The sequence below is a fragment of the Pezoporus occidentalis genome, unplaced genomic scaffold, assembly GCF_034315485.1.
Source record: "Pezoporus occidentalis ecotype Australia unplaced genomic scaffold, CSIRO_AGI_Poc_V1 ctg107, whole genome shotgun sequence".
Lineage (NCBI taxonomy): Eukaryota > Metazoa > Chordata > Aves > Psittaciformes > Psittacidae > Pezoporus > Pezoporus occidentalis.
The window spans coordinates 1568271-2480960 of record NW_026912854.1 but is presented as its reverse complement, the minus strand read 5'-3'; the positions used below and the strand labels follow the sequence as shown (position 1 = coordinate 2480960).

General features: G+C 45.6%; 15 protein-coding genes and 4 long non-coding RNA genes across 38 annotated transcripts; 12 read left to right on the top strand and 7 right to left on the bottom strand.

Annotated features, from left to right (window-relative positions):
• Positions 1-2363: 2363 nt before the first annotated feature.
• Positions 2364-8742, bottom strand: HERPUD2 (HERPUD family member 2). Its single transcript, XM_062621175.1, has 4 exons — positions 8652-8742; positions 8344-8587; positions 7908-8208; positions 2364-2822 (listed from the first exon to the last, which is right to left on the bottom strand). The coding sequence occupies exons 1-4, from the start codon at positions 8740-8742 to the stop codon at positions 2712-2714; spliced, it is 747 nt and encodes a 248-aa protein (XP_062477159.1). The 3' UTR covers positions 2364-2711.
• A 102-nt stretch (positions 8743-8844) lies between these two features.
• LOC134165547 (uncharacterized) lies at positions 8845-15277 on the top strand. The gene is made up of 3 exons (XR_009965570.1): positions 8845-9631; positions 11616-12302; positions 13984-15277. It is a non-coding gene; the product is annotated as an uncharacterized LOC134165547 (long non-coding RNA).
• Positions 15278-59028: 43751 nt separating this feature from the next.
• Positions 59029-114970, top strand: SEPTIN7 (septin 7). 2 transcript variants are annotated; one of them, XM_062622434.1, is made up of 13 exons: positions 59029-59125; positions 89374-89480; positions 95022-95122; positions 95724-95858; positions 98232-98349; positions 100056-100148; positions 101308-101404; positions 103439-103490; positions 104104-104229; positions 108452-108472; positions 111333-111468; positions 113231-113370; positions 113918-114970. In XM_062622434.1, the coding sequence occupies exons 1-13, from the start codon at positions 59116-59118 to the stop codon at positions 113955-113957; spliced, it is 1176 nt and encodes a 391-aa protein (XP_062478418.1). In that variant the 5' UTR covers positions 59029-59115; the 3' UTR covers positions 113958-114970. The 2 variants fall into 2 exon arrangements, with proteins under 2 accessions (XP_062478418.1, XP_062478429.1); XM_062622445.1 differs by lacking the exon at positions 108452-108472.
• A 277-nt stretch (positions 114971-115247) lies between these two features.
• On the top strand, positions 115248-332793 carry LOC134165543 (uncharacterized). The gene is made up of 2 exons (XR_009965569.1): positions 115248-115522; positions 332635-332793. It is a non-coding gene; the product is annotated as an uncharacterized LOC134165543 (long non-coding RNA).
• On the top strand, positions 123547-157295 carry LOC134165539 (uncharacterized). Its single transcript, XR_009965568.1, has 3 exons — positions 123547-123640; positions 156297-156430; positions 157265-157295. It is a non-coding gene; the product is annotated as an uncharacterized LOC134165539 (long non-coding RNA).
• EEPD1 (endonuclease/exonuclease/phosphatase family domain containing 1) lies at positions 168146-222566 on the top strand. Its single transcript, XM_062622385.1, has 7 exons — positions 168146-169135; positions 199783-199834; positions 215351-215461; positions 217789-217923; positions 219210-219336; positions 221829-222023; positions 222117-222566. The coding sequence occupies exons 1-7, from the start codon at positions 168282-168284 to the stop codon at positions 222314-222316; spliced, it is 1674 nt and encodes a 557-aa protein (XP_062478369.1). The 5' UTR covers positions 168146-168281; the 3' UTR covers positions 222317-222566.
• On the bottom strand, positions 229783-254996 carry MATCAP2 (microtubule associated tyrosine carboxypeptidase 2). Of its 3 annotated transcripts, none has more exons than XM_062622399.1 (7): positions 254770-254996; positions 247846-248528; positions 238559-238702; positions 236350-236482; positions 234902-235207; positions 234306-234403; positions 229783-230138 (listed from the first exon to the last, which is right to left on the bottom strand). In XM_062622399.1, exons 1-7 carry the CDS (start codon positions 254792-254794, stop codon positions 229977-229979), a joined length of 1551 nt encoding a protein of 516 aa, XP_062478383.1. In that variant the 5' UTR covers positions 254795-254996; the 3' UTR covers positions 229783-229976. The 3 variants fall into 3 exon arrangements, with proteins under 3 accessions (XP_062478383.1, XP_062478402.1, XP_062478392.1); XM_062622418.1 differs by lacking the exon at positions 254770-254996 and adding an exon at positions 245223-245284 and having other exon boundaries at positions 247846-247902; XM_062622408.1 differs by having other exon boundaries at positions 229996-230138; positions 234239-234403.
• Positions 267381-295215, top strand: ANLN (anillin, actin binding protein). Of its 2 annotated transcripts, XM_062622310.1 has the most exons (25): positions 267381-267410; positions 271657-271810; positions 272162-272446; positions 272999-273345; positions 274045-274264; positions 275175-275368; positions 275504-275611; positions 276105-276225; positions 277105-277221; positions 277775-278001; positions 278483-278634; positions 278958-279105; positions 279751-279886; positions 280199-280381; positions 282210-282336; positions 283173-283221; positions 283301-283357; positions 284690-284728; positions 285076-285097; positions 286098-286210; positions 287843-287896; positions 289526-289612; positions 291403-291510; positions 293539-293711; positions 293832-295215. In XM_062622310.1, exons 1-25 carry the CDS (start codon positions 267393-267395, stop codon positions 293953-293955), a joined length of 3363 nt encoding a protein of 1120 aa, XP_062478294.1. In that variant the 5' UTR covers positions 267381-267392; the 3' UTR covers positions 293956-295215. The 2 variants fall into 2 exon arrangements, with proteins under 2 accessions (XP_062478294.1, XP_062478304.1); XM_062622320.1 differs by lacking the exon at positions 287843-287896 and having other exon boundaries at positions 267393-267410.
• On the bottom strand, positions 296577-383875 carry AOAH (acyloxyacyl hydrolase). Of its 2 annotated transcripts, none has more exons than XM_062622363.1 (23): positions 383812-383875; positions 370040-370226; positions 367333-367487; positions 353188-353283; positions 348865-348925; positions 347659-347758; positions 340986-341045; positions 336371-336441; positions 334239-334299; positions 333661-333731; positions 332997-333045; positions 331921-331969; positions 331005-331099; positions 324132-324223; positions 321716-321798; positions 315941-315977; positions 315016-315090; positions 309968-310140; positions 308352-308410; positions 308213-308272; positions 306651-306747; positions 303761-303837; positions 296577-298390 (listed from the first exon to the last, which is right to left on the bottom strand). In XM_062622363.1, exons 1-23 carry the CDS (start codon positions 383861-383863, stop codon positions 298262-298264), a joined length of 1989 nt encoding a protein of 662 aa, XP_062478347.1. In that variant the 5' UTR covers positions 383864-383875; the 3' UTR covers positions 296577-298261. The 2 variants fall into 2 exon arrangements, with proteins under 2 accessions (XP_062478347.1, XP_062478357.1); XM_062622373.1 differs by lacking the exon at positions 383812-383875 and adding an exon at positions 373080-373095.
• A 4681-nt stretch (positions 383876-388556) lies between these two features.
• On the bottom strand, positions 388557-610998 carry ELMO1 (engulfment and cell motility 1). Of its 5 annotated transcripts, none has more exons than XM_062622332.1 (21): positions 610839-610998; positions 601639-601679; positions 600473-600545; positions 587239-587289; positions 577104-577273; positions 566433-566468; positions 559887-559986; positions 554270-554421; positions 553830-553908; positions 549584-549634; positions 548112-548234; positions 546672-546803; positions 535505-535609; positions 524048-524156; positions 487807-487943; positions 415467-415630; positions 409705-409817; positions 402033-402140; positions 398639-398721; positions 393345-393422; positions 388557-388848 (listed from the first exon to the last, which is right to left on the bottom strand). In XM_062622332.1, the coding sequence occupies exons 1-21, from the start codon at positions 610914-610916 to the stop codon at positions 388648-388650; spliced, it is 2184 nt and encodes a 727-aa protein (XP_062478316.1). In that variant the 5' UTR covers positions 610917-610998; the 3' UTR covers positions 388557-388647. The 5 variants fall into 5 exon arrangements, with proteins under 5 accessions (XP_062478316.1, XP_062478320.1, XP_062478317.1 ...); XM_062622336.1 differs by lacking the exon at positions 610839-610998 and adding an exon at positions 602979-603067 and having other exon boundaries at positions 601639-601680; XM_062622333.1 differs by lacking the exon at positions 587239-587289.
• Positions 610999-694927: 83929 nt separating this feature from the next.
• On the bottom strand, positions 694928-712300 carry LOC134165468 (uncharacterized). The gene is made up of 9 exons (XM_062622297.1): positions 712172-712300; positions 703047-703167; positions 702360-702462; positions 700680-700736; positions 699122-699181; positions 698584-698645; positions 697183-697231; positions 696848-696897; positions 694928-695181 (listed from the first exon to the last, which is right to left on the bottom strand). Exons 2-9 carry the CDS (start codon positions 703106-703108, stop codon positions 695022-695024), a joined length of 603 nt encoding a protein of 200 aa, XP_062478281.1. The 5' UTR covers positions 703109-703167; positions 712172-712300; the 3' UTR covers positions 694928-695021.
• LOC134165461 (probable G-protein coupled receptor 141) lies at positions 710242-720386 on the top strand. The gene is made up of 3 exons (XM_062622283.1): positions 710242-710338; positions 715746-715807; positions 718682-720386. The coding sequence occupies exon 3, from the start codon at positions 718709-718711 to the stop codon at positions 719624-719626; it is 918 nt and encodes a 305-aa protein (XP_062478267.1). The 5' UTR covers positions 710242-710338; positions 715746-715807; positions 718682-718708; the 3' UTR covers positions 719627-720386.
• Positions 720387-729886: 9500 nt separating this feature from the next.
• LOC134164934 (uncharacterized) lies at positions 729887-737775 on the bottom strand. The gene is made up of 3 exons (XR_009965319.1): positions 737584-737775; positions 730841-730924; positions 729887-730753 (listed from the first exon to the last, which is right to left on the bottom strand). It is a non-coding gene; the product is annotated as an uncharacterized LOC134164934 (long non-coding RNA).
• Positions 732060-736047, top strand: LOC134165451 (probable G-protein coupled receptor 141). Of its 2 annotated transcripts, none has more exons than XM_062622265.1 (2): positions 732060-732366; positions 734276-736047. In XM_062622265.1, the coding sequence occupies exon 2, from the start codon at positions 734303-734305 to the stop codon at positions 735164-735166; it is 864 nt and encodes a 287-aa protein (XP_062478249.1). In that variant the 5' UTR covers positions 732060-732366; positions 734276-734302; the 3' UTR covers positions 735167-736047. The 2 variants fall into 2 exon arrangements, with proteins under 2 accessions (XP_062478249.1, XP_062478258.1); XM_062622274.1 differs by lacking the exon at positions 732060-732366 and adding an exon at positions 733271-733405.
• A 17459-nt stretch (positions 737776-755234) lies between the features above and the next one.
• Positions 755235-770558, top strand: NME8 (NME/NM23 family member 8). Of its 3 annotated transcripts, none has more exons than XM_062622238.1 (16): positions 755235-755304; positions 755402-755459; positions 756183-756289; positions 756723-756794; positions 757804-757920; positions 758513-758579; positions 760406-760485; positions 762065-762157; positions 762583-762684; positions 764429-764577; positions 765539-765717; positions 766368-766512; positions 767385-767492; positions 768401-768552; positions 769513-769657; positions 770267-770558. In XM_062622238.1, exons 1-16 carry the CDS (start codon positions 755272-755274, stop codon positions 770487-770489), a joined length of 1830 nt encoding a protein of 609 aa, XP_062478222.1. In that variant the 5' UTR covers positions 755235-755271; the 3' UTR covers positions 770490-770558. The 3 variants fall into 3 exon arrangements, with proteins under 3 accessions (XP_062478222.1, XP_062478234.1, XP_062478228.1); XM_062622244.1 differs by having other exon boundaries at positions 755272-755304; positions 755402-755450; XM_062622250.1 differs by lacking the exon at positions 762583-762684.
• An 11694-nt stretch (positions 770559-782252) lies between these two features.
• Positions 782253-791476, bottom strand: SFRP4 (secreted frizzled related protein 4). Its single transcript, XM_062622217.1, has 6 exons — positions 790726-791476; positions 790540-790611; positions 790386-790451; positions 787662-787860; positions 784874-784937; positions 782253-782883 (listed from the first exon to the last, which is right to left on the bottom strand). The coding sequence occupies exons 1-6, from the start codon at positions 791267-791269 to the stop codon at positions 782695-782697; spliced, it is 1134 nt and encodes a 377-aa protein (XP_062478201.1). The 5' UTR covers positions 791270-791476; the 3' UTR covers positions 782253-782694.
• A 1236-nt stretch (positions 791477-792712) lies between these two features.
• Positions 792713-815949, top strand: EPDR1 (ependymin related 1). Its single transcript, XM_062622120.1, has 3 exons — positions 792713-793002; positions 811935-812143; positions 813831-815949. Exons 1-3 carry the CDS (start codon positions 792737-792739, stop codon positions 814019-814021), a joined length of 666 nt encoding a protein of 221 aa, XP_062478104.1. The 5' UTR covers positions 792713-792736; the 3' UTR covers positions 814022-815949.
• Positions 815950-871304: 55355 nt separating this feature from the next.
• STARD3NL (STARD3 N-terminal like) lies at positions 871305-888854 on the top strand. 6 transcript variants are annotated; one of them, XM_062622089.1, is made up of 8 exons: positions 871305-871413; positions 878558-878854; positions 881757-881834; positions 883604-883681; positions 885041-885094; positions 885196-885313; positions 887800-887898; positions 888785-888854. In XM_062622089.1, exons 2-8 carry the CDS (start codon positions 878630-878632, stop codon positions 888835-888837), a joined length of 705 nt encoding a protein of 234 aa, XP_062478073.1. In that variant the 5' UTR covers positions 871305-871413; positions 878558-878629; the 3' UTR covers positions 888838-888854. The 6 variants fall into 6 exon arrangements, with proteins under 6 accessions (XP_062478073.1, XP_062478083.1, XP_062478093.1 ...); XM_062622099.1 differs by lacking the exon at positions 871305-871413 and adding an exon at positions 872545-872581; XM_062622078.1 differs by lacking the exon at positions 871305-871413 and adding an exon at positions 876785-876925.
• A 2180-nt stretch (positions 888855-891034) lies between these two features.
• On the top strand, positions 891035-904384 carry MLH1 (mutL homolog 1). Of its 3 annotated transcripts, XM_062622173.1 has the most exons (19): positions 891035-891215; positions 891902-891992; positions 892110-892208; positions 893304-893377; positions 894092-894164; positions 894897-894988; positions 895386-895428; positions 895854-895942; positions 897040-897152; positions 897746-897839; positions 898347-898500; positions 899197-899555; positions 900248-900396; positions 901179-901287; positions 901827-901890; positions 902208-902372; positions 902854-902946; positions 903314-903427; positions 903916-904384. In XM_062622173.1, the coding sequence occupies exons 1-19, from the start codon at positions 891106-891108 to the stop codon at positions 904087-904089; spliced, it is 2259 nt and encodes a 752-aa protein (XP_062478157.1). In that variant the 5' UTR covers positions 891035-891105; the 3' UTR covers positions 904090-904384. The 3 variants fall into 3 exon arrangements, with proteins under 3 accessions (XP_062478157.1, XP_062478164.1, XP_062478174.1); XM_062622180.1 differs by lacking the exons at positions 891035-891215; positions 893304-893377 and having other exon boundaries at positions 891903-891992; XM_062622190.1 differs by lacking the exons at positions 891035-891215; positions 891902-891992; positions 892110-892208; positions 893304-893377; positions 897040-897152 and having other exon boundaries at positions 894090-894164.
• The last annotated feature ends 8306 nt before the right edge of the window (positions 904385-912690 follow it).

Genomic DNA, 912690 nt, shown 5'->3' with positions numbered 1-912690 from the left:
AACAAAATGTACCAGACGCTGCCTCCACCTCACTCCAGACTAAGCTTTGCTCAAGCCTAACAGGCAGACACCCAACTGAAGCAACCCGAAGACACTTCACACTCAGGAAACGCTATTCAAAGCGCTAGATGAGAATTGAGGGTTCAAACTTAACTAAATCAGCCCGTACCAATTCTTCATGAATATGCTTCCCCACCCAACATGGATGCCCTAACTTCCATCTGAAGCTATTTCAGTGTACCAAATGAAAACACCCTACTGTATCAGCGTGCCTGAACCTTATATGGCCATAGCAACAAGAATAGCTACGACTGGATTTAAAATGCACCCTACAGCTTCCTCAGTAACCAAATTTTAAACAAGAAAAGCAACAAAAACAAGCCCATGTCCTTCTCTGCAATCAGCGTGGTGCAGTCAAGCTGCAGTATTTAGTGAGAGAACATTAAGCAATGCTGGCTTCGGTTTTTCTTTTAAACTATAAAAAAATACATTAAAACACACGCTTACTCAACTGGGTAACTGTTTTTTACACCACTGTGCATTACTGCTAGCATAGCTTCTCCATAGTCACACTGACTTAAGCTCTTCTGCATTCATCAGCTTCTAGCCCCAGCACAGCCTTGTTATTAAGTGCCATTTCTTACCAGTCAGTGATAGTAAGTGATGACTGGAGAGTACTCAACACAGGTGATCAGCACTCTGACCACATCAAAAGCCTTCAACCTAACCAGTTACCTTCTTTCTAAATAAGATTTTAAGCCACTTGGAAAGGCAAAGGAAGCTAGACATATTACTTGCAAGCTTACAGTGTACACCTTTATTCAGTATGACAGTTTATTGTTGTATATTCCTATGTATACATGACAGGCATCACTATGCTTGAAGAGTGTCACAACTTCCAGCCTCAAGTCATTTTCTATCAGCAAAATGACACTGCTCCGTACCAAAGAGCAAGCATTACAAAGCTAAATGGGGAGACTTAGTAAATCCTCAGATAGTATTAGGAATTTAGAGTTAATCAAGTAGGAAGAATATGGCAGAAAATGAGAATGAACTTAAGAGTAATCATACCTCTTTTCCAAAAGCTTGAGCACAAGAAATTCCTTCCAATACAAATGTTCAACTTTATGCTTAAGGCTGATCAGTATGTTTCTAAATTCACTAAAGGCCTGCAGCTACTAATATGCCTTTAAAGTCAAATACAGACTTTATAGTCAAATATAGACAAATACGTGTAATGAAAGATGATATTACTTAGTCAAAGTTTTTCCTCCAGCACGTAAGGCAAAGCTGGAGATCACATTTCCTAAAATTAGTGGGCTGTAACCAGGCCAAGTGAATTTAAGGATTTAATTTTGTTCTTAACAAACAAAACTAAGCATTGAGGCAAGTTATTATCAGTATATCCATGAACTTTTCAGTGGTACAGGACACATACCGGCTGGCAAAATCCCAGCTCTGGTTTTCTAGTAAACCTATACATACTAATTTTCAATCACTTTCTGGTAAGCAGCTAAATACAACTTAATCAAATCTATTTCAGAATGAAGATTTGCAAGTAACAACAGTGTTAGTTTGCTCAAGCAATACTCAAGATTCCTCTGCATCAGTTTCTCTGTTCTTAAGACTAAAGTTCAGTTCCCACTTTCACCAAAGGATTATTCTCTTTAAGACATTTTCCTTCATATTAAATATTAAGATGTAACCCACCCATTCTTGCAGTCTGATTTTTACCTCATTACATTACAAACCAGTACTATTCCCAATACCTGCATACTGTTAGACTATTAGAAAGTCTATCTATTTCATAGTACCTGAAGTACTTTCCAAATACAGCTATTGATGCATCCTGATCTGTTTACAAGGAGCTTAAAACCTACTCAACACAATGCAGTATGTTTTCTGTTACCTAAATTGAGAAAAAGGTTTTGATAATCTGCCCTAAATATGATATTAGTCTATATATTTAAGAACTTTACTAACTTAATGGAGTCCCTATTACCTGGTAGCATCAAACCAAACTACTTGAAACAGTCTGAGAACGAAGTGTACGTATTTGAAGACTGCCTACATGAGATGTCGCGTGTATTCAGGATTTGGATTTAAGTGTTAACTAAAGAATCCAAAGTTAGATTAGTAAAATTATTTTTTCCAAGATGAATGAGCAGAATAAAATTGTATATAAAAAAGGATATATAAATATGGATATATACATAAAAAGAAAAGCCTCAAGAACAAACTAACTTTCAAACATCATCAGGAACAGTTAATAGCTGACAAAGCCAGGACAACAAACAGTTTTCCCAGCAAAATCATTCCGAAATTTAGAATTCTCATTTTGCATATAATATATTACCTTTAAGTTGCTTACACATGAGACATTTTTAACGGCAGTTCTTGGATTTAAGTCTGTACAAGAAATGATGTTCCAAACCAACAAACCTGTTAAATGATTCCATCTACATTAAAGTGGGAATTGTTCAAAGAAGTCACTACATTACATTATCACTTCCATAGCCTGCTTGCTCCCACCAACTGGAAACGTGCCTCAATCCACAAGGATCACAATCCTCCACACAAGCGATACTTAACTGAAAATACATTTTCCAGAACATATAAACATTTTATGGTTATATCTCTCAATACAACAATGACAATATAAAGCTAAACACCACCAATCTAAATTCCTATTTCTCAAAAAGGGGCTTTGATCAAATATCATATGGTGTTGATATAAAGCTTACTTTTCTGAGAACATCTTTCAGCTGCAGATGATCAGGAAGCAGTCTGCCAGAATACACCAGTCTCTGATCCTTTGTAGACTAGGAGATGGGACAAAGAAAGGGATTTAGCTTTTTCCTGCTGTACAGATATACAGCTGGAGACAACATTTGCAGATGAGAAAACCCTTTACAATTCCAACCACCACCAGACAGCCTTAAAAACATTTCAGAAGCTTCACAGGTCCAACTCACACATTAATCCTGAAAAAGAATTCTATTATGCACTCAACAAGAGTGCCAGAACAATTAAAAACCCTTAACTGGCAAACGCTGCTCAAGAAAACCATTAGGTAGATTCAATAATTCCTTTCTTTTAAGATGATTTGCTCTTTTCCCTGCTCCCATTCCCAGGTACTTCCTGAAAAAGGAGACCGAGAAGTGGCTGGGGCAAAAAAATAATGCAAAACCAACCCCAAAATAGTTAGAATGATGGCATGGTAATTAAAATAAGCAGAAGGGACACACATTTCAATCACTTTCAACAACGAATTTCTCTTACTAGTTCCTGCCCAACATTTTATCCCCCCCCCCCCCCCCCCGAAAACCAAAACAACCCCCGCCCAAAAAAAAAAAACACTCACAAGAGTAGCTGAACTACTGCTTTCTTCTTAATACAACAGCAGTTATTACTTCAAAGAAAGCACTACCGTAAGCAAGTGCTAAATGAAGATATTTAGGCTAACATCAGTGGAACAGACGGGCATTAACAGCATGAAATATCTGAAGAATGAAGACATGCAAACAGCTGGTCTTACATCCCACTTGCCCAGCACCCTGCTGCCCACTCTGCAGTCTTATTCATGCTAATACTAAGACACAAATACCTGAGATAAAGATCTCTCATTAAAAAAGCTTTCAGAGAAGTTTGACTGATTGTTTTTTTTTTTGCAATAGCCTTTTCCAGATTCCCAATAACTTGGCAGAACATAGAAAAGTTGGAGAATTTGTGGGGTTTTTTTCCCCCTGAATATAGCTACTCTAAAAGCAGATGAAAGTTCACATTAAGTCTGAGAAGCTTTTGCTTTAACTCCCCCCCCATTCATACTAGCCATTATTACACACATCTTTAAATTATTAGTCCATAACCTGCCATATATAGTATAGAATTGTTTACCACTTCTATTGAAGAGTCATTTTTTATGTTCTTCTGCATTTTCCTGTATTTTTAATTGGTGAAACAATACACTATTTTTGTAAGGCTCACTACACAGAATTAGTTTGCTGCAGCTCCAATGAATAAAACACTGCAATAAATTCAACATCAACACTGTGCTATTTCTATTCACGTTTAAAACAGCAGCAAAAATGCCTGCCTCACGACAGACTACGTTCAAATGAATGAAACACTTTGGTTGTTACTTTCAAGAGGGAACAGGCTGCTAGCAAAATACAAGCTTACTTGCATTTTATGTTTGGGAAAGGCCTTCTTAGAAAAAATAAGAATTTGCAGCATGAATCAACATTACTGGAAACTTTGATTTCTTATAAGTAAGAAACTTGTTGCTTTAGAATCAGCAGTGGAACCAGAAGAAAAGTGTCAGAAACCTTGTCTCTGGGTCCTGAGATAGATTATCTGGAGATTAATTAGAATGGAGAAGCAGTTAAAACAGCAAAACACAACAACAACAAACCACCCCCAAACTCCAAACCTTTGTATCATCATCCAACATGGCGATGGAGCACTCATAATACAGTTTTTCAAATTCAGATTTTTCTCTTCAGTACCTCACGTATGTACCTCTCCTCAACTCCATCTCATTTACTACTCCTCAAATGAGTAGTACAATTCATATTTTTCATACAAATACTTCACAGAAAAGAAACTTCTGGAGTAAAACAACCCCTCAAAGCTATTACATAGGCTTCGGTAGTGCCTTTCACCTCCCTACAAAACCACAAAAGAAAAGGTTAAACCTATGTTGAGTACTGTTAATCATATTAAGCTAGGGACATTAATGGGGACCATGAGGCCTTAAACCACGTACTCCTCCCTACATAATTTAAACACCTAATGGGGCACTACTATAATCACTTTCAATTCTCAGGGTGAAAGCCATCTTGGAATTCTGAGATGAGGGGCAGGGATTTAAATGCAGATGAAAGAAGAAGTGACAAATGTGAAAACACACAGTATACATTTATGCCAAAGAAAATAGAAAAGGCATTCAAGTGATCCTCTGCCAGAGGAGGTTCACTATCAAACTTCCTGCTTTAAGGAACAGCATGCTCACTGTTAGCCCAAACACTTAACTGTGATGGAAAAACACTTTAGAACATATATAAAGAATCAGAGTGCCCCCATTTTCACAAGCAAGCAGGTAGCATCAGATAAAATGCATCTAGAACCTAAAGTTTACAGTGAGATGGAAGACAGTTTCCAGACCGTAATTCAAAAGGTATGAGTTTAAAACCAAGAATTCAACAGCTAGTGGTTTGGGTTTTTTCTTCCATTTTTCAAGCAAGACTCCTGCTGCAATGCTTACTGAGTCCAAATTAGCTACACACAGCACATTACCAAAACCACCAAACGTGAGCTAATGCAGCAACTCCCTTTAGAAACACAGATAATCTCTGAGCTATCCTGTTTCAGCTACAAGATATTCGTTATTTTGGTCACTCAGCCTCTCTCCCATAGGAAATAAGAATCCAAACCACCACATCTGGTTAGAAATGTGAGCAAAGCATATGCTAGATGACAGGTACTAGAGGAGATGAGAATTTAAAGTTCATGTGTCTGGGTGTAATCAATGGAGTGGTTAATGCACTTACTGCAAGAGCTGCCAGAGTGACACACAGAGGTTGATTTCCCAATTTTTCTTAAATAAACATTTCATTTAGGGACACTGTAACTGCAGTACTTCAGCTATGAAAAATTGGTCCAGTCAGGGAAAAAAAGATATTGAGGAACGTGGATCTTAGTATAGACCCACAAACTAATTTGATTTTATTTTAAACCCCACTTATCTCCTTCAATGACTTGCCAAAGTAAGTATACCAACTTAGTAACTTTAGTAACACCTAAATCAAGTTAAATCTGCCTATGAAATCTGCATATGTTTAGCCACATGATTTACACAAATTAATCTGGAAAAACAACAAACACCACTGCCTCAGGCCCTAACTTCTTGTTTGCACGTTTTAACCATCACGTTTTCTGAAAATACATTCTTAATAAATTGTAAATTTAATGACAACGTTTAAAGTTACCATCAGTCTGCTGACTGTTTTACAGATGCTTGTAGAATAAGGTAAAAGTCACATGTAAAAACTTGAAAGACTATGTATATAGCAGGGATAGCAACTGATTTCTATTTCACACCCAGAACACTGCAATACCTGAGAGAACATCAGTGTTCTGATGCACTCTTAAAATAGCACTGTAACAGAAGTTGTTTTCAGGACCTAGCATAATCAAGGAATGTAGAAATTTGATGGACAAGCTTTTGGCATTGATCCAGTTTAAAGAAAAATAAAGGGGGGGGGGGGTGGGGCAGAGCTGCTCCTAAGAGCACAAAGATTTAAACAAATCTGGAAAAAGCAGTAGCAGGCAACATCAAATCCACTTTCTGATTTTTCTATACATAGGTGCTTAATAGGATGTTTCATTTCTCCTCCCCATGTTCTTACTTTAATTCAAAGGTTCTATAAAATAAAAATACTACATTTATTTACTAGTTTAAATGCAAATACAGTAAATCCAGATTAAACTGGAACCATTGAGATAATTTTCACAAAGAAACTCTTCATTCTTTAACCCAGAACAATTTTGGGGGATTCTGAACTAGTGATGTAATGAGAGGCATGTTGAGGAATTAATTTTCAACAGAAGAAAGATGTTCCAGGAAATTGAAATTCAATATTCTAGTACTGGTTCAGACCTACACAGCGACATAAAAACCTCGTGTTCATTAAGGATTCTTCACAAGAAGCCCAATTTAACAAGATCATCGGGTGAGTCAGAAAACTAGTGCCTAAACACATCACAGGAGGAGACTCCAGTGACGGAAGCAGCAGCAATCAGATGAAGTCGTGGATTTGTTTCTGTCACTGCAGATAGGCTCTCTCAGCAGAGCATTACTCACAGCAATAACTAAATCCACAAACTCTCAAATACTGCTTAACAGAGCTCAAGGTACCCAAGACACAGCCTAAGTTGTTGACTGCTTGCCTTCTTTCTCCAAAAGGCAGAAACCTGCCTCAAGACACAAAGCTACTATTTTACCTTCAATCAACAATGCCAATAATTATTCTATTAAATTAGGCACATACTAATCATTTACAATATAAACACAACCTTTGACTGATGCTTTCCACAGCAAGGTCTAGGCCTCACATGCTGCTGTTGCTGCAGTGTAGAAGCAGTCATTCCCTTTATATAGTTTTCTGGAACAAATTTTCAAGTATACTGCTCTGTATGACTAACAGCTACAGTATCATCTTTCGATTATTACCTGCATGGCTTTTCCCAGCCTCTTGTCAACTGACAAGTTTAGAAACTTAAAAGAGTTGACAAATAAACATTATTTTCCTCAGGAAACATAACAAAAGAAAACCCCACAACAGGTCTTGATATTAAGGTTCAAAGTATAATCACGACCGTCAGTCATAGAATATCTGAGAGCAAAGTGTTCAGAAAACCCCACTGTTCTTTAAAGGGGGGAAAAAAGGGGAAGTAATTCTGGAGGCTCAACTCCGTATTTCAAATACTATGAACAAACACCTACCTGCTCCACACCTCAGTGAATTCACTAGATCCTGATCACTTTAGCTGCGTTGATTACACTGTAATCACTTTAAACAGAACTTTTCCATTTAGAGACTAATCCGAAGTTAACTGAGATACCACAATTCCAGTTCCCAAAAAAGATGAAGTGTCTTTAGCGATGCCATCTTTGGGGATGCTACACTGTGATCTTCTTAAACCACAGGAAAGAGCAACTATTTCGCACTGCCAGCTTCCCCGAGAGCTGAGTGCCAGGCATCACCCGTACGCAAGCAGCTCTCCGGCACTAGGACTGTTTATCTTGCAGGGTACCTAAGGAAAGTCTTGACCAACTGCCCACAGGTTACCACAACGCCAGTCTTACCGACACGACGAAGAAAAAGGGCTGGCCACCAACTCACCGGCTTACTGGGGTACACTTTGGAGAGGTGAGACTTTAGCTTGCCCACAGTCCAGTCCAGAAAGCAGTTGATGGTCTGATCGGTGTATTTCTGGTTGGGGGCCTTGATGATGAGGGTCACCGGGCGATCCACGACGCTTTGGTCCATGCTGGGAAGAATCGGGCACACGAACCCGCTCAACCTTTGGGCACCCCGGGTAGTGGGGGGGCGGGGGTTCAGCGGCCGGGGGCGAACTTCCCGGGGAGGCTGCGGGCGCCCATCCCCGTCCTCGCGCTCACACGGCGGCGGCACCGGCCGCGCTCTGCCGTCAAGCAGAGAGAGAAGCGGCTTAGCACCTCCCGCAGCAACCCCCGGGTAACCGCGGCGACAACGAACGCGCCCTCACCCCCTGCCGCCGCCACCCCCAACCCCGAGGGCCGGCCGGGCCCGCCCGCACCCACAGGTATGAAAAGGAGAGTGGGTGAGCCCCGGTACCGGAACGCGCCGGGCCGGACCCCTCCACCAGCGACACCACCACGACCCCCGGCCGCTGTCGCCTGCGTAAAATGGAGACCGGAAGCTGGGCCGCGTCCTGCCGCTCTCCGCGTGCGTTGCCCTTCCTGCGGCTGCGTTGGTGGGGCAGGGCTTCGGGCGGTTTGAGGTGGTGCTTGGCACCGGGGTGGTGTGAGGGGAAAAGCGTGCTGGAGGGGGTGCGGGTCCTCGGTCTTACCAAGGTCCAGAGGCGGGGCCTGTGGGGTGTCTGACCGCCAGCTTCTTGTGTCAGACGTGCTGGTTCCCACAGCAGTTTCAACACTGAGGAGGTTAAATACATCTGTTTCGCCCTCAACACCATCATGTGGGAACAGCTCAGTGAATTTATCCTCAATATTCTAATCAGGTCAGGAAATCGTAGAATCCCAGACTGGTTTGGTTGAAGGGACCTTAAAGCTCCTCCAGCTCCAACCCCTGCCACGGGCAGGGACCCCTTCCACTGGAGCAGCTTGCTCCAAGCCCCTGTGTCCAACCTGGCCTTGAACACTGCCAGGGATGGGGCAGCCACAGCTTCTCTGGGCACCCTGTGCCAGCGCCTCAACACCCTCACAGGGAAGATTACTGTAGTAAATAGTGTAAAGAAATATTGTTTTATAAACAGAATGGAGGCAAAGGGAGGGATTTGCCTTATGCAGCACAGAAACTTGTCTAAACCCATAAAACAAGTTTCTGAAGTCTCAGGTTAGCATTGTAAACTTCCAGTCATCTTACATGATTTTCAGTTGCTGAGAAGAAAATCCTTTAAGAGGTAACTTTCAAGGTTGATGGACAAAATAACACGGAACAAGGGGAATGTTAGGTTCAGAATACTTCTAAAGATCTCTGCAGTAAAATTTGGCCTCATTAACGCGATGAAAGCAATAAGCTGCTTATAAAACTACTTTAAAGCATCTCTTGTATCAGGAGAGAGCACTTGCTTTCCATTTCCTTCAGTCTTCAAATGCTGTTTGTAAGCACAGAAGGCAGGTTTGGTTTGTCAAGTTGATAGTGTCCCTTTAATGCCAAAGAATCAGACCCTTCATTAGGCTCCATGCTATGAGCAAAGAGGCACAGAAGAGTTTGCTAATAAAGAGAGGACTGTAAGGAGCTCCAGCTTTTGAACAGAAAGATAAAAAGAGCCTGAAGGAATATCATTAGCACCCAGGACCTAATTCTTCCTCTCAAATAAAACCTGGATACAGACAACAGCTAACGTGAGAATTCACAGAGAAAATAGTCTTAATTTTTGTGTTCATCGACTTATGCTCATTTTTGCCCATAACCACTCATTCACAAACCTCATGCTTGAGGTGGATCATGCGAGCTCTCTGCTGCTACAGTGCCCATTGTCCTTGAGGAGACTTATCAAATAGTAAATACGGAAAATTGGCACTTGACAACACCTTCAAATGTAATATTTGACATACTCCTACCGGTTTCCCGGTGCCCTCCCTGGTTATACAAGAATGCTTATTTGCACTTGAAATTCTGTCCATGCTGTCGCTACCAGGGCATGTAACTTGGAATCCCCAGGGGTTTCCAAGAGTGGAATACAATTTCCAAGCACTAGGTGAATACTTGTGCCCAGGGTAGTGCAACAAAAGGGGTCAGTTAGATGAGCACTTGTCAAGGATTAATGCAGAAGTTTTTAACTTTTCTTTAGGGTGGTTGCAGTGGTGGTGTTTGACAGTCTTGGTGGTCCACATACATGCAGTATTTCTATAACATGCCCATTAGCTACTAAGCAGGACTCCAGACCTGGGATGACCAAGAAATTTCCCAAGTCGTACCTGGGAACAGGAAGATGTCTCATGTGGTGTCATTTTTGAAGCTGCATGTTGTGCCACCTCTGTGAGCACATCCCTGGACTGTGCACAATCCCCTGGGGGTCAGAATCACACCGTCAGTAATTGCATTTTAGAACTAAAAACCTGGTAAAAGCAGTTTGACATGAATTTAGGTTCCAGGAAACGTTTTATGAATATCCATTGTGAAGTATCACAATGTATTGCACCAACAGGCCGTTTGGTATTTTAACATGCAAGAAATTATGTCATTATTCTTAATACTTATCCAGCTTGACATACCTTCACAAATCCACAGGAATCTTTTTGCATGCTTGTATTGTGTGTGACACCCCTTTAGTGCAGACGAAAAATTATGGCAAATCACTTTTAAGAATGCCAAAACCATATTAATTTTTTACAAATAAAGGAATTCATGCATTAAAATGCTATGAAAGATCTTCTGACTCTTGAAGTGTCTAAAATAGGCACATGATTTGAGAATTGAGGCTTCTTATTCAGCCATTAGACTATCCAACGGAAAATAGAGAGCATATAAGATCCTACAACTCTAGGTTCTTAACTGAGCTTGGCACAGAAGATAGGTTGTATTATTAATCTACCCTGATACCCATTTATCAAGTTGGAATAGAGCAAAATCTCCATTTATTGCCAGTAAAATATTTTCAAGTGGAATCATAGCAGTTACAAAGCTGGGTTGCAACTAATGCATCCAGGCTCTTTTGCTATTTATTCTAAGAGTTGAGGTCATGTGAAATTACTGACCTGTATGTGGGATGACAACCATAAAGAACTTGAGAATCTATATGCTCAGACACATCAGTTTTCTCCAAGACTTTAACAAACTCTGCCTTACTATGAAATGATGACAAGGATTCCCATATTCCTTCTTCAGAACAAACAGCTTTGAGAAAATCCTCATTGCAGCCACTGCCAGGATTTTCTCTTCTAAATCACAGAATTTACATTTCATTTAATGATCTGGAAAACTTGTTGTACAAGGAGGAAGGAGTGGGTTTGTGCTCCCTTCGGTTGTATACATGAAGCCAGAGAGGTTTATTTCTTAAGGAAACTAAGGGAAAGGTCATGTTCACATGGGTTTTCTCGCTCTGGAAGTGTATATCACCTCTTCAGCACTAGAAATACTGCTGATTCTCAACAATTCATAATTGATTTCCATGAGGAAAAAACTCTGGAAGTCTTCTTGTTGCCATATAAGCAACACTGATGAATGGGTTTGGCTACAGGTCTTTCAACAAGAGGTAGACTATTTGTCAGTCATGATATTTGTGTAAGCAAACAAGCAGAAATGTGTATATATTTAAATATCATAATGGACATCTCAGTTGTTTGTCAGGACTAACTGTTGTTTTGTTGCTGATGTTTTCTATAGGTACCAGTTGATCCTCCCTGTAACCTTTGAGCCCAGTGACCAACTTCCATCAAACTTGACAAGAGACAGCAATCTCAGCTATTACAACACTGAAGGTTTCAAGATCTAAGGGGCTATCGAGAGAGACCTTACAAGCGTATCTGCTGACAAGAAAGCTAATAAGCTTTCTCCTTTGTAGCCATAAGGGAATTCAAATGGAGCAGGCTGAGAGGGAAATACAGAACACCCAGTTTCACTTGCAAATTGCCTGTAGTGACAGTTGAAGGACCCACTAGTCTGCAGTGGGTGGCTGGTGGATGAAGTGCAACAGGGATGTGGTTTTCTTATGAATTCAGGCAGGCTCTGCAGTTTCAGCTGTTGACTTCTGGAATAAAGTCTTGCAAGACCAATATTTTGTTTCCAACAGGGGCGTGAAGATGGTTTTACGGACAAATGCTGAAAACACTTATAACTGGATGTTATAAGTGTTTTCTTATACATATTAGCACTTACAACTGCAATGTTACTAGCAGTGGTCATCGAGGTGTGACACTTGTCTAAGGAACAACTTCTTGAAATGGGTAAATGAAAGTGTGATTCATCTGCAGCTATTTTTGCCCTGATGATAGCTTCAAGACTGAAGAGGAGTAGCAGCTACCTATACATTTTCTCTCTTCTATGTGAGGTGCTTCAAAAGAGACATAACAGGTGAGAGAATGTCTTGGTATCTTACTGTTTCAAGGAAAATCAATCAGTGAATATGCTGGTTAAAGAGCTGGAGGGATAGAAAACTTTGAGATGAGCAGTGGCTTTCTGAGATAGGACTTGAATGGACCCTTCTTTATCCTGTAAAACTGCAGTCTGAAGGAGCTAGACTGCAATGTTACACAGTCTCAGGTCAGACCTCTGATCTGATCTCAAACATGGACTCTGGTTGCATAGAATGGCTTTTTGCTTACAGATTCAGCACAGAGTTTTATTTGGAATTCTTTTTTGTGTGTTTGCTCTGAATTCTCCCTAAGCACAGGTTCAAATCAGACCTATTTTTTCAATATTTTCTCATCCATTTTAAACATAACTAGAATTATCCAAAATGTTAAAATGTCTATAAATGGTTTTGTTGTGGAGTGCTAAAGAAGCATAATTTCAAATACTGAATTTAAAACAAATTGCTAAAATGGCCATGGGAAATCTAGCAAAATCAGGTACCACAGAATCATAGAATGGATAGGGTTGGAAAGGACCTTAAGCTCATCTAGTTCCAGCCCCCTGCCATGGGCAGGGACGCCTCACACTAGAGCTCAGTCCAACCTGGCCTTGAACACTGCCAAGGATGGAGCATTTACCATCATTATTATTTTTTTTATAAGAGCACCTGTCTTTATTTCCATTTAGCAAGTGGAAGTATTTCCATTTAGCAAAGTCTCTGTCTTTTTAATTGTCATTCAAAGACACTTTCATGAAAAATTGGAGAGAAATCAGCATTGTTACAAAGGAAGATCTCATTTCCAGGGCAGTGAATTAAAGAAAATCTACTAATATAGTTGACTTTTAAGTTTCAAAAAGCCTTTGACCTTACTGCCCACAAGTGACTACTGAGGAGGTCTATGCCTTGATCCAGCTTCTGCTTTCATCTGTAGCATTCTTTATTCATGTGATGTCCCATTGACTTTAAGGGACCTTAACGGAAAAGTCCACAGGGAAAAAGTCACAGTTCCGACACTGATAGGATATTATATGATAAAGTGATACTGAGACCTCAAATAGTATTCCTCACACTAAATGTTTCCTTGTTTTCTTGCTTGACTTCCTTTTGAGATTATAAGATCTTTGGAGTACAGACCATTCTCCACAGTGCCTAGCTGGAGACTGAGAAATTAGCCCCTTGTGCTTTACAGACATGCATGACAGGAGGTAGGTGCTTAACTGATACACAATCAGGGCTTATTTGTGCATTACAGCCTGGGACAGACAGCACTGTTCCACAGTTCTGGGCCCTGTTGCCATATAAATAAGTCCTAAAGGTTCCCTCATAACTTGAGAATAAAGCAAGAATTAATTAAATGAGGAGGAAAAAGTCAAAACCAGTGCTCTTTTTGCAATAGCATATAATTAGTCCACGGAACTTGCTACTGCCAAGCCAGAGTGCTGGGGTCGGTGTCAGGAAGGATCTGGTTACAGAAGGGCACAGCTCACAGGGTGAACAGAGTAATTTCTCCCCCATCTAAGAACTGCCCAAATGCAGACTGAAAAGGTGCCTGTTTCTGTCTCTAGAATATGTTATGGCATTGCCCGATGGACTCATCTGGATCAATGGCAATGTAAAATCCACTGTCATTGGAATATCACTCCTTCCTATGGTCCATTTTTTGTCTCTGACTGTGTTCAGGATTAAAAATTTAGGAAAGAAAACAAGCAACTTGATGGTAGCCAGAGATTTTTATGCTCTTCTGAAACCTGAGAGGTGGCTGATTTCCATTACAAGGGCTCTGTCAGGTATTTTAAAATGACAAAGTGTGTAAAGTCTGTGCCAGCATCTCTCATGTCAGCTCAAGACAGCACAGGCAGAAACTGGAATACAGGCACCTCCTGCATATACTCAGATAACTAGCACCGGTGCAGTAAGCGTGACGTGGTCCAGATACCTCAGATTTATAGTCACTTGAAGTGCAGTCGAGCTGTGTGGACGCTGGCCGGCTATCAGGACAGCTATAATTTGAGCTGCACTCTTGCCCATCCAGTCAGGTTGCTAGCTGTCCAGAAGTCCCAGACGTGAGGCCAAATTCCTGGGTTTCTGTTTGAATAAAATTTAGGGGGCGAGGGCAAGAAAGGGCACGCATGGAAAGAATTAAGATACGTAAGTGAATACCCAGCTTTTTATTACAGAAAGGATTGCTCTTCCACTAACCACTACAGTGCTGTTTGTCTCTGGGTGCCTTGCCAGCTCCTGGGACTTGGTGTGAGGAAATGGGTTATTACTACTTATAACAGAAATGACCAAATGCTTGCTAACTATTAGCCAGTCCATAGGAAAAAAAGCATCACTCTTCAGAAGAATTTATGATTTTTGAGGTTCCAGTCCTACAGGTTTGCAAACATCACTGCACATGACTAGAGACTGACAGATTCTAACTAACAACATTACACATGAGCAATTCCAGGAAACTCATGTGTCCACTCATGTGTGTAAGTATTTACAGAAACAGGAGCCAGTTGCTCTGGAAATCCATATATCTTGTATGTTTATCATTTGCTCTGTCTGAGCCATAGTCTCATGTCCATTGTGATGCCACTCGTTTATTTTTCAGTGCAAACAAGCTGGTTCAAGTTTTGCTTTCAAATATTTTGTTTCCAGATGCTTCTTTCTGCTTGTTTGTCTCCTTAGGTGTCATCCTGACATCTGTACTCTGGAAAATACAAGCTTCTCAGCCCGAAATGCTATTCTTTTAGCTTTAAGATTTTATAGTACCATATTTATCTCTGTCCATTACATATCACATTTTTATTTAAAGAAAGTTTTTTACAAGTTCTTGAATATCCTAAGGAGGACGTTGAGTCTCAGCTTAAAGTCTCAAATGTTTGTTTCTCATATGCATAGAGCTTTGCACTGTGTTCTGAGAATCTATAGTAACATCTAAGTTACAATAGCAAGATACAATAAACTAACCCAGGAGGAGTATTTTGCATGTGGTTCTTGATGCCTTGTCTTTTGATTGTGCAAAGGGTGATTTCAGCTGATGGGTTATGCAAGCAATAGGGATTAAACATAGTTAAAATTTAATTCAAGCCATGCTGAAGTGGTGGCAGGAGGAAGAAAGGTCTCGTTTCCTCATAGTGATGCTTCAAAGAGAAGTCTTAGTCATGTCAGTCTGGATGCTCCAGTTCCGGCAAGGGTAGGCATCTCTGTGTGTCTATAATCAGCCTTCTGCCTGCAGAGGGTTTCACAGCAGTACTGCAAGTTATGTGGCTCCTCCTGAACCTCAGGAGGATTGTGGGACTTCATTCACCAGTTGTGAAAACCATGTTCTATAAACTGTCATGAGGCTTACTGTGCTCTGGTCAGTCTTAATCCCTGCAGCCATTTCCTAGCAACGTTAGACTGCTTTTATATTTGCACATAGTCTGTTGTCTCACCATGTTTTTGTGAGTGCCTTTTGGACTGCTCAGCCAGCTACTTATGCACTGAGTATGCCAGGTATTTTTTTCAGTGTGCCAACACAGACACTGTTCCTGCTGAGCCTTGTATGATTATTAACCAACACTTCATTTTCCCTTAAGGATTACAAAAGCCTTTTGGTAAAAGGGGGCTTCTTGAGCTTCTTGACATCCATGCAGGATGTAGGTGTACTGTAAAACAAACTGTCTTTAAAAGCAGTATTTCATCCACTTGCATTCCATGTTTGCATCGTTCATTATAGTTGTATGATCTTGAGATGTTCTTTATTAGCTTGTTTTAATGAGAGTCTGTGGGAAAACATGGACCTCCTGCAAGATTCCATGGTCTCAGGAGATGCAAGCCCTCAAGTCACGTAACACACAGGGTATTGCACGTCAGGCTTCATGTTCAAACACCTGCATTATCGCACAACCTACAAGAAGCTCTTAAACACAGTTAACTGTAATTCCTGAATCAAAGACTCCCATTCTCTTATTTTGTTCCATCAACATTGTGCTGGTGCCCAGAGTGTTTCTCTGACTCCCACTAAGTGATGAATATTCAGCAAACACCAACCTGAGGTCTCAAAAGGGGAACAGGACAGCCAGAGACATCAGGGAGTCCTGTCTCATTCTTCAGTGGAAATGTCTTGTGATTATGGTTTTTTCTTATCCCTACCCGCCAGTGGAGATGTGGAAATAGAGCCCTTGTCTGACAACTGCAAGATGTGATGCCATCTCATGCTTGGGGAAAATATATGGCACATGCTTAGCAGTGCTTATACACCAGCTACCTAACCACATGTCAAAGCGATGAGTAATACGGAGAGTCAGCAAGTTACTAATCAGCTATTAATTGTGTGCTTCAGTAATTAGCAGCTGCTGAAAACCGGTTTTCCACGGGCCACAATTTTAGGATGGAAATGGCCAGTTAAGTGACAAGCACATAAACATGCTGTGGTTAACCTTGTCAGTCAGTAGGTGGCTGTATTGTTTTTAGCCATCTTCAGGGAACAAAACTGCATTTTCGTGGCCAGGAAAGAGAGCGTCCTTCCCCAGGATGTGAGGAGCCTCTGATAGTGCTTGTAGACTTTCTCACAGTGTTGTTTTTAAATGGTTCAATGTGCACACAATATTGTTCCTTTCTTTTTTTTTTTAAGTAATTATTTGTTAATTGCACAAAATCTGTTTAACACTCTGGTTGAGCAGTCGTTCTGTTGCTGTTTTATACAGCTTAGTGTCTGCTCTCAACATCACCTTGATTTCACCACAACAGGCTGTGAAATCACAAATAAGCCTCCATAGTAGGAAGTGGGTATTTCAACAGAAGCAGGCTGTGATTCTGTCAGCTGCGTTGTGGGCTCAGGTCTGGTCCATATTCGTAGTCACTGACCTGGTTCCTTCTCATTCTCACCTGGTGACCTGGCAACTGTATGTGAGGGTTCCTGTCAGTTTAAAACATGACAACCCTCACATTACTACCAAATACAATTGCTTCATTGATTAGCCCCAGCAATGAGAATGAATAAGCACAGAGTTCAAGTTATTCTTTCCTTCCAGAAAACGCAGTCACACTAAATTGGAATTGCAGGAGACTGCCAGGGCATCAGGAGGAAGCTTGCAGTGTTAGGCTCTCTCTATTCTGCAGTTAAAAACAACATTACCCAGAAAATCTATTAATGAGTTTTCTCATGCATTAAATGACCACACAAAACCCTCTTCCCCTCTGCCCTAAAAACACAAGGCAGCATGATGCCAGAAGAGCTCAGTGGTGGAGGAATTTGCAGTGGGCACAAGGAAATTGTGTTGGCTGCAGTGGAAAGAAATGAAAAAGAGAGGCAAGTTTAGACTTTGGCACTTGTGGGAAAGTACATGAAAATAAGCAGCAGATGTAAAAAGCTCAGGGAAAAAAAGATATTAAACATTTTCAGACATAGGTGGATTTATGTTTAGAAGGTGTTGATGTTATCTGAGTTCTTGGAGTGCTGTCACAGCACAAGGAAAGGAGCCTGCAGGCAGGATCCACAGCCCTCTGAACACACTGGGAATGTTTTTATGCATTTCAATAGCCCATAGAGCAGTGGAGCTGCCAAATGTCATGCATTTCACTCAGGCTATCAGGGACCTTCTCATGCTGGCTTGGCTCTCAGCTGGGTTCTCAAGCACTCGGGCTGGCGGTGGGAAAATGGGGCAGGTTTTTGGCTTGCAGCTCAGTCTTGGGGCTGTTAGGGGCCCCTGCAGTTCTGTTCCTGAGGCACGTAATCCTGACCTGTCTGTAACTGGATTATGCCCCTACATCTCCTGATCCAGGCCAAGGGAACCAGGATAAAGCTTCCCAGGCTGACACTGGCTAGTCTGTGGGCAGTTACAGCAGGATCCCTGCCAACATTTTGCTCCACAGGTAAGGTAGCTTCTACCTGTAGAAAGTCCAAGAGTCAGAGCATCCACTGCTTTCCATACCCAGCAACCAGCATCCATCTGCCACTGCAATCATATCTCTGCTTCCCTACCAATGGTACTGTCAGACTTGGTGACCATCTGTCCTTGTCAATCCCCTTGCTACTTGGCAGCAGCACCCATCCGGTAGTAGCTGAGGCACATCAAATGTGCTTAATGGCTTTAAAATGACAGAGGGGAGATTGAGATTAGATGTTAGGCAGAAGTTCTTCCCTGTGAGGGTGCTGAGGCACTGGCACAGGGTGCCCAGAGAAGCTGTGGCTGCCCCATCGCTAGCATTGCTCAAGGCAGGTTGAACGGGGCTTGGAGCAAGCTGCTCTAGTGGAAGGTGTTCCTGCCCATGGCAGGGGTTGGAACTGGATGAGGTTTTAGGTCCCTTCTAGCCCAAACCAGTCTGGGATTCTAGGATTCTGTGAAATGTTTCAATTAATGGAAAATGCCTACAGTCAAGGAATGACTGCACAGCATATGAAAATGAATGACCAAGGTCCAGAACAAGAATGGATTTATATCACTGTAGGTTTCATACTGGATGGCAAAAATCAGCAAACAGATTGGAAGAGCGGGGGAATTTACCTAGGAAATGCTGCCTTCCAGAGCTATGAGAACATGGAATGTTAAAAATTCACACTCAAGGAAGGGTCAAGAGAGATATTTAACCTTTCTTGTACTGTACACATATGAAAAACTTGTGTTAGCTGGTTACAAGCTGTAAAGAAACCCGTTTTGCTGTTTAAAATATTCTGAGACTTCCATGGAGACCTACCTGATGCCACCTGTATATAATGACCTAGATTTTAAAACCAGTTGTGAAGCAGATGTCTGGAATCCTGCTGTGAATGTTAACATTTTCCATACACAGAACAGTGCAAATTTGCAGATTAATTTCACTTCAGGAAGCCTAAAATCACTTTTAGGACTTCCCAATGATATAATTAGGATCCTCTTGTTTGGAGATGCCTTTGAGAAGTGACAGCAGAGCCAGCCTTTCCCAGCAAGATTCTTATCTTGAAGGACACTCAGGTAAGCACGGGTCTAAAGTCATTGCTTTCTAGTAACCATGTAGATGTCTGTATGCCATATCTGAATATGCTTACTAATAAATGGGTTTCAGTGGTACCAAATTCACTCGCACCATCACTGAGTGACGGACAGCAATTGACAGACGAAGTGTCAAAGAGAGTGAATTACTTTGCCAGGATGAAGCAGTCAGAACGAAACAGGCATGTGATGATGAGGATAAAGCAGTTTAGAGGATGGCTTCCCCTCTCCTCACACGAGCAGGCTTCAGTCCACAGCTTTGTCTTCCCAGCTATATCCTTTGGAATTTACTCAAGCATCCAAAGCATGGCCTATGTGAAGTGGCATTTCTAGAGTTCAGCAGGCAGGCTGCCAAAAGAATCTCCTCAACTCCTATTTTAACATGAATTTCTTGAGCTGGGGAAACCAAATGAAGCAGCCATATAAAAGGGAGTTGCTGGCATGAACTATTTAGGGGGAAAAGTAAAAAAGGAAACTGAAATGTCTGCTTTTGGATTTTAAATAGGAAAAGTATCCAGAGCCTCACAGGCTCAGGGAGCCAAAGGTCAGGAGAAACAATAAGTAGTAAGCCTTAAAAAAATAAATAATCTAGGAAGAGGAAAAAAAGGGAAATTTGTAAAAATAAGCCAAAGCAAGTGAAAGGATAATTAGTGAGATAAATAATGCTGATTTTCAACTAAATACTTTGGCTGCCAGCAAAGGGACACAACTGTTTTTAGTGGAAGCTGACCAAAGATAACTAAAACTTGGTCCATGGGAGCATAATTGCCTTGATTGTCTCAGCTATTTCAATGAGAGTTTTGAGATTCTGCAAACAGTCGTGTGATACTGCTGAAAGGGCTCGTGAAAACAAAACAGGCATTTCTGCAGGCTGCTCATGGGAGTTTGCTTGGATAAGATTGGATTAGAGCTTGTTCTTGAAAACCTCTCTGCACAGCCTTTGGGGAGCAGTGTACACATGGAACCAGAAGAAAGTCAAATTAAATATGTACTTTCTCCCGTGGTTTCATCGAAACCTGAGTGAATCACAGTCTCTTTATAAAATCAATGCTTATTCTAATCCCCTGCAAATCTCACAAGTGCAATCCCTGTTACACAAACAAGGATGACTCCAGACACAACAATTATGTCTTGAGAAATATCAAGCTACATCAGCTTTCACCAGGACAAATAAAGACCAGAAAAGATAAAATACTGTAAAAGTATGTTAACCTTCTTAGCAGATGTCAAGCAGTAATGTGTGTCACAGAGGTAATACTGAATGCAGTCAGGGCTAATCTTTAAAGTGGTTATTGTGTAGAACAATACAATTCTATGATTCTAATAGCAGATATGTGTGCTGTGAATCAGAACATACCAGATGCCTGTTCAGATGAATCTTTGCAAAAATGAAGTCTCACACAATAGATTTGACAGCTTCACCTTCTCAGGAGAACATGCTTTAAACTACCACACATGAACTTTTGCAACTCTTTATTTACTGGCTGCAGTCCTATTAGTATGATATGATGCTCCTTGTAAGTCCAACATCAGAGGGGACTTCCACCTGGTTTATGCTGGACAGCATATGCCCCATGGCAAGACACACTGGTTTTGGCCAAGGCAAGCACCAAAGGCATTTGAGTGGCAACTGGAAGGATCATGTGGAAACCCTTGGCAAAGGAAGGCCTGCAGAAGTGCAGGGGGCACACAGAGCCTGAGCAGAAGGCAAGCAGAAGCTAGGGATGGCCAGAAGATCAATGCTGTCAGACCTGATGCTTTAACACTAACATCCAGTAATTTTCAATTAACTGTTCTCTCATGCAACACAGAGAAGTTTTGCCAAAGCCCCACATTCTTAACCACCCTTTTGCAGTGGAGAATTTAAACCCCACAGAGAGCAAGGTGGCCACTGCTGGCAGCAAAATGGGGGTTGTACCTGATTTTTTTTAATCATAGAATCATAAAATAGTTAGAGTTACAAAGGACCTTAAGCTCATGAAGTTCCAACCCTCTGCCATGAGCAGGGACACCTTCCACTAGGCCATGTCACCCAAGGCTCTGTCCAACTTGGCTTTGAACACTGCCATGGATGGAGCATTCACCACTTCTCTGGGCACCCTGTGCCAGCGCCTCAGCACCCTCACAGTAAAGAGCTTTTACTTATATCTAACCTGTAATTCCTGCAAATGGAACTAATCTTTTGTTAGTGTATACTGTAATTTCCAAAACTCACTAGTTACTGCCTATCATATATTCCAACTGTATTTAAGATTAACTCATGTGGTAAACCAGGTATAGCCGCTCAACCACCTCATAGCTTGCAGAGTTGTCTTCCCAACAATTTATATAGTTCATACTCTCCACAAACATGACAAGAGTCAATCCCCACAAGTTAAATGAACCACATCCTCTGTGTATATACTGGCCCCCAGCCATCTGCAGAAGGCCTGAGAAAATAGAGCTCATAGTGTAACCCAGAAGGTCAATAAACTGATTCTTTCAGACCTGCACTATTCTGGAGTTGGAGATAAAAGCCAGGATGTGAGTTTTCTGAGGCTATTGCTTTTCTATCTATAGCTGCACATTCATAAACTGTCTAAAGACAAACCACGGCTATGTGAAGTGTTCAGCTTTTCACAGTGATTTGATATTTCCTAATTACAATTCCCCCAGTGACAGGCCAATTGAAATTCCTATGATCCCTGTTGCAGTTGTTTTGCAGGCTTCCTTTATCTACATAAACATTTCCTGTTCTGCTTTCTTATCCTCACCCAGTGTCCTATTATGGCTTCCTATCATCCTTTTTTTTACCATTTCTTTCACTTAGTTTTCACCAATAGTTTTTTCACTGGTGACAGCACTGTCTGGGGTGTTTCTTGCTTCAGAAATATGTCACGGCTTCTCACCAACTGAGAAGCTTTTCTCTGTGCTACTAAATGCTTTACATAAGATTTATGATGTTTAAAACTCTTTGGCTGCATCTCGATTTGACCTGAGCTTGGGTGCATCTGGTTCATTGTATGGTGGTGGCACCACTCTCTTCTGCACGCTTACAACTCACTGAGGGCTTCTGTTGCACAAGTGATCCTCCCAAAACGAAAGTTAACTTCCTATTACCACTTCTTTTTCCCAAAAGAAACCCTGCCACACTAGCATTCCAACCCTATAGCAGAAGCTGTTCCACAAGGACATGTTCTACATCCTACCCTTTTGTAATCCATTTATGCAATTCATTTTCACAGCTGGGTAGGTTAGTATTCATAGAACACCACAGGTGTACTTGAGATGCCATTTAGGTGCTGTAATTCTTTGTGCTTTATACTTTACCACTGTATTGGTTTACTGTGGGGCTTGCAGTCTGACTGAGGAGGTTAACAGACCACACAGCAAAACCCAAGGGAAAGATCCAGGCTGTATAGCACCAGTACGGCAGTTAGTTCATTAAAGCCAAGTCAAAGTCAAGCCAAAAGAGAGGAATCTTAAGGAGGATCTTAAGTCTTTGTTATGTGGAATAAAGGAGGCAGTGCATAGGAAGCCTGTTCCAGGGTTTGACAACCCTCTTGGTAAAGAAATGCTTCCTAATATCTAGTCTTAAGCCTTCCCTGCACAGCTTTGATTTCTGTGCATCCTGTCACTGGGTACCGGGGAGAAGAGATCAGCACCTCTCCATGTCCTCTCCTCAGGAAGCTGTAGAGATCAGTGAGGTCACCCCTCAGCCTCCTGCTCTCCAAACTAAACAGGTCAAAAGCCCTTAGCCGTAACTCACAGGACGTGCCTTCCAGCCCTTTCACCAGCTTTGGTGATGTCCTCTGGGCACATCCAAGGACCTTCAGATCCTTTTTCAATGGTGGGCCCCAGAACCACACACACTACTCCAGGTGAGGCTGCACTAGCACTAAATACAGCAAGATGACCACCTCTTCTGCCCGGCTGGCCATGTTTGATGCACTCCAGGATGCAGTTTACACTCTGGCAGCCAGGGCACACACTGCTGGCTCCTGCTGAGCCTCCTGTCAACCCCCAGAGCCCTTTCTGCAGGGCTGCTCTCCAGCCACTCTTCTCCCAGTTTAGGCTTGTGTTTGGTGTTGCTCTGTCCTAGGTGCAGAATCCAGCATTTCAGCTTGTTAAATTTCATCCCATTAATCAAAGCCCAATGCTCCAGCCTATCCAGATCCCTCTGCAAGGCCTCTTGATCCTCAAGAGAGTCAACAGCACCTCCCAGTTTAGCATCATCACCAAACTTAATACTGGCATATCCAACTCCTGCATCCAAATTATTCATAAATATACTGAACAGAACTGGCCCTAGGATTGAGCCCTGAGGAGCACCACTGGTGACTGGTCGCCAGCCGGATGGAGCCCCATTTACTACAACACTTTGAGCTCTGCCCTTCAGCCACTTAAATCCTGAGTAAATAATATCCTCTCATAATCTTTTTTTTTTTTTTTTTAAGCAGGCAATGATCTTCTGCATTTTTTCCCCCTTTTCTCTTTGCCAGATGAATTTCTGTCAAAAATGTGTCTTCTTTGCACTCTGTCTCCTCAACTGATCTGAGTTTCATTTCAGCCATGACAATTACATCATGCCCTCTCAGCAAGTATCCCTGCAGTGGTAGGGAGGGAAATACAGTCATTAAGGGGATTGAACCCTATCCTATGGAAAGCTGAATAGAGAAAGTTCATCGTTCTGGTTTAAAGCAGCTACTGAATGTGGAGTCATGAAGCTGCAGGGGAATGTGTTCTGACATGTTCCCATTTGCCTTTGCAGTTCCAGAGATGCATAACTGCATGGTGGAGTGGCTAATGCTTCTGAGCACCCTTCTGGTCAGTTGAAAAGATAGAGCATTCCCATCTTTCATTTTAGAAATAGGTAGTCACAGGGATGAATGCCTCAGTCCCAAGAAGCAGGTTGTATTAGGATGGAAAGAGTGTCAGATGGCTTCATGGCTATTCAAACACTGGTCAGAATTAAATACTACCTTAAGGTTCATATTCTTGGTACTCTCTTATATATAATCTCTCCTTAGTAACTGATGAAAGGAGGGGAAAGTCGTGATTTCCTTCAAGTGCAGCACCATCTGTCAGCTCTACTCATCTTTTCTTCAAACTTATTTTGAGTTAGCTTCTTTTCTCCTCCTGACATTCACTTTCCCCAGGCTTGGCTAGAGTTGGGTGATTGTAATGCTCAATATGGATTAGGAGACACATAGAAGTGTTCATCTTAAAAATCTGAAGCATCCCATCAAGGGGCATCCCGTTGATGCAAATATTGACAAGCAGCTTTCCACGAGGGGCTGTGCAGCAAGGAAGACAACCAGTACGACACTCTCGGATATTTCTGCAGGGAGTACAGATGGTTTTCAGCTCTAGCATGACCCCACTTATTCCAGATAGGTTCTGTGGAAAAGCAGCCAGACCTTAAGTTCATTTGTGTCAAAAGCTGCTGATAAACCTTGCAGACTTTTACCAGAGATAAGAGGATCATACTGCACAGCAGCCATAAACCATGCAAAGAAAGGTTTGGATTCCTAAGAAAGGAGTGCTTTACTCCTGCATTACTACATGAACCTGGATTTTTCATGTTTTTGTTTTTTTTTTTAACTCAAAAAATACAGTGATTATACAATGCAATTAATAGGATTCTTTTCTATTTGAACGTGATTCTTCTATTGAATAACATCTGGATTGTTTCTGTGGGAAGAAATATTCCTTTAAAATCCTGTGCCTGTTTTGTTAACTTCAGTTTTGCACATACTTTTGGGGGGCATTTTCATTTTCGTTTTGCTGTCAGAGGCATTTGTGTTTTAGAGTTTTCATTGTTGGCCTTCCCCTCTGCAGTCTCTCCAACAGAGCACTAACCCTTAAGAGGTTAAAATGACAAGAAAGGCACATCCTCATAGACTCAAGACTCTAAACCCAGCTAAGCAAAGCCAAGCAGAGTGCAGATGCAAGGCAGAAACCAAATATGCAGCAAACTCAGAAGCAAAGAAGAATGAAGTCACTATGGCAAACAGTGAGAAACTAAACAAACACATTCAAAACAGCCCACGAGGGAAGCAAACACGCACCAAAAATAATGAGAAAGGAAAAGTCAGGCTCAGGCCATCCCCACTTTTTGGCAGCACATGAAGAGAGTCAGCAAATACAAACTGGATGGGTTTCTGTAAGAAGAAAGGCTTGATTTGCAGAGATGAAATTTTCTCCTTCCCATGAAGCAGCAGATCGCTTTGCACAAGTCACATCTCTCCAGAAAGTCAAGGCAAATACCAGGATGTGGATTAGTGTTTTGTCTTCTTGAAAACTGTTTATCCACACTGGCTGGGGTAATTGGAAAGAAATCATTACAAATGATCTGTGGAACTTCAACATTTATCTGTGCATTGTGTCGCATGCTGGTGGTAAAGGCAAAGTAACAGTGTCTGTGGTTTGTGGTAAAACAAGGAACAGTTAATGCAGTGAGTAGCTACTCACAGCATAATTCCCAATACATGAATGTTATACACACACTTGGAGCAAGCTATGTGCATGTACACACATGTGTATGTATGCGCATACCTGTGGCATGCAGACGCTGAGGCAAGAGGCAGAAAGACTGGAGAAGTGAACAGCGTAATTGAGCAAGCTGCTCTAGTGGAAGGTGTCCCTGCCCATGGCAGGGGGTTGGAACTGAATGAGCTATAAGGTCCCTTCCAACCCAAACTACTCTGTGATTCTCTGACTCTATAAGTGCTCTGATCCCATGGTCACGCATGTTAGACTTCTGTTCCAAGGCCACCCACACCCAGATCTTTTTGTTCACTTTGCTAGTCTTGAAGAATGTGATGAAGAGCCCTGGCATGTGGGAAGAAGCCATTGATTTGCTAAAGCTCTTAGGGGTTGGTCTGCTTTTTTAATCCTTTGTTAACTGTGCTCACAGCCTGGAATATATCCTTTGTTAAGGTTCACAAATTGAAATCAACATAAATAAATAGCTAAAAGGAGCTTCCTGGCAAATCAATATTATCTATGTGTTGTTGTAATTCCACTGGCAAACACAGAGGTTTTCAGAGGGGAGCAGCCAGGGTTCAGGGCATAGAACAAAAAAGCAGAAATAAGGGAGCTACATCCTTTGCCACCAGCCCAGCACCTATTACTGAGACTGCTATCCAGAGGCAGCAGTGACATATTGTGAGCTCAAGAAGATCTCATATATCACATACATGGAACTAACAGAATTTAAGCTGTGTCATTTTAAAGGCTACTGAATGAAGATAGATGTGCCTTGTTCCAGATTCCAGAAACGAGCAGCTATTCAGAACGGGGAACTGAATAAACCTATAGCTTCACATCACTTTCAGTTCTTTTTCTACAATGTTCACAACCAGAATAACTTAATGGGAAAGCAACACAGGTCACCAATGCAGCTAAAAGCTGAATGTCAGGTGGTGAGAAAAAATTGTCAATGGCTGTAACATCATCAAGGGAATCAGAGGCTTGCACTTCCCTGGAGCAAACACTATCTACAACCAGCTCTCACAGCATTTGAACTAGGGGAACTGCTAAGGCAAACGAGGGAAAGAAAAATGAAGTAAAGAACTATTGCTGAGGGCTGGAATGGTTTAAGCACAATGCATGCCCCAGCTTGGCAACATAAATTCTGTGAAGACTCAAAACAGAAAGGGGCAATTACTGCCTCATGTTCCAGTTCTAATCTGAAGTTGTAAGATGGATGAAGGGAGGGAACATTGCTGGAGACAGCTGTGGTAGATGGGAGGGAACACTGCTGCAATGACAGATTCTTGCCCATCAGTGACAGAAGTTAGAATCATCATAGAATCACAGAATCAATGAGGTTGGAAAAGCCCTTTAAGCTCATCAAGTCCAACCGTCCCCCCAGCACTGCCAAGGCCACCGCTAACCCATGGCACTGAGGCTTCATCTCCACAGTGTGTGAACACTTGCAGGGACGGTGACTGCAGCCCTGCCCTGTTCCAATGCCTGTTCCAATGCCTGAGCACCCTCTGGGGAAGGAATTGTTCCTCAGCTCCATCTAAACCTGCCCTGGTGCAGCTTGAGGCCGTTTCCTCTTGTCCCATCCCTTGTTCCTTGGGAGCAGAGCCCAGCCCCTCCTGGCTCCATCCTCCTGTCAGCCACTTGTAGGGAATGATCAGGTCCCCCCTGAGCCTTCTCGTCTCCAGACTGAACCCCCAAGTCCCTCAGCCGTTCCCCATCACACTTGTGCTACAGGCCCTGCACCAGCTCCGTTGCCCTTCTCTGGCCCTGCTCCAGCACCTCAATGTCTCTCTTGTAGCGAGGGGCCCAGAACTGGACACATTACTTATCCCAAACTCCAAGGGGAAACACCTTCATGTTTGTTTTTGCATTCTCAATTTGCAGTGGAATGGAAATGTTTGAGTATGTGATTGAACTGCTGAACCCAGGACAGCCTTTAAACCAGGTTACAGCCATGGTTCATGTTAGGAGCTAGACTAAATTGGCAGAGATGAGCTTGTGTGCTGGGATTCTAACTCAGACTGGGGGTACAATAATCACGGTCAACTAGAGAAATGCAGGATACAGCAGTGTCAATTGAAGGAGAAGAAACAAATAAGACAAATCTTGGGCAGAACATCTGATATGGGAAAGCCAAACCAAACTCAATCTCTTCTTTCAAGACCACTGCTAGCACCAAGTGTTGAATGTTTCAGACACTTTCTTACTACACAGATCATGTTCCTGGAAAGACCAAAAAAGCAATTCTTAATTCAACAGGGCTTTTTTGCCTGTGTGAGCTGTGCAGCCACAGACAGCCGGTCACAACATGTGGTCTACAGATTGGGAGGGCTCCACGGATGACTTCCAAGGGCTGCAGAAGAGGTAACTAAGGAAGAAGCTGTTGTTTTGTCCCTGTCCAAGGCTTTCCATCCCTCCTGGAAAGTTTATAGGGACCTACAAGTGAAAAAACTCTGAACCACAACTTTTACACTATTACCTGAAAAGAAATGGATGGTATTTTTCCAATTAGAACTTCCATGAATGACTCAGCTCTTAGTGGCAGGAGACATAACTATATTCTCAGAGTAGCTCTGCTTCATCCAGTACACAGAACAAGAGCTGGTCGTGTTGTGAGCAACTGTTCAGTGATTTGTGTTCTTTTGGTTGTTTAATAGGGCTCCAGACTTTACTGTGCTATATACTTTTATTGTGCTCTGCAGGTAGAGTTGTTTGTTCACCAAAGTACTTATTTGCTGGCATTTAACATTATCAAATCTGACTATTTCACAAATGTTAATGTTGCTGTTTGAATAAAACTCTGAGGTGAGCAGATTAGAAAGGGGGAAAAGGTAAAATGATTTTGGCATCCAATATAAGCTATGAAAACCTGGTCCTTCTGAGCACTTGACATTATTAGATTGTTACATTTTTTTGTATACACATAAACCAGTCTCCAGTGACTCTAGTTATTGCTCTGCACACTCTTTTGCACGTCAGGTATCGCACTGATCACCAAGAAATGAGGAGTGTCCAGGTAACCATATGCAAGGTTTGCCTGATGTGCAAGGACTTCTGGAGCAGTGGGACAGAGTCCAGAGTTAGATATTAGGCAGAAGCTGTTCCCTGTGAGGGTGCTGAGGCGCTGGCACAGGGTGCCCAGAGAAGCTGTGGCTGCCCCATCCCTGGCAGTGCTCAAGGCCAGGTTGGACACAGGGGCTTGGAGCAAGCTGCTCTAGTGGAAGGTGTCCCTGCCTGTGGCAGGGGTTGGAGCTGGAGGAGCTTTAAGGTCCCTTCCAACCCAAACCAGTCTGAGGTTGTGTGATTTAACATGAAGCATGACCTGCCACAGAGCCTCAGAACAACTGTACAGGGCAAGAAAATCCCTCCTTAGCTTTGGACTGGAGTGTGCTCAAGGCAGAGAAAATCCCTGGGGTGTTGAGCTGCTGACATTGGAAAGGTTTCTGTGGAACATGTGTGAGCTGCTAACTCCCAAAGGCCTCTGTCTGCCTGAGTGAACTGTGGCTGCATGTGCCGAAAGTGTAGAAGAGAGAGCCCCTTCAGAAGGACCCCTTCTCCTTCCTCCCCCCACACCTCCTGACTGCAGAGGCCAAACCCCTCTGACCTGAGCAAGACCCGCATTTCACTTTCATCCTGTATCTGAAAAGCCCAGCCACATGTACATGGGTGTACCTGGGCAAGCCAACCGGCTCTGGAAAGCTCAGTTCTAGGAGCTGAGTTCAGTAGTTACGCCCAGCTGGAAAGAGGGCTTTGTGATGAGAGGTGCAGACAACTCTAATTATAGCTGGAGCCACCAGCATCACCTACAGAAACCGATTTTATTTGGGGAAATCTACAGGAGAACTGTTTTGGTGAAGCCTACAGTAAACAGGCTTTTGTTTCATCCTCCTCCCTGTGTTAATTGTGACAGATACAGCCTGGCATCAGCGTAATTGGGAGGCAGGTAGTTAAGAACGGAATTGCAGCCACACCAGTACCTAGCTTTGATCCGACTTTTCTTTGCTCTTTGATCTCTTTAGGTGGCTAAAGAGCACCCTGCCAGAAGAGGTTGTGCCTTTTTCCTTGCCTGTGACCCTCAGAAAGAGCATCCAGTGTGCTCACCTCCAGTAAGAAGCTATTACCTGTGAGTCTTTCAGCTCTGTTCATTGGGGTGACCATATAAACATAGCACACATATAAATATGTTCTGTGTTCTACCGTGGACCCTCCTCTTTCAGCATTTCCTGTTGTAAGATGAATTTAGATGGGGAGAAAAATATAAGCCTTGACATCACATTTTGCAAAGGAAGCAAACACACTCCTCCCTAAAGTCGAAATGAATGGCCTTTTAAGGTGACTGCTGAATTAAATTCCTGAGTGATGAACTCAACAGGCATGAGAAGGTTCTTATTTCCCAGAGAGAAAAAAGCTGCAGGGAAAAGAAAAACCCACCCAAACCCCTCCAGCAGAGTGATTGCAGGGCTGAGTGCTGAATAGGAGCTGTTTACCATGGCTCAATGGAGATACTTTACTCAGCTTTGGTAGTAATGCAGCCTCACAGGCCAAAGGGAAATTGGGCTATACATATTCTGAGCCTGCTAAGCTTCTCTAATGTGAGACATGTGCGTTCAGTTGATGTCCTGAAATACCTCACTAAGAAGAAAGATGCTTGAAACCCTAGGCACATCTTCCTATTTCTCATCCATCACATGTTTCTGATATACTTGAGGCAGTACTGTATGCAGTCGAATTCAATGTTTATAATATGCCTGTAAGATGTGCAGCTAAACCCCAGTTTCTGTGAAGACCTAAAATACCCTTAAGACAGAGTAAAAATAATCTCATTAGGAGAATGAGGCAGGTCTGGACATTCTCAGGCTGGAAGCTCTCCCTGAGCACAGGCTGTCTCTCCACCCAGCACAGTGAATCCAACCTCCATGGAATACAGAAATGAAACAATCTCCTTGTAATCTCTGACAAAAGCACCAGAGACTTCCAAGAAAGCCATAAATTCCCTAGAGCTCAGGAGGTCACCAGTGGTGAATTAACACTACCTAAGGACTTCTCTATCATTTTCCACAGGATAACACAGGAAGACAAGATCACAGAGGACATGAAATCTAGCTCCTGGGTTTTTTTCTTCTCCTTGTATCTGCTGCCCCAGTGTAACTCCAAAACCTGGGTCTCCACCAAACTTCTCTCCATAATATCTTCTGTCGTTGGGACTTCCCTTGTGGGTGAATTGTCGATAGCAATATGAGCTTTATGGCAGGGGAAGGTACTATTAGGGGTTGGTATTTAGTTTATTACATCAACCAGACTTGCTTTATGTAAGGTTAGACCACTTGTGATAAAATACTGATGTCTTATTTTAATTGTTCTCAGTGTTGCTACAGGCAATGGTGCCACACAAGAGATAACTGAATGTTAGGGGAGGGTAGCTATTTTAGACATCTGCAGGAAGGAAGGGAATGTGACAACTCTGTAAGGATTTAGTTTTAGGGTAAATGAAGCAGAAAGCAGAGGTTTTCCTTTTTTGAACATAATCCCTCCTACTATCACAGATTTACAGGCAGTAAATTAACTATTTGACAGTTCAAATAGGGAATGAAAAGGGAGCTTAATGATGGCTTGAAGACCTTCCATAGGTTAGTGACTTCAGTGGACTAGAAGAAATATTAGGGCCAAATTACCACTGCAGTCAAAGCTACTTTCTGTGTCATAAGCTAGAGGTAGCCCTGAACTGGATGGCTCAGCAGAGGATGTGGCAGCACTGCACTCTTTTAACTTTGCCTGCCTTCTTTGCTCTCTATGTTCTAAAAGAGTGAATCCTGAGGTTTAGAACCTACATATATTTTATCCATAGCAACCACAACACTTCCCTCAGATTTGCTAAAACGCAAGCCTTTAATTTAGAACAAGGAGGATGTCTCTTCCTCCCCAATACTCTACTTCTGAGCTTGACTGAAATGTAGACGTAAGCACCTTTGTCAGCATCAGGGCTTCCTGAAGGCCCTTCCCATCTTAGAGCCTCCAGACTCTGGCTCAGCCACCCATGACCTTTGGTAGCAGTCGCTGGGTAACTGTTGAGTGTTGGCTCATTCCACCCTGGTTTGGTTGCTTTGTCATTTTCTAATGCTGCTAATGGGAAGCTATTTTCTATTGTCAGAGGCTTGTTTTCCTGCTCCATAGGAACAATGATCCAGAAGGATTTCCTGAGGAGTGACTTCTCCTTAGAATGTGTGAGATTTCTTGTCTCTTGCTCCTGGCAGCCTAATAGAATTGCCCATCATCCAGTTACTTAGTACCTTCCTGTTCCCTCTTGCATTTTCAACACCTCCTAAAGGAACCCTCACAGGACACAGGCACTGCGAAACAGGGTGTGACTAAAGAACAGCCTTCAGAAACCAGCAGTGGAGGAGGAAACATGGGGGACTGGGCTAGAGCAATCAGGACCCCGCATGTGGATGGCAGCATGGGGGGGACTGCACATGGGAGACAGCAACACTGTGGGTTCAGTCCTGCCTCTGCTGGCCTTCAGTGTGAACTCCAGCTTGGAATGACCACAGCCAATGCCAGGGGTCACAAGAGAGGACTTCCTTCTTCTGATCTGAAACAGCACTCCAGGTTTCTTAAGAAAGCCAAGGTGCAGCAGCAGTCAAGGTTTATCTGCTTGGGCAGGAGGCCCAAAACCACTACATTCCTCTCCTTTTATTTACAGCCTTTGGCCAGGACTCCTCTCCTCTGGTGACTGAAAACTGTAATGTCTCGTTGAAAGCCCAGCTGCTGTTTTGGGTGCAGAACTGCACCTGCTAGACCAGATGCTAAGAAAGAAGACGTGTTCTGACAGATAGAGGGAGACTGTCTCATCAGTGATGGTTTGCATGGCTCAGAATGTTTGTTAAGACCATCCTGGGTGTTCTCCTGCATTGACCACCCCTTGACTCCTGGCTGGGTGACAGAGAGTCCTTTAAGATGACACCAAACCTTTAGAAATGTCTCTGATCTGATGGTAAGTATGGGTAAATATGTGTGTGTGCCTTTAGGCTGCTGGGGTGGAAAAGAAGTCAGTCACACTACATAGCTTGCTTTTGTCCCTTTCTCTGCTCCCAGGAGGCTGGGAGAAGCAGCTGTATGGCAGAGATGCCAACCATCAGCAAAATACAGCAATTGTTTTATCAGTTTAATGCTCTTTATCTTCTAATTTATTTACCAGGGGCATGTGTAACGCTCAGTGATGCCAGCTTGCTGAGGAGAAGAGTCTTAAAAACACCCTTCCATTTGCTAACACATTGTTTCTTGTTACATAAAACTGTTACGGTTTAGAGATTAAAACCAAGTAACTGAGGGTGGAGAGTGAAGGACCTCCTCAGCTCATGCTGAGAGGAGATAGCAGCCTGTAATAGGAAGCAGGTCAGCCAGGTCTCACTTTCTTTCTCTGATTACTTGCCCCAGCAAAGATGGGCATCCCATTGCCCCAAAGGCTCACAGGTGGAGGGGTGAATGGTCACTTTGTGTACCCCTATCTGAAGGAGCTGGAGCTCAATCTCATCTCCATGCAAATGCAGGAAAGCTGCTGGCTTGGTATCTGCTACGTCAGGTGCTGCCCTCTCCTTCATGTTTCCATATGGATGTCTGTAATGGCTGGGACCCCACCGCAAGCACTGCCAACCCGTGTACCAAGAGGAATTAATTGCAGGATAGAGGCCCATTGTGCAGCAGATAAGAGGGATCCAGAAAAGTGACGGAGGCGAGACAGCATTAGATAAATGGAGGTGAGAAAGCCTGCATTAATAGCACTAATGTGGCTGTGTTTCCTGAGAAGAAATTCCCTAGTGTAGACATACTTCTTGCTGGCCAGAAAGCATTCCGAATTCCTCAATAATCAGGCAGGAAGTGGTGAAATCCATCAGACAAAATGACCAAGATGTTATTTTTTCCAGTATCAGAAATATATTTTAGGTCCTAACTATTGGAGAAAAACATTCTATGGCCAATCAGATGTCTTTTTCAGCCAGTGATGTATAGCAAATGGAATTTCTGTATACAAAAATGTATTTTGGGAACTTTGTTTCAGTCCAGATCCATTACTGGATACTAAAGATTGCCTTTAGTATTTTCCCAGCCAAGTAATCAGAGAGAAAAGCAGAATTAGAATAACCATGGGGTTTGTGCTGCCTGTAAACAGCTCAGGGGTTTTCACCACACAATGACATGAAACACACAAGGTAATACCTGGTTTAACTTCGCCATGCTGTATGATTGCTTCTGTTTAGTTTCCTCCATGTCTGAAGTCAAAGTGTTGACTCTGCATCACAACGGGTCTATGCCTTGTCCCTTCCTTGCTTTGGTTGGCTGCTCTGAGAGCCTCTGACCAAGACTTCCTGTTGCCTCTGTCTTTCCTATGATGAGTGGAAGTTAGTAAAACCCACCTGGTGCTGCTTCATGAGCTGTGTCAGCAGAGAAATGCTGTGATTCCTTCCCGCCTCTTTGCTTGTAGATGCAGAGGAAGGAGGATGCTAGCTTAACTACTTCTCCCTATTGTGCCCCAGAGATTAGGCACCTTGCCATACAGAGATGTTATCAAAAATGGAATCGTTTTCTAAATAAACTGTGAATTAACAGCAGTCTGGATTAATGTATGCTTTGGTTCAAGACTGACGTGTTCCATTCTTTGAGAACATTCTCTGAATAAACACTGTTTTAATTTTGTACTTTGTTATGATTTATCACATTGTGGTTTATTTAAGTCTTTCAATGCTCTCTCTTCCATTTGCTGAGCTTTAGATATGGAATTAGAATACCCTCGACTGCACTGTCTTCCCTTTGTGTTCGGAGGAGAAGCCATGTAGCTATCATAATGGATTAAGATGTCCTACATTAAAAACCTGTGTCACTTTTGCAACTGTGTGCATTTATGCAACAAGACATCAGTAGCTAATGGGTCCATCTGAGACACTGAGTTGAATGGACACTTTTTTATAGCTGTGGTAGTTATGAACACTCTGAAAAAGGCTCCTTTGCCAATTGTAGCCCAAGCAAATCAAATACTGTTCTCTTGCAATAAATGCCCTGCAAGTGTTTGAGCCGTCTTATTCTATTACATGCTGCTATAAGGAACAGCAACTTGTTTGTTCCTGGGAAGTTACGTGCACATACACTAGATCTTTTGAAGGTCCATAGATGCTGCTTTAGCCTGCTTTCTGCCAAAGGCATAGGCTTAAGCTAAGACCCTTACTAAAGGGTTTCTTCTTCATTTATTCTGCCACGGACAGCCCACAGCACCAAGAGATCCATAATCATAAAAATTCAGTGACTCCCAACTCTTTCATGTGGAATTCCAACAGCCATCTTTGCTCCCTGGACTCCGCCACAACAGAGTTAAGGGTGATGTACCCATCTGCAAGGAAAGGGGACATCCCCCAAAACATCGGGACCAAACCAACTTCTTCAAGAACAAGGGTTTTCAAGGTGTTGGGATATATTCACAATAAACACCTTCTGCTGTTACCAAACAGATCAACTTCCATTTGGTATTTAGTTATGCCTTAAACCATTTGTTTACCATCTAGGTATGATTCATATAACTATATATTGTTGCTAAGTGAACTCCATTGCCATGGGGATATTTGCAGACATTTAAAGTAGTTGAGATAAATACAATAAGCCAGAAAAACACCAAGAAATAAATTGACATAAAATGGAGATCACTGGCTCACAAACTGGAATTCAATACACTGAAGTTTTGGTCCACCTAGTCAACACAACCATAACTGCACGAGCTGCATAATAACACTCTACAGGTAGAGCAATACTACCATTCTTTTTTGCACTAAAGTTGCCAAAACACTTTTTAAAGGCGGCAAATGTAGGCAAATATTTGCTTTCCACACAACTGAACCTTCTTGCAGTAACATTCAATTTGTTTAGACATTTCAGGGAAATAAAGAACACAACTAGTCTGTAACTGTCCTGTCCAATAGGCTAGTTCTATCACAGTGTCTTTGGTGAAGATGAGTAGTATCTGAAAACGGGAATAGGCATTACAAATACAGGTGTATTTGTGAAACATGAAGTCATGCAATTAGGCATTCCAGGTATAGACCAACAAAAAGTGGGTTTATTTAGTATTTATTACATACCAGAGTGTTCCCATGCACTCTGTAGACCAGAAAATTAACTATCAGAAAGTGCTATCAATGTCTAAGTATATCTGACTGCAGTTTTTAACCAGGGTTTTTACAGAATAGCAGGTCAGAGTGTTAGGGGAAAAAAAGCAAGAAGTGTTGGTGAGGAGCTTAGAAGCATCCTGGATAGGAAGAGCCCACACTGCCAGTTAACCCAAGAAGGACACTTACTGACCCCAAGATCCAGAAGTTGTTTCATAAAACACATCTATGATATTATGCAAATAACCCCAACCCTCATTTTTCTGCACTCATGTGGAGTATGTATTTTGCATTAAACAATGAAAAGAGTCAGCCCAAAGCCTGGCTCTGTAACAAGCACAGAATTTCTTCAAAACCCCCCTGACACTGTAACTTTCTGTTATTGCAACAGCACAAGATCTTTTCTTATCGGGAGGACCAAGGATATGTCTTGGGTTATGCTAATGGATCTACTTTGAAACGAGCTCTTGAAATATTCTTGGCTTATATAGTGGATTCATCATCAAAAAGACCATTATCTTCCATTATGAATCCCAAATGTCTGCATAACTGGTTCTTTCAGAACCGTGCTCTATTTCTAGTATTGCTCAGTCATCAGAGCAAAAGCACTAAGTACTGTTCTCCGTATGTGAAAGAGAAGTTTGGGATGATGTAATTCAGCATACAAATACAAAGAAGTAAACTGAATTAAGGTTCAGCATTTTCCTTATCTACGTTTCAGGGTTGGGGTTGTTTTTTCCACATTATGCACCTATAATTGAAATCACTGGATTGAACTAGAACGTGTTTTGAGTATTTCTATACTGTTACATTCCTATCCTAGCTGTTTGCAGTTTTCCTACTAAACGTAGTGCGGAGAATGTTTTCTGACCATAGATTTGGCTGTTGAAGATTATATAACCCTTAAAAACCAATGGCAAAATTCCCACTGTCATTGGGAAGGAGGCTTCAGTCAGTCCCGTATTAAACAGACACCAATCCTTACACATGGCTTAAGGAAAAAACACAGTTTGCTTTTATCTTATTTATAAGTATTTCATATCACCTTTTGTTGCAAGGGACAAGTAGATTTATTGGATCAACTGGAGCTACTTTCATAGGTGTGTTCAGCTTAATAGCTGCTGCTAGATAATCTATCACTGGGACCCAAAAGACAGGTCACACATCATCTGGCAAAAGCAGGAGCTAAAGCCAAGCAGTGAACTGTAAAGATTGTATTCAGTCATTCTAGCCCAAAGGCTCAACAACTGGTTTTAGACAGGAACCTAAGGGTACACAGCGCATGGAATACCTGGAATTGAAAAGTGGCTTTCAGGAAGCATAGTGTTGGTGCTGATGCACCAGTAAGTTTGTTCATACAAAGCAGCTGGTCAAAAGAACCCAGGAAGAATGGTCTGACCACCTCAGGTGAGTTACACATGTATGTGCAGTAGATGAGATAGCTCTGGTGGTTCAGGTCCTCCTCTCTGTGAAGTGCCCCTGAGGGGTGTGATATGCGCTTCATTTTGCTTGATCCATCCATGTAAGTGCCAGGAGCAGCCTCAAAGGATGGCTCTGGGAGCCAAGTCACGTGCAGCTTGGAAGAGTCAGCACAGCAGTAGGGTCAGGACCTGCCTCCTCAGAGGGAGCAGGGTGCACGCTGGTCCAGCTTGTGGTATGAATGGAGACTTACCAGTCTGGGATGAGTGTGGGGAGGACTCCACATTTCAGGTAGTTCAGTAAACAGTGTGAGAAGCCAGAGCCACGTTTTCATAGGTAAAGACAACAGAACAAAGTGATCAAAATGCCAGCGAGTAGCACTATCATCTGCAACTCTGCTTCAGTTGTTCAGCATTGGCACCCAAGGCCTGCATGTGGCATATTGCTACCTCAAGTCTAATGTCAGGTATTAGACATAGTATCACCTGAGTGTTTGCAAGGACAAAGATCGATTCAGCGTTCTGGGGGTGATGCAGATGTCCTTTAATCAAGGGGGGGCAACTGGAAAACACAAAGGCAGCTGTCTAGGGCTGCAGTGGCTCAGGGTACACAGCACTTCTTCCCTATCAGAACCCGTCACTGACTTTGCTTTCTGTACAAACAGTGTTCTGATACGAATAAAGAGAATAAAGAGCTGAGTATTGTACATACAGAATTAGTCTGTAGCATTTTATTATTCTATAATATTATACTTCTACAATGAACAAAAGCTGTCTAGCATTTATGCAGGAAATTAATTTTAAGCTTACTCATTCATTTTAAGAAAAATCATATTTCTTGTGGAGGGCAGAACTTAAATAAAAAGTAATAAAATGTCACATTGCATTACATGTCTAAGTATATGTTTTCCTAATGTAATATGCAAAGTATGACGGCAGTACCTTATGCTATGCCAGGAAGTACTCGCTAATGTAAATAAGGAGTAAGCCTGACTCTCTGAAGGCCTTGCTCTGAGCAGCCCCTTTCTGCCCCTCGGACTCTGCTCAGACACAATGGTTCATCAGGCCACATTCGGCTGCAGCACTGGGCATTAATGATTACACATCTGGGCATACAGAAAGCCTCCTGAGGATGTACTGGGACCTGCCCAACCCCACTGGAGTTTACTCATTAACAAATAAACAAACGGAGAACTGGAATGACAGGACGTGTGCTGCACACCATCATTGCCTTGCTCCTGGTCATTGAGACAAGCTGCTGCTGCCTGTGAGTGGAGCAGTGGAAGGGTGAGAAGGGCCTTTTGCTCAAGGCTCCGGCTCCCTGCTGTAGGATGGATATCTTTCAATCTCAGCTCCCCAGCTCGCATCAGGAATGCTGTACAAATAACCTATTAGGCAGTGTATTATTCATAGAATCAGAGAATCAGTGAGGCTGGAAAAGACCTTTAAGCTCATCCAGTCCACCCATTCCCCAGCACTGCCAAGGCCACCACTAACCCATGGCACTGCGGCCTCGTCTCCACGCTGTGTGAACACTTGCAGGGACGGTGACTGCAGCCCTGCCCTGGGCAGCCTGTTCCAATGCCTGAGCACCCTCTGGGGCAGGAATTGTTCCTCAGCTCCATCTAAACCTGCCCTGGTGCAGCTCGAGGCCGTTTCCTCTTGTCCCATCCCTTGTTCCTTGGGAGCAGAGCCCAGCCCCTCCTGGCTCCATCCTCCTGTCAGCCACTTGTAGGGAGCAATCAGGTCCCCCCCGAGCCTTCTCTTCTCCAGACTGAACCCCCAGGTCCCTCAGCCGTTCACCATCACCCCTGTGCTCCAGGCCCTGCACCAGCTCCATTCCCTTCTCTGGCCCCGCTCCAGCACCTCAATGTCTCTCTTGTAGTGAGGGCCCAGAACTGAACACAGGATTCAAGGTGCATCCTCACCAGTGCCCAGTGCAGGGGCACAACCACTGCCTGGCCCTGCTGCTGCACTGGTGCTTACACAGGCCAGGATGCTGGGGCTTCTTGGCTACATAGGCACAAGCTGCTCATGCTCAGCCAGCACTGTCAGTCAGCACCCTCAAAGATTTTAACATTCTAATCTGAAATTGACATTTCAAATAGTGCAACATTCCTGGAATCTGCTGCGCTTCCCAAGCTGCAAGTCCTTCACGAGGATGAAGGAAACTCCCATGAAGGCTGCATCTCTCCTCACCCTAGGAAGTAATGGTTACTGGCAGGAGATCATGTCAAAGGGTGAGGCTGCCTTCCTGCTACTACTGATCTATACTCCCTGCTACACAACTGTAACTGCACAAAGGAGCCATTTTCTACCTTCAACAATAAGCGCATGTGTGTGCCTCTCACAAGAATCACATCATTGGGTCGTAATCTGTCAAAGCCCCTTTCTTTAGATAATTGAAGTAATAGATGTATAACAGGACGATACAGTAAACACACTACAAAACAAGAGATGCTGTATTTTTCCCCTAGCAATTGTTCAATGGAAGCCTGTGTCCATAACTTTTACAGCATTTTCTAAGCACTTGCTGATGAATGTAGCTCTTTCTTACTGCTGCAGAGCCTTTCTATAAACAGCAAATGGTGAGACTTTAAAGGGGCCCAAGAGGTGTATGTTTTATGTTGCTGCATTTGCATATTCATAGAATGATGTTGAAGGTGGCAGCCAAAGACAACAGTTGTAATGGCAGCGACAGTGACAGTTCGGAGGGTTGGTTACTGTGCTGCTCGTGAGTTTGTGAGGGCTTTCTGGTTCACGACAGCCCTTCTCTGAAAGCAGAAAAGGGCCACAATCACAGGGCTGATCCTGGAAACCTCTGTGTTGCCCTACTGACTCTGTATGTCTCAAAATAGGGAAGGGATGATGGACAAGACATCGGGGCCCAATTAGATGTGACACCAGATGCTTCAGACTACTGTTAGCATTTGTATTACCATTGTGTTAGGCTGTTTCTTGCGCTGGCGAATGAGGCAAAACAGCAGCATTTCCGAAAAGATCATCCAACGTAAAGGGCAGCAGATGTGAAAGAGGCAACAAAGCACAAGGACAGGAGACACTTTCATCCAGCATGACAAGCAGCGGTCATGGTGCTGGTGTTATTGCAAATCTGAGGTGTCAGCATGGGTTGAAGGAGGGCAGCGTGTTTTGTTATTCACTGCTGAGCATTCTCAGCCTCCTGGCTTGCAGGAGCTCAATTCTTTACAGGAGTGGGAGTTCAGGACATCACCCACTTGCTGCAATGAAACTTGTTTTGGCAAGGCATTGCTTAGCATGCAAAGATCTGTTACACTTGCCCAGCAGCTCAAAGGGGTGCTGCATACATCGGACAGACTGAGCAGGCGTGATTAGGTCTGGAGATGCACCACGTGCCCTACAAACCCAGGAGGTACTGGAGTTGCCATGCAGGAGCAAGTCAACAGGGTGCGAGCACAGTTAATTCCACCTCATCCCATGGTGAAGCTGATGCTATGTGCAAATCCACCTAGTGAGTCACGTCTGCTTACATTAAAAAAGAAGGAAAACAAAATAGTCTTCATATGTCTCACTGGCCAGAAGACACTGAAACTGGCTGGGCTGGTTGGGAATGAACCTGACGGCAGCCCTGCAGAGCCTGTAAATAAGGTGAGTGGGTTTCGCTTCTGCATCTGAAGACAAGGACACAGATGGGTTCTGAGTTATGGCAGGTAGCATTCTACACTGGAGTTTGCAAAGCTGTTTATTAATTGCACACAAAGCAGCCACAAGATTATATTGTCTTTCAAAAAAAAAAAAAAATCAAATAAATGGACTCTGAAGAGTCTTGAAATTTACTGGTCAGGTTCAGGTTTTTGAAGCTCAGTGACAGATTTAGTGAAGCCTTTTCCTTTGGAAGGAAGAAAAGCAGATCACTACAGGAACAGAAAGGCTTTGATTTATTACATTGTACGCAGCACATGGTATTCTTCAAACCTCAGGGACCCATTTGCATTTGCTTTAGTTCTTCTCAAAATGAACATGATTTTGCAGAATCTTCCCAATGCTGTAAGTTATTGCATGGAAAAAGAACCCACCCCACTGTTCACAACACAGAAAAATGGGACATTAACCTCACATCAAACCCACTGACTTGCATCTTGCTTCCTTATTAAGCCTGTGCCAGTTTTGCAGTAGACTTCAGAGGTGCAAGCTCACTTTTGTTTTTCCAATGATCAATCCACAAAGTAATGGCCCACTTAAAAGGGAATTCCTTGAAGAGCAGCATTCCCTTCATGAAGCTATCCCCCATCAGTTACATACTACTTTCTCAACATTGCACATCTGAAAACCAAATGTTTTTGAGCAATTTTTGACAGAGAAAACAAGTATTATTTGTGTTGTTTGTTTTCCCACAATGTGTTTTTATGGGAGAGCTTTGGGGATTGTATTTTGTATTCAGTGAAGGACTTCTGTAGTGTAAGATGTCTCTTTTTGGTATTCAAATAACCACGACAGCAATGTAGCTATATCTCATTGCCCTGGACATTACCACCTAAACTAACCAGAATAAATAAACAAGGTTATTTCTCACCTCATCTATTGTGAAAGACACTAATTTATAACATTTGGCAGCCCCATGACCAATGATAATAAAAGTCTCTTTCCCTTGGGCATCTGAGAACCACAGTATATTGGAACACTTCCAGTTCTTAAACAGTGCTGAACCACATTGTGCAGGGCTCTGCATACCTCTCTGAAAAGATGACGTGTTTTCCTTGCTGTCATAAAATGTATTTATCAAATGCACCAAAAAAAGGTCAGACATTAAACAAGAAAATATCGGATGGAATTTGGTGAGAAACAAGGACAATTCTCCTGTCTTCACTGCTGCTCCTCTTGGCCATGCTGCAACTCTACTTGCAGAAGTATCACACTGATGAAAGTTTTCCTTTTGCTGCTGGAATTAAAAACTTGGAGAGGGGCTTTGGAGAACGGCCTGTAGGGACAGGCCAAGGGGAATGGCTTTAACCTGCCAGAGGGGAGACTGAGATGAGCTCTTAGGCAGAAGCTGTTCCCTGTGAGGGTGCTGAGGCGCTGGCACAGGGTGCCCACAGAAGCTGTGGCTGCCCCATCCCTGGCAGTGCTCAAGGCCAGGTTGGACACAGGGGCTTGGAGCAAGCTGCTCCAGTGGAAGGTGTCCCTGCCTGTGGCAGGGGTTGGAGCTGGAGGAGCTTTAAGGTCCCTTCCAACCCAAACCAGGCTGGGATTCTGGGATTCTAAATTATTTTCATCCTTCTAATACGAAGGATGGGCATGCTTAAGGGCATGCTCTTAAGATGTACTTTTAATTATGGCAGAACAAAGTAGATAATAAGCCAGAAAATAATCAATTTTTATCTTTTTGCCAAGATTTTTCCTTTAAAAAAATGCCTTATGTGAAACAAAAAAGCAAGGACAGACCATGCTCTGAAATCCCTAACACAAAAGCAAGCATGGTAAGTTTCAAATCACACATCATAAATACAGGTCTTAAGTATTTCAGGTGGGGCATAACATATCCTCAAAGTTTAAAAGGCTCCAAAGATACCTGTCCCAAGCATAAAAAAGGTGATACACTGTTGTGAGCTGTATTTTCCTATTCCAATAGGAAAGTCAGGATTCCTCTGCCTCATCTGGAGCCCATCCTTCCCCAGTGTCACTCCTGTACTGCAGCAGACGCTTAACCCGAGTGGTTGCAGCGTTTCAGAGGAGCCAGTTCAGGGTCTCAGCATGTGGTAGGGCTGTCTGAGGGTACAGCACGTACCAGCACCCCTTTGGCCTCCTAGAAGGATTTTATGCGGTGCCTGCCACACAGCTGCGTTCAAATGGTATTTTATATATATATTTTAATGAGCTCTCATTCATTTTGGGGGCCTCGGCACCAAATTATTGCTTACTGATGACAACAAACGCCAGGCTTCGGGCTTCATTTGCGGCTCAGACGGCGGGGAAACTACCCCTTGGGTAGCTCCTTCCCCTCCTCGCCGCAGCGGCCGCCCCGCAGAGCCCACCCCAGTCAAAAAGCCCCCGGAGGCCTGGGGGTCACGGACTCGAGAGCCCCATTCGGGGCCGGGCACGCCGGACCGGCGGCGGGGCCCCCTCAGCCATGGGAGAAAGGCCGCGCAGGGGCTACCGCAGTACCCTGCTCCCTCCCCCTGTGGTCCACCGCTCAGGCCGGCCAATCGCACGCCAACGACGTGAGCGGGCGGGCGGAGGGAGCGTAAGGCCCTGTAGCACTCACTGTGCTCCGCACAGAGCGCATGGCGTAGCGACGCTCTGAGAATAGCCCCGGAGAAAGGCGGCGGCATTACAAACACCTCTCTCAGCCCGTCGGCGCCGGTAGCCATCTTTGTCCCGGGCACAGGAAGCGCCGCGGGGCTTTGGCGCCTCCCAGCGTGCCCGGTTTAAAAATGGCCGCCGAAGGGTGCCTTTAGTCTCTGTTAAGGAGCTGGAGGAAATAACAGTCAGACCCCGGGCTGGGAGGGGCGAGGCGAAGCGAGAGACGTGGGGGCCGCAGAGAGCCGCACGCCTGAGCGCAGGGGCCGAGCCGGAAGCGGCCGCCGCCGTTGCGTGCTCGGGGAGGCGGGCAGGGAGCGTGTGAGGAGCGGGACGGAGGCGGCGAGCGAGAAGGAGGAGCGGGGAAGGGGGAGCCGCGCGAAGCCGAGCCGCTAAGTCCGTGCGTCCATCCCTCCGCCAGGGCGGGCGCGCGTAGGCGCTGTGCGGAAGGGCCGCGGCCCGTCGGAGGAATCAGCGTAGGGGGCGTTGGAGAATCGCCGCGGCGGCCGCCGGGTTGGCTGGCGGGAGGCGCTCGGGGAGGAGGGGGCGGCCCGCTCGGTGCGGACGGACGGCGGGCAGGCAGCCGGGAGCCCAGTAGCGGCAGAGACACCACCGCCGCCGGCCAGCGCCATGGGTGAGTCTCCAGCCCGGGCCGGCCGTGACAGACGGCGGCAGCCCGCGGGGCCTCCCTCGTGGGTGGGCTAAGGGGCAGCGCGGGAGGAGGCAAGGGGGGAGCACCTCCGAGACCCCCATTCCGGATGCGGGGACCGGCGGCCGGGCGGAGCGGGGGACCCCTCGTCCCTTTTGCCGCCCCCCGCCTTCCTCCTCCTGAGATGCGGCTCCAGGCCCCCTCACCGCCTCCCTCCCCCCCTGCAGTCACTTCCTGCCTCGCTGAAATTGTATAATGCCTGCACTGAGCTGGGGAGCCAGGCGGCGAGAATGCCGGAGATGTTTCTTCTCCCTCGCTTTCTCCCCTTCCCCCTCCATCCCATCCCTCCTCCCCCTTTTCTCCTTTTGCGCCCAAATTTGGGAGGGAGGAATTTGCTGCAGGAATTAAAGCAGCCTTCAAATGTGCGGGGAGAGGAGCGGGTGGGACCGAAATCACGGCGCTGGGGGGAGGAGGAAGGGGACGCCTGAGCGCGGGCGGGCGGGCGGGTGGGTGCGTGCGTGTGTGGCAGCGGGCGAGGGCCTAAGGCACCGCGGCACTACCGAGATTGCCTTTATTTTCCCTCCTTCTCTCTCCCCCCCCCCCCCCCCCCCCCTTTTAAGGCTGCTTTAAGGGCTTTATGCCTCTCGGGGCCGGCTTTTATTGGCTGCTCGCCGCGGCCGGTCCTGCCCCTGCAGCGGTGGCGGGCAGGGAGCGGGAGCAGGGCCTCGGCCGGTAGCGTTTGAAACCAAAGCAAAAATGTTTAAAACGATTAAAATGTACCAATTATCCCCCCGCTCCTCTCCCCCCGGAGCTGTATGGGAAATGCTTTATGAGCGGTTTCTGTGTGAGCTTCTCGTTTGAGCGGTTCTTGCAAAAGGAATCTAAGGGTGACTGGGAAAAGGGGTGATTTATATACGAAGGTTTTTAGTGCCCAACTTAAGGCGAAGCAGCTCGGCTCATTTGAGCGTGAAGTTGTTGTCTTCGCGCTGAACCAGTTGCGTGCAAATGTAGTTGTGTGAAAGACAACGTTCAGGAATCTTCTGCGTGCAGTTTGTGTGCCACCTCCTGCAGATGCAAAATTCCCTGAGCGGGGGCTGTCAGGAGCCCCCATTCACTGAATGCGTTTTCGTGGCCGTTGGAATCTTCTCTCTGGGTGGTAGTGGGTTTAGGTTCTGTTCATTGAGAGGAATGATTCCATGGGTAGAAATACCTGCGGGGTTGGAACTGGGTGGATCTTTCAAGTCCCTTCCAACCCAAACCGTTCTGTGATAATGTTGGGATCGGAAAAAAGTCAGCTTGTGTGAATATGCAGGCTCAGCTCCTATGCAAGTTAGATGGGTCACTGCTGTATATCACAGCTAAAAGGTAAACCATGCCTCCTTATGCAGGATTTTTTTTTTTTTTGTAGTGGTAGCTTTGAAGTGCTGAGTAATAATTTCTAGCTATAAAGTATTTCTCCTTAGTAATTCTGTCTACATCTGTTTTAAAGTTCTTGCCTGCCCCAGTTGGAAATCGGGGAAGATGTAATGCAACGTCTTTGACTTGATACCTGCTTAGTCTATAACATTTGTATCTTGCTTGCTCTGTGACATTACTAGCATCTTGGGCTGGTGACTTGTGAACATAAAGAGTATTATTTCATCCTGGCTTTGGATGACTGCATCTATCTATCTGTTTATTAACCTGACATATGAATAACAAAACCCAATAAATAGGAATTTTACTGAGGAGAGCAGTTTTCAAAAAAAACATTGCTTTAAAGGTCTGCCTTGTCTGTGTTGAAACCTGAATTGAAATGTAAGAACATCACCTCTTCTGCTCTTGCTACTATGGAAGAAAAGGTTGCTACTTAGTCATTCTGAAATTGAAGCCAGTGTGCCTAGAGCCCTGCATATCAGTCTGTGTGCTGATAGTAACTCGCAGCATTTCCTTCAGTTTAGCCACAAGTCTCTGTTAAAATGGTGCTTCAGATCTATGTTCAGTGTGATAAACAAAAATGTGTTTGTGTATATGTGGATACAAAATAATTGTGTATCTTATGCGGAAATAAAGGGTCAGATTTGCTGTCTTTGTAAGCTAAAATACAATCGATTTTGCTTTCTTTTTGTGTAAGAATGCCTAATTGTGAACAGGAGAAATCTTTTTTCTTTAACTGGCTGGCAACTTCGTGGTGCTTTCATTACTTTGTTCTGCTGGTCAGGCTCATACTACTTGTACTTTAGTTACTCAGTTCTAGTTGCTCAGTGTTGCGGTGGTGGTGTTTTTACTACTATCTTAAAAAAACCCATTAAGACAACAGTTATAAAATACAGTGGCTACAGATACAAAAACTCATCTTAAACACAGAGTCAGTGGAGGAAAACTTGTGTTGGAGAAGGTGTAGTAGGAGAGAGGTTTCTACTCAGAACTGCAGCATGACATACATTTTAGCATTAATTTGTTGCCAGACTGTTCACTTAACCTGTCTAGACCAGAGATGCGTATGTATGAGCGATGTTCTGTTTTCTATAAGTTGGGTGCTCTAACTCCTGAAAGAAAGCAGTTAATTGCAAATGTGTTCTCTGTAATTAGAATGGCATTTAGTCACCAGTTAAGTAGTTTAGTTAAGTCTCGTTTAAATTAGTAATTCAAATTTGAGGTAGTATTAAACTGTAGGCGGTCACGAACTATTCCCTAAGAGGGCTTTGGCATCTTGAACTGGAGAATGGCTGTCTTGCAGAGGTGGGGATGGTGACATAGGTGAGGTCAAGATGTTTCTCAACTGTGAGGGCGAGAAGCTTGGTTCCCAGAAACCAAAGCCTTCCTGTTCACCTTGTCAGAGTGAGTTTCATGTATGTTGGAGTGAGTCAAATTGGACTTTCTTCCACCGCGGTTTAATGGTTGCGTTGTTGATAGCTCTGTAGTGTCATCAGGTAGCTGGTTTCTATTTGTGTATATGGTGTTGGTTGTTTTTTTTTTTAATAGGAAATAGATCAGTATTTACTTCTGTAACTTGTAGTTTTGCCTTCTGCTTTAGTTTAATGCAGCTGCCCTGCAAAACCAGGTATTTGCTGCATTGCATAAACATGTAAGATTGTGTGTTACATTACATGTACTGTGGTACTGTGTTACATTACATGTAAGGTATTTGTGTTACATTACAAATAGAAAATAAACCTTGTTCTTGTGTCCATCCTGGAGTTCCTCACTGCAAAAGCCACTTAATCTTCTGCTTTTTGTGCCTCAGTGATGTCCCATGCTTCTAAATGTGCCTGAAAGGAACGTGCTGGTTGCATGCAGGTGCACTGCCCAGCAGCTGTTCTTAAAGCCACTTTGGGAGAATCTGCTCTTCAGTGGCTCTAGCTCTGTGTCTTGTTTTCAGATGGCTCTTTGTGTGACTGTTTTCATGCCAGATTTCTATCATTCAGTGCAATGATGGTTCAGAATGGGTTTGCAAATAATTTTGGAAGCAGTGTTGCAGACGAGTAATGCGATGGGTGTTACATTCAGAAGCACTTAAGCAACTAAAGTAGAACTGAATTATTTTTTAGTAGCATAGAAGATGCAGAATTTTTTTCTTCATCAACATTGAAAAGCACATCTCAAGATGTAGGGGGTTTAATTGCTTCCCCTGCCCCCCATGTTGTACACTTAACAGTTGCATGCCTTTCATTTGGTTGTTGGTTTTAACCTGCATAGTAAAGATGTTAGGACTTACAGGCTGTGTGTGTGTGTGTGTGTGTGTGTGTGTGTGATTAAAACATGAAGGAGATTTCTCCCTCCTTTGACCCACTGGGGATCAATATGAAGGTACAGAACCTAGCTTTGGTGTCAGCATTTTTCAAACCGGGCTTTTTAAATGATTGCATCGTACAAAAGATGTGAGACCTGAAGAAATTGAAAATGACTTTAGGCTTGTCTTGCATTTGACCACAAAAAACACCAAGAGGTGTCAGTGATCTTAGAACCGTGTTCTCAAAGGAGATAATATCACATACTGAGGGGTTTCTTTAGTGGTTTGAGGTGAGGCATGACAGGAGCAATGACCAGAAAAGAAGTGCAAACTAGGTACATAAGGCATGCTCTTTAGTGGTGTTGATGAGCGTTGAGCTACACAGTAGCAGTTTAACAACTTCCAGTCAAAATTGTCTTGCATGTAGAAATCAGACCGTCACATGGTAGTGTTATTACAAAGAGACCTTTCTGAAGTCATTGGTGGCGGAATTTCTGGTGTGACATATGTCTGAAATAACATCGTAGGTCATGGCAGTTGATGCTGAGAAGAATGTCTTATGGCATGAACATTGGTACTGGTGCCAGTGGTTGTCATTGCTTTGTGGGCAGGCACATTATGAGAAGAATAATATATGAAATATTACCTCTTTTTATATCGTGTACATTAAAAGACAGTTAATGGATTGATTCATATGGAACTTTAAATAAAAGTGAGGTGATCGAAATTGCCGAGAATGCTGAAGTTAATGTTAGCTTAAAGCTCAAATCAAACCTTTTCCAGTGTTGGCCAGTTGGAGCGTTTTCATCTCATTTAAGTGTAATTCTTTTCAGAGCTTGCAGGAAACTTTAGTATGCCCAGCAGTATCCTCTGCTTTTCTTTTTAGTCTTTCTTAGGAACCTTATCTCGTGATTCCGTAGCTTAATGCTGGTATAACTGGACTGCAGCTGAAAAATACTGCCTTGATTGTGTGGTCTTTTTTCTCTTCTACTTTGTGTTATATCCAACTGGTATTGTTAGATAAGCTTGCTAATGTAATAGAAAGTTAACCTAATGGTAGTTTTCAGCTGGGTATGTGAGCTAATCAGGCTTGTTCCCTAGTTGTACAGTTACCAGAACTGATAAGGAGGAAAGCCTAAACTCATCCCAATGGCACTGTTGCTGGGTGAATCTGTTGGCCAGCTGCTTGCTGTTCTCCCCTGCCTTGCAGTGGTGCTTCTAACCCCATAGTGAGTCAGCTCATGGAGCTCAACTCACAGGAACTGCCTGGTTTTTCTTCCTCAAGATTATTTTCCTTTCTATAAGTTGAGCTCCCTGAACCTTTCATATCGTGGGATCCTAGAATTGTTGGCATGAAAAAAGAAAGTCGGGTATGCTCTAGGCAAGAGATGAAACTTCAGCAGAGCATTTTGGCAGTAGACAGGTACGTGCAGTCTTGGTTTAGTGCCTGTGTCAAACTGGTGTGACATGGCACTGCCACAAAGAGAAGCAAGCTTGATTTTTCTGGTCCCACCCAGGCACTGAATCTTAATGCAGGCTGAAAGTTGTGGTAGTGTGCCCAAGGCAGCAGAGATACCTGGTAGTTGATCTAGTTGTGCAACTTATTTATTTCTACTCTGCCAGTGGTTAAGATAGGGAAAGAGAAAAACCCTATCCTGTTGGAGGAATTAATGCTAGTGGATAAGAAGGTAGTACTCTTCCCTTGGTGCTGAGCTGGTGACTTAGCTGAGGATAAGCACAAATGGGCAGAGTTTGGTGGCTCTTTTTTCAGGGGCAGTCACTTACTCCTTGAGCACTGAATGGGTGAAGTTACTTGCTTTGTTTTATCTGCTGCTCCAGCCTTACCTGTAGTGTTCATGGTTATGATACCAGCATTAGGACTTTCGTGAGTGATATGCAAGCACTGACTTATGAGGGATGCAGAAATCTGGCAGTGCAGAGGGTCTTGTAGGCCAAATTAGATGCTACCTGTGGTATCTTAAGTTGAGATACCAGTTTTAGCTGACTTGTCAAAACCAAAGCAGTTGTGAGGCATTGAAAGCTGTTGCTGGAGAAATGTAATTTTTCTGGGAGCTTTCTGACAGTAGAGATTTTTCTGGCTATGGAGTCTTAGCCATACTTACTGTAGCTTTTTAAAACAGGAATGCAAAACTCAGAGTATATGACTCAAAATCTGAGTTCCAGATGCTGGCTTAAATGTAATTTAATGCTTTCAAGTTCAGGACAGTGAAAATTTCTAAAGTAGAATGAGGCTGAGCAATGTATCTTCTCCCTGCCCTGCTTCTAGAGACAGATGCTCCCTCATTGTAGTTAATAAAGGTATCCTACCAAACCGAGAGATTCAGGATTAGTTTCCTATTGGGAGGCTTTGCCAGACAGTGTGAAATCAAGATCTGAGTAATCTCTTGATCATGGATAAAGGGGAGCCATCCTGTTGCCTTTTTCTGTGTTCTTTATTTCTTTAGCATTTAGTTGATGGAGAACTTAGAGGAGAATAGTCTGCAAACTGCTATGGTATTAGTTCCTGAAGCTCCTTGTGATCTTCCTGCTGTGCCAAGCATTGACCTTGAGTGCTCTTCCTTGCGATTTTGTGGGCATCTGCAATCCTGTAAGTTTTCAGAGCAGTGGAGGGAACCTGCAGTTTGTGAGTGACAAGACTGAAATAATGGGGACCAAGACCATAAAGAGGTTGTGGCAGAAACTAGGGGAAATGGTTCAGTCTTCTTTCAGGTGTTGGAAAGTTGTGCACTGTGAATGAAAGGAATCTCCTTTTCAATCAGTTAAAGGGAAAATGTCTTAATGTTACAAGTTCAAAACAACACTGAAGACCAGCTGACTGAAAGGAGAGGATAGGGGTGATGAGCCCCCTACACAAATTTGGCAAGGAAAGCTGGGAATTTGTGGGGAGTTTTTCCTTAGCAGTGGTTTCAAATTCAATTAGCAAGTTAGTTTTGGAGCTGGTTGGTGTTTGTTCCTTCGTAGGTGTTTAACAGGGCCTCTGTAAAAGCTCTTTAAGACTTGTGTTCGAGTCCTAAAACAGTTGAAATTTTCAGCAGGTGAGTTCAAACTTGTTTTATGCAGAGCAAATGTATTTAGTTGAGTTTTAAGACCTTAACAATGAAGGGACACTGGCATCCTGTTTGTCCAAATGTATGCAAGACCTGATTTTGGAGAAGACTTTGAAAGTAAGACGCCGTTTCTCCAAAGAAGTGTTCAGTGGATGGCCGCTAGCCTGGTCACTGCATGAATTTTACTTGGCTTCAGCCATATGTCTCTGGTTTCTTGTCTAGCAAGATGCTTGCAAGGCATCCAATGTCCGCACAGGTAATGATGTCACTTCTGTATATTCAGTTCTTTGTGGGTAGCAGCAACAGCCCTGTTCTTTTGAATTGTTTCTGATTGTAAATCTTGGCTATCAAGTATCCTGGTGTGGCAGTCAGCTATGGAGAGGATTTAACTCCCACTCTAAACTTGAGCAGGGCTAATCATGCAGGAGAGCTATTCTGCTGGTATACGTGCTGGACTGTGTAGTGCATGCTTTTCACAGTTGGCCTCCTTAATGATGCCAGAAACAGAAGTACTTGGGAAAATGAGAAACCGGTGCTGTGGATCACTGGGTTGTGCGCTACTGAGCTGTGGCTTCAGTCCTTGCAGTTTTAGCTTTGTTATCCAGGGTAATTGGACCACTGGTGTGCTGGATGCTCTCAAATCGATTACCTTCCTCTTTGAAAAAACATAGGCAGTAAATGCCAAGTTAAAGATTAATTCTTTGACATGGAATAAATGAAATCAAAATTTAGGTTTTGAACTGCCAACTTATGCTACAGATGAGTGGTAATTGTAACAATTATATATTGTAACAGTCTTAATATTTAACCTGGCTGATACTTTTTATCATCAGTATGGACAATTTTCTTATCGGTATGGACCATTGTTTTGTATCAGTTGCCATTGCAACGTGGGAAAACAATCTGGAATTTTACTTACTATCTTCTTGCACAGTAATTATAATGAGAGCTATCTTTCTGTGGTATCTCTCTGGCTTAAAAATACAGACAATTAAAACCAGTGCAGCCAGCCAGCTGTGTGTCAAACCGTTTAATACATGGAGAAGTTTTTATTGGCATAATTCTTTAAAATAGCACCTACATCTTTTTGATCTTCTTGGTCTCACAGGAGTTCTTTATATTCTAAATACAGAACAACTCAGGGTGGAAGTAGTTAAAAGTAAAATCCTTTAAGTATTGGTAAGTTAATAATATCCTTAAGGACCTCTCCTGGTTGTCTTTGATGAACCTCGGAGCAGAAGTATTGAAACAGAAAGAAACATGATTTCAGAGTATGCTGAAAATTCAGGTTGTAATTGGAAGTCTTAATTCTGTGTTTTATTGTCAAGAAAATACGCCATCACAGGGGGAAGTGAATGCTGGGGAAAAATACCTAAACTGCTTCAAATGCTTAAAAACTGTAGTAACTTAACTTTGAGCTACCATTATGCTGCTTTTTCCTCCCCACAAAAATAGGTTTTAATATTAGTTGTTAACAGCTTGTTGATGATCAAAGCCTTGTTCCAAAGAAGTTGCTTGCCTGAGATGCAAGGGTTGGTGCTTTCAGAAGTACTTGGGTTTCACTGTTCTGGGGGGCTAATTTTCTACAGCACAAAAATACAATGAACTTTAAAAGACAAGTGCCATGGACATGTCTCTTAAAATTGTAGCTCAAAATGTTTGTCATGGTGAAACCTACAAAGCTTTTGAAGGCTTCTGTAAGTCAGAGCTTGAGGTGTTCAGCACAGAAACCAGTATAGGATAATAAGAGAATATCCAGAAAAACAGATGGCTTCCATATGGAAAGGACTTGCATCCACCATACAGAAATGTCTGGTAAAAGCCCTTCATCCCAGTTACTTTAAATGAGAATTCCTCATGTTAACAGAAGGAGCAGAGGTGAAGTACTGTAATTCCTCTCATGATTTTAAGGGGAACATGCTTCACTTAGAGTGTGTTGAACACACTTGAGTATTTTTGCATGAGTGACTCACCTCTCATTAGCATTTCTGCACCTACATGTGCAAGAAATTTTTCTAGATCTGATAGGAGCCCTCTAGGCTAGAAATACTATTTCTTGTATTGCCATCCTTAACAGCTGCTGGGTGAGGAGGCTGGGATATAGTATCCAGTGGCAAGTTCACTTCTGTCGCTATTCAAGGCATAGAACAAAAAGGAGCTCAGAGTGCGCACCTGCAAATGCTTTTCCCAACATCCCTCAGTTGGAATACTGCCAGCTGGATTCTTCCTGACTATTTCTCTCCTGTGCTTGGGCAGATGCGAGATGCAGTTCCTGTTGCTGCTGCTTCCCACAGAGACTTGGTGTGAGGGAGGGAGGGAATCATGGAATCAACTAGGTTGGAAAAGACCTTTAAGATAGTTTAAATGGATTGTGAGTTTTAGGTGGAGCAGGGAATTAGACTCAGTGATCCTTATGGGTCCCTTGCAACTTGAGGTACTCTAATCGAGTCCAGCCGTTCCCCAGCACTGCCAAGGCCACCACTAACCCATGCCACTGAGGGCCTTGTCTCCACGGTGTGTGAACACTTGCAGGGACGGTGACTGCAGCCCTGCCCTGGGCAGCCTGTTCCAATGCCTGAGCACCCTCTGGGGCAGGAATTGTTCCTCAGCTCCATCTAAACCTGCCCTGGTGCAGCTTGAGGCCGTTTCCTCTTGTCCCATCCCTTGTTCCTTGGGAGTAGAGCCCAGCCCCTCCTGGCTCCATCTTCCTATCAGACAGTTGTAAGGAGCGAAAAGGTCCCCCTGAGCCGTCTCTTCTCTAGGTCCCTCAGCTGCGCCTTATCATACTTTTCTTCAGGCCCTGCACCAGCTCTGTTGCCCTTCTCTGTCCCCCTCCAGCACCTCAATGTCTTGCTTGTAATCAGTTGGTTTGGATTTTGTTTGGTTTTATTAGATAACCTATAAACCATAATTTATCACCATCTGCTGAGTCTTTCTGTTAACTGCCCAATCCATGGGCAAGTTCTGAAGGAAAATGCAATGCTAAGGTGAGGGTGAAGAAACTAAAAAAAAAAACAACCAAAACTTGAACAGTACCATTTCCTTTAGATGGGAAATGGCAAAGGAACTAAAAGACACATTCCAGCGTAATACTTGAGTGCTTCTTAAGTGTTTTGTGGCTTCTGTCTACTCTGTTTCTGATGCTAAGTAAGACTCTTGAAATGGTTTTCAGGTTGAGGCACAAACCTGCTTTGTGGAGGATTTCTGTTTCTGTAAAAATGGTTTAGTTGACTTAAGAGCAGATGGAAATAGTGCGAGTTAAAACTGCCTCAAAGTTCCTGCTGGTTTGGAATAACCATTTGATGATAGCAAAATTGAAGGCAAGGACTAAGGAAGGATTGTTAGAAGTGGTGATGGACACACCAAGGGATGCGTAGTTGAGATGTGGACCTGCTGCTGTGCCTGAAACTAGTTTTGGCTGCCGTTTTGGTGACCTCTTTCTGCAAGCTTTCCTGTCTCGCATGCCCTTTCTTGCTGTAGTCATTTTGAGTCCTGCTTTATGGAGTGGAAGGTAATCGGTCACTTCACTGTCAAATTTGATTTCAAGTGGGTCATTTCAGTTAGATGCAAGTTGCTATGTGATGGTTTGCAGGATGCTTTCTGCACGCAGACCAAGGCTGCTGCTTAAAGTCAGAATAAAGACACCAGCACACAAAAAGAGCAAGAAGGTTTTTAAATTGCACTACTAAGTTGAATTTAAAATGCACATAAAAAGGTTTACTTTTTTTCTTCAAGGAATTGTCTAGCTAATTCTAGTGAAAGATGAACTATTACATTAAAATTGTCGATATGTGTGTCTGGCCTGAGTGTTTTGTAGAGGCAATGTGGGTAAAATGCTTAATGTTGTATGTTTAAGTTAGACAGGCCTGTCTTTTCTGAGAGGCTCACTTCCTACCTGTTTTTTGCGGTGCTGCAGTATCTGGTCATGTTTCCTGTGCAGACAGCAGCACATGGAACCCATCCAATAGTGTACTCTTTACTCTTAATGCCTGATTGTATTTGCATTGAATTAAAGCATTTGTAGCTGAACTTATTTCTGTTTATCCTTATATCTTTAATACATTTCTAAGAGTCAGCTTGTTACTATTCATAAAGGGGGGAAAAAATGCAGGTAAAGCCCTTCTGTTGAACGCATCCCACCATTCTGGGGGGGGGGTGTGTGGACCTGTGGACCTGTGAGTCCAGAGGAGGCAATGAAGATATTCTGTGGGCTGGAACAGCTCTGCTCTGGAGCCAGGCTGAGAGAGCTGGGCTGGGTCAGCCTGGAGAAGAGAAGGCTCCTGAAGAGGAGACCTCAGAGCAGCTCCAGTGCCTCAAGGGGCTGCAGGAAACCTGGAGAGGGGCTTTGGACAAGAGCCTGTAGGGACAGGCCAAGGGGAATGGCTGTAACCTGCCAGAGGGGAGACTGAGATGAGCTCTTAGGCAGAAGCTGTTCCCTGTGAGGGTGCTGAGGCGCTGGCACAGGGTGCCCAGAGATGCTGTGGCTGCCCCATCCCCTGGCAGTGCTCAAGGGCAGATTGGACACAGGGGCTTGGAGCAAGCTGCTCTAGTGGAAGGGGTCCCTGCCCGTGGCAAGGGTTGGAGCTTGATGAGTTTTAAGGTCCCTTCCAATCCATCCTGTGATATTTTTTTTTTTTTTCCTCTAGTTGTTTGCTTTCTTGCAATTCTTGGCTTGCTATAGTAGCTGCAGCACTGTCTGTGTGCAGCCGGTGCAGGGTTTCCTCAGGCATGCACTTCTGTGCTCTACACTGGCTCTAAAGGCTGGCAAGTTAAAGTTTGTTAGTGTGTCTGCTACATCTTGTGTTGTTCTTCAGTTTTCTGCTTTCCCTTTGGACATGCTGCCTGTAGCTCAACAGGTGGACTCTGCTGTCTGCTCTTTCTGATCTTTATAGTTCAAAATTTTTTTGCACTTGGACATCACATGTGTTTCAGCACTGTCTTTTAATCAACTCGATAGTGTTTGGCACAGGAAAAGAGTCTAAAGCTCCCTCTTTACCTATGCTCATTCACTATGGCCAGAGGGCTTTTGAGCAACAGTTGGATTGAAAGTGCATTCAGTTGGTCAGTGATAGCCATCCCTGGCAGCGTTCAAGACCAGTTTGGACGAGGCCTTGGGTGATACGGTTTAGTGTGAGGTGTCCCTGCCCATGGTAGGGGGGTTGGAACGAGATGAACCCTAACTATTCTATGATTTTATAATTTCATCAGCTTGTACCTAGAGACTGAAAGAGATCCTAATTGTGGTCGTGCATTGAAAGGATTTCCTTTTTTTGCATCCTTTATGAGAATAGTTCTAGTTTTTTCTAATGTAGGTATGACTCTAGGTTCACGCTTGGAACCCAACTTGTCTTACTCTAAAAAAAGACTTTTAATAGGTTTCTGCTCTTTGAGGAAATAGAAGTGGTGATTTCTTCTGTCACTACTAGACTTCTTCCATGCCGATTATAGCAGATATTCACCCAGCAGAGGCTTTTAGTTTGAGCAGTGAAAGGACTCATAGTGTCCTTGCCTATGGCAGGGGAGTTAGAACTGGAGGAGCTTTAAGGTCCCTTCCAACCCAAGCCATTTCATGATTTCTGTGTTTTGTACTGCTACAGGATCTGCAGTATTAGTTACAGCTACTTAGCTGTACAGCTTGCTCCACTTCTGCATTTGTCCTCCTCCCAGAGCTACATGGAGTGTCTTGTCACTTTACTGCAGGGCGCAGAGAGGGACTAGACCTGATTTTCTGTGCTTTTTAAGTGCCACGTTGGAGAACTAGTGTTGTGCACAGAATTAGGTGATACTGAATAGACTCTTCACTTGTGCCCCCTAATTTGTTGTTTCCTGGCTGTTCAACCAAGACAGTTGCATCCAAATTTGTAGCAGTCCCGTAATGCTCAGTGTTGTGAATGAAGGGAATTGGCACTGTTTGTTGAATGTATAAAGTGAGATGGAAATGAAAAGTCCTGGGAGACATTTATGATGATGATGACTTTGATCTGTGTACCTCTTCCACTCAAAAATACCATGTGGTAGTGTGGCAAAATGAGATTACATGTACCATTGAACATCTCTGAAGAAAATAAGTACCTTTGAACCTGTTAAAGGCTCAGATAGCATATGGTGAACCAAAAGCACTCTGAATAACTTATCAGAACTATTGAATAACTACCTGTATTGATCATTAAGTGCATGGAGGTCATATTACGTAATACTGTGAAATGAAGCTATCATACATACAAAGCCAACTAAAGTAAGGCTGCCTAAACCACTGTATGCTAAGCACGCTAGATAGAAAGCATTGTGGGTGACTGGTCAAATGTAAGTAACTTGTTCTCTCCTTTTCTTTCTCTCCCCATGCCGCCCCTGTTTCTTTTTCTGGATTGTTGCTATATCTCTGTGGACTTGTTGCTGCAATGGCTCAAATTCATTGTTTTACTGGACTACTTCTGGACCCTCAACACTGAAAATGATGGAAACGTGTTATTTACAAAGTAGCTGTAAGTATTATGTTGACACACATGTATTACAGCTGTTGTGGAAATAAAACAAGCATTATCTTAATAGGAGCTGGTTGAAAATCAGGAAGGGATAAAAGTTAAGGGGAAGCTATTCTAAGTTTCAGAAACATGAGATCTCACTTGGTACAGCGATCAATGCAGTGGAAGTCAGTGCTTCCACAACAAAAGTAAGAAGTAGCTTCTTTGAAAAGCTGTTGGAGGAGTTTAAGAAACTCAATTGCAGGTTTTTTTTTTTTTTTGGTCTTTTTAGAAATAGCAAATTATGAACAAATTCAGCTGCTTAAAAATGAATATGTTGAAGGCTTCCATTTCAGTTGGTATTGGTATATTGGAAATTGGAATTTGGCATCCAACTTCAGGTTTTGAAAAGGCTTTTTCCTATGGAGTATTAATTGCTTACACTAAATATAGCGTTATATCAACTGTAACACTTCATAGGTATTTCTAGTTAGTAATATTTGTAATTTTATTATCTAAAATTGGTCATGTAAATGCTGTAGACCCACTTAACAGAGGAAAAAACTTGAAAGTTGCCATCTATTCTTGTTAAGCATTTCATGCTCTGTTCTTAAAGTTCTTAGTTGTAAAACTGTCCTAAATGTGGAGATACATATGAAGGGGAAGAGACATAAAAATAATATAAAATGAGAATTACATGTCAACCTACTCTTTTAAGCAAAAGATATGTTACCTAGATTTTAGTGAGAGGGTGAGTTGTTTCTGGTAAGCATGACATAGATTAAAAGGTATGTAGGCATTAAAAGATGCAGAGTGACTGATGGTGATTAAATCTTTTACATCTGGTGGGATGGGTAGCAATTGCATGTCCTTAGTAGTTACCAAGTTATATATTATGGCTGAAACCATCACTCTGAGAGAAACAGCACCTCTGTTGCTTTAAATAGAGAGTTGTCTCCAAAAGCATTTTCAGCTTCTCTCTAAAAGAGCTAAACTGTCTTGTCTCATAAGACAATCCATGGACCTGCTGTGATATCAAACACATTTCTAGGATTCTGCTGGAAGAGCAGTTTAAAAGTAGCATGGCCAGTCTCTGCAGGATCACCAGGTTTAGCACAGTGAGGAGCAGGCATTTTAAGCACCTTGACGTTTTCATTAATGTGGTGAGAAGCAGTAATGACTAACATCCAGAATTCCCGCTGTTCATAGTAGGCAGTATTTTGAATAACTTTTTCACAGTACAAGGGAACTGAATTTTTGCTTCTATGGCAGGCTCATTCAAGTGCATGCTGCATTAGTGTAGATGTGGATTTAACATGAAGGCCTTCAGTTGTGCCCCCAGAAGTAAAAATCAAGTTAATCCCCATCATATTGGGGCATTACCACCATGACCCTTGGGAGTACAAGAAAGCTACAATCGTACTAGTTGCCTGTATTTCAAATGGGCATGGAAACAAAGTTGATTTTATTCTAATCTGGTTGTTCTTGTTAATGTTTAAATAACTAATGGAAGCAAAGGAAGAAGTCACAAGCTTTTCTTTTAACTTTTGTATGTGTCTCTTGCCATAGCAACAGAAGAACCTTGAAGGATATGTGGGGTTTGCAAATCTTCCAAATCAGGTTTACCGCAAGTCTGTGAAGAGAGGATTTGAATTCACACTCATGGTAGTAGGTAAGTTTGTTTTGAGTGGAGATTGCTAAAAGTATATTAATGTAGTTCGTAATCTGTGATACTGATTGAGAGAGATATATATATATATGCACACACACATATGTTTTTTGTATGGTCTTATGAGAAAATCTGGCTTCTAGGCTGGTAAATCTAGAGTGGCTAAAAAGAGCGTGTTGTCCAGTATGCAAGTAGATGAGGAAAATAAAGAGAACTGTGTAGTTCATATAGTCTAAGGAAAAAGTGGTGTGGATCTACTCTAAAATGTGACTTGCAAGTATGACAGAATAGAAATAATTTGAACATGGATTTTTATTTGAAGAAAACAATAGAACTGCTTTTACAGTTGAGTGCAACAAGGCAAACTGGCATCCAAAAGTAACATCGGAATCTTTCCTTGTACATAACCAGGCAGCAGGATCCTGTATGTCCTGCACGTCTGTGGCCACAAAACTATGCTACAAAATCAAAGCTTTAATTTAAACAGACCTTCCTAGTTTGTATGGTTATAAAGAAAACCAAATGTAAACAGTATGCTCCCTGTGGACTACAGAGAATGGGAAATTCTTGTTAGGATGAATGGATAATGCAATGCAGAGCAGTTCATTTAGGCTTCAGTGATGACCCAAAATGACCGCTCTCCTGCTAGGACATCAGATTGCCTTTTTTTTCTCCATTGTTTGAGTTCTTGTATGATAGCAGACTGTTACTAAGGTTGAGTATATATGTACGTATACTGGATATGTGACCCGGTTTTGATATACAGTGATTAATATAATAACTAATAATAATAAATGTTTTATAATAGCCATCTGTCTCTTTGGTAATGTCTACCTTTATCTTTTGTAATTTGATTAGCTTGATAATGCTTTGGTTTGTCATCGCTGCAATGGATGTCTTGTGCAGTCATTATGTATATGTAGCTTGTAACATAACAGTATCATTGACAGAGCTAGAAATCAAGGTCAAATTGGTGTAAACTCGTTGCAGGTCACTTTAGTTTTCTTTAGATTACAAAGTGAATTAGAATTTTAGAATCTGAGGTTGCCTTTTTCTCTGGGGACTTGATTACAGGTCTTTTGTAATCCAGAATCCAAGTACAGAATTCATTGTTTGCTATAAATCTGTATATAACCTTAAAAAAAATTTAATTTTCTGCTACCTGCAGGAAAAAGGGAGGATGGAGGGAGGGAGGTGTCTTCAGTATTATTCCACAGTGGGGTATAAGTTGTACTTCCAAGTTTCATTCTCACAAAAACCAAGTCACTTAAAGCAGAAGCAGTAGATGTAGTGATGTATTAGAACTGGAGGAAGTGTGTGACATTACCTTGGTGTTCTTACGTCTGCCTGTAGTTCAGCCTAATGCAGTTGCATGTAGGAGAACTGTAGAAAATGGTCACTGTTGAGAGGAAAAGTTGGTCCAAAATTAGATTAAAAATGAGTTATTGATCAGAAAATGTTGTTACCAGTTTTAACACTGTTTTACTTACTACTGAGACTTAATACATTTGTATAGGAATTTCTTATCATTGTCTGGAAATTACTGGGGGTTTGGCAGCAGTTTTATAAGTACATCTAATTGTCTCCTTCCACCCCAAGTATAGAAGTCAGATACTTGAAAGTGAGTGTTTAACCCAAATGGTGGCTGATCTTTCAGTAATCTGGAGAGGAATGAGAGGAAGAAATTGTTTTATTTACAAGTGATGTGCCTGATAATAATATGCCCTGAAAAAATATGTGTATTTTAAATAAGAAGATGGAATAGTTTGTGTATTACTGGTCACTGGTTGGTAATATTGTAATGTGCAATTAGATTCTTAGAATTATAATTGTTGCTGTGTTCCTCTTTGTAGATGATGTGTTTTGACTTGTGTCGAGGTCTTTAGCTGACATTGTGATACAGTTCTGTAATAGTAAATTGAATTATTTATAATCTAGTTATTAAAAGTTAAAACTTCAGAATGTAATGCTAATCTGTAAATGGTGGACAGCTGGCTGAGTAAGAATACTGAATGTATCATCACTTGGAGGTAATCTAAAGTATTCCCTTGCTCTTTCTACTACCAAGAGTCGTGCATGCATAGCTGCTCTTTACTGCACAAGTACTAGTCTGCTTTATTTATAGGCACCTGTTTGTTCTGACATGAAAAAGTGGGAAAAACAATGCTTGTAGTTGCTAAACAGGTACAAGGAAGAAAATGAATCATGTTTGGGATCTGGGATCTGTCTCCAGCTGTTTTCAGGCATCTGTGAGGCTTGATATTGCAGCTATGCATTTGTATAGAAACTCTTTTCCAGTTGTTTGTTTAGTCTGGAATAATCAGTTAAACTTAACAGATGTACATAGCATGATACCTGGCTTTTTGGTCTTGAAATGCATAGTACAGAAATTCAGCAGATCCAGCCTGTTAAGGGGGGCTTGCCAGTGCAGTTGTACAGGTGTAGCGATTGCTGTAAAAACAACTCGGTTTTGAGTTTAACTATGTGTGATACTTGTCTCTGAGGAAGCAGTAAGTACAGCATCCAACAGGTCTGACAGTGTTTCCAGTCAGCATTTTTGCAGGGGGATAGGTCAGTTTTACTGAACTCAATAAAATACTTACTCCCCAGGCTGTTGAGTTACTGTCTTTGCCCTGGAGCTGATGTGGTGGCTTCCTGCCTTCTCTTGTGCCAGTGAAGCTGGAGAGAGGGCTTTTAAATTTGGGTGTGCAGAAGGCCAAGTAGTTGTCGAATAGCCTAGAGCAGGTTCAGGGTGCAGGGATTCCTTCTCTGAGCTGGCTGGGGGCATTGCTTTGGAAGTGGCTTCTTACAGCCATGTGGGGCTTGCTCTTGAAGGCAGAGCTCAGTGAGGTTGCTGTTTTTGAGGCTTAATGCTAGTGATGTCTTTCCTGTAAATATTTGCTAATTTCCAGGTGTTCTGGTATTTACATGAAATGTAACTAATGGGTGAAGTGTTTATAAACGACACACACACACAAATACAAAAAGTTGATGTTAAAATATCCTTTTTATATTTAATGTTTTAAGAACCATTGAAAAGTTAACCTTTAGAGAGTAACTGGAGTTACTCCATAATGTTTAGCCATGATAAACAGTTTAACATTTCTATCTCCTTAACTGTATTTGTTTTCTCTAGGTTGTATGGTTTCTTTTGGTAGTATTTATAAACTTTCCTTAAGAACCTGAAGACCCAAGATAACCCTTTCTTTTCCTTATTGATCAGTTGTCACTGGACATCAATTTGTCTTTAAAAATCTTTGTTGAGACAATGAATTCTGTAGGAATCCTATTCCAGAAGGCTCATCAGTTGTTGAAACCACGCTGCTCCTGAAATGGCTTGGTTTTGTAGAGTAAAAACTAACAAGCACCTCCTCCAAGGGTAAGATATAAAGTAGGCAGAAATATGTGTTAAGCTGAGCTTCATTCTTGATGCTTTCATGAGAAGACTTTTAAATCATGGTTTAAAGTGACTGATCTGAAATACAAGAGCTCACCTGTGGAAAAAAAAATGTCAAGTTGGCCTCGGTAGGCTGCTTCCTTCATAACCTTCTGTAATCCCTTAAAAGTATAAGGTAGCTGTCAAAACACTTGAGAACCTAACGTAAATATTTGGTCTGTTTGAAACCCAAAGCATATTCTCTGGATATCTCTGCTGTAGAGGCTTTTTGGAGGAAATTATATGCTGAAGTCAGATGCTTAAGAAAAGAGAACTTCCAGCAGGAGTACTACCACAGTTACCAGCTCACAGTTAAGGAAAAGCTTAATTGTGACACTGTAGCTGTGTCTGTTTATTAATGTAATTACACTTGCTGAAGTAGTGGGTGTGTTTTTCTCTTTGTTTCAGTGTAATGAGGTGTGGAACAGAGTTGCTTTTCAGCGTGTCTCTTTTCCAAATGCTGAATCAGGAAATCCCTCTTTTGTCCTTGTATTGGAATGACGCTGGGAACGTGGGATTTGAACCAACGCCCAAGGGGATGCAAAGCCGTCATTTCTAAAAATTCTTTTCTCCTATAGACTTTATGTACTTAAAAATAACTATTTAGGGTGCCTTTTCCTAGAGCTGTGTACTTGAAGGCATTTGGGCTTCCTGAGCCTTCTCAGAGGTTGGACTCTTAACGTTTATGTATTTATTTGTTTAAAATTCATCTGATTTGCAAAGTGTAACACACAGTCAAGTGGCTTTCTAGAGGACCTTCCTACACATCTCCTGTTTGTGAGCAACGCATTGCTAGCTTTGATTCTGAAAAAGCTGTTTTGAAACCTCTCCTATAATCGTCTGTTTTGTTTTCTAATTGTTGCTTTAGCCTCGTAGATCACCTGTAGATTACAACTTAAAGCAAAAACTCATGTGTTAGTATTGTCATAGTGTTTCATTTGTAATTATACAGGCACTCAAATGCTTTGGCCAAACATGGTTGTTTGGCGTGGATGCCAAGGAGAGGGCTGTATTTTGCAAGACTGGGAAGCTATGTTAAACAAAAAGCACATATGACTTGAAAATGCTTTTATTGTTCACTGAAGAAAACTTGAACTGGTTTGATACTGGTGTCTCCTGGTGATGGATCATGTTCTGATTTAGAATTACCCCTTTCATTTTCATCAGGTTGCTCTAGTGGAAGGTGTCCCTGCCCGTGGCAGGGCGCTGGAACTGGATGAGCTTTAAGGTCCCTTCCAGCCCAAACCGTTCCGTGATTCTGTGATCTCTTGCTAGATGCCTGCTGTCATACAAATCTTTGAGTTCTAACAGCTAACCTTATGTACGATGCATTATATTAAAATATTGCTTAGAAAAATTAAGGAAAGTTTTTGTAAAGCTTTGGTGATTTTTGGATTGAAACTCAACTGAACTGCATTTTGGTCAGAGCCTAATTTATCTATGAAAGTTCTTTGTTCCTGGCGATGGTTTTTGAGGGAAGAGCCTTCTCCCTCAGTGTATGGTTGCAAACCCATAATCTGGCAAAATCTGACTGTAAACTAATTGGGCTTTATTTCTTTAAACAGGTGATGATTCTGTTGAAAACATTTTTCTATTTCATGTATCATTTTCATGACAGTCTCATAACAAATAATATGAATTCTTTTACATCCCTCTGTATTTAAAACTGGTTCTCTAATAGAAGTATTCAGGGACTTTTATGAAAACCATCTCATGAGATACTGTGCTCTGCACTGTGTAGGTGTCATCTTCACTGTCTCTTTTTTAAGCTGTGTGGAGTTTTCCATCCTTGCCTACATAATTAATCTTGTCATGGTATTAGCTGTCTTCAGGCCAGCTGGAACTTTTGCTGTATTTCTAACTGCATAAATTTTATTGCTCTGGGTGGTTTTTCTTACCTTGCCTTACCAGGGTTTTATTTGATTCCTAAATAAAAATGTACTTGCTGAATTTGCATGTAAATGTATGCACACATTGACACAAATGCACGCTTACTCTATTGGTATTTAAGCTGTTACAGTATGCTTGCTCACTATGGTGAGATCAGTGTTGGAAGCTGGTTCTTGCTCCTGTTGGTGACAGGTTTGTAGGTCGCAGTTTAACTGAAATGAATAATCTATTGTTTTTTCTTTTTGCTTTATATTAGAATAATTAGTCACTGCATGATGTTCTGGTTATCATAGAATCATGGAATGGTTTGGTTGGAAGGGACCTTTTAAAGCTGCTTTAGTTTCAGCCCCTTCCCACCTTCCATTAGACCGTTTGTTCCAAAACTCATCCATCCTGGCCTTGAACACCGCCAGGGATGCGCAGATGTGATGGTGTTTAATGTAATGTGTGAACTTAACCACATCTTAGAGAAGGTACCTAACTAATGGTTATGTTTTACCTCTTAAAGTGGTTATCAGGTGGCCAAACCAGGTTTTTGATTCTGCCTTCAAAAGTGAACAGTTGTCCTGAGCTGTCGTGCTGCATGGGTAGGGTGTGAGCTAGATGTTGTACATCTTGTAAGGAGTGACTTGTTAGAAGTCACTGCTGCCGTTTCTAGTTCCTTAGCCTTTGATGATCAGGTGCCAGTTTACTGCAGGACTGTTTTGGGGCAGTCTTTCTACAAGCCTAGAGTAAAATTCAAAGTAGAAATCAGGTTTTTGTGTAGATAAATATACTGTAGGAGTTGAAACCTGGTTCTTTCTTTCTGTTGGCTGAAAATGTCAGGCTTGCTGCTGCATCAAGGTGCAGACAGCCTCATGAATGACTAGGTGACTATTGCAACCAAAGTGATATTCTTGGCTGGAGTATTTGTGGTCTATAACTGTACTAAAGCCACTGTGGCCCATTAATTGTGAATCTTCTGATTCAATGTGCGTGTTTTCCCTTTGGCTGATTTTGCAGTAGTTCAGATCTTCACTGTGAATCCATTTGAAGCTGTTAGATTTGCTTCTTTTTCCCTGTGTTTTTCCGTACATAGTATGGTTACATGGTTCTGGGTTTTGGATGTTTTCTGTTGAGCTTCTGAACAGATTCAGTGTCAAGTTAGAGTTGATACCATATTCCTGTCTGCAATTTCTTTTATGAAAGCGAATGAACATCTTCCAAGAAGAGTTTTTCTCATTTGTTTTCTGGTGTAGTCTGATGTTTTTTCCAGTCACCATATTATGATGTTTAAGTCAGCAAATTTAAACTTCTTAGTGGTTGGAGGTGAAGCTGTTTGATCAAGCTAGTTTTTCTGTCTGAGTTTCTATCAGCCTTTAACTTCCATCCCAGTTTTTCACTGTAGGTAGTTTTGTCACGCATACCAAGACCACAAATGGAAGAGCCCTTACACTCTGTCTTGGAATTATGCTAAATTTCTGTCAGTGTTGGTATAAGCTGTATTAAGTGTGTAATGATACTATTCAATGTAGCTCCTTCCCTATATTAAGCTTGAAGTGAAAGCTTTTTGGAGGGTGCTGATCTCCCAATTTCACAAGCAGTTCTGGTTTGTATCACTGAAATACTGACCTCCGTTGCCGATGAGGTTTTAAGCCAGTGAAAAACATGCTCATTCAGTAGTCTGAAAGCAGTTGCTGGATGTTTGTGGAGCACTTTGCAGCACAAGCATTGCTTGAAGATGAAGAACTGTGAAACAAACCACTGCTGAAAAATACAATTATCAGCTAAAGAGCTGGGGACACTGGATAAGCTGGAATGGCATGGAGCAGCAAAGGGGCTTCATTGCACACACACGTGGGTGATGATTGTTGTTACTGCCTTGATCCACATTGCCCAGGTCTCCTGTCCTTCAAGGTAGAAATACTGTGCTTTATATTCAGAAGCATGGTAGGGGATCACTTATTTTAGAAGCACGTGGCATCAACCTTCAGTTTGTTCCAGGGCTTTGGAACTTGCTCTCCTTGATCTAGTCTCGTTGAAGACCTGTATTTTTTGACCTTAAATGTTAACTTGCCAGTGATACAACAAAATGTTCTGTTCTGCTGTGATGGAGATGCCTGTTATTAAGACTCTGGTTGTTGCCAGTCAGACCAACAGTTCATTAAATTAAAGGATTTTAATTTAGCTGGATTTGTACTCTTATGGAATAATCTGTTTTTTGTTACAAATAAGGTAGTCTCAGGAATATTCTGCAGTTGGTTTATGAAAGATCTGAATGGTTCTGCTGTGATACAGTATTGGGTAAAGAGCTAGTTAAGCTTTCATCTATATGTATCTCCTCAGCCCCTATGATGCAAATCTGTAAAATACTTACTTTATATCTCTATTAAACTGTGTTTGATTTGCCTTCACATCCACCTGACTTTTCTGATGAGGAGGTACCATTGAAGTTAGTGCCCCACACTGCAGAGTTAAAACGGAATCGTAAGGCTTCTGAAAGTTAACTTTGTTGTTTTTCTTGGAAGTCGGCAGTTCTCTTTTACCATCTGTTCTCCCTTGGTTTAAGGTATGAGAAAGTTTATTGTCAGTTTCCGGTTATTTTGTGCTTCACTGTTTTCCTTACTAGCTATTGATGTCTGAAAATGCTTTCCATGACAAGTGGGCCAGTCTCAAAGAGGCCTTTGAGCAATGAATGTAATACCCTTTAGTACAAATACCATTGTCTTCATGTAGGATGGCAAAAGTAAATACCAGAAGGAGCTCTTTAAAAGAGCTGAAGACAAGCTTTACTCTGAACATCAGTTTTCTTGGTTGGGCTGTGGATAGTGTGTGATGTTGTTCTGCTTACTGACCTGTGGAGAGGTCAGCAACATAAAATAGTGTTCAGGTTTAATTGTAATTCTTTTTAGGGTAGTTTCCCTTCTGAAATTACCTTTTGGTCACCAGAATTCTAATCTTGTATCTCTAGACCTCTGGCAAAACACTGGAGGAATGTAGAAACCTTTGAGGTGGTTGCACAGGTTTGGGGCTAACCATTCTTCTGTGCTCCCAGCAACAGAGCTGAAGACAGGAGGAGAAATTGTATCGTCTCTTTGCAGATGTTTAGTGCATGATGTTCCTTGCCCTGGAAAGCCCAAAGGTAACCTTGGTAGTATGAGTGATAGAATCACAGTCTGGTTTGGGTCGGAAGGGACCTTAAAGCTCTTCCAGTTCCAACCCCTGCCACAGGCAGGGACCCCTTCCACTAGAGCAGCTTGCTCCAAGCCCCTGTGTCCAACCTGGCCTTGAGCACTGCCAGGGATGGGGCAGCCACAGCTTCTCTGGGCACCCTGTGCCAGCGCCTCAGCACCCTCATACTGAAGGGCTTTTTCTTTGCTATGTCTTCTGATGTAGAGAGAAAGTGTTTAAACAAAATCCCAACCACCTTGTTTCCATGTACTCTGAAGCCCATGTGACGGGACTAATGCCAGGGTTAGTCTGAGCAGGATGAGCAAAGGCAAGTATGTTCCACAGCATTGCCATCTGTGGTCTGTTGGTGAGCTTTACTAAAACCCTGGTAAAGTCACAGCTTGAAGAGCACTGCTTGCTGCTACACCAAATTCCCTCCTGCATGTTGATTACTGTGTCAATGAAAATAGCATTTTATATTCACTGGCTCTGTAAAGTTGTGCAGGGATTTTTCCATTTTCATTCTTTTATGGTCTGGGGTGTCTATAGTACATAAAGCCTTCATTTGAATTATTATTTCAAGGGCATATGTTGTATCCAAATTCTTCCTGAGTAGCTGAAGCTAAAAAACTAAACCAGTTCCCCTTCAGGGAAATATCTTCTCTTCTTTATTTTGAAGAATCAGTCCCTGTTTCTGCTGGGATATGTGTAGAGCTTAATCCAGTCATGCACATCACTCATTAATTCACTTAATAGATGAACACAGTCTAGTGGTTGGAAAGCTAAATCCACGGGCTCTTCTTATGAGGAAATACCTACTGCTTTTCAAATGTAGCCCTATACACTTTGGTCCTTTTATCTGTTGGTCTTGAGCTCTAATACTGATGTCTTTCTATGATCAAATGTGTTTAGTGACTGAATGCAAAGTAATGAGTTGAGATGTTGATGATGGGGGCAAATTTTAACCATAACTATTCCTTGAATTGCAACAATTTAATTATTACAGTCATTTCAATTATACAGTAAGTAAAAGGGTGTGACTTTTATACGCTCATGAACTGTGGTTTGAACTGAGGGCAGTGTCCAAACTTTTATTTGGCTGTGAAGGTATCTGCTTTGGGTCATTTATGTCAAATGGCAAGCATTCAGTTAACTGAATGAAACAAAACTGACTCGGAGGAAGTATTTATGAACTCTGCAGATACTTGGGCTGTTTGAGGTTCTACTCAAAACCTATCTTCTGCTTCAAGTAACAGTAAAAGCATTTATTCTACAACTAATTGCAAAACATTTTAATACACCTGTCTAATTAGAAAGGGGTTGACACCTACACGTTTAGAGATCCATATGGATGAGATGCTGCATAGGAGTCTTGACTATTCAGCTTTCTCATGTTACCATTTAGGTGGATTCACTTTGTCTCAAGAAAGGCTAAACTGTAACAGTGCTTTTATGCCTTTTCAACCAGAAGTAGAGCTCAGGAAGATGGAAAATGCTGATTGTTTGAAAGGACTCTGGAATTTTTATGGATCTAATACCCTTTAGAATTTGGCTGTATTTGTGTCCTAACATCTTTGCACTTGCTAATCAGGTGAAGGTAGGCCATTCACAGTATCTGGTTAATGAGAAACTGATTAAATAGGGTTACCTCAGACAGAAATTAGTGTTCAATTAAATTGCACACAATCACAGTTCTTGTTTGAATGACTCTAATTTGAATATGCAGAATGTGAAGACCTTTGTCAATGCATGTCTCTATTAATGAAGTCTAACAGAAAAGATCATACATGAGTAAACCTGTAGTTGATTATCTTATTCCTTTAGCATTGTAAAACTCATGTTATTGTGTCATTTTTTTGTGCTGTTGAGAAAGCAGGGTAAGAAAGGCTTCCCTGGTACTAGTGAGTAAGATGAGCTGATGGCAGATGCAGAGAATTTTTTCTGCTTATTCAAGTACAGTTATGTTTGCCAACATTGTGTGCTTCCCAATTCCCTCAACTGCTGCTGTCAGCCTAAAAATAGAAAAAAAAAAGGGAATTTTTTTGGAAAAAACCTGGGAACGTTGATTATAGTTAATATTTAAATAAATCATTTATTACAATGAAGCAAGAATAAAAAAGCCCAACAACAGTGCTTCATAAAGATCACAGAATCCCAGACTGGTTTTGGGTTGGAAGGGACCTTAAAGCTTCTCCAGCTCCAACCCCTGCCACAGGCAGGGACCCCTTCCACTAGAGCAGCTTGCTCCAAGCCCCTGTGTCCAACCTGGCCTTGAGCACTGCCAGGGATGGGGCAGCCACAGCTTCTCTGGGCACCCTGTGCCAGCGCCTCAGCACCCTTCCAGGGAAGAGCTTCTGCCTAAGAGCTCATCTCAGTCTCCCCTCTGGCAGGTTAAAGTCATTCTCCCCTTGAGCTGTCATGTTGTGTTCTGTAGTTGTTTGCCTGTTCCTAAGTGGTTTAACTTAGATGTATCTTTCTACGATGAATCTTTCCTGGCTCTGTCCTGTGGTGTTGGGGAGATATTGCATAACTTTGTGCTGTTGGTATTTGTGCTTTATGGAATGTTCCCTCTTGAGAAGTTGCCCTCTCTCTCCAGGTAAGCAGTTAGAGGCTTAATTTACATTTTCATCCAGGTACTTGACTGTAAAACTTTGAATTCTCCAGAACCACATTCCCATCTAATCAATAATAAACTGGTGGGATTTGCTTTTTCTTGGTGGCTGTAGGTTTTCAGTAAGGAGGAGAAAGCTGTTTTCTGTTTGCCCAGCTACTGAGACCTAGACCCTTGCAGCTCCGCTGGAAGAGTCTGTATTTCCTAGAAGTCGCATGACGTTTAGAAACTCCTAGTTTTCTTCAGGTAGGCACATTGTTCTGACAGCATTCATTGCCAGTGTAGATGAAGCTTGAGGCTGGCTCTTCTTGGATAAGAATCTGAGAGCTTGTAGCACTTTTAACTCTACAGAAAACAGAGATTAGCTTTGACATAGTTAGGAATGCTGCAGATTATGGTATCTTTCAGAGCAGTAGGCGTGTGTGCCAAATTGAGGTTGGCAGAATGTTTCCACTCCTGAGTTTTCCCCCTGAAGTATCTTATGTTTTTATAATACCCCTTTTTTCACAAAAGATATTTCTGGTCATATCCTAGTACTGACAGTATGTCCAAACGACATGAACCCCTCAATACATGTTACCTATTTATTATGAAGAGGAATCGATAAGCAGAAGCTGTTCCCTGTGAGGGTGCTGAGGCACTGGCACAGGGTGCCCAGAGACGCTGTGGCTGCCCCATTCCTGACGGTGTTCAAGGCCAGGTTGGATAGAGCCTTGAGCAAGCTGCTGTAGTATGAGGCATCCCTGGCCATGGCGGGGGGTTGGAACTGTATGATCTTAAGCTCCTTTCCTACCATAACCAGTCTGTGATTACATAATCAATGCATTGCTTCTTTTACTTCTTATGAGCTGCATTCTCAGTTTGCTGTGTAAGATTCCTGTCCTTTTGTTTTTTTGTGTGAAGCCTCTGCATAGCTGAAGTTATATGATAGGTATCAAATCCTTTTACGAAAGGATTAAAAAAAAGCTTTAAAAAAGACTCAGCTGGGTTTTCTTGGTACAGTGAGAAGCTTTTAAATGAGGTGGTTTCTGTAAAAGAAACCCCAGGAGAAATAAACAACTGATAGCTTTTTATTTTCCAGCTAAGAAGACTCAGATAACTAAGAAGACTGCCTTTGTTTCTTATAGATCATCATGTATGACTTGTTAGTTAAATTGTGCCTTGATTATGCTTATTCTTCTGAGAATGGAAGATCAAGGGCTGTGTCTTCCTTGCCTTTCTACCTGTTCTGTTCAAGCTGCTGTGTCATGGCAGTGCAGTTGAATATATTTAGCATCCTTTCATGTCCAGTAAATTGTAATGCTCTTGTTTCTGATGTTTCAGGCTGCAGCTTTTTTTGTTCAAGTACTTTGGACCCTTTCCGGAAGGCTTTTTATTACTTACTGTTCAAATCTTTAGCTCTTTCCACAGATTCTAACAAAGTGACTGCATATGTCAAAACATATGTACAGCTTTAGAGTTTTCTGCTTCTAGAAGGAAGCAAAAGCTGTGGTTCTTGAAGCTATTCTGGGAGAAAGTGAGGACTTGATCTGCTGAGTGTGAAGGTGGGAAAAACACTGAAGGGGAATGGGAAAATGAGAGACAAACTCCTTGTATTGCTGCTTAAGCTTGAGATGTAAATTCTGATTTGCAAAAATAATTAGTAAATGAATTTCCGTGGGTAAAAAGGTAGAAAAATACATCTAGAACAGATATTCCTGCAGCCCTCTCGGTTTAAAGCCCACAGTTCAGATTTAGCACAGGGTGCTTCTGGGGAAGTGGGAGCTGTGTGGCTGGCTGCTGGTGAGGTGGTCAGGGACAGCGGGGAACTGGGCTTCATGGGGAAGTTCCCTTGGTCAGGTCTGCTAGCAGAGGTGAATTTGAGTTTGGCTTCTTTCAGTATGCCATGAGAGGTTGTCACACCCAATACCCACAAGGGTTTCTCTTACCTCAGACCCACTGAATACCACGGCTTTTTGTCATCTCTTTGAGGTGACTAAGTCCTTGTAAATGAGTTTGAGGACACATTGGAATCACACAGTTGAGTGAGGTAGAGGTGGTATACCGTGTTTCTCTGAAAGGTAGGGTAAATGAGATGCCACTTAACTTATTAAAAAGCAGATCTGCTGGGGAAACTTGTTTGGCTGAGTCTGGTGGGTACCATGCCTGGGTTGTTGTGCAGACATTCTGTTCACAATTAATGCAATTGCTGATGTTCCACTGAAGCTTTGGGAATTGTTCTGAATATTGTACCATGGGGCCTTTTTGTAAGCGTCAGTTCTTCATCCCTCTTTCATCAGAAACTTTCTTGCCATTTTTGTTACATGTGAGCTCATTGGGTGTTCCCTCTTGAAGGCTTACATGTGTTTTTTGTCCTGCCCTTTCTGTCCTCGAAGTATCACTAAGTGTATTCATTAATCCTCTGGGTAAATCTGTGTTTTCCTGACTTACATGATTCATGTTTAACAAAGACCACTTACAGCCTTAAAAATTAAGTGCAGAGTTGGCTCTTGCACAGATGTGGTGGTCCATTTGTTCCTGGTCTGAGCCATGCTGTGGATCCATGGATACTCCCCTTCTCGCTTTTTGCCTTGTAGCTTGTTGAGAGCCTGGGTCAGTTTACTGGGTTCAGAGAGGGTGTTTGGCACAACGCTTTAATCTGAAGCCTCCATCTAAAACTATAGATCATCATAAGTCAGCTGCATCCAGAACAGCAGGTCATTGTTGTTTTACTTTCAGAGTCTAGCATGGCTGAGGATAATGCAGAGGAATACACGGAAGCCATTCTGAAGCTCTAGTGATAGAGACCATCAATATAGGAATATGGACTTTTTAGCTTTTTCCTAAAGAAAACCTCGATATGGACATTATGGGTTTGTGTTTTGGCTTTTTTCTTCTTTTGAAGAGTCTTGCAAAGCAGCAAAGAAAACTTTGTTTCCCAATGGAGAAGAAGTTTTACCCTGTCTGTATTCCCTGCTGGCCATAGAGTTTATGCATAGTGCTTGTGACTTGTACTGTGTTGATAATTTAACTACTCAAGCTTGTCGAAACCACTCTAGCTTGCTTTTCAGAGCAAGCTTCTTGGTATCTCTGCTCTAAGCCTGCTAATTAGCAGTTAGCAGTGGTCATAAATCAAAACCAAGCACTGTTTGTGTATGCTGTGAACAGGATGAATTAATGGAGCTTTCTGTGTTGATACATGCGTGTTTTCCTTGGCACATCTTGTTTGAGGGTATATGAACTGTAGTAGCTCTTTAATGTCAGTCCTTCTCAGTTCAATGCACTGAAGTTCTAAAATAGCATTTTATCTATGTTTTGAGTCCAGTTTTTGGAAAGAAGTGAATGAAAGATAAGAACAACTTTAAAGCTGTAGTGTTGTGTGGAGGGGTCTTGGTTGGTTGGGTTTGGGGATTTTCAGTAATACTGATTTATTTAGCTTATATAAAGCTTGTACAAAAAGGGTTCTTGAATATGCTGGTTTCGGTGAAGTTTTATGGGATGTGATCCATAATTTATAATACATTCCAGGTAGGAGGATGTTTGCTATGTCCTGTGCCATCCTTCGTCTTCAGAAGTGAGAGGACAGAGGCTGAATTCAATTTTCTCCCCTATGATCCAGAGGTGCTAAGTTCACATTTTTATGTACTTTTCAAAATACTGCTAAAACCAGCCTGACCATATTCTGCAGCTTGTTGCTGCCTGGGTCAGCAGGCTAGTGCTAGAGCTGTAAATAAAATGTATTTGGTGGGTTATTCTTCAAGTACTTTCAAATGAATGAAGCCACGTGTTCAAGTGTTCAAGGCAGGTTAGACGGGGCTTGGAGCAGCCTGCTCTAGTGGAAGGTGTCCTTGCCCATGGCAGGGGGTTGGAACTGGATGAACTTTAAGATCCCTTCCAACTCTAACCATTCTATGATATTGATGAATTATATTCCCCCTCCTTCCCCCATTTGTTTCCATGTGTGACATTTGAGGGTGATCAGTTAAGCACAAAGAAGCGCACAGAAACATAGTTATGTCTGTAGTAGACTTGAGGGGCTTCCAAATGTTTGCTAAGTAAAGGCCAATAATTGTAATGATTTTTAAGATTAAGAAGTTGACCAATAGCAAAAAGAAACCAGTGAAAATTTGTTTAGAACCTAATCATTAGTAAAGATGTGACCAAGTATTTTGTGCTTCTGTGCAAATGCTGTGAAATTATTGTAGCTTTGAAGAAAAAAATGCAATGCTAGAGTATCTTGTGTCTGCTGTTAGGGGCACTGTGGCTGAAAATAGCCTTTAGATTTCTCCCTGGGCTGTGGACGTTACTGTTGTCCGATCACTTTAAAGATCTTAATGTAGCTCTGTGTGGGCTACGTGTTTTTAAATAAAGAATAATTAAAAAACAGTCTATACCTTGGGACTGGGAGAAGCTGTCCAGGTCCCTTGGTGGTCTCCCTCACTCCTGGTAATTCGCTCTTTTAAGCATGGCAGTGAGAAGCCTTTCAAATTGCAAAACACTGTCCTGATACAGATTGTAGTGCTGCATCTCCAGTGGAGGTGCAGGAGGATGTTGTGAAACATAACTCTGGTGTAAAGGGAGCAAGTTATGGCCAGTTATGAATAAATCTGCTGGTCATTGCAGTACCTGAGTTATCCCTGGAGCGATTTTGGCCCATAATTCAGATAAAGCATTAGTAGAGATGGGTTGGGGGGGTGGTGGAATTTTTCATGGAAACTTGGATGTAAAGATGATGTTTTGCCCCGGTGACAGTGACAACCTTGATCATTATTTTTACAGTATAGATGGGTTTAGATCAAACTGTAAGAAGTGGTTGACCTGAAACACATAATATAAAGAGGAAGTTTGTTGTTGTTCAGGGTGAGTTTATTTTGGGAAGGAATATTCTTGGGAGAGCATATTGATGCTTCACTGTAGCACAGCTCACTCCAGCAGAGAAATTTGCTGAAGTCTGACTCTTGCCTAAAACCATTTTCCACAGCTTTCTGATTGATTTTTCTGTAGGACTGTTTCATTCCAGTGTAATTGGATGCTGGGATGACTAGTACTGCCCTCCCACTATGATACTCTATTTAGGACTCTGTCCTTCCTTTCTCTCTGATTAGTCTGTGTGGCTTAAGTGCTTCACTGTCAAGAAGTTTTGTGCAGGAGCAGCATAGATTTGGGCTGCTATGTATAGCTGTCATTTTCAGATATACCTAGCAGTTTAGTTTTCAGTTTTATTCACATTTCCTTGTACTTTCTGAAGACTTGACAACTTTCTTTTCTTCTATTTCCCTTCATCCTAACCCCAGGTTTTCCATCGATTCTGGTTTTTGCTTCTGTGCTGGTTTACTTTCTGTTCGAGACACCCTAGTGCAACACAAAAGAAGCTCCATGAACATGCACTGAGGGCTGGAGCAGCTCTGCTATGGAGAGCTGGTCTGGTTCAGCCTGGAGAAGAGAAGGCCCCTTAAGGGGAGACCTGAGAGCAGCTCCAGTGCTTAAAGGGGCTACAAGAAACCTGGAGAGGGGCTTTGGATAAGGGCCTGTAGGGACAGGCCAAGGGGAATGGCTTTAACCTGCCCGAGGGGAGACTGAGATGAGCTCTTAGGCAGAAGCTGTTCCCTGTGAGGGTGCTGAGGCGCTGGCACAGGGTGCCCAGAGAAGCTGTGGCTGCCCCATCCCTGGCAGTGTTCAAGGGCAGATTGGACACAGGGGCTTGGAGCAAGCTGCTCTAGTGGAAGGTGCCCCTGCCTGTGGTAGGGGTTGGAGCTGGAGGAGCTTTAAGGTCCCTTCCAACCCAAACTATTCTATGATTTTGTAACTACTGAATCTGCTGGCTTCATCCTTTCAATTCACAGTCTTTTAGACCTTCATTTTTGTGTTCTTGACTTGGCTGTCATCTTGCCTTTACTTTTTGTCGTGGTTTAAACCCAGTCAGGTAATTCGTTCGCTCACTTCCCCCCCTTTTCTTGCCCTCCCCCTGCTCTCGGAGGGACGGAGAGGAGAATCGAAAAGAATGCAACTCCCACGGGTTGAGATAAGAACAGTTTAGTAACTAAGGTATAACACAAATCACTACTGCTACCACCAATGATAATAATGATAAAGGAAATAACAAGGGAAGAGAATACATCATCTCACCACCAGCCGACCGATAACTCGCCCCCCCCAGCCCGACCAAGCTCTGACCGATACCTCCTCCAACCCTCCAGTCTCCCAGCCCTTCCGGCTCACTCCCAGTTACATCCTGGGCATGACGTGCTGTGGTATGGAATACCTCTTTGGTCAGTTTGGGTCAGGTGTCCTGTCTCTGCTTCCTCCCAGCTTCCCCTCCTCCCTGGCAGAGCATGAGGCTCACAAAGTCCTTGGCCAAACCAAAACATCGCTTGTTATCAGCTTCGTTCCCGAGCTGAAAGTCAAAACACAGCACTGCACCAGCTACCAAGAAGGGGAAAAAATGACTGCTACTGCTGAACCCAGGACATTATCCACCCCTTATTCCATACCATTCACGTCATGCTCAGATCCCACATTTTCAATATACCATCGCTCTTATCTCAGTGCACTCTTATCTAAGTGCATGGACCAGTCCCTATAAAGCTGCTGAGTCCATCTGGTCCATGATGTCAGGCTCCATCTCTTGTAACAGTCTTCCAGAGCAGGAGAGACTGTGTGCAGTGTTCACACTCGTGAATAACCTGGGCAATAGTGTCCATTGCTAAGTCCACCCCTCGATCATGAGTCCATCTCTATGTTGCATCTCTGCTCTGATGGCCTGAAGTGCCATGGGCTCACCAGGCTCAAAATAATTCACTGTCCCCTTAAGCAGTTTCTGCAGCTTGTTGCCGGGGACTCCATACAGCTGCCTTCCATCTCCGACGCTTCCAAAGCACTGGAGGGGCCCAGTGGACTAGATACTTGCCCATACTGTCCCACACACCCTGCCACTCCTGGCTGTCCAGCTTTGGGGAAAACCTCTTGGTCCCCCATATCCTCGTCTAACCCCAGACAAGACCCAAACCTGACTCTGCTTAACTTTTGAGATCAGACAAAATGGTTGTGGGTAGAACACAGTCTGTGTGTGTGCCAACATGCTGATCCCCATCACAATCAGCAGGCAGGTCCCAAGGATACCCAAAGGCCATTCAAAACCTTCAGAACTCTCAACTGATGCTGCTGTACTTGTCACTGGGGCTGGTGCAGCTGCTGTGCTTGCCGGCTCTCCCACCGCCAGCCTCTCTTTTCCTGAGTCCAGCTCTTCCTCCTCTGCCTTGCTGGGAAATGCTGCGTGGTCTCCTGCATCCTCCTGGGGCTCGGCGGGCGGCTTCCGGGGAAAGCTCTCGGCCGTCGCGGGGCTGGGCTCGGCCGCGGGGCTCGGCTCCTCCGCGGGGCTCGGCTCCTCCGCGGGGCTCGGCTCCTCCGCCGCCTTCTCCCGCTGCTCGGCAGCCGCTTCCTCCTGCTCCTCGACCGCCCCGACCTCCTCCACCGGCAGCCGTCCCCTCGCGGCCTCCGGCCCCGCTCCCGCCGCCGCTTGGTCCCCGGGGCCGCTCTCCCGGGCCGGTTCGGCTGCCGCCGGCTCCCGGGGCCGCTCCCCCTCGGCTCCCCGCAGCCTCACGAAGATGGAGAGTAGGGTGAGGGCCAGGACGGTGAAGAGCAGCCGGACGGCCAGGTACAAGTCCACGGCCACGTCTGTCCCGCCCTGCTGCTGGAGCCCGCCCGTATTACAAGCCATTGCCATAAAGCACAGTGAGACAAGAACCTTAGCCCAGGCCCCATACTTGATAAACACGATCACAGCAAATACCGGCTCTACGTAAGTTACAACATTCTGAAGCTGTGAGATCAAGCGAAACAACTCTGAGAGCCAATAAATCAGCATTGTGACGAGTGACTATTAATCCAGTCAAATCTGTCGTTATCTCAACCCTTCGTGCCCCACGTTGGGCGCCAAAAAGAACTGTCGTGGTTTAAACCCAGTCAGGTAATTCGTTCGCTCACTTCCCCCCCTTTTCTTGCCCTCCCCCTGCTCTCGGAGGGACGGAGAGGAGAATCGAAAAGAATGCAACTCCCACGGGTTGAGATAAGAACAGTTTAGTAACTAAGGTATAACACAAATCACTACTGCTACCACCAATGATAATAATGATAAAGGAAATAACAAGGGAAGAGAATACATCATCTCACCACCAGCCGACCGATAACTCGCCCCCCCAGCCCGACCAAGCTCTGACCGATACCTCCTCCAACCCTCCAGTCTCCCAGCCCTTCCGGCTCACTCCCAGTTACATCCTGGGCATGACGTGCTGTGGTATGGAATACCTCTTTGGTCAGTTTGGGTCAGGTGTCCTGTCTCTGCTTCCTCCCAGCTTCCCCTCCTCCCTGGCAGAGCATGAGGCTCACAAAGTCCTTGGCCAAACCAAAACATCGCTTGTTATCAGCTTCGTTCCCGAGCTGAAAGTCAAAACACAGCACTGCACCAGCTACCAAGAAGGGGAAAAAATGACTGCTACTGCTGAACCCAGGACACTTTTGAAAACAGAGCTCCCAATAACACTGGATATAAAAGTGCAAAAAATTGCCATGGTAGGTTGTTGTTTTGTTTTTTTTTTTCACCATAATAAGGTTGAACAATAAGGGATGTTACTGAAACTGCAGAAATTGTCCATCCCCATTCCCTGCTTCTACAAGGATGTGCTACACAGTGACCTATTTTAGCCGTAGCATTTGGAAACATCTAGAAAGGAGCCAGGCTTGCATCTTCCTTTTCAAAGTGACTAGAATCAGTGTCAGTCCCTTGGCGGTCACTCCCTCAGCCATGACTCTGTTTTGCCGTTCCTTACCTCATCTGGCTGCCTTTTTCTCCCCTATCGATACTAGTGGATTTCCTTGATGTGGCTCTTTTTCCACTGACCGACCTGATGTGGTGAACTGTCTATTTCTAGTCCTCCTTCCATCATTTTAATGTTGGTACATCTGTAACACGTCCAGCATGAAGTTACCACTGGAAAATAACTAGAGCTGCTGTCTCCAAGGTTGCTGGTTCCTTTGAGAGGTTTCCCATCCGAATATGGCAAGGATGATGAGTGTCATGGATGTTAATGGATAAAACACACATAGAACCTTGTTTTTAATGTGGCACCAGAGTCACTATTAAACTTGCTTATTTCAAGGTTTGTGTGTAATTTAGCTTTTGTTTCCCTAGCTTTTCAGTCATTGCACACCTTTAAATATTGTGAAATTGAAATTACTGTTTCACTTCAGGATTGAGTGCTTGTCAGCTGCTTTTCCTAAACCAGGTTGAGGGTACTTGTGTAAAAATAAGACTTGAGTACTTTTCATTGGGAAGCAAAAAAACCCCAACACCTCGAACCCAGACCGACCCCCAAAACTTGAAGGGTTTTCTTGCTTAATGAAAACCAGAACAAAGTGAAGGGAAAAAACGACACTGCATTCCATACGTGGTCAGCCCCTTTGTGGCTAGTTTTTCTGTAAGGCTTGCTTATTTTTACTGAGCCTTTTTTGACAGATGCTGGAATTCCCTTTTCATAGTGTTTCTTAATATTGTGGACAATTCTTTGAAGGTGCTTGAGTGGGAAAATTTGGGTGATATATAGGGTGGCAGTTGCATCAGTAAGAGTATGGAAATGATTCTCCATCACTTTTAACTACTTGAAGAGACACATTGGCCTCAGTGTCATTTATGAAGTGTCGTTCTGGTTTAATTAGGAAAAAGTTGTGATCCAGCAATAGCAGCTGTTCCTTTAGGCTGAAGTTCAGATTCTAACCTCATCTAAGTCTGTGCTGCTCCTGAAAGAACTAATAGCACTGGGCCCAAGCTGGGTTAGTGTGAGAATCCACCTGGAAAGTTTTCTGGGAGCTGCAAGGAACGTCAGTCTTCAGTCTGCTCACAGCACGCAAAAGAGAAATCTTGTGTCAGCACAAAGAAGGGGTGGCATGGAGGCTGGGGGTTAATTTCTTGTGGTGAAAGTGCTGGTTGATATGACCTGGAGCACAAGTGGATGGGAGCAGCTGAGGGACCTGGGAAGGTTTAGTCTGGAGAAGAGAAGGCTCAGGGGGACCTGATAGCTGCCTACAAGTGGCTGACAGGAGGATGGAGCCAGGAGGGGCTGGGCTCTGCTCCCAAGGAACAAGGGATGGGACAAGAGGAAACGGCCTCGAGCTGCACCAGGGCAGGTTTAGATGGAGCTGAGGAACAATTCCTTCCCCAGAGGGTGCTCAGGCATTGGAACAGGCTGCCCAGGGCAGGGCTGCAGTCACCGTCCCTGCAAGTGTTCACGCAGCGTGGAGACGAGGCCTCAGTGGCATGGGTTAGGGGTGGCCTTGGCAGCACTGGGAACAGTTGGACTGGATGAGCTTAAAGGGCTTTTCCAACCTAAATGATTCTCTGGTTCGGCATTTGTTTCAGAAACTTGTCAAAATGAGCCTTGGTTGCATTGAAATGATGCTGGCTTTTGGCTAGGAATCTTCAGTGTTACTGACTATATTCTGGTGGTTGGAATGAAGGGTCTGTGTCTATATCTGAGATACTTTTCTTTGAAGAATTTAAGACTTGTATAGTTGGAAGAGCAACTTATTCTGTGGATATCTTCAGACTACAAATACTAAATGTAGCTATGTACAAATTATCTTGTAGGATGCTGTTGAAACATATTCTTAGGTAAATGTTTAAAGATTGTGGTTTATGGATTCTGCATGTGTCTGAAGTTCTGGGGAGCTCAGGGGAAGAGCACAACTGGGTGCACTGCTCGGCTGAAGTCATGCATCACATCAGCTGATGGCAGTGGGTGCAGAACTCTGCTTTGGCCACATGCTTTCAAGTAGACACTTGTTTGAAGGCCTGGTTGTTGCAAGTACCCAGTGTGGTTTAGAATGAAGGCAGGTCTTTGTCCCTTCTTTAAAAGAACAACTTAAGGTTTGTAAATGACATGTACATACAGTCTTGGCTTTAAATTGGTTGTTTAGGATGCATCTTTCAAACTAAACATTTGTGGGGTATGGAAAATCTTCTTTGTGTGTATTTTCAAGTGACTCCCCAAGTTTTTATTAAATGGGGAGCTTCCACATGTGTTAAACTGTAAATAACTCCATGGTAATCAGATGGATCCTTCCTTGGACTTCCATGCATCACTGAAGCTTTTCCTTTATGTTTTGTAAAGCCTGATGACTAGAATTATGATTTCAGGATGAACAAATACATGAGAGATCAGTTCCAACAGCAACGTGGAATCTGACAACTGCTCAAGCAAATTCTTCATGATGGCGCATGAGGGGTGGGAGAGCAACATGAGGCTTCCTGAATTCAGATGTTGGAGTTCAGCTAAAATGAAAATCCATAGTACTGCAGTGGTGCTGTCCTTCTGCTTTCACCCCTGGAATGTGGGAATTACTGAAATATTTTATGTGCTGCTACAAAAGCAGGGAACTTTAAAATCCAGAGTGAAACTCCTGTGTCTTAGGGTAGCATAAATCTTGAAGCAGGAGGTGAGGTGAAATTTTGTGGTACATTGCATTAAAAAGGCTAATTTAGGGGGATAGCATTGCCCTGGAGTGGAGGAGATATTGCATGATTTCTTTATTTTTCCTTAGTTCTCAGAGGCGTGCACTGCTGACACAACTGTGGAGTAAATACACAGTTGCTAATTTTGAGGAAACTGATTATTGGCAAGTATTTATTCACCACTTTTCGGCTACATCAGAGCCAGGCACAGCAGAAACCAATAGCTGACAGCTCAGCAGATGTTGAGAGAGAAAAGAGCATGTCAGATTTTCCCTAATTTACCAAGCCAGGATTTTTTTTTTCTTTTACATTGCATTTGACTGAATGATTTAAGAGGTTATGGGAGAAAATATTTATGTCACCCCCTCCTTCGAAAAGGACTGTGACGTACCTGATTGTGCATCCTTGGGTCTGGGCTTTGTCCTCCCTAGCTGGAAAGAATTCCAGAAGGTTTACTGGTCCACCTCCGATGTCTGTCCTTCATGGTTGTCTGCTCCAAAACATAGCAAGCGCACCAGACAGGTCTTAGGATATCACCTTATCGTCAGCCCTGTCTGTTTTCCTTTCAGCTTTAAGTGTATGCTTCTGTTGTTGGTTCCAAAAGCAGCTCAGTTTTCCTCTAAGGAGTTATTAGAAAACTGAATGGTGGTGACAGCAATTTGGAAGCAGTGGCTTAGCCCTTCTGCACAACTGTTCTCCTCACCATGTTAAGAAGAGTGTAGTCTTGACAACACAAGCTTATTCCAAACTATCTCAGCTTTTGTTAGAGATAAAATGTAGTTTGACAACTACAGTGGAAACTCTCTTATGGAAACAAAAGAATGTAACCACCCACAAGTAACTGAAGTATCAAATGTGTGTATTTTACCAAGGCCGCTTACAAGCGGGAGCAGCGTACCCAGGAGAGCACATCTCCGCCATCCTCTTGGTCCTCCTTTGACTAGCACTGACTGTAAATATCATTGCCCTAACTTTTCATTCCTTATTTGCCCCCAAAAGAATACCACTGGGGTAAATCTGCAGAATTCCACCCAGCTATATGTATCTTTCGACACTTGTGCCAGTTAAGTGTTTTGTCCTAATATAGTTTCCCTTGTGCTCCCTGCAATTGCAAGTGATTGTAAAGACGCTGAGGAGAGAAGGCATCAAGAGACAAGGTATGAGGTATCGAATGAAATTTGGACTAGAAATCTTCAAAGGTCAGTCCTCTGACATATTTTTGTGGATAGTAGAATATCCCACCTGAGGTATTTTGAGAGCACTCAACACTTACTTCCAGTAGTTTTTACTGTGTTCATGCATACATTTTCAAGGGAAGAGCTGATGCAGTGTTGGGTTCAAGTCAATCTAGGTGTTCTTTGTAGAGTTCTGTAGAGACTCGTTAGTTTCCCTGAAAATAAAAGTAATTCTTTCTTACCCTTTTGGAATTTTCTGTGATGTTTGTACCTTAGATGTGCTAGTTGGACGAATTTTTTCACTAGCCTCCTGCTTCATCTTTCTGTCCCAATCACTGTCTTGTTATTTTCTCATCAGCATGTGTGGATTTTATTTCTGCCCAGGTAATGAAAGGTCCTACTGTGAGTAATCAGTCTGTGAGCTGTTGATTAATAGACCTTTCATTCTTGAGTCAGCAAACGCTAGAAATGGGGTACTAGAAATGCTTTGCAATTAATTGTCAGTAGTAATGCACAGATGGCAAATGTTGTGTTCCTATATTTGTTTGTTTTTTTTTTAATTCGCATAACTGGGGAAGTTTTTAGTTCATAGAATTGGGGAATGTGATCAATTGTGTTTGTCACTCTATATGTCTCCAGAGAGTAAGTCCAGCTCTGCAGCTTTCTCTAGACACATACTTTTTCCAGAGCGAGCAGTGGTGGTCTCAGATGTATGTTTGTTTCCTCAGCCTTCAAGAGAGCATCCTCCTTTAGCATCTTTTCATGGCTCTTCTGGTTCCTCTTACTCTCACTTTGAAGTAGTGTGGGTTTTTTCCTTTCTTACAAAGGCTCTTTATTTTGGCTTTGTCAATGCCTGTGAAAATGGAAGGTGTGTTGTCCTGGAGCTCTGCAGGTTTTGTAATTTCCGATTGACTCCGTTAACCCAGTTATTTCACAGGTAGCTTGTGCATTCACATTTTCCATGTAGGTCAGTTTTGACAACTCCCTGATGCTTGTAATGTCTCTGAAGCTGCATTGCAGTGTAGCTACAGCTTGAGCAGACAGTTTTCTTTTAACTAATACAAAAAAGAAAGGAAGTGAGGTGAGCTTTGGCAAGCATGGGCTGCTGACTGTGGGCTCATAATTCCATGCAACCTTGGATGTTGAAGCGCCAGGCTGTCATGTTTCAGCTGTTGTTGGTACTCTGTATGGGTGAACCAATGCCCTGAGGTGGTTCCTTTTCATCTGCAGTCATGTTGAAGAACCTGACATGAAGGGAAACTTGATTTTGGTTCCTTGGTTTTACTAGAGCAGAACTTTCTTTTAATATGCTGAAAACTGGCTTCCTTTGCCTCATGTTTAATTAAGTAATATCCTGTTTGAAACAGCTACCTTGCAGACATGCTATTTATCAGCAGCAAAGCCTAGATACAGAAGCAGAGCAAACGTGACTTTATGGTGTGCCACAAATTCTTTGACTTGTGAACTGTTGATGGTTGTTTTGTTGCAGAGAAGAGGTCTGGTTTTAAAAGCAGATTTTTGTATTTGTCCTCCCCTCTTTTTGGGCACCTGTAGATTTGACTTTCCTTGTCTCCCTGGTGTCTTCTTTGCCACATTTTCCCATCCTTGAGCCCTGGTTTGCGGGGTTGCTTCTTGCCTCACCATGCTGCATTATGAATTCTAGTGCAAGTGGTGGGTTGGAAGAAGGGAGCCATTTCTATTGGCAGCAGCTAAAATCTCACCTGTGAAGCTCAGCCGTTGTTTCATTGCCATTTATAACTGTCAGTTGTAGAAAGCTAAAACTGCTTCTGCTTTGAGGGGAAATAATAGTACTTGAAAAAGGCTTTCTAGAATCTGTTGCAGTATTCTTCTGAGGTACTTCCCTGCTTTTAATGGCTTTTCTAAATTATTTAAATGGCATCTGTGACAGGAACAATATACCAAGATTCTGTCCCCAGCCACTTAACATTCAAGATTTGCTCTGAGAAAGTTGATTGAATTGTCTTACTGTACCCGGATTGCTGAAATCTTGTTGCTGTCGATGCAGTTGCTGGTGGGCAAAAGCAGGTTCATTGCTGGTAGACTTCCTTGTTGCTCTGTTTTGTGAGGATCAGCTCTGTGACTCTAACAGATGTTACTGCCATAATTTATGCTCCAAATGCAAGTTGTGAAATGGTGGAGCTTTGGCTTTCTTTCCTTTATAAACGTCTGTAAAATACAAAGTTGGACTTCTAGCAGGGTTTCACATGACACCGTCTTGTGTGGAGCTGGAGCTGTGTGGGAGCAGCTGTGTAGTAATAGCATGGTGCTGCTCCCACCCCTTCTCCTGATGGGTTTCGTTTGGATGTTCTTGTGTGTTCATGGAAATGTTGGTTCATGTTTTATAGTGTGCTGAAGGCAGGAGCTAGCCTGCACGAAAGCTTCTAAAATCAGACTTCAGATTAAAAGCATCTTGTAGTCTCCATTTTTGTGGTCGTCTGTAATGACATGGCAGAGCATCGTTACCCGTTGGCAAGAGCACGGTTGCATCATGCCATTTGGAGTACTTCAGGCTCTTTAGTGTCCTTTCCGTATCAAAGCAAAACCTGTGTATTAGAGGGCATCAAAGCCATTGCACGTTTGCATAAAGCTTGCAGATGCTGTCTTGAGCATAACTGGTCATTGTGGAAGGATGAAAGAAGATGAAATACATTATTTATTTCTTCTGACAAGCTGTTTACCCCTCTTTGAGTCAGAGGCATTGAACTGATGGGATTGTTGTGTTTTTAAGCAAATCACAATCATTAGAATTTATAAAATGGAAAGGATTCCATGAAAAAAAATTGTTCACCTGCTAAAAATAGAATATGCTCTGGGGCCTAGAACACCAGAAGGACGTAGAGCTGTTGGAGTGAGGCCAGAGGAGGCCATGGAGATCCTGTGAGGGCTGGAGCCAGGCTGAGAGAGCTGGGCTGGGTCAGCCTGGAGAAGAGAAGGCCCCTTAAGGGGAGACCTTAGAGCAGCTCCAGTGCCTGAAGGGGTTGCAGGAAACCTGGAGGGGGGCTTTGGACAAGGGCCTGTAGGGACAGGCCAAGGGGAATGGCTTTAACCTGCCCGAGGGGAGACTGAGATGAGCTCTTAGGCAGAAGCTGTTCCCTGTGAGGGTGCTGAGGCGCTGGCACAGGGTGCCCAGAGAAGCTGTGGCTGCCCCATCCCTGGCATTGTTCAAGGGCAGGTTGGACACAGGGGCTTGGAGCAAGCTGCTCCAGTGGTAGGTGTCCCTGCCTGTGGTAGGGGTTGGAGCTGGAGGAGCTTTAAGGTCCCTTCCAACCCAAACCAGGCTGGGATTCTGGGATTCTGCATGTAAGTTTTGAAGAACAGCATTTTTCTGTTGAATTTCATTGGAGTAACTTTTGGGGGTTACCAAATGCGCTAAATGCTCCTTTACATCAGAGAAGAAACATAATGTTAGCTATCTTTATTCTGATAAAGCAGTAAAGCAACTGCAGCTTGTGTTGGACTGTTTGTATCAAGTAACTCTAAACGGGGTCACATTCTCAGCAATGCAGTTGACTGTCACAGGGCATGAGTATGAAATACTGTTTGTCTGGTAGAAAGCCAAGTAATTGTTAGTAAAGAATAGAAAAACCTCTGGTTATTTCTGCAAGAAAATCTTATTTAATGAAAAAGTAGGAAATAAAACATGCAGACAGCACAGTGAGAACACTCAGTACTGGTTAATGATCTTGGTCACTTCATGTATTTAATTAACTCTCTGACATGGGGTCATACACCTAAGAAAGTAAGTCATGGTTTTCAGTTCAGGGCTCGGATTTTAGAAAACAAAATCCTATGAACAGTAGAAAACTGATCTTGGATTTTCAGAGTGATATGGAAGATGCAGCGTGGTTCTTTATCAGGAGATGTAATATGTGAATGAGGAAAGAGCTCAGTAAAAAACTCTCCAGTAAGAGTTACATATAAAGCTGGAAGCTGGGTTGTGTTGGACTGCTTGTAGGTATTTGAGTAAGAATGGCAGAGGCTGAAAAGTTGGAGGAGGTTGGAAATATACCACGTGCTCAATGTGCCACAAGAATGAACAGTGAGAAATGCAACACCAGTAGGACTTAAGGAGAGCAACTCACTTCTGTTGTTGGAGGTAAGAGATGCTCGAGTTTAAGTTGCTTAGTAAAAAACAAGTCAGAACAAGAGCCGATGGATAGAAATTGAACTGAAAAAAAAACCCAACCCAACATGTATTGAACACTTGCTACTTTGCTGTTAACAGATTTTCTAACTGGTTATTGTAGTGATTTGGAAATAAAGATGAAAGATTTATGTAGCTCAGGTGAGACCAACCTGAGTTAGTTATTTTTCTTCTCCAGAGCACTGCTTTCCCCCTGTTTCTGTGATTGTGCTTCATTGTTCCAGTTTTTTAATTGTTAATTCTGCATACTTAAATAGTCTCCAGAATAACATTAAAGCAAGTGAGGATAGTTACCGTGGTTTGCAGACAATTACAGTGGTTGCTGGTGGTCTCTTTTGAGCCCCCTAGAAATATGTTTGAGATATAAAAGAAGCTGTGTTGGCTTAGTTGGTTTGTTCATAGAAGAAGAAATTTTGTTATCCAAGGTTAATATCAAATGATGTGCTGTGGGCCATCTGTATGAAGATGCTGACTGTTGACAGGTAACTGTTAACCCAGGTGGACAAGTAGATTTGCAATAGAAAGAAGCTTCTGAAAACTTAGTAGGGAAGCCTCTCAGCTGCGGCTCACCCTGCCCTAAAGATCTTGCAAACACAGGAGTGCAGAAGACATGAGCCTTACAACCAGACATATTTAGGCACTGTATTCATCATGCCCTTCTGAAATACTGACTGCATCTGACCACAGAAAAGGTAAAATCTGTGATGGCAGTGACAAAATGCTTGTCAGCAAGCCTGTCCCTTCTGCTTCAGGTGTCACCTCTGCTATCTTGAGCTTAGAACTTGAGTATCTCTTTGGTCTTTGGCTGCTGCAGCCTGCCTTCCTCGCTGTCTCCAGGCTGTGCTTGCAGCCTGGGCTGGCTCATGTGTTGGGCAGGGTGAGCTTTGGAGGGCAAGCCCTGCTGCTATTGGAGCCAGCCTGCAGGAGCTCTGGTTGCAGTGTTTCCTCAGCTGCTAATCTGTTTGCAGTCTCTCTAATCAGATTTCTCTGGTTGGTGCTGCAGAGACTTTGTGCTACACCACTGTAATTGAGATGGCTGATGTGTTTCAGCTAGCTGGTGGATGAAATCAAGCCAGCTATTACAGTGGAGACAAGGGCTTGTCTGCTGAAGTTGGGAACTGCTTTTTGTTTCATGACTCTCAATGACTTGCATTAACCCAGGACATTGATTTCAAGGCAAGTTTTGAAGCTTTCAGAGCTGTCTCTAAATGAGCAATAATTTGTTGGGGATGAAGGGATTAGTGAGTTAGATTTTTCTTTTCGAAGTGTGAGGCAGTGCAGCCCATTCTCCTCTCTCAGTGACAATATGTAGTTTGCACCCAAATTTAAGAGCAAATTTCTGTGTGACTCTTTTTTTTATTTAGCTAACAGCACTGCATCTGAAAACTTGAACAGAAAACATCATTTTAATACACTTTTCCCCTTAGTTCTCATGCCAGTGTGAATTGTCACAGGATCACGGAATAGTTTGGTTGGAAGGGGCGTTAAAGCTCATCCAGTTCCAACCCCTGCCATGGGCAGGGACACCTTCCACTAGACCAAGTTACTCAAAGCCCTGTCATGTTGAAATGTCTTCTTTACAATAGAAAACTGAGCAAAAGGCTTGTCTTTAAAATCCTGTCATAAGTAGATCTGAAATTCCTGTTTCTATGGAGCTGTAAATGGGGGAGAGTGGGATGTGTGTAGTCTTTACTGTGGGAATTGTGACTGTATTGGCTTGGATTGTCATGGCAGTAGTGTCTCCAGGTTCTTTAGTTCTTTAACGAGGCTGACTTACTGTTCCTTGTGAACAAATTACCAAAACTCAAAATCCAGTCCCCCTTTGCTGCCCCAGCAACAACGTTTGCAGGCAAACCGCATGGTTCTGAAACTCCATTTTAGCTCCTGTGGCTTTAGTAGTTAGACCAAACTAATCTCAAACTCTCTTCACCCCTGCCCTTCTTTTTCCCCTTCTCTGATAATAAGACTCTCAAATAATACTTGAAATAGCTCAGTCTGCTTTGGCATCATGCTAGGAAGGCATACCAGGAAGATAGCTTCTTTATGGCGTTGAATGTGGGGTAATACCATCTTTGTGTATTGTAATGGGAGCAATGGAGAAGTGCTAAATGCATTCAGTACCTAATGTGATCAGAACAGTGAATGTCTTTAGAATCTGCCAGTGACAGTTGGATTTGCAGGGTCTTCGTGAAACTGGCACAGACAATAGATTCTCAAAGCCTTAGAACACAGTGAATGTTTTGAGGTATTACATTTCAAGAGTATTTGAAATTTAGTTCCAGCTGTTTTGGCGTTCAGTGTGATGCTCCTGGTTTAACTGAACCTCTTCTGTTTTCTTCCAGGTGAATCTGGACTGGGAAAATCAACATTAATCAACTCATTATTCTTAACAGAACTGTATTCCCCAGAGTATCCAGGTCCTTCACACAGAATTAAAAAGACTGTCCAGGTATGTCGGGGGGGGGGGGGAACTGCAGCTTGAACAATGTAACTTGCAGTATAGTAATCTAAGGTGATACAGTTGTCACATAAGCACCTATATTTCAAATAAGTTACGCCACAGTGTGAATCACTAAGAAAGACTCGGGGTGTCTTTCAGTGACCTTAGCTATGCAAAGCTTCCAGGTTCTGAAAGTTGTAGCGTATTGATGTGGGGGAGCCCTGAAGTACTTTGTGCACTGCCTGTACTTTAGAAACCTCATACGGGTGCAGTCCTGTTTGGAAATTGAATGTTTTATTATTAAATAAGGTATTGAGTGTATCTGTAGAAATACGTAGATGTGCACTAAAACCCCTGACTATTTAAGGCAGGCTTCTAGAAACCAGGTATTAAAGGATACAGCTAATGTCTAAAGGGTCCAACAAGAAATCTGGAGGGAGACATTTTACAAGGGCCTGTAGGGGCAGGCCAAGGGGAATGGCTTTAACCTGCCAGAGGGGAGACTGAGATGAGCTCTTAGGCAGAAGCTCTTCCCTGTGAGGGTGCTGAGGCTCTGGCACAGGGTGCCCAGAGAAGCTGTGGCTGCCCCATCCCTGGCAGTGCTCAAGGCCAGGTTGGACACAGGGGCTTGGAGCAAGCTGCTCTAGTGGAAGGTGTCTCTGCCCGTGGCAGGGGTTGGGACTGAGTGAGCTTTAAGGTCCTTCCCAACCCAAACAAGTCTGGGATACTGTGATTATGCAATTCAGGTTATGTTCATTGAATTCTAGTTTAAATAACTGAGGATTAGATTCCCTGTCTCTGGAAGATTGTATTTTATATTAATATAAAATATTTTATTTATATAAAAACCATACTTTTTCTATTTTATTTATAATATAAAATATTTAATATAAAGTATTTTATATTAATATAAAATATTAATAGAAATAGAATTTACATAAAATCTAACACAAAACCCACTGAGACATCCTTCACAGATAACTTGGTCCCACCCTGGCTAAAGATGGATCAGGGTAAGAAAAATTAAACCAAAACTGTGTGTGCAGGGTTTCCCAGTCTGAGTTAAGTGCTTTCATCTGTTAGGTGGCGAGATGAGATGATCGTCTGTTCATCCTGACCTTTTGAGTTCTTCAGAGGTGGTTTGGTTCTTTTTTCCTACTTCCACTGTGTGGGCTAAAGCCTGAGGGTGGCCAAGAGCTGCCAAACCTATTTTCAGTAGAGAATTGGGATTTATTATGACGTAGCAAATAATGTGATAGGAATAAAACGTATTTAAAGACTACCTTCCCCCTTAGAAACTACTGCTTGCTTTACCTAATGAGTATTCTTCTTTTGGAGTATATTTATAGCGCAGGATTGCTTTTCCTTCAGCTCCTTGTTGTGATGAATGAAAAATCAAGGGTACCGTTTTAAGAAGGAAACTGAAACTGTCTCATTTCAGTGTCACTGTCTTAAGTGAGGATAAAATTGTTTCCCCCTACACCCCTGAAAACTGTGTGTGCTGGCAGCGTTGTATATGATGTGGAGATGATGCCAGTCAAATTTGAAATCCAAGAATTACCAGTGGGAGCTGCTGTTTGGCAAAGAGCACAAATCCCATGGATCCAATTTAAACCTTTCTAAGGATGTCAAGGGTTTTGTGGGGTAGAGATGAGACAGACCACCAGAGCATCCTAAAATCTCCGTGGTAATAATTGCCTGTTCCTGTATGCTGGGAATAACTTACTGTTCAGGAATTGTACAAGAGACTCTTGCATAGATAAACACCAGCTGTGGTTTGGGCTGGAAAACGGTCACAGTTTGCAGCTTGGTGGGGCAGGTCCTGTGTATTAATTCCATGGAAAAGACAGAAAAGCAGTTAACCGATCAATGTCAGATGAATTCAAACGGAACTTCTTCAGAAATGATGGGTATGAAATAGGTTTTCTCTGACGGTTATTTGAGTGTCTGTAGTGGGGTATGGTCAAGGCTTGTTTAATCCATTAAAAGCAGCCAAGCTGTAACAAGCCTCATGTCCTGAGCACTGTGCAGGAGCTGCCAAGGAGACCCGCGTGACCCGGCTGGCTGGAGTGCATGGGAAAATGGCTGTTTGGAGGAGACTTTGATTAAAAAGCTTTAAATTCCAAGACTTGAACTAATGTTTTCCGTGAATCCCTCTGGAATACTTGCACATCAGATGATAGGATGCAGTTGGATGCTTAACTATGAATGACATTAGTTTACAGTAATATTCTGGATCTTTGCCAGATGCTGCTTTCTGTGCCTTTGACCATGTATGGACACATCAGTTTGGGTTAGAAAAATGCTACTTTACAGAGGCACCTTCTTCACCTACTGTCTCTTACTAGGGCTTTCTACTGCTTACAGTATATGTTGCATGTGGTCTGATTGTCCTTAACACAAGCGTCTGACATTTAATTTGATAACTAATGTTTCTTTGGTAGCAAGATACCTCCATGAATGCATGAAATGAATTGAAACCCTTCCCATGCAGTAAGGTCTGCATTGTCTGCAGGGATTCAGTTGAGCAGGCCATTTGTCAGAAGAGACCTTCACCAATTCAGCCATACTTAAAGCTTCCAAGCATACAGAATCAGGAAAAATGTTTGGCGTGGCATTTCTGAGGCTCTCCTGACCTTCCTTTTCCTTTGCTATAAACACACATTCAAGATAATGTTTTATTAATTGCTTCTTTTGTAAAAGCATTCCACTGTGAGTGCTTAATCATTTAATGGCTCTTGCTGGGGATTTTTGTGCTGGAGAATAAAGCTGATACCTTGTAGCACTTGGCAAGAGTACAGCTCTTAACATTATCATCTCTAATATTCTGAAAGTGCTAGGAGTTTCTTATACTTGCAGGGAGTTTGGTTATAGGAGGGGCTGTGTGGTTACTGTATGCAAGATAGCAAAAGGAATGTGAGGAATCAGAAGTTAATCTCCTGTGTGCTGAAGCTTGTGAATAGTAAACTCTTGGCTGAGTTGACTGTGTGGCTGGGGATTGCTGTCTTGAGTTCTGGCATTGATTATGTACAATAACATTTCTCTGTGGAACACTTGGGGTGGGAGGGAATTCACCACAATTAAAACGTCAGTTTTTAAAGCACTGCATGTGTTCCTGGGTTCTCATGGCTTTGGACTGGACATTTTTGAAAGGTAGGAGTTGTGCAGTTAGTAAAAGGGTAACTTGGTGGTGTCTTAGGCAGGTATGGGTGCATCATTATGTTTTTACTTATTTGTTACTATTTTTTCTTCTTTAAAACCTTCCTAACCTCACAGTAACTCCTGCTGAAGTAGCAGGTTGAGTCGGGTGGCCTTCAAGTCCACCCCAACTTGGATTCTTCTGTGACTAACATCTCTGTAGCCAAATGTTGGGGACTCTTGTTTTATGAAGCTGCCTTACTGGGACCCCCAACACAAGAGGGGTGTGAACCTGATCGGAGGGCTGGAGCAGCTCTGCTCTGGAGCCAGGCTGAGAGCTGGGCTGGGTCAGCCTGGAGAAGAGAAGGCTCCTGAAGGGGAGACCTGAGAGCAGCTCCAGTGCCTGCAGGAAACCTGGAGAGGGGCTTTGGACAAGGGCCTGTAGGGACAGGCCAAGGGGAATGGCTTTAACCTGCCCGAGGGGAGACTGAGATGAGCTCTTAGGCAGAAGCTGTTCCCTGTGAGGGTGCTGAGGCGCTGGCACAGGGTGCCCAGAGATGCTGTGGCTGCCCCATCCCTGGCAGTGCTCAAGGGCAGGTTGGACACAGGGGCTTGGAGCAAGCTGCTCTAGTGGAAGGGGTCCCTGCCCGTGGCAGGGGTTGGAGCTGGAGGAGCTTTAAGGTCCCTTCAACCCAAACAAGTCTGGGATCCTGTGATTCTTTTTTCTGTTTTTGTTAGGTGAGGATGCAGGTCAGGACAACTGCATGCTGTGAACAGCCATATTGCAGTTGAATTATTTTTTGAGACCCAGCAGTGAAAGGGATTGATTTGGCTCAGGTAAGATCCCTACTGATGAGTAGATAAAATTAGCATCCAGCATACTTGGAGGCTGAATACAGAGCTTTCTTTGCAGTCAGGTTACTGTTTTCTGTGGTTTTGTGTATTCTTTCCTGAATTAGAAGCAGTGTTCTGCTTGTGCAAGAGGTATTTATTTGGACTTTCTGGTAGAGTGTTCATTTATCTTGTAGATCTACATTGCATCACATACCAGTGATTGCAAAGTGGTTACAGCGGTGTTCAGGTGTGGCTGTGAGAGAGTGTTTCATCTATAGAATTAGGGATGTGTAAGTGCTTAAGCAGCATTGATATGATCTCTCAAATCTTGAGCTGGTCAAGAGACCATCCAGGTAGGATATGTTATCCAAGTTTCTCCTCTCTCTGAAAGTTCATTACTGAATTTTCTTGCAGATGTTCACTTAGTTGTATTTAACTTTCTTTTCTCTCCCCAGTTAAGGTTCAGGAGGCTTAACAAATGTTAAGCAGTGAGCAACAAGTAGGTATCAATGTCTGCCAACACCTGTGTGGCTCTGAAAAAATGGCTTGTGTGGTTGATTTCTTAAATCAATATTCAGAACACTGCATCAGTAGTGATTCAAGAAGAATTGCCTTAATATCGGGGGGGGGAAGCTATGATTAACTATGTGAGCAGTTGGCAAGCGCCAGCACACTAACTTGAGTTTGTCATTTCTTACTGCTGTGGAGCAGACTGATTCAATGATGGTGGTGTACAGTGCTTTTGCAGGCAGATACACCTGACCTTGGCATTGTCAATTACTGAGGTGTTAGAAGACAGAAGTGGGTAGCAGTCCATTTGCTGTTTAGCCTGTATTTTCTGTGTCATGACATGCTTCATCCGTTTGATGTGCTGGCTCCCAGCTGACTGAGCCGTGCTGCACATGGGTGGTCACAGCGTGAGATGCGAGTTCCCACACCCAGGGTCTTGCATCATGCTTTGTGCTGATGCAGTTACCTTCTGAGCCAGGTTTCCATTGGTGATCTGAAGTAACAGGAACCGATCCATTACAGATCACTTGAGGTCTAGCTCAGCAGATTGCAGCTAGATTGTATTACTTTCCAATATCAATCTGTTTGTAACAGGAAGCCGTTGCTTTCTGTGATTCTTTTCCCAAGCATTATACTAGCTGAAGAATAAATGTGTTCTTAATAAAGCATTATCAGGGACTAGAAATGTAGTGTCTAAGATGCTTGGGGGAAGGATTAGTTTTGAAAAGTGTTGTTTTCTTTGAGGTGACCAACGTTGACAATTCCATCAAGGATAGCACGTGGTTAGGGTTGTTCCTGCTTTGATAGGAGTTAAAATATAAAGCTATACTATATGCCTTACCTGGGTTCTTTTATCACTGACTATATAAATGATTGCCCATTTGTTCTTTAAAAAATAATTATTATCAAATTACTGGGATTTTATAAGCCAAACATGGAGCCAGTATCCCTCTGAAGCAGAAAAGTTAGCAATTCAATGTCAGACTTCTTACTCCTTGAATGCTTTTCAGTGTTTATGATGGGTGACTAAATTGCTCAAAGTTTGATCTTTTCTCATTAATTTTACAGGTTGAGCAGTCAAAAGTTTTAATCAAAGAGGGTGGTGTTCAGTTACTACTTACAATAGTTGACACACCAGGATTTGGAGATGCTGTGGATAATAGTAATTGGTAAGATGTTTGTCTGTTCTCCCACAATAATTGACTTGTGTTTTGTGTGTGCGAGATACGCCTTCTGACATGTTCTTAAATGCAGCTTTGATCTTCATTTAGAATATTAATGCTTTTAAACTTCTCTGTTAGCTAAAAACTTTTAACAACTGTAGTTCCAAGCACCTCTAGAACTTGACTGAAATGCTGTCAGCTTGTCCCATTAAAGTGAATGGGGCGTTTGGCTCTCTATCCACTCATGCAGTGTGCAGAGCAGAGTTCTGTGCTGTCACAAGATGTGACCAGTATAGCGTGTTCCTTTGGCTACTGTTCTTAAGTGTTCTATTTAATGCTATTACAGTGAAGGTAATTGTGTTTGAGAGGGTTTTTCAGTGAACTCAAGGATTGTATCTTCAGAGCTGTGTTACTCAGGTGGGTGTAGAGGAGCTGGTCACTTAAAATAAACTGTGTTGAAGACCTTTAATTTAAAAAAACAACCAAACCAAATCCCCCAAATGCACACAAGCCATGGGGAAGCAGGGTACATCTCTTTCTTAGCAAAGACAGACTTTTTTACATAAATGATATAACTTACAGGTTTTTATTCATGTAACCTCTGCAGTTGGCAGCCAGTTATCGACTACATTGATAGTAAATTTGAGGACTACCTGAATGCAGAATCTCGAGTGAACAGACGTCAGATGCCAGATAATAGAGTGCAGTGTTGTTTATACTTCATTGCTCCTTCAGGACATGGGTTTGTATTACTGTATTTTGTCTTTTCTCTGTCTTTTATCTCTGGTAATCATCCAAATTTGGCATTCTTAGTTACGTAGAGTTCCAGATAGGATTTTTGTAATGGCCTGCAGAGCATGCTTTATTTCAAAGATGAGCTTACTTTGGCGAGTCAAACATCAGCAAGCCAGACAAGCAGTAAGTTGGAACACCAGGAAACAGGATTGCACATTAATTGCTTAACATGAAAAATAGTATTAGAAAAATTAAAACCATCCAGGTGTTCACAAGTGCTCTGCCTATTTGTAACATATGTCTGGTTTTGTTCCCATTAGAAGGAGAAACTGGTTTGCACTTCGAGCCAGCAGGATTTTTCCTTTCCATTCTTCCTCCCTCCCTTTGACTAATGATAAATTGAAGTTTCATGCATCTTTGTAAGCATGCTTTAATTCACCTGGGGTGTAATGGTTTGTAAGTGACAATTCCAGTGTAGGCATTCTGGATGTCTATTTAATCATGCAGTCTTCCACCCCTGCTTAGCTTTTAACTTGATCAGACTTCTATCTAGTGGCAGAGAGAGAGAACTGCACTTCCAGGCTGTATTAGACTCAGACTGACTAGGTCTGAAGTTGGTTGGTTAGCATTTTATCACTGTGTTACAACTCATTAAATTTGTCAGATACTCGTAAGCTGCACCTTTCAACTTTGGAAAGAAATCTTGGGGGGTGGAGAAGAGTTTTTCTTATGTAGCCTTGCTTAATGAAACAGTTTCTGTTGTTACAGTTTAGCATGCATGTTTGTACTGTCATTTGTGCTCAAAATGCTTTTCAGTTTTAAATTCAGACACTTGAATCCTTTGCATACACTGTTTTATGAGTGTGCAAAGTCAAAACCCTATTTAAGTGAAGGGAAGATGATTCGTTGCTTGCTTTAGTCAATCTCTTTTTGAGGCAGCTTTGAGATTCTTCAAAATAGCATTTGTCTTCCCCCCACACACCCTCCTTTTATCTGTTAACTTGTAAACCAGTGGGAAGTACAAATTGTTTAGGTAAGTTTTGGTCACTAGATTTGTAATGTTAAAAGCTGGAAAAGTATGTTCCTTGTGCAGGTATTCAGTGTTACTTTGGGGCAGAGGAGGCATGTAAAGGTGAGCTAGGTTTCCTTAGTGTTTTTCAATTACCTGAGTAAATGCTATTTCAAGAAACAAATGGAGCACGGAGAAAATTGGTGCTGCTCTTGGCATTCCTCTCATCTTTGAGATACTCTTATCTGAAAGGACATTGCTAACTTCCTACCTGGTTTTTGTGGTGGTGCAGTCTTTGGTCATGTTTCCTGTGCAGACGGTAGCACATGGGAGCTGTCAAGTGTGAATTAAAACATTTGTAAGGGAACTTACTTTCTGTGTGTTCTATGACTTTCATGCATTTATAAAAGTCAGAGGGAAAGTACATGAAGGTGAATGGGTAGCCAAACCAGTGCTCTTAATCTAGATGTGCATTAATGTTTGTTATTTAATGGAAACATGCTGAGAAACTCGGTGGCTGGTAGAAAATGTTGAAGTGAAGTATGCGTTCTTTAGCTTGTTTTTATTCTTTTATGTATGGTTTGGAGGAGAAGCTAAATTTGAGTAACAAATGAATGTGGGTTTAATGTTTCTAATCCTAATTTCTTTTATATGAGAAATAATCCTGTTAAATCCTTTAAATTAATCCTTTAAGCCTGACTGAACTTACTATAATTCTGAAGCATTAACGCAACAAAACCTCTGTGGCTTTGCTTTAGCAGCCAGGAAGTACTGACCACTTTGATGTACATTGATGGTTTTATATCCCCATAGGGTGGGTGTTGTAGTTGTCATCTGCTTTAACAATAGGCTTTTTGTTCTATGGTGTGATTTAGAGGTGAGGTATTTCTACTTCATTTGTACACAGGCCAGTTTGCTGTCTTCTGCAACCTAATGTATAAAAATCTGAGCAAACTTTCAGGAAGAAGCATACAAAGAAACATGACTTTCAGAAACTGAAACAGTGTCTGTGTACAGAGAGTGATGCACAACTGTAAACTCTTACCAGCCAGGCTTCAAATGGGACTGTCTTCCACCTAATGACATGAGCTTTACTACCTTTGCAGGAAGTTCTTATCACTTACTTAAATGAGTGTAGTTTCAGCTAGCAAAAGTCTTGTGACTATTATTAATACTAACAGTGCATTCCTCTGGGATTATACAGTGCTAGGGGATTTCCTATAGCAGTTGTAGGTAGCCTTTTGAATTTCATTCAAGCATCTACCATTCATAAATCAGTGTCTTAAGAGTAGTTGTCAGGACAAATCTCAACTCATTTGTACATTCTTGTTTCATGAACATAAATTGCAAAGTTCTAATGCTGTCTTTCAGACTTAAACCTTTGGATATAGAGTTTATGAAGCGCCTGCATGAAAAAGTGAATATCATTCCACTCATTGCCAAAGCAGACACACTTACACCCGAGGAATGCCAGCAGTTTAAAAAACAGGTGAGTTGAAAGATTGATATTTACAGCATGGGATAATTTAGCAAGTTGATCCCTGTGGAAATGGTGAGATTTAACTTCTTGCATGCAAAGTTTAAACCCTGCAGCAATGACTTGAGACAGCAAAGCAAAGTAATTTATATCTCTAGATTTAATTATATTTCTTGGTGAAATAATCTTGCTTCTATCCTCAGGGGAAGAGGTTTGAAGTGTAGTATGATTCTTGGCAAGTGAAATAATTCACTGTTGAGATAAAAATCAGGAAGGGAGGAAGGGAGCTGTCAAGATTTAGGAGCCTAACAGAAGTTGTGTGTTAAAGGAGAAAAAAAAGGGTGGTTTTAGCAGTATCATGGTATTACTGATTGTATTGTGGTGTTCACTTGCGTGTTGATGTGCTGTATTTATTAAAGCTTCAGGTGATTAGATGAGACTCAGTATATCTGTTGTTGAGTCTCGGGCAGTGGTAATGCATTTTAAAGATGGTGAGATAGTCTAACATTGATAAACTGACAGATGTCTTTATAGAATAAATTTGGTGTTAATATCTCCAAGTGGTTTATGTTTTATTGCAACTACATGATCAGAGTAGAACATTTAGGTATTGTTGTTTATAGTCTTGATTTAAGCCTAAAGGCTCAGTCTGATCTTACAGTCTTGATTCAAATCTTATAGTCTTGATTTAAGACTAAAAATTAAAGGATGTTTTCTGCCTTGGAGGAACATAAGCAAGGTGCTGTAGCTCTGAAGTCTGTTTTGGTTGCATTTCATAGGGTTTTTTGATGTAAAGGGGGGGAAAAATGGTAGAATACAGAATATCTCTGAGTTTATAAGCAGCTTTATCAATGAGTTGATGTTAAACAGGGGAGACTTTCCCAAATCAAACTCTGAAAACAAGCCCTTGCTTGAACTGGAAGCTTATACTTTCGTAAGGTTGCAAATTCATGAAGCAGAAATACTCCCCAGGGCTCTGCAGTGCAGCTCTCAGCTGAATGGTCTGATTGTTTTCCATTCTCAGACTCTGGAGAACTCATCAGCTTGGCTTTAAAAAAAACCCTCAGACAAATGGAGCCCCAAATCAGTACAGTCTCATTCTTGAGGATCCTGTCAGTTATTCCCACATTCTTATGGGTGCTTGCAAATATTTTTCAACACAGCTAACTGCTCAAGTCAGTCCATCAGTCACCAGCTCTATTACAATAGGCAGGAGATCCGGCTTCGAGCAACTGATGCTAAGGTGAGCTGGAAACAGAACAGAATAGGTGCGAGAGCAGTCACTAATGTGGGAACTCAAAGGGCTGAAGTATGCCTGCAGTTATCTATTCAAATTGGGGGGGGTTGAGGGACTCAATTGCCAGACTAGTCTGAGCATTTAGGCTGTACAGGATTTAGGCTGTACAGGATTAGTTTTTGCATGGGCAGGTTGAGTTCTCAATAATGAAAATCTATTTGTCCTGCTCTAGAAAACTGACATTCATTTTTGCTGCCTTGTCTTATGGATGGTATTCTGTTAGCTCTGAGGCTCTGGCTCTGATCCTGTCTTCTGCCTAAGGAGAAATGGTCACAACTATGAATCCTTTGGGGTCTGCTGATGATGCTACATATCTTACTTACAATCTTACATATCAAGCAAAAGGAGGGAGAATCTGGCTGCATCAAGAAATGGAGTTATTACAAAGTATGAATTTCTCAAATAACATTTTTGGTTTTAGATAATGAAAGAAATCCAAGAACACAAAATTAAAATATATGAATTCCCCGAAACGGATGATGAAGAAGAAAATAAGATTGTTAAAAAGATAAAGGTAAATCTGGGGGGGGGTAAAAAGCTGGGGGGGGCGGGGGGGAAGTGAGTGAAAAGCTTCTTGTCCTTAATGAGGAGCCCACCAAAATGTTTAGAAGATACAAATCAGATGTAAAGCTGTTCTAAGAGTCAGTGTTCCTTAGCAGAGGCAGTAAATGACAGTCCTTTAAGGGGTAAAGTTCACTATGAGAGGGCTGGATCACACATTCATTAATAAACTCTTAAAAGGTCACTTTCTTTTTATTCCATCCCTATTTGACTTCTAGCCACCTACTACAGTTTGTTTGATTCTGAGCTTTGAAGGAGGCAAGGGTTGTCTTTCAGAGGTGTGCATGGCACAGAGTATGTGCATTACAATTAATAGCTGACTAATTGATATACTGAAACCTTAATGGAGATGAATGACTAAAGAAAATCAAAAGGCTCTTGAAAGGGTTTTACTTTGTTTACTCGTGGTTTTGGGCTGTTCCTCTATGTTGGGGTCCATCTTGTATATGTTTCTTGAGCCTTGCTTCTGTTTGTTCAGTAGCTTTAACAGCTTGCAAGAGTTTTGAATTCTTTGTTACTGTGGGAATTGCCGAGGATAGATAAACACAACAGCACAAATGGAAGCGCTTCTGGGACTAAGCCCCGAAAGAAGAGCAGAATAAGAGCAAGGACAGAAGTCCAAAATACATAGCATTGTACACAGTTCCTTTCAGCTGCTTGAAGCTGCCCTTGGCTCCTTTGTTGCTTCTTGCACTGGAGGCATTTTTGGTTCAGCTGACAAGAAGAATTTGTAATTGTTTGCCCAACCTTTGAAAACTGGGAACAAGAGCTGCTCCAAGTCCTTATAACCAGTGGGAATATGAACTGCTAAATAATTACTGTGCAGTTGAGTAAATAGGAAATGCTTTGCCTGTTGCTTAGCTTACTAAGTAACAGTAATGTCTGTTTCTTAACTAGATTTACAGAATGCAACTCTATCAGGAATTTCAAGTAGGGGTGTATGTATGTCATTAAACTAGGCAGAGGTCAGTAAACAGAACTGTTCTCGCACGTTGGGTAAGCTCCACTGCAGTGTTCTAGCACCAAACTGTATGCATCAAGTTTATCCATGGGCATGCTTTCAGTACTGGCAGTAGAAATGTTGATTTTTAAAGTAATGCTTTATCTTGTAGGACCGTTTACCTCTTGCTGTGGTGGGTAGTAATACGATCATTGAAGTCAATGGCAAGAGAGTCAGAGGAAGGCAGTACCCATGGGGTGTTGCAGAAGGTAAGGCTTCTCATGATGCTTTTTCTTTATCCCTTTAAAACTTATAAGAATTTGGTCTGTATTTGAAATGTTCAAAATGCTTAATTTGAATGTACTTTGCTCTGGAAAGTTGCTGAATATATGATTTTGTTATTCTGACAATCTGCGAACAAGGTAAAGCTTCAGTAATGCGTAACTTTGCAAGCAGATTCATTTTGAAGCCTCAGTGAGGAATTGTAAAGCCTGTAGTAACTTACTGCAGTTGATGAAGTTTATATTACACTATTTGCTAGCTTTCTTTTAATTGTCTTCATATAAAAACTATGTTTCTTAAATTCTTCTTTCTAGAATATTCACATTATACATGTTAGCTTGATTGGCTTGAATAGCATAAATTCAGTTTAAAGTTTCTGGAAGAATTTGTTTTTTTTTTTTCTCCAAACTTCTGAATCTTAATTCCTAGGATGTAACAACAGGAAGATACCTAGGAATGAATTGAATACTTATCTTAAATTAAAACTTACTTAAAACTCAACTCCTACTCTTACTAGAGGCCTGACAGTAACTGCCTGTTCTTCTGGCAACCATAGCTTGTGCTTTAATGCTGCTTGTTGATTTCAGTTGGCACATATCATTAAACCTTTTTACCATCCTACCAAAGGATACAGCATGCTGTATAGTGAAACAATCACTATTAAACTGTTTTGGTTTTTTTTCATGATTGTTAAACTACTTCTTTGCAGTAGGCATCTATTTAAAGGAGATTTTTTTGTTTTCTGACAATCTCTGCCTTCCAAGGGCACTGGAGTATGCATTTGATGCAGTGTAAAATAGACAAAAAAGAAGCCCAGCTCAACCAACAAGCAGTGTATGGACCAAAACTTTAAAGAGAAATGCTGTAGCACTTTGAAGTGCGTGTCTGGCAGGAAGTGAGGTTTGGCCGGAAGTAAGAACCAGCTGTGCCAGAAAGGATCAAGCTTTATTTAAGGCTCTTGTGTTGGCATTTTGGAGAGGTACAAAATGCTGCTGCTTCTCTTTATTTTTAAGACAAACTTCACAAATGTTTCATGTTCATGTGATTGTACAACTTTTGGAAGTAGCCTAACTAAAAGGAGCCTCTTTAGGTGCCTTTGAGCCTGTCAGCTAAGGACAGAATACTCAGAGATGCTGCTGCTTTGGCACTGTGACTTCGTGTACTGTCTGAGCAGAGCTTACCAGCTTATGTAAAACCATAGGGTAAAATATTGCAGGAGTGCAGATGCAAGATGGGCGCATGAAGAGGCTGCATGCTTTATTTTTCTGTAGGAGTCACTGAACTTACTTGGTTATTTTAATTTCTTCATCCTGTTTTAATTCCTCCTTCCCACGAAAATGTCCATCTCTACTTCAGGGGCACATTGGAACCTGCCTCATGCCTTTCTTCTGTGTTTGCCAAGAGCTTTCTATGTTGTCTTCTCTGCATGCCAGAGGGGTGGGCATTTTTCTTCAGGGTTGTCTCATTGTCTATCAGGGAAATCCCACTCAGCCTCAGTCTCTTCTACAGCAATGAATGATAGGCACAGTGGAGTAAGTGGCATCTAATGACAGCTGCATCAAATGAAATATACAACCTTCCTGTACTTAAAATGAAGACTTTTGAAACCCATTTGGCAGGGCAGGGAAAACAGACTGTGTTAAGCCTGTTGTCTGGAGGTTTGGATGTAGCCGAATCTAGACTGGCATCTTCAGTTAGTGTCTGATCCTTATACAGCTGCTCTGGCAGGGCCTCCAGAGGTCCTCCAAAGTTAGTTAAACAGGTGAAACTATGTCTGTTGCAGTAGCTTATTCTGCTGTAGCTCAGTTTGCCAGTAGGGAAGCATAGGAACTTCGCTGGTAGGATTCATTGATCTAGTTATATTGTCATTGCCTCCCTACGGTTAACATGCATTCTGTTTTAGTAAGGAAAGGCTAGAAGTACTCTGTTGGAGTGAATACAGGCAGTGGGTGGCATCTAAAAGCCTTAGCTCTGTCTAAGGCTCGGTTGGCATCTCAACAAAACTTTACTTCTCTTTGCAGTTGAAAATGGTGAGCACTGCGACTTCACAATTCTGAGGAACATGTTGATAAGGTAAGTAACATAACAGGTAACATATTTTCTAGTGTCTGAGAGATTGGGAAGTCATATATTGGAGGAAAAAAGGGTTTGAGCTGGTGAGTTGGTATTAATCCCCATATCTTATACTTTATCTTGTTTAACCACACATTTAGCATGTGGTGGTGGTGATGATTTTTTTTTAAACAGCTCTCTTTACATTCTGAGTACTTGTTCTTGTTGAAAATTGTGATGAACCATAGGAACCCAAGTTGATAGAAACTAGCAAGTTTTGGCTTGTTTGTTATTGCTGACATGCTTTGATGCACCTACTACAGTAGTAATAAGCAGTTTCCATATCTGCTCTACAAATCCTTGCAAGTTTATCCACAGAACTCAATTTTTCCAAAGGTTGGATCTGTAAGTGAATGTTTGGAATATTGCAAACTGGAGATAGTTCAGTGCAAAACTAATTTGGTATTTCTGTGACTGTTGTCCTGACAGCTCCAAATGGCAGAATGACAACACTGTAGGAAATGGGACATTAATGGGGAGATATAATTGAATTAAGTCAATCTGCACATTGAGCACGGACTGATGTTTTTCTGTGTATTTGTGCACTAAGCTGATAAGTGACTCTTATTGACAGAACTCATATGCAGGACCTGAAGGATGTCACTAACAATGTACATTATGAGAACTACAGAAGCAGAAAACTGGCAGCTGTTACATACAATGGTGTTGACAACAACAAAAACAAAGGGCAGCTAACAAAGTAAGTTCTTGTGAAGGCTGTAGTGCACTTGAATCTTTTTGCTCTGATTTTTGGTCGCTTGGTTGATTTTGTGTATGTGTGGTGGGATTTTTCTACTATATTTTAGGGGGAAGGGGAGTGTTGTTTGTATTTCTCTTCCAGTCAGTTGCCTCTTCACTGTGTTCAGGTCTGTTTTCAGACAGTATACTCCTGTTCAGACAGTATATTCCTGTTTCCTTATGACTTATTTTTTTTCTGTTCACTAGCATTCACACTACTTTAACTGAACACATTAAATAACTGGGGTTTAGTTAGATTCAGTTCTAAAGAGAGTTCATTAGTGTTTTTGTTTTGGTTTCTATACTGCTTTTGGGATTACTGCTTTTTTTGGCACGAATGCTCAATAGTAAGTGTCAGGGATGATTTTGGCAAGAATGGGTTAATATCTGTTTAGAAACTTGGAAAATCCAGACCTGCTACTGTCATCTTTGAAGTGCTGCCCCGGCTACTTCTATGGTTGCTTATCATGGCAGGGAAATGATTACAACATCTTTATCTTTTGTGAGAGGAGAGTTGCAATGCAGAGGGTTTTTGGTTTCTTGCTTCTTTATTTTAACCCTAATATGTCATTTTAATTGCCTTTGACAGCAAGTTGTTTGCCAACCTCATGAAGTTATTGGAAGATTTAAAAGTAGGCTCTACTGTGTTCTGCATTATATGCCACTGCTTGAGAATAGCTACAGTTTTAAATTTAAGTACTTTTCCTGCTCTGCATGGATCAACTGTATCAACAGTAATTAGTGATGAAATAATAATTAGTAATACTCTTTTCTGAATACAAATTTCCCAACCAAAATATTCTGTTCAGCTAACAATATGGCAAATTACAGCTGTTCTTCCTGAAAGAGATCCTTGAAATTACATGGGAGCATCTGCTATTCCCATCCATATGACATCCACAAAGCCATTTTCCGTACAGGAGTGTCTATTCTACATTTTCTTAATGCTTTGAAAGTGACTGTGAAGGAATGATTGAAGTGGACACAATTTAGTTTCATCCAGTGTGAGCCTACACAAGACTTCCCTGCTGAGCACTGACAAGAAATACAATAGTACATGTCAGTTACATCAAGTCCTCAGAAGTGTACTTAAACTTACATAAAGTTTGTAGTGAAGGCAGGTGTTAAAGATAATAGTTTTTATATATGCATATCCGTAACATAGAGGTTACTTCTCACTGTCATGTTTTTTGCCATCTTATTTTTAGTGGTAACACTTTGGCCATTTCTTCTTTTGTGCATGCTTAGTTTAGTGTTAGCCTGAAGCTACAAACTTAGTCCACATAAGGATTAATTATTCTGCGTTCAGCTTAAAAAGAGCAATGCAGTGATTTATTTTTTTAATGACCTTTTATTCCCATATTGCAAACATAGCAAGATGCATTTCTGTATAAATTGATACCAGAAGGTTTCAAAACTACTTTCATGTCCTTCATTCTCTTTCCTTCCCCCCAAAGCTTCCATCAGTTGCTGAGAGCTTTGCTGAGATTTCTTTTTTTAGCTAGAATTTACACTAAACCGGCCTGAAATTCCTCTTCCTGAAGCATTTTCTGCCATCTCAGGTCACTGTGCTATCCCACCTGAATATTTCCAGGTAACTGTGCCTTTTGGAACACTCTTCTCTGTAAGAAACATGTTGCTCAGAACACTGCAGTGCTGAAGCTCAGAGGTGAATAAATACAAATGGAGCTTTCAGCTGCCAGCTCTTCTTTTTTTTTTTCCAGAGAAGAAATAAATGATCACAGCTTGTTTGATTCAGCCACTTGAAAGGTGACCCAGTCTATTTAAAACTTGGAAGACATACTTTGAACCTTTTCCTTAAAGCTTGTTCCTCCAAATGTGCGGTCCTTGATAAGTAAATACATAAGATTGAGCACATATACCGGCTATGAAGCAACTCAAGCTATTCTTATCTTGTTACCTTATCCATATGTGGAGTTGCAGCAATTTTCTTGGCTTCAGTGCATTTTTGCAGTTCTGAACCTAGCATGGTTGAAGCAGCACAGCAGGAATTTTCCTAACCACCATGTGTCTTCCTGGAAAATAACTGAAAGAGGGAAGAACAAATACTAACAGTTTATCTGTACATCCCCATAGGAATTTTATGCTTGCCTGCTTTCCTTTTGCATGAAGTGTCTGTCTCAAAATGGGGCAATATTTGACTTGGCCTCTGGAAATTTGATTCTTTGAAAGGGGGCAGATCCTATATGAGAACAGAGACATGCTCCGATGCTATTTGGTGGTATTACAGGCATTCTGCTAAACACAGATACAGCCCCTGGCTCTGGAACCTCCTGAGCTGCCTTTCTTTTGTAAGCTGGAAGGGTAGTTGTAAGAGGAGATGTACATGCAGTGGTTCTTGTGCTTTTCCAGAAGCATCTCTTACTGGCAGCTGTTGGAGACTTTACCTTTTGTACCTTTAAACCAGCTGTATTTTTACGATCTTAGCAAATCTTTGTTTTCATGCAACTGTTCACATATTTCTCTGCACAAAAATGCAAGCATGAAAACCAACAAAAGGATGTGCTGTGAGGTTTGCTAATACCGTGGAGATGAATTGAAGCAGTTCTTTCTGTCCAGTTGCTAATTTTCTCTCTGATTTGTCTCCTTTGATTTGGTGAAACTTGCAGTTGTCTCTTCTACGAGTAGCTTGTTAACCCAAGAGCAATTCAAAGCAGGTATTTCCCATGATTATGTTACTTCTTTTGTATTTTAGGTTTAGTATCTGATTTCTTCAAATTTTCAACATCCAAACTATTAAGACAATAAAATGTCAAGGCTAACCTCCACATATATGGGTAACTTGTCTCTTCAAGCTAGGTGGTAACTGTAATTTCATGCATGTGTTACATGACGTGGGCAAATTGGCATTTATTCTGAAATGTAAATGTTTTAACTGTAGAAATCTTTTCCGTTTGCTGTATGAAGCTGCTGTCTTCAGTGAGCTTAACAGGAAAACCTTACTTATTGAAAGTCATATTTTACAATGTAAAGATGAGCTATATCCATCTACTAAACTATTCAATAACCTGTCACACAGGGTGACAAAATACACAGTGCATAGGGTCTTCTTGTGTTGTTTAAGTTAAGCAGTTAGAAGGGTGTTCAGCCTAGAGAAGGCTACAGGGAGGCCTTAGAGCAGCTCCCGGTGCCTGAAGGGGCTACAAGAAACTTGGAGAGGGGCTTTGGACAAGGGTCTGTAGGGACAGGCCAAGGGGAATGGCTTTAACCTGCCTGAGGGGAGACCGGGATGAGCTCTTAGGCAGAAGCTCTTCCCTGGGAGGGTGCTGAGGCGCTGGCACAGGGTGCCCAGAGAAGCTGTGGCTGCCCCATCCCTGGCAGTGTTCAAGGGCAGGTTGGACACAGGGGCTTGGAGCAAGCTGCTCTAGTGGAAGGCGTCCCTGCCTGTGGAAGGAGCTGGATGAGCTTTAAGGTCCCCTCCAACCAAGCCAGTCTGGGATTCTATATTCTTTTGCCAATATTCTTAGCAAATTCTCTGAAATGGCTCTGTTGTGAAGCCTGTCTTACTGTAGGGTGAGACTTGTGATCAGAATCTTCAGGTTTCCCTCCTCGCCCTTAGTGTTAAATGAAGTGCTAACACAAGGCGTACTGAGGTTAAGCATCATGGTCTAGGGAGGTGCCACTGCAGCCAAGCCTTCTGCAGACCTCTGCTGGCCCTTGGAGCCGACTGCTCTTTTTGTAGCACCAGAACATGCAGGGGGTTTAACACAATGTCCTATAGTAGATGATAATATTTTAATATTATTATATTTAATATTATCATAATATTATATTTTGATGATATCTTAAATGAACAGGTAAACTCAATACAACATTGGTTTCCAAAAACTTGTTTGGAGCACGTGGTTGTTCATGTCACTAAAAGATTTAATATCACTTTAAAAGCATGTGTATTCTAGGGAAACTCTTCCTGGAAGTACCTGCCCATCAAACCTGCATTAATATTTACATGAGGTAGTGATTTACTAACTGAATTTGAAATAAATATAACAAGCTTTAACTAACAATCTTTCTGTTTACTATGGACAAATTGACTTTTGGGGGAGCACATAATAAGCTTTAGGAATCTGTTACTAATGAGCTTAGTTTGTAAAGTACTGCTTTTTGGTTTGTGGTTTGATTTAAGCCTGCTAAGCTAAGCTTCTGTATTTTTTGTTTTTTAGATTTGACACAGTTGAAGGCATGTAAGTGGTTATTTAAATTTTTCCAAAAACCTTAAAGAACGGATTTGTAAACACAACGAAGGTTTCACTGTTTAATGCCTCAAATTTCAAACAGTTTCCTGTTATCCCGCTCTTGGAATTGGTTTCCCCACCCCTTCACACCCCCATAGCATTAAAGCTGTGCTAATGTAATCTTTAGTAGTTTGTAAATACCTTCAGTGACAAATCTGTCTGTAAAAACCCATCCTATAGAAACTTTTTGGTTGAGCTTAATTTGGTCTACAATAAGTAGAAGTACATATATGAAGAAATACCCCCAGTTTCTCCATAGCTCCATCACCTTTATGTAGATACTTATAAAGAATTAGTGGAATTTTCCTCCTTGCCTGTAAATGTACAACTCCTTGTTGTATTGTGGAATTAGTTATTTTAATCTTTTCTGGCCGTGCTTTTATCCTGTTGCTGGTTTGCAGAGGTTCCGCTTTGCGCGTATCTAGAATAACGTTTAATTTCTGCAGGTTAACTCGGCTGTTTTAACATGCATCCTGTTGAATCAGGTAGAAGGTTTACATCTTTGGGTTTTTTCCTTCAGCTCTTTTTGTCCAAATCCCGTCTGTAAGTTCATCATCAAGTACAGGATGATGTGCTTTTACCCACGTCACATATGTAAGACCTAGCAAAACCCAGTTGTGACCTACGTTGTGAAACTCTCAGCTGTAAATGCTCACTTTTTACTCGGGTTTTCTGTGCAGACTGAATTTTACCCTTGGTCAAAAACGGCTCACAAGGCTGAGAGAGTTGGGGTTGTTCAGCCTGGGGAAGAGGAGACTTCAGGGAGACCATATTGTGGCCTTTCAGTACTTAAAAGGGGCCTATAAGAAAGATGGGGAGAGACTTTCCAGGAGGGCTTGTTGCGACAGGGTAATGGTTTTAAACTAAAAGAGGGGAGATTCAGGCTGTATGTAAGGAAGAACTTTTTTACAATGAGGGTGATAGAACACTGACGCAGGTTGCCTAGAGAGGTTGTGGGTGCCCCGTTGCTGGAGACATTGAAGGCCAGGCTGGATGTGGTTCTGGGCAACCTGATCTAGATGAAGATGTCCCTGCTCACTGCAGGGGAGTTGGACAAGGTGACCTTCGAAGCTCCCTTCCAACCCAAACTGTTCTGTGATTCTACGACATCCCTGTTAGATTGTTGGGTTGCCAGTAGAAGGACATTCATGGTCTTTCAAGTCTGTAGGACCTGCAGCAACGATTCCTCAGTATTCAGGTCTACTTCCTAGGTTAATTTCTGAAGAGCAGATACGTTTGAGAACTTTACACTTCTGAAAGGTAACAATAGCCTTGTTTTGACAGCTGGTCAGCTTCCACAGACTGCTACTCACCACTTCTTTCATTTGCTCCTTAATTTCATGTAGTATTGTACTTCACTGTTTAACCGTTTGTTTTGGTTCCTTCTTCCCCCCACCAGTTGTCACCTTAAAAGAGCTAGTACTGGAGGAAAAAGTTCATATGGCCTTGAGTTTATATGGTGTTAGTTACTTTTACGTGTGGATAGTTACTGAAAATGGGCAAGCAGGAAGGATAAAATGAGACATTAATAGTGAACCAGGTGTTGACCATGCATTTGATACATAACCTGCTTTCCTTTAAGGATGAATGGCAAAGTCTGAATCAAAGTAGATGTTGTTAATTATGTTCAGTCACCACTGAAAGTTAAGTCAGTTCCTTTCTCTTTTTAGAATACTTTCTCTGCATGATTTGAATCAGAACAGTTTGAGGTTTGGTTGTGGTGGAGTTTTGTTTGCTTTTTTTTTGTTTGTTTTGATTGGGTATTTTAAAGAAATTAAAATGAAAATACTATTTTTTGATAGGGTTTAGGTTTTAGATTTTTCTGGTCTGAGTGACTTTTGCATACATTCCAGTAGATATCCTCTGCTGATTGATTGCAATGCTTCCAAACACATTCAGTTCTTTTTCTGTTTCATTTTAAGCCACACATATTCAAAACTGCAACAAGAAGCCAGTGATTTGTTTTGATCTTTGTCAAACAACAAAAAATTCTTACAAGGCTGTGTAGCAATCATCACTGGATTAAAATCATCCTATTCTATTGGACATTTAATATGAAACTTGCTATTTAAAACCTGTAGCACCATCATGTGGATTAGAGGGCTTATACAGCTTTAAGAATCCAGTGAAATCCAGGAAAGCATTTACTATGATGTATATAGAGAAAATAATAAATCATTAACATTATTTTTATAGGTTAAGTTTATTAATAGCTTTCTAGAGGGAAATTTCCACCTAATGCTCTCATGAATTACTGACGTTCAGTTGCCCAAAGTTGCTGTCGCTTCAAAAGTATGACCACAGCCTTCAACACAGGTGTAATGTGTAACTTACTCTTGGGCTCACTTTGAACAGTGAAGATTTAGGGAGGAAATGGATCTTTTGTCTGCAGTGCTCTTTAAATTTTGATTATGTCCATTAATTTTTGTATTTATTTGAACTGGAAGGAAAAAGATGCCTTAAGATCACTTGGAACATGTTAATTCGGGGGGGGGGGTTGTAACTTTGATTTCCTCTCTTCCCATGACCAGGTTCTACTAAGGACAGAAACTCAGGAGTTTGTTAGCCTAAATATAATGTAAAAGTATTGTGGGGGAGGAAAAGATACTTTATGAAATGTCTTTTTGAGGAAAGCTTAACTGAACAGTTAATATAATAATGCAAGTTGAGTTGAAGTTAGCAGTGCATACAGTGGTGTTAATTACCTTAATGCGTCAGCATCTTGATTGTGTTTTTTACAGATGCCCTAACGTAACAGACACAGAAAAAGGTGGTTCTTATCTAACTTGTTCTTCTGGATTCATGGCAGGAGCCCGTTGGCACAGATGGAGGAGGAAAGGAGGGAGCATGTAGCCAAGATGAAAAAAATGGAAATGGAGATGGAGCAGGTGTTTGATATGAAAGTTAAAGAAAAAGTTCAGAAACTGAAGGATTCTGAGGCTGAGGTAATGAAAACGTCTTAAACCCCCATACGCAGAGACTGAACAAGTGTAGGGATGACTCTCTTTGCCAAGACTTTACAACATAGCATCTCTCTAGGAGCTGATTCCACGCTTAGGTTCTGGGACTAAAGACAGCTCAGTTACTCTTTGTCAGCTTGCTGTCATTGCTGAAATGGTACAAACCCAAACTTAAAATGTAATTTTCATGTTAGCATGCATTGTCTTTTTATTTTCACAGTCGCAGTATGACAAAATACTCCTTAATTTTCTTTTTATGCCTGTTTCCTTCCATGTGCTTTAAAATGTCCTTGGGAGTTTCATGATTTACATAAGTCAATGCAGTAATGAGAATTTGCTTTGCATGTTAAGAAAGCATGTCAGGAATTTGCCAAGATGTTGATAAGAGATCATCGACATGAGAGTTTCTAGGCTAAGAAAGAGGGATATGTTATTGTCAGTGAACATACATTTAATATAAATTATTAAAATGTTTCCTATTTTAATTCCTGTCATCTCCAGGAGAAGCCCTCACGGTGAAACTGTTTTTTCTGTGCTTCAAGCAGCTCTTGTTAAGATACTATAAAATTACATTTCAGTAGAAAATGAATTCTGAGTTTTAGGAGGGCAGCTTCTCATAAGAAGCCAAAGAGAGAAGTTCCTAAAGAAAGTTTGGCTCCAAATCTGGGGGGAAGTGAGGAAACTTGGAGAGGTAGTTGAAACACTTGGCAGCCTAAGCACTGGAAGGAGCCAAGGCATACTGGATCAGAGGAAAAAAATCAATCTAGATGATTTAGTTGGGTTTTTTTCCTTTTGGAGAAACGAATAGATAAGGACACTCTGAGCAACTTGAGGATTTTAAATCTTGATGCTTTATCTGGATCACAGTGTTTAATTAGTCACTTGATATATCCTTCCTCAATTTCTGTCTTGAACCTTTATGAACCCATTTATACTTCTGCCCTCCACACTCCTCATTACATGAAAACCAAACATGCATAAATCTGTCCCTTTGGTTTTCATGTTACTACCTCATCTGTAAAAGGAAATATGTTTAGAAGGGTTTGTGTAAGACAGGGACTTTCAAAAGAGTAAGGAAAGAGGGAGTTTGATTTTGTTAGAACCATGTTAGACCACACAGAAAGTATCACTTTTCCTGACTGAGCATCCGTTCTCACATACAACACATTTGGTTGTCAGTCTGTCCTGTCAGCTTGCAGGAGAGACTTATACTCTTCTAGCAGTGCAGGCAGTTCACTGCAATAATACTAAAAATAATTCATTTAATTAATGAATAAATTAACCCACTTCATAATAATGGCTTCCCAAGCAGCTCTGTAATTCTATAGGATGAATTCAGTGTCTGTTGTTTTTTTTCCCAGGTAAAGTCAGAGATGCTGCTGACTTACGCATTACTGATACTTGTATGCTCTGCAACTTGCTTCTTACCAGTTGCATCAAATACCAAAGTATTCTTAAATGTCCTTTTGCTTGCCACATGTAGCTGCTTACAACTCGTGTCTGTAACTCGGGCAGCATTTGGGGTGTTTTCTGTTAACTGTAAAGAGAGGCTATGGGATTAACGTCCCTTTTGTTTCTGTTGTTGGCAGTATCTATAACCTCAGAGGTTTTGGTCTAAGAGTTACTTTCTCTGAAGAGAAGGTACAGTACGATGTTTTCATGCATTCATATAGCTGTTTATTACTTCAGCTCCAGAAGTTGCTGTGTTTTCTGCACTTACTGATGCTGTTCGTAACTTCCTGTATAGCTGCAACGACGCCATGAGCAAATGAAAAAGAGTTTGGAGGCACAACACAAAGAGTTAGAGGAGAAGCGTCGCCAGTTTGAGGATGAGAAAGCCAACTGGGAAGCTCAGCAACGTATTTTGGAACAACAGAATTCTTCCAGGTAATTCTTCCTTTCTCTGACATTGGAGTCTTGTCCTGCTGTTGTCAGTAAATGTTCTGTCTGAAAGGCAGTTTCTTTGGCAGTCATGGTCAAAGGCAGTTAAAAGTGTCACTGAAGAGCCTAGAAAAATCTTGAGCTGCTTCTAGTTACAGATGAGCACATATCATGAGTTGGGATAATGATTAGCTTTGCAGATTTGAATCTGCAGAATCACTGTATCCATAGAGCTAGATCTCTAAAAAAATGAAGTTTGTATTTGAAAGCTAGATTGAATCAGGCTTCTGAGGGATAAAGAGCTAAAGCTTTGAGCATGAAAGCGTTTAATTCTCCTAGTCCTTGGAAGGGGAAATCTAGAGAGAAATGCATTGCTTGACTGCATGTTACATGCACATCTACTGTGTACATAATAAGCTTCATGTATTGTATTGCAACCCCAGTAAAGCTTTAGAAAATGCCTATTTTAAATGGTGTCAATTAGTATTTAAAAAAATAAATGAGTGCCTGCATGCATTATTTAACCAACTTTTGTTTTTATCTATCCTTTTAGAACCTTGGAAAAGAATAAGAAGAAAGGGAAGATATTTTAAATGCATCATTTTGACCACCAGTTATGTATTAGTTGCCAATATACCAGCCTGGACATCAGTGTTTGTTGGATCTGTTTGACCAATTTTGCACCAGTTGTATCCATCGTAATGGATTTAACAGCATGACAAATTCTTGTTAATTTTGATGGAGAATGAGATGCCTTGAATTGTCTGGGGTCTTTGTTGTGTACTTGGAAACATAACAGCTCTAAGTACCCTTTTTTGTCTTTCCTTTTTTTTTCCTTTTTTTTTTTTTGAGAAACGTGTCATTTTAATGCAAAATTGTACATTTTACTGTTGTACAATCATGTTCTGGTGGTTTGACAGTTTACAGGTTATTAAAAACTGCAAGGACTCGAGACGGTTTTTAGTGAGGATAAATTGCCATAATATGATGCAAACGATGCTTCTGTACTATTATAATACAAGAATTCCATTCAGTGCAGCATATACCATAATGTAATTTAGTCTAACACAGTTGACCCTATTTTTTGACACTTCCATTGTTTAAAAGTACACATGGAAAAAACAAAAGTTGTAGGCTTACAGTGCACCTAAGCTTTTTATAACAACCCTTTTATGTTTTGGATTCTTTAAATATATGCTATTCTCATTTAGTAACTTCTTTAGCCAGAAGGATCTCATTACTGCTTCATTTTTTGTAATAACATTTAATTTAGCTATTTTTCCATATATTGGCCCTCCTAAATAGAATATAGCTTCTTTCATATGGTAGGAACCAGTGAGTAAAACTTTTCCTTTAACTCCCTTTTTACATTTTATGGTAAGTAGCAGAAAAATGCATTTATAGGTCATTTCTAGGCAAAATTGTGGAGTTAACTACCAACCTGTTTCTACCTGTGTGCAGTTTTTCTTTCTTTTACTAGAAATGGGAATATGGCCTCAAGAGAAACATCACCATTTCGCATTTAGCTGTATTCATGTACTGCATTTCTGTATTTTTGTTTGTATTGTAAAAAGTCACATAATAAACAATGTTGTGATGTATAACATGCTGCTGTGTCAGGAATTGTAAAGGAATTACAGCCATGTACTTCTCTGTTTGAACTTTCTCTCTTCTCTCTGGACTGGGTTGACCTGTGTCTGGGATTTGGAATTGATTTAAGGCAAAGAAAAGATCTGTGCATTGTGGAAGTGTTGGGAGACGCAGTTCCAGGGTACTTGGATGTGGCAAAACAAGACTCTCTCTTGCCCAGCAGAGGGCATCAAGCCTCGCTGTTCACACCCTCTCACTCCATCTGTGTGTAGCTAGCGAGGCTGCTTGTAACACCGCATAGAATCGCTATCTGGGGCAATGGGCAGCAGAGCATCTGAGCAGTACTGGACCAGTGGAGGACAAACAAGTCCCTAAGCACCTGGAGGTGAGCAGCACTGAGCTATTTAAACCCCAAAACGAATCTTAGAAGCACAGACTGGTTTGGTTGGAAAAAAAACAAAACAAACCAACAGAAGTACCTGAAGGAGACTGCAAATGCTGTGGCTGCCCCATCCCTGGCAGTGCTCAAGGCCGGGTTGGACACAGGGGCTTGGAGCAAGCTGCTCTTGTGGAAGGGGTCCCTGCCTGTGGCAGGGGGTTGGAGCTGGAGGAGCTTTAAGGTCCCTTCCCACACAAACCAGTCTGTGATAATTCCCAGAGTAAGCAAAACAGAAAATTTTTAATTGTAGGAGGATTGTTTTTGTCTTCATCAGTGCAAGAAAACCCTCAGGATGGTTTAGGTGATTTAGATGTAAATGGCTTAAAATTGTTTAAAAATCATGCTTTAAAGGTTCAATACAAATAAATCAATATGAAAATGAAGAATTGGGCTGGATTACCAGTTCATTCTTTGGAAAGAAACGGAAAGTGCAGCTGAACTTGTGGAGCGAAGCAGTTTATTAAGGGTTCCTCTTCCTCTTTGTGCAGCACTGTCAAACTTCATTTGTCTTTGGGCCCTGAGGGCAGGATGTGGTAGGCACCCAAGGTAAGGATATGCTTTCCCTGCAGGCTGGTGCTGAGCCTGCTCTTGCTTCCAGTTTTTGGGTTTCTTGCCAGCTTCACTTCAATGTTCAAAGCTTCTCTTCGTGCAGTTTACATTTATTCACTGCCAACATCTCTGTGTCCCGACCTTACCCTGTTTAAGGCTCAGCAAAGGCAATTATTCCCTTCACAACCTGCTTCATCCCATGTTGCATATCCTGTTCTGCTGGGTGGCTGGTGGGCTTGGTGACCAACCGTCACAACAGCCCACCCCTGGCACCAGGATCTGTGGTGTTGCTCTCCCCAAAATGCCTTCTTGCCTGTCCCAACACTGTCAGGAATGGAGCACTTCTTAAGCTTTGTCCCGAGGTGTGGTTTTGCCTTCCTATTACACATGGTTACTTCCCCCAGGAGGCACTCAGCCATTGCTCTTGGCAGCTTCTTCTAATCACAAATTTCATCTATAGAAATGTGCTGTATCCTGGTGAAAATGGTAGAAGCCTTCAAAGGGATATAACCACCTGCTGATACTGGAACAAAGCCCCCTGCCCATCGCCTTGTCTTGTTAATGCAGATTATTGTCCATCTCTGGCTATGGACAGCAGTGAGGAAGCTCAGTAAGCAGAAGGTGGCTCCCTCCCTTTGCTCCCCAGGATGTACAGGTGTGAGAACAGTTTGGTCCATTCAGCAGGTATCCACAGCTGCCTGGAGCATTCCTGTGTGAGCAGGAGGGGATGCAGGAGGGCACCTATGTGACAGGGGGGAGAACCTGCAAGTGTGCTGGGATTCCTGGTGCAAATAACGCCTGCGTGCTGCACCCTGTTCTCTTCTAGTGAGCCTTGTAAAGTGGCCTGACTGAGGGAGCACATTCTAGAGCAACGGCAGGAGAAGACACTGGTGACCGACACAGGAAAAGGCAGCGCTGGTTCTCTCTCTGTAAAGCATCACCCCCGTGCTGTCACCCAGAGAGGTCTCTGAGGCAGCCAAGAGGCAGGTTTTGAGGAAGGTGACTGTCTTTCAGCTTGCCCTTGGCACAGCTACACCTTGTCACTCAAGATAAAACTTGTGGTTTGCTTTAATAAGGGAATGTTATTCCTCTGGCTTCCCCCCTCAGTCTGCTGGCAAGAGTTCTCACGGAAGCCAGTGAAAGCAAATGGAAGATGCAGCCACGTCACAGTGACCAGGGCAGGTTTCTGTACCTTGCCAAGATGACTGAGAGGCAAAAGGAATCCTTCTTCTGCTCTCAAGAACTTCTCCTTTAGATATCTTGAGAATAATTCACTCCCCTACTTTGGGAGCTGCTAAATCTCTTCTCCCCAGATGTGTCTCGTCCACATGGTTCTCCCAGGCAAGTGCCATGGGGAAGTCTGAAGTCTGCTGATTTGGAATTCCCTAGTTCCTGAGGAGAGGGTGGTAAAATTCAGGCGTAAATGGATTTCGCCCTCTTCCCAGCCAGACCCTGCCCTGTGGCTTTAGCAGCGCGAGAACACCGGCACAGCGCTGGCTGCTCCCGAAGAGCAGAGCTTTACTTTGAACGTGCCGAACCTGAGAACTGTGCTGACACCATTCAGGCTTCCACCCGGCTGGAAAAGGCCTCTGGGAGCTTGGGAAACTCACCTCAATTGTAGTTTTCTTTAGTTTTCCAGCTGGAAAAGAGATTCTGGTCTCCCTGCAGAGGTAAAATTCCCTGTGCACTTCTTAAGAGTTCTTTATCCAGCGTTTCAGGAGTCCTTTCTGTCTTCTGGGTGCCCAGGATTTGGCCAGGCACAGTCCTCATCATCCCCCAATGTTTGGCTCCTTGTACTGAGAGGCACCAGGCAAAAAGTGGCATCTGGGAGCATTCCTGTGCTCCTCTGAAGGCTCTGCGGGTGGTGAGTGGTTGTTGCTGCACCTGATTTGCAAACCTGATTACAGTGAAAAACCACAGAGAAAGGACCCAAACCCCGGGGAAATAATGTGTGCTCCTATGGGGCACCATCCTCTGCCCGATGAGACCCAATTTGCTGGCTCAGGAATGGTTTTGCTCTTCCTTCTTTTGGAGCAGGACAAACCTCAGGCTCTGTTTGCAGCCTCTGCCTTTCTCAGGAGCAAGGCTTCTGAAGCACAGTGGGGAAGCATCTTGTATTTAGTGCTCTGATTCCTGTTCAAAGGTGGGTTCTATCTCCTTGGTTAAATTGCTCTGACTGAGCATCCCCTGAGGTGAGCTGGTGATGCGTGAAGGAATCCAAGTGTACTGACAGGCACTTTCTCTGTGCCGTCTCTTTTAGTGGGTTTGGGGAAGATGCAGGGAAAAAAACGTTTCCCTGTCTACAAGGATGTGGCCGGGGGCACTCTGGGTTTTGTTGCTCTGGCAAGCAAGGGGGTAATGAGGCAAAGCCCCATTTGGGATGCATCAGATGGCAAGCTGGGCATTCATCCCGGATGAATGTTTAAAGCATGATTCCATGTGTCTTGCCCACACTGCCTTCAACGGTTGAGTTTCTTGTGTTAAGGGTGTCGCTGCTGCTGTTCTTTCTGCCTCCCACTGCTACATCTCAGCATCCTCCCTAGGCCTTGTGTGAGCCTTAGCTGGCACAAGCTAATCACTTTTGGGGTTGGAAGTCGGTGATGTTTAAGGTCGTCTCCAACCGAAACCGGTGTGTGATTCTGTGACATCTGAACTGAAGCCCTAACTTGAAACGGCACCTTGTTGTCACAGTGGTCAGAGCAGAGATGTGCTGGCTCCAGGCATGGCCCTCTGGCCTTACCACCATCCTGGGGACCACAAGCTGACTGGTCCACACCTGATGGTTTTTAACCTCGTTGGCTCTACTGAGCCACTTCGTTGGCTGCTTCTGTGTGCTTCATCCACCACATTGCTCAGCCTCAGACTGGTGGGATGAGGAAGGACATTTGGGTCTTATCCCAAAAGGGAGGAAGCTAAAGCTAATTTCTAAATAGGAGCTGCTTGAACAAGCCTAAAACAAAATCACTTCTGGCATAGGAGGATAGAGGGTCCAGACAGAGTGGCTTAATGGTGTAATTTCTAATTAGTCAAAGGGAACACCAGCTGAATTCCTCTATGTGCTGCCTTCAGCTTACATCTATTGTTCTTCTGACACATATTCAGCCTCTACTGTCCAGCTCTTCTGTGCCTCTGGCTAGGAAAAGTGAAATGGTTGTGGGTATGGAGCATGAGGCAGCTGGTGATGGCCAAAAATAGAATCATAGAATCATAGTTAGGGTTGGAAAGAACCTTAAGATCATCCAGTTCCAACCCCCCTGCCATGGGCAGGGGCACCTTACGCTAAATCGTATCACCCAAGGCCTCGTGCAACCTGGCCTTGAACACTGCCAGGGATGGAGCATTCACAACTTCCCTGGGCCACCCATTCCAGTGCCTCACCACCCTCACAGTAAAGAATTTCCTTCTCATATCCAGCCTAAGCTTCCCCTGTATAAGTCTGAACCCGTTACCCCTTGTCCTGTCACTACAGTCTCTAATGAAGAGTCCCTCCCCAGCATCCCTATAGCCCCCCTTCAGACACTGGAAGCTGCTATGAGGTCTCCACGCAGCCTTCTCTTCTCCAGGCCGAACAGCCCCAACTTTCTCAGCCTATCTCCATACAGGAGGTGCTCCAGTCCCCTGCTCATCCTTGTGGCCTCCTCTGGACTTGTTCCAACAGTTCCATGTCCTTTGTATGTTGAGGACACCAGAACTGCACACAATGCTCCAGGTGAGGTCTCACAAGAGCAGAGTAGAGGGGCAGGATCACCTCCTTCGCCCGCTGGTCACGCTCCTTTTGATGCAGCCCAGGATACGGTTGCTTTCTGGGCTGCAAGCGCACACTGAAGCCAGCTCATGTTCATTTTCTCATCAACCAACACCCCCAAGTCCTTCTCCTTGGGCTGCTCTGAATCTCTTCTCTGCCCAACCTGTAGCTGTGCCTGGGATTGCTCTGACCCAGGTGTAGGACCTTGCACTTGGCATGGTTAAACCTCATGAGGTTGGCATCAGCCCACCTCACAAGCGTGTCAAGGTCCCTCTGGATGGCATTCCTTCCCTCCAGGGTATCAACTGAACCACGCAGCTCAGTGTCATCGGCAAACTTGCTGAGGGCACACTCAATCCCACTGTCCATGTCAGCGATAAAGACGTTGAACAAGACCGGTCCCAACACCGATCCCTGAGGGACACCACTCATTACAGGTCTCCAGCCGGACATTGAGCCATTGACCACGGCTCTTTGTGTGCAGCCATCCAGCCAGTTCTTTATCCACCGAGTGGTCCATCCATCAAATTGATGTCACTCCAATTTAGAGACAAGGATGTCGTGTGGGACAGTGTCGAATGCTTTGCACAAGTCCAGGTAGATGACATCGACTGCTCTACCCAAAAATGCAGTGATTTTGAACAAACAGAACCCCCTAAAGCCCCAGATCCCCTTCTGACTGCAGTGCAATTCTGTCTGGCACTTCCAGGTTACAGTCTGTCAGTAGCTGCGAGTGGTGAGGAGGATGAACTACACAGTGAGGTTGAGCCCTGAAAAAGCTACAAGAGGAACAAGAAAATGCTCCATTGAAAATGTGATGGCACATCATCTCGTCGGGAGCACCAGAATATTCCTGTCCATAAAGGCAGATAGTCAGCCATAGGTGCTTGAAAGCCTAGGGGGTTTAATTTGGTACAGGTGAGGAGGCCAGTGCACCAAGGCACAAAGTGATGGGGTCAGGGACCACTTGGCAGTGCTGCTGGGCACTTGGAATCAGTAAAAACCACACAGAAAATGTAATTGGTGGCTGAGGGACCTGGGGGGTTCAGTCTGGAGAAGAGGAGGCTCAGGGGGAACCTGATAGCTGCCTACAAGTGGCTGACAGGAGGATGGAGCCAGGAGGGGCTGGGCTCTGCTCCCAAGGAACAAGGGATGGGACAAGAGGAAACGGCCTCGAGCTGCACCAGGGCAGGTTTAGATGGAGCTGAGGAACAATTCCTGCCCCAGAGGGTGCTCAGGCATTGGAACAGGCATTGGAACAGGGCAGGGCTGCAGTCACCGTCCCTGCAAGTGTTCACACACTGTGGAGATAAAGCCGCAGTGCCATGGGTTAGCGGTGGCCTTGGCAGCGCTGGGGACAGTTGGACTGGATGAGCTCAAAGGGCTTTTCCAACCTGGTTGATTCCGTGATGCTGTGACTTACAACAGTATCTCGTGACTGAGAAACAAGGATTTCCATTGCTGCTTGAAGCGCTCAGGAAGACCAATGTCCTGTGTTTATTTACGTGAGCTTTTGAGGAGCCGCTGCGTGTTTATAGACAGGATGTAAACCCTGTCCTCGGCCTTGCTCAGCAGACGGGGATACCCTCGGCAGCTGGCGGTGCCCTGGCCGTGGCCTCACTGTCACAAAGCCGGGTTTCCAGAGCTCCCGGGCAGCTTGCAGCCCTCATAGGGCATTGCCTCACTCCTGGCAGTGTCCCCCAGCTCCCTGGGGAAGGTTGGCTCCTGTTGGCTGCCGCGGTTCCTGCCGTCCCCAGCACCTCGTGGGGGCTGACCCAGCAGCCTGGTGGAACCTGAGCTACCGGCTGGGCCCACAGCACCACACAGGGGAGCAGGGGATGGGTGAGCACAGCCCCTCGGCTGCAGGGAGAGCACAACACGCTCAGACCCTCCAGCACCCGGAGCCACATCCCAGGGTACCTGCATCACAGCGGGTCCTGTGCCTAGCTCCAGAGGAAGGGCAGATGTTACAGCACCACCGACCCCATCCTGGGGACCGGGGCCTGCCGTCCCTGCTGCACATCCTGCTGTTCTGGAGCAGCCAAGAGGCAGGAGCCATCACCCTGGCTTCAGGCCTCTGCAGAGCACCTCGTCCATTGCCTTTGTGTGGGGCAGTGGTGCCCAAACTTGCAGCCAGCAGCACCCCTGGTGGTGTCCTCTGTGCTTCAGCCTCGCTGAGTGCCAGGCGCTGGGCACACGGTCTGGATTTGCCCGTGCTGACATGGCAGGATGTGTGCTGGGTTCTCATTGAGGGCTGCTTTCCCACAGGGTGGGTTCCACCAGGGGTGTTACCTCCCTGCTGGTTCAAGCTGAGCGCTTTGAGCGGCTCTCACTGATGCCTCGGAAATAAAGATACCCCCATGTATGTGTCACAAAGACTGAAGCGGTCCTTGTTTTCCAGCCCATCCTTTTTCAAGCACCATCCTTCCTACCACTGCCTCCTGCCGTTTGGCTTTGTCCGGAGGGAAGTCAGGAGGGTGAATCCTCCCTAGGGCTGTCACTTGTCACAGCAGACGTTGGTCTCATTGGACCCCAGAGACCTTGCATGCCTTGGGTTTATTCTGATGCCTGTCAAGAAAGCTGATGCATTACAGCCCCCTGCTCCCCGGCACACGGGTCTGGTGGACTTCCAGACCGGGGCAAGCTCCCATCTGAGGTGGCTGAGATACCCATCATGGGATGGGGAGCAGAGGGCACCTCAGCCCTGCTCTGTGCTTAGACACCAGGTCTCTCAGCTCTGCTTGCCCTTGTTCTCTTAACCAGCACACAGGCATGGGGGGAGCCAAATCCCTGTCAATATCTCTATCTACAAGCCGTGCAGTGTCAGCAGCTCTCTGGGAACAGCTGTTGTGGGAAGGCATCCATTCCAGGGAGCCCGGTGGATGGGAAATCACAGGAAGGAATGGTAAGTTGGGAGCCAGCACCCTTCCTGTCTAATTATAGCAGCAGCCAGAGGTGTTTACAGGAATTTCTTCTTCCTGTGTGTTCCTGTTGACTTCCTGCTCGGTGATGTTACGGCTGCGGTCAGCGTGACCTGCTTGTCCAAGAGCCACGAACAAGCTCCTGCCCTGCTGCAGGGAGGTGTGGCATGAGGGGCTCTGCTGCGGTCACTGATGTGGGATGCTTTGGGTGCCCACGCGTAGCCTGAAGGACTCAGTCCCCAGTGAGGCTCATCACAGCCTTCCTCAAGGCAGACCGTGCTCAGAGCTGGGGCTGTCTCCTGGCATTGTGCACGTCCCCACATCTCCATCCCCACCTGCCTGCAAGAGGCAGTGACACAAAGCTGTTGGCAGGAGCTGCTGGCCTCAGTCGCCAGTGGCAGGCAGCAGCAGCAGATGCTCCATGAGGATGCTCTACCTGGGCACTAGTGGAAAAGCAGCCACAGTTTGTGCAGGGAGGCTTCCACACTGCCTCAGGCCATTTAAAGGCACAACCTGCTTAGTGAGCTCGGTGCTCAGCACTGGGAAAGGGGTGGCATTCCCAAGTCTTGTACACCACCCTTCCCAACCGGAGTGGGGCAGGGGCTCTGCAAAGCCTTCAGGCATGAGAGCTGGCAGGGAGCAAGCCAAGCACAGCCCCACTTTGCCCTGTGACAGGATGATGCAATGAGAAACCCCATCCTATCCCATCCCATCCTATCCCACTCCATCCCTCTGGGGCCAGGGCTTCCCCAGGTGCTTTCTGGCTCCACACATCCCGTCTTGGCACAGAGACCCCCCCACCTTTCAGGTGTGGTAATTGTGAATCACTGCTGACCTCTGTCAGCTGGGACTTAATCCCCAGCAGCTGGCAGTTCTGGGGTCAGGTTGAAAAGGGCTTTAAAGCCCTCTCCCAGTTAAGGGGCAGAGTTAAAGGTTGTTCCTGTGCTGTGGGCAGTTTCCAGTTTGCTCTGTGTGCTGCTGTACTGGGGACCTCAGAAGAGGTATTTCAGCACCTTAGCTCAGGCAGGGCAGGTAAGTCACGCTGCAGGAAGTGCAGGTGGGTGAGAAAGGGAAGGGTTTAGAACAAAAATGTTGTTTCTCATGTTTATTCTCTATGGATTCAACCCAAAAATGTGAGATGCTGATGTTCTTGTTTTAAATGCTTCTTTGTGAAAGGTCTGGGATCTAAGCTGTTGTCTTAAAGCTCCTTGTGCAGCATGCGTTACCCCCTAAAGTGCATGGGGACACTTGGGATTTATCTGGGACCCAAAGTGAGAGACTGGGCAAAGCATCTTAATCCATGGGATGAAAATATCACCCTCTAGAACAGGGGTGTTTGCTATTTATAGGCACAAAAACTATTGCTGATGCTGTTGAGCACTATTGCTACTTCCAAAATACCCTTGGGGGTTGTTTGCCCTGCAATGGTAACCAAAACCCAAGCAGGTTATGGGGCTCGGTGCTGGAATGAAGAGGTGAGGTCTAAGGTTTCAAATTCCCCCCCCCGCTGTGGGGCAGCTGCCATGCAGCTCCGTGCCTGGCTCCTGGGGAGCTGAGGGGGGTGCTGGGCAGCTGCTGGTGTGGAGGGAAGGTGTGATGAGATGCTCTGAGGCTCGGCAGGGAACCGTTTCAGACTGATGTGGGGTAATGATGCCCTGCCTGCGAGAGGGGCTGCAAGCGGCTGCTCCGAAAACAGCCCTTGGGGACGGACGCGAGGTTTCTTCCAGTGCCAGACCGCTTGTAGCAGCACAGTGGGGCTGGAGGGGGGTTTGGAGAGGGCTTGGCAGCGCTCCTGAGCAGGGGGTGTGCGAGAACATGTGTGCATAGCTCTGTGCTGCTGACCTCGGGAGGCCCCTGGTTCATCTGCTCTGATGGCCTGGCCCGTCTGGTTCATGTGGTTCTGTGACCTCCCAGTGGCCTTCTGTCCTCTTCCCCTTCCCTTCCTCCCCCATAAACCAGTAAAACACCAGTTCTTAGCACAGCGGCTTGGACGGTGAAAGGTGGGGGGGTCCTAGGTGGGATTTGGGGTTGAAAATCATCTGCGCTCCTTGTCTCTTATCTCTGGACAGTTTGTACAGGGAAGGCATGGTCATGTCTGTGCCGTGAAAGAGGTGACTCGTGCAAATCACAGGGCATGCCTGCAGTGCTCAGCACAAAAGAGCCTCTTACTGCTTTGAGCCTTTGGCCACGTGTTGGTGGCTGTTTAATTAGGTCTTTGGTTACTAAGGGTTTCATCACTGAGCTTGTACAGCTCCTAGACATTGGTTTTGGGTGGTGGCTTTAAGCTGCTTTGGGAGTAGCAACCACTGCTTACCTGCTCCTGGTGTTGTGTGCAGTGAAAAGCAGCCCTTGTGTCCAGTTTCCAAGGGGGAAAGACGGAGCAGGAGCTTGTCTTTGATTCAAACATTGCAATGGCAAAGCTCGCTGCTGCGGTGGGCGATGCTCATGTGCCTGCCCCACACATGGTGGGGACAAGGCCACATAGTAGCTGGGAGATGCTGGCCAGGTCATTTGCCTTCCTTAAAGTGGTTTGGGATCACGATGTGGGAAGTTGCTACTGATTGGAGCACAAGGGACTTGGAAAGCTCCTGTGCTGGGGGGAGTGCCACCTCCTGACCGAGCGGGTGATGGAATGAGCTGCCCTGCAGCCAGACCAAACATTGCTTCACCCGCTGTACCCAGGGGACCTCTGCTGCCCTCCTCTCCCTGTGGGGCTCCAGGTGACCTCATGTCTTAGCAGCACCAAGAGCAAACTGAGCCCCAAAGCCCTGTCTGGGTAGGAACCGGAGCCTTCCCCATCTCCCTGCTCGCCGTTCTTGGCACCTCGTCCTCTTTCTCACAAGCCAGTGTTTCAGGCTCGCTCCGCAGAAATCGCTGGAGTTTTGTAACCTCTCCCTGCACGTTCCTTGCACTTGTCTGACCTCTGAAGCAATTTACAGCCATTGCCCTCGGCGGGGTCATTTGCCTAGACCTGAATAGCTGCGGCATTGGAGGAGGGCCGTTGGCCTCTCTGCTCTTGCCTCCATAGGGGTGGGTGATGCGAGATGAGCTCGGCTTCACCCTGTTTGCTTAAGGAGTCAATGAACCCTTTATCTCCTCTGACTCCTGGGGCAACCTTTAGAATGAAGGCTGGTGCCCACGGCCTGTGCACCCGCAGCAGTGGGGCAGGCAGAGAGCCTGGCCCTGGGGTCCCACGGAGGAACGGGGCTGGGTGGTGACCTGGGCTTTGCCTACATAAAGCTGCTTTGGAGATGGCAACAAGCAGCACCGTCAGGCGCTGGCAGGCAGGAGCCTGTCCTGCCACACCAGAGCACCCTGTTCTCGTCACAGCCCTTGTGACCCTCCTTGTCTTACCCAGCAGCCTTTAAAATGTGCAGGGAATCTCTTATCCCATCCTCCAGGCCAGAAATCCAACATCTGCCAAGGGCATGGAGTTACCTGGGGTGGAGCTTCACCTGAGACTGAAGTGAGAGACTGGGCAAAGCATCTTTATGCATGAGATGGAAATACTGTCAGCTGGAACAGAGCTGTTCACTATTTATAGGCACACAAATGATTGCTAATGTTGTTGGGCTCTATTACTACTTCCTACTTGTCAGACAGCTTTAGGAGTGAAGTGTCCTGCTATTTCACCCCAGAAAGAGCTGCCTCAGCTCAACAGCATCTCTCAGAGCATTCAGGCAAGACTCCTGTTTGCTTGCAGTTTACAACTAACAGATCCCTGATGATGATGGCTTCCGGGCTTAAACAAGAGGGACCCACCTGAAGCGTGGCAGGGCTATGTCAGCAGTGAGCTCCACAGCTTTGATGGGGCAGCACACCTGCTCTAGTGGAAGGTGTCCCTGCCCATGGCAGGGGTTGGAGCTGGATGAGCTTTAAGGTCCCTTCCAACTGAAACCCACGTGTGGCTGCCTGGCTGCTCGGCTGCTTTGCATGCCAAGGGGACACTGAGTTTTCCCAGAATAGCTTCAGTGCCTCTCTCAGCAGCCACTGCAGGGAAACGAAACCTTCCTCAGACGCCTCCGCTTCCACATGTGTACGTTCTGTGTGCACAGAGCATCTCCTGCCCGCTGCATCAGCGAGCACCCCAGCGGGTCTGGACTGTGCAAAGCCTGGAGCCGGGCATCCTGCTTCCTGCCAGGGCAACCCCAGACTTCTGCTGTGCACCGTGTCAGGTAGCTCTGCTCCCCTGTTCCGCGTGGGAACCCCAGCCCTGTGGTGGAGACACCAGCCCAAAGCCCATAAACCCTCAGCTGGCCGACACTCTGCTCCTTTGGGGGTTCATGGTTGCAGCATCCCTGAAGTTGCCTCTTTGCCAGGTTTGGGTGCTCTCCGCAGTGTCATGCCCTGTGTGGTTTCAGGGTTTCCACAGGAACAAAAGGGTTTTCTCCACACAAGAGTGGATGCACAACTTCCTCATGGATGTGTTAAACCACAGCAGAAGCTGCACGCACCCTTTTCCTCCCTGCGAGTGCCTGTGAGATGCCTGTGATGGGCAAAGAGGAACTGGGGAAGTGTTGCTGGCTCTCGTGGACAGCCACGACAGTGCTGGGGAGTGCACAGGGCTCCCAGGCTACCGATGCCAAAGTCGGAGCACCCGGTGTGACACAGGGCTGTGGAGGCAGCCCGAGCCCCTGGCTGGGTGAGAGCTCGGTGCTGCGCCTTGCGGGGCAAGAAGGAAACGACCTGAAAACTCCTTAAAGCCCCCAGAAAAAGTCCTTTCTAGCAAGCCTCAGACCCCAGCCTGCAGAGCACGGCCCCAGCCTGCCCCTTGTCCCGTGGGACCTGTGAGCTCTGAGCTGGCAGGAGAGCCCTGCTCCCCCAGCGCATCCCTCCGTGCGGGTGCGTGGTCCTTCCTGCCACGGACACGTACCTGCAGCGCCTCCCTCTGCCCCTCCAGGCTCCCACATCCCACAGGCAGGAGCCCTTCGCTTTGCCAAACCCGCGATGCTCTGCTCTTGCCCGTGGTGAGCTGGGGGCTTCTGTTCCAGCCCTGACGGGGCTGGTGGTTCACAGTCCTGCTTTGGAAACTGTGGCTGGAGTAGCGGCAACAGGGTCATTGCTCTTCACTCCTTTGTGCCTCATTTACCATTTTACTCTCTGATTTGAGGCTTTGTCTTTGTTCCCTCCTCTTTCCCAGAGTCCCACAGAGCCCTTTGTCCCTGTCTGTCTGCCACAGCTTTGCCTTTACAGAGCTTTTGCTCTCATCTGCGGCCTCTTTCGCATCATGCCCCGGATCATTCCAGCCAAAACCTGTTCTGGGGCTTCTAGAAACCTTACTAGGAAAAGAGGCTCCTTCCTGCCCTGCTCACCACCTGCTCTGCAGCAGTGGTAGTGAAAGGAGCTGCTTCTCTCCTACAGCTTCTCCTATGTGTATCCATGCAGTGAAAACAAGCTATGATGCAACTCGGGAAGAGGAATCACACGTTTCTCAAAGCAAATACTGCAGTCCCCCTCCACGAGCAGAGCTTCTGGTGCCTGACCAGCACCACGCTGCGTGCTCTGTACTGCAGCAGAGCAGGAAAGGGAGTGGGATCCCAAAGTGCTGCTTCAGAAAAGAGAAAAACTTGCATGATGTAGAGAGAAGGCAAATGCAAGGATGCACCTGGGGGCCTGGTGCCCATAGAGGCAGCAGCAAGAGGCAGCTGGTGATGTCCCCTCTCTCCAGGACCAAAGCCTCCAGGCATTGGGGCATGTTCTCCATCAACAGCTGAGGCAGGGATCATGGAGGTGGGTGCTCAGATCATCACTGGGACTCTGGGACTTGCAGGGAATAAGCTTCCAGCCTCATACATTCCCATGCTGGAAGTCCCCTATAGCGAACAGAGAACTGATACTCAATAACCTGCTAGGTTGTTGCCCTTGGTCTGAAGCAGAATCAGTGGTCAGCCACAGATGATGTTGAGGAAATAAGGGATTCAGGTTGGATGGGAGGAAGAAATCCTTTACAATGAGGGTGAGAGAACTGTGGCACAGGTTGCCCAGAGAGGTGGTGGGTGCCCCATCCCTGGAGACATTGAAGGCCAGGCTGGATGTGGTCCTGAGAAACCTGATTTAGGTGAAGATGTCCCTGCTCATTGCAGGGGATTGGACCTGATGACTGTTGAAGGTCTCTTCCAACCCATTCTATGATAAATGCGCCTCGTGGTGACTGCCCAGTGTTATTCAGTATTTATGGTGGGGAAGCTCAGCCCTGCAGGAGGTGGCACATGACTGGTGTAGCCAAAAGCATGAGGACAGTGAGCCCCAAGGAGCATCGCTGCTGGCTCTGCCTGCAGGAGGGTTTCCTCTGGGTGCAGCTGGCAGAACACGGACAGCTCACGCTTCCTGAAGGACTGGATCAGCAGTGGGGAGATTCTGGACCTGCAAACACGGTACAGGGGAGCAAAGGCCCTTCTGAGCCAGATGCTCCTGTTACTGCAGGGGTCAGTGAGCTTACGTTTCACAAACCACATCCTACCCTGCTGAGCAGTAAGTAAGGAACACACCAGAGCATTGCAAGGAAGACCCACCTGTATTATCACTGTTACTATGATTATCCTCCATAGTCACTAGTCACGTGTGGCTTTGCAGCAGCACAGCCTGGACATGCTGCAGAAGAGGAGAGGAGTGTTCCACAGCAGGGGAAGCCAAAGCAAGCAGGAATGCTGGTACTCAAGGGTCATTAAGCTCATCTCTCCCATGTCTCCATCCTTTGCTGGGCCCCTCTTTGCTGCTGCTCTAAAGCAAGAGTAGCTGCTGTCTGTCATGGGGGCAGGAGAGCGGGGCAGGGTACCGATGCTCCTTAGTTAACAGAGATGTCTGAGTTTCTTTGCTGGCATTGAGATGTGCTCTTCACATCGCTGTGCTCTCTGCATCACAAAATGGCTGCTGCAGCTATTTTTGACTGTGTTTTCTGAACAGCTTTTCACTTTTCTGTGCGTCTGCTCCTTGCCTGGTCTGGCTGGGGAGCCACGAGCAAGGATGAAGGAAAACTGCAGCAGTTTTCCACTTGGGCAGCTGTCTGGAGGCTTCCTCAAGATGTTGAGCACCCCCTGAAGTGCTGATCTTTTTTCAGTGTTTCTATGCTGGGTACCCCCCAGACGGCATCATCTGCAACCACTGCTCTCTTTGGAAAGTGAAGGCCAAGCTGTGGTGGCTGACAGCAGGCACAGTAACCAGTGCCAACCTCCCTGCAGCCCTTCTGCTGCTCCCACTTCATCCTCACTCTTCTCCACCAGCTGCTGCATGGAGGACTGTGGAGGTGAGGGGAATCGGATGTAACCAGCTTAATCTTGCCTGCTTGCTTGGGGTGACCCTCCAAAGCAATAACTTGCTCTTGGCAAAAGGAAGAGCTGAGCAATGAAGGACCTCTCCTCCCATGTAAAGTGGGAATCAGGCCTGTGTCAACCTTGCAAAGCCCTTTTAGCTGCTGCTCATGGGGAAAAGCAGCAGTCTGCCTTTCAGAGCAGAATGGCAAAACCCAGGTGGGCCTTTTCCCTCCCTTTCTTCGTTTCCTCATGAAGGATTCTGATTTCTTGGGAGCAAACAGTGTGATTCTTCAGTGCGATGGCCCTGATGCCATATCCATGTGAGCGAATCCAGCTGTCCCTCATCCCCTGCAAACACTTCCTAGGCAATGTGTTTGTTGCAGGCTGCCTTCAGGCATGGGGGATGCCTGGTGCCCTGTGTAGCTGATGGAGAGACGTTCCTCCTGAGCATGATTCCTGCTCAAAGTCACGCTCTGATCTTACTCTCTTTCCACAAATTATAATCCTTAACAACAATAGTGTGAGGTGTCCCTGCCCATGGCAGGGGGTTGGAGCTTGATGATCTTAAGGTCCTTTCCAACCCTGACTATTCTATGATTAAAAATAATCTCTAACAAAGATGATTGAATCTTGGTATCCTGGGCTAAATTCAGCTTCTGTGTATTAAGAAAGTGCCTGTCAGTCCTGATGGGAATCCATCGCAGCAGAAGCTGTGGCACAGATTGGAGCCGCTTGGCTCCTGCTGGTACAGCCTGGCAGAGATGCTGATGTGCAAGTAAAGCTCCGTTGAGGAACACTGAAGGAGCTGGAGGCAGAGATTGGTTGGGAGGCAGGAGATAACTCTGAAAGTTCTGTGGAGTGAGGCAGAGCTTTGGTGTCAGGCAGCAGAGGTGATACCTGGAGAGAAAGCACTGGGCTCTTCGGTACAATTCTGTCCCTGTATTGCCATCCAGGCGTGGACTTCACACACACTCAGAGCAAGTAGTAACCCAGCCAAAATGCTGAGGCTCCTTAGGATAACCCCTACCTTGGGTGATCTCAGAGATGGACTCTTTCTCTCCCTGCTCTGCCTTTTAGGGCTTTTATGCACTCCCTGTGGGCACAACACAGCGAGCTTGGGTTCAGTTCTTCCTTTGTCTCTTTGGAGCTGTGCATAGAGTCTGGTTTGTTCCCTTACGACAAAAGGACAAAGAAACTAAAGTTCCTCAGCCACAGACCATACAGTGTGTCTGTCAAACTCTGCTTCTCCCTTGCTGGTGTTTCCAGTCCTGGGTTTGGGCTGATGCACAAGCCAAAGCTTCAATCTAGGTGTTGGAGGACTTCAATCCCGGATGACAAGTAGTGTAACTTATCTTCTCACTGCCTCAGAGGTAGGGAATAAATCCCCATCCTCTGAGTGCCCTGTTGTGCAGAGCCCCCGTATTTGGGCTGTAAAGACAGGAAGGTAGCACAGAATCATAGAATGGTTTGGGTTGAAAGGGACCTTAAAGTTCCAACTTTAAGTTGGGTTTCCAGTTCCAACCCCCGCCACAGGCAGGGACACCTTCCACTAGAGTAGGTTGCTCCAAGCCCCTGTGTCCAACCTGGCCTTGAACACTGTTGGGAACATTTCTAAACTCAAGGAAGGAGTTTGGAAAGCAGAAGAGGCTGGCTTGGCCCTGGCCCCACCAGTGAGGTGTAAAACCCCAGCTCACCATTCCTGGGAATGGGGTGAGGCTGGTCGGGAAAATCCTCCTCTTTCAGAACCATCTTCGCTGCAGGAACCTCTGGTCATCACGGTCATTCCGGTCTGTCCAGTCCTGGCGTGGTGAGCAACACGTGGTCCCCACGGTCACGGGAAAGCTCGAGGCTGGTGGGTTGTGTGCCTGCCTCCACGCAGCACGGAAAGAGCCCAGCCCTGGATGCTCCATGGCTGAGGGGGCTCAACAGGCCCTGCACAGAGACTCTGTGTCGAGAAGAGCATGGAGAGCTTGCTGCATGGCTAAAACCTTCCCAATGAACACCAGGCTCTCATCACAGTGTGTTGCCCTGTGCTGCTGTTGAACAGGCCCGTTTCATGTGGGGTGGGGATGGTCTGAAGGTGTCCTTCAGTACAGCATTTCTATTGGTAGCAAACTAATCCAACAGCCCAACATGGACAGCAGGGAGAGAAGGGAAACCCTGCCTATTTGAAAGGAATACAGAGTTCTACTAGGCTTTATTTGATGGGAAATGATTCATATTCCCCTGCTGCTATGGCTCCTCTGGGGCTATTTGTCCCTGCCTTGACTTTCATTTAGCATGTTTTTAATGTACTCTTTGTATATCTGCTATCCCCACCAGAAAGACACCTCTGCAATGTATGACGGGTGAGGGGAGAGGAGGAGGATGGAGGGGTGAGAGCACAGATGCCTTTTCAGCACAGACTGGGTGGCTGGCAGGTAGTGCTGGGAAGCTGGTGACAGGCCTGCACGCAGCGTGCAGTGCCAAGAGCCAGCAGGCAGGGAGCTGGGATGGTGGCAGGCATTTTGGTGTGTCCCAGTTGACATCTGGTTCAGGGAAAGAGTGGGAGGGAAGAGGGGGGAAAAGGCAGCCGGATTTCTCACTGTTAGCTGCCAGCTGCTGCTTTGCCAGCTCCTGGTGTTCTAAATTGTGAGGCAGCCCATCCTTTGCTTGAAACCAGGGGATGTTTTTGCACTTTAAAACTATCCCCAGCCAAAAAGCAATAGCAAATGCCTGGGTCTGTCTGGGTCTTCCTGGGGTGGAAGTAAGTGCTGCTCTGCAAGCAGGAGGGTCAGAAAGGTGGAGTGATGAGAGAGAGATGATGCTCTCCCAGAGCCGTCCTGGGGACCAAGCCCCCACTGCTGGGATGCTGCCTGTGAGCTGGGAGGGAGCACAGATGTCAGGCAGTACGTGCAGCATCAGCGCCCAGATCCTCCATGTTTCGTCTAGATTTCCTGAGTTTGGATGGCCCCAACCCAGAATGTATGGCATGTATGGATGTGTAAAGAGGGAGCAATACGGACTTGTGTCTGCACTGGTGGCACCAAAGCAAGTTCTGACTTCTGGGTTTTGGGTACTTTCTGTGTTGATTTGTCTGCTCTCTATGAAAACTGAAGAGAAGATGACTGGGGTTTTCATGTGTTTGGGTCTGCCTCTCCTGATGTATTTTGTTTCTTAGCAGTAAACACTGTGCTTGGTCAAGTGTTCCTGCCCACTGCTGCCTCCTCGTCTTAGGTTTCTAGCAGCTGCCAGCTCAGCCAAAATCTGTCAGCAGAAGTCCAAGTGCGTTTCCTGACCTGCCAGCCCACATGAAACTTCCTAGCTATTCCAGCTGGCTTTCTTTGACCTTCATCTAGGGCTTAAAAAAGCATCTATATCCATTGATGATGCTGCATCTCTGTGTATTGGGACACATGTACACACCTGAAAATTATCAGGGAAAACAATTAGCATTGGCTACTGGGGGAACAGGGGTTTCTTGGTAATTCCAGGAACAGTCCAACATTGCAGCACTCTCCATTTGGAAAAGGCATCAATGGTCAAATATGTGCCACCCCTGCACAGAGTTGTTAACAGTGTGTTGTTCTTCCCCTCTCCCTGCTAGCAGGGACAGGGCAAGAGGGCTACCAACCCTCATGTTCAATCTGGGTTCCACCTGCATCTGAAAATCTGTTCATTTTATAGCTGTTTCTCTATGGTTTTGGCTCCTCTTTGCATTCTTCAACACATGCTGTGTTTTAGCAGATGCACAGGTATGTTATGGGCCACCTTTTATATGGAAGTGAGCTGCAGATCTGTTATGTGGATACTTGTACCACTGGAGTATAAGGCAGCTTTTGAGAGGAGAGACACTAGTAATATCTCCATGGTAGACTATTTCGTAAAGGATTTGCAGGTACCTGTAAGAAAATCAGCGGTAGCCCTATGTTCCTCGTTTCTGGACTGAAATATGGAGAGCAAAGATTTGGGTGAAGGGCCCATGATGTTTATAGCTGTTGGCTACATACCGAAAAGCAAGCCTATTTGGTCATTCATTAACCAAAGGGAAGCAAACAGAATGGAAGATTGTTCATTCAAGAGGCAGTTTATGTTCACTGAGTTAAAGCAAATGTACGTATTTCGTTTTGTGAGGTAGTTTTCTAAGCAATTAGTTTCCTCCTTAGCCCTCATAGTCATTATATGCTAATAGGTGTTTTCCCACAACCCAGGTAATCGCATATGGCTTTTCCATAAAACCCAGCTGGTCTTTTGGGAATCTTGTTTTGTAAAGAGATGGTAGTTGAGTGAAATGTTCTTCCCTGAACCCTGGTTCCTATTTTAGCTTGGTTGGACACCATTGCTGGAGACAAGTTTGTTTTAAGAATCCCTAAAGACACATGAGCTTGTGGGATAAAAGGAATGCAATTTAATGTGGTTGCACCTACCAGAGCTCTACCTATTGCTGTTCTTATCAGAGCTTTGGGATATGGGAAAAGACTTGGGGTTTCTTAATCTGAGTGCAGCTTGTGCACTGAATAAGGTCTTGGAGTGCTGAAGCACTTGAGCACATTGATTCCCCTAAGTCATCATAATCAAACTATGTAAGGCTGTGTTTAATGTCAAGGTGGGCTCCAAGAAACGCTTACTTCTGATAGATCTGATTAGGAACCTCTGGAAACCCAGAGTTCCTGTCTGCAGGGAGGCCACTGCAGTCCTCTTGGTTCTGGTGGGATCACAGGCATCCTTAAAGGTAACCTTATGCTCAAGTGCTGTGTTGGATCAGGGCTCGGGAAAATGCAGAAGAAAGAGCACTTTTAGGGAAGTGCTCACACTGTGCAACGTGTGCTGTACAGAGCTCGTGGGGATGGTAAGGAAAACATTCTTACAGGCCAGACATCAGTGACGCCTAAGGGATGGTGGCCTTGTCGCAAGCCATCAGTTGAATATTGGTTCTGTACTAGAAGAGGCTTCTTGTAGATCACAAGAAGTTATCTGTCTTTTAAGAAGATTCAGTGGGGGCAACTTCTGGTGGAGAGAAGCAGAAAGATTTGGATCCAGCACTAGCACATTTCACTGTGAATTAACATTTAATTTACCTGATTCTGGGGAGCTTCCAGTCTGTTAACTGTTGCCCAGGGGCTGGCAAAGACAGTGCTTGTGCCTGAGGGGTTTGCAGGATTCCTGTCTCTTTAACGGCTGTGCATCCCCCAGGCTCATCCTCCCAGTTTTGCTTTCAGTCCCACTACACCTGACCATAGGGTCTCCCATCTCCACGTTCCCCAGGCGTGGCAAACTGAAATCAGATGACAGTGACTCCGAAAGGGTAGCAGAGCTCTGTCTGGCAGAAGCAGGTCAGATCTGAGCGTTGGCTCCCTGTGTGTCGGCACGGATGGGCTGACATCGCAGTGCATCCTGTTTACGCTGCAGCCCAGACAGTGGGAGATGTATTTTTAAACAAAAAGGCAGTTGCAAAGGCCCTGTGTTACGGAAACGAACGTTTCTGACACAGTGCAAAACCAAACATTTTCTCAAGATTCAGGATTCCTTTCTCTTAAGCTATCCGCAAAACAAACTCTGACTTTTCCCCTCCTCTTCCACTGGTTTCCTCACCACGGTGCTGTCATGCATCTGATGGAGAAATGTTTGCTATGGGTAACAGCTTCACATTTGTGCATTTTATACCCTGTCAGGAATGAGATCGCTGAGCATTTCTGGGTTTGAAATGTCGGGCGCGTCTGTCCAAATCGACTGGCTGCTGCTCGCACCATGAGCAATGCCTGTGTTCTGACATCCTTACGCTGAAAGAGAGGGAAAAAATACAAGGCTAAAAATGACTCCAGTTGCTAAAAATACTGTGGGCAGGAATAGAGAATTCATCACGCTGTTTCGCAGACTCACGTGTGCTTTGGGTTTATTATAGGATTAGAGCTGCCGAACTGTGCCAAAGGCTGTGGCTGAGTTGCCATTATAAGTCTGCTTTTTGGCTTCACCCCAAAACTGCAAAAGACTTTGTAGATGCTGTAAAATCCATAGGGAGGCTGTCTTTGGGATGGAGGGGGGTGTGTGTAGGGGAGCTGCTTTGCTTTCTTTAGCTGAATTTTGAAGCGGGGTGTCTGGAGCTGCCCAGCTATGGGGAGCATCATGTTCTGATGTGTGCCTTCCTGGTGGCTGCTGGGCCAGGCACCAACTGTTGCCGGCCCCCTTGGCTGGGAAGAGCATGTTGTCACTGGAATGAGGAATGGGTTTTGCCCACCCCACGTTACACCGCTTGCTGCGCAGAACCATCCTACCTTCATCTTCCCAACGGTGATGAAGAGGACTAAGAGGAAGGTGGGACAAAAGACCATTTTGTAGAAGACACTTAATTTGGAATAGAAGTAAATGACAGCATTAGCATCTAATCAAAAGCTTCACCTACCTGTCCTCATGCCCCAGTTTCTTTCATCCTCTCTGTTCTTGTCTAGGTTCCCTGTTATTTATTGCCTTTGCATACAGCCCTCTGTGATGATGTACCCCAAAGCATCTCCTCACACCTGTGAGAGAAGTGGCAGCCACCAAAGGCAAAGTAAAGATAATGCCTCCTGCAAGCTTGCTGCAGCAGCCAGGCCGTTTCTCACCCATCATATAGCAAAACCCATTTCTCTCCCATGCATACAGCAAAACCCCAACCCACTGCTTTTTTCCTGCCACAGAAAGTTGAAGGATTATATGTTTCAGGATGGCTTCCAAGAAGGGATCCCCTGAGGGCACAGTATTGGGCTGCACTGCGTCATCGTCCTTCTTGCTTTCCTTTTTTAATGTGGTTTTATTCTTCAGCACACAGAATGCATTTTGCAAGAGATTAATCTATAGGAAGCAACAAGTACACCGGAGTCTTGCCTCTGCTAGGAGCAGCTCTGCCACTCTGAGTGATCCAACTCCAATTGCGGAGCGTGTGCTGGGGAGGAAGCAGCAATACCGGAGGGGACCAACCCAACCCAGATAATCTGAACAGCATTGTCTCTTCTGCTACTAGCAGTAAAAAAATAGCTGCTGCAGGTCATTACTGTAAAGAGCCAAGCAGGCAGAGAGGTGCCATCAGCTTTCCAAGTGCTTAACTTGCCCAGGTAGGCCAGCCCATCGCCCTCGCTTGCACCATCGTGTTTTTGGGTCAGGCTATGTCTGCAATGCACGAGGTATTCACAACACCTTGTAGCTGGTGGGAATGACAGCAGGGCTAATACATAGATGGGTTGCTTGTGAAATGATCATTTGTTCCAAAATAGGTCTTATTAATAGCACAGGGACGGTGGTGGCCATCTGGGGCCCCAGCTATGCAAGCTGCTGCTGGAATGTGCTCAGGCTTTGCTGTGCTCTGTGGCTGATGGGGAGCTGCAGCTGGGTTTGTCCTAGGTCAGATGGGGGTTGCTAAAACTGGGGGATGTTTCCTTGGTGAAATCTATTTCCAGTCAAAACATCTGATTGTTGCCCTGCATGTTTCGTAACATGACCACAAAAAGCATGGAGGAGGATGCTGACCCCTTGAGTAACACAGTGCCTCCAGGAGACTCAGCCCCCGGTGAACTTGGCCTGCTTTATTTCTTAATGGCATTTCAGGACTAATTAAAACCCTCCCATGCAGATAAGCAAGAAGGACTTTAAAATAAAGAAGAAAAATCTCCCGACCCTTCCCCAAGTGATGCCACAGGCTGTGATAAACGTGTCCATTTGTCACCTTGGGCACAAGACCATCCAAACAGTCAATAGAAAGTCCTAGGTTTGTAATGCAACATGCGATTTGCCTGCCTTTTCTTTTCCCTGCTCCTGTCTCCGGTTTAAGGATGTGATGGCTTGTAGCAATCCCCATCTCTGTATCAGTGAGGTCAGCTTGTCTCATGGGGTGCAGAGAGCCACAGGATCGCCCCAATGCGACCTGCTCTGCCTGGGAGATGGGGAGACCAAGGGAACCTGCTGCTGGGAGAGGGCAGATCTGTGCCTGCAATTTAATTGTGGATGCAGGCACCATCATCTGCCTGTGTTGTGGATTAGCAACAGGATGGAGCCAGGGCTGCTGTCTTTGTGCTCAGCTCATTTTCCTCTAGTGCAGAGACGCAAGACTGCGAGCCTGAGGCTGTGCCTCCCTGCCTTCCGCTCACCCTGTGGTTCAGAGCAGTTGTATGTTGGGATATGTGTATATGTGCAGTGTATGTACTGGCAGGATGCTTTGGGATGTGTGACCCACGTGCCTGGGGAGGAAGCCAAACCAGATGCTGCCTCCACGTGCACACCGTAACTGGTCCAGCCCTATCTGTGGTGGCCCAGACCAGTTCTTGGTGCCTGTGGTGGTGACACCCAGTCTGGGAGACTGGACCAGACCTCATTTAAAATAAAACCTCGGAACTGCTTATAGCGTGGGGGCACCAGCTGCTTTAGTCCATTCACCCACTCCCATCATGCTGAATTACTTGCTAATTATAGCCGGGAGGCAGACTTTTCCCCCTCCCGCTGCTGAGCTATGCCAGTCCTCCAGGGTTTACTGGTATCTGTTACCATCAAGTGCCAGGACTTATCTTAGCACACAGCTGGCTCTGGCTGCACTGTGCCAGCAAGGGCCTGTTGCATTTAAAGCTTGCCAAGTTTTAATGTTAGAAGCCAAGTGTGAAGCTGTGTCGCTGTCTTACCCACCTTGCTGCTCCCTGGGATGTGGCTTGTGGGATACCTGGAGAGAGTCACAGGGATGTGATAGTGGAAGGGGAGACCACACATCCCCACTGTGCCTGGTGCACGAGGAGGGGGACATTCAACAGCAAGCAAATCCTGTGTGAGCAAATCCAGAGCTGCTCCTCCTCTCCCCACTCTTAATATCTTGGAGATGTTAAGATGAGCCACAAGCTCTTCTACAGTTGAAGTTAAAGCCGCCTGCCAATAATAGACATGTTCTTTCTCTTTGGTTCACCCACGCAGGTTGATCTGTGCTCTTTATTGAAGATGATGGAAGGCTTTTTAATGTTACAATGATTGAAAAAGAAACCCAGCCCGGACTAAACCTAATATAAATATTCCTTATGTTGTTGTTGTGTTCGGGGGTGATTTGGCTCAGTGGTATTTTTGGCTTGGTTTAGAAAGTCTGTCTGCTTTTGTTGGCCTTTCTGAGATTATGTGCTTGGTACATGGGGAGGGGGGGACGACACACACGAATAGGAAAATGTAGCTTTCCCTAGGGTTTCTAATTGGGTGGGAGAGCCTGTGCTTCCAGTGAGAAATGGGTTTGACAGCCCCTTTCCTTAGCTTTTCTTCTGTGGCTGACACCTCTGCCACAGGTGTAGGGAGCTGCTTTTGGGCACACACCATGACTAAAGGTTGTATGCAGAGGGTAGGGGTAATTGAATAGCCAGGAGCCAAGGCAGGGATGGAGGGGATGAAAGAAACTGAGGGATGAGGACAGAGAGGTAAAGTGGAAAGGAAGGAGATGAGGGTGGGAGGATGAAGAATTGTGGACTTTGGAGCTGCATACCATGTTTTAAGGAAAGGATAATGGAGATGCCAGGTAGATAGATGCAGAGAGCTATATATAGGCACACCTACAGGCACACACAGATAAATGTCTCTTAAGAGTTTATAGGTGATGTGAGCAAACTGTGTTTACATGCACATCTACCTACAGATGACTTCTGAAATCAGTACTTGGCAGTGCTCCTCTCTGTACTGATCTGTAAATCCAGCACAACGGATCCAGTGCTCTCTAAATAGCCTCTTATTCTGACCTGTATAATGCTTGCAATAATCAGGAGACAAAATGTAAGATAGGCAAGCGGAAGAGAGATAAATGGTGCCCTACAGGGCATGTGCTGGAGGAAAGGCACTTGCAGCTCTCTACCTCTGCACGTTCTGAAGATGAGGTCTCTAACAGCATTAAACACTTTGTGAGGGAAGGACCTGTTTGGGACATCAGCTGGGCACTTCAGTCTTCCTCACCCTGGCAGCACACCTCGTTCCCCTGAGCATCCCCAGGGGTCAGAGAAGTGGGGACAGGATGGGGACATGCCGCACGGGAGCAGACACCCATTTGTAACCAAGTTGAGGGGGATTTGAGTCCTTTTCACAGGATCTGAGGAAGCTCCCAAGCCAGTGCTAAATTGCTACTTAAAACTTCAAAGGTTTATTGCTTATTGCATGTGTGTCTGTAGGATGTCAGAACTGTGCCAGGGCCCTCGGCAAGCAGAAGAAAAGGTGACTTATACGTCCAAGAGCTTATCTGGGGCTAAGGACACAACACGCATACACAATGTCACCCGCAGAGGGGCATGAACCCCCAGAGAAGCTTAATCCCAGTGTGCACAGAGTAAAATGTTATAGGTTTTGATTCAGATCCTACACCTGCTTCTGCAGAGAAGGATCCCAGCGCCTGGCTGTTGCCTTTATCTCTTCGCCAGCTGAAGGCAGCAGTAAAACATTAAAATTTGGCTGGAAATCTCAAGCTAATCCTGTCGCAACGTAGACTCATAGTATGGTTGGGCCTGTTTGTCACTGGAATAATATGGAAGTGCTTCAGTCAGCCCCCTGGTCTCTTTGATCCAGTAGCTAAAGACTCCTTCAATGTATTATTACCATTTTCACTTCTCTAATGCAGCAATCTGCCCCCCTGGTTTTGCTCTTTGGCCAAGGGTCAGCATTTCCTTTCCAGCTTCAGAAAAGCTGATAAGATGTCAAAAGCTGGGCTGCAGCCCAGGTAATCAGGTTACCGAGGCAAAATTCAATCAAATGTCTTTTTGGTCGGTGTCACTCTGGGCCAAACAGCCCCTAGAGCCGCAGCTCTTATCCTCTGAGGGCTGATCTGCACACAGTTTTGGCATCCATTTAACCATTCATGTCTTGTTCTGTGTGTTTTGGTGGTGGCTTTGCCTCGATCTCCATGTGCGCACATCAGGGGCTGGCTGCTGGTGTGGTACCCATTTGTGCTGCCCCATCACTGGCATGAAGAGACCCTCAGTGACTTGGTGGTGCTGGGGAATGTCCACCACACAGTTAGTGGTGGACTTGGCAGTGCTGGGGAATGGTTGGACATGGTGATCTTGAAGGTCTTTTCCAACCTGGCTGATTCTGTGATTGTCCATCAACAAAGTGTAAAGCCAGGGTACATACAGGCATTTTCGGTGTAGTTCACGGCTCTTAACCGGTGTGTCTCACAGGCCATCCCTTCAGTCATTGTGAACTGGTGGGGTCCATACCGTTAGGCTCCAGGAGGCGATGTAGCTTGCTGAGGCTTTGCATGAAGGGCTGCTTCTTTTTCTTCAGTTTAAACCTGCCACCTTCACTTAACATCCAGAAGGAAGCAGCGAAGCGGCTGCATGGCTCACGCGGTTCAACACGAATTCCAAAGCGGTGCTTTCTTCTGCTGCCAACAGCCAATGACTTTTACTCTCCAGACTGGCCCTGTCAAGAAAATTGACTTCTCCTGCTAGCACCTAATCCAGACCCAAAGCCGAAAGATGAGACAAGTCAGTTTTCTGCTGGGTGCATCTTAATATTTCGTTGCCAGTATTACACAAGCTGCTCTACCCTGCATTATAAAATGACATAAGAAAGATGCAGGTCCTAGGGACAGGCATTGTGAATTTACATCTCACAAGTACAGTTTGTCAGATACAGCTGTGGCAACTGCTTTCCACTTCTACAATGTGCTAGCAATAAACTGAAAATACAATTGGATACACATGTTGGGCAAACTCTTTGCAAGGGTTTGAATCCTTCCTACCGCTGGATTCAGTTCAGACAGTCTGAGTTTTCACATAACATCTTGCTGCTTAAAAATGTCTCCCTTCAAAATCACTTCCCCCAAAATAATTTATGAAAACACTCAAGGTGTTTTAAGTTTTCTTCTGGAATTTTTCATGGAGTGTGAATTTGGATTTTTTTTTTTGTAAGTGGAAAAATTGTTCCTCCTGAGCTAAAACATCTCCAGCATTTTAGTTAAATGGGTATGTAGGGGCCCAGAGGAAAATTGAATTCATTTCTTAACATTGCTCTCCTCTGGTGCACTGGAATAAAAGAGCCAGTTGGTATCCAAGCTGCTCTGTCCATCACAGCTCGAGCACTGTCCAGGCAGGCACTTTCCCAAATTAATTCTCATAGCACCCAGTGATGATGAGAACAAAACGGGAGCCTCTGATTACAGAACAGCTTTTCTACAGCGTGAGGACCTTCCACTTGCACAGAAGTGGCTGCTGGGATTCCCCAAAGCAGTATAACTTCTACTGAAATAGACAATACCTCTGGGAATCGTGCACTGGGCCACATGGCTCTTTGCCACGATTCCCCGAGTGTGGCTTGGAGGACATCGGAAGCACTATAGTGTCCTTATCCTTCTGGTTTTCCTCTTTACTCAGGCTTTCAGTTAGGTTTCCTTCCTAAAAATGATGTTTCAGATGAATGAAGCAGTTGCTGCTCATCCTGATTGATCCTGGTGAATGCTAACAGTGCCAATTATATCTCCTGCACCTCCTTCCTATTTTTATCCACTGCCGTTGAGCTCAGCGGAGGAGACATCAGATGAAAGTCCCACGACACAGTGGGTTTCTTTGCTAAAATCTCTCCTGTGCAGCAAAGGGATTAATAGTAGTGACGTGATTAGCTGTAAATCCAGGTCCCCAGGCTGGCTCTGCTTCACTACGCGATTGAACATTCCATCTTCCCGCTCTGGGATTTCTGACCAATGCCACACCCCACGGCTGACCCTCTTTTACACCGAGCTGTCAACCAAGGCAGATCTGACCAGTGACCTGCCTGAGCGGGAAGGCAGGGAGGGAGTCACCCGCTGAGCCTCTGCCAGGGTGTCTCCAGCTGTGCGATGTGGCACAGCTGTTCTACCACTTGTCTTGGTGGTCCATGCCTGCTCGCCCCCCCGTCCCATGAAGGCTGTGCTGCTGTGAGGACCTGTGCTTTGAGCTGAGCACGTTTCTCCTTGATGTTTTTCCCATCACTGTCAGGTTATGTTTTTAAAGGTCACGCAGGCACAAAGTGAAATATGAGCATATTGCCTGTTGTGGCTCCGGGCTCCTGCTGGAGACGTGGAATTTCTCTATGGAAAAGGAAAGGGCTGGGGGAGGGCTGCAGACTTCCCCACTGGAAGCATAACTGCTTGGGAGAGAAAACGCAGGAGGAAGGGGAGAAAATAACATAGCAGTACTTCAAAACACAGGAGTCCTGCAGGGAGAGCCACTTTTCAGCCTTTATTTGCTGGCTGGTCTCAGTAGTGCCTCCCTGATGTGAGTTTCCAGTGGCACTCCGTGTTCACATGCCATGCACTTCTTTACCATTTGCCTTTGCAGATGTGGGCACAGAGGCAGTAAAAGGTGAAATGCCTTTGCTAAGGTCACAGAGCAGATATAGGAAGTGGGAAGAGGTTTCCCTGATACTTTCCCCTTTGAAGCAGGACAAGGCAATGAATTTTGACCAAGGCCCTCCATATGGTTTTAGTGGGGCCAGCACAGCAGCTGCAGCTCTGTTAGATGGTTCCCACTTCCATTGTGCAGCTTTCTGAGACTCTGAAAGAAAAGTAAGACTAAGGGCAGCCCCACAGGTATAAAAGGGGTTATCCATGGGCATCTGGAAAGTGTAATGCTGGGACAAACTTTGCAGGGCTTTCCTGTTCCATCTGAGCCTTGTGCCAGGCAGGACATGGAATCTCACAGAGTCTGTGGGGGCTTTGGGCATGGGATGCACCCAGCATATGCCGAAATCATAGGATTATAGAACAGTTAGTGTTGGAAAGAATCTTAAGATCATCTAGTTCTAAACGGGCAGACTTGGAGAGAGGAAGCTTTGAGATTTCAGCCTGATAACGGCAGCTACTTGCCCCGTCACAAACCTGGTCCTTGAACTCTCTGGTTTTAGGAAAACTAAAGCTGTATATTCAAGGAATTGGTAAGCATCAGAGAAAGTGAGAAAGGTCTTTGGTTCTCCTTTAAGGAAAAGGAAAAGTGCAGATGCGCATGAGGTGGGAAAAATTAACATGCCCTAAGGGGATGGAGCCCTAATGCTCCCCCCAGGGTGGCCTGGGATGCCTTTACGGGCAGCTGAATCATGAAATACACCTCGGTTTTCACAGTCAGAAAGTTACTGTTAAAGCTCCCCTGACTGACCGGCTGCACAAAGTCTCTTGTGTACGCAGCTACTGCTGCTTCAGCCCCAGGGGAGTTTTGCCACTTCACACAAGCGATGAATTGAGCTTGAAGTGTGCATTTATTGTGTCCTTTTGTCCTGGGTTCTATATAACATCAATATTTTTATCACTCACTCATACTCAGTAAGTTTCGTGCTTTCTTCATGGACCTTATTTAGCACATTTCTTACGTTTCACCTTTGAATGGAAGTGATGGATATACATAGGTACCTACAGAGACTTGACTTGGTATGTAATGAGACTGCTTTGTTTCCTGCCTCTTGTTTTGAAGGGGGTAAAATAAACCATAAACTTTAACCCACGCAGAATAAGAACTCTTCCACAGTTATACCAGTATAGCCTTTATTCATAAAATATAATATTTAATATGAAGGACAAAACTGGCTCAGAAAGCTGAGCGTTCCTCCCCAGGGCTGCCCCGAGGTTGCTTGTGTTGGTTGGTTGGTGTTTAATTCAGAGCTGACACAGGAATGTTTTAGGCCACCAGGGAAACTATGATGAAAAGAAGAACATGGAGAAACTCTGTTATCAAACTGACCTTTCCCGACAGAGACCCTGAGTGACAGAGGCTGGAAGGACTCACCCCATGGCTTTGAGCAGCTGAGCTCAATGGTCGGACGCTAGACTTTTGGCACAGATTATGGGAGTAGACTTGAGCACAGGGAGGGCAGCAGATCCTTTCGGCTCTGACAGGAAAGCAGCTTTCAGGTGTCTCATTAAGCTTAAGGAGAGTTTTCAATGGCTCTTGTCATATCTAAGGGAATTTGTAGAGTCTAGTTCATGGATCCATGGGGCAGCACTCGGGAGATTAAAAGCTTCAAAATCTACAGTAGCTTTCCTGCCCTGCGTCTCTTGTGACTACACGAACATGCAAAGAAGAGCAGGGAGAGAGCTGAAACATGCACTTGGGGCTCCCACAGCATCTGCCCCACAGTGCTGACACTGGTGACCAAACTGCTTTCCCCCTTCTTAGCTGGCTGCTAGAGTTGTACAGCAGGACCAGCATCTGGCCTTGGGAGGTGACTTCATATGGCTTTGTAAATAAAGACATCAGTGCTGCAGGGCTTTCCACCTTGTTTCTGAGCCTGGTCCTTGGGACTGTAAGAGGGAGAAAGAAACGTGGCTGGAAATCTTCGCTTGCTCATATCTCTGTGCTGTCTTTGATCCCTTCGCGTTGCACCATGAAGTTAAGGTCTGTGGGCTAAACACGAGTCTTAAAATCAGCTCCAATCCCATGGTTTTTAGATCAGATTCCCATTAAAACACTGCAAGCTGTAAAGAGTTTTAAAAAGGAGAAAATCTGCCAGATCTGGCCAAGCCAGCAAAGATTTACAACCCAGTGGTGGTTTTATTTCCCTTTGTTCCTGTGCGAAACACTTTCCCTTCCAGCCACTTTTCACTGGGCTGCCAGTGCCAAACAAAGGGAATAGGAGCACTCCAGGGGAAGGCCCGGCAGTGGTTTCAGTGCTCCTTCACCTGACACGTGCTGAGCTTAAGGAGTGGTGACTTTCCACCACGGGCCTCCTGGGTCTTCCAGACAGGCTCGGAAACTCGCATAAAGCCTAAAGAAGAATGAGGGTCTGGAAGATGTAAAGCAAGCTGTGGACAACCGTGAGTGAGGTGGAAGCTACCCAGCTTTCTACATTTGGAGATCAGAGTATGTGGGCTCCCAGCAGCTGTGAGTCACTATAATGTAAGGGAATAAACAACCTAATGGGTTCCAGCCTGCCTGCGGTGGCACCGAGCTTTCGAGCAGCCGGAGTAGGAATTGCAGCAGTTACAGAAGTCCATTTACAACCCAGAGGCCCGTACCAATAACGTGCTGCCAGAAGGGTCTGCCACCCCTCAATGGATTGCTGCTGGAAACTCTCTGTCCACGTGTGGAGCAGGGATGCGGGCAGCGTTTGCTGCTGCCACAGTTCTGTACTGACCCTGTTCTCGCATCTATGAGTAACAAGTTTCAGGATCATTTTAGTGGAATTGGGTTTTTTCCCCCCTCTTGGAAAGCAAGATTTCTGTTCCCGCTGTCACCTGCTATGTCTCAGAAGTCAGGGGCCAAACACTAACAGGAAAGGGAGCAATGTGTGTTTAGGGGGATGTCAATCTGGCAGGTTAAAAATCTTTTAAAACGTGATAAATTGTATTTAAACGGGGTCTGCATGATGAAAACCATCAGTCTGGTTTGCCTGGAAGCAAACCCAGGGGCCCTATGCAGCAGCACCCTCTGCTCCTGCTTTTGTGCCCTCCTGCCTCCCCACTCCTATTGTGGCAAGTGATGAACAGCATCTGTCCCAACCCCATCTGGCTGCCACCCGTGGATAATGCAGGGCTTTGTTTTATCTATTGTGAAGTGAATGTTTCTGATGTTGAGGATATTAAATTGAGCTCAAGCACGGCTCACCCCCGGGGCTTGCACAGCAGGATGCTGCTCCCTCATCTCCATCTCTAGTGCTGCTTGCACTTTCTGGACTGCATTATCTGCATATCTGACCCAAATCCCAACAGCCACAGGTCATCCTTTTGCTCAGAGCTTATCAGCAAAATCTGGGTCATTGGATGCTCGAGAGAGATGTGTTAACAGGTCACCGCAGCCCCAGAGAGAATAGTCCTGCTCTTTGGATCCTTGCTGAGCTCCCCAAGTCACATCCCAACCCCTATCGCCCCCAGAGCCTGTAGCCAGAAGCAGGTTGGCTTCTTGCCCTCCCCGTAGGAGCTGCTGGGCATCGTGCTCACATGGGAGGAAGGCAGCCTGTGGTCCTGCTCCATCCCTGGGGCTGGAGCAGCATCAGGAGCCCTCAGGCCAAACATAAGGCTACGTGTGGCTGCAGGAGGATTTAGCCATCAGAGCACCCTGGGTCATGAGAAAAGCAAGTAGGACTTCAAATATAATGGAGCACAAATGTACGGCTTAAAATTAAAAGGTATGGTTTTATCTAGGAAAAGGGCAAACCCTGGGAAAATTAACTGGGTGAAACAGAAGGTATTTAGGACAGTCAGTGCTGGGAGGGGATGTGGAGAGGAGAATTCCCCACCTGCCTAATGAAACCTTGTCCACTGCCATGTGCCCTGGCAGATCCATATTTCAGGCAAGTGATAGAGACCAGCCAGAAATCCCTTTTAATCCCTTCACTCCTATTTCTTTCATGATATACACAGCTCTAACAACACATTTGGGAGAAAAAGATTTCTGGCACGGCAGAACTGAAGCAAAATGACTTCAATTTTTGATGGCCCATGTTTCTAAAAATACAGATGACTAATAGAAATCATGAAACATTCACAAAGTCAGTAATCCATGTTTACAGATGATGTTGAATTACTTCCAAAGACACTTTTAAATGGAAATTTAATGGATGTCTTTGAACAGAAAGAGCAGGTTTCTTCTCTTCGGTCCTCAGAGGAGGAGCTTTGGGGAACTGCTGAAGCCTATCATTGTAGCCTTGCCAAAGTCATCATGAAGTCCTGAGCAGCACATCCCACTATGGCCAGGAAGCATCTCCCATGACAGGAGCTAGCTGCCTCCTTAGCTGGTGCTGCATCACACTGGTGATCACCAAACTGGTGATTTTGGCAGCAGAATTCCCTGCTATCCAGGAACATAAAATAACTCATTTCTTTTCCACCCCAGCAGATGAGAGGTCTTCAGGGTGTCACCGGGGACTAGACGGTGACTTCGGGAGAAAGAGCTGTTTCTGAGGTGGCCCCTCTCTGTCCCTGTGCAGCCCTGGGGTTGGTGTGAGATGGGAAGGGCTGTGTTCCTGCAGTGTTTCAGCTGAAGGATCCAAGTAGAAGGATGTTTGTGGCTGGCTCACCTGAAGCATTTCAGAGCAGAAGGCACTGACCTGGACTTGAAAAGCCTGGGAATTCATCCAGTTCTGTCCCTGATCAGCTGCGTATCTTTGGGCAAGTGTTATCCCTTCCCAATAACTCAGTTTTCTACCTGCAAAACCTGCCTGACTGAGTTTTGCATCCCCCCGGCTGGGGTGAAGAGCTTGCCCAGCTAGAACCTGTGACTGGAGAACAGCCAGCACAGCCCTGCCTCAGGACACCACAGGGAAGCAGGATGATGGCCCCAGACTGCAGATGTTACTGGGGAATAGTGTCAGGAAGACTGATTAAAATATAACGTTGAATAAGAGGAGTAAGTCTTCTATGGTTACAGCATGGTTTCACCTGCCGTGGTTTCCCCAAATACTGGTACTGAGAGTAGGTGTTTAGGAGCACACAGGGCTTTACAGACTGCTCAACATGCTTTTGGAAGAGGCTTACAAATCTACTTAGCTTTCAAAATGTTGTATTTTAGGCTTTCTATGCTGGGCCATTAATCTAGATTGAAAGCGTGCTCTAGCTAGTGGACACATGATGATCCAGGGATGAAATAACCTTCCTTTTTCCTTCTGAGAGCTACTGCATTTTCCACAAGGCACAGGCTGTTAGGGGCTCATTAGACTGTTTCTCTTTCCCCTTTTGGCTTCTAATTTCATAATCACTTTTGTATTGTTTTCTCCATAGGCTGAGCACTGTTTCCCCCTGTGTTCTCTCTTTTTACTTGTTTTTATTCTGCACCTAGAAATGCATGAATCCAAGTGGAACTTTCCATCAAACCTGAGGGTATCTGGAATGAGGTCAGACAAGTTCACCCATACCAAGGGTAACCCTGCTCTACAGCATCACTGGGTGTACTGCAGAGGGAGGTCAGCTTGCAGGACTGAGACAAGAACTGGGGAAGTATTAGATGGAGACAGTCCATGCATGGGAAAATGAGCAGTAATCCTGCTGTGTTGGGCCATGGTTTAGCCATCCCCTCTCTGGGAAGGATGTAGTGTCAGACTTGTCCCATTTCTTTGTGGTAAATCTGGAGAGAACGTTGCTGTAACAAACCAGTCACTCAGGTCTTAATGGTTGTCACACCACTGCATGCCAAGGGCACTCAGAAAGTCATCAATGACCCATGGGGAGAAGCAGCTGCCCCTGATACAAAGGCAAAGGCTGCTCCCTTTGGAATTAGTTTCACTTCTGCACACCTGGCCCCAGTGACTGCCACCAAGTATGAAGGAAAAACTGAGTGGACATTTCAGAACATGAAGAGTAATCTCCTTCCCTGTTGCTAAGGTAGGACTGAAGGAGCTGAACAACACAAGACTTCCCCCTGTCAAGGGTACCAGTGGGTGCTTGCTCCTCCTGTTCCTTCCCATTCCTGATGGTGGATGTACTGGAAACATCCTGCTGGAAACCCAGTGTCAAAGGACAATTGCAGTATACTAGCAAGGTCCAGTCCTTCCCTTAGAAAGAATACATAGCACTAAGGAGGGCTTCACATTGCACTCAATGCAAATGCAGCAGTAAGACACACGCACTGACTGGAACAGTACTTGGTGTTGGATGCAGATGCACAGTTATGGCTAAGGCTGTCTTGGGGGGTCCTGGAAGTTTCTAAATACTCTTGTAAAGACCCATTTCCATCCTCCTCCAGAAACCCCTCCTGGTGCCTCAGTCTGTTTAAGCCAGGCTCAGCCGAATCCACTGTCTCCCCATTCCTCTTTTGGGTTATGCTTTCCCCGTGCCCTTTTGGTGGGGCTGGTGACGCTGCTTGTGAGGACATGGGTCACCCATTCATAGCAGAGATGGGAGTTAAAAACAATCCCCCCAGAAGGCCTCTGGGAGAAGGAGGCTAATGGAAGATTTGGCACTGAGACCAGTTATTACAAACCAGTTCTCACTCACTCTTGGGAGCTGGAGAGGCTCCATAGTCTTTTTCCTCCACAAATTTTCCTTATGTTTTCCTGTTCTTCCTCCCCCCCTTTGGATGTGGAGTGTTTATGAGAAGTGAGGCAAACCAGAAAGCCTTGATGTGCTACCGAAGTGCACGCTCTTCCTAGGCAGGAGACACCAGGGAGACCAGACAGGAAGTTTCCCCTTCTTGAGCAGTTCCCAGAACATCCTGGCTTCCCTGAGAAGGGCCACGCTGGTGAACGAGATAAATGCACCATCGTCTTGAGAAACCTAAGCAAGCTTCACAGCTCCTTGCATACAGCTAGTCTGGGGGAAGCCAGAGCTGCTTTTCGTCTGGTCCACACACCGTGATGCTCTGTCTCCTCTGGTGCATCACCCTTTGCAGATTGAACCTTGGCATTTGGCTGTTGTGGTGGGCTCAGGCATGCACAGCGGTCACTGGAGCTTGCCAATTGTAACGTAAGCGACACAGACTTGAATGTCAATCAGAGGAAGGATGGTAGCTGCCATCTGGTTGGAAAAGGAAGATTCTGGAAGAGCAGCTCCGCACTGTTGCTCTGATAAGGTGTAAGTGGAACATGTAAGAAGGAGGAATATACCACTCTCCCCCATGCATGAAAAGCTCCTTTCAGCTCTGAAGTGCAGTTCAGGTTCAAGCGGTGGAAATCATTTTAGCTTTACAAGAGAAATAAGACAGTTCTAGACCAGTTTGGTCCAACATATTCTTGCTGAGGAAATTGCATCAACCAAGTTTTGACTGAGACTTGCTTTTTAAAATAGGAAGAGCTGTGTTTAAATACACTCCCCCCATTACCCCTTCCAAGCAACAGGATAGTCACCTTTCTTCTACCCAAGTCTGTCTTGGATCCGTCAGCAAAAGGAGACCCCCATAGCAAGTGAACTGGGAGACTCTCAGTCTTTGGAGAGGATGCAACTTGCCAGTGAAGCTGAATGGGGAACAAATGACACCCTCTCAAGCCAGGGAGCTTGTAAAGAGCATCAAAAGCTGTTTAGTGCAGTTCAAAGCATTTGCTTTGACGCAGTCTTGAGTCTTTGCAGATTTGGGTATTAAAGTATCTTAGTTTTCAGTAATAGGTCACACAATGTTTGCAGATTTTATTAACTCGAACAAAAGGAGGTAAGCTTATTTAGCTTTCACAACGTATGCACCACGTAAATGCCAACCAATCTGGGTTTAGAAACAATCAAAACCTACATAAAAGAAAGGAAGGCAAGTATTTTTAGCTCTGATTCAATACCCAGAAGCAAGCCCCTCATGTATCATAACTGGGAGAGAGGAATGATGCAGAGGCAGGGATGAACCACCTTGGAGACAAGTAAAAAAGAGAAGAGGAACTTCTTCAGCTGGTTACTGCCACTGCACTCTTCTTATCCTGAGCCTAGTGCAAGAAACAATTGAGTTACAGTGAAATCATTACTGGGCTAATGAGGGCAGGCAGGCAATTGCAGTATTCCCAGAATTTTCTTCCTTCCCTTTCCTGAAAATACTTGAAATAATTGGTAAACAAAGTGAGTTATAAATACAGACAGGCCATACAACCCAAACCAGCTAAGCAGGGAGAATGGAAACAGCTACTTAGAGATTTGGAGCCATTTAAAGGAAAATAGTGCTGTATACCATCAGTGCTAACTTTACAGCTCGCTGTTGAACACCCAAGCTGCTTTAAAGATATGCTTGGGGATGCTGAATATAGAGGTTTAACTCCTAATGAGGTGTTAAGTGGCTTAGTAATTTATTTCCTTCCCAGGGGCTAACTATTATGTCAGGAGAGAAAGGGCAGCTGCCAGCCTTGACATTTCCATGATCCTCATCAGGACTGGAAGGATTATGATTGCCTTGTTTGCCACAGGGCAATGAGCTCTCCTGGTGTCAGCAGCACAGGGGGCTTCCTGTACCATTTTATTCATGTTATAGTAGCTTCAGTTATTGCTAGCCAGGAGTAAACACCGCAGGAAGGATGACGAAGAGGTAGCCTGTGCCTGGGGAAGCCTGTCAAAGTGAGGAGCTCCCACTGAAAGCCAGTGCTGGGCAAACTGGTTCAAAGCTATGGGGAAAACATGTCCCAGTGATATGGGATGATAGCTACTTGCTGCCTCTTTTAAGAACCAGGTTTTCTAGCCCAGTGTGTGCTGTCTCTAACCAATGTGGGGTTTAAGCCTCAGCTGCTTTTGAACAAAGGCTTTCTTAGCACAGACCAGGAGGAGTTGGTAAATATTTCATCTTGTTTTGGTTGTTTTATGCTCATGTAGGTGCTGCTTTACTGAGACACAGTCTATTTTGCCAAGCAGCAGAGCTGGCAGCTTTGTGTGGTCACAGAGCTTTAGCTTAATTTCTCTGTGAGAACTGCCCACGTGGTGAGATGTGTCTGAATGTTATCCATCTCCATGAGCAGGGCAATGCAAGAAGTCAGTCTGTTTGCAAGATGGGTGAAGCACTATGCAAAAGTTATTATTGGGGTATTGCTTAGCTCAGTAAAGGTGAGCTCTGGTGATAAGGTGAAGGGATGAGTGTATCCTATTATGTTATCTCTTTATAACTGGTTACTAGGAAATTGCCAGCATAAAACATCACTACAGTTCTTGAGCCTTACACTGAGACAGCTTTGGTGGGACCGGTATTTGCTTCAAAGAAGAAAAACCTCCTGATTTCCCCAGGCAAGGTAAACTTTCTTCACACTGTGTTGTTTGCCACAGCCCTGGTTTTCATCCTTTTCTACAACAAAGGTCTCTGGCTCAGAGGAGATAACATCACAGTAAAGGCTTGTCGTACCTGTTGTCCAATTATGTCAGTCTTTAAAAACAGCTCCACAAGAACAAAAATAGCTCTGACAGCACGAATTATAGTGCTCTGTTGGATGGGTAATTTTAGTGCCTTGGTAGGATAACTTAGATGCTGTCACAATTAAGACTATACAATGCCGTGGTAACAGATGTGAAACTTGGAGTTAGGCCTATCTTAGCTCTTTGTGTGTTTCAGAAATGGACTTTGCCAAATGTATTTTCCACGCTGCAGTCTAAGCTAGGAGGAGATTTAACATGGCCCCTGCTCTGTCAGCATGGCCATTTCCAAATTACTGTTTACTCCTTTTAACCCCTCTGACCCTTAGTTCTCACTGCCTCCTGCAGCTGCAGACCGTTTCTCCCAGAGGACAGTGCCAACACCTTGTTGCATGCACTGCTTAGTTTAAAGCACACTGGTGAAAAGCCCAGCTCCTCTCAGTGGGTCATGTTGTTGAGGTCATGCACCCTCTTCAAAGCCAGGCAGATGGAGGCATCTGCCGAGGGCTTCTTCCAGCAAATGAAATGCAAATGTGCATGCAGGGCCACTGAGCCGGTAAAGCCAATGGGACTATGCCCGTGCTGCAAGATGAGTACCTGCTTTAAAGCTGTACTGCGTGAAGGGTGATGTCCCATCTCAGACAAGGTCCTTCTAACTTAGCTGCGCTGGATGACCTTGAGTGATTGCACGGATAATGGCACAGGAGGGGAGGGCTGGTCTATAGGATCCCTTTGCACTGTGCAGGAAAATAACCACTGCCACGGAACTGCCGAAGTTCTCATTTGGACTGCTCCCTCAGTATGAATAGATGGGAGGAACGTGCTGCCTCAGCATAGCTGAGGGTGCTGGCACTCACTTGGTTGCTTGGCTGCTTAGTCATGGGGTTATGGGGTGCCAGCTTGCAGTGTATATTCCTTTTCTAATTGCCTCTGTGTTTCTCAGTTGTGCTCTGTCATTTATCACACTGCAGGAGACCGTTTTCCAGTGTCTGTGCTCCATTCTGCTGCGTGTCACCTCATCTGAACATAAACTCCAAAATATTGTTCTATCTGTCGAGCATTAAATATTGAATAGAAATTTTGGCTCAAGAGTTAGATGCTACAGTTCATTCTGACATAGTGAAGGGTAATAGGAAGCCACTGCATAGCTAAACTTTAAGAAGCCTGTGGTCTGTAGATTTATCTTGTTGATGTATTAATATTAATCTAAGAGTCAGGTAGCCAAGATTTCACAGTTCAGAAATAAACCCACCGTGAGCAGTGACTCAAACGCAGTACATGCCCATGCCAGAAGCCGCTGCAATACAGTAATGTTTCATTTCTGTTTCCATACAGAAATTCCAGTCTATGGATATTACTTTCAGAAATGGGATTGCTGACAGGAGAGGGTACTGAAGGAAGAGAATATTTGCTTTGACTTATGTAGGATGAATGCAGTGTCTGGGTGATGTTCCTCAACACAAATCTTCAGTCCTGTCTGGCTTGACTAATATAAGGTTGTCTTTATCTTGCGGGTGTGATGGAGTAGTCCCAGGGGTGAGGAGAAAGCCTGCGACAGATCAGGCTCTGGTTTAGCCTTGGCAGAGCTGGGGTAATGGTTGGACTTGATGGTCTTAAAGGTCTTTTTCAACATGGTTGATTCTGTACTTTTAGGCATTTCACCTTATTCCATAGTTTTTCAGTTGTAAAAAGAGGTCAATGGCACTTCCAGCTGTAACAAAGAAGCTATGAGGAAAGATTCCTGTGATGTTCCTGAGGCACCTTGATTGGAAACACTGTGGGAAGGGCCTCAGCAGGTGACTTCCAATCCCACGCTGTTAGTTTTGTTGGTTTATCGCTTTTCAGGCCTGCTCCTTTTGCAGTGTGGCAGGGCAAGCACCTCTGAGCTTTGCTGTTCCGTGACCTTGGATCACCAGAGGTCTCTAGCGAAATACCCTCGCTGGTGTTTTCCCAAAGGGTTTTCTCTCTGCATGTGCTGCCCTGGAAGTGCAGAAGGCATCTACTTGTTCTGAACCTTACTGTTAGGAGAAAGGAGAGGAGATGAAATGTTTTTTTGTGATGCTATATTGACTCCTCTGGCCCAGAAACCCCTCATCCCTTGCTTTGTTTGCCTCGGGCCTCTGGCCACTGCCCTGCTTACCAGGGTGTGTGAGAGATCCCTCTTGGGGCTCTCTGGATGGTGAGAAGACTCAAGGCCATACAGCCCTTGGTCCCACTCATTTGTTGTCAACTCTCCCAGGCAGTTTGGTTTCATTATGAACTATTAGGGTCAAATATTTTCTCCAGTGAAGAGACCAAAACCCTGAAGTCTCTCTAGCAGGGACTGCTCTGCCAAGGCTGGGGGGCTCATTGCAGAGGCAGTAGGCTGGGCACAGGAGGGAAAAGACAAAGCTCTGACTTTTTAATGTCGTCATTAACGATGAATGTATGCTATGAATGTTCTCTCCTATGTGTAAGTTCACCTGGCTATGAAATCCCAGTTCTCAGCAATGTGATTCTGCTGGAGTATCTTTCCCCAGGCAACACCAAGGCACAGGCTTTTATTGGACTTTAGGACTGCACAGTTTGTACTTTGTAGGAATCTCCATTGCTATTTGAGGGGATAATAATAATTAAAAAAAAAAAGCAAATCCTCAAGAATAGCCTTGAAAAATACTCCATCTGGCCTTTCCGTAGGAGATAACCGGGACCAGAGTCTTCTGTACAGTTGCTGCTTGGAGAAATCCAGTGATTAAAAGGATGACAGCATGGGACTTCTTTCGTTAGCAGGGACTGTCCTTGTACCATGTATGTAATATGTATGCAGTACTTCTGTATTCCGCCGCCTGGATGCACTGACTGTATGTCTAACTCAGTCTGACAGAGCACTAGTCTCCCAAAGGTGCAAACTTCTTTGCTATGTGGCTCAAGAAGCAAGGTGCTGAACATGAGCACCAGCTCCCTAGAGCTGCTCCTTGTTGTGCAGGCACAGTGCTGGCTGCCACGTCAGCTCTGAGTTCATCTACTCCTACTCAGATGAGTGCTAAGGTTAAATGGAGCATGGTTGATAGTCTTGAGACCTCAGAAGAACAAGATCTGCTTTATCTCCATCACGATTTTCACTATCAAAACACATTCCAGGGAACAAAATCAGTTGGAAGTGGTAGTTAAATTGTATTAGCTTCAACTAGTTTAGAAAGCTGGAGGAGGGAGCATTTGAAGATTGAACACACTGAACTTTTATTTACAGTATGGCATGAGGCAATGGAAGTGGCTCTTCACTGGGAAACCAAACCAGGCCTTTAAACTTGTGTGCATCTCCTCTGTCTCTGTTCTCAGTTCTGATTTATTTTCCCCACCCCAGTCCTTTCCTGACATTTTTAAGCATTAAATGTTAATGTAATTAAATGCTAATTTGACTGCAGCCCGTAAGAAACACAGCACGCATTCATTTCATACCCAGAAAGCATCGCAGGAGTGTGGAAGTTTACTTCTTTTTCTTCCGTTTCCCCAAGTTTTGGAACCTCTGCTTCCAAGAGTGGTGCCAGGGAGCAGCACATGTGTCCTCAGCTCATGGTGGGACCACGAGAGTGAAGAAGTGTAGCTATGGAAAAAAATATTGTGGGCATTTTAAACCTGAAATCCTGCCCAGAGTGATATATGGTATCATGTGCTGTGATCTCTAGGCTATCTTATTAATGCTATTGGTCATAATCTGGCCAAAGATGATGACTGCAAGGACTGTTTCATCCAGTACAGAGCAGAATCTTAACGTGACTTTGGTATTTGATGTCTTTCCTCCGAGGGGTGGCAGGTCCTACTCCCTGTGGGACATGGAGATCCATTTGTCTCTTCTGGGAGACCTTCAAAAGACCTTGAAGGACATCTCTTCAGGGCCTCACTCTCAAATGAAGAAAGGGTCCTTTTCCTGAAGCAGAGGTAAGTGCCCCTTTTTGTGCCAATGTAGTATGTCATGCAGTGACTATGCACACATCACGGTCCTTAAGAGAAGTTAATGGAAAACATTCCTATTGTCAATTATGGTCATTTTTATAGAGCAGTTGGCTGAAGTTAAACCCTACTATGATCGCTAGCACTCCTAAGCACAGGCATACCCTTCACATAGTAATCATAGCAGCAAATACCCTCCAGGTTTCAGTAAGGAAATGTTCTATTGTTTCAATTTGCTGTAATTAAAGCCTGCTCTTTGCATTAGAAAATCAAATTCCATTTACGAGATGAATAATGCCCTGGAGTTCTCATTGCTTCCATTGTTCTGAAATGATCAAACTTTTCCCTATTTGGCAAAAGCAGCAGAAACAAAAGCCTGCCATTTTTTTTTTCCCCTCTTAAAATTAACCCCAAATATCATGCATAGTGACAGCAGAATAAAAGCTCTGTTATGTTGCTGCTTGAAGGCTGCCTTGATCCCCCTTCCCCAGAGAAGGCACCTCTCCTTGACTAGGGAGGCTCTCTGTTGGACCATTTCAGCAAAACCTCATGGATTTGCCTGTACAGGGTTAACAAACCGCCATCTCCCTTCCTGCAGAATCAGGAAAATCTGAATTATGTGGGAGCAGATGGATGAGGATTTTTTACTTATTTCTTACTCCAGTTTAGTTCATGTGTCCCCCTTAGCTATCAAAAATAAGACACAACGCAAGCTACTTCAGCAGTTCAAAACGGAATGGTTATCCCCAGGGATCTTCCAAGCATGGATAACTACCAGTCCCACACTACTCATCCTCCATTCCCTTCCTCTCCCTCTCACAGCCGTGCGGTTTGCAGCTCACCAAATCCTCCCTATTTACCAAGGCAACAAGTCCAGGGCCAACACCTTGTACAAACCTGCCGGATATTTCAGGTTGGAAGGGAGATCACAGACTGGCCTCCTGGTCAAGGCTGCTCAGCACCATGTACAGTGGAGTTTCAAGTATCTCCAAGGATGGTGATTCCTCAGCTTCTCTGGACTCCTGCCCAGGGCCTGCATCACTCTCATGGGGATATTTGGGGTGGGGAAAGTTGTTCAATTTTGCTGAAATTGAATACATTTCAAGAGTTTAATATTATTAAAATTAGATTTATTCATCTCAACAATAACTAGGCCATGGTTAGGAGCGACAGATTTTCTCTCTGCCACTGCTAGTTGCAAGTCATAAACAGCTTTAAAGAGCAGGAGCGGATGCCAAGAGGAAGACAAGTGGGTGGTACAGAAAGCTGGAAGAAAAGAAAATAGCTTCTCCTGGATAATTTGCTCCTGGATCTTAAACGCTTCTCAGTGGTCTCATATGAGTCAGGGAGCTGTCAAGTGAAGCTGTAGGCAATTTAGAAGACAGCATGGAGAGTGCTGGATATCTTACCTGAGGGCAGCCCCTGTTCTCTATCCAAAGATTAGAATACATGAGCATTCAATATCTGACCCTATAAAGTGACAGCAGCATAGTGAGGTGAGCCCCTTTACAGCTTGTTCCTTGAACAACGTAGATCAGCCAAATATTACAGATTTTTCAAGCCTGTTTGGGAAACAAATCCTTAAAAATTTGGGGTTGTTTAGTTTTGTTTTCAACAGTGAGCTTGGAACAATTGTTTGACATCACAAATGTCCAGAGCTCTTAGCAAAAGGGCCTTTTCTAATCAAGGAAATGATGCTGGGATATTCCATTTTTCTAAGATTTTCTTTCTAAAGCTTAATTCAATACTTAAAATCAAGAATATGGTTGACTTGCTATTGGAAGTTCCAGTTCTGGAAAGTGAAACTACCTGATAGGATCTATTTGAATGTTTTGATTTAAAAGTGGGAGTTAGAGAACGCACTGAGAATTTCCTGGAGCATGGGAAAGAGGCTTCTTTTAGCCTTTCTATAACCTGGTGGTGACTCTTATTGTTGGTTGGTTGGGTTTTTTTTCCCCACTTGATTTAAGATAACACCAGTTCTTGTCTTGCCTTTTTGTTTCCATGTTCTGTGCCTGCCCTGATCTGGGGATGTCTAACCCTTCCTGAAATCGAAGGGGAAGCATGCCCCTGCCTCTGCAAACACCTCAGAGAGCTTGCCCTTGAGTATTGACTTGGGCTTATGATCCTGCAGTAAATCAGTGGGATGTTTCTGCTGGGCAGTGCATCCCACGTTGCACCTGCCTGAGCCTCTGCCCAGCAAAACCAAAGGGAATTCAGAGCTCAATGAAGGAGAAAATACACTGCATTCCCTGATTCGAGGAGTTTCTTCTCTCACAGTGTTTCTTCTGTGATCTGTTCTTGTGATACAGTTATCATTGTGCTTAAATCCAAAGGGAATCTGCAGATTTGCATCGCCTTATCTGAAAGCAGGGAGGTCAAAAGAACACAGATGGAGCAAAACTCCTTCCGCATTTCTTTTCAACCTACCTCAGAGACGGTGAGAACCCTCAAGTGTTTCTCTTGGGTAGAATCAGCCCTTTCAGAACCAGATGGTATCAAGATGGATTGATGTGAAGGCTGTTCAGTGTCCCCAGCTATTGGCATGATTGCAGCCTATCTCAAACACTCCCTGTGAAGGCCACATGCTGATCCCCTTCCTCATGCTGGGCCATCCCCTGCTCTCCAGCTAGTCATAATCATGCTGGAGAAAGCTGGATTCAAAGAGGGCAGTGCAGATGGCAGATCCTCATGCACAGCATGCAGGGGCAGGCTCAGGTCCAAAGACCTGGCAGAACTGGGCCAGCAGCCATTAGAAACCTGCAAACCCATATTGATGAGATAGGTAAGGACTCTATTGAAGTTCTCTTAAAACAAATGGAGACCATTCTGGGTTCTCTTTTGACCTGCCTTTCTAAAACCCTACTGTCCTATGCTATTAGAAACAATGTCTGCAAGCAGTGAAATTCAATTGAAAACGTTTCAGGGGAAAAGATCAACGGTATGAACAATACTTTGGTTTGCTGAAAATCACAGAATCCCAGACTGGTTTGGGTTGGAAGGGGCCTTAAAGCTCAACCAGTTCCAAGCCCTTGCCATGGGCAGGGACGCCTTCCACTAGAGCAGGCTGCTCAAAGCCTTGTACAACCTGGCCTTCAGCTTTGCCACCCTGTGCAGGCAGCATGAAGGTGATAGTGCACCTCTTAGCAACTGCTTGCTTGGTCTGCATAATTGATAGCTGGCAAATCTAATGGTCTGAGAGGTAAACTGTCAGCAGCTTGACAGCCTTACCCAGGAGTGCTGCATGTCGTGCAGGCCAAGGGCATGAGCATATCCAAAAGAGGCACCTGGCACCCTGAAGCCCAAGGCACGAAAGTCACTGTGCAGTCAGCCCTGTCTGACGTTCATGTGCAGTTTGGGATGGCAGTATGTTATGTATACTGCAGGTGCAGCGTTTGTCTTCCTGAGGGTGTTTGACTGCCACAGCTTCTGTGTGTGTGCATGAGGAACAGTCAGATTCAGCAGCTGGCACCTTTGGGATGGGGCCTTACTCAGCTTAAATGAGTCATTCATCCAACCATTTATCTGAGCTTATTGTCCATGATGAATGTCCTGCCTTCCTTCTGTCCCATCTTAGGGGTCATGCTGGTGAGATACCAGCATCCCCTGATGTCACTTGGTAGGTGGCAGGATAGGGATGCCCAGCACCCTTTAGTGTCAGGAGACAAGAACACCTCCTGAGTCATGGGAGGAGCAATCCGTGCGTGTGTCCCATAATTGTCTGCCACTGGGTAGGTTAAAGGCAGACATTCTCCATGACTAACATGGGAAGAATGTGGCTCGTGTACCGGGTGGCAAGGGTGTGTGTGTGTGTGTGACATGGCAATCTGCAGTGTAGAATCATGGCTAATCAACTGCATGCTTCGAGACACCTGGGAGAAGGATTAAAACCTGATTTCGGGATGGGTAGTGGGGTTGGTTTTGAAGCAGGAGGTGCTGGGAGCCATTCCTGAAATGACAGCAGTCAGCAAATCCATCACAGGAAAAAGAGAAGTCCCACGGTATTCAGAGCAATGCTGGCATTGAAATTGCAGCCAGCCAATGGCTGTGTTGTTTTCATGTTGAGTCACGCTAACAAATACATCAGGTGGATAAGGAATGAGCATCCTGCAGAGCGTGGGGGCCTCGTGCTGCTGACAGAACACAAAAGCTCGTGCAGGACGGTGACAGCAATTCTGCGAGGTTCGGAAAAACAGATGATACTTGGCTAGAACAAGGTCTGGAGCTGGGGATGTGAGCTCAGCCATACATAAAGCAAAAAGAACACTGACATCTCATGTAATTTAAACCCTTATTTAGGCAGCAAAGTCCTCACCCTGGGCTATGCAAGCTTGATTCCTTTCCAACAGTACCTGTGACTCCAGTTAGGCTGTTTATCAGCATATATACTACTCAGCATATAGGGCTAGGATCCAGGCTTAAAACAACAAGAGCTTCAGGGCTGTGGGTTTTGGTCTGGGGAACTGTTTGGTTTGTGCAACTCATACAACATCTGGCAGTAATTCATCGGTACTTTGGTATGGTGGCTCTAAGCATTATGTTCTTGACTACAACTGCATCACTGCATAGCTATCTTCCTAATCATGGTAGCATTCATGAGATCAGCTAGAAACAGCCTTTGGACTCTTCCTAATGGGCCATCCTGCTGATTCTGCTTTATGTCATGGAGCATTTCCTGCTCCATCTGTGGCTCAGTTAGTCCTCAGTTTGCATGGATGCCATGGATTCCTGCTCACTAGGTCTCTACAAAAACTCATCTTGTCAGTTTTGGACCATTCTTTTGATCTGTGAAGACTCCTCTGATTTTGATCCCACCTGCTCAAGTCCTTGCAAGCTCAGTGCCACCCACAGCTCTGTAAGTATACTCCCTTCACTCTCTCCGTCATTACTGGGCTGTTTCTGTCCTATCCCTCAAGTCAGTTGCCCATCAAAGAACAAAATGAGTTTGGTGAAGCCATGCTGGTGGGTTTGTTGAACACTCAGTTATCTTCCAAAACTTTAAATCCTTACTTATGCCAGGGTCTTTCCAGGAACCAAAGCTAAGCCTAATGGGTCCTTCATTCTGGGGTCTAAATAGCTCAGTGCTGCTCACCTCCAGGTGCTTAGGGACTTGCTTGTCCTCAACTGGTCCAGTATTGCTCAGATGCTCTGCTGCCCATTCCCCCAGACACTGCTGGCCTGAGCTCACCTGCCTCCTCCCAGCAGCCATCCTACAGGACCTGATTCTAGAGGAAGGCCTCTATTCTGTCCTGCTTTCCTACCTCCTTTGTGCTTTCATTTGAAAACACCTGGCTTTCAGGTGGAGAACCACATGAATCAGCTCCGTCGACAGAGCAGGTCTGTCTGCTCATGTAACTGGGAAAAGAACCCTCTGGAATCATTCTGGGCATCCCATCCTAATGGGAATTGAACCAAAGCTTCCCAGAAGATGCTGTGATAACCAGGCAGCCAGGTGTCGCTTGCCAGGGAGGTTCCTCAGAGAGGCTCAAAGTCTGCTGGGAGTGGATGAGGCAATGAAACCATGCTAATTGTTGGTGCAGGGCTTGCAATGTGAGAGACAGACTTTCTCAAGGGACCAGTGCAAAGATGCTCATTTACGCAAGATGCTGTGTTCTGTGCGAGAGCTGAAACAGAGCCCTTACTGTTTCATAAACCAATGACCTGATCATTGGCACAGCTCTGGCTTTATACTGCAGCTCTGTTCTCTGCAGATCTCCTCTGAGAGTTTGGGGCTCAGGGAAAGCTTGACTCTGCAGTTGATTTCCTTCCTAACAAGTAGGAGTTTACAGGTGAAGATGCAGAGATAGGAAACAAATGACTTAGCACAAATAAACAACACAGAGACCTGACTGACCTCTCCTAACATCTGGGGAAATGAGGAGAACGTAGAGCCCAGGTTTTGTCTCCCTGAACAATTTCAGGTTCTGAAGCAAGACTGTTTATGTGAATGATAGGTAGAGGCTGAGCTCTTAGGTTTTATAGCAAAAACATACCCAAACCAAAACCCCCACATAGCAGAAGTTCTAAGAAATATATAAGTCTGGGCAGAATTGCATTGGCTGCTACAGTAACCGCAGAGCCACTCTGAGTTAAAAAGCTCTATGCATAAGTTAACTGATGATGAGGAGATTGGCCTTAATATTTACCACAATTTCTGGCACTAAAATCAACAAGTAATGCTGCTTTTGAAAGGCACATGTTTAGGAATGAGAATCCCTCCCTGGGAAGCCCATAGCTCACTATAAATTCGCAAGCTGACTTACTGGCATCTGAAATCCCTATCTGCCACGCAGAGGCATCACTTAAAGACACCTGAAGGGTAAGAGGTCTACGTGAGAGGCGATGTTAGAGGAGGTGGCTGTCCTGCTGTTGATAACCAAGGCACTGCGTGAAGCGCTGGACAATACGCTGCATGTCCCTTTCTGGCATGCTGGCTGATCTTCCCTCTCCTCTTGCTTGGCTCTTGAGGTGCTTAAAATCATTTGATGCCTAAAATCGACTTGATGCTTGCTTCTGGATGGAACCACAGAAACTTGCCCAGGGTGAGAGCTTAGCCACCCAGCTCACAAGTCACAGATTCTGACACTCCCCCCTCCAAATTCACAAGGGAGTGATTTGTAGATATTTTTACCAAAGGCTTGCCAGACGAGGCCTCAAAGAAAACACTAGTTGTGACACAGGTCCGCTGTATCCCATGCTTCTCGCCTGGGAAGTTTAGGAGAAGTCACCATCGTGACCCTGCCTGGAGTAAAGGAAGGACTAGATTTCTTCCTTCCTTTCCATCCCTTTGCCTCCAGGGATATCTGAGTACATATGGAAACTGGAAACCACTCCAGGCTCTACTGGAGAACATCTTCTCCAGCAAGAAGTTCCTCTCGTTTCTCTCCAGGATGAGCCGTCCCACCACGTGCTGACAAGACAGAATGGTGCACCAGTGGTTGGGATCTCCTGTGGGAGGGAGAGCTCTGGGCTTCAGACCTAACACCAACCCAAACGAAGCCCTGATCCAGGTAGAAGGATGAGTCACTTCTGCTCACCCTTCTGACTGTATTTGTCTGTAGGATGTGACACTCGTAACTTGGCAACCCAGCACCAGTGACATCACTTAATCATCTTGCAACAAGTTTGGCAGCCATGTAAAATGCCTTGCAGGAGCAAGAGCTCACAGCATAGACACTGGCTTCCTAAGACAAAACTCATGTGGCTGTGTGCTCTGCTGTTCCGCTCGTCATCCCCTCCGCAGGGATTTTATTAGCATGAGGGCTAAATTCAAGCACATTTGATGGAGGTTAACTGTCTCAAAAGTACAGAGTTCCTATGAGTGCCACAAAAACTGATGGCCAGACGGAACAGAGACATCCAAGCTAGTGACCCCACTGAGGGACTAATGGATACTCAGCGTTATTACTGTACATCAGCAAGTCAACAGAGGAAAGAGCCACCAGAAATCAGACTTAAGTCCCACTGCTCATGAAATTGCTAAGTCCTACTTGTTATTGCTTGTCTTCATAAATACGTTGCCTGTCTTCTGCCTCTGGCATTTGTTGCAAGTGTTACTGAAGGCATCCTCTCAGAAGGAAAACAATTATTTTAATAGCTCCTTTAAATAAAGATACAGGCACTCCAGTCAATGAGCTGCCTTTCTGAGCCCTTGCCTGTTAAGGGCCCAGTGCAGCAGGTCTGAAAACATAGTCCCAGGGAGCGTGACTGCTCCTCAGTGCCAAGCCCCCTGCTCCCTAACGCCTTGTAAGTGAGAGCTGGAAAAGGCACTGCTGTCACATGGAGGGTTGGTAGGGATTGCAGTTGCTGCCTGAAGACTGAAGGCAAATTCTGTGGTATTCTCTTGAGCAACATCTCCTGGCTCCTTCTAGCCCTCATCACGAAACAGAGTGTATTTGTTCAGTCTGCAATGTAGATGGTGTGTTTTGGAAAAAAATGTGAAAATAGATTAATCCATTTTTTAACAACCATCTGAAAATGCCGAGACGTTAAAGCCTTTAAAATATAGCTGCCTGTGGGCTGATTCTTTGCACAAATGAAGCCAAAAGGCATTGCTCAGCAGTATCTGCACCTGCTCCATCGTTAGGGGTTCAAGCAATTCCATATCATAGAAACATAGAAAAGTTTGGGTTGAAGGGAACTTTAGATCACCCAGCTCCAACCCCTGCCACAGGCAGGGACCCCTTCCACTAGAGCAGCTTGCTCCAAGCCCCTGGGTCCAACCTGCCCTTGAGCACTGCCAGGGATGGGGCAGCCACAGCTTCTCTGGGCACCCTGTGCCAGCGCCTCAGCACCCTCACAGGGAAGAGCTTCTTCCCTCCTTAAACATTACAGTTAAAGCCTTTAAGAGCTGCAGAACCTCCTTCCAGCAGAGAACAGTTTGGTTTTGTTCTTTCCTCCTTGAACAATTCCTGCAGGGAAGAGGACCTTGAGACCTCCAGAACTGGCAAGCAGATGACACGACCCTACCCCTGCATTGCTCACACGGCCACCTGCTTGTCCTGGTGCCACTCTGCTGTCCAGGAACCTGTTTCACTGCCTACTTGAGGGGACAGGGCGCAAGGTGTTCAGCCGGATTCCTGGCCACTTCCCACGTTAGGTACCGAGCTGCCTGCCAGCCAGTGAGCACCGGCAGACCTCCATCAATCACTTCTTGACCACGTTTAAATGCACTGAGCTTGGGATTGGCTCGAAGATAAGATCTAGTCCCTTCCTGGGTTTTGCAAGATGTGTTCTCTGCGGCCTACGCTGGCTGTCAATAATTTCACCATTGTTTTCTTAATCATTTACTGACTGCACCCCGTTTTTAGCTTCCTCGTGTTAACGCATTGCCTAACACTGGTGTCAAGCTGACTCTGTTTTTTCTCTCAAATAGAAACCAGTCCTGTACCTTTATTCCGTCTTTTGGGACTTTCTCAAAACACCCAGATGTGCCAAAAGTTGACTCAGAGCTCAGTCAGCTCCCTGTAACTGTCATTTAGGTAATGCTGGCAAAAAATAAGGGTAAGGGGCTAAAGGAGTGGTAACTCCCTTTCTCCCCCCTGCAGCTCACATTACAGGTGAGGTGCACATTACAGTATCACAGGTCCTACTCTGGATTAGATGATGGGACATTCATTGCATCCCTCCAAGCTCCACTTCCTCAGCTGCACCAGTTATCTTGGTGCTGCAGACTGAAAAATAGAGAGCATTTGCTGACAATAGGAAGTGCTGGATGAGCAGGACATCTGTTATTTTCTTTCTGGAGATGCTCCTGCCTCCTCTCTGAAACTGAGATAACCCAGTGCTGCCTGCAACATAGATGATGCCTCAGATGGCTTTTGGTGCTTTTCAGCTTTGTAACTTCTTTAACGAGCCTGGACCAGGTTGAAAGAACCTGCTGTAAAAAGCAGAAGAGTATGTTCTCCATTGAGATAACAGCTTGTGGAGCTATTACCATAATAATATTGCCTTGCAAAGAGTAATTGTTTCAATGGTTAATTGTTTTCAGCTCTGTGCTGGTTTCATCCCAGCAGGATTAGGCCCAGCAGGGCTTTTGCTGCATTGGCTGCTGTTATCGCAGTGCACAAGCACTTTTCAGTAGACATGGAAGCTTTTAATCACCTAAGTGAGCACTTTCTCCACTCCAGCAGTCAGCAGAGAGCCAATGCCCTAATGCAGCCAGTCCCATTCCCGCAATGGTAATTTGCTAACTCTATTTCTCAGGCAAACAGGAGAGAAATGCATGATCTGCAGCAGAATAGCCAGTGCAAATGTTAAAGCAGCAGTGCCCTGGGCAGCCTGGAAACTCTCTGCACTCCCTTATGTGCATCACATCCTCCTTCCCCAAGAACCTGCACAAGTTCAACCTTTTCTTCTGGGTGAACCCAAATAACTTCCATTAACTTGCCATGCATAAGTTGCTATTACAAGCTGTTTAATTTCCATTAGAGGGCCAACAAACAGTCTTGGTATTGAAAATACACGTGCATCGTATTCTGGCCAGCATCAGGCAGCATCAGGGTGAGTAGCCAGCACTGCAGGCATACGTTGCTCTTTCCTTTGGTTTCTTTAGGTTTTCCTCCTCATCCTTTCAATTACACACCCCAATTATATTTTGGATTCATTGACATTGCAGTCACTCCTGTGTGGGCACAGCCAAGCTCCTTTCAAATGAGCTAATTTGGCTACAGATAGCACTGCAGGCAGCACAGCACGGGGCTCAGTGCAGCAGAAGCTGGGTAAATACTTCAGTGGCTTTACCTACACTGGCTGTGGTGGGCAGCTGCAGCTCTCAGGCTATCAGTGCACTATGGTCAAGCCAGCTGAGGCACACAGGTGATGCCCAACCAGGATTTCAGTGCAGAATGCTCTGTCTCGGGGAAAGGTGGGGCACGCAGTACACCAGGGACATGGGCTGAGACAGACCTAGTGTGCAGACCTAATATGTTCATCCCTGAAGAGATGGAGTTGGGGGTGCTGGTTGATGAGAAGCTCGCCACGACCCATCAGTGTGTGCTTGAGCCCAGAAACCACCCTTGTCCTGGGCTGCGCCCTTACAGTGTGAGCAGCAGGTCAAGGCAGGGGATTCTTCCCCTCTGCTGCGCTCTGGGGAGACCCCCCCTGCAGTCCTGATCGAGCTCTGGGGCAGCAGCAGGGGAGGGACATGGAGCTGTTGGAGTGAGTTCAGAGGAGGCCATAGGGATGCTGTGAGGGCTGGAGCAGCTCTGCTCTGGAGCCAGGCTGAGAGAGCTGGGCTGGGGCAGCCTGGAGAAGAGAAGGCTCCTGAAGGGGAGACCTGAGAGCAGCTCCAGTGCCTGAAGGGGCTGCAGGAAACCTGGAGAGGGGCTTGGGACAAGGCATGCAGGGACAGGCCAAGGGGAATGGCTTTAACCTGCCAGAGGGGAGACTGAGATGAGCTCTTAGGCAGAAGCTCTTCCCTGTGAGGGTGCTGAGGCGCTGGCACAGGGTGCCCAGAGAAGCTGTGGCTGCCCCATCCCTGGCAGTGCTCAAGGGCAGGTTGGACACAGGGGCTTGGAGCAAGCTGCTCCAGTGGAAGGGGTCCCTGCCCGTGGCAGGGGTTGGAGCTGGAGGAACTTTAAGGTCCCTTCCAACCCAAACCATTCCGTGATTCTGTGATCATCCACTTTGCAGAGCACTCACATGATTGCTTCAGGTGGGGGGAAAAGGGAGCCCCGTTGTACGAGAGTATAGTGCCTGCCACAGCAAAAAAAAAAAGAGCCACTGAAGGTGACTGATGAGGCTTTCATGCGGTTTGGAAACGCAGCGCCAGCTGCGGAGAGGCGATCCCAAGGAACTCCAGGGACGGGAATGCCGCAGAGAGCACCTGGCTCCCATCACCGGGAGGACGAAGGGACGCCTGCCCCGAGCGGGGCAGTGAGGCCACGGCGGGGCCCCTTGGTCCTTTCGGGGTTGCTGTGCCGTGAGGGACGGGATGAGATGGACCCCGCCCCCCCCCTTCAGTCTCGGCCCCCGCTCCCTGCCGGGACGGAGCCAGCGCCGGGGCCGGGCGGGGCGGCGGCTGTGACGCCCCGGGGCGGGAGTTGGTGTCGGCGCCCGGCCCCGCCTCGCCGTGCCGAGGGGCGGGAGCTGGGGCCGAGCTGCAACGGAGCGGTGCGGGGCAGCGGAGCGGGCGGTGTGCGCCGGGGGCGGCAGCGGCAGTGCCCGCCCGCGGGAGGAGGAGGAGGAAGGGCGGGAAGAAGGAGAGGAAGGGCGCGGGGCTCGCCTGACCGAGTCCCTTCGTGCCTGCCCGCAGCCGCCGCGGTCCGCCCGTCGCCGGCCTCCCGCGGGGGCCCATGAGTGCCGGGCGGGCAGCGCCCCGCGCCCGCCGGTCGGTGAGATGGGGGGGAGCCTGGGCTGCCACCGCGCCATCCCCCGCGACCCGGCCGACCTGTGCCACAGCCGCAAGTTCAGCGCGGCGTGCAACTTCAGCAACATCCTGGTGAACCAGGAGCGGCTCAACATCAACACGGCCACCGAGGAGGAGCTCATGACCCTGCCCGGCGTCACCCGCGTGGTGGCCCAGAACATCGTGGAGTACCGGGAGTACATCGGCGGCTTCAAGAAAGTGGAGGACCTGGCGCTGGTGAGCGGGGTCGGGGCTGCCAAGCTGGAGCAGGTGAAGTTTGAGATCTGCGTGAGCAGCAAGGGCAGCTCTGTGCAGCACTCGCCCAGCTCCCTGCGCAAGGACCTGCCTGCTGAGCATCACCTCTCCGCCACCAAGATCAACATCAACACGGCCACCCCGGCGCAGCTCATGAGCATCCGCGGCATCACCGAGAAGATTGCCAACAGCATCGTGGACTACCGCAAAGAGCACGGCCCCTTCAAAAGCATCGAGGACCTGGTGAGGATGGACTGCATCAATTCCTCCTTCCTGGACAAAATCAGGCATCAGATTTTTGCGGAGCGTTCCCGGCCCCCTTCGACGAACACCAATGGTGGCCTCAACTTCACCGCCAAGCCTCACCCCAGCCCCACCTCTCTGAGCCTCCAGAGCGAGGACTTGGACTTCCCTCCTGGGGGTCCGACCCAGATCATATCCACTCGCCCCTCTGTGGAGATGTTTGGGGGGGTGAGGGACGGCAGACCCGTCCTGAGGGTGGCTACCTGGAACCTGCAAAGTTGCTCCGTCGAGAAAGCCAACAACCCAGGAGTGCGGGAGGTGGTGTGCATGACGCTGCTGGAGAACAGGTAAGAGGCAGCACCCGACCTGTAGGTGCAGGATTAGAGGTTAATCCCTTTGGGGTTTGGGCACTTTAGAATCCTGTTGTCATCCTAGTGGGACTGCTCCTTCCCAGGATTGCCAAATGTTTCCCGTTTCTTGCATCGAACCCTGGTTGAGTCTAATGCTGGAATGACCCTTCATAAAGCCTTTACACTCCTTGAAAGGTGGTGGTGCACCTCCTGAGGAGGTTGGTGTGTACACGCATTTGTGTGGGGAAGACTGAGCTGTTACGGTCAGCCACATTGGGCCTGTTAATGGGATTGTTTCTCCGTTAAGAGCCGTTTGAACAAGTAGTAGAGGACTGTGTTTCCTGCCAGAAGCTGGGGAGGAACAGCAGAGGAAGGGCTGCGTTGTGTGTACCCTGTTTCGTATGGTGTTTCCCCGAGCATCTTACTGCTGCCGTGGGAGGCGGGCTGCAGCGCTACATCCGCCTCTGCCGGAGCTGCCAAGCTGAGACCTGCCGGTGCCTTTTCTCCAGAATGTCTCGTCTGGGAGGTGACCTCCTTAACGTCAGCATTAGGGCTGTAGTCCGTTCCTCCTCAAATCAAAAAGGGCTTTGGAGCACTGTCAGGACGGTCTGGGCTGTGTAACAAGCGTGGAATGCCATGGCTCATCCCGCAAGGGTGACACGGCTTATTAATGTGTGGTCGTGGGGCATCTGCTGAGCTGCAGGGACCACTCATCCCTGGGATGTGAGACACGGGATTGTGCTGGCCCTGTGCCTGATTTAATTGAACTGGGGGGCACGGGGCGAGGTCTGTTTGTGGTGTGTTTAGTGGGATGGTACTGCTGGTGTTAGTGGCTGAGAGCTGTAATTTATGTCTTTATTTACTTGATTTGGTAAGGTCATGGGGCAGCAGTGCTGGGGGTGTCTCTCTTGCTAAACTTTCTGCTTGAAACACAAATGTAAGGATGCAATAAGGGTTTTGAAACAACTCCTGCCCTTTCCTTTCCCTGTGTGAAATCTGTCCCAGCTGATCGGCATTTAGTATTGGGAAACTGAACTTTTCTCTCTGGCTGCTGTTCAAGCTTCCAGCTGGAAGTGAATGGGAGCAGGGGAGTCTTGGGCTTCTGCAAAAGGGATATTGTGGGGAGGGGAAGTGCTGTTGAGCTCTGGTAGTGCTGAGGGCTCTGTCTTTTTCTAGTCATATGCTGAATGGCTCTTGTTGGTGTGGTTGCAGGGGTCAGGCATGTGAGAAAGACAGTGATGGTATGTATACATATGCATGTAAATATATATATAGTGGGTTTTTTAAGGACCTCATCCAGTAAGGTGCTGTCACTTTGGCATCTTAGCTCTGCTCTTAAATGCATGGTACTTTGTTTCCATCCAGCTTAGCAAACATGTACTTGGTTGCGTGGGGTGGTGTGAAAGATCTCTCTTTCACATCACCTTAGAGTTTTAAAGGAGCCTGGTACGAGCACGGGGTTTTGTTCTGTTTTAGTACATGTAGATGTGCCATCCATCACCCAGGGAGAATGTGATGCAATTGTTGTCTGTACTTAATCCTGTTTGTGACAACTTGAGACGCTGGAGCGATCTGCATCCACACTGTGCTCGCCCGCAGAACCTTGCTGGGAAAATAGATGTGGGAACAGCAAAAAATCAACACAGTGCAGGAAAAAAGTGTAAGTTGGGGAAAGTCCTACTCGGCATCCTGGGGAGGAATTTCCTCTTGCTTGTGCTGGCATTGCTGAGGTCAGTGGAGCTTTGCAGCTGTAAAACAGCCTCAGCTGAGGTCAGAACCTGCCTTGGTTCTGTGTGTGAAACCCATGGTCTCCCCCCAGCTATGGCCGTGTACCATGGGAACTGATGAAATGCCTTGCAAACTAATCTTTGCCCAGGTAAATGACCTTCAGTCGATAATCAGCTGGAGACCTTAACCTTTTGTTTCCGCAAGCCAGAACACGCTGCTGCACCGGGCTCCCCCCCTCCCCGCTCCTGCCTGGCCAGACTCATGTGGTGTGATTTGAAGGCGCATTGTGTGGTCAGTGGATGTCCCACGTGGGGTTGCTGAAGTCTCCATCTAGGACCCAAGCTGTTTCCAGGTGGATCTAAAGGGTATTTGGTCCAGCAGAAAGCAGGCGCTCTCATGAGCTATGCTGATGGGCACCTGCTTGCTGATGCACTTGGTGCACAGATGCCTTCATGTACACAAGCATGCTCCTGCATTCAGGTCTCTTATAGTCTGGGGTGGTCACAAGAGCTGGACTAGTACCTTGTTGCAGTACTGTTATTGGAGGACTTTCCTCACCTTGTGAAGTCTGGGAATAAAGCACAGCAAGAGAAGACTCTATTGAAACCACGTAAAGAGCAGAAAAGAATAACTGGCAATCTCGGGGACTTTTGTGTTGGTTGAAAGGCTGGTTTGGTTGTGCTTTGTTGTCTGGTGGGTTTTTTCTCATGACCAGTTTACAGCAAATACCTTTGAGACCCCTTGAGCTTGTTCTTTCAGGCATTGACAATGGGGAAGATTACTGCCTATTCACACATGAAATCAGAAGATGAAGGTCCTCCTGTCTTGCAGCCCTGCATAGCCTCTGCACTGAGGGACCAGTTGTGCAGGAAGCAAAGAGGGCCGTGCCTTCTTTCAAAACAAAAATCAAGATGTGATCGTATAATCTGCTGAAGTGGGGAAGTAAAAATTCAACCCAAAACATTCACTCTTGAGCCCAGAAGTGCTACACTGCTGAAGAGCAGCAAAGGGGACATGTACCAAATCAGCAGCATGGCCACTACTGCTCAGCTAGTTTGAAACTCATCGCTGCAGTACAAAAATAATAAATCACAGCAAGGTCCTCGCCCTCCTTCTCATATTACAAGCTTCTATGTTTATCACAGTGTCTGGAGTGGAGGTGTTTTCGTTCGGAGGACTGGAGGGTAATTTTAGCAGAGATTAACATGATGAATGTGGAGGCGAGCGTGGTGTGTAATTGAAGTACCAAATGTGGGGTGAATTTGCCCAAACCTGCAATGTTTCTTGCAGGTGTGGCTTGGCAAATCTGGGAGTTGCTGACAGGGGATCAAAGCTGGTCTGGGTGTGCAGGTCACCCCTCCTGCTGACCTGTGTGCCCTCCCCGTTCTTGGTGGAGGGAGAGACCAACAGCTTCTCAGCAAAATAAGGGTCAGCGTAGCATGGTTGAAGGAGAGAGCAAGTTCAGGTCGAAGTGTTTTAATGGGGAGGAAAAGTAACCCCAGCGGAGATGTTGCCTCTAGTCAAGGATCAGTGGAGAGCGTGCTAAAGGTGCACCCTCTAGTTTGATTGCTTGCTAGCAGCCGAGGGCAGTGATCACTTGTGCACCTTTCCCAGCATGGTTTGCAGTGGGGCTTTTCCAGCTGTTTTTTGTTGTGCCTTATAATACTGAGCAGTAACTTTGTGAAGACCTCTTAATAATAATTGCCTTGTTCTTGTAAGCACACTTGCAGTTGAGTAAATGACATCGATCGAGGGTCTGAAAGGCAGAATGTGTATTCTCTCAGTGCCTTTTGTAGGGAAGGGAGCCTGGATGAAATGATCTAGCAGCCTGTCCAGTTGTGTCTTGAAAAGTTCCAGTGTTGGGGGCTTTCCTGCATCCCTGGGAAGGTTGTTCCAGTGATTGACTGGGGTTTTGTTTTTCTCCTTGGCTTAGTTTCTTGCTTGGACAGCAAGCGTCCATGCCAGCCCTTTAGGAGCATGCCAGCGCCTCTTCCTCCTCTAGCTTTGTAACTGGTTAGCTGTTTTCACTTTGGTTACATAGGAGTTTGCAGGTAAGAAGTTAACCTCAGCTAGCTCAGATACCCGAACTGGTGCTCCTGTAGGGAAGGGGATGTAAACCTCAGCCCAGAATAGCCTCCTGGGAGGCAGTGGGTGGGCAGGCAGTCCCTGGGTAACCCTCACTGTGCCCCATGGTCGGAAGCTCTTTCTCCTTGTCCTACCTACCGCAGGTAGGTGTCCCAGGGGAGCGGTCACCCTAAGCACATCCTCTCAACACCTAAACCCAAAGCACACTCCTGAACCACGCTCTTTCTATTCAGACATGAGGAAAAAGCCGTCTTGTCCCTGCATTAGATGCCAAAGGGAAGAGAACCACTTTCCCCTTGCTCCCTTACATTAAATAATGGGTTGGTGGGGTTGTTTTTCTCTTCAGTCTCTTAGTCAGGACCGAGAGGTGGGGTCATTCCATGGAACAATTATATACTAATGGGGCTTGATGCTTTGTTTGAGAAGGTGTGCTGTGTGGTACCCTGCCTGCTGGCTTGTAGCTGCGCTTCCTCCCCAAAACCAGGCATCGTAATAGTGTATCCTAGTAGTAGTAGTGATGGTTGTACTTGTAACCTTCAGAGGCTCAGCACCAGCTTGTACTTGTTATTTCAGCTCTGTCACTGCAGCTCTGGGTGGCCTGGCAAAGCCCTGAGGTGTGTCTGGTTTATGTCTCTTTCTTTAGACAGCCGCTTGGTTTTTCTCCATTGGGTTAGTACTATGCTGGAGCCTTGCCAAGAATAATTCCCCTGCAAGAAAAGATCAGGAAAGAGGGCCTGGCTGGAGTAACCTGACCATGCTAATAAGTCTTAAATGGCAAAAGAACAAATACACCCTTTTCTCCTGATGTAATAGGGAGGAAATCCTGCAACTTCAGGGAAAACTTGAGAAAAAAGGAATTGGTAGATGGTATCTTCTATGTGCTCTCCACAGAGGGGTTTTTATGAGCAATAGAGATACAGATGTATGAGAAGCCACTGTTAATTTGTACTTTCTGATACCTGTAAGGGCAAAAATAATGGGGTGATGAAGAGCTGTTGTGTTTGCGGGTTTTGGTGTTGGCTTTTGTGATTGTTTTTTTTCTGTGCGCTTGTTTTTTTGGCTGCCCCTATATGAGGATAACAATATTTTCCTTGCTGTAGACTAGTGGGAAACTGAAGCTGCCTTCTGCATGCCATCTGGGAGGGGCAAGCAGCAAGATATTCTGAGGTCAGACCCAGAGTTACACCGTTTTCCAGTGAAATGAAACTCCACTTATTTAGTCCTGTTCAGGATTTGGCACGTTCCTTTGTCTCTGTTGAACCACATGAAGGCTGCGGAGCTCAGTGCTGAAATGCATGGCCATGTCCTGTGGGGGCAAGGGCTCCTCTGAGGTACTGCTCCCACCTTGGGTAGGGATCCCAGCCCCATTTAGGACTGCTGCTGAGGGATGTCAAGGATTTAAATTCAGTGAATTAAATTCCATTTCCAAACTTCTGCTTTCTATGGATGTAGCACTGAGCCTTTCTATATGGGCATCGCCTGCTCCTCCGGTAGGAAAGAGGTGGGTCCCTTGCTTAAGTCTTTTGCAGAAGGGATCAAAAGCAGTGGGTGGACTTGCAGCAAGATCATGAAGGCTGTACCCCATCCCCGTGTCCAGCCTGCCGGAGGAGGAGTCTGGAGCCGTGCATTGCACAGGAGCTCACAGGGACGGATGCACTGAGCTGCTTGGTCTCCGTCGATCACTCTGGAGCTGGTGGGTTCGCTGCAGCTCCCACAGCTCGGACATGGCACAGGGATGTAGGACAGGCTTTTCTCTTTTAAAAGGCCATCTGGGCATCTTGTTGACTTTGAACAGCTGCCTCGTTGTCCTCCTCGAACATCTGAGAGGCTGTATCCAGCAAGCCATTTCTATCTGCTTTAAAGTTGAGAATGTGGCTGGAAAAATGCTGTAGTTAAAGGCCACTTTATCCACATAAAATAAACCTTATTTTAAAGCTATACTTGTATCCTGCCACTGTTACTTGTGCCATAAAGCCTGACTAAAATGGAACAGACCAGTGGGGAAAGCATTTGTTCCTGTATTATGTTTTTACTTGATGTATCTGGCAGCACTTAGTGGCTGCATAGTTTCAGTCCATGCCTGCTGGGTTATTCTGGACATTTATGATCATGTCACTGGATCCATGTTGCAGATGGCAGGTATTCTGGTAAACCAGGGCTGCGAGTTTACTTGATCCTGCAGGGTTTGCTGTATTGTGTGTGGCAGGGATTAAATGGGTTCATTGAGAAGAGAAGGCTTTAGGGAGACCTCAGAGCAGCTCCAGTGCCTCAAGAGGCTGCAGGAAGCCTGGAGAGGGGCTTTGGACAAGAGCCTGTAGGGACAGGGCAAGGGGAATGGCTTTAACCTGCCAGAGGGGAGACTGAGATGAGCTCTTAGGCAGAAGCTCTTCCCTGTGAGGGTGCTGAGGCGCTGGCACAGGGTGCCCAGAGAAGCTGTGGCTGCCCCATCCCTGGCAGTGCTCAAGGGCAGGTTGGACACAGGGGCTTGGAGCAAGCTGCTCTAGTGGAAGGGGTCCCTGCCTGTGGCAGGGGTTGGAGCTGGAGGAGCTTTAAGGTCCCTTCCAACCCAAACTTATCCATGGTTTATGGTAATAAATTGGAGGCTTAGTGAGTGATGCTACGCTGCCTGCTCCTGGATCCTGGGCACAGGCCACAGAACTATAACCTCATCCTGCTAGACTTCAAAAAGCTTGTGCCACATGGCTGCAGAAGGCAGAGCAGTGTTTATGCACAGAAACCTTTAATCTGGGATTCTGTGCTTTGAAGGCTCGTGGTACAGCTGCAGGGAGGCTGTGTTTCTAGCTTTGGCTTTAAAACGAGCACTAGGATGGTTTTTAAAGGCAGAAGCTGCTGCTGCTGTTCTTACCAGGAGAACAGACCAAGGGGCTGTGAGCAGAGGAATTCGGTACTCCCAAGTGTTTGAGAAAGTGTGTGCAGAAGCTTGGTCAGTCCGTAACTAGAGGAGAGCAATGCCTCTGCAGGCAGGTGCTGGTCTGGCCCGCTGTGAACACAGCTCTGCAGCCGTGCTAAAAGGGGCATTAGGGAGAATCTGGTTTTGCAGATTGGGCTGGGCCCTTCTGGATGGAGTTGGGCTTCAGCGTTTCCTCCAGCTGCGTTGTCAGGAGGGCCCTGCTGCTTCAGGCTGTCATTAGCAGTTCCCTGGGAGTCTTGCCCAAATAACGATTTCGAGGCTTGGCCAGATGAGCACAGAAAAGTTGATGGGACGCAAATTACAGTGTGCCTGTAACTTGTTGTGAAGTGGCTTTGTTCTGCGTGGCGGTGCAGGTGTAAGCTGACAGATGGAGGCACCGTGTCCTGACTGAAATAATTACAGTAGGCTGCACTAATTTCTCAACACTATTGTATGGTGCGGTGATGGAGACAAGAACCGTGGGACATTATTAATAACAGTGCTTTAAAAATAGGAACCCTATTGCTGCTGCTTTTCCAGATTTTTTTATTTATTACTTGATTATATTCGGAGCTTTGCTTTGTTTGAATAATATCTGATTTATTGCCATAAAAGTGCAAAGGCTTTGCTAAGTGGAGGGTGAGACCTATTCATGACATCCTTTCCCGTGTTAGAAGTGTGGATGTGCTCTCCACAAGGCTTCAGTCTGGTCCCCTCCCTTGTCTCTGGTTCATGACAAGTTCTGAAATGCCCTATAAGGTGCTGACAGTAGGGTGGGCATCGTATCAACAGCAGATAAATAGCAAAGGGAATAAGTAGCACCATCGAGGAGGATCAGTGCTGCTGACCTCCTTTTCCATCCCTGCTTGGGGGGGGGGGTGTGCATGCAGGAGCATTGCATCGGTGCCAAGCTCTTATTTTCAGTGCCTATGGTAAAATTATGAGAGGCCAGTGAGTAGGAGATGCTCTTACCCTACTCGTGCACAACGTGTGTGCATGTTCCGGAAGCTGAAGTGTGCATAGAAATATAATTAGAATAATCCCTATGGAAAAGATACATTTGGGATTATACTGTCACGTATGCTAAGGATGGCCGGGAATGCTGTGTTTGCAGCGGAATGGATGCAGCCAGCTTGTGCAGAGCGGGTTGGAGCCCCTCTGCTATCTGAAAAGGAGCCACATGGCTATGCAGCCTGTCCCATCTCTGTGTCTGTCACAGAGCAGGGGGAGCACACAGTAATGTCATCCTGCCCTTTGTGGGGAGCATCCCACAGGGCAAAGCTGTTCCTATGGCTCGTGCCGTAGGCTTACAGTTGCAGAGGAGGAACTAGAAAATGTCCTTTTCCTTCTCCATGGCTATTTTCTGCCCTGGTTTTAGAGGCGTTTCAGGTAACGTGCTCAAGCTCCCCTGAGAATTCAGCCACAACAGCTGTCGGAGGCATTCAGAGCTGAACTGGGGTTTAATGGGTCACTGAACTGCTCAACAAGGCTTTTCCTGTGTGTTTTGGTGGCAGCCTTCCTGCCCTAAATCCCTCGTCCTGCAAAAGCACCCTGCCCTTTGCTTAACAAGGGGGATGCAAAGCACAAACCTCTCCCGGCTACAGCATAAAGAGGCTGTCGCTGTCAGACTTGCCCTTCTGCCTTCAGCAAGCTGGAGGCTTGCTCCAGCCTTGCTCAGGGTCATTTCCAGTCAGTGCCCTCCCTCCCTCACCCAGGCTCGGCTGGTGTGAAGGTTAGCCAGCTCTCTCCCAGACTGGAAGCAGTGTGCTGCTGGGTGTGCACTGGATGTTAACTTAGAAACCTCGTGCCTGGCTTCTTTATTTAAGCAAGTAGGACTAAGGGTGGCTCCAGCTCAGTGCCCCTGAATTGCAGGGTGCTGTGGCAGAAGCAGCTCTCGTTTGGGATTGGAAAATGAGCTGTAGGATAGGCAGGTCCGTTGCTTTTCTGCATGCAAGGTCAGTTCCATAGGTTTGCTGTCAAGCCTGCTTGTAGCATTTAAAATTACCACCTTGCTCCTCTCCTTTTGTCTTCCTAAGCAGATGGAAGCATGGAAAAGTATCCTTCGTGATGGGGATTCACAGTCTAAGTGGGGAAGGATCCCTGTTGATTTAAACCAGTCTGCATTTTAAACAAGGCAGCAGCTTTCCTTAAGCTATCATAGACAGATGATGGGGTCCCACGTGCAGACCACCTTAGGGAGGTCATGGACTTGTTCCCCTCTCGTGGTGTGCGGGGCTGGTGGTGGTGAGGCCCATACCAGCATCACAGTGCATGGGAGAGGAAGTATACTGTGTCTGCAGGAGATCCCCAGCATGTCTGAAACATCAGAGCCACTGCTGAATTAAGTGTTAAAATTGGTGCTCTTGGCAGGAAACTGCTGCAGTGGTACCTGGCTGCCGTTTGCAACCATTCTACTGGCCAGCCCAAGTGTACCCATGACTTTGTCAATGCAATTTTTGGCTATCTATCTGTCTGTATCTCCCTGCTAGTCCTTTGTACAGCTCCTTCCCTTATCTCTCGCTGTGTTTACGCTCCCCTTTCGTAATCAATGGAGACGGCACTACCAGCACTGCTGCCTGCTGTGCTCTGTGCTGGCCGCCCACCCGGGCAGATGGCATTGAGCAATGAACGGCATGTGGCCTGGGCGAGGGCGAAGGGGTTGGTTTCCAGCATCCTCAGAGGGGTCTCTTGCTAAATATTACCCTTTGGTTACCAAAAACCCCACCGGGATTTCTTGTTTCAATTGTGTCTGAGTTCTCTGGTGTAAAAAGGGAGCCACGGCTTAAAGGACAGGATGAGGGTTCAGGGACTGAGCAGTCCTCCGTCAGCAGCTCCTGGGTTTAACAGGTATTTGCTCAGTTTCCATGTGGAGCTGTTGGCAGTGAGATCTGTGGATGTGTTGCCGGTAGCTGAAGGCTGTGCTGCACAAGCAAAAGCCACCCCTGGGCATGCGGTGTTTCCCGTTCCAGTTTTAAACTGGGACCATTTGGACTTGTCTGTGGTTGGACTTGCTTCTCCATCCGCTCAGCACAGCAGTGCTTTTGAGGAGCTGGGTGCAGCGATGAGGGTGACCCTCTCTATTTCCCAGCTGTGCACTCGGATTTGGCAGAAAGGAAGTGGAAGTAAGGAGCTGGGCAGATTCCTGTACATTGATTGTCCACAGGTTGAGAGGAAACTGCCTCATAAACCTGCCTCTGTCTTTGACTTGACCTCTGAAGCTTGCTCTTGTGACTTGAACACGATCCCCTTCCTTGTCCTCTTTCTGCTCCTACATCCACTGGCTTTTAAACTGTCTTCCACACCTTCAGTTATTGCAAGTGCTTCTTGACTAAGCCTTTGCTTTCACACTGTGAGCGTTGAACGGGATCATCTCCTACCTACAAGGCTGAGGACTTCAGTTCCCTTGGATCATCCGTGATACTTTCCCCCAGATCATTCTAACGCTCTCTTCTTGTTCCAAGGTGTGCTGCAGTATTTCCTTCTCCTCCACTGAAGCCTCTTGCCAGGCAGTTTGAAAACCAGTACCTTTTAAGATGGCTTGAGTTTCAGGCAAAACCTGCTTAAAACCTGCAGCCTTGCCTTTTGTCAGGGGAGTTACAAATCCTTGTAAATAGAGGAGGCTCCTGTACCATTGCTTTAGAGGAAAAAAGCGATTCTGGTTTTGATTTCTGCTGCTCAGAGGTCCTTAAAGCTCTGCAGGAAAACACCTTGTTAACTTCCCGGTGTGCTGGACGTGGGATTATCTTTGACTTGCTAGAGCAGTTGTTTAAAAGCAGTTTGTATGTATGTTAGGAGCTTGGCAGCACAAGTGCTCAACATTCTCGTTGCTATCTTCAGTTGAGCCTATCTGATTATGCTGCACGGTTGGATGCTGCACCCACAGTTTACGATTCCTCTTCCATATGCATCTTGTCTTCCTAAAGATAGTGTCTAGAGATGTCAGCTCTGTGGGGAGAGACTGATGAATTTATGTGAGAAGAATCTTTTGGTCTAGCAGCTCTTCAACACCGTGTGTCGTTCAGCATTTCTCTCAAAAATAGAAAGTACTCGAGGAATATCAGCCTTGTTACGGCGGCGGTGCTTGTCTTTAGGGTCTGGGAACAGCTTGATTTGCTAAACCCTGGTATTTGTAGGAGAAGAACCGAGTTGTCCATGCAAGACTTGCCATGCCCCAGCTTTTCAAGTACTTTTTGGTACGTTTTGGGGGATTGTTTGGCGTCTACAGCCAGATCAGCACCTAGTGTGGGTCCTCTCTTAGTACATAAGGGTATTTTCAGCTAGCAATGTAAGTATGATCATCTGAAAACTCCAGTTCTTCTGGAGCAGAGATTTGCCCAATGACCATACTGTCATTCCTGTCTCCATCCCTGGCAGTGCTCAAGGCCAGGTTGGACAGGGCTTGGAGCAACCTGCTCTAGTGGAAGGTGTCCCTGCCTGTGGCAGAGGATTGGAACTGCATCATCTTAAGTTCCCTTCCAGCCCAAACCACCCATAAACTGTGTGTTTATCTGCTGCAGGGCAATTTCATGCTATCAGGGAGGAAGGTCATACAGCAGCTTAAATCTACCATCCAGAGCACAGAGATTGTTGCTTCCATTTTTATTATTCCTAGTGCTTGATTCAAGTTTCAGGTCCCAGGTGTGCTCCTCAAACTGGGATGCTCCTGGAAATGCTGCCAAATCCAGAAGTTTGTTCCCATTGAGTTGGTGGTTAATTTTGGACAGTTTGCTTATTCCTAGTTTCCACCTCCTGGGTGCTGCATCCAGTCACACACTTGTACACGTTTCCCTGGTTTTGCATCCTGTTTTCCATACTGATATTTTGGTTTATGGGTGCAATGAATGGCAAGCTTGATATTTTAGTACTGTATATTTAGTACTTGATATTTTAGTACTGCCTATAGGTATTAAATCGTTGGTTTGGTTATTTTTATAGATTGCTCCTCTGACACAACTTCAGGAGCAAGTCAAGCTAACAAAACCTGCGTGAGACACACCTCTTCCAATAATCTGAAATGCTCTCATGGAGCAATGATTACTTGATCCTTGGAATAACCCAGAAATGGTATGAGGTCAGTGCTGTGAAAGGGTTATAATTTCTGCTCCTTGGACTTCGTAGGCCTCTAAGTGCACAAGCACTATTGAGAAGAATCACTGGAGCCCTCTGTGCTTTGTGTCCAATATAGAACCCAATAAAGTAGTCACTGGGGCTCAGCATGCAATGCTTTTGCTCTTGCTCCCTGGGGGTGCCCACATTGACGCCAGTTTTGTGGGGCTGTCACCTTTTCAAGCTGGAGAAGACCAGTGGTAGAGCAGTGCAGTGGCTAGCAGGGCATCGGAGTGAAGCGATGGGGAATATCCTTGTGAGCATCCACATGAGCCTGTTTCATGCCCTGCATGTAGTTCATTAGGAGCTGCTTTATCGGCCTTGGAGCTTGTTACAGGCACATGAATCATGTCAAAGCTGTACAAGGCATAACTTTGCACCAGTGCGTGCAGCACATCAAAAGCCATCTCCTCCTGTCATCCCTTTCTAACATATGACTGCACTTCAGCTCTAACGTTTGGAGAGCTCTGGGTCTGGACAAGCAGGCTTCTCATTCCCACCGAAGACTGGCATTTCTAAGACTGTTTTGTGCTGAAGCTTCTGACCTAAATAAGGTTAAGGAGCTGGGCTACACAATCGGCATCCAGTGCCAGCAAGAAGAAAAAACATAAAAGCTAAGCTCGAGCCACCATTCCCAGCTTTGCCAGGGCCAGTCTGTGTGCAGGGCTCTGCAGTCCTCTTGCATCCTTATGCTTTAAAGGCCATTCTCAGGTCCAGACGTCCCCGAGCCTGGCACGCAGGGGTACTCTGTGACTGGGAAGCTTTCAAAACTCCTTCCTGCGTGTCATTGTGCCGTTGGAAGCTGGGATTGCTTCCAGCTCACTGAAGACACTCTGACATTGTTCCCTCCTAACCCCCTCCTCCCTGCAGAGCATGGTTATTCGGGAGGCTCGCATGTTCCTTTGTTGGCTTTCCATGGGGGAACACAAGCGGCGGTTCATGGGAATAAGGTAACCCCGAATTAGCGATGAGCCAAGGCGGGGGGCGGCTGTATGGGGTGATGGTGGTCCGAATGCTCAGCTCTGTGGCTAGCTCTACGGCTGCTATGACTAGCTGGGTTGGCTTATGGTGGGGCTTCATTTATCTGCCTGGTGGCCTGCCATCAAGAAGCACAGACACTCAGCATGGTGGGGCTCTGGGGTTGCAGCAGGAGGAAATGCCTCCCTCTCGACCCTGCTTGCAGTCTCTCAGGGGTGCTTTGGTACTGGTTTGCAGTTTCTTTTTGTGTGCAGGTAGCCAGGGGAAATAAAAGCAGGTTAATGGGACAGGGAGGAGGGTGCTTTCTACTGAACCAGCCTTTTTTCTTTCCAAACCCAGGCACAAGGAGAGAGAGAGAACGAGGTAATGAATAGATGTATTCAAATGTCTTTACGAGGACATCTTTCAGTGCAGGGATTTGACCTTGGAGGTTTGGATTGCATCATTCATAAGGTGATAGCCTTGAGGTCAGCCTGCCTGACACATGAAGGTGCTGCTCCAGAAGACTTTGCACACCTCTCAAGGTGCTTGGAGGCCTGAAGAGAAAGAGCAAATAAAGGAAGAAAAGGCAATTTATTCCAGCTAAGCTGTTTCACCTCTTCCTGGGTGTAGCAGGTCAGGAGCCTGGTTGAATTGAGATCTTCTGATGCACCTGGCTGTGCTGCTGTTAGCTCTGCTGGTATTACTAGCAGTGGATGTTAGGATGCTGAAGGAGTTGGTCTGAGGAAGAGGAAGCTGGGGTAGAATGAAAGCTGTGGTCCGAGGTGTGCTGGAGGAGCTCATGCATAGTTTGATGGCTTGGTTTTTCTTCAGGGTGGCTCCTTCTAATTGTGAGAGCCTGTATGCAGCTTTACCCATGAGCATTTGATCAATGGCACACAGATGGCACCAGCCATTGATCCATAAATTGGTGGTAGGAGACTGCTCGCAGGTTCAGGCCCTAATGTTCAAGTCTTGCCTGTTCTGAACGTTCAAAAATGGTGAGGATAGTCTCTAAAAAATAGCAGGATTAATTCAGGGCTGCACTATCACACAGATGCAAACTGTTGTGATCCATAACCTCACACCTTTTGCATTCATCCCACAGAGCTGTGCCCTGTGGATAAGGCTGCGTGCCCTGGAGAATGGAAAGCTCAGCTGGGAGGTGGGTAGGATGCTTCAGAGCAAGGTCACACGATGGTACCCATGGCCCACTGCTGTCTGCTGGGAGCTGTGGGGCATGTTCTGGTATGACTTGGAGGGCACGGCAGTTGGAGGAGCGTTGCTGCACGTCCTCCAGCTAACCCACATCCCTTTCACCTCTCGCATCCTGTAAGCACGGTGGGTGTTTCCCTTCTTCAAAGAGCGTTTTAGAGCGTTATTGTGTTTAGGGATGGGGGTGGGCGACAGAGGAAGGCAAAAGCTCAGCACCCTTGCTCTGTTGGAGTAGCAAATCAGGTGGTTTGCCTGCCACGTGAGAGCTTTCTTCAGCACGGAGCGGGGGGGTGCGATGTTTTGTGGCGATGTTGACTGATCCATAATGTTCCTCCTGGGGGGGGGGGGGTTAATCCCAGCGAAGTATTGGCTCACCTCGTGGTGTTACCAAACTTCCTTTGCATACTTTGTGCCTGCACACACGTGCATCACCCCTGCTTACTCATCAGAAGAGGTTGTCTCCCCGCTGCTGGCTTCTTCCTATGTGTCAGTGCAACGTGCATTTGTTTGGGTGCTTTCTGGCTGAGCAGAACTGCCACTGCTATTACTGTGCATGTACACGGATAATGGCTTCTTAGAGGGCTGGGAGAGAGCTGAGTTGTCATTTGTCTTTCATAAAGCAGCAACTGGTATCTGAAAACTGGGTTTCTTTGCATAGGCAGAAATGATGCCGTTGACTGCTAACTGCCTGCATGTGGTATGGGAAGAGAGGACCCTGCCATCCAGAGCCTGCCTTTGCAGAGAAGGGAGGAGCATCTCAGTTGAGGAGCTGCTGCAGGGATTGCTCAGCCTCGTTTTTCTGTCGATCCCGACTATTAAATTGTGCTCCAGCCCTGACAGTGAAGTTTTTGCCTGTGCTATTTGTGCTTTCCTCTGAAGAGGAGAAGGAAACTTTGAAATTCTCCTTTCTGCTCCTTTCTTATACCCTGCTTTTTGGGGAAAGCTGCCCTTAGCGTTTTCTTGTGTGGCTGTGTCATGAGGTGTTACGAATGCTGTCATCGCCTTCCTGTGCTCTCCTAGAAAGAGGAAGGCATGACTGCTGCCTCTTCTTGTTTGTAGCCTTTCCTCCCCATGGGTACCGCTTTCCTCATCCTCCGGTGTCCCTACACTGTCACGTGCACATGTGGCAGTGTCCCAAGAGGGGCCACCCCAGCTTGCCCTCATTGCCTTGCTGAGTATCCTATGGGCTCACTAATGGGCTGGCTGTGCCCTGCAGTGTCTGCCCAGTGACCTACCGTCCCCTTCCACTCCATTAGGACTCGCTTTTCCTTCCTTGAGCTCCTTCCCCTGAGGATTGTGCCGCTTCACAGGGACCTTATTGAGAGCAAGATGCCAAATTGTAATCTTGAGCTCAGCTTTTTTCTTCAGGGAAGTGCTGGTGAATGCCGCTATACCCACTTTGTTTTCATCATCTGTGACATGGCTCATCTCTTCCCGAGTGCTGCGTTGCGGGGGGGCATGATTTTCTTTATTATCTTAGACGTATATGCCATAGTAATTATTTGAATAACATTAGATTGCTTAAACTAGTGACAGATTGTTGAGCACCCAAAGGGCCATAGGCAGGTCTGTTGTAGGTGAAGGCTGCTGCCATGTTCTGGAAGCCACTGGGAGAGCAGTGAGCCTGATGGAAGGACAGGTCCCTTCTGAAATGCTGCTCCATGGACTCCGTCAGAAGGTGTGGGGGCTTCCCTTCTGGCTGGGGCATCCTGGGCACCCAGACTGCGAACCAAAATCAGTCCCACTGGAGAAATTAATGTGGTGCCATGTCTGGAAGCTTCAGAACCCTTATGTGTGCTGCACAGCTCTGCTTGGCTGAGGTGGATGTCGCTGTCTCAGAAGGGAGAATGGGCTTGGAGGCAGAGGAGTTTGGTCATGGAGGAATAAGCAAGAAAAGATATGAAATCACCTTTTTGATGCGTGCAGGCTGTGAAGTTATGCTACATTTATGCCCTATTAGAAGTCCAATGAACTACATTAACCTTTCCTACACTGCTAGCACTTGCATAACGTCAGCAGCTTTTTTTCCCCTCTTAAGCTGTGTGGTGGGTGCTGCTTTCCCTTTTTCTCTAGAAACCAAAAAAGGCATTCTGTTTTTGCCTCGCCAAGGGAGATAAGACAACTTCCTCTTATTAAATCCTGTGGCAATGCAATCCCAACCACACGGAGCTGACTTCAAGCACGCGGAGACATCTGCCTTTGGCAATTTTTGTCTTTATTGGTGAGGGAGAGCCCGTGTTCCTCCTCTGCAGACGTGAATCCCAGTAACCCCTAAGCTGTCTGCCTGGATCCCTGCCTGCACAGGGTTACTTCCGTGCAGGGAGTTCACGCTGCATCCACTCACAGGCAAAAGCACCTTCAATCTTTGCCCTACCCACGCTGCGTAGCACAAATAAGGAGACGGCAAGAACCACGTGTGGGACCAAATCTCCTTTTCGTGGCTCGCTGAAAGGCTTTACAAGGATATTTTTAGGGCTTTTTCTTTAATCCCCAGCAAACTCACAGCCTCTTAAAAACAAGGATTTGGGTGGTTACTCTTAAGTTCACCTCTGTCCTCTAAAGGAAAACCTTTGGTGCCTGCTGACGTGGCAGAATCGTGTTTATTGTCCCCTGTTAGACAGCTGGTGAAGCAGATGTGACAAACTCTCCTTGCTTTAGACCTTCAACTTTGCTGTAGAGCTTAGCAGATACTAGCAGGCTGGTTAAAGACAATCTCTCTATGGCTGATTTTTGTTGGAACCGGATGATGTTAAGGTGCTTTCCAACCCTAACTGTTCTGTGATTTACAGCTCTACAATTTATGTAATGGTCATTTGTGTAACTTTCTATAGTAACTGGTGATGTACCTGTGTGCCGGCTGTCCCTTGGCAGTTTTCAGCCATCTGTGTTTAATGAGAGCTGTTTAATGACATGAATGTCCCTTCCCATCCTCCCAGCCTGGAGATTCCTCAGGTGCTCTGCATTTGGTTTGAATCTTTATTTGACTGTTGTGATTATTACTTCAAATAGCGTATGGCCTTTTAAGACCAAGCTGTAAGCTGCAGCGTTTTGGTGCTGGGGGACTTATTTGACAAGCTTTGAGGAAGAGACAGCCTGAAACTCCTGCTGCTTGATGGAGTCCTGCTGAGAAGAAAACCACAATGCTTCCCGTTTCTGTCCCGTGCTTCTGGACTACCACTGGCTGTATCCACTGAGTTTCTCCTGCCTCTACTGTCAGAATGAATCCTCCAGAAACCAGTGCTTGCAAACTGCAATCAAAATGATAGCTAGGAACTGTTGAAGGCCAGGCTGGATGTGGTTCTGGGCAACCTGACCTAGTTGAAGATGTCCCTGCTCATTGCAGGGGAGTTGCACTAGGTGACCTTTGAAGGTTCCTTCTAACCTGAACTATTCTGTGTTTCTACGATTCTATTTGGACAAATCAGAAAAAGAAGAAAAAGATGGTGTGTGCTCCAAAAATGAGAGCGATGATCCAAATAGAAAAGAGTAAATGATGAAGTAATGAATAATGCCTGAATGCTTTCCTTAAATCTGAAGTAGGAGCCCTTGACACTATATAATTAGCACATATATAATGCTTTCATGCGCTGCAAAATGTCTAAATGAGGCATTAAGGAGTGAGGTGGTCTAAGAGGTGACAGCTGGACTTGATAATCTTAAAGGTCTTTTCCAATCTGGTTGATTCTGATGAAGAGGAGAAGGCTGTGGCCCAGGACTGTAGTCATCATGGTCACCTCTGGCACCTGCTCAGCACTGCTGCCCATCAGGGGAGATGGAGCTCTGCCACGTGGCCCTCCCAGGAGGGCAGATGTAGTCCCCATGGTTGTGGTGCCGGTAGTGCTGTTGTGTTTCAGTGTGATGCTGCTCTGCCTGCCTTGGTGCAATATTCCTTATTGAACCGGAGCTCTCCGAGGCTGGCACTACTTTGTTTGTTTTGGTGGTGGTTTCTTTATTGCCCTGACAAATGTTGGTTGTATTTGTCATAAGGAAGTGGGAAAGCCGTGACTGATGGCTGCATCGAAAGGAGCGTGGCCAGCAGGTCAAGGGAGGGGATCCTGCCCCTCTGCTGTGCAAGGGGGAGACCCCCCTGCAGCCCTGATCCAGCTCTGGGGCAGCAGCACAAGAGGGACGTGGAGCTGTTGGAGCGAGGGCAGAGGAGGCCATAGGGATGCTGCGAGGGCTGGAGCAGCTCTGCTCTGGAGCCAGGCTGAGAGAGCTGGGCTGGGGCAGCCTGGAGAAGAGAAGGCTCCTGAAGGGGAGACCTGAGAGCAGCTCCAGTGCCTGAAGGGGCTGCAGGAAACCTGGAGAGGGGCTTGGGACAAGGCATGCAGGGACAGGCCAAGGGGAATGGCTTTAACCTGCCAGAGGGGAAAAGAACAGTACCTGGTTTTGCTAGTGACACAAGCTGCTGTGTATGTACCCTTGTGACACTCTTGATTTGAAGCTTGTTATTCCACATAGACGTATTCCACAGTTCATAACTTCCACTGATATTTTCCATGATCTTCATATTTCTCCTCTTTTATAGAAGAAATAGATGAGTTTTAAGGACGTTCCTTACTGTTGAGGTTTGTTCTGATCTCAGTCACAAGATACTAGAACAAAAAGACTGCTGTGATAAATGAATATAAAATAGCCCAATTGTGCTATTTTCTAAGCACATATTAGAAAAAGGGAAAAACCTTCGGCTGTGCTGTGTGCTTCAAGGGTTTTTTTTAACGTAGCACATTAATACCCCTGTGCCAGAGAATGCCAGACTGGGTTAGGAGCCCAGAGAGGCTCAAATAAAGGATTAGTCACCCTCCTCTTCCCCTGTTCCAGAGGTGGGACTGACATGACTGTGGTTGCATGGTGGGTGAGATCTCCTCTGCAGTATCTTTTGGTCGAATGTTTCACAACAATGAGTAATCCTTCTTGGGGAGCAGCTTTAATCCTGACAGCAGCTCCCAGCCCAGGAAGCTTGGGAGCCACTGAATGAGGCGCTTACATGGAGCATGGTGGCATCCCGTTATGTGAGGTGAGAGCAGGGGGAGGAAAGCAGGGAGGCTGTTTGCTGCCTTGTCCTCTGAAGAATCCATCACAAGCTATTCTTGGGGTGGGAGAAAGGAAACATTGCCTGACCCATGTGTCTAGCCAGATAAACCTACTCCTATGTCAACAAAGACTGTTGGGGTAGCATGTATTCACTACACAGGGTAATTACCCTTTATGATGGTTGTTACGCTGTATAACAGTCCGTAATTTGAGGGAGTGGCTGCAGTAGAAGTTGACAGCACTGCAGTCCGTAAGGTCCTGGGGAAACTTGGCTAGCTCAACAGAAGCTTTGTGGGGTTCAAAAGGAAGTGCATAGCCTAGCACTGCGGGTAAAATAACCCCTTGCTTTAGTACAAGTGGGCAACTGGCTGGTTTGGAATCATCAGAGCAGGCGTTAGAGGAAGCTGCCTCACTCAGAAGTTAGTGCGGCACTGGAAGAGGTGATCTCGAGGCCATGGAGTCTGAAGTGTTTTGGAGGTTTTCAAGACTCAGTTGGGTGAAGCCACAGCTAACATCATGGTAGACCCACGCTGAGGGGGTTGTTGCATCAGGTGGCCTCCTTTGAGCAACATTTCCGTGTCTGTGGTTCTGCAGCATCCCTACAGACACCCGGGGTTCGGTTTGGTTTGGTTGGTGGGGGTTCTTGTCTTCATCACGCAGTCTCCAGGAGTGTTCTGGGATGCACTAGAACAAGTGAATGGTAACGGCCCGTGGAAACAGGCTGCAGTCTGCTCTGCTCTCTGTTTGTTGCGTATGTTCCTTTTGATCGGTCTGTCCCTTCTGCTTGGTGTGTCTGTGCTGGAAGGCTCGCGGCGCGCTGAGCAGAGGCTGGTGTGAGGACAGCAGTGCGCTGGGATGGTGCCCACTCAGCCGGTTTTTCCGGCTTTGAGAGCTGAGGAAGGGATTACCTTCTCTCCCAGATTAGAGTTGCAGCTATGTGATGCATCCCTGGAGGTTTAAATCAAAACCTCTCTCTGTTACTCTGATACTCAGAGCAAAGGCTGTATGAGGTTATGTCTTTCGGCTAACCGGAGGCTTAAGCTTCATGTAGCCCCCGTCACACTTCAAAGACATTAATAAAGTAAAAAACAACTGGAGTGATAGAAAGACCATCTGGCCTGCTATTTGGGTTAACGTTCTATAAATGGCACTCCAAATGCCCCATAGGCTAAATTCCCTATTCTAAAGCAGTATCATGTGGTGTTATAGATGAAGGATACCAGTCTTCCAGTGCCTAAGGAGGGCCTATGAGAAATCTGGAGAGGGGCTTTGGACAAGGGCGTGCAGGGACAGGCCAAGGGGAATGGCTTGAACCTGCCCGAGGGGAGACTGAGATGAGCTCTTAGGCAGAAGCTCTTCCCTGTGAGGGTGCTGAGGCGCTGGCACAGGGTGCCCAGAGAAGCTGTGGCTGCCCCATCCCTGGCAGTGTTCAAGGGCAGGTTGGACACAGGGGCTTGGAGCAAGCTGCTCTAGTGGAAGGTGTCCCTGCCCGTGGCAGGGGTTGGAGCTGGAGGAGCTTTAGGGTCCCTTCAACCCAGACCAGGCTGGGATTTCATGATACTTCTGTAATTAGCTCTTGGAAAGGAGGCTTCTAACTTTTTACCCTTACATGACACATGTTTTTCTTATCTAATCTGTGCTTCCTGTGGGCTCTTGCAGATGTGACAATGGGCAGATTGTTATTTTCTGACTACAGCGTTCTTTGTGTTTCTGGTGACCTGAGAATGCAGCATCAGCATAAACGAAATTCTTTATGGCTTGACATTAACTCCCCTTGTGAGCAGCTTTACCTGGTTGTTTTCAGTGCCGTTCCTGACAGTTGGGTGCGTGCAAGACAGAGGAGTGCCATCTGCACTGAAATATCAAACTCTGGTTTTCAGCCTTTGCTCTCTCTGGCTCACTTCTTTCCCCAGTTTTCCATTCCTTTACATCACGTTTTGGAACGTGCAGTTGAGCTCAGTTTTAGGAGGATGGGTGCATGTTCGTGTCCCTTCGAAGCTTGGGTACCAAATAGTTCTGGGTTTTGTAATCTTCAAGTGTGCTAGCCAAGAGCCGGTTTTGAGGAAGTCTCATCTCCTGCTCCTTTCCTTCTCCACACGGTACAGATGTACAAAGAGAACGGCCCAGTTGTTGGCAGCGGGTCCTGACACTGTTTGTAAGACAACGTAAGCTGCTCATGAAAGAGCCATACAGTGCCCTTGACCAAAGCACTGCGCTTCATTTCTGCACTGCTCCTTTCCCCTCATCACAGTGCCTCTCCTCAGGGATTTCATTGGTGGCTCTCTGAGCACCTCTTGTCTATGTTCTCCTATTTTAATCCCAGGTGTTCGGCCTCTCCCCCCCGTTAGAACCATTCTGCTTTGGCATGAAGTCTTCTGCAGAAGGTGCTGATATGAAACACACAATTGCTGTTGGCGCTCTGCCAGCCTCTTCAAAGTCGGAGCCAGCTTTTGAGGTTAAATCTCATTGTTAAGAGCGTACTATAAAAGGCTTTGAAATTCTGTGTACAGATGCAGCCAGGAAGCTGCAGTACTCGTGAGCTGCCAGGCTGGTTCTGCCACCAAACCGTAGCGTTGCTCTTGGGCCTGTATTTAACAAAATGAGCTGGCTTCACTGTAAGGCTTTTAACTGGGCAAACCCATTCCTCTGAGAGGAGGAGGTGCGTGTAGGACAGGGTAATATTGCGTTCAGTTTCTGGGAGTGAATAAGGGGATATGAGGGCATTTCACGTAAGAGCTTGATGGCATAGGGTTCACATACTGGACAGAGAAGGGGGACCAAACTGTTTCACATCACGTTTTATTGCTTTCCAAGTTCAAATCTGTTTTGCATGGACACAGAGGTAAATTGTCCAAGTAGAGTCCCCATGAATCGCTTTGCCTCCCAAGGTCCTATAACTTTGGGGTAGCTGCGTTCTTCATGGCAGAACGATAGCGTGGTGGTGCAGCCTTTCCCAACATGCCCATCTGACCTAATGAAGGACTGCTCAGTTTTTCCACTGCTGCAGTAGGGCTGGGTAGGATTGGAGGAGATGCTGTTTCTGGAACTAAGAAGCTCCACTCCAGCAGGGAATGATTCAGAAAATCTGGAAAAAGAGCCAAATACCAGAGACCACTGGCACTGTACCGCAATGCCTGTGTTTGGAAGCTCTGTCACCTTTTGGGTTTTAGGAGCTTCTACAGTTTTTGGTTTCCGCCTCGGTCTCCTCCCTCGTTGGACAGAGTTGAATAATGCAGTGCCAGTTAAATAACTTGCCCATGTCCAGTTTTAATGAGTCAGAAGAAATCAGTGTTGCTGCAGACACAGCGCTCTCTGTGGGCCTCCCTCTCCCTGCAGAGTTACAAGGAAACAGGCGTCCTCTGAAGAGTTAAAAAATGAATAAAAACTAATCCAAAGGCTGTGAATGTTACACAGAGCATTTCCCCTCATTTCAGAGCCACTGGACACAAGGTGAGCTGGTCTGAAGGGAGATGTTACGAGTAAGGAAGAAATACAGTAAAAAATGCAATATGGAAGAAGGAAAATAGATTTTGCCATGTTATAAATTAAACCAAAAGCCAACTGCCCCCCTTTTTTAACACAGGCAACTGGTTTTGGTTTGCTGTGTGTCGGGAGTGAGCTGAAACAACTTGTGTGGTTTTTGTGAGTAAATGTAACTGTCATCAGACTGTTCCCCCTGCACTTGCAGCAGTATTCTACTCTGCTGCCTGAATTATTGTGTAGTGAAGTGTTTGGCACCGGAGGAACCAGTGGAGGAGTAAGTGGAAGTAGTGACAGAGAAGCCTCCTGGATTGTCACCCTGAGGTCTGAATGATGGTGGAAGTTAATCTGCATTTTGCCACTGCCTGTACCTAGTCCCCATTAGTAGATATATGCAGGCAAGATTGCTGCTTTCAATGTAATTTAATGGAGGTATTTGATTTGCTGCTGCTTTATTCATTAGCTACTACTCTGTAATTATAGAATCATAGAATAGTTAGGGTTGGAAGGGACCTTAAGATCATCCAGTTCCAACCCCCCTGCCATAGGCAGGGGCACCTCACACTAAACCATGTCACCCAAGGCTCTGTCCAACCTGGCCTTGAACACGGTCGGGTATGGAGCATTCACAGCCTCCCTGGGCAACCCATTCCAGTGCCTCACCACCCTAACAGGAAAGAATTTCCTCCTTATATCCAATCTAAACTTCCCCTTGTCCTGTCACTACAGTCCCTAATGGAGAGTCCCTCCCCAGCATCCTTACAGGCCCCCTTCAGATACTGGAAGGCTGCTATGAGGTCTCCACGCAGCCTTCTCTTCTCCAGGCTGAACAGCCCCAACTTTCTCAGCCTGTCTCCATACAGGAGGTGCTCCAGTCCCCTGCTCATCCTCGTGGCCTCCTCTGGACTTGTTCCAACAGTTCCATGTCCTTTTTATGTTGAGGACACCAGAACCGCACACAATGCTCTAGGTGGTGTCTCACAAGAGCAGAGCAGAGGGGCAGGATCACCTCCTTTGACCTGCTGGTCATGCTCCTTTGGATGCAGCCCAGGACACGGTTGGCTTTCTGGGCTAATCGTTATGTTACTGGCAGCCTCAGTCCTTCTGTGGTTTCATCTCATGAGTTTGGGAATTTGGGGGTTATTTTCAACTGCCCCATCTATTTTAAACCCTTCTAAAACAAAAAAAAATCAACAAATAATGCCTTGGAACAGACTGATCCTTTGAGCCATTTCCCTAATTAACCTTTGCCCCTCAGGAATCAGCTTTGGTTCTGTTCAATCAAGTGCAATGTATCCCAGTCCTTAATAACCAACATCTCCTCTGAGGACCTTGGAAATGTTCCATGACTTCTCTAACTGCTGCCCCTCTTAGCATTGCACCAGCGTGCAGGGACAGCGCTGGAGAAGAACAGGTAGGACTAACAAGAGGACAGCAAGAGAAAAGGCCATAGGAAGGTCTGTAATTTAGCAAAGTGTTTCTAAAAAGTGCATCTAGCTCAGGGCTTATGTTTTCAGTACTCTGCACTGCAGATAGAGATGGGTTAGCAGAACTTTATGAGCATAATGAATAAGACAGTTTATGCGTGCACTCACTGCATGCACCCAAAAGGATGCCTCTTTTGTGACTTCCTCTGATTTAAAAGTTTGAGGGGAATTTTTGGAAAGGGAGACTTTGTACAGGTGGAAACAAGCAGATGATGCCCCGCCTCCTTCCCCTTAGCTGAAAAAAGAATTAGGCTTTGAGACATGATCCTGTATGTGGAGGAGAAAGTAAATAGGATGCTTCCCTGCTGCTCTTAATCCTCTCTATGATGGAACCCCCCAGAATTAGCATCAGTGCCCTGCTGAGCATCAGTGCCTCACCACTCAGGAGACACCTTTTCTGTGTAGATGGACAAGAAAAAGATGATGTTTCCTTAGCGTCACGGAGTGTCTGGGAGTTTTGAGCAGTTCCCCTCTTAATTTCACTGTGCATGACCTGCCTGTATGCACAGCAGCATGGATTTCATCCCTTTGGAAAGAGCTTGGAATGAGTGTTCCCAAGGAGGAGGTCAAGAAGGCTTCCAGGTCTCATATATAACATGGGGACTCTCACGCTTTCTGTTGCCACTTGTGGGTTGGGTCATTTTGTGAGCATGTCTTCCTTCCTTCCAGAGTGCTAGGAAGAAGTTCTTGCAACCTCCCTTTTTGGTTTTGCACTGTGCATTGGGAACACACAGTGTCCAGGGTTTATGCATCATCGTTCCTTCCCTGCAGTGGTATACCTGTGCTGAAACCACAGCATCACGTGGACGTAAATCAGCCCCTCAATGCTAAGTTTATAGGTCCTGCAAAGTGATGGCTTTGCTGCAGGTGTAGGAAAGAGAACAGCAAGGAGAGAGCTGCGTGTTGGAGAGGAGTGAAAGAGCATCCCTGGACCCAGGGAACCGCTCAAATGGGAAAAGAAAGGAGTGAACTGTTTCAGTTGCCTCCTGCCTGTTAGGTTGGGTGATGCTGTTATCCCCCCCAAGCTCAGTAGTAACCATCAATAATGCATGTTTTCCCCCTTTTAGTTCCATTACAATTTCCTTTCTCCCCATGACAAATACTCCAGTCACTCACACAATGTAATAGTATCCACGGATGCAAACACTGGGGGAACAGTGTTTGTATACCAATTTGCTTGATGGATTTCAGCTTCTCTGCTCTTTCCATTTACTCCTGGTTCCCTTTCAGCTACAGTGCCTTGATCTGCTTTTGGGTTTCAAACCATTCTGCAGGCAAATCAATGATGACTAGACAGCAAAGAACACATCCGGACTGCAAAAATTAGCTCTAAATAGATTTACATATATGTATTGGTTTCTATCAAGATTATGTTCATCAAATTATATATAAAATTTATAATAGCTATTTAACATATAATATGAATATATAATGTCTTTAAATACACATGATATGATAATATAGATATAAATAAGGTAAATAGATATCTAATTTTTTTCTCTAAAGGAAATCCATCTCCTTGTTTTTATTCTGCTTTCTATTTACTGTAGATGTATTTTCTCCTGCGAGTCTCCCAGATCATTTTGTGGTGTCATTAGCTGGCAGCCAGTCCCAAAGCTGGGACTTTAGATGGCATGGTATTCCTACCCAGGCCCATCAGTTTACTTCATAAGCAATCTGATGTCTTCCAGCAGCTGTTAAGATGTGGCAGCAGACGCGGTTTTTCCCTTTCCTTTAAGGGGTGATTGAGAAGATGCAAATGCTTTTAGTGGAAAAGGAGAAACCGGTTTTATTTCCTTGCCAGACTTCGTAGGGGCTGATGGAGGAAGTTTATGGGGCTGAAAGTCATTAAACATGTTTTTATTCCTTCTTCTGTCTCCTTTTGGTTTTACTGGGGTTTGAGTAAACAGGGTCCGGGGGGAAGGACACCTTTTAAAGTGGGATATGCCAGCAGAAATGAGCTGTTTTTTCCCAGTGCATGCATTGATGAACGACTTTAAATGTTGCTCCTTCACTGTAAAGGCTGCACAAACCCTGCGACGGTCACTTCCTCATCCTTATTGTTAACTCACCAACCACCAAAGGAAGAACAGGGCTGGGATGTGAATGGTGAGGAAACAGAGCATGCTGTTTGGGAGGAGAGCTGGGGACTGAGGTCAGGGATGGGGAGAGCAGGCAGCTGATGGGGAGGGCTCCCTCCCAGGTACCAAGGGTGGTCAGCACGGCTCAGCTGCGTTTTGTTTTCCAGCTCTCATGTTTCATACCCATCTCTTAGAGCAGAACTGATTCAGGAGTGAGGCCAGTTTATGCAGATACACAAATACCATTTTAGAACTCAAATTCAATGACCCAGGGGGTTTTGTACTGTTCTTTTTGTTAACTAACCCAAACGTAAGTCTGTCATCAAGCACTTCTGTTGTGTGCATCCGTGCTCTTCTCTTTGGGTATGTAAGTCATCTGTAAAATGTTCACCATGGACCACAACATCGTTATGGTATCTCATCTCAAGAGCAAAGGGAAAAGTTTATGGACTGAAAGGGAAGGAGGAGAGGAATGATTTAATGATGCTCAGAACAACAGTTTGGGGTTGAGTGGTTTTTATACAGGCTATTTATGATCGTGTCTGTGAGCCGAGCCGGAGCATGATTCGGCACAGCTGTCTGCTGAATAAGGAGCCAGAAAGCTAAGAGAAGTCAAATGGCATTTCTTGACGTTGTTAACTTCAGCCAGGCTCGTGCGCTGACTCACAGAAAGCATGAGGGTTTTGGAAAAACCTCGGGCCCCAGGCAAAGATGTATGAGCTTGCAAAGCAAATTGAGGCCAGCCCTCAGTTCACATTGCTGCCGGGTGACAAACCTGGGCTGGAGATGATGTGCTGCACCGATCCGTGGGAGACGGGCGGTGCTGGCTGCCCGAGGAGCTCTGCTCTTCGTGTGCCAGGATGTATAAGTGAAGTGGCAGCAAATGTGGCTGTTCTGGCGTGCCTGGAGGCTCCCTGTGCCCCAGCTCTCTGCAGGCTAAGGAGGCACAGAGAGCCAAGATGCAGGCAGTGGGCATGCCAGCTTCCAGCTGGGATCTTGTGCGCTGCTTTTGCAGCCCCCCTGCATCCCGGTGCCTAGCAGCTTCTGTAGGATGCCATCATGATGCTTCAGTGCTTCACTGGTGCTGATCACTGAACTTATTGCTTCACGTTTTCCTCACTTGTCATCCCCTTTTTCTCAGAATTCCCATTCTGCGCTGAATGGGAGCCTCAGCTCCTCTCTGGGGTCAGCTCAGCAGAGGCAGGTCACTGAAGTCTGGAGACCTTCTCCTTTAGTGCTGACAGCCAAGTGACCTATGTCCCCAATGGTTGCAATTCTAATGCTGTGCAGGGGTGGTCCAGAAGCTGGCTGTAATTCTGGTTCTCCTCTACCCCTATGCTGGGGCACCCTTCAAAGGGGTTTTGGAGGAAGCAGCTTCTCTTCCTCAAGTGCATTCTGCATGAATGGTTCTTGCATCTGACTTGCATGGTAGTTTGTGTCTATGCCATCTGGCTTGCTGCAGAGCCACAGCTGCATTGGATTGCAGGCAGAGGACCCTGAGTTGTTTCTTAGGAAGTCCCTGACATCCCCGTTTCAAGAGCAGATGGGGTTTTATGGGCAGTGTGAACTCAAGCTGGGAAGTGAAGCTCAATGCAAATCAAACTGTGGCTCACGGTGAATAGGAATGCGCCAACCAGCAAGGGACCTATTGGCAAGTTTGTAGTGCAAAAGGCTGCTAAAAAGGCTCACATTATTCCTGGGTATGTGGGATTAGAGAGAGGAACCCAAGGCTATGTGTTTTTAAGTAAGAAGACCTTGAGGGAAGGATTGCGATGCTGCCCCAAGGAACAGAAATGTGCTGTAGCTATAGGCATTTGCTTAGCACTGTGACTTGTCTTCTGGAAACCAAAAGGAATTCCCTCAGAGGAGAATGCTGTGGGTCACCCCTGGCCAAGGAAAGAGGGAGTCGTGTTTCCTTGACAGCACATCACGGTTGTGTATTTGTACAGCTGGAGGAGAGTCCCTCACCCTGAGCCCTGCATGTTTTCAGGTCTTTTGAGTGTGCCGGAGGTGCCAGGTTATTAAATGCAATAGCTTTGGTTAAATAGATCATGTAAGTAATGGAGGCAGGGAGTATTTTTAACAGAGCTTCAGACACAGCAAGGCCATCTTTATCGAGCGGGTGTAGTTACTTGTGTTGCAGGTTTCTCAACACTGTGCTTTAAGGCTGGTGCAGTGGAGCAGGTGCTCCAGGATCCAAAAGGTTTCTTCAGGAAATAAGGTTTTTCTATGACTTCATTCACGAGGTACTGTTTGCATGGCACAGATGAAGAAGAAAGAAATGACACCGGGGCACATAAACAGGGTACTGAAGTGTGCTATCATAGACAGCAAGGTCTTGAGCTTCAGCACTGGCTTTTGGTGGCTCTCCTTGCATTTCTGCTTTAGTAGGGATCCTCCTTCCCTCTCAGTTACTGATTGTATTCCTGTGTGTTTGAAATGGTGGGTGAGCACACAAGCTGCAAGCAGCAGATGTAGTTGTGAGTTGCTTTCAGAGTTTGTAGGATTGCTGATGGAGTGCCTAAATGAGTGGCCTGATGTCTTTGCAAAGCATAAAGCCCCCAAAGCAGCAGCCTTGAAAGAAGCTGCATTTCTAAGCCAACACTGCATAAAGTAGCACATACTAACACTGATTGGAATTGCTGGAAGAAATAGCAGTAAGTAACTAGCTGTCGAGCAGTTTTCCAGGTATTGGTCTGTAATTCAATGGGCAGAGAGCATCTGTGATGCTGCTTCAAGGAAAGAAGTATCTTGGAGCAGGGTCTATGAAAGCTGATATTTGCATTTACTGATTGCTTTTGACCCAGAAAAAATACTTGAAAGAGTGAAGCACTGGGCAGACACTGATCTCTGTGCACTGATAACTGTAGAGGGAAGGCTTTTTTTCACCAAGAGTTAAACCAGTGTTGTTGCAAATCACATAGCAGCACTGAATTCGGATTTGCTTCTGGCCTTGCATATGCAGTATCGCTGCAGGATGTAAACGTTTTCTGTGGGTTTTTCACCTCTAAACAAGAGTACAGCATCCCTGTAAACACAGCGAGATAAGGTAAGAAGATTCCTGCCCCCTGTTTTATTGCTTGCTTCTGTGTAACTTGGTATTCTTTGTTTTAAATAGAAACGTGCCGGTTGAAGGAGTTCTTGTGGGGCTTTACTAGTGTAAATGGGAAGGAGGGTAGGTTTGTGCAGTAAGAAGATGATCTCCAATGAGAACAGTACCTGCATTTGCAGCAGGCGCTCTCTTTCTTCTGCAGTGTCAGATAATCCACAATTAATGTCCTAGAAATAAATCAGTCAACTGGGAGAAGCAGCCTTGGTTGATAAATTCTGCCTTTTCATGACCAAGTGATCAAAAAGTTTCTGGTTTCAAAAGGAGAAAGACAAAAGCAGTTTGTATAACAAACCCCTTGCTGTATAGCTTGCAGGAGGGAATGGCAAAATGTGGGGTTTTTCGATGCACCTTCCGGTTCAGCTGAATGCTTGTGTGCAGCACAAATGGGAACAGAAAATCGTGTGCCCCCTGCTTGGGCTTTAATGGAATACCTTTTTCCTGATTATCCTGTTGTTTTCTGAACTGTCTCCACCCTCTCTGTCTTAGTCATAATAGCCTCTACAGGCTGGAAATGTATGGAGCTATTTTATAATTCATTGGCTTTTTATGATGCTCTGAAGGCACCTGAAAACTAGAAGTACATTAAAGTAAAAGCACATTCGTGTTTAGGGCTTAGGCTGTGAATACCTGTAGTGGAAAGCATTGTAACAGGGCAGAAGGACAGGATTAAAGCTCTGTTTTGCCAGCTGCTGTCACAGGATGGATTTACATGATTAATGTGTAAGATGTCAGTGGACGCTCAGGAATTATGCAGCATTGCTCTGAGGTTTTGAAAGAGGGATAAAACTTCTTGTAGTACGTGGCCAATTATATCCTTTGGCAGACTTGGTGGGTGGCATGAACTGCCCCGGGGAACTGAAGTTCCTCTCTCATTTCATTAACCATATAGTCAATCTAAAGCTTGAAGTAGGCACCGAAGCTGTGAAGAGCTAAAGCTTAGGTGGGCTGAACATCAACTGTGTCATCTTAAAGTAGATGCCTGGCTCCATAGGTGGATGTGTTGCTGATCCCTTCTACTCCCTGGCTAAGGTAACTGCTGTGAGTGGCCAGGGATGGGGAGGTGTGATGTGGCCTCACCAGTGCTGCGCAGAGGGGAAAGATCGCCTCCTTGAACCTGTTGTGGGACCCAGAGAAACCTGTTGGTACTGAAGAACAAAGCTGACTAAACCCAGTAGAAATGTTGAGAGTCTTCCCTTGTGTTTATCATTCAGAAGATCCTTAATTGTTCATTTAAGGCATTGAAAATGTAATGATTAATGCACTTCCTCTGTAAGGTGAATTCAGGCATGCTTTTAAGTTGGAAACCAGAAAATCTTGTTTGCTGCTTCTACAGGCTGCTTTGTGAAGTGGGAGGATAAAAAGAGAGCTTCAGTTCTGCTGTTACTTGTGTTTCTGTAATGCTTGCAATGGAGTGATTCATTCTTTTCTTTCTCTGTTTTTTGTTACAGTATCAAGCTTTTGGCTGTACAGGAGCTGGTTGATAGAGAAGCTCTGGAAAAGGTATTTTAAAACGTATCTAATTGTCCTAATACATTTAAACTCTTAAGCCCCTGTTTTAGCTGGGCTTCCAGCTTTAAGGAAAATCATGCGGCATAAAATAGGACGTCTACCGTCTACCTAGCTGTGTAGTATGTGAGGTCAGAGGGATGTTGTTTTAGCCAAGTTGATGGCATGCTTTTGGTGTTTTCTGATCCAGGCTTGGGGTGAGCAGTGCCCCCAGCCTGCTCACATTAGCTTTCCTGAAATCAGTTCCTGCTAACAGCTAAGTAGATGATTTGAACCAACAAAGATGAATGCCTGAAGCAGAGTGAGTGGTTGAGGAGTTCCCTTTGAACATCCAGCTCAGAAGAATGGCAGGAGGTGCCTTGGCAAGAATATGGTTTAATTTAGTCATAAACGGATCAAAGCAGCCAACTATTCCACATTGGTCCTAGCAGCAACAGCTGAGTATATGGTGTTTATTATTAGCTTCAGCTCTCCCCCTGTCTGCCTTGTGCAGGGTTAGGCCTGCCTTTAAGCCTAGCCTTCCAGGGAGCTGAGGGATGTGCCATCCATCACTGTCCCAGGGATGGTGAGGTTTGTAAACAGCCTATGCGTGGCTGAGGAGGGGGAGACAGAGGGGAGGAACTGTGTGGAGCTGATGGCTTCCTGCCTCCAAGCGATGTGGTCCTGTTCAGGGGGTGCATCCCCCTGGTCCAGCGCCATTAGCTTAACCAAGGTGTCTCAGCAGCCTGAGATCCCACCTGCAGAGATACAGCAAAACCAGCAGCTGCAAAAGGCTGGAGGGTTTGTAAATGAAGCCCGGTGTTGCAAACCAGATCTTTTCCTTCTGCGTGAAGAACCTATGCGGTCTATGATTTTCCTGGCTTGGAGAGTAGGACTGCACTTCCAGAATCTGTGCTGGGACTGGTGGGTTCCCTTCACTTTCTGCACCTTCATCTAGCAGACCAAGCAGCCAGCTGTGAGGCAGCATGGAAATGTAAGAGACTTGGTGGGGTTCAAAGAAAACCCCTGGACTCAGAGCCCTGCTGGGAAAACTGCTGCTTTTGTGGCAGGTAGTGAGCTGGCGCTGGCACAGGGAGCCCCTGTGAGTGACATGGCAAGGAAGGAAGGAAACCTTCTCCTGCCTTGTGCACATCCTGCCTGTGTGAAGGAGAAGGTCCTGCAGCACTGGGGTAAGGCTGCATCTGCTAGGAACTCTAGAAATACTGCGTAGGATGAAATGCAGCAGCCGTGGGTGCTTCAGCCTTGGCTGGGTTGGTGTTTCACAGAGACCCCATGTACAACCCTGTTAGTTCAAGAGGGGCATCTCTTCACTGGCTTTCGTGAGCTCTGATTTTGACCCAGAGGGGTGGATTTTGTTGAAAGGCAGTGACAGATGATGACTAGGCAGGTGATGCTGTAGGTCTTGCATGCAAAGGCACGGTTCTCAACCACTCGTTGTGCAAAACAGGTTAATATTCACACATTGTCACTGCTCACAGCAGTCCATGTCTCTGGCACCTCACACCCTGTCCAATTCTCACCTCTCTGTGGGGCCCAGCACCTCCTAACACATACTTGGGAAGGGTGAGTGCCCTTAGCCTAGTGGGAATGGCTGATTGAGGCATTGCCTGGGGCTCTGCAGGAAGGTCTTCCAAAAAGCTCAGCCTCAGGAAAGGGATCTTTCTAAACTGAGCTCTCTGAATATTTGATATCTGCTTTCATACAATGCCAGGCTTAAAGAATGTAAAAGGCCAGATTAGCCCTCTGGAAAATACCAGGGTGGCATTATGTAAGTTCAGATAAATTTGCTGTCTTTAGGTTTTAAGTACAGGAGGGGGTTAGGGGAAGCAGACAAGAACAAAATCCCGCATCCTGCCTGCTTGCAGAGTCAGGTTTTGAGGGCACACGCTGAGCTTTGCATTTGTAAATCATTATTTCCCTGCATTGTATTGCAGGGAAATAAGCAGAATGTTATTAAATAGTAATATTTTAATATTAACTGCCGGATTGATTCTTCGTGGGGAAGAGGCGGAGCTCTGGGAGAGCTCCCCAGGAACTCTCGCCCCGGGTGTTTTCCAGTATTTTACTCGGTCTAGGTGCTATTTCTAGGTTTGGGAAGTCCTTACTTGCAGATGAAGAATTCTCCTTGGCAAGTGTTGATTGCACCTGTTTTGGGAAGGGGAACAAACTAATTCTCCGGAGGAGCATGCTGTCTATATAGCTTAAAAAGAAATCTGTGCAAGCAACAGACTGCACCGCCTCACCAGACATTTCCCATTGTTGGCTGTTCTGATGGTTAACTCTCTAGTCCTTTTCCATAGGCAACAGGTATGCCAAAATGTTTGTTGGCATTGGTGCTTGATGCCAGTAGGATGTGCAGGAGGAGCCACCCAGTTAAGATGAATATAAAAATACTCTTTTCATTCTGTCAAGTGTTCCCCCTGCGCCTTTCAGGTGTTTCAGGGCTCTTGAACTCATTTCTCCTTCAGAAGTAGGTTATTGAACAATTTTAAGTAATCTGTGCAACAGCCTTATCTTTAGTAACCCCCTGACAGCTTTCTGTTTTGAGAAGGTTTTTTGGGGGTAAAAGCAACAGTAACCCATGATTTTCCTATTTGTGTGTTAATAAGCAAGTGCATCTGCTGTTACTGTTGATGAGGAAGGACTGTCCACTTGATTCCACCAACAGCAGTTTGGTCGCTTCTCATCTGGGAAGTGCAAATCGTGTAACCCTCATCTGTGGTTTGTGCAAGTGTGGAATTCAACTGCAAAGTGATGATTATTCTGCTTGAAGTTGAAAGTGATGGATCTAGACTGGCATGAGAGATACAATGGGTAGACTGAAGGGTGGTAGGAGCTGGGATGAGAATTGTGGTTTTGTTCAGGGTGATGTTCTTGAAGTAGGTGATAACTTGCAGCCTGAAAAAATAGGGCAAGTAGGATAGGCTTCACTATCAAGGTTTGTTTGTGCCAGTGGTGCCAAATTTGTGCACTGTATGCTATGTCCAAGAGGTCAGTGAAAAGCAAGTGAGAAGAACAAAGTAATTATCAGTAGGCTTACGTTGTCTGTATGGGGATTGTCACCCTCAGATTTGGAGTCACAAATAAAAAGCGGTTGAAAGTCTTTCACCTGGTGTTTGGAAGTAGAGTTCCTGTAGCTGTGAAGCACGGGGTACATCCCCTAGGCAGCAGCAGAGGTAGTGATTAACCTCTAGCTGTCTTAGTGCAGAAAGGGATCTCCCATCTGTGGGCCAAACATTATGTGGTCACCCACTGGGCTTATGAACATGAAGAGCTGAAATTATAGAATGAGAGACCTCTGATCAGCTTTCTCCTCCACATAGATTCCCCCCTCATTTGAAAAGGTATTTCTGTCTCTTCAAAGAGGATATCCTTGCCCTGTTGAATGAAATGGGAAACTTAGCGCTGTAAGCAAGCAGTCCCTATGATCTGTGCTCATTGCTTTACTTTTCCCACCTCCCTCAGCAGTACTAATGGCTGGAGTTGTCTCCTGTGATGTGGAATCTGTTTCCTGGGTTTTCTCACCCATAGGAAAGACAGATGTCTGTATTTGAGAGATGCGCACTAGAGGCAACCCCTTCCCATCAGGCAGAACTTTCATGTTATGCCTGAGGAATCAGTGAACCCCAACTGCGGTAGATACTGAGCAGGTGATATTGTTTTAGTACAAGAAAATCACTGCCTGTCACTGATCAGAAGCAGCTTCTGTCTGAGGGGAAATGCAGTGACTAATGTTGCCTACTTTTACAGGGTAAGACCCAGGAGATGAGGACAAAAGGGAATACTTGATCCTATCTAGTGGCATCGCTCTAATAGTGCCACTTCAGCTACAGTCAAAACCAGGTCTGTGAAACGCTGAGCTGCCCTGTGCATGCTTTGCTGTAGCTGCCTTCTTTCCACACAGCACGCAGAGAATTTTAACTCGGAATTTGCTTTTGTTTTCTTGATCTGTTTCCTCCAGATATTATCTGAACATAAAAAGTGTGACGTCAATCGAGGTTCCAGAATTTCCAGTATGAAATGCATCTGCTGCAGGTTTTTATTTATCTTTGGTCTGCTTTTGAGTAGATCGAGCCAGATCAGTGTTTAATCGTGATTAAGCCCATTGTAATCTCTGTTCTGTCTAAAATCCCTCTCGGAGCAGAGCGGGATGTTTATTTGTGAAAGGTTATCCCTTTTTGGTGTTTGGAAGAGGCTGTGCTCTCCATTTCAGGGGTAAGCATAGGCACGTCGCTTCTTGCTCGTGTGGGTATAAATATATTTGTGTGGATATAAATATGTTTGTGCGTGCACTTCTAGGGCAGTTGGACGTGAGCTGTACTGTGCCTTGACATGGAGCAGCTGGTCACCGCAGGGCATTTGTCTGGCCCGTCACCATTTCCTTGGTGAAAGCACCAAGTGGCTGGTCACAAGTCAATGCTGCCCTTGCAGGCAAATGTTATTCCTTGTGTATAAGCAGGCATTGGCATGGGAGCTACCATCAGTGTCTCCTGAAGGAAGAATAGGGAAGGGATAGGACAAGGGGTAACGGGTTAAAACTGAAACAGGGGAAGTTTAGATTGGATATAAGGAGGAAATTCTTTCCTGTTAGGGTGGTGAGGCACAGGGCCAGGTTGGACAGAGCCTTGGGTGAGATGGTTTAGTGTGAGCTGTCCCTGCCCATGGCAGGGGGGCTTGAACTAGATGGGCTTTAGGGTCCTTTCCAACCCTAACCATTCAATGAATCTAAGATGGCAGAGGACAAAGCGAGTTCATAGAACAGGACCAGTTTTGGATAGTCAGCAGTTTTGGGCAAGGATGTTTTGTAGTTTGGTTGATTTTTAACTTTTTAGTGGATTAACACAGCTGTGAGAGTGTTTTAATTTCAGCCCAAATAATTTTTGGCAGCTTATATGGCTTAAGTGATACATGTGTTCTCTCTGGGGAACCAGAATCCATTGCATCTGTTAGAGCAGAACCTTGGTCAGGGTTGGAGGACAGTCCCGTAGGCTCTGTGGAGAGTGTGCTAGTGAATGGAGGCAAAAACCATCTATTACTTATGCTAACCTATAAATAAAGAATGTGCTATTCGAGAAAGGAATCAGTGTCAGATTGGGCTCTTTAAATTTACATTTAGAGATGTGAAAAAGAGTATAAAAAGTGTATGAGGTGTTTTTATAAAAGGTGAAATAACATGTCCTAGTGCCAGAAACTGAGGAGATTCTCCTAATAATAAGCATCCATCCCCAGAAATGAATGGAATGGGATGTGAGACAGATTTAAGTGACTCTGCAGAAGGTGGCACAGTGTTCTGTATGGTGGCATAATCAATGCCTGAAGGAAGAATAAATATTTGAGGCTGGCAGTGGTTGTGAGTCATATTATATATTTTTCTCTTCCTTGTTTTTGTGTTCTTACCATGGGAAAGAATGTTTGCTCTGAGCAGAGATGAAAATCAGCTGGGGGAAACAGTAACAGAGGGAAAGAAATGAATGGAAGTAGAATGGCCAGTGAATAACTATTTCTGTTGGAAGTCTCTGTCAAGGTGGCCAAACTGTGGCCTTGTAGTAATGAGGGCTGTGCCTTTTCCTTGTGTCACGCCAGTTCTTAGCATCCTGCTTTTATTCCTTCTCATCCTGCACATCGGGACAGTCCTTTAAGTCTTTACCACCAGGTATATGCCAGAAGGGCACAAGCTTTTAAGTAAAATACCCAACTCGCTTGCTTACAGCTCTGGAAATAAGTGCATTTCTATCCTGGGAATGGAGAGAGACCCTGTTATGTTATGTGCTTAAGCAGCTTTCCTCGATTAGTAACAGTCAAAACTGTGGGTTCCCTGTTCCCTCTCTGTTCTTCTTTTGTATTAGTACGCTTTCTTTCACCTCCTCTTTCCTCTGAGCAAAGGCAGCGTGCATGTAAGGAGACTGAGATCATGGCAAATCAATGTAGCTCACTGGGTGGCTGGTTTTTTATTGTTTGGGGTATGTTTAATGGTGCACCAGAAACTATTTCTCAGCGCTTTCAGGTCTCACGTTTCGTAGGATGGTTTTCTGTTTGCTTTCCATATTAAAGGCTAGGCTCTGATAAACTGATTTTCCCTGTGTGTAGTTACTGGGTGAGGAAGGCTGTGCTCGCGGTGGTTTGGTTTTACACCCCCCAGCAGAAATCGATTCCTGAGTTTCAGGTTTCATAAGGAAGGAATCACCCCAGGGAATAAACAAAAATGAAGTGAAAAATCAGAGGGGTTCCCAGCAAGCCACTGATTGCAGCGGTTGCTGCATTGTCCTACTCATCCCAGTGATACCTTCCCTAAGCACACACACGTATTCACAGAGAGGGGTATTTCTGCTGGCAGAATTATAAATCCCGGCCTGGTGTGGGCTGGAATGGACCTCAAAGCTCCTCCAGCTCCAGCCCCTGCCACGGGCAGGGACCCCTTCCACTGGAGCAGCTTGCTCCAAGCCCCTGTGTCCAACCTGGCCTTGAGCACTGCCAGGGATGGAGCAGCCACAGCTTCTCGGGGCACCCTGTGCCAGCGCCTCAGCACCCTCACAGGGAAGGACATTTTCTTTCCAACACAGGAGCAAGTAAATGGTTGAGTCCCGGGGTGGCTCTGGTTTCAGCACAGCTAGCCGGTTGAACAGACTGGTTTATGAATGTGACAAAAGCGTTTGAGCTCAACTGCTCGTTTCTCATAAAAGCAGCTTCATGAAAAAGATGGCCCCATAGTCATGAGGGCTGCTTCTTCTCCTTCTCTACAGCACACCAGGTCCCTTAGCGTGCCATTATTGCTGTTAATGATTGTACTGCTTACTTATGCAGAAGAAAACATCCTCTTGAAAAGGCTTCAAGAATACATTGCACAGACTGTGGTCATCCTCTTAAGCCTGAATTCCTGTATCATGTTTAAAAAAACCCTCAAGAGTAGGAAAAGAAGTAGTCAGGAAATGTCTTCTGCAGTATTATTCTGTCTCATGAAGTCCAGGAAAAAGCTCAGCCTGTGGCTAGAAACATGAGAAATTAAAACCCCACAAAACTTCCCCTACATGGAGGATGGCAAATACAGGTGATCTCTTCCATAGGGAAAAGGCAGTACAAATTTCCACCAAGCATCTGTGAAGGCAGCTTCCCATTAAATGGCAAACTGGCTGAAAGATGTTACATATCCTGTTTAGACAATAGGTACTTGAGCATCCCGTAATTCCTCAGTAGTGGCTCCAGCACTTAAGTGCTGGAGAGCGAGGAGAGTTATTGTGCTGCCTCTTCCAGTTGTTGTTCTGCTGCTTTGCACCAAAGGTTTCAATGTCTTCCTCTTGAAGATCTATAAAAAGACGTTGTTTATAGAAATAATCACTTTATTTAGGATGGAGGTGGGAGAACATGATCTGCATTGCTGTCCCGGGAGCACTGTGATTGCAGGCGAGCAAAGAACTGGTTCTGTGGGCTACAGTCTGGCTTTTTCTCATCATATATTCAAGGATCAAGTAATTTCCTCTTAGCTGTTACAAAGAATTAAGCAGTTGGGTGTCTGTGCTGAGCTGTAATTCATCTGGGAGGGCAGTGTAGGAACTCGCTGCTAAACTTTTCCAACATAAGTACTTAAAAAGGAAAGCAAATAACTTGGAAGCGCAGAATTATGCTCCTGCCACCCCCCAGCTGACCCTGTAAAGCCTGGCTTAGAGCCCCTCCTCTGAATTGCTTCAGCCAGGTTTGTGCATGGAAACAAATCATTACACACTTTTGATAACTGAGATAATGCTAAGCTTATCAGCAGAATTGTTTCCCGCATGTTCATGAAGTACAGTGGGTGAGGAACACAGCAATGGCAGGAGAGAGGCATGTGCCCGGCTGGAGTCACATCCATGGGCTGGTTCGGAACACAGCCAAGCTCATGGAGGGGCTGATACCCGACGTGGGAAATGATGCCTTCAGTTTGAAAACCTTTCCAGTCCTGCCAAGCATCATTTGGCTGCTACATAACCCCAGGGGTGCCCGAATGGCAGAGACCCTGATGCTTTGCTTTCATGCTCTTAAGTGAGCAGTGGTGCCTCTCTGCAGAGCCAGAATTACCCCCATTTGATGCACGCAGAGTGGACTCGTACAATTTAGTTTCTAGTCTTTGTATAGTTGGGCTTGAAAAATGAGCCCTCCTCATCCGACCTCCTCTGAGCAGCTCAGTCCCGGAGGTTTCCTTTTTAAAGCATTGAGCTTAGAAGTGGTCTCTGCAGCAAAGCCATGAATTTGGGTCACTGTGTGGCTGCCAGGCAGCAGGGCTGCAGTATGGTAAATATTTGCTCTCCAGTCCATAACATGGTGCCTGGAGCAGTGATTTAGGAGCTAAGTGAGCACCTGATCCTCAGAGGAAGAAAACCCTGTGAGTCTGAATTACGGGGATGCTCTTTAAGGAGCAGAAGCAGCACATTTTCCAGGAAAAAATGGGCCCTGAAAAAACCTGTAGGTGCCTGCAGATGCACCAGGACTTGAGACCCCGATGTCCATGCCTGTCCTCCCAGCAAATGAGCTTTGTATGTCCATAGCATGTAAAGGCACATAGAGGTGATGACAGTGCCTGTAGATCATAGAATCAACTTGGCTGGAAAAGACCTTTAAGGTCACCAAGTCCAACCATTGTCCCAGCAGTGCCAAGGCCACCACTAACCCATGGCATTGAGGCTTCATCTCCACGCTGTGTGAACACTTGCAGGGACGGTGACTGCAGCCCTGCCCTGGGCAGCCTGTTCCAGTGCCTGAGTGCCCTTTGGGGAAGGAATTGTTCCTAATAGCCAGTCTAACCCTCCCCATAAATTATATATATATATATATATATATATATATATGTATATTTAGTTCTTCAGCTCTAACTTCATTGTAGAATTATGTAGAAGAGGGAGGAGTAGGAAACCTTTTCCAACATAAGTGTATAGTAATGGCTGAGACTGAACCCGATTCCCTGGAAGGGGGTTGTTCTTTGGAAACACTCGCAGTTATCTGTGTGTCCACCCCCCATCTGCCTGCGAAGGTTTATTTGCCTTTGTGTAATATCTATACTTGAAGAGCACAAGAAATAAATATCATGCAATCATTATGAAGTCTTCCTAGAAGGGACTAGTTGAATGGGCATGTGAAAAATGTTGTATCTTAACATAGGGCCACCCACCCTGGTTTTCCCTTATGTTATTGATAGGGTTCCTCTGAATGGGGTTTGTGAGTGCATCCCCCACACTACCGGATGCATCTATTTCTTGTGTGTGTGGGTTTTGGCTACTTCTGCAAACAGGAAAGGGATATACACCTGAGGGAAAGGCAAACAAGCGATGAAGGCCTGGGACAGCCCTGTCATCAGTGGGAAACGGGATCCAATGCTGGGTTTCTGTTTCATGCTTTAGCCGTAATAACGCTTCCTTCCCTGCTGTTACGTTTGGTTATAGAAGAATCCAGATGTAACCAAGGGCCTGATGCTCCTCCATGTCCCCTCACTGAGTTATTCCTGCCTGTGGGAAGCGGATGCTCTGTTGGTCAGCTGTAGAAGCATGCTGGGCATCCCAGGGCCATGGTTTTCAGCTTATAGAATACCCAGTGATGAAGCAGAGAAAGCATATTTGTATTGAAAGATGGGTTAAAAAAGAGCAGTGCCAGATGGTCTTATGTCAATTTTGCTCTGCCTTCATCAGAAATAAATTAATCATGTTTCAGGATGGGTGTTACACTGGGGGGCTTCTCCTCAAGCACCACTGCACAATATACAAGGTATATATCATAGAGCTTTTGTGTTTACCTTTTCCTAAAGCATCAAGTCCGGCACTAGGAGATGTTCTGGAGCTCAGAGAAGCCTTTAACTTGGTGTTTCCTATCCCTGCAGATCGGAAACACCTGCAGTCCATAAATTGTCCATCAAAAGTAACAGGAAAGTGAGCCCAGACTTACATTCCTCATGCTCAGGTACAGATTTTTACTTCAAGATACATCCAGGATCTGCAATTTGAAAAAGGTGGTGAATTCTGACCTCATAGGTTAACATTGCCTTGGTCGGGGTCTCCTTTTCAGCTATTTCCAGCTCTCACACTCAAACCCCAAGGCTCTTTCACCATGACGGTGTCAAATCTTTACTAATATGACGCCTGAACATAGCTGCAATGGTGAGGAATTGAAAGAAGTTCCATCTCCGCCTCCCGTATCCACTAAAGCTGCTCCCTCTAGTGTCAAAGGTAAAGGACCTGTGTAGATGCGACACCTGGAAGTGGAATATTCATTCTCTTGTGCTCTTTCCCCTTGGTTAAGAGGAACCAAAATCACCTTTGCCTTGATGAAGTGAGTTGCTGTTTACCTTTACGTTTGGCCTGAAAGCTGCTGTGGTAATTAACCAAAACAGGCAGTTAGCTGCTTTGAGTGCGCCGAGATGTACCATGCATAACAGGCTCACCTCGGCAGCTCTGCATCACTGTTCCTCCTCTTCTCACCCTCCTTACAGCCTCTGCTCTGACACCAGGTCTGCAATGAGAGCATCCTCCAAGGAGGAATCACTGGCTAATTAGAAATGTGCAATTGGTTAAGCCCCAAGACGCTGTGTTCCTGTGGCACATTTAGTTTCCCTCAAGGTTTAGGAGCAGCACACCCTCTTTCGAGCGAAAGATGCTCACCTCAAGGGAGATCGCTGCCTCAGAGTGGTCCTCAGTGCTGGTGGTGCAAGGAGGACCACTTGATGAGCAGAGGTGTTCCACACGGAACGGTGTCATCATCTGGAGAAGATGACCCTGCAGTGCCTGCTCTGGGCTGGCTGCACAAATAGCACCCTCAAAAGAAGCCAAAGATTAACCGGGGCATCCTGAACAAGAGGAGGGGAGATCAGCTTGTGGGCTGCTGCAGTGGGTCCTAGTGGGGAGCTACTGCACTGGAGGGGATTTAACTTAATGTACAAATCAGATGCTCTTGCTCGCAGTGCTTGGAGTGTCTTAGGGAGGCAGGGAGGTGTGTTAGGGAGGCAGAGAGGTGTGTTAGGGAGGCAGGGAGGTGTGTTAGGGGGGCAGGGAGGTGTGTTAGGGGGGCGGGAAGGTGTGTTAGGGGGGCAGGGAGGTGTGTTAGGGGGCAGGGAGGTGTGTTAGGGAGGCAGGTAGGTGTGTTAGGGAGGCAGGGAGGTGTGTTAGGGAGGCAGGGAGGTGTGTTAGGGGGGCAGGGAGGTGTGTTGGGGGGCAGGAAGGTGTGTTAGGGGGCAGGGAGGTGTGTTAGGGGGGCAGGGAGGTGTGTTAGGGAGGCAGGGAGGTGTGTTAGGGGGGCAGGGAGGTGTGTTAGGGGGCAGGGAGGTGTGTTAGGGAGGCAGGGAGGTGTGTTAGGGAGGCAGGAAGGTGTGTTAGGGGGGCAGGGAGGTGTGTTAGGGAGGCAGGGAGGTGTGTTGGGGGGCAGGAAGGTGTGTTAGGGAGGCAGGGAGGTGTGTTGGGGGGCAGGAAGGTGTGTTAGGGGGGCAGGGAGGTGTGTTAGGGGGGCAGGAAGGTGTGTTAGGGGGGCAGGAAGGTGTGTTAGGGAGGCAGGGAGGTGTGTTGGGGGGCAGGAAGGTGTGTTAGGGGGGCAGGGAGGTGTGTTAGGGGGCAGGGAGGTGTGTTAGGGAGGCAGGGAGGTGTGTTAGGGGGGCAGGGAGGTGTGTTGGGGGGCAGGGAGGTGTGTTAGGGAGGCAGGAAGGTGTGTTAGGGAGGCAGGGAGGTGTGTTAGGGAGGCAGGGAGGTGTGTTAGGGGGGCAGGGAGGTGTGTTAGGGAGGCAGGAAGGTGTGTTAGGGAGGCAGGGAGGTGTGTTAGGGGGGCAGGGAGGTGTGTTAGGGGGCAGGGAGGTGTGTTGGGGGGCAGGGAGGTGTGTTAGGGAGGCAGGGAGGTGTGTTAGGGGGGCAGGGAGGTGTTAGGGGGGCAGGGAGGTGTGTTAGGGGGGCAGGGAGGTGTTAGGGGGGCAGGGAGGTGTGTTAGGGGGGCAGGGAGGTGTTAGGGGGGCAGGGAGGTGTGGTAGAGGGTCAGGGAGGTGTTAGGGGGGCAGGGAGGTGTGTTAGGGAGGCAGGGAGGTGTGATAGGTAGGCAGGGAGGTGTGTTAGGGGGGCAGGGAGGTGTGTTAGGGGGCAGGGAGGTGTGTTAGGGAGGCAGGGAGGTGTGTTAGGGGGGCAGGGAGGTGTGTTAGGGAGGCAGGGAGGTGTGTTAGGGAGGCAGGGAGGTGTGTTAGGGGGGCAGGGAGGTGTTAGGGAGGCAGGGAGGTGTGTTAGGGGGGCAGGGAGGTGTGTTAGGGAGGCAGGGAGGTGTGTTGGGGGGGCAGGGAGGTGTTAGGGGGGCAGGGAGGTGTGTTAGGGGGGCAGGGAGGTGTGTTAGGGGGGCAGGGAGGTGTGTTAGGGAGGCAGGGAGGTGTGTTAGGGGGGCAGGGAGGTGTTAGGGGGGCAGGGAGGTGTTAGGGGGGCAGGGAGGTGTGTTAGGGGGGCAGGGAGGTGTGTTAGGGAGGCAGGGAGGTGTGTTAGGGAGGCAGGGAGGTGTGTTAGGGGGGCAGGGAGGTGTGAGGGGGGCAGGGAGGTGTTAGGGGGGCAGGGAGGTGTGTTAGGGGGGCAGGGAGGTGTGTTAGGGAGGCAGGGAGGTGTGTTAGGGAGGCAGGGAGGTGTGTTAGGGAGGCAGGAAGGTGTGTTAGGGGGCAGGGAGGTGTGTTAGGGAGGCAGGGAGGTGTGTTAGGGAGGCAGGGAGGTGTGTTAGGGGGGCAGGGAGGTGTGTTAGAGGGGCAGGGAGGTGTTAGGGGGGCAGGGAGGTGTGTTAGAGGGGCAGGTAGGTGTGTAGGGAGTGTGCAGCTCCCTTAGGATATCCAGCCCAGAAGATGTTGCTCTCCCTGCTCCCAGATTAGCCCAAGGCACTTTGTTTTCTGCTCCTCAGTCTCTCCTCACATGCATGTCTCCCCAGTTTCTTCCAACTGCCCCTCCATTCTTCCAGTGTAAGTCATTAGCTCATTCCTTACCCACCTCTGCTTCTGGAGGGGCTCAGAGCAACAGGCATTGGCTCTTTACCAGGGTGGACAAAGAGCAATTACGTCTTTGGATCCTCCGTCCTTAGGAAGAATGGCGTGTTGCTGATGAGCAAAGGCAACAGGGCTTGTCCTGGTTCCTTGTTGGCACCTGGCACACCAAATGGGGGCAGTGGGCAAGTACATGGCACAAGGGGGTTGATTGCTCAAGAGCACAGCGTGGTCTTTGCTAGGGGCATGCCTGGAGCCTGGTGCTGCCGTGTTCCTGCTCCCTGGAAGCACTGCTTATCCCACACAACCCAGCACCCAGCTGCAAGGGCGACCCTGGCAGCATAGGTGTGATGCAGGGCATGCTTGTGACTAGACCCTGGTGCTGTTGGTATTATGGCGTGTGTGTGAGGTTTGACTCTGTATGTGTAGGGTTGAAAGAAGCAGGTGACTTAATCGTTAACAATTTCAGCCAGAAAGGCTCTAGAAAAAGCCAAAACTGGAACTTTTTTCCTTAGGAGGATTTTTTGGGGGGAAAATAATGTTGTTCTGATTCTGATTTTGATTTTCCTTTCCCACCAGAAGAACTGGTCCTCAAAAGGGCTGGAGTTGCTCTAACTTAGCTGTTCAAAGGAGGAAAGGCATTTCTTTCCTTCCCAGTGTGGGCTAGGAGCTTGTCTGTGTGTTTTTGCTGCCTGGGGGAAAGCAGAATATTGCCTGGCGCTGGGTTTGGTGGGCAGATGATCTGAGAAACGCCCTTCTCACTTCAGCAAACAGCCGTGACCTGAGCACGCGCTCTGTCACAGCTTCGACATCCACGTGCCCTCTGGAGAATGGGCACAGACCAAAGCAAGGTGCTGCAGGCCAAGGACAGGCTGGGGGGTTTGTCTGAACAAACTGCATCATCTTCTTGGTCAGCTTTTTGTTTGAGCAAAGTTAAATCGAGGCCTTAAAAAAACAAATCACTGTGGAGGAAACAGAATGTTCAGACTGGTGACGGGTGCTGTAGGGTTTATTCAGCCCCGACGTATACCTTGTGCTGGTTGGACTTTGGAGGCAGCTGCAACCCAGGGATAAGTAAACTCTTTCATTGAGTTACAGTTGAATTTCTAATGTCAGCTTTTCCTGCCTGATGGCATATAACGGGCAATGACACCGTATGTTCTTCACAAGGGTGATAGGACAAGAGGAAATGGCTTGAAGCTGAAAGAGGTCAGATTTAGCTTGGATATTAGCAAGAACATGAGGGTGCTGAGGCGCTGGCACAGGGTGCCCAGAGAAGCTGTGGCTGCCCCATCCCTGGCAGTGTTCAAGGCCAGGTTGGACACAGGGGCTTGGAGCAAGCTGCTCCAGTGGAAGGGGTCCCTGCCTGTGGCAGGGGTTGGAGCTGGATGGGCTTTAAGGTCCCTTCAACACAACGCATTCGATGTTAATGTGGCATCTTGAATGAGAAGCCCCAGCCAATCTCTGCATTTCAGAAGACTCTTTTAAAAGGTGTGCAGGCATTTTTGCTCTGGGTGTGTGACCAAAATGACCTTCAGCCTTCTGAGGCAAGAAGGGGTTGCTGGGTTGCATGTACCTCAGAAGTCAACACTTACAGCTTTAGCCTCTGGGATGCTGCAATGGCAGACAAGGCAGTGGGTGAGAGAGCAGGGGTTTAATTTCAGTTTTGAATCAAAAGATGAAGATGAGAACACCTGTCCCACTGTTCTGCTGATGCCCACATAGGAAACCCATCTGCGCAGTTTATCACCGTAGCTCTTTGAACTGTGTTTGGCTTTACCACTGCAAAGAGTCACTGTGGACAGGAGGTTACTGTTTGCCTTGAAAATCCTTCTCCGTTAAATAGGAGGGACATTCTGGATATTAATTCAGTCTTCAATCAAAAGGACCTGGGGGCTTTCCGTGGTGTCCACAGTTACAGCATCCCTGACCTGCTGGGCATTAGGACACAGCTCCCATAGCTCCAGCCACGTGTTTGGACACGCAAAGGTGTCCAAGTGCTGTGGCTGTGCGGCAGCATGCAGGAAGCTGAGCGCTCCCGGGAGGTCAGCCGCATCTGTGTACGAGCTCATTCCTTCAGGCTCAGGGAGTCTCAGCGCGCCATCCCTGCTGTAAAATACCCAAAATGCCGGCTATTGAGCTTGGCCAACACCCTTCCTCTCGTGTAGTGCTGGAGTGGAGCCAGCCACGCTACGGGGGCTTCCTGCCCCGGGGAGAGCTCGGCACCCATGCGTGAAGCCCCTCGAGGGTGGGATACGGTCCAGGCAGCATCTCCGGAGGTGGCACAGAGGAAACCTCGTTCCAGCCAAGCAAGCAGCTTTGGAGGGGAATGAGAAAGGGTCTGAGGGAAAACCGTTCCCTTTGCACCACTTGCACTGAGCTGTTGTCATTGCTATTTATTTCCAAGTCATGCCCATGGGGGTGGGTCAGCCTGCGCTGTGTCCCACAGCCTTCAGGGAGGGCCGGGAGCACAGCCTGTCCATGTCTTACCGTGCCTTGTTTTGCAGGTTTGTTTCCAAGCCCTACAATGCTGATCTCTTTCAGTTTTTCCCTTTTCCCTTTCCTCTCTCCAGTTTTGTGCGGAGCTGAACCAGCCGACGCTGCCAAACATCCGCAAGTGGAAGGGCCCTAGAGGATGTTGGAAGGGTGTTGTTTCCGAAAAGCCCTCAGGCCAGCTACACAAGGTACGTTAATCCCAAGCCTGAACTTCGCCTTTGCTCCTTTTTCCCCTCTAACCAAGGACATATTTTGGATGTTTAAGGCAAAACATTGTGCAAATCTGTTTTGGCAAGGTTTGCACCTCCTGTGTTTTAAGCTGGCTGTTCCTAGAGCTTTCGATTCACCGTGTGGAGGAATTGCTCTCCTTAGCCTGTGGCACACGTACAAGGAGGAAGGTGTGTGCTGGGGGGAGGTATGGTGGGTGAAAACGGTGCAGAAACGGAGAAGAAAGGCTACACATTTGGACAAGGAAAGAGTCCCTGGTTTTGCCCCTGGCAGTCTGCCCTGTGCTTCTCCCTGCAGCACCTTCTGCTGTGGGAATATACCTATGTGCTGCAGTGAGGGACTCATTTATAAGGTGGAGATAGCTGCACCTGCTACCCGTGACAGTGTTCAAGGTATGGCTACACCGGGTGCACCACTAACAGTGCCCAAAAGCAGCCTTTCCCAGGGGAAAATCTCTCTTCCTTTAAGGGTGCTAATGAGTTTTCAGAGCAAGGTCCTCCTGTTGCTGCGGAATGGGTTCATTCTCATGATGCAGTTATTGCAGTGTGGATGTTGTTGGGGGTGGAAGCAGGCACCAAGACTTGTCACAAAGCTCAGCAGTGCATGGGGTTGTCTTCATCTGTTCTGAGCACTGAGCACTAAATACGTAGCCACAGTTGTATCCCGGAATCACGCTGCTTTGAATTCACGTTTCCTTAGTTTGGCTTTTCCGAGTCAGGTTGTGCCACTGCTCGCTGGTTTCGGGCTGATGTTGGGGGGGGGGGTGTGCAGTTCCTTTCATTGCCCTTTGGAGGAAAACCCAGAAATAATGGGGGGGGGGGGGGAAATCCCAAACAAAACCCTACCCCAAACCCACCACCTGAGCAGTGCAAGTACTACCACTAGGAAGGCTTGGAGGGTCTGAATGTGTCCAAGGTTCACCACAACTCACACTTAATTCTGATGCAGAGTGCAGATTCCCTTCAACACATCCTTATTCGTGGCTGGAGTTTTCCTTTGGGACCTTGTTAGGCCCGGTTATTAAAGCACTGGATTTAAAGTTGTGCACAGTTGTCAAAGCTGTTCCCTCTGCTCTTCCCTTTTTCCAAGAACTGTTAGTAATTGTCTCACGGTTTCCATGTGAAATCCAGAGCCTTTGGTCCGTTCTTTCTTGAGCTCTGTTTCCAAAGATAGCAATGAAAGCTCTGACCATGGGCTGCATGAGTAAACCCCATCACCTACCTTGTTTTACTGGTAGGGATGTAAGAACGAGCTACGTGAGAAGCCTGTGGCCAAGCTAAGAATAGAAATGTTCCCCACTGGCTCTTCCTTTTGGCTGCTCTAACAGAGATCCAGGCTGTGCTGGAGGTGGGGCTTGTTGCACTCAGAGACAGCCTCTTCTGCCCCTGGGGTCAGTGAGTGAGTCCCTCGGGTTGGAACACTGCGTACGCGGGAGCAGTGCACTGAAGGAACAGTGCAACCCGAGCGCAAGGCTGGTACCGGGACACTTCGTAGGGTTTGCTTCCACCTGCCTTCAGCCACGGACTGACTTTGACCACCGTGTTCATGTGAAATCTGGAGCCAGGAAACAGCAAAGAGCAATTGTCAGCAGCTTTATTCTCCCCCATCTTTTCCTATAGCAGTTTTCAGACCTTAGACTTGGGACTGGTGGAATAGTGTCAGTGTTTTAGAGGGGAGTTATCTAAAGTAGCTACCAAAGGATTTCGGCCACCTTAATGCTTTCCTTCAAGGCTCATGGGAATCAGCAGAGCAGATAACACTTGGTTATTGCAGCTGAAAAGGAAAAGGGTCCTCTTTGTGCTGGATTTAACTGTGATTACCTGGGGGAAGTGGCTTTGAATGATACCGAGGAAGATGGTGTCTGGGTGATGGGAGGAGAGGCTGACAGGCTTTGCTTTAGCTACTGCTGCTCTGTAACCAGGGTGGGATGCCAGCTTCACATCCTGAAGTCACCAAAACCAAAACCCCGTGCAGGATGGTAGAAAGAGCTGAAAGGGTTGGAGAGCTGGAAAAGAAAGAGAGCAGATTGAGAGAGCTGAGAGGTCTAGACCAGATCACACACCAAGAGACTGCAGGAGCCTGCATGCTTTCAGTTTGTGGGTGGCAGAAGCCTGTGAGATGGCACATGGCATGGGGAGAAGGAACAACTGCACGCAGCATCATCTTCCAAAGCCCCAGCAGCCACCCAGTGAGACCATGAGGTACTGAGCTCAGGCTTAGACAAACAGGTTGGTTTTGCCTTCTTACTGCTCGCTTTTTTCACTCTCTTTTTTGTTTGTATTTCCAGGGAGTTGAATATTCTGGCTTCCTCTGGGACACCACAGCTGGCATCGAACTGAAAGATGCCTCATCTCAGGAGAGTCCACAGACGAACGGCAATGGCAAGCACTCGTACCCTCACCCTTATCTCGCCCATTTCAAGGTAACTGCTGTTGTGCCAAGGGACCCTCGTTCAGCACTGGTTAAAACATGTGGGAAGGGTGGAAAGAGACACAGTGTTCTAAGGGATAAAAACCTGTGTGAGGCTCTAACTCATCACTTCAGCACTGTCTCATGGCTTGGTTATAGAACGGTGGAGCGGGGTAAGAGTAGGCAGGATGGAGATGGATGTAGATATCTAGACGTATAGATACGGAAGTACAGAAAGCACAGTGCTCCTGAGAGACTCAGGCTTATGTTGCTGGCATACTGCAGAGTTTCCATTTTAAAGCTGTTTCAGTAGGCTGAGCCCATCTAAAAGAACATTGTGCATTTGGGAGGTTGTTCCCGTACATCTGCTCTGGCTTTGAGCTGAAAAAGGGTACATTTAAGTTAAGTATTAGGCAGAAGCTCTTCCCTGAGAGGGTGCTGAGGCGCTGGCACAGGGTGCCCAGAGAAGCTGTGGCTGCCCCATCCCTGGCAGTGTTCAAGGCCAGGTTGGACACAGGGGCTTGGAGCAAGCTGCTCTAGTGGAAGGGGTCCCTGCCCATGGCAGGGGTTGGAGCTGAAGGAGCTTTAAGGTCCCTTCAGCCCAAGCAGTTTGTGATTCCATGATTCTATATGCTCGAGTGAACATCCAAGCAGAGAGAGCCCATCTCCACACAGGCTGTGATGGAGGGGTCCGCTTTGGGGAAGTTGACATCTCTGGTAAGGCTTTGAGAGAAGCATTAGTAAAATAATTCTTAGTAAATAAATTATTAATAATAATATTAATTAACAATGTTAATAGGTCAATATTAGGAGTAAGTATTACTCATGCCAGGTCAGTCCCTGAAGGTAAGCAGAAGACTGCATGGAGCCAACAGCTCCTTTCAAGGTACATTAAGTTTCTTGGTCAGTCTCTGTGGCAGACCAGGGCTAATCACGAGCAGTAATTAGCCCATGTAATGACCACAGCATTATTTGTAGCTTATTAACAACTGGGTTTGCATCAACTCATTTCCATCAGCAGCTGGCTTCCTTCTGCAGCCGTGGGGGAGAGAAGCTGCTTGCCTGTGCTCATGCAAACCAGTTTCTGCAGAGCTGGGAGGGGGTCACGTTAGCGCAAGCAAAGCAGCAAACCGCGTCCCCCTCGTCCTCCTAGGGCCAAGACAAACCAAACCCCACCACACACACCGCCAAGCGAGTCCTCCTCGCCAAGAGCACTGGGAACAGGCGTGTGGCGCGGCTTTGTGACCTCTCGTGCCCTGTGTGCGCGGCACTGATTTCTCCTCCTCCCTCCCTCCCCAGGTTGGGATGAACGACCTGACCCTGGTTAACCTTCACCTGGCCTTGCCGGCGGGCGAGAACACCGCGAAGAGCCACGACAGCCACAAACTGGCGGCCTTTGCACAGACTCTGCAGGAGACACTGAAAGGTGAGGCTGGGCTCCCCCCATCAAAGGGGAGTTCAGTCCATAAGGTGAAGCCTGGACGAGCACGAGCCTCACAGACACCCCTGGCAGTGTTCAGGGCCAGCAACATGCTCTGGGGTGAGGTGTCCCTGCCCATGGCAGGGGGTGGAACTGGATGAGCTTAAGGTCCCTTCCAACCCCAAACTGGGATGCTGTGATCCTCATCAGCCTCAGCGTTGTCTTTACCGGTACCTGTGCTTGAATGGCGCACAGTGTGGCAAATGTGCTTCTCTCTTCCTCGTTGTCCTAAAGTCTTTCCTCATTAACACTAAGAGCACAGGGGATTCTGCTTTGATGCTTTGAGAGCATCTTTTCAAATGCAATTCCTCCTGATTTTATGCTACTTTAAGAGCAGGTTCAGCCAAAAAACCACAAAAGATCCCAGGGTTAAGACCCTGTTTTAAGTGCCTTCTGGAAATGGCACACCTGATGTCAGAAGAAAGCTTAATGGCTTTTTTCCCCCAAAGAAATAGGTTCTATACATTCACTTCTTGGATAACTGGAAGCCTTTTGGAAATCTCAATGCTAATGTAAAAAAAGAGACCAAATCCTGCTTTGGTGCCTGCTTTTTTGGTCTGATGTGCAGTGTGATGTTGTTGATGGTAAATAATCAGCTGCTCTGGTTTTACAGCAGGATGGGGGACACCAGAGTTTAGAGCTGAACCTGAGCAACACTGGAGGCAGCTGCCTCCTTTTCTTTACCTCACTTCTGAGAATCTGCTTCTTCCTTGGAAGCTGGCAAATGGAATTCAGTTTCCTCCGAGGCAGAGCAGCACCTTTTGGGTTCTGCATGCTGCTGATCTTGTTGTAGGAACAGAAAAGCCTAGCCCTTGGGTTACTGCTTGACAAAGGTGCAAGAGGGTTACCAGGTTCTGTGCATGACGGTTTCCAGCTTGGACCAGTTTAGCGAGGTTGGTCGCTTGGAAGCATGAACATCCCTCGTGTACAACACAAGAGGTGTTTGTCGTTTACGTGTGTGCTACTTTTGTTCCTTTTGAGCTGCACGAAGTCAGAGCTGGTTTTAGGTGCTACTGCTTTAAGTATTTGCCCACGTACCTTGAAATTGGAAAGGATGAAGGTAGACAAAGGGATCATTTGTGTAATCCCCAGAGGCTGACCTGAGGCACAGATAAATGTGTAGCTCTTCTGAAGTCAACCCGGTTGCATTTCCACTGCGTCTAAACTGAGGCTGTCAGCGTTAGGGCTTCCTTTTAGTTGATGTGCTCACTTCCCTGTGGTAGGACAGTACTTGTTCTTGCTTAGTCTTTCACAAATGAGACTCTGATTCCTCCAAACCCATGCAGTGCAGGTGTTGTTTCCTAAACAAATGGTAGTGCACACTTGTTACTTTGAAGTACTGAGTTACCCTGCCAAAATGAATGCCATGCTTCAGATTACCATCATCCTTCAGCTTCTTCCAAATCAACCCATAAAATATGGGTAATAAGAACTGATTTATCTGTGGGCACTGCAGTGAGTTTGCTAACAGATGCCTACTCTGTTCTCTTTCATTCTTACAAAGAGGCACAGGAGCCTCTTTGTACATTACTCCTGTAATGTAGAACACTAATGATCCCATATTTCTCCCATCAGACCAGAGAGTCCTGGCTCCTTTTTCCACCTAGTTCTTTCCCTTCATCAGTGCTGGAGAGATGTGGTGGCTGTTGGTTGCTCATAGCTAACTCTTTGCAGCATCAGTTTGTCTTCAGTGCGCACAGCAAAGAGATGCTATTCCCGATGTGCAGCTAGTGCTGGAAGCCAGGGACCAGGGTGTTCTCCCATCCAGCTTGGCCATATGTGATGTGTTGTTACCCACACATCGGGCACTAGGGTTTCTTATAACCTTTGAGAGGCTGTAGGGAGCCCCTTAGAAGCCAATGTACAATCACATCTGGAGAAGTGTGCCACCGTCTCCCCCCAGATGGATGCTCTGCGTCCTGGTGGGACAGCACAGCCTGTGGGAGGGGCCTTGGCAGCAAAGTAATACTTAATCCTGGTGTCATTTCCAGTGTGATTTGTGGCTCGCAAAGGGCAGAGAAACCACGAATGGTTTCGCTCTCTGTTCGTTGCGTCTTAGCAGGCAGCAGCATGGTTTGAAGTGTTGGTTTGGAAGTCAGACGCTGTCGATCTCGCTGCTCTCATCCCTCACACACAGCGCGGAGCCGAGCGGAGCGGGTTTTGTTGTTGAACTCGCGCTCCCTCTCCTGGCTACTTGTACAGCAACAGCCCCAGGCGAGGAGGCTGGTCCCGGGCGCCGGGAACGGCAGAGCAAGGCAGGAGCAAACAGGCGGTGAGGGAGCCTTTAGACAGCATTCCTGCCACGAGTTCAGTCAGATCAGCTTTGCTGCTCAGCGTTTGCATTTTCCCTCCTCCCATTTACCCACCCTCGCTCCCTCTCGTACTGAAGCAATGGGTGTCCGTTCCTCCCATTCACCCCTGGTTTTCCTGTTTCCCAGGAGAAAAAGACGTGATCATCCTGGGAGATTTTAACCAGGCCCCAGACACAAGCGACCACGACATACTGAGGAAGGAGAAGTTCCATCACCTGGTCCCTTCCAGCACCTTCACCAACATCAGCACAAAGAACCCACAGGGATCCAAGTCGCTGGATAACATCTGGATCAGCCGGAGCTTGAAGAAGCTTTTCACAGGTACAGCTGCTTCTTAGGGCGGTCGTGGAACCTTTAGCGAGTGACACGAGCCAGCGGGCAATACCTTTGTCTCTGTGGTTCTGTTCCATGCAGGCCATTGGGCTGTCGTGCGCGAAGGTCTCACAAACCCGTGGATCCCTGATAACTGGTCCTGGGGTGGGGTGGCCTCGGACCACTGCCCCGTGCTCGCTGAGTTCTACCTGGAAAAGGACTGGAGCAGGAAGGAGGTGACGCGGAACGGGAACGGGGTGACGGTGGAACGCAGCGACTCCCACGCGAAGCACGAACGATGACGTGAACTTGAGGGTGCCTTCTGCTCCCCGGGGAGCAGGCGGAGGCTGCCTCCCCTTCGCCTTCCTTCCCTCTCTCCTCCCCGTGCCTGGGGAGCTTCAGCACTTGATTTCAGTGGCCGTGGCCTTGAGCCCCTCCTGGACAGTTGTGGGGTGCCCCATGGCAGCGCTTTGCGGGGCCACAGAGGACATTTCCCACTCCTGGAGACTGGAATGAGGATTGTACAGGAAATAAAGTGTACTTTTAATACTGTGCAGGGTCTCTGCTGCAGCGCAGCCCAGCAGGGCTTCGTGGGGAGGTGAGGGGGGAAAACGTCTCTGTTCCTTGTCCTCTGGTCCTGCAACTGGCATCAGGGAGGAGATGTAACCCTGGGTCTTAGCCCAGGAGCCGGTGTTCTGAGCAGGGCTCTGCACCGGGGACAAAGAGCTGGTACATCAGTGGGAGGGTCTATAGACAGGCTCACATTCATGTAGTCACTGCAGAGGCTGATGTGTGAGTTGTACCAACCTTTGCCCGGCGATTGGTTTAGGGGTGTTCAGTTTCTGCCTCTGGATCATCAGTCTCCTGAGCTTCATTGCTGTGTAAGTCCAGGCACCACAACAGGCAGCCTGAATACAGTGTATGGTCACTGTGCACATGGCAGGGATGGGGTCTGCTTCTAAGGAGCTTTGTTGCTGCGCATGCCCTGGGTGGGCAGGACTGCAGTCAGCAAGCTGCCGCGGGATGGAGCATCACATTTGCCACCTTCATAGAAGTTTTCAGTAGCAGCAATCAATAAGCAGTGACTGAGAAGGGAAAAGCATAAGGAAAAACAATTCAGCACCTGCAAAAGAAATAGGTTGAGTGTGAGACGTGCTGAGCTGCCCACTAGCCCAGTGCCTTCCGCTCCCGGCTGCAGGTGGCCACACATGATGCTGCTGAGCAGAAAGGAAAGCTCTGGGGCACAGCTCATTGGACCACAAAGGGAAAACTACTGCTGGCAGCACTGCCATACCGAAGGAGATGGGATTGAGAGGCTTCGAGCAAACCAGTACCATATTCTTGCAGCGTTTCCTTGACTTTCTAACCTGCTGTCTCATTTCAGGTAGCAAGAGCTGAATAAACTCAGGTGCAAACACACACAGCTGTAGATTTCAAGCAGCTTTTCTGACTGTAACAGAACTAAGCCTGGATGAAGGTGGAATGGTCTGGGTGTGACTGAGGGAGGCAGCATTGACATTTCAAGGGGTTAAGTGAATGACTCAGAGGTACCAGACCAAATTACTTGCTCAGCATTCCCTGTTGAAAATGGGAGGTGCAGGCGTTTGTCCCTGCTCATTGAGCCAGCCGGTGAGCTTAGCTCCAGCTTTCATTCTGGATCCTTGCCTCTGCTTTGTCCTTTTCCCTTACATACGAATGTTTGAAGGCTGAAATGACTTCACAGCTCTAGAAACAAAACTCGTAAGGGCCAGGTCAGATTTAACCTGCTGCAGGTGTAAGCGCAGGGTGATGGTCTGCAAAGCAGCAGCACTGACTGCTGCGGGAGGAGCCTTTGCTGTGGCTGATGGGCTGCCCATTAGCATGGGCTGATGGGGGTGGAATGAGCAGAGCCACCTTCATAACCCATGTGGGAGCTGCAGGGAGGATTAAATGGGGCTGGTCTGTAGCCCACAGCCAGCCCAGGCTGCTGGGAGAAATGGGGAGCTCTGGAAAGGTGATTGTTTGGTGCCTAAGAAGATGCCTTGGAGTAAGATGGATCCTTTGTGGCCAGAGGGAGGAGGACAGAGGAGTTTGGTACCTATATGGAGGTCTGCCTTGCGTGGAGCATCAGTACGAGGTATGTACCCGGTTACTTCATGTTGGGAATCAGTGTCTTGATAGTTTCACTGGGTTCAAAAAGCTCGCTTTGCTTTGTGTGTGTGACATCCCTGGAGGGTGATGAGGTGGTTGTAAGGACTCTGGAGTTCCCAAGAGCGTTGGTCATGTTACGGTGGTTCAGAAATTGAAGTGGTGGGAGCAAACCTGAACAGCAATAGCTATTCCAAGATGCTTGCAGCAGCAGCTAGGCCAGCCCAGTGTTCAGTAGCTGCATTGCCCTGGCAGCACCAGGCAGGTGGCTCAGAAGCAGTGAATTGCTCCTGCAGGTTTTCAAGCTGAGTTGTGACCTTTCTGAGCCTGCTGCAATGAAACCTTAAAGCAGTGCCCTGCTCACCGAGGCTGAGGGGGACACATCTGGGGCTGGGCCTCTCCTCTTGGCTCCCACAGTGCAGGCTGTTAAAGCATTCCCAGCCAGATTTACTCATCTTCCCTCTCTGCTCCAACCTGTTTGCTTCAGGACAAAGCCTCTGCTTTATCCTGTGGGCTTTTTAGGAGGATTTATTTGGCAAGGGTCCATTTGGTCTCCTGGCTTTGCAGTGTGGCAGCACCAAGCAGTGCTGCAGGCCAGCTGGAAGTAAAGGGGTTTTGATACAGGAGGAACCACGAGAGATGCTCAGCACCTCTGAGGAGCAGACACAGCTAAATAACTGTGCTGGGACTGAGCTCCCAAGAACCAGGTCGTGGCAGCCGCAGGTTGAATGGATCTTGGTGTAGCAGTGGGGGAAGCTTGATCACACGTGGTAACCAGCACTCTGGAGCCCTTGTGGGAATTGGTGCTCAGCATCCCTAGCAAAGGGTCAGCCCAGGGGATTCCAAGGTTGTCCTAGACGTTTAAATGGCTTCTTTTCAGAATGAGTTAAGGTTTGGTTATAAAATGGGTTTCTTAAAGGAGGATGTGGGCCATGGGCAGGAGCTGCTGTTCCCTGGAGGACTCACTCCAGGTTGGAAGGTCAAGCACTTCACAAGCTTTTCCTTGCCTGTAGGAAGCAAGACCAAGCCACGCAGGCAGTTCCCAGCCTTTGACTTCCCAGGTTCCATACTTCCATACACAAGTTCTAGATGGGAGAAGCTCTCAGGAGTTTAGGAACTTCTGTTCATTTAGTTCTCCCCCATGTGAGGAGCTGCCCTGGCAGTGAAGCAGGGTTTCCATGGGAGACAGAGCCTGCAGCAGCTGATTTCAGATAGGGGGGTAAAAACAAAGACTTTGAAGAAAAAGCTCACGCTATAACCTAATGAGAAAAGGATCTGCTTGAACATGCATGTGTCCTTAGGTTATATATGGTCCTTTATACGTGTGGCCTCTCCTAAGAGGCACCTGATTGCAGAGTTGCAGTTTTACCTTTGTACCTGGAGGTAGAAAAGCTCCTGCCTCTAATCAGAGCAGCTGAAAGGACTTGCATACACACAGGTTAAGTGTGTGCTTAGGAAATACGTGGCTGGGTGACCTGTTGATGACTTATCCTTCTGGCCATCTTGTAACCCTGTGTGATGGGATGCTCCCAGCCTGAGGGGTGTCCAAAGGTGTTCCTTCAGCAGCAATGTGAAAGCACAGGCCTTGCTGAAGAAGAAAACATGGCACGTACACACACCTGAACTGCTCAACCTTCGTGTGCTGCAAGGAGCACCAGCACCTGCAGGACTCTCACCAGCTCTTAGGAAGCATCCTTCAAGGAAGCTCTTCCTCCTTCACATCATCCCCTCAGAGCTCCTTCATCCCTTGGCATGCTGCTAGTCAAGAGCAGTGGTTGCTTTATGTCCCCTTTCTCTTACTGCTTGAGGTTGCCAGCCTGCTTCCATGAAGATCACTCGCAGTATGTGCCTGGCTGGGCACCTCGGCGCTCACGTATACACTCATCTGGGGGAACCTTTACCTGATGCTTTCAGCTGTAGGACTCTTCATGGCCCTGGTCATTTGGTGGTCATGCTGCTCTTCCCCTTTGCTGTGAGGTTTCCTCACCTGCTTTAAAGGGACCTTTCCCCCTGTCCTCACGCACCCAGGTGCTCCCTTGGGTCAGGAAGGTGCTGGGGGGAAGCACTTGTGCTAGGTTTCCTTCCTGCCTTCTGCCCTATGCCTGGAGGGATGCATGGAGGCACGTGTGGAGACCCAAAGGGTGGCAGTACTGGTCAGCTGATACGTACCTTGCTTTTCCCTGCCTGTCACCTCTGGGATGGAGAGAGTAGGATGTCTGCCTGTAGCACCATGCTTTGCTTTATGCTTAGAAATAAGCCTGTCCCAGCAGGCTGGGGATCCACTGTTGCTCCTTCCTGTCTGCAGGAGGAAAGCAGCGATGTAATGGGCAGGGCTGTAGGCTGGGAAGGTGTAAGCAGAGGTACACTTAACCGTGTCCTTCACTTCAGAACAGAAGGAAGGAGATCTCTTTTGCTCTTGGGACAGCCAAGAACCCATGAAGGAGCCTCAAAGAGTCATGGGGTGGTGGAGGAGATGTGTGAGAGACTGCAAACATGCAGGGGGATAGCAGGAGCATGCCAATGGACAGGCAGGAACTGTGCTGGGGCTCCCGGAAGTGATGCACATTTAGGACATAGCTGCAGCATGGAGGGCCCTAAGAAGAAGGGTAGAGAAATGTCTGAGCAAGGATGCTGGGAATAACATTATTATTATGGGATGTTCAAGTAGCCATAGATCCAATGCTGTCAAAAGGGAGTAACGCGCTCACCCAACACAAGGTAACACTTCAATACTCTCACCCCAGCCATTCTTTCATTTATCTTTATTTATAAGTTGTATAAAATGTATTTTAAAATTGGCCTGATGAAACAGGGAGGCTTTTCCAATGCTGACCAGGTTTCTGTACAGGAATAACGCCAAAGTAGGGAACCGTGGACACACACAGCAAAGCAACTGCACCAAGCTGCTAGGAGAGGCTGTCAGCGTGTCATTGATACCATCACAGTGTAGGGACATGAGCTCATGTGCACTGTTGTCCCCGTGCTTTGTTACATAGCTTCAGTACCATGACTGAGTAACCAGCCCCTTCCCAGGGGAAGAAGAAACTTCAGGAGAACTTACAGAAGCTACACTGCAAAACCTGGAATGCTTTTACAAAGGGGCAAGGACAAATCTGATGCCAAAAGGAGCTGACAGCTACATCTGTTGCTATGGTATCACTTTGATACTGAGCAATTCCAGGCTCCAGCCTTGCACAAGGTAAATCTAACCCTAGAATAACAAAGAAAAGAAGTTTAATGGCACCTATGGCTTTGAAGGAATGTGATGCAGGTTTTTGAGTAGAGCAAAAAGGCCTGTCGTAGTCTTCAGGGCTACAGAGTGGCAAGAGAGTCAGCTGGCTGTTAGAGGGAGGACTGTAGGCATGGCCTGTGGCACAGAAGGGTGACTAGCACAGCCTCCTGGTTTGAAGGACACATGATGTACATAAACTTAGATTATAATATATTACTACCAGGGAAGAGGGAAAAGCACCTTGCTTATGTAGAAGTCTCTGGAGGAAGGCAGGGATTGTTTCTGTAAGAAAGAGTTCCAAATGGTCCCTTTCACAAAGGACTGTCACTTTGGCACACCCCTGGGTCAGCAAAGTCAGCCAGGTTCTTCCATGGGGTAGCTCAAATGATCTCCGCTCGATTTACTCTAAAGGCATCTTTTGACTGCACCCTTTGACTTGACCTCAGCCATGTGCAGCTTTCTTGCTGCTCCTGGCAAAGGAGCCAAAACCTGGAGCCCATGGGTGCATGCCTGCAGATGGTTCTATAGCACTGCAACCCCACGTCTGCTCAGCACAGCTCTGTAAAGGGAAGTCACCAGTGCTCCAGCTGCACAGCCTGGAGGGGGGAAGGAGAAAAGAAGGGCTTTTATTTCATATGGAGGCTGAAGTCTTCCAGCTCCTGAACAATACTGACAATACAGAATTAAGGCTACTGTGAGCAGTTCTTGGTCCCTGCCTCGAAAACAACCAAATTTAGTAAATTTATGCTTGTTGAGTGCGTTTTCTTTTCTGAAGCAGCCAGGCAGCTGCTGCAACAGCACCTGCAACACTACCAGAGAGGCAGCTGCTTTTATGGGGTCATTCAAGAGCCTTCAGACCTCTTAGCCAACTGAGAGCTTCTACTCGTGTTTCCCTATGGATCAGAAAACACGTTCTCAAGGCTTTGCTGTCATGGCTGGTAATGACCTGAGTGTAAAATAAGGTTAAAGGCTTACTCCATCCTGTTTCATTAAAGAACAGGATAAATGGGAAGGGAGGGACTCTGTGCAGATGTGGTGGGGAGGAAACTTGCTTTCATCTCCTTGCCTTATACACTGCCAGGCCTGTTACCAGTGTGCCAAAGCTGAAGGGGAAGAAATGGCAGACACCTTGTCCAAGACTCTCACTAGCTCCTGCCCAGTCTCTCCTACCACAGCTGCTTCCCAGGAGTTCAGAGGAGCCCTGGTAAAATGCTGTCTACTAAAACAAAGGCCTTTGCCAGAATGCTTATAGGTGCAAAACTCTATTTCCCTTGGTAATACCATACTACTTTGGAATCAGACAATGTAGTTTATGTAACAAGTCCTCCTGCATCATCTGAGCTATTTATCATGGGTCTGGCCATGCCTTACAGTAAGGTGCTTTCTCTTCTTGGTTCTGGATATAGCACCAGCAGTTAAAACAGAGGTAAGGTTGCTTCAGAGTAGTGCTGGAACACAGGAATAGGGCACTTGTGAGTCTTCCTTTCCCCCATTCACATCTTGGTTCTTCAAGGAGCCTGACAAGGTTGCTGTAATATGGAAGTACTGCTCAAAAAGCTGATGTCACCATCTGTAGCTCAGGTGACCCAGGTGGGTGTTGTCTGAGGTGCTGAATCTTGCCTGTGTTCCTGAATTTATGTAAAACACGTAAGACATGAAACCACAGTTCTGCCTGATCCTTCTCCCACAACACTGCCATGTTGAACATCCCAGACAGGCTGTGCTTGTCCTCAAAGGAGGGAGAATCATTCAGGAATTCAGCTTCTTGAAACATGTATTATACAGAGAAAGATGTGGAACAGTGTAAATCTTTGAGGTGATGAAGGGGAATAACTGCTACCTCCTTACAGTCATACGCATCCCTGGCAGTGTTCAAGGCCAGGTTGGACACAGGGGCTTGGAGCAAGCTGCTCTAGTGGAAGGTGTCCTTGCCCGTGGCAGGGGTTGGAGCTGGAGGAGCCTTAAGGTCCCTTCCAACCCAAACCAGTCTGGGATTAAACCAGCACAGGTTCTTCTTTTTAAATGCTAAGTCTCCCATTTAAAAACAAACAAATCTTTTCGAGCATTACAAAGCTTTGATCCTGTGGCACAAAGACCTGCTTCTGTGCACTGTCTTTTTTAACTCTTGTTTTCATTGCAATGGTGACCAAATTGTAAAGAGTTCTGCACTGAGGGTGGCAAAGCACTGGAACTGAGTTCTGATCTGCAGAAGTTATGTTGCTATGAACCATGAAAACCAGGACCAAAGACGGGGCAAATACAAGAGAACTAAGGGGGAATTTCTCCTTTTTCTCCTTTCCTCCACCTCTAAACCTGGGTGGGAAAAGGCAGTGTCAAGCACTACACCAAGCATATAAAACAGAGCAGAAGATTGGACAGATCACTGCAAAAGAATTTCTAAGCCAAATGTAAAAAAATGCACAAAAGCTTTAAAAAATGATCAGGATACAATCACAATGCAAGAGGAACATAAAGGGGCTTTTCCCCAATTCCACATATTCTGGCTACCCTTCCCATGCCACCTCTCGTAACTCCGGTTTTACAAGCTCTTGGAAGTCCAGTTCTGCATCCTCACAGAGTATGTGAATGGTGGGCTAATGCTGTTAGTTTATGAGATCCTGGAGCTCCTCATCAGTCAGCTTATTGACTTGCATGATCTTTTCCAAGTGCTCCATGTACCGGGCATGGTCTTGCAGAAAGTGTGGTACCCTCATGTTCTCAATCACGGCTAATCCTTTCAGGCGGTCCACATCTTCATATGAGATCTGCAAGGAAGGACATGGTTTAACTTCACACTGTAGGCCTGTTGCTTCTCTGCTGTGACTCTAAATTCTCTCTTGTATGTGAGAAAATATTTTGGAGCAGGGGATTTAAAAGCTTGTGAGACTCCTTTGAAAACATGAGTGGGGTTGGAAGTAGATGAGCTCTAAGGTCCTTTCCAACCCAAACCACTCTGTGATTCTCTGAGTAACTGTGTGCCTCAGTGGAAGATGCAAAAAAAAAACGTATCATTTTAGCAAATACCACACTACCGGATTCTGCTTTTGACCCAATCAGTGAACTCACTTGTAGCAACCTGGATGAGAATCACCTACAGCAGCTGCAGGAATTGAGAGGGAAACAATGGAGCACATATGAGTCTTTGAGTCTCTTCTCAAAGAGGTGGAAAGGTTGACAAGAGAAGGGCAGAAACACTGTGCCAAAGACTGAGGGACTAGAAAGGGGGTGAAGGGCAGCATGCTATAGGAAGCAGGGAGGCTCCAGCTTTAGGAAGGGCATGGTGGCAGCTGGCCTGAAATCTGAGTTTTCATTTTCACTAGCAAATGTGCTTATGCGAAGCTAAATTAAAAGGCGCCTCTAGTAACTTACTATAGTATGGGCAACCCTTAAGCACGCCAGTTTGTGTTTTTTCCCATTTAATAGCAGGGCAGAGACTGGGTTTGCCACTTTACCATTGGAGACCGGAGCCTTCTGGGTGACACTCCCAAATGTTTTCCAGCTACTACAGGACATACTACTTTTTCCTAATGAAAGCTGAGATTTTTCTCCATAGTCTTATAATTCTACAAGCTAAGGCTTCAAGTCGAGCTCACAGTCGCTCAAGGTGCTGTGAGTGAAGGTCCAGGAAGGATGAACGCTTTAGCTGTGCAACAGCTACACAAGCTGCCCGCAAGCACAGGACTGGGCTCCTTGGGCAGCCATCCAGTGTGATGAAATCTATGTGGCTGCTGCTTTGTCTAAACCTGTGTTCTGGGCACCCTGCAGACAGAAGCGGATGTACTGGCAAAACCCCCAAGCCTGGCTGTGCTTGCTAACTGGCACATCCTATTTCCTCACAGCAGGTTTGTGCGAGGTGGCTTCAGAGTGGAGCCTTCCAACCTTTTCACCCTGTGTTTTTTGTAAGGAGCTGAGCACTGTGCAGCCAGGGTTCCCTGGGAACAGTCTGGCCTCTTTGCAGGTGATGGTTTCTATTCGGAAAAGATTAAAGTGAGCATGAATGATCTACAAATGTATAAGGGGCATGGAAGGCCTCTCTGGAAAGATAGGATGGTGTAATCCAGAATCCTGAGCCTGATTCATGGAGGTGGGCAGAGATAGCTGCATATCTCACTGATGATAACAGGAACAAAGTCTGCAAGGAGAGTGAATTTGCAGCTGAGTGCACACCTGTGCTTTCCTAGTTACAGGATACATCCTGATTAAAAAGCCAAACCTACACCCATGCCCAGGTTTCCTCCAGTCACTGGGATACTGCTGTTCGAAGATGGTGGCACTACACCTGATTAGGAGTAGATACAGAAGAGCTGTATGAAGTCATATCATCTCTCAGTCTGGAGACACAGCAGTAAATGAGACTAAATACTGACCTTCCTTCCCGTCCCAACTTGAAATTCTACCTCTTTTCCTTCCAAAGGAAACAAAACGGGCACTTTCCACCTTTATGTTCAAGGTTTCTGTTACTGCTGCAACCAAGAAACAAGTATCTGATCTGAGGTATGGTTTGAATGGGATGTATTTCCAGGCCTTGCAATTGCTGAAAGAAGCTGACGTCCTGAGGACATCAAAACCATGTTTTTATCCTACTGCTCCTTCTAAAAAGTATATTTTCTCAGGCTTCAAGCTTTTTCCTTAGCCACTTTCGGGTATGCTGGACAGCTTGCATGTGTTCTGTTTCCACACACTGCTCTCTACTACACTGTAAGTAATGTCAGAAGCATCAGGAAGGCATGGCTGCCTCCATCAGCCAGATCTTTAGCACTCGAATGAAAACAGAAGACACACAGACTTCAGCATGGCTCTGTCTTAAATACATTCACTGAGCAAGCAGTGATTTGATTTTACTACTGTGTTAACTACCTGCTAAAGCACAGAAGCTATTTGTTGTCGGCGCTCTAGTTGACTGCTGTAGTTTCCTATTATGTTTATATCTTTATTGTATTTGCAATGAAAATATGCCCAAGGTAGTCATGCTGAGAAAGATGAGCTCATTTGTTACGATACAACGCTGAGAATCTTCCAAAGGCAATGAAAATATTCCCAGTCAATGCTGGGCTTCCCTATATTTAAATCCCCTGCTCTTTCGTCTAACCTGGAAGACACGCCAGCCCTGCTTAACACTCCCTTTGGAACAACCTCATCCTCCCATTCCACCCTTAACAAACAAATAAATCACCCTTTAGAACAGTGATAAACTCGGAATAACCACAGCCTAGATCTCAGTGCAAGTTCCGTATTTCTCTATGCCCGCAGAACTTGTTTTACTTGTATGGAGGTATTGAAGCAGGACCAGTAAGTGTCAGTAAGATGAATGCACTGCAGCATCTCTCCTATGAGGAAAGGCTGAGATAGCTGGGACTGGTCAGCCTGGAGAAGGCTCAGGCAGATTCTACCAGGACGTATGAACACCTGATGGGAGGGAATGACTAGGAATTTGGGCTCTTCTCAGCAGTGCCCACTGGCAGGGCAAGAGGCAATGGGTTAAAATGCACAGAATTCCATCTGAACACAAAACACTTTTTTTATGGTGAGGGTGGTAAAACACTGACAGGCTGCCCAGAGAGGTTGTAGAGTCTCTATCAGCTGAGATATTCAAAGCCCAAGTGGACATGGTCCTGGGCAACCTTCCCTAGCTGGCCCTGCTTAAGCACGGGGGTCAGACTAGCTCATCTTGAGAGGTCCCTGCAGACCTCTGTGGTTCTGCAATGCTGGGAGCAGGCATTGCTCTTACACAGATTTCCAGTTGGACTGCAAAAGATGAATGCAGCAAGAGCATTTAGAGTGGTCTTCTAGATCCCTCTTTAGATTTTAGAAGTTGTAAAGTCAAGCACTTATAAATTATCATACTGCTAGAATTAAATTGCTTGTAGACCTCTAATGTGAATGCCTTGCCATGTGGATTATAGTGGAATCTGTAATCGTATGACTAATGACTTAGCATGTTTTTGAAGTGGCTTGACAATCCTGCAGACTCCCTGAAGAGAGAAAGGCATAAAGCAGTGCAGGAGCACTGCCTGCTAAGCTCAGGAGTTTAGCAGGCAGAAGCTGTGTGGAGTTAAGCAGTCTTAAAGCAAAAGGAAGTTGCACAGACTTATTTTATAGTGCAATTTTCTTTTCAGAGCTTCTTAACTTGGTTCAGTTACCTAAATAGCTCTGCTCACCAATACGGGTATTTCTGACACTAAAGGCAAAACATGTGGACCAAAACCCTCAATCATAATATGCCGCTTCCCTTTATCGCCCACTGGTAGCCAAGTAGGCAGAAATGTTGGAGTACCAGCTCTAAATGCAAGCATAACAACACCAGTTTGAATCCTGGTTTATGTGAGTATGAGCCCTGCTTTATGAACTGTGGAAACTTAGCAATCCAGGGATTTGGTTCAGGAAGCGTGACAAAGTTTCTGCACTACTTAGTGTGATTTTGAGAGCAAACAAGCAATGGCAGTTAGAATGGCACAAAATCTGTCCTGTGAATGTAAAAATGATGTATTCTGGGAAAAGAATCAAAACCAACTGATTTTTAAAAATCATTGCAGGTGCCATCAGTGAGAGAAATTTTAAATGGAAAACTCCTTGTTGTGGATGGTGATATGTTAGCATCAAATGGTTCATTTTGCTTTCAACCAGGACCACCACCTTATCTAGCACTAGCTGCCCAAGGCAATCCATTGTACTGCAAGTCAAATACCAGCCTGTAAAGGGAGGAAAGTCTGAGAAATATGACCATAAACTCTTAAATCTGATAAGTGAGGAATGAGGAAAAGCTGGTACAAATTTGTTTGGACCTCAAGTATTTGTAACTTGCACTGTGTAATACAAGGTGCTGTACAGAACAGAGACTAAAGAAAAGCAGAGCACAATGACTCACAGCTCTTTAAAGGCAGCTGTGCTGAAATGATACAGCTGTACCCTGTGGTAAGAATGAGTCCACTCACCTTTCCAAGGGCTGTCAGAAGGTAGAAATCAATGGACTCCCTATATCGCAGGATTCGGAGGATGCCATCCAAGTATACCTGATCCTTATTGAAACAGCCTAAAAGGAAGCAGGAGACATAGTACTCTGTCAGGGTTTGTTCAAGGCATATTCCCAGGAGCCATCATGAGCAGAACAACTGTATTTTAAAAAAACTAGATGTTTATACCCCAGGCTTTGAAAACCTGCCCCAAAACAAAGTAAAGGATAAACCCACTAGCCAGAGAAAGAAATCAAACACAGAAGATGGTGCCTGTGAATACCCATAGCACCATTACATCTCTCATAATAAACATGAAAGGAGGTCAAACTGTATGAACTCCTTCAGTGTTTTGCAGTTATATTCCCACTTCCAAGAACAAAAACCATCCATTACTACATTCGGTCTGAAAGCCTCACGGAGGTGCATTTTCAACCTTGTTTTCAACAGCAGAAATCCTGCTCCCTTGTTTCAGGAAGTCCAGAATCCCATGGCTCTGTTTTGGCAAGGTTGTAGTGCGTGACATGAGGAAAACATCCCTGAGGTACAACAGTAGAGAAGACAAAGAGGGAACCCACCTGGTTGTGATGTGTCAGTCCACCCTCTCTTGGCTCGTACGCAGTAATCCCACCTAGTATTGGGGTCCTTGACAAATTTCCCCAAGTCCTGGAAAAGCTGACTGAAGGACATCTGGCTAGCCTGGTACACGGTGTAGTACAGCAGGGCAGCTCTCCAAAGGAGGGGGTCTTTGCGGAACAGGACGCTGTGGATGCTTGCTAGCCCCTCTTCTGTAGGGTTGATTGGTTTTAGCCCGTGTTTTCTACGTCCGTTCCAGTTGCACCAAGGCTGGCTGTTGTTGTTAAAACCCCTAAAGTAATGAGTTCCTGAAAAGAAAAGAATATGGGACTTACAACAGTAGCATCTAATGATTTTATCTATAGACATATATATATATATATGTAAAAAATGGAAGGAGATGCCCATTTCACGACTCTGAACTGGTAGGACCAGGCACTTGTCTACAACGGAGAATTCTGTCTGATGTAGACACATGGTGCAATTATTCACCTGCTGACTGCAAATGGGACTCCCACAAATACCAAAGGAAAACAAATGTCAGCAGGGACTTGAGTTCCCAAATCCATGGAAAGGCATTTTCAAAGGCATCTTACTTGCTGAATGCCTCTAGCATAGGCTAGGCATTGTAATGGACAGAAGGAAGGAGAATCAAAGTGAAGGGGCAGAAATGTGGCCTCTTGAAGGTGATTTAAAATCCTTGGAAGAGGCTATGTCCTCTATGTCCAGTGTAAGTTATGTGAGTCTTCAGTTGAAATTCAGGCACTAGCCAAGTTTATCCAGTTTTGATGTACTTAATTAGAACAAGTCACTGGAAACTTTATAGAAACCTTCCACAGGGTTGGGCCAAGCTTGTGTAATGCAAAATCAAGGCAATCTTACACCATTTTAGGGGGCACTGGGTAAATTCTTCACACCTAAAGCATGCCTACTTTTGCAAGCAGTGCAGCATAATGGAAGCAGATTTGTCCAGTGAAGTGGCTGGTGCTGAGGTTGAAGAGTCGCATCTTTTTGTTTCCCTTTGTTTTTTTTAACTCCAGACTAGCTCTAAATTGAACTCATGAGCAAAATGACCCCGAGCAGTGACAACACAGAAGGTATGCCCTGGAGCAGAGCCTCTCAGCTAGCATCATCTGGAAGATTACACTTTGCCTGCTCCAAGATTCCTTTGGCATGTGAACCTCAGTGCAGTAAGTGGGAGAGCTGGCACGCTCACTTCAAAAGCCCACTCCTGATCTAACCTAAAATGCAGACGTGCGTGAACCCTAGGAATCCTTTTAGTGCATGGTGCAGTGATAAATAGGCTTCTCCTTCCCTTGAACCTGCAGCACAGATTTTTAGATAGGAATGTTCCTTCTGTATATGTACAGTGCCTGGCCACCATTGCAAAAGGAGTCAGAAGGCATGCAAGTACTCCCCTTTGCATGGAGAACTGATGTCATGCTCATACCAATTTCATGTCTCAGCATCCCCTCCAGCCAGTGCTCTCGCGCAGTGGAGATATTGATAGTGAGAGTGGGGCGGCCATTCACCACTGTCATTGAGGCTCGAGACAGCAGGTCCTCCGTGAGATGGACCACAATCTAAAGATGAGAGAGTTCAGGTAGCAAAGAGCTCTCTTCGCACTCCCGGTCCTGCTTTTTCCTTTGACCCTCCCATTATTGCATTACTCTTTGGTCCCTTGACCTTCACAGCTCTTCTTTGCTACCAGGAATCGAGTCTGAGAGACACTTCTGACTCCACTGAGCTATCTGTGCTGCTGACAAAACCTCAGGTCTCAGCATGTGCACTGAGATACGCACCCGATTTTTTGGAACTGTCTCTAAATATCTTGGTATTACTGAGTAATGAAAAATATTAGACAAGCACACATAATTAAACTAGGTGTCTATATACTTGACTCTCTTAGATCTTGTTAGTTGCAGTTCTAAAGCCATATAAATAAAAGGGGAAGCACTGTGTACTTGATTTCCTGCTACATGATGCAGAACTGAAATATTAAAAACTGGTATTGGGGTTTTTTACACCAGGAAAACAAATACATATACCATACATGTATTTGGTATATATATTTGGTGTATATATAAATAGTGTGCATATATTTATATACCATTTAGTTCTTACTTTGTGATTACCAATGGAAAACTGGTAATCAAAACAAAAGCTGCCAGAGAAGGAAATTAATGCAAATTGATGTATTTTGTCATTTTTGAGTTTAAAAAGACTTTTTAAACAAATGAATGGGAAGAAGAAGGAAAACTCTTTGCTGAAGACTAAGCATCTTTCCCTCTTCATGTAATGCCTAAGGAAACAGTACAGCTCAGAGGAGTACACGGGAAAGTACCTATAAGAGAGAGAATTTTTTAATATCAGTTAACAAAAAAGGACCCAGGGATCAATGGTATTAACATTACACTTCGCTGTTTTCAAGCCCCGTCACTCGGCTTCAAGTTCAACAGCAAACAGTCAGTCCCATCAATCCTGTATTTAGGATGCAGGAAGGATTTAGATTTAACGCACAGGTACCACTTCAACACCTCTCCGACTTGAGAGAGTATTTTCAGAACGTTTTAGACCATGCTAAGGGTGATGTATTAACCCTGCTTTTGCAGAAAAAGTAAAGCATTTCCCAGAGATGGATGTGGGATGTCTGATGAGGATGTAGGGTCCTCCTTCCATGAAGACAATCCAAGACAAAATGAATGCAAAGGGAGATAAAAGCATAGCGAAGACCTAAAATGTGATTTTTTTTCTGCTTGCTCTAAACTATAGTCTTATAACCTCAGTCTTAGAAACAGCTAAGTCTGGTAGCAGCGTCCAGTTGGAGTCTCCCCAAAAAGTGTCATGAGTTTAACAGTTCCTCCTAATAATATTATGTTTACGAATGAAACCTAGTTTCTAGGAAACTGATTGTTGTCTCTGGAGCTCCCGTTCCAGACTCCTGTTGCTCACTGCCAGTGATCTCATCCAAGTCTTGGGCTGTGTCAGCTGCTGCTTTCATTTGGAGTAATTCTCTCTTTATATATCCAGTTTCATCTGACTTTTCCAAGCAATTCTGCATAACTCAGTCAAACTGGACTTTTGACATTCTGAATGGTGGAAATCAGTGTTTTTTGCATAGGGCTCTAAAAATTAGGGGATTACAGTCAGGCACTCAAACCAACTGAACAAGCCAACCTCTTTCAGACATTTTTATTCACTTATGTCACTTTCCTTTGTGTTGCTTCTTATAAATCAGCCTCCTGGACTGCTGCTTATTTTTCTTGGCCTTTTCTTAACTCTTCCTTTTGGTGCAAACAGCTTGATACAAGAGAGCAGGTGGCAGAGCTGACGAATAAATGGAAATGTGCTGGTCTCCAAGGAGCTGAAAAAGGGGAAGGAAGGGTGTCGTTCTGGGGTACTCCCCAAAGAGGTGAATTTGATAACAAGCACAGATGAATCAGGAAACAGGCTCAGAGATGGCTGAAGCATTCACGAGGAATCTGCATCATTTCAATTGTTCAACAATCAGACTGGGCACAGCCATGAGAAAAACAGGATGTAAGGAATATTCTTTTCATTATGGAGGAAAGGCCTCCCAGATGGTCTCTGGGGCCCATCCACGTGTCATTTCTAAGAGCGACATATATGTTTCTTTCCTGATCCAATGGGTGACTTACCTCACCAAGACAGCCTTCTTTCACCATGTATTTCCTGACGTGATTCCAGATGCGACTTTTGGTCAGCAAGCTGCCTCCAGTGGCCTGCTCAAACTTCTCATAGCTGCCATACTTCTGCAGTGTCCGCTCCATAATGTTAATGGACTACAAAATACAAAAGCATAGCAAATATGAGTGCAGTAAGACCCCCATGTAGGACTGTGTATTCTTTCTCTCCCTCTCTCTTTTTAATCTATACTGAGCCGCATCAAAAGGAGCGTGACCAGCAGGTAGAAGGAAGTGATCCTGCCCCTCTACTCTGCTCTTGTGAGACCTCACCTGGAGCATTGTGTGCAGTTCTGGTGTCCTCAACATAAAAAGGACATGGAACTGTTGGAACAAGTCCAGAGGAGGCCACGAGGATGAGCAGGGGACTGGAGCACCTCCCATATGAAGACAGGCTGAGAAAGTTGGGGCTGTTCAGCCTGGAGAAGAGAAGGCTGCGTGGAGATCTCATAGCAGCCTTCCAGTATCTGAAGGGGGGTATAGGGATGCTGGGGAGGGACTCTTCATCAGGGGCTGTAGTGACAGGACAAGGGGTAACGGGTTCAAACTGAAACAGGGTTAGATACAAGAAGTTCTTTACTGTGAGAGTGGTGAGGTACTGGCACAGGCTGCCCAAAAAAGTGGTAAATGCCCCATCCCTGGCAGTGTTCAAGGCCAGGTTGGACGGGGCTTGGAGCAACCTGCTCTAGTAGAAGGTGTCCCTGCTAGGAGCTGGAACTGCATGAGCTTAACGGTCCCTTCCAACACAAACCAGGCTGGGATTCTATGATTTAAACCTTTAATTTAAATCACAGTATTTCTTTATAACCACCCAACATGAATGAGGCATGTTTAATTAGACAGGTAATGTGGTATCAATAGTCCTTCTGCTGCTGGAATACCCTTGTGGGTGGAGAGCAGAGAATGATGCCTATGATGTGATCAGAACTCTGCTTATTGAAGGTATTACTGGTAGGGTATGAAATGCTTGTGCCCAGTAATCTACTTCCCAACATGTCATTTCACACCTTTGAAAGAAGATGAGGAAAACAACTTCTTGCCCAGCAAAAGCCCAGCTACAGGGAATGGCTTTTTCCACAGATATGATAGCAGAAGCTCCCAAGAATCTCATAGAGAAAAAAAATTATTACGGGCATTACCTTAAAAAATTACTGGTGTTTTCTTAGCAAGAACATTAATGATGAAGGTGGAAACTCTGCAGATGGAATCTTTTTGTTGTACACTTAACCCCATGCATGAAGCTGATACCAAGCTGCTTGCTTCCAGGTATGTAAATCTGACATTGTCAGATTTATTGTCCATGAAAATAGGATTCATTTTGTATCCCTCACAGCTGCTAACAATCCTATTGTTTTTTTCAAGTTGAAACTAAGCAACCCTGAGTAATTGCTACTGAAAGCCATACATGCTAGCTAGGTGTAAAGTCCTGTGGCTCTTTGATGAGAGAAATATCATTTACCTGAATGCCAAAGAAATACTGCACGTAATGCTTAGTATTTCTTTGTCTGCCTCTAATACTTATTATTAATATTGAAGGGCCTCCTGGTCAGATCTGAATTTCTTTTTCAAGGATGAAGAAAGCAGCATAATTTACTCCCTTAGAACAGATTAAGGTGTGTTTGTGGGGGGGTTAGCTTTAAGAAGGCTTTCATTTGGGGAGGTGAAGCAATTTGGAAGCGAAGGATCTACCATCTACTGTCTCACTGCTGTGACCTGGAGCTAGCGTGAATAAGGAATGGATGTTATGAAAAAAGGCACCACGGAGGAACACATTATCTTTTCGAGTTATCTTTATCAGATCAGACATCAGGATGTCTGAAGAGAGATACTGGAACAAGAGGAAAGCTGGGCCACCACCTGAGCCACTGCAAATGGTTTGACAACACTGCAATGGTGACACAGGGCAGCACAGCTCCATGGTGGGGGTTAAGCAGCCCCATTTAGCATTGAAACAGGTAACTCCCAAGAGAATCAACAGGCACCTCACAGACCTCTGGCTCAATTGTTTGCAGAGAAAATAAATCCTCCTGCTCCTGAAGACAAGAGGCAATGGGACTGCAGCTGGGAAGGCTGCAGAGCCCTTCTGTGACTTCAAAACAAGCCACATTTGTAAAGATGGATGTACTAAAAGTAGAAGACAGATACACTCTCATCTGTTGCAAACTGGGCAGCTCTGGCATCATTTTGCTGACCCACTGCTGCAGGTATTTGACAGAGATTGTGCTGATAGTTTTGCTGTTACTCCCATTAACTTATTGCTCAGAAATATGAGTAAAGACCAATATGCATCTGTTCTGGTGACCTATGAGGTAAATGGGATTTTGGTTCCCATTAGGCCTTGTACAAGTGTAATGTAGGTATAGCAGGGCCTAAAAGATTATAGTAAGAGATGAGAGGTCTTTCTATGGCAGTAAATATTTTTTTCTTGTGTCAAATCTTAACATCACTTGTTATTTACAAATGACCTCAGATAAATGAAGGAAGGTTAGTGTGCAAGCATGAAGTGAAGGAACACATAAATCCCTCATGCAAGTCCTAGTGTTTCTGGAGATTAATGACAGTTGCTTCTAGCAAAATGTAGGATCGAGGGCTAGTTGTAAAGAACAAATCAGAGCAAAATCTAGCTCTTGTTTAATAGCTTGTCTATTTCCCCAAAGGGTTCCCTTTTAATTATATATGAATTTATTGCAAATTAATTTTTACCTTCTATAAACACTGGCTGTTTCATCAGTTCTGCAGTGTCTGTGAATACTGAGGCATTTTCCTGCCTTACACAAAATCACTGGGTAAGGAAGCTACCCCAAAATTCCTGCCCCCTGTTTATGCCTGAGTAATTCATGATAACAGTTCTTCAGTTTCCTTTGTGAGGTGCCAGATCCTTCTGTGAACCACTAGTTTGGTGTATCTGGTTTCCCTGAGCAAAACACACTGTGTGTGTGATAAGTCTGTGTTCAAATGTATGGCTGTACAGAATGGCATGCCCCTCAACAGTTTTCAGTAATGTACTTTAAAACCCAGTGGAACCTGTGGGTAGAAAGGTCTGGCTTTAAATTCTCTGGAAGTTATTCACTGGAGGAACTGAGGCAGGGATGGAGGTTATTTTCAATAGGCACCACGATTTGGTCCTTTCCTTTTTAAGGATGTTAAGGCAACTTTCAGAAAGTATCCAGCACTCAGGCTAGGTCTTTCTACTAGTAAATCAAACAAGGTCACAATACTGGCTCAGGTGCTGCAAGGGGCCCATCCATTGAGCTGAATGGTTGGTAAGCCCCCAGGCACAGTGTTGCCATAGGTGAAGCAGTACTTCTCTCTCAATCAATATTTGGCCATAGTGAAAGGATCATGTGGCTGTTGGGTTCCAGACATTACATTTTGATGCCCATCCTGCCCCTCAGCAAAGCAAACATCAAGTGCAGCTCCATTTCATATCGAACAGTGAATAAAATCTCTTCCAATAACGTGATGATAAAGCCCTTGTATGGAGAACAGGCAGGTGAGGCTCACAGGCTGAAGGAAGCCAGTAAAGCTAGCACAAGATAAAAGGCTTGAAGAATAGCAAAGATATTTTACATACTTTCTGAAGAGAGCAGGACAAACCTAGAGATCTGATCAAAGCCACGTATGGGTGGATGAGAGCAGAGCTGATGAAGCAGAGGACTGACAAAACCATCTGAGAGCAAAAGGACAGTTTCTTCTCAACAAGAAAGCTCATAAAAATACGGGTGCTTGAGAACAGCTTGTAAACTTTATTAACCAGCTCTCTGTTTTCATGCTGTTTATAAAGACGTTACTATTATGAGATGCAGTGTTGCGTAGGTTTATTTGGTGATGTTATCTCAGAGGACTCCTACCTTGGATGCAGGTGTTTTCTAAAGCTATCTCATCACAACAAACAGTGAGAAAACAAGCACTGTAAATGTGCATTAAACTTCCTGCTTGGAGGTGTGTAACAGCAAACTCCCTGGAGCCAAGACCTATGTGGGCCAAGGGGGGCAGCATGAGTTTTGGAGTCAGAAGGCCCTCTTGAACTGTTCCTGAGCTGTTTAAGGCCTTTCTTAAAATGCTGTGAGACACCTGAATCAACAGCACAATATGAACAGCAGTTCTTCAGAGTTATGTTCCACTGAAGAGGCACAGACACAGCAGCCTCTCCCACCTTAACCCAGTGCACTGTTTGCAACCGCAGGAGGACGGGTGAGATACTGAAGGATGCTTCCTTTCCCCTGTGTGCCATGCTGTGCCACCTTACATCTGGCAGTACCTCCGAATAGATGGTACAAGTTTGAACCTATGCATATTGAGAAAGTCATTAAACTTAAGCTTCCTCATTGCTGAACATCCATTCTCTTGGTTAGGAAAGTACTAATAAGGGTGCTCACGACTATCACCTTCTCCTTTGACTGTTTCAAGCTAAGCAGAAGTCCCAGTAATTCCTTCCAAGTGGGCAAGTGCTCTGGAAGCCCTGAAACAAGAGGGAGAACCACCACACACAGGACACAGATATATGGGACAGGCCCTGTCCCTAGTGATGCTGGAAAAGGTCTGGGATATTTTTGGACCCCAAGCACTGAATACAACAGCAAGCCCTTCATGTTTCTGAGATGAAATGACTCAAAGTCGGTTGTTGCAAGAACTTGCTGGGAAAGGGGAAATCTTGCCTATTCCAGCATCCAACTGTGAGCTTATTTTCCAGCCTTTGGGGAGCAGAATACTGAAACTGCCACAGTTCATAAGGCCAAACTGTGAATTCTTCAGCACTAGGTTAAAAAAATGGAGAAAAAGGACTATGTGGCTGGGCAGATTACTGGTTAGGAGGAGTAATTCCTGTTCTTTTCACTATTGTCTAAGAGGTCTGGTTTAATCCCTCTTATAGCTACCAAAGAGTACCAAAAGAAGCAGCAGCCTCAAGACAAATTCCCTTGCCCAGCCCCTACGCTGTCAGCTCGTCCTATGTTCAGAAGCAGCTCTGCTACAAAAGGGTTGCAGCCTCTGTTAAGATCTGTGGGACAGACAAGGCTTGCAGGCACCATCCCTTTCCTCCCTGCAGAGCTTATTTGCTAGAGGAGAAAGCTTCCCAGGTGTGTCTGTAGGTAACACAAAGAGGTACCAGATGGAACTTGTCTGTCTAATCGACAGCCCTAAAATGGTGGCTGCCCTCCCTTTTGGGTCAAGTGGAAATAATGGAGAGAGGTAAGAGCACAGTATTTTAGACTAGTGTATTCAGTACACTGTAGTGTTTTGAGTTGTATTCAGTGTTTAAAATGTCTTTTCTGTGCTTGTTCTTGGTGTGATAAGGAGCATGTTTAAGTAATGTAGAGCTGGTAGAAATGTTTTTAATTAAAAGCTTTCCAAATACTTTCCAAGGAATTAAATATTAATACTTACTTGGTTTTTGTATGAGACTGTGTTCTGAAATAAACCTATACTCCTACTATAGTATCACCAGAAGTGATCGATCTACAGTCTCTTGTAGCAGAGGAGAGATGTTTGTGTAGTACTCTGAGGACTTATGCTACTTGGATGGCCTGATGTGCTTTGTGTTAGATATAAACACACCTTAGCTACAGATCTTAGTTTAGGGAGGAATTTGTTACTAGTGGAGAATGAGGGGGTTTGCAGTTGAGTGCTTTTCACAGCCAGTGACATGCTCTTGAATCTTCAACATGCCAAAGTTGTGACGTTACCTGGATGTTGCAGAGGATTACTCGGTGTTGCAAGCCATGTTGTTCAGCCTTCCCGCCACACCTAACTATTCTTCCAACATCTGATAAATTTGCTAATTGCAGACTACTTGTATTGATGACTTAAAAGGTGAGTAATACAAACACTGGCAATAAGACACAACTGAAACATTGATAAACTGGAAGCTACTATATTTTGATGAGTACAAGGGGGAAGGATGTACAACTCTTCCACAGGGGGATTAATCAACAAAATGATGCTTTTTTTCCTTTCTAAATAACTATGTATATAAAAATATATCTCCTGCCTTCATGTAGAATTCAAAGAGGTGTTAACACCCAGGTTACTTGAAGCTGCAGTTCCCCTGCTGATTCTGGTTAAATCAAATTGCAACTGTTAAGTCATCTGCTCGGCAAACACTGGGACAATTACTTCTAGCTAAGTATTGCCACCTCTCCCATCTGTGGAAAAAATAACAAACACTTCAAGTGCTTCTTAACACAATTAAGTATTAAGAAAGCTTAACAGTGAAGCACAGGCAGTCTGAGCCAGAAGGAGCTAACAAGAAAACATTCATAGCACTTAGAGCACGCAGTTGCTGCACTGACCTTGAAAGGCAGCAGTAAGAGAATTAATTTCGGTACTATTAGATATGTCAGTCAATGTGAAAAGCTGCAAGTCTGCGTGCTATTTTTTATTCTCAAGTGCTCTTCCCGAAAGGCACATCTTGTGTGACTCAAGAGCGAGCCTCATGATGAAGAAAACAGAGTGGAGAGAAACAAAGAAACAGAACAACGTGGAAGAGATACATTTAAAACGCTGTTTTCAAATGGACTGATTAAAAGTGTGAGAAGTCAATAAACGTGCTGGGCTGTGCCCATGGTTTTAAACCACTGAGCTGACCAGAAGCCTGGGGGTAGGGTGAGTGCTTACAAACCTGTGTGCTCCCCACTGCAGCGCTGCTGTGTTAATGGTTTCCAAATCCATAGCATTCTTTGCCTTAAAAACCATAATCCAAATAAATGGGGCAGGGTGTGATTCATCTTCCAGACACGTTGCAATAATTCTGTACTAACCAATTCCACAGATGTGCACAAAGGGCAAGAAGAAAACACAGTCTATTTTAATGTCCTAGCAGGCTACCATAGCTGGGGATAAAAGTATTTTTGATGTTATTAAAAATCCTCTAAAGCTCTGAAATGGCACCTTTTGAGCTCATTTCACTGAAGTATCCTAACCTCCCACCCCCCCAATAAAATCAGTGCGTTGTCAGTAAAATCTGGGTTTACAGAGATAATAGTCATAGAAGAGCAAGTGTTAAGTTGCTGTAGGCACCCTTCATAGGTTCTTGTAAAATGGGAATCATTCTGTTCATGGAAAGCAAAGCTTCCTAAAATATGTATGCAACAAATGAAAGCCAGCAGTGCTTCAATAAACCCCCAAACTGAACTTGTCCTTGTTGCAGGGAAAAGGGTGGCTGCACACAGTTCTGGTTTTACTGCAGACCCTACTCATGACACTGTAAGTACTTTTTCACAGCCACTTCCTATAAGATACCAACAGGTATCTTCTGACAAATAAAACCTGCACGGCAAAAGGAAAAGCATAGAATCATAGAGTGGTTGGGGTTGGAAGGGATCATCCTAAGGAAATGCAAGTGCTCATGCAGTATTTGCTGATTAAAATGGTGAGGAATGCTGCTTTTTCTAGGTAGAAAACTTGCTTGGAGATGAGAATTTCTCGAGTGAGATGGAGCTAAAACAGAGAGTGCCACCTGCTGGGCTTGGGGCTGCGTTAAAGTCGCTTTTTTGGTCGTTTCTATGAAGTGCAAGACACTCGCTCAGTATTTTCAGGAGATAAATGCCTTTCTTGAGAAGAACTTCTGAAACTTAAACTGAATCTTCTGAAACAATTTACGTCCTCTGTTTTAAGTCTCAGAATTATCGTATCTCCTTGAGTATTAAATCCTTCACTGCGTTTTATAGCTGTTACAAAGCCTTTATTTTCCCATGCTTTGTATTTAAAGGGAAAAAGAGTAACAGAATAATACTGAGGAATCACTCATTAACAGAATATCCATTATTTGGGGGGGGGGGAGTGTGTATTAAAAGAAGGGTAAATTAATGATAGGCCTGTTCCATGAAATCATTTTGCGTGAAATAACTTTTAAGGCTCTGCTACCTCATACTAAATGGGATAATTTGTATTAATCAGTTTGCTATATTAGTTATTGCTACTTCGCTGTTGTATATGATTACTGTTGCTAATACTGCTAGCTAAATCAAAGGCAGACCTGTAAAAGGAGTAGTCTTGTTTGGTGTCAGTGTGATTTAGTGGGTTGTTTAGAAATATGGAAGCTGATTTGAAGTACAGAACAGGCTGTCCTCACAAAGAAAACCCAGCTACTGAGGGAAAACACAGACCAAGCCTTACAATACAAGGGGTAGTAACACCTACACGTGTTCTTGGATGTTGGAAAGTCAGACTCTTCACAAGCCAAGGGCCAGTTGTTAGAATCCATGGTACTTTAATTTATGTATCTTTTTCACCATGTGTTTTGGGGAGGGGTTAAGTGAAATATTCATATCACAAAGAAGTGAAACTCATGGAACAGCAGGATCTCCTCCCAGGTAATCACTAGAAACATGACATTCTCTAGAAAGATTGTCAGACTTGAGTAAGATCTTTATAAACCATTTAAAAATGGCAAAACCAGGAAGAGGACTGCTTCTGTTGTTACACAGATAAGCACTGGGTTTTGCCACTTAGGTCAAAGTTGAAAGCAAGGTCTTGTTCTTGGTTTTGGGGGGTTTGTAACTCAAAAGACAGGTAGGAAGCCAAGGTAGTAACACAGAACAGGAATGTCTGCAGCTATGTTACCAATGTGGCTGCATAGTACTGAGGTGGGGGGAGAGAGTTCTGTTTAAATTTAACCCCTCTCTGGAATGGAACTTGTCTGCTGCTTGACTGAGCCTCATGTATATGCAAATATCCTTTCCAAGTTGATTAAAACAAGCAACATCAACATCTGCTTATCCGATAACCATGACCTCAAATAACTGCTAACCCCTCCCAATCCCTGTGGCACCAAGAGGACTGGCAGGATTTCTACACTGCCTTTTTTCCTCTGTTACTAAAGCCTATTTAGGTACTGTATTTTTCCTGTATTACACTCTGCTTCATTGCCCGAAAAGCTTTCTTGCCTTAAATCATGTTTCATGTAAACCCATTTAAAAGGAACTGTGCCTTTACCCTAGAGCATCCTGTAAATATGAGGAAGAGGTTCCTTTTTTAATCAAAAATATTTTCTTTCAGTATTATTATATATATATTGCTATATATTATATAGTATATATATATTACTAATATACTACTATATTATTAATATAGTGTATATTACTATATATTATATATACTACTGTTGTATTCTTTGATGCATTTTTCAAACAGTAGGGGAGGATGTTAAGGAGAAATAACTTGCTACAAACAAAGCCAAATACCACCTTAATAGGTGCAGGAAAAACTCATCAGTGGAAGAGGAGGAAATAAAGTAACTATACCTGCTTAAGGAATCTGTCGGACGCATGGCTGTGCTTAGCTAGCACGTTTGGCAGAGCAGGGTTTTCATATTCAAACTGAGGATTGTATGTAAAATCTGAGTTGAAGAATTTAATCTTCTCTTTCTCCACGTTGGAAGGCTTGATTGCAGTCAGTAAACAGAGCTTTTGGCCAGAGCCATCACCTTCTTTAGCATGGCTTTTTGAGGACTGGGACTGCTTTGGCTTTGTTAGGTTCAAATGCCTCTTAGTTCTACTTTTGGGTCGAGATGGCAGCCCTATGCTGCTCCCTGCAACTGAAACGCTGCTGGTGAACTTCACGCTGGTAGACACTGGGCTGGTGACGATGAGGGAGGGCTGTCTGTTTGTGCAGTACCAGCCGGGGCTGAGCAAGGGTAGCGGGACCTTGATTTTGTGGTGCTCGTTGCTTCGGGAGGTGGGGGAACACTTTGTAGTCTTCCTGTGTTTCTTGTGGTGAACAGATGACTGCTTCTGAGCGTGGTGCTTTTTCTCCTCTTTGCTCTGCAGAAGGACATTGTAGCTACTCGTTCCCGTTGTGAAAATGTCCTTGAGGATCCCTGAAGGTGGGTGCTGGAGGCTGCTTTCACTATTCACGTTCAGCTGATATTCTTCTGGTCTCAGGAGCGATTTCTTAGAAAGCTCTGTTTTACGCCAGTGAAGTTTTTCTGCATTGAAGAGGGGGAAAAAAGAATAAAACTAAGGACAAATTTAATTGTTCCATGCAGCAATATTAGTTTTAGGGACTGGAAACTGCAACATAAATGAAACACAAGACTTGTTTTAACTGCAACCGCATCAAGTCAATCTTAACTTCCCGACATACGGGAGAATTGTGTCCTTTCGGATTTGTAAGATCCAGCTAAACAAGTATTTTATGCTTGGATCTCCACGTACGAGTGCACTATTTGGAGCTAAGAACAAACTTGTTTAAAACAAGGCTCTGTGTAGGACACTATGAGTATTTATTCTTCCATTAACCAATTTTCAGTCAAAATCTGCTTGATCTTTACCATGCAAGGAAGACTTTCCATATGGATAAAGAGTAGCTTTAAAAATAGGAAACTGTATAGGAGTATGTGAGCAGTGTTTACAGTGAAGTCCCACAGGGATCTGTGCTGTGATATAAGCAGTCTGGAGTGGTCTTAGCTGCAAAATCTCATTCACAGAATTTACTCTCAGAAAGGATGAGCACACAGGAATGGGCCAGCCACTGTGAATGATTTACACCACCATACAAACAGCAGGGTAAGTTTAAAAGACTTCAGTTTCATGTATACCTTCTTAATACAGACAATAAGGCATATTTAAAGAGGAGAGAGATCAGCTAGTTACAAACACAGCCCTCAGAATCCTTAAGACAATGCTGTTGTTTCATCTATTCGGTGTTGTTCTGAAATAACAGCTGACTTTAAAAAAGCACTTGAGAAGAAACACTGCAAACCAAACTGAGTACAAGAAGAGAATAAGGTTCCTTTAATGAATGAATCCTCTTTTCTTGCTCTGACCCCTGGCATAGCCTTCAGGGGAGACAGGTCCCTGGTGCAGGGCAACTGCATGGAAAAGTCATTGAGGATTAAAACTGTGCTTGACATTTGTGCTGCTTTGTTAGACACAAGTGACCTCTCTTCACTGCTTCTAACCATCCCTTCTCTCTTCAATTGGCTCACCCTAGAACATTAGGTGAGCTGAAAGTAAGGGCACAAACAGATCCTGCCACAGAGAAATGCTTGACTTGTGCACCTGAAATGAACAGATCACCAGAACAGGAGGTATGGCCAGAGTTTGATTACAGCCCGCAAAAGGGATTTGAGCTGCAGCCCACAGTTAGACATAGATGAGCTGTAATTACTTTACATACAGTAATTATACTCTGACTGGAACATTAGCAAAAGATCATTTAATGCCTCCAAGGGGAAAAAGAACACCTCAATAGCAATTTAATTTCAGCTTTATTTTCCCAGTAAAATTAGGCTTTGCTCCCAACAGAAGCACCATGACAGCATATTTCATGCTCTCCAAGTTCTGCATTCATGTCCATCTGTGTTCCCAAGTTCTCGTGAAGATGCTGCCCTGAAAAGCAAAGAGACAGAGGTCCTGTTTGCCAGACATGCGATGGGGAATCTGCAGCCTGGGTGTTTCCTCCACTGGGAAGAGAGAGATAGAAGCATTAGATTATTCTCTTTCACTAAAGCATGCACATCTTGTGCAAGGTCAGTTCTGTTTCACGGTAAGCTTGCGAGTTCTCTTTCTATTCTTGGTGTAGTCCTTGGCATTCCTGTTCAACTTCTGTCAGATCATACTCATCACATATGTGACCACCTGCCTACATGGCTTAAACTGCTTTACCATGAGCCGTCATGGTAAGAAACCACAGTTCCCATCACAGTATCAAAACAACTACCCTAAAACGAGATAACAGAATAGGATGGCTGCTCTCACTTTATTTCTTGGCAAGGATTTGAGATGGACTTCAGACCTCTCCCAGTTATTATCGTAGGAGAACCCTTACTTTTAAGAAGGGCAAATGAAAAGCAAGGTTTCCAGAACGGCTGAGTACAGAAATGTTAAATTTCTGAGCATGTGACTGCTTCTGTAGATAAAACTGAAGCAAGAAATTACAGCTACTTCTTAAATCAGGCAAGATGATAATGTAACGCTAGCAGTGGTAGTGCTTCACCTTCTGTACTAATCAATTAAATTACTACTGCACTGGGAATAATTTGAATTAATACCACACTTGTATCTAGGAAGTGATAAATAGAAAACAGAATTCAAAGAAACAACTCAAAATTACCTTAACATCCTCAAACTCTTGTGTTGATCCAGTACCAAAATCTCCTGATAGTAAGCTTTCAGAGGTAAGAAGTATAGTTGGCTGGTAATAAATGCAGTTATAGCGAGATAATTTCTTGTGACTGAGTATCACAAGTCAGTGATGTTAATTCTCCTGCCAGTGTCATCAGTGGTGGTCAAAAGCTGAACACGCGCTGGCAGGTTTCATGTGCACATGGCTGATATCAAAAATAGTTGTCCCCAATTCTGTAGTTACTTTGTATGTACAATCTCACAGCAAAGTGTTTTTTCAGCTGCCAAACTAAGCGTGTCCTTAATTTCCTCCTGACTAAAGCAGGATACAGTTTGATGCATATTTGTGCTGGAAACCCAAACTCAGTGCTAATCCATTGGATTTGAGAGATTATATTAAATAATACTGCACTTCTCACATAAGTCACTTAACTCAGTTTTTTTGATTGGTCCTGTGCACATCATTATTTTACAAAATAAACTAGAAAATAATGCTTGAGACAATGTCAAAATCATGTTACAAATCAGTAAACCTGAAAGTTCTTTCTCCAGTACACTAATCTGTAATAGTGATAATTTTTAACAGTCAGACATGTCAACCAAACTAAAACCACACTCTCTTCCAGGAAACTCAACTATATCCAAGAGTTTTCAAGGATCAATGCCTGGTTATTGAAACAGGAGTCTAGTGTTCTGAATATAAGCCCCATTCATTGCACAGCCCATGTTCTGAAAATGTGCTTCTGTGTTTCAAAATGTACTGAGGTATTGTACTGCTGCTATAAAGCAGCCTGTTGGAGAAAGGATTATCAACTCCCATTAATTACACAGATTGGCTAGCAGTGATTTCCATCTTGTAAAATCTGGATGCCACAGAACAGATTACTTGTAAAAGGGACGAAAATGAACATCATTGTACTATTGCATAACACTGTCCTGCACATCATGCTACAGATCATGTAGCTTTTATCTTTTGTATCTCATCCACAAATCTGAACTTCCTGACTTTACACAGTTCAGATTTTGCAGCAGCAAAGTGCAAATGCCCAAGCCTCTGGTTACCTTTGAGAACCTCCCTCAAATCATGTCATGTACGTACACAGATTGTCTTCATTGCCCTTGCTTCCAAACACTTCTTCAACAGTTAAAAACACGCACTATAAAACAGGCATAGTCTCTCCCCAAAAGATTTCCCATTATGTTTACTTCCATTTAATGATATTTTGTTCCTCTCTGCAACAACACAACAATAAAAACATAGATCCTAGAGACAGGTGAATTGCTAAATGAAACGTGGAAAGTGATGATGTGAGGAAGCGAGGAGGGGCAGAAGAGCTGCCTCTCCCCTTTTTGGCATTTTTAGAGTACTAAAGGACAGAAAACCCTCCTGTTCAATAGAAACTTTGTCTGTCTTGGGCAGAGTTCTCTTCAGATCCACTGTGTTTGGACTGTGTTACCCCATAAGGTAAGTTCATTTATATACGTGCAGCTATTCCAGCGTGACAGCTGTGTTGGAGAAGACTGATAACAGAGGATATGTGGGAACCACAGATCTCATTATGATTCTGCACTAATGAAATCCTCTCCATGTCTAAGTTGCACCCCAGTCACATTAACTTTGAATCTTGTAACCACAGACACTGCCTAATCTTGTCAGAGATTAAGAGAAGTGTTGGATTTTATGTTCTATTTGGGACCTACGTTATATTATTTGTCTCCATCCTTTGGAAACTGATGAACTGAGCATATCTTATCATGTTAATAATACTGTGGTAAAATCACAATGTAAGATGTTTTTCCAGACTTTGAGAGTGTTGTAGAAAAATCTTCCTCTGCACTACTGGGTAGCTTCTTAAATACCTGTCCCGAAGGTGGAATGAGGTTCATCATAGATATCTGTGGGTACAGATCGCTCTGTGTCCCACTAACCTTGCTCTAAAAGAAGTAGAGAGCTCCTGTGGTTTTCAAGTAGCTGTCACTCAGGTTACATATGCAAAACGGCCAAATCCTTACCAAACTGCAGGTATGATTCTTAAGGTGCTTAGCAAAGATGTTCTTGGAGCAGTTCCCGCTATCCCAGGAATGCCATGGTCTGAGCCACTGCTTTTGGTTTTCAGCTCACCATTATCATTACACTTGAATTTCTTGTCCAAATTAGAAACTGCTTCCAATAGGTTGACTTTTCAGACTGACAGAACTGTAAATAATGTATGAGAGCTGTCTGCAAGTAATGACACCGAAGTCTGAGACGGAGAGCAGAAAATGCATGGATGTGACAAGATCCCTTCTCTGACACACTGCAACTGAGCAATTACATTACAGAGAAATATTTGTCAATATTCAGCTAATATAAATAGATTAACAACTACCTGTGGTTTATGAGCTCCAGACTGTGTGGTTTGTGGGTGCAGAGGGCTGTAGAAAAGACTATTCTGCAAGAAACAGGCAACAGAGTGTGTTGTATATGAATCTGTAACGTTCCACTGCCTCTCAGCCATCACAGGCTTATGGTTGTGGCATAACAGAATCTGGTAGTGTATTTCCTCACCTGCATAAACACCTTTAAGATTTATAAACACCTTTAAGATTTATAAACACCTTTAAGATTTACAGACACTCAAGCTTTGACCAGGCAGTGTCAGGCAACTTGATCTGACAGCACTGGAACATCTCATCTCTCCATAATGACTGAAAATGTTTTAGCTGTAGAATTAGTCAGTAAGCCCCTGTACATAGACTGGTGCTGAACTGTTTTCTACTTTCACAGCATGTTAGTTTACTAGAGATGCAGGATGTTGGGAACTGGACATTTAACCTAAGTCTTACTCCCACCCACTCAAATACCATAGAATCCCAGACTGGTTTGGGTCAGAAGGGACCTTAAAGCTCATCGAGTGTCCAACCCCTGCCACAGGCAGGGACACCTTCCACTAGAGCAGCTTGCTCCAAGCCCCTGTGTCCAATCTGGCCTTGAACACTGCCAGGGATGGGGCAGCCACAGCTTCTGTGGGCACCCTGTGCCAGCGCCTCAGCACCCTCCCAGGGAAGAGCTTCTGCCTAAGAGCTCAGCTCAGTCTCCACTCTGGCAGGTTAAAGCCATTCCCCTTGGCCTGTCCCTGCATCCCTTGTCCCAAGCCCCTCTCCAGGTTTCCTTCAGCCCCTTCAGGCACTGGAGCTGCTCTCAGGTCTCCCCTTCAGGAGCCTTCTCTTCTCCAGGCTGCCCCAGCCCAGCTCTCTCAGCCTGGCTCCAGAGCAGAGCTGCTCCAGTCCTCGCAGCATCTCCGTGGCCTCCTCTGGCCTCGCTCCAACAGCTCCATGTCCCTCCTCTGCTGCTGCCCCAGAGCTGGATCAGGACTGCAGGGGGGGTATCCCCAGAGCACAGCAGAGGGGCAGGATCCCCTCCCTGAGCTGCTGCTCACACTCTGGGGGTGCAGCCCAGCACATGGGGGGTTCTGGGCTCAAATGCTCACTGCAGGGTGGGATTCCCATCAACCAACACCCCCAAGACCCACTCAGGGCTGCTCTCAGTGCAGTCTCCTCAGCCTGTAGTTGTGCTTGGAAATGATGTCAAACCTAAACACGGAAAAGATCAGAGTGAAAACACTCTCTGCAGCAGCAGCTGTACTGAAGGTTTTCCTATGTACCATGTATGCAGAATCACTGAATCGTTAGGGTTGGAAGGGACCTTTGGAGATCGTTTAGTCCAACCCCCCCCCGCAAGGCAGGGCCGCCTGGTGCAGGTCACCTATAACATAACACAAGTTTTTCTATACACATACCGTTAGGATCTGTTAACCTGTCTGACAGTTGGTGAGGAGAGGGGTGTGAGCGCCACCTGACACAACCCGGCACGCCTTCATCAGCATCCTCATTCGCATCGCCTCCCCCTCGCCCCGCCGGTCCGCGCTCATCTGCGGGGCTCCCGCTCCGCCGTCCTCCCTCGGGGCAGGCAGGTTCCCTCCGCCCCCGAACCCCTCGGCGCCTCCTCGGGTGAGTCTTGTTCCGGGAGGGGCCGGTTACCTGCACGCTGCCCCGCGGCCTCGCCCCTCTCCCCGGTGCGCCGGTCCCGCCCGGCTGAGGCCCCCCGGGGACGGTACTCACCGGTGACACGGATGGACTCCAGCATGGTGCTCGGCCGGGCAGCGCCGCCGCTCTGCCCCGCTGCCTTCCCCCTGCGCGGCGGGCTCCCGCCTCCTGCGCGGGGAGGAGCGGGGAGCCCTGAGAAGAGGCGGAGAAGGAGCCAGCGAGCCGCGCCGGACGAGCCTCACCGAAGGCGGCTCGGCCCCGCCGCTACACGGGAGACTGAGCCCCCCTGGGCCCGGCAGCCCGGCCCGACCCGACGCGGCCAGGCCGGCAGGAGCCGCGGGCGCGGAGCTGAGACCCTGCCCAGCCCGCAGACTACAAGTCCCGGCATCCCTTGCGCCAGCCAATCGGGGCTTGCGCAGGGCGGCGCCCGAGCTGCATCCTGGGAGTTGTAGTGCGGGAGACGGGAGGTATCTGTGGGGGACAGCGGCTCCAAGTTGCACCCAGCCCACCGCCAGAAGAGCCCCACTGCCACCGGGACGGCTTGGCCTGACGGGTCGCGACAAGCACGGGTTCACCCCTGATATTATCCTTGGAGTCCAGCAGGTACAACTGGTACCGACTTCAGTGACTGCGCCGCAATGCATCGGTAAATACTGACTGTCATCATTGTGATTGATAATTGGTCTGATTGGTAATTATCTGTTGAGCCTAAGGCTGGCAGACAGAGGGCTGCATGGGACAAGGGCGCTCAGCAGGGCTTGTGCCTGTTGTCACTTGCTAAGGAGAACAGAGGGATTGCACCAGAGCAACAGTTTGGGGCAATAACCAGTTTTAGTAATGAAGAAGGTTATCATACACTGGTAAGTAGTAAACAGAATTTAAAGCAGAAGATAGGCTTTACACTGTGGCCGTCTGTTGCTCTACTTGTTTTGCAATCTGTTGCTTTGCTTGTGAAACCCTTCCTTGAAATGTAATGTGCGCGTCTTGAAGTGCCTGTTGCACATCAAATAGGAACGAGTTATTCTATCTTAGCAGTTACAGTTCTGTAACCAGTTAATGTAGGCATGGTGTAGGAAGATTCTGTACTCTTCCTGCAGGCTTAAGGACATTGCTGAAGTCATACTACACAAGAATGTGTTTTAGTCTGTTCATGCATTTACTTCTCTGAATGGTCAACACTTAACAGAGAAAGCAACTTAACTGAAAGTGACCTAACAGCACAACAGTGCTCAATATACATTATGTGAATGTAGTGATCTGCCAGGGTGAGGAGAGCCGGGGAGTTGTGTGCTGCTTTGGCTGAATGGTGTAAACGCCTGTCACCTTCCCTCCCATCAATAAATTCATACTTGCAGTGGACTGTACACATACATTCCATAACACTGTTCTGTAAGGTATAAGATCTGGCCATGTTATCGTGTAGCAGAGATGGGAATTCCACAGATAATAGCTCAGATACTTCTGAGAACTCCTTTCTGTGTCCTACCTGGAAAATTTACTTTACTTCATGAGTCTTTCCTATAAGCAGTGAGTGGATGTTGATCAGAGAGCTCTGTCTGCTTTCACACCACTCTTCAAAGGCAATGACTGAGAAAAAAGAGTTTAAAGTACACCTTTTCACATTATTACTGCCTCACAAAGGCACTCTTAAGACTGAGGTGTGTTATGAAAAAACTGAGGTGTCATTTTTCTGTCTGCTAATGAAGACCTAGAGCTGAAACACGCTTCTACCACCTAGCTGACAAATTTGATGTCCCTTTTAACTGGAGTTCTTTGAGGAAGAGAGAAGGGATATGCTCTGTCAACATGTCTCAGTTTAACCTGAAATACCCTCTAAAGTACTTTGCTAACAGTGTAGAATCTGAACCAGGCTTGTCTCCAAATCTCCAACTGCAGGAGCTGAATAAACACTTTTAAATTTAGAGAGACAAAGCTATCACTGCTGGGTTGGAGTTTGCTTGTGATATGTGCCAATTACACACACAAACCCCAACAAACCAAAATAGTTCAAGCACTGCAAATAATCAGCACAGCAGATGCAGGAATGAAAGATTGCTGCTAATGCATAAAGCCCATGTACCATTTTTCCACAACTTCCCCCTGGTTTTGCTGTACAGAGCCTAAATTCTCCTCTTGGAGATGATAACTTTATACATGCTTGGAAGCCATAGCAATGAAATTGGGAACTCCAGCTTTTGATGTGTATATTATACATCTCTTCCTCCTCCTTGCTCTCTCCAGTGGGTGCCTTCTCTCCATGTTTCTTATATCCTACCTACTTCTCCCTGGTGTCCATGAGACCTTTTTCACTGAGTGCTCGTGCTCAGATTCCATCACCACTGAATCTGCTGCCTCTGCTTTCTATTTTCTTTTCCCAGTAGCATTTTTCCTTCGCAGAATGACCTGAAGGTTTTGTTAGGTCATGCTGCCTCCTGGCTCTACCAGGAGGATGCCAAAGGCAGCAGCAGAAGGCACAGAGGAGGGATGCTAAAAGGCCACCTGCCCCTGTTTGCTGCTTTGGCTCTCAGCAAGGTTTGTCATGTTTGTTGATTAAAAGCATAAGGTGGAAAACTCAGCCAAGAAAAACATTACAAAGTATCTCAATATGACAAGAATTCTATGTATGTACTTAACGTACATCTAGCAGTTTTGACCTCAAAGGCATCTTAGCTTGCAAGTCTGTTGGACGGACAGTGGGAAAAAGATGAGTTACTCTCTCATTCCTGGTGGCCATCAGTGCAGCTGGCACAGATCCATTGCAGCAAGCTGAGGGGACATGGGGACAAATGGTAAGGTTTAGGTGAGCCACACTGTGGAATACAGCTTAAACAACACAGTTCCATAATACAAATAGATCTATATCTTTGTATCGTTTCCATTGCTAGGAGACAGAGTAAACCTGGCATGCATCTTGTACTTCAGCTTCAACATAATATTACTTCCAGAGATAACTGCAGATTTACCTGGTTATGCCTTTCATATTCACCCAGTCAAAAATACTGCAATGTCGTGCATGCAGAAGAGTGTCTTTATAGTAATACAGGAATATTATTAGGAATCTTCTGATAAGGCATTGGCAGCTTTTATATCCCTGTGGATTTTCCTCTCTGTGTGTAGGTAGCCAAGACCTTTCAAGATCTCCTTTAGCATGGTAGCAATCTGGTAGCTCATTAAATGGGCCAGTATGCAGAAGATCCAAAGTTGACCCTCCACCCAAGTATTCCATTATTATCCATAGTTTTGTGCCCTTTAAATATGATCCATAGTATTTAATTACATAACAACTATCACACTGACTTAAAACTGTTATGTCTTGCTGTATATCTTCTATTTCATCTTCTGCTTCCTCAAGGTCTATGATTTTTATAGCTACCACCTGCTGTGTCCGATTATCAATAAGCTCTGCAACATGTACAGTCTGGAAGAGCAGTGATACATCTCTGCATCTGTCACAAGCTAACACTGCACAATTCAAGCAAACACACATATAAATATATATGCATATATGTGCATTTGGGTTTTAAATACACGTATACATGTATAGAGAGACACTTATTTTAACATCGGTTTTATTTCATTCCTCCCCCATATTCACATCAACATCTTTCTTCTGCTTCTCTGTACTGACAAGAAGGAAAGATGAGAGTCCTTACCTAACTCTATGTAATTTGGCAGAGCTTCAGGGCCATCAGTGTGGCAAGGTTAGCCTCCCCTTCCTGACTTCATGGCTCCTAGCTGGCTGAGTATCCTCTGACTGAACAATTTCATTGACCAAGTGACTCCAACTGACCATCCTTCCAGCCATGTTCTTTCTAGAAACTCCTGAGATGTCTAACACTGCTGTCTGATCTACGTTTCTAGTAGACAGCAAAGGCAGCACATGCTTGTGGGTGCTGCTTGCTCATAGTCTTACTCAGTGGGACTGCTATTTTAAGATGCCTTGAAGAGCACAACTTGATACAGCTCCAGTAGTCAGATTTATCTACTAAATTTGTTCCTGCTTTATGCTAAGGAGGCTCAATACCATAAATCCAGTCCAACAAGGGGAAACAAACAGCAGACAAGCCTTGCAGTAAAGTTCAGAGAAGTGAAAGCAATGTAAGAGCCTGTCCTGGGTTCAGCAGTAGCAGTCATTTTTCCCCTTCTTGGTAGCTGGTGCAGTGCAGTGTTTTGACTTTCAGCTCGGGAACAGAGCTGATAACAAGCGATGTTTTGGTTTGGCCAAGGACTTTGTGAGCCTCATGCTCTGCCAGGGAGGAGGGGAAGCCAGGAGGAAGCAGAGACAGGACACCTGACCCAAACTGACCAAAGAGGTATTCCATACCACAGCACGTCATGCCCAGGATGTAACTGGGAGTTAGCCGGAAGGGCTGGGGGACTGCAGGGTTGGAGGAGGTATCGGTCAGAGCTTGGTCGGGCTTGGGGGGCGAGTTATCGGTCGGCTGGTGGTGAGGTGATGTATTCTCTTCCCTTGTTATTTCCTTTATCATTATTATCATTGGTGGTAGCAGTAGTGATTTGTGTTATACCTTAGTTACTAAACTGTTCTTATCTCAACCCGTGGGAGTTGCATTCTTTCCGATTCTCCTCTCCGTCCCTCCGGGAGCAGGGGGAGGGCAAGAAAGGGGGGGAGTGAGTGAACGAGTTACCTGACTGGGTTTAAACCACGACAGTTTTTTTTTGGCGCCCAACGTGGGGCACGAAGGGTTGAGATAACGACAGATTTGACTGGATTAATAGTCACTCGTCACAATGCTGATTTATTGGCTCTCAGAGTTGTTCTTGTTGATCTCACAGCTTCAGAATGTTGTAACTTACGTAGAGCCGGTATTTGCTGTGTTAGTGTTTATCAAGTATGGGGCCTGGGCTAAGGTTCTTGTCTCACTGTGCTTTATGGCAATGGCTTGTAACACGGGTGGGCTCCAGCAGCAGGGCGGGACGGACGTGGCCGTGGACTTGTACCTGGCCGTCCGGCTGCTCTTCACCGTCCTGGCCCTCACCCTACTCTCCATCTTCGTGAGGCTGCGGGGAGCCGAGGGGGAGCGGCCCCGGGAGCCGGCGGCAGCCGAACCGGCCGGGGAGAGCGGCCCCGGGGACCAAGCGGCGGCGGGAGCGGGGCCGGAGGCCGCGAGGGGACGGCTGCCGGTGGAGGAGGTCGGGGCGGTCGAGGAGCAGGAGGAAGCGGCTGCCGAGCAGCGGGAGAAGGCGGCGGAGGAGCCGAGCCCCGCGGAGGAGCCGAGCCCCGCGGCCGAGCCCAGCCCCGCGACGGCCGAGAGCATTCCCCGGAAGCCGCCCGCCGAGCCCCAGGAGGATGCAGGAGACCACGCAGCATTTCCCAGCAAGGCAGAGGAGGAAGAGCTGGACTCAGGAAAAGAGAAGCTGGCGGTGGGAGAGCCGGCAAGCACAGCAGCTACACCAGCCCCAGTGACAAGTACAGCAGCATCAGTTGAGAGTTCTGAAGGTTTTGAATGGCCTTTGGGTGTCCTTGGTACCTGCCTGCTGATTGTGATGGGGATCAGCATGTTGGCACACACACAGGCTGTGTTCTACCCACGACCATTTTGTCTGATCTCAAAAGTTAAGCAGAGTCAGGTTTGGGTCTTGTCTGGGGTTAGACGAGGATATGGGGGGACCAAGAAGTTTTCCCCAAGGCTGGACAGCCAGGAGTGGCAGGGTGTGTGGGACAGCATGGGCAAGCATCTAGTCCACTGGGCCCCTCCAGTGCTTTGGAAGCATTGGAGATGGAAGGCAGCTGTATGGAGTCCCCAGCAACAAGCTGCAGAAACTGCTGAAGGGGACAGTGAATTATTTTGAGCCTGGTGGGCCCAATGCACTTCAGGCCATCAGAGCAGAGATGCAACACAGAGATGGACTCATGATCGAGGGGTGGACTTAGCAATGGACACTATTGCCCAGGTTATTCACGAGTGTGAACACTGCACACAGTCTCTCCTGCTCTGGAAGACTGTTACAAGAGATGGAGCCTGACATCATGGACCAGATGGACTCAGCAGCTTTATAGGGACTGGTCCATGCACTATGATAAGAGTGTACTGAGATAAGAGTGATGGTATATTGAAAATGTGGGATCTGAGCATGACGTGAATGGTATGGAATAAGGGGTGGATAATGTCCTGGGTTCAGCAGTAGCAGTCATTTTTCCCCTTCTTGGTAGCTGGTGCAGTGCAGTGTTTTGACTTTCAGCTCGGGAACAGAGCTGATAACAAGCGATGTTTTGGTTTGGCCAAGGACTTTGTGAGCCTCATGCTCTGCCAGGGAGGAGGGGGGAAGCCAGGAGGAAGCAGAGACAGGACACCTGACCCAAACTGACCAAAGAGGTATTCCATACCACAGCACGTCATGCCCAGGATGTAACTGGGAGTTAGCCGGAAGGGCTGGGGGACTGCAGGGTTGGAGGAGGTATCGGTCAGAGCTTGGTCGGGCTTGGGGGGCGAGTTATCGGTCGGCTGGTGGTGAGGTGATGTATTCTCTTCCCTTGTTATTTCCTTTATCATTATTATCATTGGTGGTAGCAGTAGTGATTTGTGTTATACCTTAGTTACTAAACTGTTCTTATCTCAACCCGTGGGAGTTGCATTCTTTCCGATTCTCCTCTCCGTCCCTCCGGGAGCAGGGGGAGGGCAAGAAAGGGGGGGAGTGAGTGAACGAGTTACCTGACTGGGTTTAAACCACGACAGAGCCTCAGGATATGAAGCTACGAATATAGTTGACTGTTGTCCATTGATATACAGGGAAAAAAATCAGAGATATCTATTGTACACTGACAAATGCACTTACACCTAGTAAGAAAAAAAAGACTCTGCTTTTCTATGTCAGAGAGCTGGGTTGTATAAATACATCAGTCATGGTAAAGCATGTGCCTCCTTATGGACTGATGGACCCATATAACCCTCTTGACCTCTCCTCCTCTAACCAATGCCTTGTCTCTGTAGGGGTCCTTCTGAGAAAGGCAGGCTGTTGCCTTGGGCAGGGGCAGGCAGGACTGGCAGGCAGCCCGAGCGGAGGAGGCTGCCTGCCCAACTGCAAACCCCTGCAGGCAAGTCACAGATACCTTGCTGTGGCAACACAATGCCAAGTCAGGCAGCACGGGGCTAGTGACAATCTGTCCCCAAAGAATGAGATTTTTACAAATGCTCATACTTTATCTTTGGGCCTTTTGAAGTCTGTCAACTCCTCTGTGGTGCTGGGATAATATCGGTTGAAAAGCAAATGTTTTCATATTCATGTAAGAACATACATGTTCTCAATAATATATCACTTGATTTTTGGCTGATCAGGTAGGGACTTCATTTTTTTCTTAACCTGAGAAAAGCGCAGTGTTCCTTCCACTATTGCCATTCATTTCCTTATCGCTTCCTCTTCCACCCTGTCTACCTGATCCCCTATTTTTTGCTGGTCCAGGCTCTACAGCAGATGTAGAAAATGAAGTAGGGATATCCCAGAAACACAAAACACCATGCAGTGTTTTGTGCAGTAGTAGGTATGACTGCATGGTGCTTTGGAGAGAGAGGCCTCACCGGTATGCCAGGGCCCGGCAGAGCACCAGTGCTGGGAGCAGGATGACTCACCACAGTTGACATCAGTGGCAAAGTCCCACCAGGGAAAGAGCGATGATGTACTTCTTCATCAAAGCATTTCATTTCACGGGATATCCAGATTCTCCCACTTAGGACAGGATCTGCAGAGCAGATGGGTTTGCCAGGCCTGGAGAAGGTGATCTTCTGGTAAGTCCTGTTCTGAAGGAGAAGCACTGGACTTGATGAGGAGCAGAACCCAAGTTGTAAGCCCACTTTCTTTTTCCAGTTTCCAAGTACAAGCCTGGCACTGCTACCTAGCTTTATCTTGCAGGTTCCTGCAAAGTCTGTGGGGTTAGACGGGACTATAAACCAGCTGGGGCTTTCTTACCTTTCAAGTGGTACCAGTGACAAATCCAGCTGACGGAAATAGTGTTCAAGCTTGGGAGAAGCATGAGCCAAGACAGAGTTCCTTTCAGACTTCATTCTCCTCCATCTCATGTCAGATTTTTTGGGATTCCCTGGGTACCACTTTATCAGGGTGTTACTAGAGTCCCAGAGATGGAGCTCCAGAATCTCTGAGTGAGGGGCAGTGCAGGGCACACACCATCTTAAACTAACCTCTTGGCTTATTTCCGTTCCCTTTACCTTCTTTCATGCTTTATTGCAAGGTGAGAGAACCCTCCATCATATCACACCAGACGTTCAGTGAGGCTGTATTTGTACTATGGACTGCTTCTACAGACTGTTGTTTTATTCCATTGGATGTTTCTGTCCCTCATTACCAAGCAGCCATGATCTTATTTTCATATTCCATTAGTTAATCTATTTTCCACGTCATAATAGAGTTTTAAGCAAAAGCAGACTGAAATATTACAGATTACTCATCTGTTAACAGAGCCTCAATGTAATTATATATGTAGTCTCTAGTGAAATGTATACTGGCAGTGTCCCTCATGGGTATGTGTATGGGAAATATCATCCCTGATACATTTTAATTGTGTTTGTTCCAATCTCAGTATTATTTCTCCCTCTAAAAACAACTGCTTCTTACTTCACGTACATTTTTTCCCCAGCTATTGAAAAACGAGATTTCCAAAGCAATTCCCTAAGAAGCCCCAAATCCTGTCTAACGAGCACCCTCTAGTGTAAGCATGCTACTGTTGCAGAAAAGATTTCATGTTCCTGGATGGATTTTTGTTCAGAGGAATAACATGGAAAGTAAAGAAAAAAATGTCATGAACTCATGTAAAACCCATTTCATGCACTCAGCCCTTTCCTTTCCAAAGCATACAGGCTATGCTTGGAGCACCTACTTTAGTTTTAAAAACTTTAAGGTAATATTGTAGGTAACATTCTCATGCATGATTTATGATTTATTTTACCTGTGTTCTGTAGTTTCATTTAATCATTTAAAATATGAGAAGAAGATGGCAAGAATGAGGTCAGCACTGCTTGAAGCTTACAGCATAACGAGTCTTCCAGGAACTGCAAGTTCTAAAGGAACTAGAGCTGGTAAGAACACTTTTTTTTGGTGAAAAATGTATTTTTTAACAATCTCCTCATTTTTCCATCGTCCAGAAAATGATTTCAAGGATCTAAAATGTGCTACAATTTGGCTGGTGAAATTGCTGATGTGATGATGTGATGAATCCATGTGCATGACGCTGCAGAGTTGCCAGTCTCAGGTACTGTAAATTAACATCATGGTCTAAATGAACATAATGGCATTGAAGTTCGCTCAGGCCCTTTGCTCCGGTGCAGAATTATTCTGTCAGCAAATGGTACAGCTGCACCATATGGATAAGAAAGAACAGGGGGTATTTTGTAACTGAAACATAAAAGAAGGAAGTCTCATTCCCCATCTCTTGTGTAAATCAGTCAGGAGAGGGCCTGAGAAACTTTCTGTGATTTAGTGACACAAATGCAATATTATACTAGGAAAACTATGAACTCAGTAAATCTTTTCAGCATGCATGACAGGCAAAGGTTTCTTAACTCCCACAGCCTTGTAAAAATGCAGAGTTCAACCACCCAGAAACTGAGTCCACTTGACAGCTACCTCTTGTTAATGAAATACGAATTTTGTCTCGTTCCTTGCTTCTGTATTTTTCTATTTTAACATATTTTCTTTTCTTTTGTTATCCTCCCTTATTTTTTTTTCTTTCTTTCTCCTCATTGTGTGCTTTGATTTCCGATTCCCTCAGTTATATGAGGGAGCTCTGACAACAGTTGACACTAATGCATCCATGTCATCATACAGCAATTTAGTGTAAAATATAAATGACAGTGTGCTTTTCCAACCTTTAATATAAATGCCTTCCATTGAGCCAGCATTTTCTTGAGAACCTCCCTTATTTAACAAATGAAAAGCAAGGGAACAAATAAAATTCACACTATTTGAAACTCAGTCTGTACTTTCTGAAAATACAGCATATTTCCCCCTAGCAAATGTCCAGTTTAAAGGATTTCCGCCCCAACTACACTTACCAAGGTAATGTAATAAATGAAGCCTTTTGGTGCAGTAAAGCACAGTCCCAGCTGAAAGTCAAGCTTGTAGTGGCTGCGTTCTTTAAGTCTGGTTGAGTTGTTCATCTGTTTTTCTAGTGGGGCTCTTAGAAGAGAGATGTGCTCTGAGCAATGCTAGTTTAAATCCACATCACACGTTGGATTACTTAGGAAACCTGTCTTATTCCTGACCTAAATATATTCCTTTACTGGATAATGTCAGCCTATGTTGCCTCTGTGATTATCATAGGAGCACACAAAAGCAATTTAATCAGCTTTGGTTTGGCACAGAGATCCTAAATGCTGTCCATCAAAATTGTTCCTGATTACATAGTATTTGCAATAGGAAATACAGATTAATCCAAACTGCTGTGTTTTGCCATAAAATAGACCAGCCCTTCTATCTACCTACCTATGGTCTACCAACCTTCCAGACGTGGGTGAAATGGCCTATTTGCAGGCCAAGTCTCTGGCATGATGGGATATTCAGCACAATCCAAGGGCACAGTTTGGTCTTCATGTTAGAATCAATGAGGAAAGGATGGATATTATGTTCTTACCACTCTTCTTTAGTGCAGGGTTCCCTTATACAGGGGTCCTGGTGCAGGGCTTGTGAAGAAGGGAGTTTCGTAACAGCCCAGCTTCATCTTAGGCATCAAGACACAGCGTCAGACCTGCATCATACATCCTCCAGGATTCACTGGAGGCAAAAAGATGGTGGGATATGGGAAAGGGATGTCTGTGCTGGTGGCACAGCCTCAGGAAGCTCTGTTTGCCTCTTCCCCAGGGTTAAAGCCTTTGTCTGAAGTCACTAGGAAGAATTAATGCTAATGAAACTATAAACCAGAAATAATGATGCACGACATTGTGTCCTAGGCTATACATTTGCTTCTCCTCTCTATGGCATCTTATGCAATCATAGTACCAGTGTTGACATAAGTATCAGAATCATGACAGCAAGTGATTAGCAGAAGAGTGTATTTTCTGAGTGTATTACTGAGATTTTGCTGTCAATCAAAGGAAGCATCTTGTTCATCTTCCCTTTGGAATCAGAAGAATGAACTCCATTTCTCACTAGAAAGAACGCTTTTGGAAATATTACCTGAGGATTCCAGAATGGATCTATACAGTGGAATACACCAAAATCAGCATTTTCACCTACAGTGTTTTGCATTTGTGATTGTATTGGTATTGTAAGGAAGCCAGAGCTACAAAACCTTTGGCTAGTCCTTTCCTTGTTAGTTAAAATTGCTCCATTGTCATTACAGTGCTAATGCAAACTTCTGAAAATGAAAATACACCCCTGAAAACAGTGAATATGCTTTAAAAACTGCTGAAGGAAAACCTGGGGAAGCAAAAATGTTTTTCTTGCCATGTTAAAAGCCAAATGACTGCATTCTGTGCCCATGCTCTCAATTTCCATGAAAACTGCAAGCAAGCAAAACCCATTCCCCAAGTACTCTGTATTGTGTTATTTCTTGTTCTGGAAGGGATTACTTTTCGTTAGCTTACCCCTGGCAAAAAGCAATCTTAAACCACATCACATGGGGTTAAGGAGACAGTGAAGGGGGCAATTTATAATGTTTGAATGCAAAAGGCTGACATAACATCTAGTGCTGTTCTGCAGGCAGAGCCGGCTCATTGTTCTGCTGATTTCAACACGGCATTCCTTTCTTTCCCTCTCTTTTTCCTTAGGCCTTCCCATTGTGAAACATTAGCTGATTTTTTTAAATCTTTTTTAAAATTTATTTATTTTATTGCGTAAGTTGCAAATACTTTTAATGAAGAAAAAGACCCCTGACTGGAAATTCCATTGCTACAGGCTGTACCCCCACCATTATGCAGACAATGAATGGTGTAGCAATTTTACAGCACCATTCCTGAAAAGGCCTGGCTTTCTTTGGTCCTTTGGGGCAGTAAGGATAACCCTGTTGGTTGGCACCGCTCCTGCGCAACGGTGGGGTCAACCTGGCGGTGATGCCCTACTTGTAACGGAGGTAAGAGCCTCCGGTTTCTGTTTATGAAAAGCTGTTGTGACAGGATGAGGGGTAATAAACTAAAAGTGGGAGATTCAGGCTGGACATGAGGAAGAAATCCTTTACCATGAGGGTGAAAGCACTCTGGCTCAGGTTGCCCAGGGAGGTGGTGGACGCCCCATCCCTGGAGACGCTGAAGGCCAGGCTGGATGTGGCTCTGGACAACCTGCTCTAGATGCAGATGTCCCTGCTCGCTGCAGAGCGGTTGCACGGGATGACTTTTGAAGGTGGCTTCCAACCGAACCCAAACCGTTCCATGGTTCCATGAACCCGCCGCTTGTGCCCCGCTGAGGTGGCGAGCAGGCCGCTGTGGCGGGCCGCGCTCCCTGCGCGCAGCGCACAGCACCGCCAGCAGGGGTCAGGCCAGAGCCCGCCGGGGGCTCGTGAGCCCCGCTCCCGCTGCCGGCCCTCCCTCACCCGGCACGGAGCCGGCGGGGCGAGCAGGGCAGGCTGCCGTCTGATTGGCTGGCGCTCCTGCCAATCAACCTGACTGACGGGAGCGCCACCGCCTCACGCGTGCGCAGTTGTGGCGGGCGCTGAAATTCAAACGCGGGGAGCGGTTGGGGTGGAGGTTTGGCGCTTGCGGGCGGCCCGGAGGAGCGCGGCGGAGGCGGCAGCGATGGATCCCTTCACCGAGGTGAGAGCGGGTCCTGAGGCGGGAGAGGCTGCCCCGGCTCCTGGGTGAGGCCTGTCAGCGCCCCTCACCCCCGCTGCCGGGGGGTGGTGGGCTTGTGAGGCTCGCTCCCTGCAGCCCCCTCGTATTGCTGCTGCTTGTGGGCCGTCAGGGCTCTTCCGGGTTATTCATGCAAGGGTTTGCGAAGGACAGGCCCTTTTCTGAGCGGATCCTTGACCGCGTTTCCTGGCGCTTTAGTGTTTGCTTGTCGTGTGTCTCTGGCAGATAAGACGCTCGGCTGAAACTAGGAGCCCTGGAAGCTAACGGGAGTGATATTGACTCGCATTGTGCCTGCCACATCAGAAGGCTGAGCGTGTGGTTTGCCCAAAGCAGGAGCTTAATCTGATTTAAAATGCGTCCTTTTAGACAGAATTGCCACTGGTCAGGTTCATTGGCAGGCACAGTTCCTCTTTTGTTTGAAAAAGGAAACGAAGTTGTCATTAGGGTGGATTTGTGTGTGTGTGCATTTGGGTTTTACAGGGGCAAAGTTGTAACAGAACGAGTGCAATTGGCCAGTTTCAGTCTGTGTAAAGTTTGGAGGTTTCTTAGAGATGCTGTGCTGTACCCTGAGTTGATATGTCACACGTCTGTGACACCTTGCAGAGCTGTCCTGTGACTGCTTTGAGTAATGATGGCTTTCAATAAGCAGCCTGCCTAAGCAAAAACCCAAACTGCTCTTGAAAGTAACCCCAAATGGAGTAGCTTGGGGAAATACTCTCCCCTCCCCTTGAAAACAACCTGTATATGAAGCTTTAAATAAACTGAGTGTCCAATAAAGGTGACTGCACAGATACGGTTTAAGGTATTGATCTGAACATATTAACTAAATACGTTATACCAAGGCAGATTTACCCTACCCCCACGTAAAGTCTTGCCAAGTATAAACATCTAAAACCTCCTTCCTTAATTGGTAGTGGGTGACATGATCTGACTTGTCTTAAATAAACTTCAAGTCCAGCTGACTCAATCAAATTCAAAGTGGTTTGGCGTGCTGGGAAGTATTCCAACCTCAGCACACCCTTCTTGTAGGTAACTGACTTGGAAAAGCAGTGGCCAACTGTGAGGCCACTCCTTTGAGTAAACTTCATTCAAACGTTGGCTAGCATTGCAGAGTGCCTAGAATGTTGCCTTATCAAGAGTGTTGGATATGCCGCGGAGGGCATTCCACTGCTGTGTAAAAATCTAACCAATATTAGTGTATTGTAAGTGCTGGTCATGTAAAGCAGTGTAATTCAAGCCTTAAGTGGCCAAAGCATGCTATTAATTCAGTGTTTGCTCATCACTTTACAGCAACACATTTTGCCCTGGTCTCACTGAATTTAAGCTCTTGCTTTAAGACTCAGTTGAATGCTTTAAAATCAGACAGTTCTGAAATAATGTTTCTTTTGATTCGGCTTACAAGCAAAAACTAATACTCTTCTGAATTTAACCAGATTATTAATACAGAGTGCACAGAGGAGGTGGTGCAGTGGATTCTTTTTTAGAATCATAATGTACATACTATTTGTGTCTTTCAGTTTATAGCTGATTGTATAATTCACCTTCCTTGCAGAAAAGGCTTTGTTACTCCAGAATGTTAGAGAGATAGTCTAGGTTATTTTGTACTTGGAAGTACTTACTAACATTCATAGAGCAGAATGTGGTTTCCTAGCATGGAGGATGGCCAAAGAGAAATAAGTGATGCAGCTGCTCAGAGGAAAATTTTCATATGTGAAGTTTGAAGTTAACTGTTACTTCAATGTCATGGCTAAATTTGCTCCCTTTGCTGCATTCTGCTTGTAAAGCAAGGTAGAACAAATTCTGGTAATCACATGGGGGCCTGAGTGTCTTTTCTAAAGGTGCAAAATACATTCTTTGAAACATACATTAATACCAAGATTGTCCATCAGCATTTGAAGTAGGAAAACTTCATCTGACTTTTAGAAGCTGTTTTTGCCATATAAAACATGATCCTCTAACTTCCACTTGGTAGTTCTCAGGCTTGTAGATGTAAAGAAATAGATATGTCCTCCTCTGATGACAGCCAGAGTTTCAGAACACTTGAAGAAGGTACTTGTAGCAAATACCCTGTTGATGAACCTGAAAAGTAGGTCTTGAGTTCTGGTGACTGGCTTACTCATCATGTGTAATAGCAGAGTTTGAATTATGGCGGTTGCATGGAAAACTTGAGATACCAAAAGCCAATAGGAGCTGGAGTTCAACAACAGAGGCGTGCATTCTTGGGAAGTGACATCCTATTTGTAGCAACTGAAACCCCATTTTACTGAACTAACAAAACAGAAAGGAATGTGTGACTGTATTTGAATAGAATTGTATGAATAGTGTTGTGGAGTATATACTGAGTTTTGTGCAAGAAGAACAGTTAGTGTATATAGCCTGTAAGATTTTATTCCAGTGGGGGTTACCTGCGCTTTGTAGGTCTTATCTTTTTGAGGCTGAAACAAGGAAAGGGGACTTGTGGACAAACTAGTATGAAAATTGAATTCAAGGCACTCTTGGCATTTCATGCCTGCCTCCAGCCCCTTCCTCCTTCCCCCCCCCTTTCTTTTTTTCCTCTCTCCAAAATCATCCTCCTCTATGGAAGGTCACAAAGAGCTGTTGAGATTGACATCCATTTGTCCTGTGTTGCCCTACAATGGAACATTGTTGAAGACTTCAGCCTTAGACAGTTAAAAATGTGAAATGTGGATTTAATTGCTGTGCAGCAGGACAGATAATGGCTGGCACAGTTCTCAAAATAATTTACGTGCTACCAAAAAAGTGCAGTTTATATTCTTCCCTTCAAAAAGACCATTGATTCACTCACACAATTTCTTGTCTCAAAATACCTTAAAACCTAGATCAAAGGAGTAATTAATTATCCTTCAGATGTGATCAAATGGAGTGAAAATGATTCGTGAATGCAGAATTTAAAACAGACACCATCCTCCCCACCCACCCACTCCAAAACAAACAAAGGCAAAAAAAAAACCCCAGCACAATCTATTTCGAACTTGGTGCTATAAGGAATCAGTTTCTACTAGTGTGGTATGTTTACTAAACCAGCTGTTTTGTATGGAATGTGATCATAGTGTTCAAATATCAAATGGGTAGGGAATGAAAGAGAATGTTGTTGGGGAGCTTAGTTGGTATCACTTTATATGTTCTTCTGTCTACAGACATATTATGATAAATAGCCTGTTTATTAAGAAAGCTAGTTTTAACTTTTAATGTTTCTATTAAAATTTATGATTGAGGAAGAGAAATCTACCTCTTGATGTAGAAGGTATTAATAGCAACATTTTTATTTTCTTTTTTTTTACAGCCACAATTCTAATTTAATGACTTTTTTATGACCACTTGGCAACCACTTGAATGTTGTTTATTTCGTTACAGGATTAGCGTAACGGGTGACTTGACCATATACTTTGGCAATGTGTCAAAATAACCCACTAGCAAGACTTGACAGTTCAATATTGCCTTCTTCAGGCTCTCTTTATTTAGTTTTGACATTGCTCTTGTCACTTTAGCCTGGTTTCTTTTGAAAGCCAGGCTGATGTGAGACACTAGTTGATTTTACGGCTGGAGCTTTGAAACCTACTAGCTGGCTTCACCTCTTGCTAAATGAGTGTCTCAAACTTCTCTGCTTCTTCAATTTTCATGGACGTTTGTTGCTAGGTAAAAAGACCCAAACCCTTGGCTCTGTGAAGAAAATGCTGCAGCTTGTTGTCTGTCTGGTAGGCCAGACTTCAGATAACTTGCAAACCTGTACTGATCGGCCAGATAGCAAGAAGGTAGCTTGGAATGTGCTGCAGTGTGAGCTACCTTTTATCTAGCGGGTACTTGCTGAAAACAAGGAGAAGCTCTGGGTATTGCAGGGGTGAAGTTGAAGTATGAAGATCTGGGGTTATCACAGCGAGGAAAAGGAGGCAGACAGAAAAAAACATGTAGCTGGCAGTGTAGAAAACCTGTTTTGTTCATTCTGCTTGCAGGTGGGGATAGCCAGACAGAAAACCAGACTTTGAATGTTTCGATCACATTGTGCCACAGTAGATCAGTTAGCAAGATCCAAGAGCAGCATTTGTCTTAATGTAGCCTTAACTATAAATTTCTGGTCTTGTGGATCTTGGTACATGCTATATAAAATTCAATCCTTTTTAATTTGGGCTATTACTAGTTAGCACACCTATTGCATTGTACAGTAGTAACACATGATTTATTGACTACTCAGAAACTCCTTGAAAGAACCCGTGCCAGGCGAGAGAACCTGCAGAAGAAAATGGCTGAGCGGCCCAAGATGGGATCGAGACCCACAATGCAGACCAAGAGGGTCAGAGAGCCTTTGTTAGAAACTGGGAACCAGGTGCCTCTTCCTGCAGAAGAAGGTATTATGCAACAAAGATTGTCTTTTGCTACAAGTCCATCTCCTTTTTTTATATGGGCAAGTGAAACCCCTTAGTGTTTATCTTCCATTGTGATGGATGAAGTTACCTGACCACTAGGATTGACTATGGCTAATGTTTAGCTTTACTTGAGAGCGGATGCTTTAAGTAATTAGTAAGCTATTTAAAAATAATTGTATGTTGCCAAAGATAATGCTTTGTGCTTGATAGTTCTGGGAAGGGCAGGTTTCTTAGAGGCATATCAGTTACTCCTAAGCCATAACTTTATTTGTGTTACAATTTTGTATTGTCTGAAAAATATTGAGGATTCTTTGAATACTCTGACCTGTACAGTGAAACCTGGTACAAAGCCCTCACCGTCAAAGAGGCTCTGCCCTGACAATGTGGAGTCTCAGTCTTCCAGTTCAGAGAACATACAGCCAGTTCCTTCAAGTTCCACAAGCCAGCATTCTCCTGAGATGACTTCGGAGTTGCACATCACTGCTTCTAACAGAGCTTCATTGCTTCAGCCTCTTGAGAAAGGAAAAACAAACACCGAATCGGAAACTCCTGCAGCTCTTTCAGTGAAAACACGTATGCAGAGGTTGGCAGAACAGCGGCGCCGCTGGGATAGCGAGGGTATGCTTCATTTACTAAGCAGCCCTGGTGGTGTTCAGTGTTTGCATTGATGACTCTGGCCAGGTTGGACAGAGTCTTGGGTGACATGGTCTAGTGTGAGGCGCCCATGGCAGGGGTGTTGGATCTAGACGACTTTAAGGTCCTTTCCAACCCTAACTATTCTGTGGTTCTATGATTGTTTGCTAGCAGAAGATAGTTTTGTGTGTATGAATACTAATGTTTTCATAAAGAATTCTTGTGCAGCACTGGGGAAAGGCCTAAAATAACGAAACCTGACTGGAGCTTAATTTTTTACTTTAATTTCCCCCACCCTAGTGTGATGCCTTGCTCATCACAACAGTGGCATAAACCTAGTAAACTCCTTGGCTACAAATTTATTTGCTTTGTAATAAGCTTTAACTTGATTAGTCTCAATGCCTTCAGAGCTAGTAGCTTGATTCTGTTAACGGCAAGAATATTTAACTGTTGATAAACTCAATATTTAGCAAAATGTAAAAGATGCAACTATATTTCATTATATTAGCAAAATAAATGTGTTTTCCTTTTTTCCAGATCCCTCTGAATATGTTCCTGTGTCTCCCCTCCAGTCAAAGGATCTGCCTGTTTCTCCACCTAAGCAATCATCTAATGCCCTGGCAAGTGATACCCCTATTGGGAGAAGAGGCCGGTTAGCTAACCTTGCTGCTACAATTGGTTCCTGGGAAGATGACCTAAGTCATCCATCTGCAAAGCAAAACAATGCACAAGAACAGCCTGGCACTACTTGTTTATCCAAATTGTCCACTACAAGTGGAGCATCTGCTAGAATCAATAGTAGCAGTGTAAAGCAGGAAGCTGCATCCTGTTCTCAGAGGCTTGTTGAGGCTTCTATTAATAAACCAGCAAACTCAAAGATAGAGGTGAGTGTCTGATTTAGCTGCTGATTAAAAATCTATTTGACTATCGGGGGGGTGACACGAATATCAACTCGTAGCTGTTTAATCTGCAGTTAAAGATTTGGTGCAAGCAATCTGAGTCAGTTTACAACTTTTGCTTTATTGCAATCCCACATGCCTGTTTTTAATAGCAGACCTGAAACAGCTTAGAATCCCTTTTATTGAGACTTGGGTGAACATAATATTTCTAAGTCTTGTAAAAGTTGATGTCAAAGTAATTGGTGGCTGTTCTTGACTGTCAGAAGGGAGCTTTCTGCAGAGATACTGGGTTTCGCTTGGTAACTTCATATGGTTGATTGACTTAAATGTTATTGCTGTATGAAAATTGAATTAGAATGCTGAAATTAGTAGTGCCAGATACTTATTGTTGAACTTAGCCATTTATGAAATAACAGTATCCGCAATGCGCAGTCTTGTTTAGGGACATGTGGGAAGATACCTAAAGTAGCTGGGAAAAGCACCTGGAATCAAAGGCTGAAAGAGTTTGAAATACTGGATAGGAAAAATCTACAGAGAGCTTCTAACACTTGTTCTCAGCTCTGTTGTTGATGGAATAGGTGTGTTATGTTATAGTATGCTGTGCAGAACGCTTTCATTTTCCTCTTGAAAGAATGAGAATGTACAGTCTGATTTTAATGTTATTCCTTTTTCCCCCTTGTTAAGGATCCAAACAATTTAACACGATTCTCAAGAGTCACTGTTCCCTGTTCTAAAGAATCTGCAGTACAACAACCGCTAACAGAGAATCCCTGCAGCCCTCAGAAAACTGAAAAGCATACACAAATAGCAAAATCAACTTTGCCTCAACCAGTTCAGTCCAAAGAAGAGCCAGTCAAAGGAACACATGTGCAACCTGAACCTAAGGGTAAACCCACAACACCAGGTAAGGTGTTCTATCAGTTTCAATAAATGTTTATTTAAATTAGGCTTGTGTGTCCTCACTTGAAAACTACATAGTAATTAGGAATTTATGGTAAGGTATCAGGTAATGCCTATTTCCTTTTGTAACTTGACTGAAGTCCTGAAGAGTTCTGTGATAATTATCATAAATCATACAGTTTCCATATTTTGCAAGGATATTTTCTTGGACAAACTTTTAGTAACTCTTGAGAGCAAAACTTTTCTCTATGTGAAAATGTATCCTGCTAACATCAGTTAATTGAGACTATTTAAAGCTTCTTGCAAGTTGTTGGAGTCTGTGTCTGTGTTTCCAAACAATACAAGGTAAAAAGTCTGCATATGTTAGAAGAAATCAAAGCTAAATGTCACACAGATGCTCCAGCTTTGCAGTCTTTACAGTGGTAGCACTGATGTCGAAACAAGTGATCAACCCTGATTTTAAATTCAACTGCTTTTGGATCAGAAGCTTGGACTAACAGCTTGAACTTCTTGAAGGTGGCCAGTAGGGCACGTGTGTGCTTCTAGATACGCTGTCAATAAAAGACAAAGTGAGGTGGATGCAAAACAGTGTATCTACCTTATGTACTAGAATGCTCATTTACAGGAAGGGTGCAAGTGAGGCTGGCTGTACAGGAAGTGTTGAAAAAGCAAACCAATCTAAGTAACTGGTGGATCACATGGACTTTAGCAAGCAGATGACATCTATTTGCTCTGATTTGCTGCTTTATTACCTTCAGTGTTCTGTTACTGTGGTGATTTGCGCTTCAGGTTTAGTTCATGTTAAAGAGCTGTAAAGGAGACAGATGAATTGCTTCATTGAGAAGCTTTAGCAAGATGCAGTGATTTCTGTGATTTTGAGAGTCTCTTTCAAGGCAAAACAATTATTCTTGTAGGGGGATCAGGAATTAAACCCTTCCTGGAACGCTTTGGAGAACGTTGTCAAGAGCGCAGTGCACAGAGTCCTGCTACGAATACTCCAGGGTGCAGAACACCCATTGTTACCCCAAATACTAGGACAATCCAGGAAAGGCTTCTTAAACAAAATGAAAATTCCTCTACTGCCAGTTTAGCACTGCAGCTTAAGCAGGTAATGACTTTGCTACATTCATAGTTTGCTTATGAGCTTGGGGAAGATACTGTTCTGCACCTGCCCGAGGAACTTGAAGTGTTTTGACATCTTAAAGCTGTTAACTTTTTCCCCTGTTGCCCTTTATTTGCTTAGGAACGTGAAAGAGAACTTGCATGTCTTCGTGGCCGGTTTGATAGGGGCAATCTGTGGAGTGCCAAGGAAAACGGAAGTCCGAAGAGAAAACTTCCAGAAGCTAAAATGGTAACGTGCGACTGCCGTGTATCAAAAGATGATAGAGATGATAGTCTTTTGTTAAAGCAAATGAACTGCTTTAACATGTTCTGAACACTGGACAGATGTGCAACTGTAAATAAAAGATAAAGCCAGTGCTCAGGCTGTGCAAGCCTGCTTGTCAAGTGGTTGATTGTATGATTATTAACAAATTAGTAGAGATATTTTTCCTCCTGCAGAATCATGAAAGGAGAGAAGTGATACTGCTTTGAGCCAATTGGCTTATCTGTGGCTTTTCCGAGTGTGGGGTTTAGTATTCTATAACTTTAAAAGCAAAAGAAAGCTCCTCGCACAGTGTTTAGTACCTCAGCTAAATTTATTCCATAAATAAATAGGAGCCTTCTTGAGATTGGATCAGCAGCCTTTTTTTCCTAGCAGGTATTGAAATGTGTTTCTTTCTGGCATTTTAGTCCCTTCAACCATTACCGCCTAAATGTACTATGTTGTTTTTTTTTTTTGCCAGGAAAGCCAATCTCGGGGTAGTCCAAAACGTTCTCCTTGTTCCAATGCCACCGCTTTTGCATCAGCAGAAGACACACCAGCAAGAGATAGGCCAGCAAAGTCTCCCAGCGTGGAGTCTTCAGGTAAGAATTGTCGCTGTTTGCTTGTGGCTAATGCTGGACTGAAGCACTGCCCTTGATGTTCATGAGCAGATAAAGAGGCTGGTAGCACTAAATATAACTGCCCCTCTTATATGGTTACCGACCTGCCTAAATCTTTTTGTCTTATAATAATATTCTACCTTCTTATGCCACTTGAAAGATGGGCAGGAAAAACTGCCTTTCATTTTTTTACCTAATTTTCATACTTTCATGTATGTTAAGTGTAAGGAGAGTGAATGAAAATCATCAGTTATAGATTTAATCTATACTGTACCTCAGTATCCAAATTTCCACAATAATCGAATGGGAGGGAACTCTTCTCTTGTCAGTAGCCCTTTATGCTATCATTTCTTATTGTACGGAACATGAAAAGAATTCAGAGAGGCTTGTGACATCCTTTCTGGTGCTTCCCCAGTGGAAAAGCTTCCAGTTCTCTGAAAAAAGTCAACTTAGTGTCTAAAAGAAGTAGTAACTATGGGCAAGCAGCCTATCAAATGTGCTTCTAGAAAACCAGGATGAGAATCCTGCTTTTGGCTTGGATTTGGCTGTGGTGGTTTTTGTGTGGTGGGTTTTTTTTGCTTGTTTGTTTTTTTAAATGACCCTCTCTACTCCAAGTGTACTCTACTATGGTTTCAGCATTGTTTTCTGTGCTATCAACTTTCTGATTATAAGATAAAGTTGCACGGGTTTTGGAGGGTATGTATTCTAATGATTTTTTTATTTAACAGCAACCTAACTTAATCTAGTGGGCTTTTTGTCAGTTGTCAGCTGTATTATCCAACTGCCCAAAAAATCCAAACCTAAAATAAAATTCAAAGGCTAGACATAATCTTCAGTGACATCTTCTTTATAACTATTTAGATGCTCCTAAATGTGAAGAGACTCAGAAACCCAGTCCTCTGAAGATGGATGAGCCAAAAAGCCCTGTAAAAACAATGTCTGTCTCAAAACTTGAGCAGTGTGCTGAGAAACTGAAAGGTTTGTATTGAGTAGATGTATATTAATGCACTTAACTGTCTGTTGCCACTTGTCCAGCAGTGTCAATATCCTGCAAGTCTGGACAATGAGTTCACCATACATCTGCTGACATGTGTGTTTTGTAATGAAGTTTATATAAAATGAATCAGGAGTCTTCTTTCATCATAATCCTTCTCTTTTGACATTAAAGTCTTCAAGATATATTAAAAAGCTGATATTAAAAAGTTTATTGGGAAAAGATAGACTGCCCTACTGTGGGGCTTTCAGTTAAGTTTCATAGCTGTTTGAGCTAAAATCTTGAAACTTGCTTCACAGATGCATCTCTCTATTCTCTTTCTGTGTCAATTATGCAGTATATGTGATAATAGTGTACTAAAATAAGGATGGAAGTATGCTTTAGGGTTCTATATGCCTGACTGTAAGTCTTTTTTTAATCAAGCTTTCTTGAAATGCAGAAATAGTTGTCTTATCTGTTAACATCTTTCTGCTCATTTAATTAAAATGAAGAGATTAGTCCTGATGCTACTAATATGTTTTAAATATCACTTTTTAGATGAAGTATATGAAATTGAAATGAGTGTGGATGATGAGATGAATAGCTCGAAAGTGATAAATGAGATTTTTGAAGTTCTTGAAGAAGATGGTCCAGACATAGAAAAGTTGAAGAAAGAAATGAGTATGAGCCTGGAAGGTGAAAGTGATGAGGATGAGCAGGAAGAGTCACTTAATATTTCGTCAATGTCTCTGTTAACCCCTTTAGTGGAATCTGTTGGTCCAGAGGTGAGAGTTCCTAAGAAATGGGTAAAGGCTTGCTTATCACAGAGGTAGAACTTGCTTGTATCAACAGTATTTTGTTGTATTGTGATACATGGGCAAATAAAGAAGTTACAAGAGACGTTTTGCTTAAGAAAGCATAATAAAGTTATCTTCTTCTGAAAATAGCTGAGCATGTTGGAAGCTCTGCTAAACAAGTGGTTTAACTTCTGCTAAATCAAGTTCAAGTATGTATCTACTACTTGTGCTGGACTTCCAGTGGTATACATGCATTCAATGAACTGGTCACTGAAAATCTGAGAAGAAACTGTTGCTGTACTAGTTAGGAAACTAACTAGTTTGCTCCATGTCCTAGAAAATACTTGTAAAATGTGTGTTAAGTTTGGAGGCTGCTTAATACTATTTATGTGCAAGACCTAGTAAATGTGAGAGAAAGTAGATAATGGTTATTGTGCCAGATATCTTTATAACCTTTTCTTCTCCCCAGGCCTTTGTTTCTCCTTCTAAGTCAACTGGTGAAGGCAGCAGTATCAGTGATGTAAGTCTGAAGTCTGACAAGTTCCAAAGGACTAAAGTCCCCAGGGCAGAATCTGGAGACAGCATTGGCTCTATATCAGACGATCGCAACCTTCCCTATAGGTAATAAATGTAAAACCCCACCCCTAATTCTGTAAGTGGGCAAATTTAAGACACTGGATTTTATTTTTTTTTTTTTCTCTTCTAATGAAGCACACTGCTTAAACTACAAAAAAAACCTTTTCTTCCAAAATTTCAGCCTTTATCAAAAGTAGTCCCCATGTAGTCTATGTATGATGCTTAAACTTGAAATGAGGAAATGGGTTTTAAAGTGGTTTAAGCAAGTTGGAAAACATCAGTAAGTGATACATAGGTATGTATATTGAGAAAAACAGAAAACATTGTTACAGCTGTGAAAGGTTTAATGGGTTTTCCTCTTTTGAAAGCATTGATGCATACAGATCTCAAAGATTTAAAGAAACAGATCGTCCTTCAATAAAGCAAATCATTGTTCGCAAAGAAGATGTTGCTTCCAAGCTAGAAATGAAACATAATGGGCCATCTGATCAAGTCAATGTCAAAAAGAAAATGCAGGTATGCAATGTACTACTTAAAATCCTTTCTCTAATTTACTATTTCCTTGCTTCATTTCCCTTGAGAATGTCCAGGACTTAAACACACTACTTGGAACTGCAAAATTAGGCTTTTTAGCGTAAATATCCAGTGGTAGGGAATGATACTGCATAAGCTGCACAGCTTAATGCATCTCTTGAAATGCTCAAGCTATAGAGGAAGTGTAGGGAAAGCAAACTGTCATTTTGAGAAGGGAATGGGGAGCCTTTATCTTATTGCCTTTGAATTAGGCAGGATTCATAACTACATAATTACAGTAGGCAATATTCTGATATTTAGTGGTGCCTCTTTCATGTACAACACTGAATTTCTGGTCAACTGCTGCTTCCCCTGGTGAAGGGCAGAGTAGCCTGGATATGGAGCATACAAATGTTGAAGTCAGTCACTCCCATTATTTAAATGATTTCTGAGGCCCCCAAAAAAAATGGTGCTGCAACATTCTTTTGCAGAAGTAACTGTAAACTGCAAGATCTTTGTAGTTCACTAGCTAAGTAGTCTAATTTCTCTGAATCAGTAGCCCTCAAAATGGTAATCTCAAGACATTTCCATGTGTGAATCTAAATCTTTCTCTTCTTACTAATTATTTTAACTACTGATTTACTCTAGGAGCTCAATAATGAGATCAACATGCAGCAGACAGTGATTTATCAAGCCAGTCAAGCTCTGAACTGCTGTTTTGATGAGGAGCATGGAAAAGGGTCACAAGAAGAAGCAGAAGCAGAGAGACTTCTTCTCTTAGCAAGTAGGTTTTTAGACCCAAGTTTAATTCTTTGTCATGAACACTTTGGGAAGAAGCGGGAACAAGACTGGCAATGCATTTATTATGCTACCTTGTAGCTGCTTATTTATAGTTCTTCACCTGGAAAACAGGTGAAGTTTTGTCTCACTTGTATAGGCAAGAGGATGTTTTTGATATCTTTCTTGCCTTTAATATTCCTACTATTCTTGCAACAGAAATGTTAATGATCTTCAATTTACATGCTTATGGGGGAAGAAAAGAATGTTCAGTACTACTTTTTCCTCTGTTACAACTATAATTAATTTCTCTATGCAGCTGAGAAGAGAACTGCTTTATTGGAAGAGCTGAATAGACTGAAGAGTGAGGGACCTCATAGTAAAAGAAATAAAGCTGCTTCTATATCCACTCAATATGCTCCATCCAGGGGATCTGTTTCCATTTCAGAAATGCGTCTACCTCTGAAAGCAGACTTTGTATGTGGTACAGTTCAAAAGCCAGGTAAAACCAGCAACTGAAAACTTTACCCCTTTCCTCCCCCTTCCCCATCCTTCCTTCACATATTTCTGGTTCATACCCCTGGGTTGTTTTTTTTGTCTTCTGCATTGGTGTTTCTCATAGATCAGGGAGCAATGAAAATCTAGCAATTACTTTTAATTGATCTGCTTTTTGGTTAGGTTTTCAGTATTTTCCATGGTGGTTTTAGTTTCATCCTGTTCTGGCTTGTGAAGTTCAAGAAACTTATCAAGACCTTTCCAGCCAATCTTAAAGATCTTTATGGTCCTGTGTACCCTGTTGGAGAAGAAGTACAGTTTTGTATCTTGGGTTGTATTCTGTCTTGCTGCCTTGGAATTTTATTGATGGGTGCAAGTGTAGTGCCTAAATATCATTACATAAATTCTGACAGACTCATTAAGCCTCTAATTTTTTTCAGTCTTTCTGTTAACATCCCACAGTACTTCATTTACAAAGGCTTGTCTTCCATTATTGTGTCATATTTAAGTCATTAAAGTTGACTTTAAAGTTAAATTTTTTTAACTTTAAAGTTAAAATGTGAATTTATGTCTTGTTTTGTTCCAGAAGAATTTCTGGCAATATCTCTCTGTAGGTCTAGACTTACCCTGGAATATAGTAAGCTTCTGTTATGTGGCTGTTTAAAGAATCTGCAAGCCCACAATAACCAGTGTTATTTTATATAATGCTACCAAATATGATTGTAGCTGGACAGATTCCTACTTTTTGCCTCGGTAAGGCTTGAGGACAAAAGACATTGGACAAAATTGTGTTTCATACTGGTTAGAAAACTTTTAGTTATTATGTAGCCTTTCTTGTTTCCTTGATTAACTGTCCAATGAAATATGAAGTGGTTCTTTTTACATCTTCAAATAAAACCACAGCCAAGAATATGAAAGTAAATTATCTGACCTAATTTACCCCCCCTTTTCCACTCCCAACATGTTCCACCTTCTTGTTACATGAGTTGCTTCGTCTCAGTTACAGAAAAGCATCTCTGGTTACAATAGTATAAGTTTAGTTCCCATCAGTAATTCTCAAAACCAAATCGTCTGAACAGAGAAGTATGAACTACTTGTCATCAAAACTTTCAAAAAACTTTCAACTTTTTCAAAACTTGGTTCTGCAAGTGCAATGTTCGCTATACATTGCGCACTAGAAGCTCTAATAATCACTTTTACCTTTGCTGTTTTCTTCAGAGAAGAGTACAAGTCATTGCTTACTGGCGTCTTCAACAGTTGTTCTGAAAGCTAGGACTCAAAGTGTTGGGGTGGGGGGGAATGATTGTTTGTGTAATGTGGTATGGTATTTGCTTTTCCTGTTCAGCAGTTTGCTGCACAAACTCCGGATTATCTCCTGCCACTGTTGAGAGGTGTTTTTCCTCCCTTATCTGAAAAGTTAGGGAAAATGAGTTGCTTGAATTACCAGTTCTTTCACAGGAGTGAAAAATGTATGAGAACAGGCAGTAGCAATGCTGACGTATGGTTAAGCTGGCAGGGCTAGAGAATAACAACCAGAGTATAAGGAACTAAAATGAACTGCTGCATCTGCCTGAAAGTTCCTCTCCCCTTTCACACGCTGGGTAGTGTAGGGCTGGCCTGAAGTGCCAGGTAGTTGTGAATCCTGTGGAGGCAGTAGTGGTTACAAGTAAAACCTTGTTTTAAAAGTAAGTTTATAAGCAAATGTTGATTGTAACCAAGTGTTCAAGTAGGGGTGAAACAGAGACGTTTGCAGCGTTTGAGGGGTTGGGTTTTTTTTTGTTTTTTAGATACTTGGACACCTCTGGCTAACAAACCTACCTGATTTCTATTTACAGAAGCAGCAAATTACTACTATGTAATAATACTGAGATCTGGAGCAGAAAACATGGTTGCAACCCCATTAGCGAGTACTGCCAGCTCCCTGACTGGAGATGCTCTTACTTTTACTACGACATTTACTATGTGAGTATAAAGGAACTTTTTTCAAACCAGTTTAAACTCTGATGATGGAGTATGCATAAAACTGTGCAACAGCTTCATATAAGGATGTCATATTTCACCAACAAATATAGTGACATCTTGTATTGCGATTTCCCACTTCAAGAAATAGCTGGAATGCACTCCTCTCAAAAGAGCAATCTAGACTTATTCCACCATCCATCAGCTAAGTTATCTGTTGTTTTTCTACTTTTGTTCTCTCCAGGGAACACCTGCAATGACAGATGGATGATGTGTGTTTTTCCCTTTTTCAGCAAGTAACATTTTATGTAGCTATTTGGTTTTGGTATCTGGAAAAAAATAGTACGCTTAAAACTTCAACTCTCATATGCTAGCTAAAAGGTGTGAGTTCAAATAGGTGGTTTTCAGCAAAAGTCCTCTAAAATAAAGGAACGAGCTCCTTTTTGAAAATCCAACCTAACTGGAATTTTCACTGAGAGATATTTATTCAAAACAAACCACCCAATCTCTGTTCATAGAAATGTGTGCCAGCACTGGACTGAAGGGTGCAAACTGAGAAATGGTCAATGCACTGTCTGCTCCTTGTCCTTCCGTCCCCTTCTGATCTTTGAGTTATAGAAAGTATCTTGGAATAGTAATACACTCAAGTCTTAAAAACAGCAGTGCTGCTTGCACTGAAGTGTATTACTGTAGAAGTGAAACAATCAAATTCTCTTGTGTAGAATCTGTTTAATCCCTGTTTTAAGGAGTAGAAAGAGGGAAGAAGTAAAGAGTACCATTTAAAAGGGCCACCTCTTTGCTTCAGTCTCTTCAACTCATTTTTCCCTTCTTCCTTTTAGGCATGATGTGTCAAATGACTTTGAAATAAATATTGAAGTTTACAGTTTGGTATGTATCAGTTCTTGCTAAGATGTGTAAAGGAGAATAATGAGGTGGTGTACTTTCTTAATACCTTCTTGCCTTACAGGTACAGAGAAAAGAAGTTCTGAGCACTGATAAAAGGAAAAAGGCAAATAAGTCTAAGGTAAATGAAACAACATAATCAGCATGTTGTATTTACAACAGCAGGTACACTAGGAAGACTGCAGTGTCCAGGGAGAGCTGACTAATGGTCTTAGACAATCTGTTGCTTGCTTTTACTCTTGTTATTTATTGGAACATCTGCAATGACAGATGGGTTATGGAGTCCTGCAGCTACTAGTAGATTGGACCTGCAGCACTTGCTTGAGTCTAAAATATATTGGAGGGAAAGGAGAAGTCTTACTAGTTCAGCAAAACTATATGCTTTGCAAACTTCTATTGGGTATGGTGCCTCTGCTTGTGATTTAGTGCCTGTATTCTCCACTTTACTTAAACACCATCAGTCAATATGCTCTACCTTGCAGTTTGATTTATCTTAAAGGTTCGGTTATCAATTGCAACACATCTGTCTGTCTTCCTAGACTGAAGTAAAAACACTAGATGTTGGTGTGTTTTTTTAAGCAAACTTTTATGTCCAAGGAGTTATTAAAACTTTTCAGCTCGGACAGGGTGCATGTTTCAAGTGTTTGTGCTTTATTAAGGCTTTGTGACCCCGAACTAGCCAGTGGCTTTCTGGAGATGGTAGTTTAATAAAACCAAGAAACTTCAGTGTCTTTTAGAACAGCTTCAATGAGTACTTAAACCCTGCCTCTGCAAACAGATAGGAATTTCTCTTAATCTTAACTTTCAGTTGGCACGGTGAAAGCACGCTTCCACCTGTCCCCCAATAAAAGCAGTTTGAAGTCCAGGGTTCCTTTCTCTCATGTGCTGTAGTTTAGGGGAATCTTTACTTGAAACCTAATGGGTTTGTGTCACTGTAGGTAAGTTGCTGATGTGGAGTTACAGGTTTGCTGATAGCATATTGTATTTGCTTTTTGACAAGATTCTTAAACTTGTATTTCAGTTTCAAGATTAGATGAGCACATAATTCCAGTTCATATTAATATACAGTCTCACATAAACTTTGATATTTTCACTTGGAACTATAGATGATGTACACCAGTAGCACACTGAACAGCTCTGTATTTGTATTGTTAACTCTTACCTTTAATAAGCACCTAAGATTGTTTTCTCAAACACATGCTTCTCATCCCAAGCTAATGCATACTTAAACCTTTCTGCAGTAAATATTTCTTTGATATATATATATATATATAGCATTCCTTCCACTGAAGTGTTACATCTAATCATACACACCAAGACCTGCTCATTACAACAACTAGTATCCATTCAAAACTTATTTAGATAAGCCTTCAGTAGTTTCACTGTCTAACATTTACACTAATGTGATGAACAAATCAGTAGAAAATGCATTTATCATCTTGTTCTTTTGTAGGTTATTACTCCAAAGAGATTATTAACATCTATTACCTCTGTAAGTATGAATGTAATATTGTAACACGATCTGGTTATGACCTCTTCCAAAGGCCATATTCTCACGCTGAATAAGGCTCTGCCCATAGCAGGCTCTACAGAAACTCTGTAACTGTCCAGCTTTCTGCGAACTTCTTCAGCCATCAGCTCAAGAAATAGGCAACGTTACATTAAATATGTGATGCTGGAAATATGCAGTTACTACGTATTTAGTGGGACTTTCCTTCAAGATGCGTTCGCTTGTTAAGCTACCTCAGATGAGGGTTTTCTAACCTGCTTAGTCTTGTGTAGAAATGTGCAGAAATTACTTCTTCCACTGAGCTTTTATTTCTCTCTCTCTCCTTCTAGAAAAGCACACTTCTTACTCCAGGTAAGTATAAATCTAAATACCTTGTGTAGATTATTCATCTTGGCATTTGCTGTCTAAAGCAGTATATCAATAAGTAATACTTGTAACAGATGATAATTTGGGAGTAATAAATACAGAATTATGCCAGCTTGCCAGCTCAGAGACTGGCGCTGTGTTTATTACCCGAGTTATCATTCTGTTTAATGGAAGATCTCTTCACAAAATCAGACCTAGTACCTTATATCAGATACCTGTAGTTGACATGCTTTTTCCTGAGAAGGTAAACCCACATGAATGTTAAGATTTTAAACCAGAGTCCAATGTCAACTAAGTAATACAGAAAAAAACTTGAAAATGCAAACAGATTCTGAGGGATAGCTTTTGTGTAGTATTTTTAACACGTTTATGTATTTCTGAGTCTTGGGGGAGCAAAACAGCATTCCTGAATGTTTTCTGACTATATAGAAATGTGTTATACACTTGTCTGGCTGCAATAGGAGATACTTGAGCTAGTTTAAGTACAAATCGCACCAATAAGGAGCTCATAAATTAACTCTGGAATGTTTACCATGCTGCTGCAACTACTCGGGTTCCTGTGCTTGAGCTATAGTGCTTGTTTCTATTGATATAAGTGCCTGTATTCCTCTGCATACAAATTCTGGAAGACTGCAGGGTGTCCCATGAGAAGAGGTTAAGAGATTTCAAAGTCGCATTTCCACCGCAGGGCACAGGCACTTTGTTGTGTGACCTAGAGTGCTCTCTGTTCCCCTGAGACCTCTTGGAATGCTTTGTCTTTTGTGAATATTTCAAAACTGCTTCCTGAAAGAAGGGATGTGCTGAGGAGGAATGGGGTGCAGCAAGCTCCTGCCTGAATGCGCTGCTGGGCTCGCACTGCAAGGGCACTCCTCCTGGAGTGCTAAGCAGTACCAATAAAACATTTGTAAGCCTTGCAGCATCCTGCTTGCGTGGTGTTATGACTTGTGTTGTGTTATGATTTGCGTTGTCAATTCTTTCTCCACAGCCATGGCCAGTCCATGTGGCCCTAATGCCATACGCAGTACAAATTTCACCCTTGTTGGATCCCACAAGCTGTCATTGTCTTCTGTAGGAAATGCCAAATTTGCATTGGACAAGGTAATGGAAATTATTGGCTACTACTCCAAATGTAATTGCATGTTATTGGAATAACAGCTATGAGTCTGGTTCACTGTTTTCAAATGAAATTACCATCCTAGAAACAAAACATAAGTTTATATAAATGTTGTGTATATATAAAATTTCTGTCTAGTTGTTCCTGTTCCATTTCATATGACTGAAATGTAACTTTGAGATACAAAAGAAAAATAATATATTATGCCAGGAGTTTTCTTTTCTGTAGCTCCACATAAGGTATAGTTATGCAAAGATAAAGAAGGCATTTAGTTACTGATTTTTCTTTCACTGACAAGAAAAATTGTTGTATGCAGTTGGTATCTCTGTATGTGGTCTTCACATTGTTCCTTGCTCTTAGTCTTGCAGTTACCCCTAAATAAGACATTGTATTTTAATGATAATGAAGTATTTGAAATTGACTGCATTTAATTGACTTAAAAATTGCCATTTGAATATACTCTTAGGAGTAAGAGTTTCCTTTCATATCCTAATTCAATTTGTAGAAGCAAATTATTTTAATTCTTGAGAGCTATTATTGAGTTTTATACTATTAGTTCCATGTCTGAACGGAATATGCTTACTGACGTTTACTATCAGAAATAAAAAACACATACAATCTTAATGTCCATTACAGTCTCTGACCATGTAATATCTTATACCTGAAACCTATTTTAATAGGTGTTTATGCCAGCACTATCTTAAACTAACTTAAATTCCGAAGCTACTACATCTTATGGTGGTACTAAATTACAGCTTTATCCAAACAGCAGCAGAAGAATAAACTTTTTTTTCCTTGGCTAGTTAAGTTTTATTGTGATGACACTAGTATTGCAGTTATAGCTTTTGCTGAGTGATGAGATAAAACAAATTGGTTGCTTGTGCATAAGATTAGAAACATCACAATAACCCCAATTTGCTTTTTACAAGCTTTGCTTTTTGTGGAAAGAAGCAGACTTTATTACTGGAACAGTTTGCAGAGCTTACCAGTTGAATTGCACTTCACTTTTTGACTGCATGAACTTCAGAAGTACCTGCTTTGTTCTTCAGCATAAATGTTGTTCTTAACCAGAACTACATGCAGAATTCTCATTTTGTGTATGGCTTGGTTCTTGGAAACCCTTTATTCTTGGAGTTATGGGTATTGCATTTTATGTTACATTTAGCAACTTGGGTTTAAACTCTTTTGGTTTACTCATTAGGACAGAACACGGGACTGGACTGGACTAGTGAACTAGGACAAGCATAAGGTTCAAATGGAGCTCCAGGGAAATCATCACCTGGTTAACTTTTTTCCAGGTGCACACTGCAGCAGTTATTAATGAATAAGAATTCCCCTTTTATGTCAAGTAACAATAATATTAAAAAAGGTGATCATATTTGTAAAGCTTCGGTTTGGACTTGGCCCATGGCTGTACCAAACAGCTTCTTTTTAACTTGCTCCATGCATTTCTAATATGGAGCAAACTACTGCCACAGTGGGTATTTTGAGTTTCATTCCTCCCACTTCTATGCACAGGGTGGAAAGGACAAAAATGTACTCATGTATAACTGTCCTTTTTTTATTAAACCTTAACTCTACACTAATTGCATTGAGCATGTTTCTTTTTTCCCTAGATAAATTTTGAAGGGGTGGAAAAAGAACTGTTGGGCTATATGTTCCAGGACCAGGTTGCTATGATCCTTTAGTTTATAACTTTTAATAGGAAACTGCTTCCTAGTGCATGTTGCTTATATCTGCCTGGCCTGGTTGCAGAATTTAAATGCTTACAGAGATTTACTAACCAACCATGAAATATTAGGAGCCTTTAAGACTTGCAGAATTCTACTCCCTGCCTCTTACAATAATAAGCTTGCTGCTAGAACTCAATGTAATTCAGGCCACCTAGGGTTTTTCTCCCTAGATCACTAGAGGGGGGTGTTTCTTGTTTCAGAACAAATCCATGTCTTTTAAAGATTGCTAGTCAGGAAATTCCAGGCAACTTCTGACGAGCTGCACAGGACATAAAATGAGCTACTCTGCTGATGCAAGACCAGGGAAGAATAATTGCTGGTCTAAGTGTTGGTTTAACTTGTTGCAACTTTTTCTGCTATCTCCACCCCACTTGCCTTTGAAAGGGATATGTTGCTAACTAGGTGTAATAATTTCTCATTACTTTTAACGGAGGGTGTTTTGAGACCTGCTTTAGTAGTGGTGTTGCAGGCTCTGAATAACTGATCCCATTCCATTTGTTGCACAGCCTTTTTGTTTTACTGTCACACAGCTCTTCATTGGTGAGCTCCTTAATCTACAAAGTAGATTCATCTGACCTACATTAGAAAGGAATGCAAACCCAATAAACTTCAAGTGGGGAATTGGACAAACTTGAGGTCCTCATTCAGCAATATTTTTACTGTGGTTTAGTAGGACACAACCTAATGTTCCCTGGTGTAGCATTCGGGGCTATAAATTATCTTTGCTGATAAAAATCCAGGACTGGTGCAACTTATTATTGTTATGTGGAAACATTTTCCTGGTTTTGCTTCTCAAATGGTCATGTAAATTCCTACCTGGTGCTCACAATTTTGTTGTGCTATACGGTAGGGCCAAGTACATGAGCAAGCCATGCATGCTGTCTAGTGGAGTAGATCTAATGGGGTTACTCTTGTTCACCTGAACTACTAGAAAACTTAATTCCACTTGATCAACATGTTTGGAGGGATTGAAGAGGTCAATAGGCAGGCTTTATTGCATGTTCCTCTTCAGAACTCTTCAGTATCCAATAACCATTTAACCACCCGCTGGTACCCTGGTTAAGCTGGTCTTCAACACGTTGAGTGCCAGTTGAGAACTGCTCTCATTACTTTTTCCCCTTACAGGTCTCGTACAAATATTTCTCTGAGTAGGCACTGCTACATCAGTATCTGCCAAAAATGCTCATGGCATCCAAGTACCAATCCTGTTTAAGCCCACTGTGACATTTTCCAAACAGCTTAATGTCAAACTGAGGCAGAAGCTTGCAGGGTGTGGACTGATGCTGTGTGTTGTTTTAACCATGCTTGGAGTGCTTGTTTTTATAGACAGAAGCATGTTTGTGCATATGTCCTGAGCAAACTAATAAGCCAACAAATCTTGAAAAGCTTCTGAACAAACTTGAAACAGAAAGTGATTATTACTGTCTTGCTGTAGACTGACCACTTCTTTCTGGCTAAAGATCCTAAGAACAAGACTGTGCTAACATCCTGGTGCAGGTGTCTTGCTTCAACTGGTAGGATTGAGAAGTGTCCAAATTAAATGACTAATTGCTTTACTTTTTGCAGGTTCCCTTTTTGTCTCCTTTGGAAGGTCATATATATCTGAAGTTGAAATGCCAAGTGGACTCCTCTGTGGAAGAGAAAGGGTTTCTGGTAAGATACTTACTTCAAGTTGCTTCCATGGAAATTACAAGTCCTGTTAAATGTAGTTACTTCTTTAAGTTCACACATGTATTCGTAGTGGTTGTAAAGCTTAAAACTAGCTCATTTTTTCCCTGCTCCTCTCTGAACCAGACCTCAAACCTTTCCTAGTTTATCTTCTAAACATGCCTGAATTTAAGCTACATTTTCCTCATTCTTCTAAACACTGTTCATTTATTACTATGAACTTCAGTTAACCTTCTCTTGCTATAATCTGTGATGCGAGATCCTAACTTCTCTGCCAGAAGTAAAACCAAATTCTCCCTAGAGAAGTTACACACACACACACAGACACCCTGTGTGCACAAACTTTGGAAGAAACAGTATTTCTGGGGGGAAACATCTTGAGCAGTTCTCTTTGTAAAACTGGAGTTGTGAAGTGCAGCTGATACTTGGGCCTAATAGATGGAGCTGTTGAGATCGTGTCCAGGAGATGGCAGTAAATGTGCTGTGAAAATACTGCAGCAAAACATTAACACTCTTATTTTGGTGGGTTTAGAATTTCTTTACACTCTTTTCAAGCAGTTCTTTCTGTCTCCTTACTCTTAATTGAAGTTGAACAGATTTCACTAGATGAAAACATTTCATGTGCTTATGGTATTTGCTATCCCATGGTTTTGTGTACTATTTAACAAAGGCCTTGTTTACTATACAATATGTAGAACCTGAACAATGTTGTACATACACATTCAGGTTTTTTTCAGAGTAAGGGTTTGGAAACTCCCTACACAATAAAAATGAGGATCTGAATGGTGAAGAGCGAAAAACACAACATATTGATTGGGGGGGTGTGGGGAATTCTGTGTGCATTCGAGAGAGATTAGGAATAGAAGTCCTATACTGAGCTTTCCATTTCAATATTAAAGAAACATAGCTTGAAATTGGCATAAGCCTGCATCCAGTAAAATGATTGCCAACACAAGCATTTAAAAAGCAATTTCCAATTTCTTTCAAACTGATTGGACTGCTGATTGTCCTGTTGAATAGCTAAACAGTTTGTAATCCTGAATAGTAAGTCAAAGGTGATTTGGGTATTTAAGTGGTTAGGGTTGGAAGGGACCTTAAAGGTCCTCCAGCTCCAACCCCTGCCACGGGCAGGGACCCCTTCCACTGGAGCAGCTTGCTCCAAGCCCCTGTGTCCAACCTGCCCTTGAACACTGCCAGGGATGGGGCAGCCACAGCTTCTCTGGGCACCCTGTGCCAGCGCCTCAGCACCCTCCCAGGGAAGAGCTTCTGCCTAAGAGCTCATCTCAGTCTCCCCTCGGGCAGGTTAAAGCCTTTCCCCTTGGCCTGTCCCTACAGGCCCTTGTAAAAGTCCCTCTCCATCTTTTTTTGTAGGCCCCTTTAGGTACTGGAAAACTTACCATAAAAAATTGTGTTTATACTAAGCATGGTTTGTGAACTGTTCATCCTGTATCTGCTATAAGTAACCCTCCATTATCTTAAAGTAACAGAACGAACCATTGTGAACATTAAAATCTGGTGTTTTGAAAGGGCAGCAATAGTTGCATCTTGAGCAAAAGTCTGCAAACTTGAGAATGATAGTGTAAGCGTCTTTTCTATGCTATCTGGAATATACATATGCTATACTAACAGAAGTCTCTCCCAGTGAATGTATTTTTTTCCTTCACTTATGTTTCCTCCTGTGAAGGGTTGTACTTGCAGAACTACCTGGTCAAAAAATACTTGAGTACAGTCAAGGTATAATGATACCTCATTGGTTTTAATTGTGTTTTTTTAAGACTATGTTTGAAGATGTGAGTGGATTTGGAGCATGGCATAGGCGCTGGTGTGTGCTGTCTGGAAACTGTATATCTTACTGGACATACCCAGATGATGAGAAACGAAAGGTAATGCTGTTTTCTAAAGCTCAAGTCTCAGGTTCTTTAGTACTCTACACAACTAGCTGGTCCTCTTTAATGGCAGTGTAGGCTTAAAACAAAGAAGTACATTCAAAGTGTGAGATTCAAGCTTATAATGTTTCCTTGGGGCATGGAGGCACCTTCATAAATCTGACCTCAGTCAGGGCAAACTTAGAAACATGCTGCTTTATCTAGTGCCAAAGGGAAAAAGTGGAGGAAGATCCATATTTAATTTCCTCTTTAGTCTTAAGGCTTTCCACTGTGCTTGTAAAATGACTAATTGAAATTAATCAGACTTGTACAGCTTCATAAGCAGACTGTATCTAGTTGCCTTAAGTTTGAGACAAAATGATGACTCTAACGCTTAATATGGTAAAGAACTAGAGTGGGCAATCCTTATTGCAGAAGCATAGCTGTCATTATGGACTATCTTATTTGCAGTCTCTTTTTCACAGCTCTACATTATAGCTGAAACTGGTACTTTTTAAATGGTTCTCATGGAAACCTAAGTTATTGTCTGGCTAATGAGGCAAATCAGAGGCTCATCTGTCATGAGGTGAACCTTGTCTCCTTAGCCTGTTCTTACAGTGTGTGCTGAAATATTTCCAGGTCCTTTCACAAACTGATTTCAAGAGGGCTTTTCTGACTCACTTGAGTAATTTACCACTAAGCGCTTGCTTGTTTGTTGGCAGAACACTCTCTTTCCCAAACTCTGTTGCAAACTTTGGTCCTTTTGGGTCTTCTATGCCAATCCAGATGCCTGAGTTTAGTTTCTTCACTGCTAACAGAGGAACACCATATGCTGATAATTGACATTGCCAGATATATCAGTGTGCTTTATTTTTGTGCCAGGAGATAGGGAAAAATCATTGCCTACTGTAATAGAAGATAGGCAGAAAAAATGAGTTAAGCAAGAAAAAGGTTCCCATTCTACCATTGTCTGCAGGAAAGCAGTTTTGGGTTTTTTTTCCAGTTCTCTTGACAGTCTTCTAAACTTGTTTCACTATTACTCTGAGAAAGGGTCAACTGTGTTCTATTAATGTACTATCATCCCCAGCAATATTAAACTATCCTTATTAAATGCCTCCCTCACCCCTACTATATCTGTTCTAGCATGCAGAGATAGCTGTACCTCAGAAATATCAGTAGTGGGCAATGATTGCTTTAAATTGTGAAATATTTTTGTTAATAAATTTCCCATGGCTGTATATGTGTGGATATATATATATATATGTATATATGTATATCACCAACCTGTTTTTTAATGCTCCTTGAAACGGAGCTACCCTTTTTGCTGTAACTTGGGTATTCTACTTATCTATGGAATAATATTGGGAACATGCCCAGTAAATAGCAAGCTTTTCTCCAAGCTAGGAGCAGCTTATGATGTTTCCCTGATGAGGTATTCTGTAAGTGTGAGGAATAGGAGCCAAGGTCTGTAACTAACTTTAGGCATACAGCTGAGCCTCTGTCTATAGTCAACAGAAAGAGAGAAAGGGCTTGAAACCAGACATCCTCTTTGGAGGGGTCTAGCTTTGATTACAGGGGGAGCTAAAACAGCCAGACTTGGCACTTAAGGTGCCTTCCTTATTGCATGTTTGAAGATGAATGTGTGTGCTTATAGGCTTTGACAAGAATGATGCAAGCATCCCTAAAGTGCTTGTTTTCTGTAGGCTTTGACAAGGTTTATTCTATCAATTTGGATTTTATTATGAAATTGTCTTGAATTGGAGAGTTAGAACTTTTTAAAAGAATAAAGAAAAGAGCAGCTATATCTGTCTAGAGCCTTTGGTAAGGGATGGATTAGCTGTATGGTATGTGGTTGAGCAGGGAATGTTCCATTGTCAATTATCTTGCTTCTGCTATGGCTCTTAAACGCCAAAAAGGGAATCCCTGTTTTTGTATGGAGTTATTCATTTGGGGGTGTCACTTAACATGGCAAAAATTGTTCAAAGCATGTATTAGTCAGAATTGCTCTTGACTGCAGAATTCTTGACTGATGAGCTTTACTTTCAGCATCCTTTGGGCCGGATAAACTTGGCTAACTGCACAAATCATCAGATTGAACCTGCCAACAGGGAGTTCTGTGCCCGTCCCAACACTTTTGAACTAATAACTGTCCGACCTCAGAGGGAAGATGACAGAGAGACTCTTGTCAGCCAGTGCAGAGACACCCTCTGTGTTACAAAGTGAGTAGATAGATAAAATGCTACTTAGTGTTCCGTGGATGATCATCTTGACATTTTTTGGAAGAACTAAGTAGAGGCAGAGAAAGGCATACCTAATCCTTTGGGTTCTTTGCCTTTTAGGAACTGGCTGTCTGCTGATACTAAAGAAGAGCGTAATATTTGGATGCAAAAGCTCAACCAAGTCCTTGTTGACCTTCGCATGTGGCAGCCAGATGCCTGCTATAAACCAATTGGAAAGCTTTAAACTCTGGAAGGGAAATGCAAAGAAAATATGTGTACAAAACCTGCATGAACTACACAACAAAAAAAAGAAATGGAAATGTGGGAAGTCTTCTGGGTCACTTATGCTTTAAATTTCAGAGTATTTAACATTATACAGGAGTATATTATGCAGTATTTTTGTTTCACTTTTAAGAATTTTAAAGCTTTTTTTACTTCCTAGCTTTTGAGTATGATGGAAGTAATCAGCTGTTTGCTAAATGTGCTGGATAACTCCTCTTTTTTTTGGAAGTCTTTTTTAGCTAAGTACATTCTTTTCTTTAAACAACTACTGCAGGAAATCGCACTCCAGGGGAGGAAGGGGGGCAAGCTAGTGAAAAAACAAGCTTCCTAGATAACTGTGCTCCCTGAAAGAAACAATAGCTCAGAGTTTCCTAACAAGGATGATGCTGAGGAACATTTACTATTGGAGGGTTTGCCAGGTTGTTTTTGTAATGATCAGGCATAGAAGTTATATTCTACAACATGCATTAGAGGTATTTCCTGCTTGCACAGTGTCCTTGCAGCCAGAACAAAACACATGCACAATATATTCATACATCTTTTGCTATTTCTCATACCAACTGGTATGGGTAAGTGCATGGCATGTATACTATGTGGTTTACAGGTGTGGAATTATGTATGCATTATACTGCACTTTGATAGAGATGAATGGTCTTGATTATTTTTGTTAGGACTGCTATATTAAAAAAAGAGAGAAAAATAATATTAGGGTTGTATATGTCAGTATTTCCTGGGGCTTATGGTTTTTACAAGTTGGAGTTCTCCATTTGAGAACCAGGAGCAGGTTGTAAAAGTACTTTTTCTTAATATAAGACACTACGAAGCTGCTATGTACCAACTAATGCTCTACTGATGAGAAGTATGGCTCTTCTCCCCCTTCATAGACATGTCCATAAATGCAGATAACAGCAGCACTTCAGAGCCATCCATAAAATAACAAAACTTCTCAGTTAAAACTTACAATTTTCACAGCTTTTCACTGGGCTTGGTGAAATACCAGCTCATTAATTGCAAATGCAATAGTGGAATACTTATAATTGCTATTGCTGTCATGTATTCACACTTGAAACACTAAATTCTGTTAGCTTATACTGTTTTCATCCTGCCACTTATGTCATTTCTTTTACATCTAGTTTTCTCTTTCTGATGTCTTTAAATATTTCCAACCTATGTATTGAGATTTATTTTATCCATTTAAAATAAAGAAGACACTTTCTCCTTGGTTCATTGTGTCTTCTGTGCATTTGAGATACCAATTTGTAGGCTGAAGAAGAAAAGCTGGGCTGCAAAAAATGTTTAAGAAAGGATTCTCCCATTCAGAATGTGAAACTCAAAATACTACTTGATTGGGGAAGGAAATGTGATGCCTTGGGAGTACCAATACTACATGGACAGTGGACACAGGGCAGACTGTCCACTTACTTAAATTTCCATGTGGAGTCTTCAAAGAGACCATACTCCATGAATTCAAGTAGCTTCAGGTGCCTGTAGATGCTCAATACCTCAAAAATAGTTCTTAGGGTGTGATTTCAAACCAAGCTTTCATTCTGGGAAAAGAGTTTATGAGCAAAATGGCATAAACCAACCCTCCTATGTGCAGTGCATTGAAACCGGCCAGTGGCATAATCCCTCACCTATTCAGCTGCTCTGAAAGGCCCTCCTATACCATTCCTTCTACAAATCTGTACTGCTCCAGTGTTTGAATCTCACGAAACCTTGTTCGACTTCAACCTGTTTAAGCACCAGGAGCCATTTAAAACTAATGGCACGGACCAGGATTCATAGCTTGATACTGCTTTTTATAATAATCAGCTTTTTTGGGAGCATTTCTTTAAATATAGGGCTTATATTTTTAGAGCGGTACTGGGACGCGATTGGTTGTGGTGCAGAAATTCAGCTGGTTTTTGCAGCTGAATTCTATTTTCTTTGAAATAGAATCACAGAATCACACAACACAGACGTTTAAAAATCCATTTCTAATTTCTTTTAAACTGATTGGACTCCTGACTGTCCTGGAGAACAGCTGAACAGTTTGTAATCCTGAACAGTAAGTTAAAGGTGATTTAAATACCTAAGGGGTCCAAGTTGGAAAGCACCTCAAAACTCATCCAGCTCCAACCCCTGCCACGGGCAGGGACACCTTCCACTGGAGCAGCTTGCTCCAAGCCCCTGTGTCCAACCTGGCCTTGAGCACTGCCAGGGATGGGACAGCCACAGCTTCTCTGGGCACCCTGTGCCAGCGCCTCAGCACCCTCACAGGGAAGAGCTTCTGCCTAAGAGCTCATCTCAGTCTCCCCTCTGGCAGGTTAAAGCCATTCCCCTTGGCCTGTCCCTACAGGCCCTTGTACCAAGTCCCTCTCCAGGTTTCTTGTAGGCCCCTTTAGGCCCTAGAAAGATGGAGTGGTTGTAAAAGCTGATGGCTTAATATGCCCCAAATTCATCTTTATTTCTGCATAGTTACTGCATTGGTAAGCCAAGCTCCTGCAGAGCTTGCCTCCAAGGTGTGTTCTGTGTTCCTTTGGTCAGTGGCAAGCCTTTTGTTTCGTTATGTCCCTAAGACACCCTTTGCCAAGCACAGAGCAATTGCACTGGGCAGATCCAAGAGCTTTATTTTGGGTTCCAGGTCATCTTTGAGAAGATGCTGTTCTAATTTTACAAGAAAGCTTTTTTTCCCCATTGTTCACAAATTCAAGATGTTCACTAATAAGTCTATAAATGGAAAATGCTTTGCTCTGGGCAATGAAGCTTATTTTAGCTAAGGAAATTTCAGTCTTACTAGCTTGTAAAACTCCTAATTGGTGTTATTAAATCCCAACCTCAAATGAAACACAATAATTTGCAATGGGATTGCTTGAAAATTGGGCTTCTAAACACACACTGTTCCCTTCCCCCTTTTAATTGCTATGCTTCTGTATTTTGGCGTCAAGGCAATTATCTGATATTCTCTAATTGTTGTCTGTGCTGTAGTTGGTCTATAGTAAAACCATGTGGATGCACTTGTTCCTTCTACCCACTTGTTTTTAATGGAAGATAGGAAGCCTGAACAGGTAATAAAAGATACTTAGGGGTGTTCTACCTGGCCAGCATGCAGCAAATGGTGGAGAGACTTTGCATGGAAAGCAGGTAGGTTTCCTTTTCCTTCTAATGCTAGCTGGCCTTCCTCAGGCATGCCTCTGCGGAGCTGGAACGGTTTCTTGGGAGAGGGGGTGTTTTGCTGACATTTAAACGCCTTCAATGAATTTTGGGCCTTATTAGGAAGTATCATTCAGTTAAGGAATGTAATCCCTACTGGTTTCCTAAAGCAGGCGACATGAATATTTACTTAAATGTTAGCAGTTGTCCCAAAGGAATTTCTACCTTCAAAGCTGCAGTGTTGACTGTGCTGCCGTTCTGTGTTGTCTGATCCCTTCATCACTGCTAAGGCTGTGAGCAGGGGACAGCTGCCTCTAATTTTGTCGTGTTTGCTGATTTTGTTACTGGATAAATCTGTGAAAAACCAGCTTGTGGCTCCCAACCTTCCAGTCTGCGTGAAGCCAAGCAGGTAAGGGCTGGCCAGTGTCTTCAGCGATTCCCTGGGTCCTACCTGCAAAAGCTACAGGACTAGGTACATCAGACTTGATAGGAAGAAAAAGAGCAAAGAGTTATTAAAGGTTGAAAAGGCAACCTGTTTTAAAGACACAAAGGGTTGTCAAGTTGCTGTCTTTTTAATGCTGGGAGTGGGGGGGGAAGAGAACTTGTGCTCAGCTGGTACTAATGCTGCCAGGCAAAGCCAAATTCCAGCACCTTGTTATTCCTGGCACATTTTAATAAGGAAATAGCAGCTAAATAATGTAGTGACACTCAGGGCAATTCCATACAATTTAGAGCAGCATAATGAGTTTGGGGTTTTCTTACCCACCGCTTCCTTCTGGGATCAGATTAACTGTTGGAACAGCACAAATGGAAAGCCTAGGAGTTCTGCAGGGGGTTGGAAAGGAGGCAGGGGTAGAAGTTTGCTATGTATGGTATTAAAATCCCATATGGATTTGCAAACCAGTACAAGTGGTCTAGCTGGCAGGTATCCTTTGACTTTTATTTTTGCATAGCATAGCCTACTTGTGCAGGTGAGATACAGACTGAAAAGAGCGCTGCTGTGTTATGTCCACTGCTACTGGCTCTGACAACTTGCCCTCTCCCTTTTTGAGTGTGTGTGTCTTTAATCATCTGGTTCCGTGGCATGCACTGGGAAGCATCACCATAAACCACGTCAGAGCTCCGGCTGTTTGAAGTCAGTGTCCACCTTGATCTTTGAATATAGCTTCTATCTGGTCATTGAATGGATTCTCCTTTCCGAGCACCTGAGGCCATTCCTGCAGTGCCTTCTGCCAGGTGATGCTTGTGCCGAGGGCTCCAGCAATCTGCAAACAGCACACAAACTGTCAACTTCTTGTGCAGTTCTTTCCTGGACGCATTTAGGAGACCCCACCGTAAAGACGACTCCCGTGTACAGCAGTGTGATGGACCATAACCTCTAATCAAAGAAGATGCCTCATTCCAGCTGCTTGACCAGGAAATCCTTCTGGACAGTTAAAATTAGGTGAGGACTAAATATTTACACCTCCCTGACCAGTTGTTCGGTCGATAGTCCCCAACTGCTTCCTGCTGCCTATGATGTCTGGTCCATAAATGTCTATTCAAAGCCCTAGAGTCTGATTTTATTGGGTTTTCTACTCCCAGGCCTTTTGACAGTATTTTAAAGCATCACTTGAATATAAGGTGTAAAACTCTTGCAAGCACAAAGGAATTCATGCTTCTAAATGCCTCTGATACTTCTAGCAAATATTGTCCTGTAAAGAAACCATAGGTGCTGAGGAGAAAGAGGCCCAATTATATCTAGATTAAAACTACCCAGCTCTGATGCTCTAAGTTTGTGCCTCCTGCAGGCTGTCTTTTAGAGCTCTGTTTTGCCCTGGAAGTTATGCACCAAACAGAAATTGTATGTGTTGTATTGGCAGGGTGAAAACCATCAGGGGATGTAGCAGAAAGCGGAAGAGACAACAGCCTGCTTCTCCTTGAACCAAGTTTTCACACCCTGCTAATGCATTTTTGTTTTAGCTTCTGACCCACAGTTACATTTTGCTTATATGGTAACTTTATTTTCAACCCTAAAACTCACTCTGGCATTGATTGTAATTGTGAGGCTTAAAAGGGCTATCAGAGCCTGCCTTTGTGTTGAGGGTGGAGGTGGGTTTATGGAATCAACGCTGTTGTTTGGAGTTTGGGAGCAGGCTGAAGCCTCTGGGGAATTTTAAATGCTTCTTTATAAGTCCTGTGCTTTGAAAGAAACTGTACCGATGGGCTGGGAGACAATGACTGTTCTGTTCAGAGCCCATGTACACCTGTGCGGTGGAAGCTCTTAGGCTCTGGCCACTTGGGGTCTCGGTAAGCTCCTGGAGGAACTGGCAGAGCAGAGGGATAGAGGAGGTTGTGCAATAGGGTGTTTTCTCCTGGTCGTGGTTATTCTAGGACACCCTATGGCTGCCAGAGGGCTGAGACCCATCCCTGCCAGAGGGGCATGGTAGTCTCCAAACATCTTTCATAAGTCCCTAACCCTCCATATGTTTTGTAGCAGGCTGGGTTGGATGTTTTGCCTGTTTATAAACCCTGCTGTCTGTGCACAGTGCAGCCTCTGCAAAGGCGTCACTGGAGGTGTGCTCTACAGTGTTCACAGTCCTGGTGACTGCACTTGAAGGCTTAGACTGCCCTAAATTCTGTAGGTCCTGCTTGGACATCATTTCATGTGGTCCCAGTGATTTTGGTTATTCACTGTGGCTGAGTAATGTGGCACAGAGAAGAATTCATGATTCTGGAAATCACTTACCTTACAGCTTGTCTTTAAACTCCAATGCTGCTGTGCTCTGAGAGCTGCTATAACTCATGTGGGGTTTGCAATTAAGTTTTGGTGAAGATGAAGTGCTTCTTTTAAAAGGCAATATTACCCATTCCTCTCTGAACTCTGGATGACTGCCACTGGAGGTGGCTGAGTTATTTCAGCAGCTTCTGGCTATCTGTTTTCTCCTGCTGCACCCAACTGGTGATAGGCATGCTTCTCAGCAAAGCAAAGGGAGAAGCTAATCATGCCCAAGCTGTGCTTTCCTGCCTGTACATAATCATTAAGGATCTTACAGGCGTCTCAGGTTCCAGTTTGTGATGCTCAGGGTTTTTGTGTGCTCCCTGTTAACTTCACAGAAGGAAGAAATGAAGCTGTTTATGCAGGATGCTGTTGAAACGCATGGCCCTGTCATCCAAACCTGGTCCAGAGAGAGGCGATGTCCTTGAGGCCATCTGGCATTCACAAGGATTTGCAGTGAAATGTTGTAGTAAGGAAGAGAGGCTGGAAAAAACAAATCCCTGGACTCCTCCTGTTGTCAATGGGAAGAGAAAGTCACAGCTCTTCCAAGGACAACCGAGCTGGACTTTAGGGAGTGATGTGTCTCAAAGGGAGCTCTAGAGGGGACTGAGGAGGGCGGAGTGATGCACTTGGCTTTTAGGTGCCAAAATGTGTGAATTTCCTGTGCCTGAGCTGGGTGCTGTGGAGGAGCACCTCATGGAGCCCTGTTCTAGCTTTGACACTGAAGAGGAATGCAGTTATGCCAGGAATGAGTGGTTTGTTTGCAACTTAATAAAAACATGCAGGAAAACCCCCTTCCTCTCCACTACATTTGCAGTGAGGGAACATGCCTTTGGGCCAGGCTAAACAAATGAGCATTGTCCTTATCTTTCTTTCTTATTTTCTTTCCTTTCTCCTTGCAATGAGGAGCCTCAGGTAGGAAGGTTCAGTTCCTTCCTGTATCCCTTCTGCATGGTGGAACTGACTACTGGATATACCTGCTGACATATGCTTCCGCCATGGTTATACCAGCAGATTAGTGTGGTTTAATTACAGGGACAGCAAGTAAATGGCAGGTGACATCCAGGGGACACATCAGCCACTGGCTTATCCTGCCTGGGGATCACGGTACACTTCCAGCTCACCCTTGGCACTGTGGTTCTTGTGTCCCAGACTCCAAGGTCTCCCCACATCTGTCAAGAGCTAAAATGTTAATGCTTTCCTTGGAGTGCTGCTGCTCGATTCAACAGCTGGAGAATATTTGTCAAGTGCTTTGGGATCTGCAGGGAGGAAATTCAGTAGAAATACCCAGGCTGGGTCTTATCTGTTGTATTTATTTGTCAGGCTGTACCTGAGGCACGAGAATAGCTGCAGAGATTGAAGTAAGTGCCCTCCTTCACTTGACAAGCTGCACAGCATCGGTCCTCTCCCACAAGGCGTATGTATGGTATGAAAGCTCTACCTGGCCAGAGGCATTCACTTTGGCACAAAGCAGAACTCTGAAACTAGTCTGAGGAGCGAGTTGTCTATCACCTCTCTCAAGTGTGCTCTTAAACATCCCTCTCTGCTCTCACTCCCCCCCCCCTTTATTAAGAGAGCCACTCTTTCAGAGCAGAGTGCTGTGTCTCTGTCCAAATAGTGGTGTGTTGATAACGGGCTCGGGTACACTAGCAGGGAAAGAAAAATGGATTTAAAGCAGTGGATGTTTGGATAAGGCTAATTAATAAACCCCGGGAGGGCAGTAGCTCACTTGGGCTGAGGCATATCTACAGCTGGCACCTTGGCTGTAAAGCAAAAGGTACCTATAAAAGCATTAATGTCATCCTAACAGCAGGAGGGGGAGATGAGAACCGCTGCAGGATGGCAGGTCAGGGGGAGAGAAATACGGCAGCGCTTGCTCATCCTGCAGCGCGGCACTCGGGGGGCTGTGTGTAGGTGTGCAGGGTCCTCCAGTGACCTTCTGTCATTTGCTTTTGGCTTAGGCAGGATCCCTTTCACATAAATACTCGCTGCCTTCAGCTCTACGTGCCTCCTTCCAGCTGCGGGGGTAAAATGCTGTGATCCATTGAGCTTGGCTTCCACAGCAGCCTGTTGATGGGGGTCATAAGAAGCCTCAGGCCAGCCTCACGGTAAGAGATAAATGCAAAACAGAGACCTTTTCTTCTTCGCTCCTGACTCCTGGTATCGCACAGATGGCAGGGTTGGGAATGGGGCTCATTTCATCTCTCTTCTCGCTCTCGTTTCATTTGCCAAGTTTTCTCTAATTGCTTCCTTGCAAAAGGCCTGCAGCAGAGAAATCCAGACAGGCTTTCCCCACCTCCCCAGGCTGCGAGCTCACACTTCCATGCATCTATCTCCTGGTGCTGTATGGTAGCCAGGTAGGAATTTCTGCTATGAAGCAGCCCCTCTTCAAACAGGAGGCTCTTTGGACTTGGCAAGGCTAAGCAAGCCACCGTGCTGCTCCCGCCAACCAGCACGGGTCTAAAAGATAGCAACTGAAGCACATCTTTTGCCTTTGAGCTTTCCCTGCAGGTCTTCCCTGGCTTAACTGACAGCAGAGCCGAAGGGGAAGCTGCTGGAATGTTGCAATCCATCAGTGTTTGCAGTGCATGCCCATTAAAGTGCTTCTCCACGGGCTGCTCCTTCCCAGGGTGCAAGACAGCACCCCATCAGGTTATTTGGTGATGGGGGCGTGGGAGTCAACAGGTATGGGGTATTGGCTCACATGGTAACACCAGTCCATGAATTCACCCCCTGCTTTTGGGCAGGGGAAGCTCAAGGCAAGCAGCACTGCCAGGGGCTAGGCAGCGTGGTGGGGTTCACTTGCATGGCTTGGTTGTAATGGGGTGGAAGAGCTTTCTCCAAACTCCCCTTGCCACGGCACAGAGCTGGTATCATGCACCACTGAGGATTGTCACTCCTCCTCCCAGCTGCCACCCGGACCTGTGTCCTTGGGCAGTGATGTTGGGAGTGGAGCTGGCTGCTTGGAGGGTGCATTTCCCCCATAGCAGCAGGTAGCAAGATAGTTCTGGAGCCATTGCTAAGTAAATGGGATGGAGAGCAGCTGCTGCTGTGGTGAGAGCCACTGCTGCTACACAGGGCCTCAGCTTGTGCAAAGTTTTATTCAGAGCAGTATGGGGAAGACTGGCTGCTGCTTTGCTCTGTGTGAGTGTTCCAAATCTGAAGCTAGTGTATAGAAAACTGAATGGTTTTGTCTGTAGCTGATGGCAGAACGTGCTCTCTGTGTGCCTCTTACAGAGTTCAGAAAATAATAGTTTGAATATCGTAGAATCCCAGCCTGGTTTGGGTTGAAAGCTCCTCCAGCTCCAACCCCTGCCACGGGCAGGGACCCCTTCCACTAGAGCAGCTTGCTCCAAGCCCCTGTGTCCAACCTGCCCTTGAGCACTGCCAGGGATGGGGCAGCCACAGCTTCTCTGGGCACCCTGTGCCAGCGCCTCAGCACCCTCACAGGGAAGAGCTTCTGCCTAAGAGCTCATCTCAGTCTCCCCTCGGGCAGGTTAAAGCCATTCCCCTTGGCCTGTCCCTACAGGCCCTTGTCCCAAGCCCCTCTCCAGGTTTCCTGCAGCCCCTTTAGGCACTGGAGCTGCTCTCAGGTCTCCCCTTCAGGAGCCTTCTCTTCTCCAGGCTGCCCCAGCCCAGCTCTCTCAGCCTGGCTCCAGAGCAGAGCTGCTCCAGCCCTTGCAGCATCCCTATGGCCTCCTCTGCCCTCGCTCCAGCAGCTCCACGTCCCTCTTGTGCTGCTGCCCCACAGCTGGATCAGGGCTGCAGGGGGGTCTCCCCAGAGCAGAGAACAGGAGGAGAATGCCCCAGACCCGGTCCCTGCAGTGTGCTGCCCATTCCCCCCTGCTCCCACCCGTCTCCAGGGGTGGGTTTTTACCTGGCTGGGGTGGAAGCCATCAACTGGTTCGATCAGCTGCCAGGGCTCACCTCCCATCCTGCGCCACTTCTCGGCCGCTGCAGACAGTGTAAGCAGAGGGGTTACCACCGGTGAGCACACAGGCGCCTGCCCAGAGACGTACCCCTTCCCTCAAAGCACAGAGAGCTCTGCATGCAGATGATGGTAACTCGCACACAGTTCTCAGAGCCATACCTTGTGCAATCCCCTCTGCGCGGGGCAGTATTTAAGCCCTTATTGTTTGTTTTTTTTTCCTCTGCCGTATTTATGCAAGGAAGTGCTTTGAACATAAATGATCGTAAACCAATTCACTTTCCCTCCCTAGCAAGATGGATGCTGTAGCGAGTAAAGCTGTAAATTATTTAACACTGATTTAATACTTTTGCATTTCTCATTTCAGTTGCATCTTCAGCAGTGCAAAAAACCTAGGGAGATAAAGAAAACAGTGCTTTTCAGAGACAGAGATGGCAGCACAGTATTCACATGGGCTGATGTCTGCAGGAATAGGCTGTCATTTTCAGTTACTTCTGAGCAGCCTTTTTCAGCTCCAACAAAATAACCTTTTGAATTACAGAAGCATGACAGTCAATGCAAATGATGCTGCGCTGTAAGCCCCAGAGCCATTAGAGAAGTAAAAGTCTTTCTCTCTTCAAAAGGGCTGTGGAGTGATTAAGCATAGGACTAGTGGATATGGCATTAACAGACTGTAAACTCAATGATTTCTTTTATAATGACAGGTTAAGAATTCTTAACAGCATTATGGGGGCATCCTGTCAGGAGGAAAACGTTCTCTGTTCAAGCACCATGGTTTTGACATAGACTCACTGCTGTTTGATGCGCCCTGTCAAAAAGTGATGTTTGGGTCCCCATACTAACTCTGAATTCACAGAAGGCTGATATTCCCACTTTGCCTATAGAAACCTACTTGAGATGCTTTACAGCCAAAGTAACCTGTTTCAAGACACAGGACTTGGAGCTTTGTTTCAAATTGTACGTTGGGCACAGAAGGTTCACCTTAGATTACACCACGGAGCACACATACAGATGCACAGAATGAGCTTGCCTAATTGCTCATACATGATACAAGTACAAGGCTATGTGCTGTGTTTTGCTTTGCAGAGGGATGACTATTCCAGCATCAGAAACAGCAGAGGAGTGAGTAAGAGAAGTAAGGCTTATATCAAGGTAGGTCAATGTAGACCATTATAATTGACCTGCAAACATCCTAGAGCAGTTGAACAAATACCCACAAACAATGCCATGAGTTTGTCTTAAAAGTGCCTATTGCCTTGGCTACACTAGAGCTTGCTCCCATCCACACTGGGAAAAAGCTGAAACAACCACCCCATACCCTATTTATTGCACTACTTGTTAAAGGACCCACTAAGTTCTTCATCCAAAGTCAACAGAGAATCATGGAATGGTTGGGTTGAATAGGACCTTAAAGCTCCTCCAGCTTCAACCCCTGCCTCGGGCAGGGACCCCTTCCACTAGAGCAGCTTGCTTCAAGCCCCTGTGTCCAACCTGCCCTTGAACACTGCCAGGGATGGGGCAGCCACAGCTTCTCTGGGCACCCTGTGCCAGCGCCTCAGCACTTGACTGAGCTTGACTGTCCATCTAAACCTTGGATCAATACTAGTATACCCAAATTTTACTCCTAGAAAGCTGGGAGCTGATATATATATATATATGCCTGGGGCAGCCTGAAATCAATGTGCTCATCACAGTGTGCAACCACTGCTAAATATTTGATGTCTGGAGAGCTTAGGGGAGGATTTGCACTTGCTTCAGAAAGAGGCCAGAAAAGTAGGTCAGCAGGCTCAGCTGCCTTTGGAGCACTCACGAAGCGACAGCTTTCCTTATGGCAAGCTCCCTCCAATCGTTGGCTCCGGGGCTTCGGGCAACTTTGCAAAGTGCCTTCCAGCGCTGATGTTTGTATGTGCATGTGAAATGTTGTTTACCTCCTTCATTTAATGCGATGTAATCAGAACAGCAAATTATATTAGATGTTTCTTTATGTGAAAGCAAATAAATTACCTAAAGTTAGTCATTTAACTTATTAAAGCAATTTGCCTACCCAGCAGGTAGTTCGATCCAAACCCTAATGACTTCGTAAATATTAAGTAGTTAGGTCGAAAGCTGCAAAGAGCCTAGGACATCCTGAAACACTGTGCTGCAGTATTGAACCTGACACAGAACTACCTCTCTATGTGAATATGAACTCAATCCCTCACCTCATGCTGATTCAGTTCTCAGATAGGAAGAGCGAGTGTGTTTCTCCTTGCGATGGAGCTGGGCTGATGTTGAGTGATGCCTCAAGATGGACCCACGCACATCTTGCAAGGGAAATGGAGCTGAGAGGGATGCAGGGACAAGCGTCTGTCCCCGGCCCCACAAGGACACTGTCCATTTCATAACAAGAAAAGGTTTCTGGTTCTTTTGTGGGTTTTCTTTAAGTGTCAGTGCAGAAGGAAGTGATTTAGGTAATGAGCTTACCTAATGTCACTTAAGAGCACAAAAGGATGAGTTCTGTAAGCTCCCCAAGTCGTAAGTCACAGTAGCATACAGGTGCTTCAGGAAGGCCTGAGGCAACTGCTCATCCCAGAGGAGGCAATATGGTCAGTGATACGGTAAACTACAGCCCCTGAAGACCACCTTCACCGTTGCAGATGTGCCATCTCCAGCCTCACCACCACCACTCCCTGCCACCCAGCGTGCTGCACAGCAGGGTTGTGGGTGCCAGCAGCGAGGAGCGGTGTGGAGGTTATGGTCCCTATGGTCCCCGTACAGAGCTAAACCAGGAGAGCATCCCACCAGCCCAGCACTTGAGTAAATGCTTTGTGAGGAGGTCAGGAAAAAAAAAGCAACTTACTTTGTCTCAGTGGGAAATCCATGTAGAAAATATCAAAGTTGGCGAATTTCTCAGATCTCGCTATTTCTTTCAGGACATTGGAAAGCTGTAAAGCTCTCTGCAAAAACCAAGTGATTTAATGATGATTCATTGCTACTCACGCTGCTTTGCATGGCTTCAGCTTTTGTCACTGATGTGCAGTCAGGAATGTGAAAGCTAACGTTGTCCTTTTAGCTGGAGGGAAGGAGGTGGAATGGGGTTCTTCATCATCATATAGGCTTGCATAAGCACCAACAGCCGTTGGGCTACGCGGTTCACCATGCAGTCCATCACTGCAGGTTGCACCGAGGCCTCAGCTGAGGTCATAATACAGCATATGTGTCTAAGCCTCTATCAATATTCTGAATTTCTCTGTGTTGGGGGTCTCTTGACGAGCGGCAGCCCGGTCATTTTCATGGCTCTTAGAGAAAACTGAAGTTTCTACAGCAAAAATGCTTGCCTTTCCCATTATCCTTTCTGCTACTGTGTTGTGGGTGCTAATACCATGTCGTGCCCTTACTGTCAGCAGAGTAAATGGACATCTAACTGAGTGATATATCCAGTGTGATTCCTACAGCTGTAACAGAGATCAGGACCTCCTAAATATTTAAGCTGTGCCGTTTGGATAATAACATAGACAATTAGTTTCAGACAGGGGCTCAGAAGGAAGATTAATGCATACCCTGCAGACATACGCGTTGTTCATGGACAGAGGTTACATGTTCTGGATTGTTGGTATGAATTTATAAGCTGCAGTCCTGCAAAGACTTAGAGATGTGCTTAATTGCCTCTCTGAAGTCAAGAGAGGCCATAAAATGAAGCACGTATGTAAGCCCTGGTGAAATTAAGGCCGTATTTTTGGTTTAGTGAATGCAAACATGAATACAACTATACATGGAGATGACGTATTTGGTTACTGGGCCTTTTACAGGGTTGCAGGGGGTGTATTGTATTGTAAGGGAGGAAGCGTCTGCTATGCTGTGACATTCACTTCCAAAACCAGATTTGTAGGGTGAATTTTAGGACATCTCTGTTCTGTCTGTTCCCATTGCTGCGCTGAGCCCGGCTGCTCCTCGGTCACACCGTCTGCTGGTGAAGTCCACAGGGATGTGTCTGAGGCAGATTAGCACAAATCCTGAATGAAGACAGGCTAAGGCTCTTGCTCTAGGGGCCTGCTCCCTCTGCCAGCAAAATTATGCAGTTGGCTTTTCATATTCACTGCTATACGACCCACAACCCTTGTCTTTCTTATCAGGTATGTTTTCTCCTTACAGAATATAAACTCAATTTTTTCTCAGGGAGATCACATCCTTTAAGAATGAATTTGGGCAGCTGAGAGGTTGCAAGGGGAATACATTCATGAATCCATTAACCATGCTGGCACCCAGAGCCTCAGAGGCATTTGAAAGGATGGGTATCGATGTTTCCCCATCCTCTCCTCACCTCTGGGAGAAAAAAGTGTGCTGACATGTTGCCTTTGAGATATTAGACTTATATCCTCAGGCACAGGAGCGTCTGTGCAAGAGGCCTTCCTTGAGACTTACCTCTGAGGTCAAGTTTCTGAGGGTCTCATTGGCAGTCATCCAGCCCCTGCAGGGGCTCACCTGGCCAGGCACAAGGAGCAGGGCTTGAGCAGTGGGGCGAGGGGAAAGGGGGCTCATAAGCGACAGCCAAAGACCTTACCTGGAGGCAGTCGAGGAAAGAATACAGTTGGCTGTATGTGATATCCCTGTTCAGCTGCCCTGCAAAGCACAGAGAGGGAAACATCATGTGCCTGATGGCCAAACGCAGGTCTGTCTGTTCTCATGCACCAAGTGCATCCCACCGATGCATCCTTCCTGCTGAAGGTACCCATGTGCCCACAGCCTCCGGGATGCTCCCACATCCCTCTCCAGCCTGTCATGGGTGATCCGTCTCGCACTCGGGGTTAGTCACCACAGCCTGTGCCAGTGCCCGAAGTGCGTGACTGATATTTCACCCATTAACGTGTCTCTCACCCTCTGAAGAAGTGCAGGGCTTGTGAAGCTGAAGGGAAGATTGGAGGTGCTGTACGTACTCTGAGTCTCGCATTTGCCTCAGGGAGGAACAATTTTGCTGTCACGGAGGGAAGTGGATATGCTTGTGTGGGTGAGCAAATTCAACCACCAAGTCAAACACACAGCTGATGCTGTGCTATGCAACAGCCTGGCTTGCCAAGAAAATCACCCATTTTCTCCACCTTTTATGCTTCTTAGCTACAACCCATATGGAAATGGAATGGCCGTTCAGGTCTCTGAGTGCGTAGCACAGCGATCATCCCAACAGGCTTCACTGGTTTTGCAGTGCTGAAATATGCAAAGTGTGATCTCTGCTGAGTGAAACCGGCTCCTCAGGTCGCTTTGCACTGGTGCCCTGATGGAGAGGTGATTCCTGCCTATCGTTTCATTGATGCCCATCACCCAGCAGTGGTATCAGCTGCCTGGGAAGCAAAAGAGGGGGAGCTCAAGGACGTAGTATCACTCCCAGGTACTGGGGATGTCCCAGACCCATATGGCCCAAAGGCATTGCCTGCTGGGATGGGCTGTCAGGGAGATCAGGGATTCAGCAGGCCAGACCTTCTGACTGCATCCAAGTGAGGAAACCTGCTTACCACCCATCAGAGGATCTGCCAGAAGTGATCTCATGTTGCTTAGGATTAATTGGGTCCCTCCAAGGCAAATTAGCCCGTCTAAAGTATTTCCAACCAGCCCCATAGTTAATCACTCCTCATTTGTCTTGTGCCCAAAAGTGCTTCATGTTGGCTCTGATACCTGGATAACCAGCAGAACTGTCCCTGTGATACTCATGCACTCAAGAAAAAGAAATGTGTTTCTGTGGCTAAAAATAATGATCACAGGCTCCCTGAAAGGCTTGAGATGTTCCTGTTCTGTTTTCCTGGGGAGCGGGGAAGTGCGTAATAGAGACAAATACAACAAGGTGTCAGAAACAGAAATGGAGAGCTCCGACTCCCTGAAAAGAGGCAGGTACTTCTGAGGGGGGAAATAACCCACAGGAGGTAACACAGAAGCTGTGGAGACAGCGGCAGTGATTGGGGAGCCACAGAGTCTGTTGAAAGCTCTAGTAGCAGGGGTTGCCAAAATCATGTGAAGATGTAATGTACCGTTTCAATGACATGGTTTAGCTTCTGTCTCTCTGCAGATGAGAACTGAGATCACAACAACTTTCCACTTGCTTAGATGGAAAAAAGGATCCTTTACCCAGAGACAAATGAGAACAGGTGGCGGATAGGCAGGAGGCACCTCACAGCAGCTCCTATTTACCTAGGGGATGGTATCTGTCGTGCAGGTTATCCCACAGGAAGCGCCCATCCACCAAGCCTGTTAAAATCACGTGGCTGCCGTTTGGAAGACGGGTGTCCAGGTATCGCAGCGCCTGCATCACGTTGGAGAGCATCTCTTTGGGTGTAGTCATGTAAGCCAGCGTGTCGTTGTTCCTGCAGAACAGGAGGATGCCAACGGGACATCGTGTCAGGTAACCAAAAGCACCGTTTCCCTTGCTGCTCTTCCACACTATTAGCTAAAAAAGACCTTATCCAAATGATACGAAGTGTTTTAGACTTTCACTGTTACTGCCAAAATTGGAAGCGATGCAGAAACCTCCCTGGGTGTAACTCTTCTTCCTGCTGAAAACAGACAGATGTGTGCCTTTTTTATGTGTGCCCTCCTGTTGTGGGTTAACTCTGGTTGGTAGCTAAGCATCACAGAGCCACTTGCTTGCTTCTTCTCCCCCACAGTGAGATTAGGGAAGAGGAAAAAGAGAGTAAAAGCAAGAAAACTTTGGCTTTAAGATAATAAATAACTCAGTGTTATAGTTCAATAAGTGAAGAAGATACTGTTCAATAAATAGTAGAGAGAAGGCAAGCAAAAAAAGTGATGCCGAGGCAATCACTCACCACTATCTAGTCCCATTGTTAGATTAATATAACAGTTCCAGAGCAAAAGACAGTTAAGGCCCCTAAAATCCACCCCTCGTCCTTTTTATTGCTGAGCACTAGGTTACATGGACTGTCCATAATGGCCACTTCAACTTTCAGCAGGAAAAGGATCCATTGCCCTAAGGGAGTGCTGAACCTGGCTAAGAGCCTCCGTGGTTTGGCTCTGAACCTTTTCCTGGTTCTGCTGCTCCGTAGGCAGGGGTGCCCTGCTGATGGGTGAAAGGAGGGCTTTTCCTCCATGTGTGTAGCTTACATTCATTCCATTCCATTCTTTGATTATGCCAGGTAGAAATACGTAAGAGAACTTTGTTTTGCATGTACTCTTACTGTATACCTATATACTTATATACCTATATACTTATATACCTATATATACTTAGACACTATATATACTCTTACTATAGACTTATATATACTATATACTTACATACTCTTACTATACCCCCCTGCAGGATGGTGGGAGACCAGTGAAGGGTCTGGATAGACATGGAGGAGGTAAGATATTTTAGAGGAAAGAAGTATTTAAGACAAAGCAGTTCTCAGAAATGTCCATTAGGGTGTTGGAGCTGCATTAGTGCCCCCTGTGCACCACATGCCTGTGTTTTGTGCCTCACCGGCAGACTGGAATGTCTGCGAGCCAGAGTGTGAGGCTCAGATGTATCCTTCCCCTTTCTGCATCAGCAAACGGTGCAGCACGTGGGAGAACTGCATTCCCTGCAAGGATCTGGGATTGTTTGGCAGAGAATGTGTGGTGATGGAGAATGGGAATGTGAGTCTGGTTTTGTGCTGAAAGAGCTTCATGTCACCAGCAGGTGCTGCAGCACTTGATTCCCAAATACTCCAGTGATGGAATGTGTGTGCAGGAAGTAATGGCATCAGTCTGAGCTGACAGTAATGACATAGCACTTGATCTTGTCACTCAGGTGAAGTCATGCAGTAACTTCAATGCATCTGTTTGTGTTTCCTTTGTGTCCCAGGAGATGAAGTGAAGATGAATGGAGTTTGGAATCTTGGAGCTGCTTGTGTTGAAGGGCCTGGAAATCCTGCAGCAGGTCTGGAGAGGGGCAGCATTGCCTGGAGCACCATTGGCTGTGTCTTGGTTGCAGGTGTCGGTCGTTGTGTTCGTTATCGCATGTCGTTGTGTGAAGACCGAAGTGGTGACTTGGGGAGGTATTAGTGGTGGTGAGGATGGGTGGATGGAGTGCGGTGCAAGGAAAGGAAAGGAAAGGAAAGGAAAGGAAAGGAAAGGAAAGGAAAGGAAAGGAAAGGAAAGGAAAGGAAAGGAAAGGAAAGGAAAGGAAAGGAAAGGAAAGGAAAGGAAAGGAAAGGAAAGGAAAGGAAAGGAAAGGAAAGGAAAGGAAAGGAAAGGAAAGGAAAGGAAAGGAAAGGAAAGGAAAGGAAAGGAAAGGAAAGGAAAGGAAAGGAAAGGAAAGGAAAGGAAAGGAAAGGAAAGGAAAGGAAAGGAAAGGAAAGGAAAGGAAAGGAAAGGAAAGGAAAGGAAAGGAAAGGAAAGGAAAGGAAAGGAAAGGAAAGGAAAGGAAAGAAAGGAAAGGAAAGGAAAGGAAAGGAAAGGAAAGGAAAGGAAAGGAAAGGAAAGGAAAGGAAAGGAAAGGAAAGGAAAGGAAAGGAAAGGAAAGGAAAGGAAAGGAAAGGAAAGGAAAGGAAAGGAAAGGAAAGGAAAGGAAAGGAAAGGAAAGGAAAGGAAAGGAAAGGAAAGGAAAGGAAATGAAAGGAAAGGAAAGGAAAGGAAAGGAAAGGAAAGGAAAGGAAAGGAAAGGAAAGGAAAGGAAGGAAAGGAAAGGAAAGGAAAGGAAAGGAAGGAAAGGAAAGGAAAGGAAAGGAAAGGAAAGGAAAGGAAAGGAAAGGAAAGGAAAGGAAAGGAAAGGAAAGGAAAGGAAAGGAAAGGAAAGGAAAGGAAAGGAAAGGAAAGGAAAGGAAAGGAAAGGAAAGGAAAGGAAGGAAAGGAAAGGAAAGGAAAGGAAAGGAAAGGAAAGGAAAGGAAAGGAAAACTAATTAGTTAAAGTCAACTAGTTTAATGAATTAGTTTAATTAATTAATTAGTTTAAATCAAAATTAGTTAAAAAACCAGAATTAGAAAAATTAGTTTAATTAGTCAAATCAATTAGTTTAAATTAGTTTAATTAGTTTAAATTAGTTTAAGTCAAAAACCAATTAGTTTAATTAGTTTAATTAGATGAATGAAAAACTTAACTAAATGAAATGAATGAAATGAATGAAATGAGCTTAACTCAAACTAATGAAATGAAATGAAATGAAGTCAGTTATGAATGAAATGAAATGAATGAAATGAATGAAATGAATGAAATGAATGAATGATGAATGAAAAATGAAATGAAATAAAATGGAATGAAATGGAATGCAATGAAATGAGTTAAAATGAAATGAATGAAATGAATGAAATGAATGAAATGAATGAAATGAATGAAATGAAATGAAATGAGTTTAAATGAAATGAAATGAATGAAGTGAAATGAAAAATGAATGAAATGAATGAAATGAAATAATGAATGAATGATGAAAAAGTGAATGAAATGAAATGAAATGAAATGAGTTGAAATGAATGAAATGAAATGAAATGAATGAAATGAAATGAATTAAATGAATGAAATGAAATGAAATGAGATGAAATGAAATGAATGAAATGAATGAAATGAATGAAATGAATGAAATGGAATGGAATGAAATGAATGGAATGAAATGAAATGAATGAATGAAATGAAATGAATGAAATGAATGAAATGAAATGAATGAAATGAATGAAATGAAATGAAATGAATGAAATGAATGAAATGAGTTAAAATGAATGAAATGAAAGTGAAATGTTTAATGAAATGAATGAGCAATGAGTGAAAGGAAAGGAATGAAATGAAAGGAAAGGAAAGGAAAGTAAAGGAAAGGAAAGGAAATGAAAGGAAAGGAAAGGAAAGGAAAGGAAAGGAAAGGAAAGGAAAGGAAATGAAAGGAAAGGAAAGGAAAGGAAAGGAAAGGAAAGGAAAGGAAAGGAAAGGAAAGGAAAGGAAAGGAAAGGAAAGGAAAGGAAAGGAAAGGAAAGGAAAGGAAAGGAAAGGAAAGGAAAGGAAAGGAAAGGAAAGGAAAGGAAAGGAAAGGAAAGGAAAGGAAAGGAAAGGAAAGGAAAGGAAAGGAAAGGAAAGGAAAGGAAAGGAAAGGAAAGGAAAGGAAAGGAAAGGAAAGGAAAGGAAAGGAAAGGAAAGGAAAGGAAAGGAAAGGAAAGGAAAGGAAAGGAAAGGAAAGGAAAGGAAAGGAAAGGAAAGGAAAGGAAAGGAAAGGAAAGGAAAGGAAAGGAAAGGAAAGGAAAGGAAAGGAAAGGAAAGGAAAGGAAAGGAAAGGGCCCCGAACCACTCTGTAGCTGATTTCTGCCTCCTCCCTGCTGCCTCTTCCCAGGTGCAATACTTTCCAGCCTGAACTGCCTGCAGCCAATCAGAACTGCTCTTGCTAAGCCAGCCCCCTATTAAAGACTCGGCTCACACCTGGGCCCCTGTTTGCTGCAGACCTTCCCCATCCTGGAGCTGGGAGCCACTCTCTGCTGGAGCTCTGTGATTCTGAGGTACCGCACCCCCATTTCCCTTCCCTTGCCCCCAGTGAATGTGGATGTTCCTCCCTGTCCTTTTTCCTTGTGCTTCTTTTATGCTCTGTGATGCTGCTCACACGTGCAGTACCCTGTGCTGCAGGCCTGGGCTCCTTCCCGGGGCTCCTTTGGCCTCTTGTGCTTGGAAGGAAGGACTGTGCTTTCCAAAACTGCTTTTCATGCTCTGGGGAGTAACCCACAGCAGCAGGAGCTGTGACTTGCCTTTAGCAACCTGCAAGGGATAGGTTTTAAAGCTCATCTGAGCAGCACATCACAAAGGGAAACAGCAAAAGCAAGGGGAAACTCCAGGAGGAGGAGGAAGAGGGCAGCAGGGGGAGAAAGGGTTGAAGCAAGATTAAAGTACAGTAAGAGAAGAGCAGAATAAGGGCCAAAAGGGAAGGGGACAGAAGTGTAGAGGGAGAAGCAAAGTGCGGAAGGAGGAGGGTAAAAGAGAGGCCAAAGGAGGAGAAAGGGGCAGAAGAACTGCAGAAAGAAGGGGAGAAAAGTGCAGAAGGAGGAGAGCAGAAGGGCCAAAGGGGAGAAAGGGGCAGAAGAACTGCAGAAGGAGTAGGACAGAGCAAGGAGAAAGGCCACAAGCAGGAATTCCAGCCCAAACAGAAGAATGCAGCACACAGGAATAGCAAGGAAAGACAAATGCAACCACAGGAAAGTGCCAAGCAGTGGGATGTATCTGTCCAAGCTACCAGCAGCACTCCAAAGCATTCACACTGGTGATACTATGACTGTTAATCATATTTACACCCTACCCGTTGCAGACGTCATTCCCAATCGTTGCGTAGATCACGGTGGCTGGATTGTCCAACAGCTGGTTTCTGGCCAAGCTAAAAGATCAATAGGCAGCTATGTTAATGGGGAAATATGCTCTGTGTCTGTCTGAAGCACAAACCATGCTTCAATGAGATCATCTTTGGAAGCAGCCTGCTTAAATGTGTATAGGTTGGTGGGTTTGGGGGGGGGGGTTGGTGGTTTTTTTCCCCCACTATATTTTTATACATTAGTAAGCTTTATTATGTACAGATTTTCCTCACTTTTCCCTTCTGTTGCTTATGGACTTGTCTTTTCCACTGTTTCCCCCGCTGGCTTTCTATCTTTGTATTATTCAGAAGACAAATGAAGTAGTTTCATTCTGGGGCAAGGACATAAATCAATATAGGTGGGAAGCTTTTAATCAGAGATGGGAGAAGAAGACTATGTTTGCCTGACAATTAAGTTTATGTGTAGGATTGGGCTACAGATCAAATCGGGATTTGCTCTGAAGCTCAGTGTTAGGGGACAAGGATTAGTAACTATTTTTTCCATAGGAGAGAACAATAAATCCCTTAGGCTATATCAGCACCAAGCAAACTAAATTCAACCCAACCACCACACAGCCCACCATCTGAAAAGGACAGCTTCTTCCTCTTGCTATCCAGTAGCTGACTGTTCCTATCCCTATGGACACAGTAACAGTGGACTTTCCAATGTCTATATACATTGGTACTAATCAGGAGTAACACACTCTGTTTAAACAAGAAACAGCCCATACTTCAGAGCACAGTAGGCAAAGGAAGCTATGCTTTTCAGGAGGTTTGTGTATAATACATGCCTTACAGGGTTCTGCTTGTTTCCTTTAAAGACTCCAGCAACCATTCTGTCCCCACAGCCAGCATTTGCATCCCATTAAACACTCACCTCTTTATTAAGTGGAGGAGATTTCCTGAAGAGCCACCTGAATAAGATGAGTAGCACAACACTGTTACAGTGACCAACAGAATGAAGTGCAAGCCACAGTGTCTTTGTATAGTTCACAGAATATATCATAGAATATATATATATACATAGACCTTAGAGCTCCTCCAGTCCCACCCCCCTGCCACAGTGTCTCACCACCACCATTTCTAATGTTAGAAGCATTAAAAATGAAACAAAAAGTCATCCCTGTAACTCTTTTGGGTGTAAAGCTATATCCAGAGACCCGAGTGACTCCCACACTTCAGACTGTAGAAAAGCAAACACTTTCAAGCCCTGGGTTGTTTAGATCTGGTTTTAATCCAGACCTGGCAGCGTTTTTCCATCTGTTGAACGTAGTAGTCTCTTGTAAACCAGCCAACCTGACTTGTTAACAGTCGATCTACTTTTAACTTTCCCTATAAATTGGAAAGGGAGCTCTTCCCACTCTTCTGAGAGAATAAGCATCTCACAGCTATACCAGGTTTGCATTGATTCAGTTCCTAAACATAGGCACCAAGTGGCATTTTGGACATCCCGGAGTATCCAAGACACCTGCAGTGGGGCTGGCAGATAGAATACAGGATGCCTGAGTGATTGTGCACTTACTTCTGCAGAGGCACCTGGAGGTGAGAAAGATACCACAAAGCATCTTCAATAGCACCAGGCACCAGCATTGGGGTGTCTGCATTCGTCTCCCCATGAGTGGCAGACTTAGGAAAAATAGGATTAGGCCAGCAGCACCCCTCCTGAGGAGCTCTGCAGTTTGATGGCAATTCACCAAAACGAATGCAAACCTTCCCTCCCCTAGGAAAAGAGCTAGCTACACATAAGCGTCTCTGAGCATCTGTACTCCTTCATTTATATCTTAAATGAGAAAAGCATTCCCAATTAGGAAAACTTTCATGCATAGAACTTACTAGCAGGTCTTTAAAGGCCATGCATATGCATCCCAACTATCCACAGCACACAGGTCCAACTCCATCACCTGCCACGCCAGTGATAGCAAACAGACAGAAAAGGCTTTATACTTTGTTCAGGATTAGACTAGGACTGTGATTGCAAGAAGCTCGCCTCACATCAGTGTACAGAAGCATCAGCTTCAGAGAAGTAGGCCCTACAGCTTGTGCTTCCTTTTATTTTGCAGTCTTTTCACTGCTCTTTTCTCTCTCCTTCTCCTCTTGTATTACACTCCCTTTATTCTTCATTCAGCTCTTGCCTGGTCTCTCTCTTCTCCTCTTTTCTACATTGCACCTCTGAAGTGTGCTTTGAGAAGCAAATCCTGTCCTCCCCACAGTTCCTGGGTGGGACGCTCGGGGACAGAACATCATTAAATCCCTGCTGGATTGGTATAGGGGAAAGATCTGAGACCAACTCCGAAGGCAGCAATAATACACTTTGCATTTTAATAGCGGCGCCTTTGTTATTATCGCTCACGGTGATGCCAACCGCATATATCAAGAAATCCTTTATGGTTTAAATAATCCAGTTCTTCCAAGCTACAATGAATCCAGCTCTCTGTCTGCTGCCTCTCTCCAAGGGCTGCTGCTCCATTCAAAACTCAGCCCTTCTGTCAAGAAGCTCTTTTCAGCAGAATAAGAGCACCACAAACCCGTTAGAAAATATGGCTTGGAACATGACTCCCACCGGCTGACTTTTTGCTTCTGTTTAATAGCCCTTCTTTCAGCTGTGTTCAGCAACCCTCTGTTAAGCCACTCAGCTGCAAAGCTCCCCAGGCTGGGGCTGCGGTTCCAGCACAAATAAACTAGGGGGATCTTTAGGAATCAAGAAATATAGTTACAAAACGAGCGAGAAGCTGTTCTTGGGCGTGCATTACCTCTGCAAGTGAGGGGAGTTACAGGCAGCTCTCTGGGAAGCATTAGCAGTTACAAATCAAGTAAAAACATCAAGAAAATGAACGGCTTCTTTAATAGAAAACTGTTTTCATAGGTAAACTGAGCCATCAATGACGTTCTTGTGATGCAGGATGTGATATGCGATGAAGATATTTGAGAGAGAAAAAGGGATGAGGCAGAGCAGTTACCCTTGACCATTGGATGTCCCGGCAGCCACTCCTGTGTCTCTCCTGCCCCTTTCTCTGTGGTTTTCCAAGTGTTTTCAGTGGGTTTTTGGGTCTTGGTTCAGGAGTCGGAGCTGGGTTTGCTTCTGCTTGTAAGAAACCCTGAATCTCATAAACCCCGCTCATGCCTGAGCTGCGCTTGGTTTTCTTGCTCTTAGACCTTGTGTGACTGACATGCACTGGAGGAGTCTGGGTCCAGATAGCACCAAACGTGCTGTGTGGATAAGAATGGCTCATTGCCTTCTTCTGCTCCCTCATTCTCTAAAAGCAATTGGAAATGCAACAGTGCACAGAAAGAAGTGTCTGGTTTTCCCCAGATGAAAAGTCCTCCAGGTGGACTAGAATTCCCAAGGCAGACAAAGAAAAATACTCAAAATTAGGTTTTTCTATCCTGGTTTGAAGCCAGTGTGAGATATTTGGTGCTTGATGGCAGAGTGAGCCACAGCATGTGTTAGCAAGGCCTAATTTGTCTGATCAAAGGCAAGATCAGACTACAAATGGCAAAGGAATGCACACTACCTGTGTTTTGCAATAGCACACGTTATCCAAGCATCTCATGCAAAACATGGATGACAACTCCCAGACTGATCTGTAATTACTTAGGAATTCTGAGGACATTCTAGTGATCCTTTGCAATACTTTAGCAACTGATTTTACTCTCAGGATGCTCCTAACATTACAAGGGATCTTCAGCAAGTGCTGGAGAACATTTGTAAGAGCATTCCAACCCCACAATTGAGCATTCATGCCCAGCCCTCACAGTCAAAGGCAGAAAATAGCCCATGACCTTCAACCCTGTGAGAAGCTGCTGGCAGGAAAGACACCAAAACCATATTTAAAAGAGTCACCCAGTAAAAATTATCCTGAGAAATCTGTTCAGCAAAGCTCTTCAATGGAAAACACTGCTTAAGACTGGGAGCTGCTTGTGCAAGCACAAGCTGAAAGCAGTAATGATGGTATAGAAGAGGCTTGTTATGAATGAATAACCTCTGTCAGTTGTCCCAGGTGGGGCTAGGTCAGGTTGGCAGCCAGCTTTCTGAGGTACTGACACTGAGAGTGACCATTTAAAGCCACCCTTTCAGGGAAACCCTTACACCAAATGAGGCAATAAAAGCCAACCTCTCTCATGAGATGTTGGCACAATAGGAGAAGATACCCAGGGAAGATATCCTGGGATTTTCCATCACTTGTAATTCTTCCCTTTTCTTAAATTCCCATCTCAATTTTCTTTGAAGCCTTTTGCCCTGGCCCAGGCTCACCTCCTTTCACACCCTGCAGGCGGCTGTAGTGTAGGTGGAAGGGGTATGCATGGAGACAAAAAGGAGCCATGCACGCAGTAAGTGATATTTTCTTTTAAGTCTATGAAGGAATGGGGAAAAAGGAAGATCAGAAAGTACAACCCTCCTTAATGTAAAGAGAACAGAACAAGGTAATAGGGTATCAGATACTGAGATGAACGGGATATAAATGAGGAGAACCACTGACTCCTGGTCATCCACTGACCACCTAGTTTGGCCTTTCTATTATTCTTTCCCCAGAAAGCACATCTGGGGGACTGAGCTACTGGGAGCCACCAACTCCAGTGCCCTGTGACTTAGTAAGTCAGATGAGAAAGTCAGAGGTGTCTGAGCCGTGACACCAAACATTGAAAAACACATGTGCAAAACCTGAAGCCTCGGGAGCACCACGTGTGCCACAGGAATCATAGACGCATAGAAAACTTTGGGTTGGAAGGGGCCTTCAAAGGTTATCTAGTCCAACCCCCCTGCAGGGAGGAGGGACCTCTTCAAGTAGATCAGGAAGGAGAAAGGTGTACAAGAGGCATTAGTGCTGGCACCAGAAGTCATTTTTCCACATGAAAATGCCCACCTAAGCCTGGAAATGATCCTTGCATCACACTTCTTGTCTGTGCAACCTCCTCTGCCTGGTAGCATCTCTGTCTGTTGGAGGTGGGAGGCCGGGGCAGACCTTTCCTGACCCTGCATCTCATGAGAAATGCCGAGCATTTAACACGTTTCCGAGCAGCACCAGGGGCTGCAGTGCTCCTCACTTGCAGCCAACACGGCTCATCTTTTGGAGAGGAAGAGCATCCCATAAACCCTAATTATCTCCCCAAGGAGAATAAATTTTCTGAGGTTCTGCAGCCAGTTTTCTGAAGCATGAAAATTAATTAAATGCAATAGAAACACAATGTGACAATCACAGAATAATCAAGTGTCTTTTAAACCTGATGTTGGGGACATCATCTAATCCAAGACACAAAAGCTAACATCATAAACCTTAATTTCCAAGGGAGATTAATGTCATCCTTTCAGACAACCCTTTTGAGAAATTTAATCCGTATCTGTCTTGAAACAACTCAGGGTTTCTTTTTTGCTCCCACTCCTGCATTCTGAAGGCTATTCTAGGTCTACACTCCTTGATAGTAACATTTCTTATTAAATTTCCCTTCCAGACAGAGGTAGGATTAATGAAAACCCATGTTCTTGTACCAGCGCTATCCTTCAGCTTTAATCATTCTTCCCATTCTGGTGTTTATGCCTTGAAAAGATTCAAAGCTGAAATCCCTTTTAGTTTTTGCCTTGCCAAGGCGTCTTAACATCCCCTTGGAAGTCTCCGTTGCCCTAATCTTCCCCAAAGCCCTTCTTTGCGTCCTCACCAAAGTCATTCCTCCCTAGGCAAATTCTGAGGTCTTATCTGTGGCCAATGTGAGGAAGGACTGTCTCCTTGTCTCTAGAGAAATTATGTGTGTGATGCACCTTGCAACCTCCGTAGTCTCTTCACAGCTCTATCCTGCACTCCAGGGCCTCTCCCCTCCACCACCTGAAGAGCCACTAAGTTTACAGCCAAGAGTCTTGTCATTAGCTCTGCCATGCAAGTCCTGCACAGCTGTACTTGCCTCAATTGCTGTCACTGCTGTTCCCAAGCTCATCCGAATTATTCCTGTGTAAGGATGTGGCCCACTTTGGGCTGGTTCATATTTTGCATCACTCACAGATGCCATCAGGCATGCACATTCGTCTTTGCTCCAAGGTCACCACTCCAAATGTTAATCATTGTTAGCCTCACGAGAGATGTGTGAGGGATGCAGCTCCTCTCCCAAACCCATTACTTTTCCCTCCTTAGCTGTCCTCTCCCTGTCTCTTATTTCTTGAATTAATCTTCCTCTTTTGTCCCAGTTCTAATTTAGCTTTGTGTCCTCCTTTATAATCTGTTCTAAGAGCCCATCAAGATGCCTGCAACATTGACCACCAGTTTTGCAAGAGGACTTCTGTTTGCTGGCCTCCAGCTCCAAAGGATGTCACAGGGCATCACGGACACCCTTGCTATGAGACATGCTGCACCTCTGCTATTGATATCCCTCTAAATCCGCCCTTATGGCCAAAAAAACTCATAGAGTTACAGTGGGGTACACTGGTTTTTAGTCCAGTGGAATTTCTCACTTGGTGCATGGATAGAAGTGATCAAGCCGCACACCTCCCTACTCAGAGCCAGGAGCAAAGATGCTGAGTTAAATAAGCGCTGTTCTCTATTTTCCCATCAGAAAGCTATGCCGTTAGGAAGGAGTTTCTCTTTGATTCTGAAAGAAAGATGTTCATTAACACATCATCAAGCATCAGACATGGAGGATTTTCTGTAAAAGAGTGAAAAAACCATACCATTTTTGGAGATGTTCTGTAGGTCTCTGTGATTACAGCGGTTCCTGTTCCGTAAGCGTAGATACAGAGAGTCTGTCCAGCCTCTGAAAGGAAGCAAGGAAGTGCAAGCTGTTAAACTCACCTGATACTTGTTAAAATACCCCCGAGGTTAAAAACGAAGCATGTTCTCATCTCTGAACAGCTCTGTGCCCCAGTTATGTATATACTTCTGTTTCACCATCTCTCTCTTTTGGGGTCATAAATCTTTTAGATCTTGAACAGGGTGGCCTAAAATGGAAGCCGAGACATCCTCTCCAAAGCTGTAAATTGATGGGGAGCTTCTTTGAAAATGTTCCATCCAGGCTGCTTTTATCCTGGTCTTTCAAATGAGGATTTAAAAAACCCTTTTGTCATACATCATTTATCAAAACAATTCTGTTGATTGCTCACTAATTGACTTTTCTGTTGCTTGTTATGGAACAGTAAATAAAAGAGAAGAAATATTGGCAGGGCATTCACTTCCCAAAGCCATAAGTCTTGGATGGATTGATCTGAAAACAGGTTATGCTTGATTGTGATTACTTCTCTCCTTCTCTTTGCACTGTTGAGAAGATGAAAATGCAAATGCGAAGGATAACAGCACAAAAGGAAGCTGAGGAGAAGCTGGTTATTTATATCTGGGCTGCTGCCTTTCTGTTTGAACTTAGACACCAAAGGAATCAAATGGCTTAAGAACAGCAAACTTGGATGAATGCAGAGAAGCAGGAGACAACAGTAAGTTCTGAAGCCAGCAGTAAAAAGTAACTATTTACATAGAAACGCATGATAACATCAACCAGTCTCCATGTAATGGGCTACACAAGAAACACCCAAGCTCTTTGGGTTCTCAGCACAGCAGGCAGGCAAATGAGGAGAAGCAAACAGACCTTCTCAGTCGGAGGATATTAGTTAAAAAGCAGTGTCCCTCTTCATGCATCACGGGCATGGACCACATCAGTTTGTGTCCCTATTTCTGCAGGCTCCCACCGCACATTGCCAACCGGTCTCCACCACACTCGGTCGCTGTGAGGTGGGATTGTGAGCTACTTGTCTTAGAAATGCCTCACTGTCCCAAACAGTCCTCCTTTTTCTTCTTCCAAATGCGGAAGAGATTAAGAAAGAGACTAACACTGACCCAAGGCCTATCGCTGACAGCTTCAGGGTCAACACTAAGCTCTGATCACTTGTGAACCACTTCAGATTCTTTGGAGCCCAGTTACATACTGTGTATTGAGTAGCTGGACGTTGACATTGTGGTAGGCATTTAACAGTTGTTTTTGCTGCTGACTCTGAAAGGGGAGGCTGCACAGCTCTTCTCTATTGGCTTGCCAAGTAGTATGCCACCTTAAAGCACACACTGTGAATGCAGCTGAGGCTGGGAACCTGGTTTTTGCACAGGGAGAAAAGAAAGCAAGCAGCAAGTACAAGTGTGTGGTGCAACAGATCTGGTTCCTCGAAAAGAATATACTTGCCAACTTTTTAATCTGTTGGTAGGGAGCCTCTTTAGGCCTGACTCATGCTTGCTTTGGCATTTCACTGTGTTGGTGACCCATCGCAGACATCGCAAATAACAATCATCTGCAACTCCACGGCAGAGCAGGCGCTGTTGGTGATGATAGCCACCAGCTCTGGCAGGAGCCAAAAGCCTCTTAATGCTGGCCAGAAAGCTGATTAACAGAATCACAAGTATTTCTTTTGAACTCCACAATTAATCCTGCAGGCATTTCAAAGCATCTGCTTTGCATTTGGACTCCATCCTCACTGCTTTCTGGCAGAGGCTTCTGTCTTCCCATCTAGTCCTGCTCCTTTCCCCATCCTCATGAGCCAACGTACCACAGCAAATAGGCCACAGGCACTTCCAAACTCTTCTTTTGCTATTTCCCTCTAAGGAGGGGGGGGAACAACAACAAAGTGGAAGAAAGATTGCCCCCAAAAAGGGAATACTGTGAAATAATGCTGGGGTTGGTTGTTCCACTGTTCCAGCAGCAAAAAGAAACAGGAGGAAGAGGAAACCAGGGGGGTGGAGGGAAAAACAAGGAAAGGAAAATGCTGATTTTTGTTGTTTTCTGCAATGCCCCCTTCTGCCTGCCCTCGAGTTCTGAAAACAGGGAGCTTAGGTTTTATTCCTTCGGGTTTTTAGCTCCTTCTAAGCTACAATTTGAGCAGCTCTAAAACCTACCCTGAAATTCAGGAAGACCAGGCCAGAGCACTGTGCATTGTCTATATATTCAACAGGTTTTTCCAAAGCCCTACATCCAGTGTTGATTTGAGAGTGAGCACAAGCAGAGCTGATGTGCATTTTTACCTTGCCTTTCAAGCACTCTTCTTTCTTTTCCTTGCTGTGCTTTAAGGGGCCTTAAGACTTGCTATGACTTGGCCATGCTGCCTGTTGGCTTACCCGATGGTGGAGTTCAGAAATCCAGTGATCTCTGAGAACTGGGGCCAGTCAAGCTCGTTGGTGAAAGCCACTGGGAGATTGGCAAACGATTTCTGAAAGAGAAATTCTTAAATCAATGCGGTTTCACCCTCAAAAAATCCTTCCAGCAAACTCAAGCGCTTGGCTGCAGCATCACTGGACAGCAGCAGTGGCAACTACAGCTTATCATAGAATGGTTTGTGTTGGAAGGGACCTTAAAGCTCATCCAGTTCCAAACCTCTGCCACTGCTCCAACACCTTCTACTAGACCAGGCTGCTCCAAGCCCCATCCACACTGCCAGGGATGGGGCAGCCACAGCATCTCTGGGCACCCCGTGCCAGCGCCTCAGCACCCTCATGTGCATATACTTAAAAAGCTGACTCTTGTAAGACAGGCAAATCAGCAGAGAGAGGACGGAAAAGCAGGAGAGAGATCTGAATTGTATCTCCTGGCACCCTTTCGTTTTGGAGAGCCCAATACACCTCCTGACATGGAGCACGTACTGCACTGCAGACCCCCACAGCTGCCTGCTTCAGCGTCCTCCCTGTCCAAAGGTAGGTTCCTTGAGCACAGGAAGAGATGACAGTGTGAGGTTCCAAGGTATATGGCAAAGAGATGATAACATAATGCTCCATCCCTGGCAGTGTTCACGGCCAGGTTGGACGAGGCCTTGGGTGATATGATTTAGTGTAGGGTGTCCCTGCCCACGGCAGGGGGTTGGAACTGGATGATCTTAAGGTCCTTTCCAACCCTAACAATTCCATGATTCTATGATAACATAAAATTTACTCCAGGCTCCTTTGCCCTCTCCATCAGAATGAACCCCTTAAAAACCCTTAAAAACCTCTGCCCCATCCTCACTGCAGATTTCGGGCACTGAAGCAACAGTCAGAAAGGCCTCTGAGCACAGCAGGGAGCAGGGAGAAAGACCCATGGTCTGCCTCAGCCTTCCCACACAAACAGATACAACCTTCACCCTTCTCTGCTTTTGCTGGTATTAGTCCCCGTTTTTAAGTGCCTGGCTCTGGCAAAGCTTCCCTGCAGATGTAAGCTGTGCTGCACATTCAAAGCACAGGGCCCTGCTCATTTCCACTTTGATCTCTGAATGTGTCCAAAATCATGAAAGGTGAGAGAAACGGCCTCAGGAATGGCACCATCGCAGAGAGATGAGGACATGGAGGTAATTTTCAGCTTCTCCTGGTCCGGGGTACACTTGCAAAGACAAAAGCATAAATCCAGCATGCTCATACTGAGAAACTGCTGATGAAAAAGGTAATAACCCAAAGAAGGTCAAAACATGAAATCAGAGAACGTACAGGCTGGTTTAAGCCATGGAATTCATTAGCTTCATTTCCTGTTGAAGCAATTGTGGGGTTTCCTGAAACCATCGCTGCAGGTTGGGTGATTGTTTCTCCAGGAGGGTCAGAGGTTGCTCAGGAGCCAAAGAAGAGCTAAATTCTGTGGTTGCCAACAAGTCCTCATTCCCAAAATCATCATGTAGAGGAATGGGAGCTATGCTTGAGCACATGCCTATGGGGGTTGACAGTAAGAGGACAGGGTGAGATGCATGGAAAGGGGAGGAGAGGTGAGAAAAGGGGGGTTGTGAGGGGGAAGAAATCCTGAAGCCAAGCTCTGAGCAGCCTAATGCACAGCAGATGCCAGTTTAAAGCATGTAACAGCATATTTGACCTACTTACAGTAGATCTGCATTAGTTACCAAGGTGAAAATGGGTCTGGCTTAATTATCTTTCTGTTGCTTTCCTCTCTCTCTTGTCCTTGCATGTATCTCTACATACATACATACATAACATATATATATATACATAAAGTAATCATTTTGTAAAGACTGGAGGGAACTTCCAAATCTGCCATCATGTGTGATAGTTTTGTGTGCAAAACAAGCACTTAACCCAAGGGCACAGCTCACAGCTATGAGTGGAAGTGGAGGGGGACAAGATTTCTTGGCCATTTGCAATGTTCGTCTCTTCTTAGCTTTAAAGGTGACAGGAATATTGACAGGGTCACTTAGTATAAAGCTATAGATATGATCTTTCATAAGTCACAACACAGAAGAGTATAAAAAGAACCCAATAATGAAATATTTTTAAAACAAGTTCTTCTAAGACCAACTTCCTTGTATTTTCTACTCCAAACCAATATTTTCATTGGACAAGTCCCAGTCATTTTTTTACATTTTCTTCTTTTTTTCCTGCAAACCTAGCTTAAATATGAATTCAGTTTAAGCCAGAACCTGATTAAGTTGCAAATTGGTTTGGAAAGGAACATTTAAGAGCAGAATTATAGTTACATTTGAACACTGTATATATGTTCAGCATTGACACTGTTCCAGCAACGCACTTAAAGCCGACTTTGGAAGGTATTTCAGGACCGAAGGGTGAGGATGAGTAGTTAGTGGAACTTTGAGGAGGATGCTAGAGCTTGAACTCTGCAGTGATGTAGTTTGGAAAGCGTGGTCTAACAGACTGCATTTTGCTTAGCCTTACATACAAATATGTCCCACTCTAAAGGTGGATCTGTACTGACTTTTAGCTTAAGACTCTCGTACAGCCTTGTTTAAATACCATTCTCTAGACTATTCTGGCTGAGAAACCATGCTTCAGCCTACGTGCCAGATTTTAGCAGAGAATGATTAGAAACTTACTCCAGCCTAGCTTCAAATGCCATATTTTAGCCTCAGTTGCTCTAGATGGGTCTCCCTTTGAAGGAACATCCTCACCTCCTGGATGTGTCCTACCTTGAAGTACAGGGCAGCCAAAGCCATGGCTGATGCTAAATGCATGCATGCCAAGCTGGGCTTATATGGAAGAAGGTTCAGGGTTCCTATGGCAAGAGATCTTCGAAATCAGAACACAAAAGGGCATTGGGAACCTGATGCTCCTATGAGAAATGCCAGTCCCAGCAGTCCTGAAAGTGCAGAAGTATCCCTTAATTTGAAGGGGAATTGGGTATTGTTTTTTATACTGACTTGAATGCTGTTCCAGTTCTTGTGGTAGCGTTAAGTACCGCAGACAACTTTCTTATTCTAAGCATATGAATAAGCAAGCCTTAGAGCTCTTGAGGAAAGCACAGCCTATCTTTCTAAAAAGCATTATTCCCTTATTCTCCCCGAAACGCAGGATCTTACTCATCACAGTATTAGCTGCGAGGGACTTGCCTGTGATTCACTGGATTTAGAGGGAAGCTAGGGGATGGTTTTAATGAGATTTCCACAGATCAAACTCCTGACTTTTACAGTGGGGCAAAACCCCCAAAGGATTACACTATTTTGCACCACCTGGGATAAGTGTTCTGGACATCCTGAACCCACATTTACAGTAAAGCTGCATTCTTTTGCTAGGAAATATGTAGTATGAACCAGGTACTTTAATGAAACCTGAGAACACCTTGAGTTTGTGGGCAAATAGGTATTTACTGCATTACAGATAGACATGGCTTTATTTTTCTCTTTATTCAGCATGAAATAGAGAGCCAAGGTTTTTAAAACGCATCTTCCTAGAGAGGGTATCATTTCCACACATACAATGCTTTTATCTCAAGATAAATGTCTCTAAAATGAGATTTAAAAGCAAACTTCTATCCCAGACAAAATGCTACGTTTAGTAGCTATTTGGAAGTCAGTGGTAAGCAGATGGACAGAGCAGCAGGAGCACAATATCCATCACTACACACCGGTGTTTTCAACATTACCATTCCAAAACCACCAACCACCTCAAAAGAACACCCTAACCAGTATTTCTTCTGCTTTGCTAAACCTCATAAAGTGCATGTCTACTGCATTTTTAATGTTGGAATTTTCAGGTCAGAGGAATGAATGTTCAGCTCAGTTCTTGCTGAGCCTTTTAAAAGAGGGAAAGCCTGGCAAACCCAAAACCTAGTGATAAGCAAGGAGCCAAAATAAAGTTGGCTTACTCCATTCTTAGAGCTGTAAAATTGTTTCCCTGTAATTATACTCTGGGTGTTTGGGGATTTACTGGGGTGATGGCAAGTTAATGATGGAGCCACGTGCTCTGCAGGAACATGCAAGTCCCCCCCTTCCAACACTGCCTACGTGATATGAATGCAGGAACATGATTCAGGCCTTTGCATTTGGTCACTTAGGTGCAAGAGAACAGGAAGATCAGGAAGGCTCATGGGGACTTGATATGGGACAAGTAAATGATGCAACTCGATGCATTTCTTGACATAGGACATGCAACAAAAGCATATCCATTTGCACTGGATTACGCAGGGGGTTATGACTGTGAGAGGCCAATGCCAAGACAGTAGTAAGTTCCCAATTAGACTGGGAAATTAACATGTATAGGACAAATACAAATAATTTATATATATGAAATACAGAAATTATATAGGTAAAAAATAGACAAAAATGAAGTAATGAAATAATACACTCACTAAATGTGAATTAACAGGCACACAACTATTTTCTTATACACATGATAAAAGTCCTAAGGGCAGGGAGAGAAGTCCTATTTGGAATTCCACGTTGAGGGCTGAGATTCAATTGAAATGGAAATTAAAGCTTTGAACTGACGCTAGCATTGACTGTAGAGAAAACCATTTGATAAACTAATTTTTCTATGTGTCTTATCAAAGAAATTTTGGCACATTCAAAGCAAAGTGTCTTGAGTTGGACAGCATGGGGGAACAGCGGATACACAGGGATAATAATGCCTTTTCCTCCCCTTTCAGAGCCCTAACTTCAAATTCCTGCTGTGGTCCCAGATTAAGGATGTTTTCTATGAGATCAGGACATAGTCTCTGCACTCTCTCTGGTCACAAAACCATCCTTGGATGTGCTTCACAAGCCCAAGGCAGCTGAATTGCTGCTATTGCCATTCTATGCACAGAAAGCAAGACAGAGGACCAGCAAGAGGCAGAGGCAGTGACAAAGTCTGAATTAGCTCAGAATTTTTTTTGCTAGCTCTTTTGTGCTCAGGCAATTACTTTCTTAATTAAGGTGAGCTGCAAATTAAGTAATTTCTTACTATTGCTAGACTTTGAGCACAGACAATGAGGTTTTATATGACTGAACTCGCTGTGTCTCTGCATTAATATTTAACTGTTGTATTTTCGCCAGGTTGGTAGGAAAGATCACAAATAGTCCTAGAAAAGAGCCAGAGAGGGAACACATCTCTCTTTGCCCTCCTTGCCCCCCTGCAGAGCACTGGCTCCAATGTGGGGTCACCCTTTCTGCAAAGGAAAGCAGCCCGCTTCCTTTCCAACCAGTCCTTGATCTTCTTCACATGCTGGTCAGACTGAACTGAGCACTGAAAACATGTATTTGTTGGGTCTCAGAGAGCACCCATTTCCTTCCTGTTAAAGTTGCTCTACACCCATCAGACAGAAATGAGGTGGCATCAAAACTCACTTGATAACCTGCACTCTTGATCCTGACCTTGAAGCTTCTGCTTCTGTATGCCATTACCAGTCCTCAACCCATCCAGCTAGCAGACCAGCAAGCTTCAAGCAAGAGAAATGCTATTTAATCCTTCATTAGAGACATAATAAAATGCTGACATAGTCTAAGTCTATTCTTGCCTCCATGGCTCTGCTACCGGCATTACTGCCAGGATCATCATCACCATTGGCCTTATTAGCATCTTTATTAGACAAGATAATCTCAATTATCATTACTGCTAATTTATTATGCTTACCATCAGCTCTGCCATCAGTGTCAGTCGTCTAATTGTGCTCATAAACGTTTAACAAAGGAAAACAACTTCTAATCTGCAACATTTACATCAGCTCAGCTCTGGGAGCCAAAGTGGGAAAATGCATGGAACTCTCAGACCTCCGTCAGCTCTGTGACTACTGACACTATGGAATAGGTGTTGTTCTCCAGAAAACACCCATGTCCTCCTCCTATAGAGGCCAGTGGGCAAGCAGGAGGTTTTCACCAGGGATGGTGGGTAGTGACGATCTATCTGCTCACCCCCATGCAACAGAGAGAAGGACAAACACAATTCCTGGCTAGGGACTGGCACTGTTTAGGAGCAGGATAGGAAACAACAGTGCAGGGCAGGAGCATACCTGCGTGTTTTCTGTCTCCACCCAGCTGCAGTTTGCTGGAATCATCTTTTCCCCTCAATTGTGTCATTCCACACCAGTGAACTGCAGCAGCTGAGGCTCAACCTAATTCACAGTCAGGTGCATTTTGTGGCTTGAAAATGGGAAACGCTGGGATACTGCCCAGAGGTAGACATCAGTGTGGCAGTTATATTTCAGCCACTACGGAAACCCTTTCCTACAGGACAAGTCCATTGGATGACCCTCAAACACCTGCAGATGTATTTGTTCAATGAGCCTCAGAACACTGGAGTTACCAGAACTGTTTCATGTATACCACAGATGAGGGAAAGCAATCCAGGATTTATCATTTCAAAGCCAGATGCCTAAAACAGAAGATCCCAGACTGTCAGCAGGGTCACTTCTACACCACTTGCACAGCAAGGAGCCATACCAACGAGCCTACTAATGGCAGGCCTGATCCCACAGGCAGCACGGGTCTCCTTGAGCCCTGTGTGGGAAGCCAGATGCCCTGGTTTGTGTCCCTGGCACAGCACAAGGCCACTGAAGCCAAACTCTTCCCTGACCCAATTGCACAGATGTCGGATGAGAGGGGCAGCACAGCCTTTTGATTTTCAGAAGAGCATCCGTGGGAGGGGAATGACAAATGTGAGGCCATAACTGTAAAACCCAGTGCAGTAACTGGAAATGTATAAGTTATAAATTAATAATTTATACATGATAAATAAATTCAGATTTATAAAACGATTTTGCACTTGTTTCCCTTTGGCATGGTGGTTTATGGCAACCCGAACGCAATTCCTCACCACTGACATCTGTGAGACGGTCATCCACTCTGGAGGGATGTGGAAGTGAGCGCCAGCTGAGTCTCCCAACAGCACGACCCCTTGTGAATCCGCACCTAGAGAATGCATTCTGTTAGCTGCATGAGCAGAAAGAGCAAACCAGAACAGCACGGACAGCAATGCTTGAAGAGTAACTGCAGCGTTGGCTGGTGGAGTCATGAGGACACCGGCTACATCACTCTCAATGGGGCTGAACTGTTCAGACCCTGCAATGGGATTTTTGCTGTTCACTAAAAACCTGTTAACAGACACGTGCCAACAACCCCAGGGACACAACTGGGCATGAAAACCAGGGAGAGGTCCTGCTAATCACTAAATGTAGGGATGTTGTAATGCAGGGATGGATGTGTTACTTCATCAGAGGCTCTGCTCTGCAGCCAACGTTTAGTTTTGCTACCCACAGAATATGCTTCATAAAGGACTTAAACATTGAGGAAAATCAGATTACTCAGGGACTTTCTCAAAGCTCTTTATACAGAGCCGGGTGCTGGATTGGTGGATGCGCTACTCACTCATACGAGTGTTTCTGCTAGAACAGTCTGGCTGGTTTCTAATTAACGTCACTTTAGCAGTTGTAGATTGCCTTTCAACCACAAATGTTTTAAAGTCTTGCTCAGGCAATGGTTCAGCCCCAGGATGCTGATTCAAATGTAAGGCAAGGTGAGCGTAGCTCAGCTGGCTCCCAACACAGAATTACCAACAGCCTTTGCTTTCCACATTCCATCTTTGTTCATCCTCAAGAGAAAAATAAAATTCAATCTTTTGCCATTCTGCCTTTCTCAGGAAGTTGCAAAGCCCAAAGTCTTTCCCCTACGTTGGCAATGACTGAAAACATACTAAAGGCACATTGGTTTTCATGCTGACTGTAAAGACTTACCTTTGCAGAACTTCTCCTCATAGGGAATTCCATCTTTTGGATCCACGCCCTGTTGGAGGAGAGAAGGGGCAGATGATGATGGCATCCATCTAGCTCCTGAAAAATGCAGTGCAAAACAGAGGTGGGAGATTTTGTCCTTGGATGTTTGTCTTGACAGGCTCGAGAGGTGTGAACCACATGAGCTTCAGCAAGGCCAAGTGCAAGGTCCTGCACCAGGGTCGGGGCAATTCCAAAGCACAAATAGGAGCTGGGTGGAAAACAGATTGAGAGGAGCCCCTGCTCTTGTGAGACCCCACCTAGAGAACAGCACCCAGCATAAGGACAACATGGATCTGTCAGAGTGAGTCCAGAGGAGGCCATGGGGATGCTGTGACGGCTGGAGCAGCTCTGCTCTGGAGCCAGGCTGAGAGAGCTGGGCTGGGGCAGCCTGGAGAAGAGAAGGCTCCTGAAGAGGAGACCTGAGAGCAGCTCCAGTGCCTGAAGGGGCTGCAGGAAAGCTGGAGAGGGGCTTTGGACAAGGGCCTGTAGGGACAGGCCAAGGGGAATGGCTTTAACCTGCCCGAGGGGAGACTGAGATGAGCTCTTAGGCAGAAGCTCTTCCCTGTGAGGGTGCTGAGGCGCTGGCACAGGGTGCCCACAGAAGCTGTGGCTGCCCCATCCCTGGCAGTGTTCAAGGGCAGGTTGGACACAGGGGCTTGGAGCAAGCTGCTCCAGTGGAAGGGGTCCCTGCGCGTGGCAGGGGTTGGAGCTGGAGGAGCTTTAAGGTCCCTTCCAACCCAAACCAGGCTGGGATATGATTCTATGATATAAATTAATTATAATAGCTATAATTGTAAACAATCATAAGCATCAATAAATAAATTTCACTCAAAATTACTTCCCCCCTGTTTCCTTAGTTCTTAATAAATATAGTTGTATTACTTGGAATGTCAAAGACAGTAAATAAATAGCAGTAATCCAAATCAGTTCATAAACCAGAATAAAGAAAAATCAATACCTGAAGACTAATCCAAAAGGAGGAAAAAAGAGAAGCAGCAATCAGGAAGGAAACATAAGATGCACTATCATTTACTTACCCATATGCCATTGCAGTTAGAGTCCCTTTCCTCATCCCAGTTATCAGGACTAAAACAAAAGGATATACAGCATTACAGAAAATAAAGCAAAAGGAGCTCTTGAGGGAATCGGATGCTTTGTGCCATTTGTCACTATGAATATATAATAACTAGAAATTCCTTTCTGCACAGAAGGTCTTTTATTTCCCCACTTTGAATCCCGGGCAGGCAATTTTTCCTAGCAAAATGCAATATTGATTTAAAGTTAGCACTGGAAGTTGTTGAATGGAACTTACCCTTTTAGTCTGCATATTCACTCAGGCGAAGGGAATGGGGTGATCTTTGCAGGAGACTGATCCTTCTTCCTTGCCCTTTCCCTAGCTTTTAAGTGTTCCCTGAAATCCACCAGGCCCCTCACTCAGAGCAGGGTAGTGAGGATTTGCTCTCCCCATTGGTCTGTCTGACCAACTTTGGTCTCAGATGCTTCAGAGAAAGGAAAGAACCCTGTGCACCACCCCTGCTCCTGCGCCCCATCCCTGCTCTCCATCATTTCCTCGTCTCCATCACTGTGCAGTCAAGCCAGACGCAGTGCTGTGCTCTCTTAGAGCACAGCCAGCCCCAAATACAGAGCTCCTTCTTCAAGAAGTCACAATTACGAAGCCTTGAAAATAATGACAAGCTTTACCGTCTGCCAGGGTACACAGCGTTGTTCCTGTCGTCGCAGTCTCTGCCTCGCCAGTGGTAGCCCCTCAGTGTCTGAAAGCCAGGAGAAGCACACAGATAGACAGGATGGCCATTGCTACTCTGGCACTTTTAATTTCACATATCTAAAATGAGAATCTCACTCAGGTGTAGGAATCAAGTGCAGTAAATGGGCTGTATTCCAGAGGCCTTGGGCTAAGCTTTAATAAATGGCACCTTGCACACTTCAGTGCAGAAAGGAGACAAGCTGGGGATTTAATTTGGGGTGCTTTTTAATACGACTTTACTTCACTCTTATTAATTCAGTAAACAGAGCACTCAGCAGCAGAGCAATTTGCTTCTGCAGGGGCACAGCTTTGTGTGTGCATCTCCCCAGGTGGCATCAAGGGATGATTGGGTTTTTCATCCAGAAAAAAACACTTTTTATGACCAAAACCCCCTCCATTCACTTTATTCCTGTTTTCACATGCATGAATGAGGCTTTGCAGAAAGTAGGAAGAATCCCATAGGCATTCCTATTGTCAAGGTTTTACTGTACACCAAGGGAAACGCTTTGCTTACCGGGAAAGTACTAAATTTATCTCCATCCAAATCTTCAAAAGGCAGTTTATTTCTCAAAACACTGTAAAAAAGCCCAAAACCCAACAAACAGAGTTAACACGTGGACAGAACCTGTTCAGGAATTACAAACCATGGTAAAGCATGCACAATAGGTAATAGCTGGCACAGCATTCATGTTCAGCTCCTTGTTCACTTTGAGCTCTGTGCTCAACCTTCAGCAAAGGGGCTCTGTCTGAAGGAGCAAGTCCTGATTTCTTTCCGTATGTGCTGGCTGAGCTGTGGAGGTGAGGCTGCTGGGCTCCTGCAATGTCAAACTTTCGGGCTCTAAAACGAACCAGGACATCAAACCTGTGGCAAAAGTAACTATAATGTGATTTGGGAATCAGGACTTTACCTAGCCTGGCAGAGCTTGCAAGCTGCCAGATATGAGATACAAATGGAGGTCCTTCTGCTTGGGATGGAGCTGCAGAAAGGGGCCTCATGCTGATGGAGATCAAGCTCCTTCTTTCCTTAAAAACAAATGGCAAATACCCTTCCTCATATTCATCCTTCAAATCTTCACACCGTCTCTCTCCTGCTGTGTTCAGTCTAGAAGCCTGCACCCTCGGCTGCAGCTATACATACACACAAACGCTTATTTCAGAGGACAAAAGTGGATTTGATAGGACCGTACACACTGAATTCACAGGTGACCTTATATTCTAACTGAGGATCAGGGTCTCACCTTGCCATTTCTGTATCTAGTCCCACAAACGTCTGGGGATGCTCAGACAGGTTTGAGAAAAAGCATCTTCCCTTGATTTGAGCAATGGAGAGCTGAGCCCCCATGGTCTCCCGCAGTGCTTAGTTATATTAATTAATGTAATAAATGTCATTAACGAAAATTACTTCTTTTTCTTCCACTGTGACTTTTGTTTCCAGCAACCCCATAGCTTTTAGCAGTACCTGAAGCAGGTGTCAAAATGATGGTGTCAGCTCTGTGCCCCTTCCTATTTAGCTTGGACACTTGCTAGATTCCACATGGCGTGGCACCTCTGGCTACAGGACATAGCTTAGCTCACCTACATTGAGCAGCCTTTCGTATGTGCCTTAGGCAGCACTCTGATGTGCTAGTCAGCCTTGCCTTGGAAAATTGCCTTACAGAGGTTTTCCAACATCTTGCACCTATAAGAGATGTTGAACCTGGCTCAGGGAGCAAATAGGTGCAAGGAGGGTGGATTCCTCATCCTGCACAAGCATCAGAATAGAGAAGTACAGAGGAGATGGGTGACACGCACTCCTGGTGGGGCTTGTAACCCTTAATCTGTCTGTAGTCAATAATTTCCACGTGCTGCCTTGGGCTCCTTCTTCTCTGCAGTAAGGCTCAGTTGCAAGAACTGGCAGAGATTCAGAGCAGCTAAAACAATCCAACTTTCAGACATGCTTTGTGAAGCTACGGAAAGAGGAAACCAAAACCCAAGGAGTGAGAGAGAGCATGAGAGAGAACTCAGAGGAGGTGAACACATCTGATCCAACGTATGATGCACAGTTTGATCCTGCTTCTACTGTCTGAACTCCCAGGGCTCAAACTCAGGTTATTCATCCTAACATTTTAGACACTTACAAGATGCTTCACGTTAATCGCTCCATTCCCAATCACATCCTGATATTGTCAGAGGAGTAAGTTAGTCCTGGCAGTCAAAATGTACTGTTGATAAAACCGATTTATTCTTAGTTTTGCTTGTCTCCTCCTCCAAGTCACTGCAGTACCATGAGTACACTGGCAAACGTGCCTTAGGGGTAACAGCCCAGCTGCTGTCCTCAGCCTTTCTCAGAAACTCCCTGTCTGCCACCCACCCCAATTCCTTAAATATCTGAGATGCCCCTAGCACTGTGCAACTGCTGCTTAATTCCTGTTCCCCACAGTGACAAAGGTGCTGGTGGCCTTCCTGCGCTGAGCCATGGGCTCCCTCTCAGGAATCTTACTTACCTGAATCCTGTGCAGCCTCCCTGGATGCTGCCTGGACAGTGGGTTTATGAAGGAACCCAACAGAAGTAAAGTATAGCAAGCTCTGTTAACTGAGGGTGAGCTCTGAAGGAAGCAAATGTACCATATTCTGTGTCTGGTTAAGGAGTGAAAACTTTATACATACTATTTAATCTTCTCACACAGGTTAGCCAGAAGAGGAAACGCACACACGCTTGAGAACCCCATGAAGTTTTTCTGGAGGGGAAGAAAACAAAAGAAGATGGATGCATTAGTTCATAGAGGTGGCGTGGCTTGGGATATTCAGTGTCAGTAAAGTCTAAACCTAAATCATGTATTTTCTGCTAGAAACACCTGAAAACCCCAACGCCGCAATAAGGATGCAATGTGTCATCCTTAGAATTTAGACCTGACAGCAGTCAACTGAAGGATTTCAACTGAAAGTTTCCCAAAAAGCTGTAAAATTAAGCAGGAAGAAGCTCCTCTGAAACTGCCTCTCATGCACCAGGGCTGTCTTTAAATCCTTTGTAAAAACTGCAGCTCTTGTGCTCATGATGCTGCCTGACACTTGGTGTGAAACCAGCAGACTGTGGACCATGGAGCTGGTTTCTGCATGTTCAGGTAGGGTGGATGAACTGAAGGTCAGGAAAAGCCCCAGAGAGAGGAGAAATGGAGGTATCCGGCACAGGCACGGAACACCCCTGGTTTTGTTCATGAGATCTTTTACCTGGAAGTCTCCTAACCAGATCTTATCTTGTCCGGACTGGCAAGCTGTAAAAGACAGCTGCTGCAGGATGAACCCTTTCCACATTAGTAGACCACAGCTGTGGGCTAATCCAGTTGGGTTTCCAGGCAGCCAGGAGGCTTCAGAAGCTAAAAGAGACCTTCCTAATGAATGCTCAAGTTACAGAAACATCACACTGCATCAGCAATCAGTCCTACAAACACGCTGCTCTCATCTAAGTTCAGGTGGTCTTTAAACACTGAGGGCATTCAAGTGGTCTATAAATAGAGGGCTGGCTGGTGAAGTCTGATTAACTGTATTCACTAAGGCTGCATTCAGCGTGCAAATGTGGAGCAGATGAGCAGATGGGCACACTCATAACTTTATGCAAAGAAGGGTAATTATTTATGTGGCCATAGCATTTAAGAGCTCTGTCCTTGGACCAACTTCCATGTGTTACATGCTTTATATACACAGAGGAAAAACTATGGTCCTTGCCCTGGAGAGACTACAACCTGAATAAAACAAGATAAAGGTTGGATACAGCTCAGGAGAGGACAATAAAAGGCTGCTCCTCACCATGAGGGGCAGTAGTCCCAGCATATAAAACTCTGATTGACAAAGGAGAACTCTGAGGCATCACTGCAGGGCAGCGAGGCAGTGGTGCCACGATGCATACAGCATTGCCCTGCAGCTCCAGGGAGGGCAGGAAGGTGTTTGCTTGGACAGGGAAGAAAGGGTGATGGAGATGAGGGTCTCTTGCTGCCCAGAGCAGGCCAGCCACAGCAGTATGTCAAGGGCAGGATCTCAATGTGGACAGGGCAGGTGGGCTAGCAAAGAGCTCCTAGTACAAACACGGCAGCCAGCATTCGCACCGGTGGCTGAAGTGACCAAGCAGCAAGGTGAAGATGAAAAAGAGAGGAACATTGTGAGGGGCACCTGCAGCGGAGATGGAGCTGTAACCGTGCGCTTTCTGAAGGACCCAACGGGGGGGGAAAGGAGAGAAATTAAGGAGACAAGAAACTTACTGTGGCTCCAGGCATCCTGCACTCTTCCCCATCCCAGTGCACCTCTGTATTTAAGCTCCCTGCCAGCCTGGCTGTAGCAGGGCTATGTCCTGAAGCATGGCAGGGACACAGACCTCCTCTTTGCTCTTGTGTGTGCACACAAGTATGGCCAGCTAGGCAGATGGGAGAGGGGCACCAGCAGGATGCCAGTTTTACTCAAAAGGCTTTGCAAACCTACATATGCCTTCCTGGAAAGAGGAAACAAACCACTCCTCCCACCTCCTCCAGGTGGGACTAACTCTGCCTACAAAAGCACAAGAGGCTCTTAAAGCTATCCATCAGGCTAAGATTTGCAATGTCTCCGTTTGAGCTCTCAGCTTTTCACTTCAGGCTAAATAACAGCATGCGAAGCTTTTGAAGTTAAGGCACCTGAAGCCAAATCTGCACCAGCAAGGCAAAGCACAGGGCTCACAAGGAATAAACACATAAATAAAACCACCTTTCACTCTGCCCACTGGCTGCATTTAAAGCCCCCCCCCCCCCTTTGCTGCAAGCAGAATAAAATCTTTCCTGCCTTTTTCTCAGCTGTGCATTTGAATATTGTTGGGGGCTGAATCTCTGCAGCCCAGAGACTGCCTGACTCACAGGGAGCAGCTGGCACGATGGTGACCTGGAAGTGGTGCAGGCACCACAGTCCTTCCCAGCAGAGCCAGGCTGTGGGTGCAGTACATGCTTTTGGGAGGAGATGCTTACTTGCCCCTGTATAACATGAATGGGTAGTCAGGAGACTGGTTCATTCCCATCCCTGCCTTGCAATTCCCTCACTCCCTCCGTGGTTTCCCACTTCTCCCACTAGCAGGCTGTGACTTGCAGGGACCATGGACCCATGATGTGGTTGTAGGCACGGTGCTTGCTCTCATTAAATGCTACAGCCACTGCTCTCTTTGTCATTCTTTCACTGCTATTGCTCAAAGATGCCTCCTAGCATCTCCCCCATAAGAAAAGTTACTGCTAGAGGTGCTCCCAGTGATTGATACCACCAATATCTTATTCATCGCCTATTAACATTCCCTAATGACATTTCTGTAACTATTTTAGTTGGGTTTGCAGAAAAGAATAATAATGAGCCCCTAATGCTTGTTGCTGTTTGGTTTAAGGCAGCCGCTCACAGATGATTCACTGCTTTTACTGAATGGAGACATCTATTAGGTTCTGGGGGGTTGTAGCCACTTCCACTGAATCTCTACATCTGCAAAATGCCTTCTCTTTTTCCCAAACCCACAACAATCCTCAGACGTGCCCAGCAAATAAAAAGGCCTGGGAGCCAGGCAGACCTCACATCCTCATTACCAACAGCCGTAATCACACATCTTTTTATGCAGTCACATAGAGCAGCCCAGCAAAGACGGGCACAGCCAACTTGCAAGAACCTCTTCAGAAGACTTTCCCCAAACATGCAATGGGGAAAAGCAACCAAAATAGCAGATATGGGAAGAATATAATATATTATATTGAATATTTAATATTGATAGATATTGTATAGTATGTATAATTTATATAACATTAGTATATATTACAATTATTATAATTATAATATTGTATATTATAATGTATATAATTATATAGGATATATAATTTGATGTTTCTGTCTCATAGAAGCCAGAGCACAGAAGATGAATGTTTTTCTCCCTCCACCAATGTGGATGCAAAGATGCCCCAGCACTCATTTAAAATAAGTTTCGGCAAGGCTCCTTATGGGGCACATGCTAAAATAAGTGCAGGAGAGGCCCAACCAACCCCATAATACTCCTTTTAGTTAAAGCTGATCTGGTATTGTGTGGTTATAGAGGTTCAGGAATGCATTGATTGGAGAAACCCAACAATGAGCTGGGACACAGTCTGCTTGTCCCTCCTGCTGGGAAATGGCAACTAGGAACAGGAAAGGGCAAGGACTGGGAGGTACAGGGACACTGAGCAGCTCTGAGGGTATGGGAGAGTAAAGGCGAGCTGGAAGGAGGCTGGAAATCTCAGGCCATCACAGCACAGTGCTGAATAGGGGGCAAAATGAATAAGGTCCTGCTGGCTGCTGCTGCGTGGGAGCCGAGTCCCTTGTCTCCAGCGTGCTGTTTATTTCCCTGCCTTGGCAATCTGGCAATGGCCTAAGGCTAATGAGGGACCCCCGTTTTCCCTGGTGTGAGCAGCACCGCAGTACGGGTCCAGGCAGAAGCAGTACCAGTAATGCCTTCACAAACAGCTGACACGTTTGCTCTGCCTTAAGTGCCTGCAGACAACTGGGAGCAAACCGTGCCTGCGCTGACCCATTAAACAAAAGCTGCCCTTCCCTTCCCAGCTGCCCTTCAGAGACCCTCCAGAGAGCTGAAAACCGGTGGAGGTGGGAGGATTCCAAACCCAGGTTTCAAGTTGAAGGGGCAAAGGCCTCTTACAACACATGCAGGGTTTGTATTCAGGCCACTGCTTGAGCTTCAGGCAACCCCAAAACGCAGGCACTGCGCTCTGAGGCAGTGGCCAGTTAATGAGGCTCCCTCTTACACACGGCTAGAAGGGATGATGGGGGCAAGGGAGAAGCATGAAAGAAAGAGGAGCAGTAATGAACCTTGCAGGAAGCTTGAAACTTCTGTGGGTGGAAGAACAAGGGGGAAATTCCTGCTTTTGTAAAAAAACCGAACAAAACCTGTAACTGCTTGTATTTTGTTTTAAGGGTGGCTGCTGCACCACAGGCAAGCTGGGCTAGCGCAAGTGTCTCTGCGTGACGAAGAGCTATGAAGCTCTCAGATGAGATCCTCCGCTGCTGCACGGGTTTCAGACATGCGTTTATGTCTGGGATGGACACGGACAGTTACCCCTTCTCCACAAGCAGGCTGCATTTGTTGCGATGCTTTTTTCTGCTCTCCCCATACTTCCACGGAGCGAGTCGGCATTCAGTTTAGTGCCCATCAGGATTGGATTCCCAATCAGGCAGATCAAACAAGGACTGACTCCTGCTAAATGCAGGTACAATGTGAGACACCCCGATGCCACGGATTTCTTACCAGGTCCTTGGAAGTCTTCACAATCCTCCGTGCTTTTCTTATTGCAGTGGTCAGCCCAACCTAGGAGAGCAAAAGCACAATAAATAAAATGAGATCAGCCTCACAGGGCCCTACCAATTTTTCTCCCCATTTCCTACCTTTCTTTTTTTGTAATGTATCATTTCCAGCACAAAAAATGATGTATGAGTCCACAAACTTGTCATCAGTTACATTTTATTGGACTAACAATCAGTTATCCAATCCCCCCCCCATGAAACTACAGTTGCAAGAGTTTATTTAGTTTGCTGCAGGGCATCATTTATTTCCTAAGGCCCAGATCAGTTAAAGAGCTGAGATTCATATCCTGACTGCACTGTGCGAGGCTTCTCCAGCGACACTTCCTAAAGAGCAACCCATCCATTGGATGGCCAAAAGAGGATTATATGTGCAATGATGGTCAGGCATGCTGTGAAAGGGTACAGAGGAAGCATTACATGGATAAGGGTTATACTCTGCTGAGGTCCATCCCAGCAGGGAACAGCTGGCACATGGGAAGCGATAAAGCAGGGAATAGATTGGAAGGCAAATCCCCTGGAGATTCCTGCCTTGGAGGGAAAGTGCAATACATTTTTGCAGCCCACCTGGTCCACAGCCCTGTGTCCTGCCTGGATGAATGCCAGCGCAGGGGGAGTAAGCAGGGACTCTGCTCCATCCCGGTAAGAGCTTACCCCTGCCTGTAAGAACTTCGCCCCATAGCATAGCACAGCACACAAGGACCGCAGCAGTTCTCCTGCCACAAGGACTCGTGCTCCTCCCCTGCTGCTCCGCTTTCACTTTTGGACAGTATTCCTTCATCTCAGTGAGGATAAGTCCCTTATGTTGTTTGTCCTGCATTTGTTAGGCCACCTTTGCAAACAGTCCTATCTGCGGGGCAGTGTCTGTGTGATGGCCTCTGCCCTTCCCCTCAGCATTCGGCACGAAGACAACTGAAAACACTGCCCGCCTGCCCTCTTTCAGAAGGAATAACTGCTTTGGCCTGCATGCTTTGAGCATTGGTAAAAAATACAATAGAATAACATAAATAAAATAAAATAACATAAAACAAACCAACCAAAATAAAATAAAAGATAAAATACAGTAAGATAAAATAAAATAGATACAGATGAATTCCTTCTGAAAGCATTTCAAATGGAAAGGAAAACCCAGTGCGTCCCAGCATGTTTAGCACTTGGTTTCTGATCAGAACTGTAAGCAAGGACAAACTGTTCTGTGTGACAATGACCAGTCCCTCCTACGGCCCAGCCTGCGGACCCAAGTGCTAGCTCCAAGGCAGAAGTTCAGCACAAGTTTATATCTATCTGGCTGGAGCTGCAGGAACTCAACATGGGGGGAAAGCAGGCGTTGCCAAGAGGTGGTATTTAAGCATTTGGAGAGGAACAAGAACCTGTCCTTTGAGCAATGGCACCTTTCCGAACAGCGGGCATGCCAGCTTGCAATATTAAAGCAGCATACATTTGCATTTAAAGCAACCATTGCCAATGTGGTGTTTCACTGGGGGTAAAATTTAGCGTGTCATTATAATTGGGTTAGGCAGTGATCAGAGCAAATTAATTAACTGGGCTATTCAAGGGTCAAAGACTGGTATTGAACAATACAAAGGGATGAGGAAGAATAAGCATGAGCAGCAAAAACCACAGACTTGTAAGTTACTGGGTTTTAATAGATGTGTCAGGTTAATATACGTGCTTAATCATAGAACCATTGAACAGTCTGGGTTGGAAGGGACCATCAAAGCTCATGCAGTTCCAACCCCCTGCCATGGGCAGGGACATTTCAACTAGATCAGGTTGCCCATAACCACATCCAGTGTGGCCTTGAATGGCTAATCCATTGTGCCTGTAGTCTTATAAAAACCTGGGGATGTCACAAATAGAGGAGAGATGCTAGGAATGAGCCAAGACACCGATTCCTAGTTTCTTCCCCTGGGTAATTGCTGTCCCCCAGACCCAAAGACGCACCTTGCATTAGTCATAGTTATGTTGTACGTAACCAGCTGCCGTCATTTCTGCAATAAAATAGCTTGAGGGATGAGGTAAAGGGCTTAAAATGGAGTACGATAGATGAGAGGTCTCCAGAGAGGTAGCATTTATCAATCCCTTTATGCTGGGCAGGGGAGGAGAGACCTTTCTTGCTCTCAGCAGCAGAGCACCTGCACACAGCTGCAGCAATACTGCACACAGAGAGCAGGAAGCAAGGGAGGAAAGGCTGAATTACCCCTGCATGTAGGAAATGCTCTCTATGAAATTCTAAGGGCGAGATCTCCCACTGCAGCAGCCAGGGCTCTGGGGTGAAGAACACAAGACATCCGCACCACAGATGGGGCTGAGGGCAGGAGTGTCACTGGGGCTTCATTCACTGCCGCCTTCCACTGCTCTGCACAGAGCCCACAGCTTCCCAGTCATGAATTCTTTGCCAGCAGATCTATTTCTTGCCATAAGCAAACACACAACACAAGCCTAATTCTCTCATTCGTCACCCCTGTTAGCCAGCTCTTTCCCAGGAGAGTGGATAGTTACAAGGTGCTCCAGTTTTCCCTTCTAACTCATTTTCATCATCCTTTCACCAGGACTACACAGACCCAGGAACCAAAATGCTGCAAAGTTTGTTAAGCAGCACTGGCAAAACTGAGGTTTGCTCTACAACTCCCACCTTTTACCCTGCGGAGTGTGTAAGGGGAATCTTTACCATCGCATGGGACAGCCAAACCAAAGGATACGTACTTTGGATGCAAAATAGGGACCTTCTCCGCAAGCCCAGGTCTAAATCAAAGGCTGGCTCAGTCCTTTCTCTTGCCAGGGAAATTACTCTGATTTCTGGGCATTTTATGCCCCTTGTTTTTTTCGGTCTTGGACTCTGCCCTGGATGGAACGTTCTGATTTACCTTTTCCAGCTTGCCTCTGCAAAACACAGTCAGCATCCCCAAGCAATGCCTCCTTATCCTCACACTTCTGTTCCCTGCTAACCCCGTGCCACCCTGCTTCCTTCAGGTTTGTCTGGTGGAAGGGTGAGGTTGTGGGGTTTGGGTTCTGGGGACTGTGTTTCGGTAGATTTCAGCTGCTTCCAAAAGGAAAGGCTAAAAGGAGGGCGGTTGGCTCCCCAGGACCCAGCCTGCCTCCCAGGCTCTACAGCCCACGGTCTTGGAGGAAGGGGACAGGCCTGAGCCTGGCTGCAGTAATGTCCATGAGGGATGTGGCTTTTGCTCTTTGCAAATCGGTGAAAGACCCAATGAAGGGGACACGAACAAGCATGAGTGCTTGTGGCAATGGCACTTATTTTGGGAGATGAAATGACATTAGCATAAACATGCATATTTTTGGTGATGCAGGATGACTCCCAGCAGAATCCTACTACTGGGCATTAAGCTGAAACCTGCAGGCACAAGGTCTCTGATAGTCCAGAGCAGAAAAGTGATGGGGAGCAGAAAAGGCACTCTGAAAGGCAGAGAGTACACGTTCCTTCTAACACAGGCCATTGAAGAGACTGTCAGCAGCAGGACCCCAGCGCTGAAGTCGAGCCACTATGCTGGCCCCAACAAGATCAATTAAAGTATTGCCATTTAACTGAACAGGCCAACTGGCTGAAAGCAATCTAGAGACAAGCTGCAAAACTGCTTGTTCCCAAGGGCAGAAAGGACACTCGGTAGGCAGTGTCTAAAACCCCTCACCTTCTTTCAGCCCTTCTCTTGTTAGAGGAATGGTTCTGTATCACAGACAGCCCTTCACCATTTGAGCTCATAAACCTTTTTGTCTAATAAAATACCCAGCCATCCCAAAGCTTGGATAACCTACCCACTGTCACTGTTCGGAGTGGTGCTGCAGCGGATGCTGACAGTACCTGCTGCTGATGTAGCTTAACCACAAGGCAAATTAGAGCAGCTTTAGCCACTGCCCAGTTTCCAGCACCTATGGCAAGCCTGCTTCTGGTGTGCCAGATGGGTCTCATGGGAGGTCATTCTCCCCTCCTACTCTGCTCTTGTGAGACTCCACTTGGATTACTGCCTACAGTTCTGGTGTCCTCCAAGAAGCTGCATGGAGACCTCAGAGCAGCTTCCAGTATCTGAAGGGGGCCTATAAGGACACTGGAGAGGGGCTCTTCATTAGGGACTGTAGCAACGGGACAAGGGGGAATGGGTTTAAATTTAAACAGGGGAGATTTAGGTTGGGTATAAGGCAGAAGCTCTTCCCTGTGAGGGTGCTGAGGCGCTGGCACAGGGTGCCCAGAGAAGCTGTGGCTGCCCCATCCCTGGCAGTGTTCAAGGGCAGGTTGGACACAGGGCTTGGAGCAAGCTGCTCCAGTGGAAGGGGTCCCTGCCCGTGGCAGGGGTTGGAGCTGGAGGAGCTTTAAGGTCCCTTCAACCCACACCAGGCTGGGAGAACCTCTTGTTGGGCAGTCAGGATGCAGTGGGAGAGACCACGCTTACCCATGTTGGATGCTCTAACTCTGCATTCGAGAGCATTGCCCTCCATTCAAACAGAGCAATACTTCACAATTAGAGCCAAGCCTCCTAGAATGACTGCAGAGTGCTAATGGCTCCAGGCAGGCTGGCAAAAACATCATTTGGGCTGATTTGTCAGAGACCAGGGAAGTATGTAATATAACGCACGTACCATTTACTCAGCTTGCAGTGTCTCCATGACGTAGGTAGTTCCCAAAGCCAAGTCTTTGCTCAAGACACACAATCTCACTAGATAACATCACAGCAACAGAACAAAACAGACTCCTGACTGAAAAAGCAGCTACATGTTGATATTTGCCACCTTAAAGGCAATCAAACGTGAACATTGTACGGCCTCATACGGGCAAGTAACTACATTTATTTTAAGTAACTCTGTGTTTATTTTACTCCCTTTGCCAGTACAAATCTGATACTAATCCTGGGAAAACGGGCATCCAGAAGTCTAAACGGGTAAATGAAGTACCTGAAAATCAATAGAGTTGAACAAACCAGTCATTAGTATTAAAGTCTTGTTGAAACCCTTGGCAGGGGACTGTGCCAGCATTTGCAGGGTCATATAACTGAAGTGATCAATGAACTGACAAACCAAAGAAGCAAATGTGAGGTAAAGTGCATTTTATGCATTGGCATCTCTGATTGTGTATTAATTTTTTCACCCATAATTCATCTTTTCCCAGTCTGAGATGTCACAGAGTCACTGTGGGCCATTTATCAACCCCTTGAGCATGAACTCCAAGCACTGCTCTTCTCCTATCTCACACAGCCTCCTCACGCTGTCTTAGGGCATCAGGTGAGCTGAACAGGAGAGACTTGTTGACAGAATTCCCTTATTCCTGATAAGAAACAAATGGACCTCGACAGAAAGGGATTTTACTCCCACTTGGAAGGGAGAGGGTTTGCTTGAGCCACTCACTCAGAGGGAGTCTCCAGGCCACGCAACTTCTGTTTCAAGAACAACCCCCCCCCAAAAGCCCCTATTCCCAGGCCCATGGGAGGTGGAAGGACCCATGAACTGTTTTACCAGCTGCAGGGTTTCTAAAGGAGCCCATCTGATGAAGTTTGGGCATCCTGGTTGAGCCAAGCTAGTGTGGGCCCTCTCTGCTGCCTGCACCCATCTTCTTTCACCCCTGCCTGGTTGCACACTTACATATCTCTATGTTGGCATAACAGGGAGCATAGCAGTCATACAGGACATACACCTGAGGAAAACAAATGTTACTGCCGTTCATGGAAGGCAAGGGTTTCTTAATATTGACAGAACTAATCCCACCTTGGAGATGAACCACAGCTCGCCAAAGCCCATAAAAAGACTCTGATTTCAATAGCTGGTGGATGCGGCCCTGTGTAAAGCATATTATGCACACCTTTAGAAACCAAACATGTCCTTATCCATCCAGATGCAGGGAAAAAGACTTACAAAAATAGGTGCCTATGTGAATCACTTGCTTTTTAGCACTGCCAGACAAGCACCATCACTCACAGGTTTTAGTGTGATCAGGGCTGTGGGATGACTGGGGCAAAACACCCAGTCCACAACTAAAAACATCCCAAAATCTGTTTAGATACCTATGAAGATATGTATGTGTCCAAGTGACAAAGGCCTAGGACACGCAATCAAGTTACTGTGGCGTAGCAAGGAACTGTACATCAAAAAAGGGATGGTAACTAAATACGCTTCCAGCCTGTGGCAAAGATTATGCATGTTAGCTTAAACCTCTTGCACTGCAGACAAATCCAAGTCTGATAGCCCTGCATTTACAGCGGATAACTTGAACCTACACAGGCTGCTGCAGCAGATTAGCAATGTGGGGATACACCCCCATGTCACCGGTGCCATGGTGGTACAGAGGAACCTTGGCTGAGTACCTGCCTTGGGGTTATTGTACAATAAAGCTCACAAAAAGTGAATTTTGGTTTCCCTGCTCTTGTCCTCTGACCCAAGAGGATTTAGCCCTGTATTTCCCACTCTCCCACAACCACAGCACTGATGGTCCACACAGCCAACGCACGTTGGGTACCTCTCCTTCCAGCACAAATATTCTCAGTGTCCGCACTCACACCGTCGAAGCTCATTTCCCAGCCAGCGCACGTGCACTGGAAGCCCCTGTGCCCTTGAGTTCCAGCTCAAAAGACCTTCCACAGTCAGTAGCTCTGAGGAAACGTGGAAAACCAACTCACCTTCGGAGGGCTGTAGAGATGACAAAGCGGTTGTCCCGGATCCTGTTTACACAGCTTCAGGGAATGGCAGACCACATCAGCATTCATTTCCCTGTCTATGCTGAAGGAAATGGTGCATAAACAAAGACTATTATGTTCTTCTGGGTGCTTGAAAGGAGAAGCTATTTCCATGGGAAGCTAAATCTCCCCGACACCGAACAATAACCTCAGCTCTCTTCATTGGGGCTGGTAATCGCTTGGCTGCTCAGTACAGTGCTGGGCCCTAACGATTTCCTGCCATGGCATCCTATTCAGCATTTAAAATTGGGTCCCAGGATGATGAAAAAGCACTGTGCTTTATACACAGCACCTGAATCAAGCACATTATGATTGTTCTGGCTTTTTCCTAAATAAATCATAAGTCTGACGAAGATTTAAAGGTTAAAGTTAATGCATATGTGGTTTGGCACATAGGAACATTCAATCATTAACTCAAGAAAACAACCAGAAATCCTCCAAAGATCCTTAACCTTTAATCACCAAGCACAACTGCAAGGATCGCTTCTTGCTTTTTGGGACACACCTCTGGGCTAATCAGGAATTACATTAGAATGTGTGATTACAGCACTGCTTGGTCCTGTGCGCACTTCGCAGTCCCTGGGCCAGTTTTAAGAAGGAAAGTAAAAACCCTGGGGAGAAAGCAGGTCTAGCAAAAGCTCTGGTAATTAAACTAAGGACTTTTAAAGGGGAATAAAACGACCTACATTTTATTGTCTTAATCACTTACATTACTTAGTAGGCTTCCCCAGGAGTGTGTATCAAGGCTGGGGCTGAGAGCATGTAGGGGCTGACAACTAGAAAGCTTGATTTAAGGTAGAAGGGAAAGCAAGAGGCAAGCGTTACAGCGGTGTGACTGCAGAATCTGTCTCACACACACGGGTTATTCAGATTCCTCCCTCAGCCACATGAGCTGCTTTTCAAAAGGCAATTACATCAGGTGGGCCTGATCTGGGATTCAAATGGAGTATGAAAACAGGTACCCATGGCAGCCGGTGTTTATTCACTCAGGAAGAGCTCTGCCGAAGCCAAACCAGAATCACTCTCCAGCACCTCTGCTTTAATAATTACAATGTGATTTCAAGAATGAAAGCCCTGCACTTCAATCCAGCAGCGCATCCGTACACGTCAAGAGCAAACTAAGACTTGAGAGGACACAGCAATACTTACAGCTCAGCTATGTGTGGTCCATAAAGTTCAGCAAGTATGTAACAGAAACCTTGCAGTTTCTCTAGAAAACATAAATTTTTGGTAACTGATGGAGCATGGTGAAAGGGTTTTATAACAGTCAAAATACAGCAGGGGTTGGTTCACTAAGGTGAATGCTGTTTATCTTAGGAGAATGCGTGTGAATTTACAACCTCAGCCTAGCACCCGAGAATGGGAAAACATGAAGTTCTAACCTTGCCTAAAACCCTTCTATGGCTTTAGGCTAGAGAAGCCGCATGGCAAAGACTAAAAAGGGTAACCCATATTTGTTAGATGCTCCCGGTGTAGCATCGTGGAAATAAATCCCACATGCTGCAGCATCTTCCAAGCGGTTCAAACAAACAGCTCGGTAGGTTTGCGAGCAGAGAGAAAACAATCACATACATCAAAGTGCAGAAAGTGATGTTGGGCCTGATGCTGCTGCGAGAGCTGCCTCGGAGCTTCTGCGGGGCTGCGAGAGTTAAGAGAATTCACTTTGTGTAGAGCAGGAGCTGCGCAGGAGTGATTGCATCCAAACCAGTATTTGACACTTTTTGTCTGGCTTCCTTTCAGTCTGCAGCCATGAGCCTTTTCAGGATGCTGGCTTAGGCAGCTTGCTCTAATCTGCCTGAAGCATGCTCTCCAGGGACAGCTCATCACAGGTTTCTTTAAGGTACCATTGTAAAAGGAGAGTGGTCCCCGCACCCAGGACCTGAATACAGGCACACTGGTCTGACAGTTCCCATGAAGGAAGAGGGCCCCGGCTGACCAGAGCTGGTTAAGCACACACGTGTCCCGCAAAGGCAGTCTCCAGCCTTGTTTCGGCAGGAGCTGTGCTCAGAAGAGTCGTGGAGAGGCAGGTTCCTACAAGTGCAGGGACAGGAGACTTGCAGCTCCTGAAATTCCTGAGAGGTGACATTTTCTCTCGCACCTCCATTATCCAGACAGATAACCCTGCACCTGGGGGAGCAAACGGAGCGCGCTCATCTTTAGAAGCAGCCGGAGCAGCTGCTTCCCTCCGATTCTGAGCTGAATGTTCAGTTTTACCCAGCATCAGGACATGCCAGGGGTCTGCTGCGTTCAAGGACGGTGGTTTTGGTCTGGGGAGGGCGCAAAAGCTCACAGCGCTGATTCAATCAGGAGGCATGGGTGTGCTCCCACTCCCACAGCTCCTACCCTGCCAGGACTGCAGACACCCTGGCTGGCAACCAGCGCCCAGGAAAGGAGGGCTGGGAACAGAAGGGCACGGCAGGGAATGAAGGATAATATCCTCGGCATATGATGTTGCTGACAGCTTCTGTAACTACGATAGCTGATTTTTCTTATCCTGTGCCAGGTGTTTTACTTCAATCAAGTTATTAGCTTCATTTCTTCACCTCCTTTGCCACATAACTACTCTCTATTGGCTCTTTAGAAGCAGTCTGCAAGTTAAAAATTGGTCTCATGGCTAGAATTGCATTCTATTCTTGTTCACCTAAAAGGAAAGACATCACAGACATCAATAACCCTGCGTTCAGTACCATCACTGATTAAAACTCCCTCTCATGAGACTTACCATCAAGGCACGTGGCTAACTATAGGAGACTGCAGGAGAAGGTGGCTGGCTTCCCCAACCCAGGAGGGGAGGGTTTGGCTGGGAAGCTGATGTTAAGGTCTGCTGGTCACCCTGATCTCTAGGCACTGGTTTCCTTATGCACAGAGGAAACTTGGGATGTGACTACCCCACAGTGTAACAAACAGTTGGTGGAAAGAACAGCAATAACATAAAATCATCATTGAGCACACAGGGTCCTCTCGGAAGATACCGATGCCATTTATGCTTTAGCTTCCAGCAAAACAGACCCAAACCACAGCAGTGTTTGTAGGACTTGCCCTCCAAGCCAGCCTGCCCTCATGCATTCAAAAACCTCTGGCTCTGCGAACACACACAAGGAGAAGTTATTGCAGAGAGAAAGCTCTGCTAGGAATAAGCTGCATAAGTCAGAAAGGAGGGGGAGAAAGAGAGAGGGAAAATGAGGAGTAACTTGGAGTGTTCAGGGGCAAGAGAAGACCTTAAACCAAACTAAATGCAGAAAACCTACAGAAAATTTAGAGTATACTTGCTTCTGCCCAGCTTTGGGTAAAAGAGATCCCCTAACTGCACTGTTCTTCCATGACTGTTGTGTACACAGCTCTGTACCACCTACTAGGAAGAAAATTAACTCCATCCCAGCTGAAATCGGGGCACTGATAAAAACCCTGAAGGTTTTCCTCTATAGCTTCATAGTCCTAGAAACACAAATGCTGGCTGAATCTCCGAGGGTAAATATTTGCAAGAAAGATGGTATTAATCAGGATGCCATTTCCACTTGAGCTCTACGGTGTTTACACAGCAGTGGCTGACACAGAAGCAGAGCATGGCCCAGAGGCAATGCCAGATGCAGGAGGTCTCAAAGCACAGTTCAGGTACCAGGCACCTCCGTTTCATCAGGCAGCCTCCCAGTGTCCAGGCAAACATCCATCCTTGCACCATAAATACAGCCCGTTCCCCAGACCTCCCTTTCTGATCGCTGAAGAGCCTCCTTCACTCGTGGTGTCACTGTTCTGATTTTCACAGGTTTATTGGCCTTGTTGCTTGCATCACACACATTACAAATATTGCCCTATAAGTAAGGATGCAATTGTGTCTGCTGCACAGCCTACAGGGATTGAGGGGGATTGATGGGTACTGAACTTTTCTCTCTCGTTTTCCCTGTTCTTGAGCATCATTTAACTTCACTGAAGGCTTGATCGAGCCCCAGCTTGGTTGTAATTGAACTTCTAGAAAGCCCTTTAAAAAAATACATAAGTAAGTTCTTATTTGCATTTTGGCCTTTAAAAAAGCCCCATTGCCATTAACATGCTGCTGCCATTCTTGCAATCAGCTGTAGGCATGTGTATAACAATGAAGTTGTTCTTTCAGGTGAAATGGCATGGCCTGCTTTAGTAGCTTTGCTCCTTATGAGCATCCAAAGCTCTTCTGTTGTTTCAAGCAGCAAGAGGAAGCTGGGCTGCAGCGTTTCCCTTCCTTAAGAGGATAAATCTGTAGCTCTCACTAAATCCATAGGATTTTCCACTCTTTTCAAGTTCAGGGTCAGCTTTTTTTTCCTATTGGGTGTTTCCACACATCTCATAGGAAATCTCATGGCTGGATTATACAGATTTAACTCAACGAATAATAGGATTTTATGTGTGTAAAGCATGACAGATGAAAGAAACATCTTGACATGTCAGTGGAACAAGGTCCACTAGGTGAATCGTGAGCACAGAGCTCGCATGTCATATTTTAAAGAAGAAAATTGTATTTTAATAACAGGATCAGTGCTTCTAATTGCAACTTCATAGTTGTGTGCCTGGGATTTAAAACACTGAGGATATGACTTATGGACTAGAAATCTGGTAAGTATCATTCTATCAATGAGTGAATCCCAGCAATTACCTCCCTGCCCCAACCTGCATCGAGAAATCCCCTCTTGGAAAGGAGGGAATTAATATTCTACAAGCCTCTTCTGTGAAAGCAGGGTCTACAGAGCAAGATGGTTTCTCAGAGACACAGCTTGTGAAGTCCCATATAAACAGCTTTCAAATGAAGAATCCTAAGGTGCCTTTTTACATTTATAGTGTTAAAAAGATAGCACGAATGTGAGATCCAGTTACTTAGTCTCTGAGGCACAAAGCTATTCTGGCATTCAACCCATTCTCTGTTTAGGGATGTGCATTTGGACAGCTAAGATTCTATGGGCAGATAAAACGTGGGGCAGAAAAAGGGGAGTTTACGCATACGCCTGTGGAATAGGTATTGCTTTTGAAATGTGTATCACCAGCTCCATTTCGATAGCTTTCCTGTGCAGAACAAATGCTCGCATCTTACATCTGTCAACCCCAGCTCGTTTCTGAGATTCTACCACAGCGGCTTCCTAGAGCTGCTGAAAACAGTTTCACCTTTGCAGCTGCTACGAAGACCCATATCAGCAAGAGAGAGGAGTGCTTGGGCATACACTGAATCTGTTCTTAAGCTGCTAACAAAGAGACAAAGCGGAGGGAAAGGGAGGGAAGGGGTCTGCATGTGTTGGTCCTGTTCACCCTAACTTTGGGATGAAATCTAGAGGCACCTTAGCCACACCACTGGCTTCCCTGCAGATAGCACCTTGCTGTCTTTCAGCTCCATCCATTTGAGATGCTGCAAGAGAGCGGATAAAGCCTTTCCAGGCTCCACGTGGGAACTTTTAATTAACAGAGACACACAGCAGAACCAACACAACATATGGCGCGTTACTGGGTACTTACCAGGTATGTAGCTGCACAGCCTCTCCGTGGCTGCCTTTACCGTACTGTTGTGCCACTGTGCAAGCTGTTCAATTACAGACACCACAAGCACGCACCCTTCAAACAAACAAACAGAAAGAGGGAACAGGGTTACCTGGGAAGTGTGATGGAGCACCCCGTGCCACGGAGGTGTTTCAAGCATCACTGGGCATTTCATTTCTTGAGACGCTCCGTGGCAGATCAGCGTTCAAGGGGAAAACACACCTGTGAATTTGAGCCTTTACTCAAAACCTGGAGGTTATCCCAGAGAGGATGCCAGAGGAGCGCACGGAACAGCCTGGCTTTTACAGCACTGGATGTGGCTCCTGGAATAATGATTTTCCATCCTTTCAAGGATGAGAATGATGGAGCCAGGGGGACAGCAAGTGTTACAACTGCCTGCTTGGCCGCCTGCTCCCTCGTTATTTCCCACAAGGAGGAGGACACAGGTCTGTACTTGAGGGGATTTCTACACTTCTCAACACACACCGCACAGAGGGCTACCAAACACAAATGGGTGCGACAGCCTGCACAAGGGATGTCACGAAGAAGCAGACGTATGTGCCGAGCATCACAAAGCGCCCCTGGCAGCAGCTCTTCAACGACTTCCCTCTGAAGCCCAGCAGTGTTTGGCATGCAGAGGGCTGCTGGGCCCAGCTACCCATTTGTTAATGCCAAAACATCTCTGGAGTTCATTCTGCTTTCCTTCTGTGGCTGGAAAGAACCCATTCCCTATGACCTATGAAGCTGGTTATTTCTCATCACTGATCTGGGGGTGAGCAAGGCTAAAATCCATCTGCTCCTTGGACTAGCTGCGACTGAGACCCAAGACCTTGCATAGGGAAGTATTTCTTGAGATGTGTAGCACTTTTTCTGGCATTTTATGGGATGAAGCATGTTCAACGTAATCCCCACATAGCAATCATTCAAAATCCCCCTGATGACCATAAACGGTTCGTTTCAAGTGGGGTTTAGATTGCTGCAGGCCTGCAGCGTGCTCTGTCTCTGCAGTGGCTTCATCATTTTACAATGAAGCCATGTTTGGCGACTCCAGCTCTGAGCAATGTAGTCAGACCTGGCAGCAGGGTGAGATGCCAGCCTGTGTAAGAGAGCTGGGTACCGCAGGCAGCCAGGAGACAAGGACACCAGTCTCCAGCAGCCTGAATGAAGATTCCTCTTTGCAATCCCTGTAGCTGAACCCTGTTTCCTCCTCTCTGCAAGAAACCTCAGCTCTCAGGACTTGCTCTGGCAGTCTAGAAATGAAGGAGAGCTGCAGCATTTGGATGAGATCCACAGCTCAAGAGCATCAGTGTTCAGGTTTTCAGACTGCCACAGCTCTTCAAAGCGAGCTTTTCAATTCCTTCCAAACTTCCCTGCCTCTGTGCTATTAAATCAAAGTGCTGGTTTTCAACGTAAATAACTTTGATGCTCCTATGCATCAAGAAGCAAGTCAAAGAGGAGGTAATACAATTGGATCTTGCTGTAAGACCCATATCTTTTAGTCTTCTATTACTTCTTCTACCCCAAATACAGTAATCCAGTGGAAATTATAGTGAACTTGCCACCTTTTTTGCAGGGATAAAAGCTCACTTCTCCATACTTATTAAATAAAACGCTCACTCACAGTCCTCTGCGGAATGATTTATAAAGCATGCTAAGAGCCATTACCTCCAGTCAGCCAGAAAGAACAGGAGAACAAACAGAGGCAGATAAAACCAAGAGAAAACCCTGAAGCAAGTCGTTCCTTCTGTCCCAAACATAGCCAGAGGCTAGCCAGAAGAATTAACAGGTAATTAAAACACAATAGCTCATAAAGAGGGAGAAGAAGAATAATAAAGACCCAAACTAAAACCAAAAGGGACATCCAAGCTGGAGGGCAAAGCATGCTCAGGACTTGTGCTCAAAGAACAGCCCAGGGCCCTCTGGTCCCTGTCTCACCTCCATCACTTAGTGCTGGGATGGTGGTGCACGTCCTGGAAACGCACCTAAAAGGCATTGCATAACCTCATTCTTACAGGGCCATATTATTAACACACATGAGCAACCTACAGCCAACCCAAACCACCCTTCCCCTGCCTTCTATGCCTGTTTTACTGATGAGGATGGAGGCTCAGAAAAACTGAATGACAAAAACGATGTTTAACCACAAACCCACGTGTTCTTCCTGTGCCTTCCCTTCTTCTCTCACCAAGGTCAGGCTTTCACCAGACAATCTTGCTGTCTAGAAGTCAGAAAGGCCACAAGAAGTCCAAGCAGAGAGATGGGAAGGAGCTTGTTTGTCCTTTGACTTCTTTCTAAAGGAGGCAGCTTTTGTTGCTTCACCTCTCATTTTTTTGCACTGGGAGCCTGAGGAAGCTGCAGAGGAGAATGCTTCAGCAGGCAGGAGCTGGGGGAGCAGACAGTCCCCAAAGCACAGGCTGAAGCAGAACTGGGCAAGGTTCTGCCTAACGGTTGGTCCCAGGGTAAAGGTGCAAAGAAGCTCCTCTCTCTGACTCAGATGCTGTCCCACAGCTCTCATTCTCTTCTCACCTCCAGTACAGTCGATGCAGAGAAAGAGGCTGATGGACAAACAGCCTGAGTGCTCGAAATCCACAGAGCTGGGCTGAGGATAAACCCCCCTGGTATTTCCATGTCCTCTCTTATACGTGAAGACAGCCTCCTCTGAAGATGTGAGTTTCTCACACTTGACAAGGTACCATGTGGGGTGGGGAGGGAATAGCTATTTTTGGTTCAGCCCGGCTGAATATAAAGAGAATTCTTAATCACAAACACAGCCATGCAGGTAACCCCACTCACGGAGAGCATCCCAGCAATTCAATGGAAATGCTTCACGTTGAGAAGTAAGTCAATTTGGTGTCTATCGAGCCAGGCCCAAAGGGAGACTCGCTCCACATGACAATTAATGGAGCCATCGCTGAGTTTGTGCAGTACTTCATGCAGTACCTGCGACCATAGAGGCTATGTGGATATAAATAACAATAATAATAGCCTGGCTACTTGGGAAAAAGGCAGGCTCCACACTTTTTTTCTGGATAAAAACATGCTCCCCCCAGTAATTCAGTTTTATCCTCCAGGAGAACCTATGTCCTGTAGGTAAAATCTGAAAAGATCAGTGTCCTAAAATGAATGTTAACTCAGACTATCCTCATTCCTACTACAAACCTGCTCTCTTTTCAGTCATACATAGCATCTTCCTCTGGATTTAGTGGCAGAGAAAGGATTCACGGCTGGCTGCAGCAGAAGAGGCACTACCCCCTAATGAAACGAACAGAAGCCTTGCTGCACACCAAATATCATCTGAAGTGCTAACCAGCTATCCTAGCCTTTAATGGCTCTTAATCCTGCTGGCTAAAAATGGAAATTAAGTAGTTAGCTAAAAAGGACAGGGGGAAGTCGGCTGTCTTGGGCTGCAGAAATATCACTGCTTTAATTACTTGTGATGTGTGCAAGATTATCAACTTTTTAATACTTTAGCACTTAGCAGTAGAAAAGCACTTCCAGATCTGGCCATTAGCAACTCTTGCTTGCTTTTTTAATTTAGCAGATATTTAGATGTGATTTATTTCTCCTCAGGAGCTGGGCGCACACACAGCAACGCCGATCGGCTTCTTAATTAAAGGTTAAAAAAAGCTCTAAATCTTTATAGCTGCACATGATTTCCTTTAGAACCATGTTCCCAGAAACTGACTTTGCTGCCTCACCTCAAGAACAGGTTTCCTTGACAGCCTGAAGGATGTTTTCTCTGGAAGAAATTCACTGGCATTATAATGCCTACCGGCCATTAGAAACTAGACTCTGCCATTAATAAAACGCCTGTCTCTTTCAGCGATAGCTTGTCCCATCTGCTATTAATTTCTGAAGAGATAAGAGAAAACCATAACCATTTTGCTCAGTAATCTGCAAACTAACACGTCAGGAAGTACTTCTGTCCATGTAGTGTGTAATAATAAAAAATAGCATGTAATAATAAAATGACATTTCCAAGAAGCTCAGGGGGGGAAAATCACATTCTGATAATAAAATCAGAGCTACAGAAATTCATTCCCTGGCTGTGAAGCCTCCGGCAGTTTGAGCAGACTATTTAACTCAATCCACTTCTGCCGCACGCGTCTGAAAGGCTCTATAATTAGAATTACACCTAGGGAAGTCAAGAAGTGTCTGGGTACTGAAAGCCTCCTCTCTTGAGCTTCTGATCTGTAGATATATTTGTCTCAGTCAAACTCCGTTACATGGGATCTCTGGTGCCTGGCACACCCCCCTTTGCCATCCTTTGCTCACGTTCCGGGGTGCTGGAGATCTTTTCTGCCCTCCAGCTGGATCGCTGCTCCCCAGCCATAAATTAAACGTACCCCTGGAGCACCAGGAGGAAATAAGCCCCCAGAGGGGGCCTTGGACACAAATAGCTCTCAGCCAGCCAGGCTGTGGTCACCCTGCTTGCTCCTGGTGGAGCAGGAGCCGGAGCCTCGCTTGGTGAAGCACCAAACCTCTGCCTCAGATATCTGTCTGCACCAATAAGACCCTGAATAAATGAAGCTGTCTATCACATTCCTGGTTTTGTAGCCTTCTAAGATGGAGGTTTTCCCAAAGCACAGTCTTCGCTTCTTCCCTTTAAAGTTGATCGTAGGCTCCAATGCACCTCTTAAAGCCTACGGATGAGGAGTCCCCAGAGCCTGCCTGCAAAAGAAGATACTGCTATTCCCTGTGCAGATGCTGTTGATCTGGTGTAAAAACACCTCTTTCCAAATTCATCTCATCCACTTCCAGTTCAACCTGGAACAAGACATTCCAGTTTGAAATAAGAGCATTCACATGGGCAGCTAATAAGAAACTAGGTTTTCTCCTCCGAGATGGGCACATGCATGTGGGCATTCTAGGTGCAGGCAGGCCACGGATGTGCAAAGTTAGAGTACAGGAATGCTTTCTTTTTCACTATATATTCCTTTCCTAATACTTCCCAATACCCATTCTGCCTACTTTCACTGCTTCCCAGCACTGAGCTGACACTTTGGAAGAGCACCCCTTTATAACCTCAAGATTTCACTCCAGAGTGGACATTCTCAGCTCAAGTAATATAACCGTATAATGCAAAGTTAGGATAGTTATTTTCCCATACACTGCCAGAGGATTCAGTGCTTTGAAAGGTAATTTAGAAAGGGATCTGAGTGTAAAAGTCTTTTAACTCAGACTTTGCTTCCTATTCCATTACAGTGCTAAAGTATTTACTAGAGATACTGAAGTGATGGAATACAATTACAGGTATCCATACTCAAGTATGCTGGCATATACAGGAGCTTTTCCCCCTAACTTTACCAAGTGTCACAAAACATATTGGAAATGCTCAATCTTGGTACACTACTACAAAACCTGCTATTGGGCATAAAACCATACAGAGTATCCCCCCTAAAGACAGGTTTGAAATATTAATATAGCAGCATTTGAGTGCACTGGAGCTCTGTACCAAACCCAGCGAACCCTGGAACATCACTTATCATTTCTGTGGCTCATGCAATAGCAGCGAGCCACTTCAGGCCCCTAACCTCAGAGCTCCATTCACTGTTCTTTCTTTAAGACACCCAATGAGGAGTCTGATACAGTTAAGCCAGTACAGAAAATTCAGTTTGCATCTAGTGGAAAACTCTGGTATCCATACCTGCCAGCCACATGGATCCCTCGGGTTTCCTATGGTACATTTTAAAGAGCCCTATTTAACAAAGCCTGTAGCCCCAGTATTTCCAATGGAAATGCTTCCTACATTAATATAGGGAAAGGAAAGTCTATGTATGAGTGCCATTAACATATTTTTCTTTCCCAAATCAGGAAAGGGTATTAAAACTTTACTGAACGGTGGCAGAGGAAGCTAATGTAACTGGATAACTTCAACCTTGTAGCACAGCTTTGACCATTTGAAGATTCTGAATGCACAAAACTTGTCTCGGATACACAGCTCCTAAAAACCACTGCAAGGGATTGCCTTGAACATGAGAAAATCTGTATAGGGCTAACAGGAACAACAGTGGGAAGCGCATACACACTGTGGCAGTCAGCAGCCAAAAAGACAATCAATACTTACACTAAAGGCAGGCATCAGTAAAGTACAGCATACAAGACTACCCGTGTCTACAAATGCACATATGAATACATATGATTGTGTATGTAGACACACATACATGTACGTATGTTGGTATGCTAAGCACACCTTTTTATTGTGATCAATATAAACATATATGCATTTTACAGCCGTATAAACATGCAGCAAGACTTGGGGTGATTGAGAAAATGAATTTTTCACCATCAGTTGCTGAAGAACACAAATAGCTATAGCAAATATTCCTATCTTAATAGTTGCTTTAGTATCACTACTGTGCTACTGATGCGCCTGTGGCTTTTCTGCTCAAAGTATAACCATAGGAAAGAATGCGATGGTAAAATTTGGCATTTATTACAGATCATCCGGTCAAATTTTGCTGCTGAGTAAACTGAGCAGTGTTGGTGAAGTGAAGTGAGATGCTGCAGCTTAGCAGCTAGCTGCTGTAATCAAAGTCCATTCCCAGCCTTTCAGAGTAAACCACATTGTGGTGCTACAGTGGTATCGGGCATGACCTTTTTGGAGGACTCACTGAGCTGTAAATTATACGTTCTGTCATGGTGCCTCCCCAGACAATACGTGCACAGCCGCCTTGTCTGAGTGCAGTTATTAAAAGCCTCCAAGTCCATTTTGCATGTTCCAGTGTGGGAAGTTATTGGGAACTCCAAACGCTACCGGCCCTGCTGCGTCTCCGCAGGGCATGTTTCATCCCTGCACTCACGCACCGCTCGATGGAGGCAAACTGTCGAGGACATCAACAATCACAGGAATCAACACAGGTAGAGGTCGGCGTTTTACGCAGCTGGGAAGCTCTGAAACATCCGTTCTTCAGTGTAATCAGAACTGAAAATATGCCTCAAAACCGTGCATCATCACACGCCAGGAACTGTGCGCTTATGGGTGAACGCAAGAGTGACCCACAGCGGCTGCTGAGAACGGCATTCTATAGAGCACAAAGCTGAGGAAATCTGCTTCCCCAGGCGCTGACCCACAGATCTCCCCTTGTGTGGGGAGGGGGGTTGTTGAGCACTCCCTGTCTCACCACCTCATCCCAAAGAGGGCAGTCAAAGCTAAGCACCCGACGAGAGGGCAGCCTGCTGCTGGAGAGAGCACCAATACACCCTGCTGTCCGCAGGCTCTTGTCATCACAGCCCAGAGCCCCTGAGAAGCCAGCCTGGAAGAAGTCATCTTACACAAACCTCTGCCCCAGCACTTGACCTATGGCATCTCCGCCAAACCAGAGGACCCTTTCCCACTGGATTAAGGACCTTCACTATGAGGCGCTGGCACAGGGTGCCCAGAGAAGCTGTGGCTGCCCCATCCCTGGCAGTGTTCAAGGGCAGGTTGGACACAGGGGCTTGGAGCAAGCTGCTCTAGTGGAAGGGGTCCCTGCCTGTGGCAGGGGTTGGAGCTGGAGGAGCTTTAAGGTCCTTTCTAACCCAAACCAGTCTGGGATTCTATCTAAGCTGCTCTGAAGGGACAGGGCAGACACAGAGCTGTTAAGCTCTCTAATGAGGTCTTTTATATCCATCTCAGGAACTGATGGCAGCGCTCACTACCACCACTACTATGAATTTTTCTTCCTAAACTGAATGTCCCTCCTGCTATTCATTTCCATTATTTCTTGTCATGGTTTTTATAAAGCTGGAGGGTGGGTCACCCCCTTCGTGTTTTCAAGGACAGATACGTCTTTTCTCAAGTTTGTCTTCTCTGGGCTAATTAATTTATTCAGACTGTCTTTGTAGCTTATGTTTGTTTTTCTCTGAAACCTCCTGTCACTGTGCATCATTCTTGATACACAGCCCCAAAAGGGAAGGCAGAAATTCCTCTGAGGCTTTGTCAATGCTGAGAAAGGTAGTGGGTTACTTCAGGCCTTGCAAGCTAACTTCTGTTCACACATCCTGGCGTGCACAGCGTGTGCGTTCTTCATGACAGCATGCCATCATGGTGCCACTACAAGCCCAAATGATCTTCCCTAGGGATGCTACCCAGCCGTTCCTCACCTGCTATATGTGCCATTGACTATTTCTGCTGCAGTGCCTTCAACATACTCGTACTGAAATGATCTTTTTCGAGGGTAAATGCTCCAAGTTGTCAAGATTGTTTTGAATTTAATCCTGCCCTCCATCGTACTTGCAGACCTTTTCAGCCTTGTATGAGCTGCTCACTTCATAGCGCACTATTTCATTATCCCAGCTAATGAAAATATTGAGTGATATTCAAAACACAGGTCCAATAAAGATCTCATTTTGTACATCCTTCTGCTTAGCGAGTGAGCCACTTGTAATTACCCTCTGAACAAGGCCACCCGCCCGTTTTGTCCTGCCCTGTAGAAGCTTAATCAATGTCACAAGTCTCTCAGCCATTAGATTAGTGCTGAGGTGGTGCCAAAAGCCCTACTAAAGCCCAGCTGTAACATCTACTGCTTCTTCTGTGGCTGCATGCCATTATCCCATCAGCAAAGAAAACTACCGTGATCTGACACCGCTTCTCCTTGATAAATCCAGTGAGGCTCTTATTCATATTTACTCTTGAAAGATGCTTTTATAAAGCTTTTATAACTATTGCAGGGTTTCTCTAGGAATTGATATTTAACTGGCTGGTCTAGAATTCCTCAAGTTTCCTTTCTTTACCATGCTGAAGAGAGGTGAACACAGCCATTCCCTCCTGTCTTTCAGGGTCTCCCCTGCTTTCTGCACCATCCAGGGCAGCTTCTGCCTTTCCTGAGGTTGCTCCAGATGGTTTTGGATGAAGTCTCTTTTGCTAGGGAGCAGGACATTTTGAAAAGACCCTTTCAGGTTTCTCTTGTAATTTAGGGTGACGGGGGGTAAGGAATAAAACCTTTAAAAATTAATCAGAAATAGCAGAAAAAAGCTACTACTAAAAAAGAGCATGACCTTAGCTCCGATGAAACATCACTAGTGACAACAGTCACCAGTTTTACTGCACTGCCTTTATGTATGATCCTATGATTATCACTAGTGTCAACAGTCACCAGTTTTACTGCACTGTCTTTATGTATGATCCTATGATCATCACTAGTGTCAACAGTTACCAGTTTTACTGCACTGTCTCTGCGTACCTTAACATTAACATCAGTAAAACCCCGTTTGCCCTGTAAAACAGGCAGCATTTTCCTCAACTGATGCACAATACACTTGCTCATGACCCGCTGACCGATGCACAGCTCATTCCTGAGCAGTGATTGTCAGCTCCTGGCCAACCCCCCAGTTTCTATACTGAGCCATAGTATGGAATAGCCCTTTGTCTAGTTCGGGCCAGGTGTCCTGGCTCCGCTCCTTCCTGGCTTCTTGTGTCCCTCCTCACTGGCAGAGCCTGAGGCACTGAAGAGTCCTTGGTCAGGGTGAGTGCTACTGAGCATCAGCTAAACCATCGGTGTGTTATCAGTGCTGCTCTCAGGCTAAAGCCAAAACACAGCCCTGCACCAGCTGCTGGGAAGAAAGCTCAATTCCAGCCCAAACCAGGACAATGGGGAAAGTCAAAGACCAGAGGATCTGAAGGGCTCATTCATACTTCATTTCTGAGAGAAAAACACACAGCTTCTTGTTCTCAGGATGCTGCACTGAAACAGACAGGGTGCACCCAGCAAAAGGGTTTCTAGGTCTCATCCTGAATAAATCCCTTCAACCGTACTGCCAGAAACAAAAGCCAGACTGAGCATTCTGCTCCCAAGCCAGTGCACAGAGCAAAACCTCCCCATCCTTACACGAGAAAAAGCATCTCCATGGGTCTTTGCGTATATCACAAGCCACGAGGCCCAGAGGAAGGTCTGCAGAATGGGGGTAGGGAGGGATTTTTCCAGCCTGGGGAGGCAGGAAACACTGCTGGAGAAAGGAGACCATCAGATGCTGGGAAAATTCTTCTAGAAAGAGCAGGTACTGTTCAAGAGCAGGTTGGAGATGGTTAGGAACTGCTCAGGTGTACTACAGCCAGAAAAATCATCATCAGGGCCTTTCCCCCTCTTTCCCCTGATTCCAAAAGGCAGTCGGCACAAGTCCCATTTCAGGTGGGGACACTTTCCAAACGCTTTCTTTTCACACCAAGTCCATTGTTAAAAGGCTTTCTCTGGATGAAGCTGTCGACTTTCCCAAGAAAATGCAGCAAAAACGATGTGATTTTTTCTGCAGTTCCCGAGGCTGGTGAAAATTCCTGTCTAAACATTTCCCAGCACAATGAATGTGGCTGTAAAAACGTCGCCTTCTCTTTTAGACAAGCAACAATCTGCAAGCAGAGATGTTTTGGCCAGCCTCCCCTATGAGTCCTTTGAATGGTTCAGCATGCTGTGGCAGCTCCCTGCATGCACTCTCCTCTCCTCCAGCCCTATTCCCTATATAGGCATAGAGGTTCCTACCCAAAATACATTTGTCAGATGTGCTAAGGACAGGGGAGTCCCTTGAGGCATCAGTTCCTTTCCCAGTATATCCAGAGTCTACTGGTGCAGATGGTGCCTACCCAGGGAGCGCTGCTAGCAAGGGTAACAGAAGAAAGAAGCGACCAAGTCATATCGCATTCAAGCTGTGTTTCACATCCCTGTCATATGATTTCTACCTATTATTTCTTCAAGAAGTGTGATACTTTCCATGGAAAAACTTAATGAGAAATCTTGTATTGATTTTGCTATTGAACGAGCAACCATTTTCTGACTGACCTGAGCCAGCAACAGAGCAATCTTGGCCATGCAGGTGGTACTCACAGAGGAGTGCTCAGAAGTGACTGTTCAATGTGCAGCCACCCCATCTCCCTCAGAGAAAGAGAAGCAAATCACTTTGACAGATGCGACACCTGAGCACACATTTAACTTGCATGGAAAAACCCACTGCTTCAAGGAAAGCTCCTGTGTATTTGGCAGCAGTCATTTCGCCTGTTAAAAACGCTGCCTCAATCTGTAAGGCCAAGAAGACCCAGAGGAAGCTCTCATGGCTCTCTCCCAGTGCCTTCCCAGATGGCAGACTGAGCTAGCAGGGGCTGGGGTCAAGCTGTTGAAAGGAAATCACAATCTTCCTCCTACAGAGAAAGCTGATTGTGGCTTAATTCCTGCTCCTAAGGGGCTGGGCACCAAATCAGGGTTTTCACTTCCCTGCTTGTGAAAAGGAAGAGACACAGATGGCTTGTCAGTGTCTTCAGGAGTCAGTCAAGAGAGCAGCCCATCAGTGAACAGAAGAGGGAGGTGAACTTGCTTGAACGAGGCCAGAGGAGGCCATGGGGATGCTGTGAGGGCTGGAGCAGCTCTGCTCTGGAGCCAGGCTGAGAGAGCTGGGCTGGGGCAGCCTGGAGAAGAGAAGGCTCCTGAAGGGGAGACCTTAGAGCAGCTCCAGTGCCTGAAGGGGCTGCAGGAAACCTGGAGAGGGGCTTGGGACAAGGGATGTAGGGACAGGCCAAGGGGAATGGCTTTAACCTGCCCGAGGGGAGACTGAGCTGAGCTCTTAGGCAGAAGCTCTTCCCTGTGAGGGTGCTGAGGCGCTGGCACAGGGTGCCCAGAGAAGCTGTGGCTGCCCCATCCCTGGCAGTGTTCAAGGCCAGGTTGGACACAGGGGCTTGGAGCAAGCTGCTCTAGTGGAAGGGGTCCCTGCCTGTGGCAGGGGTTGGACACTCGATGAGCTTTAAGGTCCCTTCAACCCAAACCAGGCTGGGATCCTATGACAGCCCAGAGGAGGCTGCCCGGGCTCACAGACAGCAGCCTGCCTGCTTGTCATCAGCCCCCCCTTCCAGGCCCAGCCCATGTGGTTTCAGTGCTCTGCACACTCTGTTTTCAGCTTGCAGTTTACAGAGGTGTGAACAGCCTGTTTTGGTCCTGAGTCAAGCTCATGTGAATGCTTTTAGCTTGCAGAGAGAGCAACAGGGGAGGGAGGCAGGGTTTTGGTTTCTCCTCACTGAACAGATATCCCAGGGAGATGCTCGGTGGCCCCAGCAATGGGACCCACAGTCTGGTGGGATTTGGTACAGGAATGGAGGAAATCAGAAGAGCGGGCAGCTCTGGGGAATGGGAAGAGTGGATAAAGAGCTCAGTGCTAATTGGTGATCTAGAGGTGATGCTGAAACAGTTCCCTCCACTTCCACCCTATACATGATACCGCCCATCCCACCCATACCTGCTGTTAGAAATAAATAATCCCATGTGAGCACAGGCCCCCTGCCTGTTTTGATTCAGATCTTCACATTCATAAAGCAGATCAGCTGCTTAAATCTGAATCTGTCAGCAGTTACACCCCTGCCATCACTCAGCTCCTCTCCAGGTCTGCATGCAGCACGGTAAGTAGGATCAGGCTCCGGTTTGGCCGAAGATCCAGTATCACACTCTTAAACAGCAAAGTGCCCTAAAAAAACCACACCTTTTTCTATGCATGGCAACTTCAATGCCATGTGCTGCTGCTTTAGGAGCGCAGAGCCTGGCTGGATCAATAGGAGAGGAAGGGCAGCCAACACTCACACGCAGCGTTCAAAACACACCGGTGTAAAATCCCACAGGCTGCGGTTCCGGCTGCCTTCCAAACAGCTGCCAAAGACATTGCCATCGGAACCCACCACTTCCCTCCGGCTCTGGCAGCTGCTCGGCCACTGGCCCCAACAAGGCCGGTCCCTGACACCCATTTCTGCTTCTCGCTGCTTGCCCTCGTTTTCTGGCCGGCGGCTGAGCCCTGCGAGGGCTGCACAAACCTCATCACCCCAGCTTCACCCTGCGTTCGCTCACCCTGCCTCGCCCGTGCCAGAATCTGTGGGGCACTGGGAATGGCGCAGAAGTGAGGCGAAACCAGGGGTTTATCGAGCTTAGGAGGGTTATTTCCAACTGCCGTCCTTGAGCCACACCGAAAATAATCTGGGGCTGAGAGAAACTGCATTGCCTTCTGAAACATGGAGAACCAGGGCAGAAACATGGAGAACCAGGGCAGAAACATGGAGAACCAGGGCAGAAACATGGAGAACCAGGGCAGAAACATGGAGAACCAGGGCAGAAACATGGAGAACCAGGGCAGAAACATGGAGAAGCATGATGGAAACATGGAAACCCATGGCAGAAACATGGAGAACCATGGCAGAAACATGGAGACCCAGGGCAGAAACATGGAGAACCATAATGGAAACATGGAGAACCATGGCAGAAACATGGAGAACCAGGGCAGAAACATGGAGAACCAGGGCAGAAACTATGGAGAAACAGGGTTTCTATTTACAGAATAGAAGTGCCCTGGAAAACTAAAAGAAGACGAAATAATACTTTTGATCTTAATGCATAAGACATATTCATTGTTAATACTTGCTTACATACAAAATATAAGCTAGTCTAACTCCAAGGGCATTTCTGGTGCAGAGATATGCACAGTTCATGTTGACTTCAGTATTACTGGGGAATCACTTCACTAGCAGAGGTTATGGGATACCTCCAGCTATAGCTGTGCTGGAGATCACCACAGCCACTACAGTCACACGAGAAGGGGGTGGCCAAAACACTTTTGTTTTGTTTGCAGACACGTGCACTCAAGAGGAGGACAGGAGATATGAGGAAACAGCCCTTGCAACTTGGCTATCCAGACACAACCATCCAGACCACAAAGCCTCCTGGCCTGAGTACGGCCCAACTGTGCTTAAGGAGTTTCCCAAGCAATGAAATCAACGAAGAGACCCTGGGTGAGCCTCAGGGAAGTTGGTGGAACCCTAACCCTTCCTGCAACTAACCACGCTGCATCACAAACACTAACAAACACCAGGACCCCACAACGCCTTGTTTCCAGGTCCCAGCCCTATAGACGTTGCAGCCAGCTTTGCAAGAAGCCATTCCCCACAGGGCAAAACCATGAACTTTGGGAAGCAGCCACTCACAAACAAAATCATAAAATAACTCCAGACCTCCCTCACGTGGCCTTGCAAAACCTTCAGTGGTTATTTCGCCAAAGACTATGAGCGCTGTGCAGTACAGCTGCTGACATAGATAAAGGAGTGATTTATGATGTGCACCGCAGCCCTCAGCCCACCAGTGGAGTAACGAATGAACTAGTCCACCAGGCAAACAGAACCCAAATACATACCAATGCAGGTGTGTCCTTTGTACAGCCCCGAGGGGAGCGAAGAGGCTGGTGGGTCATTTCCACGGAGGAGAGGGGAGGAAGAGGCAGCCTTCAGCAGAAGCAGGAGCCAGAGGAGGCAGAATAAATTAAGAGATGTCTGCCTGGACACCCTCATCCTAAGGAAGGAAAAAAGGAAGAAATCATGTGGGAAAGGGCACACGTATTCCCTAATTGCTCAGGGAGCATCCTGCATCCTTGTCTCGTTAAGTGAATGGAGATGTGCGTGCCCATGCAGCTACATGTAATACAGGGACTGCTTCCCAGGCGGGGACACACATGACTGCTCTCTCATGGCGCGCATGGAGGTTCCCATGCTCGCACATCGCAGGGTGCTCACCCAGCCCATGCCCTTCGCACGCCCCTCAGCCCCTCTCGGGTCATTCGGGGTGGCTGTGCAGGCACCCACCACAACCCAGCGAGTCCCGTAGACCTGTGCAGCCCAGGACCAGGCTGCGAGGGTGCCCCCGGGCTGCTCTGTGCTCACCTCCCTCCTCCCCATTGCCCCCTTTACATCTCTTCCCAACCTGCGGGCCTGGGGGGGACCAAGAGGGCTGCAGGAAGAGCCGCGCTCGGCGCTCCCGTGTCTCCCGCGGTGGCAGCGGACGGCCGAGGACCCGAAACGGCCGCGGTTTGCGGAGCATTAACAACGCGAGACACTCCCCCAGCAGCTCCTGCTGCAAAGGGGAGCGGGACCCAGCCCCGGGACCCTCCTCCCCGCCGCCGTCCCGCCTCTGCCCTCCTCCATCTCCGGCTGCTGCTGCGAGCTCCCAAGCTGGGGAGGACCCGGGGGAAGCTGAAAGAGGCCGCTGGGGACTGAGCCTCGGCGGGGAAGGGACTCGGGGCTCCTCGCATTCCCCTGCTGCCCGCGAGGCTCGCAGACCCCGGAGCTTCCCCTGCCCCGGCACGCACAACAACCAAAGGCTTCCCTCTCCCTGTTGTCCCGGCCCCGGTAAGGCAGGACCCAGTCGCTCCGCAGCCTGGAGCAGCAGCAGAGGAGAGCATGTTTAAGTGACATGGCTTCAGAGGGGGAGCAATCTGCGCTGTGCATGCAAGGATGGGTGTAAGGGTGCGATGTAGGACTGAGGCATTGGAGGGACAAACCAAGGCCCCCCTCTGCCTTCTTGTGTACCCTGGGCAAGTCTTTTACCTCCCCCAGCGAGCCGTGGCTACTCTCCTCTCCGCTCCTTACATGGGTTGCAATGAGGAAGCTGCCTCATCCCCCATCCCCAAATGATTCCCAAGCATAAATAAAGGAGACTCGTAAAGGGTATCGAAAAGGGAAATAGAGGGGATGCACTAAAACCAGCGATTCCCTGCCATTCCTGCGTATCAACATGACCACTCAGGGATCAGGCGAGCTTCGGTGTTCAAGGCAGCTTCTCTGCAAAGCACTTCTTTTCTTTGGGAGCCTGACCTGTGGTATTTTAAAGGACAGTCCTGAACATTTGCCCAACTTTGATAAGCAGGATTTGCCTAGCAATAATGATAACATAATCCAGTGGATCTGGGGAGAAAAAGAACCCCAATCTGTTAAAAGCTTCAATGTGAAAACAAACCACTCCAGATCTCCATTCTCTAAACCAAGCCATTGGCTTTCAAATCTATGTTTTTCTTCTAAAAAAGAAGAAGAAGAAAAAAAAAAAACAAAACACAACCCAAAATAGAGGTAAGAGCTGTTGCCTGAATTTTGCAGCCCTGTTCCTGCTTATCATCCTCCCTATAGCTAGCGATGCTGGGTTCCTTTTCTGTTAATAGCAGATAAACAAAAATCATAGTGCAAAGTACCTTACCCATCTGGCAGTCCTACTGAAATCTGCAGGATGTTTTTCTTAACGCTGTAAAAACTTGCTATAAAAAGACTCTGTGCTACAGTGACTGCAGCTCCAGTAAACCCTTTTTAACACACATATCACTTGGTTCCCAATGACATTTTGAAGTCCTTTAAAACTCTGCATATTGGCTCAGGAGTGCTTGCTGCAAAAGCTAATAATAGGCAAGCAAAAAATCTTCCTAGCAGAGAGGTCTTTGGAATGGTTTCCACTTCATATCTATAGCAAAATACAAATCTAAACAACGACACTTACGAAGTACATAGATAGATCCTAAGCTGCTCCCAGGCATGTAAACCTGTGCAGCATCCAGCTCGAGCCTGTAATCAGCTCTGGTATTTTCTTTCATTTCAGGCCTAGGAAGGAGTGGTGAAATAACCCAGGCTCGTGTGTAATGCGGAGCTGTACCTTCTGCATTAGCCAAGCTCTTAAACCAGCCAAAGAAAAACCCCAAAGCTTTTAAAATATGCAGTCTGGTCAGACAAATGCAGCATTTGCATGTGTAGGTACAGAGGCCAGCTGGGAAGGTGACACTCCCCCCTCCTGGTGTTAAATCTTCCTCCTTCCCACTCAAATCAGATAGCAAGCCTTTTGCCAAGTAGATTTCATATTACTTCCAAGTCCCTAAGACAGTAAGACCTAAAGCCACTATGGTACAGCAGCGGAATACATGATGTTGTTGCTTATTATTAGCAAGTGCACGAATGGTGTTAATGGGAGGCAAAACCACATTAGATTGGTCCCAAAGGAAGGGATGTGATCATTAATGCTTCCATCAGGCTTGTGTACAACATCTAAGCCAGACCCGGGACAAGGGTGACTCCGGGGGTGCTGCTTACCCAGGAATCAGGAGTGTGGCAGCAGTCAGCATTCTGTCTCTCTCTGGGTGCCCACGTGTCCCTTCTGAAGAGGGGGTGAGGACCACGTGGAGCCAGAGGTATGGAGAGGACACCACCTCTTGCAGCTGGGAAGCCCTTTGTGGCCTGGCAATGCCCCAGCTCTGCAGACACACAGGCCAGTTGTACACTGCCAGAGAGAAGACAAGGGGTCAACTGGATTTGGGCTGCTGAGAATAAACACATAAATAAGAGAACAGAGGGACCATGACGTGCCCCACTCGGTAACTCCCAACCCGACCTCTTCGGCTGCACCTTCAAACCTCTCTCAGTTGAGGCAGAGCTGATAGAAACTGGCACACGTGTGTGGCTGCCAAAACCCCAAGGCAAAGCAGAAGCAGCCGAGCAGAATTAACCTGAATTTCCATGTAGGCAGAGGAGACAGCGGCAGGGCAGCTAGTGAACAAACACAGCCCCAGTGGCTCATCCCAAGAGGAGGAGTTTGGTTGCTGAGGTTTGAAGGACTTAACAACACTCCTCCATTTCTTGTACTTCCATATTAGCTCCTGACGCCTAATGTGTGCTGGCTTGGGCAGTGGTGACAAATACACCGGGGGGCAGGTAAAGTGCCAGCCTCTGCCATTGCTGCCCTTGATAGATGGCAATGGGACCAAGTTAGGATATCTGATTTTCTGAATAAAGGTTTAAAACACAGTTTAAGACTCACCATTTTCCAAAGGGGACACTCCCATGTGACTGCCACTAAAAGTATGAAGTGAGTGAGATGTGAGGATGGAGTTCTTCTCAACACTGCTTTCTAGGTCCCTTTTCTTTTTAGGTCCCTAAAGACCTGTTTATGTGTATAGCAAATACATTGAACAAAACCACCAAAAAGAGGGCAGAAAAGACTCACAGGAAGCCTCAGAACAAGATGCATAAGCATCAATATGTCATCTGTCAGGATTAGGGACCACTTGGTTGAAAAAGGGAGACCCTCTCTTGAAATATGGGATAGTCATTTTATGAAAGGAGATCCGCTGTCAGTGTGTATTTCTCTACCCTATTCTGCCCACTGCACACTGTTATTTATTTATTACTACTGGGTTGGATTTCTGTTACATACTTATTTTTAGGATAGATGTTGCTTTTTCCTTTGTCACATTCATGCACGCATTTTTATGACGATTAACTGTTACCTTGGAAGACATTCTCTCCCTTTCCCCCTCTCTCGTCTTTGACGTGTTGTTCAGTTCTGAGGGGAATAGTCATAAGCCTTGTATTTCTGCGTCTGGAGAGATAAAACCTGCAGGAAGAAGCCTTTAGATCAGAGATCCTCTCAGTCCCTTTTCTTCCTTTCATTTTCTGTCCTTTGTGCCCTTTGACTCTGATGTTCCCACTGGCTCGTGGCATCGGTTATTTTTCATTACTGCTCTCTGAATTTCTCCGACTGTCATAATCATCTCTGCGGTTGGTGCATTATCACTGGCATGGATGAACATTTCCAAAGCCCCATGTGGATTTGCTACTGCACCACAGCCAACTGAGTCATTCCCTCTGCCCCAGTTTCCTTATCAGTTGCTGCTTGCAGTTCAAGTTCTACATCTATTTCAGACTCTCCGTCTCATTGTCATTCAGAGCTGCAGGGAAAGCATTTTGAACCAGTATTTTCCTACATTCATAGCTGAAAATTTGTTCCAGGCTATTGCCCAGCTGTAACTGAGATGATTATCCTTCATTCTGCCACCTTTAATGAAATTAACTGCTCCAGCTTGCAAGAGCTGTTGAGATCTGTGCTCTTGGCAACGTAAATCACTGACACGACTCACTTTAGTTTTAGGTAGGACAAACAACTCTTAGGGCTTTCAAATAAGGAACCCATGGAAAACACAGCTGGATCACCTTGCATGCCTGTGCATGGCAGGTTGTGCACCTCTGGGAAGGCAAGAGGTCTGGTGTTACGGTTGGCAAAAGGAGGCGGCTTTGGATTTTCTACTAAAGATGGCTTTCGGCAAAGCAGAGATCAGGTGAACTGCGTCCTCTCTACTGACCACATGGAGCCAGAGAGTGATTTATATGGCTTAGTGGTGGACTTGGCAAGGGTGGGTTAATGGCTGGATTTGATGATCTTAAAGGCCTTTCCAACCGAAATGATTCTAGGATTATTGGCAATGCAGTACACTTCCTTAGCTGATTGGTTCTAGTGCAGAAAACCAGACGGGGCTGCTGTGTTCGTACAGTGTGCAGATCAGAAGTAACCTTACCAACACAGGCTGCAGTTCCTCTGAGCACAGTTGTGGGCCTTCTCAGTTCTAAAGACGACCAAATTCCCACTGTTACCTAGACAAAAGGAACAACTCTGGCAATTAAGGAGCAAGAGGGTGTGGTGACTGAGAAAGGGCTAGTTAGAAAGGCTTAGTTAGAAGCCCTTAGATAGCAGTCACTCAGAGCCAGCTGTAACTACAAGCCAGGAAGCCTGGGAAGGACTCTGCAATGCCCTGCAGTTTGGGTACTCATTTAAATCTCAAAGAAGTAAGAGCCCAGCGTTACCGACTCACAACTCAGCGGGATGGTGTTTTTCTCCCATTATTGCCTTGCCATAAATAGCTAGTAGCCTGCCAGGCAAGCCAAAATCCGGTCTGCTGCATCGATCCCTGCAGAGCTATTGCTATGGCATTGGGTTTGTCAGAAATAGAACCCCCTATCAGGTTCCCGGTTTAGTGCTGATTGAAGCCGAGTTGGAGGGGGAAAAGTTTGCCCCAGATGTTGTCGGGTTCTAAGTGTTTACAAAGGGGAGCAGCACGACTTCAAAGGGGGAGAAGAATAAATGTTTGATTACGTCTGTTCCCTTTGATCTTTCCTCCTGTAATGCAAATAAAAGAAATGCAGCTTGACAGCCTCTTCATCCCAACACAGAACATGTGCCAATAAAAGATAATTATTCCCAGGGTTTGGGGTCGGGAACAGTGGTAAATGTCACTGGAGGCATTTTTAGCACACACCAAAGTTCGCAAGATTATTTAAACATCTTGTTTGAGGCTCTCACTTGGGACTTCTGTGCTCAGAAACAGGTCCTGTACAACATACGTGTTGTTGATGGCACTTCAGCATTCAATCACAGGGCAGGGATTTTTCCTTCTTTCCAAAGAGACGTTTCACTGATTTGCTTTGCTAATAAAAGACCTGCAGGTGAGCTGGACAGTTTCCATCAGCAAAATGACCCTGCAGAGATAGCATCCATCATCCACAGATGAATATGCAAAGGCACTGCAAGCTGGTAGTTCAGATATTAATTAGGCAAGTGGCTGGTCAGCCAGCCATGTACAGTTCTCATGTTCTATGGGGAAGTCGGGCTGTATGAAGGTACTGAAAGGACTTGGAGGACTCTATATCCACTAAGTCACACAAGCTGAGATTGAGGTTACAGTCAGTAAAGATTGCACTGACCTCACTGATAATCTGGTTTTACACAGACAAGCCAACGTGGGCATGAGGTCAGCCCTTGACAGATCATCTTTCAGATCTACCACTAAAAATTCATGGAGGGCTTATTTGCACTTGTCTGCCTCTTCATTCGCAGCAGATTTCATGCTGATGTCTGGCGTTGGTGGCTTAGCCTTGCATATATATGAGAAGACGACACGGGCAGCTGGTTTTAATTCCCACTGTTCATAGCCACCTCACTGTAAAGGAGACACATGCCTCTTAAAACCTTTCTTCCTTCTTTCTGCTTCCTTACCCTGGCTGAGCATCCCCCAGATTTATCTCTTCCCAGCTTCAGACTCAGAGCTGTTTTTTCCTGGCCCATTCCAGAAATGATGGTATTAGGGAAAACACTCAGTTAAACACACCAGCGCTTGTTCAGGCTCCTTCCTGAGGGATGTGGTAATGTGAGCGACTGGGGCTTGATGCAAATCAGATGAGTAAATGCATCCCGAAGGAGAACTGAACCTCGAGAAAGCAGGTATGACTCCTGCCTTCACAACAAGAAATGGCCCCATGAGAATCAATACCAGGGGCACAAGAACCGTCAGAGTGCGAGAGGGGGAGAACGCAGGCACTGCATCACGCTTATTCCTCACTCCAGCTGCGCCCTGAACACAGAATATTCCCACCTGGTCTCCGGTCCCTCTGCACACGTTGGAGTCATTAAATCATCCATCAAGGCACCATCCATTGTGCGCGGTGGGATGGCTGCCTGCCTGCCTGCTTCCCTTGCTCATTATTGGCCTTCTGCAGTCCTTTTCAGCCAATTCAATGAAATATAAATAGCATTTCAGAGAAACGCTCACTCTCATAATACCTTTCTGACGTCTTTCTGCTCTCGCTCTGGGTGCATAAAAAAGAGCTGTAATATCTGTCAATGAATTACTGAATCCTTTTTGAACCCTGATATATATATATGCTCAGTACAAGGTTTCTTTAATACAAGGGGTACAGGCATACACATTAGCAAAGTCTAGCCAACTACATTGTTCAGACAAAATGAGCAGGCAATCTTCTGCCTTGCAAATCAATTCGTCTGCCACCATAAAGTGCTCCAAGCTTGCTGGTGCTGGACCCACCTCCTATTGCTGCAAAGATACGTCTGCAGCCACAGAAAAGTAAGACAAGAAGTATGGTTCCGGCTTTCCTGACCCTTTCCCTTGCAATAAGCTGCTGGACACCACAGCAGGGATTCTCTTCTCTTTGCCCACATCATACAGGGTGAATGCTATACTTACTGTAGACAGAGGAAGAGGATTCTGGAATGTTAACTAGGGTTTTGCTGAAGCGTGACACAGAAGTAGCATCTTCCCCATCTTCCTGGCTTAGAAAACAAATTAACACTGGGGTATTTGTGGATTCTGTCTCCTGTTTACTTGTTCGCCACCATTCATCATTTAGACTCAGCAATTATGTATATTTAAAGGAACTGACAGAAATTAACAACAAAGCTTGAGGGTGTTAAATAACCTCCAGTAAATCTCCTTCACCTCACTGCAGTCATTTCTCAAAGTGAAAATATCTGAGCAAACACCTTGGTCTAACACTACGCAGACGATAAAGTGGGGACTGAGCGAGTTTCACCCTCCAGACTTCACCACCTGGAGGAAAAGGGACCCTCTCCATCACTTCCGGAAGGGTAAATGGAAATGCATTTTGAGGACCAAAGCGGCTCTCTGTCCCACAGGAAGGTGGCCCGTGGACACCCCAGCAGCACATCTGTCACTCCTCACTAAACTCCCACCGCAGAAAGCCAAGGAAGAAAACAGGTATGTTCTGAGGATCTCCGGGCCCTGAGTTAAACACAAGCCAGCAGGCACTTGTAGCAGTGACCAGACACCAAGAGCTGTTCCCCAAGAAGCAGAAATGATAATAACTATCTGGCTGGGCATGCCCAAATCTGTTCCACGCATACCAAAACATCTCTGTTTGAGGTCTATGGGTGCACTTCCTCCTGTGCAGCAGTGATGCTGCAGATCCCCCACAGGAAGCCTGAACAATCTTGCCTCAGAGTGATACAGTGATAGTGGTGTTGCTAGAAGTCCAGATAAAACACAATGTGAAAGATAGAGAATCTCATTTCGTATCAGCAGCTGGCCAAGCAATAGACTTAACATTTCTTTGGGCTGGAGCAGGAATGGAGAGCAGCATATAGGCACATCCCATCAGCATGGGTGTGCTCAGCACCAAGATGGGTAAGCCTGGGAGCCCTGGCCACAATAAACACAGCAATGCAGCTGGGCACCTCGGTCTCACAAGTGTTTTTCTTCCACCCTTTCCACCCTCTGTAGCCAAATTCTGCCTTGAGAGTCTTACAGAAACCAAGTTTCCTGGCTGAAAGGTCTGATGTGGAAACCAGGCAAGTTGGGTAAGAAACATTAGTGATCCCATGTTGCAAGTTCCTGGGTACTTAGTGATGAGGAAGTGAGAAGAGGTAGGAAGGATACAGAGGTCATGTTCCTGTTGGCAAATGCTTAGCGCTGACCTTCTGAGAATCAAATCCCAGTGAAGCCCTTCGAGATGAGCAGCCAAACCCCAGAAGCATTGCTGTGGCAAAAGCTGCCCACAGAGATTAGCAACTCTTGGATGCCAAATAGGTAAGGGAAAGTTGCCTAATTGACTTTAGGATATAGAAAGAAACTGGTGTCATTTCCAGCCCTTCAAGACTAGAGAACACTTGCCCTAGATGTGTTTGGTGTATCGTCCTATTTTAGGCAATAATTTGTGATGCAAAATTCATAATTCATGTATCTACACCATCCCTTTGCTTTAATCCTACATCCATCATTTTCTTTTGATGATGAGCAAAAATAACCACAGTCACTGCAGGTGAAGGTGAGCTCTAACTTTTATCTGAAACTTCCTGCCTATATTTTCCAGGTGACTGCTTGTGTTTTCAGAGAGGTAACCCAATCCTGCCACTGCTGACAATGCCAGCTGCTCCATGAGCTTCCAAGCCCCACTTTGCCTGTGCAGAGCATGCAGGAAGCATCCTTGGTGCTCCTCTGCACCCCTGAGGATGATCCACCTCACTAAAGGGCTCCCCTAGCACAGTGAGCTTGTTTTCTGCAGAGGATGCTAAACATTTCTACTCATGATGCAGGAAGGAGGATGCTCTGGACCGCAGCATCAGGACAGGATCAGGAGGCAAAGTCAGAGGCGTTATTCCCTTGTCCTAGAGATGCAGGCTGTTTGGTGTATCATCTCCTACACACTGCTAAGCCGTGTTCAGGCACTCTGAATGTGGTTTTCACCCCCAACCAGTGCAGCTGGGGAGCAAGCAAACCATAGGAAAGTGCACTAATATGCCAGAGAAGCTTACCTGATGATGGAGATTACAGTGAAAATGAATCATTCCCTTCCTCTGCTCAAGATAAAGCAGAGCACACTGTGAACACAGGTTGTCTGAAGCGACGGTGTGGATTTGCAATAGAAAGGATAGCCAACAGGATTGCCAGCTGTATCCCCCTAATGGGGGGGCAAGATTTAAAATACTGAATTGCTGCAATGCCCCATCCCAAGACCTCGGTGACTAAAGTACCGCCCGCTAATTGCCACTGCTTATAAAGCAAATATCACGGAATCCCAGGCTGGTTTGTGTTAAAGGGACCTTAAAGCTCCTCCAGCTCTAACCCCTGCCACAGGCAGGGACCCCTTCCACTAGAGCAGCTTGCTCCAAGCCCCTGTGTCCAACCTGGCCTTGAACACTGCCAGCGATGGGGCAGCCAATATGTTTCATCTGATATGTTACAGACTCTTTCCATTCTCACCTTCACTTTGGGCCTTGCTCCCTTGGCATAGTGTGGTCACTCAGACAAGGCACATTCGTCCCTCAGGGCATGACTGGGGAGTGCTCAGCCTTTGGGTGGTGCTGACTGCTTCTCCACACCAGCCATCCAGGGCACCCATGTTCGGAGCTTCCCTTCGCATCGTAGCTTTCTCCTAAGGCATTTCTGAAAGAGAAGAATCCCTTCAACAGCAGCCACATTTGCCCTAATGGTTCATTTTCCCTGTACAAAGGTAGCTCAGGCTTTTATGGGTTCTTAAAGCCACTCGCTTCTTTTGGGGGCACTTGGGACATGCCAGAGGGCAATAATGCACATCAACGCGTGCTTGCAGCATTTTTAGACATGGGCAGTGAAGAGGCAGAATTACTGCCTGGGTTTGCTGTAGGAAGACTCCACAAGTATGCATGGGTTGCACATACCGGATGGATATACCCTGGGAGAAGAGACTCCTATCTGGAAAGACATTTCTTCTGTCATTTACAGGGAAAGGGACAAAAAAAAAGGAAGTAAATCCTTCTCCCCCTTGACTAAAGAGAACAATGTTATCTGTTAGTTTATCTACCTGCAGTAGTGAGTTACAGGGGACTTGGCACATCTTCGATTCAAGGGGAAGGAAAGAGTCAATACCTATTCAAAGGACTGTTAGTCTTGAAATGCTTTATTGTGCATTTCAAGGAGCAAGCCTTCAATTTGAGGTGCTTGACAGGATTGGTCTATGTCCATTTTAAAAGGTACTTTTGGTGCTATTAAGTAATTGCCATTTTCATAGCTCTGTACATCCACCCGTGTCACATGCTAGATAGACACATACACATACATGTGTTTGTGTACTCCGTGTGCTTGTGTTCAATTCAGGGCCCTGAGATCCTCGGAACATACCTGTTTTCTTCCTTGGCACTGTCCTGAGGGATGCAGGGGGCACTTTTCCATGCATCCCAGAGCACAGTGGTCATGGCAGAGGTGTGTGGCTCCGGGTCAAGGCACCAGGAAACGTGGGACCAGCTCCTCCAGCAAATGTCTTTGCCAAGGATTGCTGGGCTTGCTTGTGAGCTGCCAGGGCAGGATCGTGCCCCGGGTGGAAGAGGCAGGATGCGGCCAGGAGGGAAGCTGTGCACGCAGGGATGGAGGGGCCCTGCCTGGACATGGGCTCATCCCTGCCAGCAGCAGAGAGGTTAAGCAGCAGAACAAGCCCCAGCGCTGCAATCTCAGCAGGGCAGGGGCTCATTGTCACCATTCCTTTTAAAATATTGCCCAATTGTTTGGGTACTTTCTTTCTTTGGTGATTCAGCCACGAGAGGGAAAGGTGCCCTCACCCATTGAATGGCCTATCCATCACCACTACTGGCTGGGGAAGGCAGGGATCAAACCTCTGCTGCTGGCCCCACTTGTGTTTGCAGTGCTCAGCCCCTCAGCTTCAGTGTTAGGAGCAGGCTGGTCACTGCAGCAGGTCTGGGGACAGGGCAGGCTGAGCTGAAAGAGGAGGTGGTGGGGACCAGCCTTAGCCAAAAGGCCACATCTCTGCCTCTCCTGGCAAAAAGAACCATTCATCCTTTGCATCCTCAAGCACCAAAATCCTCTGCTCCTCCTGACATCATTTTCTCCCATCTTCTTCTATGCCGTGCTGTTGCCCATGGACAAAACCATGAGGCAACTATCCTTAGAAGGGCTGTGTATTACCTGCACTGAGGAAAACCCAGCAGAGGTTTCTCCAATGCCGTTGTTGCTTACATTGCAGCCTAAGATCCATCAGATGCAGCAATTCCCCTCCGCTGGGGATTCGGGAAGCTGTGCTCCTCTCCAGCCGGCTCACGCCCTGTATGAGCAGACCCTAGGCTGCACATAAATCAGTTACAGGTGCTTGAATCAAGAGAATTAATTAGCTAGACCTTCCCATCCCCTGGAGGCTCAGACCACAATGAGGCAGGGAGGATACAAGCCAGCACTAAACACTATTAATCCTGCGTTTGTCCCAGGTGTGACAGGCTGCTGGGAGCTATTCTTCGTGCTCATACCAGGCGGAATTGCCAGGCCCTTATTCTCTCTGTTTGCAGGGAACGGTTCATGCAGTACATCAAATTTCCTGGTGCCATCACTATGACCCAGGACCCTCCTCATGACTTATTCATCGCTTGTCACTCTGGTCTTGCACACCTGCTTTATCATCCTCACACCCACCTCTGTCTTTCAGAGATGAGTATCATCTTCCTTGCAACAGCAGAATCAGACCCTCCGTTACTTCACTAATGCAGTTCGTTTGTAGAAGATAAGCATACCTATCTCCCGAAAAGATTAACTTCTGTTTAGCACTCCAGGATGTTTCTGGAGTATATTACAGCCTGGCTCAAATCCTCACCACATCCGTAAGGCAAACAACATTAAACATCTTCAGCTGGGATGCAGGCATCTGAGTACATCCTAGACCCTGGTGCTGCGCTTCTGGGTCATGTTAGACAATGCTGCTGTAGGGCTACAGCTTCATCCAAGTGCGAAATGGGGAGGGTTCCCTTCGCATTCACCACTGGCGTGTGCTGGAAGAAGACACAGTGCATTAGCAAACTGGCTGCCCACAGAAACCTGCATCAGCAGGCTTCAGAAGCTGGGAAAGTGTAAAGAAAGCTGATGGAAACGGGCCTTCACTTCAGGAGTCTGGAAAGTGCCTTTTTAATGGGCTAATGTGCCAGCAAGAGAGTTATGCATCCATTATCAAATGGGGAGCACCTCTGAGTTCTCCTCTCACCGTACCTTAATTCTTTTCTTCTCCAGTACGTGGCACAGAACAGTGTTCCTACGGTATCTTCAGTGCCCCCATATGCCATTAGTAAGAGAAGATGGTCTCAGCAGCACTGAGGTACTGAATCCCATCAGGAACTTGGCCAACCAGGCAGTTACAGACAGGCTTTCCTTTTCCTCACAGCACGGGAACCACAGCTTCAGCCCCATCCAGCAACGCTGGGGTGCAAAGGAGCCGACTTTGGCCTCCTGGACCCAGCGCGGGATGTCCAGGGCTCAGCACAGGGATGCTGATAGCAGCAGGAACTGCTTGCTCCCCCAGGATGACTTTCGTAGCCAGCAGCCCCACGGGCAGGGAGCCTGGAGATGGCTCCCACAAGGCAAAGCCACTTTTTCAGAGCTCACAGAGGAATTGACACCGCTCAGACTCTGCCCCTCGGGAGGGCACCATCCTGAATCACCTGCCAGTGCCCCCCTCAGCGTGGGGATCAGTTCTAAAAGGCCCTGCAGTGCTGACGTACTGGTACCCAGCTCACTCCCTGCGAACCTCAGCGCCAAGGGTCTCTCAGGCCCCATCAGCACACAAGGAGGAAGCAGCTCCCCCCTCCCCACACCTCCTGTCTGGTTCTGTAAACTGATGGGATGTGCCTGTGGAAGCAGGCAGCGGTTCCGTGCTGGTGAGGGCTCGCATGGTGCCTGCCTGCGGTAGATGGGCCACCCCGCCGGGCTGCCGGGGCGAGGGAGTGCTCGGTTCCGGGCCGGCCCCAGCACTGCTCCGGCTGCTCCGCACGAACAGGGGCAGGACGTCCGCAGCTCCCCAGTTTTCAGCAGGCAGGGGGAGCTGAACGCACCCGTGCCAGCCGCTTGCCTCATGGGCTCAATTCAGGAGCCTGTCTGCGGGAGCCCACTGCTGAGGAGCATCCTGGAGTCTGGGAACTGAAGTGATCGGTGTTCGGTTAAAACTAAACCAAACCGAGGGAGGAAACTGCTGCTTGGAGAGGGGCTTGGGACAAGGGATGTAGGGACAGGCCAAGGGGAATGGCTTTAACCTGCCAGAGGGGAGACTGAGATGAGCTCTTAGGCAGAAGCTCTTCCCTGTGAGGGTGCTGAGGCGCTGGCACAGGGTGCCCAGAGGAGCTGTGGCTGCCCCATCCCTGGCAGTGTTCAAGGCCAGGTTGGACACAGGGGCTTGGAGCAAGCTGCTCTAGTGGAAGGGGTCCCTGCCCGTGGCAGGGGTTGGAGCTGGAGGAGCTTTAAGGTCCCTTCCAACCCAAAGCAGTCTGGGATTGCGTGTGATGGATGTTAACATGGAAGCTGGCTGCACTTAGACTGTTTGAGACAGACGGGATGGCAGAGGTGCAAGGTGTCTCTGTACCCACCCTGGGCTGGGAACAGAACGGGGGAACCCAGAGCCCTGGAAAGCGTTGGAGACTGACAGAGGGTATCGTGAGTCAAGCAGTGTGTGCAGAGCGCCCGGCGCGCGTGAGAGCCAGCCGAGATAATCCCCTGGCACTCATTAAATGTCATAGTCCTGGCACAGGAACCTTTGCATGCTTCCCTGCTCGCATCTCCAAGGCTTCCAAATGCACCAGGCTCGTCCCTCCCCGGCACCCTTGTAGCCCCTTCAGGTACAGGAAGGCTCCTCTGAGCTCTCCATCCTCAGTGTCCCCATTTTAAGCATTTACAGAAGATTCCCTGGTTTTGAAGCCTGGCGCATCCCTACACTATTTTTCCCACCTCCTTCCAAGACCACCCCGGCACACGAACTCCCTGCTGATGGGCAGGGAATGAATTCCCACAGGCTCAGCCTCCCACGGCCTGCTTGTGGGATGGCCGAGATCTCCGGGGTGCCTTTGCCCCCGGGGAAGGTGGGTGGGAAGGGGACATGAAATCTGAGGCGTTGCAAGAGGAACCGAGAGGATACAGACAGGCCCTGTAAAAACATGCCGCTTCCTATTAAACAAAAGACAAGCAGACTCCCTCCCCCTCGCGACAACCCAAAACATCATCAGTTTAGGCTGAACACTATGTTGCCTGCGAGATTAAAATTAGACTCATGAGGTTTCATCAAGGGAGAGTTTAACTGCGGTGCTCAATCAGGCTGCAAAACCCTCTAACGACAGCCGAAATAAAGTCATTCAAGACAGAGCCTTAAGCACCGCGGGAAAGAAAGCCTGCCCTCGGCTGCAGCCCTCGGAAAAACTATGCCGGGTGTCCCCCATTGCCTCCCACCCTCTGTATGCGCTGCTGCCTTCTGGCCGTACCCTCCCCAGGCTGAAACTCCAGGCCAGCATCCTGCTTGGAACAGGCAGCCCTGGGTCCCCCACCTTTGTGAGTGTCCCCTGGAATCACGGAATCAACCAGCTTGGAAAAGCCCTTTGAGTTCATCCAGTCCAACTGTCCCCAGCGCTGCCAAGGCCACCCCTAACCCATGGCACTGAGGCCTCGTCTCCACGGTGTGTGAACACTTGCAGGGACGGTGACTGCAGCCCTGCCCTGGGCAGCCTGTTCCAATGCCTGAGCACCCTTTGGGGAAGGAATTGTTCCTCAGCTCCATCTAAACCTGCCCTGGTGCAGCTTGAGGCCGTTTCCTCTTGTCCCATCCCTTGTTCCTTGGGAGCAGAGCCCAGCCCCTCCTGGCTCCATGCCTTATAGGAAATGGTCTATAAACAAGAGACAAATGGGATGCGGGAGGGGTTGGGCGATCCTCCCCACGTGAGGAGGACGTTTTGCTCTTCCAAGACAGCCTAAACCCACAGCAGTTCCTGTTCCCTGCACAGCACCGCCCGTGTGGTGGCTGCCGTGAAGCTGGGACATTCTCTGATGGACAAACACATCAGCTCAGAAAGTCCTTCCATTTCCAACAGCAGCTTTGTCCCCGGGAGAAGGATGCCAACGGAACGTTCCCTTTGCCCTCCGTGCCTCACAAGCTCAGCATCACCAGACCAGCCCTGCTCTTCAAGGCCTCCCAGCTAGAAGTGAAAATAAAAATGTAAATCTCTGTCACTAAATGCGTTCGGAGCTGCCTCCAGGTCTGTTTAACCTTGCCCCCAGGAGGCTGCCGCAGGACAGGGCTCCCCGCATCAGCACTTTGCAATCACCGTGATACAAAAAGCCATGGCTCTTCCAACACCCATTTTACACCCAGCCCTGCCCTAGCAAATCCGTGCTTTTGCCACCGTTCTCCTCTCAGGTTTCACACAAAAAGGGTTCCCATTTCATAGAATCATAGAATAGAATCATAGAACAGCTAGGGCTGGAAAGGACCTTAAGATCATCCAGTTCCAACCCCCCTGCCATGGGCAGGGGCACCTCACACTAAACCATGGCACCCAAGGCCTCATCCAACCTGGCCTCGAACACTGCCAGGGATGGAGCATTCCCTGGGCAACCCATTCCAGCGCCTCACCACCCTCACAGGAAAGAATTTCCTTCTCATATCCAATCTAAACTTCCCCTGTTTCAGTTTGAACCCGTTACCCCTTGTCCTGTCACTACAGTCCCTAATGAAGAGTCCATCCCCGGCATCCCTACAGGCCCCCTTTTGCCTCTGTAAATCCCAGAGATGCTCAAGGCAGCTGGAGTGATGTTGAATCATCAGGCAGCATCTTGTTCAGTCTCCTGAAGTAGCCAGCGGTACCCAATCCAATTACACACCAGACAGAAAAGCCATTACTTGCATCACCTCCCAGCACACGGTGGAAGCTCACTGACAGCTAAAATTGCCTTCCTGCTCACATAGCCCCTGAGCCAGCAAAGCCCACGAGCACCCACCTAAATGTAGGTGCCTGCTCCTCAAACTGAAATCAAGCCCCTTCTGCTGCATGGGCAAGGGCTTTGTAAACCAGGGAGCTTGGGTAAGCCATGTGGATGCTTAATATTCAAACACAGTTATCATCCGGGGAGGGGGGCACTGCCTGAGTCGCATCCTGATTTAGCAGGCTCTGGGAAAAGCAACGACAGCTCAGCCAGCGGGAAGTGACAAAAACTCTGTCCTGCAAACGCCTTCCAGGCTGTGCAGGGATTTTACCATCAGCGGCATGCGGAGAATATGGAATTATGTCTGAAGGGAAATCCTTTTCACTCCCAGCTCCTTGATGCTGCTGCAAGGAGAAGGGCTCTTTGCTTGTATCAAGCTTTTAGTATTCCAGGCTTGCTTCTGACAGCTAAGATAGCCCCGGGTCAGTAAGGGCCAGATTTAAGGGCTGGATTTATTTGACTTTGTTTTTTAACTCTCAAGAAGAGCCGAACAAGAAAGGGATCAGATCTCACACTCACCCTCTCAGACGAATGACTCTCATACGTATGACAGTGAAGCTAATGACATTGACTTGTCAGTGCAGCAGCAAAAGAGAGGAGGGGGGGGATATGTCAGTACAACAGTGTCCTCCTACTCCTAACATCATCCATTGCTGGTTACTGCTCAGGATTAACAGCTTGCACCACCATAGAGCTGCACGCACCAGAGCCACCTCTGAGCACTGCGGTGCAATGCAATGACAAGCCCCCACAGAGCAGCCTCATGCCCAGGAACACTTCACGCCTGTGCCCCCCTGCCTCCTGCCAGGAGGGGGCTTTGTTTCTCCTCTCCGTTAAGCGAAGACAGGGGTTTGCTCTGGGCAGTGGATCCCACCAGATTCCCAGTCAAGCCCCCACGTTCCCACAGGGACGTGTCTGCCTTACTGGGCACACCTGACGGGACAGGCACACCGGTAACAAACACCCTGCAAGCAGCACTGGGTAGGGCACCACGACACAAGAGGATTTCACAGATAACCAGCATCTTGCATGGTCATTTTGCAACCCAAGACAGAGTCGTCACTACCTCCTCCTCGCAAGGGAACGTTGTTTTCCCTGCAAGCCGTGAGGTTTACTAACAGAACTCTATACTGAAACAGGAATTTACTCCGAGAAGTGGTAATGAAAGCCCCAGGAGGGCGAGCTCCTTCCCTGACACACAGCCTGTCCTGTGCAGGATTACTCAGCGCTGCTGCTCTTTTCCTTGTCCCTACAAGCAGCTGACTTAAGAACTTACACGTTTTTCTTGATTCAAGTTTTCTGGTAAGAGGACACATCCACTTCCAAAAGCAAAGTCATTTCGAACCCAGGAGCTAAAATTAGGCTGATTATTCTTTTCTGTTCCCTCTCTCCCCTTTATGGCTTTTACAAGCAATTACCCACTTAACGTTTTGAAATTACACAAGAAACTTCAAAAGCAATTTTTTTCTCCTGCTGCAGCTCCTTGAATGTGAAGCTTTAAAAGCTTTTCCGGAACACACAACAGCGTGAGCAAATGAATTTGCCATTTTCATTCTCTTTTTTTTTCCCCCTTAAAAAACGAATGGGAAGCAGCGGGATACTTGTTCATCATTGAAGACATTCTTTCTTTTTTAATTTCATAATGGTGCAACGAGCCTGTGTGACAGCTCCAGAAACTGAAGGCAGGATGCTTGTTTGCACCACAGCCCTTTGTGTTGCTGTGGGAGCTGCTGTTAAAATAGCTGCACCGGCTATCATGCCAGCGTATCTCCCTAGCCTCCTCTTTCTTATGGCAGGATAGGACACGTGGGGAGAGACAGATTTAACACGCCTGCTCACGCGACCATCCCACACGATGCAGAACACACACTAAGAGCTAGGCCACGTGGGGAGATGGGCTTCTGTAGGGTGGCTGCAGGGAGGGGTGATCCAGGGCCATGCGGTGGTGCCGCAGCATCCACCCACCCACCCATCCACCCATCCATCCATCCACCCATCCATCCATCCATCCATCCATCCATCCATCCATCCATCCATCCATCCATCCATCCATCCATCCATCCACCCACCCCTGGGCCTGGACCCCTAGGTCAGGCTGCGGAGTTCCAGGGAAGGAGAGAGGCTACTGGGTCCTGTCTCCTGCTTGTGTAAAGCCTGAGGGGTGCAAGGAGAGAGGCAGCAGCCAGGGATTGACGGCCATGAGCCCCACACTGCCTGAGTGCTGTCAGTATGCCTCGGTGCAATGTGGATGAGCGTGAGATGCTGGGAAGAACAGAGGGCTGGCTCACCAGCTCTTCTCCCACCACCTCCCCTGTGCAAACTGAGGCACTCACCTTAGTAGGGGAAGCAAGTCACCCTTCCCCCTTGCTCAAGCTGGCAGAGGAGGGTTTCTGTTTGCTCATTCCTGATGTTCACGCAGATGCCTGCAAAGAGCACGGCACCGCAGTGCCACTGAGCCAGCAGCTCTCATCACTTAGGAGTGAAAGGTGCTCCTTCTGACAACAGCAGTGCCCAGCTGAAGCAGCAGCTCTGCAGTCTGTGAATGAAAAGCAAAGGTTATGCACAGCCAAGCCATCAGCTCCGTCAGGGAGATCAGTGAAACAACCCAGGTTCTCTGCTCTCCGAGTCTTCTCTTCACGCAGGCAAGAGGCAGCATCAGTGCTTTGTAAAGAAGCGTGTTCCTGCCTTCCTTCCCCAGGCCCAGAACCCCTCCAAAAACCTCTGTGGCACACAGTGCCTGTGCTTCCACTCATTCCTGTCCATGGCTACCTTTGCTATCATCAGTGACGGCTCTGGAGAACAAAACCCTCTCAAACTCCCACATCACGCATTGCACATCCCTATTCTCATTCAGACTGATCTCCTCTCAAGCCACAGTCCACTGTTGTTTCCTACTCAAGTGTTTAATCCAAGAGTCTCTTTTTTCCTTACTTTACCATCCGTTACCACCTGAACCAACTTACATCTGCTGTTAGATCAAGGCATCATAAACCACTGTGAACACAGCAACAGGAAGGCACCTTCCTCAGGACCCTCATGCTTGAATTCATACACCATTCTCCCCATCCTCCCTTACACTGGACCTGCAGGATGCCATTCCTCTCTTCACCTGGTGCGAGGGCAGTCAGGATGGAGAGAGCTCAGAGCCAGCTGGATGGAGCACAGGACACCTCAGTGGAGGTCTTCTGCATCGGCCTGAACTGGAAACACCCACCAGGGTTCTCACTAGCACAGGCTCCGCTAAAACCCCTTCACAGCCTTTTTCAGCAGGGTCCAAGAGGAGAGGAACTCAGCAAATAAACGCCTGTCTTCAGCAGGGGTGGTGGGAGGGAAAGGGCTGGTGGGTTCCTCTAGGTCCAGACCTACAAGAACACGAGGAGGGAGGGAATGCATCCTGCAAAGCGCAAACTTCCCCAATACCAACCTGCTGCAGCCAGAAACGCTCCCATAGGAGGCAGGCAGTCACTCCAGCAAGCATGGTAAAGGCAGCAGCCTTAAACCAACCATGGGCACATCGGTGTGCTGAGATTTCAGACTTCACAAAGGGCCCTTCTCACAGGAAGGCTCATGCACCCGTGGCAATGGAGAGCTCTGGATGCACCCCACCCTTGTCACCACAAACAGATGAGTAAGTAAATCAAATCGACGCAGGTAAGAAAGGTTCCACCTTTCCCCCTCCCCTTTGCACCAAACACTTCTAGGAACCACAGAGAATAAAAGACAACTTCAGAAGAAAAACAAAGTTCCAAGAATCATCACAACTCAGATTTTTATTCAACAGTGAAGTTGAAGGGAAATACTATTTCTTTTTCCCATCAGGGCAAATGTTCCAAATGGAAATCAAGTAAAAACATCGTCCTCCGGAAGTACTCACAATGGAACTGGGTTTCATTAAATAGGTTTGTTTGGCAAAATAAAATAAAAGAATTAGAACCCGTACAAAACCAAAATAACCCCTTGCAAATTTCTAACACTGCAGCGATGAGAACAATGTAAACCTGGGTGCCTGGCGGTTGTCATTCACCTGTGGAAAGTACTGCTGAACTGTGGACCGAGAAAACAACCATCGCTTCGAATAGCAACAAGCCAATTTGAGAGGCAACTGAGGCTTAGGGAATGCCAGCGGGATGGGACGCACTGGTGGCTTCCTGACCTGCTAGTGTGGGGCTATTTAAGAGCGGGAGGAAAAGAAGTGAAAAGCTGTTGCAGCACTGCAGCGTATGGTACAGCAAACACCTGCAGACTTTCCGTCGGGTGGGTGATGGCTGGTGGCGAGAGTCGAGATGACAGTGGAAAGGGTAATGACAGCGCCGAGTGATGCGAGCATGGGGAAGCAGTTAACCGATTTCATCACCGCATTGGACTCGGTTGTGAGAAGACTCTTGGGGAGTGTCTGGGGAAATCTTCTGCTTACAGTAGCTGCTTCTGCTCCCTATCTCCCTCCTCCTTCCAGTTAAAGCCTCTGCCCTGCCAAGTGGGTGTCACAGGCATGCAGCTGGGTGACAGCGTCCCTTGGTTTAAGGATGTCTATTCCAGTATTAAAAACGTAAAAAATGTCCTCGGGAGGGTGCTTCTTTAGTGGCAAGTCTTTGCCTTAAGCAAGGCCGACGGCCTGCAATTATGAGTTAATTAAAGCAATGTGGATTTGGATGAGCAATGGGGAAGATGGGAATGGGGACGGAAGGGATGCAGGGAGCAGGGAGGAACGCGAGTGTTGCTACACCCCTCCCCAAAGCCAAAATCCAAGGTGCACAAGTGGGTTTCTTGGTTTTTCCTCACTCTTCTTTTTTAATTTTCAATATCTCTCCAGTTATAATATTTCCAGTTTCGAAGCCAGTTTCAGTGGCAGCCTCAGTTACAGTCATAAACAAAGTCGTAGTTGCTGGGCTCCTTTGGGATAGGTGGGGGAGCATCTGGGATCTGTATGTTTTCCAGGTCAAGGAGGCGTAGCTTTATCTCCATGCTGAGCAGCGTGTCCAAGTCGTTCCGCGTTAGATCACTCAACATGTCCTTCCCAAGGAGGGCATTCAGCCCGTCGGTCCATACACAGTACTGCACAGGAAAAGATAAAAACTGTCATTAACAGACCTTGTGTACACAAACTGCTTGTCTGGCCTGGTCCAGTTACTGCTCACACTGGGACTTACAAAGGGACCTAAAGAGAGGTCCATTTATTTTACCAGCTGGTAGCACGAAGGGGGCACGTCCCACTGAGCTGCTCAGAAAATGCTAAAGCAATTCCACAAAATGGGAAGAAATGACAGTATTTGGTTGCTTGACGATTTGCTATCTCCTCCAAACTTCTTGTTGAACACCCTTCAATAGTTATAGGAGAAGGAACACATAGCATAAGGCAGTGAACCTCTGGAGATCTCTCCTTCTCCCCCTCTCTTTTTCCTTCTCTTTCCCCAGTACTTACAGAAGCCGCCTAATTATCCTGCACTAATCTTCTAATTCCATGACAGCCAAGTGAAGTGAACTGAATCCCACACAAAATCCTTGACTCTGCTTAAGAAATCCTGTACCAACTACCTAGAGTTATTGTGGTTTGCTTTCCTATACATGAAACGGCATCAACTGACCTACACAAAGACGGGCGCTCTCACGTATATATGCCTTCTTTACCACTGTTTTACACAATCCTGTGAAACCCACAGAGCCAGTCAATGCTGTGTCCTTCGTGAAAACTAAATGCCAAGCTACCTGGTGTAACTGTAAATGCTGCAAATGTTTAACCGGCCTCTAAAACCTCCACCTTACTGTTAGCCCTTTCCTAACAGGAGATGCCATCCTTCCCAGCAGCTGACAGCCTGTGATAAACACGGGCAGAACAACCATTTAGAATCAGCAACAAGCCCGGGGGGGTTGGTTGGCGATGCAGAGTCGATGTCTACCAAATAAGTCACTTTCATTTATTACTACAAGCCATTTATTCATCTCTGAACAGAAGTACTGAAATGCTATCGTCTAAAAATAAAGATTTCAATCATGAACTTGTGTCCCGGTTTGCAGGAGAAAATTAAATCAGCTGTAACTGCATTTTCATCTTACAAATACTTGTGCTGGATTTCATGCCAAGAAATGGATTTCAAATTTAGCTGACCATTTGCTACATGACACCACTGCGTTTAAAGATAGCTGCGGCTGACTTCATCCTACAGCAGAAATGAGGATTATTTTAAGGAAGAGAAAGAAAACCCCCTCTCCTGGGTAAGTCTTCATCCAGAAAAAGGGCACATTTTTGCAATGGGATGGTTAACACAGCATCCAAAGTGAAAATCTGACCCATTTAAATCAGTAACGGAAGAGTAACAGCGCTAGGATTTCACCCAGGGTGTTGGTAAGCCAAGCTGCAGTTTTAATATGAGATAAGCTATACAGAAGAGACTTCATGGTTCAGGCTGTCCTGCTAACAAGTACTACATAAACAACTGAGCCTGCCTATTCCAGGCTGTCAATGTGTGTCACTGAAGACTTCCAAAGCACGCAATTTTAGTGGAGCGCACACAGAATATCAGGAAAAGAAAGACGCTAGCCTAGAAATGTAATTATTTTTGAACAGACTGTATCTGTTTCATGACAGACTTGAGACCTTTCTTTGGGAAAGTCTTCCCAGAACTCACTGTGAATGAAGGAACAGAAAGGCAAAAGGCTCTGCTCAGGTTACAGAAGAGCAGAGCATCCGTTCAACAGATGCAGCCCCTGACGTGCATCATCCATCACCTGCTCAGTGAGCTCGGCCAGAGCCTTCTCGGGGGAGGAATCACAGCCAGCCAGAAAGCAGAACTGCAGTCCTCTCCTCTTCCAGATATAACTCATTCAGGGCCCACAGAAACCAAATTCTGGACACAATTCGGATGAGTGCCTGGAATGGCCTGGAAAAGGGGCTTCCTCTCTAATCTCCATATTGGCAAGTGCAGTTAATTACACTCCTGTAAATTCTGAGCAGAGAGAAATCCTAATGAGATGGTGGAGGCATTCATTCAGAAGCTTTTTTCTTTTTACTACGCAAAACAGACGAAGAGTCACTGAAAAATTAATTTACTACAGATTCATTTTCATAAAACTCCAAAGGAATCTAATTATGGCCTCTCTCATCAGTTTCTCTGTCAAAAATCAAGGATAAGATTAATCCACCTTTTTGCTATGCAGCTGAAACCAGCTATTAGTATTTAAATGAAAAACAAATATGATGGCGTGATCTCACAGTGCTGGATCCTCTGGCTAGCATTAAGCCTGAACAGATGGCTGAAGCTATTGCCAAACTTCAGTGTGCAAGAATGAGGCCCAAATCTCAACGATACTGGTTCCAGTAATGAGATTTTATCAAAGAAATACCTTGGGAGTCAGCTCAGTGGAACCAGGCAACCAGGAAGGCTGTGTAGGCTTCATCCATCCCGATACAGCCCCAAGCAACCTGCTCTGAGCTTACTGCTGTCCCGTTCTGAGCAGGAGGTCAGACCTGGGACACCCCAAGGTCCCTTGCAACCTAAATCCTATGATCCCAGTTCAATTCTTGTTTCCAGGACACACTCAACTCCTCCATTCCAACCTCACTCTACAGTCACAAGGACTGCAGAAGTGCTTAACCCCCCCCGCTAAGTCTGACCTCCAGCTGTCATGTCCTAACACCATCCCTGGTGCTCCACACAAACCTTTCCAACTCTTGGGATGTCACCTATAAAATCTCCCAAGTTGGGAATGCTGCTAAACTACCACTCCTATGGACAGACACCCCCATTACTCTGACGAAGAGTCGTGGGCTTCATAACATGCTACTTGCCTTTCCTTGTGGGGGCTTCCTCTGAACACTTGCACATCTACTTTAACCCAACTGACTCTTCTGCAGGCCATGGAATGCTACAGAGGAAGCGAGATGCCCTTGTAAGAACATTCACTTGGGAACTGTCAAATAGCAGCAGAGGCTGCTGCCCCTGGCTGGGTTGGTTTTGAACGTATTCATTTTGTCTCAAGAAAGCTGTACAAGATCAGAAGAGAACTGATAGGTGTGTTAACACAGTCAAGAGCAATTGGGATAGTGCACCTCACAGTGCTACTGCCTCTCAGTGGGGTCCAGTAGTAGTTTTTGAACCTTTAGGCCATTAAAATGCACTTGTAGCTATAGGCTATATTTGAGATACAAGTGGCTGAAAAATGTGTTAATTTCCATGACCATTTGCACTTTTGAGCTGAAACAGTCTAGAGTTCAGCTTCTGGAGAATTTACATCGGAAAGCATCTGACATACGTTCAGTTGAGAGGATGAAGACAGCCTTAGACCTACAGCTCTAATGACACATTATCCCTGGAATCCTGTGCTACTTCCTCTTACATGAACACTGACTAGCAAATACGTTCATTCTGGAGTGAACATACTTGAAAATGACACTCAAACGTTAATCCCCAGGAAATCTTACATGAGCAGAACCTTATTCCTCTCCTAAAATCAACGTTGATTTGAAGGTTTTAATCCAGACTTGCAAATGCTGAAGCTGAGTATCTAAATACGCTTCATGCACTTTAATAACGCTACGATACAAGACAGTTTAATGCAATCTTCTCTGTTTGAGCATCTTAACACAGGGTCCTGAACTGACACCAGATGTGATGCTACAAAAAAAAGCATGCAAACCAAACACCAACTCTTGTTGCTTTAGAAATAAGAAGGAGAAACTTATATATATATATATATGTATATATTTAATATACAGTGCATTCTGCTAAATCTTTACTTGGAAATTCTTTGAGAGAAACACATCCAGTGCTTCCACATAATTAGGTAAATCAGTTCCACCACTTTCCAACAAGCAAAGATATCTATTTCCTTGTGTTTTCAAGTAAGAGAAGGGAGCAGTGAAGGGGCTGTCATTCTGCCTTGCTTTTGCAACTCTCCCCTGAGGAGATGTAATAGACAGGGACATTCTATGATCAGCTGTCACAAATCATCTTAAGCAATGTTAAACTAAGAATTAGGGGCTATGCCATTCTGGAGCACACAAGACTTTGAAATCTAGACCCAGCAATGACTTGATTATGCTGGCATCAGCAAGATGAGCTGAGGATGGCAGTTATTCTTTAGGAGCTTGCAAATCATCAGCATTGAACTAAAGTCCACTAAAACAAACACAGCAAAATTCTCCAGTGCCTAAAGTAGGGCAGACTAAGACAAACCTTTATTACACCAGGAAAAGGTGAGCAAGGTCTGAGGAGCTGCAGGTTTGCCCAAGCTCTCTTCTTTCTCTTATTTACAGCTCATATTTCAGCAGGGCTTAGAAATGCTCGTCTTAAATTTAGACCCCATATGCTCTATGATGCACCACTACAAAACACATTCCTTCCATGGCTCAGGAGACTGCATGCAAATTGCAGAAGGTCCTGCTCCCGTGCTAATCCCTCTGCTTTCAGTTTGTTGGAGACATAGCCCAGATTTGGACTGACCCACACCATGTGCCAAGACAAGCACCCTTAAGTCCTCATAAAGCTGTCTGCTGCCATAAGGCAACTAGAGGGGGCTTCAAAAGAAGAGTCTGTATTCTGGACTTGACTTACCTCATGCTTGTCTGGAGCAATGAAGTTCAGCTGGCCACTCGAGTCATACAATATAGAGAAAGCAAGCTCTAGCACCTCCTGGAACAACACAAATCGATGCGCATTAGTGCAGCATGAGAGAGGCATTCGTACATTCAGCCCTGCCTTTCTTTCCTATCACTTACTCCCCAAACCGAGTGGAAAAATAGGTTCTGTACTCTCCTGCCTGGCCAAAGCTAGACCAGACGACTGCAAGAGACGGGCACAGCAAGAGCCCCAGCACAGATGCTTCGGTCAAAACAAAATCACACCCTGTAGCTCACTCAGCCATGGATTTGAGTTAGAATTTGAGCTAGGCAATGGTGAGGACCACAATCAATATAATGCATAACAGTCCATGTGCTACAAGCTCTTTACGAAGACCCATAGCTGTTTTCAATTTGTATAGATTCAACTCACAGAGTTCTGCAAGGTTTGATTCCCAGGACAGTCAGTCTCCTGGTGTATACTGCTTATTCACTGCTGCAAATGCATTCAATTATTAATTCCCAAGTGATTCCTGTCATTTTATTTCTACCTGAACAAGAATCAGCAGCCTCAGTCAAACCGAACTATCTGAGTTGCTTAAAGAACCAAATGAACCTTGGGAAAGGAAAACAATCATCTCTTTTCCCTCAGCACTGAATCTCAGCGGTGCCAAAGGGAATTCATCAAGTCCCTAAAAGGCTCCTATGGGGAAACACAGAAGTTTTGAAATGGAAGACCTGACCGTGGGGACTGCAGCACATACATCTCTCTAGATTTCTGCCCCTTATCTCCTGGTCTGCAACACACAGGAGATAAGGTCTTTGCATTTCACTACGGGTTATTTCATTTCTGAGCTGTGTAATACAGAGCAGAGCCTGAATCCCTGGGGATAATCTTGGGTGACCAGAGATCAGGCTTCTCATGGGAAATGCTCTTTGCTTCCTCGAGTTCTCAGGTCCAACTTGCTGCATTGCCAGGCCACAGGACGAAGGTCTGTGCTCAATCCCCACGGAAGCTGCAGACGCTAACAGTGCTGGGGCACTCAGCAAGCAAATGGCTCACGGCTCACACAGCCTCACAGCCTAAGTGTCTGAGGCACATCTCTCAGCCACACCTTATGAAAAGTGATGTCCCTCCTTACAGAAACAAATCTACCTCTGCCCACACAAACCTGGCATTACCTCCTTGCAGGGTGTTAGGAATCCCTGACAGAACACGCCAAGTCATGCAGCTGAGGCTGGGAAAATAAAGCCTAATACTGAAGAAAGGGCTCGTGGTGCTCTGCCGTGATGCTCCTGAAATTCAAGGTCAACAACAACCCCACAGGCCCGGCCCCTGCCCTTTGGGAAGTCCCAAGGATTTGAATTTTTTGTTCATCTCAAAGAAAGGAAAAGGAGAGAAAAACCCTGCCTGAAAGAGTATCCCAGGGAGCCACGGGTTTGGTCATTGCCAGTCAGGCAGGGAATGGGAAAGGGCTACATTTAGGGCACTGAGCTTCCCTTTATGGGGCAAAGTGGGAGCTTGGCAGCCCTGGATCCGGTTCAGATCTTTGGCTGCTCTGGAGATGAAGGCTCAGGACTTCACAGCTTCCAGGTGCAGCATCTCCGCCACCTCACGCACAGCAAACTGTCGAGGAGAATGGAAGCCAAAGGAGCTGGAGCTGCCAGCTGTCCCCCCACACTGACGGTGGTCTTGGTGGTTGACTTGCCAGGCACCCTACCCACCGGCTTTTGTTATGTTCCCATCAATGGCAGGGAACCCTGGGGAACTGGCAGTTCCTGAAGGAAAACCGGTCAGTCTCCATCAGCCATCTGTGGCTCTCTCCTCCCTCCTACCTCTCAAAGTCATTTTCCACCAGTTTCTTTTCCTCTCTGGTCCTTTTCCCCTCCCATTCCTTCCAACCTGCTCCTTCCCTCTTCGTTTTGCTCTCCTCCTTCCCACCTCAACCTGCTGAACTCACCCCTCAATGCCCTGAGCTCTTTCCACCCTCACGCACATCAGACCCCTGCCCTTCCCCAGCTGCTTGCCCAAGGTAGCGGCACTGGGACCCACGACCTGCCTCTCTTTTGGGATCCACTGAAACCAGAGCCTCTGCACGTGCTGGATGGGCAATTCCCACTCCTGGCTTCCACACTGCGGGAAAGCAGCTGTAAGTGCTAGGAGGCAAAGCCTGCTTTCCCACGCCTGGAGCTTCTCTCTTCCCCAGTCTCCAGTGGTGCCTCACACGGGCCAGAGTCAAGCTGTTGTTGAGGAACAGGGGTTTTAGGTGCCTGCGGCTGGGTGCTCCCATGAAGCTGCAATGGTCTCACTGCTCTCTGCCTACTTTGTCATCGGCAGCCTCAAAAGGCCCGTGTCTTTGCTGAAGGCTGAGACCGCAGCCATGGTAAGTTTGCTTGCCAGAGCCAGAAGATCCCCCCCAGAGAATCCCAGCCTGGTTTGGGTTGAAGGGACCTTAAAGCCCACCCAGCTCCAACCCCTGCCATAGGCAGGGACCCCTTCCACTGGAGCAGCTTGCTTCAAGCCCCTGTGTCCAACCTGGCCTTGAACACTGCCAGGGATTGGGCAGCCACAGCTTCTCTGGCCACCCTGTGCCAGAGCCTCAGCACCCTCACAGGGAAGAGCTTCTTCTTGCATCAAATTAGAATTATCCATAAAAGGATAAGACAAGGAACTTGCTCAACCAATGTGAAATAAAAGAGAAGAGAAGCTGCATTCCACACGGAAGTGAGCAGAACCGTTTCTGCTGACCAAAAAGGCACCAAGCTGAAGACTGCCACATCAGCGAACAAAAGATGATAGGAGAACACTTAGAAATACATGGCAGTGTTTTTTCCAAGTCCTTCTCTCATGCTCTGTTTTGAGGGCTGCAAAATCTAATGTATTTCGTGTCCTTGAAATCTATTAATATTACTCAAGAGTCAGAAAGAAGGACTTTAAAATTAAATCTGATTTAAAAATGCCAGCAAGATGAACAACAATGGATTCAGGACTGGTCCTAGCAAGTCGTTCAGCTTCATATGCATGCAAATTCCAACTCAGCTTAACTCTTATTTATTTCTAAATGGTCCCACAGGAAGAATAATGGCCACGTGCCGGCAAATGAAGAGACGCCGAGGCCTTTGTTATGGACATGCTGCCAATTCCAGCTGTGCTCGGAGCAGTGGCATTCTGCCATGCCATTTTCTTTGCTGCCAATGAATAAACATGAGGGTGGTCGTTATACGTGTACCAAGGAAGCACAGGAGGAAAAGGCTTCTCAAAAAATACAGCACTGATAATGAAATCCCAGCAAGTGAAAGGTTTCATACAGCAAACTCAGGCACACTGCATTCTGTGTCTGCCTGCTTTCGTTTGGTGTCCATGTCGCAGTCCACATTAACTGGATACTCTGCAAACAACGATCGGTTATTCCTGTGATGTCCGTTAAGCAATTGCAATAATGAGCATGATGGCTTGACTGGGATGACAGCTGACCTCAGGGATTCTGTGATTCCCAGGGGAGGAAACAAGGAATCAGGGAAGAAAAAAATGAAAACCACCCCAGAAATGGTAAACCCATCACAACGATGACTGCCTGGCTCACAAACGGAATGCTCCAGCCATGGTACTATCAGCTCCTCATCTTCACATCCTCAGCCACAAGTTTTATGCGAGTCCCCACCAATTCTACCTGAGGAAAGGGGGCAATGGGGACAGCTGAGCACAAACGGATCCACAGCACTGCTATTTAGCATTAAACACTATCTAGACATTCCTGCTCCATGAAGATGACACATTTCCACCACTGCCACCCACTGCTTTCTATCTTCCTATCATTCCTTTTCGTGCGGACACATGAGTGCTGAGACAAGGAAGCACTAAAAATATTTTATATGCATCATATAAATGCCCCAGCCAAATGCTGCTGATGGTACATGTGGTAGGAGTTGCGTGCCATCTATTGTGTGTGTTAGCACCCTGATTCAGAAAATCAACAAGGACCAATACCCTTGGGATTATTTCTACTTGCTTGGCTTGACTTTTTCATTTCCAACCATGTAAAGCCAATGCTGAAAGGAGATGACAGTATCCTGAGAGACTTAAAGCAACAAATGCAAAGAGTACTCGAGATGCTCTGCATATCTATGTGTAGTTAAGGAAAGAAAAGTTGTGTGTTGGGCTTGATGATCTTAAAGGCCTTTTCCAACTCAGCTGATTCTATGGTTCTATGTAGTTTTGACTGTGCCTTTCCATTTTCTGTGGCTCCCATCAGAACTGCTTTTTCCCAGTATTTATTTGAGCACTAAAGACATGCATTTCATTTTCAGAGTGTTGAAGCAGGAACTCTTCATTTTGTTCATCAAAATCTCTTTCTTGTTGGGCCCAAAATGTCTCCGTTTCAGGCAATTAGAAATTCTTATTCCAACCCTCTGATCTGGTTCCCACACCTCAGGGCGTGCGTCCGGGTCAGACTGAACATCATTAGAGTCTCACTCCTTCTCATGCAGTCAAACAGCATGGCCTGATAGAAAACTCATGAACATACCTCATACAATACGGTGCAAAGACCTTAACCATTAAAGATGTCAGGCTTAGCTCAGAACTGCATTTCATCTCGCTGTGGTGGCAATTCCTACTAACAAAACCCCTGCAGGATTCTGGTGCTGTACAATTTGAGCCCTACTGTCAGTTTACAGTTCTCGATCTGAAACTGAAAGGCAGCGCAAATCCAATTTAAGCTGACCATTGTCTCCTACCTGTTTTTCCCCAAATGCACTGCTGAAGCAATCCTCATTTCACCTCATTAATTGGCCAGCGTTTACCCCACATCCTTCTGTTGGCAGTTACATTTCTACCTGACTGGACCTGAAGATACCATCAGCTGGACGTTAACAGCAATTCTGGCATGTGCCAGTGTTCCCTGAACGTCAGCTCACCAGAGAATACAGGTGGAATAAACTAGTTATTTATCAGAGACAAGATGGGAGCAGGTACCTCCAGTCACTGCTGGTGTGCTCTGTAGCAGCACTCAGAACTGCTTTGCTTGGCAGTGGAAGACATCACTACCAAAGACCATCTTAAGGCGCTCTTGGTACATCACGATGCACACCTGCCATGAAACCTGAGCGAAGGAGGGTAGGCTGTCCCAGTAATTTATCTCAAACGGTCTGAGGTAAAAACAAAGTGTGTGCATACACAGAAAGGTGGCAGGCTGGAGAGAAAAATACCCAGTATTACTTCAGGGAAGGCCCAGCTGACAAGCTTTCCATTCTGCAGGGTGTGTGTTCATAGCAATTTGAGAGCCATACCTTGTTTTGTTTAAGAGCTCCTTTCTCCTTCATGTGAGGGCAGTCCTTCCCAGTCACAACAGCTTTTATATCTGCCACTGGCACTGCATTAGAAAAGAACAAAAGCAGAAACCAGAAAATCAGTTATAACCGAGGTGTATAAAAGCTACAGGGTCTAAAAAGTGCAAGACTAATGGGTTAAAATTGCCACTTCCAGCCTGCTGTAAGAAAGCAAACAATTAAAATAGGAATAAGTGAGCCTTGAGAAAATTTCAGGCATCTGGATGAAAATCTGAGTATGCTTTTCCTTGCCTGTTGAGACTATTTTGGGTAAGAATGTTTCATATAGCTCTGTACCTGTGTCAGCTCTTCTGAGTAGTCAGGAATCTAGAAAACATATACTCTTTTCTGCCTTAGTAGTGCAATATGCCCGCCCTATTGTTACTCTGTCCTATGTACCCAGGTAAAGTCTCTGCTGAAGAGTGTGCTGGGCAAGCTGGCCCCTGCCTCACTTGATGCTGTTCTGTCCTTCTCTTCATGCCTGTCTGAATGGAAGCTGCTGCCACTCAGGCTCACTCAGAGTGAGGTCACTGAAACATAAAGATAAATGTCTCCGAGTTGCAAGTGGAAGTCAATTTTCCAATGGCAATTACATTATGGAGAATCTATATGCTCCACAATACAATCTGGTCAGTGAGTGACAGTTTCTACCATCTATAAATAATCCATTATCCTTGTGGCTGTGGAAAAGCATTATATATAGAGAGAACAGCATAATATATGAAAATCTGTTACTGCCCAGTTCTTTACAAACTCTAATAGAAATACTGAAGAGCAGAAATGCATTTTCTCTCCTACTGGGTACAGCAATACTATGTATTTTATTACAGATTACCTCAGCACTACAGTCAAGTGGAGAGCATGGGACATAATAGACCTTTTTAGAGGACTTTCTATGCATAGGAAACTTAAAAGAAATCAAAGTTATTATGTCTCTGACACTCTCCTGCTTTTAGGTCAAGAAAAGATACTGTTTTTGTGAGGAGAGGGTGAGCCAGGACAAACTGGGAAGTAAAGGAGAGACTTGACTGCAGCTATGGTAGAAGAAAGAATTCCTGACATTTGCTGCAGATGCCCAGAAAAACGATTTCTCTGCATAAGGCAGAGTTTTCTCAAGTTGGATCTCTCAATCAAGAAAGCTTTTGCCCAGGTTTCATAGACCTGATCTCTGCGATCTGGGATGCAGTTCCTAGCGGAGATCACAGACTGATGTGGCATCCTGATCTTAGTCAGGAACTTGGCTTACTCCGTGCTTAGGAAAAACAGAATCAAAGGCTTCAGATGGTATCAGAAGCTGACTACAAGATGCTGGAAGGCATGAGCACAAATGTGATGTGCTCACAACAGATAAAGCCCTGGGAAGGAGAGCGACTGCTTTCAGTCCCAGCTGGAGTCTGCCCAGCTTGTTAACTGACAGCCTGAAGAGAGGGCTGACCTTCACAGAAGTGAAGAGGTTAAAACCCCCACACGCATTTCTGGAGGCAGACACCGGTTATTCAAGCTTGGTAAGGATCACACAGAATGCCCTGTGCTGCCTCTCTGGGTCCTCCATTTTCTTACCCACCTATTCTCTTTCCTCTGCTGACCTGCTCCCAAACGCTGACAATGTGGTCATCATATTCAGACCTTAACAGTTCAAAATTCAATATAAATCCATCCAAAGAACACCAGCACGTCTCTGGAAAATGTTCTGTAAAACTCCCAAGCCAGCTTGGCCTGACACATTTCAAACAATAGTGCTACTTGATCACCTTGTATCCTGCAATAGTATCAATTCTGCTTAATTAAACTCTAATGTGGCTGGCACTGTGGTAAATCTGGTATCCTTCATAGCCCGAAAACCTGAGCTACTGACGAAATAACCACATCATTCTCAAACTGCATCAATATCTGCTCTGCCTGCTGCATGCGCAGGGAACATATGGGTCTGGCTCGGTGGTTTCTAAAGTAGGAATCCCTCTGTCCCCATGGGATCCTGACATTCCTGAGTAAGCTCAAGAGCCTATGGAAAATGCAAATGCAAGATGAAGCTTGAAGCCAGGGGCAGGGGCTTGAGCATGCTCACTGCAAATAAATCTGGGAACTGCTGGTCTCAGAACTGCGCCTGCAGCTCAAGCGTGACCTTCACTCTTCCGTCCTTCTGATGCTCCCGTAACATTCAAGGGCTATTTCTCTAAGCCTCCTCCAGGGAAACAGCCTCTTCCAGTGCCAATGCAGCAAAGCCAGCCCCTGTCCTACATCCTGCCAAGCCTGCAGTAAGCACGTGAAACATCCTTGAGTCAATCTGTAAGGCAATGGGAACAAGGGAACGTGACTGCCAACTGCCAGGGCTCCAGCATCAGACAGGCTCTTCTTCCTCTTTCCCCATAGAAATGTTAGAAGATGCTGCCTGGGGACAGGCTGGGGGAGCAGAAACATTTTATCAGCATACAGGGAAGTTTAAATCACTGATTTTCTCCTTTCCTCATTTCAGGCTGGAAAACTTTCCAACTCCTGGAAAATCAGCCTTTCTGCCATTCCAAGGCAGAAGCAGATCTACCAGCTGAAATACTTGCACAAGCAGATCTAATTTGGCAATGCCAAGAATGGCATTTATTACTTATGGAGTTTCAAAAAAAGAACAAAAAGCAATGCTTCCTTAGGCAAGGCTTGGTTCCTTGAAGTCACTTTCTGGTGACAGAACTACACTAATCATTATTTCCATCACCATAAAGAGCTTTCCCAGGATCGCAGGTTAAATCTCCGTAACTTACTCTGATGGATGAAATTACCATGAGAGTATGACTGTTCTGAAGGGCTCCAAAATTAGTTCTATCCATTAAAATATCCTGCTAAGTCCCCTGGTAGGAGTTGTCACAGCGGCACGTCTGCACCCAGCTGGGTGCACAGTAATGGTGAGGTCCTCTCAACACTGTTCACAGCAAAGTGCCATCTTTAGGTCCACTCCCCATGATATCAAAAAAGACCTCTGCCTGCCAAGGATTTCTCCTCCAGTCACTGGGACTCTTTGCCGCAGAAGAAACATCTGTCTCTGCAGACAGAATTGCCTCTGAATATGCCCACGTATTTGAATTTGACACCTGCAGTTAGATGAGCAATGGAAATAAACTGTGTTCCTCCCTAGGAAAGGCATGACATTTCCAGGCTGAATGGAATTATGAACTCATTGCAAAGCTGAGCTCAGTCCTCACACACCCCTGCCAAAACCAGGAGAGAAGTGTTTGAATGCAGGAGGAAATGTCCCCTGCTCTCCATCTCTGCACACAGAGCTGTTGCTAATGTCCCCTGTTAACAGGAATATACAAGTTGTAAAGAGGAGCTAGCACAAAAGAAGCAAAAGGAGCACGTGACTTACATTTATCTTGCAAGGAATCGTGGGGGACTTCTCCCTGGGGACTTTCTTCCAAGTCTCCATAGTGCAACACCTTGTGATTAGGTGAAAGGCGACAATACCAGAACTTGTCTGTCAAAACAAACGCATGGAAGGTCACGGACATGTCCTCATCAGCATTAGCAACAGCACGGGAGAAAGCCAACACAGGTGAGCACTACAGGGAAGGACCGCACTTTCAAGGAACATGTGGGGTGCAGGGAAGTAGGACAGGGACTTTGCTCACTAATTTTACTTGACTAACTGAAGCTGGCATTAATCTACTGTGTTTTGTAGTGACTCAGTCATCAGCTCCAAGAATGAATACTAGCAAGAAACAGTGGACTCGGTTTTACCTGGTATTATATACCCTTGTTGACAGAAGACTGGCTAAGTAACCACTGCTTTGAGGGGGTAAATTCAATGTACCCCAAACCCCTTCATATTCAGTCCCCACTATGTGAGAATTAAGCCTTGCCAGATGCCTTGTGTGGGACACCAGAAACCCGATACATTTGAGATATCCCATATTTTATGAAAATTATGACTCATGTCTTTTAATAGACATGGGAGAACACCCCCATATTTATGGAGGGATTGGACACAACAACCATGCAAAGATTCAAAAAGCAGACCTTAACTCGCTCGTCTTGCAGATAACCTGGTGCTTTGCATGGTCACAAATACACGCGTGACCATGCAGTCACACTCCAGTTTGCATCTTAGTCCCTCACAGGAGATGCGTATTTACATCTCCTGCCAACTCCTGCTTTGCAGGACATAATTCCCCTTAACAACAGTCATTAAAACCTGCACCCGTGAAGCACATCCCCTCTGCAGAGCCAGACCACCACACTGCCTCGCGCGCAGGGGTGGTGCCTGCCAATTCACCTTCTGAAATGGCAAGAAGGAGGTGACCCTTGCGTGTCAGAACACTTTCTGTTTGATAAATAGATCCCATAATGTTCAGCTGTCAACAAGACAATCTTGGTACATCCAAGCTATAAATCTCCAAAAGCTCACAGCAAGGCTAGATGTTCAAATGCCAGGAGGGGGGAGAGGGCTTCTCTGGCTCTGCTCTTCTTTTGTTGTGCTCAGCACTGATGCTGCCAAGCAGCAGCCTAAGGGACAATTTAGGGAAGTGATAGCATACTTAGGCATTGGAACAGGCTGCCCAGGGCACTGGTGGGATCATCATCCCTGGAAGCGTTGAAACCTGTGTAGATGAGGCCCTCGGTGCCATGGGTTAGTGGTGGACTTGGCAGTGCTGGGGAAGGGTTGGACTCAGTCTTGATGGTCTTTTCCAACCCAGTTGATTCTATGAGTCTGTGACTGACACAGCCCTGTGGTGCTGCAGTTGATGGGAGTGAATGGAACAGCTTGGATACAACCTTGGAGAAGCAGAACCACCGAAGCCAGCACATGTGAGATCGTGGTGCTAGCAACAGAAGGACTTCTTGGCTCTGTTAGTAAAATACTGCCTTAATGGACCCAACTTCTTTCTAAAGGACACTCTCCAGTCCCTCGGCCAGCCATTTAAAATGCAATGCAACAAAACATGAAAGCCAGTTCAGCTTTGAATGGCGAAGTGGGCTTCCATATGCCCTTTTATATGTCTTTGTCATGGTGGATAAAAACGTTTGGCAGAAAACCCCCCCACGCTTAAAACCACTTTCTGAGCACGCAGCGCCTTCTACAGAAAGGTTTCAAGACCTGACAAACTGCTGGCAAAGGCTCAAAATGGCAACGGGACAGATGCTGGTTGTTTCCTTCAGAGGCACGCACAGTACTGAATGATTTATGGTGGGGTGCCTGAGATTATGATTTTGTGATGCATACAACAAAAGCTGCTGTGGACTGTCAGCAGTACACACGATGTTGGGCAGTGGGGGCTTTCAAGAGGAAAACACTGCCTGCAAAGCTTCTGTAGGGATCTGAAACTAGAGCAGGCAGGAGCCCTCATTCAGTAGGCTCTCATCTGAGGAGCACACACACCACAACTCATCGGACAGTCAGTGTGTCACACAAGGATGTGTCTGACACCTCTAGGCTGAAGAAGTTTGGCTCTTTAACCTTAGTCCTGTTTCAAGACCCTGTTCCAATAACGAAAGAGGGGAAAACCCCACAGTGAAAATGTCTTACTTCATTTCTGCAAACGGGTGGTTTTATGGGAAGAAACCCAATCTCGGAAGGCTCGTGGAGCCTTCTGCAGCAATTCCCCATAACCCCAGGTTAATTAAAAACTAAAAGCCATAGCCTGTAGCTTCAAGCATGCCCAGCACAACTCTCCTGTGGGCTCACGACTGACTGCCATTGTGCCACAGCCCTGCTGTCAAGGGGGAGAACCTTAAATGAGATCTACAAACGGAACTAACGAGGCTCCCTCAGCATCAGTGGTGGGAAGCAGCCCTTCCTCCCTCAGCATCAGTGGTGGGAAGCAGCCCTTCCTCCCTCAGCATCAGTGGTGGGAAGCAGCCCTTCCTCCCTCAGCATCAGTGGTGGGAAGCAGCCCTTCCTCCCTCAGCATCAGTGGTGGGAAGCAGCCCTTCCTCCCTCAGCATCAGTGGTGGGAAGCAGCCCTTCCTCCCTCAGCATCAGTGGTGGGAAGCAGCCCTTCCTCCCTCAGCATCAGTGGTGGGATGCAGCCCTTCCTCCCTCAGCATCAGTGGTGGGACGCAGCCCTTCCTCCCTCAGCCACCTCAGCCTCGCCAGCTGGGGTGGGTTTTACGGATGCACACGGTGTTACAAACAGTTGATCAGATGCTATCCCACTTGTGTGACACCTCAGTGCCTTGGAGGGGAACAGTTTCAGGCAGGATGCATGTTATTGTAGCGTAGTGCAAGCGCTGAATGCGATTTCGTCGGGAAGGTAGCGTATAACATAATGCTGCAGTCAAATCAAAACTGCATGGAACTGCTTCCACTGGCAAAAAGAGTGAAGAAATCTTAATTACAGAACAGCACATGGGAAGGGGCCCACACTGACTCGCAGCTCTGAAGTGATCAGCAAAGCAGAAGGAAAAGCTCTTTTCTACCACGTAGGTACACATACGGTGTTCATAAACCAAAACTACCACCCAAACCCTCCAGAGCTCTTAAGCCCCAGTACGCAGGGTTGAAGTGCCACAAGAGGCACTGGGACAGGCACTTCCCCATAGATCTTGTGCTCCACAGCTGGCAGATCCGTGTTTATGTGCACAGCTGGAGCAGGGCAACTCTCTGTGGAGCTCATTTAAGTCCAGTCTCACCAATCTGCCCCAAAGCCCAAGTTCCTCCTATTGAACTAAACCTCTTATTTTATCCTAGGTTATTTTTGGACACTACATCTTTTACTGGTGAGTCCTCATGTCTTTTACCTCACTGATGCGGTCAAATTAAAGGGCTACAGATTCTTCTTTGGGAAACAGAATTAATCCTGCTGGTTTTCCACCTGAAAATGTTTCAAAGAAAATGTTCTGATTTTCAGATAATTTCAGATAAGAGCACCAGTGGGTTACATATATCACAGAACATTGGTAAAGATTAGAGATGAGGTTGGGGAAAAATATCCCAAATAACAAAATTAGCCACAATTTGGCTAGAAGAGGAATATTCAAAGCTGTGCCTAAAGAACAGAGGACAGATCATTTTGCTGATGGGCTGCAGAGTGCTTGGCCATTCACACAATGTCTTTCCAAGTGCATTAATGGCCAATGACTCATATGCCTTTAACAATGCTGCCCCAGGTAAGGAAGTGCTGCGATTAGTAGAAAGCTGCTCTGTACTTAGAATCTGGGGAGAAAATAGCTGAGATATGCACAGCCAAAAGCACACATTTTATCCCAAGATAGCTGAAGTTTTTTGTTCAAAGAAAACCTTCCTCATGGATACAGCAACAGGCACACACTTTTAAATACACCAGTGAAAACATGGGTATTTGTCTAGATTTTAGATAGATGTACATGGAACTCATCCTTCTTTTGTTGTGTTGCCTTTCTCTAGTACCACTGTACTGACATATTTTCACTCTAACTGGTCTCAACTGCTCAGATGAAAGCCAGCAAGCCCTGGAAATGACTGGTGAATGACCTGCGGAGGCATATTTGGTTAGCCCTTTCAGCAGGTCACTTACAGAACATTATATGGGACTATGGAGGGTGGGATGGAGCAGCAGCAAAGAGGCTTGGCACAAAAAAAGGACAAAGTGTGTCTACTTGTTCAGAGCTGTGAGTTACTCATCCCAGCAAGAGATGGAAAACCTGTCCTCACTTAAGTTTGGGTTTTAATTTAAGCTTTCTCTTTCCAGCTTACTTGTGCCTGGTGGTTTTGATTTAATGGCGTGCATCACCAGGCTGTCCTTCCCTTGCAAAAATTGCTGCTCAAGAAACCTCATCTTTGGCTGCAAAACCACTTCAGTAACACACAATTTCTCAATAATCTTTATAAAGCAAAGAGGGCTATTTACTTCCAAGAGTGCACCCAGCAACACAACTACAAACGTAGTAGGATGACAGCATTAGAGGTATATATTATCCTCAATAAAATGCCTTTATCTGCTACTTAGCTCCACTGGAAATAACTTCTGGGCTTGGAGAGTGCTTTGCAGACTTTCACTTCAGCCTTCTCCCCTTCCTTTTAGGAATCAGCTAAGGAAGGAGAAAGCTGAAGAGGCCTATGTGCCAGCTGATGTCCACAGTCAAGGAACAAAGTGGGGATTCGCAGAGGTTCGTGATTTGTTCTGGAACAATGACCAGAAGGGCAGGCCAGGTTTTGCCTTCATTTCCAACAGATTAAGAATACCCAGTACAAACAGGAGTTAGTGCTGCAGTTCTCCTATGAACCCTTGCAAGGGAAAGGCCGTGTATTCTCTTTGAAAGTGCTAAGGATCCTGCTGGGACAACAATAGTATTTCTGATTTTCAGCTACAGAGAGGTCCTGCTGATAGGATAATCCCGTGCTGAAACACTAAAGGCAGAGATCTGACTACGGGTACCTCTGTTTAACCTCCAGCATCCCCCCAGTGAGTTACCTGTTGGCCCGAAGGCTTTCCAAAGCCAAGGCTATATCACAGTGTTTCACCTCTTCCCAAAAGGCTGTAAACTCCCTGCTCCTTCCTTTGTAAGGCAAGTTTTCCAGCTTGCTGTGACTAACCATGCATGTCCTACCACATGTTCAAACAACAGCCTTAGCAGAAGTTTGCTCTGGAGTCTTTATTATGGGATAATGCCCGTTAATTATTTTTCAAATGGGTCATTTAATGCTTTCAGCCACGTTCAGCTGGTTCTTATTTTGATTTGTGACCTTTATTCCAGGATTGCCTCAGGGGAAAACAGGAATCCCAGGAGAGGTAAAGGAAGCAGTGTCTTCCAAACGGGTTGCCACATAACAGACAAATGGTGACGCCTCACCACACTCCCCATTTCTGTGCAGCTCTTCATCAACCTGCATGGACCACAGCCCCTTGAGGGGCTTGCAATGCTGCATGGCAAGTGAGCTCCGCTGGAGCAGTGGGCAGGGTTTCTGAGCCCTCAGTAAGGACAGGAGGTGGGTTGGGGGAGAGGAGATGGGGAGGTGGGACGAGGCTAACAGAAGACACACTCAGGAATGTGGGACCCTATGACAAGCTAAACCTCTGGCCCTGCATTCACTTTACTTCACCTCCTGGTTTCTGACACCATGATGGCCCTGGTCTCACAGTTTGCTCTGCCTGTGTCACAGGAAACCCTGAAGGGTTAAGGCTGATTTCAAGAGAGCTGCTTCTGCTTTGTGCCAGCTACCACTACTTGCTGTTTGAGTGTGCCAGGCACTGTACACACCTAACGAAGGATCCCAGCTGAAGGGCTCATGCACCAAACATGCTTGTGTCTACAAACAATACTTTGCTGCTTCATTAGATCACACAGTGTTGGATCTTACTGAGCCCTGGTGGCCTCCTGACTCACCACCTTCTGTAATGGCTATGCCTTCTCCTTCCCTCCCAGACGGATAATTCACATTTCTATTGCAGGGAGTCTAACATAAAGCACACACAGCTCTTGAGGGCATGTGGAAACCTGCCTTTCAAATGGGCTTTTATCTGACAAAACCCAATATACTTCAGAGAAGATCAAATTCTTTGAGGCTGTTTTATTTCTTCCCAAAGAATCGTGACTTGTTTTTGTCCCTGTATAAACATGACATCAAAGCAATTAATTTGGTGGCCTATACAATTTGCTCCAAGCAACCTTTCAACTGTGGATTATGCTCTATCTCAACAGAAGACTATAAACATATTTGTTTAATGCTTTTTTTAACTTCAACCTCACTCACAGAAGTGTCACCTCCAACCCTAACTATTCTATGATTCTAAGTTGAACCAGTTTATACCCCCGAAGGCTTTTGATCCTATAAATCAGGAGCCAGCACCAGTTTAAGATAAAACAACCAGTCTGTCCTCCTCTTGGACATCTGCCAAAAGGAGAATATGCTTGCCACGAGCCCTGCTCCTGCTCTACAATTCCAGTTATTTGGATTCAGGCTTTGAGGGAATCGAGTGAACAACCCTCACCACCGACACCCAAACCAAACTGCGTTACTTCAGCTCCTTTCACTCTGTGAATATGCTGCTGAAGGGAAATCATGCCTCACGCCTCTCTATGAAGTCTGTATAGAAAGTCACAGTGCAATACTAATGCTGTTTCCCTCAACTGTGTGCAGCAGGCTTCATAGGTGTTTGTAGGCTTGACAAAGAGGATATAAAGCTGCACATTTGCCTTCAACTCAACCCTTTCATAAAGGCTCTAAAATGTTCCAAAATAACCCCCTGACACGAAGGAAAACTGCCCCCTTGTTTCTAAGGAAGGGGAAGAAAGCAGTTTTCCACAAGTGATCTGAAGGTCTCAACTACTGATCTTTGTCAGTTCTTGCTCTTAGCTTTGGTAACGTTGTAATTTGTGTTGTATTTACAGTGGAAATCAAATGGCAATCCGAATCCTCATAAATTGAGGTTTTTAAAGGGAATCTTGGGGATAGAAATTTTAATTCATCTGCTGAGGTTACACTATGTACCTGTTATTTTGTCCAGAGAAAGCAGCATGCCTCCCTGAGGGGAAAAGAACTGCAGGGAGTTGGAGTGTACAAAATGAGCTCTAAATCTAGCACTGAGCAATGTCTCATATGATTGGGAAAATAATCTTTCCGTGTCAACCAAGTATTCATCTGAAGGTACACAAATTACTCACCTACGTGCTTCTAAAAAGCATTTTTAAACACCATGATGCATTTAGTGTATATGGCAACATAAGACAAACACCAAGGACAAGTAGCACTAGAGGGAGAGGTGCAGAATGAGCTCACTGTATACATAAAGGTGGCCCAAGTCTGAGAGATCCAGCTTCTGGCTACACCAAGTTTCATGTGCTATTTCTGTAGAGGGTTCAGAGTGCAAGGCTGCTGCTTGAGAGCTTTGTCAAATACTGGACTTGTTCCAGATGATCCGTACGATGAAGCCAAAACAAGGCCCAGGGAAACACAAGAACTCTTACAACAGCTGTAAGTGAGATGCTTTCAGATGCTTCCTGGTAAAAGCAGTCGAGACAGCACTACAACCAAGGATGCTGCCAGTAAAAATAGTGCTCCTGATCTCAATACCTGGACAAAAGTGACAACAAGAAGGCAGACTGCACAGTCTGAACCGTACCTTGCCGACGCCGACTGTTGAGTTTCCTAAAGCAGGTGCCCTCCACAAGTCGATTGAGACGTTGCTGCTTGATCAGTTCCAAGATCTCAGGCTGAATCTTCTCTTTTAGTTCCCTTGGGGAAAGAGAAAGCAGACCCTTGTCAAAGTCAATCAAAACCCACCCTCCCTCCCTCTGAGACAGAGCCTCACAAGATGTTTCTGCAAGGAGTCTGAAGGGAACAACAGTCACAGGCAGGCCCGGGGCAGAATCTAGTCTGTTCTATTAAAAACCCCACCTTTTCTTATAACAGAGAATGGGAGTCAGGCTCCGTTATAGACATCTCACTGCTACGACATCAGTGTATGACTCAGGCAAGTCACTTATTTGTTTCTTACTTTACTCATCTAAAAATAGCACTTGCTATAACGCACCAACAAGGTTTTTCTGCAGCAAATAATAGTCTTTCCTCATAGGAGCACTGCGAAGCTTATTTGAGGGTCTGTCACCTTTTGTTGCACAATCCTCTGCTGGCGTACTTTAGTAGCACCAGAAGCCTAAACCACATCTTGAAACAACAATAAAAAACACTGAGCAAGGCCAGGGAGCTAAAATAATGACCAGTGCTATATGCCTGTTATTCAATCCATGCCATGCAATTGCTTAACTGTTATCAGGATTTTGTGGAAGACTAACCCATGGCCAGGGATTCCTTCATGGATCAAACTTTACCCTTGTGCAGGACTGCAGAAACCCACGGCATTTAGCAATAATATTATAGACCCCTCAGAAAAGCCATCTTCTACATCCTACTTTGGTAAGAGTTCAACGTGTCGAGAACTAGGCATAAAACATATGCACGTAACATTTAAAGTCTGATTTCCTACAGCATCACATGGATTCACAGATGCCTGAATTCATCAGTGATGTCCTCACTTAGATTCATTAAGAATACATAAAAGACAGGTTTAAACACCAACTTGACAACTAGTAAGATTAAAAAATAACTGAATGTGTAGAGGATTTATAAAGCATGAAGTGTGTCAGAACCATCATTTTGCATTGCTGTGCAGATTAGGTAATACCAAAAATCCTTCCGTCTGGCAGTATATTCCAGCATCGAAAGGAAGCAAAGCTATGGTATCCCATAGAGACAACAAAACCGTCTCTCTTCTGGACAACTCAGAGAGCCCAGTCTCTGCTGATTTCCGCATTCATTTGGATCCTATACCTTTGACCTGCCAGACCCCCACTGAAACCACTGAAACTCCTCTGCTACACAGATAAAGCCTTTCAACCAAAATGCCATTTCTTCCCCATGTAGTAACACAATGGTTGGTGTTTTTGATGCATAACCTGCTGCGTATTTACATGCTGTAAAAATCTAGCTGGTCAAAATCTAAGGAAGCACTGTCACTATAGAAACCACCACCTTTTGAAAGGTATTATTAGTCCTTTAGGATAATTTTCAAGCCCTGCCGCTCTCTCATTGGGAACTAAGACATGAAAATGCTGAATGGCTAAGTACTATGATTAAAAGAAATCTGTGCTTGAATTAATGTCTTGCCTTTACTGAGCTGATGAGCTTCCTCATTCCTCAGGTAAAAGCTGGGAGCAGGAGCTGAGGATAATAGTGTCAAAACACAGTGTGGATTACTCAGCAGTGCAGGCTGTATCTAAATCTCCAGCTGGACTGATTTCAAACACTCAAGACTGGTATAAACATCAGTTGGCTACTTAGGCAGTTTAATTCAGAAATGGTTGGTTATCATTAAATAGGTGTTAAGGATATCATAACATCATAGTTTTAAGACGCTACTGGCAAGACAAAAATGAATGGGTCACCCAGCACTTTAACACCTGACTGCTCATAGTATTCCCTCGTCTGTACTCTGAAGCCCCATATGCTCTTTACGAACCAGAGGAAGAGAAGGCTTTTTAACCAACCCAAAAATAATCAGGTACTGCTCCCTCAAGCATTTCACAGTCTAAGGCAGACTTTCCATAAGAGGAAGTGAGGTAAGAAAGAAGAGACAGCTTCCCCCTCTTTGCTGATGGGCTGGAGTCCCTCTACACATGCATGTATTTGTTCTCAAGACTGTGAAACCCAGAGGCAGTACTCTCTTCTGTTTTACTGTCCCCAAACCTGGACACACAGAAGTTGTGGAGACAACTTATTACACCAGGGAGAAACAGTCTGCAGTGACTTTGGGCTTCAGTGACACCGTGTCAGTCCACCCATCCCTTACCATGGTCACTTGCACCTACTGCCTTTGCTATCTTCAGCAGCTCATGCCATCGCGTGGTTACTCTGACTTCAATGTTTTACAGCTGTTTTTCGGATACCATGACTCCGGACACATCCTTGCAAGGTGATCCTGCCACTTACTGCTCCTCGCTGTTACGGTCTCTGTTCCACCACTTCAAGGTGACAGAAATGGGGCAGAACAATCAAACCACAGCACGCAGGAAAACAAAAGAAGTGCTGCTCTGAATCTTTATGTTTCCTTCAGAAAGCCTTCTGAATGCAAGGGGGTTCTGATCCTCAGAGTCTAAAGGCAGGAGTTATTAAACATGATGGAAGTCCCTGTACAAGTAGGTCCTCCCGCCTCATTTTAAACCTGAACAGGAACAATGAGCTAAAGGAAGATCAGAAATGCAAATATGTTCCGTGGAGATTTTATTTACTGTCCTTCAGACAGCACTGGCTCAACAGTTTGCACCTTGCAAAGAGAGGGAACGAACTCAGAAGGTTTAAGGAGAGAGTGACTTAACAAAATTGCCGTTAGTTTTCAACTGGGTTCCTGGCACGTAAGAATGGCAAAAGCCATTGGGCTGGTAAGGCAGAAGGGTTGAGAAATCCACACAGTAATATACATGACCACTACTTTTCTGACCTTACTGGTCTTGGCACTGTAGGTAACACTGACATCAGCTACTTACTTTTAAAGCAACAGACCTGAATTGCTGGTATACCTGGAAATCATGAGTAATTATTCGTATTATTCAAACGATGCTAGCTCTTCTGCAGCACCACTTATATCTGTCCCCAGCTATGCGTTAAGACTCTTGCTAGCTGTTTTCCTTCCATTATGGGGCATATTACAGCTATTTAAATCATTACAACACAACAGAAAAGTAATCCCAGAACTGGTTTGTAGCTATGCCCTCTCCTGATCGCCTCATGCACTCAGAGCAGGCATTAGTGACTCCTTCTGCAAGATAAAACTGAAAAGCATTCAGGTCGCTCCATTTCCCGGTATGTTGCTGATTTTCACACAGAGGTTTACTTGGCAATGACTCCCTGGTTGGTATTAGCTCCCCTTTAACCAGCACTTGGACGTCAGACCTCTATCCACTATTAACCCATCTCTGCTGCCATTTAACACATCAAGGAGATGTGTGGTCCTCTAGAGGCCCACAGGATTCCTGGACACCCTGTTCTGTTCAAGATGAGCCAGCCATCCTTTATCCTTTGGCTGTGGGACGGCAGTTTGGATGATCAATAATGATCCCACAATCTCGAACTGATTCTGTTCTGAAGGACTTTTTGTTTTCCCTGATCGAGAACAGAAAGGGAGAAAACTTCATCACGCACGATACAACAATGCTCATATAAAAGAAACAACTAATCCCTGCAAAACAAGGGGGTCGGAGTTACAAAGATCTAAGGCAGCACTTTACAGCTCACATTCAAATTCAACCTGACTCAAGCTTCTCTCATCCAGCAGCCTGACAACTTAAAATTCAGTGCTTCATACAATGAGCAGCAGAAGAAAGACTTCTACCATGTTCAAGGCAGGAAAAGCCATCATCTGACTGCCATATTCTCACGCAGAATCAAACAAGACCTGCAGACCTTACATTCACCCTTGTGTGCAATCTCTTTTAGTGTATCTGCAAGGCTCTAAAATTTACAGCAGAGCCACGATTGCTCTCTTCACTCACAGTTTCTTCCCCTACAATGAGGCCGTGATTCTGTACGCCCATCAATTGTGCCATCTATGCAATTTGAGAGAGTTCAGTACAGGGAATCAAATCAAAGGGGAAAATGAAAGAACCATTTCTTTTCACAGTTAAGAATAAGTGATCATGGGTGCAATCAAAATGTAAATGCATAGAGTTAGATCTCTGCAAATGCAGTTGCGACTGCTTAAACACCTTATCGATTTACTTAGCCTTCACAGCCTTTAGGCTCAGCCTTTTGTCCTGGATCTGAAATGAGTCTCTCGTAACACTTCACTTGCTTTTAGCTAGTTGTGTTGGCTGTTCCATGGTGGGGAAGGAGACTGCACTGTGGCAGCAACTAGCCAGAGTGATAATGGAAATAAGGAGCTTGGAGAGGGCAAGTTTCACAAGGCTAGCTGATGATGCAAGGGGATATATTTGACCTGTATTATACTTAAACAGTAAACTCATATGGAAAGCAGGGAAAATGAGAAGCTCTGGTGACAAGCTCAGCAGTACTGAGCAGCTTTGAACCACTAAACATTGCAGGGGATTTGCAGGGGATTTCTGAGCAGTGTAATGATGCAAAACTCAATGGAGCCATTTGCAGCTATTTGATGGATGCATTGCTATGAATGACATCAGTTTTAATTGGGCATTAGGTCCTATCTTCTCATGAACTGAAAACATAAAAGAAGGACTTCTCTTTGATCCACACTGGTATGATCAAAATTCAAGTGCATAATTCTACTTAGATTATGCTTCTGCTGTTGCCCTGCTGGCCCTGGAGGAATGTGTCCCCAGAGCTTGCACTTCGATAACTGTACCCTTCAGAAACAAATCACAGAACAGTTTGGGTTGGAATGGACCTTAAGATCATCCAGTTCCAACCCCCCTGCCACGGGCAGGGACACCTCACACTAAACCATCAACGATGTTGAATGTCCAAATCAGCATTCTGCTTCCGCACCCTGAAATGTTCTGGTCCAAACCCTTCTCTACACATTTGCCTAGAAAAGGAGATGAGGAAAATCACGAGCCATTCCCCTTGAAGCATGGTCAGGATTTCACGGCATTGCAGGGGATGGTTCTGAAGTCCTCATCATTTCTCTGCTGATCTCAAAAGGTTCCTGCTATTCTCTGCACATCATCTGTGTACCACAGCGTCCGCCACTGTCCTGTGCCATCAGTTCAGTGACAAGCCCAGACTTGGTCCAGAGCCAAGTGCAGCCTCTGTTTTTCATATAACAGAACAAAGGACACCCTGAGAGATGGGAAGGAGCTGTGGTGGTGATACTGTCATTTCATACCCCGCAGTAAACCACAAGGGAAGGAGAATCTCACTTGCTAGCTGCCAGAATGTTATCATTTACAAGTAAGTGACTGCTTGTCAATGACACCAGAGATAATACCATAAGCACAGTCATACACAGCACCACCTTTTTGTGGAGCCAGTGTGGATTGCCTCCTCTTCATCTGGGCTTCTCCCTGTCTCACTCAGGGAAGCGACAGTTGGAATGCTTAAAGCCCTTGGACACAAGACAAGGCTCCGGTGGTTTTGGGTTTTCAAGGTTTAAGCCATTACCAACACCGCACCCAGGCTCACAACCATGCAGAAGCCAGGAAACCCTTCACACAAAACCCTTGTGAGACCCTGCAGGGATTTGCTGGCGCTGGTTTAACTGATTGCCAGCAGCCCAGATACCACACTGCAAGCAGACGCTGCACTACTGCTTTTGAGCACAGCTCCCTGGGCAGCTTTTCTCATGAGCTCACAAATGCCATCCCCGTTTGTTAACCCATACAAAAAGGAGCGAGGAAGGAAGACAACACTTACAGAATTGGACGAGACTGGAAATCTTCCTGGTTCATTCTTTCAGACTGGCGTATTTTCAGTATTTCTGTGTAGCTGAGGTTCTGAAGCTTGCTCTTGAACTGATCCAGAGAGCTAGGCTTGGTAGTGAGCGCTCTCATTATCTGTTCTTTCACCACCTGCATTACCTGCGGTTGACAGGGAAAAGAAAACCTGTGTTAACGCTTGCTGTGTTTCTGTTTCAAAACTGAATCTGGGTCCCCGGAGGTTTCTGGGTGCAGATGATCAGTACTATGTGGTCTCAAGCCAATGTTTCAGTAGCATAACCAGAAAATGAGCCAACTTGTGTCAGGGCGTCACAGCTTACCACAAAACCTCACGTGCCCTGTAACAAGGCAGTCATGTTCTTTGTGGAGAGTGTCACTTATTGCCTGGCTGTCTCCCTGAACAGCTACATTACAGCTGCTGGTTACAGCGCTGTAAGTCCCACTCTGCCTGTGGTTTGTGTGCCCATGGCGGCGGCAGCGTGGCTCTACTGCACTTGGTACTGAGATGATGCTCTCATCATAACGGGGGCAGGCAAGCACCAGACTCCAAGCAGCAGGAAAGAGGAGTGGAATCCTAAGGAGATGGACATGCTGAGTTCTGCCGGCTCAATGCGCACACAGGCCCACAAGAGAGACTGCAGAGAGTCTGTCAGGTCTTAACAGCTCTTCTGCTGGGTCTCAGAGCTGCAATCCTGACCAGCAGCAGCACAAAGCTGCCAACTGTGGTCCACTGCTGCCCCTACTCCTTATGCGCAGAGGTGATGGGCACACACTGAAACCCAGGAGGCCCCCCCTGAACATCAGGAAGCACTTTCTTACTGTGAGGGTGCCCCATCACTGGCACAGGCTGTCCAGGGAGGTTGTGGAGCCTCCATCCTCAGAGATATGCAAACCCCATCTGGACACGGCCCTGGGCAACCTGCTGTAGGTGATGCTATTTGAGCAGGGGGCTGGACCAGGTGATCCCTTCCAACCTCAACCAGTCTGGTTCTGCGAGAGCCTTACACTGCAGACACACGGCCATACACAGCGAAGGACAGAGAACTTGCTCAGAGACCATCGGCCGGGCGAAGGGAGGGAGAAACATTGATTTGCCAAGGATATTACAGGATTGCTTTTGAAGCAACGCCATAAACAATTCAAACCAGAAAATGAGAATGATGAGTAGCTCGGCAGCAGCCATCGATCTGCATATTAATTATTTTATCAGGAGAAAATTGCTGAGACACAGTTAACTAAGGGGGGTTGCTTGGCTCTAGTTCAGATGAATACATACCACAGATTACTGTTTGCCTCTCCGCAATCCCAGACTCATCTCCGTGGTGCTAGTGCAAATCACACACTTGGAAATGTTTATATGATACTGAGCTTAAATTGGCTGAAAAAACAATTTATCAGTCTCAGAAAGGCACATCCCGCCCAAATCCAAAGCTAAAACCCAGTAGGAAATGGCAACACACCCCTGCTCTCAAAGCGGGTGTGAGAGAAATTAACAGCTACACAGAGGGCAAAAGCTTCTTCTGAACTGCTAATTTTCCTTTATTCTCCCATTTTCACCCAGTACCTCAGAACAGAAGCTCAGCCCCTCAGAGGTTCCCTGAACACTCTGAAAAGTTCTCTTTTCACATGAATATTTCATTGCTTCTTATGTGCAGCTTTCAAACTCACTGCCTGCACTGTGTCTTCTATTCCTGCTTCCCGAGAGGTAACTCCTTGCTCAGATGTAATCTAAGCAGGCAGCTTCGCTGTGTCCAGCAGATGAAACTAAGCAATTAAAGAACTGAAGACAGTCTCCCTCCTTACTACAGGGGCTACATCCGTCCTGACTTCAAGAGAAGCAAGATGCTTCTCCTGCAGGAATTGGCTCAGGTGGGCAGCAAGTGCCCCTGCCACACTTCTACCCCCTCGGTCACAGAACCACACAATCCCAGCCTGGTTTGGGTTGGAAGGGAGCTTAAAGCTCCTCCAGCTCCAACCCCAACCCCTTCCACTGGAGCAGCTTGCTCCAAGCCCCTGTGTCCAACCTGCCCTTGAGCACTGCCAGGGATGGGGCAGCCACAGCTTCTCTGGGCACCCTGTGCCAGCGCCTCAGCACCCTCACAGGGAAGAGCTTCTGCCTAAGAGCTCATCTCAGTCTCCCCTCGGGCAGGTTAAAGCCATTCCCCTTGGCCTGTCCCTACATCCCTTGTCCCAAGCCCCTCTCCAGGTTTCCTGCAGCCCCTTCAGGCACCTGAAGTACACCCGCGTACTCTTAATTTCACACCCAGAACAGTCTGGGTTTAGATGGTGGCCACATGCAGCTAAATCCCTCTGAAGAGCTGCTTCACTGGTGTGCCAGTGGGAATCAGCTACTGCCCCATGGGAAACCAGCTCCTCCTGACTGCCACCCCATTAACACCTCCGGGACTGCACTCCAGTCCCACTGAGGAACTGTGTGCTGTCACACTGCGGGAACAACAGAAGGCCCAACACCGGAACGTGCAATGGACGGTGCCCAACAAGGGGGGTGCCATACTCCTCCTGACTTCACTGGGCCTTGGTTTAGCACCCAGAAGGCCTTAGGAAACGCAGTGAAGGAAACGCCCTCAAAGAAACAGTGGGAAAAAGTGAAGCAGACGATCCCAGTGACAAGCTGGATGGTTAAAAATATCTTGTCTTCCTCCCCCTGCCTTCCTGACAATGACTACTTACTGCTGCTACTTAATTCTCATTTATATTTTGTATGTTTATGTATAGGACTTATTAACTATCAGGAATGGAGAAGAGGGGAGAGACTGGCAACTCACCTTGCCCACTGAAAACGTATTCAGCTCTTGGCACCTCCCAACACTCCTGTCTGGGCTTAACTTTTCACCTTCACAGGGAAGGTGACACTGGGCCCACAGCTTCACTTCTGCTTTCTCAGGCCTGCTGAGAAGCTGTGCTACCTGCACTTTGGTACATATGGCTCCATAGCCAGCCTACAGTCATCATTTCTGCAGTATCACGCAAAAGAAGCATACAAACCCAGGTAGCTTAATTCAAATATGAGAGCCCCATCACCGCTCATGCCATCAAATCCCCTGGCCATTAGGAAGCAACAAATTACTGCGATTTCAAACAGACAGACATAGTATTACTGCTAAACTAAGCACACAACACTCCTATAGTAACCACCACTACAAAATCACCTTCATCTTTTCATCACCAAACCAGATTTGCAAGCAAACTGAGTCCTGCAATTGCTCATGCATCCAGTCAAATATGTACAGAGCTAGTTTTTTGCTGCTTACAGACAGATTTAGTTTCTTCAATTCAGGCACTCACATTGGGGAAACTGTCTCTATGAACAGGTTTTCCCATAAAATAAATGAATAGAAACTGTATTTTAGGGAGCTGCATGTATGTGGACCTGCTTTGCAGTCCGATCTCTGAACCAGCCATAGGAAGCAGCATTCATTCTTGGCTAAGCAATGCAAAGGAGGCTCGAGCTCAGTAGACTTCAGGTGCTGTCACTGACAGATGCAAAATCCTGTATAAACACTTGTCTTCCCTCTCTGGTACTCAGTGCTGTGGTTAACGTGTGAACAACGCAGATTCCTCTTCCTTGCTATGATCTGGAAGGTTATTCACAGGCTATCACCAAAGACCTCCTTGGTTTAGAGACTTCCCTTGCTCCCGAGAGAGAAGGCAGAAAGGGCATGCCCCCAGCCCAGCACACAAGGGGGTGATCACATCACTTGCCCTGTAATGTTTAAAGCCAACACTATTTAACTAGCTGGCCAAAATGTCAAAGCTTCTGATTGCACTGAGTCTCCTGAGCTTTTAGGAATCACTGCCAAGAACTTCTAATCTGTTTAATTTCCAAAGTTGAGCTGCCAGCCTGTGATTACGGCCGTCTGAGAGACAGCATCTACCCTTCCTCCCCGTGTGTCTGACCTTACAATGAAATTAAAGGTATTCTCTACTCAGTGTAATTGTACATAAACGCCGTAGAGGGTTGTTTTAATTACATTATGCTTCGCTACTCTTACTAAGAAAGGAATGTTTCCGAGGGCACATTTGCCTTAAATCGTGCCCTTTTCATCTGATGACCTCTTGTGCGGTGAGAGAATCCCAAGTTCTGCATTATGACTAAGTTAAGTACAATGAAAACATGAAGAAAAAGACAGTAGGAAAAAAGGACTACTTCTTTTTCATTTAATCACATAGGACTTTATCCCCTAATGTGTCTTCTATTCCTACGCTCAGCATCACTGTAAAATTAAATTATGTATCTTGTCAAGCTGTTTTAGTCTAGCTTTGTGACCTAGTTCATCTGACCTCATCTCTCCCCTCTTTTAGCCTTGCTTCTCTGTCTTCCCATGTCAACTTTCACCTATGCAAATAAAGTCTCTCCCTTTCAGGATGGAGCAAAGGACACCAAAACACCTGGGCTCTACAACAAGGGGACAGAACGAAGGAAGAGAAGTTGTCATTGTCAGAAAGGAGGTTATCGGGGTCAAACTTTACAGCAACCGTCCCACTGACTGCATCCCAGCAGCTTGTTTGGACCTGTGGGAAGCACAAAGCAAAGTCTGGCTTTGGCACTGACTGGAGAAGACAGGCTGCCAGCTCAGACACCTACCACTGCCTGCAAGCTCCTGGAAATGTAACGTTCACACCACCCACCAGTGAAGCACCAGGCAGGAGATGAGCCCTTCCCATCATTTCCCCACAGCACCAGTGTTCCTCTTGAATAAGCATGCCCTCCACACGCAGTGACCCTCCCACAGCAGCAAGAACACATCCAGAGACCATCACAGAAGCCACTAACTTGTACCCTTAGTGTCCTGGGACACACATTACACTGCTTGCTCCATGGCGACTGCCTCAGGGGCTTGTGTGTGTCCGTACATTACGCTGACTGACTGCCATTAATCTGGACAGTCCACCCTTCTCCTGCACAGACAAGACTTAGGTAAAACCCAAGCCCACATTACAAGGATGTGCTTAGTCCAATGCTTTCTTAATTTGGCTCAAAACTAGCAAGTCCTGCAGGGCAGGATTCCCTACGTCACTGCACCAGATGATAAAAGAGCAGCCACTAGACTGCACTATATCCAGAGACCCCCCTCTACAACCAGACTTGAAGCATCTGAGATGTGAGAAGTCTGAAGGCTTCATTCCCTAGGTCTTCCACATGACCATTTGAAAACCAACAAGCCAACAACCAGAAAACTGGAGGGAAGACATCTCCTTGCCAATTGGTTGTCAGGAATTCACACCTCGTTTCCTTCCTATCGAATGTTCCTGAAATGAAGCAGCTGGGCTTATACAGGGTAAAAAGTATGCAGGAGAAAACATCATTTGGTGATTGAGATGCAGCTTGATCATTCCATTCACAAAGGGATTTCCTTCAGTTAAATCCACAGGGCAGGCAAAAATAAGGCTGCAGAATGAAATGGCCAAATCAGTCTTAATGAACAGCATGTCCTGACAAAGGATCCCATAAAGAAAATCTAATTGTGAAGGCAAAGGAAATTACTTCAGTTTACAAGCAACCCGTCAGCTCCTTTAATGAAAGCTTTACATGGTTAGTGTGCACACCAGGTAACTCAAGGCAATGTTTTAGACTGTTCCAGAGGATAAATTGTCTTAACTAGATCAGTGGTTATACTGTCAGGGTACTCACAAGAGTCATCCTGAGAGACTTCAATGTCCTTGGAAGATAATATGATGCTGTGCCTCCAAACCATCTCCACATACTGCAGTCTGTGAATTCACTACAGTAGTCTCTCAGACACAGTCTGTTCCAAGCTTCCACTCCACAGGAACTCAGAGTATTAACCCAAACATGCCATCCTACACGAGCGAATTTAAACTCAGTGCTAGCACAACCTAACCACTGACAAGAGATTCCAAAACCCCAGACCATTTCCTCTATTACAGTCCATCTACTCTGGAATTACAAAATAAAACAGCAACAAAAAAAAAAAACACCAAAAAACCCACCTCAAACCAAAACACAAATGAAGAAACAAACAAACAAAAAGGATCAAAATTCCCAGTTTCAATCTTAACTATTCCAGAGCACAAGGACAGTTACTGTAGTCAGTGATAAAGAGCAGTTCTAAGCCATCTGGACGTACATAGGAATACACAGGAATAATTAAGTTGATTTGCTTTCAGGCAGCAGGATGAGAAAGCAGCTGTCAGAGGGCTTAGCAGGTATAAGCTCTGATATATTTTATCTCTTAATTTTCTGCAGAATTTAAAGCCCATAATGAAAAAAAAGTCTGCATTGCTGAGGTTTTGCCTCTTTATTTCCTTCTTTCCTTCTCCTCTTTCTCTTTTCAAAAAACCCTCCTGCTTGTGATTCTATTTTTTATTATATTACATTTTATATTAATTACATTATATCCTATCCTATTACAGCCTATTATATCCTATTATATTAATATTATTGTATTAGAGAATATATGATTATATAATGTAGATATTCTATATAATTATATAGACTATAATATTATATAAATATAATATTATTGTATTTCTATGAACCAAGATATCTTTCAGTCTGAAGAGAAGATACCTGAAACAATGCAATGTTTTTACTGAGCTGAACACTGTTTCCACATGGTACCAGCATCAATGTCATTATCCAGTTCAGCAGCGACTATCGCTGCGCAGGAACACCTAGCACGAACAAATGAGCGCGCCGGGCAGATGCGATGATGGAGCAGAGATGTGACAGCAGCTCCACAAAGGGTGTCTAAAAGGTTTATAGCAGATGTCTGAAACTTCATGCTATAGTAATAGATCTCTTCAACGTGAGACCTTGTTGAGAGCTTCAGGACCAAAGTAAATTGCCTGCCCTCTGGTGAGGAAAAGAGGGAAGGGACCTGAAGGAGCCTGACCCTTCACTGGATCCTGAGATGCAGAAGGTCAAGTGCTGAAGAAAGAAGGAGCTGAAGATGACGCGAGGCATGAAGATGTTGCACGTTTCAGAGCAGTTCTTGATTTTTTCAGCTTTTTATATTTCCTTGACTGATGAATCACAGGTGTGGGAAACCAGACTGAAATCACACAGCCCCTGGGAGCTGATAGGCTGAGACCTGTTAATCCAAGACTGTGGGAGAGGAAAAGAGGATTCATTATATTCCTGTAAGAAGGGAGGAATAAGATCCCTAGGGTCATGAGCACAAGACTGGTGAGCACCATGAAACGAGGTGGCTGATAAAAGCAAGGAAGGGGTCTGAGGAGTGCCTATACCTGAAGAGGCCGATACAGAAAAGTTCTGCCCCCTGCGCAAGATTCCTGGCTCATCCTCCTACTGGATGCAAACTGTGTTCAGTGGAAATGGGCCACTAACTGCTGCACTGTGATATTACACCCCTGGGCTACTCCACCTCTGCAGGAAGAGCCTGGGGCCACAGCCTGACCTGGCGCTTTCCAAAGGAGCTCCCAGAATTCCATGAGTTGCACTCACTCTTCCGCTGGATACACAGACCCTGATGGAGAACCACTGGATATGAAGGAGAGCTCCAGTCCTTTGGTAACATCACTATTTATTTTCTCCATTAAACCCACTTACAGTGGCGGTGGCTCTGGCTGTGAGCAAAAAGCAGCTTGAGCATGACTGAGAAAAAGATAAAGGGCTACCACATATTTCCAGTGAAGGGTACGTGGCTAAAGGGCTGGGCAAGAGGATGATTTGACAATGAGTGTTAACAGACAGCAGCAGACAAAAGAAAAAGGAATTCACCTAGCAGGAAAAGTGACCAGAGCAGGAACAGAGGTTCCAGTGGGGAGCATCAGCACGTGGAGAAAGGCATCTGGTTGATGGCTAGCACTAAAATAAATGAAGGAGTGGAAAAGTCAGAAGGGGAAGAAAAGGCTCTGACAGATGCTGCATTTCAACAGAAAATGAAGGCTGAAGGATAAGAAGAAATGAGATTTTGTTAGAAGGTCACTTTAAAGGAAACAGGAAAAGAAAGGGTAAGTATGGAGAAAATTAGATTATAAATTATGGCTTGGGAAGCAGCTGGCTGAGGGAAAACCTTCCTTAAGGACTGGCCTGAGGAAGTGAAGGGTAAAATTAATAGTAATAGGAAGGGAAGTGAACAGCAATCCTCTACCAATTTGAAATTTGGCTTTAGAGTCCAAAACCATCATCAAAATACACGTAAACACCATCTACACTGTCTTCATGCTGGTAACAGACAATGTGAACACAGTCCACTGGCTTCTCGCAGGGTTAAAACCAGGTGCTCCCCTCAGATCCAAGGATTCTGTTCAAAACAATTCTGACCCACATACACAAGTCAAAACCCACTGGGTTGGGTTGTATTGGGCTCACCCAGGAACGGTGGAGAGACAGAAACCTCTTCCCTGCATTTACGTTTGCAGAACACTGTTTGCTTCTTTCCTGTTTGTGCTTTGTGCCTTGAGGTAAGCAAAGCAAGACCTAGGTGCTGTGTGAGAAAGCGCTTCTGCCCCAGTGAAATGATGTGCAAAGTTAATATGACAGTTGCTGTAAACTTCCTTGTTTGTTAATTGAAGGCTCAGGTCAGCCAATATTACATGGTACCCCCCAGTGTCTGACAACCTCCTCCGGCAAAGGAAAACATGCAGCAAACCATTTGTGGGTGGCATTTAATCCAGGGCTTTTCACAGACAAAATGTACTGATCTGCTCAAGCAAAATGTTAAGTGAGGGGAGGGGGAAAAATGAGGAGATATTTGCGGCCTTAGTCATATACCAGTGTAATAATTAACATGTCAAATAACACACTTGCGAAGTCTCAAAGAAAACAGAACGAGAGTTACCCATGATTAGGATCACACATTTGGGTGCTGCTTCCCTTCAAATACACAATTACATGAAATGGCATACACCAAACGAAAATTCACTGTAACATATTGGCAAACAGCTGGCTCTGCAGAAGGAAAGCAAGGACAGGATTCCAGTAGGCAGTTTTTCCCATAGGAAAGTGTAAAAATGAAAGCACTCAAGTTCTGGGTATTAATGATGAATAAAAAAGACCCGACTCTGTGAATGGGCAGAAAAATCAGGAAAAGGGAGGGAGCAGAGTTTTTAAAGGAAAGGAAAACAGAAGGGGCTGGACACATTGCTCAGCACGCCTCATAAATGGATGGAAATGTACTAACAGCACGCTGCGTTACAGCTTCACATCTCCCCATCTCCTTTAGCTGAGACACAAACAAAACAGAGGGGTGAGCAGCTGCAAAGACCTCCATGTTCTTGCACGCACCAGTGCAAACCACTGTGTTGTGAGGTCTGTCCTGTTTAAGGCATGCACAGACACAGAGAGCTGCGCATGGTCCAAACCTGTCCCTGCCCTGCTTGCATTGTCCCTTCCCTTGTCTCCAGTCAACTCCAGGGACGACTCTAGCGCCAGCTCTAAGTGGAAGGGGAGCCATGCACCAGGTTCATGTCTTTTTAATACCAAGAGAAACAAAGATCCCTCCTCATCCACGTGAACCACAAACACACCAGCTAGCAATATGGGAGCAGCCTCTCCACCTCTGCTCTTCATGCCTCTCCTCTTTGCTAGCCTTCTTCTCCCAAACCCAACAGACCTTGCAAGTCCATCTACTATGTCTACAATCACAGAACAGTTTGGTTTGACTTCAAAGGTCACCTTGTCCAACCCCCCTGCAGTGAGCAGGGACATCTTCAATTAGATCACGCTGTCCAGAACCACATCCAGCCTGGCCTTCAATGTCTCCAGGGCTGGGGCATCCATCACCTCTCTGGGTAACCTGAGCCAGAGTTCTACCACCCTCCACTGCAAATCCTGCAGCTCTGTCACCTACTTCTTTCCTTAATTCTGACAGGCATATTAATAAAGGAGATGTATGACCCCCGAGACTGGATGCAGGCAATGCCTTGCAGGGCTTGGTTAGCTGCCCAGGACTGTGGGCTGAGAGCAGGGTATTGCTCTGGGTGGACACGGGGGAGGTTGTAGGTGAAAATGGATTCAGGGAATTTCAGAACCACTGTCTTTGTGCTGACATTACATTTCATTAAAAGAAGCAAAGTTTCTACCTAACAAGAATGACAACAAAGACTAAAAATGGGGGTTTGGATTCAGTCCTTTGAATTAAGAACTAGGTTACACACTTTGGCTTTCCTGATGAACACACAAACCAGATGTTCAGTACATTGCTGTTGGACTGTTTCATTCAATCCCATGATTCGTGTGTCCTTCCAGTTAAGGTAAATGACTGGGCTGAACATCCAGGAACCAGAGAATCATAGAATAGTTAGGTTTGGAAAGGACCTTAAGATCATCAGGTTCCAACCCCCTCCCATGGGCAGGGACACCTCACACTAAACCATGGCACCCAAGGCTCTGTCCAACCTGGTCTGGAACCATGCAGAAAGGCAATGTGCAGATGTGCCATGTGTCTGAATGAACCTACGTGTTATCATGCACCACAATTTATAACGAGTAAGCTGTCATCACTTTCAGGTAAACCCTGTTTTCACATTCATGTCACTGACGAAAGCAGTGCGCTGAAAAACATGTCTACAGAACACCAGCTTTTCAGCACATCTCATATTAATAAGTGGTTCAAGTGATAGCTGCATTGATAGCGGAGAGTCCAGGCAGTGCCACAAGAATAAAACTAGTTGCATGAATCAACTGAAGGATCCACAGAAAAGGGAAGATTAAATCCATTGTGACTTGTGCGGTGCTAGCTACGATTCTGCAAACCCAGAGCTCACAAAGTACTTGACAGATTGTAATAAGTGCTGTCAGGACTATTAAACCCCAAGATCTGCCTGGAACGGCCAAACACACGCAAAAAGGCTATGTCCAAGAAAAAGAAAAAGATGGTTTCATTGCCATTTAAAAAGGGTTCTGAAATGAAGGAGTAAAACCTTTGCGACATCCTCCACCTGTGCAGTCTGCTCCAGTGAGATCTCTGCCTCAGGTAGTTACAGCACGACTGTGCTGGTCATGTAAGTAAGAAAAACACACATTATTTCCCCCCTTGAGTTCTGGCATGTAACCAAGGATGTGAAGAATTCAACTAGACTATTCTTCGAAGAAGAAAAAGCTGAGGTGACATGCCTTGCCATACCTCATTCTAAAGCCTGCACTGGAATGATTGATGGCTTCAGAGACCTACATTTTTCATCGCTGCAAAGGAGCAGTCTTTTCTCCCCCAAATCAAAGGGAAGCATTTCTTGGGACTTATCTGTAGTACAGGAAAATAAACTCTCCAGGATGGACAGCAGTGATTTACCTGATACTAACATCGACAATTCAAACACATTCAATAACATCACTTTGATCACAAAACCGATCTGCTAGCCAGGGAAATGAGGAATGGAACAAACCACTTAAATTAGGTTACCCCACCCTTTGAAACAGGATACACTTCCACCAGCACAGGGCAAGCCGTCTACAGCTTTATGAAACCATCAGTGACCATCAGACCTGTGTAGTTGTTCCATTGCCCCATCCCCTTCACTGCATGTATAGGAAGTACCTGAAAAATCACACATTTTTCCCCTCCAGTGAATACTATGTCAATACCATACTCTCAGTTTTGTTTTTTTTCCCTTTTTCCTTTCACTCATATTAAATCAGAGCCAAAGGACATCTCTGCACAGAAGGATTAAGGTTGTAGTATTTGGCTTCAAGTTTACTTCTCACTATTGATTTGAAACTACCAATAACATACACAGAAACACACACATCTCTGGAAACACATCGATCCTGCCTAGAAGGGTAAATAATGCCTTCAAATAGTGCTATTTCCAGTAACCAACTAGTGAGTTATGGATACAGAAAGGCTTACAACCTTCCAGCAATGAAAGACTCCGTCTCTAAGAACCTGACTGCTATCACTGCGCTTCTTTCCACACCGTCATAAATCACTGCACTTTTCCCCACAGTGTCATTAATCTACATGCCTAATCAGCCAGCAGACTCTTCCTTTCCTACAACTCTCTAACTACTTACTTTGTGTTCTGAAGCAGGAGATCTATTTAGAAGTAAATGCAAGCTATTTGTTTTCCTTTGAAAGGTTAGAGTCAAACCCTGTGCACTGCAGACTGCAACAGTCAACACAAAAACCAGACTCATTCTGAAATCCCCCTTCTGCCTTAGACGTAATTACATAAAGGATTTGCTTTGGTAAATGTGCTCAGGTCCACGAAGAAGCCAAATGGGAGATGTGATGGCAGAGTGAACATGACATGGTCCAGGGGCACAGACACAGTGTGGCCAGAAACCTGTTTCACATTTTGGTAGTAAGTACAGAACCGAAGCTAAAGCTACGAGGATGCTATTCCACCCTTTGAATCTTCTGTGCTGTGCAATGAGAGTGCAGCAAGAGCGTGTGAGGCAATGACAGCAAAAGTTTCCCTAAAAATCTACTATTTTATCCTACTGGAAGTCAGACAGAAAGGGGGAAGAAGCTCCTGTTAGGGGAAGATTGGTGGGAATGGTGCAACCTGTGTTTGTGTGTGTGAAGGGTCTGCAGACTCAATGTGGTAGAGCTGAGGGGAAACCACTGCGTAGAGGCAAGGCACAGGAGGTGGGAGGGGGCTGGAATCATTTGGGCTGTAAAGTGAGAGAAAGGGAATAAACTGTAAGGGAGGGAAAAGTGATGACGGCCTAACCTGGAAAGGACTGTGTAAAAGGCATCTGGAGTAATTCTGCCCGATTGCCAGGATAAGGGGTGTAAGCCTCCATGAACCCGGCACCAAGACAGAGCAGGTATTCTCTGTACAATAAAATACACCAAATATTTAAACACCATCTGGCAGGACCCCCCATACCCTGCACTGCATCAGGAATGCACCAAGTCCCTGTTGAGAACAGGCCCCCATCTCTGGCATTTTCTCTAAGCAGACAACCCTTACCACTGGCTTTACACTGAAAAGCTGAGATTTCCCAGTGTTTTCGGAGCGCTCCCAAGCCTGCCCAGCAGAAGGCAGATGCCTGCTCTGTCACTGACCCACACCACCACAGCCAGCTCAGCAAGAGCCATTTTCTCACACAAAACCACTTGTTTCTACCTTCTTCTGCCTGACTGCTGCTGCAAACTAGGATTTCCATTATTTTTCCTTGCTTTTCTGCCTTTTTATTTTTTTTTTCCTAATTCCTTTTTTTTTTCCTTTCTGGAGTTAAGATGCGCTCCCAGGAGCATCCTAAATAAACCCAAACACCACAGCACAAGCCGCACACGGAAACATGCAGCTTTCCATTGCAGAGCACAGACAGGCTGGGGGAAGCCTCATAAGGATGCTATTATAGTAGGAGAAGAGCAAAATAGCAGCTCCCCACAGCAGCTGTGAACTGGGCAAAGTGCCCAGGGGCCCGGTGGCAAGGGGCTGCGAGTGCCGGTTTCAATGGAGGAGGGAGCCAGGAGAGATGGCACGAGGAGGAGAAACACCTCCTGCTATTTCACCTACCCTTGGCACTCACATCTTCAGGGGCGCTTGGTCCAGATTTGCTCCCACCTTCTGCCTCCCTGGTCCTGTCTCCTCTGGGGGAGGACCGTGACTCAGACCACCTGGTGCTGTGCCTCGTTCGGTGGGGTGCAGAGATTTACAGGAGCACAAAATGCTAGGGTTGAGCTTTAAGTATATAAATAAAGAATGCAGCAAAGCAACATGAGCCCAGAGCTGACGGACCTGAGGCTTTTGACACCCTCAGCTCTGCACAAAGGCCCTGCAACTTCTCTTGCACATCGTTAATCTTTGCCAAACTAAACATTACCTTACCAGAGCTGGTGCTGGAGCTCACAGCCCCTACCCACCAAGCAGACAGAAGCGATGGCTGCTGGAGAGACAGCTCTTATGGAGAGCAGGGGTCAGCCACTTACCATGACTTTTTGTACAGGCCAAAATAACAAACTGCTGTCCTGATCCAGTCCGGATCAGCATCGCTGCATCCGAGCCCTGCATCAGCATTCAAGTGGGGCACGTATTTGCTACATGTTAGAATGCTACTGAATTAAAGTGAAGCTTCCCTTGTCCCAAGCCCCTCTCCAGGTTTCCTGCAGCCCCTTCAGGCACTGGAGCTGCTCTCAGGTCTCCCCTTCAGGAGCCTTCTCTTCTCCAGGATGACCCAGCCCAGCTCTCTCAGCCTGGCTCCGGAGCCCTCACAGCATCCCCATGGCCTCCTCTGGCCTCACTCCAACAGCTCCACATCCCCCCTGTTCACAGACCTCTACCAGCAAAAAGCATCCCAGTTCACACCCATTTTACACGCAAACTGCTTTCCACTGCCATAGGGTGCCTCCTAAAGTGAGATGACAAAAAAAGGTCTCCGGTGCAACTGCAGTGAAGCTGAGTGAGGCTGGGAATCAATTCAGGTTCCTCAAGACTTAAGCTCTTCCTGCCCTGCTCGTGTCCTGGTTTCGGCTGGTTTTGAGCAAAGTAGGATAAAACTTGAGGAGAGAGAAACACATCAAAGGACTGAAAAGCAGCATTTATGTGTAGGCAGAAACGTCTGAGGAGTGCCACTGAACACTGGACTCTATTTAAGAAACTCATAACTGCTCTGTTCAGAAGTCAAGGTATCCCAAGAGAGAGCAAACCCCTACCAATCAGCAGGGACTATTGCTGCAAGCCTGCACGTACAGGTCTAGCTCACAAGCGGCTTCAATCGAGTGCTATCACAACAACACATCTACCCCAGGCAGGTATATTCTTCCCTTTATTTACATGATTTTTGTCAATAGTGCAAACTCTCGTTCACAAAAAGCACCCAGCAAAGTCTATTCTGAGACAGTTCTGTTAACATGGGCTAGCTTTTAGGGCACTTTATCTAAAGCAGTTGGGTATTTCACTGAAAAAGATAAAACATTATCAGCAACCTCCTCTTCAAAGCACTTTAAAAGAAGCCTTATTTATTCCTGGCTTTTTGGAAGACTGCAGCCCACATATTTTTTGCCATTTTAAGCTTTTTGGTCAATTTGTCATTTTAATCCTTTTTTTTCCCCCCTCTTCCTGCTTGTGCCTCCAGATCTACTCTGTCAAATAAAGGAAGCCACAACAAGGGATCATCAGTAAAAGAAGGCATCAGGAGCATTTCCTCATCTGAAGACTAGAGCTACTCGTGGGATCAGGAACAAATTAGCACTAGAGCATCACATACGGGATGGCCTGGAAAAAAAAAACCTAATAATCCAAATGATCAGTTTCCAATGGGTTTTCCATGCCAGTCAGCAGAGAGCTGCCAATGGCAAACACTCTCATGTGTATCCTATTACTGACTATGGCAAGTAGTGAAAAGAAGTGGAATTGAGTAGAGAAATCTGCTTATGGGTAGGAGACTTCCTGTGGTGGAGGATACCCACCAGACACAGCCCCGATACACAAACCTGCGGGGTTAAAATGCCCTGGGGCATCACTTTGTGGGAGATGAGCGCGGGATGAGCACCAAGGGACCCCCCCAGCAGGAAAGTGCATGCGGCTCCTGGGACTGAGGCCGCTGATCATGCAAAGCTCCCACCTCTCTAAGAAGCATCTTCTGCTTGCAGCTTCCCTCTGTGTTTAGGCATCCCTTGCCGCCCCAAACTGGGACACAAAGCAATAACCAAACGCAGCTAAGCAAGAGGGGGAAGGAAGAAAATATCTCAACAGACAGCTTCAAAAGCAGCCCTCGCATCCAGCAAGCAGAGCAGCCTGCGCATGGAAGCAGCACCAGCAGCAGAAGCTCTGGCAAGGAGACCGGTGTGGGAGTTGTGCTCGGCTCACTGAAGGGCTGTGGGCAGGAGGGAGGAACCTCGTGTCGCTCGGGGAAGGGAAGGTGATGAGAGGGAACAGGAGCCCTATTGTGATGTGCCTATGGTGGGGAATACAGAGGATGTAAATTAACATACGCTCTTCGGGTCTGATTCAGGCAGCCTGCGGAGGGAGGGTACTGCTGGGTCAGAGTCAGGCTCCGAGTACATAAACCCAGAGCGTTTCTGTTGTGAGGAACATTATTGTGACATGGTGCCTCCAGGAAGCGGGTTTGGGAGGGCTGGGGGCTGCAGCTGTGGCATCCCCCCATGTGGACGAGGCTCCCAGCCACATCCCCATAGGGCAGACAGCAGCAGGACCCTCCCAACACGTCTTCCCAGCGCTGTGATGGTCTGAATGTGGCAGCGTTTCTGAGGGGGCACCTGACAACCAGCCCCCCTTGGCCAGGGATAAAACAAAGGGTCACAACTCGCAAACAGCTTCTGCTCGCTGCTCCTCTGGCAGCTCCCATCTCCCATTCCAAGGATTTGGGAGGTAACAGGGAGCACTTCCAGCACCTCTGTCAACCTCACTCCTCCCACACTACTGCTCCGATTGCAACGAATAAATACTCCATTCCTTCAACATGTAAAGGGGCCTACAAGAAAGCTAGAGAGGGACTTGTCGCAAGGGTAAGTAGTGATAGGAACAAGGGGAATGGTTTTAAACTGAAAGGGAAAGATTCAGATTAGATGTTAAGGAAGAAATTCTTTACTATGAAGCTGGTGGGACACTGGCACAGGGTGCCCAGAGAAGCTGTGGCTGCCCCATCCCTGGCAGTTGGACACAGGGGCTTGGAGCAAGCTGCTCCAGTGGAAGGTGTCCCTGCCCGTGGCAGGGGTTAGAGCTGGAGGAGCTTTAAGGTCCCTTCCAACAAAAACCATTCTATGATAACACCTTCCCCTAGCTGGGAAAAGAGAGAGGAAGAACTTTCTGCTGTTCACAAGGATGCTAAAGGTCTGAGGGGTAAACGGGATGGATGCCAGCTGCACGCTCCCCATTGCAACAGGGACTCTGGCTTGAAGGAATGAAAGAACACTGGTGTGCAAGTAGGTGTTGCAAAGATGTATGCTTTTTAACTCCTAAACCATCAGGAAGCCTATTTTTGAGTGCAAAACCCAACACTCGCTGCATAGACTGGTTCTACAGAACAACTGTGGCTGTAGCACTAACATCTCTGACGCACACGTGGATGCCCTGCTGGGGACTCCCTGTCCTAAAAGAAAGTTCTCTTTGGCATACAGAGAAGTGCAAAGTATCTCATCCTACCAAATAAGCTCAGCAGAGTGTCCTGCAGGTTTCCCCCCTTCATTTTACATCTCCTTGGTGGAGTAAAACAAGTTTTAGGCTCTGCTGGATGGGAAATGCTAGACAGGATGGACAGCTTTCCATTTCAAAGAGGTGATAAACATGCATATCTAAAGACATCTCCTTCAGGCTCACTAAATTCACTCACTGGAAGGCGCAGATGTTACATTTCCAGCTTCCATCTTATTGAAAGCAAGAAGGGGAAAAGCTTTTCCACTCCTGAGATGCTCATAGATTTGCCCAGCTGAGACCACTTCTTACTTTAGACTTCTGAGTACAATGCAAATGTGCCTCAGTACAGCCAAGAGGGAAATCTGTTCTGTGCAAGTACATTTCTCTCCATGTTTGCAGCTGTGCCCTACAGGGTACCCAGAGAAGCTGTGGCTGCCCCATCCCTGGCAGTGTTCAAGGGCAGGCTGGACACAGGGGCTTGGAGCAAGCTGCTCCAGTGGAAGGGGTCCCTGCCCGTGGCAGGGGTTGGAGCTGGAGGAGCTTTAAGGTCCCTTCAACCCAAACCAGTCTGGGATTGTGTGATCTGCCTGCTCACCTGTACCCGCACCATTGCTATAGGGTCCATTCAGCCACTCTGTATCATGAGAACAAAAGTCAGCATAGGCAGTTTTATACCTTGCAGGACACAGCAGCCATTGCACATGATTCCTTTTCCGTGTGCTTAGGAAGTTCGAAACCCACCACATGGAAGAGCAGCTTCCATCCTCATCTGTGCTGGAGCTTCCCCAATTGCTGGGGCAACCTGCACTTTGCTGTGCTGGGACTGAGGCCCCTGCAGTTGCACAAGGGTGAGCTGAAGAGGTCACTAATGGGCATAATTACAATTTAAAAGCGATTAAAGTACAGCTAAACCTCAATTAGGCAGAGGTGAAACACACACAACCTCATCCACACACAGTGCTGGGAAGTTGGTGCTGGTTACCCAGTTCCTACCTTGCTCATGCGTAGACACCATGCACTGCTCTCACGGGCAAGATATTTCTCTCTTTGCCCCTTAAGCTCCCATTTACATGAAGTGCCACCAGCAGTGAAATTGTTTCCCCATTCACACGTGGGGAGAGCCTAACCCCCTTGGGCACCACTCAGCTCTGCACAACATCAGTCCCATGGGTCGCTCCTTTTGACCTTCTCCTTCATAATTACCAAGACTCCACCACCACCAGTCACCCATCACCATCCGCGGCCGTCATCACCGCCCCGAGCCCATCAACTGCAAATCCCTGTCCTTAGGGAAGTTGGTGGCGTGACTTTGGGCACTGAAGGAAGTTTGGGAAACCCAGAAGACATTCTCCATCGGGACGGAGAGTGAGCCGCCCTGCTCACTGCAGCAGACAAATCACCTCCTGCTTAATTCCGTCCCCGGAAGCTGCCAGGCAGCAGCTACATTTGTTTAATCAGAGTCTCTGGAAAATGAAACACTTTTGGTGCCTGTGATAGATATCACCTTCCTCCCCCTCTCTTGCTCTGCTCCCCAACCACGGTGCCAGAGCTGCTCTCCTCCCCTGCAGCACAGTGAAGAATGGAATGCAGATGAACAATTCAGAGCCCGTAAATCAATCTTGTTTTACTTATTCCTGCTTCCTCCTCAGCTTTCCTCCCACTACTGTTCCCTGCCACAAACACACATACACAGAAGTACTTAGCTGGGTCAGCATGATTTCTTGCTCCTGTTGTCCCATCGCACATAACAAATTAACCTCATCAATATCAAGACTCCCACCATGCCTTCTGCACTCTGGCTGCTACTACATCATCGGGGTTCACACTGGCCTCCTGTGAACCGACCTCCCACTAGGATGCAAAGGACAGTTATGAATTTTATAGTATACTCTTGCCCCTTTCTAAATGGCTTCTTCTTTCTCGAATGTGCTGCTCAGATAAGACTAATCAAAGAAGGCCTCCTCAGGGAGAGGCTAATTAAAAAGGTTGCTCCCCATACTGTTTGGCAAGAGATCCAGGGAGCATCACAAGTGACTAATTTGGTTGCACAACGCTCCCCGCAAGGTGCTGCTACACAGAATGATCACACCGATTGGTTGTGACTTCTGCTTGACTTCCAGTTGAAAGCCAAGTAATTATTTGCTGTTAACAAAGAATCAAGCTTTCACTCTAAGAAAGTACTGGCAAAAAGAAGTATGTGTCTCCATACTCCCGGTAACAGAAAGGCCCTGGGTCTGGGCAGCGAGGATCACAGCACAGACACAGCTCAGAGGAAAGGGGCTTGCTGCTGTTCTACTCTTTGGAGTGAGGAAGATGGCATTGATCAGGATTCACAACTTGCTGAACAGCTGTTCACAGCCGATGACGGGAACAGAGATGCTGGTTTCTGTCAATACAGAACCATCCTGTGGGCTTTTACAGTGTTCATCTGCCAGTTTGCTGTGGCTCTGTCTTCACTTCAGTACTAAATGGAAATGAGGTGTTTTTCAGACATGTCCAGAGCACTCTTATCCAGAAAGGATTTTACAGCCATTTTTACTGCGAGAAAGCTGTTGAGAGCTGCTCAGGAAGGAAAGGAATTCACGGATCAGTTCTTCCTGTACAACCTCAGATGTGTCAGAGCACTGACATAAATGATGCTATCTCAGGCACATCGTGTTGTTTTATTTTGGTAGTTCCCAGCAGTTTGGTGAAATGGGAAATGCAAACCACCATGAGATACTCTGTAAAATTACTTATAACCAGTAGCACACATGGATTTTTGCCCAGTGATGGGGGTATTTATCATCTCAGGTGCTTGGTAGACACGCTTATCACATTGCCGTCCCCAGAGGTATCTGCAATAGCCAAACAGTTCCATTCAAAGAGGAGCTGACCTGGAAGTTGGTAATGTGGCTTTGTAAATGTGACAGAGCACTCAGAAGTCACATTGTACAGGGCATAGTGACAGACGTATCAGTGGGCACTGGTGGGGCACTTAGCTTTGGTTGATCCCCTTGCTTTCATGCTCTGAAATCTCTCCTGAGTGCAGCAGACTTGCTGCTAAACCAGAAACTCCACAATCTGATGCTCGCTAGCAAATATCCACATTAGACAGGCAGCAGAATTGTGCAGTCTTCTCACCCAAAAGCACAGAAACAGGAGTAAAAAATGAAGGAAAATCACATTACTAAATAAGTACCCACAGCACAGATATTCACTGGGTAAGATGGTGCGATCTTAAAGCATATTTTAGAGCACTGCCCTAATTGCTAACATTTTCTGCTGCAACTGCTGTAATACATCTGGCAAAACACTCATTTTGGGTAAATAAGCTTAGCTCCACTGAGTACAATTAATGGTGGCAATTTATTCCAACAAAGTTTTGGCTCATCCAGCTTATACGTGGTTGAGCTCAAAGTTACACATGATCTACTTTGCAAAGGGTTTGTTGCATTCTGAGCAACCACACTGAGGGAAAACTCTAGGGAACAGGCCTCAAAACTGGGTTTTATCTTTATGCTTTTAACAGGAATGCAGAGTCAGATATAGCTTGTCATAAGAGTCCTTCTTTTCTTGTCCTCATCTGAACTGAGACTGTTCCTGGCAGATGAATAAGGTGCGCATCTCCTCCTGCAGCTACTATTATTGCCCAGCTATGGCCAATACTGCAGAGTCCTGTGGCCAAAGGACGACTGTCCATCTCTGTTAGAGGGCAGTGCCCAAACTTTGCTCTCTAGCTTAAGAAAAAGAGTGCAGTTCCCACTAAACTGATTTTACTTATTTTTCTCTTTAATGTATTATAACAGCTGCAATAAGCTCATTTCGCTTTCTTCAGTCTTAGTAATTTGACATGAAGGTTTGGAACCTTTCAGATGGGACCATGAGATCAACCAGTCTGAACCTGTCCCCAGCAAAGGTCACCATATTCTGCAGTGCTACATGTGCACTTGTCTCAGCATGATCTCTAAACCGCCTCAGATTAGCATCTGCCTAAAACTGTAGGACACCGAGAGGCAGGGGATTCATCTCTCAGGGCGACTCATTTATCAGTCTGTATTTCCATTCACTTGACTTCAGAAATAACCCTCAGCGACCTATAATGGGCCTTCAGCAACTGTATTCAACAGAAGCAAATTCCTTCAAAAGAAGCATGAAAACTGGGGACATTATAACAAAATAGAACAAGCTTTGCATTCTCGGTAAAGGACTGAGGAAGAGGTCTAACGCTCCTAAGCAAAATTCCCTCTTTCTCTGTTTACAATCCATCTCTCATCCATTTACATCTACATAGGGATTCATCTATCATGCACTAGACAAGGTCAAGACGACACCTACTGTATCTTACAGCTGGCTCCACATCCTAAGTCATACACGAGGCAAGGTCTGAAGCATTCCCTTCCCCTGGTCACAACTGCCCCCTAGAAGATCAGAGTTCATCTTCTACGAGGAAAGGAGCATCATTTTGTGGCTATGTATCTGCAGCAGGCCTTATTTATAATACCACTTTCCCTACCATATGTGCCATAGTGTAACTAACCTGGAATATCTTAGAAGTGATTATTGGGCATAGCTGCTTTTTTTTTAATGACAATTAATGCCAGGCTGCACTGTTGGATACTGAAACTCATCTATTTTTATTCTGAGTGTAGGAAGTACATCCAGATAAAGCTATTTGCCTACAGTACACGCTACAGAAATGATCATCAGAAAGGAACTGATGCATACCTAGACACATATGCACATATAATATACAGGGCCCAATTTAGATGCTCTTAAGTCTTAGCCATAGGTGGGAGTGCATTCATGCTGAAAGCGTGGTATTACTGTGGGAACATATTGAAGATACAGATGCTGCCTTAGGCAGCCTTTCTTCCCACACAAATTCTTCTTTGCCAACACTTGTATCCATCTGCATGGATGGAAGGTGCCGAGATAGATAGAGTAATGCAGGCTCACACATGCTTCTTGTGTCTGCTCCAAGCCTACCCTGCGACACTATTCTCCCTAGTCTTTGCCATGGAAGCGGCAAGGTTTGTTTTCTCAGGTTAGCTACTTGCTGGGGTTTTGGAGGATTGCAAAATGAAATTCAAAATCCAAACCTGAGCTTGCTGCAGCTCTTCTCTACCCGTCTGCAAATGCATTAAGTGGTGAGATGTTAATAACAAGACTGGCAGAGGACGTTTCAAACTGCATATGGAAGAATGCAGGTCTTGAGCTTGACAGCGCAATGATGTGCTTAAACTGTGGTGCTCTGTTTAGACAGAGCCTGAACGAATGCCAGCTTCCTTTCCTGACAGCTAGCAAGACAACAAAGCATTGCCACAAACCAAAACATTGCCAATTCCCTGCTATGATTTGTCAAACGCTTCAAATGCCCAGAAAAATAAAAGGTGCATGGGTATTTGTGTTCTCTAGGTATGACCTCCAATCTGCCACATTGGAAGATGCTATCCCTGGGCCGTGGATTGTATCTAACAGCACAAAGTTACTTCCTAGGAAGATGGGTACACAACCTCTCCTCCCACCCCATCCCAGTCCTGTTTCTGCCATCTAAACTGAACACATGAGAATGAGAGAACCCTCCCAGACATCATCTTGCTATTTAAGCACAACATAGGTATGGTATGCTGCCACATGGTCTGATCACCATGTGAAAAAGATACTTCCACACGGCAAAGACTTGTAGTTTAGCTAAGACAAACGATTAAGTGCAACATTGCATAAATGGAGCCCACCAAATGTTCAAGCACCCCGAAGACTGAATTCTGGGGAATCCTGCTAGTTCTGATCGTAAGCATCATGACAAATGCTCAAGAGAATAGGTTTGTTTCTGAAATATGGAAACTACAGAATACCAGCTATCAAAAATGCATGTATTTGGGCAAACAGGAGAGGAGAGCCCTTGAATCGCTATTCTTGCCCACACTCACTGTGATCCTCTCTTGCCACCCACCAGTCACTAGAGTACAGCTTTGCCTCCTATGACTCACCTCTCAAGGCCAACTACTAGCCTTTCAAATGGCCAGCTTCCCAAATTGCTGTGAAGGATAAGAATACCTTATGGAGGGAAGATGAGATGCAAAGAAATCTTCCTTACTGATCTTCTTGCTTACTAGGAATTCGTGCTTACTAAGCTTGTCCTGCTTTCAGCTTCACTAGGGAAGATCCCTACTGTCACACTCCGGAAACCAACTAAGCATCACTACATTTTTTGCTAATCCTGAAAGTATTTTGTGCATCGAGCTTACAGTTGACATGGATGGCATTCAATGGTTTCTGTTGTGCTCCCAGTTCTAGGATCCCTGGGAATCGTCTGACTCCAGAGAGGAGTCAAACCGGAACAGAAAGCACATGCTGGTGCTGTACCTGATAGCAATGTCTCCTTCTCAGTGACTAGGGTACAAATGGCTTGAAAACTTATATCCTTCTTCACAAACACTGAATCTCTTATTCAAAACCCTTTATATAGCCTGACAGGCAATCTAGTGCTCCTGCCGCCTATCTCTTCTGGCATATGAAGCAGATTAGCAAACACTCCTTATCTGCCAACTGGAGGAGCTCTGCCCTGCGGTCTCTAAGCCACGCTTCCTGGCTTTGTGCAGTTCCCCATGACTGCAGAGCCTGCACTCAAACATACAAACACATTCATAAGCTGCTAACTTACAAAACCAGGCCAACAGAACTTTGGAGGACCTAAACCTTTGTCGCTAAAAGCATTATCATTACAATTCACCCTACTACAACCTGAATTAGAACCAAGATCGACCTGCTGGGAAATGGAGTATTTTGCACACACAGGTTACTCGAGATGCTGAGCCACCTCACCTGGCACCGAACACAGACTTAATACATCACTGGTAAAGGACCTGCTTCCTTTTTCTTCTCCCAGAGAGCTCTGCCAATACCTCACATGAGAGCAGAGGACAATGCTCCTCCTGGATCCAGCTGGCCTGAAGCGCTGTCACTGAATGGAGGAACACACAACCTGGAAGGAACAAGCACCTCAAATCCTTAATGAACAAAAGGGCAAATTTCACAGTCGAATTCACCCAGACATCCTGGTTTCAGTGAGACTATCCAGATGATTAAAGGCGTTTATTGGGATGGACGGGTGCCCAAATGCTTTTGGCATTCTGCAAGGGGAACTGGGAGGATAAAAATGAAAACAGGAGAAAGTAACATTTCAGCTAGATAGTAGAAAAATCATTTCAGGCTGTGGAATCACCTTCCAAGACAAATGGAAGAAATAGCCTAGGCTATTTAAGTCATCTGGACAAATCACACGACACGTTCCAAGCTCACCGAGGACCCAAGGAGTCTTTTGTCATCCACAGTGCACATGATTCTATCCTGATTACAGATGTAAAACATGTTAAGCTTAAGTAAAAATGTAATTCATTATATTCCACTTTGGCTGCATCACTTATTTAATGGAATGTCTCCTAGGAAAGCAATTTAGTGGTGCAGCCAATAACACTGTCTGCTGTTTAACTGGGACAGAATTAGCATAAATTCAACTTAATAGGGACACATTTAGCTAAGACCAAGTAATTAGGCTACCTCACAGTGAAATTCTGCAGTCCTGAAGTTTATAACCATGAAATGGGACCATAAGAAAAGTGCATACATGAAATACCTGACCAACAGAATGGGTGGTTTGAAGGACAGTGCTGCATTTCTCATTGCTATCATATTCTGTTGCTGTTTGAGGTCTTCTAAAATCTTCTTTCTAATGGCCTCTTCACTTAGTAGGTATGGGTGCTTATCAGAACCTCCCAAGTGCTTGTAAGTACTGTTTCACTACCATATGGAAACCCACAGCTTGTTACCTGTTTGGACTGGAAAAGAGGTAGTGGATGGCTACTGCATTTCAGCGATCTCCCAGAAGCACTTAGATTCTGATACAACTGCTTCAAGTAATCCTTGTTAAATTACAGAAAATGACCGTATCTCATTTGCAGATACTCCTGCTCCCCAGCAAGATGAAAGAGCCACCCAAAAACGAATCTGCCAGCCTGGAGATCTGCACAAACACTACTGTTTTCTGTAGGTAAAAGAAGAGGTCGAGGCTTTGTGAAAAGGTACAAGGAATCTGTTAAGAAAAGATGTTCTAGAATCCACAGAAGCATATCACTGCAAGAATGGTTTGGGCAGTAATCATCACAACATAAATAGCACAGAAGAGCTTCAAAACGAGTTCTTACCTCATCAAGTCACCTTACAGAGCAAACCAAACACCAGGGGTTTGTGTACTCTGCTACCTGTATCCTTTGCCAGCCTTTGATGGAAAAGTTCAACATGCTCTAAGTAATTATAGTTGAATTTTCTTCTGATCTTAGATGTGGACAGCTAACTCTCTGCGGCTTGGCAGTGACGGGTTCCCTACAGTTAACTCTTCATTGCCAACATGTCAGCTGCTAATCTGATTTGTGTGCGTCCTTTTCTTCCTCAAGAATACGACAGCCAGCAGGGTACTCTATGAATGACTACAGGAGACAACAACCTTATGAATTTACTATTGAATAAAACTGTGTTTGTTCTCCAGGGTAATCACAGGAGCTGTAGTAACAGTGCTCCAGGGATGGTCTTACTGAGGATAATGTCAGGTGAGTCTGGAGACGAGGTGAGCTAAAGACAGCAGAAACTCATGTTGCCAAGAGGATGTATCACCCATGCATATAATACACAAGTCACCTTTTCTCCTGAGGAATCCAGGAGAAACAGTTAAAAGGGCTTTATAGGACTCACAAGAGTTTATAGGACTCACATAACCTGCCTGTGACTTCCATGGGAGCGCTGGGAGCACCTGTAGGACCAGTGTCACATCTGCCAGGTCTGTACAGATGTTGTGACCTGGACACCAAAGTTTAGGATTAGCTCCTCAATGACTTCAACAGTACTCCAGGAGTCTGGAAAAGAGGCACATCCTCTGCCATAAAAGTGGCTTCCACAGAGGCCTACCAGCCCTTTGAAAACCCAGAAGCAAAGCAGAGCGAGGCGGCACGGTACAGCACTACAGGTATCCTCATCTTATCAAAGTGTAACACAAAAACTCCCACCACAGTACTTCAAAAGCACCCCCTCGCTCTAGGGGATTGAAATTTCATCATCTGTCTTGGTTATCCATAGCCTAATGGCTGGCTACCACGTTGCTGAAGGAGAGGAGGTATAATGAGTAGGTTAAATATACAGAGGAAGGTATGCATAACAATAGAGGGATAATAATAGAGGTTAAATATTAGAGGAAGGTATACAGATATAAAGGGGAACTGTAGCAGCAACTAAATACTCTCTCCACACAGGACGAGAATTTGGCATATCAGTGTATACCATTCAAATGCTCAGAGTAGGAACCAGAAACATTTAACTGAATCAGTGCAAACCCACAGCAACTAAATAATTAATTTGGCTCCAGCGTGTACAGGCTCCATCCTAACCCAGTTTTCACTAGTCCTAATGAGCTTTGGTTAAGTACTGAGCTCCATATTCACCCATTTCCATGCATGAGAATTATAGCTCAAGCACACAGAAAGAGGTCACAGGCAACAGATGTCAAGTGCCAAAGACCCTGCTCCCCAGGCTATTTTAAGAATATATATACACGTATATGTGCATATATACACACACATTAAAACTATGACTCAGTTTACCAGAGGTGCAGAGCAGCGCACTGGCCACCTTTAAGGTCACCTCACCTCCATCAGACCGTTTGAATTCAAACACCTGCATTCACATTAAAAAGCCTACATTCAGTTAAGTGTATAAACCTAGGAAACACTGAATTTCGCTTTACCGTTCTGAACCACACTCCAAGTCTACCTTTGTACCATTTAGCTTCTGTCAGGTTTCTGTCTGCTGAGTTTCTATTACCACTGCAGCATTTCACATTTCATTAATTATTTTCCAAAGCAAAGCGATCCATCTTTACTAGTAAACCTGTATAAATACTCCACCAGCTCATGATACTTGAGATTATGTGGTTTAGGACGTAAGTTTTGGTAAGCATTTAATTCCTTCAAATCTGGTTAAGCTGCAATGAAAGACTACGGCTGAAAAACCAGGATTTTAGTCAGGTGTGACTAAAACCATCCTGAAAACAACTGTAATAATGAAATAATTTTACACTTACTTTGTAAGGAGGAAGAAAGCAAAGTGTGTGTGTGCATGTCCGCACGTGTGGTCGTGTCTGCGTGAAAAGAACGATCTTTAACACCCCTGCCATGAGAATGCTGAACAAGTTATTTACTCATCCCTCAAAAAACCTCCATATCCTGGTAAACAGGAACTTAGTCACTCCAAGAGGAACATGAGGAACCACACTGTGAGGTGCATTTCAGGTACAACAAATTGTTTTCAACTGCGTCTATTATAAACCTGTTTTCCATTCTAGCACTTGGGCAAAAGTAATTTAAATGGGTGAAGCAGAACCAGAAATAGTACTTGGAATTATTATTTGAAATCAAATAATTAAACCTGCTTGCTAGGTTAAATTCATATAAATGTATAAATTGTAAATGCAGTTTATCTATTATTCTGCTGTTTAAACTTCGAATGAAACCACAGACCTGTATTTTTTGTCTTTCAAGAGTGCCAAAGAGTCATCTCCTCCCTGGCCTCTCTTGGGCTTCAAGCAATTACAGACAGCACAGAAATAAGGTATGTCCCTGTGAAAATCCCACCCCCTTTGCCTTGAGATTCCAAGGATGCCAAGTTCTATCGAGAAAATTAACAGAGAATAAGGTTTTCCCTATTTCCAATTAATTCCCCCAAAAGCAGTATTCAAACAAACAGGGGTGGTGGGGGGGTAGGACCACCTCTGCCATCCAGCAGTGTGATGTCTGCTGACCCCAGCAGGAAGAAACAAACATCAAAGCTGGGCACTGCTCACCCCGCTTCTCAAAGGAAGCTCAGCTCCTGGTGTAAAGCTTCACACATCTGAAATCCTGGTCCTGGTAATGAAAGCCCTCTAGAAGCCAGCACCCAGCTTCTGAAAGACCTGCCCCCATGCCTCAGAAAGAGTGTGATCAAGAGATAAAGTGAGTTCAGAGAGCACCGACTGCAGTCATCCATCTGGAGAGGCTACTGAATACACTGGGTTTCTACCAGGATGCCCTAGAGGTTCATGTATTAGCACCTCAATGCCCTGACAAAAGCTGTGACAGAAACAAAGAGGAACTGAAAAGCTAAAAGTGTGCTCCCCATAACACCTCCATGCCGCAGCCCAGGGAAAAGCCTCTGTGACTGCTCTATGGGTACATAATTTACTGTTCAAGGAGATCTGCAAACATTACACCGAGAACTGGAAGGGAAGAGCCTGCTGCGCATTTTCCCATGAACAAAGGGACAAACATTTTCTGGCATCTGGGTGCTAACTTACATTGATTTCTTGGTATGCTAAAACTCCTATAGCCACCTCTGACCTGAACAGCCTTTCCCGAGCTCCACATTGCCACCCAAATATGTATTTGCACTGCTTCTCCTAATGTTTTCAGGCTTTAACCGAAGCCTTTCAATGCACTTCCCTTTAGTAGAATAAAAGCCTCCCTGAAAGCCTTCAAGTAACACACAAAACCTCAGGATTAAAAGTAAGGACTGCTGCTCTGCTGAACGCACCTATGAAATCCATGACTCGCAAATTCAAACCAACCTAAACTGTAGGAGGTAACAAATGCATGCCAAGCTGTGCGCAACACTCACTGCATCGCTCAGATGGTGCCCTCACACTACAGAATACAGCCCTCTGGACTTCACCCAGAAACCACGATGAGATTGAACATTCAAAGGAAAGCTAGGTTTGGCTTTGCCAGCTGATGAAGCTGTTGGAAAAGCGACCTCTTAGCTCCATTTCCCAGGGGTGTGAACATCTTTTTTTCCATGCTGTTGCTATATCTACCAATTCGGAGCCAGTCATACACAGTGGGTGTTCCCGGACATACTAAACCTCCGAGCTGGTTGGACAGCCATGTGGAAACAGATTGCTGAAGGACAAACGGATGTTGCTATTTCCTCCTCTAGAGAGGCTCCTTCTTTAAATCTTTGGTTTTTAGAATTATGTATCCCTACTGACATCAGACTGCCAAAGAAATAACGGGATTAAAGTATCAGACCGGCTTTAGAAATCACAGAATCACACAATGGGTTGTGCTGAAGGGACCTTAAACCTCCTCCAGCTCCAACCCCTGCCACGGGCAGGGACCCCTTCCACTGGAGCAGCTTGCTCCAAGCCCCTGTGTCCAACCTGGCCTTGAACACTGCCAGGGATGGGGCAGCCACAGCTTCTCTGGGCACCCTGTGCCAGCGCCTCAGCACCCTCACAGGGAAGAGCTTCTGCCCAAGAGCTCATCTCAGTCTCCCCTCTGGCAGGTTAAAGCCATTCCCCTTGGCCTGTCCCTGCATCCCTTGTCCCAAGCCCTTCTCCAGGTTTCCTGTATCTTCAATACAGTATCTTCAATGGTTTCTTTCTTCCTTCTTCTATTGTGCCTAGACCGACTGTGTAACAAGCTGAACTACTTTAAAATAGTTCAAGTCATTCTTTTATTTTAGTTTAGATAAGTTTTCTCAAAAATCTTATCTTGGCAGTAATATTCAATGGGGAAAATGTGTCGTTTTGACAGTAATACAGCAAACTATGTCACTGAACCCTACAGGCTTGTATTCTCCTGTTGAACTGTAAAGACCATTAGTATTAATAGAGGCTATGCACCTGCACATCCCTCAGCACATCAATACAGCACTACTAAGAGGGAAAGAACAGCCACCATAAGGGAGTGCTGTGCCTATGTTTTTCCATGCATTCCTTGGAGGACAGTGTCTTCAGAACACTCACAGGCTGGAGACTCACCCCTAGAGACTTATCTGAACTCTCTGGAGCATTCAGAGACAGTCAGCCTGAGAGGAGGATTTGTTAACTCAGCTCAAATTTGACAAAAGCACCTTCTGAAACAGATGCAGACTGCAGGATGAAACTTGTAGTTGCATAATCTTGTCCATGAGCATCTATTACACAAGAAACCCAAAAGACTTAAAAGCAGACTTTAGATATGCCCTTTATATACTTTCCAAATAACTTTATGTATCGGACACTGTGCCTAAATCTTTTCTTTAATGCGTTTTTTCTTTTGGATATTATTAGATCCAACTCAAGATTCGCATCTCTGTATTTCCTTTATGTTTAAATGAGCGAGCATGCTAAAAAGAGGTCAACCCACACCGATGTTGCTGCCATTAACTACCCAGATATAGGGCAAGAGCACACGACACATCAGAATGTAGGCCAGAGACTGATCTCCGCACATGCTTACCAACTAAACCGTAATGATGCTCCATTTACATAGCTTTATCTTCTTTCAATAAAGCAAATAAGGGACAAGAGTCAGCCTGGGATTTACATCTGCACAACTAAAGAACTTATTACGCAGCATTCTGGAAGCATGGTGTACTTTGGTGAAGGAATTAAACATTAAATAAGGGGACAAAATGGGTGTTGTTGATGTTGGAGTGAAGAAAGGGATGCGATTTCTCCTTCCTGATCATCTGTAGGAGACTGCACTTTTCAAAACAATCTGGTGATGAAGAAATGTGAAGCCCAACAGAGCTCTGTGGAAATAATAAACACATAGTAAATATCTGCATATTGAAAAGCACGTATGAAAAATGGTTCTATAATTAAATTTTACAGAGGCAGCGGAACTGTATGCTGCTTTATCCTCTTATCCTCGTTTGCGACTGAGCAAGTGGGTACTGAATGTAAAAATAGGCATTTTTCAGCTCCAACCAGGCGAAAGCTCACCCCAGTTCTGCTATTACAGTGCCCATGGCAACATATTTACCAATACACAGGCAGATCAGTGATTGAGCCAGGAAAACATTCGCTTACTGTATTGTGTGGCATGTTTTGACAGGCAGGGAAACTCACTGTCCCAAGGAAATACTACCGAGGACGTACAGGTCTGTTACTAACGTATATACACGTACGCTACTGCACGCACTGTGCAATTTAAGTGTTCATTCATGCAATATTGTAATGGCAACGGATAATATTTGTGGGGTTTTTTTGATTGGCAATTTAAACATTCCCTTTAATTGTGAGAGTTTAACCTGAAAGAAATCACAATAAAACATATGCACTTTTCCCTCCTTCCGTTACTCTGATCTCACAGACTCGGAGAACTTTAGTGACTTAGAAAAGGAGCAATGACAACCTAAAATCCAGTAACTGCTCTGCACTAGCACAGGCAAATACGTTGTGCACAGGCTTTTAAGGTTCTTCAGGTAACTAAATCCAGCGTGGAAGACCACGTTCTACCATTAAAGTTTATTTCATGTTCTTGTGTAACCTTCCCGAGGCTCCTATCGACCTTACGATTGTCATTCCAAACGACTTCAGATGCAGCTATTAGGGTAACACTGCGCCCAACACCGCTGGCTCTGTACTGCTGACCAACATCTGCCAGGAAACACAAACACATCCCTTAAAAAGTGAAAAGCCTCCGAGAACTCTGCCATTACCACGAACACCCTGAGACAGGCAGGTGGCTGGCCCTGCAGACAGTCCTCAGCACCAGCCATGCTTATGAGAATTAACACCAGCTCAGGTTTTGACTGGCTGCTGGCAATACTTTGACGTGGCTTGCTTTGAACACATAACTCTCCCCTCTCTTCCCCCCAAAAAAGGTCAGGTTGAAGACAAAAGACTGCAATAACAGCACAATGGAAATGCCATGAACTGTACTTCAAACGAGGGAGCGAGGCAACGGCAGCTAAAAGCCACTAACGTACAAGGTCACTGGTACAAGGCAGTGACAACGGACATCCCATCACGTTATACTCTTACAGGATGCCCTTTTTTCCCCCTCCTCCTCTGAGCAGACACAAATTGCTGCCTTATTCCTGTGTTGATCCTGTGACACGAGAAATGAGGTTTCAAAATAGAGTCCATTCTTCAATTTCAGAGACAGCTTGGGATTAAGTATTTCTCTTAAACCAACACATTTATGTACCAGGTGAGAGAAACCCAACAAAACACTTGTGATGTATTCAGCATTGAAACCTTCCACACGTCACATTCAGATCAGTTTGTGGTTTCATAGCCCATCACATGCATCTAGCTGTGGAAGACGAAGAACTAAAAGCTCTGGAGAAGCTGATGGGGATGGTAGCAGGACACTGGAACATCTTAGCATCAGCATGAGTTCTGTGGGGCTCAGTTACAACCACAACGGGCAACAGCACATACATACACACAAAGCAGCTTCTTGACCTGTCCTTCTGTATTTGTGAATTGCCGGACCTACAACTCTCTGAAGCCAAGATTCTTCCTGCCTGTTGTTCCAGCAGATCAAGGCAGAGTTTTACTATGGGAAAAGGACAGCTTAGGATGGAACAACACAACTTGGTCACAAGATATACACGAGGTTGCTTATTCGATGCATCAAAAAATGCTCTTAAAAAACGAAGAGATATGCACCCTTTCAAACGCTGTTCAGCATCTAGCTCCTTCAGCCCAGTAACACCTTGTACCTCAGACAGAAGTCTCCCCTTGACAACTTCTAATGCCCTGCTCCTTATGAACTATCTAGGTTGTATAGTGATTACTTTGAGTCATATTGAACGTAATGACAATTATTACAAAAAGAATCTAAGGTATTTTCACAGCCTTCTTTTTTCGTGTTCTTCTCCCATAAAAGACTCTTGGCTCTATCTTGGGTAAAATAATTTCTCATTTGCTGAACTCTCATTTTAGCCAAAATCCAGACAGAATCACGTCAAGTTCGAATTTTCTGTAAGCACATAACTCTGGACTTAGACTTTCCTTTGACTGAAGTTTCTTTTCCTATAATCATTTAAAACTCAGGCAGAAATAATAGGATTATTTCTGGAGCTCCTCCAGCTCCAACCCGTGCCATGGGCAGGGACCCCTTCCACTGGAGCAGCTTGCTCCAAGCCCCTGTGTCCAACCTGCCCTTGAACACTGCCAGGGATGGGGCAGCCACAGCTTCTCTGGGCACCCTGTGCCAGCGCCTCAGCACCCTCACAGACGACAAATGAATGGATCCAGGCCACCACCCAGGCAAGCACTTGAAAGTGCTGTTAACTGCAAGCACCAGGAGGACCTGATGGCCAGATCTGCGACAGGGTTCAAGCAGGTTCAGGAGAGCTCCAATGCAGCTCACGCCACCCAAACTGCACAAAATGAACACACAAATTAACCCACCCCCAACAACATAACCAGCTACTTCATCTGCTCCAGAGCTCTACTTCTTCATTTCTGCCCATTTTAGCTATGCAAGCTATCTGCAAATAAATACCCAAACCCAAACAAATCAAACACAGAAGCCCAAAGTCACCACACAAGGCAAACCGACAGCCAAAAGCTGAGCCCAGTAATTCTGGGCAAAACCCCTGATGCAGATGTAGCTACAGTGACACAAGAACTTCCATTGTCTGGGTTGACTGGGTAATGACACAGAAACTACGGAGAAAACCAGCACAAAAATGCCTTCAAATGGCATACGCTGTGTCTGCCCCAGTTCTGCTGCTGAGGAGTCCTTGGAGCAGACCTGCACCACAGGCAAACGTTTTTACAGAGCTGAGATTCTAAAGCCTATCTAAGACATGCGTTACAAAAGGCACAGATATGCTTTACACAGTGATCCCAGGCATTACGCCTGTAAATCAGCATTTTTGGTAATGACATGGTGGTTGCACTCCATGGTCTGAAAATCCTAATCCTGAGGTTTAGACTGCCCTCAAATGGGCCACTCAAGCCAGAACCCTCATCACGACACTCTGAAGCGTTTGCCTGTTTGGCTGGCATTTGCCTCTCCGTCACCTCCAGCTGCTAGGGATTTTTGGCAGAACCTCCATCCGCACGCAAGGCCTCCCAAAAGAGAGCATCAGGTTTGCCTCCACTCTACCTCTGCCCGTTACTGGATGTGTGTCGTGGTTTAAACCCAGTCAGGTAATTCGTTCGCTCACTTCCCCCCCTTTTTCTTGCCCTCCCCCTGCTCCCGGAGGGACGGAGAGGAGAATCGAAAAGAATGCAACTCCCACGGGTTGAGATAAGAACAGTTTAGTAACTAAGGTATAACACAGATCACTACTGCTACCACCAATGATAATAATGATAAAGGAAATAACAAGGGAAGAGAATACATCATCTCACCACCAGCCGACCGATAACTCGCCCCCCCCCAGCCCGACCAAGCTCTGACCGATACCTCCTCCAACCCTGCAGACTCCCAGCCCTTCCGGCTAACTCCCAGTTACATCCCTGGGCATGACGTGCTGTGGTATGGAATACCTCTTTGGTCAGTTTGGGTCAGGTGTCCTGTCTCTGCTTCCTCCTGGCTTCCCCTCCTCCCTGGCAGAGCATGAGGCTCACAAAGTCCTTGGCCAAACCAAAACATCCTTGTTATCAGCTCTGTTCCCGAGCTGAAAGTCAAAACATTGCACTGCACCAGCTACCAAGAAGGGGAAAAATGACTGCTACTGCTGAACCCATGACAATGTGCAAACACGTTATTGTTTCCTCATAAACTTTCCTTGCCCTTCAAGCCCGCCCGTGGTCTCCTGCACCTCTATAAAGCTCTGCTGTGTTAAACTACCTGAGACTGAGCAAGAGAGACGGGCTCTTGCTGGCTTCTGGTGTATGCACACATACACGCTGTGCTCTGTAGCTGCTCTCGCACTTGTTCATTTATTGTTCATTGTTTTGGCAGGTTTTTCTTTCAAGTTCTTTCTTTTGGACCCTTAATGTTCATCTTGGCTTGCTAAAAGGGAACCGGGGAACAAGGCCCGGAGCTCTCAGCAGGAGCAGAAGCAACCCTCAGAAGGAGAACAGTAAAGCTGACAGCTGTGCTTTCCTGCACTGAGCACAGTGGGTACATCCATACCCCAGCAGCCCCGCTGCCATCTGCGGAGCTCCTGGAGCAGACAGGTTATTTATAGGAACGTGTTTGCACAAAGCCAGTGTTTACCTGTCGGCACTGTCAAAATCTGCGCTCTGTCTTTGCTGTTACCCTGCTGCTTTTCTTGTCAACAGGGGGATCTTCCAACAGGAAATACTGTAACGCATCCCCCAGCCCCTTAAACGTTCCCTTCCTGCAGGGGCTGGTTACGTTAACTGCTGCAGCAGGAATACATCTGGTTTCCATGGGGCCTTGGGGATCCTCCAGAACACTAATGGGATGTTGAACCTAAAGAGCCCATTTCTCTGCCTTGTTCCAGCAGCAGCAGCATGGCATCTCCCTGCCAATACCAAGCTGAGACTTACTGTTACCAAAAGCCCAGGCATCCCCACCCCCAAAACAACCAGAGTATTTCCTGTTGGAGGTGGCCCTGCTGTTACTGCTGTAACCATAACCACCGTTTTCCAGCAGGGCAGAGGCTTTAACAAGATGTTTCAGCGCGTTTGCCTTTGAAAGTGAACCTGAATTCTACAGCAGAGTCCCAGGAATGAAAGGCATGGGCCATCTCAAGCCTGGCTTCTGGCAGACTGCCGCTGGCATCACCAAACTACAGACGTGCCTGGAAGAGAGGAGGAGGAGGAGGAACTAAGCTCTGGTTCCTGCCCCAGTTTCTGCAGGCGAGTGGCTGGGTTACACTGCTAGCACAGTGCGAGGCAGGGTGACCAGGCAAAGGGCTGTCACCCCCCAGGCCTGATCTCAATGGTCAAGATCCTGCAAATAGGATCACACAATCCCAGCCTGGTTTGGGTTGAAGGGACCTTAAAGCTCCTCCAGCTCCAACCCCTGCCATGGGCAGGGACCCCTTCCACTGGAGCAGCTTGCTCCAAGCCCCTGTGTCCAACCTGGCCTTGAACACTGTCAGGGATGGGGCAGCCACAGCTTCTCTGGGCACCCTGTGCCAGCGCCTCAGCACCCTCACAGGGAAGAGCTTCTGCCTAATATCTAATCTGAATAGTTCTTGCACAACCTGAGATAAAATCCTATTGAAAACAGTGACCAAAGACAGCATCATCAATCTGTACCTTTCCTTTTCAGCCAGTGCAAGAGCGTAACAGCTACCGTAAATCACTGAGAGGTTCAGGGCTCAAAACCAGCCCTGGAGAGCATCGTGGGTTCAACTCCAAGCACTCAGCTCCCAGTAGGTCAGCACTCTGCCACACCACCAGCTAGCGACATGCCGATCCCACAAAGGCTCACAGGACAGGGCTGGAGGAAGCAGGGCTTAAAGCAGGAACAGAGTAAGTGTTTTTCAATAAGCAGGCTAAAGAACAAGGATTATGCTAGCAGACGAGGAATGTATTCTGTGATCAGCACAGCAAATACCAGTGGAATTAGGACATCACTTAAATACATGCCAGGCTGGGAGCTATGTAAATGGTGATGAGAACAGGTGAATAAAGACCCTGAAGAGCAGCAGAAAGTCTTCTAGATTTGCTTTTGTTTGGTTTCATATTAATTACCAACCTTACGAATTAACCAGCTTCCCAGCCCTGAGCTAAGCCAGAGACTGGAACAGGGCAATCTCTCACTTCCTCCACCGAGACGCACAGAAGGAATCCTCTCCATGCAATGCGGGTTCAGATGGCTCTGTGAGTATTGTTTAAAGAGCGTGTCAAAGCCACAACAAAGTAATTCCTCCTCTTAGATAAGGTCTGTGAACTGCCTCCAGGAGAAGTATTAGAGAGCCTGCAGGAAAATGCTTTTATTAGACAAGCGGAGCCACAGATGTGACTTTCATCTGGTGTGCAAAGCAGGGACGTCACATACATGGCAGAGATACCAGCTATGAAAAGTGACATTTTTAACATCCCTTGAAAACAAAAGGCTCCCAGATCTCCCGTCCCTACAGGCCCTTGCCCAAAGCCCCTCTCCAGGTTTCCTGCAGCCCCTTTAGGCCCTGGAGCTGCTCTAAGGTCTCCCCTTCAGGAGCCTTCTCTTCTCCAGGCTGACCCAGCCCAGCTCTCTCAGCCTGTCATTATTAACCAAGTTTCCTACCTGCAATATCCATTTGGCTATTGTGCTTTGCCAGATGTGGTCTAGCTACCACCAAGTTATTGCTCTGTGTCAATCAGATAAACCAGAAAGAACTATTATCCTACCAGAAAGCAATCAGTGCCCCTAACCCAAGCCTCTGCTGATGAAGCCATGCCTTGTTTGTTCAGCTTTGACAAGAGCCACAGCAATAAGAAAACTCCTTAAAAAGAAGAGAAACCTCATGGAAATAATAATGAGAAGATGCAAGCTGAGTTTAAGAACCACACTGGAGTTTGACATGTTCATGGATGCCCAGAAAATCTGCTTAAGTACCAACAGCATGGTGCTACCAATTTCCACTACTCAAATAAAAGCTTGGCAAGCACCATAATTTGGATAGTACCTGAAGGTTCTTTCCTGACTTAGAACACCAAAACCCAAGTGTAAGGTGGCAATGCCTTGAATTTATGCGCTGTGTTAGTATTTAGGTTGCATAGATCTAATCACCGATTGCCACAGCACTGACGGCTGGCAACTGCTACATGAGAGAGCAGACAGGAGAAGTTAATGCAGAAGTTGGATACTTCTGCCTTCCTCTGCATTACCGAGGAACTTCATCTAAGAAACATGATTTTTAGTTATGAGGCTACTTCATTTAATACATGAAATCCTGAGATAGGCAGCCCCCTTTATCAAGGGATGGCACATTATACAGGCCACTTGGCTCTCCCTGTAGACCTTCATGGCTTCAAGGGCACTGGGATATGTGTCCTGAAGCATGTAACAAAACAGATGGAACAGAAGTTTAATGGTCTCCTCTGCTCTAATGTCTAGTACTGAGTTCCAGGGATGGGACCTGGATGACCCAAGTGATCCTTTTCAGTTCAATATACATTATTCTTTTCCTTTCTTGTGCCTGATTTAAAAGAAAAAGGGGAAAAAAGGCTGATTGCAGCCTTCAGCATACTTATGAGATTAGGGTAATGAAGAAGAGACCATTTTATAAGGCAGCTCACAGGCTCTTTCCTTCGTATTTCAGAATGCAGCTGGTTTCAGCCTCCCAGCTGGCAAAAAGGGGACTCCTCACCCTAAGCAGCCTGCTTCATCTGGGGACTTCTCAATCAGACACAGCTGAAGCAGTGGCATGATTACAGGCCTCGGTCAAGTGCTGCAATGCAAAATGATTTATATTAACCACCATTCTCTAGGCTCAGTGCAAACCAAATCCAGCAATAGTCAAGTAACTCAACACTTAGAGCAGCAGAGGCCCAGTACACAGCCTGGCCATCAGAAACATCCCCAGTATGTGTTAAGCATCCCCTGTAAATTCCCTTTCGGTGTTCACAGGCTGGTTTTGAGCGTAAGAAAACTTAACTGTTCTCAGTACAGTGGTGCTCTCCATACCTCTGAAGAGCTCCACACTGTCAGAAGCCATCCATTGTTGTCCATGACAAAAACTCCCTGTCTCTGCTGTTACCGAACACTGAACTGAAATGCTTACGATAAGGCAGATGAGCCAAGACTCCTGATTTGTGAAGAAATAAATCAATATACACAGGCTATTTTAAATCCAGCTTAAACCCCAGTTCATACAGAGTTAAAGAAAAGGGGCAGGGGAAGGGCAGATTTAGCTGGTGCCACCCAGCTTTCATGGCACTGAGCTAAAGCAGCCAAATACTTTCTTGCTCTGCTCTCAAGGACAGCTTCCCTCTCTCCCAATGCTATTTTGCTTTTGATGACTCACAGCAAAGCACCAGCCTCTGACCACTCTGTGGTACCTGCACATTGGAACAATAGAAAGAAGAATGTGGGAATAAGAGACAAGCGAGGTAAAAAAGAAAGAGGAAAGTTATCGTGGACAAAATTCCCAGAACAACAGGGCATCACTGGACCACTCTCCAATCCGTCTCTCACACCGGATAAAGCCAGACTCTGGACCCCAAACTGGTACTATTTGTGGACAGGAATGCATTTAAATGTTAAGAAAAAAGCATCTGGTTTGAAACCTTTTAAAAATCTAATAGACAGGAACTGGAACCAGCGTTTCAGACTCTACCTGTAGAGATCAAATTCCGGATGACCAGATCGCTTAATGCCTTGCTTTCACCTCCAGCAAACGAGACTCTGCCTTTCTGGTCTAATGCAAGCAATACCAATGGCTCCAGAAACACAAGCAACAAAGTGGAGGAATCCAAACCATTCCCTCACATTGTAAAAGGTGCCCACATCGGCTCTATCACAACATGAGGCTTTCTGCTCACAAACATACCAGGGTCATTAAGTCCCCCCCATTAGCAGGGTTTTCCATTATGTCTCTGCATAGGCATGGACAGGCTGAGAGAGGCCAGGCACTGGAACCTCCCTTATTCTACACAGAAGAGTACATAAGGTTGGGGAATGGAGAGGATGATTTTGATTAATCCAACATAAATAAAACTCCCTGAAAACACAGCGAACAACAGAGGTTCAGACTTGTGTAGGTGAAACCCAAGGGCTACAATGGTACCCAGGGGCAACTTCATTATCCTCAGCTGAGCTGCACAAGGGACTAATGTAACCCCCAGAAAAGGGTCAAGAGAAACAGAACGATCCATTAATAAGACCTATAAGGATGTTCATAGAGTTTAGTTCAAACTCCAGCTGCTGTTTTTAGTGCAAGCAGGTACATACAGCAGTATCACCATTTCTGTTCTGCTCCCTCTGCTGCTGTCAGAGCCCTTTCTTCTATTGTCTCAAATGAGTTTCAATTTAAATAATTCATATTCTCAAACCCCATAAGATCCGGTTAAGTACTCTGAGGCTTGTTCATCTGTCTACTTGAACAGTTTTCTTCAAGACGTATCTGTAAGCTGAAGAACAGTTTTATTTTTCTTTAATGAAGCAGCTCTCTGTGTTATAGCCAATTGTTTCAGTTGTGGGCTGCAAGCAGTGTTCCTATTCCAGAAAGGGAACACTGTCAGGTTCTAAATGTGGCTCTGTACCTTAGGTGTAAAACTGTGCAGTAGCCTGTTATTGTATCAGCTGCCACTATTAAGCTAGAAAAAGAAAAAAGGAGGTGGAGAGGCAAAGCATTAACAGCAGCAACATCCCAGGACTCAGCACTTTTTGTACTCAGGGACACATTTGGTAGCTTATTCTATTTCCAATCTTGCCTTCCTTGAAGATGATGGTTATTTGGCCAACACGGTGAAGATGGCACACTGTTCTTTGTTTTGATGAACTAAAGCATCCCAGTGTAAAACTGGAAGCTCTGGAAAATGTAAATGATACAGAAATTACTCAAATACTTTTTCCTATCCCAGCACCTGTAGAAACAAGGCCCCTGTAACAGACACCTCACTGAAGGTGACCTACCTGCTGTCTCCAAAACAGTAAATATGGCCTGTTCTCTCTACTTCTCTCCTCCTTCTCTTGAGGGTCCCCTCATTCCTCCCTCCCAAAGAAGTTAACCTGTAAGCCTACCCGTGACACAGCAGCTTTGGTTCACCTTTCCAGAGCTTTTCAGACAAGTCCCTTTACTGATTTTCCTGGCTTTAAGGAAGTACCCTAAAGATCTCCAGAAGAGATGACCTTGCCACTCTACATGATGGAAGGCAGCAGCAGTTACTAATTTTGCCAATACAGAATTTATTACACCTCTCTAAGGGTAAACAGGAGCAAACCTGAGTGCCCAATGATGTGAGCGAAAAGCTACTGGATGGCATCTGTTAACACCCACAGCCTAATCCCCAATACTTGCATTGCTGAAACAGGACCACTGGTTTTGGTTAGAGTTAGAAGGGACCTTGAAGATGACCTAGAACACAGATGTCCAGAAATGCTTTACAGCATTACCTTGGTACTTCTGCTTCTAAATGCCTTTACCTTAGGAATGAATTCCTGAAATAAAAGTGACAGGGCTGTAGGCCCATATGATTTAGTATTTAAAAAGAGATCCGCCTAATTCTGAAGGTTCATTAGCAGCAGTTGGAGGAGGAAGGGCTTGTTCAGCAATATGGCCAGGAACTGGCTCCTTCTCTTGTTCTTCCTAATAGCAATCCAGAACACGAAGGGTAGGACATCTGCCTGATATTTCAATGAACTCTTTGATGGTTACCATGAGGTATTCCCTCTTATTCCCTGTGGCATGGCAAGCCTTACTAAAGCAAAGCACTTAGGGAAACAGTGAACTGCAAAGTGAACAGCCTGCAGAGGAAAGCCCTTTTTCATAATGCTAACTTAAGTTTTGCCAAGGGTGGGATTCCTAAGCAGGGATATTTTCATCATGCAGTAAGGCCATCCTCAAAAGACCCAAAGGAAAGCATGACACCTAAGCATTACACTGAAACCAACTATTAGACAGGCCAAACTCATTTAAAATCAAATCCAACAACACTTAACTGGCTGCTAGGCTAAGCCACTTACTGTTTAAAGACCAGAAAGCCCAGTGTGGCTCTTGATGAGAGCAGCACAACTGACAGCAGTGCATTTGGATTATCATGTTTAGAAACTGGTGGTTAAGGATCCTGAGTTACCACGGGATTAAGAGCAGAGCAGACAGAATCTCAAGTGATGCACTGCTGCTGTCAAACACACACAGCTCCACCACCCTTTCTATCCAACCTGAAAATATTCACAGAATAGCAGGAATATGCTCTTTTTCTTCCTTTTTAAACTCATACCTTTTTATGGGTACAATATTTTCAAACCCAACTCCTCCTCAAGATTGATACCAGCAGGAAAATAACTTGAACGGTAGGTAGCATCTTCAGGCTGCTGCACAGCCTTGTTTCACTTCGACATTTGTCAGTATGGTACATGTATTAATTTAGCTATGGTTTTTTGAAGCTTTTAAGTCTGCCTAGAATCACAGGGAAAGTAAAAATAACCTGGCAATACAGAGATCTGTGTGTGCTGCAGGAATTTACATTTCCAGGGATGAGCCTGTGAACCGTACTAGTGAGAAGTCTTCCAGGACTACAGGGCAAACCAAGAGGTGAAGCATTACTTGATTATTTATAACAGAACAAGCCATTTTAATTCTTACATCAGCAATGCCAAGCATTTTGGTTATGACCTCCTATTACATCAGTCTGGATTTTCCAGTAATTCCTAACCGGAAGCATGTGTAGTAGTGTCATATTAGAACAACACTCCTGTCCCCAAGACCAAGGGTCTCAGCTTTCCTAAGAGACTTCATTCACTCTTTGAAGTAGCTCAAATCATGCCCACATAGCACTTGCACACCGGAGCAATCCCACTGAAATCCATACAACAGCTCCTGTGACTAGTTCTGCTTAGCACAAAGGAGAACTACAGAATCTGTTACGAAGCAATCCACTCTTAGATATAAATTAAATTCACTTTGGGTAATTATCTCCTCTCTCACACACACAGAAAAACTGGAGCTACAGAAAACTACATGTTAAAAACTGTAAATAAGACATTATTGGTTCTAATACATATGAGTGACCTGATCCAGTTGAAGACGCCGCTGCTTATTGAAGGGGGGCTGCACCTCTGAAGGTCCCTTCCAACCCAAACTGTTCTATGATAACGCAGGAGCCTCGGAGCCTCCTTTCCGGCTGTTACAGCAACACTGGTGCTATTCTGCTGCAGGGTTAAAATAAATGGTCAAACGTTACTGCCAGAATCAAAGAGCTAAACATTCACAGCAGGGCTTGATTATCTTGATTATCAACCCGGCACGATCTAAACCGCACACATCTACTTCTGCTGAGTCAAGGTGGCTTTAAAAACAGTGGATTCTTCTCTTCTGAAAAAGACTCCCTACGTCTTTGAGGCTGTTAGGGTTAGCACGGACTATTTATAGGCATCAGTGAAAAGGAGGAAGTCTTACTCTGCTCTCCTCCTGCTCGCTGCTGGTAAGAGGAGCTTGCAGGATTTCAGCAAAATCACTGCCTTCTTTTGACAGAACTGCAATTATCAACAGGAGACAATCGCATGGCAGCGAGATAAATCAGTGCTGTTACAGAATGACTTGGAATGAGGAAGCGCTCTGACTGACTGTGCTGCTGGACTGTAGCAGCCAACTTGGCTACCAGTACTTTCTTTCTCTTCCTTTCTCCCTGCATCCTGAGAGCAAAGCAAGTGACAAGCTGTTATCCCTGGTGGAACAAACATCCTTTCTTACATACTGATAATGAAAGCTGCTGCTTGATTTGCAACTGACTCACATAGAGCTCTGACATCTGTAACTGTCTTTAGGAGGAGGTGCCTTTTGACTGATTTCACAGGACAATTTGAGCACTCCAGGAGGAAGACAACCCCCTGATTCTAGGGACCAGCCTAAAACTCATGCCAGTTTTAGCACTTGTTTCAACACAACCAAGGTTTCTGCTTCTGCACTGGTGTTCCTTTTAAGCAGCTCCTGAGTTTACACCACACACACAACCTACTGCATTCACCTTTCATGGGTGCTCTCTGGCACTGGCCATCAATAGATGCTCCAACTGCGGTGTGGCATCAGAGATGTGCCATACCCTTGGTCAGGTTACATGGCTTGCCAGTACTAATGATGTCGAGGCAATGATGACACAGGATCAAGGGCATGATCTGAAGGATCTGGATTCAGGCCCAGGTATCTGTTTGTGCAGGAGATCATGATGAAATGGGCACATTTCTTTCCAGTCACAAGCTCTACACACTCTGATCATCTTTCGGCAGCCCCCTACTGCAAACTGCAATAACTTCTGGGATTTTGGTGCAATAAAACCTTTAAATTACAGCTCAGGCAAACTTGTGGAACAAGCTGCAGCTGAGCTCTGGTGTTTAAGCTTAAAATCATATAATTAGCTGTGGGCCTTTCCTATACTTTCCACATTAGAAATCTGCCATGCCTCTCTCTGACTGACAAGAAAACAGGTCTCATTCATTACCAGTAACAGCTAACAGAATCCAAAAGGTGTTTGTTTCCTTCTTGGTTGAAACCTGGCAGCAAAGTGCTTTGTAACCCCCAAAATCTCACACATATCGAGCAACCGTTTGTCTTACCAAATCAATGACAAGTATTAATGCTCAGATCTGTATATGCTTGAAACACTGGATGCTTACTCCACCGAAGAAATTCATGGTTGGACATTTCTAGCTTATACCTTAAATATATAATACAAATTCAAAGCCTTGAAATTTGCTGGGCTAGAACCTTTAGCAGTGAAAACTGTTACTGGGATTGGTGTGAAGTTGAGCCTGGAGGAGAGGTCCCATGACTTTCAAATGATGGAAATCCTGCATGCAAAGGTGAGCTGATATGTAATGTCACGCATGAACAAGCAGAACAGATTTTGAGATTCACCTGTACCTCTTCTGTACCATTAGAAATGAGCATAATTCCACTTGCAACTGAAAATGGGACTTAAGGCATTCTAAGCATAACCCCAGAACATTAACTTGCTGTTTGAGATAGGGTGGTAATTTAAACAGGGGATTTTAAAAGGTAAGTTGGAAAGTAGAACAAAGGAATTTATTCGTGAAGTAACTGTAAATGGACTTTTCACTCTTCTATTCAATATTTAACAGTGTTATAATGGCATTTAAAAGCAGAAAAATTCAAGACCAACTATTAACATATAAATACAGTGCAGCTTCTCATTGCAGTCACAAAGCACAGGAGGTATTTCTAACTCAAGCCTTTGCCTATTACCCCATGCAACAAAACGGCTAGTCATGTACAAGTGAGAGATTTGGTGGACATCACATACCTCTATGCAGCTGTAGCAAAGCAGGACCCCAAGAGCTTGACAGACCATAAAGAATCTCTCATCAGTGAGGATCCCTTTCCCGAAAGCTGAGCAGAGCTTCTGACAGCCAAATGGCTTCATTCCACCCTACAAAAGGTGCGTATGGGGAGCAGGGAGAGAATGTCTCTTGTGAGGGCACAGAGAGAGTCAGGAGAAAAGACTGGTTATTCTGTGGTCCTTGCCTTCCCTGTGGCTAGTGCCACAGGTACATTCTAACCCCTTGTGTCAAACACAGGGACTGTGAATTAGTTTTCTTACAGAGCAAGCTTCTTCCATCCACAACATTCCTCAGCATCACGCTGAATTATCAGATGCAGAGGTGGTAACACAGGCAACAAAGTGCACACCTTGACTCTGCTATGCATTATACCCATCAGGTGTCCGAATGGAGGACGGACAGGCTCTGCAAAGGCACTCTGCTGCTTTCACACAGGACAGCAGGAAACACAAGCAGATGAGAAAAGCGGCAGTCCTCACTCTGCAGATACCTATGGGACAGTCATGGCAGCCCTTCAGGAAGCATCCAGTGGGGCTGGGGTAACCTATGACTGCTTACACTTTGCCAGAGAAGAGTGGGAGCTAGGAAAGACACCACACAGCTTGATGAGGGGCTCCAAAGGCAGCACAGAATAGCACCATCCTTTGCAGTCGCTTCTCCCTTAGGCACCAGGCAGAAAACCCAGCCTAAAGTTAGAACCTTATTAACTTCCCCAGCAAAGCACTGGCAGAGCTGCATTTGTAGGGAACCAGAAGATCTATTTTTGTTTGTTTTCAAGCCTGTTTAATTACCTTGGTGAGGCTAACAAAGGAACCTTCTGCTGCTTCCAAACAGAAGAGCTGCAGCTAATCCTGAAAGCCTCCCCTCCGCTCCCAAGATCCGTGGGTGCGTGTCTTTTATACATGTGAACTCATTCAAATCTTTTCACCATTTCCCCCACCGGTTTTTTTTAGCTCCATTTCCCTCTCACCAGTGTCAGGATACAGCACACACCGGTGACAGCTTTGATCTTGCTGGAGATAACCGTATGTGGGTAGATTCGTTTTCTTTCAATGCAGACTGGGAGCAAATCCAGAGGTCGAGCCAGAAAGTTAACAGCTATTTGAAAACCTCATCTAAAAGAAAATCCCTTTGTGTGGTGTCTAATATGCCTTCGGATGTGAATCCTGAAGTACCTCGCTGCGGAAGCTGCTCTCTGTACCACCATGTTCCAAGTCTTAAGGAAACTGAAGTTCAAAGACTAAGAGAGCTGGGTTTGCAGCTACGGAACAAGCACTTTCTTTGCCACATCAAAAGCGCTGATAAAAGCAGTCCACCAATTCAGGAGAAGAGTATATTATCTGATGTATTAATTTGTGTGCTAGCATTAATACAAAGATCTTCTTTTTCACCCCATTACAAGACTGATTTTATGCATTACAGAGGAGTTACAAATGCCCAAACCATGGCTAACCAAAGTTCCACTTTCTGTGAAGGTCATCTGTGTCCTCTGAGGTCTGACTTTCACATGGGTTTTTTTGAAACCACTGAATTCTTAACCTGTGAAACTGGCCAGAATTTGTATGAAGCCCATAAAAAGGTGATCTATGCCCTGCACGCTTCTCAAAATGCTGCTGACTTACTGCAATACTTATGGGTTCTGCAAGGTAGCGATGCTAAGAATGCACAGCTCAATCCTTATTTTCATTTTCAGAGTGAATGCCATGATTCTTGTTGCACTGGAACTTCATTTGGGTGAGGTATGCATGCAGGTGATGCTCCCCTGGGAAGAGTATGAATGGTTCCAGACAAAACACTGTCTAGTTACCTGGCCTCTGATGCTCAATAAAGAACTTAAAATTGAGTCTCCCTGATACAAAGCCAGTCTTCATTCCTATCGTGCTTCTCCCCACAGGCGCATGTCTCTAAGAGGGCTGTAGAATCAGGGTTGGAAGGGACCTTAAACCTCCTCCAGCTCCAACCCCTGCCACGGGCAGGGACCCCTTCCACTAGAGCAGCTTGCTCCAAGCCCCTGTGTCCAACCTGCCCTTGAACACTGCCAGGGATGGGGCAGCCACAGCTTCTCTGGGCACCCTGTGCCAGTTCCTGTGGTTCCTAAGGATGAGGAGTGTGGGGTGCCTGTGCTGCTGCTGCTTCTTAACCGGGGGGCAAAACAGCATGGCAGAGCAGAAGGAATCTGCAGTACTCTAGCTCTGAGGAAGACCCTAAGTCAACACAAAGTCATTTACGGGTTCTTGCTTTTACATTTTTGCAGTTAAGAACGGAGAAAAGCGGTGATTTGTACTTGCAGATCTCTTTTTAAGAGACCAAACGAACGAGCACCATAAAAGCAGCGCACCCAGATGGGGGCAGACATGCTCCTACGGGCCTGCGCTGGGCTGAACTCTAATCCCAAATGACAACACACGTGTGGTAGCGACACGCGATCCCTCTTTGTAAGACCACTCCTGAACTGCTGCCAAAACCCCCTCTGCGTGCCACTTAGTGCATCGAGACAATGGAGGAATAATGACAGGCCTGTGCAATCTGCTGGGACTGACAGTTCCCATTGTTCTCCAAACTTGGTGACGCACAGGAGTTTTCGGATCAGCGCTGCGCACTGCCGCACCAAACGGGCGTCAAGCAAATCAATGGGCTTTTCACCAGTCACTCCTCTTTGTTTCACTGCTCCTCCGGTTTTGTTCCGTGCCTGGTGTTGCTTTGTTGTGTGCACTTGCCATGTGTGATGCGAGGGTGCATGTACCGGACGGGGAGTGAGAGCTTCCTGTGACTTGGCACGATGCTCTACGTAAGCCAAGTCCTAGCATGGAGTGACTCTGCCTGAAAATGCTTTTTTCCAGACACAGAAATGAGGCACTGGTCTCGTTTGAGCAGTTAGTCTGATCTGGAGTTATGACTGTCTGCAATTCATCTGGATGTAAACACACTGAGCCAACTAAAGAAGAGTTATTTGATTTGTAGCTTGTGTAAAAGCTGTAGATCACTTGAACTGTAGTGCACTTGAATAAAGGGGTGAAAACACAAATACAACTGAGGCAAAACAGAAGACTGGTGGCTCTAGAATCTGTTTACCCAGTATATGATTGACCACAGTGTTTTTACTGAGACTGAAAGAGGGTTAAGGTCCAGGGAAAAAGTGAAATACTCGAATTCACTGCCTGTGGACACATACAAAGCCTCCCTTCTGGATTCCTGCTCTATGCTTCCAGCATTGACTAAAAGATCACACATTGGTTTGGGTTGGAAGGGACCTTAGAGCTCATCCAGTTCCAACCCCCTGCCACAGGCAGGGACACCTTCCATTAGGTTGCTCCAAGCCCCATCCCACTGGCAATGAATGAGCTCTGTGAGCAGACGAAGGATAACCCATTAAGGTTAAAGCCCCTGGAAACAAGTCAAAACCTCTGCAATGCCCACCCCACCCAGGTTTTTAACATGACTGTTGCTGAGGGAAACAGAGAGGAAAAACAACCTGCTGCCTTTGTAAAACCTTGCTCTTCCAAGAAAAATGTACACATAAAACTGAAGATGGGATCAAGGTCTGGTGGCTTCTCATGTAAGTCAATGGAGGTTTGCCAACTTGGTCTGGCACCAAGCATTTTAGAAGACATATGAGTCCACTGAACCAAGTGTTTTCCAATGCAACCAATTAAAGCTACTCCAAGACAGCATTTTTCAGCTTCTGCATCCTCCCAACTGCTGCCAGCATGCCACAGCTCTCACTGAAGCCTACTCACTCCTCTGTTGCTGGAACTCTTATAGCCTGGGAATCTGTAATGCCTCTCCCACGTAGATCATCCCCGAGCAGTAATGACAAGCAACTGTTCTCTGCACCATCAGGTCAAAAATCTAATGCAAGCACGGCTTTGACTGCAACACGAGTTCTCCTACCGCAGGCACCACTGTGGGTTGAAGCCCTCAGACAGACTGCTCCGATGCACTATCCACAGCTCAGCAGTTGGAGGCTGCCTCTCTCCCTCCCCGTCCCCCTCCCTTTATCTGCTAATGCACAGGGATAGACAAGCAAACAAATCCCTTCAAACAAGGTTATGGGAGATACAGGAAATCTATCAGTCACACAGTATTTGTCTAGCGCTAGTGACTAAACTTGAGAGGTTTGTGTTGTTTGAACTAGATCCCTGGAGTGCTAACAAGCCCTGGAAGATCATCTTAAGAGTTGTGGTGACCTCAGAAGGCAATGTTCTCCTAGGCTTTCACATTATCTACCAGAAAATCAAGCAGAAGGTAGCAGGTATAGAATTAAAACCCCCCAGACGTGCAATGGAGCATCACTATGATGCATCCCAAAGGTGTTCAAAATAACCAGCCTCAAATCAGGAGCTAACCATGCCCAGTTGTACGAGAGTCCAAGCTCTCCCTCAGCCTTTTACGGAGCATCTCAGCCTAGATCAAAGCATCCACCTCCAAGATGGGCAGTGGGCACACCTCTTTGCCTAGACTGCTGTACGTGATGGGGTTTTCAGCTCCCTCGGTTTTAAGTAAGTATAAATGAATGGTACGAGCCCCTGGGGAAGGTGACATAGCAACTAAATATCTGCTTCATTTCAGGAATGTCATTCTTGGCACTTGCATCACTGCTAAACACAACCAAGTACTGCACTAAGAGTGAACGGTTATCTCTTTTTTTGCACAGATTAGGGAAATGACATTGGTTTTAAGCTCAGTACCATAGGACGCCTGGGGCCACCATTTCAATAAGGGGTGGCCCCAACACCCCCGGGAAACACAAGGAAAAGCAACCTACATCTATGTCTTCAGAAAAGGCAATAATTCAAGCTTAACGCGGGGTCCTCCTGCATTTGTGATACATTGGGTTAAACACTCAGAAGTACACAGAGAGGAGCTTAATATAGCCTTCACCACCAGACACTCACTGCACTGATGCACTGAATTCTGTGTTCTGTGTTTCCTGATTTATTCTGACCCAACGGTTCTTTAAAACACTGACAGCTCCTTTTGGCATCAGCTCGGAGGCGATGCCGATTCCTTTAGCACAAGCTCCACAAGCACACCTTCCTGCCATAACTTGCAAGGCAGTATCTCCAAAGCAAAGCTGACCAGTTAAACCTTACTGACATGAAATTATCCCCCACCCAGCAATGTAACTTCCCAGCAGCTCCCAGCACCACAGAAAAGCAGCTGTGTGTCTAGTGCTGAAATGACCACAAAGACACTAGAAAAAGATCCCTAAAAAGCAGCCGGCTTCATCTGATGTTTGCACCTAGCTGGGTTGCTATAATATTCCCGATACACATGGCTAGCTCAGGCACAGAGTGACAATACAGAGAGTTTGGTCCTATTTCTGCCCTGTCTCCTATGTATTTTCACAAACCAGATGAGATGACTACAGCCCCAGACAGGGTTAAAGCAGAGAGTCATCCATCCACCAAAGCTCCCGCTCTAACGGCAAATACCCGATCAAACATGAACAATGCTGAGCTGAATTCATGGCTGGGGTAATTTGAGTAACCCCAGAGGGCTACAGGGGGACAGATCTGCACACACCCCTCCCTCCCTCTTCTACATATACCATTTCTGCTTTACAGAATCAAAGCAGGGTCCCAATAGGCAAAGGAATCAACTTCTAACTCATGCCCCGCAATGGTGAAAAAGGAAACTCCACACTTTATGTGTACTCACCTGTTTCATCAACAAACAGGAAAGCTCTGGAATTTAATCTGGCTTTTAGAACCCTTCCCCAGAGAATAAATGAATGCAAAAATTCCCAACAAACTAACATAAAAGGCAGGACAATCAATGATTCCCTGGGCTGAACACAGCGAGGAATGATGAGCAACTCACGTTTTCTTGGCTTGGGGTTTAAACTAGTGTTTGACAAACCACAGTAACAACGTGTCTGTTATTATTACACCGACACCGACACCCCATATGGGCACCTCGGACTTGCAATATTCCCGCTCCATGTGGCTTGCCTTCCCGTTCAAACACAGAGGCGCTCTGAAATGCCTCGGGGGAATACAGCATCCTTCACAGACTAATCTTAATTAAGCTAAACAACCACCCAAGGCAAAGCACACAGCGAACTAGTTTGCCCGATGCCTGAAACCACTAGGGAGAACACGTCTTGCTCCATGTGAAACAAACCCGAGAAATCCTTCATGCTATTTGCAGTTGTTACTGCTTTTTCCTTGACACCATCCAGGGATCTGTTCCCCGGGCTGAAAGAGCAGGATAAAGTACACGGGTTTACTTACAGAGATCCCCTAGCTCCATCGTTCCCGACGACAAATTCGCCTCCCACACGACAGCGAGCGGATGACTTAATGCTGCTTTCTGCGGGAGGCACAGCGCGCGCCGGCGGCAGATGGTCCCCGGTGATGCTCTCTAAGGAGATCCGTCCTCGGCATAGCCATGGGAGAGGAGGAGACCCCCTCCTTCGCACACCTTTGCCCGCTCTCCCGTCCCCACGCCGCTGGGGCGAGCATCCAGCTTTGCTTATGTTGCGGGTACCCGAGGGCCACTCGAGCTCCCATTGGCACGGCTGGGCGGAGGCAACCAATCGCATCCCGATCCAGGGAAACTCCTGCCCATTTATTTAGCATCTTGGGAAACCATATTCCTGAGGAAGAGCGAGCGCTGCTCCCCGAGCATCCTACCATCAGACGGGGGGGGGGGTGTGTGAATAAATCAGAGCTCCCCATCACTGGGTCTCCCCCTCTCCGCCAGTGGGGACCTGGGGCCACAGGGGAGCGTGCCGGAGCTTCACAATGACTCGCTCCATCTCCATGGAAACAGCCTGGATGCAGCGGGCTGGATTTGTGTAGCACATCTGCTGCCAGGCTCGTAATCAACTGCAATCTCATCTCTTCCCCCTCCTTCCCCTGCTCTCACTGCTTATTTGATTGTGAGTTTGCTTTCTCTCTTCATAGGCACTGGGAAAGTACACGCAGACAGAGCTGTGCACACATTGACTTTCTCCCCGTGCAAACAAACCACGACACACAAATACAGATGCACATATGAACACAAGAAGCATCCACCCGTACACATTCACATGCTAAGGAGGTATGCTCCCTGTGTACCCAAACAATACACCTTAGTCATATTCTGAGTTTGAGTAATCACAGAATGGTTTGGGTTGGAAGGGACCTTAAAGCTCCTCCAGCTCCAACCCCTGCCACGGGCAGGGACCCCTTCCACTAGAGCAGCTTGCTCCAAGCCCCTGTGTCCAACCTGCCCTTGAGCACTGCCAGGGATGGGGCAGCCACAGCTTCTCTGGGCACCCTGTGCCAGCGCCTCAGCACCCTCCCAGGGAAGAGCTTCTGCCTAAGAGCTCATCTCAGTCTCCCCTCTGGCAGGTTAAAGCCATTCCCCTTGGCCTGTCCCTGCATCCCTTGTCCCAAGCCCCTCTCCAGGTTTCCTGCAGCCCCTTCAGGCACTGGAGCTGCTCTCAGGTCTCCCCTTCAGGAGCCTTCTCTTCTCCAGGCTGACCCAGCCCAGCTCTCTCAGCCTGGCTCCAGAGCAGAGCTGCTCCAGCCCTCGCAGCATCTCCGTGGCCTCCTCTGGCCTCGCTCCAACAGCTCCATGTCCCTCTTGTGCTGCTGCCCCAGAGCTGGATCAGGGCTTCAGGGGGGTCTCTCCAGAGCAGAGCAGAGCAGAGCAGAGAATCCCCTCCCTGAGCTGCTGCTCCCATGCTGGGGATGCAGCCCAGCGCACGGGTGGTTTCTGGGCTGCAGGTGCACACTGTAAAGTAACAGAGCAGCAGAAGACAAAACCGCTGTACGGGCTGTCAAAACACTACATCTTGCTTTCCAGCTCCATAAACTGCATCTGTCCAAACGGGGGTCAAAGTCTGACACGACTATTATGAAACTTCCTCAGCAATGTGCTTTGCTAGCGGGCTTCCAAAATTAGATCTGGCACACGCACACAGTGACCTGAGTCTTCAGGCAACTAATTCTCCACTGGATGTTCCTCCCCTACTCCACCGCCCAGGGCCTGATGAAACATGCCACCAGGAAAACTTCACGCACAAAAGGGTTGTTACTCAGAGTTATAAATCTCTGTCCTACCTTCTGATGATACAGGAAAGCAATGACGAGCAGGTCAGGAGAGGAAAGGAAGCAATATCTGAGAGAGAGGAAAGACTCAGGCCAACAATGAAGTCAGCACAGGGACTTGGCAGTTGGGGGCACTTTCTGGCTGCTCCTCAGACACTTTTGCTGGGAGACCTGAAACAATCTTTCATTCTCTCCATGCTTCTGTGACTGAAACTGCAAAAGGGGGAGAAAACCTAAATGCATCCATTTATATTACAAAGATAAGCCCAGAGAGACTCTGAGACACTGACACACTATTATAATGGCGTTAGAGAAGACCGGACAAAAAGAGGACAGATTCCTTGGTCATAAACACCTTCATTCCTTTAACTAAAAGAGGAACAAAAATTGAAGGCCCTTCTGAAAAAAAAAACCCAAACCCCAACGTTCCTGTACTGCCCTAATAACAGACACCCACTGCCTTAGCCCTGCAAAACAGCAGCCTTTTAAAATGCACCACGACAGAGCCTTGCGGGTAGATTCCCAGATCACCCTGTGTAATAAAGGCCACTCCTTGTGAAATGTGTTCTACCTGGGTCTAATCCAGAGTCCAGGAAGGTCTTTGCAGCCTGTTGGTCTAGTGCTCACGAGCAAAGCCCACAGAGAGACACGAGACCTGGCTTCTCAGGGCACCTGCCACTCCGTTATTTCTGACAGAGAAATGAGCTTTCAAGAGAACTGCGATGCTTTGAGGGCTCAGGATGCTGTAAGGATTCATTTGTACTTCTGGTTTTCATTCTCTTCTAGAGCATCGCCCCCTCCTACTTCCTGCAGCACCACTGCTATGACGATTACCCCGAGCCTGCAGGCTTTTATGGTCACTCCTTCAGTTTTGAAACATTAAACTGTGGAGAGATGTACGATGTGCATCTTAAGGGAAGGGAGGGGAGCAACTAGAAAGCCTCCGTTTGCTGGCAGGACTGTCATGGAAAAAGGCAATCTATCCAGTTGCATCCCTCTCCCACCACCTCCTGACGCCTACATCACACAGGGGAGAGGGTTCTCTGAGGGTACAGTCCATACCCTTCACTTGTGTGTGAAGGATAAAGCAGTTCAGCAGTTCCATTTGCTAGCTGTTGCTTCTTGTTTAGACTGGAACTGCTGTTAATACACAGAGCTTAAAACAGTCATGCAAACCATAAATACAGACGTAAAATGCTACCAGACAGCGAAACCCGACTGTCCTGTCACATTCCCACCGGGTCTTTATGCTGCTTAGTTTTTTTAAGCCAATATGAAATTGGAGAGCTTCCTAACAAACACATTGTTCCTTTCTGTTGATGATACAGAGTTCAAAACTGCCCATTAGGAAGGGCCTTGTTAAACAAAGCTCTGCTGCAAGCAAACCTAATGATTACCAGTGCAACCTGGAAGTGGCTGGAGAAACACAACCTCGGTCCAGTTTATAAACCTCTTCATCTGTATTTCACCCACCGACGGCAAAAGGCTGTGTCCCAGATTAGGGCAACCAGTCATGAACTTAGAAGCCCCATTTTTAAGGTGTTTTCCTGCTGTAAGAAAGGAACAGAAGCGGCAGAGATCTGTTTCTGATGGCAGCAAGCTGTTAGTTTTAACTGTAAGAAGCCTCACCCTTTGTCACCTTCTTTTCTTAGTAATCTCCCCTGCAAATGGCATTCCTGTTCCTCCCAAGGCTGTGGTGTGAGAACAAACAGGCTGAAAGTTTCACTGCGCTCCAAAGCAGGCCAGGGCACAATTACCCAAGAAAGCTTTCAAAGGAGATCAAATATTCACAGCTAGAAAAACCCAGGCAAATTCAAAGCGACTTCATAAATGAGACTTGTGAACAATCTAAGGCAGTGGGATGGAATGATGCTGTCTACCCAAGAGGATCAAAGACTCCCAGGAAGGCTCCACACCAAAGCTGCTGCTTGCCAACCTGCCAGCAGCCCTGGGCAGTATGCTGCCATGGGCTAAGACCTGTTCGTGTGGGAGAACTGAGGAGCACTCAACAGTGATATAATGCTTACTCATCCCTCTACATCGTGGGGTTTACTGTTTTTAGCCCACATGAGGAAGACGGTTAACCTCCTAACGCCTCCCAAGTCACAGATTCCCTGGTTGGTTCCCAGTGGACTCCTCTTCCAGTGCCATAAATTACCTGTCGATTCCCAGTAAACTTCCCAGCCCTTTCAAAACTCCATTTGTAGCAGCAACCGAGCTGCTGCAGGAATTTGCCCCTGTTCAGCTATTCCAGGAATACCAACAGATTTGCCTTCCACATCTGTATTTCCGAAGCGGCAATTAGGCTGTAGGTAATACACACAAGTATTTCAGAGACTTTCAGGGCCACATTACACATTTAGTTTGGTTTTCCCCAAATCTTAGTATCAGAAACCCTTACGCCTCCGTTGGCAGAAGCCCTCTACGCTCTATTTCAACAAGCAGGTTTGGGGTTTTTGTTTGTTCTTCCCTAATGTTACTGCATCTGAAAGTAGCTTTTGGATAGCAGCACATAAGCACAAATTAAGATGAAAATGCTGGGCCACAGCATAAAGAGTTATCTATCCTTCCTGCCACTTAAGGCAGCCCTACTACAAACCACAAAGCTTATCTGACTAGGAACACCGGGTGATATATAAGCTGCTCAAAACAGTGTGAGGAAGACAGCTTTGCAAATCAGCTTAGACGTGACCTTCCGAGGTGATCTGCCACCACAGCACCCAGCAAGGTCCGTATGAATTACAAAACCACAGACCCTTTCATTCTGCAGAGCACACACTGCATTCCCACCATCCAAGCGCCAATGAGCACTTTCAGTACTCACTACGTTCTCCTGTACTGTGAGCACGAGGAGCATTCTGGCACCACCAGCCAAGCTGCCCCCCTTCTGAGGATGCATGCTTATGTTAAAGCCTTTGAGATGCATGGAAACCCCTCCCCTGCAGTCCTGATCCAGCTCTGGGGCAACACCACAAGAAGGGATGTGGAGCTGCTCTAGTGAAACGTGTCCCTGCCCATTGCAGGGGTTGGAACTGGATGGGCTTTAAGGTCCCTTCCACCCCAAAGCATTTTATGATCCTGATTCTATGAAAATTAGAGCTTTATAGAGTTTCACACGACAGTCTTGGACACAGACAACAGCAGTCTGGATGATGACTGTCTAGGGGTGTTGAATTTGCAATACTTCATCTTCTCTGACAACTGAAGTTCTTCAGCTAAGCCAAAGACAGCCTACAAACAATCCTGAAATTGGCTACAGGAACCGACATGAATATTTCTCAGTTTTCCTATTGCTAAACGATTACGCGCAGTCTGGGTGGTGAAAGGAGACTTCCTAGTCTAGACAGCACGGCTGTAGGCTCCATTTCCACCTCCAATGTTAACTCCAAGAAGTTCTAAAACGCCTCATGTTTAATGCAGAACTAAAATACCCCAATCTTCAAAAAAACCAAACCAAAAAACAAACAACAAGAAGAAAGCCACCACAGCCACACACGAGAAACCCGCTGTAAATTAAAGGAAGGAAGAGAAACTGGGCTGCTTAGAAGAGGACTGCTCTGTCACAGTGAACAGATCTGATGTTGGATAGATTCCGATGCACACGCACACAAAAAGAACATTACTTCTAACCCTGACCCTGGGAACAGCAGAGACCTATCTGACAAACAACCTCAAGTGATGTTCAGGTTTGGAGGCAGCGTCATATGCAATCATGGGTTGTCTTTGTACAGCTACCATATAAAACTAAACAGCTTAGAGTACACAGGCTCCCGCCGCTGCCTGCAACCTTTAAGTCCTGCCACTGCAAACATAGACAGCAGCCACATAGCATGAGAGGGCACTGAAGAATTCCAAATCAATGCTGACAAATCCAGACAGTGGACACAAAAAGGTTCCACCGCACACATCACCGACACCCAGAATCCCTACACAGCACCCTGAGGCGTACAGCTGCAAGGGCTGCAGACATCACCTTGTGTGTTTTAGAAGTACATTCAGCCTGTGAGTGCCACCTGCCAAATCTGCCACATAGCCATCATCCACAGCCGGGATTAGGATTTCCCTGCTCCCTCCTTTGCCCACCTTGCTCAAAGGCATCTCATAGTTTTCTATCAGACCCCCTTTGCAACACGCTGAGAGGATTTTCAGTCACGTCCTCTAAATCTCAGTTCTCTCACTCGCTCCCTTGGTTTGGAGCACACGTGGCCAGGAGAGAACAATTTCACATCACTGCAGCATTTTACCTGCAATAATCTTATACCTACTTATACCTACTTATAATCTACTTCTCCAGCTCATGCTTTGCACAGACTGCCAAACCAGCAACACAAGCTGGATTTATCTGCAATCCATCAGTCTGAGACTTCCCTGTAACACTTGAGTCCCCATAGGGTGGGATCTGAGGAACGCATGCCATACTACTAACGCTGTTGAAATAGGTTATGCCGTGTATGTATTCAGTTTTGCCTCTCTTACATGCATGCATGCTCACCTCCATCTTACTCATTAGTGCATTATGGTTTTCTTCTTCTAGAAGATGTAGATTAAATCTCTCCCTGATCATGTGCAATGGCAACAGAATGATTTATTTTACTTTTCTGCTTTTAACAAAACCAAAGAGCAATAGGAAAGACAAAAGAAAATCTCACCTGTCTCAGGTATCTGAACTCCCTCTGATGCTGCCATGGTTCACCACTGAAATAATGAGGTGTGATTTCTTTAATATGTTAATTACATAAATAGGTACTTAGGAACTACTTAAACAGGAGATTATTTACCCCATTGACTGCAGAAGCCCATGTGTCAGCACATCTGCTGCACAGGGATATTAAATCTGTTCACACAAAACTCATACTGTCTGTGGCTAATGGGGAACAGGTTAGCAGTGTGAGACCTGAAGCAGGGGCTCTGGGTTTTATCCAACAGGCCCTTACGACTGGCACAATGGATAATGTTAGCAAACACCTCTGGATTCCTAAATACCCTGTATGAACTTGCCTCTGGGAAAAGAAGGGGGACTTTTATCCAGGAGAGTTTTCTATGTGTCTGTTTTAATTGCAAAAGCTTCTGCTCTGTGTTATTTAAGAGCAACACTCAGACACCCGGCAGCCTATAGATGGACAGTGTCAGTGTGATTATGCACTTTAAGACTTCAACGACAATGGTGGTCCATGATGTTTAGGAAGAGTGCACTGAGAGCAGCTCAGTTACAGAGTTAGCTTTGCCTTGGTTCACCTTCCCAGCTGCTGCTGGAGGAGCTCCAGCCCATTATTTTAATAAGCTGATGCTGAGGGCCTCTCCTCCATCTATCACATCCATTTCACACTACTGCCACAACACAGGCTCACAGGGACTGGTACACTGGAGGTGCAGAAAGGGATTGCCAAGACTGCAGCTAATGAGAGGAAGAGAGAACACGAGCCTGGTTTCCACATCCAGCAAGCGCACAGCAAGCTTTCTTGAGCAGAACAAGCTCTGTCTGCTTGCACCTCATGCAGCCACGGAAATCAAACCGATGCTCATACCAGGTGAACGAACAGCTAGAGCTGTTCACCACACAGTTATGTTTTTGCAAGGCCCCTCCAACAGGAGCAGTTCACCGAGTGGACACTTCACCTTAGCTAGAAAGCGCAATACCCTCCCTACCCTCCTAAGGCAACTCGGAGCACACAAAATGAGCTCCTGACTCCTGCAGTCTCTGGCAGGACATGTCTGCTCCCATGGGCTTCAGAGCCTCACTGGGTTAAGCTGGGCTTTGCAAACATTCCCTTCCCAAAGACATTAACAGCCACTTTATCAATCCACATACATGGAAATGTGCAGCCAAATATACATACCCCAAACACGTGTCGCATGCACAACAGAAGCATGCCCACACACCCCCACTCACAGCCAAATGCACTATAAATAACCCATATAAATAGGCTTGCTTAAATAAAGTGTCTTGCTTAAATAAAGCCGACATAAACACTCTTTTTTACTGCCTGCTGCATCTCACATTCAAATCTGGGAAGTGGCAACCACGTCGGAATGACTGGAGAAACCCCATCAAAGCACATTAACACCCCACTCAAAGTCAACAGATGTGAAGGGCAGGTGAGCTCAGCATCCTGGGGTAACACAACACTAGTGAGGATTGTGTGAAAAAGAGGAAAGGCAGGCAAGTTTTTGTGTGTGTGTTACCAATATCTCCTTACCTGATAACAAGGTAAGTATTAGTAAGACAGGCAAGTGAGGAATTGCAAACAAACAGAGGAGATCCTGAAGCACTAAAGCAGCAACCCCCCAAAAACTAAAGGTATAAAAATAAACTAGGAAAAGGAGTATTAGAAAAGGAAAAAGAACTTTCCCTTCTTTCCCTGTGCACCAGATGACCGTCCATACTCCTCCCTATGCCCATGTCTCTATTCATCAGTATGGTTTTCTGGCTGCTTTGTGTCTCACCCTTTCCACAGCCCTTCAGGAAGCTGTGAAGACTGCGTTCTCTGAAGACGGGTAGGAAGGACCGGCTGTCAGAAAGGACTCTCTGAACCTCCCTCCAGCAACCCGACTTCGCGTTCAGCCCACACACCAGGCCCGGCTCTATCAGTGTTCTGGCTCATTTTGTCAGGGCTGCTGCATCTGCTCAGAGCTTCCTTCCCACTAATGAGCCTCCCCTAATCACTCTTCCCAGTATGTATTTCTTCAGTCTCAATCACCCGTGAGCTAAAGATGCTATCAATACTGCAGCACGGCCACGCTTGCCATCTCAGAGGCAAATCCTGCCTTGCTCTTGCTCTCTTCATTGAGCTCTCTGCTCTCTGCACATGGTAGGTGGAATGATTTATTCCTCTTCCAAGGGAAGAGGCACATTTATAAAGGTCAAGTGACGCAGAGGCAGCTACAACAGTGGGTGCAAGTTTTCTTCTTTCATTTCCCAGCCTCTGAAGCACAAACACATACTACTGGCTTAGCACTAAGCATTTCTACCTGTTCTATTAGCCTTTATTCAGGGTTGGACCATTTTCATTCCATTAATGCTTTCCTCTAAACACATTTCAGATTTGGTTAAAAGAAGTATTAAAAGATTGAGGTTTAAAAAGGTTTCAGTCTTCCTTAATCATGCAGGGATCTATTTTCAAAGCAGTATGCCAGGAGTATTCCACGTGACTCCCATTCATGTTAAAATTAGAGTCACCAGAATAAACCCCATATGCTGCTTTCAAAAGGTACTGCAACATGTCCAAGGAAAATTTCTGCAGCTTAATGGTGCTTGCACAATTTTGCTGCCTGTTTTTCTTCCGTTGATTCCTGCATATATTTTTAAACACCTTTTCCTTTCTTTAAATAACACTTTGTACTATTTGGAAAAACAGAAAGCAGTGATTTGCTGGTTGACTTGGTTCCTCTGCAGCCTTTTTCTTTTACAATTATCAGTTTAATCATGATAGCTTTGCTCATCATAGCCTCCAGCATCTCTCAAGTGCTGCTCAATACTTCTGTGTTAGCCTGAAAGTGATTTTCACATCTGGACAGCAGGGAAGCTGCTTCAGTGCAGGCTGAGGCACAGTCTCTCCTCGGCGATAACAGCACCGCTGCTTGTACTGAAGCCAAGCAATGTGAATGTAGGTTTCTACATTCAAGGTCCTCGCATAGGGATCTTCTGGCCAACACAGAACATCTGCAACTTCTGTGGCAGCCACAGAAGGCCACTCACCCACCCAAAGCCAGCTGCAGCGCCGGGCTTGCTGTGAGCACGGCTTGTCCTGGGTTGCCTTGGTCATCACAGCGAGCATGGCCTACGCTGTGCTCATGTACACACATACTGATAAACAGCAGCTCATTAGTAAGTCTGGCATTTATGACCCCAGCCTTCTGGGTCATTTGAAGAGAGAGAAAGGAAAAGCACTAGTCTCTGAGAGCTCTGGTTCTCTTGTCACCGCTCTCTAATTTCTACTGCTTACTGACATACTGTGCGTGAGACACCGTGCACAGAAAGACAGTGTGAATGCCACCTCTGTTACCTCCCTCATCCCTCTCACTGCTGTCCCAAACTGCAACACATTCACCTCAGCCATTTACATCAACACTGCACCTAACCACTTGGCTACTTTACAGGATGTAACGAGGGGAAAACCATTTTGCTTAAATGTGGACGGCGCTTCCACCCCAACAAATGCCCACTTGCTAACAGAATCAGGACACAAGAAGTAAACCAGGATAGGGCTGTCCTGTCATTAAAGCACTGGCCATTTAACTAGCGGCCAGGTTCCACCTCTACCACTAGTTTTCCAGGCAACATGCAGCACGACATCATCGATGTACTGTGAGCCAACTAAAAGCTACTTAACATCACCTTTCCTTTCTCCTTTGTTACCCTTTGTACATCCCATCAATTTAAATGGTGGTCTCCTTTGGCCAGAAACCTGTGCATAAAAGAAATACCTACAACTTCCCAGGATAGCGGAGCGAGAGCTTGCGCACAGAGATAGAACCTGCATGCAATGGAGCTTTAGCTAAGGCAGGGGTTTGCGTACGAGGCAAGCACTTAGAAAGAAAGAAAACAAACCAAAACCAACCACAGCACAACAAACATCCCCCAAACCAATCCACCAGGAGCCAGACATCGCTCTGCAATTCCTGCACATCGCGTGCTCTAAGCATTAGGGCTCAGCTAGGAGCCCCCATGGTTAGACAGGATGCCATCTCAGCTGAGCTATGTAAAAAAAGCTGAATACTGGTACGTAAATATTCTGTGACTATTTGGTGAAACTAAAGAAATAAAATACATATTTCGTGAAATATTTAAACATTTAGTAAATATTCAGTGACACTTTCTTACCTAAATGCTAGCAAGAAGAGCTTTGAGGAAATGCTTTTGACCTTACATTTCTGAAGGAGCTTGAATGCCCCTGAGTAACAACAATTCAGCTGTCAGAGTGAAAACAAGTTAAAACTGCTTTAAAGGGGTCACTGCAGTTAATGGGGAAAGCCTGGCTTCTTCTAAGTGGTTCCTGCATCCATCACAAGGATCTTTTGCACTTTCTTTAACATTAGAAAAACCCACGAGACAGGCTGATGCTGCATCTGTGTTTGTTTCAGTGATAGGAATGACTATTCCTCCCTGTTTCCTACTGGATAAAAAAGCAAGATTTGCACATAAAGCTACAGAACAGTTCAGGTTGTAGAAAGCTCTGGTTAACATCAGGTCCTGCAGGCAGAGCAGAAATAACCTCAACCTTAAGTCAGGATGCGCAGGGTCTTGTCTGGGCAAGTTCCTAGTTTCTCCAAGGATGAAGATTCCATTATCTCTCTGTGCAACCTGCCCCAGTGCTGCACCACCATCAGTAGTTGGTGACATTTTATCCTTATGGAACATAGTTCCTACCAGTTTCCTTCAGTGCAACTTATCTTTCACTGTGTTCTGATAGGGGTATGCATCTTCCCCACACCTTCTTGCTCAGCTAGTGGAAGAAAACACAGCAGGATCCACCCTCCTCCCCCCTGCCTTTTCCAGGATGAACAAATCCAGTTCCTTCACATTCCCCTTGAACATCACGCACTCCATCCCTCTTAACCATCTTGTTGGCCCTTTGCTGGACAAGCTCCACTTCATCAATCTCTCCCCATTGCTAGGGCACAAAACTGGACACAGCCTTCCAGCTGCTGCCTCCCCAGTGCCACACTGCAGGGAATAATCCGTTCCTTTGACCTGCTAACTAAGCCCTAGCTAATGCAACCCAGCACGCAGGTAGTCCACACCACACAAGGGTGCACTGCTGATTCATGGTACCCATCAACACAGCGACCATCCTACAAGCAACCACCTACAATTACAGTTGTAAAACATGAGACTAGTCTGAGTCCTCAGTCTGCATTGGCAATCACCCACCCTCAGCTTGCTGTGGTGCAGAAATCCGTATCAAAGCCCTGGCCATCATCAAAATCAATACTAGGTACTGAAGTGTTACCCGAGTACTAAAATCAAGAAGCGTAGAGAAGGAAATTAGAATCATCAAATCCTTTCAAATGATAATAACCGAAGCAAATTGAGGAGCTATGAAACATCCTGTTCTCTAGTGCTTAAAAGCGGCAAGGTAATAAAAAGACTCTAACCCATGCAAAGCCAGGTAAGTTTTAAGGAGGGATTTTCTTTCTTTTCTCCCCAAACAGAACCACCAGTTTAATGGTTTTGCTTTAGCTGGAAAGACCGTACACAGTGGAGGGCTATTTAGGCCGTGTATGTAAGTGAAGCCATTTGCAAGCTGCACACATACAATACCTTCTACCTGAGGTTTATGTCCCAGGTTGGTGGTGATAGTTCTTTTCTCTCTGAGGAACTAGGCTAGACATAAGAATAACCAGAGTATCTTCGTGAACTGGCTTCCAACATTCTACGACCTCAAAGGGTCTTTTCTTGACAGGAGGTGTGGATGTGCAAAGCAGTCAGCAGGTATCCTATGTATGGCAAGTGAGAAAAGTCATTAACACCCTCACTAGGACAGGTGGAAGTGCTGCATGAGCCATGCCATTGCTCCAAGGAAAGGGGACAGACACTGGGGAAATAAATCTCTGGAGGTGAGAGAACTGAACAGGGAAGGAGGCTAAAGGAAGCTTTGCAGAATGAGTACCAGTTATATGACAATCAGATCAATTCAGGTTTAAAAAGATAATTGCCAGGAAGAAAAAAAGCCCTTTAACAACTTCCAAATCCCTGTATTAAATAGGAAAGAGTTCTTGGAAGGAATTTGCAGATCTTGACAGCTATGAGATTACATCCTTCAACTCACACATCTGATTTTACAGAAATAAGGACATGCCATTTTCCTGCTTGGTGACTTTTGAGATGGTATTTTCACCATGAAGCACTGATCAGTTGCTTCTGAAGAGTGACCTCATCACTGCTATGGGCAGCTCCATTGCCCTTCTCTGGCCCCGCTCCAGCACCTCAATGTCTCTCTTGTAGTGAGGGGCCCAGAACTGAACACAGGATTCGAGGTGCGGCCTCATCAGTGCCCAGTGCAGGGGCACAACCACTGCCTGGCCCTGCTGCTGCACTGGTGCTGATACAGGCCGGGATGCTCTATCAGCATCCTTGGCTACACGGGCACAGGGCGCGCTTCCTCTGGCTCCAGCTCCCAGCAGCCCTCCCGCCCCACATGCCTCCACTGCAGCCGCTCTCAGTGGCCGCTGGTACCCAGGCAGCAGGATCATTGTGTCAGATGCTGACCACTTACCTCATGTGCTAAAAATAGAGACACGCAGCAGCAGCAGCAACTGACTGGCAAACGCCTTTCTAATGGTGACTGACGTGTTGAGCCAAGACAATGCGCGAGATGGAAACTGCACACAATGAAGGACATTTGTATGAGGTGACGACAACAAAGCTCCCTGGCTTTGCTCAGGAAACACGCATGAAAGGTTTCTGCTGCTCTTTTCAACCATGATGCTCTTTAGATGACAATTACTTAAAGCAAAGCAACAATAATACAAATGATTCTGCTACTCGAAGACAGGCTATAAAAATCTCATTGTCAGCTGCATCATTCATCACCATCAACTCATTTCAACTGAAACAAAATCTCCCAGACATCACCTCCCTCCCTGTCCTTCCCTTTTTTATTTGCCTATAAAATAAGGCCGATAGTCTGGGGAGCTCTCAGGCTGAATTCCATGCATTGTGATCCACAAAATGAAAATCTGGTATTATATGCCCGCTGACATTCACATCAGCAGCAATTCATGCAGCAAAAAGCCATATGCCATGCACCTCTGATTTAACTGTACTACAAACCATATCCTAGAAAGGAGAAATAAAAATACAGAGACAAGAGTGGCTCCCGGGATGTGATTATTATCCACGCTTTAAGACAGGAATGACAGGGGCAATACCACAAAATAGGCTGTTTTGCTGACAGTTCCAGTTAGGTTTTGTCATTTCCCTTAGTGACTAACACACTCTACATGCAAAGGAGGGAATCTTTCCCAGTGCAAAAGGCTTCCACAGTGCATAAACCAAAGAGGTTAGCACAGATAACCTGCGCTCAGTGTTCCTCCTCTGGTTATCAGGCTTTCCACTCAACCATCTTTTTGAAGGCTGAGGTGTTTATTGGTTTGATCCGCACCCACAGAGATGAAAATGGAGAGCGCTCTGAAGATACATAGTGCCAACAGCTTCCAAAATTGCCATCTCCGGGCTGTAAACAGCTCCGTAAGTGTTCCACGGACACACACAGGCTTCATCAGAGAGCTGGGGGGTAAAAGGCTTTCCACAAATAAGGAATTTCACTGCTGAAACCAGCAACTTTCATCACTGGGATAACAACGATCGGACAAACAAGTGTCTGACCAAGGAATGGATACAACAACAAATGTTTGTTGAGACATCCCTTCCTTTCCTTGCTTTTTGCTCAAAGGGTACCCATCTGAGGGTACCTATCCTGGCATACAACTAGGCTGAATTTCAGCTTTAGAACACTTCTCCTTTCAAGCCTATGCCTGCCGTGAAACTGTTGCATATGTGTTCACTGGAGAAGGATGGTTCGGCTAGGATACTAACTAGATGTGACCCTCCTACTGAGGACCTTTGAAACCTCCTGGCAAAGACAGAAAATAGTAAAGATACGCTTCTAATGGAAGAAAAAAAATCTTTGAACTAGAAAAACAGTTCATAATCTACAAAGAGCAGGGAAAGGGCAAGTGTTGCTCCTACTGCTTCGTTATCCAGGCCAAGCACCTACATGTCACACATTAGCTTTTCTCAGTGCATCTGCATTCCTGAAAGTGCTCATTAACACTGACCCGTTTCAAAAGGAAGCAAGCAGCTACATTTGAAAATGCAACACTCGTGTTCAGTTCCATTGAGCTTCACAGTCTGGACCTCTGGGGTATGAACAGGCCAGGCTGGACACAGGGGCTTGGAGCAAGCTGCTCTACTGGAAGGTGTCCCTGCCCATGGCAGGGGTTGGAGCTGGAGGAGCTTTAAGGTCCCTTCAACCCAAACCAGGCTGTGACCCTATGAATATTTAAATCAGATGTTACAGACCGATGCCTCAGTAAGTGGAAGATCACATCTCCATTGCCTTCAACACCCCTTCTCTGGTGCCTACAGCCAGAAGCAGCGGATGAGTAACAAACTGGCTCTGACAAATGCAGTGGGACACATTAGGAGATGCGACAGGTACAGATAAACGAACTGAGAGGACTAAACAGAGCCATTCCGCTCCTAAACGAGCGGCTGATGAAGGGGAAAACCTGCAACATCCAGGCCACACAAAGCTGACCAAACACGAGGGAAAAATCTTCCCTACATCACATTAAACTGCACTGCTTGAAACAGACCATTCCAAAGGAAGGGGTTGCTAATGAAATAGACCTGACAACCCTCCTGCACCCAAATCATGTTCTTCCAGGAGATTCCCACTTGGAGGGTGGGGGTTTCAATTCAATTAAAAAGCCACTATTTCTGTATAAGCTACGCAGCAGACCTGCAAAATGCTAACTGGATACATGGCTAAACCAAATACATGCATTCCATAATGAATGATAAAATATATCTATAGCAATTACCCATTTCCAATAAAAGTTAATAAAGTGCTAATGGCCTCAGCTGTGAAAACGTGGAATTTAATTTGTGCTCATCTGCCTAAGCCTGGGGAATACTGAATTCACTCCATGTGAGAGTAATCTATTTGCTGTACCCCTGACTGATATAAACAAAGTATTGCCAAGGGAAGGGGCACTAAAGCTGCCATGTGCCATCGTTACGCACTTCCCACATTGGAAAATGCAAACAGAACACTCTTCCAAAGCTTCTCTCAAAAGAGGCCAAGTTCACCTGCTTCAGACCGCTGAAAAACCAGCCATAAGAAAGCAATACATGCTTTGGAGAGCATCTGTCACGAGATATTTATCATCCCTTTCACCTCTTCTCATTGAAAGGAAAAGGGAGTTACAGACTGACCAAAGGATTTTACTTTCAAGTTTGTTTGGATTAATTTTCCTCCTGTTTGAGGGACTGGTTCTTCCATGCTCCTGAAGCATCATTTGCCAGCGTTCTCCAAGCATCCCTATGAGCGAATTGGAAAGAGGGGCAGAAACACAGAGGAAAGCAACACCTCTGGGGCTGGAGCTGCTGCTGCAGCCTGGAGCTCACCTGGAGTAATGGAAGAGGCTGGAGAAAATGGCCTCACATCCCGCATCTGCTTCTGTCCCTGATGCTACCACACTGCCAAGGCACTTGAGCTCTGGTGCCTTTGCCACCCCCCTGCAAGAACTGGGTTTTATCAAGATCCAGCCAACTCTGCAACGAGCAGAGAAGTGCAGGATATTGTTAGTGCCACTAGAGGGGATCACTTGAGCATGCCAGGAGACCTGCACAGAGCTGCCATGGCAAGGACCAGCGCCAGGACAAGGTTGCAGCCAGGGGGAACTTCAGACAGGCTCTGCGCAGTCTGGAGCCTCCCCACCCTGCAGAGCATCGCTGAGCCACCCCTTCATGACTGCAGAGATCTGATTTTCTTGCTTATGATGTTAAACGAGTTACCTTTAACAGGATTTAACTGGCAGAGGGAGACTGAGATGGGCTTCTAGGCGGAAGCTCTTCCCTGTGAGGGCGCTGAGGCATACATTAGAGCAAGCTGCTCTAGTGGAGGAGGTCCCTGCCCGTGGCAGGGGTTGGAACTGGATGAGCTTTGAGGTCCCTTCCAGCACAAACCCATCTGGGATTTGATAACCCAGGAAAGCTGGTGTCAGCTCCTCTGTGCCATTGCTGCTCTGACCCTTTCCAAACGACACTCCATGTTTTCGCTCCCTTATGGGTAACTCATGTTATCTGATGGTGGCGTTGACCCACAACACATCTCCACACAAAACACCACTGAAACAAGCCCGGTCCTTAAAAGCCTGCCCTTGAACGCAGTCATATTTTGAACCTAACTTTACACAGTTATTCAGCCTGCAGCTCCCGCCAGCGTGACAACACCAGAGCAGCTGAGGAACCCGTGGCACGGCACTGCCACATCGCAGCGCGCAGGGGAATGGTGTTCCTCATCTTTATGTTATGCTCGGTTACCTTTATTGCTATCTTGTCAGCGAGCAAGAAGAAACGTTCACAGGGTCTGAGCATGAGCCATAAACATCTTCCGTGCTCATCAGATGCCTCAGTGTTTGCTTTGGTGTTAATTACAGGACTCACATAGGGCATTTATTGTTTGCATCTGCCACCACTGTGAACAATGTCTACTGTGCTGATTGCCACACAAGGCAGTTTGTTATGTGCATACCTGTCCTGGCACGTTATCATCGCGCTGAGCAGATGCCGCTCCTGCACGGGGATCCAGGGCTGCAGCGTTCTGCGCTACTGAAATAGCCAGACACAAATGCATTTGCTCAAGGTCCCCAGGTCTCCCACTGTGAAATGAATGCTAGCTTTGCCAAAATGCTGGAACCAGGGGTTTTGGGGTCTTCTGAAAAGGTTCTTCTGATCACAAAATCAATTTTCACAGAACTCTCTACAAGCTGGCGGTTTATACTGTGATGATCTCAAACACATGGCCACAGGGCAGAATAAATTAACTGCAGTTCTCAGTAATAAGAAAAATGCATCTGTAGCATCATTAGCAAACCTCGTCCCACTTTCCTATTCCTTAAACCTTTAGTCTCAGTGAATGCAGAAGATTTTGATTGCAAACACCACACACCATAGGACTTCTGAAGATTTTCAGTCCTGGCATCTCCTTCTTAACTTTAGCCATGTTAAAAGGATAATCTCTATCTTGTTATGAGTACTCACTTTTGGCTGTCTAAAACCACATAACTATGCTAACACACTGATAAAAGCAGCTATCATTGCGCCAATTCTCTACAAAGCAGCCTCAAAACCTTTGCAGGTGAATCAACTTCATCTTTTCCCTTCCACACTGGGACTGGAAGTAGTCATTTTTATTCTTAATGGGTTTGTTAAGATAGCACTACACTGGGCACAGTGTTAGCAAACGGTTCATGTTGTTCTGCAGGTCTAATAAGACAAGCTGCGGCTGGGCTTTCAGCTGAAATAACACATCTGCTCACCCTGCCTCCTATTAACACGTGAACTTCAAACCTCCAGAAAGCACCAGACTGAAACCTCTGGAGACCAGAGGTGAGAGGATAATCTTGTCCTACAAAATGCCCTACCTGTGCCCTCCCTGTCTCCGGAAGCAGGATGTGTACTTTACAAGAAGATCCCTAACAAGATGCTCATCTCAATGTAGATCCTCATTAGGGCAACACAAGTGCACTTACCCAAGCACAACCAGTGGGCATCAATAAAAAAATTCCTTTGGGAGTATGCTTTGGAATTTTACAATGGGGCCATGACCTTGAATTCCACCTATTTCATGTTGAACAAAACCACCAACCAATTTAAGTGCACCTTAGTCTGCATGGCAGCAGGGCCAGGTTACCATGAGCAGAGCGTAGGTGGCTCATACATGAGGGAAAACTGACTGATGGGCACCTAATTAAATGGGCAGGCTGGTGATGAAGGTTTCTAGGTGCTGGAGTGCGAGATAACTCAGTCCAGCTTCCTCACAGCCAGCACTGCCTCCAAAAATCAATACACAATCCTTCGTTCGGCTGCAATAAAACATGTAGAATTATGTAAAGCTTGCAGAGAAGATTAGAGTTTCGAAGCCATAAACCATGCTGTCTGCTCACAAATGACTGCAGAGGACAGAGCTTGTAAAGCATCTTTTGATCATCTGAAAGCCCAAAGGAAAACAAAGAGTTTCAAAGGGAATGGCTGCCACTTGCACGTCTGTCTGACCAACTGCATCTTCATTTCTCCAGAAAACTCACCGGACTGAATTATGTATGTCTTAAAATGTTCTAAAGGCATAATAGAAGCTTCGCTGCCTGACTGAGTTCTTCTATTCAGACATCCACCAGTATACTGAGACTGTGAAAAAGGCTTTGGGTCTGACAGTATCATGCTATCATCACAGAGATCCAATGAGTTTCTCTAATGCAAAAGTTGACAAAAGGTGTCTCTTTTACTAAACAAGAACTGGAAAGAGTAAGCATGAGACCGGAACTGTTCCACTAAAATACCTAAAATTCAGGTATTTAATTATTCAGGCTGTTTTAATTATTATCCTTTTTTAAGCTCTAAAAATGAGAGAAGCCCTATATGAAATCTCCACAACATGAACTGAGGAACTACGATGGCACAGGAGGCCACTCTGTCATCAAAAGAAAGTCTTAATCTGAGGCTTAAAACCCCCTTGAGAACAGGCACTGAAACCTGAAGGGAAGTATTCAATCGCCTCACTTCTTTTAGCACCTATTATTCCCCAATGCGAGAGAGCAAGAAACAAACCTCTGTATGTGCACACAGACCTCCACCAGCCCCTCGACATACAAGCTACTGTGATTAATCCAAAGTTTAACAAGTTAAAGAGCTCCTTTCCTTCAGTTATGATGAGAGATCAAAGCCAATGGATTAGCTTTTTAGAAGCATCTCCAGGTCTCAAGAGTTACCATCCAATATACTAACAGTGCTCTATTTTGTTCTGGAGATTTGGGGGGGGGGGAGAGAAAGAAAGTGAATGATCCCATCAGCCAGGTAGGTATGAAACCATAGCAAAGTGGTGTTTCACACATTACCAATCAAGTTATTGACATTGAAAAACAGTAACACAGAGAGGATAATTATTTCTTTTCCACATCAACTAAGCTAGTGCTTCTGGTAGTGCATCTTCTGCTTTCTTCCTTTTTCACTCCTGAAAGTATGGGCTGAATGCCCTCTGGGTCCACATGGCTTGTGCCTGCCAAGTTGTCAACAGTGACTGCACAGGAACTTAGCACACGGGAAAGATGCACAAAGAACAGAGACCTGCCATGACCACCGGAGCCTCTTGCCACGTAAGGATTAAAACCGGTGCTGTTGAGTTTGGTAGAGCCACCAGCACGGGCAGCTGTCACCCTCCAACCAGATGGGCAAACCTTGGGTACCACCATGTAACATCATCCCCCACAAACCCAGGAGTGCTTCACAAGCCAACACGACGACACAGTTTGCTTCACTCACAGATCCCTTTAGACATTTATCAGCTGAGTAATGCACATCACCGCCACATGTCATTTGAAGTGGATAAGAGCACAAAAATCTCCTTATGACTAAAAGAGAGGATTTAGATAAGCAGAAAGTAATTACAGAACTGTTAGGAATGAGGCGCAAGAGTTGAGCATTCCCTCCCCTTCAGGAGAACAGTTACAACATCAAGAGTGATTTTCGCAGGCAGAGATCCTGGGTTCATTCTTTTCCTGAATTCCCGAGGATTACTAATAATATTCCAAAGCAAACTGGGGGAAATTATGTACACAAGTCCTTCTTCCCCTGAGGCAGAAGGTCTGTAAGTAACAGGCAGCTGTTAGTACATGTATTTAAAAGAACCACATATTATGAAGTATTAAAAGAGCTGCTGTTTTTTTTAAGCTCTTGATTTGTGGTTTCCGTATTGTCCAGTGAATTCTCTTGCTATTGCTCCTCCTACGCTTCTTTTCTCTAGGTAAGAGAAGCATGTCAGAAATGCTATGCAAGAACAAGCCTCTAGGTCACCTATGTACAACAGCATGCATTTCGGTCTTCCTGTCTCTCTTTTGACGGAGCTCTGGCATTGCTGCCAACTGTCTTACTTAAAGAACTCAACAAAGGTTATTCCACACTGTCCTAAGGATCTACCTTCACTCAGCAGCAGCAAATGGACATTTAGACCACTACAGTAATAGACGGTTCCAATCAGAAGTTAAGCATGAGCACTCTTACTAGCACTCAAATAATATTTGAGTCTGGTGGCTTCAGACCACTCACAGGGCACATACTGACACAGTGCAGCAGCCTCGCTTGTCAACAGCTCTATAACCAATACACCCTAGGGGCAGATGTTGTCAAGAGCCAGTCAGAGGATCCCAACAAAGATAAGGATGCCAGCTGTCCATGAGAGCATGAGTTTGTCATCCTTACAAAATGCCAAAGGAGCCATTGAGCCTCGTGGTACATTAGACAGTGACACCAGTACGCCTAGGGACCATTCACACAGACAGTCCTGCCTTGCTGAGGGGCAGAAGATTGGCTGAAACTTCCAGAATCCTCTCTTACACCACAAAGGGTGCAATAGGGAGGAGTTTCTGCCTAGCTTTTTGGTTGGTTGGCTTGGTTTTAGTGGGCAAACTGCACAGCGCTTTGCCAGGCTTGTGTCCACTCTTGAATATTTTATCACTTTAGTGCTCACATGAAATGAAAGGGATGCACAGAATTACCACTGCAGTACTCTCTCTGCATTATTTACAACCTTGGAGGCTGCAGCACTTCAGCATAATATTGCCAACATAAAAAAAGGCAGAATTTCCCCTCAGGCCAGGGTTTTGGTTTCACAGACTGCAGTTCAACACGACTGTGAACCTCCCTCACCCCTCTCATCCCTCACCCCGTCTTTCTAAATGCTGGTGCTCTGATGCACAAAGACTCCGAACAGGTAAACCCCTCCAGCATTAGGCAGAACGGGCATTAGTAAATCCCTGTACCTTCAGGGAAGAATACATGTCCTTGTTTCACCATCGATCACAGTTATTCCCACCCCACCCTTCCTCTTGCCTTGTTAAAGTCCTCTGAAGTTGCCCTCATTTCCTTCCATGTCTTGTTCAAGAGCTGAATGCAGATGCAGAAGAACTCCTCGAACGATCTGTCATGGGTGAAGAACATGGGATGGAAATCGTTGCAGGTCTCACTGGCTAGAAACAGAAAAACAAGGGCGGTGGAATAAAACACGTACAGGCAGGAGCTTCAAAAACGAATGTAAAACAGCCACAACAGTCAGAAAACACTGCCATTGAGAGGAACCCCAGCTCTAGTAGCAAAGGATGTGAAAACATCCCAGAAAGCAAACCAGCCTTGGTCTACAGTCTTAAAGACAATGAAACGCAGCATCAAGTCTGTCTGTAGGAGACCAACGGCAAGAATAAAAGGAAGCAACTGCCTGTTTGCCTGAATATTCTGTCAATGGCTGTTTTGTTTGTGCCACGATTTGTTGGTCAGGTCGGGACACAGAGACACGGGGAAGACGCACAAGTCTCCCCATCAAAACCATAGCTCTCATTCCACTGCTAGCAGCAAGTACCACATTGCCTGCTGAGAACCAAACCCCAAACCCCATCAGTCACAAACCAGCACTACAGCTATGTACATACTGAAATGTGAAGCTCTGCTGACACTGCAGATGATCAACCGGATCATACACGGATGTACCACAGAGGTAACCAGAGAAATTCAGACAAATGTATAGACAAGAATGTAACTGGTTTAATTTGTTCTTTGAAAATAACTGGAAACAAAAGAAATGGATCTTCTGCCATCTGCCCCTCATCTCAGACAGAAGGACACCCCCTCCGCCCCCAAAAAACTCCCAGTAAACCCAAACTACCCCCTTTTTTAGTCTAATACTGGCTTTAAGCAAGGAAAAACGAAAGATGACTACGATGATGATCCCCAAAAGGCAAAGCACGGTTTGGTGAGACTGCTGTAAACCTCCTTGAGCCAGGAATGGATTTTCCAAAGCTAAGGGCTGAAGCAGTGCGCATCTGAGCCATCTGGAACAGAACAGGCTTCAGCCAAGGGCTGAAGCGGATCCTTAAGCCCAGCCATGGTGTGCAGGGCCGCCTCAGTGGGGTGCATATTTATGCTCTTAAAAAGCTAATAAAAAAGGCAAGTTGACTAAGCCTTTCTCCAGATTCCCAGCCCCAAATCTCTTCAGCTTTCACCTCTGCATGAGTGCTCCTCTGGACTTTTCCAGCAGTCACTCACACGCCTATACAGCAGCACCTTCCCTTACTTCAGAATCAAACAGCCACTGCTTAGGCAAGCTTCTTCCTCTTCAAGAACAGTGGAATTACCGAGCACTGGGATAAATCACCCTTTTCCTGAGGCTGGATCACTGCCTGACATCTGCTATCTCTCAGTGAAACCGGAGAATTAAGACTCTTTGCAGGAGAATGTGAACTGCTCGGGCAGGCTAACTCCATCAGGTGCAGGCACTTGGTCTTGGTACCTCTTGTAGCCACAAAACTGCCCTTTCAGTGTGCTTAGTTATCTCTGTTCACCAGGAGCTCTGCCACAGGAACATGAGTTGTGTTTAGAATCACCCAAACCTTCAAAGAAGAAGGGTTTCTGCTCCTTCACAACATGCAGTATTCCAATTAGAAAGCAAAACTCTGAAGCTTAATTGTAAATTTGAAGCTTAATTTTAACATCAGATTTACTAAGATCTAATCAGTTCCCCAGCTACATAGTGAGGATGGAGCATTAATTTTGGAGCACAGGTTTAATTCTAATCAAGTAAAACCATTTACTTCAAAAGGTGTGTGGTAAAGGAGGAATTAGTCAAAGCAAAGACCTATATTTATGAGGCACAACTCAATCCCTTTAAAAGGATAAAATGTCTCAAGGATGATTTTCAGAGCACCTTCAGCTCCTGTCAGTCCTACTGGAGCTGCAAAGGCTCAGCACTTCCAGTGATCAAACCTTCAGCCTGTAACAATGTCAGAGACACGACAGAACAGATTCTCAGAGGGCACTTGTCTTTAAGTCATGAAATACTACAATAATGAGAAGAAATAAAACAACAGCAAGCATAAGAATGCAGCCGGTACCTTCGCTGTATAAATCACAGCACGCAACAAGGCAATAACCCTCGACACGCACTGGCCTTTCTCATCCTCCTCAGAGCCTGAGCTTCTCACTGCTCCTGCTCACAAAAACCAATAAATCAAAACTAATGGCAAGGCTGGGGATTCTCAGAAACTCGATCATCACTTCTAACTCATGCTCCTTATGATAATCAGTCCCAAACTGTATCGACTACATTGACTGTTCTGCATGCAGAATCAGGGGTGCCACTGACTCCCCCCCTTTTAGGTTTTTTATAAGTAGGCAACGTACTGTGTTTTACGGCTTTTCAGTCATATGAAAGTCTAAAAATCGCTGTTATTGATATAATGAAGGAAGTCAGGCCTGTTAGAAAGTGCAATCAATGTCTTAAAGCAAAAATGAATCCAAAGAAAAAGTCAAGGCCAAGTGGTAAAGAGCTTCCTCAGAATTCCCACCAGCATGCAGACAGTAAAGAAAAAAACCCACATCTTCAAAGATATCATCTTGCCTGTCTGGAAAATTCCATCCAAAACAATACAATTATCCCAAATATCAAACCCCAAATGAAGCGCATGGGTGGAGTTTACATCACAGCAAACCTTCAGGTCACATCTGTGTTTTGTGTTTAAACATCTAATAAAAGACAACCCTTGTCCCAGTATCTTCTTCCTCCTTAAGACAGGCGAGATGAGGATGAAGGCAAAGGCAACACTGCGTTACTAGTGGTTTCCAGACCAGAGTACAACCAAGCCACGACCTGTGGTCTTTGCCTACTCTCTCCAGCCCTAAGTCAGCATCTCCGGTATCAGAATGTCTCTGCAGAATGGGCAAATTTAGAGCTGCTCAGTTTTACTGATTAAATTCTTGGGTTTATTCTTTCGCTAACTCGCAATTTGACCAGTTCTAAACCGAAACAGGGGCCAGCACCAGAATCATTTGGAGACCTTCTATGTAAGAGCTGCATGCATAATTCCTGCCCTTAAGCCCAGCACTCTGTAACCTTCAGCTTCATGAGCAGGGACTGACCATGTTTACAACCACACAAAAACACCTCCTCGGCTGCAACGCAGGGACACAAATCCTCATGATTATTTAATAACATCATCAAGTTTTAATTACGCCGCTGCGAGATCCCCTTTGGAAGGCAAGTGGCCTTTTGGAAGGAGCCTGGCCTACATAAATCAGGTGAAGATCTTGCTGATTTTCCTTCCTCAGCACAGCCCTCGGAGCTGTACATCAATGTGTCACCCCTCAGGATTCAAGCTAGTCCTTCAAGCTGCTGGCTGATCTATAGCTGGGACTTTGAGGGAGAAGCTTAGTTCATTGCTCAACATAAATTGCACTGGCTAAAAGAAAGGGCTAATTTCAACCTGTGAGTTTATGTGGCTCCTTCAGAGTCTGCCCAAGTACTGTCCACTTGGAAAGAGAAAAATGATAATGCAAAAAGAACACAATTCTTTTCTCTTAGATTTTATTTTGTGCAATGCTTGGAAGTTACACAGAGATAACCTCCCCCTAAAGCTACACCAACAGAGACACAGAAACACACCTCTCCAGGCAAGGTATTGCTCTTGCTTTAAAGAAACCTCTCCTTTCTTCCTGATTGCTAAACTGCTGTGTTGATACTAGATACGCACCCCCCACCACAGCTTTAAAATGACAGATGTTGTTCTGACCTCCCTTGTGAAGCTCTCGAATTCCAGGAATGAAAAGGGTTGTACTGGTGTGAAAGCAGAATAATAAATGGCCATATCTGTCACAAAGAGGAAGGTTTGAATTTAAGAACTGCTCAACCCATCATGCTCAAAATCCAAAGATGATGCTATAGGGGGGTTACTCAGTCATTTCTTCTGTACATTTAAGGCTTGGACCCATCACACTGGGAATGCACATGAAACACAATCTTCTAATCACAAACAAGCCGCCTCCTCCATGGATGCCAGCCACGTCCAACTGGTCTACAGAATACAATTAGAACGGATTTGATTAAGCAGATTACAAATAAACGTTACGCCGTTGCTCTGTACTCTCAGGTATCTCACAAGTAGGCAGAGAGCTTAAATCAATCAAATTACTTGGTAAGCCGTACAAATACAGTCACCTGGTGTTAATGCTGTCACTCATAAAGGGACAGACCTGCGGTGAGGAGTTGAGCCTCTATGCTGGAGGGAGTATTAACAGATCCTGAAATTCACCAGTAAAAGCACTCTGGAACTGCATCAGCATCACTGGGAGATGGGGGAAGCAGCGATGCAGAGCCCTAAGGAACTGGTTTACCAAGTCGCATGGACAGAGGGGTGTGAAAGCAGCTCCCTGTCCGAAAGGTCCCTGGGATCCAGGCAACCCCATCTGCAGAGCTCTGTGTTTGCTGTTACTGAGCTGCTGCTTAATTCTGGGTGAGTCATTTATCCCCTCTGTCGTCCTCCCCAGTTTCACAGAAGGAAGATGATATTTGATCAGAGAGGAGGCGGGTGGAAAGATCCATTGCACTTTCTGGAGCAGCAAGATCCACAAAAGAAGGGCGCAATACGCACCCTGGAAATACCATCTCCATTTGGCACAGCCTCCACTGGGAGTATTATCTGCCAATAACAGAAGGCAACCAAAGAGCAACTAATTCTCACAAGCTCTCAGGAGAAGCAGCACTGGAATTTGTTTCTCCCTGAAGATGCAGCACAGCAAAAATAACTCCTGCCACGACCACTTTCACACACACACAATCAAAACCTCTCTGAGTAACAGAGTACATGAGAAAAAGCACACCTAATACTGCAGACATACAGCGACTGCCCAGTTATCTCTGCCACTGATCCCTGTAGTCTGCTGGCAATAACGTCACAGAAAACCTTTGGCTAGTTTTCCAGCACCTGATAGGAAAGCAGTGTGATTTATGGCAAGGAAGGTCAGCAGCAGCGGCAGTGCAGTAATGAAATAGTAATACTGCTGCCAGATGCGTAATTTGCTTTCCTAAGGAACAGCGCTGTTTAGAAGGCTCAACTGGTTTTACAGCAAAAGCCCCTTGTCCTTTTCATGTTGATTGAGAGAAGGATACAAGCAACCAAGCAAAATAATCATAGAATAGTTTGGGTTGGAAAGGACCTTAAGATCATCCAGTTCCAACCCCCTGCCATGGGCAGGGACACCTCACACTAAACCATGGCACCCAAGGCTCTGTGCAACCTGGCCTTGAACCCTGCCAGGGATGGAGCATTCACAACCTCCCTGGGCTAAGATGCATTTGTGAAATTCCAAATCCAGGTGAACTATGGGAGGGGTTTTGCTTTGAAACAATAAGGGGGTAAGGAAGCAACACTGCAGCACTGAACTGCACGTGATGCACCACACAAGGGACTACAGGGACAGGCCAAGGGGAATGGCTTTAACCTGCCCGAGGGGAGACTGAGCTGAGCTCTTAGGCAGAAGCTGTTCCCTGTGAGGGTGCTGAGGCGCTGGCACAGGGTGCCCAGAGAAGCTGTGGCTGCCCCATCCCTGGCAGTGTTCAAGGGCAGGTTGGACACAGGGGCTTGGAGCAAGCTGCTCTAGTGGAAGGGGTCCCTGCCCATGGCAGGGGTTGGAGCTGGAGGAGCTTTAAGGTCCCTTCCAGCCCAAGCCATTCTGATGTTCTATGATTCCCTGGGGGTGTGGGTGCACGTGTGTGCCTCAGAAAATGTCACACCAGACACGGATGTCAGCACAGAACCCAAATCCAAAATTTCTGCACCAAAGCAGCACACACAATTACTGGGAAAATATGGAATTACTGCTCATGTAAAGCAGGGGGAAAATCCCCCCTCTTTTACCATGGGATGCAGCATTTTCAGAGCACCAAAAGCACCCAACAACACATGGCTACAAGAGATCTTCAACAACTTACCTCACCTGGTCAAACGGGCACTGGAATGGGTTGCCCAGGGAGGTTGTGAATGCCCCACCCCTGGCAGTGTTCAAGGCCAGGTTGCACAGAGCCTTGGGTGAGATGGTTTAGTGTGAGGTGTCCCTGCCCATGGCAGGGGGGTTGGAACTGGATGATCTTAAGGTCCTTTCCAACCCGAACCATTCTGTGATTCTAAATATCTAGCTGGAATAGAAACAACATGAAATCACTAAACATGCAGCAAAACTACTGACTCAAATACTTCATAAAGACATAAGGCAACAGCATGTCCCTGAACTGATGAGACTTCTCATTAGAGCAGCTATAGGGGGAAACTGGAAGGGGAGTACACAGAAAAGGCTTCCTCCAGTCTGTAAGCTTCCTGTTTGCAAGGCTGAGAGTAAATTCCACTGTGCAATGAAAAGCAAGGATTCCGTGAAGCCTCGAGCCTGACAAGACTGGCAGGACTAGGGTGCTTATGGCACGTGCAGCCCCAGGCTCTTCACCAGCTTACCCAGGCTCACTTTGAAGGTAACACGCCTTCAGAAACACACCTCCCCTCCCCACAGCATCATTAGATAAAGGAGTCTGTCTAAAAGCAGATTAAAATAAACATCAGATTAAAAACCTGCCTCTCTCATTGTCCCAGATAAAGGTGTCGGAAGAAGAACCCTGACTATCGCAGCACAAGTCAGTGAAGCCCTGCACTCACCACTACCAACAGATCCAGTAGTTCAGAGTGGCATCTCTGTACATCCATGAGGAAGCAGCTGAAGAACACATCTGGGCAGATACTGCTCACCATCATCAGCATCCAAAGCTAATGGTGAACACAAAGACATCAGCGAAGCCCACAGTGTCCATACAAACAGGCTGACTTTGCAAGGATAACTCCTTCTGCAACTCTCAGCAAATACAGGCACTTCACTGCACGTCTCCTACTTAGAACAGACCTGAAGACTCAACACTGTGGTTTGGAAACGCAAACAGAAAGCCAGAGTGCAAAGAGAGGAGAGTTACTGAAAAGGCTCTTCTGATGAGCAACGAGGAAACAAAAGAGATTACAAAGAGTCAGCATCGCGCTGACAAGGGTTCCCCAGCTTTTTCAAAAGCAGCCTATTTTTATTTGTGGTAGAAGAGATGGATATGAGTAACTCAGCACACTGTTGGGCAAACAGGGATATACTCTGCTTCCCTCACTCCTCCACTACTCCCAGTGTAAAGAAAGGCAGCCAGAAGAAGAAAATGCAGCTTTAAAGGCTGGTGGATAGATCAGAGTGACCATTTACAGAGGTGAGGGAGCATTTGTTTGAATCAGTCAGGCGCTTCCAGGAGAAAACTCCTTGAGAATGGAAATGGTATGAAAAAAGTAAGGGCTTGGGTTTGCCATATCAAAAGGAATGTCTCCTGTAAAACAAACGACATGGATCTGCAAGCACCCATCTGCAATTATGCTCCGGCGTACTTACAACACCCCTCAATGACCATACGGGATCACAGAATCATTTAAACTGGAAAAGACCTTTCAGATCATCAGAACATCGATGGAATAACATGACAAAATTGCTTAGAGACTATGAAGTCTTTATGGTCACTTCAAGTAAACGTATAGAATAAGAAGGAATTGCAGCTATAAAGCTGAGTGTACGGAAGCTTGTTTAACACGTAAACACGCTCCACAAAACCTCCTCGTGAAAGACAACACGTGCTGCTCTGTCAGGCCCCTGACAATGCACAGGAGGCAATGATGGTTACATGAAAGCATAAAAAACCCCAAATGGTATAAGAAAGCATTTCTGACAATTTCTCAGCCCAAAGACTGCGTACTTGCAGTCCCACTGACACACAACGGCACTGCCACAAGGCCAGCTAAGCTCAGATTATCAAGGGAAACACCTTATCGCATCTGCTACACGTTGATACCCTAAGTACCTTCCCTGTTGCATCCCTCCGAGGAACCAGCCTTAACTACATCTCCAGACACGTCAGGAAGAATGACAGTAGCAGTGGGGGAGGCAGATATTCTCCGCACTCCCAAAGAGCAGCATAAAGGCGGTCACTCATGCTGTGCAACCACTCTTTCTAGCCCTGTAGCACCCGGTGGCAAAGTTGACTGCTAAATGCCATACTCTGGCACATCTACTGTTAACTGTTGCAGCACCGCAGCCCCACATCACTGGGCAGGACTCTGATGTCCCTGGGTGCGGGAGAAGCGGGCACTTGCTCTGTCTTTGCCCATACAGCCCCTTGATGTCCGCTCACGTGAGCGGTACACTGAGAAACGGCCCTTCATGGCAGGATTGATGACTCTGCACTTCTACTCTGCCTTAGAAAGCACCAGCTTATTGCTTCTCCTCCTGAAGGGGTTCTCGCTCACAAAGCGCACTCTTACCTCTAGTAACCCATTTTCTTCAATAGGAAGTTACACAGACTGCCTTACAGGTAAGACCTTCCATGAGGTACTTCATCAAGTATACACTCTGGTTGCCATTTGAAATACAGACCATGCTGTTTCGATTCACCAGAGAGAAGCTGTCACTGGAAATTAAATCTGCTTTAAGCAGGCTGGCTCGGGCTCCATCTGTAACCAAAATCTAAGGAGCCTATGAAAACCTGCAGGAAAAACACTGCATGCAGCGACCTGGAAAGTCTACTGGGTTTTTAGACCCCCCCCTTGGTACCTAAGGAGCTCCCATTCCCCCTTTTCTCACATGGACCTCCTCATTAAGATCAAACGTTTAAGATGAGAGTGCGCAGAAATGGTGCGGTCACTGTGCAAGAGAAGCAGGCTGTGGTACTTGATCTCGCAAGTGAGCAACAGCAGGAGAACTGCAAGGAACTAAAACAAATGAGCAGATGGAGAAGCCAACAACCCAGCAGTCAAGCCAGGAAGGAAAAGAATAACTGGTACCAAGTCACTCCCCTATTGCAAAAACCGATTACAAGTGAAGTACCCATGCAGAGATCAGCCATAAACTCTCCATACTTATCGTTAGAGGCATTGATATATGCGGTGCCTCCTTTGGTGCACTTCTGGACAGGCTGTTAGGCTACCCATATGATGCCCCCATGGTGGGGCATGAAGCAGGCTGCTGCGTGATACCTCTGCCTCATCAGTCAGGCTAGCTCCTGAAGTGCAAGAGCTGGGAGGACAAGGGACCAGGTATTTCTCAAGTAACACAGCTCAGCCTATGCCAGCTCCTCTGCCATCACAGGAAAGGGAACAGCACAAAAACACTCTAAATTCAACTACTTCCTTTGAATCAATCCTGGATACACTAAAGATGCCAAAACCAGAGGAGACACTGGGAAAGATTACATCAATAGCAATTAAAGAAATGATTGCCTGTGATTAAGGTGAGGGAATTCACTGTATCATGCAGCCTGGAGTGATGGCAGCTCATCTATCATGTCAGATCTGGTTCTGAACTGCACTGAAACTACCTTACTTGCTCAAGAACCAACTATTCACACCTACTAGCTCTCCTTGACTTTGAAAATAGGTGCAGTACCACCACTACCACCCTTCCATTTAGGACAACCCACCTTAGCAACAACAACTCTCCTCCCTCCTCTTCTGCATCCCGACTGTTTACCTCCTTTAAAATACACACATTAATACATATATGTGCCAAATAATTTTCTGCCCCCCCTTTATAATGTGAGAAAGAAGAAACCAGCCACTGGATACAAGCCTGCATGGGCAGAATCCTGTGCCATGGACCGCAGGGCTCGGAAAACCCTATCATATCTGTAGCCCACCGCCTATTCCGTTCTTGCTCTGCTGTGGATAACACCAGCATGCTAAGCAAGGCAGTGACAACCAGTGATCTGTGGGGAATGCAAATCTTCCCTCTCCTGAAGTCAATAACCACTAGAACCCAGTTGGACTTGCTGAGGCGAAGGTCACTAACTCACTGTGAAAACTGCATCTTTGTTATCTAACCACAACCGCCTCCACTGTTTTCTCCCCTTACAAATTGTCTTAATCTGTAAATTATGTTTTTAACTATCTGGGCTGGAGTCCCAAAGTCAGACTGCCAGGACAAAAATAAAGCTGCTGAGGCAGACTCTTTTAACACAGACCGAACTGGGTAATTGCTACTCACAAAACAAGGGAAACAGGGATGTGGTTGGGTGCAAGCCGCTCAGGAAACACTGAACCTCAGTGCTTGTCAGTGTATTTACCGGAGATCATCACCATAATGCACTCCTAAATGCCAAGCAGCTTCAAATGGCTTTGTGGACATTAATCAGTCTCTGGAGGAACATCAGTTAACATTAACTCTTCAGGTATCAAACTTAAGCTATAGACAGGGAAGCAGAAAATCAAGTTAAACAGACCACAGGCTTAATATGAGAAGCTATTTAAACAACCCATTTCCAAGTGACACGTTCTGCTCATAGGCTACTCTAGAGGAGCTTTTCACTTTCCTCTCCCAGTCTCCCACATGCTCACGCAGCAGCTTTTTACACCAAGCATCACAAAGAGAGAACCTGCACTACTTATCCCTGAACCAGGTGATTCTCTCAGCTTCTTTATAAACTAAAAGCTTCGGGGTTATAATGAATTATGTTTGCTAATATACAATGCAAATGCCCTAGGATAGAATCATGAAATGGTTTGCTGAGGGCACGCACATCTTTGTGAACTATCAGGAGCAGGACAATGAGGAGGAAATTTGGTCTAAACTACAACGGTGTCAATCTCCGGTATTAATAATTGCACAGTATTCCCTTGTAGCTTGTTCCGTTACTTATCCATTCTCCAGCTTTGTTGTTGTCATTGTTATGTGAGATACATTTTCTCTTTTGTGCTGTAAATCCATTATTTGCTTTGTCCTTGTTGACTACGAGGATTGAATAAAGTGATTTTTACATCATGCCTGGAGGTTCCTGCAGACAGCTGTATCTTTCCTATCACTTCAGTCCACCCTGGCCATGAATAATTGCCTTAATTTTACCTTGAGGGTCTTATTTTCCCAAGTGCATTATCATTCACTCCAGAAATGTGCCTGTGCGCACGGGGGTCACAGAACAGGGACACGCAAAGACGAAAATGGAGATTTCTCAGAAACAACAGCAAAAGAGGGAGACAAAAAACCTTCAGCTGAGATTCCTCTGCTGGACTGAGGCTGTGTTTGAAAAAGGAGCTAAGCAAACCTGCTTAGAGATTCCCTGCTATTGCTCTCATTGCAGACACTTAGCAATTTCAGACAGGAAAAATGAAAGCCATCTCATACAAGGCCTCTCTCTGCTCCTGCATCTCGGTTTAAAATTACTTCTCACAATTTAGGATTATTGCTTGGCTGGTTTTTTACAACGCGTTATCCCAGTCGTGTCTCAAGAGACACTGCGTATGAGGAGTGCTCTAGCCTTGCTTTTGTCAGAATAAACTGGTTCATAACACAAGCTAAACAACATAAATCTGCCTGAAAGACACACCGCCCTCCCTCAGAAAGCATTCTTCAGTTCTCTCTCAACTGAACCTGGTCAGCTGCGACATCTGCATGCACAGGTTATCAGCATCTATTTAGAAACAGTGAAGTAATGCATCCGGAAAGCAAAAGCGCTTCCCGCCCTACTGTGACAAGCTACAGAAATGACATTCCCAAACAAGCCATCAAGAAACAACTGAGATTTCAAATGCGCTTCTGGAGAAACAGACAAATCCCTCCGTCACAAACAGGACGGATTAGAGACGCTGGTTTCAAAATGACTAAGGCAAAGAAGCACCAGACTGGCTTTATGAGGAAAATAAACGCCAGCTCCTTCCCATTTCAACTCCAGAAAAGTACTGGAAACTTTTCTTATGGTAGATTAAAATTCAGCAGCAAGACGCTTTTCCCAGCAAGGAATTAAAGAATCTGAACTGAAGCTGTTCTAAACCCCCGTGGGTTTGGATTTATTGTGTGTGTGTGGGTTTGGAAAGCGCATTGCTCTTGGCAGCTTGGAGTAAGGGCTCAACTCAAAATGTAAAGCCCCAGTCCCCAGCTGGGACTTGTTGGGTATGAGGAACTAAAACCTGCTCAGTGCCAGTGTCTCTGCTCCTGCTGGACAGGACTTGCAGCCTGACAGCTCTATTTACCTGCACGCATCTGGGCTTATCAAGAGGGAGGTAAGAGAGCCTCCCGTCTCTTCTCACGAGTTTCCTGCTGCCCAAACACAGCATTAGCGCAACCTCCCCAGGCTGGGGAGAAGCTGGGTCTCAGCGTGGGGCCGTGAATGGTGCCTGGGTTCCAGCAGAGCAGGTGGCACCAGAGGCAGCACCTCTGCCACCCCTGCCTGCAGGACACCGACACTCCTGTCCTCACAGCAGCCTGCGCTGAAGCTCAACCACAATGACCTCAGGCAGCAGGTGAGCTCAAACCGGAACGGACTCAAACCGGACACAACTGATTTCTCCTTGCGCTGCCCCCTTTGGTTTATTTCCACTCTGTTTTCAAGGGCAGCCCGAGGAGAAGGACCTGGGGGTGCTGGGTGAGGAGAAACTCCCCACAACCTGGTTTCAGTGCGCTCCTACAGCCCAGAACCCCCCTGTGCGCTGGGCTGCATCACCAGCAGGATGAGCAGCAGCTCAGGGAGGGGATTCAGCCCCTCTATTCCGCTCATGTGCATGACCAAACGTGCTTCAGAAGCTGAACGTTTACCAGAGCATTTAACTTACCCGCATTAACCCTATCAGCATGCCTAGAAAAGCTCTCAAAGGACTTACAAAGTTCAAGGATGGCAAGAGGTCCTTCCCCAAAGTGACACCCAGGGCACACAGTTTAAAACGAACTGCGAAGACCCCCAGAACACAAACCTTCTGCCAGACCATGAGAGCTCCCTTTCAGTGAGATGAAATTGAAGCAGGCATGCAGAGTGTAATCTACTCCCTAAGAAGAGCAGTATTAATCTATTTATAATACCAGAAGACATAGGTAAAAGCACAGGAATTTGCAGCAATCCTTATTTCCATGATAAATCAGGCCTCATCATCAGTATTTCTTAAGACACTCCACTGTGCTGCTCCCATTCCTATAGGGGGAACCTGCTGGCAAGGCTCCTGACACTCATCCTACCCTCCGGGCTTCAGCTGGAACCTCCTCCTCTCCCGAGAGATTAGAGCAATAATGCTTTAGTAGGAACACATCATCTAAAGCCAAGGACAGAAGAACCCACAGGCTCCTGAATCACATTAGTACTAGTACCAGCGACTTCATGAGTGCCTGCAAGGCACAGAATAAGCAACAGGTACCTTTTTGTGACAGTCATGATACCTATCACAGCCAAAATAGGAAGTCTCTCAGTTCCGCGCAGGTAAAACTCCATTAGATCCTACGCGTGCAGAGGAGGTTGCTGGCTGCTCTGGTTGAAGTGCAGCCCTGGCACAAGTGAGGTGGTTAAAGCCCAGGTACTTCCCAAGTCATGCGGGACAGAATTCAGGCTTAGCCACTACCAGAAAGCACAAGATTCAAGAGGAGGAAAAAGAAACCCAGAGTCCAGTGCACACGTTTGGTGGCACGAAGTCAATGGGGGTGGGCAGGGGAAGCAGCTGGAGGGGGTCTGTGTGCATTTGGTTTCTCTTTTCAACCTTTCTTCCACCACTTTAGAACAGTTATTTGTGCGCTCACTGGACACGAGCCCTTCCTATGACTCAAACCTGCTTAGGAGATTGACCAAAACAATCACACTGCTCTTCTAGCAGGCACAACAGTTAGTCACAGAAAAAGGCAGAGGACTGCTTGACCCAGTCATCCAGAAAACACCACGGCGCACGTGTTGGTGTCTGCGACCTGCAACACCAAACCAAACCACGTCAGTGGTCAGCCGACGCAAGGCCAGGTGAGCAGCCTTCTCTCCAGTTCTAGTAGCACACATGCATCTCAAGGCAGAGTACATCTTGCAAACGGTTCCAGAGGAAATTCCTCCTCATTAGTCTGAAGAGCCAGCATCTGAAGCCAAAGAGGGCATTCAAATAAAAACTTTGCTCTTGTGCATATATTCAAGCAGACAAGTGTCAAGGAGCCTCTGACAACAGTGCTTGAAGAACACTGCTTTATACACTGGCTCCCCCCCCCCCCCTTTGCATATTCAGTTTTGATCAAGTATCTTGTAAAGGCTAAAGAAGATGAAGCGCTCTTGCGCAGGCAGCAGTCAGATAATCTGAGCCCTGCATTTGTTATAGGACATTTGGAGGTTTTCCTTAACTGTGTGGGACTCAACCATAGCAATCCAGGTCACGTTCTACAGGCTTAGAGTTTGGATTCACTTACTCATGAAGGAAGAAGTTTCACTAAAACTGGGAGCTTAGCACAGGGACTTCCATGGTCTGGCCTGCAAGGAAAGGATGGAATTACACACAGACCCAGTGATAGCTGGTTAACACCTGAAAGAAGGTTAAAGAATAACTTGTGAGCACACCCCAGGTTATGATCTGAGCAGAACCGGTCAGGATACCATTTTCAGGGGAAGAACTCCTTCAATTTGCTTGTTAATTTTCAATGAGTTATTTCTTCTGTTGTTAATTTTCAATGAGTTATTTCTTCTATTATCAGAAAGAAGAAAACTGACCCAATTTTTTCTTCTTTTTCAAACCTTTTCACAGCTTTCACAAGATGCTGTGGCAAAGTCTGTTGTGAAATGGTGAGGTATAAACGATACCATTGTATTTCAGTTAAAACACTGAAGGGCAGACTGGGGAAGGTTGTTTTCTCAGAACAAAAGCATGCAAAACAAATACCGTGAATTGCCCGTAATTAGCTAATTACCATCTGCTTTAGGCTGCACACAGCAGTGTTGCTGGGTTGGGGTTTCTGTTTGCTGGCTGGGTTTTGGGCTGGATTTTTCTTCTGATTTATGTTGTTTGGGGTTTTTTGTGGTGGTGTGCTTAAAACAAAGGTGAGAGTTTCTTCTGGATGTGGAAGGCTGATGCGAGGTGAGGGAGCGTAAGCACCACAGCACTCAGTGATGGAAGAAGGGATGCAGGAAGCCTGGGAGCGCTCTGTGTAACTGACCTAGCCTGAGACTGAGAGGAAGATAAGGATACAAAAGCTAATGAGGGTAATTTGTCATACTCTTGAGCTCCGAAGAACTTACTTACCACAGGCTGACCTGGCCTAGAAGCCTTTCAACAGTATACCTTCCCTATTAAAACAAACAAAAGACCAAAACCTGCATATATCCAGTGTCTATATTAAACATGTCTCTCTAGATCTCCTTTCCAGAAGGTGTACCTCCCACAGGATTAAGCCTCACATCTCCTTAAAGGCTGAACCACCTCCCGAGTCACTGCACCTCAGAAGTGCAGGGCTGCGAAGTCTAAATGGGGTCCAACTGGTACCATCACCAAAGGAGGCAGGTCAGCTCTTCCAGACTCCATCCACCGCTGCTCAGGCTTATTGCTGTATTTGCAAAGGTTCAAATCAATCATTTTGGCAGCTTGGACTTACAAGGGTGTTGCACTCCTGTGACCCTACATCAACCGTTTACTAGGGATGCAAGTTAGGCTGGACTCAGTGCCTTTCCCAAGGGAACCCACACATTCATCTGCATTGCACCAAATGCAAGGATGAAATCATGTCCTTCACGTTCCACTAGGCAGAAGTGTAGCATTCACATACATTTTCTTTTCCCCAGAATTATTAAACTTGTAAATAATTAAACTTATTAACAATGTACAATAGAAATTGTACATTGTACAGGTGGCACTCCGTGGTTGGATGTAATTAGAGCAGGTCTAAACCAAGTGATCGATGTTAGATCAAGCAATTCAGTAATTTTATAGCAAGCAACTCTCACTCTATTGCGTCAACACCCATCAGATAAAATAATTGTGCCTCAGTCAATGGATGCAAGTGAAATAAAGTCATTATACACTGCCGGGGTACCAAAGGATCAATATCTCCCTCAAACACAAGTATCTCTGCCCGGCTTTGACATTAATTACCCACAAATGTCTCCACATTGATTTGCCAGTGGGACAGCATTCTCCTATGACAGCATTTAATAACTCTGGTATTCCCCATTAACCCTAACTGTGCTGACCCTACATCTCTGACAGCCTGCACTCAGGACATCTCTCAGTTCTCTCCCTTCCCACACAAAGAACTTGCAGTCATATTTGTGTTTCCTATTCCCCCTCTTTTTCTGCTGAAAACTATGTCCATTGGACTTGGAGGCGCATGGAATCAAGCTCGTAGACAGGGTGTATGGTAAATGCCAGGAATTCCACTGGCATTTTGTCTCTACCAAGGAGTCATTCGCGTCACCTACTGTCAGTGTTGACATAACGAATGCCAGCAGGACTTTCTACTCTGTGATGGCAACAACATTAAGCTTTCACCTGAAGCCCAAAACAAGAATATCGATAACGTAAGAGAAATAAGTGTTGTGGGAGACAGTACTTGGCTTTCCACGGACAGAAGGATCAACGGGAATTGTCTTCTTGTGGATTTTGGTTTCCATTTAAAACCCCAAGACCCCAGAGGGATCTGTTGATGTCTAATAAGGTGTGAGACACTGCAAAGACTTTCCTCACATTGAAGGAAGAAACCTACTGTATTCAGAAAGCTATTTTAGCTAAGTTTTACAGAACTTCATACCCAGGACAGGGTTGAAATCAACTCACGCACCCATATGGAAAGCACAAGCACACAGACACTGATCATATCTGGTTCATTTTCTTAAGAAAACAGACTGAAAGTAACAAAAACCCCTTTATCCTTCCAAGTGTTGGATAACATTAAAAACCAGCATCTCAAAAGGCTGAAATAGGAAAAGGCAAAAAGCCTAAAGAAAAACCAAAACCCAATGCCAACATAAAGAATTACATTAAAAAATCATGGAGTTAAAGCAGCCTCATATCTTCAAGCAAACAAAACAAGGAGCTTGAGACATGAGTTTGGGTTGTGTTGAGGATCTAAAATATCACCACATGGAGTGAAGTTGATTACGATATGCCAATGAAGCAAACTCAGCTGATGAAAGCCATCAATCTCAGTGCTGTTTCTATGGGTTGTCAAAGAGAAGCTCATAAATGCAACGCCACCACCAAGTACCAGTAATGAAAACCAGGAGAAGAGTGCTTTCACTGCAGAGAACAAGTGTCCCGTGGTCTCGTTGCTTTCATCATCTACAAGAAGCTTATTTTCTGCATGCTGATACTCTCACAGTTCATGCCATTTCCTATCCTACACCTTTAGTAAGGCAAGGTCTCTACTCGGAAGATATAAAGGTTATTTTTAACTTGGAGGTGGTGAGAGCTCCCACTCTGACAGGTAAAACCAGGGGTGATTTGATACTGCTCTAAAAACACATCCTCCATAGATGGAAGTTCCCAGTCTGCTGAAATTACTTTTAAAATTTTATAATTGCTTTAAATGCAGTAAAACCAAGGTACTGTAACATGATATAAAACCTGTTTTAAACCCTGCGTTGGCTAATTGCACCTTAGGGTATTGCAGGTTCTTCCCTGATTTAGTACCAGCTGGCTATTCTTTTAACACAGAAACAGGAAAGAAGAGTATGCCTGGTTTTCCTTCCAACACAAGAGAACCACAAACACAAGAATAAGCAGACTCCAATCTCCACTGAGACAACAAAGAAGTTTACATGCAAATTCAAACAGGGAAACTGTATTTTGCACCACTAAATGGGGCTGCCTTCTGTGGAATTCAGGTACCTCATCTCAGAGACAAACACTAAGTCACACTCTAAACCAGGCAAGTAGCCCTGCAGTTTTCCAGGACTGCAACAACTGAAGTCTGTATGGCACCTCTCTCCCCGAGCCTCCAAAATAAACCCCTGCAGTTCCTCCAACATTTGTTTTCCTCTGTAATATAAGGGACAACACAAAACAGACCCGAGGAACATTTCATGTACCACTGTTCTAAAAGACAGCTCACACGCTATACTGTCCAGCCAACCTGCCTTCCAAGTACCCATCGCATTTTTACAGCATTCCAGAACCTCGGGATGCAGCCTGAATGTCATTTTATCAGAGTGCTGTAAAGTCATTAGATACACACTTGGTCTTCGATTTGCTCAGACCCTCACACCAAAAGAGAGAAGGATCAGCTCATTAAAACACATAGAAGTTGCACAGACTCATAGAATGGTTTGGGATGGAAAGGACCTTAAGATCATCCAGTTCCAACCCCCTGCCATGCATGGTCAGGGACACCACACACCAGACCATGACACCCAAGACTCTCAACATGAGTTGAACACATGTCCAACCTGGCCTTGAACACTGCCAGGGACCGGGCATTTACCACTTCTTTGGGCAACCCATTCCAGCGCCTCATCACTCTCACAGTAAAGAATGTCTTCCTTATACCCAACCTGAACTTCCCCTGCCTAAGTTTGAACCCGTTACCTCTTGTCCTGTCACTACAGAAACGCCCTACTCAGGCCTTCCACACTGGTATTCCCACTACCTACAAATTTAAACAATTCAGTTGCTGCCTTAACTTTCCTCTCTCATAAACAGACCATTAAAACTACAGCATAATTTGGGAGCAGCTCTAATGTCTGAGCTGACTCATTCGAACAAGCCTGAAAAAGACACGAGCCACTTCTTTAATAAATGTTTTAAAATAGTAATAGTCACTTGGCGCAAAGCGAACACAAAAACACTTATCAAAAGTAGGCAGCACACATCCACGCTTCCCCGGCAGGAGCATCAGCAATGAACCACAAATTCAATGAAGACTGAAGTTCAATGAACTAATACGCTTGCCTAGTACACTGATTACATTCATTTCAATTGCTATTTCAAATCTCTCCTAGAGCCAGTGCTCAGAACTGGGCATCCTGGTTTCTGCATTACACACCCAACGCAAACCCCCAGCCTTTGTAGGAACCGTGGGCTATGTCTCTGTATTCTACACTCTGTCTGCATTCACACACCTCTCTCTCCACTTCCGTCTGTGCAAGAATGGTGGAGGCTCTGACATACAGCAGTACGCATTCTATAGAGTGAATATACTCATCCTGTGGGAAAGATGCTGGATTTTGGTAGCTCCAGGGTATATGGGGGAGGAACAAAGGATTATGTTCCACTTTCTGTACGCTTGAACAAGCACCTTCCTTTAAGCCCCCACCATTTTCTCCTCAGTCTGCATTTGGGGCACAACAGTGTCATTCTGACTGCACTGGAGTCTAAATCAGAGGCACTGATTCCCAAAGTCCATCTGCTTCTGCTCGACAGAGAAGTATTTAAACTCAACACACGTCCAGAAAGCAGTGCTCCTGACTTTGAGGTTGTAAAGAGGCTGTACAGGACAGTTAAGCTCAACACCATCTTTCCTGCTGCACTGACATGGGAGCCAAAAGGAAGACAGGGGCTCCAGCCGTTTGGGTTGGTGACTCTGTGGCATCAGTCCATATGTAAAATGAGAGAGCCTGCTGCAGCCCAGGAACCAGACAGTACCTGCCAACACCATTCTGCAATGACTGGTCTCAACTGCACAACTCTAGTCCCAGGCATTTACAATGACAACATCAACAGTTTTCAGTGGCTGCTAAGCGTTGTTTGAATGACCCTAACCAGATTTGTACCCATACCTGGCCTCATTGCCCTTGGCACCAACAATTCACAGGGTATTGGAAGAAATACTGCCCTGGCCCTGAGATACTCTGGAGTAACTGGGTTAGGCAGCATAAAGGTCCTTTCCAACCCTAACTATTCTATGATTCTATGTCTTACTAAAAGCCCTAAGAAAAAAGACAAAAAGTCCACTGATAAATAACCGAAAGATTATTAATCCACTGAATGATTTCATATCAAATGTTGAAGGCTTCCCCAAAAGTGGAAATGACAGGACCTACTACAAGAACATTTAGGCAACCGCAACCTTCATTGCATCTCTCACAAATATGCCTCAGTTCAGTGAAAGCTGCACTAGAAGCAGGCCCCCAGTGACCAAGATTTAATTTAAGGAATCTTCTGTGACACCTGCCTCAGCAGCATCCAGCTCCTGCTGCCACGTGCCTATTGCAGGCAGGCTCTAAACTTGCCAATTGTAAGGCAGGCACCAAAAAATTAAACTTCATTAGTGGAATGGAATCTGTGAGCTCAAGCTGGCAAATCTACATCATTTAATAAATCAGCACGAGCCTACAAGCATTCAATATTAGGGAGACTCAACCCATTTTCATGCAAAATAGCTCTTTCCCATCGCAACCTTAGCCACATCTGCATTAGTCACTGATCCAGCTGTGCCACTGTCACATCTGCTCATCTCTGTTCATCTGAGGGCACAGGTCAATCTGATTTCTGCTCCTACCACCACAAAAACCATCAGTTCTTTCCTTTTCTAGCCACATTCATCTGTCTACTCAAATCCGTTTTCATTCAACACAGAAGCTGAACTGGCTTGCCAGAAATCAGTTATCTCAAAGTCAACTGACCAACCCACACTGTGAAACAGGATGACTTTCAAAGTAGGAGGCAGCAAAGGAAGATGGGAAAAACCTTTAAATTTAATGGAGAATTGACTTCTTTGTATTGTTACATGCAGTCAGCATCTGTTTACATCACACACATAACACCCCCCTTCTGTTTCTGTTCTCCCTGTAATTCTTCTTCCTCACAACACAGTTACTTGGGCTATTCCCATCCGCTCCAGGAGCTGCATTTCCCCCTAGTCAAGATGAAATGAGATCCTGAGAGGCTTGTGGGTTTTCCTTGAAAGTGATGTCTCAGCACAAAGATTTCCATTTGGTACAATGGCGATATTTCACCTCCAGAAGTAATGACTTCATCACACTGAATACTGCCAGCCTTACATTTCTCACAGATGAAAAAGGCTGCACTCAAACCTAATGTATTTCAAAGAGACCATCAATTTCTCAAGAGCAGGAAAGTCTCTACCGAGTACATTGATCTTGGTTTTCCAAATGTCTGGGGTTTCTTACCTGGGTGGTAAAGAGCAGCAAGGGCCTTGTTTTCCCACAGGGTGATTCAGCACTCTGTGAATGCAGCCCCATGCACTTTTGGGCTCCCAGTGGTCCAGAACTGATGCATTCAAAGCTACTAGTCACTGCTGGACAAAGCCTCGGCCACCGCCCAATTCCTAGTGATTTTTGCTATAACTTATCCATGTCTACCACCTTCAGCAGGCATCCTCCAGTGTACAGAACTTTTAAGCTTCCATAAAAACAAACTGCAGATGAGATCTTCTCAAGAAAGCCCAGTGTAACCCACTGCAGAGCTGCTGGAAGCACATTACACAATACGAACATGTATGAGCTAGAACAGGACTGACAGGCATCATCCTCATTCTGCCCAGAAACAAGACAAAGAGATCTACATCTTCTGTAGCAGCAGATCCCCTATGTGCCATGATTTTTTGCCTTCTCTTCAGAACACAGTAATTTCAATGAACACATCCTTGATCCAACCTCAGAAATGTAAGGTTTAACATATGACAGATCAAAGAGGTTTTAATGAAAAGGTAACATATCAGTGAGAAATGTGAGTAGGCTGCTCATCACCAGAGTAAAGGTTTGCCATTAAATAGATTCTTCTGTGTCTTAAAAACGTGATCAGCTTTTTATACATGCACCAAAATAACCCTGAATATACATTCTTAAGACCACAAGATTCAAAACCCCATCAATCTGTTCTGAGCGAATGGCACCCCTGAGATTTCCAATAGGGCTGTAATAAAAGCTTGTGGCACTTGAGAAGCACAGGTGGTAAAGGGGAAAAAGCTGCAGTCTGACTCCTGGGAATTCTCAAATCACAGCTCACATCAGCCCTGAAATGTCTAAGTAATGAAACAGAAGTCAGGCAGCAGAAGTCCTGTTACTGCACGAGTCTTTTTGTTTCTCAGACAGGAGTGTGAGGAGTGAAAGACGAACAGTTCCTCCCTCAGATCTCAGACAGATCTTTCCACTGAATAAAGCAGATGCTGCCACAACAGGTCCTGTAATATGGCTTGTCTGGATGGGAATACTGCAAGACTCAAGAACAAATGTTTCTTTGGAATACTGGATAGAGGGTTTTACTCCATATTAAGCAGGGCACAACTTGAAAATAGGATGAAAAGGTCTGTGATATACAAGCACATGACAAACCAACCTTGCTTTATTCCACATCAGGGCCCAAGTCCGATCAGTGAGAATCATCATTAGTGTAGCTCAAATGAGCAAGTTTCTCATTATACATACATGGCTGTTAGTTGAGTGAGGGGAGATGGACCGTTCCAGACAAGTTTTCAAGTGCATGCATCTTTCCCTCCTCTTCCAGAATCGTTCATCTTTCTTCTCCTGCCTGAAGCCTAATGGGAATCAACACTGACTGGAACTGGAAACCTTTGTGCATGCCTGCATACACACAACACGCATCAGCCAGACTGCTTGGGAAGAAAGGGAGCAGGTGGGCTCCCACTAACGAGATGACACACAGAAGCCGACCCTTCAAACTGAAGGTGTGATAAAAAGGAAACAGAGCACGCCTGGTTTACATGCTAGATTTTCCCCAATGAAACAACTCCTCCTAACCAGGAGGAATTTTGGGGTTTTAAGAGAATAGCTGTACCAGATGTAATAAATCACAGGGCTCCCTGAAACTGTCAGTGGGACGCAGTTCTGGCCCCCTCTTCTGCCTTCTGATGTGCTTTGGAGCTCCTGAAAGGTATATAGCCATTAACTGCTACAGGGAGGCAGTATTCTCAATCAGACCGAGGAGGTGACACAGGGAAGCTAGACTTGTACAGAAACTTTGGAAAGGCGCTGGGCTCATGTCCCAGCTCAGTTAAATACAAACATAAATCCTCAAAAACGTTTTGGAACACACCTTTGTGAAGCAGCAGCTGTTTTAAACCTCACTGCATAAGTCAGCTTTGCTTAATCTCTACTTCAGCTGGAAGTAGATTGATTACCTGTCTTTTAACCCATCTGCTAACCTGTGGCCTTCCCTGGGACACTGATACTGGAGGAACATGCAGGACAGCAACTCTTCACACAACTGTTCACTATCTACAGCAAATTGGGAAGAGGTACAAACTCTTCCTTTAGCTACAAAGCCAGGTAATACCATGGCCACATCTGTCAAAAGCTCTCTCTGCTGGAGGAGGAGGTCAAGAGAATTTGGACACAAAGGGGGTAGAAGAAACAGACTCTGACTCACATCCTTTTACACCCTGGTACAACCACAGCATATGAGCTCACCATACCAAATGTAAAGGTTTCCTCCACCTGAGCCTACTGAGAATGAGCCAGCACAGTAATTTGTTTCCTGCCTTCTCATGAGGAGCAAGGTACACCTTATATTTGCCTAGATTTCCCTTTATCTTGTTCTTCCAAAATAATACACAGGTTTTGCTTAACCATGTTTGGACCATAAATACCTCAAGACTGCAATTCAATTGCTAATGCAAGTCACAGAATCATAGTGTCAGCTAGGTTGGGAAAGACCTTTAGGATCACCAAATCCAACCATTAACCTAACACTGCCAAAGCCACCCCTAACCCATGGCACTGAGGCTTCATCTCCATGCTGTGTGAACACTTGCAGGGACGGTGACTGCAGCCCTGCCCTGGGCAGCCTGTTCCAATGCCTGAGCACCCTCTGGGGCAGGAATTGTTCCTCAGCTCCATCTAAACCTGCCCTGGTGCAGCTTGAGGCCGTTTCCTCTTGTGCCATCCCTTGTTCCTTGGGAGCAGAGCCCAGCCCCTCCTGATCAGATGACTGCATCTCTTTTGTGAATGGATGGACGTGAGATTTATAAATTAAGAGAAAAAACCCTGGGGAATTTACTTCTTGCTTCATTCTTTCTTCTTGCTGTGCCTTTGAATTTCACAGGGGTGCGTGCTGTGCATCCCCCTTCCCCAGCCTTTACTATAGCTTCTATGGCAAAAACGTGGCAGGGCATTTGGGGAATATTGCTCCCTATTGCGCTAAGTGAAATCCAATCCCAAATAAAACACAGCACTTGTGATGTGACTGCCCATGCATGCGAAGCTTTCCCTTCCATTGATACGTGTACAGTAACACTGGATTTTGCAGAAGTTCATTTAATGGGAACACAAAAGAACACTCACTGCACAGGAAGTTTAAACTGGAGCAGATAATAGAAGCAAATAATTGTCACAGCTTTAGCAAAACATCTACAAAACACTTAAAAATTCATAATTTAGCAGTGACAAGGAAAAACACTTTTTTTGGGGTAATATTCAAAATGAATAGGTATCTGAAAATGTATCTAATCACTTCAAGCTGTCACCACCCACCCCTGGAATCTGGGGGTGGAAAAGAGGAGGAAAAGAGCTGCTGCTGATGGAAATGCTTGGTTATTTGTTCATTGTCAGTAGCAGGGACAGAAATAGCTCTTCAGTGTGCTCAGAGGATGCGTAAATTTGTCTGTCTGAGGGTCAGCTCAGCTTTATCACAGCTAAGTAATGCAAGAGGGTGCTGCTGCTAACGCTAACTGGGAGGTTTACAGCGTATAAATTCAATGAGGTTTTAAATCCTGACTCTCATGAAGGTCCCTAACACATCCATCATTACCTAACGCCCCATCTATCTAATGCAGAAGTTCCAATAAATGGAGTTTTCCTCATTTCACACCACATTTGGTGTCATCTTGAAACTCTATCTACTGAGAACGGTACTTTTATGATTCTATGATTTTATGTTTATTTCTAAGCTCACTCTAATAGACGCAGAGAAAGCCACCTCAGACAACAGACAGCAAAAAGACAACCAAACAAAATAATACCCCAAAACCCCAAACCAACCCCCCAAAAAGCCTACCAAGGTATGCCTTCTGTCCAACACTTCATTGGCATTTCTGAAGGGCCAATTCCAAGTCTTTGGTACTTAACGGTATGGGAAAAGAGAAGTTAAATCCAGTCAAATTTTGTCTCCCTAGCTTTCTACAATCACCCTTAAAGGCCATTTGATTTGATAATATATTCACCATGGCACAAAATTTACATAATGTCTCTCAATTACTTATTAATATGCAAATATCAGGAAAAAGATTGAAAACACAACTCAGATGTTCCTAAAACAGGATGATGTGCTATTTAAAAATGGGGCTGGGGGAACCTCATAATCACACAAATCAAGCACAGCCAAAGAATGCAACAGGTTGAGTTCCACGCTGGCTGCCATGCAAACCCTGTGGATGTGGTAGGTATACATAAACCCCAACGTGCAGCATTTTCAAATGCAAGGAAATAGTTGTTAGAACTACCCTTTGCTACAGAGAAGGGGAGGAAATGGAAGGGGTGGCTGACGGCTCCACTGGTGAGAGCTGACGGAAGAGGACAATTCCAGGACACGCTTCCAAACATCTGCCAGTAAATCACAGCATCCCAGACTGGTTTGGGTTGGAAGGGACCTTAAAGCTCATCCAGTTCCATCCCCCTGCCACCTTCCACTAGAGCAGGCTGCTCCAAGCCCCGTCCAACCTGCCCTTGGGATGGGGCAGCCACAGCTTCTGTGGGCAGAGCTCAATACCTCGCCAATAATCCTCAAGACTCTGAACGCCTTTAAATACAGCAAACCAACAAAACACTAGTGCAGATCAGCGATCCTCCAGTCCTTCCAGCCTTACGACAATCCTGATCATGGACTGCTACATGAAAAGGCAGTACTTCCACAAGGGAAGCACGCCAGACCCTAGGACATTCATTTAGGCAAAGGCTATCAGGATCTAAACCCTGAGCTGGTACCACGGCCACGAGGCATAACAGCACCAAGAGTTGCTCCAGCCCGATCACAAGCTGACGCTTGCTGTGTTTCAGCAAAGCACAGCTGAAGAACAGTCATGTGGGGAAGAGCAGGCAATAAAGGTGAGCAGCAGAGGGTACACTGCGCCCCGAGTCCGAGCTCTTGGAGAGTGAAGGATTCACTACTTTGAACAGCAGTGGCCAGCCTGCACTGTGGCTGCACACCAAGCATGCCTTTGATACCTGCAAAGCATGAAAATCCAAAGTCTAAACTGAGATTCATTGCAGCCTTATTAACTAGTGAGTTGGGGGCCTGACAGGCACACTCAAACCTTCTCTCTGAGGAAAACCATCTTCTTCCTCACAGTCTCTTGTCATTGGCACTGGCTCTGACAGTTTCTTTCCTCTTCCAAAATGGTTTCAGCTATTTTGGTACCGGTCTCTGCCTCCAGCATGACCAGCAGAGACACTCCTGGTTTATGGCTCAGCCAATTTTTTGCCTCTTTCAGACTTAAGGTAACTTTTCCTGCTCGGTTACACATCCTGAAATCTCTTTAAACATCTCAGGTAAGGTTTGCCATCTACTCTTAAAGCCTCAGACAAATGGCAACCGGGCTACTCTACAGCCTGCAGCTTGGACCATGAAAGGCTGCATCATGGTTTCAGCTAGGACAGAGTTAATGTTCTTCCTAGTAGCTGATGCAGGGCTGCATTTTGGCTTCAGTCTGAGAACAATGCTGATAATGCAGAGATGTTTAGTTATTACTCAGTAGCACTTACCCTGATCAAGGACTTACCAGTCTCTCAGGCTCTGCCAGTGAGAAGGGATGCAAGCCAGGAGTGAGCAGAGGCAGCACACCTGACCCTAGACAAAGGGCTATTCCATACCATACAGCATCATGCTTTGTATAGAAACTGGGGGGAGTTGGCTGGGAGCTGCCAATCACTGCTCAGGGACAGGCCAGGCACCAGTCAGGGTGGTGAGCAAGTGTATACACACACCACTTAGTGGTTTGAATTGGGTTTTTTTCCTATTACCCTTGGATTTTATTCCTCTCTCCCCCTCCTTTTCGCCATCATCATTATTGTATTTTACTTAATTTCAGTTACGAAACTGTCCTTATCCCAACCCATGGGTTTTACCTTCTTCTGATTCTCCCCATCCCACTGCAGCTGCATGGTGTTTAGTTGCTGCCTGGGGTTAAACCATGGTGCTCTGGTCCTGCAAGCTCTGCTTCACCTGGTGGCAAACCCATTGTGAATTCTGTTGTGTTCAGTCCTATTAGGTACAGCTCAACAATGTCCTGTCACCAATGGGGATGAAACAACTGTATTCTACACCAGACAACGACTATGGACACCTGAACACACAAAGCACAAAATATGTTTGCAATGATAATGTGAACATGTTAACGTTAAGATGAACACACATGAAACGTACGGTTATAAGGTCATTTTCTTTGCTTTCTGGTTTGAGTAAGTTTGGTGCTTAATTCTCACTGAGTGCTTGGAGAGAACCAAAGAACAACCTATCGGTGACCCTGCCTTAGATTTTTACTATGCATATACCAACACTACTTTTTGTGCTTAGAGGTTCTAAACTTAACAATGAAGTACAGCCAGCCAGAGAGCAATCACACAAAGGGCTCACTATCCACCAGAAGGAAATTTACTGCAAAAGCTCAAGAGAGTCAGTGCCACACCAACAGACTCTTTCACACTCATATGTACAAAACCAACCAATTACTTTCTGTGCCTCAGTAATCTACTTCAGATGAATGAGGAGTCCAGCATTTTTCCTTAGCTATTTATCAGTCTCTTCACACATGCCTATAGCTAACATTATTATGCTATGGTTTTTTAAGTGTCTGTTATCAAGCGGGTCTTTGATGTGAAGAGACAACAAATCTGGATGCAGCTGATGGATGTTTCAAGTCCTTGCTCAGAATAATTAAACTGATGCTCTGTAGTGGTAATGAGGGCAGAAATATAGCCACCAGCCAGGCTGGGGGATCATTACTGAGTAACTTAGCAAGCTGTGCACATATAAAGCACAAAGGCCCAGAGAAAATGAGCAGAGAGCTTAGTCCTGAAGGAGTGGGAACCTAGAAATGCTGGAGGCCAGAGGTCTGCTCATACACAGCATTTGAAACTGCAAGAAGAAAGCCCGTGTACAAACTTCAGCAATGAGCAAGACTTAAGGGAAAAGAACAGAGATATCTCTAAACTGAGCCATGAGTGTTTCCTTTAGAAACATCTTGGAACAATGCAGGAGTCACGGCTTTCCATGCCAAAGGGGCATAGTGCATTAAGAGGTGTTCAGGGGCAGCTACCAACTCTTCTGTCAGAAAGTGCTTATGTATCTAATCGTTCTTCACAGAGAGCTCCATGTTGTTCCAATATCCCCAGCACATGAAATAACGAATAACGGGAGCCTAAACCCCTACAACAACCTGGCTTCAGAGACAAAGACCGGGAGCCTGTATGGTTACATGCACATGTGTCTCCCTGACAATAAACTGCCTACTGTGGTGGCTTCCTGGAGTAGGCAGCGTTTAATTACATTCCTCTAATGACTAAGCAGAACCTATAGGCACACAACTAACACATACAGCGTGCCAATTCTCCAAGATATCTGGAGAATCGGGATCCAAAATCAAGAATCCCCTTCCCTCTCCCTTGCTAGCAGGTATTAAAGCTCTAGATTGAACAATTACGCTATTTTATACTTCACAAGAGATAGCCACGGGGAAACGCCGGCACAAAGAGACCAGAAACGTTATGAAACAAGACATTCAATTCCTTGTCACGTATAAAGAAATATGCCATGAAAATGCATTCACAACATCATCGCAAAATTTCTGCTAATCCAGAAATACAGAATGCTGCATGGGGAGGAAGGAAGTAAAGCTGAAAGGGCAGTTTCAAGAGTGGATGTACTCACTTTTTGAACACTTCTTCCTGAAAACAAGCAAAATACAGTCCTGCAGACTCCTGGTTTTATTTCACTTAGCCAGCACTATAAAGAGCTCTTGCTGAATGCGAACATCTCCATGGTCTGCTGAAGGCCTGAGGGTCTGTAACTTCTTCCTGTCCCAGTTCCAGCTAATCTACGCTTCTTCAAGAAGGGCAAGTGGAGTTTAATTGTTGGAAACTCATTTTCTTGAGCTTTGCATGAGCCAGCACTTCAACAGGAATGAAGGCGATGAATGGTATTTCAGTAAGTTCGTAACATCAATAATCCAGTGTTAAACATCTCTGTCACCTACATAGAGCAACTCCAGTCCTTCAGGTTACTCACCACTACTGTTATTTCTGCTTGCAAAGACAGAGTTTGACTGGTAAAGATTTACAGCAAAGTACTAAGGGCAGTTTGATCATGTTTTATAATTCAGTACTGCTAGTGAATGACGACTTCAGGAAAACATATTAAGCTCTCAGGCTCTCACTGCTCTGTCTTCATTGTGTTTTGATCAACTCTTTGAGAAAACACTCTTGTTAAACAATAAATCAAGGACATACCCCTTTCACTTGATCATGAATGACTGATGGCCGACTCTAACCTCTTCATGCAAACACTTCTTTCACCACTTTCAAGTGCTTATATGATCACTTAGTTTAGAAGCAGCTTTCCACAGTATCGAGTGGTGCTAAAACTTAAGTACAGCTATACAGCATCACAGAATGGTTTCGGCTGGAAGGGAGCTTAAAGCTCATCCAGCTCCAACCCCTGTCACGGGCAGGGACACCTTCCACTTAGAGCAGGGTGCTCCAAGCCCCTGTGTCCAACCTGGCCTTGGATAGCTTCAAATAAAGAAAGTTAAAAAGTCTCAAAGAGTCTGACAAAGGAGCTGACTCCGCAGCAATCCAGAAGTGCCTTCAGTGCCTTGCAAGCATCCATGATGCAGGGACAACCTGGGACAATCAGTGGCACACTCACTACCTAGATGCAGGATGTTCAAGTGCTCAATGAAGGGGATATTCTTTGCAAGGTCCCAGAATACTGCGCATTTTCTAGCCTTTCCAAGTACAATCTTTTCTTGGGAAATACAGGAACCAGCAGTTTATGCTGTTCTCCTCCTAATGCAATTGTCTACACACTCCAAAAATCACTCTGCCTTTTCCAGACACCAAAACCTCAAGTGCACTTCTTCACCTCAACACACCCTGAACACCCACTAGCTTTGCCAACGCAAACACTGCTGGACTATACAAAGCAGTATTAAAGTACAGTGAAAGTTGCCATTAAATCAACACTGGACATTTATGCATTGATTCTAAGCAACTATATCCCTCTTTCCAAGGAGCAGCTGCAGGATTTCCAGTCTGCTGCACAGCAGTGCTGTGAAACCATCAGGGCTTACTTCAAGTTTGAAGCACAGCTTGCTGCAAAATACGAGAGACTTTGGCTCTTTTTAATAAATCCGCATTCATAAAACATTACCACAAAGTGAAATCAGGAGGTCCAGAACGGATTCCAAAAGGATTTTCCTCTAAATTCCAATCTGCTTAGCATTAAACTGTCCCTGAACGGTGACTAACCCTAAAAACATAGAGAAATTGTTCCGGATAAGCAAGAAACAGTTGGCTGCACCTCAGTCGACTGAAGCTTTTCTTCCTACAGGTTGCAAATGAACTTTAAAAGCCTGAAGTTTGTTCTAAGATTTTGCCTACTGCCTCTTTCTACAAGGCAGGCACCACTAGAATCATGGAATCATGCAAGTCGGAAAAGACCTTTAGGACCATTGAGTCCAACCATTAACCTGACACTGCCAAGGCCACCACTAAACCATGTCTTTAAGCACCACATCTACACATCTTTTAAACACCTGCAGGGATGGAGACTCCACCACTTCCCTGGGCAGCCTGTTCCAGTGACTGACAGTGCAAGATGGCTTTTTGCTGTGTTTTTCAGTCTTCACTTACATCTCCTTTGGAAAGCACGAGGTATGGAACACACAGAACGAACAGCGAGCAAAGTCCTACAAGCTCAGAAGAGATGCAGAGTTTGCAAAAGAGGAGATATTTCGAAGATTTTATCTATACCTTTCCCTACGGCAATAACCCAAAATATTGAAATATTCCTTGTTTCCTGTCACATCTGCCCAGGCTTTTCAGTTCCTACATCATCCATTATAGCCCCCCTCCACCCAAATTAAAGCACAAATCACAAAACTGGGTTCCACTAACCGCATTAACACAAGGTACAGCTGTTCTATCAAATATGCCAGAGCTACAACCTCCAGTCATCACAGGACAGCAACATCAAGATATTTCTTTTAATTCTCTCATCATTCTTCATCTTCTTCTCTCATTTTGTTTCTCTTCTGCTAGTTCCTCAGCTCAGCACCCTCATAGCTAATGGTTATACCTTGCTCCCACGTTTGAATTTATCAGGTTTTAACTTCCACGCCTTGATTCGTGCTATCCCTTTCATTACCAGATGAAAGAGCTCTTCACGCTTAATCAAGTTACCTCTTTGTTGTCTTTTGATGCATTAATCACTTTCTAAAAAAAAATCCCTTCTATCCACGTCTTTCTTGCCCTGAAGTGGTTTTTGAGTTCCCTCATACACCATGCTTTTGATTATTACTAATAATACTGGAAATTGTAACGTAATTTCAAAGAAGCTACAGAATCCTGAACACAGGATGCAATGAAGTTAAGCACTTTGCACATCTAAACCAAGTCATGGTCCCTGCTCTGAAGAGATCAAAGAGCAGACATATGGCTGTAGACAACAGGAAAAACCACAAGAGGATACTGGCCAGCCTGGTCAGGGTGCTTAGCTAACTGACCCAAGGAGACTTTGAAGCCAACAGTGGCATGAGTAGAAAGTCACATTCCAAAATGTGCCTTCCTGTCACTCGGAGGTAAGAATGAAAGGTGTCTGCAGCTGTGCTGCTCCCATTCGCACAGATTACAGTAGACGGTTTGTACAGACCTCACAGATTACCACAGGCGTGAAGAGATGGAGACTTTTCAGAGCAAGAAGAGGTTAACTGCAAAGGAATTAGCATCTTCCTAGAAAAGAGAAGTTTCCTTCTGTCTACCCTGTGGAACTGTGCCAGCAAACACAAGAGAGGGCTGCTGGATAAAATAAGATTCTGCTATCATGCAGAACAAAAGTACAAGTCAGACTACTCAGCAACTTACTCACTTTGTATCAAGAAGGACAAGGATAGTTAACATCCCTATAGTCAGGAATGGCTAAATTACTGGTCGTGTTTCCACAGGAACCCTTAGAACTCAAGATCAATAGGGATTATTTTAGATCCCCCCCCTTCACTCATCACTACCGAAATAGTTTTCGGATGCTGCTCATCTTCAAGCTGTCACTCAAGTTCTGCCTAATTTTTGCTGTGACTGGGAGTTATCTGATATGGTGATGGTTTGGGCAAGGGAATACAAAGGTGGATATGTTGGAATGAATGGAAAACTAGGACAGAGGAGGTTAGGATTTATTTTTAGTTATTACATTCTGAAGCAGGGATGAATGTTCCAGATGAAACAGAAAATTGCTACTGAATACCTTTTTGGCCAGAAAAGTTTCTCAACTTCCTAACAAACATTTCCTGGCTTGTAAAATGCTTCAGTCTCCAGAAAACAGAACTGCAAGAAGAAATGTGAGAACAGTAAAAATCCCTTTATCTAATTTTATTTACTCTTTGTGGGGCTCTATTCTATTTAAATGTAAGAGGAGGAGGAGGAAGAGGAGGGTGAAAAGGCAATTATCTTTCAAGTGAGGGGAAAAAGCCTGTAAAATAATGGCATTCGGTTATAAAAGTATGGGATCTGCTGTAGCAAAAGGAAAACCAAACCAGGCGAACCCTCAGGTCAGGTCCTGCAGTGACCAATGTGCTTTCAGGGACACACCAACAGAAACAAGCTCTGCTGCACGCTAGGCATTGTGTAATGCAGAGGAAAAACTGCAAAGATGAAGAAGTGCTCCCTGCGCCCTGCAGCGATCAGCTTACTCCTTGAAGCATGAGATTCGATTACCTTCATCTCAGCGGGCACAGCCACGAACATCTCTGCATGCCTACGGCTGCCCGGCACGTTCCATTTGGTAAAGGGACATAATAAAAGTATTTCTAGAGCACTTCTATCCTGCAACCTGGGCAATGATCTCAGCGAGAAATCTACAGCAAGAACGTGCCAACAGCATTAAAGGCGTTACAATCCCTTCGCATTTTAGATGTTCTCTTTTGAGGAAAAAATGCTGTAAATTTATCAAGTCTACAAAACCCTGGGGCAATTCAATCCCCCACGACAGAAAAGCAAGGAAACCCAGTGAAGAAGCTGTTTATCTGACAGAAGCTTTAGGACAATCCATACACATGACATATGGCATGTACCCTTGTGGTGTGTCATTAAGCTCAAGAGCAGAGTTTTGCAGAGGCCCCTAAACACCACCCATCAAAGCAATCAAATAAGAACGCTGACAGTTAAACATCTGTGTCCTGCTCCACAACACGCAGAAAAACACTTGAAGTCTGACATGCCTTAACTATAGAATAACTTCAGGCATGCAAGGATACTGGTTTATGAACATCTTTAGACTACTGCTGTGTTAGTAGCATCGTCTTCCCTCAGTGCATGCAGCATTAATTTATTGCTCCTCTGTCAGCTACAAGGCTCTTCACCAGCTCCAACACTAAACTATTTCAGTTGAACCTGTATGGGAACAAGGCAACAACAACCCTGGGAAGCTGTACCAGGGGTCTGTTACATGGGCAATTCCTCCCCCCCCGAGTGTACATGTCACAGACTGAAACTGTAGGGAGGAAGAGGGAAGATGGAGCCTACATTAGCTTTCATTCCTTCAAAATGCTTTGCTGAAGAAGAGATGAATTTCCAAGGGAACGCCTTGGTTCATCCAAGATGAACATCTTGGAACCAAAGTAAAAGAATTAAGAAGTCCAATACCTGGATTTGAGGAAATACAAAACCAGAAGAGGTGGCCTTGAACACTTTCTTGTGAGCTCTTCCTGGGATGAACGTGTGCTTGAAAGGACCAAAAAGACACAGCAAAACGTCTTCTTGTGGCCTGAAGGCATTTAATACAGTGGAGCAAGGGGAATGTAATCAGCATTAAAGTGCTCTTCATGAATAATGGACAGTCTAGCAGCTTTTATCTACTCTGCACTTTAAGAAAGTTTCAACTGCTGAATATTTCATGAGCAAAAGGTCATTTATTGTGGTTTTTAAATTACACAGTTTAGAAACTGGTAAGAAAAAAGGTCCATGTTCCAGTGTGAAAAAGTGATGAGTTCTGCATGTCCAAAGAAACCCCGGCAGGCTAAACACATCCTGAAACCTCTCACACACAAACTACGGCAGACACGTCTGCCCCGAACTGTAACTACTGAGTTTTAAGATGTCCAGTCCTATTCAGAAATACACTATTTATTTTCAAGTGAAGAATGAACCCGAACGTGCATTTCCCAGAGATGTCAGTTCTGGTTTGCACTCCTCGCCAGGCTAAACTGCTGATCACAGCTGGGCTAAGATGCGCTTCTGCCACAGCCATTTTCAGGAAACCCCTTTTCCGTACGTCATTTGAAAGGTGTGTTTTATAACAGCCTTTTCAAATGACCATTAGAGCTCCACATACACAAAGCCATTAAGGAAACACACCGGCAACCAGGTGAATCGTCAAGATGAGTTAGAGGCAACCTTAGCTCTGTCCCCTGTGAATGTTAAGACCACAATGCAACCCTGCTGCCACATCCAGAGGCAGATGTTCTGTGGGTGTAGATTAGCATCACATTACAGAAGTCAGTTGTGCTACGTCTGGTTTCCATCCAGAGAACCACCAGTGCACTTCTCCTCAGCATCAGATGTCTGTACGGTATCACACACCTATGGAAGGACACCACTGGAGTGGTGCAAAGCAGCGCACCGGGCATCCCAGTGACTTGCAGCTTCACTAACACCAAATCAAGTGCCTCCAGAACACTACCAGGTCACAACTCCTTAGCCAGGGATATCCTTGGGGAAATTTTCAGTTTCCTTTCTAACCCCACGCTTCCAAACCATACTGCCACTCTTCATGAAACAGAACTTCAGCAACAAAAAAACAAGCCCGAACAAAACCCCCTCACTTTAAACCCCCAAACAAGTGAAAAAAATACGTCTATTTATTGTCTTTCTAAAACTAAACCAGCAAAAATAGCTTTCTTTTTGTATTTTCTTCATATGGTAACCCAGCCCCCTCACCCCAAGTCCCCTTATTGTATTCACAGTCCTCAATTTTAAAGACCACACAATAAAGCCATGACAGGACCTACCTGCAGAAGTTAAAAGCAATCAGAACAAACAGTACCATCCATGGCAAATCATCTACATACTAACAGACCCCTGCATATGGACAACAAACATGCGTGTGGCAAAAAAAGGGGTTTATTTATTGAATGACTTCCTATGACACAGCAAAGATGTTTGGGATGCCTGGATGACCTCTACATCAATCACCTTCATTAGCAGCCAACTGCAGCACAAGTCCCACAGAGCTATGGGACATGCACAGAACAGCACCTACGAAGCGGTACTTTGGATCCCAGGGAGTTTCCTGTGCATTTGTAAAAACAAAACTGATCTTTAGCACTCAATTCAAGTGGGTTCACAGCTTTGTTGAGGCTGTGTGTTCCTCCTATAACTACCAGCCAAAAAATTGAGACTTAAGACACTGCATTTGAAAGCTTCAGTTGTTTCAACAGCCAAACTATACTTTTAAAACAGCTCTTCATGTCTGTTGCAGAGCTAGTAGGTACAAGAATCAGTGATACCTATAGGCTTTCCTGCTGCCTTTTGCATCGCTCTTCTCTCACTAAATTCTATGGACTTGGATGTAAAGGTGGAAGAAAAATCTTTATTAGGGAAAAAATTCAACAGGAACAAAATGTCTCCAAAAGAAACAAAGCATCTCAGTTGTGCCCCCTGCTTGTGCAAAAGAAATGCTAGTGCCTGCCAAACCAGACTGCAGCCGGATCCAAAATATTATTGATGGGTAAGCGAAGTTTACACATAGATACCGATAGTTAAACACCGACACTCCAGACGAACGAAGATACAGACATCCTTTTCTGTTGGATAGTACCTAACAACTTGTCTAGGGACTATAATCGAAGCCAAAGACAGCTCGTTTACTCTGCATTAAAATACAGTATTTCATAGCACACTGCTAGAGTAAAAGTGTCATCTGGTATTTAGATAGAGCACTAGATATCTAAGAGAAAACAGGATGTGCCAGTTTAGATGAGCAATCCCACAAAGAATGACTATGATACTCATATAAAACCAGCCTATGGATAAGCCCCTGGAATGGTAAGACAATAAAGTCTCCTACAGCAGATCAACCAATGGGAAATGAGCTGACCCATCCAGAAATGATGCAGCTAACCTGCTTCATATAGAAGAGACTCCAGGACTGGGTGACCATTTCCCCTACTCCATCCTCATTGCTGGTATGCTCACAAACCAGTAAAAGACACAGCAAAGCAGACACAGTCATTTTGAGTGCCAGTGTTCAGTATGTGACCACACTGAGAACCGGTCCTCAGGAGAAAATTCATTAAAATAAACTTTAGGCATCACTGAACTGCCTCCATGGCTCTCAGAGGTCAAACAAACAGGGCAACTTACGTAGCTCTCCTACTTTCAGTATTTCACACAGCATCTTCGTCAGCTCAATGCTACTTCGGCCAAACGGGCACTCATGCTTGTCTTCTCGACTGCTGTTCTCCAGGACGATCTGAAGGAGGAAGCAAAACAGGAAAAGATCAGTCTGAAGAACCCATGCGCTGGAGCACTGTCCTCCGCATCCCACATATGCAAGATATACCAGGTTGAATTTAGGAGCCTGTAATTGGAGGCTCTATTTTCATGAACCAGGTAAATGGCCTATGTCTGAGGCAGCCAGCAACACAGAAGCAGTGCTGCTCCGTGGCCAGCTAGGAAGCTTTGCCATTCCTATGCAATGCTCCTGTTCTGCAGCACCCCTGGCTTAGAGGAACTGCAGTAGAAGCCAAAGAGAAGAAAGCATTTCATTTCAAAGTTGCCATTTAAAGGAAATGAGATATAATGATGTGGCGACATGGACACACCTAGAAGGATATATAAAAAAAACCCAAAAACATAGCGGGATTCAGGCTCCAAAAAAGATCCAAGCGTCAAAATTCAAAGGGAAGCCCTCAGCGGAAGAGAACATGCACATGCTCTGTAATGTGGAAGTAACTTGTGCTCGTGTGCAGAACATTTCAGGGAGCTATGACTCTTGCATCAAGCCTATGAATGCTGCAAAAGCAACTCAAGCAGAGCCTCTGTATTCTCTGTTGAGTGACACTGCAAAATAAATGGGAGAAAAGAGTTCCTTGCACACTTGTACACCCGCTGAGTCCTGCCGTATCACACACAGCTGGATAACGTTTTCCCCAGCACCACAAATCATAGAACCATAGAATAGTTAGGGTTGGAAAGGACCTTAAGATCATCCAGTTCCAACCCCCCTGCCATGGGCAGGGACACCTCACACTAAACCATGGCACCCAAGGCCTCTTCCAACCTGGTCTTGAACGCTGCCAGGGATGGGGCATGTAAACGGCTGGTCACTCTCTGTGTTACAAGAGTGGACAACCCCTTCATGCTGCTTTCCACTGGTGGGTTTTTTAAATCACCTTCAGACTTTGCACAGAAATTCAGAAAATCCTCAGGGATATGATAAATATTTGACTTTTCCCTGGCCTCTTCCAACAGGGCAGTGTCAGAACCATGTTCATCGCTTTCCCATGAGGAGCTACTTTTCCTTCTCAATGTTTTGGGTTACATTACATCTAATTGTTCCGTATCATCTCTGGGTAACAGCTGCACCAAAAACACCCCTGCAATTTCTGTTCTACATTGCTGCAGCCACTGTTCACGGAACACGTGAATATGATTTTGCATTCCGGATGAATCATCCTGCTTCAGCCTCTTTCCTGGAGGACCGTGCTGCATTTCCATACCCAAATGCAGGAGCAACGACAGAGCAGCCCAAGCCCAGTGTGAAGCTGTGTCTCAACACCTCTCTGAGATTGCTTCTCCTGTTTTATTATTATTGTGGTTTATCTCTCCCATAATAAAACATAAAACCTGCATACTGGAGCAGGGGGCTTTGACACAGATTTAGATACAGCAGAGAAACGCTGGTAATAAAATAAATGGAGAGGCAAAATGCAAGGGGAAGGGAAGCAGGCAGATCAGCATTCCCGCTCGCTTCTGGCAAATGCATTTTGTTGAGTTTCACATTAACCCGACATATTAACATTTCATGAGCACATAAATATTTAATGGTGACACCATATATGCATATTATGTCAGGCAGGATTACAGCAATCAATAAGAATGCTGGAGAAATAGTTAAGGCACCGTGTATTGCTATACAGCAAATTAAATGGCAATTTGAGTAATCAATATGTAAAGCAGCTCTGAAACGATCCTCAGCCACACTGTGCAAGCTCCATCTTTCAGCATCTGCTGTGCAGAACGAGGCCGAGCTGCCATGTCACGTTGCTGTAAGAAAGGAGGATGGAAGGCCCTTTACTCCATCTAAATATCTGCAGGCGATTCTGGCAGATACGGATCTTGCGAATGAAACAGCGACGGTAAAAAGGGAAAGAGGAAGGGAAAAAAAGGGTTCTTATAAATACCCAAAGAGAAATCATTCCTGGTCTCGGCAACAGATTTCAGATTTACAACATTCATTATTATATCTGTAATCTCTTTTCACGGCTTCGCGACTCATATCCTGTTCCAAAGTCAAACGCTATAAATACAGCTGATAATGGCATGGTTTTAATGTCATTTCCTCTATCACTCTGGTTATGAAGGAGAAATAAGCAGGGAATGGACATGTTTACTTCATAAACTGGTGAAAACAAGAGCAGGGAAAGAAACGTAACACACAGCTCCAGACTGACACCACTTCTGTGTGTCTACAGAGCACACAGCTGACTTGACCCACGTTTCCATCACAACAGTGCTTTTACCAAGGAAAGGAAAGGAAAGGATTGAGGAAGTCACGAAGCCCACACACAACCTTCATTCAAACAGAGGTCTATCATTAATGCTCATGAAGTGGCTGCACCCTATTATCTTCCTCCTCCTCCCCCTCACAAATCCACAGTGAGCTGCACATCCACCAGACATTTCATAGGCGGCAGGTTAAATTTGCCTGGGGGAAACAAATACTTAAAGGCAGACACTGCAAGAGAACCCTTGGCTCCACAGAATCAGAATCATTTAGGTTGGAAAAGACCTTTAAGATCCTAAAAGCCCAACCGTTAACAGCACTGCCAAGGCCACCACTAACCCATGTTAGTGCCACATTAACCCATGTTAAGTGCCACATCCAGGAGTCTTTTTAAACACTTGCAGGGACGGTGACTGCAGCCCTGCCCTGTTCCAATGCCTGAGCACCCTCTGGGGCAGGAATTGTTCCTCAGCTCCATCTAAACCTGCCCTGGAGCAGCTTGAGGCCGTTTCCTACTGTCCCATCCCTTGTTCCTTGGGAGCAGAGCCCAGCCCCTCCTGGCTCCATCCTCCTGTCAGCCACTTGTAGGGAGCCATCAGGTCCCCCCCGAGCCTTCTCTTCTCCAGACTGAACCCCCAGGTCCCTCAGCCGTTCCCCATCACCCCTGTGCTCCAGGCCCTGCACCAGCTCCATTCCCTTCTCTGGCCCCGCTCCAGCACCTCAATGTCTCTCTTGTAGTGAGGGCCCAGAACTGAACACAGGATTCAAGGTGCATCCTCACCAGTGCCCAGTGCAGGGGCACAACCACTGCCTGGCCCTGATACTGCACTGGTGCTGATACAGGCCGGGATGCTGGGGGCTGCCTTGTCTGCATGGGCACAGTGCTAGCTCATGCTCCATCTTCTTCAGTCCTACCTCAACCCTGGTATGCCTGGCTGCCCTTTGCTTTGCCCTTAGAAATGTGCTGCTGGTTTTCCCTTGCTGTAGTCCTGCAAAGCTGCAGAATTGGGAATGTCCAACATGAAACACAGCTTCTAGTACACTGGATGTTACACCCAAACCCAGCTCACGGTACAAGAGTACTAAATGCTGCAGACCCTCTTCTCTTCCTCTTTATCAATACTGTCCATGACCACGAGGCAAAGCAGGAACAACCCTGATGTGTAACTCCTAACAATGTGAGGGGAAAAGGGAGGAAAATAGAGAAAATGAGTGAGAGCAGCACAGAATGAGAACAAACCTGGCATCACAAGAAGAATGAGACTGAACTGACCAGCAGAAGAGGAGAAAGGAAGAGGTTTAACAACGTTGTTAAAAATGCAAGGAGGTGAAATATTTAGGAAATCAGCGTTATCCATTTTCTTGACATCTCTACAAAAGAAACTCCATGGCCTATTAAGGTATGGGAATTGGACAGCAGTTGCAGCAGAAAGCAGATCTGCACAGTCTGTACTGGTTTTCAGTTACCCGCTATACGCAATTCTCCTCTCTTAACAAATTCCTGCTGTAAATTGAGGAGAAACATTCCCCAATCACCAAACAAAACCAAAGAGTGATCAGAAAGAGAAATAAAGGCTTGATCATGTTTCCCAAGGCGGACATGTCGGGCAGCACTGGTAACAGTTGAATTTCTCCTGGGATTTAGCCAGACTGAAGCACCCCAAAGTCAAAAGTCTTTTCAAGAAGGAGAAGGCAGCCCTCCAACATCCAATTGTCCAGCAAAGCATTTAGAGAGCTACAGGAAAGAACATTCCTCCTTAGAAGAGATGTTGTTTCCAACAGCAAGCTCTTTTGCACTTCCTTTGTGTTATAATCAGCGGTGCTCAGCATCACCCAAAGAATGCTCACCTGCCTTTACAAGATACCTACCAAAGGACATTAATTCAAGTGTCAGGCCAACATCACAGATGCTTAATTTTCCACATTTTGACTACCATGGCCTTAAAAATCTGCGTCAGCTTCAATAATGAAGTTTATACCTGTTCTGAATGAACTCAAAAGCTTCCTCATCAACATCCAGGAAGATGAAACCACCACACAGAAATACTCCCCTTTCACTGGGAAGGAATATCGACTTAGCCAATACCTTAATCCCTCACATTAAAGATGGAACTGGCTCAGAGTATACTGCCCACAGCAACTGCAGATGTAATTCTCAGATTATTGAACCAACCTCAGAGCTTGGCAATGGAATAGATTCATTGTGATTAGGAAGCAAATACAGAAGTGAAAGGCAAGACCCACTATAGCTGCTCCAATACTTACTAAATCCCACAGCAGGCAGCTCAAGAAGCACTGCTGCACTATTAAAAAGGAGCATTTCCCCAGACCTATTTTGCAGTTCTGTCTAAAGCAATCCTGCATTAATATGGAACAAGCTTTCTAGCAGTCTGCTGTAGGTTCCTATCAAGAGGTTCAGAGTGCTAGTTAGTAAAGGCAGTAAAAACCGCCTTAGACCCAAAATGCAAATTCAGGCAGCATTCTAATATCCCAGAATTGCAGGGATGCTCTTCATTTTCTTCACACTGCTTTTCCTTTTCCTAAGCCTCCTTATCACGTACTGTAGGCTTCACCATTTTGCCTTCATTTAGATGCTTTAAATAACTCTAGGAAGCAAATCCTAAGGATATGCTTCCTGAGAAGGATAAGGGATTCTAATGTAGACAATTTCCATTCATCCTCTTCATCAATTTTACTTTCTTCCTAAGACAGCTTGTCATTTGCTTCAAACTTCAGCACCAGTGTCCTTCCAAGAGCCTTCACTCAGCACTGCCCCCTCTAAGCTGCCTTTTTATCTTCATTACTTTATTCCCAATTTCCTATGCTTCCTCTCTTCCTTATCTCAGCCTTCCTTCACATTCCTGAGACATTACAGAAATTCCTCACGGCAAAACTAAAGTCAAGCAACAACTACATCTGCCTTCCTCAGGAAGGCACTAGAACTGCAATTTAAGCTGAGATTTGAGATAAGAGCTGAGGACCTGTAGTTACAGGACAATGTTAAGCACCAGACATCAAGTGCACAACTATGAATTAGCACCTGGGGGGTAAACAGGAGGAAGGCACAGTACCCACTATGGCAAAACAGTCAGGAGACAGTGACACAGTCATACAGGACAACAGGGAAAAGAAAAGCAACTGATTATCTTTATGTCATTATATAGGTAATGACACGTAGGTAAGAGGGTCCATTCAAACTGCCAAGGTGTTTGACTGCAGCCATAAAATGCTTCTAACAAAGATCTCTCTCCAGATTTCTCACAGGCCACCTTTAGGTACTGATACCTGAGGGGAAGGTAGGAACAGAGAATGGAAAGACTGGCAGAGAAAAGAAGACAAGACCACACTAAACAGCCTAGGAACCACCAGTCTCTGGCAATTAGGTCTTGTGTGGAAAACCGCATTCCTTCAAGAGATGCACCAGGACAACTCATGTAACAAAGCTCATTTTCCTCCTGAATTTTAGCAGAAGGGAAATAAATTACATCCTTTTCCCTATCATTTCTGCAAGAAAAATGGCCTGCCAGAAATCAAGCTCAGTTTTACCTCGGAAAACACTGAAATTATGCTAGACTACTCCTATGTGATCAGGCTAGAAGGAGCAGGCAGGAGGAGTCTTTGTGAATTGGCGGAAGGATGCGTAGGCAGCCTCCTGTACAAGGACTGCATGGGTTAAGGCAGACAGCCTGACTGTGACTCAACCCATTACAGTCTGAGAGGCCTCTGCAGGATGCCAGCCACCTCCTTGCCTGCACCACCGGCACTCACAAACAGCACCTGCTCCTCCACTGCCACTCCTCAAAGCAGCAAAAGGAGAAGGGGGCTCCTCAATCCCCACAACTGAAGTAGCTGCTGGGCAGGAAGAGTCTCTGCATCGCAGCTGCGTGAATCAGCTCCAGGTCGGCACAAGCAAGGGGAAGGGGATTTTCTACTACTGATCCTAAACCAGCTCCACGTTCAGTTTTCACATAGTCAAAATAAGCCTTGGTGCGACCAAAGTCCAAACGTCGTTTTGATCTGCAGCATTTTCATAACTTCAAATATCTGCTTTAAATACAAGAATGGAAAATGTAGAAGCGTGCCACCAAACATGGCACCCACCATTCACAAGAACGTAATGGCATTGGACCCCTTATGAAACACACCAAGGGATCAGTAAGCCGAACTGTGCAGCGTGGACTTCAACACTGGTTTCCTATCCTGGTGACAGTATTACAAACAGAAAATTCCACATTCAATGTCTAACAAACATTTGTACGAAGCAGATAAAATCAGTCAGAGAAGGGATAATGCCTCTCTGCTACAGATGAGGGACTTGAATTACAGGCTACAGTAAAAGCACCTCTTTCCAAGGAACGCTTATTTTTTTCCCTACACATATCAAGAACCTACTAACCTAATAAATGGCAGAGAATTTGGCATGAACTTGGGTAGCCAGCTGGGCAGGATCCAAATGGGTGGAGAGCCAATGCTCTAAGTTTAGAGAGCTGCTAAGTTTATTTGCAGTTTCTGCCCGAAGCACCGATCTCTTGTGCTTAAACAAAACAAGGAAACACAGGATGTGTCTTCTCAAGGCAGAACCTCACCCCAAAGAAGCAGTGAGACCTGCTAGAATACGGCTACTCATAAGTGCCCGAGAAAAATACTGACAAGGCACCAACAGTCATCAAAAGCAAATTCATTAGAAAGAGAAACGTGGACCCCACCAGAGACAATATTGCACAGGACTTCTCCGTGACTCGGCTCGCTTACTGTGAAAAACAAGAACCTCCGAGTAAAATCCCACACTCCCTCCAGACGAAGGTTATGTTAGCACTATCGTTAGGATGCCTGCGTGGAAAATGTGAGGTAAGGGAATGTTTCTGCGGTGGTTTATTAGCAGCTAAGTTGTAGTTGCTGTCAATTCAGTTTATCCAATAGCACCTGCTCTTTCTTGCCTGGAAACACTCTTGAACTTAGGCAAGATCCCAGATGAACGGCAGTCTGCTCCCGACTGGAGCAGCAGCTTTGATTTTGCTGCCTGCTACCGAGAACACCTGAACAAACCCTGACTGCACATACAGCGATCAACCTACCGAAACTGCAGAGCTAGTGTGTCCACAGAAGCACCCCAGGCACAGACACGGCACACAGGACAAGAAGTACCAAATTCCTCTTTTTGGGTTGCAAACAGAAGAAGTGCTCCATTTTGGACCCTTCAGCTTCACTTCATAGCAAATTAAATGAGATCATTATTTCGAATCGGTACCAGCAAACTGAAGCGTGTGCACAGAAAAACCAAAATCAGACAAATGAACACACACCTACAAACGCATCTGCAACAAAATGTTTCAGTCTCATGTACTTAAATCTCTCTCTCCATCGTATCTCGAAAAGAAAATGGATCTGCAAAGTCTTGCACCATCAATGCCCAAACAGATCGATGACAAAGCACCAACAAACAGGGATACCAACAGCAGAGGTGGCATAAGGGATTCCACAGGAAGGTTTTCCCTCAGACCCTTTTTCCACCCCGGGAAGCATCGAAGGCACACTGCTGCAAGTTACCAGTAAGAAAGATCTCAAGATGTCTGCACTGAGCAAAGTCTGGTTTAAATGGTAACTTCTGACTTTAGTTCTAAAATTAGGAGAAGGTGAAGCTGAAGCAGTTTTGGAAAGGAGCAAACTGAAGCAGGGGAAACACACGACTTGTCTGCTCCGTAAGAACAAAGCACCCAAAAAGGTTATCTGTCACAAAGCTCTATTCCAATCATTTTCTTCACTGCTAACTTTAATTATACACTCTGTCTGTCCTGTAATTATGGAGCTTGGGAAGCTGCCAATTATTTCCTGTGGAAAATTTCTTACATTTCATGCAGAGATTCCACATGACTTCCATCAGTGCATTCCATGGACTATGTCACCTTTAAAAGCAAAGCCTCTGATGACAGCAATTGATTATTTAAGTGGAACATGAAAGAAATGCAATGTCCCTGATAGCATCAGACAACTAATGAAGAACAGAAAGTAAAGCTAACTCCACAGAGAACTAATTCAATAGGAAACATGTTCAGAACTCAGACTGACAGCTAAGGACACCACACCGTCAAAGAGAACAGGGATTTGCTTTCCTTCCCCTACACAACCTTTCTTTGGGATGCTACAGTCCTATTGTACAGTAAACAAAAAGCCAAGATTCAAACTCAACCCAACATCTAAATAAACTGTGCTGATCTGAAGGAAGAGAGCAAGGAAGGAAGGCATTACTGTAATTTCAGCAACAACAGGGAAAAGGTGAATGAGAGAAATGAGAAGCAGGCAGGAAAGAATCAAACAGGCAGAAAATTTGGGTATTTTTGTTTCCCCACGCAGCACTCACGTTTTCACCTTGCAATGCCTCCTGCTTTCAAGATGCAGTTACTCATCTGCTCCACTCCCTCATACCCGCATTCTTCAACACACTGCCATTGTATTTACTCTTCCTACAAGTACTTTTGTTTGCGACTGGTCTTTGAGGCCTCCAAGTGAAGGGCACTTCAGTTTCAGACATCCTTCCCACCTAATTATTTATTATGCAAATTACTTCTAAGTAGAATCACTTATGAGAGGCAGAACAAGGAATGAAAAGGGAAGAGATTATTTAATGTTTATCTTCTAACTTCTCCTTACCCATTTCTCTCAGTCACACAAGAAGATACTTGACTAAGGGCCATGCTAAGGAAGCAACAGGTCAGACTGCAGTGATTTGTGCTGTCTATTAAACTGCCAGTGCACTCAGGGAGACCGTCACGACCTCCTGATAGTGACTTTGCTCAAAATACCACATTCTGTCAGGAGAAGCTTCATCTTTTCCAAGTTTGTTTCAAACCACCTCTGGTTTCCAGTCTCAATTTTTAACTGCTGCACGGCACAGACATTATCCCAGGGTACAACAACCAACTGCACTGCAAAGGGCCAAGCTGAAATAACCTCTCCTCTTAGAACCACAATATTTCCTAGCATCAAGAATGGAAGGACAGAAAAGAGCTCCTGCCAAACAAGTTTTTCAGTATGCAAGCATTGTTTGTACAGATAATTTCTTGTGGAAACTTAACCGTGACCACAAAGAGAATTTTTGTTAGGATCTAAGAGTAGAAATGCATCTGACAAAACAAGCAAGGTCAACAGGCTGTGCAAGCAGAGCAAGCTGGTGATGGGGGCTTTGGGAGCCAATGGCCATGAAGAAAAGGGGTGATGTTAGCTGTGAAATAAGGAACTCGAAATGAGAAGGAAGCAGGCATACCAGGACTCCCAGGAAACTACTGCACACCAGCTGGTAAACCAAGGAGATTACAAGGGAAAAATCGGGTGTCTTTTGCGATCAAAGACTAGTAACGCGGCAGGAATTGCACAGCACCATTCATCTCAGAGGTGTTCAGCATGCTGCCAACATGACGAGGTGGACCACCACAGATCCGTGAGCTACCATGCCAGCAAAGCTTGTGTAGGAATTACTCAGAACTACTTAGGAAAGATGGGTGGGCTAACACATTCCCGAAGCGTGTTAACAGTTCCCAGAGCAGCTTTGGGCAAGCAGTTTAATCTGAGCATGCTTCAGCGTGGCAACTCCAGTGCCCATGTATTCTTTCTCAGGCACGCAAGAACTATACAAGAACAAAAGCAGGCGTCTCGAAACAACAACAGAAAATCTCGGTAACGAAGCAGCAAAAATCCTTCATTACAGAAAGAGAGCAGAGCCAGCAGCAAAGTCCCTTCTAAACAGGGCCTAATTACATGCTACACTGACCCCAATTTTTAAGACAGCATTTGTGGCATGAAAACAAACAATAAGAAGACTGGGGAGATGTCAATGAAGGCTCTGCTTCAACAGCTCTGCTTTTTCAGGCGTCTTTCAGCCCTTTCCAACTTCCAGAAAACACGCCTGTCTCTTTTGGGAGCACTGGCTGCCCCTACTAAGTATATTCTCCAACGTCAGCATTTTCCAAGGAAGCCTATGAAGTAGCACGGGCCAGATCTTACCAGATTTTAATGAGACACAACAACCAATTCTCTTCGTAGACACAAACCCACAATTTGGCATAGTTTAGCCAATGAGCGAAACAGCCCTTAACTTCAGGGATTTACAGGGGTTGAGAAATACTGCTGCACTGCATGCTGCCACAGTTTCTTTTAACACTTATTGCCAGATTGAGACTGAGGAGAAAGACATATTTAAAGAGCAGATCTTGTGGCCTCCTGTCATGTCCACGTATCAAGCTGGCCTGGACATGAGCAGGCCTGTCTGAGCTCTGACACCACAAACTAGTTGATAATGAGTATTAAAAGGTCACTCTTCACTTTTTAGTAGAAATGACTGGAAACCACCCCTACTATCTCAAAACACTGACCTTCTAGACTATCCCATCTGTGTTCACCAGCTTTATGCTTGGCAAACATCTGATTTCTATAAAGGTCAGGAAAGGTTCCATTCAGAGGCAGGTGTTACTCAGCTGTACACCTCTTCCTGTGAGAATGCAATACGTAACTTCCCACATTTGCTATTTCCAGGGTAGTTGAAGCGGAGCGGTCAGGGGGCAGGAACAGGTTGTACAAATGAATCGTGATGCTTCTTACCTATTTTTTCCTCCAAGCATTTCCTCACTACAGTTTTACAGTGCTCATCCTAACTCTCAGGACACTGCCAACTCAGTCACTCTCCAAAGCATCTGCTCATCAAAACCTCATGTCCACAGAAAACCCTGATAAGATTTTGGTAGACTTAGAGCAGGGCAGAGAACTGGGCACAATCACTCATTTCTGAGCTTATGGACACCCATCACGCATCTGACAAAGTTCACCCCCCTTCTCTTTTTAGGTCTAAGCAAAAAGCTATACTGGGGAAAAGTAGCATCTGTAATGTTTGACTTGGCAGTGACAGACCAGGCAGCTGTACAGCTTTCCCCCCGATCTTCTACAGACTTACACCATGCTTTAGTGTTACATGGTTTGGCTTCCTAGAGCTTTTGTTAATGACATCAGAATTCTGAACCTCCTCTTCAAAGTCAACTGCAAACAGGACATAACCACTCCAAACAGGCAACTGCACAGACCTCAAAGATGAGAAGGAGCCTTACCCGTATATAAGCATCCTGGTGGTGTTTAGCAAAGTACAACATGTTGTCGAGCGCCAGCATTCCTGGAGGGGTCTGTGTAAAATCCATTGCAGGGTTTACATGATTCTGTAAAGAGATAACAAGTTGAGTCAGTTAGCATCTGCAGAACAGCTATCAGCTCCCCAGTGATGCACACCATGTAACAGGTAGCTGCTGCGCCGGACAGTCCAGCAACAGAGCTCTTTTTACTGAGCAGAAAACTCTTAACAAGGAAACAGTCCATGCCTTTAAAGTTAAAAGCCAAATGCAAACACTATGAGGTTAGCAAGTCAGTCATTCACTTCTGTGGCTACAGAATGGAGCTTCCCAAAGGTTGATGTGTTAGAAGCATGGATCTCCCACATCTTTCATGGCAGAGCCATGCCTCAGGTGTACTACGTACTAAAAGCACTGTTGACATGAAAATGCAGATCTATACACAAACAGCCACCAAACCACCTCTTTATACAACTGTTCTGGATTGATTTCTAATAAACCACAATAAGGAGAAAAAGCTACTAGATTCCAAAGCTGTATTAAGTCTATTGGATCTTGTGTACTCCCGAACACACAGGGCCTCAGACAAAAGTGTATGAAATTCAACAGATTCTCCTGCGGAATTCAGGTAAATTTTTGGTTACATTCTTGAATCTATGAATCTCAACTATGGAAGTAATGAATGAACAGACCAACTATAACCAAAACTCGGCAGCCTCCACACACACCTACCACTTCCAAATGTTCGGTTCCACACACTGCATCAAAAACTACATTCGCTCACAATATCCATCAACCCAGTCCATCTTTAGACTGGATGGAATTAAATGTACCTTTGAGTAAGTTCCACACAGTTCATGGTTGGGATATGAACATCTGACCGGCTACAGACAGGCTTGAGAGCACCACACAAGCTTCTCTTGAAGCTGCTCAGAGAAACAAAGGCTCCATCCTTAGTGGAATGTGTCTCCATCAAAAAAACGCCTATCGCCGGCTGTGCTCTTTTATCAGTACCACCTTTGCAACGTCTCCAGCTCCACTCATCATCCTCACACAGGGAGATTTCCCTTCCTGCTTTACGATGGCGTTTCCCTTCCACAGGCCCCAGCTGACAGAGACTTTAAAGTGTATTTACTATCAGAAAATTGCCTGGTATGGATCAGCACAGATTTCTTCTACCATCAGTCTACCTCAGAACTACCACGCAGCTTCTGCCGTGTGTTCAGGATCAGATCCACCCACCTCATTGACAAAAGCAAGGGCTTTACTACTTTGTCCTCCCGATGAATGTCTCAGGCCATAACATTGTAGGAATCTGAGACTTCATTCTCTTGCCTGCCTTGCCTTTAGGTGTCTGACCGGCTGGGTTTAGCCAGGCAATAATTCACAGTCACAAGAAAGATTAGAAATATCTGAAAGCTAAAATTATCCATTAAAGCTGCTGCAACTTTATAAGGGAGACAAAGGTTTGGGGCTGAAAAGGCATGCACAACCTGTTCGTTTTACATCTCCAGCTTGGGAGAGCAGCTGCGTCAGCAAAACAATCACAGGCTTATCATTTTGCAATAGGGAATCAAGAGGCTATCTGGAATCCTGGAATTGATAGGGAAATAGCTAGGCAGTAGATGTATCAGCAGGGTGGGAAAACAACAGGCTTACTGAGTTGTGTTTTCCAAAACCTCCTTTTTAAAGACATTTAAATGAAGATTCCAATATTCACCTGAATGATGAACAAAAGCCCTCTGCAGCTATCTCCCCAACTCAACCTTCCATCTTCCACGTGCGACACATTCACCAGTCAGAACATTTAAAATCAGATCAAGACTGCGACACGCACAAGACCAACAGACCTCAGCTTCTGGGAAGAGAAAACTTCCCTTCCCACGAGCTTCTGCATTCCAGAAAGAGCAGCAGAAAGCTGTCAACAAGGAACCAGTTTTACACCTTTCGCAAGCAGACCTTCAGCACAGGGCTGCACCTCCTCTCTTCACCCCCGTGCTGTAGCACAGGCACACTATACTTGGATAAACACCTGGCAAGCAGATAAGAGTATCGAGACCCATCTACCTTTCTCCAGCTATTAAAACACTAGCACTCACTTCACTAGTAGCAGGACATGAAAATAAAAAGACCCACCTACTGTTGCTTGAACAGTTCTTTCCTTCATCCCATTCTACATCTCAGGTTGTACAGAACAGTGACCAAAACCAGTGAGGGCAAAAGAAATCTCACTACATTTATTAAGGATGACTCATCCTGTCTCATACCATCACTACTAGTGCTGTGTTCAACCAGAAAAGCCACCTCTCCATCACTCACTACTTTTTTAGTAAGTCAAGCCTATCAAACCAGCTATTTTCAGCTGTTCATTTCAAATGCTTCTGTGACTTTGGATCCCAGGATAACCAGCGCATGATCTGCATCTGTGTTAAGTCAGTTACCTGGAGACAGGCCAGCTGGTAGTAGCCGAGGATCCACAAGACAGCTCTGGCATGTGTGAAGCAATACATATCTTCAATTATTCTCCACATTCAAAAAGAACCCCAACTTCTTTGATCCCTTCCTTCTTCCTCCCTCCCCCTAAAATCATCCTTTTCTTAACAGGCTGAATGTTTGTGGTTGAAATATTAACTTATTGAGAGTAGGTTGAGAAGTGAGATACAAAGCTAAATTATCTAAAATGCCACAGTGAATAATTCAGAAGTACGTAAACGCCCTCACCTACAACATCATTTATTAAATACACGGAACACAACGCCTCAGGCAGAATAGCTGCATCTGTTTGGTATAAAGCTTATTGCATTCTGCTCTTTATAAAAAACCAAGAGTAAGAAATACAAACGGAACAGATTGGTTACCTTCAAATTTTGAGATAATTTTGGGTGGGTTTTCTTTTGTACACCAGACTAACATCTATGCATCTCTCAGCTTCACTGTCTGAGTGGTATTTTATAGCTTATGCTTTTATACCGTACATGTTAACGTTACCAAGCCCATCAAGAATTTGTTAGCCAGCTTAGCAGGGTACTGCGGGAATGAAAAGTCACTCTTTTGGGTAAGATGCAAACCCCAAACCACGTCTGTTTATGCCATTTAAAAAAGAGTAAGTAAATAAATCACGTGGCGTGTTGCACAGCATTACTCTGGATTAATTCCAGTGCAGTAATTACATTCTGGCAACCTGGCATTCTCCTGCAGCCCTAGCTGTGTAAAGCTCTCTTCTCTGTCCTGAATGGCTCCACTGTCTTGATTCTGGCTTCCGGGGCAGCCTCTGAAGGATGTATAGAATGTGTCCTCACACGGAGATGCCCAATCACAGTAATGGTGTACTGTCTGTAGGTAGCTGCTGATGGAATAAGCGACACCCGTTCCTTACACTATGCCTAACAACATGCGAATACGCCGAAGCATAGAAACCATGAAATTCCCTGCATCCCTAGCCTATTACAGTACAGATTTATTTCTGTCTCGACAGATACTGATAACTTCTACAGATTTTGCATCAGTGCTACGTGCAGCTGTGTAAATCAGTTGACAAGTCATGCCAGTTTGTCCTGAAAGCAGCTTGCAGTATGTGCTAGACCTGGTAATAGCTACTCTACATAGAAGAGCAAACTTCTGTTTTTCCAACCCCAAAGCAGCGTAGGTGAAATGTTATTCTGTATGCCTCACTCCTGTACGTTTGTATGACAAAAACACTACAGAAGCTCCCAGGGAGTAAAAGAACTGATGACGGAGGAACGTCAGAACATCTGAAAAGGAAAAGTCCAATTGAAGTGGTGTCGATCTGAAATGAACCCTCCCAAAACTGGTCACAGTGATATTCACAGTGAATGACGAAGTGATAAACTTACATTAGAACTATCAACTAGCACACAACCCTACCATTTACCCCTTCCCTAAATAATCCTGAAGTTCTACAGGCAAAATGTTCCCATCTGTTCATTTACACAAGAGTTACAAATATGAGAAAATGCTACATCAAAAAAACAACCAAAACCCCCACAAGCAGTTGGGAAGAGGTGATCAGCTCCAGCTCTTAACGAGGAAGTAATTTTGTCTTTCTATTTCACAGCTCCGCATTCAAAGAGATGATGATGCACACAGCTTCGACCGTCTGCTTTAACGAGATAGAACAGTGACTTGGGAATTTTCAACCTCTCTGTATTCAATGAAATGAATAATGAAAAGTAAGTATTTTCAATTAAATTAAAAAAATTTACATGAAAATTCAAACTAACTAGTTTGGGTTGGAAGGGACCTTCGAAGATCATCCTAGTTCAACCCCCCCAGCAATGAGCAGGGACATGAGAAAGCAAGAACCAACAAACTGAATAGAATGAAAATGGATCTGGAGGATCCCTGGATTTAAATAAAGTAACAATTATAAAAACACGGTGTACCTCGAGTCAGAAGTATCCAATATATCAAATATACCCAGCATATCAAATATATGGCTGCAACTGCTCTACCTCTGAAAGAATACGCAGAAAGCCTTTTCAGATACTTTCAGTGCAAGTCATTTAAATCACATCCCCACTACCCCAGCACATACAAATAACTGCAGGATAGTTCTCCTGGATGCAGTTTGCGTCAAAACTCACCAATTATGTTTGCATATAGTGACAGCAGGTTTTCCTTCAAACAAACACTGCTGCTTCTTCCACCTTTGTGTTTCAGCAAATATTTAATATTAAGCATTTCTGCCCGGTTAATTTATTTCTTTATTAAATTCTACCTATTAACATCTAATTTCTAAATATTAGCATTTCATATTAAGCACTTCTACCTGGCTAATTATTTTTCTATGACAGTTCAGCAATACACATTAGTAGACTGCAAATGTTATTCTCCAATAATAAAATCCACTCCAACCTACATGACATGTTAAGCAACAGCATTTCTGGATCAAGTTTGACCTCACCAACATAAAACTGACCTTTGCAATAGGAAATAAATCCTATGAACAGTCTGCACATAATTTTCCTTATAAAGATTAAAAAAAAAATCATGATTTGATGACTGTATTCCCTTAATTCACTGAGCTACTGTGTAAATCTAACATAAAGCACCAAAGAGGTCTGTCTACGTAAGCCACCACCAGGAATCTGTCCCAGTCATGAATCACTGAATTCCAGACTGGTTTGTGCTGGAAGGGACCCTAAAGCTCATCCAGTTCCAACCCCTTGCCACGGGCAAGGACCCCTTCCACCAGAGCAGCTTGCTCCAAGCCCCTGTGTCCAACCTGGCCTTGAACACTGCCAGGGATGGGGCAGCCACAGCTTCTCTGGGCACCCTGTGCCAGCGCCTCAGCACCCTCACAGGGAAGAACTGTTTCCCCATAGAATGGATGCTATGATGGCCAGAACTGCAAAAATCGGACTAAATCAGCTAAACTCATCAGGTAAATCCTAACAGCGCATGTCAAAAGACAAGCACGACATATTTTCAGCCATGAATAAATTATTACATAAATTCTGTTTTGTAAAGCAGGACAAAATGCTCTTGCGTAATTCTCTGTATTTTATACACACCTATATGACAGCTTTACAGTTACAGGGAACTAATGCTTTGGATTCAACGATCTTAAGCCCTACAGACTGCCAGCAGTTTGAAAGCCTAGAAGAATCTAACATGAGTGCTATAACTTCGAGCAATCACATCCTATCAAATACATGAAAACTATGAATTACCTGTCAGGTTTTATTTTAGTTACCAAGCACAGACTTTACAGCTGGATACATGTTCAGCACTTCACAGATTGCTGCCTCCTTATTACTGAAGTAATTCTTTCTGGGCACGTGAAGTTACCACGCAGTAACAGATCACGTACCCTCTGGGGAATATTTGAAATGAATCAGTGGAACATGGTAATTTCAATTACATGTTTTCAGCATGGTAAATTACCACCAGCTATCTCCCAGTATCCACTAAGTTTACAGAACACCACAGAACAACTAAATGAGAGGTCAACCATCCACTCACAGACCTACCTCGACTGGGTCAAGAAACTAAAAGCCACACTAGTTGATGACTACTCCACACTTGACATTACCAGGTCATTTAGCAGCCACCTCAGCAGGCCCTGCCAAGTTTCCTGTCCCACACTTTCAGGCAAAGTCATAGAATAAAAATGGTTTGGGTTAGAAAGGACCTCAAGATCATCCAGTTCCAACCCCCCTGCCACGGGCAGGGACAGCTCACACTAAACCAGGTCACCCAAGGCCTCATCCAACCTGGCCTTGAACACTGCCAGGGATGGAACATTCACAACTTCTTTGGGCAACCCATTCCTGTGCCTCACCACCCTCACATTAAAGAACTTCTTCCTCAGATCTAACCTGAACTTCCCCTGTTTCAGTTTGAACCCATCACCCCTTGTCCTATTGCTACAGTCCCTAATGAAGAGTCAGTCCACTTTAGATGAAAGTGATGCTGGAGAAGGTGGGAGCTAATCCAGATGGTTTGTACTGCAGGGAATTAAGGACCATACCACGAGACTTTCTAGAGGCTCAAGTACGAGGGTGTGAGGCAGGTACCCCTCCAGCCAGAGCAGCTGGAGAGCAACCAAGGGCTACAGCTTTCCAAACAGCTCCAGCTCTTCCGAACTCCTAATGGAAGCCTAACACCCACGTCCTGGCCAGTGAGCCATTTCTGCACTGCTTGAACTGCAGCAGTAAAGAAGTACACCAGGAAACTGGCATCTCTCCCCGACTTAAACGGTGGCAAAAATATAAGCCTCTTTGTGAGCTTGGAACATGTCAGGCAATCAGCTGGTTTCATTTCACCAGCATCGCTAATGCAGGCTGCCTCTTCTACACAGGTAAGATCTAAGGCACAAATGCCCATCCTGCCCAGCAGGATCATCCTCAAGCTAGCAAGGAGACAGCCATGAGCAAACAGCGTGAACAGTGCCAGCAGGAGCAGCAAGCCAAAACCATTGATCCATCTAAACCTGCGCCTCCTAAATAAACACAGGTTAAACGCTCACAACGAGGTGGAAGTCAGACGCAGCAGAATCAAAACCTACCTGAGTCATTTTTATCTCTGTGAATCCTATCACAGCTGCTCCTAAGTCACATTTTGGCATGAAAAGCCTCTTTTTGAGTCTGTTGAGTACGGTACACTGTGACTTGCACTCATTATTTAAGCATAATGGCTGGCACAGCTGGTATACTGGCATACAAACACTAACAGTCCTCACAAAGAGCAATGGTTCAAAGACCACTTACTACGGAGAACTCCAGAGCTGTTCAACAGGCATTTTGTACAAAGGAAAGTGATACCAAACAGTTAACAAGGAAAATGAAAGGTCTGAAACCAAGATCTGCTTGAATCAGTCTTCTAAGCATAAGACTACTAGGGCAGCGTCGTTCTGATTGCTTTAGTTACACTTCAGGCAGTTTTACCCAAACTTAACCTTCGTGACATAACACTTGCCACTGTAATGAAGGTGCATTGATTAAAACACCTTTCAGCCGTGGTTTCTTTTAAAGACAAATTACTTAAATTATAAGCAATCGAGTAAAAGCAAGGCAAAAATAATCATTAGAGTTTTCCTGAGGATGTGTCTCTGCAGAGAACCCACACAGGAAGCAGCCCACTTAATGGCTGCAGTTGCCTCTGTCATCCATCACCACTCAAAAGAATTGAGTGAAACTCCTTCCTGCTGTAACCACTATCAGCTCAGTAAAGGATTTCATACTTACATCCTATAGCTTGCATGGCACACCCACAGAGCAAGACTGGCACTCCATTTGTGCAGTGAATTATACTTCCCTTGGAACTTCATTAATAATGATGACTGTGGTAGCTGGGGACACCGCAGCACCCTTAAGAGCCATGCTGCTCATCCTGTAACATACCTCATCTGCCCTTAGAAGAGAGGTGATAAAGAGACAAAAACCCATGGGATCCATCACTGGGGAATTTCAGTTCACTTGACTTTGACTCTTCTTTGTCTCCCTCTACAGAGATGTGAAGCTCTTAGAACTAGAACTGTGCTCCCCAAAATGCAGATGCTTTGCTTGCCTGGGCACTGTTCTGCTCTGCCTCCAGTTTCCTCCAGACAGACGTCAAACAGAGGATAGAGCTGCACCAGAATGCAGGAAGATTTAAGGCATTTTTACAAGAACACATCGCATTGCCACTCGGGCAGGGGCTGTGTAGCAGGCTGACGACATCAGTCAACGTATGCGCAATTCAGGTATGAAGGGGCTTTTAATTTGGGGAAATAATTCAGTATTCACAAATGAGTCACCTTCTTCCCCTTGTCTTTTCATTCATTCATAGGCTTTAGTTAATGAAAGCACATGCAGAGAATGCCTGCAGTCCTTTGTAGCTGAAGAAATACCAATACTTTGTACGTTATGCTATTTACAGTCCTTTAAATCTTGCAACAGGCAAAGAAACCCATGAGGAAGGAGAGGAGGGGGAACAGAGTGATATGCACATTTAAGTAACATGCATACATATCTGGTTGCATGCATGAAATGGAAAACTGCACAGCCTTAAAAAAAACCCTGAACAACCCTATTCTCAGTAATTAACAATAAATTGAATTTACACTTTCACAAAACTACCATCGCTTCAATATCAAACAAAGGGCCGTGTGGAATCAGCTATAGCCATCAAGCCTTGAAACAGATGAAGCCCACATTACAAAAGAAGAGAGATGTCGCTTTGTCTGATCACTGTTGGGTACATTATTGTACATAATAGCACAGAAAGATGTCCAAGATCCACCTCTAAGAGAAGGGGTCAGAAAACCATTAGCAGTACAAGAACTCTTCTGCTAGGATACACTTGGAACAAACCACTCAGCCCCACTACACTCAAACCCATGGAGCTGGCCTGCCCCCACGAGTTCGTAACTGGGATGCACAAAGCAAACAAGCAGCCAACAAGCAAACCACACAGTGAAATCATACACAGTTCTGTGATGGGCTTTTAAACCTGCTCTCCTCTGGAAGGACTAAAGCTAAGAGGAGCTGAGCAGTAAACAGTAAAAGGCTGGCTTACCCATGTTAACAATGAGCAAACCGTTAGATGCCCACAGCTCCTGACAAACCATTCTGATAAATCACATGCAGCTGCACGGTAAACAACAGCAGCAGCTTTAACATCTGGATTTGCTGGTCACTATGGTGCTGGTCACTAATAGCGCACCTGACCCAGGTGCCTCCTCCTGCGCAGTTATTAGCTCAGGTCAACAGCATCAGCTTTACATAAAGTGAGCAGCTCCTCCAGCACACAGACACCATCCCACCAGGCTTTTCTGCTTACAATGCTCCGGTTTTGTTAATAGAATAAAGTTTCTCAGGTTTTCTCCCAGCCACTTTAAACCTACTGCCTCCAACCACCAGTAATCCTCTTGCATCCTTCTGTTACCACTCCGGACCGGCAGAAAACAGCCTGATGCTCACACCCGGCTGAGAAGCTATGGAGTCACAAAATCCCAGACTGGTTTGGGTTGAAGGGACCTTAAAGCTCACCCAGCTCCAACCCCTGCCACAGGCAGGGACCCCTTCCACTAGAGCAGCTTGCTCTAATGTGTGGCAAACAGTAACTTAAACCAATGAAGCTATGGTTATGGGAAAGAATGCAGTAGGTCACACACCTCTGGGCCCTAACAGCACCAAGCACAGGATGGGTGCGAGAGCGAGGTTTGGGATTTCTGTATTTCTGCCTTGGGGTTGGAAACAGATTGATGCTTTGCTGCTGCTGCTCACATCTGCAGAGCACGGCCTGAGCTGGGAGTCAAACCTAAGTTCTTCTCATTGGACCTTTAAGTACATCTACTAAACCTCACCTTTTCCAGATCTGCAGAGACTGGAAAACAAAGAAAGCCCCACAGAAAACTAAAGAAATCCAGACTGCAAGAAAGCATCCCTGTCACAGAGCCCATACGAGCCTGAAAACCATTCAAACACAGGAACAAACTATTACTTCAGAGGGAAAACATATCTGACCAGTAAGTGCCAGACAGAAAAGAAACTATTTACAGCACACTGTATAACAAACTGTAAGGCAAATTAAGTAAATTCTTATTGCCCAAGTGGTTTCATTTAGCCTAAGCATCAAATATCTTCTGTCATTCAACTGAGAAATGGGAATTCACAGCACAGAACAGCTCTTTCTAAGGCTGAAATGACTGTACCCATGCAAGTGAGCTCTTGAACTCTTGTGAACAGCCTGCATCTGGTATGATGCTAGTGCCCTCTGCTGTGAACTACTACAAACTAGTGAGCAGCTTTCTCTTAAGATGAGGTATTCCAAATAGTATCAAGCCATATAAACACAGCAAATCAAGGGTTATGGAACGCCATGAAAAACCACGTGCTTCAACCACAGGTAATTATTTCTTCCAATTAGAATCACAGAATCACTGAGGTTGGAAAAGACCTTTAAGTTCATCAAAAGGCCAACTGATAACACAGTACTGCCACACCACCACTAAATCCCATCCCTAAGCATCACACCTACACACCTCCAGGGACGGTGACTGCAGCCCTGCCCTGGGCAGCCTGTTCCAATGCCTGAGCACCCTCTGGGGCAGGAATTGTTCCTCAGCTCCATCTAAACCTGCCCTGGTGCAGCTTGAGGCCGTTTCCTCTTGTCCCATCCCTTGTTCCTTGGGAGCAGAGCCCAGCCCCTCCTGGCTCCGTCCTCCTGTCAGCCACTTGTAGGGAGCAATCAGGTCCCCCCTGAGCCTTCTCTTCTCCAGACTGAACCCCCCAGGTCCCTCAGCCGTTCCCCATCACACTTGTGCTCCAGGCCCTGCACCAGCTCTGCTGTTCTCCATCACCACACTGTCTCTCTTGCAGTGAGAGGCCCGGAGCTGAACACAGGACTCAGTGTTCTTTCAGACTTCTCCCAGCTGCTTATAGAATATTTCACCTTCCTCTTCATCCTGGCTGTGTGGTCTGTACAGATTCCCACCATGTTACCTGCCTTGCTGGTGTTCCCTGTGATTCATAGGCATAAACACTCAACCCCATCGGCACCATCATTGATCTCTAGACAACCAAAACACCCTGTAGCATTACAGGAGGAAATAGCCAGAAGAGCGAGTAAGAGAAGTGACTGGTTACAAGATGCACAATGGATGCCCTCACCCACTTTCAGTGCACCACCACACAGAAATACTCACAATAAATCCCAGTTTTTTATAGTCTCGAGTATACATGGATTTGCGTTTCTCAATGCTGCCACTGCTGTTGTTAGGCTCAGATTCTGCATCAAATGCGATTCGTCGGAGTTCAAAGATGATATCCCGCTGAGCCTGTGATAAAACAAGGTTAAAAAATGGGTTCAAACCTCTCACTTTAATAACCAGTATCACAGAAGCTGTTTCAGAACACTGTTTCACCTCCACTGCCCAACCTTTCTTTGCCTGAATTCCCTACTTCATACTCAGAGACAGTCAGCAAAACAACTTTGTGGTTCCCATTTTGCAAAGTCCTCACATTTGGTGGGGCTCACATGCAGATGCTCAAGTGCTGACTTCCAGAAACTGGACTGCACACTTCATTTTAACCACAGGCATGAAACTACAGGAGCCGAGAGATCACACACGTCCCAAATTTGGCTGGTACTTCAGCACTTTGCTGTCTAAAACTGAAACGGCTCAGCTCTCGGCATTCCTTTTGGTAACTGCGCGCATTTGCTAGCACAGCAATGGGCAGGAGAGGAATCACTGCACTTACACACCACTGGAAATGTCTCAAGACAGTGACAACCACCCCAGCATCACTACTAACACCACTGTCAGTCACTGTCTATGGAGACAGGCACCAGTTAACTGTGTGCCCGTCCCCAAGAGCCCAACCTTCCTGCCTCAAGAAACAGGCAGGGTGAAATCCTATAGCATGAGGTTACTCATGTTTACAACCATCTCGCCCTCCCACCTCCTCCAAATTATCAGCAGGTCTTAACTTCCTCTTAGAACTGAAATCAAGCTCCTCCTTGTTGTCTGGCCTAAAGAAAAAGGCCACAAAAATTAAAGTACAAGACCCATCTTCCCTATGGCTCATCGACTCAATATTTCAACCTGAATCTCTTAAGCAAGTGTCTCTCTTAGCACAATGACAATGCTAAAGCTGGTGTTTGGACACAGCCAGCAATAAACAAATGAACAACTATTACTTAGGTGCCCAGTAACAAAACCAGACTGTCAGTAGTACAAATTACCTTCAACTCTATCAGGCCAGAGAGTTTCCATTTAAATATTCATTCCAGCTCTACTGAAGCACTTTTACAAAGGACCACACATCTATGCTGCTTCTGAGAAGTACACAGAAGAAACAAATGCTGGCCTGCTGCCTGGAGTTTTAGCTCAGGATGACACCCAATTCAGCTCATGAAGCCATCTGCTACGGAGAAAAGCCTGGCCATTTTGTTGTACCTTTGCACATGGAATGCAATAGCCAGTACATCTTCTAACAAGCAGCAAACATAACCTGCTTCATAACAGAATGAATGAATGAATGGTGCAAACATTCCCAGTGTCTCCTCCTCCATGAAGAGTTTTAGGTACACCAATGAGCAGTGGCCCTCTTCCCGTTCTGACCAGATCATGCCAGATGCTTACCTGATCTTGTGGATCCATTTTTGTCATCATTCTATCTTCCAGAAGGTTAAAGGTAAGCACTTGAAGAACATAAAGCTGGTGTGCCATTTCATTATTGATGGCCCTCTGTGCCCTGATAACATGCTGCAAAGAAGGAGAGACCCCAGTGAATGCCATCTTATCCGAAAATCACAGCACATGCACTCGGGTGTTTCCATTTCTGTAAGCAGGTACACTATGCAACAGTGCAAAAGAAGGAAAAATCAAACCAGCACAAGCACTACTGATTTAGGCACTAGATAAGGAACTTTAATGGGCAGGACTTTACAATAACAACGTGCTTAAACTTTCTCCTCCTCGCCACTAGATAGAGCCTGTGCCCATGTTGAGAAGTGGCATCAAACAGTCCTGAGAAGGCACTGAAGAAAAATTAACTCCTTCCCAAGAGCCTCAGAGCTCTGTATGAAAATAAAATGAATATATCAAGAAATCATTTAAGAGAGTGACTGCCTGAACAGAAAAGTATTCAGGCTGCGAACACAGCGATACAACAGGGCTCCGGATGCAGGAGTCAGCATCAAACATCGCACCACAATCTTACCTCTACCAGGTAACTCCATTCTGTAGGAGGATGATGCTTAGAAATACATTCATGCAATGTCCCATGTGTGCAGAATTGGGCCCATCCAGAAAGCAGATACCAAACTGACGAACTGAAACATCCCTGGTGTGCCAAAACCCACCAAGTTTAGGAGATGGAGACAGCAACTGAGACCGTACAGTTCCAGAGGATAAAAGGAGCTGTCTGCCAAAAGGCACTGGAGCATTTTATGATAGTAAATGAACACCTGAGAATGTTACCATGCGCTTACACCAAACCTGCCATGGACACAGCAGGGTAAAAGCATGCCTTCTGAAACAAATCCTGAGGGGTTTTGTGTGGATCACTGAAACCACGATAGTGAATGAGGGGGAGCAAGGGCTTGTTTGGCTGTTGTTTGGTTTGGTTTACGCTGCCCAGGATCTCATAACACAGAAAGAGTTCTTTCCCTTGTTCTCTTAGAGATATAGCCACTCTAAGGTCAAAGTTAAATCCCTTTGGTTTTCCACGACAGCAGATGCAAGTCTTTTATGTTACATTCATTAGCTTCACCCTGCGCTGTATTTTATGCTTCTTTTGTGCAAGTGGAGACAAAATGTGTGCAACTTTATAACAGGACAAAATAATCTGAAGAACTAAAAAAAGACAGAAGTATTCAGTGCTGTATTTTCATGAAGAAATCACTATTTATTTGCCTGGAAAAACACCCTTTCTGGCAACCAGTTTTCAACCTATTCAACAACCAAACCTTTATCTGTGTACTACAGGCTTCAAAACAGATCAAAATACAAGTGTAACTGAAATGCACTAAGACAAAAGCAATGATCACCAAAACTGGAGTCACCTTTTCTCTCTGCTAGTGAAAAATAACTTGTGAAACTGATATACTTACAGTTAAGATGATGGAGCGAAGCTGCTTTTGTGCCAGAATGTTTGCCATTTCCTGATTAAGTTTGAAATAAAAACAAAAATTAGCCAGAAGCAGGTATTTTTATGCCATACCTATGAGAACAGCGACTTAAACTGTTTTATGCTCCTGTTTCAGCAGTGCTACTTATAAATTAAATGAAGCAGTGTATCAGCTATATCAGTGAGAAATAGCATTTGCTATAACGAAGCAGTTCTGAGTTGCAGGCTGATGAATTGAGTGAAAGTCAGAGCAGATGACTTTAAATAAGCATCTCATTTAATGTCTTGTTTTAATGTCCTGGCTGGCTTCCATTCCATGCTTCGTTCTGTGTCTGCAGGCGATGGCTGTGCTTGAACAAGTGCGTGTAAATGCTATTTAAGCCACAGAGGGCTCTTCTGAGGCCTTTCATCGCTGGTTTTGGATTACTAAAGTCCTCAGCTTTTGACATACTTTTCATTTTCTTCGCCCCTTTTCTCATAGTAAATTTGAGTTTGTGACCCCCAAAGCAATGCATATGATCATATAGCTGATACACTGCTTCATTGCAGCAAATGGCATTTCTCGCCTGGATTTTGGTAGCAATCACACAATCCCAGCTTGGTTTGGGTTGAAGGGACCTTAAAGCTCCTCCAGCTCCAACCCCTGCCACGGGCAGGGACCCCTTCCACTGGAGCAGCTTGCTCCAAGCCCCTGTGTCCAACCTGCCCTTGAGCACTGCCAGGGATGGGGCAGCCACAGCTTCTCTGGGCACCCTGTGCCAGCGCCTCAGCACCCTCACAGGGAAGAGCTTCTGCCTAAGAGCTCATCTCAGTCTCCCCTCTGGCAGGTTAAAGCCATTCCCCTTGGCCTGTCCCTGCAGGCCCTTGTCCAAAGCCCCTCTCCAGGTTTCTTTCTGCCCATGCTGCAGCCTGTCCTACAATGCACAGGAGGGAATATTTTACACTTGTCAATCACGACAGTCTATTCTCAACCATACCTCATGTCCCATTTTTAAGTTTCATCATCCTTTCCATCAATATAGAAGTATATGTATGTGTGCATGTGGACACACACTAGCATATGGGATGCATACAGCTTATAGCAATTATTATAATACAATTATTTTTCATGTACTACAAAAGGATTTAGGTAACATTGCACACTGCTATTGAGACACTGCTGATATATACACAAGGGGGTAATGTCTGGAATTAGTAAATCATTGACTGGAAATGGAGCTCATGTGTCACAGCCTTACACAGCACAGCACAACAAATCTCATCAATGGTGACACATGCTTAATTCTAAGTGTGAGACAGCATGCAGCCATGCATGTTGACTCTTTTCTTTAGACCAGATACAGGGTGCTGCAACAGAACACGGGCATTATAAGGAAGGGAGAAGGGACCAAAGACAAGAGAAACAGCTTTAGTTTTAAGCCTTTTCTGGCTGAGCAGGTTTCAACTGCCCTTAACATCAAAGGAATGAATGATACAGATGCTTCCATCACTTGGAAATGCTCAGCTGAGCTGCAGGGGGAGTGCCAAGCACATCATTTACTTCATGTCACAGGGAACAGACTGGCTGGTTTTGTCAAAGCATATCCACTGCCAAAACATGGACAGCTGAAGCAGATGAGGTAGCCTTGTCTCCATTCCAGGCAAAAAAAAAGGGAATGCTTTTATTTGACTCTTTGGAGAGGATTATCAAATTGTCACTTTTCTCTTATACCGGCAATTCAAAAAGCTGTTATTGGGGTATTGGTTTTTGTCACTGGACCAAAACCTGATCAGAGCAACAAGCATTCACAAAACCAATTACTGCATCCAACTCAACCTTCTCTCCCAGCAGGCTCTATGGCTATTAGCAGAGCTCTCTCTTCTAAAGCAAGTATTGTAGTAGCAGAGGAGAACAGGAATTATTTGACAAAATTGCCACCTCATTTCCCATAGCAACACGTCTGCAAAAATGCAGAGAATTGCCAAAAAAGTGTTTCCCCCATTCCCAGTACCATTTCAATGCTCCACATCATGCTGGTCTCCATAAGACAGCAGCAGAGATGGGGCCAAAGCTTCAGGGGTAATACAGGGTTTGGTGCAGTTTCTCACTCCTAACCCCATTAGTGGTGAGCACTGAAGCTTTGGAGTATCCACCATCAGGTAACTACATGAGACTTCATCACCTCAGTTCATTGTCTTAGAAAGACAGAACCATAGAACCATAGAATTGTAGAATCATTAGGGTTGGAAAGGACCTTAAGATCATCCAGTTCCAACCCCCCTGCCATGGGCAGGGACACCTCACTCTAAACCACGTCACCCAAGGCCTTGTCCAACCTGGCCTTGAACACTGCCAGGGATGGAGCATTCACAACCTCCCTGGGCAACCCATTCTAGTGCCTCACCACCCTTACAGGAAAGAATTTCCTCCTTATATCCAATCTAAACTTCCCCTGTTTAAGTTTGAACCCGTTACCCCTTGTCCTGTCACTACAGTCCCTAATGAGGAGTCCCTCTGCAGCATCCCTACAGCAAACAATGCCAGTTACCCTTACCCTGAAGCTCATGGGCATCAACCTTCTTCAATGTATGGTTTAATAATTAAACACAACATAAAGTGAAACCTAACAGATTCCAATTAGTTATTATAGATTATTAAAGGCTGAAGGATGTTTCCTGCAAGTGTTAGAGCTACGAGCCTTCAAGCCAAACCGCATCATTATATTCTGCTGATCTGGTTTTATGCCAAAACTGAAAGAAAACCTTTATTCCAGTTTTTCTTCGTGAGGTGCCTTATGCCCTTAATAACTGAGGACTGTGTTGGAGGGAGAAGAAAAAGAGGAATGGGAACAAACAATCTGCCTTTGTTTTAATTAAATCATGGTTTTACTTTCCCCTGTTTTCCAGTTTAAAAATACTTTTGAAGCAAAACAGAAGAATGACCCATGAGGGCTTTGATGTTTGGTTAAACAACCTCTAGCGTTTAAACCCATAAATACATCTACGGAGAGTCCCTGCCAGAACTGAGCAGCAGGTCTCAATGAAGTCAATGAACTCTGGACACTAACTGGATGCCACCCCAGGAGTTATCATCACTATTCTTGGTGACCGAAGTGTTACATAAATGAATGACAAATGTGTTTTGACACAGACTAATGACTTCATAAACATGGCTAAAGCTTCTCTATCCCATAACACACTGCATTCCATCCTCCTTAAACAGCAACCAGCAAGCCTGAAATATTTCCTTTTGAGACTCCTGATCTCTGGCACTGAAGTTAACTTAAAATAGGCCACTATAAAAGTCACTAAATGCTCACATGGCAAGATGTTTCCATGCCCAAAAGGAACACGCTCTTTATTAAAAGATCCTGGGGGAAACAGTTTACCAAAAAATAGCCTGGTTTTACAAGCTGTGCTGGCAAAGACTTTAGTACAATAAATACTACAGCCAGCCACAGTCAATATGGTTCATGTGAGGTTACAGGGACCTACAAAAGCACAGAAGAATGCTTAATCCCTACTGATATTGGTGCAAGATGGAGGCAGCTCCAATAAAAAAAATCATATAGCAGCATGAAGCAAATGAATAAGTTTCAGATTGAATTATCTGCAGGAAAAGTGTGACTGAGTGCCCTGGGTTCAGCAGCAGCAGTCATTTTTCTCCTTCTCAGTAGCTGGTGCAGTGCTGTGTTTTGACTTTCAGCCTGGGAACAGCGCTGATAACACCGATGTTTTAGTTGCTGCTCAGTAATGTTTAGTCTGACCAAGGACTTTGTGAGCCTCATGCTCTGCCAGGGAGGAGGGGAAGCCAGGAGGAAGCAGAGACCGGACCTGACCCAAACTGACCAAAGAGGTATTCCATGCCACAGCACGTCATGGCCACTATAGAAACTGGGGGCAGTTACCCGGAAGGGTTAGATCACTGCTCGGTCGGGCTGGGTATCGGTCGGCGGGTGGTGAGCGGTTGTGTTCTCTTCCCTGTTATTTCCCTTACCATTATTATCATTGGTGGCGGCAGCAGCAGTGGTTTGTGTTACACCTTAGTTACTGGGCTGCTCTTATCTCAACCCATGGGGGTCACATTCTTTCCCTTCTCCTCCCCATCCCTCTGGGAGCAGGGGGGGAGGAAGTGGGGGGAGTGAGAGAGTGGCTGCGTGGTCCTGAGTTACCGGCTGGGCTTAAACCACGACACTGGGATAACTGCAGGTATGAATATGACACACGACAGATATGTAGGAACAACTTACCTGCCTCTTGTCATCCGGTGCTTTAAGGAAGAGTGCATTGATTACTGCAATGGTGTATGTCTGGATTTCTTGGTCTGTCCTGTTTGGAAGGAAATTATAAACATGAGAGAACAACTTGAGTACACACAGCTATAGAAATTGATCTTCCAGCTGCATTTCTGAAGGTAGAAATGGAGGGACTGTTTGCACCTAATGTTAACCATGTACAAGTTAAGTAATGGGTCCAGGCTGTCTCCACTATCAAGAAAGAGATGTTCCAGGCTCAGCGTTCGAGAATGGTGGAATCAATCACATCCTTAAAGCACCACTCACATATAGCGGATGCAGGAGTTGGACAGGAGGTTTCCTGTCTTTATACCACTCCTTTTTCCAAATGCTGTGCTCATCTGGGGTGGGAGGAGGGAATTCCACTGTATCAGGTGGCAGTTGAAGACACTCACCCCTGTAGATGTGGGATTAGCTGCCCAATTGTGATCTCCTGTGCCACCTTCTGATACAGGTCATGGCTATTGAGCACCATCGATTCCAGGATTGCTAGCGACCGCTGCAAGATAGAGATGTCCGAGGCGAATTTGTTCACGTAGCTTGCTATCTACAAATGCAAACAGTTGGAGGATTTACATCTTGTCATGAAAGGGAGGAAACAGAAGAAAGAAAACTGTGGACATGGCTCAAAGGCACTAGAATGAAACAAGTCTTGTCCACATAGCAGGTACCAGTGAATACCTGGCAGCAATCAACCAGGCACTGCAGACACTGCCAAAGGACAGAGTGGCACAGATTCTTCAGCTGGCACAAATCACCACAAATTGATGTGAACATTCATAGTACCAAAATCTATGCTTCAACATTACCGTGATGTCCATGATGAAACAACACTAAAGAACTGGAACAGCTGTATTCTTTTGTGAGGAAAACTTTGGAAAAGGCAAGGAGAATATTTACAGATAGCTAGGCTCAAGGCAAACGTTTCAAAAGAGAAACTGACATTTATCTCTTTGGCAAAACACAATTCCCCCCCTCCTGCCCCTTGCTGTTACCAATAAAACCGAAAGCTCTCCCCAGGTTACACATTAAAACTCTGTTGATGATCATTTATCAGCACGACTGGTTCCATAACTCTGCCCAGAGTCCAGTCTAGCTCCATGTTCATGCATTAAGAACCCTCACTTTTACTGCAAGCCACCACAGGCAAATGGCATGTTAATTAAAACCAGGCTGGCCCTCTGCTGCGTTTGAAGTGTGGCAATGACATGCTGCACACCCATCTGCAGAGCCAACACAGCTGGGCAGGAAGATGGGCAATGGAAGCTCTTCAGCACGCGGTCCAGCCCATGGACCCAGCTTCCTGGGAAGAAGCCTGCCTGGGTTTTCCTTGGATGCACCATTACCAGCACAGTCAGGATGAACAGTACCCAAGCAAGCACAGACAGACAAAAGAATGTTGTGTGACCACAGGTATTTGCTCTTTACAGCCAAGTGACAGACTGCAGTGGCCCTGCCTCACATTTGATGCACTCCTTCCAGAAAACATAAAAGCCCAAGTGCTTCTTCAGTACTCATGCTACAAGCCACTAATGTGATTATACTGTTTCTGCTTAGACCTTGGCACCGTCTTCCCTTTGGAGGTCGGAAGGCAATGCCCTATGCTTGGAAAAGCTGCCTGTAAAATCCACAGTTAACTACTGACACGTGGACAGCAAAACTGCTCCACGCTTGTGACGTTCTGAATAGCAGTGAGGGTGAGGAAGCAGAACATCCTTTCTGCAACTTGGATTGTGGATGCCAAGGAAAAAGAGACAGCTGTTTCTTCTTCTACTCTACTGCTGCACTGCTGTTTGCTCTGCTGCTTGGTTTGCATTACCCCAACAGGACCATGCTATGCTGAATCTAATGGAGCTCAGGGAGTACACTGACTTCACAGAAAATAAAGAACCAACCCATGCATGCATAGAAAGGAGGAGAAAAGCAACTTAATATTAGCCTTTTTCTACTCTGGACTTTCAGTATCTGCTGCCTGCAAGCCCTGAACCAAAGCCATATTTACATTAGCACATAATGCACATTGTGCTGCATAAAGCAAGCAGCGGTACCTCAGCAGCACTGTACTGCACTGCCTCTCTTAATGGTTACCCAGGCTTTTATTGAAGCTGCCAAGGGTCCCGAATGCTCAAAATATGGACAGTGCACGCACAGAGCAACTCTGCACTGACCACACGCTAAACCAGAGGTGCTGTGGATGCCTCCATCATCAGGCTGACCCATGGATCAGCTGTGCAGCAGGAACACAGCACATCCAGGCTGTGTCCCAACTTGTCACACTGCTCTCACCATCCTCTTCAGAAGCCCTGACATGTACGAATTAGCCTGGGTGCAGCAGCTCCTCCCCATGATGTTTCAAGTGAAGTAAACACTTCACTGGGATACAACACCTTCATCCCAGGGGCCTGCAGCACTGTTAACAGTACAGACAACTGAAACCTCAGCCTAGGACAGGCTGCCCTAGACGTAATTTATTCTTCTGACCCTGGACCATAGCATCTTCTAAGCACAAAACACAAGGTAGGAAGCTGGTTTGTGTCACAGCTATGAGATATCACACTTAATATACATGCAAAACACCCACTAGATAACTTGCATGCCAAGCTGTGCATATTCATAACCACCTTGCTGGAACATCAAGTCTGGCCAGAAGTAACAGGCTTGTCTACCCTGATAAATAAGGCATGCTCAGTTCTAGAGAGAGGAAAACTGGGTTAAAAAGAAACTCCATTACCAGACTTGAAGGAAAAGACAGACCCATCTTGAAAAGAGACAAGCAGCAACAGGAGTCCAAATCTGTGTTATTTGCTATTCTCTGCTTATTGAGCACCACGCACAGGGAGGGCTTTCAACATCCCCAAATAATCCTGCACTCATCTATCAAAACTCTACTGATAAAAGCAATGCAAACTCACAGAAACACAACCTCCCCTCCAGAAATAACCGACCTCACTGCTTTGCACTTTCGCGTGAAGACCTGTCACATGGATATGTCTTGTTCAGGCTAAAACTATTTGTTCAGCAATCTTAATATCTGCATAGCCCTACCAGGACATACATAGCCACATACAAAAGAAGTGGCTGGGTGCTCACTTTCCTATCAATTCCAAGGGAAATTAGGATCAGACTGGCTTTACACATTAAGCCTTAATGCTTTGATAAACAGGAGCTGAGCATGTGAAGTGACAGTCGATGAGAAACCCACAGTAAACTCAACTGCATCATCTGCGTTCTCTTCCTGTCCCAGCATCACTTAAAGCAGAGGACAGAATTCAAAAGCTTCAAACAAAAAACCCCAAAATTAAAATTAAAACCAACAAAAAAACCCACTCGTCCTAACAAAATTAACTGCACCACCACCAAAATACAGAGGGAAAACAGCGAAGGGAACAGATCTGATTCTCTGAGCAGGGCTGTGTTCATTATGTCACTTGTTTGGATCATTTTGATGTGAAAATGGACAGAAAAACCTGACCAAGTTCCACTCTCTGTGAAGTGCTAATGCACAGTAAAACTTTAAAGTAGGCATCTCATTTTCAAGTCAGGAATTGGAGTTGTATTTGACTACAGAAAGACCAACTGAGAGTTGTGACACACGGAGATACTCTCCCTGCTGCCAGCCCCTTCTTCTTCACGGTACTTTTTCAAGGCAGAGTAACCAATTCATCAAGGTCGAGGCTCTGCATCCCAGTTATGAAACAGTAATGATATAAATCATTCTAAGAGATATTTTAAACTATCTCAACCAATAGCTGACTTCTCCTCTTACAGGAACTAAAGACGGGAGTACCAGATTTGGATAGTGTATTTTGATACCCAGTTACCAAGACATTTTCTAAGAACTGGGCATCCAAACCCTGTACGTAACTATGGCAGCTGGAAATAAACTTTATTGTCATACGCAAGGAAAAGGTCTTGAGAGAATCTTACAAATCATAGGAAGCTTTTTCAAATGATGCTATTTTCCCTTAAGATAAGAACAAAGCTCTCCTTGACAGCGTCAATCTTTGCTTGCAGCAGTTGGAACACCAGTCTTTATGTACCCAAAGGATGGGAGAGAGACTGCATCCAATGCCAAGAGTCATTAGAAGCAGTTAGAGGTTCCCTTTGAGGTCTCCAGTTTCTACTATTCAAGAAACAAGTTCTGATGAATTCATCCCCATTCCAGCTTGGCTTCCCTTTAACACAAAACACCGCTTCAAAGGGCAGAGGCACTTGATTGCAAAGCTCCCCCTTAGCTAGCATGAACTGATCAGCTCCCTTATCCATCCTGTCAAGTACCTAAGGAAGCCCATCAGCAACCTCAAGTGCCCTGTTAAAAGCCAAGGTCAGGAAGCAAGTGAAAATAAAGCTGCAGACTGCTGCCAGAGCATGGTCCAAAGGTGCTTCTCTAGGTTTGCCCCTTGCCCACAGAGCCCCACTGAGGGCTCTGCTGTTCCCGTTCCCAACTGCACAGCAGGTCAGGACAGACCCGTGCCTCTTTCCTCTGTTTCTGTCACTCTTCGTTCTTCTTTTCCTCTCCGAACTGTCCTGTTCTTCAGCTTGCTCCCTTTCTTGCCCACCAGTGCCACTGGGGGTTCTTCCTCACCAGTTCTGCTCTTCACAAGCACTTCATGAGAATGCTTTTGTTTGTGTCTTTTGCTTTGAGCTGGCTCACTGTCCAGGGAAACCCCTGTGAGTGCCAGACAGGAGAGATGAGCACACAACCCCGTCTGCTGCAGTTGTCACACAGGGCAGAAGATGCTGATACCCTTAGGCAAAGGCAATCATTGTGAGTCACCCGCAAAGCAGACCCAATTAAACTGACTTCAGCAAGTTTCTTCATACACTTCTTAGGAGGCTCCCTTAGCAAATAAGGTGTTCTGGCTTGACCATGTATATGAAGAAGTCAGTTAAAAACACCCCTGCTATCTTCTTCACCATGGAAAGTTAACAACCATCACCATCATCTAAGACTTCAAGACTGGCAAAAAGAGAATCCAAAAACCAGGTCAATTACACTGATTTTTTTCTTACAAATAGCATCCCTCATTTTTAATGATCAAATCTGAGCTTTAATGTCTAACGTTCTCTTCATCATTAATTCTTCTCTCACCTCTGGCAACAAAAGGACACCTGTACTTCCCTTTGGTGGTAGCAATTTTCTAAACCAAATCTAAATTAAAACTCTTTGCTCTGACCCCTGCTGTTAAAATGAAGATCTCTTTGCCACAGGTTATATCCATGCCATTGCTGCTTCTGGTAGCATTTTAGTGAAGTAACTCTGATCCCTTCTGAGCCTGTAAAATCCAGTCTAACTTAAGTTGGGAGCTCAATCCGGTCTGAAAGTTCTTTGCAAGGAAGTGTGGGTTGATTTTTATCCTCCCCCCAGTAAATGAAAAGGGTTAAGTCAGTAACAAATCCTGTTAAATCTCTGTACTTACAGAGTACTCCCATGCTTCTGCTGCTTCCGTACATCTCCTACACCTAACGGAACAGATGTTGCCAGCTGTGGAAAGATCTGCTTCAAACCCACAGACCTCAGCTGCAAGATCCACGGGGGGGCAGAGCTCAACTTCATAAACGCAGCAGACAGCAGCTTCATTTCAATTTGTAAACCAATTCCTTTTTCTTCCTCCCATACCCCCAGAGGAACATTTTGGCGCTGGTTTTGTTTCAGCAAAGATGGCATTATTCCGTTTCAGCTGCATTAAACCAAAAGACTGATTTCTGTTTTAACTGCACGGCATCTGCACAGGGAGGTCGCGCTCTAACTGAGCAAGCATTTCTTGTGCAATAGGCCTAACACTGGGCTGATCCCATTTCACTCCCATTGACTGCTGTGGAAGTTGGGTCAGATCCTGCAACTACAAATATTTCTGGTTGAAACAGCGCCTGAATCACATTTCCATGTACCTTTTTGAGCAACAGCCTAAATAATGTACAGGGGGGGGGGGGGGGAAAATGAAATAGAGCACTGACTCACCCCAAAACTGTAAAGTGATAGAGAATAGAGAGAGTTCATTACCAATTTACCTTCTTAATGAATGCCACAGAGAATGTATCCCACGATACAATCCCATGATCCATCAGCTCAACAAATGCAGTCAGTGTAAAGGACAACATATCTCCAAAGCTGCAAGAGACAGGAGTCAGGAGAACATTTACCAGCAATGCAGCAGGGCAACGACCGAGGGAATAAAGCAGCAGGAAGCTTTCAGAAAGGCAGGAAAATGAAGCCAATCACAGACTAAGAGGTAGCAGAAGAGCAAGAGAGGCCGTGCAACAGACAGTCTCCAAACCAGTTTAGCATGGGCATCAAGAACAGTCACCTGGAAGGAGCACTTTGCTAAGAGAAGAACTAATTCCCAGGAGAACACCGCATGCAATGCCCAAGGAAATCAGAGTCCAAATTAAACTCCTCGCATAGGTTCAGAAGTTCAGATCTAATGGAAGAAGTGAGATTTTCTTAGCAGCTTATGGAAATGGTCCTAATTGAAGGTCATACCGAGGTGCCACATTCTGGTACCCCTGCATCAAGCAGACTGGCAGGAAGTCAGGGGAGGGTTTGTGCCTTCTTTTATAGGGAAACAAATACAGTTTTACGACTATAAATTGAGCCGCAATTTTCCACTAGTCAATGCCTCGTTTTCCTTCTTTGAACCTGAACATGCATCTCCTTTTGTTTGTCTATGGGCAACCGTGTCAAGCAAATTTCAACGCTCCCACAGCTCATCCAAACACGCAGTTCCAATTGTTTAGGCCGCTGCACTGCATTTTACACCTGTAAACTTGAGATTAAGGCATCTTGTCTGAACTCAACTGAATTCAAAGCAGGTTTAAACTCAACACAGATGATGTGCTCTAACCTGAATAGCTGCACAGGAATTCCCCAGGTTAAAAACCAGCTTTTAAAGATCAGCTTAAGCTCTATATATAACCAGGGCACCTGGCTATGTCATCAAACAGCATGAATAGTCCCAGTGATTTGAATGCAACAGCTTACCTAATAGAAAGATAAACTTCAGATTGGAACTGCAATGCTCCATGTGTTGAAAACCTGAGTCTAGCACTTGTTAAGCAATTTGGTGCTTGGTAATCCTGATTCTGCGCTTTGCTCTCCTACTGTCCTGCACCAACCTGCACAAGTAGTAAGCAAAGATCCACTCGGATGGGAGACAATTACAGCAGGTCAGGGGAATAAAGCAGAAAACCAGTTTTCATGTAGCAACTCCAACAGCCACTTGACTGGATTTGATATCATCTGTCCTTTAGGGATGTCTGAGGGTAAGACACAGCCTTTAGTAGCACCTTCATTTAAGAAAGGAGCTCTTATTCATTATAACTCCACAGATGCCCTCCACTAAAAACTACACCAGAGAGCAAGAAAAACACCATTTCTTGATAAAAAATAAAGTGCCTTTAAAACCCACACTGTAATTCTGCAAGGAATCCCTTGTTCATGTTTTGCTCAGCAAATACATGCTGTGGAAAGTTTTGGGGCTGTTTCTGTTTGCTTGGTTCCTAATGCTGCAATATTCTGTTAAGAATTAAATTAGACTTGAACTGTCATCATTCGCATTCCAGCTAACCAAGGATTTCATAACAAGACAACAATAACACCCTGCAGGAACTTTAACGAGCTCTGGTCCTGCCATTCTCCCCAGTCCATTTCTTCTGCATGCGATGCTTATCTATGAGTAAATAAATCAAACGGCACCCACTGGAAAGGCTTCCTGCTAAAAACTTGTACCCAGTTCTCATGCATCCCCATGGCACAATACTTCCCAAATACATGAAATCCTGGTATTTTAAGAAGCCGGACTAAAGGAGATGCAAAGAAAAAAGGTACAAAAAAAGATACAAAAACATTTACAAAAAAGATACAAGAAGATACAAAAAGCTAGGTCATGTAGGTTGAAAAGTAGATAAAAATACCTTGCCCAGCACTAAACTAAGCAGGTGATTTATCTCCCCTTGATCCTCTCCCATATTGTTTAAAAATGCACTTAATTAACCTGGATTTAGCCCATAAATACTCTGCTATAAACTGAACATGAAAGCTAATCCCCACTAACAACAGGTATAGTTCCGAGAGGTTACTAGAACTGTATTAAACCTGCATAGAGAGATTCACCTTCAGCAGTGGCTGGAATGCAAAGGAATTAAACTAACCTGAACTCAACAGTCTCATGTATTCTTCTCATTAAAACTACTGATGAATCCTGCCCATTAATCCAGCCTCCAACACAGCTATGGAGGGGAAACTGGGAAACGGAAAACGTTTGGTATTAACACATAAACTCCTCTCAGCAGATGTGACAATGACAGAGCCACTGGGGATGCGGGAGGTGAAAGCCCTTTTCAGCTCCCACTGGTCAGACACCCCACCAGGTGTCCCTCCAGTGACACGAGAGCAAAAGGGAGGTGAGGACTGGGACTATTCAAGCAGGAAGAAGTACTCCAACCCTATGCATTCTGCAGCACTACATACACGTACACGGTAGGTACTTTGCAAGTACACAGCTACACACGGGCACCTGCACACACGTGCGTACACCAAGCGGCACTGCAAAAGTCAAAAGCCAGGCTTAAAGGATAAAGCCTCAGGAATAGCACAGCCAGAAAGGAAAGCATCTCCAGGGTAACTAGAGCAAGATAAGGATTAAAGGATCTGGAGGGGGAAGGGAGCGGCCCTGATTCACTGTTCAGTGTTTAAACACAAGCAGATAGGTAGCAACAGACTTCCAAACAATCTATTTCAAGCCACACACACACTTAAGAGCAGCAGACAGAACAGGCGCTAGAAATGTCAAGGGAATCAAAGCTTGCTCATAAAAGTCAGAACCTTAGGGGCTGACTGACTCAAACCTCAGGGCTTCAGTCGCACAAAAAATGGCCAAAATAATGTGGCCTCCTGCTTCAGAAAGTCTTTTCAGTCTAACCCACAGCACACGGCGTGGCAGCTCAGTCAATACCAAACCCTTGCTGCTCTGGCAAAACACCTTCCTAGTCTGAAGGCGATTCCTGATGAAGGTGTCTGTCAGCACAGCAAGGGGGGAGCGAAAGGAAAGATACGCTGTGTAATTGCAATTTCCTGTCTCTCACCACCACTGACATTACAATGATCTATGCTGTCAGGGAAGCTCCTTGCACAGCCCCTCCTGAACACTGCAGGGCTCTGGCTCTCCAGTGTGGACTCCGTACACCGGGAGTCTACACACCAGCCTCTCACTTGACTTCCTAGTACCATTTCCACATCATAAACCATCTTTTTATCACGTGTGTTAAGCAATCCTCAGGTGTACATATATATGTGCATGTATATAGCTATGTCTGGTGCTTTGAAAGATGCCTAAAGCAATTTGGGTTTCTTATCAAAATACATTAATGGCACTTGAGCACCCAAATCCCCTAGATGATTTGGGGGAAGAAATAAAGCAAAAAGGGAAAAAAACCTCTCTCCGTGTTTAACACATATACCAAAAAGAGTATTTTATTACTATTGAAAGATACTTGCCTGTTTGAATGATTCTTTAAATCAGGATTAATTAGTCAGGCTCAGCTGTCATAAAAAAGCCCATATAAAGCTAAGTGGACCGTCTCACGTGTTTTATATGCTAGAAGCTGCATAAGAGAACTTGGAAATTAAGTGCTGCTTGTCTGTCACAAGCAGGATACAGCCACCAGCCCATTAGGACTAGAAGCCAAAGACAGCACGTCTTCAAAACAAACCATTTTTCACTGTCAAAACAGAACCAAAGCTGATCTCTAATTGTGCATTAGGAAGGCTGCAGAAGGGAATAACTTCGACTGGGCAGGAGGTAACAGAAGAATAGCAGCCTGGCAGCAAACGCAGTAGTTAAGGAAGCAGTTAACTCTCTTATCATGCAGCTACTGCGCTCACAGCCCAGTACTGGGCAGCTGAAAGGCCTGACATCATTGAGGCCAACATCAAAGAGTAAAACCAGCTTTTTAAAATAGAGCTGTCAAGGATAAATGGCCATGAATAAATTTAAGCAGGGCAGCAGAACGTATCTAATCATCACAGGACAAGAGCTCTGGAAAAGCCATGGGGGCAAGAACCTAAGTCTGAAATGAAGACTGATGATGCAGCAGGATGCTCAGCAAGCACCCTGTGAACAAGCACCTTTTGTATTGCTATGGCTCCTCTCCATCGCTTCTAGACTGCCTTGTTTCTTCACGTAACCTTTCCAAGGGTGAAGCTAAGCCACTATCAAATCAAATCAAAACTAGGAGCAATTTGCACCTACTTGGTGCTCAGTACAGCTGAAAAGGACTGAACAACCTGTGGGGTGGCTGCCCCTATCTTCTCATGATTACAGGAAATGCACTTAACTGCCCCGCTGTGACACAGATTCATGTATTTCTTCTATCATGCCAAGCACCACTGAAATACTTCCTTGTGGTGCAGTTTCACCCCGTTCATTACAAGTGATCAGCACAACTGATTTTAAACCCCTTGCATGCCAAAAACCTGGAATACCTTTGTAGCGGGTCTCGGGGCTTCCCTGAGCTCCAAAACGAACTCTGATTAAGCAAAACAAGCTGCAGATTTTAAACAGAACTGAAACTACTCTTGAATAAATCCGGATAACTCTTATTATGGAGTATGACTAAATCCACTTTAAGGTACATTAAGCATTTGTCTGCATGGGAAACTAGCCCGGAGGAAATATGATACACGGTTTCTTTATGAAGATGTCATTAAAATTACCTTTTCTTTTACTCCCCATCTTCTAAACTCCTGGTTTTGCTCATTTCATGGTAATTTCCTCAAAGGGACCAGCTTCTTTTAAAGGACCAGGAATAACTAACTATGCAGGAAAAACATCACTCTCCAGTCAGCATGGTTTGACTGCAGTCCAGTTCTGCAATGCAAAGGGCCATTCGTGGGAATTCTTTGTTTCAGCCAAGTATTAAACAGCATGGAATAAATAAAATCCCGAAACAGCTCAGGAACCCCTAAAACTGAAAGGGCAGAGAGAAAGAAACTCGCATTTCAGAGGAACCTCCTTCGGTGGAGGAAGCCATTAAACGAGGGCTCTCTGTGAAAATCAGGTTTTAACTAGTCAGGAGCAAGCTAAAATGAAATACGAAATACAGCATCCTGCGCATTAAAAGTAACCGGTGGTTGCTGCTACTACTTGGTTTCTTTAAGTTTCTTCAGCCAAGAAGACAGCAGGTGGAGCCTGCAAGATTTGAAAGCTTAATTTAGTTCTGTATAGGTTCTGAGGGGTTTTTCAGTAGTTCTTGTTTCATCTGACCTCTTCCCATTAACACATGCATGAGAAATAGTCAGGGTGCTCCATAAGCACACTCAGAGAGCACTAGTGCATACACTTCACTTCCAAAGTGTGCAAACAGGCCAGCTTCCAGAACCCCTGGCTTCGCATCCTGACCAACGGCTCTGGTACCTTTTTAGTACAGGTCCCAGACTCAAGAGTTTGCGATCTGAACTTTACTATTTCATGTCCTATTGATGGAAATCAAACTGCCAACCTATGTGCCCCAACGCGAACTGAAGCTTACCGGCAGGATTTAACTTCCAAAGTTAGAATAAACTTCAGTCACATACACTTTCTTTACTACTGTACCCATAGATATGCTATACCTACACTGATGGGTAAGAATCCTGTTCAAGTGGGTAATGCCTTGCTCCCAGGAGTAACCAAAAGTAGAACTATTTGTCCCAGGTTGAGTAAGCAAAAGGAGAGGAAGGATTCAAGTTTGCTGCCAAATTTATTCTTAGGAATTTACTGATTAGGTTTAAAAAGAAAAGTATCAGAACTTGGTTTCGACTTTGTGAAAGTATGATTTAGCATGGATTCAGATGGGAAGCGGCGTTTCCTGTGTGATAAACTACATCAAGCTCTAAGTGACAGATCTGTGGTTAGCTCATTAATTGCTGCTTTGCTTCCCTGGGTTTTAGCTATACTTGAGATTTCAAACTTCCAAGCCAATCAAGATACTGGAGTATCTCTTGGGGTCTCAATTTATCAAAGCCCCTGCCTGACTTGAAGCACACCGAAGATCAATTCAATGATTCAAAATCATCATCAAGGAAATAAGCATGCTTCAGAACTTTCTGATATGAGGCCCTGTACTATAGCACCGTTTGCCTTTATGCAGTTACCTGCAACAGCTGGCATTACCTGGGACCAGTGAGTAACAGGACTTCAAACTGGTACAATGAGCCATACTTTCATCTCACTAATATCGACAATCAGAACTGCCTGCTATCAGCCATGTGAGCCAGACAAATTTAAGGGGGGAATTGGGGAAACCTTTTGTTTGCTCAAATTAACACCAAAACCAAAGGAAAAGGCTGACTTCGGACACAGCTGCGGACCCTGCAGGAGTTACAGCAATGAAGCACTTAGTCCACAAGCAAAGCAAATTCATGAGAAAATCTCATCAGGCATCAGAGCAGAAAACAGAGAGGGTCAAAGACTCGCTGAATGAATAAGCAGAGCTGCATAAAGATTAGTGAAAGGGTCTGAACCCAGTCATGCAACAGAGGAGGCAGTGCGCAAGGTGAGGAGCTCATCGGGTTCTTACCAGGGCTTCATTATCTTCTGCAGTTTCTGATATCGTCTGCAAAAGTAAAACTTGCACGTGAGAAGACACGCTTTAAAACACCCGTCCCATCCTCACCTCTGCACCCACACCCCCCACACACCCGGACCCCCTTCACACAGCGCAAAGACAGCCACGCAGTAAGAGGCAGTAAATTACTAACAGGTCGCTGTGAGCAGAAACAGCTCAGTCCCGCGTAAAGAACATTCAACTTTAATTTCAGGTATTGTTCAGAATACTTGTGTGAACTTCTGTGAGGAAAAAGGAGGAAGTGAAGAAACAGTCGATAGGTGAAATACATCGGATTTCTCTATAACCTGCTTCTCTTGACCCTTAAAGCTTGCCCAGGCATCCTAAATTAGGTAAGTAAGAGAAGTCTTTGGTACAAAGCAATAAAGGTTTACACGTTAAGCAATAAAGGTTTACACGTTAAGCAATAAAGATTTACACGTTAAGCAATAAAGGTTTACACGTTAAGCACTTTCTGTCTCTATGCTGTAATATGTAGTCTGTTGCCTGAAAAAGCTTCTATTTACTTCCAGTGTCCATCATTAAGACTGATGTCACAGTTGTCAGCATGGTTGAAAGCTCTTGTGCACCTAAGACTAACGGAGACCAAAATCCTGACCTCCTGAAGTCAGGGACAGGTTTTCTTCAAAGGGAGCCAAAGAATTTCCCCTGGTTTTCTAACCACAGAGCTGCATTTACGCAGCAGCTCAAAACCGTCCTGCACCAGCTCCATATCACACCCATACAGCACATCAGTCTCATGCTAACAGAACGTGTGGTCTTACCTCTGGCTCTTTTGCTCTTAAAACTCACACACTGATGGACATGCCCAGACCCCAGGTGCTGAAGCAACCCATTAGAGAAAGGCAATGATGTGCTCAAGAATGTCACTTACTGACTCAGATTCTATAAGGCCATGCTACACACTCAACCTCCAGTGGGATGCTCTTGCTTTCCTTGTAGCTTCCAAAACACTTGGTTCCCAGTTGCTCAACATACCCCACAGGTTTCATGTTTTATTTAGGTGTTTCCTATTTTTCCCCCTTGGCGTGGTTTAAGCCCAGCCAGTAAACCAGAACCACGCAGCCGCTCGCTCACTCCCCCCTGCTCCCAGAGGGATGGGGAAGAGAATCAAAAGAATGTTAACTCCCACAGGTTGAGATAAGAGCAGTCCAGTAACTAAGGTATAACACAAACCACTGCCGCTGCCACCAATAATAATAATGGTAAGGGAAATAACAAGGGAAGAGAATACAACCGCTCACCACCCACCGACCGATACCCAGCCCGACCGAGCAGTGATCTAACCCTTCCGGGTAACTGCCCCCAGTTTATAGAGTGGGCATGACGTGCTGTGGCATGGAATACCTCTTTGGTCAGTCTGGGTCAGGTCCTGTCTCTGCTTGCTCCCGGCTTCCCCTCCTCCCTGGCAGAGCATGAGGCTCACAAAGTCCTTGGTCAGACTAAACATTACTGAGCAGCAACTAAAACATCGGTGTTATCAGCGCTGTTCCCAGGCTGAAAGTCAAAACCACAGCACTGCACCAGCTACTGAGAGGAAGAGAAATGACTGCTGCTGCTGAACCCAGGGCACCCCTTGATACACACACACTGTTGTGTCTCATCAGTGAGCCAGAAGCAATGGCATGTTGCTATATTCAGGAAACTGAAGGCCAAATACTAAGCGGGGAGAGGGAAAAGCAAATAAGCGCAGTTGAAAGCTGTAACCCACTATCACAGTTTGCAAGTTGTCCTTCAGCTAATAACTAGCTTCAGAACTACTGATTACACTATAAAGCAAGCTGAAGAAAGAGACTAGCAACAGTAAAAACAGCATCCAAGAGAAATAACTTCTTTTTATAACACCACTTAAACAAACAAGCAAACAAAAGATAAATATATCCATCTCCTCCTTAACTGCTTGTGTCTCCTAAAGCTGGTTCAGTTTTAGTTGAAAGGGCTGGCTGCAGCTCCAGGCTGGGCCGCCCACCATTCAAAAGAATGCTTCAAGGGGTCCTCCTCCTTCCTCCCTGTCCCTTTCTCACCTGGAACACTGATGCAACTCGCTCTCAGAACTAACATTTTCACCACCACCCCCTCTTTTGCTACGGCAGTAACTCCCACCTTGCATTTCACACACAAGTCATGGTGTGCCTTCTCCAGAGACCGCACTGCCTATTGACAGACTCTTTTCAAGAAGGACCAGTCTCAGGGAGGACAGCTTTTGGGCCTGGCTTGTAACCATCAGGGGAGAAAACACAGGAAGAGCATCACAGTGGTTTGAAATCCTTCACTGCCAGCTGTGAGCTGCAGTACTCCTGCCTGAAGGTAATGATGGCACAGTTTACCATGCACCCAAGCACAGACTGGGCTACAGCCTAGCTCAAATTAGAAAAGTGACATCATTTTGTTCTTAAGATTTCATGGCTTTAGCTCTTTTATGCTACAACGTCTATCTGTGCAGCCAGTAGTAACGGGCACACACAAAGCATCCTGATGAGTGCCTTGAAAAGAGGAGAAAATCACCCTCAACCTGCTGTTCGGAGCACTTCCCACTGCAGGACATCCCAGCTTCAGCACAAAGCCATTCCTGGGAAAGGAGCCTTCCATGCTGCGGCACTCATGTCTTATATACGACAAATGGGGTTTGTCATCTCCCAGATGTGTGTGGATACAAGCAACCTTCCACAGCACGTGCCAGCAAAGCTTCATAGCCTTAACATCTGCTTTGCACCCAGGTGCTTGCTTTGGCAAAGCAGCAAGTAGACTTGAAGCCTGTGCTGTGTCTGCCTGGCAAACAAGTATGGTGGTTGCAAGCTGGGAGAGCGTCAAAGGGCAGGCTGGGCTTTGGCAGAGATCTTTCACAACAGGCTACAATCAGGTGCATTTTCTCCATGACTGAGCCCAGGGATTTAAAGAACAAACATCTGAGTCCTGGAACAAAACATTTAGGCAGCAACTCTCTTAATATTTACACAGCTCTCATCCATCCTCAGTTAACTGGCAATCAGTCACCTGGAGATCAGACCATGTCCAATGCAAAAGAAAACAAATTTAGACTAATACAGAGCAATAACTGAACAGTTTAAGGCTTTCTGGTGAAGCAACACAAAGACAGCAAATTTTGACTTGAGGGGAAAAGATAACCATGCTATTAGACCAAGCATTTTCTACTACTATCACACTTTCCAAAGCAACAGATAAGAGCAGCAGTCAATCTAGGGCATCACATGTTGTTTCTTGTGCAAAAATGACTGTACAAGGACCAAGGATACCCCAAATCTAAACCACAGCTGGGGCAACACACAGTGCACAGCAAGGCTTGGCTGCTCTGGGGACAACTCAAATGTTGTCCCATAGTGGACCCACTGGAGTTATAGATGCCAAGAGGTAAAGCAGCCGCACCACCTCACTGCAAGCAATGCTTCTGAGACTGTGCTGTTTAAACTGTGGTCCTGGAAGGGGCAAAGGTGGAAGATACCCATCTTCAGCAAAGATACCACCATCAGCAAAGGTGGAAGATACTCGTACAACTGTCTTCCTCTAGAGAAAAACTGATGGGATGACAAATGAACAACCTATTATCCACGTTAGAGCTGTATTTGGCTACTGCTTTTCAGACAAACACGAGGATAGCCCATATTCTAGGTGACAGGACAGGACAACAGAGTATACACTTGCAGCTTCTGTCTGTATAAATGCTATCACACATGAGTGGAGTCAAGGAAACACTCAGGCCAGGAGGCTGAAGTAACTTAGTGGGGTGAAATGTGCAAAACGACTACGGAGTTATGCAGCAGCACCAGTCACCACAGCCCAGGGCACAGAAACGTCCTGGGAAGTTCAGAAGTGGAAGCTTCACCCTCTTCTCCTTATTTCTGCTGGCTCCTCAAATACCACACTTTGGTCTGGAGGCAAAAAAACAAGGAGAAAAATAGTTTTCCCCAGGTTGGTACTGGTCAGAACATTTGGAAATGGAAACCCACTGCTGGAACTGCTCTTTTTATCGCATTTTACAGAAGTGCCTGAGAAACAAACCCCAGTAAAACAGTCTCCTCTCCTCTCCCTGTCAGCAAGGTGTTGATACCACCACTTAGCAGGGGTCATTTAAATGCTAATGCTCTTAAGCACAGGCAAAGTAAGAAAAAGAGCCCTGCAGAAAAAGCGTGTGGGTTGGCAGGAGTGCGAGGAGCAGCGGGTCTCCCCCCTTCCCTCTGCAGATGGAATCCTTGGCGGTTCAATCTTCACACTGGGCTTTTATCTAAAACACAGCGTGTGCTATGCATCTGCACAGGGTACACGAGAAACCGGACTGGGGTGTGCTGAGACGGAGGGTGGAATCCAAGCCTGAAAACTGACGGGGAAACAAACCCAGAACAGAGAAAACCAAACCAACAAAAACGCCGCCCCACAAAGAAAACCCACTCCACCTTCTTCCTCTATGGGAACCGCACTGAGAGATGGGGCTGCAGCCCCTCCCCGTTCTGCGGTCCTTACCATCTCCCCACTGCTATAGAAGATTGCCTGATTTTACGGACTCTGTTGGAGTTTTTCCGCACAGACAGCAGTCACCCCCTCCCGACATTCCAGAAGCACTAAGAAATGAGGACTGCCTAAAACCCCGGTTGGACAAGAATCGATGCTGGCAGCAATGTCAGGTTAAGTAACCTGTGCTGCCAAGTGAAGCTTCACAGGAACGGTGGAGCCTAACAGCCCCAGCGCTGTCAAAATACAGATCATTTTCCTCCCTCCATCAGCTGGCCGCGTTTCTGCCGGATTAGCAACCTGAGCTGGATCACTGAGCAGTCAAATGAGCACTGAGGATGACCAAGAGAGGGAGCAGGCACTGCACGGCCAGCGGCCAGGAAGGGTGGAAAAGGAATTCTGTATTTAGAGGCAAAGACATAGCTGCTTAGCATTGCTCATACCGCCTGAAAACTCATTTTCCATTCACCCAATGAGTCGTGCTTACACAACTGTTTTCTGGGGCAACACCGTGAGCTCGATCAAGGAAACTGAGCCGGGTTATGGAATAGTGCATCAAAAGTAGCCTTTATCATCACTTTTAATCATCTCCATCAGTTTTCCAGTCCCGCTTGCTGGAAACAGTACTGGCAGAACTCTTCAGATGAAGCAGAACAGGAACAAGTGGCTGTGAGCAAGGGCTGCTTAAGTATTTTGACAGCACGACTGAAATACTCATCAGTCTGGGGTGGAAAAACCCATTAGCAGGTATGTGAGCAACTGTCCCAAACAGTGTGTTAAAGTCAGGCTAGCTCCAAACCAATCTGTCTTCAGTTTTCCACTGCGCTAGTATACAGAATTATCTCTGCAAGACAAGCCAGGAGCTGGAATTGCACTGAACAATACAGTCTGACCTTACAGCACGCACAACTGCCATCTCCGAGACTTCCAGCTGTACAGCGGCCAAGTCTGCGACTGCCCGTGTTCAGTGGAAGAAGATGAAGCAGACTTCTGAAGAATTCAACTTCTCCACAGCAGCAAAACCAATTCTGGTTACTGTCAGGACAGGCTTAGCACCGTCTTATTTCTTTGGCAATAACCCCTGTGTGCTCTTTCAGCCAAATGACAAGTGACAGAGACCATGATAATGCCAATAAAACACTGAAAATTCTGCATAGGAATTCCTCCTCCTTTTCCTCCCAGTCATAAGATTATTATTATTATCATCATCATTAATAATAATACTGGTAATGACAAAAATAAATTCCTTTTATTAACTCTTTGGTCAATATTTATGGCTTGTGACTTATTCTCCTTTTCTCACTTTATTAGGGAATACGAGGGTGTCTTCTGCTACATCAGAAGGACTATCCATACACCCATGGCCTTCTGAAACATTAATACAGCTCTGAGAGAACAAACTACATTATGTCAGACGAGGTAGCAAAGAAACACGATCATTTCTTCCAGTCTGGTTCCTGAATATCCCTCTTCATCAACCATTATGGTAACTAGGACCTCCTGGCATTGCTTTCCTCCTGTGGCTGTTCAGGACACTGCAGTCGGGCTGGGGAGCAGAAGCAGCACAACCTTACACTTCCCTTGCACACTGCCTGTACACACATTCAGCTCCCCTGAGCTAGGCACAAACGGGCCTTCAGACAAGAATCTCTGGAAAGGAAGACAACTGCGTGCGCACACCCGCACCCCTCTTTAGTGGTATGGATGCACAGGGTCTGAGCAACGGTTGGACATCACAGATAATAATAAAGTGGGATCAGCATTTACTTGCTCTTCATGACCTAACTTGTCTTGCAGTCGCTGCTACAATTTATAGGTCAACCAAACCATAAAACTAAACATAAAACCAGTGCTTTTTTCCCCTCTCCCTTTTCTTTTTCCCTTCAGTCAACAAGAGGCTCAGCATGCTCTGGAAGCTAGAATGAGCCTGTAGGAAAAACAAAAAAGAGCCATCTCCACCAAGAGGACTGAGGTACACGTGGCCAGTTTCTAAGACGTAGAGCATCCCTGCTGACACAGAGGCATTCAGATTGACAAGAGGCACTGTGAGCTTCACAAGGGCCCCATGCACCCTACAATCTGCTGACCACCAATCCCTATGGCTTTGTCCCAGCACACACCAGGGCTACAGTTCATGGGCTCTAAGCAGCAAGCACTCCAGATCTGGCCCAAATTATGGCAACTACACATAGCATTAAACCCACTTTTGAAAACATACATAAAAGTCAAACAAATAACCCTTTTAATTTGTTATTTTCAAAGCTATATTAACAGCAAGAAACTGGGAAGGCTATTCTCCAACACATCCTCATTTTCCTCAACATTCAGGAATGTAACATATGGAAAACTAACTAGGAAACGCTGTCCTTGTCAACTTTTTCTATGTCTGCTTCTATTCATCACCAGCAGGAATGAAGGAGAGGTAACTACAAACCCAGGAATTTACATTCTCTTTCTCTGGTCACTGTACTTTCGTAGTCATCAGTTTCACTGAAATAATGAGTAAGTAGCACAATAAATACAGCCAACTATAAATAACACACCAGCCTCTTCCTCGGTGAAAGTCACACAAAAGCTGGAGTCTTGCTTTCCAGAGGCTGCCCACTAAAACCCTCAAATTATAGCTTAAGAGCTGCCCCTAATACGAGTTCCACGTGCAAAGAAAACCTCAGAGCAACCTTACCCTGAGTACGATGGAGCTTTTAATGAGCACTGTCTGCCCCTTTGGGGGAAATAGGGAATAAAGCTTGAATTAACAGAATTCATCAGTCTCTGACACTGTGAACAGAGGCAACACTCAGCCTTGGTGCAGGATACATCAGTGCCATGGCTGGGTTGCAATGTGAGAGCAGAAACAACCACTCTCACACTATTTCACAACACAGCTGCTCTCAGGTTGTGGCTCAGTCATGCACATAGGCCAATGTAATGGTCTGGTGCCACAGAAAAGGGCTTTTCCTGCATCCACTCATGCCCACTTCCTTTCTTTGCTTCTGAAAGTCCCAAACTAACTCTGCAGAACAGAATCAGGTACTCTGCAACCGAATTAACAAGCAGGACTGGCTTTGTGAAGCATCCAGACGCTAGGACCAGCTTCAGGAAGGAAGTGGGACTGGGCTGGGGAGCAGGAATTAACACACAGCAGGTGGGAGAAGAGGGCAGGGAGCTCTCAGCAGCACCAAGGTATTAGAGTTCTCCCAGCTCCATGGTTGAAGTCCCAGCCTCATTCAAGCAAGGCTGGCTCAACAACCCTATCCCCAAGCTAACTCCAAAGTGAAGAGATACTTTAAAGGTATCTTTACAAAACTTACTGCCTTCTAAAGCTGGGCTCTCAAAGAAGTTTCTGCCCTTCCCTGAAATGCCTGGCTGCTCATTGCTCCTCCAATACTGCCCTCTCCCCTTTGGTAATGTTCCTGTGATTGCCTGAGTAGGTCCACCTATGGACACTGGAATGATCAGTTAAAAATACAATCGGGAAAAGGAAGCGGTGGGTACTGGGGCAGGGAAAAGGAGGGAAAGAGGGTTTGGGTTTGAAGCACTCTGGTGACCAGCACCACAGCCCACAAGGCAGCACTGCTGAGGGCACACAGCCCAGGGTCAGAGACAAAGGCAAGGAGACCTTCAGCGTGCTTTGCCTGTTCAGCGAGCATCTTGTAGGACCTCATTAATGGTATTACAGAGGGTCCAAGCAAAAACAGGAACAGAGATACATTACCCTTTTTCCCCTCTCACACACACCTTTTTCACTCACAGGCCATCTTCAGAAAGCCCTTCTGTTGTAATAATAAAGTAAAAAACCAAACCAAAGCATAAGAGTGCTTCTTCTGAGGAAGCAGTTGGTCTGTCTGCTTACTGTGCTGAAACAGCAGTGAGTGACAGACCGTAAAGTGGGAGGAGAGGCTCAATAGAATGGTCAGGGTTGGAAGGGACCTTAAACTCATCCAGTTCCAGTGTCCTGCCACGGGCAGGGACCCCTTCCACTAGAGCAGCTTGCTCCAAGCCCCTGGGTCCAACCTGGCCTTGAAAGGTTGCTTGGAAGTTGCTGAACACGAAAGAGACTGCCGTGAGCATTAAGAGCTCATCAACACATGAAGCTGCTGGAAACTCTCAGCCTTTGTTCAATGCCCAAATTAGACAGCATTAACTGCCCACAGGCAGAAACACGGATCAACAGATCAGACAGGCAGACCGATCAACGCATTTCTGGTGATACATTGCACCAGCTAAAAACAGAAACCTGGAATGCCTCTGAATGCAAGCTACTTAAAACCACTAACATTAACCAAACCAAGGGAACAGGCTCTGCTCATATGCCCAGTCTACAAGCCTGCTGTGTGGCTTGAAAACTTCTGCCCTCAACCAGGAATTACTACTAGGGTGTAATTTGCTGAGCAGCTCTTTCAACAGTGGTGCTGGCTGAAGCAGCTTCCCTCTCATATAGTTATTTTTAACCTAGACCAGTCTGCTACAGCTTGGCCCACTCCACGGCTACAGCCCAGCAGTGCAAACACATCTCAAGGGCGAGGAGGGCACTTGCTTCAGCCTCAGTGCAGCTAAAAGCAGTGCTGCAAAGAAGGCGAATGTTTCCTGTCTGTTCCAATAGGAAGTAAAGTGCTTTGGTCTGAATACCTTCCACAGTGAAGTTCAACCATTCAACTTAAATAAAGTCATGAGACAATAAAACACAGAGGCAGTGACTTTCAATTTGCTTCCGTTCTGATCTGCAGAGGCACATGTGAGCCTGTCCATCCGGTATATTGTTTTCATTAGTACAGTAACTGCGTGCATACGCTTACATCAGCTTAAACCTGTCTTGGGCTTTAAATTTGGTCTGGTCCCTAAAAAACACATATGAATATATGAAAAGCTGACAAACTTGATAACCAGAAGCTTGTATTTTTGGTTGTTTTTTAAGTGGTCCGTGCCACAGACCACATCCCTGTAAGAAATAAAGGCCATCACCCCAAACCGGGAGATGAAACCATGAGCTACTGGAAAATCCAGTATGGAGCTGGAGTTTGGCAGCAGGGATTCAAAGTCCAGTAAGGCACTGACCACAGAACAGGCAGGGGTGAGTGAGCGTGCTTGCACATTTCCCAGTCTAAGGATTACTGGATTCCAAGAAGCATGTAATTCTGTGGAATATCCCCAGTATATCTTGACTGGGACCACCAGAGACAACTTGTGCTTCATTCCAAAGCCCATTTACCACTTCTGCTTTACTCCCTAATGATGTTTACTTCCTCGAACCCAAGGGAACATGAGCACATCTGTGAGGGGATTTGGACTGGTTTCAGTAATTTACTTCTGAACTCTGGTGCACAAGACTGAACATCCCCAATGAAAGAAAGAAGCTGCTTTCAGAGCATCTTCCTTCTCTTAGGAAAGGGTGGGCTATTGCTGATTTCTTCATGTGTTACACCGACTGCAGAGCACTAAACCTCTTACTTGAAAGCTAAAACTTGAAACAGCAACTGCTAGAATACAGTTGAATAGCGCAGCAATCCAGTTGATGTTTTCTGTGGTACCCCCACATTAAGCCAATAGCCACAACTATTAGTCCTGATTCCCACCAATGGTGAGAACTGGTAAGATGCTCTGGTAAAGAACGTATGTTGCCAAGCCAGCTTTCAATCCCATGTCAAAAAGCCACTGTTATTCATTCAAGAGATCCCAGCCAGAATTCAAACAATAAAAATGAAAATAAAGCACTGAAAAGATCCCAGCCACAATTCAAACAATAAAAGTGGAAATAAAGCGAGCACTGGGTTTTTGCTTTACGTGTTCTCAGTAACGTGACATTTAAACCACAGGTTTCAGATGACAACACTTAAATATCAGCCTTTAAATGTCTTATCAGTGATTCATCTAAATTCCAATAGGTAGAGAAGAAAACAGGACCACCAGCTTCCCAAAACTTTATGGCACAGAGGGTACTTGTGACTTCCTACTTCACTCAACCCCCATCCCCACCAGGTTATTGTTAGGGGACATGAAAAACATTCTCATTGATGATGGATATGTTATCCTAGCAGCCCAGAACCCTTCAGATGTTTTATTCTATATAATCTTAGATGCTGTACACAGAAATGCTTCAGGCACTCGAGGGAGTGAGCACAAAAGCACCCGCTACAGAAGGAGTTTAAGCAGAATACTCACTCTGTGCCGCTTTCAACCATTTGTGTTAGTAGGGAAATCCCATCTAGGTTTATGAATTCTTGGGCAAACGTCACGTCCCGTGAGTAGTTGGCCAAGTCTTTCAGTGCTTCTAACTTCGCATCCATGCTAGAAGACTGGATCCTCTCATGGAGCTGTTGGGCGTTTTGAGCCTGAGAGAAATAAAAAGAACAAGAAAAGCTTTTGTTACAATGGCAATAATGAAGATGTTAGTGCGAGCAGGAACAGTGGCCATGTTTAATATTAATGAGACTTAACACTTGCAAGCTCAGAGATTAATAAGTAGCTCACATAAAAGTGACTTTCACAGCGGTCTACTCCTCATGTTACTCTGTTATTACCTATAGCTATTTGGATTGCTGCAGAATCTTTAGCTGAGCAATGGATAGATATCCCACTGTATCGGGCAAAAAGCAAGCATTACAAAAGACAGCTTTTGGCTTGAAGAGCTTGTGTGTCACATCAATAAAAAAGAAATGAGAACAAACCAAACTGCATCAGAAAATCCCACTGTAGTAATGGCAGCACTTCCATTCCCTTTTCAGTTTACACACTTCTCATGACCTTTAGCCATATAATGTCCGAATGAGGTGTCCTGGGCTCAGCTGTAACAGTTGTTTTTCTCCTTAGGAGCTGGTGCAGTGCTGTTTTGGCTTAGTGTGAGAACAAGGCTGATAACACCGATGGTTTTAGTTGTTGTTAAGTAATGATTACTCCAGTCAAGGACTTTTCAGTCTCATGCTTTCAGTCTCAGTGAGGAGGGGCACAGGAAGCGGGGAGGAAGCAGCACACCTGACCCAAACTAGCCAAAGGGGTATTCCATACCACAGCACATCATGCCCAGTAGAGAAACTGGGGGGAGTCATCCAGAAGGCCCACATCGCTGCTCGGGTCAGGCTGGGTATCGGTTGGCGCTTGCTGGGCAATTGTACTGTGCATCACTTGGGTTTATTGTTCTTTTCCCTCTCCCATTTTTGCTTTACATTCTCTCCCCTTGTTATTTCCCTTACCATTATTATTATTGGTGGTAGCAGCAGTGGTTTGTGTTATACCTTAGTTACTGGGCTGCTCTTATCTCAACCCATGGGGTTTACATTATTTCGGTTCTCCTCCCCATCCCATCCAGATACGGAGAAAGAGGAGGTGAGCAAGTGGTGCCGAGTTACTAACGGGACTTTAAGTATGATACGAGGTTATATCAGTAGAGACCAAATTCAGGCCTTCTGCTCCTCCCTCCCCTCTTCCTTTTGTTCACACTCAATTCAAAACCTCACTCTCTTACAAGGAGCAAAGGAATAATTACTTCCCACATAATACTATGATATTATCACTCATACAACTTGATGCTAGTTCAATATCCACATATATTAGGCTATTCTGCCCATTAATGCTTCCAATACCGTATGAGACAGTGAAATCCAAAATGAACACTGATGACAAAAAGCTAAAGGGATATTTCAATAAGCTGTATTAAATTGTGTCTCTCGCTATCCATACAAATGCTTGAAAATACATCTCATGTTTTCAATCTGAAGCTTTCCCTCACCTGAACACAATACCCAAAGCTTCAGTTAATAGCTACCTAGATGATCCTTTCCTTAGAAAAATAATCCTCCCCACTATATTCAGATACTTGCAAAATTCTATTCCCCAAGAGTCACTTCTTACCTGCACAGAATGAGAGGTGAATGAGAGATTATGTCTCATTAGGAAATCAAATTAATGGTAAAGTCTGCTGAGAGTTATTTTTGCTGAGATTATGCTTATTCTGCCTCAGCTGGAGAAGGAAAGCAGAAGAAAAGGCTGTGCTGACTGCCAGCTCTTTTTGTGGTCCAGTAATGAATACACTCTTCACAGAGAGGGTCACCTCTGCAGACTGATTCTGAGACAGTAAACATTTAAACAGGGAAGGCAGGAAAAAAGCCCGCGGTGTTGTTACAGATACAGCTTCCTATCTACACAACTTTGACTGCTTCCCAAACATCGCTAAATTCAACATCCCAGACTGCTCCAAGGTGAGCAAGGTTTGTTACTTCCCATTTTCACAAAGAAAAATCAATGCATGACCTCTTTTGGGCAGAACCTGCGTGGTGAGGAGCGTGTACAGGGAGGAAGTATCCTCTAGTTAGTATGACTGTAGTGTTGTAACATCTGCAGTCAAGACGGAATTGAAGAGAAACAGATCATCTTTAACCCTGAGCTTTTCTATGCCTTAAGTATGAGGTGGTGCAGCCACAGAAGTTATCTGGGTAGAATCCTGCCATCCAAAAGGTCTTTCTGCCACTCCATCAATAGATTCGAGTTGTAATGGGGAAACTATGGCTTACAAAGTCTCTTTGTAATGGCAATGTCTGTCCAAACGGTACCAAAAGAACATTCTCTCAAGCTTCAGCAGCTGGGAGGCTGCATCACTTGCCAAAGCCTATGGAAGAAATAAAAATAGATCCCACTGGCTCCCAGGATAACCACAGAACACTGCCTTCAGCCCCTTCCCTCCACCAGGGTGATAGGGAGCAGGTGACAGGAGCTTTGTGAAGTATTCTTGTATAATCACCTACAAGAAAGTAAATCAGAGCAACCACTATTATCACCTGAACCAGAAGCTCAACAGCCAACTCCTACTTCTCCAACCAACCTCCTTCACAGAGCTGTTTCTACTCCAGGCTCCGTTATAACAACTCGGGAAGACTCAGAGATGCAAAGCATCCTCCAAACGTGACTCCCTCTCAGAACACAAGCAACATGTGAATTCCTGCCCACCTCTGAAAACAAATACGTTGGGAGAATATTCAGTACCACCACGGCACCTGCATGCCCCTGACCTTGGAAATGGTTGCTCGGATTCAAACTTAAGCTCCTTAGATCTTAATGAGCCTTCTTCATGACTTCTTCCACCTTCTGGGAAGTTACCACCTCCACTGCCTGCCCACTGAAGGATGCCATTCCTCTAGTGGGTCCTTAGAAAGCTCCTGGGCTCAGTGAGAATGAAGTGAACAAGACACCTAGTTCCGTGTGACTGAGCAGCAATCCCAGTGCTGCTCACCAAGCCTGCAAGGGCAAAATGTGGGCAGTAGAGCTGTGGCCATACAGACGGGGACTGCAATTGCCTGTGTAGCACGGTAGCGACCAAGAAGGAACATGTAAATAGAGCCAGAAGATCCTCCTCCGAACACCTTCACACCACAACTGCAACTGCAGTGTAAGCAATGCCTCATCTTCATACACCTTAACAACCCATTATTAGCGGTCAAGTTCACCCTTCTTCTTGAGGAGAGATTCCTGCCCTCAGCACAAACAGCTGGGGCTGCTGCCATCCCAGTTAAACCCCCAGGACACGTGAATTAATACCAACCATGGAAAGAGCTAACCCTGCCTCTAACCAAAACTGGGAACAGGGATGGGCAGTAACCGCTCACTGCACTGCACAGCAGCAGCATGAGGCGGACCAGCCTATCCATCAACAGTTAATCCTCTTTCCCCTGAAGTCAGTGAGGGCTTTGAAATTCTCCACACTAAAACCAAAACAATCTTGGATCAGAGACGGCTTGGTCCCCTCTGCAGAGCACAAAAATCTATGAAGCAACGTCCCTCCGATACAAAAGTGGTTCAGCCCTGTTTTAAGCACATATAAGAGAGCTTACTAACATCATAGGCTTCCTCTAACTATGCCAGTGCTATTGCCCCATCAGCCAAGTTTCTACACGGCTGTACTTCCCTTGCATCCAACAAACCTTGCTCCTTCTGCTATCGGAAGAGCAAAGAACTGACAACAGCAGAACAGGTCTTGATTAAAGGGGCAAGCAAGTATTTGTCTCAGCAGGGTAGTGTCTCACTGGAAACGTGAACACCAGTAACGCTGGCTGTTGTCATCACAAGTGCCTGACGGGTGAAAATATTGCTTCAGTGAACACCATGCAGTCCTCAGAAGCCTCCCAGCCCTTGTTGCCATAGCACTCATACGTGCTTACGGAACGCACGGCTCACTTAGGACTGCGTTAAAAAATGAAACCCAGATGAAATACGCTCCAAGTGCTTACCAGGGAGCTCTCTGAATGATTTACAAGCCAGCAGCGGAGGGGCGGCGAGCACAGCTCATTAGAGCAGCAGCAGAGCTCGCTGCCGGCTCCCTGCTCTCCCCGAGACATCAGCCAGGTAAGAACAAATGAATATATAAAGCCTGCCCCACTGAGAGCCGTTCTGAGGGAATGAACAGAAACACGGCCGCTGGAGCAAATGAAAGATAGCCATCTTTCAGCTGCTCTCCTGTTCAGAAAGGGAGGACAGGAAGCTTGTACAACGTGCGCTGTGGAAGCCCCAGCATTTCAAACGGCTGTCGAGAGGCACAAGCTGCACGCCTGGTCTTTAAACCAGGCACTCCACAAAGGTTGCCCTTAGGGAGCAGCCACGCTTAAAAGGAGCAGCTTGATGAGACTGTCAGCTTAAAAAGAAAGCTAATAACCTAAACCCAAGATGTGACTTGCTCAAATAGGCATCTGGAGGTGAGGAATCCCAGGATCAGCCTAACAAGGGACCTGACTGATCAAATTCTCATTTCTTTGCCACTGAATACTTTGTGCAAACTTTGAAAGCAACTTATTACCTAGACATACACAGGGTTTCTGTACGGAATACAAATGCAGCGAGCAAGGACAGGAGGGAGGACACAGAATCCCAGCGCAAGCACTGTCAAACATTAACGTGCTATGGCAGGAATTCGGAGCACTGATTTAAACTGCTCGTTTGCCATTATGTAATCCGTTTTCTTCTTTACCCTTCACAAGAAGCAGAACTCCAGTATTTTGGTCTTCCCTGGGCTAAGTTAGCCACATTGTCCACCATTCTGCTAGAAAAGGCACACAGACCCTCAGTGACTATCAAATACAGTTCTGCACTAACCGTTTTGGTGATTTAATTTAAATCACTCAGTGCTGGAACACCATGGTGCCTTAAACTGCTGCCTTTGCCTTGTTATTGCCACTTCACCTACAGCTGCATATACATCAGAAAGCAAAGGAGGAGCACCCGTGTGCCAAAAACATAGGCAAATCAGATTCAGCAGGCCCTCCAAGGCTGGCTAGCATCGGATGCCAGGTAAGCAAGGAGATTCCATTTTAATTAGTAAAGACATTAATTGTTAACATTTGTACATTAATACTCAAGCACAGGTTCTACACCTAAAGCCCTGTACAAAAGCAATGCACAGGGCAGTCCTACACAACCACTGTACACAGTTAAGGAGGCAGGAATGGAGAAACAGGGAAATGGTCACATCTAGAGTTGCATACTAATCCAGTGACAAAAGCCTTACACATGCATAGCTGTATGTATTATGTAAATATGCCTAAAATAAGTTACGCAATCAGTAGCCATGTATGACTGTTTGAGAAGCAATTTTTCCTCCTGCCACATTGGAAACAATCCTCTTTTGCTTACTTTTCAAACTATGCCTCTGGAAACCTGAAAACATGAGATTACACCTTTATCTATAAAAAGAAAGGCAACAACTCCACGTCCCAAATCTCTCTCTTGTACTGTGAGCAGACAAATATAAAAGTTACCTGTCATGGCCCACTGATTCCCATGGCCTGTGTTCCTGGTTCAGTAACAACTAATTCACCATTACATGAGAAACACAACCACAATCATAAGCTAGACCTGCAAATATTTATGCATTTACTGAACACAAAGAACATTAAGACACATGTGCCAACATTTACTACGTTGGGCACACATTAAAGCAATTGCAGATCAAAGATTATAGACCAAATCCCCAAACTTTTACACAGAGTAGAAATAGGTTAACCCCCCCCTTTAAATTTCCTTGTCTGTGTAGATCCCATAACTAAAACCCCCTGTTGGTCACATCTGTAAATCAGGATAACCCTACGATGACTATTATTGAACACCCCTATCTACATGACTGCTCAGGCTACAAAGGCTAATGGTTGCCTACAAACTTCAAGGTTTAAGAACTCAACCAATCTCCAATCAGAGGGACCAAAGAAAAGCATGTGATAAAAGCAAATGATCGGGCATCATAAATATTCCAGCAGAAGAGGCTGCCTATGACTTAGCCTTCAAGGTTTATAGTTCAGGAGCAAGGCATGCTTTATAAGTGCCCAAGAAGCCAACTGAAATGATCAGTTCTGTTTGAAAAGCACGGAATTAAAATAGATACGTAACAATCTTAACAAAGAGCACAGCTCTTTCCATTGCATTTCCCAGTATTTTAGCATCCTTTCAAAATGATTAGTTACTTGAACAAGGATTTACAGGATCCGATGAAGAAACCCTGCCGTTGCACACGCCAAAAGTTGCTGCACTGCAGGACACAACCGTCCTTTCGGAACAGTCTCATACTTGGGAACAATTACAGCTTATTTATTTATCCACCTACCCACCACCCACTGGAATACAGGTATCACAAAGCAGACAATAGCAATCTGGCATCTCAGCTGTCACCTATGTTCAAATACAAAGAAACGTTGCGTAAGAAACTTCTGATCAGTCCCTTTAGAAATGCAAACGGACAAAGGGGGGAAAACCAGTCATGGAAAAACTACAAACACACACAAGAGCACAAAGAATTGCTAGGAAAGATGATAGGTGAGGTTAAAAATAAATAAGAAAGATGATACAGGAGCAAGGATAATATGAGAGGAATTCAATCTGTACCCAAGTTACCTAGGAAACAGCGGCTGTGTGGCGAGTGGTTGAGGGAGGAAAAAAATAGCATTGTTTAGAAAAAAACAGCCTTTCAGAGAATCACACCAACTTCCAAACAGAGCTCCTGGAACAAAGAGGCACTTCAAATCCCCACCAGGCCCAACCACTGCTGTCGGCAGTTTAAACTCAAAGAAGCTTAAAGTAGCCACGCAGCGCATCTCTGAAGGCAGCGTTCAGAACACACCGAGCAGCTCCCTGTAAATGCAGTTTTGCCCTTGCAACGTTAACAATGACAAAGGTCCCTATAGGCACACAAACTCAGTTAAAACTGAGATTTAAAAAAAGGAGAGAAAGTATTTAAAATTTAATTTGGAAAGTTCCATTTCAGAACCTAATCTTAGAAAAGCCAACCCCAAAATGCTGGGTTACTACTTCAAGATAAAACTACCTTTGCTCCCTCCCTCCCTCCTTTTATTCTTTAATAGCACCCGCTCTGGGTATGGGATACACAATTTGAGGCCAATGACAACAGAACTCAAACAGATCCTATCTCATCCTTCTCACCCAACTTTCAATGACTCAGACATGCAACCACGAATGGGGTTAGCCAGACGTCTGGCTGTCATCGTATAAACTGCATGAAAATTCAGCACTAGGAAAGCATGTGAAGGTCATGCAGCTTCAGAAGTGGTCAGAACAACCCCTCCCAGCTCTTCAAGGAAAGAAAGTTCCCCCCAAAGGCTTGTGAAGTTCAGGACAGATTTGTTTTGCCCACAACAGGCAGGAAGCAGGCAGCTCAGGCCTCTCTGGAACTACACGGAGGCATCCCAGACCCTGCTTAATCTCTATAAGGCTCCTCTTCATTTCTCTCAAGCTTCCTCTCCTTCGTTTCTAACTCCTCCACCTCTTCAAAAAGCATTTTTGGTATGATTTTCCTTTTCTGGGGGCAGATTGTTTCACATTTCTATTGATGTAGGATAGAGAAAAAAAATGGGGAAAGGGAATTTCAGAATCTTAATATTTCCAACAGGGTGAGCAAACCCAGCTTGAGCAGCTAGGACAGCATCTTCCCCGTTTTGCAGGAGTCTGTCATGCAGCCTGTTCTGCACATTATCTCCTCCAACTACTGGTGCTCTCATACAGGATTTCAGAGGAAAAATGGAAACAGATGGCCTGTGAGCTTTCCAGGGTAACCCACAAGCACTGTGCGGGTCACCAGTCTAAAAACCACAGCTTGGAAGCCTGTAATCTATCTATTTTAGCTATCTCTATGATGACCACTTCAACAGTACCTTCAAAGCAAAGATCCTGTTGTGGGGCGGGAACACGCAGAACTTCATTTGATGTCTATTTAAAGAACACAAATACTCTCTAATCTGACAAACCCCAGTCTCGTCCTTTGAAGCTTCTTTCCAAGCCACTTCTCTGATTCAGGGAAAAACTTCTTAAAAACATCAGGATAAGCACTGGTTCAGGGATAAATATCAACACTGAAGATTAGAAAGCAGACTGGCCTTCTGTCTTACAACAGGACGGCTGAGTCACTTACAACTGCAGGCCAGTGGCAGAGTGACCTATAAGTTGGTAGAGAACAAGTAATAGCTCAGTACCCGAGGGACCCCTGCCTTGGCTGACTGACCCCTAAGGCACATCACTGAACACAACAAGCAGAAGAGAGTCTTATACAGAGCCCCTTCTTCCCACCCATAAGTAGCAGCAGAAAGTCCTATGAACCCAAAATCTGTCTTCTGTGTTTGCAGGTGACGCTTCCAGTTGCACAAGTGAACCTGAGGACGGACAGCCATAGGACAGCCATTGCCACACATCAGTCACAGCACAGCATCTCTGCAGTTCTGCGTGGTGCAACTGACTGTGGCTTCTGGGACAGGGAAGGATTCCATGAGTCATCTCGTGCTGTCACTCCATGCTGTGGTTACACAAAAGGATGACGCAGTGCGTTTGGACCACATTGGTTCCTGATGAACCACAGATGTTGTTTTGATCTCCTGAGATCCCAAGCCTGGGCATTAGACAGCCCTTTCTCAGCGGAGGGGATATTTGTTCTTCAGAAGTCCCAAAGGTTAGGATGAGCTGGCGCTGGGGCTGGCTCCTTCCGAGGAAATTCCACTCCAGGGGGTTTACTTCACCAGCATGTGGTTTCCCCACGTACAAGGCTCTTCTGGGGACATACGGAGTAACAGAGACTTTGACACAGCCATAGACTTAAACTGTCATTTATTCCCATGACTGTAAAGGTCTGCACAGAACGACCACTGAAGAGGATGATGAAGGATAACACAAATGTCTCTTCCCAGATGGCTGCTGCTTAGAAGAGCTTTCCGTTAAGAAGCCGCACTCCTGTACATTAACAGTGCATGTAAGTTTCCATGCTGGCTTCTTCAATTCCCACCTTTATACAAAACCGTGTGCAAATTCAGTCATCTCCTAAGCCCAGTGTAAGCCATCATCAGGTTCAGCAGCCTGGAGAGGTATGGAAACGCACATGTTGCTTGGAGAACTTGGGAAGTTAGTAACAGCACACACTGCTCGGTGTCTTTACTTTGAGCCTAGGCCCTACTCACTGACAAGTGATGCATTCACCAACATACCTATAACCTCTGAGTGGCTTCTATCCAGAAGTTTTCCCATTTCATGGCAGTAACCAACCCTACTCTCATAAAGGTTCAACAGGAGGCACAGGTTACACCAGCACAGCTCTGTCTTGCCTGTTTCAAATGAGCTGCAGGAGAGGGTGGCAGAGTTTGGCCATAAGAATGCTTTGGATCTGGCAGAAATGAAGAGGTAAACCATTTTAATGGCACACTACAGTTGTCAGCAAGGAAACGGGATTGCTGCTGCCCGATCTTCAGGGACCTACAGTGACTTTCAGCATGTGGCAACAGTCCTGCTCAACTCAGCAGGGAAACAGCAACAGTGCCATGCATTCTGAGGAGCTGGCAAGGAGGTGGTGCTGGAAACAGAAATAAACCAGTAACATCTCAACATCCCAGTTGCTGCTCACTCAATAGAAACTCAGAGAGCTGGAAAGCCCTGTCCTAAGCTACCCAGCAGTGATTCAACTCCCAGCTCCTTCTCCTGGCTCTGAGCTCTGGGGCTGTAAAGGAGCAACTTCAGTGATGCTGCAGTGCCAGGAGGGTAGCAGAGGGATCTTGGGACATGAAAGCTGCTCCCAGAAGGGGAAGAGAAGCGAGAGACAAGAATCACACAGTTGTGCCAAGCCTATCACCAAATGTCTCTCAGAGATACCACCCCTGTCCCCATAGCTCAGAGAACAAAACAGTCATCTTGTGACCACAACATCACCCCCCTTTGCAGAGGGATTGTGGGATACAGCGTGGCTAAAGCTTGAAAACACATACATCACTTCACAACGATCTACAAACCAAACCTTCACTTTGAAGGGAGAGAACGGAACAGAGCGGTAACTCACTGGAGATGTCGTTAATCGAAGGATCGCTCCATTTTTTATCTCATTACGATTCTGAAAGAGAAAAAGACAAAAGGTTTTATTTGAAACTCGCATAAAAAGAAGAAACATGCATGGAGACAACGCCACACTAACTCAGCAGCAGTGCTTTCCCCTGTCTGCATGTGAGCCAACACGAGTCAGCATCTTTCCCACTAACATCAGCCCCACGAAATGGTGGCTGCCCATGTGGGTTTTAACAAATGCAAACCCTCTCCAGGATGACTTCATGCTTCTCAAAGTTCAGCTTCCACTGGCAACTCCCAAACATCTCTTTGAAATCCCCCATCCACAGCATCTGGCTCTGGTCTTGCCCTACATAGTTATGGAGTTCCTGAGCTTGTGAAACCTGTCATTAACCATCTGCAGGATTTAAAACCCATCCCGCTGGCTCCCCCGTCCCTGTAACAACAACGTGCTGACTCAAACCACTGGAACCAGCCCACCGAGCCCTGCCACCACGACTCTGCATGCTCCCTCAAGCTAACAAAGCGTCGCTGTCAGTGGTAAGGGAAGTTCAAACACGCCCCGAGTCATTCTCCTTACCCCGCTGGCATTACACATTCCCCTCTGGTTAAGCTCAATTAAACTGAAGCTATGGGTAGATGGAAACACTGCCCTGGTGCAGGCCTGTCAGCGTCCTCACAGCTTTGTGGTCAATGCCCATGGGCACCATCTCCTGTGGTAAGCATAGAGGAGCCTGTCCCTCTTCCGACAAGCTGCTCCTGTTCCCCACGGGTCAAGAGAACCCAGCACTAACAGGTCCTGTACACAATGCACATTTGCAACTTCATCTATGGCTCCATAGCTTGCTCGTGGGCAAAATAACCTCATTTTTTCACAGGAACTGAAGCAATCCCCACCAGGTTGAGAGAGAAGAGATAATCCTGTCCTGAAGCTCGCGTTGCAGGCGCTCTGCAGGCTGGTGTTTAGCCAAAAAGAAAAGGAAGGTGCGTTTCTCCTCAGGCAGTTTTTCCCAAATTCATTTCATTTTTGCATTCCAAAGCCCAAATGCTAAAAACCAGATAAACCTCACCTGAAAAACCAGGTCAAGCAGCTCCAAAATGAAACCCCGCTACACGGTCTCTTTTTCGGTACCCAAGCCACCCTTGGGATTGGCTGTAGCTACCTACAAGATCCCTGTCCACCCACAAAGCCTTCCTCACTGGAACTGAAATACTTGAAGCGCCAGACAGCACAGGGGGTACAGAGGGGAAGGGTTTTGACTGTGTCTGTGCATACACCTGCAGCCAACACATCCCAGCCCTCAGCAGCCTCCTCCTGCCACAAGAGCCCCACGGGGGCCAGCCAGGCTGTACTCAGGAGCAGGGCAAAAGAGGCTGAGCACCTAAACACCGGGGTACCTCCCACAGCACTAACAACGTGCCAGATGCTCTGCTCTGGCATTGAAACAGCATCGGACCCAGCAGTGGTCCCCCACAGAACAGTCAGGGTTGGAAAGGACCTTAGGACCACCCAGTTCCACCCGCCCTGCCACGGGCATGTCCAAGGAATCCGACTGAAGCGGCACTGGTGCATTTGTGTGGCTGAACCTAAGTCAGCGTTGAAACAAACTCACTTGGCAGAGTGAGTGGTGGTTTGCGCTGTGACCACCTCCTCGGCTTGTGGAACTGAAGGAATTGCTTTAGGGCAGACAGTCAGCATAGGCTAAATCTACCTCCATCAACAGCTTAGATTAAGCCACTGGCCCTCAGCTGCGTTGGTCCAGAGTACGTGCGGGCACACATAGGCACAGGGTGCTGACAGCTTCACTTTGAAGGACACAAATCCCAGCTGGGCTGGGTCAGCCTGGAGAAGAGAAGGCTCCTGAAGGGGGGATGTCAGAGCAGCTCCAGTGCCTGAAGGGGCTGCAGGAAACCTGGAGAGGGGCTTGGGACAAGGGATGTAGGGACAGGCCAAGGGGAATGGCTTTAACCTGCCCGAGGGGAGACTGAGATGAGCTCTTAGGCAGAAGCTCTTCCCTGTGAGGGTGCTGAGGCGCTGGCACAGGGTGCCCAGAGAAGCTGTGGCTGCCCCATCCCTGGCAGTGCTCAAGGCCAGGTTGGACACAGGGGCTTGGAGCAAGCTGCTCCAGTGGAAGGGGTCCCTGCTCGTGGCAGGGCTTGGAGCTGGAGGAGCTTTGAGGTCCCTTCGACCCAAACCAAGCTGGGATTGTGTGAGTGCTGCTCCCTTTCCACACTGCATCTCCCTTTTCAGGAGCAGTGAGGCATCAGCCGCAGCCCCCACTGCATTATTTCATAGGTGCTCAGGGCTGAAGCCATGCTCCGCAGTTTGCTCAGTTACAGGGGCTCTCCCACAAGCTGAAACCCCAACCCATGAAAAGCTGGGCTTAACCTGATAATGCTCTACGGTGCCATGCACGCAGGTCAGAAAGCAGATGTCTCATTAAATAAGAACACTTAGGGGTTGCATGGATTGAATCTACAACTAATCAAGTAAGTGAAAATATCTTCTTAAAAATACACTATTTCTCCATATTCCTCTGTAAAGGAATTTCAGAACAAGAGGAAAAAGGGAAGCCCATAACCCCGTTGAAGTTCAGATGCCACATATGGAGAAACAAGAAGTACTACTCTCCAGAGTGACCGTATGTCAGCAGGTTATATAGAACATAGCATGTCACACATAAAATAGCAGAGGAAAAAGAACACATACATACTATGTACGTACATAAAGGAGTATATAAAAGCCTTGCTCGAAGTTTTATCTGGGGTCTGTTTATTTATCAAGCTGAGTCTGCAACACCAAAGGCCTCAGCCTCAAAGCTGCGATGCTTCGCAGAGCCCACAACACGAGGAGCCCACAGAGCTTTCGTCACACCTGGCCCGGGGCAGCCTGGGTCTGCCCTATGCTCTGCGCACAACCACTGCTACCAGAAGACAGAGGGAGAGCCCATTGTGAACTCCTGAGGCAGACAAAGGCTCAAGGAAGACTGCCCGTGCCTCAGTATTCAAAGCTCCAAGTCTCTCACACAGCCCTCAAAAAGGGACTGTTCTTCCCCAACAAAAAAAACCAATTTTGTTTCTCCATTCTAAATAATAACTTAAGGACCGACCACGAAACAGTGTGGAAGCCCGCAGTTAAGCCAAGAGGATTTCCTACCTTAACTGTGCGATGCGGCAGCTGTCACGCCAGTTACTTTCAGTGGCAACGTTTACACACAGTTAATCTGCTCACTATTAGGGACAGCATCCTGTGGATTTCTCTTCCCGGAGAACAGAACATCATTACATCAGCCTGGCTTTGGCAGTTGTACTCATGAGCCCCACTGTCACCCAGGGCAGGGCTCACCACCGCCTACGGGGGGACACAAGAACAAGGCAAACACCAACCAAACCTCTGCCAAGACACTCCTGATCCGTTTCACAGGTGTACATCAGGTTTGTAGGTACTGTTGATCCCTATTAGGAAAGCTTATTCCTGGGCAGTGAGGGAACTAGTGAAACAGCGCTATCCAGGATGCCCCCAAAGCCCTCCGCAACAAGAAAACAGACCTGTTATGTGTCACCTAGGACTAACGCAGCAGTTACAGTATGGATGCAAATAAGTCCCATCTGCAATATTATATCTAGCAAGAGTCTCCACGCTCACAAGATGGTTTTATTCTCATTGAGTAGGCAGCATTTCCAAGCATCACACTGCTGCACGACACTGTCCAAGCCAGGTTTTCAACCAGACAGACAAGTGCTACCATGAAAACACAGCAGCAACAAAACACAGCATGAAGGAGAGGACACCTGGACAGTTCACCTTGTGTCCATGCTTTAGGGCCCGCTGACTTCCAGCTGGTGGAGCTGGAGAAACATAAACCTACGTTATCTACCACCACATCCTGCTCCTTCTCAAGGTTCTGCCTTTACCATGCCACAGGCTGCTTTGCCCAAAACACATGCAGGAGGCTTGCATGGACCTCCACCTAAAAAGCAGGCCTCGAGCATTAACAGGGTCCTCTAAACCATGCAGAGGGATGAAGGCATGTGAATTTGCTTTAAAAATATACTATCAAAACAGTCAAGCCATTTACTCAGAGCCCTGCTGGAGAGATGCTTTGGAAAACTTACCAAGCAAAAGTAAGGTTTACTTTGCAATGCGCCTGTCTTATCGCTTTAATGATCTGTTATACCCAGCAAAATGCCTCCAGATTCCACTCACTGTAACTGGTCAGAATGGAATGTTTTCTTAACATATTTGAGGAAGACCCAGAAGCATTGGTTCCCATGGTTATAGCTCACTCAGCACTGTTCCTTAACCTTGACCATACAGCTTCCTTCAGACTCCTCTAACTAGGCTACAGAGCAACAGCCAGCCAGTGTAAAATGCTTCACATGTTTACACTGCTAAGGAATAGATCCTTGTTTCCATGCTATTATTTTATTACAGCTTCCTCCAAACTGACACAACACAAAAAAACAGAGCTATGGAATACACTAAGTCAGCAACCCGGGAACAGTTTCACATGGATGAGTCTGGGCAAGCAGTAAATAAGGACAACGTGGCAGGTAAGAGGGCTCATTCCTAAGTCATCAACTGAGGAAAGAGCAGAAAGATCCCTGCTGGCAGACCTCCCCTGATGCACTGATTCGATGTGCTACCGCAGCCAGTACACACTGGGCATCATCGGAAGCGTACTGTGAACTAGGCAGAGGACACTGCTCTGCCACAACACAAGAACTTCACATGGGGCACTGTGCAGTTCTGACCTTCACCTCTTAAGGAGGACACACCTGAGTCAGGGAAAACGCAGGTGAAAGGCTCACTGTGATTGAGAGCTCCCTCACCAGGCAATGTCTCCTCAGTTTGGAGGGACAAAGCCACAGGAGTGAATGGAGCACATTGAGCTGAATGCAGAACTGCTGTTACCAAACCCTCCAGGACGAGAACTAAGGGGTAGCTGATGAGAGCAGTAAGGGACCAGTTTAAAGCAGATGAAGAATATACCTCCTCATTCAGCAGGAGCTTGAACTTGCTGTCACGACAGGCAGTGGAAAACAGGCAGCATGAGCAGGTTCAAGAAGAGATGAAAGAATTTAATGGCCTTTATATAGCGTATTATATGGACTAAGTGTAGATGTAGGCTCCAACACCTGTAGTACAATGAATGTGAACGCATGTGGAAGCATGAAGCCACACTTCTGAATGACATTTGCTACTATTACAGCTGGAAACGGACCCCGAGGCTGGTTACAACGTTCTGCTGACTTGGGAGGAAATTAAAGTCCCTTTTTAGTCACCAAAACACTTTAATAAGCTGAGAGCTAAGAGCTACCAGTAATTATCAACACCGCACTGCTTGGCATGATGGGGCTGTGCTGGTTCAGAAGAAACACTGAGGCAATAAACCTTGTGATAAAATTCCTTTTCTGGGAAGCTGCTGGCAACAGGGTGAATGTCTCCTGGTCTTTCACCTTAGAATTTGATGCTAACCTTTTCCTTACAAAATCAAGTGTTGGTAACTTGGCTTAAGTCTCTAAAAAGAGGACATTTTCCGCATGCTGTTTATCTACCTCTACTCAAGGGTTACAGAAGCTAGTAAATAAACCAAGTTACACCAGTGGTATACCCAATCCAGTGCAACTCTACAGCCCACAGGAGGCACAGTTCTGCATGGGGGCTCCCAATAATTTCCTTGCATTGGATCTACCAAATTGCAGCAGCACAACCACCTGACCTTAAAGAAGTTACCACTTCTTCTCCCATTCATTCACAAAATGGAGGGGAAAAAACCCACCAAAACCGGGGTTTTCTTTAGTCAGACCCGTGACTTGTGCTTACTTTCTGGCAGTAGTAACTGGGATGCTAGTAAAGCAAAGGGAATGAAGCAATGGAGGAGTAAAAGAAAACCCAACTCTTTTTACTCCAGCAACCCACAGTAATACCAACTTGAGTGCCACTTAGACCACATCCAAAGAGAACATCCCTATTGAGCATGATTTCCTCATCCTCGGGTGGAGCGAGCTACAAGGACAACGTTACCAGGTACTGCTTGGCCTGCAGAGCAGCAGTGGCATTACACGGTGGGCAGACATCCACATGACACATTCAAGGAAGTCACACACAAGCTATTTTTAACTGGGATCAGCTCCCCAGTTCAAGCAAGCACACAGGCACTTGTACCAGTAACACGGAAGGGGTGGGCAGGTAACATGCAGCCCCTTCATCCTCTGATAAGTCAGAACAGAAGAGCTGCACCCTGCAGAATAAACACGAGGAAATGACAGCCTTAGCTGGGCTCCTGCTACTGCTGGTGAGATCATGTGGGGAAATCAGAACAGGGAACTGGTATGGACACACACACACACACACACACACACAAAACAACAACGACTGGCAAACTGAAGTCAGTTCTCCGATGCAGTTCACCCTACACATTCACCTGCAGCACCTCTGAGGGGTCTGCAGCTCCTTAAGAAGATGCTGCTACTAAGAGAAACAGCGGAAGACCCAAGCCAAGGCTGTGGCTCACAGGGACTTTGGCCAAATCAAAGCACAGCTTGAGACCATAAAGGTAGTTTTGTATTTCAGTCTCTTGCTCATTCCTACTATTGGTTTAATGTGGCATAAACAGTTGTGGACCTAGCTGACGAGCCAGCCAGGGAACTAAACCAATTGAAAATGTTATCATCTTGGGTTCTGGCCAGTTAGTAAGGTAAAAGACAGGAATAAGCACTATAGCATAAGCAGGAAAGCAGCTCATTTTGCAAGTACCACTTTTGGAACCACACTAAGACTTGTTAAAGGAGAAGCCTGAAGATGCTTGTGCTTCTCTAATGTGCACATCCTACTCCCTTGCCTGTGCCCTTCCTCTCAGGCACAGAGGGACCACAGGCAAAACATCCCTTCTCCATCTCCAACTACAGCCGGAATGTCCCAGTGGGTTCATTCCACATCAGCCTAAGCAAGCTCCCCAAGCAGCTGAAGGTCATAACAGCTTGCAGCTGGTAAAACCAGCAAAGTTTCACTCCTCTTCCCACCCTTCCTTAACTTCTTCCTTCTCTACAGGAAAATGGCACAAAGTGATCCCCCCTTGCCACCACCTCCAAAAGCTGTCCACCAAGTACCCTGTAGCCAGCAGAAATGGCAGATCTCTTGGGGAAGGGGAGAAGAAACCAGCACTGCCTTTTAGCAGCGAGCTACGTCTGCTCACCACACCTTGTAAAAGCACCCATCTGAACTGGCTGCTCCTTAAGCAGGAAGATGATTTAAAGAGCATTTTTCTGTTCAGGCAGAGCTTACAGGGAACTGTGTGCTATCAGCTGAAGCCGGTCACACTGTGCCTGGGCTACAGAGTACTTACCTTCAAGTGCTGAAACAGAAAGACAAACCTTATCAGAGCCTTCCCTCCCTGCTGATTACTCGCAAACTGACTTTGGGAAAATGAGCACCTACACAGCTTTGTAGAACCAGCACCTGCTGCATCTCATCAGCTCTGATGTGGAACTGAGGAGCCAAACAGAAGATGTTGTCATACCAAGTATTGCAAAATGAGACAAACCACAAGAATTGAGCTGCTCGTGCTGGGGCCAGACAGTGTAAGAGGTTGACAGGGCACAATTATCTTCTTTGGGAAGTTTAACATAAACCTAAAGTCCTACCAAACCTAAAGTCCTAAAACCTAGGACTGATTTACCAAGAGAAGGATGACCACTGAAATCAGCCCCAACAAAGCAGGATTGGAAGCGGATGTAAACTGCCCGAGGGGAGACTGAGCTGAGCTCTTAGGCAGAAGCTCTTCCCTGGGAGGGTGCTGAGGCGCTGGCACAGGGTGCCCAGAGAAGCTGTGGCTGCCCCATCCCTGGCAGTGTTCAAGGCCAGGTTGGACACAGGGGCTTGGAGCAAGCTGCTCCAGTGGAAGGGGTCCCTGCCCGTGGCAGGGGTTGGAGCTGGAGGAGCTTTAAGGTCCCTGCCAATACAAACCAGGCTGGGTTCTGTGACTTCATGTGCAGATATTCAAGTTTTACTTCTGTTCATACACCAGGGTCCGCTGGTTTTCACTGGAGTCCACAGGGCAGTGCCACCAGTGTCCACGGAGCGGGCAGGGGCACTGCTGCTCTGGCTCCAGGTTAGGAATTTCTGCAGCTCTGTGCAGATTCATATACTCCAAACCTGGACTTTATGCATATGAGGGAAACACCACATGTCCCATGAGTGGCTGAGAAAAGGGAAAGTCGGGCACGGTCTGGTCCAGGTGAACTCTGGACTGAAATCTGCCATTTATGCAGCATTACTGACAAATGTCTTACCAAGAGCAATGCAAAATGCCAACTGAGAGGAGCAGATCACTGAACACACTTCTCCAGCTCCCAGCCTTCATGCTACTTCGCATTCTCAGCTGCTTACAAAGTACCAGGTCCTTCAGTGAATAAGGAACATTCACTGCTGAGAATGTTTTACTTCCAGCTCACTGACATTCAGCTAATCACTGGAAATAGATGAGCACTAAAAGGGTGAAAGAAAACCATGTCCAAAACCCCCCAACCCTACCAGTGGCTCATTTCTTGTCCTGTCATTTGCATACACTCCCACACAGGCAGCCTGCAACGGCATGGTGGAATTTCACATGAATATACAATTACAGGTTGTATTCAGCAAAATAGGTCACAAGCAAAAGCACCTTTGAGAAAGGACAAGCACCAGGCTCCCAGCCTGGGGAAGTGGGGGGGAGTAGAAGGATGTCCCATCTGCAAACACAGCAAAGAGCTGAGCAGTGACACTGGAAGTGAAGCAGGGGCAGGTCCCTTTGCAAAAGGGAACTAAAAGGCTCTCAGAGTGAATGGAGGGAACGCTCGGTGTCTGCTGCCCTCCACTTCATGCAATAGGCACAGAAGAACGAAAGGGAAATGTGGGAGTTGGAAAAAAGGAAGGAAAAAAATCCACAGAGTCTTTGGAGGCATCAAATGTATGAAACAGAACACAATGGAACTGTGAGGGAACAAAAACGGCTGCAGCCAATACACAGGTGAATGAGATGTCCTTGCTTCTAACAGGTAACATGAAAAACGGCACCGGTATGAGCCCCGCAGGCTGAGCACAGCTTGGAGCTGGCCCGCAAAGCCTTTTACTCCCGATGGCTGCCCAGGTGCAGAGTTAAGAGCTGCCACACTCAGCCTCCAGCGGTAAAGCCAGCCTGATTCTATTCTATGATTCCGTGAATACTTGTTCTTCCCAGCCCTATTCTCCTGCAAGGACCCCTTGTTGATGAGCGCTGGGGGTCAGCCGACCTCCAGATGCGACACAGAGAAACAAGCACACGCAGACAGAAACAAACACCACCCCAAACAAACATTTCTGAGGGCTCACTATAACGTGAGCAGCGGGAAGGACCCAGCTCCTTCACAATCATTCTGGTTTTAGAGACCCAACTGTGAGCTAACAGTGATTCCTCCCACACCCAGAGCCCAGCGTGGGCAGCTCTGAAGGAGCCAGACCTTGTCTGCAGGGATAAGGGACTGGGCATAGCCACCCATGTGCTGTATGAGCCACTCACAGCCGGTATCTATCCAAGCTGTGGTTTTCAGCTCGGGAACACACACAGTACACAGAATTACACAGCCATTTTCATGCTATTTCAGACCGGGTTGGGTTGGAAGGGACCTTAAAGCTCACCCAGTTCCAACCCCTCTCAGCACCCTCACAGGGAAGAGCTTTTGCCTAAGAGCTCATCTCAGTCTCTCCTCTGGCAGGTTAAAGCCATTGCCCCATTCCAAACCCGAGCTCATCCAGGCTACAGTGTTCCTGAGTTATTACACCTGACGTACACAAGCATCTATGCAAGTACAAGCTGGACAGAGTGAAGCAAGAGGGACCCTTTAAGTTCTCTATTACATCGTATTATAGTCTTACATAGTATTATAGTATTACAAATTAGTGTTATACTATTACATAGTACCTAACACAACAAGATGCTGAACCAGAAGTCAGGCTCTTAGGTGCCTGATGTACCAAAGAAACGCCTCTCCACGCTAAGTAAGGCCTTTTAAACAGACGCACCTATGAATGTATGAAACCCCAAATACACCGTGACCAAAACCCAGGCTTGACCTTAGCACCAAGCCCGCTTTGTTTCCTTGTTCACATAGCCTGTTATATTATTTCTCCATTTTATATTCCCACAACTCAAACACATAACTAACGACTTCCAGGGCACTTTCATGGGCACAGACAGAGCCAAACGAGAAGCCCAGAGGAAGCCCTCCTAACTGCATCTCCTGTGATAAGCCCTGTCCGTGGCAGGAACCCTCGCTGACTCCAGATTCACTGACAGACCGCCCTTACCCTGTCTGAAGCAGTCATTGCTGCTCCTCGAGAGGCACTTTTCCAAATGATACAGCCAGGAGAGAGAAAAAAAACCTACAGCAGGAAAAAACCCCACAGGACTGCTTGGGCGTTGTTTGCATTTCTGTGCGGTATAATCAGGAAATATAGGTCAGCTACGGAAGATAAAGAGTTCTGCACACGACAACCAAAACACAGATGCGCTGTTTGCCACCCGAACCCAAAAATATAATAGTGAGCCATGTGTTGACAGTCCCACATTTGTAACATTTTCCTTCAAAGTTTCCTCATTTACTGCTTTTCTTTTGCTGACTTTAAACATGACACCAGAATGATCTTCCCTGCGAGGGTGCTGAGGCGCTGGCACAGGGTGCCCAGAGAAGCTGTGGCTGCCCCATCCCTGGCAGTGTTCAAGGCCAGGTTGGACACAGGGGCTTGGAGCAAGCTGCTCCAGTGGAGGGGGTCCCTGCCCGTGGCAGGGGTTGGAGTTGGAGGCGCTTTAAGGTCCCTTCAATACAAACCAGGCTGGGATTCTATGGTATTTCCAAATGCATCTCTACCTGGAAGGCCACAAGCCGGCAGCCCTCAGGCTCTGCAGGAACATGACCTATGCACCATGTGCTCTGCATCTGTACAGATGCAGAATCATTCTCTGCGAACAGTGACAAATAGTTCACAGACTCCCAGACTGGTTTGGGTTGCAAGGGACCTTAGAGATCCTCCGCTTCCAACCCCCTGCCATGGGCAGGGGCACCTTCCACTAGAGCAGCTTGCTCAAATTCATTAGAGGCTGTTGCTTGAAAAAGGAGCTCTGCTTATGGTCCTAGTAAGAGACTGATTAAAGGAACGTGGTCTTTAACAGTTGGTGCTGTACCTTCATTGAGGTGCGTGTGTTTGTCCTCATGACTGGTGTCTGTCATGTCTTAATTCAGAAAGCAAAATCCTACCGCACACAAACGAGGGAAAGAATGTGGCAGGGTTCACCCTATATAAGCCTCTCTTCATAGCCGCCATCCAATAAGCAGTGACAAATAGTGAACAATATCTAATAAGAGTGGCAGACATCTGAGTAATACTGGTGGCATTTAGAGCTCCTCTCTCTTATTTATGTGACTCAGACACTCTGCGTATTTTCAGCAGGGAATAAACAAAGTCCTCTCCGCAGCACAACCCGAGGAGTTCCTGAGGACCATTTTCCACCCTCATTGGAAGTTAAGGGCAGGCAAAAACCATCACACTTCTTTCCATGTGCAGGAGGAAACATTCCTCTTCTCCAAAGCTGCAGGACCCTGCCCACCAAACGTGGAGATTCCTCCAGTTCCATCGGGACAAACTCCTTCGAGAAGCCCCGGCGCCCTCTGAATCCTGGCTTTTTGGAAACACCCACTGTACAGCCAGAGTTTAAATGCCAACGGGCAAGTTCGGCTGCGTCTGGCTCACTGGGAAACCTTGTGTCAGACTGAGGGCAATTTGCAAAGCAGTCTTGCTATTTCGTCTGGGTGGAAACAAAACACAGCAATCACTTCAACAGCTTTCCCTGGGGGGCCTTTGAAGAGCCTGTCAATTGGAACTTGAAAAGAAGGGAGGAAAAAACACAGGAGGGAGAAGGGAGATCCCAAACCAAACTGTACCCCATTGAGGAGGTTGCCTGGGGTGACAAACAGTTAAATGGAAAGCTCAAACTGGTCTGCTAAGACAAATAAAAGCAGCACTATGTTATGAGCTGTCTTGCTAAATTTAGTCTTTCCGAAGGCTTAACTGTGCCTAAGTTCCCTTTATTTCCTGGGTGAGGGCAAGAATCACAGCAAGAGAATAAAAGTTAGTTCATGTCTCAGCTGCATTTAGCTGATTAGACCCTCAAGAACGCTACCATGCAAAACAAAACCAAAGGACTCTTCTGCTCCAGAGTAAGCCAAACTACACTGGTAACAAGGTCAGCAAGAAGCATGCGCATCCATGCAGCTGAGCTCAGATCTAGTTAGTTCAAAATCTGAGGGTAGGGAACCTGCACACTGACTTCAGCAGGTTTTGAACTGCGCTTTTCCCACTGCTTAGGAATTGTACCTCGGGAGCACTCCTGAGCACACTCCTCCAAAGAAATACATTTTTTCTTTCCTAATTTCAGCAGTTCTCTCAGTAATGCTAGGAATGAGTGTTCCTTGGTGTCATCCAGACGAGCATGTCCCGTTTATTTAGACTAGACATTCCATTTTTATTACAGCTACAGCCATTTCCCTACTCTCTGCTGAAGTCATCGCATCACCCCATGAATCACATATTAACTCACTATCTGGGGACCAAAAGCACAAGCCAATGTCACATACAGAACTGGAAAAGGATTAAGAGAGCAAGCAGGAAGGAGCAGCAAATACTACACAGTGACTAGAACTTATCTACCTGACCAGCCAAAGAGGGAGGTGATGTGCACTGAAGGCCATAGAATCCCAGACTGGTTTGGGTTGGAAGGGACCTTAGAGCTCATCCGGTTCTGACCCCCTGCCACAAGCAGGGACACCTTCCACTAGAGCAGGTGGCTCCAAGCCCCATCCCACCTGGCCTTGAGGTCTCCTCAGAGTGCAAAGAACCCTTCACGTTCACAGATTTCACTTTCCTGCACTCCCCTTGCCAGCAGAACACTAAACATGCAGAAATACCAAAGCTGAAGGGCTCAGTGCTGAAGCCTCACACTCAGGTGTGAAGGCCTTGGCACGTTCAAACTTAAATTGCCTTTCCAAACAGAAGAAATCAGTGCCAATCCATTAAAGCAGGTCTCCCAGTCCCTACCTTCTCAGCAGCATCGCATTAGGGACAACATTCAGTATTTTTATACATTTTAATTTAGAGTAAGTTATTGTGGCAAACATTTTAATAGGCTATGCGAGATTGCATGGAACGATTTACGTACCTTCTCTGTGATGTAGAAATTGGAACTATCAGCATGCTGCAGTGCAAACTGGTCATGATTTGCAAGAGACCACCTTAGAAATATGAAAATAAATTAATTACAAAATGAAAACTTAACACTGGGGAAGCACCCTTTAGATAACTGTAATACAAACCACACATGCAGGTCATTCCCATGTGCTTCTCATACTTTTCCATAGTCCCAAAGTTTAAGATGAAAGCATGCTTACGAAAGGAAAACTACAGTAGAAATACATCCTATACATTTTTCCCTTTGCATACCTGAAACAAAGCCCTAAACTTGGCCATGGTTGAGAAAGAAATTCCATAACAAATGCCTTCCTTCCAAGGAAGAAGGGAAAGGGGAAGAAGGGGGAAGGGGAAGAGAAACTACTTTGTCTCTACAGTGACACTTCAGTGCTCCAAAAATAAGCTGATAATGATCTGATATTCATTCCAGATCTATAAAAACCAGCAAGGATAATTTTTGCTTGCAGTAAGCAAGATCATTAAATCACTAAGAGATACAAAAGTAATTTACAGCACCAAGATTTTGTGCTAGTTTATACGACACCCAATGCATGCAGTGTTAAGTTGATATATTACACTGCGCATAAAATACCACCTAACTCAGCGGCAACTGGATGAATATTAACCAGCTTCTCGTGGGGGGCAGCACTTGCTTAGAACAGCATTTTTATCCCCAAAGCTTAACACAGTAGAACTAAAGCAAGATAATTCTCTTAGCCAATTATCAGCTCCTACTGCAGGACTTGTGATTAACCTTTCGGTGTTGTGTGAGCAGCCACATCAAGTGGACCAGTTTACAGTAGCCACTAGACCCCGTGCTTGAAAATCAAAGCCACAGTCATCAGTGCTTTAGTTCCTTAGCCCATGAACTGCAGGGACCACAAGTGTTCACGTGAGTGGGTAAAATGCACCTCTGTGCAGAAAGGCAACAGTCTAAATGAGTCATTGTCCTCATGATGGAGCTGCTTTTTTACATGCTCATCTGGCATGTAATTGATCTGAAATGCATGGCAAATTCAAGGTCTGAAGATAAGACAGCTACAAGGTTTAAGGAGCTAATGACTAGGCATATCCAGACTTTGAGCTGTTAAACCAACCAGGAGATACTAAAGTGGAATAGTGTAAGGCAGAACTTACCCATCGCAGACTTCTTTTATTATTGAGGACAGTGGCTTTTTCTGGTTAAGACAAAAAAGAAAGAAAAAAAAAACTATCACCAAACTGGAACAAGCCCTGAGCTCTTAAAATATGGTTCCAACACCGCAAGGAACAGAACAAGTCAGTAGTATTTCATTTGTTAATATCAAGTTTGATAGGACCCCATCATTTCCTGCTGCTTTGGTCTGATACTCCACAGAAACAGCAGTTCTACACACGAGCATGATGGCATTATCAGCCCTTTTTGTCAACATTAGCCCATATGGCATCAACTCGGCTTCTCAACTGAGAAATCAAAGGGTCTTTTGTGTACACGGCATCCCATTACCCCACAGAAACACAAGATTTAGACATCAACATGAGCATTTTCCAGGCATGACATCTGAAGCAAGACATTCAGTAGTTTTAAACCTTCTTTTGTCCCTTTCAGCTAAGGCAGGATGATGACACTGATCCTCTCTTCTAAGTACACATAGACAAGTTCCCCTCTGATAAAACACCAGCTGGAAGGTGTTAAGATCTCAGATGTATCAGTTCTGCTTTATTCTCTACATCTGCCAGCACAAGCATTTGGGCTGACTGAAAACAGCTCTGCTGCTTTGGGTCCTAAAATAGAAGGAACAGTCTCATTTGGTGATGTCGCAACGCTCTTAGCGCTGTTATAAACACAGGGTGCACACACAAGTGTTCTTAGAACATTGCTGGCTAACAGAAAATGCATTTTTAGATCCCAAAACATAGATGAAGTCGCATGGCAAAAAAAAAAAACAAACCCAGACCAGATTCCACCAGCTGGGTGACTGCTGAGCCCTCCTTCCCCAACACTGAGGGACTACACAGCGTCACACAGACGCGTTGCTTTGTGAGAACCCCCTGTATCACCTAAGCTGCACAGGACCATCTCTCTACTCGCTCCCACTAAGCAGCGGGTCCTTTAAAAGCAAACAAAATGAACAAAATACACAAACCCCACCACACACCAACAGCGTTGTCAAAACAAGCTGCTTCCCTTGAACGTCTATAGAACACAATTAGGCGAACCATTAACTCAGCAGCAGCGTTTGTTATGCAGAGGGAGACTTACTTTTCACCTTGGATTTGCTTTCTGAACTGCATCACAGCCAGAAGGCCAGAGCCGGGACTCCCTGGTCAGGTCAGGGTCAGGAAAGGAGTTGTTATTTCAACAGGCAAGTCAACGAAGCCAGTTTATAAACAGGCAAAACCATAACACAAACCCATTTCAACCAAGCATAACACAAGACTGCTTTAGTCAAACATGAATGAAAGCATCTGCTGAAAAGATCCTGTCCCCACTTAACATACTGCTTCAGCCCTCGCTCTCCATCCTTCCTCTTTCGCTGCCATCACTGTGCTCACAGAACCACCCAGATAACCCACACCAGGGAACGGGATCAAACTAAAGACTGGCCTAATAAAAGGAAAACAATAAACAGCTTTCACCTGGGTTAATCCCCTCCCCGGGCTCGCTGTGTACCTACATGACCAGAGAACACCAGCACCTGGGAGAACAGGCAAGCATGGAACTGCTCCCCTCTGCAGCAGCCGGAGCCATAGCCAGCCTGGGAAGCAGATCAGGCAGATGATATGGGAAAGAAAAAGAGGGTTTTCCTCCTCCCCATGTCTCAGCCCAACCAGTTCCTCAGTCTGCATCCCTGAGGTTCGTGTGCAGCCGGTCTGACCTCCTGTCCTCCTCCCTGAGCGGGTCTGTAGCCTCTGTGAAAGCAATCCCTGCTTCCACCTCTCCACCTCCTTTCTGGGGAGGGATAAGGGGGAAGGAAGCACAGGTGGTGCTGATGACCCTGATTTGCCATCCAGTCTGCAGGTGTGCAGCTGCTAAGCTGTCACCCTTTCTCTCTCCCCAGGATGCTACTGCAGGTCCCGCTCCACCATTTACCTATTTTGACAAAATTTCTACCTGGCATATCGATTCCTTTCATGTAAATAAAACTGGTATCAGCAAACAGATTTGACACAGCAGAGGACAGAAAGGGTAACTGCCTCTCCCGCCCATTATTTCTCATAGGAACTACAGTTTGCCATCAGGAACTAGGACAAAAAGACACTTTAACAACCACACTGGCAGTTATCTAAACACTGGGGAGATTGGACACAGCTACTTCCTAAATCCTCTACACCATCAGCTTTTATGTCCTTACCCAGTCCTACACATCTCCCTCTCCCTTTTCCTATTCCATACCACCTTTCCATTACTATATACTATAATAACTATAACCTGCAATTAAAAACTTGGAAAGAAAACTAAACGAAACCACAACAAACCAGCTGGACCCTGGAAGGGCCACTTAAAAAAGGCAAACCACACTGGATCTTCAGTAATGCAGATTATTTACCACTGCAATCCTAGTAAACTGCAGCTCCGATCCATCCCTTGGGCTGCACTCCCCCTACAGAGGAGGGAAAAAGCCTATTCCCATTCTCTGCAGGCCCTCTAAGGACATGTGCTTGTTTTTTGCCTGATGTCAGAAAGAACGGACTTGCTGGAATGGTTTTGTTATTTTAATCCTCACTAAATGATGTTTATGGAAATTTACACACTAGCTTTGCTGCAATTACAGGTCTGAAAAGCCAAATTCACCTTATTAATGAGTGTACTTCAAAGAGCTCCTCACAACCAGACAGCCCTAGAATATTTCAATGTTTTTCCTTCATTGAAATGAAGGGTTTGTGCATTTTATTCTTGGGTTTAGGTTTTTCTGCCTGTGTCCTCCCCTTTTATCCGATCTCCTTCCCTAGACTAGAGAAAATCACACAATCCCAGCCTGGTTTGTGTTGAAGGGACCTTAAAGCTCCTCCAGCTCCAACCCCTGCCACGGGCAGGGACCCCTTCCACTGGAGCAGCTTGCTCCAAGCCCCTGGGTCCAACCTGGCCTTGAACACTGCCAGGGATGGGGCAGCCACAGCTTCTCTGGGCACCCTGTGCCAGCGCCTCAGCACCCTCACAGGGAAGAGCTTCTTCCCTTTTTAAATGACCAGCTGAGATTCACTGCTGCTCCTTTCCCCCCAGCCTCCCCCCCTTGTTTTCTGACAGTGACTGGGTTATCGCTTTCCCTGGCTGACACCTTTTAATGACAAGCAACAAGGAAACCCTTAACCCTTGCTCTCCTTAAGCCTATCAAACCTATCAGAGAAAAACAGCAGATGCAGCACATCTGTTAGTGGAAAACACTCCGCATTTAAAACAAAAAAGTCTGTTCTTGGTCTGTGCATCTGTCAAAAAGCAGAATCTCAAGCCAGTAAATACACCATTCTGTCTCTAATTAATGCCACCATTCCACCAGCAAAGCCTGTAGTGCAAAAGTCATTTTTATGGCTATTAAAAAACAGAAAACCACCTCTTTTCACAGTCAGTGGAGGATTCATCTGTTACGGTCACACACCCGGGGCTACAGAAACAGGAGCAGGGCTGCCCGGTGGCAAGCACCAGATGCTGGGACACCTGGGTCCTCAACTCATTACTTCACCAATGGCTCCTCTTGATGTAAGAAGCAAGGACTTCTCCTGTAAGGAAGGTACTGGAGAGCTCTGGGCTTCAGACTCCTCAGCCTGCTCTGAGCCCCTCTGGGGAACAAGTCCCTGCATTGACTCCAGTGGAGTCTTAGTGATACCAGACTTGTTTATTAGGCATTGGGCATCTGCAAAAGATGGAAAAGAGGATTTCCCTAACTCAGGGGCGCACCAGAGGGAGGGAGTACCTGAAGAAGGGGGACACCCCAACACCGCAGTAACAGAGGCCATAAAACCCAGCCAAGGCCAGGTCAACACCAAATAACACATCATAAAGCACCCTAGGGTCCTACAGCTGTGGATTACAGCATGTCTGCGTGCAACACACTCGCACCACATATCTGAAATACAGTTAAAATACAGTCTGAAATACAAAGTGGGGCTTTAAGATGTGGCTCTTCACTGGGCCACTTTATTAGGTGAGAATTCCTTTGCAGACTGAATGAAGAAACCCTAAACCCACAGCTCATGACTGACACACTGCTGGCCTGCCAGGGGAGAAAAGTCTATGTGAAGGCACAAGCATTTGATGGGGGGGGGGGGGGGGTGTGTGTTAGTATTACTTTCTTTTGTACTACAATCTGTGCATCTGTCAAACCCCAGAATCTCAAGCCAGTAAATACACCATTCTGAGATCTGCAAGGAGAACATAATTCATCCTAAGATGCGCCTGGATGCTCCAGCTGGCCACAATGTGAATGGAGCACCTTGTAATTAAATCATTGGTTTTTAACTCCAGGAATCTCATCATTACACACTTCCTTTAGACACAGCAGAACTCACTTTGAAGAGATGAGATACCTGCTGTTTCCTAAGAACCTTTATGGATGCAACCATCTAAAAGTCATGTTCAGCCTTCACCTTCAGTACCATCAGCTGCAGGAAGCAGTGGGGAGGCTCTGGAGACCAATACGGGGATAACAAAATCAGAGCCAGAAAATAAACCCGCATAAAAACCTAAACAGCAAAAAAACCTCAAGGAGAGAATGAAGTGTTTCATCCCTTCCCTAAAACATTATTTCCTGACTCTCCTTTATGCTGGAGATCAGGAACGCTGGGACACTCAAGTGCCTCCTGGCTCTATTTCCGCTTCCATTAGAAAGCCATGTGCCACTTTCTTTCCTCTAATTAAGCAGTTCACAATCCCTTTTGAACTCCATCTCTCCCCCCAGTCTCAGAAACACTGTGCTAAATCAATTAACAACCCCCAAGGGTCCAGGTTGAGGTCTGAAACCCAAAACAGTTTGCAAGTTCCCTTCAGAAGAATCTTGCCCGGTTTCCTTTCCACGTGCAGCGAAGTACAACGGCCTCTCTGGAGGAAAACGACAGCACAAGGACATTTATAGCAGAAGAGAAGAGACAACTTGAAAGACACTCTTAAACGATGAACTTACTGATCGAATCTAAACCTTAGAGAAAGCATAATGCAAACCAGCCCGTGGTGCCTCCAATATGCTGCATCAACACGAACTTGTCACCTGCCACTGCTCCTGTAAATCCTGCCCGCTGTACTCGGTGTGTGCTTCAAAAAGAAAACAGCTTTTTTCTCTTTCCTTCCTTTTTAGTTTGGCTAATGCAAAGATTCACATCTGTTAATTTAATCTCTATTTAATGATCTCATGGATAAAAGGAAACCTGGAGGAAGAGACGGCGCAGCCAAGTTTAATTACAAACTGCTCCTTTCTGCAGGAACAGTGTTTCCTTCCAGTGGTGAGCAAGTTCACCCTGGTAGTGTACAGAAATCTGGGGTTAGTACAACTTGTGCTAATACACAGGAGTGGATTTAAATGGGATCAAACCAGTTATTGTACCCAAATTTCACACAATCCCAGGCCGGTTTGTGTTGAAGGGACCTTAAAGCTCCTCCAGCTCCAACCCCTGCCATGGGCAGAGACATCTTCCACTAGAGAAGCTTGCTCCAAGCCCCTGTGTCCAACCTGCCCTTGAATAAGTCTCTCATTACCTTCACAGGGAAGAATTCCTTCCTAATGTCTATTCTGAATCTACCCTCTTCCAGTTTAAAGCCATTCCCCCCAATACCCGTCTTGTGCCTCTCCTGGAAGCTGCTTCCCCTGCAGCAGGAACAGCGAAGCTGTAAATCCAGAGTATCCAGGTAACCTAACCCAGCACTGGCTTACCTAAAATAATTTGTGCTGTGAAAAAACCCAACAGCTGAGGATGAGTTATACATAATGGGCACAAATTAACGCATGCAAATTTCCAGCTCAGCACAAGAAACAACGTCCTCGTACGAAATGGGCTATACCTGGGAGAAACAGGAGTGGACACTCGAGCCAGCATCCTGCTTCACGCGTGCAGAGCCCCTGCAGCTCTACTGTTAACATCTTCCGGAATCATCAGCCAGAAGACTGGGGAAGTGAACAGTCAGCATCTACCAATGCACCCCCAAAAACCTCCCAATAAGATCCCAATGCAAATTCAGACACCAACCCATTCCCATTCCTCCCCTGACATGACAGTACAATTTATAAGTGGAAGATCATCACTAGACCTCCGCTCTTAAAGTCATAATCAAATCTTTTCATGAACAACCAATTCTGACCACAGCACTAATACTGCCAGCAGGGACTTCTGCAGGGGGAGGCAGGGTAGAGGCTATTTCCCAAGTTTAGAACTGAGGAAAGTGATGGAAACGAAAACACAACCCCACAGAAGTATCCTGGAAGAGAGCAAGTGAATTCAGCCAAGTGCATCTCTCAAGGAGAAAGCAGAAAGTACTTTAGCTTGCACAAAACCCAGCTTTAATGCCTGCAGGCAACAGCCAGTTGCTAAGTTTACTGCAGCTTAATTACTCCCCACCTGGTACAGAGAGGGCAGTAAATAAGGTGCAGTTCTGCCCTCCTTCATTAAAGCAACTTTCCAGGGAAAAAGCAGTTGTCAAACAGTCCATGGCAGTGAATGAGAGGGAAGGCTGGGCACAGAGGCCAGCTCCAAAAAGCACTTAATTGTACATTACTTGTGCAGGCAAAGAGCCTCCCAACTCAGTGAGACCAGTTCTGCATGGCTCAAGTTAAAACTGCCACCGATGAAGCCAGGCTGACAAACGTCACGGGAAGCCTCAACTGTAAAAAGCTGCACCTCATGAAGCCCAGGCTGGCCCAAGTCATGCACCCAAAGGGGAAGTTTTGAATGCAAAGTTTAATAGCATATGGTGGGAAAATAACACCCTTTGCAGGCCCAACACAAATATGCACATGCAGAGCAGGTGAGCTGGGATACTGTGCAACTGCATATAAATAGCGACCAAGTGTATACAGCAAGCAAGCTAAAAGGTAAACACCCAGATTTCCCCCTGATCTCTTCGATGGTATTTGTAATTCAGGATTTGGAATGGCCCCAAGTACCCTGGAAGAACTTGCATCATGCTGCAGTGAGGGGGTTTCTGTTGTTCTTTTTAAAGTAATAGCACAGTGCTGTTCTTTTAAATCTGGTTCTTGATGGTAAAGGCTCAGAAAGGGGAAAAAGACAGGAAGCAAAGTTCTTAGGATTTTATGAATATATGTCAAATGGTGCTTGAATGAGCAGTTCCCACCCGGGAGACAGGCACTGCCTGCAATGTCTGGTCAATGGGCAAGTCATTTCTCTTGTTTGCCTTCCTTTTGCCTCTTCCCCTTTATCATCTCCAACAGCTAGCCATCTGAGGGATGAATCATCTCCTCCACTACAGCTCTTCAACTAAATAGATGTTTTAAAGGGAACAGATTGGGGAAAAGTTAGCAATTAAGTGAAGCAGAGACAGAGCTGTGTGTTTAGAAGCATGTATCACCCTGCATGTTTTCAGAGCTCATGCCCACATCGCTCCCATCCCTGAAAAAGGCAAATGCGCAGGGTTTTATTATCAGTATTACTAGGAAGGGACGTTTCTTTCCCCATCTTCCTTTCTTGTCATGGTTTTCCATGTCAGAAAGGTGAGGGATGAGACTGTCAAACTTCATCCCCCCTTTCTCCCCACATCAGGAGCAGGCTGCTGTTAGGCTTCTCACTTTCAACATTACTTTCCCTCTTCCTCCTCCTCCTCCTCCTCCTCCCTGTAAAGTGGCATCAAGAAAGCCTGCAGACAACTTGTCAGGATGGGTTGGAAGAGATCTACCCAATATAAGTCAGCTTTGATCTTTCTTTTCTCCTGTTAAATCTCATCTAATAAAGGTAAAACCAAGGCTCCAGGGCAGTAGCTAATATTCAGATAAGGGTTTTTTTGAGAGTTACTTAGAGCCATTTTGTAAAGTAAACCCAGTCTTTTTGGTATTATTTTACTGCTATTTGGAAGGAGACTGCATCATATTTGTTCACTTTTGTACCCGCTGTACTCGGGAGCGAGAAGCTGTTGTTCATCATGACTAACACGCATCCTTCCCCGAACACAGCGTGCACAGTGCCGAACATTCATTATATAAGAAGAAGAAAGTAAAACATCCTTCATTGCAGAAGGCAGGAGATCTGTATCGGTAGATATCTGCTTACTAAGGAACGTAACGCAGCAAATGGAGAAGCTTGGCGGGTCTGGAAATCAAACTCCAAAGTGCTAACAACCGCTTGGGAACCGCCTTGCGCTCTAAAGGGGCTTCCAGAGTGCCTACAAATCACACTGCTCTAACTCCAGCCACCCTCTAGCACCACGTTTCCCCACAGTTCCTGCAGGAATCTCCTAGGCAGGTGCCACCAAAGGGTTAACCAGAAGGAAACGATTGCACTGCACCAAGAAATGAGGACCCCATTTCAGGAAAACATTTTCAGCATCAATTCCCATTTTCTCCTCTCCAATAGAACTTTCTAATGTGCTTGGTCCCCCGATACGCCAGGGTCTAAGCGTGTTATGAAATGCTTCCCTGAACTCTCAATACTATTTCCAGGACTCATAATTATTCTGAACAGGTACCAAGCTGTATGATTTCAAAACATTATGGGTAAGCTGTTTAATATTAATGAGGTTGCTTTTAATATGGATGTATGGGCCACAAAAACAACCTCAGAGAAGTCCAGGACCTAAAGCACAGCACTTCTGTAACTTGATTTGGTTTGTTCCGCCCCCACAACTCTCCCCCCACACATCCCAGATTTCCTACAAACACTCTTTAATTCATCCTTTTGAATCTGACAGCTTCTATACACTGCCTCCAATCAGTCCATAGGGTCACTGCATTAGAAACAGCCAGCTAAACAGGACAACCCCTGCGAGTCCTGTACGGAACAGGCGGCATCCTCCTGCTCACAGTGCACCACTGCTTAAGTTCTAAAACCTGCGCTTGCTGCAGCCGTTTGGGATGACCCTACCCCAAAGACAAAGCACCGACTGAAAACGCTACGACCTTCCACCAGAGGTAACAACATCCCCCCAGTTCTGCAGCTGAACACAGGCACAGAAGTGTTAAGTGGGTCACGCAGGCAGTAAATGCCTTCTTGATGCAGCTGGTTTAAAAGAACAAGCAAAGAAAAAAACCCCACAGCAAAACCATTAAGCAGTAAGAGAGGAAAAGGGTTGCACCCCTTGTAGAAACCACACAAGCACCCAAACACATACGTGTGCATCTAAGTACAGACAAATGCAGAGACAGGCGCGCAGAGAACTTATTCACACGCAGGCCGGCCAAACACACACGAACACAGGCACTTACTTGATCTATTTCCATTAATTTGGGGAAGGCACCCGGCCACTCAATTGCCACCTTCACTATATCAGCAGGAGGGGGCATTGCGACGCTGCTGCTGCTGCTGCTGTTCGGAGCCAGTACCGCTGGATACCAAAATGCTGCAGCGAGGTTCTCTCATTCACACCTGCAGGGAGAAGGGGAAACACAAAGAATGAAACATGAAGGCAAACAAAAACGCAGCAGCTCGGACCCAAACTCCGGCGCTGCCGCCTCGGCTCCTCCGGCTTGCCTGGCTGGGCAGGTGCATGCGGACCTAGGCGCGCATGGACGGCGAAGAGCAGGACGGCACATCTTAGAGAAGCAAGCACAGGACACAGCACCACAACACGCTGCACAGCTCGGCAGCCTGTTGGAAAGATGGCTGAAGCGCTGGAACGCACGGTGAATAACAGGCATGCATTAGATTTAAATAGAGAAACTATTTTTACATGTTGTTAAAACACGCTGGTGGGGAGAAAGCAACAAACTGGAGGAAGCTCCTGTTAACAGCGGGGCTGCTGGAGTCCCAGGGAAGGCGACCGAATGGGTTAAAGCTGTAACCTGGTGCTTTAACCAGGAGAAGAGATTGCTGAGGAAGTTGTGGCCAGGAAACACTGTTTCTTTTAACTATAGCAATGATCTTCTGGGTGTTCACAAATAGATCGCTGCACTATAGCAACCAGGATGTCAGGAAGAAGGCAGAACACACAGCAGTTTCCACATATACATACACACACAGAGACATCCTCACCTAACGGGTCCAGACATACCCATATATAAATACTTCTTTATGGTAAATCTCAGACCACGAGGGTATCGCAGGCATTCATAACGACAGAATCAGCTACAGAAAGCATCATAGTTCTGCAAGAACATGAGTATCAGCGTCAAAGGATATGAGCATCAACGGGATCTCATGTCACACAGCTCAGGCTGCGAATTCCGGGGAAGCAGAGGAAAGGGGAAGAACTGAGCCCTCGGGTTGGGCAGAATTTGAGTTCTGTCTCTTTTGGCTTATCAAAGTTTGTAAGCTCACAAACAGCAGGAACAAACCACCTCAACACCAACACAGGTTTCCCAGCCTCTCCAGCCTTGCTCACCCCTCTCCCAGCAGGACAGCCACTCAAGAAGCTAAGATCCCAAGCACAGAACCCACACGCCCTGCTGCAGACAGGGATGTTCCTGCTTGCTCTGCCTCGTCCTCTGTGCCAAGCACAGCGGTTCCCCTCTGCTGAGAGCCAGCATGTGTGACAAACCCAGAGAAGCTGCAGAAACCCCCAGAAGTGGGGGCAGTCCCACTTCTGCTTAGCAGAAAAGAGAAGGAAGTGGTGAAAGCACGGACACAAGCCTGCACAGATACCCCCTGACAGAGCTACAGCAAGAGATGGGCTGGCAGAATGCACCAGGCACCCAAAAGCCACCAACAGGTACAGGAAAAAGAGTAAGAGGCTTGGACCACCTTCGGTTCCTGCTTCAACTACCCCAGTCTAACAACCCTTCTCCAGCTGCAGAACTCGGACCAGCATGATGACCACCACCAAACCATCCCCTTATTAAGAAGTTTTGTTCCCTTATCTCATACTACTTATAAATGAGTTAGTCCAGCCTTCCTGTATAGGGCTCTACCTTTCCTTTTACTGTGTCCCATCTGGTCTACTCTTGAAAAGGCTCAGTGCCCCAGGTTTGCAAGCCCTGCTACATTCCACACAGGGCTCTCAACACACGCTGTAAAAGCCATTTATGAACTTTAACACCGCAGCAATTTACTTCCAACAATGCCAGCTGTGATGCCGACAGGATCGCATGTCACCACGAAGTGAGGCGCAAGGCAGTAAATAAGACAATGGACGGTCTGTAAATAAGACCGGATTGCAGGAAGTGCCTGGAAAGACTAAACAATGTCATTAAAATTTGGTAGATGTCACAGCGACAAGGAATAAACACACTTTAAAGCACACAACTGGCTTGCTGGCCATTAAGAGTAGTCGAGACGTTCTCTTTCGGCCCTGTTTTCCCTCGCAGAGCCTGAGCGGATGCAGAGCTCCTGTCCCTTCTCCCTGGACACCTCAAGCTCCCACTCTCTGCATCTCCTACAGGCACTCCCCTCCCTGCACTGACTCAACTAACCAGCAACAGAGGGACTTCTGCTCATCTGGGTTTCACCACGTTCAAGTCAAACCGCTTCCCAGAGGTGGCACACTGTGACGGGCAGCAGAGCAAGGCTTGCTGGCAGCAAGGAGCTGCCATCAATCCACCTCAACAGCCAAAAGAGAATGAGACATTGGCACCTCCTTGCTCCCATACTCACGGTGCCGGTGTTTCCCAGTCCTTGGCAGTCTCAGCCTCAGCAACATTTTGGTATTAAACACTTGGTATTAAGCACTTCAGCGGAGCTGGGTGACCCAGTGCCAGATTGACAGGCTTCTCTCTGTGTGCATCGCATCCTGGCAGCAGGGGCACTGGAATCCTCGGCCAGAGCCTTGCGTTTACTGGCCACAACACAAAGTGCAGCAGCTCCTTCCAGACAAACTTGACTGAGGATCACTTGAAACGAGCACCTCCCCATTTTCAACAGCTTTATTCCCCCGTCGTGTTTCTTCTAGAGTTTTCATAAAAAACAGGCCACGTACCCATACAGAGAGAAGGGAGAGCTATTAGAATCCACCTGATAAGACGGTCGAGCGTGTTTTCTTTGACTGGGAAGACAGGGAAGCAACTCAGAGCACTGTCACCTCTTATCATGAGGCACAGGGAAGGTAACGCGCAGCCCAATAGAGGTTAGCCAAGGCCAAAGCTCACAATGCACACTGAAGAGAAAATGCTGATTCACAACCACTGGCCATGACTACTAAAGCAAAACAACATTACACAGCAATGTATTCGCAGAAGACTTCCATTCTCACATCAAATGTGGGCATTAACCCTTACTGTGCTGCAGCGAATTGAAGTCCCAGTCTTAATGAATCACACCACAGGAAAGGAAACGGTTTAAGAAAGAAGAGTCAAGGGAAAGTTGATGGGAAGTTAATCAAATTCAGCTATAGAAACTAAGCATTTGCATTCCAAAGCAAAGTACAAGAGAAGTCTGCCACAGCGTTCAGAAGACAATTTCAATGTGACTAGCTTTAATGCAGGCTAGCACAGATCTCCTACATAATTATAATTATTAATATACGTATGCTTTTACAGTCATAAAACACAAAGCGAAGCGACAGATCTTTAACTAATACGAATGGATGCAAGTTCCACTTCTCCCACGAGAAGACCAACTCGGAGACATCAATGTGGTCCGGATGCTGAAAAGCTTACATAAAATCATCACCACGTTCCTTCCTCTTGCTCAGTGGACATCTTAGCCAAATGTGCTGACTTTTTCCTTCCTCGTTTATAATCCTATGAATCCAGTGCAGGATCCAAAAGAGCATTCAGTTTCATTCTACCTGTGTGGCAACGCCAGAAACAAGCCGGGGCTCTTTAAGTCAAAACAGATGCTTAGCCGTCATCACCAAATTAGGTCTGCAAAGCAAGTTCTGCAATCTCCAGTGCTGACAATTACAAATGACCTACCATTTCTTCCAGTGGCACACAGTGTGTTAGACACCGCCGAGTGAAATAAGGAAGGCACAACCCCCGGTGTGAAACGCTTCCAATTTAGTAAGCAATTTTCATGATGTGAATGAAAGAACTAGAACCGATCCCAGCTCCTTTTTGTCACGCCAGCAGCAGTCAAGCAATGAAAAGGATACGGACATCAGTCACTAAAGGGTCTAGGTTATGGAGTTTTCTCAAGTGCAACAACTCCTTTTTCTCTCCCAGTGGGATGTGAGCAGCACTGACGTGCAAGAGCAGCTCTGCAACTCATCTTTACAACGTGCAGCCTGTTGCTTTCAGGTTCTGCCTTGAAAATGAATGTGCAGGCATAGGAGTATGAAGTGGAGGGGAGGGGGTCTGAGGAAAAGGAAGGCGGCTTCCCGTTATTTTCCCTAATGCAGCTGTAAGCTGGAGGAGGTTTAAGCAACTTCCATGCTCAGCACTTGAAGGACCTCCCCCCCCCCAACCAAAGCATCCCTATCACTTTAGTACACTCCGCTTACACCAAGAGGGTTTTCCAGAACTATGACAGATTAGCCCATTAAAGTGCAAATTCTGTGACTTACTGTCATGGCCACACAGAGGATATTTCTGCACTTCAATCACGCCACGCAGCGCTTCCAGTGGTCTACTAAGCCGGAGTAATAAATACTCAAGTGGGAAATCAAAGTATGTTAAATGCAATGCAAAAATGCATCGGCACAGACACTCCAGCTCTCAATTTACCTGCGTGACTCTGAGGATTAACTCGGCACATATGTCAGTAAAACAGAATGAATTTCCCCTTCTACCTATGCGCTGCATGTGGGGAAAAAAAAAGGATTTTATTCATGTATGGAATTAAATCTCTATAGAAAGAGCTCTTTTCTTTTAAAATTGTTTTGCAGCTTTCTCGGCACTTGCCATGCAAGGATCTCAAAGTACTTTAAATAACTTACAATAACTTATAATACTTGCAATTACTTATACCTGCTTGAGGCCAGAGGAGGCCACGGAGATGCTGCGAGGGCTGGAGCAGCTCTGCTCTGGAGCCAGGCTGAGAGAGCTGGGCTGGGTCAGCCTGGAGAAGAGAAGGCTCCTGAAGGGGAGACCTGAGAGCAGCTCCAGTGCCTAAGCTTTGGCTGCCCCATCCCTGGCAGTGTTCAAGGCCAGACTGGATGGGGCTTGGAGCACCCTGCTCCAGTGGAAGATGTCCCTGCCCATGGCAGGGGTTGGAGCTGGAGGAGCTTTAAGGTCCCTTCCAACCCAAACCATTCTATGATTCTATCAGAGCACATCTCTCAAGAAATAAACTCTATTACTCCTCTACAGACAGGAGAAAGAAACGCAGGCTAAGAGGAGTTAATGTGACTCGCAGCCCTGGTTGTGTATGAAAACAGCAGGCTGCAACAGCCCATTTCTTCTTTTGCAGAAGAAAGGCAATATCCGACCAGCAGGCCAGGTCATTTCAGGAACAGCTCAAGTAAGGGAGTTAATGACTGGAAAGCAACCGAGGGAATGAATGCCACGTGCGTTCGCGAATTTAACCGAACAAAGCGAGTGGTTCTCCTGCCTGGACAAGAGGCAGCGCGTGCAGGAATCACAGCATCATAGAATAGTTAGGGTTGGAAAGCACCTTCAGATCATCCAGTTCCAACCCCCTGCCATGGGCAGGGACACCTCACACTAAACCATGGCACCCAAGGCTCTGTCCAACCTGGCCTTGAACACTGCCAGGGATGGAGCATTCACAACCTCCCTGGGCAACCCATTCCAGTGCCTCACCACCCTCACAGGAAAGAATTTCCTCCTTAGATCCAATCTAAACTTCCCCTGTTTCAGTTTTCACCCATTACCCCTTGTCCTGTCACTACAGTCCCTAATGAAGAGTCCCTCCCCAGCATCCCTATAGGCCCCCTTCAGACACTGGAAGCTGCTATGAGGTCTCCACACAGCCTTCTCTTCTCCAGGCTGAACAGCCCCAATTTTCTCAGCCTGTCTCCATATGGGAGGTGCTTCAGCCCCTGATCATCCTGAATCACCTGGAATCACCCAGAGCTGGCACAGACCCCTTGTGCCCATGGCATTTCTTCAAGGTGAAACAAGGCGAAGGGAAGGGAGGGCAATAAGAGCCGGGAGAAGGCAGGACACAGCAGGAGGAGACACAGGTCCCTGCGCTTGGGACCTTACGTAAGGAACTGCTTCTTGTCAAACCTCATCAGCTTCCTCGGCCCGGCTGCTGCAGACAGAAACTGAAGTGGCAAGTTCAGCTGGGAGGTCCCTCGGGGACCGGGCCTGATTAACCATTTTAGAAGGATAATCCAGCCCTGGATTAACGTCCCCCAAGAGAGTTATTTTTGGAGTTAAACTGCATGACTGAGCAGCGCAGGGCAAGGAGCTGTAAACATGCTCCAGCATCTCTGCGAGAAACAGGGCACAGAACCGGCGGGTCATGTACGCTTTGGTACAGAAACAGGCTCTCATGCTGCCTTTTTCCCTTTTGTTAGGCGTTCAGTGCTATTCACTACTGAAACAGACAGGAGTCCAGGGCCGGCAGACCCATGGCAGTAACACCTACGGATCACAAAACCCCAGACTGGTTTGGGCTGGAAGGGACCTTAAAGCTCCTCCAGCTCCAACCCCTGCCACAGGCAGGGACCCCTTTCCCTAGAGCAGCTTGCTCCAAGCCCCTGTGTCCAACCTGCCCTGGAACACTGCCAGGGATGGGAAGGACTTCCAGATGCTTTGCCACGAATGGAAGCTAAAGCTCTGCAGCAGTTATGAGCTATTTCACAGCAAGTGATGGAAAAGAGGGGTGAACTCGGGGAGCACTCGGACAACCCAGAGGGGCTGCCACCCCCTCTGCAGCAGCCACCCCCACTGCAGGAAGACCTGACCCCACTCAATAGGCCTCCATGGTTCGGTGCAGTTCACCAGCTTCCCAACAGGAACACTTGTTTGATGCTGAACCCACAACCTGCTGATCAACAGTGCTTCACTAGCCCAGGAATGCACCATTTAATATCATCACAAGTGAGTTTTGGACCCTTCAGGTTTACATACATCACTTTTCCTCTCCAAACTCCTGGAAACCTAGTATTGGAGAAGATTTTAGGAGCATGGGTGTGAAAGGTACAGAACAGGACAGTTTTCTCCCCACTGATGAGGCTGCCCAGGAAAGATGGTGAATACTTGCGTGGTTATCTCCTGTCTCACATACCTACAACCTTTCTTCACAATTTCATTCCAAGTATTTTACCTTTTCCACAGTCATCTTGTTCCTCTCCTTAGGAAGCATTTTATGTGGCTGAGGTTCCACTGTCATCGACAGGCCCACTTTGAAGAAAGTACTCTTCAAAACCAGGGAGAAAAAAAGGCTTTAAAGGATGCTTGAAAAGGAGAGATGAAAGAAAACCCAACAGACTGCATGCACTCAGCATTCAAGCAAGCAGGCTGTCTGGTCTTGCTTCTCAAGCACATACTGAAGCACAGCAGAAAAAAATCCAGGTACTTGTTTAACTTGAACTCCCCCGTTTCTTGGAAGATTGCTCTCCTTCTACCAAGGAACCCTTAAGTTACATGTCTGTAATTCAGAGGAGAGAGGACTAAAACCATGGGTTGGATTACTGAAGGTACCCGAACCTTTGTGGCAATTCCATCAACACCCATACACCATCCAGGCAGATGAAGATGCTGTGTTTACTAAAGATGTCAACATCCAAGCTGCTCACTCTAGAGATGAGGAGAGCGCCGAACTCAAGTATTCAAGACAAACACGCACAAACCCAAGCCAAACCAACACCAAAGGCCACAACCACACCAGCCAAGAGGTAAGGCTTCCAAAAACCCGTGATTTTTCAGAGGCGCTGGGTACCTGCAAGAATGTGACATCTAAAGACTATGGCAGGCATCAAGTACTGCTCTGAATAAAGCTTCAGGGTCCACTTAAACTTGACACAGTTTATCAGCGTTTGTGGCCTCATTTGGAGTTGGTTCTTATCATTGGACTGCACTCCAGATGTTTCTAAACTGAAGCAAGCAGCAGAAATTATCCCTTAAAATCCAGCTGAATCCAATTTTCTTTTCCTGCTAGTCCCACATAACCTGAGAGGTAGGAGGGAAGTAATGAGAGAAAGATAAAGCCTTAATTTCAGCCAACGGTGCTGCTGCTCTTAAAGGGCTGCAAGGACAGAATTAATGCTTTCAGCAATAAGAAAGCTGAAGGGAGAGGGGAGGAAAAAAGAAATAGGTACTGTGAAATAACAATTAAATAAAGCAGTGATAATATTACAGCTCAAAAGGATGGATGCCATCTTTTTGGGGGAGGGAGACAAAGGAGGTGGCATTTTACTACTTAAGCTCAGCACACTCCAAAGGAGTCCGGTGTAATTGGAAATGGAGAGGGTTTATTACAGGCTGGTTGAAAACATAAAGAGAAACTGAAGAAGTTCATCAGAAGTGCTGTGGCTCTGGAAAGCAATTCTGACCAGAATTCAGCTAAGAATAAAGAAATAACAAAAGGTCACAGTCCTCTTTTCTAGCATGATCTGACTCAGGTACTTCAGACTTCCCTGGCATTTGGGTAAATCAGGGGGCTAGAAGGGACACACAAAAGTGGATCTTGAGTCAAGATGGTAACACTTTACTGCTTCGCTGCAGCAGAGACCAAACCAAGCCAATGATGCTGGCTATATCCCAAAGGCGGTAACAGATACAAGATAAGCTCAATGTTGGGAGAAACCCTAAGCTTCCCACTAGAAGCAAGATGAAGCAACGGCATAAAAGTAGAGGGTTTTTTACCCTATCAGTGCTTATGACACATATAGAGAAACTAATGGCACAGTCAGGAAGTCTGCAGTCAAATGGAGGAAGAGAGGGTAACAGAGATGCACGAATGCTAAAGGAAGTAACCAAGTTAACTGACAGCACAGGCAGGATGTGGAGGGTTGGGACAACACAAGTACTTTCTACAGAAATCACTCTGCAAGGAAAAGTACTGTGGAAAAGAGACACACATCGATGCTCCCCAGGGAGTTAGCGGAGCCTGGTGCTCCTCATGCTCACCAGAAGTAATAGAAACAGCAAAAGACAGACTGGGTACCACTTACGAGCCTAACAAGGACAGGAGAGTTTTGAGGACATCAACCTTTGTCTCCAGGCACTGACACTGCTCTTCAAAGACGACAAAAACAAGAGGAGGAAAAAAACCCCACCAGCTCCAACTACAGAGGTGCTCTTATCAGCACTGCTTCTCTTGTACTCACTGAAAGCAGTGCATCAAAACAGCTAACAGTCAAAACACCCCGTGTTTTCCTGTCTTCTCAGCACTACGCAGTCACTGAACCCATCCCTGCAGACTGAGCTCTCTGCCAGTGCACACTCTCCTATCTACAGGGAACAATCTGCCCTTAACACTTGCAGACCTACAGATGTCGGTTGCTTGAAGGATATTCAGCAGAACAATGAGACTGCAAACAGGAAACACAGGGATAACCCAGGAAAGGAAAAAGTATGGCACAGATAATATCAGGGACCCTGTCTATAGCTAAACTTGTGGGAAAACTTGAGCTATTCTGCACTAATGAGATGTATCTCCAAATAGCAGTTGTTGAGGCAGATCTGGCATTTTAATGGACATTAATAAACTCACACTGGGACCAGGAATACAGACACACTAAAGAAACAAATGTGGACACAGTCACATCCCAGAAAAACAACTGCACATGCCAATGCTCAGCACTGATCCCACCCTGCTTTGTTGAGTACTGCTTAGTCATTGTACCTGCAGGCCTGGAACCACCCTTCTGAGGACATGGCAACCAGATTATCACCTTCCTTTTCAGTGCCAACACATGTCTTGGGGCCATCATTTGTAATTTGTAATGCTAGATCCAGAAGAGCTTGCACACCTGAGTTATCTTCTCAAGTATCCAGCATAAGATTACAAGCAAAAAGATACCGAAGAGCCCAAGAACAAGGAAAGCTCCAGGTTCATACAGTCAGAACGCAGAGGGTATTTTGGAGGGACGCTAGGAGCCTTTCAGAAGAAACAAGATGACAGCAGTGCCAACACCCAGCCCAACTCCAGGGGACGAGTCCTGTGTAAAAGCTTGGTACATGGCATTAAATGTGACACTGGGTATTTTAACACAAGATTATTTACCCCTAGCTCATCTCTGTAATGCAGAACCACGAGTAGCAAATGGCCCTGCTTGAGCAGGACATCTGGACAAGATGACTTCTGGTATTTTCTTCCAGCCCCAAGCATCCCATGATTCTCCGAGTCCACCGATACAGTAACTCCAAGCACTCTTGAAGCCCTAGGCTGCCCATCTGTGCTCCAATATTGCGCTTTTTCTGTACTCAACTGTGCACACAAAGAGCCAAAAGAGCTGCTTCTGCAGCAGGTTGTCTTCTATGCAAGATTTGCTAAGGATGCTAAAACCAGCCCTCAGTTACAGCTTAGGAACAACAGTCTGTAGCTCTTCCTAGCTGGCATCCAAGAGCACTCGTTCAAAGAGGATCTCAGTCTTCCATAACTTGAACTAAGATTTTACAGATCAAGATGAAACTTCACTTCTGACAGGAAAACTACTGACAACTGCTTCACTTTAATACACCGCATTCGAGCACTGGGTACAATTTGTGGTCGTCCCTTAACTTTACTGCACACTTTAGGCAATATTACAATCCACACGGCCCAGGGAAAGAGGGAAGAGTGATACAAGCATCCTTCTACCAGTCTGAGTCATAAGCTCTACAGATTCACGCCATTAAAGCAGTAGACAGCAGTTGAAGAGCTCACTATCTCCCTTTTAGGGCAGCAGGGCAGGCAACGGGCTCACTCTGAAACTGCAACCCACATGTGAACTTAAAACCCCACTGAATCCAATTTATGACATTATGCTCAGCTACTAAAATAATAAATAAGGGGGAGGGGATGGCCAGCAGCTCAGCCACTGCAGTTAAAGCCAAACACAGGTCTATGGCTGTCTCCTGTTTTATTATCACAAAGAAAAGTGGAAGTACTTTAACAAGTAAGCTGACTCATGGCAAACACCGGCTGGTTTCGTGAGCCTGCTGACTTCACTGCCTAGGGAAAAAGTCGTTCTCACACAATCATAAAATAGTTTGGGTTGGAAGGGACCTCAAAGCTCCTCCAGTCCCAACCCCTGCCACAGGCAGGGACCCCTTCCACTGGAGCAGCTTGCTCCAAGCCCCTGTGTCCAACCTGCCCTTGAACACTGCCAGGGATGGGGCAGCCACAGCTTCTGTGGGCACCCTGTGCCAGCGCCTCAGCACCCTCACAGGGAAGAGCTTCTGCCTAAGAGCTCAGCTCAGTCTCCCCTCTGGCAGGTTCAAGCCATTCCCCTTGGCCTGTCCCTACATCCCTTGTCCCAAGCCCCTCTCCAGGTTTCCTGCAGTCCCTTCAGGCACTGGAGCTGCTCTAAGGTCTCCCTGGAGCCTTCTCATCTCCACTCAGCATCTGGCTGCTGTTGCAGGAGTGGGTTTGCCAGAAAACACTACCCTCAAGCTGGGGCAAATCTCCACTGCCAGAAACGAACAGGATAAAGTTTTACCCCAATAGCTAATGCACATCTCTTATTGCCATCTTAAATTCAAGTTTTAGGGAACAAAAATAAAAGTCATTCCTTACCTGTATGGAAGTAATGGAAGCTGAATGGCCCTGCTGCATGTTATCAGTTAAAAAGTCACCTTTGTAGTATACATGATGTGCTTCTCCAAGCATCTCCTATCTCCTCAGTACCTACAGTTACAAAGGTTCCCCACACTCCCCCTATGGCTCCAGCTAACTCTCACTGTCAGCTGCTGATGATGGCACAGCTGTTTCCCCACCTCCATGCTCCGGTTGAAGCTCCTGCTCCAGCCTCTCTGGGAACACACACAGAGTTATGCCAAGAATGAGCATAACGCTCCCTGCCTCCAAATGAGCTGATCAATAACCCAAGCGCTTCACCTTCCCTCAACGCATGCCTCCAGACAAGGCAACCAGCCCTGTCTGCACAGCGAGGACTCCACCGTGCCAGCACATCATTCTGCAAGGCGACTGGGGGCAGTTTCCTTCTCAGGAGCCAGAACATCGACTGTCACCGTTGCTGCTGCAACTCAATCAGCTTCTATCAGAACACCCATTCAAAATGAATCAGCACTTGCTGTGCGATGCTTTGCTCTATTGGCCTCAAAACAAACAGAGGGCCTCAAGTATTTAACACCCTCCTGATTCCATCCAGGAGCTACTTTACCTGCTCAGAACTTATAAATGCTGACCACAGAAGAGGGAGAGGCTGGCAGCAACAGGCAGAAGGACAGTATGCCTTTGCTGCACGATAACGTGCACGCTTCTAATTCTTATATTGCAAAAAAAATGGATCCTCATAACTGTTTAATGTTAAATATACTGTAATACATCCATCATCCTGAGCCACCATCCTCATGCTCGCTGCTAACATTAAACCCTTCTCCCAAAACCTCAGGCTTCTGCCATTCAAAGTCTGGTGCCTCTGCTTGCCCAATGTCATGGCCTGGCCTCCTCCTCCTCCCCAGTGCCAGCAGTGGCACTTGTGCAGCAGGTCAGCTCAGAGAGATGGACTGTCCAAAACCTAACCCACACAACAAACCCCAAAGACATCTGCAGCCGGATTACCTCCTGAAAGCTTAAATCATGACAGCCACTCACTCACCTGAGCATCAGGGCACCACAAAGAATGGGTGGGGGTAAAGAGGAAAGCAGGAATATAACCTGTTCATCTTAAACCGTCATGAAAACATGTCCTGAGACAAAAAAACAATCTTATTTCACCTGTGCAAGGCTCAGGGCACACAGCTGAGATTCAGTTCCACAGGGGAGAACGATGAAAGAATATGCAATTACTAAGTTCATTACAGTATGTTTCATTAACTCAATGAGCTCCTTTATAATGGTAAGAGGCATTAAAAGATTAAAGTATTTGGATGAAATCCAAGTCCATTTTTAGTGCCCTGATGTTTGCCAGTTTGCATCTCCAGGCGTACAGAGCAATATCCCTTCATTAAACCCCCTGTGAGAGTAACCACTGTTTATCCTTCCTGCTTTCAGCCTCCAGTGCTCCCAAATTACATTTCCCCATTGCACTTGGGGGCGAGGGATGTCAAATCCCTGTTCAGTTAACTGTCTAGTTCACTTAGACACAGTCAGAAGTGTTTCCAAGCAAAGCTGTCAACTGCGGTTGACCAGGCTGAACTTCCTAGAGGGCTGATACCTGGCTGAAAAGCCCTTTGTGTGAAAACAGCATCACTAAAACAAAGCACAACACAGGCACTTTTCATGTGCTTTCAGTAGTGATTTAACCTCAGTAGATCTCTAGTGTTCAAGTCGTAAGTGCAATTTAGCTATTAATCTCTTTAAACCAGAATGGAGCCCCCTCTCTGCCCTTTGCTAAAGCACCTACACTCTGCTGTGAAGTCTAAAGCATAGCTTGGCAGGTTTGGCAGCACGGTGACAACAGCAAACACTCCTGGAAGCCTTACCTGCTCTCATTTTACGCTGGATTAAGCGATATTCACGGGTTGTACGCTGAAAGTATAATCACTTCCACAGAGCCGCAGTGCGCATCTCTACTCCCATTCCCCATCCTACAGCACTCATGCTGCGTTCACAGAACCACAGCCTCAGCCCATCAGAAGACGCAGTAAGGAGTATGACCAGGAAAGAGACACCCGCTCCCAAAGACTCCCCAGCTCTGAAGAACAGCATCTGTGTCCCATTACAACTGCAATCCCCTACTCCCAGCAGGGAATTCTGCTGCCCTGTCAAAGCTGGATGCGACTAATGGAAGACTACTCCAGTACATAGGGCTCACAAAGACATGTTCCCCACAACATGCAGCTCCCAAGTGCTTCTCCTTGACCTGGGCATGCAAAACTTAAGAGGACGGTGCACATGAGGAATGAAAAAAAAGGAAGGTTTGGAAGATTACTGGTGTTTCCTGTTCACATGTGCTATGCTCTATACCCTGCAGTATACTCCCACCAGCCACACCGCCCTCCAAGCTCTCTTCTTGGGGCGTTAATGAATTAAGACAGATTTCAGCCCTATCTCTTACCCCGCTGGTCTTGCCCACCACGCCAACAACTTTGTCTAGGGCTTGGGGAAAACAATGATGACATGGACTCCACTGAAGGCGCTTCAAGGAGATTCTGAAGCAGCAGCACAAGTAGGCAAATACACTGGAGCAGTGCCCAGGACAAAGTCTAATGCTCCCATTTAAACAAGACAGAAAACATACTCTTGCATTTGCAAAACAAACCTCTTGAGACCTAAAAGCCCCAGGTTCTCATTTGACCCTGGTGTCAGGCTTGGAGAGGATGTAATCATTAGCAGATAGCGTAAGATACACCAGAGAAAAACACACTGAAAAACCCACCCACAAATAGACCTCGTATCTACCAAGCCTTTCCCTCACAGCACTGATTAAAGAGATGAAGTCCCTACCACACACAGTAATCACACTGCTTAAATGGACAGAAAGTCTGCTTCAAAGACAAGCATGTTCAGCTCGGAACCCACAACACTTGTGTTTCGTTTTCTTTTACTCAAAGGCTTTGTGTGTGGCCACATACTTGCCCTTTGGTCCTCTGTGCCTCCAACTATAAAACGGGACACCACATTTCCTCTGAGAAGCTGAGAGGCATTTAGAGGGTACAGGGGGCTGTACCTAGATCAGACTGACAGATTACCCCGAACGGGCAGCTGCCTCTTCATTCATGTGCTCAGGCAGGTTACTCACTCAGCTCTCCCCGAATTTTACCCTCCCCAGCCCTCATAGGCTTACCTATTTCTTGCTCCCACCCTTAGTTTCAACACTTGCCATTAAAACCAGAGAGGTGGAAGCAGAGGATGCGGCTCCAGAGTGCGCTGGAAGCAGTCTGTGCTCTTCAGAGCACATTACTGCAGTTATCCATCAGATGAGGCTTCTCACAAGGATCCCAGGTATGGACTTTGCGGGGGGACAGAAAGGGGTAAACCATTTTGTGGCTAAATTTATTGGCCCATGTCTTCTAATTCTCTTAGCCTGCCAAATTCAAAGATACACAGCAGCACAAAACGACAAACCCGTTTCTAGGCGGGTTACAGATTTGAAAGCAAACCAGCAAGGGAAACTCATTTTCCAGGCAAAATAAAAGCATCGCTATTATATCCACTTAAACCAAGACTGAAAGAGCACACAGAACACGCTGCAGGGAACCCATCTGAAGCCCCATTGCCATTTATCTTCACATATAAAGCTGTTTTTCCTTACGTTAAGAGTCCCTGAGGCACGCAGAAATGTCCATGGAGCCAATCAAAACGCAAATACTCCCAAACAGCCCAGTGAGCAACTACTGCTGCTTTCTTTACCGGGCTCCTCCTCCTGCCCAGGCTTTCACCATTTAATACTGGTGACTCCGTCAAACACCGTGCGCTTTGGGTTTAGAGCCCTGAAAGTTTAACTTGTTCTCAACTTAGAACTAAGTCCTCATCTGGCTCTTTGGTACAGTCATTCCTGGCAACTGCCTGCACACCCATGACAGGACAGGACCACAGTCCTGTGACAGTTACCTCTTTCTGGCCCCAAATAATCTCTGTAGTGTTACACAGTGAAATGAATTCATGGCTGCTGGCTACCTCACCCTCCCAACCTTTGCTTTTAGTCATTTAATTGCTAAACTGGAAGTATAGATGGTAAAGGAGGCAGGCACAGGACAGAAATCACTTGCCTCTTGCTTTGAGGACATATAGCACAACAGCAAGATGAAAAATCCCATAGCTACAAAGGCTCCCAGTTTTCTCAGGGTAAGACTAAAAGCATCTTGCATGGAACCACTTCATATCTAACAAGACCAAACTCATAAACTGAAGAGCTGCCTATTTTTAGCCGTTCCTTTCTTAAATCCATCACTCTTTCTCCTGGCTCATGGACCAACCTTACTTAACACAGAAGAATCATACCTCAAAAGGAAGAAGGCAGCAGGGCAGTTTTGCATGCCCCCAGCCAAGCCAACTGCAATACACAGTGCTGCTTGCTGCTGACACTCAGCCATGCCAAGGGCTGCCAGTTTCTTCCAGCAGCTGAGAAGTACGAAGCCTTGTTGAGCATGTTTTCCATCTGAGCAGCCACACGTGTGACAACACGACTGTGGGGCTGTGTGTGTGCAAAGGAAGGGCACCAGCCTCTGCCTGCAGCCCGCTAGGTCGTCATTGCCAAAACCATATTACATCCTTATACAGATGACCAAGGCAGCAGTGGTACCCATGAAAGCTGCTTTCAAGCACTTTAGATTACTTGTCACCTAAAGCATGATTTAACCTGGATCTGCTTGGAGATTTTTTAATTACTGACTTGTAATGTATGCATTAGAAGCCACTGGAAGCAAAAAGTCATTTGTATTTAAGATACTGGTTCTGCTTCTGCATGACTTTTTAGTGATGACAGCTCTAAGACCCACCAGAGTAAGCAGGGGTTAGCCCTTAACGTGCTTCCCTTGGTTTTAGTATACAAAAGTTTCACATGATCAACTCTTAGAATGAATAGGAGCTAGCAACCCTCAGGAGTTTCATGGGGGGGGGTAACAAGGATGAAGTGGGGAAACGCTCATTTGTTTCTTTTCAAACAGGTCATTCATTCATAGAAGGAATCTACGCCTCACACCTCTAGCCTGGGCAGCACGGTTCATCTCCATCGCCCCCGTTCCCCTTCTCTTTTCTGACAGTGTTTTATTCCCTTTTATAGGACCCATTCTTCAGGTTTGCTTCCCCTCCCTCAGAGAGATTCCATCCAGGAAGGTTTTGTACCAAGTGCTGTGCTTGCCTCTCACCTGAAGCACACCCCGGCTTTGCCGGCACAGGGAAGCATGACCTTCGCTGGCAATCTGGGAATCTCAGAGGCGCGCACTGCTGTGTCAATTCTCCCTTTATTACGTTACTGTCCTTCCCTGTCGGGTTCAAGCAACCTGTGCTTGGCAGCAGCCACGAACCGGAGCCTTCACCAAGGTTAAAAGTTCAAAAGGAGAGCTGGTTCCTTCGTTCAGCTGCCTCTTTCAACAGCTCCGATTAAAGGAGGCCAAAGAGTAAGCGGGTGCGTAGGTATGGCAGCAAGGGCGCGAGGGGATGGGTCTCAAAGGTTTTAATGCTCTTACTTATGACTCCACCAGGTTCTGACCTTACCCCCTTCAGGGGACACTGTCCCAAATGCTAACCACCAGCATGGAGAAACACGCACTTCCTGCTGTCTTCCCACACACACATACAGAGCAAACAGTCCCCACAGCACATTTTACCCTGAATCCATCGGGAAAACATGTCCCAGACACACCAGGCATAGCCATGAACATTCTGCCTCTTTCTCAAGCTTGCAGGCTTACTATGCCTTTCCTCAAAGTCCCCTCCCTGCTGACAGATACAAATCAAGCCAGTAGACTTGCCCTGTGAAGTCAAGCCTTCACAAAAGGCCACAAATGGCTTCTTTTTTTTGGTTTCCAACGTTAACTTTGCACATGAGCACCAACAGTAACACACCGAGTACTGTCTTGCATCCATTCTTCTAATGAAAATACACCGTGACCACGAAAGGAAACGCTTACGGATCCGTAATGAAGGGACTGATTCATATGCCCCAGAGAACAAGTGCTGAACAATGTACACTCAGTGAGATTTCGGCTTTATCCTTCTTAAAATAAAACCACGTGGCCTGATCTTTAACCCACTGCGATTTACTCATGTTTTTTGCTTTTCATGATTATGAAAGTTAAGTACAAACAGAGGAGGCAGAAGAACACAGTTCATCAAGACAGCCTCATACATCAAATACTACATTAGCCATCAGTCTTCCTTCCTCTCCCAAAACCGTGTACTCATGGTTTTGAAGGACTAGGTGGGAATTCCAGTTTGCAAGTCACAAAAGTGGGCTGATGCAAACAGTCAAATACGGTGTCCCAAATGTAACATAGCCTTCATTACTGTACATCAGTTTGACATCTGTCACTCCACTAAAAAGCCAAATGCACGTGAAAGATGCTGAAGCATCAACAAGAAAAAAGGACTCCTCCTTTAAAGAGGTCAGAGACCGTCCGAGTTGTGCTTAAATATATCCTCAAAACCAAAGAATAACCATGTGCTTTAGCATCACACTATCTATGTCCAACCATGTGCTTTAGCATCACACTATCTATGTCCCAGGCACCTTCCCCACCAGAGTCCTGCACTGGAACGCAGATCTGGATTAAAGTCACAATGCAGAACGAGGTTTTATCCTCTTGGTTGAGTCCCATTCCAGAAGGTATTTGTTCCACATTAGAAAGTGGGTCACATTTTCCATGGGCATTCAGGAAGCTCCTAGCACAGAAACAATGAACGGGATGCTGCAGGTCAGGACAGAGCTACACTCACTGAATAGGAACACTTTAGGAAGGGGCGGGGTTGGAACGGGACAGGACCATGCACAGTCTTTTATTACTCAGTGTCTTCTTGGTTCCAGCCCCTATACTTTGTGGGATAAGCACAGTTTGCATGCAGCCCTTGCTTGGCCAGAGGCATCCCTTGGTTGCACAAGAACTCAATGCCCCGGCCAACTTTGTAGTTTGCAATTATGAGACATCTGTGACAGCTTCAGCCAGTCCACTCCAGTTCATGCTCTGGCTCTGCCCGTGCACCTAGCACTGTGTGTCTGCCAGCCAACCCAAACACAGGACAACAGCACTGTAGTTCCGTTCTCTTGGGCAGTTCTGCTAACAAAACTATCCCTGCTCAGAGTTAGATCTGATTTAACAGTGCAGTACTGCTGTCCTGTGCCTGGAAATACCTGGAACATTAATATTCCCACAGCAGTGGGGTAGCTCCACACAACACAAGAGCAATACCCATGTGCTGAGGTTTCCCATCCCCACAGGAGTTCATAAGGTGGTGCTTACCTCCTCACTGGATCCTTCCTATATAGGACTTCAGCTGGATCAAAGCTTATGCACCTTCCCAGAACACCTCCCATACAACCCCACGCTCCCAGCTCTGGATGGATTCCACACAAGGACAAGTTCTGTGGGTCCACAACTCTCATCCTCCCCTAAACCACGCTGGCTGTAAGAGGAAGGCACTACTGAGAACTGCTTTAGAACAATGAAGCTCCAACAGGCACTGGCAGCAGTACACAGCTCCAGCTTCCCTAGTTCAGAGCTGGGTTTAGCCATCAGATTTTCCGCGTGGTAATCCTAGAAGGGCAATTCTAATGCAATACTTTCAGCATCAAATTGAGAGGCCTAATTTGTGGCCACAGCTGTGGCCTGCTATCTGTACTTCATCACCCCCATCCAGCAGAACTCCGTCATTCCCCAAGCTCTGACATGCCCTACACCACAACAGCAATTAATTCTCCTCTTCCAGCCTACGCCGTTGAAATAAAACCGTAACACACCACAATCTGCAAACCAACCAAACGCAGCCCCAGCCATACCCAACCTCTCCTTAATTCAAAGCAAACCCCTGCAACTTCAGCATTTAAGAACTGGGACTTTGTCAGGAATTATTTCTATTCATATGATTACTTTTTGTGGTTACTGGTGAATCCACAGCAGCCACTTCACGTTAGCACCTAAGCTACACCATTAGCTAGCCTTCTTACAGGGATTTGGTAACAGATTTTCTCCTATGGTTAACAGGAAAATAAAGCTTACAGAAATGTTTTCATCTTGACCTGGAATCAAAAGCAAACACCAAAAACCCCACCAGCTATTGCACTACAAAGAATTCCACATCAAATGGCAGCTCGAAGACAATTCAGACCAAGAAATACCACCCTATAAATCTGTGAGTGGCGGCTCATTTCATAATGCCCTCATTAGGTGAGCTAGTGCTATGAAAGCCTTTTCCTGGCAACACAGTAACCGGCTTTTCCTATCAAGAGGAAAGGTCTTCTTCCTTGCATTTGCAAAGTCAACAGCTTTTACACCTCCACCCAACAGTAAAATAACATTAATCAGATGGAATAGCACCTCCGCGTTACATCGCGGGAAGAAACCTCGCTTCAAAGTAAAGATGATTTTAGGCTTGAAATTGGTAAGTTTTTGCTCAAAAACGAAATGCACATTCAAGCCACGGTGATTTTGTTTGAACTTTCATTCACTAAGCTTACTCAGCTCCAGTCTCTCCTCTTGGAAACAAGTATAGTTACTACTTCTTATTATTTCACCCATATTCCATACAAAGCATAGGACAAAACCACTTTGGTATTCCCCTTAGCAATAAGGGTAGCAGACCAGGCAGGAGCCTAAAGGAACACACCACATCCCATATAAAACTTCATTTCACGCAGTATGTAAACGTCCCGTGCCTGTCACTACTGTACCACATGAAGCTCAGTGATTTAAGAGTGACCTCAGAATATAAACCCTGCCATAGGGAAAGAGCCTAAATATCACAGAATCCCACACTGGTTTGGGTTGGAAGGGACCTTAAAGCTCATCCAGTTCCAACCCCATGCCGTGGGCAGGGACACCTTCCACTAGAGCAGGGTGCTTCATTACATAGCTTTACATGGCAGTTTTAAATGAACTACTGCTAAATGCACACTGCTATGCACCAGAGCAAACTCACGTGCGTAACCAATTCAAACAAATAAACCCCAAGAGAAACAACAATCGATCGCTTGGGATTTAATAAAAATCAATGTAAAAGAACACACACACAAACCCCAAACCAAATAAGCAACCCCCACAAAGCAACCACCACCCGCCTTCAGAAACAAGCCTCAAATCACAGCTGCAATATGTAACGAAAGATGAAAATCCGAGACAGGAGCTTTACTGCACATTACAAACTGTGTCTCCATGGTTTACAGACCATATGGTACTTGACTCACTCCTTCCCATAGACGACAGTTTTCTTTCATCCTCTGCTTTATCATCATGCCCTTTTCTCTGCAGATACCAACTACCCTCTTCAGTCAGGCTGAAACAGACCCCAGCAAGTTCAAAGCATGAGCTCTCTAACTTGGGTTTAAGCTTTCAAGTCTGCTGCTTTATAGTTCATGACAGAAAATGTTCTTTTGCAGCTTAGACTGTTTACCTTCTCCAGCTACACCAATTAGACTAATGAGAGCTATCATCCCCATGAACAAACCTGGGTTTCTTAATGCAGTCATACAGCTCCATGAGAGCATCAAGAGTTGGTATTTGCAGGAAAACCACAGGAGTCAGTTTCACTGCTGACTTTTAGTGACCTCAAAATCCTTCATAAGGAACTTCCCAGTTTATTTATTATTGGTATATACTATTAGGTATGCTAATGTATTACAAGAGAGACACTGAGGTGCTGGAGTGGGGCCAGAGGAGGGCAATGGAGCTGGTGCAGGGCCTGGAGCACAGGGGTGATGGGGAACGGCTGAGGGACCTGGGGGGTTCAGTCTGGAGCAGGAGGCTCAGGATTCCTGTCTACACTTGCTGAAACATGAAGGACCCCACATCCATCCTTGGGAGTCCTCACCATACAGGAGCAGGAACACGTCAACTGCCAAGCGTCCCATTTACCTGTATATAGCTTTGCAATGTGGCAGCCCACAAGGCATTCCTGCCCCCAAGATCCAAGTGCAGAGTATCTGCAGAAACTCTGCTGACAAGGTCCTCACACCAAGGTCACACAGGAAGTCACTGTCAGAGCTTCAGGGAGAAAAGAAAACTCACTTTCCTTGCTGCTGGTTTCCACATGGGAAGGGTTTCACCACTTAACTCCCCGAGCCAAGGTTACTGCGGTGAGAGCAACTCCTTACACGCTTACAAAGAGTGCAGGAATCCAGAGCGATACAGGAGGAGACCAAGCAACCACTGAAACGCAGGAAGTCCTCATTTCTAGGATATCGCATAGCTTCTGAAGATGACTAAGAGTTTTATTCATGAAAAATCAGCCCCAAATAACTCAAAAGAACATTCAGCGTGGGAGGTTCTTCTGCAAGGATTAAATAGCAATTGTGATGAAATAGTATCTTCTGCCGAGTTACCAAAGACTTCACATTGTGCTCACGCTCTTACCTAACTGTTTATAGCCAGGAGCCGTACACAAGGGATAACAGCCAACTCGTTACCTCAAAATGCAGAGTTATTGCAGAAACGAGGGGTGAAGAGCAGGAAGCAAACGGAAGGTTAAGTTTAAGAACAAGCTGAGGGCAAAACTTGCTGCAGAGCTGCACTAGATCTGTGCTCGGACAACTGTAGCAGTAGTTCGGTAAACGCTGGCTAAGTACAGAGTGTGTTGGATCTACGTGCATGCAAACTAGCGACCTCTGATTTACCTGTACCCACAGCTGATGCCTCATGATTCAGAACCGCCTCTCCCCAAAGTGCTGCCAGAAGATGACAAGAACGGCTACTGGCACAAATTATTTGCCAAGAACGCTTTTTGGAAGCCTCTCCTTCTCCCTCACCTGTGCCATACTCATAGGAGCATCATTTTAGTAAGTAAAGCTATGAGCTCCCTCCTTTCAGGTACACCATCCAGATGTTTCATGAACATCAGCACACCAACAGCTAGGACTCTTCCAATACACTCATTAGAGTATATGGACTTTCATAGAATCACAGACTGGTTTGGGTTGGAAGGGACCTTAAAGCTCATCCACTTCCAACCCCTGCCACGGGCAGGGACACCTTCCCCTAGAGCAGAGTGCTCAAAACCCCATCCGCCCTGGCTTCAAAAGGATGCTAGTTTCCAAAGCTGTTAATAACTTCTGGAAATGTAACACAAAACCCAACAAACCACCAACAAAAAACCCCAAACAAAGTCTACCACACACACTGCACAGTTACAATAACTGGCTTTTAAGGGGCTTAGCATTACCACAGAATTTACCATCTCTTGTGCATTCAAACCTCAGCCTGAGGGAACGTTCCTTATCTGGTGTCATACTGCTGGAAATTCAAAAGGAAAAGAAGCCACAGCTACATCCTGGTTTCTCTTTAAAAAATGTATAAAATCAGTTCTATTTAAAAGGTCTTTAGCTTAGCATTAAAACAATACATTTGTTCAGCTGAAGAGATCAAACACTGTCTAACTCCATCAGACGAGGACAATGTGCTATTATGCTTCCAAGTCACATGTAGCACATATCAAATGAAACGTCAGAGAAGCAAAGCATTTAAATGCATATTTGACATACTTTTTGCAACTCAGTATGCTTCATTTCTCAATGGGGCTGTGGGTGGGAGACGAAAAGGTTGGTTTCTTATGGATTTGAGTGTAAAGGCATCACTTGGCAACGCAGATCATCAGATGTTACAACTGCCCACTGCTAATACGCCGCCACATACAGGAGTAACACACGCCAGAGACCACGGTTCTGCACATTCAGAGAGAGCACTCCCAATCACTGCCTGTCTCATACAGCAGCACTGTACAGCCCTCACGCTGCAATGCCAACGTGAGTAATTTGTCGTGAAACTTGCAAGCCATTCATGCTTATTTGTGCATAACAATATTCACTATTCTCAAGTACCCCACGGCACTGGAGTTACATCAAGCCTCGGACAATGAAGAAAAAGCAGTGCCTTTTGAAAGGTCCAAAGCTCCTGCTGCCATTTGGCAAACCAACTTCTGCAATGTTAGGCTCTGGTCAGCCAAAGCAAGGTTTCTCTCACATTTTTCTCTCCACTTCTGTACTGGATATCTTTTTCCCCCTCATATTTACCATCTGTTGGTTAATGTATGCATACATCCCTCACCTAAGAGCCTGCAAATGCAGGGCATGTTGTTTCTTACGCAGCTATACTAAGCCAGGTGCAGCAAGAGCAGATGTAGATGCCTGAACTCCATGCAATATTAAAACCACAGTTTGTGTCTGTCAATTTTACAGAGAAATTGCTATAATTCCTTGGTAAAGTTCCTGTAAATCATTAATTCCCCCCCCCTCCACCTTCAGCTTTGTTCATGACAGTAATGAACAAAGCCAAACGTCAGATTGCCATCTGGATGCTAATCAAACACCACCAGACAGCTGTTCCTTAGCATTTCTCATATGGAAGGCTATTAGTCCCTTCAAGGATTATCAAAACCATCACTGACAATCTGCAAATGAGGGATGAGAGACCCAGAAGACTGGGTTGGGAAACACCACCAAGTAGAGAGACAGAGCTGGTCCACCTGCAAATGTAGTGCAAGAGAAAGAGCAACTATAAATCTACTGACTGGTCTCACTCGCCGCCCCTTTGAACATGCCTCCGATGTGCCTACGAGAAAAGAATGAATGCAAATGCAGATAAACTTTACCACAAGCAGGTTAATAAGATTACATTAAACTTCTACAAGCGTCCGAGTAAAATTTAAATGCCTTTAATTTGAATTAATGCACTTAACTGAGGAAGTAAAGAAACTGAAACTAAAGCCACTTAAATTCTGCTCAGAAGGCCTTTTATAGGAGTACTATGTCATTTAATCCACTTTCAAAGCATACCTCAATCCAGATTAAGTTTTTCAAGTGCTCCTATGCAGACAAACCCTCAGCATACACTAAATGCGTAGGCAGCCTTCTCAAAGAAGATAAACTACCTTATACTTAGCATCACAGATTAAGATTACTGATGAGTTGCTGGTACCCTGTGTGTCACCTCCTGACACACCAATATCCCACTTACATACCCATAAGTAACAGAATGCAGATGACCTTCATCTGAGGTTTAATGTTTCCTAGCTACTGGAAACTAAACCTTTCTTTTAGAACTTGCAGCAAAACCAGTTTCAAACACAGTCTCCACCAGATCTCTCAGTTTTATTGTCCCTTCAGTCCAAATGAAGATTCCACACATGACCTCTGTTCTCTACTATTGTCAAGATCAGTGGTTGCCTATGGATAAGTCGTTGCATTAATTTCATGTAGGTGTCTTAACTTCAGTGGAATTAAATGAGCCTCCTTCACAGAGTTCTCCAGACCTGAAACCAGGCAATAAAGTCCTACCACGCTTCATCGCTGGTCCCCCAAAATAGGGGAGGAGAAAGCTACCCTGCCCTGTCATCAGGGGAAAATGAATCAGTGGCCAGAGTTAGATGGGGAGACAAGGCTCAGCTATTAAAGTGGCAGGCACTAATGCACAGCATTAGTCTTGCTGTGAAAAACCTGCATTCCCAGTATCACAGAACCACAGCCTGGTTTGTGTTGGAAGGGACCTTAAAGCTCCTCCAGCTCCAATCCCTGCCACAGGCAGGGGCACCTTCCACTGGAGCAGCTTGCTCCAAGCCCCTGTGTCCAACCTGGCCTTGAGCACTTGAACTAATGACAGTAAAACACTTATAAAACTAAATCGAGTTGTGGACGCCTGTGCAGAAGACTATAAACTGTGTTTTTACTAAGATTTTCTCTTTAGTGATTTAAATTAAGAACCCACCTTTTTCATAGTTAATTCAAGGATACAGATGAAACCAGAAATGCATCTCCTCCCACTCCTATCACCAACCCCCACAGAAGAATATTTAAACAGCAGAGATTTGTAATCTAGAAGAGAGAGCAGCATTCCATGAAGTATTACCTAATTTAAATAAATCTCCCTCATTAACTTAAAGACATTCTAAAACACATCATTGCTGCTTTGTTATTTACTTGGTATTCCACACTAAATCTCCCAGAAACATTAGGATACATCTCTTATAGACACAAGTGTGTAATCATAGATTTATACTATTCAGTCAAGTAATGTACTTGAATATTTATGCTGGATACCAGTAAAACATCCTGTAGCTCTGTGCCTGCTTTTCTGCTACAGCTCCATTATCTGAGTATTCTCTACTGTTCACAAGTCACAGACTGCCTGAATATGTTAACTGCATACACGCAAATAACCTGTTTCCTCCTAAGTTCTTACGCGGGTCACTGTTACGGAGCTAAATGCCTCGCAACTCTTCATGCATCTGTTCTCACAGTGCCCCTCTCAGACAGCAATACTAGACAGCATTAGCTACTAAATCAATAGAAAACAAGCAGGTTTCTACTGTAAACTAGAAGCATACAGAAAGCAGAGCACATAGGAGTAAAATCAGCGTTTAAGTGGAACCATGATAGAAATTTACTCAACTTCAGCAGCAGGAAAGAAAACTCAGGACCTTCTCCTGTGACATGAGAGGCTGAAGCTCAATTGCTCTTGTGAGAATAACCTGGGGTTGGAAAAGCCAGAAAGGTACAACTCCACACAAAACATGCAAGCAGGATAAACGCTAAGTGCATTCACCCTGTGTGCCTTAAACATAACTGGGAACAAAATCAGGGGTGAAGTGAGGATAAGCACATGCAACTTAACTGAACATAGGCAAGGCGATAAACCAGGGAAACTGATGGTTTTTTTCATCATAAGCCTGGAGCAACTACTTAAACTGCAGGGAAATAGAGATGGGCAAGCCCAGCTGCTGTGGTGGGGACAGCATCATGTGCAGGTGATGTGAATGGGACCGCTCGCTGCACAGAATACAACAGTATCTGCAAATACTTCTGTCACATCAAGAGGCGCAAGAGCAACTTCTGAACCTGATGAATTCCAGCCCCGCTGCACCAAGAACCCAGCCCCGTTTTCCTCACACGATGCCTCGACATCAAACTCGGAGCACATTCACTGTGTCCAAACCAGGCGGCATTTGAAAGACCGTCCTGCAGAGTAAAAGCGGTGTATGTGGTGGGGAGCCACAGAAAGCCCACACGCAATGAAACAGCCATAGCACAGATGCCTCTTGAAACCTTTGACTAGGTCTTCGCTTCAAGTTAAATATTGCCTACCAAGCCCCAGTCACACCATGATTTCACCTTCAGTCTGAGATACAGCCATCACCTTCTGAGGCTGAACTAGTAGAAGGAAATCCACGTGTGGATGCCAGACTGGGCTACTCCTCCACAGCCAACCAGGATGTGACCAGGATATATGCTTCACGCACAACTTGGATGTAGCTGTAGCATCCTAATATGTTCCCAGCTTGGTCTGGGCTGACCTTCCTCCCCACAGGCTTTTTACAAGGCTCCAGCAGAAGAAGAGTCAGAATAGAAAATCAATTGGAAAACAGCCCATCACTGCCTGGATTCAAAGCTCTATGGAAGATAAGGGTAGGGAGATCAGTCAGGTCCCTAACAGCAAGGGACCAAGTTTATCCACAGCCAGATGGCTTCATAGTTTTAATGAGCTACGTAACGTAAGGTATATTGCCATCCAAGCAGCACTGGAATGATAACGTATCTTTAACCTCAAAGGAATAACCAGTCCAAAGAACACAAGCACAACAAAAAACATCAACACAGAACTACAAGAAAATCTACCTGCAAGTCTGACTCAAAGCATTGCTTTCCAATGCTAGCTTGCACTATGTAAATGCTGCTTTGCAAGGTGGATAAAAAATAGGGGTAGGCAATATAAAAGACAAGCGTATGTGATTTGTGTAAAAACAGGCTATTACATGGATGTAAGTTATTTGAGTTGTTATTTATTAAGTACCTCTGAAGTGCTCGGTGTTATTCAATTTACAAAGAAAATTGTCTTCTACTCTAAGAGCTGACAATCTAAGTGACAAAAAGGAACAGACAAGGTGCAGAGAGAAGCCAGTGATGAATGAGGAATATTTTGACTCTGTTTTGAATCTGATTGCTTCCTGTCAGCACCTCTGAGCTCGAGTTCCTGCTATGGAATCCCTGACGTGGGCAAACGTGGCAGAGGACTGGTAAGGCATTTCAGAGGCAGGAGCAGCATAGAGAAAGCCAAAGTCAAGGTGAGGCAAAAAGACACATCTGGAACCACTATTAGCGATGGAAGAAGTTGCATGAAGGGTTAAGAAAACTGAAAAGTGATTAAGATGAGGAAAGAAAACTGCAGGAACCTGGCATTTAAGAACCTGAACTTACATCAGAGCCACTGTAAGAAATCACAGCTGAAGCTGACACAATGGTAGCAAGATAGACCAGAGCAATCTGGATACAGATCAGACACTGGGAAGAAGCTCTTCCCTGTGAGGGTGCTGAGGCGCTGGCACAGGGTGCCCAGAGAAGCTGTGGCTGCCCCATCCCTGGCAGTGTTCAAGGGCAGGTTGGACACAGGGGCTTGGAGCAAGCTGCTCCAGTGGAAGGAGTCGCTCCCGGGGCAGGGGTTGGAGCTGGAGGAGCTTTAAGGTCCCTTCAACCCAAACCAGGCTGGGATTGTGTGATAATCCTGCTTAACAGAACTGTTAGAAAACCAACAGGGCCATTCGGGAGCCCCATCTGATAAGCAGGCGCTGAAGGAATTCAGTACCAGCTGCTTCGTGTGATGCAAATAATCATGTAATCAGGAAAAAAAAGAAAGGATGAGTAATTTCTATGTCCAGCCTCAGCCATGGGAGCACGGCCGTGAAGGGGGTCCAACAAGTCACGTTTCTTTGTAAAGCTTCTGAGAGAACCAGCCAAGAGTTCCTGTTGTGGTGCAAAACCACTGCTGTCGCAGATGGCCTCACACACATGGGGGGGTTATTAATGAACGTTCTTCCCCTAGCCCCAAATTTCAGCTTTCCCTTTCCCCTCATCACTTACAAACACAAGGCAGAATCAGACTTTGTTTGTTTTCTTTCCTTGAGAGCAGACTAGTTTTCCTCCAGCTTGGTGGTACTCCAAGTGAAAAGGACAGCAGATACACTCCTGGCAACTGTACAGGGTGGGTTTTTTGCCTTTCCATACAACACTGCACTGCGCCAGCAATGTGAGTAACCTCAGAGATAAGATGTTTTTTCTGACAGATGACAGCAGAGTGCAGTGATTAAACCAATGAAACCCATATGAAAACGTGACTCATACGCAATGTCATTATCCCAAAGAATAAGATGGTGCCTGGGTACCAACAGAGGCATCCTTACACATAAGCCTTCAAGTAAATTATAGAATTGGGTTGGAAGGGAGCTTAAAGCTCTTCCAGTCCCAACCCCTGCCACGGGCAGGGACCCCTTCCACTAGAGCAGCTTGCTCCAAGCCCCTGTGTCCAACCTGCCCTTGAGCACTGCCAGGGATGGGGCAGCCACAGCTTCTCTGGGCACCCTGTGCCAGCGCCTCAGCACCCTCCCAGGGAAGAGCTTCTGCCTAAGAGCTCATCTCGATCTCCCCTGTTTAAGTTTGAACCCATTACCCCTACGTCCTATGAAAATCCATTCCTGGGCTTTTGCAAAACTCTTTCTCCAGCTCTTCATCACCTACCAGCCGCTGCGCAAAGCTCTTCTAGGAACAGAAGCAGGCCTTTTACAATGAAGCACGAAGGTCCAACACAAAGCTAGTCAAGCAGAACTGTCTCCTCACAGCACCTTGCGCACAGAGTAAGAGGCATCAGGGGGTTTCACTGAAGCCATATGCAAGCAGAAAAGCTGCAGGTAACTAATTGCAAACAAGCATAATAAAATCTGTTCTGGCAGCAACTCTCTCACCGTAGGTCATACAAACCACTGTTTCCTCTGAAGTGTGGCCCCAGAACAGAAGGTTGATAACCTGCACACACAGGTGCTATAGTTCACACTGAGGACAAAAGGATTTAAGAGCTAACCTGGCTCAAACACCAGGTTAGTATAGCAAGGGATTTAAGTCAGGCAGCAGGAGTGCTCTCAGTCAGCACTGAGAGGTGATGGAACGCATCACCCTGCTAAAGGATGCTCACCCTGAGACCTCACACGGGCGCATTCAAACCAAGTACCTGTTGCTGGCACCATCCGCCCCAACACACACACAACCCATGTTACATCAGAACGAGTGAATTTCAAGGCACCATACGCTACACAGAGAAAAGGTTATAAATAAAACTCCTTGTTCCTCCTCCCTTCTCTCCACCATGCCAGCTCTAGGTCCAGCTCTAGGAGATGAAGGGGATTACTGCAGAAAGCCGAAGTGATGGGCAGTGTGATGGGGCCAGGAAACCTAACAGCCACCAATTCTGGGTGAGAAACAGCCTCTGGGCTTGAATAATACCTTAGTAAAAAAGGGGCTGATTTTAGTAGAATCCGCCCTGCCAAGAATAAGCCCATCTTTTCACTTTAATGAAGAATACCCACACAGTTAAACCTGTTAATAGTCCTCAAAAACACGCACAGCCGGAGGAGCGGCATGCTGCTCTCATTCACAAGTTTGCTGTATCCTTGCTGACGCCTACCATCTCCCCTGAAGGTTTATTTACAGAGACGCTCCTCCCAGGGTCCAGGTTTTCCATTCGTGTCCTTTCGCTCCCCTTCTCCAGCAGAGCCCCCCGGTCACATTAGGCAGAGTACTTGCAGTGTGACATGGGGAACGGATCCAAGCCTCCATCCAGCGAGCAGAGGAGTAACCTGAAAACCAGTGTATTTTTAACCTGGATGGGTTCCCTGGCTGAGCTTATTCCCCACCACAACAGGTGGATCCACACCTAAGGAAGAGGCAGAGCAAACCAACCCTTGCCGACAGCCAGACATCTCCATTAGCGGGATAGGAACGTGGTCAAAAGATTAATATTGAGGTAGGGGTTCTCGCACTGGGGAACTCTTTAAGCATCATAAAATGGACTTAATACATATCCCTTATGTTATTCACAGCTTCCTTTGCCAGTTTGGCTAATTATACGATATTTAAGTTTAAACATATGTTGCCTCCCTTGCAGTGAATCCTCTCCTCCTACATGATACAGCAGTGAAGTCATCGCGCTGACTTCAAGCCGAATCCTGCACCCTCTTCAAGTAGGTGGGAGTTTTAGTTCATCTGGAAAGCAGTCCAGCCCCGAGGGCAGGGATTCTTGTTGCAGTAAGCTACCAGGAGCTCTACTACCACAAACAGCCTGGAACACACCGTCCATGTGCCATATATTGAAGAACCAGCATAACTCCCACCACCCTGGGCATACGGTTCCTAAAACACCTCAGAGACACTTGGGATGCATCTCTATTAACAAGAACGGTGAACCAGCAGATGAGAGGCTTTTATGTTCCTTCCTCCCATACTGTCACCAATTGATTTTTGGATTTTTCTGTTTTACTTTGGGTTTTTTTTCAACCAAGAACACTTAAGAAGAGAATTCCAAATGGAAGTAGCAAAACTAAGCCAAAACCTCCAAAATATTTAGAGGGGCAAAGAAATCTTGCAGCCCTTCATGAACTGTCATGTGCTGCAGACAGGAAAATCTCTTCCAGTTAATGCATTCTACATTACGAGTGCCTGTACTAAGCAGTGCAGCCAAGTATGCCACAATAGCTGTGTTTCATGAGCTTAGCATAGCAGAGTATAGGATTTAAAGGGAAAAGACAGCAGCTGAAAATAATTGCATTAAATTAACATTAACCCACAAACCCAGAAGAGGAATATAACATCCAGAACAGCTACAGAAGCGGTAACTCAGAGCTAATGCCTGCAAAAGATGAATAATCCCGCTCTGACTGGGATTCAAAATCCTAAAGGAAGAAAGTTCACCTCAAATAGTGTTCCCTGGGGTTGGGACAGGGAAGAAAAGAAAGGAAAGGAAAGCATGGCCTAGTTAAAAATATCAGTAGGTAGGAATACAACCGTAAAATGATGTGGTTCCCAAAGGACTAACATGTTTTATGGCTTACACACGCATTCCCACACATTCCTTCTCAGAAAGGACTTTGAAAATAAATCTGATTTCAAGAACAGTAAATGAAATAGACACATGACAATTTAAACACTCCGGGTTGCAAAGACCAAAGCCTCAGGGACCAGAGCAGAAAAGAGGCAGCCAGGACTGGCACGGGCTGAAACACAGACAGCAGCGACAGCTCTAACGCCATCGGGGGATGTACTTCACAACAGGCCTTGAGTCTTGATGCCACAAGGGCTTAGAATAGGACAGTTTAAAACAAACAATAGAACAGTAAAAAGGAAGTACTTCATCACTGAATCCCAGACTGGTTTAGGCTGGAAGGGACCTTAAAGCTCCTCCAGCTCCAACCCCTGCCACAGGCAGGGACCCCTTCCACTGGAGCAGCTTGCTCCAAGCCCCTGTGTCCAACCTGCCCTTGAGCACTGCCAGGGATGGGGCAGCCACAGCTTCTCTGGGCACCCTGTGCCAGCGCCTCAGCACCCTCCCAGGGAAGAGCTTCTGCCTAAGAGCTCAGCTCAGTCTCCCCTCTGGCAAGTTAAAGCCATTCCCCTAGTGTGTCCCTACAGGCCCTTGTCCCAAGCCCCTCTCTGGGTTTCCTGCAGAATGGAGACACACGACAAATTCAAGGGAGCACACTTTCCTCCGGCTGAAGGGGGAATTTATGCCAAGCACAGGGAGGGGAACTGATTATTTCAAAACCTAGGAAGATGCCGAGTTGCAGCACTGATTCAGTTCATCTATGAACAGGCACCAGAAGCAAGCAACATTGGCCAGGAGGAATAACAAAATCCCTAAACTCTTTCTCCCATTTGCAGCTGGAAGAAACAGCCTGGTCAAGCCCTTGGCCAGCTGCAGGTCAAAAGGCACAACTAAGCCACCAGCCGAGGTCTGAGGAAAGCCACGCTAGCAAGCCAAGTAGAAGCTGCTATCAGACCAGCTCTAAGACGACTTCACCAGACCTGGTGCTTTGCTCACCACTGGCCATCTCAATTTACATGGCTTCTCCAATGGGAAATGAGTAATAAATTTTACCTAATGAGCAAGCAGCATTTGGAAACAATCAGCATCCTATTTTCCTTCACCATCAGGCTCAGGGAAGGGTTTTACTTCCCTTCTGCATCCCTGCAGAATATAAAGTACTTTACAAAAAGATAAAATATAATCCGTGGACTTTACAGCTACAGCAAAACTACCCAGCACGGGCTTGTGCTTTAAGATGTTCTTAAGCTCCAAAAGACTCCCTATCAGATAATTAATTTGTAACCTAAATTAATACTGCCCGGCTGGGCAGTAAAAACTTGCTTTTTAGTTGAGCTCCCCAGGAAAGCAAGATTTTATAACTCATCATCTGTATTTGTCTGCCATCTGCCCAGCACTATCCCATATGGGCACATAGTACTTGGGGTTTTTATGGTGGTTAAGGCTCCTTCATTAGCAGCAATAACCCCCAATTCTGCTCTCTCATTGCATGATTTGCACAGGACTGCCTAAAAGTGATCAAGATACAGTGCTGCATTGAAGACTGAGGTTTTTGATTGTTAAAGTAAGTGTTCCCAAGTATATTTATTTAAACACTTTGATGAAAACACTGGAACAGCCTGAACCTCATTCATTTGGAAGACCCTTTGAGACTACTCTGACTGCGAGGCTTTGTGTGCAGTAAAACCCCACGCTACGCAGTGTGGAGTAGAAGTGAAGTAAGTCATGAGACAGCAATCTGGTTGTAGCACAAGTTTCCTCTTTCAGCCCTTTCATTTTGCTCTTCCTCAGAAAAGCGAGAGATTCCTGTTCTCATTTTCACACATTTGTCTAACTGAGAAAAGCAAAGAGCTTCTCAGCAAGCAGCAGGGCCAAGGCAAACCCATCTGAACCCCGGGTACAGGCTGCCAGCTGCTTAACAAGGCTCACAGCAGAACCTTTCCCTTGCAGGTTCCTGCTCCATCCAGCTTCCTGCTTTCACAAAACCTGCCTGGGCTTTTGCTCCATCTCTGGGACCTCGATTGCTCTGCTGACCTGGCTCGGACCAGCTCACCAAACAAAAGTCACTGTAGAGGGGAAAAGAGACACGGATCGCATACAAATGCACAACTGAATCCGTTGCTGTTTCTAAGGGTACCAAGCTAAAAATTGAGAGGATGGGGGGTGGCCATCTGAAACAGGAGCCCTTCTTGCTCTCCACACCTAATACATTTTGCCAACAGAAACCCAGCCTAAAGCTCTGGCTTACGAATGCTGGAACCATCACGTAATAAGGACAATCACACCTGAGGTTCTCTTTTATGCGCAGTTGCAGTTACTACTTCAATTCTGTTGTATAAGATCTCCTTCCAGCCCCAGCAAAACACAGCATGTCTGATCAACCTCGACGATCTTAAAGGCATCTTCCAACCTAGCTGATACTGTAGTTACTGAATTTCTCAAACAAACATCTGAAGTTAAACAACCTTGTAGCTGTTGCTGTCCATCCTTGTAATTGCATCAGCTATCTGCATAGTCATTCCCACTCTGATTTAATCTTTCCTTTCATGATTGCCTAAGTCTACATGGAAGATGAGGGCAGTAAATCAAACTAAGCACTTGGCAGGCACATACTGGTGAGATCACAGCGAGATGCCGGAGCAGCCTATGGAAAAGGCTCACGGAGTTCCCGTGCAGTTTGAGTAACCATCATCTGATCAATGAGCAATACTGAGGCAGAACACAGCCCTCTGCGGAAGCCAGCTGTTAACCGAGTGAACACCCAGGGAGGTGAGAGAATTGGCACCCAAAGCTTCCCAACTCATGCGTCACATTATGCAATCCAGCTGTGTTAACTGCGTTCATAAACCCAGCACAGACCAGAGCTTTAAAACGATGGAACTCAGAGCTAAAAAGCAAGAGGCGAGGGTAAAAAGTCCCCATTAAAAGGTAAGCTTGAATACACAGAGAGGGTTTAATTCCTCCAATTCTCAGCCCTTTAACTATAAAACCCAAAGGGTTTTATAGGGTAGAAAAATAAGGTATTGCTTAGGAAAGGTGCACTCGGCCCAAGAAGAACGACAAGAGAATTACTTAAACGGAGTCTGTGATGCATCGTGGCTCAGTAACTTCTGATGAACACTGATGTGCTCCGCAGAGATAGAAAGGCCCATGCAGGTGTGATGGGAGCAGTTAGCCCGTTATCAGCTACACTGTGGAAGCTGCACACTTTGTAAAGGGGCTGCCAGCAGCTCTCCACGCACTGTTGGTTATTCAGAGCTGCCAGAAGAATCAAGACAAGTTAAACCTGCAGCCGTTTCTTTCTTTCTTTCTGCTCCTTTTGCCTGCCTCCATGGCAAAATGTGCACTGAAAGCAAAGTGCTACAAGCCATTCCCCCCTCCTGTCACTACCTGCCTTTGTGAAAAGCCCCTCTCCAGCTTTCTTGCTGGCCCCTTTAGGTACTGGAAGAAGTGCGGCTCCTCTTAAAGAGCAAGTATAAGCAGAGAACCTAAATGAATCCAGAAGCCCCTCAGCTATCCTTAACAGTAACTCACCGCCTCTCCTCTGCAAGACCTTCTCAAGAGGTGCTTCTTTCAGATGTATACCTCTATGGATCCATAGAGGCAGGCTGGGTTAGATTTAAACTTCACCTTGCCTTAGTGTAACGACTCCCTCCACCAGTAGCTTTACAGCTAGCAGTAAAACTTGGTTCTCTGTTAACGCTCTGGAGATCCTCTCATTTCCATGGGTCCTGCAACAACACTGAGATAAAATGGTCGGATGCGTTGCCTCTTACCCCGGCAGCCACCATCCTGCTCTAAGGCAGGAGTCAGAAGAGCAGGAAGGACTGTTCCACGGCTTTCAGGAAAACACACTGAGATCCCTTCCTTACAAACCACACTCGGCCCTTAACAGGGGACCCTCCAACAGGCAGGTAGGAAACAAAACCCAACGCCCAGCGTTTCCTAGGAGCACTAATACGATCCAATGGACCACGCTCCTACAGCTACAAGCCAGCAGTGTGTCTGCAGCACTGGGGAGCAGCCTGGCTTTGGCTCCGTGCCTCACTCCACACCCGAGACCCTCAACTGCTGCAGCAGACCACTCATCCTTACCACGGGATGGACATCACAGGCTTTGCAGCACAGTGGCTTTCTGAAATGAACAGCAAACAACCCACTGGCGGGTTAATTTATCAGCTATACAGAATTCCCAGGCTCAAAGGTCAGGGAAATGAGATGAAAACCATTAATACAGCAGACTTCAGACTCCGTCACACACAACACAGCCATATGTGTCCTTTATCCAGCCACAGCTCCTATTAAACTGCAGGAACCCCGTTTCCATCTACAGTTTAATGGCTAATTTCTTAGCACTCACAACCATTAAAAGAGACAAGCAACGACCCTAACTGCCCTACTGTGCTGTCATACTGCATGCCTGCACACATGTGCACAGATGTAAAAGCCAAGTATTTCAATTAGATGAATGCTTCCCGAATGCAAATGACAATCTCTTGTCTTCTAAATAGCAGAAATCTTCCTAGGAAGACTTTCCAAGCTGTTCAGAAAGTAGCTATTGTCAGGAGCATAGCTGCATAAGATGGGTCCTTCCCACGCTGTTGATCTGCCCCATGCATTTAATCTCCATCATTATTCATGCCTGTACTGCAAAACAAGAGCATGACCCGCATCTGCCTTGGTTTGGACAGAATCAACAGCATTACATGCAAAAAATCCCCAAACCTTAAGCACATATTTAGCTGTAATTTTATCGGAGTAAGAATCCTTCCTGCCTTCACACACACACACCTTAGAAGACCTACAATAATCTAGGATTGGCCTTAAAAGCTCATAAGCTTCCTATCTGAAGAGCTTCCTTACTCCCAAGGCAGCCTTGTGGCAGGCAACCCATAACAGCACTCACCCAGGGTGCAAAGGTTGCTGATGAACGTGCTACAGTCCTGCACTGCCACCAGCTAGTGATTTTTCACCCAGCTGGACAGTATCTGTCAAAATAAGCACGCATTCAAGCTGAGGAGGTGTCAGAGGGATATTCACCTCACCAACGTGCCACCACGCTTCACTCTTCCATTCCTCAGAGGCAGCTGTAAGCTGCTACACAACAGCCCAGCAATATCCAGACTCAGAGCCTGTACCCCATGACAGACTAAGCTTGTGTGGCTGAGTAAGCGGGAGGAACCCAAACCACGTAGTTACATACCACATAGATGTAAATTACTCAGCTAAAACACCAGGGATTACCAACTCCCTGTTCCAGGCTCACCCTGCAAAACACATGATGCCTATACATGAGCATACCCTCCCCTTTTGGGGCCTGCTGATGCTTTGCCCTTCTGCTTGTTCTAGTTCTCTTTTCTTCTCTGCCTTTTAACCTTATCCTACCATTGTCAAAAGTTTCAAGGACCATGAGTGTCTTTTCAGCCACTTCCTTGCTATGCCAAGTTCTGCCTTTCGCTACCAGCCTTGGTACCCCCCACCCCAGAACCCTTCCTAAATATACTCCATTCTTTCAAGAGCAGCATTTTCTGTTGTAGTGCCAGAGGCCAGGAAGGCTCCTGGCACTACAGCTCCAACAAAGGGACCGAAACCGAACAATCCCTTTTTTTGTGAGAGCAGATAAGGAAGTCCAAGACGTGGGGTTTAAAAGGGGAATTAAAGAGACATAAAATGCCACTGGCACTGGCAGATTTTAAACGAAACACAGGCAATTTTCTGCCTTTAAAAGAGGCAGGTAGCACACAATGGCCTTCAGCAGCAACGAGCACCTGCTTCTTTCTACCTACACACAAAAGCTCTGCAGAAAAGGAGGAAAAGATGCCCGGCTGTGGACCTCATGTACCCACGATGTGGGTACCTTGTAACCAATGCCCCAGTAATTCTACCCTGTTTCTGCAGAAGCAAATGGTGATGCCAAGCGATCTGAATTCCTGCTGGTTCTTCCCGACACAGCCTTGCTCTTCTTTTGGCAGCTGCACAAGGCAAGCCATTGACAACTGCAGGAAGATGCTATTTTCTGTAAGGAATGGTTTAAAAGAATTACTGCAGAAAGACAGGTTATTTCATGCAAACATTTCAGCAACACAATCACAACGTGTACAAGGCAAACTGCAGCTCTTAAGACACAGCTGCTCTACTACCTCAAAACCAGAGAAGGCTCTTCTCTTCCTAAAGGCAATGATCCTTCTTTAGTAGCACACCAGCAAGAAAGAAATAGACAACTTCTTCCCTTTATGGTACCCAAATTGTTCTGCAAACAGCAAAATGGGACCAGAAGTAGCCCAAGTGCTGGCCCTTAGAAAAGCCAAAGTACATGTGAATCTTGTGCCAGTCTGCATGGATATCTCATCCAGTGCACGGAAGGTTTTTCCCTTTCTTTGAACTCATTCTTTCATTCAACACTGTTCAGTGCTGAACTGCAAACCCAGGGAGCAATTCTCTGCACACAGAGGTTACACACTTGTTCCAACTGAAGAGTCAACATCTACAGCACTGTGTATCTGAGGTAATTCTCCTTCTAAAGGCCCAAATCCCTAGCAGTTTACCTTGCTGAGCTGAATGACACTGTTAGCAGGAGGAACGGAGCTATGCCACTTCAGTATTATTTGGTTCGTATTTTTATTGGAAATATTATGGCAAATTATTACCACCTTTCATTGTAAGAGACCAAGACAACCATCTACACAGCTCTCCATTAAGCCAGTAAAAAGTTACAGACTAAGTTCTTCTTTCAGTAAAAGAAAACAAAGCCAAACCACTCCAGCTTTTCTTTCAGTTCCAAGTGTAGACATCCAGACATGAAGTCAGCATGAGTTCAAACCATAAAATTATGGAGAACACCAAGGATCAGTCTTTTTCAACTAAATCATAATGCTACTTTGTGAGTTTCATCTATGGACAGCCTTTAGTAATACATAGCAACTACTGCCCAAGGGACAGAGCTGTCGCCTATAGCATTATCAGAACAACCAACCCTCTTTCAGTGAGGAAAGACAAGAGATGATGGTCCTTCCCTTCACAAAACCTAGATGTCATAGAATCACAGAAATCCTAGAATCATAGAAAGGTTAGCATGAGAAAGGACCTTAAAATCACTCAGTTCCAACCCCCAAAGGAAGGATTCTTACTCCCCTAGTCTCAGCACACTTCCTTAAGAACTTGTTTCAATGGTTCAGTAATACTTTAAAACCACCTTTGTTCACATCTGTTGACAAAGCACCGCCTAAGAAAGCCCCCTTTCCTTTGACTTTGTGTTCATAAGGCTTTGTGCCAGCATCAGATTAGGAAATGAAGACAAATAATAGATTATCTCAAACGGAACCCAACCATCAAATATCTTTTTCTTTCCCCTTGGCATATACTAAAAGAGTTCCAGAATTGCTACCTACAGCTGATACAGTAGATTTATTCAATACAAATACTGGGCAGTCAGACCTAAACAGAGCTGCCCTGAGCTCCTGGAGCTCCTCTCCTGTTATTTGGTAGATGGAGCAGTTCAATTCTGTCTGTATCTGATGAAAAAAAAAGGATTGTTTCTGCCCATTTGGCTCAATCAGCTCACCAAGGCACTAGACCTGCAGCAGTAACTTCATATTACAATCTGAAAAACAGCAGGAGAGAGCTAGAGCTCCCACTGCAGATGTATGCCATCCATGCTGTCCCTAGGGAAGGCAACTCCAGCTTTTATTAAGAAAACAGCTTGCAAATAGATCTCATTCTGCCTGTTATCAACCCTTGTATTTTCAAAGCCACATTGAGAAGATGCTCAAAACAACCTCCAAGTCTTCTAATTTCTTCAGGGTATCTCTATGGATACAGAGCACACCCATGCCTTGCTCCCACTTGTAACTTCTCCACAGACTGGGTTAAGATCAAGTATCCACGCTGACAGTGTAAGACTTACAGGTCCCTTTCAATAAGCACTGTGGATTCAGAGATGTTGCTGCAGCACTTGCAAGCTCATGGTATTAAAACTGATTATTCTTTTTCAGTGGCGGTACTACTGTCAAAACAACAGGGCCCAGGGGCTGGACTATGCAATATATGAAGGTTCCTTCCAATCCAAGGTTTCTCTTTGAGTGATGCCTCTTGTCTCATCTAGTATGCACATGAAATGACAACACACATGACAACCATCCTCAAAACACACAACTCCTTCCCTTTGGCTAATACTGATAATCCACTTAATTACATGCACAGCTGTAATTACACATGCATAACTAATGCCTGGGTATCTCAACACAGACGAGACTGCTGGAAACAGACTAGGATGAAGAAGCTAAAAGATGAGGAAAACATGACATGAACCCTTTTAACTGGGCTATGCCTATTACTTGTTACCTGTACTTGCACTATGTGACACACATGAATTCTTCTCTTCTTCCTCTGGGAACACTGCTAGCATTGAAACACTGGAGAGCAGCAATCCTAAGGATGCACTTACTCAGGACACCAGCCTTCACTGATGGAAAGACTGATGCTGCATCCTTCCAGTGTCAAACCAGTGACTTACAACATCTCTCCCATCCCGTTAAAACTAGAGAGCTGCACAGCCTAATTCCATTACTATTACATGTCCCATCAATGGAACGAGTAGCAGAGCACTGCAGGCCTCCCTAGGTTCTCTCTGAATTCACGCACAGGACATCAGCGGTCCGAAAGCTGCACTGACTCAGGCTTCCCATTTCCAAATCAAATTAAACCTACTGGTTTCCTAAATGACTCCAAATTGCTTGCCCGAGAGGCTACCTCTCCCTTCAATCCATATCCACAGCTGGAGCCTCTTTGTTCCAGAGGAGACAGCTACCAACAGGACATTCTCTAAGGGGGGCCCTCCACTCTGAATTTCAATAGATCAAGAGAGAAAAGCCTCAAGACAGGAAAGCAAGGCTTATCCCCTTCATCAAGCTTATGGGGACCAGTGAACACAGCAAGAACAATTAGCTGGAAACAAAGGATCTGTGGGTTGACTTAGGTTTGCTGCTCTAGTCTAGTTTGGTGGTTCTCTATTTATGCCATCATTCCTTTAGCTACAGGAAGGCCAGCACAGCTGCTTTTTCCACCTTCATGTATCAATTATACAAAACTAATTCAAAGCTAAAAGCCTCTCCATCTCTAGAGCGAGGTGCATAAATTTACTAAGTTTAAGCAATTTGGAATATAAAAAATGAATAATCCTTAAACCTACTGTTTTAATTTGAATTCACCAACCACCACTGACTCGTGGATGTTTTGATCCCTCTGGCATAGGAACCAAGAAATAAATGTAAAATTCCAGTGCAAACAGCCCAAGACCATTTCATTTATGTGTTTGTTTTAAAATAGAACTCGAATTCCAACTTGGATTTAAAATCATGGAGATTATTTTCTTCCCTCCTCCCCCTGCACACATCTCCCCTTTATCATAACGTGGTTTCTGACTCATTCACAGCTGCAGGGATGAAGTCTTTGAAACCTCTGCCTTCCAGAAAGCCAAACCAGCACAATGCTACCAACTCCTGCTGTTGGACACACACACTCTTCCAACAAGCTTACCTCCTAAGGCAGCTAGAGGGAAAAGTGGGTTATTTTGGGCAGGTCAAGAAATAAATGCCCGGGTCACTGCATAATAGAAAGGTTTATGAAAGGAGCTGCACACGTTGCATCCCAAGGCTAACCCAAGAAAGACAGACTGAATTCATCAGCATTTTATACAGAAGGAAGAACAGATGCAGAAGTTTCAACGGGTCAAGTTCAAAGATGTCAGAGAAGAAAGCCAGGAGCAGCACAGGGCAGAAGAGATGATTTTTACCTTTCCAAACTTCACACACTGCTTCCCACAATTGCTCTTTCATAAAAAATTCACTTTTGGCTACAAAACATGAAAACCAGGCTTCCCAAAAAAGACTGCATCACCTGAGCTACTTCTAGCATTAGCTACGATTTTTGAAGATACAACCTGGTATTTTTGTTCAAGGTAAGACCCATTTTTCATGCCCTTTTCTTGCTTTTCTGGAACTGGCAAAAGCTGTCAAACCCTTAGGTACCTGCCATAGAATCGGTTAAAATTGCCTTAAGTGACCCAAAGAGGAAAACACCCTACATTTTCCTTTGGCTTTGCAGGCGTTTTAGTCAGTTGGATCTTTTTTCCTCCCCTTCACAATCCTCCTGAGTAGTTAACCACCACCATGCCAGATGTCCCATCTTTTGCTCTGCAATGGATGCTCTCATTTAAGTTTTCTGCTTGTTTTTTTTCTTTTTCCCAGGAAAGATAAAGTGCAACCAGAAACTTGTATGTGTATCTATAGGAGAAGAGATTACAGACCCAAAGTATAGCTCAGAATGAGACCCCACAAGCGAGACCTGAATTTTGTGAGTTTGGGGAACAGAAGAGATGCCAGAGGATGTGTGAAGAGGGACAGTGGGGCAAAAAGGTCGATAGGAGGAATGTACTTGAACCACAGGGGGTAGAGTTCCAACAGATGAGTGCCCTGGTGCTTTAAGGGAGGGAGAAGGGGAAGAAATCTTGGGAGAGAAAATACTCTGCATTTTAAAAGCCTAGCATCCAAGGGGTATGCCAGATATCCTTTCTGGAACACAAGGACCAGTACTTACGTTTGAGGAAAATCTTATTTTGGGTTGGTTTGGCTCAGTGTTATTGAAAAAGTTTATCCAAAAGCCCATGCACTGAGCCAGCTCTTATCAGGTTTCAATTTCCAGCTGAAGCCACAATCGTTGCTATGAAAATTAATGTGCAATTGTATTCCAGAAAGCAAAGCAATGGAAAAGACTGTACTGGAATGTAACAAATCCATGCATTGGCACTGGGAGTAAAAACTGTATTATACCAACCTGTGTCAGACATTTTTCTCCTCTTAGAGAAGAAATGTGCAAATCAGCATTGTCTGGCCAAAGACACTGTATTATGTGACTATTACAAATTCCTCCTCGCCCTCCCCAGCAGATTACCATCTGCCTTCACACATGAAACAGCAATTTAAAGAGTCAGCCCACTATGGTCCTCCAGCCTGATCCAGTGATGCGTACAGCAGGTTGTCAGTCTAGCCGGACCAGCTCACACGAGATGCTTTTGCATACCCACACATCCCTCACACTTCTGCTGAGCTACGATACATATATAGAAAAATAGTCCAGTAATACTTTCACTTTGGCTACAAATTTCAGCACCAAAATTCATAGCTGCTGTGGAGTTTTGCAGTGTTGTGTGACTGTAAATGGAACACACAGCAGAAGCATCAGTAAGGAGACTGAGCTCCTCAACAGCAGTAAGAATAGGTCGCTTATACATTTGTATAAGTAGTATATTTACCTTTCTAAAGAATTTCAGAGGCTGCTCTCTAGAAACGTACCAAAGTAAATTCATTTGTACATAAACTAAACCAGTTTCCCAGAAGAAGCCCTACCACCAGTTCTCCAAGTCTTCTTCATCATGCAGTTTACTGTTGAACAGAAGAATGGCTCGCAACTAACTTCCCCCTTCTAGCAGCCATTGAAAACAAGCCTGCTACAGTCAAACCAAGTACTCACAATGGAAACCTGCCATTAGGAGAAACGTATCAATGCATTTCCAAGTGTTTGCAAACAAGCACCACCTGAATCACCTGAGAAATTAGTAGCTTACTGATGGGTACCACACATGTGCCACCAGCCACTTAATTGCCTGCCCAGAACACAGAAGTTTACCTCTGTCAGACCTGAAACAGAGCACAGAGGAAGCATGTCAGCTATCCCCTGGGGCACAGTCTTCCCATTCATATTCCTCTTACATGCTAACAGTGATCAGAAAGCTGAGGACACCAGCAGAAAGGTTGTGACGTTATCTTTCATTCCCTCTTGGGTGTCTCACAACACTTGCAGTAATGAAAGATCACACCACGAAACCAAATCCTTGCAAACAGCTCGATGCAAACCTGCTGATTGAAAGACAGCTTCACAATCTTGAGATTATTCTTCCATTCATCTCTCTAACACCATATGCATGCAGTTTATTTTGTGTTAAGTGTCACATACATATTATCACCTCTTACAGTCCCTACTATCAAACGCCTGCCAACATACTGCCAATTGCTTTTAGTTTCTCTTTCTCTCCTTTTCCAGTGTTATATTTGGAGAAAGGGGGGGAAAAAAGAGGGGAAAAAAAAAAAGGCAACTGACTCAAGTAGAAGGAAAATTATCTGAAACCCTTTGAACAGTTGCCCTGTTAAACTGACACAAGCCTGACAACGTGTACTTGGCACGTTCCTCTTGCCACGAATACAAGAACCTTTTGCAATAAAAAAACCTCATTCAAAGCAGGGAAATCTTTTAAAGATACAGCACAGACCCGACCGGTTCTTTGAGGGCTGTTAAAAAGCCATTGCAAGTGTTCAAACCACAAAGACTTCACAACTGTAAAACCTCTTTCTGAAAGCTCCTTTTTCATGGGATAATGACTGAGTAAAGAGGCAAAAATCAACCAACTCATCCTGCCTCAAATCTGGACCTTCAGACCAGTGCAGGGATGCAGGAGAAATCTGCTAGACCCAGGTATAACCGTGCAGAGAAATAAACCAGAAGAGACAACAGTACTTTTGCCTGCTCCAAGGGTATATGATGTTTCTGGCTCCCAAAATCCCATCACTTTCTATGAACAGGGTTTTTTTTTACTCAAGGCCATACTGCACATTCACACCACAGCAGGACAAAAAGAGCTCCTAAACTTTAAAGAGCTCATTCACTTCGAGGAAACTGAGAATCAAGGGATAGCAGCCACAGCTCGAGATGGAAACTGCACTTGATGGCCCCAATTAAGTCCCAAGCAATCCTCATCTGACAATCACAGAATTAGAAACGTTGTGGTTAGCAGTACATGCAAAAGCAGCAGCCTGTCACTGGGGCAGGAGGACACTGCAAGTGCTCTGCAGGTGCACTGGCAGAGATCTACGGAAACTTTTTCCTAGTTACAGTTAAATCTGCAGACATCAGCCCTCTCTCCATCACACACTGAACCCATCCAGAGTATCAAAAGAAGAAAGCCCCACATCTTATATGTGAGCATGGGAGCTCTGGTCCTTGTGTATCAGCATGGAAAACATGAGGTCATAGCCCAACACCACTTTGTAGGCTGGACACTGTGAGAAAGCATGTCTGTGAGCACAAACCTTAAAAGAAACAGACTTCTACTAGGTAGAAAAAACAAAGAACGGAAGGAAGGGTGGAGCACCCCATTACTCTTGATCTGCAGTTCGCTGTCAGGAAGTACAAGGGACACAGCAAGGTTTCAGTAGCAGTTGCACCTTTACACAGCATTATAAGGGGGGGGGGGTTCTAGTGAATACTAGAGTGAAAGAGCATTAAACAAAAATAAATCACTTCTGAGGACCACATACACAATATGCTGCACCTGAACACTGAGGAAACAGAAGTACTTGCTTTTGAAACTACAAAGAGGCAAGTTAATGTAATGACAAACGAGCTGCAGATCCTTTCAGGGACCACATAAGACTGCTGCAGAAGAAGTAGGTAAGAACTTTTCCTATCCTCTCACCAAAATCCATTTATATCGTACACCCATTAAGTTTTTCCTGGCACATGGAGAACAGGAGGAAAAATATCAGGAGTATGGAAAACAGCTCTTCATTCAAAAAAAAAAACCCAGACAATGACACTCATTGGAAAGCTGCAAGCTACAGAGAGGCCAAGTGTGCTGTACAGCACAAAAGAAAGCCAATTACCCCTGTGCAATGTGCCTGGCACAAGTAAACCAGGAGTCAGGTACACCTCTAGACCGGTCACATCACACTCAGATCCACAGACGGCACCTTGTAGTAACACCCACTGCACATCGCACGGATGCTTTAGCCAAATTAATCTTTATTTGCTCCAACAGGTGCGTGTTTAAAAGTTGCTGCCGTACTTTGAACAGCTTTATGACACCCGTGTTAATGGAGGTTTTCCTAGCAGTATACAAGAGGGACTTTAACCAGCACACTGTCATTGCTCTTCCTCCTTCTTATCTAGTTACTGGTCATCAAATTAGATCCTTACCACCTGCCGATACAGCTATAAGAAAGGAGGGGGAAAGAGGGAAGAAACAGGGACAGAAAACCTCCAAAGGACACAAACTTGCAGCTTAAACTGGAAGAACTCTATGAAAATTCAGATATATTTTTCTTTGCTGTGTTAATATTCTGCATAAGTCACTCAATCAGGCACAATGACATGGAAAGAATGGGACTAATGGGAACAATGAATGATCCATAAATGTCTATGAGATTATATAACTGAGGATGAGACAGCAAGGAGGAAGAGCACAAAGGGAACGACACGCTCAGCCACAGGCACAGGACTCTGCCCAGCTCTCACTCAATTTCCCCCTCTTCCCAAAAGACAAGTATTTTAACCAGGCAGCTGGGACTAAAGCAAAAGCAAACCCATTTGCTTACAAACCGACTTCAAAACATCTCTTGCTGAGACCGTACCGTAACTGCTGCATCATGAAACGCGGCTCGCGGGCAGCCCTGTTTATACTAAAGCAATTAACACACGGTACATTTCCTGCACCGTTATTATCATTGGCGCTCCCAACGCGTTTGCTGCACACTGTGAGCCCTGGCAGGTTCAGACAAAGTTAACAACAACGCGGTGCCGATTTGAAGCGTACTCACCGTTATCTTTCAGGAGCTCCTACATTTACTTTACACCATCCTCGGGGGGGAAGCGCCGGGCAGCTGTAGCAGTTCTGCAAGGAAAAACAGATTCAAACCAAACTTCGCACAGGCTCCCAGCCAAGAAACTTTAAACCCCGTTAACTTTCCGGACCCGAGCCCCGCTCGCTGTGCAAGGCTGCGCACCGCCGCTTTGCATAATCGCCACCCCGCGCCCCACAGCCATCGCTTCATCCCGGCTGCACCCGCTCTCACCCGCCCTATGTCCGCGGGCACCCCACCGAGGGCTCCCAAAGGCCACCCGGGGCGGGGGGATGCATGCCCCGGGGGACCCCGCCGAGCACAGGGCTGCGCTTGCGGACACTTGCTGCGGCCGCAGCCCCGCACCGCGCCTGCCCCGAAGCCCTCCCGCCCGCCGGGTCAGGCGAGGCCCCGCCGCCGCTCACCCCCCCCCCCCCCCGGCGCCTGGAGGTGCGCGGCCCCCGCCCGCCGGCCCTCACCCGCGGCCTCCGGGGCACGGGAGGGGCTGAGGGCGGACGGAGCGGGAAGGAGGCGGCGGCGGACGAGAGGGCGGAGGAGGCGCCGCACAAGTCGCGCCGGGCAGCGCCGTGCGGCTGGGGCAGGAGCGGCCGCGGGGAGGGCAGGGCAGGGCGGCGGGAGGAGGCGCTGGGCGGGCCGGGCCGGGCCGGGCCGAGGCCCCGCCGCACGGACAAGCGCGAGGCTGCGCTTCCTCTTCCTCGCGGCCGCCCCCGTCCCTCCCGGCGCACCGGCTGCCGGTGCCCAACGCGGGCAGGTGCGGGGCTTGGCGGCCGCCTGCCCTGCCCTGCCCCGCTCCGCCCCGTCCCGACCTCCTCCCCGGCGCCGCAGCCTGCCCCGGTCCTCCCCCCCCGCCCCGCCGCTCGCCTACCTCCCAGGGCGGGCAGCACCGCCCCGGCCCCGCAGCCCTCGGCCGCGCTCCCTGCGCCGCCCCGGCCCTATCCCATCCCAGCACCGGCCGCGGCTCCCCGGCGCTGCCGCTCGCACTTCCTCTTCCTCCCTCCTGCTGGCCGCGCTGTGCCGCGCAGTGCAGCGCAGTGCAGCCCCGGGCCGGCCGCCGCGGGGGTCCCGCCGCTCCGCAGCACCTGCGGGCGGGGGGCGGGCGGGTCCCGGGTCCCTCCCCCTGCAGCGCGGAACGCGCGGTCCCCTCCGCAGCCCGCCGAGCGCAACCGAGCCCCTGGGGGCTCCACCGGGAGGGGGCGGCCGTGCCTGCGCGCCCTCCGCACCGCCGGGCGCTGGGTGCCGTGCCGAGCGTCCCGGGGCGGGCTGAGCGCCTGCGTCTCGCAGGATAAGAGGGGTATCAGATCCCCGCCCTCTGTTATCAGCCTCCCTAAAGGCGCAGCGGTCAGGAAGGGTTTGCTCCTTTGGTTTTAAATTCCTTAACTCACAGCTACTGCGGGGCACCCACATCACTTGCTATGAAACAGCTCATAACTGCTGTAGAGCTTCAGCTTCCATTCGTGGCAAAGCATTTGGAAGCCTTCCCCATCCCGGGCAGTGCTCGAGGCCAGGTTGGACGCAGGGGCTTGGAGCAAGCTGCTCCAGTGGAAGGTGCCCCTGCCCGTGGCAGGGGTTGGAGCTGGGTGCGCTTTAAGGTCCCTTCCAATCCAAACCATTCTGGGATTCTGGGATGGTTCTATGACAACAGATGATATGTGACATTGCAAGGCATCAAACTGTATCTTCTAACATTACAGGTAGCGAGTTTGCTTTGGGGTTGGTTTTGTTTTGGTATGCTTTTGTTCTCCCCCAAATCCTGTCAACTTCACTTCTTTGCTAAGAGCTGACAGCGCAGCCATGAAGCCTTGCCGTGGTACAGCAACTTGCGTTGCCTGCTGTGACAAACCTTACTCTGTCTGAGCTATCACATGGCACACAAAGACCAAAACGCGCAAAAATTACTGGCTCTAGTCTTGCAAATAATGAGGCATGAGAGTGTCTTTATGCAGGTTAGTGATTCCCAGTGATGTCCTACAAAACCACTCTCCTGCAACACCCAGGCCCTCAGACCACAATAGTACTGTTATGCGCCAGCTGGTGTTTATGAGGCTCATCACCCTGAAACTCGCATAGCCTCATAGGAGGGTTTTCTTCCCAGCAGGAGTGCTGGGGCTTTCCAGAAGAGGAAGCAGGACTCGCTTCTCTCCTTAGGCTGTAATGCACCGTATCAGCAATATGCTAGATCTGAGCAAGTACCGGTGTGAAGCAATAACTGGCATGACTCACCTAAGTCACACATCACTGTATTTATAGGACTAGAGCACAGACTCTATGAAATGGCAGGGGAGTGCACCCCAAAGCCATGGAGGCTCCTTTCCATGCATGCAGAAGTTGCCTGCCTCACAGGTTGGTGCAGGGCATGGGGGACAGCAGTGAGGAGCTGGGCAGGAAACATCACGGTTCTGCGCTCCGAAACTTCTCCATGGCAGGAATTCCCCACAGTCCAGGAACATTGCTTTAAAGCCATTGAGTTTTAGGACCTCTCTGAATGCTCAGATCCGTGGAGAAGCTGACTTAGCACATTGAACCAGCATGCATTCAGTATACTTTTTAAAGCACCTTTCCATAGTACTTTATTAAGGTAGACCTCCAAAACTTAAAATGAGGTGAATATGTAACTTAATTCTTATACCCAGAAAACATTTACCAAACCATCTCAAGACTTTCTCATGACTCGACAGAGTTGACTTAAAGAGGAACACCATAAACACCAAGTGACTGTCTGTTCATCTTCATGTAACACTGAGACTTTTTTCTGTGTGTGCTACCTGGATTCTGGTGCTTGAAATGAAAGCAAAACGTGGCTGCAACTTAGAAAAGGGCACTGTAAACGCAGCATAAGGTGTGCAGGGAACTTCTGTTGGCCTCCACTATGAGCTCAGTTTCCCCGCATGCTGACGGGGGGGACTGTGAGGATAAATGTGCAAATAAATAGTGGTAGGAAAGAGATTTACAAGGATATCAAAAGAATGAAACACAGAATCATAGAATCAGCTGGGCTGGGAAAAACCTTTAAGTCCATCAAGTACAACCGTTCCCCAGTACTGCCAAGCTCACCACTAACCCATCGCACTTCCACCTTGTCTACATGAGGTTTTAATGGTTTCGAACGTTAAATGCATGTTTTTATGTTTCCCTGAGGCTCAGCAAACAGAAATCATTAACACTGGTTTCAGCTCTATGCTCCCACACTAGCTGGGTCTTAAGCAGGGCAGGAGAATGTTGATCTAATGATGCTATTGTTCCCCCATTTGGAACAAAAACTGGGGGGGGAGATGTACTGATGCGGGAGGACAAACTTAAACACCTGGCTCTACTGCACTGCTCAAGAGAGAGCAAACTACAGGTCTGGAGAGCATGCTCCAGTGACGCCTTCTGGTTATCCCTATCCCTACCTCATACCCATAGTATTGCAGCTACGGCACCACCATTAGGGTTATTTTTGCTCTACTACATCCCAGGGAACCTTCACGTGGAATATATACGCACGGAAGTGCTTGGCTGCTACGGCCATATCCTGATTTGTTCAGAAGTAGTCCTTATTGTGATGTCTGCTACCAAAGCACATCTTACCATTGCAACTGATGGTATTTACGACCCATACCCAAGTTGTTCTTATGATGTAGGCATAAGATGTTTACTAAATAATTCTAGAAAGCCAGAAGAGGTAGCGCAGGGACAGCAGACACCAAGAATTAAGCATTTTAATCTGTGTGGTTATTTCAGCTCCAACCTTAGAAAGAAACAAAAGCATAGATAAATAAGTAAACACATTTCCAGGAAGGACTGCTGCTTGGCTTTGCTAACAAGGGTGCTTCAGGAGAGTCGAGTAGGCTCTAATCACTTATTGAATCCTGGCCCATAGAAATCTCAACTTGACTGTCCCAAAACTGTAAAAAGCAGCAAAGCCGTTAATCCCTTTTGGCAGCAAAAACCTTAGATCCTGCCATGAAAGAGATCCTGACCATTTCTGATGGCATTTTCTCTGAGTAGTTCTGGCCAAACCCTTCCTGAGGCACAGATTATCCAAGACAGCCTTTTGTTATGTCCATCAGTGAAGATGGGTACATTTTACTGTGCTTATAGGCTTTATGAGTGGCCTTTAATAATACTATTTTAATCTGGAGAGGGACTTTTTACAGCAGCAGTGACAGGACAAGGGGAAATGGCTTTAAACTGACAGAGAGGAGATTTAGATTAGATATAAAGAAGAAGCTCTTCCCTGTGAGGGTGCTGAGGCGCTGGCACAGGGTGCCCAGAGATGCTGCGGCTGCCCCATCCCTAGCAGTGTTCAAGGCCAGGTTGGACAGGCACGTGATTCTGTGATGATTTTATAATCATATATATGTAATTGCATACAGAATCTTGTTTGGCCCCATTAAAGTATGCCAGCTCTGAAAACCACACTAACTGGGCCATTTCTTCTGTGACAATGCTGTGGCAAGCCTTCCTCTGTGCTACATTATTCTGCCAGAGGTGCAAGAGAGAACCCAGTGAGAAAACCAGTAAATGTGCTTTTCACCCTCCATTTCCCATGGCTTAATTCACCCCACATGGCAATAAGCAGAAGTTGCTCACTTCTGGTAGAAACAGCATTGCATCACCCTCCAATAGTGAAGGAAAACAGCAGGTGCTTGACTTAGGGAATGGGAAGTTGGTTATCAAACACCTCAGGTCACAGACACCTCCACCATGAGATCCCCTGGCAGGGTTTCATAGAACCACAGCCTGGTTTGGGTTGAAGGGACCTTGAAGCTCCTCCAGCTCCAACCCCTTCCACTGGAGCAGCTTGCTCCAAGCCCCTGTGTCCAACCTGCCCTTGAGCACTGCCAGGGATGGGGCAGCCACAGCTTCTCTGGGCACCCTGTGCCAGCGCCTCAGCACCCTCCCAGGGAAGAGCTTCTGCCTAAGAGCTCATCTCAGTCTCCCCTCGGGCAGGTTAAAGCCATTCCCCTTGGCCTGTCCCTACATCCCTTGTCCAGAGAGTCTGTACCCTGTGTAACATCAGCCATTTATGTGGCTGTGAACACGGTTTAGCAGATACAAGCGAACCTGATTTCTCCACAGCTCCAAGTTCAGATGCCCGAAAGCAGGAACACTCTGATAAGTGCCTGGAGAAGACACTGGAGGAATTTTAATCACCTTTCCAAGACATAACAGTTACTTGCTGCACGCCATATTCTCTTCTCTACCACACAGTGACGGTATCTTAATATCTGCTATCAGAATAGCATTTTATGATTACCCCTCCTGCTTATTTCAACCACATTTAAGGATCAGTATCTTTTATGTTCATTTTAGCCTTAGGGTTACCCCCCCCTTCTTTGAGCCTTTTAATCCACCATACAACTGCAGGAGGACTGTATTGTCTTTAGGAATTCATTTCCTACCTCAGCTCTTTCTGTCCTTACCTTTCACTCTGTTGTTGGGATTTGTTTTGTTTACTGGCTTGTTTGGGTTTTAACCTTGTCACTTTAAGCTGTAAATGCCCTGAATCAGACATTTCCCCTCTATTTGTGAGTAACCAATGCATTTCAGCTCCAGTTTCAATTAGGGTCTCCTGGTACAACCGTGGCACAGTTGTCATTAATAACCCCAGCCTTATGAAGAAACTCAGTGCATTTTGACTGAGGCTTCTGCTTCTGTACCCAGCCTGCTGTCCTGCTTGGTTTCTAGCTAATAGCACTAGTGCAGAAACCATAGAAAACTGCAGTGAGGAAAGCCACACAGCTTCAGGGCTGCTCGTTCCCTCCACAGCCTGCAAACCTTCCTTGTCATTCACCCATTTTCCAGTCACCCTGTGTTCTGTACAGATTAATATTTGATTAAAGTGGCCTATTTTTACCAGTTTAGCAGCTGTGTCGTAGGCATCATTGAGGTTTGAAGGGTGCTAAGCCATGTCATGTACCACTACAGACCTTTAATGTTAAAGACCAGTTCCATCCTTTCTGGGCAGCAATGGTGTTATTTATACTGCAATAGGCTGCAGAGACATCAACTAGCAAAAAAGCTAAACACTGCCCAAACTCGTGGTAAACGCCATCCTTTCTCCATAACACAGAGTTCAATATATAAGGGAAACAAGCAGGTACAGAGGAAGTCACTGCAGTAGCACAACACCGGTCTCCAGCAACGGCACAGCACAATTCACTCTGCAGCAAGGTCAAATCCTGCTGTCCCAGCCTGCAGCACGATGAATCCTGAGCCAGCAAACTGCCCTAGGACTTACTGAGAAGTCTTTGGACAGATTTGTGCCCTCCCTGCTGGAGATAACAGCCTGCTCCATCATCCATTTTAATCCTTTCATAACCTAAGTTATGAAGTCGATCAACGGTAACCGCTCGCATCACAGTAGCAATAAAGAGCACAAGCTCCCTGCTCAGAGGTGTGCGAGGTGCCCACCTTCCTAATGAGGTGATTAACTACTAATGCTTCACTGAAAGGATCCACACAGGAGCAGGGAGCTGCAGAAACAAATGCGCTTGTGAATGCATCTCAGCCTTTGCACTTGGCCTTTCCCCTCCTGCATTTATTATTCCATCATCACGGACAGTCCCTTTGCCTATGAGGTGCCTTGCCCTGCTGTCACATTTCATTGTGCATGTGGCACAATGAGGAGTGTAACGCTCATGGCTGAAAGCCACTGTCCATGCCATGAAAACTCAGGAGGCTTTGGAGCTGCTTATAAAGAACTGTTCAACCAACCTTTGAACACCCATTATAGCACTACATCCTAAGCAAGGTTCATTTAGAGCAAACAAAGTCTGGGCTGCTGTTTTCAAAGTGACCCTCTTCAATGCATAGAACAATTCAGAGAAACTAGAAGGCCTTAAATGTTATGGTTTATTCACATTGTTGTTGGACTACGTATTGATTTATGGGATCTCTGACGAGCTGCAGCAAAGGTCTTTCAGGTAACACCTTGTCCTGTTATAACCTGATGGAGGTGATTCACCATTCCCACAGCCCATGTTTCAATGTGTTTCTCTTAGGTACTTGCATCACCCCCGTTTTTCATGCCTCCTTTTGGTTTTTCCTCTTTGCCATCCTGCTTCCATTCAACAGTTCAAAGTACCCCCTGCTCCTTTATCTGAAGGCCTTGAAGTTGTGGCCTTCATATATATTTTTCATTGCTAACATATTATGGTCTCTGCATCACATTTATCCTACTTACTGTTTTTAAATACCCCTCACCTCTTTACAGCAATCCCCCCCACCTTTCCCTGCTCTACGTAGGGCCATCCATTGGCAAGACTTTGGTGTAGGTTCCTTCCTAGACAGCAACAAGGGGAAGAGGAGGACAAGGGCTAGGTAGGGCTCAGTCAGACTGGTACAGACCTTGAAGCAGGAGAGTTTGAATCCAAGGTTTTCACTTGGAGACCCATCCTCAACCTCTGGATGTCCTAAGTTCAGTTCCTAAGCCTGAAGTTTGGGACGGGAGCATGATTTATTTGCTGAAATGTGAAGTTCTGAGTCAATAAGAAGCGGTCCTGTGTCCCTATCAAACTTGATGAACACGTCAGGTAAAAAATGATTTCTCTTTTGTAACAAAAGTGGAAGTTCTTGATTTGCCATTTGTAAATGACAGAACAGAGCAGAGCTCCTGATCTTTCAAGACTTCAGCTACCTGAGGTTCTTAAACCAATCCAGAAAACGAAATGAAGTATTCAGCACAAACGTGTGGCAGCAGAAAGTCATTTTGGTTAAAAAGAAACCATTTTTCAGATCAACTCAATTGCATTCAGAGCATGGGAAATATTTTCCAGCTCGGCTGACAAATCAATGGACACTTGTGTAAGTCTCATTCACCCCCTTTTTAACAGCTTCATATTCAGAGGCCTGAGCACCCGCAGCTCCCACTGAAATGGGACAGTGAGGATTTAGAAGTCAAGAGGAGTGTCTGGATGTGCAGCAGTTGTGGGAAAGGGAAAGCTCAAGCCTTTAATTTGCCACGTAAGTGCATAAGGAGGGGTAGAAGTGCTCAGATTTACACCCCTGCCGCTTGAAAACGTTGGCTGCTACAAAAGGATTGCAGTTCCCCTGCCTTGTGGGAGCCCGAATTCCTGCCCCAGGATACAAGACGCCCCTGATGACTTCCCAAGCTAAATTGGGGGGGAAAAAAATCAGACCTCTGAGGTCCCAAGGACTCATTAGTGAATGCCTGTCAGCCTCTAAAGGTGAGAAGTGTGTCTGTGCTTTACCGTGACAGATGGCTATGGTTTCATTTTAAGGGCTTTCCAGCAAGAAGCTGTTTTGTGGAAGCAGTCCCTCTCCTCACTGCCCGCTAGTGCCAGCGGTTCAGTTTGAACCTGTGTGCGGATGGAGGATGGCAAAACCTCTGCTCTGGCTGCGGGCAAAGAGAAGAAGCTTCAGCACTGACTGCCTTTGTGAACCAGAGCTCCCTGCTGCCTTGTTGTAGTGTGAAACACCACACACCATTGCCAGTTCTGCTTTTCCTTTTCTTCCCTGTCTGTCATAGCATTACAGAACGTCTTCTCAAGAGGCAATGAGGTGCAAGACCTATGGGGAATGGAATGGTCTATGTGTCAATGAAGACATCACACTACCTGGTATTTCCATGCCTGTCCCTATGCCCAGTTGCAATTAGCATCTTCCACAGATCCTTGAACATATGTTGCTTTATCATCCGGTGGCATATTCCACTACACTACACAAAGCAAGCTGTCAAAGGCTTTGCTGGAAGAAGTAATGATGAATGATTTCTGATCACCCTATCCCCTGCTGTGAAACACGCGCTGTAAAACCAGCAAGACAACAGCTCCCAAGCTTTCCTTAATTGGCTTATCAGCTCTGATCCATTCCTCAGGAAACACAGCCTCATGCTTATGTACCATGTGCAACTGATGGAAGGACCCAGAGGGAGAGGATGCAACGAACGCGGGCAGGGTTTTGCAGGATGAATTTGTACACCGTATCCAGCCTGCCCACCAGACCTGCTCAGAACAGCAGCACTTTCAAAGGGACAACACTGTAGAGTGCAGATTCCTCCTACAGACATCAGTACAGTGCAGGCATCGATAAAGAGAGAGATAAACCTTCTAAAGGAAGCGATGAAGATGTTTCCGTCCAACAGAGATGAATCTTGCTCTTTCTAAAGCTCAAATAAGATAACTCAGCCTCCTCCCACAAGCATGGTGCTGTTTGCTGGGAAACATCCCCCCTCCCAGAGGTTGAAGTTTGTTAAATTACAGCAAGCTTGACCATGTGAGAAATGACATGGTTTGGGGGGTGGTTTCCTTCCTTCTCCTCCCCAGTTCTGTCCTCATACATGCATGCTGGATAGCTACATGCTGTGAGCAGCTCTCAATCATCGCTATACTGTCAGGTCAGATGCACTCCCTAGTGTCCAGAGTGCGATCTTAACTCCCTTTATATTTCCTGCCCTTTCCATTGGTAAACAGAGTCTAAAGAGCTGGCAAGGAGCTTAGCAGAGAAAGGACGAGGAGCTTTCTGTGAGAAGCATGAAGCAAGCATCCCTATGATGGTAAGTCACCTATTTGGAGAGGCAGCTGGTCCCTGCTGCTGCGGAGACTCCTGCCTTGCTTCAGCAGCAAACTGGACTCTCCTGACTTGTACATCCCTACCTGCTGAAGGCTCATCCACCTCTGCAGCAGCAGGTGGGACCTGCCGTGCCCCAGAAGGCAGTTTCTCAGCTGTCAGTCCCCACACTTCACTATCAGGTCACGCTGCAGGCACTGGGGCTCGAGCCTTAGCCTGAAACACTGGAATTTCCCCTGTACCTACCCACTTCCCTATGGCGCCCAGTGATAAGCCAGGCAGTTATTTGCTTGAAAAATACTGGCTGTCAAGAGAAATCTTACTCACTTTGCTCTGTTTTTAACCAGATTTGAGATATTGCATAAGGTTTCTGTGCATATCTTATCCGTCCTGATGCTGGTTTTATCACCTACATCATACTGTTAGCTCTGACTTCATGTTGTGTCCTGTATCATTAGTCACATACTGCAGACCCTGCTGCCTTTTTCATTATAAAAAGATATTGCAACAGGGCCTGGTAACTTTGATGCAGATTCCTCGGTTTACAGAGAATGTAACTAAGCTGCATATCTCAGGCCACAGCAATCCAACAACAAAAGCCAAGTTGATGGACTAAACTACTTTGTTCCTATTTATACTTGGCCCCAAAGCTTTCTCTGTACCTTTTTGTCAGGGCATGTACCAACTGCATTGCTTGGGCTTTTCCATCACTACTTCTCTGATGGCCCCTGTCACCCTCTCCTCACCCTGCCTTTTGTCACCTATCCCATCATCAAAAGGGTGTTTTGACAAGAGCCGATTGATTTTATTCCTGTTTTTCTCCCAGGCTCTTCCTCCCCATGACTTGCAGCCATCCCATTACATCAGCTTGTGGATTCTGACACTCATCGGTAAAACAGCAAGATGCAGGCATCACAACCCAAAATCCAACCGAGTCCTTATTACACAGCTGATAAAACGCATCTCTGTGCTCATCCTACGCATGGGTAGCGGCTCTGCGCTCAGCAACAATGAGCTCTCCATGCTCCCATTTGGACTTGGCAGTGCAAATTTTCTCTTATATGGGAACCCAGCCACCCCTGCTGGCAGCTCCTTGGGCTTTCAGTGCTCTGGGCAGTTCTCCCACAGGATACCAAACCAGTTACCGTAGCCAGGGATGCTTCCACACACTTAGTGCCTTCTGGAAGGCCTTTGTTTTGCGCTTATGGCCAGCTTGCACACTCACAGGACTGCTGTGTCAACCTGGAGCAATAGATAATGCCCTCTAGAAGGCTTCTTTGCACTGTCAAGCGCTACAAACACTGCTTTCTGGCAGCTGTGGAGCAACCTGCATTGCACTGCTTGCACACAGGACATTCCCACCCCACGTCACCTCTGCCTTACACCGGATCAGACCCATCCAGATCCCGGCTCACCCTGTGTCTCCTCTTGATCTATCCCCATAGCTAGCCTAAAAAAGGAATTACAACTACAGTGAGCTGCCTCTGGGGTGGGGAATCCCTGTGCCAGCCCCACGCCCTCGCTGTGTCACTGCATCCCTGCTACCTGGGGCTTGCTGGAGGAATCAGCTGCTCCAACCATAACCAGAGAAGCAGCTTGCACTGGAGTGTACCTGCCTCACACAGACACACGGCTTCATCCCCTCACTCCCTCTTATGCTCAACTGGGAATAAACAGAAGTTTACTGCTTTGTTTCCAGAACACCCTAACAGTCCCCTCAGGGGCATCCACTCCACACGGTTTAGAATAAGGCCCAGACACATGAGCAGAAGGAAGCAGAAATACATTTGAGAACAACACAAGAGACTTCATATTGCATCCTCTCCCCTTCCACAATGTCTTTTAAGCTAAAACCCACCAAAAAAAGACCTTGTTTATGCTTCCCAGCACCAGCAGGCTGTCTAAAGACCAGCCTGAGTTCAGTGCATTCAGAATGGCCCTTTTTAGCTTTAATCTGTCACTAAACCCCGTTACAAGCTGTAGCTTGGAGGCAAGTTAAGTTTCTGAACCACTTCAGAAGTGTTTTCCCAGGGAGCAGCTTTCTGCCTCTTCTTGCTTTCCCTAATGACAATATCAAAATGAGGCGCTCACAACATATGTTAAAAACACACATCTCAAGAGGGGTGGGAAGAACACGTTCACACTGGTTTGGATCACACAGCTTGATGTGTGCTGCAGATCTCTTACGAACCCGAATGGTGCCAGCTGTGCTGTAATTAACACAGAGCCTGCTGCAGGGAGGGTGGCCACTTGCTCTTGGAAATCCTTGGGGTCTTCCCCCCCTTCAAGAGATGGGCTAAGCAAGCAGTTATCAGGCTCCTGTCCTTCTGTGAAGCACCATCATTAGCACGCTTGGTCACAGGTTTTCCATTCATTGCCAGGTGGACCTTCATCAATGAAAAGAGGGACCCTGAAGGCTCTCTGTGAAATATGAAGGTGTTGAAAGATCTATTTCCCCCTTCTAAAGCACTCACAAATAAACCATGGGATATTATTTATAGCCAGATGGCAAGACTGAAAACAGGAATGACTATTGATAGGAACACTATGGGGAAGGGGCTTCTGGATAGGTTTTGAGGGTGCAGACAGCCTACTGTTGAAGGAGTGCTGAAAATAGATTACAGGATGGATCTGGGGAGGATGAGGAAACCTAATTACTGGCTGTAATTAGCTGCATCCCAAGATGAGGGGGCCAGATGCTGGAGTTTCAAAACTTCATTAAAATCAAGTGGCCTCAGTTGGTTTTGTGCAGCTGGGGGTCTGGTCCTTCACTGCCTGCTGCAATGCTGGATCTTAAACAGACCTCTCTGAGGGGGGGATGTCATACATGCTTGCAAGGAACAACAGAACACCAATACACTTCCACAGGATCAGAGGAGCTGTATTATTCCCAACCAAGCCTGTTGGCTGAACAATCTCTGGGGTCTTTTCTCAGGATGAAAGGAGTGCATTGCACAGTATTGACCCAAAACACACACTATGCAATCAAAGCGAGCGCATTGTTGCGGCAGCTCCTGGCTGGGATTTCTGAGAGCAGTACGTTTTCCCAAACCCACTATCCTCACAGAACCTGCTCAGTTAGATTAGCTCTGCAGTTACCAATTTCTCTCTACAGTTTGCCTTTTAGTACCTTTTCCCTAGGTGATGAGCAGCTCAGAACTAGCTCCTTTTGACACGTTGCATTTATTAATCTCTTTGTGCAAGGGAGAAAGGATGCCTTACATTCAAAAACACCCTTGAGGAGAGTTCTGGAAAAAGCAGGGAAAGAAATTCAACAATCAGGATCTGAAAGCAGGAGACCTAAAAGCCAGATGTGACTATACAGTTTTAGCAAGGTTACTGGGGACAAAAGAGCCGAAGCAACCTTGATTTGTTCTACAAAGCAAATCACAAAGTACCCCCAACTGATAGGCACAATGTGATTCATAGGAGGAGGATTCCCACTGCCTGCCTGCTTACCTGGGGACATGAAGCAGCTTCAAAACATTTTCACCTCTCCTTTGAAGCAGCTGTTCCCTCACTCTTGTTGCATTTGGTGTAGGTTCAGGGTGATCTCATAATTGACTCAAGCTCCTAACCATGCTTGTCACAGATGGGTGCTGCTGGAAACAATTAGTAATTAATTTACAGAAGATGAGGAATAGTAGAAAAACATTATTCATTCATTTAAGACCACTGACTTTGGAATAATAACTGCTTATTAAGCAATAGGAAGGGATTCCTGCTCTGTTCTTCTCTCCATTTGTTCCTTTAGGTAACAGAATAACCCACAAATGGGATCTGCACTCAGATTCTCCCTTAGCTAGATGGGCTAAGAATCACTTAGGCAAATTTAATCTTCCCCTGGAGAATGAGCAGCAATACCATGAAACAGGGATGAGGGAACCCAGGCTCCAACCAGCCCAGCAGAGCTCTTGGCACTGCTTTCGGCAGGGCCAGGATTTCCATCCTAATGACAATGCATTTCATAATCTCAACAAGAATCCAGAAATGCCATTTGGACAAACGCATTTCAGGGAGCTGCTTGTGATTTTTGGTGCCTGGCTGGAGGAACCTCAGAGCACCAATCACACAGCCTGAGAATGGGGCAGCCCGCAGCAATAGCTCAGCTGGGAGCTGCTGCTCAGACAGAGCTGAATGCAGTTGTCTTGTGTAGAGCAAACAAGAACAAACCAGGGCACAATGGGCAGAGTTTGGTACCAATTTGCTCTCATGTAAATCCAGAGCTGCTCTGTTGGGAGATGGGGGTATAATGCTGGCTGCCTCTCATTTTCACAGGGGAGCTGATTTTGGGCTGGTGTCACTGCGCTTCTCATTTGAGCTCTGGCAAACTTGGGATTAGTGGAATTTTTATGTTGTCAATGCTTGGATGAGTGCACAGTGCATTGCAGTGTGGTGCTGGACTGCACAGGAAGCAGCTCTCTGAGGATTTTGTTTTGTTCCAGCAATATACAATGTCCCTGGGCAACTTCTGTTTCCATCCCATCTTTCACTGTAGGACCAGCGCGATAATAAACCTGTCGGAATAATAAGTTCCTAGCTGCTGATCAGGAGGTTTGGCATCAACATGAGTTAGGAGAGGCTTGCTGTGGGCACAAAGCCAAAGGTCTAGCTGCTTCTTCATTCTGCCCCCTTTAACTTCTTTCACATTAAGATTTGAAGTCTTGGGGTTTTGAAAGGAACAAACACAGACACATGCACTAACAAAACACAAGCTGGCATTACCCATCCATCATCTCGGGGAGCAGGACAGAGAGGAATGCACCTTCCTAATGTCCATTTTCAGGTTTTACTGGGGGAAACGGTATTAAATTCTCTACTGCTCATTTGATCCTGAAAGCATTAGTATGATAGCTTTTCTCTAAACAAAAATCCACAGGGAAATAGCAAGTTTCACATCACATAGAGCTGATAGGCTGGGAGAGACTAATCCATAGTCCTGCCTATAAGATCATCTGTATCTTTTGGTCCACAGTGGTTTTAGGGGTTGCTACATATCTAATGTCACACAAAAAAAACCCAAAGGTTTGTCTGTGTCCCAGATTAAGGAGTGGTTGTAAATGACCATACCAGCAGCTTGTCCAGGTCTTCTATTATGTAGTGGTTTAAGCCCAGCCATTAATCAGCCACTCAGTCTCTCTGTCACTCCCCTTCTTTCCCTCCCCCTGCTCCTGGAGGGATGGGCAGGAGAATCAAAAGAATGTAACTCCCACAGGTTGAGATAAGAGCAGCCCAGTAACCAAGGTATAACACAAACCACTGCTGCTGCCACCAATAATAATAATGGTAAGGGAGATAACAAGGGGAGAGAACACAACCGCTCACCACACGCCGACCGATACCCAGCCCGACCGAGCAGTGATCTAACCCTTCCGGACAACTGCCCCCGGTTTCTATAGTGGCCACGACGTGCTGTGGTATGGAATACCTCTTTGGTCAGTTTGGGTCAGGTCCTGTCTCTGCTCCCTCCCGGCTTCCCCTCCTCCCTGGCAGAGCATGAGGCTCACAAAGTCCTTGGTCAGACTAAACATTACTGAGCAGCAACTAAAACATCGGTGTTATCAGCGCTGTTCCCAGGCTGAAAGTCAAAACCACAGCACTGCACCAGCTACTGAGAAGGAGAAAAATGACTGCTGCTGCTGATCCCAGGACAGCCAGTTATTATGTCCAGCATGGTTTGGGAGGATCTGGGAAACCCTAATCCTGGAGAAATGCAGCTACCTGGAAAAGGCAAAAACCAAAGCGGGCTGCGTCTTGTCTCTGGTTACTTTCTGCCCAGGAGAATCAATTGCAAACCAGCTCCACCTCAATAAAAACACCTATTGCAGTTTGCTCCGGTCTCACCGGTTTACCAAATGTGCACTGGCCAGTACAGATGCTTTTGAAGGAAATAGCAGAGCTATATAACACAATGGAGTAGTGAGTAGTGCTTTAATATAGTGAGAAATTCCTTTATTATAGGTAATAAACTCCTTTTTGTTATATACTCTACTGATCCTGTGCCTGCAGAAGCCCAGCTTTTGTTCTCCTCAATTTAACAACCTTTTGCTACATTCCTGTTTTTTTTCATGGCTGAAGCAGCGGTCACTCAGCTCAGCAGCATCCCTTGCTAGTCACTGGGGTATGGAGCATACCTGGAGTTACTCAACTGCTGTAAGAGGGGAAAGAAATGCACAGTGGCATATATTAGTGCTAGAGTGAAATAAGGCAGCCTTCCTTCTGCTTATCTGAGAGCTTGGTGGTCCTATCACAGGGCAGCTGGAGCAGTGATGACTATTCAACACGGGAATAATCTCTGATGAATAACCAGAACGTTAATGTGCGTCCCTGTGCGTCAATAAAGGGATGCCCAAATCCGTGCAGACTGTGGTGCTGTCTAGAACAGCAACAAGAATCAAAGGAGGGGGGGAAAGGGGAACAAGAGACTATAACTGGGACAGATGCTCACTAGAGGCCACAAAGAGCAGTGCACACAGAGGGAAGGTGCAAGAGTACTTCAGCCATTCTAAAACTGCCTGTTAGTGAAACACATAGCTGTAAGCTTTTATTGCTTAACTTAAGAGAAATAAAACCTTGGTGCTTAAAAAGATATATTTCCCCCAAGTTTCACGCTGCACCTCACGTGTGTTCCTATACGGGCACAGTAGCTACTCTTTAAATGACACTGTCTTTGCTAAGGATCTACTGAGCTCTCAGAGAGATGAATACAAACCCTGTATCCCTCCGATTTCTTGTGAGAACGCACCAGGCTCTGAATACTGATCCTTTCAGCAAGAAACAGTAATGAACTTAATAATAACGTAATTAGCTGTTTGTAATGACACAGTGCCTCTCCCCTGCACATCTCCCAAGTGCTGGCTGGCCACCACAGACCTCACTGCTGCCCTTATCCAGAGAAGCCCTTATTACAATAAGCATCCTCAGCAAAATTAATGCGGCTTCTTGCTGCGGGAGGCACGCAGGAGAAAGGCAGAAGCATTGGCTGGCTTTAAGTGTCACAGAAAAACTAGTGTGAGTCGATTGCACGCGTTTCAGGGCTGGGAAACAAGGTCCCAGTGTAATTACAGGGCTTGCCCAAGGCCACAGAAGGAGGCAGTGGTGGAGGGTTGATGGCATCTCCCACAGCTCGAGTCAGATGCTCCCGCTTCATTTTGCAAACAGATTCTTTTAGAAGCAGGAACAATGGCAGCAACAGCCACATCCCAGGGCACGCTTTGAAATGACAGCTTATTCAGACTGTATGAATGCAAGCATGTTCTTCTGTAAGCTCCAATTCAGGGCAGTACTGCAGGATACCTGTTCCCCACAGGACACTGCTTTTGAGGTCCTCCTGCCAGAGGTATTCCTTGAAGAGACCTCTTGCTATACAAGCTGTCCATGACCGAATAACCCTTTCCTAAAGAGCAGCTTTTCCTAGTCATTTATGCTGCAATCTCAGCTGCAGTCAGACGTCTTTGAGCACACTGCCAATGAGACCCTAAACATAAAATACTTCTAATGCAGCGTAAGCCAAGCCGGAGCGAAGTTTGGTAGGAACAAGCTGAAAGCTTTGGAAGCAGCACCTCTTCCACGCTGCTCTCCCTCCCCACATACAGAAACAGGGTTTCAGCAGTTTCCCAAGGAACAGCCCTGTGGAACTGCCCTGCAGCTTTGGCACCTCTTAGCCAAACACAGGCCCACCAAATCGCTTCTCACTTGTGCTTATCCCCAAAAGCCAACACCCAAAACAGCAAGTGAAGATCTTGCAAGATGAGTGGATTCCCCTCATGGCAAACCATTAGGATAAAATCATGTAGGGATAGAGAACACACGGAGATCTGTGTTAAGCTTGAGCAGGAGAACGCACAGGTTATGTCCGTGCTGGACAAAGCCTCCTGCTTCATTGCCTGAGGCCAGTTAGCAAAGCTTCCTTCTTGCTTTTCAACAGATGCTGCCCTGTGAAGGGCATGCAGCAAGGGGTGAATTCAGACCAGTAATTTGGGGATAAGGCTAACAAATACTCCGCAATGGGACACCGAAGAGGCTAAATCCCCATCATGGGCCCCACAACAGCGGGGGGGGGTTCAAATAACCTCAGAGAAAAGCATGCAAAGATGCTTACCCAGCAAGCTACCCTGTGCTCACAGGAGTTTAAGACCCATGAAAAGCGGGGAGAAAGTCCTAGGTAGGAACCACCATGGTTCCTTGAGACTTGCTAGCAGGGATGTTGTGTTCCTGTCCCATATTTCTGGTGTGGATGATCACACCTGCAGCACACCTTGAAGACACACATTGAGCCCTCACCTCTCTAAATGTTCTCTTTTTGCTTAGGCACATGCAACTGTTGAGTACATTTTAAAAGCAAGAGAATAAGCAAGTTTAACCTTGAAGGATGGGGCTGGTCTCGCTCCAAGGGGTACCAGGATGTGGGTGGGGGCAGGCATACCAAGTAATGCCTGCGTGATGCCCAAAGAATAACACCGAGACAGATGAGAAATACTAACTGCATCCTGGTGGTTGAGAATGGTGTGAGATCAATGGCACAGAGAGAAATGAACATGTGGTTGGATTTAGGCAGATCAGTAGCTCCCAGACTGTGTACGAGTGACTGTGTGGTCCACCGAGCTGAATCCCTTTGGAGGGTTTCCAAGGAAAACTTTGATGCTATCGGTACATGCTGGTCCATGGAGAAACAGAGTTAGGGAGAAAAAAACCAGCCCTTGAGAACAAGCCTTTGTTTTAGTGAGTGGGAAGTGAGAAAAGGGCCCGTTCCCTTTCCTGTTCAGATGGCTTGGTGTGAAACAGGTCACTGCACTCTCAGGGCCCGGCCAAGCAGCATCACGCTTACCTCGGCTGTGGAGCAGGGCACAGCACACCCAGCTTGTGTTAAAGCCAGCTGAAAGCAGAAACATGCTGTACACAGCGACCCGGGCAGGGGGGCCTGGCAGCTCATGGAAGCACAAGCCACCTGAACAGGCTCATTTCCCAGGAGGAAGATGCTGGGAAATACAACCTAGGATAACATCACCAGCACAGGATTCACCCGGAGAGCAGCAAACCGGCCCTTGCAGCGCCTCCACCAGAAGGAGAAGGTGCCAAGCATGAGGCAGAAGAGGAAGCAGATGTGGGAGAGGAGACCAAGCGTGGAAGTGAGCTGAGCCACGGCCAGATGATTCCCCAGGCATCTCGCTGCAGGCAGCTTCCCATAGGGAGCAAAGCCGGAGCCTCCTGCTGGAAAATAGAGCCTGATAAAGAGGCTGTTTATTCTGGTTCACTTCCTATACCCGTCTTGGTGACCTTCGGCGCTCTGTCTGCGGTTTGAGTGGCAGGCTGTCGGCACAAGCGCCTGCCCTGCAGACACCTATGAGCACGCATAGGAAAGGGAAGCTTAGCCCATGTGTTTATCTTCCTGCAAAGGGTTGAGGCAGGCTGCTCTGCTGGGCTGTGCTCCTCGGGAGCCGCACGGAAAGGATATCCTGCGGTCCCTGCGGGTGCAAGCTGGAAGGAAGCAGTCGCTCAAGAGAACAGCTTTGCTTGCTTCACTCTGCGCTGCAGCCCAAAGGCAGCTCCAGGTCTCAAACAAGACCCCAAATGCAGCTGGTGGAGCCTGTCCCAAAGCAGCCCATGAATTGACATGGCTTCTTAGTGGGGGGGAAATCATCAGGAGGGTTTGCTGCTCTCCTGCAAGATGACTGTTACCGTCAATAAATCACTGGTAGCAAATCAAAGACAACCTCGTGCCCAGCATTCAGTTTTCTCCAGAGTGAAACAGCCCTTGGAGAGCTGAGCACCTTCCTCCAGGAGCCTTCTGCCTATTGGGATAACCAGGAGCCAAATCCCTTCTTGCTTATGGGTAAAAAAGCAACTGCAGATCCTGTTCTTTCAATCACGAGTCACCAGGTTACTGGTTATCACAGACCTTAGCACTTGCCTGTTTGGGGGGCAATGGGTCTACTTCCACATTTCAGCCATGTACTACTCATCCAGTAGCTGCCTGTGGTCCTGGGGTTATCAGCACCCCGCTAGTACATTCATTCACATTCACTGCAGCAAGTCACACATCCCCTTGTTTGCTAATATTTTCTGTTATTGTTTATCCAAAAACAGGCAGCCCATTGTTGGCCAACAGAAGCGGTGAAGGGAAGCGCAGTAATTCTTACAGCCCAGCTGCGCTCTGAATTCCTTTCCTTTACAAGGTCACCATATCCCGAGGAGCAACAAGCGCAGCCTGTATCATGTCCTCAAGTGCTCCTTGGAGAGAGCGAGCAGCCCTTCCTGCTCCGCGTACGATGAGGACCCACAAATCACCGACCAAGCAGGCTGCCCTCCAAGGTGCTCAGATCTCCTGCCCAGTAAAGGGGCCACAGATGGGAGGGCTGAAAGGAAAGGTACAAAGCCACAGCTCTGCAGATGGGTCTGCATTTGCACAGGCTGTGGGTGCTGTATGGAACAGAAACCTCTGGTACTGGACATCCACCACACACAGCAAAGTGGGTTTCTATGAGTACATAAAGGCCACGCTAAGGGGTGCTGGAGCCTTAGCTGGACACAGCTTCTGCCCTTGCGGAGGAGAGCCTTAGTGTCTGAACTGCAGCTGAGCTGTAAAACTGCTCCTTGGGTTGCTCCTGACACACAGGACCCCGTGGATGAAGCTGAGCGAGGGGGGGATGCATACAAAAGGAGGAAGCTGGCTAGGCATGTTTTGGGAGTTCCTACAGCTGCTTTAGGTTCCCCATTGTGGGGATATGGGCAGATGACACACTCCCTGTACCAGTAAACGTGGGCAGGCTGTGAGTAAAGCCTGCCAAGTGTCCAACAATGTGGCTGCACTCCCATACCACAGTGAACCTTGCATCTTTAGCCTGGTGCACAGGGCAAAGAGGATCAGCCCCAGGTAACAATGCCTCACGCCAAGAGGTGCTGGGAATGCAACAGCACTTCCAAGTGAGCTTTTCCTCTCCAAACATGTTATTGATACCCACTCAGCTTCACCCCGGGCTGCTTCGCTGGATGCACTGCAGTGATTCCCAATGCAAAGCTCTGAGCAGTGTTTCCGGAATTACTTCTCTCTCCGAACTTGCTCATTAAAATCACTTTAGAAGAGTCATCCATTTCCCTTAAAGCCATGATCATTTATTATCAGCATTTCTCATCTCTTATTTAAAACCCTTTCTGCTCTCCATTCTCTCTCTGGCTTATGCTGAGGTGCCTGCCTCCTATTTGCATACAAAACTGCAGGGCTTTTCGCACTAACAAATTCCAGAGGCTTTTGCTGTCCCCAGTGCTCAGCTTCCTCTAGCTCTCACTTGCATTATTCTTTCTTGTAGGGATGCAGGAACTGCCATCACTGGTTCAGACCCATCCATCCCATGCACTGTTCTGTATCCTGTCTCCAAGGCTGGATCATCATGGATTTATAAGAAGCATCCCCAAGAGGAATACATTTATGGTTTATGACATTACTCCGGTCATGGACTTTGCTACTGTTTGAAGTCTCAGCTCTAGGTGCAGTTCCTCTAAATACCCCAGAAAGCTTTTAAATCGGATGCTGAAATCAGGCAGCGCCTCTCCAAAAGTTGCCTATATTCGGTCTGACCCTAAAACTAAACCTCAGCACAACCTTTTCCTGGGATGGAAACCAGAGGTTTCACACAACCCCAGACTGGTTTGGGTTGGAAGGGATGTTAAAGCTCATTCAGCTCCAACCCCTGCCACAGGCAGGGACCCCTTCCACTTGGAGCAGCTTGCTCCAAGCCCCTGCGTCCAACCTGGCCTTGAGCACTGCCAGGGATGGGGCAGCCACAGCTTCATTCCCATCAGAGGCTGCTATTCAGAAACGGGTCCTGCAAAGGGCTGAAAGGTCCCGCAACATCTCAGTGGCGGCAGCTCCATCAGGGGAGCAGCTTAGAGCAAGGCTCACCGAAATCCCATAGGGGATGCACAGGTACCAGTTGCACTCCGGTGCAGTGGGCTCAGTACCCATCCTAAGCCAGACACCTGCACTAGAGTGAGACATCATCCCCTGGGGCCAGAGACCCACCTGTTGGTAAAACACACTCTGGAGGAAGGCCCCTGGCTGCAGACCAGCCACTGGCTCTGAGCCCACCCCATGCTTGGCCAGGGACGTGCTCCTGCTGCTGCCGCACGTGCGGAGGAGCGAGGAGGGCAGCGAGCCAAGGTGTGACTCAGGGACGGACAAAAGCAGGCAAGCATCAACACGAGGGAAGCCTCTGACACGGAGGGGACCTGGCCATGGCAGGGGTGGTTGATCACCCAGCGCTGCTGCCTCACCCACACGCCGCAGTCTGTGACCTGATGCTGCGTGGTTACCGAGCACACAGATTGACTCCCCCCTCCCCTACAGCTCAGCATCTTTGTGGTGACTGTGCGAGCTCTTCTGCCTGATAACAGCGCGTGTTTAAGCCATGGGCTAATACCCTCCCTGAAGAAGCTGTCATGACCTTGACTGCAACCCCATCCACGTTTGATAACCTCCAAAACCCCAAACCAACCCCTGCTTTTCCTCCCCTCACTTCTGTTTTCTGAAGCAGCGTGCTTGTTCCCACTGAAAATCAGGAATACAGGGGATCTTAGTCACTGTCTGCTTTTTTCCTCCCCCAGCCTGAGCTGCCTCAGTCTGTTTGCCAAAGCACTTGGCAGCAACTTTTGCTTGAAAATTAGATAATTGGTAAAAGAAGGAATTAGCTCAGCTGCTCTCTATCCCACTGGGATGGGGAGCATTCCCTGCTCTTCAGGGGGTTATCAGGTAATCTTTCTGCACCAGATAACTCCAAAGTAAAAGGAGGAAATGAAAGTGTTGCTTGTCAGGCAGTGCTAGGGGATTGAATCAACTGTCCTCAGAGCCAGACAAGAGCCACAGAAACAGACGCTGGAAGAGTCCTGAGCACGTGGACCTGACCCTACCACACACACAGAGGCAAACGCCTGTCGAAAGCCACTTAGGAGTGGTATATTTATGGCAAAGCAGCATCAGTCCTCTGAGCACTACACACTGTGCACTTCAAACACCAATTACCCTGCAAAGCAGCTCCCCCCCCCCAGGAACTGGATGATGCTTAAGGTCCCTTCCAACCCAAACCACCCTGTGATCCTATGGCTTCTGGACTCAGCAGGCGTAGTTCTGCCTTCATCCCTTGAATAGAACCCCCTGACTTCAGGCAGAGCAGCAGTGGAATGAGGACCTTTTACATCCCAGCCCACATCTACCCTTGAGCAGGCTGATAGAGCACAGAAAAACACCCCTCCACATCCCCCTGCCCTTTTGGGTGCTTGTCAAGGGATAAGAAGGGCTCACAGTTGCTTTGTGAGGCAGGCAGAGGACACTTGGCAAGGAGGTTACCACTACTTGCTTACTTGCACATAACTCTTTGGTCCCTGGTTTACAGAAGCATCCTGTGGGTTCTTGATGGGATTTTTTACTTCTCTTATATATAATCTCCCCTTTCCTTTTGTTTTTTTTACCTTTCTGCTCACCAGCTATTCCTGGTAAGTGTCAGACAGCGTCTGGGCTGTGCAGAGCTCCTGCCTCCCCAGGGAACCATAAGGTGATGCAGAGCAAGTCACACAGCTCCACAGCCTGAGCGCTAGGGTGGAAACTTGGTGACGAAGAAGAAAGGGAACAGTCAGGCTTCATACATTTGGGCTCCTGGCTTGCAAAGGCAGGGTTTGACTGTGGATCATGCCATACCCCTTCTGACCCATACCTTCCTAAAGGGCAAAGCTGGAAAACACCTCTCACGCAGCAGCACACAAACCCCTTGAGAGCCCCAACACCAGACACTGCTTTCAGCAGCCTTTACCTTCAGGTGGTCGAACACGCAGCAGGAAGGATGTCCAAGCGGCCAGAATTGAGCAAGCTCCCCTGAATCCCAGCAGCAGGCTTGAGAGCAGGACTTCATCTCACCCCTTCCCTTTCCCCTGCAGTAACCAGGCCCCTCTCCCTGCAGCTGCTGCTGCTTTATAGCAGCATCCCAAACTGCCCCACCTGGGAGACACAGCCGGGTTCAATTGTTTAACTAGAGCGGTTTGGATAGCCAAAGGCTTTGTGTTTGGTTTGGGGCCTTTCTTTCCCTCCTTTCTTGTAAAGGGTCATTTTGCACACAAGGAAAACGTGTACAAAGGTTTCAAACCAGCTCTGGTCGAAGCCATGTGGGAAACGTTACATGACATGTCAAAACATCACTGCTGCCCCTTTGAGCAAAGTCAGTTTGTGCTGTAATTTCCTTTATGCCTTGAACCCCTTTCATGGCCAGTTTTCCTCAGTGTCCAGCCCCTTCTGCACACTGACTGCGCTTCATATTAGCTGTGACATGCTGCAGGACAAGGCTGCTCTCCGCTCTGCTCGATGCTGCTTTGCCGTTCACCTCTCGGATAACCGGCCGTCTATGAGCTGCAAGCACTGCACTTGAAAAGCAGTTTGCAGGGAGATGTCAGTGACAGGACGCAGCTGGCTGTAATTTAATGACTACAGAGCATTCAGAATAGAAACAATTTCAGAATGCACCAAAATAGCTAGAAATATAAGACCCTTGGCTGACTTAAAGCCTCGCAGGCTCTGTGTGAGGGGGATGAACAGAACAGCCCCATAAGATCCTTTAATTCCAACAAGCAATTGGCAACCACGCTTTAACCTGCTGATACAAAGTCCTCTTGGCTTTGCCTTTTATCCTGACTTTTGAGGTAGATCTAACCGAGACCTGGCTCACATATGCTCTACTCCGGGTTTATTTCCTGTAGGGTTTTATTACTGTCAGTTGCTGCTGCTGCTGCTTCAGAGACAAATTCAGATATTAAGCACAGTTGACTTAAGCTTTGAAGCTGAACAAAGCTCCATGCAGATGTTTGACAGGAAACCGGAGCCTTGGATTCCTAACAGTTTTCGTTTCTGATAGCTAAGGAAGTTGGTGAACAAATCTGAACGGTGCGAATGGGATACATGAGGGACAGCAAATCACGGGACGATCCCCTCGGTACCCAGCACTGAAAAATTCACATCTCTTTTTGGATTTGAGTCCTTCCACTCATAAACGCGCTGGATGTGTCAAATCCCATATGGAGAGCTGACAAATGTAACCCTTGGAACGCTGGATTTATCTCAGCACTTCCCTTGCTGTTTGCAAACGTTACTGCTTTCCAAAAGAAAGAACAAAAAAAGGGCTAAAATCCCCAACAACTCCCAAACCCCCAAATCCTTTCCTAAGTGGTAATGAATTCTAGCCTCATAGCTATGCATGGTTTGAGTGCCAGGGGTGAAAATGCGCATGGGGGAGGCAAAGCCCTCCAGACGCTTGTGAATGGTCCCCTGCCTTAGGCAATGATGGTCTTTGGCTGCCGAGCCCAGGCAAGCGATGCTGCGGCTCCTGCATGGTGCTCTCAAGGCATATTGCCCCCATACAGGAAAAGGCACTGTGCCTGGATGCTACCTGTAGGGAGCCGAGGTAACAGGGCGGTGAAATAGTGCATAAAAAGACACATTATGCTAAAGTGGATGGAGCCAAGCGCTGCAATGAGGCAATGGCCCGTAGAAATCATGTCATTTCCCAGGCTGGAGTCATTTGCAGGGCTGTAGGATTGTTTGCTGGAAAGAGTGGGAGCAGGCTGCTGGCAACCCAGCCTAGGCAAAGGCAATTGCTGTCAGCCCCTGCCACGGCAGGAAGCTGTGGTCCTGGGGAGCAGGCCTGGCAAACAGAAAAGAAAGCAAGAGGAAGGCTCAGGGCATTTGACCCGGTCTTAATCTTTCCAGGTGGGATTTTTGTTTCCCTAAAAATTCCTGCAGATGCCGATTTCCCAACCCGGGATAACGCGAGGCCAGCCGAGCGCTTCCCTCCTTTTTCAGGAGTGGAAAAGAAAATCTTCCCTCTTGTTTTCCTCAATGAAACGGAGACAATAGAGCCTTGTTTGACTTTGTTTTGATAGCTCCCATGTTGATGCACCAGCATCTCCACTTGTGCCAGCGCAGCTGTGGGAATACACGCAGTCCCTCTCTCCCTCTGCTGATCGGGGTGCTCCTCACAAGCAGAACTCTAAACAATGCAGGCCCTATGTTAACAATGGTATTTGTGTGTGAATATAGGACAAGGGGAGGAAGGAGGAAGAGCAGAATGGCAAAGATTCTTTGCATAGCAATGGCTGCATGCTAATTGGAGAACCTCCCCCCCCCCCCCCCAATAACACCTCATAAATTCAGAAGAGAAATTATTTGTCAATTTATTTTATTGTAAGCGTAAAAAGAAAATAGATGAAGATGGATGGAGGGGAGAAAGAGAAACAAGAATCAGGATATGAATGCAATCATTCTTTTTTAAGCAGAAAAGTGGATCCACAGCTCTGTGGATTTCCCTCATCTGTTCTGTTATATACAACCAAATGTGGCTTTACAATAAATCATTATGGCCTAAATTGAACATGATTTGCAGGGAAAATAAAGCCATATATGCTACATTAATCATTTTCACTGCATCCCACTTCCATTTGGTTGGCTACATGTCACGCTCTGCTCCTGAACAGTGTCACTGATGCTGAAAGTAAAAGGTGACACAATGCTTCCAAAGTGGGCTCGGGCTCTCAGATGTGCTCCTGAGACCAGATGGAGCATCCAAGAGATAACCTCATTGAAACTGGAAGGGAACTGTGATCACGTTACAAACCAAACAGTGCAAATCAAAGCACAGCAGTCTGGCACCCAGAGCAGAGGGTGAGGAATGAGGGCACTCTTGCCCCTGCATGGTGCATCGTTAGATAAGTGGAACAAAATGAGTCCTGTACCAAACCATCAGTGGTACGTGTGTACTTCACCCACTGCCAACCGCAGGTTAGAGTTACTGGAGGCAGAGTGGTACAGAGCGAGCAATGCATCTGGAGGATACAGAGAAGCTGTGGCTGCCCCATCCCTGGCAGTGTTCAAGGGCAGGTTGGACACAGGGCCTTGGAGCAAGCTGCTCCAGTGGAAGGGGTCCCTGCCCGTGGCAGGGGTTGGAGCTGGAGGAGCTTTGAGGTCCCTTCAACCCAAACCATTCTCTGTGATTCTGTGAAAGAGAAACAACAGCAGCAAGAGTCACTGCAGACTCTGCTGTTGCATCTTTACTGCTGGTTTATGTGATGAACAAATGTGGTGGGGATCCTTTTCAAAGCTCTTTTGGAGGGCTGTCAGGCAATTTGTAAGCCATGGTCTTTTCCAGAATGTGCAGGATAAATGCTTGGGCTAACTTGCCCCCTTTTTACACCCCAGCTCTCACGGCACGTGCAGGCATCACGAAAGACACAGTGAAGATACATAGATTTTGTGATGTTTCTTAGAAACACTTTTGACCGTATCTCCTCTGGAACCTGATCTACCCAAGGTTTGTACCTGGTTGAAGTGCATGGGCAGAAAAGAAGAACTAGTCATGTTTACAGAGGGCACAAGGACATTGCTTTGTATTTCAATGAGGAACAGCAGCACACAGCTCTCTTTTCCTCCAGCTGCAGCCAGCTCTCAAATACGATGTTACTTTCTATGGTGCCATCCCCTGTGTCCTTGAACTCCTTTCCTCTTGTGTGCTGTAGAAAGGCTGACAGAAAGAGCATCTCTGAGTGCAAGGTTTATCTGCACAGCTCCATCAGCCACCCTGCTTTCTTCAGGACTTCCTGCGAGCTCTGGAGACGGGGATGGCCACAGCATGAAGATACCCACAGTGTTTTCCAGCCCTATCTCAACACACCATTCCAAAATGCATCCGAGCCCTTCCTGCTCACCCTTCAGATCATTGCCCCTGGTCACTGCGGGGTGAAGCTCTGAACTGCAGACCAGCGGCAAAACAGCAGTTTTACATGGAACGTGCCTGGAGACAGCGATGGATGGATAGGCAAGTGGGCAACATAACCCGTGCTCTGGCTGTGGGCTCTCCACTGGATCCTTGTTCTTCCTGTGGCTCTGCCTCCTGTCACCAAGGGCTCAGAGGAAACGTTTCCCACCAAGTAACCTGCATGGGATAGGTATTATTTCGCATGTCATCATAGCTTGTTTTCACCTCTATTGGGCTACTTTTAGCTTTTGGCTGGAATATTCAGTGAAGCTGGTGCTAAGTGCTCGTTTCTCAGCTCAAAATTCACTGAGCAAAACGTAATTAACTAAGGCAAACCAGCGCTGGATGAACCCCTGCTGCGCATTGGATTTATTTGCTCTTAAACAATTTCCCAATCCAAAATAGCATCAACACACTGAGCTCTACCGGCCAGTACAGCCGCTGCACGGGCTTAGAGCAATCACAAGCAGACAATGCAGCATCAGGCACTGATGGCAACCAGGAACTCTTAGATCTGCTGGCTCCCGGCCTTTCTTCCACCCTTGCTCATAAGCAGTCGCAGTGCACAAGCTCTCTGATTGGGTTCATGCACCTGCATTGACAGCATTAGCAGTGCTGGCTGGCAAAGCTGATCTGTCTGGATGCGGGTAATTCACAGCCTCCTAAACACTTAGACTATTAAACACCTCACCTTGGCTTCCACTGAGCACAGCAGGCAGGCAGGCAGCTTCCTCACACTGCTGATTGTGCTGTGCCCCTGGCTTGACTTCCTAAATCTCTGCCTGTGGAAGAGGAATCTCAGGAGCTGTGAGCAGCCGATGTTTGACAGAGGGGGGATGTGGATGCACAGTAATGATGCTCCTGAGAAGGAGGGGTCAGAGTGGACCCACAGAGCAAGTGCTACATCAGCTAAGGCCCACCAGCTCATATAACAAAGGGATGATTTGCCAGGACAGGCACAGGGGAGGACAGAAGTCATAAAATCCTCATTGCAAAAAAGAATGTTCCCCTTTTCTGTGGCTGTGATGGTGTCCAGAGCAGGACCACAGTGAAGTTTACCTGCTAAAACACAAACGCAGCAACGCTGAGGCACTTCTGTCAGAAGAATCCATAAACTGATTCACAGTAATGCAGATCAGGGGCAGCTCAGGCTTCCTGTCCATCAGTGCGCAGCAGGAAGCACAGTGGCAGGACTGCAAGATGCTCAGTCTGGATTCTCAAACATCTCCCTCAGTGGGTGCGTATTTGCTGTGGCAATTAGCGCAGTGCTGAAGCTTTGGCTACCCCAAATTAGGCACAAACATAGGAATGACCTACTTTGCAAAGACATGGAGTCCTTGCGTCTCCCAGTAGGTCTGTGTGAACTTGTTCCTTTTTGGAAACAAAACCCCCCACGCCTCTTTACGATCTCATGTGAAAATACATAGCTGCAGCTGTTAAACTAGGGCATGACTGCTTTGTCCCTGGTGAAGTCCACAAAACCAGGCTTCCGTCTTCACTTTGACAAACCCTCTGCATTTCAGTTACTGCATGCATACAGGCAGGGACTACTGCAAGTAACCCATCCCCACTACCGTTTGGCTCGGCGCATGCAATGCAATGTGGAAAACACCAGTCGTTAGAGTTAGCAACAGGTGAAGAATTGTACCGTAGTGATGGGAGGCTTGCTGTCCTCTCCTATCAGCTGGAAACATGAGCTTTACCCACAAACCCCAGTTGCTTTTCAACATCTAAGTTTCACAGCACATCTGTTGTGTCGCGGCTAACGAAACTCCACGGATCTGGTTGCTTCTCCTGAGCAATGTGCTCCTCTCTGGGTCACTGCTGTGGGTACATCTGTCACGTATAAAATAACTCAGGGCTAAGTTAAGGAAGATTTCCCAGGCTATTGCTACACATTCTGAGGCTGGTCAGAAAGACGTGTGTCAGAATGTTCACACTTGGTTTCCCCAGTTCTGCATACTATGGGACTTACATTCAGGAGGAAAAGAGAGAGGGAGCAAGAAGAGCTCTACAGCTCGATCTATGGTATCCCAAGCGTGGGACAATAACGCTTGCTACGTTAGTGACAGGGAAATACTTCCCCCTGGCTTTATTGTTATGCATTTTTTTCCAGGAGAAACCCCTAGAGGGAACACTTTGTTAAGCCATATCGTTTATTACAGCACCTGAAGAGTGCTCCTGTATTAGTGCATGGGCAGCATCTTGCTGGAGAGTGAAGAGTTCCAGAGGAAAACTGCTGGAGGGTGAAGCAGTGATATGGTCAGACAGCAACAGAAAGAAAGGCAATTATTAGACTTGGCAAATAACTCCCTTGCCTCTATTTTGAGCCATAAGTCTCTGTTGGTGCCTCTCCACTGGCTGAGGTTAAGCATCCTTAAGGCAGCCCATCATCCAGCTCCAAGGAGTTTTAAGTAGATGCAGTCCCGTCTGTGCCCCCTCTGCTGTGCATCTTCCCCTGTTACTGCCTAGTTACGAGAGCAGAGATTTATGCACCATTGATTTTTCCTTACAGCTGACAAGGCCAGAGAAAATGGTGATGAGGAAATGGAATGTCAAATGTTACCTGGACTGCACCTTTAAGGAATCGCTCCACTAAAAGCACCAAATAAACTCCTGCAAAAATCATAACTCAAAGCCCCTCTGGCATGTGCAGCATTCTGTATCACAGTGTGCAATGCTAACTTTTATGTCTTATTATATACATGCACTGTGACTGGAATACAGCTGCTGAGGGAACCATAACCTTGAATTATCCTGGCTTCTTTCAGCATGCCAAGCCACAGGATTGCTAGCGCACGGGCTTTCGTTTTTCCTGAAAAGGAATATGCCCTGCTGCCTTGTGTTGGCCAAGCCTTATACCTGTGCTAGAGTCATCTTGTGCGGCAGCAAAAGAAGACAGCAAATTCAGTTTCAATATTTACTACATAATAGACCTGCACTTCAAGTTTAGACGTGTGATGGTTGGTTTACATGCTTGGTTTTAAAATACTGGCATCCTCGATATGTTTTGGCTGGCAAATAAAGCAGGAGAATAGATCCTCACTGTCAAATGTGCCAAACCTCTCATAACGCAGGCTGAAAGACAGAAATCAGTTCAGTTCTCTGCTCACTTGGAAAATAGCTAGTAATAATTACAGTAATAACTGTTATTAAATAAAAGACTATGTGTTCTCCTGCTGTTTAAACTACCTTGCTAACTGCAATTGCTTCAGAGGATAAGTTCTGCCTCCAGGCCAAGGGGAGCTGATAGGTCCCTCTGAGCAGGCAGCACTGTCCGTATGGGTAGCACTTGGCCATGCATCTCCTCTGGTCCCCATAGGATACTCCTGCAGCTCTGAGACAGGTCTCTCAAGAAATACCATAAGGTTATCTTACTGATGGAAGAATCAATATTTGAAATCCCCCTTCAAATCCAAGTAAATGTACCAAAAAATTGATGAGGATTCGAACAACTGAACCTTTACAGGAATAAAGACAAATTATGTTTTAACAAGCTGGTATGACTTATTAAAGTTCTTCTGCACTTCCAAACTTTGTAACAGTGTAATTAAGTGTAGCTATTTCATAACCTAATTATGAAATAAGAATAACAGTGTAGTGCTAATAGCTTCTTTACCCTGGACTTAATATGGTAGCTTTAATCATGACACCCCATCCCTGGCAGTGTTCAAGGCCAGGCTGGACACAGGGGCTTGGAGCAAGCTGCTCTAGGGGAAGGGGTCCCTGCCCATGGCAGGGGTTGGAGCTGGAGGAGCTTTAAGGTCCCTTCCAACACAAACCAGTCTGGGTTGCTGTGATAAAATGTTTTACTGAACAACAGAAAACCTATTATCAGGCTAAAATCTTTGTTTCCTTCATTGTTCTCACAATTCAGATACTTCTGGTCTTGATCCAAAGCCTTGCAACACAATTCAACCTGAACCTTGGGAAAGAAACCATATATAATTCTGGTTCCAAACTCTGCAGATGCACCTAATCTTTGCTGACAGTCGAGCCAAAAATCTCTATCTGAAGATCTGTGAATGCTGGAAAGTATTGCCTCTAATACTCAGATGCTGGGCCCATCTCTAGTACTAAAAATAGGAGGTCTGGGTGGCTTGACGTAAAGTGTCAGACTGTGTAAAGCACATGAGGTTGTTTGGGATGATTCATTCTCCCAGTCCTCTCACTTCCCCAGGCCTGGCTTTATGAAACCTTCATTAAAGTCAAACTCATACCATTTTTCTTAATGTCAAATGGCATTTGCCCTTCACCTGCAATATTTCCAATCACCTCGAGCCTGGTGTGGTCCCGTAATCCTCAGGATGTCCTTTGTGTGTTGGTGCAGTTCTCTTCCGGAATTCACTCCTCCCAGTGCCCAGTTTTCCATAACTATTGAAAAACTTCAATCAGTGCAGGACAAACAGCTCTCCTTTTGCAGGGATTATTAGTTCTGGGTTGGTTTGCTTAAGCAGGGCAGGAAGCAAGGAGCAGCCCTGAGCGCTGCTCTCTGTCTGCCTCTTTCTCTCTGTCCCAGAGCTGGTTTCCAGTCAGAAGCACGTCTTTGCAAGGACACGCTGTCTGAAGAGAATAAAAAGAGAAAGAAAGTAGGATGTGCATGGTCAAAGCCCTAATTGCATGAAGCCAGGAGTCCAGTGTCCCCATCCCCACTCCTGCTGAAGGGCATCCTGCTGGGACAGGGACACTCTTTAGGGGATAGGATGGGACAGGGCACTTATTTGGATGAAACATGAAGACCCCAGTGTTAGCAGGGAGATGATTTTAATGGATTAAAAATAAGATGTGAGGCCACAACCTGGTTGGCTGCAGAGGAAAGACAAACCTGTACCTTACCCTCAACAGGTATCATGTGCTGACCCTGTGAATTATGGAATCATAGAATAGTTAGGGTTGGAAAGGACCTTAAGATCATCCAGTTCCAACCCCCCTGCCATGGGCAGGGACACCTCACACTAAACCATCTCACCCAAGGCCTCGTCCAACCTGGCCTTGAACACTGCCAGGGATGGAGCATTCACAACCTCCCTGGGCAACCCATTCCAGTGCCTCACCACCCTCACAGGAAAGAATTTCCTCCTTAGATCCAATCTAAACTTCCCCTGTTTTAGTTTTACCCCTTGTCCTGTCACTACAGTCCCTAATGAAGAGTCCCTCCCCAGCATCCTTGTGACCCCCTTAGGTACTGGAAGCTGCTCTGAGGTCTCCACGCAGCTTCTCTTCTCCAGGCTGAACAGCCCCAACTTTCTCAGCCTGTCTCCATACAGGAGCTGCTCCAGTCCCTGCTCATCCTCGTGGCCTCCTCTGGACTTGTTCCAACAGTTCCATGTCCTTTTTATGCTGAGGACACCAGAATTGCACACAATGCTCCAGGTGAGGTCTCACAAGAGCAGAGCAGAGGGGCAGGATCACCTCCTTCGACCTGCTGGTCGCTGTGAATCACATGCTGACCCTGCACACAGTGTAAGCACTGTGGGAACACAGGCACCCTCTGGGCTTGGGGTATAAAACGGGTGCAGGGAGCAGGGAAGAAAGTGGAACCGGTTTAACCACCCTGGCAAACCTGAAGGTCTCTCCTTCTGAGCAGCCCAGTTAGGAGCTGGATTCTTTGTCCCTGCTGGGAAGGTGACTGTGGATCTCATCCTCCTGTTACCTATGCTGCTCTGAGTCAGGACTGCTGACACTGGGATGAGTGAGGTGTATGCAACAAATCCTATGGGAAGTTCATATTTTCTTCTCTTTTCTTGTTTAAAATAAGTGAAACAAGCTGTCAGCATTCAATAAATAATAATAATGATGGATACCTCTATTTAAAGCAATTTTGGTCAAGTCATTACATTATCCTTGCTCTCTACTTTAGACATCTCATTTTGCGTGCAAAAGTCACTCGGGCTGGATGAGGGTCACCCACTGGAGACAGTGTCAAAGCTTTTGAGAACATGAGGAAGGTTTTTACCACCTGAAGTCTCACGAGATGCTTATAAAATGCATAGAAAGAAGCCTAAATGAAAGCTGCCCCAGGTTCTGTGAGTGTAGAGCATCTCACACAGTAGGTCCTGCTCTGTTGAGACCCCATGCTCCATAGCAGTGAATAAATAGGAAGATTAAAGTCTCATGGTTTGCCATCAGAGCCCAGGAAATTCAGTCTTTTCTTCCCCCTTTTATAACCACTGGAGAAACGCTTAAGATTTAACTGTAGAGAAAACCTGTTTATACAGATGCCTGTGCATCTGCAGAGCTCCTTCCTCTGAAAAGGAAGATAATGGCTTAGAGCAGAAGAATGAACGCCTGAATATAAGGCAATTTCCATAGCTTTTTTTAGCTGTATTGCCAACTGGCTTTGAAGATTTAGCCCCTATCTCTACCCATTTCTTTGCAAATAACTTCTGAGAGGGCCAGAGACAAATGTCACTTCATTACAGTAATTGCAGCTGTAGCCAGCCCGAGCAGTGCTGAGATGTTTATCTGTCAGCGCCATCCGTTTAGTCCCTGACACCGTGGCCGGCTGGAAAACTACTGCAGCTAAACAGCACACTCTATGCAGATCGTTCGGATGCCTTCAGATACCTTGCTGCAATGCAGAGGCAGTTTCTGTGCGCTCAAGAGAACACTTGCCACGGAGTCCCAGGCAAAAACCATTCCCAGGGACAAACAGTTTCTCCTGTTGGCCTATGGAGGGAAAGGGATTCTTTTTCTCCTTTGCTGTATTGGGGATTCATCTACACCTGGGTGGAAGCCTGACTTGTGAGGCACAACCGGGAGACTGCCCCAGCAGAGGTGATCAATGCTATAAACCATGTACCATGATATAACAGGCCTGAGCCCACACCTCTGCGTTAGCAGCAGTTTTACCTCTGGCTCCTGAGAGAAAATGGGCCAATTTCCTCACTGTGTATGAGCCCAAGGAGAGCGCTGAGGTTGAAGTCCTGCACAGTAAGAGACAAAGTCTGCAAGGAACCGAATGCCGCATCCATGGCAACTCACAGCTCGGCTCGTCATTTTTCAACATAAAAAGAAAGACACATTTCAGGGCCACCGAAACAGAAGCCATTTACAAAAGTGACCCAAGTGAAGGCATTTGCTGTGTTTTCCGTGGCCTTGGTCTTCTGTTTGAACCTCAGCTGCTGGCTGGGATGCTCGGGGAGCGAGGATAGCCCCTGGCAAGCCTTTTGCCATCTCTGGTTGATGGGTGAAGTGACCTATTGCCTGTGGTTTTGTTACAGCACGGTTTGGTACCTGGTCCATGCAGGGTAGAGATCAGAAAGGACTCACCGGGATGTCCCTACACTGCTCTGCCTTCAGAGGGAAAAGCATCTGCCTGGAGCACAGCGCCAGAGCCACAGCTCCCTCAGGAAGGTGCTGATCACTCACTTTGGATAGGTTTTATCTCCCCTCCTCTTCCCTAGGGATGGATATCCCACTGGCAGGGTGCAGTTGCGCTCCTCAAACACACAGGGATTCGGGTCTGAATGTTATAGATGAGAAACTGTGGCTGATACTAAATGGTTTGCCCACGGCACTGGGCAGAGCTAAGAAAGACATTTGACATATCCCAAGTGTGAAGCCAAAGCCCTAACCTATAGACCAGGTTCCTTCCAAATAACCCCTTCTAATAGCACAGCACAGCATTTCCCATACCAGGGAGATAAAATGCTCCTGCCTGTTATGTTGGACATCAGCTTCAGTCACATTGTTCCCTACTGGCTGCAGAGATGCTCCACAGATATTAGGCAGTCATGTCAATGGTTTCCCAGCAGAGCTTTCCCTACTCTGCTGGTGAAAGGCTGCAGAACTGCTCTCATCCCTGCAAACAGAAAGCTGTCCCCATAGTTTTCCTACTGAGCAGTTACTTTGTCTTTTCTTTCCAAACCAGGGTGGTTTATTTACCTCCCAAATTCGCACTGTAGGATCGTATCACCAGCCAAACTCAAATGAAAACACCAAGCCTGTGCCACATGTTGAGGCAGTTGTTATGGACCCTTGCTGCGTCTGGATAAGTCACCCGAGGTCAAACCTCCCTTTATCAAGAAAACCCTGTTAAGGACATTGATGGATCTGTTTCTCCCCTCACTGTTGATTTTTGCCGGGCTGTGTTGGTTAACACCAGAACTGAAACACCACAGCAGCAATTCCTTTAAAGCAAACCCAGGGATCTAAATCCCATCCCGTATTTTGCACGCCGCACTGTGATAAAGGCTATAATGGGCTATGCAAAGCCCTTTCTTCCCCTTTAGGCAGGGATTATACATGGAAAGAGAACTGAAGATATTCAGTTTCTGCTGGGGATGTGGTTAAGCAGGATGAGCCTGTCTCCTTGCAACTGAACTGTTTTCCACAGAAACACAGTAATCTCTGAGTAGCCCTGCCCTGATATTCCCCTGTGGGCATTAATTCCGACGTTTCTGCATACACAGCCATGAGCAATGCCCACTAGACCAGCATCAGAAAACTACCTTGGTGCTGTGATGCCTCCTGGCTTGGACGCAAACCCTGGTGGAAGCTCTGCATGGGTCAAGGGAGGAGGTAGGGTTAACCAAACCCACTGCTCTGGTGAGGTCTTTGTAGGAAGGACAAGTCCAGGGAAGAGGTTAAATGTGCTGCATGGTGCTGGCGATGTTTCCTTCGCTACAACCGCAGCTGAAATCCGGGTATCTGGGCATTCATTAAGTTCTGATTTGCTGTAGCTCCAGAAGTTTTCCACAGTCAGAAAAACAGCACTGAAGCCAGACTGCCTGGAGGCAAGGATGGCAGAAGCAGTCTCTTCCTCTCACTAAAGTTAATATATATGCTAAGACAGAGATCTGCCCACTAGGGATGCACACCTGCAGACCAACAGAACTAATGGGGTCTTAGGAAAAATATTGCTCTTCAGAGTGCTTTTCAAGTTATTTAGCTTGAAAAGGGTCTTATCATGGAGTTTCAAGTGAAGAACCATCTAGTAAAAAACAACCAAACCACAGTGCAAACCAAGGCTGCTCAAAGCCATTTTTGTTGGCAGATAACAGCTTCACTTTATCACCACAATTACAGGTGGAAAATGGAAGAGTGAATTGACATGAAAATGGTCCTTGGTGAGAGGGAAGAGGCAGTAAAGTGACACAAAGAGCGTCCTTAGGACCAATTCCATTCCCTATAAATCATCATTTAGGAGAATGTATGCACATTAAGGTGAATAATAAGGTGGAGTTGCCAGACCAGCCTAAATGATGTTCAGCATCACACAGCTACACTAAGAGAGAAGGCAAATAAACAGCGCCTGCACATAAATTCAGTGTAAGGAAATCTAAGGTAATGAGGCTAGGCAGAGTTAGGAAAGGAGATGGAAGAGAAGGGAAAAAGAAATTTGCTCTCTCTGGCCATATGCTTAGGGCACTGAGCAGGGAGACAAGCAGATGGTGTGGCTCAGACTGTAAAGTATAGTTCTCTGAGTTTTAACCCATTACATTAATGCACACTGTCTGTATAATGTATTTTAGAAGACATTAAGCAATTTTCCCCTGAAAATGACAAAAATTATTTAACCCTAGTATTTCTGAACCTGGGCATCTCTTGCTCGAGGTTGGCCGTCCATGGGGGTAAGTTATAAACCTCATCCCGGGGCCAGATCTTTGCTTAACAAATTATCAAGGCTTCTTTAAGAAGATTAAGCTGTTCCTCTTTCTGATCCCTGGAACTAAAAGAAACCGAAGCCCCCAGAACACTCAGAGAGGGAAATGTCTGTTCTGGTACTTCCTCAGAAAGCCCTTTGATATGGAAATCATTGGTGTTAACTCCTGCAGCCTCAAGACTCTCCCCAGTAATTCAGATGCAACTGCCTGGACCTGTAGCCCACTGAAACCGAGGACCACCATTCCTCCTGTTCCTCTTTGGACCCCTCCTTTCCATCTTCTCTCTGGCAATAGCTGAGTATCTGTGCCTGCAGGCACAGGGACTGCATTTGTACAAGACCTGATAAATCAGTGCTGCTCATTCTCCCAGGAAGGACTGGCGCGCAGGTACCATCACAGAGGATGTACACGAGTCTCTAAGCTGGGAGCCATCAGCGTATCTGCTCACACACCAGAATAGATGGAAATGCTGCATTACCACCGGATTACCTGCCAGCAGGCTCATTTGCTGACTAATGTGCTGTCCTGAGGGCCACCTCGATTTGTTTGTCACCACTGATGCTCCAAGATCTAGCTAAAGGAACTGCAGCAAAGCTACGGCTGCTGACACACGCACCCCCGGCAGTGTGTGAGCACCAGCCACACACAGCCTGGCCTCTGCAGCACCTCCCAGCAGCAATGCAACTGCTGCAGGCCCTGTCCTGGCCTTTCTCTCCCTTTTCCATGGCTCTGAGGACTCATCTTCCCTGCCAGGGGCTGGTTTGTACGCTCCTGTCGGGCACTCCATCCCTTGTGACTGCGGTCCTTACATAAAGCCATGGTCAGCCCCTATTGTCCCCTCCCAAACCACTTCGGTTTGGGCTCTCACCTCTCCCTCTTTTTCCTATTCTCCTCCTTCTTCTTCATGGGGTTTGCTGCAGCTGTGCAGTAGCATTGCTCTGTGTGTGTGTGAGAGGCCATTTGCAGGACTTCTGTCATCAGGCAGCAAGTAGCTGGGCTGACATTTTCCTCCACTGAGCTGGCTGGTCCTGAGTCAGGCAAGAGGCATTTTTAGGACAAAGCTTCAGCTCCCATGGGTTCTCACTGCTCTGCTGATAATGGGGTCATTGCCACTTCATTAACGGAAGATCCTATCTAGATCTAATTACAGATTTTCCACACCCATGGCTGTGCTGATAGGGGCAGGGCATTCAGGGATTTGGGGAGTAGATCAGAACATGGATGCTAAAGCAACTTTTGCACCTCAGACCCACCTCCAACAGCACACAGCCAAACGTATTTAAGCATACTCCCTGCTCCTGAGGTACATGGGCTTTACTTTGTGCCCCTGCAGAGCAGTTCTCACAGGAAGGACAGACATTATCACATGCTTTTAGCATCCATGATTGCTTTATTTTAAAGTATGGGGTCTTTCCAGAAGCCATACAGTATCCCTACAGAAATCCTTGTGGAGTCTTAGCATTAATGTGGCCATAAGTAAGATCTGTTGTACTGGTGGAAGATTCTGCTCAGTATCCAATTTACCCAGGTAGGATCAGGTACATGTTTCACAAACAAGGCCAGTGTTATGCACAAGCGGCCAGTGTGCAGTAGGAACTTGCCCAACAGCCACAAAGAGATCCTGCAACAAGAGAGACAGGGCAATGCACAGAGAAAAACACAGACACTGTAAGACTGCTTTATGAATACTAAAAACCAATAGGGCATCTCATCTTGAATGTGATTGCACCGGCCAAAGCAGAATCCTTCATTCCTTGCTGGCAATATTACCACTGAGTCTGTCCCCTGCAAGTGTTTGACTCTTAACAGTGGCTCTTGCCCCCAGGGGTTTTGTGGTGTGAACACATGAGGGTGGCACAGAGCAGAGAAGAATAAATGTTAGTGTCATTTTAGAGGTGGGCAACCCCGAAGCCTGAGGGAAGAAATCTGGCTGAGGTGATGTAGGGAGTGTGCAGGGTTCATTGTGAGCCCAGCCATGCTCCAGGTCAGTACCACTTCTCCATTGTTTTGTTCAGACAAGCCCTGCAGTGCTTGTACCTGCTCCTTGTGGAAGATTGCTCCCACACATGAACGCACTGTGTTAGCAGGAGCAGGTTCCTGACTTTGAAATGCACAGATTTAAATGGAAATGAAGCTCCACAAATGAAACAAGCCATAAGCACCTGGTAGTTGTTCTTGGCTGTGAAACAGCAAAAATGCTTCTCTGTCCTCAGGAGAGGAAATCACAATCGATCTGTTTTCTGAACGACTGTCTGCAAGATCCATCTCAAGGCTCCCTACCATGCAGCAGCAAACAGGAGGTTGCTTTCTTTATATGAGTCACTGAAAGACCATCACAGGAAGGCAAATGTATCTCGTGAGAAACTCCTGCTGGTGCTGGAGTGGTGGGAGGGGACAAAGCAAATGAGCAATGGTTGGTTACTAACACCAACAGCCTTCATGAAATAGTCTGTGAACAGCTTCAGCAGCACTTGCACCCTGACCACAAAGCGACTAACTGAAGGATTCATCCACAGACTCATAGAACGGTTTGGGTTGGAAGCGACCTTAAACTTACCCACTTCCAACCTCCTGCCGTGCACAGGGACACCTTCCACTAGAGCAGGTTGCTCCAGGCCCCATCCAAGCACGCTGATGTATAACACTTTGCTATTACTTCCTGAAATCCTTCCATCCTTCTGAGAAGGTCAGCAGATAAAACAAGGACAGCCAAACACAAACATCAAGCGTCTGTCCATAAACACCTCCTTTTCTTCAAACTACCTTCAACTGAGACTGAGAAAATAGAGGGATGGCATCACTTTCCCTGGCACTCAGTGAATCCACGCTCCTTTGGTCCCGGCAGATGGAAGCCCACCAGCAACCCCTCAGCACCCATCTGGTGAGCATGGCAGAGAGGTGGTTTAATGGAGGGCTGATAACAGAGCACCCAGGAGGAGAGAACCGTGTGCTCAGACCTTAGACCTTCCTCCCTTGCCCCATAAGGATGGAAGAAGGAGACATTTGCCAGATTGCACACAAATGGTGTGTTTTCAGAGGTGGCAGGGGAGTGATTCGCAATGGAACCCATCCCAGGAGCCAGAACTGACTTTGCACCCTGATTTCCTCAGTCTGCTGCTCCACTAAGTTAGTTAACACACACATAGCTCTACGCTTGCACCTCATTCCTCTTCCCTGCTTGCGCTGTTTTTCCCATGATATTCCATCATTAGTCAGAATAATCTTGACTCCATGGTGCTCCAGATGTAACACATCGAATGTGCACGCTATGCGAATATTGCACCTACCCAAAATAGAGACTGATTCTTCTTAGGTAACTGGTCGTTGACTTCTGCATCTAGAAAGGGAAAGAAGAGATCTAAATCACTTTGAAATGTCTTCTCACTTCTAGGACAGGAAACACGGAGGAGTTAAAAAGAGCTCACAAACTGCCCAAACAGTGGTGAGCCTGAGGCACAGAAGGTGAGTGAGATAAGGAACTGAAAACCTCCGAGATGAATCACATCTGACTGATTAAACAAGGACATTTCCAGCTTGGAGCAAAGGGAGCTGGAGGAGGTCCTGAAAGCGCAGGGGTAAGGGGAGCAGGGCAGTTCTCTGTTACCAGTTTCACCATGGCTACCTTCAGAGTGAGAGAGCATGGGCAGTTTTCGACCTTCTTCCCTTGTGGGCTGTGGAGCAAAAAGAAACATCACCAGAGATTGCAGATGACTCGGCCCATTGCAAGCATTAATGAAGACAATAAAGCTACAGGACGAGGAGTAGCTGCAACCTAACAGATGCCTGGGTTGTAGAGAAGAATTTCTTGCTGCTTTTCATTACAAAGGTGGTTGCATTAGGAAGTACTGCACAGCAGCACTGTAAAGGGTAAAGACCAGATTGATGGCAAAGTCAAGCAGCTCCTTTGAGGACTTTGTAAGAAATATTTCATTTCTCCACCCCTCCCAATTCTCCCCATCTTAAATTTCACATTTCTAGATCGAGCATGTTTTAGTTTCTTCTTTCTAAAGGTACATGTTGCTGTATTTCATTTTGGACCTCAATTTCCTTTGCTTTGACTAGGTATGAGCAACGACCTTGAGCATGGTGTCTGGGGACAGCCAGCTTCCAAAAAGCATACCAACAGCACAGAGCTGATGCTGTTTTATTGCAGGAAAACATTAGCATTGCTGGGTTTCTCCCATCAAGCATGCTACCATGCTAGCAAGGTGGGAAAAAGGGGGTGGTATTGTCTTCTGCCATCTCCTTCAACTTTGATTGATGGAGACAGTATGGTAATTAAGGTAGAGGATCTGTTGTGCCCCTCAAGCATGGGGATAGCCCTATTACTGCAAACAGCAGATTTTCCCCAAAAGCCTTATTATTTTAAGCTTGATGCTGTGTTTCAGCCTCAGTTGTTAGAGTTCGTGCAGTGCATACATAATGCCATTACATGGCTCTTCTCTCCAGGACCCAGAGAGCACAAAACTGAAACTCAAATCACTTCACAGAACTGAAAGAGGAGTTTTTAAGTGGGGCTAATACTCACTGCCAGCATTTCATATTTTGTGCTTAGTTTGGGAGTGGTTGCTGGAAGGAATATTTAACCCCTCCTGTTTACTGAAGTTAGAGGAGTTCTGCATTGCAGAGCAGTTGGGAAGAGGAAGAACACGAGAGAGAAGCCTGGTGCACAGACCCACATGGGCTTGGCTCTGTACTTAAATGCAGTGTTTTGAAATACAGAGATTCTGTGTGACCTCCTTACTTAAAGGAAACTGCAGCCCAGTAGTGAGGTGAGGTGAGGGCATGATTTTAATGGCACTTGAATTCAGGCTAAGAAATAACCACGAATTCAGGCTCAGAAAATAACCATGTGGCTTCAGGCTTTGCTGCTGCTGCTTTTGCTTGTTATTCTGCAAAGCAATAATATGAACCTGGTGCGGGTTATTAAGAAAGAGAGTTGACATTAATATCCGGGGTATGCCCACAACTTTGGTCTTCATCTTTCTGGAAACCCAGAAAAGAGAGCATCGCTAATACTTACGGCCCAATTAGTTCGAGGTGCTTGAGCTGTTCTTCTAAGTGGCTTATTTTCATCTGCATGTCCTTAAAAGGTCAAAAAGAAAAGCAAACAATCTTAATGTTGGTCCCTCGCTCTGGTGTGCAATGCAAGTCAAGTCAGAGCTCATTAGCATGAGCCGAGCACCATATTCTGCTCTCCCAAATTGGCTGTGATAGAAATCTACAGGAATTTTCCCTCCTGGTATTGGTTTTGTATTGCAGTAACTCTCTGGATGATTTATGTTCCCAGTGATACAGGGGCATTCATTGTAAAGCTGTACTCACTGATTTGCAGACTACTGTCTGCAAAGCTTCTAACCCAAACCTGTGTGGTGTTGCATTGTTTCTGTATCCCTGACATTACCGCAGACCTGCTTCCCACACCTTTACCCATATTATGTTCCACTCTATCGCTTCGCTGTTTGACACCCTTCTAATTACCTTTTTAAAGCTTATTATAGAATGGTGCTGGTCTAAACGAAGAAAGAGCACGTACTGTGATATGCAAAAGGATGTCATACCTCTAGGATTTTGTCTTGCTGCATGACTAATCTTTTTTCTTCTGATATCTTATTTTTTTCCTAAAAACCAACAAAATAACATATAACTTGTTAGGGGAAAACTATTACTGTGTATTGGTTAAACTTTCAATGTAAAAAGAATGCTAAAAAGCCACAAAGCAGCACTTTCTATCCATCAAACATTGGTTAGAAGTGAGGATTATGTGATCACACTGTGTGTTTGACAGCCTTTCTAGTCCCAGTGCAGTCACAGTGTTGAACAACATGATGTATGTCAGCCAAGTGTCCTGGCTCTTCTGCCACTGCAAATGCTCTGTAGCTTGTGGGACGCAGAACACCCTGGGCAGGAAAGCATCCTCAGTGTGGGAAAGGCCTGGGGGTGAGAGAACAGGAGCTGAGGTGAGCCCCCGGGGTGCCCTGGCAGTGATGGAGACCAGCAGCATCTCAACCCTATGGGCAGGAGTATGGTCTGTAGGTGGAGGGAAGGGATTGCCCCCCGCTATTCAGCACTCCATAGACCACGTGTGGACACCACATCTCCAAAATGAACTGCATCCCTGCTGGATGCAGCCCTGAGCAACCTGGTCTAAGCTTTGAATGGGAGCTGGGACCAGAGGCACCCCGCCATGGTCCCTTCCCACCTGAATTATTCTGTGATCCCATGACTCCACTGACTCACAAATCAAGTTGGCTTGACTTGTGAAGACCTCTCCTAAATAAAAGTGTTGGTTTTCTCTACCTTAGCATGAAACCACAGGCCACCATTCAAACGCACCACTTCAGGACTTCGCTGGAGACTTTGTTATGACAAGTGCTTGCATTTGATTGTTTTGCTGGGAACAAAATAATCTCCTCTGTTTATACTGAACAAAAAGAAACTATAAGTCATTTCAGGGGAGGAAGCAGGAAAGGGAATATTTAAGTCAAAATTGCCTGGTGCTTAGCACTGTGCTTTTCTAGAGTGTTAGGATGGTTGATGGAATATGGAATATTGTGTTTCCAAAAGGCTAGTTTAAATCCCAGCTCTGTGTTGAGAAACCCATGGCACTGGAGGGACATTAAATCAAGGCATCAGCTACCACACATGCTTCTGTTTGCTCCTGTGGTAAAACAGAAGCAAGCCTGTTGCTATGGGGTCATCATTATGCCCATCAATGTAGAGCTGAAAACTGGTCAGTAACCAGCTGGTACTTGTGAAAGAAAGGTGAACCAAGTACCTCTCTTCATGGGTAACTGTGTGCTCTGGGAGCTAATAACCTGAGATCCACTTTGGGCAGCATCAGACTCTAACACACAAGCTTTGGGTAGCTCTGACCTGTCTGAAAGCCTGCTCTCAGGTGCCCTTGCACTCATACAGCAACGGCAGTGACAGCCAGCAGAACCTTTGGTGAGCCTGTGTCTGGGCAGAGCTGCAGTCATGCAGCTGCCCTGATGCTGTCTTCATTGCTGCAGGACAAGTCCAAGCTTACAATCTATTTTTAATAACCTTATGGTCGACTCTCACACTCTCCCTTCACATTTCATGCCCGTTTCTTTCTTCACAAGAGCATTTCAATACCTTTATAAGGTCTTTCTCCTTTTCTTCCAGCCACGTCTTCAGCTCCTGCCAAGATGTCTGTCACAAGAAAAGGGTTTGCAATGGCTGAGAGTGGGCAGGATACGGCACAGGGAGAATCATAGAATCCCAGACTGGTTTGGGTTGGAAGGGACCTTAAAGCTCATCCAGCTCCAACCCCTGCCACGGTCAGGGACCCCTTCCACTGGAGCAGCTTGCTCCAAGCCCCTGTGTCCAACCTGGTCCTGAACACGGAGTTAGAAGATGGGAGACCAAACACAGGTCACATGCCATAAGCTTTGCATGTCTCCATACCTACCAATAGGTTAACTATGCCATTTGATTTCATTCCTATCAGAAAACAAAGAATCAAATCCTCACCGCACCGGTTATTTGCAGCTGCTTTACAAGCAAGAAGGTGAAGTGCCTGTGTGTGTGTGCTCAGTCTACAACCCGCTCTTACTGCAGTTATATGTAGAAACTGGTGTAAGAGCCAGCTGAACAGAAAGCAGAAAGTCCTCTTGCCTTTTTTTACCAATAGCAGTAACTCAGTCCTTAAGTGTTCTTGCGCTTGGGGTTAAACTGCAAAGCCTTTGGATGAGGAACTGGATTTGTCCTTATGCATGTAAGATACCTGGTGTGTACCAATCACTCCCCCTGCTTAAGGGCCCTGCACACCACAGGTTAGTGCTGGCTTTATTGCCAACCAGTGTGTCTTCACTTCCATCCTTTGCCAGAGAAGATGCTTTTGCTCCCGTTAACCAGCCCTTGGGAAGCAGGGGTCTGTGGGCACTTCTGTAAATCAAGTCAAAACATGTAAAGGGTCTGTACTACACATTCTGTCAAATCATTATCAGCAGGATATGTTACAGTTCTACTACTTGCCTTCAAATGACTGATGTCCTCTAAGTGCAAAACCTGCTGACGCTGAATGAGTTTGTATTCATGGAATGTGGAAATATGAACATTAAAGCCAAATATATATCATAAAAAACGAAAAATAGAGATGTGTTATTGAAGCAACAATGCAGTAGAGAGTGGGGGTTTTTGTCTCTATTCTCTTTATACAAGGGCTCTTGATGCTTCAGACCTGTGTGCTTCTATTCAAGACAACAGAAAGCTCCCCTGTGAGGCCCAGTTATAAAAGAGCCTTGCACAGAAATGAAAAGGTTTCTGAAGATGTGTCTTTGCAGGAACAGCAGGACCAAGGACATGACCTCATCTTCAAAACATGCCTGAAACATTCAGGTAACAATAGGTGCCACTTAAGAGCACTGGAAAAAGGAAGGCTGATCTCAAGGTAAGTCCTCAAGTACCTTAAAATGTATTTTGGCCTCGTTTGCTGTTGTATTTAACTGTCAGGAAGTTCACAGGATTTGGAAAGTACATAAATAAAACCTGTTTTCTCCCTCGTTTGCAATTAGCTACAGCAGAGCATCGCCTGGCCTCACAAGTTTTCTTTTACCATGATGCTGTTGGTAAATATTCCAGTATGAGACTGCATGTGTGCTCCCTCCCCATGTCTGCCCAAAGCACATCAATCAGAGGGGGAAAGCTCTTTTGAATCACCCAGAAAGATTCTTCCATCTACATGGAATACAAGTGACGTGCTCATGGTCTCACCATAGGCAGGCACTATGAGATGGGTGTGGGTCCTTGACCCGTTAGCAGCCCCTGTCCTACCTCCTTTGTCTGCCACTCTGGTTCTTTCTTGAGGGCTGCAGAAGTGAAGCCTGCAGCATCCTGTTGCAGCTCAGTCCCTGGAGGGGCGGGCGTTGTCTGAAAGCTGCAGAATTAGGATGTCAGTGAAGGATCACAGCCTGGGCCACCCTTGCGGTGACATGAGAATAAGCAAGGCAGGAGCAAGAGCACTAAAACCTGAATTCCAACTTCACCTTAACTTCTGCATCGCTTTCCTCTCCCCGTGTATGTTTTTTACTGGGACGTGAGATGATTACAAACCAAACAAATCTAGCCTTTCTATGTGCCACCAACTTAACCCAGTTTGCAACCAGGGACAGCTTTTGGTGAACTCCCCACAAGATTTTATCCCATTCACCTTTTTCTGTGCTTTTGCATTGTCTGGCTTGGCCAAGACGTAGGCGCACCAAAACCCAGAGGGAACAACCTGGTCTCCTGTTTGTTTTAGCCTAACAAGGATCAGGAAGTTGACAAGATCACGGAAAGAAATTGCGTTTTCCTGGTCAGTTTTGAGTAGGATGGGAAGTGCCTGTGCTTCTGCTCAAGCCTACGTGACACCAGAAGGTGTCCACCTCATCACCTTCTTATGCTCAGTGCTCTACAAGTTGTTGGCTTTCTGCTTGTTGTACAAGATGCGATAGTGAGGGAAGCTGCTCAGAGTGCACTCACCCCCTGAAAGACGTGATTTTGCTGAGGGACAGCTTGTTTTCATCAGGAAGATTGGAAACCATCGTGCCGAGATCCTTCTTCACACGCGGTGGATAAAGTCACGTCTGAAAACGGTCCTTTCCTACGAAAACATGGCACACAAAGATCTGCTGCTTTGCATCAAACGCTGTGTCATGTCCCGCCTCCTGCAGAGCTGCAATGAGATGCTCAGGTGGCAAACACAAACCCCTTTGGTTCTCTCTTTTTTTTTAAAGCCATGATAAGTCCTATGGTAATTTTAGTATTGTAGCTGATGGATTTATTCATTTTCACCTTTTGGAAGCATCTTTGTTGCCCTATTTATACAGTGAAAGGATTAGGCTTTTCTTCTGGCATCCATAAGAAGGATGACAAATGGGAGGGACAGATTTGGGAGAGCTGCCCTTCTGAGTGCTACAGCTCCTGGGCAGCCTGCAGCCCCATGAGGATCTATGGACAGGAGTGGTGGCTGCACAGCCAAGCACAGCACCAAAATCCCTCAGCTGACTCCAAAGGACAAGAGTATCTGGGCAGTGTAGGTAGGGTGATGGAGGAAACGCAGGCATCTCAGTCCAGCAACGTTAAAACTCTGTCATAACCCACGTTTTTACTGAATAAGGCACATGAGAGCAAAGATAATGGAGGATTCACACAACACTATACTCTTAGGTACCATCTCTAAACTGCAGGATAATCCCAGTTAACCCAGACACGCTTTACTCATAGGGCAGATGACATCCCTCATCATCTCTTCTCTCTAAAAGCTGCTTTATGTGCCTTGATTCCCCTCAGTTTGACCATCCAGCAGAGAAATGACCTTAGCTCCTTACAGGATTTTGTCTTCTGCAGTATCCTGTAAATACTTGCACTGTGGAGCAGAAGGAAAGGAGGGGCAGAGGGCCTTGAGACATGCTTGCACTGTCCCTCTACCGTCTTTCACCCCAATTCACCACTGTGGACAAGCAAGCATAGGCACAAGGAATCAACAAAATAACCCCAGAAGCCTCTTCTACACCTTCACACCATCCTGCCAGCTGGACCTATTTACATCCCAACCCCCAAGTGAACCCTGCACCCAAACCAGAAACAAACCACAGCAAAATAAGAAAGAGATGGAGGAAAGCATGCCATGGAAAGCTAAAGCCAAGATGCTGAGTGCAGAAGATGAAGAAGTGCTTTCCCAAACGTGGTTGCAGATGTATCTACCACATCCAAGCCCCAGGGCCCTTTGGCTATAGTGAGGTGGCATAAAACCATAGCGGCTCTCTCAATTCCCATTGAGAGCAGTGCATATAACTTCCCTGCGTTGGTTCTGTCAGCAAAGCAGCTCAGCTCCCTGGGCAGAGGCAATTAATTTTGTCACGCAGGGCTGCTTCATATTCAGGAGCCAGTTCAACAAAGCACTTAAGCAAAGGAATAATCACTGACTTGAATGGGAATATTAGGACCTAAAGTTAATTGTGTGCTTTTAAAATTGGGCCTTATATCATGCCAATCAAATCATTAGTCTACTCAATTACAAGCTCCAGCTAACAAATACATGCCCTGGACTTTCTTTCCTCAAAAGGGGAAACAGATGCAGATAGGGCCTTGAAAAAGCTATCAACGTTCAGTAATAACATAGCAAAGAGTAAAAACATGTTGGTTTGTTCTTTGTCAACTCTTTCCAACCAAAAAATGCCAGTAGGACTGTCAGTGACAGTCATATACTTCAATGAACAAATGGACTATGCATTAAAAGCCAAACAGGGAGTTTTTCTCCTAGCTTGAGGCAGTCTCAGTGGAATCACATGAGTTCTGAGGTTTTTAGTATGCATCACAATAGGCCTACCCAAAAGTGCCTCTGAGAGGCAGAAGGATTAACAGGGCAGGGAACAGCAGGCAAGCCAGGATGCTATCTGCAAGGTTTTGTACCCACAGCTGAAGATGGTGATTAGAAGTGATGCATACTTGTGAAGCCAGATATATTCTCACATGGGCATAGGCTACGAGCAGGCTCATGAAACAAACCACCACAGACTTCTTGCTAACCAGCAAGTAGTATCTTATGCTATACAGCTGTGCTTAGACTAACCACAGAGGCATCCTAACCTAAACACACTGATGTGTTTACTGATTAAACCACATACTTGTATAGAAGAGTTCAGCGTCAAAACTTCCAACTCAGCAGAAAAGGCATGATGGACAAAAGCAGTGGCTGCGGTGGCTCATGCAGCAAGCTGCTGCCTTATGACATCTCTGTTTGCCACGCTGTTACTGAGGTCTGTGGTGAGCAGCCCAGCTAGGATGTCATTTTCCAGACACAGTCTCTGAGGAGCTACAGATGCTAAAGTTAGATGCGATACCCGCTAATGTACGGGTTCAATAACCTGGACCAAATTGCTGCAGCCCATGCCTGACCAGCTGGAGCTGGTGTTATTTGCAGCAGTCCCCAGATGGATTTCTCACTCTGATTATAAACAGAACAATGACTCTGTGGTTGTTGCTGCTGTTTTGGGTTCATGTTATGGTTTGGTTTTGTGCATCTTTGTGTTTTAGAGATGTGGCTTTCCACGTCAGCCTCTAGGGAGGGGCTGGTTCTGTACACCGAAGTCTGCTTCAGAAGGCCACTACTGTGACTGCAGAACAGGAACTATAAAGCTGGCTGTTATGATAATTAGCATTGGCAAGCATTATGCCATTAGCTTTTAGTTGCGTAGGTGTGTGATGTGTTAGCAGGGAGTGTTTAATTTTAGTTCATACACCTATTTGGTATTCAACTATGTTCAGCTATGGACTATGAAATAAGTCTGTCTAAACCAAGGCATTGTGGTGTTTGTGCATGCACGTGTGTATGAATACATGAAAAAGGACAGGGAGAACAAAAACAATACCAGCCTTCGATTAGGTATTTTGGACTCTGCATCTGCTTCTGAGAAGATTTAGAGATGAGAATGGCATTCAGAGTTCCAGGAAGAAGCCATGTCTTCACTATAGAGGGAATGGGAGTGAAGTCTTAAGACTCTTTTCCCGTAGGTAGGGTCTATAGAGGTCACTGACTGAAGCAGGAAAGGTTCGGGATGTGATACAAGAGGCATAGGTGATTAGGAAGGCCAAGTTGGCTTGGCTCAGTTTCAAACAGCAACAGCTATCTCCCTGAAGGAGCTTTACCTTCCCTTCCAGCTCAGACTGAGCTTTGTTGGGCAGCGATCATCTCCCAGCAATGTACAAGACGAAGCCAGTGCTCTGGGCCTCACACTGAATGCCAGCCCCCAGGTGCATCCATAAGGATTTCAATTTTAGCAGCTACAGCTCAAATGAAGGATGTTTAGGCTCCATGTTCAGCTGACTCAGCAGAGAGTATCAGCTTGGTCTTCCCATTCACCAGATCTCCTAGAAACATCACTAAAACATTGTGACCAAGGCAAATAAGGGAGGCTCAGCCTTCAGGCTGAGCATCCCAGATGTGTCTGGTTAACCCTAACAGCTTGCTGGCAGCTGTAGTGCCAGCCCTCTCCCCCTCTCCATCCTCCCAGGACCTGACAAACTGGAAATGCTGTCTCCTCAATGGAGGAAGCTGACTTTGAGGAAAACCTAGACAGAGTTGGCTTTGTTCTGCTCAAATTTCCTCATTCCCCTCATTTTGCAGTCTTGCTGGTGTCATATTCCTGACTTCAGGCCTTTATTTCTAATTTCTATTTTCTGCTTGTGCTCCTTCACGTGTTATGGCTGTTTTCTTTCTCTGAGACATCACTGGCTCTTCACAGACCATGCACTTCACCCTGTGCAAGTACTGGGGTACTGCTCACACTGCCCACAAGGCGCTTCTCCTGTCCTCCAGAAGAAGGTGAGGGCTTGTGGTCTCCAGATGCAGAGAGCCTCACTTGAACAAGACTGTTCTGTGGTACAGATGCCTGTCCTACTTGGGCAGCTGAATGGCCATTTCTATTTTATACAGAGATTTTTTTGCTTGTGAAAGATAAAATGGGTAAAAACCCCTACCTCTGATTTCATCATTGCTCTGCATTCAGCATGAGCTTTCAGAGTGCAATTTCATGGCTGATTCAATGGTATTTTTATTAAATCCCGTTTTTTTCCAAGTCTGTTTGCTCAAAGAAGGATGAATGCTCAGAGAATGGATCTCTGCATCTTGTTTTTAGCAAGCACAGTGCTTGAAGTACTTCAGGTTTCTTCCGTGTGTTTGGAAAGACTTGATTTTCCTCTATTTTTCATTTTTTCAAAGCTGGAGTTGGCAACCATGACAACAACATGCCAGCATCTCAGCATCTGAACTGGGATAAAAATAGCTATGTTTTTATGCCTTGGGTTAGCTTTTCACCTCAGACAGCTCCCAAAGGCATGGCCCGTTGCTTAAGGCTGGGAACCTTCCCAGCAAACCAAGACTTCTCTGTTTGTTCCAGGAGAGGAGCAGACAAAAAGCGACTCCAACACAGAAAGCTTTGGAGTTCATAGAATCATAGAATAGTCAGGGTTGGAAAGGACCTTAAGATCATCCAGTTCCAACCCCCCTGCCATGGGCAGGGACACCTCACACTGAAGTTCCTTGTGTTTCCAGTTTACTTTCACACACTTCTGCAGCAAAGGAGCTGCCTTGCCTGTGTCTGAGCTGCTTTGCTCTCCTCTCTTGATCAAAGACTTTGACCCCAATTTGACTGATAAACTACACTGGAAAACCCAAGTGTAGAATGCAGAATATAGGCTGTGGCCTCAAAACCTCTTCTGTCTGCCCACAGGCAAACTTGTTCACAAAAATAGCCACCACAATAGCAGAAGCAAAGGATGTTTGCTATTTCATCCTCTGCACAGCTTTTGACCCTTCAGAGACTGCAATTCAAAAGAGTCAACTATTTCCCATCTGGAAGAGTAAGAAAAAGACTGAGGAGGAGCAGGAAAGGGAATGAAAGACCCATGGTCAGGAGGTGGAGTCTGCTGCTCTTCTGATGATGGGGACTTTGTCTTCACACCTGCCCTCACACCCTTTCCCTGTCCCATTTTGCTCCATCGCTACTCTCATCCTTCATCTTCACCTTGCTACGTTGTAAGAGTTTTTTTGTACACAAGAGGAAAGAGCTGGCCAGCAAATAGAAGAGAAAAGCCATGCAATTAAATGCCATTTTCCTCTCTTTCCATGGTTCTGGGGGAAACTTTGTAAAGTTCTGTTGCTTTTCTCTGGAAGTGATGGCATGAATCAGGCAGTTTTCTCTTACAAAGATTATAGAGGCAATTGAAGGCTTTCGAGTTGCTGGTGTGATTTATTGATGGGCATGGTCAAGCCATCAGGACAAATTACTCCCAAAATCAAGCAGGTGAGCAATAGCTGTTGGCTTATTGCTGTGTCTTTTACTGCCTACCTGATGGATGCTTTTCAGTGGCGGGAGCATAGACGTGTCTGTGCCTGCAGGGATCCAGCCTCAAGAGGTGCTGTACCCGGCTGCCAGCCCTTGTGATGCAAACAGTAGGCATGGCGGGGAGGGATGTTCCGTGCCTAGTGTCAGCAGTGGCCACCAACACCATCGACTGCTCACAGAGCTAGGGCTGTACAAGCAGATCAGTCTTTAAGAGCCATGGTACAGCCACATTCCCAGGGAAAGTGCAAACTTTACTCTTCCAAGAAGCACATCTCAGGGATATTTAATGCTCTATATAAGCGCTGAGGATGAGCAGCTCCATAAAACCTTATAGCTGCTTTTGAGCTTGAGGCGACAGTGAGGTTACTGGATTTCACAGGTTAATGGGAAAAGTTCAGTTCTGAAAGCCCTCTGACTGTTGCTGAAAGGCAAAATACAGCCTATGGGTTAAAGCAGAAGACACTGATTCAGTAGCAGACTTGCTTTGAAGAAATCACCTGAAGTCTTTCATGCCTTACCTTCATCACATGTAATGCAGGACTAGTGGGCTATTATGCAGTTGAGACCAATTCAGTGCTGTTTCTTAGTTTTTCATTTAGGTACAGATGCAAATTCTTCGGTACTTTCTGTTTGACAAAAGATATTTCTGTGTCTTTCTTACACTGAGCTGGTAAGTTACAACAGTATTTTCCAAGCTCAACCAGTAATGGAAGCAATAGTTTCCTTATTAAATCCTAAAAAGAGCAGTTGGACATTGCCAGGGACAGCATTATATTTTCTCCACTATTGCCTTTAATCTTGTAGAATCTTAACATAGGGATAGAAAAGAACATTTAATGATCTTTTGGGTTTAAAAGTCCCCAAACATATCCCCTTCGTTTTGAAGAAAGAACGTCCTTATTCTGAGCACTTTCATTATTCGTACTGAAACTCCTGGGAAGGTATCTTTGAGTTTTTGAAGAGAAAGGAGTTTGTCCTCCTGCTTCTTGCGTGGCCGGGTTTGCAGCTATTCTGCTGCACCACTGATAGAGAACAACGTCTGGAAATTAAAGGGGGTGAGGGAATAGTAGCACCCTTGTGCTGTTCTGCCAGATTTCTGGTGGCTGATACATCAACTGGGTACAATTAAAAATAATAGTATATAATGAACAGGATCATGATAGCAAATCCCTGCCAAAACTTTCTTCTTTTCGCATGCCTTATTCTCTTCATTTACAAAAACACCGAGTCAATACTTGTAATTTATAAAGAGACGGCAGTGTACAAAAAGCACCCGCAGAGCAGGTCCTTACACCTCTTTGGAAGACTACCATTTGCTAATGAGACAAGCATCTCAGCAGTACCAGAAAACATTCAGCCCTCAGGGCTGCCCTGCTTCAGGACCGCCACATGTATTTTACCATTGCATCATAAGGGAAGTTCCCTCAAGGGCTCCTAGGGCAATATATTCACCTTTCAGGTATTACCTGAGCGACTGAGAGGCTGAGTGACCTTGCTATGGGAGAGGAATACTTGGGTGTAGATACCCACCACGGCAGGGGGCTGGAACTAGATGATCTTCAAGGTCCCTTCCAACCCAAACCATCCTGTGACTCTGTAAGTGACTATAACACATGCTGTCACAAGTGCTTTTCAACTGTCAGCCCAATTAATCCTCTTTCTTCTTGCAACTGCTTACAAGCAGATGCAATTAGCAATAACCAGGAATATTTCATACATGTTGAGCAGAACAAGAGCGCATAAAACCCCCAAACACCTCCCCGTGGTCCCATGACATTTGTCAGCTGTTTGTGGTTTATGTGCAGTGGGTGATAACCAGGAAGGACACGGAGCTGTGCTGCAGTTCCTCAGCAGCTCTTCACTGCAGCATCGGAGAGCTGCACAGAGCGAGGCGAGTGTCCTGCTGTGCTGCTGGAGAGCCCACAGGTAAGTGGTACCCAGCAGTGGTACCCAGCGGATGTACTGCAGGCAGACAGGCAGAGGGGTGCCTCTTACCTGTCACTTCAGAGGCGAGGAGGGAGATAAACTCCAGTGAGAAGGCTGCAGGTCTGGATGGAGCTTAGCAGTTCCTGGTGGGAGGGAAGCTTCAAGCAAAGCCGGGAGGAAACACTGCAGGATGGAGGTTAAAAGCGCTTCGGGTTTGAGGTCTGCTGCAGCAGTTGTGAATGTCAGATTTTGTGAAACCTGTGGAAGCAAAGGAGAAGGTGATTAAAGGTGTATTTGAGGAGTCAGTGTTGCAGGAAGTGCACCTGGCTCCTTTTAGAGCAGCATCCACGCTTGCTGAAAAAGAATGTATTAAAAGAAAATGTGAACCAGAGAGACAAGAGCAGCGTTCTTTGTCTTGAAACAAAGGGTATTTCCATGGTCCTTCTGCTCACTTCCTCATAGGCTTTGACACTCTCTCATCACTAAGTTTTTCAAACCCACCCCAGATGCTGAGGATCACGAGTCCTTGTGGTAGTCAGAGGGTTGCCAGCTCTGCCTTCACTTCTGTACTTTCAGGCACCCTCTCTGAGGCTCTCAAACACTCACAATGCTCAGCAAGGTTTAGTGTCCCCTTCTTAAGGAGCTTTGGCTTAGCCACTGGTTGTCTGATCCGATAATGAATTTCACACCCCTGTTCTCCTGTTGCTCAGCATGTACAGGAGGCCATTGGGAAGGCAACAAAGGACCCCTGGGTGATGGGGAGGGGGTTACTGTATTGGTGCTGCAGAGCTTTCCTTCATTAGCCAGAAGGAGCAGCTCAGTTCCTTTCCCAGTGATGAAGGGAAAGAGTAATATGAGCTGAGCAGTACAGATAAGTCAGGCAAGATAGAGCAGTGGCTGGAGGTCAGGAAAAAGGGAGTGATCAGAAGGTACATCAACAGAAGTGACCTCTGTCACCAGACGCAGGCTGCTCTGTGTGTACATTGTTTGGGTAACTCATCAGTGGTGTTCTGCCCGGACTCTGTAGCTTTGCTGGGTAGTCATAGAATCATTCAGATCATGCACCAGGTTTGTTGTCTTTATCTCTGGAGCAGCAGTGGCAGCGTTTTTCTGCCCCTGTTGCGAACCCACATCTCCCTGTCCCTCCTGCTGAGAGGACAGAAAGTAGCAGACTTGATTGTTCACCTTCCCCTGCAAACTGCAGCTCTCATCTTCGAGGCAGCATCATCAGCTGAAGCACACAAACAACTCAGAGCAGGGAAAAAACATGCTGCAGGTTTGAAGGGCACCAGACACTCCACAATAACTCTCCACACGCTGCTGCGCAGGAACGTCTTACTACGTAAGAGCATAAACCACCCCAGTGTTCTTAGCACCCATGGAAAGGCATCACTTCTTTGAGTACACTTAGTATTTACTGCTCTTCAGCTGATGAGCCAAACACAGACTCATCTTTCTTAGAGAACTACTGCACAGATCACATATTATTTGAAAGCGATGCTCAGAGCAGTTGAAAGAGTGAGGTCTCTTTTGCCTTGTTTTGATTATATGATTAGATTGCACGATTATATGCCATAGGGTTGCACTACATTTTGGTATGTAAAGCAACAGGCCTTTCAAGTAGATTGTCAGAAGCAGCTGGAGTCTGAGAAGATTCTGCTCACCATTTTGGAAGTGGAAAAGCCAGCAATGCCAATAACTGGATAAAAAATCTGGAGCCCTGTTACTGTTATGTATAGATTCATGTATGGATAACATTGTTATGACATCCAGCTGACCCTCAGTAAGTAACCTTACTTTATCCTTTATCCTGACCTTATCCTTTATCCTTACCTTAAGGTGTCTTTGGGAACAGAAGCTGTTCATAACTCTCATTCTGAAACTGGCAGTAGCTTTAAAACACAAAGCTCGGGCTGTAGAGCATCTTGAAGAGAAGAAACAGGGTGCAGATGTTGTGTATGGTATCAGTTGAGGCAGAGGACCCTCCTGTAGCAGACTGCTGCACACACACACTGCGGCTGGACCTCCCTAAGTTTCATGTCCCAGCAATTAGTGGAGATGCTGCTTAGCCTTAGTGTGACACAGGTATCATGGATAGAAATGCAAGCAATGCACAGTGCAACTGCTCACTACCTGCTGACCCATGCCCAGCCTGTCCCTGAGCAGTGGTCAGGGGCTTCTGACCAATCCTCTCCAGGTTCTGTACCATGGAATTACGTGCCATGGTTTGGAATACCCCTTTGGCTGGTGTGGGTCAGGTGTCCTGTCTCTGCTCCCTCCTGGCTTCTCTTGCATCTGGTCACTGGCACAACGTGAGAAACTAAAATGTTCTTGATTTCGAGTAAGTGCTGCTTGGCAGCAACTAAACCATCAGTGTGTTATCAGCATTGTTCTCACACTAAAGCCAAACCACAGCCCTGCACCAGCTGCTGGGAGAAAAACTAACTCTCTCACAGCCAAACCCAGCAACCACTTTATCAGCCATTCTGTGATGCCTTCCATGATGAAACAATTTGCTCAGTGGATGAGGACAGCACCGTGGATATCATCTACCTGCATTTCAACAGGGCATTTGACATGGCAAATAGATATCTTTGATATTTAGTATATAAGGTATGTCCATTATCAGTCTAGCAGTACAGGTATTACTTTACTTTGCTTTCTCTGCTGCTCTTAGGCAGACACTGTTACACTAACGCAGGGTGGTTTGTCCCTTTGCCAACAGAGGCAGCACATTTTAGCATACTAAATTTCATCAGTGTCTGTATGTGTATATTCAGCATGAAGGTGGTCATCAGTAAAATGATTTTTCCCACACACCTAATGGTAGTGTTTATATCATCCCTGCAGTCAGCAACCAAATGGAATAAACAACCTGGGAATAAAACAGTATTAGTAATTGCAGTAAGCATTTTGAGGGTGAGTAGCAATAGGTTTAATGTATTACATACAATATTCTTCCTTACAACACAGTACCTGCCTCAGCAGGCAATTAGTGAGAGGCTAGCCCAGAGTTCAAATGGATTTTAGGATGATCACTGACTTTTCAAGGTGAAGGGAAGGGCTTTCTCTTCTCAGAAAGCCACACATGCATATGGGATCGGCATCGTACTGCATCTATGATTTCATTCTCTGCAGTCTAATGTCATCCTTATGGCAGGAGTAATGCATCTCCTTGTCAGTCAGCTCCCCCCTCCATTTTTTTATCCTAGTGAGAACAAGCTCTAATAAGAGTGAGTTGCTGTGCTGGATCCCTGATGAAAGGCACATCCTGAACAGCCTCCCGGCATGCGGCAGAGGCGAACGGGTGAAATCCCTCAGAACAAGGTAACAGTAAAGTTGGTGACCGCTGAAGTGTGCAGTGTTAAAGAGACACCTTCCCAGAAAGGTCCATTTAGATGGGAGTTTGCATGGATGCCTTTTGTACGTGGCTCTAAGTGCTCCTCCCGTCCCCAGGGACAAACAGTGAGGCTAAAGAGAGTGTCAGTAGAAAACAGAAGGAGGTATCGGAAACCTGGGTGAATTGTTTGTGTTACAGATGGGGTTTAGATTTATGCTCTCTCCTCCCCACACTAATAAGGAAGAAGTGCAGCAGGTTTTAATGTGGGTTGAGGTTTGGGTTTGTTTGCAGCACTTCTCTGTTGAAAGCTCTGGATTACGGCAAGAGCTGAAGGGGAATCTGAGGCGGTTTTATTGATGCGCGCTACTTCAGTGTGGAATGAGGTGCAGTTTTGGTGTTCTGAAGGAGGGAAAGGTGGTGAGATCAGACTGAAGAGGAAACAGGCTTCCTCCACAGCACTCTGCCTCAGGTACTTCCGAGTAATAGTGCCTGGAGACTGTAACTTGCAAAGTGGGTATTGTTTCCCCCTAAATTAGTTAAACGGATGTACCTGCAGATCTGCTTTTCAGAGGAGCTTTAGTTGGTGTCTCTGCTGTGCAAAGACATGTGAAACAAGGAATTGCAGGTCACCTTTTCCCCCTATACTTCTCCAAAACATCCTTCCAGCTGTGTCCCAGGCAGTATTTCTCACCCATAGGATGCCTTGCACCGCCTGGGTGACAGCCCCAAATCACAACTGCTTCAGAACCCAGAAACATTTTAAGAACCCTATTATCTACACAATGTTTGTGGCTCTAATTGATGCTGAACATTTTTCCTCTTGTAGATAATGAATATCTTTCTATTCGGGTGCATGAAACAGTAAGGCACGTTAGAAATATGAGTCAAAAGTATGATTTGTTGGTAGCAGATAAAAGTTACTCAACTATTTACTGCCTGTCTGCTAAGACAGAAGCCAAGACAACATGACTGACTTGAGAAGGTACAGGACTTGATTTAAGGATACATTAGCTTTATACCCGGCTTTGCCACAGAAGCTTCAGCTTTTTAGCTGTAACATGGGGAGAGTGGTATGTTTGCCTTGTAACAGAGGTTTAAGATCAACTGCAGAAAGCTACTAGGTAAGAGCTAGGTATTTCTACCGTGATCACTTTTTAGTGTTATCTGCCCAGTGCTTTAGCTGTCAGCTACTGTTAACATTGCAAAATGCAAAGACAAGCCATCACATACCAGTGTGTTGCGAAGAGCCACAGAACAGTATGTCCCTTGTGTTTCTTCAACCGAATGTGAAGCAACAGGATGTAGTCAGTTATAACATCCTTACATAAGACTATATGTAAATGGTGAATGTTAATACCACTGACTTCAAAACTATGATACTGTTCTGACAGGAAGGAGTTAAGCTGCAGGAGGGCAAAAGTGACCTAGCACAGACTCCTCACACAGACTCAATCCTGCAGTGAGACAGCATTTACCACACACACCGCACAGCAACCATCACTGACGCTGAGCCTTGCTTACTGACAGGGCTAATGGGGCTTTTCTACTAAAATCTCCTGGTTCCATGTTGCCAGCACCACGCAATGGTGTAGCAATGGTGCTGGATGCTGAGCTACAATCCTGGCAGAAAGCAGGGCTGAGACACAGTGCTGGGCTTTAGGGTGAGCTTTGTTTCATCCCTTACGATTTTAACCGTATCCAAACCCACAGTCAGTTACAACAGACATATTTTGCTCCTGTCTTACCCAGTTTTCTCAAAACACTTTTAAATGATCCCCTCCATTCTGGGGAATGACCTTTCCAAATGAGTGTCTTTGTATCTTGATCATTTCAGGCAGTAGAAGAATGCAAGTGTTCGGAAATGGGAGGCTTTGAAGACCTCCTATGGCTAAGAAATGGCTGCAGATCAGGGGATCCTGTGATGCAATCATAAATCCTCCTGAGTCTCTGTGTGCTTATGGGCAGCCCTACCCTGCCATAGCTGATGCTCATGGTTGTTGCTTTGCCATAGGTTCAAAGAAAGCAACGACTCCTTAAAATATCAGGTGATTTGCTTTTTGTTCTTAGAGCCTCCGTAAAATGAAGAGCCAAGTCAACAGCACCTGAAGAGTGAAGAGAAACCCTAATCTGTAAGTACAAATAGAATGAACAAGCCCCTTGGCTTGTAAGGCTTTTAAAACCATGTTTGCACCTTGAGAAAAAGCAAGCATCCAATTGTCCGGTTGTTTTATTTCTAACACATTTTAAAGCTGTTCTGTTTTCATCACTGGTATTTGTAACTTCCTGGGACGGGAAAACATTGCTTCATCCTTTTTCATATTGCTATCCTGCAGTTCTGCACTGCCTCCTAAAATTGGGAGGCAACTGCTGTTGTTTACATCCATCTTTGTGTGTGTGTTTGATGTTATCTAATCTCTGCAAAGACCAGAAGGGTAAGTTTGCTCTCTTTGATAACTTACAGCTAGGGCAGTCAGTAATGATTGTTAGGAAGGTTAGGAAGGTTCCATCGTTGTGTGAAAACAGCCAAGACCTCAAACCAAAGAGAATCAACTGCACATGTTTTTCCACCCCATTTGTTCTTCAATAGATTGGATTTAAACTAAAAAGCATCAGTATAGTGATGAGATAGCCTGCAAGATGTGGGGCAACGAGCTAGTGAATGAAGTAGAGGTATCACTAAAAGTTGCTTGAAAACGTCAATATTGTCAACCCAGTCAACAGGTGGCATTTCACATCTGTAATTTATGTTTTCCTCTGAGCAGAGGTTTGCGCTCCAGATATCAGATGTGTGGGTTGTTGGGTTGTTTAAATGTGAATTCTGCAGTTATCCCAGTGACACAGCCTCCATTACCATAACACAGCATGGGATTAGAGCAAATCGAAAGCAATTACAATGCCCTCAACAGGAAGCATCTCTGAGACTAAACGGGAGGTGTGTGAAAACAACGCACATTTAAAACAAGCATTGTTATTCGGTCCTGCCTAAAACCCAGTGTAGTTGGACGCAGAAACGTCAGTTCTGACAAACCCTCATTTTTCTGTTTTATTAAATCTGTCAAAAATAGGAATCTTTCCTTTGAATTGAACTTCTTTTCCCCTCCAAATTCCTACAAAACATCTCAGTTGGGTGCAGGCAGGCTGCAAACGCTGCTTCTGCAGAACCCAACTGTTGGAACACACAAAGAGCTGTGTGAGGACTGCCAGTCCCTCAGCAGAGGTATACTGGTGATACAATTTGCAGATGCTTGTCGTACGGAGCTCACTGTTTGGCAGGGATTGCAGCAGTGTCATTGGTTTTGACAAATGAGGGTTTTTCTTAATAAGCTGATATAATACTGATATAACATAATGGTGACCGATGAAAATAGGAAGCAATGAAGGGAGCAATCCACTGACAGGCTGATCTGGGTTGATAAGTCAGGAGCAAAATAGCAACATGGATTTTACCACTGCCGAATGCATCCAGGAACCAAATAGGAGCACAGTGCTGATGGAGGCAGCTCAGTGAGGAGCCACAGGGATGGAGAGAAAACAAGTATCTTTGGTCTCTTATTGCCACTTATCTCTGGGTATCTATAGGGAGAGGCAAAATTTAACAAGGGGTTTTAAATCTGAAGGCAGAACCAGGACGCGCGATGCCTGGAAGCTGAAGCTGTGCACAGCCACTCTGCTGCCATCAAAGCTGGTTTATAAACCTGTTCCGGGCATTTCCTCTTTTCCACAGAAGAGAGAACTGTTAAAGAACTTCTTTCCCCCCCCAGCTTGTGGCAGGATGTGCCACCTAAAAACCAAAGCAAGCCAAAACACCACACTTAGAGAGAGGAACCACTCTGTGAAGTCAACAACACTGCAGTATTAAAAGCAGGACTGCAGAACCTCACTCAGGAGAAAAGCCCTCTTGTGCGGTGGGATTCACCAGTGAAGTGGATGACATGAGGAATCAGTTTGAAGTTACAGTTCAGGTAGCAGCAGCAGTATAACTGCACAGTACAGAGCACAGCACTGTTCAGTCTTCCCTGCTTCTTTGACATGACTCTAGTGGGAACATTCTCTAGATGCTTTCATAGATGCAAACATGCTTCAGGATAACACCCTTCCTGAACCTTCCCCTCCTACAGGATCCTGCAGTACCTAAAAATCCTACCAGAAGTTACATTTAGAATGATAAGAATCATATCTAATACCTCTTTGAAGCAGTGATAGATGAAAAACATATAGCACAGTTACTGAAGTTGCTATTAACTCTCATCTGACCCTGGCTCGGGCCAGGCAGGCTTATTTGCACTAACCCAGGACGTCCTTTCCTAACGTTTTCTAACAGCTCATTTTGTAACACCCAATTACCACATATGAGATGTGAAATGTCCCTGAGCACCAGGACAGCACAGCCCATGCTACTCGGTCTGGCAGGACCTGAGCAGGATGGCCATGGAGCCTGGGGTGCCCATGATGTTTAATCCCCTGCTCAGATAAACTATCCATGGAGAAGGAGCTGACTGCCAATGTGTGCAAAACTCAGCTCTCAGCACCACAGAATCTGCAGCTTTGATAGAGCAGCATATGGTTATTATCTGGCCCTGGGAAGGGCAGATTTGTGTTGCAAATAAACAAACTGATGAATGAGTAGCAGAAAAATCTGAGATTAGTTTAGATTAGATATTTAAAACATGCAGATGCTCAGAAGAGAGAGCTAACAACAGAGGGAGATCAAACCCACCACAGTCATGTCATTTCTCTGAGGATCTGTTTTCTCTACACATTACTAACTCATGCTTGGTTTCAAGGGTATGGCTAGCAATGTCTTAAGGACTAGAGCAGCTTCTCTGCCCAGCCTTCTCAGCCATTTTTGCTCCAGGCTGGATAAAACTACTGGTTGCAGCTTGTACCAGCTGTGAGATTCCAGGATTATCCGTTGAGGAAGATCCAGTTGGAAAGCTCTGCTGGATTTTCAGATGGGCCCTCTCAATCCTACCTTACCTCAGCCTTTATTCTTTCATTCCTAGAATACGTACAAGGAAGATCTCAGGAACATGATTGAAGAGAACAGGAACAGCAGTGACTCCTCTGCCTTCACTCACACCAACACCACGAGTGCCATCCTGATTGCTGCCTACTCAGTTGCCTTTGCGGGGGGTGGAATTGGGTCCATCACAATGTCATTCGCGCTGGTCAAGATGAACACTCTGTCTGTGACCACTACAGCCATCATCAACCTGGTCATCGTGCACAGCCTCCTCCTCTTCACGGTGCCCTTCCGCCTGCACTACTACGTCAACAAGAAGTGGGTGTTCAAGATGACGCTTTGCAAAGTAGTGAGCGCAATGGTGCACATCCACATGTACCTGACCTTCCTGTTCTACGTGGTCACGCTGGTGATCCGGTGGCTCGTCTTCTTCCAATGGAAGGACAAGGTGGAGTTTTACAGGAAGCTCCACGCCATTGTGGCCAGTGCCGCCATGTGGGTCTTTGTCATGGTTTTTGTGGTGCCGGTCTTGTGCTTGGAGTACGGACGCTCAGGCTCATACAACGAAACAATATGCTTCAAGTTCCACAGGGAGCTACAGCAGGTGAGCGTGAAAGGCCTGAACTACGCCATTATTGCAGCCGTCGGTTGCATCACCTGCATCCTTTTGGGTTTGCAGATTTTCATCCTGGTAAAAGTGTCCAGAAGACTTTCCACCTCCCTCTGGTCACACCAAGAGTTCTGGGCCCAAGTCAAAAACCTGATTTTCATCTGCGTCATCATCATCTGCTTCCTCCCCTATCACCTCTTCAGGGCCTACTACATAGAGCACATGAGTGATTTTGACCAGTTAGAAAGCTACAATGAAGTTTTTCTGAGCCTGACTGCCCTCAGCTGCCTGGACCTGCTCTTCTTCGTGCTGAGTGGAAGCCGCCCCTTCAAGCAAAAGGTGGTCATGCTCCTCAGCAGGCTGTCCTGCTGCTAGCATCCACCTCCTGCAGCGAGCCCGGTGTTTGACAGGCATGGCAAACCCCTCCTGACCGTGTCAGGTTGGGCCCTGGAAACAGAGCAGCACGCTCATGAAGGGCTCTATGCGCTTGCTGAAACCATGGGGTGAACCACCTCCAGTGCCTTAGCTGGAAGGTTACCTCTGGGATGTCCTCATGGTGCTACCTGGTCAGTTGTGGATGCACCTGGGGGAGAGGGAGGAAAGGGCATGGGCTCTTCTGCCATAGTGCTTTTACATCAAGGTTTGCAAAGTCAAAGTCACTAGAAGGAGACTGAAGAAGATCTGCAAAGGGTGTAGAATCACAAATAGAAAGGCAGGGATTTATGGAATAAAGTGCAGATTTGTGCAACATAAAGGTCTATATGATTTCCCATATGTATTTTTCTTATTTATTCTCCTCAAGCTCTCATAAAATACCAGGGAAGGTGCTGTTCCTCCTCAGCAAGTCTCTTCCTTCACTGTACAGGCAAGCGTAACCTTCTAAGTGAATTATTTAAAAGAAACCAGCAATAAATAGTAAATTCTTAAAATATTTTCTCAAAATCACCTTCTGGAGGTGGCGTCACTGCAGCAGGAAAGATGGAAAAGTGTTTTGTTCTTTTTTCCACACTATGTAAATGTCTCTAACACCAAAAATTACACTTTGTTATGGAAATGAACGCTGTAAGTTCAAGCAAAAGCCTGTATTTTATTTACAGAATTGTTCCATTAAAATACATATATATTTAATAGTGAAGATCATTTTATTTAGATCATTCCAACAGCAATTGTCTCTTAAAATGTCAACTATTTTGAGTCTCCAAGGTAACAATGATTATTTTATCCTGATGTTGCTTTTGTGCAATCCTGAAGTTTATAACTAATTACTCACAGTATCTTTAGCTTGAAATCAGTTCTAAAAACTTAATACCCTGTATTGGTGGAAATAAAATGCTACTGCTTGGATTGGAGGGATGGGAAAAGCTAAAAAGCTTGTTCTGTCCCAGTGAGGCGTTGTCAGTTGCTGTCTCTGAGCACAAAATTGAATTCCACCAAAAAAGAGGAAAAAGTCAGCAAAACAATGCTGTGAAAGACATTGAGGCGTTCATAGCTCAGCTGCTTTACCCCTATGCCAGAAATGGACTATAAATCTCTAAGTGCTATAACCCAGGAGAGCAATGGCTCGTATATCTTTCTTCTTCTTCACATCTGTATAAGGTCACAGTTTTTCATCTGGAGTCAGAGGGATGGTATTTTATTCACTTGGCAAAGCAGAGGGCATCAGCTGGTCTGTTTCCTGTGAGTGTTTCCTCATGGTGCTGCTGGAGTCCACCTTTTCATATCTCTGCGTCTTTCCATTCCTCTCTACTCCACCTTCACCATCTCTTGCACATCAGACAGCAGTCCAATAACGGCTGGTTGATCTTGCTGTACCTGTACAATCTTACTGCTGTGCTCATTGGTTTTGGTCCCACCAAGATGGTTACTTTACAGGATCTGATCTCCTTTACAGCCGTTCTTCGCTGTCTTCCATCATGCTTCAAACTCCTCTGTATCTCTCAGGAGGTCTGACTGTGAGGAAGCATTTTCAGGTCAAAGCCTGAGCAATGCTGTAACATAACACCGAAAGCTGGAAGTCGCTGAAGTCCATAACACAAATAGGATGTGGGGGTGCTGACATGACCCACCCTCGGCAAACAGCCTGCGTCACAACCTCTGTTAAGGTGAGAGCCTGGCGTGTGTGTGGATCTGGGGAAGAGAAGGCATTTGCACCTAAAGGATCACAGTAAAGAGGAAGATGACAACTACCAGCCCGAGTCAACAGTACCCAGTGAACTACAGAGACTTCCACAACGTGGAAGGAGTCAACCTGAATACGTAGCTCATTACTAGTTAATTACGTGTCATTGAGAAAGCAATAAACTCTGATCCAGGTTTGTTCTAAAACTACAGGAACAAATCAGTTTTTCCTTGTGGCAGGAGAGAAGATGGGAAATGACACAACCTTTTTGTTTCCTCCTCCACTCCAACAACCTCGCTGGGTTTGCATGTGTTTTGTAGGCACTGCATACCTTTGTAACGCTCTATTACAACCCTTCTCTCATAATACAGTTGCTAACAAACAAAATGAATATGTGCTGAAATATGCAGAAATGCATACAAATTAAAAGTATTTTGCATCCGAAGTTTGGCAGGACTTTCAAAAGCTAAAGCAGATGTTTACAAGCAGCACCTCCTGACCATCCAGCTCAACCAAGCTTATTCATGAATGTGCTAAAGTCACACCTTGCTTAATTCTTGTAGAAATGTACACACTCGCAACAGCCTGCACCACAGCATCACAAACATACTAGACAGTGGGTTTCTTCTAAATAAAAACGGATGTGAATGATGACAATGTTATCTGGGGGCTCATTGACTCCACGGGCGATCCCATCCATGGGGTTGGTCAGGTCATGGTCAGGAAGGGTCACATGCCTAATGCCAGCCAAAGAGGCAAGACAGATGCTAGCACAGAAATGTAAGAGCATCTCCACATGTTTCATATGAACCCGGGAAGCAAGACCCACACTTGTGCTCAGTGGGGCTGCATTCCAAGGGAAGCACACTCATGGAAGAGAGCTCGCAGCCCCTCACCTGCTCCAGAGGTCTATAGCATAGAGAAACACAGCAACCTGCCCAGGAGGAGGAGGCACGCACTACTGGTGGCACTATGCCCCCTAACAGAGATGTGTAAGAATTGCAGATAGGACTTTGTCTTCCCAATGCTTTTCCTCAGCAGATGTGAGGCCTGACAGAGATTCCACTAGGGTGCTACAAAAGCACAGGAGAAGAGAAGAAAGTAAGAAAGGACAGCACAGATTCTATCTGCATTGGTGGAAAATCCTGTGATGGACAGCCTTCCATCATGCCCGTGGAAAGAACAGAGAGCCTCATCAGTCTGAGGGCTGCATATACAGAAACACAAATGGGTGCAAACCACATACATGGAGGCAGACTGCAGTTCCCATCCTCTGCTACAGAAGAAGCAGCTGAACCAGGATCTGCTCAGGACATGAGATGTGTCTATACACTAGAACTAGTGTCACGAAGTAGTGAAAAGCAGTTTGTAAGTTGAACTCAACTTGCAAGGATAAAACTGTCTCTATGCTAAACTGGACTTCAGAAGTTTAAACCCAAAGAGCAGACAATCTGCATATATTATGATGACACTGTGAGAGCGGCTATTTTGAAGAAAGCAACAAAATAAGTTGGAAATTGCAGTTCTCCTATGAAATGACTGTTTCAGCCACATAGAATGACTGGTTTAGACATTCCAGAAAGTAGTGGCCATTTTAACACAGCACTGAACTGCCTTCTTTACTCAGTCATCACCTGAAATGCCTGATGTGAAATGCCACAAAATGTGAACTATTGTGGCTATCGCTGTAGTGGAAAAGGGTGTTTCAGGTAACAATCTAATGGAACAAAACATGAAAAACAGCTGCAAAGCTTACAAGTGAAGTTGGCCTTAGAAGAGTTCTTATTTTAGGGAACATGATACACAGTTTGCTCTGCGCCCTACTGTGTGGTTTTGAATGGTTTGGGAAATAAGAGGAAATAAACCATCTGTTTCTGTTGTCTTTTAATCTAGTAAGTTCAAGAAGCTGGAGATGAGATACTCTGCATAATACCTGCCTACCATTTTCTGTCATTTGGTGAAGTAACTGGGGGTAATTTTGAGAAATGGCTGAAGATTTTGGTAATTGTACAAAATGACTTCAGTGTAAGGCAAAAACTGGTGCAAGAGCAGGTGCACTTAAAAGGAGGGAGCTGAATCAGATTTCTCTCCTTGCTAAGTAATCATTCCTGAGGATGCCTCAGGACTTTGAAGTTAAATTTAAAGAAGAACTATGCAAAAGGAATAAGAAATGCTCCAAGTACATGATCCCAAAGGCACAGTAATCTGCAACTATTGCTGAAATAAAGAAGACAAAACAGAACCCCAAGTCAAAGTCAAGACATGGATTCCATCTAATTACAAAGTAAGTATGGAGAGCCCCCTCTTTCTGGTTTTTTTTAACTCTAAACGTATCAACACTTTCCCCATTTAGATATGCAGTATTCCTGCTAATAAACGACTTGCCCTCATTTTACAGATGAAATTCTACAATGTGGGGACACTGAGCAGTGGATTGAGAGAAGTCAGACAAAAGAGGAAATCTCCCAAATATTATGTGAACACTGAGGACACATGCGATATCACCAAAAAATCATATATGGCTACTGGCCATGGTGGCTGCGACCGTGTCACAAAACATTTGCTGTCTAAGCATGCAAACATCACCAGAGATGCTGTTGAGCATTTAAAACTCTTCTGTGTAGCGTACCAAGAAAGAAGAAGGCACCCACTGAAACAGTTTCCTAGCTGCTCTGCTCTGAACAAGAAGTGCTTAGCACAGGGGCAAATTAACCTTGTCAATATGCAGTGCATATTGATATTTGGGAGCCCCTGTTGTATCGCAGGGTCATGATGGAACAGAATGGATTGCTCAAGGCATGCAAAAGCTAAAGTATTTGTGGCCTCAGCTTGGTGCATGGAAAACCAAGACACACTCAAAGACAGGAACTAACAGAGCATCCGAACAGCAATGTTAAGGAGATGCTCATGGAGTGAATGGCAGACAATAAGTTGTGGGACTGGTCTGTGGGAATATGCTTTGTGTGCTTTTGCTCACCACTTACTGCGCATCATACTTGGACGTGCTTGGAACAAACCCCACTTGTGGGCTCAGCTCAGCCTCTCTTCCATTGACCATAGTGAAGGAATTAGAAACCAATACACTTAGGTTTTGTATTGGCTTTATTGTAAATGTCTTTTACTGCACGAATTTAATTTCATTAGGGAGCAGAGTTAATTAGCTGTTTCTAATTACTAATGTAACTCCTATATATGCACGGTCTCATTAGCTCTGCTGTTATTTCCTCTGTACCCAATCTTGTAATAAATAAAGAGGCGATTTACTGCAGTGCTGCTCCGGTATTCAAGAATATGCTCCTTTCAGGGCTGCAGGGTGGATATTGCCAAACTCCAGGCATTTTGCTTTATGTCAAGAGTAATCGACCTGGAACTCAGTCAAAAATGGGGTAATAAACAATAACCACACGTGCAAGTGGAGTTCTCATCCCATCCTTCACTGACATCAGACTGCAAACGCTGATACCTCTTTCACTGAGCACTGTTAATGTCCAGTCGATTAAGCAATTTGAAAGGCTGAGCCTTCTTGGGTGCTGTAGGAGAGATGCAGCTCTCTGTAATGCAGTAGTGGGGTGTGGAGGGCGCACAAGGCTGGTACTTGTCACCCTAATGAATACGAAGCCCAGGAAAGAGCAGAACAACAAGAACAGATGAAAACCACGACAAGGGGAATTAGCCAGCGAGCAGTGAGTTCACAGGTAAATCAGTAAAGCCAAGCGGGGAGACAAAAATGGACCAGCAAGAAACAACTTCGGCTGTTGCTTGGTTAAATATCCCAAAGGGGTCACTTGTGGGCATACTTAACAACAGAAGGGACACCGGAAAAAGGTGTAACAGAGGCATATGGAAAAATACAGCATGTGAAATACATCACCATAACAACACCGTTTACAAAAGCGTGTAGGAGTGTGAAACCACTGCAGCTACTGGTGAAGTGAAAATGAAAAAAGACAATAATTATGTTAGACTACGGTGGTTTTATGTGTTTTAATGTCAAGGGGTATTTTTACTCTGACAGAAAACCCCCAAGCTATTAATATAAGAGCAAGGACAAAATCCTGTTCTGGAGGTCGGAACGTGTGTAGGAGCAAATAGTAATGTACACTTGTGTTACTAGATGTTCCACATTAATAACTGCTGCAAGTTAGTTACTATATTTAGTTACCACATTTAGTAACTTGCACCCTCACACGGACTGGAACAAGAAGTAAAGATGTGGAAGGGGGGTTCGCCTCTGTGGTTTCAAGATGAGTTAGCATCACAGAATCATAGGAAAAAGTAGATCCTAAGAGATGCCTTCCGGTTATCCTGTCATACGCCCTGCTCAAAGCGTGCTAAACTCAAAGTGAAATGGGTCTGCCCAGGACTGCATCTAGCTGTGCTTTGGAAATGGAGGTGGAGAATCCAAACACCTTCCCTGGCCTCCTGGCCCCCAGCTGCACCCCTCTTATTGTTAATATCCTCATGAGATTCCTGCTCGCCCATTCCCTCCCCTGAGGTCCCTCTGAAGGACAGCCCCGACCTCCAGCCCTGCTCCCTCCCATCCGGTGCCGCAGCTCTCGGTCAGGATGCTGAAGGGTATCAGATCCAGCACTGAAGAGCTTTGCTAATGAGTGACCACTGTTATTCCTGCCACCTCTCCTGCAGCACTCTTTCAATGCCGTGTTTGACCCTCACCTGATACATCCAGTGACTGAAGCCTTTGTAACTCCCCTCACTCTGCTCCTGCCTTCGTCTGCAAACAAGAGCAGTGATTTTTGCCAATAGAGGCAGATGCTTTTGGGAAACCATTTGGTCTGGTGCTTATTACTTCAGGCAGTATCGGTCCATTGGTTCAGGTGAAAACTGCACCCCAGAAAGTTTGGGGTTTTTTTCTAGATAAACCTACATTCCAGAAAAGCTTTGTGAACAGCCCTGGTTTGGGCTGGGATAAAGTTAATTCCCTTCCCAGCAGCTGGTGCAGGGCTGTGTTTTGGCTTTAGCCTGAGAGCAGCACTGATAACACACCGATGGTTTAGCTGATGCTCAGTAGCACTCACCCTGACCAAGGACTCTTCAGTGCCTCAGGCTCTGCCAGTGAGGAGGGACACAAGAAGCCAGGAGGAAGCAGAGCCAGGACACCTGACCCAAAGCAGCCAAAGGGCTATTCCATCCCATACAGCATCATGCTCAGTAGAGAAACTGAGGGGGTTGTTGGTTGGAAGAACCTGGTTGCTGCTTGGGGACAAGCTGGGCATCAGTCAGTGTGGGGTGAGCAATTGTACTCTGCATCACTTGGTGGTTTTGGGGTGGGTGGGGTTTATTCTTCCCTCTCTCCCTCACTTTATTTCCTATTATTATTGTTATTATTATAATTTTACTATTTTTATTCTGTTTTATTTCAGTTATTAAACTGTTCTTGTCTTAACCCATGGGTTTTTACCTTTCTTCCAGTTCTCCTCCTCATCTCAGTGGAGGCAGGGAGGCAAGTGGCTTTGTGGTACTTAGCTGCAGCTGGGGTAAACCACAGCATGAACACACTTCACACACACAGAACCCCCAACAAAAGATTTAACTTTTAAATCATTCTTATTTTGTTACATTTTCTGTTTGTTTCAAAATTGCATTTTTCCTTTCTGTGCTGGGTCTGGCTGGGATGGATTTCATTTTCTCCATCACAGTCCATACAGTGCTGTGTTTTAGATTAGTGACCAAACCAGCATGGATAAGACACCAATGCTCCCGCTCTTGCTGAGCTATGCTTGCATAGCACAAAGGCCTTCTCTGTTTTTCCAGTCAGCCCCTCTAGGAAGCAACCAAAAGGATATTCCATACCATATATCATCATGCTCAGCAGTAAAACTGTGGGGGGAATCTTTCCAGCTCCTCGGAGACTGATTTGGCATCATCGGTGAGTGACTGTTACTTCTGCAGCACTTAATCCATTTCTCTTCTCCTTTCCTTTCTCCCCCCTTCACTTATTGAGCTGTCTTAATCTTAACCCATGAGTTTTCCTCTCTCTTTTGCCCTTCTGAATCTCTCTTCCAGCCCGCTGGGGGAGCTGAGCAAGTGCAGACCTAGCCACCAGCCAGGGTCAGCCCATTACACTTCACAATTGAAGCCACGTATTTAAAGGAGTTAAAAGGCTGAAAAAAATCCTTAACTTGGTGGCTTGGAGCTCACCAAAGAGCTTTAGTGTGGAAAATGAAACTGGCTTTTGATACAACCGTGGTTTTATTCAGATTGTTAAATTGGAACGTGCAAAGAGGAAAGAAACCCAAGGCTCAGGCAGGAAAAAGCTATCATATTTCTTCAGATTTAATCAGGAGGGGGTTTGAGTATCAGGAGGATCTAACAAGCAGCTTTTAAATCAAGCAAATTTCCAGCTTCCCTTAGGTACCAACTGGTTGATGCTGGCTAACAAAGGTTTGACAGTTGTGCTTCAAACCATGCCTGGGGAAAAGAAAAAAAGAAAGAGAATTAATTGCCTCTTTCACTGTCCTTTGAACTAAGGACATAATCCCTGGATTTGGTTTTGAGAGTTTACATCCTCTGATGCGAAGCAACATCGCTTTGAATTTGGGGATTAATTAGACCTTCAGCTTTACAATAAATACAAAGTTTTTCAAGGTACTTGGTTCTACTACAACTAGTTCTGCTGTTCTGTACACTGAAACACGTACATCTATGTACCTTTGAAACCTGCAGGTAAATTCCCCCCCCCGATTTTCATCTGCACTTGAAATGAAATTATCAATAATATTTAAGGCATTTTTTTCCCTCTCTCAGATTTAAATAAAATAAATCTGCAAAGAGATCAGGATTTGCTTAGAGGAGAAGTATGGCGGCTTGAAAAGAAAACCTTCCCACTGAGTTTATTTCTCATAGCGAGTAAATAGCTGCTGAAGGGATGTTAAATGGGGTTGGAGTAGGTAAATGAGTCTGCTACATGGATCATGGAAAAACTCCTCATGGAAGTGTGTGCAGCTGCAGTTATCCTGCAAGCAAAACAATTTAGGCAGCAAACATATAGCATGGGTCAGTGATAACCCTGAGGAAACAGGAGCCTGCCACATCATCCTCAGAAGGCAGCTACAGGATGCTAAAGCCAGTACCACACATCAGGCTTTCATATGAACACGGAATGGACTTCCAAGCAAGTCGATAAGGTAGGCGGCAGAGAAATGCCTGTGCTGGGTTTTTTTGCTTCTGTTTATCCCAAAGGTACACAGGAGACATATCTAAAAGTCTTGTGATTTATAAAAACCCGAGTTGGCATCAGCTTGTCCTATGATGCGCTGTGACGGATAATCCTTTTTCTGCCTACAGGTGTCTAAAACAGGAGCAGAGCAAGGGCTTCAGGTCCTTCCCATAATTTCACAGTCCAGACTACTGCATTTCCCCACAGAAGGGTTTGGACCCTCTGAGGTCCTGGGGGTCTGTACAAGAGCAGCTGTTGCTGTGCAAGAGGAGATTAGACAGGCAGATTTGCAAGGGTGTTTGTTAGTAGCCCACCAGCTATGATTAAAGAAACACCAGCTTCTCCTTGTATTTGCCCTGTGGATGAATCTCCATATGAGCAGCACCATAGATGCCTTTCCAGACTGCCAGCGGTTAAACATGGGCACTGTCAAACCCTGCCTCCTGTTGTACATGGGAATGAAAGAGGCAAAGCTCTCTTTTCTTTCACTTGCTTTCACTGAGCAACAGCAGCCTTACTTTTCCCAGCTCTGCCATTCAGCTTTATTTGAAGTGATTTTGATTTACCTTTTATTTTGATTTACCTTTTCCTTTTTAAATTGCCAAGTGCTTCTCAGCTCTCTTATCTAATTCTAAGCCCCTTTCTAGGCCTTGTAGCCATGACTGAGTATTCCCCTCAATCTCTAAAACATCTTGGAGGTTAGATTCCTCCAGTTGGGCTCAAGAGCTGTGGTGCTTCTAGCAGTCTGTGCGCTTCATCCATGGGCCTCCATCTTTCCCTCTGCTCTTTGGGAAAGAACTGCATCACTAGCAAGGGTTACTTTTGTGCTGGCTTGCATTGATCTAAGACTGTTCCTGCATCTGGGGATGTTCCCCTACTGAATGTTTGGATGAAAAGCAGCAGTTTCTCAGTTCTTAGCAAGCAGGAGAGGCTCATTGGAGCTCAGAAACACTGGCTACCCAGTAACCCCTCCACTCTCCCATGGGAAGTGGAGAAAAAGCACCAGAAGAGCTGCCTCTATCCCCAAAGAGAGTGACCTGCTGAATCCTAAAGAGGTAACCCTCTCCTACCTCTCTCAATCCAGGACTGATTGCCTGGAGAAGGACAATATTAGGAATGGAGGGATTTGGTCATTGCTCCTGACTCTTTTTCTCCGTGCCTCTCTGCAGCTGGTGGCTGATGCATTAAAATATTCAAGTTTGAAGCTTGTGACATTTTGTACTTCCTGAATTTCAAAAAAGATTGGTAGATGAGTACAAGATTTTATAAAGTAACCTCTTGTTGCATGTACAGTAATCATTTCCTCCCTGTGTCTTCTGCAGGAACAAGGCTTCTTCACTTGTAAGAGCTGCTGGTGGTTGAAAGAAAAGCAATTACGCTAATCACTCCATTTCTGATGTTCCCCTCCATATCCCATTCTCTTGCTCTACAATCTTTTTTCCTTACAATGGAAAGATAAGTCCAACAGGACTCTGCTAAACAGTTCATTTGGAACTTATCACATACTTCATTTTCATCCAGTTAGCTTAAAGTATGTCAATTAGCTGCATGGCCCATCTATGCTTTAGGGTAGAAATGTTCTTACAATGACAGCAATTGCTCAAATCCTTGAACTGAGAAAACATAGAAACAGTGAAAGCTTCTGAATGAATTGATGTTGACAGTTTGATGGTACTTAGGATCATGATCACTTTAGTATGAGAGCATTTTGATTGGTTGTGCATATTCTTTGCCATGTGTTGAGAGTATGTGGTATAAACAGACATACGGCATGGCATTCATTTCGTTCCTGCTGACAGCATGTATAATGGAAGCACAGAGATTTCCTAAGGAGCAAAAAAGGCCACAGAAATGACATCGTTATTTCATCTTCCAAATGCTGAATGTGGCTGAATTATTTAATAATATGTACAATATATATAGCTTTCAATATATTATCCAATGTAGTAAGCAAAAAGCCTTTCTGAGCTGCTTTGGGGCATGCTCTCAAGCAACAGTTCCTCATATTGCAGCAAACTTGTGTGAAATCTAAATAAGCACAGTCTGCTTTACTGATTTAAACATCTTTCTCTGGTTTCTCTTCTGTAAGCTGTGGTCACTACTTATTATTATCATAGCACTACAAGGAGTAGAAGTTCTGGCCTCCATCTAAGTCAAAGCAGCTGGGTTTATCACTGTTGTCATTTCAGAGGTCCGCAGCCTCCTCCTGGAAAGCAGAAGGAAGAGATGCTTTGGACCCAAAAGAAACCAAAGCCCTAGAGGGAAGCCCCAAGTTTCCTGCAGGTTCACTAACCATGGAGGATGCTTTGCTCCCTTTCCAGTGCCTGTGACTCATGTTAACAGAGTGGGAGTCAGACAGCAAGAACTGTGAGTGCATCTGAAATCACAGAAAAAGCAGTATGTTTAGGTGTAACACAGGCATTCCCTCACTTTTTTGACTCTGGCCTATATGTAACTCTGTTCATAAGCAAGTAGAAACAGAGATTTTGTTATTAATAGATAATTGAAGTTATCAGCAACTATGACCCTAGGTTGGAAGTAGCTAAACTTGAAAACCTAACACAAGGTTTTCACAAGCATGCAATCTATGATCGCTCCCAGACAGAAAGGAGCTCTTGATCTCCTGTATGTGAAACCTTGGTTGTCATTACACTGACCAGTAAACCGAACACTTTCTTACCAAGGGGCACAGGAAGCAGAGGAAATCGTGCAGAAATGAAACAAAACCACCTTCCATGGCAGATCTATCCCCTGCCTAAAGGGACTCTCCTACACCATGCATAGGTACAGCCCACGACACTTCCACAGAGACACATCCTGTCTCTGAGCATCCAACAAACCTTGTTCCTCTTCTCTCAACCAGTGCTGCTGCTTCTTCCGTTTCATTGTATTGTCTTAATTTAAACCTTCACCTTTCTTCTTCATCTTCCTTTTCCCCAGTGTTGAACCTGGCATGCCCAGTTCCTTCCTTCCTTTAAGTCTACTTGCGATGCTAGTCTTGACCTGGATCTCTGATGAGTATACGTGCATTTCTCTTCCAACCTTTATTCTCACCACTGGTTAAGGCAACCTATGTGCTGATGAAGCAAGAAGCAAAAGCAGGAGCTGAAAGTTCATTGGAACAGGCTGATGTGACTTAATTTCCTTTTGTAGTCAAAAGAGAAACTAACCTAAAACTTAAGACCTAGATTACAGAGTTGAGGTGAGTGAGATATATAGATTTAGCAGAAGAATGTGAAGATGAAGGATTAACACGCTGAACAGCTTCCACATCCAACCTTCAAGGAACATTTTGAGGACGAAGCAACCCAAAGGTATGAAATCTCAATAGAGAAGAGCAGCTTCTGACCCCCAGCAGTTTTTGTGTCAGCCAGCGGTGACAAGAGAATTATCTACGCAGCAGCCTTGCAGGGTTTTTGGCATCACTTCACATCCAAAGTGCTCCGGCTGGACTCAGCAAGCAAATGGAGTACACAGAGCTCTTTATCTCGAAGCCTGTGTCAGCTCTGCAGTGATGGCTGTCACACAGCAGCCATTTTAGGAATGCAATTTCTTCGTGTCTCTTCTGCATTATTACTTGGTGGGTCACTTCAGGTCCTGTGGACAGAGCACAAGGCTGCAAGGCATCTCTCTGTTCTACCCAGAGGCTGTGAGTGTCGTTTCATGATCATTATAACCCATCGAAACCAGCAGTGTCTGACACTTGCTTTGCCTTCCTGGGTGTTTCTGCACAGCCAGCTGATCATCCTGCCATCCAAGCACCATGTCAGGCAGCAGCTTGTCCATACATGAGATTAAGTGATGCTGGAACCACACCTGGTGTGTACCATTATCCACCTGGCTCTTTTCCCTCAGTGTTCTGTCTGCTGGAGCAATTCCACGTTTCAATTCCCTCGGTCTCCAAAATGGGCATCCCTCCTGCTCTGAATCCTGGTCTAGATGAGACAGTCACCCTCAGAGTTATCCTGCAGGCTCCACATCCTTGCTCTTCCTTACAACCCTTTCTGTTTCTCTTGCTGACTTTTAGCACCTTTGATCTTTTCAGTCCAATGTGTTTATTCACTTCTCTTTCACACCTTATTCTTCCTAACGACTTTACTTAATCACAGGAGAGAAACCTCTCAGAGGAAACCATCCTCACACCACAGCAGAGGGGGGCTGACATCTTTCTCTTTAATTTCTACTCAAGAAACTTTTCAGTGTCTCTAGAAGAGCCCTGCCTCCACGCTTGCCTCTTCTTAGTGAGCTGGTTTATAGTAATGAAAGAGTCTGGGGTCAGAATTCACTCCTGCAGCTCAGGCACAAGCTCCAAGCACCTCTGCCTTTGCATGTCTTTCTTTCCTAACAGCAGCAACTATCAAGTCACTTTTCATATATGTCTGAAGCTTATTTTGCTTATAACACTTAAACAATGAGTAGCCCCATCTGATAGCATCTTAGAGAGAAATCTGCTACCCCTTGCTAAACACTTTGTTATTCTGGCACATTCAGCTTCAATATTAAACATAAGACAAGTTGAGGAAGAAACTGCTGCTCTGCTGCAGATTTCTTCACTTGATGGGGGGCACTGTCCTACAGGTCCAAGCACAGCGCTGGGCTCTGACAGCTCAGCAAGGTTTTAGCAGCTCTCTCCACAGGAGCAAAACGGTGTTAGATGTTGAACACATGCAACTGCTGTCTCAGTGAAGCAAGTAAAAAGGCTTGTGCCTTCCTGTCTGTGGGCTGAGAAAACCCTCAGCCTTCTTGGTCAGACAGGAACACCAAAGGCCCTGCTTTTGTCATTGGTTATATATGCTGCATGCTATGGACATGTGAAACAGCAAAGAAGAAGGAAGTCACGAAACTAAGAGATTATGAGGTAATATTTAATATTATTTCTAGACATAGTGAAAAAAGCATAATGTGTTTCTGAGTAACAGGAAATGTTGGCAGCTCAGCTGCAATTATGCTGTTCACAGCAGCAAAAACGTTATACCTTCTGAAAGCCAGTTTGAAATATTAACAATCTACATTAGAAAGTGAACTTGTGCCGGAAGCAGGAAGTCATCTTCCTCAAGCTTGTGAAACCTCTATCATAGCCAAGTTTCTGGGAAAGCAAATTCCTCCTGCATGTCTCAGGGACACGCAGCACATACACAACTTTAAACCATCTAAATGCTTCTAAGATCATGCATTTTAGAAGGGAGCGAACAGCAAGGGTTGTATCAGTCTCGCACACAACACTGCAAAGGTCGCCTAAGGATGCTTTGCCTGATGCTTCGTACACAAGTAGTTTCTCTGAAAATGTTTTGCAGTGGCAGTCTATCGCGTTACAGGTGAAATCACCTGTACAGAAATCAGTCCACATTATGCCTTAAGGCTACATAGAAATGCAGCTGTATGTGGCTATGTCCAACAAGTGCCAGTAAGATTATATCTTGTAGAAGATTGTTCCCAAATTAAGTTATAACTTAGAATAGCCAAGGTATTTGCAGTAGAATAGCTCAGGTGAAACTCTATAGCAAAAAGACTCAGAACAGTTCAATTTCTTCTGAAGCAGGAAGAAATTCAACCTTTAGCTGCAGCTCTTTATTTTTAATGTGCTCTACGCTAGAAATTGAGGCTGCTGCTGCTTTATGGGTGCCCTGCACCCATCCAGGAAGATGCTAAAAGTGGCACAGGCGTCTTCATAAAGTTCCAACAAATTATGGGTACAACTTCTTCACGTTTCTGTATTGTTCACTTTCAGTAACCTTTGAAGGGGGATCTTAGGAGGATGCTGAACTGCAGTGCAACCCAGCAGAACCATTCCTCCAACGAGACACTGCCACACACCTCAGAGAGGCTCCACACCATTCTCATAGCCCTGTACATCATCGACCTGGCTGGTGGCACCCTCGGGGTCAGCATGATGTCCCGTAAGTTATTCCAGCGGCGATCACAGTCTGTGACAACCGTTGTCATCGTCAGCCTCCTGGTGCTGCACACCTTCATGCTGCTCAGCATCCCCTTCCGCCTCAGCTATTACGTTTTGAGGGAGTGGAAATCCGGGAGGCTCGCCTGCAAGCTCACAAGCGCCATCCTCTACATCCACATGTATGCCACCTTTGTGTTTTATGTGGGCATCATCATAATACGCCTCTTCCAACTCGAGTTTAGGAGGTGCTACACTACAGCCTGGGTGGGTGCTGTCTGGCTGGTGGGAGCCCTGGTGATCACCCCTCTTCTTCTGTCATACTACGGCACCTCTAAGACATACCAGTCCTCTGAATGCTTCCAGTTCCACAGGGAGACACAAGAGGCACACATGGTGATCATCAGCTACTGCTTGGTTGGGGTTTTGGTGGCAGTTTGTGCTGTGCTCACCGTAATGCAGTTGTTCGTGATCTATAGACTGGCTGTGAAATACTGGCCTGACATCAACTCCCATGTGGAATTCAGGGCTCAGGCAAAGAGTTTCTTCTTCATCTTGGTAACATTAGTGTGCTTTATGCCTCATCTTGCGTTCAGAGTGTATTACACCCAAAACTACCACCTGGATAAAGGCTATAAACTACTCTTATACAACGAAATTTTTCTAGCTTTAACAGCAATGTGCTGCTTGGATATGTTGTGCTTCCTCACAGGAACAGCCTGCTGACCTGGGAACTGCCAGGGAACCCAGCTGCAGTGTGTCAACACTGGCTTTTGGCAGAAATAAAGCTGTGTCAGGACTCTGCTAGGGAAACTGCTGAGCTTTCAGCAGGGCTGCACCGGCCTGTAGAGCCGTTTGCCTCTTGCAGACCAGTAAGATCCATCTTTCAGAAGCCACTGGGTTTTATCTTCTCTCTGGAAGGCAGACACACGAGTCTTGCTCTAGACTTTGACCTAAGAATTACACCCTGAAGCTGCATTAAGATTTTCTTCAGCCGTCCCTCTCTAACAATTACAGCATCCATTCCTTCCTAATTGTAACTCAAAGTGTCCCACTAATAACCCACTGTGGTCAGCAAATTGTCACCTAACAGCTTATGGCAATTGTACTGCTGAAGGGAAGAGAGGAAAGAAAGCAGTTCCTTGACAGGATTTTTGTGCTAGTGATTTTATATCACAAGGATGTAAAGTCTACTCAAACAAAAAGTAATCAGGGCACGAATCAGGGAATGAATGAAACACTGTAGTAGCAGATTTCAGCAGGCTCCTTCTTTCTTCGCTTACACAAAGTGTATGATTAAATGTAATGGTATGAAAACACTTGTTCTCACAACTTAACCTTTACTTGCTTCATTCCAAACCCACAAGCAGCTCACTGCACTGTAGTAATTACACATTCAGAGTGAGTGAGAGCAGAGCAAGTCAAAGGTTTCAAACTTCTACCTTATGTTACTCTCCCATCAGGACTCCATCTGTGGCTGTTATCCCTAAGACCCATTGCAGGCAAAGAAACACAAGTTACTGTGGTCTCAGAACCTGATCTAGAATCCAAACTGAGAAGTCTGATCCTTCACTGAGCAGTCAGCCTTTAAGCTAGGCAACTATTTTATCAGCCTTCAAAACCCCTTTGATGTTTGGTCACTTTTAGTTTCCTGTTGGTTCACTGTCAGATAGATACCAAGTTTTTTCCATTTGCACATGCAACAAAGCAGTAGAATAAACTAACTGAACTGTGTTTAATCAGTTCAGCATATGCTCGTTGTATACAGACTTGTGCTGGAGTACATGTTTTACCCATTAGACAGATTATATTCTTTGGGAACCACATCTGCTCTGGGAATCTCAGCTTTATCTTCATTATGTAAGTCTGTTTTCATGACTGCATCCTGCCTGTTCTGCTCAGTCTTTCACCCTTCTTGAAGCCATTTGCTGCATCCCAACAGCTTGCGGCCAGATTTCTCCCACTGCAGCCTCCCAGGAGCCACATAAGGGTGTCCTTCCTCCTTCACAGCCTCACAAGTTGCCATACTTTCTGAGTCTGGCAGGACTCAAAAGTGCTACGATCCCTGGGTTCAAACAAGGTCAAAACTTGACGTGGGAGGGTTAAAAAGTTACACCTGCAAACCCATGCTGGTGATGCTTCAGATTAGGGGTGTTTCTTTGAGCCTACTTTATCAATCCTGAGTAGATGCTTGTGCCTTTACACTTTGGTTCCTGGATCCCTTCTGCCTCTTTCATAAAGCAGGAGGTGTTCAGGGAGCCAGCAACAAGCCCTCAGGTTCTCTGCATTTTAATCTCAGCTCCTTTTTCATGCGTTCATGCTTGACCATTTCCTCTGTACCTTCAGTCACTGACTGAGGTCAAAACACTCACTTGGCTCAGTATGGCCCTCTTAATTCAGAGGATAATGGATTGAGCATTGATCCCAGTGTTGTTGCACCTAAGACTCACATTAAAGTGATGGATATAAGCTCTATTCAATACCCAGTCCCCTGCTGAGGTCTGGAAGCACTGTGAAAACTGGTGGAAATAGAAAGTTATCACTCTCTAGGAGGACAATCTGAGAAGGAAATTCCAAAAGGGCAATAATATTGGACTCAGAGAGTAGGGTTCTATTCTTACTATGAATTATGACATCCCTTGGAAAACAGCTACAAGCAGTTGTTTGAATGCCATTTGCATGATCCAAATAATTCTGGAGATAATTATACACATCAGTAATTGCTTTCATGCTAACTGAATATGTAAAACTGTAAACGATTTAGTCACCCCATTCATTTTTAATGCCATCGAATGAACACCAGGAAAATCCCCAGACATTTTGAAGGGAAGAATATCAAGCTGCTAAATGCATCTTCCGTCGGTGTTCTCTGCATGAAGTTCTGCATAAAAAGAGCAAAACCAACCAACCAAAACGAACCCAAAATCCCATTTCTACACCTGACTTCCTAAGTAAGGCTGATAACAGAAAGCTATAGGAGGAGCAAGAGGATTCTTATCATCAAAACCCAGTGCGCTCGCTGCTGTCACAACTAGGTGCTACTACTATAGGTGGCCCGTTTCTGCCTTTTAAGCAGTGCTGAGGGTGAGGCGAGCCCACCCACAGGCAAACTGCACAAGGGGCACCTCTTTGTTAATTCATACCTGCTGGTATCCAGAGCAGCAATGCTTACATGGAGAAAAAAGGTCTCCATTTCCTTCCGATGCATCTGTTCCTTCTGCCTGCTCATAGAGAAAGGTCATATTGATGATGCTGTCAGATGGGCATGCCCCTCTTTGTAAGCAAACAGAAGGAGCAGACGCATTAGGAGGAAACAAAGGCACGCTCCCCCTCCCTTGTTTGTTTTTCCCTTTTCCACTCAAGCACTGGCATTCTCAGCACTAACCGATTTTGATGTGGAAAAAGACAGGATAATCAAGCAATGCAATTTGCTCAACCTGCCCAGCCCATACAGAGCAGCCCATTACAATTTACAGTCCCCATTCTCCTGCCTGCAGTAGCTGAAGATCATTGCCTTTGCAGTTACAAATACATGAACTAAAGAATGGGATTTGTAAGAGGTGAGGGGAGAGTGGTGTGGGGATGCACACTTGCAGAGCTGGCACGGGATACAGACAGAGCAACTTTGTCCCCATCAATAATGGAATCATGCACTTCACACACTGCCCAGGGGTCAAGCTGTAACCTGTCTTGTATTTTCATTGTTTGAGCCTGCATCCCTCCTCCTGGCTATCCAGATCCATTGAGTTTCTATGAGCTAGGAAGAGCTCATTCCTCAAGCCTAGGATTCACATGCTTAAGGGTGTCCTTGTTCTGAACAGCAGGTTCCGTAAGTGCCTCTTTATTCATCCCGTTGCAATCCTAGCCATAAACACACACTTCAGTGCCTGCGTTTTGCCATATGCACTCCAGTGTGGGGTTCTGAGTGCCAGCATCAGCTTTCTGCAGGGCACAACTTACAAAAGGAGCTCTGTGCTGAAAATTACCTGTATGCACATGGATGAAAACACTGCTGCAGGAGGGCTGCGTTTATAGCGATGGTTGTTACACAGGGAAGAAATAGCTGATAAAATCGAAGCCACAGAGACACAAAACAAGCCTTTTAAAGAGCCAACTAAGTGCCGATTGGGCAGCAAACCCCCCAGCTTCCAGGTGCTTTTCAAGTGTCAGAGAGAGGAAGGGTTTTTCCAGTCTGCAGCCTTTTCACGTGAATCTGCTGGGTTTCATCCTGGATGCTTTCTATAGAAAGAGGATATGAAGATGAAAGAGGAAGCACTGCTACGGGAAGAGGTTTTATTAAGAACCATGGCTGAAGGATTGCTTTTTGCATCTTTGAGCAACCATCAGTGGTGCACTGACAGAAGATGCGTCACTGGATTTGCTTGGCATACAGAGCAGAGTATGAAGTGAAAGCAGCATGTATTTTTGTGCTATTGTTTCATACCCTATAACACCTCTACCTTATGATAGTGCTTTTTTGTTTTCTTGTCCAATAGATTAACGCAATCCATTGCTGTGGAGTATCAGAACTTGTGTTTTATGCAACACTAGCATGTCTCAGGTAACACAAATCAGACTCCCATGTATCCAAGAGAAATGAATGAAAGAATCAGCATGCAAGGCAAACATTGGCTACTCTGCCTCCTGTATCCTTCCTTCCTAAAGCTTAACCAACCAGGTGACTGCCTGCGTACCATGGATGGAGTAAATGAAGAAATGAATCCAGGAAGAGGCTTTTCCACAGTGAGGAGCAACACTGGGATGATTCATCTGCTGCTCCTGGTGTCTCTTTCATTGCCCTCTGGCTCTACTGTGGAAGCACAAAATGTCAGTGCACAGGCTGGTGGAGCCTGTCCCCTAAACAGGCTGTGCATCCTAAGCCACCAGGTACTCTCGTGCCTTAGCTCTGCTGCTACCCTCTACAGTCACCCCAAAACCATTTTAAACTGTACAAAGGCACTTTTCCTATTTATCAATAACCTTTCCTCCTTACCCTTAGAAATCCTCAAAGCAGAAACATATTTTCAGACAAATGGCTCTTAAAAACTGAGAAAGAGATGGAAGTGTTTGCTGAAAACACAGACTTTTAAGCGCAAAGTCACAGATTTAAGGACTATTATCAGTAATTTCAGCTAAAACTTGGTTCCCATCATGCAACCACCTTACCTTGGTAGCATTGTTCTAAGCCCCCTGTCATAGACATGGAATAGATACAGCCCTCTGACTTCATGAGACAACCTTTACTTCCCCTGACAGCACACTCTGTACAAATGACTGACAAAATAATCTCACAAGAGCAGCATCTGCATGTGAAGCATTAGGGACAGATCAGAGCCATGCAGAGGAAATGGAGGAGCCCTGGGAAATCTGCAAAATTGAGACAACAATAACAAAATCTTAGGTTTTTATAAAAGAGAAGCAGCCCAATTGCAAAACTCCGGCCATTGTCAGTCAAGACAGGAGAATGCAAAGGAGAATGGGAGAACAAGGAAACGTGTAACTCAGAATGATTTATGCATTTATTATTTAAAAGGACAAAGGAGTTAAGAGAATCTGAGAGAGAAATAGATAAAAGACAAAACAGAAGAGGCAGTTCCAAAAGATGTCTCTGAAGTAAGCTAACAAAATGTGTTGGGTCAAAGGAAAACAGCCATTGCAGAGGTGAAATGCTGGGGGGAAACGGAACGCATTTTTTGGGAGAGTCTTGGTCGACCAAAAGCATGGGTTGCACTTCTAGATGCTGAATTGCTCTCTGAAGTCACCCCCAGAACAGAACATCTCTATTATTAAGTACAGCAATATCCAATTCCTTTAGTTTTCTTCTAGGATTACTATTTTACTGCTGCTCACAGAGCTTGAAAAGGAATGCAGTTGAAAAGAAATGCTGTTCTGATATCAGACAGAATAAGATCTGTTTAATAAGATGCTGTCTGATCAGACAGTAACAGCCTCATAAGGAAGCAATACACCCTCTACACCTATCCCTGCAGGGGCCAGCTCCTTGGGAGATGGCTCTTGGGAAAAAGCTCTCCTCTCACGTCTGTCCCTGCACGCTCACCCTGCGTGAGCCCGATCAGCAGGTGACAGGCTGTCAGCACCCACCCGCCTGCTCACACTGCTGCTTCCCTGAGCTGCTGCCATCAGGGAGGCGAGGCTGCAGCTGCAGAGGGATGGAGGCTCTGCCACCCCAGCGCTGTCACTTTGTCATCCAGCCACCGAGCACAGCGGTGCCTCTGCCTCAGGGATGGCAGCACAGGGACAACGCGAGGAGACAGGGAGGGGTACGTGCTTGTGTGGCTGACCAAAACGGGCATCGTCGGATACACGCAGGTTCTGCCAGTCACCAAGCTGCAATGCCGTGACCCTTGGGCTTCAGGAACACTCCTCTAGCACACAGCTGAAGCTTGGAGTTTTCTGCTGTGAGGACACCTTGCTTTTTGCAGACTCAGAGGGTCAATACTGACCAACAGCCTTGATAGTCTCAACGTGCCTTGCACCATCACTGCCTGTTGTTCCAATGCACAGTCACCCATCCGTACAGTTTAAGCCAGTCCTCTTGAAGAGATGGGATCTGTCAGATGTGGCTGGTGACAGGATCAGGAGCCCTTCTGCACTGTGAGGTCTGTGCTGTAGAAGATCCAGACTGCACTATGAACTTCTCAGATGCGTGCTCACCTTGCACAATAAAGGAAAGGTGCTGTTGCAAGGGTCACACTCGATCAGAAACAGAAGTCTGCACTAGGTCTCTAAGAGGTACAAGATTTGTCTCCGGCTCTCAAACTGCCACTACACGATGGCACGTCAGAATCTGCCTTTGCATCCCCTTTGAAGCAAGTTCAGACAACTAACATAAAAGACCCAACTAACAAGCTTAGGCCGAAGACTGGCTGAATCAACCAGATGCTGAAACACAAAGTCTGTCTAAGGAAAACATGAGCGGTCTGGAAATACTGCTGGAAAGGAGAAGCTCACAGATACATTTCAAAGCATTTAATTCCTGTCAGTGTGAGCTCAGCCAGAAGCAATGCTAAAGAGGTGCAAGCACAACTTGATTCACTGATGAGGAGGAAAGCTAACAACAAGCATTCCACCACCACAGTAATTTCAGTAGACAAGAAATATCTGCTGCCATGTAGCAGATCTCTATCAGGTATTGTCTAGCATGTGTGGGTTTAGCTGCAGTCTGGTATGAAGCCATACTTCTCTCAAGCACCTGATGATGCCTCTTCTTTCATTTAAAAGGGAGCTAGGCTGAGCACCAACACTGTAGTGATTGGAAACCCAGCCATATAGAACCCCAGACTGGTTGTGTTGGAAGGGACCTTAGAGCTCATCCAGTTCCGTTCCCTTGAACACTGCCAGGGATGGGCCAGAGTCCCACCGTCAGCACAGGAAAGAACTTAATATCTGATCTAAATCTCCCCCTCCCAGTTTAAAACCATTACCCCTTGTCCTACATTATCTCTTCTTTCTTTTGACTTGACTTCTGTTTTATCAAGTCGCTTTTCCTGTAATGTCACAAGAAAAAGAAGGTCCTCAGCTCTGTCACTCTAAGCGGCACATCAGTTTTATTGTGCAGAGTGTTGTATGTGCATAGGCAATAGCTGTGACAGCATGAAGAGCACCACATTATGAAGCTTTCACAACAATGCAATTATTAACTCAAGTCATTCAGACACATTTTTCCATAACCACTTTGTATGTTTGATACCGTAATCATTTACGTTGGATGACTCAAAATGTGCCACCATTAGAAGCTGGTTTTGACATAATTTGTCTCAAATCTGTTTAACAGAACTGTAGCACTTGGTGGTATCACGCTATTTTCTGTTGGGTTTGGTGCCATGAAAGACTCAAATGGGATTCGAGTGGGATTACGCATGAGCACTGTCTCAGGATCATTGAATCAGAGAATGGTCACAGTTGGAAGGGATCTCAAGGACGGTCCAGTTCCTTCCTTCTTCACCATGCTCAGTTGTGCCTACCCAGTTGTCAGCTTCTCAGAAAGCCTCTTACACATTGCCATGCGTGTTTCCTCCTTGCCAGTGGCCTCGCCACCAAGTGACACTTTCCAACCTGTCTGCACAGCTTCTGTGCTTCTTACATTTCAGTCCCCTTTGAGAGCACCCAGGTCTGTCAGGTCCCTCACCGTGACAGAGCTGGCCTCTGAACAGATGGCCTTGCACTGCCCCTCACAGACACCCCTGTTTCCTCAGGCAAACACACCTGGAATTGAGACTATCCCTCACTCCAGTGGGGCTGCTGTAACCCAGTTATGTCAGGTAGCCTCCTGCTTGAAAAGCACACACTGGAAAGGAACAGCAGCTCACAATATTTAACAGAGTGGCTTTCAAAAAGATCAGAGGAGGTTACAAAAGCTCTTTTCCATTTGGCTGTAGTGAATCACTGTGGTTGCTGTTATCTTTCCTTGTCTTCCCACTGGTAAAACTTCCTGCTCATCACAAAGTCTTTCGTTGCTGCTCTGGCCACCCAAAAGGTGTCTGTATAGCCTAAGCCAGTCATCGTGAAGAAATGGGTCCTTTCAGCAGCAATACATCGCTTTCAAGAGGAGGTGTTTAAGATACATAGGAGAATTAACATCTGAACACACCACTCTACCTTCATCACTACTCAGAGCCCAGGTATTTGCCTTATTGTACCTAACTTCTGGAACCCAGCATGAAATACATGTACATCTGGCAATATAAGGGAAGTATTTTGCCTGTCTGATCTCTGTCCATACTTGGCTCTAACAACCAAAGTCCTAGGTGACCCCTCTGACAGGCCCAGATGAAGCACTCAAGCTTTCTACCCTTCCCATCCCACATGCACTTGTGATCTCATTTCCAGTGCTTCACAATTCGGTATTCATGGCCTCATTAGACATTTATTATTCATTTGTAAGTATTTACAGTAGCTGAGCTGCACAATGCTGCTAAATCCATGGGGAAAGACCTGAGTTACCTGGGCTCTTTGAAAGGAGATAGGCAGAATTCACCACTGCTATTAAGCACACAACGGCGGAGCTGGTGGAGAGCTGTAGTTTAGTCTCAGGTTCTCCAATATGAATTACTAATCACAGCACACAAGTCGCACAGCGGGTAGAGGCAGAGTGCTCTTGAAACCAGTCTGCTACTGACAACACTATATCCAAACATAAAAGCAAACACCAAACCCAAGGGCACGAGGCCCTGGGGTGAGCTATAATCGAGCTGCTTCACATTTCGGAGGTGGGTTGCAGCTGAGCTGCTTTGTTGAGATGCTTCCAGAACTTATTTCTTCCCCGTCCCACCCCATCTCCAAAATGCCAATTTAAATCAGGTAGAAAAGCACACAGCGCATTCTCATGGCTGCATCAGTCTTTGTGCCCTTCCTCACAGAAAGGTAACCTTCCATTCATAAGTTTAGATTAGGAAGTGATGTGTTTAGAGTAGCAACCTTTACATAATTCTCTCCTTTATATGCATTTGCTTTCAATTGGGAGAAAATACTAAGTTAGCATGCATAAGATAATACATAAACGTCAACTGACCCGGCTCTCCTTTTCCTCCACCTTTCAGTATTGCTGCAATAGACAACGTTGAAGCACATCAGTGCTGACACTTATCCAGTTAACGCTCTGAGGACGCACATCAGTGCATCTGCAATGTTATCATTCTTTCCATCTTTCCCTTCCCACTGAACAGACAATATGACTGACGACAGAAAGCCTGGTTGTGCAGAAAGCAGTTACTAGCAAAAGAAGCAGTTCAGCAAGTCATGAATAAAGATTTAAACGAAAACCAGAACCTATAGTCGTAAACAGGCTATAGATTAGAGTTCTTTAAAAAGAAAACCCTCATTTCAATTACAAGTTATTCTTTGACTTGATCAGAACTCAGAAGACGAGAAGTATGCACACATGAGCTACAACAGCCTGGAATCCAGGGAGGCAGACTGGCCTCTAGAACCTGAATGACATGAAAAGGTAATAAAACCACAGTCCAGACTGGAAGGGAAGGGATCAAGAAGCGGGGAAGTAGGCATTTAACACGTACACAGACTGAAGAGAGCTGTTTCCTCCTCGAAGACGTGAGACCGCCACTCTGTGGCATTTTGTTGAACAACATCTGAATCTTAAGTGTCTTCTGCGCTGAAGAGGAGTCAGAACCGCGCGGGTAGCCACCCTTAGTTACTGCATTTTGGGTTCGTATTCCTGAAATTACTATGCTATAAATCGATAAATATATCGATATACTATGTTATAAATCGATAAAGATATCGATATACTATGTTATAAATTGATAAATATGTCGATTTCCCCAGCATACAGAAAAACAGAAGGCGATTATGAATTTCCTCAAGTCTTATTATTGGGACTATCACTTTTTCGCCCCAGATGTCTTTTGTTTCAAGGGAAATCTCAATCTTTTCATAGAAGGCAGTCCACGAAGTACGTATCAAACTGCTGTTGCGTTATCATTACACACGACCTGTAAGCTTATGAGAGATATCGATTGCCAGTTCTTGGAGCTGCTGCACGGGAGGACGCCTTCTCTGGCAGTCTCTCCAATGCAGTTAATGCCACTCGCTGGCTCTCTGCTGCCAGTACAGGTTTCCCAGACCTCCCGGCTCTGAGGAATGAGCTCAGGATATCCCGCTCAGTTCAATAGATTTGGAACCTAAGATTATGATAGAACTGAAGCTCCAAATAAGGTTGGATGGGGCTTGGAGCAAGCTGCTCTACTGGAAGGTGTCCCTGCCCATGGCAGGGGTTGGAACTGGGTGAGCTTTAAGGCCCCTTCAACCCAAACCAGCCTGGGGTTCTATAAAACCTACCAACTCCTGCGATAGCCTGCCTGTCAGTAAAGATCAGCACCAACCTGCAGGCAGGCTAGCTTGGCATTAAACTACTCTAAGCAGTTGTATGAGCGTTGCCTTCAATGTGCTGGCATAAAATTCCTATGTTTGCAGGAAAATATGATTATGACAGAAGGAAGCATCACAGAACACAAAAATCCAAGAGAAAGTCTCATCAAGGAGATTGTTCTGAAGTCTGTTAACTACATACCAAGTAATAAAGTCCTTTAACAAAATGCCTGAGGTGTATCTGAGGATCCACCTATAGTGCAAACTAAACAAACCAACACAAACCCAGAACCCAGAGTTTACCACCTTCTTTTTCCCCTTTTCCAGCTGGTTCTTATCCTAAGGACAAAACATCTCTAAAGAAAGGATCTGAGTGACTGCAGGAAGGGAGAAGCAGTGATAACTGCACTGCTGCTTGCCTTTTTGTATGGTATCACATGTCTATCACTTCAGAACAGTAGGAGAAAGTAAGTGTGAGGTTTCAGCACAAACTCGTTACTGTTCTGTCAGCTGTCACCATCTCCTCGCCCCACTCCTCCACCATTCATATTTCTCTTCAGTATCCAGTTCTGCTGAGGTACAAAAACCATTCACAAGCAGCTGAGGAGAGACTATATAATTCTCTAAAAACCTCCCGAAATGGTTCATAGCTACAAGACTTTGATATTAAGCACATCACGTAACTGCTTGGTCTTGCTGTTTCCTACACCTACGGTACCAAAAACCCCCGAGTACAAACACTGAGCAGGATGAGCTGGACAGCAATAAGCAAAATATGCAACTTTATGCTCCGATTTTTAAAATATACTTATTATTTTTGTAATGACACATTACCTATTAATATATGTATGTAATTATGGTGATATACAATCATAGATGGTTTGGGTTGGAAAAGACCTTAGCATCCTCTAGTTCCAACCCCCTGCCATGAGTAGGGATGCCTCACATTAGACCATGTCACCCAAGGCTCTGTCTAACCTGGCCTTGAACACTGCCAGGGATGGAGCATTGACCACTCCTTTGGGCACCCTGTTCTGATGCCAATAAACACCACAGAGCTGCTCTCAGAAGACACCTTTGCATCTTTGAAACAGGCTTATGAGTCACACATTGCACAGCTGAATCGCTGCACGATGCTCCAGGCATTTCTAGCAACTCCAGCAACTGCTGTGGCAGCAGGTAATCAAAACATGCACGTATCTACCTTCATTCTGAGACATACAGGCTCATTCAACAGGTTTAGTTACTTTGCCTGTTGAAAATAGCATTGAAGAAAACCTCTGTTCCCCAAAAAAGGATTGAAGCATTCAAAACAGAGAAGGCTTGCAAGCGGCACTACCCATAGCTAATCTCACGGATGTCAAATGATTTATTTCATTTATGTATTAGGGTGTTCAAGATAGACAATTATTTTTTTATAGGATATTTGTATAGTTTGGAATATGAATACAAGTTTTCCAGGACCCTTATTCTTAAAAGGCTATGTATATTGACCCTACATTATGACCTTACAAATGATTCCTTTTCAGGATGTGTCAGCATTTGTTGGCAAGTTGATTGGGGTTTTTTGCTGCAGCTGTTTTAAAGTGTATACATTCAACTTCTCTTAGCATTTCAAAGGACACACTCAGGATAAATGATGTCACTAAAGCAATGATTTGTATTCCATTCCAGCAAAGGACAGGGTGGAGGGAACGCAAGCTAGCAATCAGCAGCAGGAAGGAAGAGCAGGGCATAACTGGAAAAGCATAGCAAATTCAAGGCTGCTTTTCTGAATCAATTTCAAATGCTGGAAAATAATATGGCTTTCTGCCTGTAGGCTTACATTCTGACTGCATGCACATATATACACAGTTCATACACAACATTCCTGGGCATTAATATAGGGAACACTACATTTATGTTATGCGACAGCTTCCACAATGTATCCTCACTCAGTTTTCACCACAGATATTCTCCTTGTCAGTGAAACAAATTAATCTGCCTTTTTAAAAGGGTTGATATCATTCCCACACCACATGAGAATCCAGTGCTGGATGGTTCCAGGCTCTTTAAATCAAGCTGTAGTAATACCTGCTGGCAAATTTAATCTAAAGCAGGTCAAAGATGCTGGTGACAGAGCTTTCTACGCCACAGAAATTTATGATGTTTGCTGTGTTTGCAGAGGCAGGTAAAAAAGAAGAGCTATGAAGAAGTGGTGAATGATGACCCCTAAATCTTTGGGGTCTCATGCTAAAAGTATGCACCTTCCCACGGAAAACAGAATTTGCCTCTTCTGGTATGAAGTCAAAGCGCCCAGCATCCAGCTGTGAGCAGTTATTCACCCTCCTTAACTGCTCTTAATTCCATTTGTTGAGGTGCTTGGATTTGTTCAGACACAAATGCTCACAGAAAAAGAAGCATCAGTTCTGCAAGTCAGCCCAGTCCTGAGTGTTATCCCTGTTGGGGAGGGTTACGCATACATCCCTCATTTGTGCAAGAGTAAGATACTTATTAGACAGGCGGTACCGCATAGTATCAGGAATTTTGGCCATAGTTAGCCCGATCTTCTTGTTTTGTGGTGAGAACCTTATTTCAAAGCCATCAGTACAGACTTCTCAAGATCTCATCTTCCTTTACCCAGCAGCTAGGTATGAATTGAAAACATGGCTCTAGTAATTTCTATGGCAATTGCAGAGTCGGAAACAACTGCCCAACAAGCAAGCATACGAAAAATAGATACCACAGATTCCTGCTTCCAAAAGAAATTGAGAAAACTTTCTTCAATCACCAAATTGCACGTTTCAGTGTTTGCCATATTCAATTCTATGTATTTATAGCAGAGAACCCATTATTCATAAAGAACAGAAGTACACAACAAGTTTAACTCAGCAACGTTTCAAAGGGCCATTTAATAACTGCAGTCATTGGTTATGCATAGTTTTTTCCACAGCCTGTTGCCCAAATTGTCAGCTTTTACCTTAATTCCCGAATTTACAAACTCAACAAAATTGTCTCCATTTGAAAAAAAAAATAAAAAATAAATCCACAGTGGCATTTTTAAGAAAAAAAAAGTCAGAAAATGACTGAAACAGAAGGAAACTTTTATGTGATTTTGAAAAACAAGTATCTGAGACAGGCAGTAAATCACAGCCTCCAAATATACCGGAACCTCGAGTGACTGCAGTTTATAACCATGCACACTATTAAAGTACCTCGGAAGAAACAAACAAACCATTTAACAAAGGAACACAAGCAATTTGAGATGAGGGAGAGCAGACCCCGAGGCAAGAAACAAGTACTTCTGTTGCAATCTGTCCTCTGTCTACTTGTCCTTTTGTGGTTGAGGAGCGGTACAAATGACGTCCTTTGCATTGTTTGGAGCAGCCAGATGAGCATCATATCCTTTTTCAAGACATTTAGTTGATGCAGTAAGGAAACCTCCACTGGGCATGAAGAAAGAAAGCTTTTGCCTAAAGCTACCTGGAACCCATCAGTGCCTTCTGCAGATAGTGCACCCTAACTGTGACTGTCAGATTTGTATAGTGATGCAAACCCCTCCCTTTTTTTGCAAGGAAGATCACACAGTTAACATGCACAAATTAATAATGAATTGCTAATTACTCGCTAAAAAACCCTATTGACAACAAGTTAGAAAGAACTCATATTTTAATGATGGGCAAAGGAAGTCGAATTTCATAGATGCTGTTTCAAACTGCTACAGCCATGGTGGGGGGGCTTGTGCCTGCTGATTAGCTAAGCTGCTCTGCTGCAGTTGCCAAGGTCTCTATTGAATGGCAGCTCTATTAAATTGTATTTCTTGCACACTGATGAATCAGTGAGTGAATGCTATGAAGCCGCCTCGTGTTCCTGGTCATGGATGGAAGTAAAGGACTGACATTACCCCAAGCTGTACATTTACTTTGTACATTCCGTCTCATCTACCTTTCAGAAGCCAAGCTTTTGCCCTGAAAAGGATTCAAAGAATACATAAAAGTTTTTGATATCACGTCAAAATCCAGCTGGCTGGCAGAAAAAGAGTGAAATTGTTGGCTACCAGATGAATAAGAGACCCAGATGCATGGGGAGAGAGGGAGAAGAGGCAAAGACTTTTAGGCAAGCAATAGTGTTACAGGAATTACTTTTCTTTCAGTCACAGAAATTATTCCATGCCTAGATCTGGCTGCTTAACAGACTTCCTGGCTTCCTTCTTCTCATATGCTAGGGAGGCACATGGCATTTATCTTTCAACATCCCTGATGCAAAAACCATGGCCTATGGCAGGTGAAAGCTTGTCTACTGCTGGCCTGTGCAAGTAGCTCTATATGCAGATGCATGCTGCATCCATTAAACGCATTGAACCAGCATAAAGCCTTGGATGTTAAAGTGACATCTAAAACAGCATTTACCATTTAAAATGCTTCCAAATGTGATACCAACATTCCCCATTTCTGACTAGCAGTCTTGGAAGGATTGGAGTATACTTTTGAAGGTTGGCCAAATGTTGTGATTCCTGCAGACATTGTTATATATAACACGTATATATATATCAATATATATGTGTTATATATATATATACACATTAAATTATTTAGAAATACATAGTCTTTTACACTTGCATGAATTGGATCAGTCGGAAAGAGCATCATTTTTCTTCCCACATAAGCTTGAACGAGTACAGATTGAGGAAACCTCGACTCCTTTGGCACATCCTTTAGACTCAGCGAGTTAACAAAATCATGTTCAGGTTCAGTCTCCTCAATGTGATCTGTTCAGCTGTGCCTGCCTTGTGTGTTCTTCCTGTTGGTAAACTACCCATGCCATGCTTCTTCATTTAAATGACCACAGTGCCAATTAGGAGGGAATTTAAATACAAAACCAAAACAAACTCTTCCAGCAGCCAAATTGTGCTACAACTGCTTGACTGTTTTATTCATCATGGCCATAAAAACATCCTCAATTAGTCTCTGGCAAAGACTTTGGTGGCTATTTTACTGTGCGGCTTAATTTGCATTCCTATCTTAGCAAAGGGCAGTACTTCATATGCTACAAAACTTTCCACCCTATACAGCAATGCAGATACTGGCCGGTCCCATGACTGGACTGTAACAGCATATTCTGCTTGGACTACACCACACTTCAAGCATTCATGTAATTTTCCATCATATTTTCAAGTCTGGTACTGTCTAAAACCCTAAACCTTTCCCTGAGCACATTTTCATGCTCACAATGTATCAAGATGATGCAATTGTCTGATCCCCTATTTTTCCTGCCCTGCTGGGATTTACTACCCTGAATATGCTCCAGCTTTTCACATATACCTGTTGATTGTCTCTGCAGATGAAGATCTCTCTATATATTTCAACATATTCCACACTAGCATTCATGAACCTCTCTTTTCTGGTACAAGATGAGCAAAAAGTTTCTGTGTTAGTAACATCCTTCAGGGTTATCATTCATGTTGTCTTCAGGACGCACCTAGCACTGACAGAGCTAGGCCATTCTCTGATAGCAAGCTGTCAATTCCATTATGCTAGTTACTATTTATGGGCAAAACTTGCATTAGTTACCCCTCCAACCTCCACAACTAACCTGTAGCAGTCTTGGACTGTCACCTAAAAGCCTGGTTTTGGAGTTACCATGCTGGTGTGTCATGTTAAGTCCCTACAAAAACCATCTCAGATTGTTAATCTATTTTGTGCTGGGTTTTTGTTTATGAATATAGCTCTACTGCACAGACCTATTGCAGCACCAGCATGTGCAATGGAGATGTTAACCTATTTTGTGCTGGGTTTTTGTTTATGAATATAGCTCTACTGCACAGACCTATTGCAGCACCAGCATGTGCAATGGAGATGTGCGCTTGTAAGCATCACTGGAACTTTCTGAGCCATTTCACTCTCTTTCTGCTTTCCACAAGGAACAGAAGAAATCAGAAAGCTCTTCCTGTGCTGTCAGATCCATGGTCAGCTCGTGGCTGGCCCAGGGAAAGCCTGGACACTCATACAGAGCATTCAGGTTAGACAGGCTGCTACACTGCCAGGCTGAGAACAGCGCTGCAGGAGAGCTGGGAAGGTCGGACATCCTCTCATTATGAGAGTGCATCCAGGCATAGAGGCACACCAGGACACAACCAGGGAATACAGCAAGGAAAAGACATGAACAAGCTGCAGCACCAGCATCCATGTGGACTAAGCAGTTACAGAAGAGATGGTTATAAATGAAGGTGATTAAGGTCTCCAGTGAATTTGCTAACAGGCAGTCATCACAGTTACACAGGCACCAACATCCAAGCATGTACCAGGGCACACAAGAAGACTGACTTGCAGGGATAACCCATCTCTAGTTTTGTCTCAGGGTTAAAAGTCTCAGTGATGCCTACAACTGGTTTTCATTACTTTGTGAAAGAATGCTATTCATTTGAAGCTAATCACTGCAGGCATTAACAGAACATGACAAAGAGCAGACCTGAACTCGAGTGGTATGCACAAAATGGAGTGAAATACTTTTGAAGTTACTCAGAAAAGTTATGCTGTCGTTCATCATGAATCCGTTCTGTTTCATTCACTGCACATTTTCAGTCCACTTACAGAATCATTTTGACTCAGGGAAAAAAAAGGCAGCAAAATCCTAACCCCTTTTCTCTGATGTCCACCAAAAGTTCTGCTCTGGATAAGCTAAATTATCCTTCAACTCATTACTAACTTTACAGAACTATACACTCTAACCTAAAGAAACATCTTCTCATTATGCTTATGGCACTGAAAGTGCAGACTGGCAGAGTTTTTTGGCAGTGTTTATTATTGAAGCCATCACATAAAACCATCAAGCTGCACTGAAACTGCCCACATGTAATTTTCAAACCTCATCCCAGGGACTAAACCAGAAGCAGTCATTCCTCACTCTCATGCAATGTGACCAAGTACGTAGAAAGGAAGAGGTTAAAGATGAAGAGCTGGAGAAAACACTCTTCCTTATTCAAGGCCCTTACCATCTAATTTCCTTCCTTCCTTCCTAGGGCAGCCCCAATCAGGTTTATGCCCAACAATTACCAGACAGTAACACACAGAACTAACTCCTCACTGAAACACTGATGATCAGAAGATACCCGAGGGACGCGCAGCATGAGACCCAAGAGAAAGAGCTGCAGATACTGATAAGCAAGACAGATGACACAAACTCTAATCTTCATTTCCTACTTGCTTCTAAATCTTGCAACCCCCCAATGAGGATGGGTGCAGTGAAAATCAACTTCTTTTAAACCCAATGTTTTAAAATACCCAATCCCCTTACATTAAATATTTTGTGATATCCAAAGCATACACACAATCCATTCTAGCAGAACAGTTAAAGAACAGGCTGCATCAGCATTTTAACACTGGGACATGAGCATTACCTCATCCTGTATTCCTCTTGAAGGCATTTCTCCTGGTGTTCCTGAAGAAAACGGTCTGCAGAAAGCAGTGAGTGGTTTGCAAATGAAGCCCAGAAACCACAGCCTGTGCTTTCAGGCTTTAACTCCCACGTGGCAGGTGGGTTAAATATCTCATCTTCTCTAGTCCTTTCTTGTTTTGCAAGCCTATTAAGGTTTCCAAAGCTGTTTTCCTACTTCACACAGGAAAAAATTATTCAGGGGCACTGCCCCACTTCCAAGCAGGCCAATGCAGTTTATACCAGTTCCAAAGGTAGAGTTTTCCAGAAATAAAAGAACGTAGGAAGGGATTTAGTGTTGGCTATACAAATGCATTATTCCTGATCTGAATGCAAAGCCTCTCTTGCCACCGAATCAAGCTAATGCAAGTTGGTTGGGCATAGGGCATAGCAGAATCTCAGCACTGAAAACTGCTGCAGCTCTGTGGAACATTGTCCCCTTCACACTGCTGCAGAACAAGTGTCCATCAGCTTGGGGTGGTTTAACAGTGAGCAAGAGCACCTACTCCAGCTCCTTTAAGTGCTGCTACCATGCTTTGCTCTTCTTCCTAGTTTTAGGGAATAAACCCAAGTTTTCAGGAGGGGCTTTGCATGTTTTGGGGAGCACTCCCAGAAAGCTTAAGAAAAGTGACAGGAAAGTCACTAAAAATAGATTTTAAGTGTGATAGATACACACAACAGCACTTACAACGCCTGGGCAGGGCTTCAGAAGTAAATAGGGAGCACAGATGGTTTATAAAGCACAACAACATGCATATGTGAAACATGAACAGTTCAGAGGCACCTGCATTTGATTTGCAATCGTTCTTCCACTTCCAAACAGAAACTCTCCCCAGCTGGGATGCCTTTAAGAGCTTATCAGTACATATGGAAATAGCCAGACCATGCTCTGGACCAGTTTTTCTACCTGAATAAATGAGCTTTACCTTTATCTGTTGTGAGTTTTGAGCAGATTCACAGAGGCTCAAACTGGCACAGAATCATGGAATGGTTTGGGTTGAAGGGACCTTAAAGCTCCTCCAGCTCCAAGCCCTGCCACGGGCAGGGACCCCTTCCACTGGAGCAGCTTGCTCCAAGCCCCTGTGTCCAACCTGGCCTTGAACACTGCCAGGGATGGGGCAGCCACAGCTTCTCTGGGCACCCTGTGCCAGCGCCTCAGCACCCTCACAGGGAAGAGCTTCTGCCTAAGAGCTCATCTCAGTCTCCCCTGTTTCAGTTTGAGCCCATCACCCCTTGTCCTGTCACTACAGTCCCTAAGTCCCTCTTATAGAGCCACAGAACCACGAGCATCTGAGAAATGATGCTGTGAGGCAATGCTCTGAGGCAGTGTGCTCAGAGCCCTGCACTGATCACAGGGCAGCCTGAGCGCTGACTGTTACTTGTCTTTCAAGACCCTCCTTTGGTCACCACGACTTCACCCCCATCATGTTACGATTTACAAGTAACACAGTGAAGCTGGGTTGCTGACGAGGTTCTAAGATTCATTTTCTCACAGTTCAAAAGCTAAGGTTGGATTCCACCTGAGGGGGGAGAGAAACAGAGGAGCAACAGTACAGGAAATGGTGCTGCTCCCCTGAATCCCTGCTTCCCACTGCTCCCCTCTCAGCTCCCCGTGCCGTGTCATTCCCAGGCTGGAGGAAACGGAGATGGAGGAGAAACAAGCCTCGGAGGTGGAGCATCAGGAGGGGCTGGGGCAGGGCAATGGCCCTAGGGAGGTGGTTAGAGCCGTTAAGGGTGGGTGGCTGTGGGGTACACCCAGCCCAACCGCTGGTCCAGGGCAGGGGCAAGGAGCAGGGCAGGACAAAGGTGCCCATCTTGGGGGTGAGCAGCACCAGGGCTGCTGTGTGATGGTGTGCTTGTGGTGGAGGGTGCATGAGTACCCGAGCACCCTGGAGATGGGGAGCCTGAGCTGGAGTGTGGCTGCGTTCTCTTAGCATCATAGAATGGCTGGGGTTGGAAGGGAGCTTCAAGATCATTATCCGTGTTCCTGTGTGTGTTTGTGCGTGCACAAAGGGGTGTGCATGTGCATTCATGCACCCCCAGGCGTGCTCATGGTGAGGCTGTCCCTGTATAACGGAGGTTCATGTTTGGGTGCCTGCAGAAGGATGTGAGTCTCTGCATGTCCTTGTGGACACATGCAGGTGTGCACCTGTGTGTGAGCTGAAGCGTGCGGGACCTCAGTGTTTTCCATCCATTCCATATTTCATCCGGTTTCACAGACCTCCAGGGTGGGGAGCGGATGGTCCATTGCTACAGCACCTGTCATCCCATCCAAGGGCCCTGGGGCCTTTCTGAGACTGCTGAGGCCAACAGGATTTTCAAGGACCCCAATGGGTTAAGGAACTCCATTTTGTTGTGTTTCCTGTGCTACGTGGGCCTTGAAAATCAGCTGTATTTAGCCTCATAGACCACCAAGGTGGGGTATAAACTGCCATTGCTGTAGGGGCTTCTGCTGAGCTCATTTGTAAGGGAATCAGAAGGCAGTGCTGTGTTGAAAACTATAAAACCAAGTTCTTTTAAAAACCTGTTAAATGTGCTTTGTATTTTGATACGTTTCCTATAACCACAGGGAAATGGCAGGCAAGAAGAAAGAAATCCAGCTCCAGGTACAGATTCTATTTACTTGAACAATTCTAGAGATTAATAGACATTTTCTCTCTCTCTCTTTTAAGGATGTTAAAATGTCAATTCTTTTTATTTCAGATGCAAATAACCAATGAGAACCAGTGGGGTGAAATGTTGCTGATGAAAGGTGTAGTAGGTACTGTCACTGTTTTCTGTTTAATCTCTCCTGAAGACATGTATAGGTTTTCATACTTACATATCCTATCATCTTTAATAGATAGTGGTCATAAATGTAGATTACCACCATATTATCTTTTAAAGAAAGGTTATACTAATATAAAGTATAAAATGTGTTTATTAACATACAGTCTTCTATTATGAATAAATACTTGTCAGAAGTCATAACCATTATTTTATCTGCTGTTATATGCTGATAATCAGAAAATACCTTTCCAATGTGGTGTTCTGTATGGTAGGGAGTTATATTTAGGTAGAGAGAACAAATCTGTAATGGGATCATAGCTACACAAGAGCAGCAATGGGAAAAACATGATCTGCATGGGCTCAGGGATGTAAAAATCATGTAGAATAAATAAGATCGAAATCCAACAGTGGGGAAAGAAAAAGAGCAATTAAAAGGAAAAGGAATATGAGAGAAATGGGGTGGTCTGAATTAAGCATCTCAAACAGTATTATGAAGTAGGTTGTTGGTGCCAAACATAATTGAAATGAAAGAGGAAACCGTGATGTATTCACTGAACACATTGATGTATCTGCGGTGCATACATTGACTGAGAGGACTAAAAGCTGCATGTGAACGCTTCCCTGCATGCGTGTGCTTCAACACACTCGCAAATATGTTCCATTTGATAAGCTCCACAAGGCGGCTGTTTTGTAACCCCAAACTATTCCATTTCAGTAATAGATGTGTATCAAGCCTGGTGTGGTCCTTGCAAAGCTGTGCTGAGTCTATTCAGGAAGCTGAAGAGCGAGTTCAGTGAAGACGATGTGCTGCATTTTGCCGTGGTAAGGATGGCAATTCCATGGGGAACTTCTTCACCTTTTGTTTTAAATAGTTCTTTTGACCTGTCTGCACAAACAGAGCTTTCATTTTACTGTCCTTATACCAAGGTATCACAAGTTTTGGCCTGGTTGCATCTTCTTCTGCATAGCTCCTCACAAGACTTTGTTTAGGGATAGACTGGGAATGGCAATCAATGTGGAAGGAGCTATAATAGAAAGGGAGCTGATACCCCACAATATATTTCTTCATAAGACTGCAGAAACATTCAAAAGCCAGATTTTATGAATCTATGCAGGTTTATATATATATATACTTTTTTATATATATAGGGAACTACATGATAAGGTCCTTTCCAACCCTAACTATTCTATGATTCTCTCTATATATGCATATGCATGCACATGTAAGTAAATCATCTTTTCCATCTGACTTCAGGCAGAGGCTGACAGCATTCTGGCTCTGCAGTCATTCAGGAACAAATGCGAACCTGTGTTTCTGTTCTGTGTTGTAAGTACGTCTCATCAGCCTCTCTCCATGTGCTGCCTAATTTTGCCTTAATTTTTCAGTAGATTGAAAAGAAAAGGGAAGCTGTAGAACGCATACCTTTACATCTTACAGTGCGTAACCCAGTATGCATGCCAGCGGACGTTGTTGACTTGAGGCGGGTTTTCATGCCTGATCTGTGGTTCTCGAGCACATGGCAGCCACAGGAGATTTTGGGTAGCCACAGCTGGGGTAGTCACTTAGGAAGAAAACTCTGTAAGTTTTCCAGGGTTGTCTCACATAAATTGGCTACACTGAAATGGGTATTTATACACGCTTTAACCCAGGGAAAAAGAGGTTCCATTTCCTGATGCTTTAAGAGATTTCAGATAAACAGCTAAAACTGTGTTTTTCACACCCAGGCAATTGGAACAATCACATGTTTTTTATCTCTCAGCAATGGATGTAAAAAGCCTCTTCTCTTAGAATGCCACTGTAGAACACTGCTCCCTTAGGAGGCAATGGTTTCAATGTTTTCTTGACTTCAGGGTGCTAAGTTTTAAATCTAGGATCTGAGAGCAATAATACTCTCAGGACACTTACAGATTTGAATCTGAACGCTTCCAAACCAAGCTAGCAGCATCTTTGATTACCAGTAGTTCACTTCACTACCTCCTGAATGTGGCAGAGCACTCCCTGACACATAATGCGAATAAAAGATAGAAAACTCCATGTTATGGGAATTAAGAGCTAGTAAATCCCGTATTTTGCATTTACATCTGACTATATTATAAATGGTGAGCCTAGAAATAAACATGACAAATTAGGCAGAGAAGGGAGGGAGGAAGCAGAAGCAAGAAAGGTTCTTTCTGAACTAATAGAGGCAGTAGTAGCTTTAGTATTCACTTCTGTGGGCATAGAAGGTGGTCCTGCTGCTAGAAAATACAGTGAGATAAAGCATGTTTCAAAATTAAAGTAAATATGTAATGAGAGCAATGAAAACTCATTGAGAACGTTCTTTTCTCTTTTACAGAATGGCAAAATTATCTCAATAGTGAAAGGTGTCAATGCTCCTCTTCTAAATAAGAAAATAACAGAGCTAGTGCTAGAAGAGAGAGCAATTGCATCTGGAGAGAAGGAGCGCACCACGGTACTCACAAACCAGATACTTAAATAAATGAGGTTTTATTACGCTTGCATGTTTTCTCTTAATCCCTGTGATAGAGGGTTTGGTCATGTTTAATTGTTTGTATTTATTTCAACAATAAAGTGATAGACGTGAGGGTGGTTTGGGTTCTTTTAGAGATTTCCATTAAATAGCACTTTGTAAAAGCTTCAGAAGTTTACAGATTAGCCTATTAATGTAAGAAATGAAGAGATGGACAAGGTCATTGGCACATGAAGGGTTTTAGTCATCTTTTATTCTCCCAGGACTATTTTCCTTATTTAACTTAGTGCATCAGATGAAACAAAGACAGGGGGAGCAGTTATGGCTCATTGCTCCATTTTAAGTAGAAATGGAGGTGAAATAACTTCACTTACAGTAAAGGAAACTTTTAACACTGTAGCTCAGTTAAGGAAAATCAGGTTGCTCAAAGATCTTTCTTAGACTTTCTCACTTTCCAAGGTAGCAAATATGTTCTAACATTAAGGTAAAATTGTTGTAAATACCTGATAGCTGTGATTGGTGGCTTCAGCTTCACACTGGTGATGTACTTTTACCCCACTGGCAATTGCCTTAGGTAGAAGAACTTGTTTTGCATGAAGAGAAACCACCAGAAGAGCCTGTTGAGGAGACCGCACCTCAGGGTAAATCTATTTGATGTCTCTTAGAAATGTTAGCAGGAAGAAAAAGAACCAATATCTCTTTAGTTATTTAAGAATTGGGTATGTCCAGCACTACGAGGCTCCTTTGATTGAGTTAGTAATATGAGAGGCTGTGGTTGAGAATATCAAAGTGATGGGAAGCTTTCTCCTGTAAGGAATTAAGATATCGGGCTGCCATCATCAGTATTTTCACCCCTGCTTTGTGAGCTTTCAGCACTTCAGAATAGCAGCAGTGCTGTGTGCCAGGCAATATTCCTGTGTAAAACCAGTGCCTCAAAGTCACTTCTACACAGCCCCTGTGTTATCTTTGCACTTTTGTTCAGGTGGGGCTTGTTAACCCTTGGGTGTTTGACAGGAATAACAAGACAGGGACAACCTGAGAGGATTGGAAGAGTTCATCTGTGAAGGAATGGCATGCTTGTATCTTGGATTATTTTTGAGTCTTTCACCACATTAAGGAGCTAAAGGACAGGTTTACATTACATGAACCCATGACAGTAGAATAGGAGTCCAAAAAGATTGAAAATAAGCACCATCCTGTTTGTGGGTCTCATACCTACCATTTAGGTCAGGCTTTTCATGAGCTGGGACCTACATCTTTTCTATTCTTATTGTTATCTGTGGCTACTGAATGTTTCTACTGCTCCATACGCACAGAATGCCACTCATCAGCACTGAGATGGAATAAACTCCTCCTTCATCCTCTTCTTTCTGATCTCTCCTCCCCCTCAGTGAGAAGGCATTAGATCATAGTCATGGATTAAGTTGTGCCCCTTCTCCTTCCTCTTCCTGCCTTTATTGTTTGGTTCAAGTGACACATTCCTGACCTCAGCTTTAGCCTGTATTTTTTTCCCATACACCTTCCAGGACTAGTAGTACAGTATTACAAGTCATATAGCAGTTATATCCAGACTTCACACTAACCCACAGCACCTAAATGTGTGACCAAATCAGGGAACAGACATAAGTTTGGGTTCACCTTCAGGGTAAGGGATCCCTCAGAAGCCATAATACACTAATATTTCACGGTAATATTCTACTTACCACGTGCAGGTGCCTATGAGAGTTCCCTAGTGTTGGAAATGAGTAGTAATCTGGTGTTGCTGTTAGAGCTACCAGAAAGTTCTCCTACAGGCACTGAATTACATTCTAATGCTTCATTGTAAACCTCTGATCCTGCAAAGGCAATGTAGTTTGTACTCTTTTCTGACCATTTTCTCTCACTTTGTTGGGATCTGTGTGCTATGGAGGTTGTAACACCATGTCTATACCTCTTGTTTTAAACATTACATGGTGTTAGCAAGCATGTGTTACTTCAACAGTTATTTATTGCAAATTACTTTGGCATCCACAGTGCTAAGAAAAAACAAACATCTACTATGACAAGAAATGCATATTTTACTGGAAATCTCTAGTATTCATACAGGTTTTCACTTAGTTAATTTTCCTTAGTAACACTCATTCCTTTCACATTTCTAGCCCTGTACATAAAGAGCTCCCTAGACAAAGCACCCATCTTAAGCTTTCCCATCCCACATAGCCACATGTGAACCATTTCTCCACCATATTACCCAGAACACCAGTGCTTTGTCAGGAATGTGGATTCCAGGGATAGCCAAGGACAGTCCTGCTCTCCAAGGCTTGCTCTAAGTGCTGGAGTCACTTATTTTTTGGAACCACTGTTTGGCCACCTCAATATTAAAACAGAAAACTATTCAGAGAAACCCACTTGCAAGCCATGGTAAATGTAGTTCTGCATTTACCTTGACAAATGGACCCATTGACACATGACTGTTTCCCTTTTCCAGAAAAAGCAGTCAAATATTCTCTTGGTATTATAAAACCTGATGATGTCTCAGAGGGACGTGTAGAAGAAATTAAAAGCCAGGTAAAGATAACTTGGTAAGATTCATTCATGCTGCTTAGTTAAGAGCCATAGTAGCAAGATGCAAGATGAAGTAGATCCTAATTTATGCCTAGGCTTTAGAACAAGATCTTTTAACACTTCTCTGTTAAGGATGATATCAGCATGATAATTCTGACCTGAAATAATACGGTGTTCAGACTGATACTACTGCTTTAATACTTTATGTCAGTAGACGAGGTATCATGCATATTGTGCTAATCATCAACACATGAAATCTACACACAGAAAAGTGTCTTTTTCCCCCCTCACTTTGCAGCAGAAATGAGAACTAGAGACTGGGGTGGCAAAGTTAATTCTTCACACAGGCACACATAAGACAGCTAACCAGTTCTTTATGGAAAAGACTTTGTGTGCAGACACATATGGCAATACATAAAAGCATGCAGATGGTGAGGCTAGTTTACGTGCACTAGTAAGGGTACACTAATATTTGTCACTAGTGCAGCATTTACTCCTGAAGTGAAGGATGTGAATCCAGCAAGTATGCAAGGGCGCATCCAATGGTTCAGTATTTGTTGAAGCCATCACACAGTGAAAGAAAGAATGTTTTGCCTTCCACAATACAATGCTATAGTAATGCTCATTTCAGTTACAGGAATTTCTTAGTCTTTCTGTTACCAAAAAAATGCCTCCTAAGGCTTTATATCAAGACAAATACGAGTGACTTTTGCAGGAACGATGATCAGTGCTGTATAGCTTGTTTCTGCAATGACTCTGCCTTGGCCAGAAAGGAATGAAGCTCAGGAAAAGGCAAAAAGAACAGCAGGCAGTGCTTGAAAGCAATGTAGCTGGAGCTGAGCAGCTGCCAGTTGGCTCTGCCTTTGCCCTGCCTAATGAGGGGTGCACTCACGATTTTTCCACACTCAGCAGCACCATAAGGGCTTTTAAAGAGCAGCATGTTGGTAAGCAAATTAATATGGGCATGTGGTCAGTACTGGGGTTGGGTAGCGCCTTTGTTGTTTAAATATCAGTGTATGGGAAACCTCACACAAGTGGACTACGAATTTTCACATAGGACACGCAGGTCTGCATCTCCTCCACATACTTGAATTCAGTGCAGTGATGTAGCTTAAAATAGATAAAAATATAATCTATTTTATGCTTATCTCCTTTTCCTGAAGCCAAGTACTTTAGCCTAATACAGCTGTTGATAAGTACACATTTATATGACCACTATGATTAGTATAGAGGTTACAATAACAGTTTTGGAAGTGGTGGCATGTTAATCACAACAGTTAAAATGAGTTCATTTAATGTTAAATAAAAGGGATTATTAACATATGAATGACTGTATAAATTGAACTGCACTACATGGTTCACAACCATTAACTTAGGGGCCATTGTAATCGTGAAATTAGCAAAGTGCTTTAAAAAGCTGGAACTTCAGCTTAGGCAAAGGTAGCAATTATTTGGAACATGTCAGAGAATTTTAAACTGAAGGTAGCTTCCAAAAATCAATCAATCTTTAGCATTACAATAACATAAGATTTTGTATATATTCATTTTCAAATGCCACTGAGTAATAACTAAATAATTGCAGATTACAAACGCAGGATTTAGCATCGAAGCAGAAGAGGAGAAAACGCTAACTGAAGAGCAAATCAGAGTGTTCTATGCCTGTAAAGCGAAAGAGGTAAAAACAAGCTAAAAACCTAAACAAAAGGAACGGGTAAAACATATCATTTTAGCTATATGTGTTTGCAAATCTCTGTCTTATACAGTTTTGGTATGTTGAAGAACTGAATTAATGTAGATTTAGTGCATAGAAAAAAAGGAGACATTCTCTCTCTCCTACCGACTCGTACAGATATGGCTTGATAGCATTCTAACATTCCAACTCAATTAAATTGAACTCCAATTAAATGCCAAGAGATTTTCCAGATCTGTCTGTTATCAGAATGTGTCGGACCCTTAGCCATGGCCCTAAACATAGGCTGTTAGGTATGAAATGCAGCACAAAGCCAAAGTCCAGCATCATCTTTATGACAGGGGGTATCTGTCTGACACGTACTCTTCCAGCCATAAAATAGTATATTTGACTTTTTTTCTTCTTTATAGTGTTTATCACAGGGTAGGACTGGAACTAAGCAAGTGAACAGGCAGGAAGAGAGAGCATCTCCAGTGAAGTTCATTTTTCCGGCCCTATCCTACATTAGGACAGTGAGACAAGGTGGTTCCTGCTGAAACTAGAGCAGAAAAAGAAATCCGACAGTAATCACCAGATTCCTGCACTGTGGTTTAGAAAGGAAGTAACAGGGAGGGCTTGTGAGGAATCGTGAGCAGCTTTGTTTTAGTAAAGCTAGGAGTCTAGACAGACACAGTTGTGAAACAGAGGTAAAAATGTCATCTTCTTGGGAACAGCAGCCAAATTTGACATTAGTTAGGTGTAAAGGGAGGTGTGGGAGGAACCAAGACAGAGAAAAAGCATGCAGTGCTCGATATATGGCAGCACTGTTACACCACAGCAGATCCTAGACAACATTAGGACAGGGAGAATAAAACTACTATGAACTACCAGAAGCAGTCCAGAGCTCCCTATGCACACTGAGAAGCCAATTATTTGCCATTCTTTCCGTGCAATTTTAAGCTGAAAAATAATTATGTTAAAGTGACAATAGGAACAGGATGCCCAGAGAAGTGGCAAATGCCCCATCCCTGGCAGTGTGCAAGGCCAGGTTGGACAAAGGCTTGGGTGATATGGTTTAATGTGAGGCATCCCTGCCCATGGCATAGGGTTGGAACAGGATGATTTTAAGGTCCTTTCCAACCCAAACCATTCTATGATTCTATAGAATACAGATTCCTTTGTGCTCAGTGGGCAAAATCATCCCTGATTTAGTACCCTGCAAGCTTGCTGAAGGTCCAGAGGCTGCCTGTTGTAGCAGAATGGAGACTGAAGGCAAAAGACCTTCAGATATAATTGGAAGCAGAAATTGTGTCTTTTCAGTGATAAAGCTGGGTGATCCAGGTCAGCCAAATCTAACAGCCACATCTATTTCTGCTAATATGAGAAAGTGTACTCTTGAAGCCACAGAAGTATAGACACTCCTTTGATGCATTTCACTAAATGGTTTTGTACTTGTATACATTGTACCTCTTGTGAGTTTGGTCATCTTGAGAAATGGGTTAAATGTGTGCATAGGTACAAAGATTGAAAGAGAAAAGAAATAAATTGCAAGCATGCATCTGAGTATTTAATCCTCGTATTATTACGAGAAAAACTTACCATACACAATGAGATGAGGCTGACTAGTAAAGAAAAGATCTATTCAAATATTAAAAAGCAGAGAAGATACTTGAGGAAGTTTTAAATATTGAAGGATAGGGTGACATGCAAGGCAAGAAAGATTAAAAACTCACAACAGCTACAAAAATCACTTTCTGATGAAAATGTACATTTATAACACTGAAGGTTGAAACTGAAGGAATGAAACTAGCAAAGAGAATGAAGGAAAAGCCTACAAATGTCCTGCAAATATCTCGATGTTCTCTATTTGCACCCAGCTACGTGGGCTTTAGTTGCAATAATTATGCATAGAACTGTATTGCAGTTTGTTATGGCACACTGCATGAGCTACTGTGAGCAGAGCATTGGATCACATTGAGTTTCTAACTCATTTTCTTCATTCTTGTCATTTACATATTAAGCCAGTAGAACATGTGCTACTTTCTTAAAGTAGTTCTATGACTTCCTTTATCTCAATTAAGTTTGGTTTAGGTATTTTATAACATTGGCTCAAATGACTGATCAAAACCGTCCCAATTTAACAAGGGTTTGAGTAATGTATGCGAGTGTCATTTTAGAACAGGAATTAGGAGTTAATTTTGAAAGGATGGCTGTTCATTTCTCATGATAAACTCGAAGTTCCTTCAATTCATAGAGAAAAAAAATTATGTTTTTTAGCCCGATTTTGAAGATTTCCTTCAATTCATGCTAAGTGGACCATGCCACATTTTGATCGTCTCTAAAAAAAACCCAGCTGATGCTATTCCTCACTGGAAAGAGCTAGATGAGATGAGTAAGAGCGTTGATGAGGCCGAGAAGCCAGACAGGTAACTACCAGTAGAAATGTGTAGATGCGATTCAGTTACAGTACCCAGAGTACACCATAAACCAAGACACATTCTTGCAGATGCTCAAGGGAGAGTAGGGGATGCCTGAAGCATGCTGTGTCCCTTGGGACCACTCTGTAAAAGCAGGCAAACAAGGGGGGGAGGCGTTTGGGTTGTGTTCCCTCACCTTCAAGATGCATAAGAACATTGTATGGATTAACTGTTCACAAACACAGTACCTTGAAATGTCCATTTTTCTCCTATGCCAAGTATGCGTTGAGAGTTGTAAAGAGGATGATAGTGGCACACATGGCAGCCAACAAGAGCGCTCAGAAATTCAAATAGCAGATCAAGCTTTATATTTAGACAAGAGATTTGCTTAAAGCAGCATGGACTTAAATCCTGTGTTCAAATGAAGAACTTGTCACCATTATTGGTATTCCTGTTGGTGCCTGCTGTCTCCCTTCCTGCACAGACTCCCACAGCGGGGGATATTGCATTTTCTGTAGCTGGTGAAGAGTGACTGTATTTACATAGCTAAATGCAGGCAAGTAACAATAAGAAGTATCTCTGTTAAAGACAAATCTGCAGTGCTATCAGTTTCATGATCATGCTGCGTATGAATTAAGAACAATCCTTTTACTGATCACTCATCATCACTGTACACTTGCCAGTTGTAATTCTGTCTAGTGAAGCAGAAAGACTATTTTGAATAATCTAGAAGGAAGCTGGAAAACCTGCATGGCTGAGATTTCTCTCTCATAGCAAAGGCAATTTTGAGAAGATGAATAATTCTCCTCTCAGATGCATTACTTCAGTCATGAATCTGATTTTAATGGAAACTTAGTTTGGGATTCTGTTATTCTGGTTTGCTAAACTTGAAGAAAGTACATCTTCACAAAGTCAACTATTAACACAATGTATGCAGTGACTTAAATACTGTTACTTTGCGTGTCATTAGGGGGGAAGAAACTGTGGAAACTGGGGCTCTATTAAATGTATGTGATATGGAAGACAGCATAGAAAATGCCAGCAGACAACTTGCCTTCTTTTTCCCCAATTTTGATACCCACAAGACAGAGCAAAGAACAGAAAAAACTTTGGCCTTAATCAGACCATGTCTCCTAAAGGAAAGACGAGGTAAGAGTTGATCACTGCATTCTCTATCTAGGATATATAAAAGCCCTCACATTTTGAAGTTGAAATATCCCAACTCTATTAATGACATGTTCTTAGGTTGTATTGTCTCTACAGTGATCTTTGTCAGGAACAAAGTGACATGGTTAATGTTTTTGCTGTATTGAGAACGTACACATCAATGCTGTTTTGTTCCCTGGGTTGATTGTTCAAGAACATCTTTAGATTGTATATTTGGATGGAATGTCTCTAGAAGAGAAGCTAGCATTTGCAAGCTATAATATAGGGGATCATAATTCCCACCATAACAAAGGAGCTGATATTATTCCTGAATGCCAGGTCCAAGGTAGATCAACAGGAAGCTAAAAAAGATCTGATCTGTGTTCTGTGCTGCATAACTGGTGTGTGCAGTGCTGCACAAGGGCAGGTCTATACAGACAATATTAAATCAGGAAATCTACTCCATTAGCACAAAACTCCATCCAACCAAGTTTACTTTTCTTCTCAGGCATATATTTGCATTTCTTCCTAGATTCTAGATAGCATTTCTATTCTTAACTTGAGAATCTCTCTACTTGAAATAACCTATACACAGAAGCTGTGCAAATTAATGAATGAATGGCAACTTTGCATCATTTCAATATACTAAATAGAGTCAATCCTGCAAAGAATAAAGGATGATGGCTTCAAAATAGCAATGCAGAAAGAAATCACCCTAACTGAAGAACAAATACATGAATTTTACAAAGAGCATGTAGATCAAGACTACTTCCCAGTCCTTCTAGAGCAAATGACCAGGTACTTCGAATGAAAAATGAGAATGTGGATCTATAAATAAGAGTGACATTTTCACAATGAATAATTAGCCTCAATAATACACAATACATAAGACACCAATGTATCTGAGAGTTTAGTAAAATGCAAAACAGGATCAGACAATAGCAGATAATGAGATAATTCCCAAATACAGTGTATATATATGTTTGAGGGGAGATATTTGTAGAAATTGGTTTAATTGTTCAAAGCCTGGGCCAAAGTTTAATTTATATATATATAAACCACTATGATTAGTATAGAGGTTACAATAACAGTAACAGGGTGATCTTGTACTCTCATCCCTGCCTGTGGCAGGGGGTTGGAATTAGATGGTCTTTAAGGTCCCTTCCAATCCAAATCATTCTATGGTTCTACATACACGAGGGTGTAAAAAACTACAAGCTACTCCACATACCTGTATGTAGGAAGTTGAAGGCAGCAGCCAGTTCCATTGATGTGGGTGAAATCAGCTGAGCTCTGCCCTGCAAGAAGTCTTTATCCAGGCTGTGTGCTGGACTGGGGAGGAAAAATACACTATGTTTGGATATTGCCTTCATAGGAATTTGGGGTATGGCTGATAACTTAGGAGCTGATCAGCATTTTAGTGGCTAATAATAAAGATAGCCCAATTCTAGAACATTCCTCCTGTTGTAGTAGCATTCATTTTGAAATTCAGATTTATGTTTAAGCCCCATAAGGTTTCATCAGACTGAAAGTGGTTAAACAGAGATTAGGTTTAAAATCCTCCAGTACCAGGCTTGTTTTCCTAACCTGCTCTGGGTGCAACCAAACGACTTTCACAACTGACAGAGAGTTCAGTTTTACTTTTTCATGCAAGTTTTCCCATCTCACAGTGGTCCAACTCTGGTACTTGCTCTAACACGAGAAAATGCTGTAGCGCGCTGGAGAGAGTTACTGGGCCCAAAGTCTGTTGAGCAGGCTATGAAGGAAAACCCAAACAGGTAATACTCACAATAGTAAACCATTATTCACAGTATACTATTTACTTTCATGTTCCTCATCTCAATGAATACCATATTCCAACTGGTGTAACTATAGTGCCATCCTCTGGGAGCTAATATGTATTTCTGCACTTTGTGAAGCTTTCCTTGGAAGAACTGCTGTATTATGCATAGAAACTACAGCATTTTCTGAGCAATAATGGCTGCTAAACATCATGAAAAGGGTATTGAAGTGAAAGGAGATCTATTGAATCTAGAGTGAGGGGTCCCTGCCCCTGCCCTGGCAGGGGGGTTGGAACTAGATGATTTTAAGGTCCTTTCTCATCCAAACCATTCTATGAATCAGAGAAAAAATATTGGTAATACCTTGTTATTATTGCTTTTTTTTTCCCCTTGAAATAGCACCCTTATTTTTTAGAACAGATGATTACTTTCTCAGCTTAACAAAAAGCTTGCATCAGCAGAATTTTTACTTGTGACTAAGTTTCCCATACACATTTTACAAATAGACATCCTAGTTTTACTTGCTAGTGGTAACTTTCTCTAAGAAATTACTACTGCATCATCTTACCTGTTGTTGGCAGAAGGGCTGCTTCACCAGGAAAGGGCTGCCTCACCAGGAAAGGGCTGCTTCACCAGGAAAGAGCTGCTTCACCAGGAAAGGGCTGCTATTAGCTTGCAAATATAACAAGATGAGAGTTGGGTGGGGTGGTGTTGATAGATCAGGTGGTTAATTTACAGGCTTGCTCTTTTTGTAGGTAATGGAGGTTGTCTTTACAAAGAGATCATCAAGCACTTATGTCACCACATCAACTTTCATTTATATTCACTGGGTTAAGGCTCATCAAATAGTTAAAGCTCAAAATGGTTATTCCTTTAAGTAACTTTACTCTTTTAATGACCCTTAGTTTACGTGCACAGTATGCTGTCAGCAATGTACCTATTGGTCAGCTGCATGGTAGTTCCACACCTGATGATGCTCAGAAGGAATTGGAATTCTTCTTCCCACAGGAGCACACTTTGGCATTAATCAAACCTGCTGCTGCTGCAAAGCATAAAGGTAAGTGATCTAGAAAGGATGGGCTATGTCTATTGATGTAATTTCCACGAAATATTAGCAGTAATTCATGTCAGATGCATTCTTTTTATTCCCTGGAATATTTTTGCCATGCAGAGAAATGCTTTTACAGGGCTTGCATACTTCATAGTGAGGCCTCAAATGTGATATTCCCTTTGCTTAAGCTCCCTATAGCCCTTTCTTCATGAGAGTGGTGGTGAACTGAAGTGAGAGAGTGCTCAGCTAAGTTAAACTGTTTAAAAACCAGACGTGCAAACTAGCTGCCTAGCATCCTTCTACGTCAAAGGAGAGAGGCTTTACAAATTCATGTTACTTATTTCAGACAGGAATCTCTATTGTTCAAAAGGGGTCACTGCTCCATTAGATGCATTCCCATCCCTGTTCTAACTTGCCATTAGACAAAGGGAAGGAGGAGGAAAGGTCAAAGCAAAAAGAACACCTTAAAGGTTTTGCTGCCACTTTTTTTAAGCTCTGCATCCTGGTGTTCTTGTCTGTCAGAGCAAATTCCAGTGCTCTTTCTAATGTTAATCTGTTATTGGCTTTTGTGAGTCTTTCTTACCCTCTTGTAATAACTCTGATTTTAGCAGGCCAGCTGGGGTGTGACAGAGCATTACAACTACAGTCCGTGTTCTGTCCAACATGAGAAGCAATAGTGAATGCTACTGGTATGGTTTATAATAGTGTGGGTTTGTCACCTGCGTTAATGCAGTGACAATGGTTTCTGAACATTTCAGAGGACTGTTGAAGTGTTTGTCATACTGCCCAGGATTGTTTGACACTGTAAGGAGAACTTTAATAGCTATTGGTGATTTGTTTCTTTAAAAAAGCACCTAGTATTTTCTGAAGGTTTAGTTTGGGGAGTTTTCAGCATCTGAACTTTAAAATGATTTTTGTATCTAAACCATTTTGATGAAGACTTGAGCCTTCTTGTTACCCTCCCAGATGACATCTTGCAAAAAGTGAAAGGTGCTGGATTTACCATCTCAAAGATTAAAGAAGAATCTTTAACTCGTGAGGTGGCTGCACAGTTTTACCAGCATCACAAAGGAAAACCCTTTTTTGAAGACTTATTGTCCTGTATGACTGAGTAAGTGTCTCATTATACAACCTCGAGGTACATAAGTGCACACCAAACTTCACATTTACAGTGCCAACAGAACAGGCTACACCCAAAGTGGGCTGAGGACTTGACACTCTGACACTCTTTCTGTCAAGTTTAGTGGCTGCTGGTATGGAGAGCTCTCCTTTTAAAAGGAAGAGTTAAAATTCTTTTAAAACCTATGGACAGTAACTATTATTTTGGGGGTTTTGATTGTTATGCTGTTGGGTTTTTTCCTTTCTCAAGAAAAAAGAACTGATTGCTGATGGGATCCTAGTTCTTCTCATGTAGGACAAATATCTTCCTTATAATACTGTTAGTATAGCTGTTGATAAAACAGTATGCATAGTCTCATTTCAGAAATTATTGGGTAAGAGCCTTTTAGGGCAAAAAGTACAAATCCAAATAGCTGATCATCAGAATAGTTTTTGCTTTCAAATCCAAGATATTGTCTTGAAACACTCTGAAAAAAACTTTGAACAGTTTAAAAAATTCAGATAGAATAATGCTTATCATAACCCTTCATGGTACTTCTAAAGTCAAAGCTAAGCCTGCATCTTAGAATAGTGTAAAAGTTTCCTTACATTGATTTTACAGGGGCCCATCAGTGATAATGGTCTTAACAAAGGAAAATGCTGTGGAAGAATGGAGGCATATAATGGGTCCAGTCGATCCAGAAGTGGCTAAAGAGACCTCCCCTGGATCAATTCGAGCTCATTTTGCACAAGATATTTTGTCTAATGCTGTTCATGGATCATCAACTAAGGAACATGCACAGAAAAGCATTGAGTGTATATTTGGAGAGCTCGATCTAAATTGAGCGATTAAGATGCAGTCGCTGAAAACTGATGCTCAGGTCATTAAATGCATTTGTCTGCCCAACCACCTACATTTAAGTCTGTGTTTTATGCTTTCCTTCGTAGTCCATCCATTCTTTTATCAACCAAATTTTTATTATCAGCATTGCATATTGCAAAGCATATCAATGTAACGAGCAATACCTGCTACAAGTTTGATGTTAGTAATGATTTCTTTTATGTATGGTTAGTAAGTAGTTTTTCTTTTATCACTTTAGCAGATTTATGCCTTTCCTATAATTCCAGGAGTGTTCTAAGGTGTTTCGTATACAACTAGCTTAAAAAAACAGGGTCAAAGAAGATCATTAAAACACAATTAATGACATGTCCACTGTGATGCCAGTTGAGTCCTCCAGTTCAGGGAGCCTGCAAAGGAGAAATGGTGCAAGGTAGTCAAGGCACTGCTACAACATTGTCAGGGAGCAGCAGCAAGTGTGAGAGTGCTCCACAAGGGAGAAGGAGCCCAGAGCCAAGCATGACCACAGCACAGGCTGCGCTGAGCAGCCCCGCAGCATCTGAGCAGAGCTGGGTAGCCACATCCATCAGCAATCCCAGACAAAGCAAGTGATGAACCAGGTCCAGGACCCATTGGAAGGTCCAGTCAGGAATAATAGGCAGACAAGTATTCCTGCAACACAGTTCAGGCAGTGATTAAGCCCAAGTGTGAGCTTAAACGTGGCTCCCGGGCACCTTGGCCAATGGTATGGGTGTGCATCCCAGGAGAGGCTGCTTGGGGCTATTAAGACCTATTGGTTCCCTCAGGGCCCTGAAAAACATTTGTGATGTTTGCTCATCCTTTCCCTAAACATCTTCTAACGATTACTGTCACATGTAGGATAATAAACTAGATGGTCCTTTCCATTTATGCAATTCAAACGTGTCAGATGAAGCAAAATATAAAGTCAGCTGTTACTTAACAGCTATTTTTGACATATACCTCCTTGCCAAACTAGTGAATTTGTATCCTGCCTCAGTCTAACTTGGCTGGCCTTCATAAAGAACACAAATATCCTTCTGTAGCTGATAATTCTCACTTTAGCTGTCTGAGTCTGTGGAAGGTTGAGATACTAAAGAATGGTATTCAGTTAAAGCAATTTACTTATAGCATTGGTTCTTAAGTGTAGTGTCCAGAGAGAACAAAGTCTTTCTCACCCTTTCTTTATTGTCCCTATTCTATTTAAAACAACTAGCTGCTTTAAAGAGCTTCCTGACAAATATTTCTGTTGTGATGGGGCATTTGTTATTATAGACATTCCTCCAGCAGAAGTTGGACTGAGCATTCTCCTGGTGGCCCATTTTCACCTACAGCTGCTCCACTGCCATAAACTCAACTTGAGGCCCGCTAGCCTGCAGGAAGCTGTGATTAGTGCAGAATTAATGTGTCACCTCAGTGAGGTGAGCTCTTAGAAGCATATTTCAGAATTCCTGTATGTTCTTTGGCTTGGGTTTTTTACTTCAAAAACCCATTAAAGCTGTTCTTCCTGGCATTATTTCTGGGTCTCTTGGGTGCTGGCACATTGTACTTTAAACCAAGAAGCAGCCTTAGAAAAGGCCTGAATAGAGTGACTTCAGATACATCGATTCAGTTCATTTCCCAAGATCTCTGCTAGTGTTAATGGCTTCTCTACCACTGGGGCAAATACAGCATTCAAAGGTTTAATGCTTTGGTTTAAGCCATGGTTAGACACACCCTGGTCAGATCTGTCGTTATCTCAACCCTTAGGGCCCCACGTTGGGCACCAAAAAAAGCTGTCATGGTTTAAGCCCAGCTGGTAACTCAGAACTACACAGCCGCTTGCTCACAACCCCCATCTTTCCCCCTGCTCCTGGAGGGATGGGGAGGAGAAGGGAAAGAATGTAACTCCCACAGGTTGAGATAAGAGCAGCCCAGTAACTAAGGTGTAACACAAATCACTGCTGCTGCCACCAATAATAATAATGATAAGGGAAACAACAAGGGGAGAGAACACAACCGCTCACCACCCACCAACCGATACCCAGCCCAACCGAGCAGTGATCTAACCCTTCCGGATAACTGCCCCCAGTTTATATAGTGGCCATGACGTGCTGTGGCATGGAATACCTCTTTGGTCAGTTTGGGTCAGGTCCTGTCTCTGCTTCCTCCCGGCTTCCCCTCCTCCCTGGCAGAGCATGAGGCTCACAAAGTCCTTGGTCAGACTAAACATTACTGAGCAGCAACTAAAACCATCGGTGTTATCAGCGCTGTTCCCAGGCTGAAAGTCAAAACCACAGCACTGCACCAGCTACTGAGAAGGAGAAAAATGACTGCTGCTGCTGAACCCAGGACAAAAGGTTACATGGAATAAGTTTTTGACAGGAGCAGAAATGCTGAAAACAGAAAAATGTGTTTATGTATTGCAAACATTTAATTCATTAATGCTTATTTTCTTCTCCTAAATATGTTCTTGATCTGAATGTCTTTTAACAGCTTTGGAAAGGAGGAACTGAAGAGATACATTTCAAAACAATAAAAATAACTGCTTCAGTCAGCTGATGAAGAGATTCATGTTCACAAAGGTTTTGTATCTTTGAGATACAGGCTTTGGTAGAATCATCCAAACAGCAAGCATTCAAAAGCATGGTCATTTTGATAGTCAATAGAGACTACTCTGTCCCTTTAACAGTTTAACTCAACACTCAGGTGTTGTGCACACAGTTTAGTCTGCCATCCACTCTTCTTTATATTCTATATTACTGTGACATAGGCAGAGGTGTAATTTCTAAGAATGTGAGGATTTGTGATGGGATCAGCAAGCATTTGCATTTATAGGCAGGAGGAACGTGTTCCATTGAGCATCACAGATTCAGATCTTCTTGCAGTTCAATTTACACAGCTCCTCTGCCTACATATCTTAGGGAATACCTGACTCTGTCCTTTTACCTCTTATCTAAATGCCAGATTGAAAGTGAACGTGTCCTTCACAACCGTTTATTTACAGAATCACAGAATCCCAAGGGTCGGAAGGGACCTCAAAAGCTCATCTAGTCCAACCCCCCTGCAAGAGCAGGGTAACCTAGAGTACATCACACAGGAACTTGTAGAGGCAGGCCTTGAATATCTCCAACATAGGAGACTCCACAACCCCCCTGGGCAACCTGTTCCAGTGCTCTGTCACTCTCACAGTAAAGAAATTTTTCCTGATGTCCACATGGAACCTCCTATGCTCCAGTTTACACCTACTGCCCCTTGTCCTATCACTGGACATCACTGAAGAAAACCTAGCTCCATCATCCTGACACTCGCCCTTTACACATTTGTAAACATTGATGAGGTCACCCCTCAGTCTCCTCTTCTCCAAGCTAAAGAGTCCCAGCTCCCTCAGCCTCTCCTCATAAGGGAGATGTTCCATTCCCTTAATCATCTTCGTGGCTCTGCACTGGACTCTTTCAAGCAATTCCCTGTCCTTCTTGAACTGAGGGGCCCAGAACTGGACACAATATTCCAGGTGCGGCCTCACCAAGGCAGAGTAGAGGGAGAGGAGAATCTCTCTTGACCTACTAACCACACCTTTTCTAATGCACCCCAGGATGCCATTGGCCTTCTTGGCCACAAGGGCACATTGTTGGCTCATGGTCATCCTCCTATCCACCGGGACCCCCAGGTCCCTTTCCCCTTCACTACTGCCCAGCAGGTCAGCCCCCAACCTGTACTGGTACATGGAGTTGTTCTTCCCCAGATGCAAGACTCTACACTTGCCCTTGTTGAATTTCATCAAGTTTCTCCCCTCCCAACTCTCCAGCCTGTCCAGGTCTCGCTGAATGGCAACACAGCCCTCTGGTGTGTCAGCCACTTCTCCAAGTTCAGTATCATCAGCAAACTTGCTGAGGGTACATTCAGTTCCCTCATCCAGGTCGTTGATGAAAATATTAAACAGCACTGGACCCAGCACCGACCCCTGAGGGACTCCACTAGTCACAGACCTCCAGCTAGATTCTGCCCCATTGACCACAACTCTCTGCCTTCTTCCTTCCAACCAGTTCTTGATCCACCTCACTACCTGCTCATCCAGCCCACACTTCCTTAGCTTATCCATGAGGATGCTGTGGGGGACAGTATCAAATGCCTTACTGAAATCAAGAAAAAACACCTCTACCGCTCTGCCATCATCCATCCACCTAGTTACTTGCTCATAGAAGGCTATAAGGTTGGTCAAACATGACTTCCCCTTGGTAAAACCATGTTGGCTGCTCTTAATGACCCCCTCATCCTTGATATGTCTAGAGATGGTGTCAAGAATAAGTTGTTCCATCACCTTTCCAGGGATGGAGGTAAGGCTGACCGGTCTATAACTACCCAGGTCCTCCTTCTTGCCCTTCTTATAGACTGGCGTGACATTTGCCATCCTCCAATCCTCAGGCACCTCTCCTGTTTCCCATGACTTACCAAAGATGATGGAGAGTGGCTCAGCAATGACCTCCGCCAGCTCCCTCAGCACCCACGGGTGCATTCCATCCGGACCCATCGATTTATAGATGTCCAGATTGCTTAACTGATCCCTAACCCAATCCTCATCCACCAGAGCAAACTCCTCCTTTATCCTGACTCCTTCTGGGGGTATAGGAATCTGGGTCCCCTGGGGAGAGTCTGCAGGAGTAAGGACAGAGGCAAAGAAGGCATTCAACACCTCTGCCTTCTTTATATCCTCTGTCTCCAGGGCACCCACCTTGTTCAGCAGTGGGCCTATATTGCCTCTTGTGTTAGTTTTATCCACTATGTATTTGAAGAAGCCCTTTCTATTGTCCTTAACCTGACTTGCAAGATTAAGTTCAAAGGAGGCCTTAGCTGTCCTAATTGCCTCCCTATATTCTCTAACAATTGTCCTATATTCCTCCCAAGTGGCCAGCCCCTCCTTCCATAATCCATAGATTCTCTTTTTCCGCATGAGTTTGCCCAGCAGTTCCTTGTTTAACCATGCTGGTCTCCTGGCTCCCCTACTTGACTTCCTACCCATTGGGATACTCTGATCCCGAGCTTGGCAGAAGTGGTCCTTGAATGCTGACCAACTATCTTGAGCCCCTTTACCACCTAGTACCCTTTGCCATGAGACTTCCCTTAGCAATTGATTGAAGAGGCCAAAGTTGGCCCTTCGGAAATCCAGAATTGTGGCCATGCTAGGTATTCTATTCCTCCCACACAGGATCCTAAACTGCACCATCTCATGGTCACTGCAGCCCAGGCTGCCATTGACCGTCACTACTTCAACCAGACCCTTCTTGTTGGTGAGTACCAGATCCAGCAGTGCCCCTCTCCTAGCTGGTTCGTCCACCATTTGCATTAAGAAGTTACCATCAATGCACTGGAGGAACCTCCTAGACTGTGAATGACTGGCTGTGTAAGTCTTCCAGCAAATATCAGGGTAGTTAAAATCCCCCATGAGGACCAAGGCATGTAGTCACAAGGCTGCTTTCAGTTGCCTGTAGAAAGCCTCATCAACTCCTTCGTCCTGACCAGGAGGTCTATAACAGACCCCCACAACTGTGCCACCCATACCAGCCTGTCCCTTAATTCGCACCCACAGACTTTCCACTTGGTCCTCATCTGCCCCTGGACAGAACTCAATACATTCTAGTCGCTCCCTCACATAAAGAGCAGCTCCACCACCTCGCTTTGCTGACCAATCTTTCCTAAAAAGGACACAGCCATCCATGACCACATTCCAGTCCTGTGAGCTGTCCCACCATGTCTCTGTAATTGCCACCAGGTCATAACCTTTAGACCGCACACAGACTTCTAACTCCTCCTGTCTATTCCCCATGCTGCGTGCATTGGGGTGCAGGCATTTCAGGGAGCGAGCAGAGCACGCTAGTGGCACCCCTGGGAGGCAGGAGGCCTTCTGGTCTTCATTCATACTAGAACATTGTCCCATTAGTTCAAACCCAGCTACAACCCCATCGCACTTCGAATCTAACCTAGAGCTCTGTGAGTGAGCTTTGCTAACTCTTGCCCAGGTACCCTTTTTCCCCTGCAGGACAGGGTTTAAACAACTACCCTTTCCCGCAAATGAAACAATAGATTGAGAGTCCTCCCTAGTCCGCCATCCTTCAAGCCCCAGCATGTTTCTCTTGGGCTTGTCCCCAACAGGCCCAGTTATCTCCCCTTCCCTAGTTTAAAGCCCTGTCAATGAGCCCTGCTAACTCCTGCCCCAAAAACCTTTTCTCCCTCTGGGACTGGTGTATCTCACCTGCCACCAGCAAACCAGGTGTCTCATATAGCAGCCTATGATTGAAAAACCCAAACCCCTGCCTTTGGCACCAGTCCCATAGCCATACATTAATCTGCAGACTCTTCCTATTTATCTCTTCACCCTTGCTTGTAACAGGTATGGAGGCAAACACCACTTGCGCTCCAGACCCTCTAACCAGCCGTCCCAGGGCCCTGAAGTCTCTCTTCATTGCCCTTGCCCTCCTTGTAATGATTTCATCACTGCCAACCTGAAAAACCAGCAGCGGATAGTAGTCAGAGGGCTGCACCAGGTCAGAGAGTTTCCTTTTAACATCTCCAATCCGAGCCCCAGGTAGGCAGCAGACTTCCCTGTGGGATGGATCTGGTCACAAATGGGCCCTTCTGCTCCCCTCAGAAGGGAGTCACCCACCACAATTCCTCTTCTTTTCTTCTTCACTGAGGAAGTTCTAAGGCCTGGGGGTGAGTGACAAGCCCTAGGTGACTCACTAGATGGATCTACCCCTCCATCTCCATTTACCTGGCCCTGTAGCTCCAGGACCTCGTACCTGTTATTCAAGGGCAACTGGGAGGGAGAAAGGGATTGCGAGGGTTTTCGCTTACCTCTCCGAGGAGGGACCACCCTCCATACCGCCTTGTCCCTTAAGTTCACTCCTACCTGATGGTAGGAGGGAAGGGGATCCACCACTCGTTCAACCACCTCCCCCTGCCCCTGCCTTAGGGCATGGCTCCACCAATCTATTTCACTTCGGCATTCTCTGATGGCTCTCAACCCTCCTACCTCCTCCTCCGCTCAGCCGCCGGCCCGAGCAGCTCATTTACCCGCTCACACCGCGCACAAGCCGTGGCACTGCCTCTCCCCGGTGCAAGAGCCGCGCTGAGGCGTTCCCTGCAGCCAGAGACCTGCCGGGCCGCGGCTCCGCAGGAAGGCTCGGCCCGGGTACCCACGTTACTCCTCACCACAGCTTCTGACCGTGCTGTGACCACGATCCGTGCGGGCCATGGCTCCCCTAGGTCTCTCCGCACAAGCAAGCACTCCTCCCTCCTCCCGCGCTCCCGGCCGGCCCCCTTCACCACCTCACCGCGCCCTGCTCGCCCCGCTCCCGGGGCAGGTTTCCACCCGCTCAGGGCTGGTTCCGCTCCTGCCGTGAGCGGCGCTGCGGGCTCCGGGGCAGGCCCTGCCGGGGACCCGAGGCTCCCTGCTCGGTGGCTCCCGAGCTGAGGCTCCCTGCCGCTGATCCCGCTGCGCTCCGGTGTTGCAGCGTCCTGTCTCAAGCCACTCAGCGCAGCACAGACTGGTTCAGCACAGTGTGGTGCAGCACAGAATTGGGTGGTGCAGAGATGTGAGCACCATTCTGCCACGCTAACGAAAGACAACGTAATTATTCCTCTGATTTTTGTCCCAGCAGGAGAGAACGGAACCGCAGGGCGTGTTCATTTGTACAACAGGCCACATGCTTCCTTGTTTGGGAAACTTAATGGAGTCACAGTTTGACAGTAAGACTGTGTCAGAGATCTGTTTCAGTTTAGAATGATAACCAGTTAGGTTGCGGTTATGTGCCGCTGCACTGGTTTTCCTTTGCTTTGGCTGGTGACTGAGCTACCCTGGCAAGTCAGACCCTGCAAGTATCTATTCACTTTATCCACAGTTCTTCGTAAGCAAGTTACTAACTTCCCGATTAGCTTCCTCAGAGGATAAATACTGATGTGCTCTGGGTTTTCATCATACCGTAATCAGGACTCAAAACACTCAGGGTGGTGGTGTGTTTGGGGCATCTCTTCATCACTCTGATGCATCCATTAACCTGTCATCCGTAACACAGGCTGTCTGGAATGTTAAGGGTACTTTTGGTTTTGATTTTAGTAATCTCATCTAAAGAAAAGGAGTGTGCCCTCCATTCCAGATGTTTTCCTTTATGCTTTTTGCCATGCTGTCTTATCCACAAGCCTTTTACCAGTAACAGCAGGAGCCAGTCTGATATTCATATAATTACCTGGAAGCCCCTGAAGAATACCAGACAAGCAAGTTCAAAATCCTGCATCACTTTCCAACAAGGCTGCTGTTTAATATCAGAGAAATTACAGGAAATACAGTGTCAGCAATTGAAAATGAATGTAGTTTATCCACAGAGCTTTGACTAGGTCTAATTAGAAGTAATGTGCCTCCACAGAAATTAATAACTTGCCCATTATTGGGGTTTTTTACTATAAATGGAAACAAAAATCTGAATGTTTGTTGACCAAGATTGATGGATTTACAGTTGTTTCTAAAATTAATTGGGGCTCATGTGGTTCACCCAAAAAATCTGGCTGAGGATCGCACGTGTTGGTTGTGAGTAATTGGAGTAAGTATTTTTTCAGGTTTCATTCATTTGGCGTTTAGGTTCCAATGGTGGATAAAATAATTTAAGAGCTGTTTGAGTATTTTGGCCTGGAAAATCTTTTTATTGGTGCAGGAAGTATTCCTCAGTTATACGCAATGACTGGACAGAAGTCGCACCACTGAATTGAATTGAAGTGACCGGGTCATTCAGGTCCTGTTGGAGGGGAAGTTATGGGGTTTGTTAAAATGTGGCTCATAAAAGAGTTGTGATTTGCATTCACAGTGAGCTCAAATGGTGCCAATTATTCACACTTTGAGTAAATATTTTTTCAGGTTTCATTCATTTGGAACCGAGGTTAGAACATTCAGTGCAAACAGTCAATGGTGTTTCTTACTGAAGCAGGCACATGTGTGCGGGAGGTGTGCAGGAGCCTATGTTGGGTGTTGCAGGGCAGTCTTTATTTCATATGCAAGAAATGCCAAGGCCATTGGTAGGAAGGCAGCTGCAGCACCACAAAAAGCTTTTGACACTTCAAGTTTGGGCCTCTTTATTTCTCAGCTGCAAATAGGTGCAGGGATTACTTCCAACCATCAGCAAACTATTTGCCCACTCTGCTAAATGGAACCACAACGGTGATGGGGTGCACTGACACAGCAATGACTACGTCTGGCCATGGATGCGCAAGCAGAGCTGAACCCAACTGCCTCCCACAAGCTGGGGAGCAGAAGTGGTGAGCAGGCCATGTGGGCACTCATTGCCTGCTTGAACGGCCCTCGCTGCTTCCACATCCGTTTCACATCTGCACAAAGGAAGGGCAGCAGGCTGTGGGCTGGGGGGATGCTCTGGGTCTGGATTGAGCTGGCATTTGATGCTGCAGTGGGTTAATAATTGTAAGGGATGTTCAAACTGGAGTGACATCTGTTAGCATTGAATTGGGTTGACCCATGGCTTCTTAAAAAGTAGAACAAAATGGGTTTGGGAACACACGCTACCTTATTCACACACCCTGTGTGCACATCTGTTCTTTCTATTACGATACCCCCCACTTTTTCTTGTACTGCCTTTCCATAGGAGGTGTTTTCACCGTATCAGGATGAAAGTCAGTCAGCATAAAGCATACATAAAAATGTCAAGGAGTTTGCTGACATCAGGCTCGGTGCATCAAAGTTTATTCCAACATACTGGAATGGTCAGTCTAATGACGGGAACTTACAGAGGGAATGGTGACAGCTCTCTGCAGAAAATAGCTCCTGACATTTTCTTCTCTGATATCAAAAGGTTTTAAAGTGGTACAATAATACATAACGTTGCTATGCAGTCTTGCTGGTCCACAAGTTTCACGCAACAAACACCACACTTGACTACGTTCACTTGTTAAAGTGAAACATCACAGCTTTGGTGTTTGTTATTTCACCATCACATCAATGGGGCTGCTGTTTGTTATTAATAGCTAGCCTTATGTGTATTTAATTGGGGTACTTTATGTTGGCATCAATAGGTAACCAGAGCTTAAGGACTCCTACTACACACTAAGTATTTTAGGAGCTTTCCAATCATACTGATCTTTTAGATCATGCTCACTTAAGTCAGCATTTTCAAACTCACCTGATTTAGTTGTCTGCAGTGAAATCCTGCCTCTTTTGATTTCCATTTCAGCCTTTCTCTTTCACTGCACAGGATTGCAATTTCACCTGTAGGCTGCATTTAGGCACCTGAGTTTGGGGTCTGGTTCTTTAGACACGTCAAACACGTAATTTCCACTCAAGTCAATAGCTGCAATATATATTCAGCATTCCCAGCACCTAGATTGAATTTTGGATGTAACTCTGCAGATGTTCCATGGAGATAAAGTTCTGCATCTGCCCAGAATTAACAGGAAAGGCTACATTCGAATGCTGACCTCTGCACATTTTAACCAGCTGCTCAAAGCTCAAGAAATGATCATGTAGGGTTATTCCCCTCCCCAGACTACCCCATACACTATTATACCACTTCTCTGCAACACCTCTGTCCCTTTGTTTTAAGCATCTAACTTGGCATCTATGTCCTCAGCTTGTGTTAGCATACTTGCAGGTACAGTACTGCTGCTACCAAAAACTCTCCGGCATATTCTGCCTTGAATTTCACGCATGCAAACGCCACTGGAATTCTTGCAGTGACAAAGACCAACACACTGACATGACCAAATGTAAATCCTTACTTTAACCTACACAAGGACGCCTGTTTTATTTCCTTTATCCTGACATAGACCCTCTGTATTGTAAAAACGCTCATTTTGGTTTGTAGATACCAGAATTGCCAAGTCTCATCCTTCCTTTTGCTGCTGGAATTCAGGAAGGTCTTTCAGATGTCTAACATGAGCTCCTATGATGTCAATGCAGGTGAACAGAAATCAGACTGTGCTATCCATACTGCCTCATCCAAGCACAGCCTGGGAAGGAGAGCATAAACCCTACCTTGGAGTTAGGTTGATCAGCTTGATACCACCTTTGCTATTATAATTCCTCAAGCAGCAAACGTTAAGTCAGTAAAACCTAATACATAAATAAAAGCATCTGCTTTGGCAGGGTGACTGTTACCTCCTGATCAGCAGAACTGCAGGCAGCTGTGTCGAGAAGTCCATTAATGGGGACAGGCCTTATTGATTTAGTCAGTTATTTATTTATTCTGTATCAGAGAAAGGCTTAGAAATACGGTGCCAAACAATAAAAAATTACCCAAATGAACACTGAGCCACACGAAGCCCTATCTTCTCCTTCGTCCTGTACAGTAGCTGTCAGTTACATTTAGAACACTGCTTCTATTCCAGTTCTCATATTACAGCAAACAGAAGTGTTACTTTCAGGAATTGTGCAGATCAGCTTCACTTCAATCTGTCCTTTGAAAAAACACTGATTTTTTCAATTAGGAGCTTAAATATATCTGAAATTATTACAACAGAAGCCTGAAGAACAATTAAAAAAAAGGAAATGTCTGCTTTCAATGCACGGTTTTGCTTTCTACACAAACCCACCAGATTAACCCTAAGCGTACTTTTTGGCACACACATAAAAATAATCACATAATGCATACCCAGATGCTTACTGGTAAACTATGCTTTTGAACAAGGGCTGTGATTCCAAAGAGCAGATAGATTCAGCTCCAGCAGTAATTGCTGCCTGACATGTCAGCCAGAGGTTACCTTCCCTTTCCGCTCCCCCAGACTAACTCCCCAGCTACTACACCGATGCACTTTCTGAGGAGAGAGCACTTAAATCACAGGGCTCAGGTTTGCAATGCAATGGTTGTGAATGCCCCATGCAGCTCTCCAACCTCTGGCGGGGAAGCAGAGCAGGCAACCGGCACAAGGAGTTAAAACCACTGGCAGCCAAGGCTAGTTCTAGCTAGAACTGCAAATCAGAGCCCTAAGATAAAGCTCAGCCTGAATAAGCCTGCCACGCGTTAACACAAACCTACCCCCTATGGCTTGCAGTGGCTTGAAAGGAAAAGCAAACCTTGAAAAAGTAAAGTGCAGCAAAAATGTCTATGCAGGAACTGCCAGGAGTTTGTAAGTCGATGAGTTCTGGATGACTAAAACCTGCTGACCAAGGCAGATTGCGACCCTCATCGTGCGGGGAGAAAAGTCTTTCACCACTTGCACGCTCATACTTTCTTCGGGTTGATTTCTTTCTGGCCATTTCTTATCTTCGTGGCCTTTTTGGGGCCACTGACCAGCGGGTTGGTGGTTTTGGCTGATGATTTCGGGGGTCCACTCTGAGCACTGCGCCCTGCGTTCTGGCTCTTACTGCGGGCCGTTCGCAGCTTCTGTTCTTGCAGTCTCTGCTCCCACCTCTGTGGAAATGCGGAAGACAAAGAGGCTGCATTAGGGAGGAACGTTAGCCATAAGTAATAATGTCTTAATCAAAGCTAGCCTGAAGCGCTGATAATAATGCTGGTTTTAACAGGTTTGTGCTCTCTCCTGCAGGGCTGTTGATGTCAAGCATGTAAAGGCTGTCTGCAGCGAGAACCTGCCCATGTTCTTGGGTGGGAGAGCTTCCGTGATGCCAGCTGATGGAAATGACAACTGCACATCTTGTGTGCATGCTGCATGGGTGTGCACGTCCCATGCCTTTACAGCAATCCAGGGATGCTGGCACCCTACTGTCAAAAAGACAGGATCTGCACTCCTTTGCACAGCCCTTCTTTGCTCTCCTGCTGAACGTGCTTGCCTTTTCCTCAGACTATCCTTTCACTGCACATACTTAAACACACAGCTACAACGGAAGGTGGAAATTCCCTATTCCATATCTCTTCACTGACCCTGTTGCAACTCGGACTCTTGTCCTGGCTGGAGGAGAGACCAGCCATGCTGTGGTTGTGTTAACAACTGTCTTCTGTGGGCCACAGACAGCTCAAAGCATTCATTTTCAGTGGTAACTCAAGATCAAAGCTGGATGCAAGCCTTCAGAGATGAACGATGGGTGTTAAAACAAAGCCACTGTGATACCTGGCTCTGTACTGGCTACCTCTGTGTGATCAGGGTCAGTGCATTCATCTGTATAAAACACAAACTATCAGCAGGCATTTACCAGTGTCCCACTCAAGCATGTTACAATGAGGATTTGATTTCTTAAGCTACTCATATCAGAGGGAACAATACATGCTTGAGAAGCATTTTGTTTGGCACACATGCCTCTACTTGACAGCCTGGAAATGAATGTCCAAACTGCCTTCAAGACACAATTAGAGATGACAAAGCAGTGTGAGGAGGCCACTAAAACACATAGTGTGCCAGTAATGGGCCATTAAGCTGACAGCTAAGGGACTGCAGAAGTCCCAGTCATATGTCAGTGTTCTCCTAAATCCCACGTGGGACCATCTGCAATTGCGATGGTTTTATTTTTGAGAGATTTAAAGTGTGTTTTTTTTTTTACATATGGGTTTTACACGAGAAAGTGAGGAGAAAAAGGAATGCCAAAAGCATCAAATACGACGTCCTGCAAGAAGCAGGTCTGTGATCCTGAAGCTTCTGCTGACAGATACCTGCACGTTTGTGCCTCCTCTTTAGCAACTGCCAATCAGCCTGTAACTAAAATAAATATACATGTTTGTCCTTAATGCTCTGAAACCTCTCCTAAACTCCAGAAATAGCTTTCTTCCACCTCTAAAACGTGAGGAAGAGTCAGACATTGTCTTGATCCATCCTTTCTTTCCATCATAAACAGCAGTTTGCACGCAGGGAGTGATAGCAAACACTACCCTGAAGCCCCCAGAAGCAGGGGCATCTGCTGCTCCTGCCTCTCAGCTCTCTATACCACAGACTTTTCCTTCCAGTGTTCCCTGAAACCAGTGAGGGGATGCCCAATACTTCCAGTGGGTCGTTAGTGGGAAGTACATGGTGAGAAATGTGTCTCTCAAGCCTCCAATCTTTAATGCAGCCAAGTGCATTTATCCACTGCAGTGGTTTAACTTCCTTTCTTATCTAATGTGAACTATGTACTCACCTGCCTCTCACCTATCTGACAGTTATGTGCTTTAGTAGTGATATGAAAGAAATCCCTTGAGTCACTATTGTAATAAGCCAGAGTTCACACAAAGACCATCCAACCATCCTACTTAGGGACAGTTTGCAGACAAAAGAGAAATAAAACTTCAGAGACCCTAAAATGCAAGACTAAAACGTCCAGATTTTCACTTATATGTCATTTTGAGGTATGGAAGTGTTGAAGTGAAAATAACAATGCCCACAGGTGTCACAGACATGTGAAAGTCAAGCAAGTTATTGAGCGCTGAGGTAGAACAAAGGTGTTTAACGTTCAGTCTTTCCCCTGGTTGTATTTACCTTGAACCTTTTGTTCAGTTGATCCTTCCATTTTTCAACGAGGCAGCCGTCAAGAAGCATCAACCTGAAGGTTAAGAAACAAACACAAGTCACAGGTATTTCTGATTTTGATTCCTGAGATGTCATTCCAGGTGATTTAACACAGACTGAGGTTGGGGTGCTCCAGGAGGTACTGGTACCCGTGGTTTCTGTGTATGGGATCATAGGCAGAAAACTGCTTTTCTCCGTCCCTAAATACTTCCCAATGGATTCCTACACGCTGACACTGACACTGCTGAACTTCTACTCCCAACTCCATAAGAACAGGAAAGAGTTTTTAAGAGAAATCAGATTTTAGAGCCAACACTGCAGCGCATGGCCAGAATTCAGAAAGCATTCAGAGCCCTTTGTCCTCCCCTGCAGCTATTCTGCAGGGAAAGTTGTCCTGGCTTGGTCACTGATAAAAAGCAGTGGTGGGTTAGGTAACATCCATGAAACTAAATGTATATATACATATATTGCTTCCCAATGTCCATTATATGTTGGTTTGTGTTTGGGTGCAGAAGAGTAGTTAAAAGTAATGTATTTTACTTCTGAATGAACTAAAATGCTGTTTCACATGCATCAGTTACTACAGAACAGCTGAGGAACGGTGAAACATTATCTGATCCCTTACAATCATCTCAATTTCTACCTCTATATACATGAGGAGTTATACATAGAAATATATGCAGTATTATATATTTCCTGCATGGAACTACTTAGTTAGTGCTTTGAAGTGGATTGTGGAGAAGTAGGGGCAGTAGTACTTGCCTACCAATGAAATCTGGCTAGGTCCTGTATGAAAATACTGAGTATAAGTGTTATCAACCAAAGAAAACAAAAATGTTAACTATTAAATGTATATGCATTAAACAGCTTGCGAAAGAGTTTATTCTAAAGCAGCCTGATGTCACACCTTCTAAGTGCCAACCTAGAAACAGCTATTTCATTGCACAGGGATGCTGAATTAACATGCAGGATTAAAGCTAAGGCCACATCATGATGAACGAAACCACAGCACAGTGTACATCTGATGCAGCTTCTGTTCAGGTCAAATTGTTGGCTGAGACCCTAACCTTATTGACAGCCAATGGTTTTTTTTGCCATTGACTTTGGTGGAGATACAGCTTCCACTCATTTTGCTTCTGGCATTTTAACAGGCTGCTGTAACTCAAAACCTCCTGTTTTCATGCCACCGAGTTCAACAGGAAACACATATAAAAGTTTCTGTTTCTTTTTCAAATCCCTTTTAGTACACTATATGAAATTAAAACCCTCAGTGACCTTTAAACAAACATCACAAGATACTTTGTGAATGGTGTGTTTTTCCATTGTAATGGAGAGGCAGATTGCAATCCTTCGCCTTTGAAATATCCCCCTCCTGACATCCTTCTGAGAGCCTTCTCCAGCAAACCTCTGCAGCTCAGTGCTCTTCAACCACAATCTTGGTCCTTCTGTGTGACTCAGAGAACAGAACCCCAGACTGGTTTGGGTTGGAAGGGACCCTAGAGCCCATCGAGCTCCAACCCCTGCCACGGGCAGGGACCCCTTCCACTAGAGCAGCTTGCTTGTGTCCAACCTGACCCTGAACACTGCCAGGGATGGGGCAGCCACAACAGAGCATATATCCCCCAAATGGCTAACACAAGTAGAAGGCTCTAGATTAACCTTTGTGAAACACTTCCACACCTGGAGAGGTAAAGTGCTGTGTAATATTACAATACCATGATTGTTAGCTCAGAAAAGGAAGTTAAGGTAGTAAGGTATCAGATGGCAACTTTTCCAATGGAATGCCTTTAAAATATCAAGCTAAAACTCATTGTGAATATGGATATGGCCCATCAAGTTCTGCACATAGATGTTCTGTGGTCCTTACAAGTGCACGTGATCGATTTACGGTCACATCACTGCATGTGATGGCAGGCTACACACTTCACAAACAGCCTCTGATGCACAGCACACAGGCACATGGACCTACCGGTCCTGCTGACATCTGCTGCTACAGCTACACTTGGGGTACTAACGGGGATGGGATGACTCCTTCCACCTCAGAGGCCCAGAGGGAAAAGGGAGCTGTGATTCATCTCTCCCTCCCCTCCAGACCAGCATGCTGGATTTCCTCCCATGCCTGGGGCCAGGCTGACTGCCAGATGAGAGGTCTGCTACAGTTTTGTTTTGTCTTTTAATCATACAGCAGCACTGGCACGCTGCTCCCAGAGTATTTACTTTTCAGCTGCCATCCGGGGCCTGGAGCTCCAAGGGCTGCAGTTTTGGCTGGTCCTGGTATAGCTGTGGGATCAGAAACATCCCACTGATGGCACCGGTCCACACTACGGATGGGCTGGTGGAGAAGGCCCGGCTCTCCAGCAGCTCTGTGGAGAGGAGATGGGTATCATCTCCTGTCCCCTCCTCTGCGCTCAGTGAGGCAGAACTACACCTTCCACGTGGTTCTGCCAACACGGAGCAGCATCTCCAACCACCATCAGGCTTGTAGCTCATAGCTATGGAACGTGGTCCTGGGAAAATGCTCCCAAACAGCTGGAGATGCCTCAAGCGCTGCACAATGCATTAAGCAATACCAGGTTTTATGCTCCATGTGCGAGCCAGGCTTTATGAACACCGTGGAAAGAGTTAATTGCCAAAGTAATTGAAACACGTGTGGGTTATGCTAAGAAAAACTATCAACAAACCAGGCTCTTGATGAGGAAAGCTTTGCTGGTCCCACTTCCCGCCCATCACTTCCCTGCACCACATCACCAGGGCTCACCTTGAGCGCCATTCATAGCACATGATGAGAACATCCTGCTTCGGCTGAAGGGGTGGACACTGGCAGGAGGAATTTGTGATAAGCGGCACTTGGGACAGAGGAATGGGTGTCGAGGACTTCAGGATGTCTTTGACTTCAACCACAGTGGTGATTTCATTGCAGTTCCCTCTTTCGACACTTTTTACTTTGGCGTGAATGACTGCAATGAGAAAAGGAGAGGCGTGAGAACAGCGAACGGTCTGAGGAAATTAAACACATCTCAGCGTTAAATAAAACTGATTCAATTGGAAGCTGTTGTTTTGGCTGTGAACCTGCGACTGCTTCATGTGTGGGCACGTACAGTGGCTTAGAATAACAGAGGCCTGATCCCAATTTGGTTTTCAGTAGGACTGTTGACAACTGTGAAGTTAAACATGTGCTTAAATCTCTGCCAGATCAGGCCAAGTGATCTCTCCTGGAACCACACACACAAAGAGCTCCTTTGACTCAGACTTGAGCAACCCCCGGCATAAATAAACCCCATTCTATAGCCACATTTGGCTATTTCCAATTAAGTAATGAATAATTTACCCCACAAACAGTGTGAATTAAGTCTTTTCAGTAATAAAATCATTTTTCCTGTAGGTTAGATCCAGGAACCAAAGTCTTTTCTTAGACAGAAGAAAGAAAGGAAGGTTTGAAACAAGCAGTCAAAACCCAAAAAGCTTAGGAATGCTGTAATGTGCTCTATAAAAGGTCTGCACTTGTTTTCATCTTTTGTCTTTGGATTATTCATTAGTAGCAAGATCTTCATATAAAGCAGACTCTGAAATGGGTTCTTCTGACTCCGAACACACGAACAGTCATATTTTTACCTTTTATTGAGGAAAACTGCCTACCTGTGTGGGTGCAAGAAGGTGAAACTCTGTCGATTGCTCTGAGGATGGTCCCTGGCTAACTTTGTACCTCTGAACCCTGCACTGCAGCATTTCACCCCTTCTCTCTTCTGACAGGCACCAAATCAGAGAAATGAAGCATAGTTTTTGCATGAAAAACTCTAGGTCTTAGAAAATGCCACAATAGGAAGGGCCCTATGATCACAGAACTCTTCAATGAAAGAAGCATGAGAAGGGTATGTACCACAGGGTGATGCTGTCCCTGGCAGCCACCAGGTCAAAAGCCTTCCAATGGATCTCACGTTTGGAACAAACGTCACGTGCAGAACAGAGGAGGCCAGCAATTGCAGTGCAGCCTGAGGGTTTTGTGCTAACTTTATCAGGATGTGTAACAGCCACAGAACACATGAGGGATTTCAGCTGAGGAGACTCACAACCCATTTGCAAGTCTGATTGCAACCAAGTTCTGACCAGCTACAAACACTGTTTGGCTTTATATAGATGATTTTAAAGGATATATAAATAATATATGCATACATAAAATAATATAAATATACTTATATATTATTTGAAAGGGAAAAAACCCACTCTGATTTTATTTATTATTTGTCTTGCCTTGTCTCTCAGTTCATTTTCCATAGGAGCATATCTATTTCAGGAGGATGAATAAAAACCTGCCTCCCACAACCAAAATCTTGATTTCACAAATTCAATGGAATCTCTATTTCATTTCAGAATACTAATTTTGTAGCACTGCTTTCTCAGATATTTCAGCCCAGTGTGGAAGTTCATTGTCCTACCTGAACATACCACTATCTTGTACCAAGGTAGATTAAGCAATAAGAAAAACATGTGATATAAAAGCATCAAAATGCCATAACAAAAAAGCATAAAATGACCTAAGTTAGATGTTCTGATTTTTTCCCACCAAACTGGGCTTGGATATTGTTCTTTTTTTTCCTATGCTAACAAAGAAGCAACTACAAGCCTACTTTCATCTGCTATCAGACAAAGAGGAATGGAATGGACATAATCACCCAATTGCAGAAGAATTGAATAAATCCATTGAAGAAATGACTGCCATCTGAGAAAAATAACATAAAGTGCAAAAGACCACGATACTACATGGTAATTCATAGCTAATAGGGGTTTAAACAGATGTTTGATCTGGTATTTACCTAATCTTAATCTGAGTTCTTCCTGACTCCCAGCATCAGAAAAACAGGGAGGCAGGGGGAGGAAGGGAGAACAGGGCTGAGTATTTACTTGTATTGCCAATATGCCATGCAATGTATGATTAAACTATCAGCCAGCTCCTCGCTGGATGGTGCAAATTGTTCCTGAATTCAACGAACTTCTGACAACTGCACACCAGGTGAAACTGTGGCTGGTAAGTAAATGGATATATGGATTTCTAAGCACTAACTTTTCACCCTGCCTCCGGTACGTTCACATTTACAAGTTCTATTTAGGTGATAAACCCCTGTCCATCCCACCCGCTGGATGAAGGCAGGAGCTGGCAGAGGGTCCTGCTCACATTAGATTGAATTGCACTTTGCAGCAGGCACCCTTTCTGCAGAGCGACCGGTTGATGCCAGCTCACATCACCAACATCTGCTTTATCAGAAACACACCGTAACCTGTGCAATGACTGCTGCTGCCTGCACGTGTGTGCGCAGTGATGGGGCTTGGGAGAGGAGGGCTGAGGTGTCCTCAGGCAAAAACCCACTTGGAAAGGCTGCGCTGGGACGGTGATGGGGCCTGGACACACAGGCAGCTGCCTAACTCGTGGGGGGGCACAGAAGGCGGTGGGATGGGCAAAGAGAAGCATTCCCCCCCCTGCACTTACTGTAGCTGTAGTTCTTGGCCAGGTAAGTCGACAGCGTTGGCTTTGTCTTTTTGCACCTGCATCGCTCTTCAAAGGAAGAGAAAAGGAAACGGTTGAGGGGTGCCGGGGGGGGCTCTGCACCGGGGAGGGGAGCTGGGGGGTGCCTGAGGCTCACCCTGGCCGCGGCTCCTGCAGTCGGGCTCCGGGGGCACCAGCACACCCTGCGTGAAGTCTGTCCACTTCGCATCTGAGAACAGAGGGAGGAAAGCTGCAGCGGGGAGTCCCCCCGGGCAGGGCTCTACGGGTCCCGCAGCCCCCCGGGGGGAGAGCGTGGGGGTTCGAGGGGATCCCCGGGGCTCACCCTCCGGCAGGTCGGTAACGATGGCTTCGGGGGAGATGCAGACGCCGCGGTCGTAGACGGGGAGGTCGTCGCAGGCGAGGCTCTCGGGCCAGCTGTGGTTGTAGCGGCGCATGATGGGCTCGCAGCCGTCGCGGGCGCGCTGGCAGACGGAGCGGCACGGCTTGATGGGGTCGTAGAGGAACTCCAGGGTGCAGATAGGGGCGTACATGGCGCAGAGGAAGAAGGAGAGGACCGGGCTGCAGCCGGTGGCCACCAGCTCCTCGTACTGCTCGATGGCGAGGACGGCGTTTTCCTGGGTGCTGTGGTGGAGGTGGTTGGGCATGCGGGTGATGTTCCAGGGCATGGGCCGGCACATGGGGATGCGCACCGCCTCGCACGGCGCGCCCTGCGCCCGCGGGCTCACCCGCAGCCACAGGGACACCGCCACCAAGGCGCGCAGCATCCTCCTCTTCCTCCTCCTCCTCCTCTTCCTCCTCCTCCTGCTCCGCCGCCGCCCCGGCTGCAGGCAAGTGTCGGGAGCCGCCGCGCCGACAGCCATGGACATCGCGGGACCGCATTTATACCGGTGGCACGAGTGACGTGGGGCCGATCGCGCTCCCTTGGCAGCACCGCTCCTCCGGGGGTGTGTGTGTGTGTGTGTGTTTTGCTGTGCAGGCACGGTGACATCACCTCCACCCCGTTTAATCCCCCGGCGACATCACTGCGTCTCTCGTCCGCGGCCCCGGTTCAGTTTTCATCTGTGTCATAAATTCCTTCAGGTGGAAGCGGGGGGAGAAGGAGGGGGACGACGGGACGGGACGGGACGCACCAAACCCAAACCACACGCGTCTGCCGACGCGGGCAGACGGGAGGAGGCGGTGGCGGGGGGGACGCGGGACCCGGATCCCCCCCACCCCTTCGCAGGGATGAGCTTTATGGACACGGAGCAGAAACTTTATGCGGGTTCGGAGGAGCTCCGGGGTGCAGAGTGACCGGACTGGGTTCTTGGTGGTGGTGGTGTTATTTTTTATTATTAATTATTATTATTATTATTATTAATATTAATATATTTCCTTGGTGATCCGCGACCATTCAGCCCTGATGCAGTGGCTGGAGCAGCTCTGCTCTGGAGCCAGGCTGAGAGAGCTGGGCTGGGGCAGCCTGGAGAAGAGAAGGCTCCTGAAGGGGAGACCTGAGAGCAGCTCCAGTGCCTGAAGGGGCTGCAGGAAACCTGGAGAGGGGCTTGGGACAAGGGATGTAGGGACAGGCCAAGGGGAATGGCTTTAACCTGCCAGAGGGGAGACTGAGATTAGAGATTAGGAAGAAATTCCTAAAGTGAGACCTCCGTCCCCTTTCTCCACCGTGGGTAAACACCTTTGAGGACCCCGCGGAGACAACGGGATTAACTCAGTGGCGGTTCATTGCAGCAGCCTCGGAAAGCCAGCGGCCGGTGGGACACGGACTTCTCCTCCCTCCGTGTGCCAGCAGATCATCCAGAGCCGAACGGAGAGGGCAGGGGGAGATGAGGGGGAGGCGTGTGCTTGGTGGCAGAGCGTGGGGGGCCACCAACACTAAAGCAGTTAGCCCGTCCTGCCTGGGGGTACACAAAGCCCACCCAGGGGCGCCAGAAGTACCGCAAGGCTCGGTGCCCCTCTCGCATCACCCCTTGAGGAGCAGCGCTCACGGCGGGGCAAGCAAAACCCCCCCGGCTGCACCGAGCGTGGCACGGGGCAAGCAAACCCCCCCGGCTGCACCGAGCGTGGCACGGGGCAAGCAAAGCCCCCCGGCTGCACCGAGCGTGGCACGGGGCAAGCAAACCCCCCCCCGGCTGCACCGAGCGTGGCACGGGAGGGCCGGGGGGGGGGTCCCGTTGCCCGCTGCCCCCTGCTCCCCCAGCAGCCGCCGCCCGCGCGTCCCCGCGGAGGCGATGGGGTTGGAGGCGGGCCGCTCCCGCCCCCGCCACCGGCGCAGCCCGTGCCCGCCCGCCTGCGCGCTGCGCGGGGCCGGCCGTGCGCGGAGCGGAGCGCGGAGCATGGCGCGGGCGGCGGCGGGGCTGCGGCCGGTCCCGGCGCTGGGGCTGGGGCTGGTGCTGCTGGGCGGCCTCCTGCTGCGGGGCGGCGCGGCGGCGGGGGCCGGGGCCGGGGCCGAGCCGTGCCAGGCGCCGCGGCAGTGGGAAGGGCGCACCGTGACCTACGAGCACGGCACGGGCCGCAACACGAGGGCCGCCGTCTCCTACGACGGCCCCAACCAGCGGCTGCGCGTCCTGGAGGAGAGGAAGGCGCTCATCCCCTGCAAGAAGTAGGTGTCCGCGGCCGGGAGGGGCGGCCGGGGCCGGAGGCGCCTCCCGGGGGGGGGGAATTGGGGCGATGCAGAGACGGGGTGGGGGGAGCTGCGGGAGGGGACGGAGCGAGGGGGCCGGCAGCGGAGGAGCCCCTCGGAGGGGTCGGCGGGGCGCGGCTGGGGGGAATCAGCGACGGGCAGGGAACGTGGCACCGACGTGATTCACAGCCGTGGCACGCGTGTGTCTGTGTCTGTCTATAATCTAATCTATCTGTATATCTATATCTCCGTATCAGCTATATCCATATCTATATATATAAACTATGGCTCTAACCTACATGCATATCTATATATGTAATATATAATATGTAATCTGTAGATCTAATACGTAATAGCTAATCTACATCTGTACCTAATAGCTAATCTATACATCTCTCTATATACTATATAATCTATAACAATATCTCTAAATAGATACCCATAATCCATATTCAGTATCATTTCTAATCTATACCTAATCTTTGTACTTGAAATCAAATCTTTATATTGGTATCCAACATCTAGATCTACATGCCTAACATCTAGTATCTGTTTCTATATCAAGATATATATATATCTCATTATATAATGTATATCTGTGTCTCTCACTCTATATATCCCGAGAGATTTATGATAAGCAGTGTCAGCATTTTGCCTTCAGGGATTTTCCTTTCTCCCAGTTGCTGGTTGGTTTTTTTTCCCCATTCCTTTTGTTTGTTTTAATGGAATGGGAAGTGAGTCCAAAAACAGAGCCCAAACTGTGCGGTAACGTGGGTATAATGAGGTCTGATGAAGAGATTACTCTCAAACACAGGAATTATGTCGCAGGGGGGTTTCTAGCCCAGGAATTAGCTAATAAGGTTAAGTCACATTTCACCAGTTCTTTGGTCATTCTTGCTTCCTGCAAGTGGTAGGTGATCAGTGCAGGAGGTCAGGATGCCACTGTTCTCCGTGGTACACACTGCACCGGCTGCCCAGCCCTGGAGGACCTCCCCGTTCTTAAGTTATTCAGGGTTCCTCTGCTAAGGCCATAACAAACCCATCAAAAATCACTGTGTCATTGCTGAAAAATCAGTGTAGGAAAAAGCTGACCGAAGCAGGGCCTCTCTTTGCTTCCATCTGCCAAGCTCAGGCCCTGACAGCTTGGGTGGAGGAAACGATCAGCCCAGAGAGGCCTGAGTGAGTGTGAAGTTTCTGGGTACCAACCATCAGTAGCTCTCAGACCCCGTGTCAGGACCTGCCGGTGTGAGGGCAGCCAGTCTGCCCATACCCCCACCTGTCCCATCTAAAAGATGTTCAAATAAGTGCCTTATTCCCAGGGACGTGCAAACCATGGTGAAGGCCAGCCTGCAAATGCTGTATCATCCCAACTAAATGGTCTCTGCTGTTGAAGAGATCAATATTCCTTTTTGCTGCTGGCGTTTTTTCCTCACAATGACCAATTTCTTGCCAACATCATATAGTCATTGTTTTCATCTTCCCAAAGCCTCAGTCCTTTCTCTGACAGTCCCCAAACACTCTTAAAACTGTTTTGAGATGCTTCATTTTCAAACAAAGTTTTCCCTCATCGTGAGCTTTTTTCTTTACTCCTGTTTCCTTCTAGGAGCCGTATGTTAAAGGCAACATACAGCTGTTTGCTGATGGTTTGATAACATGCAACATAAAGGCTGTGCTCAAACTCCCCTAAGTTGACCGTTATGTTTGACAAGCTCAAGAGTCTGATGCAAGTCTTTTCTAGCTTCTAAGTTGTCGTGACCTCATTTCTTCAAGCTTATGTTTGTTTTATTTGAAGCCTTTATTTTAAGATTGAATAATTATTCTACATTTTCTGGGCCAGATTATGGCTTTTGCCAAGTTCTGCTCTTGACAGCTTTGATCAATATTTGCTCTGGATGCAGTTCCGTCTGGGCTGATAGGGCTGTAAGGAGGCAGGTGCCCTTGAAGCATCTCTCTGTTGCCTTTTCCTGTATTAGTTTTCTGTTGTAGACAACCTCTGGCCTCAGGGATCCCCGCTGACTCCAGGCTGTCCATGACTTCAGCCATCCAAAACTGGAGGGTGGCTTCATGTGCACAGCTAGCGTCTGCTAAGGGTGTGACCCAGCTTCCATTGAAGTCAACGGAAAGACTCCCATTGATTTCAGTGTGTGTTGGATCGGGTCTGGAGTTGGGATCATCACTTCTCTGTGGACACAGTGAGTCATAAACTGAAGCCTTCAGAAGTCAGAAGCAAAGGGACTTATCCTGTCTGTTGAAACGAGCCTCTCCCCCTCTGCGCTTCGACATTGACAAGAAGAGGGTAAACCACGCCGAGGCAGTGACTACAAAAGCAACAAGAGAAATAGCTCTGTCCTGGTCTCCAAGGAAGTTTCAGCCTAAAATCTCACAAATGGACACATTTTGCTCCTACCAGATGTAACTTACACGCAGCAATCGGGGTTGGCCAACAACCACACTCTTACACAGAGTGTTTTCTGGAGTGGAAGCTCATCGGACATTGCTCTAAGTTAGTTGATGGAGGTTAATCAGGGACACAAGGAACTGTCTATGTAGAATGGCTTGCAGGCTCATAACCACAGGACAAACCCCAAAACTTCCAGTTTTCATTGTAGATATATGTTTCAAATTCATGTAACTTGCAGTGTGGCATTTCCATATGTGCATCAAGCCAGTGTTTTAAGTAAACTCCTAAAACGTAGCCATAAGGTGACTCAGTTGTGGGGATGAGCGCAGAGGGCAGAGACAGTCTCCTCTCTTGGTGTTGTGTAGCCCTCAGCTGATACCACGAGAAGAGAAAAGAAAACTAACAGGTTTTTATTGAGTAGATGGGGCAACTTCCTGTTTGGAAGAGGTCAGAGCATTAGGGTTATTGCATGATATGGAAAGAGAGCACTTGAAACTGTTCCCTAGAGCTCCTGAGGCAGAGCTGCGTCATGTTACCTGTTCAGCACAGGAACGTAGTTTTAGTTTTTTAATTATTTTATATTATTTATTATAATAAATATTTAATTATTTATTATAATATTTTGTTATTTTTATTATTTCTAATCCTTTATTCCTTACTACATGGAGTTACGTCCTTTTGTGCTCTCTGTGTATTCATCCTTCCTCACTCTTGTTCACCCCTCTGTTGGCCTCCGTCTCCGGATGCTTCCAAAACAGGTAACAGGCATCAGAATGGTTTTGCTGTTGGGGCAGATGTGTTTCATTTGAAGGTAACATCTGCCGGTTCAGACTTGGATAGGACATCACTGAAATCCTGTCACTACAGAAGGTCTAAACCAGAAGTCCCACTGACTGCCTTGTAGCCAGAACTCCACGTGTCCTGCACCACCTTTCATGGTCTTGGAAGGACAGAGCAAGAAGTGTAGTGCCTGGCACTGCTGAAGCCACCCAGCAGGCACTAGCGGTCAGTTTTGAAGGAGGAAAAGGGTGAAGTGGGGAGCAGAGCAGAAATCATGCACTGGTGTTTGAGAGCTGGGGCGTTACTTGCCAGATGCTGTGTTAATAGAGTTTAACTCTTATCTTCCATTCTGTTTTTCCCAGGGGAGGCCCAGGAACAGTTTGTCCTATGATAAATGTGATGGTGGGGAGAACAAAAGTTCTGTGTGGCCAGGAAAGTCAGTAGGAGGAATAAAACTGAGTTCTCTCTTCTATGGGTGTATCTGAGCAGCCACCATTTGTACAGCATGCAGCACATTGGGATGCCTGTGTGTATGAGACTGCTAGGGTTGTCTTAACAATCATAACTGCAGAGCAGGAAAAAACAACGTGGGGATACCATATCAATGCTTATTGAACACTTTTAAACTGTAGTTTCAATTATATTTGCCAAAGACAGCCCACAGTCATGGGCAGGATTAACTCCTCCGCTTGGCAGCAAAAGCTGCTAGTACAATAGAGGAGCAGCAAAGCCGTGTTTATAAGGGATATGTCTGGTATTCCAGCAGGCTCTTTGCGTGTGTCAAGCCCTGTCCTTGACTGAAGAGAAGCAGCATCTGCTCAGGTGCAGGTACAACAGCATTCGTCTGGAGCAGAAGTGATGACTGTTCAAAGTAAACAGCGTGTCGGACTTCCCTCAACTCCTTCCGAGTTGTTTTAGGAACTGTAAAGGAAAACCAGCAGTGTCTGACCTATTAAAATCCTATCATGCATCCATTCTGTGGTCATTATGGTGACTCAACTGGCAAAGCATTGAGCTGCCCGGAGCGGCTGCAAGTTTGTTTCCCAGCCTTGGTTTTGGGAGTGGTTTCTGCAGTTTAAGGTTTAGGGGAATGAACGGTGGTCATGGGTAAAGTCTTCCGAATTGGCCAAGTTACTTGGGAACCCAAGCCCCATTTTTGAAGGTTGTGTAGTGTGTCACACTGCTGAGAGCCTTCATTTGCAGGGAAACAGAGAATTTTCAGCAGTTTCGCTAAATCTAATGTGAGTTCTTGGGATCTGAAATGCTTCATTAGCTGCTGTGTCTAAAAGTCACCTTTGAGAATCAAAGGTAGGTACTCAAACCTCCTGCATTTACTTTCTTCCTGTAGATGCCAAGTTCTTTCAGGTGTCTGCTGCTGGTAATGCCTGTGAGTTTGGAAAGCTGGCACTGGAAGGATGCTGTGATGGATGCAGGCTGGCAGTCAAGTGCTAGGCAATAGCCTGAAGCATGCAGCAGTTGTTCTAGGGAGAGTTGTGTGACACTGGGATGCGGAGTTGTGTGATGTTGGGATGCGGAGTTGTGTGATGTTGGGGTACGGAGTTGTGTGATGTTGGGGTGTGGATTGTGTGATGTTGGGATGTGGAGTTGTGTGATGTTGGGATGCGGAGTTGTGTGATGTTGGGGTGTGGATTGTGTGATGTTGGGATGCGGAGTTGTGTGATGTTGGGATGCGGAGTTGTGTGATGTTGGGATGCGGAGTTGTGTGATGTTGGGATGCGGAGTTGTGTGATGTTGGGATGCAGAGTTGTGTGATGTTGGGGTGTGGATTGTGTGATGTTGGGGTATGGAGTTGTGTGATGTTGGGGTGCGGATTGTGTGATGTTGGGATACGGAGTTGTGTGATGTTGGGGTGTGGAGTTGTGTGATGTTGGGATGCGGAGTTGTGTGATGTTGGGATGCGGAGTTGTGTGATGTTGGGATGTGGAGTTGTGTGATGTTGGGGTGCGGATTGTGTGATGTTGGGATACGGAGTTGTGTGATGTTGGGGTGTGGATTGTGTGATGTTGGGATACGGAGTTGTGTGATGTTGGGATGCGGAGTTGTGTGATGTTGGGGTGTGGAGTTGTGTGATGTTGGGATGCGGAGTTGTGTGATGTTGGGGTGTGGATTGTGTGATGTTGGGGTATGGAGTTGTGTGATGTTGGGATATGGAGTTGTGTGATGTTGGGGTACGGAGTTGTGTGATGTTGGGGTGTGGATTGTGTGATGTTGGGATGCGGAGTTGTGTGATGTTGGGGTACGGAGTTGTGTGATGTTGGGGTACGGAGTTGTGTGATGTTGGGGTGTGGATTGTGTGATGTTGGGGTACAGAGGGTTATCTGTAGAAGCCTCAGCTTTTGCATTTCCATCATAAGCCGATTTATGAGTCAGTTTACTGAGTCTCTCAGTGATGCTTCCTGCCAAAGCAGCTGGTTCCCTGGAGAAGAGCACTGTATAAGGAGGCAGCCATGATCCACAAGGGCTGCATGGAGGAGGATCTCATCCCACCCAGACTGTTCATTCTGTTTTCTTCTGCTGACAAAAGGCAATATCCATTTCCCTTTCCAAGTTCTTTATCTTGCTGGAAGTCACCCAAGCTTATACAGTCGAGGAGGCAGTGAAGTAAATTGGGTTCATTGTTGTGGATGGGCTGGTGGGAAGACATTGGAACACAGCTCGGGGAGGTGTTTGAAAGTCTTGAGCCATCAAGCTGCAGTGCTAACAAGTGGACTCCATCGGGGGAAGCTGGGCACCCCTGGCTTAGCAGTGCATCTGCTGTCCTGTGCTTTGTGCTTGCCATAACTTCCTCGGACAGCAGGATCTTTGTCTGGGTTGTGGGCTGGAGTGGACTAAAGTGGGCTGGGCTAGGCTCCATTGGCCTGGACTGGGCTGGAACTGTCTGAGCCTGGCTGGACAAGTCTCAAAGGAGCTGGACTGGGCTGAACTTGTCTGGACTGGGCTAAATGGACTGGCCTTAAGTGGGCTAAACTGGGCTGGACAGACCTGGGCTGGACAGGGCTGAGCTGGGCTAATGTGAGCTGGGCTGCGCTGGACTGAGCCAAACTGATCTAAACTGGGCTACACTGTTCTTGGCTGGGCTTAGTTGGGCTGTACCGGGCTAAACTGGGCTGGACTGGTCTGAATTGGGCCAAACTAGGCTTAACTGGGCTAAAGGAGTCTCGGCTGGGCTATACTGGGCTAAAGTGGGCTGGACAAGGCTAAACTGGGCTGAACTGGGCTAAACTGGGCTGGAGTGGGCTGAAGTAGCCTGAGGTGGGCCAAACTGGGCTGAAGTGGGCCAAACTGGGCTAAACTGTGCTGAACTGTGCTGGAGTGGGCTGAACTGGGCTGAGGTGGGCCAAACTGGGCTGAAGTGGGCCAAACTGGGCTAAACTGTGCTGGAGTGGGCTGAACTGGCCTGAGGTGGGCCAAACTGGGCTGAAGTGGGCCAAACTGGGCTAAACTGGGCTAAACTGTGCTGGAGTGGGCTGAAGTGGCCTGAGGTGGGCCAAACTGGGCTGAAGTGGGCCAAACTGGGCTAAATTGGGCTAAACTGTGCTGAACTGTGCTGGAGTGGGCTGATGTGGGCTAAACTGGGCTGAAGTGGGCCAAACTGGGCTAGACTGTGCTAAACTGTGCTGGAGTGGGCTGAACTGGGCTGAGGTGGGCTAAACTGGGCTGAAGTGGGCCAAACTGGGCTAAACTGGGCTAAACTGTGCTGAACTGTGCTGGAGTGGGCTGAACTGGGCTGAGGTGGGCCAAACTGGGCTGAAGTGGGCCAAACTGGGCTAAACTGTGCTGGAGTGGGCTGAACTGGGCTGAGGTGGGCCAAACTGGGCTAAACTGGGCTAAACTGTGCTGGAGTGGGCTGAACTGGGCTGAGGTGGGCTAAACTGGGCTGAAGTGGGCCAAACTGGGCTAAACTGGGCTAAACTGTGCTGAACTGTGCTGGAGTGGGCTGAGGTGGGCCAAACTGGGCTGAAGTGGGCCAAACTGGGCTAAACTGGGCTAAACTGTGCTGAACTGTGCCAGAGTGGGCTGAACTGGGCTGAGGTGGGCTAAACTGGGCTGAAGTGGGCCAAACTGGGCTAAACTGGGCTAAACTGTGCTGAACTGTGCCAGAGTGGGCTGAACTGGGCTGAGGTGGACCAAACTGGGCTGAAGTGGGCCAAACTGGGCTAAACTGTGCTGAACTGTGCTGGAGTGGCTGAACTGGGCTTCACTGGGCTTCACTGGTCTGAGGTTGTCTAAATGGGGCTGGACTGAATTGGAGTAGATTTTGCTGGGCTGAACTGGGCTAAACTGGGCTTGAATTGGCTGATCAGGTCTTGGCTGGGCTGAGCTAAACCGGGCTGAGCTGTGCTAAACTGGGACTAATGGGGCTCAACTTGTCTGGGCTGAGCTGGAGTGGGCTGGGCTGTAAACTGGGCTGAACTGGGTTAAACTGGGCTGGGCTAAGCTAGACTGGGCTAAACTGGGCTGGACTGGGCTGGCCTGAAGTGTGCTACAGTGGACTGGGAAGGGCTAAAGTGGGCTGAAGTGTACTGGGCTGGGCTGTGTTGGGCTAAACTGGGCTAAATTGGGTTTAACAGTGCTAAAGTGGTGTGGACAGATGTGAATTGGGCTGAAGTAGGCTGAACTGGTGTAAAGTGTGCTGGGCTGAGCTGAAGTGGGCTAAAGTGGGCTGGACAGGGCTAAGGTGTGCTGGACCGGTCTGAATTGGGCCAAACCCTGCTGAACTGTGCTACATTGGTCTGGACAAGTCTGAATTGGGATAAATTGGGCTGAACTGGGCTGGGCTGGGCTACCTTGGTCTGGACAGGGCTAAGCTGGGCTGAACTGGGCTAAACTGGAGGATACTGGGCTAAGCTGGTCCAAACTGTGCTGTGTTGGGCTATATTGGTCTGAACTGGCTCAACCAGATGTAACTGTGTTAAACCCACCTTAACTGGGCTGAACTGGGCTAAACAGGTCTGAACTGTGGTAAGCCAGTTTGAACTGGGCTAAACTGGGCTGGAATGGTCTGAACTGGGCTAAACTGTTTTGGGGTAGGCTAAACTGGTGTGAATTGTGCTAAACGGTGCTGTGCTTGGCTGAGCTAAACCGGGTTTTCCCAGGTGGCAGGAGAATATTCTTTGGGACTCAGATTTGCCAGAACAGAATTCCCTTGCTCAGCAGTTCCAAAACTAAAGAGACCCCATCATCCAAACCTGAATTCCATCAATACAAAATGATCTCCAGGGATGCTGCTGCGATGGGTCCGGGAGCTGCTCAGAGGAGCGCCCGGCTCTGCTGGGTGCTGGTACCCAGGAGCAGGGCACGGGCTCCTCCTGCCCTTGGAGACCGGGACACGGAGCGGGCGCGGGGAACACGAGTGCCTCCGGCGGGAGGGGTGGGAAGGGGGACACGGTCCCCGCCGCTGCCGGGCTGCCCCAGACCCCGTCGGTGCCCCGGTTCCTCGGTTCTCCCCCGTGCCGAGCCGAGCCGAGCCGTGCTGTAACACTTCCGTCCCTGCCCATGGCAGGGGGTTTGGAACGGGATGATCTTAAGGTCCTTTCCAACCCTAACTGTTCAGTGATTCTATGGTTCTCATAGCCAATAGACACCTGATGCACCACCTGCAAAAATCAGTGCAACTCTCCCGGCAGATTTCACAGGGCTCTGGGTCAGGTTCATGTATAATTTGGGGGCAGCTCTACAGCAGATTTATCTGTAATTACAGAGCTGGTCGATGGAGATGGGAAGCAGGGATCTGCTGTTACGCTGTGGCAAGAACAGTTGTCTCTTGACAGCCAGGGGGAAACATGAGAGATCTGATGGGCAGAAAAGGGGTTTCTGCTGATGAGCTTTGCTGGGGAGAGGAATCAGGAGTTCCTTGTGCGGTCTTTGAATAGGAAGAAGTCTCTGGTAATGCTGGGCAGCTCGGTTGTGCAGTGGGTACACTGACACACTGCATCGTAGGCGATGCTGGGCACTGTCCCTGTGAAGAGGTACCCTTTCCAAGTATCTTCATGTTGAACATCCAAAATAGGGGGCTGGTCGGTTTGGAAAATCCTGTCCATGAAAGAAGGTGATTAGAAACAGCCCCCCCCCATATGCAAATATGAGACTGGTCCCACTTTACGTAATTATAGGGTCATTTGTACCTTAAACCCCAGTTATTTTCATACTTGTTATAGGAATGCCGTTTTGGCATGTACAGAATTCACATTAATTAAGAGAAGCTCACAGAAACCTCTGGCTCCCCGGCAGTGTGTGCATGACACTGGGCTCTGGGTCAGGAAAACACCCCAAAATTAGGTAGGCATACCTGTTTGCTGAGGACTTGGGTTTGTATTTGTGTCAGATGCTAAATGGTAAAGCTATTTCTGTCATGTTTTAAGCAGCATGGGTAGTCTAAACATGTTCAATAGGTCTAGTGACCTTTTCCTGAGTAATGGAAAACTTTCAGCTGTGCCAGTGCAGTTTATGCCAGTATTATTTACAGGCCTTGCCCTCTTTGCTGCTGCTGCTTCTTAGGACTGTCTTGAGTGAAAAATAACCATGTCAGGGGTTTAATACAATTAAAATGGCAATAAATAGTGTAAAAATAGAACTGTATTCTCAGCCTTGCTTGCTTCAGCTGTGGTTTCTGTGATGGGCTAACAGATTACCAGGGAAAAGGTTCTGCATCAAATACACCGATGTGCACCCTAAAGCAAGTACTCCATGCTGCGAAGAGAACGGTTTTGAAATGTATATTCATCTGTTAGCTAATTACATGTTTGCAGCCAGGCTGATTTTTAAGGTCTGCAGTGTCTTATAGGAACCCTCCATAAGCAATATCCATGATGCATTACGTGGTGGCTGCTGAAGGCCCCCCACAAAAGGCAGAGGAGCTGTGGGTTATCCCTGTTGTACTAACGAAAACCACAGTAACTCAATAGAGGACAAAATGCAATAGTTTTGAGAAGAGCGATTTTAGCAGAGAGTTCAACCTTTTAATTATTCCCTTTGCATGCACGTGTCTTGTGAATCCTATCTCCCCACTCCTGGTTTTGGACAGGGTTTGTCTCTGACTCATTAGTGTGATAGTGTAATTAGGGCTACGTGTAAAAGTGGACATTGCTGAGGGTCCTCAGTGTGCAGGAGGTAGCACGGTCCCTCAAATCCCCAGGGTCCCCATGTGAAGTAAGATGGAGCCTCAGCCCTCAGAGCAGATGCGCAGTTGCCACCACTGATTTGAGAGGTCTCAGGAAGTGACCCCAGAGGTTGTTCAGCCCCTTTGGGCAGGCAGCAGTGTCAAGGATTTAAGTCATAGAACTGATGAAGTCAGGACTAATTGGTTAAGCTTGTCTGTTTCCCACACGGTAAGACTGGGAAGGTCTCCAAGTCACCATATAACCTGTCCAGCCTGGGAAGTAAAGCTTCATTTGGGATGTCTCTGACCCTTGGGTTTTCTTACCAGTTCTTGTCAAAGCTGGAATGTAAAAGGACGCACATGCAGATGTTTTCAGAGCATCTCCTAAGTAACCTCTCCTTGCTTAAGGTGAGTGATGCTGTTTTCTTCCAGTGCCACCTTCAAGTAACATGGAGGACAATTGTTACTCTTTTTTAGCTTGCATACTGGACAGATTATAGTCGGTCCTGCCCCAGTCTTCCTTTTGTAGCATAAACATGCTCAGTTTCTGCATAGGTCCTGCTTCTTAAGCATGACACCATTCTTGCTGTTCTCTGAACTGCATTCTAACAGTTCCCTAAAGTGTGGCACCCAAACCCAGGACTCTGTTACCGCTCTGACCTCATCAGGGCTGAGCAGAGCAAAAGAAATGGCCCAGAACTGTAAACTTGACTTTCTAAATCATGCCTGTGCCACATCTCAATGGGTATGTGTTTAAAGTGCCATCTGCTCTGTAACCATGGGGCAGTTAATATCTCTTATTGGTGGTATGTTTTCTCTCACAGAGACATTCCCTTCTTTCCTGTGATCCTTTTCTTTTGCACGTTTTCAGTCATCTCCATCCCTGGCGGTGTTCAAAGCCAGGTTGGACAGAGCCTTGGGTGCCATGGTTTAGTGTGAGGTGTCCCTGCCTATGGCAGGGGGGTTGGAACAGGATGATCTTAAGGTCCTTTCCAACCTTAACTATTCTGTGATTCTGTCTCCACCTGGATTTTAGGGCGCCAACAATTTGTGTTTGAATCCAGTGATGAATCGATGCACTCAGCAAACAATACTGCTTTTGATACAAAGCTGCTGAAGGAAGAAGAGCCCTGCACAAGGACTTCTGGATGAAACGAAGAAGTTATTTTTATGCTGGAGTGAGAATGAAGTGCAGTGTCAGGACTTCAGGGTGCATTTGTTCACGTCTTTCACAAAGGTTGTTTAAAAATAAGCTATACTCGGATCTTTGGATAAAGATGTTAGAAAGTTGAAGTGGGCTTGACTTCCAGACTGTGTTGTCTGATTCCCCTGGCTGGCCTGACTTCCAGACTCCCTCCAAAACAGACCTGGTGTGTTATATGTTTTACACTGGACAGATATCTGAAAGACCTGAATCATCCCTCTCAAGTAAATCATTGCAGATGGAAGGTGGAAACCATTACATCTTGGGTCAGTAATCTGGTACAAGTGCACATCCTCACAATTTTTTCCAGGGAATATTCCATTGTGAAAGAGAAGTTTGCTCTATCACAGTAGGGACCTACTTCCCATCTGTTCCAAAGGGCACTCTGTTCCCCAGATTACTTTTCATGCAGGAATGCATACTGGAAAGCAACTGAATGGCCAAGTATATGCATAATGGGACTTACAATCTTGGTAAAGAGCAGTATAGGTCTCCTGCATTTCACGTAGTCCCTGTTCAGGGTATCTGAAGGTCCTTCTCTGTTTATACACAGGAGTTAAGAGGTGTGAGAGGCTGCAGTGCCAGGTCCTAGCTGAAAAATTGGTGTTTATTTGCACTATCCTTTTATTCCACAGTAAGTGGAAGAATGAGGTTGTGTGGGTTTAGTCATTTGTGATTAGGGACTTCATTTTGCTGTGTCTTTCTGCTGTGTACCATAGGTATTATCATACTGGGGCAGAGCCAAGATCCAATTTAATATCCTGTCTCTGAGCCTGATTCAGAGAAGGGTGTGAAAACTCCAGATAAATGTGACAATTAGGATCATAGAATCATTGAGGCTGGAAAAGAGCTCACAGAGTGCCTTAGCATCATTGTGTGCTCAGAAGAGAATTACACATCTCAGTTTTGAGCGTCCACTCTTTCAAATGAGTTACTTACGTTTTCTACATATATTTTATATATATGTTGTATATAGCACAAAGAGGATGAGAAATATAATAAATGATAATGTACCTCTGTAATTTCTTTCCTTATTATTTGCCCTTCCTAATGTTTTTAGTGTATATTGAGAGGTGAGTCCTGGCCTTCCTCATTCTTTTTAGTCTCCTCTAAGCCCTGCTGTGATTTTCCAGTAACCTTTATCATTATTAACCTGCTCAGGGGGCAAGGCCTCACTGTGCTAGACTTTTATTGCAAACCCAGAACAGTAAAATAAGCTTTGACTGGGAGTACATTTTGATATCCTGTGGTTCTACTCATATATACCATATTCCCTAGGAGGTGATTCGGTGATTCCATTTAATTCATTGGAAAGCATTATGGTATTCTGGCCACATCTGCCATTCCTTAGCACACAGATGCTCTCTATTAAGGACAGTGCATCTTTTAGCCCCTTCCAAAACAGGACTCCCTTAAACACGATGCCTTATTGCTTTCCTGCGTTTCAGCTTTGATTCGAATGCGTTGTTCTCAGGGGTGCAACTCGGTGGGCCAGACTGATCATTAGGGAGCGTCAGGACAGCCAGAAAGGGACAGCAGTGGAAACAGTGCTCTCGCTGAAGAGCTGCATTTCCTTTAGTACTTGCCAAAGTAGCTAGTGTAATTTATAGGAATACAATAAGACGTTGCATATATCTTTCATTGAGTTCAATAATTAGAGTCACAGAAATCTGTCACCCTTCAGCTGCTGTAACTTTGACTTCCCAGCTTTTGAGTCCTGTATTTATGGTTTCCTTTCTACGTGAACTTAATAATTAACAGGGCTTAAACTGCCTCATTTGGAAGCTGATATTGCTGGCCAAGTTCCTCATATACCTTGCTAATTAGATACCTGATACATAAGGCTTGGCCACCTTGAAAACCAGGCCCTTTACAATCTGTGAGTGATTTAAATCAGGCTAAACCCCACTGCTTTTACACACTCTCAGGTTACATTTACAGGCACATGTGTTCGCACAGTCCTGTGTTTGTACAATATACCGTAGGCCGGCCCCGCTGCCAAGCGTGTGAGCTCAGATATGGTAAATGACTGTTGTCCTTGAGGTCTGATGCACCAGAAGAAAAACACAAGCCTGAAATTACCGAAAACTTCCTGGGAAAGAGGAGAGGAGTTCCCAGAACTCCACTGAGAAGCGGATGCTGCGCAGCTCTGAAATGAGCTTGCCAGAGCTTTCCAAGGGGAGATGAATGTGCTTGACCTGATGAGTGTTTATCAACTGTCTGCTTGGCAGCTTTGCTCCCTTGAAAGTGTTCTTAATCTGCAGAGCTGAGGAGAGGAGGGGTTGTAGTTATCCTTGCAGTGAAAGTTCCCATTCTCCCAGGGCATCTTTCTTCAGTAAGGAATGTGTAAAGCAGTATCATTGAGGGGGGTGTTATCTAGAGGGTGCAGGATTACTCAAGGATGTAATGGATGGACCTGTCCGTGCTCACTAGAAGAGATCACTTGTTTGGGGCATTTTTAGTGCAATTTCTTCTCATCAGAACCTCTTCCGTGGTGTTTGAAGGTGTCTTTTTACCTGGCAAAGGAGTAATACCACAAAGGCAGACTGATGCTTCAAGCCTTCAGTTAATCTCAAAAGAGAAAGCAAAGTTGGCTTTGGAACAATTACAACGACCCCAACTTGGTATCTTAAATAGCAAATACTGATAGAAATCATACATGAAATTTTGCTTTTGTTTTTCAGTTGCTTTATAATGCTTATGAGGTAATGTAAGTCCTGGCTAACTCAAGTGGGAGTTTTAAGGATGCAGTAACTGCAGCTGAGAAAACTGGATCAACAGGTTAAAGCCCTAAATGCATGAAACCCCATATGGCTTTGCAGGAAAGGAAAGCCTCCTTTACAAGAACCATTGTTCCGTTGTTTTGGGGGACAGGAAATGTGGTTTTGTGCTTTGTTAATACAATGCCTCACTCAGATGGTTTCTGATCCCTGCTCCGTGCCTCTTCAATGCTACAGCAATCAAAAAAGGCATTTTAAGGCTCCAGTGCTGTAAGTTACTCATCCAAAGCCACAGAGCAAAATGATGCCGAGGTAGATTTAGCACACAAGGAATTTCTGTTACCCAGCCTCAGCCTCAGACCATTATTTCACTTCTCTCTAGCAAATGACCTTGTCTGATGTGCTCCAAGACGCATCACGCGGGTCTTGGCATGCCACTGCCAGCACTTCTGCTCCTCTGAGTCGCTGTGAAGGCAACTGGACAGCAAGCACCTCCTTCCTTCCAGGTTTGACGCTCAGGAGGAAGCCTTTGGAAGTGCGGAGGAAACCCTGGGGGTCATGTGGAGTTGATGGGCAGGCTGTGATGCTTCAGGAGTGGCAGCTAGGAAGGACCTCAGCATAGGGCAGGACTCGGTGGAGACTGAGTACCTGGAACAGAGCTGGCGGCATGTTCTCGAGTCTAATGACTCTTTGTCCTGACAAATACAAAAAGCAGTAATTCGTTGTTTTGAGTTGCATCGATAGCATACAGAACAATGATCCCTGCAGGAGACAAGTCATTCCATGCGTTTATTGGTTTCCATCACTTATGTCTCTGTGTTATCTGGGCTGACTCCTTGGAGGCACCTCTCCCTGCTTCCCCAAACTGGATGAGGACTCTCAGAGGTAGGATGGTGTTTGGATGCACACCCACTCCTCACAGTATGTCTTCATGCAAGTGCTTTGCCTTGTGATTGCGTGGGCACGGTATTCTGCCCTTGCATTCAGTTCGGTTGGTCTCTTATTCAGAAGAGAGTACAGAATGCAGTGTGTATCCCACCTATCTGACACGATTGCTTCCAGCAAAATCCGTGGACTTATTTGAGCAGGATATAGTCCAGTGTTAAGAAAACCTTTCAAGTATAGAAGCAAAAACCATGTCTGCGTGTTTATATTCTGGAGTTCATCCATTTTCAGGCACAGACAAAGGGAGTATTAAGAACCATGAGAGAGTCCTGTTAAGGGTATAGTGTACAAAGGGTGTGAGGCATAGGACAGGGTAGGATGGAATAGGATAGGAAAGGAAGGGAAATAATCTCCGTCAGGCAAATAGGGTAACCTGTCCAAGGAGCCTCTCCAAACCTGCTTGCAGGTGCCCAGTGAACAGGTTGAGGCCCTCTTGAAGTTCCAGTTGAAGAAGTGAAATTGTTATGAACCCAATGTTTGAGGTGGGCTCAGGCTGAAGATGTGTTACTTCTGAAAACACAAACTGATTACAAATCATTTCCTCTCTGGTTTCTTTGCCAAGACCTGTTTGCAGGGCTCTGTGCTTCCCCTCAAGCAGCCAGTGAAATCTCGGGCCCCTAAACCAAATAGAGGCACTATTCTTAGGGCTTGGCTGGTAAAAGGAAAGAGAAAAAGGAAGAAAAGCAAATTGTTTTAAAATATTTTGCTTCAGAATTGTCATTTGTGCATTCCTGCACATTTTGGTATTAATTTTGGCTGGTTAGGAGTTCTCTTTCTAAACCAGCAACTTGACCATTCACCTTTCATACGCAGCTAAACTCGGATCCTGTGTGATCTTAGGGTTTTGTTGCTACTTCCAGGACGCACACAGGAGCAGTTTGCTTTGAAACTGGGATGTGAGGTACCCCTGGGTTGAACACTGACAGTGTAAACCATGCTCATGGCTTACCCATGAGTACAGCTACACTCTGTGCAGTCTCATCCTCTGTGTGTGCTGAGCTCATCCCAGCAGCCCATCAATTCATACAACTGGTGTCTCTTGTCTTCAGTCCCCGAACCAAAAACGGAGGTGATGGAGCCTCTTGCTCTGCAGAATGGGCACAGAGATGGATGTGGGCCCTCCTTCTGCAAGTATTCAGGCCGTCTGTTGGAGTCATGGTGGCTATCCATGTCCTGGCAGTTAAATACACACGTTCATCGGATTGAAGCTTGAACTACTGCACAAGTTTCACTTGAATAAAGGTGGCACATTCCCCTCATGCAATGATAGCAATTCACAGGTTGCAAAATGGAGAACAAAAGGTAAATATTCTGTGGAATGATTGATAAAGGGTAAGGAAAAAGAAAATGTGAACAAAATGCTGTTAAAAATGCAAATAAAATTTCTGTGCTGAAGAAGTTCTAAGTAAGGATTTAAAATGAAAAAGAAATGGAATGTTTTATTCCCAGTAGTCTGCAATGCTTCGCTAACCTTGCTCCTTTGCTCGTCCACAAAATGACTGTATTATCACTCACATACCTCAAACATGTTATTGGACTCATCCGTGAGGCATTCTGCATCCCACTTTTACCAGATGAATGGGAGTTGAGTCATTGCACCCGGGTTGCAAACACATAAATAAGCGTATTTTAGCATTCTTGTGAGGATGGTCTCTGGACTGGGTGGGATATCAAAGTTAGATGTGTCCTGATGTGGTCATAGGAACCAGCTTATGTATATGAATTCTTCAGTAGCGTATCACGGCTGTGGAGACATTGCCTTTGATGAGGAAAATGGCAGGTGAGTTCAGGTTGGTGCAAGAAGCAGGAATATTGTAAGATACAGACACGAGGACAACTTACACAGGGAAGCTAATACATAATCTTGCAGCTTGCCAGCCTCTGTGTGTGTGTGTCCGTATGGGGGAGTTCCTGGTGACTGCCTGCGTCATGGAAAGCGGGACAAGCTCTATTCCGTGTTGTGCAGGGTCGTGTGTGAGAGGTATGGTTACCTCCTGTGGGCCTGCTTGTCCCCTGCTGTGTGCTTCCTCAGTGCTCCGTTTGCTAGTGCCATTTATTCTGCCTGTGTTTCCACACATGCTGCAGAGGTGATCCCCTCAAACGGTGGTGGGGATGTCCCTCGGATGCTTTTAACCACGCTTTATAGCCCTTCTCCTAGTGCAGCCTTTAAAAGCTTCTGTGCCAGTGGTGGGTGAAGTGATTCCTGGCCGATGCAGTTGTGTAGATCAGCAGTTACACCTGTAAATTGTTTTCTTGTCAGCCCTGTTTCATGTAAATTTGCATCCTCCCCAAAGCAATGTGAAGACTGCAAAGAGAAACATGCAGGGGATGGGAAAGACCACAGAGGAGGTCCCCTCTTGGTTTTGTGCATCATCTCTTCAATTACGTGGACTGTGCAATTGCGCAGTGCTTTCCACCAGCATCCTCCTGTCTTGCTGATGGCACGGGAATTACAGATGGAGAGAGGCGTATTGCAGATAGGCAAGATGAAACTGTTCAAGGGGATTAATGCCATCCCTTCCTTTTCTTCAGAGTCACTGCGTAACAGTGGACTGTAGCCAAATACTTGAGCTGAGATACCCACAGGAAGCCTCTAATAGAGTGTACACAGGTTTGGGGGGTTTAGAGAGTGACTCCTGGCTCTCCTTTGCAAAAGGTGCAGAGCACATATGAGGGGGTTTTGAGTTGTGCTTTGAAGTACTCATGGTCTGATGTGTGATGCCAAGTGCCCTGGAGAAGGCAGGCTTCTGGTGGGTCTGTGCTGGTACCAGCTGATACTGCTGTTAACTCTGATTTCAGTTTCTCTCTGTTTCTGTCACCAGTTATAAGGTAGGGACCATGCCACCTCCTCTTTGTAGGTATGGATGCATATACTGACTATAACTAGTAACTAGATAAAAATGTCCATGATGGTGTTTGTTATCCCTCCTCATGGAGCAGGGCTTGGGCACTTCATATTCTATAGAAGATGGTTTTTAAATCCTTATTAAGTACCCACTTTGTTGACCTCCCCTTCTAGTCTCTGGTGCTCATTGATTTCCACACGTCTCCTTACCTCTGCCTTACTGTTTTGCTTTCTCCTTTCACTACTTCCTGAACCTGGTGGCTTCCAGAGAGAAACTTTGCCATTGAGGATGGAGAGCCAATCAGTTCTGCACTTGGTCCATGTCCTTGCCCCATCACCAGCATGTCTGTGGAGGAGCATCTGTGAGGATGGCAGATACCAGATCTAACCATCACAGAGAAAGGCTCTACCCCAGTCACAGCAAATTGAATCTATGCAGCCTATGCAAGCAGATTTTTTTCCAAAGGCTTATAACTTGGCCAAATCTGGGCAACTTTTAATCAAAACTTTTCCCCTGCCAAATTTCAAGTGCTTTCTCCAAAACATGGAGGCACAGGAGCTGTTTAATGAAACAGCTATTAAAGCCTGTAACAAAACGGGCAATAATAACATGTTTTCCTCTCAGATGTTCTCAGAAAAGTTGCTCTGTTGTTCTCAGAAATGGCTGAACCGGTTCAGCCTGGTTTATTTGTTCTGGAGAGAGTCAGCTGAGGCAAACTTTCAGCATGGGAAACTTCAGCCCAACTGGTTAGCCCTTCTCCAAGTGGCAGAGTTTAATGCAAGTGAAAATGGACTTAAACTGAGAAGTCAAAGGCAAGCTTACTTGCCAGCAATGCTCCTTGCTTAGCAGAGAAGAAGACTGTATATATTAACTGCTTTTCTTTTTGCTGTTTCAGATTTTTTGAGTATATATTCCTCTACAAAGATGCAGTGATGTTTCAGATTGAGCAAGTTACAAAGCTTTGCTCGAAGGTTGCTCTGACAGAGCCGTGGGATCCCTATGATATTCCTGCCAATTCAACCTATGAAGATCAGTACTACATTGGGGGACCTGGAGACAAAATTATGGTACAGGAATGGTCTGACAGAAAACCAGCCAGGAAATGTATGTATGTGCATGGGTTTGTTTCATCTGAATAGTAGTCATTGTCTCTGCTACCCAGGGAAAAATAGAACTCTGTATGACTCACCCCAACTTTCCACATTTCTATAATGCTGGCTGGAAGAAATAATATCTCTTGTGCACAGCATATGACTTTATTATCAATGTTTTTTATTAAGAGAGTGTTCTATATCTCAGCAGGATCAAATATGCCCAAGGGGCTTGAATGTATTTTAGCTTGCATCATACAGATTTTGGCATGGAACAGCATCATTTTGCTTCTGAATCCAAAATTTATTTATAGAAGAATTGGTGGTGTAATTAGGGGCACACTCAAACTAGAGTGGGCATAATAGAAACAAAGCAGGTGTCAGTGTGTGTCTACACGCCGCTATCAAGTGTTACTGTAGAAGACATTCAATACATGGTTCTGCAGCAGTGGAACATCCTTAATATTCAGTTAAGTTCTGTTATCCACTACACTAGTAAGAAACATCCGCACTTGGCAGCTGAACACCAGCGTCATGAAAGAAAGTAGCCTGAATTTTCCAAGGTACCATAGGTACCATATTTTGGAAGCATAGCAATTTGTTAGCACATCGGCTTCAATGTCAGCTGTGGTTTACTGGTGATCCACACAACTCTAAGAAGAATTAATGGCACTATTCAGCTAATGCAATACTTATGGTTATAGACACCTAATGTCTAGGCTGAACCTGAGCATTTAGCCAGGGGAAAAAGGTTTTTTTTCTTGACTATAAATAGAAAGAATGAGGTAGAAAACGAAGGATAAGATCATTAGACCTTTGTAACTAGGTCTGTATATCCTCTCGTATTCCACAAGAGGCAAATTATCACTTACTCCAAGAATTTTGTTTTTCAGATCCGGTATTTGTTGGAACTTTTATGGAACTTGGTATCCAGATGCATTCAGTTAATGATGTGCGATTTTTATCCTGTACTATTTTGTGTTTCCAGTGCTTTTCTGTATGATCATTCATAAAAATAATGTCTTCAAGTTGTCACATCATCCTCCTTTCAGCTAATATGGGCTTGGATTCTAGAAATAGTATTTCTGTTAAACTGACAAAGGTTTCAATGGAGGTATGGGCTACTGTGATTTTACCTTGACAGAAGACGTGTTGAGGACAAGAAGCCTCCATTTCTGCATATTCAAAACCAAACTCACTGAGGTGAGAATGTTGTCAATAGCAGTGTGAGATGAAATGTCCCTGTGATACCCAAGCTGGTGGCACCAAAATTTGCCTCCTGGGTAAACAGAGCATTTGAATGGCTTTCCTGGTGAAGTGAGTAAGTGCTGCCATAGGAGTGGCATGAGAGGGGAGAGAAATCAGAGTTTTGCAGAACTCAGTGAACCTTGGGACTAAGCAGAAGTCACGGTCCTTCAGGAGGGGTCTACTTGAAAGGTGACATTCCAATCCCATGATTTCAAATGTGCTTGGCACTGATGTGTTCAAGTTTAAGACCATTGTGCTGCCCAGATTATACCAGCTTTGTGGCCTTGGTTGGCGTTGCCATGCATGTGGACAGAAGCATGGGCAGTTCCAGCCTATAGGCTTTGCTTGAGGAGCAGCCACCTTTCTGACTGACGTCAACATGACACATTGATTAATTAATTCATTCATTCTTTTGTGTCATCTAACACAGTCCTGTTTCTGCTTGGTTACAGTGGAATCGTGGGTTGGCGTTTACACAGTGACAGACTGTTACCCTGTACAGGAAACCTACACGAAGAACTACAGCGTGACGACCTCCACTCGCTTCTTCGACCTACAGCTGGGCATTGCTGACCCCTCGGTGTTCACCCCTCCCAGCACCTGCCAGACAGCCCAGCTGAGGAAGATGGAAGGTGAATGCTGATGGTGAACCCTGGCTGCGAACACATATGAGCCAAGAGGATGGCTCATTAATAGCTCCTGACATCCAACCTCAGTTTTCAAGCTTATTGTGGCTCTTCTGGGAATTACAAGTTTTCACTTGAAAGGGAACATAAACATGGAACTGAGCAAAATATATAACACTAAAGTTCTCTTTCATCACATTAATGTGTTCAGTGATGCACTTGTACAGTAGAGTGACCACTGTTACAATATTTACAGATAGTATTTATTTAAGCTGTGGCTGATTTTCCTTTTACAGAGGTTTGGTTATTCATCTCTTCAGGAAGACAAAGTGTAACCAGACTGCAATACTGGGAACATCTAGAAGGAAGAACTAGATTTTGTTGTTCTTGTTGCTTCTGGGGTTTGAGGGAAGGGGAACTATGCTCTGGGTAAGACTTCATCCCTACCTGAAAAATACCCCGTTTTAAACAACGCACATCAAAAGTGGGGAAATCATTCTATTGGCTTAGTTTTGCTTTCTGTTTTTCACTTTCTGCCCGTCAGGAAGCTGGTAGTCCAATGTCTGAGCTGATTTCTTTCTTTCTGAAGGGAAGCTGGAGTAACTATTCATGGAATGCTAGTTGACATGCAGAAAATGCTTGCCTGGTACTTGGGATAACAGTGTGAAAGGGAGGGAAAGAGGGAAAGGTACACCCCCAGAAAAGCAAGCCAAAGTTTTCTTACATTTACTACACTTTTGGTACTCCGGGAGGGTGCAGTGAGACATTCCTCAGTCACATTTTACTTCAGCTCTCACTTTTCAAGGGAATACTAGTTTTAACCTACGCAAAGAGATTGAGAGGTACCGTGTCCTAAATGGCTTTAATCTTTTGTGACTATTCTCAAAAGTTTCTGTACTCAGAAGGGTATAAAACCAGCCCCATGAGTCCAGGTAGAAGTGAGAAAAAAGCCATTCTTAGTGTGCAGTTAGTAAAGGCTAAATCAGCGTTCACACAGTGCCTGGGGATGCGGATGGAGTGAAAGGTGGAGCTGTGTGGCCAGTGTGGGGAGCTGGGAGGAGGAATGGGAGGGAGTTTTGGATGACCCCTGAGCAGTGGGGCTGCAAGCTACTGCAGTCCAAGCAGAAATGACAATCTTGCTTCCTCTTGCTCCCACTCCATTGATGCCTGCCTTGTTTGCTGCTCCGTCAGCATCTCAAACCTCATTTATTAACTCTGCATCCTTTCCTGGTGGGCAGAGTGAAAGCTGCTTTAAGGTGAATAAATAGCTAACCAAAAAAAGCCTTGCTTTCTTTTGCTTTAGAGAACTCAAACCAAATCTCTGTGCACCTTCAGGCCCCCAGAAGTGTGGAATGGTGATGGGGTTTGCCCTTTTACCAAATGAAGTAAATTGGCTTATTCTATTGAGTCTAGGCATGCCTTTTAGTTATAATTTGCAAATATGTTTAAAGCCATATTCTTGTCCTCTTATACGTGTAGGGTACTTGTTTGCTGCAGAAGTTGTCCCAGTGCCACGCTGGGAGGTTTGATGTCTGTGGAGGGGAGATGCTGGGCAAGGCTTTTAGTGCTTTGTATGCTCATAGCTTCTTGTACGTGAGCAAGTGGTACAGTGGTTACTTTGCTTTCACAGCTGCGGTCAAAATGGCATTTTACTTTGCCTTGTGCCTAATGAAAGCATATACACAGAGCTGCTAAAGTTTAGGTAGCTGATTAGAGCTGTTCCCCTGGACATGACCATGCCACTGAAACTTGCTAGCGGGAAGAAGGCTTGGGTTTCCTTGGATTTAGAGTGCATTTAGTCTGTGCTCGCCGCCCGTATTTTTTGTGACAGCCTAAATGCTAACTGCATGTTGTTCTCATTAGGGCAATGATTAACACACATTTCTTAATATCTGTGTCTTGTTGGAATCTGGAAAACATAATAAATCTGGCTAGCAAACATGAAGCTGTGGTACTGCATCGTTTGGGATGACTTTGTTGTGGTGCAGCAGATAGCTGAGTAATCAGGGTGTTTGTCGTATGTTTTGCTGACAGTGATATCATTTCTAGCAATAATACTAAATGTTCCTTTAATGTGGATTTGCAGAAGTCTGGTACACAGAACGGAGCAATTTTATATGGTGAAGTATGCACCTCCAAAAAATCCTGTTGATTTCATATTTATGCTTTGCAAATTCAATAAAGAGACTTGTCAAAGATGTCCAACAGCAAATTTGGGGATTACGTGTTAGAAATTAGCCCTGAACCAAATACGAAGCACAAAATGCGCATGGTTTGTTACCTTGGTTATTGTTTGCTGCCGTTCGTTGTCATGTACCGCAAGAGTCATCTTGTCTTCATACAGCTATGCCAGTGACTCCATAAGGATGAGTGTAAAAGGACTTTAAAGTGTACAGATAATGTGCTGCCACCGTGAAGTAAAAATGGGGTTTTCATGTGTCTGATACCCAGGGGAATTTGTTCATCATGGTTACCTGGTATAAAGTTAATAGTAAATCCGTATGTACATGAGTTATATTGTATAGGAACAGTGGCAGACCCGGGGAGCTGGGGACCCTGTGGGACAAAGCTGGTTTTGTGAGATTTCCAGTCCTTGCTGGTTTCAGCTGGGCCAGAAATAGTGCAAACAGAGCCCTGCCTGCCATGTTTTGTATGCCTGCCTGGAGGCTTTGCTGAAAGCAGGATGTGCAGAAACACAACATTGTTTTACTTCAAGTTAACCAAACATTCCTGAACCTCAAAACAGGTTTAGTTTGAGTTTGGGGAGGAGATCGGGGCATTTGGTTCAGTTCCTATTTTAACAGTTTGCTTAACTCTAGTATTAGGGCCAGATTTTGCTGCCTCAAGCCATGCTGCACACCATGGAAGTGCTGCCATTTACCAGGGCGTGCCAACTTTCATGAAGAACGCAGGAAGAAATACAATAATCCATAGCCACAGTAAGTTTTAGCCAAGAAATCTCTTAAACAATGCAATATTCTTATTTTGGGATGCTCTAATGGAAGTGGTTTGTTTTCCACCTTGAAGTGGTTTGTTTTCCACCTTGAAGTTCATTTCATTCGAGTACTCACTCACTACTTGCAACCTTCCATCTCTTTTCCCACCACCCCTAACTTCCTAATGCCAGTGGAGCCCACTTCCAGAAGAGCATGTGCAGCCCTCACTTCCATTCCTGTGTAACGTTATCTAGGTGTTCCTGCTCTGGCAGGGGGATTGGACTAGATGATCTTTTGAGGTCCCTTCCAATCTCCAGCATACTGTGATACTGTGATACTGTGATTTCAGCAGAATATATAAATACCTGATGGATCTGCTCTGGACCTGACTTCCTTGATTTTGCCAGCAGTCTTATCTCAAGTGCTAGAGTGGTGCCAGCCATAACCAGATGTGAACAGCATACAATGAACTACGCGTAAGTGACCAGCAGTGGAAGCAGAATTGGCTCAGGTGCAGTTGCTGGTGCCCTGAAATTCCAATCAATGAGTCGTCTTGGCACAGCTCCTGTATCACATCCTTCGCCTCCTGCATCACATCCCTCACCTCCTGCATCACATCCCTCACCTCCTGCATCACATCCCTCACCTCCTGCATCACATCCCGCACCTCCTGCATCACATCCCGCACCTCCTGCATCACATCCCGCATCTCCTGCATCACATCCCTCACCTCCTGCATCACATCCCTCACCTCCTGCATCACATCCCTCACCTCCTGCATCACATCCCTCACCTCCTGCATCACATCCCTCACCTCCTGCATCACATCCCGCACCTCCTGCATCACATCCCGCATCTCCTGCATCACATCCTGCATCTCCTGCATCACATCCCTCACCTCCTGCATCACATCCCTCACCTCCTGCATCACATCCCGCATCTTCTGCATCACATCCCGCATCTCCTGCATCACATCCCGCATCTCCTGCATCACATCCCTCACCTCCTGCATCACATCCCTCACCTCCTGCATCACATCCCTCACCTCCTGCATCACATCCCTCATCTCCTGCATCACATCCCGCACCTCCTGCATCACATCCCGCATCTCCTGCATCACATCCCTCACCTCCTGCATCACATCCCTCACCTCCTGCATCACATCCCTCATCTCCTGCATCACATCCCGCACCTCCTGCATCACATCCCGCATCTCCTGCATCACATCCCGCACCTCCTGCATCACATCCCGCACCTCCTGCATCACATCCCGCATCTCCTGCATCACATCCCGCATCTTCTGCATCACATCCCGCACCTCCTGCATCACATCCCACATCTTCTGCATCACATCCCTCACCTCCTGCATCACATCCCGCACCTCCTGCATCACATCCCGCACCTCCTGCATCACATCCCTCACCTCCTGCATCACATCCCTCACCTCCTGCATCACATCCCTCATCTCCTGCATCACATCCTGCACCTCCTGTATCACATCCCACATCTCCTGCATCCTCGGCCACAAACTGGTTCTGGAGACAAGCTTCAGGACCTTCCCACATGACAGAAAGGCATGTCAGGAAATCATCAGGTAGTTGCCTGCTCCTTAGCCATGAGGAATAAAGATTTCAAAAGAGCACTGCCTCAATGAAAGACAGAGGTTCTCGACTGTAAAGAACCAGAGGAGCTACCTTTACATGAAGCTGCATGCACAGCATGGACTTGGGCACATACAGATTCAGTCTTCATGTCTGCACTTATACATAGGAATAAATGAAGCAAGCTTAGAAGGCTCTTCAAACACTTCTGATCATTTACTGCTTTGTAAGGGTAGAGGAAGAAAAGCTTATGATCCAGTGAGGCTCGTTATAATGAGATCCAGAGTCTCATTATGATCAGAGCCCCTGATCCAATGAGTAGCCTCAGAAAACAGCGACAGATCTGTAGGATAACAATGCGGCTATGAAGCTGCTAGGGGATATTTCCAAACTTCACTGGGTTTTTAATGCTGTTACTTTGAGTGCATGCTGGTTTAACGTGCTCCAGGCTAAAGACCCATGTGGCTTGATATGGCTGTTTCACCATAGGAACTGCGTACTGGATGAAATGATGCACATAGTTACAGTATGAAGTTTTGTTTGAAGTAAGGACAAACAGCCCAGCAGGGCACATTTCGCAGGTGACCTGCCTGTGCTGCTGTAGGTACGGATGTGCCTTTCAGGAAGGTGCTGCCCGCTGCCTCTGAGCATGTCAGAGGACAGAAGAGTTTCTCTTCTCACCATCCCAGCCTCTGCCTTACACGTAATCAACTCCTGCGTGTGTGTTATACGTGCGGGCTTACCCTTTGCACCCTACGGGCCCGCTCTGTGCATGGGGTTGTTGCTCATGCGCTCAGCACCCGGCCATCACCATTAATTGGGCTCAGCTCAGGCTTTGCTGACGCCATGCAAAGGGGCCCCGGAGCAGAAGGAAAGTCAAGAAAGTTTCAATGGGCTTTGAAGCAGCACAGCCGGGTGCTGGGCTCTCCCACCCTCTGCACTAAAACTATCCCTGAGGCCAGGTCGGGGACACGGTTTGGTTTCTGGTGGAGAAAGGAAAGGATCCCATCACCCCCTTCGCTGCCATCCCAGCCTGGCCGGCAGGGATTTTCCCCCTGTCCCCATGCTTTCCCACTTCCCTATGGGGCTTGCAAAGGTGTGGGGAAAGCCCTCCCTCTTGTCCCACCACCGCCGTGCCATTCTTTATGTGGTTGCTTCAGGGCTGGTTCTGTTAGTCTGATGCGGTGACTTTCCATTGCGATGCTGAGCTTGGGCCTTGCCACTGTTGTTTTGGCAGGTAGTGATCCTTGTTTATTGCTGCAGTGTCTCATACTCAGCAACTTGTATAGGAATAGACGTTTCTGATGCCGGCAGCAGTTTGCTGCTGCTTGTGGTAAGAGCACAGGGAGTGGAAACACTGAAAGCAGTGATGAATGACAGCAGAGATCCTGTTACTGGTGGCCCAACTGCCTACCACGTACCAGAGGGAGCTCTGAAGAGGATATAGACACTTTACCCCAAGAAATACCCCACATCTCTCCAAAGGAGAGGAGCTATGCTGGGCAGCCTGCATTGCATTGACTTTATGAAAGTAGTATGTTGTACTAATACTGTATGTGTGACCATAGCTCACTGTGTCGCTTCATAGAGGGACAGAAAAACAGATGTTTTCTCCCAGCACGCTCCTACAGAAATTATGTAAAACTTAGTTATTGGCAAAAAGTGTTGACTTTTGAATTAAATAAATGGTATGTACGAAGTTCAGAGACTTGTGGGGAAACAAAAGCTGTATCTATAAAACATTCTGTAGCTTTAAGCTAAAGCTTTTCATCCTTAGAACTTCTGCTTTAAAGGAAATAAATAATGCAGCTTGTCAGAAGGGCTGAGCTCTGAACAACTGCTTTGAACTGGTACCCAGCTTTCAAAGAAGCTGCTTCTGTTGTGGGCTTGAAGAGGGGATCCTGCCTAAAGATTGCTTCTTTTCCCAGCCATACTGCTTGAGCTGATGCAAGGTAGTGCCTCTTCCTACAGACACTCAGTACGCTGCAGGTGTCCGAAGAAAGATGATGTTTTATGCCAGCACGGGATCTGTCCTGAGTCTCTTTCAGTTGAATGTGCTTGCTTGAGCACAGACTATGAGCAGCCAGCAGTGTCTGTTATCATGGGGGAAAGCTTACCCAAACTGGTGCCTGTTTTCCCTGTTTCAAACTGCTGGGACATCCTAGACTGGAAAACCCATCCAGGAACCTATAAGGTTCATGTTCCATGTAGGTGACAGTGGGAGAAAAACAGCAATGAAAGAGTGAAAGCAAGAAGGGAGAGGAGGCAAAATTAAAGCGTGCCAACAGAGTGGCAGCCCAGAAAGCAGCCAACACATCCCAGATAAAAGGGGAAAATGGAAAGGAAAAGAAGGGAGGTGATTGAGAGCCACCTTTGTCTGCCCCTTCTCAGCCTGTTTATGGCTATATAGAAAAGACAGGGGGGACCAAAGTCAAATGTAAAGGTTCCCAAGCATCAGCATTACTTTTCAGGCAATACACATCCCTGAAAGCCCTGACCGGCCAGACAGTGCACCCATTGGGTTTGCTCATGTGGACTCAGTGCCCAATGGCCCTCATGGGGACCAGCTCAGGGCTTTTGAGGGCCCCACAGGCGGAAGGAGGGTTTGGGTGGATTTGACCTTTTAGGTTCACTTCAAGGAAGTACCAAACATTTGCACCTCCTGCTGCAGGGGATAAATGGAGCGCGAAGTCGCCTGTAGCGGGTGGAAACCAACATTCAGTGCTTGTGACCCTGTTCTTTCCTTTCCAAGAAAAGTTTTCTTAACCGAGCTGCTGAATTTGGACACCGAAAGCGCCCAGCTCCCTCCCATTTAATTTCCACCTTGGGCTGGCTCACACTGGCACAGCGATATTGCCCAAGGGTGATGTGTTCCAACAGTCTCACTCTTCCAGATGTGGATGAAAAGGGTGGGCAGTGGGAAACATTAGGGGGAATAATCAGAGGGAGAAGCCCAGTACAAAGGGAGGCAGGACATGTTCCCGTGCGTTGCTGCCATTCCCACCACAAGAGCTGGACTGGGGAAATGGGGAAGGAAGCAAAGCGCTGCTCTGCTTCAAAGGTTGAGTGATATTATCTACATTAGAGAAGCATTAGTACGATGTCAAGCGTGTTGCTCACTAGTGAAACCTCCTCTGGAGGATCTCTTTTAGGAGCAGAAGGAAATGTTGGATGTTGCCTCCACGGCGAGTCATGTCCCAGCCAGCCAAAAGCACCAGGCAAAGGTGGCCAAGCACAATACATCCTCTAAGCTTCCTCCTTTATTTCTACAGCAGCTGCTTGGAACAGGGCTGTCCAAGGGCTTTGGAAGGGGAAAGACAAGTGGCATGTGTTTGGTCAGGTGTCTCAAGTGCTAAAGTGAACCTTGGGCCACCTGAACCTGAGGGTGTGAGCAGAATCGCTGCACTCATGTGCTGTAAACAGCACTTGCTTTATGCTGAAACCCCTCACACTGAAGTGCCTTGCATAGGAAAACATTTGTAATGGGATGCACACCTCAGATCAAGCCATCAGTGGCCGTAGTTAAAGAAAAGCCAAGAAATTGTTAAAGAAAGAAGAAAAGCCAAGTAACACCCGCACTTCCACACAAATTTCCATCTACATTGGCTAAGTGACACAACCATTTTTCTTTTGATGTTGGCAGTCAGTGCCAATTATATAGGAAATTGTTACTTCCAGTCCGGATTGTTGCTAGATACAGCATAGTATGGGAATGCAATTACTTCAGCTAGAGCTAATTATTTCACATGCTGGTTCAGCATTCATTTGCCTTGGGAGGCCTTTGCAAAGAGGAAAGCATGATCTTCACATGCACTGCCTACCAGTTTGTTTTCTTCCACCTCAGACATCCCCACAACAAAATAAATATCTAGGGTATAATCCCTTATCCCCTTTTTTCTTTACATAGCCTGAATGTACATATGAGTTTTGGCACACACCTACAAAATGACTAGAACGATACCTTCCTTACTCTTTCAGTACCCAAAGGACTAAATACTAAAGGGAAAAGAGATTTGCCAGGGTTTTAGATGAGATCTGAACATCTTCCCACGAATCAAGGGAGGCAAACAGCTCTCAGAGAGGTGCAGGTCACAAAAGAGCTGTGGAAGTTGTACCCAGTGGCTGAAGCATGTTTTTATCCCATATAAACATGGCCAGCTGCACAGCTTGGTTTCGGTGGGACAAGGGGATGTGATGGTGATAGCAGCAATGAATGCACTACTTGTGCTGTTTGGAAGAGCTGTTATTTGCCTGTGCACTGGGCATGGATCCATCTGCCCTAGGTCTGCTTTCCTGTTCCTGCAAAGGTCACTATTTCATCATTAAGTTTTGTCTTTTCAGTGTCAGTTACATATTTTCAGGGTGGTTGTACCATCTGGGGGATGAGTCAGGGTCTGCCTCTGACCTGAAGGAGGCTGGGTTCAGCTGCCACCCCTTCTTTCGGCTCCGGGCAGTCCCGTTGTTTGGGTTATTCTACATGGCAGGCTTCAGGAAGAATGTGTGGTCAGGTTAAAGTATGTCCTGTGGAGGAAGGATGTTCAGAGACCGGCACGTTCGTTCCCTGCTGCGCCTGGGTGAAGGACATTCACCAGGAAGGTAAACAGCCCCTAATTCATGATGTTGCAAGAAACTCCATGAGCAAACTGGGCTGGAGAGGTGGAGTTCATGGCAACCATGCTGGATGCTCACTGTGCCATTAACTCCTCGTCACAAGAGACATGGGAGTGAGCCAGAAGCCAGTATTCCCCATGCACTGTCAGTGGCACACAGCTCTCCACAAGGCGTAGGGGATCTGTAGCTCTCCAGCTTGCCTTTGCCAGGCTTCAAATGAATTTGCATGCCAAGCTGAGGGTTGCATCAGCCTGCCTCTGGCTAACCGTGTGCATTGTCTTCATGCATGTGAACATCTGTCCTGAAACAGAGTCCGAAACATAAAATCAAGTTGTCACTTGTATCTTTTGTGATGTGTGTCCTTGAATGTGGTTTTGGGGCTAAAAAACCCTTGGCATTTCAGGCAAATAACAGTCTAATAGTTACTGAACTCAAGTGGAATATAGAACAGTTAGGAGAGCAGAACAGAACAGCATAGCATAGCACAGAATGGAACAGAGCAGAACAGTACAGTTCAGCTGGAAGGAACCTACAATGATCATCTAATCCAACTGCCTGACCAAGAGCTAAAACACGGTATTAGGGCATTGCCCAAATGGCTCTTCAGTGCTGATAAGCTTGGGGCATCAAACACCTCTCTAGAAAGCCTCTTCCAGGGTTTGACCACCTTCTTGCTAAAGAAATGCTTCCTCATTTCAGATCCAAACATCCCCTGATGGATGCAGCTTTGAGCCATCCCTGAGTGTCCTGGCACTGGGTACCAGGGAGAAGGAATATCCTTCTGGAAGACTGGAAAACTCCAAGAAGAAGAAGCAGTCTCCTAAATTCATGCACTTCTTGGAGGAGCACAGGCCTCTTGGCTTTATAGTTCCTAGTCTTTTAGTTCAGGTTATCTGCAGCAGTCGCAGAGCTCAGCTGCCACCCGTTCAAGCTTGTCAGTTCAAGCTTATGCTTTCCTGTCAACAGTCCTTCCTTCTGTACACGTGCTACGGCTGGGCTCTGCTCCAAGCTCTCTCACACCACTTTGGTTCTCCAGTTACTCCATCCCACTGCTCCCAGTGGTTTGGGTGTTGTAGAACACTCACAGGTATATTGCAAACACTCATTTTATGGTACTAAAATGCTTGATCCTTTTTCAGATGGCAGGTGAGAACATCTCACCCCTCACTCTTAACAGCACATTGCATCACGAGCCAGATGATCTTTAAGGTCCCTTCCAACAGAAACCATTCTATGATTCTGTGATTATGGATGCATCTTATGCATGTAAGTACAATACAAGGATAATATTGCCAAGTATAAAAGCACTGATCATTATTAGTGGGGTTATTGACACAGAAACTATTGTTTAGAGGACTGTTCATCTTACAGGCAATGATTATAATACTGTGTTTTGAAGTTTCCAGCACTGCTGTGATCATTATATTAAGTTTTTCCAGTCTTATTCCTCTATTTTCCTGTAAAGCTTTGTTTCAGTCTACCATTAAAAAAGGTTGACATCTGCTCATGAAACTCGTTTCTATTTTGGTTCTATTCTTTGTAGCAAATCCTGGCATGGTTACCAGCAAGCGTGATGCTCAAAGCATACACCCTTAAAACACATTTATTACAGAAAGCTTTTCGCTTGAACTCCTGCTGCCCTGGTAGGGCTCTTCCGAAGTTAAACACAGCATCTCCAGGAGCGAAGTCTTTACGGATGGTGTGAGCTCATTCTCATTCTGTGTTCAGCTTTAGCGTTGTTTCCACAGGATCTAAAGAGGGACTGAAGTTAAAAAGCAAGTGGAAGGCTAAATCACCAGAGAGATGGAGCAGTGCTTTCATGACACCTATAAATCTTCCCGAGACATTCTGAAACTGCAGATAGCTCCTTGGCTGGGTTTGATGCTAGCGGTCAAGAAGCTAAGCACTACTTTGACGTTTTTAAACTGGCTTGAAATGGGGCTATTTTTCAGTTGGAATGTGGATGACTCACAGCCATCAGGAAGCAATGAGTCTTTGTAGGGTGCAAACCGGTGTCGGTCCACAGCATCCAGTGGAGCTCTGGTGGCTGGTGCTGAGCGAGCCGCTGACTCTTACCTGCCATTTGCTACCTGTGAAATGCAGGCAAAAATCTCTTTTGGGGCTGGTGAGGGTGGGGAGCTCTGGAGGCCATGTGAAGAGAGCTCCATGGGGCTTTGGACAAGGGCCTGTAGGGACAGGCCAAGGGGAATGGCTTTAACCTGCCCGAGGGGAGACTGAGATGAGCTCTTAGGCAGAAGCTCTTCCCTGTGAGGGTGCTGAGGCGCTGGCACAGGGTGCCCAGAGAAGCTGTGGCTGCCCCATCCCTGGCAGTGTTCAAGGGCAGGTTGGACACAGGGGCTTGGAGCAAGCTGCTCTAGTGGAAGGGGTCCCTGCCCGTGGCAGGGGTTGGAGCTGGAGGAGCTTTGAGGTCCCTTCAACCCAAGCCAGGCTGTGATTCTGTGGTTCTTTAGAGCGAGCTCCGTTTGATCTCTATTTTCACTGACATCAGCAGTGGCCTGTTGGTGAGCTGCATCAAGCAAACATGACTCCCCTCAACTTGGCCAAGTCTGTCCATGCAATTACCCCAGGGGACCCACGGCACGGCACCAGTAGAGTGACTCCATCACGTCGAGTGCTCCCTGGCATGATGAAAGCCGGATGCTTTCACGTAAGCCGTGGATGAGCTCACCCTTGCATGCACTGTCATTGCCTTGTCACCCCGCAAGGCACAGCAGACGCCAGTTGCATAAACACACGCCATCACAGACCTGGAAGCCCCATGCTGGCACGGCGCCCTTCTGTTCCTGTAATTAATGAACTCCCGGCAGGAGGCTGACGGGAGCTCAGCATCCCGCAGGAGCACAAGCCAGAGAGAGCAGGGGTGGCACTCGCTGCCATGAAAGCTCCAGGGAAAAGGAAAGCGGAAGCAAACAGCAGCCTTCTGCCAAGAGCTGCACTTCATAAGGTCAAGGCTCCGCACAAACTGGCTTTCCTTCACTCAGCTCGGTGCTCAGCAGCATCACTCACGGGCTCTGTGACGTTGCCTGGGTGTCCTGCTTGGTGCGCAGACCCCGTTTGCACCTAGAACACCATGAAAGGTAGTCCCCATCCAACAAACAGGAAAGGTCGTGTTCGGCCTCCCAGGCTGTAGTGCACATACAAGCATGCTGTGAATCCAAGAGGTCCCTGTTGCTTGGGGTTCCAGTACAATGTGCTTTATGGCATCCCGTGTTAATAATGTGGATAACCAGGGCCTTGAGAGGACCCAAGCTTCGCCTACAGGGATGTTTGCAAGGAGGCCAGCAGAAGACCTGAAGCAGAATAGCAAACTTGGGATAACCTACCGAAAACCCGTGGGTAACATGGTGCTAGTGCCAGCTGTGATGTTACTGAGCTGCACGTCTCTTCAAGGTGAATGAACTAAAATCAAGACACAAACCCAAATGGGAGGGTGCGAATGGGCACCTTCAAAGTCAAGCCCAAAGGTTAGTAGAGGGCCATCAAAGTACCTGCAGAGCAAGCTTTACCTCCCTGGGCAAGGGCTGCAATAATAGGTCCCACTGTGCTGCCTTGCCTCTGTGGAAGCTGCTGGCACGCAGACAAGGTGCAGTGGATTTCGTGGAATGACTTGTTCAAATGAGAATTTCTCTGGCATAAACTCAGGCAGCCTTGCTCCTAACCATTGCTTCTTCAGAGCCAGAACAGCTTTGGCCTGGTTTATACCCCCATTTCTAAGTTCTGGTTTATATTCACAACCCTTAATAATCAACTTACCAGCCATAGAGACTCCTTACTACTAGCTTTAAAGTCATGGTAAACATGAAGAACCCAAACCACCTTGCTATTTATGGCTTGAAGGGGTTTGTAGTGTTAGGAATGAAGCTTAACCTCTTCTGACCTTCTTTGCTTGTATTTTCAATTCAAGAGGAAACTTTGGGTAGGAGTTACTTCTACTTTGGTGAGAGAAATGCACAGATTTGCATTTGATGAGAGAAATGCAAATGTGCTTATGAAGGAGAGGACAAAGGAGCCCCAGGTAGCAGACCTGGGAAGTAACCAATTTGGGAAGTAACATAGGTTGAGAAAACAACCTAAAGCACAACAACACTTTTAGTTCTGTGTTCTGTAGGAAACCTATGCAAGCAAACTGACATTCAGATCAAAGACTTTGGGACTCAATTCATATCTTTCTAATGAAAATAAACAAAATTTCTCAGTCCAACAGGAGTTTTTAAACTCAGCATCTGTAAAAAAACCCCACCAACAGCAAAAAAGTCCTAGTTTTAGACTTAAAAATCACTCTGATTTCAAAGTTATATGTTCAGTCTGGGCAGCAGGATTCCTTGTGCTCAATCTCAGGTACCAGCATGGGAAGCTCTACCTCCAGCTGAGCAATCTCAGTTCCCCTTTGAGCAATGAATAGAAAAGGTTCACTATGGAGGGAGCTGTGAGACCTGAGTGAGAAGTCTGCTTTAGGAGGAGACAAATCATTTTGCCAAAATGCCTGTTTATAACCTCCATTGACTAAACAGGGACCTCTTCTCCTAGCTGCAACATGGGTGACTTTGTTTCCACCTGCCTTGAAGCACATGAAGCTTGTCTCTGTTTTCCACTGTTGTCAAAGGAATTTGCCCGATTTAGGCACTCAAAGACTTCTTTGTGTGTGAGTGTTGTTGCCTCACAGTGCGTATTTTAACTAGAGCTGCTATAATTTTCCATTTGGATTGTGATACATTGTGTAGTCCTTCATTTCCTACATCTTTTTTTTCATCCACCTTTACCATTTAACTGATTTCCTGGCGTATCATTATCACTATTGTCTGATTTGAAATTCAACCTTTTAGTCTATAGCCAGGCCTTTCATTTAGTTAGATATGGAGCAAATACTCCTACAGCTGAGAATAAACTGGGACTTCTTCCATTTCTATGAAAAAAGAAACGTTTTCTCTTCTACCAAAACCCAAATATCATGCATTTCCTAATCTCTATGGTGTACTGTCTTTAAGCGAGAAGGGATGATACCTCTCTTTCTTTGTCCAAATCACACTATGAGATTAAACCTTGTTAGTGTACAGGTATGGATCTTAAGGTCAGTTTACAGGCAGCAACCTTTAAAAATGAAGCCAAAAGATGATACTCAGCTTTCAAAATTCAGTTTCTTGAATTTAAAGTCAATTTGAATTTTAAATTTGAATTTTTAAATTCATTTCTTGAATTTAAATTCATACTTCAGCATTTATGAGGATATCAAAGAATATGGTTTGTCCAATGCTTACCCCTGAAAAAATCTCCAAACACTGATATTTCAAGTGCTCATAAATTCACTTTAAACCTAACTTCTTACATTCATCAGAGAATCACTTAGGTTGGAAAAGAAAAGACCTTCAAGATTATTGAGTAAAACAGTTAACCTAAGCACTGCTAAGGAGCAGATGGTTCTCTCTACTAAAATACATGTTGAGAATGGAACTTGAATTAAGACACACTTGTGCCTTGTAAGCCTTTATTTCCCACTGCAATACCATACATTTTAATTTACAAGACACTGAAAAGAGCTGCAATGCTAAAAATGGAGAAAGAGCAGATTTGAGTTGCCTTAAAACTGTTTTACCAGAAAATTCCCCTTGGAGTCCATGTTCTACACACTGAGCACTGGCCCACTGCAGTAAAAACCTCAGGATGAAAGAGAGAAACCACAGGGTTAGTAGGCAATTTATTGACTCCCAAATGTGAGTTATTTCTCTCTCACACTGAAACTTACTGCTAAGTAAAGGTGATGGTGTTTTTACCTGCCTATTGCTCTGCTGCAAGCAGGATATGTGCTGAAACCTAATGAAAGCACTAGAAAGATGCCCATTGACATTAAAGATATTTAAACCTGGTCCTGAAGTTGTAAAGAAAAAAAGCTGTTCCTCTTCTTCTCTCCTTTCCCCTTTTAAATACATTGTGAAAGTGATTGCACTGGTCACTGCAGCTGCAGAATAATGTGTAACAAATAGTCATCCTCATGCCCCAGTGCTCTCAGTGTGTGTCACACTCAAGGGGTGCAGTATTCCTGCTCACCTAAAAGGTTTATGTATTCCTATGTCTCTCACGGTTGGCTCTTTATCCTTGTACATTACTTGGCACCAGCATCCTGCAGCATCTCCATCTGACAGTCCTATTGCTTGACCTCCTCTTTGCTTTGCCTTTCAGATATCCTCAAACATGGAGCCTCAAACACCGACAGCCCTTTTGCCTTCAAAGCAAGGTGCAGGCAGGTGTATTCCTATTGAATTCCATCTTGCATTGCAGGATCGTATTGCCATATTGCAGGTTTCACCTGCTGCTGGTACCACCAGGGACTAGCCTGGAGCTTGCCCAGCCCTGAGTAAGGGTGGCCAGGGGGATGAAGAGGTCAGTGGCTGCCCCCTTTAGCCACATCTCACTGCCAACACACAGAAATAGGCTTTGCCTGGGTATTTGCCACTGAAACGTGCCCCAAACAAGGGAGTTCATAGAAATACAACTGAAAAAAGGCTCATAAACCTCTTTTCCATCCTCGTGGTCGGTGCAGGGCACAGCCGGGGTTACGCGTGTGCTGTGCAGAGCAGAAGGAACATTTTGTCTGGGTGCTCAGAACCCTTTTTATCTCACCCGTGCTACAATAGCTTGTCCCTGTCCGACGGGAAGGCGGGGGCTGGACAGGCTTCCTGCATTGTGCTCCCAATGTCTCCTGGCTCGGGAAATGACAACATCTTGAACTAATATTTTTAAATGGGGGTTGATTTTAAGCAACATATTTTCCAAACTGCTTTTTTTTTTAAATATAAGTCTATTTTTTTTTATTTTTTTTTAGCTTTTTCCCTTTTTTTCCCCAACTTCTTGGCAGAGGAGGGAATTCTGCACAAGGCCTTGAGCGAGGGACACTCGGGGCAGCCAAAGTCATCTGCCAGCCCCCTCTGGAAGGCATCGCTGAGGGCTGGATATAGGCTCCTCCATCGTCAGAGCCCTCAGGCGCAGGCAGGGTCGGTAACCACAGCCCGATCTGGTGCTCTTCCCGCAGCAGACACTTGTCCTTTTCCACACGTCCAGGTACGCTGCTTCTGGGACAAATTTGGGGGTTTCATCACCAGCGGTGAGGGGGTGGCAGAGAAGCGGTGTCCAAACAGAGGAGCATCACGTGTTGGGCTGGAGTAGACAGGTCTCCTGCGAGCCAGGCTGCGGGTGCAGGGAGAGGTCTCCTCTGTCCTTTCTCTTCCTGGATGTCATTGGAAGAGCAGGCAAGGGTTTCTCTCCCCCCCACCCCTTTACCTTCCCACCTTCGTGCAGCCACTCGTGTGGCTTCCGTGGCACGTCAGGAGTCTGCAGGACAGGGAGGAGGACTTGGCCAGCCCCAGCCGCCTCGGGCTTGTTGGCTCACCTTGCATGGAAAATATACGAAGCGCCAAGTATCATCCACTGAGGCTGTTTTGCCAGCCCCAAGCATCCAACCATTAGGGGAAATGCTCCCACATATAATGGGAGTGGATTAGACCCCCTAAAATGAAAGTGTGCGAGCTTGCCAGCAGATGTGCAGTTGTTTCTTTGCATCTCAAGGTTGGACTCTCCTACACGCCAATGGGGACAGCATTCCCTGAGGGGAGTGTGCTTTCCCTAGGCTTGCCTGTTGCAACGGGGTGGTGAAGAAGCTGCAAGACACCCCTTGGTCCCCACCAGCGGGACAAGACGAGGGCAAGGCTATCGCCTATCGCTGTGCTCAGGGAGGTGAACCCTGATTCTCCACATAGATTTAAGCTTTAATCCCTTTGTTAAACTTCCCAGCTCCTTCACAGACAGGCTCTAGGCTGGTTTCCATCGGGCTGGCTGGGAACGCTTCACAGCAGCAGGATGTTTTATAGCTGCCTTTGTATTCTGCCCAGGCTGCATTCCTCTGTCCCTGTGCCCAGTGCCGATGACTGCGGGTTTTGCTTTGGTCCATGCAGCGCTTTTATCTTCCTGGAAAGCCAGCTCCAATGACTACGACTGACAGGTAGATGAAAATGAAGCAAGGAAGCACTGCCGAGGACCAGCCTCTGCACAGCAGGGTCTGGATCCTGCCCTGCAGCAGAAGGGTGTTTGCCACATGGCTCCCTCCAGCAGCCTGAGCAGCGGGATGAGATCCTGACCCTCAGCCTAACCCCTGTGGGCAAACAAGCAGGCTTCCTAAGCAACGAGGAGCTTTTTATCTAGATCTGGTGTTTAAGCCAAGAACAGGAAATTCATAAGTGTTATTTGACCAGACAGCATCTTGGCTATGGCCAGCTTTCCAGGCCCAGTAAAGTTACAGACCCACTTTTCCACATCAGTCTTGTGTCTGCCCCATGCCTTAACCCCTTATGTTAGGCAAAGCTAGGCTATAGCCACAGTTAGCACCTCTACCTCTGCAGCAGCTCTGATAGAAAACAGTTGTTTGAAACAACACAATTATAAGCTATATCTTTTTCACTGTATATGTTGGTTTACACTCACAGGCAGTTTTTATCCAGGTCTGCCCATGAGTGTTTGTTAGTGTCTATGTTTGAGCTTTTTAGGGAGTGAGTGGGTTTTGGGGGCTGGGGAAGGGAAGTTCTTACGCTCAGGCTTCATACAATAAGATGCTAACTGTGTTAAAAGACCTCAGAATGATCTAGGACTTGCACTAATAGTTAGAGATTATGCATACAAATCAGATGGTATTACACCAAAATCTCGCTCAGAGTGAGCACACTGGGGACCTCGAAAGGATTGCACCCATCCCTCGGCTTGAGCCTAAGAACCAAGAGGAGGAAAGGAGCCAGATCAGTGATGTGGCATTAAGAAAGAGGAGAGAAGTTTGTCGTGTGAGGCAGGCACAATGAGCTCAGCACCGGGCATCGGGGAGTTGAGCTTTGACTGTGCAAGCACTTCTAATAGAAGCAGCATGATGGGGTCGTGCGTTCCCGTTCTTAGCTAATCATTTCACAGCAGATGCTTTCCGCTACGTCAGAGCATCCATTGCCAAGGCTGCCACTGAACTGCATCTAAATCCCCAGTGCTGGGAAGCACTCTCATTGCTACCGGTCTGTGCACCCTCACTTGGAGGCAGAGCAATCAGGAGCAGTTTCACACTTTCAGTTGTGCCATTATACACCGCAATGCCCAGCATTGCAGAACATCGGTTCTTTTTTGTCTGTTTTCCTTTCTTTTTCTGGAGTTCTCAGGATCTGGTGGCCTCCAGCCCCACAAAACTGTTTGAAGCTGTAATTCACTTCTAAACACTACAGGGCTGTAGCTATTAGGGGACACAGCAGTTTTGGCAGGAGACGATGCAACCCCTGCCACCTAAAGCACACGCAGCCCTGCTCCTTGCAAATGGGAAATGCTGGGTCAATGCAAAGGGCTGAACAGGGTTCCAGAGCCTGGGCTGTGGATGATGCCTCCTGAGAGCAACAGACCCCACTTCCGCCTCTCCTCCCTGCTCCCAGCAGCAGCAGGATGAAGAAACTGGCTCCTCCAGAGCTCCTGTCCCGCTTCCCTTCATGCTTTAGGATTTTACCCATTCAAAATCCATTTGCTTTGATGCAAAAAGAACTGCAAAACTGGCTGATTGCCATATGATACCATTACCTATGAGACATGAGCGTGATAAACGTCTAGGTAGCCTTTCATGCTGCACTTTGCAGGTGGCTGAATGAGTTGGAGTTAGGAATCTCATGCACCATGGTAAGCTGTAAAACTGTATTTTATGCATATGGAAATACTGAGATCAGACTTAGCAGTGGGGTCATGCCAAGCAAAGAGCTCAAACTCAGTCCATGGACACGCAGAGCTACAGGTAGGAGATGCTAAACCCTAGGCACATTGCAGGTTTGTTAATCAGGGGGGTAAGGGGCTGCGGGAGCCTTGGGGCAGATCCAAGGAAGGGCTTTGCCCTTTGTGGAGGATGACCCAATGCCCCTCTAAGATCTGGAATGGTGGATCATGCATCTGGTAACAGATGCATGCACACTACTTGCCACAGCACTGAAATGGGACATTTAGCACATGTCACTTCTGCACCTCAGACCCAGCACTCAGAAGCTTGTATCCACTCCTTGGTTTCCCCTTTCTTTGCATATCCTGCATGGGAGCAGGCGGGAATGGAAAGACACAAACACTTACACATTGTTGATCTCCCAAAGTGAACTCACCGGAAAGGTTCCAGTTAGCTCCAACTGGCTTTGGACCAGTCTCTCAAGGAAAAGATGCAAACTTTGGTTTGCAATCTACCGTACCATCCCCTTGAATTAGTTTGGGAAGCTAACTTGTAATTTAGCATATAAACATTTGAACCACTGTTACTGAGGAATTTTAAACCTAAGCAGTGTAAAAAGTCATTACTTTGTGGCCTCCTTCACAAAGTCAGGGGGTTATTTTGCATTTAAACAGTCATTTTACTAAGCATGATCTTCCTTTCTAGGTGGGACTTTAAATTCAGGAAGATGATAACTTGTGTTTGCGTAGTGAGCAGAGGACTAAGAACCTCAACTGATGATCATAAAGCCTTATGCTTACATGAGATTTAAAGGCTATGGTAGCCTTGTTTATACAGTGGTTTAGGAAGGGATTTACCTGCCTGCTTTTCAGAGTACTTTCAGCTTTAAGAAGTTCATTGCTTGCCTAACGAATGGCTTTAGTGCCTCCTATGTCACTGCAGCTGCTTTTTCTCTCAAGGAGAGGACACGCAAAGGCAATAAAGGCAGAGCTGCTTTTGGGAAAAGTTTGCAGAGAAAAAACCTGGTGGAACATTTTTGAGGATTTTTGGAAATTGCACTCATTAAACTTATTATAATATCATCGTTACGGGCGCGGCGAATGGTTTCTAGCAAGAACTTGCTCCTAAATGAAAATGAAACCTGCAATGCCATGAGCAATTGGAAGAGGAGTTAGCTCCCAAAATCGATATTGATCAGATAACAACAGCTTTCAGCTGCTTAACATTGACTATTATTATGCTTGCTGCTGACTGAAGGATTTGAACTACAGCCTGTCAGGAGACAACTGATTTCTTACTGTATTTTGCAAAAAATGCATCCATGAGAGAATCTTACAGAGTATTTTCTATGAACCTGAACAAGATTTCTATTCTCAACCTTTCTTCCGAAGCCATTTCTCTCACCTTACCCCTGTAAAGGATGTGAGAACGTTTTATTTGGTCGTTACACCTCTAGTCTGTTTGGATATATTACATGAGAGGCATTGACCTATGTCAGTGGCTCAGTGCCAAGAGACATCTGCAACAGATGAAGACCCCAGACATGGCGTTGGAAACCGCATATATAGACAGGCTTATTTTGTAAAATGAAGAGTAATTTATGGTCTCCTATTCGAGTATCTTTAATGATAATACTAGCCTGGAACCAATTTTGAATAGCACCAGCATGACTTTAGAAGCATCAATAAAAAGCCAGGTCTTCTAAATTCAAAAGACATCTTCAGAACGGCACAAAACACAAACATGGTTATCAGTCGATCACCTTCAGATCCCAGGAGAAAACAAATCACCTCAATTCATTTGACTTGTTTTCCCTGCCATTGGGACTGAGCAACCTCCTCTAGAACTGAAATTCCAGCTTTCCATGTCAAACACTCCAATTTCTAATGCAGCGAGGCAGAAAAGTTTGTGGCTTAGACTGCAGAAAGCAATTTACTGCTTTAACGACAACAGCAGTTACAGACGAAATAATACTGATGTTGATACACAGGGACGAGCTGCTCTGCTTCTCAGTGCCTCCACAGATTTCCCTCAATCAACTGAGAGCAGTGGCTAAATCAAAGCTTTAAAAACTGCCCTTAGCTTATTAGTGTCAAAATGCACGGATAACTTAAAACCAACAGCAACAAAAGAGCGCTGTATAAATCCTAGGAGAATAGAGAACAGAGACTTGGAAAAGTCAGGCAAAGTTTAGTTTCAAACCCAAGCCATTTCTCCAGACATAACCTCAGCGGCTGATGTAAATTCACGTTCTGAATTCATAACCAATGATTTAATATAGAAGCATTTTGCTCTAGCTGCAGTGGAGTGTTCACCCACCTCTGAACTAAGTAAAGCACTTGGGTGTATAATTAGGGAGACCAAGCATTCGCCTCCAATTTTTCACTTCCTCCAACCACCTAAGAAGTTTCCAGACACAAATTGCCGTATGGTACAATACAAGGCAATCACTCTAGCCCTAACCTTCCAGCCAGGGTGGATCAGGCACCCCCAGGTGGCAAGAAACAAAGAGCTACTCGTCAGAGTCTTAAGGCTCATGCTTAGGCATACCATGTTATCCTAAACAGTGATATCTTCTAAAAAGCACTTAAACCCTTCAGTACAACAGCAGTATCTATGCAGTTTTGTGCCATGGCAGTGGATAGTTATTTACTGATTTGCAGTAACTTTCTGGTATTTAACATCCTTTTAAAAGACCTAGATGGAGAAAGTCCATACTGGATGGGAAGAACGATGCTGGTCCTTGCCTTCCAGGACTGTATCTGTCAACAGGATTAAAAGGGGATTTTCTGACTGATCAAATACAAGTCCTTTTGCCAGCCCACTCTGGAGGCAAAAACAGTTGCAGGTCAGCTGACAGCAAAAGTTAGTGTAGCTGCATGTCTTTCCCTAAAATCCTTTCCTTTTGACTGCACTGAGGATAGAGCACTTACTGTAATGCTACTGTTGCCCTAGAAGGAACCCTAGACAGATATTAGACTGCTTCTGAAGGAATAATTGGATGAGAACTAAAATAAACCTATTATTTAACAAAGGGCCTCCAACCCAAACCACGACAGAGACAAAGCCACTACATTTCACAAGACCAGTCTGGAGGGAAATTCTTGTGCGTCATTTAAAAGGCCATTTATTTTTAAAGTCCAGGACCCTCTAATGGAATAAATGTTCCACCTCCAGCTCACTTCTATCATTTTTGGCACATTAAAATGTTGCCTTCCTTCAGGAAGGCTTACGACCATTCTTCAGAGTTATGAGAGACAAAATGCAGCAGGGCAGCCCGAGCACACGGCTAATGATAGGGTAACTTTGTACTGAAAAGACTTTGTTAGGAGAGTTAAAGGATAAAAGCTTCAAATATTGACCTCGCCATCAGCTTCCAAAAGGGTTTTTCTTGGCAGAAGGCATTTTAAATTCCTCCCAGATAGCCCTTTGATAATATTGTAGATTTATTTTTGCGTACTCTTGGAAAACAAACCCGTTAGTCTGTTATTTTTTTTCCCCGTGAATTTAGCAATCGCATGAGGTCGTCTGTAGGAACAAAAACAATATTTTAACACAGAGGCATGCAAAACTTCCTGCAAATAAGTTATCACATAGTGCAACCTTAAAGAGCAGGCATTGCAGCACTGGCAAAGTTATCTTCAAGGTTAAAAGACCTTATCCCAAGGTAATAACTCAGTGTGCTCCGATCTTCCCCTCTCGAAGCTCTAGAGGAGCAGAGAGATTGGTGACCAGGCTTGAAGAAGTCCGAATATCCCAGACTGCAGCACAGAAACTGTTTTTTTTCTGAATTTGACCTCACTTTTTCTCATAAAACCATGTTTTGGTAAAGAAATAACCTTTCACAGATGGAATTCTTGGGGCTTGTAAAGAGAGTTCAGGCTAAGAGTGCTGTGTCTTACACGTGGTGAGCAGGGAGGACGGGCATCATTCCTGGGTGCATTCCTTACACAACAGGGCGTTTTTCATTTTAATGCTAGTTTTTGATTGAGCTGTTGAATGAAAGGGAGCAATGACTGCAGGAGCCAATGTACCTTCCCCTCACTTTTGAAGACATGGAAGTTCAAGGGCAGCATAAATTCAGGCAGGATGTGCCCAACATCAGGCTTAAAGGTTGCAAGTTCTGACACCAATCAAAAGCAACAAATACAAGGCTTTTACCCAAGCATTTCAAAACCACGCACTTTTATCTGATGATTTGTGCTTTTAAATAAATAATACATTCTAGACATTATAATAAATAAAAGATAATAAATCAAAGAAACAACAAATAATAATAAATCAAAGAAACAACAGCTGAAAAATTAATGCATAGCCCCAAGTGAGAGGCAACAACTCTGTACCTTCAGGAAAGCCAGAAAGCCAAATACCAGTGGATGTTTTCCCTGTCTCCAAAAGAAAACTACATCATTTATCAGTGAACAGGAATCCAGCTCTGACCATGACTGTAAACCGCACGGTGCAGGAAGAGACAGAGACCAAGAGAAATAATTGCAACCCATTAAAGGCTTTATGAACAAAACCCAATCTGACAGAACTCTGCTCAGCATTCAACAAACGAGTGTTTCAGTTCCCAGCATATGTGCCATGGAAAGATGCAGCCTTCGGTACCAAGCTGTGACCTTCATCCTGAGCTGCTTTCTACTTCAGGGAAAGCATCAGGTGTAAGTGAAATCCATGCAGTAATTCAGTCCAAAGCTAACAGAGCAGAAACAAAACCATTCCTCTGCACCGGAAAGCTGTGATCACCAACAGTAACGACAACTTGACATGGATGCTAACTGACCTCTCAGTCACTGCTTTTTGAGGACTTGGGCTGTTGGTTGATGAGAAGCTCCCCCTGACCCTGCAGTGAGCACTTGAGCCCAAACCCCCCCCCATGTGCTGGGCTGCACCCCCAGAGCGGGAGCAGCAGCTCAGGGAGGGGATCCTGCCCCTCTGCTGTGCAATGGGGAGCCCCCCCCTCCAGTCCTGATCCAGCTCTGGGGCAGCAGCACAAGAGGGACGTGGAGCTGTTGGAGCGAGGCCAGAGGAGGCCATGGAGATGCTGCGAGGGCTGGAGCAGCTCTGCTCTGGAGCCAGGCTGAGAGAGCTGGGCTGGGGCAGCCTGGAGAAGAGAAGGCTCCTGAAGGGGAGACCTGAGAGCAGCTCCAGTGCCTGAAGGGGCTGCAGGAAAGCTGGAGAGGGGCTTGGGACAAGGGATGCAGGGACAGGCCAAGGGGAATGGCTTTAACCTGCCAGAGGGGAGACTGAGATGAGCTCTTAGGCAGAAGCTCTTCCCTGTGAGGGTGCTGAGGTGCTGGCACAGGGTGCCCAGAGAAGCTGTGGCTGCCCCATCCCTGGCAGTGTTCAAGGCCAGGTTGGACACAGGGGCTTGGAGCAAGCTGCTCCAGTGGAAGGGGTCCCTGCCTGTGGCAGGGGTTGGAGCTGGAGGAGCTTTCAGGTCCCTTCAACCCAACCCATTTATGATTCTATGACATCACTGTGGACGTTGCTTACTTTGACAGACTGGCATGGAAACTTCTCATCACCTTCTGCAAAGTGTAAAATCTAGCAGATAATCTTCCCTCTGCAGAGCCTTGCAGAGTTGTTTGAGCATCTGCCAGATGCGTCCCAAACACCTTACTCTGTATTCCCAAAGCTGGTCTTAGTTTAGGTGTCAATTTGTTACAGTGTGTGCAGAGCAAGCACTGTAGACATGGGGGTTTACCTGAGAACTTGTTTTCCTTATCTGGGCTATCCGTTAACACTGTCCAACAGCTCACATTGCAATGGTTACTTTGAAGTGAAAGCTGGAAGACGCAGCCACACTTGCTTTCACATCTGTTTTCTGTTCCAGACCTGCTGCTGACTCCCTGTAACTACTGGCAAACAGCAGAAACTGATTTTACTTCCATGTTTATTGATTTGTTAATATTGCTTGCTAAGAAGATGCCTGTGTGCTGTGTATGCAGCATATCCCAGATGTATATATACAAATCTGTATATATATGTACAATGTATATATGTGTGTATATCAAAATATAGACACATGTATATTTTGATGGGAGATGGTGGCTGATACTTAAACCTGGAGAAAAATGAGTCTCAGAAAGTATCCCATTTTGCAGAACAGCCAGCAGTGCATTCTGCTGCAGTATAGAGAGTAATGGAGTAATGTTTAGTATGATATTCATTAACAATTCTCCCCACCCCAACAACCCCAACCAATCCAACAAACGACTAGGTTTGGGTATAGAACTAAAAGAAATCATGAGAATGACTGTAAAATCATCTAATTCTGGATAAATGCAGCAAGTACCTCTGGATAAATGTGCTTCCAAGTGTTCCCATTGCCCTTTGGAAAATGGCTCCAGAAGATAGAAGCCTATTCATTATCCGACAGTTCCAATGTTGTAGCTGTTGTCTAGGGAGTCGTGGGCCAAGTCAAGATAGAAAGCTGAAGCAGCTCAGAGGCTGAGCAATCTTGGAACCAAATAACACAAAGATGTACTGTAAGATGTGAAAACCAGCGCATCGTGTATGGAAGAGGTCCTTTATTTTCTACTTTGTTGGATCCAAAAATTACATCATAGCTTTTTAGGGGCAGAATTGTTTCCTAAATGTAAGCACAGAGCACATGAAAATTCAAGGAGAGCAAGGGGGGCTCAAGCATGACGTGCAGATCCTTCCCATGGCTTGCCTGCAGGTTAGGACAGCCATCCTTTCTTAGGCTATATTGACCAGTCCAGATGTTTGTCTTTAGCATCATGTCACCAAGTCCCTATGGGAACATCTGTCATCTTGGCTACAGAGAGATGATAAACAGCACTGAGGCCTTGGATATAAGCAGTGAAATATAGACTATCACAGCTTCATTGCAGAGATCAGGGGATGTAGCAACACATCCCTGCTCTTAGTGGAGGCTGGTGGTATTTGGTAGTGGGTAGGAAAAACTGACACAGGCAATGCTGGAAGCCAATTTCCAGCCTTGGGTAAAGATCCTACTGTAACAGGCTCAAAACAGGGCATGCAAAGCCCATCCCAAGGAGCCTCCGCTGACTCATAGGTGTTAGTGGTGTCAAACTTAACTGGGATCAAGGAACGGTTGCAGACATGTGGTGAATCATTCTTCCAGTTTTATTCTAGGAGAAAACTCCCCGCTCCCCCAGCCATATTATTAAAGCATAAAACATTTCACAAACTGCTTCAAACCAACTTGGAGACAACAAAATGTTTCCTCTCTTGACCCTTCTCTTCCCAACTGCTTAGAGAAACTGTCTCTATGGTTCTGTCTCATCTGTCTCTTTCTATTCATTTCTATGTGTTACATGTAAGGGCTTCGACACCTATCGAGGAATGCAGCATATCCAAGCGAGGCATTAAAGTTGCTCCTCAGAGATGAATTTATTTATTTTGAGCAGTCCATTTGCACTGGCTGGGGGGGGGGGGGGGGGGGTATTTTAACTGAGATTGCATCAAAGGATTTGTTGCCTGATAGTGTTACCGCAATGCAAATAATCAGTAGCTGGCTCTCTGAAGAGGGTTTTCCATGTTAATATAAAGGAATGTTATTGTAATTCTTCCGTTATCTAAAATGGACTTTTTAGAAAGAGTGGGGATTTTATGGGAAAAATTAAGAACAATTATTTCCTGTTGAGCTCAGCTTCAAGTCAGAAAACTAAACACAACGTGGGGCCTCAGTGACGTGGCTGACTCAAGCTCCTCATGTCTTCCCAAACCTACCATGACAAATGAGGTGACTGAGCTCTGGTTTAGGGTAAAAGAGACAATATCCTTTGCAATTAAAATTAATTAATTAATTTGCAATGAAAATTAATTAAAATATCAAGATAAAAGGAAAATAAATGTGTCTTTCATGCATAGAGAGCTCCCCAGAGGAGTGGCGTTGCAGCAAGTTCAGAAAGTCACATGAAAGAGAAGTGTGACAGATGCACCTGGAAGACCACACGCTCCTGATCATCACATTTCTAGTTTTTGTTGGTCTAACACTCAAGAGTAATCACTGTCAAACATCAAGGTGATGATGCTTAGGGTGGTTGCATTACCACAGGGTGCCCAGAGAAGCTGTGGCTGCCCCATCCCTGGCAGTGTTCAAGGCCAGGCTGGACACAGGGGCTTGGAGCAAGCTGCTCTAGTGGAAGGGGTCCCAATGTAGTGGTAATGCTTGATAGTGGCCTCTGAAGCTATCCAAGGATGTGATCTCCAGGTAGTTCAGGGCCCTTTTGGCATAGATATTTTGCATGTACTCTGAGACATAAACCAACCCAAACTAAACTTCATACCCCCTTTTTACTGCTTCCCTCTTGATCTTAAGGTCAAATGCTGCAACATAAGACATGTGGGACAAATGCTTTCCTGGTTATGTTGAAATGGGGAGAAGGGAGAGACCAAACCAGACTGTAATGCAGAAACCTTTTATTGCCACCATTGGCTGGTAAGAATTAAACCTTTGCTTTCAAGTGGTATTGTACAGCCCCATCTCCACACAGCACAACTGCCCAGCAGTTCCAGGCAGGCATGAAAAAGAGCTGTGAAGCTGCAGCTTCTTTGATGTGGCACAGGCTCATTCTTAAAACAGCTTTGAGCCCTCATCCATATTTCCTAGTGTTGTTTTAGCGGGTCACTAGTTTCCAGATCTCAGGGACGGATGGTACCTCGGTGGGCTGCCTAACCCATCTCTGCTGCCCCACGGCTGGGGCAGCTCTATCCACGTTAGTCCTGGTCAGCGCTTAACCAGTCTGCTCCTAGCAGCCTCCAAAACTGAAGACCTCACTTCTTGCTTTGCTTCCCATGCTCTTGGGAGTGAACTAGCTGATGAGTAGCTCACAGTCGTTTGCCCTACCCTGTGGGCTTTGAAAAATGATCATTCCTCCACCACTGCAGCAGCCTCTCATGGTTTGGAAACCTGGGATGTCCCTGCTTAGCCATCCCTTTTTCACAACTGAATTCAATCTGTCTTCAAAGACTGGGTTTTCTGCTGCTGCTCTTTGTCATTTGCTGCTCTGGACTCTTTCCAAGTAGTTATGTCCTTCTAAATGTGCGGTCCCCCCGGCTAGACGCAGAGCTTAAGCTGCGGCTGTGCTGCGACACAGTGGTTGGATTTTTCCATCCGTGTGCCTTATAGGTCACTCTCCTGTTTATACAGCCCAGTTTCTGCTTTTCTTGTAGCTCTACAACTTTGTTGACTCATGTTCAGCTTGTCGTCCGTTTCCTACTGATGTGCTGCCTGGCTAGCTGGTACTCAGTGCCTGCACACCCCACACGCTTCCTTCTTGAAAAGGGTTTTGTTTGCATTCTGTTTCTGTAATATAGATCCAATTTGGCAAGATTTCCTTGAATTCTGGCCTTGCCCTCCTTTCCAGCTGGGTGTCATGTGCAAGTTCTGTACAATACTGTATCATCAGGTCACACATGCAACGTTGCCTTGTATCAGACTCAGATTAAACCCCTGTGAAACCCTGCTTGCTGCATCCCTCTGACTTTGTGGGCGATGCCATTTTCTAGTAGCTTCCCCCCTCCCAAATGCTTATTTCATCTTGACCATTCTTCATTCCTCAGCTTATTTATGAGTGTCACATGAGACATGGCTAAGATGTCTGACACCTAGTGCTTTTGCTTTACCCACATAGCCTATGACAGGAGGAAATCCAGTTGGCTTGACAGCTATGAGCAGATGAAGGATAGCTGTGGTGAGCAGTAAGCGGTTAGACCTTCTGCAGAAGGACTATCTGGACTGCTGTGTCAGGTTGGAAGTGAACTGAACTCCCAGTCGTGGGCCCTGACAGTCAGCAGCCGATTTTCAGCTCAGTGGCTGCAGACCACCCTCAGCGGACCATCAGCCGGGCAGAAATAAGGTCATTTGAGCACTCACACACAAATGCAAGGAGGTTATTGCAGCACGTCTTGAAGTGGGACAGGGCTGGCAGTGACAGAGAAGAGGGTAAGTGCTCTGGCAGGCACATTTTTAACATTTGTGGATTTGATGCATGTGCATGAGCCAAAACGAAACCACTTGAAGTGTCTTAGATGCTGGTAGCTGTTGTGGCACAAACAGGGCACGAAACCCCAAAGCCCAGAACCCAAGACTTGTTTACCCAGCAGTAGACACATCTGGTTTTGACAGGTTTTGTTGTTGGTTTTTTGGTGAAAACCCAAAGAACCAGAAACACGACACTTCTCTTCAAACATTCGGCTATGACTGATGCTTAATTGGGCAAAGCAAATGTTCCCAGGGCTTCATTAACCACAAAGTCAATGTGGATAGAGAGGCTGCATTCCTCGTTTTGATGGAGCTTTTGAAGCTACAAGTGTTTTCCTCACTCATTCACTTTACAGGCATCCTTTATAATGTAGCAGAATGAATTTATTTTGCCCTGTATGGACAAGCAGCTTTCTTGAACTCACCTTTCCCATGGATCAAGGGAGCATAGGATTTCTTGGAGCACCAAGGTTAGGTCTTTTTGTTACCATGCTCTGCTTTCACAAGCACAGGGTTGCTCCATCTTTAAAATACTCTTGTTGGTTTGCCTCCTGCTGCTCCTACGAATAGGGTGTTGCAAGATCTCCCTGCTCCAAGAGTTAGACACCTTCTACTTGAATTTATTCATGCCTACTTTATCCTCCTGCGCTGTATCTGATCACAGAGCACTAGCTCAGCTGTGGGGGCCCATATTGCATGAGACTCTCAGTGCATGCATCCCTTCTGCTTCCACTTCAGCCCTACAAGGAATTGATATTCAGTGAAGTAAACCCATGGGGATAGCCACAAGGGTTGCGCTGGGATCTTGCGAGCACTGAACGTAACATTAACCGAGCAATGTCTGAGCCAGTGAAGCAAAGCATTCACCTTAGCACCGATTATCTTTCCCATCAGTGTCAGCCCCTTAAGCTCTCTCCCAGAAATTCATCCAGCTTGGTTAGAGTTTCTGGGAATGGAAGGTTTCCTGCGTTGCCTGTCCAAGTCCACAGCTCTAGGGGTGGAAAACAGAAGGACAAGTCACTTTCAGAAGATGGGTAATGGAAGTTGTGTTTGGTTTTGACTCTGAAACCTTTTTTTCTCCCATATGGGGTTCATGTGCACTGTGCTACCATCATGACCATGGTGTGTTAGCACCCACCTATGTCTTTCCCTTCTTAAATACAACTCCTTAGGTCAATAGGGAGAATCAATAGGTCTCCACTAACTCTCCTGAAGACACCCTTCCCCTGGGCAGTCAAGAGTAACAGTGATACGAGACCAGAGGGAGACATGAATGACCCAAAGGCAGGGGAAGTCTCTGAATGTCTGTGCTGTAACGCTGCCCAAGCCTTCAGTTGGGTGGCACTGTCTGGCTTGGCTGCTTAGGCCATACAACCCATCAGCATCACGTGCAGGACCTCACGTGCCTGGCCTCCTGGGGGGCAGGAGGAAGTTACCAAGATAAGGTCATCACCTTGGAGGCTTTCCAGACCCAAGTGGACAGAGCCCTGTGGACACAGGCTTTTGCAACATGGTCTGAACTCAGCTCTGACTCCTCTTGGACCAGAGACTTCCTGAAGTCCCTTCCTGCCTGAGGGACCCTGTGAACCCACACATATAGAAGACACAGATGGGTGATTTAATCCATGACCAGCTCACTGGCTCGTATCCTTCATAAATGTAAGCTTCCAGGTGTTAGCCACTAACAAGCCCTCCAACTGAGAGCTGGAGATGAAGGAAGGCAGATGATCCAGCACTGGAAATATAGAAAGCAAGATGAAACAGCCATGGTTGCTCCAAAGCAGGTATCAGGCACTGGAAAACATCATCATGCTGAAAAGCTGTGTGAAATAAGTTGGCCTCTACCTATGGTTATAGAAAAATATGCCTTCAGAGCCCCCAACTGAGATTCTGGCAGGCATTGCTCCTGGACATCATCTATTGGAAAATGATTGAGTCCTCTTTGACACAGCATCAGAGCATCCTTGGAATCTGAGTTTCCTTATGTTTGGCAAGCTCTTCGGATTATTAAGCAATGGAAACATCATAATGCAAGTGTTCAGTACTCAACTTTATGACTACATTGCCCAAGTAACAGATCTGTGCAAGATTAGAGACCTGTTAACGCTGTCTATTTTTAAGCCTAGACAAGCATTTTCTTTCCTCACACTGCTATTGTTCTCTGCCAAATTACCCAACAAAATGTCTCGAGATTCCAGGCTTCTCCAAAAAGCTCTTTGCACATGATGCATGGTCAGTTCTGAAGCTCATCATTTCTCCAATCACTTTGGCACAGCAGCACTTACATAAATTACTCTAGAATTAGTCCATCATTGTATTCAGTCCTGCAATCGGAAAGCTAAGCCTAATAGGGTGTGTGTACAGTGAGTGGCCCTTGCTTAAACATGCAGCCTGCTCGCAAAAGGCAATGCACATCACTACAAGCCAGTGCATTTGCAACACTCCTTTGGTTTGTTCCAACACTCTCATGTTAGTGCCTCTTCTGAGCAGAATGGCTGATGTCTTATTCTGCACTGGTTTCATACAATTCATCTTGGTACATTGATGAGGCATAAATATTCAATGAGGGTAGGCCATTTCCCTCAAAAAAAATGCAAATAAGAAAGATCCAGAAAATGCACTGCCTTCCCAAACTAAACATCACACCATTGTGTGTCTGCTATCTCCAGCAAAGACTGCAGACTATAATGTTATGGGGCTTTTAAGCCTCTCACATGCCTGTGAATGCATAAAGATTGCATATTTATTTCTGATTGTAATAAGTCACCTTGATCTGTTGTATGAGGGGCATTGAAATATTTGGTTCAAAGTTCTTGTTTGGAGAGAAATGATCTATTTCCAGTCCCTCTTCAGTCTCCATTTGAGAGGTCTCAGTTACGCTTTCGTTCACCAGCCTTCAGTCCGTAAGCACGCTTCCCTGCAAGGCTGTTGCAAATTAGGCTTCCCCAATTACTCCTCCTCTGAAAACCTGCCAGAGGGCTGTTTCTCTACTTCTTTCACTTAAGCCAAACACTATTTTGTCCTGCCCTTGACTTCTCCAAGCAGTTAACTCCACCAGTCACCACTGGATCTCACTCCAGGCCATTTCCACCCTCAGTCCCAAGCCCTCCTCCTGGGTCAGCACTGGGAGACCCTTTACAATGCCTTGTGTTCCTGAATTGTTTCCCTCAAACCACACGCCAGCTGGAGGGCACAGGACTGTCTCAGCCTCACAGGGTCACCGTCGCTGCCCACAGCACAAAGACTACGAAGACACTCAAGCACAGAGGGTAAGTCCTAGGATGATTTGGCTCTGCCACAGCAGTGTGTTCATCTCAGTTGACTTCTCTGATGTGTGTGTCCTGCGGTGGCTGAGCAAACCTGTGGTGTGAATAGGCTGCTCCTATTGCATCCCATCTTTTCACTACAGCTGGGTTCATATGAAACCCTGCTTTTTGTTCTTCAGGCATTAATTGTGCAATCAAATTAATCTCTGATACCACTTCTTTAGCTGCAAAAAGCCTGTCTATGGATTTTAGAAGTGCAGTTGCAGATGAAGCATATTTTCCCACTAGGGAAAATCCCATTAGGATTGACTTACATACCCAAGCTTCAAAAGAAAAGCTTTTAAAGAGCTTCACTTATAAGGTAGAAAACTCATCCACAACATGGCAGGACATGTATCTCAAGGAAGTGTCTCAAGGGAGGTGATAGTGGTGGTGTAGATGTCTTGTTGGCAGCTGGAAAATGAGGACGTTTCAGTTGTAAATAGCTTCCAGGCTTCATGTTCTAGCAGAAATATTGTCCTTCTTCAAGTAAAACCAGATTTAACATATAAATCATACCTTATCACTCATTCAGTCAGTCTGATTTATAGGATCTGCTCTGCTTGGTGCTGGTCACTCTGATTGCATCCTTTCTACTTCGTATGTTACTAACACTGCCTCACATTGTGGCAATAACACGTGTTGGGGTGTAACACTTTTATTAGGCTTTCCCCCTTTACTGGGGAAAAGCTGATTATAACTAGTCACATTCTCTATCATGGATGGCTACTCAATGGAAACGTGTTTATGTAGATTAGCCGTTCATTTTTACAGTACTGCACCTTTTCTTTCTGTGTATCCACACATCAGTTAGATGAAAAGAGAATTAATACCACTTTGTCATCATCATCATCCTGTCCTTGGGTAAAAGCTTCCAGGGATAATATAGCTTCCTGGACGGACTAAGTGGGTCGATCTGGCCCCAGTATGAGATTTTACATGCAGTACAACACTGGTTGCCAGACAGTGTACATTGCCAGCCTGTAATCCAGTTATGGGAATCTTATTTTTTCCCACCTCTTCTTCCAAGAAGGTGGAGTACCCCTGTGTACACAAGGAGGATTTCAACCCAGCTGTATTCCCAGTAGTCCAGGCCTCATTCTTGTCATGTGCTGCTGAAGAAAAAGGGATCATGTGTTGGTTTGTCTGGGAAAAGCGCTGAAGGCCAGGGCCTGGGAGAGATGGGATGTTTTGGAATCTCTGGAAAAGGACGGTGGTTTGATTTGCATAGTTTTGCTGCTGACTGATGCCATGAAATTCGGACAGCATCTGTTTCGTTGCATCACCATTACTGGACATCACGTGATGTGATAAGACTGACCCACCCTGGCATGACTAATCCAGTGGGATGCTTGAAAAGGGTTTTTTTTCTCTTTTACAACCCTCAATTAGAGAAACCACATTTTCCAGGGAAAAAACAGTAACTTTTAAGCATGTGTGAATGCGCGTGTGCATTGTGCTTTTTGTGTTTAACAAAGAACCCTCTCCTGCCCACCAAAGAACCTGGTCAGGGAGGCTTCTTGTTTTTAAACCTGTTGTGAATCAACATGAATCATCTAATTTTAACCAGCACCTTTACAGTTTGAAGCAAAAAGTAAGACTTACTCCCTAGGCAAGGCAAAAATGGATTTCCTGGCTCATGCAGCTTGTCGCTCCATTTGCTGTGAGATGTACAACCGCGTTCCCTTCCCTCTTTCAGCTATCGGGACTGCAGCTACGCCGTATCCCCAGAATATGCTTGGTGCGTCAGCTAACCTTTGAATATTAAAAATGGAGAGTGGCTTTGCAAGCTTATGCCAAAAGGGAAAGGTGCAAGGAAACCGCAGTCTGGAACACGAGAACCTGACGTTCCTCATGCTGAGGCCCCTCTGCATCTTTCAGCACTTGAGGCCACGGGTGGTTTCTAGAAATAATATTGTGTTTGTAGCTGTGCACTGCTAGAAAATGGTTTTCAGACCTACCTGTTTATGAGAGAGCCCCAAGCCATAAGCAACAAGCAACCGTCTTTTTCTTTTCCCCTGCTGAACTTGGCATGCTTGATCCCTCAGTAAGGGCTATGCCACCTTCTGCCCCTCTGTCCCCTTGCAGGATATGTTCTACCAACCTTGGTAGGGCACACAGCAGACTGAGTGTGGGCACCCACCGTGCATTTGAGATGTTCAGCTCTATTTAGATTTAAGTGTTTTAGAGTGAAAGGTGCCATGCATCACAGTTGAGGTGGGGTTCATCTATCCCTGGTGTAAGTTTATCGTGGAGCAGATGGAAAAGACATCCTCCTGGCCACCACAGTGCAATAATAACTACCCTTCCAGCCTGGCTGTGTAGGCTAAGTAGAGCCTTTGGTAGAACAAGCAAGCCATTGCTGACCCAGGTTTTGGACTGCTGAGTTTGGGGGAGATAACTGTCTAGCAGGCAGCCTATGGAAAAATCCCAATCTTCCACAGAGACTGAGATGTCAAACATCAGATGTGGCAGGATCCATGGTGTCTGGCCACGTCCATAAGGAAGTGCTGGGCTTCACAAACTATGTTCATATGTGGCACGTATGGTTGGGTTGGAGGGGTTTTGTGTTGTTATTTCTTTCTGTTCAATGAGGTTTCAATCTACCCAAAATGGGGATGTGGGGGAGAGATGTTTCTTCATTTAGAGCATCTATCCACTATGACTGCAAGGACACATCTCCAATATAGTTATCTGACTATTGTAGGAACTTCAAGAATTTTCTTGCATGTTTTGGGAAAAGAAAGAGCTTTTAGTAGTGTGACAATGGGCTCTGTGCTCGCAGCCTCCTCAGCCTTTCTCTGCTTGAACCTACTGGGATGACAGATTGTGCCATTGGGGTCTAGCATTTTCCACTGTACAAAGTGAAGAAATGGTCTTCTTCCAGTTCAAACTTATCTGAAATTCCTTCTAGCTGTGCTCTTTAGGAAGTGTTCTTGGAAGTGAAAACAGAAACCTGAGAGAGCGCTTCAGGGATGAAACACCCTTTCTATCATTTCCCAACCTGCCTCATGCACTCTTTCTTGATACTTGTGAGGTGGGAAAGTGATTTTCTGCCTCTTATGGTGCCCGAGACCTCTTATGGTACCCAAGTTACTTTAAAGGAGTACAAAAGAGCCCCCACTCCTCCGAAAACCTCTCCCTCTGGGTACCCCAGAGGTGAAGGCTGCAGCTGGAGATGCTGCCATCACCTCTAGGGATGCCAAAATGCGAGTGAGCTCCTCCAGGCAAATCCTGGGTAGAAAACCTCCTTTGAAATGCAGGACAGGAGCTGGGAGAGCACAGCCAGGGCCTCCAAAGCTTATATTCCCTTCAGGTACATGCTCTAACGCAGTGGAGAGGGGTTGTGGTTTGCAGCTTGTAGTGAACTGGTGGATTTGAGCTGCCTCGCAGGCTGTCAAAAGAAAACAAATGGTTGGTGCTGCGGCTGCAGCCCAGGGAATCCCTTGGGCCTCTGGTCACGGTCCTCATGCCCTGAGCTTCAAACTCCCAGCAGCTAAACAAAACACTGCTAGGAACTTCAGGAGACATCAGCTCCCAGGCCAGAGCGCTGAAGGGAGACAGGTCCTATAAAAGCATCCTGATACGTTATGGGAAGGACCCCAGCCGTCTGTAAAGGTACCAGTCTGCCCGCAAAAAAACACTGGTATTTTAGGGAGTTTTCCTGCTCCTTTTGGATGCACGCAGCCAGGGCTGACAGGGAGCAGAGCAAGTGCGGGTCACCTTCCATCACCTCCCATCACCTCCCACTCCGGCTGCGTCTTCTTTCCAAGGTGCACCTTCCACCAAGTTGGGGATTTTAAGGAAGCAGTCATAAACACGTCCCAAGCCTTTGTTCATTTATTGCGAAGGACTGAGCTCCAGGAAAATGGCCAAAATACCCCCAAAACAACCTGCAGACAAAGCAGAGGTTATTGAGCAAACCCTCCCCTCTTCCTTTGCTTCCACAGAGCACATGATGTAGCTGAGAGTGTAGCTGGAAGGTTATAAAGAACTCAGGGAGAGCTACATAACCCCTCTTCCTGCTGCCTAAGCCTGCAGAATAGTCTGAATTCTAAAGCCTGGAGGATGAGTCAATGTCTTAGGACAACTGAAAGACCACATTGTGTCTTAGCACCCTGCCTTGATGGGCCAAGCAGGCAAAGTCCTGCTTCCAGGTCTACCCACAAGACATGTGGCTGCTGCCCTGTCCCTCTGCTCCTGCTGACACCGATGCTCTTCTTGTCTCAGTGGCACAAGCACTTCCAGGGGCTCTTTGGTCCCTATTAGCAGCTCAGACAGCAGCTCCCCATCTCCCCTTGCAGCAGGGCATCTTAGGGGCTGCTCATGGATTTATCAACCACAGCTTTTGTCCTTCCTATTCTTTAGGACACGAAAGGAGATAAAAAAAAGAAGGGGTTTGAAAAATTACTTCTTGATGTTCTCGTAAAAAATCTGACACACGTTTGGAGATGCTAATAGTGTTTTTGTGCTGGCTTTTCAGTTTGTGCTTTACCACAAATTTCCTATGGCTGTAAAGGCAAATACAACCATGTAATTATCATGGTTTTCATCGTTCAGTGGCATTAACCGGCTGGTTACAGTGGCTTTTATACCCCAGTTCCTAGCCACGTTCTAACATTCACTCATAAATTTGGTCCCTGAGTCAGATCCACAGTTCATGTCTTATCGTGGTAGATTAATGTTTCCTCTAGCTGTTTTGTACCCTGCCAACTCTGCCTGCTCACAGTTACTGTATACATACCCTTAAAAACACTGGAGCAACAGAGAGAAAACTCAGCATGGATACTGGTGAGTGACTGATTGAAAAGAAATATGTGCTTTGATTAAGAGTGTTATTACATGAGCTTCTAAAGTGTTGGGTCGAGTACAACAAAACAACCGTTTTCAGGGAAATCACAGTTAAATATCCACATATTTCTTAGCAGACGTGGTCTGGCTGTGGGGGTGGAACTGGAGCTCCATAGCTTTGCCTCCTCAGTGGGGACAGATGACAGCCACCATGGAAAAAGGGGAAAGCAAAACCTTCCATGAGCTCTTGAGCATCCACACATAAATCTGTGCTTTCCTCCGTTAAGAAGAGATAGATATTTGATTACTTTATCATTCATTTGACATAATATCCATTCTCATTTCAGGAACAATAAATTGAGACATTTTCATAGGGATGCCCAAGTTTTGATCAGTGGTAAAGAAAGTTTTTAAATCATTCACCAACCCGTACGTAAATTAAATGCACACAGCACATAAAATCAGTGGAGCATGATTTAAAATGCCCCTTGAAAAGACATGGCTAGAGCTCTTTCACTTGTAGGTGAAAAACATGCAAGGAGTTTGGTATCAGCAAGCGAACTTCACATGGATGGAGCAGCCCTAATAAAAGCCTTGCTCTCTGTTCATTTAGAGCACAAGGAAAGCCTGTAAGCATCATGAATCCTGACACAAAAGTTTAAATGCATCAGGCAGAAGCTCTTTTAAGACTCCCAGACAGCAGCAAATCCTTTCCTGCAAGAGGAGTTTTACTATGGTCTGGATGGGTGTCCTGGGTTCAGCAGTAGCAGTCATTTTTCCCCTTCTTGGTAGCTGGTGCAGTGCAGTGTTTTGACTTTCAGCTTGGGAACAGAGCTGATAGGTGATGTTTTGGTTTGGCCAAGGACTTTGTGAGCCTCATGCTCTGCCAGGGAGGAGGGGGAGCCAGGAGGAAGGAGAGACAGGACACCTGACCCAAACTGACCAAAGAGGTATTCCATACCACAGCACATCATGCCCAGGATGTAACTGGGAGTTAGCCGGAAGGGCCGAGAGACTGCAGGGTTGGAGGAGGTATCGGTCGGAGCTTGGTCGGGCTGGGGGGGGCGAGTTATTGGTCGGCTGGTGGTGAGATGATGTATTCTCTTCCCTTGTTATTTCCTGTATCATTATTATCATTGGTGGTAGCAGTAGTGATTTGTGTTATACCTTAGTTACTAAACTGTTCTTATCTCAACCCGTGGGAGTTGCATTCTTTTCGATTCTCCTCTCTGTCCCTCCGAGAGTAGGGGGAGGGCAAGAAGGGGGGGAGTGAGTGAACAAGTTACCTGACTGGGTTTAAACCACGACAGTTCTTTTTGGCGCCCAACGTGGGGCACGAAGGGTTGAGATAACGACAGATTTGACTGGATTAATAGTCACTCGTCACAATGCTGATTTATTGGCTCTCAGAGTTGTTCTTGTTGATCTCACAGCTTCAGAATGTTGTAACTTACGTAGAGCCGGTATTTGCTGTGATAGTGTTTATCAAGTATGGGGCCTGGGCTAAGGTTCTTGTCTCACTGTGCTTTATGGCAATGGCTTGTAATACGGGCGGGCTCCAGCAGCAGGGCGGGACGGACGTGGCCGTGGACTTGTACCTGGCCGTCCGGCTGCTCTTCACCGTCCTGGCCCTCGCCCTCGCCTCCGTCTACGTGAGGCTGCAGGGAGCCGAGGGGGAGCGGCCCCGGGAGCCGGCGGCAGCCGTAGCGGCCCGGGAGAGCGGCCCCGGGGAGCAAGCGGCGGCGGGAGCGGGGCCGGAGGCCGCGAGGGGACGGCTGCCGGTGGGGGAGGCCGGAGCGCTCGAGGAGCGGAAGGAGGCGGCTGCCGAGCAGCGGGAGAAGGCGGCGGAGGAGCCGAGCCCCGCGGAGGAGCCGAGCCCCGCGGCCGAGCCCAGCCCCGCGACGGCCGAGAGCATTCCACGGAAGCCGCCCGCCGAGCCCCAGGAGGATGCAGGAGACCACGCAGCATTTCCCAGCAAGGCAGAGGAGGAAGATCTGGACTCGGGAAAAGAGAAGCTGGCGGTGGGAGAGCCGGCAAGCACAGCAGCTACACCAGCCCCAGTGACAAGTACAGCAGCATCAACTGAGAGTTCTGAAGGTTTTGAATGGCCTTTGGGCATCCTTGGGACCTGCCTGCTGATTGTGATGGGGATCAGCATGTTGGCACACACACAGACTGTGTTCTACCCACAACCATTTTGTCTGATCTCAAAAGTTAAGCAGAGTCAGGTTTGGGTCTTGTCTGGGGTTAGACAACAATATAGGGGGACCAAAAGGTTTTCCCCAAGGCTGGACAGTCATGAGTGGCAGGGTGTGTGGGACAGTATGGGCAAGTATCTAGTCCACTGGGCCCCTCCAGTGCTTTGGAAGCATCGGAGATGGAAGACAGCTGTATGGAGTCCCCAGCAACAAGCTGCAGAAACTGCTTAAGGGGACAGTGAATTATTTTAAGCCTGGTGGGCCCATGGCACTTCAGGCCATCAGAGCAGAGATGCAACACAGAGATGGACTCATGATCGAGGGGTGGACTTAGCAATGGACACTATTGCCCAGGTTATTCACGAGTGTGAACACTGCACACAGTCTCTCCTGCTCTGGAAGACTGTTACAAGAGATGGAGCCTGACATCATGGACCAGATGGACTCAGCAGCTTTATAGGGACTGGTCCATGCACTAAGATAAGAATGATGGTATATTGAAAATGGGGGATCTGAGCATGACGTGAATGGTATGGAATAAGGGGTGGATAATGTCCTGGGTTCAGCAGTAGCAGTCATTTTTCCCCTTCTTGGTAGCTGGTGCAGTGCAGTGTTTTGACTTTCAGCTTGGGAACAGAGCTGATAGGTGATGTTTTGGTTTGGCCAAGGACTTTGTGAGCCTCATGCTCTGCCAGGGAGGAGGGGGAGCCAGGAGGAAGGAGAGACAGGACACCTGACCCAAACTGACCAAAGAGGTATTCCATACCACAGCACATCATGCCCAGGATGTAACTGGGAGTTAGCCGGAAGGGCCGAGAGACTGCAGGGTTGGAGGAGGTATCGGTCGGAGCTTGGTCGGGCTGGGGGGGCGAGTTATTGGTCGGCTGGTGGTGAGATGATGTATTCTCTTCCCTTGTTATTTCCTGTATCATTATTATCATTGGTGGTAGCAGTAGTGATTTGTGTTATACCTTAGTTACTAAACTGTTCTTATCTCAACCCGTGGGAGTTGCATTCTTTTCGATTCTCCTCTCTGTCCCTCCGAGAGTAGGGGGAGGGCAAGAAGGGGGGGAGTGAGTGAACAAGTTACCTGACTGGGTTTAAACCACGACAATGGGGAAGGAAGGTACAAGCAACAGAAGGGAGAAAGTTACTCTCCTCAAACCATTCTCACTCAGAAACTCTGCAGATCCCAATTGTCCACCATATATATAAACCATACAGCTGAAGGGGGAGTTTTGTTTCACAATATATCATTAGCTGTGCTTTTCTTGCAAGAGACTTTCCTACAGTGCCCTGATACTAAACAGCATCACACAAGGGCTGAGTGACACGACTGGTGCTTCCACACTGCCCAGTTTCCTTCCTGAACAGATAATCGCCCCTTGGGCAAGGCTGGAAGTCCGAATGTTACAGACTAAGATATGAGAGCACTATCTGTCTTGATCAAGAAGAACATGAGCCCGTGGGACAGAGAAAGGGTTGTCATCCATTGTGGCATATCAAACATCCAGCCTTATCCTCCGAAGTCTAACATAGTGCTACAGGATGATTCACACTAACCAGGACAAAAATGCCAGGTAATGCATGACGACCAGGTGAGTGGTCTTCCCTCTTTCCTCTCCATCCCTGCCTTTCTTTCCTCCCAGGTCCAAGAGGTTTTAGCTGATTAGGGACCTGTAACACCATGTGTATAACTTCAAGTACCACTACAAGAACTGAACAGATTTACAGACAGCGGTGTAAGCCACAGCTCTTGCTCCATTTCTCAGGCTCTTTGTTTGCTATGAACAATAACTCAGCACCAGGGTCATGCAGCTCCTTTTGTCCATAGATCTACCTAAACTCAGGCACTGGAAGCCTTGTTCTCCACCTGCACGTCTTCATTATTTACCTCTTAATAGGTGAAGGGGGTCCCTCTGATGTGCGGCGTGAGGGGTATTGAGGTACTGGGGAAAACCAGAAACACAAAAGGGTGTTGCAGGTACCAAAGGCACCTAGGAGCAACCCCTGTTATTGTTAAAGCCTGTTTTCTGCCAGAGCATTGTGCAACACTAGAAAGCTGTGTACTTGAACTTTGACTCAGGTCTGGCAGGTGGAAGAGTTATTAAAAGAAAGGCCGCAGTGCCTGGAGGTTTCATTTCCTTGTGCAAACATAAGGGTACATTGGAGCCTGTGGTGTTGATGGTCCTGCGGGGACAAAGCACAAGCTCCTTGCGCCATTAAAAACCCACATCCCAGACTGTGCCACATGGCAGCGCAGAAGAAAAGCCACGCGTTTCTTGCTAACACAAACCAATTAAGTTATTTTTAGCTTCTCCACAAACAAAAAACACAGCCGAGAAGCAGCCCTGCTGGTCACTAAGACAATAAGTGTTCCTAAGATTAGGCTCCACGTTCTCTATGCACAGCCCTCCACACCTCCCAAAAGGAAAATCATAGTAACCATCCGGGTGTCTGCGTTTATGACTAAAGCCCATAAACCAAAGATTTAGATGAAATGTTGGAGTTTTTGCTTGTCCTTCTGCTCTGCAAAAGGAGTGGGTTTGCTCTTCTTTACTTCCCATGCAATGATCTCTATGGCCACTTGCTGTGACTGCATTTTGAGCAGAGTGAGCTCATGGATCCTCTGATTTCCTTGTCCCCATGTTGTGTTCACCAAACATAATAAATTGGGGAACTGGATGATCTTAAGGTCCTTTCCAACCCTAACTATTCTATGATTCTATGATTAAGTTGTCTACAGTCTTTGCATCTTGTTGGCTTCACAAGAGCCATTCCTGTAGCTCAACTGTCCTAGGTTTGCATTGCTCTCCCCCTTCCTTTACCATGGAGTGGTTTTGCCTTCAGACTTTTATTGAAGATTATTATATAAGAAAATAATAATAAAGCCAAGCATTTCCTACATGTGCTCTATTTCCTTGGGAAACAAGTTGCAGTGTGTTTCCTTGCATGTCTGCATATAGATGTGCATACATATATATGCTTTAAGGCAGCCCTAAGGATTTTCGGGGGATTGCAAAGAACTGTGAAGGCACATACGGTAAAAATACCCACTAGAGGTACCATGGTAATATTCATTAGAGAAACATAACTTGTGCAAGACTACGGTTGGTTATCGTGACTCCCAGAAACAACAGAAGAGAAAGCAGTGGGACTTCAGCTAGCACGTGTCAGCGTTCTTTGAGTTTCCCTTAATACAAGGAAAGGTGAGCTTGGTATTCCTCTTGCCTGACATGCAGAGACATGACCTGGTACTTTCATCACCTGAAATTCAGCTTGGCAGTGGTTGCTGTCACTTTTGTAACCACAAACATATAGCTATGTGGTTTCACGCTCTATGCATCCAGCACCAACGTGTAATCTTCAGACCGGCTGGTTTAAGCAATCACCCTTTGCCTTGCAGAGGCCTGGCTGATGCCCTGGCACAAGAGCAGCTCCCCTCTGAGAGCCCAGGGTGGCTGGTGGCTGCCTCCATCCAAGCCCTGGCTGGCTCACTGGGGAGCTGATGTGCGTGGCCTGCTGGGCAGCCCTATAGAGCTCCAATTCATATCCCACTTAGCATGTTCTGGGATACTTCACTTAGAAATCATGGAGTTCCTAAAGGTGGGGAAACAGGAATATTTACCACCCCATGAAGAAAACTGGAGACAACTCCACTGTATGCAAAATGCCTGGAGTGAGTGGCAACTCTAATTCGGGTCTAAAGCCATAGACTGGCAAAACGTGGGGCAAAGAGGGTTTTTCCTTTAGGGAAGCTTTTATTTTTTATGTGGCAAGGATTCTGTGTGGATCCTGCATGCCACTGCATCCTCTTTAAAGGAGTCAGTTACTGAAATAGTCTGCTACAAGGTCTGCCCCAGCCAGCATGGCTAGAGGAAGCAGCTAGAGGAGGGCAGAGCAAGCCAGCCAGCTGCAAAGGTGTCAATGGGCAAAATGGGTTTTCATGGTGAAAAGCAGCATCCAGTGGGGAGCCTTGCTGCAGAAAGGCTTAGAAGCAGCTGGTATCAGTAGCCCATGGCACAAGAGCACTGCCTGACACAGTCAGTCACCTGAGGCGGTCTCTGTACATGCGGGTTGGATAAGCCTTGAGGGCTCTGTTGATGCATCTCTGCAAGGTGGGAGGAATGTATTTCCTCTCCATTTGCTATAGCAAGAACTCTGATCCTCAGAAAGACAATGAGGTTTAAATCCACGTCCATCCATGCATTGTGCTGTTTGGTTTTTCAACTTCTGGGGCTTACAGGCTATGAAATTCTCCTAATGTTTCTATTCTTTCTCCGTGTTGGTTGTCAGTTCCTTGCCTTAGCAGTAGTAGGCTTCAAATCCGAATCTCCTACTTGGCACCCCTGATGCTTTGCAGTGCAAATACTTACTTTTTTGAAATTACAAGGTTTTAGTTATCATGAGAACACTTTGAATAAAGGAAGTGCCTTCTGGCAGCCAGGAAAGCATGGCAAATTCACTGCATGGCATAAACACCACATATCGTGGCACCGGTTACAAGACTGCCCAAGGAAGTTCTTAAACACCCTTTTAAAAGGCCTTGTTAGCAAAGCTCTTTGGTCAGGCCATTGGCTTTGAAGTCTAACTCCATGGAACCTGAGCAATGACTTCCTTAGCAAAGCATTAGCCAAAGATGGCAAAGCCCAATAGCCGGTCCACTGAGCATACCTTATGAAGACACATAATACTGATTTTTAAAAAGGTTAATCCTAATTAATCAGCTGCTTCAATGCTTTAATTTCCCCAGATTTTAGCTGTGCCTATTGACCAAATTTTGCTACAGAGTTTCAAGGCCCCCTTCAGGTTATGCCAAAATTCAGTCTAAAATCCTGGCCTGAGCAGTCAAGTTCCTGACTCCAGGGGAAATGGAGCTTCTCATTTTGACTAAAACACGTTGTTCTCTAGTCTGGGTTAACAGTGATTTCCAAAGACCAGCGAATTCACAGATGTCATCTGCCTTTTGCTTAAAACGCAGTGATGAGTGCCTGTCCCTGCTCTCCCAGTGAGTCCTTCCAGAAAGCTGCCCTGCAGTTCTCTGGGATACCGCTTCTGCCATCCAGAGCACATGTTCCAATGGCTCAATTGCACACATATCATCCATGAACCTGCTAAAGAACGTTGTTATTGCAGCATTTCATTTTACAAACATTTCTGTTGTGCAAGGTTTAACATAATATCAGAACAATTCTCGTTGGGCTTTTGTAATGTTAAAGACATTAATCCCAAAATAATTATATCTCATTCCTGGCATACATTTTTGTAGAAAAAAAGGTACAAAACCCCCAGTAAAACTCACTGGATGCCATTTGACCGGGAAATGGATTCACAATCCTTATTTACATTTCACTTTTTAAATTCTATGAAACTAAAAGCTGTTAATGCATTTTATGCATGGGAAATTTGGACAAGCTAAGGAAAAGCTCGTGTTGCACCCTGTTGTACATACAGGCCATTCCAACCATGTGAGTACATAGTCTCCCTTTGTGACCAAAAGTCCTTTCAGAAACATTTTTCAGCCACAAGCAATATAATGTTTCTGACCACTGGAAAACAAATGCACTTATTTCATGCCTGATCATTGTAACAAGACCCTGTTACCTCTGCACCCCTCTACTAACACTTCTAAAAGCTACTCCTTGGTGCCTGCCAAACTCTCCATGTGACTGTGTACCTACACACTGCCTTTTCAGCCTGTCACTGACCACACAGACATGGTCACTATCCCATTGCTACCCAGTACTCCACAACCAGCTTATTCATCAGCAGATCCATGCTCTTTTGCTTCACCTCTCACCCATGCAGACTTATACCATAGCAGCTCGGGCAACAGGCAACACTGAGGACTGTCAATGTAAGAGCTTTGTGGAGATCAGGTTTGGTTTACAGTGTTCTTTTCTAGGCATTTCTCTTTCAGAAATCACACTCACATCAAGAAACATCCATTTCAACCCCTTCAGCAACCACAGATAGCATCAAGTCCCTAAATTCTACCAACCACCCTGATGGATGTGCCAGAAGGACAAACACGTAAGGATTAGGAAATGCATTGGGAAAGTCCACTAACGAGTTCCCAGGCTGGCACAAAAGGAAGAAAGGCCTTACTTTGGTTGCTGCATTCTTCAGGAAAGAAAGCTCTATCACCATCAGTTTCAACAATAAGCATGTCAAACCAACAACTGTTTATTAACAACACTCTGTGTGCTTCAGCTCCTTCAGAGAGACTGGTAGTAGCAACCTCTAGTCCTTATCTGTCCCATGGGGCTTCCCATTCAAGATGGGAGAAGAGATGTGAGCAAATAAAGCTTCTCATCCCTTTCCCTCCACATCTGGTATTTATTCACAGCTCAATGGGGTGGGGTGCCCTCAGCAGCCCAAGGGCCAGGGATGCTCTCTGGGGATGACATGTCACCCTCCACAATAAGTGATGCTGCATTTAATGCTGTGATTAGCACGACTGGTAAAAGATGATGGCTGCTGGCATTTCTTTGGTATCTAATGTGCTGATAACAGTTTGCTCCTCTGTGATGTCAGTCCAACTACCTGCAGGTGGGCTTAACTTTACCTTTCAGGGTTTTTTTTAGTTGTGCTGTGGGTGCTAAGGGTTGTGTAAGCATAATGCACCTGGAAGTGTACCTGCCCATTGAACTCCTCTCTTGCTCTTCACCCTTGCAACAGCAAACTAGGATAGACTAGAATGGGGTTTATTTTTTCAAGATCCTGCCATCTTCTAGTTATATGCTACTATTGCTTCACTTGTACAAGTCCTCCAGGCAGGTGGAGCAATGTTCATTGTCCATAGACTAAGGAAGACTTGTGACACCTTGCCACTCCTACTCTGAAAACACCTTGAGACGATCTCCTGGCACCAAAGCTCTGCAGGAGCTTCATCAGTGCCTGGGAACATGAAGATTCTTTAAGACTTTAGACATAGGCAGGAGGAAAAAAGCATGTCTCTCTTCAGAAGTACACAAATGCCTTTAATCATGGGGAAAACCCAAACAGGTTCAAGCCCCTTCACTTCCCCTTCTTCTGTGACACAGACTCACAGCTAGCATCCAAACACACAAACAAAGGAACAATGCCTCCAGAGCTGCCAGCTCAGTGTGTCTACCTTTGACTCCTTCACCACTCACTCACAAGGTTCATTTCCTGCTGCTGAGGCTATAGCACTTCACAGGCTGCAGCAACCCTCATCCCGGTGCACAGGTTTTGTCAAGGGGGCTAGCGATGCCTGCAGAATTCAGTGCTTAACAAGCAACCACTGTTCCAGAAAGAGGTCTACTGCTTCCCCTTAAAGAGGACATCTTTAGCTGCAGCCCAGGGGTCTCGCACTGCTGCTGCCTAAACCATGACTTGGAGCTCTGGTCCTCTGGGCACTTCTTCCATCTGCAACTCGAACCACGGCAGCTCACTTACATGTTAGTATGATAACCACTTCATAGAATCACAGAACCCCACAATCCCAGACTGGTTTGGGTTGAAGGGACCTTAAAGCTCCTCCAGCTCCAACCCCTTCCACTGGAGCAGCTTGCTCCAAGCCCCTGTGTCCAACCTGGCCTTGAACACTGCCAGGGATGGGGCAGCCACAGCTCTTCTGGGCACCCTGTGCCAGCGCCTCACCTCAATTCTATCCTGAAAAGCAGCTGCAGAAAAGGTCTGGTGTGCCTGATCTCTCAGATAACCAAGTCAGCATGAGGAAAACACGCACTTAACTGGTCCACGGCTGAAGACTTACTGCAGTGAGTGTTTTACATAGTGTCAGCATCTTGGCTAGCTAATAACCAACCTGTAATAACTATCCTGCTCTTCCCACAGGATGTGCAGCCTCCTAATTTTTGTGGGGTAGATGATCAGCTTTCTCAGGATGGGTATTTCCGTGGACTGGATCCTGTTCTGCTGAAGTATGTCTGCGTGAAGAAAAACTCCATCCTTTCCCAGGCTTGAGAGCTGCATGGAGCAGGGAGACAATGCTCACTCTTCTGAGACTAACGACCAAGGGATTTTTACTTTCCTCAGGCTATTATTTAGCTAAGACTATCAGTCTGATTCTCTACTCACTCAGTCCTAGCATTACTTTGGATGCCTCTTTAAGGACATCAGTGTTCCCATTACTTTAAACACAGCTTTATAGAGGAAATGCATATTTCAGATATCATCTACGTATTGTGGCCATGCTATATTGTGGATGTATTTCTCTAAATTCACCCTAAAATAACCCAGAGAAAGACCAGATGGAAAAGATTTTTAAAGCCTTCATAACAAATCCCAAGCAATTTCCAGAAACTATGTCTGTTAGCATAACAATAATTGCACCCACAGTTCTTCCTTCTCAAAAGATTTGATGCTGTATGTATGCATAGGACTTCATCGCCCCGTATTGCATTTCTACAGCTTTTCAAGTCCCATTTAAAGCTTGGAAAGGAAGACTATTGGAAACTTGGCTATTCGCTTGTATTTGATGGCCAACCAAAACACTGGCTATGTCTTGTCAGATGTAAATGATAGGATAGTATGTCATGATGAGTGTACTTTAGAGACCAAATCCTTGTTTGTAGAGGTTTCATGTTGACATGGGAATCATGCGCCACTTCATCAGTAATTTCACTCTCAAACCAGTGTAATTATAATAAAATACAATAGAGTAGAACCAAGCCACAAGTGAAACATCAGTTTTCTGCCCCGTCCCATCACTTGTGAATGAGATGTGAAAAGTTCAAGCTTACCGTAACTCCACGCTAGTGCCCAATACACAGGATTTCGATCAGTAAACCCAAATATTTTCAAGTTCTTATGGGTTTGTCTATTTTCTTTAGCTTATAAGCAAAACAGTCTATGAAAACACTGCCATAATTCCCCCAGCACATGGCCTGCTTGGCTTAGTCTGCTTTAGTAGATTCTACTAATGTATCAGCAGGACATTTCTGACTTGGCCACCTCTTTTAAAGCTTCCCTTCCTGACTGTCCTTTCGTATGGCACCTGCCTGATGAACCACGCTATTCCAATTCCTCTTCTAAAGTACCTATTCAATAGAAAAGTTTCTGACACGTTTCCCCCTACCCATACTGTCATTTTTTCTCCACTGATTTGCTGCTCTGTCTGTACTTCTGGCAGCCTTGCCACCCTTAACTAGTCTCTTGGCTGTATTTGTTAGCCTTGAGAGTTCAGGGCACAGATTACAAACTTGCTGTGCTGCCTTCATTCTTAACACCAGAATGATCCTAACAATAACCTCCGGCAGGTCTCCGTACAACTCAAAAGCCCGTAAGCCAGTTATGAACTGATTTTGAGCTATTGGTTTAGTAGCTTGCTCTGGCAGTAGCAGCAACCCTTGGAGATTCATCTTGTTCTCTGTACCTTGTATCTCACCTGCACTTTCATAGCTTCTGTTCTCCTCTTCCAAGCGTGCTGCTGCACACCTGATGCAGTCAGGTCCCCCTTCAAAAGCAACAGCACTGCCATGGCAGTGGCGAGTGAGCTCGTCTCATTGACTGTCCGAATTAACTGGCATAACTCAGAATGCAAGGGGAGTAGCTCACACTTCACCATCAGTTCAAGAAGCTAACACTTGAGGAACTCCTCCAGGAACTAAGTGGCTCTTTGCTACCTCCTGAACGGGAGCACGTCTACAGGTATTGATGAAAGCATGTGCTGCTAGGAGTGGTGTACACCTCTGCACCTTTCCCTTCACGGATCCTTATGCATCCCCACTATAAAAGTCTTTAAGACATTTAAAGTTGCAGCATCATTTACTGCAAATAAACTACAGCTGAATGCACCTTCTGCATTAAACTCTGCTACTTTTGCATTGTCCCTGTGCATTACTTAGCTATTTGTACACCGACCTGTGGTCTGTTAATTTGTCTAACCCCCTTGCTGCATTAATCTCCTTGATCTGCCTTTCCATCCCCACGTCTCAGGGTCTGCCCCAGAACTGCATAAAGCGTGGCCTATCGACTTTGTAGTCTTTCTATGTAGCCTTCAAATTGAATATTTTATTTGATACAAGGTTAAGTAAGTCATTCTGCTCTTCATCCGATACCTCACTTCCTAAATTGTCATTCCAGGAACAGCCCACCTTTGGGAGGCTCTATTCCAGCCCCCTGTGTAGTCTAGCTGCCACCCTCAAACACAGTAACCTTTAACAGCTTGACAAAGTGGCTTTTAAGTCCTGTATCCCTGAAGAAGGTCCTAGGAGTGGTCCCTGCTAACACAGTGATTAACAACACCGAGATTAAGATGGTTTCCAAAGCTTTCCAAGACCTGGAATGAGCCCAGGATGAATGACCCCATGCATCCCTTCACTGGCCCATGCATCTGCAGAACCCCAAAGTCTTGGTGGACCTGAATGCCCACCAAGCTTCCAGCCTGCCACATGTGCCACAAGTCACCAGCTTCTGGCAGAGACTGCCCAGTGTGGGAAAGGCTGAAGCTGACAACACCATTGTGCAGCAAGAAGTGCCAGCTTGGAGCTGAGTAACCACCCATGAATTGCGTGCACACTCCTGTCCCTTAAGGGCAATCACAGGGAGAGAACAAGATGGTATTTCCCAGCCAGGAGGTAAAATCATGTATGTGCGATGTGTGATAATTGCAACGTGGTCCTACTGCAAACGAGAGGAAAGGAGTCAGTGGAGCTGGGTTGAAGCGATGTTTTCCACCAGCCCTCCCTTTGGGAGCAATGTACCCACCACATCTCCCCCGGCCTCCTGGTGTGCAGCAGCACATAACACAGGATGGGGCAGGAGGGTTTAGGTATGAGTGTGATGAGGTATTGCTGAGCAAAGGAGGCACGTGTAAATGAAGGCAACAACGCCAACCACTGATCCGGTGCGAGTCCAACATCAAAGCCTGTCCCCACAGGGGACACAGCTTTGTGGGCTCGGTGCCGCGAGGTGACGACTCATGTGTGCTGGAAGGGGAATTGGCAGTGTTACCTGAATGAAAACACATCGCAAAGGTCAAAGCCAGCTCCCACAGAGCTGGTGACTGAGGCTGCAGCTCCCAGCTGCCTGCGTGCTCTGTGCTCTCTGCCCAGCAGATGGGATCTCCCACCATGACCAGGCTTTTGCATCACACACTGAAAACCATGAGCGTTTCCTTCCCTATTCCTGCCGTGCAGGCCAGAGTTCCACACATCAGAGTTCCACACAGCATTAGAGCAGCAGCCTCTCTCCCTTTCTAAGTAGCTCTACCAAGCACATGAGTTTGCAACTGAAATAATCAGCTTTAACACAAAGTGTCTCAGACGGCCAGCACTTTATGTTCACAGCCTCTTTAAACTCAAAGTCGCTTCTTTTAGGAACTTTATTCATCATTCAGGGTAAAGAATTCTTAATCAAAACCAGGAATTATTATAATTATTTCCTTAAGCTATAGGAAAGCTTCATTTTCTAAAGCGAAGGTTGGATGTTTGAAGCTGATGATCTGATTACCTCTTCTTTTAAGTTGCATTCCCTCATGCATATAGTGTCTATATAAATGGTGTTCTCTCACTTGTCTTACTATTGATATGTACCAGTATGAGATTATATAAATCACATCATTATAAAAATCTGCATGATTTTAAAGTTGCAGAACGGTTTATTGCAAGTAAATTACAGCTAAATGCAACCTCAGCATGCAAAGGAATAAAATGTGCTCTCTGCTCTTTTATACAAAACATCTTTCTTCGTTATGCGTGTGGAGGAATAGAATACTCTCAATGATGAAATAATTTCTTTACTCAAATTAATCTACATGGGTACAAATTATTATGAGATGCAATATGCTTCATTTCCACATTTCACTAACTAAGGAAGCCTTCCATGTCTCTAATGCACCTGAACTTGACCTACTGCATCCCACCTGTATTCTGAAAGCTGCAGTCCGTGCTACACAGATGATGAAAATGCCTTTGCTGATCAAAAGGTGGCTTCCCCTGCAGGAAGTTATTGCTTATCAAGAGGGAAACCTTCCTGGAAATAAACCCAAATCAAGTTTCTTGTTCTTTCTTACAGCCTCTGGAAGCAGCAGCTCAGGTACAGCTGTATTGGGGCAGATGCTGTTCTTTACAGTTTTGTTGATTCCTTTTTCCCCCTCTCTGCAGTGCAACAGTTCAGGATCGCTAGCCTGAACTCCAGGAACAAGAACAGCACAGTGTTTTAGCCTGGCTGACAACCAACTGGATGCTGACGACGGTTCATGCATCTGAAGGCCTTTTATCAGCAGATGATGCTCTTGCACAGCTCCATCTCATCTCCAGCATCCAGCTTCTGTGCTTTCAGGACAAAACTGATTTCTGACTTTCACCCTTCCCAGGATATCTTTTGCTTGATGACAGAGGTTGGTTTTACTTGCAGGTTACTTCTTATCACGATGCTGAGCCACAGATGTCTTTTGCAGTCCTTTCCAACCATGGACAAGAGAAACATACTGCAGCCCTGGTCCAGCTCTGGGGCAGCAGCACAAGAGGGACGTGGAGCTGTTGGAGCGAGGCCAGAGGAAGCCATGGGGATGCTGTGAGGGCTGGAGCAGCTCTGCTCTGGAGCCAGGCTGAGAGAGCTGGGCTGGGGCAGCCTGGAGAGAGAAGGCTCCTGAAGGGGAGACCTGAGAGCAGCTCCAGTGCCTGAAGGGGCTGCAGGAAACTTGGAGAGGGGCTTGGGACAAGGGATGCAGGGACAGGCCAAGGGGAATGGCTTTAACCTGCCTGAGGGGAGACTGAGATGAGCTCTCAGGCAGAAGCTCTTCCCTGTGAGGGTGCTGAGGCGCTGGCACAGGGTGCCCAGAGAAGCTGTGGCTGCCCCATCCCTGGCAGTGCTCAAGGGCAGGTTGGACACAGGGGCTTGGAGCAAGCTGCTCTAGTGGAAGGGGTCCCTGCCCGTGGCAGGGGTTGGAGCTGGAGGAGCTTTGAGGTCCCTCCCAGCCCGAGCCGCTCTGTGATTCCGAGATCAAACGCGTGGCTGCTGAGTCCGGCTCTGCAGGGAACGCGCCCATCGCCGCGGCTCGCCCGCGTCGGGGCCGGCAGCGCCCGAGGTGCAGAGCGCCCGATGCCCAGGAGATGGCGCTGGAGCCCCGGGCCCGACCCCGTTCTCTCTGAGAGGCGGAGCGGCGCCGCCTGGGGCACCGGGAAGGGGGCAGCGGCCGTCCCGCAGGCTCCGGTCTGCAGCCGCCTGATGGAGAGCTGTAAGGGCCGGCCCCGGGGTGAGGAACCACCCGGTCTCTGAGCAGACTGCGCCCCTGGAGTGGCTCTGTTATTCTCTGTACCCAGTCCGAGCCAAAAGGGGCTTTGCGAGGCACTGATCCGAGCGAGGTGCTGCGCCAGCACAGGTCCGGAGCAGTGGCTTCAAAAAGAGCATCTCGGTTTGGAGCAACTCACCTAATCAGAGTCACGTGAAAATGCATCCAGCATGAGGTCCATGGGTATGATTCTAGAGAAAACCCCTAAACTACATGGGAATTCCCTAAGGAACGCCAGTAAAAGGGATGGGAAGGAACCCATGACATCTTTTGGAGAGGAGTGGGTTGAAAGAACACAAACTTCACAGGTGGATTTGGCAGTTTATTCTGCTGGGCTTCTGTATATTGATTCGGGATAAAGGGCTGTTGATCTACTAAAACCCGATACCCACTGATGTGACCATGTGCTAAAGCATGAAGAGCACAATAAAGTGCAAGGTTGTCGTCTGACTTTTCCAGGTTTCCTCACCACTTGCACTGTTCTGCTTGGCTCAGGTGTTATTTGCATGGTTTTGTGCTTTTTTTTTCATCCACTTGCTCTTAATTCCCCACAAATGTTTGTTCAGAAAAATGTATTTGTCATTGAGGCAGGAACAACGTCTCTGGAATTAGTGGTGTTCCTGTTAGAACAGCCTTAAAGCAAAAGACAGAGAAGGAAGAGGGTGGAGGAAATAAGGGGTAAAGGCACCTACTCAGCTCATTCTTAGGCCATGTAAGATGAAACAAAGTGGACAGCAGCTATTTCAGTACCCCTTTCAAATGGGTTTGAACAGCTTTAGTCAAAGAAACCCTTTTGCTGAAGCAACATGTCAGCGTTTTCCACCCTCCTAGAACTGATGGTGCTTGAAATGCAGAATCATCACAGAATCACACAGTCCCAGACTGGTTTGGGTTGGAAAGGACCTCAAAGCTCCTCCAGTCCCAACCCCTGCCACAGGCAGGGACCCCTTCCACTGGAGCAGCTTGCTCCAAGCCCTGTGTCCAACCTGGCCTTGAACACTGCCAGGGATGGGGCAGCCACAGCTTCTCTGGGCACCCTGTGCCAGCGCCTCAGCACCCTCACAGGGAAGAGCTTCTGCCTAAGAGCTCAGCTCAGTCTCCCCTCGGGCAGGTTAAAGCCATTCCCCTTGGCCTGTCCCTACAGGCCCTTGTCCCAAGCCCCTCTCCAGGTCTCTTGTACCCCTTCAGGTATTGGAAGACTGTTACAAGGTCTGCCCCAAGCCTTCTCCTACATTATGGTACTTTAAGTACACATTTCCTTAGAGTTCAGTATCTTTATGCTCAGAAAATGTTACTGAACCTGAGTGGGGGCAAAGGACTTTGCACAGATGCAAGTTATCCAGGAAACAGTTAGATCTTGTTAGTACTACATTGTTAACCCCCTTAAGCCTAAAAGCTGACAGGTATCGGCTCTCTACTGAAGTGGTGATAGCCATACTGATAACACCCTAACTGGAAATCTGTTTGTTGAAGGTTGCAACTGTACTTAGCTCTGTTGGTCTGCTGTCTCAGGCGTTGCAGAGTGAGCCCTATTGATACTGCTTGGGTAAAGTCCAGTTTTAAACCCCTGTCTTGCTTACAGGGCAGTTTCTGTACAGTAATCTTGACATATATCCTCTTTGAGCAGGAGAAACTATAGCAAAGGGTCACACTTCAAACCTCTGGTGTGGGCAGCGGTTTTTGTCTTTCTTTTTTTAAGTTTTAGTTCTCATTTTTCTCTCAAACATTTTAGTTTCACTAAATGTGGTGACGGAATGACAGAAACAATGCCTTCCTTTTAACGCTCCATGAAACCACCAGGTGTTTATTCGGTCCTGCCAGCCTATACACATATTCCTAAGGCTGACATTACTAGATTTATTTCTGTACAGAAAGGGAGTTGTTTCAGTGGAAACCATGGACAGTTAAACCCAGACGTACGGGAAAACAGATTAAAGGAAAATAAAGCAGATCAAGAGTTGAGGGTACATATGATAGTTCATGCACAAAAATATAGCCAAAAAAGGGCAAATTATCGATGCATATGAGGATTATATATAGAAGGGTTTGATAAAGATAGCGAGATAGTTTTAAGTGCAGGTAGAGGGTTTATCATCAATTTCTAAGGAAAAAAACCCTGTAAAAGACTCCATTAAATGTTTGAAACTGCTCATTTTTGCTGTCATTAAACTCATAAACTTTAACTGAGGGTGAAAGCACTTTTCCTGGGGCAAAGGAACTCACTACGAAAGAAAAAGGAAGAGGAATCTGGAAAAGTCATTTATAGATACAGGGTGTCTATAGATGGAATGGGGAGGAATTGGTGAGAGAAAATTAACAGAACATTATAATATGTATTAGAAAGGTAAGGCAGCAGAAGTGGAAAAGACAAAGAGGTGGCAGAGAGACAGAGCATGGGTGTGACTGGCCAAAAGATGGGAAATCAGCTGTGAAATGGCTTGGGAGCATGGTAGAAACCTGGGAGCTTGGGAAAAGACTTGCTTGTGGGAACACAAACACATATATCCTGATCTCATGGCGTGCAGAAGTGGCACGTTGGCCTTTTAATGTAGTGTTGTTATGAAATACTCTGAACAGTGCCACTCAGCTGAACCCTAAGCAGCAATTACTGCTTGCACTAATAGCAGCACGTCATCCTGCCAACCCCATCTGAAAAAGAAGGTGTTTTGTTTCAATGCCTGACAAATGGTCAGAGTTTGGCTCTTGGCTTCACTTAGTCATTTGCTTGCCACAGGGTGAGCTTACAGCTCCTGCACAGGGTGGCTCATTCACTTCAACTGAACCGCATCATGGAAGGAAGCATTAACATCAGCTTTGACACCGAACTCTAATAGGTAAGCTGCGTGGGAATCCTAGCTCTATACTCGCTTCGTAATGCCTCAGTCAAGAGAGTTTTAATTTCTTCCTGCTCTACTGTAGAAATACTTAATCAGATCCTACCCATATTATCTGCTTGGGAGGCAGCAATCTGATTGCCCCCAGTGCAAGCTGCTTCACTCGTCTTGAAGGAGAAATAGATATTAAGAGCTCACCAGCTAGAGAAGCAAAGGTGTGCACTCAGCTAGCCAGGGATGTCTTTGGTCATAGAATCATAGAACAGTTAGGATTGGAAAGGACCTTAAGATCATCAAACTCCAACCCCCTACCATGGGCAGGGACATCTCCCACTAAACCATGCCACCCAAGGCTCTGTCCAACCTGGCCTTGAACACCACCAAGCATGGCTTTGAAGCCTGAGGTTTGAGAACCAGTCACACACAGGAATATGAGCCTCCCATCATACCCTTAAATGTATTTAATCAGATTTCAAAGCAAATTTGGGGTGTAATGGTTTTATATGTCTTAATGTCTATCTTTAGACTCTGTGTTTAAGTACAAGATCATTTGTGTTGCAGGAACCATCCGACTCATTTAGGCTATTTACCACAGTATGAAAAAGCAGGAATAAATGTTTGGGACCCTTACATGAGAAAGGGGCTCATCTGACACCCATCTGCTTGATGTAATGAGGCATGTTAGGGATAACTGTTACAGCGCTCAGAGTTCACCTCAGAGAGTTAGAACAATTGGCTGATGTCCCAAAGCAAAGAGTGGTGTCCTGCCTTAACTGAGACACTGCCTTTAGCCCCGTGAAGTGCCCTGGGTGAGGGAACATGCTGAAATCACAAGCCATATTCCAGTCCCGGGGTAGGAAGCTCTGTACCGCAACCCATCCCCTGGGAAAGCCAAGTGACAAGAAGGCCTTCCTGCTCCTTCCCAAGCTCCCCTCCACCTGTACTGCAGACTGGCACATCCTCTTTCTAAAGAGCAGGATTAGGGAGAGTTCAGGTATATTTGCCTCCCTTTGGCCTCCTTCTTGCTCTACCCCTGCTACAGCTTACAGCTGAGGAATCTGTAGAAAGCAGTTTACATCCAGTGCCTTTAATTAGATTTTACCTATTAACTGTTAACAGGTAAATTAACTTGAATATGGAATTAGGATTCCTTCAGCCCTCAGAGAAGTACTGAGACCTAATGGCCTTGCACAGAAGGAAAGAATATAGACGTGAGAATAAGTTTATTGAGAACAACACACCAATATGAACCTGTCCTGGTTGCTGACTACTTATTCTGCGAAAGAACCTAGTACTGCCAGACACTTTTACAGTGGGTAAAGACCGAAAATAGGAACTTAAATAGAAGCAGAGGAAAACAAAATGAGGAAGACTTTAGGATGCAAATTATGAGGCCTGGCCCTGTGTTTCTCTTTCCATTTCTCTTGATCCAGAGGATTACAGACACTCTTTCCTCAATGTGCTCTCATAGGCACACGTGAACTAAGTAACAATTTAGGTGGAATGTTGTCCGAGACCTACGTGCAACCGGCTCCACTCCTCTGGGAGGTGGAGCAGGCAATCCATGACCTGCACACAAAGCTCCATTGCTCACACTCAAACCTCAGTGTCAGGACAGAGAGACATGCCTCTGTTAGTGGAGCAGTATTAAAGAAGCTGCAGTCTAACGTTGTCTGTCCTTTCCTCTGTTCAGGAGGTTGGGAAAGCTCTTGCACAGTGTGGAAAAACACCATTAGCTCAGTGATTTTTTGCCAAGCCTGCAATAAATGCCCTTGCTTTGGACAGCATCGCAGTTACAAGGTTGCTTGGTTAAATTTGTTCGTAAGGACTTTCAAAGCCAACTTCTCTGTAATTATAGAGATATACTGAGTGCTTCCATATCGTGTAGAAGCTACCTGAGTGGTTACTGACTGTAAACTCATCTCTCAGTGTCTTATCCAGAAGCAGAAGTTGATGATCACTCCCCAAATTGGGGTGTCACTGAGATGATCTGCAATGAAGGCACCCATTGATAACAGTGGGAAACAGGGAGGGGCACTGAGCTAAGCCCCGCCCCTCCGACTCCTGGCCCCGCCCCTCGCATCGGACCACGCCCCCTGGATCAGGTCAGGCCCCGCCCCGCCCGTCCCCGGGGCCTGCGGCGGTTCCGGCCTGCGGTGCGGGCCGCGTCTCCCGGACCGGAGCGGTTCGCCTGGGGTAAGCGTCGCTGCCGCCCGTGGTCCGGCAGCGGGGAACGAGGGCAGCGGGAGCGCCGGCCCGGCCGCGCCTCCGGTGGGAGCCAGCGCCCCGGCGGGGAGGCCGCGGCTGAGGGGAGCGGCGCGAGCGCGGCCCGTGCCGGGGTGTGTGAGGGGCAGCGCGCGGCCCCGCCATTGCGGCCCTGCCTTCCCTTCCCTTCCCTTCCTCCGCTGCCTTCCCTTCCTCCCCCGGCCTTCCCTCCCTTCCTTCCTCCGCCTTCTGCCCCTCCCGTTTGCCTCCCGCGCCGGTGCCGCCGCTCTCCCGGTGGAGTGGGGCCCACTCCGTCAGGGCGTCTTTGACCCCCCGGTACGGCGGCCGCTGTTCTGCCGGGGTGGGAGCGGGGTGACAGAAACGGCTCTTGCCGGAGGCGGGGAGAGGAGGAGGAGGTAAGGTGCTGGCCGGTCGGGGTGCGGGTCCCCTCTCCGGGCACGGGGTGCCTGCGGCGGCTCGGGGGATGCTCGGCGGAAGGGCCGTGCGAGGCCCCTGCCCTGTGCCCAGGCCGCCTGCACGACCCGTGGGGCTTGAGGCTGGAGGAGGATTTCCCCTCTTGTTGAGGTCCCGGTTCAGTAAGCACCTTCGCGGAGGTGCAGTGACCTGTTTGCCCTGCTGATAACGGTGTGAGCAAATCAGGGTGTGCGAACTCTGCTGTGGAGACAGTCTGAGGAAGCTGGGCTGTGTCAGCCTGGAGAAGGCTCCAGGGAGGTCTTAAAGCAGCTCCAGTGCCTAAAGGGGCTGCAGGAAACCTGGAGAGGGGCTTGGGACAAGGAGGAATGGCTTTAAACCTGCCAGAGGGGAGACTGAGATGAGCTCTTAGGCAGAAGCTCTTCCCTGTGAGGGTGCTGAGGCGCTGGCACAGGGTGCCCAGAGAAGCTGTGGCTGCCCCATCCCTGGCAGTGTTCAAGGCCAGGTTGGACACAGGGGTTTGGAGCAAGCTGCTCCAGTGGAAGGGGTCCCTGCCCGTGGCAGGGGCTGGAGCTGGAGGAGCTTTGAGGTCCTTTCCAACCCAAAACACTCTGTGAGTCTGTGAAGCCTCTGGTTTTCATTACAGGAAAAGGTTGGGCTGAGGTTTAGTTTTAGTGTCAACTTTTAGAGAGGCATTGCCAGATTTCAGCATCTGCGTTAAAAGCAGGTCATTCTTGAATTATAATGTTTTGGGGGTATCTGAAGGGCTACACAGGTACGATTGCAGAGCAGGCTGGTTGAGCTTACAGCACTTTTATCTGCAGTAGCAGTTCAGGTTACTCATTGATGAAGGGCTAACATTGAGTCAGCCCCCAATTTTGTGGTACTCAGGTGTAAGTAGATACAGTGATTGTCTTCGGCATGGAAAATACTTTGCCACAAATGCGGTGTGTGTGTATTTGTTTTAAGCATGTTAGTGAGCTCAGAGGCATAAGGCCAGCACAATATTGCTGTACGGTGTTGCCAGTATATTTTATTATATCTGTTTGTCATCTCGGCATTTATAATGGGATCTAGGATTGTGCTGAGCATTAGTTGTTATGAGAGCTGTCATTTTGTTCTGGAAATCTGAGGGTTTTGGGAGATTGTTAGTCAGTGCAGCATTGTGAGACGGCTCATTTCTGTTTATAAGCCAATAGGGTTGATATTATTTTTAGTAGATGTTTTTTAACAGCTTTGCAGTTTCAAGTAGGCCAGATGCAGAGTAATGGGGTTTTGTTTGTTTGTTGATAGTATTCAGGGCCAGATACTTTGCATAAGACAACAAGTGGTCTTGTTGTCATGACACAGATCCTTAACATGAAGTGTTTTTCTGTTTGTTTTTTTTTTTGTGTTACAGTTTCTCAGGAAGAACGTTATTCTTTATAGGCTTCATAGGTGGAGAACAAAATAACTGACCTTTCTAACAGTGCTGAAATTTGTGAAACACCAACCGTAGCTCAGATGGATTAGGTGTTCCTTTTGGTGTATTTGGGCTGAAATGTGGTTTTCTGGAGGTGATACATTCTAATCTTCAAGCATTCTCAAGTTTTTGGCTGTGAACTGTTTAGCACAGCTGTTATGGGCCTTCATTCACACAAAGTAATATATTTGGACTTTACAAGTTTAAACTTGCATCAGACCATCCTATTGAAACATATGTTTGAATAACTGTATTTTAAAACATGTTTTACAGCACCAAACCTAATTTCTGCTAAGCAGGATGAATGGATTTTATTCTGTGAATTAAGTCAGCACTCACAATATTAGCAGTGCTTTTGCAGAAGGGATTAGCGATGAAGTAATGGTAACTCACACTTGTACCAGCAGAAACTGGGAGTTGGTGTGGTTAGCCAGCAGCAGCCAGCACCTCAGCTGAGTCCCTTTAAAGGTTCACTCATGTGTGGCTTGGTAAATGGTTGCTTAATGTAACTGTATCTTCTAAAAATCTGTTCTGAATTTGAAACACTTGGGGATTGTGTTAAAAGACAACTTGTATATTACCTTTCTGCCTCACTGTGTTAAACCCAGCTAGAAGTAAGATTCAACAGAAAAGGTTGAACAAAAAAAAAATGATCTTGGTAAAGAATCAAACGGGTATCTTGTAGTGCCATCACACTTTCATGTTAAGATCAGCTACTCAGTCATCAGCTGAAGGCCTGAAACAGCATCCCTTCAGACATCAGGAGTTAATTTCTATCTAGCACTTATAGAAAATCAGGATGAGTTGCATGCAGGGGTATTAGAATAAATATTTTATGCTGAAGGTTCAGATATTCTTTGCTGCTGCTTGGACTGGGTAATTATTTCGTTACAATGTTCTTCAAACATGTAATAAAGAGAAAAAATGGAGTAAACCCCTGATATTTCCTTTTGTTTTGAAGCATCTTCAAAAGCTATAAAATAAGAGTTAAAAGTGAAAAATCTAACAAAAGTTTACCCTGCATTCGAAAATGGATGTCAGCTTCTTTAAAATACTGTATTTCTTAAGATCTCTGCCGAATTTCCAGGGCTTGAGTTTGCCTGGAGAAATCTTTGGCATCATTTTGTTGAATGGTTTTTGAGGGGGTGCTGGAATCCTGATTGTTTCCCAGTGAGGGAATAAATACATATTATACATACAGATAAGATACAGAAAATGACTGAAATGACATATTTCAGGAAGAGTCCCACAGTTCTGTGCTAGCAAAAGAAGAACTTTTCTTGTTCCAGTAGTACCTGGCTATCAGCCCTGGGGCATGTTGTTGAATTGGAGAAGACAAACACACCTGTATGAGTATCCAATGTAACAAACTTGTTGTCATGCTTGATGTGCAAGGCTATCACTGAGATGTTTGGGCTCTTTAAGTAATTGTATTCCTTATTTAGAGAAATGCTAACCTGATACCTGAAAGGTTTATTTGGCCTGCAGTTGTTTAAACTGAGAAACTGAATGGGTTATAAGCCCCTGTTGCTTATTCAGTTCTTAGTGGAGTCAGATTTGCAGTGAAATCTTTATTTCTGTGAGCTGCTGTTGGCTGGGCTACAAAGCTGGCTTCAGGGACAAGGGAATAGATGTGAAAAAGAGCTAAGACCAGATTTGGCAAAGTTTTTTAAATTATCTCTATCTTTGTACCACTTCCCCTTTATGCCCACTTCTCCCTCCCTCTTTTGCAAGAAATCAGTGGCTTCTTAGCTTTTCTTCTTTCTATTTTTTTGTTGCATGCAGCTATTGCATATTACTGGCATGCATACCTGAGCATGACGTGTATAAAAATACAGTATGCATACATTGTTGATTGAACTGTAGAGAGCTGATTGCATTTAGTTTCGGGTTTTTGGCAAGACTAGTCTAGGACTAGTCTAAACCAAGAGAGAGGAGATGTTCCCCTAAAAGTAAAACAATAACTTAATTTTGGTAGTTGATTACATAAGTGAATACTGTGAGATAACTGAGATAGCTGGGTGTTCTGAGGACTTAACAGTGATAAAACCCACACATTTCAGTTTTGTTGCTTGCAATAGTTAAATGTCTTTAAGTGCTGCAGCTGAGATCTGAGGCACACCTTTGGAACGTGTTATGATGCATCTGTTTTGTATGTTAGTTCTTTGTATTTTTCTTAGAATACAGTTGCATATTTAAAATCACACACTCCTGATTAAATAAAATCTCAGTTCCACATATTTGAAGTTCTGACAAGTGTGTTTTGGCGTGTCACAAATTCAGCATGGAGTATATTTTCAAACTCACTTTGGTTTAGCTCTGAAGAACTGCTCTTTGATACATTCTTTCCCTGCTGTTAAGAAGGAACTCGGAGGGGAAGGTGACAATGGAGATAAAATCAATGAAGTTCAGGCACCGAATTTAGAAGCTGTTTGCTCTGTAGAACAAGAAGTGAAGTGATCGTGAAAGGAAAGCAGCATTCTGCAGGACACTGCTCAGCAGCAGGGCTTCTTCAGTGCAGGGAAAAATGAGTCCAAGGTCAGAGCGTTTTGATGTGAGGTTTTGAATCTGTGATTCTCGCTCTTGGGATAGGGGAAGGTGACGTTGCTGTTTTCTCAGATGTCCTACTGACCCTGACCCAAAATACTGACTTTTTTGCTTTCTCCTTTTACCTTGCATACTGTGTCCAGCACTTTTCAGCACCTTCTTCTAAGGTTCTGAGCCCAGTATTGTTCAGTATGAATGTGGGATGTGGCAGCTGCCCTCTTACTTTTGTTAGATCGCCGTTAAAGCATAGGAAATTGGAGAAGCAAATTTTCCCAAGCAAACTTAACCCCCAAACTAGTGGTTGTTGGGGGGGTGTATGTGTGTTTGTTTATTTGCTTTTGTTGTCGCTGCTGTTGGTTTTGGTTTTTCTTTTCCAGGAGGAAGTTACCTAAATATTTTTCAAGTACAGCACTTACTCAAAGAATAAATAGCCTGACTTCAGAAATCAGTTGTGTAATCACTTTGTAGAATATAAACTTTAAACACCATGTGAAAGAAATTATAGAAAGTAGGCAAAACAGCATAACCTTAATTTGCTAGCAAAAGTGTGTTACCACTCACTTTCTCATCACGGCAAGTTCATTGCTCTTCTTGCTTTGTTTTCGTCTGACGTCTAGCCATCTGCTTGGTGGTGTATCTTTCAAAACCTTGGTGATAATGTATTTCAGGGTTCATTTGTACTCATTAGTATAGAACCAGTTGTGCATTATAAATATAAGAGTAATTTGTATGCTGTATAAGATGTACTTAAGTCTATCCTGTGTATTCATCTTTTGTGTTGGATGAGAAATGTTCTTTTGGCCTAAGGGATAGAGAAGAGCTGCTATTTCAGGGACAAGCCGGAGCTACTCTAGTTCTAAGTACTCAAGATAAAGCCACTGTGTTGGCATACTTTAATTTTGTCTTGTCTCACTTCTTTGCTGTTTATTGCTGTTTTTCCCCCACTCTCACCTGCACGGATCCCGAGACCTCTCACCCCAAGTATGGTAAGTAGGAGGGTGAAAATGAGAAGTAATGAAGATGCTCAACTGTAAATCTGCTTGAAAAGATCTTGAAACAGGAGTGAGTGCAGTGCAAAAATTTGTCTATATTTTTATTCTGGTTAATGATGAAACTGGCTATCTCAATCTCATATTCCCACTTCTTAATTTCTCTGCTCATGTGTGCTCTGCCACACCTCTTCAAAAGAGATTAGGCCCAGCAAAAGGTCTGTCACATTTCTTGGTCTCGTGGCTTACAACTGAGAACCAGAAGACATATGCCTTGTGTTGTCTTTGGAAAGCCATGAGCAGGAGCATCCTGGGGTGATTGCCAGGCAGGAGCAGGATGGCAATAGCCTGCCTGTGCTTGTGTTTGGTTTGGCCCATAGCCATGTCCCAGAATGAGGTGGTGATTAATAGTGGCTCTGACCGGTTGTTCCCTGCAGGCAGAGACCCATCTGCATGGTAGTTTCCCTTGGTGCGGGTCTGTTACCATTCTCATGACCTAGCCCAAGAAAAGCAGTCTTTGAGCTGCTTGAAGGCTGTTAATGTATTACTTGATCTAGCCACTGGCCACGCCTGGCTGGCCTGCCTCTTCCTCAACTGCATTGTGGGTGCATTGGCAACTCCTTGCTTACCCTTTCCTTTTCATGTGTCCTTGTATCCTCATGCTTGCTTTGTGGTGCGTTACACATCCCCTGTCTGCTTTTCCTGTTGTGCTTGGATTGTGTTCTTGCAGGCTTTTAACTGGAACATTGTTGGAGTAGAAGAGTGGGCAAGGTTCCTCCTTCTGTCACTGAAAGGCAGCCCACACAGGAAGAGACAAAGAGTTTTGTTCTTGAGTTTCAGAAAGTATTCCCCCAGTGTTACAGAAGCTTGTCTCATGGGGTTGGTATTGCAGGAGGCATAGATTAATCTTCTGAGTGTTTTGCAGAAAATGAAGTTTTCTGTGACCTCCTTAGTTGACACTTTCTAGAAGCTTTAATTGGAAAAGGTTTCTCATGGAGCAGTGGAGTGAACTGTACATCAGATTGCTCCACTTTTATAAGAAATTTAACCTGATTTTTATTCAAGTCTTGCAGTCACAAGAGATTTATGGTGGCTGCATTACCTTAGACACTGAGTAGCATACAGGTTTTTTCGGAGACCCCTTGTCTGCCCATGCCATTTGTCACAGCATCTGGATTTCTTTATAGCAGAACAAATAGCAACGTATTTGCTTTGTAGAATGTTTACTACAGTATACAGGGGTTTTAAAGTACTTTTAATCTTGTGGTTGTGTGAGCTCTGCAAGTGCTGGTAGTTAATGGTGCCATTTTTCAGGTAGTATGTGGAAATTCCTTTAAGTTGGCCTCTGAGTGTGTTTAAATCAGAATTGGAAACCTAAAGGATGCACAGCATTGTGCTTGTCATTCATTCCCGTTTAATGGTTTCACTCTAGCAGTGCGGAGGATGGAGCCTTCTAAATCTAGACAGCACTCCCTTATTCCCACCAGTCTAGTTGAACATTAATTTTCTTGTGTCACAAGCCCCCCGAGAGATGAAGAGAGCCTGGCTAGATCTCATTTCAGAAACAAGTTTTTGAGCCTACTTGCAAAATTCTATTAGTTGTCAGCTGAGCAGAAAGAGAACTGGCATGAGTAGGTGAAAATACCTATGGGAATTCTGGGGCTTTGGTGACTAATGTTATGGTTTTGTTTGTTTGTCTGTTTAGAGATTCTTCCTATATGGATCAGCCTTCTAGTGATGGTGAAACTGGAAGAAGACCACTGTAAGCAAACCCAGGATGAATCGAGTGCCAGGTGATACAGACAATGCTCACAGTAGCAGCGTGGAATCCTGTCCTTCCTTGCGGGATGTCCACTCCATCAACCCAGCACAGCTGATGGCAAGGATTGAATCATATGAAGGCAGAGAGAAGAAGGGCATATCAGATGTCAGAAGGACTTTCTGTTTGTTTGTTACATTTGATCTCTTATTCATAACCTTGCTGTGGATAATAGAATTAAATGTGAGTTGTCTTTTCAGTACACTTAGACTGTATTAATTTATTTGTTCACTTCATGAGTGGTTAATAAGTTGCTCTTTTCTATCCCAAATTATATGCTATCTTTACCTATTTAAATTAAAGCAGCTTTCATGAACATAGTATCTACTCAGCTGCATCTACTTTATTCATTAGGGTACCTGGCTTATTATCATCATTAAACCTTTTGGTGTTCTGTGAATCAGAAACCACTGGAAATCCAGTGAACTTTTCAGGCAGCAAATAAACAAAAATGTTACTGTATGTCTTTGAATTTGGCAAGTACGAGTTTTAACAGGATTTAAGAGTTTGCCTTCTGCGTAACTTCTAGTCAGTAGCATTTCACTGAGGTGTCAGTCCCTGGAAAGACTTCCAATGACCAAACCCTTGTTGTTTGTTGTGGTGTATCTTCTTTGAGACAAACTTAGTATGCTATACATTGTGTATGGCAGGGTGCATTTAAACAACACAGAGTCCCATAGTTACTGTATTTTAACTCCAGCATTTGTAATTTGGAAAATGGGACGGGTCTCCTGAAATTGCCAGAAAGCAATAGGACAGCTGAGTTATTATTTCAAAAGTAGCATCCTAGTTCTTGAGCTGTGTTTTTTAAGCTATGATCTAAAATATGTATTAAATAAAGGACACAGGAAAAATGGGAGGAATCCCTTTTTTAGACAAGAAGGATCTTGTGTAAACATTTTTGTGTCAGGATTCCATTACAGGATAAATAACCTCGGTTATTGAGCTGGCATTCTGAAGTTTCAGGTGCTGACTGTTCAAGTAGTTCATTGTTACTGTGAAAAATAACACTTTAATTTGAGAAAGACTGCTCAGCTGAATGCTGCAATCCTGGGACTAGATTTCTGTTGTCTCTCTAGGGGGCAAGACTGTTGTATCCAGTGGGTAAAGGTAGCTTCTTTCAGAAAAACAGTATAGGGTTCCAGTGCATTTCTTCTTTTAGGCCAGTTTCTCAGCAGCTTGTTCCGACTAAGAGGAGCAGGGTCTGGGTTTGTATCACTTGTTGAAGACTCGCAGTACAGATTTCCATATTGGGACCCACAGAATATTTAATATTCCGTACAGAAAATGCTACACGCTCATAATGTTTCAGTTTGAATGCTGCAGCATTAAGGGACCTCAAGATCCTAGCAGTTTCCTTTGTGAAAAACCTTTGTTTTAAGGAGAACATACTATGAACCAGAGTCCTATACAGCCCAGTGTGAGCAAAACAGAAAACAGTTTTTTATCTTTGGAAGTCATAACTTGATATCTGGGATCTCACACATGATTAGGTTCTTTTCTTCTGTTGTTTTGAATTGTGTTCTTTGGGCAGTCAGATAGCACTGTCTGCCACTGGTGCCTAAGTAGTGGGACTTCACAGTTGCTGCCAGAGGTGCTGTAAGTATTGTTTTCCCTTTGTCACCATTATCCAGTGTGCCTAGATGAAATTTATGTTTAAACACTTCAGGGAGTAGCTCCATGTCAGATTGAGCAAACCTCCACTGTTCATCCTTACATTAACATGGTGCTCATGCAGCCCTGTGTTAAACAGCTTGAAGGGGGGGAAGCTGAGCTTCCTTATCTGTGCTGAAGAGAGATGATCACACCTGATGCAGTAGAGAAACCAAGGGGAAGTTCTATTTAGAAAGTTGCCAGGTAGCCATCGAGGAAAGGGAGAGGAGAAATTTGGAGTTGAAATGAATAGTCTCAGGAAAACTGTGAGGGTGCTGAGGCGCTGGCACACGGTGCCCAGAGAAGCTGTGGCTGCCCCATCCCTGGCAGTGTTCAAGGCCAGGTTGGACACAGGGGCTTGGAGCAAGCTGCTCTAGTGGAAGGGGTCCCTGCCCGTGGCAGGGGTTGGAGCTGGATGAGCTTCAAGGTCCATTCCAGCCCACACCATTCTATGGCTCTATGAAAACTGCCCAGCAGTATAGTTGGGCTGAATGTGGAAGTGTATAGACTGCATTGCTTTGAGATGGTGAGCATATGCTGTTGGTGTTCCTTGGCATCCTTTCTTTAACAGGATGACAAAGTAGTCAAGCTCAGTATTAAAGTCTAATGTTGGCTGTGTTTTCCAGTGCTTTACATTTTTCCTGAAGTGCCTAATTGTTGAACTTAACAGCAATAGGATATGGACACTAAGGGGTTTTGTTTCCAGCTGAGATACATACCCCTCTCACTCTCTGACGCAATACATTGTGAATGACTTTCTTACTAACCCAGTTTGAACAGGGAAGTGCCGAATCCTCCCACTGGAAGGAAACACAGTAGCTAAGGAGGATGCAATTTTGAATCCCCTCAAGCGAATGAAAGATTTAACTTGGGTGTTAGTTGTGGGGAAATGGTCTAGTTGCAGCTTCTGTTTTACAGGTTTGGGGTGTTTTTCTCAGCTCCCTCAAGTAGTGTGTGTGCTGCTAAAGACAAGATCTAGAGTGTGAATTCTGTAACTGTTTTGTTTCCTGTTTGCTAACATGTGACTAAGACCAGCTAATTTCTGAGAGCTTTTTGATCAGCTATTTTGGTTGTTCTCCTTAGGAGACATAAAATGCCTTATGGATATGTGTAACAGACCTTACCTTTAATCATATCTTCTTCCATCAACAACTGGTTTGCTTTTATGTTGGGACAGTCTGAAATGCAGCTTGCATAGGCCAGATGATAATCCTAAATGTTTTCATTTTGAAAGTTGTATATAATCATGAAAACCAAATAAGGACACTAATCTTGAAATTGATATTCATAGGCCATATGTCCTTTGTACTTAGTGATCTTTTTGTGCATCTTTGTGTGCCTGTGGGGAGCTATTAATTTCACCCTTCACAGTGATACGTGTTTTGGGTTCAGTAACTTCTGTTCTAAAGTGGTGTGTGTTGTTTCTTTGTAGGTAAAAGGAGGCATTGAGACCACCTTAGAGAAAGAAGTCCTACAATATGACTACTCTTCTTCATATTTTGATATATTTGTAAGTGTTCTTAAAGAAAAAGGAGAAAAAGCAGCAGAAGTGTAGTTTTCCCATGTTCCTACTTCCACACTTTCCCTAGTTTGAGTCCTGTGAAAGGGATATTTTCTTGATGCTTTAAACTGAAAGAGTTTGTGCCAAATTTCACTTCACTAGAGCTAACTTATTCAGAAGACCAATAGCCCTCCAGCTGTAAAATCAGGTTGTTTAAACCAACGTTTTTATCCTTCCACAGAAATCAGTGGGTTGCAGTGAGGAGATGCTTGTTCCCAGGTTGGCCTGGTCAGATGGTTTTTCAGATTTCTATGTTTTAACTCCAACAGGGTTTTTTAACATTATACTAAAAAGAGATGACACTAAGTTTGATTCTCCTTGTAAGCACCTAAGGCACATGAGAGGAATACTGCTACATCAGGAAATTCCTCTTTCAGCCACGCTGTAGCTCTGTAGTTGCAATGCATTTTGCACTGCATGGACCAAGTTACTGATCTCAAAGTAAAAGCTGTTTCTTTATGGTTCTTCCAATGTTCCCGTTCCCAAAGGCCCCATGTTCCTCCAAGATCATTAATACTACCAGATCTTGTTTGCCTGGCAGAGATGAGTTGGTTTGGTGTGTACTATACTATATCCAGAATCTCTCTTTGAAATGGAGGTACCATGGAATGGAATGAGGTACCAGATACAAAAATGTCATAAGCTAGCAAACTATGCTACTGCCCCCTTTCTTGTTACTTTCCTGTCAGGCTCTTTATGATACAGTTTACTGCAGAAAGCAAAATGTTGATGCTCTGGAAATTATTTTGCCCTTCAGTTTAAGCAAGGGTTAAAAACATGTAATGCAAGATAATAGACTTTTATTCCCTGGGAAAGGATGAGGTCACTGAATTCTGCAAAATGGTTTATGAGCTTATACAGGATTTCTTCTGTTTCTGCCACACAACACTGAAACATATGTATTTGCTTAAGATTAAATGGGTTCATCACACCTCTGTCCGTGCCTGTCCTTGATGCCCCTTAATTTTTAAGCCTTTGTTTCACATTTTTCTAGATTCTGAATGCATCTTTTAAAGCAAGTTGGAAGAAATCCAATAGTGAAGAATAAACAGGGAAATTGAGGGTTAGCACCCCTGATTCAGAAATCTTGTCTGCTATCGATTGAATTTTCTGGCCCAGAGATGCCATACCTTCCCTTTATTTACTGCAGAGTATTTGGAACAGCTTGCTGTTGCAGGCTCCTCCGTAAAGAAGAATTGATTGTTGCAAGCCTAATATTGCAATAAATACTTAAACTTTAGTAAGTAGGAAATAGTTTAAAACAATTCTTCCCCTTTTCTGATTGTATTTGTGAAGTACTTACAGTTTTTAATGCTACTCTTGACCGGTACCACACCACTAAGATCAGTGAGATGCAAAGTGATGCTCAAAGTATTTGCTGGATTAACTGCATCTAGATTTAACTGCTTAGGTTGCAGCCAGGTAAAATGATCATGAACATACTTTGTGTAGCTCTCTTGTGTTTCTAACTTGTGTAATTGCACATGCTTGTATATTAGAGCCTATGTAGGCATATGAGTGGTGCCATTTGCTTTACAAATGGGAAATAATGTTCTGTTTGTTTTATAAGCACATGTTCAAATTTGTTTCTCAGTAACAGAGCTTGGATTGTCCTGTTTTAAGTTTTGTAAGAAATGAGTATTTTCAGTGAGCTGAGATTCTTGTGGTTCTGCTGTGTTCTGCATTAACCAACAACTATTTTTTTCCTTTCTCTATAGCTACTGGCAGTCTTTCGATTTAAGGTGTTAATACTTGCATATGCAATGTGCAGACTGCGCCATTGGTGGGCAATAGCTGTGAGTAGTAGCCAAGCATAATGGAGTTTTAACTAGAATGGATCAAACAGAAAGAACTTTAGATGCCTCTTAACACTTGTATGTTAAGAATCATCTTGATTCATCTTGATATATGAAATCATCTTGATATAATTAATCACCTTAAAGTCTGCTGTACAGATTCAAAACTTCTGGAAGATTTCCAGCCTAAAGACAAGAATTTACCAGCACAGTGAGTGTGCAGCTCTGCTGTGTAGATGAGAGAGAATGCAAAACTTGATGATAATCTGTACCAGTCAGTGTGATAGTCCATACACCAGTCAGTGCTATAGATTATAAAAAATAGGCATGTTGCTGGCTTGGTGCAAAATCTTGGTAAATCTTATTTTCCCTTACACTGTGGTAAGTGCATGTAGAACATGTTCATGTATAACTTTCTTCAAGTGATTAACATGCAGCTTATTCAGTAGTCTGAGATTACATGCCATGATCTTTTAAGGTTATTAGCATGGCACAAGCACAAGTGATAGCAACTGCTGCACTGTGTTTATTTTTAAGTGCATGCCTCTCAAAATCTCTAACTGTTGGTTGTGCAGCTGAAGAGTACTTCCAGTGGTATCCTCAGCTTGACACAGTTGTTTGTGAGGTGGTGGGAGTGAAGCCGTCATGGTAGTAAGCGGTCAGATATATAAAGCTTCACTGAAGGTGTTGCAGAAGCTGTTAATCTTAAATTCCTACCTGTGCTTTACCAAAAGGTTCTGATGTTACTTAAAGAATTGCTGGACCCAAATGCACTAGCAGAGTTATAAGCCTTGCCTAAGTGAGTGGTACTTGTCCACTACTGCTTTGTTTTATGCAGGCTGCCATGGTTTTATGGCAGGGACTATAAAGTCTTCAAGGGAATTAATTTTTCACAGTATCAGTACATGAATTAAAATACAAATTTAGATTTACTCCTGTAAAGATCTTTTACCTGAAATAGATACTTTGATTTACATGGTAGCGTAAGAAGCATTTGGAGCAATTGCTGTTTGCTTTCTCCCAAATACATAGATAGTTTCTACAGGGGCTTTGTGGATAAAATACTGGATCTTCGTTATACGGGAAGATCACAATTTACATAGCTCAGCATCTGTGTAGCATCTAAACTGCCTAATTGCTGCGTGGCAATTAACATTTGGAGATGTCAGTATTAAAAGTTACCTTTAGGAAGGAGGTTATTTTAATAGCGCTTTATTTGTATCTTACATGTTATGTTTTATTAGCCTATGATCTTGCTGTTGTTGGTAAATATTTAAAGTTGCAACTGATAGATAATGGCAGAAATGAGAAAGTAAATCCATTTATTAGCCTTAACTGTTCTTACCCTGTCTCTTTCAGTTTACAACAGCAGTGACCAGTGCCTTTTTATTAGCAAAAGTAATTATTTCACAGGTATATATTCTACTCAACTGTTTGGTTTACTTTGTTGTTTTCTTGAAAGTAAAATTCTTCAGGGTAACTCTGTAATGTTGTGTGGTTTTCTTCCCTTCAAGCTGTTCTCACAGGGTGCTTTTGGCTACGTGCTGCCCATCATATCCTTCATACTTGCCTGGATTGAAACTTGGTTCTTGGACTTCAAAGTGTTACCGCAGGAAGCTGAAGAAGAAAACAGTAAGCTTTTGCTATTTCCCCTCATTTTGGCAACGTTTGATCCCATGTTTTCTGGCAGAAGAATGCTTCTTTCAGATTCTCATAGGAAGACAGGCTGGGAGAGCTGGGCTGGGTCAGCCTGGAGAAGAGAAGGCTCCTGAAGGGGAGACCTTAGAGCAGCTCCAGGGCCTAAAGGGGCTGCAGGAAACCTGGAGAGGGGCTTGGGACAAGGGCCTGTAGGGACAGAACAAGGGGAATGGCTTTAACCTGCCAGAGGGGAGACTGAGATGAAACCTTAGGCAGAAGTTCTTCCCTGTCAGGGGATTGGAACTGGATGAGCTTAAACGTCCCTTCCAACACAAACCAGTCTGGGATTCTCAAAACTTAAAGAGCTGTGGGAAGAATTAAATCACATGGCACAATTTTTCTGTGAAGGAGCACATGCCCTCAGAGAAGTGGGGGTTTCATTAGTTTAAGGAGGCAAAGTTAGAAGCTGCAAGGATTAGATCAGCAGTTTGTCAGGCACTTAAGAGCATACATCATTTTTATGCTGAGGACCTGAAAATTCAATGGACTTGGGCTTGTAAAATTCTATTTTCTGAGCAATGCATAGAATAATCTCTGGTTCCTGTTTCAGGAAGAGCAGACAGAGTGACTAATTCAGTGTCACTGAGGCGGAAAAGGGAAGGCAAAGAAGTACTGTAGAAGGACTGCTTCATGCTCAGGCAGAGTGAGACCAGAGCAATGGTGAATTGCAGCCTTGTGAACGTGAGGCAGCAGGGCACCTGACACTCCGTGTGTTCAGCTGAATGGAGGAAACCCATTGGGGTAGTTGAAAGAGAGTTTTGCTTGAGTGGTGAAGAAAAGAAAGCCTAGATTTCTGCTACAAGTGTTTTGTTAGTTTCAGCAGCAGGAGAGTGATGAAACAGTTCATTACAGTTCACTGTATAATTACCTGCAGTAGTCTAAAACTCTGCTGCAAGGGTATGTTGGCCTGTTAGGTAAAACCAAAAACTTTACATGGGCTTGGATGTCTCCTTTGGGGTTTTTAGTGCTCTAAAATGCAATCTTTCTACTTAGATCCTTTCCCTCTTCTTTTTTACCACTCCAACAAAGAAGTTGGTTAATAGCATGCACTGGGTTCTGCCTAGAGAAAGGGAAACTGAGGGTAATTCTATTCCTCTTTTGAGGGTGAGGAAATGCAGCTGCACTACACTTCTATGTCAACAAGTAAGAAGTGTAACCAGTTCAGAGACTTTTGTATTTTTATTATCCTGAATATTCATAGACAAGATATTAGATACATGCACATGTAAAATACTTGATCTTGTTGATAAAATTGAGGTTGTATTTCTAAATCCCTGTGAAATTCAAAGATACTTTCTTTTCCTTCATTCCTGCTGTGCTTGAAATAGATGGCATTTGTGTACTAATAGATGCTGCTATTTCCAAAAAAAGATGGGGTTTCACTGGAAAATGCTGATTTGAAGCAATTAAGTCAGGCAAGTGATAGGCACATTTGGACTGTGTTGGGTGGTGGTATATACAAAGTGCCTCATTTGCTTGTAAATCTGAGGCCGATAATGAAAACTGATTTTAGTAGTTCTTGCTTTTTGACCAGGTATTTTTCTTTCCTGTCTCTAGTGAGGGTAGAAGCTGACTTTTTTTCCATCCCAACCAACCAAAACCCACCACCACAGCAGTTTTCTGCCTAATGCAGCAGTGCTCATAAATTGGAGATGGTTTGCCTGTAACTTAACAAATAAAGGAGAAAAAAAGGGGCAAACCTGACTTCTTCCACTGAAGCTGATTTCCAGCTCTAAAAGTTGCCTTCTGTGAGCAGGATTTAAAGCTAAAGTCCAACCCCTGTGTGTCTTCTGGTATCTTGTGACTTATTGTTAAGTGTAGAGACTGATCTTCCTCTTTTGGACAAGTCAAACAGAGACTTTAACTAGTTAATAGGATAAATTGGGATGTAGAAATGAAGTTTGAGTTGGAAAGGGATTTATTATTGTTAATAAGTGGCCACCTCGGGTAGCTCTCCTGATTCAGTAAAACATCAGGGGTTTCTTTTTTATCCCCCCATCAGTCTTTGTGTGGCAGAGAGTAAGCGATGGAAGTTAAATCCCCTTATGTTGACCTAAAACGCCGTCTTTGCCCAGTTATAACCAGACCTGTTGATGGCAGTGAGGATGAATTAGCTTCTCTCCCAACCCCTTTTGGGTTTATTCTGTATTAAACACACCAGAATAGCCCCATGTAATTTCCAGATCATTTTCCTGATTTCAGAGGAAACTGAGCCAAAAGGAGTGGAAGGTTGGAATAACTCAGTATGTTGACACAGACAGGTGGAAGCAAGCCATTGATGAGGAGTCTTTCCATGGCAAAGGGAGACAATGACTTGGTGATGTGTAGCAGCTCCCTGATCATTAAAAATAGACTTGACCTTTAAGATGCTCTGTGGTAGCACTGAGGATTGATTTGTTTGGGTGTTTTTGTCCTTTCAGGGTTTTTGATAGCACAGGATGCTTCTGAACGAGCAGCTCTTCTTCACCCCGGGGTCCTCTCTGATGGGCAGTTCTATTCTCCTCCTGAATCTGTAGCAGGTATGTTCATGTACTGAATGAGTTTTCATATTGATGTTGAAGTCCTGCATCTCTGACCCCTTCAGAGGGTAAGGCAGGGGAAGGGGCCCTTCCAGTTTGAGATTGTGATCTCTTCTTACCTGCTGGCAGTAGTGTTTCTGCAGTAGTGCGCTATTTAATCTAGCCTAAACTTTGAGCTTTACAGTAGCTTAGGGTAGACAGTGAACCTGAACCTGCTCCAAAGCAAACGTTTTCCTCTCATAACAAAAAGAAAAAGCCCTCTCTGTACAAAAAGGCTGGTTCTGTGGGTGTATTAAATGTATTAAATGAGGGCAAGTGTTAATTGCATCTCAACTCTGCATGTCATGTGCTTTGCTGTAGTTGAGGTATAAGCCAAATAAGCCCCAAAATAAATGTAAACACAGGAAGATTTAAGACTGTGTTTGCAGGAACTGCAAGGAAACGAGTGATTTATTTCTGGATTGAGTGGTTTTGAGTTACTTGAGGAGGTAGCATGAACCCCCAAATACTGTTGGCAGTCTTTTGTACCCTAAACTGCAAATTTCTTCTGTAAAGCTGTGCTGTATTATGCAATACATTGAGAATATGAATAGCTGCTAATGGCCAGAGATACATTTGCCTATCTTGCGTTATGGATTTCTATATACTGGTGATAATTCGATGGCTGTCTCTGATTGCTGAGCATCTTGGCATTAATGCACGGCTTAGAGCTCCATCTAGGGTTGACAAAGCGTTAGGACATGGGAAATCCTTGCTTTGACTTGCCTTTTAATAAGCATTACCAGTGAGAGTCTGCTTTTTATTCCCCCACTTCCTTCCCCCCCCTCCCCTTTTTTTTTTCTTCTTCTTTCCAGTGCTCTGATAGCATTTTTATCTTCCTTTTCAGGATCTGATGAAGATTCTGAAGAAAAACAAGACAGTGAAAAACCAGTTGTATAGCAGACAGGAAAAAGCAGGTCAGTTCCTGTGCATACAGCCTGGATATTCCTGAAAACATCTTTCTTCTTACTTCTTCCCAAATCATTTGAACAGTGGGTACCTCTTAGCAGTTCATCACTTGAAGCCAGACTGTCCCCTAATGGCTGCCAGGCTCTTGAGAGCCTGGGGTTGAGTTCTCGTTAACCCAGGCCTACAGGGCTGAGAGTGCTGTGGGAAGCAGGGTGTAAAAGGCTGCAGGGTAGGGACAGAACCGCTCCAGCATTTCTTTGTGGCTGTGCTGAGAAGAGCAGTGGTGAACTGCATGTGTAAAAGCTTCTTTTTCTGGATGGGGGGGAGAGGTGCTCCTCTGGAGATGGCAGTGCAAGAGTGCGAGGAAGAGATTTTCTTTTAGCTTAGGTCTAGGGCAAATGTTCTCACTTTGAAGACTGAATGGACAAAACCACCTTGATCTTTCCCCTCCTCAGTCTGTTTAATACTATGAACTGGTTACACTGAAGCAGCTGCACCTGAAGGTTATTGTTAGTGCAGTTTGGTTAAATATGAAAGGTGATTTCCTGATTTTGGAAATGACTTAATTTAATTTGGAATTTTCTTGCCCCATGCTTTCACTTCACCACATGTGGTAAAGCTCAAGCTAGGGGAGATGTTACATGTTCTTGAGAAGCTGAAGCTTCCCGTCTGAAACCTTCTAATACTCCTCTGGAAGAGTAGAAAACCTTTTCCTTGTCAGTATCTGTTTCTTTGACTTGCATCTTCCTTTACCCTGACTTGTGTCATCTGTTACAGAAAGAAAACCTCTGAGGGAAGTTGTTGGGGTTGGAAACCGGCAACAACGTCTGTGACTGACTTGCTGATGGAGCTGCTGCAGGTTTTATTCCTTAGAAAGCAAAGGGAACGGTTTCCATGTACTGTAATACCTCACAAAGGTGTACCTTGGTGACGTATGTATATTAGGTTGCCTCCCAGGTGATATGAAAATATTTGTCCATGATGTATTTTATTATTCAGTGATTCCTGAAGTTGATCTTCTACTGACTAGGTAATTACTGAAGCGTGTCGTTTTGTGTACCTAATCAAGAGACTGGTAATATAATGAAGTAAAACTTCTCTACGGTCGAAGTCTATTTAATGATTGTTGGGACTCATGAGTAACATTATTTTATGTTATTGCTAATTTGTCATTCGTTTTACATATGCTTTTTTTTTTTAACTCCACGTTTGCTTTTTTAACAGACATGTTCACTTTCTAAAATAAAACTGTTAAAACAAGGGCGATGTGTGATGAGAGTTTGTTGCTTTATCAGCTGAACAGCACCATGCACCGCTCCCTGAGTTCTTGGAGGGTCCGGAGCATTCTGGTTTGCAGAGGTCCTGTGCACGATGTGTGCTGCTGCTGGCTGGGATGCAGTGGTACAAACGTGGTGTCAAAAGGATGCAAGGAGCTCTAAATATACTAATATTGTATAACAATGTATATTTTATGTAGTATTATATTAGTATATCCTATATATTTTATATGTCATACTAATATATATTTTATATCTTTTATTTTTACATAATATATATTATATATGAATACATTATATAGTCTACGTATAATATATTATTTATTTTATAAAACGTATATATACTAATATATATAAATATATGTTATAAAAATAAAGATATATAAAAACATATATAAATTTATAACATCAATATAAATGCATATGTACTATATAAATACATATAAACATATTTATATTTTAATATAATTTATATAAAAATATATAAATACATATATAAATATACGCACATACATGGTTTACATATTTATATATTTTTCTTCTCCTCCTGCCACCAGGCGGCGCTCTCCTCCGCGGCTGCTGACGCTCACTCCTCGCTGCCCTTCCCCGCAGCCAATCGCAGTGGAGCCTCGTGCTCCCACCGCCTTCCGGCCCCGCCTGCCCCGCCTCCGTATTGGTGTATTGGCCTCGTGATGGGCACTCACGTCAGCCAATCAGAGCGCCGCCCGGCCGGGGAGGCGGGAAGCAGAGCCTGTCGGGAGCGGGGCCCCGCGGCCTTCCCCACCCTCCGCCATCTCAGTGCAGCGGCGGTGCCGCCGGTTCCGTTACCGGCCTCCGCTGCGCTGCCCCTTCAGCGCCCGCCCCGGCAGCAGCCGCACTCCCGCCTCTCCCTTCAGAGCCCCGTTTGTTGGCTGGGGCTGGCCGCGCCGCCGGCCTTCCCCAGGCCCCTTTGCAGCCCAGCGGGGCTCCTGTCGCGGCGCCGATGGCGGCTGGCATCATCCGGCGGCTGGATGAGGCCGTGGTGAACCGCATCGCGGCCGGCGAGGTCATCCAGAGACCGGCGAACGCCATCAAGGAGATGGTCGAGAACTGGTACCGCAGGGGGCGCCCGGGGCCGGCCGTGCCTTGGGTGCTGAGGGGAGGTGCGGTTGAGCGCGCGGGGGAGCGGCGGGTCCGAAGTGACTCTGAATCAGTGCCCGGGGCTGCTGTGGCCTTGGGTAAGGCTGTGAATGGTGTGCTGCCAGTGCGCAGTTAATGGCTCCTCCTGAAGAGAAAGGGCGGCCTGGGGTTAAAATTGCTGCTGCTTCGGTGGCGAGCGTAGCGCTGTGGGAGGAGCGGAGGCGGGGGGGGGGGTTCGGTCATGAAAGCTGCTCATCATTGCTGTGGATGGTGTTTGGAATCGCTGTAGGGAGAAGGGGAGGGGTAATCAGGCTGTAAGGATTTATCCGAAATAGGATGAATGCTGATATCCCTGTGAGGGTGCTGAGGCGCTGGCACACGGTGCCCAGAGAAGCTGTGGCTGCCCCATCCCTGGCAGTGCTCAAGGCCAGGTTGGACACAGGGACTTGGAGTAAACTGCTCCAGTGGAAGGGGTCCCTGCCCATGGCAGGGGTTGGAGCTGGAGGAGCTTTAAGGTCCCTTCAACCCAAACCAGTCTGGGATTCTGAATGGCAAGCAGAAATAAACCATCACTTGTGCGAGACAGGTTTTATATCAAAGCCGTGCAGTCCTGCACTCTAGAATCACTGCTTTCTAGAATGCTGTCTTGTTTCCTGCAGCTTGGATGCTAAATGCACAAGTATCAACGTGATAGTGAAAGAAGGCGGTCTGAAGCTCATCCAGGTGCAGGATAACGGCTGTGGCATCCGAGTGAGTACACAAAGTTGCAGTGTTTAATACTGCCTTTTAAAACATATTTCGATTTACAAATGTTCCTGACCTTGACCTGGGGATGGAAAGTGACTGCTGCTCGTGCCTTTCCTGTAGAAAGAAGATCTGGACATTGTTTGTGAGAGGTTTACTACGAGTAAACTGCAGAAATTTGAAGACTTGGCTAGTATTTCTACCTATGGCTTTAGGGGTGAGGTAAGCTCTTCATCAGGTTTTGACACTGTTTGCTGTTGGTTGTTACCCTGTTGTAGCGGGGTTTACACATACCGTTTCTTTCCCAATGGCCTTCACTGAAGCTTCTGCTTTCTGAGGGCGTCTGCCATGTGAATACAGTTTAAAATACATTTCTATGTCTTTATGGATGACTAGGCAGAGGTGTATGTTCTTTTTGCTTTCTGGAGTAAGAGTTGGTTGGTTTTGTGTTCTGGGTTTTTAAGGAGAACAAGGCCTGTCTTCTGAAATGCTGCTTCAGAACCCTGCAAGTAGTAGACAATGAAAGGTTTGAGTGGAAGGTGCCTCTTGCATGTCAGACATTTGTCTAAATATCATATGTAATGGTAAATATTTGAAATGTCCATTTGTCTTGCTTTGCTTTTGGTGTTAGTCAAAGTTAGTATCTCTGATCCCTTGGAGATACTTGTTTTCCACGTTCTCCTAGGCTGTATCTAAACTTGTCTGAAAGAACAGTCCAGGATGAGTTCTGCTTTCCCCTCCTGATGGACAATGAGATATTTAAGTATGCTGCCTGTGCTCAGATATGTAGATCCTCGTATGCTACAGAGAATGGACTGATGAGGCCTCTTCTCACACAATAGCACCATAGTCAGCTCCACAACCAGTGGACTCTGGTCCTCGGGCTGTGTGGGCATGTCCATTGAGTCTTCCAGGAAAACCACTGTAACTGGGCTTTGTAATCTTGTGTATGGTCAGGAGATGAATTTGGTCAGGGATAAGGAAGTAACAGCTGAAATCTTCCAGTTGTTTTTGTTAATGTGAAAGAAAGGGCACAGCTGCAATAGCTTTGCAAATTTCTTTTAGCTGTGTTACATGCTTGGCTACTTGCATTGGCAGAGGTAATAAAATGTGAGAAAAGCCAAAAGAAGGTCCTGGATAAAAGTCAGTGTTATATGTACTAAAAGTTGTTAAAGCCCTTTTGACCTGCACTTTCATTATAAGGGTGTTTATTAACTGCTTGCAAGCAGTATATCAAAGTTTAGTGATGTTGTTTAAAGTGTGGACACTCAGTAGTGGCCAGAGGAAGGTTTACAAAGGTGCTTTCTCTTTCTCCAGGCATTGGCTAGCATCAGTCATGTTGCCCATGTTACAGTAACAACTAAAACAGCTGATGCAAAGTGTGCATACAGGTAGGCTACCTGTTAATTACCCACCTGACTGCTGTGATCATGAACAGATGCAGTTAATTCTCTTAAGTGCTCTTAGTAAGGAGGAGTGACAGGTGGAGTTAATTGTCTTTTCAGTGACCTTAGTAAGGAGGAGGGTGGGGCGAGGGGTTGAGTGGTTCTGGGGTAGTTTCAGAAAGACCCAGAATGTAGTTTGAGTGATTGTTTTGTTCTGTTTTACTTATTCTAGATTGTAAAGGTAAGCTTTAGCTAAACAGTGTGTAACTTGCTGAAAGACCTATGTGTCTCTAGCACTCAAAATCCTGTCAAAAAGGAAACAGATCTTATATGTAAAGTCGAGAATTGCTTATAGCTGAAGTGTAAAGCGTAGTGGAAGGAGTTTTATTAGTCCAGGTCTAGCTATTAAAGATAAAATGCAATAATCCTGCCTTTACAGGAAAAGCCTCAGTAACCCAATTTCAGAGCCCCTTTTTCTCTGCTGTTCTTCTCACTCTTCTGCTGCCCCTCTGGGTCCCAAGGTCAATGAACAGTTTTCCTCCAGCACAAAGGTAGTGGTGGTGGGGATTGCAACCAATTGTCAGTGTCCCAAGTTCCTTGCTGGGAGGAGTCTGGTGATGATGTGATTTCTTTTGTCTTCTCCCTTTTGCCGTCCTGGGTCTGTCTGCCCTCTGTAAACCTGGGTGTCTGACAACTTCTCCTGTTCATTTTTCTGCCTAGAGCTACTTACAGTGATGGAAAAATTAAAGCTCCTCCAAAGCCCTGTGCTGGGAACCAAGGAACTCAGATCACGGTAGGGTTTTGTGCCTGTTCTCTCTTGTCCCTTCTCTGTTCCCTGCACCACTCACTACTATGTGTTACGTGTCAGGTACATGACAGCATCACCTTGTCGAATGTTTTCCAAGTGATGATGTGTCATTTGTTGGGGGTTTTGTTTTGTTTTCTTCACCGAAGAGAGCAAGGTAGATGTCAGAAGGTGCTGGGCTGCTTTGGTTGGTTGGTTCTGGTGGGAGTGTGCATCCAGCCAGCTTCCCACGTCAGCCTTTAGGATGATGTGTCTTGAAAAAGAAACTGAGATTTAAACTTCTGCCTTTCTCAGTATAGCAGAGAAGTAATTTGCATACTGCTTAAATAAATAGTGCAAATGAACAGTTTAAGCTGCTGTTTTAATGACATTAACAGCCTTGATTGCAGTAACTGTTTTAATGCTTACTTGCATTTCATTAGAACACACTGTAATCTTAACCTGTTGTCAAAGAAGCTGTGGCTGCCCCATCCCTGGCAGTGTTCAACGCCAGGTTGGACCTTGGAGCAAGCTGCTCTAGTGGAAGGTGTCCCTGCCCGTGGCAGGGGCTGGAACTGGATGTTTTAGTTGTTGCTGGGTGATGCTTACCCTGATCAAGGGCTGTTTGGTCTCTGGTGCTTTGTCAGTGGTACTTAGTTGCCAGCTGGTTTAAACCACAACAATTGCATAGCGAGAGAAGGTTTTGGAAGTTAGTTTTAATTGTGATCTTTTTCTCCGTAGGTTGAAGATCTCTTTTACAATGTAGTGACAAGGAGAAAAGCTTTAAAAAATCGAAGCGAAGAATATGCAAAAATACTGGAAGTTTGTGGCAGGTAAATCAAAACGGGAGTTTCCAGTTCTTTAATCTGCCCCGGGGAGTGCCAGGGACTGGCATGTGTGTGCTTGGTGTCATTTTTCAAGGGAAGTAACCTTCTCCTTCATATACTGCAGTCTTTGGCTTTAAGCTGACAAAGAGGACATTTAGGTTGGATATAAGGAAGGAGCTCTCCCCTGTGAGGGTGCTGAGGCGCTGGTACAGGGTGCCCAGAGGAGCTGTGGCTGCCCCATCCCTGGCAGTGTTCAAGGGCAGGTTGGACACAGGGGCTTGGAGCAAGCTGCTTTAGGGGAAGGTGTCCCTGCCCGTGGCAGGGGTTGGAGCTGGGTTTGGAGCTGGGTGAGCTTTTAAGTTCCCTTCCAACACAAACCATTCCATGATTCCCTGTTTTCCAGGTATGCCATCCATAACTCAGGCATCAGCTTTTCAGTTAAAAAGGTATGACAATAAGTCTTTATAATTTCACTGTGTGTATGTATATGTAATGTATGTGTCTGATAATGCCAGGAAGTGTGCACTGCATCTTCTGCAGCAGGGGTAGCGTATAGAACCTTCCGTTGTGTTGAAATGCTGAAGCATATTTGATGCAGTTTGGATAGGAAATGCATCAGTTAAAAGCAAAAAAGGCACAAATGCATTTGTCAGGAGTTTGGTTGTTTTCCTGTGTGGCCAATACTTTATTTCATTGTAGCTTTATGAGCTGTTTTAGCTTCTTGTGAGAGTCTGGTCACTAATTGCTGTATGAAAGAGGATGGGGTCAAGAACCTTCTGTGCTATTCTTAATTATTAGCTGAGCTGCTCATGCTCCTTGCTTTCAAACTGATTTTGACTGAATTGATGATGTTCGTTTCTGCTGACTTCAGCAAGGTGAAACCATGTCAGATGTTAGAACCTTATCAAACGCCTCAACAGTGGACAACATCAGATCCATCTTTGGGAATGCTGTTAGCAGGTATGCTGATGCCGTGTTTCCTTCTGACATTTTCTAGTAAGCCATAGAAGCCTAGAATGGAATACAAATCTCCTTTCCCTTTCTCTCCTGATGAACATGGGCTGTGCTACCTTCTGCTTCCTTCAAGCTGAATTGCAGAAAAGAGGCAGTGTTGCAGTACCAGAACTCTCCCCAGTCTTGCAGAATGTGGGACATTCCTTCAGGATGTCAGAAGGAAAGAGGGAGGTTGCAGAGCTGTTCCTGTGATGCATTAAAAGAGAACTAAGATTTTCTTTACTGGATTCCTGTGGTTTGCTATGTTGACAAAAGCCACGTTAGCTGAGGCTGAGCAAACAAGGCAAAGCATTTTAAACCAAATACTTTTTCAAGAGAGGATTGGTTTTTTTCACCACGCTAGGGAAAATTCTCTTTCTGAGACTTTCAGCTCTGAAGGATCCATTGAATGGACTCATAGAATGGATTTGTCCCATGAATACATGGGTGTCAGTTTGATTCAGTTACTAGAGTCTCATATGAAGGGAATGTAGCTTTTAATATAGGCAAACACTGTTATGAGACAGCAAACTAGAGAGGTTGTTTAGTGGCAAGGTTTGCAGTGTTTGTGTTTCTTTCTTATGCTTTTGGTTTTTTGTCTACTGCTAATGCTTGTTGGATACAGGTTTGGTTTTCCTTTGTGCATTTCAATGTAAATGTTTTGATCAGCAACACTTTCACTGTGTTGAGCCTGGCTTGTTGTTTTGAATTACAAAATGAACACAGATAAAAATGGCACTCAGCAGATACCAAGGTTGAATTGGAAATAAGTATCCTGTTAACCTTCTCTCTGCCAGCTTCTGAAGCTGGCCCAATGCCTTGCTATAGAGCTGTGCCCACAACCTGCCAGAGTGCATTTCCTTGACAAATGAATCCTGAAAATCATAAAGTTATGACAGTGATTTTGGTGGCTCAGCAATGAATGTTTGAGCTCTCAAATCATTCCTGAGGTTTCATGGTACAACGGTGAGATGAACACAGAAAAGTACATTGCTGCTCGTGAGGACTGCTTGAAATGTGCATCAGCAGAAGAAGTCATTATTTGTATGTGTCTCTGTGAATAGGGAACTGATAGAAGTGGACTGTGAGGATGAGAGCCTGGCCTTTAAAATGAAAGGCTACGTCACAAATGCAAACTACTCTGTGAAGAAATGTATATTTCTACTCTTCATAAACCGTAAGTTTGAAACAAAAAGGCAGTGTTTTGTACATTCACAGCGTGCTCAGGTAATCAGCAGAAGAGCAAAACTTCCTGAAGAGCTACAGAGTGTATGAACCTTCCTAAAAACATGGAGCAAAAAGTGTTACAGTTCACTGTAGGTCTGAAGGTGGTTCTCTGTTTGTAGCGTGCATCATGCTTTGCACTCTGTATAGTGGGAAGCAGCAAAGGCTGGGCCTAAAGACACTGAAGCTTGCGGAGTGTCAAGGTTGGGATTGTGTCCTGCCAGCTTACATGGGGGTGGTCTCTCCATTCTGTAGCCATGTTGGCGTGGGGTGCAGCAAACCTTGACTGCATGCAGTAATGAAAAGGTATCCTGGTTATTTTAGTGTTTGTAGAAAAAACTACTTCTAAATATAAAGCATCCTAAGCAGATACTGCCTGTTCCTGGGTTTACATGAAGAATAAATAAGTCTTGGGGGGAAAACCACATGTACCGGGTGCCCTCTGAAGATAGGAAGCGTGAAGATGTTGGTCTGGAGCAGCAGTGGGGTGCTGTGTGCTGTGTGTCAGTGAGGTTCTTTAGAGCAGTGCTTTGTTGTGTGTTTCAGATCGGTTGGTGGAGTCGGCCGCTCTGCGGAAAGCCATAGAGACTGTATACGCTGCTTACCTGCCAAAAGGCACACATCCCTTCCTGTACTTAAGGTAAAGTAACAGGAAGAAGTAGCCTTTTAATACCACCTTGTAGCATATAGCTGGGGTGATTCGGTTTAGAAGGGCATTTGTGATCCTGATAGTAGTGTTAAGCATTGCACCGAGGTAATTAATTGCCAGACAGGAGGTAATTAAATCACATTAAAGAAATCTTTAGAGAGGTCTTGTTTTCAGAGGTATTGAGTGTAGTTTCAGGTTAAGTCCCCTCATATTAAATAAATCATGAGACACTGCAAGCAAAAGATGCTTCTGAAAGCTCTTTTTAGTCATAGTACAGTGGAGAGATTGGTTTGAGCTTCCTTGTGAAAGCAGGTTTGGGGAGTTTGGAGTAGAGTTCTGCAGATCAGTTATTAATACACCCAATAGTCTGACTGCAGCGTAACTTCAGGAGGTTTCAGGACCACTTTGACATCTTCGTTATGAAGTAACAGCCCCACCTTTTGTACTGAACCACTCTGTGCCCTCTCTGATTAGATTAACTTTTCCAATGTTTTCCAGCCTGGAAATAGCCCCCCAGAACGTAGATGTGAACGTGCACCCTACAAAACACGAGGTCCATTTCCTTCATGAAGACAGTATTCTAGAGCGTGTACAGCAGCACATAGAGAGCAGGTTACTGGGCTCAAATTCCTCAAGGATGTACTTCACTCAGGTGAGAGCGTGTTTGCAGTGACCATGGCTCTGCACTGTTTGAGCTGTGGTGGATACGTTTACTCTGTTGAATAGCACAATCTATGCAGTGATTGACAGTCATCAGCCTTGTACTGGTATCTCAATCTTTGTGTCTTGGGGATTAAATTGCTTTAATAAGCCAATGTTAATGTGGCAAAGGAGAGGAAAAGCGTACAAAACCATTGTCGGTACCCTCCTGGCAGGTATCTGATCGGTGGTTTTGGTTTTACAAGTGTATTAACCTTGATAGGTCGTAAATTGGGTCTTTTTCTGCCCTGGTTCATGTGGAAGATGTGACTGAGGAAACTGTTCCAGGTATTTGACACCGCTTTGGGTGTGTTTGACAACACTTAATCAAACCTGAGGAAAATCAGGAAGATTCCCTAATCTCTCTTTATGTAGAACATAGTAAGAATTGCAGCTATTTAAAACCACAGATTTCCTTGTGATATTTTTCACATAAAAGGCTATTTTCCCTTTGAGTCAAAGGAATGCCAATGAACCATTTTCTCAGCTGCCCAGACAGCCACATTCCTATTATGTGGATTGCAGGTGCAGAGCTGGTGGCCTGTTCCAGCAGCTGACAGTGTGTCCGCGGGGTGTGAAAGCTCCTCCCCCTGAGCAGTGATGCGCTGTGAGAAGCGTGGCTGATCTTTGTGTCCTCTTTCCTTCCAAGACCTTGCTTCCCGGGGCTGACTGCTCATCCAGCGGGGTTGTGAAAGCAGCAGCAAAGTCCTCGGCGGCCCCCAAAGGAGCCAGTGACAAAGTGTACGCGCATCAGATGGTGCGCACCGATTCCCGGGAGCAGAAGCTGGATGCTTTCCTCCAGCCAGCAAACAACCCCCTGAGCACAGCCCCCAGGGAAGCACCGGCCCAGGGCAACGCCAGGCCCATGGAGGGGGCAGTGGGGCCGCAGGATGCTGAGATGGCAGATGTCAGTGCTCCGGTGGAAGCTGCCCCCCATGTTCAGGACCCAGCGGTGCCCGGGGGGCTGAGGGACAGCGGACGCTTGTCTCCTGAGGCAGCACCGCCTCGGTAAGTGTCACCTTTCCTGAGGGAATACCCGTTTGTTACACGGCACAGCCCTGAAACTGAGGAGTTTGGGACTTTCTTGGAAGATTTTTCCTAGAATAATTCCAGGGCATTTTGTGGAGAAATTAAACTCCAGCTGTGAATGGCAAATCAATGAGTTGTGATGGGGTTTGTACCTGGGGTGTCTGCGCATGCTGAAAGGCAAGCAACTGTGCAATAATGACATTAACTTCAGCACAGGTTGATCTTTGGAGGCCCTCCCTTTTTGGGGGTATAGAAACCCCATCACTGAATTTGGCAGACATTGTCCTAGTGAAGATAAAAGTGCTGGCAGGTTTCCATAGCTCCCGCTGTTATGACAGGCCAGAGCCTTCTGAGGGAACCTGATGTCAGTGTCCCCCACTATGATCATTGAACACGAGAGTGGGAAAAAATCATTAAAAAATCCACATTTTCTTTGATGTGACTTTAGAGCCCAACTTGTTTTGTGCTGCAACAGGTGCCTGTGACTGGTGTTAGAGTCAGGAATTCTCTTAAGAATTACCTTCTCCTATGGAATTATGCCCAGGAAGTAAAAGAAAACAGGCTTTTTTCCTGGGAAGCATTTTGTGTCAAGGTACAACTTCTGAATTGAGCATCCCATCTGTTGGTGTGGTAGAAGAATTAACGTAGGTCCTTTTGGTTTGCTATTGCAGGAAGAGACCACGGGAAGACACGGATGTAGAAATGGAGGAAGATGACAGCAGCAAGGACATGACTGCTGCCTGCACCCCTCGAAGAAGAATCATCAACCTGACCAGCGTGCTGACTCTCCAGGATGAAATCAGTAGCCAGGCACATGCACGTAAGCAAGGCTTCTGCTGCTCCAGATTAGTGTTGTTTCACCAACGATGTTGGAACTGCTGAGGAAAAAGGTATTCAAGAGGTGGCCCAGTCAGCTCCACTGTGCTGCTGAGTGAGCTTGTAACTGAGATGTGTCTTAACCACCAAGGGCCAGGGTGTGAAGAGGTGGTGTCCAGCCTGAACAAGAGAAGGCTTCTGAAGGGGTGGCCTTAAAGCAGCTCCAGTGGCTACAGGAAACCTGGAGAAGGGCTTTGGACAAGGGCCTGCAGGGACAGGCCAAGGGGAATGGCTTTAACCTGCCCGAGGGGAGACTGAGATGAGCTCTTAGGCAGAAGCTCTTCCCTGGGAGGGTGCTGAGGCGCTGGCACAGGGTCCCCAGAGAAGCTGTGGCTGCCCCATCCCTGGCAGTGTTCAAGGCCAGGCTGGACACAGGGGCTTGGAGCAACCTAATCTCCTGTGGCTGGAAATGAATTCTGAAAGTGTTCCAGTCAGACCCTGGGATTTATTCAATGTTTAATTTGCACTGTGGGTTGTTAACTGTTGTGTTACATCCTAAGCGAGAACTATGTATGTTCATGCACACAAATGAGTAGCACTTCGAAACGTGGGCAATTGGTAGTACAGACCAGTAAGCAGCAGCAGGGCTGTAGCAGTGACTGAACAGTCATCCAAGACTGTGATGCCAAAACCCCACAATCCACTCAGATAAATAAACTAGGGCAGGGTTGCAAATATGAAACTATACCTTGTTGTTTCTTCCCCCCCTCCCCTCCATTGTTTCAGGTCTTCAGGAGATGCTAAGGGACCACTCTTTTGTGGGCTGTGTCAGTCCTCAGTGGGCGCTGGCCCAGTACCAGACAAAACTGTATCTTCTCAATACAACAAAGCTCAGGTAAAGCTCATGTCAGACTTGTCAGCCGAAGTAAATACCAATTATTAATGTAACTAGAAGAAGGAAGGAAACAGTGGGGAAGACAACATCATTTACTTGTTGCCTGTCTGAAAAGTCGAGGCAAAAGATGGAGCAGGGAATTCAGAACAGTGGGAAACGAGCCTGGTGTGCTGGGGAAAAGCGACAGGGCATCAGCAGAACTGCCATAGCAGCTGTACTGTGTGCTCCTGGGCTGGGGAAGGGAAAGATGTTGTATGAGTAAAGAGGTTGAAATACAAGGTATCAGGATTAATGGATAGCGGCTGCATGTGTGAGTGGGTACCAGTGTGGCCCATGTCAGAAACCAGGAAACAAGATTTACTTGTCAGCATCTGGATAGTGCATGTGAGTCTTTAACTAAACTGTTCAAGTCTGGGTTAGTGTTACCAGATGTACACATCTGGTGTTTCCAAGAGGAGCCTCACTTTTCCCTCTTAATATTGGGAACTGTTTGAGACGTGATCCTGTCCATGTAACTGACTTTTGTGCTTCCAATTTAGCCAGGAACTCTTCTACCAGATCCTTATTTATGACTTCGCAAACTTTGGAGTCTTAAGGCTGTCTGTAAGTACAATTTTCCATTCTATCCTGTGTAAAATGATTTTAAAAGCACTTCTTTACAAGAAGCCTCTCCTCTCGGGGAAATGCACGGTTTCAAACGCTGGGTTTTGTCCACTCCAAGACTGCTGCTGCATTTCTTCTACAGTAAGAATAAAACATAGAATTCCCAGTCTGCTTTGGAGCTTGGCTATGAGAAGCAGAACTGTTTGCTCTGCAGGCTGGAGATGGTAAATGACAGTTAGCTGTATGTGTAAGAAGCAGCTGCTGATTTCCATTAGCGCAGGTTGATCACTAACAAGTTTTGCCTCCTCCATTTTTAGGAGCCAGCTCCTATATATGAACTTTCAATGCTTGCTTTAGAGGACCCTGAAAGCGGCTGGACAGAAGAAGATGGCCCAAAAGAAGGGCTTGCTGAGTACATTGTGGAGTTCCTCAAGAAGAAGACTGAAATGTTGAAAGAGTATTTTTCTCTTGAAATTGATGAGGTAACTGCTGCTCTTACTGCTAACAGTAACTGAAAAGTGGCCTTGGCAGTGCTGGCTTTGTGGCTGGACTCCATCTTAAAGGTCTTTTCCAACCTAAATGATTCAATGCTTCTGCATTTTGGCAGATACCTGCAGGAGTCTGCTTGCAGTATCACCAAGAACTGTCAGGATTTAAGCTGCTTTTAGAAGGCTGCTACACAAAGTAGTTCTACATCCAGTTAGTTACCAAGTCAAACGCTTTAGTCGTTGCTTCTGTAACTAGGATGTAGATCTCCTAATGAACAAGATGTGCACCTGGTTACAGCATCCCCATGGCTCTCAAGGTGCCTTGCCTTTGTCCTGACACATCTCTTACTCTACAAAACTGAATCGCTTCATCGAGGGTTGTATAACCCAGGCACTTCACCTGGATTTTGGTGTAGTTACTGGAAGAAAGAACATTTGGGGCTTTTTACTGAAGCAGCAGTGATTTTTTTTACAGGAAGGAAACCTCGTTGGGTTGCCACTTTTGATAGAGAGCTATGTTCCACCGCTGGAAGGACTGCCCATGTTCATCCTTCGTTTGGCCACAGAGGTATGCTCTCTTCATGGTTTTATTCATTCGTAAACGACTCTTTCTTTTTAGGAAAGAATGAAGTGAATCAAATTAATTCATTAGAAGCTGCCAAGGCAAGGCTGGAGTTGGTTAAATGCACTGGTTCATGCTCCAGCCACTGCTCCTGTGGCTACTGATGAGTTGTGCTTTGCCTCTGCATTCACTACTGATGGAATGAGCATGTACTGCAAGTTGAAAGCCTGCGTTGCTACATTTCTTTGTCCTGTACTTTTACCTTGTCAGCACAAAAGTGGCCAAGACATTATGATGACTTTAACATGTTAACAGTCTCTATCAGGTCTCTGCTGCCCAGGTTGTACTAAATGACTTCTTTTTCTTCTAACAGGTAAACTGGGATGAAGAAAAGCCATGTTTTGAAAGCCTGAGCAAAGAACTAGCACTGTTCTACTCCATTAGAAAGCAATACGTAATAGGTGAAGCCAACCCAACAAACTCTCAGGTACATGAACATGTAACTAGTCCTGTAAACAGGTAACACTACACAGGAAACTCATCCTCTTTCAGCTCTGGACTTCTGGTACCAGCACTGCTTTTAGTGAAGTGAATCAAGCAGCAGTGTGGCAAGATGAATGTGGCTTACATTTGTGATTATATGTATTAAAAGAACCTTTTAACTCGGGGTATTGCAGGGTGCTTGGTATTACAACAGTTCTTGGCCTCTGAATGTTTTAATCTACTGAGCCATAATAGATCTCTATAGAAGAATAAGGATGCATAGAAATTATAAATACGGCTTGCTTCTGTCTAAGTATCTGCTTAATCATTCAGTAAGTGACTTGAGGTTAAAATTAACTTGACTGTATGCAATGAACTTCTCTAGTATGAGGAAGAATTTTACCATCATGGTAGTCATATGTAATAAAGGCTTTTAAGGAATGCTCTCCTCTTGTCAGTTTAATTGCTTCTCTTTTTTCCCCTGTATTTCAGGCTGAAGGTTCTGGTTCTGACTCTGGCTCAACAAAGTGGAAATGGACTGTGGAACATGTACTTTACAAAGCTTTTAGGACTCATCTTTTACCTCCTAAACACTTTGCAGAAGATGGCAGCATTTTGCAGCTTGCTAACCTGCCTGACCTCTATAAAGTTTTTGAGAGATGTTGAGCAAGTTGTTGTTACAGACTGGGGCATATCCAAAACCACTCATGCTGCATTCTGTTCTACTGCGTAGAGGAGAAAGCTGCAAGCTTCATGGAGGAAAGAAGAGGGGGTTTAATATCATACAGGATAGCAAATGATCTGTTTGTTTTCCATCTGCTGATGAAAGAAGGAGAAGAATTGTTTTAGCCATGTGTAAACCCAGCTGTAGCGCCTAAAATCAAATGCACTTAAACTCAGTGGCACTGCTAGGCAGTATGTTAACAGAATACAGCTCTTACTGAAGGGAAATCACTTGGTTGAGTAAAATCTTAATTGAAATGTGAGTGCTTTTTGCTTCTTGAAAACAATACAGGTTATCCATCTCCTTTTGGTTTGTTCGTGTCTGTTGTGTGACAGTACCTCCCCTGTGGATATACACGTGAAGTGCTTAAGATCACCTGTCGCTGCAGGAGCTTGTCCTGTAGAAGTTCAGACCTCTTGCTGAAATAGGGCCAATCCCTCCCCTTTAACTCAAGCAGTCAGCGTGCGCACAGGACATGGGTGCATTATATAATAGAATGTGTGTCACATATTAAAATATATAAACATAAAATATATAAGAACATACACTTACATATCAGTATATGCTTTTTATATAAGTTTATTTTATGCATTTTTTAGGATATATAAGTTTCTAAATATATATAAAGGGTGTTTAAATGCATCAATTATATATAACTTTATCTGTGTACTAACGTATATACTATATACGAGTACAATAAATATTAAATATATAAAATATATAGTAACAGTACATATACTACTTATAGTGTGTATATATACACTATACTTGAATATAATGAATACACAATATATAGCATACTATTATTAGATATAAAATATATATTCTATACTAATATTACATACAAAATGTTATTCAATTTAGAAAAAATAAATATATGTAAATACATATCAATATATATAAAAGACAAAATATATATAACGTATATAGTAAAAAAATATATAAAATGAATGTACTGATACATTTTCTATTTTATACAGTACTAGTATATGCTATATTTATTACATATAATATACTTTTATACATATGTTTATATTATGTATATTTCTACATATTTATATAAGTAAAATACATAATATTTATATATAACTTTTAAAATAGATATTTTATATATTAGAATATATGCAGTATATTTTATAAAGCAAATAGAAAATATAAATTATATGGTATTAGAGTGTATAGTATAGAAATTATATACTATGCATATTACTATATAATATATATTTCTATATGATATATATTTAGATAATTGCATATATTATATATTTTTATATTTTTATAATATATTTTATATATTAGTATATATCATGTTTTATAAAAATATGTATAAAGTGATAATATATAATATATATGATATATAACATAATATATTATGTATAAATTACATATATTTAAATACATATATATTTAATATATATAAATTGCATATAAATTTATATGTATTTATGTATATACATTATATATGTATTTTTAATATTTACTATATATATTATGAACTTACGTATTAAATTTATTTTTTATAAAACATTTTCTATGTTAGTATATATCATATCTTTCATAAAATGTAAATATCTGTTTTCTATATATATATAGAATATATATTTTTACATTTTTTATAAAATATATATTTTTTCTATATAAGGATATAAAATAGGTTTTATAAAAAGAAATGTGTATAAGTATAATATATACTATATAAATATGTCGTCTATTATATATAAATTATATATACACAAAAATTATATATGACTTGATATATAAATATATTGATATATATTGATATATAGTTATAGCTCATATTTTATAAAAACTTGTATATATTAGAATATGTATAATTACATAATGTTGTAGAAAAAATTATAAAATATAAATATCATCTATAGTAGATAATAGATATGTATAATATGTATACATACGTATATATACACACGTGTATATATGTATGTGTATGTATTTAATATATAGAATGTTTTATAACACATGTCCTGTGTAAACATACCCTGCCTAGTAGCAGGAGGAGTGCGCCCCCTAGGTGCCGGAGGAGAGCGCCCCCTAGGCGGCCGGAGGAGAGCGCCCCCTAGGCGGCAGGAGGAGAGCGCCCCCTAGGCGGCCGGAGGAGAGCGCCCCCTAGGCGGCCGGAGGAGAGCGCCCCCTAGGCGGCCGGAGGAGAGCGCCCCCTAGGTGGCAGGAGGAGAGCGCCCCCTAGGTGGCAGGAGGAGAGCGCCCCCTAGGTGGCAGGAGGAAACGGCTGTTTAGTAGCAGGAGGAGAGCGCCGCCTGGTGGCAGCAGGCTGCATCGCACGAGTGACAGCGCCTCAGCACCCTCACAGGGAACAGCTTCTGCCTAAGAGCTCATCTCAGTCTCCCAGGTAGGTTAAAAGTTCATCTAAAAACCCAGGTAGGTTAAAAGCTCATGCGTAAGAGTTCATCTCAGTCTCCACTCTGGCAGGTTAAAGCCATTCCCCTTGGCCTGTCCCTACATCCCTTGTCCCAAGCCCCTCTCCAGGTTTCCTGCAGCCCCTTCAGGCACTGGAGCTGCTCTCAGGTCTCCCTTTCCGGAGCCTTTTCCATGCTGATCCAGCCCAGCTCTCAGCCTTGACCCCCCCGTCCCAACACTGCACATCCCTGTCTGCACTTGGACATGGAGCTGTTGAGCACCAGCAACCGTCCAGCCAATTCCTTATCCATCCTTCCATCCCATGCCACTTATATAGACCCATGCATCACCCACCTCTGCACTTTGTGTTCTCATGACTTACCCTGCTGCCCACTTTGGGATGGAGAAAGGAAGTCATGCTCACCTTAGAGAGGGTGTTTTATCACTTCTACCACCGAGTGCATCCAAATAATGGGGCAAAGCCACTTTAAAAGACCAAAGCTTTGTCAAAGCACAATCACAGCTGTTGTGTTCTATCTATCGATACAAGATGGGAAAGCAGACTACGTGACTTAAACAAGCCAAAGTCCATGGGTGGGATGTTGCAGGTGGTACCCAGGCACCAGTGTCTATGTGAACCTACAGACATCAGTGCTCAGAGGGACGAGTGGCTGATGGGGACTAATGGCTGCATGTCATGTAACCTCTGAGCCCTCTACCTCTGCTATTTAGGGGTGTCCCCTTCAGCGCAGAGACACCGAGGGCACCGCCTCAGCTGTGGGGCGGAAGCGGGCGATGCTGCTTTTTGGCTTGGAAGGGACTCTGACCCCAGTGCGGGCAGCAGGGTCACTGCTGCGCCTGTTGGCACGGCAGGGCTGTGTTTGTGGGACCGGTCACGAGGCAGGAAACGAAACCCTTGGCTCTCTGAACTCGTGTGCAGGAGCGGACCTTGGCAGCTGGGGAGCCTTTGGGGCGCTTCCTGCTCCTGCACTGCGTCCCTGCCACGCACACGCGCTGCCGGGCGTCACCGAGCCTGCAAAGCGCTGCGTGTCCTTGGTGCTAAATGAGGGGAAGGGAAACAGAAACTGGAAAGGGTGAGCCCGCTGGCACAGCCAGCGCTGCGAGTGAATGGGTAGGAGGTCAGGAGTGCTGGCTGGTCTGGGATGCTCGGGTGCAGGTGAAGGAGCACTGGGAGGAGGTGCTCATAAAGGTGAGTATGGCAGCATGAAGTGATGCCTAAAGCCCTGTCTACGTAGCTCCTCCATCCCTTCTGTTGCAGCTGTAGAGGCATTGCTGTGGGTATGTTTCCAAGGGAAAATGTTTCTCTTGGATGGGAGAGCGAATACCAGGTCCCACCACTTCCTTGTCACTCCACACGGGAACCCGCACATCACAGCTCAGGATGGAGGTGCATCCATTGCGTGGAAGGGATGGGCCTTGGCACAAGGCTGATGCTAGAAATCACGCCTGTTAGCTCTGCTCCTTTCTCACTGATGGGAAAGCCTCCCTTTGTGGGGAAGAACATCCTTTGGAACACATCCATAATGCACGTCACAAGCCGTGCTGAGCTTGTGCGAGCTACTCCACCTAAAGCTCTTGCTTTCCTGGGCAGCCATCATCTTCTCCTGGCTCCTGAGAGTACAGCACCAAACCTGGGTCAGATACTGCTGCATCTTACTGCGGACCTGCGTCTAACGGGGTGCACACTCGGCTCCAAACTGAAGGCACCATGTACGTTGTGATGCCAACATGCACCTGACACTGACATGCGGCAAACACACGTCTTCCTCTGTCCCTTGAGGACCCAAGCAAGCTATACCGCATGTCAGGGCCCTGGAGAAACCAACTAGCCTCAGGGGCCTGACTAACCTCACCTGGATCACCCCATCCCATGGACCTGGCGTTCTAGGGGCTGTGTTTGACCCTGGTTCTCGTCCCCAGGCCTTATCCTGACTCTCCCCACACGACAGAGTAAGTAAAAGAAACGACACTGGCCGTAAATGACGTCTGCAGCTATCACAGGTGTCAGGGCAGAGGTTTGTGGTGTAGGTGTGGTTTCGTGGAGGTACTGGAGCTGCAGTTTCTATCAGGATGATTCTAGCAGGATGTTTGCTTGACTTCACAAGCGTACCTCCAAACTGCTGTAGTAATGCTGGTGATGGGCTCCTGTTTACCACAGTTTCTTTCTGAGGTCAACAAACAGGTCCCAGAGAAATCAGGTGCTTCAGAATAAGAGCTTTAAAAGAATGTTTAATGGAATCTTAAGCCCATAGGAAGTAAAGGGTAATGCAACATGACTAATGGCATTCTTTATACGCTTAAACCACTTGTGGCACAGCGTGTCCCGAGCAGGGGCTGGAGCCCTGTGACAGCAAGCACTGTGTACGTTGTTAGGAAGGCAGTGTAATCTTTTACACCTCCACAAGGCCTGTTGTGCGTGGAAAGACCGCTCTAGGGATGTCTCTGAGCTAGACTTTAACCCAGCTATTGACAGCAGCATTAAAGCTGCAGAGGCATGGAACTCATTTAGTATCGCCCAAGTAGTTACCTTCCTTTGCCATCTCCTTTTATGGCTCCTAAACAACTCGGAGTAACTCAGCCAGTTCAAGACTGTTTGCATGAAGTGCAGTCACTGCTGTGGGAGCAGCTCAGTCTTACAGGAGGCAGGGGCTGAGCCAAGCCAGTGATGAAGAATGGGCTGGGAAAGCAACAGGCGCGACCAGGGTAAAGAGACGTACGTGCTCCTTCTGCACCCACCATCTCAACCTGTTTGTTCTGGAGGCAAAACAGCTGAGTGAGGAGGAGCGGGGACAAAGGAAGGAGGAGGAAGGTGAAGAACAATAACTGAACAGTTCCGTATTTAGTAAAATGTGGCTTCATTTATTTCACCTTAGAAAGCTGAGGAATGTAGAGGTCGTTGGCTCCAGGCTCAGATGTCCCTCAAGAGCCACCTCATCTACAAAAGGAAAGGTTAAGGTATTGAAACTCCAGCATATGTATCTTGCCATTCTTGTAAGGCCCAATCACGCAATAATCTCAGAAACATAGTAGAGCCCAGGTTGGAAAGAGCCTCCAAGCATCCTCCTGTGATCCTCTGGTCCAACCTTTGGTGGGGAAGGGAGCCTAGAGAAGATCATCTTGGAAACCTCCAGGGATGGCGGCTTTAGCGCATCCCTGAGGAGCTTTTTGCAGGGATTGATTGTTCTCACCGTAGAAGATTTCTTTATTACGTATCAAGCTGAGGACAACTGTATATAATTTCAAGTGTTTATTCTGCAGTTTACGTCTATGAGTACATAATAACTCTCTGCAGCTAATAAAGTACCTTTAAGTTTGTCTTAAGCTTTGGCTAACTGAGACTGTGCCAAAAGAACCGGTCTTTCGGAACATACTAAATCCCAGGGGAAAACCCACAGTGACAGATACAAGCAATGCCCTGCACTAGTAGTACACCTTCATACAGGAGTTACCAGCCAGAGCTCACAGGATGGTTTATAAAGATAAGTCTTATATTCTGCAGAATACACAGTCACACAGGTCACAAAAATGAAGGAGAAAAGGAGGGCTTTTGTGTCACGCTTCCCAACCGGCCAAGAAGGGGGTTTTGTTCCAAAGGGAAAGATAAGCAGACTGTCAGAAAAACCAGCGTCACTGGGAACAGGAGCTTGGAAAACTCCGAGCGCTGCGGGATGATGACGCAGTTACTGGAAACGGGGAGAAGAAAGAAGTTGGCATAAATTCCATCTCATAAATTCCATCTTTGTATCATTTTGGGAACACGGAGAATGCTGCCTCCGCACCAACGTGTGACTCATTTACATGAGCGTTCTGCTTGTGACAGGTTTTTATGGCAAATGAGAAGAAGACATCATAACACGTAAGGCTGTGGTAGGTTTGCAAAGGATGACTATGAATGCCTCACCTACGGCAGTGCCTCCCTAAGAACCAGGGCTTAGTCTGCAGCCAAATAAAGACCATTTTCGCACTGCAAGTGAAAGGCTGAAGGGCTTGCAGTAGCTTGACAATGCAAGGTCTTGTCTGGGTTCTGCTGGCCTAAGGTGATTTGGCCTTATTTTACCAGTGATAGTAATTATCTAGAGGTTAGGCTGGGTTTAGATTAGCCTTAGTTTATAGTGACAAGATGTAACTGTATCTTTGTTGACTGTGGTGTTATCCTAGAACAGAATGGGAGCCACAACACTCAAAAATAGGATGGTACCAGAGGCCCCGGGACATGAACACAAACCACAGCGGTCATCACAGGAGGATAAGCTTGTTCAACCAGTTCAGGCAGGAAAGAAAGAACAGATTACTGCGCCAGTGAGAACCAAAGAAGAGCAAGTTCCCATACACAGGTTGCATTAAGGGAATATGTAAGTATAAAGGCGGGCAGTCCCCAAGACCAAGAAGGAAAGGACCCCCGCTCCAGCATCCCTGGAGCGTAGCAAGTCTTCACCTTGTACAGCAATTTACTTATTTTTTCCTAGGAAATGCAACTATGGGCATTTTAAGGTCCATATAAATGAATGCTTGCATTTTAGGCAGACAAGTGATGTTATGGTTAACATACTGGCAGGAAGAATGAACTCTGGTTCCAAATTCTGCTAGGTATGCCCTGCAGGGCCTTGCACCAACCCCCTGCTCATCTAGGTGCCCCAGGGTCCTATAAAGTGGACGTAATTCCTTACTTGACAGTGCTGCACACCCAGGGTATGATGAGGGGATATAAATACCTAGCACATGGACTTCAAAGTTATTTTCTCGTCCTGAGCTTTCAGAACCTGCTTTCCTTCAGAACTCATAAAAATGCACTATAAATTAGGGAGAAGAATCTCAATTGGGGCAATATTTTCTAGCAAAACCTCCTCTTGCCATCTGTAACTGCCTGAGGCTGTGCATGTGTGACACGTAGTCTTGAGCAGCTCTTCTTCTTGCAGAAGCACATTTTCACCTAGCCCTGGACTGTGAGATACTGACTCAGAGTATAACTACTGCAGCTTCACAAGTGATCCTGTGGCAGGTGAGCAGCAGTAACTGTCTTGAATTATAGATCATATCACATATATATATATCTATCTATGATTCTATCATAGAATCATAAAATAGTTAGGGTTGGAAAGCACCTTAAGATCATCCAGTTCCAACCCCCCCTGCCATGGGCAGGGACACCTCACCCTAGACCATGTCACCCAAGCCTCTGCCCAGCCTGGCCTTGAACACTGCCAGGGATGGAGCATTCACCACTTCCTTGGGCAGCCTTTTCCAATGTCTCAGCACCCTCACAGTAAAGAACTTCTTCCTCATATCTAACCTGAACTTCCCCTGTTTCAGTTTGAACCCATCACCCCTTGTCCTATCGCTACAGCCCCTGATGAAGAGTCCCTTTCCAGCATCCTTGTAGGCCCCCTTCAGATATGGCATACTTTGATTTCACTGGAACATCAATCCAAAGTTTTTCTGTCTTGGGATAGGAGGCTTTGTGTCATTTTGGTTTTTTCTTTAGGTAGACACTGCATTAACTTAAAGCAGCTCCTTCTCTCTAAGTAAGTTTAGTAATGCATCAGTACCAGCAGTGCTATTGCTTCTGCTGCTGATACACAGCCAGCCACTGAAGCACAGATTTTGTGTTAGTGTTTTCTCCAGCATCCTAAAGCTGCGTGAAATCCACTGCAAGACGAGTGGGGTCTGCACTCAGCCATGCTAAGGGTTCCAAGAACTGCACAGACACTGGGGGTGCTTGCCAGGACAAGCTGAAAAGCAGCAGAGGTCTGTGGATCAAGGTTCTGTGGTCTGCATTCTTGCAGTTATCTCCTTCTAACCAACTGGGGACAGCTTGGAGAAGCTGTCCTAAACTTTGCTGCAGTAAAAACTGTAAGAAGGGTGAAAGACACCATTTCCCATTAACATGCATATCAAGGAGACTTATTTAAGGGTAAATGATACTGCTGTATCAGCTATGAAAATGCTTTTTCTTACAAAGAGGTCTATAAAGGTACCAGGGTAGGAAAAAACCCAGTTACGTACTGGAATGCTGCTTAGCTTGCTTCTCCTTAAAAACAAACAGAAAATACAGGCTCTTGTTCTCGAGCAATCCCCACCTTTTGAACTCCTATTCTGCTGGAGCTGCAGCCTGAAACCCCAGCAATTTAAACCCTCTGAAGTGATTT

Excerpts from the sequence above, each read along its gene's own strand:
- EEPD1 (XM_062622385.1), top strand. The coding sequence starts at position 168,282 with ATGGGGGGGAGCCTGGGCTGCCACCGCGCCATCCCCCGCGACCCGGCC. Across the intron at positions 169,136-199,782 it reads ATGACGCTGCTGGAGAACAG|TATCAAGCTTTTGGCTGTAC; the intron begins GTAAGAGGCAGC and ends TTTTTGTTACAG. Across the intron at positions 215,462-217,788 it reads CCTCAGGCCAGCTACACAAG|GGAGTTGAATATTCTGGCTT; the intron begins GTACGTTAATCC and ends TTGTATTTCCAG.
- SEPTIN7 (XM_062622434.1), top strand. Across the intron at positions 89,481-95,021 it reads GAATTAAAAAGACTGTCCAG|GTTGAGCAGTCAAAAGTTTT; the intron begins GTATGTCGGGGG and ends TTAATTTTACAG. Across the intron at positions 100,149-101,307 it reads AGATTGTTAAAAAGATAAAG|GACCGTTTACCTCTTGCTGT; the intron begins GTAAATCTGGGG and ends TTTATCTTGTAG.
- MATCAP2 (XM_062622399.1), bottom strand. The coding sequence starts at position 254,794 with ATGCTGGAGTCCATCCGTGTCACCG. Across the intron at positions 238,703-247,845 it reads CCGACAGATTCCTTAAGCAG|TCCATTAACATTATGGAGCG; the intron begins GTATAGTTACTT and ends TGTATTTTGTAG. Across the intron at positions 235,208-236,349 it reads GATGCTGAGACATGAAATTG|GAACTCATTACTTTAGGGGT; the intron begins GTATGAGCATGA and ends TTTTCTTTTCAG.
- SFRP4 (XM_062622217.1), bottom strand. The coding sequence starts at position 791,269 with ATGTCCATGGCTGTCGGCGCGGCGGCTCCCGACACTTGCCTGCAGCCG. Across the intron at positions 790,452-790,539 it reads CTGCAGGAGCCGCGGCCAGG|AGCGATGCAGGTGCAAAAAG; the intron begins GTGAGCCTCAGG and ends CTTCCTTTGAAG. Across the intron at positions 784,938-787,661 it reads TGCTATGAATGGCGCTCAAG|GTTGATGCTTCTTGACGGCT; the intron begins GTGAGCCCTGGT and ends CTTAACCTTCAG.
- AOAH (XM_062622363.1), bottom strand. The coding sequence starts at position 383,863 with ATGCAGCAGAAGGGGCTTGATTTCAGTTTGAGGAGCAGGCACCTACAT. Across the intron at positions 336,442-340,985 it reads TGAAGACTTCCAAGGACCTG|AAAAACTTCATGGGGTTCTC; the intron begins GTAAGAAATCCG and ends CTTCCCCTCCAG. Across the intron at positions 315,978-321,715 it reads ACAGAACATCTCCAAAAATG|GTGGCTCTTCAGGAAATCTC; the intron begins GTATGGTTTTTT and ends CATCTTATTCAG.
- ELMO1 (XM_062622332.1), bottom strand. The coding sequence starts at position 610,916 with ATGCCCCCTCCTGCTGATATAGTGAAGGTGGCAATTGAGTGGCCGGGT. Across the intron at positions 559,987-566,432 it reads CAGAAGATAATGAAGCCCTG|CTTTGGAGATATGTTGTCCT; the intron begins GTAAGAACCCGA and ends TGTCTCTTGCAG. Across the intron at positions 487,944-524,047 it reads ACTGAAAGTAGGAGAGCTAC|CCAGTGAGACCTGCAACGAT; the intron begins GTAAGTTGCCCT and ends TTCTGTTTCTAG.
- ANLN (XM_062622310.1), top strand. Across the intron at positions 275,612-276,104 it reads AACTTCCAGAAGCTAAAATG|GAAAGCCAATCTCGGGGTAG; the intron begins GTAACGTGCGAC and ends TTTTTTTGCCAG. Across the intron at positions 278,002-278,482 it reads TGGAATCTGTTGGTCCAGAG|GCCTTTGTTTCTCCTTCTAA; the intron begins GTGAGAGTTCCT and ends TCTTCTCCCCAG.
- STARD3NL (XM_062622089.1), top strand. The coding sequence starts at position 878,630 with ATGAATCGAGTGCCAGGTGATACAGACAATGCTCACAGTAGCAGCGTG. Across the intron at positions 885,095-885,195 it reads CAAAAGTAATTATTTCACAG|CTGTTCTCACAGGGTGCTTT; the intron begins GTATATATTCTA and ends CTTCCCTTCAAG. Across the intron at positions 887,899-888,784 it reads TCCTCCTGAATCTGTAGCAG|GATCTGATGAAGATTCTGAA; the intron begins GTATGTTCATGT and ends CTTCCTTTTCAG.
- EPDR1 (XM_062622120.1), top strand. The coding sequence starts at position 792,737 with ATGGCGCGGGCGGCGGCGGGGCTGCGGCCGGTCCCGGCGCTGGGGCTG. Across the intron at positions 793,003-811,934 it reads GCGCTCATCCCCTGCAAGAA|ATTTTTTGAGTATATATTCC; the intron begins GTAGGTGTCCGC and ends TTGCTGTTTCAG. Across the intron at positions 812,144-813,830 it reads CAGAAAACCAGCCAGGAAAT|TGGAATCGTGGGTTGGCGTT; the intron begins GTATGTATGTGC and ends GCTTGGTTACAG.
- HERPUD2 (XM_062621175.1), bottom strand. The coding sequence starts at position 8,742 with ATGATGGTGTTGAGGGCGAAACAGATGTATTTAACCTCCTCAGTGTTG. Across the intron at positions 8,588-8,651 it reads TCTGACACAAGAAGCTGGCG|CACGCTTTTCCCCTCACACC; the intron begins GTCAGACACCCC and ends CACCCCCTCCAG. Across the intron at positions 2,823-7,907 it reads AAGTGTACCCCAGTAAGCCG|TCTACAAAGGATCAGAGACT; the intron begins GTGAGTTGGTGG and ends CCCATCTCCTAG.
- LOC134165451 (XM_062622265.1), top strand. The coding sequence starts at position 734,303 with ATGCTGAACTGCAGTGCAACCCAGCAGAACCATTCCTCCAACGAGACA.
- NME8 (XM_062622238.1), top strand. The coding sequence starts at position 755,272 with ATGGCAGGCAAGAAGAAAGAAATCCAGCTCCAG. Across the intron at positions 766,513-767,384 it reads CTTCTAGAGCAAATGACCAG|TGGTCCAACTCTGGTACTTG; the intron begins GTACTTCGAATG and ends CCCATCTCACAG. Across the intron at positions 767,493-768,400 it reads ATGAAGGAAAACCCAAACAG|TTTACGTGCACAGTATGCTG; the intron begins GTAATACTCACA and ends AATGACCCTTAG.
- MLH1 (XM_062622173.1), top strand. The coding sequence starts at position 891,106 with ATGGCGGCTGGCATCATCCGGCGGCTGGATGAGGCCGTGGTGAACCGC. Across the intron at positions 891,993-892,109 it reads ATAACGGCTGTGGCATCCGA|AAAGAAGATCTGGACATTGT; the intron begins GTGAGTACACAA and ends CCTTTCCTGTAG. Across the intron at positions 902,947-903,313 it reads TCCTTCGTTTGGCCACAGAG|GTAAACTGGGATGAAGAAAA; the intron begins GTATGCTCTCTT and ends TTCTTCTAACAG.
- LOC134165461 (XM_062622283.1), top strand. The coding sequence starts at position 718,709 with ATGATTGAAGAGAACAGGAACAGCAGTGACTCCTCTGCCTTCACTCAC.
- LOC134165468 (XM_062622297.1), bottom strand. The coding sequence starts at position 703,108 with ATGGTTTCCAATCTTCCTGATGAAAACAAGCTGTCCCTCAGCAAAATC. Across the intron at positions 696,898-697,182 it reads CATGCTCTCTCACTCTGAAG|ATGCAGAAGTCAACGACCAG; the intron begins GTAGCCATGGTG and ends TTCCCTTTCTAG. Across the intron at positions 695,182-696,847 it reads AGAATCAGTCTCTATTTTGG|GATCTCTTTGTGGCTGTTGG; the intron begins GTAGGTGCAATA and ends CTCTTGTTGCAG.